General features: G+C 44.1%; 2 protein-coding genes and 2 non-coding genes across 4 annotated transcripts; 3 read left to right on the forward strand and 1 right to left on the reverse strand.

Annotated features, from left to right (window-relative positions):
- Positions 1–594: 594 nt before the first annotated feature.
- On the forward strand, positions 595–336,028 carry LOC124796223 (radial spoke head protein 4 homolog A). The gene is made up of 11 exons (XM_047260315.1): positions 595–772; positions 67,716–67,900; positions 113,928–114,015; positions 141,368–141,454; positions 141,548–141,628; positions 177,977–178,096; positions 184,441–184,588; positions 229,316–229,473; positions 272,688–272,708; positions 287,334–287,524; positions 335,791–336,028. Exons 1-11 carry the CDS (start codon positions 641–643, stop codon positions 336,026–336,028), a joined length of 1,449 nt encoding a protein of 482 aa, XP_047116271.1. The 5' UTR covers positions 595–640.
- Positions 336,029–344,533: 8,505 nt separating this feature from the next.
- On the reverse strand, positions 344,534–970,325 carry LOC124794759 (unc-112-related protein-like). Its single transcript, XM_047258377.1, has 10 exons — positions 969,919–970,325; positions 403,247–403,480; positions 396,785–397,089; positions 384,059–384,270; positions 379,236–379,446; positions 372,707–372,891; positions 366,371–366,605; positions 365,799–366,011; positions 359,426–359,662; positions 344,534–346,680 (listed from the first exon to the last, which is right to left on the reverse strand). The coding sequence occupies exons 1-10, from the start codon at positions 970,058–970,060 to the stop codon at positions 346,480–346,482; spliced, it is 2,175 nt and encodes a 724-aa protein (XP_047114333.1). The 5' UTR covers positions 970,061–970,325; the 3' UTR covers positions 344,534–346,479.
- Trnas-cga lies at positions 615,128–615,202 on the forward strand. The gene has a single exon. It is a non-coding gene; the product is annotated as a tRNA-Ser (tRNA).
- On the forward strand, positions 951,453–951,525 carry Trnaa-cgc. Its single transcript has one exon. It is a non-coding gene; the product is annotated as a tRNA-Ala (tRNA).
- Positions 970,326–1,153,433: the final 183,108 nt, after the last annotated feature.

A 1,153,433-nucleotide genomic window follows, 5' to 3' on the forward strand; every position in this document is an offset into this window, starting at 1 on the left:
AGATCGCATATGGAGGTGTCCAAAAATGTACATGTAATTCATGAAGCATGTCATGTACATTATCAGTGGATAGTTAATAATAAACAAATCACGAAATTAGTGCTACCCAAATGCTCAACAAACCTGGACCAACTTTAAATGAATTCAACAGAATTAAGAAACAGAGAGATTGGTACGGTACTCATCATAAAAATGACACGTTGAGTTACAGACAGGCACAACAAAAAGACTGCTACACATTTAGGCTTCAGCCAAAGCCTTCCTCAGAAAAGATATCACATTCACAAAAGCAAGCATACCTCACATACACATGACCACAATTTCCAGCAACGTGAACTATCCTTTTCCTGATATTGTTTCCTGGAGCTTAAACACTCAAAATTTCTGTTGCCATTAAACTGTCCAAAATAAAGAAATTTATGTTGGCATATTACATCAGGAATGTTAATAAAACCATTCAACAAAAATCTATAGCACACTTAATGAAGCAAGCAACATCTTTCTTTGTTATGATATTATTACGTGAATTCTCTCTGTGGATTACTAACTACTGACATGTTTTTGGGATGTACTGTGTTTTAGGTATGACCATTTGAGTGCTTTGATAAATAAAATACTTTCAGAGAAGCCAGAAAATATAATGGAAGGATTTGAAGAGTATAGCCGAACCTTGAAAGAAAAATGGTTCAGATCAGCTGCAGATTGTCTTCAGGACCAATATATCATTCGTAACTATCCAGATTACACACAGAAGCTCATCACTCTATTTAGGGTATGTTTCTTTATGTTACAATTTATGATTAATTTTTGTTTGACTACTACTTCTGATATCATTTTCAGAGACAATTTGTGACTATGAAATTCACTTGCCAGATCTTGAAATTTTTCTGTTTTCAGTTTAAATCTGAGATAATAACAAGGAAAGCAAAATGTATCTATTCAACAAAAAATTAGAACATGCAATTTTTATTTATTAATTTATTTGTTTATTTATTCACCCAGGAATAAACCCACAATGACATAGAATTTTTCATCATAATACAGTGAAAATAAATAGCTCAAATATACGCATTGTTGTTGTGATTTTCAGTAAAAAGATTGATTCGATGCAGTTCTCTACATCAGTCTGTCCTTTGCTAGTCTCTTCATCTCTGAATAACTGCTGGAGCCTACATTGATTTGAACCTGCTTATGGTGTTCATCCCTTTTGTCTTCCTCTACTGGTTTACACCCCCCCCCCCCCACTCCCATTAACACACACACACACACACACACACACACACACACACACACACACACACACACACAACACTTGCCTCCATACCAAACTGACTCTTTTTCCCTCCCAGTTTGATTCAATACATTTCAAAAGCTTCTGCTCTCTTATTGTGTTGAACTGCTTGTTGTTGATGTTTTACTTCCATAAGAGGCTACAGTCAAGACAAATACCCCGAGAAAAAACTTCCTAACACTTAAATTTACATTAGATTTTAACGAATTCCTCTTTTTCAGAAAACTTTGGCCATATTTTGCTACTCAAGTAGCAAGAGTCATCATCTATTACTTCTAGTGTCTCATTTCCTAATCAGATTTCTTCAAAATTGGTGGACTTAATTTGACCACATTCCATTACCCTTGGTTTACTTTTCTTGATGTCCATCTTATAACAGCTTTTCAAGACAATACCCATTCCATTCAACAGCTCTCCCTATTCCTTTGCTGTATACATACACATAGAATATGTAAGAATATTTTTACGAGGGTACGACAGGTGATCAGCCATGGCCCTCCTGAAGAAACTGTCAAGCATTTGCCTGAAATATTTTAGGAAAACCTAAATCAGAATTGCCGGGCAGGGCAAACTTCATCCTCCCAAATATGAGGTCAGTGTCTTAACAACTGTACTGCCTCATCAGTTGCTCCCTATTGTACATCGTTGTATTGTTCATACACAGTTTACACAACATAAGTTATAATACAAAAAACAGTTTTGCACTGTTTCTTCTCATATATCTGCCCTATCACTGCACACACTATAGACATCTGCTAGTGACTTCATGACCATGAACATGCTTCTCTGCCCCTTGCACATCTTTTGATAACTGATTCTAAATCTATAAATATGCTGCTATACTCCACACATCTCCATGTACTCTCTTCAGTCTGTTGGGAAAACTGAGTCAGCATCCCTCCCATGATGAATAAGGTATTGAACTCAAGAAAATGACAGGACATTAGTATTTGTTCACTGTTGTAAGAAAATGACATCTTAAGGATGGCTGTAAGTGTTTCATGTTCTTACAAAAGACATGAGTAAAAGACTGTTGTAATTTGCAAGCTTTTGGAGTCAGTGGCTCCTCCTTCAGGTAGAAGGGTTGCAGGGGAAGGAAGAAGGGTGAAGGAAAAGGACTGGAGAGGTCTAGGAAAAGTCACCCAGAACCATGGGTCAGGGGAGACTTACTGTACGGGATGAGAAGGAAAGACCGACTTTTGGGGACTGCATCAGATGAGATTTGAAAACCTAAGAGCTTAAGAGTGGAAGACAGGGTGATACGCAAGACAGAGATTACTACTAAAACATCGTGCACAAGTTAATAAGAATGAAAAGCTAGTGCATTGTATGTAACAGAGGTGGGAGGGGGGCTGTGTAAAACAGATGGGAAACACAATTCAGTGAGACAATTCATTGTCTTTCCCATTGTCTTTCAGCTTGATACATTTTTGTCTTTGGATGACACTTTTGTAGCAAGTAGCATACCCTGTATATCATTTTGTACCTGTGACAGTAATTTAGGAACTTTGGATTAGTGTAGTGCTTCTGTAAAGAAATGATACATTTAAGTGTTTGGGAGGAGTTGCTAATGCCCACAGTTATCCATCTACAAGGTGTCCCACTCAAACCTCCCTGATTTCAAGGACCCAGAAGAGAAAAACCACAGCAGAAATGACAATGAAAAATGCATCACATTGTAGAGCATCTCAAAGAATTTATTTTCCCGCATCAGAAGTGCCAAGTAGCGTTGCCAGAGTGCAGCATGGTCCCATAAAGTGAAAATGGCAACTCCAAAGCAGCGCACACAAGCAGTAGTGTGGTTTGCAGAAACAAAACTGCAGATAACTGTGCAGAGAAATTATCATCGTGTGTATGAATGTGATCCACCTGATGTGAAAACAATTAAGGAATGGAATAGGAAGTTTCTGGCAACAGGAAGTGTTCTGAAACATTCTGACGGTCCACTGTAAAGAAATGATACATTTAAGTGTTTGGGAGGAGTTGCTAATGCCCACAGTTATCCATCTACAAGGTGTCCCACTCAAACCTCCCTGATTTCAAGGACCCAGAAGAGAAAAACCACAGCAGAAATGACAATGAAAAATGCATCACATTGTAGAGCATCTCAAAGAATTTATTTTCCCGCATCAGAAGTGCCAAGTAGCGTTGCCAGAGTGCAGCATGGTCCCATAAAGTGAAAATGGCAACTCCAAAGCAGCGCACACAAGCAGTAGTGTGGTTTGCAGAAACAAAACTGCAGATAACTGTGCAGAGAAATTATCATCGTGTGTATGAATGTGATCCACCTGATGTGAAAACAATTAAGGAATGGAATAGGAAGTTTCTGGCAACAGGAAGTGTTCTGAAACATTCTGACGGTCCACGCTACAGAGTTTCAGAAGTGACAGTGGAGGACATCCGACAAACATTTTTCAGAAACCCACATAAGTCAATTCGTCAAGCATCTAGGTGTCGTGGCGGCTTCTGCCACCGAATGTATCAGGATGACCAAATGTGGGAAGACACCAAATGTAGTGGGCAGGTGCCAGGAGGTGCCTTATAAAAACTTGGGGAGTACTTTCCAAATGATTTATTTGTTTCCACTACAGCGCTCCTCTCACCTCGGTCTGCGTCACAGGTCCCAGCAATGCTGAGGAAGCACCCCAACAGCCTGTGCAACGCAACGCTGTGTCGTGCTGGCCTTGGCCGGCCCGCTGAGTTCCGATGAAGTCAGGATGGCTGGACCAGCAGCCAACTCAGCACTGCTCAGTGTGAGCCGCAGGTGGCCAGCTGTGTCCTTCTCTACACCGGTGTGGCTGAGATCGCGGTGACGAAACAAGCGCCCACTATCCGGCGTCCGAATCTGCAGCCCTCGCCTCAGGAAGTCTCCTGCATGTGTTGGGAGCCGAGATGACTGCCCGCGGTAGTGAGCTGAAGAGTGGCCCACCGGTGGCTGGCTGCGGACCCCACGTTGGCCTTAGAGGGTCGAACCAATGACCCGCCGTGGACTGGGCACTGGCACCCCATTTGTTGCTGTCTTTAGCTGGCGGTGTGACACACCTCGCCGTCTAGGAGACTGAATCTCGTTAGAAACAGCACCTATTTATACTCGGCTGTGTACCTCTGTTTTGCCAAGCTCACCACTTTGCATCACGTATGCATAACACTTAGATTGGGCAGTGGCCCTCTTCTGCCTGTGACTTGCACCATGGAAACTGCTGTGTTCACCCTCTCTGGCAGTTCTACGCCCATGTCGCCTCTATTCGCCTTCGCAACTGCTGGTATGCGTAACTTACTGCAATCCATCCTGCACCTGGCTGTAACTCATGCTCCGAATATCGCACAAAACTAACTTTCCATATCCTAAACGGTGGAGCCGCTACATAGGCAACTTGATGTACCTCGATCAACATTGAATCATGTAGTTCACCAGCGTATTTGTATGCTTGCTTACAGAGTGCAAATTCTGCAATATCTGACACCGAACGACAACCACGCCAACAATAATTTGCTGCAGATATGCTGCAGCGTATTGATATGCTGGATTTGGGGTTCGCAAAATTCACATGTTGTCATTGAACTTGTTCATGACAGCCCTAAACTAAATGTCTGGTGCGGGCTAATGCATGACAGAATTGCTGGACCATTCTTCTTTGCCGAACAAACAGTGACTGGATCAGTGTATCTGGACATGTTGGAGCAGTTTGTGTACCCTCAGTTACAAGACTTGCAACCCAACATCATTTTTCAACAAGAAGGAGCTCTGCCACATTGGTCAATGCCTGTTCACAAGTTCCTGAATAGGAAATTTCCCAGTTGTTGGATCGGTCGTGGAGGACCCATTGCCTGGCCACCACATTCACCTGACATTACGCCGCTTAATTTCTTCATGTGGGGATTCGTGAAGGACCACGTGTATGCGATCAAAGTGGACGATATTCCTACGTTGCGACATCGTATCAGTAACAGAAAAAATGTTACAAAGAACTTGGCAAGAAATTGAATATGGACCCAATGTTTTTTGTGCTACAAATGGTTCACATGTAGAGGTGTATTGATGATAAATAAATAAATTCTTTCAGATTTCGTATCTACTGTGGTTTTTTTCCCTGCGTCTTTGAAATCAGGGTGGTTTGAGTGGGACCCCCTGCTGCTGGTTGAAGTGGCTGCTTTTGGAAATGTCTCCTCAAAAATTAATTTAAACAGTGCACAGAATTTAGTGAACTTATCATCTACATTGTTTTCCCTATAGACTTCACGTGAGGTTTGTTTTGTTAATGCCATAGAAAATTATGTATTTTACACTCAAAATCCTTTTGTAGACCTGCGATTTTGTTGGTTTTACCAAGCCTTTCTTTAGTTTTATTACCTGACAGTAATGGTACAAAAGCCTAAGAGCTCTTATGAATACTTTACAATTTTTCCTGTCAATATCTGTAAGTACATAGCCAAGAAGCAGTGTTACTTTTTTGATACCTTACTAGCAGTGTTGGCCATTTGTGCCATGCCAAAAGTTCAAAATATTTGGGAAAATAGTACTAATTTTGCCCTGAACACTTGTGTCTCCATATATTATTGTGTTAGATTTGGAAGTTGAGGTTATTTCCAGGACTTCAATTAATTTCTTAAAGTAAGTGCCCAAATTACCAGTAGATGAGCAGTACGTATACAGAGTGATTAACTTCTTATTGATGTCCAGAATTTCAGTTCAGTGGCTTCCAGCTCAAATGTTTACCTGCATTACCTGTGATCAGGTGTTCTCTACTTTTAAAATGTGTGCCATTTCTAATATAATTACATGATCCCCCACCAGTGGCAAGGTGTGAGTTATTCGTAATTGTACTTGCTTTTAAATGTAACAGTATTGTTGTCATAATTATTATTGTTGTTGCTGCTGTTGCTGTTTACAGTTATCCAAATAATGGTACTGTTGTTATAATAATTATTATTATTGTCATTGTTATTATGTTATTGTTTATGATTATATCCATCATATCACACCCTAGTATTGCACCAAAAAATGCCCTACGCCGTCTATTAAAGTACAAGGCACAACATCGTAAAGATTAGGTCTACTGAGTGATACCAGATACTTGGAAGATACCTGTTATTGTATCTGCTAGAATGATGATAATATTAAAAGTGCTGGCACTCTCAGTTTTATCTATATTTGAGGCCTGTTCTTCAATCCTTCTTATCAAAAACTTCAATCGTGGAGTCATAGAATGACACTTGTCATTCCACCGACTTGCACAATTGTTTTTTATTCAATAACAAAGCAAGGTGAGAAAGTCTGGTTTACAACTGTGTATTTTGAACATAAGATTCATTATGCTTCTGAACATCTAATAGTAAGGTATTGTTTGAACAAAAATCTATCCTTGAATTGCCAAATTTAATGAGTGCCTGTACAGATGTAGTAATATGGTCCTTGGAGTTTCTGTGCCATATCCTCAAGTTGTTGAAATTGATCATGTCACTCATGCCATTTTTTTCTGCAATGAACACTCGGCTGACCCTTGACAGAATGTTCGATGGGCATTTCATAGGACGTGGCAGATGCATAAATTGGACAGCCCATTCTCCTGATCTTACACATTTAGACTTCTTTCTGCAGGGTACATTAAAGAAGAACGTGTATCATGATGTGCCTACAACCCCAGAGGATATGAAACATCATATTGAGGCAGCCTGTGGTAACATAACACCAGATGTACTGCATCGTGTAAGACATTCATTATGTGGTATATTACAAATGTGTGCAGCAAATTGTGGGCACCACTTTGAACATTTATTGACCTTAAATGTCAGGACACACTCTTTTACATTCTGTATTTGATAACAAAAAACAAATTTGTAAGTTTAACTACATTCTCATGTTAATGTACATTTTCTTCTAACAAGTCAGTTTCGTACAGTACTCTTAAGAGAAAAAGACTAATTGAAATGTTAGCATGTGGACGTAACGTGCTGTTCATGTCTCTTCTGTACCTATGTTACGTCACTGTTCTTTTTGTATCCCTAATTAATTCGGTTCTCTACAATACACACGATTGAACTGCTGAGGAGTTACTCAAGCATCAGTTTTACGTTATAAATTACTCTGGATGTAATTAACATTTTACAGTGTAAGAAATTACATTGATTGAGTATATTTTTCTATTTTCAGTCTTGCTAAAAATAACAGGTTTCCATTTAAAAAAACTTAAGTATGTGTTGAAAATCATATTTCCATGCATTTCTCAATGGTTTATATTAACCAATTACACCAGCCTCTCTCCTCACTTTCGGTCTGCGGATTTGGTTATTCAGTGTTTGCTGTAGTTTGGGAGGTGTTTCCAGTGGTAATGTTAGGTGACTCACCCTGTATACCAAGGATGTTTAAGTGTGAAAAAAAAAGTGTTATCTGTAACTGTAATTGGTGATTACAGCAGTTACTAGCATACCTCACCCCTGCCCCCCCCCTCCCCCCCCTTTAAGATAGTTCTACAGTAGCACGTTTGTTTGATGGTTACACTATATACTGTATTCCAGTTACTCTACATCACTGCTCTTAGTGCATACCACTGTGCTGTTTACAGGCTATAGTTCAGCTTTGAGCTGGTGTACTTTATTTTTAATATAATGCACTGTTTGATGAACATTAGATAACTGAGCAAATTTCTGATTTATTTTTCTCTCTGATAGCTGGTGGCTGTGTGTTTCAATATTGTACTTTCTATCTCCTGTACTAAGGTACTAGTTTCTAATTGATGCTCTATCATATCAGAAAGCAAACAAAATTCTTGCCGTAATACCATCTCTCATATGTTTCTAAAAACCAAGCTGTTAATTTATCTAAAATTATTAATACTTATCTAGTTTGATTGAAATTTCTACAGAGTGACTTTGTAGCAATCACAACTTCAATAATTTCTAGACATGTTGTACACTACTGCAAAGAAAGAGGACTAGGGTTTGACAATCTATTTGCCACAAGGTTTCAACCATCACAACAGCCCTCTTCATGCCAGTCAACTGCCGATGTTTGTAGTCAGTCTGTGGGCTGAAGGTCATCACTATATACTGGATAAGGCCACTCCAAATGTGCCATAGCCGTTCCCCATCATCATACATAGGTACCAACTGTTTGCCTAGCCACTAAATTCAGAAGGACTACCGTATTTACTCGAATCTAAGACGCACTCGAATCTAAGCCACACCTGAAAAATGGGACTCGAAATCGAGGAAAAAAAAATTTTCCCGAATCTAAGCCGCACCTGAAATTTGAGACTCGAAATTCGAGGAGAGAGTAAAGTTTTAGGCCACACCTCCAAATCGAAACAAAGTTGGTCCATTGTAATATGAGACACAATTTAGGTCGAATGAATGACGATACAGCTACAATAGTTTGGTTCGAGTCGTAAGCTTAGCAGTTAAGCTTTACCAGGTAGCCATTGCTATGCGTCAGGCGCTCCGTCCGTATTTATACGGGTACCCTTCCTTTTTCACGTGCTTCGTCTGGTTTGAATTGTTTGCTAATTTTCCTTTGATCTGATAAGTGTTGTTCTCTTTGTTATAGGTGTTTACGTCACACTAAGCTGAAAATGCATTACTGTACTGTGTCGTGCATTGTTTCTCGCATGATGATAATGAGTGTTTACGGCCTGTCGCTGCTCGCGGCACGGCTTGCTTTTGTAGGCGCTACCGCTGCTTACAATTAAAAATAAAAAAATAAGAGAAGAATCGTCTCATTAGCGAAATGATGGCAAGAGACTGCCATTTGTAGTTGCTTACACTGCTGCTTTCTTTGATAATGATCAACAAGAACCAAATAATAGACAGCGTATGATAGAAGACGTTCTGAACCAGAGTTTAGCGAAAATTTTTCTCCATTTGAAAATCTTTGCAGGCGCCTCTTTAGTATATTACATTCTGCACAGAAACTAGAGTCATCTTAGATTTAAAAATCTAGTCAACTGCCGTGCTTCATTTCTGACTGTATCACTATTAGGCATAAGAATAATACGAATATAAACATGACATGATATGTATGTTCTTCAGCGTTTGCTGTTGTCTCACTTTAGTTTCGTAGTTTATTAGGCAGACAAGAATTAAATGAGATAGCACCAAACACGAAACAATACATGGCAAAATGTTTATATGCGTATTATTCTTATGGTGAAGAGAATACTGCATATGATTCACAATTCATAAAAGTTCCTATTAGCAACCATCTCTTCTCACAGGTAGGAAAAAATTCAGAACGTAGAGTTGGCCATATTGAAAAACACCCCAAACAGTCTTGCCAGTCGGATTTTCGTAGTACATTGAAATGCTGCTACACTCGAAGATGAACAATACGGAATTTGTATTTACTTCGTTGGATAATGTATGAAAATGCAGTGGTCGAAACTCAGGGCGGAGAAAAAAAGCTCGTCTTCCACCTTTTTTTTTTAAATTTATTTATTGACGCAGAGGTTTTGGCGCCAGTATTTATCTTTGTGCCTACAAAGCATGCCCGTGTAGCGCTACATGTATTCGACGGCAGATGTTGGTTGTGGAAAGACCTACCAACATTTTTCAGAACTTCCACTTGCTTTGCGCTCGATTCTAAGCCGCAGGCGGATTTTGGATTACAAAAACTGGAAAAAAAGTGCGGCTTAGATTCGAGTAAATATGGTAAGAAAGGCGACCATCGATGGAGGGGAGGCCATCACAGGTGAAAAGCTTCCATGGAACACAATTACCAAGATGACAGGAAATCACATTGATGCCCAACTAGTGCAGGCACCAGTCAACTTAGGTACTGCTTTTTCTGTAACATTGAATATTTATTGTCATCTGCTAAAGAAGACTATGTTCTGGACATGAAAGCAGTTTTTTTGAAGGTTTCAAACAGGACATGTCAAGCTGACAGGAACATGTATTGCAAGAATAACTATCAATGACAGAACATGTTGTTGTTGTTGTTGTTGTTGTCTTCAGTCCTGAGACTGGTTTGATGCAGCTCTCCATGCTAATCTACCCTGTGCAAGCTTCTTCATCTCCCAGTAACTACTGCAACCTACATCCTTCTGAATCTGCTTAGTGTATTCATCTCTTGATCTCCCTATACAATTTTTACCCTCTACACTGCCCTCCAGTGCTAAATTTGTGATCCTTTGATGCCTTAGAACATGTCCTACCAACCGATCTCTTCTTCTAGTCAACTTGTGCCACAAACTCCTTTTCTCCCCAATTCTATTCAATACCTCCTCATTAGTTATGTGATCTACCCATCTAATCTTCAGCATTCTTCTGTAGCACCACATTTCGAAAGCTTTTATTCTCTTCTTGTCCAAACTATTTATCGTCCACATTTCACTTCCATACATGGCTACACTCCATACAAATACTTTCAGAAACGACTTCTTGACACTTAAATCTATACTCGATGTTAACAAATTTCTCTTCTTCAGAAACGCTTTCCTTGCCATTGCCAGTCTACATTTTATATCCTCAAGGTCCATGGTTCATGGGGGTAGGGACAGAACATAAAATGACAAATTTCAAAAGACAGAACATAACTTTTGAAATTTGTTATTTTAGCAGAATACAATCATAATGTTATTCTCACATGGAACTTCTTTGCTGGCACCACAAGTAATAACAGACCATGGAGGATCAAAGATTCAGATTTACCAAAGTATTCCAACAACCGTACATACCAAAAATTGCTCTAGGAAGCTGTTTGCCATTGAAAGCATTGTTATCCTGCCATTGTCAACAAGAATAAGTCTAGACATCAATCAATATGCACAATTGCACTGTGAAGCTTTCATTGTTTGCAAAAAGCTACTCAGGCTACAAAACAACACTGCATTCCAGCAGTGATCAAAATCATTGTGAGTGGTCAAAGATAACTTTGGATCACTAACTGTCATGAGAAGCCACGACTCATCCCCATATGTATGTCTGTAGTGACAGGCAAACATGGCGGCAGCTTAATGACTTTGGGGAAACATTCTGCTCCCTGCCACCACAGACAATGCAGGAGAGGAAGCTACCATCTAATTTCCAATAGGATCTGGCCTGAGCGGGGAACAACTTCAGTGAATAATAACCATTCTGTGTCAGTTTTCGGATGCTTTGAAGTCTGGAGCGGAGAAAAGATAGACCAAGTGGCCCATGATAAAACACCATATCAATTTTGGTGATCATTCACCAACTAACCAGCACTCATATAGAGTGTCGCCTGCTGAACAATAGATAATCTGGGAGGAAGCACAGAAAATGCTCCAGCCAACATCATTGAATCTTCAGAGAGTTCTTGCTTCTCGCTAGTTGCCTTTGTGAAGAAAAAGAATGGCACGTGGCATTTCTGTGTCAACTACTGATGACTGAACAAAATCATGAAGAACAATGTATATCCATTGGAAGCACTGATGAGACCATGAAATGATCAAAAGGAGCAAAGTATTTCTCAACTGTGGACATGAAGACAGGATATGGGCAAATAGTAGTTGATGAGGCTGACAGGAAAAGACTGCCTTCATAAATTGTGATGGCCTCTGTGAGTTCAAAGCTATGCTATTTGGACTATGTAATGTTCCAGCCACCTTTTAGCATATGATAGACAACCTGGTTTGATGCATTAAATGGACAATGTGTCTTTGCTGTCTGGATGACATCTTCGATTTGAAGAACATCTAAACCGACTGACAATTATGTTGAAGTGTGTTCAGACTGTATGCCTCCACATGAATCTGACACCGTGTCTCTTCATCACCCAAGAAATAAGAATATTGGAGAACCTAGTGATGGATGATGGAGTCTGTCCCAAACCAGTAAAAAAAGAGCAGTCACATATTTTCTGAGTCCTTGGCATGTTCATGATGAGAGAAGGTTGGCTTGGAATGTTCTCATACTACCGGTGATACATAAAAGACTTTTCTGATCCCTAGAAAAAACTACTGCAGGGAGATGCCAGTTTCCTGTAATGAGATGTAAGAAAGACCTTTCCTTGTCCATAAGGCAACACGAACATTTGCTTTGGTAAATTACACTGTAGTAAATATTGCAACCAGCCACAAGTTTTCTTGAAATGATTTTAATATACCATCACTAGTTTTGGGCCTGAGCGATCGTCATATGATAGCATTGATTTCTTGCAATTTATACATTTACGTCCTAAAATATTACAAAATTTTTACATTCATGTCCTGAAATATATCAAAATTTTGTTAGATTTTAGGACACAGATGTAAACCTTGCAAGAAGCCAATGCTACCATCGGACAGCGGGCTCAGACCCAAAACTAGTAATGGTAATTTCAAGAAATCTTTTGACTGGTTGCAGTATTTCCTAAGTTTAATGCACGAAAACAGCTGTGGTGTTCTCCAATCAAAATGGATAAAATAATTTTCTCTGGTTCTAACATTGTATGACGAGAGTGCTGAAACAGAATTTCATACCAATGCTAGTGATCTTGGGATGGGGCAGTTGTAGTGCAAATTCAGGGAAGTGCTGAAAGAACTCTAGTTTATACTTTCAGAGTACTCTCCAAGTCTGAGAAGAGCTGTTCCACAACAAAGAAACAGTGTGTTGCAGTTGTGTGGGCCTTCAACAAGCTCCAGCCATATTAATTTCACAAACAATTCACCATTGTGACAGATCACCATTCTCTGTGCTGGGTCACAATCCTGAAAGTTCTGTCAAGTTGACTGATGAGGAGTATGTCGTCACAATGGTCTATAAAAAGGAATGCAAACAAAACACCACTTACTGCCTTTCAAGGACTCCTGTGGCAGAACACAGCAGTGTGGACATAATATCAACCATCACTCCATTAAATGACATTGCCCCTGAACAGAGAGAAGCTCCAGCATTGCTGAAAACCAAATTAAGAATAAATTGTGTTCAGCAGATGATGGAGGAGTGGACGGGTGGTGGGGGGTGGTGTTGGTCGCGTGAGGGGAGTTAGGTTGACAGATTGTAGTCATGCACTTCCCTTCTTTGCAGTCTGCAAACTGATGAGTGAGCATGCAAGTCCCTGCTCTCTGTATTTCACTACAACACAAGAAGTAACTATAAGGTGTTTTACAAAGTTATACCAACATTTTGACTGCTTGCCTCATGAATCACTGACAATGCAGAATGAAAACAGTCTCAGGAAGTGTTTATCTTCCACAAAGTGCGTTAACTAGTGTTACAGATGTGAGTTAGTAATAATACCAATGCAAAAAAAGGATGTGGGCAAATTCTTCGTAAATCTTTCCACACACTTCTACACTGCTAGAGGCGAAATTGATACTTGGTCATCCTCTATGGAAGTTGTAGCATTCTTCCAGGAAAGACAACTTTCTCCACCATGACCACTGCTTGCTTTTCAGTTTGCAGCAAACTATACCTCCCCAGCATTTTCTGTCTAGTTATCTTATGTGAGTGGACAAAATAACTTCACTGAGCTTGTCTTTCCATAGTGGAGATAGTTTCATTTTAGTAAGTGAGAACTTTTTTACAATTGTTAAGTGAACTTTTTTCTAAAATACTTTCCTATAGACAAGGCACAGAAGTGTGATGTTGTTAGTGACTTAATGTGATGTTGGTGGGAAAGGAATTTAAATGCTAAATGATCTTGCTGCTGTCTGTCATTGACAGTGTATTGTTGTGGTCACCTGGGCTGGAACCTCCTCCCTGTTTTTTCAGGATGCAGACTAAGGACCTGTGTGGCATTATAAGATATAATAAAATAATATTCAAGATTATTCCATTTATTACTCAGAATACAAGTCGCTGTGTCTTTTGCGAGTGCTGGTGGTTACGTAACCAGGAGAGTAATCTGCTGAATCCAGCAGCATATTCAAGGATGCTGAGAGCACTGTATCAGCTTGGAGTTGAAGTTGATAAACCGCTTGTGCTGCAATTTGCTGCTGCTGGCGAGGTAGGCGTGCTCCATTGGTAGTCCTGCTTAGAGATGGTGGTGACAGTGATCTGTGTGTTTGATTCACTTAACTGTTTCAGGGAGTATTCAATCCTTCCCAAATCAGTGCCTGCATTATCCCATCAGGTGGACCATGATGTCAGATGCCTGGATGTTGTGCTGAATGCTGAATCTGGCCTGCCAGTGCCGTAGGCCATCAGACTCACTTTATACTGGAGTTTCAGGGCAGCTTCTGCTCTGGGCAGGAGTCATGTTGGTAGACACCTGGACTTCCCGTTAGTGCTGGCTGTTGTGCTGATTCCAGTAATGTATGCTGGTTTCATTATCCATGGTTACAGGTCACCAATCTTCTCTTGAGGGAGCAAATACAGTACCAGCACTAGAGCAATCTCACACACAAGATGTTAGCATACCATAACCAGAGAATTGATTGTGAATGATATGAAAGCCATCAGTCCTATAGATCAAGTGTAGGCTAGTAGCATTGGAGTAGTTATGCCACTGAGGAGAGGCTTTACTCAACGACATCTTTTGTAATGACCAAATTAGTTCTGCTTTTCTCACGTTGTCAGCTTTTCTCAAGTTATCAGCAGTCTGCAGCCTACTACATTTGCTTAACCAATCTGTTACAGTGTCTTTATTGCTTTTTTGAACCCATACCAGGTAATGTTGCAACCTACCTAGTATCTCTTACACAAAATTACAAAGGCAATTCGCTCTGCACTCTTCTAACAATTTTCTGCCGAGCTCACTTTCAGTCTCACTCAAGAGTGTCGAGGTTGCTGTCTTCCTGACTAAGTAAAAGATTCGAACTGTTTACACTTCCCAGTTAGCAGCTGTTGATACTTCCTCATAATTGAGTAAAGCCGACTGTTTGAACTTAGAAAATTTTACTCTCCCATTTCCTCATTAGTTTTCTATGTACCAATATTGTAAAGCCATGTAACCCTGTTGATGGGTAGGCTGTGTTAATCTCTTTCATATAGGAATTACTGACATTTTTAAAGTGCACTGTGCTCAGTGGCATTACTTCCGTTCATCCACAGGTGGCCACGTTCAAATCTTGAACAGTAATCTTCTGTAATGCTTGCTTGACTTACACTGAAATATTTGAAGTTCCATAACTCCTAGGTGACCTACTTCTGTTACAGAGGGAGCCGATGTAAGCCTCTCGATCTCTTCAGATGTTGGGAGAGCTGAGGCTGGAGTGATGCATTTGACACTCCTGATGTTGTGAAAAGTATTCCAGTAAGTGATAGTGGAGATGTAGTAGATGTTTGACACCTTCTGCTGTAGAGTAATTTTATTTTTTCATAATAGCTCGCTCAACAATTACATATAAGTAGTCACTGAATAAACTGATAGTAAATCCACTGTACAAACATGGGGCCTGTGAAATCATTTTTTCTACTCATGAGAGAACTGGATGATTTTCGGAGAAGAACCCTACAGCTGCTGTATGGGATGACAAAGAATCATTGCCCTCTAGCAAGATTTACATGCATTGAAGAGCCAAAGAAACTGATACACCTGCCTAATATTGTGTAGCCCCCCTCCCTTCCCCTCCCAAGCATGCAGAAGTGCAACATGACATGGCATGGACTCAACTAATGCCCGAAGTAGTGCTTGAGGGAAATGACACCATGAATCCTTCACAGCTGTCCAGAAATCTGTAAGGGTACAAGAGGGTGGAGATCTCTTCTGAACAGCATGTAGCAAGGCATCCCAGGTACGCTCAATAATGTTCATGTCTGGGGAGCTTTGTGGCCAGCAGAAGTGTTTAAACTCAGAAGACTGTTCCTCGAGACACTCTGGACACACAGGATGTCGCATTGTCCTGATGGAATTGCCCAAATCCGTTGGAATGTGGAATGGACGAGATTGGTTGCAGATGATCAGACAGGATGCTTACATATGTGTTACCTGCCACAGTCATATCTAGACATATCAAGGGTCTCATATCACTCCAGCTGCACACGCCCCACACCATTACAGAGCTCCCACCAGCTTGAACAGTCCCCTGCAGACATGTAGGGTTCACACTCCTGATATTCACGGTACACTTGTGAAATGGTCATATGGGAAAATCCCCAATTCTTCGCCACCTCGGAGATGCTGAGTCCCATCGTTCATGTGCCAACTATTACGCCACATTCAAACTCACTTAAATCATGATAACCTGCTGTTGTATCAGCAGTAACCAAACTAACAACTGCACCAGACACTTGTTGTCTTATGTAGGTGTTGCCAACCACAGCACCATATTCTGCCTGTGTACATATCTCTGTATTTGAATATGCATGCTATACCAGTTTCTTCTGCGCTTCGGTGTAGATTCTGTCCATATTTTTTTCTTGTGTTAGTGCCAATGGTAACTAATATCTGCATTCCATGTTGTCATAATGCATTTTGTAGAAAATAAATACCCCTGGGTGTGTGTGCACGCAGCATCACCAGTGATTCATAAGGCAAGCTGCGGCAGGGTAGGTAACTTTGTGAAACACTCTGTAGTTTCTTTTTGTGATGTAGTGTGGCAGAAAAAGTTAGGAATCACCTTGATAGGTTTGCCAGCTTGCAAATCTGTGAAGTAGGGAAATGCATGACCAAAATCTGATAATGTACCTTCCCTCACACTTAAATTGTGTTCACACATTTAATATTCATTCTTAACTGCCTTCATTTAACAACATACGAAGGCTGCTTTTTTTTTTTTTTTTTTTTCAATTTCGATCGTCCACCTAAGCAAGTAAGAGGTAGGGAGGGGCCGGACCTGCGCATCATGCGATTGTGGAGCTCCCCCACCACAACCTCTGCCGTTTTCAGCTGCAGTGTGTCAGTTGTAGCTGAGCTACGTCCGTGTAAACATGGCTGCTACGCTCGATGCTCCCGCCAAATGTGAGTTACGAAGTGTAATCCGTTTTCTGCAAGCAGAAGGATGTACTGCTGCGGAAATCCATTGCAGAATGAGCAACGTGTATGGCAACAACATTATGAGTGATGGTAGTGTTCAGGAATGGTGTCGAAAATTTAAAGAAGGACGAACAGACATCTATGATGAAGGTGGACAACGTATAAGTCTGTCGCCACTGTAGGCCTCGTTGAGCATGTTGATCAGGCGGTGAGATGCAAACGAAGGTTTACAATTAGCGAACTGTCTGACGAATTTCCAGACATTTCAAGGTCTGCTTTGTACACAATTGTGACTCAAGACCTAGGCTATCGGAAATTGTGTGCATGTTGGATCCCAAAAATGCTGAGTACCGACCACAAAACGCAAAGGATGGCGTCAGCATTATCGTGTCTCACACGTTATACCAATGAGGGAAACGTTTTTTGAAGTCGATTGTTACTGGCAATGTGAAACGTGGGTCCTTTATGACAGCCCTGAAACAAAGTAACAATCAAAACAGTAGATGCACGTAGCTTCCCCAAGCAAGCCCAAAAAAGTTTAAACATTCACCACTGACGAAAAGAAAAACAATGGCCACTGTGTTTTAGGACCATAAAGGAGTGCTGCTGGTGGACTTTATGGAGCAAGGTACGACGATAACCGAGGAAGTTTATTGTGAAACTTTACATCGTCTCTGCAGAGCCATTCAAAACAAACGCATAGGAATGCTTTCGTCTGGCGTTGTTTTGCTCCATGAGAACGCCCGACCACACACTGCCAACATGACAAAAGACCTCCTCAAAAAGTTTAAATGGGAAGTTTTTGAACGTCCACCGTACAGCCCAGACCTAACACCAAGTGATTATCACCTGTTCTGAGAACTGAAGTCATGGTTAGGTGGGCAGCACTTCGCTACTAACGAAGAACTTCAGGACGCCATGAAGACTTACCTGTCCTCAATGGTGGCAACATTCTTTGAGGAAGGCATCGAAAAGCTTGTGTCACGGTATGACAAGCACCTCAATCATTTTGGCGATTATGTAGAAAAATGAGTTAAGACTTTACTGTACTTTTGGTAATAAAATTATTATTTTCTGTACATTTTTCTTTTATTTACAGCCAATCGGAAGTTAAAAAAAAACAGCCCTCATACATTAATTGCATGCCATTAAAACACTATCTTCAATAATCTGCAATTTTTCCATCCCTTGCAATGCGGAAAATATTGCTTATAGAGAAAAAATAAATAGTACCTTTCTTGCAGGAAATATACTGTAGTTTAATTTTGTACTGAGAAACATTTTCACTAGAAGCTGCTGTTTTTGAGACAATGAAGAAAAAGAGAAAAACAAAAGTGGACAATATTATGAATAAGCTGGGACCATATTGCAGGAATCTGAAGGTAGGGAGTGAACCTATGCTAGATGTAATATTGTTTTAAAATGGTTGTGGGTCAAGTTGCTACTTACTGTAAAAATGACACATTGAGTTGCAAACGGGGATGATAAAAAGACAGTTGCATATAATCTTTCATCCAAACCCTTCTTCAGGAAAGAAGCACAAACAGGCACACCTCTCTCTCTCTCTCTCTCTCTCTCTCTCTCTCTCTCTCTCTCTCTCTTTCAGCCACTGTCTCCATCCTCCCTAGCCAGTGACCTGTAAACCCCCACTCGTCCCCTATCTCCATGCTCACAATCCACCCATCTGGATTTTTAATAAGCTCTTCATGACTCTCCCTCCTACCACTGCACAAACATTTGAGTCAAGATGGCGGCCGAAGTAAATCGCGAGTGTGATATTCGTGTTAGTAAACAAAGAAATTGCGAGAAAATGTGTGAAAAGTGCAAACAATTCAGTGTTTACCATAATAATATATGCTTGGTGTGTCATATTGCCGGAAAAACAACCGAAATAAAGAATAAGGACATAGAAAAATGCTATAAAGACATTGCCTGCATAACAACCACGTCCTACAACAGTGATATGAACGTATTTCTCGATTCCGGTTATTGCTACTGTGAAAAGCGAGCTTAAAAAGGAATAATGTGTGAAATGTAAAACAATATTTCATTGTCAATGTGCAAATGCGACTTCAAAATGGAAAATATGTTTATGTGTAAAATGTAATCAAAATGAATTGAATAGTAAACTGAAAAAGGACTGTAAAAACGAAATTATTATGGCATTAATAGAAGAAATACATATATTAAAATACAAATGTGATGAACTTTTGTATATGATAACAGAAAATCGTTGTACAACTCACACTGATAAAAGACTAGATCCTAGCACCCAAGGTTCAATTGATGAAATTTCGTCTCATTGTAACAGATGCAAGGAAAATGTGAAAAGTGGTGTGAAGTGCAACGAATGCTATATACTATTTCACTTTAGATGTGGAAAAGTTGATGCATCCCTTACAGAAGACATGAAATTGTTGACAAACTGGAAATGTGAGGAATGTAGGACAAGATCTAGTGCTATAAGCCAACAGGAAGTTTACCATAGAGAATTACAACAACAATGGACACTCTAAATAATGAAACACCATCCCAGTCCACAGGGCAAACACATTTTCAGAAAAGCAGTACAGGATGGATTATGCCTCGCCTGCCTCGTAAGGTAACAAACTACACAAAAGTGAGTAGTTACCTTAATCTTTGTACAATCCCTGAACATGAGAATAGATACTCAGCTCTAACTCATGTAAACAATGACAGTGATCTTCAAGTGACAGTCCAAAGAAGACATACCCCAAACAAAACTGTGATAAAACAATCTCATGAAACGAACACAAAGGTACTACGAAAAAATAAACGCTATAATAACCTAAAAGTTTTCTCAGACAGTTTCGGAAGAGGGTTAGCTATAAAACTGAAAACAGATGATGCAGCAGGAAGGTTCAAAATTCAGGGACTAGTAAAACCTAATGCAAGATTAACCCAAGTTACTGACAGTGTTGAAGAAGAATGCAAGAATCTATCATCAAACAACTATGCAGTAATTATAGGAGGTGCTAATGATGTGTATCACAATGAAACAGTTGCAGCAACAAGAAAACTGAAAGAGTCACTGGGTAAGCTAACACATACCAATGTAATAGTCACTAAAATACCTCAACGTTATGATCTAATAGAACAATCACCTGTGAACAACGAAATTAAAAAAGCAAATAACCTCTATGATTCAGTATGTAAACATTTCAAAAATGTAACAGTGATTGCCATGCATGATATTTCAGACTGCTGCCACACCACAATTGTGCCCCTTAGCAAACCTTGTCACTGTAACAGAGCTTGTCATACTAGCCATGGCCAGCATCTAAATGGCTTAGAAAAGTCACTTCTAAGAAAAAAAAAAAAAAAACTTGGAAGTGTAAGAGAAAAATTAAGCTCTGCTAATAAAACAATTTATAGGATTCACTTTAAAGATATGGTACAGGGAAACTCCCAGTAGTGACCAAATCTAACACAACTTGGATTTGGTCACAACAGTTTGCAAGGGGCAGTAAAGATAATGCAACAGAAAAAACAACAAGTATTCCTCCCAGTAACAAAAATGATTTAATGTTATTTCATGTTAATGTACAATCCCTAAGACATAAGCTTAATGAGTTACAGTACTTGGCAGACGAAATTAACTGTAGCATACTGTGTATTAATGAGCATTGGTTGCATGACTCAGAAATAGATTTGTGTGTACCTTATGGCTACATATTAGCCACAAAATATTGTAGAACAAATATTGCACATGGTGGAGTTGCAATCTACTTAAAAGAAAACTTAAATCTGCAGCATTCAGTGATAGACCTACAGAAACATTGCATTGAAGGCGTATTTGAAGTAGCAGCCATAGTATTGCATACCCAAAAGATTATCATCGCTTCTGTGTACCGTACACCAGCGTCTGATAAGGAAGTTCTTATAGATAAACTACATTCACTAGTCTAATTATTCACTAAACACAAAAATCACAAAATTTTTATTGCAGGTGACTTCAATATAGATAGGGAAAGTAAAAAAAATGTAAATGACATGGTTAACCACCTAAAGGCACTAAACTGATACTGTATAAACGAAAATCCTACTAGACTAGATTCATGTCTTGACAATGTAATTAGTAATGTAAATCAGGATCAACTAAAGCATGATGTGATTAAGTTACATCATAATGGGATATGGGTCAGAATAGGCAGTATGAACCCAGAGAAAACTAAACAGTTAGTAACTTTCAGAATACTAAAAGAGAGCAATATTGTACAATTTAAACATGAACTGAAGGTGGTAGATTGGTCAAATACACTACACAATATAAAAAGTCTTGATGAATGTTTCTCTATGTTTTTACATATCATTAAAAATGCAGTAGACAGTCACTGTCCACTTATCACAAAAAGATGCACCCCTAACAACAGAAAAAAAAACCTCAGCACTCTAACAAGTGCCCCCCAGGGGCTCAGCATTCATTTGCTGACTACAGGCTTGGTGACCCCGGGGTCCTGAGCTGGGGACTGGTCAGTGCCGCCAGTCTCCTGTCCCCGTAACCCCCGGACATGCTTAGCAACCACTGCATGGCGCGGCAGTGGAATGTTGTGTGCTGCGGGGAATGGTTATCTTGGCTTGACTGCCTGGATTGCGAGGAAGGTAAACCTCTATAAAAACCTCTCAATCTTACGTTGTGCTGCACACCTATAAGATGCATGGCTGGTGGGGTGGAACAGTCGCAAGCGGGCAACCTCTGGGGCACCTGCTGCACCCCAGTTGTATAAGGCTTACTTAGGCACGCGGGACTCTATCTGAGCGGACCTTTAGTTCCCTAGCTGCTTGTGGGACCACAATGGACCCTTCGACCTCTACATTTCCCCCTACCAGTGGATTGGGTTGGCCACTGGTAGGAAAACACACCCCATCGAAAAAGCGACTTCGTGCTGCGAGTCCTCCAGTGCCTGGTGTCACTAGAGATTTATCAGACTGTCGTAACAGAGCACATTCTGATAACCAGAATGTGTTTTTGATTGTCAAACGGAAGGAAGGTAGCCTTTTACATCCACAAGGGTCTTGAGGGAATTGCAGGAACACTGAAATCTGTGAAGCGACTGCGCAATGGGACTCTGTTAGTTGAAACTTCTAGTTCCCGTCAAGTCACTTCTCTTCGGAAAGCAACCTGTCTCGGAGAGTATGCTCTCGAGACTGAGCTCCACTCCACTTTGAACTATAGTAAGGGTGTTGTGACATGTAGGGACTTGGTGGATATCCCCAAGGACGAGTTGAAATCTGAGTGGGCTGACGAAGGTATTGTCGACGTGCAGCATATTATGAAACGAGTCGATGGGGACCTAGTCAAATCCGACTCGTTTATTCTCACGTTCAGTTGCCCACGACTCCCAGAGCATGTTAAAGCGGGGTTCTTACGTTTGCCAGTAAGGCCATATTTCTCCAACCCAATGCGCTGTTTTAAATGTCAGCGCTTTGGGCATACTACGTTGGGGTGCAATGGGATAGCCACTTGTGGTAAATGTGGTCAGCCTGCCCATGAAGGAGCCGATTGTTCATCGTCTGTGAAGTGCGTGAATTGCTCTGGGAGTCACCCTGTCTGGAGCCGGGTCTGCCCAATCTATCTCGAGGAACGGAAGATACAGGAGATCAAAACATCTAAGCGCATCCCCTATGGTGAGGCCAAGAGGCTCTTTAAGGCCGTGCAGCCTCCTGTGTTTACAACATCTTTCGCTTCCGCTCTGCAGAAACCGGTACAGTTGGCCACTGTTGCTACACAAACAGAGGTTGCTAGTGTCAGCACTAATACCTGCGTTTGCCAGTGCACTTGTGCTGCTGCGGTTGCTTTGCAACCTGCAGCTCTCCCCACAACGTCGGACAAGGCCGTGGTTGCTGACATTGGGGTACTTCCTGCCCCTCCCCATATGGCGCCTTCTGCCCAGGCGAGTAAAGGTCCAACTGTTGATAAGGCTCTGCATTCTAAGCCCCCCAAGACGAAGATGCCGAAGGTGAAGGTTTTGCCATCTGAGGAGACTAGTCAGGGTCAGTCCGATGACGATGCCATCGTACTGTCTGATGTCGACCGGGGGCGATATTCTCGCCCCAGGAATAAATGTCCGGCCAGTACGGGCTCTCCTCCAAAGCACAGAGGCAGGGTGAAAATTCAGCCACCCTGATCACTGGCTCCCATATTACAGTGGAACCTGAATGGGTTCAGGACGCATGTGGCCGAATTACAACTCCTTGTACGAGAGCGCCCCTTATGCTTATGTCTCCAAGAGACACATTTTCGGGCCACGGATGCTACTTCTTTACGGGGCTATACCGTGTATCGACAAGATGATATGATGGGGGAAAGGGCAAAGGGTGGTGTTGCGGTTTTTGTCTGTGACATGCACCACTCATCTGAGCTCCCTCTCGTTAAAGACTTGCAAGCAGTTGCAGTTGACCTTCTTGTGAGGCGGAGGCTCACAGTCTGTTCCGTTTACTTACTGCCTTTAGGATGCAATAGATTCTGAGGCTCTCACAGGCCTTATTAGCCAACTCTCCCGCCCATTTCTCTTTCTGGGGGACTTCAATGCTCATAATGTCTTATGGGGCTCTATGACTACTTGCCCCAGGGGTCGCATTCTGGAAAGCCTCATTGCGTCCGAAGAACTGTGCATCCTCAACTCTGGTGCTCCCACTCATTTCTGTACTGCTTGTGGGTCGTCGTCAGGTATTGACCTTTCCTTTTGCTGTCCAGCACTCGCGGATTCTGCTCTGTGGGAGGTTGCCACTGACCTCCATTCTAGTGACCACTTCCCCAACTGGATTCGCCTCCTGGATGAGGCTGTGGCATTACCAGTGCCGCCCAGGTGGCACCTTTGCAGAGCTGACTGGACACTTTTCAGCCATTTAGCTGCTTTGGAACACCATGCCAGCGTCCTCAAATGGGTCGACCATGTTACAGCCATGATCTCCCATGCTGCTGAATTGTCGATCCCACGGTCCTCAAGTCATCCCAAGAGGCGTCCTGTCCCTTGGTGGACCACTGAGTGCTGCTCAGCCATCTGAGCCCGCCGTGCAGCTCTGCGCCACTTCAAGTGCCATCCCTCAGCTGACAATCTTGCGGCCTTTCGGGTGGTAAGGGCCACGGCGCGGCGAGTGATTAAAGAGAGCAAACGACGCTCATGGCAATCGTTCTTGAACTCCATCTCCCGCTCCACTAGCTCTATGAAAGTATGGGAAGCCATCAGGAGGATTTCTGGGAAATGCAGCCAACTACCTGTCACGGCATTGCTGCATCAGGGATGTCTCCTCAAGGCGCCAAGAGACATTGCCCAGACACTGGCCATGCATTTTGCGGAATCTACTGACACTATTAACTGTGATCCAGATTTCTGCCGCTACCGTACTGCCATCGAGAGGGATCACTTGGACTTCCGGTCTCCAAATTCTGAACCCTACAACTGCCCCTTCACAATGTGGGAACTGGATTCGGCGCTGTCTGTGGCTCATGATATTGCGCCAGGTGATGATCAAATCCTGTACAGCATGCTTCAGCACTTGTTGCTGCCATCCAAGGAAGTTCTCGTGAATTGTTTTAATATGATATGGTCATCCGCCACGTTCCCTGACTCGTGGAGGGAGGCGATTTTGATTCCCTCCTCAAACCGGGAAAGGACCGAATGCATCCCAGTAGTTATCGGAGTATCACTTTGACGAGCAGTCGGGAAGACATTGGAACACATGGTCAACCATCGCCTGGTTTGGCTGCTCGAGACCAGGCAGCTCCGTAGCCACTCTCAGTGTGGCTTTCGGAGATGTCGTTCAACTATAGACAACTTGACCCTGCTTGAGGCGGCCATCCAGCAGGCCTTCCTACATAACCAGTATTGTCTAGGTGTATTCTTTGACATTAATAAGGCGTATGACACTACTTGGTGCCGCCTTATCCTCAATCAACTCCATCAGTGGGGCTTTCGTGGCCATCTCCCCATCTTCATTCGGTCCTTTCTTTCCCGCCGCCTCTTTCGATATCGGGTTGGTAATGTGCTATCTGATTTGTACGTACAGGAGAATGGTGTTCCTCAGGGAAGCGTTTTAAGTGTCACCCTCTTTGCCATCCCCATTAACAGTATCACGTCCACTATCAGGAGTCCGGCCCAGTGCTCCTTGTTTGTGGACGATTTTGCTGTTTTCTGTTCTTCTTCCAGTCTTGTCACTGCTAGTCGGCAGCTGCAGCTTACGATAAAGCGATTAGAGGCATGGACTGCGAAGACGGGTTTTACCTTTTCAGCAGACAAATGTGTGTGTGTGTTCATTTTAATCGTTCTCGACGTGCTTTAACCTCTCCTGAATTGCGTCTGAGGGACACCATTCTTCCTTTTAGAGACACTGTGAGGTTCCTGGGCTTCACTTTTGATTCCAAGTTGTCGTGGTTGCTGCACCTTAAAGACCTCAAGGTGCGGGCCCTGAAGGCACTGAATATTTTGAAGTGTCTGAGCCATCGGTTCTGGAGAGCAAATCGGGCGCGTCTGCTGCAGTTTTATAGGGCTTTCGTCCGGTCGCGTCTTGACTATGGATGCACCGTGTATGGGTCAGTGAGGCCTTCGTATCCGAAGATTCTTGACGCAGTACACCATGAGGGTATCAGGCTGGCCACTGGGGCCTTCCGTACCAGTCCCATCCCCAGCCTGTGTGCTGAGGCAGGGGAACCGCCGCTCGCCATCCGGCGGAAACTTCTCATGGTGCGACGGGTGTGTCAATTCCTTGCCTGTCCTACGTCTCCTGCGTACCCTACTGTTACACGACCGCCTATGGGATGTCTCTTTTCCAGTCGTCCAAGGGCAACGAGACCATTTGGGATTCGTGCCAAGCATTTGCTTGAGTCCCTTGGTGTGGAGCATGTGGCACCCCAACTCCAGGGTTTTACCCGCCTGCCTCCCTGGTTGCTCCAGAGGCCCAGCGTCCTTTTAGACTTGTCAGAGCACCGGAGGAGCTGCACTCCTGCGTTTGTTTTTACCTCCTTATTTTATGATATTTTAAACCAGCATCCCAACCATGTACCAGTGTTTACGGGGGACTCTGTTGGTTGTGCTGTTGTTTTCTCTGATCGAGTCGTCAAGTTACGGCTTCCTGCGGTGTTTACCATCTTTGAAGCCGAATTCTTTGCGATCTTGCGGGCATTGGAGCAGATGAGATGTGTTCCCAGTCTTAAGTTTCTCATCTGTTCGGAGTCCCTGAGTGCCCTTCAGACCATGCAACACTTGTACCCAGCGGATACGGTCGTCCAGAACATCCATGATGCCCTACTCCACCTGCAACGGCAGGGGAAGGAGGTTTCTTTCTGTTGGGTGCCGGGGCACATTGGTATTAGGAGAAACGAACTGGTGGATGTGGCTGCCAAAGATGCATGTTCCCTCCCTCACGTTGTTGAATGTGCCGTCCCCCTCCATGCTGTTACCTCCCTTTTGCGTTTTCGTGTTATGCATCAATGGGAAGAGGAGTGGCTGGCAGTCGGTGAAAATAAGCTGCGTCTGGTCAAGGCCACCATGCAGCCATGGCGTACGTCCTACCAGTCATGCAGGCAGGATGAGGTTCTCCTCACTCGCCTCTGCATCGGGCACAGTCCCTTAACGCATGGTTTTTTACTCCGGCGGGAAGGACCCCCCAGTCTGCAGTGCTTGTGGCGTCCAGATTACTGTCCGCCACATTTTACTTGACTGTCCTTTATTCTCTGACCAGAGGGTGGTGGTTTCCTTGCCACCTGATTTGCCCTCTATTTTGCAAGACGACGCAACGACTGTGGTTAAGGTCTTACGGTTTTGTGTCCTGTCCAATTTGTTGCCTCGGATTTTAGGGAGAGGATTTTAATGTGCTGCTGGGTGACTGGCTCACCCAGGTTTTAGGTAAGAGGTCCGCCAGTCACGATTACCTACTTGTTTCACTTCGATTTCTGTTCTCTTTTCCTTGTGTTTCCTTTCCTTTTTTAGTGTGTTTTTTTTCCTCTTGTTTTGCCTCTGTATGTGAGGATTTGGAACTGCGTCAGGCCTGTGTCTTTTAGCCGTTCTCCTTGTTCACTGTCCGTCTTCGTCCCTTCACCGCATGTGTTCCTGTTTCTATGCGTTTGGGCGCTGATGACCACACTGTTTAGCGCCCGAAAACCACACACACACACACACACACACACACACACACACACACACGCACACACACACACTCACTCACTCTAACAAGTGGTACACTCCAGAGCTCAAGCAAATGAGGACACTGCTACTTATGCTAAAAAATAATAGTGATAAAAATGAGGAAGCCAGGAAACACTATGTGACCCTTAAGAAGTTGTACAAATATGAAATAAAATCAGCTTAATGTAAAGTAAATGATGAACATATTGCAGGCTCAAAAAATGCCTGTCAAGCAGCTTGGAATATAATAAAAAGTGAAATCAATATGAGCAAACAGGAAGCCACAGTGCCTATAGATTGCAACATCCTTAACGAATATTTTATAAATTGTGCCACCTCTCATTCTTCTTCTTCTTCTTTTGGTAAAAATAATTCTGATAATATTTCAGCTGCTGTAACCCTTCTTAAACAACAAACACCAGCAACCAAGAAATTCTCTTGGTCAAAAATCACCTCCGGCCACATTATCAAATCTATAAAGAAACTTAAAAACTCAAAAACAGAGGACTATTATGGGCTTAGTAACAGTATTGTTAAACACATACCCACTGCAATCTTAATGCCACTAACATATCTGACGAATCGCATACTTGAAGGAGGAGTATTCCCTGAATGTCTGAAAATGACAGTTACACTCCCAACCTATAAGAAAGGTGACAGAAAAATGCCAAAAATTATACACCTATACCAGTAGTTCCCATTATATCAAAAGTAATAGGAAACTGCATACATATCCAAATTTACAATTTTTTGAAAGTAATAAATTATTGAGTAAGAATCAGTTTAGCTTTCGATCTGAACTATCGACAACCAAAGCAGTTGAATGCCTCCTTAGAAATATATATGAAGGATATGAAAACAAGAAACGCACTTGTGCTACACTGTTAGATTTAACAAAAGCCTTTGACTCAGTCACACATGAAATAATGATAAAAAAAACTAGAACATATGGTATTGTAGATAAACCGTTACAATTTTTTCAATCATACTTAAGCAATAGGGTACAATTAGTGAAAACAAACTATCAAAAGTCATGAAAGTAAAGTGAGGAATTCCACAAGGCTCAGTGCTTGGCCCTTTCCTGTTCATTGTTTACATCAATGACTTCTCAAATTATATGCCATGCAACAATGTACGTAGTGAGAAAACAGTATTGAATGCATATCATGCGTACTTTCATTCTCGTCTTAGATATGGGGTCACCTTCTGGGGAAACTCTAAAACAGCTAATAGCACTTTTAAACTACAAAAAAGGGCCATTAGAATCTTGTTTGGGTGCAAGCCTAGAGACTCTTGTAAACCCCTGTTTAAGAAATCTGGTATTCCTCCATTGCCATGTGTATACATTATGGAAACCCTTTTGTTCTTTAAATTAAATGTAGTAGGCAAGGACCGGAGACTGCAAAAAAACTGTGAAATATATGAGCACTTTACCAGACAAAACAGAAACTTATATATGACTCAAATCAGCACAGCACTGTGCCAAAAAGGTACTTTTCACATGGGAGTTAAGCTTTATAACAAACTTCCTGAAAACATAAAAGCTATCACTGAGGTCAATACATTTTTGAAAATCTCTAAAGTCATATTTACAGCATCACTGCTTTTACTCCATTGAAGAATATTTAAATTTATGAAATGTGTTATATAAATACTTACGTGTAAAGTGTATTATTGTAACCTTAAATATGTATGCCTTGTAATGGCTTTCAGCCTGTATATTTATGACTTTGACTTGTCCAATGTCTTATGCATAAGCTGCTATGTAGACAACAGGACCAATAAAAAATACAATACAATACAATACCATACTATATACTGATGATATGACACTAATAACAGATGGAGAAAATCTGCAAGATGTCATAGAATACAACAAAGTAGTAACTGAAATGAGCAGTGACTGGTGCAGAGCCAACCTTTAATCAATAAACAAATTGAAAACTGAAGAAATTTACTTCACCCTGAAACCACTTGAACAGAACACGAAAAATGTCAAGTTACTAGGTTTACATATAGATCAAAAACTTACATGGGACAGACACACAAATTATCTATATGGCAAACTTGCTCGAACTCTCTTTCTATTACACAAGCTGAGTCACATTATCAGTAAAAATCTGCTAATCTCCACATACTTTACTTTTTTCCATTCACAACTGCAGTATGGGGTATTTCTTTGGGGTAACTCAGTGGGTTCAAGTACCATCTTCAAGTGAAAGAAGAAAGCAGTTAGGTGCATTTTAGGACTAGCACCAAGACAAAGTTGCAAAAATCATTTTAAAGAATTAAAGATAACGACACTACCTAGTATATACATTTATAATTGTTTGATATATGCTAAAGAGAATGTAAAGAACTTTAATTTAAGATCTGAAGTGCATGTTCATAATACTTGAAATAACAGTAAAATAGAGCTACCATACACCAGGCTGACATTAACACAAAAGAGCCATAAACACCTTAGCTTGAAATTTTATAACAAACTCTCAAAGGCTGTGATCGAACTACTGATGAATAACTTTAAGCAAACAATAGAAGTTTGGCTCAAATTTACGCCATATTACTCACTTGATGAGTTTCTAAACAGTGACACACAAGAGATATGCTACATGGAGAAAAAAAAACTTCCATCTGAATTATACCTATATGTTTGTGACAGTAATGTACCAACAAAGACTTTTACATGGACACGTAAGATGTACCATAAATATGTCTTGATACTATTGTATATTTAACTGTTATGATGTATTATTATTATTATTATTATTACTACTACTATTGTGAATGAATAATTGTTGTATTATCAATATTACTTTAGCATGCATATCTGCTTGCCCTGCATAGGCACAATTATGTACAATAATAATTATTGTAATTTAAAGAAAATGTATTGAACACACTGACGATGCCAGTTGTATGGAAAACATACTGAAAGGCAAATAAAGATTCTATTCTATTGTCTTCTATTCATTTGTGACTACATGAATGTTTTCCCCTGTTTTCCTTCGTTCCATGAACTATTATGGTAGATGGTGAAAGTGAATGTGTTGATGAGATGACATTGCCCCTCATTTTTATAATGCCATTATTCAATTTAAGAATAGTGGTTCCATCTTTTGCCCAGAGGATAAATATGAATTGTCAGTTTTAAGGCCATATAAAATATTTTATGGCAGTGAATAAGCTGGGACCATATTGCATGAATCTGAAGGTAGGGAGTGAACCTATGCTAGATGTAATATTGTTTTAAAATGGTAGTGGATCAAGTTGCAAACATTAAAAAAACATGATATTAGATTTATATAAATAGTTTCATATCAGATTTAAAGTTATGAAGGTCCTTCTGTTGAACTCTTAAATGACAGTTCAAGATAGTTTGTAAATAAAGACATGGAAAAGTGCATCATTACATTTAATAGTAGGGCTGAAAGTGATACCTTCCAAAAGTGTTGATGATTCAGCAGAAGAAACTAATTTTAAAGAGAGTTTTAGCAATGTATATTGCAGCTGGCACTAGGCCTTTTCGGCCAACTTTATGAAGGAGAAAAAGGGGGGGAGGTTGCAATTGTGGAGGCAAAAGGAGGTCTAACAGGCCACACACACTGGTTTCTGGGGTGTAGGTGAGATGTGGGCTGCTGGTGCAAGTATATAGAATGTTTCATGGGGTTAGTAGAGGACATATGATAGTTGAAATTCATAATTTGATGATAAACTGGGTGAAGGCAACAAATAATTGTGCATGGGAAACTAGAAGGAGCTGAAGGTAGGGTGGTCACATCCTAAAATGCTGATATTACAGAATAAACTTGTCCACACACATAAACTTTTTAATATGCTTGTTATGCTCTCTTTGTCCTTTAGATATGCATCCTCACCCTATGGGTCTCACTCATGTGATCGTACAGGTGCAGAGTGCTGCAATGAAGATTTTCAAGGAAAGTGGGCATCCAAAGAGGGCCTTTTAAATAATGCAGGAGACTTACAAGTCAATATTCTTAATCTGTTGCATTGTATTAAGTACGATTGGGCTCACCCTGGGATTGTAGAACAGACCACCTGGCAGTGAGGGTGGTCGTGACAGGTGTCTTTTAGTGCCAGAACTGAGTCTGAGAAAACTCGGGAGGAAGGAGAGACTGAAAGATGTGTCAATCTGAGAACCAGAGTGTTGCTTCCTGCAGCTGGCATCTGAATCATCTCCAACACATCTCATTGGTTGCTCAGAAGCAGCATAGGGAACTTTGTCTGTCAGTGTTTTATATCAAAACAAACAACTTTATGCTGAGGCATCAATTCTACTCAGTGCATAGGCCTCAAAAATTGGTATGTGGGTTCTGAGAGCAGGAATTTTTTTTTTAATTTACCAGTAAAAATTCCCAGTACCTCCTAACTGATGAGGTGATTTATACGTGAACAATCCAATGTACTGGGTGTTTTAAAAAAGTGCTGTGAACAGATCTTCAGAAATAAGAACTTGTTAATATAGGGACCACTCTGTCCTATGTCGTGGTCTTTCTGTCGACCTTACAGAATGTGGTTTGTGTGAATACCACTCATTCTTCTATGTTCTACAGCACTTCTCAAAGAATCAAGAACTCTTGCAGACACACACGGCTTCCTCAGTTTTGATCACATGCTTGGAGCACAGGCCCCTGCAATATGTGGATGTTGTTGATGGGTACATAATACACCAATGCCCATAGCTGAAATCTAAGGGACTGAGGTCAGGCATATGAGGGGGCAGCATTCCTGAAAATCCTCAGTCAATCCATTGCTTATTAAACATTTGTGCTTGGTATTGTCTCATAACATGTAGAAAATGGGGCAATAGCACATTGGGCATTAACTGTATATACTGTCTTTCTGAAATCATAATGTTCTCCAGTTCTACATCTACATCTACATGATTACTCTGCAATTCACATTTAAGTGCTTGGCAGAGGGTTCATCGAACAACAATCATACTATCTCTCTACCATTCCACTCCCGAACAGCGCGCTGGAAAAACGAACACCTAAACCTTTCTATTCGAGCTCTGATTTCTCTTATTTTATTTCAATGATCATTGCTACCTATGTAGGTTGGGCTCAACAAAATGTTTTCGCATTCGGAAGAGAAAGTTGGTGACTGAAATTTCGTAAATAGATCTTGCCTCGACGAAAAACGTCTTTGCTTTAATGACTTCCATCCCAACTCGTTTATCATATCTGTCACACTCTCTCCCCTATTACGTGATAATACAAAATGAGCTACCCTTTTTTGCACCCTTTTGATGTCCTCCGTCAATCCCACCTGGTAAGGATCCCACGCCGCACAGCAATATTCTAACAGAGGACGAACGAGTGTAGTGTAAGCTGTCTCTTTAGTGGACTTGTTGCATCTTCTAAGTGTCCTGCCAGTGAAATGGAATCTTTGGCTCCCCTTCCCCACAATATTATCTATGTGGTCTTTCCAACTGAAGTTGTTCGTAATTTTAACACCCAGGTACTTAGTTGAATTGACAGCCTTGAGAATTGTACTATTTATCGAGTAATCGAATTCCAACGGATTTCTTTTGGAACTCATGTGGATCACCTCACACTTTTCGTTATTTAGCATCAACTGCCACCTGCCACACCATACAACAATCTTTTCTAAATCGCTTTGCAACTGATACTGGTCTTCGGATGACCTACTAGACGGTAAATTACAGCATCATCTGCGAACAACCTAAGAGAACTGCTCAGATTGTCACCCAGGTCATTTATATAGATCAGGAACAGCAGAGGTCCCAGGACGCTTCCCTGGGGAACACCTGATATCACTTCAGTTTTACTCGATGATTTGCCATCTATTACTACAAACTGCAACCTTCCTGACAGGAAATCACGAATCCAGTCGCACAACTGAGACGATACCCCGTAGGCCCGCAGCTTGATTAGAAGTAGCTTGTGAGGAACGGTGTCAAAAGCTTTCTGGAAATCTAGAAATACGGGACCAGCTTGAGATCCCCTGTCGATAGCGGCCATTACTTCGTGCGAATAAAGAGCTAGGTGCGTTGCACAAGAACGATGTTTTCTGAAACCATGCTGATTACGTATCAATAGATCGTTCCCTTGGAGGTGATTCATAATGTTTGAATACAGTATATGCTCCAAAACCCTACTGCAAACCGACGTCAATGATATAGGTCTGTAGTTCGATGGATTACTCCTACTACCCTTCTTAGACACTGGTGTGACCTGCGCAATTTTCCAATCTGTAGGTACAGATCTATCGGTGAGCGAGCGGTTGTATATGATTGCTAAGTAGGAAGCTATTGTATCAGCGTAATCTGAAAGGAACCTAATCGGTATACAATCTGGACCTGAAGACTTGCCCGTATCAAGCGATTTGAGTTGCTTCGCAACCCCTAAGGTATCTACTTCTAAGAAACTCATGCTAGCAGCTGTTCGTGTTTCAAATTCTGGAATATTCCATTCGTCTTCCCTGGTGAAGGAATTTCAGAAAACTGCGTTCAATAACTCCGCTTTAGCGGCACAGTCGTCGGTAACAGTGCCATCGGCACTGCGCAGCGTAGGTATTAACTGCGTCTTGCCGCTTGTGTACTTTACATACGACCAGAATTTCTTTGGATTTTCTACCAAATTTCGAGACAATGTTTCATTGTGGAACCTATTAAAGGCATCTCGCATTGAAGTCCATGCCAAATTTCGCGCGTCTGTAAATTTTAACCAATCTTCGGGATTTCGCGTTCTTCTGAACTTCGCATGCTTTTTCTGTTGCCTCTGCAACAGCGTTCGGACCTGTTTTGTGTACCATGGGGGATCAGTTCCATCTCTTACCAATTTATGAGGTATGAATCTCTCAATTGCTGTTGCCACTATATCTTTGAATTTGAGCCACATCTCGTCTACATTTGCATAGTCAGTTTGGAAGGAATGGAGATTGTCTCTTAGGAAGGCTTCTAGTGACACTTCATCCGCTTTTTTTAAATAAAATTGTTTTGCGTTTGTTTCTGGTGGATTTGGAAGAAACGGTATTGAGCCTAGCTACAACGACCTTGTTATCACTAATCCCTGTATCAGTCATGATGCTCTCTATTAGCTCTGGATTGTTTGCGGCTAAGAGGTCAAGTGTGTTTTCGCAACCATTTACAATTCGCGTGGGTTCGTGGACTAACTGCTCGAAATATTTTTCGGAGAAACCATTTAGGACAATCTCAGAAGATGTTTTCTGCCTACCACCGGTTTTGAACAAGTATTTTTGCCAACATATCGAGGGAAGGTTGAAGTCCCCACCAACTTTAACCATATGAGTGGGGTATTTATTTGTTACGAGACTCAAATTTTCTCTCAACTGTTCAGCAACTATATCAACGAAGTCTGGGGGTCGATAGAAGGAGCCAATTATTAACTTAGTTCGGCTGTTAAGTATAACCTACACCCATACCAATTCGCACGGAGTATCTACTTCGACTTCACTACAAGATAAACCACTACTGACAGACACAAACACTCCACCACCAATTCTGCCTAATCTATCTTTCCTGAACACGGTCTGAGACTTCGTAAAAGTTTCTGCAGAACTTATTTCAGGCTTTAGCCAACTTTCTGTACCTATAACGATTTCAGCTTCTGTGCTTTCTATTAGCGCTTGAAGGTCAGGGACTTTCCCAGCACAACTACAACAATTCACAACTACAATTCCGACTGTTCCTTGATCCAAGCACGTCCTGTATTTGCCATGCACCCTTTGAAATTGCAGCCCATCCCGTACTTTCCCGAGGCCTTCTAACCTAAAAAACTGCCCAGTCCACACCACACAGCCTCCACTATCCGTGTAACCGCCAGCTGAGTGTAGTGAACTCCTGACCTATTCAGCGGAACCCGAAACCCCACCACCGTATGGCGCAAGTCAAGGAATCCAGTTTCTCATTCAGAAATTCATGATGAACAACATCTATTAATTTATCTGGCAAAGTGTGTTGGCCTATGAACTTGTCATCCTTGCGGTGATACTCAGTCCAGATGGTACTGGAAGAGGCGGTTTAATGAAAATGAGAGACACACAACTAAAATACCAACAGTGTCTTAAAAAAAACAGTAAAAGTTTCATTTATTCTTTGAAATACAATAACCATCATAAAATAATAAGACATTATTACAAATTTACCAGAATTAATTTTAAAAAGTCAGGAACTCTGCCGAGATTTAATGAATGTGATCTTCATAATGATCATTCTACCAGAAAGTATCTTATGTGTTTTCTTTTTATTCTTTAAGGAACAAATAAGTCAACTACCCACAAGTAATATCATTAAGATATTATTAATGGTGAGCAGTGCCTTGAAATCAGCTCTCAGTTAAAACTCAGACTCTCCAAAAGAATCAAGGGCACAGTAGTTAAGTGTAATACTTAAAATGGTTTACAGTATCAATAATAATTCTACAGTACAAATGCCTCTTACAGAAAATACACCGAATTCACTTCAGAAGCTTTGTATATCTGGATCTATTACTTTTGAATATCCACAGCAACAAGAAGCCGGGTCCATTGCCATGCCCCTTATACATGTGACCTGACAGTTTTCTTACTTAAGCACAGAAGCTTTCCTGAAACATTAATACTTTAGGAACAGTTCAGATGATTGGCAAACACACACCTGCAACCTTATTTGCAGCCAGTACTCTCAAATGAGACATTGAACTCCTCTAATTGCTCACCATTGCTAGAGCAAAGCCACGTAGATAGTTGTGAATCAATCATTTATAATTGGTAATTATTCTAATCTAACAAGGCAGCATCCCTTTTGGAAGAATCCACAACTTCCACTGCCCTACATACACCCATAAAATGCCACCATTACTTAACACACAGAATGTATCATGAAAATACACTGTTACATTGAGTCCATTTCACTATAACATGTGTCAGTAGGATATACGTCACTCTACGTGCCAGTTACGCTTAACGGACGCTGCCGAGGCTCCGCTTGAGGGCAAATACACTCAGCACTGATGTCATTCCGTGTGCTTCCACCCAAAAGAACTCACACTCCAGACCGTACAGTCACTTCAGAAACATTGGCAACTTGTACAAGAAACTTCTCAGCCCTGGCAGAAGTGAGTCAACCATACTGACTGACTGCTTTCCTGCTTACTTCACACCAGTATCCACTCCAGTCATATGGCACACTCCACAGTGATGGTGCCACCCACAAGTGCTGCACACACATTAATAGTAAATCAAGTGTTGTTCCTCACTTCTGTAATCATTCAAGGCTTTGCACCTGTCCTCAAGTGGCTGTTGACATAATTTATTATGCTCAGTTTGTCCATAACTAAAATGCTAGTTGTGGATTGCATTTGCTGGGGGGGGGGGGGGGGGGGGTCTCCTTCATAGAATGGAACTGTAATTTGTAATAATAGTGATCTTGGGGACTGAGAGCTAACACAAATAAGTGATATGGAGGAAGTATCCTAACTACTTGTGCAGAATAGACACACAGCTATGCAGTTCATGACTTAAGCAGTTCCAGTTATCTGCACACTTGTTTTCGCATTGCCTTCTACTCGTTGCAAAAGTTGCTTCTCCATAATTGACATGTGAAGAACCATATGAGGTCATCTGGAATCCCTTGTCCTAACTGCACACAATTCTGTGTCAGCAAGTTAGAGAAACAATCTGCCAAACATTTTTCAGGTAGAATGCAGTGTTGAGCATGTTGTTCGGCATATGCAACATGTGCGTGATGCCTCCAGAATATTGCATCTGCCATTTCTTGTGTGGAATAAAAGGACTCCATTTCACTTTAAGTTCCACAGAATCACTAAGATTGTTAAGATCCCAGCACAACCTCAGAATAATTTGTACAGAATGGATTACGTGACAGATAACTTGTAAGTCTGTTGACTTAGTACTCATGTTCCTTGGTAGCCTTTTTCTTCCCATTCCATTCATTGACTGTGAGGATCTTGAAATGATTTTTGAAGTAATTGTACACTACATTCTCACAGCAGATTTTTAAGTTTATGTATATGTTTATTATAATTGTCTATCATGATGATGATCACCTGATATTAATTTTTTAATTTATGCACAACAAATCTGTAAAATCACACGCAAGTGGCATCTCACACATCTAGGAGTTCCACGTAAGTGAATGTATACATGTACTTCAGTTACATCTCAGCATACACTTGTGATGTGGAATTTTAACTGACTGTGTCAAAGTCACTCGATAATTTTGTGTCATTAGCTGATGTGAAAAATTTCTGGCTGACACGGAACTTTACACAATGGCTGCGCACTACTTGAGCTTGCCACAGATTGATGGTTGTTTAGTGCACAATTCCTGTTTAATTATATGTGTAGGACAGTTACCACATTTGACTTAATACCACACCTTTGCTTATTAGAAGTTTGATAATACTGGTTACCAAAAAAAATTGTAACTGGATTGAGGATTTCTTGGTATGGAGGACACCGCATGATACCTTGGACCAAGAGTCATCAATGTAAGTCACTTCAGGGTCAAACATTCTCATCTCTGTTAAGCATTACCATCTTCACATTTAAAAATAAACATGCAAATTAATGTTCTCTTCAGAAATGATGGTGTTTTCCAGTGGTGCCGGGTTTAATAATAACATGAATGAAAACATTTTGTGGTTTAATAATTGAGATCTATTTCTCTCCATGCTGTGGTTGAGCCTTTTTTTGTATAACAGCACAAAATTAGTTTTCATTAAAAAGCCACGTGTTGCAAGATAACTGACGATCACATTCATAGAAACTTTACTGTTTCAAATGAGCAATACAGAAGGCTCACTTCATCTACATCTACACTCTATGAATCTATGTGTAGTGCTTGGCTTCTTCCTGTTCCATTAATATATGGTGCATGGATAGAAGTGCGTCCTGTAATCATTGTAATCTTATCCTCATGATCCCTGTGTGAGCAATAAGTTGAGGATTGTAGTATATTTTTAGAGTCATCATTTAAAGCTGGTTCTTGAAACTTTGTTAGCAAACTCTCTTGGGATACTTACCATATGTCTTCAAGAGTCTACGAGTTCACTTCTTTGATCATCTCACTGACTCTCTCCCACAACTCAAACAAAGCCATGACCATTTGTGCTGCACTTCTCTGTCCACGTTCAGTGTCACCTGCCAGTCCTATTTGGTATGAGTTCTGCACACTTGAGCAAAATTCTAGGTGTGTTGCATAAGTGATATGTAAGCAATCTCCTAGGTAGCTTGACTGCATTTCCATAGTATGCTATCAATAAACTGAAATCTGCTATATCCGTACTAAGTATTACACCCAAGTATTTGTATGAGTTTACAGATTCCTGCTGTGACTCACTAATATGTTCATAGGACACCATGTGTTTTTGTTTTGTGAGGTACACAACTTTACATTTTTGAACATTTAAAACAAATTGCCAACCTCTATACCACTTTGAAGTCTTATCAAGATCTGACTGAGTATTTATGCAATTTCTTTCAGACAGTTCTTCATTATAGATAACTTCATCATCTGCAAAAAGTATGAGATTACTGTTAATATTGTTTGCCACATCATTAATATACAACATGAACAGCAAGGCACCCTGCATGCTTCCCTCTGATACACCTGAAGTTACTTCCATATCTGTCTACGACTGTCCATCCAAGACAAAATGCTGCTCTTCTATACCAAGAAATCCTCACTTGAGTCACATATTTCATCTGACACCTCATATGATCATATTTTTGATAATAAGTGTAGATGTGGTACTGAGCCAAGTGCTTTTCATAAATCAAGAAATATTGCACTTACCTGACTGCCTTGATCCATTGCTTTTCGTGTCATATGAGAAAAATGTGAATTGGGTTTCACATGATCTATGCTTTTGAAATCTGTGCTTTTTGGCATTAAAGATGTTATTCTTTTTGATATTTTGCAGTTCAGAACATGTCCTAAGATTCTTCAACAAATGGATGTCAGAATATTGGATGGTAGTTCATTGGATCATTTCTGCTACCCCTCTTATGTACAGATGTGGCCTTTGCATTCTCCCAGCAACTGGTCACATTTTTTTGTTCAAGGGATCTACAATGTATTATAGTTAACAGAAAGGCTAACTCAGCTGCAAACTGGGTATGGAATCAGATAGGGATTTCATCAGGCCATTGAACTTCGTTCAGTTTTAGTCCCCAGTGTCAATGACACTAATATCTATTTCATTCATCTTTTCAGTGATACGACAGTTAAACAAGGTCAGCATTCCTGAGCTTTCCTTAGGGACATTTGAAAACAGAGTGAAGCATCCTGCTTTTGTTTTGCTTTCAATGAATATCTGGACACTAAGTTTGGTGTTACTGACAGTCTATTCACATGACCAGAATTTAATTGGTTTTGTGAAAGAATATTCGACAGTATTCCACTATGGTAGTCGCTGAAGGCTTCACGCAATGCTCCCTCGACAGCCAAATGCATTTCATTCTGCATCTCTCTATCTGTAATCCCACACTTTGTTTTATGTGCATTATGCAGTAACCTCTGTTTCTTTAGAAGTTTCTTTACAGTGCCTGTATACCATGGAGGGTCCCATCCCTCATAAACTATTCTACTGGGCACATATACATCCAGCACACAGCCAACTATTCTTTTAAATTGAGCCATAGTTCCCCTACATGCTCAAGTCCTGAGCTAAGAGTTTCAAGTTCCTCATTGGAGTGTGACTCTATTGCTTCTTTGTGTAGTTTACTGAATGTATATATCTTTCTAGTTGTTTTAGTTGCCCTTTGTACTGTGGTATTCATTGTTGCTGTAACTGCCTCATACTCACTAATACCAGTTTTGATGTGAAAATCCTCAAAGACATCAGGGCTTATTTTGGCCAGTAGATCTAATATATTCCCATCATACATAGGGCTCCAAACTGTGTTCTGCATAATATTTGGTGAAGGCATTAGTAATTTTTCAAAGGATGTCTTGTTACATCCACCACTATTGTAATCCAATTATAATTTTTATGCCCACCTTTGATACTTGAGTCTTGCCCAAACAGTCTCTCATGCAGCTTCAGTTTGTATCTTGGTGAATTTGAGTTTCTTGTCCACTGTGACACATACATTACCTCCATTTCCTATTAGTCCATCCTTTCGGTATATGCTTAAATGTTCTTCAAGAATCTCATTACTGTCAACTTTTAGTTTTAACCAATTTCCAGTGCCCGGTATTATGTGAACTTCAGTGTTTTTTAGGACCGCCTCAAACTTTGGAATTTTGTTGTAAATGCTTTGGCACATAACCATTTGGATTTTAATACTTTTACTTGGGGGGGGAGGGGGGGGGGGAATTTCTGTGGATCTTACACTGACACTTATGGCTGTCTTACAGCTGTCATTATCTGGATTGGATGGAGAGTCACCTAATGTAAAAAATACCTGCATGCACCACACACTCAGTCAGCTACCTGGGTAGCTGCCTCTGATGTGTAATGCATACCTGACCTGTTTGTGGGGACCCTACAACTCTCAACCCAATGGAGCAGTTGTAGGAAGCCACAGCCTAGCTTGTCACGGAACCCTGACTGTCCTGGTTCAAGACTCACAATCATATGTTCAGGGGTCAATGCTGAAGATTGTGAACTTTGTTTAAACTCCATGAGCAAGACTAGTATTATCAAACATCTCTGGTATTCTCAGCCTTCTCTGTCAGACTTTGGAATGATCCAAGTATGGCTTGGAGCCTAGACAACAGCCATCATTTGTTCCAGTGTGTGTCTCAATTTGCAGTTGGGTGCACCCTGTTCCCTCAGTGGCTGCCGGAATTGTCTCTGCAACATATTGGATGAGGCCACCAGGCAAACATTCTGAGTGCACGTGGTGTTGCTTACCACACCTTGCTACCATTTCCCTCATGGGAGCCATTCTTCACATATGTTCTAACTGCTCATGATTAGTAGTCCCCCACTATTTTGTGTTTGCCTCCCCATTACATGGGACACCACATTTCCAAACAGGTGAAGGGCTCAGTTTTGGTTTCGAACAGTGGAAGACAGCACCCCTGGTCTCTGTCGCTCTTGTACAGGATGTCTAGACTTGCCACTGACACACCACTCAGTCAAGTGGATGAATAGTAACAGATTCTGTATTTTTTGCAGAACAGGCTGTATCCACTGGAGAGGATAATATTTTTTTTGGTAGTCCTTTTACACAACTCTTGGTAGCCCTCCCAACACATTGATTCACAGCAGCTTTGATGGTAATCAGGGCGATTTCCAGCTGCTTACAAATGTCAACTAGCTCATCCCGTACCGGAGATCAGCATACACAGTGTGGCTGTATTATGCCTGGTGCTGTGTTGTACAAGACAATAAACAAATAACTTTAAACAAAGATTTCTGAGTCTCATTTAATTTAATTTATGTGTCTGTTATGCTGTAAGTATTACAAGTAATCTTTCAGAACTGAAACCAAAAAGGAGGTATACATAACAATGAAAAACTTCGTAGCTACAAAATTGACAATAGCTTTAATTTTTGATAAATACTGACAATACATATTGCATTTATAAGGGAAAACTAATATTATATGTTAGTTATTTACAGTAATGGTAAATCACAAGTGCTGATAGTGCAAAAGTTTTTGCAATTAGCTGGAAGCCAGACAGAACAACTGCTTACAAAGAAGTAAGGAGCTGAACTGCCTACTAAGAAGTACGGAATGGGACTGCACTGACTGAACTGACTTTCCTGTGCACTTTTTACTACTACACATAATTTATTGCTGGGTGCCAGAATGCTCCATAAACCGCTAGTGTTATTTAAAACAATGGAAAATTCAGGATGGAATGGTGGAATATTATGGAAGGGATAGATTGCTACTCACTGTGTAATGGAAATACTGAACTGCAGACAGGCACAGCAAAAAGACTGCTAAATAAGCAAGCTTTCGGCCAGAAAGACTTCTTCTGAATTAGACAAAAAATGCATGCGCGCGTGCACGCACACACACACACACACACACAGAGATATATATATATATATATAAAACAAAGATGAGGTGACTTACCGAACGAAAGCGCTGGCAGGTCGATAGACACACAAACAAACACAAACATACACACAAAATTCTAGCTTTCGCAACCAACAGTTGCCTCATCAGGAAAGAGGGAAGGAGAGGGAAAGATGAAAGGATGTGGGTTTTAAGGGAGAGGGTAAGGAGTCATTACAATCCCGGGAGCGGAAAGACTTACCTTAGGGGGAAAAAAGGACAGGTATACACTCGCACACACACACATATCCATCCACACATACAGACACAAGCAGACATATTTCAATATGTCTGCTTGTGTCTGTATGTGTGGATGGATATGTGCGTGTGTGCGAGTGTATACCTGTCCTTTTTTCCCCCTAAGGTAAGTCTTTCTGCTCCCGGGATTGGAATGACTCCTTACCCTCTCCCTTAAAACCCACTTCCTTTCGTCTTCCCCTCTCCTTCCCTCTTTCCTGATGAGGCAAAAGTTTGTTGCGAAAGCTTGAATTTTGTGTGTGTGTTTGTGTTTGTTTGTGTGTCTATCGACCTGCCAGCGCTTTTGTTCGGTAAGTCACCTCATCTTTGTTTTTATATATAATTTTTCCCACGTGGAATGTTTCCTTCCATTATATATATATATATATATATATATATATATATATATATATATATATATATATATATATATACACACACGCAAGTGCAACTCACACACATGCCCACTCTGTCTGGCAGCCGAGTCTGTCGGCAGCCAAAGACTGTGAATCGTGTGTGAGTGTGTGTGTGTGTGTGTGTGTGTGTGTGTGTCTGTGTGTGTGTGTGTGTGTGTCAGTGGCAGATACAGAAAAACCTCAAGGAGGTGGTGCTAAAGATATCTTGAGATACTTTTACTTTTACCGTTCCTTTCTAGTGCGTTCAATACATGGCCTATATAGTAACAATGCATTTTTAGTAATCTTCTCTAAAGTCACTATTATCGGAGGTATACATGACAATAGTTTCCCGTACCTATCTCGTATTATGAGTTAGGTTTGGGAAACTATTGTTACGTTGTTAGTAAAAATATTGTTATGAGTCTCATAACAATATTTTTACTGAGAAATTACTATGAATTACTATTATTAATACTTCACAATCAGCTGATCACTCTCACTCTTGACTAATCTTCACACTTGCGCTTGCTACAACTAGGACTTTTTACTTATTCATTCTTCAGTCCTAATATTTCTGCTTCTGATTGTAAACTAGCTTACTATTCAGCAAGTAGTCTGTATTTATAACACTATGTGTCGAAGGTTCTCTGTACAAGAAAACAGTAGAATATTCGCGACTTTTCTTGAACAAATGCCAGACAGAATAACGTATCGAGATCATTAGAATGGCCGTGACTTTTCTCGTAGGTATGTGTTAGGTATCTGTGTGCCAGACACAAACGTGTAAAATACGATGACACGGACATGTGTGCTCTATAGGAAAGTACAACTATTTGATAACTCGATTCAGTCGAGTTACCTGAGAAAAGAAATGAACGAATAGCGTGCGGGCAGACAGGCACGGTTGGCCCCGCAAGGGTGGAGCGCGCGTCCCCCATATGTATCTGCCACTGGTGTGTGTGTGTGTGTGTGTGTGTGTGTGTGTGTGTGTGTGTGTGTGTGATCCAGTTACGTTTATGTAGTCAAAAGTTAAATATTTAACTAATGAATAATAAATTGAAGTGTTGCACAACTTAAATAAAATTTCATGATTTGACAAGTTTACATGACATTTTCTATGACTCCTGCAAATTAAATAATGGAAAGTTAAAATGTTTCTGATATACATTTGTCTTCAAAATTATGCCCTCATATATTCATCATTATTTTAAAGTGAAATAAATAGGATGACTGTCCAATATTACTTTAGGATTGACAGCAGGGGCAGAAGTGGCAGGAGGGAAGCCCATGTTACAGGCCTGGGCCACTTCGAGCCAGTGCCACTCTACCTGCAGCAAACCCCTAAAGTTGCCAAACCTTTACCCCAAACTGTGACATTTCCTGCTTGCAGTGGGCTTTAGCTGCAGCCACATAGCTGACCTGTGTGATAGTTGCACCCTGTGACTTGCTGTGTGTTCATTTTTACAGATGTAGGAGTTATTGTTTTACTTTTGTTATTGTTATTCATTTTTACTGTTATTCATAGTTCCTGTTATTCATTGTTACTGCTACCTGTTGGCACTGTCATTCATTGTAATTGTTATTTGTTGCTTATGGTGTGCATTGTTTCTGTTATTTGTTGTATATACTGAACAATGTCAGCGGGAGATCTTCGATAGTTATAAGTGGAACAGTTCAATAGCAGTCTCATGGCTAGTGAATTGCCATATGGATGCAATAAAAAGGAATGGTTTGTGTGTTATGTGCCTGCTTTGCGAATGAAAAACATGATGGTGGCCCACTGCTCTCCATTGCCAAAATGATCAACTGTAATGCTGCAGCTCTGAATACAAACAAAAACTCTGTTGAGAAGATTGTGAAGGACATGAAACTTCCTAGCAGATTAAAACTGTGAGCCAGACTGAGACCTGAGACTTGAACTCATGACTTTTGCCTTTCATGGGCAAGTGCTCTACCACAAGCTACCCAAGCACAACTCACGACCTGTCCTCACAGCTTTACTTTCACCAGTGCCTCGTCTCCTACCTTCCAAACTTCACATAAGCTCTCCTGCAAAATGCAAAGGTCTCAAGTTTGAGTCTTGATCCTGCACACAGTTTTAATCCACCAGGAAGTTTCATATCAGCGCAAACTCCACTGCAGAGTTAAAATTTCATTCTGGAATCATCCATTAGGCTGTGGCAAAGCCATGTCTCTGCAATAACCTTTCTTCCAGGAGTGCTAGTTCAGCAAGTTTCACTGGACGGTGGAACTGTGGGAGGTGGTCCACAACGAAAGATAAGGCACTTGAGATCTGTTTTTGTACAATGTTGGGATGGTAATTACAGTCTGTGAAGTCCTCAGTGAGACCCTCTGTGTATTTTGAAAGGGACCACTACAGATGTGACAGTCACAGGTGGATAGGCTGTGTGGAAGGGTCTTCTTGCTATGGAATGGCTGGCAGCTGTGAAAGTGGAGGTATTGCTGGTGAATGGTAGGTTTGATATGGATGGAGGTACTGATGCAGCCATCTTTTAGGTGGGGGTCAATATCGAGGAAGGTGGATTGTTGGGTTGAGTAGGACCAGTTGAAGCAATTGGGGGAGAGGTGTTGAGGTTCTGGAGGAATGTAGATAGGGTGTCCTCAATCTCAATCAAGATCAGGATGATGTCATCAGTGAATCTGAACCACGTGAGGGGTTTGGGATTCTGGGTGTTTACTAACAATCCTATAGATGGCCCATGAATAGATTGCCATGCGAGTACCCATAGTTGCACCCTGGATTTGTTTGTAGATGATGTCGCCAAAGGACAAGTAATTGCACATGAAAATATAGTGGTCATGGCAACTAGGACGGAGGTTGCAGGTTTGGAATCTGTCAGGCATTGAGAAACTTAGTGTTCCATAGTGAATTTGACATCAGAGGGAATGTACACCATCACAGCACTAGAGGCAAACTGAGCTTCAGTATATGGAAACACAGACTGACAAAAACCAAAAACTCCTACAAAATAACATCCGTAAAAAAATTTTGTTTTATTTTTTATTTATTTATTTTTTGCTTGGTCTTTGCATTATGGTGTCTTTAAAGTTAAGAGTTATGATTTGCTTATTGGACACCTATTCTACAAGGTAACAGAACTATTTAAAGTAAACATCATTGACATTAGTTTTTAAGAACATTGCAAGGAAAAGGAAATAGTCTGAAATAGTTAGGAGAGACAGAGAAGTAGGACTGATTGTGTATTACATGAAATTAAGGAAAGTAATAAAAAATAAAAAAGTCCTCTGTATATCTGAAATGATGAGATCCTCCTCAACCCAGCATGCCACGTCCCTAGATGTTAACCCCCTCCTCTCTGATGGCTCCAGGCTCTGTCCACATTAAACCCTCTAACCACCAACAGTACCTGCATTTTGACAGCTGTCATCCCTTTCACACCAAAAAATCACTCCCATACATACCGCATATCTGCAGTGACAAGAACTCTTTTTGCTCAGTATGCTGAGTGTCTCACCAAGGCCTGCACAGACTGGTACTGTCTCCCAGATTAGTCCACAGAAAGATCTCCCATGCCATTTCCCCTACCACCCCCAATCCTCTGATCACCCTCAAGAACCAGCTACATTACCACCCCAGACTGGAACAACTGGACCACATTATTCGCCAGGGTTTTGATTACCTATCATCATGGCCTGAAATGAGGAACATCCTCCCCAAGATACTTCCCACTGTACCGAGTCATGGTTTACTGACTCTGGATATTGAGCGACAGTGTCAGAGGGAGCAAAGGTCAGGGATGGCGGGAAGGAAGCAACACTTTGTGGGCAGTAGAGTGAGCTCTTTCCTTGGCTCAGTGGTTGAGTTGTGAGTGAAACATTGGTGGTTCCACTAACAGTCATTTATTCAGACATAAGACCCTAAACAAACAAACTAATACATTGTCTTTTAACTTGCTCAATTCCTCGCAGCTCCAGAGTGGCGGAATTGTAGTGTTCAGATTCCAGCGATAGCTGATTCAGTGATGGCTCGTATTGTGGCGGTGCACCGACAGTGTATTCTTCTCTCAGTTCTGTGCCCAAGTCTCTCTGCGGTGGCAGCATGGCCTTCTCCTTGTGAATTCACTCGTTGTGTTATTAACAAGCAGCTACAGTGTGGTGCAGACTACTCTGTCCTGGAATTGAGCCAGTGACCCTCAGGTTCTGCGTCGTCTGGCAGAGTTCTTCAGTCTCTTTAAGTTCACAGGTGACCCATTTGGTGAAGCCACAGCCTCTTCATCCTCACCAGCCGCCTGGATAAATACAACACGAACTTCTTTCTGGAAACATCTGGAGTGGCATCTTCTGCATTGACCTATTGGCACGGTACAGACATCTTCTGTCAAGCGGCATAGCGGCTAAGTTGCTGTAGCAAAGTATGACATCCACTGACTAACCATCAGTCCGTCCATCCATGCAATGTTTCTTCGTGTCTTCTTTCTACTCTAAAGACCTCTTTAAATGAACGGTATTTATTCCATGTGTTTTTGCCAATGTCACAAAGTTGGTGAATGACTCTTCGGATGTTGATCTATGCTTCTCACATTGAACAGAAACGCGACCAATGTTGACACGTGCCGGTTTTCCATTGTTATATCTCTATGCTGGCATGCTCGAGCATTGCCCTGTCATGTCCTCGGCATCACCATATACATCACACACGTGAGATCAGTATGCTGACAGTTCCTGGAGCAGTGACCACTGATGTGCGGAACAGCACTGGTCATTGTTCTGCTTGGAAGCATTGCTTGTCTGCATGGTTGTTGATCTGTTGAGGAGCTGACTGATGCTGCACAAACTCCGCTGATCATTGGTCTTCTCACATTGGACAGAAATGTGACCAATATTACACACATTCCAGCCTTTTTTGTTTGACTGCTGCTGCCTCCGAATATTTTGGCTTAACATGTCAAAGTCTCTAAAATGTTCACTTAACCTATTATAAGTCGTCACGTATTTTTCAGCCTTGAACAACCATAAATAGCACATAATTATTATACACAATTATTATACACTCTACATTCTTCCCCTGTACAAAAAAATTTGTCCTCAAATTTTCTCTTATGTCCATCTATAAATGACTAACAAACAAGAAACAAAAACACAGTGGCAACCTTAGTCTGTCAGGAAAATTGTATAATACATTCATTCCATAATAGCTTGAAATACATCAGCATTAAGAAAATTTCTGAAAGAAATGTTAGAAACATGGTAGAATGATGGTCAGTAACAATACAATGAAGTAGCAGGCAACAATTATCTATACATACAATTTAGCAGTACATATATATGCTCTAGGATTTTTGTAGCCATTCAACTGATACTTTGTGTAGTGATATGTTATTGTTTGTCTTGAGTTTCCATCTGATACATAGGAAAGCAGTACAAATTATAATTATGAACAAGAAGGTTGCAGAGATACCTGTGCCCAATATCATAATTTGCATTTTATGTTGCTCTTTCAACTGTACAATATGCTGCATCATAGCATTGGCATCAATCTTACCTTGTGCTGTGATAGAACATCTAATGACTGCAGGATGGGAGTGGTCAAGGGAGTTGTTTATGTAAGACAAATTTTGAGGAGCCAATAGTTGCATAGGTGTTTCTGGACAGTAAATTAGTCGCTAAGTGAAATTTAATGCCTTAAAGGGAACATAACATGCCTGTAATGTAGAAAGTAGTATTCCTAAGCACATCTTACATAATTGTGATTTTATGGCTAAAGAAAAATTATTGTGCACTTTGTATGACCTAGATATGCTTATCAATACATTCTACTGAAGGACTCATTCTTATTTAAGCACACAGTGTCTAATGATATGTCGGTACTTCCTGGTATTTAAAACCCAAAATTCCCCTTTGCATATTTTGATGATTCCCTTTTCTGTACCTGATTCCCTGATAGCACATTATGTGTAGAATCTGTAGTACACAAAGCTTATTTACATTTAAATTGTAGACTTTGTATTGTGGATGCATAATTGACTGCATGCAAATGAAGGTTTTATGGAGCCAAGTGTACATTCTGTATTGGTGCATCAGTGGTCTTCTGTTTATGCGGTTCAGCACACGTCGGAATAGTATTTGTTGCTGTCAGTGGCATTACGTCTGTTACTCCATTAAAAGGTTTCAGCTGGCTTACATGAAAAATAGTTGTTTTTGTGGGTAACTGAAACCTGACATTAACTGTTGATGTGATTTTGACTTGTTAAGGAGCCTGATAATTTGTTACAAATTTTTTCATCTTTCCTTTAGCAACATAGAGAGTGGATAGGAAAATCCATTTGCCAATTTTGAAATCTGGATACTTAGTGTGTACGTTGCGTAATTTCTCTTCCCAATGAAATGGTCTAGTAATTGCTTTCTGTACATTTTTCCACATGTTCTTAATTATTCGAGCAAATTCCCTAACTGTTTCTCCATTCCTTCCTTCTTTGGGCTTAATAATATCGAATAGCAACAATGCCTTCCTTCCATAAATAAGTGCATAAGGCAACATGCCACTTTCTTCATGTGTTTTGGCATTTTATGCATTTACACAGTATCGAATGAGGATATCCCCATTGATGAAATAACGTAGCATTTTCCTGATAATGCGGTGGACCCATTCTGTCCATCCAATTGGCTGTGGGTGTAATGGAGTAGTGCATAATTTACATACTTTCATCAAACGGCAAAGTTGTTTCACGAGGTCAGACATGAAGTTACTACCTTGATCAGTCATTAGTGCTTCTGGTACACCAGATTTTAAAACCAATTATTGACCATATCCTGTGCAATGGTGTTTGCTTGTTGATCAGGAAGACTTACCATGGTTAAATATATTTAGAAATTATCTATAATCATTAGTATGTACCTATTCATGGCCGGTGTTTTATTAAATGGACCATATATGTCAATTCCTGAAATTTGAATTGGGCGTGATGCTTCGAGATTTTATAATGGTATACGTTGATGGCAATAGTCTGCTCACTGGGTGCATAGTATACAATTGCGCACAATGACCTGAAAAATGTGATCATGGGCCTCTTGCATAACTTCCTGTCAGAGGTGTTTGGAAACCATGATTCTTGGCCCAAGTCTAATTGTTCGACACAAAATCCAATCCTGTACACAAAACTGCTGTTGTGTCACATATATTTTGCAATCTGCATCTGAAGTCTGTGCTTTTCACCATTCTGCTGCATCATGACTTACTGCTTCTAATACCGCTACCTTTCTATTAAGACAATCTGCGTTGGAATGTTTCTTCCCCGGTTTATGAATGACTAAAAAAGTCCATTTCAGAGCAGCATGGCGACCAGCACATTAAACGACATGATGGGTCTTTTAGCCCAAGTAACCACTTGAGAACAGCATGGTCCATGAGTATTTTTAATTCATTCCCATACAAATAGCACTTGAAATATTTTATGCCATAGATGACACTCAGTAACTCCTTTCCCATTGTTGAGTAGTTCTTTTCTGCTGTATTTAATTGTCTGGATGCATAGGCTACTGAATGTTCTGCACTGTTAATGTTTTGACCCAAAACTGCTCCGATAGAATATCCAGATGCATCACACGACAGGATGAATTCTTTGCTGAGGTCTGGATAAATTAATACAGGACTTTGCAATGATTTGCACTTTGATGTTTCAAATGCTGTGTCACATTCTGTTATCCAGTAAAATTTAGTTCCTTTTTTTTAATAACTGTGTGAGAGGTTGTGCTATTTCTGCATAGTCTTTTACAAACTTTTGATAATAATTTGAGAGGCCTAGAAATTGCTGTACTTCCTTGGTACATTGCAGTTTGGGAAAATCTTTAACTGTGGTTATTAGCTGTGGATTGGTTTCGATTCTGTGTTTGCTGATAACATAGCCTTAATATGTTACTTCCTTTAATGCGAAGTGACACTTTTCCAAATTTAATGTTTATTTAGAGTTCCTGAGACATTAATGCGAAGTGACACTTTTCCAAATTTAATGTTTATTTAGAGTTCCTGAGACATTGGAAAACTTCTCGTAAGTGAATTGCATGCTCTTTGATGACTTTTGAAAATACAATTATGTCATTGAAGTGTATCATGCATTCTTGAGCTTTTAATCCATGTAACACACCATCGAGCAATCTTTGGGGGCATTGTTTAATCTGAAAGGCATCCTTAAAATAGCCAATGACCTGAAGGTGTGGAGAAAGAAGTTTTATGTCTGTCCTCTGGTGCAACTTCTATTTTATGGTACCTACTCCTTGAGTCAAGTATGGAGAAATATTTACTGTTGACGAGATGGTCAAAGGTATCTACAATATTTGGTAATGGTTACATGTCCAAAATTGTTTTTCTATTTAAATGCCAGTAATCACAACAGAATCTATAATGTTTTGCACTGTTGGCAGATGTCTTTGGCACAATTACAACATTTGCACTGTGTGGTGAATCCGAAGACTCTATTATACCATCCCTTAATTGCTGCTTTATGAATTCATCAAGTAACGGTTACAACTGGTGAGAAACTCTGCATGGTCTCCTATAAACTGGGGTGTTATATCTTGTTGGAATCGTGTTGTGTGATGTTTGATGCTGCTAGCGGTCCCTGTGAATTAAACAGATCCTGAAACTCGTCCAACACTGCTTCCATCATTTACTGTTCACAAGTGTGATATCTTCTGGCGCAGTGCAGTTTTGTAGGTGGCTGGCTTGTAACTATTGTCTACATCTGACCAATCAAAATCATCCTCCTCTAAGGCACTTATGTTAGCTAATGACATTCTCTATTATGACTATACTTTTCTTCTATCCCAAAATTATCTATGTGCACCATTATCTTCTGTACTCCATCAACTGTTGCGAGATGAACTATACTCTTCCACACAAAACAATGTGTGTGTGTCATCATCATCATCATCATTTAAGACTGATTATACCTTTCAGCATTCAGTCTGGAGCATAGACCCCCTTATAAAATTCCTCCATGATCCCCTATTCAGTGCTAACATTGATGCCTCTTCTGATGTTAAGCCTATTACTTCAAAATCATTCTTAACCGAATCCAGGTACCTTGTCCTAGGTCTACCCCAACTACTCCTACTCTCTACTGCTGAACCCATGAGTCTCTTGGGTAACCTTGCTTCTCCCATGCATGTAACATGCCCCCACCATCTAAGCCTGTTCGCCCTGACTGCTACATCTATAGAGTTTATTCCCAGTTTCTCTTTGATTTCCTCATTGTGGACACCCTCCTGCCATTGTTCCCATATACTAGTACCTGCAATCATCCTAGTTACTTTCATATCCATAACCTCAACCTTATTGATAAGGTAACCAAAATCCACCCAGCTTTTGCTCCCATACAACAAAGTTGGTCGAAAGATTGAACGGTGCACAGATAACTTAGTCTTGGTACTGACTTCCTTCTTGCAGAAGAGAGCAGATCGTAGCTGAGTGCTCACTGCATTAGCTTTGCTACACCTTGCTTCCAGTTCTTTCACTATGTTGCCATCCTGTGAGAATATGCATCCTAAGTACCTGAAACCGTCCACCTGTTCTAACTTTGTTCCTCCTATTTGGCACTCAATCCGTTTATACCTCTTTCCCACTGCCATTACTTTCGTTTCGGAGATGTTAATCTTCATACCATAGTCGTTACATTTCTGATCTAGCTCTGAAATATTACTTTGCAAACTTTCAATCGAATCTGCCATCACAACTAAGTCATATGCATATGCGAGACTGCTTATTTTGTGTTCGCGTATCTTAATCTCACCCAGCCAGTTTATTGTTTTCAACATATGATCCATAAATAATATGAACAACAGTGGAGACAGGTTGCAGCCTTGTCTTACCCCTGAAACTACACTGAACCATGAACTCAATTTACTGTCAACTCTAACTGCTGCCTGACTATCTATGTAAAGACCTTTAATTGCTTGCAAAAGTTTGCCTCCTATTCCATAATCTCATAGAACAGACAATAACTTCCTTCTAGGAACCCGGTCACATGCCTTTTCTAGATCTATAAAGCATAGATACAATTCCCTGTTCCACTCGTAACATTCTCCATTATTTGCCGTAAGCTAAAGATCTGGTCCTGACAACCTCTAAGAGGTTGTGTGTGTCTAAGTCATCATTTTCCTCTAATGGTTCCACTATGCATACTGTGTTTACAGGTAAAGCAGCATTAATGTCTGCCCAAAGTAGCTTTCCTGTACCGAATGGTATTTTATCCCATGAATCTACCGTAAAGGACACTGCTCTAAGTTAGTTGATTCCTCTTTCTGGAGAGAGGGATCTTGTGGCAGTGTGTCCTTGGCAGCTGTGCCACCTAATTGAAACAATATTCTGCAGTGTAACCTAATCGAAACAATGTTCCACTAAGCTCCACTGTTTGCTGCCCGAGGTTGATTATGGCGTTTTGTTTATTCAGGAAATCTAGCCCTAGGAGAGCATCATATTCATTGTGTATCCTTGATACAACTTCCAAAACCTCCTCAAATCTTACACCATGAATGTGAAAGGTCAATGACGTACATCCTACTGAAGGTATGCCACCTCTGCCTATACCATTTAACTTCTGTCTTGGAGGGCCATATCTCCTGACCTCAGTGCACTGTTTACTTATGACCGACATGTGAACCCCAGTGTCGACTAATAATCTACATAGTTTACATTAATAGTGCCTGGTAACCAACAGCTTGCCTTTACACATGCTCTAATAGCATGGAATTTTAATGGGAACACCTGGCGGTGGTTCTGGGGTTCCCATTCCTGTTCACAGATCCCTGTTTGCAAATTTCCCAGTATTGCTACACTTACCATATGTATGGACCACCCTCTGACAATTTGTACACTGTAGTTGGTGACAGTTTTTCGCTATGTGTCCCTGTTGATCAGCCGGCCGGTGTGGCCGAGCAGTTCTAGGTGCTTCAGTCTGGAACTGTGCGACCGCTACGGTCACAGGTTCGAATCCTGCCTCGGGCATGGATGTGTATGATGTCCTTAGGTTAGTTATGCTTAAATAGTTCTAAGTTCTAGGGGACTGATGCCCTCAGATGTTGAGACCCATAGTGCTCAGAGCCATTTGAACCATTTTGAACCCTGTTGATTGCATCTGAAGCAATGAATCCCTGTGGAAAATGCATTTTTTTCTTTCTTTGCACCTCATTCCTGCATTAGTTAAATTCTGTGGAAATTCAGCCCTAACATGGTACAATGCTTTGGGTGGCAATCCTCGCAAAAAGTATCTAAGGTCCTATTCTCTGCTTCTTGTAAAATATACTTATTGGCTTAATCACTGCCTGACAGTTGGTAAGTGTTACTAGTAACTTTTTGCACTCTATGCACAAAGCTTTCTATTGTTTCGTTGTGCCTTTTGGAGATGGTGTTCAGTTGCTCCCTACAGAAATGGCAATTGTTTTGCTTTTTAATTCACTCTTTCAAAACAAAAAACTCACATGGAGGTGATAATATTTCAAGTGAAGCACCAAAAATCTGTTCTTCACATATACACGACGTATTCAGACACATTTGCAATACATCACAGTCACACAGGCAATATTTACAGACAGAATGAAATATGTTATTACCTGTCGTCTTTACAATAAATACAGGGTGTCCCATTTATCTTGACCGCCCTAAATAACTGTTTGTCCAGATGCAAATTCTAAAATTTTTCAAACAAATGTTCTTTAGCCATCAGGGGGACATCAATCAGCATGATTTCCTTCATTGTAGCTTTTTTTTTTTTTTTTTTTTTTTTTTACAAAGATATGAACAAAGGTATGACATTTTTAAATGGCACCCTACTTTTTTTTTTTTCGGCAATTCATTTCCTCTCCTAAAGACCTATTCAAAAATGTATCACAGTGTACCATTCACTCAAACACAACATTGACTTTGAGTCTGGCATCACAAACTCATCCACTTGCTGGAGTTGTTAGAAAGCAAATGAAAACTAAGTAAAAACATAACACAAAATTGACTTCGACTTCCTGTACCATTGTCCAGGAGGAGAACATTCAGCGGCGCTCAGAGTGGTGACCCTGGGCACCAATGCACTGGTGCACTCGTTGAATGAAAGAATTATTTACTGGTTCCAGTGCTGCCTGCTGAAGAGACTTACAAGCGAGCATGATACGTTCCTGCATGTCCTCTGGAGTTGTTGTAATATTGCGATAGACATCTTTAATGCATCCCCAAAGAAAAAAGTCCAGGGGATTTAAATCAGGAGACCTAGCAGGCCAAGTGACTGTTCCTCTTCAACCAATCCATCTGGCGGTATACATTTGGTTCAGAACACGACATGCATCCAAGGCATTATGTGCTGGACTTCCATCGTGTTGATACCACATAAGCATTCTGGTTCTTAGCGGCACTTCATCCAGAAGAGGAGGAAGAATTCATCTGAGGAAGTTGGCATACACTATCCCATTTAAACTACCACTGATGAAGTAAAGACCAATAATTGTAGTACCAAGCAGCCCACAGCAGATGTTAACTCTCCACTGGTGCTGGTGTTACACCTGTCTAAGCCATCGTGGGTTGTCGCTGGGCCAAGAATGCATATTCCTTGTATTTACGTGTCCTTTGTTTGAGAAGGAACATTCATCGGTAAATAGAACATTGGAGAAGAAGTTCGGCTTTGCTAGTATTTGCTGCTGTGCCCACTGACAGAACTGTACACAGTTCTGGAAATCATTACCAGGCAATTCTTGATGTAGGTGTACAGGGTAAGGATGGAATCGGTGACATATAAGAATACGATGTACACTGGTTTTAGGAATGCCAATCTCGTGTTCAATCTCTTGTATGCTCACACTTGGATCCATAGCAACGAAAGCGAGAACAATAACTTTGGCAGCTTTGTCTGTGTGAGTGCTACAACAATTGCATTGTCATGGGTTGCAACTTCATGTTTCCTGAAGTGTCGAAAAAAAATGAGAAAACATCCATTGGGAAGATGTGTTCTTGTCAGGATATCTGTCTCTGTACAATTCCGCTGCCTGCGTAGCATTTCGCCTACCTTCAACAACAACAACAATAAAAGAAACGTTATATCAATGCAGTTTGTTGGAAGGACAGCCTTTACTGTATGCCTACTCTGCACAACAGTATTTAAAAGGACTAAACTACTGTACTAAATGTACCCGTACATAAGAAAACAGTATTGCAATTACTGTTCTGCTAACTTACATTCCCCATAGATGAGTAGCATTTCTACCTTCTCTTTGTTGCTGTACATTCTACTCACACAACTCTTCAACTGATGATGGTTGATGGAATGATGGGTGTGGATTCTACTTTTTTGAATAGGTCTTTAGGAGAGGAAATGAATTACCAAATAAAAAATACAGGGTGCCATTTAGAAAAGTCATACCGTTGTTCATATCTTCGTAAAAAACAAAGCTACAACAAGAGCAATCATGCTGATTGACGTCCCTCTGACGGCTAAAGAACATTTGCTTGAAACATTTCGTAATTTGTATGTGGACAAACAGTTATTTAGAGTGGTCAAGATAAATGGGACACCTTGTATAGTAAGACAGATATTAATATTTACAAACCAGTCTCACTATTTACCTCCTTCACAAAGGTAGCAAAACATTATTTATGGAAGAACTTTAACATACCCCTCTCATAAGAAGATTATTTGAAAGGGTCTCTCCACAGAACATTCAACTTCTCAATTTGCTGGTCACATTATTCTTTCGGTTACAAATTATTTTTTCCTGGGGAAAGAAAACAACATGTCTTTGCTAGCCAGTTCTTTGAATTAAATTATGATTTTTTAGATGTATAAAACATTCTGAGGTGCCCCCCAACACATGATACAACATGTCCCCAAATGTGGACCTTGTGTTCAAGTGGGTACAGCATAAGTCAAAAAGTCAAAGTATTTTATTTGATTTTATTTCACCAAAATACATAAATTATACAAAGTTTACTTAATGATTATATACATAAACTATCATTTTACATTTGTGAAGAATGATAATCAAAGAAACAAGTTTTTTCTAACCAGACATAAGTGAATCAATAACAGTACAAGAGAAGGAAAGTTGCTACTCACCATATAGCGGAGATGCTGAGCCGCGATAGGCACAATAAAAAGATTCACACAATCATAGCTTTCAGCCATTAAGGCCTTTGTCAGGAGTAGACACACATATGGGAGTGGCGACTGGGTGGGAGTAAGGAGGAGGCTGGGGCAGGGAGGGGGAGGAATAGTGTGGTGGGAGTGGCGGACAGTGAAGTGTTGTAGTTTAGACAGAGGGTAGGAGAGAAGGTGCGGAAGGGGAGGGGGTAAGTAGCGGAAAGGAGAGAAATAAAATTAAAAGACTAGGTGTGGTGGTGAAATGACGACTGTGTAGTGCTGGAATGGGAACAGGGAGGGGGCTGGTTGGGTGAGGACAGTGACTAACGAAGTTTGGAGCCATGAGGGTTACGGGAACGTAGGATGTATTGCAGGGAAAGTTCCCACCTGTGCAATTCAGAAAAGCTGGTGTTGGTGGGAAGGATCCATATGGCACAGGCTGTGAAGCAGTCATTGAGATGAGGGGTATCATATTTGGCAACGTGTTGAGCTACAGTGTGATCCACTTATTTTATTGTGCCTATCGCGGCTCAGCATCTCCGCTATTTGATGAGTAGCAACTTTCCTTCTCTCATATTGTTACATTCCATCCTGGATTTTCCATTGTCAGACATAAGTGAATGTTACATTTTACACAATAAAAATTGGTTTTGCCTTTGCAACCCGGTTTCTTGCACCTGTAAAATGATTTTTTGTCACTGACCACTGGAAGATGCCTAGCATTGTCCAAACAAACTTCAGCTTCCGGCTGAACTTCCACATTGGCTTGTTTTGAAGTACTTGAACTCTCAGTAGTGGGACGCCCCTCTTCCTGGCAGCTGGCTTATCTATTTTTGTTAAGTACTTTGGACACACTTGCCCTAAAGTGAAGCAAATCAAGGGTCTTAATTTTAAGAGCACCTAATTCTGATGCATTTTTCTTGTACTCAGTCCATGCATTTACACATGCAATATCTATTGCATGAGCAAATATGTGAAGTGTCCACTTTCGCAGTCTGATGAGTGTGCAATAAACTGTGATCAGAAAACCCGTCTTGTTGATCCCTCCCATTTGTGGACTGTAAATTTGAATAACTTCTGGCCAGTCGATTTCAACATACTTCTTTTCAGTTTTATTCCACATTTTACTCACATCTTTGTTTCCAATTCCCACATAATTCAACACCATTTCAATTGGCTTACTGTCATACACTTTTGTTACTATAACTTCTCCATCTTCACTTATCAGTTCCTCAGCACAGCCTTTATCACATTACTTCGTGTCTTTGTCACACAAAAATGCTAGATTCTTGAAGTGATTTTGGTGCACCGTACATATTGCATACATATTCTTATGTCTCAAGTACTGCAGAAGACTATACTTCAAGAAATAATTATAAAAAATTAGAATCACATTTGTTTCATTGGTTCTTTCTGCTAATTTCACCACTACTGATGCACCAAGAGCAAAAATTTTTAACATTGCTGGATCAACATCATGTCGTCAAACATTGATATAATATAAAATCAAACATTTGACCACTTGTTCTACAGAGTGCAAATATTTTTATTCCCCATGGTTTTGGTTTGCTCTTTACATACTGTTTTACATTCAGTGATCCCTTGAAACATATCATTTGTTCATTGACACTAAGATGTTCTTCTGTTGATAAACTCAGCAACCATTCCTTATGGAATTGTATATTGGTCTGACTTTCCAAAATCGATTTATTTCTTTTATTTCTCTCCTTTTCACTACTTACCCCCTCCCGCCTCCGCACCTTCTCTCCTGCCCTCCATCTAAACTGCAACTCTTCACTGTCTGCCACCCCCCCCCCCCCCTCATACTATCCCTCTTCCTTTCCTCCACAGCCTCCTCCTTACCACCACCCAGTCGACACTCCCATCATGCACTAGTGCTGCTGTTCGCAGTGCGGTTTCAGCTCTCTGAGACTGCAGATGTGAGTGCAAGTTGCATTTATCTGAGTGTGTGTGTGTGTGTGTGTGTGTGTGTGTGTGTGTGTGTGTGTGTGTGCGTGCGTGTATGTGTGTGCGTGCGTGTATGTGTGTCTACTGCTGACAAAGGCCTTAATGGCTGAAAGCGTTCATTGTGTGAATCTTTTTGGTGTGCCTATTGTGACTCAGCATCTCCGCTATATGGTGAGTAGCAACTTTCCTTCTCTGGTATTGTTACTCTCCTTTCCGTAGATATTCTCACTCCCATTTCCCACTGTGTTATTGGGCGCCCTCTAGGTCTTTTTCCATCCTCCTTTAGTCCTTCCATAATTTTGGGGAGTCTCTGCCCATGCATCCTCTTAACATGCCCGTACCATCTTAATCTCTTTTCTTCAATTTCTTCTCTCATACTCTCCTGTTTAAGGTCCTATTTACATTCCTTACTCTGTACATTCTTGTTTTTCCCTTAACTGCTTTGAGAAATTTCATTTCCCCTGCTTGCAGCCTGCTCCAGTCCCTTTCTGTCATTGTCCATGTTTCTCCTCCATAGATAACAATAGGGAGGTAATAACTCTTATACATAAGGAGTTTTGCTTTTTCTGAAACTTCCTTATTCCAAATCAGGTGTTTTATTGTTTGGTAGACTGTGGCTCTATTCTGTAACCTCCTATTACTTTCGTTGGTTATTCTTCCATCACTAGATATTCCACCCTCTAAATAAGTGAAACTGTCTACCATTTTGAGGGGCTCTCCATTCAAAGTAATATTTCCATTGATCCCTTTGTCTCTTCCAAATACCATTACTTCACTCTTACCTTTACTTATTTTTAATCCATACTTTTCCATTACTTCCTTCCATGCATCAAGTTGTAACTGTACCTCTACCTCTTTATCACCTCATATTACCAATCATCTGCAAAAATCATCTTTTTGTATTTTTCTTTTACTATATCTTTAACTGCCCTATTCATTCCCTCCATCACAACACTAAAAAGTGCAGGAGATAAAATACTTCCTTGTTTAAGGCCTTGTCTTATTTCGAAGTATTCATTGTTCCCTAATGGTGTTCTAATTCTACATTTGTGTCCTCTGTACATTGTCTTTATTACAGTAATGTATCCATCTTCTATATCTATCTTCTTCATTTCTTCCCAGAGTCTTTCCCTGTTAACTGAGTCATATGCCTTTTCTATGTCTATAAAAACCGTTATCACCCTTTTGTTATACTCCAAATGTTTTTCCATCAATTGACGGATAGAAAATATCAGGTCGATCGTGTTTCTTCCTTTCGTAAACACATGCTGTTCTTCACTCGGCTTCTTGTCTATCTTTTCACTTATTCGATTTAGCAACAATAGTATTTTTAGCAAATCACAGTTTGGGTTTCAGAAGGGTTCCTCTATAAGAATGCCATTTACACATTCAGTTACCAGATTTCCAAACATTAAATAATAAAATAGCACTGGTTGGTATTTTCTGCACCCACTCCAATGCATTTTACTGTGTGAATCATAATATTCACCTACATAAGTTAACATTTTATGGGCTTGATGGTATAGCCAAACAATGGATAACATCATATCTAACCAAAAGAATGAAGAAGGTTGTACTTAGTAATTCAAGCAATATAGCCTGTGACATAGTTCTGACTTGGGAGAAATCATCTATGGAGTTCCCCAAGGTTCAATCTTTAGCCCACTACTGTTCCTCATACATGTAAATGATCTTCCATCTAGTATACAACAAGCAGAATTAGTTCTTTTAGCAGATACAGCATACATACAGAAATAGAAACAGAGGTAAACAATGTTCTTAAAAGTATCATTGACTAGTTTTCTGCAAATGGTCTCATCCTGAATTTTAAAAAGATGCAAGATATTCAGTTCTGCATACCTAGAGGTATTACACCAGTGACAAGTGTAACTTCAAAATTCTTAGGAGTCCACATTGATGAGAATTTAAATTGAAAAAAAAAAAAAAAAAAAACACATTCTGCAAGTCCTAAAACAACTTAGTTCAGCTACATTTGCACTTGAATAATTGCGAATCTTGGTGAGAGACAAATCAATAAGCTGACAACTGTGACATATTTTCATTCAATAATGTCACATGGAACAATGTTCTGGGGTAACTCATCCTTAAGAAAGAAAGTCTTCATTGTGCAAAAACGTTCTGTGAGAATATGTGATGCTCACACACAATCAGCTTGTAGACATCTCTTTGAGGAGTTCAGCATTTTGACTTCAGCTTCATGCTATATTTATTTCCTCATGAAGTTTGTTGTGAATAATCCATTACAGTTTAAGTAGAAAATGAGGTACATAATTCATTATATACACATACTAATGTGCTTTATATGTCCGGGCCAATCTTGCAGATTTTCAGACAAATGCCGACTTAAATAACGACAATATCCAAAATAGCACAGCACTCTGTACTCAGCGAACAAAAAGAACACACACACACACACACAAAGGCATGTGATTCATATTGGTACAAAACTCTACAACAGACTGCTAGCCAACATCAGAAAATTAGAAGATGAAAACAGATTTAAAGTAGAATTTAAAGAATTTCTACTTGAACAATGTTTTTACTCAGTAAACGACTATTTAGGCCAATAAACAATTCTGATGTTGTTTATATTAACGCAAAACTGAAAACAATGTCTTTCATCCCCTAAAGTTTCTATTAATTTTGTATATCTGATGAACAACTGTTGAGTTTATTGAATTAATGTAGTGAATATAAGGGATTTCTGTTGCCTTAGGGCAAACAGATTATGCAGTTATAATACTGTTAATATACATGTAGAAAAAGTTTGTGTCTTGTATGACCAAGTATTATTATTTGTACATTTTTGTACAATTTTGTATGTATTATTCTAGGTACTACTTAATGTAAAATTTTGTATGTTCCTTTTCCATAAATTGTTTCACATAAATTTACATCTACTTTTGGATAACATCCATACAATATTTATTGTCTATAGATGGATAAATAAATAAATAAAAAATACAATACAATAACAGAAGGAAGAATGACATTCATTACTATGTATTAAAGATGTCTTTAGCACAAAAAGCGGTGCACCATGATGAAAAAAAAATTTTTGATCATTTACCCAGTGATATGAAATGTATGACAGACAGCAAAGTAAAACTTGATTGCGGAGAAAATTTCTGCTTGAAAACATGAGAACTCGTATCCCATAGAAGAATTTCTGTTATTGTAATCTGTAAAAGGTGGTTGGTAGGAATTACAAACTCACATCTGTAAATCGTTTTTTTCTTTTTGTTAAATAAATTAGAAATGTTCAGAATGTAACCGTAGTACAAATTAATTTGTGTTGTGAATGTATAATGACTGTCATGCAAAATTATATGGAACAATTTACTAACTAACTTATTGTGTAATAGTTTGATTTGGCGTGGAGAACCATTAAAGAATCATGTACATGTTCTTTGCAGTGCAATATTTTTCAGTGTGAAAGTGTACATAGTTGTAAAACTGGCTAATTCCCTATCATAACAGTATTGCATGGTATACTATTTTCTTTGTATAATTTGCAATTCTAGCTTTACAAAATTCATGCACCACTTGTGAAAGACCTAAAACTAAAACGAATCACTTAGAAAATAACAGAGCACAGGTACTGTGTAAGTATGGTTTTGTCTTTTGCACAATTTGTAGGAACACAGAGAATATGTAATATTTTAAGTTTTTTCAAAGCTCACTTTATATCATCAAACTAAATTTGTTGTTCATAGAGTTGCTTGAAGTGTTAAAAATTTTCTCGTGTGTAGATTGCTATCTGTCAGAAGACATTGGTTCAATCTTATGGTCATGTCCTTCATCAGGGATATACTGGTGATATTATACTGAGCTCTGCTATTTAAAATCATGCCACCCTATTCTTGGTGTGCTTATATGTCCATGATGTAACAAAGCAAGTTGGGATGATTTTACTTCCCCTCTTCTTTTGCCATCTGCCTTCTTAAAACTCCTTTTATTCATTTTGACTAATTACCATTAACATAAGCGAGTATAATCTGCATTTTCATAAAACAGAAAGGTTGGCCCTTAGTTTTTAAAGAATATAACATCAGATCTAATTTCATGCTTAGTTTTATGTATGTAATTGATTTTCTAATTTATTTCAGCAATTCCTAGTTAATACTTTCATTACAAGGTGAAATCAGTAATTGTTTCGTGACTTAAATTCTGTTGTTGACTTATAAACAAGTATAACTTCTGTAATAAGTATGGAGGAGCAACGTTTGGAGGAACAACTAATTGTATTCTTAAAGGATCTGTTTGGCTCTATTTGAAAACATGTTAGCAAAGCCAGCCCTTAATTAATTCCAGAATAATTAACAGTTTTGTCGACAGTATTGTTTGCCTAACTATATATCTTAATTTCATGGTTTAAACAAATAACTCGGCTTAATCCTTGTAGTAAAAAAAAAAAAAAAAAGAAATTGTTGTATTTAGTTAATTTAATGAGTTATGTTTTAATTGTGATTTCTGTAAATTAAACATCAAGCAAAGTGTAGTTTGAGGGCCTATTATTGTAATGATATGTAAGGGCCAGATTTTTGGTCATGAGGCAGTCAGTCCACAGCCAAGTTTCAGACAAGAAATCTGTATTGGTTAGATCAACAACAATGCATCCCTGAAATAAGTGTAGCACAATTAGGCCATGTGTTAAAACAATGACAGTGTCTGTCCCATACATACATTATTATTCTACAAGAACTGAGAGCCAGGTGGTTAGGCTGTTACTGCTCATAGATGTTCAACAGAAAACTATTGTAGCAATATGTGGATGTTCGCCTGCAACCTATTAATAAGGCTTATCGAAAGTTAAACAGTAGTGCACTGGCCAAATAACTGTGTAATATTGGGGGGTTGTGGACAGTGAAAAGTAAAGAACTGTAAAACACAACCATGTATCTGCTGTCCACATCATTTACAGTAGTCAGTGTCCAAATTACAAACCCCATTTTCCAGCCAGTGCAGTACGTCGACACCAAGGACAATCAACAAAGAGATGAAGCAGGCGAACATCACATTGTACATGCATAACTTGAGCTCATGCGCTTCTGCTGCAACTCTTTACCTCCGGAAGGTAGATGAGGAAGTTTGGAACCTTCTAAGTGTATGAAGATACCTTTGGAATGTAGATGAGGAAATGTGGAAACTTCTAAGTCTATGAAGGAAACCCGCTGTACTGCTTGTAAATCTCAAAGGCTTTGATACTTTGGAGCAGTTCTGCTAGGGAGGGGTCTATCTTGTGTTACACCTGTTATTGTTCATCTTGGTCTGGTGCTAAATAGACCTTAACCTCTCCAGTTAATGATTCAACATAGTATTTGCTGTACATGCACTTGAAATGACAATATAACACAAGCTGCATAAGATTATGTGTCTGCTGTTTTGTGCTGGAGGAACTCCAGTCTAGCAGCTACAAAATGGATTTTGTTATAAAAAGGTCAGATAGATGAGTACAGATTCTCTTTGATGGGAGGGTGGAGGGTCTGTTAATGGCCTTTGCTTCTAATAATATAGATGAGGATTTAAAATGAGTACTGCTGCTGCTGGTCAGTGATTTGACTTGCCAGAAACTGTCAATAATTTCTGGGAGATATTCCATTCAAATGGCAGAAATGATAGAAAAGGGGTAGTTGGAAGTCACTGTGAAGTATTCTATGATGGATTTCAGGAGGTGCAGTGCTAATGATGTCTGCTGCTGTTTTAGGTCCATTTACTATTTAATGTCTTCCATGTTTTTCAAGCAGAAGTTCACCGGGTGTGACTTGATCAGTATACAGCACGCTTTGTATCTTCAAATATGCAAATGTTCGACCTCACAAGTCTGTCATTGCCATTATTGTAGATGGCGCTCAAAGTTTATTACCGTATAGTGAATAGCATTTTATTTGTCTCATAACATACAATTTCTAATCATATGATTAGTGTATAGGAGACACGTTAAAAAAATGTATAACACAACATAGGCCTAATTGGTACAAAGAATTTTAACATTAATATTGTGGTGTCACCACCAGACACCACACTTGCTAGATGGTAGCCTTTAAATCAGCCGCAGTCCATCGGTATACGTCGGAACCGTGTGTCGCCACTATCACTGATTGCAGACCGAATGCCGCCACACGGCAGGTGTAGTCTAGAGAGACTCCCTAGCACTCGCCCCAGTTGTACAGCCGACTTTGCTAGTGATGGTTCACTGCCTACATACGCTCTCATTTGCAGAGACGTGAACTCCTCAACAGTGTAGTAGCAGCGTTTGCAAGTATATCATATAGCTTTGTTTTCAGTGTCTCTAGGTTCATAGTCGGAACATTCTTTCTTTTTAGCTTGTTATGAATTTTCATTGCCATATACTGGGGAGACTGCGCATATAGGTTTAAGCGATGAGTGGGAAGCATAAAATTGTCTTTGTTTCTCATGTTATATGTGTGATTGAAACAGTTTTCCTCGAATAAATTTAAATTGCTGTGTAGAAAGATGATACTATCATAGATGTATAAGAAGGGAACTGTTAATAACTGTTGCTGTTCAAAGAGTGGGCGACATGATGTCCTTGGATGGGCAGTACACATGTTCCTTATTATTCTTTTCTGTAACTTTAGTATGCGCAATGTTTTCCTCGAATAAATTTAAATTGCTGTGTAGAAAGATGATACTGTCATAGATGTATAAGAAGGGAACTGTTAATAACTGTTGCTGTTCAAAGAGTGGGCGACATGATGTCCTTGGATGGGCAGTACACATGTTCCTTATTATTCTTTTCTGTAACTTTAGTATGCGCAATGTATTGCTTGAATTTCCCCCAAAAATAATACCATACCTTACAACTGATTGAAAGTACCTGTGGTATGCAATTTTCCTTGTATTCATGTCTGTTGCCCCAGCTAATATTTGCATAGCAAATGCAAAGTTACATAATTTGTTTAACAGGTAGTCAACATGTTTATTCCAATTTAAATTTTTATCTAGGTTTAACCCTAAAAACTTCACAGAATCCACTTCTTCTATATCCTGATTTTTATGAGTTATTTTAATTTCTTGGGGCTTTGACTGTTTTCTTCTGAATTGGACCATGTGGGTTTTGGGGATGTTCAGTCTTAATCCATTCAGTTGGAACCATGTTTCTAGTTTGTTCATTCTGTTTGTTATGTAGAGAGGGATGTTTTCTGGCTCCTGGTTTTCAATTAATACAGATGTGTCATCTGCAAATAAAATCAATGGAGCATTTATATTGTTCGGTAAATCATTAACATAGAACAAAAACAAAATAGGTCCTAGAATTGAGCCTGGAGGGACACCTTGGGCTACTGTTTTTCCATTTTGAATAGTAATTTGTTGTATTTGATGAGACAATCTTTCTTTGTTTCCTATTTGATAAGTATGAAGTAAGCCAATTTAGAACATTACCATTGATCCCATACTTGTCAAGCTTATAGACGAGCAGTGCATGATTTACAGAGTCAAGGCTTTTGTGAGATCACAAAAGATTCCTGCAACTTTATTATTGTTGTCTAATGATGTGCTGATATTGTCGATAAACTTGTTAATTGCATCAATAGTACTTTTGCCATGCTGGAAATCGAATTGGCTTTCCGTAATAATATCATATTTCTCCATAAAATTTCGAATCTGCGTAGCAGCAGCATATTCAAAGATTTTTTATAGGACTGGAAGGAGGGAGATGGGACGATAATTCCCCATATCCTCTCTTGACCCCTTTTTGAGCAACGGTTTTACTTCTGCATACTTCAGCACCTCTGGGAATCTTCCTTGTTCAAAGGATTGGTTTATTACTTTAGATAGTGGGTATCCTATTACTTTACACACAAAAAAGACATTGTAGTTGCACTGATTGTAAAAATTATTCATTTTAACTATTACAATTTCGGCTTTTTGGCTCAGATGCGACGACATGTGCTTGACAGAAATTTTTTAGAGTATTTTGCAGTTTACCACTTGATAATTTTTATTAAGCCAAAGCAACAGTAGTGAAGAGTAATGATTTTTACAGTCAATTGCAACTGACGCCTTTTAAAAAGTTTTAGGTGACTGTGAAACCCAACCATGAGAAGTTAATCACATAAATCTTTGGTACACATACATCAAATAACTTTGAAATTACAAACATGGAAATAGATTCTCATAAATTGACCGTAACCTATGACAGACAAACCATGAGAATAAAACCTAACAGTCCAAGGAATCACACAGTTTCTCCCATAAGGCACCCGGAGATCAGTATGCAGTGATAGAATATGTAAACACTGAAGTGACTTACAGCAGGCTGCAGCTAGCCTTTCATCAGTACAGGTAGCTGCCTCACATGATACACTGTTCTGCATCTCATGCTACGTGGCACACAGTGTACGCTCATGATGTTGTAGTCTTTAGAAAGATCAATGATGTATTTTCAGTACTAGTGTCCTGTGCATCTACAAAAGAAACCATAGATGAAGAGCTTTAGATAACATATTATATCTCCAAGACTAAAGACAATATTAGATTCAACATGTAAGAAGAATGGAATTTTTCACATTGCAATGATGAAATTCTAAATTATTTGAAAGGATAATGATGATAATTTTTTGTTTGCGGGAAACTACTTTAAAATTTGTGTGTTTCTTCTATGTTTCCTTATAATATTCTATTGCCAGTAATTAAAATAGAAGTTTTCATGTAGATAGGAAACTACTGTGCAGAATTGGCTTCGCTGCAGCCACATTTGTATACTGACAGCCTCTTCCAGAAGAAAAGACGGAGACAGAAGATGATGAGGAAGGAGCAGGTGACAAAAGGATGGATCTTATGGAACTTCAGTACTACTTTGAGCAAGCAGGGGCAGGATTATCAAAAAATGAAGTGTTCTGCACATCAGCAGCACTTTACAACTTGGGTCAACGAGAAATCATAAAGAAGTACAGGTACTATTAATCTTTAACTGTTTTACTGAAATTCTGTAAAATTGTTATTCACTTGTGTGAACTTCTATTTTTGTAGCATCTAACAAATTACAACAACTTTCAAGATCCTTTCAGAGTTTCCTGGTATACATATTTTTTTATGTTTTTTTAAAGGTCACATTGATTGTACCTTACCCATACATATATTATATGTGTGATAAGTTTCTCCATAATTATCACATGCATCCATTAACATATTTACCAGTGTTTATCAAGCAGTCTCTTGATCATATTGTGGCATCTTAGTGTGCCACTAAAGATTCCCAACCATTTTTTTTAAATTTACATAAAAAGTTGCTGACTTTCACAATGTCTGTAGAAATTTTGTTTATTATTGTGATGATCATAGTGTTCTAAGATAAGGCAAGCAACGAGAAACATTTTCAGCTGGATAGAATTAACACATACAGCGGAAAGAAAATGGAAGATGGTTCTTAAAATCAAAGAGATAAGGTAAAAAAGGTAATCCAACAATGTGTGAACTAAAGAAGCAGTTTATTTGTCTACACATCAAAGCACTCATCACGTGTGACCAACTATTCCCACCTAGGTTTGAGAGCCAGCCTGTCTGATTTACTCTCTCTCACACAAACCCAGAAACATCTTTCATGCCCTTAAAATACCTTGTCCCAATCACACTCTTCACACTCACAACATTTTCATTGGCCTATCTTCTAGCGGCCTGACACTTGCAGATTTTATGGTCCTCTCAAATGTCCCAATATTTGGCCCCAAATTCAGATTTAACCACGATGGACTTGTCGAGAACCTCTATCATATACCTGTTCTTTTCAATAGAAACATTTCTTCACCACCCATCTGTCTGAAAACAGCCACACCAAAGCATACATTGAAAATTACTTACCCTCTTGCAACCTCCATCTATTTGTGTTCCTTCCCCACCCCTCTTTCCTCACAGCTACATCTCAGTTTGTTGTTGTTGTCTTCAGACTGAAGACTGATGTGATGTAGCTATCCATACTTCTCCATCCTATTAGATTAAATTAGATGAACCCTTCATTCCACAGACTCACATTAAGGAGAGCCTCGTGGATGTGGAACATGTCAGATTTTTATTTTGTGTGATATTAATAAAAATAATACAGTAATAATAATAATAATAATAATAATACATCAATAAAATGGTTCTGTTTAGAAATTTTTCAGTGCGGTAGAAGGAGTTGGCCAAAAGTAAGTTGTTCAGGTTCCTCTCAAACTTGCTGGTGTAAATATGTCTATTCGCTCATCAGTCAAACTCTCATGTGTGACAAAATACTGACAGACTTCAACTGCTAATAACTAAGAGGCTAATAATGCATAAACAGTGGTTGAGCCCACAATGGATAGATCATGTTTGCACGTGTTTGTCATACGGTATCTGTTTTGCCTGTGATGTCATTGTACCAGTGTAGGAAAATGCGGGTGATTTTTATGATTTAGCATTTATATAGACTGAAGACCACAACAACAACATAGGGCATTGATTGAGGTGTCATTGTCAGAAGCATGTGGACTACTGCTAAGCCCAAAGTGGAGAGAAAATGAAAATGTCAGACTATACATGGAAATTAGTATGAAACTGAAAGTGACGAAATAATAAACAATTTCATGTCATATGACTTTGGTGTGGCAGGGGCAGGGGTAAAATACAGGGAGCGAAAGTCTATTTACAATTTGTACAGAAACCAGATGGCAGTTATTAGAGTCGAGGGGCAAGAAAGGAAAGCAGTGGTTAGGAAGGGAGTGAGACAGGGTTGTAGCCTCACCCCAATGTTATTCAATCTGTATATTGAGCAAGCAGTGAAGGAAACAAAAGAAAAATTCGGAGTTGGAATAAAAATCCATGGAGAAGAAATAAAAACTTTGAGGTTCACCGATGTCATTGTAATTCTGCCAGAGACAGCAAAGGACCTGCAAGAGCAGCTGAACGGAATGGACAGTGTCTTGAAAGGAGGATTTAAGATGAACATCAACAAAAGCAAAATGAGGATAATGGAATGTAGTCAAATTAAATCAGGTGATGCTGAGGGAATTACATTAGGAAATGATACGCTTAAAGTAGTAAAGGAGTTTTGCTATTTGGGGAGCAAAATAACTGATGATGGTTGAAGTAAAGAGGATTTAAAATGTAGACTGGCAATGACAAGGAAAGCATTTCTGAAGAAGAGAAATTTGTTGACATCGAGTATAGATTTAAGTGTCAGGAAGTCATTTCTGAAAGTATTTGTATGGAGTGTAGCCATGTATGGAAGTGAATCATGGATGATATGTAGTTTGGACAAGAAGAGAATAGAAGCTTTCAAAATGTGGTACTACAGAAAAATGCTGAAGATTAGATGGGTAGATCACATAACTAATGAGGAGGCATTGAATAGAATTCGGGAGAAGAGGAGTTTGTGGCACAACTTGACTAGAAGAAGGTATCGGTTGGTAGGATATGTTCTGAGGCATCAGGGGATGACGAATTTAGTATTGGAGGGCAGCATGAAGGGTAAAAATCGTAGAGAAAAACCAAGAGATGAATACACTAAGCAGATTCAGAAGGATGTGGGTTGCAGTAGGTACTGGGAGATGAAGAAGCTTGCACAGGATGGGGTAGCATGGAGAGCTGCATCAAACCAGTCTCAGGACTGAAGACCACAACAACAACAATATGACTTTGAAATATGCTTGGAACTATATAAAACCTAAGTCAGGGGAAAGTTCACTTCAAAAGGAGTCTAAAAAGCCTAAACAATCCAGTGCCAAGCAAATGTAGAGCTATGGCAGTGTCAAAAATGAAATGAAAAAATGACCCAAAGTTATTACATGTCGACCCAATGGGTATAGAGTTCCCAGCAACAGTTGAGACATCTACGAACCATGTAGAGGTGTTGCTTGAAACAAATACAGAAAACAAAGATAATATAGGCATAAATGGTGAAGTGACAGCACCAGATGAATACCACAACCACTAAGTTTTGTGGACACATCAGGCATCTTGGAGCATACATTGATGGAAGGTGCTATGGACGACAGTGATGTTACTGTTAATTAAATTACATATTAATATGAAACACTTTTTATGATTTTATCCTGGCTTTGTCACAACAAATCCATGGTGCAGATCTGAATTATGCACACAGGAGTTTTTATTGTTGCTGGTAAGTTGTTGGTAAAGTGTGTTAATAGACAAGTTTTGGAAGTACAGCATTTAAGTTTCTAGTATTGACCATTCTTGTTTCTAGTATTGATTTTGTGAACTGAGCTGTTTATTGGGAAAAGGAATATACCGTTTACAATAAATAACAGAACACAGCATGTCATTCTCAATGGAGAGAAGTCTTCCGAAGTAAGATTGATTTCAGGTGTGCCACAGGGGAGTGTTGTAGGACCGTTGCTATTCACAATATACATAAATGACCTTGTGGATGACATCGGAAGTTCACTGAGGCTTTTTGCGGATGATGCTGTGGTATATCGAGAGGTTCTAACATCGGAAAATTGTACTGAAATGCAGGAGGATCTGCAGCGAATTGACGCATGGTGCAGGGAATGGCAATTGAATCTCAATGTAGACAAGTTTAATGTGCTGTGAATACATAGAAAGATAGATTCCTTATCATTTAGCTACAATATAGAAGGTCAGCAACTGGAAGCAGTTGATTCCATAAATTATCTGGGAGTATGCATTAGGAGTGATTTAAAATGGAATGATCATATAAAGTTGATCGTTCATTGGTAAAGCAGATGCCAGACTGAGATTCATTGGAAGAATCCTAAGGAAATGCAATCTGAAAACAAAGGAAGTAGGTTACAGTACGCTTGTTCGCCCCATGCTCGAATACTGCTCAGCAGTGTGGGATCCATACCAGATAGGGTTGATAGAAGAGATGGAAAAGATCCAACAGAGAGCATCGCGCTTCGTTACAGGATCATTTAGTAATCGCGAAAGCATTACGGAGAAGATAGATAAACTCCAGTGGAAGACTCTGCAGGAGAGACGCTCAGTAGCTTGGTACCGGCTTTTGTTGAAGTTTCTAGAACATACCTTCACAGGAGAGTCAAGCAGTATATTGCTCCCTCCTACGTATATCTCGCGAAGAGACCATGAGGATAAAACCAGAGAGATTAGATCCCACACAGAAGCATACCGACAATCCTTCTTTCCGCGAACAATACGAGACTGGAATAGAAGGGAGAACTGATATAGGTACTCAAGGTACCCTCCGCCACGCACCGTCAGGTGGCTTGCGGGGTATGGATGTAGATGTAGAATGTCATCTAATAATTTTGAAAATTTCTGCCAATCAGATTTTTTGAAGTTGTACCTTCGTCTGAAAGGGATTTCTTGAGGTCTGACTTGTGGGAGAACTTGACACATAATGGGTCGATGTTGTGTATTTGGTATGGGCTTATAGACAGATTTAGTGCAGGTATGAAAAATACTTTCACTTACAAAAAGCAGATCCAGATTATAGCCAGTTCCCAGGCGTCCACTGTAGAAAGAATGAGGTAGTTTTCTGTCATGAAGGAGGGAGAGATGGAAAGTTTCAGCCCACAGAAGGACAGCCTCACCATTTTCCTCTTGAGTGTACCCCCAAACATGGCTATGACTGTTAAAATCACCTATCACAATAGAAGCTTTCCCTGTAGTAAAATTTTCAGGTGGGGTGAAGGAAAAATCTGTTGCTGGAGGTTTATATACTGATGTGCCTGTATAGATCAATATGAGAATTTTGTTAGCATCGTTAACACCTCCTCCCGAACATCAATTCCAAGGGTATGCAGAATGAACTATATCAAGGGTATAACACCTGAAATGGCCATTCTTCTTTAAGAATACTACAGGAAGTTTGAAGAAGATCCTTTCCATGAAGCCACATCAAGCCTTGCACAGAATGTCCTCCCTTCAATATCTGAGGCTAAGAGAGAAGAATGGGTAAAATTAACTGTCGACTGTGACACAAGTAAAAGTAGCAAAAAGGCCTGGAGGCTATTACATCGCCTGAGTAATGATAACACTCAGGTCAACACATATGTTAAGAGTAAACCAGACCAAATTCCTCACCAACTCCTCATTAATGGCAAAACAACTAAATCCAGAAATAGAGAGAGGAAACAATCATTCAGGCAAATGTATCAAGAGAATAGTATCTTATCTCCTTCTTTCTCTCTTGAAGAATTGAATTCAGCTCTGAATAAATGTAAATTGGGAAAAGCAGCAGGACTGGATGTCATTAGAGCTGAGCAAATCAAGAATTTGGGTCCTGCTACAATGCTTTGATTACTGGAGTTTATGAACAACTGTATTCGAGAATGCAAGTATGGCGAAAAGCAAGAGAAATTGCCACACCAAAACCAGGAAAGGATAGGAAAGATCCCAAAAATTATAGACCTATCTCTTTACTCTGTCACCTCTACAAAATACTGGAGAGGCTCATTCTTCAGAGAATGATTAGAAAGGTGGAGCCTCTTCTAATACCACAGCAAGCAGGTTTCAGAGAAGCGAAAAGTTGCACATCTCAAATATTAAACTTAACACAACATATCTAAGATGGATATGAGAAACGGCTCATGACAGGTGCTGTCTTTATCGATCTATCCACAGCTTAATGATACAATCAACCATCGGCTCCTTCTGAGTAAAGTTTATGATGTAACTTCACACTCATGTGAAATATTAGAAACCTTCTCCAGAACCGCAGATTTTTTGTGGAATTTCAGGGTAATAAAAGAAGATGGAGAACTCAGAAAAATGGGCTACCACAAGGCAGCGTGCTTTCGCCGCTATTATTCTACATCTATACCAACGATCAACCTATCTCTGAAGGAACTCGAAGCTTTATTTATGCTGATGACTGCACTATCACTACTCAGGCTGACTGTTTTGAGACTGTAGAAGATACGCTATCAAAATCTTTCCACCTGAAGAATAAAAAGGCAAATAGATCCTTAAATATATGCTGGGGAGGCATCGTACTCAAACATTATCCTACTCCCAGATATCTTGGTGTAACTCTGGATTGTGCGCTAACATATAAAAAGCATTGCCTAAACACCAAACAGAAAGTGACAGCCAGAAATAACTTAGTGTAAAAATTGACTGGTATGTCATGGAGTGCTAATCCATGCACTGTGCACTCAAGCGCGCTTGCTCTATGTTATTCCACTGCTGAATATGCATGTTCGGTACGGTACAAGTCCAGTCATGCCAGGAACATATAAGTGGCTCTAAATGAGTCTTGCAGCTTCTCCTGAAATCAGACGTGAGGTAGCTGCGAGATATGAGAAAAGTAAGGCCACAATGAAGGAAGCCCATCCACTATATGGTCATCAGCTTGCACATCCTTGGCTGAAATTAAGAAAGAGCTTCTTGACAACTACTGAGTCTCTCATCGAGAATCCACATACAGCAAGGATCTCGCGATGGCAGGAGAAATGTCGGTATTTGGGAGAATGGATGGCTCCAAAGGAACAACTTCTCCCTGGACATTCGGAGAAGAGTCAATACGGAGGTGTCTCACTAGATTACAATCAAACACAATGAGATACAAAACCAATCTGTGGACTTTGGGTTTCTCTGTAGACTCAGTTCTTTACCAGCGTGGCATTGAGCAGACTAACAGCTATTTCCTTCAATGCTCCTCATCACCAACCACCTGCACCATGGAAGACCTTATGAGAGCTACACCAAATTCACTTGAAGAGTCCAATTTTTGATTGATATTTCTGTAATTTTGACACGATAAATAAATAAATGTCATTTAGGAAAACTACTGAGAAGCGTAGTTAGTATACCCAATTCATTTAATAGTCTTCTACAGGATGTTCAGAAATTCACATCACAAATAATATATATTACACAGTTTTTTAGTCTGAAAACTGTTTGAATTGAAGAGTTACTCCAAACTGTGACATTATGGAATGAATATAAGCAAAGTATGCTAATTTTTTATTTTTTGTTTTGTGCCATCTGTGTGTGATAACATTTGCATTACAAATAATGATGTGTCTAGGCAATTCTGCAGTTCTGTGGTATGCTCTTCCAAAAGTTTTGTTTTTATCCCAGGAATTTAAAACTATCAACCTGTTCTATCAGCACTTCTACATACTTTACACATATGCTGGGCAGTTGTGAACTGCATGTAGTGAGTCTTTCCAAAGTTTAATGGCAGTGAGTTGGCTATAAACTACTTATAAATGTCCATGAAAATGTCATTAGCAACCCTTCCTATAGCTACACTCACCTTACTGTATTTTGCAATACTCATATCATCTGCAAACAAAACATCTCTGTCTTTGGCAGTGTAACTGATGAAAAGTCGTTAATGTACAGTAGTAAAAGCAGTGGCCCTAAATAGATCCTTGATGGATACCATACATAATTTTTTCCACTCTGATAATGACGTAGCATAATTCAGTGGTCTCTCGTATATACACCCTTGGTTTCCTGTTTGTGAGATATTACTGGAACCAATTTGCAACATTGCCAGTGAGAGCATGATAAATGTAAATGTAAATGCTATTCGCAGATTAGGCCTTAAGACTGTTCTGTCTGGCACACTGTTGCCTACGAGGCAGTAGGAGGAGCTGTCTCCAATCGTAAGCCGTGTTCAGCATGTCACCAGTCCCTCCAGCCTTTACTGCCAGTAGTTGCATCCTTATTATGCCACTGCTTCTTTGTTCAAGCAGCTCCCCATCTGACCCCACAAGGGCTGAGTGGACCCTGTAGCAGTCTTTCCTACTTTAGAAAAATTTGAGGAGGCACCGGAACAAGCTCAGGTGGGGCCAAAGGCAGTGACGCTAACCATTTGACTGTGGAGGTAATCTGACCTCATAGTATTCTTACTTATTTTAAAGGATGTTACGTTTCACAGTCACCTTCACCTTTGACAAATCACTGAAAATATATGTAGCTTGTAATTTATTATCTAATGAATTAAGTGCATTCTCATTGTTTGTGTATATAGGATTCTGAATATTGGAACCCTTCAGAAATCAAATTTGTGTCTTGGACAGAATGTTACTCATGGTCAAATGGTAAAGATTTCACCTGCACGTTACCTTTTCTAGAATTTTTGAGATTGCTGGCAAAGTGAAATTGATCTTTAGTTTGATGGATAGTATATATTTATCCTCTTTCTTGAACAGAGATTCAGTGTCAGCATATTTCAGCCAATCAGGAAATGTGCCAGTGATAAAAGTCTACTTGTACAAATAACTTATAATTTTACAAAACAATGGAAAGTCCAGGTGGAGTAAAACTGTGGTGTCACCGCCAGACACCACACTTGCTAAGTGGTAGCCTTTAAATCGGCCGTGGTCCATTAGTATACATCGGACCCGCGTGTCGCCACTATCAGTGGTTGCAGACCGAGCACCGCCACACGGCAGGTCTAGAGAGACTCGCCCCAGTTGTAGAGCTGACTTTGCTAGCGATGGTTCAGTGACAAATACGCTCTCATTTGCCGAGACGATAGCTAGCATAGCCTTCAGCTACATCATTTGCTACGACCTAGCAAAGTGCCATTACCAGTTACTATTGATGCTGTAAAACATGTACCGTCAAGAGCGATGTTCACCATTTACGGATTAAAGTTAAGTATTTCAACAGCTACGTCCTTTTTTGCTAAAGTCTAACTTCCTTGTCCTGTTCCAGACCTCACGCCAGCCTGTGTGAGCTAAAATGCGTGTCTTTCGGCTTCCTCTCATAGTGGGTTGGCTCTCTTGCCAATCCACAACAAAAACAGTATTATGAATAGGATAGTTGCTACTCACCATATAATGGTAATGCTTAGTCACAGAGAGGCACAACAAAAACACTGTTGAAAAGTCAGCTTTTGGCCAACAAGACCTTTGTCAAAAATAGACAACATACTCTGGCTTCAGCTGCCAGAGACTATGGTCATGTGTGTGTGAATTGTATTTGCATGTGTGTGTGTGTGTGTGTGTGTGTGTGTGTGTGTGTGTGTGCGCGTGCGTGCGTGTGTGTGTGTCTTGTCTATTTTTGACAAAGAGACCTTGATGGCCGAAAGCTCACTTTCTGGCAGTCATTTTGCTTTTCCTATCTGTGACAGTTTATCCACTATATGGTGAATAGCAACTGTTCTTTTCATAATATTGTTAAAGTCTTACAAAACTGACAAGAACACACTTATCTAAGGGAAGCCAGAACGATCCATCTCCTCCATGTTAATTTTAGGAAATAGAAGGAACATTTTTTCTAAAACCATTAAACATATTGCTCTGAAATTGGACTACATGTTCAATGAATATTTCTCTACAAAATTATAATGCCATTATAAGAAATATTTATTGGTTTTTGTTTTATAATTTCTTTAAACAGTTACTTATTTTTTTCTCTAAAATTTTGCACTTTTTCTTCTATAACTCTTGAATTATAAAATATTTTTTACAATTTGTTATAAAAATGAAGGAAAAGAAGTAAACAATATTGTGCATAAATTTTATTGATATACTGTTAGCAGTTTTTGGGAAAATGCTCCTCACAGATGAAAATTTTAAAGTTACGGGAAATGGCTTCCAAAGTTTTTTAATACTTTCCTGCCCCATATGATGGATTATCAGCATCATCTTCTTTTTCCAGTGTTAGTTTCCTTTTCACTGGTCTTTTCTTCCCTTTTGCTGCATGTTGTAGGCTTTTGTCTCTTCTTCCTGCACCTCTTAATCTTTCTTCATCAATTAGGCGCATTGTGGAAATGGTGATGTGTCCTGGTTGGAAACCTAAACGTTTCAGCTCATCACATTGCCACTGCATTCCAAAATGCAATGTTTTTATCTGTACAAACACTCTTTTGGGAATCCTAATCCAAATTAAATTGTTTACACTTTCATTTGGATTTTGTGTTTTCCCATGTAAACACTTTTCCAATAAACTTGACTGTGATAAATCTCTGAATATGGGCTTAATTACATCAATTACAGCATTTGGCAAACTGTTTTATGGGCATATTCCTTTCCTGATTGGTACTTACACCATGGGTCATCACCTGTGGGACACAGTGCATCTTGTGGGTGCTCATTTGTTGATGCAGGATGAAAAAATAATGCCCATCTGCTCTCCTCATATGCTCAAAGCTTCTTGTATTTTGCCTAATTGCACACCCATAATACATCTGCAATCTATCAATTGCTTCATATGTCAATCTTCCTCTTCCTCCAAGGGCCTTACCATCACTAAGCTTCTGGGATCTTAATGTCTGCTTTAGTTTGGGCAAGCGAGCGACCATGCGCTTCTCCATATGTCCAATGCACTCCTGTTTTTTAATGTGAATTTCATTGCCATAAGGTTCGAGTTCCTCTACAGCTTTATATCCCTTAGAATCACCATCTCCTAGATAGTTAGTGTATCGTACATTATACCACTCCTGTGATCTGGAAAAAATGGCTTTCACTCCCTGTACTTCCATCGCTCCACTTGTGCCTTGAAAATTTGCTTCACAACTTTCCCTGTGTTCATCCTTGGTATTGCCCTTGCATCTACAATGTTTTGAGAGAATAGCAACATCAATTACTTTTCAACTGTCTCCACTGGTAGCTGTCACAACTCCATTTAGAGATTTATGACCTCTTTGTTGCCATGATCCATCTAAAGCAACAGTTAAATCTCTACAATTCCCATTATCTGTCACAGCTTTTTCAACTGCTTTCTTCATTGTTGCTTGAGCAATATCTTCAGCAGAAGATCCCACCAATTCATTATAAAATCCAAACTTGGTTGGTGGTTTTGGCAAGTTCATAATTCCACATAACATTGTCCCTGCAGCACTGCCCTTGCCAATGCAACACAAGCCATACACTAGCCTAACATTTATGTCATACACCTTCTTTCCACTATTACCACTACAAGGAATACTGTTAAAATTAGAAAATGAAACTTCTGCAGCACATTTGTTACACTTCAATAACATTTTTCATGCCAAACCAATGTGTGAAGTTATTTTCAATTCCAGTCCTCTTTCTTTGCAAACTTGGCATAATACATTATGTTTCAAACCATTAGAGAGCAAGGAAATGTTAATTATTTCATTCACATCATTACTGTCACTTTCACAGTTTTCAAACTTTTCTTTGCTGTCACAAAGTTTCTTGCCGGAAGAAGTTCTATCACATTCATTTGGAGTAGTCGGTGAAGCAGTCTGAGCAGCATCTCCCTTTGAAACAACAAAAGATTTCTTCTTCCACTCATTGTGCCTTTTCTTAAACACTTGATTGCTGAAACGGGGCATATTGATATCCACAAACCAAATATGTAAAACAGGTATGAGCAAAATTTGTCAAATATGCAAAATTGAACAGCTAAACAACACAAAGCAAACTCCACAAGTCAGAACACACAGTACAGCGTTTATGTTTACTGATATGAACAGTCACTTGTCACAGAGATAAAGCCATACAACATTGGAAAACAAAACACTGTCTAATTCCGCAAAGATACCCTGCTTGCAGCCAGCAAGCGGCGTTGTCAGAGGTGTCACACAAAGTTGCTACAACTATTAATGTGTGGCACGTCAACTTTGCAGCGATAAAAAACACACTTAGAATTCAAAATGATTAATGGAAAATCTCATATAAAGATGTGAAACAAATACTAACAAAGAGATAGAGGGGCTGGCCAGTACTTACCTCAGCTCAGTACAGCTGATAGATACACAAAAAACAGAACCAAAAATTTACGTTCCTAGCTTTCGGAACAATTGTTCCTTCATCAGGGAGGAGAGAGGGGAAAGAAAGGGAAGAAGGGAAAGTAGATTCAGTTACTCACAACCCAGGTTATGAAGCAACAGGGAAAGGAAAACGGGGAGGGTAGCAAGGATGGAGGCATGGTTGTCAGAGGGAAGCCAAAGATATTCTACTGTAAGTACTGTGCCAGCTTCAAACCAAAGAGGATGCATACAGAAGTAAAGAGGTATATAGTATAAAGATAAACACAACTATGTAGGATGAAAAGATGCGTGAATGGCTAAAGAGGAAAGGGAAACAGGAGAAGACTGAAGAGTAAATGGGAGTGAGATGGTTTAACGCAGGTTCAGTCCAGGGGGATGGCGGGATGAAAGGATGTGTTGGAGTGCAAGTTCCCATCTCCGCAGTTCAGAGGGACTGGTGTTGAGTGGGAGAAGCCAAATGGCACATACAGTGTAGCAGGTTCCTAGGTCCCTAGAATTATGCTGGAGGGCATGCTCCACTACTGGGTATTGGGCATCTCCTAGGCGGACAGTTCGTCTGTGTCCGTTCATGCGCTCAGCCAGTTTGGTTGTTGTCATGCCGATGTAAAAGGCTGTGCAGTGCAGGCATGTCAGTTGATAAATGACATGTGTAGTTTCACACGTAGCCCTGCCTTGAATTGTGTATGTTTTACCAGTAGCGGGGCTGGAGTAGGTGGTTGTGGGGGGATGCATGGGGCAGGTTTTGCAGCGGGGTCAGTTACACAGGTAGGAACCGCTGGGTAGAGAAGGTAGTCTGGGAATATTGTAGGGTTTAACAAGGATGTTACGGAGGTTAGGGGGGCGACGAAAGGCAACTCTGGGAGGTGTGGGGAGAATTTTGTTAAGGGATGATCTCATTTCAGGGGTTGATTTGAGAAAGTCAAATCCCTGGCGGAGTAATTAGTTGATATTTTCGAGGCCAGGATAATATTGGGCGACAAGGGGGATGCTTCTGTGTGATCTGGGGATAGGAACATTGTTGTTGGACGGGGAGGAATGTATTGCTCGGGAGATCTGTTTGTGGACAAGGTCTGCAGGATAGTTGCGGGAGAGGAAAGCACTGGTTAGGTTATTGGTGTATTCGCTGTTTTCCAGCCAACAATCACTGCCAACAATCTCTTCCACACCTACCAGTATCATCCATTTCCGTCGATTTTGTGTTGCTGGTGATATTTTTGTGCCATTGGCTATCTTTCTCTGCCACAGGAAAATTTTTTTGGGACATTTCTGCGCCACGCGCGATCTCTTTTGCGGCACTCGCGATCCTTTTTGCGGCACGCGCGATCTCTTTTGCGGCACGCGCGATCTTTTTTTTCGCCACTCGCTATCTCTGTTTTTGAGCAACGTGTGTTCTTTTCCCTTGATCTGGACATACTTGCTTGGTCTGGTCATCTTTTTCCGTATTTTTCTTATTTAGTTGGCTTCCTTTGGTATTGAACATTACCAACACAATTTCTTTCTTTCTCGTCCTTCCCTCCGTGTTTTATTCCTTCTTATGATTACTATTTTAACTTTAGTTATTTAATTTCCCTACCCACCAGTTACCCACTATGTACCCTAATCCTATACCACATTATTTACATTCATTCCGGAAACATGCATTCACCGTATCCAAACTGCAATCCCACATATTTTTCCTCCGGTCCTGCTTAACCTTTGGAATTACTCCTAAAGGACTTACCTTAAAAGTTCCCATCTCTGGGTGCAATTCCTCCTTCCACCAGTCTCTCCTGGACCTCCAGAACCTTCAATCCAACCTTCAACCCAACTTGTCCTGAATCTCTACACTACTTCATGTAACCACCACTCCCAACAGCTCCTATCTCTCTTCAAAGTCCTCCACCTCTCAAACCCTTGCTTGGAGAACACACTCAGGAACATCATCCTAGAAGCCAGCTGCAAACTTGAGTTCCATGCCACACACCACCTGAAAAAACTATCCACAGTGCTAGTGCAACACCTGAGAAGTGGGGTCCCTCTCCCTATCCCTCACAAACACCAACCACAACAGAACTTTCAACAAACCCCCCTCATAGCCAACAAACCTAGCCTAGCCACCCTACTCAATCTCCCCATCCCAGCACATACCCCACACAGACCAAATCTCAACTATAACCACAGTCAAATGCCACATATCACCAGTTCCAATTGAGTTCTAAACCTCTCATCCAGATCCCTCTCTCCTCCAGAGACATCTGTTCTATCAAAAGGCTTAACCTTTAGCCCCACACCTAAATTCAACTACACTGCCCTGGTTAAAGATCTCCTCTCATTCACCCAGAACCTCAACTGGAAATATCACTTCACTACCCAAACACAGCCCCCAAATACTAGACCCAGTGTTGAACCCTGTCTAGAACAGTTCCGACTGCCTTCTCAAAGGGATCCTCCTCCCCTCCCCCAAAACCATCCCTTGCAGACATTTCAGGAATTCCTCACATCCAGTGTTGCCTCCCAGTCCTTCTTGAAGAACATCCCGACAACCCCCAACATCACCCCAGCTGAATCCCGTGCCATTAAGGAGCTGAAAATAGACCGCTCTATTGTCATCCTCCCGGCGGATAAAGACTCCACAACTGTCGTACTTGACCATGTGAAGTATGTGGCAGAAGGACTGCGTCAACTCTCTGACACCTCAACCTACAAAGCTGTTACCCAGGATCCCATTCCCTCCATCCAGACTGAGCTGCAAAAAATCCTAAAAATCCAAGGTCCCTCACAAGGCCTCACAACGGCTTCCATAGACTTACTCACTCCACCTGAGCCATGTACCCCTACCTTCTACCTATTACCCAAAATCCACAAAGAGAACCATCCTGGCCGTCCCATTGTAGCAGGCTTCAAATCCCCAACCGAACGTATCTCAGCTCTGGTAGACCAGCACCTACAACCTATCACCCGCAGACTCCCATCCTACATCAAAGACACAAACCACTTCCTAGAACGCCTCAAATCCATTCCCACTCCTCTCCCACCTGAAACCTTTCTTGTCACCATAGATGCTACATCCCTTTACACAAACATCCCACATACCCATGGTCTCTCTGCCCTTGAGCACTACCTCTCCCAACGCCCACCCGAAGATCTTCCAAAAACCTCGTTCCTTATCACACTTACCAACTTCATCCTCACCCATAATTACTTCACTTTTGAAGGCCAGACCTACAAACAAATCAGGGGAACGGCCATGGGAACCAGGATGGCTCCCTCCTATGCCAACCTCTTCATGGGCCGCATGGAGGAGGCTTTTCTGAAGATCCAACAGCTGCTTCCCCTGGCCTGGTATAGGTTTATAGATGACATCTTTGTGGTCTGGACTCATGGTGAAGAAACACTCCTTAATTTCCTCCATAACCTCAACTCCTTTTCGAATCTGAATTTCACCTGGTCCTTCTCCAAAACCCAAGCCACCTTCCTGGATGTTGACCTTCATCTTGTTGAAGCTCACATCCACACCTCTGTCCATATCAAACCCACAAACAAACAACAGTACCTTCACTTTGATAGCTGCCATCCTTTCCACATCAAACGCTCCCTTCTGTACAGCCTAGGTATTCGTGACAAACGTATCTGCTCCAGTGACGAATCCCTCAACAATTACACCAATAACCTGACCAGTGCTTTCCTCTCCCGCAACTATCCTGCAGACCTTGTCCACAAACAGATTTCCCGAGCAATACATTCCTCCCCATCCAACAACAATGTTCCTACCCCCAGACCACACAGAAGCATCCCCCTTGTCACCCAATATTATCCTGGCCTCGAAAACATCAACAAATTACTACGCCAGGGATATGACTTTCTCAAGTCAACCCCTGAAATGAGATCATCCCTTGACAAAATTCTCCCCACACCACCCAGAGTTGCCTTTCGTCGCCCCCCTAACCTCCGTAACATCCTTGTTAAACCCTACAATATTCCCAGACTACCTTCTCTACCCAGCGGTTCCTACCTGTGTAACTGACCCCGCTGCAAAACCTGCCCCATGCATCCCCCCACAACCACCCACTCCAGCCCCGCTACTGGTAAAACATACACAATTCAAGGCAGGGCTACGTGTGAAACTACACATGTCATTTATCAACTGACATGCCTGCACTGCACAGCCTTTTACATCGGCATGACAACAACCAAACTGGCTGAGCGCATGAACGGACACAGACGAACTGTCCGCCTAGGAGATGCCCAATACCCAGTAGTGGAGCATGCCCTCCAGCATAATTCTAGGGACCTAGGAACCTGCTACACTGTATGTGCCATTTGGCTTCTCCCACTCAACACCAGTCCCTCTGAACTGCGGAGATGGGAACTTGCACTCCAACACATCCTTTCATCCCGCCATCCCCCTGGACTGAACCTGCGTTAAACCATCTCACTCCCATTTACTCTTCAGTCTTCTCCTGTTTCCCTTCCCTCTTTAGCCATTCACGCATCTTTTCATCCTACATAGTTGTGTTTATCTTTATACTATATACCTCTTTACTTCTGTATGCATCCTCTTTGGTTTGAAGCTGGCACAGTACTTACAGTAGAATATCTTTGGCTTCCCTCTGACAACCATGCCTCCATCCTTGCTACCCTCCCCGTTTTCCTTTCCCTGTTGCTTCATAACCTGGGTTGTGAGTAACTGAATCTACTTTCCCTTCTTCCCTTTCTTTCCCCTCTCTCCTCCCTGATGAAGGAACATTTGTTCCGAAAGCTAGGAACGTAAATTTTTGGTTCTGTTTTTTGTGTATCTATCGGCTGTACTGAGCTGAGGTAAGTACTGGCCAGCCCCTCTATCTCTTTGTTAGTATTTGTTACACTTAGAATTCACTTAGAAGGGTGAAACTTGATTGGTTTTATTCAGAAAATTCCAAATAATTTTATAATTAAAAAAAACAAACAAACAAAAAAAAACATTTATTTTGTCATTTTCATCGTTCTTGATATTTCATCATGACCACTAGCATGCTTTGGCTGTAACAATTTCATTATAGATGTTATTTAGTTTGGCAAAGTGAGTGCCATAGTCATGCAACTGAGGTTATTTGTAAAGACTAGTCTCAGGTATTCTAGGACATTATTTACTGACCCCCAACGTTCCTTTACTGTCAGTAACAGATATAAAGTACTTGTTAAAGAGATTTGCCACACTATACCCATCTGTTATCAACTCTTAAAGCTGTTTGCTCCTATGTTCCTTGAGCTCTACTTTCTCCTGTTTCACTATATCCTGTATTGTTTTTGTCTTGCGACTTTATGCTGCTATCTTCTCGTAATTTATTTTCTTAATTGCCAGGATTAAGTTCTTTAACATTCTGCAGTGAGCTAGCATGCTTTGGTTGTAACAATTTTATTATGGGTGTTATTTAATTGGTGGAGGCCCATAAGCAAGGATCCAAGTTTGGTTCCCGGTACCTCCTCGTATTTTTCGAAAGTAGAAAACACTGGCACATGATCCGCTCAGCCCTTGTGGGGCCAGATGAGGAGCTGTTTAAATAAAGATCATCAACATTTGACTGTTCCTAGCTGAGAGATAGTTTTTGTCCTACAGTGTACCTTTCTTTGTTGTGGAATCCATGTTTTCTTCTAGAATTCCATTTAATCTATTAATTCCCACACATACTTTTTCACCTGAGTTGGAGCAACGTTCCATTCTGTAACTTGTTTTGGTGTATTAACGTGGTATTCATTCTTCTTTTGAAAATCAAATTTGATTTAGCCCCTTTACCATTGTATATGATAAATCATATGGTGGGCGGTAATATATGGTACAGTACTTAATATGAACAACACTGTGTACAGTAGTTACAATTATTTCTTGTATAACACATATAACACTACTACCCGCTACTGCTGTTATACCATAACCTTAAAGTTGGAGTCGGGTTGTGAAATAAAACTATCTTATTAAAGCAATTATGATATAAAGCAACAGAGCAGTGTTACCCTCTGAGAGGAATTTTGTTATTTTGACCGTGTTGTACCTAACGGAGGCGGCTTATCTGAAGTGAAAGTCAGAATTACGTAAATATTTAAAACAATATTTTACCTTGCTACACTGTTCAAAGAATAAAGAAAACGGTCACCAGCCTAATTAGGCAAGAGAATGATTGACATTCTTGTTCAAGAAAATAGGTATGAGTAACTTTAATGGTCAAACACAACCTATACTTTGCCACACACGAGTGCTATGAACTCTGGCACTTGAATACAGTATGTTCACATTAAGGTTGGAGTTAACACATCAGAACAAACTATTTGCATAAATGTAACGGATAACAAAACACGCTGTTACTTGAGGACTTAGTCAAACTGAAAGGTCTCAATAACGCTACTATTAATATTCACTGTAGAATCGTAAATTGGACATAGGTTTAGTATTACTTTTCAAACAAATTCCTATCTGACATGAAATATGTAAATGTAATTCACTACAAAATTATGAACTGGTCACAGGTTAAGTCTCTCTCAGCTAAATACTTTCCTATTTAGAATGAAAATTAAATAGAATTCACTAACAGGTTATATCTGTCTTTTGAATAAAGAAAACATTGTTTTCATAAATAATGGTCTTTCTATTAATCGTTATCTAGCATGAGCACAATAGACAAACTGTTGGTCCTGTTACACCATTAAAATGCACTTTTAATACACAAGAGGAGCCCAATATTGTACAGAATTTGACTTGAATAGCAAAGGTAATTAAAACTTTCTATAATTAAGTAACTTTGTGCATTTGAACTACTTTCAATAGAGGGGGGCCCTTAATCTTGACCACTGTAGCAGAGCAAACTAAACACACTTTCAATACACTAGAGAAACAAGTACTTAGCAAGCATGAGCATATAACTTTCCACAAATCCAGTTCACGACTTTTACTGCAGTGAGACACAAGATTGACTTATCTGTAAGAAACTGACTCACCTTATACAATTTACAACAGGCAACACTATGATCAATAACTAAACAAAACTTTATATGCCACAGTTTTGAGAACATTCACTTTAGAAGTTGGCAACAAATATTAATATGCAGTTTTAACAGAAAAATTATTTTCAACGAGCATCATTTACTATATTACTCAGTCCTGCTACATAAACTTTACCTTTCTTTTTACTATGTTCAAGTGGCATTAATTAGTAAAACACTGGGCTTTCCTATTTTCACAATATGGACACTCGGTAAGCAATTTTGACATGGGAAGGACCCTAAGTGGTTGTGTGACTAAGGATAAAAAATCAAGGTAGTTATAAGAGTTCGAGCATAAGTTATCTTATATTTGCGCACACTAAAACATTCAGTTAGCTGATCCTTCACCATACATTACTACTGTTCTTTGGTTCCTTTTCAGTGATTGCGCAGTGTGGTGGCGATTGCATGTTGGTAGGTGGATTTGCGGACAGAATTGCTGGACTCTGTCATTTCATGGTGGCAATGATAGATATCAATTCCAGAATAGTTCCAGCTCTTTAGCCATCCTTCCGAGACGTTGGAAAGCAGCACGGAAAGCCTCTCTTGGCACCAGCACAATATACAACTTTTTCATGAGCAGTTGAGAGTTTGGTAGCTCGTCCCCGACTGACTCTTGGTTCCAGCTTTCCTACCTAGCCCAACCACAATTTGCGTGCATACACAGTTCCGTTCCAAAAGGGGAACCACAACACCTTTTACATACAAAATAACTAAGAACCCTAAGTGAAGGTCAGCAATTTACATAACAGGAAACAAACATTTTAAATAAAACAGAACATTTGCATATATTGATAGTTCTAAACAAAATTATTTAAATAAAATTATTTAATTTTAAAGATAACCAAAGAGATTATATGAGGAACACAAAGGATCATTACAGAGAATATACTTCCTACTCTCTAAAAGACATCAAAATTTTTACAGAGAAAGGAGTATACAATTTTGTGTTATAGATTCAATCAAACACATTTACAGAAGCTCAATGATGTAACATTAAATAAAACAAAAGGCAAAATAAATCAGTAGCGCATAGAGCTATCGTGTTACACACAGATATTTAAATACAGAAATTGCTAAAATGTGCACAATCTAGTAACTGCATTTTAATAATTTAGGACTACTCTGAAATGTGATACTCTGCAAAACATTTTTTCTGAATGTAATCCTACATTTGAATTTTACACAATGGAATTTAACATATTTATCGAACAATGCACAATGACATTGAGTACATTGTTTACCTACAAGATAGTTCAGTCCATCATAACGGACTTCCTGAGGTATCAGTTTCAGTCTTCTTGGGGTTGTAACATTTGGTGTTTCCATCTTTTGAACTGTCAATAATGCCAGTGTTATTATTTGGATGAAATCTAAGTAGGAAGTACTTGATTAACAGTTCTGCACATTAACTATTGCACCATTTAGGCAAAATCTGAAGTAGGACCACCATCATTTCTTTCAACCTATTCAAATTCAGTAGAGGCCTCAACACTGATCAAAGAGATGCACTCCTCCCTTACCAAAGTTACAGTGGCAAACAGTACCCAGCTGCCGAATGCTGATCATGTTTCTATTTTTTGTAACTTCTTCACACTGTGTGTTGATTAGAATTATTGATACCAATTGTCAGCTGTCTGCTATCATTCCATCTCAGAAGAGTAATTTTTTTGTATGAAGTTTACACTGCATGAAGGAGACCTCTTGCAGTTTTGGCAAGATTTCTGAGAGTATGTTTTGTGCAATTCTGACTCATTGTACCAGTAACAAGTAAGTTATGCTCCAACATAGAATGCAACAGAGGGAAAGAATTAAAGTAATTATCAAGAAAAATGGAGCTTTCTGATGGAGCTAAATTTATGCAAACTTTTATGTTGTAACCATATAGTATATTTGGGCAGAATCAAACAGCGTGCGATACATGTGCCACCACAGCCAGCCTAGAGAGGTTACCTTGCAACTCGGACAGATGGCACAGTAAGTGCTGTGCTGTGCTGTGTGCACAGCATCCCAATATAAGCCTGCCGCAGTGGGCTTGTAGTCTCACTTATGTTTACTTGCTTATTTTATGCTTACCTATGAGACTGTATACTGATGTGTTCTATAGTTATGGGACCTTGTACAGTTCTGTACTTCATTCAGTGTTATTGTGCATCCCTTCATGTGGAAGAAGAATAACACTTGGCTGGTGTTACTTTTGGTATTGTGTCTGTATGATGTTACAATATACTTGGCAACAAGAGCGGTTTTCTCCTCCATGTGTTTCGTTTTTTTGATTCAGTATGCAGCCTACATTTCATTGGAAGAAGTTCTTCAATATCTTGTTGAACAGTGAGCTCTCACTGACCAGCAACAAGCTCTAGCTGTGGTACTAAACAATGTAGCAGCCAGGTTCACTGCCATTGATGCAGCCCCCACTGTTTCCTCCATATGACGATCCTATGGCAGATTGGGACACACATGGAAAATTCCTTCAGCAACATTTTCAAGCTTTAGGGGTCATTGACCCCAACTTGTATACAGCTTTATTTTTTTGTCACAGATTCCTCCTTGTGTTAATTACCTTTCGTGTCAGGTAGCTCCTCCTACAGGAACGTGCCGATCTCTCTTTTGATGAAATGTGTCAGTTGTTCTCTAATCATCATTGCAAATTCATGTTATTGCTGCTTGTATCTAGTTCTACCATTGTCAGAAGCAGCCATGACAATTGTACAGAGCTTGGGCAGCAGAACTTCATGGGCTTCACCATCATTTTCAGTTTGTTGCTGACTCAATCATTTGTAATGCTTTAATACACCTTGCTCCTGATAGGGAAGCTCACAAATGTGCTGTACAATGTGTAAATCCCTCTGTCGCAGATGTTCTGAACATCACACAGTCTTTTGAAATATCTAGGACAGCAGGAAATATTGCATCTGTGTGCAGCTCTTAACCTCTTTCAGTAGACATGACTGTGGATGTGAACAGTGTTTCTCAAGTGGTGGTAGCTCCTAACAAACTCTACATTGAAATACGTGTGATGGACAAGATGTTAAAAATGCAAGTGGTCGCAGGTGTAACAGTAACTTGTTAAATTCTCAAACCCGTGTGGATCTTGGACCACTGGTGTTTTCCCCTGTCTCACATCGATTGGTGAGTTACAACATGCAACAAATCCCATACTGAGAGACTTCTTTAGTGTACAGAGCAGTTGTTTGGCATTTGATGTTTCTAGTAGTGAATGATGCTGAAACTGAAAACTTATTTGCTTGAGACACCTTCAACATTTTTAAGTTCTCTGTTTCTGACAAAGTGCATCTGATATCAATTGAAATTCTGCACCAACAACTTGACACATTCTGTTCAGAATATTCCTCCCTGTTTTCAGAAGGTCTAGGGTGTGCTACTGATTCGAGGCTCACAGCACAATGAAACTGATGGCATGCCCCCTCACCCCTGTCTTTTTTTTAGGTCAACTCACATCTTTGGTTATCATCATGCCTGTCTTCTCTAGTGAATGAATGTTCTACTCCATTGGTAATTGTAAAAAAACCCAATGGCAACCTTTGGCTCTTTGGTGATTTGAAAGTGTCTGTGAATTTAGTATCAATTATTGATACCTGTCCCTTACCCCATCAAGATGAACTATTAGCATGACTTTCTGGGAGCCTATATTTTTTGAAAATACACTTGTCAGAAGCCTCTGGATGATGATTCCAACGTGCCCTCATAGTGAACACGCCCTTCTGGTTATATAAATACTAGCACCAGCCACTGAGTGTGACTAGTGCCCCTGCCATTTGCCAATGATTTCTGAAACAACCGATGGCCCCCATGCTGGTGTATATTAACTACATGGACGCTGGTGTGGTCGCAGGTTCCTCAACAGATGAACACTTGCAGAACCTTCAAGCCTTGTTCAGGGTGCTGCAGGGTGCCGTGTTGAAATGTAACTTGGACAAATTTCAGTTTTTTCAGCCCTCTGTAAGCTACCTTGGTTTCCACATTTCATGTGCTGGCATGAAGCTCTTACACCAGCCCGTCATTGCCATGACAGCTGTGCTGCATCCTACCAATGTCAAAGAATTCCAGACCTTTCTTGGAAAGACTGCATATTACCATTAATTTCTTCCTGACACAGCCACTCGAGGTCATACCCTTTGTGCTGTGTTATGGAAAGATGTCCCTTTTTGCTGGTCATTCACCTACTAAGGTGCTTTTACCCTGTTGGAGTCAAAATTACACTTGGCAGCTTGCTTGGTTACTTTCCAGCTAGGCCGTTTTCTTGTTCTGGCCTCAGACAACTCCTAGTGTTGCCTTTGGGCTGTTTTTGCACACAGGTTCTGAATGCCCTATTGTGTACGCTTCCAAAACCCTGAATCAGGTGCAACAGCAGTACTGCCATCTATAGAAGGAACACCTTGCTACTGTAAATGTACTCCAAAAATTTCATGTTTTCCTATATAGCTCTAATTTTCATTTGATTACTGATCATAAACTTTTGATTTCTCTTTCAAAACTTGGTCATCTTTATTGGACAAAGCGGATCATTGCCTGCAGTGCTGGACTCCGCTTTTGTCGCATTTTAACTATTAGATTCATTTCCATTGCACAACATGACACGCTAATGCAGATGCTGTTTCTTGATTCCTGATTAGCCCTGACCAAGCATTTGATCAGGATGAACTGTTGTGTTTCCATTTAGATTTCAAAGCTCAAAACACTGAGGATTGTTTTCCCATTACCAGTCCTCAGATTTCAGGTGGCTGTCACGGCCGCTCCTGTCTTATTTTCATGTTGTTCACTTTGTCCGCCACAGCTGCCCGGATAAACTACCAGGCTGAGCGTTGGATCCTTTGTGTGATTATTATGCTCTCTGCCGCCACCTCTCAGTTCTTGATGATGTGTTACTGTTGGCTACTGAAGAGTCAGCACCCATGTTTGTGATCCTGTTCGCATTGCAACAAGATGTCATGCACCTTCTCCACCTGGACCATTGAGGTGTTTCTTGTACAAAATTACTAGCCACTGCAATATGTTTTGGATGTGTATTGATAATGAGATCAAGCGTGTTGTGTCAGCCTGCCTGCAGTGTGTCACCCATAAAGCTGCCCCATGGGCCTCTGTTTCGTTGCAGAAGGCTTGATAGTTGCCTTATAAATTTGACTCATTTTGTCACTGTCAAAAAAATTTTTTAAATAAATCATTAGGTGCAGCAATGATTTGATGTAATTTGTGGACAATAGTTGATGTTGGTTCTGTATTTAAATTCAAAAATGTGACTGAATTAGCTTTCAGCACATGCTTTCTATGCCAGAACAGTTCACCTGAAAAAATTTTTGCTTTTAGATTTCACATTTCTGTTGTGTCAGATTTCTGTGACTGACTAACATCTGCTGTGAAGTACTTGGTACTGGGCCATGTACAGTATTTCTTCTTTAGTTCATATTTTCTACACTATCAGGATATTTTGTTGTTCATTATGGCTGTCTGCAGTATGTTTAAGGGGACCACACCCTGCCTATCTAACCCATGTTAATTTAGGCAAGTATTTGACCCATTTCTGAAAAAAACTATTTGATGAAGAACCTTAATATTTTTACTGTATGTTACATGATGCTAATAGAGTCAACTGTACTAAAAACTACTTTATCCATTTTATAGTTTTTAAGAAATACATTTTTAAATTTATTAACAAAAAATATTACGTTTTTGCTGCAGAAAATATTTGATTGTGAACGTCCTAATGGGGGAATGTTAATGACTGCAGTACCAGATGTGGCTTTTTATGTTATGCAGAGTTTCTGAAAATTTCATTCATTTATCTATGATAGTTTCTGGTATAATGGGGCATATGTACTGAAAATTTTAGTTTGTGGGAAATTGACTTTAAACAAAAAACTTTTGAAATTTGATACTTACAGTTAATTAAAACTGTCCTGCTGCGTATGATGGCCCTTCTTTGGCCTCTAGCAGGTCTTCCAGCTTCTTTTTTACATTCCTGCATGTTTGTCTTGCTTTCTTGGCCATATAAGATGCAAACCTGTCTGCATTGGCTATCCTCATTTTATTACAGTTTTGCAGCCCAGTGATCATATTTTCACCAGGATTAGTTCCCAGCTTTTTCAGTACCCAACTCTTTGCAATATTACCACAATTGAATGTAATAACAGCATCATGAACTCCTTGTTTCATTGTATGCATGCCTATAGATACAGTTTTAGGAAGGCGGTTCCAAATTATGCTGCTGAAACATTCATTTGGGTTCTGTTTCTGACCATGCAGACATTTCCTTAGAAGATCAGGATGAGCCAAGTCTCTGAAAATAGGTTTGTTGTTGTTGTTGTTGTTGTTGTTGTGGTCTTCAGTCCTGAGACTGGTTTGATGCAGCTCTCCATGCTACTCTATCCTGTGCAAGCCTCTTCATCTCCCAGTACCTACTGCAGCCTACATCCTTCTGAATCTGCTTAGTGTATTCATCTCTTGGTCTCCCTCTACGATTTTTACCCTCCACGCTGACCTCCAATACTAAATTGGTGATCCCTTGATGCCTCAGAACATGTCCTACCCACCGATCCCTTCTTCTAGTCACATTGTGCCACAAACTCCTCTTCTCCCCAATTCTATTCAATACCTCCTCATTAGTTATGTGATCTACCCATCTAATCTTCAGCATTCTTCTGTAGCACCACATTTCGAAAGCTTCTATCCTTTTCTTGTCTAAACTATTTATTGTCCATGTTTCACTTCCATACATGGCTACACTCCATACAAATACTTTCAGAAACGACTTCCTGACACTTAAATCAATACTCGATGTTAACAAATTTCTCTTCTTCAGAAACACTTTCCCTGCCATTGCCAGTCTACATTTTACATACTCTCTACGTCAACCATCATCAGTTATTTTGCTCCCCAAATAGCAAAACTCCTTTACTACTTTAAGTGTCTCATTTCCTAATCTAAGTCCCTCAGCGTCACCTGATTTAATTCGACTACATTCCATTATCCTCGTTTTGCTTTTGTTGATGTTCATCTTATACCCTCCTTTCAAGACACTGTCCATTCTGTTCAACTGCTCTTCCAAGTCCTTTGCTGTCTCTGACAGAATTACAATGCCATCGGCGAAGTTTTTATTTTGTCTCCATGGATTTGTATTCCTACGCCAAACTTTTCTTTTGTTTCCTTTACTGCTTGCTCAATATACAGACTGAAAAGCATCGGGGAGAGGCTACAACCCTGTCTCACTCCCTTCCAACCACCGCTTCCCTTTCATGTCCCTCGACTCTTATAACTGCCATCTGGTTTCTGTACAAATTGTAAATAGCCTTTCGCTCCCTGTATTTTACCCCTGCCACCTTCAGAATTTGAAAGAGAGTATTCCAGTCAACACTGTCAAAATCTTCCTCTAAGTCTATAAATGCTAGGAATGTAGATTTGCTTTTTTTAAATCTTTCTTCTAAGATAAGTTGTAGGGTCAGTATTGCCTCAAGTGTTCCAACGTGTTTCTACGGAATCCAAACTGATCTTCCCCGAGGTCAGCTTCTACCAGTTTTTCCATTCGTTTATAATGTAGGTTTAATTGCTGTAATAACAGCAGCAGGAAGAGAATGCTTGTAAGAATAAGATTCTCCAGTTGCCTGAGCCCTATTGTATTTGCACCACGAATTTTCTCCTGATGGACACAATCCATAACATGGCTTATCATCAGTAGAGGACTCATGAAAGAATATGGGCCAAACATCTCTCTCTATTGCCTCCAGATTTCCTTTATTTCTCCTTATTGCCTGCCCATAGTATACCAGCAAGTTTTCTATTCTAGTTTTAGTTAACTGACCCTGTCCGGTCAACAATTTTACATCTTCTAATTTTTTTCCTCTCATATCAACAGTTAGTTTTCTCAGCCTTGTTCCCAAACATTTTTGAACATGACCTACACATTCTATTTTGCTAATAATAGTATCTCCATATGGCTTAGAGTTCACCACACTGTTGTATGCCCTACTGTCACCATCGACCAAATATTTGGTGTACCGTACGCCTCTTGTTTCTACGGAGCAATGAAATATTTGTTGTACTCCATGAACTTCCATACCACCACTTGTTCCTCTCAAATTAGCCACACAGTTGTGATCTTTATGTTCATTGACTTTACAACATTTGCAATATTTAGACATTATCTCCACATCTAAAACTTCACCGGTGTCTACACTCATGGCAGTCACTACTCCATTCAGAGAAGTATATCCTATTGAATTATAAATGGTTGGATAAAAATTTTCTCGAAATTTCTGAATATTTTCTATTAGGAACTGTTTGCATGGAGTCTGTAAGCTAATATCTACTTGCTGTTTAGCTATTTTCTCAATTTGATTATTTCTTTCAATCCTAACTCTCTTAAACTGGTGTCACTTCTCCCCTCCCTTATAGTAAAACCTACCCCTCTGACACTCATAACCACAGGGATTTTACTACTTATGGCAGTGCCCTCCTGATGTCATGTGCTAGTAGCACATACAGTTTTCCCTTGCCTTTTCTTTTGTAACTCTTGACTGAATTTGAACATTTTAATTGCTGTCATAATTTACTTATTAAGAGGTAAAGGTTTAACACAGCAAGACAACTACTGCACTTATTCAAATGTGCAGATTATTCAGACTATATTGATCCATTGTTTGAGAGTGAGAGCACTTAGTGACTTGCAGCTATCTTTCCACACAATTTCAAACATTTATGGAACTTTTTTTCACTGATATTTCCCACAAAAAAGATGAAAGATAAAGAAAAGGATTATCATTTACTACATTCTCACTGTTCATGCAGCATCAGGCATGATCTTTTAATTTATTACTTCTTTATGACAAACTCTATTTGTAACACATGTTGTGGACAGTACCCACATATACCACTAAGTGTGCCTGCGAACTTATGTCATTGTGCAACACATAATTCAGGAGATGTGACAGCATAAACATTGAGATGCCTTAAAATCCAACTTTTGCTTAAAATGGAGTGCATATTACCCAGACTACACTCTTGTTATGTTTCATAATGAGAGCAATTAGTGACTTACAAAACAAACTTCAAACATAATTTCAAATCTCTTTTTAAATGTTTTCTCACTTGTTTAATATTAGATATTTTGCTGAAGGTAAACATAGTTTGGTCGAGCAGAGCACATTAAGGTTGCTGCTTGATGGAGTAGTACAGCTGAGAGCAGATAAGATGGAATTATCTTGTCAAACTGCACAGTTAGCTGACATGTCCTCAGATACATCCAACCACCATCAAATTAACGACACCCTCTTCTGATAAATTGGCTGAATATATAATGAATTTCTTGTGTAACCTGTGGTAATTGGCCAAGATGGGAGATTGGTCAGATGATCAGTTATTGGCTGGCGAGGGGGAAAGGATTGTTCAATGTATGCTGAGGAAAACATAGTTTCTTAATCATTTGAGGGAAGACTTCCTCCACTCAGGATCCACTTGAAATCAAACTACAAACATGGTCTGACTGCAAAGAGACTGTAGATGATTACCGGAGGAGTGAATACTTACATTTTTGCACAACGGTTTATAACGTGTATAGCAAATGGAAACTGAGTTTACGAGATCAAGAATAATTCTAACAAGGTCTCACCATGCGTGAAAATTGTGTAAAGCATCATCATTTACTGCCACGTGCAGTGGTGTAGGCATGTAAACCCAGTCTGACATAATACACTACTGGCCATTAAAATTGCTACACCAAGAAGAAATGCAGATGATAAACGGGTATTCATTGGACAACTATACTTGAACTGACATGTGATTACTTTTTCACGAAATTTTGGGTGCATAGATCCCGAGAAATCAGTACCCAGAACAACCACCTCTGGCCGTAATAACGGCCTTGATTTGCCTGAGCATTGAGTCAAACAGAGCTTGGATGGTGTGTACAGGTACAGCTGCCCATGCAGATTCAACACAATACCACAGTTCATCAAGAGTAGGACTGGCGTATTGTGATGAGCCAGTTTCTTGGCCACCATTTACCAGACGTTTTCAATTGGTGAGAGATCTGGAGAATGTGCTGGCCAGGGCAGCAGTCGAACATTTTCTGTATCCAGAAAGGCCCGTACAGGACCTGCAACATGTGGTTGTGCATTATCCTGCTGAAATGTAGGATTTTGCAGGGATCGAATGAAGGGTAGAGCCACGGGTCGTAATACATCTGAAATGTAATATCCACTGTTCAAAGTGCCATCAATGCGAACAAGAGGTGACCGAGACTTGTAACCAATGACACCCCATACCATCATGCCAGGTGATACGCCAGTATAGCAAAGACGAGTACAAGCTTCCAATGTGTGTTCACCGCAATGTCACCAAACATGGATGCGACCATCATTGTGCTGTAAACAAAACCTGGATTCATCAGAAAAAATGACGTTTTGCCATTCGTGCACCCAGGTTCGTCGTTGAGTACACCATCGCAGGCGCTCCTGTCTGTGATGCAGCGTCAAGGGTAACTGCAACCATGGTCTCCGAGCTGATAGTCCATGATGCTACAAACATCGTCGAACTGTTCATGCAGATAGTTTTTGTCTTGCAAACATTCCCATCTGTTGACTCATGGATCGAGACATGGCTGCACGGTCTGTTACAGCCATGCGAATAAGATGCCTGTCATCTCGACTGCTAGTGATACGAGGCCATTGGGATCCAGCACAGCATTCTGTATTACCCTCCTGAACCCACTGATTCCATATTCTGCTAACAGTAATTGGATCTCGACCAACGCGAGCAGCAATGTCGCAATACGATAAACCGCAATCGCGATAGGCTTCAATCCGACCTTTATCAAAGTTGGAAACGTGATGGTAGGCATTTCTCCTCCTTACACGAGGCATCACAACAACGTTTCACCAGGCAACGCCGGTGAACTGCTGTTTGTGTATGAGAAATGGGTTGGAAACTTTCCTCATGTCAACACGTTGTAGGTGTCGCCACTGGCACCAACCTTGTGTGAATGCTCTGAAAAGATAATCATTTACATATCACAGCATCTTCTTCCTGTCGGTTAAATTCCGTGTCTGTAGCACATCATCTTCGTGGTGTAGCAATTTTAATGGCCAGTAGTGTAATTCACTATTATAAGACATCAGATAATCTCGCCTTATGTAGAATACAGTACTGCATCTCTGTAAGCTGCAATACCATCATCTTTTTCTTCTGATTATGGACCATGCAAAGAACATGGCATATGATATTCGCAGTAAGTTTCAAAACTGACAGCAATAAGAAATCCACAAACATTCCAATAATTGCTGAAGGCAAATTTCTCCACCCTTTAACGTGTTTTGGTGGCAACACAATCACCTAACCTTTGTCCACATCGTTATTTACCAACCCAAGTTCACCACAGGATCAACATAGCTCAGCTTTAAACAACACCTTTTCGACTTTCTTCACATGAGATCTCCAATTGCTTTCTAGTTCACCATTATCTATTCCCATATATTTTTATTTTCATTTTCATTTCAGCCTCATATTACACATTCCACCTTCTAATACCATGTCACCCTCACAGCGTCCCCACAACAACCCCATTAAGTTTTATTTACATTCCCTCCGCAAACATGCCTTCGCCCTAGCCAGATTACGCTCCCATATTTTATTTACTCAGGCTTGTCTGACATTTGGCATTACCGCCAAAGGCCTCACACTTAAAGTTCCCATCTCTGGCTGCAACCCTTCTTTCCATCAGTCCCTATACCAGTTCTAAACTGAACAATCCATAGCCCTCACCCACCTAATCCTTCACCTACACATCAACTCAGCCAATGAACACACCCGTCAACTCCAATCCTTAATAAAAGTCCTCAATCTTTCCTCTCCCACATCAAACCGGCTGTTCAGAGCATCCTCCTACAGGCCAACCGCAAATTAGAACAGCATGCCACCCTCCACCTCAAAAAACTATCCAATCTCCTGGTTTCCCACCTCCGGAAAGGCAACTCACTCACCCTCCACAACCTTGCCAGAAAACCTCAACCTCCTCTCATTGCACACAAACCCAGTCTCTCCCATCTACTCAATCTCCCACTTCCAGCTCCACTCCCCCCAAAACCTCAAAATTCTAACCAACACAATCTGGAACCACAACACCCTAATTCAGTAGTTAACCTTTCCTCCAAACCTCTCTCCCAATCCGAAACCTCTGTCCTATCCAAAGGCCTCACCTTCAGCCCTACTCCCAGATTCAACCAAACAGCCTTCGTCAAAGATTTACTGTCCTACACTCGTACTCTCTGCTGGAAATATCACTTTGCCACGAAGAAAAATGATCCTACTCCTACCCCTAATGATCCAACTCCCCAAGACACTATCCAAATTGAACCCTGCATTGAACAGTTTCGTCCTCCATCACAGCGGGACCCACCTCCTCTTCCTCAAAATCACCCTCTCCAAACCTTCCAGGAATCTCTCACTTCCAGCCTTGCCTCTCAATCCTTCTTGAAAAACCTTAATCCTACTCCCAACATCACGACTGCTGAAGCCCAGGCTATCCGTGAACTGAAGGCTGACCGATCCATCGTCATTCTCCCGGTGGACAAGGGTTCCACGACCGTGGTACTTGATCGTCGGGAGTATGTGGCTGAGGGACTGCGTCAGCTTTCAGACAACACCACATACAAAGTTTGCCAAGGTAATCCCATTCCTGAGCTTCAAGGAATCCTCAGAACCTTAGGCCCCCTACAAAACCTTTCACCTGACTCCATCAACCTCCTGACCCCACCGACACCCCGCACCCCTACCTTCTACCTTCTTCCTAAAATTCACAAACCCAATCATCCCGGCCGCCCCATTGTAGCTGGTTACCAAGCCCCCACAGAACGTATCTCTGCCTACGTAGATCAACACCTTCAACCCATTACGTGCAGTCTCCCATCCTTCATCAAAGACACCAACCACTTTCTCGAATGCCTGGAATCCTTACCCAATCCGTTACCCCCGGAAACCATCCTTGTAACCATTGATGCTACTTCCTTATACACAAATATCCCGCACGTCCAGGGCCTCACTGCGATGGAGCACTTCCTTTCACGCCGATCACGTGCCACCCTACCTAAAACCTGTTTCCTCATTACCTTAGCCATCTTCATCCTGACCCACAACTTCTTCACTTTTGAAGGCCAGACATACCAACAATTAAGGGTGGCCCCCTCGTACGCCAACCTATTCATGGGTCGCTTAGAGGAAGCCTTCTTGGTTACCCAAGCCTGCCAACCCAAAGTTTGGTACAGATTTATTGATGACATCTTCATGATCTGGACTCACAGTGAAGAAGAACTCCAGAATTTCCTCTCCAACCTCAACTCCTTTGGTTCCATCAGATTCACCTGGTCCTACTCCAAATCCCATGTCACTTTCCTTGATGTTGACCTCCACCTGTCCAATGGCCAGCTTCACACGTCCATCCACATCAAACCCACCAATAAGCAACAGTACCTCCATTATGACAGCTGCCACCCATTCCACACCAAACAGTTCCTTCCCTACAGCCTAGGTCTTCGTGGCAAACGAATCTGCTCCAGTCCGGAATCCCTGAACCATTACACCAACAACCTGACAACAGCTTTCGCATCCCGCGACTACCCTCCCGACCTGGTACAGAAGCAAATAACCAGAGCCACTTCCTCATCCTCTCAAACCCAGAACCTCCCACAGAAGAAACACAAAAGTGCCCCACTTGTGACAGGATACTTTCCGGGACTGGATCGGACTCTGAATGTGGCTCTCCGGCAGGGATACGACTTCCTCAAATCCTGCCCTGAAATGAGATCCATCCTTCATGAAATCCTTCCCACTCCACCAAGAGTGTCTTTCCGCCGTCCACCTAACCTTCGTAACCTCTTATTTCATCCCTATGAAATCCCCAAACCACCTTTCCTACCCTCTGGCTCCTACCATTGTAACCGCCCCCAGTGTAAAACCTGTCCCATGCACCCTCCCACCACCACCTACTCCAGTCCTACAACCCGGAAGGTGTACACGAACAAAGGCAGAGCCACGTGTGAAAGCACCCACATGATTTACCAACTGACCTGCCTACACTGTGACGCATTCTATGTGGGAATGACCAGCAACAAACTGTCCATTCGCATGAATGGACACAGGCAGACAGTGTTTGTTGGTAATGAGGATCACCCTGTGGCTAAACATGCCTTGGTGCACGGCCAGCACATCTTGGCACAGTGTTACACCGTCCGGGTTATCTGGGTACTTCCCACAAACACCAACCTGTCCAAACTCCGGAGATGGGAACTTGCCCTTCAATACATCCTCTCTTCCTGTTACCCACCAGGCCTCAACCTCCGCTAATTTCAAGTTGCCGCCACTCATACCTCACCTTTCCTTCTACAACATCTTTACCTCTGTTCTTCCGCCTCGACTGACATCTCTGCCTAAACTCTTTGCCTTTACATATGTCTGCTTGTGTCCGTATATGTGCGGATGGATATATGTGTGTGTGTGTGTGTGTGTGTGTGTGTGTGTGTGTGTGTGTGTGTGTGTGTGTGTGTGCGAGTGTATACCTGTCCTTTTCTCCCCCTAAGGTAAGTCTTTCCGCTCCCGGGATTGGAATGACTCCTTACCCTCTCCCTTAAAACCCACATCCTTTCGTCTTTCCCTCTCCTTCCCTCTTTCCTGATGAAGCAATCTTAGTTTGCTGCGAAAGCTCGAATTTTGTGTGTGTGTTTGTGTTTGTTTGTGTGTCTATCAACATACCAACGGTTTCGTTTGGTAAGTTACATCATCTTTGTTTTTAGATATATTTTTCCCACGTGGAATGTTTCCCTCTATTATACGAGGTGTGGCTAGAATAAAACCGGACTAGTACTGGTGAAACAATAAAACGAATGCAATAAGGCTGAAAGTCGCGTGGCCTGTCACGTGACTCTCGCTCCGCCTACTGCTCGAGTTTCATCTGCCTCCTGCACTCAGTCTGCCCGTGGCGTCTATTTTAAGTAGTTGACGTTTTGTCTGTGCGTCGGAAAATGTTGAGTGTACAGAAAGAACAGCGTGTTAACATCTAATTTTGTTTCAAACTAGGAAAATCTGCAAGTGAAACGTTTGTAATGTTACAACAAGTGTACGGCGATGATTGTTTATCGCGAACACAAGCGTTTGAGTGGTTTAAACGATTTAAAGATGGCCGCGAAGACACCAGTGATGAAACTCGCACTGGCAGACCATTGTCAGCAAACACTGATGCAAACATTGAAAAAATCGGTAAACTTGTTCGACAAGATCGCCGTTTAACAATCAGAGCAGTGTCTGAGTTAACAGGAGTTGACAAGGAAATTGTTAGGCAGATTCTTCATGAAAGTTTCAACATAAACAAAGTGTGTTCAAAAATGGTTCCAAAGTGTCTCACAATTGAACAGAAGGAACGCCGAAGAATGATTTGTTCTGACATCCTGGAAAACATTGAAAGTGATCCCACCTTCTTACAAAATGTCATTACTTGCGATGAATCATGGTTTTTTACTTACGATCCCGAAACTAAACGCCAATCGATGCATTGGAAAACTCCTGGTTCTCCACGACAAAAAAAAGCACGAATGTCAAAATCGAAATTCAAGGCAATGATGATTGTTTTTTTTGACATCAAAGGGATTGTGCACATTGATTGGGTACCAGAGGGACAAACAGTGAATCAGCATTACTACATTAGCGTCCTGGCTACCCTACGTGAGCGAGTACGGAGAAAACGGAACGATTTGTGGAGAAAAAAGTCATGGATCCTTCACCAAGACAATGCCCCAGCTCACAGTGCGTTGTCAGTGAAGGCGTTTTTGGCAAAACACAACATTCCCATCTTAGATCATCCACCCTACTCACCTGATTTTGCCCCGTGTGACTTTTTTCTTTTCCCTAAAGTCAAGTCAGCTTTGAAAGGAACTATATTTGAGACTGTTGAAGCAGTAAAAGAAAAAGCGACGGAAGTAATGTATGGACTTACCGAAAATGATCTGCAGCATTGCTATGAACAGTGGAAAATTCGTATGGAGCGGTGTAGAGACCGAGGAGGAGAGTACATTGAAGGAGATAACATGAAATTGTAAATAATTGTAAATAAATGCTTTTTCCAGCATCAGTCCGGTTTTTTTCTAGCCGCACCTCGTATATACAACTAGATGAAAACTGAAAAAGGAGTAGAAATAAATTATTAATTGGAGTCTAATTGCAGCAGTTGGGAATGGTTCCAGCTTCCTATATTGTCATCCACCTTCTTCATGCCACTGATTCATACTGACAAATATTGACAAATAGTTGTGTGGCGAATTCTGTGCCTATTAAACATTTATCATCATTTTTACAAATTCTAGAAAAATAATGCATATGTCAATAATTTTGACTTTTTAAATATTATATATAAAAACAAAGATGAGGTGACTTACCGAACAAAAGCGCTGGCAGGTCGATAGACACACAAACAAACACAAACATACACACAAAATTCAAGCTTTCGCAACAAACTGTTGCCTCATCAGGAAAGAGGGAAGGAGAGGGGAAGACGAAAGGAAGTGGGTTTTAAGGGAGAGGGTAAGGAGTCATTCCAATCCCGGGAGCGGAAAGACTTACCTTAGGGGGAAAAAAGGACAGGTATACACTCGCACACACGCAAAATATGTCTGCTTGTGTCTGTATGTGTGGATGGATATGTGCGTGTGTGCGAGTGTATACCTGTCCTTTTTTCCCCCTAAGGTAAGTCTTTCTGCTCCCGGGATTGGAATGACTCCTTACCCTCTCCCTTAAAACCCACTTCCTTTCGTCTTCCCCTCTCCTTCCCTCTTTCCTGATGAGGCAACAGTTTGTTGCGAAAGCTTGAATTTTGTGTGTATGTTTGTGTTTGTTTGTGTGTCTATCGACCTGCCAGCGCTTTTGTTCGGTAAGTCACCTCATCTTTGTTTTTATATATAATTTTTCCCACGTGGAATGTTTCCTTCCATTATATTGACTTTTTAAATATTTATACTACTGGAACTGCACTGGTCATCATTTTTACATGATAATAAATATAAATGTTCAAAATACAAATAATGTAGTACCACAGAAGATTTCAAATTATGCAAGCTTTCAGTAAATGAAACATTTTTTCCTTAAATAAAAGGAACTTTAAATTTTTTCCACATTTTGTTGTATGTTTTAGTTTAAGGAGTTTTCTCACAAACCAAAGATAACGGTGTCCAACTTATTGCTTTTCTGTTGTGAAAAAATACATCTCTCTTGTTTCACACTCACTGTGCACCACACTTGCTGTCCACTCACTCTTCCAATAGCATTTTCCATAACTTTGGTCCAAGGGCACCCATAGCTGAGGGCCAAGGAATGGGACTGCAACTCTCCCACCTCTCACCTCCCCCCCTCCCCCACCACCAGTCCCCCACACTCAAGGAAACAAAAAAATATAGTGTTGTACTCAAGTGTTTGTTTTCCCCCAAGGAAATCTTTAACAAGTCAGTATTATGCAGGTTTTCAACAGGGCTGGAATGGGAAATTTCTACTTAGAAATGGTCTTTCATCCTCCAAAATATTAAAAATACCTCATGCCCCTATGTCTAGTCTCCTCCCCCCCCCCCTCCTCTCCCCCCTCAACAAATTATCGTATGACCACCCATGCTTTGATTGTGTCCATAAACCATTTCACAACATCCTTTCAATATACATGTCCATTTTGTTTCAATGATGCATAACATGAAAAAGAAACAAATAACTTGTATTAGTTCTGTATGTACATAAATATATCACTTATATCTGTAACAAATTCAAAATATTCATTAGACTCAGGCAACCCTTTTTATATAATTCAGTTCAATAGTATAAATTCTAACTTAAATGGATGGAAGCCGTATTGGACATTCAAGTAGTTTAATGCTCAATTCAAATTGCTTAACTTTCTGAAAATAACATCAATTAATGAAATTCTCAGTTCGTCATCACAACAGCAGGCATTCAAATCACACAACAGAAAGAGTGGCCAATGGGTGTTTTGAAGGAATATACTGTTGAACAGAAAAAAATAAAGACATATTAAGGAATAAAGAATTGACAGAGGAGTTGAAGGTAAGTAAGTAATGGCAATAACAGTGTTAAAATGGATGGAAGATAGCCAAATTGTCAATGTATAACAACAGTGGATATTCCTGATCGGAGAAATATGTAAAATAAAGGAAAGGCAATCACTCACCCACAGTTGGTTTAGGCCAGAGGAAATGCAAGAGTGTAGGGTAGGCTAGAGAGACAGTTCAGAGAAACTTGTCCGGGAATGAAGTATCAAAATGGCTCATGTAATGAAGGGGCTACTGAAGTCCTTTGTGTTGTGGTGTGCAGCATGTTCAGCAACCGGATGGCCAAGTTTGTGATTTGCTGCAGTTAGGCAGTGGCCATTCATGTGAGTAGATAGTTGGTCACTTGTCACTCTCGTAATCCTTCTGTCATAAACCTCTGCTATCCTAATTCCTGCTGCGTTACCTTACATTTTCCTTTTTGTCTTCTGGGCACCCCACTCTTCCCCATCCAGATTGTATACTGCCTCCTCCTACCACTCTTCACGCCTTCTGGCATAAACCTCTGTTAACCTGTTTCCTGCTGCCTATTTTTTGTTATCCGGTTCCAAATGTAACATTTTACATTTTCCAGTACCCCAAGATTATAGGTTAAATTTTATTTTCATCCTCCAATACTCTCTATCTGTCTATAAATTATCTTCAATATTTCTTATAAATCATCTTAACTATTTCTTCTTTTGATAGAAGTCTGAATTCCTTGAATCCATGTTTTTGGCAGCCTCCCTCTTTTCTTTCTTTCTTGTAGCTGCCAGTCCATAATTCTCTATATTAATCTCTCCTTTGACATCCTTTTTGTGTGCCCATACTATGACAGTTGTTTTTCTTCTGTAAAATCTCCAGTAGAATTTGTAACGTCCATTTTCTTACTGATGACTTCATTTCTGATTGTTTCTTGCCTAGATATCCCTGCATGCTTCCTCCAAAAGTCCATCTCCATTGCCATCAACCTGTTGTGCTATTTTCGATTTAACTGTCCATATGTCATAATGCTTCTGATAATTGCATTGAATATTTTTCTTTTTATTTCCTTTATAATCTATTGATCCCATAAAATACCATTTACTGTTCCAATAGTACACATCCCAGGATTTATTCTTGAATTAATTACCTTGTCTTGTTTTCCATCTTGTTTGATATTGTACTCTTCAATGTATTTAATAATTCTCATCCATTCTTCCAACGTCAAATCGTGATTTGTGTCTCCTATTACCATATACTTTCTTTTATTCTTGCTGACCTGAAATCCCCATTTTATACTCATCTATTAACTGTCTTGTATTGTACTCCTATGTCTTCTTTATCTTGTGCCAAAATTAGTTGGTTATCAGCAAATTGTTATGAATATATCATAATATTGTTTTGTGGGGATCCCCATATTTTTTACATTTTCTTTTCCAGTGTTCCAATGTTTTTCCTGTATATATTCTCTCTCTGTCTGTCTCCCCTTCTCTCCCTCCCTCTCTTCTTCTCCTCTCTCTCCTTTTCCCACCTCTCTCCCTTTCTCTCTTTATTTGCTGACTCCCTCTTCATCTCCAGCTTCCTCTCTTTTCCTCTTGTACCTTCCTCCTCACCATATCTCTGTCTCTTATATAATCCACTCTCTGAACTCCTTTTGTCTCATTGTGCAGCCACTTAGTCATCTGCCAAATGACCTGCCTCACATTATTCCACTACGCCAACCTTGCCTCATGCATACTTCCTTAGCTCCTCTCCACCTCCATCTACTCAGGACACGTCAGTGAGTATGTGTCTTTGTTTATCTGTGTGTTTGTGTGTTTGAATGTGTGTACCATTGTTAAAGAGAGAGCAAGAGCTCAAAAGCTAGTGTAGATACTGTTTTGTCTTGCGTGCTTCTATGTGGCACACTTCAGTCAGCTATAGGTGTCTTTCCTTTATCTTAAGTATTATTCCATTCAGGAATTTTCATTATTGTCGTACAAGAAAAACTGGTCACTTTTAGAGATGAAATAGAGAAAGCAGTAGAGAATCAAGTAACTCAAACACAAGGCCAAGTGGAAATACTTGAAAAAAAAGAGATATTGAATTTAATTGTCAAACAGAGAAAATATACAAATTAAGTGGAAGAGAATAGGGACATCCACAAACTGAGATCGCCAGAAAGTGCAGAATGGCTAAGCAGGAATCGCTAGAGGGCAAATGCAAGACTGTGTGATTGCGATTAAAGAGGGGAAAGTTAAATGCCACCCACAGCAAAATTAAAGAGACCTTTGAATAAAAGAGAAGCAGCTATGTGAATGTTGTTGTTGTTGTGGTCTTCAGTCCTGAGACTGGTTTGATGCAGCTCTCCATGCTACTCTATCCTGTGCAAGCTTCTTCATCTCCCAGTACCTGCTGCAACCTACATCCTTCTGAATCTGTTTAGTGTGTATTCATCTCTTGGTCTCCCTCTACGATTTTTACCCTCCACACTGCCCTCCAATACTAAATTGGTGATCCCTTGATGCCTCAGAACATGTCCTACCAACCAATCTCTTCTTCTAGTCAAGTTGTCCCAGAAACTTCTCTTCTCCCCAATCCTATTCAATACCTCCTCATTAGTTATATGATCTACCCATCTAATCTTCAGCATTCTTCTGTAGCACCACATTTCGAAAGCTTCTATTCTCTTCTTGTCCAAACTAGTTATCGTCCATGTTTCACTCCCATACATGGTTATGCTCCATACAAATACTTTCAGAAACAACATCATGACACTTAAATCTATACTCGATGTTAACAAATTTCTCTTCTTCAGAAACGCAATCCTTGCCATTGCCAGTCTACATTTTATATCCTCTCTACTTCGACCATCATCAGTTATTTTGCTCCCCAAATAGCAAAACTCCTTTACTACTTTAAGTGTCTCATTTCCTACTCTAATTCCCTCAGCATCACCCGACTTAATTCGACTACATTCATTATCCTTTCAAGACACTGTCCATTCCGTTCAACTGCTCTTCCAAGGCCTTTGCTGTCTCTGAAAGAATTACAATGTCATCGGCCAACCTCAAAGTTTTTATTTCTTCTCGATGGATTTTAATACCTACTCCAAATGTTTCTTTTGTTTCCTTCACTGCTTGCTCAATATACAGATTGAATAACATCAGGGAGAGGCTACAACCCTGTCTCACTCCCTTTCCAACCACTGCTTCCCTTTCTTGCCCCTCAACTCTTATAACTGCCATCTGGTTTCTGTACAACTTGTAAATAGCCTTTAGCTCCCTGTATTTTACCCCTGCCACCTTCAGAATTTGAAAGAGAGTATTCCAGTCAACATTGTCAAAAGCTTTCTCTAAGTCTACAAATGCTAGAAACGTAGGTTTGATTTTCCTTAGTCTAGCGTCTAAGATAAGTCGTAGGGTCAGTATTGCCTCACGTGTTCCAATATTTATACGGAATCCAAACTGATCTTCCCCGAGGTCAGCTTCTACCAGTTTTTCCATTTGTCTGTAGAGAATACACGTTAGTATTTTGCATCCGTGACTTGTTAAACTGATTGTTGGGTAATTTTCACATCTGTCAATACCTGCTTTCTTTGGGATCGGAATTATTATATTCTTCTTGAAGTCTGAGGGTATTTCGCCTATCTCATACATCTTGCTCACCAGATGGTAGAGTTTTGTCAGGACTGGCTCTCCCAAGGCCGTCAGTAGATCTTATGAAATGTTGTCTACTCCCGAGGCCTTGTTTTGATTCAGGTCTTTCAGTGCTCTGTCAAACTCTTCACGCAGTATCATACCTCCCATTTCATCTTCCATTTCCATAATATTGTCTTCAAGTACATCGCCCTTGTATAGACCCTCTATATAGTCCTTGCACCTTTCTGCTTTCCCTTCTTTGCTTAGAACTGGGTTCCCATCTGAGCTCTTGATATTCATACAAGTGGTTCTCTTTTCTCCAAAGGTCTCTTTAATTTTCCTATAGGCAGTATCTATCTTACCCCTAGTGAGATAAGCGTCTACATCCTTACATTTGTCCTCTAGCCATCCCTGCTTAGCCATTTTGCACTTCCTGTCGATCTCATTTTTGAGACGTTTGTATTCCTTTCTGCCTGCTTTATTTACTGCATTTTTATATTTTCTCCTTTCATAAATTAAATTCAGTATTTCTTCTGTTACCCATGGATTTCTACTAGCCTTCGTCTTTTTACCTACTAGGTCCTCTGCTGCCTTCACTACTACATCTCTCAAAGCTACCCATTCTTCTTCTACTGTATTTCTTAGCTATGTGAATATGAAGAGCTAAATGACAAGCCAGTAATAAGCAAAGAAGGAAAGATGGAATAAATATATAGAGGGGGTATACATGGGAAATGAACTTGAAGACAGTATTGTAGAAAAGGAAGTGGAAGTAAATAATATGAGTCGGGAGATTTCATACTGAGAGCAGAATTTGACACAGCACTGAAAGCTATAATTTGAAAAAGGCACCTGAGATAGACTACTTTCCATCAGAACTACTAATATCCTTGGGAGGCTAGCCGTGGTTGAACAACCATGCAAGATATATGAGAGAGGCAAATTACCATCAGACATCAAGAAGAATGTAACACACTAATGTTCAGAGAAAAACAGAACAACTTGAACAATGAGAGATAACATGTCCATATCCACAGGACATGCACATTAGTATGTTCTGCGGAAATGACTAGCATTTGACTTACCTCAGTTCAGCATGTGTCCTGTTGTCTAGTAGGTATGGGGTCCACCATGGGCCCTGATAACCTGTTCCATGCACGATGCCACCAATGGGGTATGGTGTGAATGGCATCCTGTGTTACAGTCATCCATGCTGAATTCACCTGGTTCCAAAGTTCATTTGTGATGGTTGCCATTTGGTCACAGCACTGCACCCATCTTTTCACCATATCCCACACATTTTCAATTGGTGACAAGTCTGGTGGCCTGTGACACCAAGAAGCATGCAGCAACATGTGGTCGCACATTTTCTTGCTGAAAAATGGTCTCTGGGGTATTGTGCAGAAAGGGTATAGCTATAGGTTACAGGATGTCATTGATACAGGTCACACTGCCCTGAACACGCACCAGCTGTGATTTGTGGTTGTACCCAATAGCACCCCACACCATAAGACCTTGAAGTGGTGTTGTATGTCCTGTGCAAATGCAGTCACTGTAATGCTGCTTCCCCTGTCTGTGGTGGACCAAAATGTGGCCATCATTTTCAAACAAACAGAACCTGAATTCATTCAGAAACATTATCTGATGCCACTCCTTCCCCAGTGTTCGTTCCATACACCATTGCCGTGTAGCATTTTTCTGCACATTTGTCAAAGGTAAGCGGAGAAGTGGACAATGTGCACATAACCCTTGCTGTAATAAACAGCCCTGATAGTGTATGATCTGTTACAATATTTCACTGTTGTGCCAGAGCCAAGGAGTACACAAATCTGCCTGCAATGCAATTCAGATGAGGTGGCGATCTTTTTGGAGGGGGGTGGGAGGTGGGGACTCTGGTCTGGATGGTGCTATGCATCTTGTCATATTCTACAGCCTGCACACACTAGTTGCACCGCTGAAATACTTTGTCCCACATGAATAATAATTTTCCAGAGGGATTCATCACATTCTCTCATGCCAATAATGTGTCCTCTTTCAAACTCACTGATTTGACAGTATGGTTTGCATACATGTGTGTAAGACATTCTACACATCTGATCTAGTCATACTGATCCAGTATCTTCAGTTTATAGAAACAATGAGTGCTGAAGGCACATTTTACTGGTAGGAGGTGTTGTGCTGCGATATCGATGTTGACCTCGAACCAGCAATCCAACATGGTTCAAATGCTAATCATTTCTGGAGAACATACTAATGTACATATTCTGTGTATATGAATGTCCTATTTATAACTGTTCAAGGTACAGTATTTTTTCTTAACATGAACATGAGTGAAATTCCAGAGGAGAGGGGCTGACAGGTGTGAATATTACCGAATTAAAAGTTTAATAAGTTGTGACTGCAAAATACTGACACAAATTATTTATGATTTTGTTCATAGCTATAGCTCAGTAGTTGCATAATATTTCACCAAAGATAAAATGTCAGCCATCAGCAGTACAAGGAAGCCGTTATTTGGTTCACCTTACCAGTTTCAGCACTTTAAACTGTCACCTTCAGAAGTGAAGTAGGCTTAAATCATTAGTAAGCCAACATCAAAAATAAGAATCAGATGGTCCTTTCTTTCACAACATAGTAAATAAAACAGAGTAACATCTCTAAAAATACACTATGTGATCAAAAGTATCGAGACTGCAAATGACTTACAAGTTCATGGCGCCCCCCATTGGCAATGCTGGAATTAACTGTGGTGTTGGCTCACCCTTAGCCTTAATGGCAGCTTCCACTCTCATAGGCATATGTTCAGTCAAGTGCTGTCTGCAGTCTCTGTCAGTCAACAGACGGGGTCGGCCTATATGCTTTTGTGCTATACGTGTCCCTTCATGTTTCCACTTCACTATCACATCAGAAATAGTGGACCTAGGGATGTTTAGGTGTGTGGAAAACTATGCATACAGATGTGTGACACAACTGACACCCAATCACCTGACCACATTTGAAGTCTGTGAGTTCCGCGGAGTGCCCCATTCTACTCTCTCCTGATGTCTAATGACTACTGAGATCGCTGATATGGAGTACGTAGCAGTAGGTGGCAGCACAATGCACCTAATATTTAAAACATATGTTTTTTAGGGTGTCTGGATACTTTTGATCACATAGTGTATAAGATACATGCCATGGCTAGCAAATGATTAATTGTCATGTTACACATTGTACATCTGAGGAAAGGCAACCACCAAACTGGTGGTTGACTTTTCTCACACATACTGTGTTTGATGTGTAATCAAACTAGTGGTTGACTTTTCTTGCACGTACTATGTGCAAAGTGTAAATTGACAGTTTATTGTTTGCTATTTATCACATGTAGCTTATATTTTTAGAGATGTAACTCTGTTTTATTGACTCTGTAAGATATGACTGTCTGATTCTTATTTTTGATGTTGACTTACTAATGATTTAAGCCTACTTCACTTCTGAAGATGATGACAGTTTAAATTGTTGAAACTAATCAAGTGAACCAAATAAAGGTTTTCATGTGCAGCTGACAACTGATGTTTTATCTTTTGAGACGAATTATTTACAGAAGAATGGGAAAGTTCATAGAAGCTGATGTTGGGCAGATCACTTTGGGTTCTGGAGAAAGGTAGAAAGAGATGAGGCAAGAGAGGCCCTATGAGTTATCTTAGAAGATAGGATAAAGAAAGGCAAATCTATGTGTATAATATTTGTTGATTTAAAGAAAGCATTTACCAGTTTAGACTGCAATAGACTCTGAAATTTTGAAGGTAGCAGAGATGAAATACATGGAGCAAAAGGTTGGTAACAACTTAGACAGTAACCAGACTTTATAATAATCAAAGAACATGAAAGGGAAGCAGTACTTGAGAAGGGAGTGAGACAGTTGCACAGTGCCTGTGCACAGCTTTGAGCAGTTGCCGTTCTTGAATATTTGAACTCCTATTATTTTGAACTCTCGGTAATTTGAATTCTTCTGTGTTCCCTCAAGTTTCACATTATTGAGAGTTGACTGTATAAAGGAATTACCTTCATTATTAGTTTGAGTACAGTAGTGCTAGTTGTAATCTGTTGTTAGCATACCTTATGGAGGTAGCTGACAGTGGTTGCTTCTGACTTGTTTCACATCTTTGAAGGGTTTCCTTCATGATGGAATTTATGGAAGATGCCATTTGAATGAATCAGTATTATGAAAAGGAAACTAGCTACTCACCATATAACTGAGATGCTGAGTGGCAGATAGGCACAACAAAAAGACTGCCACAAATGAAGCTTTAAGCCATTAAGGCCTTTGTCAACAATAGATGACACACACACACACACACACACACACACACACACACACACACATGCACACACAACTCACACACACCACACCATTTTGTTTCAGTTGCCTGAGACTGCTGTCGTGTGTGTGAGTTGTGCGTGCGTGCATGTGTGTGTGTGTGTGTGTGTGTGTGTGTGTGTGTGTGTGTGTGTGTGTCTGTCTGTCATCTATTGTTGACGAAGGCCATAATGGCTGAAAGCCTCATTTGTGACAGTCTTTTTGTTGTGCCTATCTGCGACTCAGCATCTCCGCTATCATTTTCATAATATTGTTACACTCCATCCTGGATTTTCCATTGTTCGACATTTGAATGAATGAATTTCATAGACTTTGCCTCCTGGTTTAGGGTTTGGAATGGGTTTGTGTACTCTGATATCAGTATATTCAACAAGCTCCCATCTAAAATAAGTCAAGAATTTTGGAATTCCTTACAAATTGAAAAGAAAATTAAAAGTATACTTTTTTAACCACTCTCTCTACAAATTATTGGAATATCTATATTCAGAGTTGTGAAAGTTGTGTTAGCTACATGGTAAGTTCCACTGTTTGTTGTAAAGCTGCATGTCAAGTACTAATGTACTGTAAACAGAACTCATTGTTAACAGCTGCAGTTAATCATTTTGTTTCAAATATACCATTGTAACCAAGTGAGTATTAAGCTATCAGCAGCAGATAAAAAGAGCCATATAATATAACTGCGCAAGCAACAGCTTTTTTAAGGTAGTAGCTATCCTTGTAATTGTCTTTATTAAATTTAGTTGGCATACACATGGAAAGCATTATGTCATGAAGTGATGCATGCAGTTTACAGGTTAAGTTTGTTTAATTTTGTTGTAATGTAGGCCAATACTTTGACTTGTTCTGCATCCCTGAGAACTCTGCTTCTTGATGGGATCTACAGAACATGACACATTTTCATTCCTTACACTCCGCTTCAACTTTCATAATGAGGTATGTGTGTGGTCAAAAGTAAACAGAGGTCTGTTGCATGCATGTCCATTCTAAATGTACAGGATATGAAGCTCCATCCCAAATGTTTCTCCAGAACATTTTTGCAGGATGGCCTTTGAAATATCCCATTATCACAACCCCCACATGCCATTTGGTCATATCAGATTTCCACTGCAAATTATGTGCTGTGAATGAGACTGCCACACTCCGTGCAAGTTTAGACTCCCAGTGCAATTGACCCTATGCTGAAGTAATAATAGCATTGACTCAACAGGGACATTTTTTATCTGGTGAACTTATATAATTTTTGCTTTTCGATTATTATCTTGTTGTTGATATTCAAATTTGATTTAGGTTCTGGGGAAAGATATTTGGTCTTGAAAAGAATTACATCATTGCTGAGGTGGAGCTAACAGAAGAGGAGACTACGCAACGCATTGAGGTACTTTACTTAAGCTGCCCTATACTAAACATACACATGATTTTAGTTCGTTAATTTTTGGAAAATAATTATGTGCACTTCTTAATTCACTGTTGTCCATTTATTCATTCATTTACACGTTTCATAGGTCCTATAATAATGGGTAAACTAAAAGACTTGGAAAAAGTCAGAGAATAAGGTAGAGATGGAGATGCATGTACTAAATATTGTTGTTCCTCTATGATACAATCGAAAGTCTGGTATGGAATTGATACATCTGAAGCAACATATCAGTATTCAGCACAGCTGCCGCTAAAGATAGCATGGTGCATTGGCAAGTTGGAGGCGCACGTGAATGAAAGTGAGTCCTTTTTAAGCTGTGTGAAGTGGAATGGAGATGGTTCACCTGTGGGTGTTGACAGCACTTGCTAGAGGAGCAACAGGCAGAATGAGGCAGGTCATGGCTGATAGTGTGGCTGGGAGAGAGTCCATGACAGGGGAACAAGAAGGGGGCCTTAGTGCCTGCTGCCCACATGGCACAATGCAAACACAGCAATTATTTGTGGCCCATGGAACTTGTTTGTGACTTTTCTGAAGAAATTGTGGTGAGGACCATTGTATTACTCAGTGAGCCTATCCCTGTGATAAAGTCCTGCTAGTGCCCGTATGTGAAACGCACCGGTGTCTGATGTGTGCAGCAATTGGAGTAGTGTGGCTGTTAGTTGTATCAGTAGTATCAACAAGCAGCCAGATATTACCCAGAAAAAATTTTCTGGAGCACCCAAGCTGCTAGATTGCCATGTGCGAATAGCAGCCTTGGCTGTAGTGGGGAGGGAGCTAGTCTGCACATAAGCCATGTTTACATTTAGTGATTTGGCTGTTTCCTCTTCATTTACACTTCTCACATCAAATGAAAACAAAACTGATTTCTGTGGTTGGGAGCTATGAACTGAATTAAAATACATTCACATAATTGTGGAAGGCTAACAAATGTTATTAGTTTCAGTTTACTGATTTTATTTTATTCCCACATTTTTGGCAGTCAATCATCTTGCAGAACAATGAAGTTATTTTTGTCAGTTGGCTAAATAAATGTGCCTTTTATTAATCTTTTCCACAGAGGCAGTCAGTTAATTAGAAATGAAGTGTTTCATTCTGCACTATTGGCTTTTTTAACTGTTCACTGAATTTCAAGTGCACATTTTCATTTTCTGGCACATATGGCATCTGAGATAACACAGTACTAGTACTCCAAGAAAATTTGCATCCTGAAAACTGTACTGAAATTTTAATATCAGGTTGGGGCTTACTTTGTTATGAATCTGGACACATGAATGTGCACTTTAAGCTGAACTATGCATTTCAGTATGATGTACAAAATTCCAATGCTCTTGGAGTATTCTATTTCGTTTAAGACATCATGTAAGGTCTCTTAATACTATACAGTATGAGATCAGATGTATCCAGACACCCTCAAAAATATACGATTTTCATGTTAGGTGCATTGCGCTGCCACCTACTGCCAGGTACTCCATATCAGTGACCTCAGTAGCCATCAGACATCATGAGAAAGTAGAATGGGGTGCTCCGCAGAACTCATGGACTTAGAACGTGGTCAGTTAATTGGGTGTCACTTATATCATACATCTGTACACAAGATTTTCACAATCCTAAACATCCCTAGGTCCACTGTTTCCAATGTGATAGTGAAGTGGAAACATGAAGGGACACATACAGCACAAAAGTGTATGGGCTGACCTTGTATGTTGACTGACAGAGACCGCCGATAGGTGAAGAGGGTCATAACGTGTAATATGTAGATATCTAGCCAGACCATCATACAGGAATTCCAAACTGCATCAGGATCCACTGCAAGTACTATGACAGTTAGACGGGAGGTGAGAAAACTTGGATTTCGTTGTCAAGCGACTGCTCGTAAGCCATACATCACGCCGATAAATGCCAAACAATGCTTTGCTTGGTGTAAGGAGTGTAAACATTGGACAACTGAACAGTGGAAAACAATTGTGCAGAGTGATGAGTCACAGTACACAATGTGGCGATCCGATGGCAGAGTGTGGGTATGCCCGGTGTACGTCATCTGCCAGCAAGTGTAGTGTCAAGAGTAAAATTCGGAGGTGGTGGTGTTATGGTGTGGTCATGTTTTTCATGGAGGGGTCTTGCACCCCTTGTTGTTTCGTGTGGCACTATACAGCACAGTCCTACAGTGATGTTTTAAGCACCTTCTTGCTTCCCACTGTTGAAGAGCAATTAGGGGAAGGCAATTGCATCTTTCAACATGATCAAGCAACTGTTCATAATGCACAGCCTGTAGCAGAGTGGTTACATGACAGTAACATCCCTGTAATGGACTGGCCTGCACGGAGTCCTGACCTGAATCCTGTAGAGCACCTTTGGTATGTTTTGGAGCACCGACTTCATGCGAGGCCTGACTGACTGACATCGATACCTCTCCTCAATGTAGCACTATGTTAAGAATGGGCTGCCATTCCCCAAGAAACCTTCCAGCACCTGATTGAATGTGTGCCTGTGAAAGTGGAAGCTGTTATCAAGGCTAAGGGTGGGCCAACACCATAGTCAGTTCCAGCATTACCGATGGGGGGCTCCACGAACTTGTAAGTCATTTTCAGCCAGGTGTCCGGATACTTTTCATCACATAGTGTCTATGTACGAACATATTGGCTTTGTACGTCATCGTAGCTGCCGACGCACAGTAACGCCTGTTTTCTGGTGCACTCTGGCAACTGCTGAAACGAAGCTTTTTCTAACAGGTCATGGGAAAATATTGTGAATGTTGCTTTAAAAAGCATAAGTTTCAAAGTAAATTTCCTTTCACGCAAGATGAATTATGTTATGTGTGCGAATGTGCAATGAATTTCTTAAATCAAAGAGCATTTGACTCTCATTTAAAACTTAACTCATTGAGAATTAGCCACTTAGAAGAATTTTGAGCGCAGAAGACCAGACATTAATGTCATTATTTAAAATTTTACTGGCACATTTGTGTGAAGTATCTTAATGTGTAACACACGCAAAAAAAGACCAATATTATATGTGAAAGCTTAATTTTTCTCATAGCTACACTATGAACATTAATTTAAATCATTAATTGTTTCTATTTGTATGTTCACATTACTTAACAGTGATGTTGCTGTTGGCTGATTACGTCACGTGTCCTGTGCTCTGAATATCAGTGGTTAGCGATATTACGTGACATAAGCTATGACTGGCTTACAAATGTGCATTTCAATCTCTATTTCAATGCTTCAGAAACTAACATGCCTTTTCAAATCTATACTTTCCTAATATGAATACAAAAATATGCAGCGTATTGTAATATGAAAATACCCAGCATAAAAGTTGTTGCACATCACAGATCTTTCCAAAACTTTTTTGCCAAGTTCTTTCATTCTCCATACTGGGGATGGGGCAGCTGGGAGGTTCAGCTGTCTCTTGGCTGCAGTTTGATGGTGGCCGTTCGCGCTGACAGACGGCTTGTTGGTTGTTATGTCCACGTAGAAAGCAGCACAGTTATTGCAGCTTAGTCTACTTTATAGATCACATGAATATTTTCACATTAGTGTCTTTGATGGGATACAAGGTACCTTTGACAGGAGTGGTTCAGGTGATAATGGGAGGACATATGGGACAGATTGTGCATCTATGTCCATTGCAGAAATATGGGCCATGAGACAAGGGATTGAGAACAGGGTTGCATTAGAAATGGACAAGAATATCACATAGATTCTGTGAGAGGCAGAATATCACTGTGGGAGGAACGGGAAGGACAGTGGTTAGTCTATTACTCATTTCAGGGCATGACAAGAGGTAGTCAAAACCCTGGTGGAAAATGTGATTCAGTTGCTCTAATACAGGGTGGTATTGAGACATGAGAGGAGTGCTCCATTGTGGCCGAACATTACATATGTGGGAGGTGGTAGGTGACTGAGAGACAAAGGCATAGGAGATCAGTTTCTGGAAAAGATTAGGAGGACAATTATGATACGTGAAGGCCTCAGTGAGCCTGTTGGCATATTTAGAGATGGACTGCTTGTAACTAAACACGTGGCGACCATTGGTGGCTAGGCTGTATATAAGGGATTTCATGGTATGGAATGGGTCACAGCTGTCAAAGTGGAGGTATTGTTGGTGGTTGGTAGATTTGATATGGATGGAGATAAGCTTGTTGGATTGAGGAGGATCACGTGGAGCAAATGGGGGAGAAGGTGCTGAAATTTTCGAGGAATGTGGATGGGGTGTCCTCACCCTCGATTCAGATCATGGGTATGTCATCAGTGAATCTGAACCAGATGAGGGGTTTGGGATTCTGGATGGTTAGGAAGGATTCCTGTATATTGTCCATGAATAGTTTGGCATAGTATAGTGTCATCTGGGTGCCCATTACTGTACCTTTAATTTGTTAGCAGGCAATACCTTCAAATGTGAAGTAATTGTGGGTGAGTGCATAGCTCAGAATGGTGATAAAGAAGAAGATTGTTGACCTGGAGTCAGTCTGACATAGGGAAAGATAGTGTTCAATAGCAGCAAGGCCGTGGGCATTGGAGATGTCAATGACGAGGAAGGTGGCATCAAAGGGACAAGCAGGGTGCTAGATAGTGAAGGAACAGGAACTGTGGAGAGTTGGAGCAGAAAATGGTTGATGTCTTTTATATAAGAGGGTATACTACAGGTAATATGCTGCAGGTGTTGATCCACTCCCTGCACTCGTACATTCCTCCTGAAGTCTATTAACCCAACCATCCAGGATGCCCCATTGTGGCCAGTTGCTGTGCTCTCACTGAGAGAATCTCTTTTTTTGTGGATCTACATCTTCAACCTATTACTCGTAACATGCGCTCCTATATAAAACACATATGGGATATATATGAGGTACATTAGTTGAGTGTGCCACTCTGTGCCACTGGTGTTCTCAGCACTGATGTTTGATGGTGCACACTGTTTGTCCAATGTATGTCTTGCTACATTGCCACGGAACCTGAAATACCCCAGCCTTCTGCAAACCAAAGTTATTGAAGACACTCCCCAATAAAGCCCGTGTTTTATTGGATGTGCAAAAGACAGCTCTTACATAGTGCTTTATCAGTACGTGCCTGAATTTTCCTCATAGTGCTCCAGTGCACAATATAAAGGCTGTGGTTGCTTCATCCTCCATGATTTCTTACTTCTTCAAAGGTTGCACTGTAGTGGTGGGGTGAAGGGTGCACTTAATCTGACATTTTGAGTATCCATTTTTTTGTAACACAGTTCTGAGGTGTTCCAGTTCCTGGGGCAGACTCTCTGCATCTGAGATGGTATGTGCCCGTTTCAGTACCCCATTCTTCTGCAAAGGGTGGTGACAGGTGTCTACATGTAAATACAGGTCAGCGTGTGTTTTCTTCCAATACGAAAATGGTTCAAATGGCTCTGAGCACTATTGGACTTAACTTCTGAGGTCATCAGCCCCTTCAAATACACATCGTGTCCCAGAGTGCCATCAGGTCTTCTCTTGACATGGCATCCAGGAATGGCTTTCTTCTTCTGTTGTCTCCATAGTGAACCTGATGTTGGGATGTATGGAGTTCAGATGTACAAGGAAGTCGAGGTGTTTGTCCCTTCCATGGAGCCAGATGACAGATGTATCATCGACATAATGGAAAAAACTGGTGAGTTTCCATTTGGATGAAGTCAGGGCTTCTTCCTTGAAGTGCTCCATATGCAAATTCACAACCACTGGCAAGTGTGGGATGCCCTTTGCAACTTCCTCTGTTTGCTCAAAGTATCCTCTATTAAACAGAAAATATGTGGAGGTTAGGATGTATCCAAATGATCAGTGGTCTTCATGTCAGATTTCTGATTAACAAGTTCTAGTGATTCATGTAGAGGCTCCATGGTGAATAACTAAATGGTTTCAAGACTAACCATGATATCTGAGTCCTTCAGCCTGAAGTTGGTGATGTATTTCACAAAATCCAAAGAATTGCCTGTGTGATGTGGACATTTATCTGCATAAGGACTTAGTATCTCTGTTAGGTATGTTGCCACCAAATACATAGGAGCTCTGATGTTGCTGTCAGTGGGGTATTATGGTATCCCATTGTATGGATTTTGGGGAGTCTGTAAAGTCTTGGTAGTACAGGTCCTTTTGCTGCTAATTTCTTCATGACCTGCGTTGAGATCTCCGATTCCTTGAGAAGTGCCTTGGTCTTGGACTTCCAAATACTGGGATAGTGTCTTTAGAGAAGCCATCAAAATTAGCACCTGAGCTAATCTTTTGAATCAGGACTGCCTCAGCAAGACTTGGGAACCAGCACCAGGTCTAATTATAAGATCCTCAGCAAGGGCAATGGTCTGGTGACGAGGGCAGACAAAGGAGCTACATTGATGCTGCCACAGATGCTGATGAAAGTGTCTCTATGACTGCTGATATATGCCCTCAGGTATGAACCACAGTGGGAACAGCTTGCAGTGGGAGGGAATATAAGTCAGCCATGCACCCTCAAAAGCTCAGTTCATTGGCACAGCTGACAATAGCAACATGCTTCATAGCTGAAATATTGTGCATGTTGGACACTGTGGACTAGCAGTACACCTGTGGATTGTTCAATCATGTATGATAAGTAACTCCACAGATGATCAAGATATTGAAAGAATGTATGACCACATAAAAGAACTTTTTAAGTTGGTTAAGAGAGATAATAATCTAATTGTGATAGGATAATATAATTTGGTAATAATGAAAAGAAGAGCTGTTGAAATAATAGTGGATCATGGACTGTTGGAAAGGAAAAAAAGGGGGAACTCTCTGGTAGAGGCCACAGAGAGTGGCCGTGCGGTTAGAGGCACCATGTCACAAATCGGGTGGCTATTCGTGCTGGAGGTTCGAGTCCTCCCTCAGGCATGGGTGTGTATGTTGTCTTTAGTGTAAGTTAGTTTAAATAGTGAGTAAGTCTAGGGATCAATGACCACAGCAGTTTGGTCCCACAGGAATTCACACACATTTGAACATTTGATTTTTCTCTTGTAGAATTTTGGACAGAGTACAACTTAATCATTGTAAGCATTTGGTTTAAAAATGAAGAAAAAAACCATCTGAATATGGTTGATGCCAGGAGACACTGAAAGATTAGATATGTTATATGATGGTAACACAGAATTTATAAATCAGATGTTAAATTGCAAGGGTAGTTATGCCCCACCAGTTAAATCTTAAGAAAATCCAAAAATGTAGTAAATTCTTGAGATGGAATTAGAATAAATTGAAAGACCCAGGGATTGTTGAAAATTTCAAAGTGAGCATTAGGCAACAATTGACTGAGACAGTGGAAAGGAATACAACAGAAGACAAATGGGCATGCTTGAGGGACGAATTAGTGAAGGCAGCAGAGGATCAAATATGCAAAAAGACAAGCCCCAGTAAAATTCCTTTGGTAACATGTGAGATATTGAATTTAATTGATGGAAAGAGAAAATGTAAAAATGCAGCAGGCAAAAGAGAATACAGACATTTAAAAATGAGGCTGACTGAAAGTGCAAAATGGTAGTGTAGCAATGGTTAGACGACAAGTTCAAAGCTGTAGAAAAACGCTTGACTAAAGAAATTTTTGGAGAAAAGAGAAGAAGCTATATGAATATCAAGAGCTCAGGTGGTTAAGTTAATACTAAGCAAAGAAGAGAAGGCTGAAAAGTGAAAGGAATATATAGAAAGAGAAGTAGCTTTTTTCAAAATAGCTGTTTTCTTCTAACTTACATATGTAAAAATTCTAGAAGTAACTATCATAGATTACCAGTTTGAGTAGATTTGTGCTAGTCCTAAATTGCTAGTCCTAAGTTGCTATACTTCACAGAAGCAGCCAGCAGTGGCAGCTTCTGCGTGTCAGTGTGTACTCAAAGCATGAATGAATGCTTTATAACAATGAGAAACCTGATGATAACATTATGCAGAGTGAAGAGAGAGTAGATGAAAATGATAAAATGAATTGTGCTACTATGAACTGAACCTGACAGAGCACTCAAAGTCCAACAAGGCACCTGCAATAGCCGAGATTCCCAAAGAATTATTGGACATCTACATTTATACAGTGCTAACTTGAAACTTTGTAAGAAAGCTTCCTTTTGATAGTTTGTGTGAATATCTTTAAGTGTATGCTAGTACAGATTCTTCAGCAACTATGTGATGCTCTCCCATGGCTCAGACGAACGTATGGGCATATTTGTTTCTCTTTTCCGTTTACATTCAGTATCCCCTGTTAGTCCTATTTGATGTAGGTCCCACACATATTCTAGAGTAGGCCATGCAAGTGTTTTGTATTCAGTCTCCTTTGTAGTGGGATTGCATTTCCCTGATATTCTACTAATGAACTCCCATCTGTCACCTGTTTTATCTGTGACTGTGAGATTACATGATCATTCCATTTCATATTCCTGCAACTTGTTACACCTAGGTATTGTATCAACTGACCAATTCCACCTGTGACTCATTGATATTGTAGTCATAGGATACTACTTTTTTGTTTTGTTTACCATTCTTTGCACCTCTTGGAAATCTTATTAACATCTAAGAGAATATTTGTGTGGCTTCTTTCATACAGTACTTCATTATAGATAACTGAATCAGAGGTTACTATTATATTTTCTTGAAGCGTATTAATGTACAGCATACACACTTTCCTGGGGAACACCTAAAGTTACTTGTATTCTCAATCAATGATAACGTGCTGTGTCCTGCCCACCAAGAAATCTTCAGCCCAGTCACAAATCTTGCTCAGTACAGCATATGATCATACTTTCAATAGTAAGCATAGTTGTGGCAGAGAGTCAATTGCCTTTTAGAAATAAAGAAATACTGCACCTGTCTGACTGCCTTGATCCTTGGCTTTCAGAATGTCATTTGAGAAAAGAGTGAATTGGGTTTAATATGACCAGTATGTTCTGAGTATTTGCTGGTTGGCGTAGAGGAAGTCCTTCTGTTCAAGATACTTCATTAATTTGGATTTGGAATATGTTGTAAGATTCTACAGCAAATTGGTGTCAAGAATATTGGTTGTAGTCTTGTGGATCCCTTCTTGTAAATGAGTATGATCTGGGCTCTCTTCTAACCACTGGACATTGTATTAATTTTTTTTCTTTTTCTTCTTTTTCAAATTATTATGGTTAATAGGGGGACTAACTCAGCCAAACATTCAATATATAATCTAATAGGAAGACTATTAGGACCTGGTGCTTTGCTTAATTTTAATGAGTATTGAGTTCTTTGGGAACACCAACTGTAACAAAACTATTCCACCTAGTATCCTTGGTTACAACATACACAAAATACTCCAAAACTAGAAAGTTCTGACAGGCATGTGCATTATTAGACCATCAGTTTAATAAATCATGGTCAAAAAATATTCTTGTTGTTGTTGTGGTCTTCAGTCCTGAGACTGGTTTGAAGCAGCTCTCCATCCTACTCTATCCTGTGCAAGTTTCTTCATTTCCCAGTACCTACTGCAGCCTACGTCCTTCTGAATCTGTTTAGTGTATTCATCTCTTGGTCTCCCTTTACGACTTTTACCCTCCACACTGCCCTCCAATACTAAATTGGTGATCCCTTGGTGCCTCAGAACATGTCCTACCAACCGATCCCTTCTTCTAGTCAAGTTGTGCCACAAACCCCTCTTCTCCCCAATCCTATTCAGTACCTCCTCATTAGTTATGTGTTCTACCCATCTAATTTTCAGCATTCTTCTGTAGCACCACATTTCGAAAGCTTCTATTCTCTTCTTGTCCAAACTATTTATCGTCCATGATTCACTTCCATACAAGGCCACACTCCATACAAAAACTTTCAGAAACGACTTCCTGACACTTAAATCTATGCTCGATGTTAACAAATTTCTCTTCTTCAGAAACGCTTTCCTTGCCATTGCCAGTCTACATTTTATATCCTCTCTACTTCGACCATCATCAGTTATTTTGCTCCCCAAATAGCAAAACTCTTTTACTACTTTAAGTGTCTCATTTCCTAATCTAATTCCCTCAGCATCACCTGATTTAATTTGACTACATTCCATTATCCTCGTTTTGCTTTTGTTGATGTTCATCTTATATCCTCCTTTCAAGACCCTGTCCATTCCGTTCAACTGCTCTTCCAAGTCCTTTGCTGTCTCCGACAGAATTACAATGTCATCGGCGAACCTTAAAGTTTTTATTTTTTCTCCATGGATTTTAATACCTACTCCACATTTTTCTGTTTTTCCTTACTGCTTGCTCAATATACAGATTGAACAACATCCTGGAGAGGCTACAACCCTGTCTCACTCCCTTCCCAACCACTGCTTCTCTTTCATGTTCCTAGACCCTTATAACTGCCATCTTCTTTCTGTACAAATTGTAAATAGCCTTTCGCTCTCTGTATTTTATCCCTGCCACCTTCAGAATTTTAAAGAGAGTATTCCAGTCAACATTGTCAAAAGCTTTCTCTAAGTCTACCAATGCTAGAAATGTAGGTTTGCCTTTTCTTAATCTAGCTTCTAAAATAAGTCATAGAGTCAGTATTGCCTCACGTGTTCCCATATTTCTACAGAATCCAAACTGATCTCCCCCGAGGTCACCTTCTACCAGTTTTTCCATTCGTCTGTAAAGAATTCACATTAGTATTTTGCAGCTGTGACTTATTAAACTGATAGTTCGGTAATTTTCACATCTGTCAACGCCTGCTTTCTTTGGGATTGGAATTATTAAATTCTTCTTGAAGTCTGAGGGTATTTCGCCTGTCTCATGCATCTTGCTCACCAGATGGTAGAGTTTTGTCAGAACTGGCTCTCCCAAGGCTGTCAGTAGTTCTAATGGAATGTTGTCTACTCCCGGGGCCTTGTTTCGACTTAGGTCTTTCAGTGCTCTATCAAACTCTTCATGCAGTATCATATCTCCCATTTCATCTTCATCTACGTCCTCTTCCATTTCTATAACATTGTCCTCAAGTAAATCGCCCCTGTATTGACCTTCTATATACTCCTCCCACCTTTCTGCTTTCCCTTCTTTGCTTAGAACTGGGTTTCCATCTGAGCTCTTGATATTCATACAACTGGTTCTCTTTTCTCCAAAGGTCTCTTTAATTTTCCTATAGGCAGTATCTATTTTACCCCTAGTGAGATAAGCCTCTACATCCTTACATTTGTCCTCTAGCCATCCCTGCTTAGCCATTTTGCACTTCCTGTCGATCTCATTTTTGAGACGTTTGTATTCCTTTTTTGCCTGCTTTATTTACTGCATTTTTATATTTTCTGCTTTCATCAATTAAATTCAATATTTCTTCTGTCACCCAAGGATTTCTACTAGCCCTCGTCTTTTTACCTGCTTGATCCTCTGCTGCCTTCACTACTTCATCCCTCAAAGCTACCCAGTCTTCTTCTACTGTCTTTCTTTCCCCCATTCTTGTCAATTGTTCCCTTATGCTCTCCCTGAAACTCAGTACAACCTCTGGCTTAGTCAGTTTATCCAGGTCCCATCTCCTTAAATTCCCACCTTTTTGCAGTTTATTCAGTTTTAATCTACAGTTCATAACCAGTAGATTGTGGTCAGAGTCCACATCTGCCCCTGGAAATGTCTTACAATTTAAAACCTGATTCCTAAATCTCTGTCTTGCCATTATATAATCTATCTGAAACCTTAGAGTATCTCCAGGTTTCTTCCACGTATACAACCTTCTTTCATTATTCTTAAACCAAGTGTTAGCTATGATTAGGTTATGCTCTGCACAAAATTCTACCAGGCGGCTTCCTCTTTCATTTCTTAGCCCCAATCCATATTCACCTACTATGTTTCCTTCTCTCCCTTTCCCTACTCTTGAATTCCAGTCACCCATGACTATTAAATTTTCGTCTCCCTTCACTACCTGAATAATTTCTTTTATCTCATCATACATTTCATCAATTTCTTCGTCATCTGCAGAGCTAGTTGGCATATAAACTTGTAGTACCATAGTAGACGTGGGCTTCGTGTCTATCCTGGCCACAGTAATGCGTTCACTATGCTGTTTGTAGTAGCTTACCCGTACTCCTATTTTTTATTCATTATTAAACTCCTGCATTACCCCTATTTGATTTTGTATTTATAACCCTGTATTCACCTGACCAAAAGTCTTGTTCCTCCTGCCACCGAACTTCACTAATGCAAGCCTCCCCACCAACGGCAAGGTCTATGGTTCATGGGGGGCAAAAAATATTAGCATGCATAATTCACAGAAGAATAGAAAAACTGGTAGAGGCCGAGCTTGAGGAAGTTTGGGTTGTGGTAACATGTAGAAACGCACAAGGCAAAACTTTCCCTAAGATGTATGCTAGAAGATAGACTGAATAAAAGGCAAACCTCTGTTTATAACATTTGCTCAATTTTAATGACGACTTTTGACAGTGTTGACAGTAGAGCACTCTCTGAAATTTTGAAGATAGTAGGAATAAAATATGGTGAACAAAAGGTTTCTTGGAACTTGTGCAGAAGCCAGATTGCAGCTATTTATGAATTGAAGGACATGAATGGGAAGCACAGATACTGTGAGTGAGACACAATATTAACCTATCTGTATATTGAGCAAGCAGCAAAGAAAACTGGAGAAATTTGGAAAGGGGGTTTAAGTTGAGTGAGAAGAGATACAAAGTTGGTTTGCCAGTAATATTGCATTTCCATTGGAGACTGAAAAAGACTTGGAAAATCAGAAAATGGAATGGGTAGTGCCTTGAAAAGAGGTTATAAGATGATCATCAACAAAAGTATAAGTCAAGGTTGATGATGGAATGTAGTCAAATTAAATTGGGTAATGCTGAGGAGCTTTGATTAGGAAATGAGATAGTAAAAGTGCTAATGAGTGTAACTATGTGTGCAGCAAAATAGTTGAAGTGACCAAAGAAGAGAAAATATTAAATGCAGACTGGCACTAGCAAAAAACCTTTTCTGAGGAAGAAGAATACTTAATATCAAAAATAAATTTTAGAGTTATAAAGTATTTTTTTAAAGTATTTGTCTGGAGAGAACCCCTATTTGAAAGTGAAATGTAAATAACAAACAGTACAGACAAGAAGAAGAGTTACAGAAGAATGCTGAAGATGGTTTGATATCTGATTGGGCAAAAACGAAATTTATGAAACAAAAAAGGAGGATTTGGTTGCCTGGGCACAACCTGAGGCAGAAGGGAATAGTCAGTCTGTTAATGGAGGGAAACAAGGGGGGATTCATTGTAGAGGGATCATACTTTGCCATCCACATTGCAGTGGTTTGCAGAGTATGGACATATTAAGTCTCCAACTTTGCTAACGCCATTTTTTCTCAAAGTTTGAAGCTTTATTGTGAAAAACTTACAAAATCCCTGTGATTCAAAGTGCTGGTAATTGCTGGCCACTATTTTCTCCCATCTTTTGGGCAGCATACTAATCCTGTGACAGAAGAACTGGGCATTGTTTGAGTAGATCCACGAATCATTCCAATTTTCCACTTGTTCATATGACCGGAAGTGTTGGTCAGCCATGCTGTGTGTGCCATTGATTGAAAAAAGCAGTAATCAGTGGGATCAAAGTCTGGAGAATATACTGAGTGGGTTAGGACTTCCCACTTCAACCTTTTCAAGTATGTTTTGATGGGTTTTGCGATATGGGGTCCAGCTTTGACATGCTCCAAAATCACCTTTTCATATCTGTCACTGTATTGTGGCCATTTGTCATTCAGTGCTTGGCTCAAACACATCAATTGATTTTGATAATGATATCCAGTGATAGTTTCCATTGGTCTCAGTAGCTTTGAAAATCTCACTTTCACCATCTTGTTGGTCTTTGACGTCAAAATCGCCATTCTTGAAGCACTGAAACCATTCTCTGCACGTTCTTTCACTAATACTTACTTCACTGTAGGTCTTACCCAGCATTATAGGAGTCTCAGCTACAGGTTTATTCACATTAAAGCAGAAAATTTAAAATTTCCCACAAATGATAGAACTGGGTTCGTAATTTGACTTATTCGATCAATAATAACTTTAGGATGCAATAACAAATCAACTAATATTTTGATGGCATTATGTTCCAAATGCCTAAGCTTATTATATGACACTTGTGACCTAACCCCTGCACCGCCACTTGCTACTATTCCCATCTATTGCAAAATGGCAGAAGCAAAGTTGTAGAAGTAACAGATGCTTTACTACAATAGCCAGGTTCAGCTGGTTGAAGGTTGAGGTAGTTGTGCAAAGATGAAGAGACTTGCACAAGACAGAGAGCACGAGACTGTTTTTTTGGACTGAAGACTACAACTGTGGCAACCTGCTGTTTACCTACTAGAACATTTATGTGAGTGTGTGGATCTGTCTTGCACCTTATACAGAAAGTATGTTACATACTATAAGTATTACTCGGCTGCTTAGGTTCTGGCATATGCTTAATGTGGGTGCATGGATAAACTAATAAATGACAAGACAGAATTGTGAGCCAGTTCTTATCTTTAGGAGGTGAAATATTTGGTCCTGTTGATAAACACATATAAAAATCAAAATGTTAACACTACCCTATCTTTTAAAACCTTAAGTTTTTGCCTCAGGAAGGGAAAAGGAATAGATGATTAAGGACTAAAATGGAAGGGCAGGTGACTCAGACCCTAGTACGAGAAGACTTGTAGTGAGGACGAGGACAGGCAGAAGTCTTTATCTTCCTTCGTGTTCACTGTAGGTGGGTGCCTCTCATCCTTTAGCCCTTCCTTTTTATTCTCCCACAAGTGATTACTCTCTCCTCTCCAAGAAAGGAACAATTAGTTCCAAACACTTACAAATTCTTCACTGTCAAAACATCCATTGCGGGACAAAAGCCTCCTTTGTTCATCGTTATGCATTACGTTCTTCATTTATAGACTTGCACATTGTTCCTTTACATTTTGTAGTGCCATCTGTCTCCTTTCCTTTAGGTCACTTTCTCAGTTTTTCCTTCTTTTTGGAATCCAGGAAAAAACTGTTTTCATGCATCTGCCATCTATTTGCCTGGCTACAAGTCCAGACTACATTGTCTTCATTTCAATTATTGCCATAATTATGCCTTCCATGCAAGTCTTTTCGTTGACTCGGTGGCTTGTTTTCTTATTTCTGCTTCTACTTGCCAGTATACATCACTGAATTTTGCTGTGCAACCCTTTTTATGAGCATGACACTGGACTTCCATTTCTCATTTTCATAACTCTGTCAATAAACGCTGATTGTAAACTTCGTGTTTCAGACCCATTGGAAGCTGCATTCTGAGGAATCTCTTCAGATGCCAAAGAGCACCTAAGTCATTTTGCTAGGCTGCACACTCACTATCCTGATGATGTCCCATGAAATCTGTAGCAATCGCATATTGTTTTAGTATATCATAGTTTCGATTGATGTCTTGTTTCTCATAGGCTATTGGTTACAATTAGTCGAGACTGAGTCAATAGTTTTCCTATTTATTCTGCATTCTCTAATTTTGTTTGAAACTCACAAATTATCCATTATTTTATACATATCAAAATGAAAATTACTACATGACAGAGTAACTGGGCAGTAATGGCAGTACATTCTGAATACTAGCCCCCCCCCCCCCCCCCCTCGCACCACACACACACACACACACACACACACACACACACACACACACACACTGTGCCTTCTGTTACTTAGTGCATATTGTATTTGATGACTGATGACCTATATTCTTACACATATTGTGTACTAACATTGTCATTTTCAGTTTTATTGATTATTTTTGGATGGTATGACCTGTACATTAATATTAGTTTTAATTACTTGTTGCATACAAAAATCTGGAAATTTTTGTAGTATTTACTTGGTGACATGAAAGTGAAGTAATTGCAAGTAGAAATTGAAAACCACCTGTACCATTGTCCAAACACTAAATATGTATGTTACTTTGTAGGGTTCCCAGTGTAATAAGTCTTGAAAATCACTTCGTGTTTGCTACTGGATCCTAAAATCAGCATTATTAAGTACTTCAGTGATCCATCTGTCTACTGTCTTCAGGAGAATGCTGCTGCTACTGAGTTTCGCTGAAAACTGGTGCCAAGCTGCAAACATCATCCTATATAGGCCTCTGCACCATACACGGTGCATGCACTACCCATCACAGTTGCTGCCCTCCAAACCTAGGCTGGTGATGCTTCCTTTAACAGAATACCAGTACAGCAATATATCAGACTTGAAGCCAACTTTCAAATAATTTGGCTAGCCACATTGAAGAATGTTGTGTTTTCATGTGGGATAGTACAAGGTTCCACATCCAGCTAAGGGGAAAACCATTGTCTCTATTAATCAAGATTGTCAGCCAACCTAATTTCAGTTACCTCTTATAAACACTGTTTCAAAAACTGGAAATGTGGTAACTATCACAGTTTTGGCAGATTTCATCCTGTGTCTCTCATTTAACCTATGTTCTGGTACCACTGATGTTTTCGGCTCTTGTAACCTCGTATGTCGGCAATGTTTGATGCACCTGTCCTGAACTGTGTGAATCAAACAGTTGGTATAAGCGTTCCCACATTGACACAGAATTTTACATATGTCAAGCTTCCTAAGCCCCAAATCATCTTTCACAGAGCTGAGTAATGCCCTAATCTTGGAAGGGGAATGGAAGACACTCTTAATGTTAAAACCCCTTAAAGTTTCTTCAGTCTTAAATGATATGTGGACCAACATCTCTTCTGCAGAGAGAGCAGCTACTCATTCCCTTAGGAATGATGATGAAGTAGTAGTTTTACCACCTGACAAGGGGAATGCCAAGGTTGCATTGTCACAGGATGATTACATCTTAAAAGGGATTTACTGCTCAACGATCCAGATTACAGAAGACTATTTAGTGACCCCACAGAAAGGTTTAAGTAAAAGGCGCTTTCACTTTTGAAAAAGAGCTTGTTGCTCCTCATTCTGGTGCTACCATTGCACCTAGGTTGTATGGCCTGCCAAAGTTACATAAGGACTCAATGTCCTATTTTTAGTAATTTGGCTACACTCACTTATAACTCAGTGAAGTTCTTAACATGTGTTCTCAGCCTATATGTTGGCAAGTATGAACACCTTATCTACAATTCGGTGGGTTTTATCCTATGGTTGAAATCTTTGAGGCTGAGTTCTTCGGATTTACTAGTGAGTTTTAATGTGCTATCCATATTTACATAAGTTACTATGGAAGAATCTCTGAGTTTGATTAGTAAGGATAAACATTGGTGAAGCTTTGTCGTGGCATGCTGACATACATATATTTTTCATTTGCTGGCAATTTTTTTGAACAGAATGTCAAAGTGGCTATAGGTAGTCCTTTAAAGCTCGCAGTCATCTTTTTATTTATGAAGTGCTTTGAGATTATGACACTGAGGACTTCAGCTTTACAACCAATGTGCTTCTGGAAATGTGCTCCTTTTTGGCCTTGTGGACATGATACCCTTAACTGATTTTTGGACCACTTCAGCTGTCTTCATTCCAGCTTTAAATTTACCATGAAGGTTGAATGTGATGTGTGAATTTATGGGAACACTCTCTTTCAAATTCTGAAGGTGGCAGGGGTAAAATACAGGGAGCGAAAGGCTATTTACAATTTGTACAGAAACCAGATGGCAGTTATAAGAGTCGAGGGGCATGAAAGGGAAGCAGTGGTTGGGAAAGGAGTGAGACAGGGTTGTAGCCTCTCCCTGATGTTATTCAATCTGTATATTGAGCAAGCAGTAAAGGAAACAAAAGAAAAATTCGGAGTAGGTATTAAAATTCATGGAGAAGAAGTAAAAACTTTGAGGTTCGCCGATGACATTGTAATTCTGTCAGTGACAGCAAAGGACTTGGAAGAGCAGTTGAACGGAATGGACAGTGTCTTGAAAGGAGGATATAAGATGAACATCAACAAAAGCAAAACGAGGATAATGGAATGTAGTCAAATTAAATCGGGTGATGCTGAGGGGATTAGGTTAGGAAATGAGACACTTAAAGTAGTAAAGGAGTTTTGCTATTTAGGGAGTAAAATAACTGATGATGGTCGAAGTAGAGAGGATATAAAATGTAGACTGGCAATGGCAAGGAAATCGTTTCTGAAGAAGAGAAATTTGTTAACATCGAGTATAGATTTAAGTGTCAGGAAGTCGTTTCTGAAAGTATTTGTATGGAGTGTAGCCATGTATGGAAGTGAAACATGGACGATAACCAGTTTGGACAAGAAGAGAATAGAAGCTTGGTGCTACAGAAGAATGCTGAAGGTAAGGTGGGTAGATCACGTAACTAATGAGGAGGTATTGAATAGGATTGGGGAGAAGAGAAGTTTGTGGCACAACTTGACTAGAAGAAGGGATCGGTTGGTAGGACATGTTTTGAGGCATCAAGGGATCACAAATTTAGCATTGGAGGGCAGCGTGGAGGGTAAAAAATCGTAGAGGGAGACCAAGAGATCAATACACTAAGCAGATTCAGAAGGATGTAGGTTGCAGTAGGTACTGGGAGATGAAGAAGCTTGCACAGGATAGAGTAGCATGGAGAGCTGCATCAAACCAGTCTCAGGACTGAAGACCACAACAACAACAACAACAATGGTTTACAAAAACTGAGAACCGAGATGCCACTCTGGGACATAGTATTCACTGAAAGCCACTCACCAATCAGTACCTCCAGGCTAAGTATTGCCATCCACCATACCAATGCAGTGGCGTCCCTAGGATTCTGGTACACAGAGCATAAACCATTTCTGACATGGACAATTCAACCCAAGAACTTGCACATTAGTTCTCTGCTGGTCCCCCCCCACCCCCCCTCTGAGAAGCAGATTTGTTAGGCTATGGAATCTGTACCATCCCTGGAAGTGCATGAAGTGGAGCATAGATCTGTGGCTTTTATTCCTTATGCTGGGGACGTATCATTGGAAGAATTTTAAGGAGCTTTAACATCATGAGGGCATTTCATCCAACTTCCAAGATTGGAGCACTGCTCAGTTGCTTGAAAGATGATGTAGGGTGTAGAAATCCTAGCATATATAAAATTCCATGTCAATGTGGGAAAGCTTACATTGGCCATTTGATCTGCATGCTTTAGGACAGGTGCATGAAACATTACTGCCATGTGAGGCTACAATGGTCAGAAAAACTGATGGTAGACGAACATTGCTGAAACAAGTAAACAGGATGAAATTTGGCAAAATTATGATAGTTGCTAACACTTCTGGTTTTTGGAATAACATTTACAAGAGACAATTGAAATTAGATTGGCAGACATTTTGATTAATAGAAACTCTGGTTTTCCTCTTAGCAGGACATGGAAGCCTGTACTGACCAACATCAAAACAGCATGTTCTTTGGTGGGGCCAGACTGAGTGTTTGACTATAGTCTTTGAGTGTGATATATCATTATTGCCGGTGTTCTGGATGGTGCCCACCAGTCCCGCCTCGGAGAGCAGCAACTGTGGTGGGCTGTGCATGTGTCATGTATGGTTCAGTGGCCTGTACAGGATGACATTTGCAGCTTGGTATCTGTTTTCAGTGGGACTCAGTAGAAGCAGCATTTTCCTGAAGGTAGCAGACAGTTGGATCATTGAAATATTGACTCATGTTGATTTTGGGATCTGACAGCAAATCCAAAGGGACTTTTAACATGAAATATTTATGTTTGAGTAGCAACTGTTTCATTTTAATATGGATCAATTCTCATACTCTTTGGAAGTTCTTTTCTTCTATGAAATTTTGCATCTTTGAAACACTATAGGCATGAAAATATAAGGATATGCACATGTTAATACAACTGATCAAGATACGCAAAGAAATACTGTCATTTGAAATCTGTGGTTGACAGAAAATAACTACTGGGTGATCAAAAAGTCAGTATAAACTTGAAAACTGAATAAATCACGGAATAATGTAGATAGAGAGGTACAAATTGACACACATGCTTGGAATGACATGGGGTTTTATTGGAACCAAAAAAATACAAAAGTTCAAAAAATGTCTGACAGATGGCGCTTCATCTGATCAGAATAGCAATAATTAGCATAACAATGTAAGACAAAGCAAAGATGATGTTCTTTACAGGAAATGCTCAATATGTCCACCATCATTCCTCAACAATAGCTGTAGTCAAGGAATAATGTTGTGAACAGCACTGTAAAGCATGTCCATAGTTTTGGTGAGGCATTGGCGTCAGATGTTGTCTTTCAGCATCCCTAGAGATGTCAGTCAATCATGATACACTTGTGACTACAGGTAACCCCAAGGCCAATAATCGCACAGACTGAGGTCTGGGGAGCTGAGAGGTCAAGTGGCGGCTGAGCACACGATCATCACCAAACAACGCGTGCAAGAGATCTTTCACGCGTCTAGCAATATGGGATGGAGTGCCATCCTGCATAAACATTGTACTTGCCAGCAGGTGTTTATCAGCCAGGGTGGGGATGATGCGATTCTGTAACATATCGGTGTACCTCTCACCCATCACGGTAGCAGTTACAAAACCAGAATCACGCATTTCCTCGAAGAAAAAAGGCCCGATAACGGTAGATGTGGTAAATCCAACCCATACCTTGACTTTCTCGTCGTGCAATGGAGTTTCCATGATAGTTCTAGGATTTTCGGTAGCCCAAATTCTGCAGTTGTGGGCATTGACAGACCCTCGGAGCGTGAAATGAGCTCCGTCGGTCCACAACACATTACTCAACCAATCATCATCTTCCGCCATCTTTTGAAATGCCCACACTGCAAATGCCCTCCGCTTCACTAAATCACCAGGTAACAGTTCCTGATGCTGATGGATTTTGTTCGGATAGCATCGAAGGGTACGCATAAGTGCCAACCAAACAGTAGTGTATGGAATGCCGGTGCAACATGCGACTGCACGAGTGCTGACTTCCCTGTGCATAGACGAACCTACTGCAGTTTCCATTTCTTCCTGAACTGTCTCAGCAGCATTACGCCTTGTGCTCGATTGGCCACTACAGGGTCTATTGTGTAAACAAACCGTGGCTTCGAACTTCAAAATCATTCTCGCCACAGCTGCATTTGTCAACGGACCTTTACCCATTCGAATCCCCTTCCTATGGCGATAGGATCGTAATGCTGAACTAGCACATTCCCCTTTGTGATAATACAGCTTCACTAAAAGCGCCTTTTCAGGTAACGTCAACATGCTGCGACTGCTGGCGCATGTGATTCTCTATCTCATTACAGCTCCTTTTATACACGGTTGTCATGCACAGTCACTGGCGTTTTGCTGTCCAGCGCCATCTGTAGGACATTTTGTGAACTCTCTCTTTTTGTGTGTGTGTGTGTGTGTGTGTGTGTGTGTGTGTGTGTGGGTGGGTGGGTTGGTGGGTGGGTGTGTTCTAATAAAACCCCATGTCATTCCAAGCATGTGCGTCAATTTTTACCTCACTATCTACATTACTCCGTGGTTTATTAAGTTTTCAAATTTATACTGACTTTTTGATCACCCAGTACAATGCAGGGTATGACTGAAAGTTCTTTCTGTGATTATAATTGCTGCACCTTACATTGAATTTGAAAAATTATGTGGATTGCCAGTTGCTATTTTACAATCAAATAAATCCATTCATTTGCAAAATTTTCAGATTTTTTTCTTTTTGCGCCATGGAAATGACATGAGCGTTTGGCGTCATTGGCCGGGAGGCCCCTTGTGGGGCATGTCCGTCCGCTTTGGTGCAGGTCTTATTACATTTGACGCCACATTGGGCAACCTGCACGCCATATGGGGATGAAATGATGACGAAGACAACACAACACCCAGACCCTGAGTGGAGAAAATATCCAACCCAGCCTTGAATGGAACCCGGGCCCGTAGGATGGCAATTTGTCATGCTGACCACTCAGCTATTGGGGCGGACTTTGCGCCATGAGTTAGTACTTTTCATCCGTCTTCTCACCATTCCTTTCCTTTTCTAGTTCCTTTCATTTTTTTAATAATATCTTTAACTTCATTCCTTGTTCCCTCACTTCTTGCTACTATACCCTTCACTTTGTCATCTTTGACCAGATTGTTTAGGAGCAGTTATATGGCAATATCCCAGAAAATTGGCCAAAAGATTGAGCCTTGTGGGCATCCTTTTGTTATTTTCTCGATAACCTTTTGTGTTCCTGCATGCGATTGCACCACCCCATCTTTGCATTAGCTGAGTAAGTATTCTATAAGACTGTTTATGTCTGCATCTCTCGTAGCTTTGTGAACAAGACAGGCCACCAGAGATTATTGAAGGTGCCTGCTATATCTATTGCAAGTGCTACTGCATATTTTTCTTGTATATGCTGTGTTGTTTCCAGTACATGATTAAGTGCGTTGTCTATTGAGCTTTTTAGTCTAAAGCCATACTGACATGAACTAACACCGAAGAGCATTGTGTGTAACTATAGTCAATTACACAGGAGCCTCTCGTGCACCTTAGCCACCGTGTTCAACAGGCAAACAAGTCTCTCAGTCTTTGGGTCTGTTGGGTCCAGAGTCTGTGTTTTTTTTGACGGTTACTATGTTTGCTGTTTTCCTCATGGTAGGAACCCTGCCTTGCAGCAGTGCTTCATTCAGTAACTCTGTTAGAAAGGGGGTGACCTGTGCAACAATAATTTTTAGTGTTTTTGGGTGTATAGAATCTGCACCATGATTCTTTAATTGTTTTATTGCTAATACTTCTCTTTGCTGGGCAATGGGTCATTAATGGAGCCATTTATGTAGGTGTCATCCATTTATCTTCATTAAGTCTGTGTGATGTTGCTGGTCATTTGCCTTTTTGTCATCATGGAGAAGCTTATTCAGCAGGCATTCTGCTGAACATCTTGAGCCCTTTGTAGTAGTGCTATCTGTGCAACTAAGAGTTGACAGTACAGTAGGCATCTTTACCTTATCTGTTAGAAGTTTAAATGTTTCCCTGCATGTATTGTTTTGTGGCTGAATTTTGGCAGAGTTGTTCCAGTGATTTCACCTTTACCAAAGTTGACTCTGCACTGTGTGGTAATGGTTGGTTAACTATTGCAGTAGTACAGTATAATGGCAAAAAATTTAAAACAGTTCCAGGACTTTAGACATTTAATAGTAGGGATTAATTGCCTATCGTACTTTTCAGATTGCAGAGGTATATGGGTAATCCTACTTTACATCTACAGTGCCATTAGTATTAAGGACAAGCAATCATTGTGAAATTAAGGAACAGGTCTTGTATTACTTGTTTTTATATATTTGTTTTGCATCTCACTATAGTTCCAATCTTACCTCCCTGTCTTTTGCAGTTTTTGCTGGTTGGTAATGTTTCCTTGTCTAGTGGCTTCCCTTCGTTTTGTTAACCCAGTGGACCAGGAGAGTTTCTATTTTGGTGCATGATCAGTCTTTGGGATAGCTAATTGTTGTGCTTTTTGAAGCAGGTCCTTCAGAATGTGAGCTTAATGGTCTATGCTTCCATTGACTGTATGAAAGGGAAGTTCTTCAACCATGTTCCTTAATTTTTGCGTGTCAGCCTTGTTTAGAAGAGGTCATCATTTTGCTGGTGTTAAGTTTGTGTGCTCATGTTTGTGTATGTGTTTGTGTGGATGAGTATGACCTTGTGGCCACTGTGTGTGGCATTTTCTAGTACTTCCCATTTGCAGATGTATGTTATGGACTTCGCATTTGCTAGTTAGATGTCGGTATTGCTGGATCCTCCTGCATTGTTGAGTATGTAGGTGCTTATCCTGCTTTGTTTAGAACAAAGAGGCTACATACATGTATTGTGTCAACTACAATTTGTCCCCTATTGTTTGTTCTGTCTGCATACCATATAGACGAACGAGCATTGATGTCACTAAGAGTGAGTAATCTTTTGTCCCTAGAAAATCATGCTGTATCTCTTATTTGGTCAGTACAAGGCTTTATGTCATATGAATAGTGTGTTACATGTACGTGATAATCCAAAATTCTTCTCCATGTGTAATTTCAGCTGTGGTTACATGTTCAGAACAAAGTTTTGTGATTTTTGTGACTGTGTAATTTATGTTCACTATTACAATTGCAGCCTTGGCATTTTGAGTCCTGGTAATTGTTACAAAATGTTTGGGAAGGCCTGGAAGTCTCCCGCCATGCATACAGGGTGGTCCATTGATAGTGACCAGGCCAAATATCTCACAAAATAAGCATCAAACGAAAAAACTACAAAGAACGAAACTCGTCTAGGTTGAAGGGAGAAACAAGATGGCGCTATGGTTGCCCCGCTAGATGGCACTGCCATAGTTCACATGGATAGCAACTGTTTTTTTTTTTTTTTTTTTTTTTTTAAATAGGAACCCCCATTTTTTATTACATATTCATGTGTTACGTAAAGAAATATGAATGTTTTAGTTGGACCACTTGTTTCGCTTTGTGATAGATGGCACTGTAATAGTCACAAACGTATAAGTACGTGGTGTCACATAACATTCTGCCAGTGCAGATGGTATTTGCTTCGTGGTACATTACCCGTGTTAAAAAGGACTGTTTACAAATTGCGGAGAGGGTCGATATCGTGTTGATGTATGGCTATTGTGATCAAAATGCCCATTGGGCATGTGCTATGTTTGCTGCTCAGTATCCTGGACGACATCATCCAAGTGTCCGAACCGTTCACTGGATAGTTACATTATTTAAGGAAACAGGAAGTGTTCAGCCACATGTGAAATGTCAACCACGACCTGCAACAAAAGATGATGTCCAACTAGGTTTTTCAGCTGCTGTTGCGGCTAATCTGCACATCAGTAGCAGACAAATTGCGCGAGAATCGGGAATCTGAAAAACGTCGGGGTTAAGAATGCTACATCGATTCCACCCGTACCATATTTCTATGCACCAGGAATTGCATGGCGATGACTTTGAATGTCATGTACAGCTCTGCCACTGGGCGCAAGAGAAATTACGGGACGATGACAGATTTTTTGCATGCCTTCTATTTAGCGACAAAGTTTCATTCACCAACAGCGGTAACATAAACTGGCGTAATATGCACTATTGGGCTACGGAAAATCCACAATGGCTGCGACAAGTGGAACATCAGTGACCTTGGCAGGTTAATGTGTGGTGCGGCATTATGGGAGGAAGGATAATTGGCCCCCATTTTATCGATGGCAATCTAAATGGTGCAATGTATGCTGATTTCCTACGTAATGTTCTACCGATGTTACTACAAGATGTTTCACTGCATGGCAGAATGGCGATGTACTTCCAACATGATAGATGTCCGGCACAAAGCTCGTGTGTGGTTGAAGCGGTATTGAATAATAGCATATTTCATGACAGTTGGATTGGTCGTTGAAGCACCATACCATGGCCTGCACATTCACTGGATCTGATGTCCCCGCATTTCTTTCTGTGGGGAAAGTTGAAGGATATTTGCTATCGTGATCCACCGACAACGCCTGACATCATGCGTCAGTGCATTGTCATTGCATGCGCGAACATTACGGAAGGCGAACTACTCGCTGTTGAGAGGAATGTCGTTACACGTAATGCCAAATGCATTGAAGTTGATGGACATCATTTTGAGCATTTATTGCATTAATGTGGTATTTACAGGTAATCATGCTGTAACAGCATACGTTCTCTGAAATGATAAGTTCACAAAGGTACATGTATCACATTGGAACAACCGAAATAAAATGTTCAAACATAACTATGTTCTGTATTTTAATTAAAAAAACATATCTGTTACCAACTGTTCATCTAAAATTGTGAGCCATATGTTTGTGACTATTACAGCGCCATCTATCACAAAGCAAAGAAAGTGGTCCAACTAAAACATTCATATTTCAGTATGTAGTACACAATTATGTAATAAAAAATGGGGGTTCCTATTTTTAAAAAATGCAGTTGATATCCGTTTGACCTATGGCAGCACCCTCTAGCAGGCCAACCATACTGCCATCGTGTTTCCCCCTTCAAGCTAGATGAGTTTCGTTTTTTGTAGTTTTTTTGTTTGATGCTTATTTTGTGAGACATTTGGCCTGGTCACGATCAATGAACCAGCCTGTATATGGCTCTTGGAGACAGAGTATATCTGCCTATACCTCACACAGACTCTGCACTATCACTGAATACCATTTACTTTTGGATTAATGGGTTTAAACATGGTCACGCAAGTGGTGAAGATGAAGCTCACTGTTGCTGTCCAATTCAGGTGACCACAAAGGAAACCATTGGCAGAATCCATGAGATGGTAATGCAAGACCACCAAATAAAAATTTTTGAGATTACTGAGAATGTAGGCATCTCAACTGAATGAGTGCATAAATCCTGCATGGAGAATTGCCTAGGAAGAAGCAGTGTGTAAGTGGAATGGCCCGATTGCTCACAGTTGACCAATACAACATTTCAGTATAGTGTTTGGCTGTGTGTAGTTGGAATCTACAAGACTTTTTGCACCAATGTTGATGAAAGCTTGATCCACCATTACAACCAAGAGTCATAATTGCAGCCAAAACAGTGGGCAAAGGCTGGTAAAAGTGCACCTAAGAAGGCAAAGACCATATTGTCAGCTGATAAGGCAATGGCCACTATCTTTTGTGATTTGCAAAGAATAATCCTCATAAATTAATTGAAATATGCAGACCCAGAATTGGATCCTATTATGCTTCATTTTTGGATAGTTTGAAACTTGCATTGTCTGAAAAAAGACCAATGTTGGCATGCAAAAAAGTACTCTTTCATCAGGATAATGCACCATGTTGGGTTGCTGGGAAGGAATTTTCGTCAGGATTATGCACCATCCCAAACATCAGCTATGACAGTGGTGAAAGTGCATGAATGGGGTTTTGAACTGGTTTCTCATCCACCCTGTTCACCATTTAGCCCCAAATTACTTCTTCCTGTTCCCTAACTTGAAACTTTTAATTGCCGGGAAGGAATTTCCATCAAATGAGGAATTGATAGTTGCAGACAATGAATATTTTACAAGGTTTAATGGAACCTGTTTTTCTGATGGGATGAGGAAAGCTGGAGTATCACTAGACCAAGTGCAAATCCCTCAAAGGAGACTACGTCGAGAAGTAAGGTAAGTTTATGAAACACACATATTTTTCTCGCTTTTTTACCAAATTTGTCAAACCATCCTCATAGTTCTAGGATGGAAATTCTGTAATTAATTTTTAATTTTGCCTTTTTCAAGTTCTACAACCGCAGACTCCTTGCAACTCTTGTACTGTACTTTAGTCCCCACCCACGGTTCACTTTACATTCCCTGGCATCAACATAGTTCTTGTTTATTCTCTCATTCTTGTTGTTCATCAAGAAGTATTATATTTTTCTTCAATTCTTGTACTGACATAACTGTGCCATGGGTCTGTCCTCAAACATGAGACAGAACAATGATTAATTTGTGCCCATTACAAATACTTATTGAATTTTTAGGAACAAGAGAGACTGGAAGAAGAACGAAGAGCAGCACTGGAAGAAGCTGAGGCAGAGGCAGAACAAGAGGCTAAACCTGAGGAGATTGTTCCTAAAGCAGAGCTAGGAGAAGAAGGTGAAGAAGGCGAAGAAGAAGGTGAAGAGGAGGAAGAAAAAATTAAACTCAAACCTGCACCAAAGATACCACGACCACCTAAATCCATGTATAAGAAGCCACCTGATGTGCCACCAGAAAAAATAGGTGAAGGCACAAATCAAAAGGTAATCAGTATTTTTATTTATTTCAGTAGTGTTGAAGAGTTACAGGTTGTCTGAGTAGATCACAGCTGTCGAGCCACATGAAGTCATAGAAGTTGTCCAATACTTTACCAGCGTATGGGGGTATGCTAATTATTATCCGCAAAGTAGTTATAAAAGTTTATTGTAATCAAATAGGAAACTTACAAGAACACCAGTTTTGACATAATCTCCTTGCATTTCAACGCACTTGGTCCATTGTTGTTATAGCTTCCTGATGCCCTCATAAAAGGTTTTCAGTTGAGCTGTGAGCCAGGAATGCATCGCTTCTTTCACTGCTTTGTCTGAGGCAAATTGACGGCCCCCTAATGCCTGTTTGAGTGGACCAAACAAGTGATAGTCAGAAGGGGCAAGAACAGGACTATATGGAGGATGATCCAGTACTTCAAATTTGAGTTTCTGGAGTGTTTCAGAAGTGTGGGCAGCAGTATGCAGATGGGCATTTTCGTGCGACAATACAACGCGTTTTGCCAGCAATCCTGGCGTTTGCTTCAAATATTAGGCTTTAGCCTAACAATAAGCATCTCACTGTAATATACAGTTTATTGTTGTGCTCCTTTCCCCATAATGTCCCATTACTGGACCTGGTGCATCCCAAAAAACCGTAAACAACAGTTTTCCTGCAGACATTTGGGTCTTGAAGTTTTTCTTGCATGGCAAATTTGAATGTTTCCATTCCATACTCTGTCGTTTACTCTCCGGCTTGTAATGACGGATCCGTGTTGCATCACCAGTAATGAGTCTGTCTAAGAAGTTGTCCCCTTCATTATAATAGCGATCCAAATGTTTTTTGCAGATGTCCAAGCACATTTGTTTATGCAGCTGAGTGAGTTGTTTAGGGACCCATCTTGCACAAACTATATGAAACCCAAGTCTGTGTGGATGATTTCGTAGGCAGAACCATTACTAATCTGCAGACAATGTGCCACTTCATCAATAGTTAATCGTCTAAGAGAATCATTTCATGTGAACACTCAATGGTTTCTTCATTTGTGGTGGTAAATGATTGTCCAGCTCCTTCATTGTGCGTAACACTTGTGCGAACATTTCGGAATTTTTCAATCCATTCATAGACACTCTGTTGTGGCAAAACACTGTTCCCGTACTGTACCAAACGTCTTCGATGAAATTCAGCCCCTGATATGCCTTCTGACCACAAAAAACGGATCACTGAACATTGCTCTTCTTTGGTGCAAATAGACAGTGGAGCAGCCATGATTAACAGCACAGGAGCAATAACGAAACTAACCTAGCAGCTTGAAAATTGCAAAGATATAACAAATAAACAAAGCATGTGTCATCAACATAAAATGACAGTACTACCAAAATAAACAAAAATATAACTTAAGTTGCAGTTAATAATTGACTTACCCTCGTACCATACTTCTATCACGAGGTACCACATTTTGTAATGGATATTATGCAGTTGTTAGGGCCATCTGACACATTACCAATGTAGGGTAAGTATGTAGTTAATTTTGGCATCTCTTCTGCACTCAGATTGTTCACATACTAAACCAGTTGTATATATGGAAAACATGCGTGGCTTCCCTGGAATGGTAAACATGGATGACGTAACTCATCATTTAGATTTTCCATGTTCAAATGTAATGGCCTCTTTGTATCAGTTCTCCATCATGCAGTAACAGTTGTGAGTGACTGAAATGAAGATCAGCAGGCATAGGCATGAGTTTTCCATGTTTGAGAGATCCGTCTGTTCTGAACTGAGTGATGACATCCTGCAGTGACTTGTGTCTTAAATTTAAAAGCCTTTATTATGAAGGGATTACCCACAACTAGTAAGAGAGAACTTGTAACAATACATTCAGTGTCATATATATATATACTTTACATATAGGAAAATTTTCTTCAATTTTTGTAATTTTGTAAATTAATATTTCATTTTTGTAATGAGTTGCAACTTTCATGTGGATTTGTAGTATCCGTTTTTGTTCCATGCAGTGTAAGGACCAATCCATGTAAAGGTCTAGTCAGTAGAAACATATTAGCAGAGTAATTTAGAGGCATTATCTGATTGGAACAAACTCATTAATTGCACACACATTAACAGGATAAAATTAATACATGATATTATACGCAGTAAAATACCCAAAAGTCCATAGTTATACTATAGCAGTGCGAAAGATTGATTCTGAATTCTCACAATTCCACTAGAATCGTGCCTGCAAAGAATACAAAACAAAAACTAATAAACTTCATATTTGGTCCAACATATTGTAGTAGCAGATGGTGACGAGAATTTTCTAGAGATTTTGTGGTCATATCTGCCAGAATTCATTTTGAATGTACTTGCTCCACAGTACATTAAGGCTGACTATTTTCATCTTGTAAAGTGTGTATATCCTTCATAGCTACATGGACTTGTTCTGTTTTTGTACTCATGTCATTAGGGAGCACTTGGCAATTTTTCAGTGGTGTTAGTACTGAATTCTCAACAGATTCAGTATGAAAGACTTTTCATGCTGAATCTGTTGAGAATTTTTTCCACATAGTGTGTCTCGTATATCCATGACATTCATTATGGTTTCCTAGCAATTAGGATGCCAAATCAGTTAATAGCTTCACCAAGATCTTTCAGCACGAATTTGTCTTGTAGTTTGCCTTTGAAGACTTTTTCTCTTGTGGATTATTAATGAAAATTAGCATGTAGTCCACACAGATGGTAACTATTAAAATATCTTAACCTTCTTAGCAGCTGTCTTGCTTCAACCTATATACTGTTATTTTTTAGTCTTTTAATACCAGTATCTTTTATTGTCTTTGTAAATGGACGTACTTTTGGAATTTTCAGATATATCTTTTCATGTAAGTCATCTTGTAAGAAAACCCTTATAGCAAGACCAGGTTTAGCAGCCATAGTAAAGAAATGCCTTAGTGAGTTATATTTAATAACTGGTATATATGTTTCATCCTAGTCCAGGCCTTGCTTCTGAACAAATCTTTTTAATACTACCTGCACTTTATATAATGCTATGTAACATTCAAATCTTTTTTTAGTTTTAAAGACTTATTTTGGCATTTATTGGTATCTTGTCTGAAAGTAAATTGGCAGACTCCCATGTGTGACTCTTTTTGTAAGACTGGGAATGCTTCTTGTATGACTTCAACCACTTTTCAGAATTTATGAGATCCAGTGACAAGGCCCAGAGTCAGTTGACCTGTTTAGACTGATAAGTAAAAAAGTCATGCATCTTCTTTTGCTTTCAAATTCTTGATGACTTTCATATTGGGTGATGCTGCAGTTGCTCATTACCATTAATTACATTGCCACTGATTGGTTCCTGACTCACTATCTACAATATTAGGAGGAGGATAGATTGCTATTCTCCATAAAGATGACCCACTGTGTTGCAGACAGGCAAACAGGCACAGTGAAAAGACTGTTACACATAATAGCTTTTGGCCAAAGCCTTCTTCAGCAAAGAAAACTCATGACCATAGTCTGGCTACCGAGTCTGGCCTTGGCAGCCAAGGAATGTGGTCGTGTGTGTGTGTGTGTGTGTGTGTGTGTGTGTGTGTGTGTGTGTGCTGTATGCTGTATGCTGTATAATTCTAAAGAAAGCCTTTTTGGCTGAAAGCTTACTTGCTGACAGTATTTTCGTTGTGCGTTTCTGTAACTCAACATCTTTTCTCTACCAGGAAGCTATTTTTATCCTTTTCTTGTACAGTGACTTAACTGCAGTAATCTTCAGATACTCCATAAATCTCCCAGTGATAAATTATTGTTTACGTATATACACTGAGATGTTACTCAACTCAAAATAGCACTCTTTAATTTAATATGCTGGTATTTTATCATATCCACTAGAGTTTTTTACATTGTAAATATTTTGTTGTCCACAGAATAATATTCTGGGCAGAACTGAGAATATTTAAAAGTTTTCCCTGGCCAGTGCCAGCGGCAAAGCTGAAGATGTCAAGGCAGGCTGGTATGCAGTATTAGATTAGATTAAATTAGATTAATTATTCATTACATAGACACACAATAGAGGGGATCCTCCTAGGTGTGGAACATGTCAGATAAACACATTACAAAAATGGAATTAGAAAAACTTGAGTTCCATTAATTTTAATGATCCTCAGTCAATAAACAGTAAAATTATGTACACGAATTAAAATTAAACTTCTAATATTTACAGGTTTAATACTTACATCTGCTTTCATTAAATCCATCATTCACACAGTAGCTAGTTACTTGGCTATTACAACCAAGTTGTTGTTGTTGTTGTTGTTGTTGTTGTGGTCTTCAGTCCTGAGACTGGTTTGATGCAGCTCTCCATGCTACTCTATCCTGTGCAAGCTTCTTCATCTCCCAGTACCTACTGCAACCTACATCCTTCTGAATCTGCTTAATGTATTCATCTCTTGGTCTCCCTCTACGATTTTTACCCTCCACGCTGCCCTCCAGTACTAAATTGGTGATCCCTTGATGCCTCCCTCAACCAAGTATTGTCAAAAATTAAAGTAAATTATTGATTTCAGTGATCCTCAGTTAAGAACAGTCAAATTATGTACAATATTTAAAATTAAACTTCCACTATTTACAGACTTAAGACTTACATCTGCTTTCCATACATCCATCATTCACACAGTAGGTAGTTACTTGGCTGTTACAACCAAGTATTGTCAAAAATTAAAGTATAATAAATTTTCATTAAAATGGTCTACTGCACTTGTTGAGAAGTCCATGGATGGAATAGAAAGAGTTGGCCACCAAAAATTCTTTTAAATTATTTTTAAATTGTGCCTTGTCTGAAACTAAACTCTTAATGGTTGCTGGTAACTTACTGAAAATATGTGTTGATGGATACTGGTCTCCTTTCGGTCAAGAGTAAGAGATTTTAAATCTTTGTGTATATTGTTCTTATTTCTAGCATTGATACTGTGTACTAAGCAGTTAGTTGGAAAAAGAGATGTATTATTTGCAACAAACTTCATAGCTGTGGTTAGTATGCCCAGTTCTTTGAATAGGTTTCAACATGATGTTCTTGGATTTACACTACACGTTACTCTTATTATATGCCTCTCTAATCTAAAAATTTTTCTCGGTTTGTGGAGTTACCCCAAAATATGATACCATAATGGAGTGAAAATAAGCAGAATATGCCAGTTTTTTTAAAATTTACATCTCCTATGTCTGACATCATTCACATTGCAGACACAGACTTGTTTAGGCACTTCTCTTTTTTTTTCTTTCCCCCCCCCCCCCCCCCCCCCCACACACACACACACACACACACACAAGTCTACTGACTGGTTTGATGCGGCCCGCCACGAATTCCTTTCCTGTGCTAACCTCTTCATCTCAGAGTAGCACTTGCAACCTACATCCTCAATTATTTGCTTGACATATTCCAATCTCTGTCTTCCTCTACAGTTTTTGCCCTCTACAGCTCCCTCTAGTACCATGGAAGTCATTCCCTCATGTCTTAGCAGATGTCCTATCATCCTGTCCCTTCTCCTTATCAGTGCTTTCCACATATTCCTTTCCTCTCCGATTCTGCGTAGAACGTCCTCATTCCTTACCTTATCAGTCCACCTAATTTTCAACATTCGTCTATAGCATCACATCTCAAATGCTTCGATTCTCTTCTGTTCTGGTTTTCCCGCAGTCCATGTTTCACTATCATACAATGCTGTACTCCAGACGTACATCCTCAGAAATTTCTTCCTCAAATTAAGGCCGGTATTTGATATTAGTAGACTTCTCTTGGCCAGAAATGCCTTTTTTGCCATAGCGAGTCTGCTTTTGATGTCCTCCTTGCTCCGTCCGTCATTGGTTATTTTACTGCCTAGGTAGCAGAATTCCTTAACTTCATTGACTTCGTGACCATCAATCCTGATGTTAAGTTTCTCGCTGTTCTCATTTCTACTACTTCTGATTACCTTCGTCTTTCTCCGATTTACTCTCAAACCATACTGTGTACTCATTAGACTGTTCATTCCGTTCGGCAGATCATTTAATTCTTCTTCACTTTCACTCAGGATAGCAATGTCATCAGCGAATTGTATCATTGATATCCTTTCACCTTGTATTTTAATTCCACTCCTGAACCTTTCTATTATTTCCATCATTGCTTCCTCGATGTACAGATTGAAGAGTAGAGGCGAAAGGCTACAGCCTTGTCTCACACCCTTCTTAATACGAGCTCTTCGTTCTTGATCGTCCACTCTTATTATTCCCTCTTGGTTGTTGTACATATTGTATATGACCCGTCTCTCCCTATAGCTTACCCCTATTTTTTTTCAGAGTCTCGAACAGCTTGCACCATTTTATATTGTCGAACGCTTTTTCCAGGTCGACAAATCCTATGAAAGTGTCTTGATTTCTCTTTAGCCTTGCTTCCATTATTAGCCGTAACGTCCGAATTGTCTCTGTCGTCCCTTTACTTTTTCTAAAGCCAAACTGATCGTCACCTAACGCATTCTCAATTTTCGTTTCCATTCTTCTGTATATTATTCTTGTAAGCAGCTTCGATGCATGAGCTGTTAAGCTGATTGTGCGATAATTCTTGCACTTGTCAGCTCTTGCCGTCTTCGGAATTGTGTGGATGATGCTTTTCTGAAAGTCAGATGGTATGTCGCCAGACTCATATATTCTACACACCAACGTGAATAGTCGTTTTGTTGCCACTTCCCTCAATGATTTTAGAAATTCTGATGGAATGTTATCTATCCCTTCTGCCTTATTTGACCGTAAGTCCTCCAAAGCTCTTTTAAATTCCAATTCTAATACTGGATCCCCTATCTCTTCTAAATCGACTCCTGTTTCTTCTTCTATCACATCAGACAAATCTTCACCCTCATAGAGGCTTTCAATGTATTCTTTCCACCTATCTGCTCTCTCCTCTGCATTTAACAGTGGAATTCCCGTTGCACTCTTAATGTTACCACCGTTGCTTTTAATGTCACCAAAGGTTGTTTTGACTTTCCTGTATGCTGAGTCTGTCCTTCCGACAATCATATCATTTTCGATGTCTTCACATTTTTCCTGCAGCCATTTCGTCTTAGCTTCCCTGCACTTCCTATTTATTTCATTCCTCAGCGACTTGTATTTCTGTATTCCTGATTTTCCCGGAACATTTTTGTACTTCCTCCTTTCATCAATCAACTGAAGTATTTCTTCTGTTACCCATGGTTTCTTCGCAGCTACCTTCTTTGTACCTATGTTTTCCTTCCCAACTTCTGTGATGGCCCTTTTTAGAGATGTCCATTCCTCTTCAACTGTACTGCCTACTGCGCTATTCCTTATTGCTGTATCTATAGCGTTAGAGAACTTCAAACGTATCTCGTCATTCCTTAGAACTTCCGTATCCCACTTCTTTGCGTATTGATTCTTCCTGACTAATGTCTTGAACTTCAGCCTACTCTTCATCACTACTATATTGTGATCTGAATCTATATCTGCTCCTGGGTACGCCTTACAATCCAGTATCTGATTTCGGAATCTCTGTCTGACCATGATGTAATCTAATTGAAATCTTCCCATATCTCCTGGCCTTTTCCAAGTATACCTCCTCCTCTTGTGATTCTTGAACAGGGTATTCCCTATTACTAGCTGAAACTTGTTACAGAACTCAATTAGTCTTTCTCCTCTTTCATTCTTTGTCCCAAGCCCATATTCTCCTGTAACTTTTTCTTCTACTCCTTCCCCTACAACTGCATTCCAGTCGCCCATGACTATTAGATTTTGGTACCCCTTTACATACTGCATTACCCTTTCAATATTCTCATACGCTTTCTCTATCTGTCCATCTTCAGCTTGCGACGTTGGCATGTATACCTGAACTATCGTTGTCGGTGTTGGTCTGCTGTCGATTCTGATTAGAACAACCTGGTCACTGAACTGTTCACAGTAACACACCCTCTGCCCTACCTTCCTATTCATAACAAATCCTACACCTGTTATACCATTTTCTGCTGCTGTTGATATTACCCGATACTCATCGGACCTGAAATCCTTGTCTTCCTTCCACTTCACTTCACTGACCCCTACTATATCTAGATTGAGCCTTTGCATTTCCCTTTTCAGATTTTCTAGTTTCCCTACCACGTTCAAGCTTCTGACATTCCACGCCCTGACTCGTAGAGCGTTATCCTTTCGTAGATTATTCAATCTATTTCTCATGGTAACCTCCCCCTTGGCAGTCCCCTCCTGGAGATCCGAATGGGGGACTATTCCGGCATCTTTTGCCAATGGAGAGATCATCATGACACTTTAGCAGTTTGTTAGTATGTCGCTCACAACTGAATTTATTATCAAGTTGTAATCCCAAGAATTTTACACTCTCCTCTTCTCCTAATTCCATCTTGTCATATTTTATACACACACTAGAAGGAAATCTCTATAAGTTCTGAACTGCATATAGTGGGTCTTTTCAAAGTTTAATGACAGTGAATTGGCTATGAACCACTTATTAATATCAGTAAAATTTTGATTAGATGCCTTTTTTAAATTTATATTTGATTTACTATTTATTGCAATGTTTGTATCATCTGCAATTAAGACAAACTTGGTATCTGGTAATGTAACAAATGACAGGTCATTAATATACACAAGAAAAAGTAGTGGACCTAGTATGGAATCTTGGGGAACACCACATGTAATTTCTTTCCAGTCAGATGATGTTGGATTGCCTACTACTGAAATGTTACGTAATGACAGCCTTTGCTTTCTATCAGTACGATATGACTGAAACCACTTTGCAGCAGTGATGCCATAATATTTTAATTTACTTAAAATAATGCTGTGATTCACACAGTCAAAAACCTTTGACAGGTCACAGAATATGCCAGTTGCCTCTAATTTGTTGTCTAATGAACTAAGGACATTTTCACTGTAAGTGTAAATAGCCTTCTCAATATCAGAACCCTTAAGAACACCAAACTGTGACTTTGACAGTATGTTATTTTCAAAGATTTTTGAAAAAGCTGGCAAAAGTGAGATCGGTCATTAATTTGATGGTATTTCTTTGTCCCCTTTCTTGTGGAGGGATATAACTTCAGCATATTTCAGCCAGTCAGGGAATGTTCCTGTGATAAGTGACTGATTACACAAATAACTTAAGATATGACTAAGCTCATGTGAACCTTCTTTTATTAACTTTGTTGATAAGTTATCATAACCACTAGAATACTTTGATTTCAAGGACTTTATGATGGGTTCTATTTCTTTCGGTGAAGTAAGTGTCAATTCCATTTTACTGAGATTACTTCTGCGCACTGGTCTCAGATATTCCATTGCATTATTTTCTGAACCTGACAACCCCATGCTATCAGTAACAGAGACAAAATACTTGTTTAAATGGTTTGCAACACAACATGCGTTTGTTACCAGGATTTTATTTATTTTTAGAGCTATTTATTCCTCCTCATTTCTGGTCCTACCTGTCCCTGACTTAACTATATCCCATATTATACTAAAATGTAGACTTTCACGGCCAGAAATATCATGTCCATTATAATTATCCGGGCTGTTATGCCGTGGTCGGTTGATGAATTCTGTGTCAATTCCCAAAGTTTTGTCTCCGACTGCGGGAGACATCTTCAAGGGGGTCCATAGCTCGATGGAAGGTCCAACACACCCACTGGCTCGCTACAGACTGCCGCTAAATTCCGTGTCCGCACGCTCCCGCGTGACGTCACATGTTTTGAAAACGTCAGTGCAATTGGCCGCTGTCCATTGCCATCGATCGTCGTTGCTATCACCCAGTAGTGGACGGATGGTACACATCTTCTTCAACACCGGCATCCATATACCGTTTAATTTCACGCCCTCCTCCTTTCGATTGAAATTATTAGGGTGTTTAGCGATTTCAATTGCCTCCCTGTAGAGCCTTTCGTAATATCCGCCTTCATTTTTTATTTTATTTATTTATTTTTTTTTTTTCATCATCAGTCTACTGACTGGTTTGATGTGGCCCGCCACGAATTCCTTTCCTGTGCTAACCTCTTCATCTCAGAGTAGCACTTGCAACCTACATCCTCAATTATTTGCTTGACATATTCCAATCTCTGTCTTCCTCTACAGTTTTTGCCCTCTACAGCTCCCTCTAGTACCATGGAAGTCATTCCCTCATGTCTTAGCAGATGTCATATCATCCTGTCCCTTCTCCTTATCAGTGTTTTCCACATATTCCTTTCCTCTCCGATTCTGCGTAGAACCTCCTCATTCCTTACCTTATCAGTCCACCTAATTTTCAACATTCGTCTATAGCATCACATCTCAAATGCTTCGATTCTCTTCTGTTCCAGTTTTCCCGCAGTCCATGTTTCACTATCATACAATGCTGTACTCCAGACGTACATCCTCAGAAATTTCTTCCTCAAATTAAGGCCGGTATTTGATATTAGTAGACTTCTCTTGGCCAGAAATGCCTTTTTTGCCATAGCGAGTCTGCTTTTGATGTCCTCCTTGCTTCGTCCGTCATTGGTTATTTTACTGCCTAGGCAGCAGAATTCCTTAACTTCATTGACTTCGTGACCATCAATCCTGATGTTAAGTGTCTCGCTGTTCTCATTTCTACTACTTCTGATTACCTTCGTCTTTCTCCGATTTACTCTCAAACCATACTGTGTACTCATTAGACTGTTCATTCCGTTCGGCAGATCATTTAATTCTTCTTCACTTTCACTCAGGATAGCAATGTCATCAGCGAATCGTATCATTGATATCCTTTCACCTTGTATTTTAATTCCACTCCTGAACCTTTCTTTTATTTCCATCATTGCTTCCTCGATGTACAGATTGATGAGTAGAGGCGAAAGGCTACAGCCTTGTCTTACACCCTTCTTAATACGAGCTCTTCGTTCTTGATCATCCACTCTTATTATTCCCTCTTGGTTGTTGTACATATTGTATATGACCCGTCTCTCCCTATAGCTTACCCCTATTTTTTTCAGAGTCTCGAACAGCTTGCACCATTTTATATTGTCGAACGCTTTTTCCAGGTCGACAAATCCTATGAAAGTGTCTTGATTTCTCTTTAGCCTTGCTTCCATTATTAGCCGTAACGTCCGAATTGTCTCTGTCGTCCCTTTACTTTTTCTAAAGCCAAACTGATCGTCACCTAACGCATTCTCAATTTTCGTTTCCATTCTTCTGTATATTATTCTTGTAAGCAGCTTTGATGCGTGAGCTGTTAAGCTGATTGTGCGTTAATTCTTGCACTTGTCAGCTCTTGCCGTCTTCAGAATTGTGTGGATGATGCTTTTCCGAAAGTCAGATGGTATGTCGCCAGACTCATATATTCTTCACACCAACGTGAATAGTCGTTTTGTTGCCACTTCCCTCAATGATTTTAGAAATTCTGATGGAATGTTATCTATCCCTTCTGCCTTATTTGACCGTAAGTCCTCCAAAGCTCTTTTAAATTCCGATTCTAATTCTGGATCCCCTATCTCTTCTAAATCGACTCCTGTTTCTTCTTCTATCACATCAGACAAATCTTCACCCTCATAGAGGCTTTCAATGTATTCTTTCCACCTGTCTGCTCTCTCCTCATCTGCTCTCTCCTCTGCATTTAACAATGGGATACCCGTTGCACTCTTAATGTTACCACCGTTGCTTTTAATGTCACCAAAGGTTGTTTTGACTCTCCTGTATGCTGAGTCTGTCCTTCCGACAATCATATCATTTTCGATGTCTTCACATTTTTCCTGCAGCCATTTCTTCTTAGCTTCCCTGCACTTCCTATTTATTTCATTCCTCAGCGACTTGTACTTCTGTATTCCTGATTTTCCCGGAACATGTTTGTACTTCCTCCTTTCATCAATCAACTGAAGTATTTCTTCTGTTACCCATGGTTTCTTCGCAGCTACCTTCTTTGTACCTATGTTTTCCTTCCCAACTTCTGTGATGGCCCTTTTTAGAGATGTCCATTCCTCTTCAACTGTACTGCCTACTGCGCTATTCCTTATTGCTGCATCTATAGCGTTAGAGAACTTCAAACGTATCTCGTCATTCCTTAGTACTTCCGTATCCCACTTCTTTGCGTATTGATTCTTCCTGACTAATGTCTTGAACTTCAGCCTACTCTTCATCACTACTATATTGTGATCTGAGTCTATATCTGCTCCTAGGTACGCCTTACAATCCAGTATCTGATTTCGGAATATCTGTCAGACAATGATGTAATCTAATTGAAATCTTCCCATATCTCCCGGCTTTTTCCAAGTATACCTCCTCCTCTTGTGATTCTTGAACAGGGTATTCGCTATTATTAGCTGAAACTTGTTACAGAACTCAATTAGTCTTTCTCCTCTTTTATTCTTTGTCCCAAGCCCATATTCTCCTGTAACCTTTTCTTCTACTCCTTCCCCTACAACTGCATTCCAGTCACCCATGACTATTAGATTTTCGTCCCCCTTTACATACTGCATTACCCTTGCAATATCCTCATACACTTTCTCTATCTGTTCATCTTCAGCTTGCGACGTCAGCATGTATACCTGAACTATCGTTGTTGGTGTTGGTCTGCTGTCGATTCTGATTAGAACAACCTGGTCACTGAACTGTTCACAGTAACACACCCTCTGCCCTACCTTCCTATTCATAACGAATCCTACACCTGTTATACCATTTTCTGCTGCTGTTGATATTACCCGATAGTCATCTGACCAGAAATCCTTGTCTTCCTTCCACTTCACTTCACTGACCCCTACTATATCTAGATTGAGCCTTTGCATTTCCCTTTTCAGATTTTCTACTTTCCCTACCATGTTCGAGCTTCTGGCATTCCATGCCCTGACTCGTAGAACGTTATCCTTTCGTCGATTATTCAATCTTTTTCTCATGGTAACCTCCCCCTTGGCAGTCCCCTCCCGGAGATCCGAATGGGGGACTATTCCGGAATCTTTTGCCAATGGAGAGACCATCATGACACTTCTTCAATTACAGGCTTGTGGCCGCTAAACGTTTGGAAGAGCACAAGATAAATTGTAGAAGAGGAGAAACGGAATGATCAGCTGTTGCGGGGCATGCTCTCCAACCAGGGAACCACAATATTCGTTTCGAGGCGACGCGAGTACAGACTGTTTATACAAAGTTTGAAGTTTCCTGTAGGTGCTCTGTATGTGGCTACTATTATAAAGGACCTATTATGAAATTCTATCTCTGTTGCACATGCTTCTAAGTGCTGCTCTAAGCAAACTTTATTAATCTCAATATTCTTAAATTTGAAACTGTTTTTAACAAATGTGGCAACTCCTCCTTTCCCCATATTTTGTCTACAGAAGTAAGAGGCTAACTTAAATTCTGTAAGGTTTAACATATCTGTACCAGTGGTCACATGATGTTCAGAGAGGCAGATTATATCAACTGGGTTCGATGACTCTAATTCATCAATTCACATAAGTAGTTCATTAACTTTACTTCTAAGCCCTCGAATATTTTGATGCACTAAAGATAGTTGGCATTTCACATTTACCGAGATGAAATCGGTTGGAAATAAATTTTCTGCTGATTGCTGTAAATTTTTAACCAACAGCTGTGTTTGTTGATCGAATGTGCCAGGATTATGCTTTTTTTTATTTCTTTCTCAAACTGAAGGTTCGTTTCAATCTTTACTTCTCTCCGAACTTGACTTCGTTCTGTCCTACCAATCCTAAAAAAGGTGCTGCTCCAACGCCTATGACTACTTGTATATTACCACTCATGGCAGACCCCGCACCCGACCCAAGTAGCCGTTTCAACCCCAAATTAACTCTCCCAACAGAAGAGTTTAAATGAGGTCGGTCATGGCATCTAAGAATAGACACAAACTCAACACTGCTATGTCACAGTGCTGATGCAATCTTTGCCAGGTCACACTCTATATTGTGCCCAGGGTATCTGTGAATATATTGCCTGGCCCACCCACAATAACCACGGTGTCTTCCTTGGTAAAATCTTTACAGAGTGAACCTAAATCCTCTGTCACCTGACCCAGACCAGCACTAGGTTTAAAAAAAATTTGTGACCTGGTATTCTGATCCTAACTGGTCCTACACCTCCTACACCTCTGGCATGTGAACTACCTAACAACAAAACTTTCTTTCTCTTTGCTGCCTTCCCTACTTTCTTATTCAATTTTCTAGTGAAAGTTTGTTGTGCCCTCTCTACACCTACCTCTGTCTGAGGCTCATCAATTTTTAACAGAAGCAACAGGTCAAACTTATTCTTCACATTCACCACAAAGCTGTCTGACAAAGTTCTAGGTCTGTTCCTCCTGTTACCTGTTGCCACTTCCCACCTATCTTTACCCTTCTCCTTCCTTAACCTGTTCAGATTTTCCCTAGCCTGCTCTAACTGTGCCTGAAACGCAGCAATTTTCCCCTCCTGTTCCGCTATTTTCCTATCTCTACTGCATACAGAACCACTGATGAGTCTGATCCACTTCCCCATTTCCCATGTCACTACAATCACCCCAAAGGAAAAAACTACTGCAGCCATCACACCAAACCCCAGAGCTAACAATTCTATGGCACGTCAGGCACTTTTCACTCATGGTGAAAATCTTACTTTAGTGAGAATAAGTCAAATTAAATTGAAAGTTCCTGGCAGGTTCAAAACTGTGTGCCGGACTGAGACTCGAACTTGGTACCTTTGCCTTCCATGGGAAAGTGCTCTACCAACTGAGCTACCCAAGCACAACTCATGCCCCTTCCTCACAGCTTCACTTCTGCCAGTACCTCGTCTCCTACCTTCCAAACTTTACTTTAAATTACTGAAAAACAAGAAACTACATTTACAAAATACTAGGTCTAGTCTCAATTGTATGTAAACAAACTTACTTCAGTGACAGTAAGTTAGTTTACCAAAAAAAAGGAAAAACACGTTTACAAAAATTAGGCCTAGTCGCAACTGTATGTAAACAAAGCTACTACCGTATGTGCAAAGTATCCAGATACCGGAACTTAAAATTTACGCTGTGTTTCACAAAATAAGAGTTAAACAACAAAGGGATATGCTTTTCTTAACTTGCTGGAATGGAACAGAGCAATTAAATGAGATTCTATAAGTTTTACTGCGCTAAAATGTATGCAAGAATACAGTCGTAACCCTACTTTATATTCCTTTCACATTTTCTGGAATAATAAGCAAAGAGAAGTGATACCTTTAATTGTAAGCTTGCAAAACACACTAACACATGTATTAAACTAGTTTCCTGAACTAAACTGAGTTTTATTACAGTCTAAATCACTTATCTGTACAGCAGCACAAAACTCACGTGTCTCGCCTGGTGCAGGGCTACCAACTCACTATATTGGAATCCCAACAAGGAAGAACAGCAAGTAGCATGGGCACACCACCAAGTTAATTTGCCACACACCATGATTGAGGTTCTGACTCAACACAGTGACCTCATGGATAAGGGAGCATAACATCATTCTGTTGACCATGTACACTGAAGTAATAACGCAGAAGTTGTACATGAGAGTGGCTTTTTCCACACAGTAGCCAAACTAAATAAGCCTGAAGGGAAGAACTGGAAAGTGATATTGTGGTACAGAGCACTGACAGATTCGGAAAACTAGGGCACAATCATTAACTTTTGCTGCACGATAATGTCGTTGGTGTAGATCGACCAGCACAAATGCTCTGCCTCCCAAAGCTCATTTCTCAGTTTGCAGCTAACCAATCCCAAGGTGGACTTCATCCACAGTCTGCCTAGATGAGTTCAGTCTATGATGCAGCCATTGGCCTGGACTGAAGGACTCAGCTGCCGTGAGCTTCTGCCATCTTCTTCACCTCCACTGATGAGAAGACTCGGGTGCCTCCTATCACCAGGTCCCATAGGCCTAGCTGATGGTACAGTACCACGAGCCAAGGGGAGTACAAATAGGTGTGCCCCCCCCCCCCCCGACCTGCATCTATGATCAGACAATGGCATCACCTGCCTCTCTTTCGTCGAGGAAACACAACTTTTTGCGACTGAGACAACTTCATACACTGCTGTTGGATGCCTTTCCTGGGGTGTCACGTATGATCTCTGTGAATGTGCCCTGGTAACCTGTTAGCCCTGCTGCTGGTAGCTGGGGTCACACAGGCAATGTCAGCAATGCATCCGATCATCAACCTCCTGTGACATAGCTGCCAGCTGCATGTACAGCCCCATCGCTGTTTGGGTCAAGGCTGCTAGGTGTGCAGGTGTCAGCACATTCTGGCCTCGTGTAAGCTTCACCTGATCACCTGGCTTCTCGTCACCTTAAAGAAGACGACTATGTATTCTATTAACAATGTCCTACTAGTGCCTTGGGCATCCAACAGATCCTTGTGCCTGCATTCCACCCAATGTTATCCTGGCCCTGTATAAATTTTTGGTAGTCATTACTTTTAATGGTGTAGTGGGGCATGTCCCATCATAAAATATTGCTAATTGGGATCCGCAACAAATAGGACTAACAGGGGATACTGAATGTATTTTTCTGTTAAAGATGCTTAATCTTGCCTTTTTTTAACTGTAGGTAAATTGGAGCACATTTTTCATTCCCTGCCTGTTTTCCTAAATTTCATATCTGTTTTTCTATTTGAGGGGTTTAATCTTGCATTTTGTAACTTTAAGTGAATATTCAGGCAGTCTGTAGTGCAGTAGTTGCTCGTTTGTTTGTTTTGAAGACAAGTGACCATTCCTTTCAGCCTAGTAAGTCCCTCAGTCAGGCACCAGATGTCACATGTTACACATTTCCAGAATGGCAAGTTTCCTGTGTTTTTCTAATAGTATATTTCTCAAAATTTTTGTACTTTTTCTATTTAAGAGGTTTAATCCTCCATTTTTTTAACTGTACATATAAGTTCAAAAAGTTTGGAGCACAGTTTTCATTTCTTCTTAACAGCCAGCTGCACCGCTCATTAAAGCATAAGAGTCCATTGGTGACAAGTCAAGAGGGTTGCAAGTGGCATATCTAGGTATCTGTCTGCTTTTACAGTTTACTTATTCAATTAGTTATACTAGGATGGGGAGGGTGTGTGCACGCTACATGCTGATGCAAGAACAGCTGGCCCCAGTTCGCAAGTAGCTGAATGCACTTTTGGCTACAATTTTCCATCTCCACCTTGGGGTGTTATGGTGATGTAATATTTCACTCATTGTGTGGGGTCATCAGGTGTTGCTTGTCTTACCGATTGGCTCACCAACTAAGGTACACCATGTGGTGGACTGCTGCCATAGCAGGATAACATGTTTCTGTTGCATGATGCAGAAGGCCATTGTGGAGACTGCCCCTCTGGCCTTGACTATTCACCCTGCATGTGGTCATTCTTTCAACAAGGTCCGATCAGGCAAAGGTGGGCAGGGTTTTGCTAATTATTGGGAGCTCCATTGTTAGGCTCATTGTGGAGCCCCTTAGGGAGACAGCTTTTAAACCTGGAAAGGAAGCTAGTGTGTACTCGATATGTCTGACAAGGTGCCTCACCTGAGATGTGGAGGAGACTTTGCCTGTGGCTATCGAGCATGTGGGGTGCAGCCGTGTGCTAGTCGTGGCTCACTTCAGCAACAATGACACCTGTCGCATTTGTTTGGGATCATCATCTATTTGTGCAGGTGGCAGGTGAAAGTGGTGAAGACCGCTGGTTTTGTGTTTGTGGCTCAAGCAGATCTCACAATTTGGAGCATTGTTCCCAGAGTTGATAAAGCTCCTTTGCTTCGGAACCGAGTGGAGTGTCTCAACAAAAGCTTCATTGGCTCTGTGACAGTCGTGACAGCAGATTTCTGCCCTGCATTATCAAGTGAGGAATTGTAGGACTCCCCTTGATAGGTCAGAGTACTTTTGTAGTGCACATGGGGATTTTTTAGGCTAGGAAATTGTTTGAGGTACTCTGATGAACACTCACCAGGTAGAAATTAGACCACGTTCAGAGTAAATAGTCTTTGACTATCAAAGTCTTATCAGGAGATTATTGAAGTATTCACAGCAGTTTCCAAATTTACTGCCCTCTGGAAAGTTTTGGGATCAGATTGTTCTTGGATTTAAGTGTCAGGAAGTCATTTCTGAAAGTATTTGTATGGAGTGTAGCCATGTATGGAGGTGAAACATGGACAATAACTAATTTGGACAAGAAGAGAATCGAAGCTTTCAAAATGTGGTGCTACAGAAGAATGCTGAAGATTAGATGGGTAGGTCATATAACTAAGGAGGAGGCATTGAATAGGATTAGGGAGAAGAGAAGTTCGTGGCACAACTTGACTAGAAGAAGGGATCGGTTGGTAGGACATGTTCTGAGGCATCAAGGGATCACCAATTTAGTATTGGAGGGCAGCATGGATGGTAAAAATCGTAGAGGGAGACCAAGAGATGAATACACTAAGCAGATTCAGAATGATGTAGGTTGCAGTAGTTACTGGGAGATGAAGAAGCTTGCACAGGATAGAGTAGCATGGAGAGCTGCATCAAACCAGTCTCAGGACTGAAGACCACAACAACAGTAACAATTGTTCTTGGGTCTGAGAGATGGCTGAAACCTGAAGTAGAAAGCACTGAGATATTTAGAAAGTCATAGAATATGTGTCAGAAAGACACATTATATGCCATAGGAGGGGAGTGCTCATTGCAGTTGATAAAAATATTGTTTCTATTGAGGTCAAAATTGAGTGTGACAGTAAAGTTATATGGTTACATGTAATAGGTCTATGTAAAATTGTGTCAGTTGCTGGATATTTTTACTGGCCACCCAATTCCACTATGACAGTTTTAGAGTCATTCAAAGAATGTATGTGGTTAGCAGTGTGGAAATAACACTGTTCGACATGGGTTTATTTCTGATATTAAAGTATGTGCTTCTAGACCATTTTACCGTGGGAAATTCAAATATGTAAACAAAATATCGTTGTCAGGGATACTTTTTATGTAATATGTATATATATGTATTTTCACAATTTATGGCAAACACAGAGACGTTATAGAGAAATACGGATATGTTGCCGCATCCAGTAGTGATAGAACGTGATAATTCCTTGTGCAACAGCAGGTGGGAAGAATCAGACATCATTAGGCTATCCCCCGCCACACCTATGTCATTAAGACCACCTGAAACATCTCATTAACTCAAACGGCGACAGCCGGTCGCTGCCTCGGCAGTAAAACTTCACGCCTCCTAGGGGCAGGTGCATCGAGTTCACAACAGAGGTGTTGGCCGCAATTTGTGTCAGTCTTAACGAGTGGGTGTTTTGGCTGACAAGTAACTGTCTGTCATATTTCTGGGTACGGTTGAAATTTTTAGTTCCTGTGTGTAAACTGATTGAGCCTGGTGCTAAAGGTAAATCGACTGCTTGTTTTTACACATCAGCGTTCCTGTAGTTCCCTACTATTAATTTAATACAGGTGTATTACCAAAGTATTTTTAAATTTGCAGAAATGCCACGTTGTCGTGGATGTCGATATAAGCCGGACAACTTCTGCTACATCTGTGCGAAGTTCACTTTTGCCAGAAATAGGAAGAAAATTTCTTCAGTCATAAAGAAAGCATACAAACATTACTTTGGAGTAGAGGTAGGAGACCAAGATAAAGAATGGGCATCACATTTCTGTTGTGCTACATGTTACTGCAAACTAATTCGGTGGTGGAAAGGTAAAGAGAATGTTTGCTGTTCCCATGGTGTGGAGGGAGCCTAAGGACCATGTTACTGATTGTTATTTCTGTCTAACAAACATTCTGGGTTTTACAAACAAAAAGTCAAAGAGGCACATTGTTTACCCAGATCTGCCTTCACCGAGAATACCAGTGCAGCATTCCGACAGCCTTCCAGTACCTTCAAGAGCTCGAGGTCAAATTCCGAGTGACAGTGGAATAAGTAGTACTGAAGAAATCACAGATGATGATTCTCTATATCACTGCACAAGTGAGTCATCGCCACATTTGTTAACACAGGCAGATTTAAATGATTTAGTGCGTGATCTAGGACTTCTTGGTTCAAGATTACAAGAGTATAATCTACTGCACCAAAGTACTAAAATCAGTGTGTTCAGGCACAGAGAACATGCCTTTATTTCTTATTTTTCAACTGACGAAACACTGACATTTTGCAATGACGTTGCTGGCCTGATGAAAGTGCTGAACTTCAGTTATATTTCACAGGAATGGAGACTTTTCATAGATGCATCGAAAACAAGTCTGAAGGGTGTTTTGATCCATAACGGAAATAAAATACCCTCTGTTCCAGTAGCTTACGCTAGTTTGACAAAAGAGAATTACGAATTCGTACAAAGGATGCTAAATTCATTAAAATACAATGAACACAAATGGAAAATATGTGCAGATTTCAAGGTAATTGCTATGACACTGGGAATGCAACAAGGGTACACAAAGTATGCCTGTTTTCTTTGCGAGTGGGATAGTCGAGACCGAAATTCTCACTACGTGAAAAAGAAATGGCCTAGGCGAAGATGGAAAGTTGGCGAAAAGAATGTACAACGTGAAAGTCTGGTAGCTCTTGAATATATACTACTTCCACCGCTTCATATCAAACTTGGCCTGATGAAACAATTCGTGAAGGCCATGGATCCAACAGGCTGTGGGTTTGCATATCTAGCTACCAAATTCCCCCGTCTTTCAGCTGCAAAAATAAAGGAAGGTGTATTTGTAGGCCCACAAATCAGGGAGCTGCAGAAAGATGCAAATTTTGAAGCATGGTTAACTGATAAAGAAAAAACCGCATGGAACTGTTTCAAAATGGTGTCGGAAAACTTCCTCGGAAGAAGAAGAGCTACTAACCACAAAACAATGGTGAAGGATATGATCAAAGCATATCAGGATTTGGGGTGCAATATGTCTTTGAGGGTACATATGATGGACTCTCATCTGGACTGCTTCACAGAGAGTTGTAGTGACGTACCGGATGAACATGGGGAAAGATTCCATAAAGACATTTCTACCACAGAACGGTGCTATGAAGGGAAGTGGGTACCTTCTATGTTAGCAGATTATCGCTGGAATATCATTCGAGAGAAGAAAGATTCACAATACAAGAGAAAAAAGTGATGTGCATTACAAGGCAGTGGCTCATTGTTTGTCAATTTTCTGTAATTTCTCATGTCAAATAAATGCTTCAAAGTGTATACACAAAGGTTACTGTGTTATATGTTAGATCCCACCCTCCATTAATGTGATGAACTTATAACATCATAAAGATGTGCATTTGTTTGTTGAATTTCACCTCACCGTTGCTGCATTATATCAGAAACTGAAAAGAGATATAAAATTGCGATTACTCATAAACTATCCCTGACAGAAAAAAACCAAAAACAGTTTTCAATTCAGCGCTCAAAATACAACTGGGATCACAATACTTTTTATCAGAAATAGAAAAAAAGGTTTTTTTGTAGAACAGTGATAATCAGATCATGCTATTCTAGTTGCAGGGAACTTCATTCTACCAAACACAGACTGAGACATCTGTGGGATAATTATATGGGCTACAGACAGACAGTCTTCCTAAGTAATTTTGAACCATTTTCTGAAAACTGTCAAGAGCAGCTAGTTTGACAGCCCACATGCACTGAGAATATCTTAGACCATGTAGCCAGAAACAGGCCTGGTCTTATCTGCAGTGTCAGTATAGAGACAGGGATTAGTGAACATGATGTCATTATGGTGGCTATGGTTACTAAAAGTTAATAAATCACTCAAAAGGGATAGAAGAGTGTTTCTGCTAGAAAGAGCAGATAAGCAGTTGTTAGCATCTCACTTAGACAATGACCTGACATCATTAGGTCCTGGTGTGATGGGTGTAGAGGAATTACTGGCAAAATTTATATGGACTGTAAATCATGCTTTGGAGAAATACGCACCCAGTAAGTGGATTGATGACAGAAAAGACCCACCATAGTTTAACAGCCAAATTCAGAAAATACTGAGTAAGCAAAGGCTGTTACTCTTGTTGTTCAAAAGAGAAAATGCAGATGACAACAGCTAAAGGTTGGTAGAGAGTTGTACATCTGTAATAATATCTATGTGCAGACCGTACAACTACCACCATCATACCTTTGCAAAAGATCTCGCTAAGAACCCAAGAAAATTGCTAAGTGGGTCTAGGGCTTCTATCCAGACACTAGTTATGGCAGTAGAAGATAGCAAAAGGAAATCCAAAGTTTTAAATTTAACATTTAATAAATCGTTCTTGCAGGAGAATCGTACAAACATACCATCATTTGACTGTCGCATAGACTCCCAGAAGGACAACATAGTAATAGATATCTGTCGCACAGGGATACAACTGAAAGCATTGAAAGCAAATAAGTTGCCAGGTCTGGATGGTATCCCCTAAGTTGCCAGGTCTGGATGGTATCCCAATTCACTTTAGAAAGAGTACTCTACAGTATTGGCCCCTTACTTACACCCAAACCTCCAGATGTCAGGCACTCAGATTGGTTCCAAATGTTGTATGTTGATAGAATATGAACCAAAACATTGATTTAGTTTTTTCTGTGTATTGTGGTCCAGCAGAATATTCATAAATGGTAATTGAAAGTAACACCAGAACTACAGAGCACAGGAAAGGCATATCTGTGAATAAATGTGTTGAAGATATTGCGTGGGTGAGGACGTCACACTAAGGTCCTGCAAACAAATCCCACTGATGACTTCCTTTTTATAAGGTAGAACATTTTCCTGTCATTTAAAAGATTTTTCAGAGTTTGTAGCAATATTCTTTTGGCAGTCTTATTTTGCTACATTAGTTGAAAGTAGCAAACCTATAGAGTATATTTATATAGACATAGTGTTCTGTCACACATGTCTGACAGAACACCACACCTTTCTATACAGATGTACTCTATAGGTTTACTAGTTTCAACCAATGAAGCTAAAGCATAGTGCCAAAAGAACATTGCTACAAACTCTGAAAAGTTCTATTACATGCAGGAAAATGTTCTCCCACATAACAGTTTCAAACATGTTTTTGTTGTGGTCTTCAGTCCTGAGACTGGTTTGATGCAGCTCTCCATGCTAATCTATCCTGTGCAAGCTCCTTCATCTACCAGTACCTACTGCAACCTACATCCTTCTGAATCTGCTTAGTGTATTCATCTCTTGGTCTCCCTCTACGATTTTTACCCTCCATGCTGCCCTCCAATGCTAAATTTGTGATCCCTTGATGCCTCAGGACATGTCCTACCAACTGATCCCTTCTTCTAGTCAAGTTGTGCCACGAACTTCTCTTCTCCCCAATCCTATTCAATACCTTCTCATTAGTTACGTGATCTACCCACCTATTCTTCAACATTCTTCTGTAGCACCACGTTTCGAAAGCTTCTATTCTCTTCTTGTCCAAACTATTTATTGTCCATGTTTCACTTCCATACATGGCTACACTCCATACAAATACATTCAGAAACGACTTCCTGACACTTAAATCTATACTCGATGCTAACAAATTTCTCTTCTTCAGAAACGCTTTCCTTGCCATTCCCAGTCTACCTTTTATATCTTCTCTACTTCGACCATCATCAGTTATTTTGCTCCCCAAATAGCAAAACTCCTTTACTACTTTAAGTGTCTCATTTCCTAATCTAATTCCCTCAGCATCACCCGACTTAATTCGACTACATTCCATTATCCTTTGTTTTACTTTTGTTGATGTATATCCTCCTTTCAAGACACTGTCCATTCCGTTCAACTGCTCTTTCAAGTCCTTTGCTGTCTCTGACAGAATTAGTTTCAAACATAAACAGTTAAAAAAAAATTGTTATCATGGGGATTTGATCGCAGAACCTTTATTGTGATAACCTCACGCTCTACCAACTCACCCATGTGAGATCTTCAATGCATCTATTCAAAGATACACTTTTCCTGTGGTCTCTAGTTCTGGTGTTACTTTTAATTACTGTTTATGCATATTCTACTGGACAGCATCACACAGCATCAACTAAATTTGCATTTTGGTTGATACTCTATTGAAATACAAAGTTTGGTACCAGTCTGAGTGTCTGACATCTGGAGGTTTGGGTGTTAGCTTGCACTTATTGCAAGTCTCTCGTCCAGTGCAAAGTCCCAAGTGACTGGAAAAAACCACAGTTGAGTCCTGTACATAAGAAAGATAAAAAAATTGGACACAAAAAACTACACACCATTATCCTTAACATTGATTTTCTGCAGAATTCTTGAATGTATTCTTAGTTCAAATATAATAAATTTCCTTGACACAGAAAAACTTCTGTCCACAAATCACACAGTTTTAGAAACCATTGCTCATTTGAAACTCAGCTTACCCTTTTGTCACATGATATATGGATGAAGGGCAACAGGCAGATTCCATATTTCTAGAATTCCAAGAAGTATTTGGTTCTATGCCGATTGCAGGCTTTTAATGAAGGTACGAGCATATGGAATAAGTTCACAGATACGTGAGTAGCTCAAAGACTTCTTAAGTAATAGAACCCAGTATGTTGTCCTTGAGGCAAGTGTTCACCAGAGACAACAGTATTGTCAGGAGTGTCCCAGGGAAATGTGATAGGACCGTTATTATTTTCTATATATATAATTGTTCTGGCAGACAGAGTGGGCAGCTATCGGCTGTGGTATATGGGAAGGTGTCAAAGATGAGTGACTATAAGGTGATAAAAGATGACATATAAAACTTCTAGTTGATGTGATGATGGTAGCTAGCTCAAAATGTACAAAAATGTAGGTTAATGTGAGAGAGAAGGCAAAACATACTCGTAATGTTTGGATACAGCAGTAGTAGTGTCCTACTTGAAACAGTCACATTGCTTAAATATCTTAGCATAATGTTGTAGAGCCACAAGTATGTAGGGATTGTAATTGAGATGGTGAAGGATCAACTTCTGGTTATTGAGAGAATTTTGGGAGGGTGTGGTTCATCTGTAAAGGAGACAGCATGTTAGATGCTAGTGCAAACTATTATTGAATACTGCTTTAATAACTGGGATTCACATTAGGTCAGGTTAAAGGAAGACATTGAAGCAATTCAGAGGCACACCAGTAAATTTGCTACTGGTAGGTTGTAACAACACACAAGTTGAGGGAAGGCAATGTCCTTTTTAAGGAACACTACTGAGAAAATTTGGGGAACCAGCATCTGAAGGTGACTGGGACTACAAGGATAAGATACAAGTCATTAGGGAATGTGTGGAGGAATATAGATAGTCATTTTCCCCTTGCTCTATTTCCAAGTGTAACAGGAAAGAAAATGACTAGTAATGGTACCTCTCCACCACACCCCATGTGGTAGCTTTCGAGGTATTTGTGTAGGTGTAGATGTGCATATACAGAGAAGAGAAGTCTGAATGGTCAGAGGTTTTTTTGGCTCTGTGAGCAAGTGTGACAGAGGTGCAAAAGAAACTGAACTGCCAGATGCTTGATGATATATGGTACACAAAGTGTGGTGTCACCGCCAGACACCACACTTGCTAGGTGGTAGCCTTTAAATCGGCCGCGGTCCGTTAGTATATGTTGGACCCGCGTGTCGCCACTATCAGAGATTGCAGACCGAGGGCCGCCACACGGCAGGTCTAGAGAGACTTCCTAGCACTCGCCACAGTTGTACAACTGACTTTGCTAGCGATGGTTCACTGACAAAATACGTTCTCATTTGCCGAGACGATAGTCAGCATAGCCTTCAGCTACGTCATTTGCTACGACCTAGCAAGGCGCCATTATCAGTTGCCATTGATATTGTAAATACTGTACAGACAAGAGCTACGTTCAACATTAATGGATTAAAGTTAAGTATTCCACCATCTACGTCCGTTTTTCTAAGTTCTAATTTCCTTGTCCTGTTCCAGACCTCACACCAGACTGCGTGAGCTACAACGCGTGCCTTTCGGCTTCCTCTAAATTTAGTGGGTTGGTCTCCTGCCAATCCACAACACAAAGTATACCAAGAAAGCCTACTTACAAAGTTTCAAGCACAAGCATTAAGTGGCAGATAAATGATTATGCTACAGCACCTTACATCTCACTCCTGTATAGATAGCAAGGATGGAAGTAGAATAATTAATGCTTGCACAGAGGCATTTAAAAACTCTTCCCTCACTCAATAAGTGAGTAGAACAGAAGAAACCCTAATAAATGGTACAATGGGAAGTACCCTCTGCCAAGCACTTCACAGGGGTGTGCAAACTATGGATTTAGATGTGGAAGGGATTGTCAACATTTGTTGCCAGAGTACCATTTATTCTTAAAGCTCACTGCTCTTCGTCATCTCTACTTTCACCAAATTCCTCTGTAACTGCAGTCCATTTGTCTTTATGTTGTTGCCTGATGTTACTATTCTTTTCTCATAATGCATTTGTTTCAATGTCTAGAGTGCTCTCTTTGATACTCTCCAGTACTTCTTGTAATGAGGTACCGTGTCAGTTCAGCCCCTCCTTCCTCTCCCCCCACACACACCACACATCTTTATTCTTTGAACAAACCATAGTTTTTTATAGACTTTGGTCTAATGTGATTAATGTTTTGGGGAAAATGGTAGTCAAGTAAGGGAAGAACATTTAATAATTGTGTTTTTTCCTCACAGTCATAAACTTGTTTCCAATTAAGCATTTTCATAAAATGCTGCCAAGCTTGTTTGTGTGTTTTGTCTTAAAATCCAGACCATTTGAGAAGAACAGGCTTCATTTGTAAGTTAATAAGATCTCTATATATTTAACTCCTTCTTTGAGAAAGTGCACAGTTATTAGGATTCTTTCCACGTTGTTTGTTGTTGGTCACACTGTTCACCACAACAACTAATTGTTAGTGTCTCTCTTTCCATATGATGTGATTCATGCCCTTATGACATCCATGATTACAAACATGGTATATTACTTAATTTTATGATCATTTGTTCCAGTGTCAAAGTTTATATAATTAAACAGTGTGTTGATGTTGCAAGCAACTGTTATTTAAGAATATGTATTGACATTATTGCCTTGTATTTAGATATATGATGTGATGTGTTGTACTGGATAGCTATAATTAAATTTCCACTATTTGAACCTGTGCAGATGGAAAACTATTTACTGTATGGGTACTTAGCTTTATAGGAATGATGTTCGGACCATGTGGTACAGGATTTCCATTGTTAGTAGTGTTAGTGTTAGGGCTTGCATTAGGCACAGGTACTGGTACAGCACTGTAACGTCGAAACAAAAGCACCAGTTTGCATTGCAGTTGCTGACAATCAATTTGGGTCTGGATAAGATGAGCAGGGCTTTACTCATAAGGTTGTTTTATCAAAACAACAGAAATAATTCTGTTGTTCTTCACAGATATTGATGAATTAAAGGAATATGAAGAGGTCCTCTTTCCACACTGGGATTGAAGAACATTAGTCAGAAATTCAAATTAACTTGCGATTTAGCAGTACGTGAGCTGTCTCGCAGTAACTTTATATGGTCCACCATTCAAAAGTGGTATGAACAATTGTGAAATGGTATCCATACAAACTTACAGGCTGTTTTGGATGCAGATGCTCATCACAATGAGCAACATTTGTAACCTAGAATGTAAACACAGCACACAAATAACAAATGTTACCTTCACTTGCTGAAATTAAAATGTGTTTCTTTCAGTGGTTTATTCTTCTGTTTTCTGCACATCGTTACAAATGTTTCCACAAAGTTGCATTATCCTGTAATCACTTGATTTCCATAGGATCCCTCTCAAGTAGCAAAAGTTCAACTTAACCACTGCCTGACAAAGAGAGTTAAGCACCCAGAGGATATGGTCGGATGTCAGTGTAACTTTGAACACATATACAACATTGGCAGGTCTGTAAATTATTTGAGCTGCAATTCTCTGTGACAAGTAAAACAGTAGTATTAGTGTTCCTCATGCTTACATTTGTTACCAGCCCTGGTAGGGCATATAAGGAATGTGAACAGCACTGGATATTGAACGATCACCGTAAAGGACACAGAGAAGCCATGTACTCATTAGAGGCAGGGTTATCAGCACCCTACAGAGTTCAAAAGAGGTCTTATTTCAGATCTCCATTTGGTCAGCTGATCAAATTGGGCAATATCCAATCTGTTGGCTGTGACAGTGGTCTGATGTTGGAATGTGTGGGAACATTAGGGTAGGCATATTTGTCATTAAGGTCCTGGTCAACCGTGTCTGACCTACACACTAGAGGAATGCATATCGTGCACCACGCATGTCGTAAGCCCTTCATATTGGCACCTGCCATCTGAGAACGAGTAATGAAGTCCGTGCAACATTCTGTGTCATTCTGCACCACCGGTTTGAGACTAGTGGCAGTCTAATGAGGGAATTACTGTGCTGTGTATAGGCTGCCATTAACATCCCGACATGAAGAGCTGCATTTGGATGGAGCCATGACCGGGAAGCATGTTCAGTGATCGATCATGGTTCTGCTCTACCCTAGGGACCATCGGCACATACAGTGGTGGCCATGCAGTGGGCCTCATTCTTCCAATGATGTGGATGAGCACACCAGTGTAAATCTTGGCGTCAAGATGTTGGGAGCTATTGGGTATGACTTCAGGTCACAGCTGGTTGTGATGTAGGGAACTCTGATGGCGCAGTGGTGTGTCGTGTATCCTCACGTGTTGCTCTCATGTGACAGTTTCGTGGTGCCATTTTTCAGTGGAACAGTGCCCATCCACACACAGTACATGTCTCTGCAACCTAGTTGCCTGATGTCGAGGTACTCCCACGACAAGCTATATCCCTGAATAAGACCGCACTAGAATATATGTGGGACCAGCTCAGATGTCAGTTCTGAACCAGTACCAGTGTCCAGGATATCAAGGACCAGTTATAACAGTTGTGTGTCAGCTGGCCACATTTTGTAAATTCAAACTGATTTTGTAATCAGTAAAATAACATCACTTACCGTCACAAATCATGAAGTTTCAATTTGTTTCCTCCTTCCCATCTGGATGCTTCAGGTGTCTTTTTTTCCCATCTCTCTCTCTCCAGGCTGCTTATGTGCAGATTGTGTTCCTCGGTCTCTTTGTAAATTTAGTAAGTGATCCAAGAATAGTTGTTGTCTCCTTCAGCATACTATATAAACACAATTGCCAAGAAGGCATTTAATAATAAGAAGAGGTCTCTATGTGAGCGCATGGACAGGGACCTGAGGAAGAGATGGGTGAAATGCTTTATATGGAACATCGCATTATATGGACGTGAGATATGGACACTGAGGAAAGAGGGAGGAGAAAGAAAAGAAGCATTTGAGATGTGGTTTTGGAAGAGGTTGGAACGGATGAAGTGGGTAGACAAAGTGACAATTGAGGAGGTGCTGAAAAGAATGGGTATAGAGAGAGAAATTCTAAAGGTAATAAGGAAGAGGAAACAAAGGTGGCTTGGACGTCGCTTGAGAAGTGATTGTTTACTGACGGATGTTCTGGAGGGAACAGTAAATGGCAGAAGAAGAAGACAAAGAAGATACCAGATGGTGTATAGTATAAGGATAGGAAACAGTTACGAGAAAATGAAAAGGACAGAAAATGACAAGAGCGTATGGAGAGCTACATGTGGAGATCTGCCCTAGGGCAGAAGACTGATGATGATGATGATTATGATTATGATGATATGAACACATTGATAATTGGAACTGCATTTTGATTTTACACTTTCCAGAGTCTTAACTATTTTATATGACTACTTTTCTTGAGTAATCACTCTGAATCATATTTCCTTAAGTTTACATCTTTTACCTGTTAGTATCGTCCCTATTTATACTTTTTTTACACCTCCTAGAGCAAAAAAATTATTTTAGGATTTTGAGGTTGAACACCGGACAGGCATTGCATTAATATTCAAGTTATGTAGGTTAATACTGCATTTTCTGACTCTAGTAAAAGTCTTAATAAGACTTAATAAGATTTTCACTACAGTCACAAAGGACAGTATTTTAGAATAGAATAGAATAGAATAGTTATAATTGAGGGAAACATTCCACGTAGGAAAAATATATAGAAAAACAAAGATGATGTGACTTACCAAATGAAAGTGCTGGCAGGTCGACAGACACACAAACAAACACAAACATACACACAAAATTCGAGCTTTCGCAACAAACTGTTGCCTCATCAGGAAAGAGGGAAGGAGAGGGAAAGACGAAAGGATGTGGGTTTTAAGGGAGAGGGTAAGGAGTCATTCCAATCCCGGGAGCGGAAAGACTTACCTTACGGGGAAAAAAGGACGGGTATACACTCGCGCACACACACACATATCCATCCACACATATACAGACACAAGCAGACATATTTAAAGACAAAGAGTTTGGGCAGAGATGTCAGTCGAGGCAGAAGTGCAGAGGCAAAGATGTTGTTGAATGACAGTGAGGTATGAGTGGCGGCAACTTGAAATTATTGGAGATTGAGGCCTGATGGATAACGGGAAGAGAGGATATATTGAAGAGCAAGTTCCCATCTCCGGAGTTCGGATAGGTTGGTGTTAGTGGGAAGTATCCAGATAACCCGGACGGTGTAACACTGTGCCAAGATGTACTGGCTGTGCACCAAGGCATGTTTAGCCACAGGGTGATCCTCATTACCAACAAACACTGTCTGCCTGTGTCCATTCATGCGAATGGACAGTTTGTTGCTGGTCATTCCCACATAGAATGCGTCACAGTGTAGGCAGGTCAGTTGGTAGATCACGTGGGTGCTTTCACACGTGGCTCTGCCTTTGATCGTGTACACCTTCCGGGTTACAGGACTGGAGTAGGTGGTGGTGGGAGGGTGCATGGGACAGGTTTTACACCGGGGGCGGTTACAAGGGTAGGAGCCAGAGGGTAGGGAAGGTGGTTTGGGGATTTCATAGGGATGAACTAAGAGGTTACGAAGGTTAGGTCCTCTGTGACGGAGGACTGAACTGTTCCAGGCAGGGTTCAATTTGGATAGTGTCTTGGGGAGTTGGATCATTAGGGGTAGGATTAGGATCATTTTTCTTCGTGGCAAAGTGATACTTCCAGCAGAGAGTACGAGTGTAGGACAGTAAATCTTTTCCATCTTTACCAGTAGTCTCACTTTGTTTTCACCTTCCCCTTTTTACCGTAATACAATTTTATCCCGCCTATATATACTCAATAACACGTAACCCACTTCCAAACCATAACCAAAAAAATTTTAATTTTCCGCTTTCAACACTACCACTGCTATAAAATCCACCGTTTCTAGTTCAATAACAGCTGCTTTCAAGTATTAAACAACCATTTCGGCTAGTTCTAATAACTTTCACTTTATTTCCACTTCCGTTTTTCGCACATCACTGATCATTTTTAGCCGCTCCCCACAGGTTTTAACGTCATTATTTCTTCGTCAGACAATTGTTAGCCCCATTTTCGTAATCTTTCACCACAACACCACTCCTTTTAATACATTTACACGTTTTTTCGAAATTTTCCCGAATTTCTCCGTCCTTTAACGTGTTTTAGCGGCAACACAACCACCTAACCTTCATGCACATCGCTGTCTACCAATTGTCAGACAATTGTTAGCCCCATTTTCGTAATCTTTCACCACAACACCACTCCTTTTAATACATTTACACGTTTTTTCGAAATTTTCCCGAATTTCTCCGTCCTTTAACGTGTTTTAGCGGCAACACAACCACCTAACCTTCATGCACATCGCTGTCTACCAACCCAAGTTCACCACAGGATCAACTTAACCAACAATTTTTCGCCTTTTTTCATACCAGATCTCCAGTTACTTTCTAGTTCACCCTTATCTCTCCCCATATATTTTTATCTTTCATTTCAACCTCATGTTACACTTTCCACCTTCTAATACCATGTCACCCTCACAACACCCCCACAACGACCCCATTCAGTTTTATTTACATTCCCTCCGCAAACATGCCTTCACCCTAGCCAGATTATGCTCGCATATTTTATTTTCTCAGGCTTGTCTGACATTTGGCATAACCCCCAAAGGCCTCACACTTAAAGTTCCCATCTCTGGCTGCAACCCTTCTTTCCATCAGTCCCTATACCAGTTCCAAACTGAACAATCCATTGCCCTCACCCACCTAATCCTTCACCTACACATCAACTCAGCCAATGAACACACCCGTCAACTCCTATCCTTAATAAAAGTCCTCAATCTTTCCTCTCCCACATCCACACCAGCTATTCAGAGCATCCTCCTACAGGCCAACCGCAAATTAGAACAGCGTGCCACCCTTCACCTCAAAAAACTATCCAATCTCCTGGTTTTCCACCTCCGGAAAGGCAACTCACTCACCCTTCACAACCTTTCCAGCAAACACCAACCACCTCTCATTGCACACAAACCCAGTCTCTCCCATCTCCTCAGTCTCCCACTTCCAGCTCCATTCCCTCCAAAACCTCAAAATTCCAATCAACACAATCTGGCACCACAACACCCTAATTCAGTAATTAACCTTTCCTCCAAACCTCTCTCCCAATCCGAAACCTCTGTCCTATCCAAAGGCCTCACCTTCAGCCCCATTCCCAGATTCAACCAAACAGCCCTCGTCAAAGATTTACTGTCCTACACTCGTACTCTCTGCTGGAAGTATCACTTTGCCACGAAGAAAAATGATCCTACTCCTACCCCTAATGATCCAACTCCCCAAGACACTATCCAAATTGAACCCTGCCTGGAACAGTTCCGTCCTCCGTCACAGCGGGACCCACCTCCTCTTCCTCAAAATCACACTCTCCAAACCTTCCAGGAATTTCTGACTTCCAGCCTTGCCTCTCAATCCTTCTTAAAAAACCTTAATCCTACTCCCAACATCACCAGTGCTGAAGCCCAGGCTATCCGTGATCTGAAGGCTGACCGGTCCATCGTCATTCTTCCGGTGGACAAGGGTTCCACGACCGTGATACTTGATCATCAGGAGTATGTGGCTGAGGGACTGCGTCAGCTTTCAGACAACACCACATACAAAGTTTGCCAAGGTAATCCCATTCCTGTTGTCCAGGCAGAGCTTCAAGAATCCTCAGAACCTTAGGTCCCCTACAAAACCTTTCACCTGACTCCATCAACCTCCTGACCCCACCAACACCCCGCACCCCTACCTTCTACCTTCTTCCTAAAATTCACAAACCCAATCATCCTGGCCGCCCCATTGTAGCTGGTTACCAAGCCCCCACAGAACGTATCTCTGCCTACGTAGATCAACACCTTCAACCCATTACGTGCAGTCTCCCATCCTTCATCAAAGACACCAACCACTTTCTCGAACGCCTGGAATCCTTACCCAATCTGTTACCCCCAGAACCCATCCTTGTAACCATTGATGCCACTTCCTTATACACAAATATCCCGCACGTCCAGGGCCTCGCTGCGATGGAGCACTTCCTTTCACGCTGATCACCTGCCACCCTACCTAAAACCTCTTTCCTCATTACCTTAGCCAGCTTCATCCTGACCCACAACTTCTTCACTTTTGAAGGCCAGACATACCAACAATTAAAGGGAACAGCCATGGGTACCAGGATGGCCCCTTCGTACGCCAACCTATTCATGGGTCGCTTAGAGGAAGCCTTCTTGGTTACCCAGGCCTGCCAACCCAAAGTTTGGTACAGATTTATTGATGAGATCTTCATGATCTGGACTCACAGTGAAGAAGAACTCCAGAATTTCCTCTCCAACCTCAACTCCTTTGGTTCCATCAGATTCACCTGGTCCCACTCCAAATCCCATGCCACTTTCCTTCATGTTGACCTCTACCTGTCCAATGGCCACCTTCACACGTCTGTCCACATCAAACCCACCAACAAGCAATAGTACCTCCATTACGACAGCTGCCACCCATTCCACATCAAACGGTCCCTTCCCTACAGCCTAGGTCTTCGTGGCAAACGAATCTGCTCCAGTCCAGAATTCCTGAAGCATTACACCAACAACCTGACAACAGCTTTCGCATCCCGAAACTGCCCTCCCAACCTGTTACAGAAGCAAATCACCAGAGCCACTTCCTCATCCTCTCAAACCCAGAACCTCCCACAGAAGAACCACAAAAGTGCCCCACTTGTGACAGGATACTTTCCGGGACTGGATCAGATTCTGAATGTGGCTCTCCAGCAGGGATACGACTTCCTCAAATCCTGCCCTGAAATGAGATCCATCCTTCATGAAATCCTCCCCACTCCACCAAGAGTGTCTTTCCGCCATCCACCTAACCTTCGTAACCTCTTAGTTCATCCCTATGAAATCCCCAAACCACCTTCCCTACCCTCTGGCTCCTACCCTTGTAACCGCCCCCGGTGTAAAACCTGTCCCATGCACCCTCCCACCACCACCTACTCCAGTCCTGTAACCCGGAAGGTGTACACGATCAAAGGCAGAGCCTCGTGTGAAAGCACCCACGTGATCTACCAACTGACCTGCCTACACTGTGACACATTCTATGTGGGAATGACCAGCAACAAACTGTCCATTCGCATGAATGGACACAGGCAGACAGTGTTTGTTGGTAATGAGGATCACCCTGTGGCTAAACATGCCTTGGTGCACAGCCAGTACATCTTGGCACAGTGTTACACCGTCCGGGTTATCTGGATACTTCCCACTAACACCAACCTATCCGAACTCCGGAGATGGGAACTTGCTCTTCAATATATCCTCTCTTCCCGTTATCCACCAGGCCTCAATCTCCGATGATTTCAAGTTGCCGCCACTCATACCTCACTGTCATTCAACAACATCTTTGCCTCTGCACTTCTGCCTCGACTGACATCTCTGCCCAAACTCTTTGTCTTTAAATATGTCTGCTTGTGTCTGTATATGTGTGGATGGATATGTGTGTGTGTGCGCGAGTGTATACCCGTCCTTTTTTCCCCGTAAGGTAAGTCTTTCCGCTCCCAGGATTGGAATGACTCCTTACCCTCTCCCTTAAAACCCACATCCTTTCGTCTTTCCCTCTCCTTCCCTCTTTGCTGATGAGGCAACAGTTTGTTGCGAAAGCTTGAATTTTGTGTGTATGTTTGTGTTTGTTTGTGTGTCTGTCGACCTGCCAGCACTTTCATTTGGTAAGTCACATCATCTTTGTTTTTAGATATATAGAATAGAATAGAATATTTTTATTAGCCTTTCAGTATTTTTCATACAATTGGCTTCGTCAAAGTTTACAGAGGGTTTTAGTTTCAATACGATATCAAATATTTACAGAAAGGGGAGAAAAGGAACTAAAGACCTTTTCTTCAGCATTATGTAAAACAATGTTTTATACAATAATTAAATACACACGTAAGAAAAGAATCACAGTAAATAACTAGCTTATATAATATCAAAACATTTTCTTCATAACTTAGATAAAACATTTATTTTGATGATTAGTTTCTAAGAATTCTTCAGTTGTATAGAATTCGTTGCTTTTTAGCCAGGTTTGCAATGTATTCTTATATTTATTTAGTGGTACTGTACGAGCTGAGCATGGTAACTTATTGAAAAATTTTATGCTTAAATACTTATATGTAGTTGTTAATAAAAAAGAAAAAGAGAAGAAAAGAAAAGAAAAGGTTGAAAATGTGGGACGAAATGGTGAATAAAAAGGGGGTTTTAAAATCGTTAATGACCGTGAAAAAGGGAAAGAATGAAATGCAAATCGGGCTTCGTACTACAGAAAAGTTATTGGACTTCGTGATTCAGAAAAGCTGTTGTTGGGGTGGTCCTTTTGGTGTTTCTGAGCAAAAGTCAAACCAATTTCCACTAAAAAAATTATTTGAAAAAGAACAGAGAATAACAAAATGTGATTAACAGGGGGAAATGGCGGAGATAAGAGTTCATACTTTACCATGTTAACATGTCTTCTTCTGTGCAGCGTCCAGGTCTTCAAAAATCTCCTACTTCATTTCTGCGTGAAAAGTAGTAGCTGCTCTGAAATCTTGCAATCATCCAGGAATCACTAATTTATACAAATCAAAATCGTCTTGATATTAAATGCAATGTATTTTATGTTGCTACTTCCATCCTCTGAATTTCATACAAATTTCCACAATACATCTGCACATCAATAAGTTGTTTTCGTCTTAATCAGACCAAGACTAGGTAATAAGTAAGTTAAACTGCCGCTCTCGAGAGACAAAAGACGGATAGAAAACAAATAGAGTTATAATTTTAGTACCTTCATTTTCTTATATATTTTCTCTGCCGTCGAGCACTTGTACAGCTGCGACGGTATAATTTATATCTGAGGGAACGAGTGTAGTGCGGCGAAATTCAAAGTCCCGCTACATATAGTTATTATGGACTACAGCAAGTCCTATATGACTTGTGTAACCACAACTGCAGAAAAAAAAGAGGCCATAAAACAGAGAAGAAAACATGTCCATCAATATCAAAATTTATTTTCAATACATATAACTGTTTTGTACTTTCAATTTAATCTAATAATCTTGCTAATATATATTGCCCATTTTACAGGTCTACTTTGTTTGTAATAGACCTGGGGAAGAATGGATAGAATTACCCAATGTTACACCCCAACAAATTACTGCTGCTCGTCAAATTAGAAGATATTTCACAGGAAATCTGGATACAGAGGTAAGATGCGGTAGTTTTGGTGGGCATTATTAATGCGAAAATTATTTGAGAGTCTGAAATCATAAAATTAAATATTGTAAAAGAGTTCACAAACAGACAGTCTTCAGACCGGTTTTGCCCACCATAAATTTCTTCATCTCAGAGTAGCACTTGAAATCTACATCTTCAATTATTTGCTGGATGCTTTCCAATTCCTGTCTTCCTCTATAGTTTTAATGCTTTACAGCTCCCTCTAGTACCATGGAGCACATAATTTTCAACATTCATCTGTGGCACTACATCTCAAATGCTTTGATTCTCTTCCTTTCTGTGTTTTCCCACAGCCCATGTTTCATTACCATACACTGATTTTCCAGATGTATCTTCTCAGAAATTTCTTCCTCAAATTAAGACATGTGTTCAATACTAGTAAACTTCTCTTGGCCAGAACTACCCTTTTTTCCAGTGCTAGTCTACTTATGATGTCCTCCTTGCTCCATCCATCATTCGTTATTTTGCTGCCTAGATACTACAGTTCCTTAACTTCATCTACTTTGTGACCATAAATCCTGATGTCAAGTTCCTCACTGTTCTCTTTCCTGCTACTTCTCAATACTTTTGTCTTTCGTCAATTTATTCTCAATGCACATTCTGTACTTATTAGACTATTGATTCCATTCATCAGATCATTGATGTCATTTCACCTTGAATTTTTATCTCACTCTTGAACACTTCTTTTATTTCCATCATTGCTTCTTCAATGTATAGATGAAACAATAGGGGTAAAAGACTACATCCCTGTCTTACTCTTATTATTTCCTCTTGGCTCTTGTACGTGTTGTATATTACCTGTCTCAGCCTATAGCTTACCACTATTTTCCTCAGAATTTCTAACATTTTGCACCATTTGACATTGTTGAATGCTTTTTTCAGGTCAACAAAGTCTTGTTTCCATTATCATTCACAACATCAAGACTGCCTCTCCAGAGTTGCCCCAAGTTCTGTAATATCAGGGAGTTTCTAACATGTCAGGGAAATGTCAGGGAAATTTGAAAAAATGCTGGAAAAATCATTTCTGTCTCAGTACATCAAATAGTTTGTTTACTGAGATGTCATGCATCATTTCTAGCTGGGTGCAACTGACTACATGTGTCACTTCCCTATTCCCTCATTCTTACTGCTTCTCCCCATTATACTGTTCCCCTCAGCTTGCACTCAGTGCTGCCACCACTTCTTGCCACTAGCCTAGCAGCTGCTGACAAGAGACTGGGAGACATGAGGAGTGGTTTGTTTGGATCTGATTCTAAGAGACTGCTGATGCAGCACCCGAAGATGGCGGTCATGTATGCATGAGTTGTGTCTGAGTGATTGTGTGAATGTGTGAGTGTGCTCTCGTTTTCTGACAAAGGCTTAGGCCAAAAATTTAATTGTGAGAGTGTGGTTGTCTTTTCTATGTGTCTGTCTGCATCTCACCAATCATCTTTATGGTGAGTTGGTACAAATCTTCATTATCATTGATTCTCAGAGTATTTGAACAAGTTATCTGTTGCACAGATTGATCACCACAGTGTCATTTCAGCAACATGCTGTGTGTGACTTGTGAACAGCTGGTCACATGCGTGGACTTTCATGATGTGCCGAAACTGCAGGCCATTTCTGTGGATATCTCTAATAGATCGGGCCTGCCGATTTGAAGCCCGTCAATTCCCACTAACGTGCAGGCCCTGCCCATCAGATCTAGTCTCACCGATGTGCCTGCAGACCAGGTCTGCTTGTGTGTGGCATAATTTGCAGGATTCGTGTGGTTTATCCATGGAAGAAGAAAATTGTGGCAGTCACTGGAAGTTTATATGCTATCTACTCATGTATTTCTTAAAAGAAAAACCATACAATACCTGTAAAATAATAGACATAACACAGTGGGTAATAACTGACTCCAGCGAAATGTGTCTTTTTGTCACCAAATGTGTTTCGTTTTATTGAAATAACATCAGTTGTCTTACTGCAACACATATACCATTTGGCTTGCTTTCTTCATCTAAAAACAGTTCTTTACAAATGATGTTGACGTTAGTACTTAAGACTTTTGCTGACACGTTTAGAAATACAGAAGTCTTTACATTTTTTTGTCAACTTAAGTCTTTCTTACCCTTGAGATCTCAAAATTTGTCAGGGAAAAATGCTAAAACTTGTCTGGAAATCAGGGAAATATCAGGGACTTTCACTTTGGGAAACTTGTGACAGCCCTGCTCTCTGGTGCCTTTACCTTTCCTAAAGCCAAACTGATCATCATCTAACAAATCCTGAATTTTCTTTTCCATTCTTCTGTGTATTGTTCTCGACAGAAACTTGGATGGGTGAGCTGTTAAGCTGATTTTCACACTTGTCAGCTCTTGCAGTCTTCAGAAATGTGTGGATGATATTTTTCTGAGAATGTAATGGTGTATTGCCAAGCTCATACATTCTACACAACAACATGAATAATCATTCTGTTGCCACTTCCCCCAATGGTTTTACAAATTTTGATGGGATATCATCTATCCCTTCTGCCTTATTTGATCTTAAGTCTTCCAAAGCTGTTATAAATTCTGATTCTGATACTGGATCCCCTGTCTCTTCTGTATCTGTTTCTGTTTCTTCTTCTATCCCATCAGATGTCTTTCCCCTCAATGTACTCATTCCACCTATCCTCTCGCTCTGCATTTCACAGTTGAACTTTCATAGCACTCTTAACGTTACCACTCTTGCTTTTAATTTCAATGAAGGTTATTTTGACTTTCCTATATGGTGAGTTAATCCTTCCAACAATCATTTCTTTTTTGATTTCTTCACATTTTTCATGCACCTGTTTCACCTTAGTTTCCCTGCACTTTGTTTTATTCCTAAGTTACTTGTGTTCCTGTAGTCCTGAATTTCTCTGAACATTTTTTATTTCCTTCTTTCATTGATTGACTAAAGTATTTCTTCTGTTACCCACAGTTTCTTTGCAGTTACCTAAGTTTTTCTTTCCGACTTCTGTGATTGCCTTTATGGAGATATTCTTCCTGACTAGTCCATTAAACTTCAGCATACTTTTCATCACTACTGAATTGTGATCTGAGTCTGTATCTGCTCCTGGGTATGATTTACAATCCAATATCTGATTTCAAAATCTCTGCCTGACCATAATATAATCTAACAGAAATCTTCCCATATCTTCCAGCCTTTTCCAAGTACACCTCCTCTTCTTGTGATTCCTGAACAGAGTATTCACTATTGCTAGCTGAAATTTTATTAAGCACTCAATTAGACTTTCTCCTCTCTCATTTCTGTATCAAGCCCATATTCTCACAAAATCCTTTCTTCTACTCCTACTGTGAAATAAATTCCTTTGTTAAACAGAAAAAGTCAGTTTTTGACAATATAATGTACTGGATAGATAAAAAAAATCTACTGTCAAAGCAGCAGTAGAAGAACACACACACAAAAAGATTTAACTTAAGCAAGATCTTGGAGCTAGCGGCTCCTTCTTCCTTTCCCTTCAACTCTTCTGCTGGAAGAAGGAGCCACTGGCTCCGAAAGCTCGCATAAGCTAAACCTTTTAGTGTGTGTGTGTTCTTTTGCCGCCACTTGGTGAGTAGATTTTTTATCCATGCAGTTACATTAAATCGCTTTGTGAGTCTAACCTCTTTTACATCTTTATCTTCATGATAGGCCACAAAGAGTATATACAGTTATCGTTTCTATTCTTTTATGGACTAAGTTAAAAGTGTGCTCTTTGAGGACCAGTGAACTACATGACAAAGAAAATTCATTATGTGCTATTTTTTTCATTACATATGATGCCAAAGTGAATGCAGATGTTGACATAGAGAGACATGGATATGAAACTGCAATTACAGCAAATGGTTGGGGAAGCAGAAGCAATGAAGGTGAAAGATTATTGAACCTTTGTGAAAGGAATAGACTGAAGAATGGAAAGTCATTGTTTAAGGAAGCCATAAGCTGATAATGCATAGCAGTGATTGCAGAAAAAAATTAGTTGTTGTTTATATGTTAGTCCATCATGAAATGATTATAAACTTAGCAGGTAGCAGGGTAGTATCATCAGAGGGTTTAGGTACTGCCTGCAGATATTTAGTAATAAACATAGAGAAATGAAAGAGGAGAAAACTGAGGAATGTGAATAATAGTATGGTAGCTGAAATCAGCAGAAATGAACAGACAATATCAAAGAGAAAAAAACTCCCATTGAGCAACCAGCACACTGTGAAAGGGGAATGGAGGAGTTTTAAGGGCATACTGTCAGGAGCAGCAGAGGAGGAGTGTGGAAAACTGGTAGTAGGAGGAGGTATGGGGTGGCATCCTGGTGGAATTATGAGATTAAAAAAGTAGTTTTGAAGAGGAGTAAGCTAATTAGAGTGTGGTATCAGTAAAGGGCACCAGAACCAAGGAAATAATATAAAGCAAGGAAGAGTGAGGCATAAAAAGTGGTTGTGGAGGAAAAGAGAAAGTTGAGTGAAAAAGGAACCATGGTAATCGATCAAGATAGTAATACTGTAAGTAATGATGAGAAATAGAAGGTGTGGTAGACAATGTAAAAATTTTTCATAAAGATTTTTATTATTTGTTAAAGTGTTGCTTGTCTGATTATGATATAGGTTTTGTCATCATAATACTGTGGAAATAAATAGCTCTAATATAGAGACAGTTAGAATGCACCAGGATTTGTATATGAGGATAGGACAGGTGGTTTACCCGTAGCCTTGCTGCAGGAATGCAGTTTCCTTCTATAATATTATGAGGGAAACATTACATAGGATGGGTTACACTGAGGGGACACATGGATAGTTTGGCTAGCCCCCGTATTGTCGTGGTGGTACTGCTTCTGGAAACACATGAAACAGCTAGTGTACATTGTGCAGCTGGTGCTGTGTGGCATGTTGTGCATGTTGAGAGGATGGGCATGTGCAGCTCCTGTGTGTGTCACTGTGAGCAGGTATAACAGTTTTGCCACACCAGCAGTGTGGGCGCTAGTAGTGGTGGCACCATATCAGGGACGTAGGATGCCTGTGGAGCAAGGACGGCATCTCTGTCAGCCAGGGGCTGCAAAAAGGGAAGCATAGCAGCATTGGCAGGATCCCATGTGCTACAAGGTGTGTCAGTCAGCAAGCAGGCTGGCGGTGGGCCAGGAGTGCTGTCAGAAATATAGCATTCAGAAATATAGCATTTAAAGACCTAAATCAGCCTTCTAATTTTTAAAATTTCTTGACAAGTCTTGTGAACCCCTTCTCTATATTTGCCATGTAATTACATCTGGTGCCACATATCTCCAGAAAACTACCAAGGACTTGTAAAATCAATGCCATGCAGAATTACTACTACTTTTCCTGATCTGCAGAGATGAATTCTTTCTCTCCCAACTCCCTCCTGCTCTTAATCTCCATTAACACCCCATCCCTCCCCCCCCCCCCCCCTCTCTCTCTCTCTCTCTCTCTCACTGTGTGTGTGTGTGTGTGTGTGTGTGTGTGTAAATCGTTTCAGGCAAATGCCGGAGTGGTTCCTTTGAAAGGGCACGGCCGATTTCCTCCCCAATCCTTCCCTAACCGGAGCTTGCGCTCTGTCTCTAATGACCTCGTTGTCGACGGGACGTTAAACACTAAGCACCACCCACCACCTGTGTGTGTGTGTGTGTGTGTGTGTGTGTGTGTGTGTGTGTGTGTAAACTTTTTCATGATAATTCTTAATTAGATTGTTCGTACTTTTTTTTGGTAATTATTAGTTGCACTATTCATCTTTCTTCCGCACTGTGTCTTTACTTCTCACTCCCACCTCTGGACTGAACCTAGCACATTGTTTAATAGTTTATCACCTCTGACCTTCTCATCATTGTGTAGCCCTCCTCCTCACTACAGGTGGGTCTCTTGCCATCCTGGGGTCTGAGTGAAATGCCCTCCCCTTTAACCTTTCCCTGTCTTGTTCACATTCAGGAAATGATTAGTTCTGAAAGCTAGATTCTTTTACTTTTATAAGTGTATATCAGTGGTACTGTACATTTTTCCTCTGGAAGGCATCTCATAGTTTATTAGTTTTCTCAACTGAATTTTGCTTAAAGAGAAGTTTAAATTATGCAGATACACAAATATCATTAATTAGCTTGTCTTTCACCATCCTTGATAAACTTCATAACAGCTGCAGAGGTATTGCCAACGATAATGAGTACATATGATCTGAGAACTTAATTTTAGTCCACACAATTTTTGTTTCAATGTTCAGCTCAGCTCTCACTGTGACTTTTTGTTTATACTGTTATTATTAATATTATTTTCATTCATTTATTTAGGGCACAATAAATGGTAATGTCTCACAGTGACTGTTTTTTCCAGATGTTTACATATCCACCATTCCCTGGAAAAGAGATTAATTATCTTCGAGCACAGATTGCTCGTATATCTGCAGGAACTCAGATCTCTCCACTTGGATTCTATAATTTTGGAGAGGATGAGGAAGAAGAAGTTGAAGAAGAAGAAGGAGGTTAGAAAATTATTACCATTAGTTCACACAAAAACTGAATGAAAATTGTGCAGAATTTTAGTAAATGGAAGATGTAAAAGTAACAGCTCACCACACAGTTTAAGGACTAACTGTTTATTAGGCGCAAAAACAAGACTAAAAATGTCACTAAGCTTTCACAAAATATTCATATTCAGAGCTTCTTCTACAGAATATATTAATTACCTCCGAAGAAGGAAACCATCTGAAAGTTTAGCAACATTTTTAGTATTGTTTATGTGACTATTTATCACTTAACACCTAAACTGTTTGGTGAGTTGTTACCTTTACTGCTTCCATTATTTATGTTCCACCAAGGAGTCTTTTTACAAAATCTATATGCAAAATGACACTCCCAGGTGGTAACAAGTAGTGTGTGGATAGAATTAAAGAAACGACTGCATAACTGATTTTGGACATTGTGAATTTTCCATTGTAAATGTGCAGGAAATGTCTTCAAAAACATTTAGTTATTTGCTCAGTTTTGAATTGCTGTACATATTTTCATACTTGTTTTAAATATAAAGATGTAAATCAACACAGTGAGATATGGACCACACTCTAAGCCTCAACTATTTTTTATTTAATTATTTTAAAGGCTTCCTGCCATTGTGTAATGTTTCCTATAGCTGATGTATGATGTTCTTCAGTCTCCTGTACATTAAATAGCAATGATCTTCAAGTTTTATATCAGATCTGAGAGACCAGTAATGTCAAATACCTTAGACAAATCATAAAAACTTCAAAAACTATTTTTTTCAACCGTTGTTTGGAAAACAGATACTATAAACATCAAAATGATTATTTATGTTCTGTTTACTTGCCTGTGTCTGCTATAATGGAGTTATGGTGTGTGTGTGTGTGTGTGTGTGTGTGTGTGTGTGTGACAGATTTTGCTACAGTCAATTCATTCAGTCTGGCAACACTCTTTATTGGTTAATGTACTTTTAAACTAATTAGGCCTATATTATCAAATGTAGTGGCAAATGATTTAGAGAAAATGCTGACAGCTGCATCTGTCTTAAATTAGGAAGTTTTGGAACTGCTCCTAAGTGCCTTACATTAAGGTCCCTATCCCTGACTGCATCCCTCTCCGAGTCCCTCCTTAACCCCTTTCAGTCACAAATTATTTTTTTCCTGGAAAAAAAAGCATGGCTTTGCTATCCAGTTCTTCAAATTAAATTATGATTTTTCAGATGTATAAAATATTCTGAGGTGCCCCCCAAGGGGAGATACAGTGCGGCCCCATATCATGACATTGGGTTCAAGTGGGTGCAGTGTTTAGTCGAAAAGTCAAAGTATTTTATTTGATTTTATTTCACCAACATACATAAATTTCACAAAGCTTACTTAATGATTATATACATAAACTATGGTTTTACACTTGTGAAGAATGATAGTCAAAGAAACAATTTTTTTCCTTACAGGCATAAGTGAATGTAACATTTTACATAATAAAATTTGGTTTTGCCTTTGCAACCCAGTTTCTTGCACCTGTAAAATGATTCTTTTTTTCACTGACCACTGGAAGATGCCAAACATTGTCCAAACAAAAATCAGCTTCTGGGTGAACTTCCGCATTGGCTTGTTTTGAAGTACTTAAGACTCTCACTAGTGGGACTCTCCCTCTTCCTGGCAGCTGGCTTATCTATTTTTGTCGGTACTTGGGCCACACTTGCCCTAAAGTGAAGCAAATCAAGGGTCTTATTTTTAGGAGCACCTGATTCTGAATCATTTTTCTTGTACTCAATCCATGCATTTATGTATCAAATATTAGTTGCGTGAGTAAACATGCGTCCACTTTCAGGTTCCAAAACCGGCTATAAACTGTTGAAAAAGGCTGTCAAAAATCGTTTTCAGTTTCAAAAGCAGCTAACTGCATGTTGTCTTCGGGTGCAAAGCCTACTAAATGCCCAATAGGCGTGGCTGTTGCCCTGCCATGTCCGGATACAAAGCATGTGAACAGACATCAGACTTACCAATCTGGACATTCAAACCTACGTTTCAGTCTGTTATGATTACAATGGATATTTTTCTTATTCAGCTTTAGGTTGGCTGTACTGTAACAAAGTCTTACACAGCAATAACATTCTTGCTGCCAGTGCATTGTCGTTTGGATGGGATGAGTGTTTTGTGATTATCTCAGTGTCACTTATCATGCAGTTAGTGGGTTTTACGTCTAGGCTACTAAGCTTACAACATACCGTGTGATATAAAATGTCTGGATCATTGGATGGATTGTCAATTTCAGATGAATGAAGGAGCTCTATAACTTCTTCCATAAGTGGCCTTCGTCTATCGTGGACACGAGGCATTGTGAAATCACCATAAGATGACTAAAAAGACAGCGAAATAATGTGCTAAATTTCTATGCTATTACAACCATTCAATCACAATGTCTTGGAGACATGTATAAAGTTATAAGCATGTCACTTGCCTTTTGTTCTGAAAGACACCTTCAGTATTCACCTTCAAGAATGCATGTTTCTATGCACAAATAATTTACTTTTACCTAGACTCAGAAGATATTCACTAGCTGATGGGAGGTACAAAGATTACTGGAAAGTGTCCGTGTGACTGTTTTTGGTACCACAGATTGACAGGAGATATCGACACTGTTTTCAAATAAACTCTCTGCTTGTGACAACATGAAGACAACAATTATAAATGGTAAAATTTAACGAATTTTAGTATACTAAGCATTTATTTAGTATGTCCTTTTATAAGGATGCCATGACCAAAAGGGTTAAGTTCAGAGTGGTCCATCTCTAGATCATATCCACCTTTTCCTTGACCAATACATTGTCTACACCAACCACAACTCCCAATAACTGCTTTAAAATCCTCCACCTTTTACCCACTGGATGTGCTAAAACACTTGGTGTGATTCTCCTTGAAGCCAAACATAAACTTGAACAAAGCACCACCTACCACTTAAACAAGCTCTCCAGCCTGTTAGTCAAATACTTCACAAGTTGTGTCCTACCTGCCTCTTCCACGACTAAAGTCCTCGACACTGCCACCAACAACCCCTCCCATAGCGAACAGATCCAGCCTAGCCACATTACTTAACCTCCCAATCGTAGCACATCACCCAACCAAGTCCAGCTACAACCATAATCAAACTGTAACACCTCACAAACGTGGTCCCTACTCACTCATTAGCCTCTCATCTGGACCCTCTCTGATCATGTGGCATCTGTTCTTTTCAAAGGCTAAACTTTCAGCCCTACACCAAAATTCAACCACACTGCCTAGTCAAAAGATCTCCACTAATTCACAAATAATCTCAACTTCATATACCATTTCATAACCCAACCCCAACACATAGCCTACAGAGCGAACCTGTTGGGAATGGTTCCAGCCCAAAAACCAAATGGTTCCTCCTCCTATTCCCCAAAACCATCGCCTCCATGCATTCTTCCTGTTCAGCATTATTTCTCAATCCTTCATGAAAAATATCACCGAAACCCCAAACCTCACTCAAGCTGCCCATGACCTTTTTGCAGACTGCTCTCTTGTCATCCTCTCTGCAGACAAGGGATCAATTGCTGTAGAACTTGATTGTGAGGAGTACATGGCAGAAGGGCACCTCAACATAAAAAGATGTTCCTGATGACCACCTCTGTTTCCACCCCAACTGAGCTGCAGAAAATCTTGAATTCTGTAGGCCCCCCACAGAGACTCACAACTGCTGCCATCTGACTCCTTACACCTCTTCGTCCAAGCACCTCTCTATTTTTACCTACTTCACAAAATACACAAATACAACCACCCTGGCTGTCCTACAGTTGCTGGCTTTAAAGCCGACATCAAACGCTTCTCAGCCCTGGTTGATCAGCACATCCAACCTATCACATAGACTCTTGCATAAATGATGCCAATGACTTCCTGGAATATCTGAAATCCATGGCACCCTCTATCATTTGGAATGCTTCTTGTACCATCGATGAGATCCACTTAACACAAATGTCCCACATACCGCACACAGCCTCTCAGCCATAGAAAACAACCTTGTGCTCCTTGTCAGCAATTGAAAAGCAAACAACTGTGAAATGCTACAATGTGTTACAGTGTCTTCTCACTTCGTGCGCACATGGAGTGTGAAGTGAGGGGAAGAACGACAGTTTGATTGCCTCTGTGTGTGCTGTAATTAGTTTAACATCTTCACAGCCCCTACAGTGGCACTACATAGATGGCTGAAGTGTGTCTCATGATTCTTTAGTCAAACAAACTGTGGCCATTCGTGCTGTCCTTCTTTGTATATGTTCAAAATCATCTGTTAGTCCTGTTTGGTAAGACCCTCACGCACTTGAGCAATATTCTAGGATGGGTCACATGAGTGTTTTGTAAGCAGTCTCCATTGTAGAATGGTAGCATTTTCCCATATCCTGTCAGTTGAGAGAAGACTGACATTACATTACTTACAATTGCACGTATGTGATCATTCCATTTCATATCACTACAACTTATTACACCCAAGTATTTGTATGAGTTGGCAGATTATAATTGTGAATCACTGTTATTATAGTTTCTGTCATTTTGTGAAATGCATGATTTAACATTTCTGTAAATTTAAAGCAAGTTGCCAAATTTTTCACCACTCTTACATCTTATTAAAGTTTCCACTCCTTTTTGTGCATATTTCAATGACTCTGCAGTTCAACGAGTTGTTACCCATACTCCTTAAATATTTACATTTCATGAGAGCCGTCCTTTATCATATAAGATGTAACTGAATATATCTTCAGTGACACATGTGAAGTAACATCTGCTCCTGTCGATAACCCTCCACCCAAGGTAAGTAACTGCATGCTCCTTACCAACAAATCTTAAATTCAGTCACTTATTTTCACTGTTGCCCCATGTAATTGTACTTTTTTTAACAACCACTGAAGTGCTTCAGACTCAAATGCTTTTCAGAAATTGAGAAATACTGCATCTACCTCATTCATTCACTTATTATGTTCTGTAAATCACATCATTAACACTTTGATTGTTGTGTGGTCACTGCCAGCCAGAGCTGGCAGCTCTGCTGCATCACTGCTGGCCCCTTTGACAGTCAATGTATTAGGGAGTGCCTTCAAGGATGTGCAACAAGTCACATCCATTGCTGGATACTTTTGTAAAGTGTACTAACAACAAATTATGACCAGTGCTAACCTACTAAAACTGATAATTATAGAAATTACTTCTAGACAACCTGATAACTATAATGAAAATTCCGGGATTGAAAAATATGTAAAATAAGGGAGAGGTAACCACTCACCATAACTTACTTATGCATAGCACCCAGAGACATGTAACAGAAAACAGAATTCACACTGGCTTTCAAGCTCTTGCATTGTCTCTAGCTGTTGTTGTTGTTGTTGTGGTCTTCAGTCCAGAGACTGGTTTGATGCAGCTCTCCAAGCTACTCTATCCTGTGCAAGCTTCTTCATCTCCCAGTACCTACTGCAACCTACATCCTTCTGAATCCGCTTACTGTATTCATCTCTTGGTCTCCCTCTACGATTTTTACCCTCCACGCTGCCCTCCAATACTAAACTGGTGATCTCTTGATGCCTCAGAACATGTCCTACCAATCTATCCCTTCTTCTAGTCAAGTTATACCACAAACTTCTCTTCTCCCCAATCCTATTCAATACTTTCTCATTAGTTATGTGATCTACCCATCTAATCTTCAGCATTCTTCTGTAGCACCACATTTCGAAAGCTTCTATTCTCTTCTTGTCCAAAATATTTATCGTCCATGTTTCACTTCCATACATGACTACACTCCATACAAATACTTTCAGAAACAACTTCGTGACGCTTAAATCTATACTCGATGTTAACAAATTTCTCTTCTTCAGAAACACTTTCCTTGCCATTGCCAGTCTACATTTTATATCCTCTCTACTTCGACCATCATCAGTTATTTTGCTCCCCAAATAGCAAAACTCCTTTACTGCTTTAAATGTCTCATTTCCTAATCTAATTCCCCCAGCATCACCTGACTTAATATGACTACATTCCATTATCCTCGTTTTGCTTTTATTGATGTTCATCTTATATCCTCCTTTCAAGACACTATCAATTCCGTTCAACTGCTCTTCCAAGTTCTTTGCTGTCTCTGAAAGAATTACAATGTCACCGTCGAACCTCAAAGTTTTTATTTCTCCTCCGTGGATTTTAATACCTACTCCGAATTTTTCTTTTGATTCCTTCACTGCTTGCTCAATATAGAGATTGAATAACATTGGGGAGCGGCTACAACCCTGTCTCACTCCCTTCCCAACCACTGCTTCCCTTTCATGTCCCTCAACTCTTATAACTGCCATCTGGTTTCTGTACAAATTGTAAATAGCTTTTCGCTCCCTGTATTTTACCCCTGCCACCTTCAGAATTTGAAAGAGAGTATTCCAGTCAACATTGTCAAAAGCTTTCTCTAAGTCTACAAATGCTAGAAATGTACATTAGCCTTTCCTTAATCTAGCTTCTAAGATAAGTCGCAGGGTCATTATTGCCTCACGTGTTCCGATATTTCTACGGAATCCAAACTGATCTTCCCCGTGGTCGGCTTCTACCAGTTTTTCCATTTGTCTGTAAAGAATTCACGTTAGTATTTTGCAGCTATGACTTATTAAACTGATAGTTCGGTAATTTTCACATCTGTCAACACCTGCTTTCTTTGGGATCGGAATTATTATATTCTTCTTGATGTCTGAGGGTATTTCACCTGTCTCATACATCTTGCTCACCAGATGGTAGAGTTTTGTCAGGACTGGCTCTCCCAAGGCCGTCAGTAGTTCTAATGAAATGTTGTCTACTCCCGAGGCCTTGTTTCGACTCAGGTCTTTCAGTGCTCTGTCAAACTCTTCACGCAGTATTGTATCTCCCATTTCATCTTCATCTACATCCTCTTCCATTTCCAAAATATTGTCCTCAAGTACATCGCCCTTGTATAGACCCTCTATACACTCCTTCCACCTTTCTGCTTTCCCTTCTTTGCTTAGAACTGGGTTTCCATCTGAGCTCTTGATATTCATACAAGTGGTTCTCTTTTCTCCAAAGGTCTGTTTAATTTTCCCGTAGGCAGTATCTATCTTACCCCTAGTGAGATAAGCCTCTACATCCTTACATTTGTCCTCTAGCCATCCCTGCTTAGTCATTTTGTACTTCCTGTCAATCTCATTTTTGAGACGTTTGTATTCCTTTTTGCCTACTTTATTTACTGCATTTTTATATTTTCTCCTTTCATCAATTAAATTCAGTATTTCTCCTATTACCCAAGGATTTCTACTAGCCCTCGTCTTTTTACCTACTTGATCCTCTGCTGCCTTCACTACTTCATCCCTCAAAGCTACCAACTCTTCTTCTACTGTATTTCTTTCCCCCATTCTTGTCAATTGATCCCTTATGCTCTCCCTGAAACTCTCTACAACCTCTGGTTCTTTCAGTTTATCCAGGTCCCATCTCCTTAAATTCCCACCATTTTGCAGTTTCTTCAGTTTTAGTCTACAGTTCATAACCAGTAGATTGTGGTCAGAGTCCACATCTGCCCCTGGAAATGTCTTACAATTTAAAACCTGGTTCCTAAATCTCTGTCTTACCATTATATAATCTGTCTGAAACTTGTCAGTATCTCCAAGATTCTTCCATGTATACAACCTTCTTTTATGATTCTTGAACCAAGTGTTAGCTATGATTAAGTTGTGCTCTGTGCAAAATTCTACCAGGCGGCTTCCTCTTTTGTTTCGTACCCCCAATCCATATTCACCTAGTACGTTTCCTTCTCTCCCTTTTCCTACTGACGAATTCCAGTCACCCATGACTATTAAATTTTCGTCTTCCTTCACTATCTGAATAATTTCTTTTATTTCATCATACATTTCTTCAATTTCTTCGTCATCTGCGGAGCTAGTTGGGATATAAACTTGTACTGCTGTGGTAGGCGTGGGCTTCGTATCTATCTTGGCCACAATAATGCGTTCACTTTGCTGTTTGTAGTAGCTTACCTACATTCCTATTTTCGTATTCAGTATTAAACCTACTCCTGCATTACCCCTATTTGATTGTCTCTAGCTAAAGTACAAAAATTCACACACACAATAGCTGTGTTTTACGTCCCATCGATATCAAGGTCGTTGGAGCACGTGATGACACAGAAATCCAACTCTCAGTGAGCCTGATTACTGATTATGGATAATTGAGAGCAGCTCCCTAGGCTGATGGAAGTTGTGAGGGGGTAGGGAAGGATGCATGAGGAAATGAGGGGGTAGTGGGATAATGAAAGGCTGGTCTTTTGGCAAATGAATCAGTGGCTGCACTGCAAGATGAAAGGAGTTTGGAGAGTAGAGCACATAACAGATATGTAGAGAGTGAGATGGTATGGAAAGGGAGGTTTGGAACAAGAGTAAGATGGAGATGAAGAGGAAGACAGAGAGGGGAGCAAGAAAGGGAGAGGGGTGGAAAATGGGTGTACAGGAAGGGTGGGAGGGACCGAGAGAGAGAGAGAGAGAGAGAGAGAGAGAGAATATGCACATGAGGGGAATGATGAGGGGGGGGGGGGGCTGATGGGAGAAGGCAGTACATGATCTAGATGGGAAAGGACTGGTGAGGACAGAAGAGAGAATGGAAAAGATGAGGAGAAGCAATAAGAAACAGGTTAGCAGAGTTTTATGCTAAAGGGATTGTGAGAGTGCAGAGCCAATTCCCACCAGCATAGCTGATATACACAGAGGTGGCAAAATTCATGGCATACCTCCTAATACCATGTTGGACCTCCTTTTGCCCGACACAGTGCAGCACCTCAATGTGGAATGGACTCAACAGGTTGTTGGAAGTCTCCTGCAGAAATAATGAGCCAAGCTCTCTCTACAGCTATCCATAATCGCGAAATGTTTCTCATGCAGGATTTTGTGCACAAACTGACCTTTTGATTATGTTCCATAAATGTTCGATGGGATTCATGCTGGGTGATGTGGGTGGCCAGATCATTCACTCAAATTGTCCGGAATGTTCTTCAAAGCAGTCATGAACAATAGTGGCCAAATGACATGGCACAGTGTCATAAAAAAAAATGAAGTCGTGGACCAGAGGACCCAGTGCGTTTCATGTACACAGCTCACACCATTATGTGCCACCACCAGCCTGCACAGTGCCTTGTTAACAACTTGGATCCATGGCTTCATGGGTTCTCCAGCACACTCAAACCCTACTGTCAGCTCTTACCAACTGAAATTGGGACTCATCTGACCAGACCACAGTTTTCCAGTCATCCTAATGGACACATTCGTTGCACAACCCACTTTGAGTTCTGCAGTTATTTCAACCAGTGTTGCTTGTCTGTTAGCACTAACAACTCTACACAAACACCGCTGTTCTCAGTTGTTAAGGGAAAGCTGTCAGCCTCAGAATTGTCCATGGTGAGAGTTAAAGCCTGAAATTTGGTATTCTCAGGATGCTCCTGACAATGTGGATCTCGGAATATTGCCCCTAATGATTTCTGAAATAGAGTGTCCCATGTGTCTATCTCCAACTAGCATTTCACATTCAAAGTTTGTTAATTCGTGTCATGCTGTCATAACCGCGTGCGTATTACTGTCCCGTGACTTGTCACCTTAGTGTATAACATTACTACTTTCACACGTTGCTCTGCATTTTGTTGTGAAGGAGGTGTTGTGACTGCACTGTGGTAAGAGATGGTGGATGGATGTATGGGACAGGTCTTGTGGTTGTGTTGGCACAAGGGAATGGCCCATGTGGTTTAGGGTAGGGAACAGATATTCTGAAGGTTGGATGGGCACCAGAACGCTACTTTAGCTGATTTGGATAGGATTTTGGGTAGGATATTCATCATCTCAGGGCATAAGAGGTTGTGAAAACCCTAGTGAAGGATGTAGTTGAGCTTTACAAGGCCAGAGTGATACTTAGTGATTAGAGAAGTGCTGGTTAACAGGTTTACTAGTGTCAGAGGAGGAGGTCTGCTAATGTAGGAGCTGGATAGGATATTGTCTGTCAATAAAGGCTCTGGAAAGTTTATGAGTATATTTTGACGATGCCTGATTTCTGCTGCTTCTTCTTCTTCTTCTTCTTCTTCTTCTTCTTGCATTACGGCATCTGTAGGAGTGCGAGCTGCTCCTTCGTGGACTGCATTTTCATCTTCTTCTCCCAGAACCTCTTCAGTCTTTCTCTTCTTCTCTCCCGCACTTCTTCCGAGATCTTCAGTGTCCTTTTCTTCCATCGACTCCACTGGTGACACTTTAATCTTTTCCTGTATTCTTCTCTGTCGTTGATCTCCAGCTTATTGGTCGGTGTATATTTGTTCCTCCAATTTTCCTTTCCTTTGACCTTGATTCCCAATTCCAACCAGTCCTTCTGAAGTTCAACAAACCACTGGGTTCCTGTCTTTCTCCTTGTCCTCCCTGTTGTTTCCCACACTCTCTTCATCATTCTGTCCATACTCATCCTAATAACATGTCCAGCAAACCTTGCCCATTTCGGTCTGATTTCCCTGGATATTGTTCTCATGTTCCATTACAGTTCTTCCCTAGGTCTTTGCATCCATCTCTCGCTGCCTCCTTTGGGACCTAGTATTTTTCTCTCATTTTTCTCTAGTAGTTCTGCCCCTGTTCTTACTTGTGCCATCATCTCAGCAGCATATAATACTGCATTCATCACCATTACCTTGTAGTGACTTATCTTTGTCTCTGTGAATATATTCTTTTTATTGTATATCTCTCTCGTCACACTGAAGGCTGATGTCATCTTGTTTATCCTCTCTGTTATTCCCTCCTTGCTCCTATTCCTTCCTGTTATAAATTCTCCCAGGTGTTTAAATTTGTCCACCATTTGCACAATGGCTTCTGGTGTTTCCCAGTCTGTAGTGGTGTTTAATGTCTTTGTCTTGTTATAGGCAATCCTCAGTCCCACCTTTTTGGCTACCTTACTTAAGTTGTCAAGTTGTGTTCTAACGTTTTTGATGACAAGAATATGTGAACTTGGATTACAACCTTCTCACTTCTTTTACACGCATAGACTGACTTGGTATGCACAGCCGATCTTCTTCTCTGGATAGCCAGATACATCAGTCTCTAAAAACTTCTTCTTCAAAGAATAATGCTAGTTAAAGGAACATTTAAGACTCACTCTCTCTCTCTCTACTCATGAAATAAGTAGGTACTCAAAGAATACTTTTAGTTCACCATCGGTATTTTTCAGCTTCCATAAAGAACAAAATTATCATTTCTCACATAAATATTCGACTTCTTGTAAGTCACCCGTATCATCTCACATTAGACACACGTAAGATACATTTACAATATAATTGGTTTAATTACCACAGAAATCATGAACATGTCTTGCCTCTAGCAAGTCTGTGTTAAAAGTTACTAAAAATCTTTTTCCACTCAATTGTTCTTTCATAATTAACAATAGTCATAGTTACAAAACAGCACAAAATAACACAGAAGTTCCTTGGTTCTGCCATGTGCTTTCATTACGACTTCCACGAACCGACTGACAAGTACTTGTCGGTGCCATTCGACTGCCGTGCCTATAGTCTTCTCACGACAACCTTCAGACCTGCACATACAGACAGGTGATGTGCAGTAGATATGCTCTCTCACACTTATATGTAAAACACTGTGTGTTCAAGCTGGTAGAAGGCTGAGTGGTTCTAGAATATATGCAGAAATTCTCGAATCACTACATATCTCCCCCCTCAGATCGAACATGTTATATTTTATACATAATCATTATGTACAATAATATCACACATAATAACAATTCACATTTTAACAGTATAACCTTTTGCTTACTACTTAGCTATTATTTTCTCATTTTACTTTAATAATAAGACATGAGCATTTTGCTCCAGGTTTTATTCAGCATTTTTAATATCTAGGAATTGCGAAGAGTATATTTTTTTTCTCTTTTTTTCTGCTATCTTTCCAATCATAAACTCCAGGTGTTCATGACACATGAGTAATCTACTTTCTGTTCTCACCTTTTGTACTACCTTTCCTATGTATATACTCAATCATTATCTGTTGTAGTTTGGAGGAACTCTGGGCAACATGAAAGTGTTCCTTTTGACTCTCGTAAACATACATAAAACGTAATAATGCTCGTTGTGCATAGAATTCACATTTTTCAGAATAATTCCTATAAAGTGTGTGACTTCTGTAATAATACTGTCCCCTTCTGCTAGGATCAGTACCTACACCTTGCCTGTGGGTTGAACATATAAGTGCACATCCTCTTCCCATTCTGGTAGATACGCCCCTTTATAAAACATTCCTGTTTTTTAGGCCACAGGTTGTCCTACCTCCCTGTAGGTATGCCTGTCTTATATCCGTAGTATAAATGCTGGGTACTGGGTACACCCCCCCCCCCCCCCCCCTCTTATGCATTCTGAGTAGGTCTCATGGTTCATTACACCAGTATACGTTCCTACGTGTGCTGCAATAAGAATTTTTGGTAAAGCTACAAATCAATTTTGCACTTCACATTCACTTTTATAATACATCATTTAATGTCTGGAGTCCACCTCTACCTCTCAACTCCTATACTCTTAGTATATACTATGTCTACCTATAATTCAAGTCTCACTATCCTATTATTCATCAATTTATCAGAATATTTGCTACACTGACTTTTCTTAGATAAGCATCTTGATTAACTCCAATCTTGCTTGTGTTCTCTTTCATTACTCATGCCTCCTTCTTATGTACACTCGATGTAGAAATATACGTGTGTGATAGTTTTTATATAAATAGGTCATGTAGAACTGTCATAGTGTTTATATACCTATATGTGTATGTTTCCCTACATACACATATTCTTTCCCCTACAATACCTGGTGGTTCTCACATTGTGACAGGTTTCTAGTCTGTAATTCAGTGTAATTTTTGTGTGTATGTGGATGTGTGTTCATGCAGTCTGATTCTTCAGCTTCTTATTGAAAGATAAGATGTAGGTTATTGGAAACCACAGAAACCAGGAAGGAATTCTACAATATAAGTAGATGAATATGGAAAGAGGGAAAAATAGATAGGTCCTCAAATGAGAAGTAAGAAAGTAAATAAATAGAAATTGTTGCTAAGATTGGAGAACAGGCAGAAGATAGCCCCAAAGACAGGAAACCCTTCCCACCCCCCTTCCCCAGGATCCCTACCTTGCAGGTACTTGAGTCAGACACCGGAGGAGGTTTGGTGTTAAATTGTCTTCTACAGAACGGACATTCCCACCTTCATCCTTGGGGTCCCCTAAGGAAATCTTAGCAACCCTATGGAAATGGCAAGTGATGAAGAGTCCAGCACACATGTTTGTGACGGTTGTTTGAAAGATGTGATGGATGTTTTGTGTTAATCATAATTTATGTGTTCTCATAAATCATGCTTTTATCCAAAATACCCACCCTTTTCAAAACTGTTACAAACCTTCCCATCTACATCACATCTCATAAAAGGTATAAAATATTCTGTACGAAGTAGAAAATCTATATACTATATTATCACAGTTGTTTAATTAGTCACCCAATATTATATCTTCTGCTAACTTAATATTTCCTTCAGTACACTAAGAAAAATATGCATCAGGAAGTATAAATTGGAACTTTGCCCCTGTTATGTTACATCCAGTATGAAAATGGTATTCTCATGAATTCATAAATTATTTCGAAAGTTATGTGCCAGGACATGGTTCTCCATATTTACCCAGAAATATGTGACAAATAAAGGAATTACCAGACAGCTTTCAACAAAACCAGTGTTGGAGTCAACGTAATAACGCCTTATATCAATAGAACATACAAAATTGATGACGTTGATTTTACCATGACCTCAGCACAAAAGTTTGCAAAGAAACTGGTGAAGAGATTACATACCAAGGCCATTTTGAGCAAAAATATGACCTAATTATACATGGAGACTGCGCCGATCGAAACTGAGGGAGAGAAGAGCTGACCAGGCAGACTTAATATATCTTGTCCCAGAGCTGTGCCAAATGACAGGGATTGGAGACAACATGTGTGCAAATTTCCACCTCATGTTGCTGCCGAGCAAAGTCGGGACAAGTCTCGACTGGGGATAGGTAGGTGTGAATGCACTGTGCAAATCCCTACCTAATGCGTGCTCTTGTAGGGTACATAAGAGTACTACCAGAAGCACATATGCAGAAGCTTCTTTAGTCCCCCGAGAGATTATATAAGGAGCTAGAGGTTGTTAGTAGTCTGACTGAATGGAACAAGGAAATCCCCCACCAGGAACCATTGGGGATGACATAATCACAAATGCTATTTAGTATGATTTTTTTTCCATGGTATCTCTGAGTGTAGAAGAAACACTGAAAACAACTCGGGATTCGACAGTCGCCACTCTGCCCATTAACTCAGAATGTTAACATTCCTGGGGGATATATAACAGTATAGTTTGATAGGAATTTGGTGCAGCAAAACTATTATGGAAGAAACACAAAAATAACTCGGTATCTGACGGTTGTCACTCCGCCCATTAACTCAGAACATTAACGTATCTGGGGGATATATAACAGAATAGTTTAATAGGAATATGGTGCAGCAAAACTATTATGGAAGAAACACCAAAAACAACTCAGATCTGAGGATCGTCACTCCACCCATTAACTCAGAATGTTAACAGCCCTGGGGGATATATAGCAGAATAGTTTGATAGGAATCCGGTGCAGCAAAACTATTATGGAAGAAATACTGAGAACAACTCGTGATCTGACAGTTGTCACTCCGCCTATTAACTTAGAACGTTAATGTCCCTGGGGGACAGATGACTCCGTCCGGATGGTTGAGCAAGTGCAGACCAGTACTGCCTGTTAAATTTTGTATGGAAGTCTCCCCACTGCAAAACAATCACCACTTCACTAGTCAATACCAAATTAGGTGAAATTATTCTGTATTCTACTCTATCCTGGATAAGTTTGAATTCTTCCCACAAGTCTTCTATAACTTTCAATTCAATTCAATTCAATTTTTATTATCACATAACATGCCTTATACAATCAAAGATTGTGACATAGGTGACTTGTCAGTTTTTACACTATATATAACAATACTAAAAATACAATAAACTAATAATATACATGGTGTAACATCTTCAAAGAGGTATTTTAATTACAATTATAATGCATTGTTACCATTCATGAAATCTTCTACACTATAGTAACATTTATCTTTCAGATATTTTTCCAGGTCTCTTTTGGTGCCTTTTACATTTGGGCCATCCATATCTTTCCATATTTTATTTACAAATTTCATGCCCATATAGTATGGGGTTTTTTCATATGATTTTAAATGGTGGTTAGGTAACATGTAGCTCGTTCTATGTCTTGTATCATATTGATGCAAGAAGAAGTTGCCCTCAAAAAGTTGTGGGTTTCTTTTCGTGAAAGTGAGAGTTTCATAGATGTATATGCTTGGAATGCTCATTAGATCCAGCTTTACAAATAAAGGTTTGCAGTGTTGCTTTGGTTTTGCTCCCACCATTGCCCGGATGATTCTTTTTTGTAGTCTAAAAGCTCTAAGTAAATTTGTTTTTTCAGACCCCCAGAAAATTATACTATACCTAATGACTGAAACAAAATATGCATTATATACAGTTTTTCTTACAGCTAAATCAGTAATACTATTCAAGATATTCATAATATATACAAGGCTATTCAGTCGACCCAGTATGTTGTCCACATGGCGACTCCATAACAGGTTTTTATTGACTAACACGCCAAGGAATTTGACACAGTCTGCAGTCTCTAATTTTTTGTCCATATACCTTATTTCACTTATAGACTGTGCAGATTGTTTTGTGGTAAAATGAACAATTTCTGTTTTTGTAAAGTTTAATGTCAAGTTATTGTTTTTGATCCATGCCTCCACTTCCCCAAGTGTTTGTTCAATATGACGAATTAGGTCTACCTCATTTTTACAACAGACTACAGCTGTTGAGTCATCTGCATAGAGGATAGTATCAGACTGGACCTGACATGGCATATCATTAATATAATATAGAAAAAGCAGTGGCCCTAATATTGAGCCTTGCGGAACACCTAATTGAGTGTTTTTCCAGCCAGAGAGAAATTTCTTGCCATTGATGTTAATAAGTACTCTTTGTTTTCTGTTTGCCAAGTATGATGACATCCAGCTAAGAGATTTGCCTTGAAAACCATAGCGTGCCAATTTTTGGAGAAGCAGGTCATGATTTACTGTGTCGAAGGCTTTGGACAGGTCACAAAAGATGCCTGACACACACATTCTATCATCAAGACATCTGCTGACTTTTGTGACTAATTCATTTATTGCATGGATTGTGCTGCGGCCTTTTCTGAAACCATATTGATTGCCTAAGATAATGCTGTTAGATGAATTGTGATTTTCAATCTGATCACATGCAGCTCTTTCAAATATTTTTGAGAAAATTGGTAACAGTGAGATTGGCCTATAGTTGCCCAATTCACCTTGTTTGCCTTTTTTGTGTATGGGCCGAACTTCTGCATATTTTAATCGATCTGGGAAACATCCCTCATCAAATGATTGGTTGATTATGAAAGAGAGTGGATATGCAATACTGTGACGGACTATTTTTATTATTTCAGTGGGGACCTCATCCCACCCCGCAGATTTTGAATTTTTTAGGGACATTATGATTTTGATGACATCTGAGATGGAAACATGAGAAAACTTAAAACATGTGCAATTACTGTCTGTCATATTGGGCTTTGTATTTGGTGGTGAACAGTCACCAAATTTGTTACAGTTTATGAAAAAGTCATTGAATGATTCACAAATGGCACTGGGTTCTGTAACAGCTCTACCATTTATCACTATTTTAGAAGGGCATTTTCTCTCTGCCTCACTGCCAACTTCACTTCTTATAACAGACCAAACAGCTTTTGATTTGTTTTTTTGCATTTGAAATGAAGTCATTATTTGCAGTACATTTTGCTAGTTTAACTATTTTGTCAAATGTTTTTTTGTATGTGCTTACATACTTAAGAAATTGAGGGCTTCGATTTACTTTTGCCTCCATATGCAGTTTCCTCTTAGTAGCACTAGACACTCTAATTCCTTTTGTTACCCAGGATCTACGTTTTTGGGACCTGGTCCTCACTGTTACAAAAGGGAAGCATTCATTGAATATACCCAAGAATTCAGTTAAAAAGTTATTGTAATTGTCACTTGTGGAAGTGTGTTTGCTGACTGTCCACTTGGTTTGGCTTAGTTTTTTGCAAAATACTTCCACATTTTCTTGACTGAAATTCCTACATCTTTTTGTTGTGCAGACTGAATTTTGCTTCGGTAGTGATACAAATAGTGCTTTATGGTCTGATACTCCTAAATCTGGAAGAAACTTTTCTTTTACATAATAATTATAACTACTTACAATATTGTCAATACATGTTGCAGAGCTTGGTGTAATTCTTGTATACTGATCGAAATTGAGATTTAGCCCATTTGTGGCTACCAGGTTCTTTAAGTGTGAAGAAAATTTGTCATCAGTCCTTACATCTATGTTGAAGTCAGCACATATAACCACTTTCTTGTGCAGTTTCTCACATTTTAATTTATGTAGCAATGTATCAAACTTATCTAAAAATACAGAGCTTATATGGTACCCAGGGGTGCGATATATGCTGATAATTAGTGTGTTATACTCTTTAAGTTCTATACAACAACTTTCAAATGTGCCTTCTTCATTCAGATGGCTAAAATTCTGTCTGATATCATAGTCTACCGTGGAATGAACTAATATGCAAGAGCCTCCATACCCATTGGTCCTACAAAAGCTGGTAGCCAGTTTATAACCTGTAAGTTTATTCAGGAGACTGATATTTTCAGATTTTAGCCAATGTTCATTAAGGCATATTACTTTCACAGATTGTTTCACACTTTCTAGCAAAATTTCTATATCATAAAGCTTCCTGATCATTCCTTCAGACAGACCTCTTATGTTCAAGTGCATAACAAAATTACTACTGCATATATTATTAGGTAGAGGGTCTTTAAAACTAATTTGACTATAAAGTAACAGAACGTCCACCTGAATGTTGACTGCTTGTTCTGGATTCGTTGTATTGGGCCAAATTCAGATAGAACTGTCCCCCTTCATCAGTTTCCCTGTGTGTGAGCATCTGGATGATGAGTAGGTACAGTTTTCTTGACGATAATTTCGGTCTTTACTGTATGTTCTGAGGCTGGTTCTGGCACCGTCTCATCTTCTGGACGTGATGTTCCTGTTTGAGCTGGCGCTGTGGCTGCGATTTTGAAATTGTTTTCTCATTTATCCATTTCCTTGGTCGAAACTGGTTGCACAGCAACTGGTTTTCTTGCAACGTCGTCGTCTTTTTGTATTAATTTCGCTAGCATTTTGCCAACGTATGACTTGCCAGCGTTATTATAATGTAGTCCATGTTTCGTACACAAATCTCTTGCATCTGGAAGATCAAGAAATGTTACATTTTGTTGGTACTTGCATATTTTGTAGAATTGTCTGTTTACTTTTGCAAGCTCCAGATTTACGATGGAATTGTCTTGCAGGTCGTATCTGTGAGGCAAACTTGTAACTATGATGTTCGGAACTTTCAGGTCAAGTAATGTAGTTTTTAAACACTGGGTCGCATGTTTACTCTCATTTCTGTATACATCATTACTTCCACCCATGATTATGACGGCATCATTCTTAGATAGCTCATTAAGTGAGTTGCTGCTCTTAATTATCTCAGTCAAAGGTGCACTGGGTTTCGTCATACCTGTTGCCGTAAATAACATACTGTACTCATTTATTTTTTCGGCAATTTTCTTGGCGTGGCTATCACCAAGTACAACAACTCGTCGTTTGATGTTCACTGGTTTATTTTTCGTATTAGATGTTTTCTTGGCTGTGCACTCGATAGGAAGTTTCGTCACTGATTTTTGTTCGTCATTATTCTTTGTCTTATCACAGTCTTCGTCTAGTGTTGTGAATTTATTTGCTAGCGGTATCGCCGGAACTGTACTCACTGTCTGTCTGTTTGTTTTTTTCGGCAAACGCCAGGTTTTTTGCGCAGAACGACGGTTAACAACACTGTCTTGTGCTAGACGATGATCTCGCTCTATCTCTTTGTATTTCGTTTCCAGTTCTTGATATTTCTGCCGAAGTTCTTCATATTTTGTATTTATAGTCATTAAATCCTCTGTAAGCACACTTATTATTTTTTCTTTTGATTTTATCATGTCCATTACCTCGTTTTTCGTGACACTCACAACGCACTGACGGCATGTCCAGTCATGTTCGTCTTTTATATATTTTAGATTCACTTTAACACATTTGTCGTGATTCCACGACCTGCACTGGATGCATAGGATACCTCTCTTTACCTTTTTTATGCAGCTTTTACACACGTCACTATCACTTTTTAAGGAAACTGAGACATCGTTACAGAACAAAGTTTCATTCGGCGCCTTGCTGGTATCATTAAGTTTGGAAGAAGCAATAGTCAAAACATTTCCAGAGGTTATTCTCTCAGTAATTTCTTGATCTATAATTTGTTCAAATGGTTCCTCCAAACTATTTACATTTATGATCTCTGAGTTCAGTAGTTTCTCCTTGAAATTTCTCTCTACATTATCTACTCGTGCATGAATTCCTGTAATTTGCAATTGGATTATTGGCATTAACTTATCTTGCTTTTCAACACTGTCTTGTAAAGTATGCAATCCCTGCTTTACAGCATCTAACTTAACATTACATACATTTTCAAATGATCCTATCTTTCCATTGATTTCAGATTCTACCATATTACATTTTTCCTCAATATCAAATTCTAACTTTTTTGTAAAATCTTGAAAATAATCTTCTGTTTTTGGTTGAATTTGGTAAACATTTCATTTACATAAATGTTTAAAGACTAAGTTAGATCATTCTTTAAATCTAATTTCAAATTTTTCGACTCTACTATTTAGGGTGTCAAATTCAGCCTTTAAAGCATCCGTGCCTTCGCATAGATTACTAAATTCTCTACTCAGTGCATCAACTTTGGCACTTAACAAACCTAGATTTGCTGCTCGACTATTCAAGGTTTCACTCCGGTTATTTAGAACTTCACTCCGTGCATCTAATTTATCATTTACTCGAGCATTTTGAGCTTCGATTACATTTACTAACGCAGACCAGTCTGGCCCTTCTTTACTAACTTTCATAGCTGTGACCGGTTGTGAAGTTTCCCCAACTTGCTGTTCCTGATCCATAATTTTACAAGCTTTAGACCTTGTGAGCATCTAAAAATTAACTTTAAGTATAGTAACTACACTATTAAAGTTCATTCAACAGTTTATACCACGTCGTATTAAAACAATAAATTTCTGTTTTACGCTCACCCGGTGTAGAATATGGGCTGTGTCGATAAGCGGATGTGTAATCAGCACCGGCGAACAGCAACTGGTGCCGCTGGCATCGGATGTCGGTTTCGCATCTGCGTACCCACAATATGTGAGAGCTGTAGACTCCCCACACAAGGTCTTCTTAGTCATATCGTTCTAGTTGTATCTCTTCTTAGTCTAATACGTCGAGATCCTCTCTCCAGTTTTCCACGTTGTGACTTTCACGCATCTTCTCCCTTATTTGCATTTACAAATTCTATCTATCAGATATTTGGGTAGAATACAATTCCGTGAAATGTTCTCTTGTCTTGTTATGCTCTGTTGCTATGGCAACACTTGATAGCTTTTTCTCTCATTTTCATCTCAAAATGCCTTTTTTCCTTTGGTCCTTTCACACCGGTCACCACATTCTAACATTTTTGACAATAAGAATATCTGAAGTTGGATTGCAACCTTCCCAGTTCTTTTACATGCATGGACTTACTTGGTACGCACAGCCGATCTTCTTCTACGGATAGACGGCTAAGTCAATCTCTAAAATATTTCTTCTCCAAAGAATGATGCTAGTGAAAGAAACATTTAAGACACACTCTCTCTCTCTCTCTACTCATTAAATAAGAAGGTACTCAAAGAATACTTTTAGTTCACCGTCCGTATATTTCAACTTCCATGTTGTTGTTGTTGTGGTCTTCAGTCCTGAGACTGGTTTGATGTAGCTCTCCATGCTACTCTATCCTGTGCAAGCTTCTTCATCTCCCAGTACCTACAGCAGCCTCCATCCTTCTGAATCTGCTTAGTGTATTCATCTCTTGGTCTCCCTCTACGATTTTTACCCTCCACGCTACCCTCCAATACTAAATTGGTGATCCCTTGATGCCTCAGAACATGCCCTACCAACCGGTCCCTTCTTCTAGTCAAGTTTTGCCACAAACATCTCTTCTCCCCAATCCTATTCAATACTTCCTCATTAGTTATGTGATCTACCCATCTAATCTTCAGCATTCTTCTGTAGCACCACATTTCAAAAGCTTCTATTCTCTTCTTGTCTAAACTATCTATTGTCCATGTTTCACCTCCATACATGGCTACACTCCATACAAATACTTTTAGAAACGACTTCATGATGCTTAAATCTATACTCAATGTTAACAAATTTCTCTTCTTCAGAAACGATTTCCTTGCCATTGCCAGTCTACATTTTATATCCTCTCTACTTCCACCATCATCAGTTATTTTGCTACCCAAACAGCAAAACTCCTTTACTACTTTTAAGTGTCTCATTTCCTAATCTAATTCCCTCAGCATTACTCAACTTAATTCGACTACATTCCATTATTCTCGTTTTGCTTTTGTTGATGTTCATCTTATACCCTCCTTTCAAGATGCTGTCCATTCCGTTCAACTGCTCTTCCAAGTCCTTTGCTGTCTCTGACAGAATTACAATGTCATCGGCGAACCTCAAAGTTTTTATTTCTTCTCCATGGATTTTAATTCCTACTCCAAATTTTTCTTTTGTTTCCTTTACTGCTTGCTCAATATACAGTCTACAACCCTGTCTCACTCCCTTCCCAACCAATTCCATAAAGAACAAAATTATCATTTCTCACATAAATATTCAACTTCTTGTAAGTCACCGGTATCGTCTCACATTAGACACACTTAAGATACATTTACAACATAGTTGGTTTAACAACCACAGAAATCATGAACATGTCTTGCCTCTAGCAAGTCTGTTACTAAAATTCTTTTTCCACTCAATTGTTCTTTTTTCACTAACAATAGTCACAGTTACAAAACAGCACAGAATAACACAGAAGTTCCTCGGTTCTGCCATGTGCTTTCATTACGACTTCCACGAACCGACCGGCAAGTACTTGTCGGTGCCATTCGACTGGCATGTCTACAGTCTTCTTACGACAAACTTCAGACCTGCACATGCAGACAGGTGATGCGCAGTAGATATACTGTAGATAGTAGATGGCTGAGTGGTTCTAGAATATATGCAGAAATTCTCGAATAATACAGTGTCTTTGCATCTTCTTCTGTCTCACTTACTATTGCTATGTCATCTGCAAAGGCTAGGCAGTCCACATGAGCCCCGTTTTCCTTTTTGTCCTCCACACGGGTCTTTGGTAATCCCATTTCCTCGTTTATTGCTCTCCACTCTGGATCACTTCATCCAGTGGTATATTGAACAACAATGGTGACAATCCAACTCCCTGTTTAACAACAGTCTTGAACTCAAATTCTTCTGATAGTGCTCCTGTGAATCTCACCCTTGCTTATGTGTCTGTCAGAATTATGAGTTCTTGTGTAGTTTCATCTAGTCCTCTGTTCTTCAGGATCCTAACAAGAGTCTGTCTGTCAATGGAGTCATATGCCTTTGTGAAGTCCACACAGGTTATTACTCACTTTTTGTTTTTTAAGGCCCTATGTTCTATCAGTTGCTTCAGGATATGTATCTGTTCTATACATACTATTCCCTACCAGAATCCCTCTTGGTAGTCACCATTGGTACTTTCTACCTGTTCTTCTACTCTCTTGAGCAATATTTTTGGCAACACCTTGTATCTGACCTCTGTAGTTGCTTGCATCTCTCTTGTCCCCCTTCTTATGTATAGGTACTACAATTCCATTCTTCCAGCCTTCTTTCAACTTCTTTGTTCTCCAGATCTGGTGGATTTTGTTGGTCAAGTTATCTGTTGCTTTGTTGCCTCCCCACTTTATCATCTCAGCTGCTATACCATCTTCTCCAGTTGCCTTATTATTCTTTACATCACTTATGACACGTGCAACTTCATCCATGGTTGGAGGGCATTGTGCATCCAGCTGGCACTATGTAGGGGCAGTGTGTGTGTGTGTGTGTGTGTGTGTGTGTGTGTGTGTGTGTGTGTGTGTGTGTGTGTGTGTGTTTCCTGCCTGTATCTGTCATGTAGCTTGGGAAAGGAGTTACTTTCTTTCTTTATTGTGTGTGCCTGTTGACGACTCAATGTCTTTTCTTTTTGGTGTGTTTGTCCCCAGTTCCAGATCATCTTCAAGTGGTTCACAATTCAGCAGGTCACGAAAGTACTCTGCAAAAATCATACAGTTTTCCTTTGCACTAACAGCCAGCTCCCCTTTCTTATCTCTTATAAACTTCTCTACGCTTGTATCCGATCAGACTCTTTTTGAATTTCCTGAAAAAGTGTCTGCTGTTGTTTTTTCCTGAAGTTGGCCTCAATCTCATCCAGTTCCCGCTTCATCTTCTGTTTTCTTACTCATCTTATTGTTCGGGCCACTTCCTTTCTTGCTCCTAAGAAAACTTCCTATTTTTCTGGGTCCTTCTTGCTGCTCCAGTCTCTCCAGGCTTTTCTGTGAGTCTCCACTGCTTCCTCACATTCCTTGTTCCACCACCAGTGCTTCCGTTTCTTTTCTTCCTTTCCCCATAGTTCAGCATTTTTCGCCATATTTCCCTTCGTATCATCCTGTTGATTGAATTATTCAATTCCTTCCTCATATCTGGATCGACTGTGTCTTAATTTGTTTCTGTCTGTCTTCATGTTTCTGGTTCTTATATTCATCTGTGGCGGTTTGTCCCTGCCTGGAATCCAAAGGCACTTAACCTCTGTAAGATAATGATCCGATTCTATTCTTGTGTTCTTCCTGAACTTTGTGTTCATGATCTCTGTAGTGTTTGTCCAGCTGATTGCTATGTGGTCAATTTGGAATTCCCCAAGGCAGGTGCATGGGTTTGCCCATGTCTTTTTCTTACTCGGTTTGGCCCTGAAGTGTGTTGTCATCAGTCTCATTTTGTTCAATTAGTCTTTCTCCATTTTTGTTTGTCTGCTGTTGTGCAGGGTACTCACCCACTACTTCTTTATGTTGTTTCTCTCTTCCAATCGGTGCATTATGATCTCCTATGAGTATCTTTACATGTCTATATGGTATGTTTTTCAAGGTATCATCTAGCTCCTTCCAGAAACTGTCTGCAACTTTCTTGTCTTTCCTGTTCTTGTCATTCGTAGGTGCATGTCCATTAACTATTGTATACTTTTTGTTCCCTGCTTGAAATGTCAGTGTTAATATCCTTTCTGACCAGCTCTTTATTTCAGTTATGCCATCCTCGTATCTCTTGTCTGCTATGAACCCTGTACCAAAGCGTGTAGGTGCATGTCTTTCCTTTCCCACTCTAACTCCTGATGTCCTTTTCAGTATTATGAAGCCTTCTGACTCCACTATATCTTCATCAGTGTGTCTTGTTTCTTGCATCACTAGCATTCCACTGCTTCTCTGTTTCATCTCATCTAATACCTGTTTAAGTTTACCAGTCTTAATCTTTGTCTGTACATTTATGGTTCCAATTCTGAAAGACTTTTTAGTTTTTATCTTCTTTGAGGTTCCTGGGAGCTCCAGCTCTTCCCTTATGCACTTTTTGGCAGGTCCCTCAGAATCCGAATGTCTGCTTGCGTCGACCTTGGTCAGTGGGGATTGTCCCTCTGGGGTAATCTCGATTCAATAGTGCGATCCATTCTGTGAGCTAAAAATATTTTTTGCTGGGATGGCTCGTGTCTATATGTCTATCCAGTTATGGGACTGAGGTTGTTAGCCCCAGATGATGAGTTCAGGCCGCCCCTGACATGGGGATGCCTTTGGTAGGTGCTCCTAATGTGGAGTACAGCCACTACCTGATATGTTTCAATGGTTCTTCCAGTCTCTCTGCCGTTGGGAAGTGACGTACCTCTTCACCTTCGAGACCGTTGGCTGGGCTTCACCTGTAACCTTATGTAGGGGCCCTAACTGGGTGCTACCATCAGGAGCCAGATGGACCCAGGTTTTTTTATGAAGCTGTTACTCCTCCCCCTCCTCCTTCCCCATCCCAGGCTTGGGACTGGCAATGGTGCAGTTAATGCCTGCTTTCCCATGCAGATAGGCCATCCACGGGTGTTGAGGCTCTGAGCAAGAGACATTTTGACATAGAATGGGTGACAGCAGTCAAAGTGGAGGTATTATTGGTTGCGCACTTGATATGATAAGGTGTACATAATGGAGCCTGTCTCTTGCCTCTCTCTTCCTCTGCCCACGTCACCTAACACAACTTCCATCCCAACCTAGTCCATCTACCAAACTGCAACACTGGCATTGTGCACCCAGCCGGAACCATGTAGTGGCAGTTTGTGTGTGCGTGTGTGTGTATGTGTGTGTGTGTGTGTGTGTGTGTGTGTGTGTGTTTGCTGCCTGTATCTCTCATGTAGCTTGGGAAAGGAGTTACTTTATTTCTTTATTGTGTGTGCCTGTTGATGACTCAATGTCTTTGCTTTTTGCTTTGTGGTCTCCTTTACTCCAAAAATGTATAAAATAATAATTCTTTAGTCATGCCTTCTACACTTTTATCAGACTAATTGACCTTTAGAGTATAAATTCTGTGTAACTCCCAATATTTGTATTACATAGATCCTGGCTTTGCTAGTATACAGACAACCATTAATGGTCTATGCAAGTTACATAAATGCTTTGTTTGAAGTATCTGGTGAAAACATCATCTGAGCAGCTTAGGAAATGGAGCAGTGGCTTCTTTCAAAGTATTCTAACATTTTGATGACTTAAAGTGTGAAAGTAGACATACAGACTTCACACTTTTTTACGAGATGACTTACTTGGGATTTGCAGCCTTTCTTCTTTACAGAATAGCTGGCTGCTGGAAACTCTCTTGACTTTTTCTCCGTTGAATAATGCTAGTTACAGGAACTTCCAAGCCTCTTTCTACTCATGAATTAAGTAGCTATATAAACTTTACTTTTTGTCAGTCAACAATGTATTTGACTTTCAAGCACATAAACAAATTCTCACTTTCAACAAATTATGCAACTTCCAGCAAGTCTCTCATACAGTCATACGTTAGAAACAATTTGTTTTACATTCAAAAGAAAGTCTGTGTAGACACCATGACTTTCAGAAAAAGAGTCTGAAAATACGTCTTGCCTCTAACAGGGCTGAGTCAAGAGTCCGCAATAGTACCTATTCTCAACTGTTCGTGTTGCACATAACAATAGTCAGTGACACAATAAGCACAGAGCAGTATAAGAACTCCATGGTTCTTTGTCTAAAACATCTGTGGATTGCCCAACAAGTACTTGTCGGTGCTGTTCGACACCCACGTCTACTTTCTTCCCGCGACTGATTTTAAACCTGCACACACAAACAAGTGACATGCAGTTGGTAGAATTTTACCATCCCACACTCGTATCTTGAATATCATTTGTTCGAGACAGTAGAAGGCTGAGTGGTTCTAGAATTTACACAGAAATTTTCGAATCACTACATATCCCCCCCCCTCCCCCCCTCAGATCAAACATGTGATAATTTATACATAATAATTATGCAAGTAATATCATTCATAATAACATTTCATATCTTAACAATATATATATTTTTTACATAGGTTTATATACATATCTCTCCTTTCCATAACAACAATCTTTCTCTTATTGTTTCTCTGTTCTTTTCTTATTTTACTTTGTTATTAAAATGTGAGCATTTACTCGTGGTTTCAGTCAGCTTTACTAATATTTAGGAATTGTGAGGACTTTTTCTCTTTTATTTTCTTTTTCAATCGGAAACTTTAGGTGTTTATGACACATGAGTAATCTATTTCCTATTTTTATCTTTTTATACTACTTTTCTCCTAGTATGTACTATTTTCATTTGTTGTAGCCTGGAGGAACTCTGGGTGAAATGAAAGTGTTCTTTTGACACTCATTTACTTCCATGAAACATAATAATGCTAGTTGTTCGTAGAATTTACACTTTCCAGAATAATTCCTATAAAATTTGTGACTTTTGTCACGATATGGTCCCCTTCTCCTAGGATCAGCCCGTATTCCTTGCTTGTGGGTTGGCCTTGTGAGAGCACTTCCTCTTTCCATTCTGGTAGGTATGCCCCTTACAAAACATCTTCATTTTTTAGGCCACAGGTCGTCCTATCTCCATGTAGACACTTCTGCCGTTTATACTTAGTGAATGCCAGGTACGCCCCCCTTATCATTTCTGCGTAGGCCTCATGGTTCATTACCCTGTTATACATTTCTATGTATACCCTTATTAAGTATCTTCTGGTAAAGATATAAATCTATCTTAAACTTTGCATTCATTCTTTAATATATCATTCACTCCTTACAATCCTCCTCTACGAATCAACTTCTATACTTTTAATAGATTCTAGTTACGTCCCACTATCCTTCAATTCATCAGAGTTTTTAGTGCACTGAACTTGCCCATACCTTTTTCTTATTTATCCATTACTGATTACTATTTTATAGTTGTTCATTATGTATGGACATCTCTCCTTATATATACTCGATATAGAACTGTCATAATGCCCCATATATGTGCGCGTAATTCGCTACGTACACACCTTTTCCCCTACAACACCAGGCGGTTCTCACATCGTGACAGGCTTTGTCTTATATAATTTAATGTTTGCATAGAAGTGGTTGCTAGGATCATAGACGAGAAAGAAGATAGCCCCAAAACAATGCAATACAATACAGGAAAGCCTTCCCACTCCCCTTCCTCAGGATCCCTACCTCTCAGGTACTGGAGTGAGATGCCGGTGTTAAATCGTCTCCTATAGGACCAACTTGTCCCACCTCCACCCTTTGAGGTCCCTGAGGGAAATCCTAGCAACCCTGTGGAAACAGCAAATGAAGAAGAATCAGGCACACTTGTTTGTGAATGTCATTTGAAAGGTGTGATGTGTGTTTTGTGCTAGTCATGATTTATTTGTTCTTGTAAATCATGCTTTTAGCTACAATACCCACCCCTTTCAAAATGTATACAAACTTTCCTATCTATATCACATCTCATAAAAGATATAAAATACTCTATACAAAATAGAAAATCTATACACTACAGTATAATAATTGTTCGGCTAGTCACATCTTATTGTATTTTCCACAAATATAATACTCTATTCAGTTTATTTTGTTTCGATATCACTTTATTTCTGTGATTCTCTTAAGTTGTTCTCTATTTTTTGGTCATATCCGGTTTTTAAGCAATAAGATTGTAGGAATTCGGTGCAAGAAAACTATCTTGGCAGAAACACCGAAAACAACTCGGGATCCGATGATCATCACTCCGTCCATTAACTCAGAATGTTAACATCCCTGGGGGATAGATGACTCCACCTGGGTCCCATGGATCTGATATTAACTTTTCTTGTACACTGGCAGACCAGTAATTTTCTTTAAATTTCTTTTGAAAGTCGTCCCATGAGGAAAAATTTGCAATATTTACTGTACCCAATTCTGAAGCTTCCCCTAGAAGGTACCCCACAGCAAATTCAATCTTCTTAGAATCTTCTCAATGTTTTGGTAATTCTTGGTTAAACCTTTTTAAGAAAAGGGTCAGATGTACATCTCCGTCCGGCTTAAATATAGGAAACTGTCTATATAACCCTGAATTAGCTCCCCTTTGTAAATAAGTCACAGCTTCATTAGTTAATACCACATTAGGTGAAGTTTCCCTTTTTTCTACTTTATCTTGAATAAGCTTAAATTCTCTCCACAGGTCTTCTATACCCTTCCTGGTACCATTAAATTTGGAGGAAGGAATAGGTGATAAGTTCCTGGCTGTTACTCTCTCGGTAACTTTTCGATCTATAATTTCCCCAAATTGTTCCTCCAAACTAATTGCATTTATAATATCAGTGTTAGCTATTTTATCTTAGAAATTCCTTTCTACATTGTCAACTCGTGTACTGACACCTGTAATTTGCGATTGAATGATTGGCATTAACTCATTCTGCTTACGTACACTCTCTTGCAAAGTATACAAACCACGTCTTACATCATTATACTTAATACTGTACACATTTTCAAAAGAGCCTAACTTTTCAATAAGTTGGGATTCTACATTATTACATTTGTTCTCAATGTTAAGTTCTAACCTTTTTGACAATTCCTGAAAGGTATCATTCTGTTTCTGACTAAGGTCAGTAAACATATGATTTATATGAGTAGTCAAAGAGTTTGTCAACTCATTGTTTAGATCTACTTTTAAATCCTCTACTTAGTACTTATAGCGTCAGACTCAGTCTTCAAAGTGCCCATGCCTTCGCACAGATTACTAAATTCTTCATGCTGAGAGCCAACCTTGGCACTTAACAAATCCAAATTTGTCCTTTGAATATTTAACTGAGAATATACTAAGTCTAGCGCTTTGAGCTTTGATTAAATTTATCAACTCATCCGAGTCAGGTGTTTCTTTGCTATCTCTCATAGCCATAGCTGGGTCTTACGTTTCTCCAACTTGTTGTAAATTTTTCATACTTTTAAATGCTTCAGCTCCCATAATCATTTAAAACTAACTTAAAATATGATAATTACACAAATAAAAGTTCACTCAACAGTATTTTGTACCACTTCGTACTAAAGTAATGAAGTTTTGTTTCATGCTCACCTGACGTAGAATTCTTGTAGTGCAGGTGAGCGGATGTGGAGGCAGGTCAGCACCAGCGAACAGCAGCTGGTGCCAGCAGCATCAGATGTAGGATGGTTTCCGCATCTGCATCCCCGCGATGTATGTGAGAGCTGTATACTCCTCGCACTGGATCTTCTTGGTTAAAGTGTTCTATGTGCAGTTCTTCTTAGACAAATATGTCAAAATATTCTTTACTATTTTTATCATTGTGAGTTTTTCATTTCTTCACAGTCTTTCCCTTCAAATTTTGCTCCATTGGATACTTAAACATATTCCAATGTCTCAGAGTAATTTCCTTGTCTTATTATGTTTGGTTGCTATGGCAACACACAGCAGTTTCTTTCCTCATTTTTGACTGAAAATTCCTGTTTTTTCAGTCCTGCCACGGTTTTCACATTCTAATGTTTGGGGACTTAAAGTGTGAAAGTAGACATACAAACTTCACACTTCTTTATGAGATGACTTACTTGGGGTTTGCAACCACTCTTCTTTACAGGATAGCTGGCTGCTGGAAACTCTCTTGACTTCTCCATCAAATAATGCTAGGTACAGGAATTTCCAAGCCTCTTTCTACTCATGAAATAAGTAACCATGTAAACTTTACTTTTCATCAATCAGTGATGTATTTGACTTTCAAGCTCATAAACAAATTCTCACTTTCAACAAATTATGTGACTTCCAACATGTCTCTCGTACAGTCATACGTTAGAAACAGTTTGTTTTACATTCAAAAGAAAGTATGCTTGGACACCATGACTTACAGAAAAAAAAAGAGTCTGAAAATACGTCTTGCCTCTAACAAGGCTGAGCCAAGAGTCCACAATAGTACCTATTCTCAACTGTTCTTGTTGCACATAACAATAGTCAATGACACAATAAGCACAGAGTGGAATAAAAACTCCATGGTTCTTCCTCTAAAACATCTGTGGATTGCCCGACAAGTACTTGTCCATGCCATTTGACTGGTAGGATTTTACCATCCTGCACTCGTATCTAGAATATTGTGTGTTCGAGATGGTAGAAGGCTGAGTGGTTCTAGAATTTACACAGAAATTCTCGAATCACTACAGTATTCTAATTTAAATATGTAAAGAATCTAGAAGTAATTACTATAATTATCAGTTAGCGCTATCCATAATTTGCCTTCAGTATACTTTACAGAAGTAGACAACAATGACTACTTTGCCTGTTAACAAATAACTTAATTTGTCCCACATCCCTGATGTCTTCCCTTCATGATAAGACTGACAGAACATAAAGTGTCTATGAATGAATGAACAAATGTACATTTGAAATGCCAATGATTGCACTTACCTCTTCCTGGCACAGGTCACAGCTGGCTTCCCTATTGGTGAAATTTGTTTTACTGTTGCAGTTTTAGTGTCACTAGACGACAACACCTCAGACTTCTCTGTTACTGGGTTCATTGTAATACCCTGAGTTCTCCCTGCTGGGTACCTCTCCTTTACAGGGTTCCTTTACTCACAGTCATGTGGATGATAGGTGGCAGACCCTGTACTTTCTGCAGAGCGGAGGATAGAACTTGAGATACTTCTGATATTTCTGGTTCACAGTCTCATCAGTTCACCAAATGCACCCTCGTAGAACAGCTTTCAGTCTTTTGACAGTAGTCAGTGTGATTTACAGGTGCTTAAATGGTCACCCATCCAAATGCTAGCCCAGCCCGACAGCACTTAACTTCAGTGATCTGACGGGAACCGGTGTTACCCCTGCGGCAAGGCCATTGGCTAGATCTGAAATTAAACACACAAAAAAGTTATTCACGTAAATAACTAGATAAAAACTTGCGATGAAATTACTTTGAAAAACCCTTGAAGATACTTTCTCTCTTGAACTTTTGTCAAGGTTACATTCACTAACAAACTGGTGTAACAGTGTTGAAAACAGTGCTGACAGACAACAAGGAAACTAAAAAATTACATGAAATGACAGTTATAATATGCACAAAAGACAGTATTTAAATCCAGGAGTCACGTTAAAATTTCAAATTCTGACTTCCTGTCAGTGAGCAAAAGAAAAAGTATAAATACTACCATAATCACATAAGTATGTACACTGCCATAAGGTGAAATGATGCTTAGGGTAGTGAAATGGGGCAGCTATCAAAGGGCTGGAAGCATTTAAGTGCTAGAAGATGAATTAATGTTTGTACCAGAAAATATTTTTTTTCTTTTTTTTAAAAAAAATGTCAAAATACCTAATTTTATTATTAACAATGCTTTAAGCAATTGTAAGAATTTCCACATGCAAACACCTAAGAAATATAACCCAATATATAAAACTAGATATCATTCACTCTGAACCATTTGAATTATACAAGCACATAAGAACCAAAAATGAAGGAAAAGGTTCATTAACAGTTGTCAAGAACACAACTAATGCAAATAGAAACCTAACAATTAGTTTGGGTCAAGTAATTACGTATCATGAGAACAGTGGGCAAACACCAATATACATATAAATTACAATCAAGCAATGACACCCTCTTAACTGAACAGTGCATATAATAGGCAGTAATGATTTAACAACAAGTAATCTGTCACCAGTGATTAATAGGCTCAAAATTTCACTTGCGAACACTTCAACAACCAGTCCTGTGCCATGTCTTAACTTTCCAATCAGTAGCCCAAGAGGAAAGAGTCTTTGAACTCTGTGTACTTGATCCAAACTAAACTAAATGCCACACTGGGCTCACTTAGTACAGTTAAAAGGAATCAGTTCTTGCCCAAAAAAGGCATTACACTTTCACTCATTAATAATCAAGATTTAGGCTTAACACGTGGGGTTCACATCCACTGTTGCTCCATAACCACAGGCTGAATTCAAATCCATGAATGTAGCCATGATCAAAAACCTGTCTTATCATAGGACACTTGCATCGTGTGTTACAATCAACTCTGCAGCATTGAATGTGGTGCTCACGAGACATGTCCTCATGTTTGTACCATCCTATCCTGCCAGTGTTAGTGCAGGAAACTGACCACATGGGCAAGGAAAGCGACCTAGCAGTACTGCCAATGCCTTTATCAATGAAGCTCCGCGACCTGGACTTACACTATGGACAAGGTCCCGGCCCAGAAGGTGTTAGTGACTTGCAGCCACACCTTCCCAACAGGGCACAGCTCTTCAAGAAACTGTCTTGTACTAGACTCTCCTCAACCAATCTATAGGTACCTTAGGCCCACTCGGCAGGGCTCATGCATGCTACCTCACACCAGAAGTTGCGAGGCCTGTGGCAAAGAAGATACCAAGTACTTTGATATATTGAGGATGTGCATGGTTCAGATCTCTCTTCCTAAAACTCAACCCTAGGGGAGAGGACTATCCCTGCACTCATCCCCCTAGGGGCCCACCTTCAGCTGACTAATAATAGACTGCCATCCCCACCATACTATCCCACCCCCTCCTCACCCCAGCCTCCTCCTTACCCCCACCCAGTCACCACTCCTATCATGCACTGATGCTGCTGCTCATAGTGTGGTGTTAGTTGCCTGAGACTGCAGACGTGTTTGCAAGTTGCGTTTGCGTGAGAGTGTGTTCGTGCTTTTGTGTATGTGTGTCTACTGTTGACAAAGGCCTTAATGGCTGCAAGCTATGATTATGTGAATCTTTTTGTTGTGCCTATTGCAACTCAGCATGTCTGCTATCCTTCTCTAATATTGTTACATTACATCTTGGATTTTCCATTGTTTGATTTTTGCCTGACAGCTTTCCTTCGATCCTAACCGTGTGCTGTTTTCCTTTGCTATTTTTTTCCTTTGCATCACCATACTCAATGTCTGTCATTCTTTCTCTTCTTTCCTGTGTTTCTCTTGTCACCTTACAAACCGCACTGCATGCTCTACTTATGAGCCACAATGTATCAACCGTCTTGGCCATGCAAAACAGATGGCCTCAAGACCACGCTGATTGTTTGTACAGTATCTTATGTCCCACATCACTCCCGTCGATGTAATGAATTCTATACTTTCAAACTGATCACTCTCCTTGCATCATTTCCCATATTTTTGTGTGTTACCTCCCGCACCTTTCCGGTGCCACACGATTTTGTATGTCTACCTACGAACCCCTCCCCACCCCCGACACTTTCTATGTTCTATCCAAGTTTGCACCCACTAACTCCATCTCATCCAGTCACATCTGCCTTTACAAATGTCTGCTTGTGTCTGTGTATGTGCGGATGGATATGTGTGTGTGTGCGAGTGTATATCTATCTTTTTTCCCCCTAAGATAAGTCTTTCCGCTCCCGGGATTGGAATGACTCCTTACCCTCTCCCTTAAAACCCACATCCTTTCCTCTTTCCCTCTCCTTCCCTCTTTCCTGATGAGGCAACAGTTTGTTGCGAAAGCTTGAATTTTGTGTGTATGTTTGTGTTTGTTTGTGTGTCTATCGACCTGCCAGCACTTTCGTTTGGTAAGTCACACCATCTGTGTTTTTAGATATATTTTTCCCACATGGAATGTTTCCCTCTATTTTATGTGTGTGTGTGTGTGTGTGTTTTTTTTTTTTTTTTCTTTGTTCTCTACTTTCTTTGATCCTTGTGACTTCTCGCCAATTTTAGTGAGTTTTCACCATCTGCTATCATCGTCTTACTCAGATTTCATCTCGTTTTTTTCCCCTTTTGCGTCCATTTCATCGTTTTCATGATTTTTCACACATATTTGGATGTATTTTTGTGTAATTTTTTGGATGTAATTCTACTTTTATACGTAATTTTTTGTATTTTTTGCACCACTGTGGATCCTTGCTCCTTCCATCTGCATCAGTACAGAAAAGTTTCCTTATCCCTATCCAGATCCCAGTCCCACATACTGTTCCTGCGTTGTTGCTTGGCTCATGAAATCCCCCATAATGGCTTTACCATCAAATCATTCATCTCTGGTTGCCGCCCCTCCTTCCTCAATGACCTCCACCTGTTCAGATTCCGCCAATCCTTAGCCCTTACCAACATAGTCCTGCAAAACCATTTCAACGAAGACCAACCCTCCTTTCAGTACCTTCTCTCCAACCGCAATATTCTCCTGCTATGTAATCCTAAATTCCTGGAACCCATAACACACATTGAAGCTCTCGCCCTGCAGGAACTTGAGCAACATGCACAACGCCACCTCAAAAAGCTCTGCATCCTCCTCACTTCCTACTTCTGCCTTGCAGTACCACTGTCCACCACCTCTACAACAACCTCTGAACCTCCCTCACATCCCCTCATAGCTAACAAACCCTGTCTTGCAGATCTGCTACACTTACCCCACCCTCCAAAACTCTCTCCCACCACCACACAGAACCCAGAACCTAAACAGACCTGCAGCACAGTTGTGAACCTTTCCTCCAGAATCCTTAGACCCACAGAAATATCCGTCCTTTCAAAAGGCCTCGCCTTTTGCCCCACTCCCAAATTCAATCATGCAGGACTTGTTAAAGACCTTCTCTCCTTCTCCTGGTCTCTACAGTGGAAACACTTTTTTCTCCATCAACCTGACCAATCAGCCTCAACCAGAGACCAATACCGAACCTTGCCTAACGCAGCTCACTCCTCTATAAAACCGTGATCCACCCCCACTGCCACAAAACCACCCCCTGTTAACTTTCCAGAATTTCTTAATTTCAAGCCTTGCCTCCCCATCATTCCCCAAATCCCTCAACATGCAAACTAACCTTACATCCACAGAAAGAACTGCAGTCCACCATCTAAAAACTGATCCTGTCCACATAATCCTACCTGCAGAAAAAAGCTCCACAACTGTTATTTTGAACTCCATCAGCTGTCAGATACTTCTGCCTACAAACCCTGCCACAGTGACCTCATTCCAGTATTCCAGCACTGCTCGAATCCTTAGGCCCATCCCAGAACCTCTCCCCAGAGTCCACCTCTCTCTGCTTACCCCTAACACTCCCTGAATGCCTACCTTCTACATGCTTCCTGAAGTCCATAAACCCAACCACCCAGGATGCCCCATTGTGGCCGGTTACTGTGCTCCCAATGAGAGACTCCCTGCTCTCATAGACCAACACCTTCAAACTATTACCCGGAATCTACCCTCCTATATAAAGGATACCAACCATTTGCTCCACTGACTCTCCACAGTTCCTGTCCCTTTACCACACAGTGCCCTGCTCGTCACTATGATGCCACCTCCCTGTACACTAATATTCCTAATGCCCATGGTCTTACTGTTATTGAACACTACCTTTCCAAATGCCCTATGGATTCCAAACCAACAATCTCCATCCTAGTCACCATCACCAACTATATCCTCACCAACAATTACTTCTCCTTTGAAGGCATTATCTACAAACAAATCCGGGGTACGGGTATGGGAACCTGCTTGGCACCATCCTATACCAACCTATTCAGTGGCCATCTTGAGGAATCCTTCCTAAACACCCAGAATCCTAAACCCCTCATCTGGTTCAGATTCATTGATGACACCTTTGCTACCTGGATCGAGGGTCCTCAAGAGCCTTTACAACGTCTCCCTCATTTGCTTCACCTGGTTCTACTCAACCCAACAGGCCACCTTCCTAGATGTTGACCTCCACCTCAGAGATGGCTAAATCAGTACCTCCATCCATATCAAACCTACAAACCACTAGCAATACCTCCACTTCAACAGCTGCCACCCATTCCATACCAAGAAGTCCCTTTCATACAGCCTAGCCACCCGTGGTCATCACATCTGCAGTGATGAGTAGTCCCTCTCAGAATATACTGAGGGTCTCACTGAAGCGTTGTAACTCAATACCATCCAGGACTGGAGCAACTGTATTACATTCTTTGCCAGGGTTTTGATTACCTCTGGTTTGCCATGAAATGAGGAATGTCCTGCCCACAATCCTTCCCACCCCTCCTATAGTAGTATTCCGCCATCCACTGAACCTATGCAGTATACTCGTCCATCCTCACACAACCCCTGCTCCCAAACCCTTACCTCATGGCTCATACCCCTGTAATACAACTAAATGCAAGACCTGTACCATACATCCTCGTACCACCACCTACTCTAGTCTGGTCAACATCGCCTATCCATTCAAAGGCAGGGCTACCTGTGAAATCCATGATTTACAAGCTAAGCTGCAACCACTGTGCTGCATTCTATGTAGGCATGACAACCAACAAGCTTTCTGTCTGCATGAATGGCCACCAACAAACTGTGGCCAAGAAACAACTTGACCACCCTGTTGCTGAAGACACTGCCAAACATGGTATCCCTCATTTAAATGACTGTTTCACAGTCTGTGCCACATGGATCCTTCCCGCCAACAGCAGCTTTTCTGAATTGCGCAGGTGGGAACTTTCCCTGCAATACATCCTACATTCCTGTAACCCCCCTGGCCTCAACTTTTGTTAGTCACTGTCCTCACCCATCCAACCCCCTCCCTGTTCCCATTCCAGCAGTACACAGTCATCATTTCACTGCCACACCCAGTCTTTTAATTTCTTTTCATTTCTCTCCTTTCTGCTGCTTATCCCTACTCCTCCTTTTCTCTTCTGCTCTCAGTCTAAACTGCAGCACTTCGCTGTCCACCATGACCACCATACTATCCCTCTCTCTACCCACACCAGCCTCCTCCTTATCCCCACCCAGACACCACTCCCATCACGCACTGGTGCTGCTGCTCGCAGTGTGGTTTCAATTGCTTGAGACTGCAGATGTGTGTGCAAGTTGCGTTTGTGTGTGTGTGTCTCTATTGTTGGCAAAGGCCTTAATGGCTAAAAGATATAATTGTGTGAATCTTTTTGTTGTGGCTATCGTGACTCAGCATCTCCACTATATGGTGAGTAGCAACTTTCCTTCTCTAATATTGTAGTAAGGACCAAATGTTTTTTACTGATGGCTACATTCTCTACCAAGAGACTTAATAGGGTGGGCATCTTCAGAATCTTACAGAGACCACCAAAACTAGGCAATAGTTTTGCAACATCTCTATTGGTGCCCCTGCTATGAGCACAAAAATTTTTAATATGGACTAGCTTGCAAACACTACCGCCATTGTGTCTGCAAGCTCTCACCTATATGTGAGCCTGATGATGTTAACTGCCTTGCTCCAGTTCTTTCTAACAGTCTTAGCATTGATTTTCTCTGGTAAGAGGTCACTGATCGTCCAAAAATTGGAAATTGGGTAATATATTGGGTATGCCAGCATTAACTTAACGGGGTAAGTTAAGCCAGCTAATGGACTCATACCAGCTAGCCTGAGAGTGGCTACCTAGTGTGGATTTGAGACTGCGATTAACACACTCCGCAAAAGACAGCTGGGGATAGCATGGAATGGTGGTAATATGTTATATGGCATTACCAAAACACAATTTTCTAAATTCTCTAGATATGAAAGTCAGAGCATTATTGCTGACAAATGCCTTTGGGGGGCCAAAGTAAGTAAATATATAGCTGAGATGCTGAATCATTAGAGCCACTGCCATTTCCCTTCTTGGGACCAACCAGATGAAGCAGGTGATGCATCCACCACACATAATATATGTTTATTGCCACTCTTCATATGTGTAAGCAGTCCTAAGTAGTCTCTGAACAATTTATCCATTGACATGTCTTCCAGAGTCCAGCAAGCCTTGACAAACATTGATATTAGGCTTCAGTGAACAAAATTCGTAGCACCGCTGGACCAATTTCCTAACATTAGAATTCAGAGATGGCCACCTCAGGTGTTCCTTAATTTTCTTAATGGTCTTATAGGTCCCCAAATAGCCACCACATACAGAATTGTGAAAATACCTAACTTTCCATCATAGTGGCTTCTATAACATAGAATTCCCTTGTTAATCTGATACTGAGATACCTCCTTCCCACGAAGGAGCTGCTGTGTAACATCATTGATTGTCAAAGCCCATTCCTGCTGCTTCTCCAAGTTTCTGAACAGTGTGGGAATCTCTGTGAGTACAGCTGGACAGACATGGTAATCCTCATCGGACTGCACTGTCTCAGGTGGCTCCTGAGGGTCACCAGATGTTGGGCCCTATGCATCTGCCAACCGATAGTCAGGACCCATTACATGCTTCACGACAAACCAGAAAGCTGAAACCCAGACTGCCCATGGGGCTATACTACCAGTCTTCCAGAGCCTTGCCAATACCTGGCATAGCAGCTGATTGTCAGTTTCCAGTGGGAAATGAAGGTGTTCAAATGAAACTTAAACTCCTCCAAACCAAATAGCATCATGAAATCCTCTAGTTCAGGCATGGAGTATTTAACCTTTCTTGCCAACAGAGCCCTCAAGTCATAGGTGACTGACCTATGGTCCACATCAAATTCCGTGACAAAGCTGGAGCCACTCTGCAATTGAAAGCATCCATCTGGAGGATAAACTGACACTGAATATCAGGTATCGCTAACAAGGGGGCATTGCCAAGCTCTTACTTCAAAGGGTCAAAGGCAGACTGTTGGCTATGAGAGCACTTGAGTGGGTCTCTCTTACAACACATTCAGTTCAAGGGAGTGGCTAATTGGGCAAAATATGACACAAACTTCCAAAAAGCTTCACCATGCCGACAACCTGGGCAATTCCCTTCTGATCCTGAGGTGGCTGAAAGGCAGCCAAAAACTATAAATAGTCTTAGTGTGGCCTTGGTCAATTGTGACACCATTGGCTGAAACCAGGTGACCTAAATAATATACCTCAGAACAGCCTAGCAGGTTTGACTGTTAAACCTGCCTCCTTGAAATAGGTTAACACCTGCTTCAGATGCTGAAGGCGTTCAGTCAAAGGTCTTGCTGTAAATAACCACATCATCCATTTAATTATAAACACAGTGAAATTTCAGCTCCCCAAAAATGTTATCCAGAAAATGTGTTAAGACTGCTGCACCAGTCAGTAACCTGAAAGGAACTCTGATGAACTCATACAAGTTCCATTCTGTGCAGAAAGCTATCACTGGTTTTGACTCTTCAGCTAGATGTATTTGATGCTAAGCCTACTTCATGTCCAAAACAGTGAAGTATCATGCTCCTGTAAACCAAGTGAAGCCCTTTGGAAGGTTGTGCAACAGAACTGACCCTAAGACCACCTTCTCATTTAAAATTCTGTAGTTGACAATGGGCCTATACTCTTTGCCACTGGCCTTGGGGACTAAAAACATGGTTGAGATATATGGAGAAGTAAATGGTCTAATCTCACCTTCCAAGAGCAACTTTTCAACAATTCTCCTCAACTCTCGCATCTCGGGTGGTGAGAAGCATCACACCAAAATCTGATCGGTGAGTTGGATTCAATACTTTATTCTGTGTTGCTCCTAACCAGTCAGTTGAAACATCCAGAAATTCGTCTAACAACTCAGGTAACTGCTGTGTTTCATTCTACCCCAAATGTCTGACATCAAATTGAAACTCCCCAGAATTCACATGATTGACTGCAAAACATTCAACATGACATGCATAATTGAAACCCCTCAGTTGCATAAAACTTGATGAACTTATTCCCTGAATAGTCCAAAACACAACCTGTTCAGTGTATGAAATCACTACCAACAGTAAATAAACAGACAGTTGTTCAGAAACAAGGAGTTTAGCAGGCCATAAAAATTCCTGAACTCTCAAAAACAAAACTCACACCTCCCCTAACAAGGGCAACTATTGGCCATTAACATAAGAATCAGTTTGTTCAGTGACTTCAGACTTGTAAACTGACAAATATGCTTATTCTCAGAATATGAAGTGTAATTAATCAGAGAAATACCTCTGCCAGAATCCAGCAATCCACAGATCGATTAATGGTTGATGGTGGCACAAATAAATGGAATGGAGGGCTCACTGGCTCCTCGTAACTTAATTGCACCCCACTGGCAGCCAGCCTCCGCACCTCCCCCAAACCCGTCTCCAACACTGTCACTTGCCATCACGTTCCCCATCTCCCTCCAGACATTTCCAGCAAAATGTCCTGGTTTTTTACACCTAAAACAATATCTGCCAACCCACTGAGGTCCTCTTCTCTTTCCATGATGCTGAGGAGAAGCATTGATCAGCGAAATTAATACTCTCTATAACTCATCACCACTCCATGAAATATTCCCAGACCCTTGAGTACTGTCTGGCCATGTCTCCTCATCCGCAGCTTCTACCCTTAGCAAGAGATCAACTCCGCATTGAAGTTCCTTAATATTTTATTGCATTACTCCGATCTCTGCCCTTTGCTTAGCATCCGTGAAAATCCTATGCAAATCCTGGACTGTTCTATTCAGATGGTTGAGATGAGCCTGCACTTGGAATAAAGGAGAGTGCGAAGGACTAGAACCCTGAAGCAAGTCAGTATTCTTCAGCAGACTGGTGAGAAACTCATTACGAACAAGTATGGCCCAACCTACCTTACTGACAGTAGTGAGGCTCAGTTGCAGTGGCGAATTGAGAGTGCAACAGAGACACTGCGCCAATTCATTAACACTGCCTTCAATTGCCTGGCCATGAATATTTAATTAGTGTGGTAGCTGTTCCTTCTGTAAAATGCCTGATCCTCAGTACATCTGTGGTTTCCACTGCTGAAGACAGAAACAGAGAAAAGGGGGAAAAAGGAATGGTGAGGCTACAATTTTATTGTTAAATGTCCTTTCTGGAAACACAGTACACCCCACACCCACAACCAGGCTCTACTACCGATGAAATTGTGCTGGTAGCAAAGAACTGGAAGTGCTTAGGTACTAGAAGATGAAAATGTTTGTATCAGAAAAGACTTTTCTTTAGGGTCCAAACACCTAATTTTATTATTAACAGTGCATTAAACAATTATAAAAATTTCAGCAATACCAATTTACAGCAAACTCAAAAGATACCTCACACACTAAATTCCCTGAATTATACAAAAACCCAATTTTAGAGCAATTTCCAGTTTGGTAGTAAATTCTGGGACTTTGTTATGAATAATTTGACACTTTACTAATAAAATTTTGACAGTGAAATTGTCTTTAGTCCAAACGGGGTCTGATTTTGCTATCTGCTTGTTGTCTGGTGAGTATTCAATAGAGTATCTCAAACTACTGCCTAACCCATATGGGCTTCATCAGCACTTTTCTACCAGAGTAGCTGCTTCCTTTATGTCATCCCTGATATTTCAGGAGAAATCCTACAATTCCCCACCCAAGAATGCAGGCCCAAAAATCTGCAGCCACAGCTATCACAGAGTCAATGAAGCTTTAGTTAATACCTCCACTCAGCTCCAGAGCAAAGGACTCTTGCTGTAAACTGCATACTCTGCAATCACCCCCTATGCAAGTCCAGCAGCCTTCACCACTTCCACAAGACACCTGTATGAACTGAGGAAAGCCTCAGAGCCCATGCAACAGGTGTTGCTGATGCAGAGGAGAGCCACAACTTGTGGACGACTGTTCACTTGATAGCTGCAGGTAATGCCTCCTCTACATCTCAGATGAGGCCCCACAGTATTGATGATGAGTGAACTCTGGCTTTCTTTGTGGCTCCATAACACATCTAACGTTGGAGCTCTCGATAAATAGCAAACCCCTGCCCCCATGTGCCTTCTTAGATGCTGCCTGTTCACTCACAGGGCTAACAGGTGAAGCCAGGCAAGGAGTCTCCACATTGGCCCTCCACCTCGAGTAATACGGACATGTTATCAACTGCACCATGTTGTGAGGTCAGATCCACTGTGTCAGGTACACTAGGAGGTGCCTCAGCAGCAAAGCCAATGGGTGAGACAAGCAACACCTGACGTATCCTGTGGAATGAACAAGATATTCATTCTGTCACTGGCACACCTCAAGTCAGCAGCCTGAAGACAGTTGATCATAGCCAAAAACACATTCAAATGACCGCAAATTGTGGCAGCTCCTTCAATGTCTATATACAGCATGCAAACATCATACCCATCCTAACTGAAGAAGTAAACTATAAAAGCAGACAGGAACCTAGACATGCAACTTGCTACCCGGTTGACATTCAACAATGGATGCTGATGCCTTAATGACCTGTATAGCTCATTGTTCAGAAGAAATGACAACTGTCCTACAGACTGCCTGCCTCTACACTTTACAATTCAAGATGTGAAATAGAAAAGTATGTTACATTTATTTACGCTCAGGGTCAACTACCAGAGCCTGCACCATTCATCAATTCTCTGCCTTAAAGAGCATCTGATGCTTTCTACTAGATTGCTTGTATATATATTGTAAACAGCAACGGTCCTGTCACGCTTCCCTGTGGTACTCCGGATATTACCTCTACATCTATCAATTTTGTACTGTTAAGAGCAATGTGTTGAGCTCTGGCTGCAAGAAAGTTTTGAATCCAGTCACAAATCTGCTCCAATACTCCGTAAGCTCATATTTTTTTCATTAAACTGCAATACAGGATGGTTTCAGATGCATCACTGAAATCAAGGAACGTGATGTCGGCCTGAGCGCTGTTGTCCACTGCCCTGTGGGTCTCATGGAGGAACAGAGCAAGCTCAGTTTTGCAGGATCTCTGTTTGCAAAATCCATGTTGATTTTTGTAGTAGAGATGTTCATTTTCCAAAAACTTCATAATTCTTGAGCATAAAACATGTTCCCTAATTCTACAACAGATTTATGTCTACGATATAGGTTTATAATTGTGTGCATCTGTCTTATAGCCTTTCTTAAAAATGGGAATGCTCTGCACTTTTTTCCAGTCATTAGGTACCTTTCATTGCTCAAGCAATCTATGATAAATTACTGCTAGAAAGAGAGCAAGTTCTTTCACATAATTTTTATAGAATATCTGCCATTTTGATGTTGGTACGACGTTTGAAAGGAGGGACAGTGTTACGATCTCCCATGGTGAGACAACTTCTCTGTTATCTTCTGTTTCGGTGCCATTGTGGTCACTGAGAGAATAAATAGATGGTTTTGACCCACTTACTGATTTTATATATGACCAAAATCTCTTAGGGTTTTTACTCGGGCCGGTTGAAAACATCTTACTTTCGAAAAAATTGAATGCTTCTATCATTGCTCTCCTTACGCTCATTTTCACTTCATTCAGCTTTTGTTTGTCACATAGGCTTTTACTTCTCTTGTATCGGAGATGAAGTGCTTTTTGTTTATATAGTGCTTTCTAAAATGGCTACTAAACCATGGTGGATCTTTCCCCTCCCTTAAAACCTTTGATAAGTTCAGGTCTGTTTGTTGCCAGAAGGTCTAAGGCATTACCCTCATGAGTTGATTCTCGAGCTATCTGCTCAAGGTAATTTTTGGACAAGACATCTAGAACACTGCCACAAGAGTCCCTGTCTCTGGCACCAGTTTTGATGGCACAACACTCACAATCTATACCTGACAATTTGAAGTCACCCCCTATTACAATGGCATGATCAGGAAAGTTACTAATGATATTCTGCAAGCTAGATACATAACTTAGTGCTCCGTATGTGTGACATATGACAGTTGGAGCCTGAGTTATGTGTATAAATTGTTTTACAGTATAAGTGGCTTTTGATGTAGAAAATCACATCTCAACAAGACACAATACATACTGAAAGTGGAAAGCGTATTTTACTGTCGACTATTTTACATAATGATACTGAATATGTGACTGAAACTAGTATGAAACAGAAATCAGACAAATATACGAAATTAATCACTGTCTTCAACATGCAAGTCCTGTACATAACCTGTTGGTACAGTTTCATAATCTTGAGTTGAGTTTGCATTGCTTAGTGACAGTGCTGTAAGTATCATCCTACTCTGCCACATTACAAGCCTATATATGTAAATTAATCACAGATTATTAACTTAGCAGAATTTGTGACACCTTCTACAATAGCTTGCAAAAATTGATTGTTGACTATAATGTTTGTGATTGAAAAGCAATGATTAGTTTTAATTAAAGTCATTTAATGAGCAGTTGACCCAAGTAGCCATAATTTTTGTGAATTTTAGAGGAAAGGATCCCTGTTCCAAATGCAGCTTTTGAGCCAGTGCCTTTAAGAGATCTTCTCGATCCAAGCATGTCCTTCTGGGTCCATCACGGAAGGCACATATTGAAGCAAGGCCGGACGAAATGGTGGAATCCAAAGCAAAAGTCAGAGGATGAGGTTGTATGTTGAATCTATTTGTTCCTAATAAGTAGTGATAATGGAAATGTATTCACGATGCACAAAATTTTTGGAAGTCTAAGAACAGATCGTTTTGATGCAAGGTAAGAAAAAGCAGTATTTCTGGAGGTAAGGTATTTCTGTAGTAGTTAAGAAAGAGAAAGAAGATGGCAAAATATGAGAGGTAGAAAGGTGTAGAACTAAGCAAAGGGAATGTGAGTCTCCTGGAGCTCTGTGGAAAAGAGAAACAAATACATCATCTACTGCAACTTAGTGTGAAAGGAGGTGCACAAGATGCTTATGAGACTGGTGGAAAATGGGAAAGAATGATGTTGGTTTTAAGTATCACAAAAGAAATAACAGTAGTAGTACTTGAATTTATATGCTCTCTGCCCAATACATTAACTTCTTAATAGTTTTTGTTGGTGACAATAAAAATCGGTTTCAGGTGAACTGTGATTTACACAGTCACAATACAAGACATAAAAATAATTTTCATGTATACTTTGCCCCTTGTCTAGGTTTCAGAAAGTGGGGTTATACTGTGGTGGGATGGTATCTTACAAACTCTTGTCTAGCATAAAGCACGAAATTGTGGTTCTCTACCGCTTCAAGAGAAAATTAAAAACCTGCTTCATTAGCCACTCTTTTTACAAATTATCTAATTACCTGCAGTCAAGGAAGGAAAAATTCTGTTAACTACATGGCAAGTAACAGCATTTGTAGGAATGGACTGCTAATAGCACTCAGCAATTGCAGACATAGGAAAATATTTTTTTGAACAATACCATTGTAATCAAATCATTTTAAACTACTAATATCAGATTAAAACTAGTAACTGTATATGGCAAAACTGAGAAGGCAGTAGCTGTCTTCAAAAAAGCTACTTTACTCAATTTAGCCAGCATAAGCACAAATAACAAGAGTCTGTTGTTATTACCACGTACAGGTGAAGTTCCTATGATTTGTCCATGTATACCTTGATATGTTCCACAGTCAACATGTTAAGCATGTTGAAATCTAGTTGTAACACTTCATTCTCAACTTCTCCTTGTCAAATAATAGTCTTGATTTGCAGATCATGAATTGGGTCCACTCCATTAAAATCTATATCTTCAACAGACTCTGATTGTTCATTAAGACCTTTGCCCTCTTTAATAATACCATAATGTATCTACAGTGCAACCCCTATTTTATGTCCTCTTGTGGTCCAGACTTCAAAAACACAAAATTGAGAAAAATGGAGAATCAAGGAAAATGTTAACACTCCCCAAAATATGAGCAAAAACACATGTAATAGGTGTATATAATTAAATTACTCTACAATACTTTGTATAAAATCTGTCTAACTGGAGTAAATTAAATGTACTATACAGTGTTTATGCAATAATTTGTTGTAATTATTTCATCAGTTTTTAAAAAATCACATATGTGTAACAGCAAGTAAAAATTCATCAAAAGTAAAACGTAAAAACGTCATCAGAAAATTCAAATTGAATTGTACAAGGTAATCAAACCATTTTCCAACGTGTTACAACCACAAATTATACATTCGAAACACATGTTTTTGAGAGATCATCCTTTGTGCTCATCCAGAAAAAGCAACATGTTGAATTAAACCAAAAACATCACTGCAGCTAAGTGGTTAACCCATAAGCATAAATGCGGACATCTCTTAACGACATACTTTGTCACCATTGTTGTTATTGTTTAATACTTTTTTTAAAGGCACACTTCATATCCTCACCACCGGTAAAGTATTATTTTTGGCCTGATGGGAGAAACAGAGGCATGAAAAAATGAGTTTAGTTCCCCAACTGATGTTACAAGCTTTTTAGAAGTCACCTCCACGAATTTCTACACACTGTGTAAAATGTAAATTTGAAAGAAAGCTCAAGTGCAACAGTTTTGCTTCATGCCCTCTATCACTGCTCCAAATCTTTACAATCTACAGTGTGTGGTGTGTATAGTGCAAAGTATGTACATGATTAGTGTATGTAACTGTTGCAACTGTATCATGTCAGATTTGAACACAAAAGTCTTTAAAATGTTCTATCACAAAACCCTTCATCTATTTGTGTGTGAAATCTCTGTCGTAGCACATCATCTGCACAAAAAGTATGTTTTCAGCACTTCACAAAATGCTTTCACCCCTATGTAGCAACCCTGTTGCTGAAGGGCCACTCCCCCTCTCCACACATCCTGTATGCAAGCTCATTTTACATGTGTTAGTGTGGCGTGGTGGCTGCGCTGGCTGTTGGGTGACTTAACAACTTGCCAGACAATAAGAGTTCACAAGCTGGAAATGGGAATGTTTCCTCTGTTAGGAACAAGCATATTCTTTGAGGATCAGTATCTGAATTTAAAAGGTTGACAATTGATATTGTTTCTGAATAAACTACATCAAAAATACATGCAAAAATTTCAGACTGAGATATAAGTGGCACAAGAAAAGGCAGCAGTGGGCTCCTCCATCATGTATTGGCTAATTCCAGAACACTTTGCATTGACTGCCTCGCTTTTCCATTAGCATTTCAACCTCACAGTAGTTGTATCATAATTGCACAGTGAAGCTAAATGTTACAAGTTGTGTTGGCAACACAGATTGTAGATTATGTCAGCATTTACTTTCTCCGCTCTCCACAATGGCCTAAAGTATTCCCTTAACTTCGCCACCACCCATGATGTGAACAATATGTCTTTTGTGCCACATATAATTTGTTCAGTCACATCAAATGTCAATAGGAAGAAAACGTGATGGAGTCAAGCAAGACATCAAGTAAGAACTTAGAATCGAGGTGAACCCTACTAGGAAGAAATGTAAACTTGGGGAATTTTTAGCATTGATCTTACGGTTTTGCACAGGGGCTAGGAATTTATAGTGTATAATCACAAAAACATTAGTTAGAGAATGTAAAATCGAAGTTCCACTGTAATTGCTCCACACAACCTTTTGTATAAGTCATAGTGTCCTCTAGGCACCATTGGAGACAGTCAAACCTAGTATTTACTTAACTTTGAAACTGGTCCATCCGACTTACAAATTTATTAAAGTGTTGTTGGAGATGTTCAGTTGATGACAACATTAGGATCAATAGTTCTTCATCATTAACAACTGTCACGACTAACCATTATTAATGTCACAATCAATAAAAAGAATTAATCCAACAAAGCACTGAATCTTGCACCCATATATTACTCGCCATACATCAGTCAGATTTTTTTTTTTTTTTTTTTTTTTTTCCACGCTCAGTCATATAAATCAAATAATATGCCAGCATGACATGTAGTAGCAGCAGCTGACATGGTGCGTAGAGGCAAACAGAAAGCTGTTGGACTGTGGACTGCACTGTGTAGAGCTTGCCGTGAGATAAAACTGAACTTCCAGCTTACACAAGTGTCAATATGAATTAGGAGAAAATTGGCACTCTTGTTGTGGTGTTCAGTTACTATAAATTTTTCTTTCCATTTGACTGTTCTCTGCTTTTGGACAGCATTTAAATTTTTGTCAGTTCCATGAATTCCATCAGCAGAACTGTAGAAAATTTTAGCCTTGGAAAATAGCTACTTTCCCCAAATGTAATGCTATCTTCTCTCTTCTTTCCTTGTTTCTTCAGTCTTTCTTCTATGGTGCACTGTGTGCATTTTAAAGGTGAAACAAATTCTCTTTCTGCTATTATCTTTTTATTTCAATATTTTGTTGGTATTGGCTTGTTAAATTATTCTCTCCTCGACTTTACTTCTTTGAAACATTTATTGCGAAAGCAATAACCAAATTAACTTGGAACTACTGTTGTTCAATCTTGTATATAGCCATTGCTAACAATGAGAGGTCCCCAGCAGTGTGATTGACTTTTTGACACTGTCTATACGGTGATGTGGGTTACAATACCAGGTATCACATACTGCACCTGATCACCCTGGCTGGCTCTTGTTTGTGAGTAATTGATGAAAAAAAATTCAGATGTTTTTTAATACTCAGTTGCACTACAAAACTGCGTATTGTTGTCTGGTTGTGTGATACAATGGATAGGATAACAGCTTCAGGGCAAGAGATTGAGAGTTTGAGTCATATCAGGTGCACAATTTTTTTTCTATCAAAGTAACTTAGATGATTATTTTTATTTAACTAATTGGTTTAAAAGTAATTTTTTAGTTCTATTCCTTTGTCACATCATTTTAATCACCATATGAACTTTTTCATTTGTTTCATTTTTCTGTATGTCTTTCTTTTTCCAATCAGAATTTTTGTAAATATGAATTTAATTATATTTTTCTATTATTTAGAAAACAAAAGTTGAAATAATTTATTTATCTTTGTGCAGCAGTGTGAAAAATGTATTTTTGTTACCAGATGTGCAATTTTTTTGCATGGTAATCAAGGTACAGACATTTAAAGCATAAACAAAATACCTGTTGCACTATTGATGAAATAATGCAGATGAAAATTTAAATGAAAGATAGGTTTGTAAGTGAAACAAAATTTAAGCAAAGTGAGAAATAGGGATAATGAACACCATAATATGGATGAAAAACCTGGGTGATACAATAAAAGAAATTAAATCGAAATTAGTACATAAAGTTAATTAAAAACACTTGAACAAAGATTTCAAGTGGAGAAAGAATGATAGGAAGAAAAATGAGAACAAATGAAGAAGTTGATATTATGATTAAAAATAATGAGAGAAAGGAATAGAATTAAGAAATTATATTTAAATCAATTAATTGAATAAAATTGATGATCAAAATCATGTCAACAAAGACATAAAACTAAAAAAATAATAAATAAAAATTGAAACTTACCACACTCGAGGGGATTTGAAATTACAACCTCCTGCATGCAAAGCTAGTAACCTTTCCATTATGCCCCACAACCTGACTCTGTCGGAACTTATATAATGCTATTGGGTGCCACACAAAATTCAGATTTTTTTTTTTCGTGAATTGTTCCACAGTGAGAGCTCACCAGGGTGAATGACTGCAGTGTGTAATACACGGGATTGTAACCTACATCACCGTCTAGATAGTTTCACAAAGTAAATCGAACTGCTGGGGACCTCTCCTTGTAAGTACTATACCCTCCCCCCATGACTTTATTTCAAGTAACCAAATCTCGGTCTTTAACACTACTTATTCAGTTCTACTTAACAGTAGAATCGATTTTCTTAAACCAATACACTGCTCTATATTTGTTTTTCAGACTTCCAGAGCAGAATTTTTGTTGAACAGCCACTGCTTGCAAGGCTCCATCTTATTACTTCAGAATTATAACCTCCAGTTTAAAGGTTTACTTCTTAAATTGTATTTTGAACTACATTTCCAAATTGAACTCAATTAATGCCTACATTCTGAAACCTTGCTCAGTTGCTAGATTTACATTTGACTTTGTTTTGTTGTACCAGTGATTGCAAAGATTAACTTCACAAATAACATTCACTGCTTATCAACATGAAGTATATATGAGCTCTGTGTAGCACGTGAGTTTTTATGAAAGAATACTAATTTAAAAATCACCACATTAAAATTATTTTCCAACAATTGTTTATATCATCACATTGAGAATTACATTCTCTTAGACTATTATTTCAGGCCCTCCAGTTGACCACGTAGCAGTGGCTATCACCCTTGGCCCACACCCATTGTCCAAAAATGAGCACCACCAGATCCATGCCACTGTGACTTGTGAATGTTAATACTTATATATCTTGGTTCTGGAGATGAAAGCCTTTCAAATCACTTTTTTTTCTTTTATGTAAGAAAGATGTTAAGAGTTTTACCCTAATAATGTTTACTCAGTGACATTCTCTCTGGTTGGCATTTTTCTGTTTTACTGAATGAAAAAGCTAGCAGTGAACCCTAAACAATGGTCTCCTTCCTCATGCATCAGTCCTGCATCTCATTCTGTTTAACTTTATGTCCATAACATGCCAGATGCTACCTCTTAGAGAACATGACATTAATATGTCAGAACAATGGTGTTAAGCACAGTGTATGTACATTCACAAGTGACCTCACTGTACTGAATGAGTACTTTTGGAAATAGAGACTCCCACAAAAACTAAATAAAGCAGAGGTCACATTATTCCATCTTCATAACAAATACATGCACAGAAAGTTATATGCCCTGTTTCATGGGATCAGAGGTTCCCATAAATACTTCTGCAAATATTTAGGTGTCACCCTCAATTGGTTCAAATGGCTCTGAGCACTTCTGAGGTCATCAGTCCCCTAAAACTTAGAACTATTTAAACCTAACTAATCTAAGGACATCACACACAGCCATGCCCGAGGAAAGATTTGAACCTGCGACCTTGGCGGTCGCCCGGTTCCAGACTGTAGCACCTAGAACCGCTCGGCCACCCCGGCCGGCTGGTGTCACCCTCAATCGGACACAGTTATTGAAGCAGCACTGTACAAAACCTGCACCAGCCAGAAGCTGCTGGGAAGCAAATGCAAGTATGCTGCACAGTTCTGTAATTTCACTTATTTATGCAGCTATTGAATACTGTTTCCCCACATGGAGAAACAGCACACATAAATGATATATATGTACCTCTGAATGAAGCCAATGATGATGTATACTTGCACTGTCAGATCTCATTTTGTGATAGTGTGTTCTATCCAGCATTTCTCCTCCCGAATTCAGAAGAAAAGCTGCCAAGGTGCGTCTCCAGGCTTTTAAAGTTGGTCTGATAGACTTACATGAAGTGACATGTAGTCCTGTGAACTGGTTGCCAAATTTAAACATTAACCTGTAAATACATTGTGCATGTATGAATGTATGTTCTCAGGTGAGTTCCTCTCCCCCTGGGGTCTGAGTGAGCTGCCCTTCATTTTTAACCTTTCCCGATCTGTTTGTCTGTCCTGCCCAAGGAAGGAACTATTTGCTCAAAAGCCTAGAATTGTGTTTTTACATGCCTGTCAGCAATACTGATATTTCTCCTCCAGAAGACCACCGAGCCTGGCTCCAAATTTTGTGTGTATCTTCTGTAATGTTATAAAATAATAATAATAACAGTGTTTTTAAAAACTTGAATGTGAGGGAAGTGAGATTAATTTATATTGATCTCGTGTCTTCAGTCCAAAGACTGGTTTGATGCATCTGTCCATGCTACTCTAGCTTGTGAAGCCTTTTCCTCTCCAGATACTTACTGCACCCTACATTCCCATAAATGTGCTTACTGTTTTCATCTGTTGGTGTTCCATAACACTTTTTTCCCACCACAGTTCCCTCCATTAGCAAACTGGTTACTGCTTCATGCCTCAGAATGCGTCCTACCAACTGATGCCTTCTTTTAGTAAAGCTCCATGATAAATTTCCACTTCCTCAATTCAGTTCAGTACCTCCATATTCATAATCCAGTCTTCCCATTTAATCTTCAGAATTCTTCTGTAGCACAAAATTTCAAGTTATCCTACTCTGTTCTTGTGTGAACTGGTTATTGTTCACATTTCACTTCAGTTCAAGGCCACACACCAGACAGACAATTTCGGAAAAGACATCCTAACACTCAATTTTACGTTAGATGTTAACAAATTCTATTTTGTATATTTTTTGTGCTATAGTCAGTTTGTGTTTTATATCCTTTCTATTTGAGCCATCATCAGTTACTTTGCTGCCCAAATAGCAAAATTCATCTACTAGTATTAGTGTCTCATTACCTAATCAAATTCCTTCAACATCGCTTGATTTAATTTGGTCACATCCCATTACCATTGCTTTCCTTTTGTTGACATTCATCTTATAATCTCTTTTCAAGGCACTATTCATTCCCTTCAATTGCTCCTCCAAGTTCTTTGCTCTCTCTAGCAGAATTACAATGCAATCAGCAAACTTCAAAGTTTTCATTTCATTGCCCTGAACTTTTAGTCTCTTTCCATATTTGTCCTCAGTTCCCTTTACTGCATGCTCAGTGCACAGACTGTATAATGTAGGGCAAGCAGTTGCAATGCCACGCCACGTGCACTCTTCAGTTCATGTGCAGTCCGATGCAGACAATGTAGGTGACCCATTGGACAGACCGATTGCACATCTTCTTTGCATTCATGACACTGTTGGCTGCAGTGGCTCCTTGAGATTGACCTGTGAAGTATGACCACATATGGTATGGCCTGGCTGTAAGATGATTTGTGCACTACCTGTTTACTTACCCCTGCCCATCAATGCACCTGCCTGCTCTGCTGCTCCCAAGCAGACAAGCTACCTAGAACAGGCTGATACAGGGGACAGGCTACAACCCTGTCTCACTCCCTTCTCAATCACTGCTTCTCCTTCATGTTCTTTTCAGTCTACTTTCTCTACAGGTTATAAATATCTTTCACTCCCTTTATTTTATCCCTGCTACCTTCAAACTTTCAAAGAATGTATTCCAAGCAGCACTGTCAAATGCTGTCTGTAACTCTTCAATGCTATAAATGTAGGTTGGCCTTTCTTTGACCTACCTTCTAAGATAACTCATAGGGTCAGTGTTGCCTACACTTCACTGTAACCCATTTAATGAAAGGTTAACACAGAGCACTTGGTTGTGAACATGCAGGTTTCCTTCAGTTCTGTGCTATTCTCCTTTTATATTATTGAACTTCAGTATCTGACCCTGCAGCCCATAATTACTGATTGAAATTAATTATTTAAATTCTGTGTATGCTGATTTTCAGGACAGAAATTAATTATTTAAATTCTGTCTCTGCTTATTTTCAGGACATATACTTTTTCCTCTGTGACAGCACACTGAGCAAACAGGGTGGAAAGTTCAGAAATGTTGATTGATCAAAGTAATTCATAATTAGCTAGTAAAATTCTTCTTCATTGTTTCCCATGGTTCATGCCAGGATCTTCTTTCTTGCTTTCCTGTAGAATATTGACAAAATATTTGGTTTTGCAGGGGTTCATAGGTTTGATCTTCTTGTGTCAATTCTAATCAAAACAAAGAACACGTTTGAATTTTTACTTTGTTAACATATTCATTAAATCATTCCACAGATTTTCAATAACACTTTTTCTGTGTGGTTCACAATTATAAAAAGATACTTTTCAGCATTGTTATTTAGGCATAATTGGCAACACTATCCTAACTTTGACCACATGTGGGCATGCACCACTTCTCTCTGCAAACTAGTCCCCAGAAACCAATCACTGATAGCCTATAGCTTGTTAAATACAAAGATAACAGCACATTGATCAAAGATAATTAAATTTATCCATGTTTACTTACCTCTCTTACAATTACATACATCAAAATAATGAAGACAATTTATGAGAAATATTTACAAAATTTATAACAATTAAAAAAAGTGTACCGCAAAATGCACAATAAAACAGAATGAGATTTTCACTCTGCAGTGGAGTGTACGCTGATATGAAACTTCCTGGCAGATTAAAACTGTGTGCCAGACCGAGACGCGAACTCGGGACCTTTGCCTTTCGCGGGCAAGTGCTCTACCAACTGAGCTACCCAAGCACGACTCACGCCCTGTCCTCCTTTACTTCTGCCAGTATCTCGTCTCCCACCTTCCAAACTTAACAGAAGCTCTCCTGCGAAGTTTGGAAGGTGGGAGACGAGGTACTGGCAGAAGTAAAGCTGTGAGGACAGGGCGTGAGTCGTTCTTGGGTAGCTCAGTTGGTAGAGCACTTGCCCGCGAAAGGCAAAGGTCCCGAGTTCGCGTCTTGCTCTGGCACACAGTGTTAATCTGCCAGAAAGTTGCACAATAAAACATCTTGTATCAAACATTACACTTAGTGCATAGAACATGATTTAGTCATACCAGTTTCATTACACAAGCTACCAGTCAGAATATGAGCATGAGAATGATAACAGGCTGACGAAAATGTAAAGGCAACTGGTCCGACTTGAATGTTACACTACATACAGTACAAAATAGTAAGTTTCATTTTTATTCTTGAAGGGCTCATTTGACCTCTTGTCCATGGCATTGTGAGTTTCTCCTGGTGCAGTTCTTTAGCATTATTGGTCATATTGCACATCCCCATATTGCTTCACCATCATTACATGTTTCTGGAGATAGCTACAACAGATATGTCACTTTGTCACTAACTGGCAGGGTCACAAGTCACAATCATAAAAGGGCTTCATGATGGGATGTCAATGTGAGACACAGTGGATCTTAAAAGGAGCAGGAAGTTGTCACAGAACTAGGGATAATACAACAATCACCATAATATTATAAAAGTACATAGCATAAAACACATAATAACACCATACAAGAGCAAGTACTATTAAGAAAAATGAGAACATGTATAATATTGTGCTTAGTGTGATTCATTAACTACTTGGTTAAATTTTGTAATGTAAGTATAGACACTTTGCTTTGTGAGTTTTGCTTCATTAATCAGACATATTAGTTTCTGTCTGGCTTTTAAATTCAGCCAGCATGTGAGTTACTTGTAACTATTCCACCTAGAATCTGTTATTCTATACTACAACTCATCCTTTTTTTCATTAACACCTACATTTTTAAGTCAGACCTCCCCTACTTTGCTATAACTATGTTTTTATATCATAATGCAGAATCAGTTTTTAATACATTATTTAAGCTTCATTTTCTTCACCATAAAACTACTCCCCCATTCATTGTAAATTATCTCATTTCACAGATATGTGTGCAACAAACACCAAAAACATCATCAGCCTTCTCAGTACCTCGACACAACATTTATTCAGTCTAATAACCCAGTGCGTAATCTCTATATCAAATTCAGCTCAATAGCACATTTATTACTTTTTCTGCATACAGTAAACCCATTAATTAATAACAAGTTATTTAAGTCTTATAAAAATCTCGGTCCAGTGTACACAGGTTTTCTTTTTCTTTCCATTCTCTCTGCCTTTAGTTCAAGATTATCATCATGCAGAATAACCTCTCTACCGACTAACAAAATTGCTAGTTTTATAGCAAAACAACTGTTCTTCATATTTATTCCTCACAACACTATCTGATTTTTATTGTGGTTTCCAAATATAGAATTTATTTATCTATTCATCCAGTAAATCTCTACAGATCGTGGGATGGTATTATGTTACTTGCGCATGCATGCATGTCCACCCCCCCCCCCCCCCCCACACACGTTATGTGCAACATTAAAATTTACTTTTACTTCTCCTTTGAAGGCATTACCTATGGCCTATGGCTATGGGCACCCTCATAGCACCATCCTATGCCAATCTATACATGGGCCATCTTGAAGAATCCTTCCTAAACACCCAGAATCCTAAACACCTCACCTGGTTCAGATTCATTGATGACACTTTTGCTATCTGGATCGAAGGTGAGGACATCCTACCCACATTCCTCCAGAACCTCAACAACTTCTCTTTCATTTGCTTCACCTGGTCCTACTTAACCCAACAAGCCATCATCCTAGATGTTGACCTCCACCTTGAAGATGTCTACATCGGTTCCTCCGTCCATATCAAACCTACAAAACACTAGCAATACCTCCACTTTGACAGCTGCCACCCATTCCATACGAAGAAGTCCCTTCCGTACAACCTAGCCACCCATGGTCGACGCATCTGCAGTGATGAATGACCAGTCCCTCTCAAAATACACCAAAGGTCTCACTGAAGCCTCCACTGACTGTAATTATCCTCCCAACCTTGTACAAAAATAAATCTCCTGTGCTTTATCTTTCCAGTCTCCCACCACCTCCCAAAGCCCCACCGTCTGGCCACAGAGGAGCATTCCCCTCATAACTCAGTACCACCCAGGACTGGAGCAACTGAATAACATTCTCCACCAGGGTTTCGATTATCTCTCATTGTGCCCTGAAATGAGAAATGTCCTGCGTACTATCCTTCCTACCCCTCCCACAGTGGTATTCCACCATCCACTGAGCCTACACAATATACTCGTCCATCCTTACACAACCCCTGCTCCCAATCCCTTACGTCATGGCTCATACCCCTGTAATAGAACTAGGTGCAAGACCTGTCCCATACATCCTCTCACCACCACCTACTCCACTCCGGTCACCGACATCACCTATCTCATCAAATGCAAGGCTACCTGTGAAACCAGTTGTGTGGTCTACAAGCTAAGCTGCAACCACTGTGCTGCATTCTATGTATGCATGACAACCAACAAGCTGTCTGTCTGCATGAATGGCCACCGACAAACTGTGGCCAAGAAACAAGAGGAGCACCCTGTTGCTAAACATGTTGCCAAACATGATATCCTCCATTTCAATGCCTGCTTCACAGCCTGTACCATATGGATCCTTCCCACCAACAGCAACTTTTCTGAATTGCACAGGGGGAAACTTTCCCTGCAATACATCCTACTTTCCCGTAACCCTCCTGCCTCAACCTTCGTCAGTCGCTGTCCTCACCCATCCAGGCCCTTCCCTGCTCTCCATTCCAGTACTATACATCCGTCATTCCACCACCACACCCAGTCCTTTTTTATTATTATTATTTTCGATTATTCCCATTTAAAGAGAGTGTTTGAACTTGAATTCCTTTATGATGATTGTTCATGTTTTTTCTAAGCCCAAATTTTCTTCATGTGTTTACTGTGTTGTTTCTTTCATTCCACTGTCTATTTGCATCCTGGTCTCATCTGTGTTGTGGTGTCAAATTTATGTTTTTTGATGATATTCCTGAATTCAGTTCTATTTTCTGCATCATTTACTGTTATGTGTGCTTGTCTGAGGTCCTCTTCAACTTATTTTATCCATTTTGTTTTTCCCCTGCCTGAGTTGATGACTTTAAGAATTCGCTTTGAAATTCTATTTTCATTCATCCTGTGGATATGTCCGTAGAACTGCATTCTTCTGTTCCTTATTGTATCCGTAATCTTGTCTGTGTATTTATATAATTCTGATGTTGGTCTCTTCTTCCAGATTCCTTGATCATGTATTGGGCCAAAAATTTTCCTGAGAATTTTTCTTTCTTGTTTCTCTATTTCTTTGATTTTAGTTTGCCCACCTATTTGTGTTTTTTTATTATAATAGTTCCACGTGAGTCTATATGCTTTCTGTAGTTTTTTAATTCTTTCCTCATTGGCCTTTAGGATCCCTGATGGCTGGATGATTTCTCCCAGGTACTTAAAATGTGGTACTTGTACGATTTTCCCATAGGTTGTCACAATAGGCAGTTTGTCTTGTGGCACTCTTTCTATGTACTGGGTTTTCTCATACGAAATTTGCAGGCCAGTTCTTTGTGCATTTTCATGTAACTTCTCTATGGTGTTAGTAGCTTCTCTTCTATTATTTGTGACGATTGCAAGGTCATCTGCAAAACCTGAACACTTCACATTGAATCTATTATCTTTTCTAATGCCGCTTTGGATTCCTTTTACTTCTTTTTACCATTTCATGATAATTTTTTCAAGAATGGTATTAAAGAGTAATGGCGAAAGTCCGTCACCCTGTCGCACTCCAGTTTGGATTTCAAATGGTTGAGAGATATCCCCCATAAATTTAACCTTGGAGACTGTGTCAGTTAATGTTTGCCAAATGATTGCTGTTGTCTTTCTGTCAATGCTGAATTCTTCCAGCATGTTGCAGAGCGCTACTCTGTCTATTGAGTCGTAGGCCTTTTTAAAATCTACAAAAGTGACCACTGTGTTTTGGGTGTTTCTCATCTGGAGAATCATTTTCAGATTCCAGATCTGTTCCATGCATGATCATCCCTTGTGAAAACCAGCCTGGTATTCTCCTATTTGTGGGTCAGCTTGTTCTTCTAATCTATTCATGAGAACTTTTGATAGGATTTTATATGTGACCGGCACAAGGTGAGATACCCCTATAATTATTTGGTTCAGTTTTGTCCCCTTTTTTGTAGAGTGGATGGATGAGTGCGCATTTCCATTCAGAAGGGATCTGTTCTGTTTCCCAAATGTTTAATATTATTTTGTGGATTTTTGCTGTTAATCTTTCATCATTTAGTTTCCATATTTCTGCAATAATTCCATTGTCTCCTGGGGCTCTATTGTTTTTCAGTGTCTTGATAATTTCTACTATTTTGTTGATGGTTGGTGGTTTAGCGGTGGGATTTGGTGTAGATGTCTGGTAATGAATATCCTCTGTAGGTCTTTTGCAGTTGAGAAGTTTGTTGAAATAGTCTGTGAGGATTTGGCAGTTATTCTTCGTGTTAGTTTCTAGTGAACCATCCAGTTTCTTGAAGCAAAGATTGGATGGCTGGTATCCTGCAATAGGTTCTTTAAACATCTTATAAAAATTCCTGGTGTTGTTCTTCTTAAAGTCTTGTTCTATCTCATCTAGTTGCCATTTGTCATAATTTCTTTTTTCCCTACGAATAGTTTTCGATGTTTGTTTTCGGATTACTAGAAATTGCAGCCATTTTTCTGATGTTTTGTGACTATTGAAGTTTTTCCAGGCATTGGTCCTTTCTTCTATTGCTTGGTCACATATTATATTCCACCACCTGTGTTTTCCCCTCCTCGGGGGTTGACCCAATTTCATCGCGAATTTGAGGACGTCCACAAGTTGTGTCCATTTTGTTGTGTTTGTCTGACTAATTTCCTGTAAGATGTTTTCCTTGTTGAGTTTTATGTATTCAGGGTCTGGTCTCATCAGTTTGTTTAGTTTTGGCTTTTTTTTTTTTTTGTTGGGTTGTAATCTGGTCTTTATCTGCAGAAGATGGTGGTCTGATTCAAAAAATCCTCTTCTCGTTTTCACATTCAGAATTTCTGCTGTGTTACTCTTGGAGATGGCCACATGGTCTATCTGGAATTCACCCAACATTGTGTTGTGTGACTTCCAAGTATACAGTTTCTTGTTGGGTTTTTTGAATTGTGTTGACATAATTACAAGGCTGAAATTTTCACAAAAGCTTATCAATCTTTCCCCATTCTTGTTAGTTCTCTTGTGAGCTGTATGGATTCCGGTAATTTTCCTGTATGTTTTCTCTTTCCCTTAATGTGCTTTAAAGTCGCCTAACAAGATGATTACATGGTGTTTGACAATTGTGGGGGTTCTTCTTGTTATAGTTATTTGTGGGTGCGTGTGCATTGATCAAGGTATATGCTTTGTTGGCCGATTTGACGGAGAGTGTTGATATACATTCTGAGGCAGACTGGAAGTCAATGACAGAGTCACTGATGGATTTGTAGACTACAAATGCTGTACCAAACTGTTTGAGTTCTTTCTCATTAGTTTTAATTGATGGTTTTCCTTTTTAGATCCTGTAGTTGTCTGTGTCAAAATGGTTTTTATCTGTAAACTGTGTTTCCTGGATTGCAAGGATTTTGATCTTGAATTTTTGCAGCATGTCTGTAAGTTGTTTGATCTTGCCCAGTTTGAAGAGAGCACCGATGTACCGATGAAGTGTCTTTGTTTTGTGTGTAACAATTTGGACATCATCTGGTTCTCAACCTTTGGCGCAACATGATGCTCCTGGTGCCCCGGAATCCGATGACCAGGTTAAGCCAGCCTTGCGACTGGTGCCCGGGGTAGTGGATTCATTCCTTGTGTTATCATCATGTTTGATTTTCAAGTTGAAAACTAACTAGGTGGTGGTCCTTCCGAGGAAATATCATGAGGAATACGACTTGATTGTTGAGATCAAGAAGGCTGCTGGAGCCGCACCATCTAGGTGAACAGATTGTGACCCCTAACCACTGGATACCAGGCAGATGTTAATGGATTTCAGTTGATAGTTTTGGTCCACCCCGGGTATATTATTTCCCCGGTACCCTCCATATCTGGAGAGCATTCCCCTATCCGCCACCTGGGGAGGTGCCCGATGGGAGACTATCAACTCCAGTCCGTTTTTATTTTATTTTATTTTTTATTTATCTCTCTGTATTTATCACCTTTTCCACTACTCCCCCCCCCCCCCCACCCCCCACCCCGCACCTCTCCCCTGCATGCCACCCAACCTGCAGCATTTCACTGTCCTCCATCCCCACTATACAATCCCTCTCCCTCCCCACCCCAACCTCCTCCTTTCCCCCACCCAGTCACCACTCCCATCATGCACTGGTGCTGCTGCTCGCAGTGTGGTTTCTGTGCAGTCATGTGTGTGAGTTGCGTGTGCATGTGTGTGTGTGTGTGTGTGTGTGTGTGTGTGTGTGTGTGTGTGTGTGTGTGTTGACAAAGGCCATTGTCCAAAAGCTTGAAAATCTCCACCCCCCCCCTCCCCCCATGTGCGACTCAGCATCTCCACTATATTTATTATTTTATTTATTTTATTATCCATCTTTAGGCATTAAAAATGCAATTGATGTCTTCATTTGTGTACATATACAGTTTACATAACTAGCAGAAATGGTGTAATATATTTTAGATCATTAGTGTCTAATAAGATACAAAAATTTGTCCTTGATGCTGCACAAGGTATTTGCATTATATTTACATGTATAAGTTTAATCTAAGTGAAACTATATTAGTACCAGTACTTAAGATCATCTTTAGTGTACATTATAAACTCTTCTATTGTATAAAAAGCTATTTCTCTAAGCCATTTCTTTGTGACACTTTTAAACTGATTCAGTGACACATTATGTGCCTCTATTGGCAAGATGTTAAATAGCTTTGCTCCCATGTACCTGTAACTATCTTGAGTTTTCTTTAGTCTAGCAACTGGGATGTCAATTTGCTGTTTTATACGTGTGTCATAGTGATGGATAGATTGTCGTAATTTGTGACTGTGTTGGTTTTCTTTTGTGTGTATCAGACAACTTAGTATAAAGAGGGCTGCAACTGTTAGTATTTTTAGATTTTTGAAATATGGTGTACAAGACTCGTTATTTCTGACTCCATGGATGCATCTGACTGCCTTCTTTTGCCAAATGAAAACTTATTTTGCTCCGGGTGAGTTTCCCCACAACAAAGTGGAATATGTTAAATGGGTGTGGAAAAAGGCATAGTATGCATTGAGTAATAACTAACACATGACCTTAGTTTACTTAACAAATATGTCACACGTGCTAACTTAGTACAAATATAATCGGTATGACTCTTCCACATTAATTTTGAGTCAAGATGGATCCCAAGTAGTTTAGCTGAGACACAATCAGTCTGATCACTCTTAACACACAAGCTAAAGTGAATATTTACAGTTTTATCATGATTTATATGCAAGTCACTGAGTTGGAACCACTTGATGGCTGCTCTGAGATGAGCCTCACTTTCCTAAATCTTTCCCTGCTGTAACAAAAGTTGTATCATCTGCATAGAGTGTGGATTTACATAACATGGTGCTGGGCAATTCATTTATATATATTATAAAAAGTAAAGGTCCAAACACAGAGCCTTGTGGTACACCCTGCATGATATCCAAGACATTTGATCTCATGTTCTTAAAATGCACAATTTGTTTTCTGTCACTCAGATAGGATCTGATCAGAGATAGTTCTGAGCCTCTAATACCATAGCAGTGCAGTTTTTCTAATAGTATCCTGTGACTGACAGAGTCAAATGCCTTGCTGAGGTCCACTAGAGTGGCATTAACTGATAGTCCTGATTCAAATGATGACAATGTATATGAAACAACATCTTCACCTGCTTTTGCCATTGACAGGCCGCACCTGAAGCCATACTGAGAATCACTAAGAATATTATTCACAGACAGATGTTGACTGATTTGGAGCTGTATGCAATATTCCACTACTTTTGATATGTCGGTACAAGGGAGATTGGGCGGTAATTATTAGGACAAGACTTGTCACCTTTCTTGTACAGTGGAGTAACGACTGCCATTTTTAAGGATGAAGGGAAACAGCCACTGACAAACATCCGCTATTTTTTTTTTTTTTTATTATTACAAAATTGGAGAGACCATAAATGTCTTCTGATTTTGAGTAACTTAATTTTGATATTGCAGTTTTAATATCTGTTACTTTTACTTCTTTCCATTTAAACACAGGAACCATACCCTCAAAATTTTGTAGAAATGAATTTCTATTATTTGAGATATGGTTGTTGTCACATTTATGGATATGTTCATTTGCAGCACTGTTATTCATACTGGCAGCATTAATGAAGAAGGTGTTGAAATCATCCAGTGTGATACAAGCATCACATTAATTATTTTTGTTAACATCTTTATTTCTACCCAGATGAGTCTTGATAACAGTCCAGGCTGCTTTGCATTTATTTTGGGACTTATTAATATAATCATCATTTGCCTTGCACTTGCTTAACCTAATTTCTGCCTTGTATTTGTTCCTCAAACTTATGTAGTTTGCTTTTTCGGCTTGACTATTTTTTGATTTGTCATAGGAAACCATTAACAGAGTCCTGAGCCTTTGTAGGTCAGGTGTGAACCAGTTATGCACTGATGTGAGACCACGATTCCTCATAGTTTCCTTATTTTTTCTCATTACTTTAGGGCAGCAAGTTTTAAATGTATCTGAAATGCACTAATGAATAGTGTAAATGCTTTTTCAATATGATTACTTTCCAGCAGAATGTAATTCCAATTTGTCATCTTTATTTGTGTTATGTAGTTATCAATGTTCTCTTCATTCAAAAGCCTAATGTACTTAATTTTATTGGAGACAGATGCTGGCTCTTTTGTTATCAATTTTAACCAAATACCTTTATGGTCTGATAAAAAATGAGTATTGGAGAGCTCTAGTTCATACTGATTTGTCTCAACATTTGTGATTACATTATCAAGGCAGGCAGACTGTCTTGTTGGGTTTTCATTGATGCAGTGCAGGTCATGTGATATTAGCATATTCAGAAGATTAAGTTGTTTAGGTGTGTTCTGCCTTATGATGAGTAGCAAGTTTACTTCTCAGAATATTGTTAAAATGTATTTTAATAGTGCAATAAATTCATTCTATTTGATCTTGTTTTAGCAGCAGTAGCAGTTTTTGCAAATTCTTGCTTCAAGTCCATTGTACTCCACATGGTTTAAGAATTCTGCCACTGCATAGATGCAGCGATTTAATAAGAATGCCCTTAGAGATTTATGAAACAGTGAGGATGAAGAAATAACTTTTATTTTACATGGCAAACATTGTACGTTTGCATTGATCTATTTTTAGTGGGGGTTTTAAAGTATGTTGTCCTTACTGACTGGACATGGAGTTTGTCTTTTTGACTGGTATTATGTTCATGTTAAAGTTTTTATCCTCTCCTATTTTGCTCCTTTTTCTGCACCTCCCTGCCCCACACCCTCCTGATGCTATGCCTGTTGGCAGTCTAGATCCTGCACACTCCACCAGACAGCATTCGTCTCTCTCTCTCTCTCTCTCTCTCTCTCTCTCTCTCTCCACTCGTACAATGCTATCCTTTCTCCATCCCTGCCCCCTCCAGGTTGCTGCTTGCATCCCACGTGATAGTTGCATTCCAGCCCAAGATGCTGGAGTTGGGAGCCGTGTGTGTACGAGGTGTGCTTGCTTGTGTCTGTGAATGGTGTGTGTATCTCTTTTACTGATTAAGGCTGTGTCAGAAAACTCTATGTAAGTGTCTTTTAATTGTGGCTGTCCGCAGCATGACGTGTCTTCCTTACGGTAAGTAGCAATCTGCTGTCCCTGCAAAATTGTCATCTATCTCTTTGGAATTCTTACTCTCATATTTACAAGTTTCTAGAATAAAAAAAGGGGGAGAGGAAGTATTGAAGAGCCTTCATGAGTCAGTCTGTTGCACATGGTGTATTGCTCTCATAGCTCTGTTTTGGGTTAAGAAGATGACTGAATTGGCAGATGTGCTACCCCAGAATATAATTCCATACTGTAGAATACTGTGGAACTGGGCAAAGTATACAATGTGAACAGTATGGTAGCTTGCCATGTGTGCACGTAAACGTAGGCTGTAGCATAATTTCTTGTGTCCTCTTTTTTTTTTAAAAAAAAAAATATGGGTGTGCCATTTAAAATCATGTTGAAGCCATATGCCCAAATTTTTTTTTTCAGTGAGGATGTAATTCCACTGGTGTTTATTGTCATGGGGGGTGGAGGGGGGGTTACACGCTTCCCCCTTTAAACAGAAATTGAGAACAGTTTTTTGGATGTGTTTATTATTATTAGTTTATTTCCTTCAAACCAGTCATTTAGCTGGTCTGTAGCTTTGTTTGAATGCTAATATCATCTGAAAACAAGGTATGTATTTGTGATTCTATGCTTAGACCTAGGTCATTTATGCACAGGAGGAAAAGGATAGGCAAAAGAATGGGTCCTTGAGGGATTTCTCTTTTGATTATTCCTGCATCTGAAAAATGTGTTCTCGTGTTATCATTTACTTCATGTGTTATTACTACTTTCTGTTTCCAATTTGTCAAGTATGAGGAGAACCATTTTAACACGGTGCCTGTAATTCCTTACTTTTTTAATTTTTCCAATAGGATTCTGTGGTCCAAGTTGTCAAAAACTTTGCTTAGAGCTAAGAAAATACCAGCAGCATTTTGTTTAGTATCCAGTACTTCTAGAGTATTTTGTAAGAAATTATATGCGACACTAGTCGTAGCTCGAGCAAGGATTTTGTTCTTATCCAAAAATTCCACTAATCTGTTGTATATGATTCTTTCTGTGAGTTTGGCAAAAACTGATAATAATGAGAATGGTCTGTTGTTTTCCAAATTTGCTTCATCATCATTTTAAGAACAGGTATCATTTTAGCAATTTAAGATGGTCAGGAAAGTTTCCTATCGAGATAGAAGAGATGATTATCTCTTCAAGGGGTGTTGCGATGGTTATAATACATTCCTTTATGACAAAGTCTGGAATACCATCAATTCCAGAGGCCATTTTTCTGAAGGTTTTTGCTATGTAAATGAGTTCATTCTGGGATGTATCGTAGAGATAGATTGAGTGGAGGCAAGAATTCACTTTGTTCTGTTGGTTTGATTAATTGTTAGCTTCCTTGTGTTGTCTTCACAGTACTGCCTGAAAAGATTTGCAATCTGTTGGGGTCAGTAATACTCCTTTTTACTATATCCTTATTTATGGCCATAATTTTTGCCCGACGTATGACTTTTCTACACATCTGAATATGTTTTGTAATATTAATGTTAAGGAGAGGGGATGAGTTGTGTTTTTTTTTGTAAGTGAGCAGTTTTCTTTTTGTTTTGCTTGAGACTTCTATGCCTCTTGTTATACATGATTTTGCTTTGAGATTTATGTTCCTTACCACCCAGGTTTTGAGAGGAAATACTGTTTCAAAATGATAGTTGAAAAAGTCAGAGGATTTTTCAAACTTTCTGTTGATGTCATAACCCTGAAAAACCTCTTCCTGCCTTTCTCTTGATAATAAGTGACTGAATGTTTCTATGCTGTGTGTGTTGAACCTTCTTGCAGTCACAGTTCTTTTATGGTTTTGGCTGGGTTGTAAACATATTGAGAGTGTTACTACTTGGGCTTCATGATCAATGAAATTTATATTTATACATTTCGCTGTATATGGTTTGTTAGCAAATATTTGGTGCACATTAGTGGCATAAGTTTTTGCAATTCTTGTTGAGGTTAATATACATATAATAGAGGGAAATATTCCACGTGGGAAAAATATATCTAAAAACAAAGATGATGAGACTTACCAAACAAAAGCGCTGGCAGGTCGATAGACACGCAAACAAACACAAACATACACACAAAATTCTAGCTTTCGCAACCAACGGTTGCTTCGTCAGGTAAGAGGGAAGGAGACGGAAAGACGAAAGGATGTGGGTTTTAAGGGAGAGGATAAGGAGTCATTCCAATCCCGGGAGCGGAAAGACTTACCTTAGGGGGAAAAAAGGACGAGTGTACACTCGCACACACACACATATCCATCCGCACATACACAGACACAAGCAGACATTTGTAAAGGCAAAGAGTTTGGGCAGAGATGTCAGTCGAGGCGGAAGTAAAGAGGCAAAGATGTTGTTGAAAGACAGGTGAGGTATGAGCGGCGGCAACTTGAAATTAGCGGAGGTTGAGGCCTGGCGGATAACGAGAAGAGAGGATATACTGAAGGGCAAGTTCCCATCTCCAGAGTTCTGACAGGTTGGTGTTAGTGGGAAGTATCCAGATAACCCGGACGGTGTAACACTGTGCCAAGATGTGCTAGCCGTGCACCAAGGCATGTTTAGCCACAGGGTGATCCTCATTACCAACAAACACTGTCTGCCTGTGTCCATTCATGCGAATGGACAGTTTGTTGCTGGTCATTCCCACATAGAAAGCTTCACAGTGTAGGCAGGTTAGTTGGTAAATCACGTGGGTGCTTTCACACATGGCTCTGCCTTTGATCTTGTACACCTTCGGTTTACAGGACTGGAGTAGGTGGTGGTGGGAGGGTGCATGGGACAGGTTTTACACCGGGGGCGGTTACAAGGGTAGGAGCCAGAGGGTAGGGGAGGTGGTTTGGGGATTTCATGGGAATGAACTAAGAGGTTACGAAGGTTAGTGGACGGCGGAAAGACACTCTTGGTGGAGTGGGGAGGATTTCATGAAGGATGGATCTCATTTCAGGGCAGGATTTGAGGAAGTCGTATCCCTGCTGGAGAGCCACATTCAGAGTCTGATCCAGTCCCGGAAAGTATCCTGTCACAAGTGGGGCACTTTTGTGGTTCTTCTGTGAGAGGTTCTGGGTTTGAGGGGATGAGGAAGTGGCTCTGGTTATTTGCTTCTGTACCAGGTCGGGAGGGTAGTTGCGGGATGCGAAAGCTGTTTTCAGGTTGTTGGTGTAATGGTTCAGGGATCTGGACTGGAGCAGATTCGTTTGCCACGAAGACCTAGGCTGTAGGGGAGGGACCGTTTGATGTGGAATGGGTGGCAGCTGCCATAATGGAAGTACTGTTGCTTGTTGGTGGGTTTGATGTGGACGGACATGTGAAGCTGGCCATTGGACACATGGAGGTCAACGTCAAGGAAAGTGGCATGGGATTTGGAGTAGGACCAGGTGAATCTGATGGAACCAAAGGAGTTGAGGTTGGAGAGGAAATTCTGGAGTTCTTCTTCATTGTGAGTCCAGATCATGAAGATGTCATCAATAAATCTGTACCAAACGTTGGGTTGGCAGGCCTGGGTAACCAAGAAGGCTTCCTCTAAGCGACCCATGAATAGGTTGGCGTACGAGGGGGCCATCCTGGTACCCATGGCTGTTCCCTTTAATTGTTGGTATGTCTGGCCTTCAAAAGTGAAGAAGTTGTGGGTCAGGATGAAGCTGGCTTAGGTAATGAGGAAAGAGGTTTTAGGTAGGGTGGCAGGTGATCGGCATGAAAGGAAGTGCTCCATTGCAGCAAGGCCCTGGACGTGCGGGATATTTGTGTATAAAGAAATGTCATCAGTGGTTACAAGGATGGTTTCCGGGGGTAACAGACTGGGTAAGGATTCCAGGCGTTCGAGAAAGTGGTTGGTGTCTTTGATGAAGGATGGGAGACTGCATGTAATGGGTTGAAGGTGTTGATTTATTTAGGCAGAAATACGTTCTCTGGGGGTCTTGGTAACCAGCTACAATGGGATGGCCGGGATGATTGGGTTTGTGAATTTTAGGAAGAAGGTAGAAGGTAGGGGTGCGGGGTGTTGGTGGGGTCAGGAGGTTGATGGAGTCAGGTGAAAGGTTTTGTAGGGGGCCTAAGGTTCTGAGGATTCCTTGAAGCTCCGCCTGGACATCAGGAATGGGATTACCTTGGCAAACTTTGTATGTGGTGTTGTCTGAAAGCTGACGCAGTCCCTCAGTCACATACTCCCGACGATCAAGTACCACGGTTGTGGAACCCTTGTCCGCTGGAAGAATGACGATGGAATGGTCAGCCTTCAGATCACGGATAGCTTGGGCTTCAGCAGTGGTGATTTTGGGAGTAGGATTAAGGTTTTTCAAGAAGGATTGAGAGGCAAGGCTGGAAGTCAGAAATTCCTGCCAGCACTTTCATTTGGTGAGTCACATCATCTTTGTTTTTAGATATATATTTCCTACGTGGAATGTTTCCCTCTATTATATTTAAAGACCAAGCTTGTGTCTGTATGTGTGGATGGATATGTGCGTGTGTGCGAGTGTATACCTGTCCCTTTTTCCCCCTAAGGTAAGTCTTTCCGCTCCCGGGATTGGAATGACTCCTTACCCTCTCCCTTAAAACCCACTTCCTTTCGTCTTCCCCTCTCCTTCCCTCTTTCCTGATGAGGCAACAGTTTGTTGCGAAAGCTTGAATTTTGTGTGTGTGTTTGTGTTTGTTTGTGTGTCTATCGACCTGCCAGCGCTTTTGTTCGGTAAGTCACCTCATCTTTGTTTTTATATATAATTTTTCCCACGTGGAATGTTTCCTTCCATTATATTGATATCATTAATTTGAATCCAACAATTACGTTTGTTATTGTCACTGTTGCATTTCGAAATCTTTTCTGTCGTCTTATTTTCCTCTTTCTGTTTTTGCCAGTAGTTTCACTTTGTATTCACCTTCTCCTTTTTACCGTAATCTGCTATACTATTTTATCCCGCCTATATATATACTCAATAATACGTAACCCACTTCCAAACCATAACCAAAGAAATATTTTTTTGCTGCTTTCAGCACTACCGCCGCTGTAATATCCACCGTTTCTAGTTCACAAACAGCTCCTTTCACCTTTTAAACAACCATTTCGGCCAGTTCTAATAACTTTCGCTTTATTTCCATTTCCGTTTTTCCCACATCACTGATCATTTTTAGCCGCTTCCCACGGGTTTTAACGCCATTATTTCTTCGTCAGACAATTGTTAGCCTCATTTTCATAATCTGCCACCACAATACCACTCCTTTTAATATACTACACGCAGTTTTTTCGAAATTTTCCCGAATTTCTCCGTCCTTTAACGTGTTTTGGCGGCAACACAACCACCTAACCTTTATGCACATCGTTGTCTACCAACCCAAGTCCAACATAGCCCAGCTGTAACCAACACCTTTTCGCCTTTTCTCATTCCAGATCTCCAGTTTCTTTCCGGTTCACCTTTATCTCTCCCCATATATTTTTATTTTCATTTTCATTTCACCTCGTGTTACACTTTCCACCTTCTAATACCATGTCACCCTCACAACACCCCCACAATGACCCCATTAAGTTTTATTTACATTCCCTCCGCAAACATGCCTTCGCCCTAGCCAGATTACGCTCGCATATTTTATTTTCTCAGGCTTGTCTGACATTTGGCATTACCCCCAAAGGCCTCACACTCAAAGTTCCCATCTCTGGCTGCAACCCTTCCTTCCATCAGTCCCTATACCAGTTCCAAACTGAACAATCCATTGCCCTCACCCACCTAATCCTTCACCTAAAAAGGCTTGTGTCTGTATGTGTGGATGGATATGTGCGTGTGTGCGAGTGTATACCTGTCCTTTTTTCCCCCTAAGGTAAGTCTTTCCGCTCCCAGGATTGGAATGACTCCTTACCCTCTCCCTTAAAACCCACTTCCTTTCGTCTTCCCCTCTCCTTCCCTCTTTCCTGATGAGGCAACAGTTTGTTGCGAAAGCTTGAATTTTGTGTGTGTGTTTGTGTTTGTTTGTGTGTCTATCGACCTGCCAGCGCTTTTGTTCGGTAAGTCACCTCATCTTTGTTTTTATATATAATTTTTCCCACGTGGAATGTTTCCTTCCATATATATATATATATATATATATATATATATATATATATATATATATATATATATATATATATAAAAACAAAGATGAGGTGACTTACCGAACAAAAGCGCTGGCAGGTCGATAGACACACAAACAAACACAAACATACACACAAAGTTCAAGCTTTCGCAACAAACTGTTGCCTCATCAGGAAAGAGGGAAGGAGAGGGGAAGACGAAAGGAAGTGGGTTTTAAGGGAGAGGGTAAGGAGTCATTCCAATCCCGGGAGCGGAAAGACTTACCTTAGGGGGAAAAAAGGACAGGTATACACTCGCACACACGCACATATCCATCCACACATACAGACACAAGCAGACATATTTAAAGACCAATATATATATATATATATATATATATATATATATATATATATATATATATATATATATATATAATAGAGGGAAACATTCCACGTGGGAAAAATATATCTAAAAAGAAAGATGATGAAACTTACCAAACAAAAGCGCTGGCAGGTCGATAGACACACAAACAAACACAAACATACACACAAAATTCTAGCTTTCGCAACCAATGGTTGCCTCGTCAGGAAAGAGGGAAGGAGAAGGAAAGACAAAAGGATATGGGTTTTAAGGGAGAGGGTAAGGAGTCATTCCAATCCCGGGAGCGGAAAGACTTACCTTAGGGGGAAAAAAGGACAGGTATACACTCGCACACACACACATATCCATCCACACATACACAGACACAAGCAGACAAATTACCCTCTCCCTTAAAACCCATATCCTTTTGTCTTTCCTTCTCCTTCCCTCTTTCCTGACGAGGCAACCATTGGTTGCGAAAGCTAGAATTTTGTGTGTATGTTTGTGTTTGTTTGTGTGTCTATCGACCTGCCAGCGCTTTTGTTTGGTAAGTTTCATCATCTTTCTTTTTAGATATATATATATATATATATATATATATATATATATATATATATATATATATATATATATATATATATATACACACACACACACATCAATTATTTTTTCCTTCTTGTTGCAAGAAAGTCAGTGTCAAAATCCCCACTCTGTACTATTAATTTCTAGCCTATGTGCATCCTATTTAGTAACATTTCAAGTTCGTTGATAAATGCCTCAAACTTCCCATTCGAAGAGTGATAGATACACATGACAATGGTATTTGCGCCACTGATTCCTACAGCTGTTGCTTCAAAGTCTCTTTCTGCACTGAGGCACTGAAAACTGTCAATAGTTTTGAATTTCAATCCACTTTTAACTAAAATGGCAGTACCTACATTTGTGTGATTTTTTCTACAAAAGCAGTTTGCAAGTGTTTAGCCTGGTACTTAAAATGAAGCAATCTGATCTGCCTTTAACCAGTGTTCTAAGAAACACAGAGCACTGTCAAAATGAAGTTGAGTGTTTAGCGAAACCTCACCAAACCTTGTTTGTGACTGACTGGACATTGTGTTTTTTTCCCCATAAAAAGCCATCTGTGCTGGTGCTTGGAGTCTTTTTGTGTCATATTGACATCTGAATGTTCTCTACATCTGAATGTTCTCTACTCCTGTGATATACATTGATTAGTGCTGCTGTTGTTGGGTTCTTGCTCCCCATCATATCCACAGATTACCTTATTTTGCTCAGAATCATTGGCTGTTTCCATTTTATAGTTTCCTGTCTTATCTGGCATGGAGCTAAATGGTGCACTGCTAGTCTTGAGAGATACCACTTCTGTTACCTGACACTTATTATTTATGGAATTAGACACAATGCATTTGTCTTTAAAAGGTAAGGCTTCCGAGATGTTGTGCTTCAGGTGTAATTTTTTACCAACTATTTCTAAAATCTTGCAAGTAATGAATTTTTTTTCCACTCTGTTGAGATGGAGGGCATGATTTGTGTGAAATCTTCTTCCAAGTTCATATATCCACAAATTTTGCATTTTTAATTTGGCTGCAGATATTTTCAATATCTGTTTGCTTTTTGTACTACACTAGAAGCACCATGGCCACATGCGGACAACTGCCTGTGGTATGGCTCAGTGTTGTGCAATAAATCACGAGCCATGACTCACAGAGTTGCCCAAAGGTGCCTCATGTAGAGAGCGTCCCAGGGTGCCCCTGGGAGCTACAACACAAAGAAGAATCACTTCTTGGCTTTTGGCAAGATCAGTATGTAGTATCTCCTTTTTTTTTGGGATGAGGTTCTTTATTTCAATTCTTATAATGCATTGTAAAATCAGCAATGGTTTTTAGTTTTTCACATATACAGTGCCTATAAACTATGCATAAACAGGCTCCATCTCATTAGCATATTGAAAACAATAGATATCTGATATGTGCAATAAGTAAAAATGTCTCAAGCGTTGAAAGATTCAAGGCCAAGCTTAGCTTTAACATCACCACACTGTACAATATCTGCAGTTATCCACCCACAACCATGTTGAACAACCTCATTCTTTGTCAATGTAAAATTCCAAACACCTCTAACAAAGAGCTATGGTCCGTGAAGAAGAGGTTGAGCTCCTAATTGGCTCAGCGTATTAACTTAAAAATAGTATCATGTGAGCAGTTTCTGCTCCTATAGTAAGGGAGGATCTAGTGAGCCGTCCAACACAGTTGCTTGTACAGCAGCCACAGCCAGACTGGCAGCACCACCAGAAGTCAACAGCCCTATATAAACTTACACTTTTATCAAAACTGCAACTTCCAGTCTGGCTTCCTTATCTGCTTCTGGTCTGTCAGCAATTGTGTGTGTAGTGCCTAGTGAACCTAGATGCACCGCAGGTACACGTGGGCCATTACCTGTGATATGACTCAGTGTCACTATAAAGTTCATCTATTCTTATAATACATTGTAAAATCAACAACAATTTTTACTTTTGAACATACACCAACAGATTTAAACCATACAGACTCAGTCTCATTAGCCTTACAACCATTGTGAATCCTTAAAATGTGGGTGGCCCCTGTGCACCTGTGGTGCCTCTAGGTTTACTAGGCACCGTGCATGCTATTGCTTACAGAGCAGAATTAGATGAGGAAGCCAGGCCAGAAGTTGCAGTTTTGATAAGAGTGTTAGTTTATATAAGACTGTCATCTTCCAGTTGTGAAGCCAGCATGGCTGTGGCTGCTGCATAAGCAACTTCATTGGATGACTCACAATATGCCGCATTATTATAGGAGGAGAACGTGCTCTCATGGTACTGTTTATAAGTCTGTTGACAATATATCAATTACTATGCAGAGCCAATTAGGAGCACAACTTCTTCTTCATGGGCCTTCACTCTTTGTTGAACGTGCTTTGAACTTCATATTGACAAAGAATGATGTTGCCCAACATGGTTGTGGGTGGATGACTGAAGCTATTGTATGTTGTGGTGATGTTAAAGATAAGCTTGGCTGTGAATCTTTCAACGCTTGAGACATTATTTCTTATCACACATTTCAGATGTTCGATAGGAACATTGAACCTCTTAGTTTAGTTCTAGTATGCCTTTTCCATTTAACAGGACCTGTTTGGTAGGTTCTGGTGATGTGCAACTGAAAAAACAATCACATTTGTGTTTCTGAACTCGTGCAATCTTCGCTTAAAAGAAATCGTGAGTTCCTCCTTTGTATTTTTTGTTGTTATATCGTGTTGCAGCGAGTAAAATGGAGAAATCGTTTGTGTTCATTTCCAATAATTTTTCATGGCTTACTATAGTCACAGCTTTGAAATCAATGCCTGGTTTCACAATAGCATTGATTTTTTAAGCACTTATATTACTTAATTTGGTGCCTATTCCTCATCTGTGACTATCTGTAAACAGACCAGTTTTAGATGTGCTGCTTGAGGGAAGTTTACATGTTTCCAAAATACTACTGTGAACTGCTATCCTTTGGTTTGTACTAGTGCTCTCAGTTGCTCTCCCCATGAGGACCATCAATGCCTCAGTTTGATTGCTTGTGGCTAGCAGTCTTTTTACTGTTTGCAGTCACCTTTTTTTTTTCATTTTCTTACCACGATGCAATACTTTTTTGTTTTAGGCCTGTCTCTTTTGTACAGTCCTGTTTATCTCCACATGGTTCATTGTTAGCTTCACCACTTCAGTCCTCAACTGAAAGTACTTCATATGAATTTTCGTGCACTAAATTTATTGTGTTCATATGTTTTATCGCGTTTTGAAAGCAGTGTTTTTTTGAAACTATAATCTGCTTACCTACAGGATTTTTGATTTCTTGCGTAGATCTTATCATGTTTTGAAGCACTGTCAATCAATCATATCATGCGTTAAGTTATGCACTGATTATGAATTGCACACTCGATAAGCGTTCCCTCAGATTCACAATTTTGACCTTAACGTTTTGGGCAGCCTTTCTTTTTACCATGGAAATTACCATTTTTTGTGGAGAAACACAGTACACTTTAACATTTGCTGCCATCTTCATGAAATATCTTACTGAGTATGTTAAATGAATGTGTGTCATTTGAAACAGTATTAAAGTGAAAATGTGTTATGTTGTATATAATGAGACAATCAATGTGCTTTTCATTACTTATGAATAAAAGCAAATTTGTTTTGTTGGAACATGTTTTACACCAATTAATTATTCATTAGTTAAATAAGAGAAAGTATAACAATCAAAATATTAAAAACCTATAGTAGGATAAATGTTAAAGAGATGGCGTATCATTAATAGCCAACTAAAAGTGTAGTAGTGAAGACAAACTTAATAGCTATGAAATTACAATGAAATAAGACCTTTAGCTAAAGGTCTGATTTCATTGTTATTTCATTCTTCGAGAGCTGCAAGATCACCAATGGTATCTACAGAGATACTAGCTTCATAACTTAATAGTTACACGGCTCTGGAAATTTCTCAGACATTCAAAATCATCATTATTTACCAGTACACATGAGAAAAGAAATATGTATACCTAAAAACAAATGTTCTCACATATGAAACAGAAATTGTAATACTAAAAAGGGAAAATCACTTTAAATGTGTAAACGTATATACAAGTACTGTACATGGTTACAGTGTATAGTGTACAGTGAACAGTTTTGAGGCCAGATGTATAAATGATATTTACTCATAGCTCAGTTCTGAGACTTCTTAAGAGTATTTACATAAACTAGAATATGTGCTCAGAGACTTATTCTGAGAATTTAAAGGTTTCTTCCAGTACAGACCAGCAAAACCAGTCAGTAAAGACTGAAAAAGGAAATTTGTTCAGAGAATACTTCTGGGACTGTTTGTTTGGTGGCACTGGCCAGTAAGATTGCACATGCATGGTGATACTGCTTGGTGAAAACTAATATAAGTTCATAATGGTTATCATTCACATATTCATTTCATCATCATCAATCTAAAGATAGTTTCTCAGCATTTCAGTCTGAGAAGAGCAACTTTATCATCCTAGTGGAGAAGTGTTCAGCACTTCATTTTGCAAAAGAATAATCCATGAGTATGGTCCCTGTCACAGTTCAAAGCATAGATTAGAAGTTTGTATCACTGTAGGTAACTTTTGTAGTATTAAATCAATACACAGCATTTTGTATTTACACATTTTACAGGTGAGTATGTGAGTGTTATGATTGGTGTTTTCAAAAAGAAAGATGGCATTGACAGTAGATGAAAAGATTGATAGGTTCAAAGATAGCGGAAGAAGCTGTTGTACAGAAAAATAGCAGGAAACAGTACTACAATAGCTAATGCCCTTGTGCTCAAAAAGCACATAATGTGCAAAGAAGTGTACATCCCTCTTAGGGTCATAAATTTGCATATGCTTTAAAACAAAAAGAGTTACAGACAAATACCTGCATCAAATATCATCTAAATTCATACAAAGTTATAAACTTCTTGTTCAGTATGAAGTACAAGACTGTGTACAATCTACTTTGTTTGTACAGTTTTAATGGGTAATATTCTCAACCCAAGAAGTTTTCTATAGTTCGAATAAATGAAACAGTATGCATTAGAATGCAGATCTTCGACAATTCTGAATGAACCAGTGTATATGCCAAAGAATTTCCTTAGGACTACTGTTAAAATTTTAGATCTTTCATGTGGTTTCACAAGTATGTAATCCCCAATCTTAAACTGTGTTACTTTTACATTACTCCTTTTTTGTGCCTCTCCCTGTTTCTTCATCATTTCTCTGACTATTTGCTCTCTTTCCTGTGTAGACAAAATTGTATGTGTTGGGTATTCAATGAACTCTTATAGAATGTTTTCAGGTTTCTTGTCAAAAGTTGTAAATCCAGTAGAATTGTGTTGTAACCTATTCACAAAGTCAAACTGCAGTTACTGTCGTGGCTTCTTTAGCTGACGTTCGTCTGATGATTTTTCTGATGTCACAAAAATCATCAGACATATGTCAGCTGAAGAACCCGAAAGAGGAGCCAACATGCAGTCTGTCAACAAGTGGCCACAAAAGCCATAGAAATTCTGTATTCACGATGTCTCCAGATCACTGACATGTTCAAACCAAGTAGGGTGCTTACAAGTGCAGCATGTGTGACACAGGCTATCAGTCTCTCGCCTGTATCTTTCTGCAGGGTTTGGTGATGTGTTACACACTGAAATCAAAATGTGTTTAATTGCTGTTCTTTCTACAACTGATTTACAATTTTTAGACATTAACTGTGGAACATTATCTGACAGAATGACTTTTTGTTTTCCTACATTCTTAAAGTAATCCATCTCCATATTAAAAATAATCTCTTTACTTGTGGCATTTCTGACAGGCTGCAATTTATAAATTTGGAAAAAATGTCAACCGTAACACAAATGTAACTGTGACCATCTCTACTCTTTGGCAAAGATCCATAGAAGTCAACGGCTACCAAATCCATAGGGTTTTCAGGAATGATGTACTGCATTTCACCTTGACAACTCCTGTTACTTACCTTTACTCTTTGACATCTAGTGCAGGATGACAATTCTTTCCTTACTGCTTTAGCTATATGGTAAAAATTAACGTCCTCTTGTAACTTCTGAACGCATTCCTGAATGCCACAGTGTGCATATGATTCATGAGTGTACCTGGTTAATTTTTCAGCTTCTTCCCCTGTCCAACATTACTTACAGTCAGAATTTTTCAACCTAAACAGTGTTTCTTCATATACTATGTAAAATTTATTCAGTTTTCATACCTGCTCTTAGCTAAATAGCTTTCGACTAGCCTCCAATTTGAATCATGATTTTGATTTCTCCTGATTCTGTTACACATGGTTCCATTGACTTTCTCATCATGAACATCCTTCATATATTTCCTCCTGATTGTGTAATTCATTAATTCCACTTAAAGATACATAGGTGAAGCATCTGCAACTACATTGTCATTACCTTTGACGTATACTACTTCATAGTCAAATTGCTGTAAAAGCTTATCCCATCTTGTGAGTCTTTCATGGTGTAATCTGCACTCTTTAAGATAACTTAATGCTTTGTGATCTGAGTGTACTTTAATTTTATGACCTAACAGATGATTTCAAAACTTGTCAAATGCCCAGTGAATAGCCAATAACTCTTTTTCAGTAATGGTGTAACATTTTTCATGTTTGAGTAATATTCTATTTCCAAAAGCAAATGGACAGAGTGTAATTTTACCATCAGCTTCTTCTTCCTGGAATAACTCAACACCTAGTCCATAATTACTGCTGTCATTGTGTGAGCAAAAAGGCAAACTGAAATCAGGTTTGTGTAATAAGTGCTGGTTGTTCAATTCTTTCTTAACACATTTATTCAAACTTTGATTACTAATAGATTTTTGATAAAAATCCACAAAAACCAAAAAATTACTTTAATCTTTCTCTTACGTAGTGCTGGCAGTTTGTAAATGCCTTCTGTTTTCTCAGGGTCAGCAAGAATACCATCTTTAGTAATAACATGACCTAAAAATTTAAGTTCTGTTACCGCAATTTTACATTTCTCACATTTAACTGCCATTCCCCATTATTGCACATTTGTTTAAAAAGTTGAAAATTTCAGTCCAATCTTATCGAGTCGCATAAATGTCGTCTAGATAGATTATCAGTAGTGACACAAGTTCTCTGTTCAAGCACATGATCCAAAGCTCTAGTAGATTCAGTAACAGATGAATTCAAACCAAATGGTACAACACAATATTGATAAAAAGGGCAACTATATTAAAAGACAGCATACTTCTTTAATCTTTTACTAAAGGTATCTGGTGAAATCCTAAGGTCAAATTGAGGCTTGACATAAATTGTATATTCTTAAGTTTGTGTAAAAATTCACTAGTGTTTTCAGGATGGACTGTTTCCCTGTAGAACTGTCTTGAAATCCAACACCAATCTCACTCTTTCATCTTTCTTCATAACTACAACAAGTGAGATATTGTAAGGAGTAGTTCTTCTTGCAGTAACATCACATACTTTCATTTCGTGTTATTCTTTCTCTGCTGTTGTTCTTCTGGCAATTGGTACACTATGAGGTCTTTTAAAAATGGTTTGTGAGGTTTTTGAACTGTAAAGTACCCTGGTAACCCTTTACTCTTCTTAGAACATTCCTAGAGACATCTCTCTACTTCCAAAGTAAAGATCTTAATTTCTGTTTTTAATGTTCACTGAGGCTGCCACCTTCTCCTACTTTAGTGTTAACAAGTTTGAACTCTGCCTCATCTGTGACTACACCAAGAGTGTCATAATTCACACCTCCTCTTTCTTTCAAAAACTGAGAACTGTTAACTTTACTGTTACTGACTTGAGAAAACTGGTTACAACACTACTTCCATCTGATCTTGGAATACAAAGCTTCTTTCCTCCCCAATTAAAGCCTAGATACGCTGGCTATTCTTGTCCAATTTATCCCCAGTATAAAAGTGCTGCAATTATAAGACATCCTTGAGTAAACTGTACTCCTTCAGTACTAATAGTAATCAGATCATGATTCTTCACTATTTTACTATGTCTACCTGTAGCACCTCTGATTTTGACTCCAATCACTGATAATCCAACATAATCATTTCCTCTCTTTATTTTCTTGCTTAAGGCCTCAGAAACTCTTGACACCTGGCTCCCTGTTTTAGATAAGGCACCTGCCAATAAGGCACCTGTTTTCCCTTGATCCTGTCTTCACTTAAATTATGGGACTACAGATCTCATCATAATTACTGTGATTAACATTTTCATATAACAAACTGTTTTCAGCTTCTTTGAAACTGTTGCCTGCGGTCTGTATCTTACTTGTACTGATCTTAACTAGATTACAGAATTTCATCATGCTAACAGAAAAGTCATTACTAGTACTATCCACACCCAGAATGTCACTTATCCAAGAAATTTCACTTGACGGAAATTGATCTTCACTCATGTACTTAACTTTTAGTTGTTTATGGATATCATATTTAGTTTAGTGCCACCAGTTTGGATACAAAGTTGAAAATACATAGGTTAACATTTTTGAAAAATGTTTGTCATTCTGAACTGCCTCACTATTTAACCACACCCTACAAAAGAACACTTCATCATTAGTCATCTCAGCCAAAAATTTATCATTACTCTCACAACTGTTAACTGAAGTATCTTCACCATTGGGACATAACATTTTACTATAAATTAAACTCAGGAATTCAGTAGCTTTAACATTGTCATTACTATTACTCATTTTTTCAGCTATGTCTCTGGACATTTCTTCAACAGTACCATGAACATTGTTCTCCTTCTTATCATCATATACCTCAGCTTCTTCCTTAAAACATTCAAAATACTTTTCTTCCTCACTTATCCCCACAAGATCATCATCTTCATATTTACTAACATGTACATGACTACAAAAATCATTATCTTTCAAATGACACTAATGTCATATCCAAATTTATGAGAGTCACTTGCACATAACACAATGTGTGCTTCTGACTTACCTGGTTCCTCCATAAATTGACTAATCCCAAAATCATTACATACTTCAGTTACCTGTTCAGATAAAGTATTGTTTTCCGTCCATTCATAAAAATCTACTAATTTCCTTCTACTTCTTATTCAATGTTATCATTTGTATTGTCAGTTGTGTCTTTTGTTTTAGTATGTGGCATTTGTTCTTCTCTACTGTAATGGTACATAGTGGATAATACACTTCCTTAAAATAGTTATTTGTTATATCAGATGGCTTTGTTTGCTGTGGATAATTTAGTTGTTTGGTCCATTTACTATTACAGTTTTCTGATCATAACTTGTGGACTGACAGTGGAACCCTACAATGGTCATTTTCACTTCTGTTCACTACTCAGGTTAAAAATAAATAAATAAATTCGCTTTTATACTCAAATTGCTGTTATCGTCACCAGTATTGCTGACAATTGTTAATTCTGGTTCTTTCTTCTTGGTAGGAGGATTTAATCTGAAGTATGAAAACCAAGTTGGAGCAACATATATTTTTTGTGGTATTGTCTGGAAAGAATATCAACAATTGCATAACCTGAAAAGTATCATTTGATTAGTAACAGATATGTAATTTTTATTTTATCCCAGACTAGAGTCTCTGTATTTTAACCCTCACCCTATAATTACTGATTGAAATAATTATTTTGAAATAATTATTTAAATTCTGTCTCTGCTGATTTTTCAGGACCTTTACTTTGACCTTTGTAGCAAACCGAGCAAACAGTGGAAAATTTAGAAATCTTGACTGATCAAAATAATTGGTACTTAATTGGTAAAATTCTTCTTTGTTGTGGTTCACGTCTCAGGGTCTTCTTTCTCACTTGTATTTAGGATATTGACAAAATATTTGGTTTCGCTGGAATTCATGGGTTTGATCTTGTTATATCAATTCTAATCAACACAATTAACACATTTCAGTTTTCATTATGTTGACATATTCTTGAAATCATTTCACAAATTTTAAATAACACTTTTGATTGTGGTTCACAATTATGAAAAGATACTTATGAGCATTGTTATTTAAACATAATGAGCAACACTCACGTAACTTTGACCACATGCAGCCATACATCACTTCTCTTCACAAACTACTCTCCAGCATTCAACCTATGTTACTCACTGGTAGTCTATAGATTGTTAAATACAAAGATAATAACCCATTGGTCAAAGATTATTAAATTTCTCAATGTTTACATTCCCCTCTGACATTTACATTCATCAAAATAATCAAGACAAATTTTATGACAAATATTTACAAAATTTATGACAGTTAAGAAAAGGGTATTGCAAAATGCATGATGAAACATCTTGTATCAGAAACCACACTTGATACTTAGAACATGATTTAGTGAGACCAGTTTCATTACATGTGCCACAGAACATAGGCTGCAGGGTAAAACCAACTGTTTTGTATTATGCTGACTTCCTTTATTGACTTATTTTAAATACAATTGTCAAGTTGGCTGTGAAATGAATCCCCAATGTTAGCGTAGTTAAATTCCCAATCAGAAACTCATATAATTGATGCTTGCTACACACAGTAATTTCTGGATCATTTTTTGGTCAAAAACTTTAACCCTTTAAAAACTATCATGCCTCAAAGGCCCATCTGAGATTTTTATTATCATCTATATTAGTAACTATGAACCATGGACCTTGCCGTTGGTGGGGAGGCTTGCGTGCCTCAGCGATACAGATAGCCGTACCGTAGGTGCAACCACAACGGAGGGGTATCTGTTGAGAGGCCAGACAAACGTGTGGTTCCTGAAGAGGGGCAGCAGCCTTTTCAGTAGTTGCAAGGGCAACAGTCTGGATGATTGACTGATCTGGCCTTGTAACAATAACCAAAACGGCCTTGCTGTGCTGGTACTGCGAACGGCTGAAAGCAAGGGGAAACTACAGCCGTAATTTTTCCCGAGGGCATGCAGCTTTACTGTATGATTACATGATGATGGCGTCCTCTTGGGTAAAATATTCCGGAGGTAAAATAGTCCCCCATTCGGATCTCCGGGCGGGGACTACTCAAGAGGATGTCGTTATCAGGAGAAAGAAAACTGGCGTTCTACGGATCGGAGCGTGGAATGTCAGATCCCTTAATCGGGCAGGTAAGTTAGAAAATTTAAAAAGGGAAATGGATAGGTTGAAGGTAGATATAGTGGGAATTAGTGAAGTTCAGTGGCAGGAGGAACAAGACTTCTGGTCAGGTGACTACAGGGTTATAAACACAAAATCAAATAGGGGTAATGCAGGAGTAGGTTTAATAATGAATAGGAAAATAGGAATGCGGGTAAGCTACTACAAACAGCATAGTGAACGCATTATTGTGGCCAAGATAGATACGAAGCCCACACCTACTACAGTAGTACAAGTTTATATGCCAACTAGCTCTGCAGATGACGAAGAAATTGAAGAAATGTATGATGAAATAAAAAAAATTATTCAGATTGTGAAGGGAGACGAAAATTTAATAGTCATAGGTGACTGGAATTCGAGTGTAGGAAAAGGGAGAGAAGGAAACATAGTAGGTGAATATGGATTGGGTGACAGAAATGAAAGAGGAAGCCGCCTTGTAGAATTTTGCACAGAGCACAACATAATCATAACTAACACTTGGTTTAAGAATCATGAAAGAAGGTTGTATACATGGAAGAACCCTGGAGATACTAAAAGGTATCAGATAGATTATATAATGGTAAGACAGAGATTTAGGAACCAGGTTTTAAATTGTAAGACATTTCCAGGGGCAGATGTGGACTCTGACCACAATCTATTGGTTATGACCTGTAGATTAAAACTGAAGAAACTGCAAAAAGGTGGGAATTTAAGGAGATGGGACCTGGATAAACTAAAAGAACCAGAGGTTGTACAGAGATTCAGGGAGAGCATAAGGGAGCAATTGACAGGAATGGGGGAAATAAATACAGTAGAAGAAGAATGGGTAGCTTTGAGGGATGAAGTAGTGAAGGCAGCAGAGGATCAAGTAGGTAAAAAGACGAGGGCTAGTAGAAATCTTTGGGTAACAGAAGAAATACTGAATTTAATTGATGAAAGGAGAAAATATAAAAATGCAGTAAGTGAAACAGGCAAAAAGGAATACAAACGTCTCAAAAATGAGATCGACAGGAAGTGCAAAATGGCTAAGCAAGGATGGCTAGAGGACAAATGTAAGGATGTAGAGGCCTATCTCACTAGGGCTAAGATAGATACCGCCTACAGGAAAATTAAAGAGACCTTTGGAGATAAGAGAACGACTTGTATGAATATCAAGAGCTCAGATGGAAACCCAGTTCTAAGCAAAGAAGGGAAAGCAGAAAGATGGAAGGAGTATATAGAGGGTCTATACAAGGGCGATGTACTTGAGGACAATATTATGGAAATGGAAGAGGATGTAGATGAAGATGAAATGGGAGATACGATACTGCGTGAAGAGTTTGACAGAGCACTGAAAGACCTGAGTCGAAACAAGGCCCCCGGAGTAGACAAAATTCCATTGGAACTACTGACGGCCGTGGGAGAGCCAGTCCTGACAAAACTCTACCATCTGGCGAGCAAGATGTATGAAACAGGCGAAATACCCTCAGATTTCAAGAAGAATATAATAATTCCAATCCCAAAGAAAGCAGGTGTTGACAGATGTGAAAATTACCGAACTATCAGCTTAATAAGTCACAGCTGCAAAATACTAACACGAATTCTTTACAGACGAATGGAAAAACTAGTAGAAGCCAACCTCGGGGAAGATCAGTTTGGATTCCGTAGAAACACTGGAACACGTGAGGCAATACTGACCTTACGACTTATCTTATAAGAAAGATTAAGAAAAGGCAAACCTACATTTCTAGCATTTGTAGACTTAGAGAAAGCTTTTGACAATGTTGACTGGAATACTCTCTTTCAAATTCTAGAGGTGGCAGGGGTAAAATACAGGGAGCAAAAGGCTATTTACAATTTGTACAGAAACCAGATGGCAGTTATAAGAGTCGAGGGACATGAAAGGGAAGCAGTGGTTGGGAAGGGAGTAAGACAGGGTTGTAGCCTCTCTCCGATGTTGTTCAATCTGTATATTGAGCAAGCAGTAAAGGAAACAAAAGAAAAATTCGGAGTAGGTATTAAAATTCATGGAGAAGAAATAAAAACTTTGAGGCTCGCCGATGACATTGTAATTCTGTCAGAGACAGCAAAGGACTTGGAAGAGCAGTTGAATGGAATGGACAGTGTCTTGAAAGGAGGATATAAGATGAACATCAACAAAAGCAAAACAAGGATAATGGAATGTAGTCTAATTAAGTCGGGTGATGCTGAGGGAATTAGATTAGGAAATGAGGCACTTAAAGTAGTAAAGGAGTTTTGCTATTTGGGGAACAAAATAACTGATGATGGTCAAAGTAGAGAGGATATAAAATGTAGGCTGGCAATGGCAAGGAAAGCGTTTCTGAAGAAGAGAAATTTGTTAACATCCAGTATTGATTTAAGTGCCAGGAAGTCATTTTTGAAAGTATTCGTATGGAGTGTAGCCATGTATGGAAGTGAAACATGGACGATAAATAGTTTGGACAAGAAGAGAATAGAAGCTTTCGAAATGTGGTGCTACAGAAGAATGCTGAAGATTAGATGGGTAGATCACATAACTAATGAGGAAGTATTGAATAGGATTGGGGAGAAGAGAAGTTTGTGGCACAACTTGACCAGAAGAAGGGATCGGTTGGTAGGACATGTCCTGAGGCATCAAGGCATCACCAATTTAGTATTGGAGGGCAGCATGGAGGGTAAAAATCGTAGAGGGAGACCAAGAGATGAATACACTAAGCAGATTCTGAAGGATGTAGGTTGCATTAGGTACTGGGAGATGAAAAAGCTTGCACAGGATAGAGTAGCATGGAGAGCTGCATCAAACCAGTCTCAGGACTGAAGACCACAACAACAACATACATTTTATTTTAATGAAATTTTAGGGCTTTTACTAGTTTGTCTTGTTAGTCATAAGTTTGAAAAATAATTCTAAAAATTTACTTATGGCTTTGTGTTAAAGTGTTGGTTCACATTTCCTCCCATACTGGCCTTGAAAGTTAATGTGGTCAGAAGGAATTTTTAAACAAACAGGTGTCTGTTACATTATTTTCTGTTGTTGACTCATTGTTATTCTTTCAGTGTTCAACAGTTCTCCTTGTGATAAGCACATGTTTAGTTTGGTGCATTATTTCATAACAGTAGTATGTTCTACAAAGTGAAAATGCTATGGGGAACAGAGGGGATGAGGGAGTAGGGGAATTTTTGTAACAGTCTTGAGAGTGAAATCTCATCTAGTAAATTTGAATTTTCCAGTGATTATGATAATGAGGTAGATGTCACTTTTTTAGTATTTCTTGTATTTGGAATGAAAAATTGACGTTAGCCCCTTATGTTATTCTTTGATGTACCCCTCAGTGAAAAAGCGTTTATGTGGACCAACAAGGAAGGTAAAATCATTTACAAGGAGTGGGTGGATACAGATTCACATGAAATGAAAAAGTTTCTGAGTATGGTCATCCTGACTGATGTTTACAAGTCAAGAAATGAAAATACCAGTGTGCTTTGGCCAACCGTTGTTCAATGAAATTATGTCCTGCGACTGCCCCCATGATATTCTGAGGGTGTTGCACTTTGACAGTGCAGTAGCCTGACATGAACATAAGTCAACTGGAACCAGTCAGACAAGTTTTTGAGGATGGCGCATGACCATGGAAGAACGGTTGGTCAGATTTTGAGGTCTCTGTCCATTTCAACAATTCCTGACAGTAGAAAGTACTGGGCAATTTGTGACAGAGCAACACGCTGCTGCTGGAAGATGGAAGTGTGTGTGAGGAAGCAGGTAGAAACCAATGCCAAGTGACTTGGAGAGAATGTTGTGAAAACCATGCCGACTGAACTTCTACCTCATTATTTGTTGTCAAAAAATCCGACACTAGATGGTATTTCCCAAAAAAAGAAGGTGAATTTCCGATTTTATTACACCTGAAGGACATGAAGTACACTCTACATTCTTTGGTTTTCAACCAGATCTGATGATAGCCTCTTATGTTCCTAAGAAGAACAAAGTTGTTACTGTCCTTAGTTCTCTTTGTGACCAACCATTGGTTGAATGACATACAATGCCATGAAAGGTGGCATTGATGCCTTGGACCAGAACACATGGTGCTACAGCGTGAAGAAAAAAACAAGGTGCTGGCCATTAGAGAGAGAGAGAGAGACCATTGGACCAATTTCTATCAAACTTGGTGCACACACACACACACACACACACACACACACACACACACACACACACACACACACACACACTTACCAATGGACCAATTTCTACCAAACTTAGTAACACTTTTTTTTTTTTTTTTTTCTTCTGATGGAGAAACCAAATAACAATTTTCGTAATTACAGCTTCTAAATTGCCTTAATAATGAAATGTTTTTAAAATGCCTTTTATCCCCTATTTCACACCCTTAGGAGTGGAATTTCGAGCAATCCCTTCTTAAATGATGCTTACAATATAATATCCACACCATCTTCAGTTTCAGGTTCCTATCCTTTGCAGCTTTGTCTGGGTGATGATGACTCATTGAATCAGTATGGCCCTGTTTCACCCCTTAGCATCTGCACCATGGTCTAGGAGTAGTATCTTCGATTAGCAATCAAAACGTCCTCGTACCCCATTTGAACCCTGTCATCACTTAATTTTGAATAAAAATCATCAACATTGGTGGCCAGTGACTTCCGGCATAAGAAGTCTCCTTCATTCTGCCAACGGCCTTGTCAAAGACGGTGGAGGAGCAGATAGAGGTTCAGTGTGCTCTCTTGCCTTGGGGTGGGAAACTGCCCTGAAGGTGGAAGAATAAGCAATGGTCAACAGCATGAGGATGCAGATGCATTAAAGACACATAATGTGTATCCACAGAACATATGGCCTTTAATTGAAAGGAAGTCATGATGATCTCTCCACTGGCAAAAGATTGTGGAATATGATGTTATGGAACGATTCTGGAATAGTCCCCAATTTGGATCTCCAGGATGGGGCTGCCATGGGGAGGTGACCATGAGAAAAAGATTGAATAGCCAACAAATGAATAACATTCTATGAGCTGGGTCATGGAATGTCAGAAGTTTGAATGTGGCAGAAAAACTAGAAAATGTGAAGATGAAAATGCAGAGGCTCAATCTACGTACAGTGTGAGTCAGTGAAGTGAAATGGAAAGGAGAAAAAGATTTCTGGTCAGATTGGTATGAGTAATATCAACAGCAACAGAAAGTGGTATAACAGGAGTGGGATTCATTATGAACAGGAAGGTAGGGCAGAGATTGTGTTACTCTGAACAGTTCAGTGATAGGGTTGTTCTCATTGGAATCGACAGCAAACCAACATTGACAATGATAGTACAGGTATGCATGCCAGTGTCGCAAGCTAAAGATGAAGAGATATAGAAAGGATACGGGGTATTTAATGGGTAATACAGCACGTAAAGGGAGATGAAAATCTAATAGGGACTGGAATGCTGATGTGGGGGAAGGAGTAGAAGGAAGAGGTATGGGAGTATATGGACTTGGTACAAGGAATGACAGAGGAGAAAGACTAATTGATTTCTGTAATAAATTTCAGCTACTAATAGTGAACACTCTGTTCAAGAATCACAAGAGGAGGCGGCATACTTGGAAAAGACCAGGTGATACAGGAAGATTTCAGTTATACTGTGTCATGGTGAGACAGAGATTCTGAAGTCAGATGCTGGATTGTAGGGCATACCCACAAAGAGATTTAGATTCATATCACAATTTTGTAATGATGAAGAGTAGGCTGAAGCTTAAGAGATTAGTCAGGAAGAATCAATACATGAAAAAGTTGGAGATGGAAGTACTAAGGAAGTTGGAAAGGAAAACACAAGTACAAAGAAGATAACTACGAAGAAACAATGGGTGACAGAAGTATTTCAGTTGATCAATGAAAGAAGGAAGCACAAAAAAGTTTCAGGGGAATTCAGGAATACAGAAATACAAGTTGCTGAGGAAATAAATAAATAGGAGGTGTAGGGAAGCTAAGACGAAATAGCTGCATGAAAAATATGAACTGAAAATGAAATGATTGTCAGAAGGGCTGATCAAGCACATAGAAAAGTCAAAACAGGCTTCAACAAAATTAAAATTTTTAACAAATACTAAAGATGCCCCAAGATTCCTGAAAATAGATATTGGCCAAATAGAGAAGGTCAAAAAGTTCAAATATCTAGGGGAGATAATTCAAGAAAATGGTTTGGAAAAATCTGCAGTAGAAGAAAGGTTGCATAAAATGGGGAGAACATTTGGTATCACTAAAGACCACTACAATAAAAAGTGGCCATCCAAAAATGCAAAAATAAAGCATTACTACACAATATTAAAACCAGAATGCCTGTATGCAAGCAAATGCATGGGATGAAACTATAATTTAGATAAATTGGAAGTACTAGGGGAATTAGAAAGAAAGTACGAGGAGCACAAAACATAGTAGAAAGTTGGAAATTATGAAGTAATGCTGAAATATAGCAACATGTAGAAAATACTTCAGACATAATGTGAAAAAGCAGACTCATGTTTTTGTACGTTTATTTTGAATGCAAGACAGTAGATTAACTAATAAGATTTTCAATATTTGTGGGGTAAGCAGTACACAACAAGCTGAGTGAAAGAAGTGGATAAGGACTTAGAAAGAAACAATATAGAACAGAAGATATAAACAACAGAGAAGCCTTTTGCAAAAAAAAAAAAAAAAAAAAAAAAAAAAAAAAAAAAAAAAAAAAAAAAAAAAATGAGGAAGGAAGGATTCCAAGGCAGGGTGGCTAAAAAAACTGTTTCAAAATGGTCTGAGGACAGAAAGATGAAACACAATGAGCAGATGAAAGCATACTGGAATTAACAAATAGAACAAAGAATGAAGAACTGAAATTGGAACATGGTACTCAGATGGCCTGTTCAGAGCAATATATATAACCTATGTTTATAATACATATGGTGTTACTTTATGATGTATATGCTATATAACATGGTCATCATTCAAGAAATCATCTACACTATAATAATGTTTAATTTTCAAATTTTTTCCAGGTCTCCTTTAGTATTTCTTAGATTTGGGTCACACTTCTCTTCCTGATTTTATTTATAAATATCACATCCATGTAGTTTGGAGTTTGTTCATATAATTTTAGGTATAGCTTTTCAAATAAAGGTATGCAGTCTTGTAACAATATTTGAGAACAAAAGTTGCTACCCACCATCTAGCAGAGATGCTGAGGCGCAGATAGGCACAACAAAAAGACTCTCACAATTAAAGCTTTTGGCCATTAAGGCCTTCATTAACAATAGACTGTCTCTCTCTCTCTCTCTCCCTCTCTCTCTCTCTCTCTCTCTCTCTCTCTCTCTCTCTCTCTCTCTCTCACACACACACACACACACACACACACACACACACACACACAGTCTTGTAACAATATTTGAGAACAAAAGTTGCTACCCACCATCTAGCAGAGATGCTGAGGCGCAGATAGGCACAACAAAAAGACTCTCACAATTAAAGCTTTTGGCCATTAAGCCTTCATTAACAATAGACTGTCTCTCTCTCTCTCTCTCTCTCTCTCTCTCTCTCTCTCTCTCTCTCTCTCACACACACACACACACACACACACACACACACACAATTCCAGTCTCAGACAATTGAAACCGTTACATACCATTCTGGATTTTCCATTGTTTGGTACGCAGTCTTGTCTCTTTTTAGCTATCACCATGGCTCAAATGATCTTTTTTTGTAGTCTAAAGGCTTTGAGCACATTATTTTTCTCATCCCCAGGAAATTATGCTACACTTAAACACTGAAACAAAATATACATAATATAGAGGTTTTTACAGCTAAATCAGTGATGCTACATAAGACATTCACTAGGTACACAAGAGTATTTGGTTGACTCAGTATGTCATCCATTGTTGTGGATATGAAACTCCAGTACGGACTTCAGGTAGCGACATGTAGTGTATGTGGAAATTATTTTTACTTATATTAGAGTGAGTTTATGCTACATCATCACTGCTCGTACATTGCTGGTGTAGCAAGGCAATGACAAAATGAGTCCACTGACTCCTAATCAGTGTGTTTAACCTGCAGCATCACTGCCTACGATCCTTTCCGGTTGAGGATATCTACTTGCTCTGTGTTACAAGCAGTGATCATTATTGCCCATCATGAAACTTGAACTCCTTATTCATGGAGTTTCTTAGGCAGCATCCATCCACATTTCCATCTGTACACTGTGAACCACTGTAAGAGGTACATGGTGGTGGAGTGTGGGGTAGCTACCATCTGTCTCCGAGCATCTGCCAGTTCTGTGTTTTTCTGCATCTCTGTGACATTCTCTTGCAGATTGAAGATAATTTCAAGAATGAGAGCTATAAGTGGTGGTTTTAAACATACACTTATTTCAACAGTTTTTTTTTAAAGGAAAGGTATCTGGGCCAGAGTAATACAGATATTACAACCACTTCGTACTGGATAATATTAGATGCAGTAATTTTTGGAAATTAATTCATCTGTTTCATCTAATTTATAACTTTTATTTGGTAAAATGTTATGGGGAAATCTTTAATGTGATGGATGTAGCACATGAAGTAGAGGTGGATAAAAACTGACAAAATATTGCCTCAGAGTGCGCACTTCTACCAGTCATTATTTCACGGAAATTTCTTTGATAATATTAATACACATAACATTTGTAGTTCAGTACTATTTAAAATAAAATGGAAAATTTATTGTGATATACACTGCTGTCCAAAATTAAAGCAACAAACGGAAATTTTGCAAGGTTACATTTATTTTGCCACAAAAAAGTATAAACAGGTGATAGTAAAGTAGAAACAATATAAACAATGCAGAACATAAACAACTGCAAATGCATAGCAGTAGACAATTCATTTTTTTCCAACACATTCTGACAACTCAGTGCTCTGTTCTCATATACTCTGTATGGTCGGTGACCACTTCTGGCAGCAATACAGGCCTGACAACAATGAGGGCTTGCTGTAAACTGTGTCATCAGTCTCATGTTGAGGCAATAATGCCTGTTCTTCCTGAAGAGCTGCTCACAAGTCTTGGAGAGTGGTTAGTGGATGCTGATGTGCATCCCAGACATGCTCTATGAGATGCAAGTTGAGACTGTGTACACAGTGGCTGTGGATGTGGGACTAACAGGCAAATACTTTGCCATTTGATAGGTGTTGGCATGATTATCCGTTGACTGGAATGACATCTTCCATGCAGAACACAATTGTACAGATATCTGTTGACAGTTTGTATGATTATATCATGAATTAAACTCTAAATGTGGAAATAGCTGCTTGTTATTTTAATTTTGGATACCAGTATATATAAACGTCTTTAGTTTTTCCTTACCTCGTGCAAATGAACCACGGTTTAGTGTCATGAAGCAATGAAGAAAACTTTGTTTTCACTTGACAGCCCTACAGGTAACAGCAATGTGACCAGCCCTACAAGTAACAGCAATGTGACTGGCTGCAGGGTAAATAATCCCAAGTGAGTGACAATGTACCAGTAGTGAGTTGCAATTTTCCAGTAGCGGGGCTGCAGCATCAGTGTACTGTTATGCTGGTTGCGAATTTCACAGTTCATTCTAAATTCATTCTTTTTATTGATAAATACTGTTATTTGTAATTATATTGATATGTGAAATCACATATTCCAATGACCCTAAACAGCCACCTGCAAGATGTCTTTTTTCAACTGAACACTTTTTTGACACTGACAGAAAAGGAGTGGGTAAAGTATGTTAGAAATCTCATATGCATGTCAACACAGTGGTGTATATTTCTAAGCATAAAACAGACAGACTTAGGTTTTTATATCTACATTTATTGTCCAGAGTCAGTTTACATTGCTTTTCAGAGCTTTTTGCACCAGAAATTGTGATTTTCTGTCTTATTCCACTCACAACTCTCAGTGACTGTGACTGTCTATGAACCACAGTGCAAGTCTTCAACTTTATTACCTTACTATCATTGTCCCTGTCCACGATACAGGATGATGGCAGCAGAGGTCTTTCTGGATTTCCATACCATTACCCAGTGACAATATCCAGTCATCAGTGGAAAATCTGACACCTGCATCTATACATACATGCAAATCCTGCAAACCACTGTCAAGTACATGACAGATGGTGCTTCTCATTGTACCACTTTTAAAGCTTTTTTTCGAATTGATGTCTAATACCATTGGGAACTGTGAGCACCACAACTGCATTATTGTCAATATATTTGGGATAAATGACAGTATCAGTCATAAATATTGAAATCCTTTATTTTAAAGATTGATTCCGGTCACTGTGTGACCATCTTCAGTGCAAATTATTCGAACCTTGTAGGCCCATATCATAATAGCACAACATTCCTTATGTGGTGTAACATGCACTGTGATGGTTACATCCAACAGATATCTTCACTTTTCCCACATAAAACAATTTTTAAAGTTTACAGAAGAGTGTGTGTTGTAACCTTAGCAGTTGCCGGTCCAACGTACAGTGAGCTTGTAGCTTAAACAGCCAACTCCTGTCACACAGTGACCGAAATCAATCTGTAAAATAAAAGATTTCAGTATTTACAACTGATGCTGCCATTTATACAAAATATATTTTTTTCTGATTGCATTCATGTATGGAGCGTGGGAACAATGATTGCTAAAATGCTCCTGTGCACTCTGTACTTGGTCTAGTCTTCTGTTCATAATTGCTTTCAGAGAGATACATATGGGTTGTAGGATATTCCTTGTTTTGTCATTTCATGCTAGTTCTTTAGTCATTGTCAGTGGGCTTTCTCAGGATTATTTGCATCAGCCTGTTCAGTTTTTCCAGAATCTTCGTGACAGACTTCCATAGTTCAAATAAACCTCTCACCATTTGTGCTGCCCTTCTTTGTGTACATTTGCTATCCCTTGTTAGTGCTATTCGGTATGGGTTCCACACACTTCAGCAATATTCTGAGAGGGGGTCATGTGAGTATGCAATCTCCTGTGTAGACTGATTGCATTTCCATAGTATTTGCCAATGAACCGATGTGTGCCACCTGCCTTATTTATGACTGGTCCTGTCTGATCATTCCATTTCATATCCCAACAAAGTGTTACACCCAGGTATTTGTATGAGTTGGCTGATAGCAACTGTGACTTGTTCGTACTGTACTCACAGGATACTATGGTTTTTTTTTTCTTTTGTCAAGTACATAATTTTACATCTCTGAACATTTAAAACAAGTTGCCAATACCTGCACCACTTTGGAATTTTATCAGATTCGGACTGAATATTTGTGCAGCTTTTTTCAGACAGTACTTTACTATAGATATATTCATCATCTGTGCAAAGTGTCAGATTACTATTAATATTCCCTGTAAGGTCATTACAACACAAATGCAAAGGTCGCAGCACACTTCCCTAGAGCACACCTGAATTTACTTCTCCAACTCTCAGTGACTTTGCATTCAAAATAACATGTGGCATCCTCCTTAGCAAGAAATCATCTAGATTGGACAGATAGTCACATAATCTCTTGTGTGCCTGTCCCACACAGTCAACTACCTGAGTGACAGCCTCTGATGTGTAATGCACACATGGCCCAGTCAGGGCTACCCTACACTCCTCAGCCCTATGACACAAGTTTATGAAGTCAACCTAGCTTCTCACAGAGCCTTCGAAGTTTCTGGTTCAGTTCTTCCACTTGACTCTGCACAGGCAGCCAAGTTCTGCTTTGTGGAAAATGATGAGGATTATGAGATTTGGTGAAACTCCATGAGCAAGACTAGTCTTCTTAACCTTCTCTGTTGCTAGAATGATCTGAGTATGACCTGAAAGCCCAGATGGCAGACACCGTTTGTTCCAGTGTGCGTCACAGTCTACATTTGGCTGCACCCTGTTACTTTACTGGCTGTCGGAAGAGCCTCATCAACATATAAATGAGGCCCACAGCCTTACACACTGAGTGCACCTGGTACTCAGTCCGATCCCACAGTGCCATTTCTCTAAGACGTACCATTAGTTAGCACACATTTGAACTGTCGAAGATTAATAGATTCTGACGACAGCACCTCAAACTTGTTTGTTAGGGGATGAGTGAAATACCCTGAGTCCTCCCTGGTCCCTGTCTCACCTACACAGAGAGCCTAGTCCACCACTCGCAGTCAAGTGGACAAATAGTGATTGAGGCTGTACTTCATGTAAAGGAGACAGCATCCGTAGGAGAGAATAGTACTTGAGGTACCGTTGCTGTTTGGGTACATGACTCTTAGTAGCCCTCCTCACACACCTATTTAAAGCAGCTTCCAGTCACTTGACAGTAGCTAGAGCAATTTCCAGCAGCTTACAAATGTTGAGGCATCTGGATGTCTTAAGTCGTTAATCAAATGTCCCCCAATTTTAATTCAAATTTCCATACATGTCAGCCCTGCAGTGACATACTACATATTAGTCTTTCTGTTATTTCATGTTGATATTGAATTTTAAGCAATGCAATGGAGTCAGAGATCTGCATCACTGAACAGAGGCATTTTCTTGGGATTGCTGGTTGTTGTGTAAGGTGTGGCCACAGTCAGCGTACTGTATGTGGCTACAGCAGTGAAAGTACTACTATCAGAATGTTGCCTCACTGGCACACTCAACATGAAAGAAAAATAAAAAGACATTTATTAAGAATATTTTCCATGTAATATCACAACAAACAAATAAAATTATTTGAATACATATTAAACCACTTTAACATATATTATATCACTATCAAGACTTTTCACCTGTAATCACTTAGGCAGGAAGTATAGCACCTTAGTTATTAGTTGGCAGTGTGATAGAATCTCCTAAAGAAACAGCAACAAGCACACAATAAGTGTAACCATATCTTAGGACTATGGGTAAACAGATACTAAATGAAACATATTTTGGTGGTGAAAGTGCAATCTCTGAATGAATACCATAACAGAATCTTATACAAATAGCTCTCACAAAATGCTTCTAGTCATATATATGAAGACTATCAGAGGTGTCAAAGTTAGTGTTCAGACACTCGTGAATCACACAGGAACCAAAATTAAGCATAACAAAGCAAAAGCAGAAATGCTGAATTCTGACTTTAAATGCTCATTCAGAAAGGAAAGTTCAGGAGTACTGCCCCAGTTACAATTCTTGCACCTCTGAAAGGATGAGGCCACAATCATAAGGTTTTAATTATCACCTCAAAAAATAAAGAAATAAGTAAGTGCATCAAGTTAGGTAATTTATTTTGTTTGTTTGGAGGGTCATGTCTAAAATCCCAGTAGAAATTGCCTAGAGGAGTCAAAACAGCCTGTTGATCCAATACAGTATTGCATGGTTGTCTGTTTTCAGCATTGGATAGGGAATAGTGGTCTAACAGTCTGTGCTGAGTTTATGGAAGTGTGCAGAAATAGTGCAGCATCACATCACACAGTGATGGTGTCAGAGACACTTCCGGTGTGGTCAAACAATCTGAATGGTGAAGAAAAAGTCTAGGCCATCTGTCTGAGAAGAACTGGGCATCAAAAGGGGACTGAACACCCTAGTGTAGGGAAAACCAGCCTATCAGAATAGGGGCAATAGAGGAAAAAATGAAAATCACTCAAGGGCCAGTTTTCCACACTTTACACGACATTTTGAACATGACGAACGTTGCCACCCACTGGATTCCATGATTGCTCACACAAACCTAATCACCACAGATAGGTACTGTGTGTAATACTGTGAGAATTAGAGGAAAGAACAAAGAAAATGTTGGGAACATGCAGATTCACAACCGCCGAATAAGGTGAAGGTGCAGCTGCTGAGGGGTAAAGTGATGCTGAGGTGATAATTGAAACTTTATTACCACTGCTTGTAAATATTAGTGTCAGTGGCATTAAGAAACAGCATAATATGCAAAAATGGAATGAAATCCCAGGGCTCGATGGAATCCCTGTGACATTCTACACAGAATCTACAGCTGAGTTAGTCCATAATATGCTATAGGTCCCTCAAACAACTGTGCCCAGGTGCTGAAAGAAAGCACAGATCACAAGCATCTACAAGGAGGATAGAGGAAGTGATACAAAAAAATACTGTCCTACATCACTGATATCCATCTGTTACAGAATTTTACATGTTTTCAGCTAAAAAATAATGAGGTATTTAGAACAGAATGCCAATTAGCATCAAATCCGCAAACATTGTCTTGCAAAACAGCTTTTCCCATGTCATGTGCTGAAAGCCAGATGGTTGCAGTGTTTCTTGACACCTGAAAAGTTTTTGACTTTGTACCATGCCAACACAAACAGAAGTACAATCATATGAAGCATCAAATGAATTTTCTGATTGGATTGAGGGTATCGTTGTAAGATGCAGCACATTATCTTGGTTACAAAGTTATCGACAAAAGTAAAAGTAAACTGAGGCATGGCTCAGGAATGTATGTTGTAGCACTTACTATTTGTATTGTATATTAATGATAGGGCAAACAATGGATATAGTAACCCCTCTCTCTTTCTGTGGTTTATACAGTTATCTATACTGAAGTACCATCTGGAAAAAGCCACAAAAATTTATAATCGTACCTTGATGCACCTTCAAAGTAATCCAGAGATTTACAGCTTGCTTTAAATGTTGAGCAGTGTGAAACCATGCACTTCACAAAAAGTAAAAATGTGATTTTCCTGGATGTAACAGTTTGTAGGGATGTGAGATGAAATGGTTTGAATAGGCTTAATTGTATGTGAGACATGTAGCAGATTTCATTTCATTGGCCACATGTTGGGAAAATACAGTCAGTCTACATAGGAGATTGCTTTCAAAACAATCCTGTGGTATTACTCAAGTATGTGGGACTGATACCAAATAGGAGCTGCAGGAGATGTATGTGACTTACCAAACGAAAGTGCTGGCAGGTTGATAGACACACAAACAAACACAAACATACACACAAAATTCAAGCTTTCGCAACCAACGGTTGCTTCATCAGGAAAGAGGGAAGGAGAGGGAAAGACGAAAGGATGTGGGTTTTAAGGGAGAGGGTAAGGAGTCATTCCAATCCCGAGAGCGGAAAGACTTACCTTATGGGGAAAAAAGTACAGTTATACACTCGCTCACACACACATATCCATCGGCACATACACAGACACAAGCAGTCTGCTTGTGTCTGTGTATGTCTGTGTATGTGCGGTGTGTGTGTATGTTTGTGTTTGTTTGTGTGTCTATCAACCTGCCAGCACTTTCCTTTGGTAAGTCACATCATCTTTGTTTTTAGATATATTTTTCCCATGTGGAATGTCTCCCTCTATTATATTCATATGAGACGAGTTTCATTCTCAATAAGCAACAAACGAAAAAACTACAAAGAACGAAACTCGTCTAGTTTGAAGGGGGAAACTAGATGACGCTACAGTTGGCCCTGCCATAGGTCAAACAGATATCAACTGTGTTTTTTTTAATAGGAACCCCCATTTTTTATTACATATTCATGTAGTACATAAAGAAATATGAATGTTTTAGTTGGACCACTTGTTTCGCTTTGTGATAGATGGCGCTGTAATAGTCACAATTGTATAAGTACGTGGTATCACGTAACATTCCGCCAGTGCGGATGGTATTTACTTCGTGATACATTACCCGTGTTAGAATGGACCTTTTACCAATTGCGGAAAAGGTCAATATCATTTTGATGTATGGCTGTTGTGATCAAAATGCCCAACTGACGTGTACTGTGTATGCTGCTCAGTATCCTGGATGACATCATCCAGGTGTCTGGACCGTTTGCCAGATAGTTATGTTATTTAAGGAAACAGGAAGTGTTCAGCCACATGTGAAACGTCAGCCACGACCTGCAACAAATGATGATGCCCAAGTAGGTGTTTTAGCTGCTGTCGCGGCTAATCTGCACATCAGTAGCAGGCAAATTGCGCGAAAATTGGGAATCTCAAAAACGTCAGTGTTGAGAATGCTACATCTGCTACATCAACATTGATTGCACCCATACCATATTTCTATGCACCAGGAATTGCATGGCGACGACTTTGAATGTCATGTACAGTTGAGGTTGACGGACATCGTTTTGAGCATTTATTGCATTAATATGGTATTTACAGGTAACCACGCTGTAACAGCATGCATTCTCAGAAATGATAAGTTCGCAAAGGTACATGTATCACGTTGCAACGACCAAAATAAAATGTTCAAACGTACCTACGTTCTGTATTTTAATTTAAAAAACCTACCTGTTACCAACTGTTCGTCCAAAACTGTGAGCCATATGTTTGTGACTATTACAGTGCCATCTATCACAAAGCGAAAAAAGTGGTCCAACTAAAACACTCATATTTCTTTATGTACTACATGGATATGTAACAAAAAATGGGGGTTCCTACTTAAAAAAATGCAGTTGATATCCGTTTGACCTATGGCAGCGCCATCTAGCAGGCCAACCATAGCACCATCTGGTTTCCCCCTTCAAGCTAGACAAGTTTCGTTCATTGTAGTTTTTTCTTTTGACGCTTATTTCATGAGATTTTTGGCCCGGTCACGATCAATGGACCACCCTGTACGTGTATGTGTGTGTGTGTGTGTGTGTGTGTGTGTGTGTGTGTGTGTGTGTGTGTGTGTGTCTATATATATATAAAAACAAAGATGGTGTAACTTACCAAACTAAAGCGTTGGTATGTTGATAGAGACACTAACAAACACAAACACAAACAAAATTCAAGCCTTCGCAACCCCACGGTTGCTTCATCAGGAAAGAGGGAAGGAGAGGGAAAGACGAAAGGATGTGGGTTTTAAGGGAGAGGGTAAGGAGTCATTCCAATCCCGGGAGCGGAAAGACTTACCTTGGGGGGAAAAAAGGACAGGTATACACTCGCACACACACACATATCCATCCGCACCTACACAGACACAAGCAGACATTTGTAAAGGGCAGAGATGTCAGTCGAGGCGGAAGTACAGAGGCAAAGATGTTGTTGGAAGACAGGTGAGGTATGAGTGGCAGCAAATTGAAATTAGCGGAAATTGAGGGCTGGCGGATAACGAGAAGAGAGTATATACTGAAGGGCAAGTTCCCATCTCCGGAGTTCTGACAGGTTGGTGTTAGTGGGAAGTATCCAGATAACCCGGATGGTGTAACACTGTGCCAAGATGTGCTGGCCGTGCACCAAGGCATGTTTAGCCACAGCGTGATCCTCATTACCAACAAACACTGTCTGCCTGTGTCCATTCATGTGAATGGACAGTTTGTTGCTGGTCATTCCCACATAGAAAGCTTCACTGTGTAGGCAGTTCAGTTGGTAAATCACGTGGGTGCTTTCACACGTGGCTCTGCCTTTGATCGTGTACACCTTCCGGGTTACAGGACTGGAGTAGGTGGTGGTGGGAGGGTGCATGGGACAGGTTTTACACCGGGGGCTGTTACAAGGGTAGGAACCAGAGGGTAGGGAAGGTGGTTTGGGGATTTCATAGGGATGAACTAAGAGGTTACGAAGGTTAGGTGGATAGCGGAAAGACACTCTTGGTGGAGTGGGGACGATTTCATGAAGGATGGATCTCATTTCAGGTCAGGATTTGAGGAAGTCGTATCCCTGCTGGAGAGCCACATTCAGAGTCTGATCCAGTCCTGGAAAGTATCCTGTCACAAGTGGGGCACTTTTGTGGTTCTTCTGTGGGAGGTTCTGGGTTTGAGGAGATGAGGAAGTGTTTCTGGTTATTTGCTTCTGTACCAGGTCGGGAGGGTAGTTGTGGGATGCGAAAGCTGTTTTCAGGTTGTTGGTGTAATGGTTCAGGGATTCCGGACTGGAGCAGATTCATTTGCCATGAAGACCTAGGCTGTAGGGAAGGGACCATTTGATATGGAATGGGTGGCAGCTGTCATAATGGAGGTACTGTTGCTTGTTGGTGGGTTTGATGTGAATGGACTTGTGAAGCTGGACATTGGACACAGGTGGAGGTCAACGTCAATGGGCAGAGATGTCAGTTGAGGCGGAAGTACAGAGGCAAAGATGTTGTTGCAAGACAGGTGAGGTATGAGCGGCGGCAAGAGATATACATATATATAAGTCACATCATCTTTGTATATATATAAAAACAAAGATGATGTGACTTACCAAACGAAAGCGCTGGCACGTCGATAGACACACAAACAAACACTAACATACACACAAAATTCAAGCTTTCGCAACAAACTGTTGCCTCATCAGGAAAGAGGGAAGGAGAGGGAAGGATGAAAGGATGTGGGCTTTAAGGGAGAGGGTAAGGAGTCATTCCAATCCCAGGAGTGGAAAGACTTACCTTAGGGGGAAAAAAAGGATGGGTATACACTCGCACACACACACACACACACACACATATCCATCCACACACGCACACACACACACACACACACACACACACACACACACACATATATATATATATATATATATATATATATATATATATATATATATATATATATATATGTTTGTGGTTGTTTGTGCGTCTGTTGACCTGCCAGCACTTTCATTTGGTAAGTCAAATCATCTTTGTTATATATATATATATATATATATATATATATATATATATATATATATATATATATATATATATATATATATATATATATGTGTGTGTGTGTGTGTGTGTGTGTGTGTGTGTGTGTGTGTGTGTATATATATATATGTAAAAATAGAGGGAAACATTCCACGTGGGAAAAATATATCTAAAAACAAAGATGATGTAACTTACCAAACGAAAGCGTTGGTATGTTGATAGACACACAAACAAACACAAACACACACACAAAATTCAAGCTTTTGCAACCCATGGTTGCTTCATCGGGAAAGAGGGAAAGACGAAAGGATGTGGGTTTTAAGGGAGAGGGTAAGGAGTTATTCCAATCCCGGGAGCGGAAAGACTTACCTTAGGGGGAGAAAAGGACAGGTATACACTCGCACACACACACATATCCATCCGCACATATACAAACACAAGCAGACATATCTAAAGGTAAAGATTTTGGCCCAAACTCCCATGCCACTTTCCTCGACGTTGACCTCCATCTGTCCAATGGCTAGCTTCACACATCCGTCCACATCAAACCCACCAACAAGCAACAGTACCTCCATTATGACAGCTGCCACACATTCCATATCAAACAGGCCCTTCCCTACAGCCCAGGTCTTTGTGGCAAACGAATCTGCTCCAGTCCTGAATCCCTGAACCATTAAGTCTTTCCGCTCTCGGGATTGGAATGACTCCTTACCCTCTCCCTTGAAACCCACATCCTTTCGTCTTTCCCTCTCCTTCCCTCTTTCCTGATGAAGCAACCGTTGGTTGCGAAAGCTTGAATTTTGTGTGTATATTTGTGTTTGTTTGTGTGTCTATCAACCTGCCAGCACTTTCGTTTGGTAAGTCACATCATCTTTGTTTATATATATATGTTGGTTCTACTGAGAAATTCATCAATGGAGTAGAAGGAGTTGGCCACCAATAAATCCTCTAGGCTGCTCTTAAACTGAATTTCATTGGTTGTTAAGCTTTTTATGGCTGCTGCTGGCAAGTTATTAAAAATTTGTGTTCCTGAATAGTGCACACCTTTTTGTACAAGACTAAGTGACTTTAAATCCTTGTGAAGATTATTCTTATTTCTAGTATTGATTCCATGAATTGAGCTATTGGTTTGAAAAAGTGATATATTTTTAATGACAAATTTCACTAAGGAATAAATATATTGGGACGCAGTAGTTAGTATCCCTAGTTCCCTAGAGAGGCTTCTGCAAGATGTTCTTGAGTTCTGACATGTTCTACATCCTGGAGGACCTCCTCACTATGGATCAATTGGAATGAAAGTAAATCTAATCTAATCTAATGTAAACTGACAACTGCAATGTCCACAGAATTGCATACATATGTCCAGATTTGAAGAACATTCAGGAGCTTTATTGCACATCAACTTCCGTATTAAATCACCCAATCATATCTGCAGAGAAAATGTGTGGGATTATTTGTAATCATGGGAAAAATGTAAAATCAACATCCCTGCAGTTTGGTTGCTTTACAGGGTTTAATCGACATTGAGTGATGATGGACTATGCATAAATCTGTAATCATCATAGGTTTCATTCATCTATAATTTTTATTTAATTCTCTCAGTTGCACATCTTTTTTAATATAATTACTGGTTTTGGCCTTACATTAGCCATATTCATATTATAATAGAAGTAAAAGAATTGTAGAGTATGAAGAAGGCTGTTGCATAGCTGAAACTGTTATTTCTATTCCAAAAGCTGTGAGATCAAGATAATTAAATGAAAATTATTTACATCATTGTCCTCTTCATGTGGTCATTTTATGCCAAGTTCTGTTTAACTCATTTATGTTAGCGAGAGATTTTTTTATATATTTGCGAACTTATATTAATTACTTTCAGGAAGAAGCCGAGGAAGAAGAAGAAGAAGAAGAAGTAGAACCAGAAGTAGGACCTCCAATGTTCACACCCCTTTCAGAGGATGCAGCACTAGAAACTATGCCTGCTTGGAGTGTTCGAATAGGATCTCAAATTGTTAAAGATACAGCCATTGCCTTTGTTCGTTCAAATTTATGGCCTGGTGCATTTGCTTTTGCAGCAGGCAGGTAAGTTTGTACCTGTTACCTGTATTATTCAAGTAGCAAGTGAATCTCTTAGAGATCCATTTTACGACCAAAGTATCTGTGGACTCCGTATAGATCCTGTACAGAAGTAGAGTCTGAAATTTTTGTCAGTGTAATTAATTCAGTTTCAGTTAATGCATCATATGAACTTTTAGGAAAATGCTACAGATAATTAAAAGTACTGCATTTTCCATAATTCATTCATATTAATAGTCTTGTCTTTAGCCTTCATCATTAGCCTTCATGATGTGAATGTACAGTTTTTTTCTTATTTGTATTATTGTTATTTGAAACAGATTTTATTATTTTGGTATTTTCATTCTCCATGTATAATTTTTGTGATATTTAGATCCGACAGTGTGAGACATTCCCTTAGACTTTAGGAAAAGAATTGAAGAAGTAAGTTTGAAACAGAACAAAAAAATCTAGGTTGTTATGTAAGTGGCAGAAAGAACAGCACCAGTAAATGGCATAACAAGTGTTTGCATAATACCGAATGAGAACACCAGCACATTGACAGAGCTACTATTCTTAGGATGGAATAGAAGCTCACTCTAGCCACTGATGTACAATATTACATGCCCACATCACAAGCTGATGACAACAAAATAAGGAGAAACTATGAAGAAATACTTGAATAAGAAGACATAAAGACTGTGTAGATCGGGGTGAGCATTCCGGCACTTACTAAAAGGTTCTGTCTGAATAATATTTATATTATGTTTTACATTTCACACATTACTAGTCATGGTATTTACAATCTAAAATCTGTCAAAACGAAATTAAATTTATTTTTACAATCTGAGTTGCAAATAATACACAAAACATAAAAATAACAGTTCATATACTTTCACATCTTAACAAAAGGCACAAAAATCTCATTATGTGTGGGGATTTTAATATTAACTTCCTGAAAGAATCAAAACAAAAATACTGATCTTTTGAAACTCCTTTTAACTTTTAATTTAAAGCTTAAAATAGAAGCAGCAACAAGAATAACACCCACTTCAGTGTCAACCATTGACCAAATATTTACAAATATACCATGTAAATACAATACACAGACTATCAATACAGGCTTTGGGCATCACAACACACAAATAATTTCTGTAGAAATTTCTGTAGAACTAAAAAATCATTGTCAACTCTCGAAACAATCTGTATGAGCTGCTGCTAAAAGCTACAGGGGGCAAAATATAAATTCCTTTCTGAAGTTTACATCATTTCAGGCACAAATGAAAAGTTTGATGCTTTCAGTAACATCTTATGCTTGTACTTTGAACTATGTCCCCCCCCCCCCCCTCCCTCCCCCTCCCCCTCAAAAAAAAGAGAAGAGATAATACAGAAAAATAAGAAAAGTAACTGGCTCACTCCAGGCATACCAATATTGCTTAAGAAAAAGAGATTTGTATATGAACTATAAAATCAAACAAAAAAATCACCAGATTTTGATGCTTATTTTAAGAGATATAAACATAGCCTAAAGAAAGTCATTAAAATGTCTAAGGAACTGACAAATGAGTGATCTGAAAAAGTGTCCCAAACAAAATTAAGGCTATATGGGACACAGTAAGAAAAGAAACAAGAAAACAATGTGAAGAACAACACAGTATGGACTTACTGGAAAACTCAACCAACATATGAGACCCAAAACAAGTTGCAAGTAAATTTAAATCCTACTTCAAAGAAGTGGCAGCAAATCTTATAAAAACATGTCCACCAAATGCTAGGAAAGAACTAGTTCCAAACAGTTTAAATAAGTGTCCGTTTTTATATCCAATGGACAAGAAAGAATTATCAAATGCCATTAGAGGACTACAATCAAAATTCTCATCTGACATTGATATCATCCCTGATGGTATTTTAAAGAAATGTTCAGCAGTAACAGCAAAACCCTTTGCAGATGTTTGTAATTCCTCACTGGCTACTGGGATTTTTCCTGGAAAGTTAAAAATAGCAAAATTGAGGCCTGTGTTTAAAAAGGGTCAGATAACAGAGCTAAAAAATTACAGAGCAGTCTCTCTACTGTCTGGCTTTTCTAAAATATTAGAAAAAATATTTTAGAAGATGCTGGTTCATTTTATAGAAGAAAATAAACTGTTCTCACAATCATTTCACAGTTTCCATAAATGTAGGTCCACAGAAATGACCATCTTTGATTTTAAAAATTAAGCCTTGCCCTCAGTAGACCAAAAACAACACTTATCTGCTATATTTTTGGATGTTACCAAAGCTTTAGATGTCATTAACCATAAACTACTACTCTCAAAATTGGAATATGTATGTGTCAGGAGACTGGGACACAAAGGAATAGTCATACCTGAATTACAGACCACAAATAATGGAACTTAAAATATCAAGAAGGAAACAACATACATATGTATCAGTCAGGGAAATAAAATGTTAAATATGGTGTGCCCCAAGGTTCCATTGTAGGTCCAATCTCGTTCCTTCTGTTTATAAACGACTTAAGAGTCAGCAATCCCTTCCCAGACATGTATAAAATTTGCAGATGACACCAACATTCTGGTAAAAGAGAGGACTTTAGATGAACTGGAGAATGAAATCAAAGCATGTATGATATTCATAACTGATTGGTTCTCCAGAAACAGTCTTACCATAAATGCAGAAAAGACGGTAACTATGCGTTTACACACAACTCAAATGATACACCCTTCAAGCCCTATTTTGACATTATCTGCCAAACATTTAGAAACTGTAAACAGCACTAAATTTCTTGGAATATGGATCCAAGAAGACCTGAAGTGGGACAGACATGTAAGCTTCATCAATAAGAAATTAAGTACAACCTGCTATTGCTTGAAAATTCTTACTGGCTGCATGATACAACATATGAAAAAATACATATATTACACGCAGATGGAATCACTTTTGAAATATGGCATAATTTAGTGAGGCAACACACCTGCCAGCAGAAGTTGCTTTATTGTCCAAAAAAGAATTATAAGGACCATAGGAAATGTGACTACTAGAAGTTCCTGTAGGCCACTATTTAAGAACTTACAAATTCTTCCACTACCTTTCTTATACATTTTGAAAGTTACATGTTTCATTAACAAAATGACAGACACTGAAGACCAGCTAGTGCAAAAATGTGAAACACTTCATAATTACAATACACAACAGAAAATGGAACTTCATAGTGAACATGCAAAAAATTAAACTTAGATAAGATGGACCACTACTAGCAGGGAAAAAACTTTACGACAAGTTACCACACCGCATTAAGACACAAAAAAATTTAAGAGATTGTAAAATGGCTCAAAAATGTGTCTTTTAAATAAACTATATTACAGTGTTGATGAATATATACAATCTTAAACTATATAGAAGCTAGTTAAGCTAGCTGCTTTTTAAAATCTGGATGAGATCCTGTAGGATAATTCAGTTAGTAATATAATCAGTGTTCATTCATTTCATGTAAATTGTAAATATTTTCTAGTCTTTAGATTTGTGTCATTTTTACAAATACAAAAGCTGTTAACTATATTCATGAAGATAAAACAAAAACTATAAATATTACTCTGCTTTTTAATTAATAAGAGTAATTCTTGTTAATTTATAAGAAAAGTTCCATGATTTAATGTGAACTTTTTTTTCTTTAAAGAAAATTGACGGTTATGATCAACGCAATGATATAACAATCCTTTTGCCTTTTAACTACAAAACTGATATAAATTTATGATAAGTTCATGAGAAGAGCATAAAGACAGTAATCTGTATGTTTATATTTGCTTACAGTTATGTGTATGTAAACTTATTTAGTCGACATTTACTCCTGCTTGTTGCATTAAGAAGTTCAATTATCCAAAGTTTTTAATTAACAAGGTTTTTGTGAAAATTATTCACACTATGAGAATCAACAAATTAAAAATAAGATTCTGAACAACAAAGTTCATCCTAATCAATGTTTTTAAATATTTATGCATTGTTATATGTACATTACGAACGCAACTGTATCTAAATGTCATAATGGATGTAGAAAAAAATTAATTCGTAGTAGGGGTGCAATGAGAGCAAATGGAAGGTCCTAGAGTTCTCTATTTTAAGTGCAAGAGCATTTGAAGCCTTAAAAGGAAAATTGAATTATCTTATATAACAGTAAATATGCTTTAGTCATGACAAAACCCAAATTCGTGTCAAGAATGTTTAAAAAAAGTGCACTGTTTCCTACTTGGTGTTTAATGGAGTATAATTATTCTCGGCTGGGACACTTAGTGTAACATTCTGTAATGAACTAATGGATATTGTTATTATGTCACAAGTTTATTAATGCGCAGTGTTACACCAAACATAGTGGAACTGCATGGACATAAGTGCCTTCTAACAACTCTGGGAGACAAGGTCGTTACAGGGCATTGTTAATGTAACTGCAGCATGTGATTGTAACCACATGCAGTAATATACACTGTATCGGGTGTTGACATACAGGATGGTAGTTATGATCGTTTTAGTGGTCTGGTTTATCATTTTTGTACGTAGCTACACATTGACAATGGACAAGTCAATTTTTGTGAAATGATGAGAGGAGACAACCTGAATTTATGTGATAAATATAAATATTTACAACAAGTACCCACACAAAAAAAATTTAAGAGATTTTAAAATGGCTCTAAAAATGTGTCTTTTAAATAAATTACATATTGTAGTGTTGATGAATATGTACAGTTCCCTTTGTAATGTATGTATAAAATATGCATAAATATTGAAAAACATTGACTAGGATGAACTTCATTTGGAATTATTGTTCAGTCTTACTTTTAATTTATTAATTCTCATAGTGCATATAATTTTCATGGAAACCTAGTTAATTAAAAAGTATGGATAATTGAACTTCTTAATGCAGCGAGCAGGACTAAATTCCTACTAAATAAGTGCACATACACAAAACATTAAGCAAATATATACATACAGATTACCGTCTTCATGCTCTTCTCATGAACTTATATCAGTTTTGCAGTTAAAAGGCAAGAAGATTTTTATATTATTGTGTTGATCATAGCTTACAATTTTTTTATGGAAACAAATTCACATTAAATCATGAAACTTTTCTTATGAAATAACAAGAAGTACTCTTATAAATTAAAAAGCAGAGTAATATTTATAGTAAGATAATTGGCACATCATACTGATGCCACCTGTTAGAAAGACTGACATTCCAGTTTCCTGGTAAAGTGTTTCGATTTATTTGAAATGAATTAAGTTATGAGACACTTGACATTAAAGTAGGTGACAAGTTGCATTTTCCACTGCAGATTTTGCCTCTGTGATTGTTAGATTCCGATCTTTGTCTTTTTTTCTTTCGTTGACTCAATTTTTATACACATTTCACTAATTGGTTAAGCCATTAATTAAGAATATTCTATAATTTACCATAATTTTCAATGTGGCTCTTACATTCCTAAGTGGTTTATGCCCAATGCAGATACATAAAATCGTTTCATAAACTTTTTTAATTTACTAATTCACAACATGTTTCATTAACCAAATTGTTGTTAATATTTATAGTCCACCCAAAGTAGCAAAATATAACCTAGCCATTTTTTCAAATGATTATGTAGTTTACAAGCTTCCAAAATGTTCATATGCCAGTCTTTATAAGGCTCACCTTACTGCTCAGTAGACTGAAATAGACAGTCCCAGGCAAGCCATTAAACATGAAATCTGTGACCAGCTAGCACTCGCTGAACACCTATGCAAGATCTCCCAGCTTGTCTGGATTGTGTTAAAGTTTAGTTTTGAGTTCACAGTAATGTTTACTTCCATGCAGAAAAGTTGCAGCTCACTATTAACGTGTTGTCACTCATAGAGCTATTTGTGAAGTTCATATTTGACATTTCTATTGGAATCATTTGATTATGTATATATGATGAGCATATATACATGGATTACCTTATGTACTTTAATTGGGTAGTGACTGTGTTAATTCTTTTGGATTGTTGGATGTTGTTTACTTCAGAACTGATATTGTGTTGTATGCACTAGATGTTAATCATCTTGATGAAATTCAAAAACACAAGTGTGCATACTGTTTACATAAGCTACAGCCACTGTGATCTGCTAATATTGTGTTTAAAAAAGGACTATGTCTTCAATTGGTGATTATGCTGTTCATGCTATGTCTGTATATACTGAAGAGGACAGGCATAGGTACCTGCTTGGATAAAAATGTGATGTGGAACTTGGTCTGGTCTTTGCAGTGTTTTTGATGCTAATAAATGTGGGAAAAGGCATCTTACTTGGCGGTATGTGTAGTGTGAACCATTTTCACAATTACTAGAAATAAATTTACAGATATTCTATAAGATGTTTATTATTGAGACTGTGAGAGTTTAATGGATAATGCAAGTAGGTGAGTCACACACTGAAGTTTTTAGTAAAAAGGTAATTTGAATGTCATAGCAAAAGAGAGGACTGTAGAAAGAATTATTGTTTAATAGGGGTTGAGGAGAAGAAATAAGAGGGGAGTCTTTTATAGTCCTGCACTAAGTTTCTTCTGGTTGTAGCAAGCATACATTACCCAAACCATGCAAGATGAATGTATACTTGGGAAAGAGTAGGACATGCACAACAGTATCAGCTTGAGCACACCATCATTAGACAAATAGATACAAACCAATTCTAGATGCAAATCACTCCAAGAAGTGGGCATAGGCACATATTGTAGCTTAGTGATGATGAACAGTAGACTGAAATACAAGAAGATGTAAGAAAGTAGCATACAGTGAAGTGAATTGAAAGTTTAGAACAGATGAAATTGAAGTGAGAACTCTATGAGTCTTCAGCCAGTTGGCAAAGTTAGAGGCATTTAGTATAGCCCTCTTCCCCACTGAAATCAGTGGTATCATCACTGCAGTGGTGCCCATGGTCTCACTACTGCAATATGCAGAAAACCATTGTCTGTATATAGTTCTACATCATTGCACTGCATGAGGTACTGAATTCAGGAGGCCATACAGAAAGTAGAAGTCATGAATGTTGATTTTCTGCAACAAAAACTTGTGTCACACACTTTTGTTGACTCATGAGTGTGCATCCATAACAAAACTTTATGTCAGTAACCAGTTACTAGCAGTCATTGAAAATTTCAGATTTTTGGGGCTTTTATTTTACAGTAAATCAGCATCATTACCATTTATGCCATCAAAGGTATCTTGCATGATGAAACTTAATCCTTCAGAGTTGTCAGTAGAATCTCATAGGGTGCAATCCACACAGTCATTCTGCAATTCTACAAATCTTTCATCTTATCCCACCTGAACTATGGATGTGTTGACTGTGGGTCATCACCACAATCAGTACTGAGCTTGTTGGACCCAGTCCACCGCAGTGGTGTGCGGTTGGCAACTGGAGTTTTCCGTACAGAAACTGTCATCCCACCACTATGGGTTAGACACCAGCAACTCTTGGCAAACTTTGCCATCATAATCTATCAGATGCCTACCTGTCGGTGTTGCTCAGCTCTGTGTCACAACAAACAGTTCAGACTATTTATGAATCACTCAAAAATAGATAGGCCAGCTGGGGTACAATCTGAGGCTCTGTCTAATGACCAACACCTGCCCCTCTTATCTGTGGACATAGAGTACCCTCTTGACACCCCTTTAGTCTGTACCCAGTCTTGTGATTTGGATGAACATCTTCCATGTGTAAGGAAAATACAGACAGATGCCCATTCCATTCAGCTCTCCAAAACCACTCCAATTTGAAATGCATCTACACAGACAGATTGAAAGTCAATAACTGTGTCAGTTGTGCTTTTCTGCACACAAGGAGGCATGAGAAGCATTCTCTGCTGAGCACATGCAGTGTATGTACTGCAAAATTTATGGTCCTATCACAGGCACTGCAAAACATAACTCTTGCAGCAGAGAACTTCCTGGTTTTTAGTGGCTCCATCGGCTGCATACAAGGAATGTCTCAGTACCACCACTAGAAACATTTCAATCACTGACATCTGAGAACTATTAGTTGACATCCACAGCCTCAGAACCAGTTAACATTCATCTGGACAGGGAGTAATGTGGGCATTTCAGGAAATTAGTCCCTTACAATTTAGATAAAGAAGATACCACAGGACACAAATTTGAACCTGAAGCCCTACAGTGTCAAATTCTAAAACTTGAAGTATGGAATGGTTGGATACCACAGTCCTCAGCAAGCTGAGGGCAATCAAGGGGACCACCAAGGCAAGGCTTACTTCTCTCCAAACTGTTCAGAGACCTGCCATCAGACTGTGCTGACTACATATTGATCGTAACAGACTTCTACATTGAGAGGACTGCCCCCACTGCAGTCGTGGTAATCATCTGGTAACAGCCAGTACTCTCTCTGCATGTCCTACTGACTGATCTGAGATGAGCCATCAATCTGCCTATCTCATACATCAGATGCTTGTGGTCAGTCGGATAGCTGCTAGCAAAGTCTCAAATTTCCTGATGGAAAGCAGACTTTATAACAGAATTTAATGCACCTCAATGGTGGACACGAGGGGAGTACATCATACAACATTTGCCAAAAGTGGCCTCAGGCTACTTTGTCAACAGAAAGTTTAAGATATTTAGCCCTCTAGCCCATACAGTCTCCATTTTCTCACCCAATTTTATTCACACTGTCTGAAATGACCCTTCTTGGTGCATCCTTCAGTTACTGGCTAAGGTTTTTGCTGTCTGGGTTTTATCTCACCTTTAAGAATCTGACTTAAGCTGCTGTCAGATGCAGTAGCCACCAGAAAGATCGCAGGAGGTGTACATCGGCACAGCGCATCACGGACGGTAGTTGCCTCAAGTAGAGTCCCGTCCACCAGAGGGCACGCGAGAATTCGGCCGCGACCTCTGCCAGCGGAACAACAACTACAACAACAACAACTCAGGCAGCATGGGCCGTGCCCGTTCAGTTCACATCGGGCATGCCTATGAGACAGTTCCCGGTCTACTGTGAAGTGCGACGGAAAACATGAACCGTGTTACTACACAATTGGCGACGAGTAGGGTTGTTCTTTCGCATGTTGCATCGTTGTTCCGGTTTCGCAGCTTATCCGCGGCATGGAGGATTTAGTGCGGGTTTTGGTTGAGCAGCAGACAGAGCTCATGGCAACCATGAAACAAGTGCTTCCGGCGTTGCTCTCTACGCTGTCTGCTCCAGTGCCGTTCCCTCCTCCCTTTCCCCCGTATGACGAGACGGTGGAGGACTGGGACACGTACGAACATCGCCTTCGGCAGCATTTCCAGGCGTTTCATGTTGCTGATGCAGAGGTCTGTCGTGCTCTTTTCTTGTCTCGGATATCTCCCTCGCTGTATCAAGTTTTGCGGCAGCTAGCGCCATTGCAAGAACCCTCGTCCTTGTCCTTTGACGCATTGTGTTCATTACTGTCTTCATATTATTGCCGCCGCACGCATGTTATGGTGGCTAGGGTCGAGTTCTGTCAATGCAAGAAGCAGCCCCATTAGTCTTACCGGGCGTGGGCCGCTACCCTGCACGGTCTTAGTCGCAAGTGTCACTTTGTCACGGAGCAGTCGCGAGAGTCTTACGCCCACGTTATGGTGCGCGACGTCATTGTTCGTTCGGCCCCTGATAGGGAGGTCCGGCAACGAGCCCTGCAGTTAGAAGACCCTTCCCTCGAGGAAATCCTGTCCGTTGCTCAATTGTATGAAGTCTCTCATGCCACAGGTCAACAGTTGGAAGCGTGGTGTGACATCGCAGTGGTTGAGGGCAGCGCGGCCGCGTCCACTGCGTCCGGGGTGGATGACGTGCGAGCAGTACAATCCGGCCGTTACGGCCGCTCCCACACGGCGCGTAAACAGACTTCCGGCCACCGGCCCCTGTTACCGTCCTGTGCGCCGTGCTATATACATCATGATCGGTCCGAGTGCCCCCAGCGTTGGGCCGTTTGTTGCAAATGTAATAAAAAAGGACACATTGCTAAAGATTGCCGCTCGGCCTCAAAAGAATCGAAGGAAGCAGTTACAGAGGACATGGATGTTGACATTCAGGAAGTTTGGCCAGGCTCCTGACGCATCGGCACACAAACTCTTTATCGAGGTGTCGGTTCGGTAGCACCGACTACATCTGGAAGTAGATACGGGCGCAGCAGTGTCTTTGTTGAATGCACAAACTTACTCCGACCTCGGGTCATCCCCGTTGGCGCCAGTTTACCGGCATCTACACGGTTATGGTAAACAGTTCATTCCCCTACTGGGTCAATTCACTACCGTCATGACTTACAAATCAGTCACCCGGCCTATTTCTTTATTGTTGTCAGTGATGCAAGCTCCACTAACCTTTTTGGCTTGGATGCCTTTCAAGCTTTCGGTTTTTCTATCACTGACACCATACAGTTGGTCTCCGAAGACGTTCCCTATCAATCATTAGAATCTTTGATCTCTGACTTTACGGATATCTTTGAGAAGGGCCTGGGGCTTGTTTCAGACTTTGAAGCTCACTTAACATTGAAGGCATCGGCTCGCTCGCATTTTCTATGCACGAGGCGGATCCCCTCGGCTCTCCGCCTTGAGGTAAAAGAAAAGCTAGACCGGCTGACAGCCCTAGGGGTCGTTCTTCCCATTTCTTCTAGTGAGTGGGCTTCGCCCCTCGTTATTGTCAAGAAACCCTCGGGAAAATTACATCTTTGTGGCGATTTCAAGGCCACCATTAATTCCCAATTGGTGGTGGTCAACTATCCTTTGCCTCGTGCTGACAAATTGTTCTCCGCCGTGGTGGGAGGCCAATATTTTTCGAAAATCGATCTTTCGGAGGCTTATCATCAGATACCTCTTGATGAGGACTCCAAACGGTTGGCGGTTGTCAACACCCCATTTGGCCTTTACCAATACCAGCGGTTGGCCTTCGGAATATCCAGTGCCCCGGTGATATTCCAGCGTTATCTTGAGCACGTCACGTCGACAATCCCTCATTGTATTAATTACCTGGATGACATAATTGTCACGGGCCGCAGCACAAAGGAACAATTGCACAACCTTTGCACCCTCTTTCTCAAATTCAGGTCCGTGGGCTTGCGTTGCAACCTGCATAAGTCAAACTCCTTCCAACCGTCCATTGAGTATGTGGGCTACACAATCTCTCGGCACAGCATCCAGCCACTAGGAAGTTTGGTCCGAGGTATCGTTGACCTTCCGCAGCCCGCTTCGCTGAAGGAGCTACAAGCTTTTTTAGGCAAGATTGCCTATCACCACCAGTTCGTTCCCAGGGCTTCCACTATCGCCCACCCCCTGTACTGCCTTCTGCGCAAGGGTGTTCCTTTTGATTGGTCGCCTGCATGCGAGCGAGCGTTCACCTCGTTGAAGGGCTTCCTTACGTCAACGCCTTGTTTGGCTACTTTTGACCCCCATAAGCTGTTGGTCCTGGCTGCAGATGCTTCGCAGTATGGGGTGGGGGCGGTCCTGATCCATCGCAACGCGGATGGTTCCCAGCAGCCACTGGCGTTTGCATCTAAAACTCTTAGTCCCGCACAGGCCCATTACTCCCAGGTGGAAAAAAAGGCTTTGGCCATTGTCTACGCTGTTACCAAGTTTCACCCTTTCTTTTATGGCACGGAGTTTTAGTTAATCACTGACCATAAGCCGTTAATATCGTTATTTGGCCCCGCCTCTCAGATTCCGGATAGGGCGGCCCACAGACTACAGCGCTGGGCCTTGTTCCTCTCTAAGTACCATTATGACATTCATTTTCGCCCTTCCGGACAGCATGCCAACGCAGATGCTCTTTCCCGTCTTTCGGTGGGCCCAGATCCTAAGTTCGATCGAGAGGAGATTATGTGTTTTCATTTGGATATGGCATCCCGCCAAGCGGTGGATGGCTTCCCGATCACTAGTTCTAGAGTCGCCAGGGAAATGGCAGCTGACCCGGTTCTCCGGCAAGTAGTTCGCCTCATTCAGCAGGGGTGGTCATCCCAACCTCCAGGCCGGGCCTCGGGCTCTCTTCATAATTATTTTGTTCTACAAGACCCCCTCTCCGTCTTGGAAGGAGTTCTCCTTCTGGCTACCGATGATACAGCTCCTCGTGTGGTTGTTCCTGCAAGTTTGCGAAGGGAAGTCCTCACGTTATTACATGAGGGGCACTGGGGTGTTTCCCGTACTAAAACCTTGGCTCACAGACATGTGTACTGGCCCGGTATTGACAGAGAAATTGAGCACTTGGTGGCTGCCTGTTCCCAGTGTGTGAGCCAACAGGCATCTCCCAGGTCAGCGTTCTCTTCATGGCCGCCTGCAACCCAGGCATGGGAACATGTTCACATCGATTTTGCGGGCCCGTTTCTCAATGGCTTTTGGCTCATTGTCATTGATGCTTATTCCCGATTTCCGTATGTGGTTCGCTGCTCCTCAGCCTCGTCAGAAGTTGCAATCCAGGCACTAGCAAAAATCTTTTCTGTAGGAGGTCAGCCAGTCACCCTGGTCGTGGACAATGGACCTCAGTTTATTTTGCAGACCTTCCAGGATTTTTGTAGTCGCTTTGCTCTCCCCCCTTTCATCCACAATCGAATGGGGAAGCCGAGCGCATGGTGTGCACATTTAAGACGCAGATGAAAAAGTATGTGCACGAATTTCCTGCGGAGGAGGCGTTGACGATTTTCCTGACGGCATACCGGACCAAACAATGGGAGAACGCAGCCCCGCAGAGCTCCTCCATGGGCAACAACCTAGGACTCTGCTGCATCTCCTCCGGCCCGGTCCTCACCAGTCTTCGCAAAACGGAGTACCCGGCTTTCCACCAGGTCTGGGCACGTGGGTTTGGTCGCAATCCACGTTGGATACCATCGGTGGTCCTGTGCCGAAATGGCCGCCAGCTCTGTACCTTGCAGACGGGGGACCGGGAGGTACGTCGTCACCAAAATCAGCTACGTCCACGTTTGGGCACCCACCCTCCAACCCCTCGGGCACTGGCTTCCCCATTGCTGGGAAGCCAGCACCTGGGTTGGTTTCTCCGGGGCACTACCACCCCTCCCCCCTGTGATTCCGCCGCACTGCGATGGCTCTCAGCCTTGGCAGCCTCCAGTAGCTCCAGCACCGGCATCGCCATCGTTAGCGATGCCCCAGCGAGAGTCTGCCCCCCTTGCAGGCCCGGTTTCTCAGGAGGCTGGTTCACCTGTGGTTGTCCCTTCCCCTTCGTCCCCGCCACTGGTTCTTGCCCCTCCTGGGATGGACCAGGATCCAGAGTTCAACAGCCTGTCTCCCGTTCTGTCCCGGACTCTGGTGGTGGGACGACGGGGGCCTCTTCGTGTGGGTCACTTCCAGCCGTATTCAAAGGTTCTGGCTCGAGGGTTGGCAGATCCCCTCGACTCCAGCCTTCCGATGGACGTGGAGGTCATCGCTCCTGCACGACGCTCCACCTTCCGACACAATGGATCACAGTGGCTTCACCCCCCGAAGGAGGAGGAGTGCAGTAGCCACCAGAAAGATCGCGGGAAGTGCACATCGGCACGGTGCTTCAAAAGGACAGTAGTTGCCGCAAGTAGAGTCCCGTCCACCAGAGGGCACGCGAGAATTCGGCCGCGACCTCTGCCAGCGGAACAACAACAACAACAACAACTCAGGCAGCACGGGCCGTGCCCGTTCAGTTCACATCGGGCATGCATATGAGACAGTTCCCGGTCTACTGTGAAGTGCGATGGAAAACGTGAACCGTGTTACTACACAATTGGATTCTCGCTTGTCCTCTGGTGGACGGGACTCTACTTGCGGCAACTACCGTCCGTGATGTGCCGTGCCGATGTGCGCCTCCCGCGATCTTTCTGGTGGCTACTGCATCACACAAATCTCAATATCGATGATTTTCTCATTTGTCATCATTTTACATAGACTTCTCATGAAATGAGGGGCTGATACCCAAGTTGTTTAGTTCCTGGAAAACCATAATCTTCATCATCTAACAGTCCACACTCCAATCAGTGGAATGTTAGCCTTGTTCTTCATTCTCCTAATAAACCTACTAATAAACCTGCAAGACAGTCTTCTTCCACTGGTCTGACCAGAGGTGGATACCAAGCTAAAACAAAGTCAGTGCACAGATAAATTACTGAGATTCTCTGTTTGTCATGTCTTACACTAAGAAGTAACTCTGACTGTGTTGACTACTACAAAAATTAATGATACAAATATTATTGTCAGTGGAGTCAAAAACAGCTAAAATTGCAAAAATCAAACAAGTTTCCAGACTCACTGGAATCTCTGTCACATTATGTACAGACTTTGCACTTTAGTGAGCCCCCATTTTAATCATAATGTACTGTGGGACACTTAAACTAAAAACTGTGCCCAGCAACTGGAAGAAAACACAAGTCACATCTGTCTACAAGTAGTGTAGCAGAATTGGTCTGCAAAACTACCATCTGATCTCACTGACATTATGTTATAACTTCAAGTTAAACAAATATATTTCAAGGAAGACGCAATACATGAAAGTCACAGATCAAGTAAACAGAGTAAGATGTGTGTACATTTTAACAGTGAAATCATAACTGAGTCCAAGTCTAGTGGTCGCTGGCTGGCTGGCCGCTTAGCTGGCGCTGCTGCTGCGTGGCTGGCAGACAGTGCCGCATGTAGAGGATGCGTGTAAGTGCATGGCGGCACTTTGAAAGATCGGCGAATCACAACACATCCATCTGTTGTAGAATCCTAAAACACATCTGACCTCAAACACAATGAAGTATCCTGAACAGAATGATCATATTCCAAAAACACTGAACATCCGAAACATGACTTACACTTTTCTTGTGTGACATCCTGAAGGTCATGGGGCCATATGAATAAATCTGAAGCACAAGCGTGGAAGATAAAGGTAGAAGTCAGAGCATTTACTTGCAAGCAAAAGTAAGAAGTGAAGCTTTTGCTTCATGCAGTATGAGTAACCTTTAACTTTTCCTCTTTTTCCCTTGCACTTTCTTTGTTCTACGTGAGTGCATGTGATGTAAATTAAAGGTCTCCTCATCTGATTCAGATGAACACTCGATATGTGCAGAAAGCACAACAGTGTTCTTAAGTGTGGCTTTAGAAACCTATCCTGAATTATTAGTCCTCAATTATTAGAGAAATCATAACTTCCGGAAGCAAAAAGAAAGAAACAGGAACCAACTCCTTGTCTAGAGCAAGTTCATGTTACAGGCCACTATACTTGAAGAAAGCAAAACATTGACCAGAAACAGCTGAGACAAAGGTGCTCAGTACCATAGACTTACACAAGCAAACATGCAAATGGAAAAAGAAGCTATGATAATGAAATTATCTTTGCATTATTCTTTAGTGCAAAGATGAACTACAAAAATAGTGCTAAAGAGGAGGAAAATGAAAATAGTTTTAATGTATATATACTGTTCTTTAGACCTTAGTACCGATAGCTTGTAGTAGATGATAAACAATTTTGTATGTTTTCATAAATAAAATAATTCAAAATCCTGCATTTTGTATTAGAGCTGTAATTTGTTGCTTTTTTCCTGTCCTCTCTAAAGAGTTTCCCTTTCAGTTACAGGTTCCTCTCCATTCTCACCATCATGGAAATCCTGTGCAGTATCTTGAAAATCTTCATACTGTAGATGATTTGTAACATTATACAGTACAAAGCAGCAAGCTATAGTTGTTGGAACACTTGATAAGGAAACTCTACACATAAACCGCAAAAATAGGAAACCACCTCCTTACCTGACCAAAACAACACTGTCATGCCCCTCTTTTTTTAAAAAAAAAATGTGTCGAATGTTTAGTGACTCATCTCTGTGTTGTATTACAACTGGTGGGGAGAGAGAGAGAGAAAGAGAGAGAGAGAGAGAGAGAGAGAGAGAGAGAGAGAGAGAGAGAGAGAGGTGATCAAGAAGGGCTCTATGCCATAGCCTTCATCACCCAAAACAACAGTGTTCTTAAAATTCAGTTCACACTTCCTTGTGACATTTGCCTGCTTTATTTCTTCATTGATAGTCCATGGTGTTGACGTACTGCATTGTTATACTGGCTGAAAAATGGGTGGTGGAAGTTGAACACTGAATGCTGTAAAAGATGTAGCTGACAATTGCACAATTGTGTTTCACAGTTCTTTACTTTCACTGTTCACAACCCCCACCCCCCCCCCCCCCCCACCCCCACCCACCCAATATTACACAATTATATGGCCACTTCACTATTGGTAGATGTTGATAAATCTCATTAATAAGTTGCAGGCAACATCACCATACCGCTACAGTAGTTTGCTGTTGAGAATCTAGAGCCGTAAAAACCTAACCATACAGTTCACAGTTCTTGCAGAATAATACAGTGTGTGTGACACTATTTCTCAAATAAATTGAACAGACATCATTAATTGTTCTAACACACTGTATTGGGACAAAATATTAAATTGGTTCTGTATACATCCTCACAATGACAGGCACTGAAACTATATACTGTTCGATGTTTAAGTTACAGAAATTACAATTAAAACATAACTCATTCAATTAACTGAAACATCAAAAAATTTCTGCTTTTTAACAGTTTCTTCTATCACAAAAGTAATAGGCCAAATTATTTGTTTAAATAATGAACTTAACAGATATAGTTATACAAACAATATGTTTGACAAATCTGGTAATTATTTCAGAATTAATTAAGGACTGGCTTTGCTTATATGTTTTTGAATAGAGACAAATAAGTACTTTAAGAATCCTAGTAGTTCTTCTTCCAAATGCTTATAATTATTACACAATTTATATTTGTATATGAGTCAACAATAGGATCTAAGTCACAAAAGAATTACTGATTTCACCCCATAACAAAAGACATTAACTAGGAATGGTCAAAATAAATAAGGAAATTAATTACACACACAAAACTAAGCACAAAATTAGACCTGGTGCTATATTTCTTAAGACTGAGAGCCAACTTTTCTTGTTTTACAGAAATGCAGATTATACTCATGCATGTTAATGATAATTAGGCAAAAATGAAAATAAAATGAATTTAAGGAAGCAGATGGCAAAACAAGAGAGCGAGTAAAGAATCCCAGCTTGCTTCGTAACACCCTGACACTTGAATGTCTTCACTTTCGATTGTCATGCACTGACCCACATCAGTTAGCCTTAATGCTAGTAAGCTGTTCCCTTCCATTTCATTGTAATGTGCACATTTATAGTAGCATAATCCTTTCCATTCCTGTGTTCATTGTCATACTGCATACATCTCAGAATTCACGTGTACATATGGTCAATTATGCCTATAGTACCTGAAAAATTACTTTTTTCTAGCCACTCGTTTTTTCTACAATAACATCATGTGGTGGCAATGGAAATTTGATCAAGTCAGCTTTTTCCATGATCTTCTTACAAACTCTACTCACTGTTTTATTCTCTGTAGTTTGATGAACACCCATTTCTGCTGCTATGGTGGTCTGAAATCCTAGATCAGCTACATACTGAAGGAAAATATTCATCTTCAGTTCTGACAATAGTATTCCATCTCTTCTTTCTCCTGTACCTGGCAGAAAAAGATTCACAGTCTGTTTAACATTTTCTTCTCTGAAACGATAAAGAGTTGTATAATGCTCTCCTAGTGGGCACTGGTGTGGCCTGTAGCATTTTTCGTGGTGTACGCATGCTTCTAGCTGAGCTATATCTGCATTCTGGAAACATGAGTCTACTGTTGACCAGCCTTCCCATTTTTGAAGCTATTGCTTGCAGAATGAAGTCGGAGCTTCTCTTTTTCATACAGTTTATCTGATTCTAAAGCCAGAGCTCAAGGCAAAGGAAAAGCTTTTTTCTCCATTTTGTCCCCACAAGCTAAAGCTCTTGCTTCATACTTTATTCAGAAATTACGAAGCTCAAGTTTCGAAATTTGAAGGAAAAGTGTTTGCCAGTGTATTCATACAGCCCCATTGATATAGGGAGAAATGTAGATGCAGTATTTCTTGATTACCAAAGCGGATTTCACTCAGTATGGTTACTATGCTTATTATGAGAAGTATGATTGTGTGACATTCAAACAAAATTTGTGATGGATTGAGAATTTCTTCATATGGAGAGTTCAGCATGCTCTCTTGGGTGAAAAATCATCAACAAATGTAGAAGTTTTGTCATATGTGTCCCAAAGAAGTGTGGTTGGACCTTTTTTGTTCATCCACGTGTATAAGAGGCAAGGTCCTGACTGGCTGACTGCCTCATCACCACCTGCTCCACACAGCTAACAGTGGAAACTAGGTATTTGGAGAAGGTGTTTGTCTTATGCTGTAGATGTTGTTTAAGAGAGGATTTTTTGAAATTCCACCCCAAAGGGGAGCAATATGGCTTGAAAGGTTTTTTGAAAATATGTCACTTTTAAGTCAATACTGGAGCTAGACATATTAAAATTGATATTTGGTTTCTTAGTCAGAAGTGAAGAAATACGTGTTTCAGCATTTTTGGAAATTTGATCCCTGTAGTGGTGAAATAGTGGGTGAGCAATTTTTTCGAAAATAAATCATTGTTAAAGAACTGCTATAGTATTGCTGAAGCTACATCTGTGAAAATTGGTGTTTGTCTTCTTGTTTGGAAATAAAATATGTGTTTCATTGTTTTTGGAAATTCAACACCTAAGGGGCTGAAAAGTTTTATGAAAATATTTCATTGTGAAAGCATTTTCACAGCTAAATATTTGAAAATTGGTGTTTGGCTTCTTGGTTGGAAATGAAAAAATATATGTTCCACTTGTTTTAGAAATTCAACCCCCCAAGGGGGGGAGGGGGGAGGGGGGGGGGAGTAAAAAGGGCCAGAGTGGTTGACTGACTCCTCATCCTCATTGTAGCCCAAACCACTAGTGACAGAAACTTGAAATTTGGAGGTGGTTTGGTTATTATACTGAAAGAATTGTTTAAGAAGGGATTGTTTGAAATTTCACTCCTACAGAGGTGAAATAGAGGATGAAAAGCTTTGAAAATATATCACCACTAAGGCAATTTTGAAGCTAGAGCTACAAAAACTGGGTTTTGGTTCCTTAGTCAGAAATAAAAAGAAAATACGTGTTTTATAATTTTTGGAAATTCAACCACAAAAGGGGTAAAATAGTGAGTAAAAGTATTTTTGAAAATAAATCATTGTTAAAGAATTACTAGAGCATTTTTAAAGCTACATATATGAAAACTGGTATTTGTCTTCTCAGTCATAAATAAAAAAATACGTCTGTGTTATTGGAAATTCGTCCCTCTAAGGGAGTAAAATAGGGGATGAAAAGTTTTATTTCATTATGATAACATTCTCAGAGCTAAATCCATGAAAGCTTGCATTTAGCATCTCTGCTAGAAATAAAATACTGTTTGTTTCACTCTTTTTTGAAAATTCAACGCCAAACAGGGTAAAATAGGGGATGAAAAATTGTTAAGAAATATTTCATTATTTTAAAAAAGTTTTAAAGTAAGCCTATAAAATGGTTATTTCACTTCTCAGTTAGATATAAAGAAATATTTATTAGGGGATGAAAGTTTTTATGGCAATCTCTCTACAAGAAAGCAAAAGGCATGATTAAAAAAAACCTCGGACTTCAGTTACCGGAACTGCTTGGTGGTCACAATTACCTATGGAAAGTACCATGCTTCTATGGCATTAATTAATGTGAAAAGTTTAGACGATGTAGCGATTTGTGAACAACATAAAAATTCGATTAAGGAAAAATGAAAAACACCTTTGCAGTCCATACAGTCCACACAAATGAAGTAGTGGGTACTAAGCTAGTATTGTATGTTAATGATTTGGCAGACAATGTTAATAGTAACCAAAGACTTTTTGCATAATTATGATGCAGTTATCTCTAATGAAATTCTATCAGAAAACGCTGCACAAATATCCCATCAGACCTTAATATGATTTCAAAGTGGTGCAAAGATGCAATTTGTTGTAAGTGGTCAGCAATGAAAAATTCTAAACTTTACAAACTGCATAAAAGTAGAATCCTATAACTATAACAGCCACAACTGTTACTAGGCAACTCACACAAATGTATGGGTATAACAGTTTGTGGGGACGTTAACTGGAATGAACACATAGGCTCAATCATAAGTGGCATACTTCAGTTCTTATTATGCAGAATGATTTATCTAAGCATGCCACTGCAAATATTATATAATTCTGTTGTCATCCAGATGAGCAGTGAAAATGTCCTCACTAAATGTCTGTTTTCATACATGTTTTACTTACAGAGATATTGGTATCACCTTTGGTTTTTCAAATGGAGCTACTATACTTCTGCCAGTATCGTAGTTCTAAAAAAGGCGAATTCAATGATGTCTCACTCTTCAAAATCTGATTTCGACTTTTGGAGTAATTACAGTATTTAGAACTTACAATTTATCTTCTTTGTAGGAATCAATGCGGGGTCCAAAAACATGATCATGTAAACCCAGCTCACACAAGACCCAAAAAGCAGTAGATACAGGCACCCAGGTTGATGCTCTATACCTCAACTTCTGGAAGACATTTGATACAGTTCTGCAATGCTCTTTAATTAACAAAATATTTGTGTATGGATTATCAGACTGACTTTTTAGCAAACAGAACACGTGACCAATAAACAGACACTCCTTATATCAATAAGATATGTCATTCTGAACAGTAATAACTCTAAACAAGGCCCAGGAGTAGACAACATTCCATTAGAACTGCTGATAGTCTTGGGAGAGCCAGCCATGACAAAACTCTACCATTGGGTGGGCAAGTTGTATGAGACAGGTGAAATACTCTCAGACTTCAGGAAGAATATAATAATTCCAATCCCAAAGTAAGCAGGTGTTGACAGGTGTGAAAATTATCGAACCATCAGTTTAATAAGTCATGGCTGCAAAATACTAACACAAATTCTTTACATACAAATGGGAAAACTGGTAGAAGCCAACTTTGGGGAAGATCAGTTTGGATTCCGTTGAAATGTTGGAGCATGTGAGGCAATACTGATCCTACGACTTATCTTAGAAGATAGATTAAGGAAAGGCAAGCCTACGTTTCTGGAATTTGTAGACTTAGAGAAAGCTTTTGTCAGTGTTGACTGGAATGTTCTTTCAGATTCTGAAGGTGGCAGGAGTCATATAGAGGAAACGAAAGGCTATTTACAATTTGTACAGAAACCAGATGGCAGTTATAAGAGTCAAGGGGCATGAAAGGGAAGCAATGGTTGGGAAGGGAGTGAGACAGGGTTGTAGCCTATCCCAAATTTTATTCAATCTGTATACTGAGCAAGCAGTAAAGGAAACAAAAGAAAAATTTGGGGTAGGAATTAAAATCTAGGGAGAAGAAATGAAAACTCTGAGGTTTGCCAGTGACACTGTAATTCTGTCAGAGACAACAAAGGACCTGGAAGACAGTTGAACGGAATTGACAGTGTCTTGAATGGCGGATATAAGATGAACAACAACAAAAGCAAAATGAGGATAATGAAATGAAGTCGAATTAAATCAGGTGATTCTGAGGGAATTAGATTAGGAAATGAGACACATAAAGTAGTGTATGAGTTTTGCTATTTGGGGAGCAAAATAACTGATGATGGTCGAAGTAGAGAGAATATTAAATGTAGACTGGCAATGGCAAGAAAAGCGTTTCTGAAGATGAGAAATCATCAAATATAGATTTACGTGTCAGGAAGTCTTTCCTGAAAGTACTTGTATGGAGTGTAGCCATGTATGGAAGTCAAACATGGACAATAAATAGTTTAGGCAAGAAGAGAATAGAGGCTTTTGAAATGTGGTGCTACAGAATAATGCTGAAGATTAGATGGATAGATCATGTAACTAGTGAGGAGGTACTGAATAGAATTGGGGAGAAGAGGAATTTGTTGCACAACTTGACTAGAAGAAGGGGTTGGTTGGTAGGACATGTTCTGAGGCATCAAGAGACCACCAATTTAGTACTGTAGGGCAGTGTGGAGGGTAAAAATTGTAAAGGGAGACCAAGAGATTAATACACTAAGCAGATTCAGAAGGATGTAGATTGCAGTAGGTACTTGGAGATGAAGAAGCTTGCACAGGGTAGGGTAGAATGGAGAGCTGCTTCAAACCAGTCTCTGGACTGAAGACCACAACAACAATAACTCTTCAGGTGTAAAAGTAACTTCATGTATGTCCTGATAGGACTATTACTTTTCGCAAAATTCTCAGGAGGAATGGTCAGTATTCACAAATATGACAGGAATGCTCATTAGAAGCAGAAAATGTTATGTGTTTCCGAGACGTTAGTGTACATTTGTTTTTGAGCTAATGGCACACACATATGTGTGCTAGTCACTCAACTCCTTTGATGTTTTATTCCAGCCCTATCTACTTCATTGCTTTCAACCTCTTTGCTTTGATTGTCACTTGCTACTAAACTAGTCCACTGAACCCATAATTGTCCACAGTGTGATGTGAGCGAAGAAGCACAAGGGATTGAGAGTGTATCAGAGAGAAGCATTGGTCAACTGTATTTTCACACATGCTGGCTAAAGTGCCACACAAATACACTAATGAAGATTCTGTACTTTGGCCTAAAGTAAAACATCAAAGAGGTTGGGTCAATAAGACACATACATGTGCACCACTAGCCCAAATACCAACATACATTACAAATGCTCTATCTCAGAACCCATTTGGAATAAGGCATGTGTCATATCAAATTGTTTGCTTCAAATGACCATTCCTGATATCCCTGAACATTGATCATTCCTTGTGGAACACCCCGTATATAAATGACCTAGGAGATAATGTCGAAAGTTCCAAGAGGCTTTTTCCACATGATGCTATTTTATACAGAGAAGTCACAGTGTAGAAAACAGTAGCGAAATGCAGGAAGGCATGCAGAGCACTGATGCTTGTTGCAGGGAGTGGCAATTAATCCTCACATTAAACATATGTAAAGTATTGTGTGTACTTTGACAGAAAGACCATTTATTATACGATTATATGGGTGCAGAACGATCACTGGAAGCAGCTGTGAAGGTCATACTGAAAGTCATGAGCAACCCATTGTTAAAATTCAAATTCCATCAATGTAACAAAAATTATTGGAGGGTCATAATCTCCAGATTTTCCACCACATATTGCCATATTGTGACATCATTAGCATCTGTCACGTGACCACAGGCAGTACTTTGAAAGTGGCACACATCAGTGTTTCATTTCAATAGCACGGTGTCATTGAATTCTTTATTGTTAAAGAGGGGAAAATCGGTTGCTGAAATTCACCTCAGGCTTCTGTGTGCCTATGGAGATGTCTGGATGGGTGTTAGCAGTGTTAGGAGATGGGTGAAGCATTTCAAAGATGGGAAAACGGGTATCCGAGATGAACCTCGTAGCAGTTGCTTGCGAACTGCCTCTATGAAACGCAGCAGGGATGGAGTTCAGCTAATACTTGAATATTGCGCATCAGTCTGCAATCCGTACCAAGTAGGACTGACAGAGCAAATAGAGTTAGCATGAAAGCATCCAACTGCAGTGGCAGCTGCTGCAGGCATTCTGCTTCTACATCTACATCTATACTCTGTAAATTATTGTGAAGTGCATGGCAGAGTGTATGTCCCACTTTACCAGTTATTTTTTCCCATTCCTTTCGTACATGGAGTACAGGAAGAAGGACTGTTTAATTACCTCTCTTATGGGAGAGAAATACTAGGATTGTAGTTTATTCCTGGAGCCATAATTTAAAGCTACTTCTTGAAACTTTGATAGTAGGGTTTCACCTGTCTTTAGGAGTCTGCCAGTTCAGTGTTTTCAACATCTCTATGACACTCTCCCATGGGTCAAACAAAGCTGTGACCTTTCATGCTGCTCTTCTCTGTATACGTTCAATATCCCCTGTTATTCCTATTTGGTACAGGTCCCACATGCTTGACCAGTACTATACAATGGGTCACACGAGCAATTTGTAAGGAGTCTCCTTTGTAGACCGATTGCATTTCTGTCTGCTACCTGCTTTACCCGTGACTGAGGCAATGTGACCATTCCATTTCACATCCTTACAAAATGTTCCACCTAGGGATTTGTACAAGATAACTGATTCCACCTGTGGCTCACTGAAGTTATATTCATAGCATACTATTTGTTTTCATTTTATGTAGTCCACTGTTTTAGATTTCTAAACATTTAAGGGCTCCAGAAAGCCCTGTCTTTCCAATGTTACAGTAGCACTTATAAATTACATGTTTTCTAAGAAAGTATTTAAGCTAGGATGTTGAAATTTTGGAGTATTGACTGCAACAAAACACAGGGATTTTTAAAAATTGGAATTCAGTTGTTTGAGATTAATTTCTAATAAAAATTCACTACTTTTTGTGCCATTTTTTGTTTATAAATTCAACGATATACAGGATTTTGGAAAAAAGGCTGTGTTAATATACACAGATGGGTCTGTGTAACATTTCCTGAAAGTTTGAAGCAAATTGGTTCTCACAAAGTTTGGATTACCTTTTTAGTGCATTCCACGTCCATATTATTATCTTCATCTTCTGCAAACACCTCCTCCAACTTCCTCTTTGTCCTCCTCCTTTTTACTCTAGCTTGTGTTTCTAGGCTATTTACAGCCCTGTCAGCAGCCTGAAGACATTCCATGTCTAAACCAAGCATCATTCATACCATATTGAAACCTATCCTCATTTCCATATTTCGAACTACTTTGCACCTTACAATGTTGCCATCATTGAAAGCAGCAACAGCAGCATACACACCAAAGTGAAGTGTTTCCATTCCAACAAACACAGGCTTGGGGATTGTTGACCACATAACACTATTTACACTTTTATCGTGGTTTTCAGTTTTCCATGAACACACTTTTTCAACAGTTCAAGTGCTGCTAAGTCTCTGAAGATAGATTTTATCAACTTCATTACCACATCAGGTAGACTATGTTTATTAGTGTATACTTCACCACTTAGCAATCCCTTGTTGTACTTACACCAACTGTTTTCTCCTTCGGAACAACAGTAATGATGGGGACTTTCATCGGTTGAAAAAGTATGAAAAAAAGTGTCCAAACAGTCTTCTTCATTTCATCGAGACTGTGTGTGGTTTGCCTAATAGCCGTTCCATAAAAGTTCTGTATTTTGTCAAATACACTGTCAGTTAACCTACCCTTCCCATCTAATCCTGTACCATCGCTGAGTTTTTATTTTTTGTACAAAGCTTTCAGTTGCCACAGTCTTGAGCCCTTCTGCACGGGTCCAGTACTGCACAACAACATCATCACAATAGGGCTTCAGTTATTGAATATATTTGAAACTTTTAGAATTACCATCACCAAGTTAATTCACATATTGCGCTTTATCGTATGCAACAGAACATTGAAATATACGAGCAACACCAGCCACTTCCATTCTCCCAATATTGCCACTATAGTTAGCTGTGCAGTTATTTTCATGTGTACCTTTATTTTTTGTGGACACCTACAATACAAGGTGTTTCAAAATGAATATACAAGTTTTAAGGCTTTGTAGAATTTATTACATTCAGCTTACAATTCTAAATAACACACCAAATGAGAAAGAGGAACTCAAACAGTTTTGTTTGTGCATCTGTACGCAAAGGGAATTGAATAAAATGAGCCAAGAGTGACTGAAGAACGTGCTGAATGAGTGAGAGCCTTTCACGCATAGCCTCAAGAAATCAGTTTGGAAGGCTGGTCGTGAATTAGCAGCTCCAATGACGTCTGTGTGGAGACTTTTAAGGAGGCGCTTGCAACTACGTCCTTATCATTTCCTGTTGTTACAAGCTCTAAAGCCTACAGGCGATGGCTTAAGTGCCAACTTTACAAACGAAACATTGCTGCATGGCAATGAAGATTTTCTGGATCGTTTCGACTTCAGTGATGAATCGACATTTCACTTAAATGGAAATGTGAACACAAGTAATGTGTAAATCTGGGGGTCAACAAGTCCCCATGAAATATTATAGTTTGAAAGAGACTATCCTGAGCTGAATTTTTCTGTGCTGTATCCTGGCAGAAAGCTTATGAGCTTTTCTTTTTCAGTGAAGCAACTATAACTGGTGTTTCTCATCTTGATGCTCAAGAGTTATGGCTCTTTTCCTCAAATGAAAGAAGCTGAACCACAGAACTTTATTTGGCAGCAGGTTGGTGCGCCTCCTCATTGGCATAACTCAGTGCACGATTAGTTAAATGATGTTGCACCTTAATGTTGGATTTACCATAAGGGGATGAATGACAGATCTTGTTTTGCATGACCTCCACATTCACACAAGAGCTGACTCAACATGACTTTTACTTTTGGAGATTCATAATGAATCTTGTGTATGTGTCTCTGCTACCCACTGAGCCACCTGACTTTAGAAACAGCATCATTGCAACAATTATATAAGACCCATTGATCAAGGTTCAGGAAGAACTCCCATACCAACTGGATGTCAGAAAAATGGTGGTCACATTGAACACTTGTAAGAAAAACTATTTCAGCTGCTCTTTCATTTGATACATTATTTATAATTTTAAGTTGAATGTAATAAATTCTACAGAGCCTTAGAACCCATACATTCATTGTGAAACACTCTGTATTTAGATAATTCCACTACATCTAAAACTTTTCCTGTGTACATTCCAGTGGTAGATGCTACACCTCGAAGAGATGTGTGTCCGCATTTATGCCAGGTACCATCAAATGGTGCAGTCAAGTCTCTATTACTAATGTTTTCTATTACTGTCTCTTCCACAGCTTTCTTCATAGATTCTATACAGACATCTTCTACTTTAAACTCTGTAAATCTATTATAGTTTATAAATTTGATTGGAGGATTTGGAAGATTCATCATGTCACAGAAAATTGCACCTGCAGTAGCACCCTTACCAACTGTATGCAAGGCATAAACAAATCTAATGTTGTGTTCATAGATTTTGCTACCATTTTATTCATTTGGAGTTACTGCAACACTGTTGGTCATGTATGAACACTTAATGTACTGCAGTTTCATTTCACTGGAAATTCCTTAGCGATTTTTTATAGAGAGTTCCAGACCGAATTCACTACACTGAATGCATCTTACACAGTTTGCAAAAATTCCATTGAGAATTGACATATCAGATATTTCATTCACATCTGATTCGCCCATAAAACGTTCATACTTTTCACTAACTGAACCAAGCTTCCTCTGCAAAGTATGTTCTGACTTTCACTGCAATGGGCAGGTGTACCAGCAAGGTTAGGTTCACATACCTGGTTATTGTCTTTATTGGTTACAGTAATAACACCTACCTTTGGCTTTCCAACATTTCTCCTTTTGCTTCAATGGTTCACAGGCATCGCGTCGGATAATGTCCGATGTGATGTGATGCCCGTGAACCATTTAAGCAGTTACTATGTCGGGGAAGTCTTAAACAGCATCTCTCCTTCTCTTAAAAGCCTTCAGAGGATTTTCAGAGGATTTCCGGTGACTTTACTTTTGCCCGTGAGTTTTCTTTAATAAGACAGAGGCTTCAATGAACACAATTCACTACGAATATTTTCAGGATTACAAAAGAGTAAATAAGCATGAAATACATGACAATCGAGCAAGCGATATATATTGAACTACCACAGATTAGCCACAACACTTATTCTGTAATGCTTATTCAGAAACTCACATCATTGATAAACTGTACATGATGAGCTTGTACATTCATGAGTATAACAATTGACATCAGTTTAACAGTGCCACATTGGATCATGCCCATGCAGAACATATTTCAAAAATAGTTGTAGTCTTTTGAACTGAATAAATTATATATCAATTGAAATGGGAAAGTCTGTAGATTTTTAAAATGCAAAATAGAAAAAATTTAACATTTCATGATTTTGACCTTTCTGGAGCCCCTTCAAGCAAGTTTCCATCACTTTGGAATCTTATCAAGCTCTGACTGAATATCTGTGCAGCTTCATTCAGACTGTACTTCACTGAATATAACTGCATCAGCAGCAAAAAGTCTGAGGTTACTATTAAGATTGCCTGCAAGGTCATTAATATACAACGCAAACAGGAAGGGTTATCTACATGCAACACACCTCTCTGGGGCACATCTGAAGTTAATTCTGCATCTGTTGATGACTCTCCATTCAAGATAACTTGCTGCATCCTCACTACCAAGAAATCCTCAATCCAGTCATGAACATTGCCTGATGCCCCGTACAGTCATATTTTTGGTAATAAGTGCGGGTGTGGTACTGAGTCAAATGCTTTTCAGAAATCGAGAAATACTGCATCTACCTGACTGCTTTCATCCATGGCTTTCAGGATGTCATATTATAAAAACATGAGTTGCATTTCATATGATTAATGTTTTTGACATCCATGCTGAGTGGCACAGAGCAGGTCATTCTGTTTGAGATACATCATTATGTTTGAGCTAAGAATATGTCCTAAGATTCTACGACAAATGGATGTCAAGGACCTGGGACTTAGATTTGTGGATCATTTCTGCTGCCCTTCTAGTGGAGAGGTGTGACCTGAGCTTTGTTCCAACTGCCGAGCACAATTTTTTTGTTTGAAGAATCTACAATAGGTTATTGTCAACAGAGGGGTTAACTCAGCTGCAAATTGTGTTTCTGGTTTGTATCTGATGGGAACTCGATTGGGCTCTGAGGCTTTGTTTTGCATCATGTTACCATGTACTGTTCAAGTCCCAAATGTGAATGTTCCTAGAACAGTCAACCAATACATTACTTCCTCACACACATATCTCCAAAAAGACCACAATGATAAAGTCAGAAAGATTTGATCCCAAATGGAAGTTTACCAGCAATCGTTCTTCCCATGAAAAGTGACACTGGTACACAAAGTACTGTCTGCCACATACCATAAGGTGGCTTACAAAATATACATGTAGATGTAGGTGTGTCTGCTTTTGACATGAAACTGATTTGCTGTCTTACATGGAAATCTGTGATGTTATACCCAAATAAGGAAATTCATTGTGTCAAATATGGAGGAAATGAAGTGTTGCACTGTGTGACACATGTATAAAAGGGGCACAGGTGTTTCATTTTGTCTGTGTTATTCACATGTTCTTGTGGTGGTTGGTTCGAAGAAATAAATGGCTTTCACAAATGAAGGTAAACTAGGTATGCCAAATCTTTACATAGGAATGCAGAAGGAACACCAAGGCAACAGTAGAAAAGGTATTCCAACAGTGTCCAACAAGAATGGCAGTTCTGCTAATGTGAAGGGGAAAAAAGATTGTTATTGGAAACACACTGGAATACAACACACGGGATAAGATGCAAGCCCTGCAATGAGTAGATCAGATGAAATAGATCTACTGTTGTTCATAACCCATGTGTTAGCTACAGAGGAACTACTTATTCCAGAGGAATAATTCAGTGCAACACTGTTCCCATTCTGCCTACAAACAACGTCCGTCTGTGTCATGAGCCTCTACACCAGCAGATTAAGCAGTGGAATTGCAGAAGACACAAAGAATTCTGTCGCTCAGTTCAAATGCTACATCCAGACAATAAGTTCTTGTTTCAAGGATTCTCTGTATCTATAAAGCTATCTTTACAGAGAAGTGAAAACTGACTGTCAGGAATCTTCATTATTGAGCCACTGAGAATCAGTATTGGCTGAGGCTGGTTGAGAATCAGACATAGTGGGGTGTGAATGATTGCTGTGGAATTATTGAGAACTACATGATTTATTTGTTTTTCCTTAGACTATTCAGTACAACAGTATCGGACATCTCAGATAATATATTCATGTTCAGAAAAAAAACAGAACCCCTTGGAAGATAGGACAGTCATATTCACAGGACATGTACATTAGTATGTTCTGCAGAAATGCTAGCTTTTCAGTCACTTCAGTTCAGCATGAGCCTGTTGCCTAGTAGGCACAGGGTCCGCCATGGGCTCTGGTAACTTGTTCCATGCATAATGGCATTGATGCTTATAAGGCATGAATGGCATCCTATGATATAGCCATCCATGTTGCATACACCTGGTTCGAAAGTTCATCTGTGGTGGCTGGCATTGGGTCATAGCACTGTATCTGTTGTTCCACCAACCCCACACATTTTTGATTGGCAACAAGTCTGGTGATCTGACAGACCAGACTTGCAGCAACATATAGTCATGCATTGTGTTGCTGAAAAATGGCACCTGGGATGTTGTGCAGAAAGGGTATGGCTACAGATCGCAGGATGTCATATACATAGGTCATGCTGGTCACACTGCCCTGGACATGCACCAACCATGAATTGTAGTCTTGTGCAAATGCAGTCACTGTGATGCGCTCCCCTTGTATGCAGCAATCCAAAATGCAGCCATCATTTTCAAACAAACAGATTCTGGATTCATCCATTCCTGCCCCCAATGATGTCATTTCATACACCATTGCCATCTAGGATGTTTCTGCACATTCTTCAAAGGTGGGCGGAGAAGTGAACAATTTCCATGTAATCAGTGCCATAATAAATGGCAACAGACTGTCACCCCTGATAGTGTTAAATGCTGTGAAGATGAGGTGTCAATCTTCTTAGGGGTGGTCTGGGTGGTGCGACCTGACCCATCTTTTTGCGTTCTACGGCCTCCTGTGGACCATTCTGCACACACCCATTGCACTGCCAAAACACTTTGTCCCACATGAGCAGCAATTTCCCAAATGGATGCATCACAATGCACTGTCTTTCAAACTCACTCATTTGATGGTATGATTCACACATATGTCTGTGAGGCATATTACATGTCTCCTCAAGTCACACTGATCCATTACCTTCTGTTTATAGTAACAACAAGAGCCACAGGCACATTTTACTGGTAGGTGGTGGTGTCCGTGATATCGTGGCTAATCATTTCTACAGAACATACTAATGTACATAATCTGTGAATGTGAGCATCCTATCTCTAGCCATTCACGGCGTTCTCTTTTTTCTGTACATGAGTGTGTATACATACATGAAACCTAAACAAAGTAGTGTAGGATTAGGCGGGGATATGGGAGTAGGTTGGCCATGATGTAATCAAAGGAAACTTCCCATCATTCACATTAACACCTTGGGAAAACCACAGAAAACAAGGTGGATGGCCAGACAGGGAGTAAAGCCCGCACCTCCTGACCACAACTCCAGTGCACTAAGATTGGCATAGCCACCTCACTCAGTACGTGATTGTAGGGGAATCACTAATACATAATCTACACTGAGATTGCAACATGCACAGGAAGTAAATCAATGTTATGACTTGAACATGAAATTCTGATATAAAGTCCCTACTGAAATAATGAAAACACATGAACACATTAATAACACTGCTGAAAAGTATATCACACAAACTCATGAAAACCCGCCGACACTGTATCAAACACAACTAATCTAGCACAAGATTCCTTCTCTGAAGAGGCATACTGCACTGGATCTGAAACAGAGGAAACTAACAGCAGAAACCTTCATTTTCAAGTGCAGACATTGCATAGATGATACATCATTTAACAGAATCAAAAGAACTCAACAATAAATGAGGGCCTAGTATTCCTGTAAGCTAACATACTTACACTGTAGAAACTCTTCTCAACTAGATATGATTTTAACTCAGCTCCAAAATCTGTTTCCCTCTCCAACCTCTTCTGTAAATTGCCAATGCTTTACAAAGAATGACACCAAAGTAGCTCACATGTCTTCGAGTACAAGTTGTTCTTTCTTGTTCAGTATGGGTGGACCCCCAGTTGCGAGTATTATACCTGTGGTAAAAGTGGTCAGTTTGCTGGTCACCAAGCCGAGCTCTTGCCATCAATAACATTTGTAGATGTATAAGAATGGAACAGTAAGCAAACATGACTTTTTAAGTATGGGCTTACAATGAGCCTGTTGGCATTTAACCGTGAATGCAAGGACTTGAGGATTTGACCAGTCATTGTTGTAGGCAGAGATCCCTTACATTTCTCACTATTTATGCTACTGTCATCTGCAGACAACATCTTGGTTGCAGAGTCCAAGGCATGTATGTCATTTCTACAAATAAGGAACAGAAGAAACCCTAACATACTACCCCATGTACACCTATTTCACTTTCTTTTTTCTGATTTTATGATTAGAATGAACTGATGTGAGTATCACAAACTGTGAGCACTTTTGTAAATATGATTGAAACCATTTGTTTTCTTTTCTTTTTATCCACAATCACTTCCAGCTTACCTAAAGGAATTGCATTACTAAGAGTTACAAAAGCTTTAGAAACACAAAAGTGGTTCAAATGGCTCTAAGCACTATGGGACTTAACATCTGAGGTCATCAGTGCCCTAGACTTAGAACTACTTAAACCTAACTAACCTAAGGATAGCACACACATCCATACCTGAGGCAGGATTCGTACGTGTCCGTAGCAGCACCATGGTTCCGGACTGAAGCACCTAGAACTGCTCGGCCACAGCAGCCAGTGCTTTAGAAACACATAAATTAATTTTTTCAACATTATTTTTGCTATCCAAATTTCTAAATACTTCATCTGTATTGTTTCTGCACTTCTATCTTTCAAAAGCCATTTCTCCTAGAGGAAGCACCACTTAAAATACATAGATGTATGTGCTGCCATCACAATGAGTGCCTGGCTCACTACTCACATGTGGCTAAGAGCATGCTCATGCATCTCTTTCATGATCACAGAATATAACTGGAACCATTATAACCTGGAGTTCACATTTGCCTAATTTGACTGTCAAACTTTTTTCTTTGAGGTAAATTCAAATATGAAGTCTATGCATAAGTTCCAATGACCCAAGAGGATTTACATCATCATATTGTTGCAGCATGTACAATACTGAAGGAATCTCTTTAGTCTGTCCATAATTTCTTGCAACTATGAATATGAATTGTAGTTGACGGTGGGCATTTAGAACACTTTTGATATAAGTGAAATTTTAAGAAATTGTTTAATGGCCACATTCTTTGTGATTTCCTTTTAGTTGCTGTTGCTGATGCAGTTTTGTGATGTAAGCCTGTATCTTGCTTGACATCAGACTCATGTCACAAAGTTATTGTTTAATAATCCATTTACTGCAATTTGCTGTTTTAATAAATTTATTCCAATTCTGACATGCACCTTTTTTTCCAAGGCTCTGACAGAAACAAGAGCAGAACTGTTACTGTAGCTAATTAACTGGTGAATTATCCTTCAATGCCTTATCCTTCTTCTTCCAGTTGGTGTGTCAGTACAACAACATGCAGCCAAGTATGATTAGTATCAGTTTTAAATTAAACTTTTCTCCACTGTTACATTTTTGTAAACGGTCCCTCTTAGCTGTGTCAAGCTGGAATGCATTACCAGGCAGATGCTACACATCAGTATAATAACCAGGTAATAGAACACCATTGAATTCATCTATTTATAGACTTACAATGCTAGCCACACAAATTACCACAACTGCATTTGAAAAAGTGGAGCTGGGATCAGTATCTCTGCAATTACCATAGTGTAAAAGAGACTATATATCATTTATTGAGGATCTTTTCACAATTAATTTGGGTGAAAACAGAACATGTAATTTTTTCTCCATACTCCATACTCCTCTTTCCTGACCTCTAAATTTGCAGTGTTTTGTGTACTGAAGTAAGTTGTTTATCTAATATACAAATTATGATGGATACAAATGCAGTAACCTCATAGACATTTGTCTCCATAATTTAAGCTTTGTATTTCACAAGTATTGCTGATCATTTACATTGTGTTGTACATATATACATACATAAACGTTACATACTTCAGCTTAGATTTTAAATATAAATTCAGCATTGACATAACTGTTACAGTGTGAGATTCTTGCCATTAGCTCTTTACATTCCTTCACAGTCATCATTTATAACTAACATTGTTGTTTGTCCACAAAGTTTCTAAATGTGTAACTCTTCCATACTTCATCATACTTCTCACTACTTCAACATCATAATTCATCAGTACCATAAACTCTAATACTACCACAAAATTGTCCTTGCCAGTATCTCCTCAATACAATAGCAATACCTCTCTATCCTGTCCATAGTCACTTCATAAAATCAATGTTGAATAAAACATAAAGAAAATCTCATCTTTCCATGAACTTCAAGAATACAATCTGTCATGAATCGTTCAACATGAATCCAAATCATACTTTTTTTAGCTATCCTCATGACAGGACAATGTTTCCCTTTTAATAACAATAATTCTTTTGTCCACACAGGTATGTTTATAGAGACAGTGTTAAATGTTTCCCAATTTCATCATTATGTGTCATGTAACACATATGTTGCCATGTTTACAGCTGTAATTTTTCAGATTATCAGTATTTAACTTTACAACCACAAGTCCTTTTTTCTATGTCAGACTGCATCAAAGATCTCAGAAATACATTAACATATGCATATTATGTTACAGTTAATGACCGTTACTATAAGAGAGAATAACCTCCAAGTGACTATGCGAGTGAGTTCATCAATATTTTCAAGAAAATGCAGATTAAGTTCACACTTTATGTTCACATAAAGTAATAGTTTGAAGACCCCTAGTACTGCTTTAATTGTATGAATTTACAAAGACTAATTCTTTTCCATGGGCTATCAAAGTTGCCCCCCCCCCCCCCCCTCTCCCCCATGAACCATGGACCTTGCCGTTGGTGGGGAGGCTTGCGTGCCTCAGTGATACAGATAGCCGTACCGTAGGTGCAACTACGACGGAGGGGTATCTGTTGAGAGGCCAGACAAACGTGTGGTTCCTGAAGAGGGGCAGCAGCCTTTTCAGTAGTTGCAAGGGCATCAGTCTGGATGATTGACTGATCTGGCCTTGTAACACTAACCAAAACGGCCTTGCTGTGCTGGTACTGCGAACGGCTGAAAGCAAGGGGAAACTTCGGCCGTAATTTTTCCCGAGGGCATGCAGCTTTACTGTATGGTTAAATGATGATGGCGTCCTCTTGGGTAAAATATTCCAGAGGTAAAATAGTCCCCCATTTGGATCTCCGGGTGGGGACTACTCAAGAGGATGTCGTTATCAGGAGAAAGAAAACTGGCGTTCTACGGATCGGAGCGTGGAATGTCAGATCCCTTAATCAGGCAGGTAGGTTAGAAAATTTAAAAAGAGAAATGGATAGGTTAAATCTAGATATAGTGGGAATTAGTGAAGTTCGGTGGCAGGAGGAACAAGACTTCTGGTCAGGTGACTACAGGGTTATAAATACAAAATCAAATAGGGGTAATGCAGGAGTAGGTTTAATAATGAATAGGAAAATAGGAATGCGGGTAAGCTACTGCAAACAGCATAGTGAACGCATTATTGTGGCCAAGATAGATACGAAGCCCACGTCTACTACAGTAGTACAAGTTTGTATGCCAACTAGCTCTGCAGATGATGAAGAAATTGAAGAAATGTATGATGAAATAAAAGAAATTATTCAGATAGTGAAGGGTGACGAAAATTTAATAGTCATGGGTGACTGGAATTCGGTAGTAGGAAAAGGGAGAGAAGGAAACGTAGTAGGTGAATATGGATTGGGGCTAAGAAATGAAAGAGGAAGCCGCCTGGTAGAATTTTGCACAGAGCACAACTTAAACATAGCTAACACTTGGTTCAAGAATCATAAAAGAAGGCTGTATACATGGAATATTTAGGAACCAGGTTTTAAATTGTAAGACATTTGCAGGGGCAGATGTGGACTCTGACCACAATCTATTGGTTATCACCTGTAGATTAAAACTGAAGAAACTGCAAAAAGGTGGGAATTTAAGGAGATGGGACCTGGAAAACTGAAAGAACCAGAGGTTGTACAGAGTTTCAGGGTGAGCATAAGGGAACATTTGGCAGGAATGGGGGAAAGAAATACAGTAGAAGAAGAATGGGTAGCTTTGAGGGATGAAGTAGTGAAGGCAGCAGAGGATCAAGTAGGTAAAAAGACGAGGGCTAGTAGAAATCCTTGGGTAACAGAAGATATATTGAATTTAATTGAGGAAAGGAGAAAATATAAAAATGCAGTAAATGAAGCAGGCAAAAAGTAATACAAACGTCTCAAAAATGAGATCAACAGGAAGTGCAAAATGGCTAAGCAGGGATGGCTAGAGGACAAATGTAAGGATGTAGAGGCTTATCTCCCTTGGGGTAAGACAGATACTCCCTACAGGAAAATTAAAGAGACCTTTGGAGATAAGAGAACCAGTTGCATGAACATCAAGAGCTCAGATGGAAACCCAGTTCTTAGCAAAGAAGGGGAAGCAGAAAGGTGGAAGGAGTATATAGAAGGACTATATAAGGGCGATGTATTTGAGGACAATATTAGGGAAATGGAAGAGGATGTAGATGAATATGAAATGGGAGATACGATACTGCGTGAGGAGCTTGTCAGAGCTCTGAAAGACCTGAGTCGAAACAAGGCCCCCGGAGTAGACAACATTCCATTGGAACTACTGACGGCCTTGGGAGAGCCAGACCTGACAAAACTCTACCATCTGGTGAGCGAGATGTATGGAACAGGCGAAATACCCTCAGACTTCAAGAAGAATATAATAATTCCAATCCCAAAGAAAGCAGGTGTTGACAGATGTGAAAATTACCAAACTATCAGTTTAATAAGTCACAGCTGCAAAATACTAATGCGAATTCTTTACAGAAGAATGGAAAAACTAGTAGAAGCCGATCTCGGGGAAGATCAGTTTGGATTCCGTTGAAATGTTGGAACACGTGAGGCAATACTGACCCTACGACTCGTCTTAGAAGCTAGATTAAGGAAGGACAAACCTACGTTTCTAGCATTTGTAGACTTAGAGAAAGCTTTTGACAGTGTCGACTGGAATACTCTCTTTCAAATTCTGAAGGTGGCAGGGGTAAAATACAGGAAGCGAAAGGCTATTTACAATTTGTACAGAAACCAGATGGCAGTTATAAGAATCGAGGGGCATGAAAGGGAAGCAGTGGTTGGGAAGGGAGTGAGACAGAGTTGTAGCCTATCCCCAATGTTATTCAATCTGTATATTGAGCAAGCAGTGAAGGAAACAAAAGAAAAATTCAGAGTAGATGTTATAATCCATGGAGAAGAAATAAAAACTTCGAAGTTCGCCCTTGACATTGTAATTCTGTCAGAGACTGCAAAGGACTTGGAAGAGCAGTTGAACGGAATGGATAGTGTCTTGAAAGGAGGATATAAGATGAACATCAACAAAAGCAAAACGAGGATAATGGAATGTAGTCGAATTAAGTCGGGTGATGCTGAGGGAATTAGATTAGGAAATGAGACACTTAAAGTAGTAAAGGAGATTTGCTATTTGGGGAGCAAAATAACTGATGATGGTCGAAGGAGAGAGGATATAAAACGTAGACTGGCAATGGCAAGGAAAGTGTTTCTGAAGAAGAGAAATTTGTTAACATTGAGTATAGATTTAAGTGTCAGGAAGTCATTTCTGAAAGTATTTGTATGGAGTGTAGCCATGTATGGAAGTGAAACATGGACGATAAATGGTTTGGACAAGAAGAGAATAGAAGCTTTCGAAATGTAGTGCTACAGAAGAATGCTGAAGAATAGATGGGTAGATCACATAACTAATGAGGAAGTATTGAATAGGATTGGGGAGAAGAGAAGTTTGTGGCACAACTTGACTAGAAGAAGGGATCAGTTGGTAGGACATGTTCTGAGGCATCAAGGGATCACCAATTTAGTATTGGAGGGTAGCGTGGAGGGTAAAAATCGTAGAGGGAGACCAAGAGATGAATACACTAAGCAGATTCAGAAGGATGTAGGCTGCAGTAGGTACTGGGAGATGAAGAGGCTTGCACAGGATAGAGTAGCATGGGGAGCTGCATCAAACCAGTCTCAGGACTGAAGACCACAACAACAACAATCAAACGGTAATTGGATGTTGACAAGATGTAATATGTAATCACCATGAGTTTGTGTGTCTATATATTATTATTTTCGATTATTCTCTTTAGGAGAGTGATTGAACTTGACTAATCATGATTTCTTCTTCTTTCTTCCCAAATTCTCTTCATACATTCACTGTGTTCTCTCTTGCATTCTTCTGACCATCTTTTTCCTGTTCTGTTCTCCGTATGTTCTTGTTTAAGGGGATACGGACTCACCTATCCCCGCAATGTTAATATATGCCTACTATAGGGAACATTTTCTCACAAACTACTGGAGACAGAGAGGCAAAAATTTTACTGTATGTGCATTCATATGTTACAACAATACTGAAACAACAGTTTATTGTCAAAGTATTTTCTTACAGAGATATTGTACATTTATTTTTAAGTAAATTTTTTCCATCGCTTTTTACTAGACTATCACCCCTAAGTCTTTTGTAAATCAAGTAATTAAAAAATCGTTGTTTCAGTATGTAATAGGGACCTGTGTCACTACGTCATAAAAATTTCAGACTTCTAGGTTGACCAGTACCTGAGATAATGTTCCTAGATGAAGTAAAAAGTAAACTTATGGGAAACGGAGAAAGAAGATTAAAACATTCCTGATCCGTAGCTAATACCCCCTTCACAGTCTTCATAATCATCCTCAAGTCTTCTTTTGGCACCCCTCTGCACCTGTCTTGCTTTTTTCACTAATGTCTTGATTATATTATCAGCATGCCTTAGTCTGTGCTGATCTAAAAAGAACATAGCACGTACCGTACGGGAACCAACACACATACCCAACTTTTGAAGGACCTGGCATTTAGTTATATTTCCAAGATTGAAGGTTGCCACAGCATCATACACACCAAAATGTAGTGTATTAATTCCGACAAACACTGTTTTTGGGAGACGATGCCATATCACACTATTCAAGCACTCGTTGGGGTTCTGCGTTTTTCCGTGAAGACATTTCATCAGAAGACTTCTGTCAGCCAGATCTCTGAAAATGGGCTTTATTTCTGCCATGATGGCTGATGGTAGACTGTGGTGGTGAATGTATTTCTCTCCTGTTGTTAGTCCCCTATTGTATTTACACCAGCTGTTTTCACCTTTGGGGCACAAACCATGTTGTGGATGCTCATCCGTGGATGCGGTGTGGAAATATAAAGCCCATATAGCTCTCCTCATTTCTTCAAGAGTGCCTGTATTTTGCCTGATTGCAAGGCCATAGCAGTTCTGAATGTGGTCTATTATGGAATCAGTCAATCTTCCTCTGCCATCCAAGGTTTTCCCATCATCTAGTTTTTTCCCTTTCATAACTGATTTTAACCTTCTCAGCCTGGCACCCATTCTCTTCTGCACATGTCCTATACATTCAAGTTTGCTTATATTTACACTGTTCCCATATGGTTTGCTTTCCAAAACTTCTTTGAATGCTTTAGAGTCACCATCTCCCAGATATTTGACATAGCGAACATTATACCACTGTGAAGAGCGATGAAAAATTTTCTTCACCCCAGCAACCTCCATGCCACCACTACTACCATAATAATTAGCAATACAGTCATCACTGTGTTCATTTTTCAGCCTGCCTGTGCACCTACAGTATTTAGACATTATTGCAACATCAATAACCTTGCCAGTATCAACACTAGTTGCTGTTACAACACCATTGTTGGAGGTGTGGCCCCTTTTCTGCCACGTGCCATCAAACGCAACTGTGAGGTCACGACTGCCGTCATTTTCTTCCACTGCTTCTTCCACAGCAACCTGCATTGACTTCTGTGCTACATCTTCAACTGCAGATCCTAGTACATAATTGTAAGCTTCAAACTTTGAAGGTGCACTTGGAAGATTTAGAACACCACATAGCATATCACCAGCTGCTTTGCCCTTACCAATTGCTCGCAATCCATAAACTAACCTAATATTTACACTATAAAGTTCAGTTTTCTTGTATCCATTATTTACAGTTACTGAAACCGAACTTGGAAACTTACAGCTGTATTTACAAACACTGCATATTAAATTAAACTGGGCAGCCAGGCCAACATGGGATTCTACTTTCAGAGAAACGTTTCCATGACATTTTTTGCAGCACAAACTGTTTTCAAGAGCTTCACACAATATATTCGTATCAATGAGTTCAAAAACTTCATTCCCTCTATCAAGTAAATTATATTTCTCTTCCAAATCTCTTAGTTTTTTATGAGAAGCACTGTTTTCATTTGGTGTAAGTTCGTTCGGCAAATCAGTAATAAGTGGATTCACATTTTCCAACAGTGATGATGATGAACTGCTTTGCTTTGCTAATGAATCATTATTTCTTTTCTTTTGCCAGTTCACACGCTTTTTAAATACTTTTGCTTTAGCTCTAGGCATTTTCACTGCGAAAAATGAAGCACTAAATACGAAATAACTCAACATCAACTACTTTCTTATATCACACTGTTTACAAAACAGTCCCGCCACAAAGTCAAAGAGTAACTTGAGGAAACCAGAGAGAAACATTTTCGGGCAACTAGTGTATAAATAGTCGCTGGAAACCGGGATATTTGAATTCATGTCACTTTAAAGGTACTGCCAAAAAGTTCATGGTCAGCCACGAGAGACGTGTATAACTAAAGCGCAATACCCGATCTCACAAATATATAAAAATAAAATAGTTATAATTGTAGTAGAGCTATGTATGATACGTCATTTTAAAGAGGAAACATGGCAGAATATAATACGCCAATAAAAAAAAATTCGATTTTTTAACCCAAAATCCGATTCCGTATCCCCTTAAGTGTGTGTTTCTTTATGATGTTTCTAAACTGTTCTGTGTTGTTTATGTTGTCTTGTGTGATCTCCAGTTCTTTAATGTCTTCTTCTGTTTCAGTGATCCACTTTGTCTTGTTTTTACTCTGGTTTACTTCTCAAAGATTTGCCTTGTGAGCCTGCTTTTATTCATCCTGTTGATATGTCCATAAAATTTCATCCTTCTCTTTATAATGGTGTCTTATTGTTTCTGTGTCTTTGTAAATCTCTGTAGTTGGCCTCTTCATCCAAATTCCTCCCCAAAACACTGGCCCATATATTTTCCTCAGAATTTTTTTTTCCTAATTTTTAATCTCTCTGATCTTCATGTGACCATGAATCACTGTAGTTTCTGCAGCATAAAGTGCTTCTGGTAGTACTACTGTGTTGTAAAGTCTTAGTTTCACATTGACAGAAATAGATTTCTTATTATAGTGATTCCAAGTGAGCTTATATGCTTTTTGTAGTCTGGAGATTCTACCTTTATTGGCTATTGAGTCCTGATGGTTGTATTATCTCTCCAAGATATCTGAAGTGGGCAACTTATGCCATTTTCCGGTACTGAGTAGTAATGGGGAGATTATGTACAGGTTTGTTTTCCATATATTGTGTTTTCTCATAGGAGATTTGTAGCCCAGTTTTCTGTGAGATTTTGTGTAGTTTTTCCAGTGCTAATTTGGCTTCTCTCTATTGTTTCTTAGAATGGCAAGATCATCTGTAAAATCCAGACCCTTCACCCTGAACTCCTTTCATTTCCTTTTCCCAAATCCTCACAATTTTTTTGAGAACCATGTTAAATAGAAAGGGGGACATTCCATCTCCTTTGCGAACACCAGTATGGATATGAAATGCTTCTGATGTTTCTCCCATGCATTTAACTTTGGATGCTGTATCTGTTAATGCCTTTTAAATGATCGACCTTGTTTTCCTGTCAATCCTGAACTCCTCTGAAGTATGGAATAATGTTTGTCTATCTATTGAATCATAAGCCTTTTTAAAATTGACAAAAGTTACCACAGTATTCTACATCTTCTCATTTGCAAAATTGTTTTTAAGATCCATATCTGTTTGATGCAAGATTGACCTTTGCGAAACCCTGCCTGATACTCCCCTATTAACTGGTCTGCTTGTTCTTCTAGTCTGTTCAATACGGCCTTTGAAAGAATTTTGTATATTACAGGGAGCAGTGAAATTCCCCTGGAATTAATGTACATTTCCACTCTTCAGGTTTTTGTTCAGTTTTCCAAATAGTTGATATAATTTTGTGGGTTGCTTGTGTGAGATTATTGTCATTTAATTTCCATACTTCTGGTATGATTCCAACTTCCCCTGAAGACTTGTTGTTCTTCAAAGAATTGATTATTTCCTTTACCTCTTTAAGTGATGGTGTATTTGAATCGGGATTGGATGTGGGTTTTTCAAAATCTAGTTGTTCTGTCAGAGGTTCACATTTGAGAAGTGAGTGAAAAGTTTAGCTAAAATTTGACAGTTCTTTTTAGGGTTGGTTTTCAGTGAACCATCAGGCCAGTGAAAGCACAGGTTATGTAGTTGATACCCTGCTAGGTTTTCTTTGAAAATTTTGTAAAAATGTCTGATGTTGTTCTTGATAAATTCTTGTTCAGCAGGCAACGAGAAAGCGCTGGTAGACAGACACAATAAAAAACACACACACAAATTTCAAGCTTTTGCAACCCACAGTTGCTTCATCAGGAAAGAGGGAAGGAGAGGGAAAGACGAAGGGATGTGGGTTTTAAAGGAGAGGTTAAGGAGTCATTCCAGTCTCGAGAGCGGAAAGACACATATGTGCGGATGGATATGTATGTGTGTGCGATTGTATACCTGTCCCTTTTTCCCCCTAAGGTAAGTCTTTCCACTCCCGGGACTGGAATGACTCCTTAACCTCTCCCTTAAAACCCACATCCTTTCGTCTTTCCCTCTCCTTCCCTCTTTCCTGATGAAGCAACCGTGGGTTGTGAAAGCTTGAAATTTGTGTGTGTTTGCGTGTTTTTTATTGTGTCTACCAGAGCATTCTCATTGCCTGCTTAGATAAACTGAACAAGAATTTATCAAGAACAACATCAGAAATTTTTACAAAATTTTCAAAGAAAACCTAACAGGTTTCAGGAATCTGTTTTCCGGTCTTAGTCTATGTACTTCCCAGTTTACTCTACTACTTTACTACTTGCTTTATGTATAGATTGACTGATGTTGAAGGCCACAACTCTGTCTTGCTACCTTCTCAACCACTGCTTCCCATTCATGTCCTTTGACTATTATAACTGGAGTCTAACAGTACGAGAGAAGGAAAGTTGCTACTCACCATATAGCGGAAATGCTGAGCCGTGATAGGCACAATAAAAAGATTTACACAATCATAGCTTTTGGCCATTAAGGTCTTTGTCAGCAGTAGACACACATACACACACGCACGCACACACACTCAAACACTCAAACAAGCGCAACTTGCACACACATCTGGAGTCTGGTGTATGAAAAGTTGTTCATAACCTTTCTTTCCCTGTATTTCATCCATGCTACATTAATAATTTCAAAGTTTGTCTTCCAGTTGAAGTGTTTCACTTTCCAAATTTACTAATTTGTAAAGGGTGATTCATCTTTTTTTTTTCCAGCCTATTTTCCACGATAAGCTTTAAAAGCAGTATTCCCTCATATGTTCTGCAGTTCAGCTATACCATGCGGTCTTTCCCTTTCTTGTGTGCGCATTGCTACTTGACTGTAACACCATGAGTAGGGAACACTGTGTGGCAGATCTGTGAAGTGCTGTGAGTTACTTTTGATGGCCATGTACGAATTTATTTGTCTTGACTTCATTTACAGGCAGGGTGATGCTGTAAGAGAGTGTCTCACAACTTCCAGCTAGTGAATGATGAACGCATCTTCAATGATAATCTTCTGTATTGTTTCAACTACATACATCAATTGTGAAGACACATTCAGATATCAGTAACTCATAAATTCAGATACATCAATCAATATGTCCGAACACACCGAATTAGACTTGAGATCTGAGATTTACAATCTTCATTTGTCTTGAGCATTTATGTTGTAGTATGTCCATTTTCTCTGAGGTGTTCATGACACCATCGAGTCATGAATGCCCACATCCAGCAAGTGCTGCTGCACTCACCGTTAGTGTGCCTTGCCCCTACTGTGTTACATCACTGCATACGCACCATCTGCACAGATCACAGATCAGGATGCGTATTGTGTGTTTTCCCCACTACATGAAATGTTTATTACAGACACAACCATCTTTTGCCAGTGGGAGTGTCCTCTGTGGAACATAGGTCATTCTCACAAACAACCCATGGTAGACTATAACCAAAATTTATCCGAAGACAGCTTCTACCATTCATTCATTTCCTGTCTTGAATATCCTGCATATTGAGTAGAATAATTTTGACATGGCTGGTTCCCACAAGCATATTAAGAATATAATGGATTGTCATCTACTCTAGATGCCTTCTATTGATGCCTGTCTCACAGCTGTCTCAAATTTTCTCACAGTATCACTTCACCCATCTTATCTTCACCTGCATCCCAAATGGTGCTTTCAAGGAGATATCTCTCGTTAATTAACGCAAAAAATAAATCTTTATTGTGCTGGGCACTCTTACACAGGGAAAGTAATCAAGTGGACCTGTTTGCATGGAATTGGGTCCAAAAATGACAAAATATGTTGGTAATGCAGTGTAGTAATACAGATTCATGCAAATACAAGAAATGTTGAGCAGTTTAATTTATTCTGCATCTGATTTAGTTCATAAAAGAATTTCATAATGCACCTAAACTTAGGTGGCTTATGAATAGGAAAGATTATTTTTATGACATTATTTGTACATATGGTATAGGATGAGGCAGACATCTCTTGACATAATTCATTTATAATTTTAGTAATGAAGTGAGACTACATGATGAACACAATCAGTATACATTTTAATATAAACTGATGAACTACATTGTTTGTACGTATGATAGAGGACATGAAAAGGATAAAACAATTAATTTTTAATTCAGTGCTTGTTAAGTGAAACTAAGCTATATGAAATATTTCTAGAGAACACAAATTCTGCATGAGTTAAATGTTTAAATGAACACTGGGTTAAAAGTGACTATATCAACTTTATAAATTCACTTTCAGATTAAAATTTAGCAGTAGGGTTTTGTACAAAAAACAGATTTAGGGCCTCATGATTTCTAGTACAGCAATCAATAAGTTTTGAAGTCAGATAGAAATTTAATTGCTTGAATAAGAAGCTGTTATTTGAAAGCTGCTGCAATGAACTTTTTAATGTCCCCCCCCCCCCACCCCCTGTAGTCTTCTGATTAGTTTCATGTGGCCCGCCACGAATTCTTCTCCTGTGCCAAGAGTAGCTCTTGCAATTATCTGCTGGATGTATTCCAATTTCTGTCTTTCCCTACAGGTTTTACCATCGACAGCTCCCTCTAGTACCATGGAAGTCATTCCCTGATGTCTTAACAGATGTGCTATCATCCTGTTCCTTCTCCTTATCAGTGTTTTCCACATATTCCTTTCCTCTCCGATTCTGCGCAGAACCTTCTCATTCCTTACCTTATCAGTCCACCTAATTTTCAGCATTTGTCTGTAGCACCACATCTCAAATGCTTCGATTCTGTTCTGTTCAGCTTCCCCACAGCCCATGTTTCACTACCATACAATACATACATACATTTAGAATATCGTGTATTAATTATTAGCATATATCATGTCCCTGGCTGTGCATCCATATGTGCATTTCTAGACAAATTTTAAGCTTTGCTGAGTACATATTAGGCAGAAACGTTGGATGAAAAGGTCATAATTTGTGCTGACTTCAAAATAGATGTAAGAGCTGATGACAGACGTGTCATTCCTTTGAAGGAATTTCTATCTACAAATGGCATGACACTAGGTTTTAGTGAACACACTGGAGTAACAGAATCTTCTACAAAATGTATAGATAATATTGTGAGCAGTATTAATTATGGTGCTACAGAAAACTTCATTTTAGAGTTGAGGATATCTGACTATTCAGACCTTTTTGTCTCTTTACCATATTTATGTAATATCTATACTGTAAATACAGTCAGGAACTTTAGTCAGCAAAATGTGAGTATATTTGTCTCAAAACTGAATGGAACTTCTTGGTCATTCAGTAACCATTGTTCAGTAAACAGTAACTACAACACTTTTGGGTCAGAATTCATGAGGATTTTCAATAATAGTACATGAATAATACCAGGTGTTCAAGTATGAAATGCAGATTTTGCACAACACATGTTGCAAAAATGCAGTTTGTGCCATTAAGATTAGACACTGCACCATTTTGATATGTCATCAACAAGTGTCACTTGCAAATGAGTGATAAATTGGAATAGCGTGTGCATAGTGTTGTGTTGTTATGTTTAATATGCTGAAATTTATACCGAACAAAGAGCATTCGCAGACAGCATTGATTTTTTTTTTTTTTTTTTTCGTTTGAAGAAAGTTGCTGCTGAATCATACTGATTCAAGTGGCTTGTGGTGAACATGCTCCACCACATGTTACGTGTGACTGATGGTTTTGGCATTAAAAAAAGAAAAAGAAGAAGAAGAAGAAGATGGGAAAGATTCAAGATTCAGAAGACTGGAAGACGGGTACCGTGCGAGGTGAATTACAGACAAATGAAAAAGCACAGAAGCACATGTGAGATTTTTCTCACTCAGTAGGAAGTCATTTTTGTGTTGTATAGTTACAGGGAATGAAAAGTGGACTTACTTTGAGAATCCCAAGTGCAAAAAGTCATGGGTAGACCATTCACATCCACTCCGTGTTTGGTGGGACCAGAGGGGTGTGGTCTATTATAAGCTATTAAAACCTGGAGAAATAGTTAATACTAAATGTTACCAACAACAACTGGCTAATTTGAACAGTTTACTGCTTAAAAAAGTCCACAGTACCAAAGAAGGCAACACAGTGTCATTTTTCTTCATGGCACACACAGCAAAACTGGTTCACAACATGTTCGAAGCACTCAGCTGGGAAGTTCTACCCCATGTGGCTTACTCACCAGACTTGGCTCCTTCCAATTACCACTTGTTTGCATTGATGGGTCATGCCCCTGCTGAGCAGTGCTTTAGTTTGTACATAAGGTGTGAAAAAATGGCTCGATGAATGGTTTGCAGCAGAAGGGGAAAATTTTTACTGGTGCGGTATTCACAAGTTGCCCAAAAGATGGGAAAAATGTATAACAAACGATGAAGCACACTTTGAATTAAGCTCTATTTATCATTCTTTTGAATTTAACGTACGCATGTGTTTCTTATAATAGCCACAGGAGGCCAAGTGCAATAACACCATGGTCGGCTAGTAGTTAAACAGGCAAAACAAATGGCCAAAAGTAAATTCACCTTAAGTTCTATAACAACAAAAGACTGAAATAGTTTTTGAAAAAACTAATCATTTTAACAGTGGATTAGAAACTTATGTGGAATCTTTTACATATTCCAGACATATCTGTGAAGAATTCAACACACACTTTATAACCTTAAATAAAATGGATAAATTCTCTTCTCCTCAAATAAGTCCCAATACAATGAAACACACTTTTAGAGAATTTAAATTTACTCATGTACGCTGTCATGCAATGGCTAACATTATAAAATCCTTAAAAAATCTTTAAATCTGTGGGTTTGGATGAAATTCCAACAAAAATAATAAAAGCAGGGTGTCATAATATTGCTCTCTAGCTGTGCCACATAATCTATTAGTGATCTCATGATTGTTGCTTTCCTGACAAGCTGAAATACATAGAAATTCGACCTATCCACAAAAGAGACAGACAAGATGCAATAGGAACTTTCCAGCCAGTATCGATATTATCAATTTTTCCTAAAATATTTCAGCAGTGTATAATCAGAAAATAAATAAATGAATAAATAAATAAAAAATAAAAAAATCTGAATAATCAGTACAGATTTCGGGATGGATGAAGTATTGTGCATGCTATTAGTGACATAATCATTAAAACAAGCAAATGCTTTGACAACAAGCTGTGTGTATCTGGCACATTTTTTTAATGTCGCTAAAGCATTTGACCAGGTAAACTGAAAGCTGCTGTTTCACAAGTGGCTGTTTATGGTTTCCATGGCAAATCTTCAAAATAGTTCTCATCCTCTCTCAAAAACAGAAAACAGAGGGTAGTTATACAACAAAAAGGTGAAAGAGGTTGTTGTCATTGGAAGGAGATACAAGGAAGCAACCCCAGAATGAACCGTACTAACAGTAAAGTACTATTGCACTGCTGTTTACTGCTTCTGTTTTCATAAGCTGAATTTCAGATGTAAATTTAGCAAGAAAGCTGCTGCTTTGAGAAATGCTGCTATTTACTCAGGCATGCTAAAAGTATATATTACATTGTTCTGATGACTCAGTGTTTATTTGATTAAAATGAGATTTCCAGATCTGCCAAATTGAATGTTCAATGAATGTGAGCTCTGTTCTAAAACCAAACATTGTGCCATCTTTTATTTGTTGATGTTTACATCTGCTACCACTCAATAAGTGGAAGCGCATCCTGCAATATAGTTTTAGTTTAAAGATCAGTAAATTATGTTCACAAAATGTTGCTGTTTGTAACTTTGTTTTTCAAGATTTATGTACAGAATCTTTCATACTATAAACTACTTCCTTACAGGAAATCTGACAATATTTATTTGGGATGGGGCCACAAATATGTTGCTCATAACTATTCTCCTCCTGGGATGGAGTCTATTCAAACAGAATACCCCCTTGGGCCAGAAATAATGGAAATTGAGGACCCATCTGTAGAACAAGAAGAAGCATGGAGACTGGCTCGCGAGAAAAAGAAGGCTCGACCCGAAGAAGAAGAAGAAGAGGAAGAGGAAGGAGAGGAGGAGGAAGATGAAGATTAGAATATCTGTGACAACTGTATTTTTTACTCATCATTATTATTTCCATTTTTGTTCTTTTATGTATTTTATTTCATGTCTTATTGCTGTACATCATTATTTTACAAAAATAACATAACCTTTCTCTCAAATAATTACTACTGTACACACACACACACACACACACACACACACACACACGTTGATTGCTGGTGGTATGAACAGTGTTGAGTGTGGGTGTTCAGATTCTTCCCAAAATTCACATTATCACACTAGAAACTGCATGTATGATCTCATAAAGTGACATACACATGGCTCTTCAAAAGATAACCAAAGACTAAAAATACAGCCAGATAATCTCTGAATAACATGCCAGATAAAGAATGGCTTTAACATATCCTATCTACTTGTCTGAAAATTAACACTCAGGAATTTGTAAAAAGTTTTAGCTAAGTAGTGAGGGGTAAAGAAACAGAAAATTTGGTTGGAAATGTCTAACTGAGGTTACACAAATCTCTTCAAAAAGTTGAGCCACAATGCACAATTCCTGTTTCTTCAGCAAAGAAGATAAGTCCAACAAAACAGTGTTTCATTAGTGCACACCAGGCATCCATTCATTCATTCATCATGTGGCGTGATTCCCATCACAAAGGAGAACTTTCAAGAATATGGAATGAGTCAAGTTATATGGGGTACTGGTATGTGAATTAATCCACGGTGTATCTTGGACAGAAAACACATTTATTTTAATAGAATGGTGTAAAATAATTTACTGAAAATAGTGTCCCTTAGTACCTTTGACTTTTCCCACTTTTTGGGTAACGAAATGGATTCTATGATAAAAAGATTCTGGTTCTTCTAAACTCCACTTGTGAAGCCAGTTTTCGAGATTGTTAAAAAAAGTGAAGTGTTATTCAGAATGGCTGTGCTGCATTGACCAAAATAAATGGTAATGGAGAGAGGTGATTCTGGTGAATGTAGTGTGTCAGGTAAGTTGTCCCATCAGGGTCCCTAAAGGTTTCCTTCACTCAGTTTGGAACATGTTATTTGACATTGTTGCAAAGCAAAATGACTTTCACATCACTAATCATATTATAGGTGCCTGTCTTTAGGTGCAGTGAATGAGTGAAACTGAGTAATCGTGCTGCGTAGCATTTAGCTTCACCTTTTACCTGGTTACAGCAGCTTGCAGTATACTTTACTGAGCAGCAAACATATTATTATGTCAGAATTGTTGTCAATGAATCATCAAAACCAATCTCTGCATGTTGTTTCCAACAGGGCACATTCTCTCTATACTTCAACTGGCAAACAATGACTTTCTGAAGCAGATTTTTTGAGATAAAAGCAGAAGAGTAACACTTCTCACAAGTTCAGGGCATTAAGAGTATGTTCTTTACACTCCACCAGAAAGTCACACACAGATCTGGAAGTCTAATGTTTCTACTATTAAACATGTCTTGTGTTGCAGTCCACTATGTCACACTAGTACAGCTACTGCCTGTCTTTGTCAATAGTAAGAATTAATTCGAGATCCAAATACATTAATAAAACATGAACAAATCATTGAATCCTAATCACACACTGCATTAACAATAAACTATTTGTGACTACACCAACTGAACGCCTCTACTTTGAAAAAAGCTGCTGCCTCACGTATCTGTGACGTAGTAATATAAGTAATAGAAGCAGTAAAACTAACGTCTCACCATACAAGCTATCAACAGATCTGTGAAGAGGCCCGTTTCCAGTACACTCGTGCTTCTTGTGCAGCTTTAAAATAAACACTGCTGCTTACTGTGTAACCAACAGAAAATAATTTTAAATAATCAGATAATTTGTGGTTAATGAGGTATATTTTCAATTATTAACAATAACAACTTTCTTGCTTTATGCTACATGGGAGAGTGTTGGATACCTTTGCACCAGATAAACATACCTCCACTCTGAATCCTAGACAATGATGCAAGATAAGAATATCCTGAATGTGCTCAGTGATGTTTTGGATCTTAAAATCAGATTTTGTCTAGCAACTGCCACCGAAAGTTGGGAACTAGCTTCTTGGCATTGTCTCTTAATAAAAAGCAATTATCAAACAGATTTTCATGTTCCTTGTATCAGAAGCCTCTAGGATTGATCTGCGTGTCAGGACAAGGCCATTTGCCTACACATGGTAGGCAGCTGTAGTCCTGTGGATGACATTTCGTCATGAGAATACTTCTCACATCACTTCTTACTGAAATACTTACCCAAAATATGGTGTGACGTACATCACATGGTGATCTATACTTCAAAGTTATGTCTTCTTCCAGAAGTGTGACAAATTCTTGAGCTTTGGCAGTCACTACAGCCTTTGTGACAGCATAGTGGGCACACTGTTATTGACTTATTCCTATTTATGAACAAAGATTATAGTTAATTAAAATTAGCACAATTGTTCAAATTAAGCATTCCAAATTCCATGTCAAGTGTTTTAAATTACTGGAAATTAATTATCTAACACAATAAGTAAACTTGAAGTTCAGAGCCACTGCCAGTACTGTTCCAGATTTTGTAATAAACACTATGAAATACTGAACTTTGGCTGCTTGTTTAAATTATCTTAATTTTTCAGTACAAAATGAAGTACAGTATAAATTAAATAACTCACTAATCAAGAAACTTATGTAATTTACCATTATTTGTAATATGTGTGTATTCATGTAAATGAGGGGATTCACAATGCAGAAGAAAAATAGTGCCAATATATTTTTATAAATTTGTAACCAGTAATATTTTCTGTAATTCAAAATCCTTTTCTTCTAACACCTCATCAAAAGCAGTAAATTCCAGCCTAGGCAAATTTCAGAGCATTATGTAGTTTTTAAAATAGCAGCTTGTCCTTAGTGGATGTCACCCAGATTTTTACGCAGTTTGAAAGCAAATTTATGTAGGAAGCTCACTCCTTATTGAGTTGTGCCACACTTAAGTACATTTTACACTCCAAAGTACATGTTCCACCAACTGCAAAACTCAATCATTATAGTTTAAGTACTTTCAAGTGATATCTCTTACCTAAATTAATTAATGTTTTTTTTTAAGTGAACAGTGTAGTGATAACAGGTACTGTGAGAGGTTGTCATCATACTGAGCTGTTGTCAGATCCAGTGACTCATCACATGGACTAATTTAAATGAACTATCAAAATGTAAATCACTTTAATAAATTATTGTAGGACTGTGATAAGTGAGAACTGGGTTTTCTTGTAGCTATGAACATTGTTTTGTGTGCCTCAGCTGAAATTTGACATTGCCATTGTGACTATTAAACTTTGTGGATTTGGACATGGATAATTGCACTAATAATTTGTCATAGTGTAAAAACTGGTCACCATACTTGTTAAGTGACCTTGACATGGAATAAAATGAGTGTATCATTGTCATGTAAAATATGGTGTGACATACATCAATGAACGAAAACCATCTTACATTCAGTTAAATTTTCAGTTTTGCTGGTGCTGCCAAGGAGAGCTTATGAAATCCAAATTAGCTGGTACTGGATGGCCTGGGGAACATGCTTCCATTATTGGCATTCATTACAGTGACTTAAGTTATATAATGTCCAACTAACTGATAGATGTCTGGCCAATGAGACTTACATTTGGTTCTATCTTTGGCCTTTAAAAATCCCAGGTGATCTGATGTCCAAGCATCATGAAAAAAACTCAAATAAGGCTGCTTATAAATAAGCTGGGATGGCAAGCAACTGTTTCCCTGCCATTGGGTCATCATTCCTTCATGTTTCATCTATTAATCTCACTTTCTCCTTTGGCATCTTCTCCTTGCTGTAAGGCCTCTATGTTCTTCAGTAATGCTGGATTTGCACCCATGACTGGGGCATTGTCATCACTGTAATGTTCCTCCAATGGATTCTGCGAAAGTCATGTGGCATATTTGTTTTTATGCCCATTTTTGTGTATTACTGTGAAGTATTCCTGAAGCCAGCAGTCCTGAACAAGCCTGCCAGCTTGTCAGCGAGCATAGAAAATGATGATCAGTCACAATAATGAATGCCCTGTCATTTAAACAGGATCAGAACTTGCTGACTGCCCAGACAACTGAAGTCACTAGCAGAGAACTCTGGATGTGTAAGCAATCGTTACTTTAGTACCTTCTTCAATGTGCACCGCTCCCATCCCAGAAGAAAGAGTAGTGGACAACAGATGCAAGCTGAGGGTGCTGGCTGCTGCTGGGTGGTCAGACGGAGGCTCTGAAATGATAGTCTAGGAGAAAGCAATTTTGAGTGTGATGACATAACATAACTTCAATGGAAAATAATTTTAATACGATGATTTGTCAGTTAATGTTCCATCACCTCATGTGCTGAGCAGAGCTTGTGTAAGCTTCATGTGTATAACAATAAATAGTTAATGTCATTTATGTAATTTGTTTTTGTAGTCACTGGTACATTAAAAGAAATATTTAATTATATTACAACTGGAAATAAAGTAATCGAGTAAGATTCCACAATGGAGGAATTAAGTGAGTTTAATCAGACATTTAGTCTGATACTTGAGTTAAGAGATAAACTTTAAAACTGGGATCTAAAGTAATATGCAAAAGGACCCTCGCACAGTGTCTAGTTCCTTCTGCACAGTCGCATCAAAAACTGCTACAACTCATGAAAATAATCATGCCTCCTTAAGAGCACAGACTCTTTCATGTTCATTGATGCAAAAAAAAGAAATTGGCATCTACCTCAGCAGTTCTGGTAATTACCCTACCTTGCAAGTGAAAGCCTTCGTGAAGCATCTCACATCACAAATGTGCCAACAAACTGGAAAATCTGTAATGGCCCTTACTTTTTATGTGACAGAACAGACTCCATTTCTGTCAGCATTATGTCTCAAGATTTCTTGGATTATAAAGAAGCACTTTCTTGGATTCATACTGACCCTTTCAGCTTGGATACACTTAAACACAGTTGTCAAATGGCCTAGATCTGCTTCAAATGTCTTTGAGAAAATAACATCATCAATGCAGTAGAGACATGTCATTCATTTAAGATGGTAGAGTTGGTTGTCCATCGTGGGTTCAGAGGTTGCCGTAGAATTGCACAGACCAAAGCACATAATTTCAAACTTGTAGAAGCATCAATAGTACAACAACACTTTGCAGCCTTCATACACCCAGGGTGTCATCACCTAGTAGTGGTTACATATATCCTTTTTGGTGATTTTATTCTTACACCAGTAATAGGTGCAGTAACACTGTGTGCCACACATTTTCTTCATGAGAACCACAGGGGAAAACAAAGAACTCTCTGATGGCTGAATGATGAAGTCTCCCAGCATCTTCTCCATTTCTTCTAAATTATTTGGTTTTCAGGTGGAGGTACCTTATATGAGTGCTGACTGATGATCAGTTACCCCAGTGTTGATATCGTGAATGTCATTGGGTCTCCTGCTCTGTCTTGTCTCCTTCTGGATTTGAATGTACCCAAAAATTGACAGAGGATGGCCAACACTACCTGACATTGGTTTTCAGTCGAGCCAAGCCGTTCAGTATAAGTACCGCACATGGCTTAGGTAAGGTGCTGATTTTCATGACTGAATTACTGTCACATAAATTTACATCTTACTCTACAGTCAATTAATCATCCATCTGAACCATTGCATCACACATATCATATATTGTCCAATTAATTTAATTGGACAGATAAAAAATCTGCTCAACAAGGGGCGGCAGAACACACACATAAAAGAGGATAGTAATTAGGCAAGCTTTTGGAGCTGGTGGCTCCTTCTTGAGGCAGAAGGGTTAAATGGAAAGGATGAAGGTTGAAGGAAAAGGACTGGAGAGGTCTAGGAAAAGAGACAGATTTCAGGAAAGTCACCCAGAACCACACGTCAGGGGAGACTTACCGCATGGGATGAGAAGGGAAGACTGATTGTTGGGGACTGATTGATGGTTGGGGACTGCTTTGGATGAGTTTTGAAAATCTGTTTAAAGATGTAAGACAGGATAACTTGCAAGACAGAGATTACTGCTTAAACATCATGCATGAGTTAATAAGAGTGAAAAGTTAAGTGCATTAGCTTTTCACTCTTATTAACTCATGAATGATGTTTAATCAGTGGTGCCAGTAGCACAAATAAGAATACACAACGCTATCCTAGCTTTCAAAATCAGTAGTTCCTTCTTAAGGAATGGCAGAGGGATAGGCTGTGGGAGGTTAAAAATAATTTAGATAAACTTGTCTCAAAACAGGTTGATCCCTCTCATCCTAATGTCCAAGTGACTTGCCCTTCCTTTTTAACCTTCCCTAAACACTCTCTTCCTTGAGGAAGGAAGTTCCAGAAGCTAGGATAGTGTCATGTATTGTTAGGTGTGCCTGTTTGACATGCAGATACACTGTGCGACAAGAAGAGTGAAGCACCTAGAAGGGGAGGAGGAAATAAAATGCAACATCAGGGGTTGAGAGGGTACACGATGTTATTTCAGTGATAACAAATTGGAGTCAAATTTACAAACAACTTGACAGTATGCGCCGGCTTGTTGGTATGTCATTGCCACTCCTCTGGCCCACACGCTCGCACTGTTGAGAGTGTCATAAAGCCACCGTATCCTCTCCCGAGCTGATTTGGCCCACAACTGTCATAACCGGTCCTCGATATCCCAGATACTGGCACTGGGATAGAGTTGATGTCCGAGCCGGTCCCACACACATTCTCGTTCTTTCTGGGACACGGGGACAGACCTGGGGATCTCGCTGGCCACAGGAGTACCTCATCATCACACTGACAGTTCACTGAAGCACATGCCATGTGTAGATGACCATTATTCTGTTTCAAAATGGTACTATCAGACGAGAGGTAGCACATGAGAGCACAGGGTGTCTGTGACATACTGTCGTGTCATCAGTCCTACCTCATTAGTTATTAGCTGTGAATTGAAGTCTTATCCGATGGCTCCGCACACTGTGATGCCAGAAGTGACACCACTGTTCCTTCCTAAAACATCGGAAGAATGGGATCTCTCGCCAGATTGTCACTTTACTCGCCTGTGACAGTTATTCAGGGTACTGAAGAACCGCAGATCATCACTGAACACAGTGTGCTGCCATTCGTAAGCAGTTTGTGCTCTCCAGTCACAGAACCACTCCGAATGCAGCCGTTTGTGTCATCGCGTTAACGACAGCCTACATGTGGGACAGTAATTCCCTAGTCCGGGCGCTGTTAGTCTCCAACTGGCAGTGTGAGATGACACAGAACGTTGCAGGAAGCCCGTCACTCATTCTCAGATGGCGGGTGAAGATGCGAAAGGATCGGAATGTTCTTGTCTCTTTATACATTGGTCTTCCCTCTTGATGGTCAAATGTGGTCGACCAGAACCTCGACGGTTGTGTGCCCGCACTGACATTCCCACACAGTCTGTCATCAGGTAGCTGAATGGCACACTGATCTGGATGTTGCACAATTTGGCCAGCCGGCTGAATGGAGACATACAGTGAGGTGCCTTTGAAACTCTGTAAGGTGCTGATTATGCCAGCTCACATGAGCACACAGTCTTCACAGTGATCACTTAATATGCGACACTGTTTGTGTCCTAAATCACCTCACCAGTTCTGGTGACAACATTAAACACAAAAACACTAATGCATACCAGTGGCAGTTCTACCTGTCACAGAGAATTGCAACTCTAATCGTTTCGTAGCCAACAATGCTGTGTACCCATGAGAAGTTACATTGGCATCTAACCGTGTCTTCTGGGTGCTTCACATTTTTTGTCTAGCAATGTATTTCACCTCCTAGAGGTAAGTACTGGCTAGAAATTATGACATAATGTTGAATGTTATGGTATCTGATTGCTCATTGAAGATAAATGTAATGTCCCTCTGTCCATTTCCCCCACACGTGTGCTAACAGTACTTTGATGACAGTCTGAGCATGAACTTACACTAGCACGTATTGGCAAAGACTTGGAGATTCACCCATCTCTGATGAACTTTCGTGGTGCCCACATTCAGCTTATATCGGTGTTGTACTTGGCAGTTATTCTCACACTTGCATGATTAAACTGTTTGTCACAAAAGTACTGAGCTGAAGCCAACAACAGTTCTTCCAAATAACTGGAAAATGAAGAATAATTCCTGAAGGAAATCAGTGCTCTTTCAACTATAAGGCACACTGCTTAAACTGGATAACAGTAATATCATTCGAAACGTAGAACATAAAGCTAAGAACTGCTTATAGAATTTCTTTTTGGGGAACGTTACAATCACATCTGAGTTAGTGCACCATTAATTACATCATCAAATGCTACTGTCACAATTTTTGCCACTTTTATCAAAATTTTTCGAATTATAGAACCTTCGAATTTCCAGAACTGAAAAAACAGAGTACATTGATGTTCCAACCCATTTTTGCACTTTTTGTTACATACAGCTACCATCCTACTTGATTACATGTTAATTATAAATTTTAACCTTGATTTTAGTGTCTGACATGGAGGTTTTATCAAAATCATTGCAACTGAAAAACTGGCCAGCTAAACTGTTGTTATTACGCTTTATTCAAAAGTGCTGTAACATCACAAAATACTGTTCCATTTACATTTTGCTTCTTTGGTCTCTGTATAAGTACACTTAAATGGTCTTCGAGAAGTGGATGTCAGCTCAGTATATAGAGGAATCTTACTACTGTTTACATTTTCACACAAATGCTAAGTAATTATTTCTGTTGCTTCCATTCTCACTGTTACCATACATGATGCTCTTTCATGTGTACATTTTTTTATTTATGTTCCAAGTACTTACAATTGTAACAGTTACATTAACAGGAATATAAAATGCCATATTTTAACAGGTATACACCAAAATCTAACAAATATAAATAACAATTTACTTCAAATTTATGTTACAATATGTTAAATATATTTACATATAAACACTGTTCACTAATACAATTAATCAGAATATCTCTTTCATTATAATTCGCTATAATCATTTCCGGGAATTGATGTTATCATTTACAGGTTTTGCTCATAACATTATCAAACTCTTATACATTAAGTTATTTTATTATTATTGCATTTATTATTAGAAAATTAAGAACTTTGAATGAAATAATGTATTTTCCAAGTAATGACTGTAAACAACTGTCACCAAATTTAGAAATATTCTTGTGCATTACCTGTGCATATTGGATGGGAATGACATTACTGACAGAGAAAATTTTCTGTGTAATGAAAAGGTGATTACACTTAGATAATTTGTTTACTCATACACATTGCATTTCAGGTTCTGTGTTTGCTTTACTAGGTTCTATTTCATTATTGATGCCTAATTGCAGTAATCCCACTGAAATGTCGTTAGTGACCATTGTCAGTTTAAATGAAGTGTACTTCGAACAAAGTGTTGTATGACAACATTTGACATGTCTTATACTGGTCTTCAGAATCAGGGTGCTTGGTGTGTTCTTTTGTTAAAGGCGTGAAACTAAGATAAACAGTAATTAAAAAGCAAAATCCAAGCCACAGAACCTAAAATATCTTATGAATCTCCAAATACAACATCTTTGACTCATCCCATCCTTTTCTTTTACAATTCATTTGCATAATACATTACAAAATGAACTGATGAAATTAATGAAAATGTTTTGTCCATAATCTTTCACAGGACCATAAATTCTCTGGTGAACAGAAAAAAAAAAAATACATTTTCGATTCTAGGTAAATCTTACATCAAACCTCATTTGTAGACTTTTTATCAGGAAATCTTCTGAGTTACAGAATCATAATGGTAACTACCATAAATATTGCTACACACAGCTCGTGAATATAGGAGAACAATAGTCACTGGCTGATCACTGAATGTGACAAACACTGAAAACAACTGTCCTATGGAGTCAATTTCACCTATCACTGGATATAACACATTACTAAGGAAACTGTTCATTTTATTTTTTATTATGAGGTTGTTGCAACACAAGCACCGCTCTCTCTCTCTCTCTCTCTCTCTCTCTCTCTCTCTCTCTCTCTCTCTCTCTCTCTCTTAAGAAATTTCATTAAAGAAATAAACATATTTGCAGTTACTTCCTAGCTGTATCACCAATTTGAGACTGAATCTTATTTGGTTAGTAAGCTCTTGTAGCTGATTTTTTATCAGATTCTTAAACCAAACCTAATGCAACAACAAGAAAAAACATGAAGCCAACATTACAATATAATAATGGCAAGTCTCATTTAAAAAAACCAGCCTGATGAACATCCAACAATTTGAAATATATTATTGCTCTTTGTTACAGTAAACTTTATTTAAACTTCAAAATTTTCAAACATTAAAAATACTTCTCTTTTAAAAATAATGTTGCCAAAGCTCATATTAAATGTCTTATTTCAACTTTGATCATATATATGTTCACAGTTGTAGAAGGCACCTTGTTGCATGTTTACTTGTGTCTTGCATTTACGTAAAAAAATGTTCTAGTTGGTGACTCAGACCCACCCACCAGTCAATTTGTGGAACATTTCTTCATTGAGTGTCTGATTTGCTTCCTTGGATCTCATAGACAAAAATATATATCCTCCAATGAATTCATGGATAACTTTGCAGTCAGCTGAGAGACAACTGAAAATAATGTTTTCCTCTTCAAACTGGACCATCATGTGTTTAACTTCCCAGTTAACATTCCATGCCTGTAAAATATGTAGAAGTGTGTAATTTGATATTTGGCATGTACCTAATAATAGTGAAATCATGATTTTTTGACAGCAGGGTGTCCAGCAGAGGAGTCTCCGATTTCAAAATAAATATCTCAAAAACTAAGATGAATAGATGAGTGTAATAAATGGTATCTTTATTGTGAAAGCTGTAGGAATTTTATACAGATGTTTCAAAATACACAGTGCCTATAAATAGTGTGCTGCAAGTCAAAGCAATCAGTTCCACTGCTGAAATGTGGCAGGAGGTTAGCACACTGAAAGAAGAGGTTGAAATCATGTATTCCATTGAACAATGTGTTTCTGTGGTAGTGGAATACCACAGGTTAGAATGCAGTCCTGTGGAATAAGGCACAGTTTTGAAATGCGATTTAATGTTCCAAGACCATTTGCGAGTTCTTCAGCAAATTTCACCAGACAGGCAGTGTGGCTGATGATCTCTGTAGTTACTCCTGAAAATGTCGCCACGGTTTCTGGAAATATTCAGCAAAATTCATGGAAATCCATTTGAAGAATTGCAGCAGAGACTGGTTTGAAGCGTTCCAGCACCCAGCAAATTCTGAGACTTACGTTACTCATGTTTCCATTCGAAATCCAAAGCCACCAGGCTATACCTGTGTGCAAAGGGGTGACTTTGCGAACCAGATTCTCACAATGATTAATAATGAAGAATTTGATGTTGACTTCATGTGGCTCACAGATGAAGCACACTTCCACCTGAATGAGTTTGTGAATAAACAAAAGTTATGGTGTTCCAAAAATCCCCATTTGTGTGAAATGAAGCCACTGTTCTTCCCATAGTTACTGTTTGGGCTGTGGTACACAGCAGAAGCATTTTTGCCCTTTTGTCAAGCAAGAAACTCTCAATAGAGAATATTAATTGCCATTTTGGAACAGTTTCTCACCACAGAGCTAGCGCTGGAAGACCAACCGAGCCCCAATTAGTTTAAGCAATATGGAGCCAGACAACATCACACCAAACAGGAATTACACTTTCTTGATTAATACTTTGGCAACAGACTCACTGTGTTGGATTATTGTAAATTTACTGGTGCAGTGATGGATTTGCCTCCACAGTCACCCAATTTGACTCCTTGTGACTACATTTTGTGGGCACACAGAAAGACACACACTACTGGAACCATCCCAACACGATGAATGAGCATGAATTGGTGATCTCTGTTGCATCTGAGGCCATTTCCATTGAGACACTACAGGATGTGGTGGAAAACTTCATTGTCCATTTGCTCCACCTCCCTACTCTTTGTGGTGGATATTTTGAAAAAATTGTGATGTGATGAGTTTCATTATGCACACTGATAATGTACAAGCTGCACAGGATACAGCACCATCTGTCAGCAGCTTTTTGAACTATTTCAAAACTTCTATACACAGCTTTCCCAAAAAATATACCTTTTGTTGCACTCATCTATTGATCTTAGTTTCAAAGATATTTAATTTTGAAATCATGGACTCCTTCACTGGATATTCTGTAAATATAGTATTCATTCCACTTCACTGCTGGTTCATTGATACATCAACTGGTTTTCATGGTTATATTGAAAAACAGCTGCAAAGTTATTTTTATTTAAAAATAACATGTTTCACCACAGTTAGGCATCATCAAATTGTCTAAATGGGGAAAAAGTTGCTAACTAAATAACTATCCTGTAGCAATATTATGAAAAGGAAAGTTGCAACTCACCACATAGCGGAGATGCTGAGTCGCAGTTAGACACAACAAAAGACTGCCACAATATAAGCTTTCGGCCAACAAGGCTCTTGTCGAAAATAGATGACAGTCACAGACACACACACACACACACCTGATTGCAGCCTATGGCAGCAGTGCATGATGGGAGTGGCAACTGGGTGAGGGTAAGGAGGAGGCTGGGGTGGGGAGAGGGAGGAATAGGGGTAGGGGTAGGCAGGGTAGGGGTCGGGAACAGTGAAGTGCTGCTGGGGAGCAAGTAAGGATGAGGTGGAGAGGGTAGGGCTGTTAGGTACAGTTGGGAGGTTACACATATGGCAGGGGAAGAGGAGGGGAGGGGGGGGGGGGGTAGTGGAAAAGGAGAGAAGTAAAAAGATTGGGTGTCTTGGTGGAATGGGAACAGGGAAGGGGCTGGATGGGAGACAAAAATGACTAACAAAGTTTGAGGCCAGGAGGGTTACATGAACATAGGACATATTGCAGGGAAAGTTCCCACCTGCAAAATCCAGAAAAGCTGGTGTTGATGGCACAGGCACAGGCTGTGAAGCAGTCATTGAAATGAAGGACGTCATATTTGGCAACATGCTCAGCAACAAGGTGCCATTCATGCAGACAGACAGCTTGTTGGTTGTCATACCTACTTAGAATGCAGCACAGTGGTTGCAGCTTAGCTTGTAGATTACATGACTGGTTTGAGAGGTAGCCCTGCCTTTGGTGGGATTGGTGATGCTTGTGACCAGATGAAGTAGGTGGTGGTGGGAGGATGTATGGGACATGACTTGCATTCAGGTCTATTACAGGGATATGAGCCATGAGGTAAGGGTTTTGAAGTAGGGGTTGTGTAGGGATGGACAAGTATATTTTGTAGGTTCGGTGGACAGCGGAATACCACTGTGCGAGGGTGGGAAGGATAGTGGTCAGGACATATCTCATTTCAGGGCATGACAAGAGGTAGTTGAAACCCTGGCAGAGAATGTAACTCAGTTGCTCCATTCCTGGGTGGTAGTTACAAGGGGAATGCTCCTCTGTGGCCAGACAGTGAGACTCTGGGAGGTTGTGAACGTCTGGAAAGATAAGGCATGGGAGATTTGTTTTGGTACAAAATTGTGAGGATAATTATGTGACTTCTGAAATTTTCCCAGCGTATTTCTTCTTCTAATAATTTCCGGGTATGCAGCCAGATCCCGTCGACATTCTGCCACGATATTTCGGCCCAGAGATGTCCGGCCATCATCAGGTGAGTACACAACTACTGAAGAGCCCAGGTGCAGTCGCGGTATTTATGCCGAATCTCGCACATGCGAAATGTACTGGCATCCTACAGCGCATGCGTCAGGTGTTGACATGCGCAACATAGCCGAGTTGTACGTGCTGCCCTTGGTGGTGAAAAAAAAGGTTCATCTAGTCATTGAGTATCGAATGACACTGTCGATTCCGCTGTGATTGTATAATTTTAATAACAGGATTCCAATTTTTATCCAGCTGAAAGCCGTTGTCACGATTTATAAGATTATTGGCAGGACGTATTTCCACCGATTCCTTGATTACGGAATCCCAAAAACCAGAAACCGGGGCTAAAATTTTTGTTCCATTGTATTCCATTGAATGTCCCAATGAAATACAGTGCTCTGCTACTGCCGATTTTGACGGTTGCCGCAGACGGGTGTATCTTTCATGTTCTATACATCGTTCATGGACAGTTCTTGTCGTCTGGCCAATATATGCAGAGCCACATTCACAGGGAATTTTGTAGACGCCTGCTTTCTTCAGTTGTAAATCGTCTTTAACGGATCCAACCAGGGCCCAGTTCTTTGCTGGTGGACGGAAGATAACCTTGATTTTATTTTTCTTCAGTAATCGGCCTATTTTCGAAGACACATTCCCGGCGTATGGAAGGAATGCAGTTGATTTAAAGTCGTCATCTGCGTCCTCAGTGCGTTGCTTCTTGTTATGATAGTTGCGCATGGCCTTCCTTATTTGGCGAGAAGTGTAGCCATTCTCTTTGAAAACCTTCTCCAAGTGTTCTAATTCTGCGTGGAGGTTCTCATCATCCAATATTATATGCGCTCGATGTATTAAGGTACTGAGAACACCGGCTGTTTGTGCTGGGTGATGGCAGCTTGACGCCTGGAGATACAGATCTGTGTGAGTCGGTTTCCTGTACACAGAATGTCCTAATGACCCATCAATTTTACGGCGTACTAGCACGTCTAGAAGTGGTAAAGTGCCCTCTTTTTCAATCTCCATTGTAAATTTGATGTTCTCATGTAATGAGTTTAAGTGATGAAGGAATTTCTCCAGTTCCTGTCTGCCATGAGGCCATACAGCAAAAGTATCATCTACGTACCGCCAGAAGACCATACCGCCAGAAGACCGTAGGCTTTAAAACAGCAGACTCAAGTGCTTTCTCCTCAAAGTCCTCCATAAAGAGATTAGCTACCACAGGCGACAAAGGGCTCCTCATGGCGACGCCGTCTGTTTGTTCAAAGAATTCGTCATTGAATAAAAAGTACGTTGAGGAGAGTATATGTTCAAACAAAGCCGTCATCTCTGCACTGAATAAGTTACCAATAAGATGTAATGATTCCATTAAAGGCACTTTGGTAAAAAGTGAGACCACATCAAAGCTGACTAATAAATCCGAGCTGCTAAGCTTAACTTCCTTCAAGTGACTGACAAAATCCTCAGAATTACATATATGGTGGCAACACTTGCCCACATACAGCTTTAGTAATGAGGCCAGATATTTTGCTGTAAAATAGGTCGCAGCACCAATATTACTCACTATTAATCGTAGTGGGGCACCATCCTTGTGTATCTTCGGAAGACCGTAGAGTCTTCGTGGTACTGCATTGTGTGGTCTCAATCTCTTGATAACTTGTTCAGGTAGAGAACAGTCGTTCAAAAGGGTAGTAGTTTTCCTTGATATTCGGCTTGTTGGGTCCTTTTCAATTCTACAGTACGTAGAATCATTTAGCTGACAATGCAGCTTCTTGTTGTAGGCTTCTCTTGGCAGAAGAACTGTGGCGTTACCCTTATCCGCAGGCAGTACGACCGTGCTAGTATCTTCTCTCAGGCTGCGGAGAGCAGTTCTTTCAGCTGGCGAGATGTTACTCCGTTGTGGCTGTAGAATTGAAAAGGACCCAACAAGCCGAATATCAAGGAAAACTACTACCCTTTTGAACGACTGTTCTCTACCTGAACAAGTTATCAAGAGATTGAGACCACACAATGCAGTACCACGAAGACTCTACGGTCTTCCGAAGATACACAAGGATGGTGCCCCACTACGATTAATAGTGAGTAATTTTGGTGCTGCGACCTATTTTACAGCAAAATATCTGGCGTCATTACTAAAGCCGTATGTGGGTAAGTGTTGCCACCATATACGTAATTCTGAGGATTTTGTCAGTCGCTTGAAGGAAGTTAAGCTTAGCAGCTCGGATTTATTAGTCAGCTTTGATGTGGTCTCACTTTTTACCAAAGTGCCTTTAATGGAATCATTACATCTTATTGGTAACTTATTCAATGCAGAAATGACGGCCTTGTCTGAACATATACTCTCCTCAACGTACTTTTTATTCAATGACGAATTCTTTGAACAAACAGACGACGTCGCCATGGGGAGCCCCTTGTCGCCTGTGGTAGCTAATCTCTTTATGGAGGACTTTGAGGAGAAAGCACTTGAGTCTGCTGTTTTAAAGCCTACGGTCTTCTGGCGGTACGTAGATGATACTTTTGCTGTATGGCCTCATGGCAGACAGGAACTGGAGAAATTCCTTCATCACTTAAACTCATTACATGAGAACATCAAATTTACAATGGAGATTGAAAAAGAGGGCACTTTACCATTTCTAGACGTGCTAGTACGCCGTAAAATTGATGGGTCATTAGGACATTCTGTGTACAGGAAACCGACTCACACAGATCTGTATCTCCAGGCGTCAAGCTGCCATCACCCAGCTCAAACAGCCGGTGTTCTCAGTACCTTAATACATCGAGCGCATATAATATCAGATGATGAAAACCTCCACGCAGAATTAGAACACTTGGAGAAGGTTTTCAAAGAGAATGGCTACACTTCTCGCCAAATAAGGAAGGCCATGCGCAACTATCATAACAAGAAGCAACGCACTGAGGACGCAGATGACGACTTTAAATCAACTGCATTCCTTCCATACGCCGGGAATGTGTCCTCGAAAATAGGCCGATTACTGAAGAAAAATAAAACCAAGGTTATCTTCCGTCCACCAGCAAAGAACCGGGCCCTGGTTGGATCCGTTAAAGACGATTTACAACTGAAGAAAGCAGGCGTCTACAAAATTCCCTGTGAATGTGGCTCTGCATATATTGGCCAGACGACAAGAACTGTCCATGAACGATGTATAGAACATGAAAGATACACCCGTCTGCAGCAGCCGTCAAAATCGGCAGTAGCAGAGCACTGTATTTCATTGGGACATTCAATGGAATACAATGGAACAAAAATTTTAGCCCCGGTTTCCAGTTTTTGGGATTCCGTAATCAAGGAATCAGTGGAAATACGTCTTGCCAATAATCTTATAAATCGTGACAACGGCTTTCAGCTGGATAAAAATTGGAATCCTGTTATTAAAATTATACAATCACAGCGGAATCGACAGTGTCATTCGATACTCAATGACTCGATGAACCTTTTTTTCACCACCGAGGGCAGCACGTACAACTCGGCTATGCTGCGCATGTCAACACCTGATGCATGCACTGTAGGATGCCAGTACATTTCGCATGTGCGAGATTCGGCATAAATACCGCGACTGCACCTGGGCTCTTCAGTAGTTGTGTACTCACCTGATGATGGCCGGACGTCTCTGGGCCGAAATATCGTGGCAGAATGTCGACGGGATCCGGCTGCATACCCGGAAATTATTAGAAGGATAATTATGGTCTGTGAAGGCTTCAGTGAGACCCTCGGTATATTTCGAGAGGGACCGCACGTCACTGCAGATGCAACGACGACCATGGGTGGCTAGGCTGTATGAAAGGGACTTCTTGGCATGGAATGTGGGTGGCAGCTATTAAAGTGGAGGTGTTGTATGTGGTTAGTAGGACTGATATGGACAGAGGTACTGATGCAGCCATCTTTGAGGTGGAGGTCAACATCTAGGAAGGTGGTTTGTTGGATTGAGTAGAGCCAGGTGAAGCAAATGGGGGAGAAGCAGTTGAGGTCATCAGTGAATCCAAACCAGGTGAGGGGTTTAGGGTTTGGGTGTTTAGGAAGGATTCCTCTAGATGATCCATGAATAGGTTAGCATAGGATGGTGGTATGCGGGTTCCCATAGCCACACTCCAGATTTAGTTGTAGGTAATGCCTTCAAAGGAGAATTAATTGTGGGTGAGGATACACGAGGTGGAATCCGAAATTTTCGGGACTGGTGCTGCCATCTGGAAAGTAGGAGTATTAGATCTTTGCACCACTAGGTGGCAAGAGCTGCATATCTGATGAGTCAGTGTGCGGAGTGGCTTTCAGCTGGGAGGATGTGTTGTGTGTCCACAGTGATTTGCGTAATACTCTGTATTTGTTGTGTGGTGATTTTACGATGGATCCACAAACAGAACAGTGCATGTGTATCAAATTTTGTGCAAATCTCTGATGATCCCACCTTCTTGTCACGGGTTATCATGACAAGAGCTGGATTTATGGTTATGACCCAGAGACAAAGTAACAGTTGTCCCAGAGGAAGAGCCCAGGCTCTCCTAGACCCAAAAAAAAGCAAGACAGGTGAAAAGCAAAGTGAAGAGCAACATCATCATTTTCTTTTATGCCAATGGAATTGTGCACAAAGACTTTGTCCCACCCAACCAAACAGTGAATTCCATGTACTACTGTGATGTTTTGTGATGTCTCTGCACAGCGACAACAGCCCGAACTTTGGCGTCAAGGAAACTGACTGGTGCATCACAACAACGCGCCCTGTCACACGTCCTTGCTCACCAGGACCTTTTTGCAAAAAACTACATGGCAGTTGTATCCCACCCATCATACTTGCCAGATGTGGCACCTTGCGGCTTTGCGCTATTCCCAAAACTGAAACTCAAGTAGAAACGCTGTCGGTTCGACACTCTAGAGAAGTTTCAAGAAGCATTGCTGGCGGTGATAAACACCCTCAAAGAACAGGATTTTCAGAAAATGTTTGACCATGGGCAGAAGTGCTGGGACTGTTGTGTATGTGTGGGTGGGAACTACTTCGAGAGTGATGGTGACCATTAGTCCAGAGGTAAGGTTTTCAACAGATGGCAGCACCAGTCCCGAAAATTTTGGATAGCACCTCATAGTTTGACATGGTGACTATGAAGGAAGTTGTTGGTTTGGAATCCACGGGCTTTGGGAAATTTAATGTTCAACAGTGGTAAGGCCATGGGCATTAGGCATGTTGGTGTAAAAGGAGGTGGCATCAATAGTGACGAACAGGGCACCATGTGGTAAAGGGACAGGAACTGTGGAGAGTCGGTGGAGGAAATTTTTGGTATCTTTTATATAGGAGAGTAGGTTCCAGGTAATAGGCTGAAGATATTGATCCTGCGAGCAGAGATTCTCTCAATGGTGGCACGGCAACTGGCCACAATGGGGCATCCTGGGTGGTTGGGTTTATGGATTTTAGGAAGCATCTAGAAGGTAGGAGTGTGCGGATTGGTAAGGGTGATCAGAGAAGTGGACTTCAGGGAGAGGTTCTGGGATAAGCCTAAGGATTTGAGGAGGGACTGAAGATCCTGCTGGATTTCTGGAATGGGGTCGCTGTGGCAAGGTTTGTAAGTGGATGTATCTGAGAGCTGGCAGGGTCCTTCTGACAGGTAATCCTTGTGGTTCCAAACAACAGTGGTGGAGCTACATACTCCAGTCCAGTCACAAACATCACCTATCCCATCAAAGGCAGGGCTACCTGTCAAACCAGTAACGCACAGCATTCTATATGGCCACGACAACCAACAAGTTGTCTGCATGAATGGCAACTGTGGCCAAGAAACAAGTGGGCCACCCTGTTGCTGAGCATTCTGTCCAACATGACATCCTTCATTTCAATGACTGCTTCACAGCCTGTGCCATATGAATCCTTCCTACCAACACCAGCTTTTCTGAATTGTGCAGGTGGGAACTTTCCCTGCAATATATTCTATGTTCCTGTAACCCTCCTGGTCTCAACCTCTGTTAGTCATTTTTCTCACCCATCCAGCCCCTTCCCTGTTCCCATTCCAGCATACACAATGCACCCAGTCTTTTTACTTCTCTCCTTTTGTGGCGTCCCCCCCCCCCCCCCCCGCCTCCCTTACTCTCCTCTGCCCTCTGTCTAACCTCCCAACTGCACCTAACTGGCCTACCCTCTTTCCACTTCGTTCTTGTGTGCTTCCCAGCAGCACTTCACTGTCCCACATCCCTACCCTGCTATCCCTCCCCCTCCCAACCAAAGCTAACTAACATAATTTTTATTACAAATGTTCACTGTGTGCACCTTTAGTTATGTGGCACACATCCAATATACAATCCAGTTCTTATGTGCTTAACAAGCCCAGAGTAACGGGAGCAATAGCTGCTTCAGTACTGTGTCTCTACACTGGCAAATCATTAGGTAGGAGCAGAATGTAGTCATGATCATTTATAAAGACCCAAAGGAAAAGGTCACACAGTGTGAGGTCAGGTGAACATGGAGGCCAGTGGAACAGACCTTTGTCGTACTGACTGTTTACAACCAATCCAACGGTCAGGAACTTTAACCCTCAGTCACCCTTGAACAAAGAGATGGCAATGGTATGGGGCTCCATCTTGTTGCCAAGTAAAGTTTTCAGGTTCACCTTCTAATTGGGTAGAGTCATTCTTGCAGCATATCCATATATGTCATCCCTGTTATGGTAGCTTCAGTGAAAAAAAATGGTCTTTAAGAACTTGCAAATGCACAATTTGATACAGGACGGACTTCAGACTATTGAGGAAGCACTTTTAGTTTTCATAAGAACTATCTGTAGCTGCAATAGCAATGTGATCTATATGTAGGTATGATACCAGTGTGATAATCCATTCAGGTCACATAGTACAGAATGGTAGCAGATTTGCTCTTTCAGAATATCTCAAGAGACTTTGTGCAGTGCCCTTGTGGAGCATATGGCACTGCCTGAAGCCTGTGAAAACTTGACAAGGGCAACCACAAACTGAGGGTTTATATATATATATATATATATATATATATATATATATATATATATATATATATATATATATGAATATAATAGAGGGAAACATTCCACGTGGGAAAAATATATCTAAAAAGAAAGATGATGAAACTTACCAAACAAAAGCGCTGGCAGGTCGATAGACACACAAACAAACACAAACATACACACAAAATTCTAGCTTTCGCAACCAATGGTTGCCTCGTCAGGAAAGAGGGAAGGAGAAGGAAAGACAAAAGGATATGGGTTTTACGGGAGAGGGTAAGGAGTCATTCCAATCCCGGGAGCGGAAAGACTTACCTTTGCCTTTACAAATGTCTGCTTGTGTCTGTGTATGTGTGGATGGATATGTGTGTGTGTGCGAGTGTATACCTGTCCTTTTTTCCCCCTAAGGTAAGTCTTTCCGCTCCCGGGATTGGAATGACTCCTTACCCTCTCCCTTAAAACCCATATCCTTTTGTCTTTCCTTCTCCTTCCCTCTTTCCTGACGAGGCAACCATTGGTTGCGAAAGCTAGAATTTTGTGTGTATGTTTGTGTTTGTTTGTGTGTCTATCGACCTGCCAGCGCTTTTGTTTGGTAAGTTTCATCATCTTTCTTTTTAGATATATATATATATATATGAATATAATAGAGGGAAACATTCCACGTGGGAAAAATATATCTAAAAAGAAAGATGATGAAACTTACCAAACGACCTGCCAGCGCTTTTGTTTGGTAAGTTTCATCATATATATATATATGACTTCTCATGTACTCAAATGCTACTCTGTATCAGGACACCAAACATATTCTTAAAATAGTGTCAATTGGTGTTTGCCTGCTAACACATAACACATTTGCATGGACAGCAGTCCATGTGTTTGCCACTTGCTGTACCAGCAAATCTCAAGATGCCTTAAAGGAGGAGGAATGTGTTACTGGCAAAATATAAAATAATAAAGCATGTTTTGCACCTAAGATTATTTATCTCTTGAAAACATTTCTCACTGCTTGCTGCATCTCGTCATGAACTGGAAAAAGTTCTACATTGTGTGGAGATAGAAGAGAACCTGGCAGTTAAAATCTACTCATAAAGACAAATAAATGGAGTTCCAGAGATGTAGTGAATAGCAATAATTAGAAATCAGTAACTTCACAGGCTTTACAAAGGGGTAACAAAGGTACCTTGAGTACATACATTTCCTTCTGTATCTTCTTCATCTTTTATCTTATATGTTCTTATTTTCCTTTTCAGATTTTTTCTACCTTATTCTACACTTATCTCATCTGACATTATTGTGCTCCGCACGTATCTATCAGTCAAAAATCATCTCTGGAGTGATCGTTTCCTTACTTTTATCATTAATTTGGATGTCACATATTCCACCCACAACCCCTTTTTTCCTTCATAGTATCAGTCACTTCCTTGGGCCTTGACTGCATTTCCTTCTTCTCCCACTACCTTTGTCTTGTTTGACATTATTTATGATTATTTTGCTGTGAAATTTCAGGAATCAATACTTACTTTGGTTCTGCGTATCGATTCAGTTTGTAAATTATACACAAATCATAAAGTACGACTAATCAGATAATACTGCCAAAAATATCATTGCAGGTTTACTAACAGCAGACATTGCCTCTCATCATAATACTTAATGTTGCAACAATAAACAGTTATTCATAGACGTATGTCACAGTCTCCAGTAAAACACACTTTAAGTTGGATAGACAGAATTTATGGGATAATAAATACGTACAGAGCAGATGAAAGAGGCCAGTTTTTAGACTTCAGTTCCATCTGTTTGAAGGATAATTGAAATACAAGGTTGGAGCAATTGCAGGATTTGTGAGGTTCTTGAAATGAGTGAAAAAATCTTAAACAGTTATTCAGTCTGATGTCCTCATAATTTAGTAGTTTCACTCTTATGATGTTAAATATATGTGGATAATACAGTTTTGAAATTAAAGTCTTATATTTCTCATTTAAAGTACTATCAATGCACAGAATAAAATAACATCATGTTTTCTGACTAGTGGTTCCACCCAAACAAAATCCCGCTCCCCTCAGCCACACTGAACACCTTTGTGTATCTTACACTGTCCGCAAACTCGACTTCAGTAACCTCTATATTTACTTTCTAATTTCCAATCTCGATATGAGTGAACTCCAACACGTCCCACCAACCCTACACCTGAATACCCTCCCTATTCTCTCCTAACAAAACTGCAATTCACCCAATATTTCCCTCTCAACAGCTTTAATTCTTCCCTGCCCCCCCCCCCCCTTACCCCACACACATACATTAATGCTCTTTATATTCTTCTTTTCCTATTCCTTTCTTTTTCATACCATAGCTTGGTACCATCCCGATCCCATTCTCTTATTTCCACTACTGCCCCTCCCCCCCCCCCCCCCCTCTTTGTTTTTAATCACAGCTTACAGCCCTTCAGAACTGGTAGCCCCAGTGCAGGTCCTTTCAATTTCAGTGAAAGTAAAGAGCTTTATTTTAAGGTACTTCCCTTTCCCTATTATCTTTTCCTTCTAAAATCAGAAAAGTAGCCAACACTGTTGCTTTTAATGCCATAAATGAAAATAATCGTTTTAATAACTAAAAATCATAGGTAAATGTGTCACCTGTCTATTATAGTAGAAATCTATGTATTTCAAACTATTTCATTGAGGAGTGGGACATTTGTACTGCTGACGACAGCCCCACACCCCGCCTATCCACCACGTTGGAGTGTGAGGGATGAAACAACAATACAGAGGGTAAATGGTGTGGTTTCCTTGAAATGCTCACACGTGCAAGTAATTTATTTCTTTTTACCTTCATTGTATTGTATCTCCAAGTTTTGATGTGATCTCCAGTGTTGATCTCCATTCTCATTAACCTGTTGTAAGCAACTCCAAGCAATTCCTCTTTCTTGTGGCCCATAAATTTCACAATAAACAGTGAGATTCCATATTCAGGAAGTGACTGCCAAGCTTTGATGTAATTCATTTTTGCTTCAATGAGTGGCAGATCTTTCACATTGGCATGAGCCTCCAAAATTCTTTGAACAAGCTGCAAAATAATATATTATGAATTTGTTAAATTTTAGAATAATTTACTATGGGTCAACACAGTGATTAAATTTATTATCCTCTAGAATAAGCATTTCTAGTTTTCAGAATATAATTAGATGATATACAGGGCAGGGGATTAACATTTAATAGTTTTGGATGGGCACAGCACAAAAGAGAAATGGAGGTAAAATATTTGGTGAACAAGGACTGCAGAAAGTGAAGGATGAGCCTTCTTAACCTCTACAATGGGTTTCAAATAGTTATAGCAAATAATTTTTCTAAAACCAGAAAGGAAGTTTCTTAATGTCACCCCATTCGCTTACACTTCATACAGTTTACCTTACTCTTTCATTCCTTCAACTCTTGCATCAGCAAAAATAATCAGTTGTAATAAATACTCTTTCTTTTCCATTGTGATGTCAGTGTCTCTTGTAGTGCAATAGAATATTATGAGAATCTAAAATGTGAACAATTAAGATTCCACAGATGTAATAATAAATTTATTTTGAGTGCACAATTATTACATACAACTACAGGGAATATATGTTTTTCAACAAATTGAGGATCAGGAGTTAGAAAAAGTGTAAAGTAAGTGTCAAATTTGGTATTGATTTTTGTAAAAACTGCATCTTGTAGTTTCAATTAGTAAGACCCCACCCCATTCGTGTCAATCCAATTCTTTAAAGGATCAAATTCCCATGTATAAAACAGCTTCAAATGTCTGATTACTTTACAAATGACTTAATGTGTTAAATATTTGAAGTTAAGCATGTAAAACCTGTATGGTTGAACACACAAAACCCTAATTATGTTGGTTATTACAACTCCAGCTCAAATGAAGCACGCGATATCGAGAAACATACAAGAGAATGTGGTATCAAACACTTCAGTTTACATCACCTCAAATGAAGCATGTGATTCCCATCAACTCCTGAACAATAAAAGAAAATGGTATCATACACTTCAATACACCTCAGATGAAACAGGTGAGTCCAATCAACCCTCCAGTCAATGACATCGCTTTTCCCACCAAAAACTGTACTGGTATCGTTTGTATTGCAATTACCAATATGAAAAAATGAAATAAAAAATTTATGTCCGTGAAATAAATCTTTGGCACTCTTCCAAGTTCTCAACATCGTAAAAAAATTACTTTGTCGATGAAAAAGTTTAGGGGTACGCATCCCCCAGCATTACCCCAGAAAAACAGCACTGGATGTAGCTGAGATGGGCTGGCTTGAGTACCATTTGTAATTGTAGCCACAACAGAGAGGTTATCTGTGGAGAGATGAGTCAAACATGTGGTTTCTCAAGAGACAGTAGTTGCAGAAACAGCTGTCTGGATAATTGACTGATCTGGTCTTGTAACACCAGCCATCACGGCCTTGCAGTACTAATACTGTGAATGGCTGAAAGCCAAGAGAAACAACAGCCGTTATATTTTCCTGGGGGCATGCAGCTCCTCTGTATGATTAGACAATGATATCCTCTTGGCTAAAATATTCCTGAGGTAATATAGTTCCCCATTTAGACCTCTAGCAGGGACTACTCAGAAGGATACTGTCATCAGGAAAAACAAAACTAACACTCTTAAGGATTGGAGTGTTGTTCTTTTGGTCAGATAAAAGAGGTTGGAGAATTTAAAAAAGAGAAATGGATGGGCTGAAGTTAAATATAATGGGAATTAGTGAAGTGTGGTGGCAGGAACAACAGGACTTCTGGCCAGATGAGAACAGGTTTATAAATACAAAATCAAGTAAGGTTAATGCAGAAGTAGATCTACTGATGAATAAGAAAATAGGAACGTGGGTAAGCCACTATGAACTGTATAGTGAACTCATTTTCATAACTAAGATAGACATGAAGCTAACACCCACCATAATAGTACAAGTTTATACTGCCAGCTAGTTCCACAGATGATGAAGAGATTCAGAAAGTGTGTAATGAGGTAAAAGAAATCATTCAGATAGTTAAGGGAGAGGAAAATTTAATTTTGATGGGAAACTGGAGTATGTTGGTAGAAAAAAGATAAGAAGGAAAAACAGTAGGAGAATATGGACTGACTCAGAAAAAGGAATGAAAGAGGAACCTACCCAATAGAATTTTGCACAGGGCATAATTTGATCATTGCTGACACTTGTATATGTGGGAGAGACCTGAAGACACTGGAAGGTTTCAGATTGATTGTATAATGGTAGGGCAGAGATTTCAAAACCATATTTTAAACGGTAAGACATTGGTTGTGAACTGAAGTTAATACATAAAATACTGCAAAAGCATAGATAATTAATGAGGTAAGATCTGGATGAGTTGAGTTTCTGGCAAAACATTTAGGCAACATTTGACTGAAACGGGAGAAGGGAACACAGTAGAAGATGAATGGTTAGCATGACAAATGAAATAGTGAAAGCAGCTGTGGGTCAAATTGGGAAAAACACAAGGTCCATGGATAATAAAGACGACATTTCATTGATGAAAGGAGAAGATAAAAAAATCCAACAAACAAAACAGCCAAATACAGATGTCTATAAAACGAGATTGGCAGAAAGTGTAAAATGTTTAAGCAGGAATGGGTAGAGGACAAATACTAGCCTTTAAAAGCACGTGTAGCTAAAGGAAAGACAGATACTTCCTGAGGATTAAAGAGGCCTTTAGAGAAAAAAGAAGCAACTGTATGAATATCAAAAGTTCAGATGACAAGACAGTACTAAACAAAGAAAAGAAATCTGAAAAGTGGAAGTATTATATAGAGGGACTCTACAAAGGAAATGAACTTGAGGACAATAACAGAAGGGAAGAGGAAGTAGATGAAGATGAGATGGGAGTTATGATAATGGGAGAATAATTTGATAGAACACTGAAAGATTCAAGTCAGCCAGCCATGACAAAACCCTTCCATCTGGTCGCCATGATATATGAGACAGGTGAAATACCTTCAGAATTGAAGAATAGTGTAATAATTCCAATTCCAAAGAAAGTATATCCTGGCAGGTGTGGATATTATTGAACTACCAGTTTAATAAATCATAGTTGCAAAATACTGACATAAATTATTTTCAGATGAATGGAAAAACTAGAAGCCAATCTCAAGGAAGATGTGTTTGAGCTTCAGAGAAATAAAGGAACATGAAAAGCAATACTGACCCAGAGACTTACCTTGGAAGATAGGCAAGCCTATGTTTCCATTTACAGACTCAGAGAAAGATTTAGTCAATGTTGACTGTAATACACTCTTTGAAATTCAAAAGGTAGGAGGGCTAAAATACATGGAGTGTAAGGCTATTTACAACTTACACAGAAACCAGACTGCTGTCACAAGGGTCAAACAACATGAAAGGGAAGAAGGAGTGGGACAGAGGCATATTAACAACTACCACTTGATGAGGAGAAATGGCAGTTGCAACCAACATGCCCTTTATCTCTACAACCTCTTGGTTTTTGGGGCTGTGGGTGCTCTGATCCTTTTTCAGCTTTGGAGTCACTCATGCAACATTTTCCTTGTTACATAAACTACCTAGACAATACTGCAGTCACAGGAACATCTGCAGTACCTTAGGCTTCGAGTTTCACCATGCTGGACATGGGTCGCGATTTGAAGCTGGATAAATCGCATTCCTCCCAGCCTTCTATTGAACCTCTGGGACATGTCATTGCCTGCTGGGGAATGTAACCAACAAACTGTCATGTTGTGGCTGCTGAGGCCCTCCCTCAACCAACATCTTGGAGAAGCTCCAGACATATTTAGGCAGGGTTGCTTAGTACCACAAATTCATTCCAAGACCAGCTATCAAGGAATATCCCCTAAATTAGTTGCTCAAAAAGAGCATGTCATTTGTTTGGGAAAACCCATGGGGCCTAGCATTCTAGAGTTTAAAGGGCAATCATTATTTGGCCCTGCACCTGCTGTGTCAACAGCTTGTTGTGGCTACAGATGTATCTCCGTATGGCCTGGGGCTGTACTGGCTCATTATAATCCTGACTGTTCATAACAGCTGATAGAATTTGCCTCAGATGTGCTCAGTGTTCTGTAGAAAAATTGTTCTCAGACTGAGAAGGGGACCATTGCTATCATTTAAGCATTCAAGAAGTTTCATGTGTTTCTCATTGGTATCAAGCTTCACCTGGTCACAAATCACAAGCCTTTAGTCTTTCCCTTTTAGCCAAACAGTACATCTGCTGGACAAGAAGGCACCTGAGACTTCAAAGGTGGGCCTTGTTCCTCAATCATCATCATTACGAGATTCACTTTTGCCTGCCAGCTCAACATACCAATGCAGATGCATTCTCATGTCTTCCTACAGGTCCTGACCACAGCTTGAAATGGGAATAAATCCTTTGTTTTTACCTCGATGAAGCAGCTCAGCAGACTGTGGACAAGTTTCCTATTGTGAGCTCCTGCATTGTTCAGTGGTCAGCTCATATCCCATTTTCCAGCAGGTGCAGTAGTACCTATGAGTGGGGTGGCCAGAACAGCATCCAGCCCGAGGGTTGGATTCTCTCTGCAATTACTTTGTGCTGTGCCACAGACTTACTCTTCTCGCTGGTGTAATTTTGTTGACAATAGAACATGCAGTGCCACAGGTTATCATTTCAGCATCTCTCCTAGTGGGACATCCTTTGACTCTCGCACCACGGTCACTGGGGTGCATTGAGAAGGAAGATGCTGGTTTGCTGTCACATCTACTGGCCGCAGATCAATTGTGAAATTGAACATTTAATTTCAGGTCACCCCAAGTGTCCAGGATACTGAGCAGCATGTTACTCACTGTGGCTGGCACCTAGATGGCCATGGAAAGCATCCATCTGTGTGGGCCCGTTTTTGGCCGCTCATCGATTGAATGTCACCGATGCCTACTCCCAGTTTCCGTACATCTTAAACTCTCATAAACTCTCATTCCATGACGGTAGAGTCATCAGCGAAGGCCCTCACACATCCCAGTGATGGGCAACAGCCTGCCGTTTACCTCACAAATCTATCAAGATTTTTGTTAGCAGCACAGTATCCATGACATCAGAATGCCACTTGCCGGCCACTGTCAAATGTGGCGACAGAATGTCATGTACACATGTTCAAAATGCAGATGAGGAAACACATCAGAGATGCCCCAATGGAAGATGCACTGACATGTTTTCTTTGTTCCTGAAGGCCCACTCCCATTGGTGAGAAGAAGAGCTGCACAACCACCAGGTGCACACAGTGCTGCACTTCCTGTTGCCTACCCCCCCCCCCCCCCCCCACCCACCTACACACACATCAGGCACCCGCGTAGCTACACTATGTGGTGAGTCCCCTGCCTGGGTTTGCACTTTTGGTTGCTTCACAAGCAGTAGTCCACAGCCAATGGGTGTGGATGAGTCTTTGTGCTGCAGACAGAGGATGAGCTGGTAGTCTGTCAATGCAACCAATTACATTAACAGCTGGGTGACTGGTCTCCACACACATCCAGAGCCTCCCTGTTCCTGGAGTCTGTTTTCCGTATTCTCCACCATCTCTGGGGGCCCCTTCCCTATTTTTGGTCTCACCTCCTCCTTGCTCTCACCCACCTCACTCTTCGAGTGGGAGACGATTGTGGCAACCCTGTACTACTACTCATATCACACCAGCACCTCGTGGCCACTACTGTAACAGGATGCGGGGTGCTGGCTCGAACTGTCACAATGCAACTCTCCTGTGCCAGTGCCCAGCAGTGCAGGTACAGGCACCAGATGGTGGCACGATTGACCATCGGAGACAGTACTGCTTCGAGGCGGTGCACACAGCAGACGTGCAGCACCACCTCGAGAGACTGAAGGGCAATTTAGCTGATATAATCCCAGAGTGAAGGGCATTCAGTCTCATTCTGTTATTGTGTGTTCTCAGTTAACTTGACTCTGCCCTAAGGCTCTCTACGCTGTACTGGATTCGGCTTGTCATTGTGCTTGGACCGTGTGTAGAAATTCTGGACCGTTTTCTCATTAAAATGATTTACCCTCGGGACACGTACTTATTTGTGTGTGTAGTTACTTCATTTATTCAGGTAATGTTAAAATATAAGCTTAGCTTAAAATATCAGAAAATAAATGTTACAGAAAAGATGGACCATTATCTGCTTTCATGCTCAAACAGTATAGTTAACAGATATCAATTATATTACCTTTCCTTTAAGCTTGCGAGAAAATCGTGGTGCGACATAGTCTTCTGGTACAATATCCAGTGAAGATGGGTTTATTGCAGGTGCAGGTGCAGGATGCTGCATCTGTAGGAAAGCCTCTATGGATTTAACTTCTGCCTCATATGAACTGTCAGCAAGTGAACGCCCTTTGGAAGCTAGTCTACATGCTGCCATCCATCTTGCATACTGGTCTTCCTGTTATATTAAATATCTATTAAAATATGTGTTAAATATGGAGAATTATGTTATGTATAGATTGAGTACCTGATAATTCAATTTCAAACATGCAAGTTGCATTAATTTTGCTATAACAAATCTGAACATCTACAATAAAATTAATTTTGTTCCTAAAAATATTCAGGAGATGTAAAGGAAATATCTTATATTGAAATGTATTACTACACCTCCTGAATCTATTTAAAACCTTTATGTGAAACTATCTGTCAGTGATTATGTCAGATCACTCATTAAAGATAAAAATATTGTGCCCTCTATAGTCTATCAACAAATTTGTATTAAATTATCCCAAGACTGTACAGTACAAAATCACTTACAGAATCACATCTAATCCACATTTCTGTCATTCCTTCTGCACTTGGTACTTCCAGTTTTATTCCATATTTTCCTTGGGCAATATTAACTTCAGGAGTTACTTCGCAGCCCCTTAGATTAATTTTTTGTATTGGCTGTCCTGTGTGTGCATCTTCATGACTTTTGTAGTATGCTAGATGTAGATCTCGACATGTAAACCAATACTTCTTAAATGCCTTTAGTGTAAAACGTTTTGGTCTGAAAGAAGCATTAATTTTAAAAAATAGCACATTTCAGTATACAAAACAGTAAACTTTTCCTACAAACTAAGTTTAGACTCATTTGTCCATTCATCAATGTTCCACAGACCCCATAATTAAGAACTATCTTCAGCTATGTCTTGGTGTATAGAAGCAGCTATTACAAAATTCAACAACAATTAAGCATCATTAAATTGCCAAGAAAAGAACATAAAAATTTTTTGTTTATCTCTTACTGCTAGGTAACAGGACGCACTGGTACTGTCATATAATGCTATTTATTTATATGCTGTAAAATGTAGACCTGTCTATAATGAAAACTGTTACTTGTCACCCAGCCATTAATCTTTAATTCTGATTATCTGTAAGGGTGGTTAATTAGAAATTTTTTAACATTTTTGTCAATTTGTAGAGGTTTACCAGTTTATTGCTTGTAGCCAAAGGGAGTTTTTGTAGCAGAATACAGAAACCAACTCCGAAACTTAAACAAGCAGGCAAAGTCTAAATGGAAATTATTGTTGAGCCTGTGGCTGTGGCTGTGCCAATTACAGTTAATCTGAAATGATTTAGCAATAAAAATTGTACAGGTGTAAACATACTTGGAAATGAGTGTAAGAATGCCAGGGTCTTCAAAGATACATTCCTATTGTGACTCTTCATGCTTTCCTGGTGGATATGTTGTAAATAGTCTTCACAGGTTTGCCGCTGGATCAGTTTGTGCAAACTCCACAATATTTCCTCGAAGCAACTGTCCGACATCTTCAGGTGAATCAACTTTGCTGGTGGCTAGGTACGACTGATGGTATCTGCGCATTGACACCCTGTTTCTAGAAGATGCACTCAAAGAATGTGCAACTGCAGAAATTGTGCATGCACAATAATTTGCAAATAGATGGTGCCATATTCAGACTCCGAAAACCGCAGAGGGGGCTCTCCTGTGATTGCGCTGTATGCTGCATTGCCAACAGTGCAGCCAGATGTTACTCACCAATGGCCGTACTAGACCAATGTCATGACGGGACTGTTATCGAAGAATCTGATTTTAGTGTTGTGATTTAATAGCAGCCGACGCAGGGTTCCAGGCTGTGCTCAGTTGAAATCCCACATCCTTGTTGATGAGATTATTGGCTGTATGTATATTTATTGCTTCCTTAATGATACAATCCCAGAGAGATGATTCCAGGGATAAAACTTCTGTCTTTCCATAAATCATCCGATGTCCTGTATTCAGACAGTGTTCCACAATTGCTGATTTTTGTGGTTGGCAAAGGCATGTATGACGCTGATGTTCATTATAGCATTCTTGTACTGCACGGCATGTCTGGCCTATATACGCTGCCCCACATTAACAATAAATCTTTTACGTGCCACATTGCCTCAGCCCAAGGTCATCCTTAACCAAACCCAATAGGGTTGTGTTTTGCAGATGGTTGAAAAAAACTTTTAATTCCATATCTTCCTAGGACTCTTCCAATTCTTGATGCCCGAGCACCAAAATATGGCAAAAGACCAAAGTGGTGGGTGTCTTCATATCTTCATTCTTTTCCATAGATTGAACTCGCCTGGGCCTGAAAGCATTACGTATCTGTCTCTCAGAATAACGGTTTTGTCGGAACACTGTCTTCAAATGTTGTATTTCACTTGACCGGCTTTCAGGATCAGATACCACATGTGCTCAGACCACAAGCTGCCATCATCCTGCACAATGCGGTAGTGCATTACATACATTAGTTCATAGAGCACATGTGGTATCTGATCCTGAAAGCCTATCAAGTGAAATACAACATTTGAAGACAGTGTTCTGACAAAACCGTTATTCTGAGAGACAGATACGTAATGCATTCAGGACCAGGCAAGTTCAATCCATGGAGAAGAATGAAGATACCTAGACACCCACCACTTTGGCCTTTTTGCCATATTTTGGGTCTCTGTCATCAAGAATTGGAAGAGTCCTCAGAAGATATGGAATTAAAAGTGTTTTTCAAGCATCTGCGAAACACAACCCTATTGGGTTCGGTTAAGGATGACCTTGGGCTGGGGAAATGTGGCATGTAAAAGATTTCTTGTTAATGTGGGGCCACTAAAGAAGCAATACATATTTGTACAGCCAATAATCTCATCAACAAGGATGCAGGATTTCAACTGAGCACAGCCTGGAACCCCGCATTGGCCGCTATTAAATCACGACACGAAAATCAAGATTCTTCGATAACAGTCCCGTCATAACAATGGTCTAGTGCGGCTGTTGGTGAATAATGTCTGGCTGCACTGTTGGCAATGCAGCGTATAGCCCGCGTGCAAGAGAGCCTCTCTGTGATTTTCGAAGTTTGAATATTGCACCATATAGCTGCAAATTATCACGCGTGCGCGATTTCCATGCCTGCACATTCTTTGCATGCATGTTCTAGAAATGGGGTGTCAACGTGCAATACCACCAGTCATACATAACCACAAGCAATTTTTAACCACTTGAAGATGTCGGACAGTTGCTCCAAGGAAATGTTGTGGAATTTGCACAACGTGATTTGGTGGCAAACCCCTGAAGTCTATTTATGTACATTCCTATTATTCACTTTCGCTGAATAAATATGTTGTTTACTTTAGCTGTATGGTTCCAGTAGATAATTTCACATTTATTTATTTAGTGTGTGACATACATAGTAATATATTAAAAGATATCTATAGAAATTATATATAAAAACAAAGATGAGGTGACTTACCGAACAAAAGTGCTGGCAGGTCGATAGACACACAAACAAACACAAACACACACACAAAATTCAAGCTTTCGCAACAAACTGTTGCCTCATCAGGAAAGAGGGAAGGAGAGGGGAAGACGAAAGGAAGTGGGTTTTAAGGGAGAGGGTAAGGAGTCATTCCAATCCCGGGAGCGGAAAGACTTACCTTAGGGGGAAAAAAGGACAGGTATACACTCGCACACACGCACATATCCATCCACACATACAGACACAAGCAGACATATTTCATTTGAAATATGTCTGCTTGTGTCTGTATGTGTGGATGGATATGTGCGTGTGTGCGAGTGTATACCTGTCCTTTTTTCCCCCTAAGGTAAGTCTTTCCGCTCCCGGGATTGGAATGACTCCTTACCCTCTCCCTTAAAACCCACTTCCTTTCGTCTTCCCCTCTCCTTCCCTCTTTCCTGATGAGGCAACAGTTTGTTGCGAAAGCTTGAATTTTGTGTGTGTGTTTGTGTTTGTTTGTGTGTCTATCGACCTGCCAGCACTTTTGTTCGGTAAGTCACCTCATCTTTGTTTTTATATATAATTTTTCCCACGTGGAATGTTTCCTTCCATTATATTGATATCTATAGAAAGAAAAACATGTTAAATATAAAGTGTATATGCTGAGTTAGATGCACCCATAACCTTAAGCCACAGTGGTGTTGGAACAAGGAACTCTGTTGGAACACCAGGATATGCTGTCAGCTCACATTCTTCGACATGGTGGCAGATGGATTGTTTGGAGCTGCATAGTTGCAGTTTGGTATTAGAAGTTTTCCCCACTTCTACAGGTTTTCTGCATATATACTGTGTCCTGTGTAAATCCTGTTTAAACATTTCCATATATGACTAGGTAGTTCAAAACCACTGGTAATTTCTGAAGTCTGATGGTGCTATTAGCTCACATAGATAATACAGGGCATTTTCATTCCGCAATTCCAACCATTTGTTTTTGAGATTGAAGCTCTTGAGCAAGGTGGAAGGGCAGTTCAGGGTTTATCATGATTTTCTTACATTCCTTTATGAGAACTTTCTGTCTGTGCAGAAGGGATGAAACTGTATGGGTGACAAGGAACACCTATGGCACTGAACACTCAGAACTGCACAAAACCATAAAAAATAGTTTTCTGCATCATTTTCATGCAAAATGCTTCATTCCACCACAAGTTACATTTTAATATAGAGAAATAAAGTAACAAGATATCAATATCATAGATGGGATGATGTCAGTGTATCATTAGATTTTCAATCAACAATGCCAAAAACCGTTTGCTTAAAGTAATTATAATAGTTCAAAATACACATATCCTACTTGCCTAATAGTGCTTATTTCAGTGCTTATAGTGCAGATTTGGGATTTCAGTGAAGTAGTTAAAATGAAGTGGAAGATAGCAATGTGCACACCTCACAAAAGCCACATTTTTACATTCAGAATCATTTTTGCATTCAAGAAGTCTAACATCAAAAGCCACATAAATAACATTTTCAAATGATGATATGGGTATGTCATATCATAACCTGCTTTTTCCCAAGCATACTGCAACATATACATAGGCATTGTAAGTTACAGAGTAAAGTTTGATGAGGAAATAATGATCATGTATCTTCACTTGTGGTTTGGCACTTTGTAGTCTTACACAATCAGCAATCCAACAGTGGAAAATCCAGGATGCAATAATGACAGTAATATTAAAAGGATAGATTGTGACTCACTATATAGCAGAGATGCTGAGTCCCAGATAGGCACAACAAAAAGACTGTCAAACAAGTAAGCTTTTGGCCAAAAAGGCCTTCATTGGAATGATACAAAACAAACAAACACACACACACACGACCACAGTTTCTGTCTGAGCCTCTGATTCAGACCCTTAACTCGGCTCTGTACCAGAAGTCCACACTCAGTCCTGTCAACTGCTGCAAATTGTGAGCTCTGCTTTCATCTCGCAAGTGGCAGCCTTCATCACGTCTGATAGCCATTCAAAACCTGCAGTTGGCTACACCTTGTGCTCTTCATGGAATCCTGAAAATCCCACTACATGCCTGGAATGACTCCACCCGGTGTGCAGCACACACAGTGCACATTGACTTTCTTCCCCTAAGAGCCCCATAATGGGCCTACCACTGGAGCTCCCAATTACTAATAATTCCACCCTCAGTAACTGCCCACATCTTGCAGGCTAAGAGGTTTCCTCTGAAACAGGACATGCAACTGCATCTGGTCAAAGGGCAGTGTCAGCCATAGACAGCACCTGTTTGTCAGACTAACCAAGGAGGCTTTACTTTCAGCCCCCTAGGAAGTCTTTTGCCACCTGCTACACCCCAAGGTGGCTTCCCACTCGACCACACGTGAGAGGTCAGTCTCAATACAAGCAGTAACTGGGCTGATTACTGGTGTGGACCAGTCAGAAGACTTGTGGGTCCTGCTGGATGTACAGTGGAACCCCACAGCCAGCCCACAACAGTGATGCCCATCCACTGCAGTCTCAAGCTGTTTAACTGAAGTCATCACAGGGTAGAGCTGAGAGCAAAGTGTCACCAACTTGGCTTGCAACCGCGCACAGCAATCACAATCCCTATCCGTACTAAAGACCGTGGAAAACTACACTACACAGACGGACAAATGACTATTGACAGGCACTGTGGAACTCTACTGTAGACACGAGAACTGTGCCTAATAAATTAGATTAACATGCAGAGATTCAAAAACTAAACTATCAAAGCACACAGGTGATATTACATAATTTGCTCCTCGATAGGAACTTGAAATATATCACAAAATCGGTTTACTTTCTGACACAAGTGAAAACGCAATTACTATGTGTAGTAAATATTAAATTACCACACAGAAATCCAAAAACTAAACTACCAAATCACATAGATGAAACTATATAATTTGCTCCTGGTAAAGAACTCATATAAAGTCACAAAATCGATTACTTCCCTTTTGCTGCTCTGTCTTAGCCAGGGGCAATGTTCATCAAAGAGGATACAGTACTAGCAAACAATATTGAAAAATATATTACTCACACTGAGGTGCAGATGCAAAGTTAATGTTGCCTTTGATAGTGTAAAGGTAACGTAAGTCAAAACATTAAATTTTAACAGTTACTGAATGTTAAGGAAACAAACCATGACATCATTAACACTAACATAAAAATATTGTGTGTGTGTGTGTGTGTGTGTGTGTGTGTGTGTGTGTGTTTGCATGCATGAGCGTGTATTGTGATGATGAGGTGGAAGAAGTGCTCAACAACATATCCAAGCTCTACAACTTAAAGGCAACTGACAGTACAGAAGAGCTATTTGTAGTTGCTTTTACAATGGACACAAAATGTATCTTGATATCTATACATACTTTAGAAACCGAAGATAGTCATTTAGCTCTGGCACTTGAGTGATGTCATCATGAGTGTTGTTGATATATGTGCCCTCAAGTGTCACTTGGAGATCTGTGAGGGCTGCATCAATATCATCCTCTATTACATTGTTGCTGTTATCCATTGCTGGCTGTGGCACACTGGACTGAAGTGTCACTTGCACCTTCAGAATAAATATAGTTGTGAGTACATTTAAACAATGACTGAACAAACATTTTACAAGAATAATACAAGATCATTCATTCATTAGGTTGTAACAATAAGAGTCTTAAGTTATTGAGTCTGTAAAAACATAATTTTAATTTTATAAAGCATGAGGTGTGGTTCTAATTTGGAAGAGCTTTACTTAACTTTGTCCCTATTTAAGCTGGTCAACTGTGACCTGCCCCCTTTCGATGTTGAATCTGAATTATGTTACTAAACGTCCCTTTTTTAAAGTACAACAAAGATCTGCCAGTAGTAAGAAATTTTGTTTAGTGTCCCCAAAAAGCTCTTGGAACCAAGTGATGATCAATATTTATTAGACTTGCAATGAATATTCATCCATTATTTGGTATTCAGCTACTTTTATCTTATTCATCCAAATACCGAATATCTAGGTAGTATTGGCCAAATACTGAATACTTAAGTAGTCAAATAAATTGGTAAAATGAAAATAATGATTTATTTTATAACTAATATATTTTTCTTGTAATCACTAAAGTAGTCATAGCTACATAAGCGGCTTCCCTATTATAAAAATTTACAAAAACCTCATTTAAAATAAAATAAATTTGTGCGTTCTGCAGGCACATTTTTTTAAATAATAAATATTTATGCACTTTAATTCTTATAATTAAAATTTAGAAGTGGAAGATTATGGTGCAAAAAACCATTTCTTCTGCAATTTCAGGCACCAGTTTTAGTTTTAGTCCTTTTCTTCTTGTAGATATCCCCAGCTTCAGAGAAAAGATGCTCTGAATAAACACTTCATGGCAGCACCAAATATTTTGCTCCAAGATGTACCAAATGCGGAAATTTCTCTTGTCTTGCTTGCCACCATTTGTATGGACTGTCATGATGTGATATGTTCTTAATACTTAAATAAAGGTCTATTTCAGTTGCAACTACATTTTTTTTTTCTTTAGATGTCCTGGTACGAGCTGTGTTTTTTTTCTGCAACCACCTCTATGAAGCAGTCCGTAAAAGATGAGTAAATCATCTGGCTTAGACTCTGCTCTTTGGTTCTCAGCCTCTTGGCATGAAAAGGGGATGAATTTGCATTATCATCGCTGCTTGTTTCACAGTTCGTGCTTAGGCTATCGATCAAAATATACTGTCTTACATTTTCTCTTTTCAGTTGACTGGTGAAAACATTCATTTTAATGTGTGGGTCTAATAATTTTTACTTGTTGTGATGTCTTCAAATCATTCTTGCTATGGTCATTGTGTGACATGTCTCACCTGGGTTAATTTGGATTTTAGCTCTGATGAGCTCATTTTATCATAATATTGCATTAATGTAACAACATATGGAATGATTTCAGAAATGCAAGCATATTTGGAACTTGTAATTTTTGTTATTTCCTCATATTATTGTAATAATTTTAAAAGTTTCTCTAAAAGCTCCCATTGTGCAGCAGTCAGATTTTCAATATCACAGCCCATGAGATAGAGTGAAATGGCCCATTTGTGTTCCATTAGCCTTGTAAGCTTATAATACATGGAATTTCACCACATACTGACATCTTGCACTAATTCATGGTGAGAGAATCCAAATCTCTTTGGATAGAATGCACTTTTTCTTGTACCATGCCAGAATGATTGAAATGAGTTATGATCTTCCTACCTGTTGCTATAATTTGAGTCACATTTTACTGTGCCTTCAGACAGTCATTAACAATTAACTGAAGAAATTTTATTGATTGGCGACTCCATGTTGTCTTGTGCACTACGACCAGATAACAGGTATACTTGAAAAAAGAGACAGCATTGGTCGTATATTTTTTACTATTGCAAAATCGATTTTCTGTCACTGAAGATGGTCACTCAGTGACAGAAAATCGATTTTGCAATAGTAAAAAATATACGACCAATGCTGTTTCTTTTTTCAAATTAACTGAAGGGTATGAATGAAACAATGCACTAAGGTCAACTCTTCATTACTAACAGCTTTTACTATGTTTCGTTCATTATCATGAATAATGGCATGAATTTTTCCCAGCAGAATGTCCCATAAACTGGAAATTTCCTATAAACTAATTGCTATGTTTTCCACTGTGTGTTGTCCCTCAAAATGTTTGATGTTCAATGCTACATGTTTGACATTGTATTCACAATTAGTGAAATGGGCAGTAAAACTAAAAAAACTGTTTTGATTATGTAAGCACATCCACATGTCGCACGTCACGGAAATATAACCTGTCTCTGAAAGTAATCCTTTATTGTTTCAACCACCTTGTGATATATTTCTGGAATCTTTTATCTGAAAAGTAAGGGTGGCTTCATATTTTATACTGTGGCACAGCACTATTAATCAGTCTTGTAAAATCAGCCCTTTCTACTATACATAGCCACTGATCATCAAGTGCTATCACTTTGGTTAAGAGATGGAATTTTTTGGCTTTGGGATCATTAATATCCTGTGGTTGACATATTTCAGTGCATTCTTCAAGACTCAGTTTCTTTTATCATGTCAAAGACTTACTTAAATCCATATATTGATCCATAATTTGTTGCCCCTTAGGTAGCGTAGGCTGCAACTAATGATGATCATCCTTTTGTTTATTTCTCAAATGATTATCATTCGTGATATAGTCATCTTCTTTCTAACACCACCACAAGGAATTCTATTTTGCACAATTTATGCACAATACTTTTAGGATTATTTTCATCATCCTCGAAGTATGTCCATACAGCCGTCTTTTTTCTGATTCACATGCCCGTATTTCTACCTGCTTCCCACTATACACAAAAGCAATAATCCCAGCCACAATACAGTAGCTGACTTCAAAGCTTCCATACACCGCATGTCAGCCCTAGTTGACCAGCCTCTCCAATCAATCACATAGCCTCCCATCCAACAGAAAACATAACACCCATTTCCTGGAACATCTAAAATCCATTCCTACTCCTCTTCTACGAGGTGTGATTGGAAAGTTTTAAGAATGGATCCGCTACTGCTTAGTGGTTCAGCAGGCAGGTACATGGAGGGTGGGGAGTGAATCATTGCCTTGTCCTTGAATGCCGTCTGATAGGAAACTGCATTTCCTTTATTCAGTTTGTTGTGGCAGCTGGTTGAGTGTGGGTCTGTTAGGGATTGTTGCTGGATTCTGTCTGTGTGAAAATGGACGTAAAAATGGAGCAAAAAGTTTGTGTGAAATTTTGTTTTAAGCCGGGAAATCAGCTTCTGAGACTTACGAACTAATAAAAACAGCTTTTGGAGATAATCGTATGAGCCAGTCATATGTTTTTGTCTGGGTCAACAGATTTAAAAATGGCTGCGAATCATTTGAAGATGAACCACGGTCTGGACGTCCTTCCACCTCAAAAATGAATGAAAATGTTGTGAAAGTTTCTGACTTAGTATGCTCTGATTGTAGACTTACAATCAGGGAGATGGCTGATGAACTTCTATGCAGTTCAGGCAATTTCAACTGAAGATCTGAACATGTGTCGTGTGTCCACAAAACTCATTCCAAAAGTGTTGTCAAGAGACCAGAGACAATACCGACTTGAAATGTGCTAATAACTGATTAATAGGACTAAAAATGACCCAGAGTTGTTAAATAGGGTAATTACAGGTGACGAGTTGTGGTACATGGATATGATCCTGAAACAAAAGAGCAGTCTTCACAGTGGAATACTCCAGGTTCACCATGACCGAAAAAAGCACAGCCAAATCGGTCGAAGGTGAAGACAATGTTGCTGATTTTTTTCGATTCCACCAATATTGTGCATCATGAATTTAGCCCTGAAGGATAGACAATTAACCAGAAATACTACAAATGTGTCTTTGAGCGTTTGCGCAAAAAGATGTGGAAGAAAAGGCCTGCATTGTGGAAAGAGAGGACTTGAGTGCTACACCACGACAATGCTCTGGCTCATCATGCCATCTCCATTGTTGAATTTTTGACCAAATTCAAAATTCCTGTGCTTCCACAACCGCCATATTCCCCTAATTTGGTCCCTGCGGACTTCTACCAGTTTCCTAAACTGAAATTTTCACTGAAAGGGAAGCGATTTGACTAGGTTGAGACATTCAGGCAAATACGGAGAGCATCCTTAACACACTTCAGGAAAAAATCTCCAGGAATGTTTCCAAAAGTGGAAGCACCATGGGAGTCAGTTGTTCAGTCAGAAGGGGACTATTTTGAAGGAGATGCATCACAGTAGCATGTAAGTACCACCATTGCACCATTGTACAATTACAAGCCCATTCTTAAAACTTTCCAGTCACACCTCTTATTAGAAACCCTCCTAGTCTCTATCAATGCAATCCCACCTTTGGGCAATACACATGCACATGACCTCTCAGCTGTAACACATTGCCTCTCCCAACAGGAATCTGAAACTCTTCATAAAGCCTCATTTATTCTCCACTTAGTTTCATTGTTACCCATAATTACTTCACCTTTGAGGATCAGACCTGCACAAACATAAAAAAACACTGTAGGAACCATGATGGCACAATTTGTGTCACCTTTTTAAAAAGCTGCATGCAATAGGAATTTCTCGAGACCCAGAAGCTGGGCCACTTATTTTTCTCAGTACAGATTCATTAACGACATCTTTGTAGTTTGGACTCGTGCTGAAGAAGTACGAATCCACTTCTTGCTTCAGCTCAACTCATATTCCCAACTCAGATTCATTTTTTTTTAATATAAAAAAAATCCAATGCTACCTTCCTTGACGTCAACATCCTTCTCAGTGAAGCCCTCATCCAAACATCAGACAACATAATACCAACCAACAAAGTACAATATATACACTTTGACATCTGCCTATCCCTTCCCTATCAAATGCTTCCTTTCTTACAGGCTAGGCATTTGTGACAAACATATCTGCTCCATCACTGGATTCCTCAACATCTACACCAACAACATCTCTCATGCCTTCTTCTCTCAAAACTGCACCACAGATCTAATTCACAAGCATATTTCCTGAGCAGTATTCTCCTGTCACCCTCTGACCAGTCCAGTTTCCACTTCCAATATCAAGGAGTCCTTGAATGCCTCAATACCTCACTTTGCTAAGGCTATGACTTTCTCAAGTCAGTCCCTCAAACTCGATCCCTTCTCTCCAGTATCCTCCACAAACCACCCACTTACCTCCCATCATTGTCCTAACCTCTGCAACATCTTATTCATCATATAACATTCCCAAACCATTATCCCCCTCCTTGCAATCATTCCTGCTCTGTCCACTCCCTCATTGCAATATACTATGGTCCCACCACTGGTAAATCCTGCAATATCACGGGCAGAGCAACATGTGAAACCACAGATTTTGTTTATCAACTAACTTTCATCCACTACACATTGTTTTATATTGGAATGAACATCCCTAAACTGTTTGAGTGCATAATAAGCAATCTTTGTCAAACACATCATCCTCACAACTGCAACACACATCTTTTTAACAAACTTATTTCCTGAGCATTATTCTCCTATTCCTCACTGACCAGTGCTGTTTCCATTTCCATAAGTTCCAGAAACACCCCTTGTCACCCAATATCAATCAGTCCTTGATGCCTCAATACTTTACCACATCATGCCTATGGGTTTCTCTCATCCTACAGTGTGAGTGACCAGCCCTTCCTTTTAAACCTTCTGAACTTATCATTTTCCCTCCCCTGAGGAAGAAACTATTAATTCCAAAAGCTAGGATAGTGTATAATTATATTGACAGTGATGACATTTGTCCTGTTTCATGAAAATATAGTGTAGTATTAATATAATTACAATAATTACATTTATGCCTAAAATTTATTTTAATCACTGAGCTACCTACCTAATATAAAATAATGTAAAATGTGAAATTTTTATTTAACTGCATTGAAATGAAGGTAACAGAGTTCTACACATAAGTCTTAAAATCAGTGACAAACAGGGATTGCCTTGGTCAAGTGAAACAGCACGACCATCTCATTACACAGGCATTTGTAGGTCATAAGTTTTATGTAGAGAATGTGGAAAACTGTTGATTTGAGATGTGCCACACAAGTAAACAAATTCAAAATTGGATTAATGACAGAGGAAAAATAAGAATGCAATGAGATCAACCACACCTCATTCAAGCATACGAATTGTGCCCATTCTCTAAAAGAGTGGCAGTTTTTCAATACAAATTTTTGTACTTTGTCATCAAGGAATCTCCAAAGGCCAGTTATAGGAATTCAGTGATAAGTTACATTTGGAAAGCTATATATACATAATATAATGAAAAGAATTAAGACACTTACAAATTTTGATCACATGTAAAATATATATATATATATATATTTTGTGAAATTTTTCCAGTGCTTACCTGTAGGGCTGCAAACATCAGCATTTCTTCTTCAGTACAGTCAATTTCTTCATTTAGCAGCTGCCACTTGGCTTGCTCATATATTTGATTGATTCTGACTGCATCATATTTCACATTAAGGTCATAAAATGAATAGAATTTGAATCTCAAGCAAAGCGTGTCAAATTCACGGACACCCTGTTCCATAATTGATAGAGACGAGTCTAGCCACCTGAAAGAAAACAGGATCTTAAATTTCACATGCTGAAAGTACTGTCCATTTTGTAAATGCAAGAACAGGAACTGTGCTAGTAATGGATTGGAAATAAATTGAACATGCCATCTTACACAGGTGTTCATTTTTGCCTTGTGTTTTGCTTTTTTAATTTCCTATATAAGAAAACACACAAGTTTTGTGCTACAGTGTCCCAACATTTATGTATTACTTGGGAAAATTTCTGTGGGCACTAAAAGTGAACCCAACTGTGAAAGGAAGACAGTCCATGTCTGAGCAATTACAGTGAAGCACCTGTGTGAATTAGGTGATGATGAATGGGGAAAAATTACAGTCTTATTGTAGGAATTAATCCTGCATTTACCTCAAGTGGCATAAGGAAACAAATCATTACAGCCAGATGAGAACTGATTAGTCCACAACCCCAACTCCCCTTCCTATCCTATCTATAAGTCCATATCTCAATATCTGAGCTACCTTGTTCAGTTATCCAATTGAAGATAAGGTTGGCAGAACAACATGCTACTTTAGAGAAGCCTAAATTCTCTTTATAAACCGATGAAAAATTCAGGATGAAATACATGTGTGTGATGCTACCAAATAAAAGAGAGGATGAGCAAGAGACAAGTACCTCATTTTCTATTTGGCTGCTGGGTGTTCAGTGTCTCTTCTACTTGGTGAATGGTGATCTATCCTCATACACATAACTGAAATTTATTGCGCATTCCTTCTGTCTCTTCACAGATTTTAATCATAATTGGTATCAGCCAGATGAGAACTGATTAGTCCACAACCCCAACTCCCCTTCCTATCCTATCTATAAGTCCATATCTCAATATCTGAGCTACCTTGTTCAGTTATCCAATTGAAGATAAGGTTGGCAGAACAACATGCTACTTTAGAGAAGCCTAAATTCTCTTTATAAACCGATGAAAAATTCAGGATGAAATACATGTGTGTGATGCTACCAAATAAAAGAGAGGATGAGCAAGAGACAAGTACCTCATTTTCTATTTGGCTGCTGGGTGTTCAGTGTCTCTTCTACTTGGTGAATGGTGATCTATCCTCATACACATAACTGAAATTTATTGCGCATTCCTTCTGTCTCTTCACAGATTTTAATCATAATTGGTATAATTTTCATCTCTTGGAAAGTGCACTGTTAAAAGTAATTTTTGGACACACTGTAAGACTGTCCATTTGGTTACTACAGAAATCAGAATCAGCTTTTCGCAAATAAAAAACGAGGTGCATGTTTCTTGCTCATCCTCTCTTTTATTTGGTGGCTACTAATACAGCATCACACAGATGTATTCCATCCTGAATTTTTCATCAATTTATAAAGAGAATTTAGGTTTCTCTAAAGTAGCTTGTGGTTCTGCCAACCTTATCTTGAGCAGGCACGGAAATCTGCATACTGCTGCAATTTAGTGTTCGAGTGCTCGGTAGAAAAATTCCTCGTGTCAGAGTGGGAAGCCGTTAGCTAGCTGGAGGTGATAGTTAATGAAAAACACTCGATGAAGTCTATCTAGGACTGCCAAATATCAACATGGCAACTAGTGTAAAATTTCAGTACGTGTTTCTCTGTAGGAATATGAATTCTGCTAATAAGCAGAAAATGTGTAATAACTACAAGGGGAAAATACTAAGCTGAATGAATATATATGTAGTTTATATCTGGTGCTCAGAAAATGGAATTTATGGAACTTCAAGAAGGAAGTAGTGAACTGAACACACTACAAATCCTGCATGGTAGTTGACTGTTTTATAAATGTGGGCAAGAGTGAAGTACAACACCTGCAAACAGAAAGTGCAAGTCGAGGATCCATGTACATACATTTTGCACGTAACTTCTTTCTAGTCTTTCTACTACAGGTTATGGAAGTGCATTATGCAGTTCTCATGAAATATGTGAAAAGAAAAAGGACATTGTGAATAATGCAGGACAAAAAAATTTGTTGATACAGGTAAAAAAGAAATGTGTTTTCTGGAGATTTGGCAATTTTACATTGTTTTGATGAAATATCAGCCTGTCAGGTCTAAAATGATGAAACAAACAGTGCAAGATAAGACACAAATATCAATAACATCAAATCAACAAGAACAAATAAAACTGAAATATATGCAGGTAGACAAGGGCAAAACATAGCTACTGACTTTTTGAAGTAGAAGCAATATAAATTTTACTTGAAAAATAAACCTTGGTGCAAAATTCTGTACAGTGACAGCAATAAGCCATGAAAAGATATCTCCAATAAGCAGCAAAGACTTTTCATCTTGCTAGCATTAATAAACAGTGTTGCAAGAAATTAAAAACAAGATCTAGTTTTCTCATGAAAGAAAACTGTTTTAGCTGACAGTACAAGTGTCATGACTTGGCTGAGGGGTTATGTGTAAACAAACAACTGGAAGGGACAAATAACATGTTCTGAAATATATGCAGCTAATTTGAAAATTTGTACGTACAAGTAATTTGTGGAAAATATTCCACACTGCACTTTATTCGCACCTCAATAGATTAGTGAGAAAGTTGTAATAATAAAAAAAAGTCAGATATAATAAGTAAGAAAATAGTGGTGAAATGTAATGCTGCAAAGGCAAAAATGACATGTTATTAAGGGAATCTAGTGTGCAATTTCCTGCCCCTGAAGCAGAGCCACCCCAAAATTATTGCGGTGTTTTATTTGTGCAAGGAATCACCCACAATACAACTAGTTCAAAAGACGAATCTCAAGGGCAAAGTCAACTAGATACCTGGTACAAAACCTAATAAACTACTGAATATGGGGATATCTCACCACTCTGAAACAGCATCTGAAAGTAAGTAACGTCTGTTGTTAAAAGTGATGCTATTTTACACTATGTATGAAACAGCTCCCATAAAATTTCACCATCAGTAGAGCTAAATGCAGTAGAGGTGTACCAGAAGACGTTAAGCTAGCAAATAACTTCAACAACAAAATAGATGCCAGCAGCAAAAAACCTTGCAAGTGTGTGTATTTTGCATCAAAATATCAACAAATTAGAGCTTCTAAAACCACAATTATAAAACTGTGCTCATGTATTATCTCTCACCGATCACAATGTAATATTTATAACTGAAATGCCATAGACTGACAGCTACACATTGAGAGCAAGTTATTTTAGAAATTATAGGGAGAAAGGTTGAAACTAATGATTTGTTTAATCAAGTATAATATTTAAATCCCTTACATAACTTTCACTTTGAAGCCTGTGGAACTGAAATTTCCACAAATGATACACCTGTTGTAGTGATGACAGTATGAAGGGCTCCTGCAGGAAACGTGTGTTTTTATTAAGCTGGTGGAATCACTTTTGACCCAAATATATTCCAAAGCAAAGTATTAAATTATTATAAGAATTTTAATATCGTTTACATGTCTAGTGATCAGTGATAACCAGTTCTGAGCTTCTGAGCTTATGCCACTTCTGATGATGAAGCTGGACGAATCTTTGAATAATAATGATGAACTGGGGTTTGACATCACTAAATGCTGATTGCTTGGCAATGGTATATTCGGTTGAGTTTGTTAGTGGAAGCAGTAAAGGGAAGTTAACTCCTATAGTAAAGTGAAACGAAGTAATGATGATTAGTGATATAATGTATGAAGATTACTGGGAATGTTTAAATATGTTGTTCTCTGTTTTGCTGCTAACTATGAATAAATGCCAGATTTCATCAGTTATACTCGTATTGGTGATGTTTAATTTAAACCTTGTGATATCAATCATAAGTAACTACAGCAAAAAAATAATTAATTGTAAGTTGGGCCACATTATCAACAGCAGCAAAATGGAGATGTTAGATGATATGACTAAGCCTGCTCTGTTATAGCAAGATGGAAGCAGCTGGGTAGTAGCGTCATATCGTCGTGATGACAATACGAGATCAAAGCAATACTTGCAAAGTAACCAAACTAACTTCATCTTAATGCAGAAAGGGATAAATTTCTTTGGCATTAAAGTGTTCAGTAATCTACCAGTTGATATCAGAAACTTTGTATTACTATAAACAAGCATGTTTGTGGTAGTTTTATGACTGGGATGTCTCATTATGTTTATGCTTAAATACTAATTATTATCTTTGTTGTGCAGTATAACATACTTATTTTCAAGTAGAGTCATTCTGCTGTATGTGTAAATAGAGACACTTATGGTTGGTTGTAAAATAGACTGTGTCTGTTTTTGTGGATCAAGGTATTACCCAGCATTTGCTTCAGGACAGTTTTTCACTGGAAGAATCTAAGGAGGTGTAATAAATAAATTACTAAAATTGCTTAAAGATATCATTAACTGTCTCTTGGGCATTATTCATCTCTCTGATAACTTTTATCATATTGGACTAATGGAAAGGTATGGATGACCAAAAGACTTGCATGATTTTCCATAATTATGGTTCATGTGCATAAGACTATTACAGAAATGATCAGCTTTGTCCAGTGGAAGAAGCTAGTATACTTACAATGTGAACTAAGGAGAGGTATACTGCTGATATTCTGAAAGTGGCTGTACAAAGCCATTTTATGCAACATACATGTGACACGATAAATTTATAGCAGTTGTGGCTGATGCAGCAACCCATACTCACGCGACATTCATGCGTGCACGCTCCACCAGACTGCGGGGTCGCAGCTGCCTGGCGCGCACCTCAGGGCTGGGGTGTGCCGGACTGTGAGCCAGCGAAGAGTCGAGGCTACCGTTGAGCATCTCCAGTGACACGCTCGTGTTTGCATTTGGGGAGTACGTCCCATTCAGGTCCGTGAAGCCCGGCGAAGGATTGTTGCGCTTCCATGTTCCCGTCTGTGAGAGAGTGAGAAATAGTACATTGTGAGACTTGCCAATACTCTAACATTTGTCATGAAGTACAGCAACGTTATTCATGAAAGTACAATCGAAAATAAAGATTTAATGGTACAGAGGATGCAGCTTATTATCCTCAGCACAGAGTCGTCGACAGAGATAGCTTCTGGTGTGTCCCAGAGGAATGTTAGAGGACGCTTGTTTTCATGCTTTATTATTATGACCTTAATGACAATACTAATAGTAACCTCAGACTTTTCACAGATGATACGATTATCTATACTTGAGTACCTTTTGTAGGAAAACTGCATAAATCATCAGCCAGGTCTTGATAAGATTTAAAAGATTTGCATCTTGCCTTAGATATTGAGATACCAGTATGTAAAATATTGCACTTCACAAAACATAAAAATCTACCCTCTCCTACATTTAACAATTTGTGGCAGTATGAAATGGAATCATCACACAGTCTCAGTCTGAGGCAAAGCAGGTTATTGTTCATTGACAGAATAGTGGCAAAATGCTATCAGCCTACAGAGGGGATTGTACAAAGTAGTTGTGTGACCTGTTCTAGAAAACTGGTGTGTGGGACCCATACCAAGTAGGACTAACAGGGGATATTGCATGTATATGAAGAAGGGTGACACAAATGGCTACAGAAATGCTGGAGATACTGAAATGGCAGACAACTGTCAACTGTCCCATGAAAGGCTACTTACAAAATGGCAAGAATCAGTATCAATTGAAGGATCTAGAAATATGCTGCAAACATCTGTGTATCACTCCTGTAGGAGAGTAACTAGAATGAGCAAGGAGCCACTTAAGTAATCATTCTTCCCACACCCTATATGGCACCACATTCATTGAAGTAGCACCACATTGCTGTTGTGGTCTTCAGTTTGAAGACTGGTTTGTGCAGCTCTCCATACTACTGTGTGAGTCTTTTCATCTACAAATAACTAACTTACATCCTTTTGAATCTGCTTACTACATTCATCTCCTGGCTTCCCCTACAATTTTTACCCCCACACGTCCCTCCAATACTAAGTTGGCGATTCCTTGATTGTCTCAGAATGTGTCCTAACAACCGATCCCTTCTTTTGGTCAAGTTGTGCCACAAATTTCCTGTCTCTCAATTCCATAACTCCTCATTAGTTAGATGATTGACCCATCAAAACATCAACATTCTTCTGTTGCGCCACATTTTGAAAGCTTCTATTGTCTCTTTGTCTAAACTGTTTATTGTCCATGTTTCACCTCCACACACAGTTACATTGCAGACAAACACCTTCTGAAAAGACTTCCTAACACATAGATCTATATTCAGTATTAAGAAATTTCTCTTCTTCAGAAACACTTTCCTTGTCATCGCCAGTCTCCATATTATATCCTCCCTACTCCAGCCATCACCATATTTTGCTCCCCAAATAGCAAAACTCATCTACTATTTTAAGTGTCTCGTTTCCCTCATTATCACCTGATTTACTTTGACTACATTCCATTATTCTTGTTTTGGTTTTGTTGACATTCTTCTTATATCCTCCTTTCAAGGCACTGTCTGTTCTGTTCAGCTGCTCTTAAAAGTCCCAAATATTTCTTTTGTTTCGTTTACTGTCTACTCAATTTACAGACTGAATATCAGGGATAGGCTACAACCCTGTCTCATTCCTTTCTCAACCATTGCTTCTCTTTCATGCCCCTCAACTCCTATAACTGCCGTCTGATTTCTGTACAAGTTGTAAATAGCTTATAGCTCACTGCAGTTGACCCTGCTACCTTCACATTTCAAAGAGAGCATTCTAGTTAATATTATCAAAAGCTTTCTCTACGACTGCAAATGCTATAAATGTGGATTTGTCTCTGCTTGAGTACTGCCACGCGTGTTCTACATTTCCCCAGAATCCAAACTGATCATCTCCAGTCTAGGCTTCTACCAGTTTTACCACTACCAGTTTTACCATTCTTCTGTAAGGAATTCGTGTTAATATTGTGCAACGATGACTTATTAAATTGATAGTTTGGTAATTTTCATACCTGTCAACAACTGCTTTCTTTCGAATTGGAATTACTAAGTATTCTTGAAGTCTGAGGGTATTTCACCTGTCTCATACATCTTGCACGCCAGATGGAAGACTTGTCACGGCTGGCTCTCCCTAGGCTATCAGTAGTTCTGACAGAATATCGTCTACTCCTGGGGCCTTGTTTCAACTTCTGTCAAATTCTCCTCGCAGTATCCTATCTCCCATCTCATCTTCATCAACATCCATTTCCCTTTCTGTAATATAGCCTTCAAGTTAATCTCGCTTGTATATACTATGTGTATAATCCTTCCACCTTTCATCCTTCCCTTCTTTGATTAGGACTGGTTTTCCATCTGAGTACTTGATATTAATACAGCCGCTTCTCTTCTCTCCAAAGGCCTCTTTAATTTTCCTATATACGGTATTTATCTCTCCCCTAGTGAAGTATGCTTCTAAATCCTTACACTTGTCCTCTAGCCATTCCTGCTTAGCCATTTTGCACTTCCTGTCAATCTCAATTTTTAAACGTCCGTATTCCCTTCCGCCTGCTTCATTTGCTGCATTTTTAAATTTTCTCCTTTCATTAATTACATTCAGTATCTCTTGTGTTATCCAAGGATTTCTTCTAGGCCTTGTCTGTTCACCTATTTGATTCCCTGCTCCCTTCACTGTTTCATCTCTTAAAGCCACTCATTCGTTTTCTACTGTATTCCTTTCCCCTATTTCAGGCAATTGTTGCCTAGTGCTCCCTCTGAAATTCTCAACAACCTCTGGTTCTTTCAACTTTTCCAAATCCCACCTCCTTAATTTCCCACCTTTTTGCAATTTCGTCAGTTTTAATGTACAGATCATAAATAGTAAATTGCGGCCAGAATTCACATCTGCCGCTGCAAATGTCTTACAATTTAAAATTTGATTCCGAAATCTCTGTGTAACCATTATATAATCTATCTGAAACCTTTGTCTCCAGTTCTCTTCCACGCATACAACCTTCTCTTACGATTCTTAAATCAAGTGTTAGCGACGATTAAATTATGCTCTGTGCAAAATTCTACCAGTCTGCTTCCTCATTCGTTCCTTTCCTTGGTCCATATTCAATTACTATATTTCCTTCTCTTCCTTTTCCTATTATTGAACTCCTTTAACTATCTGAATAATATTCTTTGTCTTACCATAAATTTCTTCAACCTCTTCATCATTTGCGTAACTTGTTGGCATATAAACTTGTACTACTGTTGTAGACGTGTCTATCTTGGCTACGATAATGCGGTCACTATGCTGTTCATGGTAGCTTACCCGCATCCCTGATTTGTTAGTCATTATTAAACCCACACCTGCATCGCCTCTATTTGACCTTGTATTAACTTGACCAGACGTCCTGTTCCTCCTGAACCTCACTAACTTCAACTATATATCTAATTTCAACCTATCCATTTCTCTTTTAAAATTTTCTAACCAACCTGCCCGATTAAGCGATTTAGCATTCCACGCTCCGATCCGTAGAACGCCAGTTTTGTCTCTCTTGATAACGACATTCTCCTGAGTTCTCCGGAATTTTTTACTCAAGAGGACGCCATCATTTAACCATACAGTACAGTTGCATGCCCTAGGGAAAAATTACGGCTGTAGTTGCCCCTTGCTTTCAGCCGTTCGCAGTACCAGTACAGCAAAGCCGTTTTGGTTGATGATACAAGGCCAGATCGTCAATTGTACAGACCATTGCCCATGCAATTACTAAAAAGGCTGCTGCCCCTTTTCAGGAACCACACGTTTGTCTGGCCTCTCAGCAGATACCTCACCGTTAGTTAGTTATGGTTGCACCTACGGTATCGCTGAGGTACGCAAGCCACCCCACCGACAACAAGGTCCACGGTTCACAGCTTATTATCGTAACAAATATTATAATCATCGACAAGTAAATGACCAATCGCATAATGTTTTCCTGTAAATGTATGGTTGACGTGATTTCCGAAATCCCTTACATCTACAATCGGTCAGCTACAGACAACTGTTTCGCCCCTGGTCGCTTCGATCTGCGACACAGGTTTCGAGGACGAGGGACAGACTGGGAACGCCCAAGTCAAACTTCGATAAATAAAGGTGCAAATAATTTTATTGAATAAAATAATGAGTTACAATATTCCAGAGATGAGACCAATGTACGATTTACGATTAATCGTGGGATGTGCTTTCGACATTACAAGTAGCAGGATGATAGACACGGCACCTACTACATCGAATGAATGCAGTTTTACCGCATGCACAAGGAATCTTGAGATTTTCTAAGGAAAAATTAAGCTCGTTAAAATTTAGATAACTTTCTTTTTCTTGAGACAATCTGGATTCAAACCGTGCGTAAAACAACATTGTCTTATATGTCGGTGCCGAACATTTGCGATGTACGACTGACTTTATTTCAATAACGACAGGCAATTTCTCGTTCGCTGTCAATCAAATATGAACACGTTTGAAGGCGCTTGATAAAGTTTTTAACTTGGCTATAGAAATAAAAGCCGCGTAATATTTGTTGTAATAACAGAAATTAGTAAATTGCGAAATAACATTATAAATTCATTATAATTTCATACAAATATATGTGCCTATACGTCATATTTCCTTTCAGATGCAATATGTACGAAATAATAAGCCTAGTCATGAAAAAATATGAATTAAAAAAGAAAAATAAGATGAGTATGACTTGATCCTGCGCTAACCCCATGACGGCCGCCAACTCGTGCTGAGGGTCGCTGAGCCCCGCTACATCATTGATGCGTAAAACTTCTCTTGCGATTTTCTCGAAATCGTCTTAGCAGTACCACAGTCACGACACTGGTATGAAAGTTGTTACCGTTTGACAGATGGAGCGACACTAGCGATCTAAGCGGTAGAAAGCAGATACATGTATCGTAAGGATAATGTTCGTCTTTAATTATTTTCTATTTAATTAATGGGATAGGGGTTACATTTTTGCGTTAGTAAGTTATCAGGGGACATAAATTATCGTGAAACATATGTAAAAACAGCCAAACCACACTTATTCCATAAGCTACGACACATTTATGACAAAATACTTTCGAATGTGTCTATATTTGCAGCTTATATAAATACATTTCATGCGTCCTCCATCGGCTCCTTTCCCCCCTCCCCCACTTCGTTTTTCCTCTCCTCCCCTGCTCCTCCCCCTCCTCCCACCCCCCTTTTCTTTCCCATCATCTGTCCAGGTTCCCCCGTCTGCCCTCGGCTGTGGTATATCATATTTGTGCCACTTTTTAGTGTAGTGTTCAAGTGAATGTTCAGTGTTGTTCGTCTTTCCAAAGTGTTGCGAACAGAAATCATGCTGTCGCTGAGTGTGAATTTTATATCTCTTGCGAACAGAAACGAGACTGTCGCCGTGTTTTTTAATTGTCTGTCTATTATTTTACCTGTCTGCTTCATATGTATTTTATTAGCATCATCAAGCCTTTGTTTTATGTTTTAAGTTCCACAATTTTCCGCCATTTTACCATGTAAGTCACCGATTTTATCGCCTGCTTTTATTATTTATTATCTTCATCTTTTTAAAACAAATTTCTCTAGGCCGAAGAGCGGCGTACTATGCTGCTGCCAGCCCACCCCTCTTTAGGGAGGGGGGGGGGGAAATCGAAACTCAATAAAGGAAAAAAGAGAGAGAGAGAGAAGTAAATATTTCAGTTGTGATCGGTTGTTATTATCAAGCCAATGTACTGAGGATTCTTGCCGGGTGTGGCTCAGATTGAGCAACATTTGTAGAATTCGTGTCTCATGTGTCGGGAAACAGTTTTATCGCTTTTGGCGATTTATTATCACATATATGTGATTTTCTCTTAAGCTACAGTCGTGGTGGCTTATTTGATACGTTCAATAACATAAGTATTACATTCCATACGGGTTTCCTACGTTCCATATTCACTGATTTGGCTGAAAGTGTAGATAGATGCATGGCACTGTAAGAGGTCAGGTCTTGTAGTGTTTACCAGCGATTTTTTGTTATTAAAGGAAAAAGACGTTATTCAGCAAACGTCTGTACGTTACAAAAGAAATCTAAATAAACTGTCTCGTAATGCACCGTTTCGTATCTTCCGCGGTCTCTTAGACGACTAAATAATCACAAATGTGATTTAATTTTTTAGTTATTGTCTATTTTTATGGTACTATATACACATCTTATTTCAAAACTCTGTTACAAATCAAAACGTTTGTATTCGCACTCATCCGACATCGTATTCAGAAGTGCCACTAGCTGACCACTTGGGGCGCCGCTATCGCTGAGAGTAACAAAAACGAAATGGAGTGTCGCAAGTGTTATGTCAGACTGTGGTAGTACGCCTTACTACTTACATATTATGTTTTCCTAATGCACTACTAAAAGTGTCAGACGTAAATCCGTCATCCGAACGTCGTGGACTCCCCTTGTAACCACAAACACGTTTGTCGATATGCAGGTGGTGAAAATGTTAATGGCGAGTTTATTTTAGAATTTTCTATACTTTGAGAAATTTATACACAGCACTCTTCAAACCTACAAGACAATAGACGCAAGTGAAAATGCCTCTTACATAGTAGAGAAGAAAAAAATACAAAGGAGCAACAGTTTGTCTGGAAGAGTGAGAGGACATTTACAGAGATATTCTAAGTTCAAAAAATTTTCAATACGTTCCACATAATTTTGTTCATATTTGTCCATTTAAATTTGTTATAATGCATCATAGCTATGTGGTTTCACCGTGATAACATTTCAGTGAAGCTGATACTGTAGACATCTGAAGTCTTCAAGGTAGTATTGTCTTCCGAAATGTACACTGAGACCATGTGTCTCGAAGACCTGTTTTTGCGTCCATTGTAGTCTCTGAATACACAGAAGATACCTTTCCAAAATCACTGTCAAATATTTCTTTAATGTGATTAAGTTCAAATGGCTCTGAGCACTATGGGACTTAACATCTGTGGTCATCAGTCCCCTAGAACTTAGAACTACTTAAACCTAACTAACCTAAGGACATCACACACATCCATGCCCGAGGCAGGATTCGAACCTGCGACCGTAGGAGTCGCGCGGTTCCGGACTGAGCGCCTAGAACTGCTAGACCACCGCGGCCGGCTGTGATTAAGTGCTCTCGGTGATGAATCTAAATAAAAAAGTATGATTTTGGACATTAAATCCACAAAAACAGGAAGAACAAATGCTTTCTGTTTTTAGACCACCTCTCAAATTGCTTCCAAAGTGCAGCTTTCAAGGTAGTCTTTTAATTGTGGCTCTCAGAGCCGGCCTCGGCTAGCGAGGGGCCCTCTGCAGAACTTCAGCGCGGGGCTGTTGCGCATAATACACTCCTGGAAATTGAAATAAGAACACCGTGAATTCATTGTCCCAGGAAGGGGAAACTTTATTGACACATTCCTGGAGTCAGATAAATCACATGATCACACTGACAGAACCACAGGCACATAGACACAGGCAACAGAGCATGCACAATGTCGGCACTAGTACAGTGTATATCCACCTTTCGCAGCAATGCAGGCTGCTATTCTCCCATGGAGACGATCGTAGAGATGCTGGATGTAGTCCTGTGGAACGCCTTGCCATGCCATTTCCACCTGGCGCCTCAGTTGGACCAGCGTTCGTGCTGGACGTGCAGACCGCGTGAGGCGACGCTTCATCCAGTCCCAAACATGCTCAATGGGGGACAGATCCGGAGATCTTGCTGGCCAGGGTAGTTGACTTACACCTTCTAGAGCACGTTGGGTGGCACGGGATACATGCGGACGTGCATTGTCCTGTTGGAACAGCAAGTTCCCTTGCCGGTCTAGGAATGGTAGAACGATGGGTTCGATGACGGTTTGGATGTACCGTGCACTATTCAGTGTCCCCTCGACGATCACCAGTGGTGTACGGCCAGAGTAGGAGATCGCTCCCCACACCATGATGCCGGGTGTTGGCCCTGTGTGCCTCGGTCGTATGCAGTCCTGATTGTGGCGCTCACCTGCACGGCGCCAAACACGCATACGACCATCATTGGCACCAAGGCAGAAGCGACTCTCATCGCTGAAGACGACACGTCTCCAATCGTCCCTCCATTCACGCCTGTCGCGACACCACTGGAGGCGGGCTGCACGATGTTGGGGCGTGAGCGGAAGATGGCCTAACGATGTGCGGGACCGTAGCCCAGCTTCATGGAGACGGTTGCGAATGGTCCTCGCCGATACCCCAGGAGCAACAGTGTCCCTAATTTGCTGGGAAGTGGCGGTGCGGTCCCCTACGGCACTGCGTAGGATCCTACGGTCTTGGCGTGCATCCGTGCGTCGCTGCGGTCCGGTCCCAGGTCGACGGGCACGTGCACCTTCCGCCGACCACTGGCGACAACATCGATGTACTGTGGAGACCTCACGCCCCACGTGTTGAGCAATTCGGCGGTACGTCCACCCGGCCTCCCGCATGCCCACTATACGCCCTCGCTCAAAGTCCGTCAACTGCACATACGGTTCACGTCCACGCTGTCGCGGCATGCTACCAGTGTTAAAGACTGCGATGGAGCTCCGTATGCCACGGCAAACTGCCTGACACTGACGGCGGCGGTGCACAAATGCTGCGCAGCTAGCGCCATTCGACGGCCAACACCGGGGTTCCTGGTGTGTCCGCTGTGCCGTGCGTGTGATCATTGCTTGTACAGCCCTCTCGCAGTGTCCGGAGCAAGTATGGTGGGTCTGACACACCGGTGTCAATGTGTTCTTTTTTCCATTTCCAGGAGTATATATCAAAAGACTATTATTATATCGGACCGACTGTTGCGAGAGGTAAATAATTCGAGGGAGAAGGAATCTTAATAGGAATGGTAATTAATAAACTGTTAGTAATAAAAAGTAATGGGAATCCTTCGAATTTAATGAAATTCAAATTCGAATAATGTTCACATATCTTGTTCAGGACACACTCTTAAATGTATTTGTCGCCTCACTTCACTTCAAATTAAATGATTTGTGAGTGACGGACACAAACGGTATTCTGAGTTTCACACTCTACACAAAACATATTTTCGTTACTTTTCGACGAGCAGATTAATCAACAATATCATCAAAATTCAGTTTCAAAACCACGTCGTGTTCCACTGACAACACGACAAGAGACGACAGGTGTTCCCGCTAGACGCTGCTGCTGAAATAATTCTGGACCAGCTTTAAACAAGGAAAGCTCCTTTCAGCGGAGGCGACGTTCACTGGCTCGGATAGCAAAATTAAGGAGGCAATATAAATGTTGGAAAACGGGTTTACAGTTTCATTCACGTATTTCAGTATTAGCACTGGAGTTCTGATATCCTTGGGCACCATTTCTCTGAACACTGATTTTGGTCAAAATGCTCTGATGCAGCAATGTTTTTTGAACATTCACCTTTTATGTTTATACTTAGTCAAGATTTTTACATAGCATTTTCAGTTCTCGTCTTGTGTGTGTCTCAAACTTTCTGGAGCAAACAAAAAGCCGAATATTTTGGAATACTTAGCCAGTTGCCCAACACCTATCTTTAAAACTTTTTAATACTTTGTCAACGATACGGTAGAAAAAACCAGTTTTGTATCTCTCCTCTGGAAGTTGCGCCCAGCAAACCGTGTCGTTAGTTTCATAATCCAATCGCTTTGTCTTCTTGACAATTCTCTTTTCTTGAAATTTTCGGTCAATCTGTAAACTTTCAACAATCTCTTTAACAGTTGTTTGCTCATTAACAAAACCTTCTTCATGGAAATTCACAATAAACTTCCCTTAACTATCGTGGGATTTAGTTGCTACTTTCACGTCCACGTTTTCTGCTCGATGTGGCTTACTTGCCGTGTTAGTGGCAAAGTGAACATCGTACTAAACGACAACTCGAAGTTTTCTAATTCGTTCACTGCAAGTCTTCGTTTTAGATACATCAGTGACGTTGCTCACCTCAAGAAGGGCATCTCTTACTTTTCTTGCCCGGTGCATTATAACTTTGACACCCTCCACCCTACTTTCCCGTTGAGTATTTGAAAGCTTCTTCACTATTAAAGTTTGTACTCCGTTCAATAAGATTTCCCATCTCTAAGTGGATACAGCAAAAATAATGTATATTCCTTGAATTACACGAAAAAATGTGACCGCTTTTGCTGTAGATTTTGCTGCTTCTGATAAAACTAGATTAAGATTGTGGTTAGCGCATGGCATATAAAATGGCTCTGGATTACGCTTTAGAATTCAGGCTTGAACATCACATAGATAGCGTTTCATATTTTCATCATTATCATAACTCTGGCCTCTGCAGTCATGACCTGCATACAGACCTAATTGACCTAGTTTCGACAAAACGATTTCAGTCAAACTTTCTCCTGTTATTGAAATGATGTTCAAAAAGTCGAGAAAGTGTTTTTCTACAATCAGTGCGTCTTCTGATAAGTTTACAAACTTGACAAAATGTGTTATCTGTTCATTGTGGCTTGTCTCAGGAGTACAATCAACTGTGACTGAAAAATATTTACTTTCTTTAACAAAATTAACAACGCTTTTTTTATTTTGTTGGCAAATAAATTTATGAGTTTATGTTTAATGTTTTTCCGACATAATGGTCATAAATTTCTTGAGTTTTTACATACCTTTAATATTTCTTCAAAACGAGGTCAAATTCTGCTATCATTTCAATTGAACCAAGAAAATTACCAACACTGTCTTGATAGAGCTTGTCACCGGTTCCTCATAAGGCCATGTTATGCTGAGCCACGTGCCTGATGACGAGTACAATTCGCTTTAGAACCTCAGGCCAAGGTCCCTTTTTCTACTAGTTCAACGTCAGTTCCATCAACGCCGCGTTTTTTTTGTTTCAACCGTGTCTCACATTCTAGCCATTTCTTTTTTTTGTGCAATCTGTGTGGTTAAATGATTGTTTATGTTCTTGAAGCCGATTTCGTAGTGAATCGAGTGACACAGTCCATCACCTTTCAGATTATTTGAAGGAGATCCAAAAATTTTACAATAACAAAAAAACTTCGTTGGTAGATTTCGAATAGTCAAGCCATTTTCGATCCCTTTTTACGCCGTAGGGTAAAGTTCTTGAGTATATATGAGGTGAAAATTTTCTTCTAATTTCATTAAAAGATCATCAAAATTTACCTTTTCAGAAGGGCCTTTCTGTACAATTTCATGTATCATGGAAGATGTTAAGGTGCCCAGGCCTGGATTTGTGAATATTTAATGATCGCTGTTTGTATACCTAACTGATGCGGGATAGCGGGAAGTTCGCATTCCTTCATTTCCATTTTTGCCAAAAGCGCCACGTGATGAGAGACTACTGTTATCGCCACTTAAACATACTTCAGTTTTACTCTCGTGATAATGCTGGACGAAGAAATTTTTCGAAAGCGCCTCTTTGTGAGTTCAAAAATTGCTCACGGTGCAGCTCTTTCCTGCTCTTTTGCGCAGCTGAATCGTATATCCTAAACCTGCCCGCCTCACCAGACATTTCCCCGTCGGCACTTCAGACTACACGCACAGGATAAACACCACATCGTAATACAGAACGCACACACAACACGAATCGGTGTGACCTGCAAACGTAAATTTATACTCCCGAGAATGAACTAATTAATCTGTGAGAGACAGCCGCTGACCGTCGCCTCACAACGTGTTGCAAGGGTGCGGAATGGCGCTGAGTGTGTGTCAACGGCATTCTCTTAATTTACGGAGGCGCGAAATGTTAACAGTAGATATTATCTCTGTGATAGCCCTCCGTTCCCTCGATTACGATGCAGTGAGAGTTTTCTGTGACGTACACGAGTAGTCACGCAGTCGTGTCACAATGGGCATATACTTCAATTACATTGGATTCCTATTAAAAGTTGTTTCAGAAGCAACTTACTTCAATTTTTTCAATTTATCTGTAATACGAATATTTCAGGAGATAGTTTGAAATCATAGTGTGGGGCCTCTAGAAGCGTAGGCTCTGAGCACTATGGGACTTAACATCTGTGGTCATCAGTCCCCTAGAACTTAGAACTACTTAAACCTAACTAACCTAAGGACATCACACACATTCATGCCTGAGGCAGGATTCGAACCTGCGACCGTAGCATTTACGCGGCTCCGGACTGAGCGCCTAGAAGCGTAGGGCCCCGTGCAGTTGAACAGCTCGGATATGTATAAGGCAGGCCCTGGTGACTCTACAGTCTACACCCTATCGTGGACCTTCGCCTCTTCAGTGATTTTCTGCCAGATATCCCGATTCCACATTAGTGCTTCCCAATTCCCGTGTACCTTACTTCGTAGGTTTTCTTTGACATCATCTCTCCGTCTGGTCTTCGTACAGCCGTTCAGTCGGAGTCTTCTACTGCACCTCTGTATGACCCGTCAATGCCACGTGCTCGATTTACTCATTTTATGATAGGTGGCTCTACGTATGCGAGTAAAGCTCATTCTTATTCCGTGTTTTCAACTTATCCTTAAGAATATCGACATGTGCAGGCAGGCGACTGACCGGTGTGACGGGCGAGCCGATGGGCGAGGTGTGCACGTTGTGGGCGGCGCGGTGCGGCGTGACGGGCGCGCACAGGAAGGGCTGGCCGCCGCCCCCGCCGCGCTCCAGGCTGCCCGTCGAGCCCGACGGGCTGGGCCCCCCGCCCTGCGCCGCCACGAACGTGTTCGTGTCGGCCGGCACTCCGTTCGAGGCCCGCGTGTCGCCCTGCGACCGCTTCTTGGCGCACGGCATGTCCTTCAGGTTGTACTTGAGGTGGTTCGCTTCCAGCGGCTTGCAGAACGACAGCTCCTCCGGGTGCCGGATGCCTGAAACCAAAAAAGTCCGCGTATTACTGAGCTCATCTGGTTTGACGTTACACTCTCTTTGTTGTCAGTACAGCATTCTTTCTCAGCGTACTTAAAAAGTTATTGTAATTGTGAAATACCGTGTATGCAGTATTACAACGACCTTCTTTCTTGCAGGACGTAAATCGAGCAGGTATACATTTGGCAAAGTTTCCTGGAGCACACGGTGAAAGCAAACGAACACAAACAAATCTACGCTACCGACAAAAATAAGTCTGAGGAAGATCGTAAGTAGGTTACGTATGGCTGTAAACCGAAGAAACAAAAAGATCTCAATGATGACCCTGCTGACTGACGAACTTAAGTAAAAAGGACACCTTAATAGTGACGTGCAGAACCATTTGACATTTAATTTCAGTGGTTTTCCATTGCATTTCAGTCAGTTGAAAAACTTTTGTGTGCGACAAATAAGCCACGACGTACTCTGATATCACCAAACAGTTTGCTGTGACATTACATTTTCATTCGCCTAAAGGCTACAGGATTATTTTGTTTGCCCCCTCCAAACTGCATCAGTTCTCGGATCTGTTCTGTCAACTGTGAACCTGTGTTCGTAAGTGAAGTGTTCAGTTACTTCAAACAAAATGTAGAGGAAGAACTCTGCTTAAAAGAATATGCATTAATTTTTGACAGTATGATGATTCGAAAGCAACTGTTGTGGGACAGTACTACAAAAGGGAATTGTAGTTATGTCAATTTTGCCGGCATTAGGCTAGTAGCTTCTAATGAACTAGTAAGAGAGGTATTAGTCTTCCAAATTTTATCACACAGAAGAAGTTTAACTGTACAGTCCCTTTTTTTAAATAGCATTCAACCTGACCTTATAGCCGAATTACTCCGTACACGCCTCCTGTTGGTGCTGTCATACGATTACTTGTCATGGCCCACTTCTGAACCTGCAAGCTTTGAAAAACTTGGGCTGCAACTATGACCCTGAGAATATTATTTCATATTTTAAACACCCGTCAGCTGAATGCAATGTTTATACCATTTTGGATCCTTGCCACGTGCTTAAGTTCGCACGAAAAACTTTGGTTGATAAATAGATTTTACAGACTAGTTGGTGCTGTACAGCGGGGTTACATAATTAATATAATGAAATGCAGGAGGGTGAAGGCTTGAAATTTGCCAACTCAGTCACCAAGTAGCACATCAGATTCCACAGTAAGAAAACGAATGTCTCTCTCGATGCTCAGACTGTGAGTTCAAGCGTGCTACATGCTACTGAATTCTTCAAATTGCATCAGCATAGAGATAAGGATCGGCTACAAACGCTGCGTTCATTAGAAAAGTAGACAAGCTCTTTGATATATGAAACTATAGCCATATTTATGGTAAAGGCTATTAACAATCATTGAATTTATTTAACATTAGTTTCTGTCAAAATTATTTTGAAGAGGTAGCATATTTTTTTGAAATCCATCTCCACTGAAGGTGTCCCCATTCTAAGGCAGCCTAGCAAAACATCTGCTCTGGATTTCTTGCTGCCAATTGAAGGTGTAGAAACGTTAGCTACAGAATTTCTTTTCCGATAGACAGTCCCATTTCAATATTTTTTACCGTATACAGTGTCTCAGGATTAACTGGAATTATCATTTTCAGGTATTAGTGCTAACGGAGGGTGGAATAATAATCCGAACACCGTTCACTTCCAGTCAGCTCTCTAAGGTCTACTATAAGGAAAAGAGCATAATATCTGGATGCAAGACAAATGTTCCTGGTTTTGAATCAAACTGTTTTTTCTCCCTAATGTTTTGTATTACATAGCAGGATTTCTCGTTAAAAAATTTAAAAATTTAAAATGTTGTGAGTGTGCCAGCTTTTTGAGAATATCCAAGAAAGTGACCCCACATATTGCAAAAATCCTTTGTGTGATCCAACTGCATTTACTCAGCAGGTTCATAGGTGTGGACTTAAATTTGTTTCTGAAGCTGTTCACAAAATTATAGTTTGTTGTGAGAGAAAATTTCGTAGTGTCGCAAACGTGGCAGATTTGGGCAGGGTTTACGCTCAATTCGTGAACTCGGTCTGTCGACTTGGAAGATATGCACGGAACAAAATTCATTATGGGTTGCATCAACATATGTTGGACTTAGATTAAGAGCTAATGCAAAAACTGTAACTAGCAAAGTCTAGCGAAAAACCTGTTCTGTGCGACAGAAGCTGACAAAAATCATTTTTTTTTCAAATGTTGAATACAGATAATAAATAAAGATGAATTGAATATTGTTTAATTTTAAATTTTGTTCATCCCTTTCCACAAAAACAACTAGAGCGGATGATTAGAATTTTCAGAATGTTAAATTCTTTGTAAGCACAAGACGCATTTTATTTCGAATGAAGGCCTTCTTACTTGTAATTTGACGGCCGATAAAGATTGGAGAGAACTTCGCTAGTCTGTTTGCTAATCAGAAAGCTGTATACTGACAACTGGATAGAGAGAGAGAGAGAGAGAGAGAGAGAGAGAGAGAGAGAGAGATATACGCTCACCAATATTCGACTTACTCAAACGTCACGACTTCGTAATACATCCGTTATTATCTTTGGGCTCTCTGACTGAGACCGATATCGAGAGTAACAGCTGAGCAACAATATACAGTGAGTAGGAGTTAATCAGGGAGTGTGTGTGTGTGTGTGGGGGGGGGGGGGGGTAATACGATGAGACGCGCATTGTTGATTTGATATGCAAAAACATGACGAGACAGTAAATTTTGGAACTTAACGACTGGCGTTTGGGATTACAGCCGCAGTGTGTAGTGAAAGTTGAAGTGATCTTTAGAAACATAGTACGGTTTGAGTATTACTAATAGCCAAGGCTTCATACTAAAACTACATATTGTATTTATACTCTTACTGAATAGTTAACCGTCGCGGTGAGCATAATTACAATTGTAGATCGTATGCAAGAGCTGTTTTACTGACTGAATTTGCGATTGCGGTAGCCATAAGCAAACGTGACGAACAGTTAATCGCGGTCGGAAATTATGATAAAGTACTGAAACTAGAACAAGTAATGAGCGCGTACATGCTAAAACTGTGGATTGTCACCAATTCACTTCTATTCAGCCAGTGGCCAGTTAAACGTCACTGCAGAAGAGTTTGCAACATAGTCGAATAGAGACTTAACCAGCGTACTTCTCCATGGAGATACGACAAACGGAGTTGCTGTGATAACTTCATCTGCGACATGGTAAGCCGTCGCCACTCCTCTCTAATGACGAACAGATGAGCTGCACTGCTGTGCGCTCTGCCCATAAAACTAAAAGAATTTCGCAGTTCATACTGTAAATCGTATGTTTCATTGTAGAACTTTTGCTGCTAAATTACTTGAAGTAAAGTATTAACTTCTGTGTAGCTTTGTTCGAACACCGTTAGTGGTAAGTTTTTTCTTTTACTTAAACTATCTTTCTTTTAAATTAATGTTGCTGCAGTTACATGTATTTTGTATGCCATTTGAGGGAACGTCTTATAAAAGTGTATGCTGTACTATTTTCAAAGTGAGTTGCGGAAAAGAGTACGCAAAGTCACTAGTAATTTCAGTTAACATTCGTGTAATATACGTAAGCAGAGTCTATGTCTTGATATTTAATGATATTTAAGGTCTTAATTGCATAAAAATACCGGGTATTTTGAGAGCATATTGACCGAAAGCGTTTTTTTTTATTATTTTGTAATCATTCACAGTAACAACCTAACCTAACCATTTTTCTAACAAAGGAAAATAGTCCATTATGAACTCACTTTCCAATCGGTCGCGCCCTGCGGTGATTCTTTAGTAACACAATAACTAAATCCAAAACTAAAACCGCTCAATACTTTAAAATAACAAATTATAGGTGTAAATGGACCACAGCTAAGCGAACGACAGGGCCATACCGAAATCCAAAACCTCTCGGTACAACTGTCGAAAAATCGGCGGGAGGACTGTACGGTAACAGGTCTCAGAAGCGTACTGAATAGGAAATTCGGATAAAGAACCGAAAATGACGTCACTATCGAGACTAACTTACTGCACCGATCGGTATGAACGATATAGAATAGGGCCCCAGACACAGATACTCGTAGAACATGCAGCAAGTAAAGTTAATTGTACAATTAGTAGAATTATTGATATGGGACAAAGGAGGTTTCGTTTGCTCGTGAATGTAATTGAACTGTAGCAGGAGTCCATATTAACTATATTTGTGGGTACAAACCAGTGTTTGGCCAGACACATTGGTGAAACATGCTGATGTGGTGGGAAAGGCACAGCGAGGAATTCTGCTAGGCTGGTGCGGAGCGTTAAGTAGCACATCTAAGGACATCCTGGCTATATTAATGGGCTATAAATGAGCTATAAATAAAAAAAAAATGGGCTGCGATATATTGAATGAAGAAAAAAGAATACGAAAAAAATACACGGAATTCTTGGCTAATGAGAAAGAAGTCAGTCAGTAATAAAGAATTTAATATTTCCAGAATGGCAGCAGGGATGGAATTACTGAGACATGGGAAGTAGATCGTTTCAATTTGTTTCTGATGCGAACGGAAGGCTCCAGCTAGCAGTTTTGGAGCCAAGTAGGCGAGTAGAACATTATACTACGTATCTGAATAAAATTGGTACGAGGGCAACGACCAGCTATGAATGTGGCGAAATCCGCACACTAGATCATCTCCTATGGGAGCGTGCCTAGTTGAAGATGTAGGAAGGACTTCCGGACAGATTTAAGAGCGGAAATTGCGTACAACATATTTAAAGTAAAGGAGGGCTTTTGTATTCTAAATCTTCAAAGAGATGCTGTCGCTCAAAAAAGCGGAAGTACAGTCGATAACCAGCACAGCAGAGACGAGAAAGGTCAGTAGAGGGGTCTAATGTAGACGACGAAGTCCGAGAGCTGTACTGTCGATTGGTCCAGTAACGGAAGAGTGGAGCGAGGAGCCCACTAGCGCACTTCAGATGACGAACAGGGATCGGCGAAATTCAAGCGATCCACTCTGATCCGTCGCCATGCTATCTGAAGGCCGCAAGATATTGCTGGACAAGACACCGTCGCAGACCTGGTACGCGCCGTACAGAAAAACTAGATAAATTCCAGTAGCAACAAAATGTGTTTGAGAGTCTGTGTTCGTAACAATATCGTAAATAATCGTAGTAGAAGTTGTAGTACTAACATTTGTAAGAGAAATTTTAGTAGTAACAGTAGTAGTGGTAGTTGCAGTTGCTGTAGAAAAATCGAAGTGGTGGTAGTGGTAACAGGGTCTTTTTATATTTGTAATAGATGAGTTGTTATTATTTTTGTGGTAGTACATGCAGTTGTAATAACACTAAACGCAATGGGTGACAAATTTAGTTTTAAAAACTGAATAAGGAAAACCTGGGGCTGTTTTTCCGCCACAGTCAAGGAAGGCCCACGTGAGAGACGAAAAAGGTGGCAAGGATAAGTTCATGTAGTGTAGCGTATAGGTAGGCATCTAAAAGGTAGAGCATACTAGCAGAGGGCCGGTTTATGCCACAAGCAGCGACACAAGGCGCCGCTTGGAGCGCCACAGGCGTCACAGCTTTCAGATTTGTATACAACAGAACGCGTCACCATTAGTAGTGGCCGCTCGGGTGGCAAGCTGGGGGGGGGGGGGGTTCCCAGGTGGAAGTTTCACAATTAGTAGCAGCACAAACTGACACGGATAAGAGATTACGAGGGACAATGGGTACGCCAAATGATTAGTCGCTTTTGCGGAGAAATTTTCTAGAGCCGACTCTGGCAGAAACAAAGAGATATAAGGAAAAAATAGAACGATACATTCTGTGAGATCAGCTCAGTAATCAAAACAGAAAAAAAATGATAATGATTTACGTAAATGGAATTTTACACCGGAACTGCGCATTCTTGTCACCGAGAATGTGGACTAACAAGGTTAAATGAATAGCAAATAGGAGAAAAAGCTACGTAGTTCTGGTGCATGACAGCGGGCAGTAACGAAAAGCGTGGCAAACAAAAGCTGTCGTAAATACTTCGTGTAGGCGGTATCTGTTAGCTGTTGGGAATGTTAAGAATTGCGTTATACAAAAGACAGCCGGACTAGTTATTTTATTAGCGGCTGTCGGTTTGAGACGGATACAGGTGTGCACAGTACTACGCACCGAGCTCCTTGCAGAGGTTGACGACGGCGTTGAAGGTCTTGATGGAGAAGTCGACGCGGCAGTCGAGGTAGCGCAGGTCGGGCAGCTGGACGCGCAGCGTCTTGTGCATCGGCGTGAAGTCGAGCAGCGCGTCCGCCTGCACGCCGTACTGGTCGAGCGTGGAGCGCGTGCGCGACAGCCACACGTTGCGGGCCGGCCACCACAGCGCGTGGTCCGACCAGTCGTTGGCGATGCCTGCAACACCGGGGCAACACCGTGGTGGTCACAAAAACACTGATAACGGCGTCAGTTCGACGACGAAGAGAGGCGAAAGGTTTGTTCGGCAGTGCTACATCCAATTCAGGGCACTATCTAACGATTACATCTCATACAGCCACCAAACTGCGTGGAATGTAATGTACTGCGAATTCATAGAAAGAAGGATCCTTTATTGTATGATTATATGATAGCGGAACAAACACTGGTAGCAGTTACTTGTGTAAAATATCTGGGAGTATGCGTACGGAACGATTTCAAGTGCAATGATCATATAAAATTAATTGTTGGTAAGGCGGGTGCCAGGTTGAGATTAGCAAAATGTAGTCATCAACAAAGGAGGTGGCTTACAAAACTTGTGTATTGCTCATCAGTGTGGGATCCGTACCAGGTCGGGTTGACGGAGGAGATAGAGAAGATCCAAAGAAGAACAGCGCGTTTCGTCACAGGGTTATTTGGTAAGCGTGATAGCGTTATGGAGATGTTTAGCAAACTCAAGTGGCAGACTCTGCAAAGAGAGGCGCTCTGCATCGCGGTGTAGCTTGCTGTCCAGGTTTCGAGAGGGTGCGTTTCTGGATGAGGTACCGAATATATTGCTTCCCCCTGCTTATACCTCCCGAGCAGATCACGAATGTAAAATTAGAGAGATTCGAGCGCGCACGGAGGCTTTCCGGCAATCGTTCTTCCCGCGAACCATACGCGACTGGAACAGGAAAGGGAGGTAATACCAGTGGCACGTAAAGTGCCCTCCGCCACAAACTGTTGGATGGCTTGCGGAGTATAAATGTAGAAATGTAGTTGTAGTAGATGTCGATAGCCAGAAGCATTTTTTTTAGGAAATGAAGATCGGACGATTTAGCGAGGCGTCCGGTGTGCAGTATGTTGCCTGAGCGATACGCGCAGTCTAGTGAACACTGCTACATTGTCCACAGCATACTCGCCGTGAAGATGGGCAACCTCGGTCACCGACGATGCTGAAATAAACATCCGCGTTCACGGTAACACGAATGAGCTGGAAACCACCTCTAGCCCGAACTACTCTCTCTACACACCGCGTCGCGAATTCCACGACGTGAATCAATTGGAAACACAGACCACATTACACGCCTTCGGCGGTCTACACTCCTAGTTCCGTACGGTTCAGTTAAAGGAGCGAGAACACTATGGCAACGAAGCTCAACGAACGTCGGTTGCCAGTGCACTGACGTTCGGCTTCTCATCCGTACCAAACTAACAGCTTTGGGCCAGGGGATTCGGCCGTGCTGAATCACACTAGGCTCGGATAATTTCCAACGTTGCTTCCGTTTTGTTATTCTTACTAACTAGAGATCGCAATTTTCTTTTTCACATCGTGCGTATCACTTTCTTAAGCTGCGTAATTTATCTCCAAACGTCTAGTATTTCCAGTTTGTTTTTATAATTGCAGTTCGTAGCGGCCCATAAAACATTCCCCCTCACGATGAAATTTTAGCAGCTTTGATGTTCTCTCCGCATTCCACTCTATACTTAGAGTATTTTTAAACACAATAAATACACACCCTTCGCGAGAGCAGGTGTTGTCTGCAGGGAAAACAGCGACTTTTGAAATTAACTTTTTCAGGACAGCCGCAAGTCGCGATGGTCTGTGCGTCCCTTAAGAGAATTAATGTGTGCCGTGCGCAATAGCCCTTCGCGAGGTGTCCGACTCAAAGTATCCATTGTATGCAGTTCTCTTCCCAATTTTCGATCCTTGACTGTTTAAGATAAAATTACATACACTCCCAGCAGCACTTCCTGTCAGGAAATAACTTACTGTCCAACAGAATCACTCTATTTTCACAAAAAATGATCAGTTGTGGCGGACATCAACCGTGCTAGGATGCAATATATGCTGCGGTTCAGTCCTATCGCAGCCAAAACCAAGTTGTCAAAGGCCATTTCGTCTGAAATTTGTCTAATTCCGTCACACAATAAATTATTTTCTAAACAGTAAATCATTTGACGTCTCCAGCTCGACTGAAATGTCGCTCCCTCCGAAACTCGCTGCCGAGTCTGAAAACATCACTGACAGGGTGTGACACGCGTCTCCGTCCCTTTCCGTTATAACCTTCAACAAATCTGGCAACAGTAGGGACACGCGACCGCGTGGCAGCGGTTCTGCGACGTCTGCACGGTTTAGCGCGACAGCTGCGCTCTTTCACGGCGATGGCCGATGCTTTGCCCGGAGAGCTTACGTATGCACATCATTTATCCCGCCTTACGTGATGTGTCGCTCCCACGATTTGGCAAATTTATTGTATCACAGTGTTATGACCAGATGTTATTCGTGTCAGTACGGTCCAAGTCCTGCGAGACATCTGTCCGTGTTATCGTAATTTTAGAATTTGCCTAAAATAACACGAGAACGACTAAAAACCACACCCACGATAAACTTTGTACCAAATTGACGGTCGTCAATCAGTTGCACGGATTCGATCGAGGTCTGCCTTACTTCACACGCTCGCAAGCCAGCATGCTACATACACGTTTAGCCGCTACACGTGCACGTACTAGAAGTAATACACAGCTGACATAAATATATCACAAATTAGCAGAAGACTGTCATCTTCTCTCCCATTTTTCATTTTCTTTCTCAGTTGTTCTTTCTGACTTCAATGTCTACACTTTTTTCAATGTGTTCCTCATTTGCATTGTGACTAATACCCGATCGCAGGGGCGGATTAATGAAGTTTCGTGGGTGGGGGCGCTGCCTAGGAGAGAAAGAAGACCCAGAGGTCCTACACCTGAAAGTTAAGAAACTACGGTTTTAAGCTGTTTTGATACTTAAAAATATCAGACAACTGCAAAAAAGTGATTCACCTTTTTATCCGGCTACAGACGTTCGGAAAAATTCAAGGAAATATACAATATTATTCGCTCAAGAGGACTCATTACATCAACAAGCAAATACATTGCAACTAATTTAGTTTCACCAATGACTTTGATCCACTTACCACCTGAAGATAATAGGTGATAATCAAAATACTTCGTGCTAATCAAGTACAACGACTGATGCAGAAATTCTCCGTAATTTCTAATTTCACTTTACAGTCGCAGCATCAATAACAGACCACTATGGATGACAATGCGTAAAAACTTGTGAGTAATCTCGAATAATGTGACTTTACTAACATTGATTCCGAAAAGTAATGTTATTGTGGTCTTCGGTCCAGAGACTGGTTTGATGTAGCTCTCCATGCTACTCTATCCTGTGCAAGATTCTTCATCTCCCAGTACCTACTGCACTCTACATCCTTCTGAATCTGCTTAGTGTATTCATCTCTTGGTCTCCCTCTACGATTTTTACCCTCCACGCTGCCCTCCAATACTAAATTGGTGATCCCTTGATGCCTCAGAACATGCCCTACCAACCGATCCCTTCTTCTAGTCAAGTTGTACCACAAATTTCTCTTCTCTCCACTTCTGTTCAATATCTCCTCATTAGTTATGTCATCTACCCAGCTAATCTTCAGCATTCTTCTGCAGCACCGCATTTCGAAAATTTCTGTTCACTTCCTGTCCAAACTATTTATCCTCCATGTTTCATTTCCGTACATACCTACACTCCATACAAATACTTTCTGAAACGGCTTCCTGACACTTAAATCTAAGCTCGATATTAACAAATGTCTCTTCTTCAGAAACACTTTCCTTGCCATTGCCAGTCTACATTTTATGTCCTCTCTATTTCGATCATCATCAGTTATTTTGCTCCGCAAATAGCAAAACTCCTTTACTACTTTAAGTGTCTCATTTCCTAATCTAATTCCCTTAGCATCACCCGACTTAATTCGACTACATTCCATTATCTTCGTTTTGCTTTTGTTGATGTTCATCCTATATCCTCCTTTCAAGACACTGTCCATTCCGTTCAGCTGCTCTTCCAGGTCCTTTGCCGTGTCTAACGAAATAACAATGTGATCGGCGAACCTCAAAGATTTTATTTCTTCTCCATGGTTTTCAATTCCTACTCCGAATTTTTCTTTTGTTTCCTTTACTGCTTGCACAATATACAGACTGAATAGCATCGGGGAGATGCTACAACCCTGTCTCACTCCCTTCCCAACCACTGCTTCCCTTTCATGTCCCTCGACTCTTATAACTGCCGTCTGGTTTCTGTACAAATTGTAAATAACCTTTCGCTCCCTGTATTTTACCCCTGCCACCTTTAGAATTTAAAAAAGAGTATTCCAGTCAACGTTGTAAAAAGCTTTCTCTATGTCTACAAATGCTAGAAACGTAGATTTGTAGGTTTACCTTTCCTTAATATATCTTCTAAGATGAGTCGTAGGGTCAGTATAGCCTCACGTGTTCCAACATTTCTACGGAATCCAAACTGATCTTCCCCGAGGTCGGCTTCTACAGTTCTTCCATTCGTCTGTAAAGAATTCGTGTGTGTTAGTATTTTGCAGCCGTGGCTTATTAAACTGAGAGTTCGGTAATTTTCACATCTGTCAACACCTGCTTTCTTTGGGATTGGAATTATTATATTCTTCTTGAAGTCTGAGGGTATTCCGCCTGTCTCACACATCTTGCTCACCAGGTGATAGAGTTTTGTCAGGGCTGGCTCTCCCAAGGCCGTCAGTAGTTCCAATGGAATGTTGTCTACTCCGGGGGCCTTGTTTCGACTCAGGTCTGTCAGTGCTCTGTCAAACTCTTCACGCAGTATCGTATCTCCCATTTCATCTTCATCTACATCCTCTTCCATTTCCATAATATTGTCCTCAAGTACATCGCCCGTGTATAGACCCTCTTTATACTCCTTCCACCTTTCTGCTTCCCCTTCTTTGCTTAGAACTGGTTTTCTATCTGCGCTCTTGATATTCATGCAGATGGTTCTCTTTTCTCCTGTAGGCAGAATCTATCTTACCTCTAGTGATATATGCCTCTACATCCTTACATTTGTCCTCCAGCCATCCCTGCTTAGCCATTTTGCACTTCCTGTCGACCGCATTTTTGAGACGTTTGTATTCCTTTTTGTTTGCTTCATTTACTACATTTTTGTATTTTCTCCTTTCATCAATTAAATTCAATGTATCTACTGTTACCCAAGGATTTCTACTAGCCCTCGTCTTTTTACCCACTTGATCATCTGCTGCCTTCACTATTTCATCCCTCAAAGCTACCCATTCTTCTTCTACTGTATTTCTTTCCCTCATTCCTGTCAATCGTTCCCTAATGCTATCCCTGAAACTCTCTACAACGTCTGGTTCTATCAGTTTGTCCAGGTCCCATCTCCTCAAATTACCACCTTTTTGCAGATTCTTCAGTTTTAATCTACAGTTCATAACCAATAGATTATGGTCGGAGTCCACATCTCCCCCTGGAAATGTCTTACAATTTAAAACCTGGTTCCTAAACCTCTGCCTTACCATTATACTATCTATCTTAAACCTTCCAGTATCTCCAGGCCTCTTCCATGTATACAACATTCTTTCATGATTCTTGAACCAAGTGTTACCTATGGTTAATTTATGATTTGTGCAAAATCCTATCCAGCGGCTTCCTGTTTCATTTCTTACCCCCAATCGATATTCACCTATTATGTTTCCTTCTCTACCTTTTCTACTCTCGAATTCCAGTCACCCATGACTATTAAATTTTCGTCTCCCTTCACTACCTCAACAATTTCTTTTATCTCATCATACATTTCATCAATTTCATCATCATCTGCAGAGCTAGTTGGCATATAAACTTGTACTACTGTAGTAGGCGTGGGCTTCGTGTCTATCTTGGCCACAGTAATGCGTTCACTATGCTGTTTGTAGTAGCTTACCCGCACTCCTATTTTTTTTATTCATTATTAAACCTACTCCTGCATTACCCCTATTTGATTTTGTATTTATAACCCTGTATTCACCTGACCAGATGTCTTGCTCCTCCTGCCACCGAACTTCACTAATTCCTTCTATATCTAGCTTTAACCTATCCCATTTCCCTTTATAAATTTTCTACCCTACCTGCCCGATTAAGGGATCTGACATTCAACGCTCCGATCCGTAGAACGCCAGTTTTCTTTCTCCTGATGACGACGTCCTCCTGAGTAGTCCCCGCCCGGAGATCCGAATGGGGGACTAATTTACTTCCGGAATATTTTACCCAAAGAGGACGCCATCATCATTTAACCATATAGTAAAGCTGCATGCCCTCGAGAAAAATTACGCCTGTAGTCCCTGCAACTACTGAAAAGGCTGCTGCCCTTCTTCAGGGACCACACGTTTGTCTGGCCTCTCAACAGATACCCCTCCGCTGTGGTTGCACCTACGGTACGGCTATCTGTATCGCTGAGGCACGCAAGCCTCCCCACTAACGGCAAGGTCCATGGTCCATGGTTAAGTAATACAGGAACAGAAAGCACTGGTCAACATAATACGCAAAGAGTCACTTACATGTTGTCCCCTTTTAGATCCGAAAGCAAGGGGAAACTACAGCCGTAATTTTTTCCCAGGACATGCAGCTTTACTGTTTAGTAAACATGGGCTCCAAAATGTGTATCTTAAGATGAATGAGCTCTACTTCATCTTCGATCCTGAAAAGAAACCACTTCTACTGAAAGCCCTTTGCTTTCCATATTTTGGGAGGAAATAGTCTGGACAAAAACAAGGAAAAATTATCTAATAAACATGGGCTGTAACACACATAGCTTAAGAGCTATGAGCACTTTTTCATTTTCGATACTATGGAAAAAATCTCTTCTGTTTAACAAGTGCTCATAGTTTTTAGGGTATCCATTTTAGAGCTCGCGATTATTAGACTTTTTTTGCCTGTTGTGTCCTTCAATATCGTTCATTCCTCCTGGGACGGCGTACACAATTCAGTTCTTCGAGTACAGCATGTGTTAACATATACTGTTTCAAGTATAGGTTTTGCTTTTTTTGCGACAGAATACGTCATTAGTGAGCCTTATGAATACTTTGGTCACAATCGTCTGTTACACGTTGTCGTTTCTTAAGTCACTCGTGTTTCTCAAGTCTGTAACACCGTTAGTCTTCAAACATCGACTGCACTAAAATGCAGTGTTTTCCGGGTAAGTGACGTGGGTGGGTGGTAGAACAGACGCGTCTTCCTGTTTTAAAATCACTGCTATTCGGTTTGAGCCGTACGAGCTGTGGTCCTGCTCTCGTGGGTGACAGCCGTGAAGGAGGGCTAACACCGTATTTCGTAACGGCGTAATCTAAATACGACGGATGGGTCGGTGACAGCTGCTAGATGCCCGCTCCCAACCTAACAATGTCCTCGAGGAGGAGCGGGCAACGGCGTCCGTGGCCAGGAAGTTGGCCGCCCTGGCTGCGGAGCGATCCATTCACTCCAGCCAATCTGGAGGGATGCCCTTTGTGCCGGACAGCAGCCAGTTGACGGGGCGCGCCCATTACTCTTCCCCGCGGAATAACAGCGTTTCTGCGGGAGTGCCGGCCACAAAGACGAAGGGTCGGGACCCAGTCTGTGCGTCGGCAGCGGCGTTGCGAGCCTGCTCCGTGGGCGAGAAAATACGTGGCAGGCTGGTGGGCCGAACGTGTTATAGGCGGATATATACTAGACATTAGAAAATGCGTGTGCCTGATGCTTCTTACTCGTTTTCTCTGACTGCAGTAGGCGGCGATGCGTACCAGTAACCGACGTGCTCTCACAAATGGTGGCAACGCTGCTTTAGCTAGCAGTAACTGACACGTCATCTGGTTCCCTGTCTCACTGTACATTTTGGCGCCAGACATTGATATGCAAACGGGTGAACATCAGTCGGGAGAAGATACACAGCAGCAACATAAACATTATATTTTGCGAAGTGCACAAGTGTAACTTGTGAGTGGAATTCGTGGGAACAAATGTATCGTGTCTCCCTGTGAACGTCCACAATAGACGAGCACGCAGATGAGGACGGATGTTTCGAAAATAGATGTAACTAATTGGAAAATAGACTCGCCAAATATTTTAGCGCAGCAAAATTACGTTTATAGGTAAAATGATTTCTTAGCTCCCCAGCCAAACTTACAGTAATATCATTTAGTTGTTGATGACAACCTACCAGCGTACAGTGATTTACACAGGGTCCTGCAGAACAGAGCAATGTAGAAAATAAGGTAAAAACCACTACAGAAATAAACCGTTTTTATATCTAAATTTCGCTAGCTTAATTAGTGGTAAAAACATGTTCTGCGTTCTACGGAAATGAATAAAAGTACCCACCCATGGTGGCACCAAGGTGTTGAAGCTTCTTTGGCCATTGTTCCTACAAACAATGGTTATCTGCACGACAGGCGCACACCAATTCCCATAATAACGCTAGCCAAAGTATGTGACGAGTTTCATAACCTTCTTGAAGTTTGCCACGCTTCCGGTGAGGGGTTCAAATGGTTCAAATGCCTCCGAGCACTATGGGACCTAACATCTGCGGTCATCAGTCCCCTAGAACTTAGAACTACTTAAACGTAAGTAACCTAAGGACATCACACACATCCATGCCCGAGGCAGGATTCGAACCTGCGACCGTAGCAGCCGCATGGTTCCGGACTGAAGCGCCTAGAACCGCTCGGCCACAGCCGGCGAGGGGCCATTCATCATATGTGAGAGTTAAATCAAAACTTTGCTCCAAAACGCAACTGTAAAATTAGGTAGAAACCAGCGCTACACAAGGCAGCAGGGGACGAAACTGTGCAGTTTTAAAATGTCAGGTTGTATGCACGTGCATGTAAAACATATTTTGAAAAGGCATACGAACCAATTGACAGAAATGTACTAATCAACATTTTAAAGGAATTCGGACTTGACAATAAAACAACAGAAATAATTAAAGTAACTTGACAAACACAACAGCAAAAGTAAAATTTAAGGGGGAACTATCAAAACTTTTATCTGGAGTAAGACACAGGGATGGTTCATCACATCTACTTTTTAACTGTGCGTTAGAGAAGGTAGTGAGAGAATGGAGAAAATCCGTCAATACTAAGGGTGTTCAACTAAGAAGAAACCCAAATAAAATCATCTTAGATTGTTTAGCTTTTGCAGATCAAATGGCATTTATTACTGATTCAATCGACAGTGCCGAAAAACAAATCACAGAACTAGAGTAACAAGCAGACAAAATAGGACTAAAAATATCACTTGAAAAAATACATTTCATGACATATGAAAATGATGCTCCTCCAGATCTTAAAATTAATAACAACGCAATATATAAAACAAACTGTTTTAAATACGTAGCATAGTGGATAATAAACAACACAAAAGGAAGGTAGCCGTAGAAAACAGAGCACATAAAATGGAACGAGGAACACAAAACAAAGGCAGCCATAGAAAGTAGAGCACATGAAATGGAAAGGGCATTGCAAACGACAAAAAGATATGTGGCACGAAAGCTGTCTTGGAGCACATTAACTAAGACACTATCGGACAGTGGTAAGGCCTCGAAGACTGTATGCAGCAGAAACACTTAAACTAACAAGATTTGAGGGTCTTGAAAACATGGAAAAAGTTGAAAGAAGAATTCTAAAGAAAACACTGGGTCCTAGAAATAGTAGTAGTGTTGAAAAAAATTAAGCTCAGACAGCAGCATACGAAAATGAAAGCTAGCCGATGTCATGAGAAAAGAAGACTACAATTTTATGGCCACATATGTGGAACGGATAGTACCAGACTACCCAAGGAAATAGTTAACTCACTAAATAGTTACTAATCCAAACGCACATGGTGCACCGAAACTGGCAAGTACACGAAAAAGACAGGAATCAGAACGGACATAATAGATAACACAATACTTCTTAGAGAAGCAACACAAAACGCAGGATTTCAGGAAAGAAAGAAGCCTGCAAAAGAAAGAAGGCTGACGGAGGAAGAAAAGGAACGACACTCTCGAAGGCTAAAGGAAGTAGGGAGCAACGAAAATTAAGCACAAAGAAGTAAAACCAAAGTTAATTTATCTTACACTCCAAAAGGATTATTCTAATAAGTAACAACATATCTTTGACTTCGTTCATCATATTAGATCTTTCAGGAAAGTCCGCAACTACGTCATTCATGATTTATATAATGAGAACTGCACCAGTTACTTATGTTTTGATGCTTAGCGCAACGCATTTCGAGAATATATTCTCATTTTCAAGTGCATTTGTGCATTTGTTTACATGAATATGTTTGGTGATGTTTGCATGTGAGATATTCTGCCTGTCTAGCGTCTTTCCGTGATTAGACTACAATCGGACAAATGAATCTTTGAGTGTTTTTAAATGCTAGTGTTAGAAATAGTATTTTCGTTTGTCTACTTACATACAGGTATTGTGCCTCCCCCATTATACAGAATATCATATCCACGCAAATCGTCACACTGTTTGTTTAAAAAACATGCTACAAACATGTTACGAAACTATGGTTTACAAAGAGTTTGTACCCAGTCTGAGGTGTTAATGTGCTTTTGGATTACATTATATATAAGATTGTCAATTGTCAAATGTATTTTTACCACTATTGACTATTAAATTATCGGTTACATTTTTTTCTAATGGGGTAGGTACATATTTATGAAAATTGTTTCAGTTATGCAGGAGAAACATTTGAAGAAATTAACGGATCCACTGTCTATTTCATCATTGAGAATTTTTCTCCTTGCTTTTTGTGGTGAACAAAAAATTCAAGCTCCTCCATTAAATCCACTGTATGTGATTTTTGAAAGTGGTGGAGTATCTTCAGATCTTCTTATATGTTTTTGATGGGTGTCCAGCGTTTTTTATACTGCTGACTTTGTAATCTGGTTACCTATGTAACAGTTGATGTGTTCAGTGTATCTAATTTGAAAATTCCTGCCACTTTGAAAATTCCTGTTAGTAGCTAGAGCAAGTTTTACATGTTATTTTGTGTCTTCCTGAGTCGGATAATTTATCTTTTTTATTGTTCAAGATGGGGACTATTTTCAGTTGTAGTTCGTTGTTTGTGGAGAAAGCTGCTTCACTTTATGTGACCAAAGTAAGTTTACTATTTTTGACAAATGGTACCTACGTGATGTACGTTTGACAGTATTATTGGTTTTTTCTAAAAAACCAGGAATTTCTTGCTTTTTTGTTATTTGTCTCCGCATAGACGTATTGTGTTAAGGATAAAAATTTAAGTAACTAGTGATGTTTTCATTATTTAAATCGTAATATATCCTTGTAAAATCGGATATCTCTGTTGAATTTAAAAAAGTCTTTGCCGTCCTATGCGTTAGTTTATATCTTAATTCGCATGGAACACAGGCTCTTCTGAAATGAGCGGACCTGTTTGAAACACCTTGTGTAATCTCTCTGATTAAAACCTACAACTTAACAAACGCAGGTGGAGAAACGGAAAAAGATTTACACGGACAGGATGACACAACTGTTAAGAGCCTTCAGAAAAGCAGAAATGAAAAGAAATTGGAACCGCCAATGGCGGAAGTTACTATCAGTATGATAGATTAAACAACGAGGGCACAGTAGTGAGGCAGCAAAGATGGTGCAGCATTCAAGTCTTAACGATGAACTGAAGACCGTCACAAAACCACTTCGTACCAGCAAAATACGACCCTCCCAAAACTACTTCGTACCAGAAAAATACGACCGTTAGAAAACTACTTCGTACCAGAAAAATACGACAGCGCATTTTAGAGAGTTACAAAGAATTACGTAAAAAAAAGCGCTACGTAGGGTAGCGAAGGGACAACGCTGTGCATTTTTAATATGTCAGCTGTACGTATTAAAGACGAGACTGCAAGGACCGGAGTGACAGATTTGAAACAAAAAACTGTGTTCATATGGCTGTCGGACCGCAACCTACGAGAGATGGACCAGTTGGGGTGTGACGCAAGTGTGAACAAGAAACAGTTGTGCGCCAGCGTGGGAGGCCCCGGCTGGCACGGTGACGTAACCGCGACGTATGACATCACGCCAGGCAGCTGGAGTGGCCGAGCGGCTCTAATCGACTCTGGGGAAACTAATGACACAGCTCCGACTGCCGGTGAGCCAGAACCGAGCGAGGTAAAATTCGCGCTGAATACTCGTGTCAGTCGTCGCTCACTTTCTGCTATCAAAGACAAACTCAATGGTCTCCAAATACGCCATTCTTGTAAATAGCTTTCCATGGCGATGTCACATGGTCTGCTGAATGCATTGTGGTAGCTTCTTAACGATTTGAAGTTTTTCCGCGTCTTTAATTTGTGCAAAAATTTACTTTAATATTCACCAGTTTTTCTAGAGGCATAATGTCCAGACTAAGGTGCACTTTTTATACAATGCAGCGTGAAATTTACCAAACATTTCGTTAAACTTTTTCTATGATTATCAAATTAATGTGCGTTGGATCTGAATGCCGAGTACTGTTGTGCAGTACTGGTTCTGTACCACACTGTGACTACTCCCAGACCGAGAGTTTTAGCGCCGACCCGTTGGTAACGTCTGTCTGCTCACTTTTATTTTTGTTACAGATCGTCGATACAGGCTATTAAAAATCACGCTATTTGACAACAACGCATTACTGGAAGTCTTATTCGCAGGCTAAAATCTTTGCATTCTTTCTGTAGCAGTCTGTCATTTCACATGGAATGGCAATTTCTACGAACAGCTGGAAGGCGTCGCCATGGGTAGTCCTCTTAGTCCAGTGGTGACCAACTTCTTCATGGAACATTTCGAAGCACATTCACTGGACTTCGCAATTTGCAAACCTAAGGTGTGGTACAGGTACGTCGATGATACTTTCGTTGTGTGGGGCCGTGGAGAAGAACAGCTCGGTGACTTCCTAAGACACTTAAACAGCCTCCATGCAAACATAAAATATACCATGGAAGTAGAAAAGGACAAAAAACTTCCACTTCTAGATGCGCTGGTCACAAGGGATGGCGTAAACCTGGGACGCAACGTGTATCGAAACCCGACACACACGGACCGATACCTGCACAAACTACCAAACCATCACCGGAGCAAGAAAAGTGGCATGGTTAATACGCTCGAAACGCGAGCGGGACGAATATGTGAGCCGCAGCACCTCAGACGCGAAATGCAACACCTGGAGTGTTCTGAGGAGCAATGGGCACTCCACAAATTATATTAGAAGTGTAACAGAGCCAAACACTCGACGAAGTAAGAAATCAGAAAAAGAAATGTCGAGTACGGCCTTTCTGCCATACATTCCCAGAGTGACGGACAGAATCGGTCTATATAGCGGAAACACGGCGTAAAAACGAATTTCAAACCGACAAGGAAGATCAAAGAGTGTCTTAGATCGGCAAATGTCGGGAATATACCGCTTACCATGCACACGCGGAAAAGTTTATGTCGGAATGACTGGACGATCAATCAACACCAGGATCAAAGAATATAAGCGACATTGCAGGTTGGGGCAGGTGGAGAAATCGGCCGTGGCAGAGCACGCACTGAGACCGACCACGTAATCGAATTCGCCGACACGGAAGTAGAGAAGCACTATCACACCCGCTTGTTCAGAGAAGCTGTAGAAATACAAAAACATCCGAATAACTTCAACAAGAAAGAGGAAAACCTTAAGGTAAACGGATCCTGGCTTCCCGTACTGCAGCGAACGACCGTCGCAGGTAGCGAGAGGAGAACCGCACCGGAAGTGACCGCTGAGAAGCCCTCGGACGTTGGCGCGCTAGGTACATATAGTCTGCGGCCGCGAGCTCGGCTCCAGTTCACCACCGGCAATGGAGGTTGAAGCTTTGACAATGCCAGCCACTCGTGCTGGCCAAACGTCAGTAACATCATTACATGAAGTCGGCCGAAGAACCCGAGACAAAAGCCAATATGCAGTTTGTTAAGCATATAAGGTGCTGGAAAGGATACACAAGAGAAAATCATTCTTTACAACTTGGGTCCTCAACAGTATTTATTTTCACATTTTTCGTAAACAGTTGGTATACCTGTCCTTATCTGCCCCTTGCAGAATTTTGATTACACCAAATACCGTATATGGTATATTATGACTTCACTCATCGTACCGTACAATCAGGTATGAAGTGGTGTATCTTGCACAGTTCTTCTCTTTGCTAGTCACCTGATGACTTCCTGGCGAGCTCCCGCGCAGGTGTCTTTATTTTGCTGTGACTACAATTTGGAGTCAAGCTCTGTTTGGTGAATAATGTGTATGTGTGAGATATATAAACAAGCATTTATTAACATAGAATGCTCTTCTAGAGTATACTAAGCTTATGCCGAGGAATTATGTCGGAAAGATTTTGAAATAAACAATGAAGCGATTTCTGGTGCAGCAAAATGTGAGTGGTTAGAGTGCTGGGACCAGTGTCACTGTTGAGAAGCCAAGAATTGTTCAGAAATGCAGGCTGGAATACTCGAAAGCATGGTCCTGTTTGCTGCGCTCGTGCAAATTTGATTTACACGTTTGCTGTAGTGTGTGTAGCCTGGATATTTTAGTTGCGCGAGGTGGAAGAAACAACTGCGGCAAACAAGTAGCTGGCAGAATTCCTTCACGTACGGTGAAGCTGAGGGACGCGAACAAGAAGTTAACAATTTTTACTAAATCCCAGGTAGATGAAAGATTGGTAACAAAGGTAGAGTTGTTATTTACGGTATTGCTTCCTGACCACAACTTGCCTTTAGCATACAATGACCATGCGGGATGTTTGTTCAAAAAAATGTTTCCTGATTCGAAAATAGCCTCCAAGTGCGACTGTACGAGAACAAAAACGGGAGCGCCACTTAAAAGTGTGGTTCTGCAATTGAGGGAAATGTAACGAAGTCAGTGACGTCTTAGTCCTTAACCCTGGAAACAGACGGCAGTAACGCTATGAATAACAGAAACCTCTACCTGACGCCGAAACCACGCACATTTCAACTGTAAGTATCTCAATTCGAGAATACAGGCAAAGGAATAATCAGTGCTTTTGATAACGAACTAAAGAAGAGGGAGATTCCGTGCGATAACTGTGTAGGTTTCGCGTGTGACAATGGAAATACGATGGTGTTTCCAAAGTTCCTTTATTTGTAAAGAAAATACTAATGTTCACGTGCAAGGCTGTCCTTGTCATCTTGTACACCCAGATGCTGAAAAGGGCGTCATTGACTTGTAAATATTAATATTGAACAGTTTTTAATTGACATTTTCTATTAGTTGCTAAATTCAAGGAGGAAAAATCCTGTAAAGATATGTCAGCAAGTCTTTGGTGAAAAGTCACACAAAATATAGAAGTATCCTTCTACTAGGTGGCTGTCACTGTAACAGTGTGTCTTAAGGGTCTTAGAACAGTGGAACCCTTTAAAAATGTTCTTCTTTAAATCATATCCTGATAAGGCAAGCTCAAAATTACGACAAGTTAAGGCACTGTTTGAAAATCTATCTACTAAGCTTTATCCTTAGTTTCTTAATTCTGTTCTTCCACATCTACATCTACATCTACATGGTTACTCTGCAATTCACACTTAAGTGCCTAGCAGAGGGTTGATCGAACTCCTTAAATGTATACCTCCGACAAGAGGACCCACTTATTCAAAAGCTTCATTCACTCCTGCCAGTAAGTTTCATATCAGCGCACACTCCGCTGCAGAGTGAAAATCTCATTCTGGAAACATCCCCCAGGCTGTGGCTAAGCCATGTCTCCGCTATATCTTTTCTTTCAGGAGTGCTAGTTCTGCAAGGTTCGCAGGAGAGCTTCTGTAAAGTTTGGAAGGTAGGAGACGAGATACTGGCAGAAGTAAAGCTGTGAGTACCGGGCGTGAGTCGTGCTTCGGTAGCTCAGATGGTAGAGCACTTGCCCGCGAAAGGCAAAGGTCCTGAGTTCGAGTCTCGGTCGGGCACACAGTTTTAATCTGCCAGGAAGTTTCATATCAGCGCACACTCCGCTGCAGAGTGAAAATCTCATTCCGGGATCTTTGCTTGTGTTCGCCATAGAAGCCTTAGAGGCTGTCGTTCTCTGGTGTACACCTTGCCCGGCTGACGTGTCTCGTCGAGTTAATCAAGCCCATTCGAGTGCTTCCTTTCGTCCCTGACTCAATTGCCGGAAATTATAGGTCTGCTGCCAAGTATATGATGATTTTCTTTCATCCATTCTAAACAGACGTCAGAAAAATACTAGCCTCCTTTTTGTAACAGACTCGGCTAACCTTTCATATTCCTGGTACAGCTCTTCCCTTCGCCGCAATCCACACTGCCCATCAACAATCTTCCTACCAATTTTTTTTATGTTTGGGAGGATATTTCTCTCGAATTTGTCAGCTTCTCTTATTCCCAGCATTTCTGTCGTTCGGAGGCTTTCACTAGCATACAGACACACTGTTTGAATCGCATGTTTTTAGCGTCTTTGTTAATCTGGCCTTGGGATGGCTTTTCTTCTGTATAACATGTGTGTCTGTGAAAAATCTACGATCGTTCTTTCAAGCCTGGTACTATTGGCATGTGCCGAGCCAGTTTGCAGCTGTGCTATTTCTCCGAAATGTTTAACGGTGACAACTCGTTGTATGTTACAGGAGTGCCCTATTTTCAGGTAACGATGGCTTTGATGTTTGTCATATTATTTGTTTTTCGAAAGGAAATCCTCAGTCGGACATTTTTGGTTCCTGTTGTAATATATGTATCTGCTCGGTAGCTACGTTCCTAGATAGAGTGACGACGTCGTCGGCGAATGCGAGGCAGTTGATCTCGATGCCTCTTTTGGTTCCTCCGACGCACGGTTGGTTGAGCAGCCCCTTCCTATTCGGTTATTTGTCCCATTCGCGGATAATCTTCTCCAAAACATAACTGAAGAGAACCGGAGACAGTCCATCAACGTGTCTGACCCCTGTTTTAATATCAAACTGCACCCTGAGCTCTCCCTTTTGTCTTCGAACGAGTCCTCCTTAATGTATGATTGATAATTTCCGTTATTTTGGCGCCCACTCCCAGTTCTATCAGTATGTCGAATCGTTAGGGATTAATTGAGATGCCCGTTTCCTTTTCATTTCTTTCTTTAAAGACGTAACTGTGATATTGCCGCCACTTTCCAGCGTCTCACCTGCGACTGAGTCTTCCCCTATATGTTTCCCAACTGTTTCACAGAGTTGTTTTACATCTATTGAGTACTTTCTTCTGTAATTATCCTCGGCCTTTTATCTTCAGGTTCGTATTAGATTCATACACCAAACGCTTGCCTAACACGCAATGTAACGGAGGTCACTTTCCAGTTGGTCTCGATCTTCGAAAGAAATTCCACAAACAACCTATAATTTACTTTCATTTAAGTATACGGTAACACTAGCGACAAGACAGGGTAACCGATAAAAGTTTGCAAAGAAAACAAGCGCGCGTATGACCTTAGTTGTTTTACCGCCCTCAAACAAAACAAAGAAAGCGACCACAAAATCCGATAGGTGATAAGTAAGACTTGAATTACCCGCTGAGAGACAAGGAGGCCGGAAAATCCGAACGCTTTTATTACAGAGGTGGGCTACGAGTAAGTGATCATTTCTAGCCATCATGCGGGGTGTAGATGACGACGATGCAGGTGATAGATAATCAGGCACGACTGCTGATTCTCATTATAACAGGCCGAGCTGAAGAAAACAAAGGCAATAGATAAGCGCCTATTGGAGAGATATACCTTACAACTTGCGCGTGAAGTGGAATAGTTGTCGGTGTAACCTGAGAGGCGTTGCGGGGTGGGCTAATCGGAACTGTTCTCTTTCCTCGGGCACACTGACGACCTGTGGATGCTGCGTCGCGAGTATTTCTGTCGAGAGTGGGTGACGGCTGTGTTGACGATGGCGGAGCCGGTGAGAGGGCAGGGTGAGGGCGCGCCCACACAGCACCGAGCGGCCAAACGTCGGGCGTCGGGAAGTTCCTACACGACCGCCGCAAAAGCGAGCGTTAGCGACCTCGGGTAAGCAACCGTGTTGTCCAAATGAAGTGACCGAGTGTGATTAACAGTGAAGAAAAAAATAGAGATTCGACGCCGTGTTGTCTTAATCGAGACGGGACTCGACTTGTGTTCGGATGCCGGCCATCCACGTTGACAGGTTGCAGTGTTCACGTGGAATGCCGCGGTGGCTCCTTGTTCAGTTTCACGGCCGATTCCTCGCACCGTCGTTGACGCGTTCGAGCGACTGGCAGACTTGGGTTCAGTGGAAGGACACTTGCAAAATACAGTCGGTCTACAAAGAAGAGTTCTTACGAATCGCTGGTGCTCCCCGTCTCACAGTAATGCCCAGCACGCTAGCAGGGTTTACTGGACGTATACAGAGAAGGGCAACATCAACTGTCACTGCACAACCTGAACTGGTCGACGCCTGGAAACAGTCACGGTCCGTGGCGAGCGCAACGAGAAGCGACCCTAACTGCGGAAACTCACCAATAAATCCGAGGGGGCCAAGAAATGAACACAGACTGAGCACGAAAACAGGAAGGAGGAGTACTGCAAAACAGAAACAGTGAAGGGTCCAACCCTGACAAGTGGAAAACCTAGCGAACCGCAGGAACGACGGCGTCATGGCTAAGCGATCACGGTGCTGGACCGCACACACACTAAACTCTCTGCTAACACTTGTTTCAATTTTTCTTTTTTTTCGCAGCGTTAGGAACTGTCCGTCCGGTCATGGAATGTTTGTTCTCTTTCTGCAGTTTTCGTAGTTGTCATACTATACATGGGTTATAGAATATGAGTCATGTGGTAAGAATACATTACTGTCGCAAATTAATGTGATGAGTAGTGAGAGCAGGCGAGGTACAACATAGACGCCTCACAGAAATGAAAACAAGAAATAAACAGATTTGAACTATGTTACAACAAAGGAACTAAAGAGTCAGATTTCTCAAAACGCAACACAACTTCAAAAAAGTTAAAAATATACTTTTTGACAGAGCACAGAGAAAGTGTGTGATTGTGGAACTGTTGCGTTGATTTCTTGCACCTTGTGTCACGAACTATTAAGTTTTCATTATTTCCTCGGTAGTGATCACAATCACACTCATACGGACACCTACATCGGGCAAGGGGGCATATCTCACTCACTCACCAGGCGTACAAGTTAGGTGGTTAGGTGCGTCATTAAGAGAATCCTGTCACATGGCACACGTACTGTCTGTCACTAATGCCGTGACCGATACACCAGTCGTGTTTTCCGGTGGAGGATACTGTTGACTTGTCGCCTTGTCATCAAACGTTTGTGGTTCCCATTCGAAAGGCACTTCCTTTCGAGTGCTTACAGAGTAGTTATGCATAACCAGTTTTCACTGTAGGTCCGTTCCAACACCTCGCTGTTGCAGATGGACGTTACAGCACGACAAGGGCATAAATTTGAATTCAGCGAGCAGCGAGAAAAAAAAATTGATAGGAGGGAGCTTCGAAAACAGTTTGCCTGCTTCTTTGCATTTCAACAGGCTGAAAACCACGACGCCTTGGCTGTTCCAGTCTGACCATGTTACACTTCTTGATCTGAACTGTTCGCTGTCCCTGTTTTGCTTTTCTTTCACAGTTCAGTACACCTTCCTGTTTTCATACTTGATCTATGTTCAGTTTTTGATGGGCTATCCACTAAGCTCTCTTATCACTAAATCTGACAGGGTGCGATGGGGATTTGCCTAGTAAGTAAGTGCTGCGGCGGCAAGTATCCTTTGTCATGCACGTGGCAGTTCTTCCTCGATTATGGATGTATGTGTAGATGCGTAGGGTGAGTCTCACCCCCCCTCCCCCCCCTAAAGGACGACTGAAACCTAACCTTCATTGATGAAAAGAGGGGAAATAAATCTCAATTGTGGAAGATGTTATTAAAGTGGCGGATCAGTCTCGGCAGTGGTGATCAAGGTGCGGCGGGGCGTCTGTCTGTCGCCCCCCCCCCCCCTCCCACAAACACACACACACACACACACACACACAGACACACACAGCACAGGCCGAGGTTAGGTCGCTGGGTAGCAGGCAGGCGGTAGGCGTTGGCACGCGGTCAAATGGACGCAGGTAAACTGACGGAGAGTTAGTGGTTCCCGTACGTTCCCGAAGAATCTCACACAATTTCACCAAAGCTCAATAACATGTTGGTTACAATTATCGTAAGTAAATACACACAAAATTCGACCGAGGAAACACAAACAAAATCCGAAGTGGATACGTCAACGGGACACGAAACTTGGATGAAAACTGAACAAGAATCAACTGTTTGGGTGTTCCAAAATGAAGCGAAACCAAGAAAGTTTGGAAACTGTCAGAATAAAGGTATCTTCTTTCTGTTAAAAATACTGTTAAACGGTATATGTGACGATTTGGTTGTCACAAGTAATCGACGACGAGCGGATCGTCGAATTACCTTCATCGTGACAATGCTGAGTGTCACGCAACATGAAGCAACTGCTCATTTGAAGCGAGAAAGAAAAACATCGCATTAGTGGTTCGCTGGACGTATTCACGACTTCATTTTGTTCCCCTACGTCATAAGAAGATAGTTTGAAAAACATTAAACGCTTTCAACGAAAGACACTTCTCTTAGTCTTTTTTTTTGTAAAAAAAAAAAAAAAAGTTGAATGGTGAGGTGCTGTGTCCCTGTGCGAACACGAGAACCCGTGCTTCCACACGGCGCTACTGCCGTCCCTGCCTGCCTGTCGCCGAGACACGGGGACATCACGCGCAAATTCACTCGGAACAGCGTCTTTTGTCTCTTTAACGACCGGGAGCGCAGCGTCCAAATGGCCGGAAAAAGGAGGGGCGACGTCACTGAAGCCGGCCCGGCCCTTTTATTCCGGCAGCTGCTAATGCACGGGAACAAACCCAGAACTCGGCCGGCGCTCCCCCGCGCCAAGTAGGGCGGCCCGTCCCACGTAGCGGTACTGCACGTCTTCATCTGACACGATTTCGCTCGTGTTGACGAGTCAGCTTTCTTTACTGATATCGTCTCCTCAATTACAAAACGCGTTTCTGGCGCTTCCTGCTCGATATCAGGTTGACTGGATAACTGTGAGTGGTGAAAAAAAATACTGGAAACGTGCCAGGTAACCTATTGTCCATTGACGACAACGACGCGACTGGCCGCTATCTCTGCCTTCCGCTTTCATTGCTGAGGGAAGGCGAGAGACGCGACCCACGTTAAGCAGGATCTGTTGACGTTGCCTCTACTGTCCTGATTTACGAGCTGTCTGATGCGTCTAGACACGGCAGTACGTAGCAAACACGAAGTACGAGTAGCCGTAATCAGAACCGAGCGGCGTGAGATCTCTGCCGACTGTCACCATGTTTACAGGAACGCTGTGAGGTCGTTCGGAATGTGCGCGGCAGAGTAACTGCGTACAGCTACCGCTCACTGGTAACAACAAGTAGGGAGGCGCCACTGCTGGCAATGAGGGGCGCGTGGCGAGACTCGACCTCGGAGGTGTGCCGCCGCTTGCATAAGACGAACCTCGCGTTCCTCTATAAGGACGTCAGCGCTGGAAGCACTAGCTGGCCTGCCGTACCGGGCTCATTTTCCATCGCGTCCGCACCTCGACAGTCTTTGCTTTCTGGCGTAAGATCCTGCGAAAACATTCAGTCCTCAGACGACGATAATCACAAAGTCGACTCTTATTCGACCGACTGTCGTTCTCACTCAACTTCTCGCGACTGTGTCGCCACACTGTTTGTCTCACGAATGTAAACAGTAAACATCACTAGCAAATCCCACTTTATCACGCCGCTCATTCCCCAGACGACGATAACCAAAAAGTCGACTCTTATTCGACCGACTGTCATTCTCTCTCAACTTCTCGCGGCTGTGTTGTCACACTGTTTGTCTCACGAATGTAAACAGTAAACATCACTAGCAAATCCCACTTTGTCACGCCGCACATAGGGATTTTTCGTGCAAAAATTTGGCCAAAATTAGTGGCTGGCGTTTTCTGTACTGTCAGACCATAGGGAACATACTTGCAGGATAATCATGTATTTGCATACTTTGTAACATGAAATAAAGCAAAACTGTAGTATTTTTATAAGATTCTTTATTTATTAGCTACAATAGTATGTGTTATGCAGATGACGACTACGAAACACGTTCACCTGAGCAGTCTGTTTCTATCTGGGACTCCTCTTCGCCGCTATTTTCAGCTTGAGGGACCCGCCTAATCCACCCTTTCCTTGAGAGGAGTAAACGTGATGTTTCTTTTAAGAAATGTTCGCTAGTTTTCTTTGAATTCGGTCTGGCACCTGTTATTAAAGGATCAGATGTAAGTAATAGCCTGTTTATTATGTCCAGATTGCATTTCTCTCGCGAGCATTTTCTGGCAAATGTTTGTCTACAACTCGGCTTACTTCGCGCCTCGGCTTCTTCTTCTGATAAAGTGCTTGTGCGTAAGAGGACACGTTCAATGACAGTTGCGCCATGCATCAAAATCTCGACCAACACCTGTTATTTCTGCTTAGGTTTCAGGGTCTGCAAAAAAAATCTTCTACTGGTATTTCCATCATTGCTATTTCCATAACCTTGCTTGTGAACATCTACAATTAATCCCAGTATATTTCTAAACATTTATTTTTTTACTTTTTTCAACTATTGAACAAGTTTCTTTCCTTCTTTTGAATGGATTTGCTACTTCTCGATGTTTATTTTATAGGACAAGTGCAACAAAATTCGAAAACTCTACTTCTGGCACGGAGTATAGACGCGACGAACTGAAGAGCTTCTATATTTACTAGTTTGGTTTTTGCTAGTCACTGAACGGTTTTGAGGTAGCGTGGCAAATGTAGCATCTCATTGGCGATGCTGTCTCTGTTGCCCGCTTTTCAGACTTTTGCACCACAGTCACCAGCAACGTGTCTTTTATGGGCACATCATCCTCCTTTCTTGCAATTTTTGTTGTAATGTTTCAGTTTGCCTGTTGATATAACAAATTTCTTCATTAGTAACATGAACTGTTTCATGACTAAATCTAATTCTTATTGGTCTGCAATAACGAAGAGATGATGGTGTAGGATTTTTCCAGATAATTAGCTCTTTATTTGTGCGGCCAATAAGTTGGGAAGGCACTAAAGACGACTGAAACATGTTCGCATCAGTATCGTGATAATTTTCAAATTTTTGGTCAAACTGAATTTGCAGTAAACCATCACACCCCATTTACAGATAAGTTCCAGTATGTTTATGTCATCATTTGGAAGAGCATTTAAAACCACTTCCAAATATAATATTAATCCCTCACATGTATGATTAAGCAAGGCTTGAAGTTGAATCTCCGCACATGGAGTATACCGTTACAAGGATAGAACTTTTATCAGCTCTTCCGATTATCTGGCATCGTTCCTTTGTTACCGAGGCTTTCACAGAGACGAACGAGGCTTGGATATGTGAAAGCCTTTTTTTTTCCTTGTGAGTCTCTACGACTCGGATCTAATGCTAGTCTTTAACCACTTTCGGCAGGCCAGGCTGGCCGAGCTGTTCTAGGCGCTACAGTCTGGAAACGAGCGACCGCTACGGTCGCAGGTTCGAATCCTGCCTCGGGCATGGATGTATGTGATGTCCTTAGTTTAGTTAGGTTTAAGTAGTTCTAAGTTCTAGGGGACTGATGACCTTAGAAGTTAAGTCCCATAGTGCTCAGAGCCATTTGAAACATTTTTAACCACTTCTAAACCTTCAGTATTTCAAGATTCTCGGAGCTTCGTTTGACGGGCATTCGTTAATTATGTGGCTCCAAATTTCTCAATAGCTGTGTCTTACGCCTTTTGCTGCGTTCACTTAACTCTACGGACGACTCTGATGTTAGCAACTTGACTTTTCTAACACGGAATTTTAATGGTACTTTACAACATGTTATGGTTATTTTTTAAGTAGGTATTTTGTACTTTGCGTAAAGCAAGCCATAGTTTCTTGAATTCTTTATATAAGACAGCGTGTGTTTAAAATATTTCTTTTCTTCATCAGAGAAAGTAGGATCTCATAAGGTATAATTTTCCATAAAGCCTCATCTTTTTACAAACTCTGTTTCAGAACGTCTCTGCATAAGGTCGTAGAGGCCTTTTCTTGTCATAATTTTGACTTTCGAAGGCCCTAGGAGGAAAAAAAAATGCTTTGAGAAATCATTTCGGGTATGAGAATTTTTATGTAAAACAATCGTGCTAAATCTAACAGCGGTGTTCAGCAGCTACTTTTTTTAATTTTCAGTAATGATTTTTCTATCGTATTGTATTAACAATACGCCCTGAATATGATTAATAGTAAAAATTATGATTAATAATAAAAATAATATGAATGATAATAATTATAAATAATGCTACATAACCGGATCATCGGGATCAATTTTGCATTTCACCACACCCCAAATAAAAACACAGTTCAAATCGTTCACAAACGCAGAGTGATTTCAAGCCAGTAGAGAAGCTTCAGATGTGCGGCAAGCGATTTGTAAATATAGACCAGCTCTAAGGCCTGTCAGCAAATAACACGCTGCGTCAACAATGCGTCATCATCAGAATATCGCAGAAAGTTATGCATTCCGGGAATTACTCGTATCTGAAAAGTGGACTTTTGGTCAGCTTTTAGGACAAAAAGCCCCTATGTGCGCCGTACGCTAGATTCAGAGCGTATTCCGCAACTAAAATATTTTCGTTCGTATTAGAAACTTTACATCGATAAAAATGACTGTAAAATACAGTGATACGTCTTCTCTACTTCTAGCCGGGGTCACTTATCCATTAAACTATGCTTTTCTGTACACTCGGCGTTTGGAGTTGCTGAAGAGATACTACCGTGTAATAGAAAATCATTCCTATTGAGGCGTGGCGCCTTATATCGCTCCAGTCTAGAGCCTAGCCTGTGTATCGGGAGAATGACTCACGCATGCACAGTGACAGAAGGTCTGAAGCGGGTTCAGCCGAGTACGTTGTTCTAATTTTCACCTGCTACAGGACAGTAGCGGACAGGACTACACAGAAAGAACTGCAATGTAGTTACGAATTTTGACCACCAGAGTCCAGTAGTACACAGAGACATTCAGAAAACAGGTCAAGAGAATGTTTTTGTGTATTGTTCTCTTAATTTTTTGAAGCCTTTTTTGTTCATTTCTGTTTGTACAGTTTTTATATGCTTTTAGTAGTGTGAATGATGCGTGAACATGCTTTAAAGTAAATAGTAGATCATTGTCCTACTGATGAACGCTGTACGAACTAGTGTGAGAAAGTTTTAAGACAGTGTGAATGCAGACGACGGGGAATTTTGTTTCACAACGTGTTAAGTAAGTTTATGATAAAAGGAAACCTTATTCGAGTGCAAATGAAAATAATTAATAACGTAAAGTATAAACAAAATATCGGAATGTTAAATATTTATTGCGGGAAAGAGTACTCTTCGAAAGTGTGTTATTCGTTGATTGGTTACTCATGAAAAGCGCGGAGTAACGCGGGAGAATACTGTTTTTCTATTGACCTTAAAGAAAACTGACTAACCAGAACGGAGCATTCTTCGAGCGTGTTCTCTCTTGGAGATACAGAATGCTTACAACAGCCCAAGCAACTCTGAGCCCAGCCTTTCCACGGTACGGTCATGTGTAGTATAAGCTCCTGAGGAAGTTATAATTTGTCCTACGTGTTGAGCCGTGCACGGCTCGTGTTCATGCCATTTATTCGATGTCATCTTCTATTAAGATACTGCCGCGTCGTTTTCTTATTTCAATTACTGGCGTCACTGACTTCCTGCACTACTTGCCCGTGAGCGGCAGCAGCAGCGCGTGTCGATAAGTGCACTGTCGTACCATCTCTGGAGCGACCGATAGTATTTCCGGGTCGTCGTGTGTCTGGCGAGGAGTTGGAGCCGGACCAGCGGTGCAGTCGGGACGCAGCAGCAGCAGCAGTGGAGTCGGGGGCGGAGCGCCGGTGAGGCGCCGACAGCGACAGCCAGTGCTCGCCGGCCGCTGGCGACACACGTCAACTGTCCCGAAGGAGGGAGACTGGAGCGAGACTACCGTTGGTTGGTCGTTCGGTTGGTCGTCTCATCGGCCGGCGTATATTTTGGTCCTTTCACCATTTCCGGGCCTGGGCAGTAGGTCAGTTGGCGTGGAGCAGCGAGGAATTCTCCGCGGAACGCAGTTTGACCAGGGTTGCTGGCGGTCTCTAGGCGGTCCCGGAGTGTGTGGGGCTGTTCCCATTGCAACGAGGTCCGTGGCTCACCGACGCTGGACACGAAAGTTCAGTTTTGATTTAATCTACCATAGAGTCAAGACTGTTCACATTGTGCCGTTTGGTATTCGTTGTCGGATGTTGGGATATTCCCACGAGCAACACGTGGTTTTCAAGTCGGAAAATTCTAGCCACTCTCCGATGGAGTTTCACTGTATTTGGTTATTTGAACTGAAGTGCACCAGCGGAATCTTCTGCCTTGTAGCCGTTAACGTTCCGGTTACCTGTCCTGGCCATTGACCTAAATTTCAGGCAGTGTAGTTTCCTCGTCGTGTTGTTGCTGTCCAGTACGGTGTGTAGTTTGACAGCTTCATGTATGATTGGTTGTGGGCGCTAGTATCTTCCACGTTGTTCCGTTGAACTCCCTGTTGTGCCCTGGTCGGTTGAAGTGGTAGTTATCTTCTCGCTGGGTCCGCTGATTGTCGTCGGTCAGGTTGTCGTCGGATAGAGAATGGTTGGCCCGACTGCCTGTCTCATCTAAGCGAGCGTTAGTGTTTGAATTCCGGGCCGACCCTCGAACATCTGAGCGCCCTTGGATGTCCTGCCTTTTTTTATTTGTTCTTGTTGTTTGTACTTATATGGCTTCAGGGCGATTTTTTTTTTAAATTAAGGTTCTTTTGCGCTTAAGGCGTAAGATTCTTTAGGCCTTCAGCCTAATTTAAAGAACTGTTTCACGTAAGACCTTTGGCATTTTAAAGGTTTTAATGTTGTTGAATTTTAAGTGTTAGGCCTTCAGCCAACTTGAAGTGTCTGATTCTTTGGGCCTTCAGACTAACTAAGGAACTGTTTTAAGATAAGGCTTTACCTTTTAAATAAAATTGGTAACGTCAATGAAAGGGCTTGTGCGTGACTGTGTTAAGATTAGCACGTGCTTGGCAGTGAACGTGTACATCTCAAGGTTCAGAATGTACCGCAGTTTTGCCAGTATTTCCACCTTTGATCCAAAATGAAGACCTTTTCCCGAATCTTAGAGTAGTTTCGTTGTATGCAGCCTGGTGCCAGTTGCAGTACGGTAGGTTTCTGCTGGGCTTTTCTACCGGCGATCTGCTGCAACGAGTTCCAAGGTAGCTGCAGGTAATGGACGAACGTAACCGCGCCGCCGCACGACGACCGGCAGATTTGCAACACTCGTAACTGTGGTATTATTTGGTAGAAAGCTAAACAGTGTCGTACTTCAACCGCAGCTCTGTTGTTGCACATCGCCGGCCATTGTGGCCGAGCGGTTCTAGGCACTTCAGTCCGGAACCGCGCTGCTGCTATGGTCGCAGGTTCGAATCCTGCCTCGGGCATGGATGTGAGTGGTGTCTTTAGGTTAGTTAGGTTTCAGTAGTTCTAAGTCTAGGGGACTGATGACCTCAGATGTTAAGTCCCATAGTGCTTAGAGCCATTTGAACCATTATTTGTTGTACGTGGTTTCCTTATCCGTCTTCCAAACGCAGATGAGATTAAAATGGAACCCCTGACAAGGCCAGTACGTGGACTTACTACATCAGTTTCGGTGTGCCCGAACCGTAGTTGTCTGGTACCAAAAGCCGCAGTCATCAGTAATATCGTGAGAAGGAACATCAACTTAGATAACCAGATCTCTGCCACGGATGTGTTAACCTAGCTCTGTATGTGGGTGAGGAAGGTGGTTGCAGACAGCAGAATAGAAAGGGGTGGTGAAGCGTGCGTCACGTGACGTAAGCCGCGGCTTCGCCACTTTATCTGCACTGCTGATGCGTCGTCTCTTGCTCTGTCACACTGTGCGCTTACACAGACGCTTAAGGACGCCAGTTTTCTCGACTCGTTAGAACGACCTGGGTCTTACCTTCACCGCGCCGCGTAATTCAGATTGCCTCGCAGTTGGGTTTCCGAACGAATGCTCATTGGATTCTGACAAGAATTGTAACCATGTTTATAGTAATCCTCATATGGCCCAAATACCTTGGGGCGTGGAGTTTGAAATGCACGTTCGCTGTAACTTGTCCCTCTACAGTGTTTTCCTGTCTGTTTCTATTAACTCCCCATACTATGTTTGCGACATGATATAACATGAAAGCAAACGGCCCATCCTCTACTCCAGTTACACTTTCAGCAAACAGAGCGCGTATTCTACGTACCTTTTCGTGCTGCAGCTAACACCGTCTGTTCGAGCCCACACTTGTCTTGAATACGGCAACAGTCTTAGGCTAGTATACGGTATCATCGTAGTGCCACAAAGTTATCTGTAACAATCATTTTTCGCGACGGCTGACCTGATGCATGGTCGACGAATTTTATTCAACTTTCCATTATGTGCTGAATTATATGTATGCATCGTATGTGACTAAAGAAATTGTATTTTTTCCTTTTCGTGGAAGGAGTGTTCACGGGGAGAATGGGCGACGCTCCTGCTTATGACGAGGCGTAGCGCGTCCGAGACCGCCGCCTCTCAGAGGAACCCCCACTTACTGCCCCGGTCTGTTCCGCGAGTCCATCATAAATTGTCTGTCCGAACTGTTACATCTATATCTACGTGATTACTTTGCTATTCTCGATAAATTGTTTGGCAGAGCGTTCGATGAACCACCTCGAAGCTGTCTATCTACTGTTCCACTCTCGAACGCCGCGCGAGAAAAACGAGATTTTTTTCTGTGCATGCCCTCATTTCTATTATTTTATCGTGACGATCATTTCTGCCTATGTAGATGGGTGCCAACAGGATGTTTTCGCAATCGAAGGAGAAAACTGGTGATTGAAATTTCATTAGAAGATCCCGTCACAACGAAAAAAACCTTTGTTTTAGTGATTGCCACTCCACGTATCATGTCTGTGGCAATATCTCAGCCATTTCGCGATAATACAAGACGGTGTCCAGCACACGTCGATGAGATGAAATGTAACATGTGAAAATCAGGCCACAGCGGACGTCCGGCGAGACGGCCGTGTCGGCGCCGCCGCCCGGCGACTGGGGGTGGGGGTGGGGGTGGGGGGCGTGGCATTTGGCGCCTCGACAGCACGGCCGGCGCCCGGCCAACCCTTTTGAAATGCCAGCGACCCGCCTGCCGCCCGGCTGTCTTTTCCGCCTCCACCTCCGCCTCCGCCTGCGCCTCGGCGCCTTCATCACTAGCCACGCCACAGCTCGGGGGCGAGGGAAGAGCCCCCCCCCTCCCCCTCCCCGCACCAGCGCCATTGTTGCGTCCCTCTTCCCAGCGACAGAAAGCCAGACGCAACTATTAAGTCGCTCCCACAAGTATATGCTGTGGTGTCACCGCCAGACACCACACTTGCTAGGTGGTAGCCTTTAAATCGGTCGCGGTCCGTTAGTATACGTCGGACCCGCGTGTCGCCACTGTCAGTGATTTCAGACCGAGCGCCGCCACACGGCAGGTCTAGAGAGACTTCCTAGCACTCGCCCGAGTTGTACAGCCGACTTTGCTAGCGATGGTTCACTGACAAAATACGTTCTCATTTGCTGAGACGATAGTTAGCATAGCCTTCAGCTACGTCATTTGCTACGACCTAGCAAGGCGCCATTATCAGTTGCTATTGATATTGTGAAGAATGTACAGACAAGAGCTACGTTCAACATTGATGGATTAAAGTTAAGTATTCCACCAAATACCACCTTTTTTCTGAAGTCTAAATTCCTTGTCCTGTTCCAGCCCTCACGCCAGCCTCCGTGAGCTTAAACGCGTGCCTTTCGGCTTCCTCCAAATTCCGTGGGTTGGCTCCTGCCAATCCACAACATATACTAGCCAACGGCGATAAGCTCTCCGCAAATAAACGCATTTTAGCTTAGCATTAAGTGTTACGTTATTTACCGCGTACACGAAAACAGATTTTAATCTACTTTTCAAGCTGAAGCCCGTCTCACGTAATTTTCAGTGCATTTCTGTCGCCCCTACGCCTCATGCGTGTGCACAACCTGCTGCGCCAGAGCACCTGGACTCGGCTCTTGTGTGACCACTTGGAACTGTCTTGCACATTGAGGAGGCGGGCGGCCGTCGGGGAGGGCAAGCAGCGTTAAGACACAGACGCACAACGGCACAACACACACCGTGCCTAGTGTAGCGTAGCAACCCACAGGCGTTCGAAACGGCTTCCACTCGTCTCCGAATAGATACATTCAGGACGTATACGGTTTCCGAGGGACTCTTGCAGCATTCTTCTTGTAAAATAGCTCGAAGCCCACGTAGGCGGATAGCAATCACGTGCCCTTCTATTCGAAGTAGACCACAAAGGCTCAAGAGTGCTGAGATCTGGTGACTACGGTAGGCAGGAGAGACGCGGCAGTTCATCCCCGTGCTCACAAAGCCAGCCCCGGACTGTACGACCTGGACTGTGGGGGCAGGCATTCTGCATCGCCACTGGAGAAGAAACACTGTAGCATGGTACGGAACCGATCAGCCGAAATGGTCGCATAGTCCTTGAAAGTAACGCGACGTTGTAGAGTAATCCCGGGGCCCACGGCACACCACAATATGACTCCCCGAACCGCCACGGAGTCCCCGCCATGTTCCAGTCTTGGGACGTAAACTCGGCCAGAATTTGGATGCAGCTCGAAACAAGACTCATCCGACTAAATGAATTTCTCCCATTTCTGCACAGTCCAGGTTTTATAGCTTCAAAACCACATTTTCCTGTTACGGACATTTGCATCACTGACGTATGGTTTTGGAATTCCAGCACGCCCGGTTAGTTCGCTGCTTACGGAGCTCCCATTGTCTCGATTTAGCGCTGACACGTTTCACAGACTTGTGCAGCTGTCGTCGTGACAGCCCTGTTAAGCGACCGTCCGTCAGAATGACTCGATACAAGATTTCTTCCGCGTTGCGACTTCGTGGAGGATGTCCTTCCGCTTTCCCTCTATGCGATGTAAATCTTCGCGCCTCTCGCAACAGTTTGCCTGCGTCCGGAATTCACTCAGGTGTGACTTCGTGCACACAGAACAGTGTTCCGACCAGGACTCGCACTTGCGATATATTGAGAATATGTCACAGTTGGCGCTCGTGGGCAAATAAAGCAGCGCACTTTTGGCTAGCATTTTGATTTACGTTCGAGGATGCACTTCTCCAGCGTTTCTGTATTTTTTGCGTCCGTGCCCTTAAGCTAGTTCTGCACGCCGTTTAACCCGTCGGGACAGACCCCATCGCCGTCTGCGGTACTATGGAAGGAGCACTCCGCTCGTGTGATCTGCTGGGGACCTGCCCTCACCCAGAGAGATCCTGCATTTCACACAGACTGCTGACCGACCACTCAACTCTTTCTCCCCGTATCGTAGTTGTAGTACTGGCACGATCCTAACCAATAATCCCCACCACGTTACGTGTACTCTACACCCTCTGCCACCGAAACACTCTAGCTTGGCAGAACACATTTCTCCTCTTCCTTTAGAGCCCCCTTGCTTTGCTTTCCAAAAACTTGTTTTCTGAATCACCTACTACCATCTTCTTTCAAGCAATCCTTCAAATAACTTTCATACTATACTTTTACACCCATCAAACTCACACCTGCGCATCAACTCATTCTTCAGCCTCAAAGTCTCATTTTCTTTCTCAACCCTTCTTTCAATATTTTGGTCGCTTTCACCTCGATATCGTAAATCTCTCCTTTGTCTTTTCATCTCCGATCCACTCTTTTAATTTTTCAAGTGAACTCAAAATTATACTGTTCTTATGTTTTAGTGCAAATTTTAACCTTTGTATCTGCATAAACTTTTATAATTTAATAAGTCTTTTAATATACTGTATTTTGTGGATCAAATGGCTTACGTGTGGCGATAATGTGTACAGCTGGAAGACTTTCACCGAATGGGGAAATATTGCAAAGATGAGAAAAGAAGGAAGAGCTGCGGGACTATTCAGTGCTCCGAAGCATTCGCATCGAGCTCTTTTAGAGATAAATTCCAGCTAGAGGCAAAAAGGTTCGCTGACGCTTCCCGGCGAACGGTGGAGTCTGCTAACCGGGTGTACTGCGTAACCTAGTAAATTGACAGAGATTTTCGACGAGAAAATCTTAAGAATGAGAGCCTCTAGGTAGAGCATGACTTTTTAGAAGGGAATCAGCAACCTTAGTTTTGCTGCGTCCACCTTCTCGCATACAGAGCAGGTGACTCCACACAAGACACACCCTGCCTTCGCCCAGGGCGCACAATAAGACAAGAGGGCGCCCCGCCGCGTGTTGCCAGCATGCACCCACGAACGTTCTGTTTCTAACAACAGCTGCTACCCACCTCGTCATCTGGAGCTCCTAGTCGCTTCGTGACACGACTTTGAAACAGCCTGTGTACGGCCTACGTTCACACAGCGCTATGCAACCAATGATCTGGCTCTCCCACCCTCAATGTGTTGAGTACTCTATCGTTTTCTTTTTCGGTAAGATTTCTTTCCTTATATCAGTGGCAACATCAGGACAGAAATATTTTTAATATAGCAAGGCACAACACTTTAAGAGAACATTTTACAGAAGGAGGGCTGTTACATTTGCCATGGATGCAATCGCAGTGTTACGCACAAAATATTTTGAGGTTATTGTGTATGTCCGACCCTTGCACACCTTTTGCTTACCTTTCTTCTCTCATAGAATATCAGCGCTATTATTCTCTAACCCCCAAAAGTTGCCAATGATCGGTAAAAATTTCTTTTTCAGTAGTTGTGTGGTTTTTATCTAAGAATCCTACTATTTGGTCAATCTTTTATTTCACTGCATTTAACTAAGGGGTCACCTTGTCGCTATCATTTCTAACTAGGGATAGCAACAAACACGTCATACCTCTCGCAAAGCACTAGATATCGCTCCTTGTCATTTACTCCTTTCCTGTCTCTTGCGGATTCATATCCGATACTGCCGAATGAATATATTCAGATAGATAGTATAAATTCGAACTCTGGAAGAACTAAAATGTAATTAAGGAGGTAAATAACTGGCAAGGCTTACTTATTACGATGTAGACGAATAGTTTGACAACGCGTCTCAATTTACGTAGTGTCCTTTATTAACGTACATATGCTTGTTGAGATCCTTTAATTTAAAGGTCTTCAGAAAGCCTTCCTGTGACCCAAGGTCGTCTTGGACACTTCGCGCTTAATGGAATACCACACATTCTGCAAGCGGCCAGAGCAAAGAATTCCTCTCCTTCGCAGCAAATGGACGTACCAGCTACCAATATTAAATTCCATTTTCCGTAACAAGCATAATCATTCAGATTCACGGCAGCACGCAATTTTCAGCTCTGTCCTACTTCCGTCATGAGCCATCTCCGTCGGGTTTTCCTCATCTAATGCATGTGTACGATTTAGTAGAGTTGGAGTAAATATTCTAGTTTAGTAACAGAAATGTTAACTGTACTCAGTTACACTTGTTACCAAGCACTAGAGGGGAGTTACGTGCAATTCAACGTGTCACTCGATGCATTTTGTTGCAGGTGATAGTAGGGATGGCGATTATCACTGAAACAACAGGTTTTCGGTTTATCGTTTTCTTTCTTTCACGCCAGTTTAACCTGACTATTAAAACCGCTCAAAACTGATTTCTGAAAGAACCGATTTTAAGTTTTTTATTCCTAATATTTCCTGTAAGAAACGTAGAAACAGCAAAAGATTCAAAATTTTTGACTCTCTCAGCTTCAAGGCACACAGAAGCAAAATATTGAATTACAAAGCCAAATTAAAGAGAACCTAGACAGTTGACCGTTGGTGACTGAATACTCGGGGACCGTAGCACTGTTTGGGCATTAGGAAACTGAGGTTGAAGAACTCTGTTTTTCGTGTTAATTTCTCCGTTTCCGAGGGCTACCAGTAGATAGAGGTATACTGTGTAGACACTGACAGCAGATCACCTACATTCGATTTTTATTGTTTACTGTCAATTAACGGTCGTTAAGTATTTAATTTATAACTGTTAGCACAATTTCCATCCTTTTATATTATTTCATAGAAATGAAAGACAAATCTTCAATCTTTTAAAGCAAATGAAGCATTGTACTTCATTGCTACGTCACTTTGTAAAAATATTTGCAAATTGGAGTTGGTGCCATTCTGCAATACAACGAATGTCCGGCGGCGACAGCAGAAAACTCTCGTAAGGACCAGCTGCGGGCAGCTCTCGCACACCGCACGTGCTCGCGTACACTCAGCCACCACACGCGCCGACACGGACATTACTGTCTCGCTGCCATGCGTTTGTTGCTCGCTCCTGTCGGCATTGTTATTAAAATAGCGCTGACTACTTTTCCTATCTTCTGTAACAATGTAATATTTCAATTCAATGCAAATTTTAGGAATAAAAATTACTCATTTTTTAAAAAAAAATTTATTTAAAGACGAAAAATTTTTTTTACTTCTGTTATGGCTAACGGATATGTCGGTTGTCTATAAGGTTGTTGGTAAAAAAATAAAAAAAACACCTGTTATAACCGAGACGAAACAAATACCGAAAAATGCCGGTTACTCAGAACTAAAATACCGGTATCGGTTTTAGCTGGTCGGTTTCTCCCCCTCCCTAGGTGACAGCGTATCGTCTATAACAAGTAGTTGCTTCTCACGAGATGTAGTCTGACGTGTAGTACTGTCATGCTACCTTATAGTAACGCTCATCCCTAACAACAGCTAGTGCTGATGAGATAAAACATTGTAGTAGTTCTTTAGATTTGGACCGTGGCTTCTTTGATGTCTGCAATACACAATGGACGAACTCTCTGAAGCCGGTGATGAGTGCGATGCCTGGCCTGTAAACCGGCCAAGGAGTGCACAGGCACAAAGAAACGATGTGCTTACTCCTCCAGCAAGCTTTCAGCACAACAATGTGCCAGCGCACCACACCAAAAATTGTCCGCTATTGATTTTAAATCACATCGCTTGAGAGCCGTACGGCGAGACATTTCAGCTGCCGTCAGCTCTTCAATGTGCCGACACCTGAGGCTGTATTATGACACAACGTGGAGGTATGAAGGAATGTTGACTGGTGTATTTTTCAGTGGGGGTAAATGTTAGAAGTGGGTCTTAGTAATTAAGTACCAAATCTTAATCAGATAATTTTCTACGCTTGAGGTACATATTGAAAACAAGTAGTAACCTCTATAGATGTCCACTATATTTACTTGCATCCAATCGAGTTGATGTCCACTGATCAGCCAGAACATTATGGCCTCCAACCTTGGCAGGTCGCTGGAGGGAGCTGGCACCGCATCTGCACACAAGGATCACCTAACTCCCAGAAAATTCCGGGGAGGGGGGGGGGGGGGTGATGAGCTGTGACGCCACGTTCAGTCACATCCAGATGGGTTCGACTGGGCTCAGATAAAGCGAGTTGGGGGGCGAGCACATCAATTGGAACTCGCCTCTGTGTTCCTCAAACCACTTCTTCTGACATGGCGCAGTATCTTGTCTAAAACGCCACTGCCATCGAGAAACATGATCGTCACCAAGGGGTGTACGTGGTCTGCAACCAGTGTACGACACTCCTTGGTCGTTCTGGTGTCTTGCACGACCCACGGATGCCTACGTAGATGTTCGCTGGAGCATAATGGAGTCGCCGCTAGCTTTGTCCCTCAGTACAAATGTCAAGGAGCCGTTCCCCTGGAGGAGGGAGGATTCGCGCCCTTCCATCCGCACGATGAGAAGTTGTTGGGGTGTATCAGGTGATGCAACGGTCTGCAACTGCGCCGACGTCCAGTGCCGATGGTCACGTGCCCATTTCAGTCGTAGTTGCCGATGTCGTGGTGTTAACATCTGCACATGCACTGGCCGTCGGCTGTGGAGGCCCATCGTTAGGAGTGTTCGGTGCTCTGTGTGTTCACACACATTTGTACTCTGTCCAGAACTGAAGTGTGATCTTAGTTGCGCCACAGTTCGCCGCCCTTCCTGTTTTATCAGCCTACCGAGTCTACGACGTGCGATATCTGTAATGAAGGGTGGCCCGCCAACCCCACGACGTCTGGGACGTGGTTTGACCTCGGTTTCGCCACGTGTTGAAGACACTCACCACAGCAGTCCTCTAACACCCGACAAGTCGTGTAGCTGCCTAAATGGTCGTGCGGAGACTCCGGGCCATCACAATCTGCCCTCAGATAGATCGCGCGGCTTCCTCATTCCACACACGGACAGCGCGCTCACTGACAGAACGTGCACCCTGTGTGTGGGTGTGTGTGTGTGTGTGTGTGTGTGTCTGACTAGCAGACAGACACTCCTCGCCAGGTGACGCTGCTGTCGCCTGGACGGGTGTGTATAGATACTAGGTCGGTGGCCGTAATGTTCTGGCTGATCAGTGTATATTGCCTCATAAAATAATGAAGCACCCAGAGCATGTGGTCGGACGTCAGTGTAACTTCGTACACGCTCACACCACAGGCGGACACGCAAACGATTACAGTTGCAACTTTCTGTGGCGGGTAGAAAGGGAGGCAGGGCAAGTGCGGTTAACAGGTCTGGTAGGGTAGACAACTGGCGCGAACGACGTCAGATGTCGAGCGATCACAGTGAAGGACACGGACATGCCGCGTGCTCCTGTGGGAGAGCGTTATCAGCCACTTACTGTGTTGTAAAGGGACCTCTGTCGATCTGCATTTGACCAGCTGGTCGAATCGTGCAGTATCCAAATTTGTGGGGTACTGACGTGAGACGGCGGCGCCATCTGGGCATGCGTGTGGACGTGATGGCAGGCATTCTCGTCTTCAGGGTTCCGAAAGACCACGAGTGACGACCACAAGACAGGGTCGTCGCACTGCACTCCGGGCACATCGTAGCCCCCTCAAGTCTGCGCCTGCCATCCGAGGACAAGTAATGGACTCTATCGAACATTCTTTGTCATATACCACACCATTGGTCGGAGACTCGCAACAGCTGGATTCGGGAATGATCGTCCCACGGGTAGGCTGCTGTTAGCACAAGTGGCTGCGTTTGGAGACGCGCATGACCGGGAGGCGTGGACTGCTGGACCGCGCCTGTGCACTACCTGTCCTGGATGACCTGGGGAGGGACCGCCTTCTACCACTGTGCTACCGTGTGGAGAGCCGGCGTGTATCACTCGAGGCGACGGCCGGTATTGACCGAGAGGACTGTGACCGCACTCCACGGGCGCCGTGCGTCCTCGTATTACCTCTCGTGCGACAGCGTCGCGACGCCACCCTGCAGCAGGTGAACGCTCGCCCACGTGCCCCTACGCTGAGGTAGCCCCGCGGCCGGCAGAGCGGCGCGCCTGTGCCCGGGCGTCAGCGCCGTCCCAAAACCAGTGTCCGCGGTATCGAGGGCGAGTTACCACAGTTGTCGGCAGGCTCGCCTCAGGAGGAGGAGGATGGAATGCGACGGCTGCATGCACAGAGGCCAGGGGCGGTACAACGACGTAGTGCCAAGTTTCTTGTGAATTCGACTCGATCTTGTGATCGTTGAAATACCATCACGCACCGCCTCATCTTGCCAAGTTCCAGTTCGTTTCCCCGTCCCCTCTGGATAGTGTATATCTTTCCCTAAAGCATGAACTTCGTGTGTATTAGAAGAGAGTGAACGTGTAATATTTGTATTAACGATACGAAGGTATTTATGTTAATGATGTGAATGATTTGTTCAAACCTGTTGTAGACCACAGTGATTTGTTCAAATTTTTGGTACCTAAATTGCATACAAAATGAAATCGAATACGGAACGTAAGCACTTCACTGCTGTGAGCCACGACCCGCCTTCACAGGTGTGACTGCGCCAGTAGGCCCACTCCTCTGGAGCCGCGAGACGTACCTGGGCAACTCAGTAGGCCGGCGGACGCCGAGGTTCCTGGTTCTCGAGTCCCCATTCCGGCAAGCAATCTGACACGGTTTTAATCTGTCACTTGAAAATACCTCCTATCTTCCAACATAGCTCAAGTGTGTGGGACCCATACGACTAGCTGTGGATGTTAAACGGGTGCAAAGAAGTACAGCCCTAATGTTCACAGAGTTGTGTGACCGATGGCAGAGTGACACGGAGTTGCTGAAAGAAATGAACTGACAAATGCTTCAAAATAGACGCAAATTATCCCGTTAAAGCTTACACAATAAGTTACAAGAACCAACTTCAAGTGACGACTCTAGGAATATTCTACGTCCAGCTAAGTATCGTTCCTGTACATCTAGCAGAGATTAGAGTAATTGCAACGCGCACAGAGGCGGTTAAGCAATCGTTCTTTCCACAGTCCACACGTCAATCGGACGGAAAATGGCTTAATACCCGGCAAAACGACAGGTACTGTCTGCGGCGCACTTCGCAGTTGTTTCCAGAGCACGGATGCAGTTTCATCAGAGAGCACGCGTCACTGCATCATATCGGAAGATACCTAACGGTGGAACTGCATCTGCACTCTGCAATCTAATGTGAAGTACGTCGCAGACGCTACTTCCCGCTTTAGCAGTTATCTTTCTTCCCACGAGGCACACGTCAATCGAACGGCGGCCCAATAACTGGTAATCCGAAGATGCCTAAAAGGTGAAGTGCGTCACTGGCGAACAGAAAAATAATGAAAAATTTTAACACTGCAACGAAGACTGTTTGTTTCTTCATACCATACATACTGTCTCCTTTACCAATGCAACATGAAATGGAAAATGTTTAACAAACTTTTCTTTCCGTAATGAATCTGAATGAAGATGCATCTTCGGATTGGCCTACGGAAGAAACACTACATTTAATGATAGTGGCGTGACCCTGTTTAGTGAGACTGAATTACGAAGAAAATATAACTAATATTTGGCATCGATGCGCACGTGAGATACTGCACATAAAGTATACCAGCAGGTAAATGTCTCTTGTCAAAGCTTTAAAAACACTGCGTGGTGTCCTATGCAATAGAATAAAACAGAAAATGACCGAAACGTATTTTCAAAAAAATATGTATCCTGCCTTGTCCCTACATGGACAACCCACACTAGAAATAAGAAGGAAGCGACAGATTACCTTATTACGGTATGAGGCACAGTCTAATGCAAGCCAAACGGGATCAGGCCTACAGTAAATCTGGCGTAGAGGGAAAACAGAGAGGCGGATCCTAAACGACCAACCGACTGGAAAAAAACCAAGTGTATCATTCTTTAATATTAACAGCTAATCACTGGGTGCTATGTAACTGAATCGTACCACATACTATGTTTTTCAAAATATTATCGGGGACTGATGACTATAGATGTTAAGTCCCATAGTGCTCAGAGTCATTTGAACCAAAATATTATCTTTTTAAACTCACAACTTTTAAAGTTTAGTGATTTTAATTTTATTTTTTTACATTTTAAAGGTTAATGGTTTTTATTTTCAGTTTTTACGCTCTGAGTGTGCTCTATATTATGCACACTGTGACATATGGCTGCCATTGGCGGTCCTGCACTGATTTACCTTTACGTTTTTAACAAGAAGGCCCATTATGGTTTGGGAAATTTGTTTTTAAGTTTCTTGATTCTTCCTGTGCACCGTGTAACATATGGCGGCCACTGGCGCTCTTGCGCTGAAGGAACTTTATGTTTAAAACAAGTAAATTCATTATTTTCAAGAAGTGGGATTTTTAAGACTGTATCTTTCTATCAGCTTTTGTACTGAGAGACCTCTGTGTTTAATATAGGGTGCCATATAGTTAACACTGGCAGTTTTTAACATTGATGTGACTATATATTACATTTCATGTTTTTATTTGCGTTTATCAGCATCCCACTGAAATTTCTTTTAAGACTTGGATGCCGCACTTGCTTGGCCCTTGCTGACACTGTTAGTCAGTAGTAACACGTAGCAAGATCTCGTGCATCGGGGTGGAGCGGGGAGGGAGCGGTAGATTATGGTTTTAGGGAAGTTCGGGCTATAATACTACTTGGGACACTCAAAACTGGTATTCGGAGTTCCGCTGCGTACCTTTATGCTTTCCCATTGTGGCAATGTATTTTTTTCATATAATTTAGTTTTCAATTTTTATTCACCCTGAGAGTTGTAACTATTAATGTAAGCACTTTATCAGCAATTTTTAGAACACCAGTCATCTATAATAACAGCCAAGATTTAGCAAGTGAAGACTTCTGTGACTCAGAGCCTGCAGGCGCCACCTTCGGGGAGCTGCGAGCACTTCTGCTGGGGGCCTTGCATTAGCTTTCACATCCAGTGCGACGCGCGCAGCCAGGATACGTGCTACACCTCTGGCGTGCGCGTCGTGTAAAGATTTACTGTAGGCCTAGAGTGTACCACATCCCGTAATATGCTAACCTGCCGCTTCCTTCTTATTTCTATTGTAGGCTGCCGAGTTAGGGACAAAACAGGTTACTTTTTTTTTTTTAAACATACCTTTCGGTCGTCTTCTATTCTATTCTCTTTTATAGGACACCGCACAGGGTTTTTAAATCGTTGACAAGGGGCTTTTACCTGCTGGGATATTTTATGCGTGGTAACCACTGTACCCATCGCTGCCAAATATTAGTAACGTTTTTATATCTTCTTGGTGAGATGTCGTGTGGCTAGGGCCTCCCGTCGGGTAGACCGTTCGCCTGGTGCAGGTCTTTCGATTTGACGGCACTTCGGCGACCTGCGCGTCGATGGGGATGAAATGATGATGATTAGGACAACACAACACCCAGTCCGTGAGCGGAGAAAATTTCCGACCGAGCCGGGAATCGAACCCGGGCCCTTAGGAATGACAGTCTGTCACGGTGACCATATTTTCTTGGCAAACCAATGTCACTAAAGGGGGTCACCTCACCTTCACGAAATCCGAAGGTGCCTAAATAAAGGTGAAACACGTCATTGGGAAATAATAAAAAATTTATCTCTGCAACCAAGAGTGGTTCTTTCTTTACAGAAATTTGATAGCATTGAATATAAATTGAAACGTTAGGAAATCTTTTTAAGGGTTTTGTCTGGAGTAAAGCCTTGCACGGACTGAAACGTGGACGATAGGCGATTCAGGCAAAACTATAACAGAAGCTTTTGAAACGAGATGCTACAGATAAATGATGGAGCCTAGAAGGGTATTTTATTAGAGAAAAGGTACTGCATTTAACTGGGAATAAAGCAAAATTTGACTAAAAGTAGGACAGATCGTGAGGCATCAAGATGTAGTAAATTTGGTGAAATTATATACAGGGAGATGAGGAAGTGAATACAATAACCAAGTTCAAATGGATGCAGATGGCACTAGTTATCGGAGTGTAAAGGACTTGCACGGGATAGACTACAGTCCAGATCTGCAGCGAACCAGTTCTCTGACTAAACGCCATAACATCTCTGTGCGTGCAACACAGCACAGATGTACCGTACATAAGTGAAATTCCGTTCAGTGGCGCGGATATAAATAACTAGCATCCGCTGGAGATGCGACAGGCTGACGTAACGATGTGAGGGGCCGATGACTCTGCGTTGAGCAGTTCCCAGTACGAGGACTCACACAGCAGCAGCAGCAGCCCGTGTACTGCATTTGGAGGGGGGTTCGTTTATATTCAGCGCAAAAGTTTCCGGCGTTTGTTATCGAGCGGCGCATCAAGGCCGCGGATGACGGAACAGGCGACTGCCGAAAGCTTCCCGGCACAGGAGTACGCAGGAGCGCCAGAAGTGAAGTGTGCTCCGTTCTCTCGGCGGCGCCATTCACCACACAGAACGCCTGTATGTCGCCCGTACACCACTGTTCCAAGTAACCAGCAGCGAAGCCCGCGCGGTGTGTCGTTCACAGTACGAGAGGTGAGATCCAGCGCAGTCAGCATTCGGGTTCGCCGAACAGAATTATTGTCGCCAGCACACATCGCCTCTCAGTCACCTGGCTGACGTGACGTTTGGCCTAAACTCTCTGCACATGTCGTTAGATCGCGGACAGATCGACCGTGGATTGTGTACTCACGTTTCATAGGCATCTTAACCGTTCATTCGTACTCGATACCTGGAATGAGCACACTGAGATAAATCCGAGGCTGTTTAGCTCGTCTGCAACGTTCAGCCCAGATTTCACTGTTTCTGTCTTTTGTATCGACCTCGAACGGATTGCCGAGTCTCTGTTTTTGAAAATTATGCTGCAGCGACACTGCGCAGGTGCGTTCGTAGTACACCAAAGACAAAGTCCCCCGGACAGATAACCGAATTTGGGGCTGCGACATACTACAAATTACCTATCCATCTCGTGACGAAATACTTTTCTTTTCCGATGCCATATGTCTAATCTAACCAAAAAACTGGCTGCACATACTGCGATCCCAATGACATACGTGAGCTCAGGATGAGTCAAAAAGGACTTCACAGCTTTCGAACGATATAGAAATTTATTGAAATAACTTACAGATCGGTAAATGTGTCATTTTGTAGCAAAAAACCTCAAGTTTGACATAAAAGTCTCGTAAGTCATTTTGTATCGTTGTGACTACCATTTGTGATGCTGCAAACATCCCGCCGGTAATCAATTTCTTCCCACACTTGTTGCAGCAAACCCGGCGTAACTTAAGCAACGGCAGCATAGAGTCCGTTTTTCAGGTCACTTACCCTCTATATTTGCACGAATGTTCCGGTCTTCGATATATAGAGATACACTCCTGGAAATTGAAATAAGAACACCGTGAATTCATTGTCCCAGGAAGGGGAAACTTTATTGACACATTCCTGGGGTCAGATACATCACATGATCACACTGACAGAACCACAGGCACATAGACACAGGCAACAGAGCATGCACAATGTCGGCACTAGTACAGTGTATATCCACCTTTCGCAGCAATGCAGGCTGCTATTCTCCCATGGAGACGACCGTAGAGATGCTGGGTGTAGTCCTGTGGAACGGCTTGCCATGCCATTTCCACCTGGCGCCTCAGTTGGACCAGCGTTCGTGCTGGACGTGCAGACCGCGTGAGACGACGCTTCATCCAGTCCCAAACATGCTCAATGGGGGACAGATCCGGAGATCTTGCTGGCCAGGGTAGTTGACTTACACCTTCTAGAGCACGTTGGGTGGCACGGGATACATGCGGACGTGCATTGTCCTGTTGGAACAGCAAGTTCCCTTGCCGGTCTAGGAATGGTAGAACGATGGGTTCGATGACGGTTTGGATGTACCGTGCACTATTCAGTGTCCCCTCGACGATCACCAGTGGTGTACGGCCAGTGTAGGAGATCGCTCCCCACACCATGATGCCGGGTGTTGGCCCTGTGTGCCTCGGTCGTATGCAGTCCTGATTGTGGCGCTCACCTGCACGGCGCCAAACACGCATACGACCATCATTGGCACCAAGGCAGAAGCGACTCTCATCGCTGAAGACGACACGTCTCCATTCGTCCCTCCATTCACGCCTGTCGCGACACCACTGGAGGCGGGCTGCACGATGTTGGGGCGTGAGCGGAAGACGGCCTAACGGTGTGCGGGACCGTAGCCCAGCTTCATGGAGACGGTTGCGAATGGTCCTCGCCGATACCCCAGGAGCAACAGTGTCCCTAATTTGCTGGGAAGTGGCGGTGCGGTCCCCTACGGCACTGCGTAGGATCCTACGGTCTTGGCGTGCATCCGTGCGTCGCTGCGGTCCGGTCCCAGGTCGACGGGCACGTGCACCTTCCGCCGACCACTGGCGACAACATCGATGTACTGTGGAGACCTCACGCCCCACGTGTTGAGCGATTCGGCGGTACGTCCACCCGGCCTCCCGCATGCCCACTATACGCCCTCGCTCAAAGTCCGTCAACTGCACATACGGTTCACGTCCACGCTGTCGCGGCATGCTACCAGTGTTAAAGACTGCGATGGAGCTCCGTATGCCACGGCAAACTGGCTGACACTGACGGCGGCGGTGCACAAATGCTGCGCAGCTAGCGCCATTCGACGGCCAACACCGCGGTTCCTGGTGTGTCCGCTGTGCCGTGCGTGTGATCATTGCTTGTACAGCCCTCTCGCAGTGTCCGGAGCAAGTATGGTGGGTCTGACACACCGGTGTCAATGTGTTCTTTTTTCCATTTCCAGGAGTGTATATGATGGAAAAAAAAATCTCTGAGAAAGACGACATATTTCTCCCAGAAACACAGGCGTGGATCACGGTATGTGTGGAGGTATATAGGGAAGTTTCCAGTTGATCTCCCTGTGAAACTGGGACAGAAGGGTAATCGACAATACTGGTGCAATGTACCATCCACCGTGCACTGTGCAGCAGCCTGGAGTGTATTTGTTTTAGATGTGAGATGCTTGGAGGTGATGGAGTCGTCTGCAAGCAACCGGGAAGACCTGTGGTGGAGTTGGTAGTTGACCTGAACATAACTGAATCCGTAGCACATTAATAGCACTAGACATCCCGTACACTGTCATCGGAACCGCTAACTGCCATAAACGTCTGGCAGAAACCCTCTGGAGCGAGCTGAAGTAGAATGCATAAGTAGAGTTCGGATTCATTTGCTGGAATCTGAAGGGAAGCAATACAAACACTGAGAACTGACAAGTCGGTGAGCTAAAGCAGAAGAATATGTCAGGCTCAAATTCACAGGAATAAATGTTTAAGGGGGGTGCAATCCGCCCAATAAGATGTGACGGTTTAGGTTGAGGGCCGGCCGAAGTGGCCGAGCGGTTCTAGGCGCTACAGTCTGGAACCGCGCGACCGCTACGGTCACAGATTCGAATCCTGCCTCGGGCATCGATGTGTGTGATGTCCTTAGGTTAGTTAGGTTTAAGTAGTTCTAAGTTCTAGCTGACTGATGACCTCAGATGTTAAGTCCCATAGTGCTCAGAGCCATTTGAACCATTTTTGATAGTGACTGAAGTAGGGAGGATATAAAATGTAGATTGGCAATGCCAAGAAACGTGAGAGAAATTTGTTAACATGGAATATGGATTTAAGAATTAGGAAAGCTTTTCTGTAGATATTTGTCTGGGGTGTAGCCATGTATGGAATTGAAACATGGAAGATAAGATTACAAAAGATAGAATAGCGTGTCGCCGTAAGACGCAAGTGGCGAGTCACAGCAACACCGTGCATCGCCACTACTAAAACAGCACAAAAGAAATCACCGAAGTTAGAATAAAATATTAATCGTTTGTAGCTAGTGCAAGAATTTAGAACTTACACTAGTGGCCATTAAAATTGCTACACCAAGAAGAAATGCAGATGATAAACGGTTATTCATTGGACAAATATATTTTACTAGAAGAGAATGTGATTACATTTTCACGCAGTTTGGGTGCATAGATCCTGAGAAATCAGTACCCAGAACTACCACCTCTGGCCGTAATAACGGCCTCGATACGCCTAGGCATTGAGTCAAACAGAGCTTGGATGGTGTGTACAAGTACAGCTGCCCATGCAGCTTCAACACGATACCACAGCTCATCAAGAGTAGTGACTGGCGTATTGTGACGAGCCAGTTGCTCGGCCACCATTGACCAGACGTTTTCAATTGGTGAGAGATCTGGAGAATGTGCCGGCCAGGGAGCAGTCGAACATTTTCTGCATCCAGGAAAGCCCGTACAGGACCTGCAACGTGCGGTCGTGCATTATCCTGCTGAAATGTAGAGTTTCGCAGGGATCAAATGAAGGGTAGAGCCACGGGTCGTAACGCATCTGAAATGTAGCGTCCACTGTTCAAAGTGTCGTCAATGCGAACAAGAGGTGACCAAGATGTGTAACCAATGGCACCGCACCATACCATCACGCCGGGTGATATGTCAGTATGGCGATGAGGAATACACGCTTCCAATGTGCGTTCTCCGCGATGTCGCCAAACACGGATGCGATCATCATGATGCTCTAAACAGAACCTGGATTCATCCGAAAAAATGACGTTTTGCCATTCGTGCACCCAGGTTCGTCGTTGAGTACACCGTCGCAGGCGCTCCTGTCTGTGATGCAGCGTCAAGGGTAACCGCAGCCATGGTCTACGAGCTGATTGTCCATGCTGCTGCCAACGTCGTGGAACTGTCCGTGCAGATGGTTGTTGTCCTACAAACGTCCCCATCTGTTGACTCAGGGATCGAGACGTGGCTGCACGATCCGTCATCTCGACTGCTAGTGATACGAGGCCGTTGGGATCTAGCACGGCGTTCCGTATTACCCTCCTGAACCCACCGATTCCATATTCTGCTAAGAGTCATTGGATCACGACGAACGCGAGCACCAACGTCGCGACACGATAAACCGCAATCGCGATAGGCTACAATCCGACCTTTATCCAAGTCGGAAACATGATGGTACGCATTTCTCCTCCTTACAAGAGGCATCAACAACATTTCTCCAGGCAACGCCGGTCAACTGCTGTTTTTGTAGGAGAAATCGGTTGGAAACTTTCCACATGTCATCGCGTTGTAGGTGTCGCCACCGGAGCCAACCTTGTGTGAATGCTCTGAAAAGCTAATCATTTCCATATCACAGCATCTTCTTCTTGTCGGGTAAATTTCGCGCCTGTAGCACGTCATCTTCGTGGTGTAGCAATTTTAATGGCCAGTGGTGTAATTATGCAGCTAGATCTGCAGAAGTCCAGGGAAATGCTAGCCATAAAGATTAATTGTATTACAGAATTATCCTACTTCGTTCAAGGATTATATAACGAATGTGCACTTTAATTGCACGGAACGCCCAAAAATGAGCCAACTTATCTCGAAATGCAGAATGAGGAAAGAGGGTGCACGAGATAATTTTTTTTTGTTTGCCGGTAGTAACCGTGTAAACGTGCAAGAGTGTTGGAAACTGGCGTTTCAGATGAGCCGTGATGTCTGGCGGTAGCGGCGAGGGGGGCGCCGCAGGGCTGGGCTGCCGCAGCACCGGCTGCTGGGTAGTGGGTAGTGGGGCGACACCGCACCTCAGCTCGCGGCCTGCCCGCCACACCGCCGGTGTCGGCTTTCGGCGCGGTTCAGCTTCTGCGCCCTGCAGGCTTCCCACTCGGGCGGCTGGGCCGGCGCGGCTGCCTCTGACTCTGCAGCTCACCTGTGCTGACGAACACGGCCACAGGGTCGTAGCTATCGTCTCGAGGTGGTTCTCATTTTGAGTGGCCGAGTATCGTCTAGCAACGGATTTTTGTTACATAACTGCCTCGGACGAAACGCAGTTCCTTCATTTTCCGTCATTCGTACGCGTCTGTGCGCTTTTTGGCCCTTTCTTTCCATTATTATAAGAGCGTGGGCTGTAGCAGCGCCCGTGTTTCAGCACACAGTCTGTTAGGCGGGTGACACAGTGAATCGGCATCTGCGTCGCGTCGTAGAGAGTCGATGCGGTGTGCGTTTGCGAGTCGAGTCCGTGCAGCCTCGACCAGGTGGGGAGGGGTGAAGCGGCGCGCGCCGGCCCGCCGCCGCCTGCAGAGTCAGCGCCCTGCGGCTCACCGCGAAGTCGGCAACTTTATTTCTGACGACTAAAAGCAGCCGTCGCGTGCGTACGATTTATTTAGGAGACATTCATAAAGTATTTCTCCACACAGTAGCTACGTTACGGTACAAAGGGCAGCAGATCGTATGGGGGCGTGACGCGCAGCGCGTCTGCTTGCGAGACCGAGAGACGAGACGACCCAGGGTGGAGTTTCCGCGGTAGGATGTAGACTGGGCGCCGATGCGCTGCCCAGACTTAATGCGGGTTTTAGGTCGTTTACGAATCTCGTTCAGGCAAATGTGGAATTGTTGTTCAGAATTTCGGCTCAGAGATTACGATACACAAACACAGTATACGTTCACTCGGTTCGCGAACAGACGGCGCCCTCAGGTCAGCGGCAGCCAAGGCACCAGTCCACAGACCTGGGTAGCAAAATTTCTGAAAAGCCAGACCCCGTATTACACGGGATGAACAGTAGAAGAGAGGTGAAAGTGGCACTACGAAGTGCGCACGGTCATGAAACCGGCTTAGTAGTGGACTAACCGCCCGATTTTGAGCGCCTCCCTGTATTTCAAGGTTGTACTTCATGACGCGCTGTAGTATTGTATGAAAAAAGTACTTCCTAAGTTTTCCCCAAAGGGTATTTGTGGTGTAGTCAATGCCCGCACCGTGGCGCCTGCAGCTGCGTGGCCGCGGTCTTTACGTCGTACAGCCAACGGCCGGCACGCCCCGCTTATACGCGCAGCTCTGCACAGCTGTACAGCGCAGGCGCGGGCCTCACACACCGAGTGTCTCCGCAGTGTCATGGCAACCTCGGCCGGCGTCCTCCCTAGAGACAGTTGCGTGAGGGTGCGCCGCCAATCATAAAGGGACACGACGAGCGGACTCGGGTACGGCGGGCATATTCCTCCGCCACTCGCTCTACATAGCCGCATACACCGTCACGCCTGGCAGTCTCGTGTTGGGCTACGTACGTGCTACGTCGACTTCGCGGCCCGGAATCACGCTACACTGTGCTCCGACTGTTTACCACACCGGACTTGTACTCTGCAGCCGAGTCGCTGCTCTTCATCAGGCACCAACTTGTGTTAGTATTCTGGAACTGTTGGCAATAAACAGAATTTGGAACTGACGCCAATCGTAATTTGTTGTTTCTGCAATTACGGATACAACAGTATTTTAACTGTAGTGTGGTACTCCGTAGCGAAACCGGTAGCCATTTGAAAAACTAAAAGTGTCACTGCCAGCCTAACTGAAATAGGTTCTCTCTGACTGTGTGGATCACTGCTGCAACGGACAGCACGTCCGGAATATGCAGCAGAGGAAACGTGAGATTCGTCGACGCCGACAGGACACCCCGGAGAGTACGGCGCAGGAAGGGAAAAATGAAGAGGCCGTAGCGAGGACTGGAGAGCGGGCAACAGCCGACTAGAGGCAGACGGGCGTGGAGGCGGCAGGCGAAGCCGCAAAGCGACCGCCAGCCGCGAAGCGCGAGTCCGCTGCCCGGGCCGCGCGGCACGGCCCGTGTTCCAGGCGCGGGTGCCGTCTCTGCCAGCGCGCGCTACACCGGGGAGCGCCAGCGGTCGTCGCACGGTGGGGCCGCAACACGCCACCTGTTCCGGTCGAATTAGACGACGTTTGTAGCGCCAGGCGTGCAGCCCACTGGGCTGAGACAGCCGCTGCGTCAAGTCGCCCCCCGCGCGCGGCTGCCTCTGAGGAATGGCTGGGCCAGGGCGCGCCTTTCCTTCCGCGGCAATGGCCGCTAGCTTCCGGGGCACACTCTAACTAGGCTGTTGTCGGCGCCACGACGGCTGCCGTACTCCGCCCCGCCCGTGTCGGGTACTGCCTCAAAACTCTGCGCTACGTGTCGTCCACATGAATCGCGTGTCTGCCTCTTACGGCACAAAATCTCCACATTATAAACACGGTGTGCTGAACGCAAGGTTGTGGAAGGAACTGTGGGAAAAAGAGTTTTCACCCATAATGGTTCAACTTCCCGTTGCTCCACAGAAAGAACGCTCCGAAATATTTTTAACATATCGTTCGCCTTACTTAAAAGAAACCAGTAGCGACAATAAACTGCACTTCCAAATAAAAACATTAGAATTAATGAAATGTTACAGGCCTTTTAGAGCAACGCTACTACTGCGTTGTTCATAAATGCTGCATCGCCAGCTACGCCGACATCGACATCCACGTAAAGCCCAACTGCTCGGAATCCGGTCCAATACTCTTCACCAGTTACTGGACTGGGGGATGCAGTATTGCTTTTAACACTAACAGAGTATTAAAAGCGACTAAGCAGTTAACATAACTCGTAACGTTAACTTATTCATTAGAACCTAGGTTATGTTAACATACCTGTCAAGTATGCAAAGTACTGTATTTAATACCCGAATGTCACAGCAAGTGTTTCTTCTGCACCAACAGAATGACATAACTTAGTTTTTTTTTTCTCTCTATATGGCTTTTGATATTCGACAACAATAAGTTGAAAGGCCTTACTTTCTGTAACAACACATACTTCCGTCACTTGGCCGATTCGTTGTAACTGGATGAATCCACCATTTTACAAGTCTTGTGCAATGACGAACAACGTATAATGGTACTGTATAAGTAATTATTTTAGTTTAGAATGAGAGCTCCCCTTGCGAGTTGTGCGTGGCAGGGCGCCTGTGACGCAGCTGTGTGATGAGAGTCCGCCTGCCGCTACGACGCGCTCGTGTTTGAATTGTCCGCCCCGGCGTCCAGAGTTGGCGGCTTCACGCTCAGTTTGGCAGGGGCCGCCGTCGCTCCAGGGGTTGCTGCGACCGCGCGGCGGGCTGCGAGAGACGCCGAGCCGAGCCGCCGTCTGGACGGAGGGCGCGCCGCCTCGGGCCCGGGCGGCAGGTGGAGACGTGTCTCGCAGCGCGCGGCCTCATCTGTCTCAACTTGCCGATTCAGGTCGTTCATTCGGAACTCGTTTCGTGGAACCGTCGGCTCATTCCTCCTACTAGCGGAAATAGCCTTATTCGGTATGTAAGAGTGTGGCCTTATCGTCTTCCCGCCCTTCTTATTATCCTCCAAACTTCGTATCCTGGCGATCTCGGATGAAGACGCTGATTAACTGCTCCACACCTTTCAGCCTTTGCTTAGGAGTGTTCGTAAAATGTTAATGTGTTTTCTCTGGCGTTTTCTTTTATTACTGGTATAGATTACACTGCGCTTTGTACCTGCAGTTTAAGTCTGCTTGAGCATCCCACTGTCGGTAAAGTGAGCGTGGTACAGTAGCCCCAAAGTTAGACGTGATTTTACTATGTTTCAGTCTCACAAGTGTGCCGGCTAACTTGCTTCTTTTGGTCTTACTGCAGCCAACAGCCGACCTGGCGCGTTTGAATTGGACAGAGCAGTTGTACGGCTGTGGAAGTTATATATTTTTAAAGTGTAATCTGAATATACTGTTTTATTGTAGGCTGTTATTCGGCTAGACAGCCGGCCACACTTTAAAAACTCAAGCTCACCTTGAGTAAATTCTGATAGTTACTTCCTTAAAACTGTACAGAATGGAACTTGGGAATTAGAACCGTTAACCTATTTGTAATTTAAGAGTGGCATGTACTGAGGCTTTAGAAGTATTCACTTGTTACCTTAAGCCACTCTTAGTAGAGCCTGGCTTCTTAACTAACGGCCACTGAGACGATTAAATCTATATACTAGAACTGTTCCCTCGACTTCCAATCATGTGTGCCATCCCCTGAGCCTCTAGCGGCGTTTACTTTTTTCTGATCTGCTTTGGTTCACTTACTCCACCCCCAAGATGAACTTACTTTATAACTTGGTCTACCACTCTGGTCAAAATATAAATGTGTTTAATGTCCTCAGTGTCTAAAAGCATCACATTTTTCAGTGCGGCCTCAATTTAGTTTGTTATTCAACCCATCGTTCCCTGTGCCGATCGCAGCATTAAGGCTTAGCCTCCATTTTCAAATTTAATTGTCCACTGTGCCGTAGCCTTTGAAATATTGCCACCTTAGTCTATAGGAGTTTGGCATTACTCTACCTTTTCCTTTGTTAAAAAAGTTGGTTAAAATTTGTGACCTGACTTTGGACAGAGATTTTGATTTTTCTGTTATCTTATTCAATTCGTTTTTAAAGGGCCCATGCGGTCAGAAATTCCAGTACTTAAAACGGTCCTGGTACCGATTGCTCTCGGTCCAGAATTACCGACTCTAGATAATTGAACGGTCTTAACCCCATGCTTGCAGTCCGTAGAAACTATCTCATGCTAAAATTTGAGACACATTGCAGACAGTCTGCTTCTTTCCCTTCTTAATTGCTCTTTGGGATCTGTTATTCTTATATATATATATATACACGAGGGTTATTCCAAAAGTAAGGTCCGATTGATTGCCAAATTGAAAACACAGTGAACATCAGAAATGTTTTACTTGTAACAATTAGCTACACCTTTCAGCTACTTCTCTACGTAGTCGCCGTTCTGACTTAGACTTTTGTCATAGCGTTGTACCAACTTTTCAATAGCCTCATCATAGAAGGCAGCCGCCAGTGCTTTCCGCCAATTCTCCACGCTGGCCTACACCTCGTTGTCTGTGTCGAAATGTTGTCTTCAAAGACAGCGGTTCATGTGACCAGAGATGAAACTCAGGGGGAGACAATTGCGGACTGTATTGTGGGTAATCTCACATTTCCATTTGAAAACGATGCAGGAGCATCTTCATTGCCCCTGCAGAATGCGGCTGAGAATTGTCGTGAAGACGAAACAGCACGACAGTTATGTAATGTTGGCTGCATAGCTTCAGGCGAAATTTCTCATCAGGCCCTCGTACTTGGCGGCAGACACTATTTTCTAGACATCTTTACGCGCTCACTGCGAGCTCAGAAATGAGAAGAGCGACGTGATGCTAACTGGGGTTATACTAGAGACACTACCCAACACATCTGTGCAAAGCTTTATCGGATTTTCATAGTCGTTTCCATTTCGCGACCGATCGGACCTTACTTTTGGAATAACCCTCGTATATATATATATATATATTGCTTTAAACTTAATAAGGTTTTGTACAATGGTGACTGAAGTTCAGCCGAAAATTGGCAGAGGCCTCTCTCGACTTCGACTTCCCTCGGTTGTGTTCCCCAGTTAAGGCAGCGCGCCTGGGAGTGCCGTTCCAGCTCCAACCGTCTGAACTGCGGCGGCCTGCGGCTGCTGCCTGTACGGGGAATACGAAGAAAAACGGCCAGTTTAGAGGGCGGCGCAGGGTCGGTCGCACAAGCAAACCCCGCTACGGGGGCGGAGAGGCGGGAGGCGTGGGCGGCAGCGGGGGCGGAGGCGGGAGCCGGACCGCGCACCTGCTGGACTGCTTGCTACTCCACAGCGTCAGTCTGTCTGCATCACCTGCCACGTGTCAATTCGCACTCTTTCTTTCTTTTTTTTTTTTTGTTGCTTCGAAGTATCCCCCCCCCCCGCCCCCGAAAAAAAAACTAAATTAAAAATATGTACAGGTCAGTGGTCGAACCAAAATTCCGACAGGATTAAATCGGTTTTGTTGTGAAACTGACAGTCATCTTCTAGATCTTCGCAATTTGGAGCTCGCCAGGATTTGACCAGAAACAACAGATTTCTATGACGGCTAGTGAACGAAAGGAAAAGCGGAACAGAAAGTGAAGGAAATGTAACGATGACGCCTCAACGTATTTCTCGCGTTCGGCCACTTGCCTCCAATGGAGAAGTGATGCCAGCAAGGTTTTCCCGGGGAAACTGTAGAACATTCAATTCTCACTGTTATCCCGCAGTACGTGATGGAGAAGAAGAATTAAGAATTACTTTGCGTACAAAGAGTCGTCAACAGTGGCTGATTACATCCAATTCGAATTTTTTTTTTCCATATTCGATGTGATGAGTATCTCAAAACCGCATTGCACTGTCCACTCAGTTAAAGGCTCCTGTAATATATGTTCGTTGATACTCGTATCTACCATTCATTAGTAGAGATAAGTAAAGCGATGTAGTAAGATTTTAATGTATCAGTTTTCTTAATCTTAGTACAATACGTAAGCGAAACGTAGAAAAGCTGAAGATTCCGGCCGACACATTTGTAGGTGGTTACCGCTGCTGCAGGTATGAGGGTTAACCAGACACAGCGTCACAGTAACGTCCATAACTTTGCTTCAGTGTACTGCCGTAGACCAGTCTGGCAAGAGTGGAGCTCAGTCGGTGGGCGCCACAGTGAAACAGAGGCGAGTTGCGTATCAGATGACCCGTCCGCCGAGGAGGAACGGGACTAAAACGAGAGAGAGAGTCCAGTCTGTGCAGCGCAGCGGGACAGGACCCCCCTGGCCGCTCGCCTCGCCTCGCCTCGCTCTCGCCGTACCGTACCGCCGCTGCCACGGCCGCGGCCGACCGCTCCGGACTCCGTCTCCTCCGCACGGCCGGCCGCGGTGGTCTAGCGGTTCTATGCGCGCAGTCCGGAACCGCGCGACTGCTACGGTCGCAGGTTCGAATCCTGCCTCGGGCATGGATGTGTGTGATGTTCTTAGGTTAGTTAGGTTTAAGTAGTTCTAAGTTCTAGGGGACTGATGACCATGCATCTTAAGTCCCATAGTCCTCAGAGCCACAGCCGTCCTCCGCACGAATGTCCATCAAGATCCCGCATATTACTGATGCTGCTGAGTCTGCAAGTCAGTTTTTCAATCCACCACGTCATAGGTATGCAGGCGCAGAGTAGATAATGGATCTTCAACCTGGAAGTGGAAGTTTGCACTTTTTCACCGTCTTTGTGAAACTTTCAACATCCAGAACGACAATCGGTCTCACACTAACCGTAAACCGCAGTTTACCTACGTGACAATACCAATACGACGAACTTACAGAGCTGTGTGTCATCTCTCACATCGAGACTTCGCTATGATGCGTACGGCAGCCCCACGTGCAGCAATCACGGGATCTAACAGTCAGCGTACGGCTGTTTGAGTGGGTCTGGATTCAGAATGAGATTTTCACTCTGCAGCGGAGTGTGCGCTGATATGAAACTTCCTGGCAGATCAAAACTGCGTGCCGGACCGAGACTCGAACTCTGGACCTTTGCCTTTCGCGGGCAAGTGCTGTACCATCTGAGCTACCCAAGCACGACTCACGCCCCGTCCTCACAGCTTTACTTCTGCCAGTACCTCGTCTCCTACCTTCCAAACTTTGCAGAAGCTCTCCTGCGAACCTCTCATTCTGGAAACATCCCCCAGGCTGTGGCTAAGCCATGTCTCCGCAATATCCTTTCTTCCAGGAGTGCTAGTTCTTCAACGTATGCAGGAGACCTTCTGCGAAGTTTGCAAGGTGGGAGACGAGGTACTGGCGGAATTAAAGCTGTGAAGACGGGGCGAGAGCCGTGCTTGGGTAGCTCAGATGCTGAGCATTTGTCCGCGAAAGCCAAAGGTCCTGAGTTCGAGTCTCGGCCTGGCACACAGTTTTAATCTGCCAGGAACTTTCGGGTGTGGATTTGTTTCTGTGTATGCAAGTCGACATAGAATCGAGAGCTCTTTCTGCAGAAGTGTGATGAACAAACACGGATACATTAGCTGGTCTTCGCAGAGGGCTTCCAGGCAGCCACATTTGTCCGGGCGTTGTCCTGCCCATATTTGGCATGCGGTGTTGCGCGGCACAGGAGCGTGGCATGGGGGAGGGGGGTCGGGAGGAGGAAAGGGAGGAGGATCCGGGTTCTAAACCTCATCAACCCACTCCCTCCCCCGCGCCAGCCGCTACTCCCCCACCCCCGCCTCCCCAGGCGTTCAGTTGATTCAGTGGCTGCCGCTCACGTTGATTCCATCTCTAATACGCACAACTCGAGATCGTAGATGCACATAATGTCTGTTATGTAACTGCCCTATCGACTTAGCGAAGTTAATTACCAATAAAAAATATTCGTTATATGGTAATAATGCGCAGGCCTACTCAAACGTCTAATTCAGGAAAAACGAATATCTAATTAAAAAAATATTGTTCCTGTTACCTTCACAAACAGTTATTGTGAACAGAAGCGTTTAGATGCGCCAGTCAGCATAGTGGGGATTACCGGCCCTAACGATATAAAAACTTCTCAAAGAAACGTCTTCATTATTACAGGACTTTTTCAGATAAAATTATGTTATTTACGTATGATAAGCAGAAAATACTGTTATCGCTCTTGATTCCGAATCGATTGTGGGTTTATGTAGTGGATGTAAAAAACTTTGATGGTTCAGAACATTTACGAAATAAATTGTAAGTGTGACTATACTTCCTTGTTGTCGGATGTACTGAAAATAACGTCTTGTAAAAATAAATGCGTGTATTGCAAATCCGCCCTCTAACTGAAATTATGGTAATGGTATACGAGAAAAGCTGTACGACGACAAGCAACTGTAAAAGTTCAAGTGTGGTTATGTAAAAGTTCCCCAAATGGAGCAATCATTAAAAAAAAAAAAAAATGTGGCGTCAACATGAGCAACGGGGAGTAGTTACTTGTAGTCAGTCGCCTGATGCTTTGCTGCAGCAAGGTGGGACGGCTCCCACCACACAACCAATATAACGTTTGTTACAATTGTGTGAATAAAATATTCTTACAGTTGGAAATCGCTACATATTGTTTCACGTCAAAATTGAAACCCATTTAAGCACTTTTAGCAGTAGGTCTAATTTCAAGATTTACGTCATTTTAAAATACTTATTACATAAAAGTAATATTCACGCTCAAAAGTGTGTGAATTAAGAATGAAATGGACAAATATCTATCAATGAATAAACAGGAATCAGCTTATAATAAATATAATTATTTCAGAACTTCTCGGTTTCTGCCACACTTGATTTATTGCTGTTGGTCCTATTTGCTACAAACCATACTAACGCTTTTCCTAAGCAACTTGCAGAACGCCATGCGACACTGGCTGGAACGCTGGTTCGCTCTACAGTATGAGTGCAGCATGTACTGCTTTTACCTCACAAAGAAACAGTTCCGATCTGGAGTAACTCGCAGCCGAAGGATAACAAAGGAGACGAGCCTCTCTCTAGCAGCGCGCACCTGCCTCCAGTGGCCACGTGGCCACGTGTCGTTCCAGGGCACGGAACGCCACCGAAACGCCGTTTACAGCCCACAACAGCCCAGTGAAACTGACTCCAGTAGTGAAGCTCTGCACTGCGCATCGAAATACGCACTCATTTGCAGCTCGGAGGAAGCGCACAAAGGTCAGAGCTAAGAAAGGAGAGATAAGTCAAACAGAATCGCACGGAATGCAGCGCGCGGAAGACAATAGGTCATCGACGTACGACAAATGGACTTGTCTTCGAGCGGCGCTGGTGGTAGGCACACTGTTTATTGGCTCCCTCGGCACGAAGACATTGTCAGTGACGCAGCCTTCCTGTACAGCTCTGTCTTTGTCTTCGCGTTCTTCTAGGTTTATTTATTCAGTCGACAACGTATACGGCTTTCAAAGACATCTGTCTTGTTTCCATGCTTTTTTCTTTCTTCGTTTGTACAAGTAATACCTCTAATATTCGTGAGGGCGTTAATCAGTCTTACATGTCTATTAACGAAGTATTTTCATGACGCATTATAGACAACTTTCAATCAGAGGAAATGTGGAACCCAAAATCCGGGAAGTGGCCGTAACATTTGTATAGTATTCTGCGCTACTCCAGGGCTACTCATGTCCTGGAGTGATCCTTTAATACGGGAAGACAAAACGACCACTTTAAAAAAATTTGGTGAACTACAGCTTAAAGTTTTTTCTGGCCTTTATGAGAGTTAGTAAATGATCTGTTATCCGGCGGCCACTTTGTCTGCAGAATGTTAATCTTCCATAAACACAATACAGTCGACGAAGTATTTTTGTTTCTTTTCATGTTCAATTCGCGCCCGTCGTTGACACGTATTTTCTCGCATAGTTCTGCGATAATTTAACGTCATCAAATAGTGACATCTCTGCTATAATGGGGAGGGGGGGGGGGGGGGGGGGAAGGGAATTGTTTTCCGCCGCGTTCAGTTCTTCCTAAGTAAAGAGACAAATAAACACGTCAAGATGATCTATGCGTTGTAAAGAACGGCTATATTATTTTGCTTCTTGTGTCTGACGCCATTATAGCACACGGCATTCTGCTGAATAAATGATGAGTGTGCTTAAACACTAAATATTTGAAGTATTACAATTTCTTTATAGTAAACATGCCAGTTAAGCTATTTTTCACACACGATATTTTGAGTATCTAACAAAATAACAACAGCGACGATGTATTTCTGTACGACATGGTGTATGTCATGGAAACGATGGGCTGCGGGTATGTCAGTTGCCCTTCCTCTGTATGATACTAACGTGCTTCAGTCTAATCTTGTTTCACGTTCAAGGTTACTGGATTTCTTACTTGCTTCTCTTCTTTCAATCTTTAAATGATTCGTCCATATTGTGGTATCAAGTTACTGCACGCGAAAGAACACGGAAATGGAATTCGTAGTTCCATGGTAGTCCGTTTCCATACGCATTTCACAGCCTATAATCATGTACAAGCAAACTACGTAGCTATAAAAGAAACCAAAATAAACTATTAATTTATTGCCACCTGGAAAATAAAGGTTTATTTTACAATTACGTATCAGCGCACAACTCAGACCTGTAGCACAATATATGTATTCTTAGACGGCATGTATTATTATTATTATTATTATTATTATTATTATTATTATTATTATTTTAAACATAGCTGCCAACAGCAACGGTTCCACGTAATAAAATTATTATTATTATTACTGTTGTTAATAGGTTGTTGAAGACAATTAAAATGTCTTAAGTCTTAGTGAATCATCTGACTGCTGTTTAATGTTGTGGCATCTTACTTCTTTTTTGTCGTCACGTTGCCAGCACAGCCAGTTTACTCTACCGAGCAGAACGCCTGCTTTTGGAGAGCTCGTTTCTAGGTATCGAAGAGCAGCAAGGGCTTGTCGTGCCATACGTAAGTACTCTTCAACCATGAGCCAATGTATGTCTTCTGTCGGCACATTGATTGACACACTTGAAGAGAAACGACAAATATTTTTTACACCAACCAAAAGGGAACGCCTTGTGGAGAGCAAATGTTTGTCAGTCTTGACCTCGACGTTACAAATCAGTGCTCGATTTTTATTGTTGGGCACCTAACATAATGCCACTTCACCTAAACACGGAGCGCTCAACCTCTCAACCTCTCAAGCGCGCATAAACGAATATATCGGTATCTCACCGGTTACCATTTTCATCGGGCGATTACGTGAAGAGCAGATTTCTCTCGCGATTTACAACGTACCAAGAGAGGCTGCGGATGTAGCCAAGTTGAGCGGCCGGCAGTGGCCGTTTATAGCGAGTACTTAGCAGATCGGGAACGATAGTGAGACGGAACAGTAATCCGACGCGGAGGTCTCAACTCGCTATCGCACGCACCGCTCAGGCGCTTCTCCCGCTCACACGCTAAACTTCACGCCGTATCGTCTCAGGCTGGAGTCTTAACATCTAAACAACTGCCCTCTACTAGTCAGTACACCGGCTTTGACGGGAAAAGTCTCCAGATTTTGTATGCAAGTTCCTTCGTAACTAAAGCAGTTTTCCTGACAAGAAAACCGTTACAGGACTTACGCTTCACTAAGGAATCTCTGTGTCAAAACTTGGTCAGTCGTTGTGGAACCCATATACATGAACCTGAATATTAATGGAATGGTGATACGTTATCAGTACTTTTATATGAGTTTTTTACTTTCTTTTTCCAGTGCAGTATTGATCAACTTCAGTTCCAGATCTCTGTTTGTGAGGTCCTGCATTCCAGTATTCTCCCATCTTCTATCACAGTCTCCATCCTGTCCATCCTTGTGGATAACATCGGAAGTTCACTGAGGCTTTTTGCGGATGATGCTGTGGTATATTGAGAGGTTGTAACAATGGAAAATTGTACTGAAATGCAGGAGGATCGTCGTAGAAACGCTTTTTACCGTCCGTAGACGCATAAACAGAGCAGTCAGTGCATATTCATATACATCGCGATTTGATCGCGAAACATAAGCGAGCAACCCCTCATAAATTTAACGACTTGCAGAACAACATTTTCTGTACAAGGGGACTGACAAGAAAGAACCGTAGATCAACTCTTTTATAGAAATACGAAAATTCCAACAGTTCTACCGTTTACAAAACGCCGTCAATTGTTATTTCATTGTTAAAGAATTATTTTATGATATAATATGGCGGCACTTCTTCTCACCTTATATGTCTGTGAATGTTATGCTGGTCAACAGCGTTTTACTTACCAAGAATGTGAATGATCTTCTTTCCTAAGTCGTAGGTGCTAAATTCGAAAATGAAATCAGGTTTTGTGCACCGGGCTCAGTTTTCTGTGACACGCTACTCTCTATCTATCGAAATCATTGATAAGACTGCATACAGTTTAGTCTTCCGTGGCTTAACTTAAATATTCTGCACATTTTATCGTTGAAAAATGGTTTGTGGTTTGGATTAATTCAGAAGAAATCCCTCGCACATGCATAAATAGTACAAATTCATGTTGCTATAGATGTGGAGCGTTAACTTGGGAAGCACAAACACGGAAATTTAATAATCTTGTAAAGAAGTGCTGCGAATTTCATTTTGTTTCTTGTCTTTGGCGGTCAGGACAAGACGTGCATCTCCGCACGCCTCACATTCTGTTACTCACGTACTGACACGTCGCATACATGTCCTCTGTTGTTGCAGGGAGCCAACGCACCCACAACAGACCTTTGACAAAAATGTATGCAATCGTTTCGGAAACATCGTAACTTTCATGTATTATACGGCCTGCAGACGGTGGAGAACTATCGACAGCAGTGATTCCCGAGCATATGTCAGCGTGTGAAGAGGAGTAGAGCGACGAAACGCAAGAAGGCAGCGGAACGATTTTGTTCATGATTTAAATCTGTCGAAGCAACTGGCTTAGCTTTTAGCTTCGCAATTGAAATGATGAAAACATTGAGGTGTGCTTGGCCCGTGTTCGTGCCATCTCTCATCTAACATCTCGTTATTGCCGTACTGCCACCTCCTTACGTTAGTTTCAATTACTGGTGTCACTGAGTTGCTGCTTTGCCTGCCCGTGAGCGGCAGCAGCAGCAGCAGCGCTTATCCATATGAGCCCTGCCGTATTACCTTTGCTGGACTGCTATTACTTCCCGGTCGTCGTGTGTCTACTAGTGAGTTGGAACGTACCAGCAGTTAGTTCGGACCAGCCAGTGTTTGTGCTGGCACGCCGCACAACTTCAGTCGTGGCGCGGCAGCAGTGAGATCCTGACTGCCATGACTCGCCCGACGGTTGCCGACACACATGTGACTGGAGTGGCGACGACTTTGGTTGGTCGTCGGTCGGTCGTCTTGCCGGACGACGTGTATTTGGCCGGCGATCGCTTATGGGTTGGCTGTGTGTGCCGACGCAGGATTTGTCCCTGTTATTGTTCAGTCACTGCCGTTAGCATTGTCTAGTTCGTCGTGCAAGTGTTCGTGCAACTGTGTGTAGTTTGTGTGATTTTGACTGACAAGTTATTTCAAATGTCGGCGTACTGGCTCTGAGCAGTCGGTCGGTTGGTGTGGATCAGCCAGGAAATCTCCCCGCGGCGCAGTGGGCCGGGCCCGGTGGCGGTCTCTTACCCAGTGCAAGAGTGTGTGGGAGCTGTTCCGATTGCTACGAGGTTCGTGGCTCACCGACCGAGGACATCAAGGTAGAGTGGTGATCTAACTACCGAAGCTAGTCTGTTCACATTGTGCTGTTGGTTTTCACGGTTGGCTATTGGAGGTATTCCCGTGAGCAACAGCAAGTGTTCGAGTTGGCAAAAGTTTGGCCACTATCCAGTGGAGTTTAACTCTATTTTCGTTGTTTGAAGTCCAAGTGCACCAGCGGAATTTTCTGCCTTTTGGCCGTTAGCGTTCCGGTTACCTCCCTGGCCGCTGACGTAAAATTCAGGCTGTGTCCTTTCCTTACCGTGTTGTCGCTGTCCAACACGTGTGTGTAGTTTTGACAGCTTATGCATACTTGGTTGTGGGCGGCTACGCCTTTTACGTTTTGGCTTTGGAGTTCCTTGTGTACTGGTCGGGTGGAAGGCAAGTCGTCTTGTCGGTGGGTCAATTGACTGTCTCTTGGTTGGGTTGCCGGCGGATGGGATATAGTCAGGCCGACTACCTGTCTCCCCTAAGCGAACGTTAATATTTCAAGTGCAGACCGACACCAGGAAACTTCTGAGCGCCGCTGTCTGTACTGCCTTTTCTTATTGGTGTTTGATTGTGCATTTTAATGGCTCATAGCCGATGGTTTGAATTTGTATGCTTTTATTTGGGTTTTAAATAATGGCCTTGAGCCGTTTTAAAATTGAAAGTTCCTTACTTGTCAAGTCTTGCATTGTTTCGGCCTTCAGCCTCATTTAAAATGTATCTATTTTTTTCTGGATAAAGCTTTGGGCCATTTGCCCTTTGAAAATTTATTGTAGTTGTGTTTTTCAATCATGGGCCTTCAGCCTCAAAAAAAAAAAAATAATAATAATAATATTATGGGTAAAGCCTTGGGCTATCTGCCTTGTAAAAATTTATTGTAATTGTGTTTTGAATCATGGGCCTTTAGCAGTTTTAAAAGTAAAATTCTTTATTGTTAAGTCTTAGATTGTTTGGGCTTTCAGCCTCCTTTTTTAAAAAATTATTTAAGGATAAAGCTTTGGGCCTCCTGCTTCTGAAAATTTATTGTAGTTGTGTTTTTAAATCATGGGCCTCCAGCCATTTTAAGATTAAAATTCCTTACTTGTCAAGTCTTAGATTGTTTGGGCTTTCAGCCTCATTTGAAATATTATTTAAGGATAAAAACCTTGTATTTTCTGCCTTTTGAAAATTTGTTCTAGTTGTGTTTTAAATCACGGGCTTCAGCTGTTTTAAAAATTAAAGAGGTTGTGCCTTTAAGTCATAAGATTGTGTGACATATTTAGTCTATAGTTAAGCTCGGAAATTTGCGCTGTAATGTTTGGGCAACTAAATAAAGTTATATGTGTTCCAGTGTAACTGACAGCCGCTCATTTTTGGCCCCTTTCCGGCCGGCCGGGGTGGCCGAGCGGTTCTAGGTGCTACAGTCTGGAACCGCGCGACTGCTACGGTCGCAGGTTCGTATCCTGCCTCGGGCATGCATGTGGGCGATGTCTTTAGGTTAGTTAGGTTTAAGTAGTTCTAAGTTCTAGGGGACTGATGACCTCAGATGTTAAGTCCCATAGTGCTCAGAGCCATTAGCCCCTTTCCACAATTCCAACTACCTGTTCTGTCCTGCGGATTTAACCAGGCGTTTCAAACATGGTCCTCGCGAAATGGAAGTGAGTGTTCATCGTCGCAGCCGAGTTGTTTTTTGTGCATATTTCTCCAAGGACAGTGACACGGTTTGTTTTGAAGTAAATGAGCTCTTGCTCATTAATTCCGGCAAAGATACGCTGAAAGGTGTGGACCTGCTTCTCCACACTAGCAACGAATTTCCGTACGTCCTGACTGCTCGTACAGCTGATTCGATCTTTAAACTGCTCCTCATATTTATCCAGTATGAGAAATACAGATGGTGGATGTGTAGAGCTCTCGAGGCAGTTTACAATTATTCTCGGCATGCAGCTCGGGTGCACGAAGCAGTGCGAGTGGAGCAGCAGAGGCAGAGGAAAGCGGAGCAAAGATAAAACAACGAATTTTTGTAGGGCCGCGAATAAGGGAACTAATGTCCGATGAACGATTTCTTCATTTGTTGAGTGATACTGAAATAACGGCGAGGCTTTCTTCTACATGTGTCTGCGGGAACTTTTTGGCAGTCACAGGGCAGAGAACTATAGCGATGCTGTCCGTAAACTACTGACCTTATGGAACCTAGCAAGCCACTTAACACTTAATCTGCCACATACTTGCAAACTCTCTCTGCTACCGACGTGTACGTGCGGCGGCAGTCAACAATGCCACGAGCGCCAACGTCGGATACGTAGGTTTCGATGTTTTATCGCAACATACATACACAAGTCTAACTACAGCGCGTCACATGTATGCTAGTAGTATTAGTAACTCCACAATACTGCTCACAGATGGCAGCAGACGCTGTTCTTATTTGCCTTTCGCAACTTTTGGGAGTATTATAGTGTCGGAGCGTGTACAAATCACTCAGAAAATGTGCAAGCGTCGCGGGTTGTCGAACGCGGAAGTAGAAAGGTTGATCATAAACAGTGACAGTGCGGATGAATTTAATTTTATTGCGTCTGCCGATGAATATTTTGCTCCTTCAACGACTCAGGGCCGAGAAAATAATTTTTCACGAGCTCGCCTTCCACGAGTGAAACTGATGACAACGACGGCGGACAGGATAGCAGCACAGAGCGGTCCCCTCCACTGAACAGAACGGCAAATCTACGGACACATTTCTGTGGCAGAGAAAGGAAATGTCCTCTGATAACATAAGTTCGACTCATCAAATTCGGATGTAAATATTGCACTTGAACATAACTGTAGTGCCTTGGAAATTTTCTGGAACTTTTTTTTAACGTCTGATATGCTTTTCACTTATCGTAGTATCATAAATACTATGTGAAAAAACTACTGTATTATTCAAGGGAATAGCCCTGTAAGTGCCTGGAGTGAAACGTCTTTGGATGAAATGTATCGTTTCCTGGCTGTAACCCTGCTTGCATCACGCGTTGACAAGTTCAAGATTTCAGAATACTGGTCAACAGACGCTCTTCTTCACACTACAGTTATTCGTGAAATAATGTTTGGAGACAGATATTTGCTGTTGCTCTGTATGCTTCATGTTTGTGCCAGCAACGTCCCTTCTCTGGAGGACAGACTGTTGAAGATTAGTTTGTAGTGGCGAGTGTGAAACGTGTGCTCTCACCCGATTTCAAATCTTGTATTGACAAAAGTGTTCTCCTGTACAACGGTAACTTCTGTTTAAAAGCGTATATTCTGTTAAAAAGAAACCGTTTTGGAATAAAAACGCTTGTTTTGTGTGACTGTGAAACTGGATTTTTGCTGGATTTTTTAGTTTACACTGGTGCAAGGGCTGAAGTAGAAACTAGTGAATATTATTTCGGAAAATCACGCAGTATAGTGACAAGGCCTCTGGAACCTCATCTGGGAAGAGGGCTCGCACTCTTTGTTGAAGCTGGTACACAAACATAGATCTGTTCCAGGAAGTAATGCGTTAGGTGCACTTCGCATGAACAGAGAAAACGCATACACTGGAACGGAACTTGCACAAAGGAGAAACGGAAGTGAGGCTGACGAGCGCGCTACAGGTAATGAAATAGCGTGACAGAAGGGACGCGTGCGTGTCGATCACATGTCATGTAGCTGAAATGGCGTCAGGAAAAGGCAACCGTCAAAGCAATCTTGAAGAACTCAAACCGAAATGTGTGTTGGATTTGAATCAATCAATCGGAGCAGCAGACAAGTGTGACATGATAAATAAGCGCAACTGAATGCTTTCGAAGAACCACGTAATGATGAAACAAATTTCTTTTTTGACATTCTAGACGTACGTGTATTATATTCCCACGTCAATCCACACAGGGGAAAATTTGTCAATGTCCGAGTGTCACCTGATTCTCATTCGAGTTCTGCAACCCTTCTGTACTCTCGGCCAATTTCGGTCGAAAAAAGTGCGTAATTTGTTGTGGGACATCGTGGAATATTTCCGCAGCAGCCCGTGCATTTTCATGAAGTTCCGACATGTGTCGGCGCCATATGTAGCCCCTCAGCAGTGAAAAAAGCACAGGGAGTCGTCGGGCGAGGCGCGTGTCATCATCGCAACGAGGCCGCCCAAACCTGTCCGACCTTGCACGTGCCGTGCTGGAAGGCGAGGACAGACGACGCACGGATCACAGCCGGACACTTTACGCTGCTCAACTGGACACCTCTGGTGGTAGTGCTGACGCACTCCTCAACCAGTTGGTACATAAAGGTCTGCGCCGGCTGGGTTCCTAACGGAAGATCATGGAGAGCAACGAAGGACCGTCTGTGCGGGATTGCTTGGGCGTTGCGAGGCTGATGGCGATGAAACATCAGTTCAATATTCGAAGCAGTGGAGTGGCTCCATACCACCTCTCCTCTGAAAGATAGTTCAAAGCCGCACCTTCAGCTGGTGAACTCGTGGGATGGTCTTCCGTGACTCTGAAGAGTCCTTCCTACTGGTGCAACGATACACTCTAAAGTGTACTGAGCTATCCTCAGGAAAGTGGAGAAACAACCTCAGCGTGTTCGTCGCCACAAAAATGTAAACCAACTTGTTCTTCTCCATGACAACGTCACGCATCACGAAAGTCTGCGCACAAAACTTGATGGGACTGTGCTTCCTCATCCACCGTACAACACGGATCTTGCACGCTTCATCTGTTTGGACCAATAACAAACAGTGCATTGTGCCGGCAGCAGTACACGGATGACGGCTGGTGCAGGATCCGACGCCCACCGCTAGGTTGATACCGGGCGAGCGTACAGGGCTTCCCAGTAAGGTGGCGTAAGGCCGCCGCATTGGAGATTAATTCGAAAACTGGGCTTTGTAAGCAAAATTGTGGGCGTATTGGAATCATTAATAAGACCAACTTGCTTTAAGGAAAAAAAAAATAGTCTTCATTACTTACTGAACGCCCCTCGTACAATGCCTCGATGCTCACTGGACTTCTGCTCGGATAACATTGGCACCGATAAGCCATCGGCACACGGACCGTGCTGTCGAACGTTAACGTTGAGCGTACCGAGTTCAACGTGCTGCTGAACGCTCAGGAACGATGCGACTTTATCTTATGCGGAGAAGTATTCCAAATTTGTACCGCACTGTTTGTAATGGAACTTTTGTAAGCCTGTGTCCTTATTGATTGAACATCGTACATTCCTTTTCGTGGACGATGGAGGAAATGTGCGTTTTAATAGAGCTAACGTGGGAATTTTACGCGCGCCCGTTGAGTAAACAGTGTGATTTACGAACTAGCAACATCCCTCAAAACTGCCGCTGGAGTGCGTTGCGACCGCGTATACCAGGTTGGGGCCCACGTACCGTACGCTCAAGTCGCATCGTTCCTGAGCGTTCATCAGCACGTTGAACTTGGCACGCTCAACGTTAACGTTCGACTGCACGGTCCGTGTGCCGACGGCTTTAGTGCTCAGAGCCATTTGTCTTGTAGATTAAGCCAATCGAACGAAGTCACCCCCCCCCCCCCCCCCCCCCCCAAAAAAAAGGTGAACTTATATTTACATAAAATCAAATATTACAGCATACACTTATATTAAACTAATAATAAAGTATCAGAAACTAATAAAAACGCGAATGTTAGGGAAAAAAAAGATTTGGGAGTGTCCAGACAGCTCAATACAAGACGGTGACGCTACTCATTACGCTAAACCCTTTGCCTCTAATCATAGTATGTTACCCCCTGCTGAAAACTTTAATCGTAGATATATTAGTAATTGCAATTTAATTATAACAAATGGTATCAAGAACAATGCGTTTTGGGTAGATCTTCAGTGCGTCGCTGCCTTCAGATAGCCTACTCTGACAACACGCAAGTTACAATAATCCTTTTGCCACGTATATGATGATTCTCATTATTTTATTGGAACGAATCACACAACTAACAACGGGTTTTCCAGTGATTCTCAATTTGCTGGTGCTCAGAAACGGCATATATACATATAGGCATGAAATGAATGCCAATATGGCGCCTCACAACTCTCTACTGAAGGCAGACGGCGTGCTTGTGACGTAGGTGGCGTTGTGCCATCTCATTGGTCAACGCTCAGACGCACGCTCAGAATATCTGACATACCAGATATTGCTCTGCTCGTCAGGAAAGACTCCTGAACGTGCTATTCCACGCTATGACGTCAGAAACTGGGCACGATCAACGCTCAACGTTCGGATGCACGGTCCGTGTGCCGACGGCTTTAGCGACGAACACAGAGAACGGTTCCACTATGGCATTTCTAAAATGGAAAAGCGTTGTCAAGGCAAATAGCTTACGCAATGTTGTGCCACTACTGCTGGCTCTTACGAAGTAACATTCCTGAAGCAAAATATAACAGGAAATCGGAAAGAAATTTTTTTGGGTAGAATTCTTTATTCTTATGTTTCTTTCGTACATCTGAGTACTGGCACTTACTTATACTGTTTCCATTTCGAAGTGTTGTTGTTACAACATGTCATTTTGCCGTGTATATGTAATACAAATGGTGTCGTATGCATTTACAAAGCCACTGCTGCTTGAAAACTGCGGTCTGCAAAGAAATTCTGAAATCGCGCGTGTGAGCAGGTGCGAATTTTCTTCCAGAAGCAGTGTGCATTGTTCTTGTAATTGAAATAAAAAAATTATTTTGTTGAGCCGAGCTATTAAGAAATGTAATGCGTAGAACGAGGAGAGAGGAAACTGTAACACACCAATCTGACGCTAAGAATGATTGCACAGTGTTGTCGGCAAGAACAAAGCCGGTTGTGGCAGCAATCGAGAAGCTGCTGGAAATCGTGGGAAAGAGCGAGGTGGAGCGTTTTGTATTTCTGTCACATCATTTGAAGCGAGCGTTGAAGTCGCTGCTTCAACAAGGCTGAAGGCGATTTCCTCAACCCCGCCCAATCTGAGCTTGCGCTCCGACTTGTGATCCCGACGTGTACTCGATTTTGAATTCCAAACTCCGGTGATCCGTTCGCAGATCTGCTGCGGCTGCTGACCTGGATGGAGACACCAGAACGGCTGTCGTGGTCAGCCAGAGAGGCGCTCAGCAGCAGGCTGGGACGCACCTCTCCGGTCACCGCACACCGTGTCTGCGGCTCCAGCAAAGGTCAGCGGCGCGGGCTGCGTTCTCTCCCGGCGGTTCGCTTTATGGCGCGTTGTAAACCTTTTACGTCGCCTTGGGGACAGAGGACTGCCACGGTGTTTCACGGCGACACTAAAAGCTAACGGACTGCTTCTACAGGCGTCTGACCGGGGGGAAATACCAGAAAGAGATAAACGTATCGAACACGGTAAAAGTGCAGTTCGTGACGCCGTGGCGTGTTCACTCCATAAGGTGCGGGTGTCTGCTCTTCATCTGCCGAGTGGTTAGGACTAGGAAGTGCACGCGAATCATTAGTTAAGTTCACTCGTTATTAGTCATAAATGCCGTATCTGACACTCAGACGAGAGGTGGAATACACTCTTCTCATTCGGTCTACAGTATAGCTCCTGTTTCGCGATATTATCCTTATGATAAGATAATGTGCAGCCAAGTTTTGTTCTATGTTCTTCAATGACAATTTGTCGGAGTATATGACGCAACAACATGTATGAGAATGAAAAAACAAGAAGTAAGTCAACTTTTTAAACATTTTCCTCTCCAAAATGTACAATTACCCATATTGTAAAACTCGTACCACTTGGACGTTTAAGGTCTGTAACGTCTGACTTATTTCGGATTGTTTCTTTCATTTACTGACTTATACCCCTCAAGCATTATTCGAAATGCTGTGGTGATGTCTTGTGTTGTATCTAAGTTCAAAGATAGTCTGTTCTGAGACAGCTACTTATTAAATGAGAGGAAAATTTTATTAATGTCTTCAATTTCAAGTTTCTGCATTAGGTTTGATTATGGTACTTGAATCGTCAGAAAACGCAACTATTTCTACTTCTAGGATACATGATGGCAGATGATTTACATACAACGGGAACTGTTATACAAAACAAACGGATACATTAATTAGCAAATGTGGACGGACCAGAAATAGTAGTATGGGGTGACATGTGTCGTGAAGCAATTAATACCTGCCAGTCTGTCAATGCTGACAGAAGGGAATGAAATAATGTAAAGTTGAAGAGAAAGGTTTCAGTCAGTATTGGGGCAAGGGCGGTATGGCCCCCACTCTCCATTGTTGCCGGATGTATCCAAGATGGCGGCGATGACGTCATCCAAGATGGCGGCATGTAGACTTGGCAACAGCATATGATGTCACCCAACATGGTGGCCTTGACATCATTCAAGATTCAAGATGGCTTCTTTTGGCGGGAAGTTTGAATTTTGGCGGGAAAAATGGTAGGAAGTTCAAATTCCAACAAGATAATGTTCAAAATGTTCAAATGTGTGTCAAATCTTATGGGACTTAACTGCTAAGGTCGTCAGTCCCTAAGCTTACACACTACCTAACCTAAATTATCTTAACAACAAACAAACACACCCATGCCCGAGGGAGGACTCGAACCTCCACCGGGAGGGAGGAAGGAGTGCACATTATTTATTTTCGAACAATTTATTTATGGGTGGAGTATATTTATAGCTGTGATATAGAACACATGCTCTAACATGCCACACAGCATACAGACCTGCGAACTGCTCCTAAATAATTCATTTGTAATGCTCTACACACGCACTTGCTAATTGTAAACTGTCAAAATAACGCAGTGCACAGCCCGCAGACAGACATGCAAACCACTTGTAAAAAACGCAATATATTTACATCCAGTGCGCCAAACAACTCCTAAATTGTCAAAATAATAATCCAACTAAAATACTCTGCAAACATGTTTGTTAATCATCAACTATTGAAATCATGCACTAAATTTTTATTTAAACAATTAGACGTAGCACCACCATCCAGTGTGTTCACCAGGAGGTCCGCACTCCAATTGACCTAGTACACACAACCACCAGCAGAGGGCACTACCGTTCAAGATGGCAGCCATGACATCAGCTGATGATGTAAGTACAGTTATTCAAGATGGCTTCAAACAGTGTGTTCACCACAAAGTCTGGACCTAGTACTCAGTACCACCACCAGAGAGCCCTGTCGTCCTTTTCGTGATGTAACCCAAGATAGTGGGGGTAAATGGTGGGAAAACGACTCTGCCTGTGCTGAACATCAGTTTTTATTTTGCAGGCAGTGTCTCCACCACAATATCTAGACTCCAACTGACCTAGTACACAATACTGCCACCAGAGGGTGCTGTCATCCCTCCTGTGATGTAATCCAAGGTGGTGGTATGTAGGGGGAAAATTGCGCCAAAATGACTCAGCCTGCACTGGGCTGCTGGGGAGTGTAAGGAAGGAGTGCACTCTATTTATTTTGGAACATTTTATTTAGGGATGGAGTATATTTATCACACTGACACAAAACACACACTATGACATGCCTGGGGTCACAGCCCACAGTTCTATAAACTTCTCCTAAATAACGCTCTCCAGACACACAAACAATTCCTAATTTACTCAAATAATTTCAGTACAGACATGCACACTCCTTGTAAATAATGCAGCACAGCACGCTCAGTATTCATAAACTGTCAAAATAACGCACAGCACAGCTTACAGACCTGCTCACAAATTAATGCAATCAACACACCCAAGTACCATCTGCCACCCCCTGTCCACTAGAGCGTACAGGAGGCTACCCACAAAGTGATGCGGCCGTCAGCTGTCAAACTACACTCAGCACTTGTCTTTACCGTTGATGACAGAATAGCACAGGCTGCTGCCTCCCTGACGGAAGATACGAGCTGCGTTCAGCTGTGCGTACTCGCCCCAGCGCGACTGACACCTCGCCGCGAAACGTCCGCATGGCGACCCGCCATCTAAAATGTTCTCAATGTTAATCTTACGTCACATGGCTTTGTAAAAATAACAGCCAAGTCGACCTCTGAGGAATTGTATAGCGTCCCAGAAATAGTTAATGCTCAGCTTGTATGCACGGAAATTCTTGCCCTAACCAAATCTGTTTACGAAAATAACGCCGAATGCAGTCTTCCTCGCGGAAATAAAGTGGTACCCAGTCCATCACGTGTTACCCTTCCTGCTTTCAACACACACAAACGTTCCCTCTCTTATGTTGAGTCTCCTGTATCCCAGCACAAAGGATGTGAATGAATTGAGCATTATGATTCGCTCTTATCGAATTTACCTGCCGAATTACTGATGCCGCCGGTATCGAAGCAGTGTCTGCCTTTTTTCCTTCTGCATACGAGACTTTACGAGACTTTCAGCGCTTATTTCACACTGATCACCATATTGCACCGACAACTAAACCTCGCAAAGTGCCATACATATCGTCAAATATGGAAATACTCTTACTCAATTACATTGCTCTCCCACTGAGGACAGGAGCTTGAGCTGTCCAGATGGCTGAGCGGTTCTAGGCTCTACAGTCTGGAACCGCGCGACCGCTACGGTCGCAGGTTAGAATCCTGCCTCGGCCATGGATGTGTGTTATGTCCTTAGGTTAGTTAGGTTTAAGTAGTTCTAAGTTCTAGGGAACTGATGACCTCAGAAGTTAAGTCCCATAGTGGTCAGAGCCATTTGAACCATTTGAACAGGAGCTTGAATATTAAGCTACAGCGGCTACACGACAGAATGAACTCCAAGTGGTATATTTCAGGGGAAGAGTGTCACATACATTAATGTACATAAAGGTATACTAACGTGCACTCGTTTCTCCTCGGCACAAACGCGTTACTGTTTCTGCTGCGAACCTGCTTCCTCGCTTGCTCACTTTGCTACACGCACCTCCAGACACGGGGATTACAAGAACACACCTATTTTCACATAGTTCACTATAATATTACACCATTTTCGCGCTACTTCTCGATATCAAGCACTAGGCAGCATCCTACCGATCGCTAGCGCAACATAATTCCCAAGATATGGACTGGAAATTATTTCTCTACAAACCCCCAAACTTTAGCGAGGTGCAGCGTGCTGTAAGTCACTGAGTAACTAGAGACAAATATAGGAAACTGATATTACCACTCTCGAATACCGAAGTCGGTGATGTAACATATTCCGAATCATCCCTATAATTTACAAGCCAACTAAGGTGTTTCGCATGTCTAGAGAACAGGAAAACGTGTCTTCCACATGCCAGATGCACACCACAATCGATCTTCTCTCACCTAAATAAAGGCGCAAAATGTGCAGAAGCAGTCAACCGTAAAATTTACATGGGAGGGAATAACAGTTCAGTGCAAATGCACTTCCATACACAATCTTCTCACATTTCCACTTGATCACGAGAGACGCCCAACACATACTTAGTACGCTATTTGGTCGTCTATAGGACGGCAAAGTTAACACAGATAGATTCCTACACTCCAACAGGCCTCTGCATTCGGACAGCTGCTGCCGTTAACGGGAAACGTGAATCATTCCCACCACAAGCCATGTATACACGGAATCATTCCAGAAAACTGGTCACATATACCGGGTGATCAAAAAGTCAGTATAAATATGAAAACTTAATAAACCACGGAATAATGTAGATAGAGAGGTAAAAATTGACACACATGCTTGGAATGACATGCGGTTTTATTAGAACAAAAAAAAAACAAAGTTCACAAAATGTCCGACAGATGGCGCTGGACAGCAAAACTGCTACCGTGACGGGTGAGAGGTACGCCGATACGTTACAGAATCGCATCATCCCCAGCCTGGCTGATAAACACCTGCTGGAATGTACGATGTTTATGCAGGATGGCGCTCCACCCCATATTGGTAGACGCGTGAAAGACCTCTTCCGCGCGTCGTTTGGTGATGATCGTGTGCTCAGCCGCCACTTTCGTCATGCTTGGCCTCCCAGCTCCACAGGGATTATTGGCTTTCGGGTTACCTGAAGTCGCAAGTGTATCGTGATCGACCGACATCTCTAGGGATGCTGAAAGGCAACATTCGACGCCAATGGCTCACCATAACTCCGGACATGGTTAACAGTGCTGTTCACAACATTATTCCTCAACTACAGCTATTGTTGAGGAATGATGGTGGACATATGCAGCATTTCCTGTAAAGAACATAATCTTTGCTTTGTCTTACTTTGTTATGCTAATTATTGCTATTCTGACCAGATGAAGCGCCATCTGTCGGACATTTTTTGAACTTTTGTATTTTTTGGTTCTAATAAAACCTCATGTCATTCCAAGCATGTGTGTCAATTTGTACCTCTGTCTACATTATTCCTTGATTTATTCAGTTTTCAAATTTATACTGATTTTTTGATCACCCGGTATGCTTTGTCATTATACTTACAATTAAATGTTACAATCACGGTCTCAAGTGAACGGCATTCGACAATGAGCGAAGTGTCGGAAATACGCCCTGCTGTAGGCAGTCACTCTCGAAATATAAATATCACCACCTTTCTTATGACTTGACATACTCTTCCCTTTGCTATCACAGTACTCCAAGTCAAATCCATACCGTCCTTACGACTGGACATGGTCATTTCCTTTGCACAAACACATACTTTATAAACCTGATTCTCAAATGCGAACCTATCACGCACCCACCACTACTACTAAGTATAATACTTCGTCAATAACTGATTGCCTACGATACGAAATAATACTGACCGAAAATCAACGACGGGTGGACATGTCTCTTACGTTTCTCTTGCGAGTGCTACCACTGTCTCTGAGAGAGACGTAATCGGCCAGATCTTAAAAAAACCTGATCCCAACAACTACTGCATGTTACTGTCACAAGCGATCTGATTCTGCAGGTGCACACCAAGTATCCATGTTAAAAGCTATACCCGCTTTACGAATCGTGGTACAACATCACCTCCGAATGAGGAGGGTTTTTTTCCGGACAAATACCGTGACAGTGATTGTAGGAATGAATCTTATCAGCCCACGATGCAACCTTGTGATGAAAATCAGTGAACTTTGATAGTGATTTGGCTAAGGAACGTAGTATGTAACCGGTATTTGCGACCTTACACCGCCCCAGCTATAGTATTTGTAGCGCATTCTGTCTCGAGAGGTTCTGTGATATACCCACTGCATTATAGGCGATGACTGACTGAGAATGAACACAAACAGTAGTAGTAGATGACGTGCCAATTTGAGGTTGTAAGAAAATGTACACTAGCTTCCCAATCTCTAGTGTTACATTATCCACCAGAAATGATGTCCATGATTTGGAATCGCGTCTTTGCATTCAAGCACATACCGGGGTTGGATCGTATTGACAATTCCTTTAATCATTACAACCACTACTCAATCATGTTTGTAGTACTCTTGAAACGAGCCACCTTTCCCGAACCTAGCTGCTACAGTAAAATTCCAACGTGGTTTTAGTCACCCCCTACGCATCTTGCAACTGCTCCCATTTCTAAATCTCCATCCCGTTCTACGGCCTTCCTCCAGCTCGAAAGAAGGGCGTGTGTGCCCTGTCGGTACCAGTCCTCGTTCTGGTGGCGGAGACAGTGCTTCAGTGTGTGAACTCCCTCTGCTGACTGACAGATGCAGCGCCGACTGCCGAGTCGTAATGCGTCTGCCCTCGCCAATGACAACATCAGCCCGCTGCAACATGTCAGGTGTGACAGCCGCGGATGGTCTCCACGAATGCAGCAAATCGTGTAGCTCCGCCGCATAGACTTTGCATACGCGTTTGTGAATGTTCCCACCGTTTCTTTGTCTGCAGTGAGGAATTCAATGAGGGCACGACGCTTGTAACATACATCACCTACGGACGCCATTTTGAAACTCCCCTGCAGCTACGCCATCTGTCGGAAGTGACGGAAACTCGGCGCGCTCAGTCAGTAGACTTCAAATAACACGTACGTAACGTTTCGCATTCGTAGCAGTGTTTTCGGCTGAGAAAAAAAATGCGGTGCATTACTTTCTGGGCAACGCTCGTATTTACCAATGAGGCAGCGATCACAAGAGTTGCTGCTGTGAATTTACATAACCAGAATGTATGGGCAGATATACATCGCCAAGCAATTCAGGAAAGAGTGCATCAACACCTATTTTCAATCAACGTATCGGCAGGAGTACTTGGCGGTAAATTAACAGGACCATACGTGCTACCATAAAGGTTAACTGGGGCGCATTATCTGGATTTTTTCACTAATGTATTGCCCAGCTTACTGGAGGCTGTGGCATTGCAGCAACGAATACAAATGTGGTTTATGCGTGATGGCGCACTAGCACACTGTCGTCAGAATGTGCTAGAACATCTGACGCAGTCGTTTCATGACCACTGGATTGGTCGGGGACACACTTTGGCCTGTTTCTTCCCCGGACCTCAGCCTCCTACACTTTTGGTTACGGGGACACTTGAAGGAACGATGCACGGTCGTGTCTTTAATGCGTGCCAGCAGGTAGAGCAACGGCTGGGTATACTGCAAACGCTGTGTCGTTGCTTACGCCGGAGGGCAGAGGGGTGCACTGTCGTGAATGGACGCCGTGTTGAACACCTCCTGTAAACACGTATTTATCGCATTTCCGGATCCACGTTTACTGGACTTATTTTTCTTGTTTCGATGAGTAGTACCACGTCTCAAAGCATTTGAATACCCTGTACGTTCTTTCTCCTTATACACAATGTTAAACGAAAATTGTATACGCAACTATGTATTGTTTTGTTTTCTTCCTCGCAGTCGTTTTTAACAGAAAACAGGAAAGTTGTATTTATGGCTTGTCGGCTTATGATTAGAATACTGCTACGCAGTCCCAAGCGCCCGACACTTTGTAATCCTACTAGTTCGCAGATTAAAACTATGCGAAATACTCTCGTTGAATGTACTGTCGTCACAGATTAACCAGCTGGAGAGGTATCTCTCATACCCCGTGTACCAAGAACCTGAAGCGGTTTACCCACTCATTTTAGGTGACTTTCAATTCCCAATCAATATTCCGTTTACACTACTAATAAACAATGCTGCAGGGCAGACAGAGGGGCGAAGAAGAAGACGTGGACAGAGAGTGGGGGAGGAAATGGACACAGAAAGGGGGAAGGAGGGGATGGGGAGAGATAGGAGGGTGAAGGAGAGAGAGAGAGAGAGAGGGAGGATGGAAGAGGAGATGGATAGACAGAGGTGGGAGGACGAATAAAGGAGGAAGAGGAGGAGATAGAGAAAACAGGGGGAGGAGAAGATGTACAGGGACACGGGGGACAAGTAGAGTAGGACATTCGTCCAGTGACCATACATTTTTAGCATTCCCGAGTTCACTAGCACTTAATAAAACAACAGGACAAGTATTAACAACACGTATGACAAAATATCAACGAGAGGCCTGTACATTTCCTTCCTACACAACTACGATGCATCCGCATTTTGTTTCCACGTGCAATAGGCGTTGGATTATAAGCATGTACGATGTTCCATATTGCAGTAACTGATTATTGGTTTGGACGAGCGGTCGATTTCCCGGTTGACAAGCTTCCTGCCACAAACAACCCGGTCTCTACGTTTGAGGGCGCAGCTCGCATTCAAACACTCGCTGTTTGGACGAGTGTAAGGTCCGAGTGCTGGACAGCGTCCGTCTAATGGTGCGTATCTACGTCGTCGGGATGCTGCCGGAACGGAATGTTGTGTCTCTCTGTTGCTCGGATAAGCAGGCCCAGCCCGCGGGGATAAACATTTACTCGCCGGTCAGTGGCTTTTCCGTGTCAACACTAAACTGCTCCGTGTGACACTCGCTTTGGCCTCGCGCTCTATTAAAGAGGTAAACAGCGCGCGTTCAACGACCGCTTTATTTTGACGTCTATTCCGGGAGCCGTCGCTGCTCAGTAACACGGGGTCGACGCTACGTACAAGTGGCCCACTCGTTTCCGACTTCTCCCCGCCTCTACTGTGTGTGTGTGTGTGTGTGTGTGAGGGGGAGGCGCCCACAAGTCGACGCTACGCCCCCGCAGATTGCGGCGCAGGTCTTCGAACTCGCGGCCGCTCCCGGCAAACAGATGACGTAAGCGAGCCGTGCGCTCCTCCACGCCGCCTCTTCGTATCCGACGCGTTCCACGCTATCAGGCGTCGCCGCGCGCCGCCATTCCTGCCAACCTCGGGCAGCTGACGCAGGCAGCCAGTCTGCGTTTTTACAACAGTCCTCGTTCCACACAACGGCGGCTTCGTTCGCAGGGGTACCGACGACCGACCTTCCTTCCTTCCCTCCTTCCGGGTACATCATCCGCGAATGAAACGGAACCTTCTGCTATACTCGGCTTGGCCGTCCGCGGAGTAAATGTGGTGACGTTGGCGCAGACGTACGCTTCTTCTTAAGGCTGCTTAATGGCATTAAAATAGACCGTGCTGTTCAAAAATTTATCTGCTGTTCATTATCTCGGCAGACGAAGAAAGTATCCATTATTGAGCACACAGCAAGATACTCGCCACATTGATTATCATCGCCTGCTGCAAACATTTACTGATATCATGATCCGTTACTGAAATTTACAGTGACTGTTGAAAAACAGTCTAGGGAAACAGACCGATAGAATTGTAATTTTATTTGTGTTTCTCTTACCGTATATTTCGGTATATTTCGATTCCGTAATCAGATGACTTGTGTTCGTCAGACAATAACTCTTCAACTCAACAGGCTCTTAAAACCATGATCGTGTTCGGTTGGCGAGTCACTGTGTCACGAATTCAAATCACAACAACTCGAAACCGTGAATACCATTTGTATGAAGTGAGGCTGAAATACATAATTAAAAAAATATATTGAAATATTTGCACGGTATTCGCTGAACACTACTGCATTATTGTCGCTAAATATAACAACCACCTTCCCACAGAGCTAATATTGTTACCGATACACTTATAAGTATAAACATCGCGAATATGATGAATGTCCCGATATTCGTGCAAGATGAGTAATTTATTGGTATTAATGCATTTCAAGTTAGCCATACCAAAAATGCTCCAAACACACATGAAAACATTTATCTCGTGTACGAGAGGTATTATTAATTACGTCACGAAAATCCACAGAATGATATATAGGCGTTGACAGTTTAGCTTATGCTACGACGATGTAACTGCAAGTTAGCCATCAAATTTCTTTGAAAATAAAAAAAATAAGAGAGAGAGAGAGAGAGAGAGAGAGAGAGAGAAAGTGACGGAGAGAGAAGAGAAGAAAACGCGAAACATGGTATTCACTGTCAATATCTTCAATAACCGGTTTGAAGCATCTGTGATTGAGACAATGAGTTTTTACGAAATTAATTGGTGAAAGCAAAACTTTCACGGCATGTTCAAAAGCCGGTTATTTTCGGCACAAAGTCTGCTAATGCAATTATATGAAATTGTCGCTGTGAGTTCTCAAATGCTGCTCCAGTAATGATACCAGTCCAGAACTACGTTGTGTCATAAAAGACGTTCCGTCGGTCATAATACCTGCTATGGCGATGAGATCTAATCAAAGTTGGAACACTGTTCCAAGAATCCAGTAAACATTTCGCTACCCCTGTTTCCTCGGACAAGAAATTCATCGTAATTTATGTCCCACATTTTTCACTCTCGTGCGTTATGCAAAGTACAAATGCCAACAATGGGGGTCTCAAAGTGACGATGTCAGTTCACCAATAACTAAAGAAATGTTAGTAAATTTCTTTAACTAAGTTATTAACTAGTAGTTGCAGTATTTGTCCTTCACTCACTCATCCGAATTTTCTCAGATGTTTCGCTGATTCGGGACTAATCATTTTAGCAGCTATCTCAAAACAATTTTTGACAAATTCTCCGTCCCTGTATGCCTGGTAACTTATTATCAGGTGATATCTCGCAATATTTACTTCTGCTGCAGCTCCTGAGTTTTTAAGCTGTTTTCGTAACATCGCTTGCTTACCTGCCAATTCTCGTTTCGAGGGCAATCGATTGTATTTAATTAGGTAGTTCTTTCAGAAATCCTCAAAATGTAGAATGCATACTTTCGTAGCATATCCTTACACTCTTTTCCTTTGAAACGAAAGATATTTTCCTAGCGATTTTCGCTCTGCGCTTTGAGTTTCCCGTTTTGTGCAAAAATAATGTCACAGTGGATTAAGCGGGACATTCCCCAAGTGACGATAATTAATTTAGTGACAACACCTACGAAGAGGAAGAAAATTCGTGCGAGAAAGAAACGGTTGTTGACCGATAAACGTGAACTGGAATACATCAGACTGTTTGTAGCACGTTAAGTACTTGGCGCTAGTGCGTGCTCGTTGGTCTGTTTGGCTACAGTGTGCAGCTTGGCGCGGGCTTTCCCAGCCTGCAGGTGGTCGGTGACTGCCTTCTGCTTCCAGACGGGTTGTGGTCGGGGCCTTCTCGGTTCACCCAAAGCCGCCGGCTCACGGACCGTGCTGTCTCAACGTCAACGTGCTGCTGAACGCTCAGGAACGATGCGACTTGTGCATACGGTACGTGGGCCCCAACGTGGTATACACGATCGCAACGGACTCCGCGGCAGTTGTGGGATGTTTCTAGTTCGTAAATCACACTGTTTACTCAATGGGCGCGCGTAAAATTCCCACGTCAGCTCTATTAAAACGCACATTTCCTACACTGTCCACATGCTAGTCAGCTTGTTCTTTTATGTAATATCCACGAATAAGAGCTTCCAAATCCATGGACATCTTTTAAGACAAAAAGGAAAGTTCGATGTCCAATCAGTAAGGACACAGGCTTATAAAAGTTCCATTACAAAGAGTGCGACGCAAATTTGCAATAGTTCTTGACATAAGATAAACATTAGTTTATCATTCCCACATTTTAATAAAATCCTAAGGTCATTCTTACTTGATCACTGTTCCTACCCAGTAGCAGAATCTTTACAACATGTGAAGTACGAAAGTTAAAAGAAAAAGGAACAAAATGTCTTTATACAAGTAGCGCAAGCTGTCCTGTAGATTAAGCCAATTGAACAAACTCGTTCCTGAAAAAAAAGGCAACTTATATTTACATAACATCAAATATTGTAGTATATACTTGCAAGAAACTAATAATAAAGCATCAGACCCTATTAAAAAAGCGAAGTTTAGGATAAAATTGTGTAATGATGGCACGACCCGAACCATCACCATATCACACATGTTGTTGTGGATTAGTAACGCTACTCATTACGCTAAACAGAGAATACATCATCTGTTGTCAATGCTTTTATCTCGCCACTTGCTAAAAGCTTTAATTGTAGCTATGTTACTAACTGAAGTTTAATTATAAGAAATTGTACCAAGAACAATGTGTTTTTGGTCGATCCTAAGTATGTCACTGTCTTCAAATGGAATGCTCTCATACTACGCAAGTTACAATAATTCTTTTACCACGAGTATGATGTTTCTCATCATTTTATTGCAACGAATCATACAGTTGACAACGGGTTTTCGAGTGTTTTTGAATTTTCTGGTGCTCAGAAATGGCACATGTATGTATAGGCTTGAACTCAATGCCAATATGGCGCCTCACAGCTCTGTGCTGAAGGGAGATGGCGTGCATGTGACGTAGGTGGCGTTGTGCAATCTGATTGGTAAAAGCTCAGACGCAAGATCAGAATATTACTCTCTGCACGTTCGGGAAGACTCCCGAACGTGCTATTCCACGATATGAAGTCAGAAACTCGGCACGGTCAACGTTCGGATGCACGGTCCGTGAGCCGACAGCAGTGTGTGACACGTTGCCATCACGATACGAGTTTAGCGGCACGCATTAGAAAGAATATTCCGGAGGTCTCGGCAAGGAGCAGCGCTTAGTGGGAGCGTTTCATAAACGTAACGAACTTGACGAGGTGTGGTTCAAGCTGATAAATCACATTAGTTACCATGGCAATTAGAGTGCGGCGTTTTAGCGCGGTTTTTACCTGCCGACTTTGAGGTGTCCGCTGTTTTGTTGCTGGGAGACAGCTGGAGGCAGTGTATCGACCGTCAGCGGTAGGATTTTCCAGTTCAGCGGTCAAATCTGGGAATCTTTCTGAAAGCAGCTAAGACAGCTACACGACTTTAATTGCTGGCTTTGGGACAAAAGAGCCAAAGAGGCCAAATTTAATAGTGCAGCAGCGGATAGGGTTCACCGGGGTCCGCGAACAGACGTTTACGAATACGTCTGCTCGGCAATGCGTCCGTCGGATTGTGTGCCCGGCTGTGCGGGGGCCGGGGAGTCTCGGCTGTCCCCCCCCCCCCTCCCCCCACACACACATACACCCGCCGACACCCGCCGCCCACCACCGGCAAGTAGCGGCGGTAGCCGCCTACACTTTCCCGCGAGTGCGTTGCTACGCAAGTGTGCGGATTTAAGTAAAGAAAGTGTACCGCGGGAGTAGAGCAGCGGCCAGTGGCCACAATGAGCGGCCAGCGCAGTGGCTGTGGTCTGTCCAGAGGAGGCGGCCGGCGCCTGAGGCGACACGAGGCGCTGCCCTGGAGGCCCGGCGTCCCTCGGCTGCGCCGCGACGCGCCTCGGCCCCGGCGCGCAAACCTCGCTCTTCTGCCTCACACCCCACTCACTCTCGTTCGAAACGCGCGCTACGTGCTCGGCGATAACGCAGCACCCCGCCCCCCCGCCCCCCATCATTCAGTAAAAGTTGCGTAGTGTACCTTGTCCCCCTCTCCCCCACACTGCCTACTTTGCGTAGTTAGTATGCAGTAAATGAAGCACGTGAAAAGGAACACAAACTTCTCAAAAATGAGATCGACAGGAAGTGCAAAACGACTAAGCGGGAATCGCTAGAGCACAAATGTAAAGATTTAGAAGCATATATCACTGGGGGTAAGACAGATGCTGCCTACAGGAGAAAAGAGAACCACCTGTACGAAAGTAGGGCGAGACGACCCTCTGACGGAGAGCATAGAGCATTGTCTCACTCCTCACTACCGATCACTCACAGAGAAAACCACCGAAGTTCTCACCGCTTTTTCACGGCTGCTTGACAGTCATTCCCGTGTTAGTCACACTACTTCAAAAGTTGTATACGAAAATAAATTCCACCCGTACGAAGTCTCGGGCGCAGCTATAAATAAGAACTCAGACGACCCCGGTTTGCTGTGCTGGTAAACCAATAGAATGTTAACTGCACAAACAAAATGTGAACGCGCAGCGAACCACGGCACAGCACGGCAAGCCGCGTCACACTGCAGCTCAGTATCGTGCAGGCGGCGGCAAGTGTCGCAGTGGGGGGGGGGGGGGGGGGGGGGGCGGAGAGCGGCTGTGGCTCTGTAGGACCGTGGCACCGGCAGACCGCGCCAGTCCCAGCCCACGGCTTCACTACTAGCTGTCAGTCCCAAGGTCATTTTCTACAGACTGCAGTTGAACAGTACACAAACAATCGCTGTTGTTGTCCAAAGCGAATATTACCGAGAGTTCTTATTTTACTGCTAACTTTACAAGTCGGAATCAACAATGGGGATCCACAGGTGAGGTTAAACAGCGACGGCGGTGTGTGTGAGAGTCTTCCCGCAGCGACCGAGGCGGCTCTGCAGTCGACACGCGGGAGGCGCCTGCCACCGCACTCAAACCTGCGTGCGGTCGTCCTCGTTTTCTGCTTTACCAGTGTTCGGGTCAGGCATTTGGAATGTGTCGCTGTCGAAAAAGTCGAAACAAACAGACTGACAAAATAGTAAAGGAAGAAACGCTAAAGAGAACAGACATGGGGAGATGTCTAAATCAGCGAAGGCAGAAATTGCAGTATCGACCGCCATCTCCTACGTCGTCGGGCATCAGCTACTTCTTTGCATACATATGTCTTTGGCCATCGATAAATACTGACAGCAAAATTTAACTAAATAAAAAGCGTCACGTGTATATACCGAGCGCCAACACGCACATCGAATAATTTCTTCTCTTATGTAGTAAAAACAAAATTACTTACTTAGAAGGAAACTCCGAGGCGCAATTGACTAGACACCTGTTCGGGGAGCAACCACTCAGTCAGTGAATATTTCGTTATAAACTGACTAATGGGATGTAATATCACAATTTTAATTAGCAGAAACTATTATATTTAGTGTCCATTCCTGCGTATCTGCACTAATGTTTTGTGGGCATTGTGAATGCAGTTTTGCTACCGAAAATATTCAACGGGAGTACAGTAATAAGCAAAAAAGAAAAAAGTAAAAAAAGAAAAATAGCGATAGAGTCATAAGTCAGACAGGGATGGAAAGGGTTAATGATACAATCATTATTATGCTACAGTCCGCAGCTCGTGGTCGTGTGGTAGCGATCTCGCTTCCCACGCCCGAGTGCCCGGGTTCGATTCCCGGCGGGGTCAGGGATTTCCTCTGCCTCGTGATGACTGGGTGTAGTGTGCTGTCTTTCGGTTAGTTAGGTTTACGTAGTTGTAAGTTCTAGGGGACTGATGACCATAGATGTTAAGTCCCATAGTGCTCAGAGCCATTATTATGCTACATGGAGCGACAATATTTCGAGGTCATCTACACGATATGCATATCTGATTGTGGGAATAGCTTTCCCTTTCAGAAAGAAGAACGTATGTGTCATAATTATGGCATTAGGTGCGATGGGAGGATAAAAACCCAGAACCAGGACTTGAGTCGGCGATAGAAACGTCACTTTACAGACGATAGCTTTTGAATAACATTACGAAATTTGAATTATTATTCTCGCAGGTATTTGGAAACTAAATATCACGAGTGCCACTAGTTGTATCAGGAGATCACCGATAATGGAAGTGCCGGCCGGAGCGACCGAGCGGTTCTAGGCGCTACAGTCTGGAACCGACCGACCGCTACGTTCGCAGGTTCGAATCCTGCCTCGGGTATGGATGTGTGTGATGTCCTTAGGTTAGTTAGGTTTAAGTAGTTCTCAGTCTAGGGGACTGATGACCTCAGAACTTAAGTCGCATAGTGCTCAGAGCCATTTTAACCATTTTTTGATAATGATGGAGCTGTTGCACTAAAAGTTTAAAATGCGACTATAGTTGACGAAAATGAAGAAGAGTACGCAAATACGCGAACAAATTAAAGTAATGTTAATACAGTCGTGGCCAGAGTCAGTTTACACACTTTGTTTTCGGTGTAAGGGACTGCGTCATGACGCAGTGAACAATACTGGAGAAACCAACGTTCCGGCCACGGTTACAGTGCCTCCTACTGCGTCTGCCGAGGCGGAAACGCTGGCTTCTCCGGTGTAGTTTACTACACCATGACTCACTCGGAAACGAAAGTCTTGTTTTTCCATAGTTTCTTTTATTTTTAAATGACCAAGTAATTAAATAAAGAGTTGACATACCTTTTTGAGACTATATAGGAGAATGGATTACAAATCGCAGCTGTTGGACATCGAATCCTGAAGATAGAAAGAGCACGTGGACTGAGGAAAGTACGTACAGTTAGAAGTGCATTTCTTGGAATGCCAATAATAACGTTCTACAGCACCGCCATGCCTCTGCGCCAGTGAATACGACACTATACACTGTTGTCGACAGAAGCTAGAGGTTCTGGAAAACAGGATTACAGGAAAAACAAAGGATGCAGTTGGGACTGGAGACAGATGGACACTAGGAAGCAACTATGTAAAGCTGGAGGAGGCCTGACACCTGTACAGTATGAGCGACAACAGATTAATCAGGCGTAGCAAAGTATCCGTGCAAGAAAAAAAAAGAACACTGCAACATGAATGAAGGAATTTACAGGAAAATTCAGAAAGGTGGAACATCACGTTATCCCAAATGCTAGAACAAAGTAAGTCTAGGAGCGAAGTGCAAAATCTGGAAGGACCTCAAGCTGCAAGAAGACCTCACAGACGTGGGGGAACGTGGATAGAAGAACAAAGGTATCAGTTCCAGAGAAAGCATAGACGAATACGGAAGACGGGGGGAACTCTAGGCAGAGGAATGAAAAAAATAAAAAGTTGGTGCATGATCCTGAGTGACCAAATAATGTATCAATGAGACGATTGGTGCTGCTTATTTCTGAAACATTCAGGTCGCTTTTGACCAAAGCACATTGTAAACCATGCTCCAAGGTAACTCCCTTTCTCGCTCTTGCTCCCATTGCTGATCAGCAAGTTACTGCGACTGAAATCGTCATTCTGAAGAAAAATAAATTGTAAATTTGTGGTAAGCTATATGGGATCAAAGTGCTGAGGTTATCGATCCCTAGGCTTACACACTACTTAATCTAGCTTGAAATAATTTACGTTAGGGACAACACACACACACACACACACACACACACACACACAAACACACACACAAACAGTCACACATGTCCAAGGGAGGACTCTAAGGGCATTCTGAAGCCTCTTTCCGATAACCGATAGATACTCCCCAGCAAATAGCAGTGTGTGTATGTCCAGTGTCTTCACGAAATCCCAAGAAATTTTAATTGCAATTCGAGTCCAGTTTCACCATCTGGAAATAGTGCTTCATTCACTGAAACTGCTTTCAGAACTCAGATATTTACTTATCAATTTCTCCATACGGGGAAAAATAGTTGCTAATCTAATTTATTGCTGAGGACAAGTACTGACTTCTTAAAGTGGAAGAGTAAAAATATAGCCGCGATTGCTTTTTGAAAATTAAATAAACTTTTCAACAGGTAGCCTGCAATGTCTCTGAGAGGGAAAGTTGCAATTAGTGTGCGTCACAGGTTCCGACACGTGACGCTGAACATGAACTTTACACGTGGAAACCAGTCAGACACTGAGCGCCAGTAAGCGAGCAACAGACATGTGCTCTCGTCCGACATCAGTGGGTGCGGCAGCAAACTAAACAAACGCGTCAGGGGCAGGCGAGTGCGCGGCCGTGTGGGGTGTCCGTTGCTGCACTGCCGTAGGCGGGGGAAGGCTCGCGAACGTGCAGCGTGCCGCAGCTGCGTCGTTGCGCGTCGCTGAAGACTGCGAATTCTAGAGGACGGCTTACGTCGGCTGTGGTTGTCGGTGCAGGAAAGCGTAATCCAGGCCTTTGCAGTACATCGGCAGCCCTAGCACTACGCTAAGTTTAGGTGATGAATGCGAGGCTGAGCAGCCGGCAGCAGTTATACATAATATGATGATGTTGGATGTAGGGCGCTCAACAGCAATGGCCTACACAGAGATGCACAAGTATACAGTTTTACACATCTCGCTGAGATGTCGAACAGGCGCGTCTCAGTACTTTATTCGTTTGCAGCACTGTCATTGAGTTATTTTCATTGCAAGAGCCAGTAACGACCGAGTGACCGGCGTGTGGCCTGATACATCAAAATGGTTCAAATGGCTCTGAGCACTATGGGACTTAACATCTGAGGTCATCAGTCCCCTAGACTTAGAACTAATTAAACCTAACTAACCTAAGGAGATCACACACATCCATGCCCGAGGCAGGATTCGAACCTGCGACCCTAGTAGCAGCGCGGTTCCGGACTGAAGCGCCTAGAACCGCTCGGCCACCACGGCCGACGCCTGGCACATGTCACAGAGTAAGTAAGTACTGGAGACGTGCCAGGTGCACAATCCGTTGTACCTACTTCGAAGCCGACGTCGATTTCCGATGTCGATCCTCGAATACGAAGCCAGTATCCGTGCTATCGCCATTGGACTTACCTGAAAAAGACAGAAAAAAGGCGTCATTACAATGACAGTGACCACTGGACGGCATTTGGGAAGTACATCTTGTAAAGCATCAGGGATAGACTAAATTTCAGTTATGAGGTGTACATACGCAGCACTAATTGTACGATGTGATGAAGTTTTGAATTAGCAGTTCGATATATTTGGCATCAATGGTAAATACTAGAGGTGCAATGAAATAATCAAACATTAGCAATCCTGTTATTGTTTCACACTTTATGTAGGAATGACGTATTCAACAAAATATCATCTCATTATTATTATTATTATTATTATTATTATTATTACACACGTTACGGGCCTTTTATCAGACCACGCGAATCATTCATGACTACTTGTTCTTCCAGTACTGCTTCATTCGTTGACTAAAGGCTCTCTTCCTTTCTTCCGTCCACTTTGGCCTTTGGCCTTAGGTGCTGTTTTCTCTGACGTCACGTCTCATTTGTACACCTCGTGTCTATAGACGCCTTTGTCGACGACGTCCGCTGAATCTATCTGAGCTCTCCCCAGATCAGTTTTGACTTGTGCCACCCAGGGTATAGTGGTCTTGAGTCTCTGGATGTACCTGGGGATTCCGTTGGTGAGTCTGGACTGCGAGAGTCTGCTTATGTGTCCATAACATTTTAGTCGCCTCTTTCTAATGTCCACTGCGATGTTGGAGAACTTCTTGTGGTGTCCCTGGAGTGAAGCCTATACCCATCGTCCGTGAGTTTTGGGCCCATAATTTTCCTAATGATTTTTCTTCGTGTGTGAGAACGTTCTCAAGGTCGACTTTGTGTGTAACATCAGTGTCTCACTGGCGCATAGCACCTCAGGTTTGATTACGAATTTTGGTGCACGTGGACAGACATTTCTTGTTGTGTTTTGTGTAAGGCTCTCTTCATTTTCAGTAACCTAGTGTTCTGAGCAATTTTCTCCTTTCCTCTCGGTTCGACCTAGGTACTTAAAGTTTGTGATCCTGTTGGTCTTGCCGTACTTTGTGTTCAAATTTGGAATGTTCAATTTCGTGCAGAAGAACTCAGTTTTCTGAGAGGAAATGTGTAGCCCTACTTTTTCTGCGCACTCTTTGAGTACTTCTGTCTGTCTGATTGCTGTAGTTTCGTTATCTGTGAACATCTTTACACCTGCTACGTCTAAGTTCTTCGACCACAGCCCACATGTTTGTATTTAAAGACAGTGTATTTGACGAGTGCACATCGTAATAGTGAAATATGCAGCTAAACTTTATAAAACTGAAATATGGACGTGAAAATGACAACAAGTGTATAACTAAGTGGAAATACTGTCACCACAGCGTAACTATAATAATGATGCTTCATCTTTATGTAAGTACAGATATATTTTCGACAAATGCTGCCTTGCCACTTAATTTGTCCCACTTGTATCTGTTTAGTAATCAGCAAATAATTTTTATTTTTTTATTTTACAGTGATCTCCAGCATATAAACATGTACATGAATGTATAAACACCTGAAGATGGGCACAAGCTCGAAACCTGTCGTGTGACAAATAAGTAACCTTTTATTGTGATTGGTAGAGGAAATTTTTCTACACCCTACAAAGGAACAGTCACGCAGTTCAACAGCATCCACTATGGATAAAATTCATACAAAAAGTGACATACCCATTGGTGATGGCTTTCGATAATCAGCGTCAGAAGCAGTCCAAAAAAAAAAAAACAGGATTAAAAATGATCCTCCTGAATTTAATACAAAATATAGCGATAAAATACCTTTTTTCAAACAACTTACGGTAATTCAGCCAGGTAATATTTACAGCGACCGTCGATATTTTGGAGGGAGTACACCCCGCCGTTTTCAAGGCACAGACAGTAACGGACGGGTGATGTACTGGCAAACTTAAAACCTCGGTTCTTAGAGTAATTCATGAAAGATAACACACATACACTGAACACTAGTGCCACCAAAGATGACCGAAGTCAGAGATATCGCTAGTGAAAGACTACCAACTTGCAGATGAGATAACATTGACTCTGTTCCTCTGTTTTTTTGACAAGGCAGAGAGCAGAATTGCAAGCAGAGTAAACAAAAACCTTCATCACTGTCTACAAGATTGCTCGCTGATTAATGTCAATAGTTTCCTTTATAATAATGTCCCAATAGCTGGACGTGCATGCCAATACCTCGGTATTGTTATACAGGGTGAGTCACCTAACATTGATGTGGCTTACGAAATATATCCAGCGGTAAATACTGACGAATCGATTCCACAGACCGAACGTGAGGAGAGGGGCTAGTCTAATTGGTTAATACAAACCATAAAAAAATGCACGGAAGTATGTTTTTTAACACAAACTTACGTTTTTTTAAATGGAACCATGTTAGTTTTGTTAGCACAACCGAACATATAAACAAATACGTAATCAGTGCCGTTTGTTGATTGTAAAATGTTAATTACATCCGGAGATATTGTAACCTAAAGTTGACGCTTGAGTACCACTCCTCCGCTGTTCGATCGTGTGTATCGGAGAGCACCGAATTACATAGGGATCCAAAGGGAACAGTGATGGACCTTAGGTACAGAAGAGACTGGAACAGCACATTACGTCCACATGCTGACACCTTTCTATTGGTCTTTTTCACTTACGCACATGTACATTACCATGAGGGGTGAGGTACACGTACACACGTGGTTTCCGTTTTCAATTACGGAGTGGAATAGAGTGTGTCCCGACATGTCAGGCCAATAGATGTTCAATGTGGTGGCCATCATTTGCTGCACACAATTGCAATCTCTGGCGTAATGAATGTCGTACACGCCGCAGTACATCTGGTGTAATGTCGCCGCAGGCTGCCACAATACGTTGTTTCATATCCTCTGGGGTTGTAGGCACATCACGGTACACATTCTCCTTTAACGTACGCCACAGAAAGAAGTCCAGAGGTGTAAGATCAGGAGAACGGGCTGGCCAATTTATGCGTCCTCCACGTCCTATGAAACGCCAGTCGAACATCCTCTCAAGGATCTGCCTAGTGTTAATTGCGGAATGTGCAGGTGCACCATCATGTTGATACCACATACGTTGACGCGTTTCCAGTGGGACATTTTCGAGCAACGTTGGCAGATTATTCTGTAGAAACGCGATGTATGTTGCAGCTGTTTGGGCCCCTGCAATGAAGTGAGGACCAATGAGGTGGTCGCCAATGATTCCGCACCATACATTTACAGTCCACGGTCGCTGTCGCTCTACCTGTCTGAGCCAGCGAGGATTGTCCACGGACCAGTAATGCATGTTCCGTAGATTCACTGCCCCGTGGTTTATGAAACCCGCTTCATCGGTAAACAGCTGGAACTGCAACGCATTCTCTGTTAATTCCCATTGACAGAATTGCACTCGATGATTAAAGTCATCACCATGTAATTGCTGATGTAGCGACACATGAAACGGGTGAAAGCGGTGGCGATGCAGTATGCGCATGACACTACTTTGACTCAGTCCACCGTCTCTCGCAATGTCCCGTGTACTCATGTGTGGGTTCATGGCAACAGCAGCTAACGCACCAACTGCACCCGCTTCTCCTGTGACGGGCCTGTTACGGACCCGTTTGCGTGCTACGACCATACCTGTTGCATACAGTTGGCGGTTGATGTTTTGCAATGTGCGGCACGTTGGATGCTCTCTGACCGGGTACCGTTCTGCATACACCCTGCAGGCTTCAGCTGCATTTCGTCGACACTCGCAATAGATGAGTATCATCTCCGCCTTTTCAGAGTTCGAATACACCATGGTCACAGTTCCTATAACACTACACTATCACAGACGTCTGGTAACACGGTTTACTACAGTTGGTCTGCGTGCGGAGACGAATGCAGAATAACAATAGCAGCAAGCGCTACATGCAGACACTGCGACAGCTAGACCAAACCACAACAGTGCACTACAGCCACACTCGTAAACACGGTCGTCATCATAAACATGTCCCTGCAGATGCTGCTCGCCGACCGTGGCCCGTGTTTGTTACAACACGCAACTGAACGTCGGAGGTTTCAAGCGTCAACTTTAGGTTACAATATCTCCGGATGTAATTAACATTTTACAATGCAACAAACGGCACTGATTACGTATTTGTTTATATGTTCAGATGTGCTAACAAAACTAACGTGGTTCCATTTAAAAAAAACGTAGGTTTGTGTTAAAAAACATACTTCCGTGCATTTTTGTATGGTTTGTATTAAACAATTACACTAGCCCCTCTCCTCACGTTCGGTCTGTGAAATCGGTTCGTCAGTATTTGATGTGGTTTACGAAATATATCCAGCGGTAACGTTAGGTGACTCACCCTGTATAATACAGGGTGACCAGTTCAAAATGGTTCGAATGGCTCTGAGCTCTATGGGACGTAACTTCTGAGGTCATCAGTCCAATAGAACTTAGAACTAATTAAACCTAACTAACCTAAGGACGTCACACACATCCATGCCCGAGGCAGGATTCGAACCTGCGACCGTAGCGGGTGACCAGTATCCAAGTAGTGTTGGGCAGTGGCAAGTCTGCTTGCCTGCTGTAATCGTGTGTGCCATTTATGGGTGGTTGGTTGTTTAGGGGAAGGAGACCAGACAGCGAGGTCATCGGTCTCATCGGATTAGGGAAGGATGGGGAAGGAAGTCGGCCGTGCCCTTTCAGATGAACCATCCCGGCATTTGCCTGGAGTGATTTAGGGAATTCACGGAAAACCTAAATCAGGATGGCCGGAGGCGGGATTGAACCGTCCTCCTCCCGAATGCGTGTCCAGTGTCTAACCACTGCGCCACCTCGCTCCGTGCCGTTTATGCTCAATACATCGGTCCCCTACGGTCCTGATAGTACGACCAATGTGTGCCATGCCACAGCTACGCAAAGCAGGTTCATTCGTAACAAAATCAAAAAGCACTCTAATTTTAGATGGAGGTCGGAAAACACATTTCACATGGTATTTCCGTAAAATACGACCGATCTTGCTGGAAGTGCTTCCTGCATAAGGCGAAAAGGCAGTAGACTTCGGTGTAGGCTCAGTATTATCACCAGTCAACCGATGCTCAGTTGGTCGGTAGCGCAACGCACGTTCAATCTGTCTTTCACTATAAACATTCTGACGAAATGTAGTTGAGATAAAATTAGGGAGCAATCTTGTGTTCAGAGATGGAGGTTTTTCTTTAAACTCAGCTTAGAATCCTGCTCTCTCCCTTGTCAAGAAGCAGAGGGACAGGGGACAGACTCAACGTTACCTTACCTGCTAGTGCGTAGTCTTTCACTATCGATACCTCTGGCTTTTGGGTCATATTTGGTGGCACTAGTGTTCAGTGTGTGTGTGTGTGTGTGTGTGTGTGTGTGTGTGTGTGTGTTATCCTGCATTACTCTAAGAGCAGAGGTGTTAAATTTGCTTGTACATCGCCTGTCCGTTTGCAGTTTCTGCCTTGAAAATGGCGGGGTGTACTCTCGCCGATTTTATCGGCGGTCACTGTAAATATTACCTGGCTGTATTCCCGCAACTTGTTTGAAAATTATACACGCCAGGAGAAACTCAGACAAAATACCTGTCTGATTCACTTCCCGTACATGACGAACTTCCTCTACACTATTTCATCCTCGGTGGACACGTGTCGTGACCACAAACTGACGCACGTATGCTTTGCTCACAGCCGCCGCCGCCGCTGCCGCTGTGGTCTTCGGTACGCAGAACAGTCTTACGCGCCGCTACACGCCACTCTATCCCGTGCGCGAGCTTCCTTCTTCCATCTCTCAATAACTGCTGCAGGACCGCGCCCCCTGGAACCTGCCGATTCTATTCGAGCGTTCGTCTCTTTCTACGGTTCTTGCTTCCCACACCTCCGTCCTATTACCGAACTAACGGTTCCTTGACGCGTCAAGCTGCGACCTGTCAAACAACCCGTTCTTTTAGCCAGGTTGTGCCATTTCATTTCTCGTTGCCTAAGATTCCGTTCAGCGTCTCCTCATTAGTAACATGATCTGCCCGTTATTTTTCACCTTTCTTCTGCAGCAGCACATTTCACAAGCTCCTTCTCTCTTTAGTCTCAACTGCTTGTCGCCAACGTTTCACTTTCGTGCGCTACATTCCGTAGAAATACCTTCAGAAAAGAGTACCCGACACTCTAAATTTATACTCAGTGTTAACAAATTTAACTTTTGCAAAATTCTCTTCTTACTCTTGCCATTCTGCATTTTATATACTCTCTAGTTCCAACATTGTTAGTTATTTTGGTGCCGAAACAGCAAAAGTCATCTACAGTTTTTAGTGTGTCATTTGCTAATATAACTCTGTGAGCATCACCTGATGTGATGGACTGCATACCGTTACCCTGACATATGCTGTGTATTTCCAAATAGGTCTATACATTCCAAGAACAAGTCGATGCATGAAAAGATTACCCACATAGACGTTTCTTTAAAGTAAATTTGAAACACAGCCACGTCACATTATAAAAACATCATTCCCGTTAAAAGCTCTAAATGACGTCCATTGCATGTGCAGTAACGAAAAAAAGATACTTTGTAAATGGTTCTACAAAAATTTGCATGTAACTCGACGCAATATCGAGAATAATGAAATATAATATAATTCGGTTGCATGTGCGGAACAGAAACTGCAGATCAGATATTCTAAGCAATTTGGAAATTGCACAACCAAAACATACTCTCAATGAAAAGACAGACAGTACTGGATGATCTCCGCACTAGCCTTTCCTCCAGGAGTGCTGGCTAGTCCTGCAACGTCTGCAGGAGATCTTCTGTGAAGTTTGGAAGGCAGAGGCGAGGTACTGGGAGAAGTAAAACTGTGAGGACGCGTCGTGAGTCGTGCTCGGGTAGCCCAGATGGTGAAGCACTTGCTCGCAAACGTCCCGAGTTCGAGTCTCGGTCCGGCGAACAGTTTTAATCTGTCAGGACGTTTCATATCAGGGCACATTCCGCTTTAGAGTGGGAATTTCATTCTGGAGTACTGATTGATGTTGGGCGCCACTGACAAATGGACTGAGCTCTTCAGCTGCAATATTATTCAAAAAATCTTTATTTAAATAATTTATATTCCACTAACAATTGTGTTCTGGATGATGATATAGTCAAGAGCGATCGATTTCGGAGTCGCTAAACTGCATCTCCAGACTCCTCGGTACAGGCAGTGAAATCATCCGTTTAGAAACACGACCGCATATGCCGTCAGGCATATTACACTGTCCAGTCACAGTAATCTGACCACCTGCCAAAAGCGTGAATAACCACCTTCTGCGGCGCGGATCGCCGCGAGAGGTGCAGGAACAGACTCAACGAGGTTCTGGAAAGCAGTCACAGGGACGTGGAGCCATGTCGACTCCAGAGCCGTGGCAAGATTCGCTATACAGCGTGGTCCATTCATCGTGACTGGGCCAAATATCTCACGAAATAAGCGTTGAACGAAAAAACTGCAAACAGCGAAACTTGTTTAGCTTGAAAGGGGAAACCAGATGGCGCTATGGTTGGCCCGCTAGATGGCGCTGCCATTTTATTACATATTCGAGTAGTACGTAAAGAAATATGAATGTTTTAGTTGGACCACTTTTTTCGCTTTGTGATAGATGGCGCTGTAATAGTCACAAACACATGGCTCACATTTTAGACAAACAGTTGGTAACAGGTAGGTGTTTTAAATTAAAATACAGAACGTAGGTACGTTTGAACATTTTATTTCGGTTGTTCCAATGTGATACATGTACCTTTTTGAACTTATCATTTCTGAGAACGCATGCTGTTACAGCGTGAATACCTGTAAATACCACGTTAATGCAATAAATACTCAAAATGATGTCCGGCAACCTCGATGCATTTGGCAATACGTGTAACGACATTCCTCTCAAGAGCGAGTAGTTCGCCTTACGTAATGTTCGCACATGCATTGACATTGCGCTGACGCATGTTGTCACGCGTTGTCGGTGGATCACGATAGCAAACATCCTTCAACTTTCCCCACAGAAAGAAATCCGGGGACGTCAGATCCGGTGAACGTGCGGGCCATGGTATGGTGCTTCGACGACCAATCCACCTGTCATGAAACATGCTATTCAATACCGCTTCAACCTCACGCGAGCTATGTACCGGACATCCATCATGTTGGAAGTACATCGCCATTCTGTCAGGCAGTGAAACATCTTGTAGTAACATCAGTAGAACATTACGTAGGAAATCAGTATACATCGCACCATTCAGATTGCCATCGATAAAATGGAGCCAATTATCCTTCCTCCCATAATGCCGCACCATACATTAACCCGCCAAGGTCGCTGATGTTCCACTTTTCGCAGCCATCGTGGATTTTCCGTTGCCCAATAGTGCATATTAAGCCGGTTTTCGTTACCGCCGATCGTGAATGACGCTTCGTCGCTAAATAGAACGGGTGCAAAAATTCTGTCATCTTGTGCCCAGTGGCAGAACTGTACAAGACGTTCAAAGTCGTCGCCATGCAATTCGTGGTGCATAGAATATGGTACGGGTACAATCGATGTTGATGTAGCATTCTCAACACGGACGTTTTTGAGATTCCCGATTCTCAAAAATGGTTCAAATGGGTCTGTGTACTATGGGACTTAACTTCTGAGGTCATCAGTCCCCTAAAACTTAGAACTACTTAAACCTAACCTAAGGACATCACACACACCCATCCCCGAGGCAGGATTCGAACCTGCGACCGTAGCGGTCGCGCGGTTGCAGGCTGTAGCGCCTTGAACCGCTCGGCCACTCAGGCCGGCTCCCGATTCTCGCGCAATTTGTCTGCTACTGACGTGCGGATTAGCCGCGACAGCAGCTAAAACACCTACTTGGGCATCATCATTTGTTGCAGGTCGTGGTTGACGTTTCACATGTGGCTGAACACTTCCTGTTTCCTTAAATAACGTAACTATCCGGCGAACGGTCCGGACACTTGGATGATGTCGTCCAGGATACCGAGCAGCATACCTAGCACACACCCGTTGGGCATTTTGATCACAATAGCCATACATCAACGCGATATCGACCTTTCCCGCAACTGGTAAACAGTCCGTTCTAACACGGGTAATGTACCGCGAAGCGAATACCGTCCGCACTGGCGGAATGTTACGTGATACCACGTACTTATACGTTTGTGACTATTACAGTGCTATCTGTCACAAAGCGAAAAAAGTGGTCCAACTAAAACATTCATATTTCTTTGCGTACTACTCGAATATGTAATAAAAAATGGGGGTTCATATTTTAAAAGAAGGCAGTTGATACCCGTTTGACCTATGGCAGCGTCATCTAGCGGGCCAACCATAACGGCATCTGGTTTCCCCCTTCAAGCTAGACGAGTTTCATTCTTTGTAGTTTTTTCGTTTAATGCTTATTTCGTGAGATATTTGGCACGGTCACTATCAATGGACCACCCTGTATTTGTAGGTCGAGGATCCATGGCGCGAATAGCCCGATCGCTCGCAGATCCCAGACTGTGTTTAAATCCTGGGAGTTTGGTGGCCAGGGGAGTGCGACAAACTCGTGCTGGTGCTCTTAGAACCACGCAAGTACACTGCGAGCCGCGTGACACGTTGCTACGTTCTGCTGGTCGATACCGTCGTGCCGAGGAGAAACAGACTGCGCGTAGGGGTGAACACGGACCACAAGGCTAGGTGCATACTTGTGTTGATCCATTGCGCCTTCCACAATGATCGAGATAAAGGCATACCGTAATCCTCTCTCTTCCGGCCAGGAGCCTTCGAATCTTGCACGGCGCTTACTTTGAGTCACATGGAGCGTAAAACGTGACAGCTGAAGAGGCCGGCTGTCTCCACTCAGTGGACATCCAGTTTATTTATTTTTATTTTTATTTTTATTGCCAAATTATAGACCTGTTAGCTGATGTTTAAAACAGGTCGCACATCCTACAGTTTTCATTTTTCATCCTTTTACAGTTTTGTTTTCTTTTGTTTTATCTACAACATTTAGAAAGAATGATACTTTTCAAAATGACAATAATGTAAGGTTGAAATATAGATAAAATTTTGTTGTTGTCAAATGCCGGCCTTCGCCGCCGACGGAGAGCAGTCAGGCGCCTGCTGTGGAGGGAGGCCCGTACACGGCAGCGTTCGCCGGACGGCCATTGAGAACACACCTTCGGTAGCCCCTCTGTTCACCTGGGTCGCCAGTCGCTCAGTAGTTGCACAGCTACTCGCCGGCGCACTTGTCTGCAGCCGCCGTTCACCCCTAGCATCTACGGCCTGTGGCGCATCACACTTGCGTCAACGCTGGTTTCGGATAGCGCCATTCTGCCACGGCGGCACGCGAACGGTTTAGAAACTTAGCCGTTTCGGAAATGCTGCCACCCTCGACCTGAAAGCCAATGAGCGTGCCCTTTTGGACGTCAGGTAAACTGTTCCGTTTCCGCTTACGACAACGGCCGCACTGTTTTCCGTTCCGTCCCGGCCTCCTTCACTGCTAGTGCTGCCACCTGTCGTTACTGCACGTTGGCGTGCAGCACACGCGGTGTTCACATTAATGTGAACGGACCGTGTAGGCGACAGAAAGCTGGTGTCTAGTAGGACATAGCGCACGTGAAGTCGAGCATCTCAGAGTGTCATACCAGTTCTTAAAATATGAAGTGACACAGTAAATACATTTAAGTTTTCAATACTTTTGATAACTTTTGGTTTATCTTATGGAGTAGAAGCTGTACAAGAATACCTGTGGAAGAGAACAGCCCAAGTGAATAATATTGTAGTACATATGTTTGTTCTGGCGATATGTGTGATGAGAGTTCACACAGAATTCACCATGCTAAAACGGTCAAACACGTTTTCGTATTACCTGAGTTAAATATTGCTACAGCTCGTTTGTCTGTCGTGTGCGAGTCTCTTGGTGCCTGCAATACTCCTGGAATCTGGATCAGTATAGAATCATTTACTGCAGACAACTCTTGCTCTCCCTCTACAGTTTTTACGCATAATTACTTATCTCCAAAATCGAACTGACGGTTCCTTGATGCAACAGGATTTGACATTTCAAAATTATTGCTTCTTTCAGTCAAGTTGTTCAAGCTGTTTCCTATGCTATTTGGTCCGGTACCTCGTCATCAGTTATACGACTTACCCATCTAATCTCCAGCAGCACTCCGTTTCAAAGGCTTCACTTGCACCAATTCAGATTCGTTATAATAAAGACTGGCGTTTGGATTCTGCACAGTAGATACTTTCTGGAGTGTCAAGCAGTACATGTGCTATTAGCACGCAATGTTTTAGGGAGCTGCCGAGGAAGGACAGCGGTTCGACCTCCGACTGGCACCAGGGCTATTTTCTCGATGGCTTCACGGAGCTTGGTGGGGACACCCGGAGGTCCCTGGACAGGGCAGGGCAGGGCAGGGCAGGGCAGGGGAGGTTCGCGGCCGACAGACGGGGCCTAGGGTTGCCGCGATGTCTCGCTCGTAACAGGGCGGTGCGCTCCGCTGGGCTGGGGACACGTCCGCACTTGTGTTAACGGGGCACTTCCCTCTTACGTGGCTGGCTAGTTGGGAGCCGTGGCTTCCATCCAATCCGTGGCTGGAGTCTCTCCAGGCACTGCACTGCGCAATCTCCCACGTCGGAAGGTCGTCGACCGGGAACAAACGTGCTCAGCGACCATTCTGTTCACTGTTGGCCACATCACAGCGGACCACGTCTCGAACTGATGCAGTCAGGTCTGCGGCGAATATTTGATTCAGTCCAGAGATACAGTAGACCAGGTAAAATACAAATGAGTCATCGCGACAGATAAAAAAAAAAAAACTGCTAGTCCGATGGTGACTCGAAACCTGACAATTTTTCAAGCGTAAGAGCTTTCATGAACCAGCATATCTCTGATAGTGAATTCCTGTACAGTGCATAAGGCTAGGTGCCGAAATGCCGCGTGTTGAAACCACTACTTTTTAACAAACACATTATCAGAAGACATGACCCCATTGTCAGGTTCTGAAAATTATTATGATATAATCGCAGTGGAATCGTGCGTTCCTGAAACACGGTGTGTTTTTAAATCAAACACAACACACATCTAGACAACTGGTACGTCGCATTTTTCATGCCGACAAAGCTCTGCCAGTCTCTTTTAGAGATCCTACACTTTGCTGCATCAGAAGCTTTTGCTCTCACAGAACAGAGTGAGGTCAGATCCTTGTAGACGATTGATTAATGAATGGTGCATAGTTACTTACAATTTGGCTAGGGGAAGGAGGCATGTAGAATGTTCTTTCGGTATGTTAGTGCCCAAATTTCGGGTATCGGTTCATAGGAAACCACATTATATATTTGTATTTCGTTCAATATCTTCTCTCTTTTCCATATTGATGCACCTGTCTGTGACATCTCAATTGCAATCATTTCTCACTCTTTTATGTTCTGTGTTCCTATTACTCTATTCAGCACTGGTGTCATTGATGCATACTCCACAATACTAACTGAATGGCTGTTCAATACACGATCATTTCTTACTGTGCTCGACACAGAGACAATCGCAAAATACAAGGAGGAAGTCTCACAAATTGTCATTGCATAGCACAGAAAAGTAGCAGGCCGAACGCAGTTCAGGGACACATTCGATAGCAAATCGATATGCTAATTAATTAAATTTATCAATTAAACTACTGTCCCTTCCCTCCCCACCTTAACCTATTGATCTCCTAAGTTGTTTATGACTCCCTGGGGACACCTGATGCGAGGCTAATTGATTTATTACCCCCTGGGGACAGTACATCCTTCTGAAAAGCACCCTATCTCTCGACCTCCCTTACCCATCTGGGGGACACCTCTTTTTGTTACCACTTACCAGTCCAGTTCTGAACCTCCTTTCCTCATCCTGGTAAACCCCCACAGCCCCCCCTCCCCCACTGTCCCTCTCCCTACCCACTTAGCAGGAAAAACACTCACTCTAAGCTGGAGAAGATGGAACTCACTACACGAAATTGAAATCAGTGTCAATTGACATAATAACCTCCAACCTTCCTCCTTTCGCGCCCCCCCCCCCCCTGTGCCACTTTTGATATAAAGAAATTGGTGGGAAATAGCTCAGTTATGGTTCCTCTACTCTTATGATGTCACCTCACATCCTATTGGTGATTACTGGTACAGTTAGTTCAGAACCCTTACTCAATCGATGTGACAGCCCATCATATCCCTAGGAATACTGAATCACTTTTCACTGATCGCTACAGCTCATTTCCGTATTTGGCGGCAAATAACTCGTCAAATTGATTGACTTTGTGGATTATTGCAATTTGTGGGGAAAAAACTCACTTAATACACTCACTGCAATCCATATCTGGCGAAAATGAAACTTCTGATGGTCCCAGCTACCAACTTCAGCTGTGATGGGAACCGCGGCAGCTGGGACATCGCATATTCACGCGTGCTGTGGCCGGATCCCGGGCAACAATTTTGGTCCCAAGTGCTGGACTGCTGGTCACGTGTGGAGGAATGTATGTACCTACCGGCTGTCGGCTTTCTTTGAAATTTGATACCAGACTCACTTCCTTTTTTGTTCCCAAAAACAGATCCTTCACACCAGGTCAGTGGATGCAGCTGCTATATGTGCTCAGCCTGCTGTGCAAATACTGCCTGAGTTAGTTCACAATAGCACCAGCAGAGGACGCTGGAAGGACCATCCTCCATACCCCTTCACCCCCGATCTCCTCCACCTTCCATCTGTCAACCCTCCCTCCCTGTCAGACAAAGCATCAGGTAGCGGCAACTCTTTGATATTGATACCTGGAAAATTCGTGTCAAAACACATGCTCTCTCTCTCTCTCTCTCTCTCTCTGTTTCTCTCTCTCAAGTGGCTACTTCCTACCAGCCAACGTCTGTTGAATGCTACTGGAAACCGTACAAAAATCTCTTTCCTTAAGAGCAAAGTAGAGGATACCTACTAAATCCCCAGCCCTCCCCAGTAGATGTCCTCGAAACAGTCCATTTGCACTACCCCCACTCTATCAAACTGACTCACTAATTAATCAATACCTTCAACGTGGGACAGTTTTTCCTTGCCTCCTGTTGGTGGACTGGCAAATTTGGGGGAGATTCCTGGTCTGTCTGGGACTCGATTCTGCAACTGACAGTTTCCAGAACCTACTGTTCGCAATTCTACATTTTTTATATTTTCTTTTCCTCCCAGTGGAGGCTACCGGCACAGTTAGGCCGTTTGGCGGGAAATTGGCTACGGTGGAGATAGGTGAAAACGGTAGTGATAATTTCAAATTTCAGCTCAGCTGTGCTACTTAAACAATATGCAGAAGACAGGGCAGGAGTTTGCCTGGAATCTACTGCAATACTACTGTTGGAAACAATAAATTGATCAATAGGGAATCAGACACCATGATTGGAAGCAGTGCTGTATAAAATGATAGACGTAATTTCAATCTTTGTCAGGAATTTATGCAGTCACATTTGTGTAATTCCCGACCACCTACATGTCCGCTACATTTGGTTTTTAAAGAATTATAGAGTTCCCAAGTTGGTTCACTCTGCTACACATGGAAGAAGAATGAGGAGAAAGGGCGTGATAGGACAATAACAACAATAAATCCACCTTTATTTAAGCAAATACCGCTGCCTGTTTCCGCCGCAAGACAGAGTCCACTGAGACGTAGCGAGAAGCACTCAGAGCCACACACAGCAGCCATCTGCTCATAAATAAGGCACTTTGTGAACACATACACTTAAACGGCGGTCCAATCCATAGTAGCTGATATGGTCAGGCGCCAGAGGTAGTGGAAGCTTAGGTAAGCCACCGCCGCCCCACGCATCCCAGCGTCCACACACCAGCCAGAGAGACTGCCACTGTGACCGCAAAGCTATCAGCTGATCACTTTACATGGGGGAATAATAGTCCAACACTCATCGTATTGTCTCTTCTCACACAACACATGCAATCACGAAGGCTGCCCAATATATAGTATTAGTTCACTATTAACCCAGCCTGAGAGTGAAACGATTACATCAACTGGGCTCTCGCCTCAAGCCGGAAATGTCCTTTCATTCCGGCCGGCGGGTACCTCCGCCATGCACCCAGACGCCAAGGGCAGTCACCCTAAGGATTTTATCAGTGTAATTTCAATTAAATATTGTGACCACTGCGCCAATCTGGTGACATTCAACAAGGAAATACCGTCTCAAGACAACTGTAGCTATGGAAATAACAGTTGCCCACGTAAATCTACCGTATATCCTCCTTAGGACTCGACATAATTTTCCACGTAAAACTCGGAGAATCTATACCTTCCTTGTGACTGAACATAGTCACACCCACATCGTTTTCTTTGCACATGTTTGAACACTGACCAAAGTAACTTTACACTCCAAAACATACACATTTCAGAAAAGCAATGCAATTACCGTTTATATGAGTATAGTTTCAGAAAAAATTATGTTATGCCCATACTCACACTAGCTAGATGCTTCAATTCTCCTCAGCTCTAGGAAATTACTTGACATTTAGATCTTTCAGTAAATCAGATCTGAGAAAAGACTGTAGGTATTTTCAGTCAGTGCTTCAGGAAGGCGCTGCATCCCACCAAGCCTCTCTCAAACAAGTGTTGCAAAGCACAACCGTCCGCCACTGTGTGATGACAGCGCTTGATGGGTTGGAAAGACATCACCCGTATGGGTTGATGTGCTATAATAAACACTGGAATCGATAGTGCGTCAAAGAGCACGTGAGGATCTGCTAAGGGAGTCGAAGAGAGGGCGTTCTGCGTAACCATGAAATGAATTCACCACCCCTTACAGTCAGATATACTCGTCAATGCGTTGAATCACAGTTCCCCACGTCAAATCTATTGTCCCCATACAGCTAGACATACATAATTTTTACGGGAATACTAGTCTGATCACTTTCCATATACGTCTGGTGATACGACAGAACACTAACCAGAGTAACTTTACGATCCACCAGCATAACAGTCCCGATAAGCCCCCCGCGATTATCATTTGTAGGTCTGTAGTGTCCTAAAAATTATGGTATGCTCACAGTCACTCCAGCTGGGTCTCGTTTCGCACAGCCTACCATAGCTTCCCAGTAGGAAAACCCTCCCACCACACAGTCGTTATACAATTAAGAGCCCTAGCTTCTTTTATTTGTGTTGTATGTCCTTGCGTGATAGTCGACGTATGCCAGAGCAGGAAGGTGACACACTTACTGCAGAAAGAGTACCTTAGAAGGGTCCAGCTAACTTCTATGAAGACGTCACCTTAGCGCCTGACACCCCCCTCCAGGTGTCTCAACCCCACGAGCTGTTTTGATTTCATCACGTCCAGGAAATGTTTTAACTTATAGGTCTTCCAGCCAATCTTTAACAGACAGAATGTTTCCTACTCTGGTTTCCGATGTATTAGTCGCATGAAACGCAACGCTATTAATACTTCAATGCATGTAATATATTTCCTGACATACATTTGCCCTGCAAGTTTTCCATCCCACTCACTAGGATGAGAAACTTTAAATTGATAAAAAGTACTATCTTCTACACCAAAGGAGAAAAAAAACAGAGTCTTTGTAATGCATCCCCCATATACAGGGTGTTACAAAAAGGTACGGCCAAACTTTCAGGAAACATTCCTCACACACAAAGAAAGAAAATATGTTATGTGGACATGTGTCCGGAAACGCTTACTTTCTATGTTAGAGCTCATTTTATTACTTCTCTTCAAATCGCATTAATCATGGAATGGAAACACACAGCAACAGAACGTACCAGCGTGACTTCAAACACTTTGTTACAGGAAATGTTCAAAATGTCCTCCGTTAGCGAGGTGTATAGTACCCACTGATCATATGCAATTGCAGTTTGGGAATTATGCTGTGCTCGCATCAGTCCTACAAAATGATCATCAGCAGCGGAAAATGCATGAAACAATGATATCTTATGATGAAACAGACAAATGCATAGTAGCTGTGCTTGACATGTGAAATTACACGCCATTCTGCACCAACTCTGTGAAGAGGACACAGTCTGTTCCACACACAAAATATGTCAAGCTATTGAATACACAGGGATTTCTGTACCTCACAAAACCCTGTCACTGACTTCGAATCACTGCGTTTATAAAACTGAAGACTCAATTTATGTCAAAGATGTGACAGGGAAATGGAGTACTTTGCATTCATGTTAACTCGTCTAGAGGAGGGTCGCGAAATAGGCTTTTCATCGGTTTGATGGACATGGTGTATGACACATGCATTGGAAGTCTTCTTCTGGCTATGATATGCGGAGGTTTGCTATTAACGATTGCAGGTAGGTAGCGCTCTAACTCACACACGGAACACTTGCGTGTGTTCCTATTACCTCAGTGGGCATACTGCAGAATTTTGTTAAAAACTACGCAACAACTTTTTTGTTCACATGCTTGTGATTGGTAGAGAGTATAGGGAAGCACATTGTAAATACTATTTGTTAGAGATTAAAACACTTAAGCAGTCTTGCACAGGGACAAACATGTGATCTATTCAGTAGTTCTATATTGCACTCCCCCAAGCTGGTAACATAATGCTCTCTAGCTAAGGAAAAACGCGGTAAAATGGAAAAATTACGGAAAATAAGTAAAATTGAGGAAAAATACGACAAAAATGTGGATGAATGATAGCATTTACGTGTTCGTTTGGGTATATGAAAATCATTTCATTCGAAGCGTCTCTCTGTGTGATGGCTCTGCGTTTGAAACAGCATGGTGCAGGACAGTGCCGGACTACAACATACGAATCATCCATTGACCCATGGATCATTTCAGTGATAACGCAAGGACAGAATGTGGATGAGAATATACCAATAGCCACAATCTATCACATCAATGTGTGATGACGCAGCACTCTTGGAGAACTCTGGACACTGGCCCATTTATTTACGACATCCCTAGAGCAGAGAGCCTACAGTTTGTTCTCGGTTCTGATTGGCTGGAAGACCTGTAAATTAAATCTTTTGGGGCGGGCGGGGAGGGGGAGGGGGAGGGGGGGTTGGCGCTAGACGTTTTCATAGAAGTTAGCTGGTCCTTCCTAAGGTACTCTTTCTGCATTAAGAGTGTCAGTTCTTCCTCCTCTGGCATACGCCGATTATCACTCAAGACCCGTACATAACATAAATAAAATAAGCTAGGGCTTTTTAACAGTAATGACGCCCTTCATGCCTCGACAAATATATGATAACAACAATGTGGTGGGAGGGTTTTGGTACTGGGAAGCTATGGCAAGCTCTGCGAAACGAGACCCAGTGGGTGTGGGTATACTATAATTTTTCGGATGCTATAGACCTATAAATGATAATAACGCTACTTATCGGAAGGGTCATGCTGCTCGAACGGAAAGTTACTGTGGTTAGTGTTCCGACATATCATCAGACTACTATCCCTGTAAAAATTATGTATATCCAGCAGTAAGGGAAGTATAGATTTGACGTGGGGAATAGTGATTTCAGAACATTGACGCGTATATCCGACTGTAAGGGGTGATGGATTCATTTCATAAAGAGCCGCACAGTATACCAGTGCTAGGGTTCACCTGGATCTGCTATTGTGCACAAATACGGCAGACAATATGGCTGCAATATCATGGTTATGCAGAACATCCTCTCTTTGGCTCCCCTAGCAGATCCTCAAGTTCTTTGACGCACTATCGATTCCAGCACACCAATCGATATGGGTGATGTCTTTCCAACCCATCAAGCGCTGTTGATTATCACACAGTGGCGGACGGTTGCGCTTTACAACATTTGTTTGGGGGTCTTGGTGGGATGCAGCGTCTTCCAGAAGCAACGACTGAAAATACCTACAGTCTTTTCTCACATCTGATTTACTGGAAGAACTAAATGTCAAATAATTTCCTAGAGCTGAGAAGAAATAAGCATCTAGCCAGTCTGAGCGTAGACATTACATAATTCCTTCAGACACTACTTACATGTAAACGGTAATTTCACTGCTTGTCTGAAATGACCATGTGTTGGAGAGTGAAGTTACTGTGGTCAGTCTTCAGATGTGGGCAAAGAAAACGATGTGGGTGTGACTATGTCCGGTCATAAGGGAGGTATAGATTCTCTGAGTTTTATGTGAAAAATTTCGATTTCAGACGTCGATAGCCATAAGGGGTATGGGAAATTTTATGCGGAAAACTATGTCCAATAATAAAGAGGATATACGGTAGATTCACGTGGGAAACTGATATTTCCAGAGCCTCAGCCGTTATGAGAATTTATTTCCAATAGTACGCTCACTGGTGAATCTCACCAGACTGGCGCTGCAATATTTAATAGAAATTAGACGGATAAATTCGTGGCTGGTTTCCTAGGATGAGTGTGCTTGGTGTCTGGGCACATGGTGGAGGCAGCTGATGCCCGGAGTGAATGGACGTTTCTGGCTGAAGGCGAGAGCCACTGGTGTGCTTGCTGAACCAGTCCTGCAGGGTACGAGGATGCAGTTCACCTAACCGTGTCACCCTCACGATAGGTCAATAGTGAACTAATACTCAGTATGTGTTGGGTAGCGTTTTTGATTGCGTGTATTGTGTGAGAAGATTCAGTATGATGGACCCCGGGATACGTGGGGCATGAAGCCAACTGGCAGTGGTGACATACAGAAGTTTTCACTATCTCTGACATATAATCATAAAAACTGCTATGGATTGCATAGTGGTTTGTTTAAGTGTATGTGTTCACAAAGTGCGTTGTTCATGTGCTGAAAGCTGCTGTGTGTGGCTCTGAGTGCTTTTCGCTACATCCCAGTGGACTCTGTCTTGCAGCGGAAACAGGCAGTGGTATTTGTTTAAATAAATTGTTGTTTCTATGCTATCGCGCCCTTTCCCATCCTTCTTCTTCCTTGTGTAGCTGAGAGAACCAACTTGGGACTTCTGGTTCAAATGGCCCTGAGCACTATGGGACTTAACATTTTAAGGTCATCAGTCCCTTAGAACTTAGAATTACTTAAACGAATTACTTAAACGTAACTACCCTAAGGACACCATACACATCCATGCCCGAGGCAGGATTCGATCCTGCGACCGTACCGGTCGCGCGGTACCAGACTGAAGCGCCTAGAACCGCTCGGCCACATCGGCCGGCTAGGAGTTATCAACTGACACTGATTTCAATTTCATGTCATGAAATGCATCAGATTGAGTCTTTTTCCTACCAATATCGAGGGGGAATGGGTGGAAAAGACGGAAATGGGTGGGACGGCCAGTAGATTTTCCAGGAGGCGCAAAAGAGGCTCAGAACTGAACTGGTAAGGGGTGAAAAAACATGGATGTATTTTCCCCTGGGGATCATAAATCAATTAACATAATATGTATCCGCAGGGAGTCATAAACCACTTAGAAGAACAATAGGTTGACAGGAGGAGGAAGGGGGCAGTGGTTTAATTCAATTTAATTAACTAGCACAGCAATTTGATATCAAAAGTGTCCCAGCACGGCCTCTGCCCTACTGCTCTGAGGCATCACGTGACATTCGTCTGGCAGCGCTGTGTAGTGCCAGAGGGCGCGGTTGCGTCACGTCAGTCCGGCAGGTGCTGGCCCATTAGACTGTGTGCGTCCCACCTGAAGTTTCACGCTGGGTACGAGCCATTTGCTGCCCTTGTTCTGCGGCTGCCTTAAAGGCACCGCGTACGCTGCACGTCGTCTTGGCGGTTCCAAATTTTGTATGCGTCTGTTGTTGTCAGCGGCACAGTACCACCCTCCAGTCCATTGCTCCCCTCTCTCTCACCAGTACCAGCGAAATCAAACGTGTACAAAGGCTTGCATGAGTTGTAATGTAACGTCATTTGACAAGGAGGAGAATACAGTGGATTCATCCTTTTCGTATACGTTACGTGGAGGCCTTTGTTTTTTGCGTAACTTTGTGCCTGAGAGAGCTGTGAAACTGCAGAAGCATTATCGGTAACAGGGCTTGAACAAGTACAGGCAGCTGGATAAAGAAGTCGAGAAACTTCAACAAGTAATGTCAAGAACGCAATGGTGGATTACTTTTTGACTTCAGCTGGGTGCATAAACTGGAGTTTTCCAAAATATAATTGTATAACGCATTACACAGGAAAAGATATTAATAAATCTATTTTTAATATTTCTATAGACGACGCCCTCTGAAAATAGAAAGAAAGAGCGCCAGAAGGGATCTATATAAACAAGAACAAATATTTTGAGATAGTATTATATGCTGATTACATTCCATTAATGGCAAATTGTTAAGACGAACTACAAAAACTGATCCATCTTTTAAACTTTATTGGAAAGGCTTATAATTTTAAGGCAACGCTACATAAGACTGGGGCAGTGGAAGTCGTCGCAGATAACCGGTACGAAACAGGATTGTAACTGAAGATGATATTTTGAGACAAGTTCAAAACTTCTCTTAGCTAGGGAGTTATATAACTTTCAAGGAAGATAAGAATGTAGTTGTTTTTAAATTACAGAGAGATAAGAGTGGAAGTGGCACTAGGCAGAATATGAAAAAAAAATGGACGAGGATTCACAAAAATGCAATTCTGTAAGTTGATGGCCCTACCTGTTCCACTGTACGCCAGTGAAACCTGGATTATGAAGAGATTCCAGCCACGATCAGGCGGCTGAAATGAAATTTTTGTGAGCAGAAAAAGGTGGCACCATTCCTAATGAAAACATAAGATAAGCATATTTTTGCGCTAAATGACGAAGCGGAGGAACACAAAGGTAACTGGAAGGAACATCTGGATCGAATAAAAGATGGCCTTACAATAAAAAGCCAAATGAAAGAGGGGCGCGGGGTGGCCACTAAAAGTAGAAACTCAGGTCAGAACAGATCGATAGGCCCAATCTGTGAAAGACAGAAGAAGAAGAAGAAGAAGAAGATGCGAAGATAATTTCGATATAAAAATATTTGTCAAGCGCCGTGGCCCATACCACCCAATCAACTGATAACGTTTTTTTCACAGGCATTCTTTTTCTGTAGTTCTTCCATCGCCTTCTTTTTGAATGGTGCTGCACTGACATTCTGCTATTGAGTCACTCATCTCGTTACTAAATCGAGGAAATGAATAAAACGGCCCATTACAAAAAAAATGGTTCAAATGGCTCTGAGCACTATGGGACTCCATACCTGTGGTCATCAGTCCCCTAGAACTTAGAACTACTTAAACCTAACTAACCTAAGGACATCACATACATCCATGCCCGAGGCAGGATTCGAACCTGCGACCGTAGCGGTCACGCGGTTCCAGACTGAAGCGCCTAGAACCGCACGGCCACACCGGCCGGCGGCCCATTACAGTCGATTAATGTTAACGGCACTGCCCGGAATGACGTAGGAAGCGTAAGGCGTAGAGGAAACTGAAGCTCCACAATGCAAATTCGCGGGCAATATGCAAGCGGTTGCAAGCGCGTCGCATCAGCCTGGCGGTAGACAAGTGCGCGAGTTAACGCGCGGCTGTCAAAAAGCGCTCGCGGGGTCGCCTTACCAGGCGAAACAGCATCGGTCATCTTCGGCAACTTCCGAAGAAGTTCGCGCATCCTCTCTTTCGGGGCATGCAGATAGTTCACGCGCCTGCGGGGCTCTAATTTCCACCCGACCGCAGAAGCCGTAAAATATCTAGTTGCGAATCTCGGTAATAACATTCGGAAATGTGAACACTTTACTGCATTAGCAACGAGGGCTACCAGTTTCATTGCAGCAACATCTGCGGAAATGCAAGCGGGTAATCGAGGCAATAAAGCGGGACTGATTGCGCGACAACCGTGGCCAGCGCTATGGCCTGGTACACACAAGTAGCCAGTGGCTCTTGTTTTTAAAACGCGGGAAGCAGACTGGAGGAGCTGGCCGTGCCAGACACTTGCAGTGCAGGGGGCGCCGCGTCTCGCAAGGGACCAACTCATTTATGGGGCAAACTGAAAATGTTAGAGACGTAGCAACTACCCCTCCCCGCCACTACATCCCCATCACCCTTCGATAAATTCTCGCGGACGCCCACGAGCGCCCGTGCGGGGCATGGCAAACCTTGAGGGTCACAATTATATATGCGGTCCAGGACCCTTTCTTCTTTCTCTTTTTTTGAGTCATCAGGTGTTAACTGGTTTGCTGCGCCTCGCCACAACTTCATCATAGCAGCACCTAACAGCCGACGTTGTCAATCATTGTCGTTTTCCGATCTCTGCCTTCCCCTGTAGTTGTAGCTTTTTACAGTCTTCAGCTGGCTGCAGAACACTGGAAGTCGTCCCTTGACGTCTTAACACATGTTCTATAATCCTGTCCCTTTATCTTGCCCTTTTTCCGTATTTCGTGTCATCACCGATTTAGAGGAGATCCTCGTATTTCCTTATTCTATCAGACCACCTAATTTTCAACATATTTCGATAGCACCAACCTCAAACGCTTCGATTCTCTGCTTCTCAGCTTCGCACAGAGTCCATGTTTCACCACCTTGCAATGTTGTGCTCCAGACGGACAATATCAATAACGTCTTCGTCAAATGAACGCCCATTTCTGATACTAGTATAAAAAATTGTTCAAATGGCTCTGAGCACTATGGGACTTAATTGCTGAGGTCATCAGTCCCCTAGAACTTTGAACTACTTAAACCTAACTAACCTAAGGACATCACACACATCCATGCCCGAGGCAGCATTCGAACCTGCGACCGTAGCGGTCGCGCAGTTCCAGACTCTAGCGCCTAGAACCGCTCGGCCACTCAGGCCGGCTACTAGTATACTTCTATTGGCCACGAATCTCGTCTTTGCCTATGCTGGTCTCCATTTTACCTCATCCCCGCTCCGTCCGTCATGTGTTATTGTACTTCCGAGAAAAAACAGAATTCCTTAATTTCATCTACTTCGTGATTCCCAATTTTGATGTTAATTTTATCCCGAATCTGGTTCCTCGCACTCCTCCTCAGTTTCATCTTTCTTCGGTTTACCCTCAGCCGGTGTTCTGTGTTCGGTAACGTGTTCATTCCACTGAGGACAACAATATCATCAGCGAATATTATCGTTGATAATATCAAAATCCAGGAATGTGCGTGCAGGGAGATGTAAAGTGGCGGCGTCAGCTGTAGGAAAGGGAGGCGCTACACCGAGTTCGGTGGAAGAAGCGTACGTACGCGCAGCTCACCCACAAAGCAGCTGGGTTACCGAACCCTCGCTCGACCGCTCCATGAATGTTGCTCGCTATTCTGAAACCCTTACCAGGCGGGACTAACAGGTCCGAACGCAAAATAACCCGTCACGTGTCTTGCGGCACGACAAAGGCGACAAAATCAGAGAAATTTCCTACTCTTACGGAAACTTATCGATATTCGTCGATCCCGTAAGGATTGGAACGTTTGGGCGGGATTGAAGGGGTGCTTCAATTGCAGCGGGTGTGCAGCAGAGACTAGGTACAGGAAGCAGCCTCTGTGTCAGAAGACCTGGCGAAGGTTATACGCGCGCATGTGTACCGCCAACCGTGGTCGCCATTTTCGATGGGCTCGTAAATTCGTAACTGTAGCTCAGGATAGGATCCTCTCCTGTGACATCCCAGAGTAGCACTGGCAGCTAACGTCCTCAATTATTCGTTGAGTATTTGCCAAAATGTCTCCTCCTACAGTTTTCACCGTCTACAGCTGCCTCTAGTTATTCCACGATCTATTAACACGTATCCTATCGTCCAGTTCTTTCTTCTAAGACGCCTTTCGACGTGTTCCCTTACTGGTCGATGAGAACTACCAGCTCCTCAGTTCTTATCTTCGTCAGTCCACCAAATTTTTGGCATCCTTTTGAAACACCACTACTCGAACGCTTCCATTCGTTTCTCTCCAGGTATTCTCATACTCCAGTAACCACTCCCATAAGATGTTGTATTGCTCACATGCATCCTTCAACATTTGTTTCTCAAATCAAGGCCCGTGCTCGAAGCTATAAGACATCTCTGCTTGACTACTCAGCTCATTACTTCCTCGTTGCTTCGTCCGTCACGCTTCTGAGGGAGAAGAATTGCTTCACTCGGACCACCACGTAGTCCCCAACTTTGACGCCAGGCTTTTGTTGCTCCTCAGTACTTTCTCAAGAAAATACTCTGTTAGACAATAAAACAAAGCAATTATCCGAATGGGACGGAAATTGGTAGATGTGATGTGCTTGTACAGACAAATAATTCATTACAGTTTCAGGTTAACTGCACGTTTTGTTGAGAGGAAAAGCTTCACCAACGGAGCAAGTCAGTGGCGCGCTGCTCCACCGCTGGCCCTCACGGAAGCAGCTATTGGGCTCGTCACTGATAGCTGGACCTCCTCCTCAAGGATATCGTGCCAAAGTGCGTCCAATTGGTGCGTCAGATCGTCAAAATCCTAAGATGGTTCGAGGGCCCTGCCTATAACGGTCAAACGTCCTCAGTTGGTGAGACATCTGGCGACCTCGCTGGCCGAGGCAGGGTTGGGCAGCACGAAGACAAGTAGTAGAAACTCTCGCCGTGTAGAGGTGGCCATCGACTGCTGGAATGTAAACACAGGAGGGGTGGCCAGGAAGGTCAGCAAAACGGGGCGTAGAATGTCGTCGACGTACTGGAGCGCTGTGAGGGCGCCGCAGAAGACAATCAAAGGGGTCCTGCTAGAAACAGAAATGGCAGCCCAGAACATCTCTCCGGGTTGTTCGGCCGTATGACGGGCGACAGTCAAGCTGGTGTCCCGCCGCTGTCCAGGGGGTCTCCACTGGAGTAGAACTGTCTTCGGTGACGACTCCCGCTTCGAACTGTGCCCCGATGACCAGCGGAGGCGTGTCTTGATATGCCCCGGACGCCACTGGGATACCAGTCTGACTATGGCCGCCATACGTCAAGACAAGCAGGAGTGGTGGTCTGCAGTGCCATTTCTTTCGATAGCAGAAGCCCTTCGGCTGCCGTCAGTGGTGCTCTTACAGCACAGGCACACCTACGTCCCGTTTCATTGCCCTTCGTGGAAAGCCATCCTGGGCCTACACTGCATCAGGTAATGGCCGTCCGTACACGGCGGCAGTTTCTGCTGCTCGTCTTCGTGCTTGTCGTCGAACCCTACCTCGGCCAGCAAGGTGGTCAGCTGTCCCGGGCTTACATGTCAGCAAGGCAATGCCGCGCACACCACAGGAGTTCCTATTGTTTGTCTTCGAGCTTGCCAAACCCTACCTTAGCCAGCAGGGTCGCCGAACCTCTACCCAACTGAGAACGTTTGGAGCACTGTGGGGACAGCCCTTCAACCATCTCGGGATTCTAACGCTGTAACGCGCCAGTTGGGCAGAATCTCGCACGATATCCCTCACGAGGAGTACCTGCAATTCTGTCGATCAATGACAAGCCGAATAGCTGCTTGCTGGACCAACGCATTGTTGACTCGATCAATTTGTGAAGCTCTTTCTCTGCAATAAATCATCGAATATTTTTAAAAGTGTCATCATTTGGTTGTCTGTACACGTAGATCACACCTACGGACTTCCGTCCGATTCTCACACTTTCTTTACGGTGTGACTTTCGTTTGCAGGGTGGGAGGGGTGTTGGTGTCCATTAACTGAACGCCGGTGGAAGCAGAGAGTGTGGTGCTACGGGAGGGTACGCTGAAACGGCGAAGGCGCTGGCAGAGGCTGCTGGACTCGTTCCAGGCGCGGACAGTGAATGAGCGGCAGCCTGAGTCATCGACGCGTATAGCGGCGGCCCGCGTTACGCAACCGCGCTGATTGGGCGGAGGCCAGCGGCCCGTGGCTGGCCACGCGCCCCGCTGTGCCCGGCTGGCTCAAAGTGGCGCCGACGAGACTCGAAGGCAGCCACTGGAGAAGGGCGGGCAAATGGGCCGCGCTGGAACTGGCGGCGGGTGGCGAGGTCGTCATATTCTAGGGGCCGGCTGAGGCAGGAGCACGGCAGTACTACGACATGTCGCCTCTAGTTCTTACTTAAGACAAATAAAGACCATCGCAGGAAGGAGAGAGCTGCAGCACGACGTCAACCAGCAGCAGAACTGGCGACGTCAGAAAACAATGCTGTTCGTTTCTGGAGCTCTTACTCAATCACAACTGCGTATTTGCTACACAGTGAGTGTGGTGCGTGCTGGTATCGAGCTCATCAGTCTAGCGTTCCTTCGGAAATTTGCCGTGGCTTGGAACCCTGTCTCACAGTAGCCTGCTAACGGTTACTCGGCGAAAGGTGCTCCCGTAAATAGAAATGCTCGTGGTCGAGTCAGACGCTGCGGTAAAGTGAGCGGTGTGCACACCAACATTCGATTCGCTCAGTTTCCGCGTGTGTAGACGGCGGATTTCTCCGAAACATCACTGGCGGCTGCGTCGCAGTTTCCTCAGTCTACTCGCCACACCTTCACCCGAGTCGCCTTGATGTGAGCCCTTCTCCTGGAACTCACCACGTGTTACAGGACGGGGGACACAGCCGAAAACTCTCCTGAAAACTGCTGGCGGCTTAGGACTGGCGAATTACAAGCAGATACTACAGAAGACAATAATTTAAATGAGTGTCCTTCAAAATAAAGGCGTTTAGAAGTTTCGTGTACTAATTAAAATTATTTAATTCTGATTTCAGAGATTACAAAAAAGTGTAGACTCAACTGAATTTTATACTGTCAACTTCCCGCAGAAATGCAGGTATCTATCAGAAAATTGTACGACGTTAGAATTGGAGTGATATTCGGTTAGACTTCGCCAAGTTATCAGCCTGGTTACAGACTCATAAGGTAGAGAAACACAAACCTATGTATTTCACGACCGTAGGGATCGTGTGACAGACTTAAAGTCAGACGAGCGGTATAAGCATTTGGAAGTTATTAGGTGTAGAGATATCAAATGGAACGACCAAATGGGCTCATCTGTAGGTAAAGATACTGGAGATTAGAAGCTGATCTACAAAAGAGGCTGCACACGAAACTTCGGATCTCGCAAGATGCGAACGAACACTGTCCGTACACAGACTGAACAAGAGTCCCACACTCAGGTGCTCGGCTTAAGTCTACAATCAACAGAACAAGACTCCTTAAAAATGCTGTTCAGTTCAAGTCCTCAATTAAAAGAGAGAGAAACCTGCAAATCAGTGTTCGGCTTATACGGAGAATCAGCCGAACAGTACTTCAGAAAACCGGCGCTCTTCTTGAAGTCAACAGCCACTAGATGCCAGTGGAATAGCTGTAGAACGTAAAAATTACGTACAGAGTTCGTGCCTTCTCGGAGATGGGGACGAGTGACATCACAGAAAAAGTTGCGAATCAACAGTTGTGCAAAGACAGCAGAGTCCACCAGCAGCTGAATACGAGCCGTAGAAAGAGAAAGCCAAGCACACGGCGAGGCAGTGCGCGCTGGGTGAAGAGTGGGCACGCCGGCACGGTTGCGCAGCGTGTTCGGCCGGAGAGACGGTTGGGCTCTGCAATAAAAAACTGAGTGGAAGGATCAACCACCGAACTTGAACAAGATCTCTTGCGCTATGGCTGAAATGGCTCTGAGCACTATGGGACTTAACATCTGAGGTCATCAGTCCCCTAGACTTAGAACTACGTAAACCTAACTAACCTAAGGACATCACACACATCCATGACCGAGGCAGGATTCAAACCTGCGACGTAGCAGCGGCGTGGATCCGGACTGAAGCGCCTAGAACCGCTCGACCACCGCGGCCGGCTCACGCTATGGCCACCGCTGGGCGTGCTCTCCTCGTCAGCCGGCGACACGTCGCACACCTCGACGTCTTCGTCGCTGCCGGATGAGGACGCTACAGCCTCTCCTACTGCAATATTGCTTTACTACGGCTGAGCTATATGAGGTAGCATTAACCGGGGAACACGGAGGGCATTCGAAGGCGGTCAGTGAGCACCGCCACAGGCGTGTCTGACTGGCGACAAAGGTGCAGAGTGTAACACAGACGTCGATAAAGCGTAACAGACGTGCACGGCAGGAGAGGGCTCCGTAGGAAACTCTGAGAACCATCTTTCAGGGCGGGAACTAAAAATATTCCCAGCACGAGACGTTTGTCTCTCCCGTAGAGACAGTGCAGACAAAAGCGTGGAACAGCGGCTGGCACTGAGGCGCGCGGCCAAATCCCGCAAACGGAACGGGAAGAACCCTGTACATGGGGCACAGTAAGAAACAGGGTGCGGACTTAGGCGGGGTATGCTGGGTAACGTGGGGCCAGCAGCCGAGTTTCAAAATAACATTTACGGAAATAACGGCGCAGCTGTGGACCCTGCGGTGTTCGGCTACTTTGGCAACGAAAGCTCGCATTTCGCTCGAGATTCGTGTCAGTATGCAGGAGAAGGGGGACTGGAACGTAAAAAACCGGGGCAGTGTGTGCAGGCAAGTCGCGTTCGCCAGTTGTCCGTAGCGTTAAACAACAGCACGCACGCACGCACGCACACACACACACACACACACACACACACACACACACACACACACACACGCACACACAGTGACTGCGCTGGCCGAGGTCACGGAGAATCGCCGCAGCGTTGTCTGCGTCCACGGCCTATTTCCACGTCCCTCCAACTATGTGTTTTTTGTAGCTTTCCTTCAGTTCCCTTCGACGTCGGAAAGCTTTTTTCTTTTCTGAGTGACTGAGTCAACTGTGTCTAATTTCGGAGCCGACGGAGGTATATTTTCTTCATTTACCTGACGTCTGTCAAAACTCCAAAACTTTTTTTCCGGGTCGTTATCACTTCTCAGTGTTTTCATTAACTTACCACTAGCATAAAAATGGTTCAAATGGCTCTGAGCACTATGAGACTTAACTACTGTGGTCATCAGTCCCCTAGAACTTAGAACTACTTAAACCCAACTACCCTAAGGACATCACGCACATCCATGCCCGAGGCAGGATTCGAACCTGCGACCGTAGCAGTCGCGCGACCACTAGCATAACTGTCGCCACTGCACATTTCCGACTTCTGTGCGGCGTACTTCCCTGCGTACGCTGACGTAGCAAAAGTCAGTGGTAGCGATATGCACGTATACAGACGGCGGTGGTATCGCATACGCGAGGTGTAAAGGGCCACTGCATTGGCTGAGCTGTCACCTGTGCTCAGCCGACTCGTGTGAAAAGGTTTCCCACGTGATTATGGCCGCACGACGGCAATTAACAGACTCTGAACCCGGAATGGTAGCTGGAGCTACACGCACGGGACAACCCGTTTTCAAAATCGTTAGGGAACTCAATATTACAATATTACGAGGTCCACAGAGTCAGAGCGTGCCAACAATACCACATTTCAAGCGTTACCTCTCGCCACGGACAACGCAGTAGTCGAAGGCCTTCATTTAACGATCGAGAACAGCGGCGTTTACCTAGGTATCGCTGCTGACAGACAAGCAACACGGCTTCAAATAACCGCACAAATCAAAGTGGGACGTACGGCGAACTTATCGGTTACCACAGTGCGGCGAAATATGGCGTTACTGGTCTGTCGCAGCAGACGGCCTCCGCGACCGCCTTTGCTAACAGCAGCACACAGCCTGCAGCGCCTATCCTCTGCTCGCGACCGTACCGGTTGGGCGCTAGACGACCTCAGAACCGTGGGCTGGTCTCATGAGTCACGATTTCAGTTGGTAAGCCGGTGACGGTAGGTGTGGTATCGATAGCTACGACGCCACAGCGTAGGTGCAAATTCTTAGGTTAGCACTACGACACAGACAGCGCCCTCCAGCCGGCGCTGTGCAGATCTACGAGCTCCGCTCCAGTCAGCTCATTTGATGCCGAGCAGACGAACAAGGAACATTGTTTCTACTTCATAGTGGGCTAGCCGCTGCAGATTTTACCTGTGTAACTTCTGTGACCTTGAGACATCCGGCCTCCACCTACGTGCTCCTCAGTGCAAAGTTTTATGTATTCATCTTCTTGCTCAAGTACAGGTGATTTAAATTCACACTGCAGTACCGAGTGTTTTACCTCTCTTGCTCCTCCTACCTTCCTACATTCGGCATACCCTTCTGTTTACAGGACCACAGACCCACGCCCCGCCTTCCACGCAGTATACAAAAGTAGGGTTCGAGTGTGGCGCAGACCCCACAAAGCCGTGGGCCGAAATTGTGAACAAGGCACTTTGCAAGCTGGTAGTTGCTCCATAATAGTGTGGGCTGTGTTTACATGGAACGGGCTGCGTCTTCCGGTCCAACCGAACCAATCATTGGCTGGAAACGGTTATGTTCGACTTCTTGCAGACCATTTGCAACAATTCATGGACTTCGTGCGCAGAAGCATGTTACCAGGCCACAATTGTTCGTGACTGGTTTGAAGAACATCCTGGACCGTCTGAGTGAATGATTTGGCCACCCATATCGCCTGGAATGAATCCCGTCGAACATTTACAGGACACACTCGAGAGATCAGGACGTCCACAAAATCCCGCACCGGCAACATTTCAGGACTTACAGACAGCTGCAATACTTCTGTTGAGTCCAAGCCACGTCGAGGTGCTGCATTGCGCCGGACAAAAGGAAGTCTAGCACGATATTAGGAGGTATCCCGTGACCCTTGTCACCTCATGGTATACCGTCAGAGACCTTTGTACCAGCATATGCTCTCGACGGTTACTAATAATAGTGGTATACGAATTTGTTACGGCTTTTTCTTTAATATGCAACAAGATCTAGATTGAGTCAGCTAGTATCATTCACATGTCTTCTTCTTCGCCTCATGGCATCACAATACTACGTGGCTCTTACCCAACAGTTTGAAACTTGTACCTCGCCAAATTTTTTTCATGTCAGTTATAACAGTTTTTTTTATTATTTCTTACTAATAACTGGGTAAAAACACTGATATATCAGTTTGCCACAAAATGTGCTACGATCTTTGTTTTTTAAATAATATTGTAATATAGCAAGTAGTGTTTATCCGTAAACTTTCCATTATTTTTCTCAAAAGCCGGCTGTGACTAAGTGGGCTATTGTTTTATTTACGGTGTCCGCCAAGGTTTTAGCTATTACCTCTTTTTTAGATCCCTCATTGAGGCGTCCGGCTTTACGGTAAACCTTACATTCCAGTTTTCCGGCCGTCACTTTAAGTTGCTCGTTCCTCTCTTTCTCCATAGTAAGTACCGTTTTCGGTTGATACTACTCAGATGTACCGACAAGACATCCAGCTCCTCTTCCACGTGAAAGTACCGTCCGCGCAGCGGTACCACCCAGCAGTACTAGCTGCTTTTCCGGTGCCTGTATGAAGTGCCCGTTGTTCAAACTGTCTCCCACTGCATGGGACGAAACGTTAGTGAACAGTGTCATGCATCCACTGCAATCCGGATGTTTTAACAGAAGCTGTTCGCTAATGTACTGGCTACGGAAGTTTTCCCGCCTAAGAGAGATACGTCTGGCCACATACAGCTGCTGTATACTAGAATACTTCATCGTGGTGCCTCGGCGGCGCTAGGGAGCCTCCCGGTTCCAGATTTGGCCGCAACATGGCGGCGGCGCTAGCTACGCTGCTCGACTCTGGCGCTGGCGCGAAAAGCGTTGCGCAACCACACATCGTCGGCTGGCGTGGCGCCACACACACACACACACACACACACACACACACACACAGCTGGTTGCTTCTCGTCTACTTCTGGAGTGGGCGGGGCGCACGATAAACGGCAATGTGGGCAGTCACAGCAAGCGCGTCGGCAATGCTTTTGCCACGCATTATTAGTGTACTGCAGCTCTACGAGAAGCTAACTTCACTGCTGACAGCTGTTGTCAATAAGAAGGAAAGTCAGCTATCAGTTCATGATAAATTCGTGTGCAACATTTTACTATATAGTCACGTGTCAAGTAAACCAGGAGGGATTTTCATTCTGTAACGTACTGGGGAGCGATTTGAAACATCCTGGCTGATTAAATAGGGCAGACGCTACCCAGAAGTACATTTGTAAGCGAGAGTGCTGAGTAGTACTTGGGTACACAGTAACGATATTGCTTAATCCTTGCATCAACATTCGTAAAGCTTTGTGATTCATAGTATTACATTTCAATAAAAGATTCACTTAAAAATAAGGACACCAAAAAATTAGCTCAGTGGCAGGGCACTGAAAAAATAGCTCAGTCGATAGAGCACTTGCCCACGAAGTACAAAGGGTCCAGGTTCGAGCCCTGCTTCGGGACACAGTTTTAATCTGCCAGGGAGTTTCAAGAATTTCGTGCTCACACTCAAAGACTGCAAGAAAGTCTATGATTCAGCAGATACTATTTCAAACTCTGAAGGACATAAGTTGGGATAAAGCCAGCGATCAGATTAAACCGACTTAAAGCAACATAGCATCCAAGGGCAAGTTTACAGGAACACTTCGGAGTCCTTCGAGATGACAAAAGGAGTCAGATAAGGTGACGCTCCCCCCCCCCCCTTTCCCTTCCCCCTGCCCTGTCACTGTGTCTTATACGCCAAACACGCGCTCAGATCGACATCCGTACACTTTTATTCCCGGAGGGGACTTTTTACCCCAGCACCAAAAACTCACTCTGTGAACTGGATGTGTAGCCACACGATCCGTTATCTTTCCAATTCTGGCCAAAAATCAGTGCTCGGATATTGGATTTATCTCAACGAACGACACTGCGTCCTAACACGCAACGCACACTATCAGCAATACTTCTCTAATTTCCTAGGAAGCACCTTTAATGACCCGGATCGCAGCTGGAACGTCCAAACCATGAGAAGCTGAAAACTGAAATGATCTGAGCTGAACCTACTCGAAGCCAACAGAACCGATAACGGAATCTGCTTCCACTCAACGTTAGGACGTGCTGGCTACACAAAGCTCTCATATACATATCTAAAACAATAACAAAAATCCTCACTGTATTAAGTTTTCATGGCTACCCTGTGGTTTTCTTTCCCTCCCAGCTATTGGTTAGTCGTACTGGGATTAGGCAGGGGGCAACGCGAGACGTGGTGCTTTGTTTTTTATTTAGGGCCAAAGTGGCGGTGGCAGTTTTCCTTCCTTATTTTTGAATCCCTGTTATACTCCCCACAACAATATATAAAAAAGATAAAAAAAAAAAGACGGGAAGCGTCTTTGATTCTGTTGTGAATTGGCAGGAGCCAATTCACGGAGTTTAGAGGAGGCCGAAATGCACGCGTTTAAGCTCACGCAAACTGGCGTGAGGTCTGGAACAGGACAATGTAATTAATATAGCCAATAAGATACGTTGCTGCTGGAATACTTAACTTTAATCCATAATTGGTGTACATCGCTCTTGACGGTACATGTTTTACAATCTCAATATTAACTGGTAATGGCGCCTTGCTAGGTCGCAGCAAATGACGTAGCTGAAGGCTATGCTAACTATCGTCTCGGCAAATGAGAGCGTAATTTGTCAGTGAACCATCGCTAGCAAAGTCGGCTGTACAACTGGGCGAGTGCTAGGACGTCTCTCTAGACCTGCCGTGTGGCGGCGCTCGGTCTGCAATCACTGACAGTGGCGACACGCGGGTCCGACGTATACTAACGGACCGCGGCCGATTTAAAGGCTACCACCTAGCAAGTGTGGTGTCTGGCGGTGACACCACAGATTCATAATCAAAACGTCCCCGGTCCGGGTTCGAAACCCAACAGCGCTTAAATTTTGATTAATACCCAGCATTGGCGGCAGAAGACTGCCCGCATAAGAAGTCACCGTCATTCTGCCAACGGCCTTGAGAAAAAGGACGGAGGAGGGGAGAGGAGGAGTTCAGGGCACTCTCTCGCCCTCGGGATGGGACTCTGCCCCTAAAGTCGCAATAATCACCAACGATCGACGGCATGAGGGCGCACAAGGCAACGGAAGCCACTGCATTAAAGACACGTAACGTGCATCCACAGGGCATGTGTAAGCCTAGGGCCGATGACTTCAGCAGTTTCGTCCCACAGAACTGAACACAAATTTACCACTTCCAGAGCTTGTAGAGAGTTACAGAGACAGCATTAGGGAACGATTGACAGAATGGGGGCAAGAAATACAGTAGGAGAAGAATGGGTAGCTTTGAGGGATGAAATAGTGAAGGCAGCAGAGGATCAAATAGGTAAAAAAGCCGAGGGCTAGTAGAAACCCTTGGGTAACAGAAGAAATATTGAATTTAATTGATGAAAGGAGAAAATATAAAAATGCAGTAAATAAAGCCCACAAAAAGGAATACAAACGTCTCAAAAATGAGATCGACAGGACGTGCAAAATGGTTAAGCAGGGATGGCTAGAGGACAGATGTAATGATGTAGAGGCATATATCATTAGGGGTAAGATACATACTACCCACAGGAAAATTAAAGAAGAAAAGAGAACCACTTGCACGAATATCAAGAGCTCAGATGGAAACCCAGTTCTAAGCAAAGAAGGGAAAGCAGAAAGGTGGAAGGAGTATATAGAGGGTCTATATAAGGGCGATGTACTTGAGGACAATATTATGGAAATGGGAGAGAATGTGGATGAAGATAAAATGGGAGATATGATACTGCGTGAAGAGTTTGACAGAGCACTGAAAGACCTAAGTCGAAACAAGGCCCCGTGAGTACACAACATTCCATTAGAACTACTGACAGCCTTGGGAGAGCCAGCCCTGACAAAACTCTACCATCTGGTGAGCAAGATGTATGAGACAGGTGAAATACCCTCAGACTTCAAGAAGAATATAATAATTCCAATACCAAAGAAAGCAGGTGTTGACAGATGTGAAAATTACCGAACTATCAATTTAATAAGTCACGGCTGCAAAATACTAACACGAATTCTTTACAGACGAATGGAAAATCTGGTAGAAGCCGACCTCGGGGAAGATCAGCTTGGATTCCGTAGAAATGTTGGAACACGTGAGGCAATACTGACCCTAGGACTTATCTTAGAAGATATATTAAGGAAAGGTAAGCCTACGTCTCTAGCATTTGTAGCCTTAGATAAATCTTTTGACAGTGTTGACTGGAATACTCTCTTTCAAATTCTGAAGGTGGCAGGGGTAAAATACAGGGAGCGAAAGGCTATTTACAATTTTTATTGAAACCAGATGGCAGTTATAAGAGTCGAGGGGCATGAAAGGGAAGCAGTGGTAGACAGGGGTGTGAGACAGGGTTGTAGCCTCTCCCCGAAGTTATTCAATCTGTATATTGAGCAAGCAGTAAAGGAAACAAAAGAAAAATTCGGAGTTGGTATTAAAATCCATGGAGAAGAAATAAAAACTTTAAGGTTCACCTATGACGTTGTAATTCTGTCAGAGACTTAGAAGAGCAGTTGAACGGAATGGACAGTGTCTTGAAACGAGGATATAAGATGAACATCAACAAAAGCAAAACGAGGATAATGGAATGTAGTCGAATTAAGTCGGGTGATGCTGAGGGAATTTTATTAGGAAATGAGACACTTAAAGTAGTAAATGAGATTTGTTATTTGGGGAGCAAAATAACTAATGATGGTCGAAGTAGAGAGTATATTAAATGTAGACTGGCAATGGCAAGGAAAGCGTTTCTGAAGAAGAGAAATTTGTTAATATCGGTCATAGATTTAAGTGTCAGTAAATCGTTTCTGAAACTGTTTGTATGGAGTGTAACCATGTATGGAAGTGAAACATGGACAATAAATAGTTTGGACAGGAAGAGAACAGAGGCTTTCGAAATGTGGTGCTACAGAAGAATGCTGAAGATTAGATGGGTAGATCACATAACTAATGAGGAGGTATTGAATAGAATTGGGGAGAAGAGGAGTTTGTGGGACTACTTGACTAGAAGAAGGGATCGATTGGTAGGACATGTTCTGAGGCATCAAGGTATCATCAATGTAGTATTGGAGGGCAGCGTGGAGGCTAAAAATCGTAGAGGGAGACCAAGAGATGAATACACTAAGCAGATTCAGAAGGATGTAGGTTGCAGTAGGTAGTGGGAGATGAAGAAGTTTGCTCAGGATAGAGTAGCTTGGAAAGCTGCATCAAACCAGTCTCTGGACTGAAGACCACAACAACAACAACAAGAAGTATTATCTTTTCTAGAAACAGACACCCACTTTCCCGTCACATTTGGCGAGGGACTATGTTTCTTTTTCTGGCAGGAATGTTTTTTTTTTAACTTTTTATGGTATGTCTTTTATCTCTCTGTAACGTTCTGTAGACCAAGGACAATATTTTTACGTCAGTTCGAACGCATTTGCTCCCCGTGTACTTCTGTATCTGTTGCCGGTACGCGGCATTTATGGATTTTAATTAAGATCAGGAAAATAACTGTGCAGTCTGGACTGAATTTTTAATAAGCGACGAGCATCTCCTCCAGCCTGCACACGACAGACAGCAGGTAGATGTTAGTAGCGATGTAGGAGAGAAACGTTTCGGCCGATGTGTTGCTATGTGCGTACCTATGACGTGGACGGAAAGCTAGGAAGCTCTAAGGCGCTTTGTTCGCACATTTAAATGGCTGGTCGTCACCACGGGACCTGCTTGCCAGTCGGTCCTTTTTGCGTCGTTGCTCATTAAGGTACTGAGTGTGGACGCTGATTGACTCACAGGAATGCACTGTAAGGACGGTGGAGGTAAAGGCTCAGCATATGGAGGCAGCCTTCATACTGGTGTAGACGGTAGCGCACGATGACAACATGGGAAGGCGAAACTCAGTCTATTAACAAAAACAGAAGGCCAGGTGCAGAGTGGAGGGAAGTACACGGCACGGCTTCCTGCTATTGTCTTACGACTCTGACGCCAAACTCATTTCCCTTACGTAATTGGACTGGCCACACTGCCGAGGTGATCGCTTCGAATGAAGCAGAGATACGAAAATAGAAAGAAAACAAAAACAAGAGTCCGGTAAACCCAAAGGAGGACCTGTGGTTTATGCGGGTGAGTCTGGCCTACCCTGTGCCAGACATCACTTTCCCGGCAGTACATGCTCTCTCGACACACACACACACACACACACACACACACACACAGACACACACACTCACTCACACCATTTGATTATTTTACCCTGTGTAATTTCGCTAAATCCCTGTGACAAATAACTAGTATGTTTTTGTTTGGGGTTCGCCTTTAGCAAAACACGATTTTGTTTTTTGTCCCAGACACCCAGACATGTTTCACAGCAGTTGCACCATCATCGGTCTTTTATTTTTTTTTGTTATGGCTGTTAAACATGAGGAATGTTCTTTACTGTTTAAATACATATAAATATTAGTTTCTAAATAGTAATTACAGGTTTTTGAGGAGCACATAAAATTGTGGTTTCATACCTTCTTACCACATGGTGTGGTTTTCCTGCTGTATTGCATTTTTTATAGTGTCTGTTTTTCTTTACAGTTTGTCACCTGCAACTATTTACAACTTGATGTACGCAAAACATTTACGCAAAAATTACGATTTCTAAGCTGTTGTGCCTATGCCTGACAGTAATAATTTGTAGATAATACCAACCCATAGAACTCCCCTCCGCCGCACACGCCAACAGACACATACACACACATAAAACTAAAAATAAACAAATATAATTATAGTAATAACGATAAATCCTCAAACCTACTCTCTCCCTCTCTCCTTTTATAATATATAAAATTACAGTAATAATGATAAGTCCTCAAACATACTATCTCCCGCCCCCTCTCTCTCTCCCTCTTTCTTTACACACACACACACACACACACACACACACATACACACACACACACACACACACACACTGAGAAATTAAAAACAACCGCCAATGAGATGTTCAACTGTTCCATTGTCTGCCATCTTGTTTTCACACCTTGTAGTGTTTCACTGTCCGCCATCTTGTTATCATGGCTGATAGACAGTGACAAGTGAAAACACTGAACCTGACAATGAAGACGATGACGAAAACAGAAGCCGTAAGTGAAACATAATGTAAATAGATACACACACACACACATACACATACACACACACACACACACACACACACACACACACACACACACACAACCTTTCACATAAATTTTTAATCTCAGGGATAGCCACAACAGTTTAGAAATTGTAATTTTTGCGTAAATTTTTTGCCTACAGGAATTGTACATAGTTGCAGGTGACAAACTGTATAGAAAGCCAGACACTATAAAAAGTGGTAAGAAGGTATGAATACACAATTTTATGTGCTCCTCAAAAACCTGTAATTACGATTTAGAAACTAATATTTGTATTATGTAAACAGTATAGAACATTCCTTATGTTTAACAGGCATAACAATAAATAAACACTCATGATGCTGCTGCAACTGCAGTGAAACATGGCTGGGACAAAAAAACAAAATTGTGTTTTGCTGAAGGCGGACCCCACTCAAAAACATATGTTATTGTCAAAGCAAACACAGACAAAGGAGCTTCAACATCAAGACAAATAACTAGTATTTTGAAATATTTGGCGAGTAAAATAGGGGTGAGAAGTACTCACAGAACACTGTGTGACAACTACGTGTGACTTCAATGAGTAGGAGTTTCTTGGAATCTGCAACTGTTTGGTCGTTTCTGCTTGATTAATGGAGTACTTCTGTTATCGGAAAACCTCTTCAAATTCATTTCGTACCGAAGAAAGAGTACAAAAAATAACAGATGATACAGAGAAGGACTTGCTTCAGTTGACAAAGCTACTACTTTCACGTCCAATGAAGGCGACGAGTAGTATTTTATTTTCGGTACTTAATGCTGTGGAATTACTTAGCCGTCAACCTGCGGCTAACGTAACACACTGGCAGAAAAGGAATTACGCCGTCCGCGATCGTCAGTGCCGGGTGCGTCGTGACTTTTCCTTTTGGGTATTTTACCCCCACAGCCGCTGCTTCTCCCGTCCTCGACTAAGTTTTGCTAGAAAACGGGAGCTCACCAGAGAGCTGCCAGTCTCCCGATCCTCAAGCGGGTGAGCTTTACGGCAGTAACCGGGTGCGAGACGTGCCTAGACTTATATAAAACGATACGTTTACACTCTGATCTTCGAAAGTAGACCCAAATGAAGTACTGCTATAGGACAATTTGAGACCACTGAAATACTCAGCGAAGAGTGCTTACGTCAGGGAATTTGAAATCGAGCAGGAATCCAGATCGGGTGATCGCATAACGGATACGGCGCTAGATAATGAGGACAGGAGGAGAGAGACATCAGCCGCCAACACGACGGCGGCGGCAGCAGACGTGGCGTCAGCTGCGACAGGCAGCAGCGACCTGCTCACCTCGTGGGTCGGCTGCACCTGTGTGACTCCCGGGCGATGGCACCGTCGACATGGCTACTTATCGGAGCGGGAGCCCTTCAGAAGCTTGCGAGGCGACAGAAGTGAGGGGGCAGGCGCCCTGCAGCTGTCGGCGGTGGGCGCGCCTCGGCGGCTGGCTACGGCGAGCACGCGCCTGCCCTCCCTCCCTCGTCCAGCTGAGACTGGAGAACGGCAGGTGTCCTGGGGGGTCGGGTGTTGTGTACCCATGTAGAGAAGATACGCGGAACTCTAGTTTCAGCTTGTGACCAGCTCTTTTCTCCGAGTTGTTTTCATTTTTTTTTTTTTTTTATGTTTCAGAAAAGACTCGAATAGCGGAAGAACGAGACATACAGTAAAAGGCGTGTGAAGGACGAAAGTATCACAGCCTGGATTGTTTGCAGCACCTGTGTTTATGCACACCATAATGAAGCCCACCATCGCATTGTGACGACTGCGTATGAAGGCTGACCTTAGGAACTACTGCAGGGATTTTGATACAGTTTTAACTAATAGACAGACTGATTCACGAGGAAGCTCTGTGCATGTGATTTACCACTGGTAGGCGAACAAGTCCTAAGGCCGCAGATATTTAGCGGTAACCGTGCAGAGCCGGAACAAGCGTAGAGTGAAGCGCCGAAACGCCATTCCGAAACGAGAGAGGAGAGAGGGCTGTGAAGAAGACATCAGGCAATTGCACGCTGACCGACCCCTCTCCAGGACGACAACGCTATGGCAGCGCCCTCTATACGAAGAGGACATAAGTGCCGCGTGGCTGGTTGCGGCCCACTTCTACAGCAGCGTGAAGACCAGCGACTTGGGAATTGTATATACTGAAGAGATATCTTGTTTGTGTGTGGCCCTTTGCTTGCGACACTACTGCGTTTTTGTCAAAGTTAAGTATTGCCATTGATTCATTTTGTGATAAAACTGTTTAATACGATTTGCTTGAATTGTTGTCTAGCGATCCGAGAAGCAGGTTTCCTAGACAACCCACATTTGACGATCAGGTAGGATACAACAGTTTAAGTACAATGGAAGAATATCGAAGTTGACAAGTCGTCTAGTAAGAGAGGTCTGCATTCGCAGTTGAGCGGTCAGCGTGTCTGGCTGCTATGGCTCCGATTCCCGATACTGGAAAAGGATTTTCCTCGGTGGGAGGACTGGAAGTGGGTGCACTGAACCTCGCGACGCCAGCTGAGGAGCTGAGATTCTGGAGTGAGGTGAAGAGCGGCAGCGGCTCCGACGTCCAAAGGTCGCCAACGGCCGGGAGAGCGTGCCGCGTCCAGGGATGACGCGGCGGCAGGTCGCTCCCGGCTTGCCCACCAGGCAAGAACGCGCACCTCTGCTCGTTTTGGTGGTAAAGGGAAATGCATTTCAGGCTACTGAAGCTACTTTCAAAAGTCGGGGCGAAACAGATGTGCCAAAACATGCACCTGAGGATACTTTAAAAAGTCGGGGCGAAACACGTGTCTGCCAAAACATATTACACGGCACACCGGTGAGTTACTAGACGAACAACATTAAAGATCACAGGAAGTACTCGTTGACAGGTGGGTAAGAAAATTCGTGGAAATGGGGATCGAGACTTCGACTAACTGCGTTACGAGACGGAAAGAATACGTGGAGTGAATGGTGGAGAGAGCGTGCGTGGTGCTATGCGGCAGCTGGCGCAGCCCACTGGTGCAGCAATGTGTTTGGAGGTCGTGCGGTCAGGAAACGGCGGCAACACGCGAGCGGGCGCGACACATCGCTGGCGTCAGTCACAGCCGCGACGTCACGAGGCGACCGGCAGCGGAATCAGGGAGGGGGGGGGGAGGGGGTAGCTGCCAGGCACTGCACCAGGTACAGCTGAGACGGGAGGTACTCCAACTAAACCCACCGGCCGCACCGGACGTGCAGGGTGGGAAAATGAAACTAGCTCGCAAAATGCAGTGTTTCGTGCACCGTAACGCGGGTGACCCAACTTCCATAATCTGTCTCCATCCAGGGTGGGTCCCCTATTTTAAGGTACATGAAGTAGTATATATTACGGGCACCCTGTACCAATGGGTATCTATAAAAGTGTAGGCAACACTACGAGAAAAAAAAAGAAACCCCTAAATAAAGCAGAATTCAGAAAGCGCTCACGAGCCCACAGTGGCAGTGTGCGACAGACATCCTGTGTCCCCGAACTATAAGCTCCTCCTGTTCAGCGGTTTGACGCCTTCACTGTCGCAGCACAGTTCGTACTTACACTTTACCTAGCCGGTGTTGTTCGGCGTCAATTGAGACCACTAACGCGGCGGCAACAAAAGCGCCCCAGTGGCCATTAAAACTGGCGCGTTTTATGTGGCATTCACTTGTAAGCTGAGTTACGAACGATTGTTTCGGCCACTCCACCGACGAATAGCAATGAAGAACAATCGGATCTGCGCACATTGCCGGCCGGTGTGGCCTAGCGGTTGTAGGCGCCACAGTCTGGAACCGAGCGACCACTACGGTCGCAGGTTCGAATCCTGCCTCGGGCATGGATGTGTGTGATGTCCGTAGGTTAGTTAGGTTTAAGTAGTTCTAAGTTCTATGGGGCTGATGACCTCAGAAGTTAAGTCCCATAGTGCTCAGAGCCATTTGAACCGTTTTTTTATTTGCGCACATTTTTCGAGACGGTGGACGTGTCGGGCTACGCGGGAACCAGCGCCTGCCGAATGGCCGACTTCGTCCGGCGTCGTCGGCAGAGGAGCGCCGCGCGCCGGCGGATGTTTTGGCAGGGGTGCAAAAATAGGCCGCAAGTGTAACCGGCCGCGCCCTGGGAGTCTGACCGCGCCGCCCGTCTTCCCGCCTCACGCCGCGCACCGCACCGCACCAGCTGATTTCCGATTTCTCACACGATTCCCTTACTAACACTAATTAGTAGCCTGTTGATGCATCGATACGGCTGCAGCAAAAGGGAACCGATGACGTGAGATGGTTCCAAGTTAATCTCGAGCATACTGAGCGAGTGCTGACCTTAACAGATAGAGTCGGGTCTACAAAAAAATGAAAATACCAGAACACAACTCATTATCGTGCCTAATCACGTGTAGGAAACAGTTCGCATTCAAAACAGCTTCCAGTCGTCTCGGACTGGACAAACATAAATCCTGTATGGTTTCCCAGGGAATCTTACACCATCCTTCCCGCAAAACAGTGGCAAGGTCAGGTGACGGCGATGGAGGTCGACAGCGATGGAGCATACTTCTCTCCAAAGAAGACCACAAGGCCTCAGTAACACGGAGATACGGCGTCTGTGACGCACAGGGGAGATGCGGCAGTTCATCCTCGTGCTCACAAAGCAAGTCCTGGATAATGCGAACTGTGCGAACAGAGGCGCTGTCCCCTAGGGACATCTCGGTTGGGGAACAAGCACTGTGCCACGGGATGGACCTAATCACCCAAATGATAACGTAATCCTTGGCAGTAATGCGTTCTTGCGGAATGACGGTGGGTCCACGAGACAGCACGGTACGGTTTTCCGAATCATCACCGAACCTCCGCCATGTTTCACTCTCGGGACGCAAACAGTGTGAAACAAGACTGACGCGACCAAACGCCTTTCTTCCACCGCCGCCTGTTCTGTGTGTCGGGGCACCCACACCAGGTTTTAGAATTCTGTTCCGCAGCGACTCCTGCAGGTCTAGTCCTCTTATTTTTAGTCACAAACCTCTTCAGCGACTGTCCGTCACGATCAATCGACTTTTCCTTTTCCGTGTATGCGGTGTACATAGGTTGCCTCTTTAAGCAGAAACAACTTGGACTCCCTTAGTTACGACAAACAGATTGTTGACGACTTTTCGAGAGGGTAAAGAGAGATATAGGACAACATGTGATCAGTCACAGGTTTGTCTTCTCAACAAAAAGAGATAGAAGTGTGGGAGGGGGAGGGGGTGGAATGAGAGAGAGAGAGAGAGAGAGAGAGAGAGAGAGAGATAATGAAACGCAGGACGGAAATGCGAACGTAGTACTTGCAAATAGGAGATAAATTTGTTAAAGTAAGAATAGACTGTTCTTACACACCTACTGTCTACGATTCTTCATCTTAAAAGGGAACAGGAAGAAAATGAGGAAGAAATTTCTGAGAGAGTACGTTTGGAACACAGCGCTATATGGCAGTGACACATGGAGAGCTGAAACCCGGAACAGAAGAGAATCGAAGAGTCTTAGATGTGGTGCTACAGAAGAATGTTGAAAATTAAGTGGACTGATTAGTTAAGGAATGAGGAGATTCTACACAGAATAGGAAAGGAAAACAATATATGGAGAATACTACAAGAAGAACGGAGGGAATGATAAGATTTGTGATAAGATATGACGGAATAACTTCCATGGTACTAGAGGGAGCGGTGGAGCGTAAAAACTGTAGAGGAAGACAGAGAATGGAATACATCCACCAAACAACTGAGGATGTGGGTTGCAAGTGGCTGGCTCTGAGCGCTATGGGACTCAACTGCTGAGGTCATCAGTTGATCAGTTCCGAGAATCGAGCATCTCGGCGATTCTTGCTTCTTGCTGACATCGGTACCGGCGAGGTATCGGTCCCGGAGCTTCCAAGACCTTCGGGAATGTTTTAATTTCAAGCTTGAAGTCGGGTAGCAAATGAGTAAAGAAATATTTTTTTATACATCAACAATTTTGGGATGTTATCGATTGGTTGTATAGTGAAACCTTTCTTCTTGCCAAATTTTATGATTCTAAGTCAAGGTGAAGAATCGTATAGGTTTTCACGACTGAGTTTGGGAATACCAAAATATGTGACGTAGGTGGTCGTATCTTTTGATTGCATTTACTTAGAAGCTTAACTTTTTCGCCTCACCAAAAGACTATAGACCTCAGTATGTGACGTAAGTTTCAACTTGATATGCCCACCCGTCCCTGAGAAAAAGGGGTCCTAACAGACAAACAGACGGTACAATACCGAATGAAAAAATTTTGTTCGTGTGATATAATCACAAATTAACGGTGTTAGCATTTTTTCCTTTACTTGTACTTTGAAACCTTGCTTCTTGGCAAATTTCATGATTCTGTCGGTTTTGACGACTAACTTGCGAGTGTCACAATATGGAACATAAATGGCAGTATTTTTTGACGACTAACTTGCGAGTATCACAATATGGAACATAAATGGCAGTATTTTTTGATTGCATTGACTTAGAAGGTACATTTTTTTCATCGACAAGGACCGTAGACCTTAATATGCGACATAAATTTGAACTTGCTGTGTCCACCCGCTCCTCAGAAAAACGAGTTTTGAACAGTCGGACAGACACGCCGATGGACGAGAACAAAGTGATCCTATATGGGTCCCTTTTTCACCGAGTGTAGTACGGAAGGCTAAAGAGGAGTAAATATCGTCGTCAGTGTGTCGGAATTTAGTGGTAAGTTTTTGCGACGCTCAGGCTCTTAATGCTGAACCGTTTTAGGGCTGTGGGGACGAGTTCTGTGATTGTTGTTGCTGGAAGGAACAGCGGCTGCTACCGGCCACAGGGTGGAGTCGCCAACAGGCCGCGACTGCTCACGCCGGCACAGCGACTCGGTTTAGCTACACAGCAGGTACGAATGCGTGAGATGGCAGCAGGCGGCGCGCGTCCCGGCAGAAGTAGGCAGCCAGCGAGGGCGGCGCGCGGGCCGTCCGTCCACCCATCCATCACGGCAGCCGGCGGCCCTCTGCTCGTCCATCTTGTGCGACAGGCCTTTTGTGCCGCGCGAATCCCGAGTCCAGGTATCGACGGCACAGGCGCGAGTAGTGGGTGCCGCGAATGAACCTGTCTTGCTGTTCAGACTGCAAAGCGAATGTCTGTAGCAATGGAGATTGCAATTTGTCCATTTTATTTGGACTGTTGAGCTCCGTGGCGGTGGATAATGATATTTTACTATAAAAATACAACGACCAGACACTTTATCTTAATGCGTTTTATTTATGCCAATATGCATTTCGGGTTTGCACCCATCTTCAGCTGGCAAATTACATGTATCTTCAGTTTCTACAGTGGTAAAACATCGACAGCAGTTTGGATGCTGCAGCTGGCCTGTGCAAAAGCAACGATTCCCATCATTTTCTTCAATTTCGCGAGTTTAAAGCTACGCACTATCAGTTGTTCATTTTACTTACATTCTCCTCTCCTTGTTTTTTCTTGGCTTTTCTTCTTTTTTGTAACAGCACATCCACTTTTTGTCACGTATTTTGCATAGGCGCACTGCGTTATCCGCCATATTGTCGACTGACAGTTTTGTTTACACACGAGCAGTTTATCTATGGACAGAGTTATATTTTACGAAAGTTTTATGGTTCTAGCTAAGCTACTGTTTACTAAACATTGACTTGGGTGATAGAAGTATTCTAAGTACGATGTATACTAAGTTTTTTTTCAGTAACAATAATATAGTAGAAATTCAGTCTGATCCCACTCTTAAGTTACAGAATAAACTTAAAAATATGATGAAAAAAAGTGATTTCCTCTTAAATGCAAAAGATATACATGAATGCACTGTTATGAACCCTTATGCATCACGCCTACGAGCACAACCTAAGACCCATAAAGTCAACTGTCCCAAAAGTCCAATTGTTAATTCTCAGAGCAGCCCAACTTATAAAATCAGCAAGAAACTGAATCAGATCTTTAGCAACACATTCAAATTCGAAGAGACATACTCAGTAAAGAACAGTTATGAACTTATTAATTGTCTAAAGGAAATTCAGATTCCTGATACTGCTAGTTTTGCATCACTTGACATCACAAACCTCTACACAAACATACCGGTCAAAGAAACAATAGAAATAATTAAAAACAATTTATTTAAACATATAAATTTGGCATTACCAGAAATATATGAATTCATTGATCTATTAACACTAGTACTACAACTATTTTTCTTTTAATAACAAAATGTACCAGCAGAAAGAGGGCCTGGCTATGGGTAGCTGCCTTGCCAGTTTGCTTGCAGATATTTTCATCAATAACTTAGAATGTAAATTTTTTAAAGAAAACCCACAGATAGTAAACAAGATAATTTATTACAAAAGGTATGTTCATGATATAATAATCTTATTTGATGGCACAGCAGAAGAAATTGATAACCTTGCAAAATAAATGAATAAAATGCATCAGAACATCATCTTCACTGTAGAACACCAAACAGAAGTAGGTTTAAATTTTCTGGATCTCTGCATAAGTAGCTCCAACAACAAACACAAATTTCAAGTATACAGGAAACCAACATACACAAATAACACAATTAATAAATCATCCTGCCACCTGGATAAACATAAGATGGCTTCATACAGAGCAATGCTAAACAGAATGCACAAAATACCACTAGAACCAGCTGACCAAATAGTAGAACTAAACGCCATCAAAGCAATTGCTTACAATAATGGTTACAATCCAAAATTAATAGATGAACTAAACTCTAAGATAAATCCCCACATAACCAAATACAATAACAAAACAGCATTAAAGAATACCACAACAAAGCCAAAAGAAAAATATGTATGCTTGCCATTTGCAGGAAAACTGTCATATAAAATAGCAAACCTGTTCCGAGGAACAGATATCAGAATCAGCTACTATACAAATAACAAAATAAAGGACAAAGCTATCCATAACATTGCAAATAATACCAAACCGCACAATCAATCAGGAATATACAAACTTAACTGCAACGCATGTCCAAAAACATACATAGGCCAAAGAGGTAGACGCTTCAACATACGTTTCAGAGAACACACAGATGCTCTTCATTTTAAAAACTTAAATAAATCCACATTTAACAAACATGTAGCAGAAGAAAAACATGAAGAAACAGACATATCCCATAACCTACAAGGTCTCCACCTAGCCAACAAATGAAAAACAATGAACCTCATAAAAGAAATCGAAATTTATTCACATAAACATGCATCCCCTTCTGACATACTTAACGACCAACAGAGTTTCCAAACCGAATATTTCTGAAAAACTTTCACACTCTACTTATCAAACCACTTACTAAGTACAATCAATAAATAACATAATCTAATATAAACCCAACAATTGCATGTAATAATACACAACATAAAAAATCTTAATTGTATCTTTGTTATTTGTAAATGTATGACTTACTGCTTTGTATAAATGTGTTAAGTTAGTCTATTATCTTCAATACTGCCTAAGTAAAAAAAAAAAAAAAAAAAAAAAAAAAAAAAAAAAAAAAAAAAAAAAGCACTTTGTATACATCGTACTCAGAATACTTCTACCACCCAAGTCAATGTTTAGTAAACAGTAGCTTAGCTAGAACCTCAAAACTTCGTAAAATATAACTCTGTCCATAGATAAACTGCTTGTATGTAAACAAAACTGTCAGTCGACAATATGGCGGATAACGCAGAGCGCCTGTGTAAAATACGCGATAAGAAGTGGATGTGCTGTTACAAAAAAGAAGAAAAGCCAAGAAAAAACAAGGAGAGGAGAATGTAAGTAAAATGAACAACTGATAGTGCGTAGCTTTAAACTCGCGAAATTGAAGAAAATGATGGGAATCGTTGCTTTTGTACAGGCCAGCTGCAGCATCCAAACTGCTGTCGATGTTTTACCACTGTAGAAACTGAAGGTACATGTAATTTGTCAGCTGAAGATGGGTGCAAACCCGAAATGCATATTGGCATAAATAGAACGCATTAAGAAAAAGTGTCTGGTCGTTGTATTTTTATAGTAAAATGGAGATTTCCGTGTGACGTCGGCGGACGCAGAGGCCGTTAAAGTCCACGCATTAAGCCTGACTCAGCTGTACTAGCGTGGCGGAAGGGGATGGGTGTGCGGCCGTGTCGGAAGAATCGACGCGAAGTGTTTTACGAAAATCGCGGAACGGCAGAACGGTGCTCATGATGTCGACGATCGCAGCTGCGCTGGTCTGGAATTCGAGACTAGTTCAAAAAATGTTCAAATGTGTGTGAAGTCTTATGGGACTTAACTGCTGAGGTCAGCAGTCCCTAAGCTTACACACTACTTAACCTAAATTATCCTAAGGACAAACACACACACACCCATGCCCGAGGGAGGACTCGAACTTCCGCCGGCACCAGCCGTAAGGTCTATGACTGAGCGCCGTAGACCGCTCGGCTAACCCAGCGCGGCGCGAGACTAGTCTTTTGACATCTGATATGTATCGTCTACAAAGGAGACAGAAATTCTCCAGTAACTAATAATTATCCGATTTATTTACAGTGCTGGCATATAACGCCGAGGAAAATTGAACATTACTGGTTTGGTGTACACTTACAGTTTCGAAGTTATCGCACTTGACTCAGAATAACATACTCATTGAGAGGGCCGATGGCGCCGGTCCGTCGTTTACCTGGCAGCCCTCCTGTACGCCAGCGCCAGCAACGGCTGCGCTGTTCACGACTGATTTTGCGCGTACTTTTGCCGTTAGCTTGCAGCACGTCGCTATTTTTTGGTCCCTTTCACTCTCAGCCGAAAACAATATTTGCGTTTATAAAAACAATCAGCGGAGAAAAAACAGAGCACACGAAGGAAACGACAACGGTTAAATTAAGATGCTAGTCGTGGACTGCAGGGCGATGCAACAACGAGAAAGCGCGGCCGAGCTCGCTCTGCGCCCAACTGTTGCTGCCGTAGCTCTTCTGTAAGCAAACTGCTGTCAGTCACTTTGTTGTTCTGTGTCAAGTGTCACGAACACTATGAACATGTGATATATGCTGCCAGTCGTGAGTCTTTAGCGTCACAACAACGTACATGTTAGACCATCTTATTCTGAAGACTAACAGGTATTTAGTCTTTTATTTCTTTTATTACTACTGTAACGAGTTGAGCTCACAGCAACTGTTTGAAGCGACGTGTATCAGCTTTAATACGTATGTTACAGTTTTCTACTTGAGTACAGTGTAGTATTTACTAACTAAAAACAAAAAAAGAAACAATTATTAAGCTAGAATACTGTTGCCCAAAACCTTGCAACATCAACTGCGCTCGGAATCGCTACCAGATGTTCTTCTGCGCAAGATGCCTACCTGACAGTCCAGTAGGTTCAAATGGCTCTGAGCACTAGGGGACTCAACTGCTGAGGTCATTAGTTCCCTATAACTTAGAACTAGTTAAACCTAACTAACCTAAGGACATCACACACATCCATGCCCGAGGCAGGATTCGAACCTGCGACCGTAGCGGTCTTTGGGTTCCAGACTGCAGCGCCTTTAACCGCACGGTCACTTCGGCCGGCAGTCCAGTAGGTGTCCCACGCTATGTTCTGCTCTGCAGTCACAGTTTGTAGCATCCAAAGGGATGTGGTACTTCTGGCGGTTACTCATGGATCTTGCAACTTCTGATCGAAAGCAGCTGAATGACTTCCATACCATCCAATTCTGTTCATGCTTGAGTTGGAGGGTTTTCGGAAGGGGGTGTCCCGGTAGAATTATTCTCAAGTCGAAAAATCCACAGGTTTCCTTGCTGCGGCTGCTGTCGTCTGCAACAATGAAGTGGCCATGAGGAAACTTGCCCCGGACCTCGGCCTTGGATCTCCTGCAATGTGTCCACATAATGGATGGTTTTTCTGATGAGCGTGATTTGTACTTCATGACGAATATCTGCTGGCGCTGTGTCTACGACCTGGACAGTTTTAGAAATGGGGTAGGTTTCGAACATCCTGTAATAAACATATGCCTTTCGTTTAGTGCCTTACAGTAATCGATTGACAGAACTGAATCTTGGAGCCCAGACCATTTTTTCTCCATTCTTTGCACTCCTTGATATGTGTGTAATCGAAGCCTTGCTAGTGCTCACCACACTGTTCCCTTCACAGTACGACAGGTGTTTAGTGATGAATTTCCTCCCAGGCAATTCAATATAATTCCCTCAAACTGTATGCGAACAATTCCTTTTAATAGTCCATTGCTGGAGGATCATCCGGGAACTGTAAAAAGCGGCAAACTTCACAGTTGACACAAAGAAGATCCCGTACATTTTTTTTTTTTTTCAAAGTATCGCCAATAACGGCGATGCAGCAGCAGTTTTCTATTCTCAAATACAAGGCGCTTTCAAAGAATTGCGTAGCCGGCATTGTTCACCCACGACGCCGTACTAGACGAAATAATTCACATTACCGACCATTTGTTCGTAATATCGAATACTCAGTTTAGAATGCTCTAGATTTGTGATATAATTTTTGCCCTTAGAAGGTTGTCCAGCCGGCCACAATGCCGGATGAGAGAGAGAGACAGACAGAGAGAATGGCAGGACGCCTGCCGCCCACACGCACAGAAAGAGCAGCACCTGTTGGGTGCGTGGGCGGCTGTGCGAGCCCACTGCCTCTGCCACCCGCACAACGAGAGACACGCGGCTGAGAAAGAAGATGGAGGATGTTAGGAAAAGCTCGGGTTACGAAAGGACCGCGAAGAGGTTCGGCTGTGGCCTTTTCAAAGCACCAACCCTGTATTTCCCTGCAGTGAATTACGGATACCATGAGAAACCTAAATCTGAATGGCCAGACGCGGCTATGAACCGTCGTTCTCCAGAATGCGAGTCAGAAGGCTGACCACTGCCCCAGCCACCTCGCTAGGTAGAGCAGGCAAAAGGCGTATCAGAGAAAGCGCCAACTGCCACAGTGCCTTCTGAGAAACGCTTTGGCGAGCGCGTGTGACCTCAAGGCTGTGTGTCACGCAAGCAACATACTTGATAACGGGGGAACGTAACGTGTGGAGCGACAAGGGGGTCAATACTGGACCCACTCATATTTCTGGCGTACACGAGTGATCTATCAAAGACTTGAAACGCCAGTTGAGAAACCGGAATGTTTGCTGGAGGGGCCAAATACAGCCGTAGCAGGCACGGGTGAGACAGCGGCTGAACGGCCCCAGAGGTGCTTCACAGCACTTGTTAGTAATGGGGCAAAGAGAGAATGAAAACAATTTCCAAATGAACTTAATATCCTAATTAATTCAATTGATGACATAATCCCCTAAACTGTTGTGCTGTTACTTGATTTATGACCGCCTGTGGATAATATGTTCTTCTGAGAAACACCCCAAGGCCTCTGCTTCCCCCTCTCCCTCCCCTATCCTTTTGGGAAAAGGAGCACCGCTTTTGCAAATCCTCACCAGTTCAGTTCTGACTCACTTTCCCTCTCCTGGGAAATCACTCACTCCTGTCCTCCACTACTTCAACCCGTCCCCCCCCCCCACCCCCACCCATCTGGAAATTGGTAGTAAATAGACTCAGCCTGTGCTGGAGAGGACGTATCTCATTACACGACATTCAAATCAGTGTTATTAATACATTGTCTAATTCAATCTGCATATTCTGTGTGTAATCAGTTTGGGGGTGGGGGTGGGAATGGGCCAAGGTTCTGCCCTCCCATCCCTCACTTGGGTACAGTTCACGTCTGCACCCCCTGACCCCGTTTCCATGGTGTAATACCTGCAAGCACCGAGAAACGGAATGAAGTACGGTACATTAGCCACTGTTTTCAATACTAAATACCACCGACCGCAAACCAGAAGTTGGCGTACTTTCGTATTCAACACCTGGGAAACCACCTCCACTGTCTCTCAAGCACCTACTTCCTGTGCCTCACACTCGTAGACCAAGGTGACCTGCCCTCCCGCCCGAGGGACCTCCATTTCTTCTCGCAGCCTCCGAACAGTGCATCAGGGGCAGGCATTACTTTGAACAAGAAATTCCAGACTCATGTGCTGTCTCTGTCTCTCTCAGGTGATTACTTCCCGTTTCTGTGAACAGATGCATAAAGCAAATGTGCCCAAACATACATATAGACGTTTTCATCTCTCCCCAAAATACTGTGTTCATATGCGCTAATACTTGGGACATAGGAAGAACTGAGAGAATTGAAATATAAAAAAATGGAGGGAAATAGTCCACTTACACTACCCTACTAAATTTATTGTTTAACAATTTACAGGAGACAAATTGATCACTTAAAACACTCACCACCACCTTACGATGATTGTTCTTCATAACAAAATATATTTTCAGTGTTTGATAATCCCATGCAAACAATTTGCAAATCAAGTAAATAAATTTCCGCCACAATTAGATCATAGTACAAAATTTGTCTGAGGACTTGTATGCACCGATGTCTGAGAATACAAGCACCAAGCACCCCCCGCCTCCCTGCACCACCACCGCAACATTTCCACTAGACATAACTGGCAAAAAGGAAACCTTAAATGCCGGAAAGCCACACTCGTGCCAGCTGGGAGCCACCCTCGCACGTCTCCAGCCGTACCAAACGCTCAGGAGCCGGAGAGACTGTCACCGTGACCACCACACATGCGGGAATAATCGTCCAGCACAAACATCTGCCGCACTGAATCTTATCACGCAACACACATGCCTACTTCGGTCACCGCTGAACCAGCACACTGGTTATTTCGCCGTTCAGCCAACCAGAGGGCGCCGCGACCATCATTTGTCCCCACAGCTGCGGGCAAGAGCCGACAGGTCACGGCATTCTATGTAACCAGACGATCATAGCAGGATAAGCAGTGGTCAGCGGAGCCCCCACTGGCTGCATCACACCGGGAGACAAGCAGGTGTAGCTTGGAACTATATTCCAACTTCAATTCCACCCCCAACATAGACTTCCTCAATTTGAAAAATCCACTTTATCGAGATAGGATGTCGTGGTCCATACATCTCGCATTTCTCATGTGAAATGTACACTCCTTCCTTTTATACAAACTATTTATGAAGGCGAAAGAAAGAAAACTGAGGATACACGTGTTTTCAAATTGCTGAAGTATGGTTACTTCTTGTGAAAACAATGTACAACAGTATGACATATGCTATGTTTCCTCTAACTGTTCTCCTACTACTAATTAAAAAAAAAAGGCGGAGTGCTGAGAGCATCTTCTGCCTCTGTCACGGGACACCTCCTCACTTTCTAACGCTGTTAAAGCAGCCCTATGCCTCATCATCTGTGAAGTCTTTTATGGTAGCAGGACAGAGGAGTTGCAAATATCAGGATTATACTACATACCACTTTATAAATTCGGTAATATAGCTGATACTATTACGATGGTCATCTCTCCCTCTGTAGGTGGGAGACTGAAATTTTGTTAAAAGGTCTCACTGCAACGAAACAGGCCTCATTACTTGAAAATCATATCCGTGGCACTCTCGCCCTCATTTCCACCCGTCCTGCAGCATGTAATTGACATCAAATTGATTGAGTAATTAATTAAATTGATGATAAGGGTCCCTTTGTACGGTGAGTATTTATCTTTCCTGCAGTCAAATTACATTCGCCAAGTAGGACAAGTGCGAATCGCTGGATATGACCACTGTTTTGGTGTCCTACTTGGTGGTCATCATGACCTCCAAATCTTTGGACATTGTCTTTCATTTTTATGACTTACAATGCAAAACCACGTGTGGAACAAATGGTGCTATGCAGGACTTAAACTCATAGACCATCAGTTGTTAGTCGCATACAGTGGAGTAATGGAATGATTTTCATACAACGAGGCGAGCATGTAAGTACCCTCATTCCTCCATATTTTTGTCGTATTTTTCCCTATTAAGCGTTTTTTCGTCAATTTTCGTAATTTTACAAGGTTTTCCGTAATTTAAACGCACGTTGTGCAATTACTCGAGTTTCAAACCGCCACTCTCCACCCCCTCCATTACTTTGCAAGTGCTATCGTATCGTGAACACTATTAGACTGCCTACATCACATAACACAAATACTGTTTCTTACTGTCGGAAATAGCCGCCAGCGGAGAGGCGGTGCAAAAACTACGTTCCTTAGCTAAAGCAATTTATAAATTCGGTAAGACTTTGTTACAATTGCCTATCTGTCCCTACGTGGATGCAAAGTGTTCTTGCACTCGTTGGATAAAATCTGAGATTGAAAGATGTCACCAACACCTTTGCTTATCACCACCCCCACAAAGGAATCATGTCCATAGCAGCATCCAGCCCTCTATTTCGAAACGAGTTGCCCCTCCGTTAAACCTATCCGCTAGAGATCCTGAGCAAAACTCTGGATGATCTCCCTAGGCATCTTATAATGGTTCCTCTGTCTTTAACGAACCCTCAATGTAAAATTGTCGCCTATTTAATCTGCATCTGACCACAAGTAGGAGGGCGCTATACACGATACATTCGTCGCCTTGTGAAGGAACAGAAAGAGGTAGTTCAATGTAATCAATTTACTTCGATACTTTGTTTTCAGAAAGAGCATAAGACAAGTTCGAAACTTGCCCAGCTGACAGACACTAGTGACAGAGGCCGGTATTGCCATTCAAATACTGTAACTGACGTTCTGCAAAGGCTATTCCGTACCAATCTTACTATCTTACTCACATCACCCATCCAATTACACAGATGCCTCTAGATGCTTGCATACTGAGGAGGTTAGCACTCCTTATTGGTGTATCTATATATGATACGGGCCCGAAACATTTGAGAGTGTTGTGGTGATGTAATAGACGGTTAAGAATAAAAAGGAAATATGGTTTATGCATGATGGAATTCCAGATGGAAGAAATTTTGAACATTTTACATAAATCACTTCTGCTATCAATTCTGTTGGATTGTTGTAGTGTTGAATTCCGTGCCAATAAGGTACTGAGAAGAGAGAGATGATCATAGAATACAAACACACACTTCTAAGACTACACAGTTCTGCACAAAAAATGCTTTAATATTAAAGCAGTGTGTTTTTCGATATATTAGGCATGTGGAATGCAACACTGTTAACACTCTAATGCATGAAAGGTATTTCCAACACCTGACATACATTCACCCTGCAAGTTTTCTATCCCACTCACTATGGTGAGAAGCTTTAAGATGATAAAAGTAGTACCTTCAAAACCAAAGGAAAAAAAACATAGATTCTCTGTGATACATGCTCTGTCTAACTTTCCGGAGGTGATAGCACCCACTGTTCACATCCAACTACGGTTCGGAAATTAAGCTGTGCTCACATCAGTCCTATGAAACGATCGTGAGCAACGGAAAATACATGAAACAACGACATCTTATCAGGAAATAGACAAACGGATAGGAGCGGTATTTGACGTGAGAAGTTACACAGCATGCTGCAGTAGCTTCGTGAACAGAACACAGTCTCTCCCACGCACATCATCTGTCAGGCAAATTTATACGCAATGACAGCTGTACCTCACAAACCCCTGTCACTGACTTCGAATCACTGCAGTTATGAAACTGAAGACTCGATTTACGTCCAAGATGTGATAGGGAAATGGATTACTTAGCGTACATCTTCGTTCGTCTAGAGGAGAGTGCCGAAATAGATTTTCCATCGGTTTGGTGGACACGATTCATCACACACACGTTGAAAGTCCATTGCTGGCTTTTGTACTTGGAGGTTTGCTGTTAACGAGTGCAGGAACATTGTGGCACAAGTCACAGACAAGACATGCAGTTGTATACGAGTCAAACGCAAGTTATACCACACAACTGATACAGCTCGAGAGAACAACGGAAAAAATGGTTAAATGTGAGATAAATGAGCTGCACAACATCTCTATCTCTCTCTCTCTCTCTCTCTCTCTCTCTCTCTCTCTAGAATACATCATCAGTCTACTATTAAATCCTACCTTGTTAAAACCCTTCTCAGCTGATTACTTCACATTCTTTCTATCACCTTTTAATGTACACCCATGTCAATTTAGAGGCAGACGACTTTCTTTTCTAGGAAAGCATCCAAATTAAATCGGAGACAATGCTGCAGGGAGGGTTCATTAAAGACAGGGGAATTCTTATAAGATGCATGGAGAGATCATGTAGAGTTTTGCTCGGGATCCCTAGCCGATAGGTTCAACGAAGGGGCAGCTCGTTTCCAAATAGAGTGCACAATGCAGCTATGGATTTGATTCTTTGCTGGGGTGGTAATAACCAAAGGTTTTGGTGACATCTTTCAATCTCAGACTTTACCCTACGAATGTGAGAGTACTTTGTGATTCCCATCCACATAGGGAGAGATGGGCAATCACAATAAAATCTTACCGAATTTATAAAGTGTTTTAGGTGGGGGTGCCATGGATGTGCTTGGCAAGTAATCAAGCGTATTTTTGGTGGGGTGAGATCTTTTAATGAATTTACAATTTCTCATCTACACAAGGATATATGACCATCGTAACAAAATCAGCTATATTACCGAATTAACAAAGTAACACATAGTATAAACCAGGTACTTTTGTGCTACTATCTTAAGAGACTTCATAGGCAACAAGGCATTTGGATGCACACGCCAAAAATTAGTTTAATATTTTAGTCCTGTGATGCAGGATGTACTAACATGATAATAGCAGAATTTTTAACCTGCTGAGGGAACGCTTAGAGGAAAGCTAGCCTATGCCATACTGTTGTGCAGGATTTTCGCAACAGCTAACGATATTTCAGCAATGTGAAAATGCATGTATCGTATGATTTCTTCTGTCTTTGAAAATAACTCATTTTAATGAGAGGAATATACAATGTGCGTGAGAAGTTTGAGGCGTGTGGACAACAACATCCCTGTCTTGGATTGGGTAAAGTGGTTTCTTAAACAGGGAGAAGTCTGAGTTCAGGGTGGAACTGCAGTTAGGACTATTCTTCAAAGTCACACCTCCTTGTCCCACAGTGTGCTGCTGCCAGCGTCGTGTGGGCTTGGCCGCCACTTACCCTGTGACGACGTTCCGGCTCGTTCCCATGGCCATGGGGACTTGTCCTGTTGTACTGCTTGCAAGATTCAATACGGCCAGTGTTTGCGCTGGATGATTATTCCCCCCCGGTAAACTGCTCGGCTGACTGGTCGGTGGTCGCGGTGTCAGTCTCTCTGGCCTGTGGGCATCTGCTACGGGTGCGCCCAACTGCCTGCGTGGCCGATGTGTGTGCGGGTCCCTCCCGACTTGAGTGGGCACGGCTTCCCAGCAGTCGGCGGATGGCGCGTGCTACGAATCGTCAACATGTGTGTGTGAATGGAAGTTTTTTTTCGCCAGATATGTTTAGTGGATATGTTATGACAGAGGAGGGTGCCTGTGTTCTCAGGTAGAAATTTAATTTCATGATTTGCAAGTGACTGAAAATATGTTTCGTAACGAAGAAAAACCCTCATAAGGTAGCGGTGAGTGTTTTAAGCAGTCTACAAGTCTCCTTTAAATTGTTGCACAATTAATTTAATACAGTAGTGTAAACGGACTATTTCTTGTCATTTTCGATATTGCAATTGTGTCAGCTCTCCCTTTGTCCCCATAATTAGCCAATAGGCACATAGTATTCTGAGGAGGGATGAAGACCTCCGTATGTATGTTTGGGCACGTTGGTTTGTGCATTTTTTCACACAAACAGGCAGTAACCGCTTAAGAGAGACAGAGACAGGAAGTGGTTCTGGAATTTCTCAATCAAAGGATGCTTTGTTCATGGGCCACAAAAAGAAATGGACATCCCGTAGGCAGGTAGGTGTGTCATCTCGGTGAACATGTTTGACGCACATGTGTTACGACAGGAAGTAGCCACTTGAGAGAAGGTGGAGGTGGTTCGCCAAGTATCGAATAACAAAAGGATTCTGACTACCTGTGGTCCGTGTCCAGTTGTATTTAGTATCGAACACGACAACTAACACACGGCACTTCGTTCCACTCTTCAGTGCTTGAAGTTATTATGTCATTGAAAGTGGGGGAGCGGGTGCAGAGGTGAGCTCCACCCAAGTCGGGCAGTGGAGGGGAGGAGCCCTGTTTCCCACAATCTGATTAAATAAAGAATATGTAAACTGAATTGAACATTGTATTATTGACATTGATTTGAATTATCAGATCCTCTGTCTCTGGGGCATATTGAGTCTATCTCCCACCAATTTGCTGGTAGGTGACGGGAGGGGGGAGGTGGCGGAGAGGAGGGGAGGGCTTGGGGATTTCTCAGGAGGTGGGAAAGTCGCTCAGAACTGAACTGGGGAGGCGTCACAAGAAAAACTGTCTCTTTTCCCAGAGGGGTGGGTAACGAAGAGGGGGAGGGTTTTCTCAAAAGGACACGTTATCACAAAGGGTCACAAATCACTTCCAGGGTGGCATAAATTAATTAACAGAACTACAAGTAAGGAGATTATGTCATCAATTTAATTAACTAGGATATTAATTTGATATCAAATGTGGCTCTGTTCTGTCTTTGCCCCACTACTCTCGTATTATACAGTTTCAAAAAAGCAATAGTGCCCTGTCAGCACGACAAGTGCATATTAATGGCCATACACTGAAAGGAGGACAATGCATAAGATTTCTTGGGGCACAGCTGGATAACAAGTTGAATATGAGTCAACACTAAACTAATCGAGAAGCTCAATACAGCATATTATGTCCATAGAAGGGTCTCGCATTGTGTTGGATATTTTCACTGGCTGCCGTCTTATGGAATCATCTTCTCGAGGGCTGCGCCTAAAGTTATCGTAATAAAGTACTTGCTCAGGAAAGCGAGAAGTAATGAAATAAATTAAAGCAGATAATCGCAGATCTTGGAGAAGCCGTTTGAAGGAATTCTCACGCTCATTTCGGAATACATTTATTAGTTAATGGTTTTTGTTGCTGACAGTAATAGTCACTTTCAACTGGAGTGTGAGACACACAGTCGCAATATAAAAAACAAAAATAATTTTGACGTAGACTCTGCCTGTTTCTCCAGGGTTCAGCATGTGTTCTGGTGGTGATATATCGAAGAAACTCCTGTCTACCATAAAGCAATAAATTGGGAATCCTTATCAATTCAAAATAAAATTAAAGACCCCTATCAATTAAAAAAATTAAAGCCAAGCCGCATTAAGACTCTTTCTACAAATTATCTTAATATCTAGATTCATGTACTGAAAAGTTCTGTTACATCCATGGCAAGTTGCAGTGTGGATTATAAATCTATACAACAAGTAATAATGTACTACAAACGGGACTGAGTATTTATAGACATAGAAAGACTTTCTTCGAAAAATACCGTTTTAATCGAGTAAATATTAAGATACTAATAGCAAGTGAAAAGGATTTATATAATAAAAGTAAACTGTATGTACATCAACTTCTGGCACAAATGTACATCTATCTGCATATTTTATAACATTAACCAGTGTATTACCCCAACCTTTAGGCAGCTAATATATGCAACATGTAATCTTAAGACTCCTTGCCATGTAAATGTTTGCTCTCATATAATCACTCCTTCCTCTCTCCCTCTCTCTCTCTCTTTCTTCAAAGAGTGTCATCTATGTATGATTTTACTGCTGTAGCCAATATGATCATTGTAATTCAAGCCTGTAACATTTTACCTAATTGTTATTAGCAAGTATGAAGTTTAAGCCATTTTAACATTTCACCTGACTGCATAAACGAGTACGAATGTTTAGCTGTATTAACCTTTCAAAATTGGATTTATATACCACCTGAAGTACACACACATATATTTGACACCTCAAAACAAACACCTCCAAATGGTTTAATCGATTATTCTGTAATCATGTTGTTACAATGTATATTCTTTGCACTTTGCGATTATGTCTTCTCTTCTGCTGTACGAACCTTGCACCCAGCTGATTCCAGACGCCATATTTGTTTACAAATGTGGCAGTATACATGTGAAGTGTTACGACAGAAAAAGGAACCTGTGACCACTGGAGGTACTCTAGTTCACTTATTAAAGTTTACCATTAAATATCAGTTTAATTTTTTGTCAAAAGTTGGCCAAAACCATATTCTGAAATAGTGTCCTTGTTTCTCCACTAGGCAGTGCCACAAGTTCCTCCAAATGTCGTAACACAACATACATACATATGTAATACTAACTAATGTAAATCCACCCGATGATGGAGGTTTAAACCTTCGAAACGCGTCGTGGAAAAAATAAAACGGCGACTGGTAACAGTAAACTTGTTGTTTCATTTAATTAAAAGTAAACAGGCTGCTCCTCTCTTAAATGTAACAGCTTGGACAGTAAGTTATTCGATTAAATTTAGATGGCACACGCGTCAACGACACTGAGCAGTATAGTGATACAAATTACAGCAGTGTAGTATACAAATAAAGTTTCTACAGTGACGGAATACGATGAATTAATGAATGAAAGAACGCAACTGTTACGGACTAAATCACTGATTTTGAGAAACTTTTCTTTCATTCGACCTAATGAGGAACATCTTTTATATACACTCACAAATTATCTTTGTTAAAAAATTGTTTTCAGTGATTTGTCATTTCAAATCTGCAACATTCTTTTTCTGTTAAGTATGAAATATTACGTTAACAATTTTCAAATTAAAATTATTTGCTTACAATTAAGAAAGAAGGTTGCCTGATGAGAATACCATGGATTTTGGAAACTACCGATTGTTTAAAAGTAAAACAGACAAAAGAATTCTTAAAAACACTCCGCATCTGGGTGTTGCATTCGCAATTTCGCAAGACATTCTTGGCTCCGTAATCGAAGTAAATCCAGTAAACAACAGACTAATGACAATTTCCATGAAATGTGCAAATAAAATGTACTGTTTAATTAACGCACACATGCCTATCAACCAGGAGAATAAAACAAATCCAGAAAAAGTAAATAAGTCATGGGAAGTGCTAGAGAATACAGTCTCCAAAATTCCTCAAAATTATGTAAAGATTTTAATGGGTGATTTTAATGCACAGTTAGGGAAAGAGAGAAAATTTAGAAAAACGGTCGGTGAATTCCCTGCACATAAATGGACCAATCAAAATGGAAAGAGGCTGGTAGAATTTTGCAGAAATTTCAATCTCAAAATTATGTCAAGTCATTTTAAGAAAAAACCTTCAAAACAAAAGACATGGCGATCACCTAACAAGGACATAGGTGAATTCCAAATTGACCATATTGCAATCTCGTATCCATGTCACAAAGAAATTTTAAATGTTCAAGTTCGTAAAGGCGCCAATATTGACTCAGACCATTACTTAACCCGTGTGAAACTAAAGCTAAAACCCCAAAATTTCAACAAAAGGACACCATTAATCCCCAAATTTGACACCAGTAAAATCCAACCATCATTATTAGCAGACGAATTTGACAAAACAAGTGCACAAAATTGGGAACAACTCAAACACAAGATTATCAAAACAGCTCAAGATCAAATTCCTTTACGAAAACACAAGAAACATGCTTGGTGGAATGAAAACTGTGATCATGCAATCAAAGCCAGACAAGAGACATTTAAAGCATGGAATAGCAACAAGACAGAAGACACATATGATACATTCCTGAAAACTAGAAAAGACACTTCAAAACTAATTAGACAAACAAAAAGACAATATGAGAATAGTCAACTCTTAGAAATTGAAGAAGATTTTCAGAAATACAATACCAGAAATTTTTATAAATCTTTTAAAACCAAAATAAAGGGGTACCAACCCCAAAATCTTTGCTTCAAGAAGGAAAATGGACAGTTGGCTCTTAACAACCAAGAAAATTGCAAAGAACTTTCTAAATATTTTAAGAATCTTCTAAATTGCCCCGAGCCCACAGAAAGATTTCCACCAAAAATTCCCCAACAATGCAATCCAGTTTCACTTGCACCAAATGAAGAGGAAATCATTAAAGAAATTCATAGGTTGAAAAACAACAAAGCATCTGGTGAAGATGGAATTGTTGCAGAACTTTTAAAGGCAGCTGGTCCAAAAACCGTTAAAGAAATTACTTCAATCATGCAAAACATTTGGCAAACTGAAAAAATTCCTGATGAATGGAAAACCGCCTTGATTCACCCACTTCATAAGAAGGGAGACAAAACTGATGTTAATAATTACAGAGGAATTTCTCTTCTTCCAGTCACATACAAAATCCTCTCTCAATGTCTTCTGAACCGAGCACAACAACAACTTGAATGGAAAATTGGCGAATATCAAGCAGGTTTCAGGCCAAATAGATCTTGCCCAGAACAGATTTTAGTCCTCAAACTAATTCTCAGACATCAAAAAATTTACAATAAAAAACTAGTTTGTACCTTTGTAGATTTTAGAAAGGTTTATGACTCAGTGGATCGTGAATCTCTTTTCCAAATTGTGAAAGAACAAGGCCTGGATCCTAAAACCACGGCAATTATCAGAGACACGCTAACTGGTACAAAATCAAAAGTAAAGTTCAGAGGAGAAATTTCAGAATCCTTTGAAATAAAAACAGGCGTCAGGCAAGGTGATGGACTCTCTCCATTGCTATTTAACTGCGTTCTAGAAAAAGTAATACAAGAGTGGCGCGAACGAAAATTGGAGTTCAAAATTGACCAACCAGTGAAATTAGGACGAACAAATATTCGAATAGACTGTTTGGCCTTTGCAGACGACTTGGTTATTCTAACGCAGGACATCCAAATTGCTCAGAAACAAATAGAAATTCTTAAAGAAACAGCAGAAAGAGTAGGTCTCCAAATCTCATTTGAAAAAACACAGTATATGACTAGCAACAAACTGGCACCCAAACTTTTGGAAACTAAGTATGGAAAAATCAAAAGAGTTTCGCAATTCAAATATTTAGGTGAAACAATCTCAGAGACTGGTCTAGAAAAAATTGGAAATGAAATTCGTTGTCAAAAGATGGAGACAGCTTTTAGACTTAAAAAGACATCTACAACAAAAAATGTCTCTCGAGGTACTCTAAATTGAGACATTACAACACGGTCATAAAACCAGAGTGCCTTTATGGGGCTGAAACGCTAATTTTAAACAGAAAAAAGGACATTCAAGAAATCCAAAAAAGAGAAAGAAAAGTAATCAGAAAAATTCTAGGTCCAAAATATACTGAAGAAGGAACATACAGGCTAAGAGCAAATAGTGAAATTCAACAATACACCAGCATATATTCGGATATGAAAAAACGCAGATTAAAATTTTATGGGCATATTAAAAGAATGGATGCTACCAGACTAACTAAACAAGTAGTGGAATTCTACGAAAATCGAAGTAAAGCTAAATTTGAGACAATAAAATGGATTGCTGCTATAAAAGAGGACATGAAAGAGGCAGATATAAAACAAGATGAAATTCAAGACAGAAAATTATTTGGGCAAAAAATTCATGACTGGGTAGTTGGTCAAGCTGAAAAACCAAAGAAAACTGGAACCACATGGTCTGATGAAAGGAAAAGAGCTCATTCCGAGAGAATGAAAACAATTTGGGCAGAGAGAAAGTCTAAAAGAAAATAACTGAATGCCCCGTGATTGTACTTCGCGTGGTCCAGTAGGGCCCAAACGTGAATAATAATATAATAAGTGATTGTGTGAAACGAACAATGCAGATGATTTACGAGCTTTTGAAGAGCTGTATGCAACTCACCACATTAGTCCACCGTTATTTGTACAAGATGCTCTACTGAGTAGTAACCTTGTAGAATTGGTGTTAATAAAAGATATAGAGCAACCTCAATTTTTTGAATCAGATATAAAACAAGAAAGTAACAGAAACAGTTACTGTATGATTACAACTAGTCTCTCTTCCGCTGAAATGCATTTTATGAAACCATATCGAGTATGTAACAAGACATTTCTTTCTTTATCGTCACATATTAGTTGAACCAGATCGCTGGTCGATCATCAGCGATCGTCTTGTTATCTTTGGCGCGTCCCCGGGCATGAGCATCTTTGCGTTTTCGGCTTGGGCGCACGGGACGGCGAGAGGCAGTTTGGGGCGGCCGGCGAGACTGGCGGAGTTGTGGCTCGGGCGTAAGCACACGTGTGATGTCTGTTACGCTGGGGCTGTCTGCTAATCGTGAAACTCCCGCGGCGGTTACTGGTTGCCTGGAGGGCACCTCATGTAAACTGTGCCGAGCCTCGCAGTGAGAGGGGAGTCGGGAGTTGGTGTTGGCCGGGATGTCTGTACAAATTGAGGTGCCTGTGTGAGAAGCACGGCTTGGGCCTGTCGGTTACTTCGTCCTTCTGGCAGCCACCGCGAGCGGATGTTCGGCCGGAATGTCTACAGTTTGTGGTGAGCATAGTGTGAACAAGTTCTCGTAGGATGTGCTCCCAGCCTGAATCTTAGCTTGTGTTATTTGTGGGTGCCGACCGCTTGTCTGTAACTGCTTCCGGGTGTCCAGTAAGATTTCACAGCAAACTGTGTCTTTGTGGCATTCTGTGTTTCCGGCTCAGCCTCCGCCTAGAAAGGGGAAAGATTTGTGCCTCAACTGAAAGGGAGGAGGGAGGGGGGGGGTCGATTGGACATCTTTTGGAATTCCTTAATGCTGTAATTTAAACATGTAAAAAAATTGATCTTTCAGAATAAGCGCCTGTTTCTTTGGGACACTGCAGTTCAAACAGGAGTGGCGTAATGTTAATGAGTATTTGTTATTCCTCAAATGAAGTGTATTCAATGTCTAGCAGTTTTCTGGGGCACGCAGCTGTGTTATTGAACTCATTTTGAAGTGTTCTGTCGGGTGAATGACTTCTCCCCACTTCAGTGTATTCTTTTGAGTAGTATTGTATGTTTTTTTGGATATTTGTCAGTGGGGTGTATTGATTCAATTTTGTTTTTCTCTTTCTTTTGAATTACGGAGAATTGTTTAGTTTATCTGGTTATTGGCTTAACTCGCGCTTCACGCACTAAATCAGCTGATAATGAAATTGTTTTTTTTTATTCCTGTTTAATGTCAGACAGATTCAAATGTAACTTCGTTTACGTTATTTGAAATAAATGTGTTGGATTGACCTTAATGAATTATGTGCAATCGAATTAAGGGACCCAGTTCTTCATTAGTGCTTAACAGTGGCGTGTGGTCCGGGTTGCGAGCCCCGTGCCCGGACCATTAGTGAAATTTGTTTGGTTGCTGCAATGGCTGAAGAAAGAGTAAACGGTATTCACCAGACAGATACGGATCATTCAGGTGCATTCGGCGTCGTACGCACTGGGACCACGCTGCCGGCCGATGCTATCGGACTACCTCTGGAGATGGCTCGTTGTGTCGGTGAGCGATGGCAGCAACTGGCAGCTCTGACTTTCTTTGATTCGTCGACAAGTACAGCGTACTCGAGTGAAGGCCAGACTCCTGGAGTTCGGCCTCTATCCTGGTGTGCAGGGGCGACCGCGGACGGGGTGGCGCCCGGACCGAGCGCTGATGACGCAGACGCTGGCGCTCGCCCGGCGGCTTGTTTACGGCGACCGATAAGCAAAGGCGTCCCCGGAGAGGCGGCGATTTACGGCCGCGGCTCCACAGCTGGAGAAGGGCGTGACCGCCGGCGCACTCGGCTCTGTCCCCAGGGGAGCTCCTCTAGTGCTGCCATAGATCTCTGGCGGCCCCAACTCATCCACTAGCGGCAAATGCGGCCAGCGGACACCCTCCACGCGGCCCTCCGTTATCATCATCGAGGAGATACCTGCGATGGGGTAGCGGGAGAAGCTTTCACGCTACTGGTGTGAAACGTCCAGATATGTGCGGTCGGCCCGAGACCAACGCAAATCAGGCAGTTTGTCTCGACTGCATTCACCGTAGATAGGGACGGGAAAAATCGACCGTTTACAACCGATACCGGTATTTTAGTTCTGAATAACCGGCATTTTTGTAGTCTCGGTAATAACAGCTAATTTTTACTTTTTTATTAATAACCGAATGAAAAAACCTAAATACCACTTCGGTGTCCGCAGCTCGTGGTCGTGCGGTAGCGTTCTCGCTTCCCGCGCCCGGGTTCGATTCCCGGCGGGGTCAGGGATTTTCTCTGCCTCGTGATGACTGGGTGTTGTGTGATGTCCTTCGGTGAGTTAGGTTTAAGTAGTTCTACGTTCTAGGAGACTGATGACCATAGATGTTAAGTCCCATAGTGCTCAGAGCCATTTGAACCACTTCGTCACTGCAGCAATACTAAAATTTTTCGCTTTTTAAAATTTTTCGCTTTTTAAATAAACATTTTTTATCAAAAAAAGGGCTTAATTTTTAGTTGTAAAATTTGCATTGGTTTCAAATATTGCATTATTATAGAAAATGATAAAAACGATCAGTGCTATTTTAATAAAATGCCGACAGAAACGAGCAACAAACACACGGCATAAGAACTGGTACAGTGTGTGAGGCTGGTCTGTTCGGCAGTTTCTCGCTGTCACCGCCGGACATCCGTAGCATCGCAGAAAGCCACCGACCCCAGTCCGGAAATATTTTCATTAAGTGACGGAGTAATGACATACAGTGCTTCATTTGCTTTAAAAGACTAAAGGTTTGCCTGCCACAAAAATAGAAGCTAGCTGAAATCGTGTTCTGCATGATATGCGTTTATCCGCCTGTAGCCCTTAGAAACGGAACAGAGTTCTTCAGCCTCAGTCTTCACGCTATAGCACTGACTATTCGTAGTGCCCAAATAGTCATATGATCCTTGGTTGCATGATTTTTGAGCAGACTTTCAAGAAATTGGAACCAGTAGGAGAATACTAGTCATTTTTTTTTTTGGTAGTATTCAACCAGAAACACGACTAAGTTTTCTTTGTAAATACATGAAACTGCAACCAGTAATTTTTTTTAAAATAGTTATTTATCCATTTCATGAGCTGATTTTCGAACCTTTTCATTCCCACTTTCAATAGTGTACAGGAAGTTACGTAGCTGTTTCAGGCATAAGGCTGTGCGCCGGCTCTGTGACCAGAAGATGGAACAACATGCTTTAGCGATGAGTACTGTTTATCTGCCAATTTGGATCCACAATTTAATTTTGTGCTTACTGCGACACTATGAGCAGCTTTTGTTCTTAATATCCGCCTGTCTGCTTCCACTGTGATGTACAGTTGGTAGCACATCACTTACTTTTACAGAACATTTCTGTATATACACTGTCATAACGAAACTTCGCCAGCAAACATCGTGTGTTATACAACTGTTTCTTCTTACAAAAATCTTCACACAAATATATTTTGCTCAGAGAAATCATTATTTTTTGTTTGCGTGTTTTACAGTCGATCAATGGGCAAATACTTTAAATGAGAACTGATGTCAACATGAAAGCTTACTGGTCATCACAATGCAGGCAGACAGGCAGATATTAACAACAAAAGCTGCCCTTACTGCCACACTAAGTACAAAATTAAATTTTGGATATAAATTCTGTACACCACCTGAAGATGAGCCACAGAAGGTTCGAAGACCGGTCCATGAAGTGAATAAATAACTATTTTTAAAGCACTGATTGGTTTCAATTTCATGTATTTGCGTTGAATAAACAGTCACAGCTTCTCAAACATCAGTAATAGATAAGCCTAGTAAGCTTTATTTTGTTTGCCTCTTTAATTTAATATTGAGATTCTATATGCATTGAAACTGAGAGTCAGAATTTTTCAATCTTTGTTCGATTTCTACGTTTGTTACAGGAAAATGTAGGAACAGAAAACCGAAAATCGGTTATTTCATAAACCGATTGTTTTGAGCGATTTTACCAATCAGATGTAACTGGCGTAGATATAACCGAGATTCGGTTGTTTCAGCAACAACCGCCATCCCTAATTCAGCGATGGGAATCGCCTTTCAGTCGAATTCTCATTTATAGATTAAGCCTACAAGAAGCTTCACAGAATTGAAAACGGTTGCAACGGTAAAAACTATCAACAGTTTTAATACTGCAAAGGTTCTTGTAGGCTTAAATCGAAGACGCGAAACTGTTTCTGTCGAATGCAATTCTCAACCCTGCAAGTGTGTGGTTCAGCCAAATCATATTTGTTTTAATTTTTGGTGTGCATGAAAAAGGCAAAATTCTTTAGAGTACTTCTTGTTTTAACAATATCTCTTGCGTCTTATTGTTATTTTACGTCTCCTTGCTGTTCTGTTTAATTTGGTTTGAAACATATTTTTTTCCACATCTTTAATCACTTCAGTATTACCTTATTTCGTCAGCGTACAGTGCGGAAAGGCGCGAAGACGATTATCAAAGAACGACTGGTAATAAAACCTGTGTAGACAACAAAATGAGAGTAACAACGTTATGCAGAAGACGGTGCTATAAAACCTGAGTTTGGGGCTGTACGACGGGGAGCACACACTTCTGTGCCCAGTGTGCACTAACCGCTGATCCCTCTCCGGGGGACACCACCTTGACGAAGCACTGTCCGTGCGGGTGGAGAGGCTTGCGTATCCGCGTGAAGATGAGGGCTATGCCGAAGGTAGAGACGACCTACTGCCGGAAAGGCCTCAGCTGATGGATCAGACAAAGAGTGTCCCACAACGTCACATCTTCCCTATCCACTCCTACTCTTACTCAATTCCCAGACCCAACCCAAGGTGTGATGCGATCCGTGCCGAGGGGTGCGTGGCACACGGGAAGATGTGTCACAAACGGAGCCTCAGGGATACGGGGTGACCTCCCTGAGTAAGTAGCCTTACATCGCGCGGGGTATTCGTGGTGTGGACCTTGTAGATCCCCAAATCTCGTGGGAGCAATATGGACACGATTAAAGAAAACATAGAAAAACAAACTGAGGGGCAAACTGAGACCTCAGATATCCAAACATCGGGGTCAGTACCAATGGAAGGCACTCCTACTACTGAATCAGGGTCTAGACCTGAGCCAGAAGTAGGACAAGTTAGACCAGATTACGATCAAAGCCTTGTGTGGGGTCCAGAGCAGGAAACTACTCAGGGAACAAAATGAAGGGAAAGAATGGCTTCCTAAAGACAAGTGGAGGGACTTGAACCTAACACCCCCAGGAAGAAACTGTCTCAGGTTGAAGAGGATAAGCAGATCCCCATTACGTCAAAGACAGGTTGCAAGGGGATACGGGAGGAATCAAAAACTCCCTCCTCCCTGGATAAGCGAATCCAGAAAAAACCGAGGCAAGAAATAGGGAAACAGACCTTTAGTACTGCAGTCTTGGTTTATCCAGGAAGTCTATCCCTGGTGGCCATCACCTCGCAGCAGGTGGAATTGGTACAGATGGCCCTCTTTGAAAAGATTGGGGGGGGGGGGGGTGGCGGGAGGGGGTCGCTGACCCAGGATCCAACTTCAAGAGGGTCTATCCAGATCGTGGTGCCCTCATTTTTGTATGTGAGGGAGCGCACACTGTGGAATGTCTCAAGGACAAGGTGCCCATAATATCCCAATGGGAAGATCCGAAGCTGCTGGTTAAGACGGCAGCGGAGCTTCTTAAGACCGCAAAGATATCAATATGGGTACCAAAGATCCTTAAGGATGTCTCTCCTAAGACACTGTTCGGGAAAATAGTGGCCCAGAACCCAAAAGTCTCGACAGAAGATTGGAGAGTGATAAACCAGAAGGTTGCACCAGAAGGACGAAACCCTGGTACTGGAGGTCGGAGAGTAGCCCCTGAAAGCGATACAGGAGCAGGACCTGAAACTGTTTTTAGGGTTCTCGCAGGTCACCGTCAGGCCTCCAAGATGGCAGCCAGACGGAGACCGGAGGTGCTGCAGATTAATCTGCAGCGCAGTAAAGGAACCTCCGCTGCCCTGAGTCGCTGCCTCGGAGAGCAGGAAGTGGACGTGGCCCAGATACAAGAACCCCATTCACATAAAGAGTGTGTATCGGGCCTCGGTGACACTGCAGGTACGCTGATTTATGCCGGAAATGTAAGAAACTCCAGAACATGCATCTATGTAAGAAATGGAATTTCTTTCATGCCAATGGTGGATTCCTGCTCTAGGGACTTAGTGACCATTAAAATGCAGCAATGTGAGGAAGGTATCACGAGGGAAATTGTTTTGGCCTCGGCATACCTTCCTTACGAAGACAGCTCTCCTCTACCCCTGGAGGAGGAGACTGGTAGATGCTTACCATCGGCAAGGTGACCAACTGCAACGACAATACCCACAACCTAGTGTGGGGCAGCAAGGACATCAGCAATAGAGGAGAACCTTCCTGAATTCCTTTTAGCTAACAACTTACAGGTCCTGAATAAGGGCAATGAACCTACATTCAGGAATAACAAAAGGGAAGAAGTAATTGACATAACCTTTAGTTCCATGATGATGGGCAGCTATGCCAAACAATGGCATGTGGTGGTGGAGCCATCCTCATCGGACCACATGTACGCTAAATTCAAGGTTGCAATGGGAATGAGATAGACTGTGACCTATAGCAATCCCAGGAAAACAGACTGGGAGACATATAGGAGGGACCTTGATTTAGGCTTATCGGAAATTAAAACCTTTGGATCAAGATATAGGCAGCAACTGGGGCACACAGACCTAAAACTGGCAAAAAGTGGGTCTCATTCGGGTATCCAGAATCACACACTAACATAGTGAGTGAGGTAAATATAGAAATGGCTGTGGAAATGCCTGCCGACTATATAATAACTCCCAACTGCTTCGACAAGCCTCACAATACAATAACTGGAAGCAGGGAGCAGTGGGAAAAAACAGTTTGACACCGTACAGGGGACATCGTTTGGTTCACTGATGGATCGAAAATAGACCAAGGCGTTGGGGCAGGGGTGTACGGGGTTCAGGTTCGAGGGCCTCATCTCTATAGGAAAACTGGCCTCTGTATTCCAAGCTGAAATTACTGAAATCAGGGCATGTGTGGAGGAGAATATGCTTAGGTGCTACAAGCACCGTAGCATCTACATCTATTTAGACAGCCAGGCAGCCCTGAAATCAATCGCAGTTCCTGCAACAAGATCTAAGATTGTTGCAGAATGCCACACGGCTCTGGTGGAGCTAGGGGTACGCAATAGGGTAAACCTAGAGTGGGTTCCTGGCCACTCAGGGATCTGTGGCAATGAACAAGCCGACAGATTGGCCAGGATGGGAGCAACAATTCCATTTATTGTACCGGAACCTGTCCTGACAATCATCAAGGCAATAATCGAATTTGAACTAAGGAACTGGCTTAGGAAACAGCACATAGGATATTGGACCCAGGTCCATAAACGAAAGCATGATAAGGTGATGATGCCCAAGTCATGTTTTAAAATAAGGTCTGTAATCCTGGGACTGAACAGGAAAGAGATCAAACTCATGACTGGTCTGATGTCTGGCCATGGGAATTTCATAAAACACCTACACAAAATGGGTATAACGGAAGAGGACCCAAATTTAGGATCTGTGATGAGGGTCAAGAAACTGCATCAGACCTAATCTTCGAAAGCATGGCATTGAAGAGTAAAAGGTACAGAATCTTCGGGACAACTAGACCTGAAGAAATTGTGTCTAAAAAAAAATCTGGTGGGGGGACTCCTTGCACTATTTAAGGGCACTGGTTGGCTTTACTAGGTATACCGCACAATAAACTTAGTTTCGGTGCGGGCAGTGGCGGGTTAGACCTAAGCTGTTTTAGCTCCCCTGTTAAAATCAAATCAAATCAAAATCAACCGCTAACCACTCATGTTAAGAGGTGGCGACTGCTAGCGCCGCTGTGCGCACGAGTACTTACGTACCTGTCGAAAAATGTGGCAACTGATGACGTCACATTATCTTACGCAGAGCCTCGCTGACTTTCCACACTCACCTGAAACAAAGGAAAAAGGATCGTTCAGTATTAGAGAATAAATAGCGTGGAACACAAAGTACATGAGTATGTCCAGCAACTTCTCTGCACACGATACAGTATTTCTTGCGTGCCTATGCTCACACAGACATAGCGTTGGCATTATGAAACCATGTTTTCCTTCTGATGGTACAATAACGGAAATGGAGTGTTAAATTTACCTGTGGAATAATTTTCAGACTAGGTGCAAGTTGTGCAAATTTGTTCTTACGGAGAAGCTGGAATACCGCGACGACACATAATTTGGGTGGGCTTTCGGCAACGTGATTTCATACAAGTTGGTAAAAGTATATAAAGAGCCTACTCGATCATTTTCGAGAGTTCAGAAATGGGCATCCAGGCAGAGCCGTGGAAGCTAGGTTATCGGAATATAGAAGAAGGTGGAGACAAAGAGAAGCAGACTGAACCTTTATGGGACATCTTTTGCCACTACGTTTGTGTTGCAGATTGTGACTCTTACGTACTGTTAAGAATAATAGAAACATGAAAGTAGTAGAATAGAAATCAATACGGACAAAATAAAAAATTATGCAAATTTTTGATTGAAATAGTAAATGCAACTTTATTTTTCATATTTCATAAAATGTTTGAGCAGAGCGAAAACAAGACTGCCTAGAAATTAAACAATGGATTTTTGTCCGAATTTCCTTGATCAAACGAAAATTGGGAAATGGTCATGTGGGGTATCAAATCAAAAAGCGAGATGTCTAATACTGCAAAACAAGGTTTAATTGCTTGTTAGTAATCATCGTAATTACGAAAAACTTAATTACTGATTTGAGGGACAATTTCACGAACAGCTGCAGGTAGCTGTGTCGATGAAGTGTCAAAAATATCATCTCTTGATGATTTGGCTTTTGACACAGAAAGAACTACATTAGTGTGATATTTCATGCTGTCTGAATAAAACTTGAACACAGAAAAACTGGAAAAAAACCTGCCAAATGTTTTGGCAAACCATTCGTTTAAAAGCAAGAACTAATTTTAGAGAAACATTTGACGTGCCTTTGAATGATGCTGGAAATCATATACAGCAACGGTAACTCAATCGGTAAAATATTTTACCAGCCAGACATCATACAGCAATAGTGCCTCAGGGCCACGCCACGCCCGACCGCACGGTCGTCTTAATCCACGGAACGAACATCCTCTAGTGCCCTCTAAAATTCTAAGTCAAACACTGGAGTTTAAATTCTCACTCGGCACCTCGTCTGCTGTACATGATTTCGAGTATCAGTTGAAGGCGCATAAAATTTAACTCTAATATTAGTTCTTGCTTTTACACAAATAATTTCACAAAGCATTTGGCGTCTTTTTTCAATTTTTTTGTTTCTAAATTGTACAAGGAATAATTAAATATAAATATTTTCCTTTATAAACAGTCTGTATCTGATAATGTTACGAATCTTCTGCATCCATACGGGGAGAATCAGGAGGAAAGGTACATTCTCCGAGTTAGTAATTCTGAAGAAAATATTCATATGGACATACCCCGTATTTCGAACGGTACCGATACAGAAGACATGTTATGTACACTGTTATTTACTTTTTGCATTATTCAGACATTCTTATTGCTTACAACGTATCACAGGAATGTGGAGGAAGTTGAGACGAACAAGATATAGGACACCTGTGGTCCACCAAGTAGGGAAACTGCCTCAAACTGGACTACAAAACCTACCTAAGCTACAGCCCATGCGCGTTTTCAATACTCCCTTCGCACGTAATATTAGTCGCAGAAGAAAAATGAATAGAACGTTTCTGAAGGAAATTTACTGTAATTTAATCTTGTACTGTGACACATTTTCGCTAGAATTATTAAAAAAGAAACGTACAAAAGTGATATTAAATGTGTTTTTTGTTCAGAGTAACTAATACTATCAGTTGATGGATGACTCACAAATAACAGCATCGTTCTGACTTACTTTTTGAAACTTTATGCATTTCTTCGATTGACCGTTAATCACATGTGACGTAATTAGCTGTTTCTTTGAAATAAATGTTATTTTTCCTTGATGCCTTCATAATTTTATGGCGCGATGGTGATGAGCTCCCGTAGACCTCAGTAACCGCTACCTAGACTTAGTCTACTTGCACTTATGAGGAAGCTTCTCTGTGCTGCAATTACTGTACATAAGCTACTTTGCAGTTTGGGCAGGAAATGAAACGTACTTATTCATGTAACAGTCAGTGGAATACGGAGCTGGCTGGTGTGACCGAGCGGTTCTAGACGCTTCAGTCTGGAACCGCGCGGCCGCTACGGTCGCAGGTTCGAATCCTGCCTCGGGCATGGATGTGCGTGATGTCCTTAGGTTAGTTAGGTTTAAGTAGTTGTAAGTTCTAGTGGACTGATGACCTCCGATGTTAAGTCACATAGTGCTCAGAGCCATTTGAACCATTTTTGAGTGGAATAAGACATAAGTGTACGTATCTACAGTACTAAAGTATACAGCGGTTCGAAGCAAGTACGTAGAGAAAAAGACAAGTGTAATGTGCTGCGAATACATACAAAGAAAGATCCTTTATCATTTAGCTACAATATAGCAGGTCAGCAACTGGAAGCAAAAATGGCTCTGAGCACTATGGGACTTAACATCTGTGGTCATCAGTCCCCTAGAACTTAGAACTATTTAAACCTAACTAACCTATGGACATCACACATATCCATGCCGGAGGCAGGATTCGAACCTGCGACCGTAGCAGTCACGCGGTTCCAGACTGAAGCGCCTAGTACCGCACGGCCACACCGGCCGGCTAACTGGAAGCACTTAATTCCATAAATTATCTGGGAGTACGCATTAGGAGTGATTTAAAATGGAATGATGATATAAAGCTGATCGCCGGTAAAGCAGGTGCCATATTGAAATTCGTTGGAAGAATCCTAAGGAAATGCAAACCGAAAACAAAGGAAGTAGGTTACAGTAGACTTGTTCGCCCACTGCTTGAATACTGCTCAGCAGTGTGGGATCCGTACCAGGTGGGGCTGATAGAGAAGATCCAACGGGGAGCAGCGCGCTTCGTTACAGGATCAATTAGTAATCGAGAAAGCGTTACGGAGATGATAGATAAACTCCAGTGGAAGACTCTGCAGGAGAGACGCTCAGTAGCTCGGCACGGGCTTTTGTTGAAGTTTCGAGAACATAACTTCACCGAGGAGTCAAGCAGTATATTGCTCCGTCCTACGTATATGTCGCGAAGAGACCATGAGGATAAAATCAGAGAGATTAGAGCCCTCACAGAGGCATACCGACAATCTTTCTTTCCACGAACAATACGAGACTGGAATAGGAGGGAGAACCGATAGAGGTACTCAAATTACCCTCCGCCACACACCGTCACGTGGCTTGCGGAGTATGGATGTAGATGCAGATGTAGGACACGCGGTGTGAGGAAAACAACGAAGATTGTGTCGTTGCTAAGCGGAAATATTTGAGCGACATATCCGACGACAATAGTTTATTTGTGACAGAGAAGTTACCGAATCAGTGCAGGGCAGATTCCGACTGAAAGCGTGGAAACGGGACGGCCGGCAAGCTGAGCGGGGACGACGACGGCGCACGGGAATGTTGGGCGGTGACGTCGACGCTTTGTTGTTGTTGTCGGCAGCATGGAATGCGGCAAAAACCGCGTGGGGTCAATTACGTAAATTGAAACAAACGAAGAGCGACAAGCGCAACGAGGAGGTTCGTTATCACGCGCCGTCTGAAGGCGCCGCGCGTCGCCCCCTCCACTTAACACGGGCTCGCTTTCGTCTCCGGGACAGACGCGGAGCAGTCGCGCGGCGGACACAAATCTGACAGAGCAAAGGCAGGCTGGAGGGAGAGGCCGCCGGCGTGCGCCCGCTTATGTCGCTGAAGTCTGACGTATCGGCGGCCGTGTTGTTCCCGTTCGCTTCTCTTGCCAGCACCGGATCTGGTACTCCGTGTCTACTGACCCGAGCCCCGTCGTGACGTAGCAGCCCAATGCTCCTTTTTGTTCCTTATTTGCTGTACGTACCAGTAACCGCCCCTCCCCCACACCTCCCTATACTTCAGAGAGTCGAACTGCTACGTATAATTTTTCACGCATCTCTGTGTTCATAACGTCATATCTGCTGATCTGCGTGCCGTACGACGATATAATTTCGTAAGTACAGGCCTATATGTGAACACTGTATGGAAAATGTGTCGTGGATAGAGTTAACAGGAAAGAAGTAATCAGTTAAAATGTAATCCCTGATGTGGCAGTTGCACTGCAATGAACACGGAAAATGTAGTAAGCGATAATTGAGGCTGAATTGCGAGCAACTGCGGCCAGGTGACATGGCGCAATACCAGCCATAAAATTTCTATCGTTGTTTGGAAACATGGCGTCAATGAATGACTGCAAATGGTCTATTTCAGTGAATCATAGGTTCAATTGGACCAGAGGATCTAGTCCATTCAATACAAACACAGCCCACATTATTATAGGGGCACCACCAACTTGCACAATGCCTTGTTGACAACTTGAGACCACACTCGAACCCTACTGGACTAATATGAGCAGGTCAAGGTTTTCCAGTCGTCTGGGCTCCAACCGACAGGCTAACAAGCCCACGAGAGCTGTTGGCAAAGGCACTCGCGGCGGCAGTCTCCTGCCACAGCCCATTAACGCCGCACTGTCCTAACAGATAGGCTCGTCGTACGTCCCACATTGATTTCTGCGGTTATTTCATGCGGTGTTGCTTGTCTGTTAGCACTGACAACAGTACGCAAACGCCACTGCTCTCGGTCGTAAAGAGAAGGCCGTCGGGCACTGTGTTGTCTGTGGTGAGAAGCGATGCCCGAAATTTGCTATTGTCGACCGCATTTGGATACTGTGGCTCTCCGAATATTGAATTATCCATTTGCGATATGAAACGTGCCATGCGTCTGGTTGCAACTAGAATTCCGCGTTCAAGGTCTGCTAATTCCCGTTGCGTGACCTTAATAATGTCGGAAACCTCATTACATGAACCACCTGAGTACGGATTACAGCTCTCCTTTTATACCTTCCGTACGCGATACAACCGCAATCTGCATATGTGTACATCGCTATCCCGTGACTTCTGTGACCTCAGTTCATATGAACTAGTATACAACACGATCCGAGTCAGACACAGGCACATAGACCGTCATCGCCAGCAGATCTATATAGCTGCACAGGATTGGATGTTGGGGAATTCGCAACTGAGTAAGGTATTCGTAAAGCAAGGATCTATATGCTGTAGTTGTAGTAAGCGACACGATCGAACCACCAGCAGCAAGAAATAAACGATACGTTGCGGGCGAAGCACATGTACGAGGATCACTCCAAAAGAAATGCACACTATTTTTGTAAAAATACAGTTTTCATTCTGCACCTGTGAAAGTTTTACAGTGTGTAGATACATCCTTCCCGCTTGTTTTCAAACTTAGTTCAACCTGTTCCCGTGAGTGGCGCCGTCACAGCATGTCTTCAAGATGGCTGCTACACATGACGTTCGTCAGAAGCAACATGATCTCATAGAATTCCTGTGCTGTGAAAACGAGACAGTGGGAAACATCCGCAAGAGGTTAAAAAAGGTGTATGGAGATGCTGCTGTCGATCGCAGTACAGTCAGTCGGTGGGCAAGCAGGTTACGTGATAAAAGCAGGCACGGCAATAAAGAGGACTGTCCTCACAGCGGCAGGCCTCGTACTGCACACACTCCGCACAATGTGCAGAGAGTTAACGAATTGGTGACTGCTGACACACGCATCAAAGTGAACGAATTGTCACGCTACGTTGGGATAGGGGAAGGAAGTGTTTGCAGAATACTCAAAGTGTTAGCGTTAAAAAAGGTTTGTGCCAGGTGGGTTCCCAGGATGTTGACAGTGGCTCACAAAAAAACAAGAAAAACGATATGCAGCGAACTTTTGGAACAGTACGAGAATGGTGCAGATGAATTTCTTGGAAGAATTGTGAGAGATGATGAAACATTTTTCAGCAGAGACGAAGAGGCAATCAATGGAGTTGCATCATGCAAATTCACCCAAGGGGAAAAAAATTAAATAAAAAAAATGCAAAACCACACGTTCTGCTGGAAAAATTATGGCTACGGTGTTTTTCGATTCCGAAGGACTTTTGCTTGTGGAGATCATGCCAAGTGAAACCACCATAAATTCTGATGCATATGTGACGACACTGAAGAAAGTTCGAGCTCGACTGAGTCGTGTTCGACCACATCGGCAAAAGCAGGATATTTTGTCGTTGCACGACAATGCACGGCCACATGTCAGCCAAAAAAACCATGGTAGCGATCACAAAACTCGGATGGACAACACTGAAACACCCGCCTTACAGTCCTGACCTGGCTCCATGTGACTATCATCTCTTTGGAAACTGAAAGAACAAGGTTTGAAGATGATGACTCCCTTGTGCACGCTGCCAAACAGTGGCTCCAACAGACTGATCCAGAATTTTACAGTGACGGTATACAGGAGCTGGTTCCAAGATGGCGTAAGGCAGTTGAGAGGGATGGAAATTATGTGGAGAAATGAAAATATTGTTCCTGAAGGATGATATACACACTGTAGAAGTTTTAAACATGTAGGATAAAAGATGGATTTTAAAAAAATAGTGTGCATTTCTTTTGGAGTGACCCTCGTACGACATCAGTGAAACCTACGAACAAGAGCACAATTGAGAAACTGTAGCGGTAGCGGCGGATCGCAGCAGATCCTCGTATCGGCGCAGCGACCACGGCCACGGCCTTAGCTTTCGGCAGGCGGTGGAGGCGGGGGCGGCGACCCCGCGGCCGGAATACTGGCGAGGCGCGAGGCCGGGGCCGGGCAGCCGGTCAGGCAGTCAGTCGGTGGCCCACCGGCCCGCCAAGGCCGCGCCGCGCCGTGACGTCACTGGTGCCGCCGGCCGGCCGGCCTTATAAGGGAAAGCGGGCCGCGGGACGGCGGCGGCGCGGCGGTGGCGAGGCCTGGCCTGGCCGCACACTTTGCGCTTTCCTGCCCGCCACCAGCCAGCGGACCTCCCCGCCTCTCGTCGCACTCGGCAGTTGTGATATATGAAATGATCGTACGGCATTGTTGGCCGGGAGGCCCCATGCGGGGAAGTTCGGCCGCCGCATTGCAAGTCCTTTTTCGTTGACGCCACTTTGGCGACTTGCGAGTCAATGATGATGTACACACAACACCCAGTCATCACGAGGCAGAGAAAATCCCTGACCCCGCTGGGAATAGAACCTGGGAGCCCGTGCGCGGGAAGCGAGAACGCTACCACAAGACCACGAGCTGAATCGACAGTTGTGGTGAGACTTTACGAGACACCATAGTACGATTGTCGACCTGGAAAAAGATTCCGACGGTGTATTAGGTTCCAAATTCTCATGCAGATCGGAGCAACGTATAAGAAAAGTCGGATAATATATAATATGTGAAAGAACCCAGAGGGCACAATAACAAGCCACCGAATTAAAACGAATTCGAGGATTGTGTCATTTGGCCCTATTGTTCAATCTATATGTCGAAGAAGCAATGACGGAAAGAAAACAAAGGTTGGAGAGTGGCATTACAACTCAGCGTGAAAGGAGATCAGTGATAACATTCTTGATGACGCTGATATTCTCAGTGCAAGTGAGACAGAGTTACAAGCGCTACTGAATGCAAGCAACAGTCTCCTGAGCCCAAAATACAGAGTGAGAGTAAACAGAATAAAGACGAAAAAACGAGGAGTAGGAGAAATGGTACTTACGATAAACTTGACATACGAATCGGCGACCAGGAAGTAGACAAAGCGAAGGAATTCTGCTACCTTTGAAACAACACGTGAGCGACAAACCGAGGAGTACTTGAAAAGCAGAGTAGGACAGGCAAAGAGCGTATTCTTGGCCGCAAGAAGTGTACTAATATCACATATGGGTCTTAATTTGAGGAAGAAATTTCTGTTAATGTAGGTTTCGAGAACAACATTGTGTGGTAGTGTATCTTAGACTGTGCAAAAAGGGAACAAAAGCAAATCGAAGCGTTTCAGACGTGGTGCTATGGAAGAATTTTGAAAAATCGGGTGGACTGATGCGATAAGAACTGAAGAGGGGGTCTGCAGAATAGGCGAAGAAGGCAACATATGCATCAGTACTGTGGGACACGTGTTAATACATCAGTGGTAGCAGAGTGAGTTGTAGGCGGTAGAAACTACAGGCGAACACGAGAGACTGGCAGACGTCCAACAAGCAGCTGGTGACGTAGGGGCCACGTGCTGCTCTGGCACGTACACGTTAGGACGGGAGGGGCATTCGCAGCTGGCCGCACCGAACCAGTAAGAAGAAAAAAAGTAAACACAGAAATGTATCAGAAGTACACTGGCATCTTGACTGGCGACAAAACGTCGCACAGAAGACCTGCGACCGTTGTTTTATTAACTCTGCACACTGTTAACAGCTCTTCGGGTCGCTAAATAACAAGAACGCAACAGTTATTAAAAAAAAGTGATGCTGTTCAGACTTCAGTGGTCTTCTGGTGCTGACCTTTTTGTTCACCATTTTTCATTCGAAGAGGTATTCTACGACGTTGTAGAGCTACATAAGGTCTCCAGTCAATTAAATTTTTCTTTAGCAGTCCCGTGTCGATCGTGTAAAACAATATCCATCTGAAGCAATCAGTCATGCTGTTCCACAAGATTCTGTTTTGGATCGTCTGTTGTTTCTAATACACGTAAATGATCTTCCAGTTCTGATTTCAGAAGACACAAAATTTGACCTTTCCCGAGCGTACTTGTGTGTTGTTCCTGTGGCTGTCGTGTACGAGTGGGTCTGTTCCTGTAACACAAGCTTCTATCGGCGTGGACCTGATGGCCCAGATCTTGCCAGATCCCGATAAGTGGCAAGTGGACTGGGCATATGAAGCTGGCTCCAAGTAGAGTGATTTCCGGAGGACAGCCGGTGTTTGCAGCGATACTTGTGAAAGCCCTCAGAGGGACCAGGAACAAGTGGCCAATGACATGCTGCTGCAGATTGTGACTGGCTGAAATGCCTAAACGGCAAATAATTTCGTCGAGTGGTCCGGGACTCCCAAATGCGTGCAATCGTCCGGCACTCCTCGTAGGATAGAATGACTCCTTTGGGGCGGTGTTTGTGTTTTAAAGTTGTTATCATTTCGGAAGACTGGAATTAGCGATCCTTTTCGTGATCGACGACGTCATTTTTCCGGTACGGGAAATGTACAAAGCTTTCTGAAAGTGCGTGCCTCGCGTGGGCGTCTAATCTTGCTTAGGCAACTTCCCGTTATTATCTGACGATGTTGCCGATTACTGAGTGTGAACTCGTTCGGCGGACAGAGACATCAGCTAGCTGCAGGCGGTGCTGGCCCAAAGTGACGGGTTTGGCTCGGGTTTACTCCTGTCTGCATTCGTGCACATCTGAGCGTGGTGTTTTTGAGTGAGCAAACGTTTAGTTTTCTACTAAGTAGTGCTTCGTTTACGAGTCTTGCGAATGAGCTGCTCGTAAGGGTCTGCAACACGTTGTTTCTGGTGCTCCTGTGCTCTTTAGATTCGTTAACCGAGAGAAGTGCAGAATTTCACGCATAAACAACCTAGATGGGTGGCAGAACACACGTATGGCCGTCTTTTAAAATAGTTTTTTCTCCGTGTCTGCTGGCGCGCTTGCCCTGCTAGTAGCGTCAACTGAAGCCGCAGACGTCTTCCAGCAGCAGAGTCCGGACTGCGCCGCTCCTCGGCCCGTGTCTGGCGGCCGCAGCGCACGTGCGGAACGCGTGCTCGCCCTGCCCCGCCCCCGCTGCAGCGTCTGCAGAGGAGGCGGCAGCTGCAGCCGGCCAGCTGTGGCAGCAGGCTGGCGCGCAGGATGTGTGCCGGGAGGGAGGGAGGAGGCGGGAATGCGGATCTGCAGCGGCGCGGCATCCAGTGCAGCCCGCACCCGCCGCGAGCCGCTCAGCCACGCTGCGTACTCGTGCTCTCTCATCGTCCACCGATCGGTTTCGACCTCTGCGCCGTCGTCACGCCCACACTCATTACAACACCTTTAAGGTGCGTCCACGCGATACCTTTCTTCTGTTTTGTTCTACATCTACATCTACATACATACTCCGCAATTCACCATACGGTGCGTGGCGGAGGGTACCTCGTACCACAAATAGCATCTTCTCTCCCTGTTCCACTCCCAAACAGAACGAGGGAAAAATGACTGCCTATATGCCTCTGTACGAGCCCTAATCTCTCTTATCTTATACTTGTGGTCTTTACGCGAAATATAAGTTGGCGGCAATAATATTGTACTGCAGTCAGCCTCAAATGCTGGTTCTCTAAATTTCCTCAGTAACGATTCACGAAAAGAACACCTCCTTTCCTCTAGAGACTCCCACCAGAGTTCATGAAGCATTTCAGTAACACTCGCGTGATGATCAAACCTACCAGTAACAAATCTAGCGGCCGCCTCTGAATTGCTTCTATGTCCTCCCTCAGACAGACCTGATAGGGATCCCAAACGCTCGAGCAGTACTCAAGAATAGGTCGTATTAGTGTTTTATAAGCGGTCTCCTTCACACATGAACATCTTCCCAAAATTCTACCAACGAACCGAAGACGACTATCCGCCTTCCCCACAACTACCATTACATGCTTGTCCCACATCATATCGCTCTGCAATGTTACGCCCAAATAGTTAATCGACGTGACTGTGTCGACTTCTACACTACTAATGGAGTATTCAAACATTAAGGGACTGTTTTTCCTATTCATCTGCATTAATTTACATTTATCTATATTTAGAGTTTACTGCCATTCTTTACACTAATCACAAATCCTGTCCAAGTCATCTTGTATCCTCCTACAGTCACTCAACGACGACACCTTCCCGTACACCACAGCAACATCAGCAAACAGCCGCACATTGCTATCCACCCTATCCAAAAGATCATTTATGTAGAGAGAAAACAACAGTGGACCTACCACACTTCCCTGCGGCACTCCAGCTGATACTCTCACCTCCGATGAACACTCACCATCGACGACAACGTACTGGGTTCTATTACTTAATAAGTCTTCGAGCCACTCACATATTTGGGAACAAATCCCATATCTCGTACCTTAGTTAGGAGCCTGCAGTGGGGCACCAAGTGAAACACTTTCCGAAAGTCAAGGAATACCGTCTGATACCCTTCATCCATGGTTCGCAAGATATCTTGTGAAAAAAGGGCGAGTTGCGTTTCGCAGGAGCGATGCTTTCTAAAGCCGTGCTGATGCATGGACAGCAACTTCTCTGTCTCAAGGAAATTCATTATATTCGAACTGAGAATATGTTCGAGAACCCTGCAACAAACCGATGTTAAGGATATTAGTCTGTAATTTTGAGGATCCGTCCTTCTACCCTTCTTATATGCAGGCGTCACCTCTCCTTTTTTCCAGTCGCTCGGGACTTTACGTTGGGCAAAAGATTCGCGATAAATGCAAGCTAAGTAAGGAGCCAATGCAGTAGAGTACTCTCTGTAAAACCGAATTGGAATCCCATCAGGACCTGGCGATTTATTAATTTTCAACGCACTCAGCTGCTTCACAATCCCAGGGATGTCTGTCACTATCTGTACGAGACTCAAACGGCGGTATGTTTGTACGATCCTCCTGCGTGAAAGATTTCTCAAATGCTAAATTTAAAATTTCAGCTTCCGTTTTGCTGTCTTCCGTTGCCAGACCAGACTGACCAGTGAGTGACTGGATGGAAGCCTTCGACCCGCTTACCGAGTTTACGTAAGATCAGAATTTCCTTGGGTTTTCAGCAAGATCTTTTGCTAAGGTATGACGGTGGTAGTGGTTCTATGCTTCGCGCATCGCTCTTTTTACAGCAGCACGAATCTCTACTAACTTTTGCCTCTCCCCATGCTCCCGATCTTTCTTGCACCGCGAGTGCAACTCCCTTTGCTTCCAGAGCATTCTCCGAATTCCGCTGTTAAACCACGGTGCGTCTTTTCCGTCCGTAACCCACTTTTTCGGCACATACTTGTCCAATGAGTGATTTACAATGTGTTTAAAATTTGTCCATAATTCTTCCACGTCCATCGTACCGAAAGTAAATGAAGTCGATTCATTTGCTAAGTGGGAAGAATTAGTCCTCAAATACTCGTGTGCGTTCTGTAGTTACTCTCATCTTGTCCTTGCAGTCACTTATGGGACTAATTCCTAATGTGCCCTAGCGTCTACTCGACTCCGCACTGGTTCTTGAAATACCGTACGTAGGTTTTCGCGGGATAGCTGGCGTCTGTCTTCAAGTGTTTGCCAGATCACTTTCTTCCCTCAGGATCTCTGTCACACTCTCACACAAATCTACCACACCTGTGACAGTCGTGCTGGTGTTTGTCTGTATTCAGCGTTCCCCGTTAGTCCTATGTGTCACGGATACCGCACACTTTAGCAATGTTGCACGATTTTTTATAAGAAGTCTGCTTCGCAGACCGATTGCATTTTCCTACAACCTATTCTAGCAATGAATCGGACACCACCGTATACTTCATCTTCGGCAGAGCCCATTTCACACCCCAAGAAACTGCTAGAGCCAGGTACTTGTCTGGCTTCATTCATTCCAGATGTCACTCATCTGTGTTGTAGTCACACGATATTGCGTTTCTCAGTTTTGTCGAGTCCAAAACTTTCTTTCTGAACATTACAAGGAAGCTGCCAATCTCGAAGCCACTTGCAAATCTTGTCAAGGTTTGGCTAAACATTTTAGCAACTTTTTTCAAGCAGTGCTTCATTATAGATAATTGCGTCATCGGAAATAGGGCTGAGTTTACTATTAACGTTATCTACCAGTCTCTAAAGGACCTACCTGGTGCACTTCTAAAGTTCCTTCTACAAGTGTCAGTCACTCTCCATCCCAGACAGGATGCAGTCTCCTCTCTCGGCAAATCGTCAATGCTAATGTATACGGCAGCATTTACGTTCTGTCAATCACAAACACATACTGGTATATGTTTTATAATAACCGCGTAGTCGCAAATAACCAATCGTGATTTGGGATAAAATATTTTATTTCAAACAACAACAGCCTAGACGCAAGATTTCTTTTCAGTGGTTGAATCTGTCGGATTTATACAGACCAAAGATTGTACAACACGAGATAAAGCTTCGATGAGCAAACACGGTAGTTACGACACTAGTTTATCACCAACTTCATGTTGTGCATAGTTTACTGACGACAAACGTATAACTGCTCATGAACTGTGACGCATTTATTGAAATAATCTAGGTTTCACAGAGGAGAGCATGGACTGCAATTTTTTTTTCAGACATCGCCCTAGTACACAAATGCGCAGACACGCGCGTGGTACTGAATGGGCGCAACATGCGAGAATCGGCAAAGATTCCTGCAGCGGCGAAAGAGAGCCAACAGGTAGCACCTGGACGCGCCTAGCGCTGATATATCCAGATACTGGCAACTGAGTCAGGGTAATCCTTTTAACATCGGAAAAAGTAGCGAATTCAAATGATGCTTTCTGGACACAAAAAATAAAGGAAAGAAGATCCGTAATGAGGTTCCTCTGATACAAATCGTCAGTAAATTGAGATGAAAAACACGGAGGGTGAACTTGATATTAAGAAGACTTCACCAAAGTTGCACGATTCTTTTGTATGAAGACCTTTATGAAGACCGTGGATCAATGAACTGATCGTGGTGTACACACACGTGACGGAAGTGACGGGCTGGCGATACGCACGTACACAAAGTACACAAGGTAGAGAGCGTTGGCTGAGCTGTCATTTGTACGCAGGCTATTCGTGTGAAAAGACTTCCCACGTAATTATGGCCGCACAACGGGAAGTAACAGCTCTGAGCGCGGAATGGTGTTTAGAAGCAGATGCGTGGGTGAAGAGTTCCGAGATCAACTGTACCGTGGCCGACAATATCAAATTTCAGGCGGTTACCTCTCGCCAAGGACAATGCAGTTGCCGATAGCCTTCACTTTACGACCGAGAGCAGCGGCGTTTGCGTAGTGTTGTTAGTGCTAACAGACATGGAACACTGCATGAAATAACCGCAAAAATCAATATGGGGCGTACGACGAACGTATCCCTTACGACAGCGCGGCGAAATGTGGCGTTAATGAGCTATGGCAGCAGACCACCGACGTGGCTGCCTTTGTTAACAGCACGACACCGCCTGCAGCGCCTCTGCTGGGCTCGCGACCGTATCGGTTGGACCCTAGCGACTGGAGAACCGTGGCCTGGTCAGATGAGTCCAGATTTCAGTTGGTAAGGGCTGATGGTAGGGTTCGAGTGTGCCGCAGACCCCACGGCGCCATGGACCCAAGTAGTCAAGGCACTGCGCTAGCTGGTGGTGTGGACTGTGTTCACACGGAATGCACTGCGTCCTGGTTATGTTGGCTTCTCGGAGACTGGTTACAGCTATTCATTGACTTCATTTTTATGGATAACAATACTCCATGTCACCGGCCCAGAATTGTTCGCGACTGGTTTTGAAGAACATTCTGGAAATATCGGGCGAATGGTTTGGCCACCCGGACCACCCAACACGAATCCCATAGCGCAATCATGGGAAATAATCGAGAGGTGTGTTTGTGCACAAAGTCCCACGCCGCCAGCACTCTCCTAGTGTTACGGACGGCTGCAGAGGCAGCACACCACACGGCTCAGTATTGCTGCAGGGGGACTCCCAGCGACTCGTCCAGCCCACGCCACGTCTAGCTGCTGCACGTCTCCGGGCAAAAGCAGGACCGACGCGACATCAGGAGCTATCTCGTGACTTTTCTCAGCACCGTGTACAAGTGAGGCGTCGACATCAAACACGGGACTTGTCATCATTTTTGGGGTATATGAATAATTGCTATTTTCACACGATTCCATATCTATTCGTTCTAAACGTAAGGAAAATGAAGAACTTTAATGAAATGAAAGAAATGTTAATAAGATTTGAGACTGAATTGAGAAACCTCGGATGCTTTGATGTAGTCAGGAATTGTTATGGCTCTGAGCACTATGGGACTCAACTGCTGAGGTCATTAGTCCCCTAGAACTTAGAACTAGTTAAACCTAACTAACCTAAGGACATCACAAACATCCATGCCCGAGGCAGGATTCGAACCTGCGACCGTAGCGGTCTTGCAGTTCCAGACTGCAGCGCCTTTAACCGCACGGCCACTTCGGCCGGCCCAGGAATTGTTACTTGGTTTCAGATAAGTCATAAATTTAAATAGAGGTTGTTGTAGGAAGAAGATAGCTATTGTCAAAAGAGACCTGAATCTGGTAAACCTTACTCGAGTTATTCAGCCCAGCGTTAAGATCCCTTTGCTGTGCGAAAGTGAGCCTTATATTAGAACACAGAGCTGTGTTTTTTAGAAACGAGGCCATGCATTGCATTAGAAAGTTATTTCGCTTGCGAACAGAGTGAAGTTATCATATCGCCAAATAAAAAAAAACTTAATTGTGAATTTGCGTATTCCTCAGCTATACATACATAGTATGTGTCTTATACTTTTTTAAGAAAACCTTTTCTCACTTAAATTTATAGATCAAGTACTATCTGTAAGGAGGCTTCCAAAAACCAAATGTACGTAAAATTAAAAAATAAATAAATGTGTTTTCAGAATAAATAAAGGTCATCGTTAACAAACCGGACCCCCGTTTGGTAAAATCCTGGCTACACCCTAGTTGTGGTGGTGTTTTTGGAAGACTGGTGTGCCGCAGCTCCCCTCACTAACGTGTCTTCTACATGTCCCTTTGTCTACCCATAGGCAGTGCAACCTACACCCATCACAATCAGCTTGCAGTAGTCAAAGCTCCATCTCGCTCTATCACTCCCCACACTTCCGCCCGTTACCAAATCGGTTTCTTGATGCCTAAGGAAGTGTTCAATCAAAGAGATACAGTCTGTCCTTAAAGAAAGAGGGATTTTCGATATCATCCCGGAAACTATTCCTATGGGGGGGTATCACTGCTAATACCGAAACGATCATTCGGACTGAAACAGCCACGATACTGCGCCGAACAAATCCGCCAGCCTGTAGCCTGAGGAAAGAAGAGGTACAAGCTAATAAGAGTCTGGACCCCGACGAAAGTACATTGGTACTGTCTGCCGATAATGGAAATGGAACCGTCTTCAAGGCGACCGAAGATTATGAGCAGAAGATCCGGGACTTATTAGATCCGACGACGTACCGAAAAGTAAGCACAGATCCGACGCAGCCGATCACACGAAATACGAATCGGTTAATCAAGACGTCTTGTCTGCCGTCGGACATACAGAGGAACCTGCGCAACAGTGGAGTCTTACCACTTCGGCTGCATAGATTACCGAAGATCCATAAGAATAATGTTCCACTAAGACCGACTGTTAGCGCTCCTGGTTCTCCGACGTATAAACTGGCAAAATACCGGGCATCTCTACTCCAACTGCAGCTGGGAAAGACTGACACGCAAATAAAGGACTCAGGAAAGTTCATTGAGAAGCTGAAGAAACTAAAACTTGCACCAAACGATATCCTGTCAGCTTCGATATTGCCACTCAGCGACAGTGAGCACATCGGTCCATTTTCCCGCAAGACATCGCAAACCTCTCTCATCCATGTTTCACCACGAGCGATATCACGTGGAATGCCAGCTTCTACAAACAGCTGGATGGCGTCGCCGTGGGTAGTCCTCTTAGTCCAGTGGCGGACAATTTCTTCATGGGACATTTCGAAGCACAGGCACTTGATTTGGCGCTTTGTAACATTAAGGTGTGGTACAGATGCGTGTATGATTCCTTTGTTATATGGAACCGTGGTGAGGAACAGCTCGGTGACTTTTTAAGACACTTGAACAGCCTCTATGCCAACATAAAATTTAGCACGGGAGTAGAAAAGGACAAACAGCTACGTTTTCTAGTTATGCTTGTCATAAGAGATGGTGAAAACCTAGGACACAGCGCGTATCGAAAATCGACATGCATGGACCGATACCTGCACAAGCTGGCAAATCACCACTAGAGCCAGAAAAGGGCCATGATTTATGCGCTCGTGAGGCGAGCGAGACTAAAATGTGAGCCGCAGCACCGCAGACGCGAAATACAACACTTGGAAACTGGTCTAAGGAGCAATGCGTACTCCACAGTTATATTTGAAGCATAACTGGGCCAAACACTCGACGAAGTGACAAATCAGAGAAAGAAATGTCGGGTACGGCCTTTCTGCCATACATTACGAGAGTGACGGACTGAATCGGCCGTACATTGCGCAAACACGGCGAAAGACTATTTACAAATCGTCAAGGAAGATCAAAGAGTGTGCGAGTTCGGCAAAGGAGAAAGGGGACCGACTTGCAATGTCGGGAATATACCACATAGCATGCACATGCGGAAAAGCTTATGTCGGAATGACTGGACGATCAATCAACACCAGGATCAAAGAACATAAGCGACATTGCAAGTTGGGGCAGGTGGAGAAATCGGCCGTGGCAGAGAACGCGCTGTGTGAGATCGACCACGCAGGAAAATTCGCCTGGCTGTAGAGAAGAGTTATCAGAGAAGTTACAGAAATACACAAACATGAGAATAGCTACAAGAAGAAAGAAGAAAGCCTGAAGCTGAACGGATCCTGATTTCCGTGGTGCAGCGAAAGACCGTTGCAGGTAGTAAGGAAAGAACTGCACCGGAAATGACCACGGAAAAGCCCTCGGACGTTGGCGCGTCAGATACATACAATCTGCGGCCGCGAGCTCGGCTCCAGTTCACCACCGGCAATGGAGGCTGAAGCTTTGACAATGCCAGCCACTCGTGCTGGCCATAAAATCATCAAACAAACGTCGGCCGAAGAAGCCGAGACAGAATCCAACAGGCAGTTTGTGAACAAGTGCCCACGAAAGCCTTAACAATAATGTTTCACTTCCCTACAAGACTACACTCCAGACTAATGCCTAATCTTTAGATTTATATTCGCTGCTAAAACACACTGACGGAGCAGAAGTTCAATGCCACAGCCCACCGCGGCTTTAGTGCCAGCCGAAGCCGCGCTGAGAACAGTAAGTAAAGGGACTAGAGGCGAGTGGGAAGACGTGCTAGGGGTCACACGGGCCTCAAGTGTGAAGAAATCATTTGACATAAGCGACGTTGACAAAGGACAGGTAGTTCTGGCCCTGCGTACGCGAACGAGCTGGCTGTTGCGATCTGCTTTCGTGAAAAATAGCTGAGGGACTGTGAAACCACGAAACGAGCAGGCGGTGAGGCGGTTGACGTCCAGCTCTCACCAGGTCGCAGGTTCAGCCGCTCTGTAAAGCAGGCCATCTGTGTCTCGTTTGACGACAAGCGTTTCAGCGCACAGTGCTGAACATTGAATTCCGCAGCAGACAGTCCCTTCGTGTTCCTATACTGACCCAACGACACTCTTAATGTGACTGCAGTGGGCATCATCGGGACTGGAACGTGAATCAATGGAAATGTGTCGGCTGATGGTACGAGTCACGTTCGTTATTGCAACAGGTCGACGGTGGAGTAGAGATGCGCCGTCATCGAGGAAAACGGCTGCGCAAAGCATGCACCGCGTCACGGACGAAGGAATTACACTCGTAACGACTCGGGACTACGTCAACATTACTTGAGAGTACCTCCACCCCTCTACGCTTCCCAGATGGCGATGGCATCTTTCAGCAAGTCTTCCGTCTCACAAGGCCAGACTCGCTCTACAGTAGCTTTAGGAGCGTGATAGCGAACTCGCGTCGGTGTCTCGCTTCCTACGTTCATCTGATCCGACCCCGGTAGGCCGCGCCCACGGAGTTCTCCGGATCTGTGTCAGCTGCGCCCACACGTCTGCTGCGCCGCGTTCCTCACGAGACCTACGAGCATGCCGCGCCGCGCACACCACCGCCACGTTGCATAACGAAGGCCGATCCAAACGCCGTTGAGGACGTGGTCGTCATAATAATTGTGCCGTCGTCAGATTTCAATCTCGCTAGGTAATCTGTTACGTCAGCATTAACTGATGTAGTGTATTGCATTGTATTGAACTGGGGACCTAGAAACAACGGAGAGGCTTCGTTCCCGCCGTAGTCTCAGTGGTTCACAACGCCACAACAACAGTCCACTCACCCTATCGCCGCCCCACACCGAACACAGGGTTATTGTGCGGTTCGGCCCCCAGTGGACCCCCCCCCCCCCTCCCCGGGAACGTCTTGCACCAGACGAGTGTAAACCCAAATTTGCGTGATAGCGTAATTATGGTGTACGGGTGCGTGGAGGAAGTGTTTGGGCGCGACCGGCGACATAGTGTAACTGAGGCGGAATAAGTGGTACCAGCCCGCATTGGCCGAGGCCGATGGACAACCGCCTTAAAAACCATCCCCAGACTGGCCTCCACACCGGACCCCGACGCCCATCCGCCGGACGGAAAGAAGCGCGTCAGATCGCGCGGCTACCCGGGCGCGCTTAACTGATGTAACTCGACTACATTCTAGTAGGCTTGTTTTATTTTCGTCGATGTTCATGTATAAACTTCTTGTCAAGACAGCATTCGTGCTGTTCAGTTGATCTCCCACGACCAGAAACTCTCCGAAAATATTAAGACTTCGTCACTAAATGCTACCAATTTTTAAATTTCAGTACTTCACATCTGGAGTAGTTTAAATAAAGCTGTTCGGAAAACATGTCCGGCACAAGAACCTTATTGAAGTGTTTATTTGCTCCCCGCTGACCTAACTCTGTCTCAAATTTCACCCCTGTTCTCATTGAGTGCCTGCTCAGTGTACAGCTTGTATAACATGGTGGACTAGCCCCAACCCTGTTTGACTCCTTGCTGTGCTACTGACACGTTACATGTCCCATACGAGAAATGTATTCGCAATTGCGAATATGGACAATCATCAGCTGTATAATGGAGCGACGATTATGGTAATTTGCACCGGACCTGTCTCGAACTCGGATTTGCCGCTCATCGTATCATCAAGCTATTCGAGCCAGACTTACGGCCAGACTCAGAACCCCAAATGTCGTCAACCAAGAGTCTACAGCCTCTACTCGTGCTTGCATTATGTATATTTCCGTACAGGCCACACATTTTACTCGAAACTCGCTTGTCCGGTGTCGGCCGATAAATAGGTTGCGTGCATACATGTCCGAAGGGGCTTCGCATCGTAATTCCTAATAACACAGGCACTGCAATATCGTCAGGTATCGTACGTTACATGCCATTCGGATAACTGTTTCTGCTCAAGTTGTACACAACGTTCCGCTCCTGGTATTTTATCCTTGATGCTTTCCGAATTTCAAACAGAGTATAAGATACGCCAGGCAATGCACAGCCAGATGATGCAAATGATCACCGCTCGACTCGATACAGTGCTCGAGGTATCCAAGTGCGACACACGTGCGCCAGTTTCTGCCTCGAAGCCGGCCGAGGTGGCCGTGCGGTTAAAGGCGCTGCAGTCTGGAACCGCAGGACCGCTACGGTCGCAGGTTCGAATCCTGCCTCGGGCATGGATGTTTGTGATGTCCTTAGGTTAGTTAGGTTTAACTAGTTCTAAGTTCTAGGGGACTAATGACCTCAGCAGTTGAGTCCCATAGTGCTCAGAGCCATTTTTTCTGCCTCGAAGGAGGCAGCAGCGCCCCGCACTTTCTGCTCTTACTGTGTGTGTCTTCCCCAGAAGACACCTCACAGGGCTGTACCACGTGGGGCGTGTGCCGCCAGTCCATCTAGGAGTGTCTGTCGCGATGGCCCGAGGATACCATGGCTGTTATCATCGCGCTGTCACGAAGTACAGCAAGCATCTGTCGCGACACGTTTACCCTGCTCACTGTTTCTAATTCTCATGTATTAGGCAGAGGATGTCTTACACGCGTGTGCAGATAAAAGTGAAGCTGCTCTCCACGTGGGGGCTGACGTCAGCAGCACGCTGCCTTACCGGGCTGGGCTGTGCTGGGAGTGGGGGGCGGCGCGCACCGGCCTGGCTGCGACTCGTCCTACGAACCAGGTCACGTGAACAGGCGGGTCAGCTCGTCCCGTACTGCGACGTTTTAGTTGCCGACGAGAGGAAGAGCACAGTACGAAAGACAGAGAGAGAGAGAGAGAGAGAGAGAGAGAGAGAGAGAGAGACAGAAGGCGTGACAGAACTTTACCGACCTCCGCATTTAGCACGAAATTTTACATCGTTTTAACGTTTTCAGTAACTCTCGTCCAGTAAAATTTAGTATATGCGCTAATGGCTAACCATCGCTGATCTTAATACACTTATCATAATCCTTTTCTTCTTCAGTCATTGCTGACTGAGTATGCAACCACACGTCTTTCCGAACACGATGCAATTTGGTATTTTTCACGTACACAGAGTACTGATACCCAAAGCTCCAGACGCTAGACACTCAGACCGGTACCAAACGTTGTATGTCGACAGAGTATCAACCGAGTCCTATTCAGTCCGTGCTGTGTGCTTTCGTCCGTAGAACGTGTGTAAATGGCAATCAAAAATAACAGCAGAACTAGGGAGTATCGGAAAAGCGCACCTGTGAGATGCAAATGTCAGAATCTGTGGTAGGTGAGTCGGTAGAGCGTCAGATTATCGTCCTAAATTCCCGAGCTCGAAACCCACTGACGCCGTTTTTTCTTTCCACGCGAAATTGTTACATGGCAGAAAATTTTGTTTTTTGACATGTAAAAAGGGCATTTCGGAATTTGTAGCAACGTTGTTTTGGCAGTCTTCTTTCGCTTCGTTAGTTGAGAGTAGAAAACCTATAGCAGGTAACACCACAACTGTCTATACAAATGTACTCTATATATTTGTTACTTTCAACTAACGAAGCGAAAGCAGACTCCCAAAAGAACATTGGTACAAACTACGAAACGTCCTTTTTACATGTCAAAAAAATGTTCTCGGATGTAACAATTTCACGTGTAAGCTGTCTAGAAAAAAATCGGTGTCAGTCGGTTTCGAACTCCGGACTTTAGTACGACGACCTGAAGGAAAAGGAACCTTCCAGGCGCCCAAAGGGAGGTGTGGGGTTGCAACCCGAAGCCTGGCCACTACGTCCCGTCCCTACCCTCCAGGAACCAAGGAAAGCGTAGGAAACGTGCAGTAGAGGTACGATGGACATCGTTTATTTATTTATTTTTCTTTTCGTTCTTTTTTATTTTCATTTATTTATTTAATTATTTTTGTCATTAATAACAATGAGAATACGAGGAAACCGGCGGCACGCGAGGAGCAGGGCGCAGCAAGCCGTCAGACTAAGAAGAACACTCCGATTACCAGAGAATATATCGGTTCTAAGTGTGGAAGAGGCGGGGATCAACTCTTCGTGACATCAACACCCCATTTCCGGGGAGGGTTAAGGAAAACACTGGAGACGAAATCGGAGAAGAATTGTCTGTATTTTGGATTGCGGACAACTGCACAGTGGCGTTCATTAACGGACTGCCAAAAGTCAAGGATACATTTCTCGCCATCAGCAAAGAAGTAGTGTGCTGCGTTGCCATAAATCCACCTGACAGAGTTCGTCTTCGCTGGCGGCAAGTATCCCGCGTCTGGAAAGAGGAGCAGTTGAGTAGGTATTTGATGAGGACACGCGGGTAATTAGGGACGACACCTGTCGCACCAACAGCCACACAGCTCCCGTCGATCTGCACACCAGGCGGTGCTCGGCTGTGTCCGTGACGTCACAGTCGACACGCAACGGGGTGAATCCTGTCAAGGCGTGACCGGCATACTTGCTTCCCACTGAGTCAGCTCACCCACCACAGACCTTCACATTTGCACCTCACAGAAGCGCTTTACCGATACCCCATAGTTCTGGTGTCATTTTTAATTACCATTTGCACATGTTCTACTGGACGTCATCTCGCAGCACGCACTGAATAGGAGTTCTGGTTGACGGTGTGTCGACACACGACGTTCGGTACCGATGTGCGTGTCTGACATCTGGAGGTTCGAGTGAGCGACACGAAACGCACATTGCCTGAAAGATAAAAGATCTCGAACACTAGGTCTCGAAAAGCTAATCCAGAAACATACTTCACTATGAGACATCATTTCATTACTTTTCGCGAAGTACGTGCAATAGGCCTATTGACAAATTATTCGAAGCTCTGGCCCCTACTCTGGAGCTGGTGGCGCGGTGTAACGAAGTGCGAATAACGTGCTCAGCTACGGGGCAGCGTTCTCTGGGACGTGCGTTTTCGTCGCGCGATACGCGCGGCCGCGCGCTTTCCCCCGCGCGGGCAGGAAAACCGCACAGCAGCGAGCGAGGCCGCGGCGCCGGCCGCCGTTGCGTAACCGCAGCATCCGAGCCGCGCCGCGCCGCGCCGCCGATAAACGCGCACGGAGCGCGCGCGCCGCGTTGCCCAACCGTGCGGCCCACAACAGACTCTCACATCTGGCAGGGCGGACGGATAACGAACACGCGCCGCTTTGCGTTTTGCGTGCAAACATCCTGCCAATGTTCTCCGCTTCTATCGAGTCGCATGTCCGCTTCCTTATGGAAATCCCGGCAAAACGTCGCTTTTATAAATAGCAATCGTTTCATACACTCCGCAAGCCACAACACGATGCACGGCCGAGTGTATCTCGTACCATTACTAGGCACTTCCTTTGGTTTTCCATTCACATACGAAGCCAGGGAGAAAGCGCTTGTCTGTATGCTTCCGTCCGTCCCCTGGTTTCTCTTTATCTTATCTTCGTGGTCCTCGCGTGAGACGTAAACTGCTGACAATAGGCTCCTTCAGCAGTCTGTGCTTCATTAAAACTTCTCAACAGAGTTTGGCGAAAAGGACGTCTTCTTCCCAGCAGGAGTGCCGATTTGAATATACTCGCATATTGATCGAACCTATCTATAACAAACCTAAAAGCACGCCTCTGGATTGCTTCGATGAGTTTCTGACCTGACTTCGGTACGTACGTGACACTGTGCACTCGCATTAACGCGGCCCCTCCTCTCAGCAGCCCGCACAGCCACGTTTTGCAGCGCGGGCAGCTGCGAGACGGGCAGCAAGAGATTCAGATGTTTCTGGAAGGAACCGACGGGAGTGTGCAGCCGTGGCGACTCCAGCGCCCCGGCCAGCTGCGCTAGGTTTCTCGGTCGAGGATCCGTGGCGTGCAGAGCCGCACAGAGGTAGTCCCACAGAGTCTCCGAAGAGTCGGGTGGCCAGGGTAGTACACTAAACCGAACCTGGTGCTCTTCCAGCCAAGTACGCGCACTGCCAGCTGCGTGACACGTTGCACTGCCCTGCTGCTAGGTACCATTGTGCCGAGGAAAAATAAACTGCACGTAGCGGTTAACTCTAGCCCCAACGATAGATGCGCATATCCGTTGACTCACTGTGCCTTCAAGAATGACGAGATCACTCACGGAAACGTTCCCCAAACCAAACACTGCCCATATGGTAACGACAAGCGCCGGAACACAGACAAGAACGTAAGGCCAGAGAAGGCGGTGAAACGACGCCGGCCAATGGTGCGCCGATTAGGACCGCGCCACGACAGGAGCGACACCTGCAAGAAGTGAGCGCAAGCGGCGCTCCTGCCTGCCGCGGGCGGACATTAGCGGGCAGGATTCGCAGAGTATTAGCACGGCCTAGCACAGAGTGCTACAACATCAGATTGTAGTGATCCATATCCGTTGCTAGTTTGAACATTGCGAACAGCAAGGACTCGGATTTATGTTGCATGTCGCCCATCGCTTGTGACACCTTTGTGCATTTAAGTTAAATATTGCCAATCTGCTTTATAGAAATAATACTACTAATGTCATTTGCTTGAAACGTATGTTATTCGGAAGACGCAGCATCCCTTAGGCACCGTATACGAGACTAGTGGGCAAGACCCGACAGTAAGCGTTGCAGGTTGTTTGCTTTCAGAGGTTTCACGCTGTACAGGCCAAGGACCGTGTGTCCAGTGGAGCGTAAAACGTGACCCTTCCAGAATGGGCCACCTGTCGCCACTCGGGGGGCGCCTAGCTACGAAACTGGCGCGCAGATTCCAGCCTTCCAGGCCAGGCAGTCGGCATGGGTTGATCATCCAGGCGCCTGCTGCGGACGCCCGCGCGCACCGACGTTCGCCGGAGACACTGCTGGCAGCCCCTCGGCTCATGTGGCCGGTCAGCTGCCCGGCCACACCTCGGCAGCCACCTGTGGCCCGTGCTGCGCCGCGGTTTTCATTAGGCTGGTGTTACACTATCAGATTTCTTTATCAAAGATGTGATCAAATATTCGTCAAATATATTTGACAGAGAACTTTGACGTGGCTTTGAAAAGGGGTATTACACTCTCATCATATTTTTCGTCAAAGTTGAAGATGGCTGACAACTTGTTATTAACCGCAGCAGTTGCATGTACCACAATGGCACTGTGTGCACATGCGGAAGAGAAGCGGGGCAATAAAAGGAAACGTATCTGGCTGAAGCCGTGGGTTTTACGACGACACGATAAAATCATTCAACAAAACTTGTTACGTGAGCTTATAGTGGAGGACGCCAAGTCGTACATCAATTACTTAAGAATGGGCGACCATACATTTCTGTATGTGCTCAGTGACGTGTATCCTCATATCACAAAGCACATTTCTCACTTAAGAACTGCTATATCTGCAGAAGTTAGTTAGGTTAGGTCTCGAATCTTCTTAATCTATTTTTGTATTCATGGTGCCTCACGTTGTAAAGCGCCTCATCAGCTTCATACATCTCTATTAATTTTGTGGTTGTCGGTACACACCAATTGTATTTACCGCCAATGTTTATAAAAACACTACAGACGACAGAATGCTGCAGCGATGCTTGAGCTCCACGTGGTAACATGTCACACTGCAGTGGACAGAAGACAAGCCAGTGCCAGTGCCAGTGCTTCACTGTATGAATCACGTCCTCATCCTCCTCAAAATGTCCTCCACGAATGGCATCCCTTAATGGCCCAAACAAATGGAAGTCCGAGGGGGCTAGGTCAGGTGTGACAGCCGTGAATGGTCTCCCCGACCGCTGCAAATCGTGGAGCTCCACCAAACCGCCTTCTGATGACCTCGCCGGCCGTGTCCAGCGACTAACTCTACTTCCGTCGACAGCAGATGCTCCATAGAGTTTGCACATGCGTTTGTGAATATTCCCCACAGTTTCTTTCTCTGCGATTAAAAATTCAGTGACGGCACGTTGCTTGTAATGTTACTCACCTAGAGACGCCATTTTGAAGCTGTCCTGCAGCTACGCTACCTGTCGGAACTGACGGAAGCTTGGCGCGCTGCCGCAGGAGACTTTAAATAATACATACGTAACGTTTCGGATTAGTAGCATCGTTTTCGGCTGAGAAAAATAAAAGTCGTGCATAACTTTCTGGGCGACACTCGTAAGCTAGCCACTTCGGAAATCCATTCACTCCTGCTCGTGCCCTTTCGGATGTCAGTTAAATGCTCCGTTTCTGCGTTACGACGACGACTGCGCTGTTTGCCGCGACCCTCAGACACGCCTTACATACCCTCCACTGCTAGTGCTGCCACCTGTCGTTTGCACGTCGACGCCGTACGTAGGCGACGGTCACTTCAGTGCGACTGGACCGTGCGTCTCAGCTGTTACAACACGTGACGGGAGCAGTCTGCCGACATACCTAGTGACTATTAACTCTGACACCGCCGTGTGACGGTACGCTGCCTCAGCACTGCAACAATTACGGCAGGGTCGCCGGTGCCCTCTCCAGCCCACGCCGGGGCTGTGGCGCGCTGTGCTCTGTCGTGCCGGCTGCTAAAGCTGGCGCCAGTTATAAGTAGGCCGGACGTCTTCAGAGGTGAGGCCGCTACCGGCGCTGCGGTCGCCGCCTGCGCCACAAACAGGGAGGCGAAGCGGCTGCCTGCCGGCGAAAGTGCTGGAAACACGTGCTACTTTTTCATCCGTACAAGACTTCGTACCCGTACCAGTTTCTGATTGTACAAGGGTAAGGCATTGCCTGCATAAGGAACAGCAACGTCACGACGTTCAGACGGACAGAAAGAGTCAGTTGTACAGTTCACATACAACTCAATGAAGACGAAGCCACGTCGATTACACCATTCGTGTTGCACGCTTGTCTCGCTTGGTGGGCAGCACCCGCAACAATGTATGTTCGAAGAGGCACATTTAAAATGAAAATTCATTTTCTTAACATTTATTCTGTTACCAGAAACAAACAAGACAATTTCTTCATCTCAGTCTACTCTACACGAGTGGGTGCCAAGGAGTTGCAAGAAGAGTAGGGGCACAGAATCTATCAATTAAATTACTTGTCATAAATTTTGAACTGTTATTTGGAAACACTAAACAAGTCGCACATTTTGAATATCAGTCATAACGGACATTTTTTTAAAATTATAATATTAAGTATGTTAACAGCAACTACTGTTAACTTTAGATGAAGAAATAAAACAACTCTGAATTTATAGTTTAACAGGACTGGAGAAGATAAATTTAATTGAGGACGTAAGCGAATAACTTCCAACGTATATTACCACAGGTCTTGCTCGCTGCCTCGGAACAGCTGGACGCTTGCCGAGTAGCTGCCTAGTATTGCTGCTGCTGCGCTGTACTACACGGCTGCCACTGGTACGAGCGTGCCCCGCCAATCCTACAGCCTACGCATAGGCACTTGAGCGGCCATTGTATTTTTATTTACTTGTTTCTATTTTAATTTTTTTACATTCATTTTACAGTTCCTCTTAATTTCATCGTGTCAATCGTCTCCATTATGGTGCTAACAGTTGCTGTTAGACTTGTACTGTGCTTTCGTGATCTACTGACGTTACACTGAAGAGTTACTTTTTTGTTATCCAATGCGCATTCACATTAACTATAGTCCATAACTTTTGGTCACTTGCAATTTTTTGCAAATCGCGCGCTAATTGCCTAGCTTTCCTCTCTTCAAACGCACAAAACGTTGTGTTACTGCATGCCAGCCGACGTGGGTTTTTGGTGGGAATATGCTGTATTACCCGCCCCACAGCGCTTCTAGTGTCCGAGTCGAGACTGCCGTTCGCCTGCCCTTCCAGAGTCGTACGTGTCTTTTATCGGCAATATCGGCCCCGAGATCTCGTACACGCGCTGCCCTGTAACGTGGCACGATTTCCATCGCGCGTATGCCGAGGACCGGAAGTTAACCTTCGACGGGTGCAGTGCGAAAGGCAGCGGTGAGCCTCGGAAGTGGGCTACGCCGAATTCGTCGCAGCACCGTCCTGTTGCTCTCCTGTGGAATGCGATGGGCCCACAAGCTGGCAGCGAAGAGCACATTAGCGTCGAAGATTTCTTCGTGATACGACCGCGCCACGTACAGACGTGTTTTATTGTCGGCGGTGCCAGCACTGGCAATCTAATGCACAATTTTGACTGTTTTCTCAGGAACTAATTTTACGCGTTTCAGAAAGTTCCTCTGTCGTCTAAAAGAATACCTAAGAGCAAGCGGACATTGCTGGGATTCCCTAAAGTTTGAGATAAGAATTACTGCTGAACGAAAGTCTTCCCTCCAGAAGTTATGTACTGTGGGTGGTTTTACGGACGTCTATGGCCCGTTCGTTATGCGTAGACTACCGCTTCATCCGAATGAGCATACTATTCACTTTCCCGAGTCCCCTGTTGGAGGCCGCAGACACAAATGCTAGGACGTCGTAGGAGTGTTCAGCAAGACATTCAACAGTATCAGATGTAGGAGGGTTCGGTAGTACTGTCCCAGAACAACAGACCATCTACGGAACCTTGGTGACAGACGTCGGTACCAGGGTGTACGGTGAAGCGCGACGCGCGCTGGAGTGCAGCAATGGCCGCGCCTCCAGCGGTACCGACTGTGGCGGAGGGCGCACCGGCTGGCTGTCTGGAAGACAGCGCTGTCCCATCCCCAGGGCCGACAGTCGCTCTCTCTCTCTCTCTCTCTCTCTCTCTCTCTCTCTCTCTCTCTTTCCCCCTCGCCGTCAACGCACCAGCTGTCTGTGTACGATCTGTGCCGTCTCCTCACCACAGAAGCTGTCGATAACCCTGTTGTCCACGAGTGTACTTTCCGAATCGAAAGGTACTCCTTTATACCAGTGTGTGTGAAACTCTAGAATTTTCCTACTGGTACTACAAGACTTCTTTGTCACCTGGTTCGATACTGAAGTACATCAAATGTGTTACATAAGTTGATGGTGGTCCAGTGGCTGCCGGCACGGTAGTTCAGCGCATACGGTCAGAGTGCGGGATGCTGTCTGCAATGAATCACTGAGCAAAGGAGTCAACTATCAACTTGAACGCATATCACGCGATGTCCTCCCACACCAAACGCAACGATAAATAAAAAAAAGAAAGAGTTACCGTTTCGAGCTTCGTAAAACAAACATGGACCACATGTATGAGGCAACAGCTCAACTCTCGCTCAAACTTAATGTCAAGTCTATATTTTTTTCATCCGTGGGCATTTTATTTAATTTATATAACATTTGAGTGGTAATATAGTTAAACAAACCACGTGCATTTGCAAGAAGGTTTTAGTGGATTTCATGCTATTTGACTACCTACTGACTACTTACGATTTTTAATTAAATTTAATTATTAGAAAAAACATATTTACAACCATCGACAAGTAAATGGAGAAACACATGGAGCTCCCTGAAAATGTGTGCCTGTCGTGATTTACGAAATCCCTTAAACATGGAATCTGATTAAGGTACACGCAACTACGTTGCGCCTTGACGCTTCGAGCTGCAGATTTGGCAGTTAACCTGCGTCGAGATGAAACGAACGTAGCAAGAACGAATATTGTAGGTACATATGTTTTGAATATCACAAACGAAATACTTGTAGTACAACAATGAAAGTTTGAGCGGGAGTCGAAACGTTGCCTCACGCAGGTTCATCTTAAGATGGTGATGAAGTCTCATACTCTTTGACAGACCATAGGGGACGATGCGGGAGACCCGCACCGCTGTACTAGGTAAGGTGCTAGTGGAGGTGGTTTGCCATTGCCTTCCTCCGATCGTAATGGGGATGAAAGTTGATGACGATGAAGACGACACAACAACACCCAGTCATCTCGAGGCAGGCGAAAATCCCTGACCCCGCAGGGAATCGAACCCGGGACCCCGTGCTCGGGAAGCGAGAACGCGACCGCGAGACCACGAGCTGCGCACTCTTAACACCTCGAACGATAAAAACGTGACCGCCGCCACCTCTAACATCCGTCACCTGCACACAGATCGTCAGCCATATAACAGACGCTTAAAACTTGTCTTGCGATTTTCTCGGAATTGCCAGAGTAGTGCACCTTACTACTCGAACATATGTTGCTTTAATGGCCAACTAAAAGTGTACAAAGTTTGAAGTAAATCTCTGATCCCAACGTCGTAGCCTCCCCTTGTTACGTAGGCAAACCTACGTTTATAGCATTTGTAGACTTTGAGAAAGCTTTTGACAATGTTGACTGGAATACTCTCTTTCAAATTTTGAAGGTGGCAGGGGTAAAATACACGGAACGAAAGCACATGGCAGTAATAAGAGTCGAGGGGCACGAACGGGGAGCAGTGGTTGAGAAGGGAGTGTGAGACAGGGTTGTAGGCTATCGAAAAGAAAATTTTTGGAGTACGAATTAAAATCGAGGGAGAAGAAATAAAAACCTTGAGGTTTGCCGATGAGATTGTAATTCTGTCAGAGACAGCAAAGGAGTTGGAAGAGCAGTTGAACGAAAGGCAGAATGTCTTGCAAGGAGGATATAAGATGAACATCAACAAAAGCAAAACGAGGATAATGGAATCTAGTCGCTTTAACTCGGGTGATGCTGAGGAAATTAGATTAGGAAACGAGACACATAAAGTAGTAAAGGAGTTTTGCTATTTGGGAAGCAAAATAATTGATGATGACCGAAGAAGAGAGGCTATAAAATGTAGATTGGCAATGGCAAGGAAAGCACTTTTGAGGAAGTGGAATTTTTTAACATCGAGTATAGACTTAAGTGTCAGGAAGTTTTCTCTGAAAGTGTAGGCAAGTTGTTGTTGTTGTGGTCTTGAGTCTTGAGACTGGTTTGATGCAGCTCTCCATGCTACCCTATCCTGTGCAAGCTGTTTCATTTCCCAGTACGTGCTGCAGCCTACATCCTTCTGAATCTGCTTACTGTATTGATGTCATGGTCTCCCTCTACGATTTTTACCCTCCACGCTGCCTTCCAATACTAGATTGGTGATCCCTCAATGCCTCAGAACATGTCCTGCCAACCGATCCCTTCTTCTAGTCAAGTTGTGCCACAAACTCCTCCCAATTCTATTCAATACCTCGTCATTAGTTATGTTATCTATCCATCTAATCTTCAGCATTCTTCTGTAGCACCACATTTCGAAAGCTTCTATTCTTTTCTTGTCGAAACTATTTATCGTCCATGTTTCACTTCCATACAAGTACTTTCAGAAACGACTTCCTGACACTTAAATCTATACTCGATGTCAACAAATTTCTCTTCTTCAGAAACGCTTTCCTTGCCATTGCTAATCTACATTTTATATCCTCTCTTCTTCGGCCATCATCAGTTATTTTGCTCCCCAAATATCAAAATTCCTTTACTACTTTAAGCGTCTCATTTCCTAATCTAATTCCCTCATCATCACCTGAGTTAACTCGACTACATTCCATTATCCTAGTTTTGCTTTCGTTGATGTTCATCTTTTATCCTCCTTGCAAGACACTGTCCGTTCCGTTCAACTGCTCTTACTAGTCCTTTGCTGTCATCATTATAATGTCATCGGCAATCCTCAAGGTTTTTATTTCTTCTCCATGGATTTTAATACCTACTCCGAATGTTTCTTTTGTTTCCTTCACTGCTTGCTCAATATACAGATTGAATAACATCGGGGAGAGGCTACAACCCTGTCTCACTCCCTTCCCAACCGCTGCTTCTCCTTCATGTCCCTCGACTGCTATGATTGCCATCTGGTTTCTGGACAAATTGTAAATAGCCTTTCGCTCCCTGTATTATAGCCCTGCCACCTTCAGAATTTGAAAGAGTCTACAAATGCTAGAAACGTAGATGGAGAATAAACAGTTTAGGCAAGAGGAGAATAGACGCCTTTGAAATGTGGTGCTGTAGAAGACTTCTCAAGATTAGATGGGTAGATCACGTAATTAATGAGAATATATTGAACAGAATCGGGGAAGAAAGAAATTTGTGGAACAACCTGACTAGAAGAAGGCATCTGTTGATAGGACACATTCTGAGGCGTCAAGGAATGACGAATTTTATACTGGAGGAAAGTGTTGTGAGTAAAAACCGTAGAGGGAGGCCAAGAGATGAATACGGTAAGCAGTTTTAAAAGGATGAAGGTTGAAGTAGTTACTCGGAGATGAAGATGCTTGCACAGGGTAGGGTAGCATGGAGAGCTGCATCAGAGCAGTCTTACAGCGGTGGCTCATCCGAGGGAAACTGTAGTGTTACTGAACCGTATTTCTCGCGTATGAATAATATTTAAATAAAGTGAGAGAGTCAGTTTCAGGAAGGGAAGCCGGCACGCCGTCCCACTTGAGGGGAGGAGTGACGGCTGAGTGCGCGCACTGAGTAGGATAGCGGGCAGCGTGGTGGCGCCGCGGCCGCCCAGGTGACTGGGTGTGGCCGCGGCGAAGGGCACAGGGCACAGGGCAGGGGGCTAGAGGCGGGGGGCAGGGGGCAGGATGGACGCCTCGCCTCGCCTCTGCCCTCCTCACTCGCTCCCTCCTTTCCTTTCCTTTGGTTTCCTTTCTTCCCCGCTGCGAATCGCCCCCGAACGGCCAGCCGACGCCTGCGGGATGTGCCGGACAGTCGGGAACGCTCACCTGGCGCCGGCGGTCGATGCCCGCGGCTAATTTGTGGAGTAGCACACACACACACACAGGCCGCGGCACCTGCTCGCCTCTCCAACGGCTCACACGCACCGCACCGCTACACTAAACCTAGACCTAAACCAGGGTCGCGTGTGTCGAGTCGCTTACAGGCGCCCACTACGTCCTAGCCTACTGCTCTAATGCCACTGAGCCGTGCGTGGCTCGTCTTCCCGCCATCATGTATATTACACGCTGTTTTTAACCTACTTCCACCTCACTACGTTAATTTAAATTACTACTGTCACTGAGTTGCTGCTTTGCCTGACCGTCAGGGGCGCTAGCAGCGCCTATCGATATAATCCCTCTCGTAGTATCTTTGCTCGACTGCTATTACTTGCCGGTCGTTCTCTGTCGTAAGTCAGTTCGGATAGCGAGTTCGGATCGCGACTTCGGTCTGCCACTTAGTTGCAACACCTCCGTAGCGCAGTCCGGACCTGCCAGTCGGGAGATGCAATGCGGCACTGGTGCAGTCGCGTTGGAGCAGCAGTGAGCTCTGCGTCGACGTGGGTCGCCCGACCACTGCCGCCACGCATCACTTGAGCCGGCCCACGGTCTTGGTGGATCGTCGGTCGGTCGTCCTACCAGACGACGCGTTTTGGCTCGCCGATCGTTCATCAGTCGGCTGTGTGTGTGTGTGTGTGTGTGTGTGTGTGTGTGCATCCACTCCCGACTTGTCTTCGTGCGTGCTTAGTTACTGCTGGGTATCGTTCAGGTCTTCGTGCAAGTGTTTGTCAGGTTGTGTGTGTAGTTCCCGTCGTTTCCACTGGCGACTATTTTAGATGTTGTCCGCATTCAGCAGGCAGTCGGTCGGTTGCTGCGTACGAGGGAAGTTAACTCCGCGCGGAGCAGTCGGCTGGGTCCGCTGGCAGTCCCTGCAAGGTGTCGGAGCGTGTGTGGAGCTGTCCGATCGCTACGAGCTTCGTGTTCACAGACCCAGGACGTCAAAGTTGAGTAGTGTTTCAACTACCTAAGCCACGTCCATTCATGTTGTGGTAGTTCGTTTCCGTGGCTTGCTGTTGGGTATTTGGGTTGACTACAATTCGAGTGCACCAGTGGAATTTTCTGCGTTGTGGCCATTAGTCTTCCGGTTACCTGCCCTGGCCACTAAAGTAATTTCAGGCAGCGTCCTTTCCTCACCTGTTGTCGCTGTCCAACATGGTGTGTAATTTTGACAGCTAATACATACTCCATTGTGCATTATCACGTACGTAACCTTTCGTGTTTGAGTTCTCATGTACTGATTGATGGCAACCAAGTCATTGGGTCGGTTGGTCCGTGGCTGTCCCCTCGTTGGGTTCCCAGGGATCAAGTGTAGTTCGGCTCACCACCTGCCTCACCTAAGTGACCGAGGGCAGACCGACCTCCCTGGACGCTTCTGAGTGCCGTTCTCTTTATTGTCTTTCCCACCGGAGTTTTATCATCTGGTGTCAGCTACTATAAATTTAAGGCTTGTGGTTATTTTTTCCTTTTTCTTAAAAATTTTGCAAAATTAATTCTGGGCTTTCAGTCTTGCAATCTTATTCTTAAAAGTATCTTTCAACCTTAAACGTTGCGGCCTTCTGCCTTTAAAAGATTATGGTAATATATTTTCAAATTTTGAAACTTAATTGTGACCTTCAGCTTTCCACCTAGCTATGATTGACGTTTTTTTAATTATTTTATTGCTATTTTAATTGGATTTTTATCTTGTTTATTTGTTAAGATTTCTTGTTTGGAGGCCTTCAGCCGTGAAAGAGTTGCATTTGGTAAAGGTTCGGCTATGTGCCGCTTTGGTTTTAAATGTGTTATTAAATTACAATTAGAAGATGAAACTGATCCCAACCTTATTTGGCCCTCTCCACAATCCTAATTACCTATTCTACCCAACGGGTTTAGCGGGCGTTTCTGTCACATTGCCGTAGTCCTAAAATTTCTCACTTCTTTATTCTTAAAACAACGGCTGCTCGGAAACCACTAGAGTAGTTCGTTTACAAACGGCTTTAAAGAAACGGTGCTGTCAACACATTAGAATTTCACGTCAGGTTTCCATCGGTTGACTTTTTACTCGATCCCCTTACTCGACAACAAACCCTTGATTCGTTCACCTTTTGGTAATCGATCGCGTTCAGCGAGGGATATTTACACTTAGACTGCATAAAACCTGTCAGTGGTGAATGACGTGGGCGTCGCCGAAAAATCGGTCTTTGTTCCGAAACACGGCGATGCTAGGCTCGACGTCACTGAAGACTGTCGGCTTATCACTCGCCTCGACAAACGCGTTTCCTTACCCACAGTGAAGTTTGCTCTACGGTCGATTGTGCAACGACATATAACACCGACAACTACCTGTTCGCGATGGATTGGCGCAATTTATCAGAATCAGATAACCAGGTTCGTGTAACTGGTGTAGGGAAATGTTCAAAAAAAAATTCGCCCGAGGGAATAAAAATCCGCACACAACGTCGTAACACGGGGACGAAACTTGGATGCCTCCGCACTTGTCGGAAACTACGGCAGCGTCAACAGTCTGACTGTTCTGAGAGCAGTAAAAACCTACAAAAAATGTTACTCCGCGAAGTATTACTTCCAAAAACTGTAATTATTATTGTTACTCTTGTCTTGCTGTCCTGCCGTTGGCGACGCGACGGAAGCCACCCACTAGTCTTAAGACGAGTACTAGCTGGTCGGACACTGCAAAATACTCGCAGTACCCTGCTGAAGAATTGACATTATGTGCACGAAATGCCTTTCCTCTTTTTTTCTTTTTTCAAAACGAAACAAACTTTGCGTTATGGCATTTCCGAACAGTTTGTGCTGCACGGCATATGACAATTTATTTCCCACTTTTCTCCGATGAGTCAGGAGAAACGACACAAAACGGCGCATCATTTTTCTATCAGACAATCTCAGCCGTCACACAGTGCTCCAAGAAGTTGGTTATTTGACGGACAGAAACCTCGGATTAATGTGCCACTGCCGGCATTCACGTGACGTATCGCCTACCTTCTTTTGGTTCCCTCACGTCTAAGAGAGAATCTTTCGAGAGCGACTGTGGTCACCCGCTGAAGCTGCCGCATCCTCCCAAGACAGTGTTCCGTGGCTTCCAACACCAAACAGCAGCGAGAGGGGGAAAAAATTCCTGACCTGTCAGAACGCATACATCAGTGTCTACAAATTAAAAGTGAACTTTTTAAGAAACAATAAAACGATTTCTTGCAGAACACATTTTCTTTTGATGTGTCGGTCTATCAGGTTCCAGGGAGCCCGAGTACTGGCGAAAGAATCGTGGCTGCGAGAACGCAAAATACGGGAGGCGATCTAAATTATTAATCAGCCTGACGACATCAACAGAGAAGATGGCTACAAACTCCCGGCGTCCTGGCTGCCGGCCATCCCAGTCCAACGGGCCGCGAGCGGTCGCGGGGCAGAAGCCACACGGGACACGGACGTATCTGCACAAACAGCCGTAGAGAAACTGTCAGTCCACTTCCGCGCGCACCAGGAGGAAAACTTGCCGACCAGAAGCCGAACGCTGATTGGCGGACAGCTACCAATCGTTGACGACACGCACATCCACGGATAGCCTATTTCCTTCCATCTTCCCTTACGTCATCAGTAGCCAATCATATTAGAGGGCCAATTAAAAGTTTTACAACAGTGACGTCAGACATCGATAGTCTGTAATAAATAAAAGCACTTATCCCCATGCAAAACCAGTCGTGCCCTGAGGAAGGCCGTTACAACGCGGCCGAAACGTCGGTTTTAGTTTATTATTGTTGTTAGTTTTTAGCAACGACGCGACATAATACCCAGAAGAATTTTAATCACTAGGTGCTATCAGGTTTATATCATTGCCAGCAACAGTGTCCTTGAAAGTTTCTGCCTCCACGGGCCCCTTCACGACCGCGTGCCCTGTCGCGCATCACATCCGACTCACACTGTGGGAGAAATAAAACTAAGATTTTTTTTAAAAAAAAGCGTAGTTATTTTTGTATTACCTGTTGACACAAGGTATTTTAATGACCTTTTAATGTAATTCAATCTCATTAATGCAACGAAATTGACGGCGAGGATGAGTTTGGTCGTTGATCATCGGTTGTTCAGCTCTCCGCACGACACTGACAACTGTGACTCCCATGTTTTTGTACCCATTCAATCGCGATTTGCATTTCCTGTTGATGGCTGACAATAGTGAAGTACGTGCCACGCAGAAGTAGCATGTTCCAGAAGGTATTACAGCTCGTAGAGCCAAGCCAGTTACGTACATGAGCGAAGTCCTGCTTCATCAGACTTCAAAACTCAAGTAGTGATAAGGAAAAGTACTTTGGTTTGAACTTGAAGAATACCAACAAATTCCTTGTTCCCCAGGGGTTAGTGTTGGTGGAAGTTCCGTATTGAAAGGATCCACTTATAGCGGGTGGTCGAGAAAACGATCATTATTGAGTTCAGTTCTTCACTCAAGTGGAAAGTCATTGTCTTCGAAAACTGTGTGAAATGCAGGAAAAATGTCGTGTGTATCTTTATCATCAAACGTTTTCTTGCCGGCCAGTGTGGCCGTGCGGTTAAAGGCGCTTCAGTCTGGAATCGCGTGACCGCTGCGGTCGCAGGTTCGAATCCTGCCTCGGGCACGGATGTGTGAGATGTCCTTAGGTTCGTTAGGTTTAATTAGTTCTAAGTTCTAGGCGACTGATGACCTCAGAAGTTAAGTCGCATAGTGCTCAGAGCCATTTGAACCAAACGTTTTCTTCCACAGTACTAGGCTGGGACCTGCCACGCTGTCATGGTAACAACACTTACTTGTCAGCCAGCTAGATATCGGTTCCAGTGCACACATTGTTCCTCTACTCGGAGAGCAAATAAACGAAATTACTTATGTTTGCGAAACCACCGCGAGGACACCGCTGTAAAGCCGCGGCGCAGAGTTTGAGGAAGCCCCTGGGAGTCAGCAGCGGCCGCGCCAGGACTCGTAGCGGCCAGACGCGGCGTGCGTCAGTGTTTTCCCCCAGGGACAGGCGACCAGTGCGTCAAAGAAAACTTCCCCGAGCCGGTAGCAGGGCGGTTCCACCTAGCCTCCCACCTTACCACGGCACACGGTCCTTCGTTTCTCTCAGTACGTCGTGTAGCGTGGTGTTACGAAAAAGCAGCTCGGCAGATTTCTCAGCAGCAGACAGCAGACGCCCCCGCATGTTGTGATGGCAGGTGGCGGACGCGGGCCGTCGCTGCCGCCCCCGCCCCCCGGCCCCGACTGGCCTGGATTCGGCCGCGGCTGGGTGCGGCCCACAGCCGCCCGCCTGCCTCTCCGCGGGATCGATGTTGCGCGCCAAACTGGCCGCCGCGGCTCCATAAAACACGTCGACAACGCAGACTCTTCATTACAGTTAAACGCGTCCCCCAGCCGCACTAGGCTCGAGTGTGCGGCGCCACCAGAGAAATGGCGCGCGACTTTCAGAGACACACTGACCTGGGCATCATCAGCTCTTTGCAACATTTCTGTCGCTGCGGTAGCGTGCGCGTTGTCCAAAGCGTGGACACACTCCACCCATCGTATTCACGAAAACGCAGCTGACTGCCTTCAAAATGGACTACGTGTGCCTCAGGTTTCCATAATTCGTGGCAAGTTTATAGTTTTCAACAATATGTTACAACCTTTTGACAATGTTGACTGGAATACTCTCTTTCACATTCTAAAGGTGGCAGGGGTAAAATACAGCAAGTGAAAGGATATTTACAATCTGTACAGAAACCAGATGTCAGTTATTAAGAGTCGAGGGACATGAAAGGGAAGCAGTGGTTGGAAAGGGAGTGACACACGGTTGTAGCCTATCCCCGATGTTATTCAATCTGTATATTGAGCACGCAGTAAAGGAAACAAAAGAAAAATTCGGAGTAGGTATTAAAATTCATGGAGAAGAAATAAAAACTTTGAGGTTCGCCGATGACATTGTAATTCTGTCAGAGACAGCAAAGGACTTGCAAGAGCAGTTGAACGGAATGGACAGTGTCTTGAAATGAGGGTATAAGATGAACATCAACAAAATCAAAAGAAGGATAATGGAATGTAGTCGAATTAAGTCGGGTGATGCTGAAGGAACTAGGTTAGGAAATGAGACACTTAAAGTAGTAAAGGAGTTTTGCTATTTGGGGAGTAAAATAACTGACGATCGCCGAAGTAGAGACGATATAAAATGTAGACTGGCAAATGGCAAGGAAAGCGTTTCTGAAGAAGAGAAATTTGTTAACATCGAGTATAGATTTAAGTGTGAGGAAGTCTTTTCTGAAAGTATTTGTATGGAGTGTAGCCATGTATGGAAGTGAAACATGAAGATCAATAGTTTAGACAAAAAGAGAATAGAAGCTTTCGAAATGTGGTGTTACAGAAGAATGCTGAAAAAAAAATGGTTCAAATCGCTCTGAGAACTATGGGACTTAACACCTTGAAAGGGTACAGTACCGCCCGACATTGAAAATAGGTACGAAATACTTCATTATTTTTGTCAGAACAACACATTTTTTTTGTAAAATAACTCAATTTCAATTAATACGGTGAAGCCGGATACCAGTGTGGGAAAGAATGACAATTTATTTATTTAATTGATCACATATGCACTCTCACAAAGTAAATCCCTACATCCAGTTTGGTGAGATCTGTGAAACGAATGAATGTATGGTCGTCTGCTAACCGCAGATAGTGAATGTGAATATATGATCATCTTTGAGTCGATCCTTTGGCCACCTTTGGTGGGACCAAAGAGATGAAATTTACCAGAGCTTTGAGCGCCTGAAATGTGGCTGACCAATACGATAGCAAGGTGCTTCCCCCACCTCGATAGAGGTGTGAGAGCACCTAGAGAACGGCCATGTTTCAGCACTCTGCCGCTGGATCTTGTGCTGTTAAGACCTGTTTTAGTTGTGCTCCGTAATGACGAAAGAGTGGAGACATGGTATGCATGTGGAATATTTAAGAGTAGTTTGAAATATTAATTTCTCTATTTCAGGAACTTTTGTGGGGAGAATTAAATGTCAGGCAGGTAATATTAATGGGATTGTAGGAATCTTCGGAAGTGACCAACGGTCACAATGAAACCACGTGTAGCAGTAAGTTGAAATACTTCCGTGTGCTTAAGTTAAGCTGAATTACTAGCGTGTGTACAATAAGTTGAAATATTTAAGAAATAGCGTGTATACCATAAGTTGAAATATTTAAGAAATGGCGTGTGCAGGACTTGAAATTAGAGACGAGTACTTCCACGTGGTGAGTACTGTGTGAGTCTCAAACTGTGTATGAGACAAAAGGATAAAGAGAAGTACTCGTCCATGGTATCAGATGAGGACTCGCGTGTGTGCTTAATATTATTTTGAGTAATAGGAGTCCGTGTGACGCAAGATTCAAACTCTGAGAGAGAAGCAAGGTGAGTCGGCCGTCTATCCAGCAACGCCACTTGGCTTGCATTGCACAGGAAGACGTGCAAATATCTCCAGAGTTCATAGTAGGAAAGTAGAATTACGAAGTGGGGCAGTGTCGCGTGAAACTGGGATAAATACTAATTGAAGTGGGAAAGCTGAAAGTGATAATGTTGTGACTATTTTGTGTTTTGTATTCGTATTGTAGTGTGGTGTATGTCATGTAATTTGGGTATGTGTGGTTTGCATGGGAGAGTAACAAGGTAGTTTCAAAAGATTAGTGGGTTATGCTTGTTCCTTCTGTACCGCTCGGTCTGGAGGATAGTTTCGCGAATGATGATTGTGAGAGTCGAAGCGTGAGGTATAATAAAAGATCCACCATCCTATCCAGAAAGTGCACTGTAGCGTTAAAAATAATTACGAGACCATAATATAGAGATTCACTATTGTAAAGCCATGCCCACTGGGCGGAATTTCTCATGTGTTATTGTTGTAGGTTGTAGAATTTGTGTGTTTAGGTTAGAGAATTTAATGGAATAAATAAGATAGTGAAAAGAAATAGATTGGTGGACTTTTACTTCGAATTGTATGTTGTCATAATGTCCCGAATTTATAATGTGTGCGGTGGTCACGTGTTGACAAAAGCCGTTAAATAAAAGACAAAAAAGAAAATGTGGTATTGCCAGTGCGTAGTGTACAGTCAGAGTTCTGTAAATTATTGATAGCCAGATGCGTGTTTCCGTTGCGTAATAATCATATAGGAGGATAACTTGTAACTTAAATTGTGAGTACGAGAGTTCATGTTACTCGATAAATCAAGAATGAATCCACTCGCTTGGCAGACCACTCATCTTGCAGGCCTGACTGCTTGATGCCACAGTATGAGCAAGGCATGTGGCTGCCTCTCAACCTGAGGTCATCAGTCCCCTAGAACTTAGAACTACTTAAACCTACCTAACCTAAGGACATCACGCATATCAATGCCCGAGGCAGGATTCGAACCTGTACCAGACTGAAGCGCCTGAACCGCTCGGCCACTACGGCCGGCATCTGAAGATTAGATGGGTGGATCAGATAACTAATGAGGAGGTATTGAAGAGAATTGGGGAGAAGAGAAATTTGTGGCACAGCTTGACTAGAAGAAGGGATCGGTTGATACGACATATTCTGTGACATCAAGGGATCAGCAATTTAGTATTGGAGGGCAGCGTGGGGGGTAAAAATCGTAGAGGGAGACCAAGAGATGAATACACTAAGCAGATTCAGAAGGATGTAGGTTGCAGTAGGTACTGGAAGATGAAGAAGCTTGCACAGGATAGAGTAACATGGAGGGCTGCATCAAACCAGTCACAGGACTGAGACAACAACAACAAGAACAACATATGTTACAATAGCAGTATGGACGATTTTTATTTGTTCACTTACGAATTGTCAATTTCCTATCACAGTCATCGATGTTCGTATTTTCTGAAATGTTCAAATGTGTGTGAAATGTTATGGGACTTAACTAATAAGGTCATCAGCCCCTAAGCTTACACACTACTTAACCTAAATTATCCTAAGGACAAACGCACACACCCATGCCCGAGGGAGGACTCGAACCTCCGCCGGGACCAGCCGCACAGTCCATGACTGCAGCGCCTGAGACCGTACGGCTAATCCCAGAATTCAATCTTAGCTCCAAGGAATCGGCAATGGATGGAGCTGCATCTGTTAAATCCTCAATCTTACAATCGTCGCTGATGTCGCCGTAGCTCGTGTGTACGGCACAGTACGTCAGGACACAAAAGAATTCCAGACACCGGCGTTCGTTTAAATCAATGGCGAAAGTTGAAAATTTCTGCTGGACCGGGCTCGGAACCTGTGTCTCCTGCTTACTAGGCAGGACCACTGCGCCATCCGGACACTGTGGTCACCGCACCTGCTGGGACGACGGCAGCACGCCTCCCGTCACACCCAGATTCTCAACTTATCCACACACTACCAGTGTACTACCCCCGCCCATTATCCTCATTAGTCGCGGCATTTCGCGGATTCCCGTAAGATTTCGAGCCTGGTGTGCATCCGCGAAGAACACGTCTTCGTCTTATTTATACGCTGTGTCGGACATATCCGAAAGAACAGACATTATTTTGATCCAGCAGCGACTATGAACTGAGACACAAAGGAATTACAGACGTGTCCCGAAAAAACAGACACCACCTAGGTAGATGCTACGTCACGCTTACTTAACGGCGAGGGTGAAGGGAAGGGCCGGTAAGTGGCTGCAGGGCGCAGCGTGTCGATTCCCTGCCCTTGCAGGGCGTTCCTGCTACGCCTCGCTGCAGTCTTCCGCTGCTGGGTCTTCCTACAGACAAAACCGCCATCCGCGCACACCTGCACGCTTCGTGAGATATACGTGAAGTTTGTTCTAATTGGCATCAGTTAAAGCCACCACCAACAAGGTAAATTTCTGGCAGCAGTCCACATACGCAGAGGTGTGTTGGTGCATGTCAAAGTACGGTGGTTCAAATGGTTCACATGGCTCTGAGCACTATGGGACTTAACTTCTGAGGTCATCAGTCCCCTAGACTTAGAACTACTTAAATCTAACTAACCTAAGGACATCACTCACATCCATGCCCGAGGCAGGATTCGAACCTGCGACGATAGCTATCTCGCGGTTCCAGACTGTAGCGCCTAGAACCGCTCGACCACCACGGCCGGCAGAGTGCGGTGCAGCGAGTAAGTGTGCAGATGGTTTGAGACGTCCAAATGGTGACTGTGTGTTGAAAATGGCTCAAAGAACACATATTGATGACGTTATGAGGGGTAGAATACTAGGGCCACTGGAGGTTGGTCAAACACAGCAGGTCGTACCACGGGCCCTCCGTGTGCCACAAAGTGTGGTCTCAAGATTATGGCAACGATTACAGCAGACAGGAAACTTGTCCAGGTGCTGCAGTACGAGATGTCTACAAACACCACGAGAAGACCGATATCTCACCACCAGTGCCCGCAGACGGCCACGGAGTACTGCAGGTAGCCTTCCTCGGGACCTTACTGCAGCCATTGGAACAGTTGTCTCCAGACACACAGTCTACAGACGACTGAACAGACATGGTTTATTCGCCCGGAGACCTGCAAGGTGCATTCCCTTGACCCCTGGTCGCAGGAGAGCCCGTACAGCCTGGTGTCAAGAAGACAGTACATGGTCATTGGAACAGTGATCCCACATTATGTTCACGGACGAGTCCAGGTGTAGTCTGAACAGTGATCCTTGCCGGGTTTTCATCTGTCGTGAACCAGGAAACAGATACCAACCACTTAATGTCCTAGAAAGGGACCTGTATGGAGGTCGTTGTTTGATGGTGTGGGGTGGGGTTACGATTGGTGCACGTACACTCCTGCATGTCTTTGACAGAGGAACTGTAACAGGTCAAGTGTATCGGGACGTCATTTTGCACCAGTATGTCCACGTTTTCAGGGGTGCAGTGGGTCCCACCTCCCTCCTGATGGATGACAACGCACGGCTCCACCGAGCTGCCATCGTGGAGGAGTACCTTGAAACAGCAGATATCAGGCAATGATATGTGTGCTCTCTAAAACTCCATGTGTTTGTTACCGGTTAGCTTGGCCAACAGGGTTCTCAATTCCGATTTTGCGATCATGTTTGTTAATAATAAACCGCAAAAACTTATGAGAATCGACAGACATTACTAGTCTGAAATGTAAAGTGAGGTCTCGACGCAGTCCTCCAGTGAACAAATAGTCCTTTTTCTCTAAAGTAATGGTTGAAGCGCATTGTTGACGCTCTACAACTTTCTAATCATGTACCTCGTCACCCTCCGCAAAAATGACGTTATCATCAGCAAAATGGAAAGTGAAGAGCTTGTCATCATTACAGTTCAAAATGGCTCTGAGCACTATGGGACTCAACTGCTGAGGTCATTAGTCCCCTAGAACTTAGAACTAGTTAAACCTAACTAACCTAAGGACATCACAAACATCCATGCCCGAGGCAGGATTCGAACCTGCGACCGTAGCGGTCTTGCGGTTCCAGACTGCAGCGCCTTTAACCGCACGGGCACTTCGGCCGGCCATCATTACAGTATATCAGTACTGCAACAGGAACGTTTCCCTAATCTTACGGTGGAATCAAATACATGTTAAACAGTGTGGCCCGCACCCGTCGTAGGCCTCGTGTCACTCTGGTTCCTGGGTTGGCGGCTAGCGGAACACGGAGGCAGAGGCAGCCTAGAGTAGCGCGCCCGCCCTGAGAGCCAGCTGGCGCTCCGTCGCCGCGTCTGCCCGCCCTGGCGCGCATCTGCATACAATGCGAGCTGCCTGGGGCAGTGGGGAGGGGGGAGGGGGTCGTCGCTCCAGTAGTGTGGTCGGTGGGTGGCGCGCTGAACCGCGGACCCCGCCGTTAATGGCGTGCCTCGACACACGGGGGGCGCCGCGCCGCAGCTGCGGCCACGCCTCGTCCCAGCACACGCCGCCGCCACGGGCAACACCAAGACGGAGGAGAACAAGAGGACCGGCAGCCCACTTCACTGGCTGGCTGCCAGCGCTCCATGACGCAGGCAGGAGACTGCTGGGTCCGAACAAGTGTGACGGTACAGCTTCCCAAAGTGTCCACCTCACCTCACAGACGAGCTGTGTAAGCGTCCTCGCTGTTTTGTGTACTGTTGCGTAAATACAGATACCAGGGCATTCTTTCGAGCTCACTGCTTTATCTGCCATTACTCATTGACACCTTATAGGGAAAGACGGGAAAGAGTAGTAAAGTAGAGGCAAAGAAAGCGTAGAAGGTAAACGGAACAGTGGAATTTAAAGAGAGAACTCAAATAAACTGTTACCAAGCAAGAAACTGAGGTGAACCAGTGGCTACGGTAATACAAATACGCTACTGGCCATTAAAATTGCTACACCAAGAAGAAATGCAGATGATAAACGGGTATTCATTGCACAAATACTAGAACTGACATGTGATTACATTTTCACGAAATTTGGGTGCATAGATCCTGAGAAATCAGTACCCAAAACAATGACCTCTGGCCGTAATAACGGCCTTGATACGCCTCGGCATTCAGTTAAACAGAGCTTGGATGCTGTCTACAGGTACAGCTTCACAGCTTCAACACGATACCACAGTTCATCAAGAGTAGTGACTGGCGTATTGTGGCGAGCCAGTTGCTCGGCCACCATTGACCAGACGTTTTCAGTTGGTGAGAGATCTGGAGAATGTGCTGGCCAGGGCAGCAGTCGAACATTTTCTGTATCCACAAAGGCCACTACAGGACCTGCAACATGCGGTCGTTCATTATCCTGCGGAAATGTAGCGTTTCGAAGGGATCGAATGAAGGGTACAGCCACGGGTCGTAACACATCTGAAATATAGCGTCTACTGTACAAAATGCCGTCAATGCGAACAACGGGTGACCGAGACGTATAACCAATGGCATCCCATGCCATCACGCCGGGTGATAACGCCCGTATGGCGATGACGAATACACGCTTCCAATGTGCGTTCACGGCGATGTCGCCAAACACGGATCCGACCATCATAATGCTGTAAACAGAACCTGGATTCATCCGAAAAAATGACGTTTTGCCATTCGTGCACCCAGGTTCGTCGTTGAGTACGCCATCGCAGGCGCTCCTGTCTGTGATGCAGCGTCAAGGGTAACCGCAGCCATGGTCTCCGAGCTGATTGTCCATGCTGCTGCAAACGTCGTCGAACTGTTCGTGCAGACGGTTGTTGTCTTGCAAACGTCCCCATCTGTTGACTCAGGGACCGAGAATTGGCTGCACGTTCCGTTACTGCCATGCGGATAAGATACCTGTCATCTCGTCTGCTAGTGATACGAGGCCGTTGGGATCCAGCACGGCGTTCCGCATTACCCTCCTGAACCCACCGATTCCATATTCTGCTAACAGTCATTGGATCTCGACCAACGCGAACAGCAATGTCGCGATACGATAAACCGCAATCGCGATAGTCTACAATCCGACCGTTATCAGTCGGAAACGTGATGGTACGCATTTCTCCTCCTTAAACGAGGCATCATAACAACGTTTCACCAGGCAACGCCGGTCAACTGCTGCTTGTGTATGAGAAATCGGTTGGAAACTTTCCTCATGTCAGCACGTTGTAAGTATCGCCACCGGCGCCTACCTTGTGTGAATGCTCTGAAAAGCTAATCATTTCCATATCACAGCATCTTCTTCCTGTCGGTTAGATTTCGCGTCTGTAGCACGTCATCTTCGTGGTGAAGCAATTTTAATGGCCAGTAGTGTATTTTCTTGTCGCAGTTAAGTCAGAAATCAGTTACCTTCTTCTTCTTCATTCCCATCAGTGCATCTGTGGACCAACACAAAGAGTTAACGATGGTTTCTTCTGAAAGACAGCAAAACTGACAATTTAGTCGACTTTCACACTATCGATGTTTGATATGCAAATTATACAGAGTGATATGTAGATCGAATTAATTTCAATTGAAAATAGTATATTCCTGTATTTATATTTAAGGTCATCAGACAGTGATTGCTAAAACATGAAGAAGTTGTAGGCCTTTTATTTCTTGACAATTACGTTTGGTTGGGCTGGCAGTTTCACAGACAGACCAAAGCGGGCCGAAGGGCACCAACAGCTTAACGCTGTTAGTAAAAGCCGGACAGGACGGCGCCAAAGGCTCCGGTGTGTACTGGGCGGGATGAGGGGACGCCCTCAGCAGAGCCGATACAATGAGGACAGCAGGTAGCGGGGGAGCCGCTCCCACCTTCCTAAAGTACGGTACAGGCTCCGGAAGGCGGGCAACAATGAGCCTTGGGCGGAAAATGCACTGAAGATGGCGCCTGTCTGCCGCTAGCAGAGCAATACGCAGGCTACAGGTATTCGTGGTTCTGTGCTCTCAGCAAACAGTGCAGGCGAGGTGTGAGGAGACGGCATTTCTCTCTCGTTACAAAAATACCTGTAGCTGGTCCTTCATATTTATAAAGCAGACACGGGAATCTTCGGAGAGTCGTAGGAAACAATATGCTGCAACAAAATAATGCGCTCCTTTGAGGCACCGACAAGACAGAGCCAAAACTAATTCCTTTCTTTGGTTCTAGGCCTCTGGGCGAGAAAAACTGGGAATCTGATTGGTGAGCCTGGTCCAATGTAGTAATCTTAGAAAACTATCGAGAGGTGGGTGGACGCTCCAGGAGAATTGACACTTGTCACTGGATGAGTGCTCCTCAGAGGCTAGCATTGGCTCTCGAAGAAAGTCCGAATGGTAAGAGAGAAGACAGCAAGAACTGCTAGTGAGAGAAACACCTGGAATTCTGCTCCAACTGTAGGAAGATGTAACGCTTGTGTCGGGTGGATTTTCGGGATTCACGGGCATCGTACCAGACACAGCGGCCGCCGACAGCAGCACTGGCGGACAACACGGCGTTATAAAAGAACGGCGGGACCTGGAATTGCCATCGGCGTGTAGAGGTTACAAGGAACTCAGTAAACGGTAGAGTGTTAATGAGTACAAGGAAGACGCCCTTCTGGCACGCATAATTGCAACAATCTTACGAACTCACATTTTGGCAGTCACTGTCGTCAGATCGCAGAAACGGATCATCGTGCTAGTAATGTAGTCACCTACCTATCTGTCTTTAATCTACGCCAACCTTAGTCACTTGTAACTGTTTCATGTTCCTGTGATAATTTGTCAGTGAACAGGATGTTATTAAATATCTTTGACTTTCATTACATACGTATCTCACTCGATCACAAAATTAGATTACAGCGTCACTATTCCACCACCCTTTTGAAGTCTGATGCAGGTTAATTACCTAACGGCGTAGACGGTGGGGGTAGTACACTTCTTCTGGTTGCTTTTCTTTCGTCTCTCTTCTCAGGCGTTCTTCTCTCTAACACAAATTCGTGTAAAAGTTCTTACCTTCGCGTGTCTGTTTCGAATGTCATCATTAAATACAAAGATTTTCAGCTGCTTTTTACCTTCACCGATCACTAATTTTAGATTTTTAAATGTTGGAATGCTGCAAAATTGCCGGCCGAAGTGGCCGTGCGGTTAAAGGCGCTGCAGTCTGGAACCGCAAGACCGCTACGGTCGCAGGTTCGAATCCTGCCTCGGGCATGGATGTTTGTGATGTCCTTAGGTTAGTTAGGTTTAACTAGTTCTAAGTTCTAGGGGACTAATGACCTCAGCAGTTGAGTCCCATAGTGCTCAGAGCCAGCCAGCCAGCTGCAAAATTTATTGCCCGTACCTCCAAGAAACGTAGCACATCTATTTTCGATTCAGTCCCAGTTTTGCGATGTTTTTACAAGCTTCTTTGTCCTTTCTTCATAAGTAATTGTCATTTTAGTCTCTTTTTAGTGTGACAATTTTTCGAAATATTTTTGTCTTTATTTCTCAGTTTGCTAAATCTGTTCTACTCTGAGTGTGGTATTAGCATCAGTGGCATAGACTACTGAGCGTTTTAATATTATATTACCGGTCTGTTTCTTTACGTTTATATAGACTGAGTTTTTATTGCTTTATGGTTTTAGGAGAGGGTTCGGTTGTTTTGGGGAAGGAGACCAGACAGAGAGGTCATCGGTCTCATCGGATTAGGGAAGGACGGGGAAGCAAGTCGGCCGTGCCCTTTCAAAGGAATCATCCCGGCATTTGCCTGGAGCGATTTAGGGAAATCACGGAAAACCTAAATCAGGATGGCCGGACGTGGGATTGAACCGTCGTCCTCCCGAATGCGAGTCCAGTGTCTAACCACTGCGCCACCTCGCTCGGTGGTGGTTTTAGGAGAGAAAACTTTCTCGATCGTAGTTCTATCCAACTATTCGAGTCAATAAAAAAAGGGGCCTTACGTGTAATCCACTTGAAAGACGACAATATGGTTTTCACATACGTTTTATTGTCTGTAGTGGCATGTAGGCGTGAAACTGCCGCAGTGAGCCCACACCTGATCGAAATAGATCTCTACCGGAGGATGTGAATATGGCAGAAGACCACGGCCATGATGCTGTCATGCTGGAGAACCAACCCAACATTCAACCTAGTACCGGCATGCTGTACAAACCGATAATTATCGCTGCTAACAAACTAATCAGAAACGAAGAGTCCGATCTGCAACTGAGGAGGATTCTTGTTGAAACTAGTTTCAGCATTACGAATGTAGCTGTGGGCGATAGATGCTCTCTACATAATCCAGCAGCTTTAGATAGCGGCCGGATCTTCCAAGTCACAAGACATCAGTTATCAGAATGCCAGATTGTTGTATAAGAAGGGGACCCAGCTTGAACCTTTGTAGCAAGAACTACAGATATAATAACATGGATAATGGACTGTTTGTAATTATTGTCTAAAGTACTAAAAATCAGTTATTAACTTACACCCAACGGCCATAAGGAAATTAACAAAAATGTTTCAAATGGCTCTAAGCACTATGGGACTTAACATCTGTGGTCATCAGTCCCCTAGAACTTAGAACTACTTAAACATAACTAACCTAAAGACATCACACACAACCATGCCCGAGGCAGGATTCGAACCTGCGACCGTAGCGGTCACGTGGTTCCAGACTGAAGCGCCACACCGGCCGGCCGAAATTAATACTCCGTCCAGATATAAAAGGCAACAGGACATAGTTGATGTGAAAACTGAGAGAAATCGCGTACGAAATGAAAAAAAAATCATAATTAACGACCAACAAACTATCTGATATCAAAATGTGGACAGAGAGAAATTTTGAAGCATGTATCTTCAAGAGTGTATTGCAAAAACGAGGGGTTAGCAGTGATGTTGACAAAGCGAGGAGGAAATGATACATAACATCCAAAGAGTGGTCCCGGTGCTAGATGGGTAAAGGCACACAAGAAATTCTCAGAACGGGGAAGTACTGTACACGCCACTTCTGTCTGTTTTAGCCTTCCGAATGCAGTCCCTTCCAAAACACTCTACAATACGGCGACACGTTGCTCCTGTCAGTTCTCCTCTCCTCATCCGAACGTCAGTCTGAGAGACATTTAGGTTTTTTTTTTTTAATAAGTCGTATGGCAACACTGTTCTGTGTGCCGCTGTCCCGTCCACAGTACCTTCTCACTGGTAAATGACGTAAGTATTAGAAGCATTTCAGTTCAGTTTTTGGCTTCTCGTTCTCAGACATGTATTAATTTCATGAAACATCTGTGTGGCCAACTGTTTTTTATTGCATATGAAATGGGTAGGTCTCTTAGACCGGATTTTTCTTGTTACATGCCGCGTTGGATTAGCCGAGCGGTCTCAGGCGCTGCAGTCATGGACTGTGCGGCTGGTCCCGGCGGAGGTTCGAGTCCTCCCTCGGGCATGGGTGTGTGTGTGTGTGTGTTTGTCCTTAGCATAATTTAGGTTAAGTAGTGTGTAAGCTTAGGGACTGATGACCTTAGCAGTTAAGTCCCATAAGATTTCACACACATTTGAACATTTTCTTATTACATGTAATTTATTTCATCTGCTACCCTTTTCGTTCGGTGATATGTTACTTGTTTGTATGTTTTAGAAGGCGCCATGATGGATAAGGCTTCAGAGTGTGTTCGTAAATCTGAAAGAGACCCAAGAAATGAGAGTACGTACAGTTATGCTAATTTCGTGAAAAAAATGTCAGAATGCTTGGAGGACAGCAGTGATTAATCCGAGGTGATAAATGATTACTCACATGCGGCTTCTAACTTCATAATTACCGACGCGAGAGGAGATTATCGGAGAAAAAAAAAGAGTAACGATAACGATGACGGTTGTGACAATATATCGGAAGATGAACAAGAAATATTTACTGACAATACACAAGGAAAACACGGTGGCGTGCCAGATGTTTTTGCTGGTTAGTACGCAAATATCAGGCTTCATTGTTACTGAAGACTAATATTAAAACTGCTTAAGAAAGCTACATTTAATTTTGGATACATAAATAATAATCAACTTGATGTTTCATGCGACGATAGCAAAAATATCGCTCTAAACACATAAACAAATTTCTAAAAAATGATACATTTATGATGGAGGAAAAATCAGGTCTCTTAAAATTTCCTTTTAAGGGATAACGTAGATACAGCACAAGTTCTCAGTGTGGTGGGACGCAGCGTTGTGGAGAATGTGGCGACGTACGCCACGTCTGGCAGTCTGCTGGAGTACGGTGTCTGCACTGTCCGGGACACAGAGGTTCAACCGACACGAAAGGCCCCGTATTTAGGGGAGAAGCAGACATTAACACACTGCGGCAGTGAGCGACGTTCCGCTGCAAGCGGCAGACTGGCTAGTGGCTAGTGTCGGCGTGGCAATCAGTAACAGACCCGAGGCCACTGCCAGAGAAGCCACGAACTATTCCCGCGCCTGCCGGCGGCGAGTGACCCTATGCAGGACACAGAGTGTGCCGAGTGCGCGGAATGCTGCCGACGTTTCAGCTTAAGGCCTAATGTGCAACGGAAGCGCAAACTTGCGACAAAGTGTCGTTCGATTATGCGCTGCAATGTGCGAGTAAAAGAAATGCGTAAGAACGGCGGCTCCCTTGCAGGGAGCGTACCGTTGTAGCCCGCAGTCGCGCGACCGCGCACAGGCTTCAGTCCAGTTGGAATTTTGGCAGCCAGTGGTGCGACGCCTCGAAAGTCTGCGAGATGTTAATCAGGCCGGTGCAAGCGCTAAGATACTTGGGCGACCAGAGGACGCCTCAGGACAACACGAGGAATCAGAATGAGGTTTTCACTCTGCAGCGGAGTGTGCGCTGATATGAAACTTTCCTGCTAGATTTGTAGGAGAGCTTCTGTAAAGTTTGGAAAGTAGGAGACGAGGTACTGGCGGAAGTAAAGCTGTGAGGACGGGGCGTGAGTCGTGCTTCGGTAGCTCAGTTGGTAGAGCACTTGCCCGCGAAAGGCAAAGGTCCCGAGTTCGAGTCTCGGTCCAGTACACAGTTTTAATCTACCAGGAAAGTTTCATATCAGCGGACACTCCACTGCAGAGTGGAAACCTCATTCTGGAAACATCCCCCAGGCTGTGGCTAAGCCATGTCTCCGCAATATCCTTTCTTTCAGGAGTGCTAGTTCTGCAAGGTTCGCAGGAGAGCTTCTGTAAAATTTGGAAGGTAGGAGGCGAGGTACTGGCGGAAATAAAGCTGTGAGGACGGGGCGTGAGTCGTGCTTGGGTAGCTCAGTTGGTTGAGCACCTGCCCGCGAAAGGCAAAGGTCCCGAGTTCGAGTCTCGGTCCAGTACACAGTTTTAATCTACCAGGAAAGTTTCATATCAGCGCACACTCCACTGCAGAGTGGAAACCTCATTCTGGAAACATCCCCCAGGCTGTGGCTAAGCCATGTCTCCGCAATATCCTTTCTTTCAGGAGTGCTAGTTCTGCAAGGTTCGCAGGAGAGCTTCTGTAAAGTTTGGACGGTAGGAGACGAGGTACTGGCAGAAGTAAAGCTGTGAGTACCGGGCGTGAGTCGTGCTTCGATAGCTCAGTTGGTAGAGCACTTGTCCGCGAAAGGCAAAGGTCCCGAGTTCGAGTCTCGGTCGAGCACACAGTTTTAATCTGCCAGGAAGTTTCATATCAGCGCACACTCCGCTGCAGAGTAAAAATCTCATTCTGGAAACATCCCCCAAGCTGTGGCTAAACCATGTCTCCGCAATATCCTTTCTTTCAGGAGTGCTAGTTCTGCAAGGTTCGCAGGAGAGCTTCTGTAAAGTTTGGAAGGTAGGAGGCGAGGTACTGGCGGAAATAAAGCTGTGAGGACGGGGCGGGAGTCGTGCTTGGGTAGCTCAGTTGGTTGAGCACCTGCCCGCGAAAGGCAAAGGTCCCGAGTTCGAGTGTCGGTCCAGTGCACAGTTTCAATCTACCAGGAAAGTTTCAACACGAGGAATGTTAATTTCAAGTTGTGGGACGAGATAGCAATGGAATTACAAGGGACAGCTAATTTTCGTTTTCTGTCACGTGTTTAGTGAGCAACGGAGATAGTACTGAAATTGTGCTTTTTCCCTAGTTTGCCCTGAACTCTTAAATCCGTTTCGTTTTATACACTGTCTGACAAAAAGAAAGTGAAGAACCCACAGGGAGACGGGGAAACTCCACCGGCTGAGGGCAGCGGTGCCTTTTGTTATGTCTGTGATTGCACTGTGAAGTCAGAACTTGGCACTGCAGGCCTCCTTACCAGTACGACGATTCAGCCTCTCTGGCCTGGACTGGAGCAGAGCCGTACGTGCTGCGTCGGGTCAGACCTGAGGTGTACGCTGGCCTCGGTAGCGTCCCAGCATCACGCGCGCACGTCACAGAGACGCGTGCCGTGTGTGGGCGAGCGACGTCCACTGGACGAACGGCAGCGACGCGCTGTCGCACGGGAGGCAGGGCGGTACATCGGCGCGGAGGCCGTCCACGACCTTCCCTCCAGCACTTCCGCCCCAGTCCCTGACGATCGTCGTCAGAGAACGTGCGCAACCGCAATTCGTTCCTCAATACAGTGCGACGCTCGCCGCCGTGTGGTGTTCATCCGTGCCGCACCACACCCTCCACTGCCGCCCTCCATACGTTTCCTTGCGTTGCGACACCGGTCCACTGACACAGCTGACCGCCCCTCAGACCTCGATGTCGCACTATCGGACGAGCTGGCCAAACGCAGACCCTTCCACACTCTTGTCAGGTGCCGATAGCGCTGACTCGCATCAGTACGTGCCGTCCCTTGTGATCTTCTCACTGATCTCTCAACATCTGACGCCGTTCCTACCCCAGTCCTGGAAACGACGCTAATGCACTCTGGTGGCCGTTGGGGTCTGACTCAGAAAATTGTTTTGCTGTTTGGGGAGCAAAATAACGGATGATGGTCGAAGCAGAGAGGATATAAAATGTAGACTGGCAATGGCAAGGAAAGCGTTTATAAAGAAGAGAAATTTGTTAACATCGAGTATAGATTTAAGCGTCAGAAAGTCGTTTCTGAAAGTATTTGTAAGGAGTGTAGTCATGTATGGAAGTGAAACGTGGACGATAAATAGTTTGGACAAGAAGAGAATAGAAGGTTTCGAAATGTGGTGCTACAGAAGGATGCTGAAGATTAGATGGGTAGATCACATAACTAATGACGAGGTATTGAATAGAATTGGGGAGGAGTTTGTGGCACAACTTGACTAGAAGAAGGGATCGGTTGGTAGGACATGTTCTGAGGCATCAAGGGATCACCAATTTAGTATTGGAAGTCAGCGTGGAGGGAGACCAAGAGATGAATATACTAAGCAGATTCAGAAGTATGTAGGTTGCAGTAGGTACCGGGAGATGAAGAGGCTTGCACAGGATAGAGTAGCATGGAGAGCTGCATCAAACCAGTCTCAGGACTGAAAACCACAACAACAACGATTCACACACCCGACGATAGTGCGTGCGTGTAAGAAATAACATCGACATCCCACTATGTCGTGTGTGCGCCATTTTTTTCTTGTAGAGCAGTGTAATTAAAGAATCAGTATTTCGGTAACGTTTCTCGCTGATTTTAGGGGGCAGGTGTAGTCTGACAAGTTGTCATTCCCTTTTCTGAGGCTCTCCCAAGTAAGAAGTAACTGAGGCAGGAGTTGGGACGTCCTAGTGCAATAGGACAAACGTGAGAACCAGTAAGCCAGTTACATTCTTAGACCACATCTGTAGGACTCGACAAGTTTATGTTAAATCTGATTTGCTTCCACACCATAACATACAAGAGAAACTTTGTAATGAGACAAGTGAGTTATTAGAAGATACATTTACATAATCAATCTACCTCGGTAATTTTATTTAATGAGAGAATTAACGCTCTTGTGGAACCATTTATAATGTCCTTTGCAGTGTTCCAACACAGTATTTTATTTCACGTAAGATATTATTCGTAGCCACTGTTGCCTCCATATTTTGTTTCTTCGTCTAGGAAGCCGAGGCGTGTCCAATGTATATATAAAAAGTAAAATGTAGAAAGACACGACAACACTGGCCAAAAGGCCAAGTGCATCGATTCAGATCGAAAGGCGTCGTGGGCAAAGAACGCGGAATTGTGGCGCCATGACGTGCCATAAAAGACTGAGCCGTGCAACTGCCCGTCACGTCTTCCCGCATTCTGCGGGACGGGAGGGCGCCGCGCCTGCAGCTGCCTGCTGCCTGCTGCCTGCCCCATCAGACATAGGCGACTGGGAGCGGCGGGCAGGGGTGGCACGCGGGCCGGCGACGAGGGCGCGGCTCCCACCCGCAACCAGCCAGACGTCTCGTCCACTTCCTCAAATTCCTTCCCGCCGCAGTACCACACATTACCGGACAATGAGCATCTGAGACAATTCGTCATTCACCTCTATCACACATTAATGTTAATACACTGAAGTGCGAAAGAAACTGGTATAGCCACGCGTATTCAAATACAGATATGTTAACAGGCAGAATACGGCGCTGCGGTCGGTCGGCAACGCCTACATAAGACAACAACTGTCTGGCACAGTTGTTAGATGGGTAAGTGCGGCTACGATGGCAGGCTATCACAATTTAAGTGAGTTTTAACGTGGTGTTATAGTCGGCGCACCAGCAACGGGACACAGCATCTCTGACGTAGCGATAAAGTGTGGATTTTCGCATAGGATCATTTCACGAGTATACCGTGAATATCATAAATCCGGTAAAACATCAAATCTCCGACATCGCTGCGGCCGGAAAAAGATCCCGCAAGAACAGGGCCAACGACGACTAAAGAGAATCCTTCAACGTGACAGAAGTGCAACCCTTCCACAAATTGCTGCAGATTTCAATGCTGGGCCATCAACAAGTGTCAGCGTGTGAACCATTCAACGAAACATCATCGATATGGACTTCCGGAGCCGAAGGCCCACTCGTGTAGCCTTGATGACTGCACGACACAAAGCTCTACGCCTCGCCTCGGCCCGTCAACACTGCTCATGACTGGAAACTTGTTGCCTGGTCGGACGAGTATCGTTTCAAATTATATCGAGCCGATGGACGTGTACGGGTATGGGGACAACCACATGGCTCTGAGCAGTATCGGACTTAACATCTGAGATTATCAGTGCCCTAGAACGTAGAACTACTTAAACCTAAGGACATTACACACATCCATGCCCGAGGCAGGATTCGAACCTGCAACCGTAGCGGTTGCGCGGTTCCAGACTGAGCCGCCTACAAGTGCTCGGCCACTCCGGCCGGCCCAACCACATGAATCCATGGACGCTGCATCTCAGCAGGGAAGTGTTCAAGTTGGTGGACATTCTGTAATAGTCCGGGGCGTGTGCCGTTCGAGTGATATCGGTCTCCAGATACGTCTAGGTTACGGCTCTGAGAAGTGTCACGTACATAACCATTCTGTCTGATCAACTGCATCCATTCATGTCCACTGTGCATTCCGACGGACCTCGGCAATTCCACAAGGACAATGCGACACCCGGAGCGTCCAGAATTGCTACAGAGTGGCTCTAGGAACACTCTTCTGCGTTTAAACACTTCCGCTGCCCACCAGAGATGTGAACATTATTGAGTATATGTGGGATGTCTTGCAAGGTGCTGTTCAGTAGAGATCTCCACTTCCTCGTACTATGACGGATATATGGACAGCCCTGCAGGATTCATGGTGTCAGTTCCCGCCAGCGCTACTTAAGATATTAACCGAGTTCATGCCACATCGTGTTGTGTCACTCCTGCGTGTTTGCGGGGGCCCTACACAATATTAGGCACGTGTACCAGTTTCTTTGTATCTTCAGTTTAGTTCGACGTGTTAGCCCGACGCTGCACCTTACATTTTACGTATCTGATACGGGTATAGAGGAATTCACTCTGACATCTCTCGCAGCGTCCTCCGTTCGTAAAGTTTGAAACTACTGAGCGAATACTACAATGGATTTCGCGCTCACTGAGATCAAATAAAGAGAGTTTACTTCGCACTCTTAGAAAACAAGATATTCCAGTCTGAATTCTTGCAGAGACTTCGGTACACCCGATTCACCATATTTCGATTTCGGGTTACCATCTGTTGCGAAGGAATCGCGATGATGCCTGTGAGGTTACTGCTATACTGATTCAGCATCGACCGAATACACGTGCCTGGATTCAGGTACCAGCGCGGAGACTGCTGAGGCAGTACGAGTACATTTAATGGCTTCCGAACGTGACATAGCACCGGAGAGAACCCGTGAGCAATCGCCCGATTTGATCGACGATATCGAGCACCCACAGATAATAATGCGTGACTTCAATGCGCATCGTGCGGTTTGGGGCCGACGTGTACTGACACACACAAGACTACTAGAAGAGGTAAATGAAGAGGACGACATTGCTGCTCGCGTCGGTCGAGATCCAACGACTGTTAGCAGAATATGGAATCGGTGGGTTCAGCAGGGTAATACGGAACGCCGTAATGGATCACAACGGCCTCGTATCACTAGCAGTCGAGATGACACGCATCTTATCCGCATAGCTGTAACGGATCGTGCAGCCACGTCTCGATTCCTGATTCAACAGACGGGGACGTTTGCAAGACAACAACCATCTGTACGGACAGTTCGACGACGTTTGCAGCAGCATGGACTATCAGGTCGGAGACCATGGCTGCGGTTGCCCTTGACGCTGCATCACAGACAGGAGCGCCTGCGATGGTGTAGTCAACGACGAACCTGGGTACGCGCATGGCAAAACGTCATTTTTTCGGATGAATTCAGATTCTATTTACAGCATCATAATGGTCGCATCCGTGTTTGGCGACATCGAGGTGAACGCACATTGGAAGCATGTATTCGTCATCGCCATACTGGCGTATCACCCGGCATGATGGTATGGGGTGCCATTGGTTACACGTCTCGGTCACCTCTTGTTCGCACTGACGGCACTTTGAACAGTGGACGTTACATTTCAGATGTGTTACGACCAGTGGCTCTACCCTTCATTCGATCCCTGCGAAACCCTACGTTTCAGCAGGATAATGCACGACCGCATGTTGCAGGCCCTGTAGGGACCTTTCTGGATACAGGAAATGTTCGACTGCTGCCCTGGCCAGCACATTCTCCAGATCTCTCACCAACTGATAACGTCTGGTCAACGGTGGCCGAGAAACTGACTCGTGACAATACGCCGGTCACTACAATTGATGAATTGTGGTATCGTGTTGAAACTGCATGGGCAGCTTGTCCTGTACACGCCATCCAAGCTCTGTTTGACTCAATGCCCAGGCGTATCAAGGCCGTTTATTACGGCCAGTGGTGGTTGTTCTGGGTACTGATTTCTCAGGATCTATGCACCCAAACCGTGAAAATGTAATCACATGTGAGTTTTAGTGTAATATGTTTGTCCAATGAATACCCGTTTATGATCTGCATTTCTTCTTGGTGTAGCAATTTTAATGGCCGGTAGTCTAACAGTAAAAAAGGCAGCTCGGAAGCATACAGAACGAGAATACGTAGGAACTGAACCACTACGTCGGATGTGACAACTCTTGCGAACACTGAGCCAGCTGAGTTGAGTGCGGCGACACGGAGCCGACACCACCGCGACCAAACGCCGCGCCCCGCCCCATCCCGTCCGGGCAGCACACGTTCGCCAGTTTGGTGGGAAGCAGACCGTAACGCTGCCGTTCCCAAAGACGGGGAGCGTTGTGGATTTGAGGCGGCGCCCAGCACTCGAACTTCACATGCACTTCAGTCGTGCACGGGAGACTGCGAAGCGCATATTGGAAGGAAACGAGAGGGCGAACTGGAAAATACTTTGTGTTACTTTCAACAAAGCCACTACAGTGACCTCAGTCTGGAACAAGATGTATCGTATCCAATATATCTGATACACTCTTTACGTGCACGACACAATTTTTTGACTGCAGTTTTACGTTATACCACACCGGATTCAGCGGAACACAATTTGGAAGACGTCCAACTGGAAAATGACCTACGTCATATTCTCAATGAACGATTCTCTGAAAAGGATCTCCATTGTCCACTGGCACGAAATACGAATACTACTCCAGGACCCGGCAACATATCGCACACTGCGATTAGGCTCCTTCCCGAGGTGGGGAAAACAATTATAGCTCAAAATCTATGACGCAGTGTGGTTCACTCATATCGATATCCCGGAGCTGAAAACCGGCACACTGCCTCTATTTACAAGAGTCCGAAGCTGCCAGGAGCAGGCATTCCGCGTAGAAGAATAACACTGCTGTCATGCTTTCAGAACCAAGGATTATACGCAGACTAGAAAGGTGCGCAGAAAATGAGAATTTTCTCCGAACTGGCGATACGGGTTTAGAAAAGGCGGAAATAGCTCAGTTGCCGACGTCGGTCTGGTTATGGACGTGCACGTTTCAGCTGCCGAAAGCAAGTACTGCGTGTGCTGGCTGCTTATACGCAACTCAGCAAAGCCGATGACCGCCTCCTGCTCCTACCACTAGCGCAACACTTAAATGAGTTGGGCGCGCCATACGCTTATCCGTGACGTCTACTGAGCCACAGAGCACTAATTGCAAGTGGAGATAAGGGCTGCATAGGTCCGCGATACACGAGCAAAGGTTTGACTCCAGGTTCGATTTTATCGTCACTACATTTTAAGCTTTACAAGACTATGTTAAGATAATACAATACGGAGGCGATCTATGTTTCTATACTTCCTCTCGATATGAGAAAGTTTCAGGGGTGGTTGCATCGGAATTGCTTAGAAACATTGCCAGCCATATTCGCGACCTGCCTTCTCACGCGACGTAGATGGCGAAACCCAAGAACGATGTTACTCGGTCCTTTCCGTATCCCTGTCTAAGCTGTCATACATCTTGGCCTCTATATTGACCCGAAGCTCAACTGGTCCACAAACGTGAAGCACATTAGACAACAGAAACGGCTCTTAATATTATACACTGAATCACGCGAGGTTGGCGGGGGTGTCGCCCCGAGAGTACCGCATGTATTGCTCTGTATCGTGAACGGACTACGGTCGACTTTGCTACGGCTCGGTCACTGACTCTCCGCTATAAACGTCTGACAGATGCGACCTTAAAGCGACCGGGCACTGCCTGGGTGCTCTGCCGTCAGTCCCTACAACTGCTCTTCTTGTCGAAGCTAATAAGCCTCCGTTTAAATTCAGTAGACAGTGCATAGGCTCCAAAAATCTATTCAAACGTGCACCGTTTTGGAAGGAACCTTTGTTTTCGAGGTTTCCCGTGTTGACTGAGAAATGCTTGATTACTAGATACTTTTCAAAAGGAAACTTCCATCATTAGCGTATGTATTTTATGATGTTTCACCTCTGTTGCCGTGTTACAAGAGTTCCACCCATTGCTCTTCCACGATAGAATAGAGAAATACGACAAGAGATTCAGATGTTCGCACAGATAAATCACATTTGGTGCGTAATACGAGCTGGCAGCTGCCATGTGGGTAATTGGGTACCGTGGTATCAGGATCAATGAAATTGTCGACGCTGACGCTAAGACTCCCATCTAACATGGGAAAAAGATGTTCCTTATACAGACCATTTGCAGGTCGTCCGGCGGCATATCAGAACCTTGTGCAACGATAACTGGCGGCTATCGTCCCAGCAAACGGGAACCCGTTACGCAGCCACGCCACCAAACATGCCACAATGACCGTGGTAGTCGGTTGGTAAGCAGCACAGAATGTTTCTCGTCGTCCTGTGTCGCCTCTGCTTTAACCACGGACGGTTCTGACTGCACATGCCATCATCTACAGCTGACTGACTCATCACGGCGCCGGCCGATGTGGCCGAGTGGTTCTAGGCGCTTCAGTCCGGAACCGCGCTGCTGCTACGGTCGCAGGTTCGAATCCTGCCTCGGGCCTGGATGTGTGTTATGTCCTTAGGTTAGTTAGGTTGAAGTAGTTCTCTAAGTCTATGGGACAGATGACCTCAGCAGTTAATTCCCATAGTGATCAGAGCCATTTGAACCATATGCTCATCATGCCTTTGTGGTTTAGGCGAAGAGGAGGAGGACACCGAGCACATAATTTTCGGCTGCCCACTGCGCCAGCATGCGACAACCAATTTTTGCAGCGCTCCGACAGAAAAAACATCTCAACACTAACAAATAATTGATGTATAGTAATGAAATCTGAGGAAAGTATTTTTCTAGGAAACACATTTAATTGATTGACACTCCAAGATCACAGGTTAACTTAAGTGTGAGATACGCCATTGGAAATTTGAAATGCTGGCAGTAACAACGGGTTTAGCAGCCAGAATGTTGAATGCAAGCATACGAACGTGCATGTATTATCATGTACAGGTGCCCGATGTCAGTTCGTGGGATAGAATTGCGTGCCTGTTCTGCTGTTTCGCATGACGCTGGAGTCGCCGTCCGAAGATGTCCGATCTGTGCGCGATTGGAGACAGATCTGGTTATCGTGCCGGCCAAAATACTGACACTCTTTAGACCGTGTTGGGTTACAACTGCGGTATATGGGCGAGCGTTACCCCCTTGGAAAACACCCCCTGGAAGCTGTTCATGAATGGCAGCACAACAGGTCGAATCACACATTTTCAGTCAGCATGCATGGGATAACGACGACAGCGCTCCAGCTGTCAGAATAAATCGCACCCCGGACCATAACTCCAGATGTAGGTCCAGTGCGCCTAGAACGCAGACAGGTTGGCTGCAGCTCCTCAACTGACCTCCTAACCAACACACGGCCATCAGTGGCCCCGAGGCCAGAGGCAGAACCAGATTTCCTCGGAGAACACAACGGACATCTACCCTGCCCTTCAATTAGCTCTCGCTTGACATCACTCAAGTCCCAAATCGTGGTGGTTTGGAGTCGGTGAAATGCATGCTACATCTGTCTCGAAGCTATCCTAGAAGTAACCTGTTTGTAACAGAATGAGATTTCCACTCTGCAGCGGAGTGTGCGCTGATATTAAACTTCCTGGCAGATTAAAACTGTGTGCCGGACCGAGACTCGAACTCGGGACCTTTGCCTTTCGCGGGCAAGTGCTCTACCATCTGAGCTACCGAAGCACAACTCACGCCCGGTCCACGAGTGCAATCTCATTCTGGAAACATCCCCCAGGCTGTGGCTAAGCCATGTTTCCGCAATATCCTTTCTTTCAGGAGTGCTAGTTCTGCATGGTTCGCAGGAGAGCTTCTGTAAAGTTTGGAAGGTAGCAGACGAGATACTGGCAGAAGTAAAGCTGTGAGGACCGGGCGTGAGTCGTGCTTCGGTAGCTCAGATGGTAGAGCACTTGCCCGCGAAAGGCAAAGGTCCCGAGTTCGAGTCTCGGTCGGGCACACAGTTTTAATCTACCAGGAACTTTCATTTTGTAACAGATCGTTGTGTCACTGTGCAGCCATCTGCTGCTCAAATTGCTGCTGTCCTCTACCTACACTGCTCTAAATTACATCATATGGGATGCATTCGCTGAACTAAACATTTTACTAAAAATACTTTGGTGACCAAATGTTAATGAAACGTCGTTTCATGCAGTATGTATGCGCGTAATGACAGTGTTACTAGCTACATGCACTACACGCTGTCGACTTATTTGACATTGCGATGCAATTTCGTGAGCACGTCAATGAAATAAACAATTTACTAACAATGATTTGTTAACCACCAAAATCACATAACGTTAATTTTGTCTTTAAAAAAGCTTTATCTTTTATTTAAGCATGTGTCCTAATTGTTGACTATGTACTGAGACGCACAGTTGCAGTCATCGTTCTAAAGAACGAAGAGCAGATGTAATTACAGTGGATGATGTGGTGGAGCATCAACTGGCGATTCGGCTACACAAGTTGTCTGCGTAGTTGGTGTTTCTTCACAGACTGCATCTTTGAGACCTCCCCAAAGAAAGAAATCGGGAGAACCGTCAAATCGAGGTCCTCGCAGGGCATTTGACAGCAGATTTTCGTCCTCTCTATCGTCCAGGAAAGTATTTACTCAGTATTTAAGTTGCAAAAGGGGACGAGTGAGCTGGACTACCGTCGTGTTGCAGCCACATACACTGTCGAATACCCAGAGGTACCTCTTCTAGAAGAACCAGCAAAATGTTCGTCAGAAAGCGTACGTGTGAACGGCATTTAGAGCGCCTGAGATGAAGTAAGCTCCCAGAATGTAATTTCCTGTGATGCCACACCATACGTTTACGCTCCACGGCCGTTGATGTTGCACCTGACGAAGCCAGTACGGATTTTCGGCTGCCCAGTAGTACATATTATGCGAATTTACATTAGCGCGGTTAGTAAACGTTACTTCCTCGGTAAAGAGCTCATGTTGGAGAAACTGACGGTCGTCTCTCAGTTGCTGAAGAGCAAACGTAGAACATTCTGTGCGACGTTCAAGATCGCGGCCGTCGAGTGCCGGATGTAGAGACAGACGACAGGGATGGGAATTACGTCGATGCAGGATGCGAATCACACTCGTCTGCCTAATTCCACATTCCTTGGCAGTATGTCTCGTACCACTGTGCGGATTCATTAGCGTCATAGCCACAACAGCTTCTTCGTGTTCTCTGCCAGCTGCAGCCTTCTTCCTCGCCCTCTTTTCGATGTTCAAGCAACCTGTCGCACTAGCGTCTTATAGTTCGTGCAACTAACTGCCTGGCCCATCGGACGTTGGCGGTCCAGGTGGACAGCCCTGCATGAGAGCCCTGGTTGGCGGCATCTGCACCGATAATGCCGACTCCGGCCTCCGTGATCTCACATTCTAGCACATTTCTCGAATTTTTTACGACAGTTTCAAAGTCCACATTAACAAATACTTTATCACTGTAATTTTCTTCTGAAAAGCTGTCAAATGCAGTTATAAAAACTATACGGTTCCATTAAAACAAACGTACTTGCTTTAATATCTCCTTTGATACAAGCGCTAAGGGAAGTACGTGCCCTTCGATGCTCTAAAATTTGCCGAAAACAGTTTTTCGATGTGCATAACCATTCATGAAATAAAAGGGGTGTTACATCTTATGTGACTGTATATTGTGTGTGTTTGCTTATGTCACTTAATTTGCAGCTTATAATGAATCAAAGGGTACCTTTGTGGATAGCCGGCCGGAGTGGCCGAGCGGTTCTAGGCGCGTCAGTCTGGAACCGCGCGACCGCTATGGTCGCAGGTTCGAATCCTGCCTCGGGCATGGATGTGTGAGATGTCCTTAGGTTAGTTAGGTTTAAGTACTTCTAAGTTCTAGGGGACTGATGACCACAGCAGTTAAGTCCCATAGTGCTCAGAGCCATTTGAACCATCAAAAAGTCGGTATAAACTTGAAAACTGAATAAATTACGGATTGATACACATGCTTGGGATGACATGGGGTTTTGTTAGAACCAATAAAATACAAACGTTCAAAAAATGTCCGACACATGGCGCTTCATCTGATCAGAATAGCAATGATTAGCATAACAAAGTAAGACAAAGCAGATATTCTTTACAGGAAATGCTCAATATGTCCACCATCATTCCTCAACAATAGCTGTAGTCGAGGAATAATGTTGTGAACAGCACTGTAAAGCATGTCCGGTGTTACGGTGAGGCATTGGCGTCGGATGTTGTCTTTCAGCATCCCTAGAGATGTCGGTCGATCACGACGCACTTGCGACTTCAGGTAATCCCAAAGCCAATAATCACACGGACTGAGGTCTGGGGACCTGGGAGGCCAAGCATGATGAAAGTGGCGGCTGAGCACAGGATCATCACCAAACGACGCGCGCAAGAGATCTTTCACGCGTCTAGCAATACTTTTGTTTGTTTTTTGGTTCTAATAAAACCCCATGTCATTCCAAGCATGTGTGTCAATTTTTACCTCTCTATCTACATTATTCCGTGGTTTATTAAGTTTTCAAATTTATACTGACTTTTTGATCACCCGGTACAAGCTAAAACTCATTAATAGAAACAGGTTGTTAGTAAAACACCCTTATTTGCAGACATTGGTACCGAGTTCTTCATTCATTAAATTTAATATTTAGAAACTATCAAGCACGTTTTGATACTACATTCCTGTAACCGTGTAATATTACATTTACTTTTATCTGTTACATGAAAAGAGGTTTCTAAATATCTGAATACACAGCAATTACTGTTCGATACAATATCAAACACTTTACATGAAATATTGTAAACAGTTGCGTGAACAGGTTAACCAAGCACAAGGTGAACGGTGCCGAGCGGCCGGCCCACCCTCGTGACGTAAGCGCCGCGCCCGCCACAGTCGTGGGTGCCGACGCTCGCCGCTCCCGGCCGTAGCGCCGTCATGGCGCGATGCCACACCCAGTTCTGTCCTAGCGCGTACGATTGTTTTGTACCAAAAAGTGAACGTGAGTAGCGATAGGGTTCGGTCATAGTTGTGGGCGGGCAATAGCGTGTAGTACAGTACTCAGCATACAACCAATGTTAATCACGCCACCAAAATCACGGCATGTACTTTGCCACACCAAAATAATTGTTGCAAAAGGAACCGATAATTACTATTGTCGATTGGTTAATTGATCTGAGGTAAGGGACCAAACAGCGAGGTCATCGGCCCCATCGGATTAGGGAAGTATGGGGAAGGAAGCCAGACGTGCTTTTCAAAGGAACCACCCAGTCATTTGCCTGAAGCGATTTAGGGAAATCACGGAAAACCTAAATCAGGACGGCTGAATGTAGGATTGAACCGCCGTCCACCACTGCCTCACCTCACTCGATACTGTTGTAAAGTCAATACCACAAAAATGTATGCACGACTACTTGCAACCAACTTTGGAATGACGACATTTACCAGTTTGTTGACTACTACGGATGGGCAACAGATAGTAAACTACTCAGTGAAGATTTCAGCCCTGACAATGATAAAATTCGTTAATGATTGAATCTTAAATGCAATTCACTGTAATATAAAAACCTGCTAAGCATTGAAGACGCTTAGCCACTGTGTGGAAAATTTTAAAGTGTACAACTGTTAGATATAAACTTGACACAATTTGCTGATATTACTTTGAAGGCAATTTTCGCTAACTACTCAGATGTGGTCTTGTATGCAACAGATAACTATCACTTTAGTCTACACTTCATAGCTTTGAGAGAAAAGATCATCACACGCAAAAATCTCCCGTAAAACGCTGTGTGTAGCTTCAATATCCACCACAGTAGTTACTTTCCTTAATGCAAGAACATTTACGGTACCTTTCGTTGTCGTCTTACGCGACACATCGTTCTGTTCATGCACTATACTCTATTTGTTTTAACTGGTAAATATCATTCACTTATCTTACGTTTTCTTTCCACGTAGTTGCGCGTTTTGTGGCGCCATGTCACGGATTGCGCGGTCCCTCCCGCCGGAGGGTCGAGTCCTCCCTCGGACATGGGTGTGTGTGTCGTTCTTAGCATAACTTAGTTTAAGTTGTGTGTAAGTCTAGGAACCGATGACCTCAGCAGTTCCTTAGGAATTCACACACATTTCGTTTCATGTAATCATCGTAAATAATCAATGCTATAACTCACATTCAACCAGCTATTTTAGCCGAGAAGTATCCTGCTACAATTATACAGTTTAGGAAAGTCGTTTGCCTTGTATAAAACCCAGAAAAATATATTATTTAACTTTTACATTTCTTCAGAGGCCATGGCTTTCATAAGATGGATTCCTACTCCACAGTACATGCTACAAACTAGTCTTTTACTTGGTTGCTGAGCATAGTTTATCAGCCCGAACAAGAGATGCAGCAAATAGTAATGGTTCGACAATTGTATTTATTGTTACGATTCTTGGCCAGCATAAGGGTTCTCGTAGTTGCGTAGTACGTAGAGCAAGCCAGTACACACTATTGCCAAATTGGCAATTAAATATAGCCGCTTCTTCTTACTGGGATTTCTGTTGCTCAAAATGCACTGTAGTGTTGTCGGTAGCTATTTTTAAGTCGTTCATCCTTGGCTTTCTTCACAAAAGCTCACTTTACCACCAAACAGAATACGTAGTTTTTTTACACATTCACTCTTATAAAGCCGTACTCGAACTGTACAAACACTGTGCTCTTAGACAAAAGCAGCAGTAGCCTCTCTTGCTGCCAGTTAATATGCAGGAGTTCCCCTCATCTTCAAAGTATTTAAGTCACGAACCCATTCATAATTTTTTATGTAGTCACAATACATTTAAAAATAAAAAAAAACTCTTTTACGAAACTTACTTGAAGAGTATCGTTTCCAAATAATCGTCAGCGTTTGGATTGCACTTTTTTCTTTAGGTCGCAGCACCACTGAGCCACGTCTATGCGTTTTGTTTAGTTGTATACTTCGGCCGCTAGATGGCAGATGACTACACTAGGCGCTCAGTGTCGCCTCGCTGCCTGCTGTATTCCAGCATCCTCTGATGCCTGGCGAACGCCCGTGATTAACAAAGTTGCGAGGAAGATTTGTTTGCGTGGCCAGGAACTTGTAGTGATACGTGTATCAAGCGACACGCGCCAGCTCAGGGCTGCCGCCGGCGAGGGCGTCGGTCGGGTCGAACCCCCCCCCCCCCCCCCCACAAGTGCGACTTGGGCTGCTGAAATGATGTCACGGGAGCCGGGCAGGGACGTCCCACGTGTGTGCCACGCGTACCGAGCTCTCCTTTACCGGCAGCCTACAAATACTCACGTGGGGAAGGGAGCGGTGCAGCTCAGCTATGTACGCCGCGGTTGTTCAGTGATGTAGAAACGTTTGTGAGTTCTGTGGTGTCACCGCCAGACACCACACTTGCTAGGTGGTAGCCTTTAAATCGGTCGCGGTCCGTTAGTATACGTCGGACCCGCGTGTCGCCACTATCAATGATTGCAGACCGAGCGCCGCCACACGGCAGGTCTAGCCTAGAGAGACTCCCTAGCAGTCGCCCCAGTTGTACAGCCGACTTAGCTAGCGATGGTTCACTGAATACATACGCTGTCATTTGCAGAAACGACAGTTTAGGATAGCCTTCAGCTACGTCATTTGCTACGACCTAGCAAGGCGCCATATTTTTCAAGACTGTATTCTGAACGGATAATATTGTGACTCATGTACCGTCAGATCGGTTCTAGGCGCTTCAGTCTGGAACCGCGCGACCGCTACGGTCGCAGGATCGAATCCTGCCTCGGGCATGGCTGTGTGTGATGTCCTTAGGTTAGTTAGGTTTAAGTAGTTCTAAGTTCTAGGGGACTGATGACCTCAGATGCTAAGTCCCGTAGTTCTCAGAGCCATTTGAACCATGTACCGTCAAGAGCAACGTTGATCATTAATGGATTGAAGTTAAGTATGAAACTCATTACGTCCGCTTACTGAATTCTAATTCCCTCTCATGTTCCAGACCTCACGTCAGTATAGTTCTTCCCTCTTCACGCCAGCCTGCGTGAGCTAAAACGCGTGCATTTGGGCCTCCTCTAGTAACACGGTGTTGGCTCTTCTGCCAACACAACAATTTGTTTGCCGAGTTGCGTAATATCTGCCCAGACAGTATTGAACACGCAGCAGTCTGCAGAAACGCCATAAACTTCACTCTAGTTGCATGGAAGTACACCTGACGAGAAGTTAACAAATGTGTGTAAAGGCGGCATGGGACAAATTAATAACGCCGCAGAGTGCGTGCGGCGAGCCTTATTTGCCACCCGAGCGGAGGACCTCGCAGAGTGCAGTGTGGGCGGTGGGCGTTGCCGTCCCCTCCTCGCACCCCCCCTCCCCTCCCGCCTTACGCGACGCCGGCTGCTGCAGCCAGCCAGGCAGGCAGGCAGGCAGGCAGTTCTGGCTGTGGTGGAGCGGCGCAGCCACTGCCGCCAAGTTCCGCCCGTCAGATAAGCTGCTGGCCGCATCCTCGTTTTGCAACCGTGTGGAAATCCTCCTGATGCAACGTCCGCCCTTGGGACGCCGCACAGCGCCACAAGAGAACTCTACGGAAGCGTCCGACACCGTCACTGGAAAACACTACACGCCATTCTCCCCAGACGCCATTACTTTTCCCCACGTCTTAGCTGCGGCATTTTTGTACAAAATTTACGCCAATAAGTGCAAAAATAATGTACAGAAGAACAGGAAGAAAAACTGAAGATGTAGTGCATAAAGACACGTGTGTTTCCAGGAAGGTGAAAGATATCAATGAAGAACTCTGACATACGCCGAAGTAAGATTGGGACACTTCCCAGCGTTTTGCGACCAAAACTGAGACTAGGAACAAGTTGCTGACAGTTCTTTCGCGGCTGCGTCTAAAGAGCTGAAACGGGCGGTTAATGAGCACCATGTACGGAGCACTAGTCCGAGTGCTGATACTGGGTCTTCAGGACAGACAAGTTAGACAAGGGTACAAGGCCGGGTTGCAGCGGTTCTTCTACTCTTACCTCGAACGAACAGCAAATGAAGTGAAAGAAAATTTGGACAGAGTAATACCAATGAACAGCGGTAGCAGCGCTGAGATGGCACGGCTGTTGTGGGCGACAGCGCACTCAACACCGAGTTGGACTCGCATTCGGGAGGACGACGGTTCAATCCCGCGTCCGGCCATCCTGATTTAGGTTTTCCGTGATTTCCTTAAATCTCTCCAGGCAAATGCTGGGATGGTTCCTTTCAAAGGGCACGGCCGACTTCCTTCCCCATCCTTCACTAATCCGATGAGACCGATGACCTCGCTGTTTGGTCTCTTCCCCCAAACAACCCAACCCAACACCGAGTGTGGCCCACCGTTTCTGACTGCCCAGAACAGCGAGCAGCGAGTAGTTAGCTGCGTGGCACCCAGTCCCATTTGCAAGACTGGCCTCTCAAAGGCTTCCAGACGCAACAAAAATCTGAATTTAAATATTTCATACTATTATTTACCGAATTTAAACATTCAAAATGCGGTCGTGAACTACCCGTTAAGAAGTATAATGGTTCAAATGGCTCTGAGCGCTATGGGCCTTAACTTCTGAGGTCATCAGTCCCCTAGACCTTAGAACTAATTAAACCTAACTAACCTAAGGACGTCACACACATCCATGCCCGAGGCAGGATTCGAACCTGCGACCGTAGCGGTCGCGCATTTCCAGACTGTAGCGCCTAGAACCGCTCGGCCACCCAAGCCGGCCGTTAAGAAGTATAATGTTATGTTACAGGGTAGCACAAAAGGTCGGGTATTGAAGTTAGAAACTGTGCACGCGTCTCGAACTAGCATAGCTCACGTCTCGCAAATTACACAGACTGTAGTATTTGAGAATGGGCGCACGTATCCATTTACGCCAAATTTTAACCTAATTTCAAACCTTTTCTAAACATTTTTATCGCTCGCATATTGAACGTCAAATATTTGACACGTTAATTCATTCGTAAAGTAATGAGAAGTTGAAAGCTGCTTCGTACATGGGACTTGCTTTCTCGTTTAAATGTATAACTTTCGTAGTAGAATCGAAACATATGTTTCATACTCGTGCTGTTTTAAGTCGTCGAAGACTATGGAACGCTGTGCTCTTTCGAGTCTACTACGACAGCTGTTATGTATGTAAATAACGAATACGTTACGAAGTGAGCACTTCATATCGGCACATAGCGAAAGTGAGGCGGTCGTGTAGAATAAATGACTGAACGTAAGTAGCCGAGGTGGAAAATTGAACTCGCTTTTAAGAATTTTTTTGGCAACAGACCTCTGCTGACATCAAATATTGATGCGGAACAAAAGAAGTAGTCACTGAAAGGATTCGTCTGCAGCATCTGTGCAAGTCAAACGTGGGTTCAAATGGTTCTTTGTCCTTTCTTCATAAGTAATTGTCATTTTAGTCTCTTTTTAGTGCGACAATTTTTCGAAATATTTTTGTCTTTATTTCTCAGTTTGCTAAATCTGTTCTACTCTGAGTGTGGTATTAGCATCAGTGGCATAGACTACTGAGCGTTTTAATATTATATTACCGGCCTGTTCCTTTACGTTTGTATAGACTGAGTCTTTATTGGTTCAAATGGTTCAAATGGCTCTGAGCACTATGGGACTCAACTGCTGAGGTCATTAGTCCCCTAGAACTTAGAACTAGTTAAACCTAACTAACCTAAGGACATCACAAACATCCATGCCCGAGGCAGGATTCGAACCTGCGACCGTAGCGGTCTTGCGTTTCCAGACTGCAGCGCCTTTAACCGCACGGCCACTTCGGCCGGCTTCAAACGTGGGCCTCCGGAAATCCGCGAAAGGAACTGCAAGTATGTGAAATATGGTGCTAGCGAAGCATGTAAAAATTGCTTCGGTAGATGAAGTACAAGATGAAGACGCACTAACCAGAACAGCTGAAGACTCGTAGCAGCAGACGAAAGAGGCCAGTCGGGCAGCTGCCGAGGCGTGCAGCAGGGGCTGGAAACAGCAGCAGAGCCGCCAGGGAGGTAATTCTGCAGCAGGGTAGTAGCAGGCCGTGTAGTTGCAAGAGACAGGAGGAAGAGGAGGGGGACACGCCACCGAGCCAGTCGAAAGGCTGGTGACTCGGGAAGAGAAGCGTGTTGGGGCCGGTTCAGGCTCAGCACTGGTACTCCACACACAAGGCCAGGCGATAGCTAAAGCGTCTGCTGAGCTCCCTCTAGCTGAGAACAGGACATTAGCACCCAGCGAACTACACCTTACACATTTTGGTGAGCTAGATGCAAATATGGCTCAAACAGCATTCTTGAACCGTTCGCAGTGGCGTCGATTTCATTTACAGTTGCATTGCACTAAGTCTTCCAACGAATCTTATATTCGCCTTCTCCAGTACTTCCTACCCGATAAATCCTTTCTACGTACTCGCAACATCAATAGGTCCTGTTCCGATTCCCTGGGATACGGCCGATGTCACTTCCTTCAACAGTGAAGCCTTCACAGTTCAGTATAAGCTACCGGGATCCAAGAGTCACAAACCGAGCGAGGCAATCGCACGCGTGTGAGGTTATTCCGGCCGATCATACGTTGGTTGCTAGCCGGCTATGCGGTACCACGTCGGACGCCTTTCGGAAATCCAGGAATGAGACACCCACCTGCTCACCTGTGTCCGCTGTTTGCGAGACACTGTGCGAGAGTAAGACCAGACGAGTCCCGCTGCAGTGGTTTGCCCCGACTCCGTGCTGTTTCTGTCAGAACAGCTTGTTTCTTCGCAGGTTAGAAGGGCTGCAGGGCGCTGCAGCAGAAGCGTCTCGACTCCGCAGCTGCGAGCATCCGCTCTTCCAGCCTGGAGCGGCCTGCGCTCTGTTCCAGCCACGCGCCACTACCGACAACTCGCAACGCGAGGCATTCTCGACAAATGTCAGGCTAGCAGAGCGCCAGTTAACGCACCCTATCTAACTGCAATTCCGACAGGGCTTTGTTTTTACGATGTTTTTGGCACTCTCGATTGTTTTCCAATATTGGGGGTAATTATACCAAAGTCTATAATTTGTCTGCCTGTGCGGCGGTCAAATGTTGGTGTCGTGGTATCCTTATGCGTGAATACACCGTCCGTCCAAAAAGTTCTGAGACTGGTCTCATTCCTCGCGTATTAAGTGCGATGGCAGCTTCAACGAACAACAGCCGTAAACAACAGCTGTGCATTCGACCAGCCAGTTGTGAGCAAGCACTGTCTGGTTTAAATGACTTGTTAGTTGACATTCAACGCGCTGGAGCTGGTTTGCTCCATCAGAGCACTCAACGTCACGCCGGCACTGTTCGCCGTTTGAAACCTGCCACAACAAATCCTCAGTTTTTTTCCAACTGCTTGTCCGCCATTCTTCCTTGGTGTTTGTAGATCCAGAATTTTGGGTCTGGGTCTTCCGTTTCACATATTGTCAGATGTGATAACCACACCAAAAACAACGCATGCACAACGACGGTAAGAACGTACGCATGTTTCATGCGCAGCACTAGCCAGGCACTACCGGACCCTCGCGCACAAGACGCGATTCGGTGTCACTTGTGCAACTACTGTACTGTCATCACAGGCGTCGGCCCACAGTAGATAAGCTTCCTAAAACACTGCATGAGGCTGAACTTTCTGAAGGCAGCAAATCGTCGTTTCGACTGGTTCTGTACCAGGAGTGGATAAAAACCTGTTATGACAAGTGTTTGTGTGCCGCAGTGGATAAGTTGCAGGTCCGACAAGCACGAGACTGTCGGTTCCTATCTTCACAGCTCATCAAAATCTTTTTTTTGTATCTTTTATTTTTAATCCTTTGTCGCTTCATTTTCTTCTTCGTACTAACTGTTTTATTTGCTTTTATTTTAGCTTCCTAGCATTCTTCTTTTTGTCTGGAACTTCCCTCTGTCAGCTATAACCTAGGACTGGTCATCGGTTGGTATCGCGGCAGCTCTTGTAGCCAGTGTAAAAAATGAAAGCAAGAAATTACAGTTTGCCTTTAGCGCTTTTTTTTTAACTTTACTTTTCTGTCTTGAGCTTGTAGAAGTCAGCTCTAACCGCCGTGAACAAAGCGAGCGGGATTCAGTTGTACTTCCGCAGCTTGTTGACCGCCGTTTTCTCGGATGCATTGCACATCACGAGGTTATCGTTGGGTCACACCCGACGGCACCCGCTTCCAACATTGCTCCGCGTTACGTGTAGCACCACTTGAGCTCGTGTGAAGTGACCCGACGTGTTGGCGTGCCGACTACAAGCGAACGATAACCGACGTGGCAACACTGCAGCAGCAAGTGATAGGCGTCAACTAACTTGGCTAATTTTAAGCGAACTACGGTGGCCCTGCGAACGCAGTATGCCAACGTCGTTGTGGCACAAAAAGCGCTGGAGCAACATCTCTAAATCAAGTGTTCGAGACATTCTCGACAATGTTTTGAAGAAGGGGAGAGCGTGAGCAAAGTTCGTCCCGCACATCTTGACCCCACAACAGGAAAAGAAGGACACGTGCATGCCTACCGTGACTTGATCGAAATGCAACACGTGGACGGCTTCTATGGAAAAAAAAATCATCACGGTTTACGAGACCTGGCGTGGGGGCACACTACGTGAAACACCTGAACATTTAAAACCCCGAATGTAAGCTTTGTATGTTCTAAGTTTACACAACACCCAAAAGTTCCTACCATTTCCTTATCCATTTTTCCCCAGGAAGTTACTGGAAATTATTGTCGGCTACACATATGATTCTTTTCATGCGGATGCACGTGTTCTCATTAAGTTTTTTTGACGTGTTTATCTGGACCAAGGTTTGTATTACCCTGACCTTTAACCACAACTATTGTGCGGTTTCTGCATTTGAACTAAATGTTTTCATTTCGACTTTTTTTGTGAATGCGTATCATGGCGGCCAGACAAAGAAACCCTCTTGATTGTGGGAGCCGCGCGAGATTAGCCGAGAGGTCTAAGGCGCTGCACTGCTGGACTGTGCGGCTGGTCCTGGCGGAGGTTCGAGTCCTCCCTCGGGCATGGGTGTGTGTGTTTCTCCTTAGGATAATTTAGGTTAAGTAGTGTGTAAGCTTAAGGACTGATGATCTTAGCAGCTAAGTCCCATTAATATTTCACACACATTTGAACATTTTTTTCTGATGTGTGGGACGTGCGTGCAACCAACTCAGACCTCCTTCAACGCCGGCCGGGGTGGCCAAGCGGTTCTAGGCGCTACAGTCTGGAGCCGCACGACCGCAACGGTCGCAGGTTCGAATCCTGCCTCGGGCATGGATGTGTGTGAGATGTCCTTAGGTTAGTTAGGTTTAAGTAGTTCTAAGTTCTAGGGGACTGATGACCTCAGATGTTGAGTCCCATAGTGCTCAGAGCCATTTTGAATCTCCTTCAACGGCTGGCACCGCAAACATGAGTGGTGAATGGAATAAGTAATAACAATAACAACAATGACAAAACGTCTACCTGTAAAATGCTGGTGTCTACAAACGTAGCCGAGCGCATCTGAATTTCTCCTGTTCCTTCCGGGTGACACTATGAAGGTCCCAAAACTGGAGCAAAACTCTAGAATAGGTCGAATTTAGACTGACGGTAATGTGGTCTTAGAAATGCAGTAAAGTACACACTGATCAACCAGAACATTGTGACACCGACCCGCTATCGATACACACCCGTCCACACGACAGCAGCGTCACCTGGCGAGGAATGTCTGTCTGCTAGTCAGACACACGCACGGCGCGTGTAGTACCAGCGAGCGTGCTGTCCGTGTGCAGAATGGAGAAGGCAAGCGATCTATCTGTCCGACCGATGACAGGTTGTGATCATCCGGAGGTTCGACATGAGCATTTCAGAAACTGCACGACTTGTCGGGTTTTCGAAAAGTGCTGTGGTCAGTGACGAAACCGAGGTGAAACCACGCCCAGACGTCGTGGGGTTGGGCGGCCACTCCTCATTACAGGTGTTGGACGTTGTAGGCTGGGCATACGGGTAAAACAGGACAGGCGGCGAACTAACGTCACACTTTAATGCCGGAAAGAGTACACGTTTGCCTGAGCACACGACGCACCGATGCGCCTCTGCAGGAGACCACCTGTGCATGTGACAATGTCAACACCATGGCGTCAGCAACTACGACTGAAACAGGCACGTGACCATCGGCAGTGGACGTTGGCGCAGTGGCAGGGCGTTGCGTTGTCTGGTGAATCCCGATGCCTTCTTCGTCATGCCTATGGGAGGGCGCGAATGCTTCGTCTTGCACGGGAACAGGTGCTTGACACCTGTCGTGCGGCATGGAGACAAGCTGGCGACGGCTCCATTATGCTCTGGCGAACATTCACGTGGCCATCCGTGGCTCCAGTGGAGCTTGTACGGGGCACCATGATGGCCGAGGAGTATCGCACACTGGTTGCAGACCACGTACACTCCTTCATGACGACCACGGTTACCGACGGCAGTGGCATTTTTCAACAAGATAAAGTATTTGTATGGAGTGTAGCCATGTATGGAAGTGAAACAGGGAGGATAAATAGTTTGGACAAGAAGAGAATAGAATCTTTCGAAATGTGGTGCTAAAGAAGATTGATGAAGATTACATGGGTAGATCACATAAGTAATGAGGAGGTATTCAATAGGATAGGGAAGAAGAGAAGTTTGTGGCACAACTTGACTAGGAGGAGGGCTCAAAATGGTTCAAATGGCTCTGAGCACTATGGGACTTGACATCTGTGGTCATCAGTCCCCTAGAACTTAGAACTACTTAAACCTAACTAACCTTAAGACATCACACACATCCATGCCCGAGGCAGGATTCGAACCTGCGACCGTAGCAGTCGCGCGGTTCCGGACTGAGCGCCTGAACCGCTAGACCACCGCGGCCGGCCTAGGAGGAGGGATCGGTTGGTAGGACATGTTCTGAGGCATCAAGGGATCACCAATTTAGTATTGGAGGGCAGCGTGGAGGATAAAAATCGTAGAGGGAGACCAAGAGATGAATATACCAAGCAGATTCAGAAGGATGTAGGTTGCAGTAGGTACTGGGAGGTGAAGAAGCTTCCACAGGAATAGCTCTGAGCACTATGGGACTCAGCTTCCACAGGATAGAGTAGAGTAGCATGGAGAGCTGCATCAAACCAGGACTAAAGACCACAACAACAACAACAACAACAATGTCCAACGTCAGAAGGCCAGGTGCGTGATGTATTGGTTCGACAAACACAGTAGTGAGTTCCAGTTGATGTATTGGCCCCCAAACTCACCAGATCTGAACCCGATCGAACACGTATCGGACGTGACTGAACGCGGCGTCAGAGCTCAACGACCCCTCCCCGTAATTTACGGGAATTAGGTGACTTGTATGTGCAGATGTGGTGCCAACTCTCTCCAGCGAACTACCAAGTGCTCATTGCTTCCACGCCAGGACGCGTCAAAAATGGTTCACATGGCTCTGAGCACTACGGGACTTAACTTCTGTGGTCATCAGTCCCCTAGAACTTAGAACTACTTAAATCTAACTAGCCTAAGGACATCACAAACATCCATGCCCGAGGCAGGATTCGAACCTGCGACCGCAGCGGTCACGCGCCTAGAACCGCACGGCCACACCGGCCGGCCAGGACGCGTCGCCGCAGTTATACGTGCCAAAAGTGGACATAATACCGGCTATTAGGTAGGTGTTCATTTTGTTCTGGCTGATGACTGTGAAAGGTGGCTACACTGTGCCACTGCGCCAGAGAGTGCGCCAAAGAGTACTATTAAGCCGCCTCCACAGTGCCTGCCTGCTTAGGGTTCGTAGAAGTCAGTGCTTGTTGTGACTTCGGAGAGGACAGTGTGTGTTGAGAACTCATAGAGTCAGTTTTGTCGAGAGCTCGTAGCAGTGTGTGCGTGGGCAGAGCTCGTGGTTGTTGTGAAGTTGGAGCAAGATGTTGTAGTAAAGAGTGTAGTTCCATGTCTTATGCAGTTATTTGATGGGAGAGATAGCAGATGTTATTGTAATGAGTGCATTTCGTCAATATATATGAAGGTAAAAATTACAATGTTTTTTTTATTTATTGGTTGTGTATCTGAAATAATGTGTCACTACAGGTTCAGTCAACAAAGCATCTGGCTTGTGTTCTTGGATTAGAGTGTAATTGTGATTTTCTTGCGTAATTATAGTTTTTCTAAATTTTTTTTGTCACGCCAGTATAGTTGGTATTTAAAAATTCTTGTCTTGTTGGAAAAGAACCGTGCCAGATGTGGACGTTGAGTCACACTCCCACATACAGAACAGTTACATTTGTGCTAGGATTTGTAGATTTTATAGTTGCTGGGGACTTAATTAATTAACTGTGTTTACGGAAATTTTCTTACATTGTTTGTTGCAGTCAGATAGCGTAATAATTCTAGTCAGGGCCAGCCGATTACGAGACTACGTAATCGGACATACTAAAAACTTAAAATTATTTTCAAAATTATTTAATTAAGCCCCCATGCACGTGGCGACCGCTGCTTCGGATCGTCCCTTGGAATTTTTCTGATTGTGAAAATTGTAGACTGTAGTATTGTTGTAGTAATTTTGAGTTTAGTGATTGTAGTCTGTATTGAGTGTGTAGATTTGGTAATTAGCATTCTTCTAATGGTATTTTTCAAAATTTAATTTTTATTGCCTTGTATACGCGTTTGACAATCTTGTGCAATTATTTCAATTGTTCGATTGATCGTGTTTGAGGGAGACATTGCGTGTGAATAGTATTGTTGGAGATAAAGAGTCATTGTGTGTAAATTTCGTACAGTGACGAATCTTTTGTGTATTTTGTAAATGATTACGCGATCAATGAAAAAGGCAAAAATGATGAATAGTGAGAATGACGAAATTGTTAACATGGCGAACTCGCCAACAGAGGAAAACAGCATGATGGATAATGAAGTGGAAAACAATGTAATAAGTCGGGAAGACAGTCCGGAACCATTTCAAAATTTTTCTCAATCAGAAAATTCACAGAATACGAGATCAACGATAGAAGATTCTGAAGTAGTATCGAACACTGATAGCTTTACAGCTATGACGAAGGAAACTGGTTTTGCGGGAGATGTTAGGGGCGAAAATAATTTTGAAACAGTTACCATGGGGCAGTTGATGAGTGCAATATTAAATCTGGGATCACAAATGGAAACAATTAAAACTGAGATGGGAACAATTAAAACAGGTTTAGAAAGAATTAACTCGAAGATGGAAACTTTGACAATACGGTTAGGCTCACAAATAGGAACAAGTAAAACCGAGATGGAAACAATGGAAACACAGTTAGGCTCACGAACAGGGACATGTTTCAAAAACATGAAAGATGAATCAAAGAAAGAAATTAGAGAAGTACAACCGATTTTGAATGCTCACAATAATAATTTAATTTCAACAGAAATCAGACAAGAGGAACAGGACAGAGAACAGGAAGAAAAAGATTGCGTGATAGGACAGGAATTTTCAGAGTTAAATTTACAATGTGTAAAAGATAAGGAAGAACTATTTGAGAGAATCGAGGAATCCGTACCAAATGACTTAACGCAACAGTGTGAACACTTAACTACTAAAGGTGACAATACTGAAACCCGAGTCGCGACATTTACAGAAGACGTAAATAAACAGAAAGAACAATTAAGTGACTCATCGGAAAGAGTTGAGATGATCTCAAATAAATTGACAAGTGTTAGTTTAGCAGAAGGGTGTGAAGAAAATAATTTATTTCATTTACGGGATGCGACAAGAGAGCGCCAGGCGCGCGAACTTGACAATAATCAACATTCGGACTGGGACAGACGCGGTAGGTCTTTGTCGCCACGAGGCGAAAACTTTGATTATAAACACTTTTTGACTGTCCGGAAATTTAAGATCTTCCGCAATTCTAAGAATGACATACATCCATGTGCATGGCTAGATCAATTTATGTACGCACTTCCGCCAGATGTGCCACAAAGTCACAAACTGGAAATTATGTGCAGTTATTAAGGTCCTCAGGGGATTCACTACTCTAAGTGAATATGTGCCGTAGCGAGCATAGGGCCCCGAGCTGTAGTGGTGCTATTTCTCTTTTAGTTTTCTGGACCGCTGCCTACTCTTTTACTATTCTTTGCATCTGTCAAACCAACTCTTCGACTATCAATCTATCTAGTGAGTAAGTGAACAATAACCGGATATGACTGTTTTACTCAAATGTGACTTTGGAAATTACCGATTGGACTTACTGTACCTATTGCAGCATTCATTGTAGTTTAAACGAAATGTTACCTGTTTATCTTCGTGACAATATTACTTCATATGTTGACGATATTCTTATTGCTAAACGTTCTTGGAGTGAGCACAACAAAATTTTGGACTCATTATTACGTATCTTTGCAAAAGTTGGCACTACAGTGAACTTAAAAAAATCTGAATTTGGTCGTTCTCAGGTGAAATTTCTCGGTCACATTATTTCTACAGAAGGTATTCTTCCTGATCCAGAGAAATTAGACGCTATTCGTAATTATGCTGTTCCTACCACAAAACGTGATGTTCGTAGTTTTCTTGGTCTCTGTAATTTTCTTCGACGCTTTGTTAGATTGGACGATTTGGCCACACCTCGTTTTTGCGATCTATCTGGAAAGTTCTTTTTAAACGAAAATCCGTCGACAACTTTGTTTGGTTAGTTTGTATTCCTGATGAGTGGGTTAATAAGCTGATTTGGTATACGCATTTCAGTTATGCACACTTTGGTTCCAGAAAATGCTTTCATAAATTACGAGAAAATTGTTACTTCAGTAATATGGAAAAACGTATTCGATCTGTTCTTGCCAAATGCAAATTATGTCAAATGGCTAAGCCTCCAACGATTTCTCACAGAGCACCGTTGTTTCCTGTCATTCCAGCGAAATTAAAGGAGATGGCTGCAGTTGATTTGTTTGGTCCAGTGGTTCGTTCTACTAATGGTTTTGCGTACATTTTCGTAGCAGTGGAACTGACGTCAAAATATGTGTGTTTTACACCTTTACGCAAAGCAACAGCTCGTTCAGTATCTAACGCTTTTATCAAACATTTTCTTAAAGAAGTTGGTCATGTTGATAAGGTTATATCAGATAATGGATCACAGTTTCGCTCTAAAATTTGGCTTCGTACTCTACAGCGTCGTAAAATTAAACCAATCTTCATTTCACTTTTTCACCCTCAATCTAACGCTTCAGAGAGATGGATGAAGGAAATCAATAAATTGTGCCGTCTTTATTGTCATCAGAATCACAGAACTTGGGATCAGTATCTTCACATTTTTCAAAACATTCTGAATGAACTTCCTAATGACTCAACTTCTTTACCGCCTCTATTGATATTAAAAAATAAAGTACCAACAAATCGCATATCTGAAATCATTCCTTTTCCGCCTTCACGGAAACTGCGGCATTCTGAAGTTGTCAACCTGGCTCTACGAAATATTGTGTCTGCGGCTGCAAGAAGAGAGAAATCAGCTAGACGTCCTGGTCGTTCAAAATTCTTGTCGGTTGGTCAAAAGGTATTAATTAAGTCCCACCGTTTGTCTCACAAAGGAAAAGGCTTATGTCGCAAATTTTTTCTGCTTTATAACGGTCCATACAGAATTCGCAAAATTATACATGATAACACTGTTGAAGTAGAAACTCTTAAATCTCGACGCTCTAAAGGAATACATCATATATCAAACGTTAAAATTTTTGTGGAATGACATACTTGTGAAAAACTAACAGCGAGATGTAAACACGCAGAGAGTACAAGGATACCGCGCTGTGTTTTGGCGGCGGCACATACTCAAAGCAACAGTCAAGTCTGCGCGCCGCACAAGGCAGTCGTTGACCGCGAACAATGACTTCCTACGTCACGCGCCTACAGCTGATCGAGCGCTCAGTGCGAATGCACTGACAGACGTAGACAAATACACAGTCTAATTTCTCCGACTAAATTCTGTATAAAGCTATAAGGATTTGTTGAATTGTGTTATTATCATTCAGTATTTTGCAGGATACGGTTGTATAAAATACGTCACGCGCCCACAGCTGATCGAGCGCTCAGTGCGAATGCACTGACAGCCGTAAACAAACACACAGTTTAATTTCTCCGACTAAATTCAGTATAAAGCTATAGTGACTTGATGAATTCTGTTATTAACATTCAGTATTTTGCAGGATACGGTTCTATAAAATATTTAAGAACTTCAGGTAAACTCTGTGTGTCTCCGACGTTAAGACGACCTGCTATCGAGAAATTTTCAGGAAGAATGTAATTTCCAAGAAGAAAGTAATTAACTAAAAAGGGTAACTATTAATTGAGTTTATTTTTCAGGTAACATAAATTCACTTAGGTACGTACTTTAGACGTAATTTGCTGCTCACGATTACGTGATTCATACTTTGTGCTAATTTCAGGTTCTATGAATTTAGTTGTGAAGCGACGTGCTTGCGTACGTTAACTGATTTTGACAATGATTATTAATGAACTGGGTTGTAACTTGTGTATATTATGCATCGCTTGGCTGCTATGCTTTTTCACTGATGTCATATTTTTTTATTATGTGCCTGCTGTGCTTATTTATTTAAATTATAATTGTCACCTGATTAATTGTGCTGACTGTGATTAGGTATGTAAGTTATACTTTGTGATTTATCTGCTTGTGCCTTCATGTTTGCTTATTAAGATGACATATGAATATTTATTTGCTTATGCTGATATGATGCTAATGACCTGTTTATTACGTAAGATATATGTTTACTGCTATGCGTATGGATTACATATTTACACATTTCTGTTTTGTTGCCATAACTGCTCTTTAATTTGGTGTATAGAAATGCTGATATACTGTGTATAAACATAGAGTTTAGGTTACACTGTGGTATTAATTATAGATTGTTTGCTTGTCAGAGCCTCGTTGTAAGAATTGTGCTGCATCCACTTGTTGACATTTTGTTCTCTACTGGTATATTTACTCGCTATTGCAAGTTTTGCTTACGCTCAGTGCCATATATTTTTAAGATAAGAAAATTAACTGCTATAATTCGACGAACGACATTAGTACAAGAAAGTCATAGAAGTCACATGAGCTGGAGGTTTTATGGAAGCTGTATAAATTTATGCTAATAGGAAGGAGGCTAACGACATGACAGACCAATACTAGGTTTAGACCATTAACAGTTATTACACTGCATTTTTCGTGAGCAATTGAAATAGGAAGTGACACTTGACACAAGAAATACTCCACATGTTTGCTTCTGCTATGATTCTTGAAGTGGTGTACACACTGTGAAATATTATGATCATTCACACTCCGTAATCGTACTTAATTACTGAGAGTTATTCGAACTAAGTCTGTTAGAGGTCAGGTATGCATTTCTTTTATTTAATGATGGACAAGGAACCAAAATGTGTCTTATAATTGATAATGAGTAGAAAATTTGGGTCAGATGGATTACACAGAGGTTGTGTGTTGACAATGTGTCTTCGGATTGTATGGGATGCTGAATTGAAGTTGCATTAGGATTTTATCTGTACTTGTTCGAGGAGACTGACGAGAGGAAAGAGTTGTTATGGAAGTGAAATGATATTGGTGCTGAGGTTTATATTTATCGATGTATTATTATAGGTATTGAGAGTATATGAAGTTGTTTGTGGACAAGAGGTAAGGTGATATTGGTGCTGAGGTTTACATTTATCGACGTATTATTGAGGTATTATTGAGATTATGTGATGCTGATAATTATTGGAGTTTTGGTGGATAAGAGGTAAAGTAAGTGAGGAGCATATTTTTTTTGTTGGTCTTATGGAACAAGGAGGATGAAGAGAGCAGACTAGAACACTAAAATAGAAGGAAGATAGTCTATACACACACTTTGTTAAATAACTAAGCAGTATATACTTTTTTTTTGGAGAGAGGAAGTAATTACATATCTTGGCTCACTGACAGTTGTTCAACAACAGTACATTTTGATCTGGCTTGGCAAACATTCGTCTTGACATGATGACTATGACGTTGACCTAACTATTATTGACTGTTATACATTGCTGCCACTACTACTTGATACACATGATGAACATCAGATTTTGACAGAATTACATTTACACAGTTAACACTATTCAATTACACAGTAGTACTTAAGGTGGATGAGAGATGAGTGAGTGTGTTCTGTGTGTTTTCCTTTACTAATCCTAACCACCTATCTCCTAAATATTATTTTATTTGTTTGTAGTGGCTTGCACTGACACCCATAAATATTATAGGTTTACTGGTATTTGTGTATTGTAATAGTTAATAGGACAATTATCTGATATCATTTGTGTGTTTGTTATGATTTGTATGTTACTGTAAAAGCATTTGTATGTGTATTCAAACTATTGTTCATGCCTGAACTGTCTGATTAGTGAAGATAAATATTCTGAACTGTTACTGGTACCTTTTCTACATGAGTGGTGCCACTAGGACATGTTTAATTGGTGCTCATAAACTCTGACGAACAGTGTGAACAGTGCTAGTGAGTTTGATGGAACTGCTTCTGCTGAGAGATGTCACTTTTTGCTGTCTGCACCTACTCAATATTGCTGGGTGCCACTGATGGACTGCTTCTACTGAAATGATATCACTTGTTGGTGTCTGCACCTGCTCAACATTGCTGGGTACCACTGATGGACTGCTTCTACTGAAAAGATGTCCCCTGTTGCTGTGTGCACCTAATCAACATTACTGAGTGCCACTGTTAGAACTGTTTCTACTGAAATGATGTTACTTTTTGCTGTCTGCACCTACTCAACATTGCTGGGTGCCACAGATGGACTGTTTTTACTGAAATGACGTCACTTGTTGGTGTCTGCACCTGCTCTCAACATTGCTGGGTGCAACTGATGAACGGTTTCTACTGAAATGAAGTCACTTGTTGCTGTCTGCACCTGCTCAACATTGCTGGGTGCAACTGATGGACTGCTTCTACTGAAATGATATCACTTGTTGGTGTCTGCACCTACTCAACATTGCTGGGTGCAACTGATGAACTGTTTTTACTGAAATGAAGTCACTGGTTGCTGTCTGCACCTACTCAACATTGCTCGGTGCCACTGATGAACTGCTTCTACTGAATTAATGTGACTTGTTGCTGGGTGTACCTGCTAAACTTTACTGGGTGCAACCGATGGACTGCTTCTACTGAATGGTGTCACTTGTTGGTGTCTGCACCTGCTCTCAACTTTGCTGGGTGCAACTGATGGACTGCTTCTACTGAACTAATGTGACTTGTTGCTGTGTGTACCTCTGCAACATTGCTGGGTGCAACTGATGAACTGCTTCTACTGAAATGATGTCACTTGTTGGTGTCTGCACCTGCTCTCAAGCGGGGTGCAACTGATGGACTGCTTCTACTGAAATGAAGTCACTGGTTGCTGTCTGCACCAACTCAACATTGCTGGGTGCCACTGATGAACTGCTTCTACTGAACTAATGTGACTTGTTGCTGTGTGTACCTCTTGAACTTTACTGGGTGCAACTGATGGACTGCTTCTACTGAAAAGATGTCACCTATTAGTATCTTTTTGTTGTATAAACTAATCATTGAAAGCATTTTATGTGAACATTTGTATAAACTGATTTTTTGTATATTGTGTAAACTATTATGTAAAGTCACGTGTATGAAAAGAATTTGTATTGCCTACTGTATTTCATATATTAGGTTAGTGAAAGGTCAGTGCAAAGCCAAAATTTTTAACTAGTTATGTGATGTTTAGGTATTAATATTATCTTTTATTTTTGTCTGTATTTTTCTGGACGAATTTGGTGGTATTTTCACCACCAATGCTGGCAAAAATACCATCAAATTCTGGCCTGTGGAGGAGGGGCATATGAAAGGTGGCTACACTGTGCCACTGCGCCAGAGAGTGCGCCAAAGAGTACTATTAAGCCGCCTCCACAGTGCCTGCTTAGGGTTCGTAGAAGTCAGTGCTTGTTGTGACTTCGGAGAGGACAGTGTGTGTTGAGAACTCATAGAGTCAGTTTTGTCGAGAGCTCGTAGCAGTGTGTGCGTGGGCAGAGCTCGTGGTTGTTGTGAAGTTGGAGCAAGATGTTGTAGTAAAGAGTGTAGTTCCATGTCTTATGCAGTTATTTGATGGGAGAGATAGCAGATGTTATTGTAATGAGTGCATTTCGTCAATATATATGAAGGTAAAAATTACAATGTTTTTTTTATTTATTGGTTGTGTATCTGAAATAATGTGTCACTACAGGTTCAGTCAACAAAGCATCTGGCTTGTGTTCTTGGATTAGAGTGTAATTGTGATTTTCTTGCGTAATTATAGTTTTTCTAAATTTTTTTTGTCACGCCAGTATAGTTGGTATTTAAAAATTCTTGTCTTGTTGGAAAAGAACCGTGCCAGATGTGGACGTTGAGTCACACTCCCACATACAGAACAGTTACATTTGTGCTAGGATTTGTAGATTTTATAGTTGCTGGGGACTTAATTAATTAACTGTGTTTACGGAAATTTTCTTACATTGTTTGTTGCAGTCAGATAGCGTAATAATTCTAGTCAGGGCCAACCGATTACGAGACACTGCGTAATCGGACATAAGTATTTTCATTATTTATTTAATTAAGCCCCCATGCAACTGTAACGTTTTGAATCAAATGCTCCCCACTGGCTGTAAATTGCGTTAAAAAAAAAAAAAAAGGTCACTACTGATTTCGCTTCAACTGAAGACGCGTCCTCGCGTGATTTGTACAAAATTACAGATTTTTTTTTCCATAGACTCCTTAACAGTGGTCCGACACCACCTGTACAGATGTTTCGCGTTGCGTTCTGCCTCACCGGCTGCCGCTCAGCCACCTTCCTGCTCGTGGCACGGTAAGGCCCTTGTCACTGAAATCGTCCAGGTGGCTCACTAGTCTACAGTTTTGGGTGGCCCGTTCGCTTTCTATCCGGGTTTTATTCTTATGGGTTCTGCTGTCCCCTTCATTTTAACTATCGACTGCCGCTTCCCTGTCCCCTTCATTTTAACTATCGACTGCCGCTTTTACCGCGCTACTTGTTTTCAACTTGGCGTGAACAATGGGGAATGGCTCTAAGGGCTTTACCTTTCCGCTGTGACTTGTTAAAAAGCCCCTCTCTTCAAATATTGCTAAGGATTCTGTGGAAAAAAAATCCGTATTAATTTTATACTGCTGTTTTCAACTGAAGCAACAATCGTGACTTTTAATAAAAAGTAATTTACGGCCAATACGGATCACTATGTTCAAAATGTGAACATTCGACAGCGGCTGCCCGCTGTCTAAAATAACATGCTCAAAATGTAATATGTCGAGCCCCCAAAACCGAATCGTATCGGATTCTTGGTCAATGTTGCCCCTTCCAAAGCCTCTCGATACATTAAAGCGTTTCATTCGCCGTCCCCGAAGTATTTTTACGGGTTTGTTCCCCTTCGAACAGCTTCGCAATTTTCACGGATAAGTTGCTCATAGTTATTAATCGCACATCGGCAGACGGCCTCGGTTAATACGCTGTAGCGACTAGCGAGTACTGTCCACAGCGGTTACGGCAACTGGTACGGCGCACAAACCCAATTAGGCTGCAAGTAATTCGTCTCCTTAACAGCGGAGGGGTGGCCGTGTGGCGGGCCTCAATTGAGTGTCGCCTCGCCTCGCCCGTTCTCCCCTGTTGGCGCTCGTTATGGTAATCCGGTGCGGTCGCTGGGGTGGGATTTACTGCCGGCGCGACACAGCAGCCGGGGAGGAAGAGAGACGTCTCGGTGCAGGGCCGCGAGGGGGCGCGCGCGTAAAAATACAGTTTGCGGAAGTGCGTTATCGGCGCTGTGAAAGCGTTCCCTTGTCGGTCGCGCGTGGGACGCGTACGCCCACTCGAATGTAAATCACACTGGCTGCCACTGCGAATGGGCGCGGCGTGATGAGACTGCACGTCTTCTGAACTGGCGCCAGTACGCCGACTTGCGTGCCGCTGCAGAGGAAGTCTGCGTCAACCTCGCCGAGATAGTATGTCAGCGAAATGCTGACTTCACCGACGGTGTCGTCCGAGAATAAATTTTGCAACGACTGGAACCATTCGGGTTGGATGTTTCGCCGGTAGTGTTTCGTCACGCATTCTGCGACGCGTCACAACGCTCCTTGTTGAATATAGAATAAAGAGGAACACCGCAGGGCATATATCGACGCTTACGTAGATGCCATTTGGGCTCGGTATGCTACCTCAGATGGGGGAAGTACTAGAGAAATAATCGGCTTCGGCCAAGTCTAAGAAAGCGTTTCGTCAAAATGGTTCAAATGGCTCTGAGCACTATGGGACTTAACTTCTGAGTTCATCAGTCCCCTAGAACTTAGAACTACTTAAACCTAACTAACCTAAGGACATCACACACATCCATGCCCGAGGCAGGATTCGAACCTGCGACCGTAGCTATCGCGCGGTTCCAGACTGTAGCGCCTAGAACCGCTCGGCCACTTCGGCCGGCAGCGTTTCGTCAGTTCTGGAAAACACGCAATAGGGCACGTGAATGCTGAATCAAGTTGACAACATGCATCTCTACGCACTGTTGTTACAGACGTAAATGTCTCGCTCCCCAAGATAATTTAATCAGGTGCGTAAGGAAATATTACCCTAATCTTTGGCAGTCACAATTGTAAAGAATTTCTTCACACATTCGCAAATGTTCTCAGAGTCTTGTGGAGCCTGCGCTTTAAAGCTACAGAATCCACTTGGCATCGAACTGACGATGTATCGTTTTTACATATTCTATTGTCGACCAACGCAATCACTACACGAACGGACACTACCCGGGCAAAGCTGCAGGGTTCCAGTGTCCAGTAAGCCGCAGCGGCGTACAGAGAAAGTGACCGACAAACAAACTAGTCCAAGATATGCAAGTCAGTTACATATTGCAACAAAAATATTAGAGTCCATTTCCTTTACTTTACGTCTGAGGTCACAAATTTTTTGTCATCAAATTAACGGTTTCGGTCTATCATGACCATCTTCAGATATCGGTACTGATTTGCTGCTTCAGTTTACAGAGACTTTTGACTCTGTCTTAAGCAAGACATGGCACTAGTTTCACAAGCTGCGACGTGGTCGCGAATAAAACAATGACCCGAATATAGAATAAATTTCCTTTACTTTACGTATGTGGTCACAAATTTTTTGTCATTAGACTACCGCCAGACACCACACTTGCTAGGTGGTAGCCTTTAAATCGGCCGCGGTCCGTTAGTATACGTCGGACCCGCGTGTCGACACTATCAGTGATTGCAGACCGAGCGTCGCCACACAACAGGTCTATAGAGACTTCCTAGCACTCGCCTCAGTTGTACAGCCGACTTTGCTAGCGATGGTTCACTGACTACAGACGCTCTCATTTGCAGAGACTACAGTTTAGCATAGCCTTCAGCTCCGTCATTTGCTACGACCTAGCAAGGCACTATATTCAGTTACTATGTCTTCTGAACAGATAATATTGTGACTCACGTACCGTCAAGAGCGACGTTCATCATTAATGGATTAAAGTTAAGTATCAAACTAATTACGTCCGCTTTCTGAATTCTAATTCCTTGTCATGTTCCAGACCTCAAGTCAGTATAGTTCTTCCCTCCTCATGCCAGCCTGCGTGAGCTAAAACGCGTGCATTTCGGCCTCCTCTAGTAACACGGTGTTGGCTCTTCTGCCAAACAACAATTACCATCCTCAGAGCTCGGTACTGATTTGCTGCTTCAGTTTTCAGAGTCAGTCAGGAGAAGAGCAACAAACCCGCCAGCTATTATTAAGTAACTTAAGCAAATGTAAAAGAGAGGTAGTGAGCATATAAGATGGAGACTACCAATATTATGCGACGATAATGAGTTTGAGGGAAAAATTACGAAGAAATTAAAACAACGAACATTCCAAGGAAATTGATTTAAATGATAGACGTTTGAGTTCGGCGAGACGTGAATGTTTTCTAGAGAATTTTATGGTCGAGAACGTGTTAACGTAAATGGTTTAAAACGCTTAAGTTGTAAGATAGTGAAATGGTGCTCACAGCTTGGTTGACTGAAAAGGGACCAGGCTAGAGTTCAGTGCAGAACATTGCTCTCAAACAGAAACAGTGGGGGGGGGGGGGGGAGGGGTACTTAACAGCTACCCTACACGGATAGGTGAATCGTGCCCGGGGGAAGTGGCTTTCAAAGATTTGGATTTACGTCGATTACAGCCGGGGGAAGTGATTTTATGTTGAGGAATGTGTCTCTGATGCCTCGTCTACGACAGCCGCGAAAGCGGCGTCTACCGTTAGAGCGGGCGGGCAGTACCGCAACGCTGGATACCAAAAGCGTGGAACTGGTTCCCTCTCGGCTGGAACGCGGCCGGCCTCTGCGGTAACGCAGCACCGACCCCGACGCCTCGCAACGGTACACTGTCGGCTCTCGCTACCAGCGAGCCCAACAAAACCTGCTGCCTCTCCTCTGCTAGGCGTCTGGCGTTCGATAACGGACAAAACAGGTACACACACAACTCTTGCTGCTGGCGTCTATGTTAGCCCCTCGTTCCGCAGTTCCCACAGTAACTAGACATTGACGAGAATCACAGGGATCCGTCTGCACTGTGGGGTAGGCCGTGTCCGGAGTCTGGCTGTTAGGGACGAGCACGGGAAAGGCGGGACGAGGCGATGGAGTTGAAATTCAGGCTGAGGAAGCTGACGCGTGGCTTCCGCCAAGTTATATGGGACAGTGAGGCGGATTTTCTTACGTACGCAGTAATTTTTTAACGTTTGCAGCTGCAGCTGGAACCATACACTTTTTCCGTGGTGTTGAAAAGAGCTTCCGATGAGAACTTCAACGAACTGACACGTGAGGAACCTGATGAAATAGTAACGACATAACAAGGACTCAAACCATTGACCGACTTGCAGGTGATCGTCTTTCAAACGCAAGAAACGCTTAACTCCGGTACAGTTCGTGTGTTTATGGCTGCCGTGCTCTGGAAGTTCAGCTCGACCATTGATATTTGCTATAAACCGATTGCGGACGGAACGTAGGCCCGCAGCAGGTTTATTAATCTCACCTGGATTTATCGCGACATATTCCCGTGTTATATCACTCATCTCACGTCTTCGGGAGACGTTGGTGCCTGCTTCTAGACTAAAGGTTTTAATTTTTGTGACGCGTCCAGTGAGTGCGCATTTCGTGTTTCCCGAGCGGCCATGTCTCGTTAAAAAGCTTTGTAGCGTGGGCGAGACATCCGTGCTGTTGGCACTACACACCTGCGGCGGGGCGTCTGCTTAAACTGAGGCAGCTCATCTGTCAGAGGCTGGAGGTTAGTGGTAGCAATAAGCATTACTGGAGAGCTGAAACAGCTGAAAACAAATATGTCACCAGGTCCCGATGGGTTCCCAGTTCGACTCTACGGTATTGGCCCCTTGCGTAGCTTCCATTTATCGCGAGTCTCTCGCCCGGCCTTAAGTCCCAAGGCACTGGAAAATTCGCAGGTGACTCCTTTATGTAAGAAGGGTGAAAGAACGGACCCGCGAAATTACGAAACAATATCCTTAACATGGGTTTCCTGCAGAATTCTTGAATATATTCTCAGTTAAAATATAAGAAATGTATTTGACACCGAGAAGCTTATGTTCGCGAACCAGCACGATTTTAGAATGCATCGCTCGTACGAAACTCAGCTTGCACTTTTCTCGCATGATTTACTGCGAACTGTTGATGAAGGGTAACAGGCGCACTCCACATCTCTAGGTTTCCGTAGAGAATTTGACAAGGTGCTCCACCGCAGACTATTAACGAAGGTACGTGTGAGTGGAATAGCTTCCCAGATATGTGAGTGTCCCGAAGACTTCTTAAAAATAGAACGCAGTATGTTGTCTTCGAGAGCGAGTGTTCATCATGGACAAGGGTACAGTCAGGCTTGCCACAGGGAAGTCTGATAGGACCACTGTTGTTTTCTATATACATAAATGATCTGGCAGACAGTCTGCAGTTGTTTGCTGATGATGCTGTGGAGTACGGTAGGTGTCGAAGTCCAGTGACTAGGAGGATACGGGATGGATTAGGCAGAATTTCTAGTTGGTGCGATGAATGTAGAAAATTGTAGGTTAATGCGTATGAGAAGGAAAAACGATCGTGTAACGTTCGAATACTGCGATTAGTAATGTGCTGCTTGACACAGTCACGTTGTTTACATATTTTTGTGAAGTGTGTTTCGTGTATGAAGGAGACCGCACATAGGACGCTAGTGCAACCTATTCTTGAGTACTGCTCGAGTGCTTGGGATCCGCATCAGGTCGGATTAAAGGAAGACATCGAAGCAATTCAGAGACAGGTTGCTAGAAGTTTTACCAGTAGGTGCGAACAAGGCACAGGTATTGCGGAGATGATACGTGAACTGAAATGCGAATCCCTCGATGGAAGACGACGTTCTTTTCGAGAAACACTAGTGAGATAATTTAGAGAATTGGCATTTGAAGCTGACTGCAGATCAGTTCTACTGCCGCCACCATATATTTCGCGTAAAGAGCACGAAGATAAGGCACGAAAAGGTACATAGAGATATAGAGACAATCGTTTTTGTCTTGCTGTATTTGCGTGTGGAACAGGAATGCCACCCACACCGTACGGTGGCTTTCCCAGTAGGCATGCAGATGTAGATATACTTGGAGCTAGTTGAGAGCCCCGACAACGAAAAAGAGACCGACGATGCTATTCTTATGCGATCGACACCAGTTAGGACTAACGGTGAAAGTGATGCCGTGAGATACCGTGCATAGTACAAGGAGCCGGAACATTGTGTCAGAATTAAGAAAGAATATTTAGATTAAAATACATAGTTTTTTTTACCTTACCCATTGCATTTTGTCTCCTCTGTCACTAAGAAGTAATGACTAAAACTACATTCTTCTTTTTCAATAGAGCTAACTTTTCTAGTGTTGAGAAAAGGTCTACGATGTGAACTGTTTCATCTATGTCCTTACTTATTTTTACTGTGACGAGGTATTGCAAAACCTGAATCATTTTTGGTTTCACGTCTTTGGCCTGTTTCTGTGGAGCAGCACTCACAGGGCAGAAATCCAAGTCCCGCGCAACATTCTCAGTGTCTCACAATTGCAACAAAATAATGATTAAGAAGACGCTGAACCACAAAACGCAGTACTATGAAAAGAGTGAGCGCATCGAGAACAAGAACCAGCGTCGTCCTGTCAACGGCAACGTCGAAACTTTTTTCTCTGGGATCTTTGAAGGTTGCCTTCTGTTTATGCCGCAATTGGAAAGACTTTGCGAAATATTTTGTCGTTCCGTTGTTGGCGTATTTTCATCTGTTACGAGGTTTCAAGTGGTCTGATAGGTAATTCAGATTAAAGTTACATAACAACGAGCGGTGTTTTCTAGACATTACCAGACGACAATTGTAAGAATGTACCCATCAAAACGTATAATTGTGAGAGCACAGTTCAGCGTCAGTTATGATAAGACCTGCGCTGAAGCCAGGGCTCGACTGACAACTTAGCTCAAAAGTTTTACCATCTGATGCACATGTAATATGACAGAGAGCTAGTAAAACTATAAATAAGTTAAGCTGTATTAGACCATAAACCAGATGTAATGAGTACTCGCTGTTATGTTCAACTTGACTTGCTGCTATCTCGGACGCTACCTTTATTGTAGTGAAACCTCACCCATTTAAATGACGTTTTACTTTGGGGACGAGCAAGTCCGCAGTGCTGCAGGGAATGTCGATCGCCGCCTTTGCCGCGCAGTGCAGCCTCGTTAATTAACTGCGGTCGCAATTAGCCTAAAAGCGCCGCACGCGCCGCCGTGAATCTTCCCGGACACGTCGACACACACCAGCTGGCCGTCACCTCGCATACGACGGCGCCGGACGGCTCCCGGCGCAGAGGATAGCCAGCGTTACGAGCGGGCAGGCCGCATCGGTCTGCATGAGCGACGTCCACGTAACAGCCGAGCACTGTCCACTCGTGTTGGCAGTACCTTGCCGACGACGTACGAGGACTATGACGAGTCTTTCCGTGTGCTCTAGCGTACACCCGAAAAATGGACGTGCCCAGTACCGGTTGCGTAAAATATACAATCGTAGACATAAGTAAGCTGTGCCAACAATGTGTCTCTGACAGTACACGCAGACTGCGGAGCGAACCACGCACGAGATGTTCAGCAGGGAGGTCGCCATTGGAGATGGACAGCCCTGGGCAACGGCGTGCGTCAAGCATCAGTGGTGCCTTCACTTCTGTTCAGCTAGCTGTGTCACCCGCTGACTACGTGGGTGACACGGCGTTAGTATGCCAGAACAAAGGTAAGCATTGTGGGAGTGTGCTCACAATCAACCTCACCGTAGTTTTGCAAACGCAGGCTCCATCCACATCCACATCCACATAGGTCGCAGCTCTCCATATCCAAACAAAGAGGTACACAGAAAATTACACTTGTTATTTGGTGGTATCGAAGTTTCTCATAAATACTTCCGTGAGTATTTGGTTGTCGCCCTCTATCGGACACTTTCAATTAAGCTCCACTGCACGAAGTTGTCAAAGAAGCTTCTCTCCGGAATATATCTACTCCAAAAAATTGCCGGAAACAACAGTGGAGCAAACGCCGATACGCTACACAACGCTGGTATCTCAGCTGTGCATTCACAGCTGCTGAATATTGTGCGGGGGGAAGACGAGGACGTACAAATAACATGAATGCGGTCATGACGACCGTTTCTGGCACTGTCACACAACTCCAGTTACCGTAAGCGAGAGTCTTTTCTACGAAGTATTACTCGACTCAATCCAAGAAGCAAAGCCACAGAGACGCCACTTCTTAAAAATACTCAAACCCCACGACAACCCGGTTCTAAAAAGTTCCAGTACCCGCCGGCTGTACGCCAGCAGTCACGCAAGCCACGCAATGTCCACCCTCTCGTCACAAACGTTTTCGATGCAACTAGAGGACGAAAACAATGCTGGAGTGAAGATCGATTCCAAAACACCCAAATAAAGTCCAAACAAGAAGGTTGCAGCCACATACAAACGCAACACATGTTGAACAATTGAAAGCGCGGCGTGTGATTATGCTGCGGGAAAAAGACATATCGACTTCGTACGAATAAAAAAGAGAACATTCTCCACAGAAGATTCGCAGAGAAAAAAACATTCTCTGAGAAAGTTTTCACTGTCGTATGAGCAAAAAATTCGAAGCATATTCTCTACCGACGGAGGTCCTTCTACATACCTCGCCTCCTTCTTAAAGAGGTTGCGTGGGCGTGTGTTTTGTGTGTGTGTGTGTGTGTGTGTGTGTGTGTGTGTGTGTGTGTGTGTGTGTGTGTCGTCTACCGTGTAGGGTACACAACACACGCGTAATGTTACATTTCATTGAACTTCCTCAAACGAACAAACTACTGAGTGTACAAACATGGAACTGACATCAGTGATCTGGAAGAGTTGCACTATGTTTCGCTTTCACTTTTCTGTGCGGCAACAAACTATTGAGACAATTACCAACAGTTTAGGAAAATGCATTTTCTTGCGATACTAGCGAATTTTCGACATACGGGGATCATTACTGCTATGGAAGTTAGGCGAACACAATATACGTACGAAATCTAAAGCTCACACGACATTTTCATCTACTCCAAACCGGAACTCTGCCAGATTTCCTTAACAAGAGATAGTTTTGGTTAAATACGACGGGCTTAAAGTACGTAAGCGGTCACCGGTGCGGTTCGTAACGAGGAACAGATCGTTAGGTTTGTAATAAACCACTTACTAATTATTGTGATCCGCCCAGTTTATTTTTAACAAAACAAAATATAAGATTTATGTTCCGAGAAAATATCATAATGAACGTTTCAAAATGTCAGTGAAACAGTCTGGTGTGTACCTGTCTACCCGACGGGAGGCCCTAGTCACACCAAATCCAAATCAAATCGCTATAAGCACTATGGGATTTAACATCTGAGGTCCCCTAGACTTAGAACTACTTAAACCTAACTAACTTAATGACATCATACACATCCATGCCCGAGGCAGGGTTCGAACCTGCCACCGTAACGGTCGCGCGGTTCCAGACTGTAGCGCCTAGAACCGCTCGGCCACCCCGGCCGGCGAGGCCCTAGTCACACGACATTTACATTTACCTAAGTCTTCTCGTAGTGAGTCTGAAAATTTGGGTCTACTAAAGCGCAACACAAATGTTTTAATTATCACTTCATTTAAAACGTCGCCCCTCTAATACGCAAATAATTTTTTCATTCTCAAATCGTATAAACTTCTTCAGTTCTTTACTTCAGTATTTTTCGAGCTACTATGTCTTTTTTGCCTTCCAAGCAACTCAAATTCTACCATTTTTAATAAAAAAAACTCGGTAAAACTCAAAATAACTTACTGAGCTCGAAATAAGCTACAAAATTCACTTCGAAAAACGGAGAACGTTCTCGCCTCGTGAGAGGTTCCTCTAGTTTTATTCACACGAAATCGGAGAACGTTCTTTGATTTGAGCAACTCCCACCATCCACCCTTCCTACTGACGCTCAGTTGCACATTCCACGGGTGAAGTACGTGTATTCCACGCCTCGCTTTATTCATGCGGACCTGAGAATGTTCTCCGAAATTTCGAGTATATTCTCCGTATTATTCGTATGATCAATTGTGGAGAACTGCGCCCACCATGGAGTTTCTTTACGTAATATTTACTCCTTCCGTCACTTTTCAGTAATATTCATCAGCACGACGCGTTTCGGCAGTGGGTTAGAGTTACACGTACGTGTAGATTAACCTGAAGTGTGATGAGGTTAATTTGGCGGGTACGTGTAAGTGGGCTCGTGCCCCGGAAGCTGCCGCTCACGTACTGGAGCGCGGCCCGTCTGCGGAGGAACCGAGCGCGGTCAGCCAGTGCTCCAGTCCGCTTCCGCGCCCTCCGCTAGCGCTGCAACTCGGTGCTGGCTCCCGCGGCTTTCCGTGTCGGGCACCCGAATTTCGATTTTCGGAATCGGAACTTCCACCAGTATGCTTGCCGTGAGAGTGAATTTTGAAGCACCTCGATCCCTGGCAAACCGTTAGCACAATCAGACGACAGTGACGCGTATCAATCACGACAAGTATGTTCCCGGCAACAACAGCACGTCATGCAACTCAACGTGTACACGAGTAAAGAGCACTATAAAGTAATCGGAGTACGGTTTGCAGGTGACAGCTCTAAGCAGTTATTTTCTTTCACTTTTCTGTCGTTTTCTGTTCACAATAACTTCGATAATATAGGTATCAGTACAAGTCACTTTTCTTAAATCTGCTTCACAGAATGCGAGTGAACTTGTGTTTCCGTCCGACCTGCTGCAATGTATCACTCAGACGGGAGAGAACAAGGAGGACATGACAACGAACCGTTGCACCCGCGCGTCTCTGCCCTCGGATAAACCGCATGAGTCACGCAGAGATGTTCGTCGGGCTGTGCGGACACTCTTGGGCACACAGTATGTACGCCCGCTGTTACGACTCTCAGTGATCTTCAAATGATTAAAGCTGACCTATACAAGCTCAAGACGGAAAAGTAAAAAAAAATGGTTCAAATGGCTCTGAGCACTATGGGACTTAACATCTTAGGTCATCAGTTCTCTACAACTTAGAACTACTTAAACCTAACTAACTAAACACATCACACACATCCATGCCCGAGCCAGGATTCGAACCTGCGACCGTAGCAGTCCCACGATTTCGGACTGCAGCGCCTAGAACCGCACGGCCACCGTGGCCGGCTCTGACCGATCTAATAAAACTGGCTGAAATTACTACGCAGGAAAGGTGAGAGAAACAGTAGACTTTCAGAAAAACACCACGACGAAGTTTTAAACGACACGCAACAGCTCGAATCGAATATCAAAAGAATTATTGCTTTTTTAAAGGAGAGATCTTTCATACTGAATTTGGCGTATCATAAAGAGAAGAAAATTTAGTTTTAAAAAGAATTAAAAACAAGAAAAGGAGCTTCAAGCAGAAAGCAGACGTGAAGCAGGTAGGGAACATGCCAAAGTAAAACAGTAGAAGACAATATCCCTGGGTATATTGCATACAGAAAATGCTCCATCTCCGGCAACAGTATCAGGTAATAAACTATGTAATGCGGGAAATGACTATTTCATTAACTTATGCATATAGGTGTTCGTTTTATGTGCATGCACTTTTTTAATTAAAAATCTATAACGTTCGTGCCATTTCGTCTCGTGTGTTTCAACAGGAAGTAGCAATTGTAGGAAATTTGTTTCAGTCCGAGGCCTTCTCATTCTTTCGCTGCACTCGTTACTTGCCAAAAACCCCTTAATATCGAGCTGTGCGAAACGCCTCTGTATTATGGCAGCAACATAGTAAGGCGATCTTCTGTTCCGCGCGACTGCTACGGTCGCAGGTTCGAATCCTGCCTTGGGCATGGATGTGTGTGATGTCCTTAGGTTAGTTAGGTTTAAGTAGTTCTAAGTTCTAGGGGACTGATGACCATAGATGTTAAGTCCCATAGTGCTCAGAGCCATTTGAACCATTTTTTTGATCTTCTGTTCCGCACTTAGACCTCCTCCTCTTGTGTCCGTTGCTTCGACAATCGAAGTAATCAGTGGGACGTTTTACGCATTCTTTCTGGAATGTACGCATTTGCTTGTAATTTTGAGTTCCACGATTGATCGCATCTTATTTCTTCTTTGCTTTTAGCGCTCAGGCAGCACCTGAGAAGAGTTGCCATCAGGAAGTGCGAGCTGCACGACCAACTTTGACTGCCGGGCGTATAAGCCTTGCGTTTCTTAGAATGCTGCCCATTTTGTGGACGTTTTACACACTGCATGTTCATTGCAGCACAATGAAGACCGATCGAGCCTTTCAGTATACGTGGTTTCATATTTAAAAGCGGGTGACATCGTACCTCGTCAACCCCCCTACAAACCAACCCACCGATAGTGGTGTACTTCAGAAAGACTCGACTTGCTCGAGCAGCTGACGTCACAGCTCGAGAAATCTCGGGGTCTCTCTCGACCTGTCGATCGCCCCCCCCCCCCCCCCCCCCGATCTAGCGGCTGCTTCTTGGTATCTTAGTGTTATTAACGTATTATGTGTTTTAATAACAAAAATGAATGATTTTTTGGACTACAATATCTTTTGATGCTCCTCATAAGTAAAAATGGGAACTAGTAAATAAATACAAGATCGCTATCACCATTCTCTTCAGCTGTCGTACATTCGCGCATCGGGGTCTCATGACGTCAGCTGATACTGCCTCCGCGGCGGGTCTTGCGCTGTAATTTATTCTCACGATTGCAGTTATAGTTACTGAAATATGATTCATTTCGTTTATTTGACGTTTAGTTCTCAATTCGGTATCTTCCTTGTTTATATTTGAGTGTTACCATCTTGTTTCGAAGCTCATTAAAAGATGTCAACTTTTAAAACTCTACTTCTGATATGTGATCAGGCATCGAAATATTCATCAAACTCACTTAATAAATCGTTATAGCTTCCTGTAATCATTGTACTGGGATAGGAGACATATATTACTTTCTTAAAGAAGATTTTTTTCACCTTAGATTGTTATCTTGCGTGAAAATCACGTTAAACATTCATCTACCGACACATGCCATGCTGTATGAAGACTCTTGCTGAAAATTTGTTCAAGGAGAACACGATTTGGTGGCCTTAAGATCTAGCAGGTAGAGTGCTCTATTCCGGCTGTGGAGGTCCCGGGTTTCTTATCCCACTCTACTCAGCGTGCTATCAGAATGAGTACCGGGGACTACCGCGGGCGTGCGTGGGTGCTGTTATTAGCATAAGTTCAAACTGGCTCTGAGCACTATGGAACTTCTGAGGTCATCAGTCTCCTAGAACTTAAAACTACCTAAACTTAACTAACCTAGGGACATCATACACATCAATGCCCGAGGCAGGATTGCAACCTGCGACCGTAGCGGTCGCGCGGTTCCAAACTGTAGCGCCTAGAGAAGCTCGGTCACCCCGGCCGGCTATTAGCTTGTTAGTTTAAGTAGTGCGTAAGTCTAGGTACCGCTGATCTCATCAGTTTGGTCCCTTAGGAATTCACACACATTTGAACAGTACCGGAGGATCTTCCCGGAGACGAAATGCAGCCGTGTGTCAATGACTGAACGGGCACCCCCCCCCCCCCCCTCCCAACATCCACTGCTAGAGCCGCGGCGATGGAAGGCTCCGCACAACTCAAGCCACAGTCGGGCCAGCAGCCTGGTTACGGTTTGAGCGCCACAAACTTAACTTTATATTGTACAACAGGATTTTATGCATTCTTAGTTTTTAACACCGTTTCCATATGAGTGTCACGACTTTTGTTAAACTTTCAGCAGATATGTACACTACTGTCGTGACTGTAACGTAGTTCTTCGCACATCGCTGGCAGTCGTGCGGCGCGAGTCAAACGTGGCGTGACTGTTGGAGACGGCTCGACGGTGAATCGAGCGCTGCAGCTCGGAAGATCTCGACCCCGTTGGAACGCGACTGTCTCCTGCTCAGCCCTGCCCGTCAGCTGTCAGCTGACCGGCTGGTGTGTGGCAGTCGGTGCTCCCAGGAGGGGGGCGCCCCTGGTCACGCAGTGACGTCAGCCGGCCCAGGGCGGAGCGTCGCGCCGCCTGCTTTGTGCTGCTCCCTCTGCAGGCGGCGCAGCGTCGTCGCCAGCAGTAGCAGCACACGAGGGGTGACGGAGTCGTCGGCGAAAGGCTGGGCGCAAACCGAGACGTGTGCAGCTTCACAGGTTCACATGGGGCCGCGACACGCGCCTGCGCCACGTCGCGTGGCCCTGTGGCTGTCGTACAGCTGCTCGCACATCGCCACTGGTGGTGTTGGCAGCCCGAAAAACATCGCCTTACTGCTGAACTTTACTGCCATCGAGTAGCGTTTCATTTTCCACCATTAATGCTCTCGGTCGTTTTTCATTAGCGCACTATATTTTTCAGTTATTTATATCTGTACACTTCTGCCCTTTCCTTTCGTTATTGTTTTTCTTCTGTCAAAATCAGCCGGCCGGAGTGGCCGAGCGGTTCTAGGCGCTACAGTCTGGAACCGCGCGACCGCTCCGGTCGCAAGTTCGAATCCTGCCTCGGGCATGGATGTGTGTGATGTCTTTACTTTAGTTAGGTTTAAGCAGCTCTAACTTTTAGGGGAGTGATGACCCACAAGTCCCATAGTGCTCAGAGCCATTTTTGTCAAAGTCAATCCACAATTCTCTGATAGGTGAGTCATTAGCGACTTGCTGCCTAGTGTCATTCTGTGTCTGTCAGACGATTATAAAAATTCGAAAAGTCGGAATTTCTATCGTGTGACTGCTTTGTCCTCCTGGTAAAAAGCGTCCAGTATCTAAAGCATACACGTTTCATTGTGGTTACTTGTGTTTGGTCCTAAAATAAGGCATTGTACTACATGCACGAGGACGTCACATTTCCACTGCAAGCTAGAAACAGTCGATAAACCCCCACAAATGACAATGTTTTAATCTGCTCGTCATGACGAGAAAAAGCATTTCGGTGGTTGCATGCACAGTATCAGAAATAATAAACTAATTATTCGACAAGTTACACAATGAATAATGTGGTCAGAATTATTGCGAAAGTTTCAGTAGGCCTATCCTGAAAGTATCGATATTTCATTCTTACACGCGTGGTATTGGAAGTGAACTTGCTGCACGTACTCGATTTTCTAGAGATGGGAGACAGACAGAGAGTCCTCATAAGTCTAAAGAAAAATTCAATATGTTAGCAAAATTTTATACACAGCAAAGTGTGGTCTCATATGCACCAAACGCAATATCGTAGGGACCCCAATTTTTCTTTTGCAAGCCATGCCAAATTTGTGAAGTATCTTACTTCCATGTGAATATCACAGTAAGTTTCACCTTTAGCAAGATGACGGGCACTTCACCAGAGAGGCTGACATATTAACCTACAAGTAACGTGAAAATCATTTTTTGTAGTAATTGCTTCTCTAAAATCTCTTGACAAACATTACAGAGTGCGCGCCTACGTTCCGCCAGCGGCGCGCTTCGCCAGCCGGCGCGGTCGAGGAATACGCACGCGCTTCAACACGCGCGAGGCCCGCCCACCGCACGCCGCGCCGTGTCGCCTCAGTACGCACCTCAGCACGCGCCTGGCGCGAGCCGCTGCTGGTAACCAGAGAAGTGCTCCAACCGGACGTCTCCAAGTGTGAGGAGGGCGCTGTAGCCGCCGCCGACTTCCTCCCAGTATGCGTTCCGAGTGAGATCTCGCCCTGGTCGAGTCCACATCTCAGCCCGACGACATTTTCAGGTCCCCCGTTGTTTCTCAAAATTACGCCAGGTAAAACGCCGTAACACTTCCTTCGCCGAAGCCTGGGCAAATTCGCTTGCCCAGATTTGACTTGTTGTTCCGTCTCTGCTGACCTGCTGCAGTAAGACATTTTCACGCAGTTTCAAGAACCGCCCATAGGCGCTGGTTGCCGCATCCTGTTTGACCGTCAGCACGTACAAGAAACTCTGGCCGGTAACAGGGCAGAAGGTGAAGGCGGAGGGTGGGGGGTGCCGGCGAAAGCGAGCCACGCGGTAGGAGGGGCGCAGTTCAGTTGGACTGCCGAAGGCCGCACAAGGACGCACGTCGCATGATTCGTAACTGCGGCTGGCGAGGCTGCAGACGACCGTATTATCTGGTTACGTCAGTGTGACCAATAATTTGACAAACATAGACGTTCAAAGTCAATAGTTCTCGCTAGAGTGGCGTTGAAGAAACAACCGCGTAAACAAAAGGATCCACCAAAGCAATGCCAATGTGTCGCCAGAAGGAAGTCTCATAAAAGAAAAATGGGTTAAAAGTATGCCCGGTAGAGAATGCTTTACACGGGACAGGAATCGACTAACAAAATGGCTGTGTCCGAACTTCAAGATCGTCAAGGAACGTTTCTGGAGTGCTTTAGGCAAGAAAAGAAATCCCTTTTTCATCACTTATTTTTCGATACATTACTGACTCGTCAGTGTCATATTTGTGCGTCCTTCCCTCCACAACTACTTCCTGCTTTCAGTCATAATTTCTTCCAGTTTTACAAGTATGTCCCTGATTTACGTTTCTCTCTGTCTCTTTCTTGCATTATCTCTCCCTGTATCGTTCGATCGCTATATAAATCGTCACTGGGGATATCGTGCAAAACACCCAAACGACCTTTCAGTATATCTTTATTAAACGCCATTTCTGCAATAGCATTATCACGGTCATGTTACAATTATCCTTTCCCGTTGTCTTAACGTTTCTGGTCAGATGAGCACGTATCTCGATGCACAGACGGTTGCTTTTTACTGATTCACTGCAAATTTCCCTAATACTCTATGCCATACATTCCCTCTTTTCACCTGCTAAGATCTCTTTAAGTCGGGCCGATTCGAAACCGTCACACAAGCAATTCTGTCTCACAAGACATACCAATCACATCATTTCATTTGCAGTACTTCCTCAACATTTTGTGTCAGACTTGAGAGCTTCAAACCGACCACATCTACAATATTCAAGTTCAAGAACAACTTTTTTATCAATTATTGCGTGCAGTTATACCGATTTAGTCACTACATTGCAAAATAATTACTTATTTTCGGTCAAAAATTCTCAACAGTCACAAAAGGAGGGACACACTGCCTCAGCGACTTACAGTGCAGTATTACCGTGTGACACGTGTAGTCAGGATGTCCCGCACTTAGTGTTACGTCAGCACGACGGTAGTGTACAACTGCTTTCTCACGTCCTTACCTGCAACAAAAGAAAAAAAAAACTTTTAGCAAGTGCTCTGCAAGTCCATTTGATATAAGTGTGAAAAGTAAAACAGATATACAAATAATCTACACTAATGTTATCAAGACGAATGCAGCTGACTGTTAACGTTTCGTTTTCATGAGTAAACTGCTGAAATGGATTGCTTTATAGAAATCCTGTGGCTTCAACTGCGAGGAAGAACATAGGCTATTTTAGAAAGTAAGAAAAAACATTAAAAATATTAGTGAAATTAGCCATGTTAAAAAATTGTTGAACTTCTTACACACTGTTTTAAGTACAGTACGACGCTCCTGGCCACGCCCCCGCCCCTACTGGCACCACTCAGCAGCGACGCTGAGCGCGGGGAGGGGGGGGGGGGGGCAGACACGAGAGGAAAGCTACTGCACGTCCGACAGCTTACCCATCCACCATCACTCAGTGTAACGCCTTCAGCCGTCCTAATGATTATCTTTATTGTGCAACTACCAGTTTCGCCACTTCAATGCAACATCTCAGGCCGTAGCTGATGCCGAAGGGGTTATCACGATCCATATATCCGTATACAGGGTGGTCCACTGATAGTGACCGGGCCAATCTCACGAAATAAGCATCAAACGAAAAAACTACAAAGAACGAAACTCGTCTAGCTTGAAGGGGAAACCAGATGGCGCTATGGTTGGCCCGCTAGATATCAATTGCGTTTTTTTTAAATATAGGATCCCCAATTTTTATTACATAATTGTGTAGTACGCAAAGAAATATGAATGTTTTAGTTGTACCACTTTTTTCGCTTTGTGACAGATGGAGCTGCAATAATGATGTGCCTTTTTCAATTAATAAACATGCCACGAATTGTATCGTAGGGGGATATTTTAACTGTGATGTCTCATCAAAAATCCAAACACCGATCTTAAATAAATGCACAGAACTCCACGACCTCGTCCCTGGTCTGAAACTACTTGGCACCCGGCAAAAAATACACGGCAACCGTGTCGCATTCACACACATAGCCTGCAGTTCAAATACGTCTCTGCCGCTGTCGGCCCTAACATAGTGAACAGTCGGCTTTTCTGACGGCAGTGCCCATCAATGCTATATAAACCTCCAACGCCCAGAAGTGTTTCGTGGGAGAGGCTACTGGAGGATGAACGCCAGGCTGTTGCAAGACAAGCAGCTGGACGCAGACATCCAACGGGCACGGGAGCACATGAAGAGCTCCAAAACCCAAAACAGATCGAATATTGAAGGGTGGCTACGCAGAGCCAAACCGAAACTTAGATCAACAGTAAAAAGTTACGCTTACCAGAAGTCCTAGTTGGTCAAACAAACAATAGAATTTTATTTCTCATCTCTCCGTGAACTGTACTACGCCACGGACAAAACAGCCGATGACACTTACCGCCGTTTAAAGGAGTACAAGGCGAAAATTACAAACCTGCATCGCAAACAAGTGGAAGGCACGATAACGCGATCCCAACCAGAGGAGATTCCCAACCAAAGGACATTGGGTCTGAAGAAACGGCCTCACTGTACCACACTTTACGAATATTGCGGCGGCCAGAAGCGAAGCTAATGGAAGAGGTTATTGATGGGACGGGGAATGTAGTTACAAGACAACGGTATCTCATCACATGTGTATAATTACTACAGAGAACTTTACGACAGGCAGGAGACCAGTGACACGCTTTGCACCGAAGTACTCATTGAAATAGCTTCCGTATTGTCTCGTGACTACATTGATACGCCTGAGGCTTCATTCAGTGAAGACGATGTAAAACAGGCCATGTTCAGCGCCTCGACACGAAAATCTCCTGGACCCGACGGTCTCGGCGTGGAATTTTATCAACAGTACTGGAATATCTTGGCCCCAACATTAACTCAACTCGCTAATGAATAGTGACAGCTTGAATCTGTAAGAGAGGAACTCAAAGAAGGCTTCATTGTGTTTTTACCCAAAAAATGGAGCCAGTAAAAGGATACATGGAATGCGACCTATCACCTTACTTAACTCAGAGTTTAAAATCGTAACACTGACTGTGAAACAGCGAATGCAACCGGCGTTACACAAAATATTAGGAAAACACCAGTATGGTGCGGTACTTGGACGCAGTGTAATATCAGCTGCCTGCGATCTACGGGATATCATCTGTACTCCGGCGGAAAGTAAAGACCCTGCCTGCTGCTTTGAAAAAGCGTATGAGCGCATAAACTATGAATATGTGATTAAGGTACTCATGTAGATTTCGTTTCGTTTCGTCAAACTAATGCAGCACGTCATTTCCAATGCCACGTCAGGTATCTTGATTAATGGCCACCTGTCCGACAAAATTGTAATTAGGAGATGTATCAGGCAAGGCTGCCCCTTACTTGTACGCATAGGCCAACGAGTGAACACCGGAGCGGAGAAAGTGGCTCGCATTGCTTATGCTGACGACGTCTGCTTAGCAGCACGATCCACAGCAAACCTGACGGAAGTGAGGAATCTCGTCAACGACTTCTAGACGGTCACCGGTGCGAAAGAAGAGAAAAATGATGGGAGGAGGGATTGGTGATGCTACCCATCTCGATTGGTGTGCAACGAGGGCACAATACAAATCTCCCGGAGTCTACAGTACCAGACGCAATGGCGACAAAAGAACTGGACAGACATGCTGCACGAGATCAGAGCCGCAACATGCGTTTATTTTGACAGGGAATTAGACCTCCTGCAGAGAGTACACACAGAATACTTATAGCGAGCAGAATAAACTACCCAGGCCAAATGCTACCTGTCTCAGCAGACAGCATACAGAAGCCGTTCTGTTGGCATGTCCTCAGAGGCCACATTTTGACTGTAAGCTTTGAAACGTTGACCTTGCCAACCTCACGAGGAGACATTGGTCTCATCAGTACGAGCCACAAGTGTCGGACCTTACTGATGAACCTTGTGCATAAAACCATCAACAATGACACACCGAGCTTAATTAAGAACGCCATGAAGCGTGCCAAGATAGTCCGTGCCGTTGCTATAACGCTGTATCCCGGATGGCGCAGTGGTTCACGCATCTGCCTAGTAAACAGGAGATCCCGGGTTCCAATCCCGGTCCGGTACACATTTTCATTCGTCGCCGCTGATTCCGCTTAATGTCCCGTTGCAGCTGACAGCTGCGATCCCCTCCCTTTCCTTTCCTTTCCTTTCTTCGCCTCTGCACCTCCAATTTACATCTCATGTTTCACCATCGGCGGGATCGTGCGGATAAAATGAGGCTATAATAAAGGCTCGCACGGAAAGGTATGCAGGGTATATCTGAAACGAATGTAGTAAATGAGAGGGTTGCTAGAGTCGGTCATGTCAAGCACATCGCGTCACCTGGCTCGCGGCGCTCAGCGTCGCTGCACAGCGTCGCACTCCGCACACAGCACGACATCCGAGCCGTCGCGGGAGCAAGTCTGCAGGTCTGCACATTCCAGTGTATTTGCGGCAAATAGACGTGGAGTCCAAGTTTTATGGCCTCTATTTGCAAGCGCTGTAGTCGACGTAGTTCCTGATATTCTAGGCAGGACAACACTATGCGTTTTCCGCCTCTTACTGGGAAGTGAAAGCGTTGCATTTGGATGTGCAAATGCATGTTCGACAGGTGTTGCATAGAGGGCAGCACCTGTGCACACTGCGGAGTCTGGTCCGCCCAGCGTCAGTTCGTCGTCAAACAGGCACACTCTTGTGTTTGTTACTGTGTGGGGCGGGCACAAGCGCAGCGCGGTGGATGGAAATGCTCGCGGTCTCCGACGCTTGTACGGTCGACGGTTTCGCAATCGTCGAGTGTCTCATCCACACACATTTACTGCCATCCACAGGCGCCCACGAGAGAGAGGTTCAGCTGAGGTACTTTTTCCGCTGGTACAGCCTCGTAACGGCACTTGTGCATTTAAGGCCTGCTTCATTTTGTGTTACAGATGGGAAGGCCTGAGCGATGCTGTCGTGGACGCACAGTGCGTACACCAGGGCTCGAAGGGGAGGCGTCGGGACTGCTGGAAGACACGCCCTCGACGAGGCCGCGCCGTCTGGCACCGGACACGGCCGTAAGCCACGCCACAACTTGGCGTGGGTCGCACGAAGGTGATTTGCACCCCTACCGCCTTCGGAAGGTTCACGCCTCTAACCCAGACGGTTTTCCACATCCAGTTGAATTCTGCCAGTGGTTTTTGCAGAGGTGTGCCAATCTACCAGACTTTTCGAACCGTGTACTTTTTACGGATAAGGCATCCATTATGCGAGAGGGTATGTTCAACAGCCTCAATCGACACGCTTGGGCACGAAAAATCCGCACGCCGCCTTCGTGGTCACCAAGATCGCTTCGCCGTTAAAATTGGCTCGGTATAATTAGGTAGGTCCATACATGTTCCCCGGCGACTGAATGCAGACAGATACTTAACGTTTTTACGAGAAACTACCAGAGCTGTTGAAACATGTTCCACTCAGCGTGCGCCAGCGAATGTGGTACCGACACGATGGTGCACCTGTGCACTTCGCACGTACACTTGGATGAAACCTTTGGCGAGAATTGGGCAGGGCGCGTTGGGCTGATGGCCCAGCCTGAGGGTTCCCTCGACTTGACGCCCACTGATTTTTTCTTCTGGGACCACACCAATGTTTTTCGCGTGCTTCTGCAAAGAAGTGAACTATACCTGTATATTTTACGGTGTAGCCTAGTGGTTAGCAAATTACTGTAACTTGTTGTTTTTTCGGAAATCTTCGTGCATATCCTTGTGTGAGGCGCCTCCCTGGTGTAATTATCACGTCGCCAGAAGCTCCACGTCACGCCACTAGGTTTGAATCTGTTGCTGGTACACAGCGTATAGTTTAGATCAGTGCATTCTAGTTTGCATGCTTATCTAGTGCAGTATCTTTCGGGTAAGCACAGTTTCTACTGTAAGGTATCTGTAGATACATCGTCTTCAGCAGAGAAATTTATTCTGTTTAAAAGAGCCTGCAGTCTCAGGGTACAGTCAGAAATCAGTTTTTACTGTTCCCTTATTCTTTTTGTTGCATTTTCCGTACTTTTCAAACTCAATAGCCATTTGAGATATTACATCCATTTTTTACGCACTACTAAATAAAGAGGAAACGCCAGTCTAATTACAACTGTAATCTGACCGATCTGCATCAGTCGATGAAGGAGTTCCTTAGTTTCGGGACAGCCAACACACAACGCATATGCCAAAACGTGGATAAAGCTGAAGTAACTTCCAATGGAACACTTAATACGAAAGAATAACAGATCGTACCAATAAATTCCCCCATCAACGGCGGTAGTGGTTGTTAAGCGTGTCTCAATGATACACGCAGCTTAACTGCTCTTATCATCGAGTTGTTGGGATAGAGGAAACAAGGAGAATTGTGATAAAGCTTAGAGCCGGCAAAAGAGTTGAACTGAAAAGGACAGTGCATTGAAAAGAGAAAGAAAAGTCAAACAGGGGTAAAGGAATGTAGACAAATCATAGCGGGCTGACATTAGATACGGCATTCAGATGAACATAGGCAACCCAACTTACATTATCTGCCCCAGATGCGAATTACCTACGCTGAGGTCCATGCATCTTGGCCACTCTGTACCCAACAAAACTGAGGGATGTCGGTTAGGAAGTGAGACACAGAAGGAAGTAGGCGAGTTTTGCTCTTTGGGCAGCAACATAATTGACGGTGGCCGAAATAAATAGAATATCCAATGCACACACGTAAACAGCAAGAAAATCTCAAAAAAGAGAAATTTGTTAATATCTGAGATAAATTTAAGTGGTAGAAAGCCTTTTCTGGAGTTCTGAGGAAGACTGATGCATATTAGACGGGTAGATCGGATAACTGCTGAAGATACGTACATTGAATCACATCTGAGTAAAATAAAAGTTTGTAACTAACAGAAGTTATCAGATGACAGGACACATCCTAAGGCACCGAGCAACCGTCAACTTGGCAACAGAAGGAAGTGTAAGGGAAGCGGACTCAAACGATTGTACGTTGCGTTAATTATGAAGAGATGACCGGGTTTGCGCAGGGTTGACTTAAGTGGAGAGGTGCATGAAACCATTCTTCGGACTGTACATCACAACAGAAACACAATCGTCGGTTGCCTACGTACACCGTAAAAAAAAAAAAAAATGCAACAAGGGGCTATGGGACGCAAACGAAAATTGGTGGACGAGTTTCTAAATGGTTCAAATGGCTCTGAGCACTATAGGATTTAACTTCTGAGGTCATCAGTCCCCTAGAACTTAGAACTACTTAAACCTAACTAACCTAAGGACATCAGCCACATCCATGCCCGAGCCAGGATTCGAACCTACGACCGTAGCGGTCTCACGGTTCCAGACTGCAGCGCCAGAACCGCTCGGCCACTCCGGCCAGCACGAGTTTCTACATCTGAAAGATGATGTCTATTCGAATTTCGCGCGAACGCCGTAAGAGTGGCACTAATAACGCCATTATGAGAATGTGAATCAGGTTTGCTTTAAACACAAACTGTAACGGTCATGGCCGTTAGTTACCTTTGAGAGTGGACGTGGTGATCTGATGTTAGTCAATAACACATTTAAGGCGACAAATACACAGTCATCAACGAGAATGAACGAGGTCGTGGAATAGGGTTACGACAGCCTGGACGTTCCTTCCTTTTCATTGCAGAAAGACCTGGCAGGAATGAAGCCACTGTACACGAGTGCTGGCAGCGCTGTTCACGGGAATGTAGGTCAGCACGAAGACCGGACTCCGGATGGCGAGTCTCTGGCGCATTGTGCTCCATCTGCAGAAGGAATTTGAGCAGCAGTCGGCGCCGCAGTCACACAACGGTTACAAATCGGTTACTTCAAGGTCGTCTCCGAGACAGGCGGCTTGTAGCGTGCCTTCCGCAAACCACCACCATTTGCGACTTCAGTCGTGTCAAGCGAGAGCTCATTGAAGGCCGAGGTTTTCCGTGGTTTCTGATGAAAGATGGTTGTGACTCGGTGTCAGCGATGGTCGTGTGTTGATTAGAAGGAGCTGTACCCAATCTGTCTGCATGTTAAAGACACTGTACCTCTGATGGAGTTATCGTTTGGGGTATTTCGTATGACAGTAGGAGCACTCTCGTGGCTATCCCACCCAGCCTGACTGGTGATTCTACCTATCGTGCTGCCATTCAAGGTGGTGTTTTCCAACAGGATAACGCTCGTCCACACACCGCTGTTGTAACCCAACATGCTCTACAGAGTGTCGACACGTTGCCTTGGCCTGCTCGACCAGCATATCCGTCTCCAGTCGAGCACATACGGGACATCATCGCCATCCACACCAGCGTCATCCACAAACAGCGTTAAGCGTCCCTGTATTGATCGACCAAGTGCACCAGGCACGGAACACCGTCCCACTAACTGACATCCGGCACCTGTTCGACAACGTAGAAGCGTCTGCAGTTGTCCGACTGTCCTGTGTGAAACGAGTCGGCGCCCTCCTGGCTTGCCCGGAAATAAACACGCCAGGGAGGGCTGCTGCGCCGCTCGCTACAGTGGCGTGAGGCAGGGAGGGGCTGCATGGCTGTCTTCCGGGCAGCCGCTGCTGGGGCGACGATGACCGCACGGCCTAACTATAGGCCGGCGGTTTGGCGCGCCGGCGGCTCCGAGGGCGTAAAAGCCGGCGGCGATCTGGGTCGGCCGTTATTTCCAGACGGCGGCAAACATCCTGCCTGCCGCGGGCCAGCAGGCGCAGCACAGAACAGCACAGCACGAGCACAGAACAACAGGGCGAAACACGGCACGGCACCCAGGTACGGCACCACGTCACCGCGACCTCTGCCTAAACGCAGAAGCACTCTGTCCCCTGACACTCGGCTATTTAACTATCAAACTAAAAGCTCACACTGCTGTCGACTGTTTTTCCTTAAACTTCTCGTCAAATTAAAACCCTCTCGAACGCTGACCCTCCATCCAGCGAGCAGTCTTCCTGCCGACAGAGTTATCCACGCAAGGATCCTGAGTGTCCTCAAAATAACCACCGATACCTCCTTCCTCCTTTCAAAAGTCCAGAGAGTTTACATTCTTTGCTGGATCAACGTACCTAACAAAAAAGCATATCGCTGAGAGCGAATGGCTGGGAATTGTTTCACGAATTTATTTTTCACTCGTCCCTGCAGTACACGCGCCGGCGAGCATCTGCTACAAAAGCAGCAACACCAAAAAGTAATTCATGTAGAGCAAGGAAATTTCGGCAATACATTTGTCTAAGTAGCATATTTATGTAATTAACATTGTAACGCCGACCGGAGTGGCCGTGTGGTTCTAGGCGCTACAGTCTTGAGCCGATCGACCGCTACGGTCGCAGGCTCGAGTCCTGCCTCGGGCATGGATGTGTGTGATGTCCTTAGGTTAGTTAGGTTTCAGTAGTTCTAAGTTCTAGGGGACTGATGACCACAGCACTTAAGTCCCATAGTGCTCAGAGCCATTTGAACCATTCATTAGTCCCCTAGAACTTAGAACTACTTAAACGTAACTAACCGAAGGACATCACACACATCCATGCCCGAGGCAGGATTCGAACTTGCGACCGTAGCGGTCGCGCGGTTCCAGACTGTAGCGCCTAGAGCCGCTCGGCCACTCTGCCCGGCAATCTGTTAAAGTCACTTATCTCAATGGATTTCCTCATTTGTAGCCTATATCTTCGCTAGAAACGAATGGAAAAGAAAACTGAGGCTGTCTTAGATGACAATCAGTTTGGCTTTAGGAAAGGTAAAGGCGCCAGAGAGGCAATTCCGAGGTTGCGGTTGATAATGGAGGCAAGACTTAAGAAAAATCAAGACTCGTTCATAGGATTTGTCGATCTGGAAAAAAGCGTTCTACAATGAAAAATGGTGCAAGATGTTCGAAACTCTGAGAAAAATCCGCTCTACTACGACACCTTTATTAGTATTTTTCAGCGACTGTGAGATTTTCATCAAAGTGGACGTCCCCAACGCACGACGATATAAGGTGAATCACGTAAAACGTGCACCGCAAGCATTGCAGAAATAGCAAGTGCTATTGATACGTGGTTATCACAGAATGGATTGGTAGTCAGGATTCTAGTGCGAGCCGTTTACGAGGAATCGTATTTTGAAAAAGTTCCACACTGACACTTGTTTGTGCCATTCAACCTGCGTAGTTGCTATGTTTGCTTACAGTGCGCTTATATGTTCCTTGAGTGCGTTGCGACTCGCTACTCAGTTACGGTCTGACAGTCCAAGCAGCGGATCGTGAGTGGACGATGGGATTTACCAATGCAGAAAAAGCCGAGATACTCATGCTGTATCGAGAGTATACGAAGAATGCAGTTCGTTCTTGTAAGGTGTATGCGGCAAGATATCCCAACAGACGCCAACCATCTCGGCAATTATTTATCAGTCTCTTCAACCAGTTACGTGAAAGTGATACTGCAACACCGCGACAGCGTAACAGAAGGAAACAAGAGACGACAGAGGAGGGGGAAATTAATGCTGTTGCAGTTGATCCGCACGAGGAAATGGCACGCGTCGGGCAAGTGTCCTAAGCATTCTCCATCGCCACAGGTTCCATCCCAGTCACACCTCTCTCCATCAAGTGCCGTATGGAAACGATTATGAGAATCGTGTTAACTTCTGCACATGAGCACTGAGACAGAAAACTCAAGACTATCACGTATCTTATTTAGTGATGAAGCCACATTTGCCAATCATACCGAGGTAAACAACCGAAACATGCACTGTTGGCCTCTTGACAATCCCCATTCAAAGCGAACGTCAGGTGGAACGTCAGCGTCCATTGAGTGTAAACAGCCCCGTTTTTCATCGACGGAACACTGAACGCGCACAAATATCGCAGCCGCATAACAGACCATCTTCCACGGAAGCTAGAGGACGTTCCCCTGCAGACTAGGAGTAACCTGTGGTACCAGCACGATGGTTGTCCAGCCCACAGTGCACCAAGTATTACAGCCTGTCTCCACGAATTGTTTCCAAGTCTTTGGATTGGACACAGAGGACCTGTACCGTGACTGCCCGTTCCCTGGATTTGTCGCCTGTAGACTCTTTTCTGTGAGGAAATCTGAAATACGCTGTCAAGAAAGACTTAGCGACTACACCCAATGATGTGCAACGACGTATTACCGCAGCCTGCTCGGACATCTCCGCTGAAATTCTAGCACGTGTACAGAAATCGTTCCATACCAGACATGAAGCGCGTATTGCCGCTGCCGGTGGTCATTTTTAACACGACCTGAGATGGTCAGTTGTCTCGTTACTGGTCAGAATCCACATAACTAGCGTATGCATTCCTGTTGTTCTTCAGTGAGTTCTGCCACTGGGATTGTACAAGTGTCGGTGTGGGAACTCGCACTAGAATTCTGCAACAGACGCCACTCGCATTCTAATTTACGCTACTTTTCGTTTGTTGATGTCAATAAGCATTGTTCCATTGAAAAAGCGTTAGCTAGCACAAAAAATACACTTTCTAATTATTATTACAATCTGTTCACTAGATAACAATACGAGCCTCTGATTACCAATCCACTCTGTATAAACCGCGCATCAATAACATTTCCCACTTCTGCAGTATTTGCGGTGAAAATTTTACGTGGTTCACCTCGTATATTTAGATCTAGTGAAGCTAGTCTAGCCATATACGCCAAAGAGCTGATGCGGAGAGGGCTACGAGCAGCTAGAGCCGTCGGATGCGGTCGAGAGTCGTGTGCGGGCGGCACGGTTGAGAACGTGTTCTGCAAAAAGTGAGAGTCAACAGCTGCCCGACGTACGATCTTAAATTCTTAGTTTGTGTCCCCATGCCGTCCGCAATTGCTGTGTAATTACTTTAAGGTAGTTCACGTCTGTCGACGCCACTGCTAAAAACTGCATATTGATTTTACCACAGTCTTTCGGTTTTATTGATTTTTTTTAAAGTCACTATCCTGCAATCATAGGTGTTTACTATTTTGGATTAGTTGAACATCTGAAAACAGCGCGATTCATAAGCTGTTATAGCGTGATTTCGCTTACTGCAGTCTCTCCTTTTTTATGCTCGCATCTGCATGCAAATTTGTCGGGCACTCCTAACTTTGGAACTGATTTTATTCGCTTTTTCATTTAGGTCTGAAGCACTCTACATTCTCTGATATAAAAGAATGCTAAATGCTGCAACACCATTACACAAATGTTTATTTACCTTCCTCTGACTAAACGTTACGTCATTGTATTTAGCGTACGTGATATACTGTGTTATTTTTGGAGATGAATAGGTATTTATTTAGTTATGACTGTAGGATGATGGAGTGTTGTGAGAGATAATGATATAGCTAAAGAGTGGGGGGAGTTGGAGGATCGGAAAGCTAAAGACGAGTGCAAAGTGTGGGAAGAGAAAGCGGGGTGGTTATGAAAAGAGAGTGAAAGTGAGAAAGATGGGCGGCGGATCGGTAGTGTAGATACCTGTTGCAAATTGCTGGTTCAGGACAAACACCTGATCGATTCCGATGAAAACTTGGTACGTCGCAAGGACACAGTTCACGGTCGAAAATGCAACGTGTCTGCGCTGATACGCCGTGACAGGCAGTTGCTCGGTAATGCCAACTGTTCCATTTCCTTAGAGTCATCAGCCTTCTGACTGGTTTGATACGGCCCACCACGAATCCCTCTCCTGTGGCAACCTCTTCACCTCAGAGTAGCGTCCTCAGTTATTTGCTGGATATAATGCAGTCTAACCGCGCTGCTGCTACGGTCGCAGGTTCGAATCGTGCCTCGGGCTTGGATGTGTGTGATGTCCTTAGGTTGGTTAGGTTTAAGTGGTTCTATGTCTAGGGGACTGATGATCTCAGATGTTATGTCCCATAGTGTTTAGAGCCATCTGAATCTTATTCCAGTCTCTGTCTTCCCCTATACATTTTACCCTCACAGCTATCTCTAGTACAATGGAAGTTATTCCCTGATGTCTTAATAGATGTGCTATCATCCTTTCCCTTCTCCTTGTCAGTGGTTTCCACATACTTCTTTCATCTTCGATTTTGTGCGAAAACTCTTCATTCCTTACCTTATCATTCACTAATTTTCAACATTCGTCTATAGCACCGCATCTCAAATGCTTCGATACTCTTCTGTTCCGGTGTTCCCACAGTCCATGTCCCATTACCATACCACGCTGTGCTCCAAACATACTTTCTCAGAAATTCCTTCCTCAAATCAAAGCCTACTTTTGATACCAGGAATGCCCTTTTTGCCAGTGGTAGTCTGCTTTTGATGTCCTACCTGCTCCATCCGTCATTGGTTATTTTGCTGCCTACGTAACAGAATTCCTTAACTTCATCTGCTTCGTGACAATCAATCCTGATGTTAAGTTCCTCGTTGTTCTCGTTTCTGCTACTTCTCATAACTTTCGTCCTTCTTCGATCTACTCTCAATCCATATTCATTAGACTGTTCATTCCATTCAGTAGATCCTGTAATTATAAATATAAAAACAATCGTAATAACGAAAATATTGTTAAAAGCCATAAAGACGATGTGTTGTGAATATTGCAGTGAAATATTGTAAAATGATATAGAAAAATAACAACGAAAATTGCTATTAATACGAAAACTATGTATTTCAAGGATAATTTGTGAACAAAGATAACAATTAATAGACAGTCCTCTAACGAGGAAGAAAGAGAAAAAACAAACTGCTCTTCGTTTTGTTCTTGATTGCAGAAGGGCGCCATTGACGATTCGTGATGAGAATGGTATGTGTTTGTTATTAATACTGTAAGAAAAAGCATTTTTATGATAGTAATAATTAATTCTGTAAATGTGTAAACTTGTTTTTTCCTTTCAATAGTGTAGGGAAAGGCATCCCATAATTACTACTGAATAATTTGCAGTTTTCATATACTGAGCTGATTTTGTTTCCCAGACGCCATTACGGGAGAGAACATAATTCTAAGTTTTTCATTACGCCACATGGCTTAAAAATAGGAACTCACTCGCTGAGAATTATCTGCTTAAGTGTTTCACTTGAAAGTGAATTAATATTTCATTGCAGAAACAGTTTTTGTGTTAGCCTGGACCAGTCAGCACGGATCAGGTCTCGCACGATTCACTTACATACAAAATAATTGTAATTCAGACGTAAATAGAGAATAGCTTTCAAATAATTTTAACCAGTTCTACAAGAAGATTGCAATCCGAACCTCACAAAAAGGCAAGGGTATCTTCTCATTAACAGAACAACGAAGCTGGTCGGATTTTAATGTGCGCGACATTTAGCTTTGCTACATTTCATGTCTAATACGTTAAACGCAAACATGCTAGACTGCTTAAACTCGCAGTTGAAAAGAAAGTAACATTACTCGCACAACAATCAAAGCCTTTCACGTAACCGTCAAGATTTTGGTGCACTTTAACACAGCATTTCAGCTTTGTGTTGCAGAGCGGCACTTCGCGTCTGCAAACAACGAAAAGTACGTGAAACATAATATTCTAATAACGAAAGGCCCTCAGAAATATAAAGTGTCTGGGGCCAAGGCGCCCAAGAAAAGAACATTTCTTTTTCTTGAAAACAGCAAAGCTTCATTAAGGTGGCTTTAATGGCGTTGCACTTTCTAATTTGCAACCTTTCATATCAGACAACATCATTAAGTGTTGGTAGAATTGAGTATTCTGCATTTACAACTGTATTTACCATTGATACTGAGAATAAATCATCTTAATTATTTCTTGTGCTACACGAACATTGACAATAACATCATACAGTTCGGATATTAGTACACTTATCATCGACATCCTTTAACCTTGAATTTTAATCTCACTCTTAACCTTTCTTTTATTTCCATCATTGCTTCTTCGATGTATAGAAGGACCATTACGGGCGAAAGACAGCATCCTGTCTTCCACCGTTTTTAATCCGGGCACTTCGTTCTTGGTCTCCCATTCTTATTATTCCTTCTTGGCTCTTGTACATGCTGTACATTACCCGTCTCTTCCTACGGCTTAATCCAATTTTCCTCAGAATTTCGAACATCTTGCACCATTTCACATTGTCGAACGCTTTTTCCAGGTCTACAGATTGCGTGATAACTCTCGCAATTGTCGGCTCTTACAATCTTCGGAATTGTGTGGATGATATTCTTCCGAAAGTAGGCGGTATATCGCCAGTCTCATACATCCTACACATCACGTGAATAATCATTTTGTTGCCACGATGATTTTAGCAACTTCTGCCTTATTTGATCTTAAATCTTCCAAAGCTCTTTTAAATTTTGAGTCTCTTACTGGTTCCCCTACCTCTTCCATATTGATTCCTGTTTCTTCTTCTATCACATCAGACAAATCTTTCGCCTCATAGAGGCCTTCAGTGTACTCTTTCCACTTTTCAGCTATCTGCATTTAACAGGGCAATCCCAGTTGCACTCTTAATGTTATCACCCCTGCTTTTAATTTCATCGAAGGTTCTTTTGACTTTCCCATACGATGAGTCAGTCCTTCCGACAATCATTCCTTTTTCGATTTCTTCATATTTTTCACACAGCCATTTTGTCTTAGCTTCTTTGCACTTCCTATTTATTTTATTCCTCACCATCTTGTATTTCTACATTTATGAATTTCCCTGATGATTTTTACACTTCTTTCATCGATCAACTGAAATATTTCTTCGGTTCCCTTGGTTTCTTCGCGGTTACCTTCTTTGTACTTCTGTTTTTCTTTGCAACTTCTGTGATTGTCCTTTTTAGATATTTCCTCTTCAACTGACCTGCCTATTGAGCTATTCTTTATCGCAGTATCTTAGCCTCAGGGAACTTCAAGCGTACCTCTTTATTCTTTAGTAGTTCTGTATCCCACTTGGATGCGTATTGATTTTTCCTGGCTAGCCTCTTAAACTTCAGCCTACTCTTCATCACTCCTAGAGTCTGAGCTGAGTCTACATCTGTTCCTGGGTACTCCTCACAATCCAGAATCTGATTCGAAAGTCAGATACTGGATACGTAATTGAAATCTTCGCGCGTTTCCCGGCCTTTTCTAAGTATACCGCCTGCTGTTGTGATTCTTCGACAGGGTATTCGTTATTACTAGCTGGAATTGATTCCAGAACTCAATTAATCTTTCTCCTGGCTCATTCACTGTCCCAGGCCCACGTTCTGTAACTTTTTCTTCTGCTCCTTCCCCTACAGTTGTATTCCAGTCTCCCATGACTATTAGATTTTCATCTCCCTTTACGGACTGCATTACCTTTTCAATATCCTCATATACTTCTCTAGTTTTTCATCTTCAGCTTGCGACGTCGGCATGTGCACTTGAACTATCGTTGTCGGTGTTGGTTTACTGTCGATTCTCATAAGAATAACTCTATCACTGAACTGTTCACAGTGACATTCTCTGCCCTACCTTCCTATTCATTAGGAATCTCACTCCTGTTAGACCATTTTGTGCTGGTGTTGATGTTACCCGATACTCATCTGACCGGAAATTTCTGTCTTCTTTTCATTTCACTCCACTGACCCCTACTACATCTAGACTGAGCCTTTGCGTTTCCCTTTTCAGATTTTCTAGCTTTCCTACAATATTCAAACTTCTACATTCCACGCCTCGACTCGTAGAACGTTATTCTTTCGTTGGTTATTCAATCTTTTTCTGATGGTGACCTCCGCCTTGGCAGTTCCCTCCCGGAGATCCGAATGGAGGACTATTCAGGAATCTTTTGCCAGTGGAGGGATCACCATGACACTTTTTTCAATTACAGGGCACATGTCCTGTGGTCATACTTTATGTATCTTTAATACAGTGATTTCCATTGCCTTCTATATCCTCATGCAGTTGGTCATTGCTGACGCTCCTGCCTTTAGAAGCAGTTTTCCACCCCAAGGACAAGAGAGTGCCCTGAACCTGTGTCTGCTCCTCCGTCCTCTTTGACAAGGCCGTTAACAGAATGTGGGTGACATCTTACGCCGGAAGTCATCTGACGCCAATGCTGATGACCCAGAATGAGATTTTCACTCTGCAGCGGAGTGTGCGCTGATATGAAACTTCCTGGCAGATTAAAACTGTGTGCCGGACCGAGACTCGAACTCGGGACCTTTGCCTTTCGCGGGCAAGTTCTCCTGCGAACCTGCTTCTGTAAAGTTTGGAAGGTAGGAGACGAGGTACTGGCAGAAGTAAAACTGTGAGGATGGGGCATGAGTCTTGCTTGGGTAGCTCAGTTGGTAGAGCACTTGCCCGCGAAAGGCAAAGGTCCCGAGTTCGAGTCTCGGTCCGGCACACAGTTTTTATCTGCCAGGAAGTTTCAATGCTGAAGATTTTTATTGAAAACTGAAGCGGTGGGAGGGTTCGAACGGGGTACGAGGTTGCTTTGGGTGGTAATCAACGATGCTACCCCTCGAAGACGGGTGCTGTCGTCTCGTAGTTTCAGCTGGTGTTAGAACGTACAGCAAGGACAGCACGTCATAAAAAAAGTCAACTTTCGCTGACAGTGCCCACGAGGAGAGTAGCCGTCACTGTATCTCACTCCTCCTCCCCTGTTTCTTTCAGAATAGCAAAGTAGACGCACAGAAGCGAAGAAGAAGAAGAAGAAGAAGAAAAAGAACGGGTGTGTCGTGTCGTACGCCGGATAAAGTCACAAACGGAGGGGAGGCGTCACTTAGTGTCGGCGCAAAACCCCGTAGCTGTGAATGACTGCTACGACGAGGGTCGTGAGTTGGCGACTGGCGCTGCGCCTCGGCAGAGGATGTACCCACTCTACTGCACGTTGTCTGACTAGTTCCAGGTTTAGTAGGAGAGGGTTTTAAGGTTGTAGATTGGAAACGTATACATAACAGTTATCATTGTCGTATTTTTGTCTGATAAAGGTAGGATCCGAAACTTGTGGTGAGATAATGTAATAAAAAATAAATAGCTATCCAGAAAGTATTACTCGAAAATTTTTATAATGATTGCGGACTCACTGCGAGATTTATTTTCTTATTAATAAATCATCTGATCTGCTGGAGCTAATTTATGTGTGTTATGACGCGTATCATTACTGTAATACCCACTGCGACCGGTACGTTCGTGAACACAAAGTAAGACAGAAATTGGGAGCAATTTCAACGAGACTCTACAGACACGGGACAACTGTACGCGACACGCAGTACAGTTCATCCCGCCTTCCGCTGTGGAATAAAGTGTTAAGAATTATAGTTTTATATATAGAGATGACATTTCTTTGACGTCCGATATTGTCGTGGTTTCCTCGGCATTTTATCATTCCTGGATTCTTCGAAAATGTAGGCAGCTCGAGGTTAGGAGGGGTGGGGGTGGGGTGGTGCACCAGGAACAGGAGAAAGGAAGGAGCGGGGGTGGCGGCGCGCAGACGCGGCGCGCTCGCAGCTGTGCTGTGAGGCGGCGGCCAGCCCGCCAGCCGGCCAGCGCGCGTCACCCGCCCTGGCGTCGGCTCCAGCTCCAGCTCCAGCTCCAGCTCAGGCCGCCGCTCTGCAGAATAAGTGACGTCACTCAGCCCCGTTACAGAGTGCCGTGGCTACTGAAGCGCGCTTCTGCGGTGGCCAGTGTGAGCTCCAATGGCAAGAGACCCACGGCTAGACAGACGGGGTATTCACCTCCAATGGCAAGAGACCCACGGCTAGACAGACGGGGTATTCGTAAGTCGTGCAGCTACCGAGCTGGCGTCTCCTACCGCTCACCTCGTCCACCCGACCCCCTTCCCCGCCACTGCGGCACTCTTCAGTCAAATTTCTGAAACCTTAAATATTGAATGAGGTTAGAAAATGGACAGCCGAAGATATACGAGGGCTGGTCGGAGAGTAAGGTCTTTTTTTTTTTTAAGTGCATATTTCTACAGTGGTTTACATCAGTTTACATTTAGCTATTTTTCGACATAATCACCATTTCTGTCGATGCATTTTTGTAGACGCTGTGGCAGTTTTTGTATGCCCATGTCATACCAGCTCGCCGCCATGCTGTTCAGAAAGTTATAAACCTCTTTTCTTTCACCTCGTCGTCGGAGCTGAATCGCTGGGACCACAATTAACGCTGACAGGTACTGTGAGACTGAAAAAACTCAAATTGGCAATTCAGAACCGTAGAAGAGGAATGTTGAGCAAGGGCGTACACATTCTCCATGACAACGCTTGCCCACACATCGCTCGGCAAACCGTTGCTCTCCTGCATAATCACCCTCCCACCCTGTAGTCCTGACTTGGCGCATGTGACTATCACCTGTTCCCTAGGTTAAAACAACATTTGGCCGGAAATCGATTCTGCTCCGACGACGAGGTGAAAGAAGAGGTTCATAACTTTCTGAATAGCATGGCGGCTAGCTGGTATGACATGGGCATCCAAAAACTGCCACAGCGTCTACAAAAATGCATCGACAGAAATGGTGATTATGTCGAAAAATAGCTAAATTTTCAAGCAGTAAACTGGTGTAAATCATTGTAGAAATCAGCAGATCTGTGTACTTATAAAAAAATAGGAGACCTTGCTTTTGGGATTACCCTCGTATATGAGGGCTGGCCGGAGAGTAAGGTCCGTTCGGTCACGAAATGGAAAGCGCAGTGAAAATAAAAAATTGTTTTATTTGCAACAGCTCGCTACACTTTCCAGTTACTTCTCTACTCGCCGCTCCGACTTCCACATTTGTCGTGGCGCTGTGCCAGATTACCAACGCCCTCGTCATAGAAGGCAGCGGCCTGTGCTTTCCGTGTATTTACGTGCTAACTGTGTGCCCGTGACTGAAAAGAGCGACTTGACTCGATCGATAGGCATACAACAGACACTGCCCAACACTTCTGTGTAAAGAGCTTCATCGGATTTTCACTGTCGTTTCCATTTCGCGAGCTGTCGGATCTTACTTTCCGAATAGCCCTGTATATGTATACGAATTGAGAGCTGCACACCGCTAGTGAATAAGTGGCTGCTCCTGCTCAGTGGTTCTACAAGTGAGCATGCGGGAAGTGAGCCGGCCGTGGTGGCCGAGCAGTTCTAGGCGCTTCAGTCCGCGGTCGCCGGTCCTGCCTCGGGCATGGATGTGTGTGATGTCCTTAGGTTAGTTTGGTTTAAGTAGTCCTAAGTTCTAGGGGACTGATGACCTCAGATAGTGCTTAGAGCGATTTGCGGGAAGTGATGTAATGCTAGTAGTAGCGGCTTGGTGTAGGTTTAGAGTGAGGGTTGCGAAGGCAGCTGTGTACGCGTGCTGCGGGTGATAAATGTTGAGTGGTAGTACAATGTGTGGAGAAGCAGTTGCAGGGATTAATTGACAAAGCCTTGATTTACTGAGTGGAGAGGCAAGAGACGAGTACCCCTGGTAGAGGAAGGACGGATTTATGGATCAGGGCGTGGGCGATTGGTTGAACTTACCTCGGGTAAGTGAAGCTAAAGAGCAGGAGACAGCTGCGTCTCATGTTGGCGGAAGAGTAGCGACGCTATGGGACTTGGCTGACCACGTTTACAGGGTGTAGGAGATGACCGGAGGACTAACGAGGACTATCTCCTCACGTATTTGATAACACTTACCGTTAAGTGGTTAATATTCCACGACGGTGTTGGCTATTTAGATTAACTATTTACATAATTGACGAAGGTCGCGTAATATAAAACAAATAAGATGATAATATTGGTTTTGAAAACTAGCAGGATGAGCTATTAGTGTGTAGTACATACAGTGTTAGGATAGCGTTGTTTGGTTTATGGGCTGACACTGATAATGCTCTAGGAATAGACGAAATGGATGAGTTGGTTTAGGGATGAGTTGATAAGGAAGAGGATTGCGAAATACGAGATAGAGTGTAGGTCGTTCTGGTGTTTCACAGGTTGTATGAAATTTAGGCGAGCGGAGATGCATGTAACATCGATATAAACTAGTATGTGGCCAACAAGCGATTAAATGGTCACCAATTATAGGGTTGTGGGCCTGTCAGTAGTTTTAGTGAGTTATTCGCTTCGTATTTGAAGGTGAGGAGCTGTGCATTGCGCGGTAGTTTTCCATCTAAGATCAATCCTAGGAAAAAAAGACGAATGGATTGGTTCAAAATGGAGATTTTTAATTCGCGAGGACAGACACGCCGAGCAGTGAGGCCAGGATGAAGGCCCGGATTTTATGTGTTCCAGTGCGGAGCTTCGGATCAGAAAATTTATTTACGTTGGAGGGAGGCATGGGACAGCTGGAGGGAGTGACGTGTGCCCAGGTAAGTGCTGCACCCAGCACTATTCGGAAAACATGAGTAATGTTGATTTGACCTCCAACAGTACAATAAAAATACGAACACAGAGTGGATCAGACACGTCACTAGAGTGGCAGTTGTAGTGGACTCAGCTGTCACCTCCCAGCGAAATGCTCTCAGGCTGCTACCAGTGGTAAAACATCTGGTCACCACTTGGCATTGATCTTGAAGATTGTACCGAATTTTTCAGTTGTAGTCTTACATGAAACCTCTAAGGACACCTAATATTCATCATGTGCAAGGTTACAAGCAATAATTGTTGCAGTTTGATTAATTTCTTATGTTATGAAAGACTGAGTTGTCCAGTTATGATAAAATTGGTTGACGGTCCACTGAACTGCTGCTTTCCCCGCTTTTGGGATACAGTGATTCTATTTTTAGTGCCCTGCAAACCCAGGTCACCCAGCAAACTTACGTATTTTAGATCCTCAAAGACATGACCGTTCTAAAAGATTAGGCGAGTTTTTACACGAACACGCCAAGAACATAATAACTTGGGGGCTTCTGCGTTGTGAATCAACGCCTTCAGAGTGTTAAAAACGACGAGAAACTTAATAGCAAAGCAATAATCTAGTAATTTAAATGTGAAACTTTGTCCAGGATCTTCTACTTTATTCAAAAAATCAGTAAATTTCAAACACTTACGTTCTTCTGTCTCAAAGACATAAAACGACTGCGAAGAGAGAACGCAGTAATTGTAAGGCCCCACAGCACTGAAGCTAGCACGGCAGGGGACAGAGGCGGATGGACCTGGGGTCATGTGACAGCCACGAGAAATCGAGAACTGATCTTTCATATGAATCTTTACTGGTGCCCTGGACTGTCGCTTTTCCCGATAGATAACACAATTTCTCAGGAGACGAAAGTTCCAGCGATGCTGACGACGATGTTTGAATTTCTTTTAACCTCAAACGACTCGAATTTACTGTAAATTCGATCGACAGAATGCAGTCGGTGGTCTACAATGATAAAGTGACGAATAGGTGCCCACTGTGAGAATGCAATACTGCACACAACTCGTCGAAGAAACGTTATTGTTCAAACAGTATGAGTTTTTGCCGGTGTTAAATGAAACAATTCTGTTAATTGTCAGACTAAACGGTTCAAATGGCTCTGAGCACTATGGGACTTAACATCTAAGGTCATCAGTCCCCTACAACTTAGAACTACTTAAACCTAACTAACCTAAGAACATCACACACATCCATGCCCGAGGCAGGATTCGAACCTGCGACTGTAGCGGTCGTGCGGTTCCAGACTGTAGCACCTAGAACCGCGCGGCCACTTTGGCCGGCTGTCAGACTAAACAACGAACGAATCCATTAATTAAAGGCAATACTAATCTTACAGCTTCAATTGCTCTACATTCCAATCGATGGATTAATTTCTGCGAAAAAGTCAGCTAAACATCACACAAGGCGTAAGAGGTGTGTGTAATTTTCTCCGACAAATGACAGACTATAATTAACTTTAGTTGGCTGCAAAGCTAGTTAAAATGATTGTTTCTTGAGGCGTCAACATGAATGTGGACGTATTTGTCCTTGTAGGTACTTATGTATAAAAGTTACTTTTGAAAGGATTCACGGAGCAGTACCCTACTTCTCTTTCTTCACTGAGTTTTGTCCCGCTTGCAATAAACTTGTAGGCGTTGCAAATTTTGGAGCGAGCGGGTCCGCATAAGCTGGCCAGAAGGCGCCACACAGCATCCGAGGACACAAAAAGCGAGCTCTCGCTTCTCGGAATGCGATCTGAATCACGCTGCCGCAGTCTGACGCATCACACCGAAGACAATGCTCTGAACCTGATTCTAGACAAAGGCGCTCCACAAAGGAGAGAGAGACCCGCTAAGTGAAGCTGTCCTCAAATAGGAGGTCGGTTTGGATAGCACACTGCTGGAGAGCCAATACGGCTGGGTTTGCCAAGGCCAAAAACAGAAAAGCCGACTTCGGCGATGTACTTGGCCGGAAATTTTGCCCTAACAGCTGTTGCAAATAGAATATTTTCAGTCGTATATTAATTATCACTTACAGCCAGTCTGTTGTGAGATCAGCTTGAAACGTGCTTAAACAAGAAAAACAGTAAGCAAACTTACTTGTAATTTGGCATTTACGATAGCGACTAAGTGCTCAGTCTTCTTCCTAAGACAATACTCTTATGTTACAACAAACTAAAAGTCCTTCATTAAACAAAATTCGATAAGGGAGGCTTGGGGGTGCGTCAGTGCCGACTGTGCCTCTCTCGCTCTGCGCCTACTATCGACGTGACATCTTCCATACAGTCCCGTTTCTGGGTAATGTTTCATATCAAACTGCCAACGCCTTCAAACAGAAAGGCACAAACACATCATTTACCTCTGACAACAACACTGGGCAGAAGTTACCTCACAACAGCAACACACGTAATCCACTTCATCATACAGGTCTGTACGAAATTGATTATTTGGACTGTCACTGTTCCTCCATATGCCACACAGGTAGATCATTTGAGATTAGATTCAAAGACAACATGGCGGCACTAAGAAACAAAAAATACTACAGTCAGCAATGGTCATCCGTGTGCAAGAAACAAAACACCATGTCAAGTGTCACGATCTTACACATCAAACCTAAAGGCCAACATCGCTGAAACACTCCAAATATACAAACACCAAAGAAAACAACCTGAATCCACCTTAAATGACAAAAATGAAATTTACAATAGTATCGTCTCTCTTTTCAACAGCAGCCTACATCATGAAATTTTCGATGCACACACACACAAGCCGGCCGCGGTGGCCGTGCGGTTCTAGGCGCTTCAGTCGGGAACCGCGAGACTGCTACGGTCGCAGGTTCGAATCCTGCCTCGGGCATGGATGTGTGTGATGTCCTTAGGTTAGTTAGGTTTAAGTAGTTCTAAGTTCTAGGGGACTGATGACCTCAGATGTTAAGTCCCATAGTGCTCAGAGCCATTTGAACCATTTGAACACACACACACACACACACACACACACACACATACACACGAGTGATCAGTTATGTTACCGTGACATTCCAAAATTAACAATGGCATGCCTCATTTACAAATATAGAATCACACCAACAGGTTATACCCCATGTCAGCTTGGAACTATGTGTACATCAACAACTAACAGCATAAAGTGGATATCTGCATATTTTTAAAGCATTAACCAATATATGACACCAGCCTTTACGTAGTCATTACACGCAACAAATATAATCTTAAGGACCCCCTGCTCCAGAAATGCTCCTCCCTTCCAGCTACACCTTTTACCCTCGATCCGAATCCTCCCCCACCCCCCCTCTCCCTCTCCCTCCCTCCGTCCTTCCTTTCGTTTCCATCTCTGATCCCAAACAAAATTGCTATTTATGTATAATTTTACCACTGTTGGCAACACAATTATTGTATTTAAAGTTTGCAACGTGCCACCTGGTTTATATAAACAAGTATGAAATTCAAGCCCTATAAACTGGACAGAAAAAGATCCGTATGCCATTGAAATAGTTAGCAACTCAGACAAAAAACCACACAATCTTTTAAAACTTAACCCAAATTATTTTGGTATGTTACATATTCTTTGTACTTCGAGATAATGTCTCTGTTTTGCTACATGTTCTTTGCACCTAGTATTTCCCAGACACTACATTTGTTTACAAAATATGACAGTTTACATGTGGTGTGTTACGATAGAAAAGAAGCCTGTGAACACTAGGTATTATATTTTACCTTTTCTAGCTTCATATATACATTTAGTTTCTAGTGAAGAAACCTCCTCAAACCATGTTCTAAAATGGTGTTTTGTTTCTCCACTAGAAAGTGCTACTAGTTACCACAAAATCGAAACACAATACAGACTTACGTAATACTAACATGTGTAAATCAATCTGATGATGGAGGTTTAAATCTTCGAAACGCGTTGTGGATATAAATAAATCAGTGACTGGTAACAGTAAACTTGTTGCTTCATTCGGTACACAGAGCTTCTTGCTGACCTCTTACAAGCGTGTTGACACAAAAGTTTTCTGAGTATCGGACCGCGCCGTATTGTGAAAAACTGTAGCTCATTGGAAAAACCAGCGTTGCGTCCACGGTTACAGCGGCGTTCTTCTAGGGCTAAGTTTTTGCATTATGACGCGGTACGATACTCAGAAAACGTCTGTGTCACAAGTGTGTGTCTTTTTATACACACATGATTTAGTAATTCCCACCCACCGCCTCCTAAACATTACAAAAACATAAAATTCTTCTACGGAATAGGTGTTGCCTAACAGACACTTCTTCATTTTGTTTTCAAATACAACTTTGCCCTTTGTCGGACATTTTATACCACTGGATAAGTGACCAAAAATTTTGATGGCAGCACTCTGTTGTTTAAAGACGACCTTAACGTGGAGCAATTGTTTCTTATGGTATTGCAATTATGTAAATCACTGTTCCTTCTGAACTGCTCTGGATTATTTACAACAAAGTACATGAGGGGTAAATATACCGTGAAGCAACGGTCGCAACATCTAACTCGTAAAGCAGGTGTCTACAGGATGACCGTGAGGGAACATCACGTTTTATTCTTTAAGCATGTTTTTAACAGTGAGACTGTCTTTCTTTGGGTGGGTTACCCCATAACATTACTCCATATGACTTAACTGAATGAAAATATGCAAAGTATGTCGCCTTACTGATCATCTCTCCAGGTCTGCAATGATTAGTAGTGGAAATATGGCCGAATTAAGTTGTCTTAAGAGTTCCACAATGCGTTTTATCGAGTTTAAATTCTCATCAATACGGTCACCTAAAATTTTTGAACGTTCCACTTTAGTTAACATCTGCTCATCGTGTGGTAAACTTACCACTGGTATAGCACCTCTAGATGTACAGAACTGAATATCTTGTGTCTTTTGGAGGTACAGAGTTTGGCCATTCCATGAAAACCACTTGGTAATAGTTTTAAGTAGATTAATTACCATTTGTTGTGTTGCTGTATCTACGTTTGGATTGATTAGTGTTATCCGGAAAAAGAACTAATTCTTTTTCTTGAAGGTCGTTTACATATATGCGAAATAATAGTGGACATAAGAGTGAGCTGTGTGCAACACCTATATGCAACACATTGTCGATCTGTCAAACGTGGCCACTGGAGGCGAGGGACTAACAAATTTTTGGAGCAAGAAAGATAGGAACATTGGCTATTCTTGTAGCTAACCGTGGTCTTACTGTCATTGAGTACATGCTTTAGCGGTGTCAAATAGTATGTACCGACATTGTTTTTTCTTAATTCATAAAATGATGTTTCTAATTACGTAAGTATACTTTCAGTTCATGATATGTACATTATACTTAGATTACGTTTGATACACTGTATCAACGTATTAAAAGTTTTGCAGATATGGATATTCTGGCACTTTTGGAATGGTTTTACGTCAAAGATACATTCTATGAATGATAAATACTTTCAACTCTCTTTCATTTTCGCGCGGTATGTGTTAACATTAAAGGTGATAACGAAATGACACGGTAGAGCAATAAAGGCGTATTCGCCAAGGAGTGAGGTCAGCGATTGTTCATACTTTTCATTTATTTATTTATTTATTTATTTTTTACACGTGCGTTGTTAGTGAATGCACTACAGACATGGAGTTCCGTGTTACGTTTAATGTGGCGTGAGCAGTAAGAAACAACGTGTAGATGCATCATTACTGAAATACGAACAGTTATGAGAAAAAAAAACATTATAATCAGTAGACAGAAATTTGTGGCATGACTAAATTTAATTATTGGTGTATTTATTGATTAATAAATGTATTAGATGCAGCTGTATGTGGCTTTTATGCCATTCCATAAACTCGTCACTTAACTTCGATATTTTGGAATAGATTACTTTCATCCATCGATGCTTAGCGGTCGATGAGAACGAAAGCATCATCGATGATTCGCCAAATCACTAACGGCTAAAAAAGAACGACAACGATTTGAAAATAGGACGATGCGTCCGTCGCACCACACGTCAAATCCCTAATTTGTAAAATTCTGCATGTCTGTGCAGTCGTTGTTGGAAAGTCTCTGAATCTAAGCCCGCAGACGGGCTACTCGCTGAAGAAGCACTGCGATACCGCATAACAGTAAATTGCGATTCGATCTGTTGCGGCGCAGCACACAGTCTGCAGTCTCTTCTTGCTTTTGCTTTCAAGTGTGGTAGAATTCAGCCTTTAGTGTTTACTACCGTGATTTGTGTAAACGAGGAACTACACCCACTTCCTAATAAGACTGTCCCTAGGCAAATTTCACTAAAACACTTCATTCTCGATACTTCTCGTAATGCTACCTGGAGGCGGATTTGTCCTCCTAAACTCTGAAACGTGAGCGGTTGATAGTGACCACCAGGCTACGTAAGCTGTGGTGACGAGTGGTACCGACCGGAAGACCATACTGACTCACGTGCCGCTGTGAGGGGCGGACAGCTGCGGACGCCGCGGTTCTGCGCCGTAGCTGTGCCTCAGCGCAGTCAGCAGAAGCGCCGCTGACTCAGGCCGGCCCCGCATCCTGGCTCCCTCTGGGCGCGCACGCGGCCGTCGCCGACCCACTGTGTAAGGCAGACTGCTCCCGGCTGTCTTCTCCAACAGCTGCAGACGGTCAGTTCGTTCCATCACAGGTCAAAACGAGGCTCCCTCTCTGTACCTGTACTGCACAACCGATTTTACGGTATGTGGTGGAGGGCACTTCCTGCACCGCCGCATTTACCACCTTCCCTGCTCCGTTCGCTAACGATTCGTGCGAAGAACGAAGTCGGCGAGCCCCCGCATAAGCTCAGATTTTTGCGTGCCGGCCGTTTCTCGGGGAGTACGTCGGAGGAAGGAATACGCTGTCCACGTCTTCTCACAAGGCACGCTGTCGGAATGGCAACAATGAACACGTCCGCGACACACAAAGCACCTGCTGCAGCGCGTGCCGCCGGCGTCGCAAGAGCGCCCGGCTAACGCCCCCGCGCCGACTGAAAGGTCGCGTGACGTCACGCCCCACTGCTGTTTGGCTCGTCTCGATCCCTTCTATTACTTCACCCTCGGCCGGTTAAATACTGATCAACAACACTGAAGAACCGCTCGCAAATGAATTACTATTCCTTAAGTGTGTTTCAGTGATCCTACCCAAGCAACTGCTTTCCCTAGAAAGAGTTTTATGTCACCATTCCAATTTAGGTCTCTCTGGCTGGTTGCTCCTAGATATTATACGGTCATCAGTGTTCCCGGTGATTTATCGCCAATAGTATAACTGAGCACTATTGTATCGTGTTGTATGTTAACCGGGGGGCCTAGAAACGACGGAGAGGCTCCGTCCCCGCCGCAGCCGTCCATAACCCCACGACGACTACCGCAGTCTACCCCAATTGACAGCGAACCACTCTTTCGGGGTTACTCTGAGGTTCGGCCCCCGGTGGAACCCCCCCCCCCCCCCCCACGCAAAGGAATGTCTCACACCAGACGAGTGTAAACCCTATGTTTGCGTGGTAGAGTAATGACAGTGTACGTGTACGTGGGGAACTTGTGTGATCAGCAAATCGCCGATATAGTGTAGCTGAGGTGGAATAATGCGAACCAGCCCGCATTCGCCGAGGCAGATGGAACACCGCCTAAAAACCATCCACAGAGTGACCTGCTCACCGGACCTCGACACAAGTCCGCCGGGAACATTCGTGCCGCGAACCAGGCGCTCCTTCCCAATCCGGAAAGCATAACTGAGCACTAACGGTTTCCTTCGCTTATTTATGTGCATTGTACGCGTCCGGGGGCAACTGTCACCGCCTGCAACGATCCTCGATCCTCTGCAGGTGACATTTCGCTCCGGTCTTGCGTCGTTGCAGCCTCGCTAGAGACATCATCTTCTGCGGATAGCTTCGCGGTGATTGCGAAGCCTGAAGACTCCACGGGCACATTACAGTGCCTTACTGGAAACAGCACAAAGCTGTAGCGCTGGTTATTTAAAATCTTCTAACATTTCTTAGGTATTGAAACCTAGATATAAACTAATTTGCGCAATAATAAACCGCGATCGATTCTTAATACCTTACTCGCATTGCAACAGCTTCAGAGTCAAATAAATTGTTACGACGTGAACGAAAAAGGGGCGAGACAGTTAAAAGGTTTCTAATACTTGAGCAACAATACGGTGGCCGAAGATTACATGCTCTGTGTAGGAGCTACCTTTGCTTCAATAGGTAAACCATCAGACTCTTTTTGAAAGCTGGGAATTTTTCTCTGGTTGTACACAGTAGGTTATCGCATACTCGAGTGCTCGCTTGCAACGCAGAAGAAACTGGCGCAAACGTAATCGTTAAGAGAAAAGTCGCAACGCTAGTGTCTGGGGGCGTGTTCATCATATGGAAGTGGTATGGCTGCTGGCCATCATCACTACTGTCACTAAACAGGTGATAAATCAGGCGATGTGGCTGCCCGCTCGACTTCGGCCCGGCTGTCTCTCAGGTGGCCTCCGAGCCAGTGGTTGCAGGCAACGCCGGCTGGATCCGCTGTCTGGAGGACGTTGGGTAGAGTCCCGGCCAGACAGAGACTTCCCCTGATCGTTTCAGTCGACTGTCGGACTGGATCTCTTCTAACTGCAAGGCCGGTTTACTCCCCGAGACCAGCTTCGACCCTGATGACCTAGTCCTCGACGTGAAGTTAAACACAAAACTTCCTTCTGCCTTTTTGTACCCCTGGCCTGCGAGCTGTTGCATTTCTGGAATGGCATTTCACTCACGTTAAGAAACTGGGTCACAAACCCAGTTAGACTGCCCAAATATTGCTGAGAATTTCGCATTTGCTTTTGCTCCTTTTTGGACGAAACTTTCTCAGGCTTGCATCATAAGTAAAATGTACCAGTCTCTTTCTTCTGACGGCGTCATGTACTTCAAACATCTGCCGCCGATCCCCTCGTAGCGCATCGTGCAGTTTTCCTCGATTTAATCTCTCGCTGTAGATTTGAGAGGTTCCCGACGTGGGTCAGTTTCAGAGTCCCGAGTTCAGGTGGGCATTACTTCGCTGTACAAACACAAGGGTGAGTTTTCGCTGGCAATAAACAGCGAATGTTATGAAACCACTGTTTTTCTCTTTATCCCATTTAAATTATAGCAGGGTATGTTGTTACGAAGCCTACACGGTATTTCAGCGAAATTTTGAGATAACGCGTCAACTAGCGTTACAAACAGTTACTGTCTGACGCTCACGGAAAATACATCGAAGCACGCAATAACCACGACACGGTTTTATGATTCTGAAATTAAGTGAAATTCAGTATCATTGTCAGCAACAACCGCCAGAGGGGGGCACTACCTGGATCAGAAAGAGCAGAATTGGCCACGGCCTCTCTCGAGGGAAGACAGAACGGTCGTACTGGAGCCTCGAGAGCCCACCTATTTGCAGCGGGTTTTCTCCCTCAGCGAAAACGACCCCTGTTCGTGAGGCGCTGTCTCCAGGCTGTGTGCCGAGTGCAGGCGAGTCCACTGAACGTATCTGTGGTGTAGCGCGACGTTCGAGAGGGGCTGGAATCCGGCTCCAGCGCGCGGCCTGCACCTCTCGGGTAGCACTGGAGGGGCAGCCGGGCTGAACGCCCCTAAACAACCCACGGATTTACTCTCAACAGTGTGACGCGCACTGCGGCACACGTGGAACTTAATTCTGGATACTGGCGCAAACTGTTGTGGTCAGGGAATCGATGCCACGAAGTCTCGTCTCCTTGCCGGACAAACACTGGCGGTGACGTTTTTCTAGCTAGCAGCAGGAATTGAATCGGCTACTCGTAAGTAGACACGCGTGCGCTAGCGATCTGGACTATGAAAGTGGATTCCTTGTTCTACTAGCAGGCACGTATACGTCGGACTGGCTTTTGAGATGTGGAGATGGCAGAGAATAATGGGTACGATGGAGAACGGAGAGATACTTAGTAGAGTGGGAAAACAGAGACAATTACTGAGTGTAATAAAGAGAAGGGGAATAAACTGGATAGGATACGGAGAAAGAAGGAGTCTCTTACAAAAGCAGTAGTAGAAGCATATTTGGAAAGGAACAAGTGGCGAGGTGTAGCTTTTTGAAACGGAAATCGTGAGATTAGGAAGAGTAAGCTTTGGATTTTGGCAGTGTTCCTGTGGATTTTCCAGAAGAAGTCGCTCTCCCCGGTATTTTGTTTAAATACTCAACAAACAGCATGAAAATTACAGAAGAACGTGCGAGTAAATCGATTTAATTAGATTTTCTTATATAGCGTGACATGCTGCTGTGAGATTTTTGGCAAGTCTTAGAGAGGAGAGGGGAGTTGGTGAAGATTGTTTCTGTATTTGGACAATTAAACGGTAATAAGGTGCGGATTTTCAATTTTTTGCAAGTAGAGTATTTGTGATTGGGCAACTCAACTGCCTGCCACAGAGCTCACCACAACGAGCACAGCACTCAGATGAGGAAGCCTGGAGGAGTAACTTTTGTTGTATTCCTGTTAGCTTGGGGCCGGCCGGCGTGGCCGAGCGGTTATAGGCGCTTCAGTCTGGAACCGCGCGACCGCTACGGTCGCACGTTCGAATCCTGCCTCGGGCATGGATGTGTGTGATGTCCTTAGGTTGGTTAGGATTAAGTAGTTCTAAGTTCTAGGAGACTGATGACCTCAGCAGTTAAGGCCTATAGTGCTCATAGCCATTTGAACCATGTTTTGTTAGCTTTGGTGACGAGTAAAAAAATTGAAAATAAACACATAATGTTGGGACCTAGGCCCCCAAAAGTCTTGATAAACGTAAACATTAGGGGTTAGAAGGACGGTGGGGTTCGCTTTATAAATTTTGCGAACTTTCACAGTCACAAACTGGACTGCCTCTTAAATGGTTTAAGAAAACAACGGAATACGTAAGTGCAGATGGCAGGATGGGGAACACAGTCCCGTGCCTTCTCACAACGTCCTGCCGGTGACCTCGGCTACTACGCGTGCACGGGGGCCGGCTCGTGGGCGGTGTGGCTTCCGCGTGGCGGCGCGGACCACAAGCCGTAATGAGGATGTGCCGGGCGAAAACTGTAGGCGAGCCGGTGACGTCAGCACGGCTTGCGTCACGGCGCGGGGTGGTGCCGCGTGGTGCGGCGGGGGGTCGCCGCCGGCTGGCCGGGTAGCGGGCGGCGAGCAGCGGCGCGCGGCCCCTCCGGGTGGGGACCCAGGACCCGCGGGGTCGCGACCCTTGCTACCCGGCGTTCACACCGCAGCAGCGGGACCGACTGGTGGCTTCCGCCAAGAACCGGGCGAATCTCCAACCCGCGTCCATAACCGCTCAACATGGGGCTAGACAATACTTTGAGAAGAGCGGGGGTATTTATTTAAGCAACAATGCACACAAAATATTTTCGAGGATAATGACACAAAGACTCGCAGTAATTTTAGACAACAGCTTGTCGGTGGAGCAAGGTGGATTTAGAAAAGGTGGTTCATGTTCTGACAAAACATCTGTCATCAGACAAGTGATCGAAAAACACGACAATTTGACAGAGAATCACGTCAGCTGTTTACTGACTACGCGAAAGCCTTTGGCAATATAGACAGCAGGATGTTGTGGGACACAGTAATCCAACAAGCGTACAATGATTCCAAAATTGCCACTGGTGTAAAAGATAATGTCGAAGTAACAACAAATTTGGCGTTACGGCAAGGATATAGTCCAGCTGATAAAATGTTGAGACAATGGCTAAAATAAATAAAGCGTTACATACATAACGTTACCAACGAAAGTAGCTAATGGCAACAGTGTTTGCTAATAACGAATTTCTTACAGATGACTCGAGGACGGCCTTCAAAAAGTCATTTATAAACTAAATAGCGCTGTCAAGAGCTGTAATCTAATAATCTCGACAAAAAAAAACAAGTTATGGGTTTTAAAGGTAAAGACCCGATCCCACGCAATACTATAACACGCGATGAGAAAACAGAGTGAATCAATAAGATACGTCCTTGGGAATCACTATCTTCTTCATAAAACGAAAAAGAAATTTAAAGACTCAGTTGCATTAGTGGGATTTTATTAAACGCTGAATAAAAGTGTGAAGAAAGAAACCATAATTAAGTCAAAACAATGCCAATACAATCCACATTTTCTCACTGAGACATGGACAGTAATGGCTGCAAATGAAGAGAGGATATAAGCTGCGGAAAACAGATTTTTAAGACGACCAGCTGGCTTCAATCTGATACGATAAGAAATACAACAATAATAAGAAGTAGAATTTAAAAGTGTAAATGAGCAGATGACTGAGCATATAAATCAAGAGAGAGATCATATCAGAAGAACGAACGAAAATAGAATGCCTAAGATAATAATGAATACTGAAACGATCAATAGAGAGGCCGAGACAGAGATGTATAGATTAAGCAAGAAACTAACTACAGAGAGTAGAGGCGCTCAACAAGGAAATGGCTAATACTTGGCGAAACAGCAAGAAGAAGAACAAGAAGTTCCTGCACCTCTTCACACACCGAGAAGACACTCACTTCACCTGTGATGCCTCCGCACTTGGATACCATCAGCCAACTTTTCATCCTCGAGAATCGAGACCTGTTGACGAGTCTGAACCATCACATTTCATCTTCCTTGCATCTTCAAAAACTCAACGTTTCGCCTCAAGCTAAACACCTTTTCTTCCAACATGGTGAAATAATCTACACTTCCGATCTACTGCGAGACAGACTAACTTCTTGGCAGTCATGTTCTGCTCTTCAGGCCGAAGAATTTTTTGATGCCAGGCATTTCCTCGGAAAATATTTTCAGCCGTTCGCATTTACAGCACAAAAAAACCACGTTGGCTAAAAAAGGCAAGGCCAGAACACGCGATCACCCAGTCTGTCGATCCTGCAAGTATTGAAAAGATTGCTGCCCGTCTTCAGGACCCCTGCGTTAGTGTGGCCCCTCCACAGGAACCTCTCGGTACATTACTAAGAATGGACAACAATAGATTCCCGAAACTTGCCCTCGAGTATCAGCCCACTGGAAAAAGAGACGCTCGTCGTCCCGTGAAAAGGTAGTCCAAAATTTGTGGCCTAGACAGACTAAAAGTATCTCCTGGAAGAAAAAGTAGTAAGGTTACCAAGTAAGTAAGCACGGTTAATCAGAAACTGGGTGGCTGCACTGGAAGATAAAGTGCCATCCTTTGGAATGCGAGCGCAGTTTTGACCTTACCGGTGGCTTAGCCACCTAGATGAGTAATTTTAGGTGGAGACTGCCTATAAATCCTGTGTCACGATGAAATTCACTGCTTCAGCAGGTCGCAAGCAAAACTATCGTCATAGCACTTTTGTGTACTGTTCGTCACTGAAGGACGCTTACCAAGCAGGATTACAGAAACAGCAAAGGACTCTCAGCAAGTAGTTTTGTCCAGGGCCTTTGTTGGTCGGCGGAACGGCGTCCCAGAAACCTGTCCAGTGGACGACGCCACAGACTAGGTCGTAGGTCTTGAAAGGCTCGCCCAAAATATTTCAGCTTTCTACGATGGAAGACGGGCCAAGGAAAGTATTATTGCCTCCTAGCTAATGAAAATGAAAACACAGAGAAACTTGGCCTTTGGAGAGTGTTTAAAAAATGTGTCCCATATCTTAAAGGGATACGGTCAAACCTAGGAATTAAAGGGCTATATACAAATGCCCACAAACAAATACTTGTTGAGATGGGGGCCATTTCATTGCGTCAAGAACGTCCAACACTGAGAAGCGTATGGCTCTGAGCACTATGGGACTCAACTTCTGAGGTCATCAATTCCCTAGAACTTAGAACTGCTTAAACCTAACTAACCTAAGGACATCACACACATCCATGCCCGAGGCAGGATTCGAACCTGCGACCGTAGCGGTCGCTCGGATCCAGACTGTAGCGCCTAGTACCGCACGGCCACTCCGGCCGGCGAAGCAGAATACTCACAGCGTGGAACCACATCTTTCTCTTGGACACGTACGACAGTTTCTAACACGAACTTTTAATGGTCGATGGATTCGTCGAGGAGCTCCAGTGGCGTAGCGTGGCCTACGCGTTCACACTGTGGGGGCATTTAAAGGCTTGGTGTCTGCCACGCCCATCGAAAGCATGCAGACGTCACTATTTTGGTCCGGTCTTATGAGATCAAACTGTTGAGGTCATCGTCGGTCCCTAAGGCTACACACTACTTAAACTAACTTACGCTATGGACAACACACACGCCCCATGCCCGAGGGAGGACTCGAGCCTCCGACGGGGGGAGACGTGCGGACCGTGGCAATGCGCCTCAGACCGTGCGGCTACTTAGCGCGGCTCGGCCGTCACAGGAATATCTGCCAAACCCGAGCGCAACCAAGTGTGTTTTCACAGTTTGTAGTTCTTCGAGGACGACGACTGTTAAGAAATGGTAGTAACCACATCTGTTAGCAGGCAGATTACTGTCGCAGCATACAATGGCCCATACGGCTACAAGTATTTGTCTCCGTACAAACGTTAACAAGACTCTTCTCCATGGTTTTGACCAGCACTATCTGCTGTGAGAGTATGGGACTCTCATTTTAAACGCCATGTTCACTGCAGGGAATAGTACGCAAAGGAAGAGAAGGAAAAGTAGTAGGCGAATAAGGACTGGGGGGTAGGGAACGGAACAGGAATCCGCCTGGTACAATTTTGCGCAGAGCATAACTTGGTTTAAGAACCATGAAAGAAGGTTGTATACGTGGAAGAGGACTCGAGTCACTGAAAGATTTCAGATAGATTATACAGGGTGTTACAAAAAGGTACGGCCAAACTTTCAGGAAACATTCCTCACACACAAATAAAGAAAAGATGTTATGTGGACATGTGTCCGGAAACGCTTAATTTCCATGTTAGAGCTCATTTTAGTTTCGTCAGTATGTACTGTACTTCCTCGATTCACCGCCACGATCTCATACGGGATACTCTACCAGTGCTGCTAGAACATGTGCCTTTACAAGTACGACACAACATGTGGTTCATACACGATAGAGCTCCAGCACATTTCAGTCGAAGTGTTTGTACGCTTCCCAACAACAGATTCGGTGACCGATGGATTGGTAGAGGCGGACCAATTCCATGGCCTCCACGCTCTCCTGACCTCAACCCTCTTGACTTTCATTTATGGGGGAATTTGAAAGTTCTTGTCTACGCAACCCCGGTACCAAATGTAGAGACTCTTCGTGCTCGTATTGTGGACGGCTGTGATACAATACGCCATTCTCCAGGGCTGCATCTGCGCATCAGGGATTCCATGCGTCGGAGGGTGGACGCATGTATCCTCGCTAACGAGGAAATTTGAACATTTCCTGTAACAAAGTGTTTGAAGTCACGCTGGTACGTTCTGTTGCTGTGTGTTTCCATTCCATGATTAATGTGATTTGAAGAGAAGTAATAAAATGAGCTCTAACACGGAAAGTAAGCGTTTCCGGACACATGTTCACATAACATATTCTCTTTCTTTGTGTGTGAGGAATGTTTCCTAAAAGTTTGGCCGTACCTTTTTGTAACACCCTGTATATTGGTAACACAGAGATTTAGGAACCAGGTTTTAAATTGTAAGACGTTTCCAGGGGCAAATGCGAACTCTGACCACAATTTATTGGTTATGAACTGTAGGCTAAAAATGAAGAAACTACAAAAAGGTAGTAATTTAAGGAGATGGGATCTGGATAAACGGAAAGAACCAGCGGCTGTAGAGAGTTTCAGAGAGAGCATTAGGGAAAGATTGACAAATAGAGGGGAAAGAAATGAAATGAAATGTCGTGTGGCTAGGGCCTCCCGTCGGGTAGACCGTTCGCCTGGTGCAAGTCTTTCGATTTGTCGCCACTTGCGCGTCGATGGGGATGAAATGATGATGATTAGGACAACACAATACCCATTCCCTGAGCGGAGAAAATCTCCGACCCAGCCGGGAATCGAACCCGGGCCCTTAGGATTGACAGTCTGTCGCGCTGACCACTGAGCAACCGGGGGCGGACAGAGGGGAAAGAAATATAGTAGAAGAAGTATGGATAGTGAGGACAGCAGAGGATCAAGCAGGTAAAAAAACGAGGGCTAGTAGAAATCCTTGGGTAACAGAAGAGATACTGAATTTAATTGATGAAAGGAGAAAATATAAAAATGCAGTAAATGAAGCAGGCGAAAAGGAATACAAACGTTTCAAAATGAGATCGACAGAAAGCGCAAAATGGCTAAGCAAGGATGGCTAGAGGACAAATGTAAGGATGTAGAGGCATATATCACTAGGGGTAAGATAAATCATGCTTACAGGAAAATTAAAGAGACCTTTGGAGAAAAGAGAACCACCTGTATTAATATCAAGAGCGCAGATGGAAAACCAGTCCTAAGCAAAGATGGGAAAGCAGAAAGGTGGAAGGAATATCTAGAGGGTCTAAACAAGGGCGATGTACTTGAGGATAATATTATGGAAATGGAGGAGGACATAGATGAAGATGAAGTGGGAGATATGATACTGCCTGAAGAGTTTCACAGATCACTGCAAGAAGTAAGCAAAAAAAAGGCCTCGGGAGTAGACAACATTCCATTAGAACTACTTGGGAGAGCCAGCCCTGACAAAACTTTACCATCTTGGGAGCAAGATGTACGAGGCAGGCGAAATACTCTCAGATTTAGAGAAGAATATAATAATTCCAATCCCAAAGAAAGCAGGTGTTGACAGGTGTGAAAATTATCGAACTACCAGTTTAATAAGTCACGGCTGCAAAATACTGACATGAATTCTTTACAGACGAATGGAAAAATTGGTAGAAGACGACCTTGGCGAAGATCAGGTTGGGTTCCGTAGAAATGGTGGAACATACGCGAGGCAATACAGACGCCACGACTTAGCTTAGAAGATAGATTAAGGAAAAACAAACCTACGTATGTACGATTTGTAGACTAAGAAAAACCTTTTAGACAATGTTGAATGCAATACTCTCTTTCAAATTCAGAAGGTAACAGGGGTAAAATACAAGGAGGAAAAGGCTATTTACAATTTGTACAGAAACCAGATGGCAGTTATAAGAGTCGAGGGGCACGAAAGGGAAGCAGTGATCGGAAAGGGAGTGAGACAGATTTGTAGCCTATCCCCGATGTTATTCAATCTGTATATTGTGCAAGCAGTAAAGGAAGGAAAGGAAAAATTTGGGAGGATGTGAACTGTAGTCTGCCTCTGGCAAGGAAAGCTTTTCTGAAGAAGATAAATTTGTTAACATCAAGTATAGAGTTAAGTGTCAGGAAGTCTTTTCTGAAAGTATTTGTATGGAGTGTGGCCATGTATGGAAGTGAAACATGGACGATAAATAGTTTAGACAAGAAGAGAACAGAAGCTTTCGAAATGTGGTGCTACAGAAGAATGCTGAAGATTACATGGGTAGGTACTGAATAGAATTGGGGAGAAGAGGGATTTGTGGCACAACCTGACTAAAAGAAGGAATCGGTTGGTAGGACACGTCCTGAGGCATCAAGGTATCACCAGTTTAGTTCTGGAGGGAAGCGTGGAGGGTAAAAATCGTAGAGGGAGGTCAAGAGATGATTACATTAAGCAGATTCAGAAGGATATAGGTTGCAGCAGTTACTCGGAGATGAAGAAGCTTGCACAGGATAGAGTAGCATGGAGAGCTGCATCAAACCAATCTCCGGACTGAAGACCACAACATCAACAACAACAACAACACTGCAAGTGCACCAGGTGCGTCTCTCGAGGCGCATCATCCGCGAAGGGAATGAGAATAACTATTTAAGAAACATTAAGTTGTAATGTAACACGATTTCGTATCGGACTAAAAAATAAAAATAATTTTCATAGCCCCATACAGGTTTCTAGATTATACAAATATTTCTGAAAATTTGTGACTGTGAATCTTTGGTAATAATGAAAATACTTGTAACATTTATAACAAAAACATGGGGTGCGTACGGCATATAACAGTAAGGTGGTGGCCTCTTCATGCATCAGTTATGTATTGCATGTGCCCCACGTCTTTCGTTATACATCTTACAAATACTTTCATAGGTATTAAAAAATCAAAAGCACAAATATTCAGAAATATTTGTGTGGGTTTAGCTATTTGTACGGAGCTAAGAGAAATTATTTTATGCTTTTTAGTCCTATGTAAAAAACGCATTATATTAAAAATTTATTTTATTTAAATAAATATTTTGTGCTTTTTAATCCTGTGTTTGTGAGCTTTCTCAAACCATTTAAAACGTCCTGATGAGAGTACAACAGTGATACGTCGTAAATTTCAGGTTTATTCTGATTCCCTTTTACCTAAGTCAACCAATATATTGCTTCCTCATTGACATATCTCGTGAAAAGACCGACAGAGGTAAAATTAGAGAGATTCGAGTTCAGACGGAGGGTTACTGGTGACCGTTCCTCCCGTCAACCATTCTTGACTGGGATAGGAAAGGGGGTAATGCCACTGCTACGTAAAACACCCTCCACGACACATCAGATGAGAAACCGAGTTAATGTTGAGCTATGCTTTTATATCACCTCTTTTCACTCCAACCTTCAGCTGTAGGGGGCCTAGGGGAGGTCTCGTGGTCACAGTAGCACTTTTTCCCGGTTGCACGTAATACATACGCAGAACTTCATAGAAACTGCTTCGACTGATTTGTTGCAGACACTTTCTGCAGCAGGTGACTTCCGTTCATGTCGCCAGGAGGAGCCAAGACGCGATCAGCTGGGCACGGTCATCACAGGCGGTGATCTGCTCCGCGCTTCTCTGTCCCCCGTCTGCGTCACCACCCCCTCCCCTTCTTACCCGCACGAAACTGCATTGTCCTCCACTTCTGAGATACAATTCAAATTTCTTGTCTGTAGGACATCGAAAGCTAGTTTAAAGTCAACAGCAATGTGCGTACTGACCAGACCGAAGGGAGCTTAATAAAAAAAGTGTTAAAAAGCGGCGGCGACGCCTCTGGTGTGTCCCGCGCAGAGCTGTGATACGGTGTGGTTCCCACAGTAGAGACCAACAGGACTGGCCCCGAGGCCCTCAGGTACTTCAGGAACCTATCCGCAGTCACGTACAGTCGAGTGCGAAGCACAGTTTCCACATCAGTCCGTCCTTCAGATCGCATCGATAAACGCGGCCACATACAGGTAGTGGGTGCACGTGCGGCGGCCGCCATGTTTTCACCTGGCAGAGCGTGGGATGTACGTTAACTATACAGGGTGAGTCACCTAACGTTACCGCTGGATATATTTCGTAAACTACATCAAATACTGACGAATCGATTCCACAGACCGAACGTGAGGACAGGGGCTAGTGTAATTGGTTAATACAAACCATACAAAAATGCACGGAAGTATGTTTTTTAACACAAACCTACGTTTTTTTAAATGGAACCACGTTAGTTTTGTTAGCACATCTGAACATATAAACAAATACGTAATCAGTGCTGTTTGTTGTATTGTAAAATGTTAATTACATCCGGAGATATTGTAACCTAAAGTTGACGCTTGAAACCTCCGACGTTCAGTTGCGTGTTGTAACAAACACGGGCCACGGTCGACGAGCAGCATCTGCAGGGACATGTTTACGATGACGACCGTGTGGCTGTAGTGCACTGTTGTGGTTTGGTCTAGCTGTCGCAGTGTCCGCTTGCTGCTATTGTTATTCGGCATTCGTCTCCGCACACCGTGTTACCAGACGTCTGTGATAGTGTAGTATTGTAGGAACTGTGACCATGGTGTATTCGAACTCTGAAAAGGCGGAGATGATACTCATCTATGGCGAGTGTCGGCGAAATGCAGCTGAAGCCTGCAGGGTGTATGCAGAACGGTACCCGGACAGAGAGCATCCAACGTGCCGCACATTGCAAAACATCTACCGCCAACTGTATGCAACAGGTATGGTCGTAGCACGCAAACGGGTCCGTAACAGGCCCGTCACAGGAGAAGCAGGTGCAGTTGGTGTGTTAGCTGCTGTTGCCATGAACCCACACATGAGTACACGGGACACTGCGAGAGCCGGTGGATTGAGTCAAAGTAGTGTCATGCGCATACTGCATCGTCACCGCTTTCACCCGTTTCATGTGTCGCTCCATCAGCAATTACATGGTGATGACTTTAATCATCGAGTGCAGTTCTGTCAATGGGCATTAACAGAGAATGCGTTGCAGTTCTACCTGTTTACCGATGAAGCGGGTTTCACAAACCACGGGGCAGTGAATCTACGGAACATGCATTACTGGTCCGTGGACAATCCTCGCTGGCTCCGACAGGTAGAGCGACAGCGACCGTGGACTGTAAATGTATGGTGCGGAATCATTGGCGACCACCTCATTGGTCCTCACTTCATTGCAGGGGCCCAAACAGCTGCAACATACATCGCGTTTCTACAGAATGATCTGCCAACGTTGCTCGAAAATGTCCCACTGGAAACGCGTCGACGTATGTGGTATCAACATGATGGTGCACCTGCACATTCCGCAATTAACACTAGGCTGACCCTTGACAGGATGTTCGACTGGCGTTTCATAGGACGTGGAGGACGCATAAAATGGCCAGCCCGTTCTCCTGATCTTACACCTCTGGTCTTCTTTCTGTGGGGTTCGTTAAAGGAGAATGTGTACCGTGATGTGCCTACAACCCCAGAGGATATGAAGCAACGTATTGTGGCAGCCTGCGGCGACATTACACCAGATGTACTGCGGCGTGTACGACATTCATTACGCCAGAGATTGCAATTGTGTGCAGCAAATGATGGCCACCACATTGAACATCTATTGGCCTGACATGTCGGGACACACTCTATTCCACTCCGTAATTGAAAACGGAAACCACGTGTGTACGTGTACCTCATCCCTCATGGTAATGTACATGTGCGTCAGTGAAAAAGACCAATAAAAAGGTGTTAGCATGTGGACGTAATGTGCTGTTCCAGTCTCTTCTGTACCTAAGGTCCATCACCGTTCCCTTTGGATCCCTACGTAATTCGGTGCTCTCCGATACACACGATCGAACAGCGGAGGAGTGGTACTCAAGCGTCAACTTTAGGTTACAATATCTCCGGATGTAATTAACATTTTACAATGCAACAAACGGCACTGATTACGTATTTGTTTATATGTTCAGATGTGCTAACAAAACTAACGGGGTTCCATTAAAAAAAACGTAGGTTTGTGTTAAAAAACATACTTCCGTGCATTTTTTTATGGTTTGTATTAACCAGTTACACTAGCCCCTCTCCTCACGTTCGGTCTGTGGAATCGATTCGTCAGTATTTGATGTGGTTTACGAAATATATCCAGCGCTAATGTTAGGTAACTCACCCTGTATAGGCAGCTTCCAAGGAGAAATGCAGTCGCATGCTGACTGTCACTAGAGATGATTACGTGCCACCGAAACAGCAATCACAATATTTGACAACGGATAAAAGCTAACGACATTTCTATGTAATTGCGTACTTAAATGCGAAAATAAGTAAAACAGTATGCCGCAATGAATGTATATGCCTGGCAAACAGCAGAATTAATGGCAAACGACCAGAGAAAAAAGGAAGTTTCGTATGTTTCACCTGAGAGAGTCAGTGTGTCATGTTGGAATTTTTATCGTTAAAATTAATAACAACTAAACTTTGAAAATCTCCTCCTTTACTCGCACGAAGTATACTCTATTTATCATTGTGACTATAAGAAGGTTTTTTTTTTTTTTTTTTTTTTTTTTTTGTACTCAAGAACGCTAGAAATCGTTTCCCTGTAATCGCATTTCCAATCACTAGCAACGTAAAAAAAACTCTTAATGCACTTATACATTACATATATGCATCGGGAAACGCTACATATCGTAAAATATACATATAAGAGTGCCAAATGTAAAAAACATATTGTCAATGGAACACTGAGAAAATTCGAAATGCATTCTGATAAGTAGTCATTGTGGAACACAGCATTAACTATCTATGAGTTCCTATGCGAAATGCAGTAAATGAGAAAAGATTTTAATGAAATGCGTACTAGTAACATTGCAATGTAACAACTGTTTGGCAATAAAAATATATAATAATTGTTTTTTTGTTACCAACATAAAAATTACACATGCAATACTAGTAAATTGTTCATGACTTACATATATTACTTACTAAACACTATTGTTTAGACGTTACTGATGCCAAATCGTACGACACGAGACGGCCTAAGATTTCCGTCTTCCGATGAACGACTGTCTCCTGTATCCGTTTTCATTGATGGAAAAACTAGCATCATGAAGTCATTTTCATTTCTACAGCCAGCTATGGAAGAACGTGGCATTAATGCAGATTCCCTTTCAAAATTATGTTTATCATCACCATAAATCAAGATATGGCCTACAGAAACTGCTGTATAAATCTCATGGGTATACTATCCCTACGGTACACGTGTGTGTGTTTGCGACAAGAGGACATATAACAGGCGAGATGTACTACAATATTTCGACAGACTTATAAGGCGGAAGCGGTATTTACAGCTTTGTAACAACTTACACCAGTACCGCACACATTACAGCAACCGAACGGAACAGAACACAAGTGAACACATTACGTCCTGAGTTCTCCGTCAAGGAGGGACGAGATGCGGTGTTGGCCGCTCTCTGCATTCTATGGTGGCTTACACGGTGCTTTCCGAGAAGAGAAGCCTACACTGGTAGACATTAACAATGCAACACTATGAAGACTGGATGCAAATGATTAGTGCTTCAGCGCAGCTGCAGAAAGTAGATAGGAGTAACAGTACCTACATTCTGTATATACGGAAAGATTCATTCAGAATCTGCCTTTGAGTATGGCTCGTTTGTGAGAAGATCGTGCAAGAAGAAGAAGTTTTCGCAGCACGTATCGTCAGAGGCAGGATCGTGGCATGTCCAAATCGTAGGTCATCGTCGTTGGTCGGGGCCGCACGTCTTGATCGCGAATGTGAAATGTGTGGTTTCATGCAGGAAGTGCTCCACGTCGTGGAAGGTCTCAAAGGCCACACACGCGGCTAGTGCCTCGCAGGAAAGAGACTGTTCCGTCGATCGTGCAGGGTAGTACAGCCACGCTAGGTGCCTCCAGTCAGCAGATGAGGTGTCCGCAGCGAGACAAGTGTTTCAAGAAGAGGGCGACGACGTGTGGAGTAGCAGCGCGGACCGGCCTAGGAGAACAAATGTTGCCAGAAATTTTCTATTTGTGGGGATCAGCAGCCTCCAGATGGTTAATATACGTAAACAAAGTCCGTAGTAGGCTATAAGGTGATTTTTATTTATCGTGCGATTAGCTAATTTCGCCGGCTACGGTTGCAGGTTCGAATCCTGCCTCGGGCATGGATGTGTGTGATGTCCTTAGGTTTAAGTAGTTCTAAGACTAGGGGACTGATGACCTTAGAAGTTAAGTCCCATACTGCTCAGAGCCATTTTTTGAGTAGCTAATTTCGACTACTTGTTATTGTCAAGCATTTCTAAAATCGATATGGAAAAGAAGTACATTGTGTGCGTGTGTCGCACGTAAAATTAACACATTACATGTCTCACATTGAGATAAAACATTAAATGTTGGCACATCGCATTCGACGTTGTGTGACACAACACGGTGACACAGCCGGTACTCTGGACAGGAGCCGTTACATTCCTGGCGTGCTGAGGCTGGAGACGGTGCCCTGTCTGTGAGTTCTGCGTGACGTCACTTCCAGCACGTGCAGTCCTGCGCTGCCCCTGCTGCTGTGCTGGTGAGGCCTCAGCCGCTGCCGGCATCTGGCCACAGAGCGGCCGCTGCGACTGGCCCACTGCGCCACTGCACGGAAGGAGGTAGCCGTCTCTGTCACCCGAACTCAGCTCGGATCGACGCCCCACCGAGTTACAAGCGTTGTCGTTGCCAGAGGTAGAAACTCCGTGCTCCACATTTCACGCTTTACACAGCCAAAAGGCTGCGGGATCGAATCCCAGTCGGACACCTCATTTTTCAGTCTGCGTTTTAGCTTACCGTCCACCTCTTAATAACGCGGAGAGTCGTCAGGAAAGCCACGTGGTTCGGATCCCACGTTACACTGTAGTCCCTTTCCCGCGGTAGGATTACTGGGATAGGTTAGTGACATGCGAGTCGCCGAAGTGACGTCCAAAAGGAAGACTTGCATCTGGCCGTTGAGCCACACAGAATTATTATTATTATTATTACCGACAAATGTGCACAACATTTGGTGTGTAGGACATCCTCAGCTGAGAGGCATGGCAATTAATTTAGATATTTATTCAAACCACGACCGGTTTCGGCATTTTAAAATCCCCTCTTCAGGTGTATAGAATTACTGCGTTTCGTAACACATAACGTCCGGTGGGACGAGTGAGTGGAAGAGCTTCCGGTCACTGCACGTTGGTGGAAAGTGTGCGCCGCCGGGCCGCCGCACGGTGGGCAGTATCCAGTATCCGCCAACGAGCAGTGACCGGAAGCTCTTCCACTGACTCGTCCGGCTGCTACGACACGCAATAGTCCCGTACACCTGAAGATGGGATTTTAAATTCGCTAAACCGGTATTGGTACAACTAAAGCGGATCTAGAAATTAAATTTTATTACTCTATAAATTTATTTACGCCAATGGTCTTGCCGCAGTGGTAACAAATGTTCCCGTCAGAGCACCGAAGTTAAGCGCTCTCGGGCTTGGCTAGCACTTGGATGGATCACCGTCCGAGTCAGCGGAGCAATTGAGAGATTCATACCTCATAAATTGGTAAGAGATGGAACTGATCCCCCATGGTACACAAAACAGGTCCTAACGCTGTTGCAGAGGCAACGGAAAAAGCATGCGAAGTTCAGAAGAACGCGAAATCCCGAATATTGGCTAAAATTTACAGACGCGCGAAATTTGGCACGGACTTCAATGCGAGATGCCTTTAATAGGTTCTACAACGAAACATTGTCTCGAAATTTGGTAGAAAATCCGAAAAAATTCTGGTCGTATGTAAAGTACACAAGCGGCAAGACGCAGTCAATACCTTCGCTGCGCAATGCCGATGGTACTGTTACCGACGACTGTGCCGCTAAAGCGGAGTTATTGAACGCAGTTTTCCGAAATTCCTTCACCAGCGAAGACGAATGGAATATTCCAGAATTTGAAACACGAACAGCTGCTAGGATGAGTTTCTTAGAAGTAGATACCTGAGGGGTTGCGAAGCAACTCAAATCGCTTGATACGGGCATGTCTTCAGGTCCAGATTGTATACCGATTAGGTTCCTTTCAGATTACGCTGATACAATAGCTCCCTACTTAGCAATCATATACAACCGCTCGCTCACCGATAGATCTGTACCTACAGATTGGAAAATTGCGCAGGTCGCACCAGTGTTTAAGAAGGGTAGTAGGAGTAATCCATCGAACTACAGACCTATATCATTGACGTCGGTTTGCAGTAGGGTTTTGGAGCATATACTGTATTCAAACATTATGAATCACCTCGAAGGGAACGATCTATTGATACGTAATCAGCATGGTTTCAGAAAACATCGTTATTGTGCAACGCAGCTAGCGCTTTATTCGCACGAAGTAATGGCCGCTATCGACAGGGGATCTCAAGTTGATTCCGTATTTCTAGATTTCCGGAAAGCTTTTGACACCGTTCCTCACAAGCGACTTCTAATCAAGCTGCGGGCCTACGGGGTATCGTCTCAGTTGTGCGACTGGATTCGTGATTTCCTGTCAGGAAGGTCGCAGTTCGTAGTAATAGACGGCAAATCATCGAGTAAAACTGAAGTGATATCAGGTGTTCCCCAGGGAAGCGTCCTGGGACCTCTGCTCTTCCTGATCTATATAAATGACCTGGGTGGCAATCTGAGCAGTTGTCTTACGTTGTTCGCAGATGATGCTGGTAAGGTCATCCGAAGACCAGTATCAGTGGCAAAGCGATTTAGAAAAGATTGCTGTATGGTGTGGCAGGTAGCAATTGTCGCTAAATAACGAAAAGTGTGAGGTGATCCACATGAGTTCCAAAAGAAATCCGTTGGAATTCGATTACTCGATAAATAGTACAATTCTAAAGGCTATTAATTCAACTAAGTACCTGGGTGTTAACATTACGAACAACTTCAGTTGAAAAGACCACATAGATAATATTGTCGGGAAGGCGAGCCAAAGGTTGCGTTTCATTGGCAGGACACTTAGAAGATGCAACAAGTCCACTAAAGAGACAGCTTACACTACACTCGTTCGTCCTCTGTTAGAATATTGGTGCGCGGTGTGGGATTGACGGAGAACATCGAAAGGGTGCAAAAAAGGGCAGCTCGTTTTGTATTATCACGTAATAGGGGAGAGAGTGTGGCAGATATGATACGCGAGTTGGGATGGAAGTCATTAAAGCAAAGACGTTTTTCGTCGCGGCGAGATCTATTTACGAAATTTCAGTCACCAACTTTCTCTTCCGAATGCGAAAATATTTTGTTGAGACCAACCTACATAGGTAGGAACGATAAGCAAAATAAAATAAGAGAAATCAGGGCTCGAGCAGAAAGGTGTAGGTGTTCGTTTTTCCCGCGCGGTGTTCGGGAGTGGAATGGTAGAGAGATAGTATGATTGTGGTTCGATGAACCCTCTGCCAAGCACTTAAATGTGAATCGTAGAGTAATGATGTAGATGTAGATGCGCTGATGCCAAGCCTTTTGAGGCCAACTGAGCGGCTACTTCAACGAGCAGTGGCGGCTCCAGTCACGAAAACTGACAACGGCCGGAGAGTGTTGTGCTGACCACAGGCCCTTCCGTATCTGCATCCGATGACGCCTACGGGCTGACGATGACACGGCGGCCGGTCGGTATCGTTGGGCCTTCAACACTTGTTCGGACGCTGTTTGTTCTTTTGTACAGATTTATTTATGGTAGCATCTCACAACAGTATATATGCAACGTGTCAAATCAAGGCATTCTGTAGAAGGCCCAGGCAATATGCAGAATGCCTCGAATTTTTTGGCAAGTTGCTGTGTTTAAAAATACTCTTCTGAGGAAACGTATACAATGAAAGTTAAAATAAAACACGAAAATTATCGTAGCTGACTGTGACTGAAAAATGCCTTACCGTGAAGTGAATGTGTTTTAACACTTTTTTAATAGTTATTAGTATTTAATAAACAATTCAAAAAATGTGTCTTATCAATTAATACAAATTTATGATAAATAAATGAATACAGGTTTCAAACTAGACATATGGTTTAGTTACACTTTTATTCAACCGCATCTTTGATAAAAATTGAGATAATTTGGAAAGAAACATTTAAAGAACACCAGTCAGAAAGATCGGAGGATAGGGTAGAGGTGTTGCGACAATCGCCTAACATTTGCAAACGATTTGTCTGAGCGCCGGACGCGAGTCGATCTGCTGGCAGAGCCGGCACGTTGTCTGTCCGGCCCTTTCCCTTTTCACGCTAGCAGGTTCCAGCAACCTCCTGGACCCGAACTGCACTCTCATCAGGATCGAAAGACGAGTTGACGGTGCACCGGAGCTGTTTCGGGTCATTCGGTTCTTTCACATCCCGCCAGCGAGGCGGTACTTACCCCCTCCCCCCCCCCCCTTCCTCCTCGCACAGGCAGCGCGCCATAAGTTTCTGCATTGCGGGTTCCGGAGCTTAGCTACACGGGACGTGGTCGACGCGGCTGTGGTTCGAAACCACACCGCAGACACTAAACCATTTCCCAAACAGGAAGTCGTGTGCCTCTGTCGGAGCTTCCTCTGTTGCAGAACACTGCTTTTGCGACGCATACTCCTAAGAGAGTCAGTTCTAAACACGTACTTTATATCTACCCACAGTGTATCGCTGAACGGCCGAGAGGGTCACCTGGTCATCCATTCGCAGTTGCAGGTTGCCAATCTAACGGCTATCAGGGGCAACAAAATTTGATTTTCAGTGCTTCGTGTAAGTATTGACCGAATTTTAGAAATGTAAAACGCTCTCGTAATCTACTCATTAAAAGGTACAATCTAACGTTACAGATTTACCACAGTAAGTCAGGTGTTAAACTTAGCAACTGCGTACACACACTACGTGATCAAAAGTATTCGGACACTTGGCTGAAAATGACTTACAAGTTCCTGGCGCCCTCCATCGGTAATGCTGGAATTCAATATGACGTTGGCCCATCCTTAGCCTTGATGACAGTTTCCACTATCGCAAAGCATACGTTCAGTCAGGTGATGGAAGGTTTCTTGGAGAATGGCAGCCCATTCTGCACTGAGGAGAGGTATCGCTGTCGGTCGGTGAGGCCTGGCACGAAGTCGTCAGTCCAAAATATCGCAAAGTTGTTCATTAGGATTCAGGTCAAGACTCTGTACAGACCAGTCCACTATAGGGATGTTATTGTCGCGTGACCACTATGTCACAGGCCGTGCTCGATCGTGTTGAAAGATGCAATCGCCATCCCCGAAATACTCTTCAACATTGGGAAACAAGAAGGCGCTTAAAATATCAATCTAGGCCTGTACTATGATAGTGCCATGCGAAACTACAAGGGGAGCAAGCCCCCTCCATGAAAAACAGGACCACACCATAACATGACCGCCTCTGAATTTCATTGTTGGCAGTACACACGCTGGCAGATGACGTTCACCCGGCATTCGCCATACCCACGCCCTGCCATCGGATCGCCACATTGTGTACTGTGATTCGTCACTCCACACAACATGTTTCCACTGTTCAATCGTCCAATGCTTACGCTCCTTTTACCAAGCGAGGCGTCGTTTGCCATTTACTGGCGTGATGTGTGGCTTATGAGCAGCCGCTCGACCATGAAATCTAAGGTTTCTTCCCTTCCATCTAACTGTCATAGTAATTGCAGTGGATCCTGATGCAGTTTGGAATTCCTGTGTGATGGTCTGAATAAATGTCTGCCTATTATACATTACGACCCTTTTCAACTGTCGGCGGTCTCTTGTCAGTCAACAGACGAGGTCGGCCTGTACGCTTTTGTGCTGTACGTGTCCCTTCACGTTTCCACGTCACTATCACATAGGAACCAGTGAGCGTAGGGATGTTTAGGAGTGACATCCAATCACCTGACCACGTTCGAAGTCCGTGAGTTCCGAGGAGCGCCCGATTCTGCTCTCTCACGGTGTCTAACGACTACATCATTGTTCGACACATAATTCAGGAGATATGACGTCAGAAAGACGGAGAAGCGTGAAAAACTAGCTTTTCGTTAGTATGGAGCAGAAATTACCCACACTACACTTATCCAGTGTTTGAAGCTGGTTTTTTACGTGGGACTCGGATTGTTTAAAGAATCGGATAGGAGGGGGGTTACTCGCACTACGTAACAAAGCTGAGTGCGAGACATTACGATCTGTCCATAAAATTTCCGTCGTAATGGCTGTCCCCTGTCTACACACACACACACACACACACACACACACACACGCACGCGCGCGCAACCTGTACCACACGGTCACGCCACATCTGCGCCTTCCGCTTTCCTCAAGGCTCGCTGCTACGAACAGGAAAACCCGACTGGTTGAAACCAGTACCTATATTTTAGTTCTGAATAATGGGCACTTTTTTGTATTAGTTTGGTCTCGGTTATAAAAGGCATCTTTCTTTTTTTACTAATAATCGGTCAAAAGGCCGAAATATCAATTAACCATAGCAGCAGTGATAATTTTTTTTTCGAACGGATCTGTTTAAAAAAGCTAGTAATTTTTATTCGTAAAATTTCCATTGTGTCATTAGAGAAAACGGTAAAAGCGGTTAGTGCTAATTTAATAACAATGCCGACACAGACGAGCACCCGACACGCGGCACGAGAACTGGCACAGACAGCACTGCTGAGACGGCAGCGCTGCTGTCGCCGTGTGACGCTGCCTCTTCGACGGTGAGCGGGTACGTGCAGTGCAGTGCAGTGCAGCGTGTCAGAGCCGCCGCATCTGGTGTCCACGGGTTGATTGTTCGCTACTGTCGTCGCACGTTAGTACTACAGAATGACCCCCACCTCCACTGTGGAAGAATTTTACCAAGTGCCGCAACAATGAAGTACAATGCTCCATTTGCGTTAAAATATTAAGAACGGGAGGAGCCGCAACAACAAACTCGCGACATCATACAGTTCACAATAAGAGGCTATAAGCTACAATCTTCCTCACACCTTTGACAGGGCAATACATGTACTCGTACTGATGTTGATGAGATTGTAGGGCAGACAACTTTCAGAAGTGCTAGTATGGAACAGAACAAGAAAAACGTGTCCAGTAACCATGACCCCAACTCTACAATGGATACCTTAAGAGCAGTGGCGAAGTGCGGCGCTGTTTGTAGGGTAAGCTGAGAATTACGAATTTCGAAAACAGAACAAAAATCCTTAAAAAACTTGTAAAATAGAAAAACTGTAAAAGTAACTTATTTACATATTTCTACTGAGATTGAAACTACTACAGAAATTGTTATAAATAACTGCATAACATTATTAAACAGCTACAAGTTAACAAAAATGTAGTACATGGTAAATCAGCGTTACATATTTGTTATAAATTAGTTCTGTCCTCGTGTCCTTTTTCTGAGCGCAAACATCGATAAGACGAGATACGAACTCCTGCCGCTCGGCTGAAGATTTCACAGTTCCTCTCTCTATAGCCAAAATCTTCAAGTCAGAGAGTCTGCCATTTGTCATTGTACTGTCGAGGTAGATTTTAACGCGTCTTAATGTACTCGCGCTTCTTTCGCAAAACGTGGGGCTTGCTGGAATTGCAAGAGCCAACGACAGTAATGTCACACTTTCAGAGATGACGTTTTTTAATCAATTGTTTGTAATGGGTTTAAGGAGGTCCTGAGGCTCTAGAGGTTTATCTTCACTGCTGTAAATAAACAAAGTTCTCCTTTCAGATTTTTCAACTTCACATATCGGCGCATCATTATAACCTGAGACCTTTTTATCATTTGCAAGTTGTGTAAAATCTGTTCCACGAAAGCCGTGGAACCTAGTTTCCATGTGTACCACTACTGTGACAATTCTGCTAGTCGGGCAACATCGGCGTGTCGCGATTGGCGACCTCCCCTTGTGAGTGACAGGAAATCTAGACGTACGTACAATACGCCTGAGAGTGATGTGATTCGCAGAGCGCGCGGCAGCCGGACTGCGGCGTCTCCGCCAGCGCCGCTTTTAGCCGCTGGCCCGCCTCCAGCGCGGCTATTTCCGGCGGCGGCAGACAAATGAAGGCTGGCTGCGCGGCCAGAGGGCGGCGCCAGCCTCCCTAGCGCAGGCACCTACCGGCCACCAGCACGTGGCGCCAGCCCCGAAACTGACACATCCCCACACAGCGCCATGCCGTGGGGCCTTTATGTCAACGCGAAATCGCTGACAGGAAATATATATAAAGTGCTGCAAGATGTTCCAAATACTCGGGGAGACAGGCGTACGCTGTAGGGAATCTCGGATAATATAGTCGTGCCGTGCGGTCCAAAAGTAAAGGAATTCTGTTGCCTCGTAAGCAAAATAACACGTCACAGTCCTAGAGCATAAAAAGCGGACTAGCACGGACAAAGAGGGCGTTCCTCACCGCCTAAATCTACTAGTAGCAACCATCAGCCTTCATGTGACGATCAGCTGACCCACCTCTGGGTGCAACATGCATCCTATGCCTCGACGTGCGGCAACGATCGTACGTAGTGGACCCAAAACGATCGCCCTTCCTTCCCGTTCTCAGTAATATAGAGTATTTTTTATGAGCCATCAGTCTTCCGACTCCTTTGGTGTGGCCCGCCACGAATTTCTCTCTTGTGGCAACCTCTTCATCTCACAGTAGCGCTTGCAGCCTTCGTCCTCAATTGTCTGCTGGATGTATTCCAATCTCTGTCTTCATTTACAGTTTTTGACCTCTATAGCTACCGTGGAAATCAGTGAGTAATGTCTTAACAGATGTCCTATCATTCTGTCCCTTCTCCTTGTCTCCTTGTCTGTGTTTTCAACATATTCTTTTCGTCTCCGAATTTGCCGAGAACCTCATTCCTTACCTTGTCAGTACACCTCATTTCAACATTTGTCTGTAGCACCAGAGATTCTCTTCTGTACCGGTTTTCCCACACTCCACGTTTCACTACCGTAAAATGTAGACTGGCAACGGCAAGGAAAGCGTTTCTCAAGAAGAGAAATTCGTTAACATCGAGTATTGATTTACGTGTCGTTTCTGAAAGTGGAGTGCAGCCATGTATGGAAGTGAAACATGGAAGATAACTAGTTTGGACGAGAAGAGAATAAAAGTTTTCGAAATGTGGTGCTACAGAAGAATGCTGAAGATTAGATGGGCAGATCACATAAATAATGAGGAGGTATTGAATAGAATTGGGCAGAAGAGGAGTTTGTGGTACAACTTGACAAGAAGAAGAGACCGGTTGGTAGGACATGTTCTGAGGCATCAAGGGATCACAAATTTAGCATTGGAGGGCAGCGTGGAGGGTAAAAATCGTAGAGGGAGACCAAGAGATGAATACACTAAGCAGATTCAGAAGGATGTAGGTTGCAGTAAGTACTGGGAGATGAAGAAGCTTGCACAGGATAGAGTAGCATTGAGAGCTACATCAAACCAGTCTCAGGACTGAAGAGCACAACAACAAGAACAACAATGCTGTACTCCAAACATACATTCTCAGAAATTTCTTCCTCAAATTAAGCTCTATGTTTGATACGAGCTGAATTTTCTTGGCCAGAAATGCCCCTTTTGCCAAACCCAAATATTGATGTTTAGTAGTGTGGTCGCTGATATGGAGTACCGGGCTGCAGCTGGCAGAACAATGCAATTAACATGAAAAACGTATGTTTTTGTGGATGTTCGGATACTTTGGATCACATAGTGTACATATCAGCATCAGTGCAGAAACTAGCAACTGAAAAACTCACAGGGCTCTGATTTCTAAAAGCTGCCTACAGTTCGCGATATTTTTTCTCTTGTCCAAAACTAGTAAAACGTGAGTTCGGTAAGCAAGTACAGGCATTGGACGAAAGTGTGGAAAATCCGCGAGAAGCGCATGCTCGAACACGAACGGAGGTGCTAGCCGAGCCTGCAGGTCGCGCTGTCGAGTTTCAGCGCGGGCGGCACCTGTGCTAACAGCCCGACACGTCGCAGTTGTCATTCGTGCTCGGGTGTGTATTCTTCCGTAGCTAAGGAAGACGAAGTGTTTGGTGTCTGAGGAGGCATCGTGCCACAGATTCATACCGGTTATAGAGAAAGCGGAAAAACATCATCCGCTAAGTCAGAACGCGGACGAAATAGTGTGTTGAGTGACTGTGAGCGACGATCAGTGTAGACAATTGTGACGAAAAACAAGACAATGACAGCTACTAAAGTCACTGCAGAACAGAATGCCGCACTCGCTTACCCTGTCAGCATCAGAACAACGCTAAGAGAGCTCCATAAGCTGGGAGTTGCAGGGCCAGATGGAATTCCAAAACCACTCATTGCTGGTGGAAACGTCCGTAGCAGGTAAACGTGGTGCCGAAACAATAAAACCTCGACTATGGAGTACTATTCCCAACACCGTTTCCAATTTCTGGCCGATTTTACGTCCCGAGAGTGAAACGGGGCGGGCGTTCGACGATGATTTTCGCAGCCATGTCGTCGTATTCCAAGGGCCCCACGGTTACTCTGGACGGTCACATTAGTGCAGAGAACTACGTGAGCATTTTGTCTACCGGGTCCTACCCACGACACAGTGTTTGTTCCCCCAGTGCTGACGCTGCGCTTCAAGACGACGGCACCCCTCTTCACGCAGCTCGCACAGCCCAGGACTGGTTTCGTGAGCACGGGGATGAACTATCTCATCTGCCCTGGCTACCACAGCCAACAGACCTGAGTACTATTAAGTCTTTGTGGTCTGCTTTGGAGAGAAGGCCGTCTCATTGCTATCCATCTTCATCACCTTTACCTGTACGGGAAGAATTGTATCAGATTGCGTTGTAACCCATGCAGAACCCGTATTTATCGAGCCCTTTGGCGACTGGGAGGTGTTTTGAACGCTAAAGCGTTCCCTAGACCGTACTTGGCACGGTAAGGGGTTTTGGTATCGTATTTTTGGTGTTCCCGTATTTCTGTCGATCCCCTGTATCTGAAGTTTGAGAATTGCAGGCAAAATAATGCGCACAAAGCCCACACAGACTACGCTCTCTAACTACATTGCAGGTGGTAGGCAACAATAACCAAATGGTAGTATCTGTCTGTCTGCTGATTAACAAACAGTTTTGTGTTCATCTTATAAGAAATTGTGCTTTGGTACCTGCAACCCTCCCTTAGCTCAGACAACCCACAATTAACAAAACATCATGCAGTGTGAAGTAACGACCGACACTATTTTAGACTACAAGAGGTTCAAAGGGTTCATATGGCTCTGAGCACTATGGGAATTAACATCTGAACTTATCAGTCGCCTAGGCTTAGAACTCCTTAAACCTAAGGACATCACACACAGCCATGCCCGAGGCAGGATTCGAACCTGTGACCGTAGCAGCAGCGCGGTTCCGGATTGAAGGGCCTAGAACCGCTCGGCCAGAACGGCCGGCATTACAAGAGGGAAGGTCAAGCCATTACCGGTACCAAATGATAGTGGTGTGCGGGCGGCTGTCCTTTACCGCCTAGCTAGCGACAGGAGAGAAGAAGCAGCTTGTTCAGTTGAGCACAGTTCAGCTCCTGACTTGTCAATCAGAACGTCAGTCCACCTAAAGAGGTCGACTGTTGAGGCACTAATTAAAGTTGCTCTACTGCTGGGGAAGAGGTCTTAAAGGGGGAGCGCATCCCCGGAGTAATTCGCAAAGAGCAGCTGCTTCCATTTCAGTTCGGAGTAACTCACCTTACGGGAGCGGGACCGCGAACGCCACGCACGGGTGGATGGCCAGTCGCAGATCTTAATGTTCAGCAATTACCAATTGACGAGAGGCAATTAAAATGCTAATGCAGACCGTCTCCCATCACTGAGACGGCTCCTGCATTATTTATGAGCGAATTAGGGGCCTTCTTATCAGCGGGGCAGGCAAATTGAGGGGGCGGCGCCTAATTGAATCCAATAGCGGCCTCGCACTGCCGACAGGTGCCGAAGGAGTGAGCCAGCGGGTTTCACGTCTGGGGCCGCCAGAGGCGCGCAGGCGCGGCTCGGCGCGGCTAGGTGTGACGTGACGGCCGAGGGGTACGCCCTAAAACCAATACAGTCAGGGCAGCCGCGCGGTAATAGAAAGAAGTCGGACTGAAAGCTGCTGCAGCGGGCGGGTCACGCCACCAGCACTCTTACTGAAGATTACAAGGTCAGCCGTGCGGGCGTCGCCTGATCTCTCGTCCTTAAACTTCTGTTTACGGAGCTGGCTCAAGAGTGGAGCTGGCTCAAGAGTATCATCATCTCAGGAAAGAGAATTTTCTGAATGAGCTCATCACTTCTCTACAGAAACGGCTATTCAGGCTAACTAACTGCACACTAATTTGGCAAAACATCAAGTTTTGAGAACGTGACTCCAAAAGTCTGTTGACGTAAATACAGTTTTGTTTTGTTATTGTTGTTTATGGTAGAAACATTCTGCTGTGTAGTTCTTCTTCAATAAAATCACCTTTCAACGACTCAAACTTCGCGATTTATTTGGTCCCTTATAAAGTGCATATATTTTGTACCCTCATTTTTAGCGAAGGAGTGACTGTTAGAAATAAAAGACACAAAAATTGTTTTGATCGAGCAAAATAAAAAAAAAAAAGAAAAAATAAAAAAAAAAAAGAATGTGTGAAATCCTATGGGACTTAACTGCTAAGGTCATCAGTTCCTAAGCTTACACATTAGTTAACCTAAATTATCCTAAGGACAAAAACACACACCATGCCCGAGGGAGGACTCGAACCTCCGCCGGGACCAGCCGCACTTGATCGAGCATACCCGCTGCCCATTGTTATTGTTCTCTAAATTTTCAGACGAAACGAATGTGAAAATAATGTACACTCTGTGTTTAAGTGAAAATAGGTACAATGAGTTGTTGTTGTTGTTGTTGTTGTTGTTGCTGTGGTCTTCACCCCTGAGACTGGTTTGATGCAGCTCTCCATGCTACTCTATCCTGTGCAAGCTTCTTCATGTCCCAGTACTTACTGCAACCTACACCCTTCTGAATCTGCTTAGTGTATTCATCTCTTGGCCTCCCTCTACGATTTTTACCCTCCACGCTGCCCTCCAACTGGTGATCTCTTGATGCCTCAGATCATGTCCTACCAACCGATCCCTTCTTCAAGTTGCGCCACAAACTCCTCGTCTCCCCAATTCTATTCAATACCTCCTCATTAGTTATGTGATCTACCCATCTAATCTTCAGCATTCTTCTGTAGCACCACATTTCGAAAGCTTCTATTCTCTTCTTCTCCAAACTATTTATTGTTCGTACAATGAGTATTTACTTGAAAATAAAAGATGACAAATATTGAACTATATGAAAAGAAACGTAAATTAGTTGCAAACTACGGCGTACATACACTTTATACAATCTGTAAACATCACTACAGATATTCTGATTTAGGTTATGACACGTCCGATATTCCTGCCATCGTTGGCGATGATGTGGCGCAGACAAATGGCGAAATTCTGCATGATCTGCTGAAGTGTCGGAATATCGATGCTGTCGGTGACTCCTAAAAGGCTGTTTTCAGCTCAGCAATGGTTTTGGGGTTATTGTTGTACACCTTGTCTTCGATATAGCCACACAAAAAGGAGTCGCGTGTCTTCAGATAAGGAAATGGCGACCAATCGAGGCCCATGCCGGTGGTCTCTGAGTACCCCAGAGCCAGAATGTGGACTCCAAAGTGCTCCTCCAGGGCATCAAATACTCTCCTGCTTCGATGGGGTCGAGCTCCGTCTCGCATTAACAACATATTGTCGAAATCAGGGCCACTTCGGATAATGGGGATGAAATAATCTTCCAAAACTTTCACGTACCGTTCGGTAGTCGTCGTGCCACCAAGGAATATCTCACGAATTATTCCATGACCACACCACACCACACCACACCACAGTCACCCGCTCAAGGCGAAGGGACTTCTGGCTCGTCAAATGCGGATTCTCAGTCCTCCAAATGCACCAATTTTGCTTACCGACGAACCGATCCAAATGAAAGTGGGCTTTGTCGCTAAACCAAAGTATATGCATGCGCATACAAATTCCCATCATGCCCCGCGGCCAACCGTGCAGTTTGAACGCCCTAACGCAAACTGTTGCGAAGTTATGACGGTTTTGTTTCACATAGTTCAATAATTGTCACCCTGTAGTTATTTTTTGTGTTTTTTTTTTTTTTCTTTCGTTCTGTGGCGTCCTTTGCTGCGCCGGAACTGCAGGCTCCTCGGCTGCTTTCCGGAAACTCTTTTCTCGACAGAATTCGTGAACGCGCGCGCTGTCCCTCTGATCGTGTGTCGTTCAGTTGATGCCTTCGCCGAATGTGAGGAATGGTAACGATGCGGTGCGTTTCGCTTAAGCCGCGTCCACTGCCTTGGAACGGCTCGACGTGTACGACACGGGACGAGCGTCACCACACACACAGTGGTGGCGCACAGGGGTGGTGCAGTGCAGCTGAGCTCCCCACACTGTTCCCAGCATCACTGCCGGCAGACCGGTGTTCAGCCAGTGCTCGATCAAAGACAAATCGGTGTCCAGCGCTTCAGTCTGGAACCGCGCGACCGCTACGATCGCAGGTCCGAATCCTGCCTCGGGCATGGATGTGTGTGATGTCCTTAGGTTTAAGTAGTTCTAAGTTCTAAGGGACTGCTGACCTCAGATGTTGAGTCCCATATTGCTCAGAGCCATTTGAACCATTTTTTTACTCCACAGATGAAAAACACATTTTTGTGTTTTCAGTGGGTTCTGTTTGAGTTGGTTCTATTGATCGTCTGCAGACACGGTGTATCGTCCCGAATCTTTTTTTTTTTTTCCCCTGATGAGACGGCCTTCGCCGTGGATGAAGCTGTGGTCTCTCCAGGAAGAGGTTGATTATTTTTATTGTTCTTAAACAAAGACGTAGCTAACATACTGAGCCGTGTATCGACTCATGCTAACCTTGTATTTAGATTGCATTTATTTTCCTTTTCTGCCCCTGACATGTTTGTTTGATATGTTGTCTGTCATTAAGTAGCTGCTTGGTTGTCTTTTCCCTCTGCTATCGATATCTGCGTTTGCTTCTGGGAAACTGCTATGGAGGAAGTGAGGTCTTTGACCGGTTATAACCTTGTGTGTTGGCGCGCAAGTAGGGGTGTGTGGTGCGCTCAGAGAGTGTGGTGGACACGGGAGGACAGTGTGGCTCTCCAGCGCGGACCAGGCGTGGTCGGTTGTACCGAGTCGCCACGTGATGTGTGTCGGTTGTGTGTAACGAGCGGGCGAGTTGACGGAAGAGCTCCCCGCGGGTTGGTTGTATACACGAGTAGTAGCTGTCCATTTCACCTTGGTGGGACGTTAACAAGCTTCCTTAAGTCCTCCGTTCAAAATGGCTCTGAGCACTATGGGACTTAACTTCTAAGGTCATCAGTCCCCTAGAACTTAGAACTACTTAAACCTAACTAACCTAAGGACGTCACATACATCCATGCCCGAGGCAGGATTCGAACCTGCGACCGTAGCGGCCGCGCGGTTCCAGACTGTAGCGCCTAGAACCGCTCGGCCACCCCGGCCGGCAAGTCCTCCGTTTCAACACTGGAGTGTAAAAGGAGACACCTAACATGAAGGAGCGGTCATTACCCGTCAACGTTGCAGAGAAGACGTGAACTCCGGTGTCAGAGCGTGTTGTCGCGTGACCGTGGCGTGTTGGGTACACTGGCGACGCGTGCGCGGTCGAATGTGTGGATCCTTGCCATCGGAGGTCGTGTACTGCCTGTTCGAGCATAATTGTAAGTTAAGTTAGTGGAAGGTTTAATAATTAAGTAATAAGTTTGTGTAACCAGTGTCTCTTGTGACTTGTGGCCTCCGGCGATCTGGTTTCCTGTCCGCGGCACCGGTGTAATTTAAGACAATGATCTTTCCTCCTCCTCTCGTTACTGCCCGAAGGGAGGTGTCGTTTTGGCAGGTTAATTGTTTCACTATTCTGTCGTGTGTTATGAGTAAATTCATGCTTCTTGTTGGTTGATCATGTGGTCGCTCATTCAGGACTGTGTGGTCTAATGTTCCCTTGCACGAGGTTAGCTCTAATTGTGTCAGCAAGTTAAGCCATCTTATTACGAGTTTTCGCTGGCTAAAAGTCGGTGCAGTGACCAGCCTAAGAGTGGCAATTGTGTTTACGGGCGTATTTAAATTGCTCAGTATTCTGTCTAGCCTGAGCATCCCTGAGTGGGTGATTTGTGGCCACCTTACACGGGTCCGTTATATCTGTTATGTTCTAATGATATTCCAGGGCACTTTTGTTTAAAAACTTTTTTAAATTCCTCCATATCTTTAATGCCATTAATCGTGTGTTTGCTGAGACCTTTGATTTTCTTAAATGGCGGTGTTGGTAGAGTGACTACCTCACCGTACCTTATTAAAAAAAGTTTTGTATTTACTTTAGTAGCCTGTTTACTAATGTTCTTTAAATGTTTTTAACTGTTGTACTGCTATAAATTACTTGATTGCCGTTAGCTGCGTGTTTTGAAAGACTGTTATTGCCGTACTGTTAGCTTCTATGTTTTTTTTGAAAAAAAAAATGGCTTACACAAAGTATCGGAAGCTGCTATAAGGCTTAGGAAGACCACTCCTGTGATTCGATTTCTCCCATACCAGCCTTCTACACGCCGGATTCATACGGATGCCATAAAATGACGGTACGGCATTGATGACCGGGAGTCACCCACCTGGGGTAGTCCGGCCGCCGAGTTGCAAGTGTATTCAGTTGATGCCACACTGGCCGCCTTGTGTATCGATCGTGAGAAAATGACGAGGACAACACAACAGCCAGTGCCCCAGCGGCAAAGTCTCCGACCACTGACGCAAAGCGCGGACGTCAGCCGGCGGGCTGGACCGCTGCACAGCGTCGGCCTAGATGAGGGGGGTCAGAGTCGCGACGGCATGGTAATTAATGGCGGGGGCGGACACGCGCAGTTAGGCAGCTCCTCCCCCGCCTCCAGAGGACGGACCCCGGGCAGAGCACCGCCGGCAGGCCCCCGCACCCCCTCCGCTCTCCAGATGCCTGGGCCACAGTAACGCAACACTTCTCCCGCCATGATGTACCCAGCGGCCCAACGTCGCATACCACCAGAGCGAGGCTTAAGGCGAGCTTCCAGGACATGGCCTGCGCGGATACGGTTGCCTGTCGTATTAGAAGTTCTCTGTTCGTCGCTCGTTTTTACATCACTTCTGTCCGTTAATAATTTAACAACATCACTAGAGAAATGAACATCGGACTAATTTGTTTTTAATTTTACACTATTGGTCATTAAAATTGCTATACCAAGAAAAAATGCAGATGATAAACGGGTATTCATTGGACAAATATATTATACTACAACTGATACGTGATTACATTTTCACGCAATTTGGGTCCATAGATCCTGAGAAATCAGTACCCAGAACAACCACCTCTGACCGTAATAACTGCCTTGATACGCCTGGGCATTCAGTCAAACAGAGCTTGGATGGCGTGTACAGGTACAGCTGACCATGCAGCTTCAACACGATACCACAGATCATCAAGAGTAGTGACTGGCGTATTGTGACGAGCCAGTTGCTCGGCCGCCATTGACCAGACGTTATCAGTTGGTGACAGACCTGGAGAATGTGCTGGCCAGGGTAGCAGTCGAACATTTTGTGTATCCAGAAAGGCTCGTACAGGACCTGCAACATGCGGTCGTGCATTATCCTGCTGAAATGTAGGGTTTCGCAGGGATCGAATGAAGGGTAGAGCCACGGGTCGTAACACATCTGGAATGTAACGTCCACTGTTCAAAATGCCGTCAATGCGAACAAGAGGTGACCGACACGTGTAACCAATCGCACCCCATACTATGACGCCGGGTGATACGCCAGTATAGCGATGAGGAATACACGCTTGCAATGTGCGATCACCGCGATGTCGCCAAACAAGGATGTGACCATCATGATGCTGTAAACAGAACCTGGATTTACTCGAAAATGTGACGTGCACTCAGAATCGTCGTCGAGTACACTATCGCAGGCGCTCTTGTCTGTGATGCAGCGCCAAGGGTAACCACAGCCATGATCTCCGAGCTGATAGTCCATGCTGCTGCAAACGTCGTCGAACTGTTCGTGCAGATGGTTGTTGTCTTGCAAACGTCCCCATCTGTTGACTCAGGGATCGAGAGGTGCCTGCACGATCCGTTACAGCCATGCGGATAAGATGCCTGTCATCTCGACTGACAGTGACACGACGCCGTTGGGATCCAGCACGGTGTTGCGTGTTACCCTCCTGAACCCAGCGATTCCATATTCTGCTAACAGTCATTGGATCTCGAGCAACGCGAGCTGCAATGTCGCGATACTATAAACCGCAATCGCGATAGGCTACAATCCGATCTTTATCAAAGTCGCAAAAGTGATGGTACGTATTTCTCCTCCTTACACGAGGCATCACAACAACGTTTCACCGGGCTCCGCCGGTCAACTGCTCTTTGTGTATGAGAAATCGGTTGGAAACTTTCCTCATGTCAGCACGTTGTAGGTGTCGCCAGCGGCGCCAACCTTGTGTGAATGCTCTGAAAAGCTAATCATTTGCATATCACAGCATCTTCTTCCTGTCGGTTAAATTTCGTGTCTGTAGCACGTCATCTTCGTGGTGTAGCAATTTTAATGGCCAGTAGTGTAATACAGAAATCTATGCGAATAATTTTGCGCCGCTCTTACGTTGCAGACCGTCAAGTTATCACCACATCCGCATCTGCATCCGGGCTCTGCAAGCACCGTGTGAGGCAGCGAGAATACTTGCCACAGTACTAAAACATCAGGCTTTCTTGCCGGTCCGTTGCCGCGTGCACCGCGGGAAAGGTGACTGCTTGCTTGCCTCTGAGCGCGCAATGTAATCAGTTAGTCTGATCTTGCCTGTGCGCACCTTAAGGTAGCGATAAGCAGGACGCTGTGGAATATTCCTACATTTATTACTTAATTGCTGTTCTCGAAACTTTGTAAGTTTGCTTTCGCGTGGCAATTGACTCCATTTCTATAATCTTCTAATAACATTGTTTGTAATCTGTTGGCCGGTGTGGCCAAGCGGTTCTGGCGCTTCAGTCTGTAACCACGCGACCGCTACGGTCGCAGGTTCGAACGCTGCCTCGGGCATGGATGTGTGTGATGTCCTTAGGTTAGTTAGGTTTAAGTAGTTCTAAGTTCTAGGGGACTGATGACCTCAGATGTTAAGTCCCACAGTGCTCAGAGCCATTTGAACCATTTTTTTGTAATCTGTCTCGCCTCCTTCGACATCGAGAGGAAGCAGCTGACTGCTGTCACCATCATTTCTTTTGAGACTGTTGGTGGCGGTACCTCCTAGGAAAGCATTGTGTCTGGACTGACACGGTCGCGTTCGCACCTGCGCCAGCTCCACGTTGCGCAGCTCAGGCCGCTGCCTCCCACCGGCAGGTCTGACGGCGACGCAGCTCGGCTGCTGGGCTGGTTCGCGGTCCCTCCGTGTGTCCGGGAAACGCCGCCGCCGCTGGCGTCACTTCCGGTGATAAAGCAGCCGCCGCCACCGCCGCGGGCTCCTGCTGGCAGCGAGCAGGTGCGGCGCCGCCGGCAGCCCCCCCTCCCCCCCGGTCCCTCTGCTGATATCTTTTCCTCTCTCTGTCTCATCCATACACACACACACACACTTACCTACACAAAAACACACTCAGGCAGTGGGCCAACTGCATTCTATAGGGCGATAGCAGTTTCGCGAAGGAATAACACATAGTAATGCAATGTAAGTAACATGCGGAATTACGAAGTATTGCAGGACGATAAAAAGAACGGTCTGATCATTTTCTGCTAATAGCGAAACTAACAAGAGAAAGTAAATAATGAATAACGAACATAATTAACAGAGATAGCCGTACGAACCACATAAGATAGCAAATCAACATAATTTGAGCAAACCGACAAATACACTGACGCAAAAAAATTACAACACCAAAAAATAATTAATGTAGAGTAATAAAATTTCGTCAATACATTTCTTTAGGTAACATGTTTAAGCGATTGGCATCTCAAGATCACAGGTCCGTTTAACTGCGAGATAAGCCAAGGCATATGTGAAATACTGTTACATTAATAACCGGTGAAACCGCCAGAATGTTGAATGCAAGCACGCAGACGTGCATACATTGTGTTTCACAGGTGCCGGATGGAGTTCTATGGCTGTTGCACTTGGTCGGTCAATACAGGTGTGGTTAATGTTGTTTGTGGATGACACTGGAGTTATAGTCCGACGATGTCCCATATTTGCTCGATTGGAGACAGATCTGGTGATAGAGCAGGCCAAGGTAAGATGTCGACACTCTGTACAGCAAGTTGGGTTACAACAGCGGTGTGTGGGCGAGCGCTATCCTGTTGGAAAAGACCATTTTGAGCGGCAGTACGTCAGATCTAATCAGCAGACTGGCGTACAAATTTGCAGTCAGAGTGCGCGGGGTAATCACGGGTGCGCTCCTGCTGGCATACGAAATCTCAGCCGAGACCACAAGTCCAGGTGTAGGCCCTCGGCCACAGGCAGCTCGGCTGCAGGGCCCCAGCTGGCCTCGTAAGCAACACACGACCATCACCGGCACCGAGGCGAGGCCAGCTGCCGTCCAGTGAGTTCTCGCTTGACTGCACTGAAGTCGCAATTGGCGGTGTTCTGCGCTCGGTAGGATGCGTGTGGCTCGTAGCTGTCCTCGAAGTAACCGATTTGTAACAGTTGGCTGTGTGACTATGCTGCCACCTGCCGCAGATGCAGGACGACGTACCAGACCCGTAGAGCCATTCACCGAACACGACGGCCTTCCCTTGGGCAGTGACACGTAGCCGTCCGGAGCCCATTCTCCTTGTGACCGCACATTCCCGTGGTCACTGCAGCCATCAATCGCCGAACTGGCTACATTCCTGCCAAGTCTTTTCTGCATGGAACATCCAGCTTCTCATACCCTTCTACACGACGTCTATCGAGCACAGAAAGGTGTTGGTAATGGCGTCTTTGCAGCCTAAAAGGCTTTCTTGACTAACACGAAGTCACCATTCTTGAAAGTAAGTAACGTTCAGAACCCTTCCCTGGCAGATTAAAACTGTGTGCCGGACCGAGACTCGAACTCGGGACCTTTGCCTTTCGCGGGCAATTGCTCTGCTCAGACGGTAGAGCACTTGCCCGCGAAAGGCAAAGGTCCCGAGTTCGAGTCTCGGTCGGGCACACAGTTTTAATCTGTCGGAAGTTTCATGTCAGAGCACACTCCGCAGCAGAGTGAAAGTCTCATTCTGGACCGTTCAGAACCGTTACAGCGTGCATTTGAAGCAATCTAGAAACATGCCTAGCAACTTTCATTTACATCGCACAATTCCTTCTTGGTGCTGCGATTTCTTTTTCCGTAGTCTAAAATGAACAGCATGGCATTTCAACGCTGACAACCTTTAAGATGTGTAAGAAGGCTGTTTAGGTTTTTATGTTGGTAACGCCACGTAGCGCTCTGTATGAAAATCACTGACTGTGCTGTGTGCAGTCTGTGACTCGTTGGCATTGTTGTAATATTCGCTATTGTAGTGTTGGGCAGTTGGATGTGAACAGCGCGTAGCGTTGGGCAGTTGGATGTGAACAGCGCGTAGCGTTGCGCAGTTGGAGGTGAGCCGCCAGCAGTGGTGAATGTGGTGAGAGAGATGGCGGAGTTTTCAGAGCGGATGATCTGGACGTGTGTCCATCACAGACAGTAAATTTGTAAGACTGGATGTCATGAACTGATATATATATATATATATATATATATATATATATATATATATATAATGACTTTTGAACACTATTAAGGTAAATACATTGTTTTTTCTCTATCGAAATCTTTCATTTGCTAACTATGCCTCTCAGTAGCTAGTGCCATCAGTAGTTAGAATCTTTTATTTAGCTGGCAGTATTGGCGCTCGCTGTATTGCAGTAGTTCGAGTAACAAAGATTTTTGTCAGGTAAGTGATTCATGAAAGTTATAGGTTATTGTTAATCAGGGCCATTCTTTTGTAGGGATTATTGAAAGTCAGATTGCGTTGCGCTAAAAATATTGTGTGTCAGTTTACTGATGATCAGAATAAGTAAAGAGAGAAATGTCTGAGTACGTTCAGTTTTGCTCAGCTGCTTGAAAATCAAATAACGTAAGGGGTTTATCAGCACAATCATTCATAAATTTTTCGAAGCAGATGTTTCAGATGTAAATTTCTATGAGAAAACAAACCTATTGAGCATGTTAACGGCTTGGGATTGTTGCACTGTGACATAACATACCCTGGCGAAGTTGATACCGAAGAGAACAGATTGACAGATTCGATATGGCGTGTGCCAGCATCGGAACGCTTACAGGATAAGTACGAAAGGTCACAGTGCGAAAATTATATAATGTTACGGCAGTTCCTTGTTTACTACATGGACGAGGGAAGTGATCTATGAACTTTACAGCACGCAGTCGACATGAGATTTTTCGTAAGAGTCCAGGCAGTAACAAGAAGGGAGACCCTCCGAATGTAGGAATTTTCACCTCAAACCAAAAGCTTAAGGAATACAGAAAATAATGCAAAGAAAAAAGAGTGGGTAACGAACGTATTCCAGATCAAGGGATGCTGCAGTACATCGCTACAGGAAAACGAGGGATGTACGATAAAAGTCGCAACGGACCAACTACTTTAACGGTTGAGAGTGAAGAAGCAGAAGAAGAAGAAAAAGAAGAAGAAGAACCGGAGGACGGAATAGTGGACAGAAGAACCGGAGGACGGAATAGTGGACGTGTCTTCGAACTGTATTATAGACCCTGTAGTCAAGAGAATTCAGTATGTGATTGTCAAAGGGAGCCGGTCGGAGTGGCCTTGCGGTTCTAGGCGCTACAGTCTGGAGCCGAGCGACTGCTACGGTCGCAGATTCGAATGCTGCCTGAGGCATGGATGTGTGTGATGTCCTTAAGTTAGTTAGGTTTAATTAGTTCTAAGTTCTAGGCGACTGATGACCTCAGAAGTTAAGTCCCATAGTGCTCAGAGCCATTTGAACCAATCTTAACGGGAAGAAAGAGTCTTTTTACACTATTGGCCTTTAAAATTGCTACACCACGAAGATGACGTGCCTTAGGTTAGTTAGGTTTAATTAGTTCTAAGTTCTAGGCGACTGATGACCTCAGAAGTTAAGTTCCATAGTGCTCAGAGTCATTTGAACCAATCTTAATGGGAAGAAAGAGTCTTTTTACACTATTGGCCTTTAAAACTGCTACACCACGAAGATGACGTGCTACATACGCGAAATTTAACCAACCGGAAGAAGATGCTGTGATATGAAAATGATTAGCATTTCAGAGCATTCACACAAGGTTGGCGCCGGTGGTGACACCTACAACGTGCTGACATGAGGAAAGTTTCCAAACGATTTCTCATACACAAAGAGCAGTTGACCTGCGTTGCCTGGTGAAACGTTGTTGTGATGCCTCGTGTAAGGAGGAGAAATGCATAGCATCACGTTTCCGACTTTGATAAAGGTCGGATTATAGCCTATCGCGATTGCGGTTTATCGTATCGCGACATTGCTGCTCGTGTTGGTCGAGATCCAATGACTGTTAGCAGAATATGGAATCGGTGGGTTCAGGAGGGTAATACGGAACGCCGTGCTGGATCCCAACGGCCTAGTATCACTAGCAGTCGAGATGACAGGAATCGCATGGCTGTAACGGATCGTGCAGCCACGTCTCGATCCCTGAGTCAACACAGGGGGACGTTTTCAAGACAACAACCATCTGGACGAACAGTTCGACGACGTTTGCAGCAGCATGGACTATCAGCTCGGGGACCATGGCTGTGGTTACCCTTGACGCTGCATCGCAGACAGGAGCGCCTGCGATAGTGTACTCAACGACGATCCCGGGTGCACATCACATTTTCGAGTAAATCCAGGTTCTGTTTACAGCATCATGATGGTCACATCCTTGTTTGGCGACATCGCGGTGATCGCACACTGGAAGCGTGTATTCGTCATCGCTATGCTGGCGTATCACCCGGCGTCATAGTATGGGGTACCATTGATTACACGTCTCGGTCACCTCTTGTTCGCACTGACGGCACTTTGAACAGTGGACGTTACATTTCAGATGTTTTACGACCCGTGGCTCTACCCTTCATTCGATCCCTGGGAAACCCTACATTTCAGCAGGATAATGCACGACCGCATGTTGCAGGTGCTGTACGGGCCTTTCTGGATACAGAAGATGTTGGAATGCTGCCCTGGGCAGCACATTCTCCAGATCTCTCACCAACTGGAAACGTCTGGCCAATGGTGGCCGAGCAACTGGCTCGTCACAATACGCCAGTCACTACCCTTGATGAACTGTGGTATCATGTTGAAGCTGCATGGGCAGCTGAACCTGTACACGCCATCCAAGCTCTGTTTGACTCAATGCCCAGGCGTATCAAGGCTGTTATAACGGCCAGAGGTGGTTGTTCTGGGTACTGATTTCTCAGGATCTATGGACCCAAATTGCGTGAAAATGTAATCGCATGTCAGTTGTAGTATAATATATTTGTCCAATGAATACCCGTTTATCATCTGCATTTCTTCTTGGTGTAGCAATTTTAATGGCCAGTAGTGTATTTTTATAGAATGTGACACACGTGAATCCTGGCACTCAAAATACGTGCTGAAGGAGTCGACACGCCGGCCACGCGCTCGCCGTCTTGTTCCCACAGCATGGTGCATCCAGACAGGTGCGCCAGCCGCGGCTCTGGCCGCGTTCGCCGCTGTCCTCCCCCCCCACCCCCACCCCCCTCATCACACACACACACACACACACACACACACACACACACACACACGCTTCCCTGACAAGAGAGCCGGGCGCTGGCGGGCCGGTAGTCCGCCCGTGTTGCGAGGGCGCCGCGTGGCTCTGGCTGCGCCGCGGCCCTGCCGGAGCCTCGGTCTGCTCGCTCTCGCAGCGGCAGTCGCGGTCCTCCTCCCCCCCGTGCGACGCCACGCTGCGATGCTGCCGCTGTGCTGCCAGCCGTTTCGCCTTCCCGACATTCTCACAAACTACCGGCATTCAGATACGATTTCTGAATGACAAACTCGTCGTGTAATCTTTCCTAATACGCAGACCGGAGATGACGTCACTCCTACCGCGGCTGCGCTCAAGTGCCAAGTGTTTGCGTAACCGGGCACCCAGTACCCTGGATACCAGTTTCACTTTTCGTCCCAGCCCGTCTTCACGGTTTCGCAACCTCGGTGGGGAGCGCCGTGCAGTCAGTCTCCGTCCCATTGTGCGCAACACGACGGGGAAGCTGCGTTCTGCGCACTGTTATCTTATCTGGCTGGACACAAGGGCGGCGTTCATCCGTTTCCGAGGCGCCCGCGCTGCGCAGGAAATGTGCGAATCCTCCTCGCGCGGCTACTGCCAGAGGTCGCGTTATCGCTGGCAAACAAGATATATGTTGTTCACATTCTGCCTTAGCATTTATTGTGCAGAAGGAATTAAAAATAAAAAGAGCGTACGGGCTATCACGTCACACTTACTCTGATACAAGATGAACGCCATTTATTTAGTTTCTGACTGAATGGTCTGACATCGGAAAACTTTAAAGCTGCGTCAGAGACGCATCATTAGCTGGACCAGTGACCGTGTACGGACAGATAATGTAGTACAGTACGTGTTGCGTAAGTCTGCGCGTCTGCGTGAGCCGTAAGCCGACATTCCGACCAGAGACCATCATCTGCTCTTGAAATGAAACGGGCTATTTTTTTTCCTAGATTTATGTGGAAATTGCAGAAAAAGCTCTATCCTTTCAGTTACTACGTCGATAATTCAGGCATCAGTTAAATTATTCTATAGCGAATTTCTCACACTGTAGACAAAAGCTGTGTCGCGGACCGGAAGTCGAACCCGCAATGTATACTTTTTAGGAGAATCTGCTGCTACCGTGTCCGTTCGGCTTCAGTGGTTCTGCCAGCAGGCCCACCTCTGTATACCCTCCTGACTTCACAGAATCCATGCCGTCCATTCTTTTTCGGTCGCTATTATTGGCACTCACGAACATACCCGTCCTCACGACAAACATTTAAGCCCACTGCACTGTCGCTTAAATGTCGGTTTAGTCAAAAACGGGATTTGAATCTTACTCAACTTACGGACGGACCTGTCCACCCCAACCATCTGCATTCTTGTCACTGTAGCTTAATCCCCACCATTATCTGTACTGTCGATTTAGAAGCACGACTCCTGCACATATGAAGCTTTTTTCAGTTGCTTCATCGACCCCTATTCGATGAAGATCCATGATACAAAATGAAGCACAAGAATGGGTGGTGGACTCCTGTCACACAGAAGCGTATTTTTTAGAAGCTTTCTGACGATGGCTTTGAGCACTATGGGACTTAACATCTATGGTCATCAGTCCCCTAGAACTTAGAACTACTTAAACCTAACTAATCTAAGGACAGCACACAACACCCAGCCATCACGAGGCAGAGAAAATCCCTGACCCCGCCGGGAATCGAACCCGGGAACCTGGGCGTGGGCTTTCTGACGATCAGTGCCTGATTCTGCCCGTCATCGCTGCAGAATAACGTACTTTGCGGCACGTCACCTGTCAGACGAATTAAAAATGTCGTATTAACAAACAGTGGTGAAAGATGGTTGTACATTATAATGCTCTTGACGGTAGGAGTTAATCTCGATGGGGTGTCGAACGTGACCCGTATGGCGTAGTTTAGGCGTCTTTCCGTTGTACGTTGGAGGGTGCGGGAAGTTCTCGGCCAGTTCTTGCGCTTACCCGACAACGTATTATCACTGACGACACTTTCGCACAAGCGTTTAGTCCGACGAATGGCGCCTTCGGGAATCATCGTCATCAACATAACTCCGACCGTAATCCGACAGGCGATGGCGACATACGTATATCGACGTCTGACTTCCAACACGCTGGGACAGTGTGTTGCCAAAGCCGTCTCTGTTATACATAAAAACTGATTTCTCGCGATATATGTTCTCTTTTGCCTCAAGTTCATCCCGCTATGAGAGAGTCCGCTGCTTCTCACGATTTGGCAAAGTTATTTAAGTTTTAACCTTGCGCCCGGATTCCCTTGTTCAGTACACTAATCGAATCGAGTCGTGGGCCCGACCTGTTTTTTTTTTTCAGTCATAAGTCGTGTGACTGATTTGACTCTGTTCCCCATGAATTCCTCTCAGCCAACATCTTCGTCTCAGAGTAGCGCTTGCACCCTGCAACATCAATTATTTGCTACCTTCCCTACAGCTTTCACCATTCCTCTAGTACCACGGAAGTTATTCACTGACGTCGTAACACGTTTCCTATCATACTGTTTCTGTTTCTTGTCAGTGTTTTCCATACGTTGTTTCCTTCGCCGATTTTGAGGAGAATTTGTTTCGTGGTCTCCGATGTTGACGTTAAATTTATCGCTAATCTCCCTTCTGCTAAGCCTCATTACCGTCGTCCTCCTTCAGTTTGCTCTAAATCCATATCGTGTAGTTAAAATGGTTCAAATGGCTCTGAGCACTGTGGGACTTGACTGCTACGGTCATCAGTCCCCTAGAACTTAGAACTACTTAAACCTAACTAACCTAAGGACAGCACACAACACCCAGCCATCACGAGGCAGAGAAAATCCCTGACCCCGCCGGGAATCGAACCCGGGAACCCGGGCGTGGGAAGCGAGAACGCTACCGCACGACCACGAGATGCGGGCATATCGTGTAGTTACTGCACTGTTCATTCTATTCAGCATTCTTCCTCAATTTCACTGAGGATAGGAATGTCACCAGCGAATCTTGTCACTGATTACCTTTTTGCCCTGGATTTTAATCCCAGTCTTGAACCTTTCATTTATTTCTGACAGTGCTTCTTCTACATCTACATCTACATCCATACTCCGCAAGTCACCTGACGGTGTGTGGCGAAGGGTACCTTCACTACCTTTATCGGTTCTGCCTTGTATTCCAGTCTCGTATTGTTCACTTTATAGACTGAACAGAAGGGAAGTAAGACTAAGCCCCTGTGTTACACCCTTTTTAATCCGAGCCCTTGGTTCTTGGTGTTCCATTCGTATTTCACCCTTTTGTTTCTTAAACATATTGTGTATTATTCCTCTTTTGCTGTAGCTTACGCCCATTATTCTCCGAACGTCTCTGACGACACTGGATTATCGAACGCGCCTTCCAGATCGACAAATGAGGTGAACGTGTCCCGATTTTTGTTAAGTCTTATGAAGCCTACTAAAGGACCTGTCTCTCTGGTGGTCTTACCCCTCTGAAAGACAAACTGGTCGTCGTCTAACCGCTCCTCGTTCTTATTCTTGGTTCTTCTGTATATTTTTCTTATCTTCCTTCCTTGCGACTATAGATTTTTAATACTGCATGTGATTTCCGCATCTCTCTCCAGGGGAAACCGACACGCTGTCGGCCGGTCCCCACTGGCGTATGCGGCGCCCCTGATGACTCGGCTGTCTACACTCTACGGGATGTTGAGCCAGAGCGTCCGCAGAGTGCTCTCGCGGGACTGCGCCCTCTCCCCTCCACCACGCAGCAGCTGGCCAGTGTGTGTGTGTGTGTCTGCGTTACATATTTATAGGCCTCGGCTCGGCGCCGAGCCCCGGGAATAATGGCCGAGTGTTTGGCTGCCAGAGATCGCGGGTAATAACACGGAGACGTCGGCGGCGCGCGGCTGCGGCGCGGCGTCATTGTTCTCCCGCCGGCTGCCGGCTCAGGCGGAGCTCATTGTCGGCAGTGAAGCCGAGTTATTCAGGAGCACCGGAACAATCGGGGGGCGGACCGCTTAGTCTCACATTACCCTGCAGCGCGGAGACCGCCACACGCGCGCTGCGAGATCCCGCGCTCCCTGAGCGCCACGTGTTTGTGGAAACACCTTCCCTTTCAACCTCGGCGACACCACCTTTGAACACGCACCTAGTGGTATTTTGTTAAACGTTCACCGAGCAGACATCCATTGAGACCTTTTTACGCTATTCGTGCTTACAACTGTCGGCAGCTAGAGAGCTACGGACACAGGAGCAGAGCTGTACCCCTGAGCAGATCCCATCATCCTCTTCGGCGTCTACACCAGATTGGCCGGTCTCGCGCAGTCGCCCGTCACACTGACAAGGAAACTTCCTCATCGCGCCCCCCTCACATTTAGTTATAAGTTGGCACAGTGGATAGGCCTTGAAAAACTGAACACAGATCAATCGAGAAGACAGGAAGAAGTTGTGTGGAACTATGAAAAAATAAGCAAAATATACAAACTGAATAGTCCATGCGCCAGATAGGCAACATCGGGGACAGTATGAGCCCAGGAGCGCCGTGGTCCTGTGGTTAGCGTGAGCAGCTGCGTAACGAGAGGTCCTTGGTTCAAGTCTTCCCTCGAGTGAAAAGTTTACTTTCTTTATTTTCGCAAAGTTATGATCTGTCCGTTCGTTCATTGACGTCTCTGTTCACTGTAATAAGTTTAATGTTTCTGTTTTGCGACCGCACCGCAAAACCGTGCGATTAGTAGACGAAAGGATGTCCCTCTCCAATGAAAACCGAAAACATTTGATCGCAAGGTCATAGGTCAACCGATCCCTCCACACGAAAACATGTCTGTTATATTCTATACGACACTGGTGACGGCATGAGCATCACATGACAGGAATATGCTGTCGACCCACCTAACTTGTACACTTGGCGAATGGGTAAAAAGATTCTTCTACCTTGCCCGATTTAGGTTTTCTTGTGGATGTGATAATCACTCCCAAAAAAGTGATGAAAACATAAAAGTTTGTCACATAAACTTCAACAAATGAATCGAACAGTTTCACAATCGCACAGTTTTCCCTGTACTCTGTCAAAACATATGTTTTTAACGTTTTCAAATTTTTCCGTGTGCAGACCGTCAAATCCTGCATATGTCCAAGCAAATCTGAACATGTCCTGGAATTTTGGAGAGCGAAGTTGATTATGTGTGAGTGCCTGAACTTTGATAATTGACACACGATCACGTAAACAATACTGCTCGGTATACCTATGCACCTTCGCAAAATCATGGAATCTTTTCACAAAGTATTTCACTTGCCGAAAACCAAACACATATAACCGTTGCAGAAGAGGTGTACAACCTGGAGGAACAGTAATCACGTCTTCCCACGTCCGGGTTCCCGGGCTCGATTCCCGGCGGTGTCAGGGATTTTCTCTGCCTCGTGATGACTGGGTGTTGTGTGATGTCCTTAGGTTAGTTAGGTTTAAGTAGTTCTAAGTTCTAGAGGACTGATGACCATAGATGTTAAGTCCCATAGTGCTCAGAGCCATTTGAACCAGTAATCACGTCTACTCCCACACTAAAATTGTACAATGCCTGATCCTTCTGTCCTGAATAGCTGTCAAGGAGTAAGGCAAATCTTTCTCCGCGTAAGGAGCAATCACACGTTCATTAAAGTCTTTCACTAGTCTTTTCTCCATTTTTCCTGACGCACTGCAATTGACAATGACATTCGGCGTTTCCGCAAGCACCCTATTCACCTGTTGCTGAACTTGCGGTCCAAATACACCATTTTTTTCCTGCAAACATAAATAAAATGTAGGTAAAAGAAATCCTGCTTTGTTCAGAGCATATTGTATGGTATAACTATGTGAAGTGTGTGGTGTGTTTCGATGTTTGTTTAGGTGTAGCGTCCCCATACTACGGCGCAGTTACCGCGCATCGGACGGACGGACGGACAGATAATAATGGCTCTGAGCGCTATGGGACTTAACTTCTCAGGTCATGAGTCCCCTAGAACTTAGAACTACTTAAACCTAACTAACCTAAGGACATCACACACAGACATGCCCGAGGCAGGATTCGAACCTGCGACCGTAGCGGTCGCACGGTTCCAGACTGTAGCGCCTAGAACCGCATGGGCACTCCGGTCGGCAGGACAGATAATAATTGTCTGAAAATAAAAAATTAAACTTTACACTCGAGGGAAGACTTGAACAAAGGACCTCTCGTCCTGCAGCTGCTCACGCTAACCACTGGACCACGGCGCTCCTCAGCTCACACTATCCTTGATGTTGCGCATGGACTACTCAATTTGCATATTTTGCTTATTTTTTTTCGTAGTTCGACACAACTTCTTCCTGTTTTCTCGATGGATCTGTGTTCAGTTTTTCAAGACCTATCCACTGTGCCAACTTATAACTAAATGTGAGGGGGGTGCGATGGGGAGGTTCCCTTGTGAGTATCCAGCAGCGATGGGAAGCGGCTGGGCGCGCAGCCGGCTGCGGCACGGTCCACTTGTCTCCGTACGGAGCTGCTAGCACTGGGTTCCGCGACTCGCCACATTCAAATCGGCAGCCCTCTGAGTCACACCGGGCCGAAGATGGCCTCGCTCCGTGGCCGCAGCGTGGCGTGTCCGGTCGTCCGACACGTGTTGCCGCCCTGTGCGGTGGTTGACGAGCCTAGAAACAGCGTGTCTGCGGTCCTGGAGACCCGCCTCAGACTCTGCTGGTCGCGTAACCTCAGACTCGTCCGCAGCCTGCGACACGTCGTGTGTCCCTCGCGCCAGTCGTCCCCCTGGGTCGCGTCGGCAGCGTGTGGAGCGGTGCCGTGCTGGCGCTGAGGTACGCTCGCGGTGGTGGGTCGCACCTGGCCGCAACATCCGGCCCTCATAACTGGCACACATTCAAGTGGGACATCGCTTTGCACTCCGCGTATCTGATTCTTTTTATTATTGTTATCCGGATGCTTTTCTTGTCATCACAATCGTCACATACTCTCAACTTTTTCTCTTACATTTTGCTATTCATTGTCGATGACTTCATCTTCGTTAGCACTTTTCAGTCTTTACTTTGCCTTTCCTTTTTTGTACTTGATTTTGTCTCCGTTTCGACAAAGTACCTACAAACAGCGCTTGACGAACAGATCACTGGGTCTACGTATGTTACAATACAGCTGAATATGTAATCACTTCTACACCTCATGACGCTCTATCAGTATAGTAGGGAAGTCGAAACTGAAAGCGGACTGAGACAAGCAGATTCCGTATCATCGTCTCAGCTGCCCTAGCAAATTGTTCAGATTCTTAAACGTGGAAAATGAAGGAGCAATACGCATAATGTAAAGTGTATAAATAACTTTCGTACTGATTTTTCCTTCGCGGGCGACAACAGTCGTGTAGAGCTTTTCGAAACAAATTTCAGGCATTCGACTGTTGATTTGTTTTCATTTATTTCACAGAGTCATGATTTCAGTTTGACAGCCATCCGCAAGTGGTATTTCAAATCTCAAAAAATTGTACGACTTGCCTAGATAGCGTGTCATCGCCCAAGTGCCTTATGTTTGGCCTTATAAACTACTCGTCGTAACATTAACCGAATGTAATGTGTGTGTGACAGTCAATATATTGCTATCACATACGCATCACAATTATTTCATGTTTATTTGCCATTCAAAATTTCAACCACATAATTTTTCTTTGATACATGCCTTAATACGAAGGATTGGTTTAAAAGACCAAACGTATGTTAACTGGACGATGAAAGTAGATTGTATACTCTTTTTTTTTTTTTTTTTGAGGTTTCCAATTCCACTTCAGAACGACAATAAACCCGAAATCACGATTGTTTGAAATAAATGAATACAAATCGACAGTCAAGTCACGCAAATTTGTTCCAAGAGACCTTCGTATTGCTCTCGGCATTGTGCTCCTTGTTTCTAATGCAGATGAACTTCAGCAACTTTTGGAAAAATTTATAAAGCAATTTTTAAAAATAGGTCTGAAAATCGATTATAGAAAATGTACAGTCGTTTGTCAAAATAATACCAATAATTAGTAAAAGAGACAAAATGTTTGTTGGGAAGCTGTTGGCCATCTGTTTCCATCAATCATAACTTGTATACGACGCAGGATGGACAATGACAGCAAGTCACAGGGGTACATACAGACTCTTCCTGCAAAAAGGTCGCAGAGGAAGAATATGTCCTCGCAGGAGCGATGTCGACTGTGCAGCTCGTCTTCAGAAATAGTCCACAGAGGTCCAGGGCTACCGGTGTTAGAGACCAAGCAACGCGGCGTACTTCACCTGCCACCAGGATTCGTGCCGGACACGACACACGTGCGTCAGCGATCGAGGCTACGCAGCTCGGTCGGAGAAGCTAACAAGCAGCGTCTATTACAAGTTTTGTCGATTTGCAGGCCAGCGACCGGAGCTGAGGACGGTGCGTCGGTGCTCAGCAGACAAAACACTGTGCTCCGCCCACGTGTGAAATGACAGTCGAACAGCCGGCCGGAGTGGACGTGCGGTTCTAGGCGCTACAGTCTGGAACCGCGCGACCGCTACGGTCGCAGGTTCGAATCCCGCCTCGGGCATGGATGTGTGTGATGTCCTTAGATTAGGTAGGTTTAAGTAGTTCTAAGTTCTAGGGGACTGATGACCTGAGAAGTTAAGCTGTGAAGCGTACCATCCTCCGTCCAGAGTACAATTAACGAGTTCTACTTCGTCCGTGCTCGACCTTACCGAACTCCGTAGCCCTCGTTCAACACAGTAGCTCTTGCTGAAATGAACATTGTTCAGGGAGACCGCTAATCGGCCAGAAACCCGGTTTAAAAGTTTTGTTTCGTAGCCGTCACTGGTTCCGGTACATTATTCTATTCATTCATTTCACTGGTAAGAATAGGGTCTTCGGACTCCCTCTTACATCCAGCTAGGCTTCGCATGGAAGGTAACATTACAGTATACGGTCCTCAGACAAAAGAGTGTGAACAACTAACTGTAATGTGTTCGTCCACCTTCGAAAAGGAATAGAGCAGCGATTCTGCCTGGCACGGATTCGACGGGTCTCTGGCAGGTTTCCGGAAGAGCGATGTACTACGTGTTTACACACCGGTCACCCAGCGCCCTTAAATTGCAAGCTGTAAGTTGGTGGCAGCCGAACTGGCTTCCTACAGCGTTCAAATAGCGCGCAGGGGTGTTCCGTTCGCTCTACATAAACCTCTCAGACTGATTATAACCCATACAAGTGATTTTCCGCACACGTATGTAACTAATTTGAAACTGATAATAACCTGTGCGGGTATGGCAAGCACCCCGAGACGCCAGCGTTAATGTGTAACACATTGAGGTGGTTAAAGTCGTGCGACACCTCCTAATATCGTGTCGGACTTCCTTTGCTCTGGAGCCTAAAGATGGCATCGATGTAATGCCGAAACTGGTAGCACATAGAAGTTCATAAAATGAAATAAAATTTCTACAGTACATACGGCTGTTGGTAAATTATTGCATCAAGAAGTTCATGGCAGCCGTCCTCCCACGATCCATAATGGATCAACGAAGATCTGTCTCCAGTCTCGTAGTTATGGTACATTACTGGACGACCAACTCAAGCGTCGTCCTCAGGCAGTATTAATCGTTCCCGTAATGACCGACCAAGTGCAACACGCGTGGAACTCCGTCCCACAAACTGACATCCGGGACCTGTATAACGCAATGCATGCTTGCATTCAACATTCTGGCGGTTTCGTCGGTTATTAAAAGTATCTACATTTCACATTTGCAGTGGCTTATCTCGGGCTTACGTTAACCTGTGATACCGGATTGTTAATCACTTAAATATGTTACCTAGACAAATGTACTACTGAAACTCCATTACCCTACATTAATTATTTTTTTGGTGTTGCCATTTTTCCCCCGTCGGTGAACATCTGTCGCTGTGACCGCAGGCGAGATCAAAGAGGTCGCCGCCGCCGCTGCCACGGACAATACGACACGGCTGGTTTGCCACTGCACAGTCCGGGTCGCCGTCCAAAGGTCGACCCACGCCGGCGGAAGCCTCTGATGACATCGTATCTGGAGGATGTTCTGTATGAAAGCGTGGCAGAACGTTGAGAGCACCCGAAGTTGCACGCATGCTGAATTCCAAAAGTGGTGACGAAACCAGTCGTATAGACAGTATAGAAAGTGCTGCTACGTTCCTATTGAGGTGCAGTGTCGAAGATAATGCGATTTTAAGCCAAGTTGTCACTGGTCACGAAACATGGCTTGGTCGATTTATATCTTTGAGTGCAAGCCCTCCAGCCTCCCCCTCCTTCCCCCCCCCTCCCCTTCCCAAGAATTACAACCCGAAAAACGGTGTGGACTGTGTTTTGGGATAGGCAAATTTTTCCCTTGATGACTTTTTTTCCCCCTCGGGATAGCACAGACAGTTCTTGTGAGATCTCAAAGAAGCTGCACAGTGCGGTCCGAAACAACAGGCGTGGCATGCTCAGCATAGGCATCGTTTTGCCGCCCCGCCGTCCCTATGTGGTTTACTCCACTCGAGACGTGATCGCGTCGTACGGTTGGGAACAGTTTGGTTGCGCTCTCTATAGCCCTGACGTCTCGCTTCTCGCGGGGTCCCACGTTCCACTACACTGCGAAGCGTGAAATGAAGAAACTGCCACGGCAAAATGTTGCGTCGTCAGCTGGAACGTTGCGAAAGAGGTGAGACATGGTTGTTACGTCACAAGCAGAATTCCGTCTTCGGTACGTTTTCTTCATTATAGACCAGCTACGTGGTACGAACGTCAGCTATTTCAGAGAACCAGCACACTTGGAATCTTTCGAAAACGGATCGTTTTAGGTGTGATGATTTGTTATAATAAAATGACTGGAAACTACATTTCTGTAATGAAAGGCTCCTCGTAATTGATGCTTCCCGTATCACAGCTTGAATGCCATGGTTGTACGCCGTTTCAATGCTATGGCGTTTGTCGTACAGTTCTTCATAATTAGGTATCAATTAATGGCATCTGCGGTTGGAGCTTTTAGACATTTATAAAGGTTGTATACCACGTTCCCTAAATGGTACGCCATAACGTAAGTGACAGCATCGTAAACTGATAGGTAACAGGTACACGTCTGCCTGCTAACATTTTTTTTTCATTTTGTCTTTTCTGCAAGACTCTGTGACTTTCTCATTAGTTTAACAGAAGTATGACCTGCTGTACTCTATGTTATTAATTGTAAATAATGTATTTGCTGCAATTCTTTTTGCATAGGCCAACGACTGAAATGTTTCCAGTAGCCGTAAATCCTAATGGGAGTGCCATTCTATATCAGAAAGTAAACACAAGTTACACACTGCACATTCTTGCTGTTAAGACGCTTTGTGTACGAGATATGTCCCTACTCTTGGTATTGCGGAGTGCCTTTTGTTTCGTGTCTTGCCCGAAACTATCTTTTTCGCTGATGATGAACAGCTTTGAAAAGATGCCCTCCTCCATTCTGATGACATTACGATACGAATCTAGATCTTGAAACGTTTGTCACTGAGCACGTTACTTCAGTCTGACGGTGGTCAATACAACATTGACGATACACATATTATGCACGCACAAACTGACATTAGAAACTGTACTTTAACGATATTCAGTTTAAAATTAGTGTTCTTTTAGCAGCAATTCCTTGTTCTGGCCATCTACGAGGCAGGTTGATTCGCTTCAGAGTGAGCAGCGACCAAGACCGATGCCACGTGAGGCGGGCTTCGCGATCAGGGACACCTGACGCGTGAGGACGGCGTAGCCTCGTCTGCGGGAGTGGCCAGGGGCAGAACGTAGCTTTGTTGCTATGTCGTTCACCTCATACCGGTTCCCGAAACGGTTGTACGTAGGCTTTCGCGGAATAGTTAACGTCTTATCTCTAAGCTTATACCAGTTTGTGTTTTTCAGTATCTCCATGACGCAGTTCCGTGGGCCAAAAAAAAAAAAAAAAAAAACTGCAGCCATTCGTACTGCTCTTCTCTGTATACGTTCAATATCCGCTGTCAGTCCTATGTGGTAAGGGTCCCACACACTTTGGCAGTATTCCAGCGTGGGTTCACTAGTATTCTCCATTGCATTCCCCGCTGTATACGTAGTGCGTGTTCGCAGCGCCCTGTCAACAAAGCCAAGTCTATCACGTGCGTTACCTACCCGACTGGGGCTGCGTGACTGGTCCGCTTTGTATCTCAGTAGCTGTTTGATCCAAAGAGGGCCGGGACCATGACCTCGCGGTTCGGTCCCCTCCTCAAAAACCGACCCAACCTCAAACAGGGCATTGAATACTTCTTACATGAACGGTCATAAAACGTTTTCCCCTTAAGATTTAAGCTTCTGGTGTCCCCAAGGTAAGCTAGACTACTACATACCTTAATTAAATCGAGCCAGCATTGTACAGGACTTTATCCACCATCTCCGCGGAACAGGTTTTGTGCTGTTGCCTCTAACAAAACTCCAGTTATTCTTTTACCTTCCTCGTACATACCTTTGTTCTTCCATCAGTTTAATATGTTCTAATTTACTGAACGTTCATCCCGCAAATACCTTCTCCCCTTTCGCCACAACGACACAATAAAAAATTCCGGGAATCGATACAAAGAACAGACATTTTCGCCGCATTCCGTTTCTTTATCTCTCCGACCACGAAACATATCCATTATTCATGGAAATAAAGACGAAATACGAAGCTATCACATAGCTCTCAATATCTTCCGCTGCAATTCAGTTTATCTTCCACCGCAGTTCAATTCACATATCTGTATTCATCATTTTTCATGTAAAAGCCTAGATGGACATTACTGACGTAAGACGTTTTGACCATAAAAGGAAGATGGAGCGTGACTTACAAGTTGCCGGAGGCCGCCAAAACTGAGCTGCTAGGTGAACAGCAGTGCCGCCGCTACCGCCACCCGACTTACCTGAAAACAAAAGAGAGACACCTTCATTAGGACAACAGCAGTTACTGGCCGGAGCTGGGCGTGCCCGCGTCCCTACCAGCAGGAAACGCTGTGGACCACGTGTTCTCATCCCGTACACTGTGTCTGTGGCCATTTCTGCACTGCGATAACAATCATCGTCCGACGGTTTTCTGGCTCAATTACCATAAATACATACAAGTTTTGCTAAATGCAACAAACGAAACAACGAAAGTTTCAAAAGGCAACGGAAAGAACATGTTTGGACAGTTTTTCCTGAAATGAAAGAGAGAGAAGACAATTCAGTGAAATGCCAGTAACACCTAGTGGGCTTTACACTCCACAGGCGAGAACGTATTTCGGTAGCGCTTCTGTGCCGCTCATAACTACACTCATGCTCATAAATTAAGGATAATGCTGATACATGGTGAAACAACGCTCTGGTGGGCGGTTTGTGGGTTTAAATCACCTCGGGCTATGACCATGCGGTGCATTTGACCTGCGGTCGTCTAACAGTGGCGCTGGTAGCAGTCCACATACGCAGAGGTGTATTGGTGCATGTCAGAGTACGGTGCAGCCACTGGAACAGTTGTCTCCATCAATGGGACCTGTATGGAGGTCGTGGTTTCATGGTGTGGGGTGGGATTATGATTGGTGCACGTACACCCGTCCATGTCTTTGACAGAGGAACTGTAACAGGTCAGGTGTATCGGGACAACATTTTGCACCAGTATGTCCGTCTTTTCAGGGGTGCAGTGGGTCCTACCTTTCTCCTGATGGATGATAACGCACGGCACCACCGAGCTGCCATCGTGGAGGAGTACCTTGAAAAAGATCAGGCAAATGGAGTGGCCTGCCTTTTTTCCAGACCTAAACCCCATCGAGCACGTCTGGAATGCTCTGGGTCGACGTATCGCTGCACGTCTTCAAACCCCTACGACACTTCAGGAGCTCCGACAGGCGCTGGTGCAAGAATGGGAAGCCATACCCAGCAGCTGCTCGACCACCTGATCCAGAGTATGCCAATCGGTTGTGCGGCCTGTGTACGTGTTCATGGTGATCATATCCCATATTGATTTATGGGTAAATGCACAGGAAACAGTGGCGTTTTGTAGCACATGTGTTTTGGGACGGTTTTCTCAACTTATCAACAATACCGTGGACTTACATATCTGTGTCGTGTGTGTTCCCTATGTGCCTACGCCATTAGCACCAGTTTTATGTAGTGCCACGTTGTGTGGCATCACATTATGCAATTATCCTTAATTTATGAGCATGAGTGTATTTCGAAAGCCAACTACATGTCAGTAAAAACACTTTGCACTGAGCAAATGTAACACAAGCAGGTCACATCGTCTTTGGGTGAAATAAGCCGGCCGCAGTGGCCGAGCGGTTCTAGGCGCTTCAGTCCGGAAGCGCGACTGCTCTACGGTCGCAGGTTCGAATCCTGCCTCGGGCATGGATGTCCTTAGGTCAGTTAGGTTTAAGTAGGGGACTGATGACCTCCGATGTTAAGTCCCATAGTGCTCAGATCCATTTGAACCGTGTGCAATAACCCACACACTACGCACAATTCCTTTTTTCTTACGTAAAATTATACAGTGTGTTAATAATTATGCGGGAAACTTCTGGAGAGTGGATAGACTACTTATAAAGAAGCAAAAAAACTTCATGTATACACGTGGCCAATTTTTATTCTCTTAGGTACTGATTATTTTTTTGTTGTTACGTGTGCCCTTCGTTCCTGTTTTTTTGTTTTCAAATTCCCAGCTTGGTTTTACCGATACTTTTCCTTTCAGAATGTCGTTTGTTTTGGGAAGAGTTAAGTCAAAACCTTCTTATGTTTATTTTAGTCGTCGTAGTAAAAGTAAACAAACAAATCCTTTTAGTACTGGGAACACAATCCAGTAACGGATTTGACTGGTGTTTAGTGTGTATAGAACATCCCCCCCCCCCCCCTCAGGAATCGGATCGGCTATTCCCCACAGGGGCGCCGCCTCCGCCTCCCCCGAACGAGCGCGCCTTGACACGTGGCCATCTCAGCTGGAGAGCAGCGCGTCGCCTCTGACTCCCAGTCACGAGCTTATCTTTATTGCGCCAGTGTGCGCGATACTTCTCTGATTAAATCGTATTCTAATCAGCACATGGCGGACATGCACCTAATCTATGCACTTGCAAATTGCAGGCGTGTACAGCCGGACGTTTGTATGCTGGAAGATTTCCTAACAGACATTTATCCAGCAGTAAGACCTTTCAAAGAACACATGGACATCCATCATACTGGAGACAATAATGACAGCAGTACAAGATAAACAGCAGAAACTGAGAATGTAAGTCAGATGACAAAGTGAGAAAAATGTTACAAGAGCAGCTCCTTTGTCCATATCATCGTCGCAGAGCTCAGTTATCAATTCAGAAAGTATTTTTGTATTTTATAACTGCGGGTATGCACTCAGGACCAACACTTCTCCTTTAGAACACTGTTCACTGATTAAGAAATGCGTATCAGTAAACTCATGCTGGATTTTCATAAAACTCATATATGGCCGGATGAGACTCCTTGTCCAGCTTTGGAAACAAGACATCAACAACAGTTTAGCATTAATGTACGGGTTTGCATAACTGAGGACAGACTAATTGGACGTCTCATTTTCCGTGGAACACTGACAGGAGCATTATGCAGTCAACTGTTAATAGAGCATTTAAATGTTTTGCTGGAAGACATCGGAACATGTGGTTCACGGACTATCAAGCACCACTTCACTTTCCTCTGCAAGCAAGAACAGTTTTAAATCAGCGTTTCCCAAATGAGTGGACAGGTCGTGCGTGGGGCAGCAACACGACCCCCTTCCGGAACTTCTGATCTCAAAAAATGGCTCTGAGCACTATGGGACCTAACATCTGAGGTCATCAGTCCCCTAGACTTAGGACTACTTAAACCTAACTAACCTAAGGACATCACACACATCCATGCCCGAGGCAGGATTCGAACCTGCGACCGTAGCAGCAGCGCGGTTCCATACTGAAGCGCGTAGAGCCGCTCGGCCACAGCGGCCGGCTGCTAATCTCAGTCCACTGGATCTTCACTTCTGGGGACGTTTGAAGGATACAGGGTATTTCAGTGTACGTCAACGATCTTCGCCAGCTAAAAGTAGGCAGCGACGTGCACCGGACAATCGTTCGTAAACATTTTCAAAACAGATAATACAGCATCGACGTTCCTGAAACAGTGCTCAAACCTGTGGGTATAATTAAAAAGAAGAAAAACTGCACTGAGTATAGTGTTAGAGACACAGAAACTAGCGATATGTGGTACCACTCCAAACACAGGGGAATGTACGCACTGAAGTTATAAATTCATCTTTCGCTAGATAAGACGTTGTGCTAAATTTTCACATGAAATTAGAATGATGAATACATCAGAATTATTATTGGATAGAAACAACAGAAGTAAAAAATAAAATAAACCTAAGCTACACTCCTGGAAATTGAAATAAGAACACCGTGAATTCATTGTCCCAGGAAGGGGAAACTTTATTGACACATTCCTGGGGTCACATAAATCACATGATCACACTGACAGAACCACAGGCGCATAGACACAGGCAACAGAGCATGCACAATGTCAGCACTTGTACAGTGTATATCCACCTTTCGCAGCAATGCAGGCTGCTATTCTCCCATGGAGACGATCGTAGAGATGCTGGATGTAGTCCTGTGGAACGGCTTGCCATGCCATTTCCACCTGGCGCCTCAGTTGGACCAGCGTTCGTGCTGGACGTGCAGACCGCGTGAGACGACGCTTCATCCAGTCCCAAACATGCTCAATGGGGGACAGATCCGGAGATCTTGCTGGCCAGGGTAGTTGACTTACACCTTCTAGAGCACGTTGGGTGGCACGGGATACATGCGGACGTGCATTGTCCTGTTGGAACAGCAAGTTCCCTTGCCGGTCTAGGAATGGTAGAACGATGGGTTCGATGACGGTTTGGATGTACCGTTCACTATTCAGTGTCCCCTCGACGATCACCAGTGGTGTACGGCCAGTGTAGGAGATCGCTCCCCACACCATGATGCCGGATGTTGGCCCTGTGTGCCTCGGTCGTATGCAGTCCTGATTGTGGCGCTCACCTGCACGGCGCCAAACACGCATACGACCATCATTGGCACCAAGGCAGAAGCGATTCTCATCGCTGAAGACGACACGTCTCCATTCGTCCCTCCATTCACGCCTGTCGCGACACCACTGGAGGCGGGCTGCACGATGTTGGGGCGTGAGCGGAAGACGGCCTAACGGTGTGCGGGACCGTAGTCCAGCTTCATGGAGACGGTTGCGAATGGTCCTCGCCGACACCCCAGGAGCAACAGTGTCCCTAATTTGCTGGGAAGTGGCGGTGCGGTCCCCTACGGCACTGCGTAGGATCCTACGGTCTTGGCGTGCATCCGTGCGTCGCTGCTGTCCGGTCCCAGGTCGACGGGCACGTGCACCTTCCGCCGACCACTGGCGACAACATCGATGTACTGTGGAGACCTCACGCCCCACGTGTTGAGCAATTCGGCGGCACGTCCACCCGGCCTCCCGCATGCCCACTATACGCCCTCGCTCAAAGTCCGTCAACTGCACATACGGTTCACGTCCACGCTGTCGCGGCATGCTACCAGTGTTAAAGACTGCGATGGAGCTCCGTATGCCACGGCAAACTGGCTGACACTGACGGCGGCGGTGCACAAATGCTGCGCAGCTAGCGCCATTCGACGGCCAACACCGCGGTTCCTGGTGTGTCCGCTGTGCCGTGCGTGTGATCATTGCTTGTACAGCCCTCTCGCAGTGTCCGGAGCAAGTATGGTGGGTCTGACACACCGGTGTCAATGTGTTCTTTTTTCCATTTCCAGGAGTGTAGATAGCTATTTGGAGAGCTAGTCCAAAAGGTCCGATTTTCGGCCCTGGAATATTTTTGTCCGTTAATGTTTACTTGATCTTCGGCAATGATTCGTTAATTTAAAAAATGTAGATCTGTACCGTGGTTCGGAGTGTACGTCAAACTGTAAGAGCCTCTGTAACTGGCTCGGTAAGTCGGTTCAAAGGTCCACGTCAGTTAAAAAGAACTATGACGAACAAGTACTGCAATCTTCGTGCTGGGGATAGCTTAAAAAATGGTATGCACTGACAGGAAAAAAAAAATCGCAGCGCCGAGAACGAGTTTTAAGACATAACCGAAAGTTGGTAGTCGTGTTCCTATACCTGGAAGATGATGTCTGTTCAAACGCCAGTCGCATAACAGAGGCGCTAGTAGTGGCACTGTGAGGGAGCTAATGAGGTTTGCTTTAAATATACGCTGTAATTGTGGTGAGCATTATTTACCTTTTAGATTGGACATGATCAGATCATGTTGGACAATAATGCCTTTAAGGCGACAAAGACTCCATTATCAACACATCATTGAGTCTGAAGGAGGAGGTCACGTCACAGGGCTATAAGAAGCTCAACGTTCCTTGTGCGGTGTTGGAGAAAGAAATCGCAGGACTGCTGGCAGCGGTGGTCACGAGAATGTACGGCGGCAAGAAGACCGGAGACCAGGCTCCGGACAGGCACGTGCAGCTGCCGGAAGGGAAGACCACCGCGTTCTGCGAATGACTCTGGCGCATCGTAGTGTTGCTTGAGTGCTAAAAGGAACTCGTTAAACTTCGGTTACACGATAAATGACTCTAATCTAAAAGCCCTAAATTGAACTAAATACCTAGGTATTTCAATTACGAAGAACCTAAATTCGAAAGAACACATAGAAAATGTTGTGCGGAAGGCTAACCAAAGGACACTTAGAAAATGTAACAGACGAACTAAGGAGACTGCCTACACTAAGCTTTTCCGTCCTCTTTCAGAATACTGCTGCGCGGTGTGGGATCCTTACCACATATGACTGAAGGAGTACATCGAGAAAGTTCAAAGAAAGGCAGCACGTGTTGTATTATCGCGAAGTATGGGAGAGAGTGTCACAGAAATAGTACAGGATATGGGCTGGAAATCATTAAAAGAAAGGCGTTTTTCGTTGCGACGGAATCTTCTCACGAAATTGCTATCACCAACTTTCTCCTCCGAATGCGAAAATATTTTGTTGACACCGACCTATACAGGGAGGAACGATCACCACGATAAAATAAGGGAAATCAGAGCTCGATATAGGTGTTCATACTTTCCGCGCGCTATACGAGATTGGAATAATAGAGAATTGTGAAGGTGGTTGGATGAACCCTCTGCCAGGCAGCTGAATGTGATTTGCAGAGTATCGATGTAGATGTAGATGTAGATGCATCTGCAGCAGCAACTTGAGCAGCAGTTGGCACGACAGTGACACAACGGGCTGTTACAAATCGGTTAGCTCGAGGGCAGCTCCGAGCCAGACGGCCTGTAGCGTGCACTCCACTGGCCCCAACTGCGACTTCAGTGGGGTCAGGCGACAACTGGTGGCAGGGCAGGGCAGCCCCGGTGAACAGTGTAACGCTGTCGTGACCCAACGTGCTCCACTGACCGTCGACAAGTTGCCTCCGCCTGTACGATCACCAGATCTGCCTCCAGTCGACCGTATCCACATCTACATCTACAGTATACTCAGCCAACCATCGTGATGTGCATGGCAGAGTGTGCGTCCCATTACATCAGTTATTACGGGTTTCTTCCTGTTCCGTTTTCGTTTGGAGTGCGCGAAAAATGATTTTTTGAATGCCTTTGTGCGCGCAGTAATTATTCTAATCTTATTCTCACGATCCCTATGTGAGCGATATGTAGGGGCTTGTAGTATATTTCTAGAGTCATCATTTTAACCCGGTTCTTGAAACTTCGTTAACAGACTTTCTCGGGTTAGTTTGCGTCTCTCTTCAAGAGCCTTCCAGTTCAGTGACACTACCCCACGGATCAAACAAACTTCTGACAACGCACGACATAATCGGACGGCAACTATAGCTTCATCCGCAAACATCATTAATCGCGCCTGTATCGACCGACCGAGTACAACAGACGTGGAACTTCATCCTAAAAACTGAAATGCGACACCTGTGAGCTCAATACATACACATCTGCATGCTTGCATTCAACATTCTGGTGGTTACACCCGTCATTAATGTACCAGCATTTCACATTTTCAATGGCTTATCCCGCACTTACATTTTCCTGTCATGTTGCAATGTTAATCACTTAAATATGTTAGGAAAACAAATGTATTCCCGAAATTTCATTACTCTACATTTTTGATGCTGCGATTTTTTTTCCGTCAGTTTATTTACAGTGCCTAGAGCAAATGTAAGTGCATATACGAAGCTCAAATGGCTCAAAGCACTATGGGGCTCAACATCGTAGGTAATCAGTCCCCTAGAACTTAGAACTACTTAAACCTAACTAACCTAAGGACATCACACACATCCATGCCCAAGGCAGGAATAACTTGTAAGTGTCGCCAATTACTGGAATATAATCCAAAGTAATTTTGTTCTCGTCATTTCGACTGCGCTGAAACCACTAAATAGTGTTTCCTTGAGAGAAGTCGAATACACACGGGTCTCTCGAATCGCCAAGTTGAAGAACTGAAGCAGCGCCGATGTCGGCGACGTGTTTGGTTATCCGAGCTGCAGACTGGTTTCGACATCAGTAGCTGTCAGCGCTTCGTAAACGGACCGGCAGGTGTTTGCAAGAGGCCGCCGTGCGGTCCCGCACAGCAGAGGATGGACGGCCGCCTTGCTCCGCACCCACTCTGACGACTCACGAGCCTTCCTTCGCCTCGCGACTTGCGCATTCGCAGAATCACAACTCTGACAAACAGAGTTTCTCCCCAACAGCCTTGACAGCAATCCAGCAGACACCAGATTTGTGCGGTAGCTGGCGGTACGGAAGCTAGGGAATCCACGATCGACACGACCAGTCTGAGTCTGTTAACTTAGACCTATTACGTTGAAATACGCATTGTGGCGGACCACAGCGCAGGCGGAAAGGGGCGCGTCAGGTGAGTACAGCAGCTGCACAGGATTACGACAGGGTTATATAGCACTGCGGCTTTTGGCACAGTTACTCAACGGTGGCAGGAATCAAAGTGCTGCAAAACGTTTCTGGTGCGTTATTGCGCATAACACGCTGCACATTTATAGATTACGAAACAAAATAGAAGGTATGCTATGTAACGTATTGTATCAGTCTGCTAGCTACTGTTGTTGCCCGCCTTTTGTGTTACAGCAGCTGGCAAGCTTCAACTAACGAAGTAAATTCGATATAACGTCAATCTACTTGTAATTTATGGCGATGTCCGTTACCGTCGCCAGTAAAAGTCTAACTCTCCACAGCTCGTGAGGAAAAGCGGATGGCGTTTTGTGGACCCAATATTTTTTCGTCTTGTGGCGTCAAACCACAGCACAACACACACATCTTAGCAACCTTGTACGGTCATTTGGTTTTAATATATCATCGACGTGCACATCAGAGAGAGAGCAAGTTACGTTATTGTTAAATAATCTTTGCTCTTGACGTAGTACAGTCCTTGTCTCTGCGCACTCTGATTCATTGTTAGGCGATGGAAGTATTCAGTGCTACTGTGTTGACTTCTGGTTGTATGTTAGGTGAAGAATGTGGTAAAGGACAACAAGGATGAGTACGATGTGAAAGGTGAAAGGAATATATATTTTAATAATGTTATTATTTTAGGAGAGGATGGTTTCTGGTAGCCGGTCGCGGTGGCCGAGCGGTCCTAGGCGCTTCAGTCCGGAACCGCGCGACTGCTACGATCGCAGGTTCGACTCCTGCCTCGGGCATGGATGTGTGTGATGTCCTTAGTTAGATTTAAGTAGTTATAAGTTCTAGGGGACTACAGCCACTGCAACAGGTGAATTTTTTCCCTTTCTGCTTAATGTGGGGAGGTTGGAGTTGATCCAAGACCGCTGCTGCACACACTACGACACTTCCGGGATCTGAGCAGGAGTCTGCGCGGCGTCGGCCCTCCCGCACCACCCCCCCCCCTTCCCCCCCACCCTGGCCACCACCCAGAGCGGGCAAGCGGCGGATGTCGTCGCCTGTGGCTGCTCTCCCACCAGGCCGGCCGCTGTCGACGCTAACAGATGAACAACACTGGAGCGTCGAGTCGACGCGAGTGTGCATCATTGCAAGTGGAGCAAGTGGGCAAAATATGGCCATTCTGCACTGTTTTCTGTGTATCGGGCCTGTAATAGTCCAGTGTCAAAAGCTACAGGGATCATACTGTCCACATCTTTTGTCACAACCTGTACCATTCCGCTGATTTTTATTCACTCCATTGCACCTCCAGATTTATATTTTGGTGTCGAATAAGGAAAGAACGTACGACAAGGTAACTTCTGGATTACAAGAATTGTGTCTGTGAGTGCCGTATGTGTTAACATACAGGATTATTCATAAGAACCTCTGGAGTTTCAGAAAAAATCTGGGAGAAAACTACGCCACATACAAAAAATAGACGCAACTAATTCGATGTGGCAGTACGCCGCGGGTGATATGCCTACGTGTTCTGACACGCCTATTTACTTGTGATGAGCCTTGAATCTGCACCGCAGCGCGTCTTAATTAACCGAAACCCGAAGAGGTGTTCTATCCGCAGATACGGGGCATTTTTCTGTATGTTTTGTGCTTCTAGCACATTCGTCTTGTGAAACAACAGAGGTGTGAGAATGGACAAAAATATGGAAACACGTAAAAACACGATACATTACCATGCCTAATACGATGTGGGAAAACCGTTGCCATTCAAAACAGCTTACAAGTCATCTGCGAATGCATGAATGCCGCTCCTGTATAGTTTTCGACGGAATCTTGTACCACTCTTCCTGCAAAGCAGTGGCAAGCTGAGGTAACGATGATCGAAGTGGATAGCGATCACGCACCTTTCTGTCCGACGTAGACCACAAAGTCTCGTTGATACCGAGATCTGATCACTGTGGTTGCCATGGAAGAGGCGACAGTTCATCAGCCAAACTGCTGATATAATCCTTGGCAGTAATATAACCCCGCAGAATACCCATGCTGTCTACGGAACACCACTATATGGTTGCCAAAGTCATCGCTACGTTTCTCTTTTGGGAGGTAAACTCGGCCAGAAGTTGGTATCACTGTGAAACAAGAGTCATCCGAAATTCTTCCATCGCTCCATAGTCCACGTTTTATGGCTCTGGCGCCACGTTTTCCCGTAACGAACATTTGCATCACTGATGAGTGGTTTTGGAGTTGCGGCTCACCCTACAATTCCCCGCTTATTGAGCTCCCTTCGTGTTGCTTTGCTGCTGACATTCTAGTCTGCAGTAGCTTTTGCAGCTGTCGTCCTCTTATTTTTAGTCACAGTCCTCTTCATTGAACGAGCGCCACAATAACTCGACGTACAAGTTCGTCTGTGTTGTGACTTGCATAAATGTTCGATATAGTGCCTCTTGAAACACCAAATATTATGGTTTTCTTGATTATGGAAGCACCCTTGATAACAACAGCAACACTTTTGCCCACCTTCGGAACGCGTGCTGTGTACGACTTCGTACACAACATTAAGGAGACGTGGGCTACAGAGTTATGAGCTCACTATCGTAGGAAAGCTGGACAGGAGCAGAAATGATTAGTAAACAAATTAATACAACAGAAGATTTACTTTACTAGTATTTCTGCGACCGAGCAAAGAGTAATTACAAATAATGCGGTAATGAACACAGTCCAGCTGTCACAGTGTCAACTAGGAAGAGGCTCGCCGAACGAAGGCACGAACGGTAGTGGCGTAACGACCGGGCTCCGAGTGCGGTGGGGGTGGGCAGTGTGGCCGCCGCAGCCGCAGCCGCAGGCCGTCCTCCACCGTGGCGGCAGAGGTACGGAGCTGCTGGAGGCGTGGCCCAGCGGGCCCGCGCCACTGGCTCCGCCAGGTCCCAAGCGACTGCTGTCGCCATCAGACACAAACTTGCAATTTCGTTGCTGTACGGTGCCCGTAGGGTGGTATCGATATGTGGTAGCAGAATGCACTCACAGCTACACGGAACAGTGTGCTGACCACGACTGACACCGCAGTGTATTGGGGACAATGGACAGGTGCCGTCCGTGGTCGAAAACGACAGCACAATCTACAGGCTCGGCTAGCATCTGCATTTACGTTCAAGCACGTATTTCTCTCGGTGTTTCCATATTTTCGTGAAATCCCTGTATTTACGAATAACCCTGTGTATGATTTCGAGCTAATATTGACCTTTTTACTAACCAATACCTCATTTATGTCTCTTGTGACTTTGCTGGCCAGAACTGTCTGCTGCAAGATGTTGCTTCTCCAGGGACTTGTGCTTACGTTGTCGTCACATTCGTTAGTCTTGAGACATCGATTGTCCACGAACGCAGTTTTGGGTGGTAGAACAGACGCTTGCACGGATGTTAAAGTCATGTTTATTTGGCTGCAGCGTGTTTGCCGCGTGAGATGAGAAAGCTCCGTTACAGGTGGCAGGACTGCAGCTTTCGCGGCCAGGTGTGCTGGAGTGGCGGCCCACTCGCTCGCAGGTGTGCTGTGCTGTGGTGCGGCGTGGTGTGTGGGGCCACCTTATAAAGCGGCGGCAGGCGGCCCGGCCGGAGAGCGGTCTGGCGCGAAGTGTGGGCGGCGGCACCCGTGGGCGGCGGCAGCCGTGGGCGGCGGCAGCACAGCAGCCGTGGGCGGCGCCGGGCACTCGAGGCCCCACGTCCGCAGAGCGGCGGAAGGCTCTGCACGGCTGTTCCAGCCAGCGGCGCTGCGAGAACCGGCCACTGCCCGCGTCTGTACGATAGGGATGAGGAAAGCTCGCCGGCTAAAACCGATACCGGTACTTTGGTTCTGAATAGCCCGATATTGGTTATGACAGGTTCTTTTTGGTTTTAACTGATAACTGGGTTAAAAAAAACGGGATATCAGTTTGCCATAGGAGCAGTGCTAAAATTTTGTGTTTAAATAAAATTATTGAAAACGAGTACTGTAATACTTATTCGTAAAATTTCCTTTGATTGAAATACTGAGTCATTATAAAAAGTGAGAAAAGCGATCAGTGCCGTTTTAATAACAACACCGACAGACACGAGTAACAAACACATGGAATGTGAATCGGTACACCAGTGCCGACACAATGCCGTACCTGTTTCTATGCGGCGTGTCTTATTGTGTGGCACGCCACGTACGTGCACTGTGCGACTTGCGCTTGTCTCGTTTATACGTTAGTTTCTCACTGTCGTGCTAGGGCATCGACTGTATTACCGAAAGGCATCATCCCCACTTTTAAAGTTTGGTAGAAATGAAATACAATGCTCCATTTGCTTTAAAATATTACAAATGAGTGAAGGCACAACAACCTCGGGACGTCGTATTAGGAGAAAACACCCACAGTGTCCCTTCAAAGAGGAGGTAAATTTGCTTGATCTACCTAGAATTTTATTGACGTACTGTAAACTTGGGATAATTACTGAACCCTCAGTTTTGAGGTTGCTTCACGTTGAGAAACTGATACCATGCAAAATTGACGATGCAGTGAGGTCATCAATTTGTGACAATTCGTGCTCGCTGATGAGGCGCCCGTCTGCTTCACCTCAGCTACCTTTGATGGAGACACTGAAATCGATTCCTACAACACCCTCAACCCATTATCGCTCGAGATCCCCAACATTAGAGATTTTCGATCTTTGATCGGGTCTACGTTCATTCGCGGAAATAATAACAATGAAAAACTGAAAATTGGTTATTTCAGAAACTGGTTATTTCGAGCGCTTTTAACAGTCGGATTAAAGTCGAGTCGAAACAAACGGGTATAACCGAAAACCGGTTGTTTCAGCGACAACCGCCACCTTAATGCACGACGCGACCGTAACGTTCGTCAACAAAATTTCTGTGAGGGGACACTGCAGCGGTATGCAGGAATAACTGCAAGGACTGCCAGTAATGTCTTAAGGGCTAACAGAAGGCGCGACTCTGTCTGTTCCATTACGCTATCGGTGATAAGTCGTTAGAAACTGTCAAATATATAGGAGTCGGCGATAAATCGTTAGAAACTGTCAAATATATAGGAGATATGTAAAGTGGTTGACCACGTGAAACCAGCTGCAGCAGAAGCAGACGCTAGGCTATGATTCATCTGCAGAATCTGCACCACAGTAGCCGCACTTCATCCACGAAAGATTGACTCTTTAGTACCGTTTATCAGTGTGGGACAGTCAGCTGCCCCCAATTAATAGTAGAGATACAGAAGATCCAGCCAAGAGCAGCGCGTTTCCTCAGAGCATAGTCTGGGCGGCGCAGAAGCTTTATGCAGGTGCTGACCGAACGCCAGACGCTACGAGAGAAGCGATTCGGATCAATAAGAAATTTACTGTTGAAACACCAAGAAGAGTATGGCAAGATACACTGACGGAGAAAAAAGTCGGAACACCAAAAAAATAAAGAAACTTCGAGAATACATTTGTCTAGGTAACACACATAAGTAATTAACGCTCGAAGATCACAGGTTAATATGAGCGCGAGATAAGCCATTGCAAATGTGAAATGCTGGAACATTAATAACCGGTATAATCGCCAGAATGTCGAATGCAAGCACGTAAAAGTGAATGCATTGTGTGGTACAGGCGCCAGATGTCGGTTTGTGGGACGGAGTTCATGCCTGTTGCACTTGGTCGGTCAATACGGGAACGATTAGTACCGGCTGTGTATGAGGCTGGAGTTTGTCGTCCGATAATGTGCCCTATGTACGAGACTGGAGATAGATCTCATGATCGAGCGGGCCAAGGCAACATGTTGACACTTTGTAGAGCATGTTGTGTTACAACTGATGAGTGCGGGCAACCGTTATCCGGTTGGAAAACACCCCCTGGAATGCTGTTCATGAACGGCAATCACAAGAGTGACGGACACATTTTCAGTCAGCATGCGCCGGATAACGACGAATGGCAGCACGATAGATCGAATCACCAGAGTGACGTACATATGGTAGCCAGGGTGCGTGGGATAGGGATGAGCGTTCCTGGTGTCGTACGAAATTACACCCCAGAACACAGCTGCGCGTGAAGGGTCAGTGCGTGTAGCACGCAGACAGGTTGGCTGGAGGCTCTCAAGTGACCTCCTCCTAACCAATACTCGATCATCATTGGCATCCAGGCATAACGAGCTTTGTTGTGAAAACACAAAAGACCTCTCCAACCTACCCTTCAACGGGCTCTCGCTTGACACCACTGAAGTCACAAATGGCGGTGGTTTGGGGTCAGTGAAAAGCACGTTACAGCGTGTGTGGCGCGGAGCTGTCCTCGAAGTAAGCGATTTGTAACTGTTTGCTGCGTCACTGTGGTGCCAACTGCTGCTGCACGTGCAGCACGGTGCGCCAAAACCGTACGCCGAACACAGCGGTCGTCCGCAGCCCGGCCTTCCTGCGCTCGTACATTCCCCAGCAATGATGTACAGCGGCTACATTCCTGCCAAGTCATTCTGCGATGTCGCAGAAGGGATATCCAGTTTCTCGTAGCCCTATTGCACGACGTCTTTCATACTCAGTGAAACGCCGTCTTTGTCGCCTTACAAAGACATTCGTGACTAATATCTACTCACCATGCCCAATCTGAAGGATAACTAACGCTCACGACCATTACAGTGTGTATTTAAAATAAACCTGATTTGGATCCAACTATCGCCATTCTTATGCGACTGGCGCGAAACTTTGATTGACAACATCTTTGACATATAGAAGCACGTCTAATGACTTTCAAATTAGAGAGGTGTCGTTCTTCCTTGGCAGCAGCAGGGCCTATGTGAAAAGATAGTAGTACCACAAATACTCTTCTACCACAGAACGCAAAGTGCCTTCTGATTTAGAGGTGTAGATGTAACTGTGGGCTGCCCTGGAACTGTGCCTGTTCTGCGACACTCTTGGGTGTGCCAGACGCACTGTTAAGTTACGTTGTGCAAGACGCGACAGTTGGCTGCGACTGCGACGCTGCCCCCTCCTCTTTCCCCACCCTGGCAGACGGCGACACGGCCGCAACACGACTGGAGTCGTCGCTGTTTCCCAAGCCCCGGTCGGCGGCGGGGGATTCAAATACATAAGAAAAATAAGAATTCCGATTTTCTTGCTGTAAAAAATACTGTATGTTAATGCAACAAAGTTACATCGGCTCCCAGAGTTAGTTTTTCGATGCAGATTCTCCTTTTACTTTAAAAAATTGAAAAGTATCTCTTCCGGTTTTGCGTGTTTTTTTCGCTGTATATTACTTCTCTATCAATTGTGAGGAAAGTAAAAGGCACAAAAAATTGATCTTTGCGTATCTTACAGTTTCACGTCACAGCTTGATAATGAGGTGTCAATTTTTCCGATATTCGTCACAGTTATCCCGATACTTAATTTACAAGTAACCTACTGCATAAAATTTGAATTGTGTACAGTGAAAAATGTGGTCGCTGGCTACTTTGCGTATGGTTCACGTTAGGTCATACATCGTTGCCGATGAAAAGAAGCTAACATATCGAAATTATTTTTTAAGTTGAGATCAGATTGATATCGATCTCCGTTTCCGAGATTTGGGCTCATATATCTCTGGGAGCATCGCGACTAGCCGCCAGTTCTGCCGACGCGCAACGAGAATCGTGTGGTCTTCACACGATAGAGAATGCATTTGTTTTGTTTCGCTGACACATTTGGACCTAATGAAACCATTTTATGTCATATTCCTCCGGTATGAGTTACTAATATTTCTCCATATGCTCTTGACAATTTCATTTAAAATGCCACGAAACGTAGGTTTCTTAAAGCCAAGTGATCAAGCAGAACCCATTTTCTTGGTTTTGCTGAGGCATCTGAACCTGTTCCAAGCTTTCTTTCTCGTTTATTTCTCTGATACGAGTCCCGAATATTCCTCCATCTGTTTTTGCACATTTCACCTAAAATTCCAATGAAAGGTAAGTTTATTAACAATAAGCGCACGCTAGCTTCATTGCATTGTTTCAAGTTCTTGACAACAAGATAGGGTTTCACCTTAAACATCTCTAGAATTTTGATTCTGAACGTCTACAGTATACACTGGCAAAAATGTGGAAGAAATAATGTCCGTGCTTGTTCACAAAATTTCCCCAAATTATACTTGTCAGTTTCTCCCAAGCAGAAACTTTTGGAACAAGCTAAGGCAACTTTCATAGCCGACTGAATCTTTATTCCCATCGAAATGAACTTCCATATTCTTGTATTCTGACAGCATACATCGTTATGGATGACATCAACATTTAATCTTGCCAAGCTGCACTCAAAAGATGACTCCAGGATTTACAAAAGACGAATTTCAATTGTGAACTGTCAGACCAGAAGGGCCTTGTAAAACAGTAGTGCACTTTTGGCACAAGTTTTTTGAGCACCATCTTCTACCAATGAATTGAAGTGAATGTGACAAATTACTTATTGCAGCATACTGTTTGCGCAATCTGTTGAGAAACGCCTTCCTCAAAGACGAACATCTATTGATTACAGAAAGCTGTACAACAATCTGGTGGTGGTTTTTCACAACTAGAAGGTATCATCAAGACAACAATCTACCGTTTACTTTCAAAGTGAAGGTATTGTAAAATGTAACTTTCTCGTTGTACTTTAGATTTTTCATTTTATAATGTATTTGCCGTTTTCAATTTTTATCGTCACAAAAAGAGTAATGCGAAAATTGACCTTCAAGTTCATTTTCATCATTCTTATTCTGCATCTGCATGGATTATACTGATTTTCATAACAGGCCTGAAAAATTTGCATTAATGGGAAAATATTATATATTTCACTCACCTGCCAGTTTCAACTGTGCACCAATTTCTTCCCAAATTCTGTCTCTGAACATAGTGTCTCTATATTTAGGGTTCTTCAAATCGTAAAGGCAAGGCTGTTGCGAGACCAGCTCACAGAGCATCACATCCTGTGAGTGGCTCATTTCAGTTTTCCTTGACTGGCTCAACATTTTTCTCGCAGCCGTACGTCTTTGTGTCGTGCGACTTCCGTCGCAACACTGCTCACTGGTGCAGTGCTGCGACAGCTGCCGCAACAGTCGCGCGTCGCATCCCAAACTCGAACTGCGCATGCGCCAGCGGACAACTTCTGACGTCACGTAGCGACCCGTCGCAGTCGCTAGTGTGCGTCGCGTCTTGGACAACGTACCTTAGGTGGCAGCTGGCCCGGCCCGGCGTGGCGTGACGTCACGTGACGTGCTGGAGGCGGCCGGAGGTCGGGCACGGACGGCAGGCAGCTGTTTGGTCTATTAGCGGCGCAGCGCTGACTGTTAACCGCGCTTCGCTTGTCGTTCTGCAACGCACACACCGTAGCGGTTCATTCACACCGCTGACAAAATAATTACCTTGAGGTATGCAATGTTCCTGCCGTGATATTACCATGTCGGACATGCTAACAGCTCAAACTGTTTTTAGTGAACCGTTGCATGTTGACGACTACGCTGGCCGATTCACAATGAAGAGATGTAGCCTGTTTGCTTGTCCCCTAGCTGGACAGAAAGGGAGCCTTCGTTACCTCGTGTCTCTCACAGCTGTCTCGATGTCCGCACTGGCTTCCTTCTCCGACGGCCACAGAAGCTAATATGTGGACTGTAAACAGTGAATAATAGAATGGTAAGTGGAAATACCTCAACGTCGCTACAGTGAAAGTCTCAAAATGAACGGATGCTACCCGATTTTATTATCTTTCTTTCAAAATCACTAGTATCAACCTGTATAACAAGAAATTATTTGACAGACATGGTGTGATCAAATCTTGCGTAATTTGCGGGTTCTATTCGTCATACAGAGGGGTCCAAAAAAATGTATCCACTGTCCAAAAGTCCATAACTTGCAAACTAATTGACGGAGTTGACTAGTCCTTGTATATATTCGATGGATTTTTGGGATGCCACGAGGAGTGAACGCTCTAGCACTGCATTCTTCTGCTATGTGTTGGATGGTCTGCTTAGACGCGCCGCCGTCACATGCTGGCGAAGACAGCAGTCCCCATTTGAAGAGTGAATCAGCACATCTTCCTTGCCCAGTTCTTAATCGGTTCAGAGTTGACCAGATCTTGCGGGGCTGATCAAACCCAGGAACTGCCTCGGTAATACACGGCATTAGGTGGCAAGTTGTTGGAGCATTCTGGAGCCATTCTCTTCTCCAAGAGTTGATGTCAGACCCAGTGAGGCTGTCGAGAGCAAGAGGAGGATGTCTTGAACGAAGCCTCTTGGTACTCAGATCAGGTATATCGACGTGTACCTGTACAGGGTTTGCTTCGATCTTGTTGTACTCACTGACCAAGGTTGCTTCTCGTCGTATTTTTGGGGGTGGTATACGACTCAGGACAGGTAGCTATATGTTAGGGGTAGACCTAACGATTCCTGAAATAATGCGCATGGTGTTGTTAAGTTCGACATCCATTTTGTTCACATTACTACTGTTTAGCCATACTAGTGCACGGTACTCCGCCGCAGAGTATACCAGGCTCAGTGCAGACGTTCTCAGAGATGTTGCCGTTGATCCCCAGGTGGTGCCGCAGAGTTTATGGATGAGGGTGTTTCTTGTTCTCACCTTGGCAGCTGCTTTTGTAAGGTGTGATTTAAATGACAAGGTTCTGTCTAACATGACCCCTAGGTACCGAGGCTCCTTGCTGTAGTTGAGACGTGTGTCGTCAAGGTATACTTCCATAGCTCTGTCGGTTTCTCTGTTATTGAGGTGGTACCAAGTTACTTCTGTCTTCGTGGCGTTAGGCCTAAGCCTCCATTTAAGGAAGTATGCTGCCAGGGCAGACAGATCTGATAACAGGGTTTCTTCCATTGTATCAAAATCGGTGTGCCTTGTTGCAATAGCCCAGTCATCAGCGTAGACAAATTTCATACAAGCTGTTTCTGGCATGTCAACAATGTACAGGCGGAAAAGCAGTGGCTTTAATACCGAGCCTTGAGGTAAGCCATTTTGAAGGAATTTCTGGCTACTGACTTTGTTTCCCATCTGGAATCCTCTGTTACCAATCATGTTACCAATAAGGTTTGTCACTTTTTGACAGGGAATTATTTTCATCGGTTTATAGAGTAGGCCTTGTCTCCAGACGGTATCATAGGCTGCTAACAAGTCAATGAAGGCCACAGGTGTTTTTAATTTCTTTTGGAATCCCGCTTCAATATGTATTGTAAGGGCCATGACTTGGTCTGCACAGCTTCGGTTGGGACGAAAGCCTTCTTTTCTACTGGGATGGCCGTAAATATTGTCTGACTGATTCTGTTAAGTAGTACTCGTTCCAGAAGTTTGTAGACCATGCTAAGCGGTGCTATGGGCCGCATTCAAAGGAAGTCGTAGTTTACAGGTTATGCATTAGTTGATTAGTATTATCAAATCTGCAATGGTATGTTACGTACCAGTGTAAGTACAAACTGTCCAGTTCTATACCTCACTGCAATCGTAAATTTTACGAGGGTTTAGTAACCGGGGGTTGAACTCGACGTGCACCGCCTGCGTGGAACGCTGGTCGCGTCCGCGGCCCCTAGTTGTGGCCAGGCGAATCGCGGGACGCGCTGCTCCCCGCATCCAATCGGAGAGCTTTATTGGCGCAACCGGATCAATTCCCTGCACCGCCGCACCGCACTGCCGCTGCGTCCAGTCAATCAGTCCAGAGGAGAGCCGCCAGCCTCGCTGTGACCCGCGACACGGGGTCAAACCTCTCAACTCTGCCGAGGCAGTAACTGACGGCCTGCAGACGTGTGACGGCTTCCGGGATGCGACGGCGGCACTGCAGCAGGCGCGCCGCTAGCAGTTCGGTAAACCGCACCTGCGTGGCTGCCTTCCGACAACCTGCCCAACAGTCTCCACACAGCAAAACAGCGACGAGGTTTGACGTCAACAGGTCCGAGGGCTTGCAAAACACGATATTCCAATCTCTTGCGCAAACAAACTGAATTTATTTGCTCCAGTTAAAGCTCGCCGCGGCCGTTTCGTGCCGTGGACGCTACCTCCAGCCGGCTACTGGCTCCACGACCTGTGACATGAGGTGCCTCTTCCTGTGCGCCACTTGCACCTCATTAAAAGGCAACAGTCGTCTAGTGAAGCGGAAAATGACTAAACATAACTGCACGCCCGAATACAAAATGGCTCTGAGCACTATGGGACTTAACTTCTAAGGTCATCAGTCCCCTAGAACTAAGAACTACTTAAACGTAACTAACCTAAGGACATCATACACATCCATGCCCGAGGCAGGATTCGAACCTGCTACCGTAGCGGTCGCGCGGTTCCAGACTGTAGCGCCTAGAACCGCTCGGCTACCCCCGCCCGCATACAGAAGCGCTCTCGAACCTTTCGTTGGCACGACATAACGTCTTTTGTTGACTGGCAGGCTGGCGAGAAAACACCGCGGCCTTTGGGAACTGCGAAAGGTAGGTTAGCCAGCTAGTGACATCAAGCCAGTTGAGGGAGAACTACCATCTTGACGCCAACAATCAAAACTGGCCCAGGAAGGACCTCAAAGTTTTCACCGTATTGATGAGTCACCAAGGAGCCCATACGTGTGCGGCGTGTGTCTGTCCTGCGTTCCAGACGCTCTTACTGGGAGCACGCCACAAACACCGCAAACCAGCAACTCCTTGAATCAAATTAGAGCTGCTGACACTGTTTGTCACCATACCAGGTTTCCCGTTCGCTGCATCTCATTCCGATCTGCAAAAATATGTCTATACATTTTATAAAAATGGGTGTATATGCGCGCGCGCGCGTGCGTGTGTGTGTGTGTGCGTGTGCGCCACATCTTCTCCTAAACCACTGGAGCGATTTCAATAAAACTTTCTTCTCATATCCTCTACTGCCAGGCAATAATCACTGTGGGAGGAAGGACCATCCACATAACATAGTTCACGAGACATTAAATCATATATATTGAGATGCCGCATCATGCTTGACGTTTGAATTAGTTAGTCCTTTGCTACTAACTCTATTCGCAACAGACAGTGCACACAGCATCCACATATTCCGCTCAATGTACTTAGACGAAAACACCATTGCACGACAACTACTTCAAGAGATGTGATGTCGTAAAAACTGAGATGCGCGAAAAATTGCCGCATCGTACGGGAATTTTTTATTCATTTATTCTTTACTACTACCACACAGTAAGGAGGTCTCTGACACCAGCCACCGCTTTCGACAGCTTTCGACTGCGAAGCGCAAACAGCTGTGCACTCCGCGCGAGATACACGAGGGCCTGGAGCAGAGGACGGCCGCGAGTCTCGGCAGAGCTGCACGTGCGCGCTGAACACAAGACACACCTCCCAGGTCTCCGTCTCGTTCGCAGCGAGATGCGCCTCTATCACTTTTGCTATCTCTGTCTACGCTACCTAAACGAATAACTACTTTACCTGTTTCATCGTCTGCAGAGATTCCTTGCTCCACGTACTCTCGCTCAATTTTTTTTTATCGTGTTCACACAACAGAATCCAATCTTCTTTAGTCACTGGATTACATTTCGCCTAGCACAAATGCTTCACAGATATTACATTGTAGAGAACGTTCCTCGAAGCCACACAACCTTTCACAACAGATCAAATATTCTCTATTCCATTTAATTCCGGTTGGTAAGGAGGAAAGAGCAAAGCAACGTGATCTACAGTTGTTTGTAGAATCTTATTGACGGAATCCTCGTTTCTTCGAACAAGCTCGTACACAACAGGTTTCAGCAGGTCATCCGAGAATACGACACGACCCTGTGTTAGCCACTTTCTGATATCGTCTTCAGTGGAATTAGACTTTGGAGCTTTGTTTATTTTAAGTTTGTGATGTGGAGTACAGTCGAGAATTAGTACAGAGTTAGTAGAGCTGTACACCTCTTTGCGCAAGCGTAGTGCCCAGCCGGCAGTTCAATAGTTTTAACGGTCGTGAAGCTTTCAGACACCTGGCGCCGACGTGCACAAGTCTACAGCACTCACTGGAAACTCGTTAAAGATAAATGAAGAAACATTACTGTTTAGCGACCCGTCGATCAGGACGTCATCAGAGACGGAGCCCAAGCTTGGCCGATGTCCTTCCGCATTCCGAGTCCTTTCAATGAAACTACCTTTCCGAAGAAACCATTCGCATTAAGCGATTTTGGGAAATGATAGAGAACCTGAAACCGGACCTGCCACTTAATCCTCATTTAACACTTACAAAAAGCTATGAAGACGAGAAGCAGCAATTACACCTGAGCTAGAGCTGCATTTTAAACTTTAACGGCTGTCTTCTCCGGGACAGTGAGCGATTGATTTCTCCACCGAATAGCTACTAGGAGGAAGAGACGGGTACAGTCGATAGCTGTCTCGATAAGAAGCCTCTTTTCTACGAAAAGTCACATTTCCAAAAGATTTACATATTGTAGCGAATTATGCATTGCTCAGAAAGCAAGGGAGTGTCGGGATCAATTGAATGGACTGGAAGCTGAATTTCCAGGAAAACCTGAACGCGATTTTCGGATCTCGACAAAGAAAGCCCTCCTCTCTGAAACAAGAACGGAGACGGTCGCTCTGCTGCCGGTCAAACACACTCTCACTGCGAATGCCGGCAGTCGTGAAGTCGCTGTCGCACAGTTTATCTCATCATAAAACACCGTAATTTATTCTAAGTACTTACATTGGTAAATGTAGCTGCGTTAAAGGCTTTCTTCAAACTCCTTTCTATTTATTTCACTTCTTTATTTTACTACATTATTATCGCCGCTCGTGGTACACCCCACGCCAGCAGCACCAAATTACGTTCAGTGGTAGCTACGTAACCTCGTCTTATGAGGACCGCAGAAGATATCCGTGGGGAAAGCAACTAGTTCTTCTTCTTCTTCCGTTACTGCCTTAGCAGCATGCTCCACGGGTGACTATCCCTTTCCTGTGTCCTTCCCTATCGTGCATCTCCGGCATAAGGGTCTATGTGTACTTGCTTTCCTAATTCTCCTTCTCTTCCACCATGATTCGGCCAATTATTCCCGAGTTGGAAACCCCACTTGGTTCCTGTCCATACTTTTGCCCTCCCTGTTGCTTCCCATGCCCTTTTCGCCGTTCTATTCGTAATCATCATGATCGATTTTACCCTTTTAAAATCTATTTTTCCTAATATTGTCCTCACGCTTCGCTAAACTTCTGCCCCTTGTCTTTCCAACCATCTGTCACCATCTCCTTCAGGACCCAATATTTTTCTTCGTAATTTTGTATCTTGTTTTTCTAGATGTTCTGCTGCATTTCTTCGTACTGTTATCGTCAGTTAGGTGTTGCCGTTGCAGTGTCTTTAAAAGTCCCTGAACATGCTGCAAGTCGTTGCATTTTCTTAAGCGCGAATAGTGGCGAAGCTAGTGAGGACTACGTATGTGAACTTTGTGCCTTAGTGACTGCGACAGGCGGCCAGACTGGCCGAGCGGTTCTAGGCGCTACAGTCTGGAACCGCGCGACTGCTGCGGTCGTAGGTTCTAATCCGGCCTCGGACATGGATGTGTGTGATGTCCTTAGGTTAGTTAGGTTTAAGTAGTTCTAAGTTCTCGGGCACTGATGACCTCAGCAGTTAAGTCCCATAGTGCTCAGAGACATTTGAACATCGACAATCCGGTTGTCTCAGTCGTATACACCGTGGTCCAAAAAGTTCAGAGATTGGTTTTACTCCCGCCCTAAAACCGACGCCAAAGCAGTAACTACGGTACGAGCTCGAAGCAATCAATCAATACCTTCACCACGCTATAAGAACGGTGAAGTCACTGATGACAGTGCCACTAAAGCAGAGTTATTAAACACGGTTTTCCGAAACTCCTTCACCAAAGAATACGAAGTAAATATTCCTGAATTCCAATCAATAACAACTGCCAAGATGAGAAACATTGAAGTAGATATCCTCGGTGTAACAAAGCACTTAAATCACTTAATAAAGGCCTCTGGTCCAGATTGTATACCAGTCAGGTTCCTCTCACAGTATGCTGATAAAATAGCTCCATATTTAGCAATTATATACAACCACTCGCTCACAGAAAGATACGTAGCTGAAGACTGGAAAATTGCTCCAGTCACACCAATACCCAAAAAAGGAAGTAGGAGTAATCCGCTGAATTACAGGCCTATATCACTAACGTCGATTTGCAGTAGGGTTTTAGAACATATACTGTATTCGAACATTACCTCGAAGAAAACGATTTACTGACATATAGTCAGCACGAATTCAGAAAATATCGTTCTTGTGAAACACAACTAGCTCCTTGTACTCATGAAGTAATAAGTGCTATCGACAGGGGATGTCAAATTGATTCTATATTTTTAGATTTCCAGAAGTCTTTCGACACCGTTCCTCACAAGCGTCTTCTAATCAAACTGCGTGCCTACGGAGTATCGCCTCAAAAAAAAAAAAAAAAAAAAAAATTGTTCAAATGGCTTAACATCTGTGGTCATCAGTCCCCTAGATGTGGTGTCACCGCCAGACACCACACTTGCTAGGTGGTAGCCTTTAAATCGGCCGCGGTCCGTTAGTATACGTCGGACCCGCGTGTCGCCACTGTCAGTGATAGCAGACCGAGCGCCGCAACACGGCAGGTCTAGAGAGACTTCCTAGCACTCGCCCCAGTTGTACAACCGACTTTGCTAGCGATGGTTCACTGACCAAATACGCTCTCATTTGCCGAGACGAGAGTTAGCATAGCCTTCAGCTACGTCATTTGCTACGACCTAGCAAGGCGCCATTATCAGTTGCTATTGATCTTGTGATTCATGTACCGTCAGACCGACGTTCATCATTAACGGATTAAAGTTAAGTATTCCACCAGCTACGTCCGTTTTTCTAAATTCTAATTTCCTTGCCCGCATCTCGTGGTCGTGCGGTAGCGTTCTCGCTTCCCATGCCCGGGTTCCCGGGTTCGATTCCCGGCGGGGTCAGGGATTTTCTCTGCCTCGTGATGGCTGGATGTTGTGTGCTGTCCTTAGGTTAGTTAGGTTTAAGTAGTTCTAAGTTCTCGGGGACTGATGACCATAGATGTTTAGTCCCATAGTGCTCAGAGCCATTTCAACCATTTTCTAATTTCCTTGTCCTGTTCCAGACCTCACGCCAGCCTGCGTGAGCTAAAACGCGTGCCTTTCGGCTTCCTCTAGCATTCCTGGGTTGGCTCTCCTGCCAATCCACAACATTTGGCGACGAGGATGGGAAAAATCAAATATTACCATAAATATGTGCCCCACGCCTCTTCCATTTCAGCTCCGCTTCATCGCTTACGCCGTATAGGTGTTCCGTTCGTCTGGGCGACGGAATGCGAACGCGCCTTTCGCAAATTGAAATCGGCGTTGCTTTGCAATACTTGCCTTACGCCATTCGATCCCCAGAAACCCCTTTTGTTGATGGTGGATGCATCGGATTTCGGGATCGGTGCTGTGCTTGTGCACAAAGATGGATCGCACGATCGGCCTATTGCCTTTGCGTCCAAATTGCTCTCATCTGCGCAAAGAAATTATTCACAGATCGAGAAAGAAGCATTGGCTCTCGTATTTGGTGTTACAAAGTTACCGCTACGATATCTTATATCGGTCCACTGCTAAGCACGGAAACGCCGATGCGTTGTCCCGTTTGCCTGTTGCTGAGGATAGAGCATTCGATTCCTCCAAACTTTCTTGCATGTTCATTGGTGCGGAAACCGATGACTTGGTCCAATCGTTTCCGATTGATTTTCGTCGTGTAGCTACAGCCACAGCTGCCGACCCTGTCCTTGCTACCGTCCTGCGTTTTGTTGCTACGCAATGGCTCTTGTCAAAGTCACGGATCGGGGATCCGTTGGTTCGCCGATTTTTTGCTCACAAGGAGAGACTTTTTGTTCGACGTGGTGTTTTGCTGTTGCGTTCTGATAATGATCAGTCCAGGGTCGTGGTCCCACGCTCGTTACAGTCCTCTGTCTTACAGCTTCTCCACCAAGGACATTGGGGTATAGTGAGAACGAAACAACTTGCTCGTCAGCACTGTACTTGGTACGGGATCGATGCCGCGATTACGAATATGTGCTCTTCTTGCATGGTGTGTGCCGAACAATCAGCCCCACCGCGGAAATTCTTTGCATGGCCAAAAGCCACTTCCCCTTGGCAACGCTTGCACATCGATTTTGCTGGTCCATTCTGGAATGCTCGATGGTTGGTTGTGGTAGATTCATTCAGTAATTTTCCTTTTGTTGTCCGGATGTCTTCCACGACGTCATCTGCCACCATCCAAGCGTTATCTGCTATCTTTTGCATTGAAGGTCTTCCACAGTCTATTGTTTCCGACAATGACCCACAATTCATGTCCGCAGTATTTCATTCTGCAAGGCCAATGGTATTCAACATCTGACGTCCGCGCCGTTTTCGCCAGTCAAACGGTGCCGCTGAACGATTGGTCAGGACTTTCAAGTCACAGATGTTGAAGTTAAAAGAGTCGCATTCTCGGGAGGTCGCGTTATTGCTCTTTTTGTCCTCGTATCGCTCTCAGCCCAGAGATGGTCGCTCGCCGGCTGAGTCGTCCTCATCGAACCTTGATGTCTTTGCTGCATCCGGCGCATCAGGTTCCTGTGCAGCGGCAGACACCTGCTTTTGCTCCAGGCGACGTTGTCTACTATCGCCACTATCGAGGTTCACGGCGTTGGCTCGAAGGGCGCATTCTTCGCTGCCTCGGACGCGCTATGTATATGGTTTTGGGGGCCTCTGGTGAGGTGCGCCGGCATCTCAACCAGCTGCGCCTCTGTCGTCGCACGGGATCTGCCGCTCGCCGTCTGCTTTCAGCGACGGTGCCGTCCGGTCCGCGCCCTGGGGACCCATCTACTGGCTCGCCTCAGCCCCAGGTGTTACCGACGCTGCCTTCCATTTTGCCCCATGGCGACGCGCCGCCGCAACCGCCGCCGCCGCCTGTTCTCCCGCCGGCGACGCCCGCAGTGGACGCGTCGCTGCAACCGCCGGGCGCCTCCCTGGGTCACGCGCCGCCGATCGCTTCCCGTGACCAGTTGTCCTCCGACATGGAACTCTTGCCCGCTCCGGACCATATAGCTTCTTCGCCCGTCGGGTGCCCCGACCCGATGGAGGTCGACCCTTCGGCCCAACCTGTCTCTCTGCGGGCGCATACACCGCATGTTGGTGTGCACCCTGGAGCAGGTTTTCAGGCGTTTCCTAGCTCCCCGCGGACCGAATGGCAGGGTGCGGGTGGCACAGCCTCGCCTGTTGTTAGGCTCCCCACCTCGTCGCATACGTCAACATGGGGACCTCCACACGGCGGGCGGAAGCCTTATAACACAACCGTACGCCGATTTGCGGGGGAGGAATGTGGTGTCACCGCCAGACACCACACTTGCTAGGTGGTAGCCTTTAAATCGGCCGCGGTCCGTTAGTATACGTATACGTCGGACCCGCGTGTCGCCACTATCAGTGATTGCAGACCGAGCGCCGCCACACGGCAGGTCTAGAGAGACGTCCTAGCACTCGCCCCAGTTGTACAATCGACTTTGCTAGCGATGGTTCACTGATAAAATACGCTCTCATTTGCCGAGACGATAGTTAGCATAGCCTTCAGCTACGTCATTTGCTACGACCTAGCAAGGCGCCATTATCAGTTGCTATTGATCTTGTGATTCATGTACCGTCAGACCGACGTTCACCATTAACGGATTAAAGGTAAGTATTCCACCAGCTACGTCCGTTTTTCTAAATTCTAATTTCCTTGTCCTGTTCCAGACCTCACGCCAGCCTGCGTGAGCTAAAACGCGTGCCTTTCGGCTTCCTCTAGTATTGCTGGGTTGGCTCTCCTGCCAATCCACAACACTAGAACTTAGAACTACTTAAACCCAACTAACCTAAGGACATCACACACATCCATGCCCGAGGCAGGATTCGAACCTGCGACCGTAGCGGTCGCGCGGTTCCCGACTGAGCGCCTAGTATCGCCTCACTTGTGCGACTGGACTCGTGATTTCGTGTCAGAAAGGTCACAGTTCGTAGTAATAGACGTAATATCCGGCGTTCCCCAAGGAAGTGTTATAGGCCCTCTACTCTTCCTGATCTATATTAACGACATAGGAGACAATGCGAGTAGCCGTCTTAGATGGTTTGCAGATTATGCTGTCAATTACCGTCTTGTCAAGTCACCAGATGGGCAAAAAAGGCTTGCAAAATGATTTAGATAAGATATCTGTATGGTGCGAAAAGTGGCAATTGACCCTGAATAAAGAAAAGTGCGAAGTTATTCACATGAATACTAAAAGAAATCAGCTAAATTTCGATTACGCGATAAGTCACATAAATTTGGGGGCTGTAAATTCAACTAAATACTTAGGTATTACAATTACAAATAACCTAAATTGGAACGATCATATAGATAATATGTGAGTAGACCAAACCAAACTTAGAAGGTGCAACAAGTCTACCAAAGAGACTGCTTACACTTCGCTTGTGCGCCCCATTCTGGAGTACTGGTGTGGCATCCGCATCAGGTGGGACTGACGGATGGCATCGAAAAAGTACAAAGAAGGGCAGCTCGTTTTGTATTATCGCGAAATAGGGGAGATAGTGTCACAGACATGATACGTGAATTGGAGTGGAAATAATTAAAACAAAGGCGTTTTTCGTTGCGACGGGATCTTCTCATGAAATTTCAATCACCAGTTTTCTCCTCCGATTGCGAAAACATTCTGTTGGCACCCACCTACAGAGGGAGAAATGGTCATCACGATAAAATAAGAGAAATCAGGGCTCGCACGGAAAAATTTAAGTGCTCGTTTTTCCCGCGTGCCGTTCGAAGTGGAACGGTAGAGAGACAGCATGAAGGTGGTTCATTGAACCCTCTGCCAGGCACTTAATTGTGAATAGCAGAGTAATGATGTAGACGTAGATGTAAGCAACAGATGTGTCGGCGGCCGGTCACCCATGAGCAGACGCTGTCAAGTAGTGTGTCAACGTTGTGTCGCAAACCACAGTGGAGCAACATCCTGAATCAAGTGTCCCAGACATTGCCCAAAATGGTTCCAAGAAGAGAAAAATGTGTGCAAAATACACTTTGACTGCCGAACAAAAACAACATAGCATGGGGGCCATGCCGCAACTTAACTGAAATGCAAAACGAGGACAGTTGTTCTCCGGAAAAAATCATCCGGAGTGGTAAGACTTGGTCTTAAGGAACCTACCACAAAACGAAAGAGTGCAGAAAATCACCTGAAGGGTGAACATTTGGACTGACGTGCAAGTGGGGAGGGGAGACTATGTACCACACCTGAAGCGATGAAATCAGCGTCTCAAGTTTTCTCTACTCTTTTTATTAATACAGTCTCGAAACATTTCGGACTGACGGGAGTATCTGTGGTAGGGACCGTAAGAATACGATTAAGGAGACTGCGGCACGTACGGAGATTTACAATCAATTTTCTCTCGCTCTACATACGAATGGGACAAGCAACATCCTGAACAATGGAATAAGTTTAAAGTACTGTCCGCCAAGAATGTATTAGCACTTCGCAGTGTATATATTCACTCAACTGGATCTTACTACGACGTATTACTGGATAAACAAATTTAAACGATCAGTGCACATGGAATTCAGGATTATGGCTGTCGCATTAAGAGAAGTGAAGTTGTTAACATTGAAAACACTTTATATTAATGGGTACGTAACATCCTGAATGAGATTTTGCATGTGAAGGAACTGAGGAGTTTTCTCCAGTCAGATACTCTAGTGGAAGGGCATTCGCGGACCTGGAAGACACCCTCATACGGTCAACTGGAATTTCATTTGACACGTGCTCTGCAAGTCTGTCCGAAAAGAACTGTAAGGTTCGCAACACAATAAGAACTCTCTACGTAAGGTACGCAGTGATACTCTAATGACAACAAAATACTGACACAGTAGTCCCAGTTCTCCGCAGAGGAGAGAAACATGTGGAAACCACTGACAAGAAGCAGGGGGAGTTTTGTATCCTGCCTGGGAGGCGGCGCGTGGGTAGGAACGGGAAAAAGGCTGGCTCTGAGCACTATGGGACTTATCTGCTGAGGTCATCAATCCCCTAGAACTTACAACTACTTAAGCCTAACTAACCTAGGGACATGACACACATCCATGCCCGAAGCAGGATTCGAACCTGCGACCGTAGCGGTCGCGCGTTTCCAGACTGTAGCGCCTAGAACCGCTCGGCCACTCCGGCCGGCCCGGGAAAAAGGAAAATTACGTCGGTGCTGCTTGTCAAGTTATCTTTACTCTAGCAAGAAGAATACATTGTACGTAGGTGCGATGCTGAAGCGATGTGTTCTGGCTGTCTCCACCTGATCAAATGGGCTGAAGCAGTCGCGGAGCTCTTAGACCTCGGCAGCACCTGCTAGAGGGCGTTGTCGTCTATATCTCTCGTAGTACCAACCTAACAGAGCGGACCCACGTTGTGGCATCGCCTTTATGGATACCACAGGGAGGATGATAGGATATGTGTTGAAACATCTGGGAATAAAATCCACGATAGTGGGGCAGACGTGTGCGGTAAAAAGTGCAGGAGGAGACGAATATTGCAACGCATCCAACAAATGACTGAGGACATTGGGGCAGTGTGGGAAGAGATTAGCGCATGGGACGAAGTTGTAGCGGGTCACATCAAACGACGCAGAAGACTGATGGAAAACTAAACATTCATCAGTCTTGTGACTGGTTCGATGTGACCCGCTACAACTTTGTCTCTTCCCATAGTGACACACTGTCCCAATGTCCTCAATCATTTGTTGGACGTTTTCCAGTCTCCGTCTTCCCCCACCGCTCATGCCCTACACAGCTCCCTCTCGTAGTAGGGAAGTTTCCCACTGGTGCGCCAACACGCTTCCCATCATCCTAACAGTTCTTCTTTTCAGTATTTTCGATACGCTCCTTTCCTCGCGGTTCTGCTGAGAACCTCTTCACTTCTTATCGTACCACTTCACTTTATTTTTAGCATTCGTCCCTAACACGCTCGGCTTCTTTTCTTTCTAAGTTTTGTGAAAGTATAAATAAAGGAAACAACCGACACTGAACGTCGAAATTTAACTGATAAGAGAAGGATGTAAAAAGTGAATGTTAGTTTGTTGCGTTGCATAATCTGACTTGCTGATATACGGTGAATAAGTAACAAGGACGATGGCCTTGCGCCGATGGAGGTGGGTGTGTTTGGACGAAACACTAGAGTGATTAGAGCGTCGTTCAGATGTCAGCCGCAGCTGCCGTTCACTACGGCCGTCAGCGAAACTAGCGTTCGCTCCGATGACGTCAGCTTTCGCTGCTGGGCACTTAATGTTTACACCGACTTCCCTCCTCCAGGCAGCGAAAGAAGAGATGGCCTCTAAGATTACGACATCATTTCAAATTGCAGCTCGGCCTGACACGTTTTTCCCCCCGCTGGCAGTGTAAAGAAGGCGTCGTGGTGTGAGCTGTGGAGAGAAAGCGACAGCCGTGTGTGTGTGTGTGTGTGTGTGTGTGTGTGTGTGTGTGTGTGTGTGTGTGTGTCGCTGCTCCTCTGCGACACAAAAACCGGCCGCCGAGTGCCGCTCTCCCGCTCTCGCCCTCGTCGTTTTCTCCTGAGAGGCGCGCCGAGTCACCGGCGGGCCTCTACGCGGCAACCCCCCCTGCCGCAACTGCTGTACGAGAAGGTCGCAGCGACGCCACCAACGCCAGCCTCTCGCTTTTCTCTGTCGGTGACAATGCTCGCTGTGTTAATAGTAAATGCGGCATCTGTATTGTGCAGCACTGTTCACAACAGAAGTGAAAACCGCCGACCGTGAGATGGAAGAACTACAGTAGGTTTCTCGAGTCTGTGTGTGCCAATTACAGAACTTGTACTCAGAGCATCCACATATTCGCAATAAAGGTTATACTGACGTGGCAGAGAGTAAGTACTACGTACGATATTACAGTGGCTGTGTGACTCCGAATTACGATGCAATGTTCCGGAACGGCACTCCGGCAACTATAGCAGTAACGAAATACATGAAATGTATTCGCAGTGGCGAATATGGACAGCGATCAGCTGTTTAATGCAATATCGACAAAGAAAATTTTTACTGGACACGCGTTTGACGACGTATGGAAGTTTGGATGTAGCCATGAGTTGTGGTCGGATAGCCAAGTGGCTGCCGGGACGGTACCTCGGCGCCTTCGATCAGAAGATTAGCTGCCCTCTGTAATAAGAAAAAATTGAGTGAATGGATGAACGATGAAATTCAGCGGCAGTCATGCGACGCCCGCCTCGAACAGATGTAACGAACAGTAACGAACAAAATGAGATTTGAAAACAAAAAAGAAAACAAAAAGAATGTGGTACGTCGACCGCTCGCGATAATCGGGAAATCCGGTTTCAAGTTCCGGTGCGTCAAAAATGTTCACTGTCGCCGTTCCATTATACAGCTGACGGCGGTCCACATTTCGTGTATAAGTGCTGGTAGGTGTTTCAGTTCATGACCGACGCACGGCTACGTACCCGTGTCAGCCGTCACTGTCCAGTCTTCCCGCACTACTGGGCAAATACTGTTTAGAAAGGCAATCTGCAGCATCGTGCAGGTAGAACGACAGTCATCCGGAATGAGACAATGATCACAGCGTTTATGAGAGTCGTGTCGTTACCAAAGGACCGGAGTTCGAATCATTCTGAGACTTAAATCGTTTTTGATGGATAAGCTGTGCTCTTCAGATAAACACGAGGATGGTTCGCTCTAGGATACTGTGGGGTGTCTGCTGTGCTGTTTTGAATGCCTCTATGGTTCCAAGCGCGATCCCTGTTGACCTCCAGAGAAGGGAAGCGCTCCATATGACAATAAAAAAACTTACTTAAAAGAAATAATAATGTCACGCAATGGAAACGTGTTACTGAATGATAATTAATAGGGGCCCAACCAAACATGACATTATGGGTAGCACACCACATATTAATGAGAGAAGTTCCCACCTCATCTACACTCATGTCCAAAATTAAAGCAACAAACGGAAATTTTGCAAGGTTGCGTTTATTTTGCCACAAAACAGGTATTAGTAAAGTAGAAACAATGTAAAGAGTACAGAACGTAAACAACTGTAACATCCATAATGGCAGACAAATATGTCCTTTTGCAATAAAGTTTCGGGCGTGTAGCCGCATAAATTCAGCTTCTTCTTCTAATGGTTGGTTCAAATGGCTCTGAGCACTATGGGACTTAACTTCTGAGGTCATCAGTCGCCTAGAACTTAGAACTACTTAAACCTAACTAACCTAAGGACATCACGCACGTCCATGCCTGAGGCAGCATTCGAACCTGCGACAGTAGCGGTCGCGCGGTTCCAGACTGTAGCGCCTAGAACCGCTAGGCTACTCCGGCCGGCCTCTTCTTCTAATATTTCGGCTGAATACCGTCCAGCCATCTTCAGAGTAAGCCGAGGTCCCTAACGCTCCAGCACTCGGTCCGTCCTTTTAAACCCGAGGACCGAACCACTGCGTACGAGGCCAAAGATACACAAGGCGCCAGAGATGTTGATAGGCGGCAATGAGGCGTAACATATACATGTAAATTATATCTATGGCTGCGCAGTCGTTCCAAACGCTGATATCGATGTGTCACGGAGAGCTGCACCGTCGCGACGTCTTTGTGACGTAATTGCAGAAATTGTGTATCTTTGGCCGCATACGCGATGGTTCGGTCCTCGGGTTTAAAACGACGGACCAAGTGCTGGAACGTCAGTCACCTCGGCTCACTCTGAAAATGGCTGAACGGTATTCAGCCGAAATATTAGAAGAAGAAGCTGGATTTATGGGGCTGCACGCCCGAAACTTTATGAAACAGTCTCTACGCCACGAAAACATGAAGATGCACAAAAATGTCCTCCTTTTTCCTCAACTTGGCGGATTTGCAGACACACATTCCGATACCTGGTTATGTGCTCAGTATGGAGTGTGACCAGCTCTGGCAGCAGTACAGGCCTGACAACGACGGCGATGCTGCGGATGATGTCATCAATCATATGTCGATGCAATGACGCCCATTCTTTCCGCAGAGCTGCTCGCAAGTCTTGCAGAGTGGATGGTGGATGCTGACGCTATGCAGCCTGTCTCCCTTGTACATCCCAGACATGCTCTACGGGATTCAAATCGGGAGAGCGAGGAGGCTACGCCATGCGTGCAATATCTGCCTTTCTTTTAACGACTCGTGGTCTATGAGGTAGAGCATTATCGACCATCAATACGACAACACGAAGTATGGGTCCACGGCACATCGCAGCAACCGAGCAACCGTACACGAGATTCCAAACCTCGTGACGACAATTGACAGCAGTTAAACCTTACCGATTCACCCGCACTAGTTCATGTGGTCAACATAATCCCTGCCAACAGTATTATGCATCCTCCTCGATACCGGTCTCTTCCCACAGTGTTTGGGTCCCGAAATCGTGTTCCGCGTTCCCTTCAAATGCGAATCCGTCGAGAACCACTCTCCAGACCAAATCGGGACTTATCTGTGAAACGAATGTTTGCCCACCGTTTGACCGCCCAGGTGACATGTTAACGATTCCGCTCTACACGTTCCCTTCAGTGAAGACGCGTCAGAGGCACACATACACCAGGTCTCCGACAATAGAGGCCGCTCTGCCGGAGGTCACATGGCGCGCCTCGGCACAACACGCCCAGTGCGACGCTGCGACGTCAGACGCCAGTTGCCGTGCAGTGCTAAGGCGGTACTGTCGTGCCCTGACAGCCGAGTAACGGTTGTCCCCTTCTGATGCAACACGTGGTCGGCCATGCCCTGGTCTCCGGGATACAGTTTCCGTCTCTATAAACTGTCACCACATCGAGAAGCAACAGAACGATTCACATTAAGCGATGAGCGGGTCACATCAGTTTGCGACTGGCTGCTTCCATTCCTCCTATGGCCCTCCACAGCAGGTATCTTCTCTGTAGCATGCTGCACCGTCTGTGACTATGTGCACAGCGACTGTGGGTGTGGGGCTACCCGGCAAACAATAACCCGTTTGATAGGTGCCCTGACGTCACCGTTGGCGTGGTTGTCCGTTGACCGGAATACGACCCTGCGTGCAGAAAAACGTCGTACGGACATCTGTTGACAGTTTGAATAACTATATAGAACATTATCCATAGGATGGGGAAATAGCGGTTTGTTGCTTTAATTTTGGACACCAGTGTATAACAGAAACAAGTGGTTGCTATAACAAGGAGATTTACTATCGCAAAGTAAAACACAGGAGTTCCCCACTGAAAAATGGACACAACTGAACATTAAATACTCACACAAGGGGTTCTAATAGGGAACTGTGACCTTGGCAAAGGTCGGTGAGCACAATAAATGCAAAGTTAAGCGGATAATACACAAATACAACCAGTTACTGTAAGCGTGGCTAGTAAATTACAGGAAGGAGATTGAAAAATAGCACCGAACACCACTGAGATGGCCAAAGCACGTACTGAAAGCAGACTAGCTGCGAAGTGTTAGTTGAACAACTGGCTCCTCAAGGGAGTGGACAGACGGATACCGCGCCCCTGCTGAACCGCGGTTCTCAGTAGAGACAGACGTCAGTCGGCACGCTCCGCTCTTAATGCGGAAGCGGCTCCTCCTCCCCTCGTCTTCCCGCTCTGCGGTCTCAGGGCTCACTCCGTCAGTCGGCCAGCAGCCTCTGCCAGTGCTGTCCCGTGATGTCGCCACTCTCCCGTCGCACAGTGGCACGTGTTCTATCCCTGGCTGTTTCTCGCCAGGGCAGGAACTCGCTGGCCGCTGGTGCGAATTCCATCCAGTAAAACTATAGCAAATACGTTAAACCATCTCCTACTCTTGCGGATTTTTGATGTTTCCAATCAATAGTGTTCCGAGGTGGAGAGGGAGGCAGAAAATCTCCCACTACGTGGTACAGTTTTGAAAGGAGCCTATTAGAAAGCTGAAGCGTAAGCACCGCTAAGTAGCTGTGTGCACTGCGAAAAATAACAGCAAGAACCAACCTGAATGCAGGAAACCAAAATTCAAACCGAACGTTATTTCGTGGCGTCGCCCGCGAGGAAACGAAGCTTCACTCGCTAAAGTCAGGGAAGCGATACTTGGCTAGAGATGTCTCATCTTTCTAAAAGTCTTCTACCAACAAAGCTGTGTTTTTTCGACAGAGGGCGGCCGGCCCATGCCTTTGCCTGGAGAGCGTCGATTGAGGCACTGTCTGCCTGCGTGTCCGAGGATGCGGCCTCGCTTCAGATTCTGAACATATTAACTGTAACCAACTCCCCTTAAAAGGATCCTCACCTTCTGATAACCAGCTCGTAGGCTTCAAACTGCGCAGTGTCTTCACCAATCTAAAAGAAAAGATAAAAGTAACGGAACAAAAAGCAATAAAAAGGAACAGTCACTGTACTGAATCTCTATTGCAGCATCAGAAATCGACTACTTGATCGAGGGAAACGAGCATAAAATATCCTGAAATATGTTGGGCGACATCTGACCACCTAACAGTACCCTGCTGATTTACTCTCCCTGCCAGTAACCTTTTTCTCCCTCTCTAATGAGAACATTACGCACTAAACGTTAAGTTAAACGCGCTTTTTCTGCTCTTATGTATTCATCGTTTCCTTAACATTCATCTCACGTGGGTTTTACTGCCACAATGGCAGGTATTCCCAGTGTTTGGCACCAGGGAGTCGAAAATACAGCTAAACCTCATCCATAGACTGTTCGATAACTAGACATTGAAAGAAAGTCTGGTATGCAATTGCTGACCGAGAGACATGCTCCGATAGGGTTTTCCCCCTCCACACACAATGGCCCCATGCCAAGCGGTGTACGAGCTGTGCCTCAAATGTATCTATTGAGTTCAGGTGTGAATGTGATGTGGTGTCACTTTTAATTTGCCTGATGATGAGAAAAAGGAGACACCGAAACCCAGCCCCGGCACACAGTGTACCCTTCTCGTACAGCACAAATACGAGTAATACTTTGCAAACAAATATCACTAAGCTTCTCATCAGTGATATATAAGAAAGAGTTAGGCTAGCCCAACACACAGCTTTCTTCTCAAGAAATTCTAACCGCATTTAGAAAAGATCCAACCGCCACTGTTGTTATCAGCTTCTTTCATGAAGTTTACAGTAAAACTGAGCTGGGTGTACACATTGCTGGCATATTTCTAGCCCTGAGCAAAACTTCTCCCTCAAATAGGCCTCTCCTAAAAAAAAAAAAAAAAAAACTGCAGACACACGAAATTAATAATGATGTGTCAGTGAAATTTTTAGCTACGTACGTGATTTATCGTAAATAGTGTACCAGACTTACATATCAATTTGCTTATGACGCTTTACCTTTAAAATCCACGCGCGAAATAATGATACAACGAGCCCATCAACGGTCAATTCTTGGGCCTTTCCTTTTTCTGCATATGTTAATGACACTGTGCATCCTATAAACTGACTAAACTGACAAACTGTAAGTTATGGTGATCGCCACCTCAATTTCATTCAGCAGAGACTGTGAGGAACTGCAATTTTCAGCGACTAATTGGGTATTAGAATTAAGAAGATTTTTCCTTCCTCAAAGTAGCCACTTGGGGTAGCTGCGCGGTCTCGAGCGCCTTGACGTGGTTCGCGTGCCCCCCCGCCCGTCGATTACTACCACCGTCACCACTCCTTCCTCGACGTCTGCAGGTAAATACAAGTAAATCCCAGATGTCAGTATTTCCAACTGTAAGTTAGCAGCACTCACATACAAACACGTATATCGCACAATGGCGGCAAATTCAAACAGCTTTACATTGCTAGGTGCAAATCTGGACTCAACCGTATTAATGCCGTGTTTAGTGAAGTCAGTAATGGCCTGCACCTTCTTAGCCATTTTCCGTTGAAAACTATATGTTATGGGACAATATTGTGTAGAAATATGGCGTTGTGCTGCATCCACACACCTTAAGAGTGTACTGTTTGTAAAAAAAAAAAAAGCTTGCTTCGTGATTATACAATCATGTTCATAAATTAAGGACAATTGCATAATGTGGTGCCACACAACGTGGCACTATACAAAACTGGCGCTAATAGCATAGGCACATAGGGAACACACACGACACACAGATCTGTAAGTCCACGGTATTGGTGATAAGTTGAGAAAACCGTCCCGAAACACATGTGCTACAAAACGCCACTGTTTCCTGCGCATGTAACCCGACATCAATATGGGATATGATCACCATTCACACGTACACAGGCCACACAACGGGTTGGCATACTCTGGATCAGGTGGTAGAGCAGCTGCTGGGGTATGGCCTCCCATTCTTGCACCAGTGCCTGTCGGAGCTCCTGAAACGGGGTAGGGGTTTGAAGACGTGCAGCGATACGTTGACCGAGAGCACTCCAGACGTGCTTGTTGGGGTTTAGGTCCGGAGAACAGGCAGGCCACTTCATTCCCCTGGTATCTTCTGTTTCATGGTACTCCTCCCCGATGGCAGCTCGGTGGGGCCGTGTGTTATCATCCATCAGGAGGAAGGTGGGACCCACTGCACCCCTGAAAAGGCGGACATACTGGTGCAAAATGACGTCCTGATACACCTGACCTATTAAAGTTCCTCTGTCAACGACATGCAGAGGTTTACGAGCACGAATGATAACCCCACCCCACACCATCAAACCACCACCTCCGTACAAGTCCCTTTCAAGGACATTAAGGGGTTGGTATGTGGTTCCTGGTTCACGCCAGATGAAAACCCGACGAGAACCACTGTTCAGACTATACTTGGACTCGTCCGTGAAAATAAGCTGGGACCACTGTTCCAGTGACCATGTACTGTGTACTTCACACCAGGCTTTACGGGCTATCCTGTGGCCAGGGGTCAGTGGAATGCACTTTGCAGGTCTCCGGACGAATAAAACATGTCTGTTCAGTCGTCTGTAGACTGTGTCTGGAGACAACTGTTCCAGTGGCTGCAGTAAGGTCCCGAGCAAGGCTACCTGCAGTATTCCGTGGTCTTCTGCGGGCACTGATGGTGATATATCGGTCTTCTTGTGATGTTGTACACTGTGGACGTCCCGTACAGTAGTGCCTGGATACGTTTTCTGTCTGCTGGAATCGTTGCCATAATCGTGAGATCACACTTTGTGCCACGCGGAGGGCGCGTGCTACGACATGCTGTGTTTGACCAGCCTCCAGTCGCCCTAGTATGTCATTAATATCTGTTCTTTGAGCCATTTTCAACACACAGTCACCATTAGCACGTCTGAAAACATCTGCACACTTACTCCCTGTACCGGACTCTGACATGCACCAACACACCTCTGCGTATGTGGACTGCTGCCAGCGCCACCGTGCGACGACCGCAGGTCAAATGCACCGCATGGTCATAGCCCGAGGTGATTTAAAACGTCAAACCGCCTACCAGAGCGTTGTTTCACCATGTATCAGGATTATACTTAATTTATGAGCATGGGTGTACTTGAACCGGGCTATATAAAGATACTTCCCGTGAAGTTTACCATACAACACAAATACTTCATGCCTACTTTTTGTACCTCTGTAAATTAATTACTTGGGCCTTCTCTGGCCACTGCGTCTTTGCACTGCCTCTTGCCTGAGGGCAAGGCTCGTCTTGCAAGGCGGCGCGCGACTGCCACACCGTCCAACTCTCCCGTTGCAGACCAGCGTACCGCGGGATACACAGGAGCTACTTCCGACGGCAGAACGACCGGACCACCACCGACTTTTGTGTGCGCTGCCGCTACGAGGTCGGCGGTCTGTACGGCTGGGAGGGGTGGGCGGCGACGTCACGGCTGCAGCCACCCGCTCGTGGCACTCAGCAGGCGAGCAACAGGTGGGGGCGGCCGGCTCTGCTGCCTTCGATCCCCTCCCCCGCTGCCGATGAGTCAGGCCGGCCAGGGGCGCGAGGCCAATGATCTGTGCGAACAGCACGCTGACAAACGAACTGGAGATTCAGTCACACTGAGTAATGCCCTTTCTCCGCAGGATGAACACCGCGTATGTCAAGACTATCTGTACTTTTGCTGAATTTTTTTTTTAATCTCAAGACTGTAAAGAAGACCTTTAGGTCTATCTGTACTTTTGTCGAATGGCTTTTTTATATTTCTTTTTCATTCCCCTCGTAGCTTGAAGATGAATTTTGTACCTCCAAAGATATTACTTCATTAAATAATTTAAGTAAGTCAAAAAAACTTAGGGTTGACTCGTATCTCACCACCATTACAGCTTGATACTCATCTTGGCAGGGACTGGAATAACAAGTACCATGCTATATGCAGAATTTTTAGTTCTTCCACACGCTGAAGAAACAAATGTCGCTTTTGTCAGTTGCATACAGGGTGTTCTAACCTACAGACCGTTAATATTGTATTAACAGCAACTGAGAATTGACAGACGAAAGCCATTAAAAGCCTTATCGTCAGTTTTACAGGTGGTTTGATGCTGCTTATCTGCTACTGTATCCATCGTCTCTTATATAAATATGATCTTTGTCTGTATGTTCAAGAAGGTAGAGGCAGTGAACGGCACTCTTAGGAAGTGCAGTGTTGACTGAAGACGAACTGCAGCGGCGTCGTAGATAATCAGTACCGGCGTTGGACTGCCGTGTTCAAACATCCTCCTGCCATCTTTTTCCCATCTCGTCATTGAAATGTTCGTTCCCTTTCAGTAATCTTGACAGTTCTCATACTATACAACGGCTATTAAATGCACTACTGGCCATCAAAATCGCACTACCACGAAGATGACGTGCTGCAGATGCTGTGATGTGCAAATGATTAGCTTTTCAGAGCGCTCACACAAAGTTGGCGCCGGTGGCGACACCTACAACGTGCTGACATGAGCAAAGTTTTCAAGTGATTTCTCATACACAATGAGCAGTTGACCGGCGTTGCCTGGTGAAACGTCGTTGTCATGCCTCGTGTAAGGAGGAGAAATGCGTACCATCACGTTTCCGACTTTGATAAAGGTCGGATTGTAGCCTATCGCTATTGCGGTTTATCGTATCGCTACATTGCTGCTCGCGTTGGTCCAGATCCAAAGACTGTTAGCAGAATTTGGAATCGGTGGGTTCAGGAGGGTAACACGAAACGCCGTGCTGGATCCCAACGGCCTCGTATCACTAGCAGTCGAGATGACAGGCATCCTATCTGCATGGCTGTAACGGATCGTGCAGCCTCGTCTCGATCCCTGAGTCAACAGATGGGGACGTTTGCAAGACAACAACCATCTGCACGAACAGTTCGACGATGTTTGCAGCAGCATGGACTATCAGCTCGGAGACCGTGGCTGCGGTTACCCTTGACGCTGCATCACAGACAGGAAGGCCTGTGATTGTGTACTTCAACGACGAACCTGGGTGCACGAATGGAAAAACGTCATTTTTTCGGATGAATCCAGGTTCTGTTTAGAGCATCATGAAGGTTGCATCCGTGTTTGGCGACATCGCGGTGAACGCACATTGGAAGCGTGTATTCGTCATCGCCATACTGGCGTAACACCCGGCGTGATGGTATAGGGTACCATTGGTTACACGTCTCGGTCACCTCTTGTTCGCATTGACGGCACTTTGAACAGTGGACGTTACATTTCAGATGTGTTAGAACAGTGACTCTTCCCTTTATTCGATATCTGCTAAGACCTACATTTCCGCAGGATAATGCACGACCGCATTTTGCAGGTCTTGTACGGGCCTTTCTGGGTACAGAAAATGTTGGACTGCTGCCCTGGCTAGCTCATTCTCGAGATCTCTCACCAATTGAAAACGTCTCCTCAATAGTGGCCGAGCAACTGGCTCGTCACAATACGCCAGTCACTACTCTTTATGAACTGTGGTATCGTGTTGAAGCTGCATGGGCAGCTATACCTGTACACGCCATCCAAGTTCTGTTTGACTCAATGCCCAGGCGTATCAAGGCCGTTATTACAGCCAGAGGTGGTTGTTCTGGGTACTGATTTCTCAGGATCTATGCGCCCAATTTGCGTGAAAATGTAATCACATGTCAGGTCTAGTATAATATATTTGCCCAATGAATACCCGTTTATCATCTGCATTTCTTCTTGGTGTAGCAATTTTAATGGCCAGTAGTGTATTGAGTCATATGTTGTATGCACGGGCTCTTCTTCCCGTGCATCTCGGGATTAGCCGAGCGGTCGTAGGCGCTGCAGTCATGGACTGTGCGGCTGGTCCCGGAGGAGGTTCGAGTCCTCCCTCGGGCATGGTTGTGTGTGTTTGTCCTTACGATAATTTAGGTTAAGTAGTGTGTTAAATAGTACGTGTTGGTCATTGCATACTGCAACCTTCTTCACTGCTGTGAATGCACTTCTGTAGAAACAAGGATGTTTGGGGAAACAAACCGAATAAATCATAACGACGTCATTACTGTGTAACGAGGCGCCGGTGACGGTGGCTGCCTTACACAGAAACACTCGGAGGCCGTACCCGGACGCTGTCTCCAGCCCTGGCCGCGGGCTTCCGGGTGGCTGGCTGCTGACGTCACTTCGTACTGCTGACAGACAGACAACCACCGACTGGCGCCTTGAGCTGGGCGCTACCTCACTCACTGTCGCTGCTGTTCTGTCGCGGAACTGCAACGTCTTTTTGACTAAACACTCCGTTCCACTTTCATTTGTGTTGCATCTAGTCGATGACCTAAAAACAAACATTACACTCGTTCACACGATTTGCTGTTAAACCATCAGGAAAGTACACTGCTACGACTGGTCCTGTTTACAACTGCTACGACTGGTCCTGTTTACACTCACACAAACACACACACACACACACACAAACAAACACACACACACACACACAGAGATACAGAGAGAGAGAGAGAGAGAGAGAGAGAGAGAGAGAGACGTTGTAATAGCACCACTATGGCCGAAATTTGGGTAATTTTGTTAGTTTTAAGCATATGATGACCTAGCAGTACATCCAAAGGAATTCTAGTGAGATTACAGAAGTGACACGCGGGCTGCCAGAACGCGTGACTCGCGGTCTCAGTGTCAGAGGGCAGACGGACAGGGCTGGGTCAGGCGAGAAGGGTCTCGGAACGAACTCCCTCCGGCTTGTCATCTCGACCAATGACGCGAGAGTCGCAGGCAGCAGCGTGCAGTTTGGGAATGTTAGCACGCGTGGTGGCGTGCTGTGCGAGCGACAAGCCAAGTGGAATCGACTGCTCACCGCTTTGGGTACGGATCGACCCCCTCAGGACGCATCATCTTCGGGGGCGGTAGCACGCCTTGCCTCGCGGTGTGCTGTGTTCAGAAAGTGGATGCAATAACTGTCCGTCACCCTGCTTTGCTGACCGGAAATTTCCGGCAGACTGACCAGACTGAAGACGAGTAGCACCGACACGAACAAAGTGTTTCCCTCCGCGACACTGCCGGCTTCGTCGCTGGAGGCAGTGGTGGAGGCACGCCAGCGCGAGAGTACTGGGGGCGGCAGCTCCGTGCGAGAGCCGTGTGTACAGACGGCCTGGGGGCGGCGAGCGGCGGCCTCACGTAATAAGGCTGAAAGCCGGGGCCGAGGCAGCCTGCGCGGCGCTCGCCGCCTCCCACTCACGCCACAATTACACAAACATCACTCACACCACTCCATTATTTTATAAATACCGACAACCACGCAGAAAAAAAACTATCATTTCTGCCATTTCAGAAAGGTAAGAAAGGATTGCACGATACTGGGGTGGCCGAGCGGTTCTACGCGCTACAGTCTGGCACCGCGCGACCGCTACGGTCGCAGGTTCGAATCCTGCCTCGGGCATGGGTGTGTGTGATGTCCTTAGGTTTAAGTAGTTCTAAGTTCTAGGAGACTGATGACCTCAGAAGTTAAGTCCCATAGTGCTCAGAGTCATTTGAACCATTTGATACTGACGATCGAAGTCGGTACCTGGTTGAACTTTTGATGCATCGTTGTGGCATTATATATTATTTATTGTAATGGGGGACGTTAGAGAATTCACATTTAGAATGACTGCAACATAAAAATGTTGTCGTGCTTCTATGGCGACGTTTCACCTTGTAGGTGTATCCTTGCTCGTAACTCGGTTACAACAGAAGCCGCCATCTTCACCATAATTTGCAACTTACTAATGTCGTTCTGTATCCACTCCCGCAAATTGTGCAATATACCCTTCGGAGTAGGTATTAAAACCCATGGAGAAGAAATAGAAACTTTAAAGTTCGCCGATGACATTGTAATTCTGTCAGAGATAGCAAAGGACTTGGAAGAACAGTTGAACGGAATGGACAGTCTCTTGAAAGGAGGATATAAAATGAATATCAACAAAAGCAAAACGAGAATAATGGAATGTAGTCGAGTTAAGTCGGGTGATGCCGAGAGAATTAGATTAGGAAATGAGACATTTAAAGTAGTAAAGGAGCTTTGCTATTTGGGCAGCAAAATAACTGATGATGGTCGAAGTAGAGAAGATATAAAATGTAAACTGGCAATGGCAAGGAAAGCGTTTATGAAGAAGAGAAATTTGTTAACATCGAGTATAGATTTAAGTGTCAGGAACTCATTTCTGAAAGTATTTGTATGGAGTGTAGCCATGTATGGAAGTGAAACGTGGACGATAAGTAGTTTAGACAAGGAGAGAATAGGTGGTGCTACAGAAGAATGCTGAAGATTAGATGGGTAGAGCACATAACTAATGAGGAGGTATTGAATAGAATTGGGGAGAAGAGGAGTTTGTGACACAAGTTGACTAGAGGAAGGGATCGGTTGGTAGGACATGTTCTGAGGCATCAAGGTATCACCAATTTAGTATTGGAGGGCAGCGTGGAGGGTAAAAATCGTAGAGGGAGACCAAGAGATGAATACACTAAGCAGATACAGAAGGATGTAGGCTGCAGTACGTACTAGGAGATGAAGCAGCTTGCACAGGATAGAGTAGCATGGAGAGCTGCATCAAACCAGTCTCAGGACTGAACACCACCACCACAACAACAACCCTTGCACTTGTGGAAAATGATTACATTTCTCTATCACCTCTCAGATTGAGAGCTTGTTTTAAATGTTCCGAAAAGTAAAATTTAACACTTCACGAAACGAGTAAATCTACTATACACAGGGTGATTCAAAAAGAATACCACAACTTTAGGAATTTAAAACTCTGCAACGACAAAAGGCAGAGCTAAGCACTATCTGTCGGCGAATTAAGGGAGCTATAAAGTTTCATTTAGGTGTACATTTGTTCGCTTGAGGCGCTGTTGACTAGGCGTCAGCGTCAGTTGATGCTAAGATGGCGACCGCTCAACAGAAAGCTTTTTGTGTTATTGAGTACGGCAGAAGTGAATCGACGACAGTTGTTCAGCGTGCATTTCGAACGAAGTATGGTGTTAAACCTCCTGATAGGTGGTGTATTAAACGTTGGTATAAACAGTTTACAGAGAATGGGTGTTTGTGCAAAGGCCAGGCAGCCCGTGACAGAGCACTTCTTCACTGGCCTCCAAGAAGCCCTGATCTTACCCCCTGCGATTTTTTCTTATGGGGGTATGTTAAGGATATGGTGTTTCGGCCACCTCTCCCAGCCACCATTGATGATTTGAAACGAGAAATAACAGCAGCTATCCAAACTGTTGCGCCTGATATGCTACAGAGAGTGTGGAACGAGTTAGAGTATCGGGTTGATATTGCTCGAGTGTCTGGAGGGGGCCATATTGAACATCTCTGAACTTGTTTTTGAGTGAAAAAAAAACCTTTTTAAATACTCCTTGTAATGATGTATAACAGAAGGTTATATTATGTTTCTTTCAATAAATACACATTTTTAAAGTTGTGGTATTCTTTTTGAATCACCCTGTATAAGCCAAAGTGAAAATTGGTCAACCCATACAAGAGGAACGATCACATAGACTCAGTTGTTGGCATACTGCGGTTCTTTGGTTCAAGATGAAGGAAATGCTATCAGTTTGCAAGGGAGATCGCTCAGAAACCACTCGTACGAGCCGTCCTACAATATTCCTAACGTGTAAGGGACTAACGGGGGATACTGAACGTAAACGGCGAAAAGCATGTACGAAGAGTAAAACGTTTGTTTGACCCACGAGAGACGCTGAAAGAGTTGGACTGGCAGACTACCGAAGCCAGTGCAAAATATCTCCTGAAAGTCTACTGAGAAACTTCCTAGCACAAACTGTAACTGCGGAATAGCACAGCCCCCTACGTATGCCTCCCGCTGGAACCGTGAGGATAAGACGGCATTAACCACAGCTGGTGCAGAAGCATTCAGATAATGATTGTCTGCGGACCACACACGTGAACGGAATGGCGAGAAGCCCTAATAACTGGTACAGTGGGATGTACCCTCTCTCAAGCACTTCGCAATAGTTTGCAGAGTATAGATATAAGATTTTTTTTCCTATATCAATGAAGAGGCTTCGTGACATAATTTTTAGACTATACCAGCAACAGAACAACATAACTTGTTAATTTGTATCCTACTGCAGCCTGCTCTGACATTGTAAACATTCTGTCATTTCGTATACAACTGACCGCAGTTAAACTGACCACAAAATGTTTTTCTTCGGTCACGTATTTCGACGTAACACATTTTATTTAAACTATCAATGTACTCCAGCCGTCTCCGCACTGTACTTTAAAGCCCCTATTCTGTGGGCGATTACATTCTCTGCCTGAAGTCAGAGCAGGTCGCACGACCGACACGGAAGCCCACCTTCGCACGCATCACCCGCTAATAGAACAGTGAAGGCGGGGCGGTGGCAGGGTACGGTGGAACACCGCCCCCTAACGTCGCTTGCTGTGTGCAGGTCCACTTTACTGCAGTCCAGGGGCAGCTTCATACGAGAGCGGCTGGATAAAGCTTACAACGAAATTTGAAGGAGGAAAACATGATCCTTTGAGCCTAATTCTCGCTGTTTGCACAATTCATAAATTATAAGTCGAGGGTGTACTCTTTAACTGTCAGTTTTCCAACGACATTTCTCTGTCCCTGGAGCAACTGAAGCAAGTCCTATCTGCTTATTACAGCTATTCATATTGTCTGTGTTATCACCAATACTTTTAAAAGCCTCGCGTGCACAGTAATATAGGCACATCCAGATACAGACACACACACACACACACACACACACACACAGAGAGAGAGAGAGAGAGAGAGAGAGAGAGAAAGAGAGAGAGAGAGAGAGAGAGAGAGAGAGATACCGGTTTCATTTGTACGAGGGCTGTCCAGAAAGTAAGTTACGATTGATCGCGAAATGAAAATCACAGTGAAAATCAGAAATGTTTCATTTGTAACAGTTAGCTACACCTTTCAGCTACTTCTCTACGTAGTCGCCGTTCTGACTCAGACATTCGTCGTAGCGTTGTACCAACTTTCCAATACCCTCATCATAGAAGGCAGCCGCCAGTGCTTTCAGCCAATTCTCTACGCTGGCCTAGAGCTCGTTGTCTGTGCCAAAATGTTGTCTTCATAGCCAACGGTTCGTTTGAGCAGAGATGAAACTCAGTGGGAGACAATTACGGGCTGTATTGTGGGTAACCAAACATTTCCAATTGAAACGATGCAGGAACATTTTCATTGCCCCTGCAGAATGAGGCTGAGACTTGTCTTGAAGAAGAAACCGCAAGACAGTTATGTAATGTTGGTTGCATAGCTCCAGGGGAAAATTCTTACCAGGCCCTTGTACTTGGCGGGAGACACTATTTTCTACAACATCTTTACGCGCTCACTAAGAGCTCAGGAATGAAAAGAGCGACATAATTCTACCTAGAGTCATACTAGAGACACTGCCCAACACATCTTTGCAAAGCTTTATCGGATTTTCATAGTCGTTTCCATTTCGCGACCGATCGTAACTTACTTTCTGGACAGCCCTCGTATAAATCGCTGATCGCCGATTTGGTTTATGTTTGAACAGAGGGGTAATCGTTTGATGACCGCAATCACGCTAAATTCGACGTGATATGGTCTTTACACTTCAGCTCCCCGCAAATCTGTTTCTCGCTACAACGTTGCTAGTATAAACGCCCTCTTAAATAACGTTGTTCGTTGTTTTAAGCGTAGCACACCGGACGAAGAACTGCGTACTGAACAACTTTACATGAGTATTTACTTCATCTGCAGAACAATAATTACAGCTGTTAGGAGTAATGCGTTGTCTGGTCGATTAGTGCCGTCCAAGTAAATGTGGCAAGAGCAAGCGGGCCAGGCGGTGAAGTGTAGAAGCGTGGACGCAAAACGGTGAGTCTATACCGACAAGCGTCCTCTTACTTGGCGGTGCAGTTCCGGACGTCCAGAAAACATTAGGTGGTACATCGTGTGGCGTGTTGGCGGGAAGAGTGTTACAACGCTGAGAAAACGCAGTTAACACACTGTAGTGGTTACATATTAAGGTTCCATTGACCACAGCGTCTGCTCTTGTACCCGTAACGTCCTACGACGGGCGTCGTCTTCCGTTTGTATACCTTTCCCGGCTGTCCAATCCTCTTACTGAAAAAAAGGACCCTGGAATTCGTCGCATCTTTTAACACCTTCCATCCCTGTCCTAGGCGGTCTTGCACATTTTCTTGGCTAGATTCCTTTTGGCCGCGGGGGATTAGCCGAGCGGTCCAGGGCGCTGCGGTCATGGATTGTGCGCCTGGCCCCGGCGGAGGTTCGAGTCCTCCCTCGGGCATTGGTGTGTGTGTTTGTCCGTCCGTAGGATAATTTAGGTTAAGTAGTGTGTAGGCTTAGGGAGTGATGACATTAGCATTTAAGTACCATAAGATTTCACACACATTTAAACACTTTTTTGATTCTTTTGGACATTGGTTCTCATCCATTCGTTGGAAGTGGCCATACGACGCTAATATTATAGCACCTGTGGCATCGACAATAGGGTTTTCTCCTATAATTTATCGTAGTATTCTTTCATTTCTGATGTTTTCCAGTCCGGACGCACGACAACTTATTCGTGGAAAATTAATGTCAAGGAACATCAATTTATTTCAGAGCGCCATGTGGTGATACTCTCTACGATTGAACTTCTGAACTAAGTTTCAGAGAACTTAATTAATGTTATTAAAGAAGACACAAGTAAATAGAAAATTCTGCCCGAGTGACTGTAAGCCGATCGCCTTCCCGACAACAGTGCACCGTCAGCAGCGGCCAGCTGGTGAGCCGCCTGCAATCGGGGCGTGACTCATAGGCTGCCCCGCCCCCCCGCCCCTGCAGCGGGCGGTCGATCGCGAACGGACTTCCGCCGAGGTCAGGGCCTGCACGAGACCACCGCGGCGCCGCCTTTGTGGGGCCCACTCCCCCCCACCCTGCCCCAGCACTGACCACTGGCCCGTCTGGGCGGACGACAGGTGTGCTTCGAGGCAGGTTTCGGTTACTTGGCGAGATACCGCGGTCGAGTGTCTCGTTCAAGTTGGTGCTGCCTTTGTGTCTCCATCTCGGGCAATGCTGAGTAGATCCCAGTTTCAATTCGACAGAAATTACGCGTGACACGGATTACTTCTTGCCAAAAAGCCATCGAAGAGTGAAGACAACGCAGATTATGCGAGACGAGAGCAAACTGAAAAACGTGAAAGTAATTAGCTTTTCAGAGCATTCACACAAGGTTGGCGCCGGTGGCGACACGCACAACGTGTTGACATGAGGAAAGTTTCCAACCGACTTCTCATACACAAACAGCAGTTGACCGGCGTTGCCTGGTGAAACGTTGTTGTGATGCCTCGTGTAAGGAGGAGAAACGCGTACCATCACGTTTCCGACCATGATAAAGGTCGGATTGCAGCCTATCGCGATTGCGGTTTATCGTATCGCGACACTGCTGCTCGCGTTGGTCCAGATCCAATGACTGTTAGCAGAATATGGAATCGGTGGGTTCAGGAGGGTAATACGGAACGCCGTGCTGGATCCCAACGGCCTCGTATCACTAGCAGTCGAGATGACAGGCATCTTATCCGCAAGGCTGCAACGGATCGTGCAGCCACCTCTCGATCCCTGAGTCAGCAGATGGGGACGTTTGCAAGACAAGAACCATCTGCACGAACAGTTCGACGACGTTTGCAGCAGCATGGACTATCAGCTCGGAGACGATGGCTGCGGTTATCCTTGACGCTGCATCACAGACAGAAGCGCCTGCGATGGTGTACTCAACGACGAACCTGGGTGCACGGATGAATCCAGGTTCTGTTTACAGCGTCATGATGGTCGCATCCGTGTTTGGCGACATCGCGGTGAACGCACATTGGAAGCGTGTATTCGTCATCGCCATACTAGCGTATCACCCGGCGTGATGGTATGGGGTGCCATTGGCTACACGTCTCGGTCACCTCTTGTTCGCATTGACGGCACTTTGAACAGTCGACGGTACATTTCAGGTGTGTTACGACCCGTGGCTCTACCCTTCAGTCGACCCCTGCGAAACCCTACATTTCAGCAGGGTAATGCACGACCGCATGTTGCAGGTCCTGTACGGGCCTTTCTGGATACCGAAAATGTTGGACTGCTGCCCTGGCCAGCATATTCTCCACATTTCTCACCAGCTGAAAACGTCTGGTCAATGGTGGCTGAGCAACTGGATCGTCACAATACACAATACGCCAGTTACTACTCTTGATGAACTCTGGTATCGTGTTAAAGCTGCATGGGCAGATGTACCTGTACACGCCATCCAAGCTCTGTGTGACTCAACGACCAGGCGTATCAAGGCCATTATTACGGCCAGTGGTGGTTCTCCTGGGTACTGATTTCTCAGGATCTATGTACATGTCAGTTCTAGTATAATATATTTGTCCAATGAATACCCGTTTATAACTGCATTTCTTCTTGGTGTAGCAATTTTAATGGCCAGTAATGTATTCTGTGCGACTTAAAATTGAAACAAATGAGCCCTGTGTCACAATTTTTTAGTCTTATTTACCATCTTTCAACATTTCTAGGAGCGACTTCATCAGAATTTAGACATTTAAAGTGGTCTATAACATAATTACGAATTTATGGGAAGAAAAAATTTTTTATATAAAAAAAGTGTAAGTACTGATTGAGAATACAAGTACGTACATGTCATGCATAAAATAAATAACTGGCCAGAAGGGCTTTAGTCACAAAATATTTAAAAGAAATGTGTAAAGGCGAGCCTCTAAGGGCTGCTCATACCTGTACAGCTACAGGTTGTGACTGTCACCTGCAGTTTTACAAGTATTTAAGATTTTTTGCACACGTATACATAATGGGAAGGTTTTAATCACAATGTTAAATGTGTACGTCCAATTAATGCAAGGGTATGTGGGCAAAGATAACTTGCCATACGTCTTTGCATTAAGAAAATTATAATCTTTGCTCTGAGATGCTGTGAAATTGAATGTCTGCTGTGAGGCTATTCAGTGTCTGTGTTCATTAACAAAGAAAGACATGGTGTTTTTAGCCCATCGTTAGTTTTGTCCGGAGTTCCACCACTGTGACATATTCAGACACCCACGTTTCGCAATTTTAGGCGCTTGAACTCCGTTAAAAGTAATCGATTACAGCCCTCAGTCGAGGTACCTCAGCAGGATTGCGAAGTAGAACCATCACGTCATCCGCGTATGCACGAACAGCTATAGTCCCGCCGGAAAGCGTCCAACATGTCAGCTGGGAAAGTTATTGACAGCGGGCTTTCGTGAGGCACTCCCCTACGGATATTTTATTGGGGGCGTCAAAAATAGCTCTGAGCACTATGGGACTTAATTTCTGAGGTCATCAGTCCCCTAGAACTTAGAACTACTTAAACCTAACTAACCTAAGGACATCACACACATCCATGCCAGAGGCAGGATTCGAACCTGCGACCATATCGGTCGCGCGGTTCCAGACCGTAGCGCCTAGAACCGCTCGGCCACTTCGGCCGGCTTTGGGGGCGTCAGTTGGCCATTAACAACCACCGAAGCCGAAATACCCGTAAGTAGATTTGAGAGCACTCGCCGTGTGTCAACAGTGAAACCAACTGTTTCCAGAATCCGAAGCAGAAAGTCGTGATTAGGACGATCAAACGCCTTATCGAAGTCTAGAAAAGCAAGGGCACAAGGTACGGACGTTACAGCAGCAACCGGAACCACGTCACGACACTCGATTACACGGGTAAGAATGGCACGACCAGGTACGCAGCTTTGATGTTTTGCAACAGCCGTCTCCATCGGAGCCGACATCCTACTATTAACTGCCCTCTCCACAGTCTTATAATCAAAGTTTAACAAAGTAAGTGGGCGAAAGTGATCAGGGGCAGCCGGTCCAGAGCGTTTCGGGATTAAAACAATTTTTCCCACTTTAAACGAGGGAGGTAAAGGTAGCACCCAACAACGGTCAAATGTGCACGTAAAATTCCTTTAGAAGGCCGTGTAGGCCCGGGGACTTTTGAGAAGGCGATCCTAAAATAATTTTGTAAACTTCCTTAGGCTGAAAGGCAGCTAAGAGCGTTTCATTATGTTCAGGTGTAATTGTGTTATCCAAGATGCTGACAAGTGGGTCATAAAAGATTTCACTGGACTCCTGGATATCGTAGATGTCTACATAGTACTGGTGTAAGATACGCACTATATCAGCTAGCTCCACTACGATACGTCCATCATGTGTCGTGAGAGAATGAATACAAGCGCGTCAGCGAAGGGTCTGATGGCGAAGCAAATGATACAAGGAAGTCAGTTCTTCCGTCACCTATGAACGCAGCTTCGATCGGATTTTCGAACCTTCCATTTGTAGACTCGTCAGGATTAACAATTTTGCCTTTACACACCTAACATCCGCAGTTCACGCAGGATGGAATAGTAATATTCGTAAGTTCTCCGAAAGTCTCGCGCTTTGGCAGTACAGAAACGTATCAAAGTTTGCCTGAGCCTCGGGTTTGCTAGCTGTGTCCACCAGTCAAGGGTGGAAGATTATTTCCCAGTGGACCGTAGAGTACGCTCCCACACGACTCGCATCACGTCATAGAGAGAGTGGTGACTACTCGCTAGGTGAGCGACGTTTAGCATCCACGGAGGGCGAAACAATTTGACTGGTTGCCGTTCAAAATTGACAGTTGTGGCCACAGCACAGTGATCGTAAAGAAAGCTGGGATGCCTTCAAAATTAAGAATATTATTGCTTAGGCAGTCCGATAAGTAAAATCTAACCTGCTACTAGAAGTCGAACAGGGTAAATTTAACTAACGTCGGGTATTTACAGATCCAGACGTCTTTTAGGCGTAAGGAGCAGACCAATTCATTTAATTCGCGACAGAAATTAAAATTTGGAGATTGATCCGCAGGACGCAATACACAATTAAAATCATCACCCAACAGAATACCGGGAGGAGTCTTACGCAACAGGTAAACAAAATCCCCTTTATGAAAGCGCGAACGATCCACTGCGCGACCAGTGCCTGAAGGAGCATATAAAAGAACCAAGGTAAGATTAAAGAGGTGACATCCTACGCTCCTGCCAGAATTCAACATTTCCACCTCAGCAATAGGAATGCCTTCGCGAAAGAATATGGTGGTCCCCGTAGAATATTCGGGTGCTACATTAAAGATCATACGAAAACCAGGCAAGGAGAAATTACTAATAACTCGTCCTGCAAGAAAACTATGTCCGCACGTGAATCATAAATAATCTGACGCAGCGGAGCCAGTGGCAATTCCGATTCCAAACGATTAACGTTTAAGGAAAGGAACGTGTAGGCTTGAGTCATTGATCACAGCTGGACAGGGATGTGCGGAACTTACGAGTAGAATTAGCTAGACAGCTGAGAGTCAAGGTCCATTGCGGAATCCAAAGAGTTATCAAGACGTCGGGGGGTGCCCTGTCTTCGCAACCTTGTTTCTTAGATTTCTTACGTGCCACCGCACAGTCAGGTTGTATACGCTGTTTCTGTCGGCTACGTGGGATGGCGGCCTCTGCAGACGGAGGTGTTTGAGGGGTCATAGGCACAACGTCCTCCCCCCCCCCCCCCCCCAGAATTTGGGTCATGTAATACAGTTCCAGGCACTAAAGCGGGAGCATGCTGTGGAACTACCAATACTTGGTCGCTAATTTTATGCTCCTCGGGAGTTGCTGTAGTCGGCAAATACAGGAAAAAGTCGGCGGCTGAAGACGAACGAACAGGAGGACATTGCACTGTCTCAGACTGTAAAGGAGGACACAAAGACGAAGGGGAGGACACCGCTCCCTCTTCAGAAGGAGCCACTTTGCGAGTAGGAGGGATGCTGGAGGTAAATCCTTCGCCACTCACCGTACTACGGAAGGGAGGTACCGCAGCATCGAGGGGAGCAGGGGACGCAGTCGATGCGGAGGAGGTGGGCGCAAAAGGCACAGCTTAATCCTCACCATCACCATGCTGAGTGCGACGTTGCTTGTTTGTCACCCTTAGAAGTTATATCCTGGGGGCAATAGGATTCTGAACGTGTCGCGGAGGTAAAGGCGGAAATTCATTGACACGATTATCAGAACTGACTGTTTGTTCGTCATAATCCGAAGCAGAAGTAGGTCCGACGGCGGGAGTGGAAGGAAGAAGATCAGCAACCGTCAATTTGCACGCTGCACTGAAGACGGCTTTAATACAAAAATGCTCCGCGGACTATTAGATCGAACGTGTCCACTTTCATTACATTGGAAGCAGGTTCCCTCTTGACCAGTATACATGACACGGACGCGGTAACCACACACTTGTAAATGTGACTGAATATTGCGTTTGACATGCATTTCCACGGAACGAATTCCACTATAACACTGTAATCTGTGTTGAGCAGACCAGCGTTCACCGCGGATGTTTTTCACGTTACCATAATATGTCAATATGTCCTTTAGAAAATTGTCATCAACTTTCGGCGGGAGGTTGAACACTCGAACATTAGTACACTCGATTTCAGCATCTACGAGTGACACCATACTAACGGAATTATCGCGATGCTTGAAAGGGGACTTGAGAACCACGTCGCGAAAGTAATCTTTCAACGTGAAGAGGATCCGTAAACTTCACGTAAAACACGTACTCGTCGGCATCAAAATAAGCGGTGTGGACCTGATCCAGAGTTCACATGAAATGCATCGACACGACAGTCGTGTATTTCTAGAGACCCGGGCTGCACGTGTAGCGTTGTTTTATCGAAAGTAAAGCTCACAGTACTTTCCGTGGAATACACGTGGAAAGCATGGTAGCCGTAGCGCAGCGACCGACGCCGCTGCAAGTAGAGGAACACAGACAGACAGTAAGGCGGAGCGGAGGCGCTACGACACAACTAACACTAAAGAGGAAAACTGCACACAAGCGACGCCGCGGCAAGTGAAGTAGACAAGAACCTTCTCGCTCGGCGCTCGAAGCGGAACTGTGCCTTCCAGCCATTTAACACTCCGATGCTGGAGCTCGATCGCAGATCCACTGGGTAATGTTCCTGTGCCTACGTGTCAACGCCTGAGCTATTATTCACCCCCTCTCGCCTATCCGCATGACTCGGGCGTTCACAGCAGGCAACAGTGTTTTTACTTCCTTGGCTACAGAGCAGCGACGGTTCGCACAGATACCACGCCAGCGTCCCCGTAAGTATTCTTGATCAATGAATTTTCCTCTTGGTTCAAATGGCTCTGAGCTCTATGGGACTTAACATCTGAGGTCATCAGTTCCCTAGAACTTAGAACTACTTAAACCTAACTAACCTAAGGACATCACACACATCCATGCCCAAGGCAGGAGTCGAACCTGCGACCGTAGCAGGCGCGCGGTTCCGGACTGAAGCGCCTAGAACCGCTCGGCCATCGAGGCCGGTCAGTGTAATGTCCCTTTGTGTTTTACATTAAAACATTCTGTATGTGAAGTGGAAATTATTATTGTGCACTTATATAATAGAAACCGGTACTGGATATCTTCGAACCTGCGCCAGCATTTACGTCCTAGTTTTCCTCGTTCCGTTACAATAGTCTCAACAACTCTTTTTATTTTTATTTTGAATGTTAACATTGTTTGCAGGTCTGTTGTTTGTCTGGACATAGGCTCTTATGAAATTCGGGATACACACAATACAGAAGTTACAGATTTTCAGCCAGTTTTGTTTGATGACAGCGATGACGAAGGCGAACATGCTGCATCTCAGGGCTCCTCTTCTCCATCTGGGAGACGAAGAGATTGGCACTGATGCCTCAGAAAGCATAGAAGAAAGAGACAACTCAGAGACCTAGCAATGGCCGAGCGGTTCTAGGCGCTTCAGTCTGGAGGAAGAGGCGACGTGTATCGTTGTTATATGAAGAGAGGAAAGAGAATAATCGAATCATTCGATTGGAAAAAGACACCATACACAAACTGCAGGGAAACCTAAAAACACAACATTCTCCGCATAGGGCTTCCTGGTGTCTCTGGGGAAGCAAAAAATACTAAACGAATTTCAAAAATTGGAATGCTCATTTGACCAGGAAATGCTGGAAATGACTGTACAGTAGAAGAACCAATACATTCAAATTATCCGAAGCAATAACCAGGGACAACGAAACGCTCACCCTATGGACATAGTCGAGATAAAAGCCTTCATTGGACTTCTATACACAGATGGAATGCACGAGACGGGAAGGGAAGTTCAAGATTTGTGGAATTCCAAGGTGTTCCTAATCGAGATACAGATTGGCGCAAATAAAACCGGCCCCTGGGTTGGAAGGAATATGAATGAAGAAAATCAACGTACATTATCGCTTTCTTACATTTTTATTGTACAGTTTCATTATTAACTACGTAATTAACAGTTTATGTAACAAATTTACTTTTATTAGTTTAATAAACATATTTTAGAAAGGAATTTGAAGTCTGTGTTCAAGATCTTCTCCACCAACACCTAAGCAAAATTGTGCACGCCGAAGCTTGTTAAGGGCCGGCCGAAGTGGCCGTGCGGTTAAAGGCGCTGCAGTCTGGAACCGCAAGACCGCTACGGTCGCAGGTTCGAATCCTGCCTCGGGCATGGATGTTTGTGATGTCCTTAGGTTAGTTAGGTTTAAGTAGTTCTAAGTTCTAGGGGACTAATGACCTCAGCAGTTGAGTCCCATAGTGCTCAGAGCCATTTGAACCAGTTTGAAGCTTGTTAAGGAAAACACTTTTCAGTACTCTTTGAGGAATGTTCGAAACTTCTTCACATATGTGGTTTTTTAATGTGTCAAGTGTTCTGGGATTGTTGCGGTAGACTAGCCTTTAGAAATCCCCAGAGGTTAAAGTCACATTGTGACAAGTCAGGAGAGCGGGGTGGCAACGAGCCCTTACTAATGGTCCTCTCTTCTGTAAAATCAGTCATATGAGAATTTGTTCCATCTTGCTGGAAATATGCACAATATTTTTCGCTTGGAGTTAACAGAGTCCAAAATTCATTGTAGAGTTACAAGTAAACATGTATGTTGACAGTTTCGTTGAAGAACAATGGCCCGATAATTCTGTTACCAGATACAGCACATCATATACCAATTCTTAAGTCGTGTAACCGCTTTTGCAGTATGCCATGGGAATTCTCTGTAGCCCAGTGTCTTATGTTTTGTGAATTAACGTAATCCGACAGATGAAACCAAGCTTTATCCGTCGAAAAAAGGAGAAACGGATCAAGATGTCTCCCAGCGACATTTTCCAGCAACCAACTGCAGTAATGTGTACGCTTACCCTTGTCCGCTTCTTTTACTTGCTGAACAACACTCACAAGGTAAGGTTTCATTTTTAAGCCATGACACGACCTGCGAGATATTTCACATTGCTGTGATAATCGTCGTGTTGACTTGTAGAGACTTCTTTCAATGTGTGCCGTCAAGTTGCCGCACCTTCAGATTTACGTACTGTCGGTGCCTTAATTCTCTTTGAATTAAGAACACTGCCTGTCGAACACCACTTTCTTCGTTGATTTTGCAGGAATATAACTGCCAGGAAACTTTTCATGAAAAATGTCACGAACAACTTTAATGGATTCAGACCGCACATATTCTTCAACAATGAACACACGTTCTTCAATGGAGTAAGGCATGACAATGAAGTACACGACTACTTTCCGAATGAACTACTCACACGCTGTTGCTGTTGGAAGGTGTCAAAGAAACTGACAGGCTAGTAATGCTACTCACCTGCGTTCGCAGTCCGGTTCGGGTCGGTTTTACGTGCGCTACTCTTTATTTCAGTCGACCATGAGTGAGTACAGGTTTCGTTTTCTGTTACAAGCTCTGCGACTGGATGATAGACAATCAGGTAGTGAGCGCAGAGTAGTGGACAGCCTGGCGCCAATTCGAGATTTATTTCAAAAGTTTATGAAGAACTGCCAGTCTTGTTACGTTGTGGGCCAAAACGTCACCATTGACGAGAAAGTCGAGGCCTTCAGAGGACGTTGCTCTTTTAGCCAATACATACCGCCGAAGCCGGTAAAATATGGAATAAAAATATTTGGTGCAGTGGATTCCAAACTGTTTTACACTTCCAACATGGAGAACTATGCTGGCTGACAGCCAGATGGTCCTTTTAAGCTCAGCAATAAAAGCAGTGACGTGGTTGAACGTTTGGTGGCCCCTCTCACTAATTCACGACGCAGTGTCTGTGCTGACAACCGGTTCAGCGATGTAAATCAGCTCCATGATTTGTCAGAGAAGCACCGGCTGTCATATGTTGGAACACTGAAAAAAAAAGGCAGATCCAGAAAGAAATGATGGACGTGAAAACGAGGGCTGGAAGTTCTAGCTTATTTGCTTACAGAAAAGAAGGTACCATCGTTCCTTACGCCCCAAAAAATAAAATAACAAAAACATGTTTTATTGATCTCAAGTATGCATTATGAAGGTGAAATTGACTAAAACACAGGAGATAAAAGAAAACCCATTATGATAACATCATAACACACAAAATTGGAGTTGATACGGTTGACAAATTGTGCTGTGCCTAGAACGTTAGAGGGTTACACGACGATGGCCCATGGTCGTATTTTATTGGATACTGAATGGTGCTGGAAAAAATTCCCAGCAACGAAAGTCTCCGCCGACGGCTGTTTCTTTGTCAGCTCGGATGGAAACTCTTGGAAGAACAATTGGTAAAACGAAGCACGCTTTCCAGTCACCTCGGACCCTGACTGCGCGCAATACTGACATTCTGCCGCAAGGTCTCCGGCCTTGAGGTCTTGTCGGTAAGAAAGCCGACAGTGCCGACACCAATCGAGGAAGAAGGAAGCGTTGCAAACCCTGCCTCACAACTAGTACAAGACGAACGACGAAACAGCCGTGTAAATCGTGCGGACAATACCTGTGTCTTCGACACTGTGATTTTGTTTGCCGTGAAGGTGCTCCTCCAGAAGAAACTTGAAAACGTCTCTTATTTGTTATATTTTCAGTTGTAAGTTACTTTTCACGACTCTGTATGCCGTACATACCATGTAAAACATTTCCTGACTATTATGTTTTTCCAAGTCTAGTTCCTTATTTCTATGTTGTATGTTTATCAGATAACTACCTAATAAAATTATTGAAACTAAATATAGTACCTCACACGATCCTGGAGCTCATCCACACGTGATATTTTTAGAGCATTGGTAATTTGAATGAATGGATCTCACAGCATCCGTGTGAGTTTAAGGGTGCCAGCCTCGGAGTGTTAATAAAAGAAACTAAGTACATGTTTTTTCTTTTTACAAACAACTCTTCGAAGCTGCCCTGTGTTTATTTGTAATGCTGCTGGCCTTTATTGTCCGTGTATTTGAAGCACTCATTCCTAACCGTAGGAGATGTGCTCCGATGCCTTTCCTATGGGAGATGGACGGAGCTAATCAGTTTCCCTGCAATAGGCGCACAATTTCACCGAGGACAGTTTTGTCATTTTAAACAGCCAGAGGCCCTTTCCGTGCATATTACAACACCAGAATGAGTTTTCGCTCTCCACTGTACCACCAGCAGGGGCCAGAGTAAGGAGTACGGTTGCAGATGGTCTCGCCCGTCTGCTGCTGCCGTGAATGGCCGCCGTTAACGACCTGGTCCAAACGAGAAGCCTGGATATCCGCCCTCCTCGGAAGGAAATATTTACGGCAACACCGGAGTCGGACGCAGACGCTCGCAACCCACTCAGTGTTAACAAACACACAGACAACACACGTACACACACACACACACACACACACACACACACACACACACAGAGGCTGGAGGCAGCAAATGGGCGGCAGCAGGCAGGGCAGGGCGTTATCGGGCGCTAGGGGGCGCTGCTGCTGGAGCCACAAACATCCGCCAGATAGCAGCCAAACACGGCGGCGGCCTGCGTGGCGTGCGTCTGTGGCTGCGTGCGCGGCCGCACGCACAAACGGTGCGTTGTGCGTGGCCCGCAGCGGCCTCCTGTCGCCTCGGTTCCCGGGGGGGAAATGGAACAGTCTGCAGCACCACTGCTTTGGTTTTTAGCCACTTAGCTGCGTATCGCTCAGGGCTTTTACCGCACCTCAGCCAAATGCACTTCCGGTCTTTTTTCCCGCGTATACTCGATAAAACGTCGCGTAGCAAAACCTTACTCGGTCACTTGACTCGCTGTACTTCAGATTACGACGTCTGCAACAATGAGACGGCCAACTCACACGTGCATCTAACGAGCGCTGGATGTTGTGTGTGATTACGTTTGTATTCATTCGTCTGCATCTACATCACACTCCGCAAACCACCTAATGGTCCGTGGTGGAGCGTACGTCTGATACAACTAACTCATGCCCGCAAAACCCGCTCCACTAGCGAATGGCTCGTGGGAAGAATGACTGCAGCTAAGCTAATGTATTAGCTCTAATTTCTCGAATTTTCTCTCCGTCGTCATTACGGGACATGCAGGTGGTAGGAAGGAATTTTATGCTGTCCGACTCTTCCCGCAAAAGGTACTCTCGAAATTCAGTAGTGAATCTCTCCGCGATGCGCAATGCCTCTCGTGTAGCGTCTGCCATCGGAGTTTGTCGAACATCTCTGTAACGTTCTCACGCCGACCAAACGAACCGGTCATGAAACGCGCCGCTCTTCGTTGTATCTTCTCTCTCTGTCTCTCTCTCTTCTCTCAGTCCTGCGTGGTATGGATCCCATCCTGATGAACAGTACTCAAGAATCGGCCGAACATGCCACTTATAAGACACCTCCTTTATCGATGAGTTACATTTCCTTACCATTCTTCCTATGAATCTCAGGCTGTCTTCTTTTCCTACTAATTGTTTTCCCCGATCAAATGGGGCTCTGAGCACTATGCGACTTAACTTCTGAGGTCATCAGTCCCCTAGAACTTAGAACTACTTAAACCTAACCAACCTAAGGACATTACACACGTCCATGCCCGAGGTAGGATTCGAACCTGAGACAGTAGCGGTCGCGCGCTTCCAGACTGTAGCGCCTAGAACCGCTCACCCACCCAGGTCGGTATTCGCTGATCATTCCATTTAAGATCGCTCTGAGTAATTACTGCTAGATATTTTACGGTTGTCAGCAACTTGTCGTCAACTGAGTAGTTGCACTAGAGTGGCCTTGTTTTGCTATATGTACTTAAGATGTTACATTTATTTAATTTCAGGGTCAACTGTCAGAGCCTGCACCATTCGTCAATCCACTGCATGTGATTCTGCAGATTCGTGCTGTCTTGTGGCCTCCCCACTTTGTAACAGACAACCACAGCATCTGCGAACAGTCGCTAAAGAGCATCCGACACTTTCTACTAGAACATTTCTATATACTGTAAACGATAACGATCTAATCACACTTCTTTGGGGGTACTTCGGAAATTAGCTTCACATTCGTGGATTTTGTTGCATTAAGACCGATGTATGGACTTTAGTCTGCAAGGAAGTCCTGAATCCAGTCGCAAATGTGTTAGAATATTCGGCAAGCTCGTTTCTCTCTCTCTGTGTCTCTCTCTCGCTCTAAACAGGACACTGCGGGAATGTTTCAAAATACTTCCCTGAAGGTTGCCGATGCTTCGGACGTAGTAAACACTGTCGTCTTTTAACTACGGTTCGAAGCTACCAGAAATACCACAACAGTCAGCGTATTTGCACCTGAACGGATCGAGCAGCTGCCTGGACCACATCCTCGCCGGAGTGCGCCAGCAGCAGGGAACCGCGATGGTTCGACAACGGCACCCAACTTCAGAGACGGAGAGGAAACGCACAGGGGCAGTGGCAGCAGCTGCGTGTGAGCGCGTGTTTGTGTGTGTGAGCAGATAACAGCGGCGGGGGGACAGGGACGGGGGAACCGAGGCTCAGCGAGATGCGATCCAAGCACTCAGCACCAAAGTGCAGAGCACACGATAAATTTTGCACACTGGCGACACGCGCAAATGTGCTACGAGAAACACGCAGCAATGCCTGTGACATCGCGGAGGATACAAAGAAATACCGACCTTGCGGAACAACTTCTCCTTTTGTTGCAAAGAACTGGTCTGCAAGGATAGTAAGGTGGCTTCGACAAAAATTTTTCTATCTCTGGGGCTACATTTTAGATGTCGGAACAAGCGACCCTTCGTGTATGTGGACGAGGCGACATTGTCTACAAAAGAGATCGTATTTAGGGAGTTGCAACTGTTTGTTACACATGTCGTCCCACGCTAAGACCAATTAGAGCGGCACATTGTCAGGTCGGGGTGCACGTTCCCCCTGGCTGGCAGAGTTCTGCTGCGGAGCGCGTGAGAGGTGCACCACGGCGTGGGACTGGACAGCGCGGCAGCTGGAAACGTGGAGCACTCCAGAGATGAAGTACGACGGACAGTACGATTCTTTTGCGCGCAGATTCACCGTGAAGTTCTGGCATTATTCAGGACATGATGCGGTGTCGCGTCCAGCCGTAGCGAAATGCTGCCAGCAGTTTCACCGACGTCGCTGACGGGCGAGTCCAGTTCTTGCACCGAGCAGTATTCACCTTTTCAGTAAGCCGAAAGAATATATGCGTGTGGTGGAAGCGGAGGGGGGAAGGGGATGGAAGAGGTTATGGGGTCGTTCACACAGGCCCCACGAGCAATGAGCGGGTTTCTATGGTCGGGGAATTGAACGACTGCTAGAACGTCCCGATAGACTTGGTGTCTCTGCCGGAAAATATGTCACCCTGCAGTAAAAGTTGCTTGGCCCAGCGTTTAATATGTAACTGGCTTTCCGAAGTCTCTGTGCATTAAATTTTTACTAAAAAGTGAGGCATATGAATTAAATCGATTTGTGATCTACGCATACGAAACGTGGATTCATGTACTTTACATTGCAAATGTATGTCCTCAAATAGTGCGAACAGTGCTGTCATTGCATCGGCGTATAACAAGGCTCCACTTTCACAGGCACTGGAGTTAACCGCTCCGCCTCGGCCTCCCTGCTGCTACGGCGTAAACACGGCGGTGCTGCCACCCTGGGCAGGTCTCGAGTTGGCTCTGCCGGGCAGTACGCGGGTTGAGTCCCACATGACGACGGTCGATACGCACCCAAGTGAGGCGGAAACACGATCGGAAGTAAGAAAGCTAACTGACGAGGTAGAGGCGTCCCCTCTCGTCTTCTCGGGCCTTTCATAAAACGTAATCAGGCACGCAGCTGGCGCACAAGACTGCGCAAGGAAATTAGCTGTGATCTTCTTTAGAGCACCGTATCGGTTTTAACTGAAAAATAAAAGTGTATCAAGGGTCAAGAGCATAAGGCATTCTTTCGTAATGTATCACACTTAACGTCGAATGTAAAGCTATTCTGCGGACGAGAAACAGTAGCTCACGTTAATAATCCACCTCAAACAATTCCTTACTAAAGCGAGGAGTTTTTTTGCTGTCTAAGTAGTATTCTGAACACAAGTAAAAACAAACTGTGCCAGCCAAAGAAGCATTGCAGAAATGGGAACGGATTTCGATCACGCGCAGTGAAAGTCCTGGGGGGTTAAAAAGTGTTTGCCGGACCGGGGCTGGAACCCACGGCCTTCCCTTTTGGACGCAATGCTCTTACCGATGGAGCTAGCCAGACAGGTCACGATTCACAAGCCGCCCTCACTGTTGGTACTTCTATGCTGTCACCCTCCTGCTCTCCTACTGAAAGAGCCGCATTGTCAACTTTTGGACCATGGCAACTTTATCGAAATTAAACATAGGTTTTACCGAAAGAATGATTTGTAGGTATCTTGCTTCTTTATTCGTTAATGAAGAACGCTACGATATGAGGAATGTCATTATCAGGCAATAATTATGAAAACATACAAACATAACATAATTGCTCCAGCGATGTGATTAACATCCTGAGCGCTCCAGAAACATTAGAAAGAGACGTTGGAAACATCAATGAAGTTCCAAAATTCAATTAAAATCGAGAAAGATTGAGACAGCAGAGAATTTTTCTAGGATCACCTACAACATAAATTATTCTCCACAAACGCAGAAATTAAACATTACTCCAGTGTAATAAGGCCTCTAGCAGTCTTCACAGAAGAATGCGTTGCTTTTATAATAGCAGGAGAAATGGAAAGAAAACAAAACAAAGAAAAATTCCTCGAAAATTTCTGGGGCAGTGAGTCATGCGATAGGAATATGTACTAAGTAGTAACAAGTAAATTCGTGGGAAACTCCAGTAACCTTGCGAACAAACTTTCCTTAGACGAACCTTCAGCGAGGAACAAAGGCTGCAGTAGAGCAAAAGAATATATCGGCAACAAAAGAAGATGACGCACTATCGAGAAGACGGAGTTATCAGTAATTGCTCTATGTCTGCCCCCTGGCGACACAAAAAAACTTACGCAGTGATTTTTGCGTGGTCTCAATGGGTTTTCGCGGGTGATGGACGACGCTGTGTCCGTCAATACTGAATGTCTTCTACTCCCTTCCTTTAGTCGCACTGGTTCCCAACCTTTCTTAAGACCATTACCCCCGAGTGGAAGGAGATGTTATCAAGTACCCCCCCTCCCCCGGCCCTCTACTTTCAGAAAATCAACATCTAACTAAAGCTTTGAATGTAAAAAAAGTTCTTCGAACACTTTTATTTTTAAAATAACAGGTAAATGATATTTAGTACTTCTAGATGTTCTCTTAAACTAGGAACTAATAAGTTAATGAGAAAATTTTTAATGCTTAATTGTGACAACCCGTTTTTGGAGGTAGCTGAAGCAATTCTCAGTGCATCCCGACTGTTAGCTGCAGCTGCATCTCAGAAAACAAAGCTGTCTGTCCGCGGCGATTTCCGTAAAGCGTTTGACACGGTGCCACACGTCCGATTGTTACCGATGGTACTAGCACACGGAATAGGCTCCCAGGTATGTGAGTGGTTCGAAGACTTCTTAAGTAACGGAACCCAGAGCGTTGCCATATATATATATATATATATATATATATATATATATATATATATATATATATATATATATGTGTGTATATGATGCTCTGCAGTGTGAGAAGGCGTCCGCGTTGACTTACTGTAGGTATGACTTAGACAAAGTTTCTAGTTATACATTAAATGTATTCGCAATTACGAATAAGGACAACGATGAGGTGTAGAATGGAAGGACGACAATGAGAATTTGTGCTGGGCCGGGACTCGAACCCGGATTTCCCGCTCGCCGCTGTTTCGGCTATCCGTGCACGATTCACGGTCAGCCCGAACTTCATGTCGTCAGCCATGTTGTCCACAACCTGTACCCGTACATACATTATGTATATTCCCATACAGGTGAGACATTTTTTCTTGAAAGTCGCTTACCCGATGTCGCCGGATAAATGCGACAGTGCAGTGCCTGAATTACTCTGAATTATGTATTTATCTATTAATATTACGTATAATATCATCCCCCCCCCCCCATGAACCCTGGACCTTGCCGTTGGTGGGGAGGCTTGCGTGCCTCAGCGATACAGATGGCCGTACCGTAGGTGCAACCACAACGGAGGGGTATCTGATGAGAGGCCAGACAAACATGTGGTTCCTGAAGAGGGGCAGCAGCCTTTTCAGTAGTTGCAGGGGCAACAGTCTGGATGATTGACTAATCTGACCTTGTAACATTAACCAAAACGGCCTTGCTGTGCTGGTACTGCGAACGGCTGAAAGCAAGGGGAAACTACAGCTGTAATTTCTCCCGAGGACATGCAGCTTTACTGTATGATTAAATGATGATGGCGTCCTCTTGGGTAAAATATTCCGGAGGTAAAATAGTCCCCCATTCGGATCTCCGGGCGGGGACTACTCAAGAGGACGTCGTTATCAGGAGAAAGAAAACTGGCATTCTACGGATCGGAGCGTGGAATGTCAGATCCCTTAATCGGGCAGGTAGGTTAGAAAATTTAAAAAGGGAAATGGATAGGTTAAAGTTAGATATAGTGGGAATTAGTGAAGTTCGGTGGCAGGAGGAACAAGACTTTTGGTAAGGTGAATACAGGGTTATAAATACAAAATCAAATAGGGGTAATGCAGGAGTAGGTTTAATAATGAATAAAAAAAATAGGAGTGCGGGTTAGCTACTACAAACAGCATAGTGAACGCATTATTGTGGCCAAGATAGACATGAAGCCCATGCCTACTACAGTAGTACAAGTTTATATGCCAACTAGCTCTGCATATGATGAAGAAATTGATGAAATGTATGACGAGATAAAAGAAATTATTCAGGTAGTGAAGGGAGACGAAAATTTAATAGTCATGGGTGACTGGAATTCGTCAGTAGGAAAAGGGAGAGAAGGAACCATAGTAGGTGAATATGGATTGGGGGGAAGAAATGAAAGAGGAAGCCGCCTTGTAGAATTTTGCGCAGAGCATAACTTAATCATAGCTAACACTTGGTTCAAGAATCATGAAAGAAGGTTGTATACCCGGAAGAATCCTGGAGATACTAAAAGGTATCAGATAGATTACATAATGGTAAGACAGAGATTTAGGAACCAGGCTTTACATTGTAAGAGATTTCCGGGTGCAGATGTGGATTCTGACAACCATCTATTGGTTATGAACTGCAGATTGAAACTGAAGAAACTGCAAAAAGGCGGGAATTTAAGGAGATGAGACCTGGATAAACTGAAAGAACCAGAGGTTGTACAGAGTTTCAGGGTGAGCATAAGGGAACAATTGACAGGAATAGGGGAAAGAAATACAGCAGAAGAAGAATGGGTAGCTCTGAGGGATGAAGTAGTGAAGGCAGCAGAGGATCAAGTAGGTAAAAAGGCGAGGGCTACTAGAAATCCTTGGGTAACAGAAGAAATATTGAATTTAATTGATGAAAGGAGAAAATATAAAAATGCAGTAAATGAAGCAGGCAAAAAGGAATACAAACGTCTCAAAAATGAGATCGACAGGAAGTGCAAAATGGCTAAGCAGGGATGGCTAGAGGACAAATGTAAGGATGTAGAGGCTTGTCTCACTAGGGGTAAGATAGATACTGCCTACAGGAAAATTAAAGAGACCTTTGGAGAAAGGAGAACCACTTGTGTGAATATCAAGAGCTCAGATGGCAACCCAGTTCTAAGCAAAGAAGGGAAGGCAGAAAGGTGGAAGGAGTATATAGAGGGTCTATACAAGGGACAATATTATGGAAATGGAAGAGGATGTAGATGAAGATGAAATGGGAGATAAGATACTGCATGAAGAGTTTGACTGAGCACTGAAAGACCTGAGTCGAAACAAAGGCCCGGGAGTAGACAACATTCCATTAGAACTACTGATGGCCTTGGGAGAACCAGTCATGACAAAACTCTACCATCTGGTGAGCAAGATGTATGAGACAGGCGAAATACCCACAGACTTCAAGAAGAATATAATAATTCCAATCCCAAAGAAAGCAGGTGTTGACAGATGTGAAAATTACCGAACTATCAGTTTAATAAGTCACAGCTGCAAAATACCAACGCGAATTCTTTACAGACGAATGGAAATACTGGTAGAAGCGGACCTCGGGGAAGATCAGTTTGGATTCCGTAGAAATGTTGGAACACGTGAGGCAATACTAACCTTACGACTTATCTTAGAAGAAAGATTAAGAAAAGGCAAACCTACGTTTCTAGCATTTGTAGACTTAGAGAAGGCTTTTGACAACGTTAACTGGAATACTCTCTTTCAAATTCTGAAGGTGGCAAGTGTAAGATACAGGGAGCGAAAGGCTATTTACAATTTGTACAGAAACCAGATGGCAGTTATAAGAGTCGAGGAGCGTGAAAGGGAAGCAGTGGTTGGGAAAGGAGTGAGACAGGGTTGTAGTCTCTCCCCGATGTTATTCAATCTGTATATTGAGCAAGCAGTAAAGGAAACAAAAGAAAAATTCGGAGTAGGTATTAAAATTCGTGGAGAAGAAGTAAAAACTTTGAGGTTTGCCGATGACATTGTAATTCTATCAGAGACAGCAAAGGACTTGGAAGAGCAGTTGAACGGAATGGACAGTGTCTTGAAAGGAGGATATAAGATGAACATCAACAAAAGCAAAATGAGGATAATGGAATGTAGTCGAATTAAGTCGGGTGATGCTGATTGGATTAGATTAGGAAATGAGACACTTAAAGTAGTAAAGGAGTTTTGCTATTTGGGGAGCAAAATAACTGATGATGGTCGAAGTAGAGAGGATATAAAATGTAGACTGGCAATGGCAAGGAAATCGTTTCTGAAGAAGAGAAATTTGTTAACATCGAGTATAGATTTAAGTGTCAGGAAGTCGTTTCTGAAAGTATTTGTATGGAGTGTAGCCATGTATGGAAGTGAAACATGGACGATAACCAGTTTGGACAAGAAGAGAATAGAAGCTTTCGAAATATGGTGCTACAGAAGAATGCTGACGATAAGGTGGGTAGATCACGTAACTAATGAGGAGGTACTGAATAGGATTGGGGAGAAGAGAAGTTTGTGGCACAACTTGACTAGAAGAAGGGATCGGTTGGTAGGATATGTTTTGAGGCATCAAGGGATCACAAATTTAGCATTGGAGGGCAGCGTGGAGGGTAAAAATCGTAGAGGGAGACCAAGAGATGAATACACTAAGCAGGTTCAGAAGGCTGTAGGCTGCAGTAGGTACTGGGAGATGAAGAAGCTTGCACAGGAAAGAGTAGCATGGAGAGCTGCATCAAACCAGTCTCAGGACTGAAGACCACAACAACAACATAATATCATCGATCGCTAATAGATCGAGACTGCTTGTGAACGGTAGTCTGTCAAACACCATCAGCATTCGCCACTCCGTTAGACAGGGATGCCAATTACTGACAGCACTGCGCGCTTTGTTGTGCGGTCTGCGACAACGCCTCACGGGTTTGTCTCTCGGTGGCTTCGTGTTTTGTTAACATTATTACCTATATAATAAAAACGCAGTCGTGACCTCATTTAAGCTGTTAACTTTTATTTTTTAGGTGACTGCTTTCGATCTTTGAAGATCGGTGGCGTGGCGCGTGTCGGTCCGTACAGGCGTGGAGAACACTTTTAGCAACGTTCTCCAAACCTGCTCCGCGACACCGATTTCTAAAGCCGTCAAGGAATGGAGATCTGATGATGATCTCTTAGAAAATCGAATCTTAAATTTGATTATTAAGGATTAAATAGCTCAGCATTTTTTCCCCAGCTACCGCCAGCCAGTGTCGTCTCACAGTCGATAAGATAAGGCTGACACCGACGAAAGATGCTAACATGAAAAATAATGGAGAATTGTCGAACATGTTTTATGCTCACCTATTATGTCGTGTCTTAAGAACGAAATAAACACACATAAAAATCAGCATGGATTCGGAGATCGCGCGAAACACATCTCCCTCTGTTCGCGCATGAGATACAGAGCGCCGTAGACACCTGCACCTACGATGCTGCCGCGTTCTTGGACTGCAGGCATTCGATAAAGTTCCGCCCTCTCGTTCAGAGAGTAAGAAATACGAGCACGCGCAGTATCTGACAAGGTTAGTCACTGGGTTCACGGCTTCCTCGTACAGGGGACTCGCGGTACCCCACAGGGAGCGTTTCAGGACCCCTATTGTTCACAATATTGATAAACTATCCAGTCAGTCTGTTGACAGATGGTGCTGTCTACAGGAAAGTTGCGACGCTACAGGAAGGAGGTACATTGCATAGATGACTGCTGCAGAGTCTGGCAGCTGGCCCTGAACGTAAATTATTTTGTATCTACTGTGCATAAATCACCGTTCGATTAGATTGTTGGTCATAATTCACTGGCAACATCAAGCACCGTAAAATACACAGGAGGACCCGTCCGGACCGAACAACATAAAACAAACTGTAGGAAAAGCCGATTCCAGGCTGATAGACTCACTGGGAGATTGTTAAGGAACCGTAATTCGTCCAAAAAATGCTATGGTACCAGAAGTAGCCTCCGCCACAATCCGTAAGAGGACGTGCGACACAGATGAAAGCGTGTAAAATGGCGGCTTTTTTCTGACGCCTCAACGATAACCGTGGGAAATAATTTAAAGAGATTACGAAAAATATTCTATTTGGCGTTGCTGACCATTGACCAAATAGTTACAACAGTACAAAGCCGACGTAAATTCAGATTCAACAGTGGAACACCAAATTGAATTTTTACCTACAAATGTAAGTGCTTAATTTAAAGTAAGTACAGAAAGTTACAATCCTTTTTTCCTCCGTGGGCTGGTTTCATAAGAGTACTTGGGTCACAAAAAGCTATATAGTCGAGATGCATATATCAGGTAGTTTTAACTACAGGGTGATAAAAAAGTCAGTATAAATTTGAAAAGTTAATAAACCACGGAATAATGTAGATAGTGAGGTAAAAATTGACACACATGCTTGGAATGTCGTAGGGTTTTATTAGAACAAAAAAAAAAAAGAAAAGTTCACAAAATGTCCGACAGATGGCGAGTGAAAGATCTCTTGCGCGCGTCGTTTGGTGATGATCGTGTGCTCAGCCGCCACTTTCGTCATGCTTGGCCTCCCAGGTCCCCAGACCTCAATCCGTACGATTATTGGCTTTGGGGTCACCTGAAGTCGCAAGTGTATCGTGATCGATCGACATCTCTAGGGATGCTGAAAGACAACATCCGACGCCAATGCCTCTCCGTAACTCCGTACATGTTTCACAGTGCTGTTCACAACATTATTCCTCGACTAGAGCTATTGTTGAGGAATGATGGCGGAGATATTGAGCATTTCCTGTAATGAACATCATCTTTGCTTTGTCTTACTTTGTTATGCTAATTATTGCTATTCTGATCAGATGAAGCGCCATCTGTCGGAAATTTTTTGAACTTCTGTATGTTTTTGGTTCTAGTAAAACCCCGTGTCAATTTGTACCTCGCTATCTACATTATTTCGTGATTTATTCAGTTTTCAAATTTATACTGATTTTTTGATCACCCGGTATTTCACTATCAGACTGTCATTATTTGCACTGAACCGGTAGAGTAAGGAGGAAACCCTTGTGGTTGTGGGAAAACAGCTTGCGACCAGTATTTGGTGTGCGCCTCTCTATTTACTGCACGCCAGCGTTAAGTGATTCAAATCCGCCTCGGGAATTTGATCCTCAATGCAGTGCCTAGAAATTAGAATTTTAATCGATGTAGCATGCGCTTCCCGGCCTCATTCGAGTGACGGATGCCACATTGCATGTACTGAGGTTCACACAGTCGAACCACGGGTGAGGAGGGATGTCCGGCTGTGTGGCCGCCCTGCCCTGCCGGGATACGCGCCGTCCACCGTCCCAGTCGTGGTAAGCGGCTTCACTGCTCGCAGGTTGGAGATCAGCACGAGGCTTTGGCGTCAGGTGGAATTCTCCTTCAGTAACTATTTCGTTATGGAAAGTTCTATGATGTCGTTTCATCTGTGTCAGGTGGACGTCTACTTTTTTTCCTTTCTTTTTTGTTATGTGTCCAATACATCCAAAACACATCTACTAGTCAGCTTGTCGGATCTCGTGATTCCTGCATAACGCTTTGAGAGTGAGCATCAACATGAACTTCAGTGCCCGTGTGCCACAACAAACGTGGCCAGTAACTACGCAGTACGGACGGAACTTTCAAGTGGAAGTGCAGCCATGCTACAGGTGCCATTAGAAGGCCTGGAACAAGCGTGTCCCAATTCTGCTTCTGCTCTAGAGCCGCCTCTGGACCGTCAGAAGCCGGTGCGACCGAGAGAAGGACGGGCGCCCGCTAGCTAGCCACCAGATGCGTGGCCGCCTCCGTCCAGCCATCATTACTCACACCACTCTGCCGGGCCTACGTCTTAATTAACAGCGGTTGCCACCCCTGAAAAACCTCTCTGCGCCCAGCGTCGCGCCGTGAATCAGTGTCGCTTTGAAACATGATGGCGGACAGAGAAAGGAGCAGTCTGTTGTGAAACACTCGTCCGCTTCAGATTTGCTTACCAATATAAATGACAAGCTTTCCCTTGGCTGTCGTAACAGACATCAACTTCACACTAATTAATTCCGACGCTGACTTCGCATGGAAAGAAGCATAAACATCACTGAACCCTTACAAGCAAGACAACTCATATTTACAGAGCCTAGGAGAACTTCAGAATGAGTACAAGACAATGGAAATTAATGAAATTAGATGATTTTTTTCCACTGTGGCTGACGCAATGCTGCGACTTTGTCGTACATTACTGTGGAAAAATACAGCAGCAATCAGTCGCTATTTCTATTATCAAATTTATTTTATTGTCTTTTTAGGGTACGGATATTTTCACACCCATTTACGGAACGCTACCACTTAACGTCATCACAGAAAACAATTAGTAGGCCTAATACTTATTCTTAACACTCGCATTTTTGTACTTCTTTTCATAAATATGACCACCGAAGTACGACAACGTTTCATAAAAACTGTTACCACCTCTTTTACACATTAAGTTACAGCACACTCACACATATATTTGGCAGGAACCAGAACTCAGAATCGATTTTTTACCTTATAGACTACCGCATATTTGCCCATCGATCGCATTCACTCTTGTGCAGTATTCCATCTACTATATTCGAATCAATACACATATTACGTACATTATTTTATAGGCTATGGTAAATATTAATCGTTAACAGCTATCACGAGATCATTCGTTGTTGGCGACAGGCCGTAGTTTGATGCAGCTCTCCATGCTACTTCTATCCTGTACTAGTCTCTTCATCTCCGAGAAACCACTGCAACCTGAATCTGCTTCCTCTATTCATCTCTCTCTGCAGATTTTTATTTCTTGCACTTCCGTCCAACACCAAATGTTTTAAAAATTATTAATGGGTTTTGGGAATGCCAAACTGATGATTCCTTGGTTTCTCAGAATGTGACTTGTCAGCCTAGCTCTTCTTTTACTGAAATTATGCCACAAATTTCTTTCCACTCCAGTTCTACTCAGTACCTCCTCATTAGCAGCCCGATCAATCAGTCTAACGTCTAGCATCTCAAAAGCTTCCACTCTATTCCCGTCTGGAATGGTTACCGTGCCCGCGGCCACTTTCGTACAGGGCCGCACTCCAGGCAAATGCTTCCAGTAAAAGCTTTCTAACAATTAATTTTGTATTCGCTCTTAAAAAATGCCTCGTCTTCAACAACGCTTCTCTTAACATTGCCTGTCTACATTTTATATCCTCTCTAGGTCGACCATGATCATTTATTCTACTGCCAAAACAGCAATACTCGTCTAGCACTTTTAGTGTCTGATTTCCTAATACAATTCCCACAGCATCTTCTATCCTCCTTTGAAGACACTGCCCGTTCCGTTCAATTCCACTTTCAAATCCTCTGCTGTCTCTGACAGAATTTCAGCATCATCCGCAAACAGCGAAGCTTTTATTTCTTCTTCCTAAGCTATAATTGCTTCTCCAAAATTTTCTTTGGTTTCCTTTGCTGCTTGGTATATGAACAGGATGACTACCTAAGATAAGTCGAAGGTCTGTATTGCCTCGCATGTTACTACTTTTCTCCCGAATCCAAACTATTCTTCCTCGAGGTTATCTTCTACCAGAATTTTTATTCTTCTGCATATAATTCGTGTCAGTATTTTGCAATTATGAGTTATTAAACTGATAGTTCGATAACACTATGTCGTCGAAACCAGAATCAAGTCCAAATCCAAAGACGGTTTATTACTGTCCGATCGGCCAGCCAGAAGGGAACTGAACTGAAATCTAGGATTGAGAGGGCAGCTATTTATTCTTTTTTTCTGTGGCACCAGTCTTCTGAGTGTTTTGATGCGGCCCGCCCATGACCCCCTCTCCTCCGCCAACCTTTCCATATCAAAGTAGCAGTTCCGACATACGTCCTCAGTTACTAGCTGGATGATGTACTCCAGTCTCTGTCTTCTTTTACAGTTTCCAAACTCTACGGCTCCCTCTAGTACCATGGAAGTTATTCTCTGATGTCTTAAATTATGTTCTATCACCCTGCCCCTTCGTCTTGTCAGTGTTCTGTTATTATGTCGAACTATTAAATGCTAAATAAATATAAAGAATCTCATCCGAAAAATAATTACATAAATTACAATACTTTCACATTTCAGTCTTTTGTACGAAAGCCTGCAGGAAACTATTCAACGAGTTATTGCTTAGATGATAGTTTTGTAGAATTCACATTACATTCTCTCTTTTTTTCCCTTGAGACGTGGTGTCAATATACTATCATAAGCTTTACATATTGGAATGTTGAGAAAATTCGCGCATGTAAGCGTGTATTTAGGATGGCGAGTTACTTTCCCGCATTCATCCCACGAGTATGCCACGTACTGTAAGTTCTCAGTTACTTTAAGACATAATACGAATTATGTGTGCCATGATCCACGTTTTTGTGTGTCGCCTTGCTTTGGGAAACGGTTTCCATTCGGGTACCATAGCGTTAGGGACCTGTACAGTGTGTATGTCCGATCTATTGATCAGCCGAATCACGTCCCTTGCTGTGTGCCATATCTCGAGAAATTCCGGGCACTCAAAACGATGTTGGATTGTGTTCTCCGAATGACAGCTTCCACGTGCGGCTGAGGGTTGTTAACTGGACGGGGTGAACGCTGCCGTTCACCCCTGTTGCCTGGTTACCGCTTTGTACCTAGTCCATGTGCTGCCTTCTGGTATTACTTTCGTCGCTAAATTTTCCCACACGAAGGGCGACCGCCCTGAGCCCGTGACTGCGCGCCACGTACGCTAAACCACAACTTTCTCTATTTACATTTTTGGATATTCTCTTAATAACTGGTGTTTCTCTAGCAGGTGAGCTCACTCATTAGACTCGGAATGGATCCGAACCATTACACACTCCTCCTACATCCACGGTCATCCGGTGACGTTTACGGCTTACACTTTCGTCTGCGGACGCTGAAAGGCGTTAATCGTTGCAGGCGCGGAATAATTTGTTTACTTAAATGAGCGTGTCATTGAAGCTACGGTTTGGATAGTACTTTTCTAATCATAAACCAGCAAGCCATAAATACGAATTTCCTGCTTTATACAAAAACGACGGCGAGGAAGAAAACCAGACAACACACAGTTGTGTGCACAATTTTCGCTTAAAATTATGTGTAAAGAGAAAGAAATACAAGAGAAACAATTCGTGTAATGGTTTAAATGCTCTGCTGTGGTTGTTAAAGCTGTCTAAGAGAAAGAAAACGAAATCGCAAATTTTCACAGTATATCACAACAGTTTTACTTTCATGCAGTCGGTTTTTAACAGCAACTCTATTTATTACGGTGTAATAAAAACATATTGTTCATGTGTGACTCAATGTTAGTTACTGTTTAGTTACATTTTGGTGTAGGAAATGAAGTATCTTTCGAGATTTCTGGAAACAATATTTCCCCTTTATATGTTATGTAGTTATTTACATATTGTATACGGTAAAACATATATCCTTTGTCCGTCCGAATGTTCTTTAGTGTATCATGTAAAAACTAGAACTAAATCGGTCAAGAACTTTTCGAGATTTTTGGTAATAACGTTTCCCATTTTTATATTATGTATATGTTTGTGTATTATATGTATTAAAATATATATAGCCTACGTCCGTCCGAATGTTCAGTAGTTTATTGTGTAAAAATCTGAAGCAAAGCGGTGAGGCACATTTTCTTCCTGTAAGTACGAGGAATGTTTCCTGAAAGTTTGGCCACACCTTTCTGTTACGTCTGATTTTTCATTTTCATCTGAAGCTATGTCATCGTCAGTGACACTATTGTTCTCTTGGTGTCTATCCAGTGGAACATCAACATCTTCTGTAGAGTCTAAATTTTTTTCCTCTTTGTCTCTACTTCTGATCGTTCGGAAACGGGGCAGAAGTTAAATATTCCGACTAGACTGTAAATACTCAAGAAGAATGTTACGTGTTCACTACTGAGTTAATAGAAATAACATAATTATTAACTAAAATTATAATTTACGTTTATCACAGTATACTGACCTACACATTAGGTATCTAGTTTTTGTACTGATCGATGGCTGTCGTACTACTCTAAACTTTTCGCTCATAACTTTTAGCTAAAAAAATTAAATGTCGTCTTTTTCGGGGTGCACTCAGCCGCGTGATGCCAACTGAGGAGCTACTCGATCGAATAGTAGCGGCTTCGGTCAAGAATACCATCATAACGACCGGAAGAGCGGTGTGCTGACCGCACGCCCCTCCTATCCGCATCCTCCTCTGTGGATGACACGGCGGTCGGATGGTCCCGCTAGGCCACTCCTGGCCTGAAGACGGGGTGCTTCAAATGAGAGTGGAAGATGCAGGGTAAAAATAAAAAAAAAATAAAAATCTGTTCGATCTGTATTTCCTTTTCCACGCATAGAGACGAGTTCAGAGTGGTTCTAAAACCTACCGCCAGGAAGTCAACTGGTTAATGGTGACGATGCAGCCAGGTAGCCAGGTAGGGAGTGTGACGCCGACTGCTGCACGTGGAAGCAGACGAGACACAGAGGCGGCGGCCGCCGCGGTGTCGCCGTGCCGCGCTGCACAGCAGCCGCACACTACACGTCCCGTCCCTTCCCGTGCCGCTGCCGCTGCCGCATTCCCGCGGCCGGGCCGCCTGCCAGCAGCTCACGCAGCGCGTGCTGTGCAGTGCCCTGGTGTGCCTGGGCGCGCCCTGCGCTGCTCTGCTGTGGACGCCGCCACCTGCGCTATCGGCCACACCTGCCTGCCGACTCCTCCACGGCGTCTAATCGCGGACGTGTCCAGCTCGCGACCGGTGCCCGCCCGCTGTTAAGGTTCTGCACGGCACCGACACACGCCCTCCGCCCTGCTGCATCGCGCCGTGACAAACCCGGCGTCCACTATCTCTTCGTCAGCCGTCAGGGGCATCACCCGACATCAAAACAAACTTCGTACATCCGTCGTGGCACGGAGAGCTGCGGCTGTATCTTTTTGCAGTACTGACCACACCACCGGCTGTTTTACGATTATTTGCAACAGACTCTTACGTCACACTATGGTATCTTCACTCCCCTTCTTAAACGCACTGCTTGTGCAGCTCCGACAACCAGTGCGCCTCATAAGAGGCCTCAAGATGCCGTACTGTAACACCAAAGTCTGTTGCAAATAAAATACAACCTACCAATAAAGCTAAACTATTGCGTAAAGAAAAAGAAAAACAGCCCCATTCCACCTTCGACGATGAACTAACTTTTTTGTACTCACCATTACTCAGAAAAATGGTTTCACCCACTGGGAAGTAGCTAGGTAGAACCGGGGAGGTGAAATAAATTTTCAAGACTAGTATTTTCCGGGTAGAGAAGGAGATATAATGGCCTACACTCTCTACTCACTGGCCTTTCTGCCAATGTCCTCCATTAAACACCAAACATTTCGACAGTGTCTCGTCCAACTGACGGTAATCCGTCGATCGGATGCAGCTTACTCAACGGAAACCAAACGAGGTCGATCAGCGAAATGAATTAGTGTAGTCGCAATTTTTTTTTTATAGTGGTAATAGAAAGTGCCATGAACAACACAACATAGCCGCGCGGGATTAGCCGAGCGGTCTAGGGCGCTGCAGTCATGGACTGTGCGGCTAACCCCGGCGGAGGTTCGAGTCCTCCTTCGGGCATGGGTGTGTGTTTGTCCTTAGGATAATTTAGGTTAAATACTGTGTAAGCTTAGGGACTGATGACCTTACCAATTAAGTCCCATAAGATTTCAGACGCATTTTTCAACAACACAACATACTCAAACCCTGACCGTTATGGTGTGAGGTTGGTGGGGTCGTCGGTGTGTTAAGGTCATCTTTTAACGTCTAGCGAAAATGTTTCCCGGTACAAAATCAAACTAGGTTAAATTTCCTAAAAAAACGCTCATACATTTTCCCTCTGGCACTACTATTTTCCGCGTCGCAGGGGATGAAAAGATCCCAGATTATTAAAAATAGTGTTTTAATGGTATAAAAATCAGTATCTGTTACTAAATGAAGTGGCTTAAGAACAAATGTTAAATGTAAACTCAAAAGCGAACAGGTGACTTCGCACTCTGCGCACCGCACTACGTCACAACAGGCCCAGAGTTACTCCGGCCCTCAGCAGCGCGCCTCGTCAATCACCGGCGACACGGTGCACACACACACACATTCCCCAGCGGTGCTCTGTGCATTCCGCAAAATGCCACTACACTACATCGAGTGCAGAAATGAGTTACTAATGATTCTAAAGCAAGAAACGTATACAGGCAGAAGCTACGTAAATTTCTGCTACGTAAATTTCTATACGGCAAGGTGGGATTCTTACTGATCCTATACGGCAGCTGTAGTGTTCTTCCCCCACCGCGGCCGCTGCTCGCCTCTCTATTTACGGACAGACTACACCATCCCAGCATTCGCTGTTCACTTCTCTCAGCAGACAAAATAGCTCCACTGACATCGTATATATATAGTGGAGTTCTTTTCAGTTTTTGTAGGCTGTTAAGTGAGCTTTTATGTAAAATACATTCCTGTAAGCAATGGCTGAGACGTTCTTACTCTGAGTGATCCTGTCGCTGACTTTAGAAGTGTTGATGAGGAACCGACTGGATTGGAAAATGGGGTACTTTGCTGCTATCTATTACCGAAAGCATATTGTAAAGGACTGTAATTGTGCTGTAGTCAAATTGTGGTGAATCAATCAATGATCAGAAAGCTACTGCAGTTTTGACACCATTAACTGTATTAACTGCATAGATCCCTTGAACTCAAGAACCGCTGGCTCTTGTGAAGTTGGCTGCACCGTCTCGAGCCACTTACCACAAAAAATGGTTCAAATGGCACTGAGCACTATGGGACTTAACTTCTGAGGCCATCAGTCGCCTAGAACTTAGAACAACTTAAACCTAACTAACCTAAGGACTGCACACACATCCATGCCCGAGGCAGGATTCGAACCTGCGACCGTAGCGGTCGCGCGGTTCGAGACAGTAGCGCCTAGAACCGCTTGGCCACCCCGGCCGGCCACTTACCACACCTCCACAGTGTAGCTTGCAATGTGGGTATTAATATGTCTGATGGACTAGGACTTATCACGTTCCAATCTACGACAGTAATCTGCCGTAATACATTGTTTGAAATATGTCGAAATATCTCAAGTTCCATAGCACCTGGGTAACCTAGTTATGCTACAGAGCGAGCCAGTTTAAGCCCCTGGCGTGTTCAGGTGTTGGCAGGCCAGTCAGTCAGAGTGGACACAATGACATTGTCCAACACATACTGGCAGCGTATTACACTTGTGGCACGTTCCTCTGTGTGGTAGACAATTGGCAACCGCAGCTGTTGAGCATTTTACATAATACAGGGTTATTACAAATGATTGAAGCGATTTCACAGCTCTACAATAACTTTATTATCTCAGATATTTTCACAATGCTTTGCACACACATACAAAAACTCAAAACGTTTTTTTAGGCATTCACAAATGTTCGATAGGTGCCCCTTTAGTGATTCGGCACACATCAAGCCCATAATCAAGTTCCTCCCACACTCGGCGCAGCATGTCCCCATCAATGAGTTCGAAAGCATCGTTGATGCGAGCTCGTAGTTCTGGCACGTTTCTTGGTAGAGGAGGTTTAAACACTGAATCTTTCACATAACCCCACAGAAAGAAATCGCATGGGGTTAAGCCGGGAGAGCGTGGAGGCCATGACATGAATTGCTGATCATGATCTCCACCACGACCGATCCATCGGTTTTCCAATCTCCTGTTTAAGAAATGCCGAACATCATGATGGAAGTGCGGTGGAGCACCATCCTGTTGAAAGATGAAGTCGGCGCTGTCGGTCTCCAGTTGTGGCATGAGCCAATTTTCCAGCATGTCCAGATACACGTGGCCTGCAACGTTTTTTTCGCAGAAGAAAAAGGGGCCGTAAACTTTAAACCGTGAGATTGCACAAAACACGTTAACTTTTGGTGAATTGCGAATTTGCTGCACGAATGCGTGAGGATTCTCTACCGCCCAGATTCGCACATTGTGTCTGTTCACTTCACCATTAAGAAAAAATGTTGCTTCATCACTGAAAACAAGATTCGCACTGAACGCATCCTCTTCCATGAGCTGTTGCAACCGCGCCGAAAATTCAAAGCGTTTGACTTTGTCATCAGGTGTCAGGGCTTGTAGCAATTGTAAACGGTAAGGCTTCTGCTTTAGCCTTTTCCGTAAGATCTTCCAAACCGTCGGCAGTGGTACGTTTAGCTCCCTGCTTGCTTTATTCGTCGACTTCCGCGGGCTACGCGTGAAACTTGCCCGCACGCGTTCAACCGTTTCTTCGCTCACTGCAGGCCGACCCGTTGATTTCCCCTTACAGAGGCATCCACAAGCTTTAAACTGCGCATACCATCGCCGAATGGAGTTAGCAGTTGGTGGATCTTTGTTGAACTTCGTCCTGAAATGTCGTTGCACTGTTATGACTGACTGATGTGAGTGCATTTCATGCACGACATACGCTTTCTCGGCTCCTGTCACCATTTTGTCTCACTGTGCTCTCGAGTGCTCTGGCGGCAGAAACCTGAAGTGCGGCTTCAGCCGAACAAAACTTTATGAGTTTTTCTACGTATCTGTAGTGCGTCGTGACCATATGACAATGAATGGAGCTACAGTGAATTTATGAAATCGCTTCAATCATTTGTAATAGCCCTGTAGCTCACTTAAACAGCTGCACATAAACGCTGACTTCAGAAACTAAAAATAATTCCATTACGTAAACACGTGCTCAGTGAAGTTCTAGGGAGGTAGAGTCTGTCTGCCCGCAGCACCCCCTGTTGAGGAAGTCGCCTTTTGGCGGAACAACGCTACAACTGCCGTACAGGACGACTAAAAATCAGTTTCCGCTCATTCCGGGGGTTGGAATAACAGTGAAACACAGTATACTTGGTTCTTGTGACATATTGGGCTAGACGGAGTGGGGAATCACCTGTTCGATCTTGCATTTACATTCTATATTTGTTCTTACCCTACTTCATTTAACAGCAAACATTAATTTTATACCATCAGAGCATTGTTTTTAATTATCTGCCGTTTTTCCGTCCCAAGCAAAGCAGGAACTATTAGTCCTAGACAAAAAATGAATAGGACTTTTTTCTAGGAAATTTAATGTACTTAAAGTTAGTGCTGGGGATCATTTTCGCTAGAAACTGCGGTTTTCGAATTCTTCAAGAAAAACACAAAAATGTGACCTATAAATGTGCTCCCCCCGCCCCCATTCCAACGCTCACACTCCACCCGTCAGGATTTTTAGTATGTTGCTTACAACACTTCCCCCCAGCACAGTACAAAAATTTGCGACTACACGAATTTCCCCCCCTACGTTTCCTTCGTTGACTAAACTAATGGGAACGTTAAGCCCAACGGTCCCCTTGGTGTTATGGGAGAGAGGTAGGCTCTTAGCTGTATCCGCAATGAGACCCACGTGGCAGCATACTATACGCCCCACCCACACGACACTTCACACCTCGTCAAGCAAGCTGGTCCGTCGCTACATCCGGCCAAGTCAGTGGTGGGCGCTGCCCTGTCCGGGGTGATGTGTGGGCGACGGACAATGGGCAGCAGGTAGCCGCCAGCTATAACGGCATACTCGGCCAGCGCCCTGCGGCGTAACACCAGGGAAGGGCTGAAGGGAGACTGGAGGCTGCCGCTGTCGGTCGGCCGTCGTAGCGCCACCACGGTCAAACAGCTGTACACTCTGATGGCACCCGAGTCAGTATGCAGCTCACGACGTTAATTCTTGCTCTTCCGGTAACAGAAACTTTTACATTTCCGGCCTCGGGCGAGAACGGAAGGCAGCAACAAACTACCTCCATTGCCCACGATGACAGTGGGTACTCCCGCATCCGCCCCAACACCACAGGTGTACCGCAGGGATCAATATCAGGTAACTGTTGTTCTTGTTACACCAGGTGCGCAAAATACAACTGCTCCGGAAAACACCTTATGCACCTCACGGTAGGCAACCCAACTTACATCATCTGTCCCGCGCGCCGGTGATGTGCTTCGGTTGCCTGTGTTATGAAAACACAAAACTGGAAGTTTACCGGGTATTAACATTTTAATTGATAGAAACTTTCAATAAATAATGGAAATCAATAAAATCTTTAAGCGAATAAAGAAAAAAAAGGTGAAGACAAACTCAAAATACTACTAATTTCATCATTATTACAAAAATAAAAAATGATATCTTAAGCTGGCCGCGGTGGCGAGCGGTTCTAGGCGCTTTAGTCCGGAATCGTGCGACTGGTACGGTCGGAGGTTCGAATCCTGCGTCGGGCATGGATGTGTGTGATGTCCTTTGGTTAGTTAGCTTTAAGCAGTTCTAAGTTCCAGGGGACTGGTGACCTCAGATGTTAAGTCGCATAGTGCTCAGAGCCACTTGAACTTAACAAAAACCTAGATGATTAAAAATTAAATGCCTGAAGTATTTGCTAAACCAGTTTTATTTTGTCAACCCTGCAGACATTACACAGAGAAGAGACGAGACCTGCCTGCACTAGACGACGTGAGGCAGACAATAAGAAACAAAGTAAATGGGACAGACTAAACAGAGTTGATGATGGCGTTTCGCATACACTACACGAAATATGTATCGGACACAGGGTCCACACCAAACACTTCGGAACACGAGCCGCGGGAGGCCTCTGACGCAGACACGAGCACGGACCGGACCGGGCAACGAACGACGCACACGCCGAAACGGGCGCGATCGGCTGTCGCAGAGCAAGTGACCGACGTGAGATGCCAAGAGTGGAGCAGGTGTAATCTGGCGAAAGAGCTTAAAAGTAGCACAAAATATCTGTACACCACTTTTTTATGTAAAACAGAATTAGTCAGGTCCGGTAATCAACACCAGAAAGGCATAGAAAATCTGCTATTAAAATAAGCGTTAGCCTATGATTACAGAGTAGAATACTGACTGTAAAAGTGTAAGAACAGTCTCCCTCACAATTAGTTTAATTTAGCATACAGGTGGTAGAGTATCGCCTTCACAGGGAAAGTTTTTAGGTATACTGTATATTGAAGTACAAGTGACATGGATTCCACAGATGTGAGGCTCGAAGTTCTTTTGAGATTCTCATCTCCAGTAGGGTTCGGTGGTTGCCCATCCGGTGTTTTCTTGAATCTTCTTTGTTTTCCCTCCTTCTACATCTACATCTACATCTACATCTACATCCATAGTCCGGAAGCCACCTGACGGTGTGAAGGATTGTCGGTATGCCTCTGTGCGGGCTCTAATCTCTCTGATTTTATCCTCATGGTCTCTTCGCGACATATACGTAGGACGGAGCAATATACTGCTTGATTCCTCGGTGAAGGTATGTTCACGAACAAAAGCCCGTACCGAGCTACTGAGCGTCTCTCCTGCAGAGTCTTCCACTGGAGTTCATCTATCATCTCCGTAACGCTTTCGCGATTACTAAATGATCCTGTAACGAAGGTCTCCGTTGGATATTCTCTATCTGTTCTGTCAACCCTATCTGGTACGGATCCCACACTGGTGAGCAGTATTCAAGCAGTGGGCGAACAAGTGTACTGTAACCTACTTCCTTTGTTTTCGGATTGCATTTCCTTAGGATTCTTCCAATGAATCTGAGTCTGGTATCTGCTTTACCGACGATCAACTTTATATGATCATTGCATTTTAAATCACTCCTAATGCGTAGTCCCAGATAATTTATGGAATTAACTGCTTCCAGTTGCTGACCTGCTATATTGTAGCTAAATGATGAGGGATCTTCCTTTCTATGTATACGCAGCACATTACACTTGTCTACATTGAGATTCAATTGCCATTCCCTGCACCATGCGTCAATTCGCTGCAGATCCTCCTGTATTTCAGTACAATTTTCCATTGTTACAACCTGTCGATATACCACAGCATCATCTGCAAAAAGCCTCAGTGAACTTCCGATGTCATCCACCAGGTCATTTATGTATATTGTGAACAGCAACGGTCCTATGACACTCCCCTGCGGCACACCTGAAATCACTCTTACTTCGGAAGACTTCTCTCCATTGAGAATGACATGCTGTATTCTGTTATGTAGGAACTCTTCAATCCAATCACACAATTGTTCTGATAGTCCATATGCTCTTACTTTGTTCATTTCATTAAACGACTGTGGGAAGCTGTATCAAACTCCTTGCGGAAGTCAAGAAACACGGCACTTACTGGGAACCCGAGGCTATGGCTATCTGAGTCTCGTGAACGAATAGCGCGAGCTGGGTTTCACACGATCGTCTTAACATCAAGTTGTTCAATATTCCTTCTCCCTTTAACAGGCGGCAGGTCAGCCGGCAGAGTCTGCAGCGAGAGGTGAGTTGTCCGCGTGCCACACACAGACAAGGCGAGATGGCGCGGTGGGGTCGCTGCGACCGTGTGTGTGGGGCGCGCCTGATGAGCCGGCCAGCCGACAAGTGGCTGGGAAGGCCGGCCGCGCAGCTTCTCAGCGCTCAGCGCTGGCCGGGTCCTGCTCCCAGGGCACCACAGCGGGCTCAGCAGGGAGGCCGCGCCGCCCCCCCCCCCTCTCCCCCTGACCATTTGTCTCTCTCTCTCTCGTACTCGCAACAGTCTACGGTCAAATACGTCGCAGAACGTGGTGACCAGTGGGACAAAACGGACCGGAGACAGAACCGTCCTGCGGGGGCAGGTACGTACGTAATAAGGCCTGGGCGCGTCGTAAGTGATACAGTTTGTCTGTAAACTCAGGAGCGAGCAGCGCTTTTGCCGGGGGGGGGGGGGGGGGGGGAAGGAAGTGGCCTCTCCCGGAAAACGCTGCCACCGGCCTTCAGGGGCACCCAAAATCTGTTGCCCATTGTTGGTCTAGCGGTGTACATCGGAGTGCATTGATATATGTCGGATGTACTTAGATATCCGGAAGTGATGAATAATCGTCTAGCATTGCAAGACAATGTGCAGAATATGAAGAAGTGCAGGTATTTGCGGAGTAACTAGCGTTCGATCGTCTCTAATGTTATTACAGCGTATATTAAAGACGCGGCCCAAAAAGAACTATTGGCTATATTACCAGTCCCAATTAAACGGCTGCAATCTATGCAAACGTCAGCCTCACCCAATGGGACACATAAGTAAGGAATGGAAAAATAAGCCGCATGGTTTACTGGAATCGCTACGAAGGAAAACTAATAATTTTGCGAGGAAACCCATCGGCATAGACAGTTTCAAAATCACGTAAAACCTTTGATGCTTATGGAACACAAAATCTGTATCTCGGTCACTATTCACCTGATTCTATGTGATATTGCTTAAAACATGTGCGCCAAAGCTATTCCAAACACTGCTGAAATTTCCCTCGGAACATGTACACCAATTCTGGACTTCTAAGCAAAAAGCCTGACATTCGAGATGCTTTCACAAATTCATTTTTATTTTTTGGTAAGAACTTTATTTGTTAATCTACAGCAATGTTATCCTCTTCAAAATATTCCCGAATACATATTATGCACTTATGCCAGTGCTTTTTCCAATTCCCGAAACACTTTAGGAGCTGTTTCTTCGGGATAGTTTATAGGTCTGTTAACTGTGCATTTTTAATCTCATGCATGCTTGTAAAACCGCTGTCCTTTAAGGCCTGCTTTGAAATGTTTATACCACTTGCCTGGGTAAATGGTTCAAATGGCTCTGAGCACTATGGGACTTAACATCTATGGTCATCAGTCCCCTAGAAATACTTAAACCTAACTAACCTAAGGACATCACACAACACCCAGTCATCACGAGGCAGAAAAATCCCTGACCCCGCCGGGAATCGAACCCGGGAACCCGGGCGTGGGAAGCGAGAACGCTACCGCACGACCACGAGCTGCCGACCACTTTCCTGCCCTTGGTTCACTAATAACAGTCTCACCAAAAGCAATATTTACCATTTCTAAAAATTTCATATACTTTATTCCATTCTTATAACAAAAATTAATACAGCTCCACTAATTTCTTTTTATACAAAACAAATAATCGTTGATTCTACCGAAAAGACATGTAACCTTTCTGACAACTGACAACAGAGTAAATACCCAATATGCATAACATGGTACACTTACTTTTGAGGCATGTTTACAAATACAGTGACAAAAAAGTGGTGCAAATCGGACTAATACAACACACAAAATTATAAATTTCTGCTTACTTTTTAAACACTCTTGGTGTTGCAAGAATTGTTAACTTTCAATGCAGTCCTTCAAAGAAAACTTTTACCTTTTAGTAGAAACACAAAATGAGAACAAGCCTTAAATTCTACAGACTGATTGCATTATATGGGGTTCGTTTTACGAATAGCAATAGAGGAACATACATTCTACGTTTTAGTAGAATTCTGACTTTCGTTCTTATGTTAATAATATTTACTCTATAATGTTGTGTTTCGGAAGAAGCTACCGTTTTTTGTATTCCTTATGCTCTTAACGCATTTCTCTAAAAATAAAGGCAGCCGCGACGTATCGGTACACGGCGTCGCCACAGATTTAAAGCTCGCGCCGCGGCAGGGCCGGTACTGTGTTGTGAAACAGCCTGTAGAAGCGCCTTGTGACGTAGCTCGGTTGGCAGAGTGGGGACTCACTCGCTCGCTCTTCAGTTTACCGACAGACCGGATGATGCCAGCCGTGGTGCGGAATGATCCACGCGGTCGTGTGGCTCAGCCCACGGTGGCGGGCCGGGCCACCAGGCTGGTGATTACCGAAGACCTTCTCCGCCTCCACTGTCAGCTCGGCGCTGACCCCCTCGGGACGCCCACAGCACCCTGTATGCGGCTTACCCTGTCAGAGACCCTTCCCGGCAGTCTGTGCCGCTTTTCTGCATTACTGTACTGGCAATCCACTTTCTTCCGCTGTTACCGTAGGACCTTGTAGGGGTTTCATGGAGGAGAACATTTCTTGTCGTTAAAAATATTCTTTTCGACGTTCTGTATTTTTTATAGCTACAGAAACCTAGAGAGACTCTCTCAGTTTTGTTGCTGCAAACATATTCCAGAGATCGTACCGAATTCTAAACAATGTGTTATTGATAATTTTTAGTTTATGTAAAGTTTACTATTGCTTATTATAGACTTTGAATGTATCTTGGTACAATAAATAGGTAAACTGTATATCACGAAGGTACATGGTAGGGCAAATGAAAGGGGCCCACAGAACAGAGTACCGGGGTACGAAGACACACAGCCATGATCTCCACGCTCGCTACTTTGGGATTGCCACAGGACGTCAGACGTAATAGTGACCGAAAGAACGGATTCATACAATTGATTTGCCTCGCTGGGAAACCAATCGACGTTCTTCAGTGCAGATGCACATTCCCACGCAGCGCATTTTGACTCGTCGCCCCTAATACCTCGTAAAGTCCGGATGCAGATGACATCAATAATCGCTTCCCTCTCCTTCGTTTCTCCCCCCTCCACGTTCAATTTACATGTAGGTAACAATTATCAATGAGTTTCATTTTATTACAATTTTAATTTACTTTTATTTAGAATGAGAAACTGAACGTTCACAAAGTTGTAAGAAGGACAACAATTTCTGTTTAAAGGAATGACACATCTACGTTAAAAGTTTTTGCTATCAGTAAACTGTCCTACATAACATTTAGTAAGATTTAATCTTTAACCATGATACAAGAATATACAAATTGTGAAGAAATTAATAAATTTTCGACATAAAAGATTTCTGGGTTTCGTACCGGGTCATAATGTAAAAACTACTGCTGCTGCAGAGAAACCAACGTTTCGGCCACAATTGCAGCGGCCTTCTTCTGGGTCTAATGGTGAAAGAAGAAGGCCGCTGCAATCGTGGCCGAAACGTTGGTTTTTCTGCAGCAGCAGTAGTTTTTACATTATGACGCGGTATCAATCCCAGAAAACTTTTATGTCGAGTGACTCTGGCCGCGGAAGCCTACGCAATTATATTAATAAATTTTGTTATTAAATTTACAGATGTTTCATTTTCAAAATACTATTGGTTTATACGTTAAATTGTCTTTAAAGCTGTGTTCAAGGTTAAGAAAAATTTCATGTATTTACATTTAGGACGATTGACTACGACAGTTAAAACTTTTCCACAACGTTGTATTTGAAGATTCTACGTATTTTATACAACTAATTGCATTATATGAACGAATTTCTGCCTTCCTGGATTTGAAACTATTGACCTGACTGAAGAGAGTGAAGTTTAGAAGGAATTTAATTTTGTAGTGAATCGTAATTTAGCATAAGAAATAAGAAGATAGTTCAAATGGCTCTGAGGACTATGGGACTTAATTTCTGAGGTCATCAGTCCCCTAGAACTTAGAACTACTTAAACCTAACTAACCTAAGGACATCACACACATCCATGCCCGAGGCAGGATTCGAATCTGCGACCGTAGCGGTCGCACGGTTCCAGACTGTAGCGCCTAGAACCGCTCGGTCACTTCAGCCGGCTAAGACGATGGGTTCTATCTTCTGTACGTCATTAAACCACTTCAAATCATGTTAATAACGGCTAATCAACATGGCAAAAACATGATTGTAAATGTACACCACCGTTATAAGAATCGTAAAGTATCACTTACGTCACTAGTCCATGTGACTGACTGTTTCCACACGAATGCGGTATCGGATATTTCGCTCGCGAAGTGACCCTATCGGCCAGTCGCATCTCGAACACCACATTTAAGAGACTAGCAGCCGTTAAATGGCGGTCTCCTCTACCGTGCACGTCTCGCACACGGCCAGTTCGGGCGAGGGCGCCAACAGGTGCCGCAACACGCTGCCAGGTTCCGTTATCGGTGCAGTAAGGTCGGCCACCCGAAAAAGTCGGCCACGAGCGCCTAGCCGCAGGCGGCGCAGCGGAAGAAAATTTAGCAACGCCTGTGGCCGCGGCGTCATTTGGCAGGTGGCAGTGGCAGCGGCATTGGCGGATCGCGCACCGCCCGCGACCTTGCCGCCCCCCGCGACGCCCCCGCGCCGCACTCCGCCCCCGACAGCCGCTGCGTGCCACCCTCACCGCTCGCGGAAGCTGCCGTGTCTGTCTGCAGCCCCTGTTAGGCTAGGCGCAAATAGAGACGCGGATAGCACGTGTAAGGCTAGGCGCAAATTGAGACGTGTATAGCACGCGTGACGTGACGCTAGACTACAGCGCGACACGCACGTGCCGCACGGGTCGCGCGGGTGCAGCGCATATTGCGACGCGTACACCGTACTTCGCACGCGCCGACTGGCGACGCTCTGCGCTGACTGAACCGAAGCGCGCGCAACCTGTTATCTTTCTCAAGCGATTTTACAGAAACTGTTCACTGGAAATATTTGATTTTTACCTTGCTTGTAGCGTTATATGCCAGCTTCGTGGCGAAGTGCCCGTCATCTTGCTAATGGCCTTTCTTAATGTGATGTACTCATTTTAGTAAAACACTGCGCAAAACTCAAAAAGTTTGCAACGGAAATTAGGGCTCGCTATGATTTTGCGTTTGGTGCGTATTACACCGTATCTTGCTGCGTATTAAATTTAGCTAACATGTCGAATTTTTGTTTAGACTTGGGAGGAGGTCTCTATCTGTCTCCGATCTCGAGAAAATGGATCCTATGTAGCACGCTCACTTCTGTTCTCACGCCCGCGAGAATGAAATATTCGCAACATCTCTCATATCTCCTAAACCGCTCGAGGCATCGAAACTAAAGTCTGGCGAATGATAGTACACAAGGAGGACAGTGTTTTGCCAATTCTTAAACACACGGAACTTTCTTATCTATGTCCATATATCAGTACTTATACTTCCTTTTTTATTTATTTCACTCCAGTGACTGTAATTTTTTAAGCGTTATCGACAGCTAGCGAAACAACAGCTTCCTAGTATGAAAATAAACGTGAAATTTCTTGTTTTATGTTGCTACAAACCGACTCTATGCGGTTTTTCGTAAGCTATTGAGCTCTGTGACTGCCATTTACTTGTTTAATGAGGCACTACGTTCGGAATTCTGTCTCAATAGCTGCTGTGAGATGAGTTTGGCAAATTACACTGTGACAAAGGAAGTACAATTAAACCAGTCACCAAGAGAAATGTAGCCGTTACTCACAAACGGTGATACTTCTACGAATGAGAAAAGGTTAACAAAAAAATGTTCAAATGTGTGTGAAATCTTATGGGACTTAACTGCTAAGGTCATCAGTCCCTAAGCTTACACACTACTTAACCTAAATTATCCTAAGGACAAACACACACACCCGTGCCCGAGGGAGGACTCGAACCTCCGCCGGGACCAGCCGCACAGTCCATGACTGTAGCGCCTGAGACCGCTTGGCTAATCCCGCGCGGCAAAAGATTAACAACTCACACAAAAATAGATTGCCAAATCTGTTAGAATTTTGGTGGAATCCTTGTAACCCATCGTATTTTTAACACTGAGCGACTCGAATGGAAACTTACCAAAGGATTTTATTCCTTCTCTTGGTCTGAGCAGTATTAATATAATGACGAGCGTTCCTTCAGGCGGCACGATAGGCACATGCCAAATACTGGTTACTCACCTACGGCTTGCCAAACTGCCAATGTGTGATCGCGAATAAAATAGTTGTCACTGAGAAAAATAAAGAATTGGTCTGTCGCACAACACAATGGTCAGTGTATTGTCAGCAGCGGAGGTTAATGCGCGCGACAGGAATGCACAAGCTAGCCATGTGTGCCCTGTGAGTTGGAGTTCGAAAAACATTGCCATGAAAGTAGATCTGCCTTCGTCAGCAGTACATTTTAACAAATTAAATACATCTAATCGTGACACTCTTTTAGAATATTCCTACTTTCGTAATAATACCGACCACTTTCTTAATTTGTGTAGCCTGTTGTATAATTAGTTTATTAATGCTGATAATGTGAATGCCACAATTGAAATGCTTTTTCTCATCAAGCCAAGCTTTGACAATGCCAGCCACTCGTGCTGGCGAAACGTCAGTAAAACCGTTAGATGAACGTCAGCCGAAGAACCCGAGACAGAAGCCAATAGGCAGTTTGTCGAGAGAGATAGTGTTTGTTTGGTTTTCTAAGCTACAAAAGTGCTGAACTTCTTTTCAGAATCGCACCTGCCTCGTACTTTGAGATATAAATGCAAGCGCATATCTGAAAAATGAGAAAGATTCAAGATAGGTGAGTATATTTTTAAATGTTCTGCAACTACGTTGCTTTATGTGTTCATTGACGAAGTAGTTTATTTTTGTATTGAAGGTTGTTTCGTTCAAATATTCTTACCACTGATATTAAGCCGAATAATATTCGTAGAATATTGTGGCAATGGAGAATCTTGAAAAGTGTTCCAGTGTAGTCTGTAAAATTCCCAGAGTATCACGAGTGTAACACTGTAAGCTTTTGTTGAGACTGAAGTTTTTGCTGAATCGAAGATATGGCGAATTACGTATTTTTTGTTCGTGTGTTATAAAATGACTGGCGAAGTTTTTTACAGTTTCAATAGTCCTCACTGCAATAATTGATTTTACAGCTTTCTGCGCCGGGCAGAGTGGCCGAGCGGTTCTAGGCGGTACAGTGTAGAGCCGCGCGACCGCTACGGTCGCAGGTTCGAAACCTGCCGCAGGTATGGATGCGTGTGATGTCCTTAGGTTAGGTTACGTTCAAGTAGTTCTAAGTTCTAGGGGCTGATGACCTCAGATGTTAAGCCCCATAGTGCTCAGAGCCATTTGAACCATTTTCTAGGTACTCCGCAATGGCTCTGATCCACGAGCCGAAATTTTCGTACCTGACCCGTGTAACACGAAGTTTATTCCAAATTGAAATGAATGCTACGTACTAAACTAAACTAAACTGGTGTTAGTACGTTTCTCTCTGAACTATGGCTTCTCAAAAACATGTGGATTAAGCTGGAGCTGGAGTATTTGTGTAGGTGTGCTGCCAGTAAATCACTTGGAAGGCGACGATACAACGAACCACCTCAGCCCTTTCTCGGATGATGCTCTTATCTGGAGTTAAATACCGTCCGAAAAATGCAGCGCATATATTCAGGCTGACCTTGACGAGATTTAAAAGCCGTTCTAATACGGTCAGCTCTCTTTATAAGTTCAGTAAGTTTAAAATGTGTACATCACAAATTGCAGAAAAGTGGCGTCAGTCGCAATTCAAATCAACCGAGTCATACAAATACTCGACTTGTAGCAATATATAAGAATTCGAAGTGGAAAGTTCACTTAGGCTCCATTCGGAGTGACGCAGGTGGCGAACTTGGCTTTATTTGCTGCACGTTCGCAATATGCAACTTGTCTGCAGAGGACATTGCTCATAAAACACTCTCGTGCGTCTCGTCCTGGAATACTGCTGAGGTGTGTGGCACCCACACCAAACAGGACTAACGGTGCTTATTGAACGTGTAGAAGGGAAGGTGAAACTTATCGTGGGTGTGTCCGAAGGAAGCATAATGGGACCCCTGATCTTCTCGACATACAAAGGCGATTTATCACACAGCATCAGCCTCACGACATCCTTCACTCAAGATGGCGTTGTCTAGAGGTAAGTATCCTCGTGTGCCATCGATCGTAAGGCCCGCTCCCGGTAACTGAGTGGTCAGCGCGACAGAAAGTCAATCTTAAGGGCCTGGGTTCGATTCCCAGCTGGGTCGGAGATTTTCTCCGCTCAGGGTCTGGGTGTTGGGTTGCCCTAATCATCATCATTTCATCCCCATCCCCGGCGAACGGATTACCCGACGGGAGGCCCTAGTCACACGACATTTACATTTCTATCGATGGTAAGAAAGTACAGACATGTAGACAAAAATTCCCAGATGGTGCAATGAATGCTAGCTCTTCTTAAATGTGGATTAACATAGGACATTGCCTGTAACAAAGTAAAAGATTGCGAAAGCGACTGATTACAAGGTTAAAAACGAAGACACGGAGTGCGTCAGATCGAAAAAAGATATTTCGGAGTACTACTTTGAAGCTGTAAGGAATGGGATAAAAAAGTAAAGTCAGAAGAAGGGAAGACAAACGGAAGACTTGATATGTTGGGAGAGTTTTGAAGATGTCCAGTGCAGATGTGAAGAAATCGCGTGCAAGGCCGCACTTCTAGAGTGTTCGTCCAGAGTCCTCATCAGTTATGCATGGCGATAGAAATGGAACGAATTCAAAGACGCGCTGCTAGGATCTTAAAGTGTAGGTGTAGCCCGTATGGAAATGTAGCTTAAATGCCCGAGGAAATTAAGTTGTTAACACCGGAAGAAGGGGGCGCAGTCCTCGGAAATTGTGTGGAAGACTGTGCGAGCACTGTGCTATGTGCTTCATCTATCTCGCCCAGGGGAGTGGAAATACGGCGAGGGAGTTCAGGGTGCGTACAGCGGCGTATACGAGAGTGTAATGGCGCAAGGGATCGCCTGTATTGGCTTGAGGTACCCTCCACCATGCTGTGTCTAGGTTTCAAATAATTTGAGGGAATGCAGCCGGGTGACGCAGTCGACAACCGACGTCACCCATCTGCTTCTCCGTAACTTATTTAAACTTTGTAAAAGCCGGGAGCAACTGACGTCTCGAAGTGCACCGTTGCTTGGGTAGTGTGTTTGTAAATGAACACGTGTGGTGTAGGTCGAAGCACAAGCTGAAAGTGGGGAAGGATGGGGGCAAAAGATCGGCCTCGTGCTTTCCAAGAGAAACATCCCGGCACTTTCGTCAAAGGATTTAGGGAACCAGGGGAAGATGTAAACGTGGACGCCCGGACGGGGCTCCGAACCGGTGCCCTGCGTGTGGCAGGCGGGCCGCCGCGCCAGCCCCCCGTGTCCACAGAGTGGCGCAGGTCGTGACAGGGGGGGGGCAGTACGCGAGCTGCAGCCTGCAGGTGCGGCAGAGCCCGCAAACAAGTCCGTGGAAAGCTCAGCGTCTCGTCACGAGTTTCTTCTAATGAAATAGTAGTAATGCAACAGTCAAAAAATACCACAACAGTAAAAAAAAAAACAAAAAAACAAAAAAAGACAAATCTGTTGTGAAATAATGGGTACCTTCTTGTCAGTAAGTTATTTGTAGGCAATTTTAAGACAAAGTCTGGATTTACTTACTCATTTGGTGGCAACAGTTTTTTCCGGTATCAACAAGGAAGCAGGTACTGCCACGAGTCTTACCTGGTTAAAGAAAGAAATAAACTTCCGTGAGAAGAAAGACAAGTTTTTAACTATCACGAAAATATTCATTATCACACAATTGCTATTGCATAATAAATTAAGGACTGGTTATTTCGCCTTTAGATAATGATGCAAGCCTCATGAAAGGCGCACGGTATATAACTCATCCGTCGTACGCCGACACAAGAGCTGTAAGGCTGTGCGCTATCGTGGCGTACTGTGGTCGCAAGGCAGTTTCTGTACTTTGAGCAGTCATAATTGTAGAATTTATATGCAGATCAAGTGAAACATGAATATAAACAGAAACGAGGGCAATATCTTCTTCACATTAAGCAATATGTACTGACGCGCTTCTAATTGATTTATCACTTGAAAACGTAACACACTCAAGTAGACGATACAATTAGCGTAAACACCCATACGATTCGTTAAGACAGGCTGCTTTGCGTGCTCGCTCTCTCTACAGTGTTACAGTTATTATTTTGACTGCATCCACAAAACAGTACAAGGATGTTAGCCAGAATATATTCAACTCTTCAGCGACATTTAACTCTGGCGTTACCACGCTCGAGCGCCGTGGTCGGCACTTGGCTATTCGGGCTCCCACCCTCCCGTCTTATTCCCTTTTCTCCCCCTGTCTGAACGATCTCTGCAGTGGCCAGTTCCACTAACCCTGTTAGCAGTAGCTGGAACTCTCTCTTGAAAATGATGTGCAAACATCCTATAAATTTGTGCGGGCAGAATAAACGATCGCTGAAAGATAAATACTCCCTTTTCGGAGCATTTCTACACTACAATGATCAGTCTTTTCTTTATATACAAACGGAAAAAAATCGGAACACCAAGAAGGAACTGAACGCCTAAAACGAAAGTTTGTAGGCGTGTTTCCACATCTGAAAGATGACGTCCGTTCAGATTTCGCACCAGTCGCGTAAGAGAGGCGCTAGTAGTGCTAGTAGTAGGCGAGCTTGAAATACACACTGTAACGGTCGTTACCTTTGCTACCTGTGAGGCTAGTCTTGATGAGTTGAATTAGTCAAGGATGCCTATAAAGCGACAAAGACGCCATTATCGACCCCTCAGTAAGTTTGACCGGGATAGTGTAATGGGGCTAAGAGAAGCTGCAAGTTGCTCGTGCGATACTGCAGAAAGACTAGCGGGAATATAGCCACTGTACGTAATTGCCGGCAGCTGAGGTCACAAGAACATACGCACGCAAGAAGATCGGACTCCGGACGGCCACGTGGCACTACCGAGAGGGAAGGCCATCGTGTTCGGCGTACGGCGCTAGCTCATAGCAACGCATCTCCAGCGGCAATTTCAGCAGCAGTTGGCGCCACAGAGGCACGACGAACAGTTACCCAAGTGTTACTTCGAGGACGCCATGTAGCGCGCATTCCACTGAGCCCAAACCACCGCCACTTGCGAGGTCAGTGCTGCCACGCGAGACCTTACTGGAGGGCAGTCTCGGAGCCAGTGATGGCCGAGTGCCGGGTAGGAGGAGGGCAGCTGAGTCCCTGCAGCCAACCTGTCAGCCTGCTGGACACACTGGACCTGCACCTCGAGTTATCGTCTGGAGTGCGATTTCGCACGACAGCAGGAGCGCTCTGCACCCTGACTGCAAAATCATACGTCAGTCACGCGATTCGAGATTTTTTTTGGGAGGGGGGGGGGGAAGAGATGAAACAGCGAGGTCATCGGTCTCATCGGGTTAGGGAAGGACGGGGAAGGAAGTCGGCCGTGCCCTTTCATAGAAACCATCCAGGCATTTGCCTGGAGTCATTTAGGGCAATCACGGAAAACCTAAATCAGGATGGCCGGACGCGGGATTGAACCGTCGTCCTCCCGAATGCGAGTCCAGTGTACTAACCTCGCTCGGTGCGATTCGAGCTGTTGTGTTGCCATTTATGGAGAGAATTCCAGGGAAGAGGTGTTTTCCAACAGGATAACGCACGGCCACATACCGCTGTTGTGACCGAAAACGCTCTACAGGGACTGGACACGTTGCCTTGGCCTGCTCGATCACAAACTGTCTACAGTCGATCACATATGGGGCATCATCGGACGACAACTCCAGCGTCATCCACAAATGCCGAGCGGTCTAAGGCTCTGCAGTCACGGACTGTGCGGTTGGTCCCGGCGGAGGTTCGAGTCCTCCCTCGGGCATGGGTGTGTCTATGTTTGTCCTTAGGATAATTTAGGTTTAGTAGTGTGTAAGCTTAGGGACTGATGCCCTTAGCAGTTAAGTCCCATAAGATTTCACACACATCTGAAAATTTTTTCATCCACAAATAGCACTGAACGTCCCTGTACTGATCAACCAAATGCAACAGGCGTGGAACTCCGTCCCATAAACTGACATCCGGCACGTGTGCAAAACAATGCATGAACGTCTGCAGGTTTGCATTCATTATTCTGACGATCACATCGGTTATTAATATATCAGCATTTCACATTTGCGATGGCTTATCTCGCACTTTACATTAATCTGTGAACTTGCAATGTTAGTTACTTAAATATGTTATCTAGACAAATATACTCCCGATACTTCATTACTTTACATTAATTATTTTTTAGTGTTGCGATTTTTTTCCGTCAGTGTATAATATTAAACGGTTCACCGTTGACACTATAAATAACTGGAGAGTATAACGTAAAACAGAAGTCTGCGCTTGGTCGGGGTACACGAGATTTCTCTTCCCTGTGCTTCGATAACTTTCAGTTCTGCTAAAAATGGGAATGTGCTTCTTGTCCTGTCCGCGATACGAAGCACCGAATTTCAGTTTCCTATCCAAAGTGTGAATTTATGCCTAGACATCGTGCTTAATCTCAAGTGACATGATTAATGCCACACTTGGAATTGTAAGACAGGATAGGAGCTTAGAACACTACTGGCGTCAAGAGCCGTAATTATAAGTGAATAAAACGGATATACTGTGATCTCTACAGCACACACAAATAAATCACATCGGTAGAACAAGTAATTGCACTGAAATCTGTAGCAAAGAGTTCCTCCTTCACAAAACTTGAGTACAAGAATCAATCCGGTTAACGCTGCTCGGATAACTGGATAATGTACATCAACTGGATAAGGGAAATCGCAGGCGCATAATGAGGCGGGGGAGGAGGTTATATCGCCAAGAAATTATACGAGGGTTACTCGAAAAGTAAGGAGCGATCGGTCGCAGAATGGAAAATACAGTGAAAATCTGATGAAGCTTTGCACAGATGCGTTGGGCACTGTGTCTAGTACGCTCGTCGATCGCATCATGTCGCTCTTTTCAGTTCTGAGCTCACAGTGAGAGCGTAAATATGGCTAGAAATTAGCGTCTCCCGCCAAGTATGAGGGCCTGGAGAAAGATTTCGCCTGAAGCTATGCAATCATCATAACATAACTGTCATGCGGTTCGTTCTACACTACAATTCTCGACCTCACTCTGCAGGGGCAATGAAGATGCTCGTGCAGTGTTTTCGATGGGAAGTGTTTGATCACCCACAATACAGTCCATAATTGGCTACCCCTGAGGTTCATCTGTGCTCAAATGAACTGCTGGCTACGAACACAGTATTTTGACACAGACAACGAGCTGCAGTCCAGAGTAGAAAATTGTCGAAAACCACTGGCGGCTGTCTTCTGTCACAAGGGAACTGAAAAGTTGGTAGAAAGCTACAACAGATGTCTAAGTATGAGCGGTGACAGTATAGAGAAGTAGCTGGAAGGTGTAGCTCTAACTGTTGAAAATAAAACGGTTTTGATGTTCACTATGGTTTCCATTTCGCGACTTATTGTTCCTTACTTTTCGAATAGCCCTCGTACAACGGCAGTGGCACACTTAGGCTGGCCGGAGTGGTCGTGTGGTTCTAGGTGCTACAGTCTGGAACCGAGCGACCGCTACGGTCGCAGGTTCGAATCCTGCCTCGGGCATGGATGTGTGTGATGTCCTTAGGTTAGTTAGGTTTACTTAGTTCTAAGTTCTAGGCGACTGATGACCTCAGACGTTAAGTCGCATAGTGCAACCATTTGGCACACTTAATGTCTCCTGAGAGAGAAAAGACCATCTCCTGACGGTATCGTTGACGTATCCAGCGAGTTGTCGCGACTCAACCAGCAATAGCAGTACTGAAATAATTGCACGTCGGAACGATAGCCTTCCTTAAGTTTCTGACGCCTTGTTACTCGGGTAACCATCTACCAACATGGCGCCTGAATAGTTTGACCATGTGCTCAGTTCCTCGTAATTTTCAAGTACAACCTCCTGCCCACAGAGAAACAGTTGACTGTCCGGTGTGGCACTAGTGTTTATTACCAACAGAAATGGGTGTTTTTCAGCAAGTTATGGAAGAATCACTGTGGGATATAAGGTTGACAGGCTCTAGGGAGTTCTAGGTTTCCTCTTTCGGTAGGCCTTAGGCCATCTATGAAGCACGATATTTCAGCTCCACTTCTCCTTTTCCTTGTATCTGGGACTTAAGTTTTCCCGCACACGTGTCCTATGATCTTCCTTCCTTGCTTCAGTCCACGTTTTGCTAGATTCCAGAACTGGTTTTTCTGGAAATAAAGCGGCTTTTGGAGTTTCTTACTGATGGGAATGCGGTTATGGACATCGTCCTGTGTGGTCCCCAGTTCTTGCAGCTATTTTTCTACCTTGGTGAACCACCTTGGTTTTCTTGTGGGGAAAGTAGTGGAGGATCCTAGCGCTCACCCTTGTAGGACTCATACGGGCAATGTGGCCACAGAAATCAGTCCTCCTAGGAATTGTGTATGATTTGTGATTGGCGGTTGTCTCGTCTCTTGAATCGACTGTGTTTTCACTGGGCCTAATATTTCCTCAGAATCTCTCCTTTTAATTTCTCTATGAGATTTTTACCATTCATAGCAACACATTCTGCAACATGTAGTAGCACCGGTCGTTTTACTGTGCCGCAATGTCGTATCTTGGCATTAACTGATATCCATTTCTTCTTGTAAACACTTATAGTTAATTTGTATGCTGTTTCCCTTTCAGTGATCTGTGATGCGAAAGCTTCTGTTCTCAGAGGTGTTTGGCTCTATCCACTCTCCTAGAGATTTAAATTTTTCGGTCAGTTTAATTTCCCCTTTCTCCACCTGCACTACTCTGGGTGCTGACCTAATGTTTCTAGAAAATTCAGTTTTCCGGAAGGAGATCTGGGGAGGGTTGTCTTTGATCACTGTGTCTTCAGTTCACTGATTTGTTCTATAGCTGTTTATAGCGAATCTGAAAGAGACTGCCAAGGTCATGTACAAACTTTACAACTTATTCATTATTATTGGTAAGAATCAGAGAAATTCGTCTATGGGCCTATACGTGGAACATAATTACGTAGCTGTTGTCTCTCAGTCACCTACAGGGCATACAGAAGGTGGGTGTACCACTTTTGGTGCTTGATAACTTACGTCTTATCATCATTTGTTTGTATTAATTACTTTTCCTACTTAATGCTACGTATTACTCGCGCATCATAACCACTCGAGGGTGTGGCGTCATTAGTTCATTTCACCTGTTCGACTTGTTTATAAATAACTTTCTGCTACCAGTAACGATTTTCGTTTATTTGTACTTTACACGACGCATTTTGGGAAATGATTCCCATTTTCAAGTGTGAATTTTTTCGTTTTATTCCATTTTTCGTAATGTTTTCGATGTGTGAGGTTCTGCTTTGTTTTGTTGACTTTAGTGCAATATATAGGGTGAATCACTAACTGTTGCCACCAAGAATAACTCCGAAAGTATGATAGGAGCTGCAAGATTTGTGGGACAAAAGTTGCGTGGGACAACGGGTTCCATAATATGACGTTGGTTATTTGTTGCTACGTGGGGTCGCTTCAGAGATATGAAGATCAACCTTTTTTTATGGGATGCTGTAGTTTGGTACTTATTTTCTGATGGCGGCCATCGAGAAGAATCCAATGATGTGTAACAGTAAGGTCTTTGAAGGTCAACGAAGGTCAAAAAGGTAGCATGAACGTCCGTTTACAGAAGGTGTTCGAAGCGATGACCATTGGTATCAATGTAGTGCTGAAATCTTCTTATCATGGATTGAGTGGTATTCCTTATCACTTCGGCACTTATCTAAGCACGTGCTCTGACAATTCTCTCTCGCTTATCCTCAGGTGTAGTTGGAACGTCTTTATAAACAATATCTTTTACGATTTCGCTTAAGATTAAATCCAGAGGCGTCAAGTCTGGTGAGCGAGCCGGCCACGACACATCTCCTCCGCGTCCAATCCAACGGTTTCGGAGCTGTCTCTGCAACTCATTTGTAGGCATCAGCGAAAAATGTGCTGGACACCCATCGTGTTGATACCATATTCTGTTCCTTGTTCCGAAAGGTATTTCTGCTAAGAACAGACCTAATATATCTTACAAGAATGTGGTGTACTTCCTACCATTAAGATTTCCTACGATGAAATAGGGGCCTATAATTCTGTCCTCCAGAATACGACACCATACATTCACTGACCACGGTTTCTGGTGTGCAACTTGCCGCAGCCAACATGGATTTTAAGTTGCCCAGTAATGCATGTTACGCAAATTAACATTTCTATGGTTCGTGAACGTAGCCTCGTTAGTAAATAAAATCAAATTAATAAATGTGTAATCCATCTGAGTCTTAAATTGAGCCCATCGGCAGAATTCAATGCGACGCATACAAACCGTACCAGTTAATTCTTGGTAGTAAGGATGGTATGGTAAGGATGATATTTATGGCGATGCAGAACACGAACCATGCTCATGCCGGATCCCCTTACGATTTGACGCGAACTAACACAAGGATCTCGAACCACAGTGGCAAGAGTACCAGTTTCCGTTAGTAACTTTCCTTTGTCGGATATGTTTCCGATGCATTAAAGATCCAGTTGTTCCCAGTTTATCATACACATATTTAAATGTACGACGTGTAAGATGAGTACGTTGAGGATATCTTTCAGCGTGTATGTCTCTAGCTCTCATTGAATTTCGTTGGCATTCTCTGTAAATGAGAAGCGTTTCGACTTCCTCTTCGAAGTAATACATCATTGACATTCGCTTGTTTGGACGATACTAGTCTTACCGTTCCTGTTAGTGTTGTATTGCGAAAACGTCGAATGGTGTTTACATGTCAATGGCACGTTAGATGGATACGCCGTATTCGGCGAATAGTTACTATTTGCACGATAAACGAGAGAGAACTGCCACAGTACGTGCTTCGATAAGTGCCAAAGTGATGAGGAATACCACTCAATCCATGATAAGAAGATTTCAGCACTACATTGATACCAACGGTCATCACTTCGAACACCTTCTGTAAACGGACTATCATCCCACCTTTTTGACCTTCGTTGACCATCAAAGACCTTACTGTTACACATCATTGGATTCGTCTCGATAGCCGCCATCAGAAAATAGGTCCCAAAGTACAGCATCCCATTTAAGAAAACAAAGTTGACCTTCATATCTCTGAAGCGACCCCACGTAGCAACAAAAAACCAACGTCATATTGTGGCCCCCGTTGTCCCATGCAACTTTTGTCCCACAATCCTTTCAGCTCCTATCATGTTGTCGGAGTTATTCTTGGTGGTAACAGTTAGTGATTCACCCTGTATATTGCACTAAAGGAAACAAAACAAAGGAGAACCTCACATGTCGAAAAACATTACGAAAAAATGGAATAGAACAAAAAATTCACACTTGAAAATGGGAATCATTTCCCGAAACGCGTCGTGTAAAACAAAAATAAAAGAAAATCGTTACTGGTAGCAGAAAGATATTGATAAACAAAACCACTGTTTTCACAGTCGCGGGCTTTCAAGAAGACCATTTATAATGGACAAAATCAGGTTTCAGCTCTTAATAAATATAGCTATTTACCTACTGCTTAGACGGAATGCCAACTTTTAGTGCAAAACCTCGTATTCACCCTTCAGTATTGAACAACGCGGCGTTATTCGCCGGGTGTCGGGTGTGGAGCAAACCAGCCGCCACATTACGACACGTCTGACGCCCAGCGCGAATCGTGCGTGGGTCGGGCGCTTTCGGAAGCGGAGGCCGCGTCCAGGACAGGAGGCTAGCAGTGGGCTGCAGCGGCGCCGCATTCCTCGCGTAGCCCACGCGGCCGCCTCCAGACTGCTCCAGCTGTGGCCGGCTGGAGGACAGGGGTCGCGGCCGCCGGCACGTGCTGGGTGTTTGGCCCCGCTGGCCAGTAGCCAGTAGCCAGCGACCGGCCGGCAACGCTGACGCCTTCCGGGAACGCTACGCACTGCACCCACTGGCCACTGGCGTCACACGCGGTCCACAACACCTGAGGCAAATATCACGTCGTTCTGGCGTCACTCGCTGTATCGAAGACCGCGGGACGAGCTGTCACTTGCGAGATTCCGCTGTTAGTGTCCGCACTAACGCGAGGCACTCCTCACTTTTCCGCCTGAGACGTGACACTCACTAACACTGGAACTCAAGTCGGCACTCACAACAACAGAAGACGTGGCACAGCTAACTCCCTCACCCCGTACTGGAGTACAGAGACATAAAAGTCCACCTTTTTCTGATTATAGACCAACACGGGAAATTAATTTTTTGGTTTTCGTATAAATAAACTTATAACGTGAGACCTCTCAATGAACATCATTGAATATACAGGGTGAAACGCGTAAAACTTAAATCGCGAATATCGCAGAATGGTAAGAGCTATCGATTTGTGGTTTTAGCAGAGGGGACTGGTAGTCAGGGGCTCGCATTGTTAGCCATTAAACATAATAATAATACTCAGAAAGTGTAGTTTTTGCGCAAACAGGCCTTTTTTTTCAATGGAACAATGACTACTGTCTTTAACTAGCGAGAAATAGGGTAAATTAGAATGTCGTTGGTGTTTGTTACAGGATTCTAGTGCTAGTCGTTTACGAGATATCGTATTTTCAAAAGTTTGCTCACCGACACTTGTTGGTGACATGACTTGCGTAGTTGCTAGACACGATGTAGTTATGTTTGCTTACAGTGTGCTTGTGTGTACCCTGCGTGTGTTGCGTCTTGCTACTCAGCTAGCGTGCGACAGTCCAAGCAGTAGGTGGCGAGTGGACGACGGGATTTACCGAGGCAGAAAAAGCAGACTTGCTCATGACCCGTCGAGAGTATAGCAAGTATGTAGTTCGTTCTGTACGGTGCTCGAGAGAAGATATCCCAAAACACGTCAACCATCTCGGGAATTATTTATCAGCCTCTTCAATCAGTTACGCGAAAGTGGTAGTCTAGCATCCAGACAGCGTAACAGAAGGAAACAAAGTGACGACAGGAGGAAGCGGCACGCGTCCGGCAAGCGTCCTACGCATTCTCCATTCACGTATGTTCCATCCCAGTCACATCTCTCGCCATCAAGAGCTGCATGGGAACGATGATGAGAATCGTGTTAACTTCTGTACATGGGCGTTAAGACAGGATACCCCAGATGTGTCATGTACCTTGTTCACTTACCAATCACGCCAGGTAAACGGCCGTCTGTTGAGAATTCCCGTTCGCTTCGTCAAGTGGAACGTCATCGTCCATGGAGTAACATACGCCCGCTTTCCACAGACGAAACACTGAACGCGCACAAGTATCGCAGCCTCCTAACAGACCATCTTCCACGTTCGCCTGCAGACTAGGAGTAACCTGTGGTACCAACGTGATGGCTGCCCAGCCAAAAGTGCACGTAGTACTACAGCACGTCTTCACGCATTGCTTCCAAATCGTTGGACTGGACAGACAGGACCTGTACGTTGGCCAGCCCGTTCCCTGGATCTGACTTTTTTCTGTGGGGAAAGCTGAAAGACGCTCCCTTCAAGGACATACACCCGACGATATGCAACGACGTCTTACCGCAGCCTGCTTGGACATCCCCGCTGAAATGCTACCACGTGTGCAGCAATCGTTCCGTACCAGACTGGCAGCGTATACTGCCGCTGCCGGTGATCACTTTGGACACAACATGCTGTCTCGTTACTGGTCGGAGTCCACATAACCAGTGTGTGCACTCCTGTTGTTCTTCAGTGAGTGCTGTCACAGGTATTGTACAGGCGTCACTGTGGGAAGTTCTCAAGATACGATACCTCGTAAACGACTCACGCTAGAACCTGAAACAAAAATCGCTGACATTCTATTTTATCCTACTTTTTGTTTGTGTCAATAAGCAGTGGCCCATTTAAAAAGTTCCAGTCTGCACAAAAATACAGTTTCTAAGTATTGTTCCAATTTGTTGGCCTGCTAACAAAATGGTTCAAATGGCTCTAAGTACTATGGGACTTAACATCTGAGGTCATCAGCCCCCTAGACTTAGAAACCTAACTAACCTAAGGACATCGCACACATCCATGCCCGAGGCAGGATTCAAACCTGCGACCGTAGCAGCAGCGCGGTTCCGGACTGAAGCGCCTAGAACCGCTCGGCGACAGGGGCCGGCGACTGGCTAACAATAAAAGCCTCTGACTATCAACCCATTCTGCGAAAATCGCACAGCAATAGCGCTTTCCATTTCTGCAGTATTTGCGATGCAAGTTTTACGTGGTTCGCCCTGTATATGAAGTTGCATTCAGTGCTGGTTGGCTTCAACTTGTTTAATGTTTGTACAAAAGATATCTAATGCTTATAAAGAATCCGCCTCGATTTCAAATAGAAACCGGATGTTGACTTAGGTTTCGGCGCGGATAACCACGCCTTCTTCGGAACACACTAAAACTACAAACTGCCACGCCTCTTTAGGCAGTTTCCAGTTTTTGTGTTCCGAAGAAGGGGTGGTTATCCGCGCCGAAACCTAGGTCAACATCCGGTTTCCATTTACAATCGACGCCCATTTCTTTATAATCATTAAATTATTCACGATTGCTGACGCGCTGCAATGTTAAAAGTTCTCAAGAAAGATGTCTCAGTTTCAGTACTGATGAGGGCGTAGTTGCGGAAAAAGTGCTGACCAGGTGTGAGTAGGAGGGTTCCGTACAAAATTAATTGTGTTTAAATATGGCTCATCATTCCTGAGAATCGAAAGTCTCGATTTTCGCCTCTTATTGATACCGATACTGCCAAGATGTCGGTCCCGGGAGTTCCAAATCCGTGTCAAGATCACTAGGGCACTTCCTCAAACCAGCCCGGACACATAAAAGGAAGCGAGAGTGGGACTTCGATTTGAAAATGCAGAGAGAGAAGATTTAATAAACCTTTTCCACAGCTCTGTCCACTTGAATGCACATATAAGCACTCTAATAAACAGCATAAGTTCGCTACCCTGCGGTATCGAAAACTCTGAAGCAAATGTTATTGTTTTGAACCTCGCGTCCGCTCACGCGTTGTGAAATCAGGGATCACGAATGTGTGGCGTTTAGAAACTCTCCGGTGAATAAAAGGAAAAAAAAAAAAAAGAGTTTAGAAGGAGCAGGAAGCGAAGCAGGTGCTGTACGCTTCGTTAACTCCACGCATTTATGCCCTGCACCACAGTGAACGGCGACAACTTTTGACCGTGTCCTTTAGCTTAGATCCACGAAGGCCTTAACCGCCGATGTGTAATTACCTGACATTTAATTATAACAAATTGTACCAAGAACGATATGTTTTTGATAGATCTGCAAGGTGCTGCTTCCTTTCATAACACGCATTTTATAATACGAAAATTCTTCAGCCAACAATACGACGTTTGTCGTCTCCTTATTACGACACATTGTCCCAATACTGACGCGTTTTCAAGAAATCCTCAATGTCCTGGTGTTTCGAAACAGCTTTTGGTCATAGGACGTACGTTATTGTGTAAATCCCATCAAATACGAGTTTCAACTAAAAACGACGTTAGAGTGGGGTTTTTAGTGCGTTTCTTGGTGGTTGGCATTTCCTTTTTTTTTGTTTCTATGTGCGGCCAACCACTGTCACACTCGGTGTGATTTTAATTCCTTTTGTCTGGTCTCTGTCTGTGTCTTTCTTGTCCTCTGTCGTCTCTTGTCGTCTCCATTGTTTGTTTTTATTCCTTGTGAGTGTTTCAAGTTCATGGAAAAAGGGGCCGATGGCCCTAGTAGTCTGGTCCCTTCAATCCCACCAACCAACCAACCAAATATGGACTATCGCTATGCTCTATGATTACATCCCGTAGTAGTTGTTCTATAAACTCCTCTAGCAGCGGTTGCATATGACGTGCTATCCTATATGGTTTCCTAAACACTGGTGTATTATCCTCCGTTGGTATGTGATGCTTCGTAATCGGTGTTGCCGGTCACTTACCCTCCGTTCCGAATAAATCGCTAAATGTCAATAACAATTCCTCCAACGTGATCCTGTCGTCTTCCTGCAAATGCTGTAATTTTGCCTATGGCTCCCCTCTAAACCCTCCATATCGAGGCCATCTTCATCAAAAAACCCCAGTGTGGCCAATACCAACCCTTTTGACAAGCTAAAATCCGCTCTGCGGAAGTTATCTATACTTACAGGAAGCCTATAATCTCCTTCCACATAACTAGTGTGAGCTAAACTCCTCCGCACAAAACAGTGCGCTTTTTCCAACTCTTCATTACTCGAGAGTGGCTCCACCATGTACAACGACTCCTTTGGTAAGTCCGTATTTATCGAAGCCCAGACTACCTTCGCCGGCCGTAGTGGCCGAGCGGTTCTAGGCGCTACAGTCTGGAGCCGAGCTACCGCTACGGTCGCAGGTTCGAATCCTGCCTCGGGCATGGATGTGTGTGATGTCCTTAGGTTAGTTAGGTTTAATTAGTTCTAAGTTCTAGGCGACTGATGACCTTAGAAGTTAAGTCGCATAGTGCTCAGAGCCATTTTGAACCAGACTACCTTCCCTGTACCTGCCGGTATGTTATTCTGTTGATCGGCCTTTAATGAATCCGTTCACAGTTTAGCTGGCGTCACGTTCGGGTTAAGTGCGGCTTGCGACATTCGTCCATTTGCAGCCGTTTCCCCTATGCAAAACATTGTTCCACTAAGTTCTACTGTTTGTTGCCAAAGATCTATCTTCGCACAATGTTTGTCAAGGAAGTCCTGTCCGAATATCACCAAATACCCCTCACCCAAACAACTAAAAATGACGAAATTCAATATGGTGCCTTCCAAGTCACGAACGACCAAGTCGATACACAGCTCCTGTCGTTTTCGATACAGCGTACGTCGTCAGAGGAAGTAAGGGAGAGTACAGACATAGGGGTCATTGGATGCGGAGCACAAACTCGAAGTGTTTCAAGGCTGCGGAAGGGCATCGCGCGCGGTATTTCAACAGAAACATCGCAACATTTGCTCGATCGAAATGACGTCACGTTTGCTCCAGGTGGTGTGAATTAAGGACACGTCTCCAGTGGTGGGATCGACTTTTTAAACCACCTGTGTGGTAGACAGTGTGTACGTAACATCCTGAAGCCATTCACCCTAGTGGGCCAATGTTTACGTGTAGTCGACGAAACAGGATTCGCCTCATACTCGAGATTCCGCGTGGCGGTGCAGCCCAGTGGTTAGTGTACACCACTCGTGTGCTGGGGGTGATAGGTTCCAATCCGAAAACATGCTTCTTTTTTAATTATCATCGATACGACAATATCTAAAAGAGGTATATGACACAAATCGCAAACCAGAAACTCTGGAACTTGAATCACACAACAGTGTAAGTGATGACGAGAAAGGACCAACCATCATAATGGAAGAAGTAAAGTCTGCCATAACTGCAATGAAAAATGGCAAAGCGGTAGGTACAGATACGATACCGGGAGAAATATTAAAATGCTTGAACCGAGATGGAATAAGAGAAATATTGAGGTTATGTAATAAAATATATGACAGTGGTGAATGGCCAGAGGACATTCTGACAACAGTAATGATTCCATTACCGAAAAAACAAGGAACCAAGAAATGCAGTGAGCACAGGACAATCAGCCTCATTTCACATGAAGCCAAAGTGATGTTAAGAATAATTAATGAAAGACTTGAAAAAATAATGGAGGGGAATCTTGGCGAGGAGCAGTTTGGCTTTAGACGGAATACGGGCACCAGAGATACAATAGAGCTCCAACGAATCTTGGGAGAAAGGTTTATTGAAAAAGGAAGAGACCTATATACGTGCTTCATCGATCTAGAAAAGGCATTTGACAATGTGGTTTGGGACAAGCTGGCGACTATAACGAGGGCAAAAAGAGTGAACTGGAAAACCAGAAGACTTGTAAACGCATTATATCCTAATCAAAAAGCCTCAGTTCAGTGAGGGCAGAAAGTACAAACTGAATCGGACTAGGAAAAGGAGTGTGAGAAGGATGCTGTCCATCACCTACTCTTTTCAACATCTACTTGGAAAATATGATGCTCATTAGATGACAAGGGAGTAGAAATTGGAGGAAGAAGTGTAAGGTGTTTGAGATTTGCTGATGAAATGGTTCAAATGGCTCTGAGCACTATGGGACTCAACTGCTGTGGTCATAAGTCCCCTAGAACTTAGAACTACTTAAACCTAACTAAACATCACAAACATCCATGCCCGAGGCAGGATTCGAACCTGCGACCGTAGCGGTCGCGCGGTCCCAGACTGTAGCGCCTAGAACCGCTCGGCCACCGTTGCCGGCTTTGCTGATGACATGGTTCTTCTGGCCACAGGGGAAAAAGAGTTACAGGATTTCGAGGACACCGTTGAAGATAACGGAAAAATTATGGAATGAAAATTAACACAAAAAAAACAAAAATATTGGCACTAGGAGCAAATGAAGAAATAAAAATTATGTTGAATGGAGAAATACTAGAACAGGTGCAAAATTTTAAGTATCTTGGAAGCAGAATAGACACCGACTGGTAATTCAGCACAGAAATTAAAACAAGTATAGCATTGGTAAAAGAGGCATTTTATAAGAAAATTAGAATTTTCTGCAGCGGTCTGGACAGAGAACTCAGGAAGAGACTCATAAAATGTCTTGTATGGAGTGTTCTTCTATGTGGCGCTGAAACATGGGCTTTGAGGAAGAAAGACAGAGAAAGGCTGGAGACTTCTGTGATGTGGACATGGCGGAGGATGGAAAGAATAAGTTGGATGGACAAAGTGAAAAATGAAGAGGAACTGAGAAGAGTGGGAGAGAAAAGACAGTTACCAGATGTAATACATAGAAGAAAAAGAAACTGGACTGGGCATATATTAAGAAAGAATGACGGACTGATAAAAATAGTTTTAGACGGTTATGTAGAAGGGAAAAGGTAGCGAGGAAGGAAGAGATTTCAGATACTGGATGACGTGATGGACGGTACAACATACAGCAGCCTTAAGGAGGAAACAATGGATCGCAGAAAACGGAGAGGCAAAGCACCTGCTAATGTAGCAGATAACTGATGATGATGATTCACTTTCTTACGTGCTCTCCTCACCCATTCACCGCCTTGGTCTACAAAAGCGTCTCACAGGCCCTCAGGACGCGCCAACGTGGCCCGTCTGTAGGCAGTCGACATCTACCGCCTACTCCATTCAGAAAGACGCGTTGCCCTCGCTGACACCCACACACTCGTGTCACGCACACCGCCGAACCTGCAGTGTGGAAGGGAAGGCGGAGCAGGCTCACCTACCGGCGACGCGCCAATGTTCCGACTTGCTGTCCCAGTCGGTTCGTTTTTGTTCCGGTGTTCTCCTGAGGCTTGCGACTGTCTCGGAACCAACGAGAAGTACGCCCCGCCCTCACCCCGGTAAAGAACTTGTGCCGTTACAGTAGCTGCCTTGCCCGAGCCGGCTGTTGTGACCGGGCGGTCGGCGCTTCAGCTCGGAACCGCGCTGCTGCTACGGTTCCAAGTTCGAATCCTGCCTCGGGCCTGGATGTGTGTGATGTTAGTTAGGTTTAAGTAGTTCTAAGTTCTATGGGACTGATGACCTCAGATGTTTAGTCCCATAGTGCTTAAAGAGCCATTTGAACCATCTGAACCTTGCCCGACATAACTGCAAACGCTCGAGCCGGCCGCTGTGGTCTCGCGGTTCTAGGCGCTTCAGTCTGGAACCGCGCGACTGCTACGGTCGCAGGTTCGAATCCTGCCTCGGGCATGAATGTGTGTGATGTCGTTAGATTAGTTAGGTTTAAGTAGTTCTAAGTTCTAGGGGACTGATGACCACAGCTGTTAAGTCCCATAGCGCTCAGAGCCATTTGAACCATTTTTTTGTAAACGCTCGACTCTGTTCGGGGCCCATAGGAAATCAGTGAAAGCGTACACGCTGAAGGTCATGACTTTGTCATCGCAGTCAGGAATTATTAAACTGGTCTGAAATACCATCTCGCTCCCCGCCGGAGTCGGCCACCGTCACACGCCAGGACGGCAGAGCGGCGGGTTGCGTGTGTGTGTGTGTGTGTGTGTGTGTGTGTGTGTGTGTGCGTGTGTGTGCGCGCGCGCGCCCGTGTGTGTGTGGCGCACGCCGCAGGACGCAGGGCCCGCCTACCTCGCTGGCCCCGAACTGGCTCTAGTGACGTCACAACCCGAGTTGACCTGAATTGAACTGTCCGCCATGTTTTCTCCAAAGTGTAGGATATCCACGCTCGTTTACATACGAGTCACGATGCGAGCGGAGATTTCCAGTTACGTCTATCGAAGAATTCATCGTAAGTATCACTGGCCTCTCAGATCTGAACCGCACTAACTATTGCAAAAAAGGTTTTCGCGTGTTTAGATTTTCAGGTCTCCCCGAACGAAGAGAATCATGAGTCATAAATTGCCGGAGAGACAACTGGGAACCAAGAAACGGCGCTCAATTGTGTACTCTAAATGGAATGGTTCAAATTGTTCAAATGGCTCTGAGCACTATGGGACTTAACATCTGAGGTCACCAGTCCCCTAGAACTTTGAACTACTTAAACCTAACTAACCTAAGGACATCACACACATCCAGGCCCGAGGCAGGATTCGAACCCGCGACCGTACCGGTCGCGCCGGCCGGAGTGGCCGTGCGGTTCTAGGCGCTACAGTCTGGAACCGCGTGACCGCTACGGTCGCAGGTTCGAATCCTGCCTCGGGCATGGATGTGTGTGATGTCCTTAGGTTAGTTAGGTTTAATTAGTTCTAAGTTCTAGGCGACTAATGACCTCAGAAGTTAAGTCGCATAGTGCTCAGAGCCATTTGAACCATTTCGTACCGGTCGCGCGGTTCCGGACTCAAGCGCCTAGAACCGCTCGCCCAAAAAAGGCCGGCTACTGTAATTACACGTAAATAAAAGTTGTTAAAGCAATTGCATACAATTGCGTTTCTTTCACCAGTCGAAACTTTAACTGAAGCAGTTCGTCCCAAAATTTTTGGATTCCTGTGATATTTTCACGATTGTCAAAGTGGAGACAAATATTTGTAATGTGTTTATACGTCTTTATCATAAACGTACATACAGAATAACACTTAAGTCCATTTCATATGTAGGCACAGTATGATGAGTAAGAATTAAGATATTTTTGTAGTGGTTTGGTTATTATGAGGGAACCTGCACAAGTGCATAACCTTCGAAGAATAAAGCTTGTACCACAACTCAACAAGCAACAAATCTCACACGCTGCAACATGGTCGCGAATGGAACAGTGACCCGAAATTTCTTTTATAGTAACTACTTATGATTAAAAAATAAAAACCACTTTTAAAGTGCCTGTATATAGGCAAACACTAATAAGTAAGCAGAGGTTGTTACTGCGTAACACCCATATTTGAAGGCATTGGTAGCGATTTCTTAACTCATTACATTTAATATTTACAAATTGCCACACATGTTTCGAGGCTGTATTTCTATAGCCGTGTAATGTAACATTTACATTTATCTGTTATTCGAAAAGAGCATTCTAAATATCTGTATAGACAGTAATTACTAGTACAGACACTACATAGATGGATTATCAAATATTTTATAACAACTATCGTTAAAAGTTGGTAAACAGGTTAACCACCCACAAGGTAAACATGGCCGAGTCGTCGGAGTTGTGGCGATTCAGCCCACCACAATAGGAGCTCCAGGCACAGGTGCGGCAGCCGCGACCGAGCCCCGGAACTGCAGGTCTCCAGTATAAAATTCCAGTGTAGACCGTCATACATCGTGCACTTCGTGGATATTACATGACGCTGCAGAAGAACTGAGGAGGGCGAATTAAAACCGCAAACAGTGATCACCAGTACTACTTTAACACGGCGTGTCTACAGGCCGGTTACTTCCTTAGTCTCCGGCCTTTTGTGAATAGCCGGCCGGAGTCGCCGTGCGGTTCTAGGCGCTACAGTCTGGAACCGAGCGGCCGCTACGGTCGCAGGTTCGAATCCTGCCTCGGGCATGGATGTGTGTGATGTCATTAGGTTAGTTAGGTTTAATTAGTTCTAAGTTCTAGGCGACTGATGACCTCCGAAGTTAAGTCGCATAGTGCTCAGAGCCATTTGAACAATTTTTTGTGAATATTGCAGCCATGGAGCTTGCTCCATTGTGAGAAATACAGGCATTGCATCACTTGGCACATAAAAGGAATCATTCAGGAAGAAACACTGGTAAAGAAAAGGGACGTCGTTACACAGAAATCTACATATCTGAGGATGAAAATTTATCTTGGCTGCTTTTTAATTTATGAGGAAGTCTTTGGCATATCTTTTGTTTGTTTGGATGTAGATCTTATTTTGTGTCGCTTGAAGATATTGACAGTTTCTGGAAGATGTTATCCAGGAAGAGGATGCTTGTTGTTAGCGTACTTTCTTAGTTCTTGATGGTTATTTTGTTCATTTTATTTTTTATTTTTTATCTACGTGGTCTGTTAGTGTGGGTTTATACCCATTAGCTACAATTATTATCTTTACGATTTTTCAAAAAAATGGTTCAAATGTCTCTGAGCACTATGGGACTCAACTTCTGAGGTCATTAGTCCCCTAAAACCTAGAACTAGTTAAACGTAACTAACCTAAGGACATCACACACATCCATGCCTGAGGCAGGATTCGAACCTGCGACCGTAGCGGTCAAGCGGTTCCAGACTGCAGCGCCTAGAACCATACGGCCACTTCGGCCGGCTTACGATTTTTATTTCATTCTGGACGCTCTGATAACAGTGGAATTTTTAGAGCTTTCTGGATCATTGAGCGCTAAGCTGCTAGTTTGCGCATGTTGGGGTGGTAGGAGGAAACCTGTACGTTTATGCCTGTGGTGGTTGATGTCCCGTAAATCTGGGAGACGTATTCGTTATCTTCCGTACAGTTCACCAACACCAACGAAGTAAGTAAACAATTCTGCACTTCAAGATGATGGTGTGAACCATCGAAACACGTAGTGGTAAAAGAAACAAGTGACTGATACACAAACTTTTTTATTTGTATTGATCACTAGTCGCAGGTCTCATAATGCCGTCCCTTAGGGACAAAATATTCACTCTCCAGTACGTACCAGAGAAAAAAAGTATGACGTTTAAGTTTTGCTGTATATTTAGAGGATTGTACAGGTAGTGGTCAACTTTTCTAGTGCACCAGGAACTTGACAAATGTTGTCAAGCCATGAATACTAAAATGAGCAAACCGAGTACCGGTTCTTGCAACGGACCACGGTGTCAACCCACGGGCTTTCCAAGGTTACGCGTGGGACTCGCCCAGGCGCAGCACTCACTGGCTTCGTGACGTCAGCAGAGCTACCTGTCCGCCGTCGGGTGCTCTCTGTATGGTTCAAATGGCTCCGAGGACTATGGGACTTAACATCTGAGGTCATCAGTCCCCCTAGAACTTGAACTACCTAAACCTAACTAACCTAAGAACATCACACACATCCATTCCCAAGACATGATTCGAACCTGCGACCGTAGCAGTCACGCGGTTCTGGACTGAAGCGCCTAGAACCGTTTGGCCACATGGTCCGGTGCTCTCTGCATGCCTTAGGCTGCGGTCCCTGCCGCTGGGCAGGTCTCTATCAAATATTGGCTCTCCTTTTTTCTCTGCTTTGTGCGGATCCTTAATGTCATTACATTACAGTTTTTCACTTTCGCCCTGTCTATCTTTTCCTTCTTCTCTTTCGTTTCATCAACCCTTCTAAGGTACGTTTCAAAAACATTGTCTTTTTATTTCGTTCTTTTTGTCTTCAAAAGCTCCTGTACTATTTTTTTCCGGCAACCCTCTTTCATAGTGCCCTGGTTTCCGGAATATGTATATACACCGTGCAACGCAATTAAACGACCATTTTTTCGAAACGCCGTAATTGACCCGCACTGCGACGGATAAGTTTGAAATTTTCCTCAAAGGTGCCTGCTGCCTTCCTGTGCGGTGGGAAAACTCTGGCTCGGCTACGCTTCAAACGGCGGGGCGTCGACGCACGCGAAGGAAACGCCACGTCTCAGACGGTCGTGTGACGTGGAAGGTGGCTTAGTGATGCTACACTCGCACCAAATTTCGCCCTATTCTGCGTATCGCCACCGTAGTCGTTTACACGCTGGGAAAGTCGTCACACACCCCTCTTACCCAGATCTCCCCCCTTCTTTTGACACCTCTGCGATGGAGGTCAGGACGGTGACACTCATCGCTGAAATCGCCTGGTTTCCTTACGGTGGCCGAGGAAAGGATTTCAGACACACCATCGCTCAAAATCGACGCGAAACGCCTCAAGGGAATAGCATAAGGGGCGTCAACGAAATAACACCTTTCCTTGGGGCGTGGATTCCCGCACATTTCGCTGTCGAAACCAACAGTTCGCAGTTTGACGGGCAACAGGGCGTGCATGACAGCCTTTCACGCTGCTGGCACCCCCGACGTTTCAAAAACGACGCTATGGGGCTGCATCCCTAATGAACGGTGTCGCACCCCTTTGAAGTGCAGTGCGACCACAGTTTTTGCTCCCGTGTACAGACTGGAGACGATAGAGAGAATGCAAAACCATTCGACGAATTTGAAGCGTGGTCCGAAGCAGCAAAGGTTGTTTTCCTTTTTTTTGCCCTCCCATTTCGCGACCGCGACTTGATCACGGAGGGGTACCACATTGACACATTCATGAATGCAATGGCAAATGGTCGCTCTAAGACGTGCCAGTTCAGCAATAATCTGGCTGGCACCTATCCATATTTACTGAGAGCTTCACACAAAAACCTGCGAAGTAGTCCTAGAGGCCTGCACGCAGGCAATCACGTGACACCCCCACAATGCCAGTTGCCTGCTCATTTCCGCCTAGGATTCGTTCGCAGATCCGAATTCTATGGAGTGCAATTCCAACTGATTTTTCCTTTAGCTATCTTGTTAGGGTTATTAGCAGAAGCTGTGGTCGAGAACGTATTACTCTTCTCGACTTTTAAATGCCGATTTTTCAAAAGTGCATTTGCTTTCTTGATTTTCAAATTTGGAAAAACTCATACGCCGCCAAAGAAATTCCACTCTGCCTGGACATGTTTTGTAGACAGTACCGCGTTGTGTATAAACTTCCGTTCCTGATGTTTCCTAGGCGTTTCTAATTTTTGGTATGTACTGTTTTTAGTTTATACTATTTGAATCAAGGAGTTCGTGTATGTTTCAGAGAAGAATGCCTAACATTTAATTTATATCACATTTTGACGAGTTTTTGTTTTCCTATTGCGAGTCTGCATTTTGTATCCTCTTTACTTCCTATATCGCCAGTTGTTCTGCTGTCCAAAACTCGCGTAGTACTTCCCTCGTTTCCTAACCATTCCCTCCAGCACCACATGTGGTCTGGCTACATCTGTGCCATGCGTATAAAATAATAAATAAAGTCAAATAAAATCCGGCTATCAGAGTCGCCGTGTCGGCGTACATAAACAGGTGACACAGCAGCCGCCTGCTCCAACTGCAGCCGTAATGTCTGCTGCGAGGACACCGTGTGGGAGCAGGCCGGCTCCTCCTCGCCACGCCACGAGCTCGCTCTCCCTCCCCCCCCCCCCCCCCCCCACTGTCTCTCTTACGCAACGGCGGACAAAAAAGGCGCGGCCTGCTGCTCGTGCCCTCTTTTCTCTTCTTCTTCCTCTCCTCCTCGTCAGCAGCAGCAGACAGCACCCTTCCCTCTCGTCGCTGCCACCCTGACGTCATCTGTATATACTCAATTAGAAAATAGGTGACCCAACACATTCCACATTTAAGCCTCACAGAGCCGTAAGTACCGACAGCAGATACTTTCATCTGCCGCATTATCTCATCACCAGTGTTTCATCTTCGGGACGAAGTTTGCTAGCGTCTTCGTAGAATTGCGTAGATATGCCACCTAATGCGAAGAAGTGTCCTTCCATTTCTTCATGTCTAGACTACCTTTCCAAGCGCCGTGTTCCTAAACGCCATCGCAGTTTCGTCTCATCACAACACAATCAACGGTATGTTGGAGTGGATCGATTTCAGATGAACAAAGTAAGCTGCAGATCCCCGCTCAAAACGACATACGACCGGTGAATCGAGGGTACAGGGCAGAGAAATCTTAGTATTACAATGGCCTACACAAGTGGTTTGGAGCGGCGCTATATTAAACTTATTTTCTACAGTGAGTTTACAGTGGCTGGTTGTAAGCATTAAGATTAATTTGCCTGCTATACGAGGCGCGTTTTTAAAGTAAGTACCGTTTCAGAATAAAATAAAAAAATACAAACAGTATTGCCACAACATGAAAACCCAGATCTCACTCTGCTATTCGAGGTAACTTCCGCCTGTACCACAGGGCACGTGTTTGTCTGCCACCGCCAGGTGTCTGCGTCCGCCGTCGCCGCTGCTCGCTCTGAAGCGACCTGCCTGCACCTCACAGAACGTAACGTGTGCTCCTCATCGCGACTGTCGACCTTTGCTCTCTGCAAAGGCAGTTTCCGGCTGCATCTGGCGCGTAAATCACAGGTGCTTTACAGAATTCGAAGCACATAAAATACCTACATTAGCACTGTTAGTGACTGTAGGAAAAATGGAGAAGAAGATTACGGACTCGTCGAGGGGCTTAATAGCGAATTGCTGGTAGAAGAACAGTGGATAATACTGTAAAACGATCTCAGATACATACCAGTACAAGTTATTCGTTACTTCAACTGAATTTTCATCCCATTGTCGGTTTTAAATTGAGTATAGTTAAGCTATAGCGCCCAACGTCAGTTTCCGCATCCATAACATCTCTGTTTTCCATTTTGTATAAACTACCAACGCTCTGAAGTAACCTACTTCATCACATTAGATTTCAATGGAAGCAGAGATTCTTTCGAAGGTGTTCACCATAACCGAGAATGATATTTCCGGGCAAGATACGAACATGATGCAGTCCACAAAACCAAGAGAGAGGTATACACATATTTTACACAAAGATATATAATAGCAGAAACTTCCCGTGTGAAACTTGTGTTTACTTTCTGATACAGAGCTGAAGTCACGTTACGATTTGTGGCCCCTGTGGAAGCATTCCAGTCGTTGGCTTATGCAACAAGAATTGCAATAAATACATTACTTTTAACAAATAAATCGACGATTCCAGACAATACTTGTATCAATTCAGATTCTAAGAGATTCAGAATCTTTTAGAAAGCAAAAAGTGAAAAACATTGCGAGTTGCGCGGTTGGGTTGCGTTGGGTTGTTTGGGGAAGGAGACCAGACAGCGAGGTCATCGGTCTCATCCGAATAGGGAAGGACGAGGAAGGAAGTCGGCCGTCCCCTTTCAAAGGAACCATTTGTTTGGAGCGATTTAGGGAAATCACAGACAACCTAGCCGGCAGCGGTGACCGAGCGGTTCTACGCGTCTGCTACGGTTGCAGGTTCGAATCCTGCGTCGGGCATGGATGTGTGTGATGTCCTTAGGTTAGTTAGGTTTAAGTAGTTCTAAGTTCTAGGGGACTGATGACCTCAGTGTTAAGTCCCATAGTGCTTAGCGCCATTTGAACCATCTGAACAGAAAACCTAAATAGCGATGGCCGGACGCGGGATTGAACCGTCGTTCTGCCGAATGCGAGTCCAGTGTGCTAGCCACTCAGCCATCTCGGTGAACATTTCGGAGGTGGACGTGGGCCTCCTACTTTTCCCTCCTATTCACATCTAACGACGCTATCGTCTACACTACAGCAACTACATCGAAGCCAAGCCTCCGTGGGGGCTGTACTCGTTCACTGACTGAAGCCCACAGGTGGCATTATTTGATATTTGACTGTGGCACATTGCACCAAGGCGACGCACATTTGATACATCATCATTGTGTCGTAGTATTAAAACGGCATACTTTCTTAGCACACAAGTTACAACATTACAAACACCACACATACGGAAGCCTTAACTACTGACATGTAGTGTCTTGTCATTTTATTATAACGAATCGTATATCAAATGACGCGTTCTCCAGAGGTCCTTAGATTCCTGATATTTTGAAACAGGTTATATTCATACCACATACATAATAATCAACAAAAGCTACTAAATATAAACTTCAACTTCATACAATGTGATGGCTCTTAAATTCTGATTGTGACACAAAAACGATGTTTCATCTCATTGGCAACGTTCCTGTCCACAAGGCCAAAACTTGCCACGCCAGATTCTTCATTTCACGCAACGTAGTGAAGTGGGATGTGGCTATGACGTCACCAGCTCATCCTCCGAGTGCGTTTTCACTACCGTGACAAGACGGCTTAACACACTGCGTGAGAAGCTTCTCAAATCCGTGCTCGTGCAAGTCTGCTGCCCGGATGTTTAGCCAGTCCTGTGCTGATGTTTTTGACATCGCTATCTTCCTCGCAGTGCGACTGGCAAGGTGCTTCATTAAGGACAAACGACAGTCAAAAAGTGCCACGTCAGGGCTATACGGAGCGGAACCAAAGTGTCCTCAACCGTACGACGCGATGATGTCTGGAGTGCAGTGAACCGCCTGGAGGCGGCAAAACGGTCCCTCTGGTGCACAGTGCCAGCCGCCCCTTTCCTCTGGCGAAGCACCGCGCAGTTGCTGTAAAACTTCACGACAGCCGCCCCCACTGTGCTGCTGCTCCGAGGCAAAAAGTCTATAAGCGGAACTCATTCTCATCGACACAGCACCTCTGGAGGAAACTCGTTACACTGTCTAAACGAGTGCTCTTGTCAGCTCAGTCATTAGAGTTTTTGGTAATCAGCTTGCGCACAAGTTCCGTTACTCCATTTTGTCATAATTTCACACACAACACTTACTGAAACGGCGGGAAAGGCATGTGATAATGATGAATTCGTGTAATGTCTGTCTTCTCAATAATAACGGGTGGCCGCCCACTTCCTTTCTCATCGTGCACAACTGTGCGACCATCTTTATATTCTCTACACTATTTTCTAATCACTATGGCAGTCGTACAGTTTTCTGTACCAAACTGCCGATGAATTTCGGCACATTTCATGCTCTTACATTTAAGAAAGGAGTAATAGCCGTATTTGAGAAAAATCAATCGATTTGTCCATTTTGAACAGGTATAAATACCCATTCAAGGAAGGGAAAGCTATCTTAGCGGCGTCTTAGCGGCGTTCGCGGATAGCCAGCGACAAAGAAACTTGCGCTTGTGCACGGTAAGGCCCTCGTAAAACGCCGACGGCCATATATCAAGACGCCATATATTTCGGAGTTGTTTACGTCTCTTGCGGACGTTTCTCGCAACCTCGTAACAAAGTCTCACGATCCTTGAACAAATCTTCTTTCAAATTTCGTCCTTGCAAATCCTCATTTACTTGATTTTTTCCATTCTGCCCAGGGTCTTTCTCGTTTTTTCTTGGATAGAGACTGTCAACAAAGTACTTTTCTTCTACCTCCGTTCATCCCCTGACCTCATCACGCGCCCATTCCATTTTAAACGCCTTTTTTTCACCACTTCGTTGATATACTTGGAAGTTTTCATTAGCTTTCTCATTTCCTTATTTACGATCTTCTCTCGCCTTGAAACTTTACAACTTCTTCTCAGAAAATCGATTTGCACGGCTTGTTTTGTCATTTCCTAGGATTCTGCTCCATACAAACAAATGCTTTGTTGTATTAGTACGCACAACTTTTTTCGTCTTTTCGTCTTTTTCTTAATTTTATCTGTCCTCTGTCTTATTTATTGTTCACGGAACCCTGATCCGAGATTATAACGCCCAGGTATTTACATTTTCGACATGCCTCAATAATAAGCTATTTCCATTTATGATGATGCCATGATTCTACTTCCTTTCAAAACGTTGCTCAGTCTAAAAGGTTCCAAGTATTTGTTATAAATTTTGTCGAACGAATTCTTATTAGCTGCATAACGTAAAGCGAAAAAAGCCCTTTTCATTGGCTAGCAACACGTAAGGACAGTGAATTAATTTTTTCGCAAAGAAAATACAGCGCAGAGAATTACACGGTTTTGAAATAACGTCAGGCGAAGTGGACAACGCCAGGCAGCAGTTGATTGCTTAAGAGACTTCTTTCCGACGGTTTTCGACGCGTTGCACCTGCTCTGGCGGCGCCCTACAGAAAAATAAATCTCTCTCCGTTGGACTCCATGAATTGGAAGCACATCCGTGGGCTGTTCGAGCAAACGTATACACCGGGAGAAACTGAACAACTAGTTTACTTTTCGATCGAGTAGGAGCTCGCCTGCATTTGTCATCCAAGGAGGAAGACACCGGAAAGCGGCACGTCGAAACTGACAACTGGTTTAAAACGATATCACCAGACATAGGACTGCCGAGGCCTGAGCATTTCTTCTTCTAAATGCCAATCTTTACGTGGTGCAGATAGGTGGGTAACTGGAGCACTGCTTTGGTCTTACGTACTCATATTTGGGAGCCTTTCGTCTAACGTAAATACACACAAAAATACTGTGTCTACACTGGACAGAAGGTCTGAACCCAGACACCATCCTGAGGAGGCTCATCCCCCACAGGGCTTGCAACTAACCTCATCCTTTCTTCTCAGTGTCCTCTGCAGTGTAGCGCATACGCCCGCGAGGGGATCTCACCTATGTTGGGCGATGACAGTCTTACCGGAACCAGCAGACGATTCGGTGGGCTTTCAGTCAGTGGGAAACATTGCCGCCTGATCGGTAGCGCATCCCCAGACGCTCCGAGAGACTGAGCAACTTCAGGGTAAGAGAGGAGAAACGTACACCTCCTCCCTTTTCCACGTATACCAACAACTCTTGCTAATTCGCAACGTCGATAAATCATACTTATTGATAAATAGAACTAGCTGTCCAGTCCGTTTGGAACACCTCGACAGGTTGCTAAATCGAAGCGATTCTCTAGGCAATTCTATTACGTCAATACTTTCGTCATTTCAACTCTTTGGGTCACTTCTTTTTTTACTGGACAATGCATGATATACCGCATTACATAAATCAATTTTAAAAATCAGTGTTTGACTCTTGCAGAAAAGGAGCAGGATACTGACGCCGTGGACTCTGGAGTGGAAAAGAGAGGACGTGGCGAAAATTGTGGGCAGTGCGCCGTCCACGCTACCGATAATACTGTATCAGAAAGATCGGCCTGCTGCAAAGCTGTCACTTGGAGGGAACGGTGAGGTCCCTCACCCTGAAGAGTGCTTATTTCAACGGCTCACAGTGAGTGAATGCAGGGGCAGAACGTTCCAGTCTGAGGGTACGCGCTCAGAGAAAAGGCTAAATCACTCGCCGTTACACGGGGCATCGCAGGCTTCACCGCTATTGACAGTGGTTCACTATTATTAAGAAAAGACACAAGCGTTTTGTGGTGAAAGACCCAACATTGATAGCACAGTTCCTTCATCATAGATAAAAGAGTTAGAAATGCTGCTGGCAAATTACCATAAACGTAACATCCTCAGTACTGATGAAATAGGAGACTTTTTTATGTAAGTTACCGATCGGACACTGGCTTTTAAAGACGGAAAATGTGCGGAGGAGGGGGGGGGGGGGGTTGCAGCAAAGAAAGAGTAACGTTGTTGCTAGCTCAATCAAAGCGACTGGGTCTGGCTGTATTCCGAGATGTTTCAGATGCATCAGTTCATTTCCTGTGTTTGTCCTTTCCTCCGACAAAGCGTCTGTTACAACACAATCTTTGCGATGAGTGGCTCTTGAGACTAGACAAGCACACGAAAAAACAGAAACAAAAAATTCTATTTTTTTTTAAACTATAACGCACCTAACAGTAATACATCACCTTTAAATAGTCCGGAACTTCGTGTTTTCTTTGCTACAGTACTTCGGAATTACAACCACCTGGCTGAGAAATAATTCAGAGATCCAAAACGTGCTGCAAGTGCGTTGTGGCGACGCTGTGAGATAGTGTCGAAGAGATCAGGGGTTCAACATAAAAATTCTGGCAGCGACGGATTTAGACGGCCAGGGGGAAATCTGGGGCTCCTAACTGAAAGTTTGGATGTTCCGAGCGACAAGAACGAAGCCGTGAACGAAACTAAACAACAAGAAGAAAAGGAACAAGGAGAGCCGCGTCTATCTGTAACTGGAGAAGAAGCGAAGCTTCTGTTGACAACGTTACGCATCTACACCTTCAGAACGGCGGTAGACGGTAACGTGCTGTGGACTTCAGCCACGACAGAAAATGAGGTTCACCACGTCGGAGGTCACCAAAGCAGAAAAAGATCACCGATTTCTCTGAAAAATTAAACTGAATTTTTGTTCGGCATTTTCGGAAATTTATACATGCCTTTAAAATGCTAAAATACATAAAAATTAAGAAAATTGGTAGAGACGGTGAACATGTTAATGTGAGTAGTAGTTCTTACTTTATGCTTCCGTTTGGAAAGACATATGAATATTATTAAAACGATAGTACTATTTTTAGCTTATTTTTGTAGCTTATTACACTCCGTTAATCGTCTTGCTCTTGTTCGAACGTTTTCTTAGGTTTCCTGGACTTGGGAAACTGCTTGGCCGCCAGGGAAGACTCAAGTGGAGGAAGGCGTTGCCTGCAGTGCCTCGGGTGAAGACCTGGGTCAGCCGGCCGCGGTGGTCTAGCGGTTCTAGGCGCTCAGTCCGGAACTGCGCGACTGCTGCGGTCGCAGATTCGAATCCTGCCTCGGGCGTGGATGTGTGTGATGTCCTTAGGTTAGTTAGGTTTAAGTAGTTCTAAGTTCTAGGGGACTGATGACCTCAGGTGTTAAGTCCCATAGTGCTCAGAGCCATTTGAACCATTTGAACCTGCGTCAGCCGCATGTGGAGGCCTCGAAGAGATAGCAGAGACGGCGCCGCGCCTGTTCGCCACAAGTGTCACGACTCGGGAGCACAAGAATAGAAGAATGGACGCCGCACTTCTGCCCGTACTTCCCGAGCCCCTGTTCCAGTGCGTTACGCTGCGTCGGCATTGCGAAATGGCTTCCTAGTGTGCCGAAGCGAAATGGGCCGAGCAAATGGAATTTGAGTGTATCACATGTAGCAAATTAAGGATTTGTGTCTGTCGATTACTGCTGTCGATTTTCCTTTCTGTAAAAGACTGATCGGCAATATTATTTTGCATTTTACTGACTTTATTTGCCCTACTTTCTGTCTCTACAGAATAACTGTTACGCAAGAAATTCAAAGAACAGAATAAATGTTCTTCTGTGAAGTGTTTTGATCACACATTGAAATATTTTTGAGGAATAAATTCTGTAGTTTTTATTTTACTAAATTGAATCTCTCATCTTCATTCATGCTCAGAGAACCTAATTACTAACTGTACTTAATCATTCTCGAGGTCTTATAGATTCTGTTGTGACTTGGCAAGACAGCCAAGTCACAATGAGAGGAAGCCGAAAGGCAAGCGTTAAGCTCACGCAGATTGGCGTGAGGTCTGGAACAGTTAAAGGAATTAATAGTAGCAAATAAAGTACGTAGTTGATGTCATACTTAACTTTAATCCACAATTGTAGAACATATCTCTTGACGGTACATGTTATAACCACAATATAAAATAATATCAAATGCTATGGCGCCTTGCTAGGTCGTAGCAAATGACGTAGCTGAAGGCTATGCTAACTATCGTCTCGGCAAATGAGAGCGTAATTGTCAGTGAACCATTGCTATGAACGTCGGCTGTACAACTGGGGCGAGTGCTAGTAAGTCTTTCTTTAGACCTGCCGTGTGGTGGCGCTCGGTCTGCTATCACTGACAGTGGCGACACGCGGCCGATTTAAAGGCTACCACCTAGCAAGTGTGGTGTCTGGCGGTGACACCACAGATTCCTCTTGTCCAGGTAATATAACGAAAAATGCAGCTACTGTCAGAGGTCCAGTGTGGACTGTAATTATCCTATGGCAGCGAAAGTATTCTAATGCAGAACCGATTTACGCTTGAAAAAAAAAAAAAAATAGTTCCAATCTTGGTCACCAGGAGCAAATGTGGTATTGTACAGCATCTCGTTGACGTCTCCGGTGCTCATATTGAACAGATTGTGTAAGCAGCGGTTAATAATAGCTTCATCATTATGCCTTCGTCACTCGTTTGAACTTTTCTGCCCACGTCCTGTTCCTAATCCATCAGATATGGAAACATTTCTATTGTTTCACGGCGCCAGATTTACGCCTGATGGCCAAACTTGCAATTTTTTTCCTAGCTCAAATCGGTTCCGCATTAACGTATTAGAAAGTCTACCCCGTTTCGCTGTCGTACGGTAATTAAATCCGCCGTTCGGACCTCTGTGAGTAGGTGTACCTTAATTATAACCACCCCGTACCTACTTTAAAGTAAGTGCAATGGTTTGGGAGTTAGAATCATATGCACGATATGGCTCAGAGTGCCGCACACAAATCTTACCTGCTCGTGACTACAGCATTAAGTGCATGCAGATCTACGTCCAATGGACTGACTGGAAGCACGCTCCCATACAAATGATTTTACCTGATTTTTTTTTCGTAAATACATGGCCATACAGGCACTTACATTATATCTACGGTATTATTATTCTTTATTACAAAGTGTCTCCATGTTTGCCGTGCGCAGCTTGTAGTGTAATGCCTCTAGATCCTGGGGTGCCGCATTCGATTCCCATCCGCGTCGGATATATTCTCCGATCGGGAAGTGAGCGTTAGTGTTGTCTTTATTGTTTCACCTCATCACTAACTACGCCCAAGGCGCAGAGTTGGCGTCCAAAGGAAATACTCTCTGCAGCCCCACACGGGAGTGCCGGCGGACAATGACGCACCATCATTTCAGTTTTTTCCACATTAGACAAAACATAAAATGCCTGTTGCTAGGATCATAACTATAACTAGACTTTTGTGGTAGTTGCCCTTCAAAAGTAACATTTCTTCCTTTATGCTGAAAGCTACAATTGTGTGAATCTTTTTGTTGTGCCTATCGCGACTCAGCATCTCCGCTATATGGTGAGTAGCAACTTTCCTTCTCTGATTTTGTTACATTCCATCCTGGATATTCCGTTGTTTGATTTCTTCCTCTGACGTATTTCGATTTGCGTCCGCATTGTTCAGCATTGCCATTACTGGCAGAAAACGAGTAAGGACAGGGCCAATACGTGTTGGATGAAAGTTTCAACCTCAGACAGACGCGTGCCAGTGGCGGTGTGAAGCGCGCAGCACGCCGCGGACAACCCCCCTCTGCGCCTCCCGGCACTCCCCCCTGCGCACTCTGCAGGCGCTCGCGACACGACGCGGCCCCGACATGCGACAGCGGCGCAAGCGGGCGCCGGCCTGCGTCTCTTCCGACGACTTAAAAGTCCACGTAGTGGCCAACCAGGAGCTGGAGCGCTCCTTGCGGCAACCACAATTAACTCGGCCGCCATTTGCAAAGATGGTGTGAACACTGAGAGGTGCCCAGCGAGTTAAAACCAGCCTTTATACGTAACTTGAAGGTGGGGGGGGGGGGGGGGGGGGGGAGGAGGAAGGGTGGGGGGAGGAAGAGAAACGAAAGCGATTACTGACGTCAGCTGCATCGGGAAATTACAATGAATCAGTGGCGAGGAGCGAAAATCTGTACAGGACCTGCGTTCGAAAAAAATTGGCTCTGAGGACTATGGGACTTAACATCTGTGGTCACCAGTCCCCTAGAACTTAGAACTACTTAAACCTAGCTAGCCTAAGGACATCACACACATCCATGCCCGAGGCAGGATTCGAACCTGCGAGACCACCGCGGCCAGCCACCTGGATTCGAGTCTGGGATCTACTGCTTACAAGGCAGGTGCGTTAACCATTGCGTCATCCAGAACACAGGGTTACTGCAACTGCGCGGACTACCTCGGCACGTCTCACGGCCGATCACACTCGCACCGAGCGGCGCCACCTGTCCGCAGTCCCTGTCCATATCCTTCATGCTCGCTACTTGAGATTCCCGCAGGAGGTCAGACGTACTTCTGCATCCCCACTGAATAACGTGGATTCATTGCCCATCTAGGCGAATCAATTATATGACTGTGTAGTGTCTGTTCTTTCAGAGATGTTCGAAAGAACAGACACAACGCATTCATATAAAATCGGGCTTGTCAATGCCCGCATTTGTTTAAATCTGGAGACACCGACAGAACCCCATAGTACTGGAACGAGAGGGGTGCTACCCCAAAGTACCGCCATACAAGATGGCGACGATGACGTCGTCCAATATGGCGGCCGTGACGTCATCCAAGGTGGCGGATTTTTTCGTCAAGTTTGAATTTTGGCAGGAAGGTAGGTCAATTGGGCTACCTCCAATAACCTAACCCCCTTCCCCCAGAAAATCGCAGGAAGTTCAAATTCCATCAGGATAATGCAGCCTCCGAGTGCACTACAAACAACTCCTAAATTACCGAAATATTTTCAGTACACACCTCACAGACCTGCAAACTGCTCCTAAATAATGCAGTACACTGATGTGTACACACACTCAGTACTCGTAAACTGTCCACATTGCGGAGACATGGCTTAACCACAGCCTGGGGGATGTCTCCGCAATATCCTTTCTTTCAGGAGTGCTAGTTCTGCAAGGTTGGCAGGAGAGCTTCTGTAAAGTTTGGAAGGTAGGAGACGAGGTACTGGGAGAAGTAAAGCTGTGGGTACCGAGCGTGAGTCGTGCTTCGGTAGCTCAGTTGGTAGAGCACTTGCCCGCGAAAGGCAAAGGTCCCGAGTTCGAGTCTCGGTCGGACATACAGTTTTAATCCGCCAGGAAGTTTCATATCAGCGCACACTCCGCTGCAGAGTGAAAATTTCATTCTCATTGTCGTCTGTTCCATGATATAATCCAAGATGGTGGGCAAAATGGTGGGAAATAGGAAGGTCACTTGGGCTGTCTCTACATACCTAAGAAAATGGCAGGAAAGAAAAGTCATCCAACCCCCATCTCTTCCTAGGTGTTGGCAGGAACAGGACTCGACCTGTGCTGGACACTGTATGCACTATTTATTTAAACAATTAGAGGCAGTACCATCATCAAGTGTAGTCATCTCGTCATGGAGATCTGGAGTCCAACTGACCTAGTATACAATATAGTCACCAGAGGGTGCTTTGGTCGTCAGACGCGCATACTGTTGTCACAGATGCTCCCCTGGAAAAACTGTTCCACCGATCGCAACATGTGTGTGACGCACATAGTGACGTCATAGATCATTTAATAGAAGAAACTGTTCCACCACTTACGACATGTGTGACGTCACAGATTGTAAGTGCATACTGGGCTGTTGGAGAGAGGGAGGATGTACTTTATTTATTTTGGAACAATTTATTTACCGATCTAGTATATTTATCACACTGATACAAGACACCTGCTCCGACATGCCACACAACCTACAGACCAGTAAACTATTCCTAAATAACGCACTACAAACAACTCCTAAATTACCGAAATATTTTCAGTACACACCTCACAGACCTGCAAACTGCTCCTAAATAATGCAGTACACTGATGTGTACACACACTCAGTACTCGTAAACTGTCCACATAATGCATAGCGCAGCCTACAGACCTGCTCGCAAAGTAACGCATCAGACACGCACAAGCACCGCCCGCTGCCCCCTTTCCACTGGACAGTACACACTCCCAGAAGACGAGCTGCACCAGCAGCCTCCGTGATGTGACGCACAGGTGCTGCAAGCGTGATGTGGTGGCACCCCTTGCGTACTTAACACCTCAGAAATTCCTCTCGAAATACATGATCACCTAGACACCTCACATGAGTGAAGACTTATTTGCAGAGTGCAGATGCTCCAAGGGCACCCGCGCATCGATTCCATCTAAAAGACTCCCCAAACACGCTTGCTAATCGTTAACTTTCGAAATCATGCACTGCAGAACCGGTTAATAAAATATTGCAACAAACATCAAAACAACTACTAAACCCTCAAACCATATTGCATGTCTAATGCTTACAGTGCTTAAACAACAGGGAAAAAATCCAATGCAGAAACACTCAGAGCATGTAAAAAAACTCTTCCGAACTATCATGAACTGCAGCTACCAGGGCAAGCCAGTGCAGGACCAATGCCGACAGTGCGTGAAACTTCTTTGAGTGTTATACTGACGCCACATGTCTGTCTGTGTAAATAAGCGCCAAGTCATCCTCTGGGCGTGTGTTCGCCGCTGCTGGTATGAACCCTCTCTCTACCTGTGGTCCAGCGAAGACCTAATTGCCGAGCGACTCACCCTCGCAGACACAGCAGAAATCGTTTCCAGAATATCACAGGGTCCATTGTTCCTCACAGAACATACGAGCTGTGTCTAGCCGTGCTTGCGCACCCAGCATGGCTCACACTTCGCAGCAAAATGTTCATCTTGCTGTCAATATAACTCTCAGAAACGTTAAAAGTTCACACAGCTAAAAGCCTGTGCATGCTTGCGAAAACACCCTTAATCATAAAAGAATTCTCTTTGTTTGGAAACAGATCACAGCACAGACAGGGGCAATTCAGAACAATTACGCAAACAGAATACGAAGCACTGTCATACAGAAGAGAAAAATGTCCTGAATTTTCGGCACCCTACAGCGACAGGTCTGGAGATGTCCTAATAGTACAGTGGAGGATGCGTGACGGCATCCCCGCCAGCGATGGATGATCTGCTTCATCCTGTCTTTGAACACTTGCCTTCTGAGAACGTTCCGTACATACATTGCATCCATCTTGTTCGAATCAGTTTGTACATGCTCCTACATCGTGGCAGAAAGGATGATTGCATATTGTAGAGATCACCATATTGCACCGGTAATTAAACCCTGCGAATTCCCATACATATAATCAAATATAAAAAGACTATTACTAAATTGCACTGCTCTCCCACTGAGGACAGGAGTCTTATATTAGAGCATGAAACCAATCTCCAACCCAGCAATATATCACCATGTACCGACTCGAAGTAGCAAACGTACACAATAGCACCTTTTACATCATTCACACATATACCACGAAGCCAGACAGCATCGTACGCACTCCTCGCAGCGCTAGGTACCCCCCTGCGAGGTCGGCAGTCATCCACTCTAGCGGGTGACCAGAGCGCCCTCAGCAGACCCAAGTCACTCTCTGAACTGTTCTACAAATTCGGGCTCGTTCTCCCTCGGCACAAACGCGTTACTGTTTCTGCTCTCCTGCTTGCTTATTTCTACACCCATCTCCAGACTCTGGGATTATAAGATCAAATATATTTTCTCATGGTTTTCAGACAGCAGTATCCTACCGTTCGCTCGCGAAACATAATTCTGAAGATATAGACTGGGAATTGTTACTCTATAAACCCGAAACTTTAGCTAGGTGGAGCGTGCTCTAGAACACTGAGTGACTAGAAACTTGCCCCCTCTGTGAAGACCTTTACGTGATAGCCCGAAACAAATAGAGGAAAATGATATTTCCACTTGCCAATACCGATGTCGGTGATATAACATGTTCCAAATCATCCCTATAATTTACAAACCCAACTAAGGTGTTTCTCATGTCTAGAGAACCAGCAAACGTGTCTTCCACACAACACAATCGATCTTCTCTCAACTACATAAATGTGCGACACGTGCGGAAGCAGACAACCGAACAATTTACATGGGTAGGAGTAACGGTCCAGCGCAAACAGACCTCCATATTCAATCTTATCAAATTTCCATGCCATCACTAAAGCTATCCAACACCTTCTAGCTATTAGTTCGCTATTCGATCGTGTAGAGGTTAACACAGTTAACTCATCTACATTCACACGGCTCCTACCGTTAACAGAAAACGTGAATCATTCGGGCAAGAGACAGAATCATCATCCTAAGAAACCACCCTCACATATATTTTACGCCTGAACTTACAACGAAAAGTTAGGACCGCGGTCTCAATCGAATGACATTCGACAATGAGCGAAGTATCGGAAATACACCCTACTGAGGGCAGTGGCTCTGGAAGTAGAAATATCTGTACCATCGTTATTACTTTAGATACTCTTTCCTTTGCATATTTTGGAATACAAACACATACTTTATAAGCCTTATGCTGAAGGTGGTCCTATCACACATCCCCTACTACTACTAAGTATAATACTTCGCAAATAAATGACTGCAGACGATACAAAATAATACTGAGAGAAAATCAACGATGGGTGGACATTTCTAAGAAGTTTTCTTGCGAGTGATACCACTCTGTCCTAGAAAGAGAGGCATAATCGTCTTACAAACCGCCCAATGTTAAGAAAACCGATCGCAACAACTACTGTCACAAGCGGTCTAGGTTCTACAGATGTATACAAGTATCCACGTTAAAAGCTATACTGTCTTTATAAATCGAGGTATGGCATTACCTCTGAATGAATTGGTTTTTCCGGACAAACACTGAGACGGTAATGGTAGGAGTGTGTATTATCAGCCCAGCAGTCCGGTTACGTGTAGCCCATGAGGCAACCTCGTGATAAAATCGCTGAATTTTGAAGGTGATTCGTCTAAGGAACGTGGTATGTAAGCAGTACCTGCGACTCCCTCACGCCGCCCCAGCCAGATCCTTATATATAAAATTATCGTGTCACAGTGTTAGTTGCCATACTCCTCCGAAACAGCTCGAACGATTCTGATGAAATTTAACATGTATATTCGGTAGGTCTGAGACTCGTTCGTAATCTATTTTTCATACCCCTAAGTGATACGGGTGGTCCACCCCATAAATTTTTTTCTTATTTTTTGGACAGAACTTTTTATTATTATTTTTTATGATGTGGCATTAAAAAATACACACAAACCTAAATTATCACTCTTCTACCACCAATCCCTATTTTTAATAGCGATTTTAGTAATTTAGTAATTTTGAATCCCAGTCGATAACTGATCAGTTATCACTTGATCAGTTATCCCAGCCAGGTGTCTACCAGAGATAGTCTTTCAATATTCGATAGATAGGTAATTGAAGAAAACGTACCAAAAGCAACGACTCGAATATCCCTCTTTGAATCGACGTAATTAGACTGAGAAGTTTAACTACGTGAGGATAAGGCAGTAGCGATCAGTGAGACATTTATGTTTCAAGTGGACATTGTACGTAAACACTGGTAAATGTAAGGACGTGACGGGTTGGCGAAAAGCGGCGATCGCGTCTGGCCGTGCCCACGGCCATACGGTGTGTGAAGTTGCTGGATCTGTTGATTCGCGGCGGGCTGCTCGACGTATCCGCAAGCAGTGGTGTAACACAAGTGGCCACGAAACACGACGTCAGAATTGTGGTCTGAGAGGGACCGAAGACGCGTTCCACGTCAAAATTGCTTCCGAATCCGACAGCAGCTGCTGCAGGCAACGAACGAAGGCCCACTCCGGTCTGTAATTGCGAGGTAACACTGCAACGCAAACTGGGTGCAGTTGGTCAGCTGGCAAGAGGCTACTGCTCGCACTGGCGCCTAAAAGACGACGACGGCTGAGCTCATCGGGCTGCAAGAATTTGGTTTTCTGAACACTCCCCCAACCCATCTCGACTGGCGAACAAAATCAGGTGGCTTTAACGTAAATCGAGGCCATCAGCATCCCTACAGTTTGTGGGAATCACGCGATCCAACCCACAGCGAGTGGTTTAACCTGGAAGCGACGTATCTTGTGGACTCACTCACTAACAGAGTGCAAGGGGTTATCGAGTCTAGTAGCGGAGTTACTCAGTGTTAAATGTTGCTTGTTTCTACTTCTAGATGACTCAACTGTCCCTGTAAAACACGCGATGTGTAATGTGAATGACACAGGTACAGGGTTGACTCTGAAATTAGTCGGTAGTTTACAGGGCTGAATCCACTTTCCGTCGCCCCTGGGCATCTCACGGTAGTTGCTATTTCCACCGAGCAACCGCCGGGAGCGCGGTCGAACTGTAACTCATTTATCGCCTACTTACGTACAATAAATCAGATGTCAGGAAGATCACCTGAAGCAAAAAAGCCTGGTAAAAATGGGATGTAAAGTGCATACTATAAGGGCTATAAGCATTTTATCTTCGATACTGTGACACGAATATCTTGTGCAGCAACCTCTTTGCTTTCCATATGTTGGGCGGAGTTGTTTTTTTTTTTTTTTTTTTTTTTGGTCGTCAGTCTACTGACTGGTTTGATGCGGCCCGCCACGAATTCCGTACCTGTGCTAACCTCTTCATCTCAGAGTAGCACTTGCAACCTACGTCCTCAATTATTTGCTTGACGTATTCCAGTCTCTGTCTTCCTCTACAGTTTTTGCCCTCTACAGCTTCCTCTAGTACCATGGAAGTCATTCCCTCATGTCTTAGCAGATGTCCTATCATCCTGTCCCTTCTCCTTATCAGTGTTTTCCACATATTCCTTTCCTCTCCGATTCTGCATAGAACCTCCTCATTCCTTACCTTATCAGTCCACCTAATCTTCAACATTCGTCTATAGCACCACATCTCAAATGCTTCGATTCTCTTCTGTTCCGGTTTTCCCACAGTCCATGTTTCACTACCATACAATGCTGTACTCCAGAAGTACATCCTCAAAAATTTCTTCCTCAAATTAAGGCCGGTATTTGATATTATTAGACTTCTCTTGGCCAGAAATGCCTTTTTTGCCATAGCGAGTCTGCTTTTGATGTCCTCCTTGCTCCGTCCGTCATTGGTTATTTTACTGCCTAGGTAGCAGAATTCCTTAACTTCATTGACTTCGTGACCATCAATCCTGATGTTAAGTTTCTCGCTGTTCTCATTTCTGCTACTTCTCATTACCTTCGTCATATGGAACAAAATAAGAAAAAAAAGTCCAATAAAGATGAGCTTTAAAGTGCATATCGTAACAGCTACGATCAATTGTTCATCTTCGCTGCTGTAAAACAAATGCCTTCTGCTGAACAAGTGCTCATTGCTCCTAAAGTGTGCTTTTTAGAGCCTCTATTTACCAGACAATTACTTGTCATTTTGGTCCATACTACCTCCTCTTAAAATATGCAAAGCACAACGCTTCCAGTGGAAGAGATGAGTTTCGTAGAATGGAAGATGAAGTGCCCATAGCTCTATATATACGTAGTTTACAGCCCTTGTTGACCAGAGACTTTTTTGCTTCGAACGATCACTCCTGTCATACCCATGAATATTGACCTTCCTCCTGCAATATCCTATATAATAAACAGAAAACAGCAACACTCCCATAACACTCTCTTGTGTAACTCGACGTTAACTTTACTTCTGTGGAGTGCATCCCGTTTAGAACGAAGTGTTGTTTCCGCAAAGAAGTTCTGAATCCCGACACAACTGTTCGAAAGCTTTCCGAAAGTCGAGGAACACCCTGGGTCTCAAGGACAAACAGAGCCACGATTGTATAAACAAGTGAGAAACGAGTTACAAGTACAAAGGGAACTTGCACGGTTGAAAAGTCGGCCGTTGTTGTTGCCAAATCTCGACTCAGCACACACGACAATCAGTTCCATTCTCGCTATAAGATAAAGAAATGCCCCCAAGAGTACAGAACCCTCATTCCGTTGTCCATCCGTATAACTCCTCCGGAGCTGAGATCTGAGTCATCAGCGATGGGCTCGAGGGAAGCGACAGGGAGCGGGAAAGACAAGATGCTGCGGACACAGTAAACAGCGCGATGGCGTCAGCGAGGGTAGGGCAGGGTGGGATGGAGTGGTTTAGGGGGGGGGGGGGGGCGACCCTGCTGGCCGAGCGACTGTCTGCACCTCAGCTCGCGCAGCGGCCAACTCTTCTGCGCCGCGCCTCCCGTGCTTACGCCATCTTCCGCGTGGAAATTATGGAAATTACACCCTGCAGCGCGCCTAACAAAAGTTGATGCCAAGTAACACCAGCTGCGGACGTGCAATTACAAGTGTTGGAACTGCGCCAAATGGAACAACCGGTCTCCAACAGCCCGTCAAATGTATTGTGCTGTTCTTGGTGCTTACGTAAGTGCGGGAGGTGGGGGGAGGGGGGGGGGAGTGTGTCCGACAGGCGACAGGATGAGCGGCAGACGCGGACCGCCCGTCGTGCGGGCTTTGGCCACCGCCGCCTCGTCAGCTGTTGCCGGCCAGCTTGTGCTCGTGTGACAGACAGTGCCTGAACGTGCCGGACCTGTTGTCTCTTGGAACAGCTACTCTCGCCCTAATTAGCGGCAGCGCCGGCCGCTGAGCGGATGTGCTGGACGTGGGCGGGTGGTGTTTGCTGTGCAAATTTACGCCGCGAATGGTAGGTCGTGTTTAATTAGCTGTATCTGCCGATAGCGTGGACAATGGACGGAGACGTTGCAGCAGTCTACAGAGCAAATACCTACAGCGTATTCTGTCGATAAATGAAAGGCAGAAAAACGATAGGAAAAGTTAAAATATGCATAGAAATACCGTGTCAACTTACCACTTGCGAAGCACACAGGAAACAATACTTTCAGTCCCAATTTGTACAGTTTCTGTAAAACTGCCGCCACAACACTTGTGCGGCCCATTCTGGAGTATTGCTCGATTACACTGTTCGACAAGGGTTCTATTTCTGATGTTAAAGTGTGTGCTTCTAAGCCAGTTTAGCACGGGAAATTCAAATGTACATGTTTGTCCACAAATCATGGCAAACGTTATACACACTTGATGTAAATTTCCTGAGACATGTTTGGAGCTTCGGTCCATAAACTCTACGTCCTATAGACTTATTCCAGTTCCATAAAGACAACCTGTTTTGGCGAACGTATTTAAGTCCCTCAGTTTTCTTTATTTTTATACGCATTTTTTGTTATGAATGTCTTTTGAAGGCGCAGAAGATCTTTCCGAGTTCTCTTCAGTAGTATCTGAAATGAACAGCTCTCTCGATTTTTCGTTATTGATTTTCTAGAATTTTGGATGCCACATTGTCGCTCGAAATGTACCTTTTTTTGTTCTTTGTACGGTTCCTTTACGGATTTCTATTCGTGTTTGCACTGTTTGAAAGTCCCGACACGGAATCGGCAGGTCGTCTGCTAGAACTAAGCGCTGTATACTCGTGTTAGTTCTCGCTGATGTGAGCGACTGCCCCGTTCCAAGCTGCACCTGGCCGTGCCGTGTAGCGCGACGCTCGCCGCTCTGGCCTGTCGGACGGTGAGGCAAGCTGGACGACCCGCCGCCGGGCTCGTCCCAACTTTCCACCTCAGACACTGAGTTACGCAAACAGCTAAAACACGGTCACACGCCGAACAAAGTTTACACAGTTCCCTGACACAGGGAACGCAGGATTTCCCTCCCTTAGATACATAGTGGCAAGTCAACCGTCCCGATACGAGATAAGATTCTCTTTATTGCACCAATACCCACAATATAGGACAACTTCCATACGAGAGACAGTCGTAGAGCCTATTAAAGCACACTCCAAAGATCGCCTTAGGTCTCCCCCCCCCCCCCCTCTTATGAGTCCTCCACCTCCTTCGGCCCCCCTCTTTCGTTTTTCCTCTCCTCCCTCCTTGTTTTCCCCCTCAACTGTCCAGGTGTCCCCCCCCCCCCTCATCAACCCTTGGCTATGGTGTGTCTTCTTTGTGCCGATATTTTCGTGTAGTGAGTGTTTACAGTGAGTGTTCAGTGTTGTGTCTCTTTTCCGAAGTTTTGCGAACGGAAATCATACTGTCGCTGGGTGTGATTCTTATATCTCTTGTCCGCAGCTCGTGGTCTTGCGGCAGCGTTCTCGCTTCCCGCGCCCGGGTTCGATACCCGGCGGGGTCAGGGATTTTCTCTGCCTCGTGATGACTGGTAGTTGTGTTATGTCCTTAGCTTAGTTAGGTTTAAGTAGTTCTAAGTTCTAGGGGACTGATGACCATAGATGTTAAGTCCCATAGTGCTCAGAGCCATTTTTTTTATATCTCTTGCGAACAGAAACCAGACTGTCGCCATGTTTTTTAATTGTCTGTCTACTATTTTACCTGTCTGCTTTCTGTGTATTTTATTAGCATTGCCAACCCTTTGTTTTATGTTTTAACTTTCCACTATTTTCCGCCATTTTATAATTTAAGTCACCGTTTTATCGCCTGCTTTTATTGTTTCTTATCTTCGTCTTACGTTTTAAAAAGTCTGTAGGCTGCAGAGCAGCGTTGTTTCTTATCTTCGTCTTCCGTTTTAAAAAGTCTGTAGGCTGCATACTAAGCTGCTGCCAGCCCGCTCCCTTAGGGCGAAATTCAATAAAGCGAAAAAAAAGAAAAAAATCGCCTGCGGGAGACCACATTCGATAGTCGACGAGGTTAACATGTCGCGTCCACGCCACGGGTACCTGAAGTGATACAGAGGGCATCCGGCCGCGAAGTCAAATAAAACGAAATCGCGGAGTCCGAATACAAGACGGGTTAAAAGCCCACAAAAACAAGTAAAAGTTAAATGTTAAGCTCCGATTTTAGTTGTCGCAGCTAGTGGATCAGTTTTAAGGTTGAAAAGTAACGGAGAATGTCCGTCACCTTGTTTGATGCCTGTACTAATCATAAAATACTTCAAAATGTTACGAAATTTCTCCCCTGACGTCTATTTTGGCCTTAGAACTATGCGGCGTTTCTCTGCTGAGAAACGTAATAATATCGGTGCGGCCGCGTGTGCACTGCAGCTTGGCTTTGCGGCAGCGGCCCAGGCTATCTAATCTGCGCTGCGGGCTGGCCGGCTGCACGGCTGCAGATACCACACACAGCTGTAGCGACAGGAACAGCTGCCCCGCTGTGCTGCGTACAGCGACCGGGAAAGCCGCGGCGAGCTGAACACACTGCACCATTCACTCACAAGAAAGGCACCCCAAGACGCCGATGTCGAACTACAGTTGTCTCTCAACTTTTTACAAATATGCACTAACGGCGCTACTGAGATGCTACGACGTTACAAAACCTTAAAATTTTGTCATTTCTTACTGTCAAAACAGATCTAGCTCTGAAATTTGACAGATTAATCGTTTACAGCGAGCGTTCAAACAATGAGAAAAGCAGAAATTCCACGTGAGGCTTTTCACTGGATCATTTTTAAGGATGTTTACAAAGTCCTAATTCAACAGCAGTCCTTCCAATCGCTCATTCCTACTTTCTGTAGTCAATCACTAGCAGAAAAGACTGTTCCGACTGGCCGAAATTCGTGAAGGCCGAAAGAAATCGGCTGTCGTCCCGAAAAAAAACTAAACGCCTAAATCGGTCGCCCATCTAATGGTCTCCAGGGGGAACAATAATTTCAATTACAGTACTTAATGTAATTACTGACAAAATTTAAAAATTTAAATCCCTTTAGAATCGACGGATTAAAATACTACTGACTTGTAATGAGCTTCGGATATAATTTCAAATCTCTACTAAATTTTTCTCGCTGACACCTCACAGAAAACAATGCATGTAGTCCAGCTTGAACATCAGGCACAATGTTTTAATTTATAACTGCTTTACTATTAACTCTATTGACAACACATTTTGTAGACAATATCCACTTATACCACCGAATGTACCAGCAAAATTATATCACTGTACGACACACAGTTCAGGAAATGTGGCGTCATAAATACTGATACGCGCGAAAAAATTAATTTTCTTACAAATGGAGCGCAGATTACCCAGACTATAAGCATCAATTATGCTGTTTTAATCTATATTGTGCATCGCACTGCGATTCTTTACAAAATAGGGGGTAGAGATACTGATATGGTACAAACTGGAAGAAAATGACGTCAGAGCGGGACAAGAATGCCGAAATTTGGACGTAACACCGACAAGGAAGTTACAGCAAGTTGCAATCGCAATTGAAGTTGACTTGAGGTTTTTATGAATATGTTTGAGGTGCTGATTACAAAAATGTATAAACTAACTGCCATCGCGACTTACACTGTGAGCTATGAAGATGCGATATTCCGCTCACAGTGGACCACATCTAACATTATATGTGACAGTAGTCACTGTAAACAGTATTCCCTTAGCTAACGCAGTTATTTGCAGTGTGTGCTATGGTCGATATACAACGCGCCTTATCGAATGTGGTTTATCGATTTCCTAGCGCGTCACGCTACTGTCACTGTCAGCATAATCTTGTGATAATGAATCCTGCAAACATAGTGAGCACGAGTGTTAACCGTGAAACAGTAGCAAGCAATGCCAATAACATAGATCACGGAAATACAATACGCTATACTGAAGAAACTGATGTGCAGATGAACACATATCTGACTGTAAGAAACTTATAGATGATAGAGAAGCTGATAGTGACGAAAAGCCTTTACGAAGTGACCTAAGCGAGTCGCCTGCTAATCTGCCAAGCCCACCAAAGAGGAAGAAGTGGGGTCTCTGAAAAGGCAAAGAGATACCTGCATTCCAGGATTCTGAGAAAACTAAAAGATTAAGCTTCAATACGGTACAGAAACGGAATCGCATGGCGGAAGACATATATCATCTCAGATATTTGCGCCACGTGGTAGAGAAAGGGGAGGAAGGCCAGCGCTCAGAACTTCACGTGCTGGACGGTTAAGTAGCTGGCGGGAATTGTTCTAGGCGCTAATGTTCACGACAGGGACATTCGTTCTTGAGGTTTGGAAAAGTACCGAGAAATAGGACTGACTCAACTCACTGGTCTATCCATCGGTGGGTTGCAAAGTTGAAATGGAGACACTATCTAGATTCACAGGCAATACCGAAAGGTGGAACCACTAAAGCCTGGAATACTGATGATGACACGAATGGAAGATGTGACAAGTTTCACAAGGAGGTAATGTCATTGAGAAACACCATGCAAAGAACACAGATATATGATACCGATCAAAATGGTATATGGAAAGAACTCTCCATTTCAGAGGATTGAAGTCGTTAAGAAGTTCGGTGAGGACTGATCATGCAATAACTCACTCTTACACCATCCCACCCGTTACGTCGGCAAGTGGATACGTGTTTCCAAAGACGCTGGTAGTTTACCAGTAGCCTAGAGGTCAATGTGGTTCAAATGGCTCTGAGCACTATGGGACTTAACATCTGAGATCATCAGTCCCCTAGAACTTGTAACTAGTTAAACCTAACTAACCTAAGGACATCACACATATCCATGCCCGAGGCAGGATTCGAACCTGCGGCCGTAGCGGTCGCGCGGTTCCAGACAGTAGCGCGTAGAACCGCTCGGCCACCCTGGCCGGCTCTCGCAAGACACCACAGTAGCCAGGAATATAATGAGAAATTGCACGAGGACACGGAGTGGCACACAACTCACGGGGAAACTGGAACGTGGGAAGCTTGCGTTTGTATCAAGTATTTATGAGTCAAGATGCACCTGGCCCGATCAGGAATAGTTGTAGAGCCTATCTGTAAAAGTCTTCTCGTTCATCCTCACCCATAGACCCAAGACTAGCATTGGTAGTAAGAATTTACGGTAAAATATCATCGATCCATCCCAGAAGAATGTAACTGGCTACATGCAGCGATCTGCTACAACAGACCTACTTTTGATTCACCCCACTCCAAAACCTCATGGGGGCAGCGCGGCTCAAATCCCCGTCCCATTGCCCGCCCCACAACCACTGTTATACGGAATTCTTTTTCCAGCAAATAGCTTATATTCCATTGCTGCAGTGACTGAGAACAACCGTTCGGCGCCCGTCTTTTGACAAGAAATTGCTGTTACAAGTGTACTTTTTCCAGCAACTAAAGGGCAGAAATGTTGAGTGACACACTCGCGATTAATTTACTGGAACTTCATACAGAATATTATCTATCTAAAAAAGAAATTAAAATGTAAAAATAAATTTAAAAAAAATCTTGTTACAATTGCAGTAAATTCACCGAAATGAAATGAAGATACCAAATGAGGTTAAAATCAGTGAAATTCAATGACACGATCTGTTGACAGTGAAATTCGTTCAGAGACACATAATCAGCAATGTAATGAAAAACAGGTGTGGAATGACAGTTTGCGTAACACGGGAATTCGATGCCCGATCCTCTCCTGCCCGCCATCACAGCTGCTGTCACTTGTTTTTAGTGGAGGGCGGATGCTCGCGCGCAGTGAGACTAGGCAGGCAGCAAATCCGATTTCGAATTCAAGTCCGGCACGAGTTCACAATAGTCGTCGTGTGGCGTGGACGCATCGGAGAATGCCAACGGATACGTCGTCTGAACTCCTCGTTTCCGTATTCAGCACAAGTGATTCACATTGTTTTGAGGCAATGTGCCCGCATCTCGTGGTCGTGCGGTAGCGTTCTCGCTTCCCACGCCCGGGTTCACGGGTTCGATTCCCGGCGGGGTCAGGGATTTTCTCTGCCTCGTGATGGCTGGGTGTTGTGTGCTGTCCTTAGGTTAGTTAGGTTTAAGTAGTTCTAATTTCTAGGGGACTTATGACCACAGCATTTGAGTCCCATAGTGCTCAGAGCCATTTGAACCATTTTTGAGGCAATGTCAAAACGTAAATTCCTAAGTAAAGGAAGTATTACCATTCTGGACATGCGCGCCCGTGCAACCGAATATGTAGACACCTAGCATTCGATTTCATTTACTTCTCTAAACTTACCTGAGACAGTGTGTTTCTGACCAATGTTGACCACATGTTAAGTCTCCAGCGATCACAGGCCCTGCACACCATGCACTGCTTCCACAAACTGCCTCCATTCCTTTCTGTTTTGTGCCCAGTTTTTGGAGGACGTCAGTATTGGGGCAAAGCCAATAAGACGCCAATCTGCATTGTTGCCAGATTATCCAAGATGGCTACGATGACATCATCCAATATGACGGCGTATAGACTTGGCAACAACTTATGACGTCATACAAGATGGTGGCCATGACAACAGCTGATGACACAAGTACCATCATCCAAGATGGCGGCTCTGGCGGGAATTGCCAGATCCCCTCATCCAGAATAATAGTGGGAAGTTCAAATTCCAACAGGGTAATGCATCACATCACAGTTATCTCTAGTAAGCAAAGAAAATTGTAGGAAGATAGCTCACTTGGAGTACCTCCACTAACCGAAGACACCCGACTGCCACTTCCTCCTATGAACTGGTACCAAGATGGAATTTGGCTGTAAAAGGTCACTAGGGGTTTCGGTACTAAGCTAAGAAAATCGCGGGAATATAGGTCACTGGTACTAACCTCAGTCTCCCAACCGCCACCTCCCCCATAAAAATGGCGGTAAGTTCAAATTCCAACAGGGTAATGCATCTCATCACAGTTATCTCTACTAAGCTAAGGAAATCGTGGAAAGATAGCTCACTTGGCGTACCTCCACTAACCTTAGTCACCCAACCACCACTTCTTCCTATGAACTGGCGCCAAATTTGAATTTTGGCGGTAAATAAGGTCAATTCACATATCTCTACTAAGCTAAGAAAATGGCGCGAAAGAAAGGACGCTTGTACTAACCTGTCATCCGATTGCCACCTCCTCGTAAAGATTCGAAGGGAAAGGACCTGGACATAAGTCTTTATTTAATCATTTTGATGCAAGTGTGTTCGCCATGAGGTAAAAAGCCGTAATCCAAGATGGCGGCATGCACTGTGTTCACCAAGAGCTCCAGACTCCAACTGACTTAGTACACAGTACCAGCACTAGAGGACGCTGTCCTGTGTGATGTCATCTGATGATGTGACTATCGTTATTCAAGACGGCGGCATACATTGTGTTCACCACGAGGCCTAGTACATACTGACACCACCATAGAGCTCTACTGTGGACTTGGAATGAATTTTCACCAATGCCACACCCACCTGGACTTGGAAGAAAATAGTTAAAGTCTCCACCACGCTCCTCAACCGACCGCCACATCCCCTTACCTACCCATGTTGTCGGGCTAATGTGCACTAAAGTGTAGTAACGTGCACAAACGTGTACTAATCTGCACAGCGCATGACATCATCCAAAATGGTGGTGGGAAATGGCGGGGAAATGACTCTGCCTATGATGGATGTAAGTTTCTATTTTGCAAGCAATGACTCCACCATGAGATCTAGACTCCAACTGACCTAGTAAACATTACTGCCACCAGAGGGTACTGTCATCCTTCCTGTGACCTAATCCCAGATGGTGGTCTGTAGGGGGAAAATGGTGCCAACATGACGCATGCTGTGGGGGAGAATAAGGAACGAGTGTACTTTATTTCTTTTGGAACTTTTGGAACACTCGTCCTCATGTGCTTGGGGTCACAATAAACAGTCTGCATACACATAAACAACTAATTTTCCGAAATAATTTCAGTACAGACCTGCAAGCCGCCATCTTGGATAACAGTACTTGCGTCATCAGTTGACGTCACGGCCGCCATGTTGGATGATGTCGTGTGCAGTTGCCAAGTCTACAAACTACCATCTAGCATGACGTCATCGCTGCCGTCTTGGATACATCTGGCAACAATGCAGAATGGCCTCGTATAGGCTTTGCCCCAATACTGACGTCCACGTCGTCCATGCAGTGCTGCCTTGGTCGACCTATGGGGCGTCTGGTGTTTCGTTTCGTCCTCAGGTTCTTTATTCATCTGTCTCTCTTCCTGCATGCCGCCTCACTGCCCACTAGATCGCTTTGCTCTTCAGCTTCTGTAGGATTGTTCGTAGTTGCATCAAGAGATAGATTTACTCATTCTTCCTCCTCCTTCATTCTCGTTTATCTATAAGATATGCCCCCAAATTTTCATCATTAGTCTTCTTTGAAATATTATTAGTGTTTCCTTTTCTCGTGTAGTCGTCCTCCAGGTTTCTGAATTGAACATGGCTGCTGGGCATACCACTGTGTTATGTATGTTCATCTTAATAATCGCTGATATTGTTTTTAAGTAGAGTGTCTCCTCGAGGGAATACACACGTTTCGTTCCCACTGCTATTCTTTTCTCGATATCCATTTCTGTACTTATGTTGCTTGTAAATCAAGATCCCAAGTATTTAAAGTGGTGAACTCTCTTGAACGTATCTCTGGTGTTGATCTTATCTTGATCCTAGTTGTGTCAATTCCGTTTTGTCTCGAATCATCTTTAGCCCAACATTCTCGCGTAGTTTTCCATTTTCTGCTACGTTTCTTTCGAGTCACGATCTGACTGACTTAGCAGCGCCAGCCATATCACCTGCATATGCGAGACATGTGTAATTACCATTCATTATGAAAGTTGACCATTTTCATGGGAATTATAGTGATGTAAATAGTTCATTCTTTAGTTCCCGTGCAATTTGGAACAAGTGTATACAAATGAGAAGCCAACGAAGTGAAAAAATAGTGCCGACACCACTGACAAGTGAAGACAAGTTAATAGGGAGTGAAATATGCTGTGCTGTCATATTTAGCTGATTAGCCTTTTTTTCGAAAAGTTTTACCGTGAACTTTTAGAAGCACTAATTTGTTCAGTATCCATCGAGTTCCGTTTAAAATATATAATTCCTTAACAAACATTTTTTTAAAAAAAAATTGTGGTAGATTAATTAATTATGAGCGTTGACTACATAGGGAATTAGTCGTTCTTTTAGGATCCTGTCACAGAGCGGCAAAAACCTTCAGATGTCTAAAGTATTTTACTAGGTACAAGGGGTTTCCACTTTATATGCAGGTGATGCTGTACAGCTTGCAGATATTTGGTGAACATTATGTTTCACGTGGATGAGCTGCTCCTCGAATAATCTTTTTTATTAACTGGGTGTTTTGGTGGCACGGATAATCATCAAGGCCACTAACAAGGGAACCTCCCCATCGCACCCCCCTCAGATTTAGTTATAAGTTGGCACAGTGGATAGGCCTTGAAAAACTGAACACAGATCGATCGAGAAAACAGGAAGAAGTTGTGTGAAACTATGAAAAAATAAGCAAAATATACAAACTGGGTCGTCCATGTGCAATATAGGCAATATTAAGGGCAGTGTGAGACGAGGAGAGCCGTGGTCCCATGGTTAGCGTGAACAGCTGCGGAACGAGAGGTCTTTGATTCAAATCTTCCCTCGACCGAACTTTTTATTTTCAGTTTATGTGACAAACCCTTATGTTTTCATCACTTTTTTCGGAGTGATTATTACATCCACAAGAAAATCTAAATCGGGCAAGGTAGAAGAATCTTTTTACCCATTCGCCAAGTGTACTAGTTAGGTGGGTCGACAACATATTCCTGTCATGTGACGCACATGCCGTCACCAGTGTCGTATAGAATATATCAGACGTGTTTTCCTGTGGAGGAATCGGTTGACCTATGACCTTGCGATCAAATGTTTTCAGTTCCCATTGGAGAGACACGTCCTTTCGTCAACTAATTGCACGGTTTTGCGGTGCTGTCGCAAAACACAGACACTAAACTTATTACAGTGAACAGAGACGTCAATGAACGAACGGACAGATCATAACTTTGCGAAAATAAAGAAAGCAAAATTTTCAGCCGAGGGCAGATTCGAACTAAAGACCTCTCATTCCGCAGCTGTTCACGCTAACCACGGGACCACGGCGCTCCTCGGCCCACATTGACCTTAATATTGCCTATCTTAGGCATGGACGACCCAGTTTGTATATTTTGCTTATTTTTCAGAGTTCCACACAACTTCTTCCTGTTTTCTCGATTGATCTGTGTTCAGTTTTTCAAGGCCTATCCACTGTGCCAACTTATAACTAAATCTGAGGGGGGTGCGATGGGGATGTTCCCTTGTAAGAACATCGGTGGTACTTGACGTGCCAGGCCCTGACTCTCGGGTGGACGGGTCCGGCCGCAGCCCGCCGTGTCGGCCCGGCCGGCCTGTGGAGGGCGCCCCCTCCGCTACCCCAGGCCCACGCGGTGCTCCTTCTTCAGCGACTCGCGCTTCTCTGACCTACAGGCACGTTAACCTTTAATCGTCAACTCTACACAAATTTAGGGCTAAAAAAAACAATGACCTCGATGGGTGGCAGAAGAGACACACGTGCGTATTTTAAAACCGTTCCCGTATTTTTTTCCATTTTATCCGTTGGAGCTGCACTCGCGAGCCTTATTCGCTACTTGGAAGTAGATACATTTCGTAGGTTCTAGCTCAATTTTTATTTTCTGCTGAAAATCAACCGTTTCACTCGTTCTTTTCAGTAGAAATTGAAAACTTACCTGCACACTACTAAATGGATCTACTATAATCAACTCCTCAGGTCTAACTCACTCACTTTGATTTGAATTACTTAGAAAAATTAATAACAATGAATATTTTTTTCGTATCACATTCACCAATTTTCAAATATAATTATTTTTTTCATACGAAAGGTGAATGTAAGAAAATAAAATTTAATATTGTTTTATAAAAGTGAATGTAAGAAAATAAATAAAATGAATTATGGTGAATGTAATTTCCCAGCCATAAGATTTTTATGACCTGTTGTTTGTAACTGTTTTTTGAGATAGACTTATTTCCGGTTTTACCACATTCACATGTAACTTTAATCTTCTGATGTCTCGATCCAACAAAATCCATCTTTTCGGTATTTATCTTTATGAAATTCGTTAATGTTGCTTTTCTCTAGGTAGCCACTGTTTGATACTGTCCATTTAAAGACTATAAAATGTAATAGGAAAATAAAATTTCATTCCGAAAAAGAGAAAATTTTTCAGTTATTATTTTCTCTTTCTTTCTGAAAATATTTCAAAATGACATGCAAACAATCAGTAGAGTTTTCTTTAACTTTTTCTAATTTTTTATTCATTTATACTTAAAAAATTTTAGTAAGTTTTCTGTGATGTGCATCATAAGTTAAATCTTTATTACCATACATCGTTACGTATGGTAAAGAATCTACAGGAATTTTTTCATTAAAAGTTCCACAAAGTTTCAGAGTCGTTTTCTGTGAAGATGCAATATTCTTTCTACGAGTCATATACGTACCAAAATCACTTCACTTTACTTTCAACTAACCCATTTGAACTACTTTTTGAAAACAACTACATTTTGCGTATTTTATTAATAATTTTGCATCTCCAATTCTAACTACTTTTTCACAAACCTAATAAACTTTTTTCTCTGCAAATGGAAGTTAAAAATAAGGTGTTTACCACTAATAAAAAGAAATACTCTACAACAGAACTTTCGGGAAATAAAGTAAAACTAACCAACGAAACATTTTGATTATTCTTACTTACAGAAAGTTTGAATAGTTATAATCTTGTTACAAATATTGGAGATAGTATTTACACGAAAGGAGAAGAAAAATTATAACAATATAAATTCTTGGAGTCGAACGCACACCGTCAAGTAAACGGTCTCTTATCACGCCGCCGCTTCCTCTGCCCTAAACATCCAGCAGGTTGCAGTGTGTGTGTGTGTGTGTGTGTGTGTGTGTGCGCGCGCTTCTCTGTCCGGAGCTGCGGCGCACCTGCTCACGTCGTATTTTCTTCTGGAAACACCCGCGTTCTGCCAGAATACAGCCTCGCACTTTACTCAGAAAGCTGCTCTTTGCTCTGCGGTCTTATCGCAGTTCTAACGGAATTGAGATAACGCAAAAGAGAGTACCGAACGCCGATCGGGGAACGCGGGAGAAGCAGGTCGAAAACTACGGACGGCAGCTGCCGCTCGACGGCAGAGGCGTACAGTGGTGGGCCACAAAATGACGAGAAGCTAACTAATGAGAGGCCGGTTCAAGTGTGACCCAGGAAGAGCCGGTAGCTGGTCGCCGAATAACTACACTACTGGCCATGAAAATTGCTACACCACGAAGATGACGTGCTATAGACCAGAAATTTAACCGACAGGAAGAAGATGCTGTGATATGCAAACGATTAGCTTTTCAGAGCATTCACACAAGGTTGGCGCCGGTGGCGACACCTAAAACGAGCTGTCATGAGGAGAGTTTCCAACCGATTTCTCATACACAAACAGCAGTTGACCGGCGTTGCCTGGTGAAACGTTGTTGTCATGCTCGTGTAAGGAGGAGAAATGCGTACAATCATGTTTCCGACTTTGATAAAGGTCGGCTTGTAGCCTATCGCGATTGCGGTTTATCGTATCGCGGCATTGCTGCTCGCGTTGGTCGAGATACAATGACTGTTACCAGAACATGGAACCGGTGAGGGTAATACGGAACGCCGTGCTGGATCCCAACGGCCTCGTATCTCTAGCACACGAGATGACAGGCATCTTATCCGCATGGCTGTAACGGATCGTGCAGGCACGTCTAGATCCCTGAGTCGACAGATGGGGACGTTTGCAAGACAACAACCATCTGCACGAACGGTTCGACGACGTTTGTAGCAGCATGGACTATCCGCCGTGGCTGCGATTATCCTTCACGCTGCATCACAGACAGGAGCGCCTGCGATGGTGTACTCAACGACGAACCTGGGTGCACGAATGGCAAAACGTCATTTTTTCGGATGAATCCAGGTTCTGTTTACAGCATCATGATCGTCGCATCCGTGTTTGGCGACATCGCGGTGAACGCACATTGGAAGCGTGTATTCGTCATCGCCGTACTGGCGTATCATCTGGCGTGATGGTATGGGGTGCCATTGGTTACACGTCTCGGTCACCTCTTGTTCGCATTGACGACACTTCGAACAGTGGACGTTACATTTCAGATGTGTTACGACCCGTGGCTCTACCCTTCATTCGATCCCTGCGGAACCCTACATTTCAGCAGGATAATGCAGCACGACCGCATGTTGCAGTTCCTGTAGCGGGCGTTTCTGGATACAGAAAATGTTCGACTGCTGCCCTGGCCAGCACATTCTCCAGATCTCTCACCAGTTGAAAACGTCTGGTCAATGGTGGCGGAGCAACTGACTCGTCACAATACGCCAGTCACTACTCTTGATGAACTGTGGCATCGTGTTGAAGCTGCATTGGCAGCTGTACCTGTACACGCCATCCAAGCTCTGTTTGAATCAATGCCCAGGCGTATCAAGGCCGTTATTACGGCCAGAGGTGGTTGTTCCGGGTACCTATATCTCAGGATTTATTCTCCCAAATTGCGTGAAAATGTAATTACATGTCAGTTCTAGTATAATATATTTGTCCAATGAATGCCCGTTTATCATCTGCATTTCTTCTTGGTGTAGCAATTTTAATGGCCTGTGGTGTAACTGTACCAACAGTCGGTAGCCGACGTTAGAACGTGTCTGTCTGGCTAACTTCATATCAGTTGTACACTGGTTGTAGCCTGGTGTGCTGCACGATATCCCATACGAGTTCGAGAGGTTGACATCCGCCGTGTACAGAGTCTCGAAAATCGACTAGGATTCGTCACAAGGTAATGCGGCACAATTCCGTTATAACTTATTTGAATGCCACAACCGTGCTAGCACTTAAGTTGTTTCCTTTTATTTTCAGATGGCCGGCTCCGATCTTCCAAGACGTCATCTTCCGATCTTACATTCTTTGATGCCCGTTGGCGTGGAGCAGGTCCATCTGTGCAAGCGTGGAGAACACTTCTCCAGTGTTCTCCATGTCAACGGTTACTACTGTCTCAGGGAATGTAAGACCTGACACGGTGTCCCACTGCGGGCTGTTAACGAAGGTGCAATAAGTTCACAGATATGTGAGTGGCTCGAAGACTTCTTAAATAATATAGCCCAGTATGTCGTACTCGACGGCGAGTGTTCATCGGAGACAAGGAGTGCCCCAGGGAAGTGTGAGAGGACCGCTGTTGCTCTCTGTATACATAAAAGATTTGGCGAACAGTGTGGGTGGCAACCTCGTGTACGGTGAGGTGTCGAATTTTGGGGAATATACAAGACGACTTACACAAAATTTCCAGTTTTTGTGATGGATGGCAGCTACCTCTAAATGTGGAAAAGTGCAAGTTAATGCGGATGAGTAGGAAGAATAAACCTGCAATGTTCGGATACAGCATTAGTAGTGTCCAGCCTGACACACTCAAGTCCTTTTAAATATCTGGGCGTAACGTTGCAAAGCGATATGAGGTACAACGAGTATGTGAAAACTGTTGTAGGGGAGGCAAATGGTCGACTTCGGTTTATTGGAAGAATTTCAGGAAAGAGTGGTTCACCTGTAAAGCAAACCGCATGTAGGAAGATGGCGCGATCCATTCTTGAGTACTGCTCGACTGTTTCGGATCCGTACCAGGACAGATTGAAGGACGACAAAGAAGCAATTCAGAGGAGGATTGCTAGATTTGTTACTGGTAGGTTCAAACAAAACGTAAGTGTTGCGGGAATGCTTCGCGAACTCAAGTGGGAATCCCTGGAGGGAAGGTTGTCTAAATATTCTCGACAGATAATATTTAGACAACCAGCATTTGAAGCTGACTGCCGAACCATTCTGGTGCCGTCAACATACATCGCGGGTAAGGACAACGAAGATAAGATGCGAGAAATTGGGGCTCATACGGACGCGTACAGATAGTCGTTTTTCCGTAGCTCTATTTCCGAGTGGAACAGGAAATGACAAGTAATGGCACAGAGTACCCTCCGCCATGCACCTTACGGTGGCTTGCGCACTATCTGTGTAGATGTAGGTGCAGAAGTAGATCTGAAGATGATCTCTTGGAAAATTCAAACCAGTCATCTAAAAATAAAAATAAACAACTATAATGCGACCAGTACTGTATGTATTGAAATAAGTTATAACATTAACAAATCTCTATTTCACCTGGAACAATGTTCCAAAAAATTTTAAATTACGCTTCTGCTCGTTTTTCAGAAAGAACAACACAATGCGCTTGCAATCTCACCGGATTTATGTACGTATCTGAGAATCGCCATTTCGGGGCGAGTAATTAGCATAACGTAAAGTGTAACAGCAGACACGAGTCAAAGTTTATCTTTGATACTACAGATACGGTCCTCTATCAGCAGCACCCAGCACAGCCCTGCATCCGTGTGGTTATCCACCACGCGCTTCGCACGCACGCGCACGCGGGGTCACGCATCCGGAGTCGCGTCACGCACCAACATACCGAGGCCCGCGCAACACGCGGCCGTTGCGCACCGATTGGCGAGTGGGCCTGCCGCGAGGCTAACACGGTTGAGTATTACCGCACGCTGGTCAAGGCGCGCATGACGTCACTATGACGTATACACGCTGTATCGAAGACGATAGAGGTCGCCTACCGGCTTTTGTGATCGTTCGAAACGCTAAATTGTGTCTGATTTTGTTCATAATAAATGGTCCTTCTTTGAGAGCCTGAGACTGTGGAAACAATGGGTTTGTTTATAAATAACTTGTTTATAAATAACTTCGGCTACCAGTTCACGACATTTTTTTAATATTCTACATGACGCTTTCCGCGAAATAATTCCCATTTACAAGTGTGTATTTCTTTGTACTATTCCATTTTTCCGTAATGTTTTCGATGTGTGAAGTTCTGCTTTCTTTTGTTGACATCACTGCAATATATAAAGAAGCGCAGTTTTTTGTTAGCTATCGATTTTTATACGTAGTGGCAAAATATGGAAGAACTTGTTCTTACTCAACTGTGGTAGCCAGTTTTAAAGACGAATCAAAGGAGCAGCTTCAATTGGCATTTTCACTGCAATTTTGGAAGCTATTCATGTCTTTATTTTCTTTAAAAGTGTGAAGATGCCAACATCGGGAAAAAAAGAGCTCACAGTACGACTGTAAATATTAAATTTCGAAGTCAAAGAATCAAGGTCACAGTGGCTCAGTCAGTGAAACGCAGTTATATGGTGACAGAAGTCTCCTGTTCGAAACTACTGAGGGAAAACTTTTTTTATGCCAAAATTGCAAGTAGCAGTGTGGTACGGAGTCCACATTAAACTCAGTAGGGAATTACCTTCATAAAAAATTTAGTTGTTAAAATTAAAGACTGAAATGTCTAACGGCAAAGCAATTTGTTTCATGTTGTCGACCACTTACACACATCACATCAGTAAAATGCAAATTTTGTTAACATTACTTATCACGGTGCTACAAGCTTAGGGCATGACTAATGACAAGTATGTAAGAAAAGTAGTCTGACGTGGCACACAAAATATAGATGTAGAAGTGTATAGCATGCTATAGATTATTTTTTCAGTTAGTCAAATGGTTCAAATGACTCTGAGCACTATGGGACTTAACATCTGGTGGCCGGGCCGGCTCAGATAGTCGCAGATTTGTTTGATCCGTGGGAGAGTGTGACAGAGAAACTGGAGAAACTGATTTGATAGAGTCTTGAACATAGACGTAAACTATCCCGAGAAAGCGTACTAACAAAGTTTCAAGAACCGACTTTCAATGATAATGTAGAGATATACTACAATCCCCTACGTATCACTCACTAAGGGTCCTGAAGATAAGATTAGAATAATTACAGTACGTACAAAGGCATTCAAATAATAATACTTTCTGCGCTCCATACGTCAATGGAAGACGAAGAAACCCTAATAATTGGTACAATGGGACGTACCCCTCCCATGGACTTCACGGTGGTCTGCAAAGTATAGACGTAGATTTAATTATACCTTCATCCCATTTTACTCGAAATGGAATTGTTAAATCCAGTATTCATCATCATTTGGAAATTGCACTGAAAGTACTGGAAATTTTAAAATGTGTTGAAAATGAGTAATGTTAGCAAAACTTTGCATTTTACTAACGATTTAAAGAACCATTTGCAAATATTATCAGTATGGTCACTTGAAGCTGGTATTCGAGAAAAGCTCTTTGGTCAACTATATTCAGCGAAAATGCTCTACCTATCCTGTAGACAGAAACGAGATGAGAAATTTAGCATTAGATGTGACTGGCGGCTTCCCTGATGTCTCACGGCACGTAATTGGTTGACCATATGGAGGGTATAATTTGGTGTTTGACACTTAAGTCTTTTAATTTTAACAGCTGAATAATTTCTGAAGGTAGTTCCCTTCTTTCGTTGGGTTTAACGTAGACTCCGTCCCACGCTGCTACTCGGCGGCAAGTTCCGTCACTGTCACCGTATAACTGCATCTAACTGACCTCTTCATTTACTTACTTAGCCGTAACGTCGGCAGTTCTGTCACCCAACATCAGCAATTAACTAACTCTTTTTTCTATTTGTTCCTTACCACTTCTTTTCAACCTGGGATCATGTGGTTACATTTTTATCTATATATAATTTGATTAGCAGTAACCAAAGAGGAACAATAGCGAAATGTGTTTACAGTGTAATGTGCTTTGCAAGGAAAGGAACGGGAGAGGAGAAACGACGGGGGCTGGCTGTACGTCCCTCCATAGGCGGAGCCCGAGGGCAGGGAGGGCAGATCCAGCAACTGAGGCGCGGCCCCTGCACTGTAGTGCTTAGAGCCATTTGAACCATTTTTGAACCAGTAACGCTACATTTCTCCGCTCTGCATTAACGGGTACGTTCGTCGTAAGTCCCACATTGATTTCTGCTGTTATGTCACGCAGTGTTGCATGTCTTTTAACGCAAACGGCGCTGCGCTCGGTAGTTAAGTGAAGATCGTCGGCCACTGCGTTGTCCGTGGTGAGAGGTAGTGGACACTCTTGACACTGTGGATCTCGGAATACTGAATCCCCTAACGATTTCCGTAACGATACGCCTGTATTCAGATACCACTGCGGACAACATGTCAAATCAGTTGTCCAGATGCGCGCTTTATTTAACTACACAATGAAAAAAATTTCTTGAAGACATGATCCCATATCACGTTGTTAAAAGTATTACGCCATGCCAAGTCTCCCTGGAACACGACAACCGGTGCGCCAAGTTCTCCGCACCGACAGCGCTTCTTTCGCTGAGGCGTTGTCTAGAGGCGAGCTCCCGCTTGCGGGTCGTACACCTTCGCCGCAGAAAGACTGCGAATTCACTTATTAATTTTGTGGGTTTGAAGCTTTTCCTCTCAGAAAAGACATAAAGAGGGCAAATCCATGAAAACAATTATCTGATGAAAGGTGCAAATTTAATTACACATTAGCTATTGGAAGGACGTCTGTAAAATGCTCTTTTGGTCGGGTAAGATGGAGCTAAATGAATCATTTCGACTTTTTGAGCTCGAAAAGAGTAGTATAACCGCTAAGAAAGTCTACGTGTTCCATCCAGTCACTCGTTATCCAGTGTGCTGTGGCAGCTGAAGACAGCAAAAGGAAAGCGGGAGTTTTAAAATTTCGCATTGAAGATATCGTTCACGCAGGAGAATTCTGCATACATACAGTCGTTTAACCATCTCACAGAGTCCCGTATGGACGACAGAGTAATAAGCATCCGTGGCGTAGAGAAACAAGTGAAAGAGCTGAGCCGGCCGGAGTGGCCGTGATGTTCTAGGCGCTACAGTCTGGAACCGAGCGACCGCTACGGTCGCAGGTTCGAATCCTGCCTCGGGCATGGATGTGTGTGATGTCCTTAGGTTAGTTAGGTTTAATTAGTTCTAAGTTCTAGGCGACTGATGACCTGAAAGTTGAGTCGCATACTGCTCAGAGCCATTTTGAAAGAGCTGAAAACAAGTAAGTCGCCAGGTCCACATGGAATCCAAATTCAGTTTTACTAACACTACCCACTTAGGTTGTATTTATGCCCAGCGCAAAATACCAAGCGACTGGAAAGAGTGTTGGCGACTACTGTATATGAAAAGGGTAAAAGAACGGATCCACGACATTACAGACTATGACACTTAACATCGGTTTGCAGAAGAATTCTGGAATGTATTCAGAGTTCAAATATAAAAAAAATTCTAGAGACCGAAAAGCTTATGTCCACGAATCGGCAAGGTTTTAGCATCGCTCGTGTGGATCTCAGCTAGCCCTTTTCTCACACAATATACTCAGAAATATGGATAAAGAACATGAGGCAGACTCCATATTCCTAGATTTCCGGAAAGCATTTGAGACGGTGCCCCATTGCAGGCTGTTAATGGAGGTCCGAGCATACGGAATAGGTTCCCAGATATGTGAGTGGCTGGAAGAGTTCTTAAGTAACATAATCCCGTACTATCGGGAGTGCACCAGTGCTGTTGTCCTCTGTATACACAAATGATGTCGAGGACGGGATGAGCAGCAGTCTGCTGATGATGACGTGGTCTACTGGACGGTGTCGAAGGTGAGTGAGTGACTGTAGGAGGATACAAGATGGCTTAGACAACATTTGTACATCGCACGATGAATGGCAGCTGGATCTAAATGTAGAGAAATGTAAGTTAATGCAGATGAGTAGCAAGAACAAACCCGCGATGTTCGGGTACAGCATTACTAGTGTCCACGGCGTGTAAATATCTGGGGATGTCATCCCTGGGCATATCGTTGCAATGCGATATGAGGCGGAACGAGTAAGTGAGAACTGTGCTAGAGAAGGCGAACGGCCGACTTCGGTTTACTGGGAGAATTTTAGGTAAGTCTGGTTCATCTGTAAAGGACGACAGTGCGACCACGTCTTCAGCACTGCTCGGGTGTTTCGCATTCGCACCAGGTTTGATTCACGGAAGACATCACAGCAGCCAGACCTGTTACCGGTAGGTTCCAATAACACTCAAGTGTTGCGGCGATGCTTCGATAATTGAAATGGGAATCCCTGGGAGGAAGGCGACATTCTTTTCGACGAACATTACTGACAAAATTTAGAGAACGAGCATTTGAAGGTGACTCCAGAGCGATCCTACTGCCTCGAGTGTACGTCTCGAGTAAGGACCACGAAAATGCAAGAAATTAGGGCTCATACGGAGGCGTATCGGCAGTCGTTTTTCCCTCGCTCTGTCTGCAAGTGGAACAGGAAAGAAAGTGACGATTAGTGGTGTAGAATGCCCTCCGCCACGCACCATACGGTGGCTTGCGGAGTATATGTGTTGATGTAAATGTAAATATTTTACTACTCATGTTAAATTGGTGAATAAATAGTCCTCATAAATTTTGCTTGGTAAAGCCACATTAGCTTCAATATCTATTCGCCTTCGACGTACATATCAAAATTTAAAATGAGGAAACAACCGAAAATTGAAAACTTGTGGGGCTATTTGAATCATAAATGCGGCTACGTTAATCATTGTAAACTGTTATTCAATCACCACCAACTGTCACTCATTTTCAGAGTACAGACTAGCCGCCCGTTTTTCAAGGAGTTCCTTGCGGGGTGGGGAAGCACCTATGTACGTAAAAAACAATATTACACTTGTGTCCATAGACGTATCACGGCACTGCACTGAACAGATATTTGAATCTTGTGCAGGGGCAGTTGAATTTAATGAAACAAAACTTCTAATTGTTGTTGTTTATAGGTCCCCTAACTCTGACTTCAGATCATTTCTGCTCAAGCTAGATTCACTTTGTAGGAAGTGCCAGAAATTAGTTATATGCGGTGACTTCAAAATTTTGTGTATGATGGTGCAAGAAAAAGGATGTTGGTAGATCTCCTAAATTCATACAATCTGATGCAGACTGTGTTTTTTCCAACTAGGGTGCACAGCCATAGACAACATTTTTATTCATTCTTCATTACTAGATGGACATCCTGTTACTAAAAGGGTGAATGGCCTTTCTGACCATGATGCACAAATTTTAACACTAAAAGGCTTTTGTAGTCAAACAAACGTCACATATAGTTACAAACTATGTAAGTTAATCCAACAGCAATAGAGAGTTTTTGAAACCTTGTCAAGGAAGAAGAGTGGCAGGATGTTTATAGTGACGATAACATATAATGTTTTCCTTAACACATTTCTCATGCTCTTTGAGGGTTTATTTCCATTAAAACGTTCTCAACGGGGTACCAGCAGTAGCAGCCAGCCCGTGTAGCTGACTAGTGGGATAAGAACATCGTGTAGAACAAAGCGGGAATTATACCAAAACTTTAGAAGTACTCACAGTGAAGCTACTGTAGCCCATTACAGACAGTATTGCAAGGTGCTTAAAATGTTATTAGGAAAGCAAAGAGTATGTGGTATGCAAACAGAATAGCAAATATGATAAAATTAAAACCATACGGTCAGTTGTGAAGGAAGTGTCTTGTCAGCAGCACAAGATCGACGACGTAAAGTCAGTTCGTAGTAAAAATATTTCTGTTACTGATAAATCAGATATATGTACAGTATTTAACAACCATTTTCTGAGCACTGCTGGTGAATCAAATAAAAATTCAGTTTCTGCAGGGAATCATATAACTTTCTTGCAAATGCCTTTCCGAGATTGATGTCTGAAATACTCCTCTGTAATACAGACAAGGGGGAGATTGAGTCAATAATTAAATCACTGAAGACTAAGGACTCTCATGGTTATGATGGAGTGCCTAGCAGAATATTAAAGTACTGTGCTGCACATGTTAGCCCTGTATTTAGCCATATTTGTAATTTTTTCCTTTAGGAATGGTCAGTTTCCTGAGCGATTAAAGTACTCAGTAGTAAACCCGCTTTATAAAAAGGGAGAAAGGGATAATGCAGATAATTTTAGGCCTATTTCCATGCCATCAGTTTTTGCTAAAGTTATTGAAAAGGCTGTATGTGAAAGGATAAATTGATCATTTTATATCACACGATTTGCTATCAAATGTACAGTTCGTATTTAGAAGCCGTTTACCAACTGAAAATTCTATATACTCTTTTCTCTGTGAGGTAGTGGATGAGTTAAACAAAAGTTTTCGAACGATAGGCATATTTTTTGATTTAACTAAGGCATTTGATCACAAAATATTGTTCCAGAAGTTGGACCATTACAAAATACGGAGAGTAGCTCACATTTGGTTCACCTCTTACTTTAGCAACCGACAGCAAAAGGTCATTACTCATGATGTTGAGAATGGTATGATGTAGGGTCTGAGTGGGGTACGGTCAAGTGGTGGGGGTGCCCCAGGGATCAGTGTTGGGGCCACTCCTGTTCCTTATTTATATAAATATATGCCCTCTAGTGTTACGTGTAATTCTAAAATATTTCTGTTTGCTGATGACACTAGCTTGGTAGTAAAGGATGTTGTGTGCAACATTGGTTCGGTTTCAAATAGTGCAGTTCACGACATAACTTCATGGCTTGTCGAAAATAAACGCTAAATCACAGTAAGACTCAGGTTTTACAGTTTCTAACACACAATTCAACAAAACCTGACGTTTTAATTTCACAGAATGGGCATATGATTAGTGAAACTGAACAGTTCAAATTTCTAGGTATTCAGATAGATAGTAAACTGTCGTGGAAAGCCCACGTTCAGGATCTTGTTCAAAGACTTAATGCTGCAATTTTTACTGCAGTGAGTGGTCGTTCGACGCGAAAATTAGTCTACTTTGCTTAGTTTCATTCGCTTATGTCGTAAGGTATTACTTTTGGGGTAGCTTTTCCCATTCTGAAAGGATATTTTTAGCGCAGTGGTGTAAGTTCACGAACCTCTTGTCGACCCCTGCTCACGAGTCGGGATATGTTGACATTGGCCTCTCAATATATATATATATATATATATAACAAGAAATGACAGTAAGGAATATATATATATATATATATATATATATATATATATATATATATATATTCCTTACTGTCATTTCTTGTTAACAATATCAGCTTATTGCCAAGAATAAGCGGCTTTCACTCAGTTAATACTCGGCTGAAATCAAACCTGCATTTGGATTGTACTTCCTTAACTCTTGTGCAGAAAGGTGTGCAGTATACTGCTGCATCCATTTTCAATAAGCTTTCACTCGAATTCAAAAATCTTAGCAGTAATCCACGCACTTTCAAATCGAAACTGAAGAGTTTCCTTACGGGTCACTCCTATTTTGTCGACGAGTTCCTTATATTGTTGATAGCGTTTACTTAAACTTATGGATTTACTTTTTTCGGGTTCATAAACCATTTATTTTTATCTGTTGTGGGGCTACTTGACTCAAATGCGGCTACGTTAATCATTGTAAACTGTCATTCAATTAAACATAATATAAGAGATTACACTTTTCAACTGTTCCGGTAGTTGTTACACGCACTTGATCCATCCCCCTTTCCTTACAGATCTAGGAATGTAGTATCTAAAGTTGCAGAAACCACAGGATACATTTTGCTCTCCTGACTCAGCTTCTGGTGACGACAAAGCTTGCACTTCAACATCCAGTGCATTCACCAGTTGCGAATAAGAAAATAAATCTTAGGATTATACTTTCAGATCGTATATTAATTGCTTAAATCTACTGCACTAATGTGCCATATTAGAATCTAGAAATTAGTGGGAGCTGTCAAAACGAAAATTTCTCTTCCAAGACTTAGTTGAACTGGTGAAGTAGAGTGTGAGCTGAATTTTTCTCTCTTCTCGCACGTGTAGTACCTGTGGTTTTCGTTGGGTTTGGCAAAACGGAAGCAAACGATGAATATGATGTTGCTGAGCTCTGACGTTCCGATTTTCTTGGGGCATGGGAAGGCGTTGCAGGGCCTGGCTTCACTTCTGATTGTGTGTCACCAGAGCGGGAGTCACCTTTCAGGAATGTGGACGGAGAAACGAATTCATGTTGACGGGGACGATTCCCGTCCACTCAGATCCCTTCACAGCATTTCCGCCGGCCGGAGTGGCCGAGCGATTCTAGGTGCTACAGTCTGGAACCGCGCGACCGCTACGGTCGCAGGTTCGAATCCTGCCTCGGGCATGGATGTGTGTGATGTCCTTAGGTTAGTTAGGTTTGAGTAGTTCTAAGTTCTAGGGGACTGATGACCTCAGAAGTTAAGTCTGTCTAATTAGGCTACATGAATACTTCAATAAAGGAGAAATAATGCATATCATATTCCGACTTAGAGAACCCCACGAAGGATGAACTGCGTAGCCCTAGTCATTATTTTTTAAATGTCAGCAGTTGCTCAAATTTATAACCGACGTCACTAGTCGTACTGTTGCCTGACCTGGTGGGGTCTATACAACTGGTAACGGAAATATTTTTAACTAGCATTCATGTATTTCAACAACAGACTTTATTTTAGATGGACTTAAGGGGGTCCAGGCACGTTGCTGCCGCATTCTTAAACAATGTAAAATTAATTCATATGATGCTATCTTTTACCAAAAGCTATTATGAATAAAAACTTGTAGAAAATATGGCTTCTGGATTACACTTTTCTAACCATTTCAACGAAGGAGTTCTGAAAATACTGATTAGTTTTAAGGCATGCACTTCACTAAGATACAGATGCAGTTGCAGGAAGAAAACGTGTAAGAGGAATAACAGTCTATTATTAAACAGACAATTGAGGAATAATCAGGTCAATAATTTACGAAAAGCTCATACTCAGTGTAAAAATAAATTTTTAGTTCGTTCACATAATTATGTTGTTAGAAATCTGTACTAATTCTCATCTCAGCAGTAATCTATGCTTTTTAAATAACTACAATATTCCATTGGAAGGAAATTGTACTTACTCGTAGGTCAACGTAAATAAGAACGTTTGGTATGTTCACCGTAAGGCAAAACACTTCTCTCGTTGTCTACTACCATCCGCCAAAAACTCATTTACGTAACTCAAACCGTTTATGATATATGACGGATGTTACAAATGCTTCACTTAAACTGTATCGTTTGCGTGCGCCATCGGCAGTGATTGCGCTATACACAGGTTGGGAATTATTGAACAACATGAAATAAAATCTTCATACTTCTGAAAGGACGTTCAACCTGCACGTTTGGCCGCGGGACACTATGGGAATCGGTATCCGCAGTTCGGTTTGGTTTAGCGACGAAGCCCACATTCATTTGGATGGGTTCGTCAATAACCAAAACTGGCCCATTTGCGGGAATGAGAATCCGCATTTCGAGATCGAGAAGTATCTTCACCCTCAACGGGTGACTGTGTGGTGTGTAATGTCCAGTCACGGAATAATCGGTGCGATATTCCTCGATGGCACGGTGATTACCGAACGGTACGTGAAAATTTTGCAAGATGCTTTCATCCTCACTGTCCAAAGTGACCCTGATTTCGACAAGATGTGGGTCATGCAAGACGGAGCTCGATTCCATCGAAGCAGGAGAGTGTTTGGTGTCCTGGAGCAGCACTTTGGGGACCGCGTTCTGACTCTGGTACCCAGAGGCCACTGGCATGGGCCTCGATTGGTCATCATATTCTCGGCATCCGAAGACATGCGACTCCTTTTTGTGGGGCTATATTAAAGACAATGTGTACAGTAATAACCCCAAAAACATTGCTGAGCTGAAAATCGCCATTCAGGAGGTCATCGACAGCATCAATATCCTGACACTTCAGCGGGTCAGGCAGAATTTCGCTATTCGCCTGCGCCAGATCATCACCAATGATGGCAGGCATAATGAACAAGTCATAACCTAAATCCGAATATCTGTACTGACGTTTACATGTTTAATAAAGTATGTGCACGCCGTAGTTTGTAACTAATCTAAGTTTTTTTTTCAGATACTTCATTAATTGTCACCCTGTAAAATCTATTTTCTCGAGACTTGAGACGTATGTACAGATCTCGTCTCAAGTTTAAGGAAGAATTCCATGTTGGATAGAATTTGTGTGCAGGAATGTATGACCTTGCATGCACGAAACGCCAACTCATGGCGACCGCTGTTTTTCACTGCGAACCCTTCGAATTTTGGACAATACCTTAGCTTACGTGGGAGTATGAGGATAACTATGACCACTAATGACATGGAAGGCAGTTCACCGTGAAGCTCTCTAATGAGGCTACGAGGTGCAAGAGGAACGAGGCAAGTGGACAGACACGGCGGGAGGGGGGGGGGGGGGGGGGGGGGGGGACCGGCCTGCACTGACAGCCCTTCTGCGTTGCCGCGCACGTGCCAGGTTGTCTCGCGCGGGTTCTGCACTGCCCATGTCGAGCGAGTTACTCCCTTATCTCTGTTCCCTGCACAAGCAAATGAATTGGCACAGTAAATCAAGAATCAAACTAAGAATAGCCATTCCCCTGTTTCTAAGCGAGATTTTCGTCAGTTTCAGCCTGCTTCTGACGCAAAAGCCGGAGATGGTGATCCCCCGTCAGAGGTTCCCAGCGGGGACTCCCTCTGCGTTAGGTATCTGGAGTCGCTATTCCACCTCAGTGTGTATGGGTAGAGACTGAAAACTATTTGAAAAAAAAACTGTATATTTCAGTAAGAACGAAGTGGAGTATGTGAAGGGCTTTTTAGAAATGAAATAACAATATAAAAATCTTCAGAGGAGAAAAATATGATACCTTTACGTGTTGTTGTTGTGGTCTTCAGTCTTGAGACTGGTTTGATGCAGCTCTCCATGCTACTCTATACTGTGCAAGCTGCTTCATCTCCCAGTACGTACTGCAGCCTACATCCTTCTGAATCTGCTTAGTGTATTCATCTCTTTACGATTTTTACCCTCCACTCTGCCCTCCAATAATAAATTGGTGATCCCTCGATGCCTCAGAACATGTCCTACCAACCGATCCCTTCTTCTAGTCAAGTTGTGCCACAAACTCCTCTTCTCCCCAATCCTATTCATTACCTCCTCATTAGTTATGTGATCTACCCATCTAAGCTTCAGCATTCTTCTGTAGCACCACATTTCGAAAGCTTCTATTCTCTTCTTGTCCAAACTAGTTATCGTCCATGTTTCACTTCCATACATGGCTACACTCCATACATATAGTTTCAGAAACGACTTCCTGACGCTTAAATCTATACTCGAGGTTAACAAATTTCTCTTCTTCAGAAACGCTTTCCTTGCCATTGCCAGTCTACATTTTATATCCTCTCTACTTCGACCATCATCAGGTATTTTGCTCCCCAAATAGCAAAACTCCTTTACTACTTTAAGTGTCTCATTTCCTAATCTAACTCCCTCAGCATCACCCGACTTAATTCGCCTACATTCCGTTATCCTCGTTATCCTTTACGTAAGCAAGTAATTTCTAACAGAAACTTAGTGTAAGTCTAGGTTTTCTCACATATGTAGTGGGAACGGTTTTTTCGTCCTGTTTCAGTCAGAAAGCCCCCAGAGTGCGAATCAGACGTCTTACCTAGTCAAAGACAGAAAGAAATTTCCATTAGAAGAAATGCAAATTGTTAAAAATCATGCACATATTCATCTTTTGGTGGTGTAGTGACATTAGTAACTATGTATAGGTTGAAACTTCCTGGTAGATTAAAACTGTGTGCCGGACCGAGACTCGAACTCGGGACCTTTGCCTTTCGCGGGCAAGTGCTCTACCAACTGAGCTACCCAAGCACGACTCACGCCCCGTCCTCACAGTCCCGAGTTCGGGTATCGGACCGGCACACAGTATTAATCTGCCAGGAAGTTTCATATCAGCGCACACTCCGCTGCAGAGTGAAAATCTCATTCTGGATACGTATAGGTTATTCTGATTTTTTGCTGTTGACAGAGAGGTAAAAGATTCGTGTTACGGAAGTCAGAGTCACGCAATGACTACTGGTATAAGGGTGCCTCTCTATTACAGCGACACGGCAGCAGCGTGACCGGGCTCCTCGCCGTCGTCTGGAATATCCATATACCTGGACTTCGAGGACAGCGTTCTCTTTTAACATTGAAGAATACGTACAGCCCTACTCCATGTTGAGTTGTCACATGACAGAGCCGCACGCGCGGCTGCGATATGACGTAGCAGCCAGCGCAGAACATGTTGTCGTTTCTGAAACACTGTAGGGCGGAAAAAAAAATTCTAATTTCCCCTGTGTCTGGTGAAGCAAACGTCCGATTTTCTGGGACATGGCACACAGCCACTAGTCAACGCTCTAGAAGACAACGACATGGTAAACGGCTGCTCACGGTCACGGTATCTGCAAACACCAGGCCCCAATTAAACAGCAAAATCACCCGGCCGCTCGCGTTCATCGGTGAATGGTGCACGAACAACAAACTCACAACAGCAAGTAACAAAATTATTTTCCTATTTCTCAGAGGCCCATTGAAAAGAAATCAAATTGTAAAGTTAAACAACGTATGTATAAAAAAGAAAGCTATGACAACATTTCCCGGCAATTATACTGACGAACATTTACACTTTGACGAACATGCCAGACTAATAATTAACAAAAGACGAAATTCATGCAGAAACTTACGTGACTGAACACTATAAGGTACAAACTACCCGTACAGAAAGTGAGGAGACATTACACAGCACTTTTTGAGTCAATAAGTTGTTTCCCGGCTAGTGCTTGGGCACATCCACAACGCTTAGGTACGCATAAAACCGTTGTGAGGTGCGGCCAGAGGAGTGCTCTACGCACAATCCCGGGGCTTTCGCCACGACCACTGTGTGTGCTACTGAGAGTTTCCCCTATAAATATTACAATTCCTCACACAGCAGCGGCCCACTGGTTGAAAAGCAGAAGACGCGGCAAAATAACACAAATAACTGGACGAGACATAACCGACATACGGAAATTAAACAAGGAGAACTGACGCGTGAAGACGGAATGGGACACAACTGATAAGGGAAGGCGGGTCTACACGAACGAAGACAGAATTTGGGGAGCCAAGACATAGGACAGTTAATACATAAACAACATTACAGACCAAGTATCGCGAGCACTACATACGAACAGGAGAACCCATACGCTAGAATAAAACAGCCTGCTCATCTGACATATCGGCAGTACATGGTAAACGACACAGGTATAAACACAGACACTGAATCAGATGCTGAATCACACACAGGAAGTGAACACGAGATACAAATACAAACATGGTAAACTTAAGCTAAGATTCTCCAACATTAAATGTAATCAGTCTGAAAATGTAACTGTCTATGTAGCTGGTTCTTACAGCATTTCATAACATGTATACTATCTGAAGGTGAGGCATTTTTTTCTTCTTTCGCTGCACCAGGTGTGACTGGCTCGAAGTTTTACCGAGTCCTTGCACCTGATTATGAAATATTAAATCAACTCCCAATCTCCAGTGCTACCTTCAAGTTCGGAAACAGATTGTAACCTAATTAATCAATATATTATGAAAGAGGTATTAATACAGTTAAGACAACATACGTAAAAGATGTATACCAAACACACAGAGGGTATGAAGGCAAGAACTGTCACATCACATCCAAGTCAAACTCGTAGTCATCTCTTATTTCTTCAATCAAGTACAATTTAATTACGTTCCTCTACGATACGAATAACACAGTTGCAGACCCAATAAAGGCACCCAGTGAGTGGCATTACATCAACGCAAAGTGTTTCCTTAGTCTCCCACATTTAAATACAAACCCATATAGGAATGGCTGTCACCAAATTATACATTACTAGCGTTGTTCTGATGTCATTTCTTCAGTCCATCTCCTTTTATAGTCGGTACGTGGCAATATTTCTCGTTGCTACGTTAACTGATTATACGTCCTGCGAGTAGTCTGGCCGCTGTAAAGTCTTTCACATGAGGTGTTTTCCTCTACAATTTACAAAAAATAAGTAAAAGGAATATTTATTCAGATATGTAAATGTATGAAACGTCGCGATTGCTAAGAAATAATGAACATGGTTTATTTAATTATTTTCCACAGAGATACAGCAACGAGGTAGACTTCTTAAGCAGAATATTATGAAAAGGATGGAGTACTACTCACGTACAGCCCAACAGGAAGACTGTCAGACTACTAAGGTTTCGGTCAAAAAGGCTCAACATCTGCTCTATATGGTATCTATCCCTTTCATAATATTATCGGACCCTTGATTTCCCATTGTTTATTTAATTATTATTCTCGTAATGTGGCAGATACATTTAAACCCTCTGTGTACAAATCAATTTAAATTAAATTTCAGTCGGGGAGCCAGAAACGTTCAAAGTTGTAGGGGCGGGTGTTGCATGATGTACGTAATTGGCTGTGTTGTTTAGACGGGTGTTTCGGTGGCAGAATGGTCATTTAAGTGATGTGTTGAAACGAGTGCCCATTTCTGTGAGTGGACTTGTGGCAAGGCTGTGAAAGAAATATCTTCAGAAATGTGTCATATTTTGGGAAATAATTTCAAAAATTGAAAAAAAAAAAAATACTAAACTCCTCCGGAACAGGCCACGAAGGCTCAACGGTACCGAACGGCCGCCGTGTCATCCTAACCCACAGGCGTCACTGGATGCGGATGTGGAGGGGCATGTGTCAGTTTCCGAGACCGGAGCCGCTGCTTCTCAATCAAGTAGCTTCTCTGTTTGCCTCACAAGAGCTGAGTGTACCCCGCTTGCCAACAGCACTCGGCAGACCGTACATCACCCATCCGAGTGCTAGCTCAGCCCGACAGCGCTTAACTTCGGTGATCTGACGGGAACCGGTGTTACCACTGCGGCAAGGCCGTTGGCTAACTTCACAAATAATTATTCTAAAATAACAAACAATCAAACTCGTAAACGACAGCAGAAACTTGTAAAACAAATGCGGATTCGTGTGTAGTGGCGTGTCTTCTTTTTTAGTTTTTCTTTCCAAATATTTGTTTTCCCATTCTACGTTATATAATTTATAAAGTCTCTGAAACAGTTCAAAGATTTGTACAAATAAACGGCCAAGAGCAAAATAACACATGATACAGCAAGTGAAAGACAAACCGCCATGTTCTTTTTTTTAAGTGAATGTCCTGCGTGTCCATCCTTCGTTACATGACACGGGTCTGATCGGTGCTGCTGTTCTGCCCGTACCCAATGCAGCACATCAGGAGAGGCGGTACGACAGCACAGTGCGGCAGGTTTTGCGACAGAGGCGGAACACGGACGCCGCTCCCGGGAGAGAAACACGGCAGCGCGCCGGGCGCGGCGGCCGCCGTTTGCCACGCGACTAGCGCCAGAGGGTTGCACACGCGGCCGTGCAGGCGTGCAGGGCAGGAGCGCCACGCTGTTTCAGGTTGTGGCACCGGCTGCAGACGCAGCCGGTCGAGGTGGGAGATGCCACTGACAGTCCTCTGGCGCAGGAGGAGGACCCAGAGACTGTCTTGCTGGAAACGGCACAGGACTCGACAACTTTTACGGAATCCCAGACTTTCAAAAATGGCTCAAATGGCTCTGAGGTCATCAGTCCCCTAGAACGTAGAACTACTTAAAGCTAACTAACCGAAGGACATCACACACATCCATGGCCGAGGCAGGATCCGAACCTGCGACCGTAGCGGTCCTGTGGTTCCAGACTGAATCGCCTAGAACCGCTCGGTCATCCCGGCCGGCTCCCGGACTTGTCCAACAGTTGCACATGGAATCCCTCCCTCTCTCTCTCCCATTCGTGTATGTTGTTTCAGTTGACCTTTCCGAAAATATAAACAATGGCTTCGTCACTCGAGACTAGTTTTCTGGCGAAATCGTGAGTTTCAAGATGCTTCCGTACATCAATGCAAAATTGCAAGTGGCGTACTTTGTCGTTATGGCTTACAAGTTGCAGGTTCCGCAATTTGTACGGCTTGACTCTCGATCACTTATTGTCTTGTTGCAACTCTTGTTCACTCAAGTACGAGCAGCCCTTAGCGGCTCGCCATCTTATTTACAACTATTCATGACGTCGCCTTTCCGGATGAGATTTTTTAAAATGCGACTTGTAAGTACTGGGCCTCTTTCCAGTCAGTACAAACTTTAATTTTATTAATGTATTATATACCTAATATGTTGAGAACAGTTAGTTTAATTCTGAAGACGACGCTCATAGCAGCGTTGAAACCTGGTCAATTTTGACTTAATATTTGTGACCGAGGGCTTATTTGTTCTAATATAATTCTGACACGGTCACTGAACCTTAGCAGCTATGTTCAAAGTTTTACTTATTAAGGATTTTCCACGCTGCTGGACGAGTGACGTGCAATTCTGCACTAGTCTGACGGGTGGGCTGTGTGGGAAACGGCAACATCGACATCACCACGTCCCTCCCACTACCTGCTGTCCTTCCCGACACGGCCAGTCATCCCGAACGTGTTGCATCGTAGAACCAACCATCCTGCCTGAATTTCTTGTACGACTTCACAATGTTGTTGCAAACTGGTGGTGTCTTGGAAACCTTGATACCAAAATCTTTGCACACTCGCTACCGATCTGGAACGGGCAAGGTGGTGCACACGATATGGTTTCTCTGCCTGGATTGCCACGTTCTTCAGCGGCTACGGTCGTTGGCGTCCTGTCTGCGGTATTTCAAACTAACTTGTCAAAATAAAATTGTGAGAAGCTCTCTTCCACTGTACATTTGCTACTTTATGTTTAGACATATACCTACCTGATTTTTAAAATGTTTCATAGAAATTATATTTACTCTGTATTACACGAATATATCCATAATAACCGCGAACTCACTTTATTCCTTCCTTCGGCGTTTCGCTATAGGAGTTAGCCGTTTCCGACCTCTAGAGTTCTCTTTCGTTCCACTCATCCGTCCTAGACGTCCATCTTCCGTTTCTGCCTGTACGTATTTCTTCCGTTTTAACGCTGGCCCTGCGCTCCACCACCTTCCGGACGGCTCGCAGTCTAAAATTTTCCTTGGCCACCAGTGGCCGGTCATTCTCTGTACGTCCCGTACCACTAAAGTGCTCTATTCCTCAAAGTTTTTGTGATGGAGCACGTTTGTCTCCATTCGCCTCCATACCTCGCCATTTCGTATCTTGTCTTGGCTCGTTAACTGCGGGCGTCTTTTTACGTAGTGCTGTCGTAATTTCGTACCTAACTTTGGTAGTTTGAGGCCACCTGTCAGCTCTGTACAGAAATATCCGGTCCGTCAGGCTGTGAAATAATCTTTTCTTAGAGTCGTGCGGAATATTATCATTCCATATTATCCCAAGCAAAGCTTTACTCGCTCTCTTCGCCATTGGTATTCTGTAGCTTGTACCGGAGCTATCTGTTTTTGTTACCAGATATTTGCAGCTTCTGCGGTATTCTCCTTCTCTTTAGTCTGCGCCAATTTTCACGTCGTCCTATCCCGTACAAAAGTGAGTCACTGTGGTGATTTCCCGAGCTTGCCGCCACTGCAGGTAGCCTTGTAACTGCAGAACGGCGACCCCACACCCGCAATGGCCAGCTACGGTCGGTGGTGTAGGGCAGGAAACGCAGCGCGCGTGGCCCCGGGCGAGCCGCCGTCTTGGCCACGTGGACGGAGACGCCGGCTGCGGCGGCGGCCACGCCCTCGGCCCTTGGCCCCCGGCCCTCTCCCCCCGCCGCGCCCTCCGCCTCCAGCCCTCGCTTCCTCCCTTCGCTTCTGCAGACACTTCCGGCCCAGCAGCAGCAGCTGCTGCTGCTGCCGCCGCTGTTGTTGCGCCGCCGATAACGCGAGCGTGTTCTCCAGCCGCAGGGCACGACTGGCACGCGACGCGGCGGCTCGAGCCTCGGGCAGCGCCGGCCAGCTGCCACAGGCTGTGAGGTCCGTCCAGGCAGCAGGCGGTCGCGAGGAACGGCCGCTATTAACTGGTTCGGTGCCGAGTCACGTACTGACATTGGTAACGAACGAAGGAAAAGGACAAAGGCACGGATGTATAGCAGAAACGTGCAGTTGTTAATAGTGCGTTCAGCAGAGCTCACCGGCTGCTTATTCTCCTACCTCTCAGTTTTGTCTCGACGATGAAGCAAATCCAAGTCAAATAATAATTCTGGAATGCACGAAATCCTCCTTTCAACAGACGGAACTATACATCACTTGAAGAAAAAATAAGTGTCTCTCACCTTTCAAGTATTAACACCGTGATCCATACAGACAATACAACAGCCGTGTACACAAAAGACGTCGATATTTATTCACCACGTTGAAAAGAAAAATGCTATTAAAAATATCTGCACACACTAATAAGCCCAAGCATTATGACCGCTTAAGAGTATGCTAAAACGGCTCGTGAGGCGTTAGATACGTGTAGAAAGACATCCTAACGTCAAATTCGATTTATTCGAGAGTCAATCTGTGTCAATATTTGAAAGTTGCTTTTAAGAGAGCCGTGGATAACTAAGGGGTTTAAAACCTCATTTAAGTGGAAGAGAGAAATTTATAGGAAGGCCAGAGTAAGTCAAGATCCGACATCACTTGCATACCTAAAAATACTGTTCCGTTTAAGGAGAGTCACTAAAATTCCCGGGAGTAAGCATGTCCTGGCAGTTACAAATAATGCGGGCAATAAGATTAAAATGGTATGCGGTGTTTTCATACGGGAGACAGGGCAGCCAATAAGTGTACAAGATTCCATAAAATTAAATTAAATGACTATCACGTCGCTACATGTAGGCACTTTGCAATGGAGATACCCGGTGCAAAAGCGCCTGTTACTTTCATACCTCGATCCATCTTACATTAAACTCAAGGTTAGACCAATATTTTGACAAAAAATAGCCAATACCGACCCAGAAAGTTTGACATGCAGAAGTTATCTAGAGAAAATGGTTACAAAATGTGATTGGAAGAAAGAATACCTGTTGTTGCTGCGGTCTTCAGTCCACAGATTGGTTTGATGCATCTCCCCATGCTACCCTATCCCGTGGAAGCTTCTTCATCTCCGAGTAACTACTGCCACCTACATCTTTCTGAATCTGCTTAGTGTATTCATCTCTTGGTCTCCCTCTACGATTTTCACCCTCCACGCTTTTCTCCCATACTAAATTTGTGATCCCTTGATGGCTCAGAACATGTCCTACCAATCGATTCGTTCTTTTAGTCAGGTTGTGCCACAAAGTCCTCTTCTCCCCAACTGTATTCAGTACCTCATCATTAGAATACCTAAATGGTCGAAATACCTTCAAGAAGTCATTATTGAGACTGCAGAAGAAATTATGCCTCTTAAAAAGAAATGGAAAGATGCATAGTGGAATGATGATTGTGAAGAGTTAACGATAAAGAAACAACAAATCTGGAATATCTGGAACTCAAATAAAAATGATAAGAACAGGAAAAAATGGTAGAAGCAAGGAAATATTCATAAAAGAGTCTCAAAAAGATCGAAATACAACATACAAAAGGTCATCCAACGTCAAATGAGTCACACTTTGAGCAGAACAACCTAAGAAACTCTCATGTAACATTCAAAAATAGTTTAAAGAACTACACACCACCAAGTTGACAGTTAATGGATCGAAAAACACAGAAGACTGCATATAATAACACTGACAACAGCAAAATACGAGCGTTGCGACTTAAATAGTGGTAACTACTTATTCACAACCGATACAAAACAGTTACATGTTTGCACCTTTTCCTTTAAAGTAGTCACCAGCGTTGTATAGAACCCGTTGCCAGCGATATGGAAGGCGTAGCATACCGTTAGCAGGGCCTGTTCTGTTGATGGTGCGAATGGAGCGGTCTACTGCCTGTCGAATCTCTGGAACAGTTCTGAAGCGAATGCTTCCTTCATTTTCGAAATCAAACCAAAGTCAAAAGGACTAAGTCCGGGAAGTATGGTGGATTGTACAGTACTTCCCAGTCCCATCGACCCAACGGAGTAGCCACAGCTGTTTGCGCCCGCGCATTGTCCTGCGAAATGATGGGTGGGTTGCGCAGAAAGTGTCGCCGCTTCTTTGGCAAAGCTGGTCGCAGGTGATGCTTCAAAAACGAACAGTAATACTGTGCATTGACGGTCTGCCGTGGAGGAACGTAATGCGTTAGGGGAACACCTTCACAGTCGTACGCGAGAACCACCATAACTTTAGAGCGCTCCATTCGCACCATCAACACAACAGGCTCTGCTAACGGTATACTACGCCTTCCACATCGCTGTCAGCGGGCTCTACACAACGCTCACACTAAGAAAAAGATAGCCACCAAAAACATACGTAAAATGGAAAAGGCCTTCCAAATGACAGAAAACATATATACAAACAAAATTTCTTCTTGAAATAAGACACTATCAAACAGCAGTAAGGCCTGAAACACTGTATGTAGTCCACACACATAAACGAACAAGACACTGAAAAACTGGAAAAGTTGAGGGGGAGTTACAGGAACTAGAAGTAATAGTATGGTGGATACAAACTAAGATCAAAAGGAGAACTCTACTTGAAAATGGAAAAGTTAACTCATGTAATGAGAGAAAGGAGACTGCACATATATACTGAATGGATAGTCGCAGACTTACCAAGCAGATCGTCAACTTAGTAAAAAGCTACAAATTCAAACACATGGCTCACCGAAATTGACAAATATATGAGAAAGACAAGAAGGAGAATGGACAGAATAAATAACAGAAGAGAAGCAACACAAAAGGTAGGACTTCGGGAAAGAAAGTGGTCTGCAAACGGAAGAAAGTGGACGCAGGAAGAAAAGGAACGACACGTTTGAATGATGGAAGAAGTCGTACCCTCCAAAAAGGTTATTCGAATGAATGAATATAAGTGACGATGTTGTGACTGATATTCACACCTGCCTAGTAAGCAAGGAGACCAGAATTCAAGTCTCGGCTGTGGTACAAGTTTTAATTCATTCCTTCAGCTTACAACATCATCGTAGATAATTCACAAGTTGCAAGTACTTTTAACAGTCACTTTCTAAACGTAACAACCAATATAGGATTAAATGATTCAGTTGAAGAAGTCATTCCACAAAACTTTGAGTAGCTAGAAGTAACACCAACATCCTTCACTGAAATTAATACAGTTATAAAAATCCTAAAAAATAAAAGCTCATGTGGGGTTGGTCGAATTTCAAACAGAATTCTGAAACGTTTCTACTTAAGGAGTAATGCCCTTAGTGATATAGCCAATGCACCAATTGCATAGGGAATCTTTCCAGAAAGATTAAAATATCATAAGGAATGTGACAAGACAGACTTACACAACTATCATTCCAATTTCCTTCCTGACATCTTTTTCGAAAATATTCGAGAAGGAGACGTACTGAAGAGTAGTCGCTCACTTAAATGGAAAGAAGTTATTTAGCGTATCACAATCTGGATTCCAGAAGGATTGCTCGCCTGACAATGCTATTTAGACATTCACTCATCAAATACCACAAGCCTTAAATAATATTTTATCGGCAATGTGTGCTTTTTGTGATCCTTCTAAGGCGTTTAATTATCTAAATCATGTTTCTTTCTTGGAATAACTCAAGTTTTATGGACTAATGGTTTCACGCACAGCTGCTTTGAATCATACTTAACAAAAAGAAGGTTGTGCTGACAGTCGCAGAAAGGTAGAAAATTTTTGTGATTGGAGGATATTGCAAACGGAGTCCCACTGGATTCCACTCCTATTCCTTATATATGTGAATGACGTTCCACTTCACATTAAACAAGCACGATCGGTGCTTTCTGTAGACGATACTAGTGTTTTATGATAAATTCCATTACGGAGAAAGAAACAGAACAGTGGTTCTCTGGAAATGGACTCTCCCTAAACTTTGAAAAAACATAGTACGTGCAGTTCTGTACAAGAAGTACAGTCATACTAGCAGCTGATGTAGCACATGAGCGGGAGTCGGTAAGTAGGGTAGAATGCTCTAATTTTTGGGGTGTACATTTTGTTGAAAACTTAAACTGGAAGAGGCATATTACTGAGCTTCTGAAACAACCAAGTTCAGCTACTTTCGCTCTTTGTATAACTACTGATCCTGGAAACATACCTCCTAACTACTTTGCATATTTGCACGCAATAATGTCTTACAGAATAATTTTCTGTGGTATCTCATCGCTTAGAAAGAACGTATTAATTACACAAAAGTGAGCAGTAAAAATAATATGAGGTGTTGACCGACGGACGCCATGTAGTGGAGCAATGCATTTCAACTGCGCCGTCACAATATTCGCTAGTGAAATTCGTCATAAATAATCCACCACAATTTGAAAACAAGAGTGATCTCCATACCTACAATGCTAAAGGGAAAAATGGCCTTTCTTGCACATTGTTAAAACTGTCGGTGGTTGAGAAACATGTTCATTATGCAGCAACAAAACTTTATGATCGTTTGCGAAATAACATAAAATATCTGATAGATACCGAAGCAAATTTTAAATCTAATTTGAAATTATTTCATCTGGAGAACTCCTTCTGTTCCCATCGACGAATTCCTACTTAAAAAATGATAGCCACTAAAAAGAGTTGCACAAGTAGGACTAAAAGTAATAGTGTTCATTAATTTTAACACTAATCATGTGCACATATCCTGTACACTGACTAGTTCCACGTCATTCAGATCAGAGAATGTTTCATATGGTGGAACATGACGCACCTCCTTACAAGGGAAACACCCCCCCCCCTAGCCCCCACCCCCACCTCAGATTTAGTGGTAAGGTGGCCCAGTGGAAAGCCCGTCAAAAACTGAACACAGATCAAACACGAGAAAAGGAGGAAGGTGTACTGAACTACGAAAAAGGAGGAAAAATAGAAACAGTGAACGGTCGACGATCTTCGATTGGCACGGCGTCGTTGTTACGTGGTTACCATGTTGGACTGCGAAAGGGGAGATCTGTGTTCAGATCAGCTTCGCATCTCTTTTTTTTTTTTTTTTTTTTTTTTTTTTTTTTTTTTTTTTTTACACAACTATGACCTGTCCGTACGGCTATTGACGGGTCCGTTCGTTGTGTTGAGATATGTGTGTGTATGTAGCGGTGTAACGTCCGTTTAGAACAGCAAAGTGTAACGAAGGGACCTCCAGACGTAAGTACGTCCTATTTGTTCGACAAAATTACCACATGTTTGACTGTCGCGTTCCGTTTGGGAAATTTTGACTGTTGAATTTCCTTATTGCAACACACCTGACACCGGTTTGTTTGTTGTTTTCATCTCTGAGAGGTGTAGGCGGCATCTTGCCTGCTCTCACTGTTCATCACATTTACTTGCGACCGTAATATATTCTTACTGCCCACTATTCATGTTTAAGTGGTATGAGAGTTGCCAAGACTACGGAAGGAGAACAGACACGTCAATGACCGAACAGACAGTTCATAAACTCGTGGAAAAGAAAAGGGCTTAAAAGGGAGGTCTGAACAAGGATCTCCAGCTTGGCAGTCCAACAGCGTGACCACGCAACCAGGACACCGTAGAACTTGCAGGTCCCTCGACGTTGCACATCCGAAGCCTGGACCGTCCTCTGTTTCGCCTTAGGTTCTTTTTTCACAGTTTAGTAGATGTTTCCAGAGTGAGATTTTCACTCTGCAGCGGAGTGTGCGCTGATACAGGCTGGCGCACGAAATGTGTTACCATTTGTCTCTTCCACAGTTTACGACGCACTCATTAGACATACCGCTGGGATCTCTACAGCAGTACCAGCAGAGCTTGGAAAAACAAATGAGTTACGAAATGACGTGTAATTCACGATACTGCCGCTGGGAGACCAGTAAGCAGCAATGACTGACAATGGAAGACTGACGAAACAGCAACGATCGGCAACTGTGTTACTTTTTCATGAAACGAAAAGCCCTGTTGTGACTCAGAGGCGTTTTCGACAACAGTTTAACATACGACGGGTCCCTTGCAGGAAGACCATCCACAGGTTGTACGATAAATTTGTACAGGAAGGAACAGTACTGGAAGCGAAGCGACCTCGGCCTAAGCCTGTTTGTTCACCGGAGAATACTGAAGCGGTACGAGTTGCTGTACAGAGAAGTCCCGGGAAATCGTGTAGAAAGGCAGCAGTGCAACTGGGAATATCCAGACGCTCCGTTCAACGCATTCTTAAAAGTGACCTCCATATGTACCTATACAAGATGACCTGTGCACAGAAGCTCACTGAAGAACACAAGCAGCAGAGACTACTGTTTGTTCAGTGGGCGGAGGATAGGGAAGAAACTCTCAACAACGTTTGGTTTTCAGACGAGGCGCATTTTCATTTAGACGGTGTGGTTAGCAAACAAAAATATGTATGCTGTTGGGCCACTGAAAACCCACAACTGCTTCAAGAACGACAACTTTATGCTCCGAGGATTACAGCGTGGGCAGCAATTTCCAGTCACGGATTTATTGGACCCTTTTTCTTTGAAGAAAGTAAGAAAGTGTGAACAGAGAGCGTTATTTCAGCATGCTTCGCAATAGCTTCATTCCACAGCTTCTTGCTACTGCCTTGCCCTTCAACACGCAGTGGTTCATGCAAGATGGAGCAAGGCTACATACTGCAAACACTGTGTTGGAGTTTTTACACGAGCATTTCGACATGCGGATCATTTCACTCAGGTTTCCAGGGCGCTTCAATGACTGACAAAATTGGCCCCCCAATAGTCCAGATCTCAATCCATGTGACTTTTTTCTTTGGGGGTACCTAAAGGAAAAAAATTTCTCGTAACGTCCACGTGATTTAATGGAGCTCAGAAGACTTATTCTTCAAGCTTGCAGTGAAATTACGGAAGACATGTGCCGTAGGGTAATCACTAACTTGAGTGTTCGTTTGAAGGAAGTTAGGAAACGAAATGGTGGACATATTGAGCATGTGCTGAATTAGAACAAATCTCCATGGACGGCTCTTCATTGTAGTATACGTTCGTTTCAGATTGTATTAACAATAAAGTTTATATTCAAAAACAAAATGGTAACACATTTCGTGCGCCACCCTGTATGAAACTTCCTGGCAGATTAAAACTGTGTACCGGACCGAGACTCGAACTCGGGACCTTTGCCTTTCGTGGGCAAGTGCTCTACCAGTTGAGCTACCCAAGCACGACTCACGTCCCGTCCTCACAAATTTACTTCTGCCAGTACCTTTCAGTAGACGTTCTTCCTGTTTTCGTGCTGGATCTGTGTTCAGTTTTTGACGGGCTACCCACTGGGTCAATCCACCAGTAAACCTGAGGGGGGGTGCGATGTGTAGTTTCCCTCCTCGGCCAGCCTTCGTGTCGGAGGCCACCAGCGGCTCGGCGCGGCGTGGACGCTGCAGGCGCTCGGGTTGGCACGTGGGCAGCAGCTGTCTGTGCAGAGGCCACGTGGTTGCCGTCAGTGGTTGGTCGGCGCAGAACGCGCGCGCCATACGTGTTCCGTCGAGTTCAGAACGGGCCAAGTTCGGGGTGAGCCGTCAACGTGAATTCACTATCGAGCCCCTCACATCACTGTAACACCATTCTGAACTTGCGACACGCGTCGCTATCCTTTGGAAGTTCCTGCCGCCGCCGGCGAAGACACCCATTATCAGGCGGGGCGGGAGGTCGGCAGTGACGTGGACCCAGTGCCTCACCGCGGAAGGCCGCGTGGACGGCCCCCACAGCACGATAGGCCGCTGCCCGCACCCGGCGCTGCACGTCCGCGGCACGGTGCACGTTCCGAGCGGCCTTTGTCCTAGGTGACGGCGCATCCACACACGGGCACAGACGAGAAACGTGATTCATCCGACCGGATAGGTGTCACATTTCCACCGGTTTACAGTGCGTTCTCGCGACCGCGCCGCACCAACGTGGGAGCACGTAGAGGCCGGCTGCCAAAGTCGGGCCGAAACACGATGGGCCGGCAGGCCACAGCGGTCGCAGAAACGGAAAGCAACACTGTTGCCAAATGGTTAGTTTGCTGCCGGACAGTAAAGCTAACGGTCGTGATGGGTAGCGGTGGGCGGCAGGTCCCGCATTACCAAACGAGGGAAACTGTTGCTCGTGTGCGGGATTACTTTTTGAAAGTGAGAGACGTAATGAAGGAACTAGTGCAACGAGCAGCCGGTGCGCTTGGTATTGGAACTGCTGCAGTGAAACGTGTGACTGAGGAAAAACATATAGGCCTTGACAGTGGCGAGAAAGGGTTTCCTCTTAGCACGCCAGGTAAACGGAGAAAGGGTACGAAGCGAGTCACAGCTGGTGTGCTATTCGGGACCACACTTACAATTATTACTGTAGAGGTGACTTACCAATTAGGAAAAAACTTATTATTTTTCTTCGTGAAGCAGGGCTGCTTTCCGGCGGTAAGACGTCGCTGAATTCTTTAAGCTTCAGGTATAAAACATACAACGATAGTTAACTTGGAATGGAGAGGACCGACATCGCAGTTCTAGGCTGCAGTTCCCTCAGAAAAATGTGCACTATTGACTTCGATAAAGTCACGACGGATGAGAGTTGCATCGATACAGACCTCAGTGTTTCACACATTTGGACTCTCGGCACGACTTCTTGAGTTCTGCGACAGCCAAACGGGAGAGGTGCCAGGCAGGTCGACTGTTTGCCGCGCTGCAACACGTGCAGGACTCGTAAACGGTGCTTTGTGGGGTGTCGCTTCGGAGAAGTCGGGAGATTTCCACGAAGAAATGAATGCCGCGAGTTACATCTCATGGTTTCAGGATAAACTTCTTTCGAATATCCCCCCCCCCCCCCCCCAGTCTATTATAATAACAGATAATGCACCTTATCATTCTACTCGGGTGAACAAAGCGTCGACTACGTCAAATAGAAAAGACGAATTGTTAAGTTGGTTGCAGCGACATAATGTTCCTTGCACTGCTGAAATGAAAAAGGCAGAGCTGCTTCAGCTTGTTGAGCTTAATAAGCCACAAACTCTTGTATACACGGTCCACGAGATCGCTACAGTTGCTGGTCAGAAAGTTATTCGTTTGCCACCAGACAATTTACGTACAATGCGGTTGTGCTTATTTGGACTCAAGGGAAAGGAAACGTACCAAGAAGTAACACGCGCCCACCTTTCTCACAAAGCAAGTTGTTTAAGTGCTTCATCACGCCAGACAATCTTGGCGTGCCTCCTTTATCGGATCAACGCAGTACATGGTGAGTTCAGTTCAGTTATTCTTATTGAACATTCCCATGCAGCGCCACGTTCAGCTGTGTGCGGTGCCGCACGGCGAACTCCGAAACGCCGGTGCGCTGGCCAGCTGCGCCCCCCCCCCCCCCCACCCACGCCATCAGATCTGCCGCAGACGGCCGCTCGCCTTCGACTTGGCCGCCCTCCATCCGCTCTCACTCCTCGCTGACAGCCGACCAGCCTCACCGTTGCCGAGGTGGCGGTGGCAGGCGCCGGGCCACGTACGTCACCAGTTCGCCAAAGCCGCCTGCGGCAGTAGATTTCCCCGTTTGCGGCCTTTGCCGCCGCTAGAACGATTCTCCACTCACGTCTGTTTCCCTTGCGCTCTTTGGTCACCGCTCCACGCCCTCCCAACGCCACCAGGCGCCCGACGTCAGGTCTCGTTGTGTTCACAACGTTTCGGTTCATCAGCGTATAATCGGACACCATCCAGAAATTTCCTTTCCTTATTTACAAAAAAATAAAGGTCGAACACATTTTTCTGGAAAGAGATACAGGAATGTTGGGGCTATTTCCCGACACAGCGGTGACCGTGACAGTTGAGAGATTTCTCATGTACAGGGTGGCGCACGAAATGTGTTACCAATTGTTTCTTTCACAATTTACGACGCGCATTAGATATCCCGCTGAGATCTCTACAGCAGTATCAGCAGAGCTAGGAAAAACAAATGACTTACGAAATGACGTGTAATTCACGATACTGCCCCTAGGAGACTAGTAAGCAGCAATGGCTCACGATGGAAGACTGACGAGACAGCAACGATCGGCAATTCTGTTACTTTTTCATGAAACGAAAAGCCTTGTTGTGACACAGAGGCGTTTTCGGCAACAGTTTAACACACGATGGGTTCCCTTTGCCGCGCGGGATTAGCCGAGCCAAGGCGCTGCAGTCATGAACTGTGCGGCTGTTCCCGGCGGAGGTTCGAATCTACCCTCGGGCATGGGTGTGTGTGTTTGTCCTTAGGATAATTTAGGTTAAGTAGTGTGTAAGCTTAGGGACTGATGACCTTAGCAGTAAAGTCCCATAAGATTTAACACACATTTGAAATGCATTTTTTTTTTAATGGGTCCCTTGCAAGAAGGCCATCAACAGCTTGTACGATACATTTGTACAGGAAAGAAGGACCTCGGCCTAGGCCTGTTTGTTCGTCGGAGAATATTGATGCGGTACGAGATGCTGTACAGAGAAGTCCCGGGAAATCGTGTAGAAAGGCAGCAGTGCAACTGGGAATATCCAGACACTCCGTTCAACGCATTCTTAAAAGTGACCTCCATACGTACCCATACAAGATGACCTGTCCACAGAAGCTCACTGAAGAACACAAGCAGCAGAGACTACTGTTTGTTCAGTGAGCGGAGGATAGGGAAGAAACTCTCAACAACGTTTGGTTTTCAGACGAGGCGCATTTTCATTTAGACGGTGTGGTTAGCAAACTGTTGGGCCACTGAAAACCCACAACTGCTTCATGAACGACAACATTATGCTCCGAGGATTACAGCGTGGGCAGCAATTTCCAGTCACGGACTTATTGGACCCTTTTTCTTTGAAGAAACTGTGAACAGCGAGCGTTATTTCAGCATGCTTCGCAATAGCTTCATTCCACAGCTTCTTGCTACTGCCTTGCCCTTCAACACGCAGTGGTTCATGCAAGATGGAGCAAGGCCACATACTGCAAACACTGTGTTGGAGTTTTTACACGAGCATTTCTACATGCAGATCATTTCACTCAGGTTTCCAGGTCGCTTCAATGACGGACAAAATTGGTCCCCCAATACTCCAGACCTCAATCCATGTGACTTTTTTCTTTGGGGGTACCTAAAGGAAAAATTTTCCCTATACGTCCACGTGATTTAATGGAGCTCAGAAGAGTTATTCTTCAAGCTAGCAGTGAAATTACGGAAGACATGTGCCGTAGGGTAATCACTAACTTGAGTGCTCGTTTGAAGGAAGTTAGGAAACGAAATGGTGGACATATCGAGCATGTGCTGAGTTAGAACAAAATCTCCATGGACGGCTCTTCATTGTAGTATATATTCCTTTCAGATTGTACTGACAATAAAGTTTATATTCAAAAACAAAATGGTACCACATTTCGTGCGATCAAGTTTTGTTTCTCTTTGTCTGCCGCCTGCGATTGCAACTAGCGAGTGCCAGTCGCCCCCGGATCTTCACAATTGCTGAAATGCTGACCAGCGGACAGGAGTTTCTCGAGGGACACGGAATGACGGAAATCCCTGGGACTGTTCGCTGGACGATGGAACACTTGTTGTGCGCCGAGTACACGACAGCTGCACTGGGCGCTGCGCACCTCTCGTTCCGAGTGGCGCGACTCGGTTTCCGCACTCTTTCACAGTAACGGACAGCGCTCAGTGATTCACCTCCCGACAGGAAGCCAGTGAGTAAAACGCCCTTCCTGTCCCACATCGCTTTCCGCGCCGTCGCAGTCTGTTTGACCTTTGCCTCGACCGGAGGCGGACTGTGCCGCCAAATCTCGGTTTGCGGCGTAAAGTGAGCTACTCACGTGTCACCGCCGGTAATCATCCAGTAGAGGAAGTCGTCTCCGTCAGCACGGCACCGCTGCAGAAACGTCGCTGCTCCTCCAGAGCCACTGGTTTTTTTGTTTTTGGGCTGCGACTTGAGACACAATTACTCGAACGGCATCTGCTAGGCGAACACTTCGTGCAACAGGGATCGCGCTGCCTGCGTACAACGGCAGCCGAGATCCGCACCAGCGCGGCGTCGGTTCGGCGCAGCGCGCTGCCGCACCAGCTCAGCTACACGGGGGCGTAAGCTCGCCCACATCCCTGTCCACTGCGGGCACACTGGCCACTTCCCGGAAGCGGCCCACACCAACGACGCGCCATTCGTTTGCTAGCGACCTCCTGACCGTACACGGCGGACGACGTATTTCGATACCGGCGCAATTTTTCGTGGACAAAGAAACAGACCGAACCTCACGGTCGGAGACAGAAGGAATACCGCCTGTCATTTTCAGCCACTTATCGTAATTCACGTGCCACTTTTACACATTACATCGGTCACTTGTAGTGCCCTGTCCGGGGCCTGATACAGCGCATCTTGTATGCAGGAGTTTGGTTGGACACAGCCGACTCTGGAGCATATTTTTTCAGTGTTTGATCGTCTGCACAGTCACACCGGACACTGTCTTCTTAGTCGCAGCCCCACCTTGGCGTATTAATTGTAGATCTGCCCACTTATGGTGCCAATCTGATTAGCGACTTGCGCGCTATCGCTCGTCGTAACCGAGTGGTAAAGTTTCCCATCGTCTCTGCCTGCCAGGGGCAAGACGATCTGTAGTGGACTGCGAGACAGCCAATCCACAGTGACGGGTAACCGAAAGGCACGCGCTTAAACTCACGCAGGCTGGCGTGAGGTCTGAAACAGGATACGTAATGAATGCTATAAAGAAAAGTACGTAGCTGCTGGAATACTTAACTTTAATCCACAATTGGTGAACATTGGTCTTGTTACTGTACATGCTTCATTAGATACATAGCAAAGGATAAATGGCGCCTTGCTAGGTCGTAGCAATTGACTTAGCTGAAGGCCATGCTAACTATCGTCTCGGCAAATGAGAGCGCAATTCTCAGTGAACCTTTCCTAGCAAAGTCGGCTGTACAACTGGGGCGAGTGCTAGTAAGTCTCTCTAGATCTGCCGTGTGGCGGTGCTCGGTCTGCAATCACTGACAGTGGCGACACGCGGGTCCGTCGTATACTAGCGGACCGTGGCCGATTTAAAAGCTACCACCTAGCAAGTGTGGTGTCTGGCGGTGACACCACATGATCCTTACTTTCCCACAACTGTAACCTGACTGTGTGTGGTTGTGACTGTGTCCGAGATAGCCCTTTCTGGATTTTGTCTTTGCACGTGCACTTCATGTCCATGGAAAGCGTGAGTCACCTCTAATTCCATTTTCTTTTATTCTTTACCTCTTTCAGGGAACGTCAGTGTTGCAACTTGTGGCCAGGTGGCTCAGCTGGCAGGAACACTGCGCGTGGAAGGCAAGTTTTCTGGGGCTATTCGTGTCAGGTGACGCAGCTACGCGGATGGATTAGATTTGTAGACGGCCTTTTACAACTCTGCACGTATCGTTGAAGGCTGCGTCCACCTGTGTGCGTCGTGCTGAGTTATACCAAAAGAGGGCGGGCTTACTCTGCAGCGGAATAAAACACTGCCCGTTGCACAGTTTGCTACGGAGGATGTTACTGTCGGTAACTTTGAACTTGGTGTTCGTGCAAAGCTTTTTGTATGTTTGCGAACTCTCTCGAGTATCACCGAAAGGTACTTCGAAGTATCATTTTGTTCCAATCAACCCGTGGCCGGACCAGATTTAATTTCCAAATGGCTTCCCGGTTTCTCACATGGAAAGCACGTACTTCTGTCTTAGACAGATTTTGTTTAAGGTAGTTTGCACTAGAATACACGCCAGGTTAGCCAACGGCGCTAATGCGCTGCTTCCTGGACTCGTGTACGCGCACCGCCCCCGGATCGAATCCGCCCGGTGGATTACCGTCGTCGGTCGGTGCGCCGGCCAGCCTGGATGTGGTTTTTAGGCGGTTTTCCACATCCCGCTAGGTGAATACCGGGCTGGTCCCCACGTTCCATCTCAGTTCCACGACTCGCAGACATCTGAAGACGCTCGCACTTTTCCACTAATTACACTAGACGGAGACAGCAGGGTACACTAATTCCGTCCCGGGGGGGGGGGGGGGGGGGGGGTATGAGGGTAGCAGCAGGAAGGGCATCCGGCCACCCCTTTCCACTAACCTTGCCAAATCCGTTCCTAACAATGACGATCCTGCGTCAGCGCGGGACATGGCACCAGTGAAAGGAAGAAAGAAAGAAAGAAAGTTTGCACTAGAATGAAATTTTCACTCTACAGCGGCGTGTGCGCTGTTATGAAACTTCCTGGCAGATTGTGTGCCGGACCGAGACTCGAACTCGGGGCCTTTGCCTATCGCGGGCAAGTGCTCTACCAACTGAGCTACCCAAGCACGACTCACGCCCCGTCCTCACAGCTTTATCCTTTCTTCCAGGAGTGCTAGTTCTGCAAGGTTCGCAGGAGAGCTTCTGTGAAGTTTGGAAGGTAGGAGACGAGATACTGGCAGAAGTAAAGCTGTGAGGACGGGGCGTGAGTCGTGCTTGGGTAGCTCAGTTGGTAGAGTCGAGTCTCGGTCCGGCACACAGTTTTAATCTGCCAGGAAGTTTCATAGTTTGCACTGTTCCATCTTGACAGTCCTCCAAGAGTATTAGTGTGTGTCTGTTCCACTCATTCAAAGCGTATGCTCTTTGTGGCACCAGCGTATTGGGAGTCACAGGTTGGCCGTAGAGGACTGGGGCCTCTACTGACAAAACTCGAGACTTGTCTGGCCCTAACATGATTGTTACTTCGTGGCCCTATCGCCCATGCGCTATATTTGCGGCTGTACGCCTTTACCTTTTTTTTTTTTTTAAGAAGGTAGGTAATTCTCTATCTGGATGGTCCTCGCTTGAAATTTGACAAGGGACAAGGTGTTACGGACCGACATACAGGAACGAACATCTCGGAAGTGGCGGAGGCGGCCGCCTGGTCGCGTGCTACTGTCGTGGCGGACGGACGGTGGCGGCTCTACAGCAGGCGCAGGCGGCTGCTGGCACCAGCCCAGCCGGGTAGGCGGCTGCAGACGCTCTCTCCGCTTCCCACGCTTCACCGGGTTCCACACACAGCCTGCGAGCGCCAGCGACCGCCTCGGCGCGGCCGCCGCTCCGACAGTGTGCGGTCTTGCGAGGCGCTGCCACGTCCGCACACACGCACACACACACACTGACGTGGGCCCGATCCACACCGCCGTGTTGTGGCCCGTCAATTATACAGGTGTGTCGTCGCACACACGTCGGGTCTCTCGTGACCCGTGCGTGGAGCAAGTTGGACTGCCAGCGAGTACGTTACAGAGCTGCAAACAGTCCTGAGACTTTCTTTTTGCTGGGTCACTGGTCCTCTCACTGCCCGCCTATGGCAACCTCTTCGTCTCAGAGTACGACTTGCACGCAGCGTTCTCAATTATTTGTTGAACGTATCGAAATTTCTGTCTTCCCCCACAGTTGTTACCTTCTACACTCCGCCTAGTACCGCGGAACTTACTCCACGATGTCTTAATACGTGTCGTACCATTCCGTTTCTTCTTCTCGTCACTGTGTTCCGTATGTTCCTTTCTTCGTCTGTACTGCGAAGAACCTCCTCATTTCTTATCTTATTTCTGGTACCGCGCGCCGCGGAATTTGAATCCGCGCCAGACGTCATGGACGTCGAAGACCCCTAGAGGTCTCTGCACCGTAAGCTGTGGCGGCGCGCGCCTCCTGCCCCGCTTTTAGTGTGGGGGCGCCACAGTGGAACACGTGGTCCCAGTGGCCTATAGCGGCGCCCCCGAGAGCGTACTTACGCGCCGGCCACTCGCTCAGCCAGTTCTATCTCACCATCTATGGCCGTCCTATCGCCCTCACTCCCACCCTTAAGTACCCTGGCATCACCCTCGACCGTCGCCTCTCCTGGACTCCCCATCTCCGGACAATCCAAGCCAAGGCACGCTCCCGACTCCATCTCCTCAAGCTCCTCTCCGGCCGCACGTGGGGTCTGGACCCCTCCACCATCCTCCACACCTATAAATCCCTCATCCGCCCTATCCTTTGTTACGCCCATCCGGCCTGGATCTCCGCTCCCCCTACCTTTTATAAATCCCTACAAATCCTTGAACGCCATGCTCTTTGCCTCGCCTATCACATCTGTCTCCCCTCCCCCATGCGGATCCTGTACGACCTCATCCCCTTCCCCCACCTCCTCCTTTTCCTTGAAAGGATACGGATCCTGTACATCTCCCGCAAACTCGATCCTCCTCATCCACTTGTCTCACCCGTCCTCTCCCACCCCCGCCCGCTGCCGCGCCTGTATTCCCACGTCCCACCCAGTCTCCATCTCTCCACCCTCCTTATCCTCTCCCAAGGTGGCTTCAGCCAGCTCCCCCTACCTGATGATGTCCTCCTCCCCTCCATCTACCTCTCCTACCAACTTTGGTCCTCCCTCCCACTTCCTGTGTCTGTTCCTTTGGGCACCCTCCGTCCCTCCTCCCCTTCTCCCCGCTCCTCCCCCGGGCCTCCCCTCCCCTGTCCCTCTCCTCCTCCTCCCATCTCCTCAGCCATTGGCATCTTTGCTCTACCCTCTCCACACCCCCCCACGCCCTTCTTTCCCTCTTGGCAGGTCCCCAGACTCGCACACGCCACGTGGACTTTTCGCGCGCCGGAGATCATCGCCATCAGTGTCTCGTGTGTGTGACGTCATTTTGTGTTTTAGTGTCCGCCGTCACGCTTCTACGTTCACTTGTGCCGTCGGATTCATCAGTGTTATGTGCGCCGTGTCAACGTGTTTTCAGTGTCGTTATCGTCGAGTGTGAACGGCTCCGTGTTTTTTTGTGTATCTGTGACCACTATTTTTTGCCCGCCACTATGTTCATTTTAATTCTCCATTATTGTACTGTTATTGTCAACACTATGGCTGAAGATCGGCGTAGCATGCCGCTGCCAGCCTACCTGATTGTTCAGGTATATTAAAAAAAAAAAAAAAGCTCTGCCAGTCAGTCTAATGTCGCTTACGTCGGTTTACACCTCGCTTGCGCTAGACTGCTTTCTTCCTGGTTCGTGTACGAGTTTGTTTCCTTGCGACTCTGTTGTCCGTTCTTGTTGTATTCGTTCTGTCCTACGTTGGTGGTGTCCGCCCTCTCCCGTTGTGTTGCTGTTCGCGGGCCGCTCCGCGGCTCCCGCCGCGCCTTCCGTCAGTGCTACCCCGCGACCGTCCTGGTCGCAGTTACAACATTATTAGTGCGCACAGTTTTCAACATCCTGGTATAGTGCCACATCTCAAACGCTTCAACTCTCTGCCTTTCCGCAGTGCCGATCCACTTCGGTGCAAAGCTGCCCTGCAGACGTAGATTGTCGGACGTTTCTTACTAAAATTAAAACCTATTTTTCATAACGGTAGACTTCTTCAGGGCAGTATTGCCCTCTTTTGAAGTGCTACTCTCTCCTCCTTCCCTTCCCTCCTGACTCGTGTGTTCACTTCGTCTCGTTCGACGTCCGAATCTGGATTCTAAGTTTATTGCTAATCTCTGCAGCAGATGATAACCCACACTTTTCCTCCGTTTACTCTCAATCCGCAGCGTGTGCTCATAGGAGCATTCCACCCACTGTGCCTCCTGATACCATTCCCCTCTTTCACTGGCCGGCCGAAGTGGCCGTGCGGTTAAAGGCGCTGCAGTCTGGAACCGCAAGACCGCTGCGGTCGCAGGTTCGAATCCTGCCTCGGGCATGGATGTTTGTGATGTCCTTAGGTTAGTTAGGTTTAACTAGTTCTAAGTTCTAGGGGACTAATGACCTCAGCAGTTGAGTCTGATAGTGCTCAGAGCCATTTCAACTATTTGAACTCCTCTTTCACTGAGGTACCGGTACGTGTGCAGTGAATAGGACTCTGGCTCCAGCGGTCGTACACTTAAAATTCTGCGCGTACAGTGCTAGACGACGCACTGCCCTACCCGTATTTTCCACTCAACTGTTAAAACAGAACACTGCAGAGTGCTCGCACCGGACAAAACAAATGGACTTGCAGATCCAGGTGAGCGGCCGGCCGCACCCCACGCAGGTGCGACATTTTCCGACAGGGAACTGACTGTACTCGACAGGTTCGCGTGTTCAGCAGTAAAACGCGCCACTAGGAGTTGCGAAAGCGACTGACAACATGTACCGTACATGCAGCTGTAATGGACCGGATGATGGTAATGTGCCGACGATACGCGTCGTCCCAATAAATGTAAAAACTTACTCAAGCGGCAAAAATTAATCCACTTGTACCATTATCATCATGAATGTATCTCGCTGCAAACCTCTGTGTCATGAAACAATAATAAAAAAAACTAAAAAAACACGAGACGTGTTCAATACGTAATGCAAACCATTTTTCCTGAATGTACGTTGGTTTTATTTAGGATTACAATACGCCATATTATTCCTCACTCAATTTGTTGCAAAACCCTATTTTTCGACATAATGTCCGTTGAGTGGGACGGCCTCACGCCATCTTACCAGCAGGGCCCGTATGGTAGCACTCTATAGGTGGACGTCTTGCTCCACCAATAACCTCCCCATCATCCACGTAATGCTTCTCGCGGAATGCACCCTGCATTGGGCCAAAGAGGTCGAAGTAGGAAGGTGCGAGATCCGCGCTGTCGTGCGGTTGAGGCAGAACAGTCGAAAGAACTTCTGTGAGCTCCTCTCGGGTGCGTAGATTTGTGTGTGAGGCCTCGTCCAGTTCTGTAGCGAGGTCTGTGATTCTCCTCGAATGAGTGAGTGTTCTCATGGTCACAGCTGTGTGCGGACGACGGCCACGCACGCGACTGGGGAGGTTTGCGCGACCTTGCTGCGATGATGGCACACGCCTCGCCCAACGATTCAGGTTGCTTTTGTTCATTACCACGACTCTGCAGACATTCTGCAAGTGCCTACGAATATCTCCGATGGTTTTCCGCAAAAAGAAAATGAATGATAAAGATCCTGTACGACACAATCACGTCCGTGCCTGCCGTGATGTATAAGATGTGACCGTGCAGAAACAGCTGGCACTCACCAATCAACAGGGGGGCAGTTTCGATACCGAGGAACAGATCCAACTCTGCGCTGTGTGTGCATTCTGGAAAGAGCGGTGAGTTTGTAAGATGTCAGCCAGTCGGGTTACGCACATAATTCTCACACCATAGTTTTCATTGTTGTATACATGGAAGAATCCTGGAGATACTAGAAGGTATCAGATAGATTATACAATGGTAAGACAGAGATTTAGGAACGAGGTTTTAAATTGTAAGACATTTCCAGGGCCAGATGTGGACTCTGACCACAATCTATTGGTTATGAACTGTAGATTAAAACTGAAGAAACTGCAAAAAGGTGGGAATTTAAGAAGTTTCAGGGAGAGCGTAAGGAAACAATTGACAGGAATGGGGGAGAGAAATACAGTAGAAGAAGAATCGGTATCTTTGAGGGATGAAGTAGTAAAGGCAGCAGACGATCAAGTAGGTAAAAAGACGAGGGCTAGTAGAACTCCTTGGGTAACAGAAGAAATATTGAATCTAATTGATGAAAGGAGAAAATATAAAAACGCAGTAAATGAGGCAGGCAAAAGGGAATACAAACGTCTCAAAAATGAGATCGACAGGAAGTGCAAAATGGCTAAGCAGGGATGGCTAGAGGGCAAATGTAAGGATGTAGAGGCTTACTCACTAGGGGTAAGATAGATACTGCCTACAGGAAAATTAAAGAGACTTTTGGAGAGAAGAGAACCACTTGTATGAATATCAAGAGCTCAGATGGAAACCCAGTTCTAAGCAAAGAAGGGAAAGAAAGGTGGAAGGAGTATATAGAGGGTCTATACAAGGGCGATGTACTTGAGGACAATATTATGGAAATGGAAGAGGATGTAGATGAAGATGAAATGGGAGATACGATACTGCGTGAAGAGTTTGACAGAGCACTGAAAGACCTCAGTCGAAACAAGGCCCCGGGAGTAGACAACATTCCATTAGAACTACTGACGGCCTTGGGAGAGCAAGTCCTGACAAAACTCTACCATCTGGTGAGCAAGATGTATGAGACAGGCGAAACACCCTCAGACTTCAAGAAGAATATAATAATTCCAATACCAAAGAAAGCAGGTGTCCAGTTTCATAAGTCACGGCTGCAAAATACTAACTCGAATTCTTTACAGACGAATGGAAAAACTGATAGAAGCCGACCTCGGGGAAGATCAGTTTGGATTCCGTAGAAATATTGGAACACGTGAGGCATTACTGACCTTACGACTTATCTTAGAAGAAAGATTAAGGAAAGGAAAACCTACGTTTCTAGCATTTGTATACTTAGAGAAAGCTTTTGACAATGTTGACTGGAATATTCTCTTTCAAATTCTGAAGGTGGCAGGGGTAAAATACAGGGAGCGAAAAACTATTTACAATTTGTACAGAAATCAGATGGCAGTTATAAGAGTCGAGGGGCATGAAAGGGAAGCAGTGGTTGGGAAGGGAGTGAGTCAGGGTTGTAGCCTCTCCCCGATGTTATTCAATCTCTATATTGAGCAAGCAGTGAAGGAAACAAAAGAAAAATTCGGAGTAGGTATTAAAATCCATGGAGAAGAAATAAAAACTTTGAGGTTCGCCGATGACATCGTAATTCTGTCAGAGACAGCAAAGGACTTGGAAGAGCAGTTGAACGGAATGGACAGTGTATTGAAAGGAGGGTATAAGATGAACATCAACAAAATAAAAAGAAGGATAATGGAATGTAGTCGAATTAAGTCGGGTGATGCTGAAGGAATTAGGTTAGGAAATGAGACACTTAAAGTAGTAAAGGAGTTTTGCTATTTGGGGAGTAAAATAACTGATGATGGTCGAAGTAGAGAGGATATAAAATGTAGGCTGGCAATGGCAAGGAAACCATTTCTGAAGAAGAGAAATTTGTTAACATCGAGAATAGATTTAAGTGTCAGGAAGTCGTTTATGTAAGTATTTGTATGGAGTGTAGCCATGTATGGAAGTGAAACCTGGGCGATAAATAGTTTAGACAAGAAGAGAATAGAAGTTTTCGAAATGTGGTACTATAGAAGAATGCTGAAGATTATATGGTTAGATCACATAACTAATGAGGAGGTATTGAATAGAATTGGGGAGGAGTTTGTGGCACAACTTGACCAGAAGAAGGGACCGGGTGGTAGGACATGTTCTGAGGCATCAAGGGATCACAAATTTAGCACTGGAGGGCAGCGTGGAGGATAAAAGTCGTAGAGGGAGACCAAGAGATGAATACACTAAAGAGAAGGATGTAGGCTGTAGTCGGTACTGGGAGATGAAGAAGCTTGCACAGGATAGAGTAGCATGGAGAGCTACATCAAACCAGTCTCAGGATTGAAGGCAACAACAACAACAGTTTTCATTAAGGGTAGTACAAAGGAAGTGCAACAAATATTACGTTACTAAAATGACAGAGCCTGCGACGCGTTGTTATAGATATTTCTGGGGAGTCTTAGTGGCAGAAACAGTGTCCTCGAAAATGTTGAAATTTGTGTCAATTCCTAAGGGAGCAAACTGGTGAGGTCATCGGTCCGTAAGCTTATGCACTACTTAAACTAAGTTACGCTAAGAAAAACAGACGCACGCATGCCCGAGGGAGGACTCGAACCTCCGGCGGGAGGGGCCGCGCAGTCCCTGACGTGGCGCCTCTAACCGCACGGCTAGTGACCTCACATGAAGCATACCGCTGTGTTGTCGGTTGCCAGAGAAAACAGGATGTGGACTACGTACGCCAATAAAGTTTATTACGGCTTTTACCCGTATTGACTTGTTCACTTTGATGAGGCCACTGAATCATTGTTGATCTAAAGCCGTGTCAGAATCTGTAATGCTCGTACCGGTAGATTCGTCGCCAATCATTGTGCGGATTATTGCAAGCGACTGATAAGTCAGAACCAGTACGAGTGCAGAAATGTTGCGAGTGGATGTTTGACTCCGACGAAGTTTATTTGTAAGGAAAAAATGTGCTCCGTGCTGGTGCCATCCAGTAACGTGGCAAACACGAACGAACACACGCGCACAGCACACCAGGCCGCCTCTGCAGCCAGGGCAGGCTTAACTCTGAACGCAGATCCGCCTCGCCTCCCACTGCAGGGCCGCCTCGCGCACCGCCGTTCCCCGCGGTCGCGTCCCACGTCTAACTCCACGAGCTTACGCGACGAACCTCCTGTTCCACAACGGGGCTGGCGTGCACGCCACAAAACACGTAGTTCCAGAAATACTACGCCCCGCCAAGTGATAACAGAACTGTCGCCATTTCTTCGTACCGTGGCACCTTAAAACCGTCTACTGGACTGGGACTCGAACCAGTAAACGTGGCTTGCACGCGCAGTGTCCCTGCCGGCTGAGCTGCCTGGGCACGACTTGCAACCCTGAGGAACGCTGGACTCCTGCCAGCGCAGCAGCACGCCGCCAGTTCCCTCAGACACGGCTGTATACTTGCTAGCTGGCATTAGCCGAGAGGCGCCTCGAATTACGCCCTGCAGGTGGCCGCAGCGAGTGAGGCGTGCCACGCCACGGCGCAGGCCCGCCGTGCAGTGTCACGCCTCACGGGCAACTCCCGACACGTCACTGTCCTACTCACTGCCCGCGGCCGCCTCCAAGTACTGTGCGTGTAGGCCGCCACAGGACGTTTGCCCGCCCGGCGGGTTCACCGTAATCGTCGAGCGTCGAACCAGACGCAGTGAGAGAGGTGAGGCAGCAACTTTGCATTCCTCGTGCGTCTCGTACTCACAGCCTAATCTCAATGTCGAGAAACTTCTCCGACTAAAAAATCAGTTTTTTTTTTTTTAACTCAGAATATTCCCCATTTAATACCAGTCGGAATCGTGATACATAATGCCGCCAGTGTCGCGGCCCTGTTTTCTAACAAATTGAATACAGATCTGTTATCTGAGCTCTGATTTCAAATTTTTACTGCCTGACTGGTGAGCCTCTGCTAAAAAAAGCTGAAAGTAAAAATCCCGTAGAAATATTAACAGCACAAAAGTCATGCCTGGGGCTCTGGAATACATATCTGTCTTCTTTTTAATTGTTATCCACGAGTGTGTACACGATATCAACGAGAGGTGGACTGCAGAGTTGTGCGGCAACTGTCGTAGGAAAGCTCGATGGGATCAGAGACCGTTAGCTCACAAGTTAAAACGACAAGCATCAGATTTACGTAATTTTTCATTTCTCCAAGCAAACATATACTCAATACAAATAACACAGCAAGGAACGGGTCCAGCCATCACAATTTCAACCAGGACATCGTCGTATGGACGAGGCTCGAGGTGAAAGTGGGCTGCCGGCAGGCCGTCCTGCACTGTGCCGGCAGAGGGCAGTCGCGGTCCGTGGCTGAGCGGGCGCGCACCGCTGGCTCCGCCTCACAACGCACCACCACTATTGCCGCCACGCGCAAACTTGCTCTTGCGCTGCTCACTTGATACGCCGGTACAATGGTGTCGATACGTCATGCTGTATTAATGATGTTCCGCTGGTCCAGAGAATACTAAATGAAGAAACGAGGAATAAATAGTTTTCTATCAATTACCATTTCTACATCTACATCCATACTCCGCAAGCCACCTGACGGTGTGTGGCGGAGGGTACCCTGAGTACCTCTATCGGTTCTCCCTTCTATTCCAGTCTCGTATTGTTCGTGAACAGAAGGATTGTCGGTATGCTTCTGTGTGGGCTCTAATCTCTCTGATTTTATCCTCGTGGTCTCTTCGCGAGATATACGTAGTAGGGAGCAATGTACTGCTTGACTCTTCGATGAAGGTATGCTCTCGAAACTTTAACAAAAGCCCGTACCGAGCTACTGAGCGTCTCTTGTGCAGAGTCCTCCACTGGAGTTTATCTATCATCTCCGTAACGCTTTCGCGATTACTAAATGATCCTGTAACGAAGCGCGCTGCTCTCCGTCGGATCTTCTCTATCTCTTCTATCAACCCAATCTGGTACGGATCCCACACTGCTGAGCGGTATTCAAGCAGTGGGCGAATAAGCGTACTGTAACCTACTTCCTTTGTTTTCGGATTGCATTTTCTTCGGATTCTTCCAATGAATCTCAGTTGGCATCTGCTTTACCAACGATCAACTTTATATGATCATTTTAAATCACCCCTAATGCGTACTCCCAGATAATTTATGGAATTAACTGCTTCCAGTTGCTGACCTGCTATTTTGTAGCTAAATGATAAGGGATCTATCTATCATCAAATGTAATAGCTCCTACAGACGTCAGTGAGGAACGAATATAAAGCAAAGACTTACTGGTACACAGTTTAATTATCCTTGTTTTGTTTCTGTCTTTTCTTCGTGACAGTGGAGGCTTAGGCCAGCGTTCCCACGCCTGCACCGCATTCACGTCAATCTGCGGAACCCCAAGCTGGGTGGTGCCTTAAAAATTCTTTTTCGACTTCGGGACACAAATTTTACCACAAATTATTAGTAAAGGGAGTTTCTTTCCTACTTGACGGCGCACTTCTTTCGTTACTCAGCACAAATTTCATATCAGTGTTTCCCTAACCTACATTTGAAATTAATAGTTTAGCGGGCAGTAAAAAAATTCGACCCCTTACACACACACACACACACACACACCAGACACGCGGCTGTATCCTTTTCGCCGGCCGTGGTGGTCGAGCGCTTCTAGGCCATTCAGCCCGGAGCCACGCGGCTGCTACGGTCGCAGGTTCGAATCCTGCCTCGGGCATGGATGTGTGTGATGTCCTTAGGTTAGTTAGGTTTAAGTAGTTCTAAGTCTAGGGGACTGATGACCTCAGATGTTAACTCCCATAGTGCTTAGAGCCATTTGAACCATTTGTCCTCGCTCCTCCACACTCAGGATTACGTGTGCAGTGGCGAGTCAAAACGACTCTGCCGACGTACGGCTTTCATTCTATGAACACTGGGTAGCCGCCGTCCCGGCCGACGTCTTGAAACACACGGGCGTATCAGTTCCTAGCACGATTTCAAAGTGGCGAGGAGGTTGGAAACTTGTTGTAAATGCTGAACCGTAATGTCCTATCTGGCGTTATCCATATTTTGCACTTGTGGACGTTAATGCATTTAAGAGAAAACATAACCTTGAATCAAAAAAAGTTTCGCTTTTTATTGAATCACACGACACATTTCGGACCCTGCGGATCTACCATCAGGCGCAAACCGTTTTTTACGTTTGGCTTAGAAGCAGAAGCTAGAGACGGGTCCGAGATACTCTATGACGACACTCCTCAGCCGCTCAGACTCAGGTGGAGAAAGAGCTTTCCACGATGAACCGAATCTGCTCCATATCTACTATCAAAATGGCTCTGAGCACTATGGGACTTAACATCTGAGGTCATCAGTCCCCTAGAACTTAGAACTACTTAAACCTCACTAACCTAAGGACACCACACTCATCCATGCCCGAAGCAGGATTCGAACCTGCGACCGTAGCGGCCGCGCGGTTCTAGACTGAAGCGCCTAGAACCGCATGGCCACTGCGGCCGGCCCGACTATCCCGGAACCCGGTACCAGCTGCAGGTTGCCTATCTACCAGCTACCGGCTACGTGATTTTCAATATTTCACGTAATTATTGACCGAACTGAAAAATTTAAGATGTTGTCAAAAGCTACTCTTTAAGAGGTATAATCTTACAAAAAGTTTAACACTTTAAGACAAGTATTTGAAGTTAGAAATTATCTGCTAGTCTCATTTAATAGCAGTTTATGATTTATGTTATTCAAAATTTTTTTTCTGTCTTGGGCTGCAATTTGTGTGCATTAAGCTGCTTGCCCTAAAGAAGAAAAATTGTTGACGATATCGTCTTATGAAATAAAGGGGAACGTTCTGCGTTTTATCCTCTTAGAAGTCAAACTGGTGAATACAACTGAAGGCATCAAACATAATAATCGCTGTCTTCGATACATAGTCGTTCCAACACATTCCTACATAAAAGTGATAGCAAGACCAAATCTTACACCTACAATCAAGAACTATGCAGCAAGATTGTGAATAACACAAGAAATATAGGACAAATAACATAGAAGAGAAACAGTGAATCAAGAACTCTATGTACCACATCTAAAGTTAAGTAACAGTGCAACACCTTCAACTTTTGATTATACTGCACGTTTTGTACATAGCTATATATGGAACACAAGCAGACATATTCGAAGTACCCAAAACAAGAAATCCAGTAAACTTTTACACATCCAGCATCACATACGAAAACCTACACATAAATATGAATCTGATTTTCAGTTTTATCCACGTTTAGAAAAAAGATCTGAAATACAACACAGCCCCAACAGTACAGAAAAATTCTGTCAGGCGCTTGACAGCCACTGCTATGATCGTGATACATTCAGCGCATCTCTCGTACAGAAAACAGAATGAAATTACAGTTAATGTAACAAACATTATAGACGAGGGATTAAATACAGAGAGTGCATACAAATACCAGCCCAAGAGTGAAAAAAATTCTGAATAACATAAATCATAAAGTGGTATTGTACGATGCTGTAGCATTAAAAACTGGTAAAGGGAATAGTGTGGTCATATGTCCTAGTCTTTAGGTATATTAAGTGACGGCTCACAAATACCCAGACTGTAGTCATCCGGTATTTCAGAATGAGAGAGCACTCATATATTTCGACATCTTTATGAAACACTTTGTCGCTGACACCGCCCATGCGCCCTCCATGCAGTAAAACTTCAGCACCAGACACGACGTTTCAATGAATTACTTCTTCACTAGCGACTGCATTCGCAACAGAGTTTGAGAACAGACGCCACTGAATGTAGCTGCAAAATTACATCATTGTATTACATAGTTCAGGAGATATCACGTCATAGAGACTTAGATGCCTGAAGAGCCAGGCTTCAAATGGAGGACAGTGAAACTTCGACATCACGTACGACGTTTTAATTTATTACTTTTTTGCTGCAAGCTCTATTCGACACATATTTTACAGACGGTGTGTACATATATTGCTGGACACACCTGCAAAATTTTATCATTGTACTACACACTGCTTAGGAGATATGAAGTCGTAGACATTGAGATGCGTGAAAAACTTCCTTTTCGTTAAAATGGAGGTCCCGGCGGAGGTTCGAGTCCTCCCTCGGGCATGGGTGTGTGTGTTTGTCCTTAGGATAATTTAGGTTAAGTAGTGTGTAAGCTTAGGGACTGATGACCTTAGCAGTTACGTCCCATAAGATTTCACACACATTTGAACATTTGTTAAAATGGAGCGCAAATTACGTAGACTCTATTTATTCGGCGTTTCATAATGAGAGCACTTAGCGACTTCCAACAAACTTTACGCATAATTTAAAACCTTTGGAAACTTTGTCTCACTTACATGCTTGACGTCAAACATTTACCGCAGTAACTCGTTTGAAGAGTGATCGGTCTGAAACTGTTTTACACACGAGAGTTTGATTCCTTAAAGAACCGGGGCTGTCACGTAATAAGCGCAGAACAAAGCTGTGGCGCAACTGCTCTCAGAGAGGTTCACGGAGCAATCCGATGGAGGACTTTACCGCTGATTGCTGATTTCCAGTACCCTTATACGACTGTTTCCGGTGAAGCTGCCGGCGCACGGGATGAATCCAAACACCGCGCCGCAACATGCTGCACCAGGCCCACGACAGAGACCGGCGTACGCCACAGCACGTCACACTGGACGTCTTACGAGGGCCAACAGCCAGGGATGGGAGTTACTATTTGAGGCCACTTATTTTTTTTTTTTTAAGATAAAGTAGCTGCACGTTTAACTAGACTCACGACCTCGATAAGGTATGACAAAGTTCAGGACATTATTGGGTGGTTTTGCATTGACATGCTGATCTCCCGCCCAACCCCAGACATAGCCGAAGTTTCTCAATGTGCCGGGTGATCAAAAAGTCAGTATAAATTTGAAAAATTAATAAACCACGGAATAATGTATAGAGAGAGGTAGAAATTGACACACATGCTTGGAATGACATGGGGTTTTATTAGAATAAAAAAAATGTTCACGAAGTATCCGACAGATGGCGCTGGACAGCAAAACGTCAGTGACTACCCATGACAATCGTGTATAAAGGCCCGTTGACAAATGCAGCTGGGCGAGAATGATTTCGACGTTCGAAGCCACGGGTTGTTTAGACGATAGACCCCGTAGTGGCCGACCGAGCACAAGGTGTAATGCTGCTGAGACAGTTCAGGAAGAAATGGAGACTGTAGCGGGTTCGTCTATGTAGGGGGAAGTCAGCGCTCGTGCAGTCGCACGTCGCACCGGCATTCCATACTACTGTTTGGTTGGCACTTAGGCGTACCTGCTATCCGTACAAAATCCATTGGCATCATGAACTGTTACCTGGCGATTTAGTGAAGCGGAGGCCATTTGCGGTGTGGGCGTTTCAAAAGATGGCGGAAGATGACGATTGGTTGAGTAACGTGTTGTGGACCGACGAAGCTCATTTCACGCTCCGGGGGTCTGTCAACGCCCACAACTGCAGAATTTGGGCTACCGAAAATCCTAGAACGTCGTGGAAACTCCATTGCACGACGAGAATGTCACGATATGGCTCGGATTTTCAACATCTACCGTTATCGGGCCTTTTTTCTTCGAGGAAATGCGTGATTCTGGTTTTGCAACTGCTACCGTGACGGGTGAGAGGTACGCCGATACGTTACAGAATCGCATCATCCCCAGCCTGGCTGATAAACACCTGCTGGAACGTACGATGTTTAAGCAGGATGGCGCTCCACCCCATATTGCTAGACGCGTGAAAGACCTCTTGCGCGCGTCGTTTGGTGATGATCGTGTGCTCAGCCGCCACTTTCGTGATGCTTGGCCTCCCAGGTCCCCAGACTTCAGTCCGTGCGATTATTGGCTTTGGGGTTACCTGAAGTCGCAAGTGTATCGTGATCGACCGACATCTCTAGGGATGCTGAAAGACAACATCCGACGCCAATGCCTCACCATAACTCCGGACATGCTTTACAGTGCTGTTCACAACATTATTCCTCGACTACAGCTATTGTTGAGGAATGATGGTGGACATATTGAGCATTTGCTGTAAAGAACATCATCTTTGCTTTGCCTTACTTTGTTATGCTAATTATTGCTATTCTGATCAGATGAAGCGCCATCTGTCGGACATTTTTTGAACTTTTGTATTTTTTTGGTTCTAATAAAACTCCACGTCATTCCAAGCATGTGTGTCAATTTGTACCCCTCTATCGACATTATTCCGTGATGTATTCAGTTTTCAAATTTATACTGACTTTTTGATCACCCGGTATATAGCTGGATGCAGCTGGAAAATTATATCTTTCTACTACACACTGCGCAGGAGATATGAAGTCATAGACATTGAGACGCGTGAAAAACTTCCTTTTCGTTAAAATGGAGCGCAAATTACGTACAGTCTATTTATTCGGCGTTTCATAATGAGAACACTCAACCAACGACTTCCAACAAAATTTAAAACCTTTTGGAAACTTTTCCCACTCGCATGCTTGACATCAAACATTTACCGCAGTAACTCGTTTGAAGAGTGATCGGTCTGAAACTGTTTTACACACGAGAGTTTGATTCCTTAAAGAACCGGGGCTGTCACGTAATAAACGCTGAGCAAAGCTGTGGCGCAACTGCTCTCCGAGAGGTTGACGGAACAATTCGAAGGAGGAATTCACCGCTGATTTCCAGTACCCTTATACGACTGTTTCCGGTGAGGCTGTCGGCGCACGGGATGAATCCAAACATGCCGCACCAGGCCCACGAGTGAGACCGGCGTACTTCACAGCACGTCACACTGGACGTCATACGAGGGCCAACAGACAGGAAAGCGAGTTACTATTTGAGACCACTTTTTTAAAAAGATAAAGTAGCTGCAAAACACACTCACACCCTCTATAAGATATGACAAAGTTGAGGTCATTATTGGGTGCTTTTGCATTGACATGCTGATCTACCGCCCATTCCCGGACGTAGCCGAGCATTCGGAATGTGTCGGACAAGACGACTAGTGTGACGTCACAAGTTCGTTGCCGAGAGGGGGAGGGGGGCGGCGCGCGTGTCTCCCGTGCAAAGCGACTGCCGCATCGCGCAATGCCCGAGTGGCGGACGGCTAAACTCCGAAATGTAACTCGGACGATACAGCGTCGAGGGAAACGCTGTAGCACTGGCTGTGTGAACCGCTCGCTGCCCAGGAGCCGGTCTTTTGACGACGACTGCGCTTTCCGCCCAGCAGGCGGTGTTTTTTAAGTGCGGGCTTCGGCACTCGAGGAATCGGCGCCGGCCCAGCACTGCGCAGGCGGCGCGAAATGCGTCGTTATTTTTAGGAGCGGTCGTGTTTACGTGAGGGGGTCCAGCGGGGCAGCGGGGCAGAGCCGAGCTGAACAAAGGCAGCCAGGCGGGCGGAGCGCGGCTGCAGCTAACCACAGCACAATCACACACACACACACACACACACACACACACACACACACACACTCAGTCTTCCTGTTTACCGCGGCACTCTTCCCAGCCCCAAGGCACGGCGTACACACACTCCACTCTCCGTCTCCCAACCCAAGTGCTCCCTGCGTCACTACAGGGGCTGCACCACGGAATGAGACCGACATACTTCATAACACTAAAAGAGCCAAGCCGCCTTTTCAAAAATCTGGTACATATAACCTGCGACAACTGCTCCTGCTACTACACAGGGCAAACAGGACGAAACTTTGAATTCGATACACTGTGTTTAAAATCTTTTTAGGTAAATGAGGTTTACAACCCACCGAGCACAAAAGTCATTCAGTTACAAACATCAAAACAAGTTTCTGTATCCTACACATTACAGACAAAGGAATAATGGACCTCCTGCAAGAGAGATTTTCGCCCATAGTGAGGGACTCTACTAGTGAGACCTGCAGGGGAAGACTATGTGCGTTTCGCTACGCCATGCCTTTCGTCACCTCAGTGTAGACTTGGCGTAATTAACTTAAAAATTGGCTTTTACTTTAAACCGGATTGAACTTCTGACACTTCCTTCATAAAAATTTAACATATTTCTTGACAAAACTTAGGCGCAGATTTCAGTGACAGAGATTTCATATAAAATAATAAAAGTAATGATAGCCTAAGATTCCGGACGTCACATATTTTCATTCTTGACAACACTCACTCTTATTGATACGTCGAAAGCCAGGTATGTCGAAAATAACAGAGTTTCGCGTAACAAATTTCGTCAGTTAATGACCCAAGTCCAAACGAGGCCACTGGCGTGGACGGCAGTCCCTCAGAACTACTGATATCCTTAGGAGAGACAGCAATGAGAAAAGCATTTTACCTGGTGTGCCACAGGCGAAATACCCTTAGACTTCAAAGAGAATGTAAAAATTTCAATTGGAATGAAGGTAGTTGCTGATAAGTCTGAATATTACTCAGCATTCATCTACAAAGTACTAATAAGAATTGTTTACAGGAGAATGAAAAAAAGAAAAGAAAACGGCAAACTAACGTTGAAAGTATTTGTAGAATTAGAGACAGATTTTTAAAGTGCTGTCTGGAATAAAGTCTTTGAAGTTCTGAAGGTACAAGGAGTAAAATACAGCGAGCAAAAACGTTATTTACTACTACAGGCGAAGGACATGAAAAGCAAGCAGTGGTTGAGAAGGGATTGTGACAGGGTTGTAGCCTAGTCCCGACGCTATTGGTTATGTCAATTGCGGGGCAGTGACCAAAATCAAGGAGCAATTTGGAAAGGTAATTAAAGTCGAGGGAGAAAAAATAAAATCTTTGTGACTAGCCGATGAAATTGTAATTCTGCAAAGGACTTGTAAGAGAAGTTGACTGGAATGGCCTGTATGTCGAAAATAAATTATATGATTAACATTAACAATGGAAAAAAATGAGTAATGGAATGCAGTGGAAGTAAATCAGGCGATATTAAGACAATTAGATTAGGAAATGATACAGTACGAGGGGTATATCAGTTTGGTAATCAGTCAGCAAAATAAGTGATGATTTCTGAAGCAGAGAGGGTACAAAATACAGGCTACTGATAGCAAGAAAAGCCTTTCTGAAAAAGAGGATTAGGAAGCCTTTTCTGAAGATATTTGTCTGGGTATAGACTTGTATGGAAGTGGTATGTGAACGTTAATCATTTCAGACCAGAAAAGAACAGAAGCTGTTGAAATGTGGTGCTACCGAAGATTGTCGAAGAGTAGGTAGCTATATCAATGTACTGAGGAGAAAAGAAATTTGTGGCAATAAAGGGGAAAAAGAAGGGAGGGTTGATAGGACATCTACTGCAGCATCAACCAGTCGTCAACTTAATAATGGGGGGAAGTGTAGGTACAAAAATTGTAGACAGAGGCGACGGGATGAATGTGGTAAGGAGCAGTTAAGGGATTAAAATGTATGTAGTCTGTAGAAGTTGTCCATGGATGAAAGGGCTTGCACAGGATACTAACTTCGAGAGTTGCGTCAAACCACTCTTCTGACTGAAGAGCACCACAACAACAACAACAACATCGCCAGCACAGCTATTACTGACACGATTGATCACAAAGCACAATGTAAGATATACAGCCACCATAGTGACAGTTAGAACAACACTGGCGCTGCCATCGGCGATAGTCAGCTTAAGTTTAACGTTTGTTTTTTGCTATTTTCCTTCTTGATTAATGAAATAGTTATTTTATTTTTGTTTTCAGAGCATTAGTAAATCATCGAGAGACATGAATTATCGTGAAATACATGTAGAAACAGCCGCACCTCACTGAGTGTCATAAGTTACAGTTTATTCATGAAAAAATACTTTCGAGTATGTGAATAATTGGAGCTTATATCGTTGAAATCAAGACAATATTAACTCGTATTTCATGAATGAGAAACATATATCTTTGTAGTTATCTACAGGCATTATGATAGCCACCTCGCTTGGACACCTAACAATTTTGTGTGGAATCTAGTGCACACATGCCAACTTTCAAAAACAAAAATCCAGAAGATCACAAATCGCAAAAATAACACGCGTGCATGCGTCGCAAGGTGTTCAAACATAGCGAGAAAAGACTATACAGAAAAAGATTACAAATAATATTAACACACGTAATGTACGCTACATTTTAAAATCACTATTTTCGAACTCTAAAGTTAGGTACTTACACAAGTTATTTGCAGATGAGTGTTCATTTGTTGTCACTTAACATTGGGAGCAGTTGACACACTGCACAAAAATGAGCTTTTCTGCACTTCATCTTGCAAGCCACAATGTGAACGACACTGTCAAAACTGCTCAACTGAACATTTATTTACACTTATTTACAAAATTTTCTCAAGTTCACAGAACACTGGCTATATTGCATCACAGGTTGCAGGGGAGAGATGAAGATGAGTAGCTTTCTTCGCTTTCTTCAGAAACTCTGAAGGAAAACTATTCATGTAACATGGACCTCTGCCTCTTGTTTTCAAAGCAGAAATGAATCCCAGAGTTTCATTCGACATGGGAGACCTAAACTGATTGCAACTCTTCTTCACCAAGCTGAACACACGCTCACGCTCAGCACTGCTGTGCGGTAGAAAGCATTAGCCTGGGCAACCTATCGTACACAGGAACACCACCAGCTCCGAGAATGCTCATCAAGCGAGCCCATTTGGTATCATCTGTCAAGTTCTCGCTCTCAACAATAGCAAAGCAGGGCCACAAATTGGCTCGCACATTCATTGCTTCCTCAGCTGCCTTACTTCCCTTCCTCGGCAGCAATGATGGAAACCTTTCTACAAGAAATTCTATAGACGAAAATTTGGCATCATCAATTTTGGAAACTACCGCAACCTTTGCCTGTTTCAGTACTTTATCACTGAGAGGAAACTTGTTTATGATATAATCACATGCAGAGCATAAGTAAGCCCTGACAGGCAGATCATCATTGTCTCTCTGATTCTCAACAAGATGGTACTGAACTTTCTGTAACGGGGAACTCTCTATAACGTTACATTTAACGAACCTGGAAAGAAGCTGCTGTAACAGGTTCGTCATTAGTTCTAACAGTTTATGAATTTGAGAGGACGCACTCTGAAGTGCAGAACTGACATACTCAGATACAGGAATCACAGCACACAGGAAAGCATAGTATGCCTTCTTTCAGCCTGACGAGAGAAACGTTAACAGGTTCTCTTCACGGGTCTGAAGAACGTTATTATTCTTCAGCACAGTAGTGTCAGATTTTGTGGCATACGCAACCAATTCTGATGACTCGATAGCCTTCCTCTTTCCATGGTCTTTAGAACCACAATGCTCAGCTTTGGAATTTCTTAAGGCGTTCCTTCATCTTGCAACTCTTTTCTAAATAATAGAAACTGTCGACTAAAAGTTCACCAATTTTAACAGGCAAACTGCTTGCACCTTTCTCAGCAGCCAAGTTGATCAAATGACATGAGGAACCCAGCACAAACAAATACCGTTGTGCTTCCCTTAAAACAGCAGCAAACCCCATTTTTCTTTCCAATCATGACTGGAGCATTGTCTGAACAAGATGATACACAATTTTCAATTGGTATTTCGTAATACTCCAACTGTAAAATTAACAAATTACGAATATTATCTCCCGTTGAATCACCCACCAAGGCTGGGACAGACAGCACCGAAGTAACTATCTTTTCCAGCTTTTCCTCAAAACAGGTGACGACTAAGGGATAAAGTTTAGCATCACCGTCATTGCTCTCATCTGTAGCCAAAGTAAAACGTTCATATTGCACGCAACTAACAAGTTTATTTCTTTAATAGGTAGTCATTTCTTTCAAAATATGTGAATTCTTTGTACGACCATAACCGTATCTATTTGCGATTTCCGAACCAGAGAACATTTTCTTAGAAAGGCCACCAGCATGATCAGCAGCAGCTAATGGAGTATTACGTTCAGTTAAAAATGAAGTGAACGAACATTCTGTTCTTATTACATCAAGGTCAGCTCCAGGAGAGGTAAAAAGTGAGTCACTTTTCCTACTGCTATTCTTCATTTTCTTATTGGAGACGTGTTTAACGGATTTAATCATGTTTATTAATTTAGTTCTTCCTCCGTAAGCAATATTTATATCACACGAACACATGGAACAGAATGCGAATGTTTCACCTTTTAGCGATCGCATAATAGAGGTAAATTCAGCAGAATATGCATCCCTGAAAGTCTGATGATATAGTCTCTAAGTTTAACTAATCTCTAAATCGCGCAAAAATTCATCACACAATTGAGCGAATACCAGAACCACAGCAAATACCGCATAAAACCAACCATAAACAAAGGTTTCCCGCTAACACGCAGTCGAAGCACAACACGCGACACAAAATCGGACATTAATTCGTCATACAATTGCACGAATACCAGAAAATACAGCAAACACCGCATAAAAGCAAGCATAAACAAAGTTTTCGCGCTAACAAACAATCGATACACAAAGCGTATGCTACGATAATCTGTGTGGTGTGACTATCGATAGAACGTTCGATGGACTTTTGCCGGCGGTGATTCTGAGTCAATAACAAAAGCGCAGCTATATTCTGAGAGAAGGGATTATCGATAATATTATCGGTCGACTTTCAGTCGAACTTCAGACACTCGCATTTCAGAATAGCAGTTATTATCGAAAGTCAAAACGGAAATGCGATATGCATGCAGAGGGCTAACAAGCACGGGAGTTGAAAATCTGGAAAAAAGCAATGTTCATACGGAAAACCGGAAGGCTACTCAAAAATCCGGAAAACTTCCGGAAAAACTGGAAAACCTGACAGGTATCCTGATGATTTGCACATTATTACACTTTACTCGACTTCCCAATGCACGAATATTTTTGTAAATTCAAAACCAAAGCTTTGAAGATTCTTTCCGTTTATGACTTAGATGTAGCTACAATAAACAAATCGGTTTTTTCTTTGTTGGATAACAGTTTTAGTACTTTTGGTGTTTTATTATCACGCCGTTGCGGTTTTCCCTTCATTTACGATTGTGGTGGCTTAGTTCGTACGTTACAAAACGTATGCACTGCATTCCATGCATATTTTATGCGTTCCAAATTCAGTGGAAGTGTAGTGAACGAAACTTGGCGTTGCTCAGCAGAGATACAAAATCTATGTGCAAAAGATCAGATTTAATGCTATTTACTATTTTTTGTTGTTAAAATAAAACAACATTCTTCAATAAATAGCTGTAGGACACAAGTGAATAGCAAACAAAAAGTGTTCTTGTTTTGTAAATAAAACTGCCTTTTCCTGCTGCTAGTTATTTTATTTAACCCATACGCGTTTTGCCTTTTCCTGTTCGAAGGCATCATCAGTGGGATCTATAACGTTACAATTTTGTTAGTTATAGATTATCAAACAGTTCACTTCGCGACTTTTTGTAAAAAAAGTAATTACTTACGATTTGCTGATATTCGTTTCCTCACATCTGGTCTGGAGGTCGCACTACCACTTTTATCACTGCCATATAATCACATCTTTGTGTTCTCGCCTTCCACCCACTGTTCACCATGTTTCTCACTCTTTTTTGTGGTGGACTATTGTTCTTTTGTGCCGAGCGAGGTGGTGCAGTGGTTAGCACACTGGACTCGCATTCGGGAGGACGACGGTTCAATCCCGTCTCCAGCCATCCTGATTTAGGTTTTCCGTGATTTCCCTAAATCGTTTCAGGCAAATGCCGGGATGGTTCCTTTGAAAGGGCACGGCCGATTTCCTTCCCCATCCTTCCCTGACCCGAGCTTGCGCTCCGTCTCTAATGACCTCGTTGTCGACGGGACGTTAAACACTAACATCCTCCTCCTCCTCCTCCTTGTTCTTTTGTGACTCGATGCAACTATTTCGTCGTACACTTCTTCTCACAGCGTAAATATTGCGACTCCATTACGTGTTTCATCTTCTTTGGTATGTTTACCTATAGCTAACAAAACTGTATCGTTATAGATGCCATTGATGATCTCTTAGGAGAAGGCGAAACGCGTGTGGGATTAATAAAGTAACTAGCACCAGGAAAAGGCAGTTTTACTTACAAAACAAGTATTTATATGTTTGCTGCGGAGGAAGTATTTATATGTTTGCTGCGGAGGATGGCCACACAAACAAACTTGTTAAAAACTGTTCTGTAGTATACACTTACATACGTCCCGGCTCCCAGGATAAAGAAACCCAAATGTGATGTCATTTGACTGTTATTGTCGACTTTTATGGTACAACATACGCCCTCCATTGTAAGAACTATGTTTCAGATCAGTGTAAACGATACTAGTGGCGCTCATCCGATATCGCATTGAGGAGAGTTCTTTGCTGGGCGCTTGGAGCGCTGCTGTCGCAAACAAAAGTATGCACGTGTGCCACGACTGTGCTTAAAAGGCCGGTATTACACTATCAAATTTCTTTGTCAAAGATGTGATCAAATATTCCGTCAAATATATTTGACAAAAATCTTTGACGTAGCGCTTCTATGGGTATTACACTGTCATCATATTTTTGGTCAAAGTTCAAGATGACTGACAACAACAACTTGTTATTAACCGCAGCAGTTGCATGTACCACAATTGCACTGTGTGCACATGTGGAAGAGAAGCGGGAGGAAAAAAAGGAAACACACCTGGGTGAAGCCGTGGGTTTTACGACGACACGATAAAAGCATTCACCAAAACTTGTTACGTGAGCTTATAGTGGAGGACGTTAAGTCGTACATCAATTACTTAAGAATGGATGAGCATACATTTCTGTATGTGCTCAATGAAGTGTATCCTCATATCACAAAGCACAATATTCACTTTAGAACTGCTACATCTGCAGAAGACAGGCTCACTGTAACACTCCGATTCCTTGCTACAGGAGAGGGTTAGGGTAGGGTAGGTTAGGTTAGGTTAGGTTAGGTTAGGTCAGGTCAGGTCAGGTCAGGTCTCCAATCTTCTTAATCTATTTTTGTATTCAACGTGACTCACGTTGTAAAGCGCCTCATCAGCTTCATACACCTCTATTAATTTTGTAGTTGTCGGCACACACCAATTTATTTTCCGGCAATGTTTATAAAAACACTACAGACGACAGAATGCTGCAGCGATGCTAGCGCTCCATGTGGTAACATGTCACATTGCAGTGAACAGAAGACAAGCGACTTGTTTGATCAAATCTACAGCGAGGCCCTAGATTTGATCAAATATTGGGCGACATTTGACGAAGTTCCCTATTACACCATCAAATATCTTTGAGAGAGATATTGGACAAAGATATTTGACAAAGAAATTTGATAGTGTAATACCGGCCTAAAATCATAGCACCACCACATCCGAAAATTTTGCCGTTTCTTCTACGACAAACTGAAGCAGCAGGTTATACAGTTGGCTTTCCTTTGCGGGGTGTCCGCGAAAGCTTTGCAGCACGGAGCCTCGTCGTCTCGGTACTCCCTGAGGTGGGGGACCTGCCAAACCGTGCTGGTTTCGCGTGGGTAGATGGTTTGTGAAGAGACGAGTGTGCTGCGCCTGCAAGCCGCACACCTGTGGCAGTGGCGGCGCTGGTGTGGCGTGTCGTGGCAACAGCGCAGCCCGCCGCCCAGCCACGAGGAGAGCCAGTGTGGCGTTCCCTGTGGCCTGCGCTGCGCTGTACTGTGCTGTGCTGTACTGTGCCCCTGAGCATCGCAGGTGCGCCCCTCCCCCTCCTCATGCCACTGCCACGGCCGCACCCGCCTGCGGTGACGAGTAGCGACCGGAAACTCAACTGACAGCGCTGTTTCTGCAACAGCCGCCACACCTTGTGGCTTCGCGTACCCCATTCCGTCGCTATACTCTTTCCCCTGTTGCTGATTACTTCCGTTGTTACTACTCACGCCTGGGCATGCTGGACCCTGCGATGTACAGTGTGGACAATTTTCAGCGCTTTGTTCTACCTTTTCTCTGTAGCCGCATTACTTTCCTTCCCACAGGCTGGCCTCTTTTCCACTCGTCAGACCAAGCTGTTCCAGCCTTCCTGCGTTTTTCTGTCAAGTCGCGAATTTTCTGGCTGTCTTCTACTCTCGTCTATCAGGCTGTGTTATTCCTGCTTCTTTCAGGTCTTCTGAAACTACACCAATCCATTCTACTTTTTTAATTTTTTAGTTAACCGCTAGATTCGTAGAATTTCACAACCTATCTAGTTAAGCTTTTTATTGGTTCAATTTTTTTTATGCGCTCATAGAATACTTGTTTGTATACTTTTCAATTTCTGTATTTACCCGTAGACTATGCGTCCCTTTTTCAGTATAATTTCGACTTTAATTTTAATGAGTACTTTTCGTTGTGCCTTTTTGGATTTCTTCAGTGTCTCTTTTTAAAATGAGTGTTCACCCGTACAGAGGCACTCTGGTTTGGTGATTGTGTTCTATTCCCTGGTGTACTTCCAAATGTATTTTTTGTTATGCGAGGGACGTTCTGTAAGTAACGCAACGCTCTTTTTTCTGGGCCAATTTCGGTTGAAAAAAAATGTGGAATCTGTTGAGGGACATCACGTAATATTCCCGCTTCAGCCCCTATAGTTTCATGAAGCTCCGATAATGGCTGTGCTATACGTAGTCTTCAAAACGGCGTCTCTAAAGTTGCGTTCCAAGCAGACAGCTGTCACTGAGTTTCTTTTTTGGCGGAAAACCAGAGCATCGCAGTTATTGATAGACACTTGCTGAGTGTATATCGAGACCTTGGAGCCCGCATCCCGTGGTCGTGTGGTAGCGTTCTCGCTTCCCATGCCCGGGTTCCCGGGTTCGATTCCCGGCGGGGTCAGGAATTTTCTCTGCCTCGTGATGGCTGGGTGTTGTGTGCTGTCCTTAGGTTAGTTAGGTTTAAGTAGTTCTAAGTTCTAGGGGACTTATGACCACAGCAGTTGAGTCCCATAGTGCTCAGAGCCATTTGAACCATTTTTCGAGACCTTGGAGTCAACAAAAGCACGGCGAGTCTTTGAGTATTGGCGTCTGTCATCATCGCAACAAGGTCGCGCAAACCCGACCGATCTGCAGCGTGCTGGCCGGCCGCACACAGCTGTAGTGACTCTTGCAATACTGGAACGTGCCGACTCTCTCATTCGAGGTGACGGACGGATCACAGTGAAACGCCTCGCTACTCAGGTGGACGCTCTGTTGCTAGTGCTGAACACTCGTCCACCAGTTGGCGTTCTCAAAGGCGTATGTCCGCTCGGTTCCTTGACGCCTGACAGGCAAGCATAAAGAGCATCCGCAAAAACCATTTGTTCCATTACTTACTACCTCGTATGACGTTAAGAAGAATTCCACTGACAGCTCTTATAATTGTTGTTTTATTAAGACACGGCCGGTTCTGCAGCCCAAAGCCACACCGATGCAGGCAAATCTTAAGACAAGGGTTTATAACTACGTGATCCACCTATCAGAAAATTTTAACGAAATTAATGAATCATGTTAGCGCCATCCTTTATTCGCCAATGTAATTAAACAATATTTACCGAATAATATCTCTGGGTACGCCTATGGCCTTTTAACATTTTTGTACCTGATGACGAGGCTTTAGACCGCTCGCTAAACCGGTTAAGTGTTAACAAACAACAATTTTAACAACTGTTAGAGGAATCATCCCCTTCAAAAGCTGCCGATGCCCAGAATATATATATATTTCAGATGTCTCTTGCAAACCGGAAAGCCGTTTCAATTTTCTGACAGCAAATTTTGTAACCAGTCTTTTCCATGTCAGTTTCGTCGGTGGTTTCGTCTAAATACTTGTACTGAGAGACTGCCGATTTTTCCCATTTTTACTTTTTTGCAATTTTGGGAGCCGTTTTGTTACTGGACGTAGATCGCCTACAACAGGTAAGCAGTCTATGCTAACACACGGTGTTCCTAATTTTACTTGTTCGTCAGTTTTTAGTTCTGATTTTACTTCTCACCATGTTTGGATGCCTTGTTCTAAAGCACAGTTAAAATGTAATGCAGACAGTCAGTAACATTGTCTCAGCCCTGTTTTAATTTCAAAATGTTGAAAAATTTCTCCCTTGTTTCTCCCCTTACATTTTATATCGTTTTGTCTTCGACTAAACTTTGCAGTGGTTTTGGGGTTGCAGACATAGTTCTTTCACAATTTGGAGGAGAAACTGTCTGTCCACAGTCACCAGCCTTCTTTAAATCTACAAACGTACAAATTACTTTCTTAGTGTAAATATTTTGATGCCTGAGAATTGCTTTCAGAACTAAGATTTCATGCGGAACCTGCCTGACACTCGCAAATTTTGCATTCAAATTGTTGCTGAGCTCGGCCCAGCAGACACTGAGAGAGAACTTTGTGTGAGACAAGGAGAAGATAACTCCCTTCACAAGTATTGTAATCCGTTCTGTCTCCCTATTGTATCGGGATTTTTCACATCGACAAACATTCCAGATGTGAAACAAGTGACAAGTCTTCCGCTTTTCCTGTCTCATAAATAAATAATGGTACGTTGAAACTGGCCTCCCCCATTGCAGGGCCGCCAGGAAGAGCATGGAATGTTTGTACAAGTGTTGCAGGGCAGTTTGTCCTGTGAAATAACTGTTAAGGAAAAAAATCGATACTTTGCGCCGCTTCCAAGTTAATTAGTACTGAATTAGCGAATCAGGACGTTGTGCGCGCAACTTCTAGCGGCCCGCCAGATACAGTGTCGCGAAACGTATTCATCGTTTGGTTTCTTAAAACCAACAAGAGAGCTATACAAAAACTGGACAGGGGACGGTAGTAAGGACCGAATCCAAACGAAAGGCTGGGCAGTCTGGTGCTCTGTCGTCTACGCTATGACAACAACTGCCACTAATAGTTGAGTTTGCGCGTGCAACGAGCTGAGTGGCTAACTTCAGTGGTACTTAATTCGGAAACATGCCACGTATCGAATTTTTCTTTCTTAACAGCACGAAAAGGCCTTACAACTTTACTTTCATACGGAATGTTATGAGAAGGCTTGTGCAGATGGCACACGTGGGTCGCGTAGCGAAGTACTACAAGTTACATCCCATACATTGACTTTCACTTTAACTCGTATGAAATGTTGATTCGTCCATAAAAACCACGTGAGTAAGCATTGTCTCATCTTTCTCAATGCGAGGTAACATTTTTGCTCAAAAAGCATTAGTCCCTCCTTATCTGCGTCTGTGAGGGCGTGTAACAACGCCAGTCTGCATGCCTCCAAGGTGAAATCTTTTTCTCTCTCCCGAGAACTGAGTGAGGATCTGCGAGCTCTCTCGGAGCACGATGCCTTGATCTCCTGGGATTGCGGAAAAAGTCTCTCCCAGCTGGTCGGCGACTGCCTCATAAACTCGTCGACGGCCTGAAGATTTATTATGATTAATGCTACAACCAGTTTGAACGAAATTCTGATGCCAATTTTGCTACAACGTAACACCTTAACCACATCAATTTGATATTTCTGTCGTTCCTAATGGCGGAATTCGGTACTGCAACTGGAAGTGTATTTCTACAAGATGGCACCTTCAGCAGAAGCTAGCACCTGAGCTGCGCTAACTTGCCATCGCAGCCAGGTGCGAACTGTAGCAGCGGTGACGTGGACGTGGCGGCAGCGCGAGCCATTCGTCTATTTCGCGATACGAAAGTGGGTGTCTGTCGCGACCGCCATTCTGTTCTGTCTGAATATTTCTCGTATGAAGCTCACATGGCCGTTTCTAATTTTATCGGACCGTCATGGAGACTTTCGGCGATGATTTCAATATAAAGGAGTGGTGCGTCTTTAAAGCTTCCATCAAAGTTAATCTCAAAGCAGTACTTTTCCACAAAGGGAATTTCCTTCTGTTTCGTGTGCTCACGAAGTTAATCTGAAGGCCAGATATGGTAATTCTAAACTGCTACTCACATTTATCCAATATGAGAAATACAAATGGCGTTTGTGTACACCTCGAGATGAAGAATGTGGCGAGTGTGGTCAACGCTCCTCTTGTTGGCCCCAAAAATGTGTATCTTCTTCCGCTGGATATTAAGCTGAGTGTCATCAAAAATTTTGTTAATGCCATGGAGCAAAATTCACGTGCATTCCTGTATTTACGAGAGACGTTTCCGAGGGTCAGCGAAACAAAAGTAATGGAAGGAACATTTGTAGGACCGCAAATTAGGGAATTGATATCTGAGGAACATTTCCTTGATTACGTAACAACCTAGTACACGCCAAAAATGTATCCGTAAAACTAGCGCAGTGCCGAAAAAATGGCATGGCTCTCTCGCAAATGTCTGCACGAACGTTTTAGGCAACCAGAGAACGGGGTAAACGTCGGCACAGTTAGAGACGAACATGGAGAGCGGTTCCACAAGGACATTTCTCAAGTGGGAATGTGTTAACGAGGGAGACTGTTGTCCAGCTACTTCTGATCCTTACGATGTGGACTTCCTATAGCAGAGAATCGCAGGAAAACAGGAAGGAAACATTTGTGCGTATGGTTCTTTCATTTACTCTTACGTTACTGTACGAGCTGGAAATCTAATTTGCGCGAACTTTTCGTAAACACGACATAAAAGCACTATTCCATTTCTTTGTTAAATATATAGTCACGTTCTGGGTGCTTATCGTGCATTATGTGTGTTTTCCAACATGTTCCTGAAATTCAGAAGGGCAAAGGCATTAGCCTAAACGTCAACGCACAGTAAAAGTGCGCTCTGATGTCTGACAACCAGGACCAAGGTTCACTGACGTATGCACGGTTTCAAACGAATCATGCGTCGCCCGCGAGCGTGAGATATGCTCTCTGTTTCTTCTACTGCTTGTACATTAATAAGCAGTGACAGGAGAACTTGGTGGAAACGTCGTAAAACGAAACGACAAAAAAAAAAGAAATACACACAAATAATGGCTTCTTGTGTGATGACTGCTGCTAACAGATCATCAGAGAAACTTCATGAACAATTTGCTCAGAAACTGCAGCCGTATATCATTAACAGTTTACGCCAACGGAAACAATAAATTTGCTGAGGTGTATACGCGTGACCATCAGTTAGCTTGTTCCCGTCTTATGATGCCGTGTCGCTGAAAAGTATGTTTTCGGAAACACGATTTAATCATTTAATAAGTCAGCCTACATGTGACCGTACTTTCCCGCTACAGAGCTGTAGAAGCTGCCATGTGTTTGATGTTAACTGACCTGTGTGAAGGGTCAACTACTCGCAAACAGAGATAGCGCTGGAAACAACGTCAAGGAAAACAAAACATCTGGCTCGCAAATACGGTTTAAAGCAAGTTGCGATTGCTTAACTTCATTTCGAAATACTCTGAACGAACCGAGCGAGGTGGCGCAGTGGTTAGCACACTGGACTCGCATTCGAGAGGACGACGGTTCAATCCCACGTCCGACCATCCTGATTTAGGTTATCCGTGATTTCCTTAAATCGCTCCAGGCAAATGCCGGCACGGTTCCTTTGAAAGGGCACAGCCGACTTCCTCCCCCGTCCTTCCACAATCCGATGAGACCGATGACCTCGCTGTTTGGTGTCTTCCCCCAAAGAACCCAACCCAACTGTAAACGAGGTATGTTACTACAGCACCCTTCATTAGAACTGCTCAGTTAAAACAGCAAAAATTATTAGACAAGAGTGGAATACACGTTTGTAAACGTACCGATGATTAACAGTTTAAGCTTCCGCACAATAATTGGACGACTGCTCATATTCGTAACGTTCTGCAGCGTGTCCGCTGTGTATGCTTCCGTAGTTAGAACTACTTAGTAGCACAATGGACTCTTACACCTCTCACAGCGATCAGAAAAAAAATCTTCCAGCAATATCATCCCGAAACCCTATACATCAAGTTGCATTAGCTTCCGATATCCCTCGCCTCTGTTATCCAGAAAGATAACCAGCGTATCGGTGTCAGCAACAGTGTTAGGTGCTTACATGTATCGCTTTCTCTGATGTGAACTGATATATAACTGACCAGCATACACCCATGTTTAGGTACAAACTGAGTTAATATTCCATAAATTGACTCTTCCTACGCCATTATGGCGTGTCGTGCTAGACGATCCACCACACATGTAAGTAACTAAACAACCAGCCAGCCGACCGCACACTGAATGATACAGACCAACAGCGGATACTCCATAACAGACTGGAGCACATTATAGTACTGTACACCTGGTTCGTGGTTCACAATAGCAGAGCGGCTGGGGCCCGAGCAATGGAAGGATTCGTGTCGGCTTGTCGTTGGGTTCACCTTGATGCAAAAACTCTCGTTTTAATTGTTTTCTTTCCCAAAATAGTTTCAGCGACAAAATCGCCACAATCAGCGGGTTTCCGTTACTCTCAAACGCGCAGAGTTAGTATCGTTACAAACGTTATTACATGTGTACTTTTTGGTTCCAAATGTTGTATTCTGGGAATAGTTTCATAATCCCTTATTTACTTTAAGTCCCAGCGCGGTTTCTACATTCGTTGCCGTTATTTCCGGCAATTTTCTATATTTTGTTGCCTTGTCTTTGCTATTAAAGCAAGTCATCAGCAACTGTATGAATGGTTGTTATTAACAAATATGAGAAAGAGAACGTCAGCGGATGTACTACTGGGAACTGCGCTAGTTTTTTGGATACATTTTTGGCGTGTACTAGGTTGTTACGTAATCCATCACGTACTCACGTTAGTTGGTCGGCTTGCAGTTGCTTTCCAACAAAGAGAAACATAGCTTTTGCACCTGTCGCAGTTCGAAACGTTATGACATCTTGTTGTTGCGTGTGTCGCGAGAATGATCGCATATTGTGAGAAGGTTTTGAAAATTATAGCTGTGGTTCTGACGACTTCTGTTGCTATTTATATCTCTGCGAGTGATGGCGGAGTGATTACGTGTGTGTGTGTTTCGTTCCTGTTCAGTGCCTTGGTATCAGTTCTCTTAGAGCCGTTAAGAGTGTGTTGTTGCAACACGTTGTGTTTTTATTTATTACGTTTTTGCCCTCGGTTCTAGCCTGTAGCCTGTAATAAATTTAGAATTTCCATTGTGATACGCGAAACACAGGAGACATAATAGCGAAAATTAAGAACATCAACATTCCCCTAACAGGAAAACTGTTATCTTTTGACATTACACCCATGTTCACATCTATGCTCACAGAAGAAACTATAAACAGTACAGAACTGCAGCTGAAAAGCAAGAAATTCCTAGACCTATAAATAAATGAAATCTCATTCATCCTTAGGCTAATCACAGAACATAATGACTTAATTTTGAACAACAGCTTCTACTTGCAACAATAGAGAGTCATCCATAAGCCTACATTTTCTTGGACCATGCAGAGAACGTAAATATTCAACAACACTGTAAAACGAGAAAGGTACAAAAATAATACACTGATACCGATATCTGGATGACATAATCCGTCTCATGGATGAAACACAAAATAGCATCGAAGAGCTATACACTAATATCAACACCGTACACCCACAAATGTGCTTCGCAATAGAAATTGAAGAAGAAAAGAGACTAAATTTCTGGATATCACAACTAAAAGACACAACAACCAAAATGAATTTTCCATCTACAGAAAACCCACATCCACAAACACTGTTATCCATACCTCTTCCAATCACTCGAGAGCTCATAAACATTCCAGTTTAACACACATGCTTCACAGGATAAACAGAATATCTCTTAAACTAGAAAACTACGCACACGAATTAAATATAATCAAACAAAGTGCTGTTGAAAATGAACACGAAACAGAGACGATAAACAAGCTCAACAATAAGGAAAAAGTGCAAGTTAATGATAGAGGCCGGCCGGGGTGGCCGAGCGGTTCTAGGCGCTACAGTCTGGAACCGCGCGACCGCTACGATCGCAGTTTCGAATCCTGCCTCGGGTATGGATGTGTGTAATGTCCTTAGGTTAGTTAGGTTTAAGTAGTTCTAAGTTCTAGGGGACTGATGACCTTAGAAGTTAAGTCCCATAGTGCTCAGAGCCATTTGAACCATTTTTTTTAATGATAGTGGCCAGCTGCTCGAGAGCACAACCAAAGGGTCTAAAAACACAGAGGGAGAACACACAGGCAACACAGCAAATCACACACTAACATACAATAATGAAATAGCACATAGAATTGGAAACATGTTGAAAAAGTTAAGAATCCCAGTAACATTCACAACAAACGACACAGTTCAATTAAGGCCACGATGAGACAAAAGAACCTCAGGCAAGTTCAGCAATGTAAGAATACACCACCTCACGTGTAACTCCTGTCAAGCCCAACACACAGAAAAAATTAGCAGAAACTTCCGAACAAGGCACACAGAACACATGAGAGCTCTGAAGAATTGGTGCACACATTCAGCTTTCGCAGATCGCTTACTAAATAAAAACCACCACACCACTAATATTGAAACTGGTCTAGACAGCCTGAAACACAACATCAATTTATATCGAAAACTAAAAATAGAGGGAAATTATTACATACAAAAGGCTAGAGCGGAAGGCACAAACGTAATAAATGAAAACACAGCACTTTGCGTCAGCACACTCTTTACAACTCTAAACGCCCCCGTAAACGAGCAAACTCGTATGTCAAACGCACCCTTGTCTAGCCGTACAAGTACGAACGAAGTTTGTCAGTTTAACGTCACTTTGGAGAAGACGTTGTTCGTGCTCGTGAGTATTTTGACACTAGTGAAATGGCCACAAATGCAGATAAATCAGTCTTGGCATTCTCTTTGGCACTGTGTTTAGGGACGAAGAACAAGAAAACGAGACAATGAGCCAGGGAATGGCTTAAAACGAGAGAGAGATGAAGTCGTGCAAACCTGCTAAAGGAAATGTTACTCTCAGAACCCGTTGATTACATCAACTTTCTTCGAATGGGCAATGAAATCTTTAAAAACTTTTTAAGGCTCTCGTAAAAAAGGAAACTTCTGTGTCAAATTGGCTGCGGGTGGTCAAACAAGCCGCAGACGTAGGCCACCGAGAAAGCTTATCAATTTAACCTTACTTTTGAAGCAGATGCTTTTCGTGTATGATGTTCTTTGGCACGAATAGCTACAATAGCACATAAACCATTTCTAACTTTGACTCTGGCACTGCGTTTAAAGAAGAACAAGAATAAGAAAAGAGGACGCCTGGCGAGGGAATTGTTTGAAATAGGAGAAATATGCACACGAAAATCTGTTAATGATGTTACACTCAGAATCTAGTCATGACATCAACTTCCTGCAGATGGACAGTGAAACATTTGTTTGTCCAGCGTGGGAATATATAGCTCGCATCGTTTATGAAAGTACCTGAGAACTTCGATTTCTTCATGTCATGCGTAAAATATTTTGTTCATGACCTGTTCCTGTTGGAAAAAATGTGATACATCTACCATTTTGGTAATTGTCAGCGCTGTTGTTTTTATGCTTGTTCGTGGTATCCACAGCTGTAGAAACACACTATTAAGTGAGATAAATTGTAATAAAACAGTTTTTCACTATACATAGGCGGCGAAACATCGACACGAACAACGTCCGTCATCTTGTAAATTTACCGTCAATCAAAATTTCTTGCAATCACGTCAGACACGATGTATGCTTGACAAACACGTCAAACAGCACCGTACATGATCAAATATTTGGCAAATATAGTTTAGTGTGACAAAACGTTAGATCGTTTACGAGGGCCTTAAGAGAACTGACATAGGGCACAGAACAGGAGCAAAACACGCACGCACTCCTGTATAATCACTCTCCTATCACTCACTGGGATGTAAATAAGGAGCAGATGTCGTCAGAACTCCCGGTACAATTTTCAAAACCTTCTCGCAACATGCGAACATTCTCGCGACACACGCAACTACAACATGGCGTAATGTTTTGAACAACAACCAAGGCGCAGAAGTTATGTTTCTCTTTGTTTGAAAGCAACTGCAAGCCGATCGACGAACGTGAGTACATGACAAATTACGAACCAACCTAGTGCTCACGAAAAGTGTATCCACAACACTACCGCAATTCCGAATAATATAACGCTGTCGTATACAAATTCAGTTTTTTTTATATTTGTTTATGATAGCCACTCATGCAATTGCTGATGACATGCTGTACGCCGAAGAAACGGCAACAGGAACATAGATAATATGCCGGAAAACGGCAACAAACGTAGAAACCATGCTGCGACTTAAAGTAGATAATATATTATGAAACTGTTGGTAGAATGTTAATTTTTTTGCATAATAATAGCCCCATCCGCATAAAGATATTTAGTTATTTACCGGTGACCGGTTTCGGCCCCTGTTCTGGTCGTTATCAGACCGCTTACTCCACGGGAGTCTGCTGAAACTGGCGAGGTGCAGGCGCCACTGTAGGAGGCATACAACCACGATAATGATCAGAACAGTGGCCGAAATCCGTCACCAGTAAATGAATGAACATCTTTATGCTGTTGGGACTGTTTCATTATAAAAAAATTTGGATTTTTTATAACCGATGACTTTCCAGTAGAAACAAGGTAAAATATTTGAAAAAGATTTATATTCACATAATACAATATCTGGAACCGAACAGCACACATCATATAATGTTTTAATGTTCATAACTATGCAAATTTCGCATGTTTTAGAATAAAGAAAAGCCAATGATGATGGCGATTTTGTCGCTGAAACTAGTTTAGTGAAGAAAACAGTTAAAACAAAAGTGTTTTGCTTCAAGGCGTAGCCGCAGTCCCTCCATATTGGCGTGTTTATACAAACACGGTACAATTGAACAGTTCGAGATGAAATGAGTAGCTGATAACTTGTCAAAGCACCCATTGTCATTTACTTTGCAAGATGATAGTAGCCTTACCGTGTGAGCATACAGACATTCTGCTACGTAAATTAACACATGCTGCGCGAAGAAACGCCAAAAAGGATGTAGTAGATTAAGTTATCGTCCGGAAGCGGCAGCAACTAACTGAGTGGAGTGACACCAGAAATCGCGGATGTATTCGTTTTATTTATCGTGTGGAACACATACAAAAAAATACGTAATGAAGATTAACAACAAATTATTGTATAGGTGTAGGAATCAGATTGATAGTAATACCAAAACACGGTGAGGAAGATTTCCCACCAACAGAGCTACATTTATGCAGATAACACTAAAAAACAACAAAGCAAATGAAGAAGACTCCATTACAGCAGAACTAGTGAACTATTTTGAGAGGACCTGAGAAACAGTAAAGATCCCAGAAGAGTGGAAAATAGCATTTCTCCACCAACTGCATAAAAAGGGAGACAAATTTCTACAGCTGGAGAGAAGTGTCACTTCTGCCAGTGGCATACAAAGCATTATGAAAAATTTTCCTGCACGGGGATGAAGATAGTTTAGGCACACAAATGGTAGAATATCAGGTTAGTTTTCGATTGGGAAGATTTTGTACAGAACAGGTTTTTAACTTAAAATTAATTCGCCACAGAATGTTGAACTAGCAAATTTATTGATTTCAAGAAAGCATTCGATTCGGTTGACACGGGAACAGTGGATCAAATCATTAGAAAATTTGATGTTAAATCAAAATTAGTAAACATAATTCGTAAAACTTTAACAAATGCGATATATAAAGTTAAATTTATAGCATAAATGCCTCAGCCATTTGAAATATAAAATGGTGTTAGACAAGGGGACGGCTGATGACCTTTTCTGTTTATCTGTTTTAGGAAAAATTGTAAGGACGTGGGATTTGTAGCCAAAAAATTAGAAAACTGATACAAAAATTCTGGGAGGGGAAATAAATGGAATTCTGGCAAATTGCACGGCTTTTGTAGACGATTTTGCAGTACTCTTAAAAAAATCAGATAACTATTTTCGAAAAAACAGCTTATGAAAGTGCTCTCAATATTTTATCTTAAAAATAAAATTCGTGACTAATATACAAAATGACCAAAATACATAGCAGTATCAAGAGATTAAAGAGAGCAAGTTGCTAAAGTGAAATGTCTTGGAGAAAATTTAGCGCAGAATAGACTAAAAAGAACTTGCAATAGATGTAAGAGTTAACAAAATGGAAAGAGCATCTCTTTTGACAAAAAATATCTATAAAACATATCTGAAATAGTCTAGCAGAGTGATAAGACCTGAGTGTTTATATGCATGTGAATGTTTATCGATGAAGTAGGCCTACAAGATGGACAGAATAGAGGTGCCTGAAAGACGGATGATTAGAAAAATAACGAGTGCCATGCGAACTACAGATGTTTGGGAAATGAGAAGTAAGAGGAGATGTAGGAAAACACCGAGTAAATATTGGAATTAACCTTCTTTGGACGCCTCTATGGAATGGATAAAACATGATTAATTTCCTTTATTTCTGGAAAAAGAAATCGACAATGGGATGGACTACAGAAGTAAAATACGAAATACCGCAAAGAATAGGAAATAGCAGAAAGACTAAGATACTAAATTTGGAAGGATACTGAGGCAGAAAAAATAAGAAATCTGAAACAACATGGACAGAAGAAAGAAAACGGCAAATGGGGAGAAGGTGGAGAAATACTAGAAAAATGAAAAGCAACAAGAAACAAATGAGGGGGCGCTGAAGTTGGTGCGTTACCCAGTGCGAAAAAAAGGAGGAATATATCGCATAATTCAGAACCGGACACTTAAGTTGTTGGAATATTCAACTGAACTTTGTGTCAGCGCCAGGAAAGGCGGCTGTCACGTTGCGAAGCTGCCGTCGGGACGAGTGGGACGCTATCAGCAGAGCGCCGTGACGTCACAAGGTGCAGCCAAGGTCGTTCGGGGGTAGGCCACTGCCGACTGCTGCGGTACAGCCGTGCGCACCAAACAACCAGCTGCCGGGCACGGCTGCTGCGCGGCAGGTATAAGCAAGCGCAAGACGGATGGCGACACACGGACGGACGCCCCACGCTGGGGCAGGTGACCTTGGCCACATTGCGACCTTGAGCGCAGAGGGGGTGGCGACAGGGAGGGGGGGGGGGGGCAGGAAGAGGTGGTGGTGGGACCCCTGGGTGCTGGAGTGTGGACGCATCTAATCAGCAGTCGGCAGCTGCAGCCCAACACGGCGCAGCGCCGCACTTCAGACAGCGTCCAGCTCCAGACTGCTTCTCTGGCGGGGCGGCGCAGTGCGTCTTCGGCAACCGAAAGCCCGCGGGATCGAATGCCGGTCGGACCGGTCACTATTTTCAGTCTGCCTTTAGCGCCTAGCCTGCGCCTCTGTGCTATGTGAGGATTCGCAACAAACGACACACGGTTCGGGTTCCACGTCAGGCTGCAGGGCCCCCTCCCCCCTCCCGTGTCGGACAACTGGGGTACATTAAGGACACGCAACTCGCCTAAGTGGCGTGCGGTAGAAAGACTCTCACCTGGCCACTGTGCCACGCGAAATTATTATTTACGCCACACTGTAGACTGTTAACGAAGGTCCGAACAGACGAACCTGGTCGCAGGTATGTCGTGGCTCGAAGACTTTTTAAGCAGCGGAACACAGTACGCTGTCGTCGACGGCGAGTGTTTGTCGGAGACTGAGGTGCGGTCAGGAGCGCCCCAGGGCAGCGTCGATTCACCACTCTCGTTTTCTGTGCGACCATACGCGAACAGTCTGGCAGATAGGCAGTGCTGCAACCTGCGACTGTTTGTTGACGACGGGGCAGTGTACACGGGAAAGTGTCGCCGTCGAGTGACTGTAGGAGGGTACAGCAAATGCTACAGTAGAAGAGAAACAGTTTAACCGACGCCTTCCAAGTCACAGCCCGCGTCGTTAAATCCGCACTGCACTGTCTTCGGGTGGCATAACCCATCTGACAAGACGACAGTTTCACAATATTACAACAGCCACGGACTTCGAAAAAATTAAATGTACGTGCAAATTTATTCACTGTTCTGCTTTACCGGACGCGAATCGCAGCTGTTTAAATGTGGCCTACTTCACACTGCGTTACGCAAGCTCGAGTGCTGTGCCCCGCCTGCCGACCATACGCGGAGAATCGCCGTATTTCGCAACGTTAGTGAACACTCGGGAGCCTTTTATGTCGGAGGTACTTTCTGCGGCGGATCTGCTCGGTACGAGACTGTCGGTGGTAGCCCCTGGCGTCATCGATCAAAAAGGGAGGCCTCGTTACAGGTAGAGAGACACAAACAGTGAGTCGGGAAGTCAGTTTTATTTCCACAGAGATGCTTCTCGGAACGCCGGGGACTGATTTATAATTGTCGCGTTTCTTGCACTCTTGCTTTGTACCCTTCTAGTGTAACGTGAGTACAAAATTATATTTTCTCATAAAGTAGCCACAAGGTAATAGTGACGTAATCACCTCCAATTGTGTTTTTTATCACTCAGTCTCCCCGTGACAAAACGTTTGGACCCCAAGTGCTGTCTCGAGTATCAACCGTAAAAGAAACCGACAACATACTGAAGAGGGAACGGGAGCTTCGGAGAGGTTGGTCCAAGTTGTTAGTTGTTTGCTGAAGGTAGTAAATGTGAACACATGCGTTAACTGTTATCCATTGTACGGTTTTCTAAATGCCTCCTAGTGCGCAGGCTGATTCCGTGCAGCACTCTTGAAGCCCGTGTGCCTTTTGAGGAAGTGTTGGCCGCTTCGGCGACCTACGCCTAATTCACCGCGCTCACTCTATTCCAGCACTCGTGTCCGTCTGCAGTTCCTCTTCCCAATCCCCTCCTCCCACACACACTTCGCCCTCCGTTTCCAAATTGTTCCTTGATGGCTCAGAATATATGCTCATCGATGTGTCTCTTTTCGTGTAGTTGGGTGGCAAATTTCTGTTTTTCCCTTATTCGATCATGTATCTCATGTTCAGCATTCTTCTGTATCGCCACCATCGAGAAGGTTCTGACCGGTTCTTGTCTATACTGCTCATCTTCCACGGCTCAGTTCCACGAGAGACTGCAATCCTGACAAACATTATCAGAAAGTATATCCTAACACTTCAATGTATATCACATGTTAATAATTTTCTGTATTTCGCAAATGTTTTTCTTGGTGTATTCGTATTGCCAGTCTGCATTTTATATCCTGCTTCCTTCTGCCGTCGCGAGTTGCTCCGCCGCTCAAATAGTGAAACTCGCCTTTGACCACTCTCAGTATCTCATTTCTTAATGTAATTCCTTGAGCACTACCTGACTTAATTCGATTACATTCCACTACTGTCGTTTTAGTGTAAGTCGCGGTAATGTTTTGCGTAGCGAAGCAGCAGAGTACAGGCTATTGCGCTCTTGCCACGTGGACCAGTGTCCGATGAGCTCCACAGGTGTTCCACTACACTGTTGGAGGGAAGTCACCGGAGACAAAAACGCCTACGAATAACCGCCCGGAGCGACGCAAAGTGAAATGAACCCTTGGAACTAACTGCGCGAAAACCAGGTGCCGCGCTGAGAATCGTTGGAAGAATCTTAAGTAAATCTAATCGATTTCCGACAGGAGTGACTTGCAAAACAATCGTTGGACGCATTCTTGAGTAGTGCTTATCAGTTCGGAACTGTTATCAGGTCCGATTAAAGAGAGAGAGAGAGAGAGAGTGAGGGAGAGGGGGGGGGGGGGGGAATGTCCAATGGAGAGCGGCGCGTTTGCTCAGGGGGTTGTTTACAGTAAGGACGAGAGCGTTCCCGAGATACTCAGCGGAGTTCAGTGGCGTCACGCAGAGATTTAGTGTCGAAATTCTGAGAACATACCTTCCACGAAGTTGCACACCGTACTACTTCCACAGCATACACGTATCGCAAGATGGTTAAAAGTTACGACGTGATTTGTGTACGATGTACGCGCATGACATGCATCAGAATAGCGGTCAGACAGTTGTCCGCTTCTCTGAATTTATCTCGAATTTCAGTTTTATTACGATGTGTGTAGTAAATGTGGGAAAGTGTGTTTAAAGATGGCGCGAACGCAAAATTAGCACAACGTTTATTTGACACTGACATTCACTGGGCTTCGCCAACTCGCAATCAAAACTATCACGTTTCAGCGTAAACTAGACCTCGGGCTAGGCAGCCACAGCCGAGGTTCTTGGGGTCGAATATCGCGCTCTAGCCGCAGGACGACCGCGGGAAGAGAGGCGCAGAGGCGGCAGGGGGGTGGCGAGGCGAGGGCGCGGCTCACCTAGGTCCTCGACGAGGCGCAGCATGACGCCGCCGACGTGCAGGTCGCCCTTGACGCGCAGCGTGCGCTCCACGCTCAGGTCGGTGACGCAGACGCGCAGGTTCCACGAGCCGTCGCCGACGGCGATGCCTCCGGCCATCATCTTGACGCTCTGCGACTGTCGCTGGCGATGTCGGGGGAGAAGAACGGCGGACGCGAGCCCGTGTCTGCTGGGGCGATGGGAGCGCCGGACACTTCACTGGCGGCGGAACTGTCACACACTTGCTGTTCTGGCTAGTGGGAACGCGCGTCGGCGGGGCACGGGGCCATGACGAGCCGACACTGGCGGACTGGACGGGGCGCGGCTGCTCGCTGGGCTTCCAAGTCTACGTCACGAGGCGGCGCGGCGCGGCTCTGCCTGCGGCGGTGGCGCGGGGGCGACTGGCTGCAGTCTGGCGGCCGCTGCCTGGCTGCCCCCCCCCCCCCCTACCCTCCCCTCCCCCGCCAGAGACCCCCTCCACCTACCGCATTCCCGGCGCGCTGGCCACTTGCTCTCCAGGCAGCGTCTTCCCGCAAAAAGCTATCCTGCCGTATACCGGCGACGGCGGGAACTTCTCTCACGCGCGTTACGTTAGGCCTCACTTAATCTCTCACCCGAGTGTTCCACTTTCAGACCTTAGATTGTGGCCGGCTCTCGAAACATCATCCTGTAATGAATATTACGTCCATCAAGGACGGTATCTTGCGGGCTGCGACTGTTGATAAATACAAAAAAAAAGTAAAAGTTTTACGCGTCACTCATTTATTCGATGGTTCACACCGTCATCTTCAGGTGGAGAATTGTTTAGTTGCGTAGCTGGTGTTAGTAGAGAGCGCACAGACCCCTTCCTACAACAGCAGACAAAGTGACAGCGTAAACATAACGCACAGTGGAGAGCACGTACAGCAAGTAGCAGTCATGCAGGCTATACCGCCCCTCGAAAGACGCGACGTAACGTTTGTTGCCCTTTGTCTGTTGCTGTGAAAAGGCTTGTGTGCTCCTCACTAACACCAGGTACATAACTAAACAGTCGAAACGCATAATGGCAAAATAAATAAGTGACTGACGCAGAAAACTACTTTATTTGTATTCTTTCCCAAGTTTCGTCCTCTGTGGTACACGTGAAACCATTCCTTAGCACTGCCTTTCTTGTTCTTCATAGTTTCCGAAAACTTCCTCATTCTTTCACTTTCCGCGTGCCTTCTTTCTTACGTCCTTGCGTTTATAAGTACCAAATTCCTTCCATTCGGGTTCTTAGGTATGAAGTTACGTGTTTTTCCTGCCTGCCTGTATGTAGTGCGTGTAGCTGCCAGTCGGTCAATACCGATTTCTGTGACGTTACTTTGCTTATCTACCAGCCGAGGTGTTTTGGATTGTCGGATCCCGTCGATGGTGTGGAAGATTTTGCTGCTCAATCGAGAGTCCTCCATTCGTGCTATACGACCGTATAATTTCATCCCTCATTTCTGTCCAACTGAGGTGAACCGCTCATTCAGCGAATATAGTTCTTCTGGGGTGTTGCGAATCCAGACACCGTCTTCCATTTCGGGTGCAATTATTTTTCTCAGTATCTGTCGTTGTGTTTTCTCGATATCTTTGACTTTGGTAGTTAATGATGAAGTCTCCGTTACGTGGAGTGCTTCCGCAAGAACGACTGTTTGGTAGTGACAAATTTTGGGTTTCATGGGCATGAATCGTTTTGTTCTACATATTACAGGTAATTGTGTAGGCTTTACGCCATTTTCCTTTACGTGTTTCCTTAACTGCGCTTTCGTTGCCAGTGTTTCCAGTAAATTCACCTAAATACTTGAAGCGCTTCACTTCTGTAATGTTGCCGTACTCGGTTGCAAGCGAGGCTAGCTTCTAGGCGCGCAGTCCGGAACCGCGCGACTGCTACGGCCGCAGGTTCGAATCCTGCCTCGGGCATGGATGTGTGTGATGTCCTTAGGTTAGTTAGGTTTAAGTAGTTCTAAGTTCTAGGGGACTGATGACCACAATAGTTAAGTCCCATAGTGCTCAGAGCCATTTGAACCATTTGAGGCCAGCTTTTGGCTCTCGGAGTGTACGCATCGTGTTTTTCAGCGAGACATTTGGAATCCAGTGCTGACGGCGGGCTCGCGAACATTCTCGGCGGCCCGGGCGGCTGAGTCGTGAGTCCGGGGAGCCACTGGCATGACGTCAGAAGGAGCCAAGTACTTACAAAAAAATGTGTGCGAAACCTTAGGGACTTAACTGCTAATGTCATCAGTCCCTAAGCTTTCACACTACTTAACCTAAATTATCCTCAGGACAAACACACACACCCATGCCCGAGGGAGGACTCGAGCCTCCGCTAGGATCAGCCGCCAAGTTCTTACACTTGATCTGCTTACCTTTCGCTCCCGTACTTACTCCGAGTATTTCTTCCACCCAAATTTTGGTGATCTTCTCGAGTAATAGGAGGAACAGTTGGTTTATTTCTTGTATCTACTTGACCAGGTAAGTTTAGGTACCTGAGGCCCCCTTCTTAAATCCAAGCAGACCCTTTAGTCAGTTAACATTGCCATGTGCTCGTTACATGAGCTGTTCATAATAATAATATAATGCACTCCGTCTTCAGGCCACGAGTGGCCTACCGGCTCCATCCGACCGCCGTGTCATCCTCGGTAGAGAATGCGGATAGGAAGGGCGTAGGGTCAGCACACCGCACTCCCGGTCGTAAGATGGTATTCTTGACCGAAGCCGCTACTATTCGATCGAGTAGCTCCTCAGTTGGCATCACGAGGCTGAGTGCACCCCGAAAAATGGCAACGGCACATGGCGGCTGGATGACCACCCATCCAAGTGCCGACCACGCCCGACAGCGCTTAACTTCGGCGATCTCACGGGAACCGGTGTATCCAGTGCGGCAAGGCCGTTGCCTAATAATAATATAATGGAAGACAGTAATGGTGATGTTAGTAGAGTTGACAGATTCGACTATGTTGGGAAAGAAGCTCACCAGCAGGGAAATAAAAACAGAAACAGAGCATTCTGGAGGACTGTAAACATCTACAACAAGCCGTGCCTTACATGTGATATTAAATTGATACTTTACAGCACTATCCGCAAACCGCAACAGTAACATTGGGCCAGGGATCTGAAAGGTGCAGCAGAAACGCAGAAAACATTAAGAACATCAAGTGGGAAGTGAGTAGAAAGGTCAGGAAACTCAAGACAGTAACAACTTCGTCGGAAGAGAGGAACACATCGCACAGTGAGAAAAGAAAGAAACGCGGCGCCCGAGAAAAGTCTCGTTTCGAGTACACGCTTAACACGCACCTATAGAGTCCTATACGTCTCTAATAATACTACAAAAGTGAGTATACAGGATTCGCAGATGACGTGGCCATTTTTGCCAGCAGCATAAGTTCAGCAATAATGAAGACACACCGTTTCAAATGAACAGCGGTGAAAACTGGACTACGGATCCCCTGTGAGAAAACGAAATGCAGGACGAGTGTCCGCTGTGCGCCGGAGTGGATGACACCTGGACAAGAAGAGAGTGCAAGGCTGAAGAAGCGAGCGTGTTGGGGCGAAGCGGTACAACAGAAAGGGCTAGAGCAAAAAACAACCGCTGTCTCCATCTCGAAGTTAGACCGGTCGTTACTAAAAACAGCTTGTAAAAATATTCTGAGTACGAGAGCAAAACTAACGCATTACAGAACTGGTCTTTGGGCCACAAGATTTGTACACATCGGACACCTGTGTCATGTTTCGAAAAGGACAAGTCGTTCATTTACTTAAATGATAACAAAAGACCGTAGGCAACAGATGAGTTGATGGACAGACTCGATTGAGATCTAATAAAAACTTATTCAGATGGAATCACCACCAGCAACAATTAAAGAGAGAAGATTAATGTGGCGTCGTCCTGTTGCAACGTTTCAGAGACTGTCGTAGCCGCCATCTTCAGTCGACGACAAGGGTTACGAAATTCACTGGGAAGTTGCAGATCACCCGAGAAGATAACGGTTCTACCAACAAACGCCGGCCGCTGTAGCCGAGCGGTTCTAGGCGCTTCAGTCCGGAACCGCGCTGCCGCTACGGTCGCAAGTTCGAATCCTGCCTCGGGCATGGATGTGTATGATGTCCTCAGGTTAGTTAGGTTTAAGGAGTTCTAAGTCTAGGGTACTGATGATCTCAGATGTTAATTCCCATAGGGCTTAGAACCATTTGAACCATTTTTCTACCAACGAAGCTTCCGTATGGATAACGACCGTCTCACGAAGGAAAAAAACGAAACTCATCCAAGCTAAGACGGACTCGAGAAGGTGAGAGATATTTATGGAAGAATGCCATTGCTGAAGATGAAATAAACGACAAGGGTGCTTTCAGGAGCATGTTGAAAAGCTGACAGTGTTTTGTGGTGAAATCCAAAGTCAGAAGGTATTATGGCTTCTTCAGACCGGCCACCAGTTACGCATGTGTGGTGAATTTAACAACCAGAGACACGCTAAGGAAGAGTATAACACAAAAGTGAGGCAGCTGGTCAGTTTTTCGCACTAGTTTTGGCAAAACTATACCTGAACAATTTTCACAAATGTTTTAACGTCATAAAAATTCTGAAAATATAAATGTTTATATTAATTGTCGAAATAATAATAATGAAAACACTGTTCATTTTTGTATATTATTATGAAACATTATGCCGGGATGGTTCGTTCAAAAGGGCCGACTTTCTTCTCCATCCTTCCCCAATCCGATGGGACCGATGAGCTCGCTGTTTGGTCCCCTCCCCCCAAATCAACCAACCAACGTATCCCGTACAAAAATTAAACATGAACATGCAGTATTACAAATACTGTAGTGGTTTGCGCTGCAAGAAACCCTCCTAACAGGCAGACAACCACCTCTTCACTTCATTCGACAGAAACAAAGAAAAGTAAGGCTTTTGCACGTAGTAATTCCTCTGTTTGCAAAGCAGGTTGGTTTGACGTAAGGACGTTAGCCGGGATGTTAGTCCACACGCCAGTCACGAGAGTAGTGTGGGCTGCCTATCTCAAAGGCAAACGGGTGGTTGCTTTCCAACTGAAGAACGCGATTTCTGCATGAACGGAGAGGATCAACGCTTACTGAGTGGTAAGGTTTTTCACACACTGCTTCTCAAAACTCTCTGTAAACGAGTTCCATGTGGATGATCACAAGATTCTAACCCTAGGCCGATTCTAAGATTTTTGGGTTTGTGCATAACTTTGTACCGTTTCCCCAATGTTTAATAAACGTGACCTACGTATATAACACAAACTTAAGTCATCAATAAAATATTCTGCTCCTCTATTTACAACCCTCTGCCAACTCTGGAGTAACTTTTCGATTTCGCGACTGTAGAAATGACGTGGTTTTGAGGTGAAAAATTCGTCATGTTCGTAGCGCATTTTCATCTGAAAAGGTAGTTCCTTGAAGGTTGTTCGATAGAGTGTGGAAAAGGTGAAAATCTGAGAGCGCAGGATCACGTAATAAGGCTGGTGCGGAATGTCTTCCCAACCCAGCTCCTTAGCAGCGCTTCTAACCTGTCTACCAGAGTGCGCGCGGGCGTTATCGTGAAGCAACACCACTTCATGCTGTCTTCCTTATCGCTGTCCTTGGACTGTGTCTGCGAGACGCCTCAGTTCTTCATAATAAATGTCAGCAGCGATGGTTACACCACACTGTCGCTGTGCATAACATTATCTTTGGTGCATGCGCCAAAGTCTTTGTTTGGGGAGTTGCTGCTTTGTATGGCCTCAGCTATTCCTTTCTTTTCCTTATGTAATCGTAAAGACATCATTTATCGTCGCCAGTAACGATAGAGGATAGGAATGGTCGGTGTTGTTGACGAGCCAATTGATGACGATCAATCAGAGATGCTCCAGCTGATTTTTGTGATTTTGGCTTAGAGCATGTTGTACACATACACCTCATTTTTGAACCTTCCCTATTGCATGCGATTATTAACTGTTTGTGGAATGGTCGCACTTCATCAGATTTGTCGATTATCGAGTACACTGATGTGAATCATTGTGGGTTATTGAGTTTAAACGCTCTTTATCAAATCCCGAAGGTCTTCTTGAACGTGGAGTGTCACTCATCTCAAAACGATCCTCCTTAAAGCGAGAAAACCATTTTCCTGCCGCGTTCTGTCCAGTGACGTCACACCCACACACTGCGCAAATGTTCCTGGACGCCTCCGCTGCTTCACACCTCTACTGAACTCAAAATAGATGGAGATGTCGAAAACGTTCCGATTTCTCCATCTGAACTCCGTTTTTTAACATTCAAAGCTCCATTCACCATCTACAAACGGCAATGTGATAATATGTAAGCTCAAATAGCGACAATGAGCTAGAAATAAAAATGACAATCGATAAATAAACCCATAGTTACCGGAATACCAAGATGCAAAACAAAACGCTACGAACTTAAGACACCAAGCTAACAGTTCGCGCCTGCAGATAGGCAACCGAATGAACAGCTCCTCGAAACGCGCCGCAGTCGCTACGTTCTGGACACACTGCGTCAAGAAACTGGGCGCGCTTGCTGACGTTGGTCGCGTCACAAACTGTCCGTACTGAGCACCTCTAACGTGTGTTAAACACTTGAACAGGTGCTCTATCCACTGATGTACGGGTGTTCTCTACATGTTTTGTATTTTTGCGCAATCGCCTTCTGAAGTCTCGGTCGTATGTACCAGCCCCTCCCCTTTTGGAAAACGAAACGTGGAGCAATATTTTTTCATATTGTTAATTCAGACTACGACGTAAATTAGAGTAACCATATATCAATGTGTTTCAGTCTGGAAAAAAAATTCTAATGAAGCGGGGTATTGGTGGTAATGTGTCATATGAAAACTAGCTATTACGTCAATTTTCTTTCTTTTATTTACTTTTTATTTCATCCACCTCAATCTACATGTGCAGGGGTGGCGAGAGGGTAGGCTGTTAGCGGTACAATATGCTGGTCTTCAGCCAAGGGATTTTTAAAAACATAACAAGAATGAGAAAAAACGTGGGGACTACTTTTATTTTTTAAACCAAGAACAGACAGCTAAAAAACGAAAATATATACATTGGAAAAATGCATCGCAGTTTGATGAAATCCCGCTGAGGGGAACAAAAACCACGCAGCACTGCACTTTCAGTTAAAAGCTCTAAACGACCTGCACTGGGTGAAAAGTTTGTCGGAAGAGCGAGTTCGTTCAAAACGGTTGAGGGTTGTGCCTCAAAAAGATAGGCGTCAGTTAGGTAGGAAAACAATGGAGATGAAGGTAGGACTTGGGATGGATAGTGGGAATACAGAAGAAGGGAAAGGTGGAGGGTGAGGAGGAGTTTGGTGCTAGGGTAGGGAAATGGTAGGAGAAGGAAAGGGACGACGACGCATAGGGACGGAAAATGGGAGAGGAGCTCTGGTGTGGAGTGGGGCAACTGTCCCAGTTGGTAGGACGATCCTTTCATTGTGAGCAGTTACAAATTTATTACTGAGCAATACGCTTTTAGTCAGCACACAGCGGCGCCTAGCTCCCTCAAAAACCACATTTGCTCCCTATATTTACACATATACACATATATAATGTAAGGTCCCCCGTCTGCCGGTATTTTGAAGAATTACTGTAGGCATTTTGATATGTTTTCACTAACGCATGACCATCTCCTTCTACACCAGAGGACCGATTTCGACTAAACTTGGTACACATTTTACTTACTGTCTGGAAAGAATCGCTATGGGGGTAAGAGCGAACTACCTGTCAAAGAGATGGGGGTGGAAGTGAAAAAAGGGTGTAGCCCACGAAGCGCGGAAACTCATACCGTGTTTATCCAGTATCTGAGGATGAGGCCGCTCAGTCACTTGCAACAAGTGATTTCAAATCCTTACCAAAGTTTTGCTCGCTGGTAATACCCACAAAATGTGAAAGGAAAAAAGTTTCTCACTTACTACATCTTCGCTGTTCATGCTGTAAATCTCCTGCATCATGCATGATGCGTCAATTCATTACTGCTGTATTGCTAACTGGAAGCATAGACAATAATACTAAAGTGTTGCATAGGGCGCCAAAGGGACAGTTACTGAACCTACTAGAAGAAATGGAGATTTATGTGTACAGAAAACGACAACCGGAATTACTGCTGAATGAACAGAATGAGTTCAGTCTAGATGCTTATTTTGACGTATTCAGAGAACTACTAGTTTGAGTAGCGTAGAGCACCCCAGCGGATAGACGTGCGCCGGCCGCCGGCGACGAGGAGACTGGGCCGTCCTCCGTAAGCTCCACCACAGGAAAACAACAACACTACGACTCGTCGCCATCGAGAGCACACGCTGGAGTTAATATCGACTATCGATTTTTTCGACTTCTAACGTATAGTTACTATTTTGTTAATTGTACTATAATTACGTTTATGGGAACTGATCTGTCAGGCTGAGAGATTTTATAGATATTTTACTTTATTGTTACAATTTTCTTTACTAGCTTGTATAGGTTGTATGTTTTACCTAGTCTGGCTAGTTGCTGTATTATATTAGTATTTGTACTTTTTATGGTATTTTAAGTATGAATCCAATTTCACATTAATTACGTTTTATTGTCGGATCCTCGTTTTGCTATCGGAAGCAATTAAAAAAAATTAAACTAACGACTGTGCATGTCGCACTTTAATCATCACATTGGCGACACTGGTTTAATGTGCACTCTAGCTGAAGTGCCCTCTGCTGGCATTAGTCTCTCGTATAAATACCAGACGCAATCTGAGTATTACCAGAACGTACCATGTACTCACATGTTCAACTTGACGATGATTTACATCAGAATATTTTAATCGTATGTATGGCTGCTATAGGTGGCTATAAATATTTTACAATTTTATATTTTATGTATCACTAAGACTTGTTAGATTTACCGTTAATTTATTGAACCTGTCTCTTACACAGTATTTATCTTTGTAACAGACCCGAGGATGACAGTATGCCGAAACCGGTAATAAAGTGTAAGAAATCTGTGTGATCAAGACGGACTTGTGAAAATAAAGTGCCAAAAATGACAGCGGACTCATTTACACACTTTATGTCTTCAATTAATGAGAAACGTATTCAACCACGTCTGTTTCACAAATGACTGCCTCGAGTTACCGGAAATGTTTCGTGTCATGAACTTGAAGCTGATTTTTCCACAGCATTATTTTTTGTTTGATAGCATCGATCCTGTCCGCCACATGTGTAACTAAATGATCTCACTTTGCATTAAGACATATTATGACTTCAAATAATTTGTGATGCCAATAATAAAAGATTTTTTCGTCATTATACTTATCCCGAATTCGTTTTTATTGTCTAATGGCCGTCTTCAGTTAAATCAGCATTCAGCAGAAAACTAGTTCATCCTACCGTCTTTGTGGCTGGTGTTGTGGTGGCGTTCCATTAAATATTTGTGCAGCTCGTAATAGTGCGATGGCATGTAATGCTCTTTGCTCGACCTTTAAACGACTGCACTTTTTCTTCTTTTAGACAAACGCTTAGACGCCTTACTATAGCTAATGCAGAACGTAAATCTAATACAGTACGGGCAGTAGGGCCCGCAGACTGCTTAGCGACTGTCCAGCTGTAGCGGCTTCGGGCTGCGGCCTGTATTTTCCTGCTCCTCCCCGCTCGCCGTTGCGCTCCCAGGCGACGTGTCGCCGTGGTCGACTACTGCGTGTAGGCGGGCCGCCGTGTTAGCTGTACGCGCAGGCTGTCCCTCCAGAGAATCGTCAGGCGCATTTCCTCTGGTGTTTCGGCAGAAACTTGCAATTTTCTTTTTTGGACTGTGTAGCTGGAATCAGTCCAGAAAAATACTGCTCATTACCTCTTCCATGCGACGCACAGCGTCGACGTAAGAGCCGGTCTGTTTCCCGTTACAAACAAAATTATTTGGAAAGCGGAACTTTACGAGTCCTTTGGGTAGAGCAGCCCCATAATAGTGTAGTACGATATTTGTTTTATCGTTTAACAGGGACAGCACTGCCCTGCCCCGTGCTGACTGCAGCAGCGCTACCCAGTCGCTGCTGGAGTACTGCGTCTTCTTCGTGTTTTGTTGCCCTGGTTAGTACGTCTCGACAAAACAAATAGCCTGCGCGACTGACTCTGGACCGCCCTATCGAACAGAACTCAAAATTGAAATCGTTTTAATTGTTCGGAAAAGAAACCGACGCTTTCTGTCTATCCCTGGATTTTTAAATTTAGTCTACCTATTAAGATGTGAGTCTATCCATTTAAAGATGGACAAAACTCACGAAAGAACGTGCACTATGCATACAGTTTTGTAAGTCACTCACAGAGTCTCTAGCACTTTATTTACTGTACCGCAACTAGGCGTATGATTGATAATATTTGAACAACCCGCGGATGGCAGTGTACTGGATTTCTAGTGCTGTCAGTGTGCAACAGATTTAGTTACGTCTGGGTCAACTACCAGCCCCACAACAGGCCTCCCTGTTCGCTTGCAGACGACGCCATCAACTGCGAACATCCTACATATAAGACAAATACAAAGTGCTGTACAGTGGGTGCAAGCGCTCAGGCACGTGCTGTGCGGTGAAGACACAGTGCGTTCTGCGGTACTAAAGGGATTACTGCGTAGAGTACGGAAGCAGTATGCAGCATTTGTCGTGATTATTCGAATACTGTCCCGTCAGTTATCTCGTGGCAGGGTTAAGGCGCCAAGTGTGAGTGGCGGTTAGACGGCGCAGGACTGCGCCGGTCCAGTGCGGGCTTCGCGGGTGGAACGCGCCCCTTCCTCTGTAGAAGCGTTCCAGCCGTTATCTTTTACAAGTCCGGTGTTATAGGAGCTGATAGTAACGTCACACATAAAAGTGCAGGCGGTCGTGGTATGTCTTCCTGAAAAAAAAAAGAACTACACTCCTGGAAATGGAAAAAAGAACACATTGACACCGGTGTGTCAGACGCACCATACTTGCTCCGGACACTGCGAGAGGGCTGTACAAGCAATGATCACACGCACGGCACAGCGGACACACCAGGAACCGCGGTGTTGGCCGTCGAATGGCGCTAGCTGCGCAGCATTTGTGCACCGCCGCCGTCAGTGTCAGCCAGTTTGCCGTGGCATACGGAGCTCCATCGCAGTCTTTAACACTGGTAGCATGCCGCGACAGCGTGGACGTGAACCGTATGTGCAGTTGACGGACTTTGAGCGAGGGCGTATAGTGGGCATGCGGGAGGCCGGGTGGACGTACCGCCGAATTGCTCAACACGTGGGGCGTGAGGTCTCCACAGTACATCGATGTTGTCGCCAGTGGTCGGCGGAAGGTGCACGTGCCCGTCGACCTGGGACCGGACCGCAGCGACGCACGGATGCACGCCAAGACCGTAGGATCCTACGCAGTGCCGTAGGGGACCGCACCGCCACTTCCCAGCAAATTAGGGACACTGTTGCTCCTGGGGTATCGGCGAGGACCATTCGCAACCGTCTCCATGAAGCTGGACTACGGTTCCGCACACCGTTAGGCCGTCTTCCGCTCACGTCCCAACATCGTGCAGCCCGCCTCCAGTGGTGTCACGACAGGCGTGAATGGAGGGACGAATGGAGACGTGTCGTCTTCAGCGATGAGAGTCGCTTCTGCCTTGGTGCCAATGATGGTCGTATGCGTGTTTGGCGCCGTGCAGGTGAGCGCCACAATCAGGACTGCATACGACCGAGGCACACAGGGCCAACACCCGGCATCATGGTGTGGGGAGCGATCTCCTACACTGGCCGTACACCACTGGTGATCGTCGAGGGGACACTGAATAGTGCACGGTACATCCAAACCGTCATCGAACCCATCGTTCTACCATTCCTAGACCGGCAAGGGAACTTGCTGTTCCAACAGGACAATGCACGTCCGCATGTATCCCGTGCCACCCAACGTGCTCTAGAAGGTGTAAGTCAACTACCCTGGCCAGCAAGATCTCCGGATTTGTCCCCCATTGAGCATGTTTGGTACTGGATGAAGCGTCGTCTCACGCGGTCTGCACGTCCAGCACGAACGCTGGTCCAACTGAGGCGCCAGGTGGAAATGGCATGGCAAGCCGTTCCACAGGACTACATCCAGCATCTCTACGATCGTCTCCATGGGAGAATAGCAGCCTGCATTGCTGCGAAAGGTGGATATACACTGTACTAGTGCCGACATTGTGCATGCTCTGTTGCCTGTGTCTATGTGCCTGTGGTTCTGTCAGTGTGATCATGTGATGTATCTGACCCCAGGAATGTGTCAATAAAGTTTCCCCTTCCTGGGACAATGAATTCACGGTGTTCTTATTTCAATTTCCGGGAGTGTATAAATGGTATCGTGTGTTTGTATGTTCGTAAGGTATGCACTATGGTGTTTCTTCCCACAAATTTAGAGTTCCGTATTTAATTGCGTCTTCTTGGAAAAGTGCTACGAAGTGACCAAAGTCATGGATACGCACATACACAGATGATCATAGCATACGTAGACGTGTAAACGGGCAGCGCATTGGCGGAGCTCACACCCAGGTATGCCTTCGCCAACAGCACGACAGCGCCCACCCACCGTGCGCTTGTGACCATATCGGTTGGACCCTAGACTACTGGAAAACCCTCTCCTGGCCCGACGAGCCGCGATTTCAGTTAGTTAGAGCTGATGGCAGGATTCGAGTGTGACGCAGAACTCACGAAGCCATGGTCCCAAGTTGCCAACATGGCCCTGTGGTTCCATAATAGTGTGGGCTGTGTTTACGTGGAATCTGCTGGATCCTCTGGTCCAACTAAACCCAGCATTGCTGGAAATGGTTATGTTCGGTGACTTGGATTGCGTTAACAGCCATTCGTAGACTTCACATTCCAAAACAACGACGTTAATTTTATGGATGACAATGCGCCATGTCGCCGGGCTACCTTTTCTCTCGATTGGTTCGAAGAACATTCTGGACAACTGGAGCGAATGGCCTGGCCGCCCAGATCGACCGACATGCATTCCATCGAACATTTGTAGGGCATATGCGAGAGGTCAGTTGGTGCACAAACTGCTGCACCCGCAACACTTCCGCAGCTATGGACGGCTATAGAGGCAGCATCGCTCAGTATCTCTGCAGGGGACCTCCAACCACTTGTGGACTCCATGCCGTGTCGAGTCCCACCACTACGCCGGACAAATGGAGATCCGACACGGTATTAGGAGGCATCCCACGACTTTTGTCACCTTAGTGTAGGTATTCTGCCAGAGATTGAGGGAAGATCGACAAAATCAAAACGAACAGCCTAAAAACCTTAATTAGAGTCATTTGTTGGACATGTCATGAAATATTTAGAGCCGTTTTCTTAACAGGTGTTTCTTAAAAATCGTTAAAATAGCAGCAAAACCCATATTTAAGTGTGTCTGTAAAATTAGTGTCGAAACCCATGTTTACATGTATTTTCTTGAAAGTCAGGGAAAATAACAGCGAAACCCTTTTTTACATCTATCTTCGTAAAAACTGGAGGGGAATCAGAAAATAGCAATTAAATGTATTTCCTTGAAGGACAGCTAAAAATCAGGTGCAAAATGGTGAATAGCGTCGTATGTCGCAGAAAATAACGTGGGGGCTGAATATTTGTGAAAACTAGGCCATTACCGCTGGGTGCTATACTACGCTGGAAATTTGCAGCGTCACCTGAGTTTACTGCTGCTGCTGCTCCAGTGAGATCCACGTTAAGAATGACAATCTCAGGGAGGCTAAGGAAAAGTGGGGGCGAGGGAATGACCAATAGCAGCACTGTGAGGCCGTCGTTTCTTTGAGTCATGAAACACCATCATTAAAAAATGACAGTTATGATTTTAAGGTTAAAGCATTGAAAACCTGAGTAAACATGAAACCACTAGGTCACCATCTTGCTTGTAAGTTATGGTAATAATTATGACAGTTACTGACCGTTAAATATGCGCCCGAGTGAACAATTTGTTTGTGTAAGAGCCATTAAATTAGACTAGCGCAAATAGCTGGTTTGTTGGCTTAAGGACAACAGTGGATCCATTGTCTTTAAACACTCCGTCCCCAAGTAGTTATGTATTTTAATGTGTTATGTTTGATCGCACAGTGAGAAAATTGGCATATGTGTTAAACGTTTTTTCATTTAACATTTCGACTTCACCTGCAGGTATATGGTAGATGCGCTGTACCCACCGTTGTTGTACCGAACTCACTTCTTCCTACATTCCTGTACAGCTCACGACATATTTTGAGCATAACAGAACGTTCGGTGTCATGTCGTTTGACGACCCCCAAGGGGGCGAAATAAAATAAATGTTTGTTTGATAATATAAAAAGGTGAACTAAGAACAAAAACGACTTTTGTTAGGATAGTAACTGTGGGTTCATAAATGAAAAAAAAGTTATTGAGAAAGACAGAACTTAGCATTATGTACCGATGATAGAAGGATACTAGGTGATAATTTTTCGTATTTCCGTAATCAAAAATGTTTTAACGGACATCATGAACTACAGTTTAAGGTAATGAGAAAACAGGCGACGAAAAGTAAAACAGTTTTCATTCAATGCACAGCGATATGTACAATAAGTACCGTGTTCTTTGTTAGTGCACTACGAGCGGACAGTGGACAACAAAATCTCGAACGCGACACAAATGGATGAAGCGGACAACATAACAAGAGGATAGCTAATTCTGATGGGCAGTGTGACCGATTATTTATATTTTCGAAGCAAACACTCCCTCTAACGTGTTATACAGCTTTTTCTCCGCAAATAGTCCATAACACATACAGATACTGAAAAAATACTAACGCAAAATTTACATACACTTCCTTTAAACTCTTTTCTAGTCGCTAAAAATGATCGTGATGTATACAATATATAACCAATATTTATAAAGTGTGATTATCACGTTAACGAGCATGAACGAATTCCTCAAGAGATGTACATAAGTAACTATACTGGGCGTCTCTAGGAAGAGTCGTCACGCGCGTTTTCTCTGGCGTTCCGGCAGACGTTTGGTATTTCCGTGTAGCTTCAGTCAGCCAAAACAAGCACTGCTCAGCTCCTCTTTCATGCGACGCATTTGGCATTACTCTGCAGCACAAAAATTCTGAGTGACAGAGAGTCTTTCTGCATGTAATTAACGGATGTTTCTAGCTACAGACGAAAAGCGGACCTGCTTCACGGCTCCCAGGAGTGACAAAGTGTGTATCTTATCGCTACGACAGTAAAACTTAAAACGAGGGAAGAGGCATCCGCCGGATTTTGAATGTTGATACATTCACCAATGATTATTTGATCGGATCGATGGAAGAAGATACCAGAACTATCAAACCGTAATTGAACGTGAATTTTTGTGACACAAGTGAAGTCACATACCTTTGGAAACGTGTACAAGGTTTCAGGATGGATGCAAAGTGACGCGTACGGTCTGCTCGAATACGTGGGGCGGGGGACTGGGTGGGGGGCGAGAGGGGGAGGAGCAAATGGTTGCAGCAAGTTTCTTTAATCGTGACAGTCGCTGGTAGTATGTGGCAGGGCTTGACCGCAGAGCTGGACAGCGGTGCGCGCCCCCTCGCTGACAAGGGGTGTAGAGGTAGGGGAGCGCCGGCCGGCCGGCCACAGCCGGTCGCGGGGGGCGCCTCTGACTCGCCACAGGCGAGTGCTCCGGCGCGTGCGCTGCGGAGGCGGCGCGGCGTGCGATCACTGCGCACAGTTCGGAAATTTATTGTTTTTACAGGCTTTCTTAAGGCGACTCTCCACCGTGTGGTATACGTTTAACTACAGAGGTTGCAATTATTCTAATACTATCCCGGCAGTTACCTCGCGGCAGTAAGAAAATGCGAACTGCGAGCGACGGTTAGATACGCCAGGTGGCCACAGAAACCTAAGACCTCGCCAGTCTAGCGTGATCTTCGCGAGTAGAGCTTACACCTTCCCCTTTAGCCGCGTTCCAGCCGTTAGTTTTTTCAAGTCCGGTACAATCGTGTAGCGTTATGGAACGTGGTAGTTACGTCACACACTGAAGGTGCACGGCGATAAGATCCTTTTAAGCGAAACGTAGGCCTGCTGACTATTATTGTTGTGATACATCTTGCTCGAAAAAAACTAAAAAAAGAAACAAAGGCAGGCTATTTGTGGAGAAAATAGACAGCATTTTTAAGTAATGTTAATAGTATCATATGTTGGGGAGCTCGCAAGGAATGTACTATAGATTTAGTTGCTAAACATTTAAAGTTCCGTATTTAAGTGTGTAAAAGTAGGTATTTTATGGAAGACTCAGGGAACAAATGTTCAAATCTGTGTGAAATCTTATGGGAATTAAATGCTAAGGTCATTAGTCCCTAAGCTCACACACTACTTAACCTAAATTATCCTAAGGACAAACACACACACCCATGCCCGAGGGAGGACTCGAACCTCCGCCGGGACCAGCCGCACTCAGGGAACATCGACAAAACTATAACGAATTCCGTAAAGAGTGAAAATAGCGTTATTTGTTGGTGGTGTTCAAATGGTTCAAATGGCTCTGAGCACTATGCGACTTAACTTCTGAGGTCATCAGTCCCGTAGAACTTAGAACTAATTAAACCTAACTAAGCTAAGGACATCACACACATCCATGCCCGAGGCAGGATTCGAACCTGCGGCCGTAGCGGTCGCGCGGTTCCACACTGTAGCGCCTAGAACTGCTAGGCCACACCGGCCGGCGTTGGTAGTGTCAGAAAACATTTAAACCTGTGTATTTTTATGTGCGTCTGCCAAAACTCGTTAGAATAGCAGCGAAATCCATATTTATGTGTGTTGTCTTAAAAAAATCGATAAAATTAATCACGAATAGTTAGATCTATCTTCTTGAAAAATACACGTTAATGTCCGGTAACAGTGGTTCACTTTGCAATGTATTTTTTTTAAAGTTTTTCACATTTTGGCACTCGTTATCGTTCAAATTTTGACATAGTAACAGTTACATTATACATCATTTTTCAAAAAACATAAGTAATCATACATATACAAGTCACATATTTTCTTTCGATTCCCGGCGGGGTCAGGGATTTTCTCTGCCTCGTGATGGCTGGGTGTTGTGTGATGTCCTTAGGTTAGTTAGGTTTGAGTAGTTCTAAGTTCTAGGGGACTGATGACCATAGATGTTAAGTCCCATAGTGGTCAGAGCCATTTGAACCATTTTTGAACATATTTTCTTAGCGTAAACATAATACAGTTACACATAAACATGTTTACATCATCATTACGCAGCTATAAATTATAACATTATGTCACATTTGATTACATGAGTTGCAGATATTTACATTCTCTTTTACGGTTTTACTGGGTTTTTATCGATGTTTTTTGTGATGACATCTGAAATTAAGAAAGGTTAGACACAACATTCATTACATCAGTAGGCAAGACCAGGCGTTTTCACTACTCAATAAATATTCACAATAATAAGAGAAGGAAAACTGTTAGATTCCTCGCGTTTTGTGCGTGTGTGTATAGTGTCTGTGTGGCCTTGGCTACTGGTAGATGCTTTTCTTGCTGAGAGATGTGCGTCTAATCTATTTCGAAGTAAAAGATCACTTCACGGATGACGTCTGTCGGCTCGTCAGGTGTCATACCAAGTCAGTGGTACCTACAGTCACAAATGTTCCGTGAAAAATTAATATATCATTCACTGCTACGTAATCAGTTACCTCAATATTCAGTCTTCTTGGTAGTGCCGCGGCGTTGAAAGAAAAGTTCTTCTGTCTTCAACTGCGTCACTGGTACAGCTGAAATGAAAATTTCTGTACTACTTATTACCCATGTTGTAGCAAACAGAGTTTTGCGAGATCTACTGTGGAAAAATATTTTGCATCTAGAAATTTCTGTAATTGCTCTTCTAAATTTTCGGGTTTTGTGTGAACCGGTAAAATTATTTCATTAATTGCTCGTGCGTCTAACACTAGCCTAATGCCACCATTTGGTTTTTTGACAACAGGTAGAGGACTACAGTAAGGTGAGGTGGATGGTTCAATGACCTTCCAGTCTAACATTTGTTTTAATTCTTGCCACACAGCAGGTCGTTGAGATAACGGTACGTTATATGTCTTGTGGTAGAAGATCTTGTGAGGCTTAACTTCAATCTTGTACACATACGTGTTTATAACACCTAATCGTTTGGTAAAAACTTGTAAATACTTGGATAACACTTCCTGTAGTTTCATACGTTCATGTACACTGAGAGCTGTAGCTTCATTTATCTTATGATCAAGCAATGTTTTCAAGTCCATTAGCTCTGTGTCAGATGAGTGTGTTTGCATGTCTTGAATGTCATTGTCAAGTACTAACTGAACCTTGTACTCTGTACAGCGTTTGTCATGCTTGAGAGTTCCCCTGTCCAAATCAATAATAATTACACTGCCTTTATCATTTAAAATACATTTACCTTTGGAGAAGTCTATAATGCAGTACTTCTCGCTCATAATATCTAATCCTAATATGCAATTTGTCACAAGGTTTTGTACAACCAGGAATGGCCGTTGTACGGTTCCATTACCTATTTTAATGTTGCTTCTTAACCCTACATGTCGTATTACCTAGAGTAGTAGTTATCTTACAGTGTTGGGCAGGATACTCAGGCACAGGTTCCAATTCACACATCTTTTTATAGAAATTAAAAGACAAAACGCTCACAGCTGGACCTGCATCTAAGATAATAGTAGTTGGAATCCCACCTACTACACCAGTAGTAGACGTTAAAACAATTTCATTTGTGTTTCAACGACATTGTGTACTGTCTTGCAAAAGTTCATATGATATATTCTCATTGTGGTTGTATCTTATAAATAAAACAGGTAGTTTTTGTTTACAATTGTTAGGCATATCAATATTTTGTTATTCAATGGTGGTGTCAAATAACTGATTAACATTGAAGTCGCCCCCCAAGAATTCTTCAGCCACGACCCGGGGCATAGAAGTGAGTGTTTATAGTTTGTTGGATTAGCATTTGTATTAGGTACTGACACAGATTGAGGTTTTGTATCAGGTGTCACTTCTATTATATTCACATTCGGATATTGCCTGTGGTGATCTCCAAACTTTTGCGGTTGTTGTTGCTGTTGCGCATTATGACTTACCTGTCGGTCGTAAGGTATGCTCCAATTTTGTGCTGTTGGCTGCTGTGGTATAGCAGTGTTTGAATGAAAGTATTGATCGCTACGAGTCCAGCCTTGATGCTGTCTTGGCTCGTAGTTATTATTGTTTCTATTTCTGTTTGTGTTTTTGTTGTTATATTTGTATCCATTGCTGTTGTTGTTGTTGTTGTTATGACCGCGGTGCCCTTTTGTATGGATTGCCGCATGAAGTGTTATTATTGTTGTAACTGTTGTTTGTATTGGAATACGCGTGTTGATTTTGATTTCCGTATTGAGACGGTATGTGAGTTTGCTGTTTTTGCTGTACCGCGTATCCAACTGTGGGCGCGCCAGAATTGAGTTGGCAAGCCTGCATGTTTTGCGTACCACTGATATAAACATTGTGGCTGCTGTTTTGCCGCGCGAAGCGCTGTTCTTCTAGTAACATGTCAACCGAATCTAAAGCTGTTAAAAAATAATCTGGATCGTTCAACGCACGGAGTATATCACGTGTTGCGACTGGTTCGTCCAAAAAACGTCCCATGTTCAAGTATTTTTCAAAATATCTGCGTAAGTTACCATTTTTACTGTTAAAAGTTTCAGGTTCTAAAATGTGCCTTCTGAGTCGCTCCTGAACGGATTGCGACCAGAATTTGTTCAGAAAGGCACGGTCAAACTCACTGTACGTGGTACATACGACAGCTTGACTGTATGCCCAGACAGCTGCATCGCCTTGGATGTAAGCGACAATATATGAAATCTTTTTCGGGTCACTCCAAGTGCGTGGAAATGCGTTACTAAAAGATTTAAGAAATATCACCGGATGAATGGTTCATTTATCTGGGATAAAAGTCTGAAATTGCCTGTGTTTTATTAAGCTTTCTTCTTCCTTTGCATTATGATATGGATTTGTTCCACTGTAATTACTGTAATGTTCAGATGGCGAGTAATTACGATAATGTTGCTGTGGTTTACCATGATAATAGCTTGTTTTTGTGTTTGCACGTCGTGGTACGTGTTTTTGTCGTGGTGTGTTTTGTTCTTGTGTGTTTGTTGTGTGCGGTATGTGTGCGTCATACTCGTATGTATATTGGTTTCTGAACTGTACATTTTGACTGATATTTTCGTTACATTCAGACTGTGGGTGATCCGTGAATTGTTTCATTGGTGCAGTGATAGACAGTACCGTGTCACTAATCAGCTGTTTGTTATTAGTGATGCATTCCGCTACGGAGTCGTGCACAATTGTTGGTAAATTTTCACGTATGCATCTCTCAAAATGTTTGTCTTTGTTCTCTACCCAATCATGAAATTCTTTATTAATATTTTGAAAATGAGCTGTGGCATCAGATTGTAATCTGTCAGTCAGGTGTTGTTCTACATCGCCAAATTTATTCTGCAAGTCAGTAATTCGTTTCGAAGGTTGTCATGTACTGAAGGATGTGTTTGAATTTGTCCAGTAAGAGCTTCACACGTGACATTAAGGTTTTTTACTTGTGTCTGTAAAAGTGCTACGTCATTTGTCGTCTTTTCTTGTATCGTATTAAGCTTGGAAAATTTCGTACTAAGTTCAGTCATCTGTTTGGTCAGTGTGGCGCCTGTAAGTTCCACACGTTTACATAAAGTGTCATTACATGTCTTGATTGCTATGAGATCAGATTTAATTTCGTCATTTTGTGTCTTTAACTGTTCATTTTGTGTCTTCAAGGTTGTCATATTTTCTGCGTTTTCTTTCATTAGCATTTGTAACATGTTGGCAATGTTTACTGTCTGCAAGGTCTCTGCCCCCGCCGTGTCATTAGACGTGACGTCATGTATTAAAGTGGGCTCTGACTGAGACTTTGAAATTTTTGTGGTGGACGGCCTATTGTCAAAATTTCCGTTAACACTTGCGTCAATATGTGATGAATCGTCACTACCGGTTGCTGTCGTAAAGTCATTTTCTAACATTTGTCTCGCGTCCGAGTCGGATTGCGTCTGAATAGTATGTCTTTGCTGTTCCATCTTTGCGTATTGTTTCCTAGTTAGGACCATGCCACACGTAAGATATGCTTCAAGAAAATGAAGTTTGACACTGGTTTTAAAATAAAATGCAGTTGAACATGAATCGCTCGTAGCAACAATGGCTGTTTGTTAATTTAAAATGGTTCAAATGGCTCTGAGCACTATGCGATTTAACTTCTGAGGTCATCAGTCGCCTAGAACTTAGAGCTAATTAAACCTAACTAACCTAAGGACATCACACACATCCACGCCCGAGGCAGGATTCGAACCAGCGACCGTAGCGGTCGCTCGGCTCCAGGCTGTAGCGCCTAGAACCGCACGGCCACTCCAGCCGGCTTTGTTAATTTAAAAATGTAAACTGAACATCGGATTATTCTTAATGGGTGCTGGCCATGTTACAACGTATCGTACAGAAGTCGGCCATAATGTACACTCGTGTATTGGTATTGTTGCAGAAGTTATTGTTTAAGGAAAAGTACTGAGAATGAAATTTATCACCGAAAACTGCTATGCGCGAAAGAAATACTACAGAATCTACTGAAAAGCTAATACACTGAATTATGCGTCTGGTCAAGCCTGCCAATGCAAAGATGCTGGAAGCTTCGTTGCGTCTTCCCGCAAAATTTTAGAATTGGAAAATATCTTCAGATTTTTGTTATTTCTCATATATTCACGTCCAGGCCCAGAAAGTTGATTTTTCACATGAAACAAAGAGAACAATGTAACAAATGACAAAATAACAAGTCCGACACGCAGTCGCCAATGTAAAATAAAAAAATAAAAAAAATATAATATACGAATTATTGTATATGTATGATAGTGATTGGTTGTAATTAATATTTGCTTATGTAAAACGTGGACGTTTAATTATTTGGTACCAGACGCTTGACAATGGCTTTTTCGTAAATGTAATGTTATTCGTAGTTGACCGTGAAATGTAACTCCAATAATTGGACTTCGTATTTAAATCGTTTCCAAAGACTGCTGCGGTAGGTGCGGACTCAAAATCTCAATATTAGAATAATTTGCCAGCCATTTCAATACGTCGTACAGTGGTGACTGTCTACTAAACATAAACAAGTTTACACAGTTAGTTAAATCAGATATATTCAACGAATAAGCCTACAGTTAAATAATTCAACCTACATTCATAAATATAGAATCTTTACAGAGTCGAGTGCCTAGTGAGATTGCAACTCGCAGTGTTCTTATATAACATCAAATATGGCGGTGTGCCAGTTAATAAAATATACGTGCTTCCCGCACTAGCTATTGTACAAGACCTACTTCTTCTTAATCAAACATAAAAGTGTCGTAATTGTATTTTGTTTTACCAGCGGCATAGCGCTGCAGTTCTGTCCAATGGGCTTTATTCATTTGTCAGAAATTAATTATTTAATTAAGATTTCGCGTTTCCGAGGAAACTCATGCACGCCGTGCAAATGTGCCTTTATAAGGCTCTATACGATTTCTCCAAGTGTCAAACGCGGCTACGATCACTGAATGGAAGGTCTCCTGGGAGTCAAGTAGCTTATTTCATTTGCACCGCTGCCAGTTTACTGTAACACTCGCACCCTCACTTTGATGATGCAATGCACAGATTACGTCGCGATCCAGTACTAGAGGCCTCACATTGACGATGCAACACACAAATTGCTTCGCGATTCAATACTACAGGCTCCAACCGACGTATCTACAGGTGACTATCGCGGCTATGGTCACCATAAGGAAGTTTTCCGTGTAGTCCTGTTGATTCCGATGCACCACTGGCATTTTACTGTAACCCTCGCTCCATCACATTGACGATGCAACACACAAAAATTCGTCGTGATTCAGTACTATAGGCTCCAGCCGACCTTTCTCCAAGTGACTATCGCAGCTACAGACACCGTAAGGAAAATCTCCTGGGAGACAAGTTGCTTGCAGCATTAGTAATTTACTCTAACATTCGCTCCCTTGCATTCACGCTGCAGCACATAAATAGCGTACCAATTCAGATCTATAGGCTGCACCCGACCTCTCTCAAAATGACCATCGCTTCTAAGGTCACCGTAAGAAATTTCTCATGGGAGTTACGTTTCTTGTTTACGATGCATCAGTGCCAATTTACTGTAACCCACGCACCCTCACATTCATTACGCAACACACAAATTGCGTCGCGAAATAATAACACTGGCTGCAGCCGCCTTACCTCCAAGCGACTAAGACGGCTACGGTCACCGTATGGAACTTCCCCTGTTAGTCAAGTTGCTTATTTCCCAAGCAACACTGCCATCTTACTGTAACCTTCGAACACTCACATTAACGATGCAACGCACAAATTAAGTCGTGAACAATACTACAGGCTCCAGCCTAACCCCTTCCAAATGGCTAGTGCAGCTACGGTCACAGTAAAAAATTTCTCCTGGGAGTCAAGTTGCTTAATTCAGATTAACCACAGATAGTTTTCTGTAATACTCGCACCGTCACTTTGACGATGCAACACATAACTTGCCTCGCGATTCAATACTACAGGCTCCAGCCGTCCTATCTCCCGGTGACTATTGTGGCTACGAACACCGTATCGACCGTCTCCAGGGAGTCAAGGTCCGTCTTTCCGATGCACCACAGCCAGCATAATGTAACACTCGCACCCTCAGATTGACGATGCAACACGTAAATTGCGTCGCGATTCAATACTACAGCCTCCACCTGTCCTCTCTCCAAGTGACTGTCGCGGATACAGTCACCGTAAATACGAGGGCGGTTCAGAAAGTAACCTCCGATTGGTCACAGTGCGGGTTGTGGGGGGAGTAGCGACGCCATCTGTGCGTTCACGCACTCAACAGGTTAGTCGGCATCAAGCCGTGGTCGAGTGAACGTCGTACCTGCGCTAGTTTAGTTTTTGTGGCAGTTTGAAATGTGTGCTGCAATAGAAAACCCCGCCAAATGTGAAGTGCGTGCTGTCATAAGCTTTTTTACAGCCAAAGGATATTCTGCAGCAGCTATTCATCGTGAGCTTTGTGCCGTGTACGGACCAAGAGTTATGAGTGAAGGAGTTGTCCGTGAATGAGTACGTTTATTTAAAAGTGGACGAGAAAACGTTCATGATGAAGAGAGGAGTGGTAGACCATCATTGGTGACTGACGAACTCGTTCAGACAGTTGATGCAAAAGTTCGTGAAAATCGACGTTTCTCAATGTCGGAGTTGTCTACTGGTTTTCCACAGATTTCTAAGACTCTCTTGTACGAGATAGTGACAGCAAGATTGGGTTACCGTAAGTTCTGTGCACGATGGGTGCCCAAAATTCTTACCGACCACCACAAAACTCAAAGAATGGCCTCTGCATTAGACTTTCTGTCATGTTATGAGGACGAAGGATAACCATTGTTAAACAGAATCGTGACCGGTGACGAAACCTGGATTAAGTACGTGAACCCTGAGACAAAAGAACAATCAAAGATGTGGGCACATTCAAATTCGCCTACCAAACCAAGAAAAGCCTCGCAAGATTTTTCTGCCAGAAAACTCTTGGCAACGGTGTTTTGGGATGCCAAAGGGGTGTTGTTGGTTGAATTCATGGAACGTGGTACGACCATTAATCAAGACGTGTACTGTGAAACAATAAAAAAGTTACGACGGGCTATACAGAACAAACGCCGTGGTATGCTGACATCCGGTATCGTTTTTTTGCACGATAACGCCCGTCCTCACTCTGCTCGCAGAACAACGGCCCTTCTTGAGTCCTTCAAGTGGGACGTTATCAACCATTCACCTTACAGCCCAGACCTGGCGCCAAGTGATTATCACCTCTTCATGCATTTGAAGAAATGGCTCGGGTCACAGCGGTTTGATGACGACGAAGAGCTCAAAGATGCGGTCACAGGCTGGCTCCAGGCACAAGCGGGTGATTTTTATGCAGAAGGAATTTCAAAGCTCGTGAAGAGATACGATAAGTGCCTCAATCGCTATGGAGACTATGTAGAAAAATAGTGCAAAGATGTAGTTGTAAGATGTATATATTAAAATATTTTTATTTAACTTGGTGTATTTTTTTAAATCAACCGGAGGTTACTTTCTGAACGGCCCTTGTAATATCTCCCAGGAGACAAGTTGCTTACTTCCGACGCATCACTGCCAGTTTACTGTAACCCTCGCACCATCCCACTGAAGTTACAACAAACAAATTGCTTCGCGGTTCGGTACTACAAGCTCCAGCCGAACTCGATCCAAGTGACTACCGCGGCTACGGTCACCGAATGGAACTTCTCCTGGAATTCAAGTTGGTTGATTCCGATGCACCACAGCCAGCTTAATGTAACCCTCGCACACTCACATTGACGATGAAACACAGAAATTGCATTAGGATTCAATACAACAGGCCCCATGCCGACGTCTGTCCAGGCGAGTAACGGTTCAAACGATCTGGCTTGGAAACTTTCCTGGGAGTCCAGTACTTGTTTCGGATGGAAAACTGTAGGTTTCTGCAGCCCTCGCACCTTCACATTCAGGATGAAACAAGGAAATTGCAACGGTATTGAATACAACAGGCACCATGTCGACTTCTGTCCAGGGGACTATCGCTTCAAACGGTTTGTGCTTGGAACATTTATTGGTAAACCAGTAGTTGTTTCCGATGCACCACTGCAGGATTACTGTCACCCATAGACCTTAGCATTAACGATAAAACACAGAAATTGCCTCAGGATTGAATGCAACAAGCACCATGCCGATTTATGTGAAAAAATGTGAAATGAAGTCCCATGCTTCTTTACAGAGCGTAGGGGAACGATGCGGGAGACCCGCACCGTCTTACTAGGCAAGGTCCTGATGGAGGTGGTTTGCCGTTGCCTTCCTCCGACCGCAATGGGGATGAATGATGCTGATGAAGATGACACAACAACACCCAGTCATCTCGAGACAGGAAAAATTCCTGACCCTGCCGGGAATCGAACGCGGGACCCCGTGCTCGGGAAGCGAGAGCGCTACCGCGAGACCACAAGGGACGATTTATGTAAAGGCGAGAAACGCTTCAAACAGTCTGTGCTTGGAAACTTTCCTGGGAGTTCAGTGCTTGTTTCCAATGCAACATTGCAGGTTTACTGTAACCCTTGGATCTTCGAATCGACGATGAAACACAGATATTGCATCGGGACTTAATACAAAAGGCACCATGCCGACTTCATCCCAAGGGATTAACGTTTCAACCAGTCTGTGCTTGGAACCTTTCTTGGGAGTCCGGTAGTAGTTTGCGATGCACTACTGCAGGTTTCCTGTAACCTTTTGACCTTCACATTGACAATGAAACACAGAAATTGCATCCCGAATGAATACAACAGGCACCATATCGACCTCTGTCCAGGCGAATCACGCTTCAAACGGTCTGTGCTAGGAACCTTTTCTGGGAGTCCAGTAGCAGTTTCCGATGCATCACTGCAGATTTATTGTAACCTTTGGACCTTCACATTGATTATGAAACACAGAAATTACAGCGGGACTGAATACAACATGCAACATGCCGACTTCTGCCCAGCGAATAACGCTTCAAACCGTCTGTGCTTCGTATTTTTCCTGGGAGTCAGTAGTAATTTCCGATGCAGCACTGCAGGTTTACTAAAAACTGTAACGATTGGACGTTCACGTTGACGATGAAACACAGAAATTGGATGGGGACTAAGTATAACAGGCACCATGCCGACTTTTGTGCAGGCGAAAATCGCTTCAAACGGACTGTGCTTGGATCCTTTCCTGGGAGACCAGTAGTAGTTTCCGATTGCACTACTGCAGGTTTACTATAACGCTTGCACATTCACATTGACGATGAAACACAGAAATTGCATCAGCACTGAATACAACAAGGAACCATGCCATGTCCAGCGGTGTAACCCTGCAAACGGTCTGTGCTTGGAATCTTTCCTGGGAATGCCGTAGTTGTTTCTGATGCACCACTGCAGGTTTACTATAACCCTTGAACTATCACACTGACGATGAAACACAGAAATTGCTTCTCGATTAAGTACAATAGACACCATGCCAACTTGTGTCCATGGAATAACGCTTCAAACGTTCTGTGCTTGAAAACAATCATCGGGGAGTCTTGTAGTTGTTTCCGATGCACCACTGGAGGTTTACGTAAATCCATAGACCTTCACATTGACGATGAAATACAGAAATTGCATCAAGATTGAATACAACATGCACCATGCCTAGTAGCAGTATCCGATGCATCACTGCAGATTTATTGCAACCAGTGGACCTTCACATTGAAGATGAAACACAGAAATTGCATCGGGACTGAATACAACACGCAACATGCCGACTTCAGTTCATGGGAATATCGCTTGAAACGGTCTGTGCTTTGAACGTTTCTTGGGTGCCCAGTACTTGTTTCCGATGGACCACCGCAATATTTACTGTAACCATTGGGCCTTCACATGGATTGAATACAGCCGACACAATGCCGACTTATGTCCAAAAGAGTAACGTTTCAAGCGGTCTGTGTCTCGAACCTTTCCTGGGACCCTAATATTAGTTTCCGATGCACCACGAAATGTCTACTGCAACCGTTTTAATTTCACTCTGACGATGTAACTCAGAAATTGAATAGGATTGAACACTACAGGCACCATGCCGACTTCTGTCTAATCGAGTATCGCTTCAAACTGTCTGTGCTAGGAATCTTGCGTTGGTGTCTATTAGTTGTTTCCGATGGACCACTGCAGGCTTACTGTAGCCCTTGGACCTTCACATAGACGATGAAACACAGATATTGCATTGGAACTGAATACAGCGTTCATCATGACGACTCCTATCCAGCAAGTAATACTTTAAACGGTACTTGGAACGTTTCCTGGAAGTGCAGTAGTTGTTTCCGATGCATCACTGCAGGCTTACTGTAACAGTTTTAGCATCACATTGACGATGAAACACAGCAAACGCATGGCTATTGAATACAACAGGCACCAAGCTGACTTCTGCCTGAGCGAATAACGCTTCAAACGGTCTGTGCTGGGAACCGTTTCTGGGAGTCCAGTAGTAGTTTGCGATGCACCACGGCAGGTTTATTGTAACCTTTCGACCTTCACATTGACGTTGAAAGACAGGAATTGCATCGGGACTGAGTACAACATGTACCATGCCAACTTCTGTCCAGGGGGGTAGCGCTTCAAACTGCCTGTGCTTAGAAGCTTTCCTTGGAGTCCAGTAGTAGTTTCCTATGGATCACTGCAGGTTTTCTGTAACACTTGGGCCTTCACATTGACGTTGAAACACAAAAATTTAATCGGGTCTCATTACAACAGGCTCCATTCCTACTTCTGTCCAAGCGAGTAACGCCTTAGGCTGTCTGTGCTTGGAACCTTTGCTGGGAGTCCAGTAGTAGTTTCCGAAGCACCACTGCAGGTATACTGTAATCCTTGTAAATGCACATTGACGATGAAACACAGAAATTGCATCGCGATTGAATACAACAGGCACCATGCTGACTTTTGTTGAGGTGAGTAACGTTTCAAACGGTCCGTGCTTGGACCCTTTTCTGGGAGTCCAGTAGTAGTTTCCGATGCACCACTTCAGGTTCTCTGTAACCCTTGGACTTTCATATTGACGATGAAAGACAGAAATTGCGTCGGGATTGAATACAACAGGCACCATGCCGACGTCTGTCCATGGTAGTAACACTTTATAATTTTAATTGATATTGTGTTTATACTGGTGGCTGGTGAGGAGGAAAGTTAGTTATTGGTCTTTTTAATGATCTCATTCATAAGCAGCCATATCACAGTCATCACAGTCGCTCGAGGAAGTTATAATTAAGCTTTACTTGTTTAATCAGCATCTGACGATGACTGTCCTTGTCCGCAGTTCCGATGATTCGAAGCGATCTGCAATCCTGCGTTAGTAAAATGTCTTGGTTTTCTTGCGTTGCGTAGTCAGTCGGGAAACCGCAGATCAAGGGGAAAGTTTTCTTTGATAGAGTTTAATTATCCGATGAAATAATGGAGCTCTTGGATCTAATAATTGCAGGTTCGTTTGCAATTTATCGAAAGTTCGCTTCTGATTACCAAAGAAACGACACCTCCGTGCAAATTTCCAATTAGAGAATACATATACACTCCTGGAAATGGAAAAAAGGAACACATTGACACCGGTGTGTCAGACCCACCATACTTGCTCCGGACACTGCGAGAGGGCTGTACAAGCAATGATCACACGCACGGCACAGCGGACACACCAGGAACCGCGGTGTTGGCCGTCGAATGGCGCTAGCTGCGCAGCATTTGTGCACCGCCGCCGTCAGTGTCAGCCAGTTTGCCGTCGCATACGGAGCTCCATCGCAGTCTTTAACACTGGTAGCATGCCGCGACAGCGTGGACGTGAACCGTATGTGCAGTTGACGGACTTTGAGCGAGGGCGTATAGTGGGCATGCGGGAGGCCGGGTGGACGTACTGCCGAATTGCTCAACACGTGGGGCGTGAGGTCTCCACAGTACATCGATGTTGTCACCAGTGGTCGGCGGAAGGTGCACGTGCCCGTCGACCTGGGACCGGACCGCAGCGACGCACGGATGCACGCCAAGACCGTAGGATCCTACGCAGTGCCGTAGGGGACCGCACCGCCACTTCCCAGCAAATTAGGGACACTGTTGCTCCTGGGGTATCGGCGAGGACCATTCGCAACCGTCTCCATGAAGCTGGACTACGGTTCCGCACACCGTTAGGCCGTCTTCCGCTCACGTCCCAACATCGTGCAGCCCGCCTCCAGTGGTGTCGCGACAGGCGTGAATGGAGGGACGAATGGAGACGTGTCGTCTTCAGCGATGAGAGTCGCTTCTGCCTTGGTGCCAATGATGGTCGTATGCGTGTTTGGCGCCGTGCAGGTGAGCGCCACAATCAGGACTGCATACGACCAAGGCACACAGGGCCAACACCCGGCATCATGGTGTGGGGAGCGATCTCCTACACTGGCCGTACACCACTGGTGATCGTCGAGGGGACACTGAATAGTGCACGGTACATTCAAACCGTCATCGAACCCATCGTTCTACCATTCCTAGACCGGCAAGGGAACTTGCTGTTCCATCAGGACAATGCACGTCCGCATGTATCCCGTGCCACCCAACGTGCTCTAGAAGGTGTAAGTCAACTACCCTGGCCAGCAAGATCTCCGGATCTGTCCCCCATTGAGCATGTTTGGGACTGGATGAAGCGTCGTCTCACGCGGTCTGCACGTCCAGCACGAACGCTGGTCCAACTGAGGCGCCAGGTGGAAATGGCATGGCAAGCCGTTCCACAGGACTACATCCAGCATCTCTACGATCGTCTCCATGGGAGAATAGCAGCCTGCATTGCTGCGAAAGGTGGATATACACTGTACTAGTGCCGACATTGTGCATGCTCTGTTGCCTGTGTCTATGTGCCTGTGGTTCTGTCAGTGTGATCATGTGATGTATCTGACCCCAGGAATGTGTCAATAAAGTTTCCCCTTCCTGGGACAATGAATTCACGGTGTTCTTATTTCAATTTCCAGGAGTGTATGTAATGAACTTACTTACACACCTTTGATGTAAATTCTCAGTATATATTTCCTTGAACAGCATGTGGTGTCACCGCCAGACACCACACTTGCTAGGTGGTAGCTTTAAATCGGCCGCGGTCCATTAGTACATGTCGGACCCGCGTGTCGCCACTGTCAGTGATCGCAGACCGAGCGCCACCACACGGCAGGTCTCGAGAGACTTACTAGCACTCGCCCCAGTTGTACGGACGACTTAGCTAGCGATGCAACACTGACGAAGCCTCGTTTATTTGAAGAGAAGATAGTTAGAATAGCCTTCAGCTAAGTCAATGGCTACGACCTAGCAAGGCGCCATAGCAATTGATAGTTATCGTATGAAGCATGCCTCATCAAGAACGGTGTATACAAATGATGGATTAAAGTTAAGTATTCCAGCAGCTACGTTCTTTTCTTTATAGCATTCATTACGTATCCTGTTTCAGACCTCACGCCAGCCTGCGTGAGTTTAACCGCGTGCCTTTCGGTTACCAGTCACTGTGGATTGGCTGTCTTGCCAGTCCACAACACAGCATACAACCTTTCCTCCAGTAATCTCGATAGCAAAATTACAATTATTCAATGCGGCTAGTCGGCACGGAAAAGATGCTAGAAGTCCTCTCAACACACCAGAGAGAATATTACAAAGAGTAATTATGCACTCAAGGAATACTAATAGTACTGTACAACATTGCGCATCGATATTATGAGCACATAGATGGTGAAGTAGCAAACGTAATTCACTCATAGAATTATGCGGGGATTATTAGTAGAATTTAAAGAGATATTACAACTTATAATGGTCTCTGCTGGGAACAATTCCTGGAAGTAAAAAAGTAACTTCCAATGCACCACTGCAGGTTTACTGTAACCCTTGGACCTTCACATTGGCGATGAAACACAAAATTGCATCGGGATTGAATACAGCAGGCATCATGCCGACTTCTGTTAAGGAAAGTAACGCTTCAAACGCTCTGTGCTCTGAACCTACCCTTCGAGCCCAGTAGTAGTTTCAGATGCACCACGGCAGGTTCACTGTAACGATTGGACCTTCACATTAACGATGAATCACACAAATCGGATCGGGATTGAAAACAACATGCAGCATGCCGACATCTGTCCAGGGGAGTAACGCTTTAAACTTTTTGTCCATGGAACATGATTGGGAGTCCAGTAGTTGTTTCCGATGCACCACCGCGAGTTTACTATAACCCTTGGACCATCACATTCACTATGAAACACTGTAATTGCACCGGGATTGAATACTACAGGCACAATGCCGACTTTTGGCCTGGCTAGTAACGCATCAAAAGCTCTTCCTTGGGACTTTTCCTAGGAGTCCAATAGTGGTTACCGATGCACAACTGCAGGTTTACTGTAACTCATGGACCTTTACTTTGACGATAAATTACAGAAATTGCACCTTGATTGAGTACAACAAGCACTATCCAGACTTCTATCGAGGCGAGTGATGCGTCAAACGCTCTGTGGTTGGAGCCATTCCTGGCAGTCCAGTAGTAGTTTTCGATGCACCACTGCACATTTACTGTAACCTGGGGCTTTCAGACCTAAGATGAAACACAGAAATTGCATCGGACTAAATACAACAGGCATCACGCCGAATTCTGTCCAGACGAGTAACGCATCAACTGGCCTGTGCTCGGAAACTTTCCTGGGATTCCAGTAGTAGTTTCCGATGCACTACGTGTTGTTTACTGTTACCCCTGGACCTTCACACTGACGATGAAACATAGAAATTGCTTCGTTACTGACTACAACAGGAACCATGCCGACTTCTGTCCACTCGTGTAACGCTTCAAACGTCTTTGCATGGAACCTTTCCTGGAAGTCCAGTGATAGTTTCCGATGCTCCATTTCAGATTTACTTTAACGCTTGGACCTTCACATTAAAGATGAAGCACAGAAATTGCATTGGGATTGAATACAACATGCACCATGCCGACTTCTGAATAGGGGAGTAACGCTTTAAACGGTTGTTCTTGGAACCTTTCCGGGGAGTGCAGTAGTAGCTTTCGATGCACCGCTTCAGGTTTACTGTAACCTTTCGACCTTCACATTGAGAGTGAAACACAGAAATCGCGTCGGGATGGAAAACATCATTCACCATGCAGACTTCTGTCGTGGGGAGTAACGCTACAAACAATTTGTGCTTGGAATCTTCATTGGGAGTCCAGTAGTTGTATCCGATGTTCCACCGCAGGTTTACAGTAACCCTTGGACCTTCACACTGACAACGAAACACAGAAATTGGATCGAGATTGAATACTACAGGCACCATGTCGACTTCAAGTCAGGATAGGACGCTTCAGACGGTCTTTGATTGAATCCTTTCCTGGCAGATCAGTAGTTGTTGTTTACTGCAACCCTTGGACATCCACAATGAACACGAAAAAAAGAAAGTGCATCCCGACTGAATACATCTTGCACCATGACGACTTCTGTTCCGGCGAGTAACGCAAATGGTGTGTGCTTGGAACCTTTCTTTGGAGTCCAGTAGTGGTTTCTGATGCATCACTGCATGTTTTCTGTAACCCTTGGACCTTCACATTGACGATGAAACACAGAATTGGCTTCGGGCTTGAATGCAACATGCACCACACCGACTTCTGACCACGGGAGTTTTGCTTCGAACGGTCTGTGCTTTGAGCCATTTTTGTGAGTGCAGTAGTGGTTTCCGATGGACCACTGGAGGTTTACTGAAACCCATGGACATTCACATTGACGATAAAACACAGATACTGCATCGGGATTGAATAAAACAGGCAGCATGCCGACTTCTGTCCAGGTTACCAACGCTTCAAATGGTCTGTGCTTGGAACCTTTACTGTCAGTCCAGTTGTTGTTTTCGATGCACCGTTGCAGATTTACTGTAACACTTGGAATTTCACATTGATGATGAAATACAGAAATTGCATCGGGATTGAATACACTAGGTACCACGGCGACTTCTGTCAAGGCGAGTAACGCTTCAAAGGTATTGCGCTTGGAGCCTTTTCCGGGAGTCCAGTAGTACTATCCGATGCACCTCTGCAGATTTACTGTAAAACTTGTACCTTCAAATTGGCGATGAAACACAGAAATTGTATAAAGAATTAATACAACAGGCACCATGCCTACTCCTGTCCAGGGGAGTAACTCTTTAAACGGTCGGTGCTTGGAATCTTTCCTGGGAGTCCAGTAGCTGTGTCCGATGCACCACTTCAGATTTAATGTAACCCTTGGGCCTTCACATTGACGATGCAACACAGAAATTGTATCGGCATAGAATAGAACAGGCACCATATCGACTTCTGTCTAGGAGAAAATAGCTTTAAACCGCTTGTGCTTGGAACCATTCTTGGGAGTCCAGTAGTAGCTTCCCATGGACAGCTGCAGGTTTACTGTAACCTGTGGACCTTCACATTGACAATGATGCACAGAAAGTGTATCAGGATTGAAGACACCATAACGACTCCTGCCCGTGCGAATAACGATTCAAACTGTCTGTGCTTGGAACCTTTCCTAAGAGTCCAGTTGCAGGTTCCGATGTACCACTGCAGATTTACTGTAACCCTTGGCATTTCACATAGACGATGTAACAGAGAAGTAGGATCGAGATTGAATGTAATTGGCTCCATGCCGTCTTCCGTTCAGGTGAGTAACGCCTCAAACGGTCTGTGCTTGGAACCTTTTCTGGGAGACTAGTAGTAGTTTCTGATGCACCATGGCAGCTATACTGTAACCCTTGGAACTTCACATTCACGATGGAACGCCTACATTGCCTTGGCATAGAATACAACTGGCAATATACCGACTTCTGCCCAGGAGAGTAACGCTTGAAACATTCTGTGCCTGGTACCATTCCTGGGACTCCAGTAGTAGTTTCCGATGAACCATTGCTGGTTTACTGTAACATTTTGACCCTGGCAATGAATATAAGACACTCAAATTGCATCGTGATTCAATATATCAGGCACCATGCCGACTTCTGTCCAGGCGGGTAACGCTTCAAACGGTTTGTGCTTGGAACCTTTTCTGGCAGTCCAATAGATCTATCCGATGCACCACTGTAGGATTACTGTAACCCTTGTACCTTCATATTGGCGATGGAATAAAGAAATTGCATTGGGATGGAAGACAACATACACCAGCAGATTTCTCTCCAGGCGAGTAACGCTTCCAGAACAGATAACAGAAGAAGTAATTAACAAAAGACCAGACATCCTTTCTGTGTCTCACCAGCGATCACTTGCGACCGCGCATTTGTATTGGCTTTCGTGCTTTATTAAACGGGGTTCTCTGATTAAATAAATAGATTTACATGCTATGGCTAAAAATGTGCATTATAACCGCCCCGAAAGTCGCGAGGCAAAAGATCACATTTTTAGACAAGCAACTTTCCCAAGTGGGATGGCAAAAATAAAAATAATAATAAATAATAAATACTCATACAATTCCTTAAACATAACAACATATAAAGATACATTAGGATTGTATTTATTTACATTTTGATAGATCAAGTTCTTAGCCGGTCTTTAAGTTGCCGGATTATGTCCCTTTGTTGACCATAGTCTGTTATTGTAGTCCGCGCGCATGCGCTTCACTGTAGGTTGCTGCCGCGCCGCGATCGTTGCTAGGTACTCCGTCTTGCATAGTTGCCTCTGAAAAGAAAATATTTTCCAGTTTATAATTTATTCATTTCTTGGATCCGTTAGGTTCTCGTGCCGTCAATTGGGCGTCGGCGGTCAACGTCCATTTGTCGGTGTTATTGCAGATGTGATACAGGTTTGTATTGTCCATTAAAGTTCATTACAGTGCACCTTTTCCTCGCTTTTAACCAAGGAAAGGGTTCATTTTTGTCGTTTGATGACTATTTTGTCGTTGTTCTCAGATCTGGTCGTACGTAAGAATTGATGTACGTAACTGCAGGTGTTCCACAAGTGTTTAGTCCCGGAGAATGCATGGAAATCACTTCCGACGTCACAGTTTACTGATTTGGTTATCCAATGTTCTAAGGTTAGTGTTCGTCATATGTTGAATTATTAGCATTTTGAAGTGTTCCATAAGCTGCTCCTCCGGTCGCTTGCATGGCATTACATAGTTAGTTTCTCATGTTGTTAGTGAGTGCAGGCGCACTCCGACGATAATTGTTCGCGACAGCTTGCGCTCGTCGTCAAACATAATTGGCATAATGGTTTTTTTCAGAGACGTATGGACTGCAAATTTCACCGTATCACGTCGTTGTCATTGTTCGCATTCACACACAAGACCTAACAACGCACTTGTTCATAGTCGCAAATAACTTCACACGTAAACACACTGATCACATTGTGTTTGCCAAAAGTTTCAATTTGTGGACATTTATATATTCTGGTCCTTTTCTACTCTCTTGTCCTTATTTACAGGTATAGATCAATACATTGACATGGAAATAAAATCGTGAATACAATTACAACTATATTTCTCACTGATTCATGTGAGTGTTTCATGTTAGACATGTACAATATTATTCACATTTCTCCTTCTGTTGTGAACTAGTTTTTACAACTAAATATCATAATGAAATAAGTATCCTTTGTCAACAAGGTATGGAAAGAATTGTTTGGAAATCAAAAACTCAACAAATATATACAAGTTTAAATTCACGTGAAAATAGAGAATATAAGACAAAATACATCATAACTAGAGCACTGGACCCTGAGGCGCTTATTAAACACAAATGTTACCGCGTAACGAAAACGAAATTTATTCAGTAAATCATAACCTAAGGTAACAATGCAATTAATTGGCCACTGTGTTCGCGTCACTCAGTGTCGTGTGTTTTTGTCTCAAATCGCTGTGCTCAAGAATTTCTATTTGCTCCGCAGGCGTGCGTGTGAATCGGTGTCACAATCTACACATCGTACTGCAAACTTCTTTAATAGATGTGCCTTGCACAATCATATATATTTAATAACATAGAATATCACTTACCTACTATCTTAATGACTATAATATTCAGCATCAGCGTTCTGCAATCATGTATTCTTTCTTCAGTCAGGTACATAAATATTACTGAATTAATATTAGTATCCTCTGCCTGTCATTGTTCAGTGCATTCCCTTAAAACTACTGTTTACATGTAGTTATTCTGTGTTGTACTTTTTAATGTCTTTATGCGGATATAATCCCATAATCGTGCCATTTCTCCTGTTCTTCAGTAAGTACGCTCCTGGATGCGGTACCCCGTGGATTACGTATGGACCGTCGTAGACAATTTTCCACTTAGCATTCCTATGCATCAGAGCTGAGGATTTGTGTCGAGTACGCAAAAGTACAAGTTCAACTTGATTGTAGTTAAGTATTTTCTTAGTTTGTTTACTTTAGTGTCCTTTTCTTATCTTACTTTCCCTTTCCAATGTAATGTAGACTACTCTTAGCTTGTCTTCTAGTGGAATTTCAACTTCGATATAGGATTACTCCACTTATTTCTTTCTGCTATGTTAAACATGATTTCCATAGGTGTATAGGTAGTGTTATATATGTTTAGATTATTGTGCACCTTCTCAAATGAGTTCAATAGGCTTACCCATTTGGTTTGCTTATTTGGTATGTAAGTCCTGATAAACCGATTGAGTTCCCTAAATACTCTTTCTGCTGGGTTACCTTGTGGTGCAAATTTACTAATGAATATGGGTTGTATACTGTTGTCGATAAAAATTTCCTCCAACGAAATCCTGTATAGTATGTGGCATTGTCTGATAGGATTTTAACAGTTTTTCCTACATGTGGTATGTAATCATTCTTAAATCTTCTGATAATGGCATTTGCTGTTGCAGATTTCAGCGCAAATAATTTTACATGTTTGCTAAAAACATCATAAAATAAAAGTATATATTTTGCTCCTCCAGAGCTTGTAGGATGGGGTCCGGATATGTCAGTACTAATTATTTCCGATGGTTTGGTAGGCAGTATTGAATGTAGTTCTGTTCTGTGTGACTGGTTACTTGCTTTTGCTTTCTGACATATGGTACAAGTTTTGAGTGTGTTATATACTTTTCTCCTCATGTTCGTGAAGTAACAGTATGAGCTTAATTTAGAAAAACATTTCTTAGATCCATAATGACCAAAGAGAAAATGTGTATGCCAAATAAGACATCCTTCGTATTCCTGGGGAATACAAACGCGCCAGTTTTTGCTCAAAATGTGTCTTCTGTAAAATAATACTCCTCTATCTAGTTTATATCTACTACACAGTGTGTGCTGAGGCTGATCTGTGATAACTTTCCTAATTTTTGACCAGTGAGGGTCCGCCATCTGTAGTGTTTCCATGTTTGTACACAAGTCCTTCTAATACTGAGTATAATTGCTCTTCTGCATTAGCAAAATTCTGTAATCATGGAGGTTCTCTGGTTCTGTTGTATCCTTACTTAATCCTTGTGACAGTAGTGATAGTATGTCTGCTATGACATTATCTGTACCTTTAATGTGAATTATATCAAATGAGTATCCTTGAATGGAAATCGCCCACCTGGCTAATCTGGGGTGTAATAATTTACATGATAGAAGAAATGTCAATGCATGATGATCTGTGTTTACCCTTGTGTGCTTGCCAAAAATATAATAGTTAAATTTCTTGAAACCCCAGACTATGGCTAATGTTTCTAGTTCCGTAGTTGTGTAAGATCTTTCACATTCGGTCAAAGTTCTGCTAGCAAATCCTATAATTCTAACTTCTTCCTTGCCATCTTCATTTACAACTTGGAAAAGACATGCTCCTAAACCACAGTTGGAAGCATCACAAGCTAAACAGAATTCTGAGCTAAAATCTGGGTGGCATAATATGTCTGCATTCATTAGTGCATGTTTAATTTTCTCAAAGCATTCCTGACACTTCTTACTCCAATGCCAAGTCTGGTTTTTCTTAAGTAGTTTGAGTAGATGTGGGTTGTTTAGAAGTGGGTGAGGTAAAAAGTTTCTAAAAAATGAGAAAAACCCAATTAGTGACCTTAGTTGTTTCTTTGCTCTGGGTGCCGGGAGATTCTTCAGTGCATCCAGCTTCATGGGATCTGGCCTTATGCCTTGTGCATTTACTGTATGTCCTAGAAATTTTATTTGTTCACAAACAAATTTAGACTTAGATAGATTCACTGTAACACCACATTCCGTAAATCTGTTTAATAGCTTGTTAAGAATGTATGAATGTTCTTCCCATGTGTGGGTGGCTATCAGATCATCCACGTAGTGTGTGACAGAATGTTTTAAGTCTTCATTCAGTACTGTCTCTAAGGCTGAGATGAAAACACTAGAGCTGATATTCAAGTCAAAAGGCAGTACACAAAATTGACAACTCTTCCCATTAAACGAAAAAGCTGTGTATTTTCTACACTGAGGTTCCAGTCTTGTTTGTCAGAAGGAATGGACCAAATCTAAGGAACTAAAATATCTTGCATCTATAAATTTCTGCAGTTCCTCTTCAAGGTTCTCAGGCTTAGTTCTAACAGGTAGTATAATCTGGTGTATTGCCCTAGCATCTAACAGAAGTCTAAAGCTACCATTAGCTTTCCTTACAACAAATAGTGGGCTGCAATATGAAGATGTGCTGGGCTCAATAATATTCCACTCCAGCATCTGTTTTAACTCTTTCCAAACTGCTTCTTTCTGTGAGTTTGGTACACTATATGATTTGTGGTAGAATACCGTATGAGGCTTCACTTGAATGTTGTAAGAATATGTGTTAATTACTCCTGGTCTATTTGAGACTACACTGGCATATCTGTGCAATAGTTCTGCTAGTTCACTTCGGTCATCCTCAGATAAGGCCGATGATTGCTGTACCTTACTCTGTATAGTTGTATCTGTCTCAAACATGTCTTGCTTAGGTACTGGTGTGCATGTCTCTGTATTATCATGTTCATGTATTATCTGTAACTTGTGTCCTGGACGGTGTTTATCATGGGTTACTTCTCTAGTTTCTAAGTGCATGGTGTACTGATTGCCAAAATCCTTAAAACTACATGTTTGTGCAGAAAAGTCAATTATAGCGTCCTTTTCACACAAGAAATCCAGTCCCAGTATAGCATCACATATTAAATTAGATACAATTAAGAATGCCCAATTGATCGATCCATTCTCTACTTGAACTGGTATATAAACTTGCTTCTTAATACTAATAGGCTTATTACCTACAGCAGTCAGTATGTTGCATCCTTCCACTGGAAACACATCCACTTGTCCATGTTCTTGCATTAAATTGTAAAAATTCTCAGATAATACGCTTACAGCTGCACCAGTCTCTAATGTGAGACTTGTAGTTATACCTCCTACGTTTGCTTTAGTGGAAGCAGGTACTACTATTTTGTGTGATGAACGGCAAATATTGTCATCCTTTTCAATGAGTTCATCTGATAAATTTTGACCATAATTATAACGTAAGAGTAACACGAGTTTGTGTGTGTAAATACTTCTTACTTTTTATTGTTCAGTACTTACTGTGTCAGTCTTAAATAATTCTTGTAAATCAAAGTCGCCCCCATCGTATTCCTCAGCCACAACTTGGGGTCTAGTAATGGCTGTCATTAGTTTAAATGTCTGTCTTGAGTTCCGTCAGCCTGTCTTGGTGTAGGTGGGTTATTGTCTATCTCTATTATATTTACATTCGGGTACTGTCTATTCCAGTCACCCGCATTCCTTCCTTGTTGCTGTGTAAAAGTTGCATTAGGTGTCTGTTGTGTTGTGATCTGTACTGCATTGCTGTAATTCCTTTGCGGCGGTGGCTGTGACTGAGTTTGATGTTGCCATGCGCTGTTGTTTACATTCTGAGGCTGCAGATATGCTGGATATTGCATTCCATAGTTTGGGTTATTACTGTACCAAACCTGCCCCTGTTGGTTTTGGCTACCGTTGGAATTAAAATTTTGTCGGTTATTTTGCCAGTTTTGGCCATTTTCATAATTGCGGTTTTGTTTATTGTTCCACCTGCGCTTGTAGCCATTGTCGCTAGGCGAAAATGTGGGGTTAGTGTCCAAGATGGGTGGTTGCATATTAGGTACGCTGTTGCCAGCATTCGCTGCAGGGCCAAATTGCGGCGCAACATATGCTACGGTAGGTGGTGTGTATTGATGAGGTAGGCTATACTGCTTGTTTTGGTTGGTGACTGTTGTATTAAATCCCGATGCGTTTTCTGTGTTTCATCGTCAATGTGAAGGTAGAAGAGATACAGAGAACCTGCAGTGGTGCATTGGATAGTACTACTGGACTCCCAGAAAAGGTTTCCAAGCACAGACCGTTTGATGCGTTACTCGCCTGGACGGCAATCGGCTGGTGTATGTTGTCTTCCATCCCAATGCAATTTCTATATTTCATCGTCAATGTGAAGGTACAAGGATTACAGTAATCCTGCAGTGGTGCATCGGATATATCTACTGGACCGCCAGGAAAGGTTCCAAGCACAGACCGTTTGAAGCGTTACCCGCCTGGACAGAAGTCGGCATGGTGCCTCATGTATCGAATCACGATGCAATTTGAGTGTCTTATATTCATTGCGAGGGTCAAAATGTTACAGTAAACCAGCAGTGGTCCATCGGAAACTACTACTGGAGTCCCAGGAATGGTACCAGGCACAGAACGTTTCAAGCGTTACTCTCCTGGGCAGAAGTCGGCATATTGCCAGTTGTATTCTATACCAAGGCAATGTAGGTGTTTCATCGTGAATGTGAAGTTCCAAGGGTTACAGTAAAGCTGCCGCGGTGCATCAGAAACTACTACTAGTCTCGCAGAAAAGGCTCCAAGCACAGACCGTTTGAGGCGTTACTCACCTGAACAGAAGACGGCATGGAGCCAGTTGCACTCAACCTCGATGTAATTCCTGTGATTCATAGTCAAAGTGAAGGTCCAAGGGTTACAGTAAACGTGCAGTGGTGCATCGGACACAACTACTGGACTTCCAGGAAAGATTCCAAGCACCGACCGTTTAAAGAGTTACTCCCCTGGACAGGAGTTGGCATGGTGTCTGTTGTATTAATTCCAAATTGCGGAGCAACATATGCTACGGTAGGTGGTGTGTATTCATGAGGTTGGCTATACTGCTTGTTTTGGTTGGAATGAGGACTGTCATATTGTTTGTTGTCATGTCGGCTGCTAGATCAACAGTATCTAGAGCCTGGAGAAAATATTCTCTGTCGTAATCCGGGATATGTAGCAATTTCTCTTTGATATATAACGGTAAACGTGCTTTCAACGCTCGGAGCGGATCTATAGACGCGACAGGTTGACAAGAAATGCGTCATATTTATATACTTCTTAAAGTAACGTCTAAGATATCCGTTCTTTGGATTAAATGGTTCGGGTTCTACGATCTGTCTCCTTATTCTTTCCTGCACGGTATGTGACCAGAATTTTGACAGGAAAGCATTTTCGAATTGCTGAAAAGTTTGGCATCTGTCTACCTCATTATAGGCCCAAATAACTGCGTTTCCTTGAATATAAGATACTGCAAAATTAAATTTCCTCCGCTCACTCCACGTGCGAAGAAATGCGTCTTTGAAAGCTTTCACGAAAATTACAGGGTGAATGTTTTTCTTGTCTGAAGTAAAAGGTTGAAAGGTTCGGTGTTTTATAAAACTTTCTTGCTGTCTGTCAGATTGATATATGTTTCCTCTTCTCGTCCTTCGTCTCTGATACATTTCAGAACAAGAAGACTGTGAATCAGAATCATTTCCGAAATTTCGGTTTTGTTCTACTTTTCTGTATTTACATCTGTCTGAGTTGTCTGAATAAGTTTCTCTCTTATCTCTGTTACGTCTCGACAATTTATGTCGGTTGTGTGTTTGAATGTAACTATCACTGTGATCTGAATTGTCTGTAGTGTCAATATCGTGTACACGTTTGTTTACACATATTCTTGTGTGTGAGGTATCAGGTACTTTGCTCGCTATCGTTATTCATATACAGTCTGTTTGACTACTGCCGGTAGGTTTGTCTTAATGCATTCGTCAAGATATTTGTCTTTTCTGTCAATCCACTCATGATATTCTTCATTAATTTTAGAAAAACGTCTGTCTGTCTAATTTGATTGTCTGGTCAATTGTCTTTGTCATGGTTTCTAAATCTGTCTCTACTTGTGTGACACGCTTCGTGATGTCATCATGAGCAGTGACGCACTTTCCTACTTTTGTCTTCACGGTGTCACACGTGCTACTTAACTGTTTGACATTGTAAGCGTAGGCTTCCGCGGCCGTTGTCTTCTTCAATAAAATTCTTCAGGGTATCAGACCGCATCGTCATAATTTAAAATGCGCCAACGTTTCGGCCAGCGTTGCAGCTAGCCTTCATCAGGGCCTTACGTTAACTGCTAAATGAACACACTTGATTCCTTAAATAACTGCACGAGAAAACCGTGTCGTTACTTGATTGGCTGTAAAGGGAGGAGGAGGAGGGGTGAAAGGTATGCTTTATTGGTGTTTCCTTTATTATCTGTCATTGGCTGAAATAGCTGTTTTCTATTGGTCTTTATATTAATCCACCCCATTGGAGGAGACGGACGAATAGCGAACAGGTGATGGCTGTGACATCACACTGTTTCCATGCTGTCCAGAAGCCGGCTGCGGCGTGCCATTGCTTTGTGTGCTCGCGACCACTACTGCGGCTCTCCGCGTGTCTGCATGGGCCGCCACGGCTCTGCCGCCGCTCCGTAGCCCTGCTATTGCAGGCAGCCAAGACCTCGGAAGCTTGTACCCGTCCTCTCTATTCATGTTGGCGGGTCTTTTGGCTATTTCTATCGCCTCTCTAATCTTTCTTTTGAAAGTGAGAGGCTGTTTCGCCAGGACGCGGGCTTCTTGAAAAAATATTGGTTTCCCGCACTTGTCTCGGTGTTCCGCCACTGCTGACTTAGTGTGTTGTTTCAGGCGGATATATGTTTGACATTGGTTTCAATAACATTGATTTTATTATCTTTTCCTAAAACTGTTAGTTTTGAAAACTTCGTGTCCATTTCATCGATCCTTTTGTTTAAGTCAGTAACAATTTTGGTTAATTTAGCGTCATTACCGTCAAGTTTTTTGTTTATTTCCTGAAATTTTTCCGTAAACTGTTTGTCATTGTTCTGCATCTGCTGAAATTGTTGCATGACTGCATTGATAAATTGTGAGAAATTTACTGTTTGAACATTATCTGCCGCCGGTAAATCGTGAGAATTTACTGCTTGTGATTCAGTTTCTATATCTCGCGACTCTACGTTACTGTCTGTTGCTGCGGCTAGATTGTTTTGGTTCTGTATTTGATTTACTGTTTCGCTTGTTTGAGCATTAGTGTTTTGAGCAAGCGTAAATTGATTCTGTGCTTCTTGATTGGATACGGAACTTGCAGTAGGCGAGCTGTTTATGTTGTTGTTGTTGTGGTCTTCAGTCCTGAGACTGGTTTGATGCAGCTCTCCATGCTACTCTATCCTGTGCAAGCTTCTTCATCTCCCAGTGCCTACTGCAGCCTACATCCTTCTGAATCTGCTTAGTGTATTCATCTCTTGGTCTCCCTTTACCCTCCACGCTGCCCTCCAATACTAAATTGGTGATCCCTCGGTGTCTCAGAACATGTCCTACCAACCTATCCCTTCCTGTAGTCAAGGTGTGCCACAAGCTCCTCTTCTCCTCGATTCTATTCAATACCTTCTCATTAGTTATGTGATCTACCCATCTAATCTTCAGCATTCTTCTGCAGCACCACATTTTGAAAGCTTCTATTTCGTCTTGTCTAAACTATTTATCGTCCACGTTTCACTTCCATACATGGCTACACTCCATACAAATACTTTCAGAAACGACTTCCTGACATTTAAATCTATACTCGATGTTAATAAATTTCTCTTCTTCAGAAACGTTTATCTTGCCATTGCCAGTCTACATTTTATATCCTTTCTAATTCGACCATCATCAGTCAGTTTGCTCCCCAAATAGCAAAACTCCTTTACTACTTTAAGTGTCTCATTTCCTAATCTAATTCGCCCAGCATCGCCCGACTTAATTCGACTACATTCCATTATCCTCGTTTTGTTTTTGTTGATGTTCATCTTATATCCTCCTTTCAAGACACTGTCCATTCCGTTCAACTGCTCTTCCAAGTCCTTTGCTGTCTCTGACAGAATTACAATGTCATCGGCGAACCTCGAAGTTTTTATTTCTTCTCCTTGGATTTTAATACCTGCGTCGAACTTTTCTTTTGTTTCCTTTATTGCTTGCTCAATATACAGATTGAATAACATCGGGGATAGCCTACAACCCTGTCTCACTCCCTTCCCAACCACTGCTTCCCTTTCATACCCCTCGACTCGTAGGACTGCCATCTGCTTTCTGTACAAATTGTAAATAGCCTTTCGCTCCCTGTATTTTACCGCTGCCACCTTCAGGATTTGAAAGAGAGTATTCCAATCAACATTGTCAAAAGCTTTCTCTAAGTCTACAAATGCTAGAAACGTACGTTTGCCTTTACTTAATCTTTCTTCTAAGATAAGTCGTATGGTCAGTATTGCCTCACGTGTTCCGATATTTCTACGAAATCCAAATTGATCTTCCCCGAGGTCGGCATCTATCAGTTTTTGCATTCGTCTGTAAAGAATTCGCGTTAGTACTTTGCAGCTGTGACTTATTAAACTGATAGTTCGGTAATTTTCACATCTGTCAACACCTGCTTTCTTTGGTATTGGAATTATTATATTCTTCTTGAAGTCTGAGGGTGTTTCGCCTGTCTCATACATCTTGCTCACCAGATGGTAGAGTTTTGTCAGGACTGGCTCTCCCAAGGCTGTCAGTAGTTCTAATGGAATGTTGTCTACTCCAGGGGCCTTGTTTCGACTCAGGTCTTTCAGTTCTTTGTCAAACTCTTCACGCAGTATCATATCTTCCATTTCATCTACATCCTCTTCCATTTCCATAATATTGTCCTCAAGTACATCGCCCTTGTATAGACCCTCTATATACTCCTTCCACCTTTTTGTTTTCCCTTCTTTGCTTAGAACTGGGTTTCCATCAAAGCTCTTGATATTCATACAAGTGGTTCTCCTTTCTCCAAAGGTCTCTTTAATTTTCCTGTAGGCAGTATCTATCTTACCCCTAGTGAGATAAGCCTCTACATCCCTACATTTGTCCTCTGGCCATCCCTGCCTAGCCATTTTGCACTTCCTGTCGATCTCATTTTTGAGACGTTTGTATTCCATTTTGCCTGCTTCATTTAGTGCATTTTTATATTTTCTCCTTTCATCAATTAAATTCAATATTTCTTCTGTTACCCAAGGGTTTCTGCTAGCCCTCGTCTTTTTACCTATTTGATCCTCTGCTGCCTTCACTATTTCATCCTTCAAAGCTACCCATTCCTGTCAGTTGTTCCCTTATGCTCACCCTGAAACTCTGTACAACCTCTGGTTTAGTCAGTTTATCCAGGTCCCATGTAATTAAATTCCCACCTTTTTGCAGTTTCTTCAGTTTTAATCTACGGTTGGTTATCCAACAGATTGTGGTCAGAGCCCACATCTGCCGCTGGAAATGTCTTACAATTTAAAACCTGGTTCCTAAATCTCTGTCTTACCATTATATAATCTATCTGATACCTTTTAGTATCTCGAGGGTTCCTCCATGTATTCAACCTTCTTTCATTATTCTTGAACCAAGAGTTAGCTATGATTAAGATATGCTCTGCGCAAAATTCTACCAGGCGGCTTCCTCTTTCATTTCTTAGCCGCAATCCATATTCACCTACTAAGTTTCCTTCTCTCCCTTTTCCTATTCTTGAATTCCAGTCACCCATGACTTAAATTTTCGTCTCCCTTCACTACCTGACTAATTTCTTTTATCTTATCATACATTTCATCAATTTCTTCTTCATCTGCAGAGCTAGTTGACATATAAACTTGTACTACTGTAGTAGGCGTGGGCTTCGTGTCTATCTTGGCCACAATAATGCGTTCACTATGCTGTTTGTAGTAGCTTACCCGTACTCCTATTTTTTTTATTCATTATTAAACCTACTACTGTATTGCCCCTATTTGATTTTGTATTTATAACCCTGTATCCACCTGACCAAAAGTCTTGTTCCTCCTGCCACCGAACTTCACTAATTTCCACTATATCTAACTTCAACCTATCCATTTCTCTTTTTAAATTTTCTAACCTACCTGCCCGATTAAGGGATCTGACATTCCACGCTCCGATGCGTAGAACGCTAGTTTTCTTTCTCCTGATAACGACGTCCTCTTGAGTAGTCCCCGCCCGGAGATCCGAATGGTGGACTATTTTACCTCCGGAATATTTTACCCAAGAGGACGCCATCATCATTTAATCATACAGTAAAGCTACATGCCCTCGGGAAAAATTACGGCTGTAGTTTCCCCTTGCTTTCAGCCATTCGCAGTACCAGCACAGCAAGGCCGTTTTGGTTAGTGTTACAAGGCCAGACCAGTCAATCATCCAGACTGTTGCCCCTGCAACTACTGAAAAGGCTGCTGCCCTCTTCAGAAACCACACGTTTGTCTGGCCTCTCAACAGATACCCCTCCGTTGTGGTTGCACCTTCGGTACGGCTATCTGTATCGTTGAGGCACGCAAGCCTCCCCACCAACGGCAAGGTTCATGGTTCATTTGGGGGGGGGGGGGGGGCTGTTTATGTTATCCATTCTATTTGCCATACTACGAGTCGTGACCATATCAATAGCAAAAAGGTAATAACATTTTTTTTTCTGAAATTTCAGTAAAGTAAATGCGTGAAATATTTTTAAACTCGTCTCTACAGCAAATGAGTATCTACAATGTTTAGCTTGTATGTGACTGTTATTCAAACAATGCATAGACTTGATCTATTATTGACGAATCTACACGCCATGTTGTCTCTACTAAGCTGTGCATCGGCCATATTGCAATAATTATTGTCGTACTTAGAAAATATAAATAAAATTTTGAAAAAAAATCACACTCATTAGTAAAAATCACTTCTTTCTTTTTTTTTTTTTTTAAAAAAAAACTTTTGCAAAACGTTACTGTATATCGCGAGTTAATGAAAGATTGCGCCAGAGTCAAATGCGATAGATATGATAAGTCTGTCCTACCTTCTCTGTTGTGGTGATTGTTGTCACAGTCTGACCAGATTTTCCATTATGCTTTCTGGATTTAATATTCTTTCCATTCCTTCTTGGTGATTTCTCAGAGTAATGTTTGCGATAAAACATGAAACAAAACAAAAAAAATTATTATCTCACAAATAACGTCCTGGCCAACGTAGCGTCAATGTAACCAATGTAAATAATACACACACACACACACACACACACACACACACACACACACACATATATATATATATATATATATATATATATATATGATTATTTTAATTTTTGTTGAACTGAATTGAGATAGATGAAAATATTTAAAAAATCAGTGAATAAACCATGATAAAGTGGCATCGGACATATACTTTGAGAATTTCGTCGCCGTAAGAAGGAGGTTCGTGGGCTACGTTATTTCTGAGCTAAAATGAGATAAATGCTGAAAATACAGTTTACATATAATGTTGAAATTTTAGGATCATGGATTAAACAAATAATGAAATTACAATTAATCATAAGTGTAACTGTTGTGGGCTGGCAGGAGAGCCAACCCGTATGAATAGAGGAAGCCGAAAGGCACGCGTTTAAGCTCACGCAGGCTGGCGTGAGGTCTGGAACAGGACAAGGAATTTAGACTTAGAAAAAAAGGAGGTAACTGGTGGAATACTTAACTTAACTTTAATCCATTAATGTTGAACGTAGCTCTTGTCTGTACATTATTTACAATATCAATAGTAACTGAACATGGCGCCTTGCTAGGTCGTAGCAAATGACGTAGCTGAAGGCTATGCTAACTATCGTCTCGGCAAATGAGAGCGTATTTTGCCAGTGAACCATCGCTAGCAAAGTCGGCTGTACAACTGGAGCGAGGGCTAGGAGGTCTCTCTAGACCTGCCGTGTGGTGGCGCTCGGTCTGCAATCACTGACAGTGGTGACACGCGGGTCCGACGTATACTAACGGACCGCGGCCGATTTAAAGGCTACCACCTAGCAAATGTGGAAGTGTGGTGTCTGGCGGTGACACCACAGTAATTACTGAAGTGCACTGTGCTACTTACATTGGGAATGCAATATTAATCACTAGTGACATGTTGATTATCCGCACGTCGGTATCTCGTCCGTGTGCAGTGGAAATTTCCTTATATAGTTCCTAGTATGCGCGAGTATGCGCCCTGCAGTACGCAGTGACTTTTCATAAAATTAATGAGTTTAAATTAGAGCGGCCAGTATAACGCGCGAGGCTCTCCCTCGAGCCCATTACAGAACTGATAACAGAAGAAGTAATTAACAAAAGACTTTCTGTGTCTCACCAGCGATCACATGCGACCGCGCACTTGCATTGGCTTTCATGCTTTATTAAACAGGGTTCTCTGGTTAAAAAAATAGATTTACATGCTCTGGCTAAAAATGTGCCTTTAAAGAGTCCAGTAGTTGTATCCGATGCAGCGCTGAGGGTTTACTGTAACCCTTGGAGCATCACATTGAATATAAAACCCATAAATTGCATTTTGATTGAATACATCAGGGACCATGCCGACTTCTGTCCAGGCGAGTAACGCTGCAAACGGTCTACATCTGCATCTACATCCATACTCCGCAAGCCACCTGATGTCGTGTGGCGGAGGGTACTTTGTGTACCTCTATCGGTTCTCTCTTATATTCCAGTCTCGTATTGTTCGTGGAAAGAAAGATGTCGGTATGCCTCTGTGTGGGCTCTTATCTGTCACATTTTATCGTCATGGTCTCTTCGCGAGATATACGTAGGAGGGAGCAATATACTGCTTGACTCCTCGGTGAAGGTATGTTCTCGAAACTTCAATAAAAGTCCGTACCGAGCTACTGAGTTTCCAGTGGAGTTTATCTATCATCTCCGTAACGCTTTCGCGATTCCTAAATGTTCCTGTAACGAAGCGCGCTGCTCTCCGTTGGATCTTCTCTATCTCTTCTATCTGGTACGAATCCCACACTGGTGAGCAATATTCCATCAGTGGGCGAACAAGTGTACTGTAACCTACTTCCTTTGTTATCGGATTACATTTCCTAAGGATTCTTCCAATGAATCTCAGTCTGGCATCTGCTTTATCGACGATCAACTTTATACGATCATTCAATTTTAAATCATTCCTAATGCCTACTCCCAGATAATTTATGGAATTAACTACTTCCAGTTGCTGACCTGCTATGTTGTAGCTAAATGATAAAGGATCTTTCTTTCTATGTATTCGCAGCACATTACACTTGTCTACATTGAGATTCAATTGCCTTTCCCTGCACCATGCGTCAATTCGTTGCAGATCCTCCTGCATTTCGGTACAATTTTCCATTGTTACAACCTCTCGATATACCACAGCATCACGCGCAAAAAGCCTCAGCGAACTTCCGATGTTATCCACAAGGTCATTTATGTATATTGCGAATAGCAACGGTCCTATGACACTCCCCTGCGGCACACCTGAAATCACTCTTACTTCGGAAGACTTCTCTCTATTGAGAATGACATGCTGCGTTCTGCTATCCAGGAACTCTTCAATCCAATCATACAGTTGGTCTGATAGTCCATATGCTCTAACTTTGTTCATTAAACGACTGTGGGGAACTGTATCGAACGCCTTGCGGAAGTCAAGAAACACAGCATCTACCCGTGTCTTTGGCTCTCTGAGTCTCGTGAACGAACAGCGCGAGCTGGGATTCACACGATCGTCTTTTTCGAAACCCAGGCTGATTCCTACAGAGTAGATTTCTAGTCTCCACAAAAGTCATTATACTAGAACATAATACGTGTTCCAAAATTCTACAACTGATCGACGTTAGAGATATAGGTCTATAGTTCTGCACATCTGTTCGACGTCCCTTCTTGAAAACGGGGATGACCTGTGCCCTTTTCCAATCCTTTGGAACGCTACGCTCTTCTAGAGACCTACGGTACACCGCTGCAAGAAGGGGGGTAAGTTCCTTCGCGTACTCTGTGTAAAATCGAACAGGTATTCCATCAGGTCCAGCGGCCTTTCCTCTTTGGAGCGATTTTAATTGTTTCTCAATCCCTCTGTCATCTGTTTCGATATCTATCATTTTGTCATCTGTACGACAATGTAGAGAGGGAACTACAGTGCAGTCCTCCTCTGTGAAACAGCTTTGGAGAAAGACATTTAGTGTTTCGGCCTTTAGTCTGTCATCCTCTCTTTCAGTACCATTTTGGTCTGAACATTTTGTCTTGATCCACTTACAGCTTTGACATAAGACCTAAATTTCTTAGGATTTTCTCCCAAGTCAGTACATAGAACTTTACTTTCGAATTCATTGAACGCCTCTCGCATAGCCCTCCGCACACTACATTTCGCTTCGCGTAATTTTTGTTTGTCTGCAGGACTTTGGCTATGTTTATGTTTGCTGTGAAGTTCCCTTTGCTTGTGCAGCAGTTTTCCAACTCGGTTGTTGTACACTGCTGTGGCCTTCTCCACCAGACATCACGGCGCCTAGAGTATCAGCAACCAAACTGACCGCCTGCACCCGCGGGTTGCCCGCTCGCATTCACAATGAAGCACTACACAACCAACAGGCAATACTGATGATCGGCCACAACAGTAACAACAACAACAACAACAACTGCAAAGACACCAACGGCCACTAGAGGCCACTACCGGCCCACATAAACATAAGGGAGAGGTCGCTGCAGATCCCAGTACTATTTTCACACGTCAAACCACGTGATGGAAAATAGTTCCGAGGTACACATCCGTCGAAGCGGTATAAAGGCCGGCGCTCGGCCGCACATCGAACCCCAAACTGCATGAACCCACCCACCTGCCCCCATTGTAAAGCCTCCCACTTCCTCAAACAGTGTCCCAACCTCGCCTCCCCCCCATCCTGCAACACCTGCAATGAACCTCACCCCACCTATTCCTCCAAATGCAAAGCCAAGTCCCCTCCCACCAACCCTGAACTCACTGTTCCCGTTCGCCCCATTGACCCACCCATCCATCCTAACAATTCCCTCCGCCCTCCCCCTACAGCAGAAGACATCATCCGGTTCCTCACCGTCGTCCTGCAGAACATCCACCCCTTCCAGCGCCCCCACACACTCCAGCAGATTTCCCTCGCTGCCCGCTCTGTTTTCCACTTAAACACCTACGCCACATACTCCCACAACCAGGCCCACTTTACCTTCACCTGCCTAGTCACCCTCTTTTAATCCCCTCTCTCCCCTTCCCGCACCCTTCCCACACCCAACCCCATGGCTCGTCAACAATATCGTCTCCTCTACCTCAACATTCGCTCCCTCCCTGCAAACAAATACCTCTTTATGCATACCCTCTCCCAGCACCAGGTTGACTCCTTCATCCTTAATGAAACCACCTCAGGCATCTCCCTGTCCAGCCACAACCCCTCCTCAATGACCCAACCGAACACCTTCTCCTCAGCCTCTTTTTTCCCTCCCTCACCGTCACCTGTGCCACTATCTATATTCGCCCCACAGCTCCTCTCCCCTTTGACTTCATTTCCCATGTTAACCGTACCTTCTCCACCTATGTGATCGCCGCTGACCTCAACATCCACAGCCATGACCCTGCCACCCTTCGGCGGTGGCATCAGTTCCTTGCCACCCTCCATGGTGACCTTGTTCCTCTCCCACAGCACACCCGTCCTGAAAGTAACTCCACCCCCGATGTTATCCTCGCTTCCCCCAACCTCCTCGGTCGCATTCCCGTTGATGTCCTCGATCCCGTCGGTAGTGACCATCTCCCTGTCCTTCTCACCATCTCCTCTACCTGTCCTGCCACTGCAGCCACCCGCCCAACTGCCCCTCCAAAGTCTGTCCATGAGTACCACCGTGCCAATTGGGATGCCTACCAGGAATCCATTGCCTTACAGGTCGAAAGCCACCCCCTCACTTTCCACCACCCTGATGACATCACCCATGCCTCTTCCTTCCTTCAGAAGACCATCACTGACGCTGTGGAGGCTCATGTCCCTACCAAACTCATCCACCCTCACCACCCTACGCTTCCTCCACAGGCCGTCCTTCTTCTGCGTGAATCCCGCAGGCTCTACCGCTCCTTCCTCCGCACTCGTGACCGGGATACTCTCTCCCACCACCAGCAATTACAGCGACATATCCGGAACCTCCTTACAGCAAAGAAACGCCGGGACTGGCGTCAGACATGCACACGCCTCAACTCCACCCTCCCTGTCAACTCCTCCAAGTACTGGTCAGCCTTCCACCGCCTTACTGGTAGCCATCCCACCCCGCATTACCCCATCCTCCATGACGATCGACCCTTTCCTGACAACCTCAGTAAGGCTAACCGTTTTGCTTCCCACCTATCCAAGGTCTTCTCCATTCCTGACGATTCCCATTTTGATTACTCCCTCTTCCCCACCGTCCTTGACCGCACTGACACCTCTGTCCCCCCGCTCGCCCCTAGCTTCCAGTACTTGGATCGGCTACCCCCCTCTGACATCAACACTCCCATCACCATGCAAGACATCACACTCGTCCTCCACTCCAAACGCAACACCGCCCCTGGTCATGATGGCGTCACCTACCGCCACCTCAAGGAATCCCCTCCACCCTTCCTGTCTGTCCTTGCTACCCTGTACAATGTCCTCCTCTCCACTGGATTTTACCCTGACCTGTGGAAGACTTCCCCTGTCCTGCTGTTCCCTAAGCCTAACAAACCCCCCTCTGCTACCTCTTCCTATCGTCCCATCTGCCTCACCTCCGTGTTCAGTAAGGTCTTTGAGGCCATCCTCTCTCGCCGTATCCACCGCCACCTTAACGAGCACCGCCTCCTTCCTCTTACCCAATGTGGCTTCCGGCCTTCCTTCTCTGCTGACGACCAGCTCCTTAACCTTACCCATATTCTTTCCCTCCAACTTAACTCCCGTCGCTCTGCTATCTTTGTTTCCCTTGTTCTGCAGAACGCCTATGACCGTGTCTGGCATCCCGGGCTCCTTTTCAAACTCCAGATCTATGCTCTCCCCATCAACTTCATCCGTCTTGTTGCTTCCTTCCTCTCCCATCGTCCCTCCTATGTGACTATCCACAATTCCAACTCCCCGTACTTTCTACCCCTCTGCCGGCGTGCCCCAAGGTTCTGTCCTTTCCCCTCTCCTCTATCTCCTGTACACTGCTGATATGCCCAAACCTCCCCCTCCTGTTCATCTTCTCCCATTCGCTGATGACACCGCCTTCCTAGCCCTTTATCCTACCCTTCAACGGTCCCAACGTACCCTCCAAACCCACCTTGACCAATTCACTGCTTGGTGCAACCAGTGGTTCCTCCATGTTAATCCCTCCAAGACCCAGGTGATCATCATAGGCTGCAACACCCGCTCCTTCCGCCTCCATGATTTTTACCTCACCATTTATGGCCGTCCTATCCACCTCACTCCTACCCTCAAATACCTTGGCCTCACCCTCGACCGCCACCTCACCTGGACTCCCCATCTCCTTACCATCCAAAACAAAGCTCACAACCGCCTCTGCCTCCTGAAACTCCTGTCCGGCCGGACATGGGGTCTGCATCCTTCCACCATCCTCCACACCTACAAATCCATGATCCGCCCCATCCTTTGTTATGCCAGCATCGCTTGGATTTCCGCCCCTCCCCGGTTCTATAACGCCCTCCAAATCCTCGAACGCCATGCACTCCGCCTCTCCTTCCGCATCCGCCTTCCGTCCCCCACGCGCATCCTCTATGACCTCATCCCCTTCCCCCGCCTTCTCCTTTTCCTTGAACACATCCGCACACTATATATTGTCCGCCGCCTTGATCCCCCTCACCCCCTGGTGTCTCCTTTCCTCTCCACTCCCAACCAGTTGCCGCACCTTTATCATTGTGTCCCTCCCTCTCTCCATCTCCACACCCTTCATCTCCTTTCCCAACACAACTTCCACCGTCTACCACTCCCGGATGATGAGCTTCGCCCTGACATCTACCCTTCCTACCAACTCTAACTCCCTCTTCCTGCCTCCTCCTCAGGGCTCCCTCTCCTCCCCCTCCCTCCTTCTGAGCGGATTTCCCCTCCTACTCCCCCTCCATCTCTTGTGCCTTCTTTCAGTGTCTCTGCGCTCCCTCCTGCCCTGTCTTCCCTTTTCCTCTCCTGCCCCATGTGTCTCCTGCCTCTTCGTGAACCCACGGTTGCCCCTCCTCTTCATCCCGCCGCTTCCCCAGCTGCCCCATGCTCTCCCCTCCTTTTCCATCCTCTCTGACCTTTCCCTCAGCAGGTCCCACCTGGTAGTTTTATTCTTCGTCGTGTGTGCTCCAAGTGGGTTTTAAGTGTGTTGTTTCGGAGTGTTTTTAATACTGTGGCCAACTTTTAACCTGTGCATGCGCATCCAGTGTCTTCTCTGTGTTTTAAGAATCGCCAACTGTGTTTTTTAACTTTCTGGTGACTTTTTTAACTGTCCCCAATGAACGTCTACATATCAGTGTATTTTTACCTCCATTTTCTCCCCTTACTCTGTTTTATGTTCCCCTTTTTTACCTCCTTATGTATGTATTATTTTATTCTTGTTTTAGTTGTCATGTCACTCGGCTGAAGAGCGGCGGATTGTGCTGCTGACAGCCCTCCCCTGCCCTTATGGGGCAGGGGAATGAAATCACAATAAAGAAAAAAAAAAAAAAAACCGCACATCGGCAGTTTATCGACCGCCAGCAGACTTGGATAGCTGCCACCCTGGCAGCCCGGCTTGGATCTTCTCGTTGATCTCTGGATTAGGCTAGGTATATCGTAGACGTCTCTGGCGGAGGCTAGTAGGAAATTATTTCTGTTGTTTTCTATATTATTTTGCATGTAGTTGTGATTCGAAGACGGATCACTATTTTCTGTTGGTGTTATACTTAGAGAATCTGTTTTGGTTAATTCAACAGTCCAATAAATTGCTTTCGGACTTTGATCGTTAGTTTTTTCTGCTTACGCAGAAATATCAACAACGGTGGCTGCTTTCCATCTCTTACGATCTTGCTTGGCACATACTCAGCTAATGCATATTGTACCATGGTTTTGGAATTAGTCCGCCGGCCGGAGTGGTCGTGCGGTTCTAGGCGCTACAGTCTGGAACCGAGCGACCGCTACGGTCGCAGGTTCGAATCCTGCCTCGGGCATGGATGTGTGTGATGTCCTTAGGTTAGTTAGGTTTAACTAGTTCTAAGTTCTAGGCGACTGATGACCTCAGAAGTTAAGTCGCATAGTACTCAGAGCCATTTGAACCATTTGGAATTGGTCCACTGATTATCAACACTAACTGTACTTGAGACAAAACTTATGTGTGAGCCATGAAATCTGCTTTTTTTTCACTTTTGCTAAAAAGAAATATTCCTACCTTTTTTTAATACTTCTATTTACGGGTGAAATCATCGGTGCAGTAACCACTTTATGTTCATAAACTTTCCTGGAAGTCCAGTAGCTGTTTCCGATGCACCACTGCACTTTTACTGTAACACTTGGACCTTCACATTGACGATGAAACAGAAATTGCATCGCAATTGAATACAACAGTCACCATGCCATTTTCTGTCCCAATGGAAAACGCTTCAAACAGTCTAAGCTTGGAACCTTTACTGGGAGTCGTGTAGTTAGTTCTGATGCACTTGTGGAGGTTTACTGTAACCCTTGGACATTCAAATAGACGATGAAACACAGAAATTGAATCGGGATTGTGTACAGCAGACACATGAACACTTTTGTTAATGGGACTAACGCTTCAAACGGTCTGTGCCTGCAACCGTTATTGTGAGTCAAGTTGTAAGTTCCGAAGCACCACTGCAGGTTTACTGCAACACTCGGACATTCCCATTGACCATGAAACATAGAAATTGCACCGGGGTCGAATACAACAGGCACCATGCCGACTTCTGTCCGGAGAAGTAACGCTGCAAACGGTCCGTGCTTTGATCCATTCCAGGGCGTCCAGTAGTAGTTTCCGATGGACAGCCGCAGGTTTACTGTAACCTCCAGACCTTCACATTGACTATGAAACGCAGAAATTGCATCGTGATTGAATACACCAGGCACCATGCTGACTTCTGTCCAGGGGAGTAAAGCTTCAAACGGACTGTGCTTTCATCCATTCCTTTGAGTCCAATAGTAGTTCCCAATGGGCAACTGCTGGCATACTGTAAGCCTTGGACCTTCACATTGACGATGAAACATAGAAATTGCATCGGGATTGAATACAACTGGCAACATGCTGACTTCTGTCGTGGAAATAACGCTTCATACGGTCTGTGTTTTGATCCATTCCTAGGAGTGCATCAGTAGTTTCCGGTGGATAGCTACAGGTTTACTGTAACCCTTGGACCTTCAGATTTAGGATGAAACACAGAAATTGCATCGGGGTTGAATACAATGGCAACATGCTGACTTCCATCCAGGGGAGTAACCTTTCAAACGTTCTGTGCTTTGATCCATTCCTGGGAGTCCAGTAGTAGTTTCTGATGGACAGCTGCTGGTTTACTGTAATCTGTGGACCTTGACACTGATGACTAAACACAGAAAGTGCATCGGAATTGAATACAACAGGCACCACGCCAATTTCTGCCAGGGGGATAACGCTTCAAACCGTCTGTGCTCTCATCGATTCCAGGGAGTCCAGGAGTAGTTTCCGACGGGCAGCTGCAGGTTTACCGTAACCTGTGGACCTTCACATTGACGATTAAAAACAGTAATTGCGTATGGACTATGCTGACTTCTGTCCAGGTGGGTAACGCTTCAAACAGTCTGCGAATTGATCCATTCCTGGGAGTCCATTATTAGTTTCCGATGGACAGCTTGTTGTGTACATGGTTCTGCGTAGTCAGTGCGTACACAACTTTCGGACTGGAGCTCGCCCCACTAAGCACAAGAGAGCATGCGCAGTGCACGTCCGTCTCCACATTACGAGATGGCGCTGCCTTAGAGACGGACCAAGTTCTGCTTTCGCCAATCCGCATATTAATATGTAATGCAGCCAGTGATATTGCTGCTAACGTAGGACCTTTTCTCCTCGCAGATCACACTTGCACAGTGTCACCTGAACGCGTGAGGTATTATAATGAGTGTACAAACCTCCGGCTAGCCAGTCTGCATTTGTCTGCACCAGTCTGTACGAGTCTCCATTAGTCTGTAACAGTCTACAGTAAAGTTTCAGTCTGCGCCTAATAAGGTTATCATATTCCTGTACATAGCCATGAAAATAAATGTATAGACACTCTGTCAAGTACAAGTGATATGTGAGAATTAGTTTAACGTAACAAGATCAAAGGAACTTCAGAGTGTCAATTGTAAATAGCATCCAGAATCAAGTTAAGTAATTTTATGCTAGTTACTATTTTAATGAATGTATGTGGAAAGTTAATCAAGTTCTGTTTAAAGTTGGTCACCGTCAATCTGCTACTCCAAGCGTGCAAGTGGCATTTCTATCGTCTGACCTAACGGCAGAAGATAAACACGCCACAATAAGACCACGAGACATATTGCTGACACTCGCCTACGTCATTAGAGCGACAAGTCAAATAATCTGATGGTGTGTGTACGGAGGGTCTTACAGTACGCACACCACACAGCTGCAGGTTTACTGTAACCTATGGACCTTCAAGTTACGATGAAACATCGAAATTGCATGGGGAGTGAATACAATGCCGACTTCTCTCCAGGGAAGTAACGCTTCAAACGGTCTGTGCTTTTATCCATTTTTGAGAGTCCAGTAGTAGTGTCCGATGGAAAGCTGCATGTTTACTGTTACCCTTGGAGCTTCACATTGACGATGAAAAACAAAAATAAAATCGGGTTTCAATACAACAGGCACCGTTCTGACTTGTGTCTAGTGGAGTAACGCTTGAAACAGTCTGTGCTTTGATCCATTCGTGGGATTCCAGTAGTAGTTTCCGATGGACAGCTGTATGTTTACTGTAACCCTTGGACCTTTTCATTGACGACGAAACAAAGAAATTGCATCGGTATTGAATACAACAGTCACCATGCCGACTTTTGTCAGGAGAGTAACGTTTCAAACCGTCTGTGCTTAGATCCACTCCTGGGAGACGAGTAGTAGTTCCCGACGGACAGCTGAGGGTTTACTGTATCCTGTGTACCTTCACATTGACGATAAATCGCAGAAATTGCATCGGGATAGAATACAACAGGCACCATGCCGAATTCTGTACAGGGGAGTAACACCTCCGACGTTAAGCAGTTTGATTCATTCCTGGAAGTCCAGTAACAGTTTCCGATCGACAGCTGCAGGTTTACTGTAACCTCCGGACCTTCGCATTGACGATGAAACACAGAAATTGCGTCTGGATTGAATACAAAAAGCCCAATGCCGACTTCAGTCAAGGGGAGTAACGCTTCAATTGGTCTGTGGTTTCATGCGTTGCTGGGGGTCCAGTAGTAGTTTCCAATGGACACTTTTTTTTCACCGCCTCTTACCAGGGGTCGTAGGTCCCTTGAAGAGGTGCCTAACTTTAAGCTTCATATCAGAAGTTATTAGTGTAGTGGAGGTTGAGGTATAGGCTGTGTAGGTTGGTTGTACAAACAATTCACGCTGAGCCAATGAGACTTACAATGATACGTGGTGTGGCAGTTAGCACCTTCCGGCCCCGCCAGCAACACAGCCTGAACGGTGGTTTTCCCCGATCTACCATAGGTATCCGTCGGGTTGGGTCCAAAAGAGAGGGACCACAATTAAGATCCATCCAGACTGTGCGCTGCCTCTTAAAGGAAGGCGTAGGTCCCTTGAAGAGGTACCTAGCTTTAAGCTCTTATTAGACATGGAGATGCTGTTAACTATTTACATATGAGGTGCAATCTGGTTTTAGGATTGTGTGTGACTTGTGCACCTCTTGTCGGTTGTTCGACTCTGTTCTTTGAAGTTGACTTGATTGACACTATGGATCATCCGCGCTGGACGCTTCAATATCTGTGTTGGTACCCTGGTCTGTATCTGTTTCTTCATCATCACTCGTCCTGTTAATCATATCTGTGTCCCCCTGGGCATCGTGATGTCTGTTTGGACCGACTTGCCTTCGGTAGGGTCTAGTGCGCAAGTATTCTATTTGTTGGATCTTCGAGATTTCGTCCGTTAGTATTGTTGAGTTCAGTCCACCTTTCCGGGTCGCGTATTATGGCATGTAGTTCGTTCTGTGTGTTCAGGCGATTTATGTGTACTGTGTGTCTTATGTGCGTGCGTTGTCTGCAGAAGAAGACAGTTTGTTCAGGGGAACCTTCTTCCCTGCATGTGCATCTATTAGTCTGATGCAGACTCACGCGGTACAAGTGCGTGGGATAAGGGCCATGTCCTGTGATGAAATGTACCATACCGCGGCTGGGATCGATATGTTTCAGTTTTAGTCTTTCCCGGATGTCGGGGAAGAAGTTGTATACACGGCGGCCCTTATCGCTGTTGGCCCACTCGCTCTGCCAGGTATCCACCCGCCATACTCTGAGTTGGCGTGTTGTCTCAATCGGTACACCAGTGATCTGCCGAACCTGGTTTATTCTCCCCATCCTAAGCCAGTACATTGCTGCGCGGTACCTGATGGTGATATCTATGGGCAAGATTCCCATGACGACACATAGTGCGTCATTTGATGTTGTGTTGAATGCCCCTGTTAGTCGAAGTAGAACACTTCTTTGGCCTCGACGTACAATGGTTCTGTTGGTTGAGAGATTTAATCTGTGGGTCCACGTACTGGAAGCAAAGCATGGTACTGACTCGAAGAGAGCGCAATGGTATGTTCGTGTCACTGACAGGGGTAGTCTGAATTGTTCCGAATTTAGCCTAGCCAGTTTGTGTAGTATCTTTTCTGCTTTGTTTGTGCATATTCGCATGTGTTCGTGGAAGTTCAATCGTTCATCAATGTATACTCCTAGATAGCGTGTAACTGCTAGTCTTTTTATGTTTGTGTCCCCGATTTTGACTATTGGGTTCCTGCGCAGGATACCCTTTAGCAATGTGTAAGTTGTTTTCTTTCCTGCTATCTTTAATTTATTATATGTACACCATTGGGTTATTGTCCTAAGTGTTCCACTGGCTCTTTCTTCTAGCTGGGTACGGTTGTTTGCTGAAGCTACGACGAGTAGATCATCAGCATAAGCGACAACTCCATCTGTCAAGATGTGCTCCTCTAGTAACTGTAGGAGCGGTTCTATAACTAGGTCCCAGAAGATGGGGCCGCAGATCGACCCTTGTGGACAGCCTTTTGTAATTCGTTTAATCACTTTCTGGTTGTCCATTTGCCAAACGACCGTTCTGTCTCTGCAGTAGTCCATGAAACTATTATACAGAGACTCCAGTACCTGCAGGTGTCCGAGCCTCTTGAACAACGCCGGCCACCAGAGTTTGTCGAAGGCACCTGAGATGTCTATCATAATTGCAAGTGTGTGTGTGGAGGGTGTGTCGTGTACTGTTTGGAGTGCTCTGTTAATTGCGTCGTCTATAGATTTCCCTTCGCTGAAGCCGCATTGGTGTGGTGTCAGTCCCCATAGTGTCCGGCGTACTTGTAGTCTTTTGCAGAGTAGTTTTTCTTGTACTTTACCGAGTGTATTGATAAGGCAAATTGGTCTGTATGACTTGGGGTCTGATGGGTCTTTGTCTGGAGCCTTTTTGATGATAACCGCCTTCGAGGACTTCCACACTGCAGGCTCACGGCCCAGCCTTAATGCATCGTTTAACAACGTTGTGAGAAACGGGGTGATCTGCGGTGCAATTTGTGTCAGTATCTCAGAGTGGATACCATCCGGTTGTAACGCCGGAAATGCATATCCTCACATTTCCATCTATTGTACTATAATTTTTTTCCTTATTTTGTTACCTGAATATATGACGTTTCTGTGTCTTTGTATATTGTAATTGTTTTACTATTTGTATATATATATGCATTTATGTCAATGTATAATTGGTTTGTTGTGTAAAGATTATTTGTATTTTTACGCTGGGTCTGGCCTGGGGAAACTATGCTATCGAACCATTACATCGATGTGGAGTACCAAAGTGTTTAGGATCTTTGGTAGTGTTAACTCTGCCGCGTGGAGCGCGGGCAGAGCAGAGAGAGTCTGGCTGGGGTGGGGCAGTGGAACAGGTGTGTTGTGTGAAGCTCCCGTGAGTTGCCGCGCTTTCGGGGTTTGGGCAGCATGTAATTGCGCTCGACTTGCGATGATAGTTTCTGACATGGTGTCGCGGACGGGAAGCATTAGCTGGCGCACATCAAGAGCCCGTTTCGTCTGGTGAACGTGTCGAGAAGAAGGCGCGCCAACATCCAGCTTCTGCATCAGCGACGGCCGACAATGAGTGACTGTCGCCACCTCCTCGATCGACGGCTTCAAACCTTCAATCAGCCAACAAGGAAGACTGGAAGCACGTAAACTTTTAGAACTGTATGGCAGACCTCAGCTTTTCAAACTTTTAAAATTGTGGCATCACAAAATTACAGCAACTTAGCATGAACCTTTGTTGTCACTGTCCCAATTGCATTGCCAAGCAGGGTCCCTTCCTTTTCCGAAATGAGCCCGAGTGTCGTTGAAATTCAAACGCCAGCATCATTCGATTTCACTGCTTTAATTTCAAAGTTCAGTTAAGGTATTCATAGCTGGCTACAATATTTAGATTGCACAAGCACAAATTAAGAGTGCGAGTTTTGTTACCGTATTTTAGTTACCTGTGACTGCAGCTCAGCTTGGTACGTACTAAATTTTACTATTGTTAATTGTTCAGAATCATTTAATTCAAGTTCAAAGTTAAATCTCTTATTTCTAAATTGCGTAGATTCAAGTAGCTTTTGAAATGATTGTTGAGGTAGTCCAAGACTAACCGTATTTTACTGAATTTCGATGTGCTTCAGAAAGAAAGCTCACTATTAACTTCAGTCACTAAATTAACTTTCGATTTTCCGGTTTTATTAATTCTTTTGCTAAATTAAGTCAGAGTGTAGCGAAATTTATTACTTCTGACAAACTTTCAGTTTTTCACACTACACGTGTCAACCTTCAGTTGCCACGCTTCTAGTGCTAATTATATGTGTTTCTTTATTCAGTTACTATAGTAATTGTCCATAGGACTGGCGACCGTAATTTCCCTCAGATCTCAAATATCTAATTACCGCTAGTTAATTGTTAACGTAATGGCCGCACATTTACTTTCTTTATTAACTTTACCCCTTTTCAAAATTAATTTCCACCAGTTTCATTTGCATTTTTCCTTTCATTTAGATGTAACCCTTTCCTTCCTCTTTACCGACAAATTGACTTCGGTGACGATTGCTTTTTCCCAATTTCCATTAGGTACACGCGGTTTAATTTTCACTGTCATTAAGGTCGATAAGTGAGGGGGAGGTTACACGGTCCACGCCGCTTTTTGTTTTTGAGTTCCCAGATCGCTGTCGCCACTTCTTCCTGCGCAAATGGACAGGTGACGGTTGGTGTGGTGTATACTGTGTCTACTTCGCGTCTCAGTGTGGTGTCTGTGTCTGCGATGTCGTCAGGCAGGAGTTTGCTCAGCAGGAACTCCGCTGTGCGTCTCCAGCCCTTAGTCATCTCACCGTCCTCCTGTCGCAGCGTTCCCAGAACCAGTGGGCTCTTAATTTTCTCTGCCATGATTTTGTATGGTTCCCCCCAAATGTTTAGTCGTGCTTGTGGTGCTACATGGCTATTCAAATGGTCTTTCCTGGTCTTATTCAGCTCAAGTTTATATTTGTCCTTGGCAAGCCGATAGTCGTGTAGTCGTAATTGTCTTTCTCTATCTGAAATTGCTCGTTGGTAAAGCTTACGTTTACGTTTTGAGTCTTGTTTGAGTCGTGTTAATTGTGTAGTCCAGGGAATATTTTGGTGTTTTGTCATTCTTTGTGTGGGTATGCAGGTGTTCTGTGTGTTTGCGTGTGTGTGTGTGTGTGTGATGATATGTCAGCATGTGTGCTCTGTAATCAACACTGCCGGTGATGTCTTGCGGTATGTGCTCATGTATTTTTAGTCTGACCCTGTCCCAGTCTGTGTTGTCAAGTAATAGTCTTTTTGGCAGTGTTTCTGTGTTGACGTTTGGTGTTCCACTTAAGGTTAGTGTGATGATGGTGTGGTCGCTAGCAGTGATCTGGTCATGTACGGTCCAGTCTCGTACGTGGTTGATGGCGGCATTATTAACGAGGGTGATGTCTATGTTTGATGAGTGACCGTTGTGTCCGATGTGAGTCGGGTGATGTCCTTCCTTGTTGAGTACGTGTAGTCTGTTTTCTTGGATGATGTCATTTATTATTCTACCTCTGTCGTCAGTTCTGTCTGAATGCCACAGGGTTGATCTGACATTTATGTCTGCACAGATGAGAAGTTTTTTGTTGCCAGCGTATTGCGCAACATCTCTGATGAGGTCTGCGTATGGTTTGATGCAATGACAGAATTGGGCGTACAGCGACGCGATGATCCAAGTATCCCCCTTGTGTGTGACTTCAACTGTAACTAGGTGCTCGGAACAGAGTTCTGTAATTTTGACTGGATGTATTTCTTTGTTTAGGATTATGACAGATGCCATGCAGCCTGTAGCCTCCACAACTGTCACCGCACTTGGAGGAAAGTTGGGGATATGCCCTTGTCCAGTGTAGGGCTCCTGTATGCACAGAGTGTCTCTTTTTAGTTCACGTAGGATCCGTGTGAGCTCCGAATTTACAAGTATACTCCGCATAGCGTTAAGCTGTGCTATTAGCAGTTTGGGTGTTTAACGGTGGCGTAGCACTTGCTGCCAGTTTGACTGTAATCGAAGTATGTTCTCCCATGAGCCCTTACGTGATCCTTGTAAAGCTTGTCCATATCGAATGGTTCCTCCCTGCGGGCGCACACCTGCATGAGCAGGTCTAGTAGGCTGTCTGGATCTGTTGGAATATCCTCCGTTTTGAGAATCAGTCTATCGGTTTGCTCTGACGTACGGAAACAAACAGATTGGCCGTACGGGTGTAGGGTGCGGATGAGCATCCGCTGTGCCGTCTCTAAGATGTCTCTTTCTTCTAGCCAACTTAATTTTACATTTGTATCTAGCTTGTCGTAGCTAAAACTAGCGGTGTCGATGGCGTGTGTTAACGTCTCTGCAGCCGTGACGTGTCGTGATGGTGTAGTGGCGTTGCTGTGCGCCTCTGCGGGGGGCGCTGGATTGGCGTCCTCGTTGGTTGTTGTGGGGGTTTGCTTGGGCGTCGGCATTGAGGTTGTTGGTTGCGGGGCTGCGAAGGTGTTGGTATCTTCAGGGGTATGCACTTTTGTATCACTAGGTTTTGAGGCAGCCTGCGATTGCCGCGATTGGTCGTCACACGCTATCACATTCTTGACTCTCTTAGGCTGTTTGGGTTTTCCACGCGGTTTTAGTTTCCCAAAGGCTGTGATGATTCGTTTGTTTTTTTGTGTGTGTTTCGTTAGTGCAGTCTTAATGTGTATCAGATGTGCCTCCAATCTGCATTGATTTGACGTGATTTTGTTCCCACTTGACTGCTCGTCTACGCTATCTGTGACACACATAACAGCTTTTGGAATGTTATGCGCACTGTCGCCTCTATTGCCAGAACCTCCGCAGACTTTTGTTGCGGTTGTTGCTGCGGCTTTTTGTGTGGCATTCGTGGTGACTGCCGGCGCTGTGGCCTGTTCAAACCGGTATTACGGTTTTGAATATCACTGTTATGAACACTACAATCTCTGGCGTAAGGGCAGTAATAGACGTCGTCTTCTTCCTCTGTCAGTGAGTCAGAGAGAGTTATTTTACGTTTGAATGGACAGCTGCAGGTTTACTGTAACCTGTGTACATTCATAATTACGATGAAACACAGAAATTTAATCGGAATTCAATACAATATGCACCATGCCGACTTCTGCACAGGGGAGTAACGCTTCAAACGGTCCCTGCTCTGATCCATTGCTGGGAGTCCAGTAGTAGTTTCCGGTGGACAGCTGCGGGTTTACTGTAACCCTTGGCTTTCACATTGACAATGAAATACAGAAATTGCATCGGGATTGAATACAACAGGCAACACGCCGTCTTCTGTCGAGGAGAGTAACGCTTCAGTCGGTCTTGGTTCCATCCATTCCTGGGAGTCCAGTGGTAGTTTCCGATGGACAGCTGTAGTTTCACTGTAACCCTCAGTTCTTCAGATTGACGATGAAACATTTAAATTTCATCGGAATTGAATTCTGTATTAACTTCTGTCCAGGGTAGTAACGCTTCAATCGGTCTGTGATTTCATCCATTCCTGGGAGTCCATTAGTAGTTTCCGATGGACAGCTGCAAGTTTACTGTAAAATGTGGACCTTCATATTGACGATGAAACACGGACATTGCATTTGGATTGAATAAAACAGGCACCATGCAGACTTCCAACCAGGGGTGTAACGCTTCAAACGGTCTGTGCTATGATCCATTCCCGGGAGTCCAGTAGTAGTTTCCGATGGACAGCTGCTTGTTTACTGTAACCTGTTTCCCTTCACGTTGACGATGAAACAAAGAAATTGCATCGAGATCGATTACAACACCCCTCATGCAAACTTCTGTCCAGGGGAGTAACGCTGAAATCGGCAGTCTTTAATCAATTCCTGGGAGTCCAGTGATAATGCCGGACGGGCAGGTGGAGGTTTATTGTGAGCTGTGGACCTTCATCTTGACAATAAAACACAGAAATTGCGTCCGGATTGCATACAAAAGGTGGCATGCTGACTTCTGTCTAGGGGAGTAACGCTTCAAATGTTCTGTGACTTGATCCACGCCTGGGAGTGTAGTATTAGTTTCCGATGGACAGCTGCCGGTTTACTGGAAACCTGCGGACCTTCGCATTTACAATGAAACACAGAAATTGCATCGGAAATGAATACAACAAGCACGATGGTGTCTTCTGTCCAGGGAGTAACGCTTCGAACGGTCTGTGCTTTGATCCATTCCTTGGAGTCCAGTAGTAGTGTCCGATGGACAGCTGCAAGTTTACTGTAACCTGTGGACCTTCATATTGACGATGAAACACAGAAACGTAATCGGGATTGAATACAATATGCACCATGCCGACATGGATTCAGGGTAGTAACGATTAGAATGTTCTGTTATTTGTACCATTTCTGAAGTCCAGTAGTAGTTTGCGATGGACAGCTGAAGATTTTCTGTAACACGTGTATCTTCACATTGAATATGAACCACATAACTTTCAGCGGAATTGAAAACAATAGTCAACAAGCCGATGTCTGTCCAGGGGTTTAACGCTTCCAACGGTCTGTGCGTTGATCCATTCCAGGGAGTCCAGTAGTAGTTTCCGATTGATAGCTGCACTTTCACTGTAACCCTTAGTTCTTCACACTGACGATGAAACACAGAAATTGAATCGGGATTGAATGCAACAGGCACCATGCCGATTTCAGTCCCGGGAATAATGATTCAAACTGTCTGTGCTTCAATCCATTCCTGGGGGACCAGTACTAGTTTCCGATGCAGAGCTGAAGGCTTCCTGTAAGCTGTGGACATGGACATTGACGATCAAACACAGGATTGCACCTGAGTTGAATACCACAGGCACCATGCTGAATTCTGTAAAGGGGAGTAATGCTTCAAACTTTCTGTGTGTTGATCCATTCCTGGGAGACCTGTAGCGGTCTCCGATTCACAGTTGGAGGCTTCCTGTAAACTGTGGACCTTCACATTGACGATGAAACACAGAAATTGAATCGGGATTGAATGCAACATGCACCATGCCGATTTCTGTCCCGGTAATAGTGATTCAAACTGTCTGTGCTTTAATCCATTACTGGGGGACCAGTACTAGTTTCCGATGCACAGCTGGAGGCTTCCTGCAAACTGCGGACCTTCACATTGACGGTGAAACACAGAAATTGCATCGGTATTGATTGCAACAAGCACCCTGCCGAATTCTGTCAAGTGGAGTAATGCTTCAAACTGTCTGTGCTTTGATCCATTCCTGGGAGACCAGTAGTAGTCTCTGATGCACAGCTGGAGGCTCCCTGTAAGCTTTGGACCTTCACATTGACGACGAAACACAGATATTGCATTGGGGTTGAATACAACAGGCACCATGCCGACTTCTGTCCAGGGGAGTAATGCTTCAAACTGTCTGTGTTTTGGTCAATTCCTGGCAGACCAGTAGCAGTTTTCGATGGAAAGCTAGAGGCTTCCTATAAATTGTGGACCTTTACACTGACTATGAAACACAGCAATTGCTTCGAGATTGAATACAACAGGCACCATGCCAGCTTCTGTCCAGGGGAGTAATGCTTTACTGTCTGTGCTTTCATCCATTCTTGGGAGACCAGTAGTAGTTTCCGATGCACAGTTAGGGACTTCTGTTTGCCGTGGACCTTCAAATTGACGATGAAACACAGAAATTGCATCGGTACTGAATGCAACAGGCACCATGCCTTCTTATGTCCAGGGAGTAATGCTTCAAACTGTCTGTGCTTTGACCCATTCCTCGGAGGCCAGTAGTAGTTTCCGATGCACAGCTGAAGGCTTCCTGTAAACTGTGGACGTTCACATTCACGGTGAAACACAGATAATGCATCGGGAATGAATGGAACAAGCACCATGTCGTCTTCTGTCCAGGGGATTAATGCCTCAAACTGTCTGTGCTTTGATTCATTCCTGGGAGACCAGTAGTAGTTTCTGATGCACTGCTGGAGGCCTCTGTTAGCTATGGACCGTCACATTGATGATGAAAGGATGAAATTGCATCGGGATTGAATACAAGGGGCACCATGCCAGCTTCTGTCCAGGGGAGTAATGCTTCAAACTGTGTGTGCTTTGATCCATTCCTGGGAGACCATTAGTAGTTTCTGATGCACAGCTGGAGGCTTCCTGCAAAATGTGCACTTTCACATTGACGATGAAACACATAATTTGCTTCTGGATTAAATACAAGAGGCACCATTCCGACTTCGATCCTGGGGAGTAGTGCTTGAAACTGACTGTCCTTTGATCCATTCGAGGAAGGCCATTATTAGGCTGGAGGCATCCTGTAAGCTGTGGACCTGCAAATTAACGATGATACACAGAAATTGCATCGGAATTAAATACAACAGCCACCCTGCCGACTCCTGTCAAGGGGAGTAATGCTTCAAACTGTCTGGGCTTTGATCCATTCTTGGGAGACCAGTAGTACTTTCCGATGCACAGCTGGAGGCTTCCTGTAAGCTGTGGACCTTCACGTTGACGATGAAACACAGAAATTCCATAGGGATTGAATACAACAGGCACCATGATGATTTCTGTCCAGGGGAGTAAAGCGTCAAACTGTCTGTGCTTTGATCCATTCCTGGGAGACCAGTAATAGTTTCGGAAGCACAGCTTGAGGCTTCCTGTGGACTATGGCCCTTCACATTGATGATGAAACACAGATATTGCATCGGGATTGAATACAACATGCACCATTCCGACTTCCATCCTGGGGAGTAGTCCTTCAAACTGACTGTGGTTTGATCCATTCCTGGGAGACCAGTAGTAGTTTCCGATGAACAACTGGAGGCTTGCTGTGAACTGTGCACCTTAGCATTGACGATGCGTCACAGAAATTGCATCGGGATTGAATACAACAGGCACCATGCCTCATTGTGTCTAGGGGAGTAATGCTTCAAACTGTCTGTGTTTGATCCATTCTTGGGAGACCAGTAGTAATTTCTGATGCACAGCTGGAGGCTTCTATTAGCCGTGGACCTTCACATTGGCGATGAAACACAGAAATTGCATCGGGATTGAATACAACAGGCACCATGCCTACTTCTATCGAGGGGAGTAGTACTTCAAACAGTCTGTTCTTCGATCCATTCCTGGGAGACCAGTAGTAGTATCCGATGGACTGCTGGAGGCTTCCTGTAAGCTGTGGACCTTGATAAGGACGATGAAACACAGAAATTGCATCGGGATTGAATACAACAGGCACCATGCCGACTTCTGTCCAAGGGAGTAATGCTTCAAACTGTCTGAGCTTTGATCAATTCCTGGGAGACCAGTAGTAGTGTCCGATGCACAGGTGGAGGCTTCCTGTAAACTGTGGATCTTCACATTGACGATGAAACACAGAATTTGGATCGGGATTGAATACAACAGGCATCATGCCGACTTCTGTCCACGGGAGTAATGCTTCAAACTGACTATTCTTTGATCCATTCCTGGGAGTCCAGTAGTAATTTCCGATGCACAGCTGGAGGCCTCTGTTAGCCGTGGACCTTCACATTGGCGATGAAACACAGAAATTGCATCGGGATTGAATACGAAAGGCACCATTCCAACTTCCATCCAGCGGAGTAGTGGTTCAAACTGACTGTGCTTTGATACACTCCTGGGAGACCAGTAGTAGTTTCTGATGCACAGCTGGAGGCTTCCTGTAAACAGTGGACCTTCACATTGACGATGAAACACAGAAATTGCATCGGGATTAAATACAAAAGGCACCATTCCGACTTCCATCCAGGGGAGTAGTGCTTGAAACTGACTGTGCTTTGATCTATTCGAGGTAGGCCAGTATTAGGCTGGAGGCTTCCTGTAAGCTGCGGACTTTCAAATTGACGATGAAACACAGAAATTGCATCGGGATTGAATACAACAGGCACCATGCCGACTTCTATCGAGGGGAGTAGTGCTTCAAACAGTCTGTTCTTCGATCCATTCCTGGGAGACCAGTAGTAGTATCCGATGGACTGCTGGAGGCTTCCTGTAAGCTGTGGACCTTGATAAGGACGATGAAACACAGAAATTGCATCGGGATTGAATACAGCAGGCACCATGCCGACTTCTGTCCAAGGGAGTAATGCTTCAAACTGTCTGAGCCTTGATCAATTCCTGGGAGACCAGTAGTAGTGTCCGATGCACAGGTGGAGGCTTCCTGTAAACTGTGGATCTTCACATTGACGATGAAACACAGAATTTGGATCGGGATTGAATACAACAGGCACCATGCCGACTTCTGTCCACGGGAGTAATGCTTCAAACTGTCTGTGCTTTGATGCATTCCTGGGAGACCAGTAGTAGTTTCTGATGCACAGCTGGAGGCTTCCTGTAAGCTGTGGACCTTCACATTGACGATGAAACACAGAATTTGCTTTGGGATTAAATACAAAAGGCACCATTCCATCTTCCATCCAGGGGAGTAGTGCTTGAAACTGACTGTGCTTTGATCCATTCGAGGTAGGCCAGTATTAGGCTGGAGGCTTCCTTTAAGCTGTGGATCTTAAAATTGACGATGAAACATAGAAACTGCATTGGGATTGAATACAACGGGCACCTTGCCTACTTCTTTCCAGGGAGTATTGCTTCAAACTGTCTGAGCTTTGATCCCTTCCTGAGAGACCAGTAGTAGTTTCAGATGCACAGTTGGAGGCTTCCTGTAAACTGTGGACCTTCACATTCACGATGCATCACAGAAATTGCATCAGGATTGAATACTACAGGCACCATGCCGACTTTTGTCCAGGGGAGTAATGCTTCAACTGTCTGTGCTTTGATCTATTTCTGGGAGAGCAGTAGTAGTTTCTAATGCACAACTGGAGGCTTCCTGTAAGCTGCGAGACTTCACATTGACGATGAAACACAGAAATTGCATCGGGATTGAATACAAGAGACCCCCAGGGGCTCAGCATTTGCTGAGTACGGGCTTGGCGACCCCGGGGTCCTGAGCTGGGGCTGGTCACCGCCGCCAGTCTCCTTTCACCGTAACCCCCTGGACATGCTTCAGCGACCACCGTCTGGCGCGGCGGTGGGACGTTGTTGCTGCAGGGGATGGTAATCTTGGCTTGATAGCCTGGATTGCGAGGAAGGCCAACCTCTATAAAAACCCCTCAATCTTATGGTGTGCTCCGCACCTATAAGATGCATGGCTGTTGAGGTGGAACAGTCGCAAGCGGGCAACCTCTGGGGCTGCTGCCGCACCCTAGTTGTATAAGGTTTACTCAGGCACGCGGGGCTCTGTCTGAGCGGACCTTTAGTTCCCTAGCTGCTCGTGGGACCGCAATGGACCCTTCAACCTCTACATTTCCCCCTACCAGTGGATTGGGTGGGCCACTGGTAGGAAAACACACCCCATCGAAAAACCGACTTCGTGCTACGAGTCCTCCAGCGCCTGGTGTTGCTAGAGATTTCTCAGACTGTCGTAACAGAGCACATGCTGATAATCAGAATGTGTTTTTGATTATTAAACATAACGAGGGTAGCTTTGAGAGGGTTTCTCCCTTTTACATCCACAAGGGTCTTGAGGGATTTTTAGGAACACTGAAATCTGTGAAGTGACTGCGCAATGGGACTCTGTTAGTTGAAACTTCTAGTTCCCGTCAAGTCACTTCTCTTCGGAAAGCAACCTGTGTCGGAGAGTACGCTATCGAGACAGAGCTCCACTCCACTTTGAATTATAGTAAGGGTGTTGTGACATGTAGGGACTTGGTGGATATCCCCAAGGACGAGTTGAAATCTGAGTGGGCTGATGAAGGTATTGTTGACGTGTAGCATATTATGAAACGAGTCGATGGGGACCTCGTCAAATCCGACTCGTTTATTCTCAAGTTCAGCTGCCCGAGACTCCCGGAGCATGTTAAAGTGGGATTCTTACGTTTGCCGGTACGGCTATATTTCCCTAACCCAATGCGCTGTTTTAAATGTCAGCGCTTTGGGCATACTACGTTAGGGTGCTATGGGATAGCCACTTGTGGTAAATGTGGTCAGCCTGCCCATGAAGGAGCCGATTGTTCATCGCCTGTGAAGTGCGTGAATTGCTCTGGGAGTCACCCTGTTTGGAGCTGGGTCTGCCCCATCTATCTCGAAGAACGGAAGATACAGGAGATTAAAACATCTAAGTGCATCCCCTATGGTGAGGCCAAGAAGCTCTTTAAGGCCATGCAACCTCCTGTGTTTTCAACATCTTTCGCTTCCGCTCTGAAAAAACCGGTACAAATGGCCACTGTTGCTACGCAAATGGAGGTTGCTAGTGTTACCACTAATACCTGCGTTTGCCAGTGCACTTGTGCTGCTGTGGTTGTTTTGCAACCTGCAGCTCTCCCCGCAATGTCGGACAAGGCCATGGTTGCTGACATTGGGGTACTTCCTGCCTCTCCCCATATGGCGCCTTCTGCCCGGGCGAGTACAGCTCCAGCTGTTGACAAGGCTCTGCATTCAAAGCCCCCCAAGACAAAGACGCCGAAGGTGAAGGTTTTGCCACCTCAGGAGACTAGTCAGGGTCGGTGTGATGACGAGGCCATCGTACTGTCTGACATGTCCCGTGGGTCGTCATCGGAGCTGATGGACATTGATGTCGACCGGGGAAGATCTTCTCGCCCCAGGAATAGATCTATAAATCTCTGGCCAGTACAGGCTCTCCTCCAAAGCACAGAGGCAGGGTGGAAGTTCAGCCACCCTGATCACTGGCTCCCATATTACAGTGGAACCTGAATGGGTTCAGGACGCATGTGGCCGAATTTCAACTCCTTGTACGAGAGTGCCCTTTGTGTTTATGTCTCCAAGAGACACATTTTCGGGCCACTGATGCTCCTTCTTTACGGGGCTACACCGTATTTCGAAAAGATGATCTGACAGGGGAAAGGGCAAAGGGTGGTGTTGCAGTTTTTGTCCGTGACATGCATCCCTCATCTGAGCTCCCTCTCGTTACAGACTTGCAAGCAGTTGCAGTTGACCTTCTTGTGGGTAGGAGGCTCACAGTCTGTTCAGTTTACTTACCACCTCAGGATGCGATAGACTCTGCCGCTCTCACAGACCTTATTAGCCAACTTCCCCGCCCATTTCTTCTTCTGGGGGACTTCAATGCTCATAATGTCTTATGGGGCTCTCCGACTACTTGCCCCAGGGGTCGCGTTCTGGAAAGCCTCATGATGTCTGAAGAACTGTGCATCCTCAACTCTGGTGCTCCCACTCATTTCTGTACTGCTTCCGGGTCGTCATCGGCTATTGACTTTTCCTTTTGCTCTCCAGCACTCGCGGATTCTGCTCTGTGGGAGGTTGCTGCTGACCTCCATTCTAGTGACCACTTCCCCCTTTTGATTCGCCTCCTGGAAGAGGCTGTGGCATTACTGGTGCCGCCCTGGTGGCACCTCTGCCGAGCTGACTGGACACTTTTCAGCGAACTGGCTGTTTTGGAACACTGTGCCAGCGTTCACAAATGGGTAGACCATGTTACAGCCGTGATCTCCCATGCTGCTGAATTGTCAATCCCACGGTCATCCGGTCATCCCAAGAGGCGTCCTGTCCCTTGGTGGACCACTGAGTGCTGCACAGCCATCCGAGCCCGCGGTGCAGCTCTGCGGCGCTTCAAGTGCCATTCCTCAGCTGATAATCTTGCGGCCTTTCGGGTGGCAAGGGCCAAAGCGCGGTGAGTGATTAAAGAGAGCAAACGACAGTCATGGCAATCGTTCTAGAACTCCATCTCCCGCTCCACTAGTTCTACGAAAGTATGGGAAGCCATCAGGAGGATTTCCGGGTAACTCAGCCAACTACTTGTCACGGCATTGCTGCATCAAGGATGTCTCCTCACGGCGTCGAGAGACATTGCCCAGACATTGGCCATGTATTTTGCGGAATCTACCGCCACTATTAACTATGATCCAGATTTCTGCCGCTACCGCACTGCCATTGAGAGGGGTCCCTTGGACTTCCGGTCTCCAAATTCTGAACCCTACAACTGCCCCTTCACAATGTGGGAACTGGATTCGGCGCTGTCTTTGGCTCATGATACTGCGCCTGGTCATGATCAAATCCGGTACAGCATGCTGCAGCACTTGTTGCTGCCATCCAAGGAAGTTCTCCTGAATTGTTTTAATATGATATGGTTATCTGGCACATACCCTGACTCGTGGAGGGAGGCGATTTTGATTCCCCTCCTCAAACCGGGGAAGGACCGAACGCATCCCAGTAGTTATCGAAGTATTGCTTTGACGAGCTGTGTCGGGAAGACGTTGGAACGCATGGTCAACCGTCGCCTGGTTTGGCTGCTCGAGACCAGGCAGCTCCTTAGCCCCTCTCAGTGTGGCTTTCGGAGATGTCGTTCCACTATAGACAACTTGACCCTGCTTGAAGCGGCCATCCAGCAGGTCTTCCTACGTAAGCAGCATTGTCTAGGTGTATTCTTTGGCATTAATTAAGTCACAGCTGCAAAATACTAACGCGAATTCTTTACAGACGAATGGAAAAACTGGTAGAAGCGGACCTCGGGGAAGATCAGTTTGGATTCCGTAGAAATGTTGGAACACGTGAGGCAATACTAACCTTACGACTTATCTTAGAAGAAAGATTAAGTAAATGCAAACCTACGTTTCTAGCATTTGTAGACTTAGAGAAAGCTTTTGACGACGTTAACTGGAATACTCTCTTTCAAATTCTGAAGGTGGCAGGGGTAAAATACAGGGAGCGAAAGGCTATTTACAATTTGTACAGAAACCAGATGGCAGTTATAAGAGTCGAGGGGCATGAAAGGGAAGCAGTGGTTGGGAAGGGAGTGAGACAGGGTTGTAGCCTCTCCCCGATGTTATTCAATCTGTGTATTGAGCAAGCAGTAAAGGAAAGAAAAGAAAACTTTGGAGTAGGTATTAAAATTCATGGAGAAGAAATAAAAACTTTGAGGTTCGCCGATGACATTGTAATTCTGTCAGAGACAGCAAAGGATTTGGAAGAGCAGTTGAACGGAATGGACAGTGTCTTGAAAGGAGGTTATAAGATGAACATCAACAAAAGCAAAACGAGGATAATGGAATGTAATCAAATTAAATCGGGTGATGCTGAGGGGATTAGATTAGGAAATGAGACACTTAAAGTAGTAAAGGAGTTTTGCTATTTAGGGAGTAAAATAACTGATGATGGTCGAAGTAGAGAGGATATAAAATGTAGACTGGCAATGGCAAGGAAATCGTTTCTGAAGAAGAGAAATTTGTTAACATCGAGTATAGATTTAAGTGTCAGGAAGTCGTTTCTGAAAGTATTTGTATGGAGTGTAGCCATGTATGGAAGTGAAACATGGACGATAACCAGTTTGGACAAGAAGAGAACAGAAGCTTTCGAAATGTGGTGCTACAGAAGAATGCTGAAGATAAGATGGGTAGATCACGTAACTAATGAGGAGGTATTGAATAGGACTGGGGAGAAGAGAAGTTTGTGGCACAACTTGACTAGAAGAAGGGATCGGTTGGTAGGACATGTTTTGAGGCATCAAGGGATCACAAATTTAGCATTGGAGGGCAGCGTGGAGGGTAAAAATCGTAGAGGGAGACCAAGAGATGAATACACTAAGCAGATTCAGAAGGATGTAGGTTGCAGTAGGTACTGGGAGATGAAGAAGCTTGCACAGGATAGAGTAGCATGGAGAGCTGCATCAAACCAGTCTCAGGACTGAAGACCACAACAACAACAACAAGGCGTATGACACTACTTGGCGCCGCCTTATCCTCAATCAACTCCATGAGTGGGGCTATCGTGGCTGTCTCCCCATCTTCATTCGGTCCTTTCTTTCCCACCGCCTATTCCGATATCGGGTTGGTAATGTGCAATCTGATTTGTACGTGCAGGAGAATGGTGTTCCTCAGGGAAGCGTTTTAAGTGTCACCCTCTTTGCCGTCGCCATTAACAGTATCACGTCCACTATCCGGAGTCCTGCCCAGTGCTCCTTGTTTGTGGACGATTTTGCTGTTTTCTGTTCTTCCTCCAGTCTTGTCACTGCTAGTCGGCAGTTGCAGCTTACGATAAAGCTCTTCGAGGCATAGACTGCGAAGACGGGTTTTACCTTTTCTGCAGACAAATGTGTGTGTGTTCATTTTAATCGTTCTCGAAGTCTTTTTACATCCCCTGAATTGCGTCTGAGGGACACCGTTCTTCATTTTAGAGACACTGTGAGGTTCCTGGGCCTCACTTTTGATTCCAAGTTGTTGTGGTTGCCTCACCTTAAAGACCTAAAGGTGCGGGCCCTGAAGGTACTGAATATTTTGAAGTGTCTGAGCCATCGGTCCTGGGGAGCAGATCGGGCGCGTCCGCTGCAGTTTTATAGGGTTTTCGTCCGATCGCGTCTTAACTATGGTTGCACCGTGTGTGGGTCAGCAAGGCCATCGTATATGAAGATTCTTGACGCAGTACACCATGAGGGTATCAGGCTGGCTACTGGTGCCTTCCGTACCAGTCCCATCCCCAGCCTGTGTGCTGAGGCAGGAGAACCGCCGCTCGCCATCCGGCGGAAACTCCTCATGGTGCGACAGGTGTGTCGATTCCTTGCCTGTCCTACCTCCCCTGCGTACCATACCATTGCCCGACCGCCTATGGAACGTCTCTTTTCCAGTCGTCCCAGGGCAACGAGACCATTTGGGATTCGTGCCAAGCGTTTGCTTGAGTCCCTTGGTGTGGAGCGTGTGGCCCCCCAACGACAAGGTTTTACCCGCCTGCCTCCCTGGTTGCTCCAGAGGCCCAGCGTCCTTTTAGACTTGTCGGAGTACGGGAGGAGCTGCACTCCTGCGTTTGTTTTTACCCCCTTATTTTCCGATATTTTACACCAGCATCCCGACCATGTACCAGTATTTACGGATGGCTCTAAACAGGGGGACTGTGTTGGTTGTGCTGTTGTTTTCTCTGATCGAGTCGTCAAGTTACGGCTTCCTGCGGCGTTTACCGTCTTTGATGCCGAATTGTTTGCGATCTTGCGGGAATTGGAGCAGATGAGATGTGTTCCCAGTCTTAAGTTCCTCATCTGTTGTGACTCCCTGAGTGCCCTTCAGACCATGCAACACATGTACCCAGCGGATACGGTCGTCCAGAACATCCATGATGCCCTACTCCAACTGCAACAGCAGGGGAAGGAGGTTTCATTCTGCTGGGTGCCGGGGCACGTGGGTGTTAGGGGAAACGAACTGGTGGATGTGGCTGCCAAAGATGAATGTTCCCTCCCTCACGTCGTTGAGTGTGCCGTCCCCCTCCATGCTGTTACCTCCCTCCTGCGTTTTCGTGTTATGCGTCAATGGGAAGAGGAGTGGCTGGCAGTCGGTGACAATAAGCTGCGTCTGGTCAAGGCCACCACGCGGCCATGGCGTACGTCCTACCAGTCATGCAGGCGGGATGAGGTTCTCCTCACTCGCCTCCGCATCGGGCACAGTCCCTTAACACATGGTTTTTTACTCTGGCGGGAGGACCCCCCAATCTGCAGTGCTTGTGGCGTCCACATTACTGTCCGCCACATTTTGCTTGACTGCCTTTTACTCTATGAATTGAGGCCGGTGGTTTCCTTGCCACTGGTTTTGCCCTCTATTTTGCACGACGACGCAACGACTGTGGTTAAGGTCTTACGGTCTTGTGTCCTGTCCAATTTGTTGCCTTGGATTTTAGGGAGAGGGTTTTAATGTGGTGCTGGGTGACTGGCTCACCCAGGTTTTAGGTAAGAGGTCCGCCAGTCACGAATACCTCCTTGTTTCCTTTCGGTATCTGTCCTTTCATCGTGTTTCCTTTCCTTTTTTAGTGCGTTTCTTCTCCTCTTGTTTTGCCTCTGTATGTGACGATTTGGAACTGCGTCAGGTCTGTGTCTTTTAGCCGTTCTCCTTGTTCGCTGTCCGTCTTAGTCCCTTCACTGCATGTATTCCTGTTTTTATGCGTTTGGGCGCTGATGACCACGCTGTTTAGCGCCCGTAAACCTCCAACACAACACACACACGAACACAACAGGCAAGATGCTGACTTCTGTAAAGGGGAGTAATGCCTCAAACTGTCTGTGCTTTGATCCATTCTGAGAGCCCAGTGGGAGTTTCCGATGCACAGCTGGAGGCTTCCTGTAAGCTGTGGACCTTCTCATTGACGATGAAACATAGAAATTGCATCGGGACTGAATACAAGAGGCACCATGCCGTCTTCTGTAAACGGGAGTAATGCTTCAAACTGTCTGTGCTTTGATCCATTCGTGGGAGGCCAATATTAGGCTGGAGGCTTCCTGTAAGCTGCGGACCTTCAAATTGACGATGAAACACAGAAATTGCATCGGGATTGGGTACAGCATTCACCATGCCGAGTTCTGTCCAGGGGAGTAATGCTTCAAGCTGTCTGTGCTTTGATCCATTCCTGGGAGACCAGTAGTAGTTTCCAATGCACAGCTGGAGGCTTCCTGTAAACTGTGGACCTTCACATTGACGACGAAACACAAAAATTGCATCGGGACTGAATACAACGGGCACCATTCCGTCTTATGTCCACGGGAGGAATGCTTCAAACTGTCTGTGCTTTGATTCATTCCTGCGAGACCAGTAGCAGTTTCCGATGCACAGCTGGAGGCTTCCTGCAAACTGTGGACCTTCACATTGACGATGATTCACAGAAATTGCATCGGGATGGAATACAACAGTCACCATGCCCCCCGCCCCCCACCCTCCTGCAGGTCCAGGGGTAATAATAGGCCCGCGGTATTCCTGCCTGTCGTAAGAGGAGACGGAAAGGAGTTTCAATCGTTTCGTCCTTAATGTGATGGTCCCCTCTTGGGTTTGACCTCCCTTTTTCCAAATTTTCGTTGTTAGTGCGTGCCATTTGGGGAAGGACGCCTTACGTTGTGTTTTTCTATTGGTCCATCAAGCACCACCATCTTGCATGCTACCTATTGTCGTGTGGCGGTATTTACACCCAACGTCTTCTGGGTGCCTCCCTCTCGTCTTGTGTGCAGTCGCCTTCTTAGCGCCCCCGGTAACTGTGGACCCTTTCAACACCTAAAATCCAGCACGGTAGCCAGTCCGTTGTGGTGGGGTCGTCCTGTACCCTCTCGTTGGTAGCCCCTGTCCACGCAGGGATCGCACAACAGATGCCAGAGCTGTTTGCTCCCCACGCATGCCAAGGAGTATGTGCCCATCTTGTCTGGGGCACAGGGACTCCGGGCAATGGGATATCGACCAGGTACCTGTTGCTTTGGCGGGGTGGCGCCCTTGGGGAGAGCCCTCGTTCGGAGTAGGTGGCATCTGGGCGGATGTGGCGCAGTGAAGCGCAATAAACCACACCAAGCTGGTGGTCGCACGGCCACCAGCGTCTCTAACCGAGGCAGAGTTGAGTTTGATGCTGCGCAATATGACCCTCAGTCGTTCCCCTCGTTGGCTGCGCCGTGGGAGGGACGCAGATCTAGTGCCAAGCGGGAGCCTTACGTACCACAATACCTTGTCTGCAGCAGGACTGATGGTGATTCCTTTCTTACGACGAAGCCTCTGTTTTTTTGTGTAACACCTGGAGGATAAGTTTGGGGAAGTGGCGGGGTTGTCTAAAATGAGGAATGGGTCCATCCTCCTCAAGAGGTCCTCCCCAGCCCAGTCACGAGCGTTGCTCTTGTGTGATAAGCTGGGTGACATCCCTGTTACCGTCACTCCCCACAGTAGTTTAAATATGGTCCACGGGATTATTTACCATCATGACCTATTGTTACAATCCGACGACGAGCTGAGAGCCGACTTGGAACGCCGTGGTGTCCATTTTGTCTGTCGTGTACATAGAGGACCCAAGACTAACAGGGTGGCCACCTGTGCCTGTATCTTGGCCTTCGAGGGTGCTGTATTGCCCGAGAAGGTCAAGGTAATGGTTTACCGTTGTGACGTCAAGCCATACGTCCCTCCCCCGATGCGGTGCTTCCAGTGCTGGAAGTTTGGGCATATGTCCTCCTGTTGCCCATCCAGCGCCACGTGTCGAGATTGCGGACGCCCCTCTCATCCCGATTCTGCATGTGCGCCTCCGCCTGTATGTGTCAACTATGGGGAGCATCACTCTCCATGCTCGCCAGATTGCCCCATTCTTCATAAGGATTGGAAGATAATGGAATTTAAGACCCTGGACCGGCTTACTTATCGAGAGCCAAAACTGGAATTTGAAAGGTTGTATACTGCTTCCCTTCGAACATCTTATGCTGCAGCCACGTTATCGTCGCCCTCGCGAGCGGCGGTTGTCGCCTCATCTGTGACACCTTCAGTGGGCCCTCGGGGCCGTGAATCTCTGTCTGCCCCCCTCGTGTCTGGGGGCAAGCCTTCCTCTGTTGCCCCCTTAGCAGTTGGGGGCAAACCCTCTTCTGTCGCTCCCCCCACGCTTACTTCGGGAGTGACATATGCTCCAAAACCGGGGGGCTCGATCCCTCCGCCTCCTTCTCCGCCAGTGTTGCCTCTGCCTGTTCCTCTCTCACGGAAGGGGTCCCTCGGGGCTCTCCCTTCCTCCGTTTCTTCTCCTACCCAGCCGGATGTCAGCCAGTGGCTGAAGGTTCCGCCTTCTGCTGGTCGTAGAGCTTCTGCGTCGTCATCAGCCTCCGACGCTCCTTCAGAGAAGCTCTCTAACCCTGAGGACAGGCGCGAGAAGAAGGAATGGAACGTGTCCAAGAAGGACGTCCCGGCGGTTTCAGTACCACCTGGTGTCAATAGTTCTGGCTCCGGGGATGAGGTGGAGATCCTCGCCTCTGCCGCAGATCTCGCCCTCACTGAACCCTTGGGGGCCTTTCCTATGGACACAGCTGACTCTCCCCTGGTGGTGGCAGTTGGCTCTGAGGCGCCGTCTGCCTCTTAGTCGCATTCACGCCCTCCCAGTCCCTTACTGCTTCCATTCTCCAGTGCAACTGCGGCAGTTATTTCCGCCACCTGCCTGAGCTCCGGATGCTTCTGAGTTTCCCCTGTTCTCTGCATTGCTCTTCAGGAAACTTGGTTTCCAGCAATGCGGACCCCCGCCCTTCGTGGTTATAGGGGATACTATAAGAACCGCACTACCTGTCAATGAGCGTCAGGTGGAGTTTGCCTCTTCGTTCACCACTCTGTCTGTAGCCCACCAGTACCCCATCTGACGCCTTTAGAGGCAGTCGCTGTCAGGGTTGAGCTTTCGCTGGCTATTACTGTTTGCTCTGTTTACATTCCTCCAGATGGGGAGCTCCCCCGACATGTCTTGGCTCCGCAGCTGGCTCAGCTCCCGCCACCATTGCTGCTTCTGGGCGATTTCAATGCCCGCAACCCTCTATGGGGTGGAACTGTCTCCGATGACTGCGGTCATGCCGTGGAGCATGTGTTGGCCCAGCTCGACCTTAGCCTCTTGAACACCGGTGCTCTCACGCATTTCAGTGTGGCCCATGGCTCGTTCTCGCCCATCGATCTCTCTCTTTGCAGCCCCGGACTTGTGCCATCCCTCCACTGGAGAGTGTATCCTGACCTCTGTGGTAGTGACCATTTTCCCATCTATTTGTCACTGCCCCAGTGTCATTCTTCTGAGCGCCTGCCCCACTGACTGGCTGGCTTTTACTTCCGCTGCCACCATTGAGTCTCCCCCACAGGGTGACATTGACGAGGTGGTTCGTGTCTTGACCACGTCAATCATTTCTGCGGCCGAGGCTGCCATCCCCCGCTCTTCTGGACTCCCTCGGCCGAAGGCTGTACCCTGGTGGTCGCCGGAGATTGCTGAGGCTATTCGCGACCGTAGGCGGGGTCTCCAGCGTCATAGGCGGCACCCGTCTCTGGAGACCCTCATCGCCTATAAGAAGCTCCGTGCCTTGGCCCATCGTATTATTGCACGGCGTAAGCAGGAGTGCTGGTATAGATATGTCTCATCCTTGGGCTCCTGTGTCTCCCCCTCGCTCGTGTGGTCCCGGATCCTGCGAATTTATGGATACCGGACCCCTATGGGTGTCTCTGGGATCTCCCTGGACGGCGCTGTCTGCACGGATGCTGCCGCCATTGCTGAACACCTTGCTGCGAACTTTGTTACGAGCTCTGCGACTGCAACTTACCCCCCCGCCTTTCGCTCTCTAAAGGAGCGAGCCGAGCAGACGCCATTATCATTCCACATGCGTCGTTCTCAAAAATACAATGCTCCCTTCAGCGAGAGGGAATTCCTTGCTGCCCTCGCCGATTGCCCTGATACAGCACCAGGACCAGACTGCATCCACGTGCAGGTGCTAAAGCATCTCTCCAGGGACTGCCAGAGACACACCCTCACCATCTTTAACTGCAATTGGAGCGAGGGCATGTTCCCGTCGCAATGGCGAGAGGGTGTTATTGTCCCCATCTTGAAGCCCGGTGCGGACCCACTGGCGGTGGACAGCTATCATCCCATTACCCTCACCAACGTTTTGTGCAAATTGCTCGAACGTATGGTGGGGCGGCGTTTGTGTTGGGTCCTTGAGTCACGCGGTCTCCTCACTCCATCCCAGGGTGGCTTCCGTCGGGGCCGGTCTGCTGCAGACAATTTGGTGCGGCTGGAATCTGCTATCCGTACAGCCTTTGCCCGACATCAGCATCTCGTTGCTGTATTTTTTGATCTGTGGAAGGCGTATGACCACATGGAGGCATCACATTCGTGCTACGTTGCATGAATGGGGTCTTCGTAGTTGGCTCCCGGCTTTTCTTCAAACCTTTTTATTGCGCCGCTCTTTCTGGGTGCAAGTCGGTGCCGCCTCTAGTTCATCTTATATACAGGAAAATGGGGTCCGCCGGGCTCGGTGTTGAGCATCTCCTTATTTCTAGTGGCCATTAATGGTCTGGCTGCAGCCGTGGGGTCGTCGGTGTCTCCTTCTATGTATGCCGAAGACTTCTGCATCTCATTTAGCTCAACGAATACGGGAGTCGCCGAACGTAGGCTGCAAGTAGCCGTTTGCAAGGCAGCATCATGGGCTCTGACTCATGGTTTTCAGTTCTCTGCAGCCAAGACTCGAGTTATGCACTTCTGCAGGCGTCGGGCAGTCCACCCTCATCCTAAACGTTACCTCGCCGGCCATCTACTTGAAGTGGTGGACACTAGCCGCCTCATAGGACTCGTCTTTGATGCCCGGCTCACATGGGTTCCTCATATTACCCAGCTGAAGCAAAAGTGCTGGCGGCACCTCAACGCCCTCCGCTGCCTGAGCCACACGTCTTGGGGTGCAGATCGCTGCACGCTCTCGAGATTGTACAGAGCCCTTGTGCAGTCCAGGCTTGATTATGGGAGCCTGGCCTATGGGTCTGCATCACCGTCAGTGTTGATGTTGTTGGACCCCATACACCACTGTGGGGTTCGGCTTGCAACTGTTGCTTTCTGCACGAGCCCCATGGATAATCTACTGGTGGAGGTCAGGGTTCCTTCGCTGCGGATTCGCCGCTATCGACTGCTCGCCGACTATGCTGTCCACGTGAATTGCTCCCAATCATCGCCTGCTTTTCCCTGCCATGGTCCTCCATCTGCCCGAACGGCGACCCAGGTCTGGGCTTTCCATTGCTGTCTGCGTCCAGTCCCTGCTGTCAGAACTGGGGTCATTCCCTCTTCTGCCTCCCTCCCGGGTCCGTGCACCTACGCCTCCCTGGTGTATGCCCCAGCCGTCCATCCATCTGGACTTGGCACGGGGACCCAAGGACTCGGTTCCGCCTGTGGCCCTCCGTCGCCGTTTTATTGCGCTCCTCGCCTCATTTTCGGGCAGTGAGACTGTCTACACTGGTGGTTCCCTGGTTGATGGTCGTACTGCCTACGCTTTTGTTCATGGTGCCCATGTGGAACAGTGCTCCTTGCCGGCTGGCTGCAGTATTTTTACTGCAGAGCTGGTGGCCATATTGCGTGCTCTTGAGCATATGCGTTCCTGCACAGGTACGTCCATCGTCATCTGCAGTGACTCCCTGAGCAGCCTCCAGGCTATTGACCGCTGCTATACCTCTTCTCCTCTGGTATCATTTATTCAGGAGTCTGTTTCTGTCATTACCCGCTCTGGTCGTTCGGTAGTCTTTGTTTCGACGCCAGGTCACGTTGGAATCCCGGGGAACGAACGTGTCGACAGGCTAACCAAAGGGGCGATCGACGCCCCAGCTTTGGAGATCGGCCTCCCGGCTCGTGATCTGCAGTTGGTGTTGCGCCGTAAAGTGCTTGGGCTGTGGAATGCTGAGTGGCGTGGCCTGACATCCCCGAATAAACTGCGAGCTGTTAAGGAGTTGACTGATGTATGGCAGTCGTCCCTGCGGGCTTCTCGCAGGGACTCTGTCGTCCTGTGTCGGCTCCGCATCGGCCATACCTACCTGACGCACGGCCATCTTTTGCGTCAGGAGGATCCCCCCCTGTGTCGGTGTGGGTCCCGGCTGATGGTCGTCCACATTTTGTTGGAGTGTCCCCGACTGCGCACCCTCCGGCAGTCTTTTAATCTCCAGGGCACTTTGCCTTTGGTTTTATGCGACGATTCCTCCATGGCTGAAACCGTTTTAAATTTTATCCGTGGTCGTCCTTTTTATGGTTCCATTTAGGGACGCCCTGCACCTTTCCCTTTCTGTGTCTCTTGTCCTCGAGTCTCTCATAATTGGTTGCAGATTTTGGTGTGTAGTCGGATGGTTGACTCTACCGCTTTTTTTTGTTCTCATGGTCATTCAACCATTCTCCGGCCATCTTCTTTTCTTCTGTTTCTTTCTGTCTGGTGTTCATCTGTACTCTTCTTGTCTGTAGTGTTCGTTGCCGGCTTTGTGTTCTTTCGGTGCCTGGGGGGGGGGGGGGGAGTCTCCTTCCTCTTGGGGTATTACCTGCTCCGCAAATTTTAGTCTCGCCTTTTTTTGTAATGGGGGACTGATGACCTTAGCTGTTTAGTCCCCCTTAAACATCCCAACAACCACCACCATGCACAGCTGGAGGCTTCCTGCAAGCAGTAGACCTTCACATTGACGATGAAACACAGAAATTGCATCGGGATTGAATACAACAGGCCCCATGCCGACTTCAGTCCACGGGAGTAATGCATCGAACTGTCTGTGCTTTGATCCATTCCTGGGAGACCAGTAGTAGTTTCCGATACACAGCTAGAGGCTTCCTGTAAACTGTGGACCTTCCCATTGACGATGAAACACAGAAATCGCATCGCGATCGAATACAACAGGCACATTGCCACTTCTGTCCACGGGAGTAATGCTCATAACTGTCTGTGCCCTGAACCATTCCTGGGAGACCAGCAGTAGTATCCAATGCACAGCTGGATGCTCCCTGTAAGCTGTGGACCTTTACGTCGACGATGAAACACCGAAATTGCATCGGGATTGAATAGAACAGACACCATGCCGACGTCTGTCCACGGGAGTAATGCTTTAAACTGTCTATACTTTGATCGGTTTCAGGTTGACCAGCAGCAGTTTCCAATGCACAGCTGGAGGCGCATTGACGATGAAACACAGAAATTGCATCGGGATTGAATATAACAGGAACCATCACGACTTCAGTTCACAGGAATAATGCTTCAAACTGTCTGTGCTTTGATCCATTCCTGGGAGAACAGCAGTAGTTTCCGATGCACAGCTGGAGGCTTCCTTTAAGCTGAGGACCTTCACATATACGATGAAACACCGAAATTGCATCGGGATTGATCACAACAGGTGCCATTCGACTTCTGTCTACGGGAACAATGCTTCAAACTGTCTGTACTTTGATCCATTCCTGGGAGACCATTAGCAGTTTACGATGCACAGCTGGAGGCTTCCTGTAAGCTGTGGACGTTCACATTGACGATGAAACACAGTAATTGCATCGGGATTGAATACAACAGGCACCATGCCGACTTCGGTCCACGGGAGTAATGCTTCAAACTGTCTGTGCATTGATCCATTCCTGGGAGACCAGTAGTAGTTTCCGATGCATAGCTGGAGGCTTCCTGTAAACTGTGGACCATCACATTGACGATGAAACACAGAAAATGCATCGGGATTGAGTAGAACAGACACCACGCCGACGTCTGTCCACAGGAGTAATGCTTTTAACTGTCTATGCTTTGTTCGATTCCAGGTTGACCAGCAGCAGTTTCCAATGCACAGCTGGAGGCGCATTGACGATGAAACACAGAAATTGCATCGGGATTGAATATAACAGGAACCATCACGACTTCTGTCCACAGGGGTAAAGCTTCAAACTGTCTGTGCTTTGATCCATTCCTGGGAGACCAGTAGTAGTTTGTGATATACACCTGGAGGCTTCCTGTAAGTTGTGGACCTTCACATTGCCGATGAAACACAGAAATTGCATCGGGATTAAATGCAACAGTAACCATGCCGATTTCTGTCCACGGGAGTAATGCTTCAAACTCTATGTGATTTGCTCCATACCTGGGAGACCAGTAGTAGTTTCCGATGCACAGCCGGAGGCTTCCTGAAAGCTGTGGACCTTCACATTGATGATGAAACACAGAACGTGCGTCGGGCTTTAATACAAACAGGCACCATGCCGACTTCTGTCCACGGGAGTAATACTTCAGACTGTATGTAATTTGCTCCATACCTGGGAGACCAGTAGTAGTTTAGATGCACGGCTGGAGACTTCCTGCAAAATGTGTACCTTCACGTTGACGATGAAACACAGAAGTTGCATCGGGATTGAATATAACAGACACCATACCAACTTCTGTCCACGGGAGTAATGCTTCAAATTGTCTGTACTTTGATCCATCCCTCGGAGACCAGTAGCTGTTTCCGACGCACAACTGGAATCTTCCTGGAGACTGTGGACGGCTATAGGCTTGCTGTAAGCTGTGGACCTTCACATTGACGATGAGAGACAGAAATTGCATCGGGATTGAATACAACAGCCAACAGGCTGACTTCTGTCCACGGGAGTAATACTTCAAGCTGTCTGTGCTTTGATCCATTCCTGGGAGACCAGTAGTAGATCCTCATGCAAAGCTGGAGGCTCCTGTAAGCTTCACATAGACGATGAAACACAGAAATTCCATGGGATTTGAATACAACAGGCACCATGCTGACATATTTTCACGGTAGTAATGCCTCAAACAGTCTGTGCTTTGCTCCATTCCTGGGAGACCAGTAGTAGTTTCCAATGCACAGGCGGAGGCTTCCTGAAAGCTGTGGACCTTCACATTGTCGATGTAACACAGAAATTGCGTCGGGATTGAATACAAAGGGCACCATGCCGACTTCTGTCCACGGGAGTAGTGCTTCAAACTGTCTGTGCTATGATCAACTCCTGGGAGACCAGTAGTAGTTTCCAATGCACAGCTGGAGGCTTCCAGTAAGCTGGGGATCTTCACATTGACGATGAAAAACAGAAATTGCATCGGGATTGAACACAACAGGCACCTTGCCGACTTCTGTCCACGGGAGTAATGATTCAAACTGTCTGTGTTTTAATCCAAACTTGGGAGACCAGTAGTGGTTTCCGATGCACAGCTGGAGGTTTCCTGTAGCTGTGGACCTTCACATCGACGATGAAACACAGAAATTGCATCGGAATTGAATACAACAGGCACCACGCCGACTTCTGTTAACGGGAGTAATGCATCAAACTGTCTGTGGTTTGATGCATACGTGGGAGACCAGTAGTAGTTTCCGATGCACTGCTGGAGGCTTCCTAGAGGGTGTTAACCTTGATATTGACGATGAAACACAGAGATTGCATCGGAATTGAATAGAACAGAAACCATGCAGACTTGTGTCCACGGGAGTAATGCTAAAAACTGTCTGTGCTTTGATATAGCCCCCAGGGGCTCAGCATTCATTTGCTGGGCACGGGCTTTTCGACCCCAGGGTTCCTGAGCTGGGAACTGGTAAGCGGCGCCAGTCGCCTGTCACTGTAAGCTCTGAGCATAGTTCAGCGACCACCGTGCGGCGCGGCGGTGGAATGTTGTGGGTCTCAGGGAATGGGTATCTTGGCTTGACCGCCTGGATCGCGAGGATGCGATAAACCTCTATAAACAACACCTCAATCTCAAGGTGTGCTGCGCGCTGATGAGATGCATGGCTGTTGAGGTATAACAGTCGTTAGCGGGCAACCTCTGGGGAACCTACAGCACCTCTGTTGTGTAAGGCTTACCTAGGCACGTGGGGCTCTGTCTAGGTGGACTCTTAGTTCCCTAGCTGCTCGTGGGACTGTGATGGAGCCCTCGAACTTTTCTTCTTCTCCTCTGAGCAGAAAGGGTGGGCCGCTGGTAGGTTCCAACACACAATCTAACAAGAGGGCTCGTGCAGCCAGTCCTCTTGCTTCAGATAGTAGTAACAGAGTGCATGCTGCTTCGCAGAATGTGTTTCTTATAAGTAAGAGAAAAGATGGGAGTTTCGAAAACGTTTCACCATTTTATATCCAGATGGGTTAGAAGGTATTGCTGGCACATTAAAATCTGTAAAGCGCTTGCGAAATGGCACCTTGTTGGTTGAAACATCTAGCTTCCCCTCCTGCGGGTTCGGGGGTAAGAATAAGCCCACGGTATTCCTGCCTGTCGTAAGAGGCGGCTAAAAGGAGCCTCATCTGTTTCGGCCTTTAATGTGATGGTCCCCTAAGGGGTTTGACCATTACCTTTCCAAATTTTCCGTTAGTGCGTACCATTTGGGGAAGGACACCTTACGTGGTGTATTATATATCCATCTTGCCCTAAGATCTGGCACACCCGATATTGTCATGGAGTTGGACTTCCATTGAGCTTCCGGCCACATTGGCTGCAGTGTGTTCCGGGTAGCGTACATACCCTCCATTGTGCACTTCCATCTTTGCCCTCGTGATGTACATGGATATTTTGACACCCGACATCCAGCACGGTAGCCAGTCCGTTGTGGTGGGGTCGTCATGTACCCTCTTGGTGGTAGCCCCCTGACTACACAGGGATCGCACTGCTGATGCCTGAGCTGCTACCTCCCCACGTATGCCGAGGAGTAGATGCCTATCCCTCTGGGGCATCGGGATTCCCAGCAAAAGCCATCCTGCCAAATGGTCTTTGCTGCGGCTGGGTGGCGCCCATGGGGTGAGCCCCTGGTCGGAGTGGGTGGCATCAGGGCGGAAGACCCACATTGAAGTGTGGTACATCATCTCTCGCTGGTGGGCCTCCACCAGCAGCCTCTAAGCGATCGAGGTCTAACCTCAACGGGAAGAAATACGATCCGAGATCATTTCTCTCCCTGGCCACTCCATGGGAGGAACGCATGGCGGGTTGATGGTGAATCTTTTATGCCAACCAAGCCTCAGTTTTTTGTGGAGCATTTAGAGGACAAGTTCGGGGAGGTGGAGGGCTTGTCCAAAGTGCGCTCTGGGTCAGTTCTCATCAAAACAGCATTCTCTGTCCAGTGACGGAGGTTGCTCACTTGCGACAAGTTGGGGGATGTTTCCGTCACCATCACTCCCCATAAAAGTTTAAATATGGTCCAGGGTATTATCTTCCACAGGGATCTTCTCCCACAATCCGACGATGAACTACGCGCCAACCTAGAACGACGAGGTGTTCACTTCGTCCGGCGCGTCCATTGGGGTCCGAGGGATAATCAGGTGGCCACCAGTGCCTTCATCTTGGCCTTCGAAGGTGATGTCTTACCCGAAAAGGTCAAGGTGGTGGTTTACCGATGTGATGTGAAACCATATATCCCTCCTCCGATGCGGTATTTTAAATGCTGGAAGTTCGGGCACATGTCATCTCGCTGTACTTCCAGCATCACGTGTAGAGAATGTAGACGTCCTTCGCATCCCAATACTCCATGTGCCCCGCCTCCTATCTGTGTTAACTGTGGAGAACACCATTCCCCTTGCTCGCCGCCGGCCGCGGTGGTCTAGCGGTTCCAAGCGCTCAGTCCGGAGCCGCGCGACTGCTACGGTCGCAGATTCGAATCCTGCCTCCTGCATGGATGTGTGTGATGTCCTTAGGTTAGTTAGGTTTAAGTAGATAGTGTCGGAAGTTCCATGCGGCTTTTCGCGGATGATGTTGTAGTATACAGAGAAGTTGCAGCATTAGAAAATTGTAGCGAAATGCAGGAAGATCTGCAGCAGATAGGCACTTGGTGCAGGGAGTGGCAACTGTCCCTTAACATAGACAAATGTAATGTATTGCGAATACATAGAAAGAAGGATCCTTTATTGTATGATTATATGATAGCGGAACAAACACTGGTAGCAGTTACTTCTGTAAAATATCTGGGAGTATGCGTGCGGAACGATTTGAAGTGGAATGATCATATAAAATTAATTGTTGGTAAGGCAGGTACCAGGTTGAGATTCATTGGGAGAGTGCTTAGAAAATGTAGTCCATCAACAAAGGAGGTGGCTTACAAAACACTCGTTCGACCTATACTTGAGTATTGCTCATCAGTGTGGGATCCATACCAGATCGGTTTGGCGGAGGAGATAGAGAAGATCCAAAGAAGAGCGGCGCGTTTCGTCACAGGGTTATTTGGTAACCGTGATAGCGTTACGGAGATGTTTAATAAACTCAAGTGGCAGACTCTGCAAGAGAGGCGCTCTGCATCGCGGTGTAGCTTGCTGTCCAGGTTTCGAGAGGGTGCGTTTCTGGATGAGGTATCGAATATATTGCTTCCCCCTACTTATACCTCCCGAGGAGATCACGAATGTAAAATTAGAGAGATTAGAGCGCGCACGGAGGCTTTCAGACAGTCGTGCTTCCCGCGAACCATACGCGACTGGAACAGGAAAGGGAGGTAATGACAGTGGCACGTAAAGTGCCCTCCGCCACACACCGTTGTGTGGCTTGCGGAGTATAAATGTAGATGTAGATGTAGATGTAGTTCTAAGTTCTAGGGGACTGATGACCATAGATGTTAAGTCCCATAGTGCTCAGAGCCATTTGAACCATTTGAACTCTTGCCGCCAGACTGTAGGATATTCTAGAAAGAAGGAAGATAATGGAATATAAGACCCTGGACCACCTGACCTACACCGAGGCTAGGCGGAAATATGAGCGGTTACATCCTGTGCCAATGACATCCACCCATGCCACGGCTGCAACACCGGTTCAAACCTCTACCGTGTCGTCACCTACAGTTCGACCTCAGCTCTGTCTGAATTCACCGGCCCCCTTGTTTGTGGGGGGAACTTCACTCCCTGTTGCTCCTGCTCCATCTACTTCAGGAGCAACACCCCCCAAACCATCGGGGACATCAGTTCCCCCTTCCCAGCTGGAGATGCGTAAGACTTCTTTGGCTTCTCTCCTCAGGAAGGGGTCCCTTGGGGACCTCTCTTCACAAGTTCCGACCAGTGCAAACGCGGACACCTGCAGGTGGCTGAAACAACCACCAGTCGTATGGCCTCGCGGACGTCGTCCGTCCCTGAGACTGACTCAGTGAAGCCCATGAAGCCTGAACCACCGAAGGCACAGCGGGAGAAGCCGAAAAAGAAGAAAGTCCCCAAGACCAACGACATTGCGTCCCACCGCTTCCTACAAGCTCTGCGTCTGAGAACGAGGTCGAGATTCTGGCGTCTGCTGTAGAACTGGATCTCGCCGGTCCCTCAGACGCCATGGATGTCACTCGTCCAGGTTCTGAATTGGTGGCAGCGAGTGAACAAGCGGCGTAAATTGCCTTCCTAGTCCCTTCACGCCTTCTCAGCCATGGACAATTTCATACTCCAGTGGAACTGCAGCGGTTTTTTCTACCACCTAGCTGAGCTCCGACAACTTATCAGCCTTCACCCTTTCTTCTGCATTGCTATTCAGGAAACTTGGTTTCCAGCAATGCGAACCCCCGCCCACTGTGGCTATCTTGGTTATTATAAGAACCGGGCAGCTTATGAAAGGGTGTCTGGTGGCGTCTGCATATATGTCCTTAAATCTCTTCACAGCGAGTCTGTCCCTCTCCAAACACCTTTAGAGGCTGTCGCTGTTCGGGTGTGGACGCCACAGACTGTTACCGTTTGCAGTCTTTAACTTCCACCAGATGATGATGTTGCGCAGCATGTCATGGCTGCGCTGATAGCCCAATTGCCGCCCCCTTTCCTGTTACTGGGCGACTTCAACGCCCATAACCCTCTATGGGGTGGGTCGGTGGCGACAGGTCGAGGCTCCACCATTGAGCATTTATTGGCACAACTCGATCTTTCGCTTTTAAATGATGGTTCCTTCACACACTTCAGCGTGGCGCATGGCACGTGCTCCGCCATTGACCTTTCGATTTGCAGCCCTAGCCTCTTACCGTGTGTTGACTGGAGTGTGCATGACGACCTGTGTGGTAGTGACCACTTTCCCATCTTTCTGTCACTGCCACAGCGTCAGTCTTCTGGGCGGCCTTGCAGGTGGGCCATGAATAAAGCTGACTGGGACTTGTTTTCCTCCACTGCTGGTATTGAGCCTCTCTCTAGTGACGACATTGATCCGGTGGTTCAATCGGTCACCACCGGCATCGTTACTGCCGCCGAATCTGCCATTCCCCGTTCTTCTGGGTCCCCTCGGCGGCGGACTGTGCCTTGGTGGTCGCCAGAGATCGCTGAAGCGATTAAAGATCGCCGGCGGGCGCTCCAGCGTCACAAGCGACATCCCTCCATCGGAAACCTTATCGCCTTCAAACAGCTGCGTGCGCGAGCCCGCCGCCTTATCCGCCAAAGCAAGCAGGAGTGCTGGGAGCGATATGTGTCCACCATTGGCCTCCATGTCTCTCCATCGCAGGTCTGGGCCAAGATCCGACGGCTCTATGGCTATCAGACCCCTGTCATTCTCCCTGCGCTCTCACTGAATGGAGCAGTTTGTACAGACTCCAACAAAATTGCCAACAGCTTGGCAGAGCATTTTGCTCTGAGTTCCGCTTCTTCCGATTACCCACTGGCCTTCCGCACCATTAAAGAGCGGATGGAACGTCGGAGCCTTTCTTTACGCACCCACCATTCTGAATTCTACAATGCTCCACTCAGTGAGTGGGAATGTCACAGTTCACTTGCCAGTTGCCCTGATACCGCTCCTGGACCAGATCGCATCCACTGTCAGATGCTGAAACTCCTTTCAGTGGACTGCCAGCGACTGCTCCTCGACCTTTACAACCGCATTTGGTTCGAAGGTGAGTTTCCGTCGCAATGGCGGGAAAATATTGTTATCTCACCCTTTGGAGGTGGACAGCTACCGTCCCATTAGCCTCACCAACGTTCATTGCAAGTTGCTTGAGCTGGCGGTTATACTGCGTACTGGAGTCATGGGGCCTTCTGGCTCCATCTCAGGGTGGGTTCTGTAAAGGCCGCTCCGCCACCGACAATCTGGTGAGCCTGGAGTCGGCCATCCATACTGCCTTTTCCCGCCGTCAGCACCCGGTCGCTGTCTTTTTCGACATGCAGAAGGCGTACGATACGACATGGCGTCATCACATCCTTTCTATGGTTCATGGATGGGGTCTTCGGGGCCCTCTGCCGATCTTTATCCACAATTTTCTGTCGTATCGTACCTTCCACGTGCAAGTTGCGGCCTCATATAGTTTCTCCCACGTCCAGGAGAACGGTGTGCCACAGGGTTCTGTTTTAAGTGTCTGCCTGTTTTTAATAGCCATTAAGGGGCTCGCTGCGGCTGTGGGGAATTCTGTCTCCGCTTCCCTGTATGCTGACGACTTCTGCCTTTACTATAGCTCTATTGGCATTGCAACTGCTGAACGTCAGCTACAGGGCGCAATCCGCAAGGCGCTGTCTTGGGCTGTAGCTCGTGGTTTTCAGTTTTCGGCTGCCAACACCCGCGTTATGCATTTCTGCCATCGCTGAATGGTCCATCCTGAGCCGTGGCTTTATCTTGACGCCGAACTTCTTGCTGTGGTGGAGACCCACAGGTTTTTGGGTGTACTTTTTGATGCCCGGTTGACATGGCTGCCTCATATTCGGCAGCTTAAACAGGCGTGTTGGTGCATCTCAATGCTCTGAGATGCTTGAACCACACCAGCTGGGGCGCCGACCAGTCTACCCTGTTACGGCTCTACCAAGCATTAATCCAGTCTCGTCTGGAGTATGGGAGCCTGACTTATGGCTCAGCATCCCCATCTGCGTTGCGGGTACTGGACCCAATACTACACAGCGGGATACGACTTGCCACTGGTGCCTTCCGCACCAGCCCTGTGGACAGCGTACTAGTGGAGGCAGGTGTCCCTACCTTGCGGATACAGCGCCAACGTTTGCTGGCCGCTTATGCTGCCCATGTATTTAGCTTACCCGGGCATCCAAACTATCGTCTCCTGTTCCCGCAATTGGTCGTCCATCTTCCAGGACGTCGGCCCCGGTCAGGTAGTATGGTCACGGTCCGCGTCAAAGTGCTTCTCTCCGGGCTTAGGATTTTCACTGTTCCACCTCCTTTCCAGGCCACTTTGCGTACATCCCCATGGTGTGTTCCTCGCCCTTACCTTTGGCTCGACTTGGCACAAGACCCAAAGGACTCAGTTCCTCCAGAGGCCTTCCGCCGCCGGTTTTATTCCATCCTGGCCATGTATCAGGGCTCTGACATTGTTTACACTGATGGTTCGATGGTTGCTGGTGGTTTCGGGTATGCGCTAACTCTAGGGGCCATTCCGAACAACATTCTTTGCAGGATGGCTGCAGCGTACACACTGCTGAACTGGTAGCCATCTTTCGTGCCCTAGAGTATATCCGCTCCTGCTCAGGTGAGTCCTTTGTTATCTGTAGCGATTCCCTGAGCGGTTTACGAGCTCTCGACCAGTGTTCTCTCGTTCTCGTCTGGTGATGGCTATCCATGAGTCCCTGCATACTCTTGCCCGTTGCAGCCGCTCTGTGGTCTTTGTGTGGACCCCCAGTCATGTCGGTATCCCGGGCAATGAACATGTTGACCGCCAGGCGAAAGTGGCCACGAGTAAACCATATCTGGATGTTGGCCTCCCAGAGACTGATTTGCAGGCAGTCTTACGCCGCTAAGTTTTTGCGCTATGGGATGATGAACGGCGTGAACTGACAACGCGTAATAAACTCCGTGCTGTCAAGGAGACGACAGCTGCATGGCGGTCATCCCTGCGAGCCACTCGCAGGGACTCAGTAGTCCTTTGCCGGCTCCGCATTGGCCACTCCCAGCTGACACACAGTTATTTACTGCTCTGGGAGGACCCTCCTCTATGTCGCTGCGGGGTGGCTTTGACAGTCACCCACATTTTGTTGGCCTGCCCCCTTTTAGCTGTGGTCAGGCAGACATTTGCGCTGCCTGATACGCTCCTTGCCCTTTTATCTGATGACACTGCTATGGCTGGCTTAGTTTTACGTTTTATTTGGGCAGGGGGTTTTTATCGTTTACTCTGAGTGTTTGTTATGTTCTTTTGTTTTGATTCTGGCCATTGGCCTACGATTTTAATCTGAGTTTTAATGCGTTTCTCGGTGGTTTGCTTTTCCTTTTTTGTTTCTATGGTCGGCCAACCACCGTCACACTCTTTGTGATTTTAGTTCGTCTTGTCTGGTCTTGTCTAAGTTTCTCTTGTTCTGTGTCGTGTGTGATCTATTCTGTTCCTCGTTTTTATTCTCTGTGGGTGTTTTTAGTATTTGGAAAAAGGGACCGATGACCATAGCAGTCTGGTCCCTTTAATCCCACAAACCAACCAACCATCTAGCTTCCAGCAAGTCCAGAACCTTCAGAAGGCACAATTTCTTGGGGAGTTTGCGATAGAGACTGAATTTCACAACACCTTGAACTACAGCAAGGGTGTTGTGACTTGCAGAGATCTCGTTGACATTCCCCAAGACGAACTGAAGGCTGAATGATCCTGGGAAGAAATTGTCGACGTGCAAGACGTTATGAAACTGGTGGATGGTGCTCTCATGAAATCTGACTCGTTTATCCTTACGTTTAACAGCACCAAATTGCCAGAGCATGTGACGGCAGGTTTCCTACGTCTCAGTGTACGGCCTTATTACCCCCACCCCATGCTGTGTTTTAAATGCCAACACTTTGGACACACTACTCTTGGCTGTAAAGGGTAAGCCACTTGTGGGAAATGTGGTAAAGCCGCCCATGAGGGAATTGGTTGCTCCTCCCCTCCCAAGTGTGTCAACTGCTCTGGGGATCACCCTGTGTGGACCCCCTGCAGGTTCGGGGGTTAGAATAGGCCCGCCGTATTCCTGCCTGTCGTAAGAGGCGACTACAAAGAGTCTCACACTTTTCGGTCGTATGTGATGGTCCACTGTTGGGTTTGACCTCCATCTCTCAAAATTTTTCCGAAGAGCGAGCCGACTGGGGAAGGGCGCCTTACTTGGTGCATTGTGTCCATCTAGGAATCAGACCTTTCGTCAGCTTCTTTGTCGTTGCATTGCAGTCCTGCCCGCTCTCCATCTCTTGGGCATGGATACTTTCCTGCATGCACTTTCCACCTTGCGCTGTGCAGTGCCACTTTCTGCACTGATGGCGACCATGGACCACATGTCACCTAACATCCAGCACGGTAGCCAGTCCATAGTGGTGGGGCCACCATGTACCCTGTTGGTTGTAGCCCCCTGACAACACAGGGATCGCTCTACTGATGCCTGCGCCGTTAACTCCCCACGTATGCCAAGGAGTAGATGCCCGTCTCCCTGGGGCATCAGGACTCCCGGCAATGGCCATCCTGCCAGGTGGCTATTGCTGTGGCTGGGTGGCGCCCGTGGGGAGGGCCCTTGGTCGGAGTAGGTGGCATCAGGGCGGATGACCCGCAATGAAGCGTGATACATCATCTCTCGCTGGCGGCCAGCCGCCAGCAGTATCTAAGCATTCTCGGGCTCAATTTAATGCTCAGAAGTACGATCTGAAAACGTTCCCCTGTCTGGCCACGCCGTGGGAGGAGCGTAAGTCTCAGGATGGAGGTAACAGTTATTCGCCCCGATTCTTAGTTTGCACGAGAGCTGATGGGGAGTCTTTTCTATCCACAAAGCCTCAGTTCTTCGTCGAGCATTTAGAGGACAAGTTTGGGGAGGTGGAGGGCTTGTCCAAAACGCGCTCTGGGTCAGTACTGATACAAACGGCATCCTCCGCCCAGTCATGCAGGTTGCTTGCTTGTGACAAGGTGGGGGATGTTAACGTTACCATCACACCACATAAGAGTTTAAATATGGTCCAGGATGTTATTTTCCATAGGGACCTACTTTTGCAGTCTGATGACGAGCTGCACGGCAACTTGGAGCGTAGAAGTGTTCACTTCATCTGGCGCGTTCATCGGGGTCCGAGGGACAATCAGGTTGCTACCGGTGCCTTCATCTTGGCCTTCGAGGGTGATACATTACCGGAGAAGTTCAAGGTGATGGTCTACTGTTGTTACGTCAAGCCCTATATCCCTCCCCCGATTCGGTGCTTTAAGTGCTGGAAGTTCGGCCATATGTCTTCCCACTGCACTTCCAGCCTCACATGTCGAGATTGTGGACGCACATCACATCCCAATACTCCATGTGCCCCGCCTCCCATCTGTGTTAATTGCGGAGAGCATCGTTCACCTTGCTCGCCTGACTGCAAAGTCTTTCAGAAAGAGCGCAAAATCATGGAATATAAGACCCCTGACCGGCTGACCTATACTGAGGCCAAAAGGAAATATGACAGACTCCATCCTGTGAGAATGACATCTTCTTACGCAGCTGCTACAACAACTGTGCTAGCCCCATCAGTTTCCAGACTTCCAGCCAGCTCGATGAGCAGTACGAGTCCTCCTGGATCCTTGCCCGTGGGGGGCTCTACCCAACCGGTTGCTCCTGCACCACCTACCTCTGGAGCAACATCCTCCCACCCATCGGGAACGTCCGTCCCCGCTTCTCAGCCAGAGAAGCGTCTAACTTCTTCGGCTACTCTCGCCTGTAAGGGTTCCCTTGGGTCCCTCCCTTCCCAGACTTCTACCAGCGGGAAGGATGAAGACCGACAGTGGCATAAGTCCTCACCAGCGGCCGGGCATAGGGCTTCACGATCCTCCTCCGTCCCGGAGACTGAAGCGGTGAAGCCTTCCCAGGCAGTGAAACCCAAGGTTCAGCGAGAGAAGTCCAAGAGAAAGACCTCTAAGGCCAAAGAACTTGCGGTGGCACCGACCCCACTGCACCCTTCGAGCTCTGCGTCTGAGGATGAGGTCGAGATTCTGGCGTCCGCTAAGGACGTTGATCTCGCCGGTCCCTCAGACGCCATGGATGTCACTCGCACAGGTACTGAATTGGTGGCAGTGAGTGACCAAGCGGCGTAAATTGCCTTCCCAGTCCCTTCACGCCTTTCTCAGCCATGGAAAATATCATCCTCCAGTGGAACTGCAGCAGTTTTTTCCACCATCTAGCTGAGCTCCGACAACTTATCAGCCTTCACCCTTTCTTCTGCATTGCTCTTCAGGAGACTTGGTTACCAGCAATGCGAACCCCCGCCCTCCGTGGCTATCGGGGTTATTATAAGAACCGGGCAGCTTATGAAAGGGTGTCTGGTGGTGTCTGCCTCTATGTCCTTCACACTCTGCACAGCGAGTCTGTCCCTCTCCAAACACCTTTAGAGGCTGTCACTGTTCGGGTGTGGACGCCACAGGCTGTTACCGTCTGCAGTCCTTACCTTCCACCGGATGGTGATGCCTCGCAGCATGTCATGGCTGCGCTGATAGCCCAATTGCCGCCCCTTTCTTGCTACTGGGCGACTTCAACGCCCATAACCCTCTGTGGGGTGGGTCAGTGGCAACAGGTCAAGGCGCCACCATTGAGCATTTATTGTCGCAGCTCGATCTCTCGATTTTAAATGATGGTGCCTCCACACACTTCAGTGTGGCGCATGGCACATACTCCGCCATTGACCTTTCGATCTGTAGCCCTAGCCTCTTACCGTCTGTCCAATGGAGTGTGCATGACGACCTGTGTGCTAGTGACCACTTTCCGATCTTTCTGTCACTGCCACAGCGTCAATCTTCTCTGCGCCCTTGCAGGTGGGCCATGAATAAGGCTGACTGGGCCTTGTTTTCTTCCACTGCCTCTATTGAGCCTCTCTCTAATGATGACATTGATGTGGTGGTTCAATCGGTCACCACCGGCATCGTTACTGCCGCCGAATCTGCCATTCCCCGTTCTTCTGGGTCCCCTCGGCGACGTACCATGCCTTGGTGGTCGCCTGAGATCGCTGCAGATATTAAAGATCGCCGGCGGGCGCTACAGCGTCACAAGCGACATCCCTGCATTGAACAACTCATCACCTTCAAATGGCTGCGTGCGCGGGCCCGCCGCCTTATCCGCCAAAGCAAGCAGGAGTGCTGGGAGCGGTATGTGTCCACCATTGGCCTCCATGTCTCTCCATCGCAGGTCTGGGCAAAGATCCGACTCCTCTATGGCTATCGGACCCCTGTCAGCGTCCCTGCGCTCTCGCTGAATGGAGCAGTTTGTACAGATTCCGACGAATCTGCCAACAGCTTGGCAGAGCATTTTGCTCTTAGTTCCGCTTCTTCCAATTACCCACTGGCCTTCCGCTCCATTAAAGAGCGGATGGAACGTCGGAGCCTTTCGTTTCGCACCCACCACCCAGAATCCTACAATGCTCCATTCAGTGAGTGGGAATTTCACAGTGCCCTAGCCGCTTGCCCTGATACCGCTCCTGGGCCAGATCGCATCCACTGTCAGATGCTGAAACACCTTTCAGTGGACTGCCAGCGACGCCTCCTCGACCTTTACAACCGTATTTGGTTCGAGGGTGAGTTTCCGCCGCAATGGCGGGAAAATATTGTTATCCCACCCTTTGGAGGTGGACAGCTACCGTCCCATTAGCCTCACCAACGTTCTTTGCAAGTTGCTTGAACGGATGGTGAGCTAGCGTTTGAATTGGGTACTGAAGTCTCGGGGCCTTCTGGCTCCGTCTCAGGGTGGGTTCCGTAAAGGCCGCTCCGCCACCGACAGTCTGGTGAGCCAGGAGTCGGCCATCCATACTGCCTTTGCCCGCCGTCAACACCTGGGCGCTGTCTTTTTCGACATGCGGAAGGCGTACGATACAACATGGCGTCATCACATCCTTTCTACGCTTCATGGATGGGGTCTTCGGGGTCCTCTGCCGATTTTTATCCGCAATTTTCTGTCGTATCGTACCTTCCACGTGCAAGTTGCGGCCTCATATAGTTTCTCCCACGTCCAGGAGAACGGTGTGCCACAGGGTTCTGTTTTAAGTGTCTGCCTGTTTTTAATAGCCATTAAGGGGCTCGCTGCGGCTGTGGGGAATTCTGTCTCCGCTTCCCTGTATGCTGACGACTTCTGCCTTTACTATAGCTCTATTGGCATTGCAGCTGCTGAACGTCAGCTACAGGGCGCAATCTGCAAGGCGCAGTCTTGGGCTGTAGCGCGTGGTTTTCAGTTTTCGCCTCCCAAGACCCGCATTATGCATTTCTGCCGGCGCCGAACGGTCCATCCTGAGCTGCGGCTTTATCTTGACGCCGAACTTCTTGCTGTGGTGGAGACCCACAGGTTTTTGTGTGTACTTTTTGATGCCCGGTTGACTTGGCTGCCTCATATTCGGCAGCTTAAACAAGCGAGTTGGTGCATCTCAATGCTCTGAGATGCTTGAACCACACCAGCTGGGTCGCCGACCGATCTACCCTGTTCCGGCTCTACCAGGCGTTAATCCAGTCCCGTCTGGATTATGGGAGCCTGGCTTACGGCTCCACTTCCCCATCTGCGTTGCGGGTACTGGACCCAATACTACACAGCGGGATACGGCTTGCCACTGGTGCCTTCTGCACCAGTCCACATACTAGTGGAGGCAGGTGTCCCTCCCCTGCGGTTAAGGCGCCAACGTTTGCTGGCCGCTTATGCTGCCCATGTTTTTAGCTTGCCCGGGCATCCAAACTATCGTCTCCTGTTCCCGCAATCGGTCGTGCATCTGCCAGAACGTCGGCCCCGGTCAGGTAGTATGGTCGCGGTCCCCGTCAAAGTGCTTCTCTCCGGGCTTAGGGTTTTCTCTGATCCACCTCCTTTCCGGGCCACTTTGCGTACACCCCCATGGTGTGTTGCTCGCCCTTGCCTTTGGCTCGACTTGGCACAGGGCCCGAAGGACTCAGTCCCTCCAGAGGCCTTCTGCCGCCGCTTTTATTCCATCCTGGCGACGTATCAGGGCTCTGACATTGTTTACACTGACGGTTCGATGGTTGCTGGTCGTGTCGGGTATGCGCTAACTCTAGGGGCCATTCCGAACAACGTTCCTTGCAGGATGGCTGCAGTGTTTACACTGCTGAGCTGGTCGCCATCTTTCGTGCCTTAGAGTATATCCGCTCCTGCTCAGGTGAGTACTTTGTTATCTGCAGCGATTCCCTGAGCGGTTTACGAGCTCTCGACCAGTGTTTCCGTCGTTCTCGTCTGGTGATGGCTATCCATGAGTCCCTGCATACTCTTGCACGTAGCGGCCGCTCTGTGGTCTTTGTGTGGACCCCCGGTCATGTCGGTATCCCAAGCAATGAACATGTTGACCGCCTGTCGAAAGAGGCCACCAGTAAACCACTTCTGCAGATTGGCCTCCCGACGACTGATTTGCGGGCACTATTACGCCGCAATGTTTTCGATTTCTGGGACAATGAATGGCGCAACCTGCCCGTGCCAAACAAACTCCGTCGTATCAAGGAGACGACGACTGTTTGGCGGTCACCCATGCGAGCCACCCGCAGGGACTGTCCTTTGTCGGCTCCGCATTTTCCACACCCGACTGACGCACAGTTATTTACTGTGTCGTAAGAATCCACCTCTTTGTCATTGTGGGGCGTCCTTGACGGTGGTCCATATTCTGTTGGAATGCGGCCTTTTAACTGTGCTCAGGCAGACTTTTGCACTGCCTGATACGCTCCCTGCACTTTTAACTGACGACTCTGCCATAGCGGACTTAGTTTTGTGTTTTATTCGGGCAGGGGGATTTTATCGCTTAATGTAAATGTGTGTGTTTTGTGTTGATTATGGCCTATGTCCTGCGATTTTAGTCTGCTTTTTTCATGTGTTTCTCAGTGGTTGGCTTTTCCGTTTTTTCTCTATGGTTGGCCAACCACCGTCACCCTTGGTGTGATTTTAATTTGTTTTGTCTGTTCTTTGTCGGAGTATTTCTAGTCCTGTGTCGTCTGCCGTCTTTCCTGTTGTTCGTTTTTTAGTCTCTTTGGGTGGTTTTAGTTTTTTGGAACAAGGGACCGATGACTGTAGCAGTCTGGTCCCTTTAACCCCACAAACCAACCAACCAACCCTGTGTGGAGTAGGGAATGTAGAGTTTTCCTTGAGGTACGGAAGATCCAGGAACTTAAAACCACCAAACGCATCCCGTACGGTGAGGCAAAGAAAATTTACAATTCCCTGCAGCCGCCCACGTCCGCTTCTTCCTTTTCTTCCGTTCTGAAACAGCCAGTCGTGAAAACCGATGCCGCTACACAAACGGAGGTTGCTACTGTCAGCATTAGCACCTGCGTTTGTCCATGTACGTGTGCTGCTGCCGTTCCTGTGAAGCCTGCTGCTCCCCCCCCCCCCCCAGCCTCCTGACCAGGCCGTGGTAGCTGACATCATGGAACTTCCTGCCCCTTCCCGGGTCCAGTCTTGTGCACTGCCCAGCGCTGCTACACCCCCTACTGCTTCTGAGGTTTTGGCTCCAATGCCACCTCAGGCCAGAAAATCGAGGCCAAAGCCGAAGGCAAAGCAGACTGAAGTTATACAGTCTGCTGATGTTGATGTCATTCTCTCTGATGTCTCTCTCAACTCCTCTTCAGAGGCCATGGAGGTTGATGTCAGACTGGGGCAATCATCTCGCCCCAGAACTGAGCCTCCCCCTGTTGTGGGCTCTCCTCCCCGACAGAAAGTGAGAATGAAGGTACTCCCACCCTGATAGATGGCTCCCATTATACAGTGGAACATGAATGGATTCCGGGCACATGTGGAGGAACTGAACCTCCTAGCACGGCAACGCCCCCTGTGCTTGTGTTTACAGGAAACGCATTTAAAACCATTTGTTGCTCCTGTACTAAGGGGCTATACGTCATATCGCAAAGATGACCTGACTGGAGAAAGGGCCAAAGGCAGAGTCGCTGTATTTGTCAATAATGACCACCACTCCTCTGCACTCCCCCTGGATACTGACCTGCAAGCAGTTGCAGTTGAAATTCATTCACCTAGGAGGCTTACCGTTTGCTCCCTTTATTTACCCCCTCTGGATGCAATGACCTTAGACGCTCTCACAGATCTTATCGACCAACTCCCCTGCCCATTTCTGCTCCTGGGAGACTTCAATGCCCATCATGTCCTGTGGGGCTCCACTTCTCTTTGTGTTCGCGGTCGAATTTTGGAGAGCCTCCTCACATCTCAAGTGTTGTACATCCTCAACACAGGTACTCCGACTCATTTCTCTACTGCTAACGGGTCATTCTCAGCCATTGACCTATCTTTCTGCTCTCCAACCCTCATCGACTCTGTTCACTGGGAGGTCATTGACGACCATCATTCCAGCGATCACTTCCCTATCCGCATTCATCTCCTGGATGGTGTATTGCTGGAGCAGCGGCCACCATCGTGGATGATTGGCAGGGGTAACTGGCCACTGTTCACTAGGTTGGCTGTCTTTGACCGCCACAGTAGCGTACAGGAATGGGTGGATCACATCACGCTTGTGATCCATCATGCTGCTGACCTGTCCATACCACAGTCTTCTGGCACTCTTAAGCAGCGCCTTGTGCCTTGGTGGACAGAAGAGTGCCGTTCAGCCATCCGGGACAGGCGTGCGGCTCTTCGCCGATTTAAATGCCGCCCAACAGCGGTCAATCTTACCGCCTTTCGAATCGCGAGAGCCAGGGCACGCTGTATCATTAAAGAGAGCAAGAAAAGGTCATGGCAGGAGTTCCTGGACTCTATCAACCGTTCCACTTGTTCCACAAAAGTATGGGAAGCCATCCAGAGGATTTCCGGCAAATGGAGCCGTTTACCAATAGCTGCAGTCCTGAACCAGGGATGCCTCCAAGCGACACCCAGCGCCTTTGCTCAGACGCTGGTAGAGCATTTTGCACAAAGTACTGCCACTGCAACCCAGGATCCAGCGTTTCGTCGCTACCGTGCGACTGTCGAAGAAGCGAACTTGGACTTTAGGTCGAACAGTTCTGAGGCCTACAACTCCCCTTTCTCCATGTGGAACTTGAATCGGCTCGTACTGAGACTTCTGCCACTGCACCAGGTTACTACCGCATCCAGTACTCCATGCTTCGACATCTGCCAGTGGCGTCAAAGGAAATCCTCCTCGAATGTTTTAATCTCATATGGCAGACAGGAGTGTTCCCCATCTCGTGGAGGGAGGCAATCCTCATCCCTCTCCTCAAACCAGGAAAGGACCGCACATGTCCCAGTAGTTATCGTAGTATCGCCTTGACAAGCTGTGTCGGAAAGACCCTGGAACGGATGGTTAACCGTCGTCTGGTCTGGCTGCTAGAGGCAAGACAGCACCTTAGCCGCTTTCAGTGTGGATTCCGAAAATTTCGGTCCACGGTCGACAACCTGACCCTCCTGGAGGCGGCTATTCAGCAGGCTTTCCTCTGTCAGCATCACTGTATCGGTATCTTCTTTGGTATCAGTAAGGCATATGATACTACTTGGAGACACTGTATCTTGCACAACTGCATCAATGGGGCTCTCGTGGCCGCCTCCCCATTTTCATTCGGTCTTTCCTGTCTCAGCGGTTTTTTCGGACCCGCGTTGGTAACACTGTCTGATCGCTTTGAGCAAGAGAACGGTGCCCCCAGGGCAGTGTTTTAAATGTTACCCTCTTTGCCATAGCCATCAACAGTATAACATCTACAGTGAGGAGTCCAGTGCAGTGCTCCTTGTTTGTGGACGACTTTGCTGTTTTCTGTTCCTCCTCCAGTGTTGCCACCGCGAGCCGTCAATTGCAGCTAACAGTGCGGCGGTTAGAGGAGTGGGCTGCAAAGACGGGTTTTCGGTTTTCTGCCGATAAGTGTGTTTGTGTTCATTTTAATCGTTCTCGTCGTCTTTTTCTTTTGCCTGCCTTGCATATGGTGGATAGTGCCCTACATTTTAGAGACACATTGCGGTTTCTGGGCCTAATTTTTGACTCCAGGTTGTCATGGCTGCCACACCTACGTGACTTGAAAGCCAGAACGCTGAAGGCTCTGAACATCCTCAAGTGCCTCAGCCACAGGTATTGGGGAGCGGACAGGGCTCGGTCTCGTTCAGTTTTATCGAGCTTTTGTGCGTTCACGGCTGGACTATGGGTGCACAGTATATGGGTCAGCGAGGCCGTCTTATTTGCGGATCCTTGACGCTGTCCACTATGCTGGGATTCGACGGGCCATGGGTGTTTATCGGACCAGTCCCGTACCCAGCCTCTGTGAACTGCCACTTACCATCCGGCGGCAGCCCCTGCTGGTGCGCCAGGCTTGTAAGTTTCTTGCAGCTCCCAGATCGCCTGCTCACCATCTTGTTGCCCATCCACCTCTGGACCGCCTTTTTTCCCACCGTCCCCGGGCTACGTTGCCGTTTGGGATCCGTGTGCAACGTGTACTAGAGTCCCTTGGTGTGGAGTCTGTACAACCCCAAATCCAGGGTTTTAACCGCCTGCCTCCCTGGTTACTGAAGAGGCCCGGAGTGAATTTAGATTTATTGCAGTACAAGAGAGATTGCACTCCTGCCACCGTTTTTAATGCAGCATTTTCTGCCATTTAATCTGAGCACCACGACTATGTAGCTGTTTTCACGGATGGGTCGAAACAAGGGGATTCCGTTGGTTGCTCAGTTGTTTTTCCGGATCGTGTCCTCAAGGTCCGACTGCCTCAGACTTTTACTGTCTTTGATGCAGAATTGTCTGCGATCTTGCGGGCACTGGAGTAGATGAGACTTTCTTCCTCTCCTAAATTTCTTGTCTGTTCCGATTCACTCAGTGCCCTTCACTCATTGCAACGTTTGTATCCGGCAGACAAAACGGTCCAGACCATCCAGAATGCCCTCCTCTGACTACAGCGACTGGGGAAGGTTGTAGCTTTCTGCTGGGTTCCGGGGCATGTCGGCATTGCTGGGAATGAAAGGGCAGATCTCGCAGCCAAGGAGGCGTGTTTCGATCCACAAATGTCTCAGTGTGATATCCCCCTGCACGCACTCACCTCGCTGTTGAGCTCAAGAGTCATGTGTCGGTGGGAGGATGAGTGGCTGGAAGTGACTGACAATTAGCTCCGTATAGTCAAGCCCACAACGCGTGTGTGGCGTACTTCCTTTCAGCCCCATCGACGGGACGAGGTTCTCCTCACTCGGCATCGAATAGGCCACAGCCCTGATCCGGCGAGTGGACACTCCAATGTGAGGTGCTTGCGGCGTCCATGTCACTGTACACCACGTTTTATTGGATTGCATTTCATTTTCTGACCAGCGAGCCGCGGCTGAGTTGCCAGCGGACCTGCCATCTCCTATAGGCAACACTAGAACCAATGTAGTTAAAGTTTTAAAGATCTGTGCCGAGTCAAATATTTTTAAACAGATTTTAGGGAGAGGATTTTAATTAGCTCACTGTGACAGGCTCGCCCATATTTTATGTAAGTGGCCAGCCAGTGTCAATTTTCTGTGGCATTCTTGTTGCTATGTTTTCCCTTTCCTTCGGTTTTACTTTCTTATGTAGCATTTTCATTATTTTCCTGCTTTCTTTGAGTGTGTGCTTCAGTTTTATTAGGTCTGTCCACATTCGTTCCTTTTAATGTGTGTCAGGGCGCTGATGACCTTGATGTCGAGGACCCATAAGCCCCAACACACACACACACACACACACACACACACACACACGGGACTGAATAAACTTGCACCATGCCGACTTCTGTCCACAGGAGTAATGCTTCAAACTGTCTGTGCTTTGATTCATTCCTGGGGGACCAGTAGTATTTCCGCATGCACAGCTGGAGGCTTCCTGTAAGATGTGGACCTTCGCATTGACGATTAAACACAGAAATTGGCTCGGGATTGAATACAACAGGCACCATGACGACTTCTGTCCACGGGAGTAATCCTTCAAACTGTTTGTGGTTTGATCCATTGCTGGGAGGCCAGTAGTAGTTTCCGAATCACAGCTAGAGGCTTCCTGTAAGCTGTGGACCTTCACATTGACGATGAAACACAGAAATTGCATCTGGATTGAATACAACAGGCACCATGCCGACTTCTGCCACGGGAGTAATGCTTCAAAGTGTCTGTGCTTTGATCCATTCCTGGGAGACCAGTAGTAGTTTCAGATGCACTGCTGGAGGCTCCCTGTAAGCTGTAGCCCGTCACATTGACGATGAAACACTGAAATTGTATCGGGATTGAATACAACAGGCACCATGCCGACTTCTGTCCACGGGAGTAATGCTCACAAACTGTCTGTGCTTTGATCCATTTCTGGGAGGCCAGTAGTAGTTTCCGAATCACAGCTGGAGGCTTCCTTTAAGCTGTCGAAATTCACATTTTATATGAAACACAGAAATGACATCGGAATTGAGTACAACAGGCACCATGCCGACTTCTGTCCACGAGAGTAATGCTTTAAAATGTCTGTGTTAGATCCATTCCTGGGTAACCAGTAGTCGTTTCCGATGCACAGCTGGAGGCTTCCTTTAAGATGTGGACCTTCACATTGACGATGAAACAGAGAAATTGCATCGGGATTGAATGAAACAGGCACCATGCCGACTTCTGTCCACGGGAGTAATGCTTCAAACTGTCTGTGCTTTGATCCGTTCCTGGTGGACCAGTAGCAGTTTCCGATGCACAGCTGGAGGCTTCCTGTAAGCTGTGGACCTTCACATTGACGATGAAACACAGTAATTGCATCGGGAGTGAATACAACAGGCACCATGCCGAATTCTGTCTACGGGAGTAATGCTTCAAACTGACTCAGCTTTGATCCGTTCCTAGGAGAGCAGTAGCGGTTCCAGATGCACTGCTGGAGGCTTCCTGTAAGCTGTGGACCTTCACATTGACGAAGAAACACAGAAACTGCATCAGAATTGAATACAACAGGCCCCATACCGACTTCTGTCCACGGGAGTAATGCTTCAAACTGTGCTTTCATCCATTCCTGGGAGAAAAATAGCAGTTTCCGATGCACAGTTGGAGGCTTCCTGCAAACTGTGGACCTTTACATTGACGATGAGACACAGAAATTGCATCGGCATTGATTACAACAGGCACCATGAGGAATTCTGTCCACGGGAGTAATGCTTCAAACTGTCTATGCTGTGATCCATTCCTGGGACACCAGTAGCAGTTTCCGATGCACAGCTGGAGGCTTCCTGTAAGATGTGGACCTTCAAACTGACGATGAAACACAGAAATTGCATCGGGATTGAATACAAGAGGCACCATGCCGATTTCTGTCCACGGGAGTGATGCTTTAAACTGTCTGTGATTTCTGTAGCGTCACCGCCAGACACCACACTTGCTAGGTGGTAGCCTTTAAATCGGCTGCGTTCCGTTAGCATACGTCGGATTCGCGTGTCGCCACTATCAGTGATTGTAGACCGAGCGCCGCCACACGGCAGGAATAGAGAGACTTCCTAGCACCCGCCACAGTTGTACAACCGACTTTTCTAGCGATGGTTCACTGAGAAAGTAGGCTCTCATTTGCCGAGACGATAGTTAGCATAGCCTTCAGCTAAGTCATTTGCTACGACCTAGCAAGGCGCTATTACCAGTTACTATTGATACTGTAATCATGTACCGTCAAGAACTACGCTCATCATTAAAGGATTTAAGTTCAGTATTCCACCAGCTACGCCCGCTTTTCTAAATTCTAATTTCCTTGTGCTGTTTCAGACTTCACGCCAGCCTGCGTGACCTAAAACGCGTGCCTTTCGGCTGCCTCTAGTAACACGGTGTTGGCTCTCCTGCCAACCCACAACAATTTCATTAATTCCTGGGAGACACAGCTGGAGGCATTCTGCAATTTGTGGACCTTCTCATTTACAATGAAACAAAGAAAATTGCATGGGGATTGAATACAACAGGCACCATGACGAATTCTGTCCACGGGAGTAATGCTTCAATCTGACTCTGCATTGATCCATTCCTGGGAGAGCAGTAGTAGTTTCCTACGCACTGCTGGAGGCTTTCTGTAAACTGTGGACCTTCACATTGACGATGAAACACAGAAATTGCATCGGGATTGAATACAACAGGCACCGTGCCTACTTTTGTTCACGGGTGTAATGCTTCAAACTGTCTGTGCTTTGATCCATTCCTGGGAGACCAGTAGCAGTTTCCGATGCACAGCTGGAGGCTTCCTGCAAACTGTGGACCTTCACATTGACGATGAAACACAGAAATTGCATCGGGATTTAATAAAACTGGCAACATGCCGTCTTGTGTTTACGGGAGTAATGCTTCAAACTGTCTGTGCTTTGATCCTTTCTTGGGAGACCAGTAGTAGTTTCTGATGTGCAGCTGGAGGCATTCTGCAAACTGTGGACCTACACGTTGACGATGAAACACAGAAACTTCATCGGGATTGAATATATCAGGCACCATGCTGACTTCTGTCCACGGGAGTAATGGTTCAAACTGTCTGTGTTTTATCCATTCCTGGGAGACCAGTAGCAGTTTACGATGCACAGCTGGAGGCTTCCTAGAAGCTGTCGATACTTACGTTGACGATGAAACACAAAACTTGCATCGGGACTGAATACATCAGGCACCACGATGACTTCTGTCCACGGAAGTAATGCCTCAAACTTTCTGTGCTTTGATCCTTTCTTGGAAGACCAGTAGTAGTTTCCGATGCGCAGCTGGAGGCATTCTGCAATCTGTGAACCTTCACATTGACGATGAAACACAAAAATTGCATCGGGATTGAATACACCAGCCACCATTCTGACTGCTGTCCATGTCAGTAATGCTTCAAACTGTCTGTGCTCGATCCATTCCTGGGAGACCTGTAGTACCTTACGATGCACAGCTGGATGCTTCCTTTAAGCTGTGGACCTTCACATTGACGATGAAACACAGAAGTTGCATCGGGATAGAATACAACAGGCACCATGCCGACTTGTGTCCACTGGAGTAATGCTTCAAACTGTCTGTGCTGTGATCCATTCCTGGGAGACCAGCAGTAGTTTCCGATACACAGTTGGAGGCTTCCTGGAAACTTTGGACCTTCACATTTACGATGAAACACAGAAATTGCATCGGGATTGAATACAACAGGCACCATTCCGACTGCTGTCCACGGCAGTAATGCTTCATACTGTATGTGCTCTGATCTATTCCTGGGAGACCTGTAGTACTTTACGATGCACAGCTGGAGGGCCCCCCTGCGGGTTCGGGGGTTAGAATAGGCCCGCAGTATTCCTGCCTGTCGTAAGAGGCGACTAAAAGGAGTCTCAACTGTTTCGGCCTTTAATGTGATGGTCCCCATTAGGGTTTGCCCTCCATTTTCCCAAATTCAACAGAAGTACGAGCCTTTTGGGGAAGGACACCTTACGTGGTGCACCATCAGTCCTATGTGCCCTAAGACCTTCGCACTCTTTATCGTCTTGGCGTCGTAACTGCACCCTCCATCCCTCAGTTTGGGCATACAAACCTGATGGATTGTGTAAGTTACGCCCTTAGTGCGTCATCATCTGCACCCACGATCACTATAGACTACCCATGGCACCCAAAATCCAGCACGGTAGCCAGCCCGTTGTGGTGGGGGTTGTCATGTACCCTCTAGGTTGTAGCCCCCTGACAACACAGGGATCGTACTACCGATGCCTGAGCTGACACCTCCCCACGTAAGCCAAGGAGTAGATGCCCGTCTCTCTGGGGCATCGGGACTCCCGGCAACGGCCAGCCTGCCAGGTGGCCTTTGCTGTGGCTGTGTGGCGCCCGTGGGGAGAACCCCTGGTCGGAGTGGGTGGCATCGGGGCGGATGCCCCGCAATGAAGTGGGTGAAATCTCAATCTGGTGTTCGCCCGACCGCCAATGTCTCTAAGCGTGGTAATGTGGAATTTAACGCTGTGACGTATAACCCAAAATGGTTCCCTTCCCTAGCCACACCATGGGAGGAATGTAGGGCTGCAGACAGACAGGAGCCGTATTCGCCGCGATACCTAGTATGCAGCAGAACAGATGGGGATTCGTTTTTGGGGACTAAGCCTCTTTTCTTTGTGCACAATCTCAAAGATAAGTGGCGTCTCTTTCCAAAATGAGGAGCAGGGGACTAAGCCTCTTTTCTTTGTGCACAATCTCAAAGATAAGTGGCGTATCTTTCCAAAATGAGGAGCAGGGCCATTCTGATACAAGCAGCTTACTCTGCTCAGTGACATCCCCGTTCACGTCACTCCCCATAAGTCCTTAAATTTGGTCCAGGGGATTATTTTTCATAAAGATCTTCTGCTACAATCTGATGACGAGCTACGTGAGAACCTCGCATGACGAGGTGTACACTTTGTCCGTCGTATCTTTAGGGGGCCGCAGGATAATATGGTCGCTACCGGTGCCTTCATCCTGGCCTTTGAGGGCGACTGCTTGCCTGAGAAAGTCAAGGTCTTGATCTACCGGTGCGATGTCAAGCCCTATGTCCCGCCCCCTATGCGATGCTTCAAAAGCTGGAAATTCGGACACATGTCCTCCAGGTGCACTGCCAGCCCCACGTGTCGTAATTGTGGACGACCTCCACATCCTAATGCTCCATGTGCTCCACCTCCCACCTGCGTTAACTGTGGGGAGCATCATTCTCCCTGCTCACCGGACTGTGCAGTCTATCAACGAGAGTGGAAGATACAAGTAATTAAGACCTTGGACCGTTTAACTTACCAAGAGGCAAAGAAGAAGCTAGAACGACTCAACCCCACACCTATGTTGAGGAGTTATGCTACCGTCACACTGCCGCCACCTTCTCCTGCAAAGACTCCCTTCTCTGTTGGCCCACAGAGAAATCAAGTAACGTCTGCCCCACCGCTGGGACAGGCCACTCTCTCTTCCACTACTCCCAAAACACCCAGTTTAGGAGCAGTGGGCCCCAAGCAACCGGGAACGTCAGTCCCCACCTCTCAGCCGGAGCGGCGACAGCCCTCTCCGGCTCCTCAGCTGGGGAAGCGACAGCTCTCTCCGGCTGCTCAGCCAGAGATGCAACAGCCTCCTCCGGCCTCACTTGTTTGGAAGGGATCCCTTGGGGGAGTCCCTTCCAAGGACTTCCCCAGTGTCTCACAAGACTCTAGCCAGTGGCTGAAGATGCCACAAGCTGCTGGTCGAAGGGCTTCACGCTCTTCCTCTGTTCCTGATAATGCGTCAGGAAAGCCCTCCCGGCATGCCAACCCTCCTCCCAAAGACAAGAGAGAGAAGCTCTCCAAGAAGGATAAGGACCCAGTGGTTCCCACACCACTGCTTCCTGTCAGCTCAGCCTCTGAGGATGAGGTCGAGCTCTTTGCATCCCCTGATGACCTGGATCTCGCCGTCTCCTCAGAAACGATGGCCGTAGCGACGTCCGTCACTCAGTCGGTGGCAGCATGTGACCCTGTGAAGTAATTTGCCTTTTCAGTGCCTGAATGCCCCTACAGGACACGCTTTGTACAATCCTCCAGTGGAATTGTGGCGGTTATTTTAGGCATCTACCTGAGCTACGTCAGCTTCTAAGCATGACACCTGCTTTATGCATTGCCCTCCAGGAATCCTGGTTCCCGGCAATGCGGACCCCTGTCCTCCGTGGATACAGTGGTTATTACTGCAACCGTAGCACATACAACAGTGTGTCAGGTGGAGCCTGCGTGTATGTCCTTTCCTCTGTATGTAGTGCTCCTGTGCCCCTTCAAACATCATTGGAAGCTGTGGCTGTCCGCGTAAGGACTACCCAGGACATAACCGTCTGCAGTGTCTATCTCCCTCCAGGTGGTACAGTCTCCCTGACCGAATTGGCTGCACTTGTCACCCAACTTCCCACGCCTTTTCTTCTCCTTGGGGATTTTAACGCCCACAATCCCCTGTGGGATCAAAGATTACTGGCCGAGGCAGAGATGTCGAGAATCTCATCTCCCAACTCGACCTCTGCCTCTTAAACACTGGCGCTGCTACGCATTTCAGTGTGGTGCATGGCACGTTCTCGGCCATAGATCTGTCGTTGTGCAGCCCAAGGCTTGTACCATTGGTCCACTGGAGAATCCATGACGACTTGTGTGGTAGTGACCATTTTCCCATCTTCCTTTCACTACCCCAGCGTCGATCCCATGAACGCCCGCCTAGATGGGTATCTAGCAAGGCAAACTGTGAAACATTCTCCTCTGCTGCCATTGTTGAATCTCTCCCCCACGGTACCATCGACGTGGCGGTTGAGACACTGACTGCAGCGATTGTTTCCGCTGCGGAACGTACCATTCCTCGTTCATTAGGGTGCCCCCGGCGAAAGTCAGTGCCTTGGTGGTCTCCAGAGGTCGCTGCAGCCATTAAAGAACGTCAGCGGGCTCTTCAGCTACATAAGCGGCACCCGTCTCTGGAGAACCTCATTTTGTTCAAACGTCTCTGTGCTCAGGTCCGGAGGCTTATCAAACGGCGGAAACAGGAGTGCTGGGAGAGGTACGTTTCCAACATTGGTTCCCGTACTTCACCCTCCCAAGTGTGGATGAAGATTCGGCGCATCTTTGGATTGCAGTCCTCTACAGGTGTCCCAGGGCTTACCATCAACGGGGCGGTATCCACCGCTGCCGATGCAATCGCCGAGCATTTCGCACAGTACTATGTTCGGGCCTCTGCATCAGGGAATTACCCGCCTGCGTTTCGCGCGCTCAAACGCCGGGAGGAAGGGAAACGGCTTTCTTTTGCTTCTCGCCGCCCGGAGGCATATAACGCCCCATTTGGTTTGTGGGAACTCCAAAGCGCCCTGGCACAGTGCCCCGATACAGCCTCTGGGCCAGATGGCGTCCACAATCAAATGCTCAAACACCTGTCCCCGGACTGTCAGCGATGTGTACTTGCCATCTTAAACCGCATATGGGGCGATGGTGTCTTTCCGTCGCAGTATCGAGAAAGTGCCATCATTCCGGTGCTGAAGCCTGGTAAGGACCCACTTAATGTGGATAGCTATCGGCCCATCAGCTTGACAAATACTCTGTGCAAGCTACTGGAACGTATGGTGAGTCGCCGGCTGTGTTGGCTGCTCGAGTCTCGGGGTCTTCTGGCTCAGTGCCAGAGCGGCTTCCGTCAGGGCCGTTCCACCGCCGATACTTTGGTCTTCCTTGAGTCTGCAATCCGCACTGCTTTTTCCAGGCGCCAACACCTCGTCTCCGTCTTTTTCGACCTCTCCAGAGCATATGACACGACGTGGCGGCACCATATTCTCGCCACGTTGCACGGGTGGGGTCTCCAGGGCTCTCTCCCCATTTTTATTCAGAATTTTTTATCTGTTCGGACATTCCGCGTTTTAATTGGCACATCCCATAGTTCACTTCATATCCAGGAGAACGGCGTTCCACAGGGCTCTGTGTTGAGTGTGCCCCTTTTCCTTGTGGCCATTAATGGCCTTGCAGCAGCAGTAGCGTCGTCTGTCTCACCCACGTTATATGCTGACGATTTCTGCATCTTTTTCAGCTCCTCCACCATTAGTGTTGCAGAACGTAGGTTGCAGGGAGCCATACACAAGGCGCAGGCGTGGGCCCTAGCCCATGGGTTTCAGTTTTCTCCTGCGAATACTTGTGTTATGCACTTTTGTCGGCGTCGAACTGTCCATCCCCACCCTGAGCTTTATCTTCAGGATGCCATGCTCAGGGTTGTTGACACTTACCGTTTTCTGGGATTGCTGTATGATGCCCGGCTTACTTGGCTTCCACATATTCGTCAGCTCAAGCGTCAGTGCTGGCAGCATCTGAATGCCCTCCGCTGCCCCAGCAACACAACTTGGGGTGCAGATCGTAATACGCTGCTGCAGCTCTACAAAGCCCTCGTGCTGTCCTGACTGGATTATGGGAGTGTGGCGTATGGCTCAGTGTCGCCCTCAGCATTGTAACTGCTGGACCCCGTTCACCACTGTGGGGTTCGACAGGCGACAGGAGCATTCCGCACCAGTCCTGTTCATAGCCTACTTGCTGAGGCTGGGGTTCCTCCGCTCCACATTCGGCGTCTACAACTCTTAGCCAACTATGCTGCCCACGTTCGTTGTTTGCCTCGTCATCCTGACTACCGTCTCCTTTTCGCTAATGCGGCAGTCCATACCCTACACCGGCGGCCACGATCAGGCCATATCATTGGGATCCGTGTTTGGTCACTCCTTAGTGACCTCGAGTCTTTGCCTCTTCCATCTGCTTTTCAGGTCCACCCACATATACCACCTGGTGTATTCGTCGGCCGCAGCTTCGGCTGGACCTCTCACAGTGGCAAAAGGATTCAGTTCCTCCTGCAGTCTTGCGCCGCCAATTTCTTGCTCTCCTCGACGCATCCCGTGACTCGGAGGCTATCTATACAGATGGCTCGATGGTTGATGGCCGTGTGGGGTACGCTTATGCTGATGCGGACTATGTAGACCAGCGCTCCTTGCCGGACGGCTGCAGTGTTTACACCGCAGAGCTAACAGTCATTTTTCGTGCTCTTGAGCGTATTCGTACCAGCACTGGAGAGTCGTTTGTCATTTGCAGTGACTCTCTCAGTAGTCTACAGGCTCTTGACCAGTGCTACCCACGCCATCCCATTGTTGTTCCCATCCAGGAGTCCGTTCATGCTCTTGAACAGCGTGGACGTTCAGTGGTGTTCATATGGACCCCGGGACACGTTGGGATAGCGGGAAACGAACACGCCGACAAGTTAGCTAAAGAAGCCACCCGCAAACTGCCGTTGGAGATCGGCCTCCCGGCAACTGATCTCCGATCGGTGTTACGCCGTCGGGTCTTTGGGATGTGGGCAGACGAATGGCGCACTCTGTCTGTACCCAACAAGCTGCGGCAAGTAAAGGAGACCACGACCGTGTGGGGTTCCTCCATGCGAGCCTCTCGCAGGGATTCTGCTGTTCTCTGTAGGCTCGACATTGGTCACTCTTGGCTGACGCATGGTCATCTGCTGCGTCGAGAGGACCCCCCCTCATTGTCGCTGTGGTGCAACCATGACGGTGGCCCATCTGCTTGTTGGAATGTCCTCTTTTAACCGCTCTCAGGCGTGCTTTTAATCTCCAGGCTGATTTATCCTCTCTTTTAGGTGACAATGTCTCTATGGCAGATTGGGTTTTAAGTTTTATTCGCGCAAGCGTCTTTTGTAGGTCCATTTAATTTTATTACATCACCCCCTTTTGAGCTGTATCTTTTAATTAGTTTTGTGTTGTAATTCGACTCCATCCTATTCTTTTAGGCTGGAAGTTTTAACGTGTTGCAGAGTGGCTGGCTCATCCTATTATTTTCGTGATCAGCCAGCCACGATCCTCTGCTGTACAGTTTTAATTCTTTCTGCCTTTCTTCTCTTTGTTGTTTTTGTTGCTGTGCTCCGTTTTCCATGTTTCTTTATTATTGACCTTAGGGATTTTCTTCCCCTGGAATTTTTATCTTGTGCTTCGAATGCCTAATGGATGGTTTCACTGTGCTCTGTGTGTTTATGAAACAAGGGACCGATGACCTATGCAGTTTGGTCCCTTTAATCCTCAAACCAACCAACGTATCTGTGATTTGATACATTCCTGGGAGACCAGTAGCAGTTTACGATGCACAGCTGGAGGCATCCTGCAATCTGTGGACTTTCATATTGACGATGAAATACAAAAATTGCATTGGATTGAGTACAACAGGCACCATGCCGACTTGCGTCCACGGCAGTAATTTTTCAACCTGTCTGTGCTTTGATCCATTCCAGGGAGACCAGTATAAGTTACGATGCACAGCTAGAGGCTCCCTGCAAACTGTGGCCCCCAGGGGCTCAGCATTCATTTGCTGGGTACGGGCTTGGCGACCCCGGGGTTCCTGAGCTGGAGACTGGTAAGTGCGGTGGTGGAACGTTGTGTGTCTCAGGGAATGGGGATCTTGGCTTGACCGCCCAGATCGCGAGGATGGAATAAACCTCTATAAAAAAACCCTCAATCTCAAGGTGTGCTGCGCGCTGATGAGATGCATGGCTGTTGAGGTGGAACAGTCGATAGCGGGCAACCTCTGGGGAACCTGCCGCACCTCTTTTGTATAAGGCTTAGCTATGCAAGCGGGGCTCTGTCTAGGTGGACTTCTAGTTCCCTAGCTGCTCGTGGGACCGCGATGGATCCTTCGAAATCCTCTTTTCTTCCTCCCGGCGGAAAGGGTGGGCCACTGGAAGGTTCTAACACCCAGTCTCTTAAGAGGGCCCGTGCAGTCAGTCCCCCTGACTCCGGCGCTTCTTTAAAAAGTCAAATCTTAGGTAACAGAATGCATTCTGGTAATCCGAATGTGTTTCTCATTGTGAAACGGAAGGAGGGTAGTTTTGAGAAGGTTTCGCCCTTCTATATACAAAAGGGATTGGAGGGAATCTGTGGCTCCTTAAAATCGGTAAAGCGCTTACGTAATGGGACCTTGGTAGTGGAAACTTCCACTTCCCAGCAAGCAACTAACCGCCAATCTGCTAAATGCCTTGGAGAGTATGCCATAGACACTGAACTGCACAGCACCTTGAACTACAGCAAAGGTGTTGTGACATGCCGGGATCTAGTTGACATTCCCAAGGAAGAACTGCAACGTGAGTGGGCTCCAGAAGGTATCGTTGATGTCCAGCACATCATGAAGAGGGTTGATGGCACTCTTGTCAAATCCGACTCCTTTATTCTGACCTTCAGTAGCACGAAACTTCCTGGACATGTTAAAGCTGGCTTCCTTCGCCTTAGTGTGAGGCCTTATTTCCCGAGCCCAATGCGCTGTTTTAAATGCCAGCGTTTTGAGTATACCACCTTAGGCTGTAAAGGCGAAGCGACTTGTGGAAACTGTGGCTCTGAGCACTATGGGACTTAACATCTATGGTCATCAGTCCCCTAGAACTTAGAACTACTTAAACCTAACTAACCTAAGGACAGCACACAACACCCAGCCATCACGAGGCAGAGAAAATCCCTGACCCCGCCGGGAATCGAACCCGGGAACCCGGGTGTGGAAAGCGAGAACGCTTCCTCACGACCACGAGATGCGGGCTGGAAACTGTGGTCAGGCTGCTCATGAAGGAGTTGGTTGCTCGTCTCCGGCTAACTGTATTAATTGCTCTGGGAAGCACCCTGTTTGGAGTAGGGACTGCCGCATATTTTTAGAGGAACGCAAGGTCCAGGAAATAAAAACGACCAAGTGTATCCCCTATGGTGAGGCCAAGAAGATTTATAAGTCGATGCAACCTCCCACATTTGCTACATCTTTTTCATCCCTGGTACAGAAGCCTACTCCAAAAGTCGATGCCTCAACGCAGACTGAGGTGGTGAGTGTTGGCACTAACATCTGCAGCTGTCAGTGCTCTTGCAACGCAGCCAGTGTTTCAGAACCAGTAGCCCCTACTCGAACGGCAGACAAAGGTACAGTGGCGAACTTGGTCCAGCCCCTCGCGCCTCCAACAGCTGAGGTTGTTCCCAAGCCCAGTGCGCCAATTACCACTCCCACATCAGCTCCCCCAAAGTCCACCAAACCACAGAAAGCTACTGTACAGCAGCAACAGCGGATCGAATCCCGTGGTAAACCATCTGACCATGCAGATGTTGTTTTACGTGAGGCTTCATCTGACTCTTACCCAGAGTTGATGGAGTACGATGTGTGTGTGGGGCAATCATCTCGTCCCACTCCTGCCCCTCCACCTGCTGCGGTCTCCCCGCCCCGTCGGAGAGACAGGATGAAGGTGCTACCCCCAACATAGATGGCTCCCATACTCCAGTGGAACTTGCAAGGGTTCAGGACGCATGTGGAAGAACTTCGTCTACTCTCTCAGGGTTGACCACTGTGTCTCTGTCTCCAGGAGACGTATTTCCATCCATCATACTCCCCTGAGATACGAGGCTATACTCTCCACAAAAAGGACGACCTGGGTGGAGAGAGAGCTAGAGGAGGCATAGGTATTTTCGTCAGGACGGACTACCACTCCTCGCCTCTCTCACTTACGACGACTTTACAGGCCGTCGCTGTGTCCGTGCACGTGCGTCATCCATTGACTGTATGTTCACATTACTTGCCCCCACATGATGCTCTTGATGAAGCGGCCCTCACCGACCTTCTTAAACAGCTCCCCCAGCCATTCATTATTTGTGGTGATTTTAATGCCCACAATGTGCTTTGGGGATCTGCAATTACCTGCCTCAGGGGTAGAGCGATTGAGAGGCTTCTCCTGTCATCCTGTGCCTACTTGCTCAATGGAGGACAGAGTACTCATTTCTGCACGGCGACTGAGTCGTTCTCTGCCATTGATCTCTCGCTTTGCTCTCCAGCTCTTGCCGCCAGTGCTCACTGGGAAGTGTTTGCTGACTTGCATGGCAGTGATCATTTCTCAATCTGGATTCACCTGCCAGATGGCGTGGGGCCCGAAAGGAGACCACCACGATGGGTGCTCAGTGGAGCTGACTGGACACTTTATAGCCAGTTGGCCCAATTCGAACACTGTGCGAATGTTGAGGTGTGGGTGGATCATATTACCAAAACGGTCCACCACGCCGCTGCAACATCCATTCCACAGTCCACAGGCCACCGGAAGAGGCCACCTGTGCCTTTGTGGAGTGCCGACTGCCACTCTGCAATCAGGACCAGGCGTGCAGCTCTGCGTCGGTTCAAGTGTCCGCCGGCTGCTGAGAATCTTGCAGCCTTTCGGGTGGCGAGGGCAAGATGTCGCCGCATTATTCGTGAGAGCACGAAGAGGTCGTGGCAAACGTTCCTGAACACCATTAATCGTTCCACCAAAAGTTCCATTGTGTGGGAGACCATCAGGAGAATTTCTGGCAGAGGAGGGAGGTACCCCATAGCTGCTGTAATGACAAACGGCACTCTCCACACGGATCTGCGAGACATTGTCCAGACTATGGCAGCGTATTTTGCCACAGTTACTGCAACAACCAGTCAAGATCCAGGTTTCCAGCGCCATAGAGCAGTTGCTGAGAGATGTAGTCTGAACTTCCAGTCCACCTCTCATGAAGTTTACAACTGCCCATTTTCTATGTGGGAGCTGGATTCTGCATTGTCTGGAGCTCGTGACACATCCCCTGGTCACGACAGGATCCATTACAGTATGCTATGGCACCTCACAATGCGCAACAGAGAACTCCTCCTCGCACTTTTTAATGACATTTGGGCGTCCGGTCACTTTCCTGACGCGTGGCGTGAGGCAGTTTTAATCCCTTTTTTAAAACCTGGGAAAGACCGCACGAGCCCAAGTAGCTACCGTAGTATTGCCCTCACTAGTTGCATAGGGAAGACCTTGGAGCGGATGGTCAACCGCCGCCTTTTCTGGATGTTAGAATCCCGGCAACTCCTTAGTCACTTTCAGTGTGGGTTCAGGAGGTTTCGTTCCACCTTCGATAACCTTGCCCTCCTGGAGGCGGCTATACAACAAGCTTTCCTCCGCCGTCATCACCTTCTAGGTGTATTTTTCGACATCGAGAAGGCCTATGATACCACTTGGAGGCGTCTCATCCTGGAGCAGCTTCACGAATGGGGTTTTCGTGGTTGTCTTCCTCTTTTTATTCAGTCTTTCCTCTCGCTACGATATTTTAGATACCGAATTGGTGACGTCCTGTCTGATCGCTTTGAGCAGGAGAATGGTGTCCCACAAGGTAGCGTTTTAAGTGAGACTCTCTTTGCCATCGCTATTAATAGCATTATGTCCATAGTGAAAAGTCCTGTCCAGTGTTCTTTGTTTGTGGATGATTTCTCTTTGTTCTGCTCTTCTTCGAGCCTTGCAACGACAACTCGTCAGTTGCAACTTACGATTAGGCGTTTGGATGACTGGGCGCAGAAGAGTGGTTTTCAGTTTTCCACCGAGAAGTCTGTATGTGTTCTTTTTAACCGTTCTCGTTCGATTTTAACCTTTCCTGAGTTGCGGTTGAGGGACACTATTCTTACTTTTAGAGACACGGTGAGATTTCTGGGGCTCATTTTTGACTCGAGGCTCACGTGGCTACCTCATCTTAAAGACCTGAAACGGCGGTCGCTTCAGGCTTTAAGTATTTTAAAATGTCTTAGCCACAGTACATGGGGAGCTGACAGGACTTCTCTGCTCCAGTTTTACAGGGCGTTTGTGCGATCTCGGCTCGATTATGGGTGCACGGTGTATGGGTCTGCGAGGCCTTCTTACTTAAAGATTTTGGACGTTGTCCACCATGAGGGGCTTCGGTTGGCCACTGGGGCATTCCAAACTAGCCCCATACCAAGCCTCTGTGCAGAGGCAGGTGAACCGCCACTTCATATGCGGCGACGGCTACTTACGGTACCCCAGGCATATAAAACTTTGTCCACACCATACACACCTGCATACCATACCATTGCTCAGCCTCCTCTGGCACGGTTATTTCATAACCAGCAACGTGCGACGCAGCCCTATGGGATTCGCGCACAGGATTGCCTCGCTGCGATGTCTATGTCTGGTCTTCGTGTTTTACGTCACGGTTGGAGCAGATCTCCACCTTGGCTCCTCCGGAGACCCAAACTTATTTTAGATTTGACTCGTCTTAAGAAGGATGGCACGCCAGATTTTACATTCCAGTCACTGTTTTTTAACATTTTAGATGTGCATCACGGTTTCACTGTCGTTTACACTGATGGCTCCAAACAGGAGAATTTCCTTGGCTGTTCTGTGGTGTTCCCTGATCATGTTACCCGGATTCGCCTCCCTGCTGAATATACCGTTTTCGCAGCGGAGCTCCACGCGATCCTGAAGGCACTGGAGCTGATGCATCGTGTTCGGGGCGATCGATTTCTTCTCTGCTCCGATTCTCTTAGTGCCTTACAATCACTGCAGAACCTATACCCGACTGTGGAGATGGTCCAGCTGATCTATGACCAACTGTACTTGCTCCAACGGCGGGGTAAAGAGGTATCCTTCTGCTGGGTGCCTGGTCATGTGGGCATATGGGGCAATGAACAGGCTGATCAGGCTGCCAAGGAGGCCTGCAGAGAGCAGGATGTGGTCCAGTGTCCTATCCCCTTCCAGTCGGTGATTGCTGCACTCCACAGGAAGTGCATGGAGTTGTGGGAGGACGAATGGCTGGCGGTGACGGCCAATAAACTGCGGTTGGTAAAGTCAACCACTCGGCCGTGTCGTTCCTCCTGCCGGTTGCTCAGGCGGGAAGAGGTGGCCCTCACACGTCTTCGGATCGGGCACTGTCCTCTCACACATAGCTTTTTATTACGGCGGGAGAATCCTCCGTTTTGTGATGCTTGTGGTGTGCACATCTCTGTCCGGCACATTTTAAAAGACTGCATTTTATACCGTGATGCACGGGCAGAAGCACACGTTGATGGGGATCTGCCTTCTGTTTTAGCTAATGATGAGACGTGTGTGTCTAGGGTTTTTAAGTTTTGTGACGTGTCTGGACTCTGGCCTAAACTTTTAGGCTGGAGGTTTTAGTGTATTGCAGAGTGGCTGACTCCTCCCCTTTTTTCCTTGTGGTCAGCCAGCCACTTCCATCTGCTACATTATTTTAGCTCCCTCTATCATTTTCTACCTGTGTTGTCCATGTTTTACTGTTGACACCCTGCTTCATCCCACGCTTCGGTGTGGATGAGCACATATTTTTCAACGATTGTTACCCGTGTTTTATGTTCCGTTTTATATTCCTGTTCTGGGATTTTTCTTGACACCCGTCTCCCTATGTTTCTGAACAGGCGCTGAAGACCTTGCTGTCGTGCGCCCAAAAAACCCCTCTACTACTACTACTACTACTACTACGTTAGCCCAATAGCCGCCACCTTTCTTGTTATTGGGCGACTTCAACGCCCATAACCCTCTGTGGGGTGGGTTAGTGGCGACAGGTCGAGGCGCCACCATTGAGCATTTATGAGCACAGCTCGATCTTTCGCTTTTAAATGATGGTTCCTCCACACACTTTAGCGTGGCGCATGGCACGTACTCCGCCATCGACCTTTCGATCTGCAGCCCTAGCCTCTTACCGTCTGTCGACTGGAGAGTGCATGACGACCTGTGTGGTAGTGACCACTTTCCGATCTTTCTGTCACTGCCACAGCGTCAGTCTTCTCTGCGCCCTTGCAGGTGGGCTATGAATAAGGCTGACTGGGCTTTGTTTTCTTCCACTGCCGCTATTGAGCCTCTCTCTAGTGATGACATTGATGTGGTGGTTCAATCGGTCACCACCGGCACCGTTACTGCCGCCGAATCTGCCATTCCCCATTCTTCTCTGTCCCCTCGGCGACGTACTGTGCCTTAGTAGTCGCCTGAGATCGCTGCAGCGATTAAAGATCGCCGGCGGGCGCTCCAGCGTCACAAGCGACATCCCTGCATTGAACACCTCATCACCTTCAAACGGCTGCGTGCGCGGGCCCGCCGCCTTATCCGCCAATGCCAGCAGGAGTGCTGGGAGCGGTATGTGTCCACCATTGGCCCCCATGTCTCTCCCTCGCAGGTCTGGGGCAAGATCCGACGCCTCTACGGCTATCGGACCCCTGTCAGCGTCCCTGCGCTCTCACTGAATAAAGCAGTTTGCACAGACTCTGACGAAATAGCTAACAACTTGTCAGAGCATTTTGCTCCTAGTTCCGCTTCTTCCAATTACCCACTGGCCTTCCGCTCCATTAAAGAGCGGATTGAACGTCGGAGCCTTTCTTTTCGCATCCACCATTCTGAACCCTACAATGCTCCATTCAGTGAGTGGGAATTTCACAGTGCCCTCGCCGCTTGCCCTGATACCGCTCCTGGGCCAGATGGCATCCACTGTCAGATGCTGAAACACCTTTCAGTGGACTGCCAGCGACGCCTCCTCGACCTTTACAACCGTATTTGGGTCGAGGGTGCGTTTCCGTCGCAATGGTGGGAAAGTATTGTTATCCCCATTCTGAAGCCAGGCAAGAACCCTTTGGAGGTGGACAGCTACCGTCCCATTAGCCTCACCAACGTTCTTTGCAAGTTGCTGGAACGGATGGTGAGCCGGCGCTTGACTTGGGTACTGAAGTCTCGGGGCCTTCTGGCTCCATCTCAGGGTGGGTTCCGTAAAGGCCGCTCCGCCGCCGACAATCTGGTGAGCCTGGAGTCGGCCATCCGTACTGCCTTTGCCCGCCGTCAGCACCTGGTCACTGTCTTTTTCGACATGCGGAAGGCGTACGATGCGACATGGCGTCATCACATCCTTTCTACGCTTCATGGATGGGGTCTTCGGGGCCCTCTGCCGATCTTTATCCGCAATTTTCTGTCGTATCATACCTTCCGCGTGCAAGTCGCGGCCTCATATAGTTCCTCCCAGGTCCAGGAGAACGGTGTGCCACAGGGCTCTGTTTTAAGTGTCTGCCTGTTTTTAATAGCCATTAACGGGCTCGCTGCGGCCGTGGGCAATTCTGTCTCCGTTTCCCTGTATGCTGACGACTTCTGCCTTTACTACAGCTCTATTGGCATTGCAGCTGCTGTACGTCAGCTACAGGGCGCAATCCGCAAGGCGCTGTTTTGGGCTGTAGCGCATGGTTTTCAGTTTTCGCTGCCAAGACCCGCGTTATGCATTTCTGCCAGCGCCGAACGGTCCATCCAGAGCCGCGGCTTTATCTTGACATCGAACTTCTTGCTGTGGTGGAGACCCACAGGTTTTTGGGCGTCGTTTTTGATGCCCGGTTGACTTGGCTGCCTCATATTTGGCAGCTTAAACAGGCGTGCTGGCGGCATCTAAATGCTCTGAAATGCTTGAGCCACACCCGCCGGGGCGCCGAGCGATCTACCATGTTACGGCTCTACCAGGCGTTAATCCAGCGGGATACGCCTTGCCACTGGTGCCTTCCGGACCAGCCCTGTGGACAGCATACTTGTGGAGGCAGGTGTCCCTCCACTGTGGCTACGACGCTAACAATTTCTGGCTGCTTATGCTGCCCATGTTTTTAGCTTGCCGGGGCATCCAAATTATCGTGTCCTGTTCCCGCAGTCAGTCTTTCATCTGCCAGAACGTCGGCCCCGGTCGGGTTCTCCGATCGCCGTATGCATCAAAGAGCTTCTCTCCGGGCTTGGGTATGTCCGTGTTCCACCTCCTTTCCAGGCACCTCTGCGTACACCCTCGTGGTGTGTGCCTCGCCCTTGCCTTCGGCTCGAATTCGCACAGGGCCCGAAGGACTCAGTCCCTCCAGAGGCCTTCCGCCGCCGCTTTCTTTCAATCCTCGCAAAGTATCAGTGCTCTGGCATTGCTTACACTGACGACTCAATGGTTGCTGGTCGTGTCGGTTATGCGCTAACTCTCTGCCTTCACGAAACAAACTTCGGGCCATCAAGGGGGCTACCGGTGTGTGGTGCTGCTCCTTGCGGGGCTCTCACAAGGATTCACTTGTCCTCTGCCGGCTGCGCATTAGGCACACATGGATGACGCACGGCCACCTATTGCGACGTGGGGACCCACCCTTATGTCGCTGCGGCTTCGTTTTGACAGTGGTCCACAATTCATTGGACTGTCCACTTTTAGCTGTGCTCGGCAGTCGTTCGCACTGCCTGACATGCTCCCTGCCCTTCTAACAGATGACTCTTCTATGGCTGACTTAGTTTTACGTTTTATTCGGGCGTGGGGTTTTTATCAGTTAATCTCAGTGTTTCTGTTTTGTTTTATTGTTTTGTGTTAATTCTGGCGTTTGGGCTACGATTTTAAATTGATTTTTAAATGTGTTTCTAAGTGGTTGGCTTTTCCTTTTTTATTTCTATGGTCGGCCAACCACCGTCACACTCTGTGTGATTTTAGTTCGTTTTGTCTGGTCTTTGTCTAAGTTTCTTTTGTTCTGTGTCGTCTGTGATCTATTCCGTTAATCGTCTTTATTCTCTGTGGTTTTTCTTACTATTTGGAAAAAGGGACCGATGACCGTCGCCGTCTGGTCCCTTTAATCCCACAAACCAACAAACCAACAAATAACAGGCACCATGCCGACTTCTGTCCACGGCAGCAATGCTTCAAACTGTCTGACCTTTGATCAATTCCTGGGAGACCAGTAGTAGTTTCCGATGCACAGCTGGAGGCTTCCTGTAAGCTGTGGACCTTCACATCGACGATGAAACACAGAAATTGCATCGGGATTGAATACAACAGGCACCATTCCGACTTCTGTCCACGGGAGTAATGCTTCAAACTGTCTGTGATTTGATCCATTCCTTGAAGACCACTACTAATTTCAGAGGCACAGCTGGAAGCTACCTGTAAGCTGTGGACCATCACATTGAGGATGAAACTCAGAAATTGCATCAGGATTGAATACAACAGGCACCATGGCGACTTCTGTCAACGGGAGTAATGCTTAAAACTGTCTGTGCTTTGATCCATTCCAGGGAGACCAGTAGTAATTTTCGGTGCACAGCTGGACGCTTCCTTAAGCTGTGGACCTTCACATCGACGATGAAACACAGAAATTGCATCGGGATTAAATAAAACAGGCACCATGACGACTTCCGTTCAAGTTAGTAATTCTTCAACCAGTGTTTATTTTGATCCATTCCTGGGCGAACAGTAGTAGTTCCCCATGTACAGCTATAGGCTTCCTGTAAGCTGCGGACCTTCACATTGACGATGTAACGCAGAAATTGCATCGGGATTGAATACAACTGGCACCATGCCGACATCTGTCCACGGGAGTAATAATTCAAACCATCTGTGTTTTGAACCATTCCTGGGAGACCACGAGTAGTATCCGATGCACAGCTTGAGGCATCCTGTAAACTCTGTATCTTCACATTGACGATGAAACACAAAATTGCATTGGGATATAATACACAGTCACCAAGCCGACCTCTGTCCATGGAAGTAATGCTTCAAACTGCCTGTGCTTTGATCCACTCCCGGGAGGCTAGTAGTAGTTTCCGATGCACAGCTGTTGGCATATTGTAGACTTTGGATCTTCAATTTGACAATGAAATAAAGAAAATTCTTCCGGATTGAATACAACACTCACCATGCTGACTTCTGTCCACGGGAGTAATAATTCACACCGTCTGTGCTTTGATCCATTTCAGTGAGACCACGAGTAGTTTCTGATGCACAGCTGGAGGCATCCTGTAAAATGTGTATCTTCACATTGACGATGAAACACAAAAATTGCATCGGGATTGAATACAACAGGCACCATGCCGACTTCTGTCCACATGAGTAATGCTTCAAACTGTCTGTCCTTTGATTCATTCCTGGGAGACCAGTAGTAGTTTCCGATGCACAGCTGGAGGCATAATGTAAGCTTTGGATCTTTCAATTGACAAAGAAATAAAGAAAACGAATCGGGATTGAGTACAACAGGCACCATGCCGACTTCTGCCCACAGGAGTAGTGGTTCAAATTGTCTGTGCCTTGATCCATTCCTATGAGACCAGTAGTAGTTTCCGATGTACGGCTGGAGGGATCCTGCAAACTGTGTATCTTCACAATGACAAAGATACACAGACACTGCATAGGGATCGAGTACTACAGGCGCCATGGTGAATTCTGTCCTTGGAGTAATTCTTCAAACTGTCTGTGCTTTGATACATTCCTGGGAGACCAGTAGCAATTTCCGATTCGCAGCTGGAGGCTTCCTGCAAACTGTGGACCTTCTCATTGACGATGAAACACTGAAATTGCTTCGGGATTGAATACAACAGGCACCATGCCGAATTCTGTCCACGGGAGAAATGCTTCAACTTGTGCTTAAATCCATTCCTGGGTGAAAAATAGCAGTTTCAGATGCACTGCTGGAGGCTTCCTGCAAACTGCGGGCCATCGCATTGACGATGAAGCACAGAAATTGCATCGGGATTGAATACAACGGGCACCATGCCGACTTCTGTACATGGGAGTAAAAATTCAAATCGTCTGTGCTTTGATCCGCTCCTGTGAGACCACGAGTAGTTTCAGATGCACAGCAGGAAGCATCCTGTAAACTGTGTATCTTTACATTGACGATGAAACACAAAAATTGCATCGGGATTGAATACAACAATAACCATGCCGACTTTTGTTCACGGGAGTAATGCTTCAAACTGTCTGTGCTTTCATCCATTCCTGGGAGACCAGTAATAGCTTCCGATGCACAGCTGGAGGCATATTGTATGCTTTGGATCTTCAAATTGACAATGAAATAAAGAAAATGCATCGGGATTGAATGCAACAGGCACCATGCCGACTTCTGTCCTCGGGAGTAACAAATCAAACGGTCTGTGCTTTGATCCAAGCCTGGGAGACCACGAGTAGTTTCTGATGCGCAGATGGAGGCATTCTGTAAACTGTGGACCTTCACATTGACGATTAAACACTGGAATTGCATCGGGATTGAATACAACAGGCACCATGCCGAAATCTGCCCACGGGAGTAATGCTTCAAACTGTGCTTACATCCATTCATGGGAGGAAAATAGCAGTTTCCGATGCACTGCCGTAGGCTTCCTGCAAACTGTGGACCTTCACATTGACCATGAAACACAGAAATTGCATCGGGATTTAATACAACAGGCACCATGCCGACTTCTGTCCATGGGAGTAATAATTCAAGCCGTCTGTGCTTTGATCCATTCCTGAGAGACCACGAGTAGTTTCCGATGCACTGCTGGAGGCTTCCCGCAAACTTTGGACCTTCACATTGACGATGAAACACAGAAATTTCGTCGGTATTGAATACAACATGCATCATGCCGAATTCTGTTCACAGGATTAATGCTTCAAACTGTGCTTTCATCCATTCCTGTGAGAAAAGTAGCAGTTTCCGATGCACTGCTGGAGGCCTCCTGCAAACTGTCGAACTTCACGTTGACAATGAAACACAGAAATTACAACGCGATTGAATACAACAGGCACCATGCCGAATTCTGTCCACGGGAGTAATGCTTCAAATTGTCTGTGCTTTGATACACTCCTGGGAAACCAGTAGCAGTTTCCGAAGCACTGCTGAAGGCTTCCTGCAAACTGTGGACCATGACGATGAAACACTGAAATTGCATCGGGATTGAATACAACAGGCACCATGCCGAATTCTGTCCACCCGAGTAATGCTTCAAACTGTGCTTTCATCCATTCCTGGGAGAAAAATACCAGTTTCCGATGCACTGCTGGAGGCTTATTGCAAATTGTGGACCTTGACATTGACGATGATACACGGAAATTGCATCTGGATTGAATACAACAGGCATAATGCCGAATTCAGTCCGCGGGAGTAATGCTTCAAACTTTGCTTTCATCCATTCCTGGGAGGAAAATAGCAGTTTCCGATGCGCTGCTGGAGGCTTCCTGCAAACTGTGGCCCTTCACATTGACGCTGAAACACAGAAACTGCATCGTGATTGAGACAACAGGCACCATGCCAATTTCTGTCCACGGAGTAGTGCTTCAAATTGTCCGTGCTTTGATCTATTCCTGGGAGACAAGTAGTAGTTTCCGATGTACGGCTGGAGGGATCCTGCAAGCTGTGTATCTTCACATTGACAATGATACACAGACACTGCATCGTGATTGAGTACAACAGGCACCATGGTGAATGCTGTCCATGGGAGTAATGCTTTAAATTGTCAGTGCATTGATACATTCCTGGGACACCAGTAGCAGATTCCGATTCACTGCTGGAGGCTTCCTGCAAACTGTGGACCTTCACATTGACGATGAAACACGGAAATTGCATCGGGATTGAATACAACAGGCACCATGCCGAATTCAGTCCGCCGGAGTAATGCTTCAAACTGTGCTTTCATCCATTCTTCGGAGGAAAATAGCAGTTTCCGATGCACTGCTGGAGGCCTCCTGCAAACTGTGAAACTTCACATTGACGATGAAACACAGAAATATCATCGCGATTGAATACAACAGGCACCATGCCGAATTCTGTCCACCCGAGTAATGCTTCAAACTGTGCTTTCATCCATTCCTGGGAGAAAAATAGCTGTTTCCGATGCACTGCTGGATTCTTCCTGAAAACTGTGGACCATCACATTGACAATGAAACACGGAAATTGTATCGGGATTGAATACAACAGGCACCATGCCGAATTCAGTGCGCTGGAGTAATGCTTCAAACTGTGCTTTCACCCATTCTTCGGAGGAAAATACCAGTTTCCGATGCACTGGTGGAGGCTTCCTGCAAACTGTGGAACTTCACATTGACGATGAAACACAGAAATTGCATCGCGATTGAATACAACAGTCACCATGCCAAATTTTGTCCACGGGAGTAATGCTTCAAATTGTCTGTGCTTTGATACATTCCTGGGACACCATTAGCAGTTTCCGATGCATTGTTGGAGGCTTCCTGCAAACTGGGGACCTTCATATTGACGATGAAACACAGCAATTGCATCGCGATTGAATACAACAAGCACCATGCCGAATTCTGTCCACTGGAGTAATGCTGCAAACTGTGCTTTCATCCATTCCTGGGAGAAAAATAGTAGTATCCGATGCACTGCTTTAGAATTCCTGCAAACTGTGGAACTTCACATCGACGATGAAACACAGAAATTGAATCGGGAATGAATACAACATTCACCATGCCGACTTCTGTCCACGGGAGTAATGCTTCAAATTGTCTGTGCTTTGATCCATTCCTGGGAGACCAGTAGTAATTTATGATGTACGGCTGGAGGGATCCTGCAAACTGTGTATTTTCACATTCACAATGGTACAAAGACACTGCATCGGGATTGAGTACAACAGACGCCATGGTGAATACTGTCCACTGGAGTAAATCTTCAAACTGTCTGAGTTTTGATACATTCCTGGGAGACCAGTAGTAATACCCGATTCGCAGCTGGAGGCTTCCTGCAAACTGTGGACCTTCACATTGATGATGAAACACAGAAATTGCATCGGGATTGAATACAACAGGCACTATGCCGAGTTCTGTCCACGGGAGTAATGCTTCAAACTGTGCTTTCATCCATTTGTGGGAGAAAAATAGCAGTTTCCGATGCAGTGCCGGAGGATTCCTGCAAACTGTGGACCTTCACTTTGGCGATGAAACACAGAAATTGCATCGCGATTGAGACAACAGGCACCATGCCGACTTCTGTCCACGGGAGTAATGCTTCAAACTGTCTGTGCTTTGATCCATTCCTTGGAGACCAGTAGTAATTTTCGACGTACGGCTGGAGGGATCCTGCAATCTTTATATCTTCACATTCGCAATGATACACAGACACAGCATCGGGACTGAGTACAACAGGCACCATGGTGAAGTCTGTCCACTGGAGTAACTCTTCAAACTGTCTGTGCTTTAATACATTCCTGGGAGACCGGTAGGAATTTCCGATTCGCAGCTGGAGGCTTCCTGCTAACTGTGGACCTTCACATTGACGATGAGACACAGAAATTGCATCGCTAATGAATACAACAGGCACCATGCCGAATTCTGTCCACGGGAGTAATGCTTCAAATTGTCTCTGCTTTGATACAACCCTGGGAGACCAGTACCGGTTTGCGATGCACTGCAGGAGGCTTCCTGCCAACTGTGGACCTTCACATTGACGATGAAACCCAAAAATTGCATCGGGAGTGAATACAACAATAACCATGCCGACTTTTGTTCACGGGAGTAATGCTTCAAACTGTGCTTACATCCATTCCTGGGAGAAAAATAGCAGTTTCCGATGCACTCCTGGAGGCTGCCTGCAAAGTGTGTATTTTCACATTGACGATGAAATACTAAAATTGCATCGGAAATGAATACAACAGTCACCAAGCCGACCTCTGTCCATGGGTGTAATGCTTCAAACTGCCTGTGCTTTGATCCGCTCCCGGGAGGCTAGTAGTAGTTTCCGATGCACAGCTGTTGGCATATTGTAAACTTTGGATCTTCAATTTGACAATGAAATAAACAAAATTCTTCAGGATTGAATACAACACTCACCATGCTGACTTCTGTCCACGGGAGTAGTGGTTCAAATTGTCTGTGCCTTGATCCATTCCTATGAGACCAGTAGTAGTTTCCGATGTACTGCTGGAGGGATCCTGCAAACTGTGTATCTTCACAATGACAAAGATACACAGACACTGCATCGTGATCGAGTACTACAGGCGCCATTTTGAATTCTGTCCACTGGAGTAATTCTTCAAACTGTCTGTGCTTTGATACATTCCTGGGAGACCAGTAGCAATTTGTGATTCGCCGCTGGAGGCTTGCTGTAAATTGTGGACCTTCACATTGACGATGAAACACAGAAATTCCTTCGGGATTGAATACAACAGGCACAATGCCGAATTCTGTCCACGGGAGTAATGCTAAAAACAGTGCTTACATCCATTCCTGGGAGAAAAATAGCAGTTTCCGATGGACTGCTGGGGTCTTCCTGCAAACTGTGGACCTTCACATTGACGATGAAACACAGAAATTGCTTTGGTATTGAATGCAACGGACACCATGCCTACTTCTGTCCACGGGAGAAATAATTCAAATCGTCTGTGCTTTGATACATTTCTGGGAGACCACGAGTAGTTTCTGATGCACAGCTGGAAGCATATGTTAACTGTGTATCTTCACATTGACGATGAAACACAGAAATTGCGTCGGGATTGAATACAACAGGCACCATGCCAACTTCTGTCCATGGGAGAAATGCTTCAAACTGTCTGTGCTTTGATCTTTTCCAGGGAGACCAGTAAAAGTTTCCGATGTACAGCTGGATGCATACTGTGAGTTTTGGATCTTCAAATTGACAAAGAAATAAAGAAAATGCATAGGGATTGAATTCAACAAGCACCATGCAGATTTCTGTGCACGGAAGTAATAATTCAAACCGTCTTCACTTTGATCCATTCCTGGGGGACTACGAGTAGTTTCTGATGCCCAGCTGGAGGCATCTTGTAAACTGTGTATCCTCTCATTGACGATGAAACACAAAAATTGCATCGAGGTTGAATACAAAAGAAACCATGCCCAATTCTGACCACGAGAGTAATAATTCACACCGTCTGTGCTTTGATCCATTCCTGGGAGACACGAGTAGTTTCTGATGCACCGCAGGAGGCATCCTGTAAACTGTGGATCTTCACATTGACGATGAAACACTGAAATTGCATCGGGATTGAATACAACAGGCACCATGCCGAATTCTGTCCACGGGAGAAATGCTTCAACTTGTGCTTACATCCATTCCTGAGTGAAAAATAGCAGTTTCAGATGCACTGCTGGAGGCTTCCTGCAAACTGTGGGCCATCACATTGACGATGAAGCACAGAAATTGCATCGGGATTGAATACAACGGGCACCATGCCGACTTCTGTACATGGGAGTAAAAATTCAAATCGTCTGTGCTTTGATCCGCTCCTGTGAGACCACGAGTAGTTTCAGATGCACAGCAGGAAGCATCCTGTAAACTGTGTATCTTTACATTGACGATGAAACACAAAAATTGCATCGGGATTGAATACAACAATACCCATGCCGACTTTTGTTCACGGGAGTAATGCTTCAAACTGTCTGTGCTTTCATCCATTCCTGGGAGACCAGTAATAGCTTCCGATGCACAGCTGGAGGCATATTGTATGCTTTGGATCTTCAAATTGACAATGAAATAAAGAAAATGCATCGGGACTGAATGCAACAGGCACCATGCCGACTTCTGTCCTCGGGAGTAACAAATCAAACGGTCTGTGCTTTGATCCAATCCTGGGAGACCACGAGTAGTTTCTGATGCGCAGATGGAGGCAATCTGTAAACTGTGGACCTTCACATTGACGATTAAACACTGGAATTGCATCGGGATTGAATACAACAGGCACCATGCCGAAATCTGCCCACGGGAGTAATGCTTCAAACTGTGCTTACATCCATTCATGGGAGGAAAATAGCAGTTTCCGATGCACTGCCGTAGGCTTCCTGCAAACTGTGGACCTTCACATTGACCATGAAACACAGAAATTGCATCGGGATTTAATACAACAAGCACCATGCCGACTTCTGTCCATGGGAGTAATAATTCAAACCGTCTGTGCTTTGATCCATTCCTGAGAGACCACGAGTAGTTTCCGATGCACTGCTGGAGGCTTCCCGCAAACTGTGGACCTTCACATTGACGATGAAACACAGAAATTTCGTCGGTATTGAATACAACATGCATCATGCCGAATTCTGTTCACAGGATTAATGCTTCAAACTGTGCTTTCATCCATTCCTGTGAGAAAAGTAGCAGTTTCCGATGCACTGCTGGAGGCCTCCTGCAAACTGTCGAACTTCACGTTGACAATGAAACACAGAAATTGCAACGCGATTGAATACAACAGGCACCATGCCGAATTCTGTCCACGGGAGTAATGCTTCAAATTGTCTGTGCTTTGATACACTCCTGGGAAACCAGTAGCAGTTTCCGAAGCACTGCTGAAGGCTTCCTGCAAACTGTGGACCATGACGATGAAACACTGAAATTGCATCGGGATTGAATACAACAGGCACCATGCCGAATTCTGTCCACCCGAGTAATGCTTCAAACTGTGCTTTCATCCATTCCTGGGAGAAAAATACCAGTTTCCGATGCACTGCTGGAGGCTTCCTGCAAACTGTGGACCTTGACATTGACGATGATACATGGAAATTGCATCTGGATTGAATACAACAGGCATAATGCCGAATTCAGTCCGTGGGAGTAATGCTTCAAACTTTGCTTTCATCCATTCCTGGGAGGAAAATAGCAGTTTCCGATGCGCTGCTGGAGGCTTCCTGCAAACTGTGGTCCTTCACATTGACGCTGAAACACAGAAACTGCATCGCGATTGAGACAACAGGCACCATGCCAATTTCTGTCCACGGAGTAGTGCTTCAAATTGTCTGTGCTTTGATCCATTCCTGGGAGACCAGTAGTAGTTTCCGATGTACGGCTGGAGGGATCCTGCAAGCTGTGTATCTTCACATTGATAATGATACACAGACACTGCATCGTGATTGAGTACAACAGGCACCATGGTGAATGCTGTCCACGGGAGTAATGCTTTAAATTGTCAGTGCATTGATACATTCCTGGGACACCAGTAGCAGATTCCGATTCACTGCTGGAGGCCTCCTGCAAACTGTGGACCTTCACATTGACGATGAAACACGGAAATTGCATCGGGATTGAATACAACAGGCACCATGCCGAATTCAGTCCGCGGGAGTAATGCTTCAAACTGTGCTTTCATCCATTCTTTGGAGGAAAATAGCAGTTTCCGATGCACTGCTGGAGGCCTCCTGCAAACTGTGAAACTTCACATTGACGATGAAACACAGAAATTTCATCGCGATTGAATACAACAGGCACCATGCCGAATTCTGTCCACCCGAGTAATGCTTCAAACTGTGCTTTCATCCATTCCTGGGAGAAAAATAGCTGTTTCCGATGCACTGCTGGATTCTTCCTGAAAACTGTGGACCTTCACATTGACAATGAAACACGGAAATTGTATCGGGATTGAATACAACAGGCACCATGCCGAATTCAGTGCGCGGGAGTAATGCTTCAAACTGTGCTTTCACCCATTCTTCGGAGGAAAATACCAGTTTCCGATGCACTGGTGGAGGCTTCCTGCAAACTGTGGAACTTCACATTGTCGATGAAACACAGAAATTGCATCGCGATTGAATACAACAGTCACCATGCCAAATTTTGTCCACGGGAGTAATGCTTCAAATTGTCTGTGCTTTGATACATTCCTGGGACACCAGTAGCAGTTTCCGATGCATTGTTGGAGGCTTCCTGCAAACTGGGGACCTTCATATTGACGATGAAACACAGCAATTGCTTCGCGATTGAATACAACAAGCACCATGCCGAATTCTGTCCACTGGAGTAATGCTGCAAACTGTGCTTTCATCCATTCCTGGGAGAGAAATAGTAGTATCCGATGCACTGCTTTAGAATTCCTGCAAACTGTGGACCTTCACATCGACGATGAAACACAGAAATTGAATCGGGAATGAATACAACATTCACCATGCCGACTTCTGTCCACGGGAGTAATGCTTCAAATTGTCTGTGCTTTGATCCATTCCTGGGAGACCAGTAGTAATTTATGATGTACTGCTGGACGGATCCTGCAAACTGTGTATTTTCACATTCACAATGGTACAAAGACACTGCATCGGGATTGAGTACAACAGACGCCATGGTGAATACTGTCCACTGGAGTAAATCTTCAAACTGTCTGAGTTTTGATACATTCCTGGGAGACCAGTAGCAATACCCGATTCGCAGCTGGAGGCTTCCTGCAAACTGTGGACCTTCACATTGATGATGAAACACAGAAATTGCATCGGGATTGAATACAACAGGCACTATGCCGAGTTCTGTCCACGGGAGTAATGCTTCAAACTGTGCTTTCATCCATTTGTGGGAGAAAAATAGCAGTTTCCGATGCAGTGCCGGAGGATTCCTGCAAACTGTGGACCTTCACTTTGGCGATGAAACACAGAAATTGCATCGCGATTGAGACAACAGGCACCATGCCGACTTCTGTCCACGGGAGTAATGCTTCAAACTGTCTGTGCTTTCATCCATTCCTGGGAGACCAGTAATAGCTTCCGATGCACAGCTGGAGGCATATTGTATGCTTTGGATTTTCAAATTGACAATGAAATAAAGAAAATGCATCGGGATTGAATGCAACAGGCACCATGCCGACTTCTGTCCACGGGAGTAACAAATCAAACGGTCTGTGCTTTGATCCAATCCTGGGAGACCACGAGTAGTTTCTGATGCACAGATGGAGGCATTCTGTAAACTGTGGACCTTCACATTGACGATTAAACTCTGGAATTGCATCGGGATTGAATACAACAGGCACCATGCCGAAATCTGCCCACGGGAGTAATGCTTCAAACTGTGCTTACATCCATTCATGGGAGGAAAATAGCAGTTTCCGATGCACTGCCGTAGGCTTCCTGCAAACTGTGGACCTTCACATTGACCATGAAGCACAGAAATTGCATCGGGATTTAATACAACAGGCACCATGCCGACATCTGTCCACGGGAGTAATAATTCAAACCGTCTGTGCTTTGATCCATTCCTGAGAGACCACGAGTAGTTTCCGATGCACTGCTGGAGGCTTCCCGCAAACTGTGGACCATCACATTGACGATGAAACACAGAAATTTCGTCGGTATTGAATACAACATGCATCATGCCGAATTCTGTTCACAGGATTAATGCTTCAAACTGTGCTTTCATCCATTCCTGTGAGAAAAGTAGCAGTTTCCGATGCACTGCTGGAGGCCTCCTGCAAACTGTCGAACTTCACGTTGACAATGAAACACAGAAACTGCAACGCGATTGAATACAACAGGCACCATGCCGAATTCTGTCCACGGGAGTAATGCTTCAAATTGTCTGTGCTTTGTTACACTACTGGGAAACCAGTAGCAGTTTCCGAAGCACTGCTGAAGGCTTCCTGCAAACTGTGGACCATGACGATGAAACACTGAAATTGCATCGGGATTGAATACAACAGGCACCATGCCGAATTCTGTCCACCCGAGTAATGCTTCAAACTGTGCTTTCATCCATTCCTGGGAGAAAAATACCAGTTTCCGATGCACTGCTGGAGGCTTCCTGCAAACTGTGGACCTTGACATTGACGATGATACACGGAAATTGCATCTGGATTGAATACAACAGGCATAATGCCGAATTCAGTCCGCGGGAGTAATGCTTCAAACTTTGCTTTCATCCATTCCTGGGAGGAAAATAGCAGTTTCCGATGCGCTGCTGGAGGCTTCCTGCAAACTGTGGTCCTTCACATTGACGCTGAGACACAGAAACTGCATCGCGATTGAGACAACAGGCACCATGCCAATTTCTGTCCACGGAGTAGTGCTTCAAATTGTCTGTGCTTTGATCCATTCCTGGGAGACCAGTAGTAGTTTCCGATGTACGGCTGGAGGGATCCTGCAAGCTGTGTATCTTCACATTGACAATGATACACAGACACTGCATCGTGATTGAGTACAACAGGCACCATGGTGAATGCTGTCCACGGGAGTGATGCTTTAAATTGTCAGTGCATTGATACATTCCTGGGACACCAGTAGCAGATTCCGATTCACCGCTGGAGGCTTCCTGCAAACTGTGGACCTTCACATTGACGATGAAACACGGAAATTGCATCGGGATTGAATACAACAGGCACCATGCCGAATTCAGTCCGCGGGAGTAATGCTTCAAACTGTGCTTTCATCCATTCTTCGGAGGAAAATAGCAGTTTCCGATGCACTGCTGGAGGCCACCTGCAAACTGCGAAACTTCACATTGACGATGAAACACAGAAATTGCATCGCGATTGAGACAACAGGCACCATGCCAACTTCTGTCCACGGAGTTGTGCTTCAAATTGTCTGTGCTATGATCCATTCCAGGGAGACCAGTAGTAGTTTCCGATGTACGGCTGGAGGGATCCTGCAAGCTGCGTATCTTCACATTGACAATGATACACAGACACTGCATCGGGATTGAGTACAACAGGCACCATGGTGAATGCTGTCCACTGGACTAATTCTTCAAACTGTCTGTGCTTTGATACATTCCTGGGAGACCAGCAGCAATTTCCGGTTCCCAGCTGGAGGCTTCCTGCAAACTGTGGACCTTCACACTGACGATGAAAGACAGAAATTGCATCGGGATTGAATACAACAGGGATCATGCCGAATTCTGTTCACGATACTATTGCTTCAAACTGTGCTATCATCCATTCCTGGGAGAATAGTAGCAGTTTCCGATGCACTGCTGGAGGCTTCTTGCAAACTGTGGAACATCACATTGACGATGAAACACAGAAATAGCATCGGGATTGAATACACAGGCACCATGCCGAATTCTGTCCACGGGAGTAATGCTTCAAACGGTGCTCACATCCATTCCTGGGAGAAAAATAGCTGTTTCCGATGCACTGCTGGAAGCTTCCCGCAAACTGTGGACCTACACATTGACGATGAAACACAGAAATTTCGTCGGTATTGAATACAACATGCATCATGCCGAATCCTGTTCACAGGAATAATGCTTCAAACTGTGCTTTCATCCGTTCCTGTGAGAAAAGTAGCAGTTTCCGATGCACTGCTGGAGGCCTCCTGCAAACTGTCGAACTTCACGTTGACAATGAAACACAGAAATTGCAACGCGATTGAATACAACAGGCACCATGCCGAATTCTGTCCATGGGAGTAATGCTTCATATTGTCTGTGCTTTGATACATTCCTGGGAAACCAGTAGCAGTTTCCGAAGCACTGCTGGAGGCTTCCTGCAAACTGTGGACCATGACGATGAAACACTGAAATTGCATCGGGATTGAATACAACAGGCACCATGCCGAATTCTGTCCACCCGAGTAATGCTTCAAACTGTGCTTTCATCCATTCCTGGGAGAAAAATACCAGTTTCCGATGCACTGCTGGAGGCTTCCTGCAAACTGTGGACCTTCACATTGACGATGAAACACGGAAATTGCATCTGGATTGAATACAACAGGCATAATGCCGAATTCAGTCCGCGGGAGTAATCCTTCAAACTTTGCTTTCATCAATTCCTGGGAGGAAAATAGCAGTTTCCGATGCGCTGCTGGAGGCTTCCTGCAAACTGTGGACCTTCACATTGACGCTGAAACACAGTAATTGCATCGCGATTGAGACAACAGGCACCATGCCAACTTATGTCCACGGAGTAGTGCTTCAAATTGTCTGTGCTTTGATCCATTCCTGGGAGACTAGTAGCAATTTCCGATTCGCAGCTGGAGGCTTCCTGCAAACTGTGGACCTTCACACTGACGATGAAAGACAGAAATTGCAACGGGATTGAATACAACAGGGATCGTGCCGAATCCTGTTCACGATATTAATGCTTCAAACTGTGCTTTCATCCATTCCTGGCCGGCCGCGGTGGTCTAACGGTTCTGGCGCTGCAGTCCGGAACCGCGGGACTGCTACGGTCGCAGGTTCGAATCCTGCCTCGGGCATGGGTGTGTGTGATGTCCTTAGGTTAGTTAGGTTTAATTAGTTCTAAGTTCTAGGGGACTTATGACCTAAGATGTTGAGTCCCATAGTGCTCAGAGCCATACATTCCTGGGAGAAAAGTAGCAGTTTCTGATGCACTGCTGGAGGCTTCCTGGATACTGTGGAACTTCACATTAACGATGAAACACAGAAATTGCAACGCGATTGAATACAACAGGCACCATGCCGAATACTGTCCAAGGGAGTAATGCTTTAAATTGTCAGTGCTTTGATACATTCCTGGGACACCAGTAGCATAATCCGATTCACTGCTGTAGGCTTCCTGCAAACTGTGGACCTTCAAATTGACGATGAAACACGGAAATTGCATCGGGATTGAATACAACAGGCACCATGCCGAATTCAGTCCGCGGGAGTAATGCTTCAATCTGTGCTTTCATCCATTCTTCGGAGGAAAATAGCAGTTTCCGATGCACTGCTGGAGGCCTCCTGCAAACTGTGAAACTTCACATTGACGATGAAACAGAAATATCATCGCGATTGAATACAACAGGCACCATGCCGACCTCTGTCCACGGGTGTAATGCTTTAAACTGTCTGTGGTTTGATGCATTCCTGGGAGACCACGAGTAGTTTCTGATGCACAGCTGGAGGCATCCTGTAAACTGTGTATCTTCCATTGACGATGAAACACAAAAATTGCAGCGGGATTGAATACAACAGGCACCATGCCGAATTCTGTCCACCCGAGTAATGCTTCAAACTGTGCTTTCATCCATTCTTCGGAGGAAAATACCAGTTTCCTATGCACTGCTGGAGGCTTCCTGCAAACTGTGGAACTTCACATTGACGATGAAACACAGAAATTGGATCGCGATTGAATACAACAGGCACCGTGCCAAATTTTGTCCACGGGAGTTATGCTTTAAATTGTATGTGCTATGATACATTCCTGGGACACCAGTAGCAGATTCCGATTCACTGCTGGAGGCTTCCTGCAAATTGTGGACCTTCACATTGACGATGAAACACGGAAATTGCATCTGGATTGAATACAACACTCACCATTCCGAATTCAGTCCGCGGGAGTAATGCTTCAAACTGTGCTTTCATCCATTCTTCGGAGGAAAATAGCAGTTTCCGATGCACTGCTAGAGGGCTCCTGCAAACTGTGGAACTTCACATTGACGATGAAACACAGAAATATCATCGCGATTGAATACAATTGGCACCATGCCGAATACTGTTCATGGGAGTAATGCTTTAAATTGTCTGTGCTTTGATACATTCCTGGGACACCAGTAGCAGTTTCCGATGCATTGCTGGAGGCTTCCTGTGAACTGTGGACCTTCACATTATCGATGAAACACAGAAATTGCATCGGGATTGAATACAACAGGCACCATGGTGAATTCTGTCCACGGGAGTAATGCTTCAAACTGTCCTTTCATCCATTCCTGGGAGAAAAATAGCAGTTTCCGATGCAGTGCTGGAGGATTCCTGCAAACTGTGGACCTTCACTTTGGCGATGAAACACAGAAATTGCATCGCGATTGAGACAACAGGAACCATGCCGACTTCTGTCCACGGGAGTAATGCTTCAAATTGTCTGTGCTTTGATCCATTCCTTGGAGACCAGTAGTAATTTTCGACGTACGGCTTGAGGGATCCTGCAATCTGTATATCTTCACATTCACAATGATACACAGTCACAGCATCGGGACTGAGTACAACAGGCACCATGGTGATGTCTGTCCACTGGAGAAACTCTTCAAACTGTCTGTGCGTTGATACAATCCTGGGAGACCGGTAGGAATTTCCGATTCGCAGCTGGAGGCTTCCTGCCAACTGTGGACCTTCACATTGGCGATGATACACAGACATTGCATTGGGATTGAATACAGCAGGCACCATGCCGAATTCTGTCCACAGGAGTAATGCTTCAAACAGTGCATTCATCCATTCCTGGGAGAATAATAACTGTTTCCGATGCACTGCTGGAGGCTTCCTGCTAACTGTGGAACTTCACATTGACGACGAAACACAGAAATTGCATCGCGATTTAATACAACAGGCACCATGCCGAATGTTGTCCATGGGTGTAATGCTTCAAATTGTTTGTGCTTTGATACATTACTGGGAGACCAGTAGCAGTTTCCGATGCACTGCAGGAGGCTTCCTGCAAACTGTGGACCTTCACATTGGGGATGAAACACAGAAATTACATCGGGATTGAATACAACAGGCACCATGCCGACTTCTGTCCACAGGAGTAATGCTTCATTTTGTCTGTGCTTTGTTCCATTCCTGGGAGACCAGTAGTAGTTTCCGATGTATGGCTGGATGGATGCGCAAGCTGTGTATTTTCTCATTGACAATTATACACAGACACTGCATCGGGAATGAGTACAACAGGCACCATATTGAACTCTGTCCACAGGAGTAATTCTTAAAACTGTCTGCTGGAGGCGTCCTGCAAACTGTGGCCCTTCACATTGACTATGAAACACAGAAATTGCATCGGGATTGAATACAACTGGCAACGTGGCGAATTCTGTCCACGGGAGTAATCCTTCAAACTGTGCTTTCATCCGTTCCTTGGAGAAAAATTAGGAGTTTGCGATCCACAGCTGGAGCTTTCCTGCAAACTGTGGGCTTTCACATCGGCGATGAAACACAGAATGTGCATCGCGAGTGAATACAACAGGCACCATGCCGAATTCTGTCCACGGGAATAATGCTTCAAATTGTCTGTGCTTTGATACATCCCTGGGAGACCAGTAGCAGTTCCCGATGCACTGCAGGAGGCTTCCTGCAAACTGTGGACCTTCTTATTGACGATGAAACACAGAAATTGCATCGCGAATGAAGACAACAAGCACCATGCCGAATTCTGTCCACTGGAGTAATGCTTCAAACTTTGCTTTCATCCATTCCAGGGAGAAAAATAGTAGTTTCCGACGCACTGCTTTAGGCTTCCTGCAAACTGTGGGCCTTCACATCGACGATGAAATACAGATATTGCATCGAAATTGAATACAACAATCACCATGCCGACTTCTGTCCACGGGAGTAGTGCTTCTAATTGTCTGTGCTTTGATCCATTCCTGGGAGACCAGTAGTAGTTTCCGATGTACGGCTGGAAGGATCCTGCATGCTGTGTGTTTTCACATTGACAATGGTACACAGACACTGCATCGGGATTGAGTACAACAGGCACCATGGTGAATTCTGTCCACTGGAGTAATTCTTCAAACTGTCTGTGCCTTGATACATTCCTGGGAGACCAGTGTCAATTTCCGATTCGCAGCTGGAGGTTTCCTGCAAACTATGGACCTTCACATTGACGATGAAACACAGAAATTGCACCATGCCGACTTCTGTCCACAGGAGTAATGCTTCACATTGTCTGTGCTTTGATCCATTCCTGGGAGACCAGTAGTAGTTACCGATGTATGGCTGGAAGGATCCTGCAGGCTGTGTATCTTCACATTGACAATTAAACACAGACACTGCATCGGAATTGAGTACAACAGGCACCATATTGTATTCTGTCCACTGGAGTAATTCTTCAAACTGTCTGTGCTTTGATACATTCCTGGGAGACCAGTAGCAATTTCCGATTCGCAGCTGGAGGCTTCCTGCAAACTGTGGACATTCACATTGTCAATGAAACACAGATATTGCATCGGAATTGAATACAACAGGCACCATGCCGAATTCTGTCCACGACAGTAATGCTTCAAACTGAGATTTCATCCGTTCCTGGGAGAAAAATAGGAGTTTCCGATGCACTAACGGGGACTTCCTGCAAACTGTGGACCTTCACATTGACGATGAAACATAGAAATTGCGTCGGGATAGAATACAACAGGCACCAAGCCGAATTCAGTCCACGGGAGTAATGCTTCAAACTGTGCTTTCGTCCATTCCTGGGAGAAAAATAGCAGTTTGCGATTCACAGCTGGAGGCTTCCTACAAACTACGGACATTCACATTGACGATGAAACACAGAAATTGCATCGGGATTGAATACAACAGGCAGCATGCCGAATTCTGTCCACGGGAGTAATGCTTCAAACTGTGCTTTCATTGGTTCCTGGGAGAGAAATAGCAGTTTCCGATGCACTGCTGGAGACTTCCTGCAAACTGTGGACCTTCACATTGACGATGAAAAATAGAAATTGCGTCGGGATTGAATACAACAGGCACCAAGCCGAATTCTGTCCACGGGAGTAATGCTTCAAACTGTGCTTTCATCCATTCCTGGGAGAGAAATAGCAGTTTGCGATTCACAGCTGGAGGCTTCCTGCAAACTGTGGACCTTCACATTGACGATGAAACACTGAAATTGCATCGGGGTTTCATACAACAGGCACCATGCCGATATCTGACCACGGGAGTAATGCTTCAAATTGTCTGTGCTTTGATCCATTCCTGGGAGACCAGTAGTGGTTTCCGATGTACGGCTGGAGGGATCCAGCAAGCTGTGTATCTTCACATTAACAATTATACACAGACACTGCATCGGGATTGAGTACAACAGGCACCATGGTGAATTCTGTCCACTGGAGTAATTCTTTAAACTGTCTGTGCTTTAATACATTCCTGTTAGACCAGTAGCAATTTCCGATTCGCCGCTGGAGGCTTCCTGAAAACTGTGGACCTTCACTTTGACGTGAGACACAGAAATTGCATCGGCATTGAATACAACAGGCATCATGCCGAATTCTGTTCACGATATTAATGATTCAAACTGTGCTTTCATCCATTCCTTGGAGAAACGTAGCAGTTTCCGATGCACTGCTGGAGGCTTCCTGCAAACAGTGGACCTTCACATTGACGATGAAACATAGAAATTGCGTCGGGATTGAATACAACAGGCACCATGCCGAATTCTGTCCACGGGAGTAATGCTTCAAACTGCGCTTTCATCCATTCCTGGGAGAAAAATAGCAGTTTGCGATTCACAGCTGGAGGCTTCCTGCAAACTGTGGACCTTCACATTGACGATGAAACACAGAAATTGCAGTGCGATAGAATACAACAGGCACCATGCCGAATTCTGTACACGTGAGTAATGCTTCAAACTGTATGTGCTTTGATACATTTCTGGGAGACCAGTAGTAGTTTCCGATGTATGGCTGGATGGATGCGCAAGCTGTGTATTTTCTCATTGACAATTATACACAGACACTGCATCGGGAATGAGTACAACAGGCACCATGGTGAATTCTGTCCACTGGAGTAATTCTTTAAACTGTCTGTGCTTTAATACATTCCTTTTAGACCAGTAGCAATTTCCGATTCGCCGCTGGAGGCTTCCTGAAAACTGTGGACCTTCACTTTGACGTGAGACACAGAAATTGCATCGGCATTGAATACAACAGGCATCATGCCGAATTCTGTTCACGATATTAATGATTCAAACTGTATTTTCATCCATTCCTTGGAGAAACGTAGCAGTTTCCGATGCACTGCTGGAGGCTTCCTGCAAACAGTGGACCTTCACATTGACGATGAAACATAGAAATTGCATCGGGATTTCATACAACAGGCACCATGCCGATTTCTGTCCACGGGAGTAATGCTTCAAATTGTCCGTGCTTTGATCCATTCCTGGGAGACCAGTAGTAGTTTCCGATGTATGGCTGGATGGATGCGCAAGCTGTGTATTTTCTCATTGACAATTATACACAGACACTGCATCGGGAATGAGTACAACAGGCACCATATTGAACTCTGTCCACAGGAGTAATTCTTAAAACTGTCTGCTGGAGGCGTCCTGCAAACTGTGGCCCTTCACATTGACTATGAAACACAGAAATTGCATCGGGATTGAATACAACTGGCAACGTGGCGAATTCTGTCCACGGGAGTAATCCTTCAAACTGTGCTTTCATCCGTTCCTTGGAGAAAAATTAGGAGTTTGCGATCCACAGCTGGCGCTTTCCTGCAAACTGTGGGCTTTCACATCGGCGATGAAACACAGAATGTGCATCGCGAGTGAATACAACAGGCACCATGCCGAATTCTGTCCACGGGAATAATGCTTCAAATTGTCTGTGCTTTGATACATCCCTGGGAGACCAGTAGCAGTTCCCGATGCACTGCAGGAGGCTTCCTGCAAACTGTGGACCTTCTTATTGACGATGAAACACAGAAATTGCATCGCGAATGAATACAACAAGCACCATGCCGAATTCTGTCCACTGGAGTAATGCTTCAAACTTTGCTTTCATCCATTCCAGGGAGAAAAATAGTAGTTTTCGATGCACTGCTTTGGGCTTCCTGCAAACTGTGGGCCTTCACATCGACGATGAAATACAGATATTGCATCGAAATTGAATACAACAATCACGATGCCGACTTCTGTCCACGGGAGTAGTGCTTCTAATTCTCTGTGCTTTGATCCATTCCTGGGAGACCAGTAGTAGTTTCCGATGTACGGCTGGAAGGAATCTGCATGCTGTGTGTTTTCACATTGACAATGGTACACAGACACTGCATCGGGATTGAGTACAACAGGCACCATGGTGAATTCTGTCCACTGGAGTAATTCTTCAAACTGTCTGTGCCTTGATACATTCCTGGGAGACCAGTGTCAATTTCCGATTCGCAGCTGGAGGTTTCCTGCAAACTATGGACCTTCACATTGACGATGAAACACAGAAATTGCATCGGGATTGAATACAAATGGCACAATGCCGACTTCTGTCCACAGGAGTAATGCTTCACATTGTCTGTGCTTTGATCCATTCCTGGGAGACCAGTAGTAGTTACCGATGTATGGCTGGAAGGATCCTGCAAGCTGTGTATCTTCACATTAACAATTATACACAGACACTGCATCGGGATTGAGTACAACAGGCACCATGGTGAATTCTGTCCACTGGAGTAATTCTTCAAACTGTCTGTGCTTTGATACATTCCTGGGAGACCAGTAGCAATTTCTGATTCGCAGCTGGAGGCTTCCTGCAAACTGTGGACATTCACATTGTCAATGAAACACAGATATTGCATCGGAATTGAATACAACAGGCACCATGCCGAATTCTGTCCACGACAGTAATGCTTCAAACTGAGATTTCATCCGTTCCTGGGAGAAAAATAGGAGTTTCCGATGCACTAATGGAGACTTCCTGCAAACTGTGGACCTTCACATTGACGATGAAACATAGAAATTGCGTCGGGATAGAATACAACAGGCACCAAGCCGAATTCAGTCCACGGGAGTAATGCTTCAAACTGTGCTTTCGTCCATTCCTGGGAGAAAAATAGCAGTTTGCAATTCACAGCTGGAGGCTTCCTACAAACTACGGACATTCACATTGACGATGAAACACAGAAATTGCATCGGGATTGAATACAACAGGCAGCATGCCGAATTCTGTCCACGGGAGTAATGCTTCAAACTGTGCTATCATTGGTTCCTGGGAGAGAAATAGCAGTTTCCGATGCACTGCTGGAGGCTTCCTGCAAACTGTGGACCTTCACATTGACGATGAAAAATAGAAATTGAGTCGGGATTGAATACAACAGGCACCATGCCGAATTCTGTCCACGGGAGTAATGCTTCAAACTGTGCTTTCATCCATTCCTGGGAGAGAAATAGCAGTTTGCGATTCACAGCTGGAGGCTTCCTGCAAACTGTGGACCTTCACATTGACGATGAAACACTGAAATTGCATCGGGGTTTCATACAACAGGCACCATGCCGATATCTGACCACGGGTGTAATGCTTCAAATTGTCTGTGCTTTGATCCATTCCTGGGAGACCAGTAGTGGTTTCCGATGTACGGCTGGAGGGATCCAGCAAGCTGTGTATCTTCACATTAACAATTATACACAGACACTGCATCGGGATTGAGTACAACAGGCACCATGGTGAATTCTGTCCACTGGAGTAATTCTTTAAACTGTCTGTGCTTTAATACATTCCTGTTAGACCAGTAGCAATTTCCGATTCGCCGCTGGAGGCTTCCTGAAAACTGTGGACCTTCACTTTGACGTGAGACACAGAAATTGCATCGGCATTGAATACAACAGGCATCATGCCGAATTCTGTTCACGATATTAATGATTCAAACTGTGCTTACATCCATTCCTTGGAGAAACGTAGCAGTTCCCGATGCACTGCAGGAGGCTTCCTGCAAACTGTGGACCTTCTTATTGACGATGAAACACAGAAATTGCATCGCGAATGAATACAACAAGCACCATGCCGAATTCTGTCCACTGGAGTAATGCTTCAAACTTTGCTTTCATCCATTCCAGGGAGAAAAATAGTAGTTTCCGATGCACTGCTTTAGGCTTCCTGCAAACTGTGGGCCTTCTCATCGACGATGAAATACAGATATTGCATCGAAATTGAATACAACAATCACCATGCCGACTTCTGTCCACGGGAGTAGGGCTTCTATTTGTCTGTGCATTGATCCATTCCTGGGAGACCAGTAGTAGTTTCCGATGTACGGCTGGAAGGATCCTGCATGCTGTGTGTTTTCACATTGACAATGGTACACAGACACTGCATCGGGATTGAGTACAAGAGGCACCATGGTGAATTCTGTCCACTGGAGTAATTCTTCAAACTGTCTGTGCCTTGATACATTCCTGGGAGACCAGTATCAATTTCCGATTCGCAGCTGGAGGTTTCCTGCAAACTATGGACCTTCACATTGACGATGAAACACAGAAATTGCATCGGGATTGAATACAAATGGCACCATGCCGACTTCTGTCCACAGGAGTAATGCTTCACATTGTCTGTGCTTTGATCCATTCCTGGGAGACCAGTAGTAGTTACCGATGTATGGCTGGAAGGATCCTGCAAGCTGTGTATCTTCACATTGACAATTAAACACAGACACTGCATCGGAATTGAGTACAACAGGCACCATATTGTATTCTGTCCACTGGAGTAATTCTTCAAACTGTCTGTGCTTTGATACATTCCTGGGAGACCAGTAGCAATTTCCGATTCGCAGCTAGAGGCTTCCTGCAAACTGTGGACATTCACATTGTCAATGAAACACAGATATTGCATCGGAATTGAATACAACAGGCACCATGCCGAATTCTGTCCACGACAGTAATGCTTCAAACTGAGATTTCATCCGTTCCTGGGAGAAAAATAGGAGTTTCCGATGCACTAATGTAGACTTCCTGCAAACTGTGGGCCTTCACATTGACGATGAAACATAGAAATTGCGTCGGGATAGAATACAACAGGCACCAAGCCGAATTCAGTCCACGGGAGTAATGCTTCAAACTGTGCTTTCGTCCATTCCTGGGAGAAAAATAGCAGTTTGTGATTCACAGCTGGAGGCTTCCTACAAACTACGGACATTCACATTGACGATGAAACACAGAAATTGCATCGGGATTGAATACAACAGGCAGCATGCCGAATTCTGTCCACGGGAGTAATGCTTCAAACTGTGCTTTCATTGGTTCCTGGGAGAGAAATAGCAGTTTCCGATGCACTGCTGGAGACTTCCTGCAAACTGTGGACCTTCACATTGACGATGAAAAATAGAAATTGCGTCGGGATTGAATACAACAGGCACCATGCCGAATTCTGTCCACGGGAGTAATGCTTCAAACTGTGCTTTCATCCATTCCTGGGAGAGAAATAGCAGTTTGCGATTCACAGCTGGAGGCTTCCTGCAAACTGTGGACCTTCACATTGACGATGAAACACTGAAATTGCATCGGGGTTTCATACAACAGGCACCATGCCGATATCTGACCACGGGAGTAATGCTTCAAATTGTCTGTGCTTTGATCCATTCCTGGGAGACCAGTAGTGGTTTCCGATGTACGGCTGGAGGGATCCAGCAAGCTGTGTATCTTCACATTAACAATTATACACAGACACTGCATCGGGATTGAGTACAACAGGCACCATGGTGAATTCTGTCCACTGGAGTAATTCTTTAAACTGTCTGTGCTTTAATACATTCCTGTTAGACCAGTAGCAATTTCCGATTCGCCGCTGGAGGCTTCCTGAAAACTGTGGACCTTCACTTTGACGTGAGACACAGAAATTGCATCGGCATTGAATACAACAGGCATCATGCCGAATTCTGTTCACGATATTAATGATTCAAACTGTGCTTTCATCCATTCCTTGGAGAAACGTAGCAGTTTCCGATGCACTGCTGGAGGCTTCCTGCAAACAGTGGACCTTCACATTGACGATGAAACATAGAAATTGCGTCGGGATTGAATACAACAGGCACCATGCCGAATTCTGTCCACGGGAGTAATGCTTCAAACTGCGCTTTCATCCATTCCTGGGAGAAAAATAGCAGTTTGCGATTCACAGCTGGAGGCTTCCTGCAAACTGTGGACCTTCACATTGACGATGAAACACAGAAATTGCAGTGCGATAGAATACAACAGGCACCATGCCGAATTCTGTACACGTGAGTAATGCTTCAAACTGTATGTGCTTTGATACATTTCTGGGAGACCAGTAGTAGTTTCCGATGTATGGCTGGATGGATGCGCAAGCTGTGTATTTTCTCATTGACAATTATACACAGACACTGCATCGGGAATGAGTACAACAGGCACCATGGTGAATTCTGTCCACTGGAGTAATTCTTTAAACTGTCTGTGCTTTAATACATTCCTGTTAGACCAGTAGCAATTTCCGATTCGCCGCTGGAGGCTTCCTGAAAACTGTGGACCTTCACTTTGACGTGAGACACAGAAATTGCATCGGCATTGAATACAACAGGCATCATGCCGAATTCTGTTCACGATATTAATGATTCAAACTGTGCTTTCATCCATTCCTTGGAGAAACGTAGCAGTTTCCGATGCACTGCTGGAGGCTTCCTGCAAACAGTGGACCTTCACATTGACGATGAAACATAGAAATTGCATCGGGATTTCATACAACAGGCAACATGCCGATTTCTGTCCACGGGAGTAATGCTTCAAATTGTCCGTGCTTTGATCCATTCCTGGGAGACCAGTAGTAGTTTCCGATGTATGGCTGGATGGATGCGCAAGCTGTGTATTTTCTCATTGACAATTATACACAGACACTGCATCGGGAATGAGTACAACAGGCACCATATTGAACTCTGTCCACAGGAGTAATTCTTAAAACTGTCTGCTGGAGGCGTCCTGCAAACTGTGGCCCTTCACATTGACTATGAAACACAGAAATTGCATCGGGATTGAATACAACTGGCAACGTGGCGAATTCTGTCCACGGGAGTAATCCTTCAAACTGTGCTTTCATCCGTTCCTTGGAGAAAAATTAGGAGTTTGCGATCCACAGCTGGCGCTTTCCTGCAAACTGTGGGCTTTCACATCGGCGATGAAACACAGAATGTGCATCGCGAGTGAATACAACAGGCACCATGCCGAATTCTGTCCACGGGAATAATGCTTCAAATTGTCTGTGCTTTGATACATCCCTGGGAGACCAGTAGCAGTTCCCGATGCACTGCAGGAGGCTTCCTGCAAACTGTGGACCTTCTTATTGACGATGAAACACAGAAATTGCATCGCGAATGAATACAACAAGCACCATGCCGAATTCTGTCCACTGGAGTAATGCTTCAAACTTTGCTTTCATCCATTCCAGGGAGAAAAATAGTAGTTTCCGATGCACTGCTTTAGGCTTCCTGCAAACTGTGGGCCTTCACATCGACGATGAAATACAGATATTGCATCGAAATTGAATACAACAATCACCATGCCGACTTCTGTCCACGGGAGTAGTGCTTCTAATTGTCTGTGCTTTGATCCATTCCTGGGGACCAGTAGTAGTTACCGATGTATGGCTGGAAGGATCCTGCAAGCTGTGTATCTTCACATTGACAATTAAAAACAGACACTGCATCGGAATTGAGTACAACAGGCACCATATTGTATTCTGTCCACTGGAGTAATTCTTCAAACTGTCTGTGCCTTGATACATTCCTGGGAGACCAGTGTCAATTTCCGATTCGCAGCTGGAGGTTTCCTGCAAACTATGGACCTTCACATTGACGATGAAACACAGAAATTGCATCGGGATTGAATACAAATGGCACAATGCCGACTTCTGTCCACAGGAGTAATGCTTCACATTGTCTGTGCTTTGATCCATTCCTGGGAGACCAGTAGTAGTTACCGATGTATGGCTGGAAGTATCCTGCAAGCTGTGTATCTTCACATTGACAATTAAAAACAGACACTGCATCGGAATTGAGTACAACAGGCACCATATTGTATTCTGTCCACTGGAGTAATTCTTCAAACTGTCTGTGCTTTGATACATTCCTGGGAGACCAGTAGCAATTTCCGATTCGCAGCTGGAGGCTTCCTGCAAACTGTGGACATTCACATTGTCAATGAAACACAGATATTGCATCGGAATTGAATACAACAAGCACCATGCCGAATTCTGTCCACGACAGTAATGCTTCAAACTGAGATTTCATCCGTTCCTGGGAGAAAAATAGGAGTTTCCGATGCACTAATGGAGACTTCCTGCAAACTGTGGACCTTCACATTGACGATGAAACATAGAAATTGCGTCGGGATAGAATACAACAGGCACCAAGCCGAATTCAGTCCACGGGAGTAATGCTTCAAACTGTGCTTTCGTCCATTCCTGGGAGAAAAATAGCAGTTTGCGATTCACAGCTGGAGGCTTCCTACAAACTACGGACATTCACATTGACGATGAAACACAGAAATTGCATCGGGATTGAATACAACAGGCAGCATGCCGAATTCTGTCCACGGGAGTAATGCTTCAAACTGTGCTTTCATTGGTTCCTGGGAGAGAAATAGCAGTTTCCGATGCACTGCTGGAGACTTCCTGCAAACTGTGGACCTTCACATTGACGATGAAAAATAGAAATTGCGTCGGGATTGAATACAACAGGCACCATGCCGAATTCTGTCCACGGGAGTAATGCTTCAAACTGTGCTTTCATCCATTCCTGGGAGAGAAATAGCAGTTTGCGATTCACAGCTGGAGGCTTCCTGCAAACTGTGGACCTTCACATTGACGATGAAACACTGAAATTGCATCGGGATTTCATACAACAGGCACCATGCCGATTTCTGTCCACGGGAGTAATGCTTCAAATTGTCCGTGCTTTGATCCATTCCTGGGAGACCAGTAGTAGTTTCCGATGTATGGCTGGATGGATGCGCAAGCTGTGTATTTTCTCATCGACAATTATACACAGACACTGCATCGGGAATGAGTACAACAGGCACCATATTGAACTCTGTCCACAGGAGTAATTCTTAAAACTGTCTGCTGGAGGCGTCCTGCAAACTGTGGCCCTTCACATTGACTATGAAACACAGAAATTGCATCGGGATTGAATACAACTGGCAACGTGGCGAATTCTGTCCACGGGAGTAATCCTTCAAACTGTGCTTTCATCCATTCCTGGGAGATAAATAGCAGTTTCCGATGCACTGCTAGAGGCTTCCTGCAAACTGTGGAGCTTCACATTGACGATGAAACACAGAAATTGCATCGCGATTGAGTACAACAGGCGCCAAGCCGACTTCTGTCCACGGGAGTAATGCTTCAAATTGTCGGTGCTTTGATCCATTCCTGGGAGACCAGTAGTAGTTTCCGAACTACGGCTTGAGGGATCCTGCAAGCTGTGTATCTTCACATTGACAATGATACACAGACACTGCATCGGGATTGAATACAACAGGCACTATGGTGAATTCTGTCCACAGGAGTAATTCTTCAAACTGTCTGTGCTTTGATACATTCCTGGGAGACCAGTAGGAGTTTCCGATTAGCAGCTGGAGGCTTCCTGCAAACTGTGGACCTTCACATTGACGATGAAACACAGAAATTGCATCGGGATTGAATACAACAGGCACGATGCCGAATTCTGTCCACGGGAGTAATGCTTGAATCTGTGCTTTCATCCATTCCTGGGAGAAAAGTAGCATTTTCAGATGCACTGCTGGAGGCTTCCTGCAAACTGTGGACCTTCACATAGACGGTGAAACACAGAAATTGCATCGGGAATGAATACAACAATCATCATGCCGAATTCTGTCCAAAGGAGTAATGCTTCAATCTGTGCTTTCATCCATTCCTGGGAGCGAAATAGCAGTTTCCGATTTGCAGCTGGAGGCTTCCTGCAAACTGTGGACATTCACATTGACGATGAAACACAGAAATTGCATCGGGATTGAATACAACAGGCACCATGCCGACTTATGGCCACGGAAGTAATGCTTCAAATTGTCTGTGCTTTGATCGATTCCTGGGAGACCAGTAGCAGTTTCCGGTGTACGGCAGGAGGGATCCTGCAAGCTGTGTATCTTCACATTGACAATGATACACAGACACTGCATCGGGATTGAGTACAACAGGCACAATGGTGAATTCTGTCCACTGGAGTGATTCTTCAAACTGTCTGTGCTTTGATACATTCCTGGGAGACCAGTAGCTGTATCCGATTCGCAGCTGGAGGCTTCCTGCAAACTGTGGACCTTCACATTGATGATGAAACACAGATATTGCATCGGGATTGAATACAACATGCAACATGTCGAATTCTGTCCACGGGAGTAATGCATCAAACTGAGCTTTCATCCATTTCTGGGAGAAAAATAGCAATTTCCGTTGCTCAGCTGGAGGCTTTCTGCAAACTGTGGACCTTCACATTGACGATGAAACATAGAAATTGCATCGGGATTGAATACAGCAGGCATCATGCCGAATTCTGTCCACGGAAGTAATGCTTCAAACTGTGCTTTCATCCATTCCTGGGAGAAAAATAGCAGTTTCCGATTCGCATCTGGAGGCTTCCTGCAAACTGTGGACCTTCACATTGACGATGAAACACAGAAATTGCATCGGGATTGAATACAACAGGCACCATGCCGACCTCTGTCCACGGGAGTCATCATCAACGTCTTGGACAGTTTCCAGCCACTGGCTGGGTCTGTCGGGAACAGAAGCCTCTCCATCGTGTTCTGTCTTTCCACCATTTCCCCTCTTCCACCTTCGTCTAGTTCTCTCCTCTTCCCGTCACACATTCCTTCACTCCCTTCACCCATTTATCTCTTGGTCTTCGTCTGGGCCTCTTTGCCTCCAGTTGCAGATCAAACATCCTCTTTGGAATTCTTCCCTCATCCATTCTCTTCATGTGTCCATACCACTGCATTCTTGATTTTTCTATCCTTTCCTGTACTGGTTCCTCCTTTAGTCTTTCCCTCACAGACACATTCCGCAATCTGTCTCGTCTTGTTACACTCATTCTGCTCCTCTGGAACTTCATTTCACTAGCCTGTATTCTACTTTTGTCGCCTTTGCGCATTACCCATGTCTCACTTCCGTATGCCAATATGGGGACAAAGTAGGTTTAGTATATAATTCCCTTGGATTTCTGTGGCACCTCCTTGCTCCAAATATGCCCCCTAATGCATTTGTAGAACTGCCCTGCTTTTCTGCACCTTTCATTTATTTCCATTGCGTTACCCTCCTTACTTTCAAGCATGCTTCCCAGGTACTTGAAGTTCTCTACCACTTGTAGTTTTTCCCCTCCACAAGTTATATCCACATTTGTCTATTCTTCTTCCTTGTTGTGACAATTGTTTCACTTTTCTTTGCAGTGAAATGCATTCCATATTGTGCTGCCGTTGCCTCCCATACATCTAACTGCTCTTGCACCTCCTTCTCGTAATTTCCCCATAACATCAGGTCATCGGCAAAAAGCACTGCTTTCATTTTATGATCTCCAATTGCATCTGATGCTTGCTGTAGGATTTCATCCATAACAATAATAAACAATAAAGGCGAAAGTGCACTTCCCTGTCGCAGCCCATTTTCCAGCTTGAACCATGCAGTACGTTCCGTCCCCACTTTCACACAGCTCTTACTTCCTTCATACATTTTTCTGACTTTTCGTGTTATCTCTTCATCTATCCCTTTTGCGTTCAGCACATCCCAGAGCTTGTCCCTACAGATACTGTCATACGCCTTCTCAATATCTAAAAAGGCCATGATTAAGTCCTTCCCGTACTCATAGTGCCTTTCCTGCAGTTGCCTTATTGCAAATATGAGGTCCGTTGTTGATCTTCCCGGTCTGAAACCATACTGCTCCTCTTGCAGTCTACTTTCAATACTGCTTCTTATTCTCTTCTCCAGGACCTTTTCATAGATTTTTCCACAGTGACATAGCAGGGTGATTCCTCTGTAGTTCTCACATCTCCTTTTATCCCCTTTCTTGAAGATCGGGACTATAATTCCTTTCGTCCAATCCTCAGGAATTCTGTTCTCCCTCCACACCACCCTCAGCACTCTGTATAGCCACTGGGTTCCTACTTCTCCTGCTGCTCGTATCATATCCACTGTTACTTCGTCCCAACCTGGTGCCTTGCCCCCTTTCATCCTCTTTATGGCTTCTTCCACTTCATTCCAAGTTAGATCATCAATTTCCCCACTATTATATTCGTCTGCTGCCTTAGGCTCTCCATCGCTGTTAGTTACCCGCTTGGCGGCATTCAACAGATCTTCAAAGTACTCCTTCCAAATCTTTTTGAGCTCATGCATGTCCTCCACTACTCTTCCATTTTTATTCATGATCCTCAGGCTCTCGCTTCTGTCGTTCCTCTTATTTCTTACCATAGTGTAAAGTACTTTTTTGTTCCCTTCACTGTCGACTTCTAACATTCTTGTCCATTTTTCCATCCACTTCTTCTTCTCCGCCCTTACTATGGTCTGTGCCGCTTTCTTGCTTTCCTTATATTTTACACTAGCTTCCTCTGCTCGGGTCTGGAACCATTCTCTGAAGGCTCTGTTCTTTCGAAGTACTGCCTCTTTACATATGTTGTTCCACCATGGGGCTTCCTTACTTCTCCTCTTTGTGCTAGTTCTTCCGCACACAGTCTCAGCTGCCTCAACTAGGGCCCTCTTAAAATCTCCCCATTCTTCTTCCACTGTTCTCTGATCTTCCTTTGGCAGCTTCTTCCTGACTAGTGTCTGGTACTGGGTCCTCCGTTCATCCTCTTTCAGCATCCATGTCTTCAACCTTTTCTCCTGTATATCTGTTGCCCTCCTATCTTTTTTCTCTCTCAGGGTGGCTACCAACAGACGATGGTCACTGTCTAAGGCCTCAGATGGAATGACCTTAACATCTGTGAGGCTGCTCATCATCTGCCTATCCACTAGTACATAGTCTACTACTGAAGTTTGGGACCAGTCTCCACTGTACCAAGTTATTTTGTGGCTACTTCTCTTCGTGTACCAGGAATTTGCGATCGCCAGACCATTCCTCTTGCAGAATTCCAGCAACAATTTTCATCCTCTATTTCGGTCCCCCAGCCCTCTGGTCCCATTATCTCCTCGAATCCTTTCCTGTCTGTGCCAACATGTGCATTGAGGTCCCCTACTACAATCTGATTACCTCCAATTAGCTGCTTTTGTATGTCATCTTCAAATTCCTCCTTCTCCTTTTTTGTACACCCCACCTGTGGGGCATATGCTTGGATGATTTCAATGCTTTTACCTTTCACTCGTACTCTGTCTTTTATCATTCGATCATTGGTACCGTCCACCTCCTCCTGCACACAATCTCTGACCACTATTGCCACTCCTTTTCTTCCCCTCTCATTCCCTATCCAGTACAGTTTACATCCTTTACTTAGTGGTTTTTCACCAACTCCTCTCCACCTAGTCTCAGCAAGTCCCAAGATGTCCAATTTCCTCCTTACCATCATTTCTACAATTTCCTCTAACTTTCCAGTTAGAGTCCTTACGTTTAAGGTGCCCAGTCGTAAACAATCTCGTAAACCTTTTCCATTGCTTGGTCGGTTTCCTTTAAATCCGTTCCGTGATCCGAGGCATGTTCAATTTTTAAAAGCAGTTGATTTATCCACTACTGGCTTGCTAGGCCTATCGCAGCTTCACCAGAGCCCTGTTAGCCATCACGTTTCAGGGCTCCCATAGGGCCTTCCCAGCTACCGTAGCGGTCCTGGGGCACACGAAGTCCCGGCTGTACATCGCCCCTATAGGCAGTCCCCTACTTTGTGCCATTGCCCATCTCCCACGACTTGGACGAGGGGTTGGACTTATGGGAGACTGTCCACGGGAGTAATGCTTCAAATTGTCTGTGCTTTGATCCATTCCTGGGAGACCAGTAGTAGTTTCCGATGTATGGCTGGAGGGATCCTGCAGGCGGTGTATCTTCACATTGACAATGATACACATACACTTCATCGGGATTGAGTACAACAGGCACCATGGTGAATTCTGTCCACTGGAGTAATTCTTTAAACTGTCTGTGCTTTAATACATTCCTGTTAGACCAGTAGCAATTTCCGATTCGCCGCTGGAGGCTTCCTGAAAACTGTGGACCTTCACTTTGACGTGAGACACAGAAATTGCATCGGGATTGAATACAACAGGCATCATGCCGAATTCTGTTCACGATATTAATGATTCAAACTGTGCTTTCATCCATTCCTTGGAGAAACGTAGCAGTTTCCGATCCACTGCTGGAGGCTTCCTGCAAACTGTGGACCTTCACATTGACGATGAAACACAGAAATTGCATCGGGATTGAATAAACAGGCACCATGCCGACTTCTGTCCACGGGAGTATAGCTTCAAATTGTCTGTGCTTTGATCCATTCCTGGGAGACCAGCAGTAGTTTCCGATATACGGCTGGAGGGATCCTGCAAGCTGTGTATCTTCACATTGACAATGATACACAGACACTGCCTCGGGATTGAGTACAACAGGCACCATGGTGAATTCTGGCCACTCGAGTAATTCTTCAAAATGTCTGTGTTTTTATACATTCCTGGGAGACCAGTAGCAATTTCCGATTCGCAGCTGGAGGCTTTCTGCAATCTGTGGACCTTCACAATGACGATGAAACACAGAAATTGCATCGGGATTGAATACAACAGGCACCATGCCGAATTCTGTCCACGGGAGTAATGCTTCAAACTGTGCTCGCATTGATTCCTGGGAGAAAAATAGCAGTTTCCGATGCACTGCTAGGGCTTCCTCAACCTGTGGACCTACACATTGACGATGAAACACAGAAATTGCATCCCGATTGAATGCAACAGGCTCCATGCCGACTTCTGTCCACGGGAGTAATGCTTCAAATTGTCTGTGCTTTGATCCATTACTGGGAGACCAGTAGTAGTTTCCGATGTACGGCTGGAGGGATCCTGCAAGCGGTGTATCTTCATATTGACAATGATACACAGACACTACATATGGATTGACAACAACAGACGCCATGGTGAATTCTTTCCACTGGAGCAATTCTTCAAACAGTATGTGCTTTGATACATTCCTGGGAGACCAGTAGCAATATCCGATTCATAGTTGGATGCTACCTGCAAACTGTGGAGCTTCACATTGACGATGAAACACAGAAATTGCATCGCGATTGAATACAACAGGCACCATGCCGAATTCTGTCCACGGGAGTAATGCTTCAAACTGTGCTTGCATTGATTCCTGGGAGAAAAATAGCAGTTTCCGATGCACTGCTAGGGCTTCCTCAACCTGTGGACCTACACATTGACGATGAAACACAGAAATTGCATCCCGATTGAATGCAACAGGCATCATACCGAATTCTGTCCACGGGAGTAAAGCTTCAAATGTGCTTTCATCCATTCCCGGGAGACCAGTAGCAGTTTGCGATGCACAGCTGGTGGCTCCCCTCAAACTGTAGTCCTTCGCATTGACGACGAAACACTGAAATTGCATCGGGATTGAATACAACAAGCAACATGCCGACTTCTGTCCACGGGAGTAATGCTTCAAATTGTCTGTGCTTTGATCCATTCCTGGGAGGCCAGTAGTGGTTTCCGATGCACGGCTGGAGGGATCCAGTAGCTGTGTATCTTCACATTGACAATTATTCACAGACACTGCATCTGGATTGAGGACAACAGGGACCATGGTAAATTCTGTCCACGGGAGTAATTCTTCTAACCGTCTGTGCTTTGATCCATTCCTGGGACACCATTAGTAGATTCCGATGCAGGGCCGGAGGGATCCTGCAAGCTTTGGATCTTCACATTGACAATGATACAGAGTCACTTCATCGGGATTGAGTACAATAGGCATATGGTAATTTCTGCCCACGGGAGTAATTCTACAAACTGTCTGTGCTTTGATACATTCCTGGGAGACCAGTAGCAGTTTTCAATGCACAGCTGCGGGCTTCCTGAAACCTGTGGATCTTCACATTGACGATGAAACACAGAAATTGCATCGGGAATGAATACAACAGGCACCATGCCGAATTCTGTCCATGGGAGTAATGCTTTAAAGTGTCTGTTCTTTGATCCATTCCTTGGAGACCAGTAGCAGTTTCCGATGCGCAGCTGGAGTCTTCCTGCAAACCGTGGACCTCCACATTCACGATGAAACACAGAAATTGTATCGGGATTGAATACAACATTAATCATGCCAGCTTCTGTCCACAGGAGTAATGCTTGAAGCTGTCTGTGCTTTGATCCACTCCTGGGAGGCCTGTAGTAGTTTTTGATTCGCAGCTGGAGTCATCCAGTAAGTTGTGGCTTTTCAAATTGCCAATGAAAGAAAAACACTGCATCGGGATTGAATATAACAGGCACCATGCAGAAATCTGTCCACGGGAGTAATGCTTCAAACTGTCTGTGCTTTGATCCATTTCTGGGAGACCTGTAGTAGCTTCCTATGCATAGCTGGAGGTTTCTTGTAAGCTGTGGATCATCACGTTGACAATGAATCACAGACAGTGCATCGGGATTGAATACAACAGGCACCATGCAGAATACTGCAGACGGTCGTAATGCTTCAATGTGTCAGTTTTTTGATCCATTCCTGGGAGACCAGTAGCAGTTTCTGATACACAGTTGGAGGCTTCCTGGAAACTTTGGACCTACACATTCACGAAGAAACACAGAAATTGAATCGGGATTAATACAACAGGCACCATGCCGACTTCTGTCCACGGGAGTAATGCTTCAAATTGCCTGTGCTTTGATCCATTCCTGGGAGACCAGTAGCTGTTTCCGTTGCACAGCTGGAGGGATCCTGCAAGCTGTGTATCTTCCCGTTGACAATGAAACACAAACATTGCATCTGGATTGAGTACAACAGGCACCATGGTGAATTCTGTCCACGGGAGTAATTCTTCAAACTGTCTGTGGTTTGTACATTCCTGGGAGACCAGTAGCAGATTCCGATTCACAACCGTAGGCTTCCTGCAAACTGTGGACCTTCACATTGACGATGAAACACAGTTATTGCATCGGGATTGAAAACAACAGGCACCATACCGACTTTTGTCCACGGGAGTAATGCTTCAAACTGTCTGTGATTTGATCTATTCCCCGGAGACCAGTTGTAGTTTCCGATGCGCAGCTGGAGCCATCGTGTTAGTTGCGGATCGTCACGTTGACAATGAAACACAGACACTGCATCGGGATTGAATGCAACAGGCACCTTGCCGAATTCTGTCGACGGGAGTAGTGCTTCAATCTGTTTGTGCTTTGATCCATTCCTGGGAGACCAGTAGCAGTTTCCGATGCGCAGCTGGAGGCATCTTGTAAGCTTTGGATCTTCACATTGGCAATGACACACTGACACTGCATCGTGATTGAATACAACAAAAACCTTGCTGAATTCTGTTCTTGGGAGTAATGCTTTAAACTGTCTGTGCTTTGATCCATTCCTGGCAGACGAGTAGTTTCCGATGCACAGTTGGACGCTTCCTGCAAACTTTGGACCTTCACATTAACGATGAAACACTGAAATTGAATCGGGATTAATACAACAGGCACCATGCCGACTTCTGTCAATGGGAGTAATGCAACTAACTGTCTGTGCTTTGATCCATTCCTGGGAGACCAGTAGCAGTTTTCGATGCACAGCTGGAGGGTTCTTGCAACCTGTGGACCTTCACATTGACGATGAAACACAGAAATTGCATCGGGATTGAATACAACAGGCACCATGCCGAATTCTGCAAACGGGAGTAATACTTCAAACTGTCTGTGCTTTGATCCATTCCCGGGAGGCCAGTAGTAGTATCCGATGCACAGCTGGAGGCACCCTGTAAGCTGTGGATCTTCACATTGACAATGAAAGACAGAGACTGCATCGGGATTTAATACAACAGGCACCATGCCGACTTCTGTCCATGGGAGTAATGCTTCAAAGTGTCTGTGCTTTGATCCATTTGTGCGAGACCAGTAGCTGTTTCCAATGCACAGCCGGAGGTTTCCTGCAAACTGTGGACCTCCACATTGACGATGAATCACACAAATTGCATCGGGAATGAATACAACAGGCACCATGCCGACTTCTGTCCGCGGGAGTAATGCTTCCAACTATCGGTGATTTAATCCATTCCTGGGAGACCGGTAATAGTTTCAGATGCACAGCTGGAGGGATCCTGTAAGCTATTGATCATCACATTGACAATGAAACACAGACACTGCCTCGGGATTGAATACAACAGGCACCATGCTGAATGCTGTTAACGGGAGTAATGCTTCAGACTGTCTGTGCTTTGGTCCATTCCTGGGAGACCAGTAGCAGTTTCCGATGCGCAGCTGGAGGCATCCTGTAAGCTTTGGATCTTCACATTGGCAATGACTCACAGACACTGCATCGGGATTGATTATAACAAAAACCTTGCTGAATTCTGTTCTTGGGAGTAATGCTTCAAACTGTCTGTGCTTTGATCCATTCCTGGGAGACAAGTAGTAGTTTCCGATGCGGAGCTGGAGGCATCCTGTAAGCTGTGGATCTTCACATTGACAATGAAACACAGAAAATGCATCAGGATTGAATACAACAGGCACCATGCCTACCTCTGTCCACGGTAGTAATGCTTCAGACTGTCTGTGCTTTGATCCATTCCTGGGAGACAAGTAGTAGTTTCCGATGCGCAGCTGGAGGCTTTCTGTAAGCTGTGGACCTTCACCTTGACGATGACACCCCTGCGGGTTCGGCGGTAAGAATATTCCCGCGGTATTCCTGCCTGTCGTATGAGGCGACTATAAGGAGTCCCATCTGTTTCGGCCTTTTATATGATGGTCCCCTAAGGGGTTTGACCGATACCTTTACAAATTTTCCGTTAGTGCATAGCATTTGGGGAAGGACGCCTTACGTTTTATATTATATATCCATCTTACCCTAAGATATCGCACACCCGATGTTGTCATGGAGTTGGACTTCCATCGAGCTTCCGTCCACATTGGCTGCAGTGTGTTCCGGGTAGCGTGCATACCCTCCATTGTGCACTTCCAACTTTGCCCTCGTTATGTACATGGATATTTCGACACCCGACATCCAGCACGGTAGCCAGTCCATTGTGGTGGGGTCGTCATGTACCCTGTTGGTGGTAGCCCCCTGACTACACAGGGATCGCACTGCTGATGCCTGAGCTGCTACCTCCCCACGTATGCCGAGGAGTAGTTGCCTATCCCTCTGGGGCATCTGGACTCCTGGCAAAGGCCATCCTGCCAGGTGGTCTTTGCTGCGGCTGGGTTTCGCCCGTGGGGAGAGCCCCTGGTTGGAGTGGGTGGCATCAGGGCGGATGACCGGCAATGAAACGTGGTACATCATCTCTCGCTGGTGGGCCTCCACCAGCAGTCTCTAAGTGATCGCGGTCTAACCTCAACGGGAAGAAATTTGATCAGAGATTGTTTCCCTCCCTGGCCACTCCATGGGAAGAACGTTTGTCCAAAGAATGCAGTGGAGATTATTCACCCCGGTACCTCGTGTGTATGCAGGTTGATGGGGAATCGTTTATGTCGACAAAGCCCCAGTTTTTTGTGGAGCATTTAGAGGACAAGTTCAGGGAGGTGGAGGGCTTGTCCAAAATGCGCTCTGGTTCTGTGCTCATCAAAACTGCATCCTGTGCCCAGTCACAGATGTTGCTCAATTGTGACAAGTTGGGGAATGTTTCAGTTAGCATCACGCCGCATAAGAGTGTCAACGTGGTCCAGGGTATTGTAATCCACAGGGATCTTCTTCTGCAGTCCGACGATGAATTACGCGTCAGCCTCGAACGACGAGGTATCCACTTTGTCCTGCGTGTCCATTGGGGTCCGAGGGATAATCAGGTAGCCACCGGTGCCTTCATCTTGGCCTTCGAGGGTGATGTCTTACCCGAAAAGGTTAAGGTGATGGTTTGCCGTTGTGATGTGAAGCCATATATCGCTCCTCCAATGCGGTGTTTTAAGTGCTGGAAGTTCGGCCATATGTCTTCATGCTGTGCCTCTGGCGTCACCTGTCGAGATTGTGGCCGTCCTTCCCATCCCGATACTCCATGTGCCCCACCTTCTATCTGTGTTAACTGCGGAGAACACCATTCCCCTTGCTCACCGAACTGTAGGATCTTCCAGAAAGAAAGGAAGATAATGGAATATAAGACTCTGGAACGCCTGACCTACACCGAGGCAAGGTGGAAATATGAGCGTCTCCATCCTGTGCGCATGAGATCCACCTATGCCGCTGCTGACACACCGGTACGATCCTCTCCCGTGTCGTCATGTACTGTTGCTTCTCAGCTATGTCAGCATGAATCGGACTCCTTGGTTGTGGGGGGCACTTCGCCCTCTGTTGCTCCTGCTCCATCTACTTCAGGAGCAACATCACCCCAACCATCGAGGACATTCGTTCCCCCTTGCCAGCCGGAGAAGCGTGAGACTTCTTTGGCCACTCTAGCCAGGAAGGGGTCCCTTGGGGCCCTCCCATCCCAGGCTTTGCCCAGTGCCAAAGTGGACACCCGCAAATTTTTGAAACAACAACCGGTCGCTGGTCATAGGGCTTCACGGTCGTCGTCCATCCCTGAGACTGACCCAGTGGGGCCCTCCCAGCCAGACCCTCCATTGGCACAGCGTGCAAAGCAGTTGAAGAAAAAGGCTCCCAAGCATCCTGACATTGCAGTGGCACCTGTCCCACCGCAAACTTCCCATTCTGCATCTGAGGATGAGGTGGAGATTCTGGCGTCCGCTGAGGACCTCGATCTCGCCGGTCCCTCCGACGCCATAGAAAGCACTAGCACAGGTGGTCAATCGGAGGCAGCAGGTGACATAGCAACGTCATCTGCCTTCCCAGTCTCGTCACGCCTTTCCCATCCATGGACAATATCATCCTCCAGTGGAACTGCAGCAGTTTCTTCCACTATCTAGCTGAACTCTGCCAACTTCTCAGCCTTCACCCTTTCTTCTGCATTGCTATTCAGGAAACTTGGTTTTCAGCAATGCGAACCCCCACCCTCCGTGGCTATCGGGGTTATTATAAGAACCGGGCAGCTTGTGAGAGGGTGTCTGGTGGCGTCTGCATATATGTCCTTAACTCTCTTCACAGCGAGTCTGTACCTCTACAAACAGCATCAGAGGCTGTCGCTGTTAGGGTGTGGACGCCACAGGCTGTTACTGTCTTCAGTCTTTACATTCCACCGGATGGTGCTGTCACGCAGCATGTCCTGGCTGCTCTGATAGCCCAGTTGCCGCCACGTTTTCTGTTACTGGGCGTCTTCAACGCCCATAACCCTCTGTGGGGTGGGTCAGTGACGACAGGTCGAGGCGCCACCATTGAGCATTTATTGGCACAGCTCGATCTCTCGCTTTTGAATGATGGTTCCTTCACACACTTCATCGTGGCGCATGGCACGTACTCTGCCATCGACCTTTCGATCTGCAGCCCTAGGCTCTTACTGTCTGTCCAGTGGAGAGTGCATGACGACCCGTGTGGTAGTGACCACTTTCCGATCTTTCTGTCACTGCAACAGCGTCAGTCTTCTCTGCGCCGTTGCAGGTGGGCTATGAATGAGGCTGACTGGGACTTGTTTTCCTCCACTGCCGCTATTGAGCATCTCTCTAGTGATGACATTGATGCGGTGGTTCAATCGGTCACCACCGGCATCGTTACTGCCGCCGAATCTGCCATTCCCCGTTCTTCTGGGTCCCCTCGGCGGCGTACTGAGCCTTGGTGGTCGCCTGAGGTCGCTGCAGCAATTAAAGATCGCCGGCGGGCGCTCCAGCGTCACAAGCGACATCCCTGCATTGAACACCTCATCACCTTCAAACAGCTGTGTGTGTGGGCCCGCCGCCTTATCCGCCAAAGCAAGCAGGAGTGCTGGGAGCGGTATGTGTCCACCATTGGCCTCCATGTCTCTGCATCGCAGGTCTGGGCCAAGATCCGACGCCTCTATGGCTATCGGACCCCTGTCAGCGTCCCTGCGCTCTCACTGAATGGAGCAGTTTGTACAGACTCCGACGAAATTGCCAACAGTTTGAAAGAGCATTTTCCTCTTAGTTCTGCTTATTCCAATTACCCACTGGCCTTCCGATGCATTAAAGAGCGGATGGAACGTCGGAGCCTTTCTTTTCGCACCCACCATTCTGAATCCTACAATGATCCATTCAGTGAGTGGGAATTTCACAGTGCCCTTGCCGCTTGCCCTGATACCGTTCCTGGGCCAGATGGCATCCACTGTCAGATGCTGAAACAACTTTCAGTGGACTGCCAGCGACGCCTCCTCGACCTTTACAACCGTCTCTGGGTCGAGGGTGAGTTTCCGTCACAATGGTGGGAAAGCATTGTCATCCCCGTTTTGAAACCAGGGAAGAGCCCTTTGGAGGTGGACAGCTACCGCCCCATTAGCCTCACCAACGTTCTTTGCAAGCTTGTCGATCGGGTGGTGAGCCGGCTCTTGAATTGGGTACTGGAGGCTCGGGGCCTTCTGGCTCCATCTCAGGGTGGGTTCCGTAAAGGCCGCTCCACCACCGACAATCTGGTGAGTCTGGAATCGGCCATCCGTACTGCCTTTGCCCGCCGTCAGCACCTGGTCGCTGTCTTTTTCGGCATGCGGAAGGCGTACGATATGACATGGCGTCATCACATACTTTCTACGCTTCATGGATGGGGGTCTTCGGAGCCCTTTGCCGATCTTTATCCGAAATTTTCTGTCGTATCGTACCTTCCGCGTGCAAGCCTCGGCCTCTCATAGTTCCTCCCGAGTCAGGAGAACGGGGTACCCCAGTGATCTGTCCTCAGTGTCAGTCTGTTTTTAATCACAATAAAAGGGCTCGCTGCAGCGGTGGGAAATTCTGTCCCCACTTCCCTGTATGCTGACGACTTCTGCCTTTACTACAGCTCTACTGGCATTGCAGCTGTTGAACGTCAGCTACAGGGCGCTATCCACAAGGCGCAGTCTTGGGCTGTAGTGCGTTGGTTTGTTTTCGGCTGCCAAGACCCGCGTTATGCATTTCTGCTGGCGCCGAACAGTCCATCCTGAGCCGCGGCTTTATCTTGCCGTCGAACTCCTTGCTGTGGTGGAGACCCACAGGTTTTTGAGTGTAGTTTTTGACGCTCAGCTGACTTGGCTGCATCACATTCGGCAGCTTAAACAGGCGTGTTGGCGGCATCTAAATGCTGTGAGGTGCTTGAGCCACACCCGCTGGGGCGCCGACCGATCTACCCTGTTACGGCTCTACCAGGCGTTAATCCAGTCTCGTCTGGATTATGAGAGCCTGGCTTATGGCTCAGCATCCCCATCTGCGCTGCGGTTACTGGACCCAATCCTACACAGTGGCATACGCCTTGCCACTGGTGCTTTCCGGACCAGCCCAGTGGACAGCATACTTGCGGAGGCAGGTGTCTCTCCATTGCGGTTCAGGTGCCAATATTTATTGGCCGCTTATGTTGCCCATGTTTTTAGCTTGCCCGGATATCCAAACGATCGTCTGCTGTTCCTGCAATCGGTTGTCCATCTGCCAGAACGTCGGCCCCGGTCAGGCTGTATGATCGCGGTCCGCGTCCAAGAGCTTCTCTCCGGGCTTGGTGCTTTACCTCTTCTGCCTCCTTTCCGGGCACCTCTGTGTACACCCCCGTGGTGTGTGCCTCGCCCTCGGCTTCAACTGGAATTGGCACAGGGCCCGAAGGACTCAGTCCCTCCGAAGGCCTTCCGCCGCCACTTTCTTTCTATCCTCGCAACGTATCAGGGCTCTGACATTGTTTACACTGACGGCTCGATGGTTGCTGGTCGTGTCAGGTATGCGCTAACTCTAGGGGACCATTCCGAACAATGTTCCTTGCAGGATGGCTGCAGCGTTTACACTGCTGAGCTGGTCGCCATCTTTCGTGCCCTAGAGTATATCCGCTCCTGCTCAGGTGAGTCCGTCGTGATCTGTAGCGATTCCCTGAGCGGTTTACGAGCTCTCGACCAGTGTTTCCCTCGTTCTCGTTTGGTGATGGCTATCCATGAGTCGCTGCATACTCTTGCTCGTTGCGGCCGCTCTGTGGTCCTTGTGTGGACCCCTGGTCATGTCGGTATCCCGGGCAACGAACGTGTTGACCACCTGGCCAAACAGGCCTCCAGTGAAGCCACTCTAGACATTGGCCTTCCGGAGACTGATTTGAGGGCAGTCTTACGCCGCAAAGTTATCTAGCTTTGGGACGCTGAATGGCGCGGTCTGACCGCCCCTAATAAGCTCCGTGCCGTCAAGGAGACGACGACTGTGTGGCGGTCATCCATGCGGGTCTCTCGCAAGGAGTCTGCCGTCCTCTGCCGACTGCATATTGGGCACACACGGATGACCCACGGCCACTTATTGCGTCGTGAGGACCCCCCTCTCTGTCGCTGCGGCTCGGTATTGACAGTGGTCCACATTTTGTTGGACTGTCCACTTTTATTAGTGCTCAGGCAGACGTTTGCGCTGCCTGACACGCTCTCTGCCCTTTTAATAGATGACTCTGCCATGGTGGGCTTAGTTTTGCGTTTTATTCGGGCAGGGGGTTTTTATCATTTAATCTGAGTGTTTATGTTTTTAGTGTTGATTCTGGCATTTAGCCTCTGATTTTAACCTGAGTTTTTAATGTGTTCTTGGTGGTTGGCTTTTCCTCTTTTTTGTTTCTATGGTCAGCCAACCACCGACATGCTCTGTGTGTTTTTAGTTCGTCTTGTCTGGTCTTTGTCTCAGTTTCTCTTGTTCTGTGCCGTCTGTGCTCTATTCTGTTAATCGCTTTCATTCTCTGTGGGTGTTTTTAGTATTTGGAAAAAGGGACCGATGACCGTAGCAGTCTGGTCCTTTTAATCCCAACCAACCAACCAACCAACCAACCAACCTCCTTTCCGGGCCACTTTGTGTACACCCCCACGGTGTGTTCCTCGCCCTTGCCTTTGGCTCGACTTGATACAGGGCCCGAAGGACTCAGTCCCTCCAGAGGCCTTCCGCCGCCGCTTTTATTCCATCCTGGCCACGTATCAGAGCTCTGGCATTGTTTACACTGATGGTTCGATGGTTGCTGATCGTGTCGGGTATGCGCTAACTCTAGGGGACCATTCCGAACAATGTTCCTTGCAGGATGGCTGCAGCGTTTACACTGCTGAGCTGGTTGCCATCTTTCGTGCCCTAGAGTATATCCGCTCATCCTCAGGTGAGTCCTTTGTTATCTGTAGCGATTCCCTGAGCGGTTTACGAGCTCTCGACCAGTGTTTCCCTCGTTCTTGTCTGGTGATGGCTATCCATGAGTCCCTGCATACTCTTGCCCATTGCGGCCGCTCTGTGGTATTTGTGTGGATCCCCGGTCATCTCGGTATCCTGGGAAATGAACATGTTGACCGACTGGCGAAAGATGCCACCAGTAAACCATCTCTGGATGTTGGTCTCCCAGAGACTGATTTGCGGGCAGTCTTACGCTGCAAAGTTTTCGGGCTATGGGACGATGAATGGCGCGAACTGGCAACGTGTAATAAACTCCGTGCTGTCAAGGAGACGACAGCCGCATGGCGGTCATCACTGCGACCCACTCGCAGGGACTCCGTAGTCCTTTGCCAGCTCCGCATTGGCCACTCCCGGCTGACACACAGATATTTACTGCGCCGGGAGGACCCTCCACTATGTCGCTGCTGGGCGGCTTTGACAGTGGCCCACATTTTGTTGGCCTGCCCCCTTTTAGCTGTGGTCAGGCAGATATTTGCACTGCCTGATACGCTCCCTGCCCTTTTATCTGTTGACCGTGCTATGTCTGGCTTACTTTTACGTTTTATACGGGCATGGGGTTATTATCGTTTAATCTGAGTGTTTGTTATGCTCTTTCGTGTTGATTCTGGCCATTGGCCTAAGATTTTAATCTGAGTTTTTAATGCGTTTCTCGGTGGTTGGCTTTTCCTTTTTTGTTTCTATGGTCGGCCAACCACCATCACACTCTGTGTGATTTTAGTTCGTCTTGTCTGGTCTTTGTCTCAGTTTGTCTTGTTCTGTGTCGTCTGTGATCTATTCTATTACTCGTTTTTATTCTCTGTGGGGGTTTTTAGTATTTGGAAAAGGGACCGATGACCGTAACAGTCTGGTCCCTTTAATCCCACAAACCAAACGAAACCCTCCGGAGGCCTTCCGCCGCCGCTTTCTTTCCCTCCTTGCAATGTATCAGGGCTCTGGCATTGTGTACACTGACGGCTCGATGGTTGCTGGTCGTGTTGGGTATGCGTTTACTCTATGCGACCATTCCGAACAATGTTCATTGCTGGCTGGCTGCAGCGTTTACACTGCTGAGCTGGTGGCCATCTCTCGTACCCTAGAGTATATCCGCTCCTGCTCAGGTGAGTCCTTCGTGATCTGTAGCGATTCCCTGAGCGGTTTTCGAGCTCTCGATCAGTGCTTTCCTCGTTCTCGTCTGGTGATGGCTATCCAGGAGTCCCTGCATACTCTTGCGCGTTGCGGCCTCTCTGTGGTCTTTGTTTGGACCCCGGGCCATCTTGGGATACCCAGAAATGAAAATGTTGACCGCCTGGCGAAAGAGGCCACCAGTACACCATCTCTGGACATTGGCCTCCCTGAGATTGATTTGAGGGCAGCCTCCGCCGACACATTTCCTCGCTTTGGGACGCTGAATGGCGCGGTATTGCCGCCCATAACAAACTTCGTGCCGTCAAGGAGACGACGACTGTGTGGCACTCCTCCTTGCAGGTCTCTTGCAAGGAGTCTGTCGACCTCTGCCGACTGCGCATTGGGCACACTGGGCTGACGCACGGCCACTTCTTGAGACGTGAGGACCCACCTCAGTGTCGCTGCGTCTCCATTTTATCTGAGGTCCACATTTTGTTGGAGTGTCCGCTTTTAGCAATGCTCCCTGCCCTTTTATTTGATGACCCTGCTATGGCTGGCTTAGTATTACGTTTTATTCGGGCAGGGGGTTTTTATCGTCTCATCTGAGTGTTTGTTATGTTCTTTTGTGTTGATTCTGGCTTTTGGCCAACGATTTTAGTCTGCGTTTTTAATGTGTTTCCCGGTGGTTGGCTTTTCCTTTTTTGTTTTTAAGGTCGGCCAACCACCGACACACTCTGTGTGATTTAAATTTGTTTTGTCTGATCTCTGTCGGAGTATTTCTTGTCTTGTGTCGTCTGACGTCTTTCCTGTTGTTCGTTTTTATTCTCTTTGGGTGGTTTAAATTTTTTTTTTGGAAAAAGGGACCGATGACCGTCGCAGTCTGGTCCCTTTAATCCCACAAACCAACCAACCAACCGGGAGTAATGCTTCAAACTGTATCTGCTTTGATCTATTCCTGGAAGACCAGTAGGAGTTTCCGATGCATAGCTGGAGGCTTCCTGTAAGCTGTGGACCTTCACATTGACGAAGAAACACAGAAATTGCATCGGGATTGAATTCCATAAACACCATGCCGACTTCTGTCCACAGGAGTAATGTTTCAAACGGTCTGTGCTTAGATCCATTCCTGGGAGACCGGTAGTAGTTACCGATGCACAGCGGGAGGTTTCCTGTAAGCTGTGGAGATTCACACCGATGATGAAACACAGAAATTGCATCGGGATTGAATTCCATAAGCACCACGCCGACTTCTGTCCACAGGAGTAATGCTTCAAACGGTCTGTGCTTAGATCCATTCCTGGGAGACCAGTAGCAGTTTCCGATGCACAGCTGGAGGCTTCCTGCAAACTGTGGACGTTCACATTGACGAAGAAACACAGAAATTGTATCGGGATTGAATTCCATAAGCACCATGCCGACTTCTGTCCACAGGAGTAATGGTTCAAACGGTCTGTGGTTAGATCCATTCCTGGGAGACCAGTAGCAGTTTCTGATGCACAGCTGGAGGCTTCCTGTAAGCTGTGAACCTTCACATTGACGATGAAACACAGAAATTGCATCGGGATTGATGCAACAGGCAACAAGCCGACTTCTGTCCACGGGAGTAATGCTTCACACTGTCTGTGATTTGATCCATTCCTGGGAGACAAGTAGCAGTTGCCGATGCACAGCTGGAGGCTTCCTGCAAACTGTGAACCTTCATATTGACGATGAAACACAGAAATTGCATGGGAATTGAATACAATGGACACCATGCCGTCCTCTGTCCACGGGAGTAATGCTTCAAACTGTCTGTGCTTGATGCATTCCTGGGAGACCAGTAGCAGTTTCCGATGCACAGCTGGAGGCTTCGTGCAAACTGTGGACCTTCACATTGACGATGAAACACAGAAATTGCATCGGGATTGAATACAACAGGCACACCCCCTGCGGGTTCCGGGGTAAGAATAGGCCCGCGGTATTTATGCCTGTCGTAAGAGGCGACTAAAAGGGGTCTCAAACGTTTCTGCCTTAATGTGATGGTCCCCTCAGGGGTTTGAGCACTCCATTTCTAAATTTTTCCGTTAGTGCGTACCATTTGGGGAAGGACACCTTACGTGGTGCATCTTATATCCATCTTACCCTAGGATCTGGCACACCTGAATTTTCATGGAGTTGTACTTACATCGAGCTTCCAGCCACATCCACTGCAGTGTGTTCAGGGTGGCATTCATTCCCTCCATTGTGCACATCCATCTTTGCCCTCATGGTGTACATGGATATTTCGACACCCGACATCCAGCACGGTAGCCAGTCCGTTGTGATGGGGTCGTCATGTACCCTCTTGGTGGTAGCCCCCTGACTACACAGGGATCGCACTGCTGATGCCTGAGCTGCTACCTCCCCACGTACGCCGAGGAGTAGATGCCTATCCCTCTGGGGCATCGGGACTCCCAGCAAAGGCCATCCTGCCAGGTGGTCTTTGCTGTGGCTGGGTGGCGCCCGTGGGGAGAGCCCCTGGTCCGAGTGGGTGGCATCAGGGCGGATGACCCGCAATGAAACGTGGTACATCATCTCTCGCTGGTGGGCCTCCACCAGCAGTCTCTAAGCGATCGAGGTCTAACCTCAACGGGAAGAAATACGATCCCAGATCATTTCCCTCCCTGGCCACTCCATGGGAGGAAGGCATGGCTAAAGACAGCAGTGGAGATTATTCACCTCGGTACCTTGTCTGTACGCGGGTCGATGGTGAATCTTTTATGCAAACTAAGCCTCAGTTTTTTGTGGAGCATTTAGAGGACAAGTTCGGGGAGGTGGAGGGCTTGTCCAAAATGCGCTCTGGGTCAGTTCTCATCAAAACAGCATCCTCTGCCCAGTCACTGATGTTGCTCACTTGTGACAAGTTGGGGGATGTTTCCGTCACCATCACTCCCCATAACAGTTTAAACATGGTCCAGGGTATTATATTCCACAGGGATCTTCTTCTGCAGCCCGACGATGATTTACGCGCCAACCTAGAACGACGAGGTGTTCACTTCGTCCGGGGCGTCCATCGGGGTCCGGGGGATAATCATGTAGCCACCGGTGCCTTCATCTTGGCCTTCGAGAGTGATGTCTTACCCGAAAAGGTTAAGGTGATGGTTCACCCTTCTCCAATGCGGTGTTTTAAATGCTGGAAGTTTGGGCACATGTCATCTTGCTGTACTTCCAGCGTCACGTGTCGGGATTGTGGACGTCCTTGGCATCCTGATACTCCATGTGCCCCGCCTCCTATCTGTGTTAACTGCGGAGAACACCTCCCTGCTCGCCGGACTGTAGGATATTCCAGAAAGAAAGGAAGATAATGGAATATAAGACCCTGGACCGGCTGACCTACCCCAAGGCTAGACGGAAATACGAGCGGCTCCATCCTGTGGCAATGACGTCAACCTACGCCGCTGCTGCAACGACGGTTCTCCCGTCATCACGAATCGGCTCCAAGATCGGTCAGCATCCACCAGCCCCCTTGCTTGCGGGGGGCACTTCACAACCTGTTGCTCCTGCTCCATCTACTTCAGGAGCAACACCCCCCAATACTCAGGGACATCAATTCCCCCTTCCCAGTCGGAGAAGCGTAAGACTTCTTCGGCTACTCTCGCAAGGAAGGGGTCCCTTGGGGACCTCCCTTCACAAGTTTCGACCAGCGGCACAGCAGACACCCGCAAGTGGCTCAAACACCCCGCCAGTCCCTGGTCGTAGGGCCTCACGGTCGTCGTCCGTCCCTGAGACTGACCCTGTGAAGCCCTCCAAGCCTGAACCGCCGAAGGCACAACACGAGAAACAGAAACAGAAGCAGAAGCAGAAGAAAGTCCCCAAGAATACCGACATTGCGGTGGCACCCATCCCACCGCTTCCTACAAGCTCTGCGTCTGAGGACGAGGTGGAGATTCTGGCGTCCGCTGAGGACCTCGATCTCGCCGGTCCCTCAGACGCCATGGATAGCGCTAGCACCGGTGCTCAATCGCAGGCAGCAGGTGACTCAGCGGCGTAATCTGCCTTCCAAGTCCCGTCACGCCTCTCTCAGACATGGCCAATAACATCCTCCAGTGGAACTGCGGCGGTTTCTTCCACCATCTAGCTGAGCTCCAACAAATTATCTGCCTTCATCTTTTCTCTGCATTGCTCTGCAGGAAACTTGGTTTCCAGCAATGCGAACCCCCGCCCTCCGTGGCTATCCGGGTTATTATAAGAACCGAACAGCTTATGCAAGGGTGTCTGGTGGCGTCTGCATCTATGTCCTTAACTCTCTTCACAGCGAGTCTGTCCCTCTACAAACGGCTTTAGAGGCTGTCGCTGTTAGGGTGTGGACGCCACAGGCTATTACTGTCTGCAGTCTTTACCTTCCACCGGATGGTGATGTCACGCAGCATGAGCTGGCTGCGCTGCTGGCGCAATTGCCGCCTCCTTTCGTGTTGCTGGGCAATTTCAATGCCCACAACCCTCTATGGGGTGGGACTGTCTCCGATGAACGCGGTCGTGCCGTGGAGCATTTGTTGGCTCAGCTCGACCTTAGCCTCTTGAATACCGGTGCTCCCACGCATTTCAGTGTGGCCCATGGCTCGTTCTCGGCCATCAATCTCTCTCTTTGCAGCACCGGACTTGTCCCATCCCTCCATTGGAGAGTGCATCCTGACCTGTGTGGTAGTGACCATTTTCCCATCTATTTGTCACTGCCCCAGTGTAATTCTTCTGGGCGCCTGCCCCGCTGTGACCTCCGCAGGGCTGACTGGCCGGGTTTTACTTCCGCTGCAACCATCAAGTCTCCCCCACAGGGTGACATTGACGAGGTGGTCCGTGTCTTAACCACGTCAATCATTTCGGCGGCAGAGGCTGCCATCCGCAGCTCTTCTGGACGCCCTCAGAGGAAGGCTGTACCCTGGTGGTCGCCGGAGATTTCTGAGGCTATTCGCGACCGTAGGCGGGCCCTCCAGCGACATAGGCGGCACCCGTCTCTGGAGACCCTCATCGCCTTTAAGAGGCTCCGTGCCTTGGCCCGTCGTCTTATTGCACGGCGTAAGCAGGAGTGCTGGGAGAGGTATGTCTCCTCCTTGGGCTCCCGTGTCTCCCCCTCGCTCGTGTGGTCCCAGATCCGGCGGATTTATGGATACCAGACCCCTATGGGTGTCCCTGGGATCTCCTTGGACGGCGCTGTCTGCACAGACGCTGCCGCCATTGCTGAACGCCTTGCTGCGCACTTTGCTAAGAGCTCTGCGACTGCAACTTATCCCCCCGCCCTTCGCTATCTCAAGGAGCGAGCCGAGCAGACGCCGTTATCATTCCGCACGCGTCGATCTGAAAAATACAATGCTCCTTTCAGCGAGAGGGAATTCCTCGCTGCCCTCGCCGATTACCCTGATACAGCACCAGGACCAGACTGCATCCACGCGCAGATGCTGAAACATCTCTCCAGGGACTGCCAGAGACACATCCTCACCATCTTTAACCGCATTTGGAGCGAGGGCATGTTCCCGTCGCAATGGCGAGAGGGTGTTATTGTCCCCATCTTGAAGCCCGGTGCGGGCCCACTGGCGGTGGACAGCTATCGTCCCACCAACGTTTTGTGCAAATTGCTTGAACGTATGGTGGGGCGGCGTTTGTGTTGGGTCCTTGAGTCGCGCAGTCTCCACGCTCCATCCCAGTGTGGCTTCCGTCGGGGCCGGTCTGCAGCGGACAATTTGGTGCGGCTGGAATCTGCTATCCGTACGGCCTTTGGCCGACGTCAGCATCTCGTTGCTGTATTTTTTGATCTGCGGAAGGCGTATGACACCACATGGAGGCATCACATCCTTGCTATGTTGTATGAGTGGGGTCTTCGTGGTCGGCTCCTGGCTTTTCTTCAAACCTTTTTATTATGCCGCTCTTTCCGGGTGCAAGTCGGTGCCACCTCTAGTTCCTCTTATACACAGGAAAATGGGGTCCCGCAGGGCTCGGTGTTGAGCGTCTCCTTATTTCTAGTGGCCATTAATGGTCTGGCTGCAGCCGTGGGGTCGTCGGTGTCTCCTTCTTTGTATGCCGACGACTTCTGAATCTCCTTTAGCTCCACGCCTACGGGAGTCGCCGAACGCAGGCTGCAAGTAGCCATTCGCAAGGCAGCATCATGGGCTCTGACTCATGGTTTTCAGTTCTCTGCAGCCAAGACTCGAGTTACGCACTTCTGCAGGCGTCGGACGGTCCACCCTCATCCTGAACTTTACCTCAACGGCCACCTGCTTGAAGTGGTGGACACATGCCGCTTCTTAGGATTCGTCTTTGATGCCTGGCTCACATGGGTTCCTCATATTACTCAGCTGAAGCAAAAGTGCTGGCGGCACCTCAACGCCCTCCGCTGCCTGAGCCACACATCTTGGGGTGCGGATCGCTGCGTGCTGTTGCGATTGTACAGTCCAGGCTTGATTATGGGAGCCTGGACTATGGGTCTGCATCACCCTCCGTGTTGACGTTGTTAGACCCTATACACCACTGTGGGGTTCGGCTTGCAACTGGCGCGTTTTTCGTACTAGTCCCGTGGATAGTCTACTGGTGGAGGCCGGGGTTCCCCCGCTGCGGATTCGCCGCCATCGACTGCTCGCCGACTATGCTGTCCACGTGCATTGCTCGCCGGGCCATCCCAATCATCGCCTGCTTTCCCTGCCATGGTCCTCCATCTGCCCGAACGGCGACCTAGGTCTGGGCTTTCCATTGCTGTCCTCGTCCAGTCCCTGCTGTCGGAACTGGGCTCATTCCCTCTTCTGCCTCCCTTCCGGGTCCGTGCACCTACACCTTCCTGGTGTTTGCCCCAGCCGTCCGTCAGTCTGGACTTGGCACAGGGACCCAAGGACTCGGTTCCGCCTGTGGCCCTCCGTCGCCGTTTTCTTGCGCTCCTCGCCTCATTTTCGGGCTGTGAGACTGTCTTCACTGATTGTTCCCTGGTTGATGGTCGCACTGCCTACGCTTTTGCTCACGCTGCCCATGTTGAACAGCGCTCCTTGCCAGCTGGCTGCAGTATTTTTACTGCAGAGCTGGTGGCCATATTGCGCGCTCTTGAGCATATGCGTTCCTGCTCAGGTACGCCCATCGTCATCTGCAGTGACTCCCTGAGCAGCCTCCAGGCCATCGACTGCTGCTATCCCTCTTCTCCTGTGGTATCCACTATTCGGGAGTCTGTTTCCGCCATTACCCGCTCTGGTCGTTCGGTGGTCTTTGTTTGGACGCCAGGTCACTTTGGCATCCCGGGGAACGAACGTGTCGACAGGCTGGCCAAAGGGGCGATCGACGACCCAGCTTTGGAGATCGGCCTCCCAGCTCGAGATCAGCAGTTGGTGTTGCGCCGTAAGGTGTGGGCTGCTGAGTGGCGTGGCCTGACATCCCTGAATAAACTGCGGGCTGTCAAGGAGACGACCGATGTGTGGCGCTCCTCCCTGTGGGCTTCTCACAGGGACTCTGTCATCCTGTGTCGGGTGCGCATCGGCCATACCTACCTGACGCACGGTCATCCTTTGCGTCAGGAGGATCCCCCCCCTGTGTCGGTGTGGGTGCCGGCTGACGGTCGCCCACATTTTGTTGGAGTGTCCCCGACTGCGGACCCTCCGGCAGTCTTTTAATCTCCCGGGCACTTTGCCTTTGATTTTATGTGACGATGCCTCCATGGCTGATGACGTTTTAAATTTTATCCGTGGTAGTCCTTTTTATGGTTCTGTTTAGGGAGGTCCTGCACTTTTCCCTTTCTGTGTCTCTTGTCCTCGCGTCTCTCAATATTTGTTGCTGTTTTGGTGTGTCGTTGGATGGTTGACTCTTTCCCTTTTTTTGTTCTCATGGTCAGTCAACCAGTCTCCGGCCATCTTCTTTTCCTTTTGTCTGGTGTTCCTCTGTACTCTTCATGCCTGTAGTGTTCGTTGCCGCAATTGTGTTCTTTTGGGGCCTGGGGGGGGAGTCTCCTTCCCCTTGGGGTTTTACCTGCTCCGCCAATTTTCGGCTCGCCTGTTTTTGGAATGGGGGACTGATGACCTTCGCTGTTTAGTCCCCCTTAAACATCCCAATAACCACCACCACCACAGAAATTGCATCGGTATTGAATACAACAGGTACTATGCCGACTTCTGTCTATGGGAGTAATGCTTAAAACTGTCTGTGCTTTGATCCATTCCTGGGAGACCAGTAGTAGTTTCTGATGCACAGCTGGAGGCATCCTGTAAGCTGTGGATCTTCATATTGACAATGAAACACAGACACTGAATCGGCATTGAATACAACAGGCACCATGCCGAAATCTGTCCACGGGAGTAGTCCTTCAAACTGTCTGTGCTTTGATTCATTCCTGGGAGACCAGCAGCAGTTTCCGATGGACAGCTGCAGGCTTCCTGCAAATTGTGGACCTTCACATTGACCCCCCTGCGGGTTCGGGGGTAAGAATAGGCCCGCGGTATTCCTGCCTGTCGTAAGAGGCGACTAAAAGGCGCCTCAAACGTTTCGGCCTTATGTGATGGTCCCCTGCCGGGTTTGACCTCCGTATCTCAAAATTTTTCCGAAGAGCGAGCCGATTGGGGAAGGGCGCCTTACTTGGTGAATTGTGTCCATCTTGCGTTGAGAACTTTCGCCATCTTATTCATCGTTGCATTGCAGTCCTGCCCATTCTCCATCGCTTGGGCATGGATACGCTCCTGTGTGCACTTTCTGCCAAGCAATATGCAGGGCCATTTTCTGCACTGACGGCGAACATGGACCACATGTCACCTAACATCCAGCTCGGTAGCCAGTCTGTTGTGTTGGGGCCACCATGTACCCTGTTGGTTGTAGCCCCCTGACAACACAGGGATCGCTCTACTGATGCCTGAGCCATTAACTCCCCACGTACGCCAAGGAGTAGATGCCCATCTCTCTGGGGCATCGCGACTCCTGGCAATGGCCATCCTGCCAGGTGGCTTTTGCTGTGGCTGGGTGGCGCCCATGCGGAGGGCCCTTGGTCGGAGTAGGTGGCATCAGGGTGGATGACACGCAATGAAGCGTGGCACATCTTCTCTTGCTGGTGGCCAGCCACCAGCAGTCTCTAAGCGTTCACAGGCCTATTTTAAAGGTAACGTTTATGACGCCAAATCGTTCCCCTCCCTCGCCACACCGTGGGAGGAACGAAAGGCATTGAATGAAAGTGAGACGTATTCGCCCAGGTATCTTGCCTGTACCAGAGCTGATGGGGAATCCTTTATATCTGTGAAGCCTCAGTTCTTTGTAGAACATTTAGAGGACAAGTTTGGGGAGGTGGAGGGCTTGTCCAAGATGCGGTTCTGATCGGTGTTGATAAAAACGGCATTCTCCGCCCAATCGCGGGCCTTGCTCGCTTGTACTAAGCTGGGGGATGTCTCCGTAACTATCACGCCCCATAAAAGTCTGAATATGGTCCAGGGCATTATCTTCCGCAGGGATCTCCTTTTACAGTGTGATGACGAGCTGCGCGCCAAATTCGAGCGACGAGGTGTCCATTTCGTCTCGCGCGTCCACCGGGGTCCGAGGGATCGTCAAGTTGCCACCGGTGCCTTCATCTTGGCCTTCGAGGATGACACGTTACCTGAGAAGGTCAAGGTGATGGTGTACCGTTGTGGTGAGCACAATCTACCTTGCTCGCCGGACTGTCCGATTCTGCAGAAGGAGCGGAAAATCATGGAAATCAAGACCCTCGACCGCCTGACGTACACTGAGGCGAATCGGAAATATGATCGGCTTCATCCGGTGCGTATGACATCTTCTTATGCCGCAACTGTCACTTCTGCTACAGTTCCATCAGCTCCAGTCAGCTCTCAGAGTCGAAGGCCCACACCTGCCCCCTTGATGGTGGGAGGCACTAAACTCCCTGTTGCTCCTGCTCCATCTACTTCAGGAGCAACACCCCCCCCCCCCCACCCCTAACCATCGGGGACATCAGTTCCCCCTTCCAAGCTGGAGAAGCATAAGTCTTCTTCGGCTCCTCTCGCCAGGAAGAGGTCCCTTGGGGACCTCCCTTCGCTAGTTCCGACCGGTACAAAAGCAGACAGCCGCAGGTGGCTCAAACAACCACCGGTCCCTGATCGTAGGGCCTCACGGTCGTCGTCTGTCCCTGAGACTTACCCAGTGAAGCCCTCCCAGCCTGAACCACCGAAGGCACAGCGAGAGAAACAGAAGAAGAAGAAAGTCCTCAAGGCTAACGACATTGCGGTGGCACCCATCCCACCTCTTCCTACAAGCTCTGCGTCTGAGGATGAGGTGGAGATTCTGGCGTCCGCTACGGACCTCGATCTCGCCGGTCCCTCAGACGCCATGGATAGCACTAGCACGGGTGCTCAATTGGAGCAGCAGGTGACCCAGCGGCGTAATCTGCCTTCCAAGTCCCGTCACTCTTTTCTCAGACATGGACAATACCATCCTCCAGTGGAACTGCAGCGGTTTTTTCCACCATTTAGCTGAGCTCCGACAACTTATCAGCCTTCACCCTTTCTTCTGTATTGCTCTTCAGGAAACTTGGTTTCCAGCAATGCGAACCCCCGCACTCCGCGGCTATCGGGGTTATTATAAGAACCAGGCAGCTTATGAAAGGGTGTCTGGTGGCGTCTGCATATATGTCCTTCACACTCTGCACAGCGAGTCTGTCCCTCTTCAAACACCTTTAGAGGCTGTCGCTGTTTGGGTGTGGACGCCACAGGCTGTTACCGTCTGCAGTCTTTACCTTCCACTGGATGGTGATGTCGCGCAGCATGTCCTGGTTGCGCTGATAGCGCAATTGCCGCCCCTTTCTTGTTACTGGGCGACTTCAACGCCCATAACCCTCTGTGGGGTGTGTCTGTGGCAACAGGTCGAGGCGCCACCGTTGAGCATTTATTATCACAGCTCGATCTCTCGATTTTAAATGATGGCGCCTTGACACACTTCGGTGTGGCGCATGGCACATACTTCGCCATTGACCTTTCGATCTGTAGCCCTAGCCTCTTACCGTCTGTCCAATGGAGTGTGCATGACGACCTGCGTGGTAGTGACCACTTTCCGATCTTTCTGTCACTACCACAATGTCCTTCTTCTGGGCGCCCTAGCAGGTGGGCTATGAATAAGGCTGACTGGGACTTGTTCTCCTCCACTGCCGCTATTGAGTCTCTCTCTAATGATGAAATTGATGCGGTGGTTCAATCGGTCACCACCGGCATCGTTACTGCCGCCGAATCTGCCATTCCCCGTTCTTCTGGGTCCCCACGGCGGCGGACCGTGCCTTGGTGGTAGCCTGAGATCGCTGCAGCGATTAAAAATCGCCGGCGGGCGCTAAAGCGTCACAAGCGACATCCCTGCATTTAACACCTCATCACCTTCAAACAGCTGCGTGCGCGGGCCCGCCGCCTTCTCCGCCAAAGCAAGCAGGAGTGCTGGGAGCGGTATGCGTTCACCATTGGTCTCCATGTCACTCCATGACAGGTCTGGGCCAAGATTCGACGCCTCTATGGCTATCCTACCCCTGTCAGCGTACCTGCGCTCTCACTGAATGGTGCAGTTAGTACAGACTCCTACGAAATTGCCAACAGCTTGGCAGAGCATTTTGCTCTTAGTTCCGCATCTTCCAATTACCCGCTGGCCTTCCGCTCCATTAAAGAGCGAATGGAACGTTGGAGCCATTCGTTTCGCACCCACCACCCAGAATTCAGCAATGCTCCATTCAGTGAGTGGGAATTTCACAGTGCCCTAGCCGCTTGCCCTGATACCGCTCCTGGGCCAGATGGCATCCACTCTCAGATGCTGAAACAACTTTCAGTGGACTGCCAGCGACGCCTCCTCAACCTTTACAACCGTCTTTGGGTCGAGGGTGAGTTTCCGTCGCAATGGCGGGAAAGCATTTTCATCCCCGTTTTGAAACCTGGAAAGAACCCTCTGGAGGTGGACAGCTACCGTGCCATTAGCCTCACCAACGTTCTTTGCAAGTTCTTGACCGGATGTTGAGCTGGCGCTTGAATTGGGTACTGGAGTCTCGGGGCCTTCTGGCTCCGTCTCAGGGTGGGTTCCATAAAGGCCGCTCCGCCACCGACAATCTGGTGAGCGTGGAGTCGGCCATCTGTACTGCCTTTCCCCGCCGTCAGCACCTGGTCGCTGTCTTTTTTGACATGCGGAAGGCATACGATACGACATGGCGTCATCACATCCTTTCTACGCTTCATGGATGGGGTCTTCGGGGTCCTCTGCCGATTTTTATTCGCAATTTTCTGTCGTATCGTACCTTCTGCGTGCAAGTCGCGGCCTCATATAGTTCCTCCCACGTCCAGGAGAACGGTGTGCCACAGGGTTCTTTTTTAAGTGTCTGCCTGTTTTTAATCGCAATAAACGGGCTCGCTGCAGCGGTGGGCAATTCTGTCTCCACCTCCCCGTATGCTGACGCCTTCTGCCTTTACTACAGCTCTATTAGCATTGCAGCTGCTGAACGTCAGCTACAGGGCGCTATCCGCAAGGCGCAGTCTTGGGCTGTAGCCCATGGCTTTCAGTTTTCGGCTGCCAAGACCCGTGTTATGCATTTCTGCCGGCGACGTACTGTCCACCCAGAGCCGCGGCTTTATCTTGCCGGCGAACTTCTTTCAGTGGTGCAATCACACAGGTTTTTGGGGGTTGTTTTCGATGCCCGGTTGACTTGGCTGCCTCACATCCGGCAGCTTAAACAGGCGTGTTGGCGGCATCTAAACGCCCTGAGATGCTTGAGCCACAACAGCTGGGGCGCCCACCGATCTACCCTGTTGGTGCTCTACCAGGCGTTAATCCAGTCCCGTCTTGATTATGGGAGCCTGGCTTATGGCTCAGCATCCCCAA

Source organism: Schistocerca piceifrons, chromosome 4 (genome assembly GCF_021461385.2).
Source record: "Schistocerca piceifrons isolate TAMUIC-IGC-003096 chromosome 4, iqSchPice1.1, whole genome shotgun sequence".
NCBI classification, from domain to species: domain Eukaryota; kingdom Metazoa; phylum Arthropoda; class Insecta; order Orthoptera; family Acrididae; genus Schistocerca; species Schistocerca piceifrons.

Coding starts and splice junctions, on each gene's coding strand:
- LOC124794759 (XM_047258377.1), bottom strand. CDS start 970,060: ATGATGGCCGGAGGCATCGCCGTCGGCGACGGCTCGTGGAACCTGCGC. Junction 397,090..403,246: donor CAACCTCTGCAAGGAGCTCG/GTGCGTAGTACT, acceptor TTTTGGTTTCAG/GCATCCGGCACCCGGAGGAG. Junction 366,012..366,370: donor TGTGGATTAGATGTGATTCT/GTAAGTGATTTT, acceptor TTAATATAACAG/GAAGACCAGTATGCAAGATG.
- LOC124796223 (XM_047260315.1), top strand. CDS start 641: ATGGAAGGATTTGAAGAGTATAGCCGAACCTTGAAAGAAAAATGGTTC. Junction 114,016..141,367: donor AGACTACGCAACGCATTGAG/GTACTTTACTTA, acceptor TTGAATTTTTAG/GAACAAGAGAGACTGGAAGA. Junction 184,589..229,315: donor AGTTGAAGAAGAAGAAGGAG/GTTAGAAAATTA, acceptor TGTGAATTTTAG/AGGAAAGGATCCCTGTTCCA.